Source organism: Pinus tabuliformis, chromosome 8 (assembly GCF_031772625.1).
Source record: "Pinus tabuliformis cultivar Carrire ecotype Pingquan chromosome 8, CPIR1, whole genome shotgun sequence".
Classification (NCBI taxonomy): Eukaryota; Viridiplantae; Streptophyta; class Pinopsida; order Pinales; family Pinaceae; genus Pinus; species Pinus tabuliformis.
In genome coordinates, this window is record NC_142294.1 from 765,017,864 (window position 1) to 766,171,296 (window position 1,153,433).

The window sequence follows — 1,153,433 nt, forward strand, 5'->3', positions numbered from 1 at the left end:
TTCATTTTCCAATGAGATCATCCACCCCCCTCTCAAGTTACTTGGTGGTCCAGGAAACCTCCTAAAGGGACCTCCCCACTCTGAGCACAACAAAAAATCTACACCCACAAGCTTGATTTGAAGTACCTGACTCACCGGGAATTGCCACATTATATTCAAATCCCATAAGAGGAAGTTGACTGGAATCTAGGTTAAGAACAAACTTGTTTTTAAAACCCTCACCTAGAGTGACTGAATAATTAGCTTTTAAATGGCTCAGTTAACGACATCGTAAACATTTGAACGAGACTTCATGCGTCACCTTCCCCAATTCTATGAAACATTAGATTTCATGTGTCAATTCATCGTTGAGAACACAAATTTAGTCGAACCAGATACCCAATCCCTGGATAACACCACACTAGTGGGGGATGACAAATATAGGTCCATATTGTGCATATTCGAGGAAAAAATGCTTCCTAAGAAAAATTTAGGCACCCATCAATGTTTCAACCCCCACCACCATCGGTAAGGATCTAGAAGAAATGCAAAATGGCCTTAGGGCACATTGTCAAAATCACCCCACATGTGTGCCCTATGTGACAGACCCAACCATTTGTTTAATCAATGTCAGGAATTGGGTAAGTTTAGGGACATCTTTCACTTAGTGTTCCATATTCTATGACCTACTCGCACAACTTGTGCTAGATGCTCATGCCATCAATGTCACATATGCTCTCAAGCACACCATACGTGGAATTGTCAGGACCTTCCACATTTTTTACCAACGAGAGAAACATTGAGACAACCTCAAATTAGGGACACACCTCATGTTGATACTAAGATCCAAAGGCTTATGACACCCATGAACACCCCACCTCATGACACCAACCAAGTGTCATCATCTCACACTATGGGCAATATTGAAACCCACACCATTTATTGTGTTAGCACTAGTTTTGTATGCAATATTTGCACCAGTAAATCTCATAGTTCTGAGACATGTCATATGTTGTAAACATTTAAATAACTTAGCATTCAACATCAACCTCATATTGAGGAAGACACTTTTGTCCCTCACATGCTAACGAGGTTGAAATAAATTCCTCCCATTGTTTATCAGCCCTCCATTACAAAAATTCTACCACCACCTAATGTTGACAACACACAACATCACATACAATTCATTTCCTCATCCGTAGGAACCGTGACTCATGTTGTCTGCTCATCATTTTTTGGTGCCAAGACTGCTAAACCCACCACACTAGTCGCACCACCACCGATGGTGCATAATCGTCCCATCTACACATTGTCAATTCCGCTAGGTTCTACGACATCAACCACTAAATCATATTCTTGCTTGTCAACCAACACAACTAGGCCTGACCTCCACCCTCACGACCTCACTGCAACCCAATTCAACATTAGGTAATCTTTTTCACTCATATGAATATATTCTAGAGGCCATGACAGAACCCAAATTTCCATGGGATGCCATGCACCATCGTTCATAATTTATAATTTAAAAAACATTTGTACCTATTGGTGCACCTAACCATGATATTTGTGCCATAAAATCAAAAGATTTCCTGCCTCCAGGACAGGTATATTGGTTTAAGAATCCCATCCCAACACCAGATGCATTCGAGGAAGGGAACATGTCAAATATTTCACCTACCATTAAGGTCAATATTTCAAACAAACCTAGCATAGTTGAAGAGATCTCACTAGGGGTAGCTTGCTCTCAAGAAGAGGTGGCCTCATACACTGCCTTGTTCCAAGAATATAGGGATATATTTGCATGGGCTTACTCTGAGATGCCAGGTATCAGTCCCACCATTGTGGAACACCATATTGACACCTGGCCTGATGCCCACCCTGTTAGGAAAAAACAACGTCAACTACATCCCTCTAAGGTAGAAGCGATCAAGCAAGAAATTGATAAACTCCACAAAGCTAGTTTCATCTATCCTATCACTTACACTTCTTTGTTTTCTAACCTTGTACCCATCATGAAAAAATAGGGCACCATTCACGTTTGTATCAATTTTCGAGATCTAAACCAAACATGTCCCAAGGACAATTACCCTATTTCATTCATCGACACTTGTGCAGTTCATGAAGCCCTATCCTTCATGGACAAGTTCTCTAGGTAAAATCTGATTCAGATTAACCACAAAGATCAGTATAAAAAACCTTCACAACCGTGTGGGGAGAATTTGTAACCTCAATGATGCCCTTTGGTCTTAAAAATGTTCGTGCCACCTTCCAACGAGCCATGAATTATATCTTCCATGACCTTTCTCATCTCATTCTCTCCTATTTGGACGACCTTACTGTACAATCCAAAAATCACGATGACCATTTGGAGGACCTTCACCTGGTGTTTCAAATATGTTGACAATATAACCTATGTTTTAACCCTCTCAAGTGTGTCTTATGCGTCAACGCAGGATGACTACTGGGATCCGTTGTTTCCCAACAAGGTATTAGAGTCGACCCTCTCATTGTCATCTTTGTCATATTTTGGAGCCCAGTATAGGAGCTCAAGACCTAAACCAAAATGGATCTTAGATAGACTTCTAAGTCTAAATTGTTCCTCACAGAGGAAAATGAAAGTCTAAGGATGCTCCTGGAAATAGTCCCATTGCTTAGATCTTTTCATTCTGAATCTGATGCAATTTGAATGGGCTAAAATGGACTTCGGATGAAGAAGTTATCGCAGAAAGAAGATTGCCTTTGTCCTTTGAAAAAGGAGGCATTTCTTCTAAAAATGGCATAAAAGGCCTTATAAAGGAAGAATCGCATTGCAAAAGGTTCAAAGGGTGGACTTAAGGCCAGGGCGGAAGGACCCCCGATCAGCGATCTCCAACTCATCGCATCGGAGGCAGGCATGTATGCGATATCGGGACCCTAGACTTGGTGATTGCAATAATCAGCGATCGGAGCGATCACCGATCGGTGATAGAAGGAGAAAGGATATGGACCTTGCCAATGCGATACGCGATGGGTGATATAAACGATCGGTGGATCGGCAGATCGGCAGTCAGCATGGCCAAAGGAAGGAACCCTCAGGGCCGTTGCAATTGCGATATGCCAATAGCGATACGCCGATATCGACGATCGACGATTGGGTGATCGATGATCCCCGATACAAAGGGTCGTTGGGCATGTGACTTGCGATAAGCCGATAAGGGCTAAACCCGATGGGAATTATAAGCCCGATTGCATAAAATTTGAAATCCAGGTTTTTCAGATTTTCTGTGTATTATCTGTGTATTGGGTTTTTAAGCCCTACGCCATGCGATAGAATGGTGGACCCGATAGGTTTATAGGGGCGATTTCATAGAATTTGAAGTCCACATTTTGCACCCAATAGTGTATTTCTGGTAAAACTCTGTGTATTGGAATTTTGTTCCATTTTTGGGTTTTCGCCTGAAGGAACGCCTCGATTCCTTTGTAACAGCCCCGATCATTGTGCCACGCTGCAAGCGGGCATTTTGTAAACAATGATGCATTTGTAACGCACAGAGCCACAAAGCCAGAAGCTAGAGGGCCAGATGAAGAGACAGAGGAATGATTATACGCAGAGAAATGGACAGGAAGTTGCAGAGCCAGAAGAATGCCTCAAAGAAGCCAAAGAGCACGATTGAGGAGTAGCATAGGCAGCTGAGGGAGTTTTTGGAGTCACTTGGAGGTCAAACGAAAAACCAGAGAGCTGAAAGTTGTTGAGACAGTCGCTTGGAGGTCAAGCAAACTACTGATAGCTCACAGAGCTAGAGCCAAGAGTCGAGAGCCAAGAGCCAAAGCCAAGAGCCAGAGCCAGAGCCAAAAGCTAGAGCCAAGAGCTAGAGCCAGAGCCAGAGCTAGAGCTAAGAGCCAAAGCCAGAGCTAGAGCCAGAGCCACGAGCCAAAGCCAAGAGCTAGAGCCAGAGCCATAGCCATAGCCATAGCCAAGAGCCAGAGCCAGAAAGCTGGAGAGCTTAAGAGCCAAGGATAAGATGGTTGTCTACGCCCAATGTGTTCTGTGTAAACTAGTGGAGTTGAGTGTGGGTCTTGTAAAAGGACTTATGCCATAATCCCAAAGAGCCTAGTCGAGTTGACTAGAGCTCAAGGGGACGTAGCCCAAGAGTTTTGGGTGAACTCCATATTATATTGTTGTTTTGTGCGTTTGTTTTATTGCTGTGTTATTTACTGTCACATGTATTTACATATTAGCATAAACAACCGGATTTAAAGCATTGAACAGTTAAAAACAAACACCAGCATACATCTATTCTCAAGCATTATTGATTCCGCAATTGGTTAATCATAATATCTTGGGAATATTTAAGCTTTGGAAGTGGGAGAGGTTCTTGTAAGCTTGACAAGAAGCCTTTAGTGCCCCATTTTCAGATCAAGTGGTATCAGAGCCTGAGATTGATTAACCCCACCTTCAGGAAGGTGATATCAAAGCTGGTTATACCAGAGCAAGTGGTATTAGATTAGAATGCTTGATTGACATAGCAAAGATTTCTTGTCTGAAAGGTGTTTAAACAATCAGAGGTTGATTGTATGCTTGTTTGCAGACTGACTATTGTTTGAGTTTGCAAAGGTGAAGGGAAAGCTATTGATAGCTCAGTCCAGGAGAGGAAAAAAAGGAAGAAGGGCTGAAGGCATTCTTCTTATCCCAAAGGAACTCAAGGAAATCCTTGAAGCACAAGAGGTTTGTTGCAAAAGGTTGTTGAATAAGCTCTTTATTAATCTTGTTTGAAGTTCTTTTGTTCATTGGCATAATGGCAACTTCTACAAGTGAATCCTCAAATTCTTCTTTCTTCCCAAGAGTCTTTGATGAAGACATGAAGCAAGACTTGTCCACCATGATGGATATGGTGAGAGAAATGTATGAGGATGGAAGGAAGAGCAGCATACTTAGAGAGCAATTGAATTCCGTGGAGGAAGAGAAGCAGTTGCTTTCTGACAAATTGTAGGAAATGGAGAGGCAACTTCATATTGCAAATATGAACCTGAAAAGGATGCCTGAGTTGGAGACACAACTCTTTGTTGTCAAAGAAGCCTTAGTCAAGTATCAACTTGAAGAAGAGGTAAACAATTCCTATTTGTCTTCAAATTCTTCTAAGAACGATTATATTGGTTCTTTTGAAAAACATACCAGAGGCATAGGTTCCAATTTCATGTCAAAGATGGGCTATGAAGGAAAAGGCTTGGGTAAACATGCACAGGGTATTGTTGAACCAATAATAGTTGAGGAAAGGCCTAAGTATTTGGGTCTTGGCTATGGACAATCTTATGGAGAAAGTTCCAAAGCTGCCATGAAGACCATTGAAACATCTCCAAGAAGGATTTTCATTGCAGGTATTCTACCTCAAGAGTGTGAAGATTGTATTCGTGGAGAATGCAATAGCTTGAAACATCATTTGCAGGATGCAGATGTTCATAAGCATACACTTGAACCAGAGAGTTGTGGAAACTCTGAAACCATTGAAGAGGTTGATGATGTTCCAAAGGGAGCTACTTCTTCATTCAATTCACCTCCTCATGAAGGCAATAGAGGTGAAAGAGAAAGGTATAAATCTAGTTCTTATCATATTCCTTTTGATTATGTTTAGCATGATAAATTTCCATATAGGTATGGGAAAAGCATTGCATGTTCCTTTTGTGGTTTGGATAACCATAATGTTTCTAGATGTTGGAAGAGAATGGCCACATACAGGAAACTTTTGAAGGAAAGGAAGCAAGAAGCCAAAGGTCCATTGGACAAGGCAAATCATGTTGTCAAGAGGATGCACATGTGTTGCACTTACTGCCATAAGCAAGGACATCTTGCTGCAAAATGTTGGACTCTAAATCCAACAATGCTTCCACAAAACTTGAAGAAGGTGGAAAGAGAAAATGGCAGAAATGGAAAGGAAGATTCCATGATTGATGTGTTTCAGGATGATTCACATGTTGATGCTAATGTGCAGACAAAGGTAGCACCTTTGAAATGGATTGGTAAGAAATGGTTAGAGTTCTTATCCAATTAAAGATTGCAAGTCTTTTGATTTGATGCATCTATTTTCATTTCTTTGTTAATGGAATGCAAGTTGCCGGATTTTACCAAGAAGGTGAATGGGAAAAGTTGAGTAGGAGACTCCCTTTGTTGCTGCAACATTATATTTCAATTCAGCTTCGAAAGTACAGTGTGCTTAAGCGAAAGTTGAAGGATGAAATGCATGCATAAGCATGATATGCATGAACATAGGGATGTTGATGATTTCCTTGTATTTAAACATGTATGTGTGATTAACTTGAAGGGTTGATTGATTTTTTTTAAACATGCATGTAATATTGACTTGAGAAAAGTTGATTTGGTCTCCAAGACAGAGATAATGATGAAGTATTTCATCTTTTGAAAAGAATCCTTGAGATGTTTTCCACATGCTTGACTTGAAGGGTCATTTGTTTTAAAGGCATGTTTTGTGGGCTTGGTATCTAATCCATCATTTGTATGCAGATGTAAGACATGGAGGTGTTCACAAGATGTGAGATCTATTTCTTTTGTTGAAGCAGGAGTTTTAGGCCATCCAATTGTTTTCTGTATTTTTGTTGTTGTTAACAGTTGTTGTTAACAGTGTTGTTGACAGCTTGTCAAACAGGTACAAATGAGAATTTTGTGAAGCAGATGTAACTTCACATTTATTTGAGCCACCTTGGATAAATGATCAAGGTAGAGAAGTTCAAACTACCTTCTGTGACCATCTCAGCAGGAGTTCTACACGAAGTCAAGGAGGAAAACAGTTCTTCCCAAGAGGACCAACACATCCAGGAAGGAGAGTGGTCAAAGGCTTTGGTTCAGAGGCACTATGCAGAGGCAAGTGTATGGAGGTTGAAATAAGAGGGTGTTGTTACTCTCATTTATTGTTCAGATCAGTATGTCAGTCTTTTGGAGACCAAAAGTTCTTTTAGTGGGAAGATGTGATCCAAAAATGGATCTTAGATAGACTTCTAAGTCTAAAGCATTCCTCACAGAGGAAAATGAAAGTCCAAGGATGCTCCTGGAAATAGTCATATTGCATAGATATTTTCATTCTAAATATGATGCAATTTGAATGGGATAAAATGGACTTCGGATGAAGAAGTTATCGCAGAAAGAAAATTGCCTTTGTCCTTTGAAAAATGAGGCATTTCTTCTAAAAATGGCATAAAAGACCTTATAAAGGAAAAATCACTTCGCAAAAGGTTTAAAGGGTGGACTTAAGGCCAAGGCGGAAGGACCCCCGATCAGTGATCTCCAACTCATCGCATCGGAGGCAGGCATGTATACAATATCAGGACCCCAGACTTGGTGATTGCAATAATGCGATTATGCGATTGCGATAATCGGCGATTGGAGCGATCGGCCAATCAACGATCAGAGGATCAGGGATATGGACCCCGTTGATGTGATAGGTGATGGGAAATATCGATGATTAGTGGATCGGTAGATCGGCAGTTGGCACGGCCAAAGGAGGGAACCCCCGGGGCCATTGCAATTGTGATATGCCGATAGCGATACGCCGATATCAGCAATGGGCGATCGGGTTGGTGATCCCCGATACAAAGGGTCATTGGGCACGCAACTTGCAATAAGCCGATAAGGGCCGGACCCGATGGGAATTATAAGCTTGATTACATAAAATTTTAAATCCGGGTTTTTTATATTTTCTACGTATTATCCATGTATTGGGTTTTTAAGCCCTACACCATGCGATAGCAATTTGCGATAGAATGGCGGAACCGATGGGTTTATAGGGGCGATTTCATAGAATTTAAAGTCTAGATTTCACGCCCGATAATGTATTTCTGGTAAAACTCTGTGTATTGGAATTTTGTTCCATTTTTGGGTTTTTGCCTGAAGGAAGGCCCTAATTCCTTTGTAACAGCCCCTGATCATTGTGCCACACTGCAAGCGGGCGTATTGTAAACAATGATGCATTGTAACACGCAAAGCCATAGATCCAGAAGCCAGAGGGCCAGATGAAGAGACAGAGGAATGATTATACGTAGAGAAATGGATAGGAAGCCGCAGAGCTGGAATAATGCGTCAAAGAAGCCAGAGAGCACGATTAAGGAGCAGCACAGGTAGTTGAGGGAGTTTTTGGAGTCACTTGGAGGTCGAGGGAAAAACCAAAGAGCTGAAAGTTGCTGAGACAGTCACTTGGAGGTCAAGCGAATTTCTAATAACTCACAGAGCCAGAGCCAAGAGCCAAGAGCCAAAGCCAAGAGCCAGAGCCAGAGCCAAGAGCTAGAGCCAGAACCGAGAGCCAGAGCCAAAGCCAGAGCCAGAGCCAAAGCCAAAGCCATGAGCTAGAGCCAAGAGCCAAGAGCCAGAGCCAGAGCCAGAGCTAGAGCTAGAACCGAGAGCTAGAGCCAGAGCCAGAGCCAGAAAGACGGAGAGCTTCAAAGCCAGGGATAAGATGGTGTTCTAAGCCCATTGTGTTCTGTGTAAATTAGTGGAGTTGAGCGTGGAGCTTGTAAAAGGACTTATGCCATAATCCCAGAGAGCCTATTCGAGTTAACTAGAGCTCAAGGAGACGTAGCCCACGAGTTTTGGGTGAACTCCATATTATATTGTTGTTCTATGCGTTTGTTTTATTGCTGCATTATTTACTGTCACATGTATTTACATATCATCATAAACAACCGAATTTAAAGCACTGAACAGTTAAAAAAAACACCAACTTACACCTATTTTCAAGCATTATTAATTCCGCAATTGGTTAATCATAATATCTTGAAAATATTTAAGCTTTGGAAGTGGGAGAGGTTCTTGTAAGCTTGACAAGAAGCCTTTAGTGCCCCATTTTCACATCAGGACCTTCGTTCTCAAAATCATCAAAGACACAACGATCAAGACCACATCATCTTCATTATGGTACCCTCCGTTCCATTTCAACCCCAAACTCATTTTTGGGCCCATTGCATGCTCATAGTACCCCTCCAAGTGTGTATTCTCATGTTCTTCTATTCATCTTGTTTGGTAGATTTCATCTTATATATGTTTTCATCAAGATGCTTTCACTTGGGGTATTGTTTGTTGAGGTTGTAGGTAGATTGAAAACTTCCCACCAGAATCAGTACCCCGGTGTCCGTTGACAGTGCAGGTATCATTCATCACTCAACATGATAGGCTTACTATAAATATTTTCATATCCTGACATCATTTCTCTAAAATTCACCATAGGATCCATCATCTCGACAATGTTTACCACCACTTCCCTTTGCACGTGGTAAATGTCCATACCGGTCGATAGAATCTCCCCTCCCATGGATCACCTCATGTTATAGACCCCACATTCTATTGGAATCCATGACCATCTGCTCTAGCCTGGGAGCCATCTCACTAGCATGCCTTGAAGATTAGCCCCATTCTTCTCTTCTTCACTTATTGCTAACCAACCCTACTCCTGGACCACCTAATCCATTTGTGATGGATCAAGATGAATGCAATCCCGCATTATACGTTGGGCCTATCATTCCTCCATAACATATAGGCTCATTTGCGTCACTTCAACCGCCTCATCAACCCAACATTGAGACCAACCAATGGGACTCCCGCCCCCCACAAAACACACTTTACCTCTGTCATCATGCAAGTCACCATTTTCAAGGGGCACCCATCTCCATGTATGTACATCCCAAACCACCTTTACATTCTTTTGACAAGTGTACAAATTTTTTTTAGGAAAAGAGTTCCCACCCATATTTTCATGCCTTATACCCAGTGACAATCCTAGTCGCCCTGGGTCAGAGATTGCACATAATCCATGTTCATTTACACTCTTCACGCCAGTCAGAACATACTCACACCTAAACTGGATGTCCTACTAACTCCAGGGACACTCCTATCAGAATAATTCTTTTGAATATCACCACTCGCATTACAACTTCGACGTCGGGAAAATTGCCCCCCATTCATATCATTAGCTTTCATTATTATACCTTGTTGACCCACCTTATTACAATATGTTTCACCCAACATCTTGATTTCCTGAATCAACATCTCGGGTGGTTGATGCTTCTTTCCTATCAACTTCAACACCATATTCAAGGAATGAGGTAGTACCTTGGGTGCTCCCCCCCTTAAGGGACATCCTCAGGTGGCACAGTGGGAATCACTATTTCCCATTGATTTCATCGGTCCCCCTGACATTCGACACCAACATAAGCTTTCATGTCAGGGTGGTATCGTACTTCGTGACTATTGCAGTTCTCTCATTTAGTTGAAGACCCACACATCACTTAGCACCTCATTTAGTAGTGCTTACATTTTGATGCATGGGAGGTACTTGCAGTCAAAGACCCATGCATCCACAAGCACCTCATTCAAGCAATGCTTCACCTTTTTTTATACATGGAGGCACCTAGTTTGGTTTGATTGTAATAAATAGTCACTAGTCTGTCATAACGAGCATGGGACCTGCCCACCTCATATAAGCACTTTTTGTTGAAAATGCAACAAAAAATCCTAATTTAATTTTTTCCTTGAATTAAATTAGGAATAAAATTGTAATTCCACATCTCATGACAACTTGTATTAGTTAATTAAGTTAATTTGACTTAGTTGGATTAGTTAATTCGAGTTGAGGGTCTAACTAGAGTCATGTAGAGTGTCTCCTACATTATAGGAGCCCTGGTTGAGTTTATTTTGAGTTGTAAATAATTAATTCAGTTTAACTGAGTTAAAGTCAGTTAAACTAGTTCCAACTGTTGGAGGAACTAGTGGGGGTCTAGGAGTGGGGTGTTTCCTACAATGATCAACCAGTTAGCTGATGATTCACTCATAATTAACTCATGCATGTCAAATATGAGAGCTACCTAGTTGAGATTGGAGTTCACAGACATTGTAGTATCAGTTGTATAATCATTATAATTGTATAGGTGGTGCATGCATTCATAGGAATGCCTATGATGGATTGCGCAATTCCTTTGAGGAATTTCCCTAATTAATAGGGTGCTAATTCCTAAGGAAATAGTGCAAGGAAATACAGACTTGGGCAAGTAGAAAATTGGTTAGGTATTGGCCTAGGCTCTTCTAGGAAGTTATGAGATATATAGAGATAATGCAGAGGTTGATCGAGATTGAGAAAAGTATTGTAATATTATCATATTTTATTACTAATGCAATATACATATAGAAAGGGTTTTTAGTTGTGGCTTCCCCCAAGAAATCATTGTATAATGTGTTAATTGAAATCTTTCTCTTATATGCTTCATGATTTTGTGATCATTTAATTGTTTCCGTTGATAAGTGGAGTAGATTCAAGTCCATTGTTTTAGTAAATTACAATTAGTAGTTTGAATATACAAGGAATTTCTACATGGTATCAAAGCATAAATCACTCTAGAAGAGGAGAATACGAGTTTGTATCTTGCACGTGAAATCAAATTTGCAGTATCACACTTCTGAGCCAGTAGGATGTCGTTCTATGTATTGAGACTCGAATATGCCCTTGAGGGTAGTTCAAACTATATTGCTTGGAAGGACATGATGGAAGTAGTGCTGGAAGAGAATGAGCATAAGGAATTCATAGAAAAGGATATTCCTAAGCCTCCAACAACTTATGCTCAAGATCTGGTAGAGTGGAGAAAATATGTTGCAAAGGCAAGAAGGATTATCCTAGGAGTTTGAGATCATATTGTCTCGAACCTCCATGGTAATGAGACTCCATATGCAATGTGGAAGGCCTTGACATACATGTTTCAAAACAACAGTGACCACAGGAATTTGGCACTGAATGGCAAGCTTAGAAAAATCAAGATGGAGAAGGGCAACACAATACCAAAGTACTTGACCAAGTTTACCCAATGTCGAGATGAGATTGGAAGTGTTGGTGTTACAATTACTGAAGATGATTTGGTCAGCTTAGCACTTATAGGCCTTCCCACTATCTAACACAACTGCTAGGATTCGGTAAATGGGAGGGAGAAGCTACCAAAGTGGGAGCATTTGTGGCCCGACTTGGTGCAAGAAGAGATTTGGCGAAACACCAGAGGTGGATCCTCATCCAAGCATGATGAGGAGGAGAATTGTGCCTTATATGGAAAGGAAAAGAAAGGGAAAGGGAAGTCATCCCATTCCAAATAAGATTTCAGTCAGGGCGGCAAGAAGAAGGACTTTTCGAAGATTAAATGTTTCATTATCATGAGCTGGGACACTACACCACAAAGTGTCCACACAAGAAGGCTGACAAGAAGCCCTCAGGAGGAGTGACAGGTGAAGCTCTTGCTTCATAATTCAAGTTGGATTTCACCCTCATCGCTTGCATGGTGACATCGATGATGGGTAGTGTGTGGTATCTGGATAGTGGAGCCTCATTCCATATGACCGACAACAAAGAATTCTTCAGTGACTTGGACGAGAAGGACCTCCAGATGCACATCGAAATGGGAGATAATGGAAGGTATAGTGCAACCGACATCGATACTATTACTTTTCAAAGGGAATTTGGTTCTCCTCTCACATTAAAATTTTTCATGTATGTTCCAAGTTTGAAGAAGAATTTGGATTCAGTTGCTATGTTGGAGGACCGTGGCTACGATGTGATATTTAGCAAAGGAAATGCTTTCCTTCAGCACACAACCTCAGGACAAGTGAAGCAGATCAGGGTTCAAGTGAAGAATCTCTACAAATTAGATGTAGAATATTGTGTTGCTTTAACCACAAAAGCAGAGAAGTTGCAGAGTGGACACATCGGTGAGTTGTGGCATACAAGATTGGGTCACTTGCACCGCAGAGCTTTGAAGATCATGCAGTAGATTTCTACAGTACTTCCCAAGGGTGCACTAGAGCAGAGAGATACATGTAAAGGGTGTACAATGGGGAAGTACACCAAAGCCACCTTTCATGATAAGGACAGTCGAGCGCAAGCGATCCTTGAAAGAGTTCACTTAGATGTGTGTGGACCGTTCTCAACAGCCTCCACGGCCAAGCACAAGTATTATGTAATATTTGAAGATGATTTCTCACGTAAGTGTTGGATTTTCTTCATGTAGAAGAAAGATCATACGTTCGCTAAATTTTGTGAATTTAAAGAACTTGTTGAGAAAGACACTGACAGGAAAGTGAAGGCTCTCAGGAGTGATAACATTAGAGAATATGTGTTGAATGAATTCAAGAATTTATTTGCATTAGAAGGCATTCAATGGGAGTTAATAGCACCCCATAATCCACAACAAAATGGGGTCGCTAAAAGGAACAACAAAAGTATTGTGGGAGTTGCATGGGAAATGTTACATGATCAAGGCCTACCGTTGCACTTGTGGACTGAAGCATGCAACTCAACTGTATATGTGAAAAACAAAATTCCTCATCTAATTCTCAAGATGAGTACACCAGAGGAAGCTTTTTCAGGTGAAAAACCAAATGTAGCACACTTCAGGATCTTTGGTTCATCAGTTTACTATCATGTTACCAAGGATGCAAGGAAAAAGATAGAACCAACATCTAAGTTGGGCATATTTGTGGGGTACACTGATACACCTCACAACTATCGGGTGTACCTACCATTTCACAAGATGACAATGGTTCATAGAGATGTGAATTTCGATGAAGAGAAGGCCATGAGATGTTCCCTTGAGAGGGATATTCATTTACATGCATATGAGGAGCTTTTAGCTCCAAAGGAAGAACCTCAAGATGATGTGGAGCAACCACATGCAAAGGAGTAGAGAGTGGAAGCACCCACTAATGCAGAGACTTATAGATATGGAAGGAAGTGCACCAGAGAGGCTGACAAATTGTTGCATGATGCTAGAGAGAATGTGCGAGCACCCACATCATAGCGCAAGCAGAGGAGGTTACAAGATTGGTACACTGGCTACATGTCTTTGATGTGAGAGAGTGTAAATATTGAGCCATCCTCATTCAAGGAAGCAGTGCAGCAACTAGTATGGGTTGATGCCATGGTAAAGGAGTATGACTCCATTATCAAAAACATTGCTTGGGAAGTGGTCCCAAGACCAACAAACAAGTCAATGGTGAGTTCTAGATGACTTTACAAGGTAACGCAAGCAGCAGATGGGAGTGTGGAGAAACACAAGGCCAGATTTGAGCCCAGAGGGTTTTCTCAGATGGAGGGAATTGATTATGAGGAGACTTTTGCTACAGTAGCAAGGTACTCTTCAATCAACTCTATTCTAGCACTTTCAATGCAAATGGGATGGAAGATACATCAAATGGATGTGAAGACAACATTCCTCAATGGTGTGATTGAGGAAGAGGTGTACATTGAGCAGCCGGAAGGATTTGAGACCTTCAACAAAGAGTCGCATGTGTACAGACTCAAGTGAGTGTTGTATGGATTGAAACAAGCACCCCGTGCTTAGTACACCAGGTTTGACAACTATTTCACCAAAAGTGAAGCAGATGCAAACATTTACCATATTGTGGTTGAAGGTAAATTATTGATTACAGTATTATATGTCGATGATTTAATTCTAACAGGTGATGAGAAGCTGGTAAAATCTTGCAAAGAGGATCTTGCAAGAGAATTTGAGATGAAGGACCTGATGCTCATGCATTATTTCCTTGGTATGGAAGTAACATAGTTACCGATCAAACGAGAAAATTACTGATTACCCCTTTTTTGAGGTAGCAAAAAAACACCAATTTTGAAAAGTGGTTATTCAGAATAACTTTTTTTTGGAACATATTTTTGGCACTTTAAATTTTCTTATGTAACATTTTTTTTTAAATGTTACTGATTTTCATGTTGATTTTGAAAAGTGTTCATGTAACATCAACTTATTTTTTTAGAGGGCTTATTTTTGACACTTTAAATTTTTTTATGTATTAAGTATGAACATTTGTTTTAAAATGTTAGTGATTTTCATGCTAATTTTGAAAAGTGTTGATGCAACATCAACCATTTTTTGTTTAGAGGGTTTATTTTTTACACTTTAAATTTTCTAATGTATTAAATGTGGATTTTTTTTTTTAAATGTTGGTGATTTTCATGTTGGTAAACACACACACACACACATATATAATAATAATAAAACATGACTAAAAAATACATAAAAATGAAGAAAAAACGATATTAACTTGTAAAAATATAATTAAATTAATTAAAAAAAAATTAAAAAAAAAAAGAAATTTTTTAGAAAAAACACATAATTTAAAGAATATATATATATATATATATAATAAAAATAAAAAAATTTAAGATAATTAAAAACATTTAAAAAAAAATAAAAATAAACACACACACACACACACACATATATAATAATAAAAGTTGACCTCCTGCTAAGCTGGTTGCAGGCGCTGGACCCTTAGCGGGTGGGGAGCTTTGAGAAGCCACCTAGGTGAGGTTGTTTTTAATTTTTTTTAATATATATTTTTTTAATTATTGTTTTCTTTAAATGCTTTTATTTTTTAATTTTTTAAAATATTTTTTATTTAGCTATTTTTTTAATAATTATTTTAAATCATCTTTTTTTTAATTTTATTTTAATTTTAATTTTTTTTATTTTTTTTATTATCATATATATATATATATATAATTTAATTATTAATTTTTTTATTATGAAATTTTTTTTTTACTTTAAAAAAAATGTTTTTCACTGTTTTTTTTTTATTTTTCTTTTCTTTAAATTAAGTGTTTTTTTTTTGCTCTAATATATATGTGTGTGTGTTTAAAAAAATTTACAAATTAATTCTGTTTTTCTATTTTTATTTTTATGGATTTTCTTTTTCTTTTCTTTTTTATATTTGAATTTTCCTGTCATGTTTTTTCACTATATTTTTTTCAATTTTTTTATAAGTTTAATTTTTTTTAAATATTTTCTTTTTCTTATTTATTTCTTTTAAAGCTTTTTTCTTTTAATAATTTTTATTGTGTTTTTTTCAATATTATTTATTTTTTTTATGTTTCTTCTTTTTTGTCAAATTTTTAAATTATTTTCTTAAATTATGTTTTTTTTGTCATGTTTTTTATTTTTTTTATGTTTTAATATATATTTTTATTTACTTGTTATTATTTTTTATTTTTTATTTTGTTTTTTATTTTGTTTTAGCTTTTATTTTTTCAATATTTTCATATTCTCAATACATATATCAAAATAAAATAAAAATATGTAGAAGTAATAAGTCTAGGAGAACAATTTTTTGTTGATGGTGTACTTTGTTAGTGGTCGATAAGATTCTAGAAATGACATTTTTTTTCATAATCTTTAATATGTTTATTAGTTTCAATTTATTAAATTCAAAAGAAATATAATTTTAATATTAAATTATTATTATTATTATATATGAAAATAAAATTAAAATATATATATTTCTCAATAATGAAATATAGTTTTTAAAAACAATTTGCAAATTTCAAAATCTTAAAATTATTTAAAAATAAAATATTTACACAAATTTCCAAAAAAACAAATGTTTTAATGTAGAGAGTATCAAAAACTCCAAAATCACATATAAATTCATTTGTTTTGTAAAGTTGTTCATTCATCATAACTGAAGTGTTTCCTATCTAGTGACTTCAATACATTATATAAAAAAGACATTATATTTAATAAATTGTTATTAATATGATAAACTTAAAACAAAAATAAATTAATATAAATTAAATGGTAATAATTTTTTAAAATAATATTAACACCATGGCTGAAAATTGTTGGAATTTTAAGGCTTTTCATAGAGGTGATATTTTATCTTTAATGTCATCTTTGGAATTTTAAGGTTTTTCAAAGACATGATATTTTATCTTTAATACCATGCCTAAAAATCATTGGAAATTTAAGGATATGTTGTATCTTTGAGATGATAATGGTCATCTATCATGCTATGGCATCTAAGATATTTGTTTTGGGGGGTTTTGTTTTAATTTTGGAGGACCAATGTATGAAACAAATTTAAAATAGTCATATCTAACCTTTTGAATAGTATTAATATTTAAACAGAGTGCTGCTATTAAAATCCACACACTGATATAGCTTGTTTAGTGATGAGCAAAAACTGAAAGATGATATGACTATTACAATTTTCAAATAGAAAATTAAATAATCATAAGTAAGAAAACCTTCAAACAATGTTCAGAAAGTTTAATAGGATATGCCTAAGATTACAAAAGATGTTGATGATTTTATGATTTAGAGGGAATTAATTAAACAAACAGTTTATATAATTTATTCTCTTTAAAGGTGATCATTTCAGAAGCTTATAGGAGTAAATTGAAACACAATTATTCCTACATGTTTATCTTTGTAAAACTTAAGAATATGAAGAAAGAACACAGTAAATAAAAATTGGAAAACTTACAGGGAACACAAAACTATATGGATCAAAATTTAGAATCCTTTGCTTTTGTATTAATGATTCAGAAAAAGCCAATTACATTTAATGCTTACAAATGTTTCTTTCAAGGGTGAAACCCTTAATAAAATTTGGAAGGGAGTTATTTATACAATCTTAGAGCTAAGAGAACATCTGAAAGAAATTTACAAAAATAGATCAATACAAAATCGGGAATATAATCTGATAGTCGATCTGTCACTATTTTGGTGTTGAGTTATTGATGATTGTTCCTCGAAAAGTTGAAAATTGTTGAACGGTTGATGACCTGTTCCTGGAAACACTGAAAAATGTTGAATTGTTGATGACCTGTTCCTGGAAACATTGAATGTTGTTTGATCCTCTTTTCAGTCAAGTAAATTGGTTAATTGTTCCCAGTGTTTCTTATCTAGGATAGATAACTTAGTTACTGCTCGGTAAACTTCATCCATTTCTATATACTTAGCAAAAGTGGGTTTTACTGGAAAGATATGTTTGATTTCATTTAGGATGAAAAAGGTATCTCTAAGTGCATTCATCACAACCCTTGGTGTTGTTGCACCTCTTATGTTTGAAACTGAAGCTGCATTGGTACCTGCATTCATAAGCTTTCGAACATAATCTTTAATGGGCATTAATTTGTCGTTTATCACAAGCATAGAGGGCAAACCCTTACTGGTCAAGGGTTCTAACCTGCTGAAAAATATTTGAACTATGACATTAACGTTGTTGCATTTTTCCTCCAAGTGAAGAATGAGGTTCTTCCTTGTAATGATCTTCTTTACTTCCAATATGGTTGTTGTCTTGTCATTTATACCTAATTCTTCAAGCTCATAGTTGTCTTTAGAATTCAAAAACTTGATTACCTCAGTGGAAACTTCTGCCATGTCCTCTTGGAGATAGTTTCAATAGTGTCCTGAGATTTCTCCAACAAGTCTTTTTGATCAAATATTATCTTGATATAGGGCTAGATATCCTTGACTGATTTAGTAATCTCTTCCCATAAAATCTCCTTTGCCAAACCTAATTTGTTTCCAAGGTAAGATTCTTTGATTTCTTTATGCAAAACTTCAATTTGACTTTTTTCCCTCTGGAACTCGGCTACATGTGAATTGTCTGCAACTGCTTTCATATGTTTTAATTCCTTCAATTCATCCTGCAACTTCTTAATTTCTACTGTCTAAATGGACAGGTTCTGAACAACTTCTGCAAGTTGTTCAGCTCCTTCTGTTGTACATGTAGTTGGTGTTGTACCTGAAGTAGAAACTTTGGTTATAGAGACTGTTGAAAGAGGAACTACATCCATTGGAATTTGAGCCCTTTTCACAACTTCCTCTTTCTCTTTGACTAATTGTTCCATTTTCTCCTCCATCTGTTTTATTTGCAGATTTTGCTCCATGATGAGTTTCATCATGTCAGATTTTTGAGTCTCAGATTCTTCAATCTCCTTAGTCATTGGGTCCTCAGAAGCTGGTAGTTTGAGTTGCTTCCTTAATGTTGAGAGCTCAGTATTTTTCTTCTTAACAAGTTCTTCTGCAGCATTTATATTTGAGGGATCATATCCCATCTTCAGCACCAGATCTTCCAAAGATTTGATCTTGGTGTCCTTTGCCAGTGAGGAAACTTTTTCCAACTTGAGCTGTGACTGTGTATTGGCCAAGGTGACCTGCAACTTTGACAAACTCATGGCAGTATGAGTTAAAGTGGAAGAAATCATCTGGCCAGTCTGTTTGTGCATCTCAATTTGGTCAATTGGATGTACATCTTTTACATTAAATTCAAAGGAGGATTGCTTTTGATAATGTGCATGAGTCTTGGGCTGTGGAATTTGAGCTTGTAAGAAAGCCATCTGCATCTTACCCTTCTCAGAGTCAAAGACTAAAAGAAGTCTAGCTTGAGAATTGGAAGAGTGTTTCCAGAATTGAGTATAAGTGTTCAGCTTCAATTCCTCATTCTTCTTCTTAATTTCACTGAAGACATGAAAGATATCATCTTCTTTGTCCTTCTAACTAGTTCCACTGGTCTAAATCACCTGTTGTTCTTGAGAATTAGTGGAATGAGTTGGGGACTGTGTAGACTGTCCACCAGACTGTGTAAAAAGAAAAGTTTCTCCAAGTCCATCAAATGTTGTTTTCTGTGGCTCATTTGTTGCACTAACCTTCATAGAGATCCTAGGTCTCTTCTTTCTATGCACAATTCTAAAGCCCTGGCTTGATGCTTCAGTTGTAGGGGATGATTGTTCTTCCCTTCCTCACTTAGTTATCTTTTCCCGTTTTTCAGTTTCTTGAAGGGTGTTCTCCTTCCATTCTAATTGATTTTTGTACTACTCTTTTCAGACCTGGCTATATGGTGGTATGCTGTAAATTTATTTTCAACCTTGATTTTTGAAATTACTCCCATTGGGTCATAAGACCAAGTGAAGTTGAGACCAAACTTCATTTCCTTCAGTAACTTGCCTGCTTCTTCTCCTTTTGCTCTAGTGTTGCAGATGGAAGGACCAACCTGAGCCTTTAGCTTGAATTGTGATTTCTTCTTTGCAGCTACAAAATGTACTTCATCTGCATTTAACCTCTGCCTAATATATTCCAATGAAAAAAAATTTATAGGGAGGTACTTAGGAAGTTTGTAGGGTGAAGCTCACAACCATAGACTCTTATTTTTGTATAGTTTTGGTAAAGATACCAATCTCCTGAGGTGGCTTGATCAACCAGCTACAATACTTCCACAATTTCCTCATTGATTCTTGGTACTAGAGTGTTTCTCATAAGATTAATAGCTGGATGAACAAACAATTCTATGAACTGTTTATATGTAAATTCTTCCTTCTCCTTCATTCCCATAGAAGTCCAAAATATCATTGATTGTTGGTTGCCTTCTTCATCTAGCTTCTGTAAGGTGAATGGAAACTTGTCTCCCTGAAAATATATAAAAAGATATACAAGTACTAAAGCATACTTGAATACTTCTTCAGTATTAAACTGGACAAATTGTTCATGGATGGCTTCAGCTAGAAATTGGCTAAAGTTATAGAGAACAGTAGGTTTGGAATCAGCAGAAAATATAGACAAGAAACCTAGGATGGCTTCATTAACATATTGATCAAAATTGTAACCAAGCAAATAAGAAAGAATAGTGGTAATTTTCTTGGTTCTGCCTGGGAACATGGACAAATAATAGAGAGTGTTTCTTTTAGGCGGAGGGCTGTCTACAACAAGGAAAAGTTCAAGAGTTTGAGACCTTTTAGTAAAATCTAGCTTTTGATAGGCTTCTATCAGGCTTTCATGAGAAAAAGGATGGATTGGTGCAATAGTTGGGGCCTGCAACATCTGTTCAATAGACTGAGAATTGATGAAACAGAGGATTTCTCCTGTAGATGAAATGATAGCTCTTTGACTAGGATCATAGGATTCATGGAATTTCCTAACAAATTCAGGTGCTTTATGTATCTGTGGGAAAATGTAGTGAGGAAGGTGGGAGTCCCAAAGTCCTATTTCATATGTCTGATCAACTAGTTGGTCCTCCATCCAGTAGTAGATTTCATATAAATCAAATTGAGAGGAAGACTCAATGATTTTATAGTCTCTTTCGACCAGGGGAGTATGATGGAAGTCACCTTGTGGATGAATGAGGGGATTTGGGATTTCTGCAACTTCCTTTCCCTTAAGAGGCATTTTGTTAGGTGAATTGTAGGCTGAACTGGATGGAAATGGGAAGAATTGGTCTGAAACATAGTAATAATAGAAAAACAGTATAACTGAAAATGGATTAGGTGGACCTAGATGTCGGCTTGGTTCTGGACATAATTGAAAATTTGATTGAATGATGAGTCTGTCATTTAGGTTGCAAACACGAAATATCCAATGATGATTTGAGTTTCAAAAATGTATTGTGTTACAGTTTTTGTGAAGGAACAGGGCTTATAATGAATAAAATGGAGTGGGGTTGTTTGATGAATGGCTAAATCCTCATTAATTATCCAAGAGATTGTTAAAATGGATGTATGGAGGATAAATTCACGGGAGTGGCGAATTAAATGAATGACTGATTGGACAGAGGAAGTGACTGGGAGCAGACGTGGATGATGACGTAGGAGCGATGGTGAATAGTTGAATGAAAACCACGTTCAGGAGCAAGTTAGGATGGTAAGTTGTTTCAGCATTTTAAGTCCCGAAAGACTAGGATGGAGAAAAAGTTGTTTTAGAGGGCGGTTTCCAAAACTGCCCAGTTCGGACCCTCCCGCTAATAAAGTTTGAACGGCCAATGAGGGCCAAAGAATGATGTAAGCCATCAAATCTCGGGAGAGTGTGCGTGATGAAAAATGAATGAGTTTTAACAATGTGAGGCGGAAGTAATGGTGGGTCCAAAAGTTCTGTCGGATGTGACATGTATGGGGTATTTGCGAATAAATGGATGAAGTTTGGATATTTACAAAATAACATTGATACTTAGAATTTATGGTTAATAAAACCCATCACCATATGCACATATTTCCAATGTTATATCTTAGGATAAAAATCCTTTCATGCTCTAATTGTATTTCCTTTGTCTATCTACTCTTAACTCCTAACATTTTTTCAACCTTAGTTACCTGAGTGCACTTAGACTAGCAACTCAGCGTTTTCCTTTTAATGACTAATCTACTTCTATCCCTTATTGCTTCCATTGGCTCAGATTAAACTATTGGGCCAATCTTATTTGTTACCTATTGACAAACAATTTAAATTAAATCCAATCATGATTAAACTGTACAATTGGATTCTATAAACTAGTGTGGCATTTAAACAATCTGCACACAACTTTTATTTGCAAAAATAAACTTTGACTGAGAGTAGTGGCATTTGGATTTGCAACACTTTCAGAATTTATTATGTTTTCTTTTCTCTCTAATCTAACATTTTTTATTTTTGCCTTCCTTTTTTAGGGCATTTATTCCAACATTTTATTTGATATGGACTTATTCATCAAAATATCCCTAACATTTTTTATTCAATATTCTTTTTGTCCATATCCTAACTTGACATCTTTTGGAATGATTTTTATTTTTTGACTAATCGATGCTTACTTACCAAAACCAAAAAATGCTACAACAGGGGACATGATATTTTATATTTAATTTCATGCCTATAGTAGGAGTTTTAAGGTTTTTCAGAGCCATGATATTTTATCTTTAATGTCATTATTAAAAAATGTTGACAATTTACCCAGAAAAAATAAATAAATAATAAATAAATAAATAAATAAGTAAAATTAAAAAATTAAAATTAAAAATAAATAAATAACAACACGTTATTCCAGCATTAACACGTTTCATTTTCAAAGTGTTTTTTACAAAAAAAAAAAAAAGATTTTACTTCCATTTTTAAAAAATATTGAAAATTTACCCTGAAAAAAAAAGGTTATCCAACATCAACATTTTTCGTTTTTAGGCTATTTTTTCATGTTTTTTTGGGTTTTTTTTGTTAGAATTCTCATTTTGAGGTAATATTTCTCATTTGATCTGTAATTTTGTTAAGTATGGAAAGGAGATGAGGAATTATTTCTCTCTTAGGGCAAGTATGCCAATGAGATACTAAAGAAGTTCCACATGGAGAGCAACAAACCCATGGAGACTCCTCTAGCAGGAAATTGGAGGAAGGAAGACGCTACTTTAGGTGAAGTAGTGGTGGTTACTATTTACAAGAAGCTTGTGGGTTTACTTATGTATTTGGTGAACACACAACTGGACATATGTTTTGCAATTAACCAAATTAGTCAAATGGTTAAGCCAACCAAATTTTATTGGAAGGCAACTAAAAATGTGTTGAGATACCTCAGAGGCACCACTCAATTTGGTCTTTGGTACAGACAGACAGAGGGAGTGAAGCTTCAAGGCTTCATAGATGTAGATTTGGTAGGGATTCCATCCGATATGAAGAGCACATCAGGGGGAATCTTCAGTATTGGGTTAGCAGTAGCTTCATGATACAACAGGAAGCAAAGACCAGTTGCACTCAGTTCAGCAGAAGCAGAGTACATGGCTGCTAGTAAAGCAACTTGTGAAGCTATTTGGATGAGGAAGATCCTTGTTGGGTTATTTGGTCAGCAGATGGATCCTACAATGATTTACTATGACAATCAGAGATGTATCAAGCTCTCTGAGAATCCAATTTTTCATGATCGGTCCAAGCATATCGACATCCAGTATCACCATGTACAAGATTGTGTGCAGAGGAGAATCATGTTACTGGAGTACATTCCAATAGAGGAACAAGATGCAGATATTTTGACAAAGGAATTGTCAAGAGAAAATTCGAGTTTCATAGAGGCAGGATCAGGATAGCAGATAATCCCTTTATTGTTGAGAGGGAGTGTTGAAAATGTAACGAGAAAATCCTAATTTAATTTTTTCCCTTGAATTAAATTAGGAATAAATTGTAATTCCACATCTCATAACAACTTGTATTAGTTAATTAAGTTAATTTGACTTAGTTGGCTCAGTTAATTCAAGTTGCGGGTCTAACTAGAGTCATGTAGAGTGTCTCCTACATTATAGGAGCCCTGGTTGAGTTTATTTTGAGTTGTAATTAATTAATTCAGTTTAACTGAGTTAAAGTCAGTTAAACTAGTTCCAACTGTTGGAGGAACTAGTGGGAGGTCTAGGAGTGGGGTGTTGCCTGCAATGATCAACCAGTTAATTGATGATTCACTCATAATTAACTCATGCATGTCAAATCTGAGAGTTACCCAGTTGAGATTAGAGTTCAGGGATAGTGTACTATCAGTTATATAATCATCTGAATTGTACATGTGGTGCATGTAGTCAGAGGAAGGCCTATGATGGATTGTGCAATTCCTTTGAGGAATTTACCTAATTAATAGGGGGATAACTCCCAAGGAAACAGTGCAAGGAAATAGGGACTTGGCAAGCAAAAAATTGGTTAAGTATTGGCCTAGGATTGTCGAGGAAGTTGTGAGACAGACAAAGATAGTGCAGAGGCTGGTCAGGCTTGAGCAAAGCATTGTTATCTTCTCATATTTTCTTACTAATGCAATATATATATATATATATATATATAGCAAGGGTTTTTATTTTTGGATTTCCCCATGAAATTATTGTGTAATTTGTTGATTGAATTCTTTCTCTTGTATGCTTCGTGATTTCACGATCATTTAATTATTTCTGCTAATGAGTAGAGTATATTCAAGTCTATTGTTTTAGTAAATTATAATTAGCAGTTTGAATCTACAAGGAATTTCTACACTTTTTTTAGAGCATGGTTATATTTTATCCTCAATTAAGGTTTTTCCCTACTCATCTCTGCAACAAGTTATTCTCTCTATCAAGAAGTTGATCATATTCTCAGCCAGAAAAGAAAATGTGATGTATTTTGACTATACATTTTCTCCTAACCTCATACATCGGGGGCAACTGTTAACACCAAAAAATCATTCACATAACTAGGTGGGTTGTTGTCCTGATTCGGGCCCACCCCCTCTCTATCAACCTGCCTTAATGACGTGGAGTTATCTCACTCTACCGACCTACAAAATTCCCCCTTAAGTTGAACCTTTTAAAACTCCTCCCACAACACGTCTATTAACGTATGGATGCTTTCTATCCCTTAATTTTCCACCCTATCTTCCAACACATTCGTTGATTATCGAACTAAGGTGAAATCCACGGTCTTCAGCACCTCCAAATGTTTCTGAATGCGTTGGATTAACAGGGCTAATCACCCGTTTTGTGTTACTTTTCTTAACTCTGAGCCACATTGTAACCTATGTGTCACTTGGATGGCTAACGATGTGTCGAATCTCATTTGACTCCTCCAACCCCTACCTTTCCCAGGTTCCCTTTCAAAACCCCGCCAAAGTTCAACTTTAGGAAGCCTTGAGGGCGAGAAAACAAACCACAGATCTCAGTTAGATATGGCTTTCTCTTGGTTGGTGCCCATGCCCACTCAGGTATTCTTGATCGAAATACCTCAAAATTCTTACTTCTGGGGGGATGTATGTTTCTTTGATGTTTGAGTTCCTCTACTAATTATTATTTCCTTTAGTTGATGCCTTATTCCTTCCACCAAGTTTCCCATAGGGAGTTTCTTATCATGAAATATTCGTCAGTTGTGCGCCTTCCACACTACACAAAGGATGAAACTCAAAACCAAATTCCAAGTGAGGTTCACCACCTCATTTTTTGTATACTTCAATCTCCATTTCTTTATTGTTTCTTGTATACTCTCTCAGTTTCAGTCTATTTGTTGAAATATGAAAGTCATTAATTCCCATAATGCCTTTGTATAGTTGTAGGTGTTTAGTATATGGTTAATATTTTCTTCCGCATTTTCATAGAGGCAGCACGAAGAGGCTCCTATAAATCCTCTCTTTAGTATATTGTCCCAGGTTAGGAATTTCAGTGTAAAATCAACCACATGAAAATTTTGATTTTTGGCCAATGTAGAGACATCCATAATTTCCTCCATTTTGAGTCATTTGTACTTGTGTGTTTGTCATTAAGATATGATTTGGCTTCATAAAGATTGAATTCCCCTCCTTTTTCCCCCATTTAAGTTGGTCATGGTCCTCATTAAACAAAATTTTTTGCTTGCTCAGTTCCTTTGTCAGATGTTGAATAGCCAAGTCATTATGGGCTGGTTGTTGAAAGATATTAAAATTCCATTATCTCTCTTTGTTATTTTCCATCCCCTCATCCCATAAATGATGTACTTCTCTGTAACCCTTGTTTTCCATTCCTAGCTGGAATGGATTCCATTCCTCCCTGTTTAACTTTTCTTATTGCTACCATGCATCATCCTAGAACAAGGCCTCCCTTCCATTTCTAATTTCCTAGAAGCAATTATGTTGTATGATCCTTCTATTATTCCATGCTAAATTCCAAATTCCTGACCCCTAAATAGAGCCCGAAAAATAGACTAGGTCTTTTGTGTGGCAATTAGGTGCATATTTTTCTTTCCACAACCTTGCCCAGGGTATCGAGCCACTTTTTAACCATCTCTAACATAATTTTGCTCCATTTTATTTATTGGTTATCTCTAGATCCTGAAGACCAAGACCTCCTACATCTTTTTGTTTACAGACTATATTCCATACCACTAGTTCCCATTTTCTTTTGTCCTCTACTCCTCGCCACAGGAAGTTCCTTTGGATATCCTTGATCTTTTACAACACTCCCTTTGGAGTAGGGAGGATAAATAGAATGTAGCCCAGAACAACTTGTAGTACTGCCTTGGTCAGTACCAGACGACCAACCAAGTTCAGTGCTCTAACGATCCATATTTTAACCCTGTCCTTAAGGTTTGAGATAACCTTTTCCCAATTGATTTCTTCCAGGCTTGTACTATTAGAGGGACCCCAAGGTACTTGGATGGGAGGGACTTCCTTTGGAAACTTAAGATAGAAACTAAATTTCTCTGGATAGCAATATGAGTGTTACATAAAAAAATCATGGATTTGGAATGATTTATCTCCATACCTGAGGCATATGTAAAGGTGTACAGGATGTTCTTAAAATAACAAGCCTCCTTTATTGTAGGAATACCATGTAACATGGTATTGTCAACAAATTGTTGATGCAATTTAAGGCCCTTTATATCACCTTCTATACTTGTAGCAGAGATTGATCTCACAAGTCCTTCCATCATTATGATATTTAACAATAACTGTGATATAGGGTCCCCTTGACGGATACCTTTAGACGAGAAAGGTTTCGACGAGGCTCCATTTAATAGAATTGAGAAACTGGGTGATGAAACCAAGGCCATAATCCATCTAAACCATCGATTGTCAAAGCCAAACGCCCCTAGTACTAATTATGTATAGTCCCAATTGATTTTATTGTAGGCCTTCAACAATTATAGTTGCATAATTATACCTACCTCTTTCTGGCTCTTCAAAGAGTGAGTTATCTCATGTGCAAGAATAACATTATCTAGGATTTGTCTTCCCTCTACAAACCTAAATTTTTCTTCTGAGATCAGAAATGGGAGAACCATTTTCATCTTGTTTGTTGCTACTTTGGATATGATCTTGTATAACACATTATAGAGGGCTATTGGCCTGAATTTCTCTAGGGTGGTAGCCTTATCTTCCTTTGGAATAAGGGTGATAAAGGTCGAATTTAAAGCTTTTAGGATGGTTTCTAAGTCGTGAGAGTCTGCGACCACATCATATATATATATGTGTGTGTGTGTGTGTGTGTGTGTGTGTGTGTGTGTGTGTGTGTGTGTGTGTGTGTGTGTGTATGTTTTAACTATTTGCCAACACACTTTGAAGAAGACAATAGTAAAGTCATCCAGTTCAAGGGATTTACAATTGGGCATCGCATTTACTACCTAGGCCACCTCTTCCATGGAGGCAGGCTTATTTAAATTCTTATTGTGTTCTTCCATGATCAGCTTAGGGATGTGCCTAATTATCCTCTAGATATCCTCCCTCCTATCCACAGGGGGCTCCTCTGCAATTTTTTGGAAATGTTGAACCATGAATTGTTCAATATCCTAATGTGTTTCACAGGTGTGCCCCATTTCATACTTAATCCCAAGGATTCGGTTGGAATTTCTATGTTCAATTATTGAATGGTGAAATAACTCAGTGTTCTTCTCACCCTCCCTAAGCAATAACATGTGATTTATGTATCCATAGAATTTCCTCCTGTCTACATATGTCCTCCCACTACTTTAGTAGTTCCATCTAATCTCTTCTTTTTTGGGTGTGTGTTGTATTCTTTCCACGACTAGCCGCACGTGCTACACGTTGTGCTGGGTGTAGCAGGGTGCTAATAGACCCCCCTGTCGGGGGGATTGCAGGGGCACGACAACCCCAATGCGCAACGTCCAGGGCAGTGCCCTGAGAAATTTTTTTATGTGGACCCAATAATAGTTGGGCAAACCCAAGGATGGAGGGTGGACCCATAGATGGTGGGTATACCTACCCATGGTTTTGTGCATGGGGTTTTTTACATGGTTATGGGCATGATGGTTTTCATCCCATGGTATTTTGTAGACCCGGCGAAGGGAACTATGGTTATGTTCTAATCCAAGGTTAATGGATTCGAGTTTACAAATGCTTCAGTATGTAGATATATGTATTGTAACATTAAAAGGAAAATAATGAAAAATCAATCCGGTAGTCCCGATTTTGGGATCCAGGGGAAAATATCTAAGTATTTTTGTTTTTTATTCTTGTCATTGTTTATTTTTCTATTTGAATCATTCGCTTGCAGGTAATTTATGTACAAGGTTAAAACCTACATTATTCTTTCCTCCAAACATCCTTCTGTAATCAACGTCTGTTGTAATGTTTCCATCTTTTATTTTAAGTCCTTCTTTGCTTGGAAGATATTACCAAATTCCATCTTATTCCACTACTTTAATTTCGATTTTATGTATTTTAACCTTGCATGAAACATGTATATCTTAGAACCTCTAATTGGGATCATTTCTCCCCACCATTATTTGATATTTTCTAAGAAGGCGAGATGATCTAGCCAGAATGCCCCAAATTTGAATGATCTATTTTTAGGGGTGCCTAACATCTCAATCATTAATATCACTAGACATTGATATGATCCTCTATAGGGAAGGATATTTTCTTCCATAACAATCCCTCTCATCAACAAATCCTCCGAAATTAAAAATATGTCAAGTCTTGATGAAACCTGATGCTGCCCTCTATGCTTAGTACTCCATGTGAAGTAGCCATTGACAATTTCCATGTCAATTAGATTAGCCTCATCAAAGAATTTCTTAAAAGATTTAGAAGTCATGTCTATGCATATTTGGCTCCCCTTTTTCTCTAATAGGGAGCTTATCATGTTGAAATCCCCCCCCCATAATCCAAGGGAGGTGTCCTTTCCTATTTCTTAGCTCTTTCAGATCTTGAAGGAATTTGAGTTTCTCCTCTATTATTTGAGGCCCATAAACATTTGTGAACAAGAGCCACCCCAGATCCCTTATAACCTGCATCTCCACTAGTAAATAGGATCTTGCTGCTTCCTCATCAAGTAAATTAAGAGATTGGGGGTTCCACCATGTTTCCAATCCCCTAGCAGAACCTTGTGTTGCGATCTCCATAACCTTAAACTTCCTACCTAATTTCTTACTTACCTCTTCAATTTTTTAGCGGAATACTTTGTTTCTTGCAAGAAAATAAGGTCTGGTTTTTCCATTTTAATCTTCTTCTTAAGCAGTCTTTGTTTCCTGAGGCTATGTATGCCTCTTACATTCCATGTTAAAACTTTCATGTAATTATGATTATTGGGTTCTGATCTTTACATTCTCATCTTACCTAAACTAGTCAGCATGGCTCCTAGCATCTGGAGGGATACATTGTTAGACTTCCTTCCTCTTTTTCGGTGGACATGTCGTGGTGCCAATACAGTCTGAGATCCCAATGCCTTGACTCCCATATCTACGATGTATGTATGTGGACATTTGTGACCTCTTAATTTAGCTTCTTCTCTCATCAGGTACAAATACTAGTTCCTATCCATTTTGTCAGCTGGGATGGCTTCCAATCCCTGTTTTATTGCTTATTCCATCATATTTTGAAGTTCAATTCCTTCTCTTTCTACTATTTCTTGCAGATATGGGTCCTCTGTACCCACTTCGCTTGGGGTCATCTCGATGTCTCTTTCAAAGTCTTTTGACAGATCTATTATGTCCAAGTTTCTCCCAATATCTTTTGTCTGCAACAACATTTCCTCATCTTTACCCCCTTCTTTCTCGTTAATTTTATCTTCTTTAGTCCCATGACTCTCCGGGTTCTCTTCTGATAAGATTTCAAAACTATTCCTATATGTTTTTCTACCTCCCTGATTTCTCTATTGTTGTCTTCGATTTTCCCTTCCCCTTGCATTGGGTCTTACAAATCCGTCAACATCCTTTCGTTCTGGTTCTTTCGCCAATTCTTCTAATTTATTTAGAGGGAACTCCTGGATCAAGAAGGTCATGTTCATGGTAGCGCCTGCACTTAAAGGGAATTTTCTCATAGTCAACAGATTGTAACCATATTTCATCCATGAATTTCGATTTGATTGCTTTAGGTAGGGGGTCAAAAACATCTATTTCCACACATATTTTTGCATACGATGTGTATCTTCCTTGTAGCATTTCCTCTGATATTTTGATAAACTTTCCCAGCATATATCCTATGAGCTTTAGGATCAAAGGTAGCCAGTAATCAAGAGGTAGAGAGTACAACCTGACCCAAACTGGAACTCTAGTGAAGTCTCCTTATATGGGGTAAAAATTTCCATCCACAGTCGCATGTATAGTCTAGATGATGCAAAGAAGTAGGGATCACCATCAAATATTCGGTTTCTATCCTCCATGTTGGCAAATACCACAATAAATAATCCCTTTGACCCTAGATGTAGCTCAATCTCCACTCTTGGTTTCTAGTGATGTTTGATCCAGTCACACAAAGTTTATTTTGTGGGCCAGAGGCCCATAAATTTCCATATGATCTCATGCGATCTCTAAAGGCCCGTGTCTCGGGATCAATGATTAATGTCATTGGGATCACCGTTGTTTTTGGCTTACATGGCCCCGTGGTCCCTTTTGACTTTTGCTACTGCTAGTGGTTTTCTTGATTCCCTACCATACTATTTTCCTCATCTCTTTTCTGACCATTCCCACCTAATCCAACCAATCCTTGGTTGTTTCCTGACAAACATTTTGCTGTGAGACCAAATCCTGCCATGAACACCTTACCCTTATCGGTTAACACCATTTGATAGGAGGGAACCCAACTCCCTCCCCCTCTGAACACCATCTGCGTCAAACCCTAATCGTACTAGCATAGAAACCCTCTCTCCACAAATCAGCCACCATTTTTTACTCGTCTAAAGATTTAAAATAATAGTTAATTTAAGTTTAATAAATAAAATAAAATTTAAAATTAATAAAATTGAAACTATTTTTTTTGTAAAAGTTATATCTTTATATGTGTGTTTAATAAACTTAGAATTGATTGTTTTCAAATTTCAATGGGATTAAGATGATATGCCGTAGTTTTAACAAGTATTCTACGCTTATTAAGAAATGGAATATTTTATATAATCTTTTATTAAATCACAAATAATCGGTAGATATATATAGATAAATATATTTTAAATTTAAAATATAGATTTATATTAAATTTCTAATAAAATATATTGATATACTTCAAATATATTCATATACTTAATTAACAATACTAATTAAATACCTTATTAATTATTTATATTAATATGCTTTTATCATTTATTTATTAAATAAATAATAGATAATAATAAATAATAGGATAACAAATTAACAAAGGTGAATAATTTAAAAAATAAAAATAAAAATGATGGCGCTCGCTCTCGTTAGGTTTTCACGTTCTTTCCTACTGCAGTTCGGCCCCAACGCCTGGGCTCTTTCCACTGCTGGAGACTATGGCGGCCGGGGGTTTCTGGGCTCTAAGATATTCAAAGAGAAAAACTGTCTTAGCGGCCATAGAACGACTTCTCTGGCAGAGACTCTTTTGGAAATATGGCATATTTTTCCGAGGGTTTCTCACGAAACAGGGGAGCGTGATATTATGGAAGCATCTTGCTTGGTGGACAGACAAAAGACCGTGAAGGGCATACATTCTGATGCTCAAAGATCTGAGCCCTTTGTTGCAGAAGTTATTTATCTGTTGTTGTGGGCGCAAAGAAATGGAGAAGTCGCAGTTGCGTGGGTAATCCTCTCTCCATGTTTTTTCCTTTGCTATAGTCTTTTTTTAAGGGCTCCCCGGGTGGGTTTCCTCTTAGCTGTGGGGAAATATGAATTTTTTTTTCCTTCTGCTGCATCATTGTGATGGGGATTTTTTTCATCTGGACGTTGTTTCGAGAACCTTAATGGGGAGGGAAGACCAAACCGCTGTCCTCAAGAAAATTTTAAAGGAAAGATCGATAAACAAGGAAGGGGCAAGAGCTTTGGGTCGTGGTACAAGTGTTTTGATGCGCCCCTGTTCACCTCCGAACAGATGTGGGAGCATGATTTCAAGGCAGAGAAGAAATCAAAGTTTCAGGCCATCCCCTTCAAAAATGCCATTCGTCCAGTGGACAGGTTTCCCCTGTTACGCACAGGACCTGTGGGTATTTTACATGAGCAAAGGAAAAATAACCTCGGTGAACCTGCTCCCCTTTTTGCTTTTAAGACCCAAATAGCAGAAGTTTCAGGGGGGGAAAAAACAAAGCTAGCCCTCAAGGACCCTGACCAGGAACGGACACAAATTTTCATCAAAACCCTATCAGGGAATACTATCTGCAAGCAAATCTGGACAGGGATGCTGATAAAAAATTTAAAGGATGAAATACAAGAAGATTTAGGCATCCCAGCAAACCTGCTAAGCTTGGTATTTGCAGGTAAAATTCTACAGGATAAATTTACAGTGCAACACTATAGCATTGTGCGAGACTCAACCATCATACTAAGCACAAGGCTGAGAGGAGGAAGCTTTGGATCTTGCTCAAAAGGCACAGGTTCTTTCAAGGATGTTGTCAAAGGGAAGGGGGAAGCCACCAACAAGCCAACACCAACACAAGATCTACCTGGACCCTATATTGTGGAGCAAAGATCATAGACTCCAGTACTGCAAATCGATTTGCCTGAGGTAAACAACTTTCATACTGATTTCTCTTCCTTGGCTGTCATATGCAGATTCAATGGTTTTTGGCCTAAAACAGATGCATTAAGACAATGGATTTTCTCCACTTGGACAACAAACTGTGACATCCTTTTGTGCTCCAAGGGGTTCTTTATTGTCAAATTCGACACGGTCAAGGAAAAAGAATATGTCCTCCATGAGGGGCCATGGTTCTGGGGCAATGCTGGACTCTTCATGACCCCCTGGTTCCCGGGTTTTGACCCCTCCTCTATGGTGGTTTCCAAAATGCTGGTTTGGGTCAGGCTTCACAACCTCCCATTACACTTCTGGTTTCCCAAAGTTTTTGAAGCAATGGGGAATGCTATAGGTAAATACATCAAGCAAGATGTGGAAAGAATTGCAAGGTGCATTCATACATTTGCCAAAATCCGTGTGGAGGTTGATCTTAGTCAAGGGCTACCTGACAGCATAATTCTGCTCCATAACAACACTCAGTGGAAATAGCCACTAGATTATGAAAAAACGGCCTTCAGATGTCGAGGTTGTCAACAAATAGGACACCTCCGTAATAACTGTCCACAAATCAAAAAAGAAAACAGAAGGAACAAGAAACAAGTATAAAAACCAAGAGGTTGGCAATACACAGTGAATCAAGAAGAAGAAACAGAGGATGAGGAGGCAGTTGACCCTCTACCTAAACAAGAAGATGATCCTATTGAGGAAGATGCCACGACATCCATCCCCAAGGTTAACAATCAGACGCACAAGTCCCCAAAATCTGGAAAAATTGCAGCACAGGAATTGATGGACCCTTTGTCGGAGAAGATACCAGATTTAGAGGACACGAGTGGAGCTAAAAGACAGCATTCTCCAGATCACTCTGATACAGACAAGGATAATCCTTACATTTTGGGGGACTCTTCTCTTGTACTTTCTTCATCCTCACAGGCTCTTGGGGAGTGGCAAAAGGTTGAGAAGAAAAAGGGGAGGAAAACATAATTCCCTCCCCTTTTGTACTATATTTTCTGGTTTTTACTATTTTTGACTGCAGTCTTTTGTGCTGCTTATCGCATATGCACTTTTGCATCTACAAAATGTAATTTTGTTATTATTAATAAAATTACGATTTTTCCCAGGGGAAAAAAAACAAAGGTGAATAAAAAGAACACAACCAATACTTATCAGGTGTATTCAATATCATTGAGGGATAATTTTCACCCATTATATATTATAAATTGACTTATATTAACTTTGAGTGAACCAAATTGTAAGACCTTTGACAAATCCATTGAAATAGTGGGCCACTGCAAATCTATTGTCACAAAAACATAAATTTCGCGCAGATTATTAAAACTCTAATAACTATGACACAAAGGAGTCTTGGTTATCATACAAAGGAGTCGACGTTTCTTAATTTTTATATTTGCAATTTGGCTATAATTCTTTTGCAGAATGGTATAATTTTTTATTTTTATTTTTTTGCAAAATGGTATAACTTTTTGTATAAATAAATTTGCGCTATTCAAAAACACTTACATCTTTGAAAAGTAAATATGAAATTTACCATCTTATGACAAAAGTGGAAAAAAATATATTAACAATACCACTGAAAATTATTTTACAACTATTACTAAACTACACTTAATACAAATTGCCTCATAATTCTTTGATGTATGAAAAAAAAAAAAAAAATTATGAACTTCCTCTACTACTTTAGCAAATTGAATGTGACGCCTTATATCAGCTAAAGCCACTACAAGGAAAAGACTTTCTAGCAAAGTTTTTTGTGGAAGCCCTATAAAAATAGCTTAAAAATTTATTTGTAGTGGAGGTGGGTGGGCAACTGTTTTAGCGGATGTTTTTTTAACGGTGCATCTATAATACACAAACACACCAGTATTTTAAAATACATATAAGCATCGATGCCTAAGAGAACATGGTGCACCATGGCAATTTTTTTTAAATAAAAAAATGGTGCGCTAAACAAAAGGAGTGTCAATGCATATATTACTCGAAAGCACCAGAAAATGGTTAAATTTACAAAAATGTCAGTCGTAAAATTCATTTTTCCCATTCCGATACTATATTGTGACAATGACCCAATGCTAAACCAATACTCTAATGCCCCAATGGTTACACAGTATGGTGCACCACCAAAGTGTTATTTAAACAATGATGCACCACCTATATATAACACATCGACACTTACATGACTCGATAACAACAGATAAAGACTAAATTTTAAAAATGTAGGTCCTAAAATTATTTTCACCATATTGGTGCTATATCCACTTGAAGCACTAGTGTTCTTCTTGTATTAAAATGCCCCGGTGCGTACTTAAAAAGAGCACCACTATAGGGTTTTTAATTTTCAAAAAACTGCGGTGCTATATTCCAAAGAAAGACTGGTATTGTTCATGTATTAAAAATCCTCAGTCCATCTTAGAAAGAGCACTGCTAGGGTGTTTTTAGTTTAAAAAAAATGTGGTGCTATATTCCCATGAAGCACCAGTGTGGTTCATGTATTAAAACTTCCCGATGCATCTTAACAAGGGCATTGCTACAGGGTTTTTAATTAAAAAAAAAAATCGGTTTTATCTTCCCACGAAGCACCGATGTTGTTCGTGTATTAAAATGCCTTAGTGCATCTTAGGAAGAGTACTGCTAGGTAGTTTTTATTTATTTTTAAATGCAGTGCTATATTCCCACGAAGCACCGATTCGGTTCATGTATTCAAACACCTCGGTGTGCCTTAACAAGACCACCTCTATAGGGTTTTTAATGAAAAAAAAGCGGTGCTCTTAAAGATAGTATCCACTGACGCGGTTATAATAACGCACCGAAACAGGGTTAAATAGAAAAACATGTCGACTGTAAATTTCATTTTTACCGTTTGCAATGTTATACAGCTCTGAAGCATTGGTGCTACTCTTGCCTCATGCAAGCACCCTATCATTAATGATTCCCTTGCTCACCATATTTCAGTGCATGGCTTTCCAATTTTCTCAAACGATGGTGATTTTTATTCTCAATTAAGTGTCAATTATGCGTCCCCGATGACAAAATGTCCAAGTAATGTCTATGTTTCTCTCTAATTTAATTTTTTAGCGGATTAGAATTGCAAAATAGGTCAAAAAATCCACTATTTTTTAATTTGTTTTTATTGCACGATGCGTTCAGTAGGTTCAACTCGCACTAAGAGTGGTCCACCTTGTAAATTTACAAGGTGCACCGCAGTTCGATACATGAACCTAACACACCAAGGTTTTTTCGTAAATTACAACGCATCGAGAAAAGCTATAAATTGTATGTCGATGCATACATTTTTAGGTTATGCCCAGTGCTTTTATATTTACCAAACACACCACACATAAAATATTTAAAAAATATACCCGGATGCGGGTGTCAACATGAGAAGTTAATGTCACTGCATGAGCAGATGGTAACGAGCGAGGAGATAGGCTGGTGCAAGCGGCATAAGGTGGGCATTTACGATTCATTAATGCCGGCACGCTACCAAGGTACGCTGAGGGAGGATATCAGTACGAGCGACGCCGACGTGGGACGTCATCGTAGAGCAAGTAGGCGACTTTTGTCAGAGCATCAAGTCCCATTAATGAGGAATTGGGTGAACAGCAAGTGCGGTAAGTACTTCAGGATGATGAGATCTAGATCTATATCAATTGCCCAGAGCCCGGCACTCTCTCTGGCTCATTCTAGCAGAGATATCCCAGGTCGAATTGGTTCACAGGAGTTAGGTACAGTGCCAAGCATTTGGAGGCCATCAGCGCTCCACCGAAACCTGCAACAGGTCGGCCTCATCTGCTTATCTCTTCTTGCTAGTATGGCTCGACCTCACGGTGGTTCCCGAAGGGGAAGAAATTCAGGCACACGGGGGAGGGTTAGAGGAAGGGGAGGTCCTGCTCCTCAATGCATCTCCCGGGTTGTTTTAGTCTCACCTACTTCTCCACCTTCCGACCACTCTAGTCCATCCCACTCCAGTTCTTTCCACACCTCCCGCTATACTTTCAAGAGCAAGCTTCACAAGCCTACTATCTTTGCCACTATCACGGTCATCTTCTCAGAGGAAGAAGATGACCTTCCTGGCTCGGCCGAACATTCAATTGATCGAAATCTCTCCCAGAATTCCAAGGACACTCAAGGAGGCAGGGTAGAGGTTACCCCCAATCTTCCAGAGATGCAGCAAGATGAAGGTCATGAAGAGGATGAAGATCTTCAGCAAACTTCCTCACACGAGGAGGTCATTTTCTGTGTACCGGCGCAGTTCTCTGGCACTGTTCTGTATCCGGTGATGCCTCCTGGTCGCAGTATTACGGACGTTGAAGACAATGTAATGATTGATTGGGTCAGTTCTCCGGGCAAAGCCAATAGCGACGATGCAGAGTTACCACCTCGGGCAGAATCAATCAACGGCGAGGATTGATGGAGAAGATCGGACGGCGGAGGAGGATTTCGGAAGGCCTTTTTTGGCGGAACTTTACGCCCCGAAAAGTCAGACTTGATGACGTCAGGCGAAAGCCACGCGTCAACAGGAGGCTTTATCGGGCTCGTCCTTACGGAAACCGCTCGGTGGTCGACGGCGGTCCGATAAAATGGTGGTTTTTGTTACGCGGTTTTGTGTTGCCGCTGATGTCCTCGTCAGCCTTTTTTCATTGTAATGCTCTATCGTCCTCTTGTTTGTGCTTTTTGGTGGTGATGTCTAGTGATATTGAGTCCTGGGCTCTCGTTTTTATTTATGTAAACAAACAGTCAAGCGCCGAGGGCCGGAATTTTTCAGACAGAGGGCTGGCTTTAGCCCCCTCAGAGGTTGCTACCTCTTTGTAAATATTTTTCTCTTTTCTTTTTACTTAATAGAATAGTCTTTACTCAGAAAAAAAAAAAAAAAAAAAAAAACAAAACAAAACAAAACAAAACAAAACAAAACAAAAAAAACAAAAAAAAAAAAAACAAAAACAAAAACAAAAAAACAAAAAAACAAAAAAAAAAAAAACAAAAAAACAAAAAAAAAAAACAAAAAAAAACAAAAAAAACAAAAAACAAAAAAACCTCGATGCATTCGATAATCTGAACGTTTCGTACTAGTGCGAAAAGTTTATACATACACATTGTTGTGTAAGCTTGTCTACATGCATTTCGTTAAAAATCTATGTATGCAAACCAAAAGTGTGTTTCATACGTATGTATGCATTGTTTTTGGTGCTATTGTGTTTGATTGCGCATCGAAGCTGGTGCATTATGGTTTTTTGGGTGCAACGGGGATATTCGTTGTTTTTTTAATTGAAAGTTATGTTTCCATATTTATAAATACATTTTTCATTTAATAAAAAAAGATGTATTTTATGTATGAGGTTGATGTATTTTATATGCTAATCATGTAGCAGATACGCCAATAGAGGGAGCAACAATAGGAGCAGGATAATATGGCGGACTAATACAATGTGGTCCAACCATGGGAGGCACGAGAGAGGGAGGGGGATTTATACCCTTTCCCTATTAGCACAGTAAACCAGGTGCTCTTAAGGAATGTAGGCCTAATTAATTACTATGAGGAGGCTACATCCCTGAAGGCACACTCTGGCTTGTTGGCACAAATGATCTGCCGATGGAGTGTCTGGGAGTAGTCTTTCTGTGTCGGTCTTAAGACGTTGTATAGGCCCTCTAACTAGGACATCTATTTTATCATTGGCCTGTCTAGGAGAGGGGAGGATTTTCCCGCATTCCCTGATGTCCCCCATGGGGTTTCAGCAGAGAGTCAACTTGTCTGCTCTCAGAGATATGTTGGAGGTCATGTAGTCCGTCCAACAGATTTTCAGGTGCATGGTGGACAACTACACATTTCTTCTTTTATTGCACAGGAGGTTAGGTGCCTCTCATTATTAGTGACCACCATTGCACACTATACTAGTGATGGGTAGTGTATTAGTTGCCCCCTTTTGTATTATGTCGATTCTTTGGAGTAGGCGCCATGATGTATCAATTGGTCTGCCATTTTGTTGAGGCAATTTTGTAGGGCTTTAAATAGATGTCGTGTGATGATACATGGGAGGATGAACTTCCGTTTCACTTCAGAGCTTTTTTTGTATAGTTTTTGAGAGGTTTCCAAAGACAAGGCCTAAATTTGACCGTAGCCCTCCTAGGACGATGACTGAGGTACGAATGTGCATGTGGGGCCAGATTATGCCCAAGAGGGGCCTATTGGAGTATCCGACCAGGATTTTCACCTAGGCACTAGCAATACTGGCCAGTGTGGATGACCACACGTTTATCTTGGTGTCATGTCCATACGCGAGGATGGATTAGAGACAACGTCCCAACATCCTCTTCACATCAAATGAGCCTGCAGATGATAGAGGTAATATTAATGTTTCTTTAAATTAATCTAGTTTCATTTTATTGTCTTAATTAATTAGAATAAAATTTATTCTAGCATGTTCTTTAACTTGTTTTATTAAATTGTTTAATGAACTTGTCTAATTGTTGTTGTGTACTATATATTTTGTAGATATTGGCACATTGATTGGGGACATGCCTCCTCCCCCACTAAAGGGATCAGATGTAGAGATGGGTGAGGCCCAAGAGGATGAGGCACATGATCCTCAGATGCAGAGGGGTGGCATGGGAATCCATGCCCCACAGGGCTGGTCTTAGATTTAGGATGAACTACTATGATTGATTGTCTAAAATTTTGGTGGAGAAGGGAGTCTACGCTGCAAGGGCTTGAGACATCAGGGAGAATCCTAGGATCTTGGAGCTCTTTAGCAACTGTCCACGTGATATGATGACTCTTATGTGTCATATCATCAGATCTACCAGGCTACTAGCAACGAGGAGGGATGCAGGGCATGCAACAGATACATCGTCACCTGAGTCTTCACATAGTGGTAGCCCATCAGATCATGATAATGAGTGTGGTGATCATGGTTAGGGTGTCGATGATCCTTATGGTAGCACTCCACCTCGTCATTATTCGCCTCACGATGATCACCTAGTATTGGCGACGGTGCCTCATGTTTCTCCTAAGAGAGCAAACCAACCACCTTCTCCTCCACCTGATATTTCAACTATTGAGACAGTACTTGACCGGGCTACAAACCAAGCTGCCACTACTACATCTGTTGTATCAGATATTCAATAACATTTATTTGACTTGATGTAGTTGTTTGACTTGTTTGTGTGTGTGTGTGTGGATAGTGCATTTTTTTTTCTCATGTTTATGTACTTAATTTATATGTTGGTGTTGATGTGTATATTGTTAGATCATGTTAGATATGTTCATTTAATGTGCTTGCAGATAGATGTGTATGTGATAACAATCATTTGACATGAGAAGTATATTAGGATGCGTGTGGTGATGTTATTAGATTACAATGCCTGTGTTTTGTTAGATGTGATCACAATATATATATATATATATATACGGTGAATTTTTTGGTTAATGTTTATGTACTTAATTTATATGTTGGTGTTGATGTGTATATTGTTAGGTCATGTTAAATATGTTCATTTAATGTGCTTGCAGATAAATGTGTATGTGATAACAGTTATTTGACATGAGATGTATATTAATTTGAGGATGTGTGTGGTGATGTTATTAGATTACAATGCTTGTGTTTTGTTAGATGTGATCACAATGATGTTGCCCTGTTAGATTATTAGATTTGTGTGCTAGCTAATGACATTTATATGTGCTAGAGGGGTATATAATTAGATAATAGTAGTGAATTTGAATGTGTATCTTAGATGATATTTATGCTTGTTAGATGGTTATCATCATGAAATTTATTTTTATGAAATAATATTTACTATAGATTATGTATTGTGAACTTATATCAAAATTTTATATATGAAATTACAAGCAAAATGACTTAGAAAATGCAAAGATTTTTTTGTAAATTACAAAGTTTAGTATGGTTGAAACTATAATTGTAAAATTGCCATAAATATTTTTCTATTGCTTAAATATTTCATTCATATTCATTCTAACCTAATTAGTAAATTATTTCAATACTCACAAGGAAAAAATAATTAAAGGTAAAATATTTTAGTTAGTTCTTAATAAAATGAAAATGTGTAACTCACTCAATTTTTAATATAAAATATTAATACTAAGAAATAATTCAAAAATACAATTTAAACAATGAAAAAATACACTATGGTCGATCCATATATAGAGATAGAAAACCATTATAGATCCATCTTAATCACCGATTTATCAATCACTAAAAGAGATTAAACCTTTCGTTATTGTGGTTTAAATTAATTTTTTTAATAATAAATATGAGCTAAATAATACATACTAAGAAATAATTCAAAAATACACTTTAAACAATGAAAAAATACACTATGGTTGATCCATATATAGAGATAGAAAACCATTATAGATCCATCTTAATCACCGATTTATCAATCACTAAAATAGATTAAACCTTTCGTTATTGTGGTTTAAATTAATTTTTTTTTAATAAAAAATATGAGCTAAATAATACAAAAATCATATTATATTAGATTTAACTTTTTGACAAATAATATATTTGATTATTTCTTAATGAACAACTCAAGAAATGTTATTTTTCCCGGCATACTTATCACGAGATAGTCAATAAAATTCATGTTTTCACATTTCTCCTAGATAATATTACATCATGTTCACAATGATAAAGACATGTCTACTTTAAACAATTTACTTATAAATACATATAAAAAAGATATTTATTTTACATAATCTAAATAGGAAAGAAAAATGCATCACCAAGTCTATTAGAAAATCAAACAAATGTTTCTTAATCACCATCACATTATTTATCATTTAATTTTTAGCCATAAAATATTTATTAATTCAACTTTTGTTTATAATTACCATTGAAAAGTAAAGTCAAAATTGTTCCATTATCCATGATGAAAAAATTAAAACCTCTCATGCATCCATATAAGTCCATTTGTTTCTCTTATGGTCCATAAAAAGATGTAATCAACATTTTATACATGCATAAGACCTCCTTTTAGTTTACATAATGTTGCAAGAACTGGAATTTAAATATGGTAAATATGACTTTACCTCTCATGTCAAGAATTTAATCTTACATATCAATACACGACTTTTCATTGTTAAAGTCCTCATAGATTTATCACTACATTATTTATATTGATTTTGAAATAAACAAGAAGAAAAAACATGTGCACTGATTAATAAACCAATAAATATCTAAATATAGAATAAATCTTCAATATTGTTTCTAAATTCACTATCTTATTTTGATTATATTCTTCTCATTTTCCTATTTTAGAAGGATTGTGAAGTTGAATCCATATTATCATAGATATTGTACACCGTGTTTTAAACTGCATTTATATTTATGAGGATATGTTGCATAGTGAAAATAAGGGAGGTTATTTTACTATGTTGAAAAAATTTGACGATGGACATTGTAGTAGGCCTTTTAGTACACATATATGATTTTCCTTCTCCATTTTCTATCACTTTGTGAGTTATTTTAGATTGATACTTACAATGTCATTTGAGAAAGGAGATAACATGAGTATATTTAGATTGATGTCTTAATAAAATATAGTTATAAATTGATAACTCATGCTTAGAATTACAATATTTTGATCCACATACTTACCATGATATAGTCATTAAAATTCATGTTTTCACATTTCTCCTAGCCAATATTACATCATGTTCACAATGATAAAGGCATGTCTAGTTTAAATAATTTACTTATAAATACGTAAAAATAGATATTTATTTTACATAATCTAAATAAGAAATAAAAATGCATCACAAAGTCTATTAGAAAGTCAAACAAATGCCTCTTAATCACCATCACATTATTTATCATTTAATTCTTAGCCATAAAATATTAATTAATTCAACTTTTATTTATAATTACCATTGAAAAGAAAAGTCAAAATTGTTTCATTATTGATGAAGAAAAAATTAAAACCTCTCATGCATCTATGTAAGCCCATTTGTTTCTCTTATGGTCCATAAAAAGATGTAATCAACATTTTATACATGCATAAGGCCTCCTTTTAGCTAGTTCACATAATGTTGCAAGAACTGGAATTTAAATATAGTAAACATGGCTTTACCTCTCATGTCAAGAATTTAATCTTACATATTAATACACAAATTTTTCATTGTTAAAGTCCTCGTAGAGTTATCACTAAATGATCTATATTGATTTTGAAATAAACATGAAGAACAAACATGTGAACTGATTAATAAACCAATACGTATCTAAATCTAGAATAAATCTTCAATGTTGTTTCTAAATTCACTATTTTCTTATTTTGGCTATAGTCTTCTCATTTTCTTATTTGAGAAGGATTGTGACCTTGAATCCCTATTATCATAGATATTGTACACCATATTTTAAAATACATTTATATTTATGGAGATATGTTGTATAGTGAAAATAAGGGAGGTTATTTTACTATATTGAAAAACTTTGACGATGGTTGTAGTAGGCCTTTTAATACACATATATAACACAAATATGATTTTCCTTCTCCATTTTTTTTATCAATTTGTGAGTTATTTTAGATTGATACTTACAATGTCATTTGAGAAAGGAGATAATATGACTTAATAAAATATAGTTATAAATTGACAACTCATGCTTAGAATTACAATCTTTTGATCCATCCTGATGTTTATCCAAAGGCTATAGAATAAGTCTACTGTAAATTAGATTTAAACACATTAAACAAATATGCTAAAATTTTAATTTTTAAATTATAAATTACACAATTGAACATAATTAGTTTTAAGAATAAAAATGTTTCCACTGCAAAAAACGTGTAAAAAAATTTGTGAATCTTACCAATTATATAAAATGCCAACAAGGCGAATAAAAAACAATATAATTAGTGAAATAAAAAAAATAAAAACATACAACAATAGTATAAATGATGAAATAGCACAAGTACATATCACTCTTTGTCGTCATCACCTTGATTATCTTCCTCACTTTGCATGATAACACTGTTGTTCTCAAAAATATGTTGTGGTCTAGGGTCGTCTCTTAATACAATCCAACAATCCTTGTCCAACACATCCGGGTAAAAAAACACATAGTTACAGTGTTTTGGGAAAATATAAGGCTCCCTAGCTTCATGCCACATCTTTCTAGAGTTGATAGGTATCATCCCACTATTGTAGTTTGTATTTACATTATTCTGATCAAAGGTGTCCCACCACTTGCACCTAAAAATAGCACATTGGAACAAAGAGAAGTCCAATCGAATGATCTCTTGTATCTCTCTGATGTAACCTAATGTCCCATGTATTAGATTTTGATCGCGGTGGCTAGCACGACTCGATTGGTCAAACTCGACTTCCACTCCATAGTCTTGTGTCATGCATCCATCATCGACATCCTTCATGTGAAAATGATGTCCATATGCCCACATAGATGGGAACAAATGTACCTATAAAAAAAGTGAAAAAATCACAGTGTTGTGTGTCTAACAACCCCAACATAATTAAAAATATAAAATATAGAAGTTACAATTCAAAGGTGCAGTATGAAGTTAAAAATGTATAGTCGAAAGAGATTATTATCGAGTTGTTGCACCCAATCCCTATGCTTAGCACATCATCTTTAGCACGCAAGTAACAACCAGATGCACCATATTTCTCCCTAACTTGATCAACAATCCAACTGTTAGGGCATGTCATTGGCATATTTTATTTTAAAGGATCGGGATAAGGCACACTTCCACCATTCAACCATTTGAATTCTTTCCTATCAATGTCCCATTTCCTCCTCTTCTGCTCATACAATGTGACCCACGGTTGTGTCACTTCCATATTATAAAGAATGACTTTTTTGATGGCTTCAATTTTTGAAATCGCTGATGAAATCAGACCAACATGCATAGTACATACGAGATCAAAATATGCATTAATATGAAGTTCAGTGTGAATAGTTAATGTGTAGAAAATTGACAAATGATAAGCCACTTACTCTGTATCATGCGCCTCTTTCCATTCATTTGGAGAAGCTCCCCTTCTCTTTTTTCTCCATCCCTTTCATCGTCCCAAATTGTAGAAAATCCTATAGATTCACAAGCTCATGCAATGTACTAAAGCACAAGACAAGAATCTACTTCTACTTTCAACTAGCGGAAGCCAATAGATCGATGAAAACAATAAGAACAAGAAGAAGATAAATTGATGGCACATAACACAAGATGTATCTGGGGAAATCCACATTTCAAAACCACGCAATATGTATTGCATATATCATAAATATGAGTGAATATACAAAGCTTGTTCTCACTAGAACAATTCCACACAAGTATGCTCAACTCTCTCAGCTCATAAGCTAGCCCTTGGCAAACACTTAGCCAATTCTGCAACTCTCCAAGCCCCTAATCTCTTGTGTAATTCCTAGGATGAATAACTCATATATAAAGGGAATTCATGCTTCCAAAACTGCGCAATCCAAACATAGGATCAATCTTTGATGCATGCATGATAATTACACTCTAGTAAATAATACCACTGACAGTACACTATCCTTGTACTCTAGTCTCAACTGGGTCTTTCTCTGAACTGACATGCATGAGTTTCTCATGAGGGAACCTTCACTTAACAGGAGTAGTACTAGTGAATGCACTAGTGCACCAACTGACTATTAGTCCTCTATTAGTTCCAAAAATAATTTAGAACTAATTTAATTGAACTTAACTCAGTAAAGTGAGTGATCTAATTTTGAACTCAATTTAAACTCATACTGGACTCCTAAAATTTAGGGACAACATATACATGACTATAGAAAGACTTCCAACTTGAAATTCCTAAGCTAATTAAGTTAATTAAACTTAATTAACTATTTACAACTTGTTATGCGAATAGAATTCGATTTTAATTCTCAATTTAATTCAAGGAAAAATTACATTGGAATTTCTTGTTTCCATTTCTCAACACTCCATCTCAATAAGAAATGGATTATCAGCTACCCCAATCCTATCTCTATGAAACTCGAATTTACATCTTGACAATGCCTTTGTCAAAATGTCAGCATATTGTTCCTCCATGGGAATGTACTCTAACAACATAATCCGCCTCAATACACAATCTATGAGATGATGATATCGGATATCAATATGCTTGGACCCATGACATGAAAAACTGGATTTTCAAAGAGTTTGATACAACTCTGATTATCGCAGTAAATCACAATTGGTTCCATCTGCTAACCAAAAAAACCAACCAAGATCTTCCTCATTCAGATGGCCTCACATGCTACCTGACTCACAACCATGTACTCTGCCTCTGCCAAACTGAGTGCAATCGATCTTTGTTTCATGTTGTACCAAGAAACTGTCATTGACCCAATACTAAAGATCCCTCCTGATGTGCTCTTCCTGTTAGATGGAATCCTTGCCCAATCTGCATCGGTGAAGCCTTAAAGCTTCACTCACTATGTCCATTTGTACCATAATCCATGCTGAGGAGTGCCCCTAAGGTATCTCAACACAAACTTTGTCGCCTTCCAATATAGCTTGGTAGGCCTAACCATCGCTTGACTACGATGGTTAACTGCATAGCACATATCCTGTTGTGTGTTCACCAAGTACATTAGTGAACCCACAAGCTACCTGTAAACATTAACTTCCACTACATCTCCCGAAGTAGCATCCTCCTTCCTCTAGTTACCTGCTAAAGGAGTCTTCATGGATTTGTTGCTCTCCATGCGGAATCTCTTGAGTATATCATTGGTATACTTTCCCTGAGACACAAACAACTCCCCATCTCCCTGCCATACCTTCATGCCAAGAAAGTAATGCATGAGCCCCATGTCCTTCATCTCAAACTCTCATGCAAGGTCCTCCTTACAAGACTTGATCAACTAATCATCACGTATCAGTATGAGATCATCAACATAAATTACAATGATCAACAATTTACCTTCCACCACTATGTGGTACAGGTTCGCATCCGCTTCACTCTTTGTGAAGCCCAACTTGGTGAAGTAGCTATCTATCCTGGTGTACCAAGCACGAGGTGCTTGCTTCAACCCATACAACGCTCTCTTGAGCCGACACACATGCAACTCACGGTCAAATGTTTCAAAACCTTCAAGTTTATCTATGTACACCACTTCCTCAATCATGCCATTAAGGAAGATTGTCTTTACATCCATCTGATGTATCTTCTAACCCATATGTGCTAATAGTGCCAATATAGATCTGATCAACATGCACCTTGCAACAAGAGCAAAGGTCTCATCATAGTCAATCCCCTCTACCTGTGAAAAACCACGGGCCACAAATATAACCTTATGATTCTCCACACTACCATTTAAAGCTTGCTTTACCTTGTAAAGCCAACGAGATCTCACCACTGACTTGTCCTCTAGTCTCGGGACCACATACCAAAAATTGTTACAAACTATGGAGTCATACTTCTCCACCATGACATCAACCCAAATCGGCTGCAGCACTGCTTCCTTAAAGAAGGATGGCTCTGTCACAATAGATTTTCCCATAAGAGCCATGTATCTAGTGTACCTCTTAGGTGACCTACTTTGTCTGCGCTGAGAAGTGGGTGCTCCCATATTCTCCTATGCATCATCTAACAATTTGTCAGCCTCTCTGGTGTGCTTCCTTCCCTCTCTTGAAGACTCTACCTGAGTCGATGTCTCCACTCCCAGATCCTCTACATGTGGTTGCTCCACATCAATCTGAGGCTCCTCAATCTTAGGAGGTAAAATCTCCTCATCTGCATGTAGCTCAAGCTCCTTCTCAAGGGAAACTCACATGGCCTTCTCCTCATCGAATCTGACATCCCTGTGAACCTTTGTCATCTTGTTGGTAGACAAGTACACCTGATAGTTGTGAGGTGTATCATTGTACCCCAAAAATATCCCCAACTTTGTTGTAGGCTCAAGATTCTTCTGTGCATCTTTGGTCACATGGAAATATACCGGTGAACCAAAAATCTTGAAGTGACCAAAATTTGGCCTCTTACCGAAAAAATCCTCCTCTGGTGTCTTCATCTCAAGTATTTGATGTGGGCTACCATTCTGAACATAAACCATTGTGTTGTATGCCTCAGACCATAAGTTTAGTGGTAGGCCTTGATCATGTTACATCACCATCGCTGCCCCTACTATGCTTCTATTCTTCCTCTCGGCCACCCCATTCTGTTGAGGGTTATGGGGTGTCGTCAACTCTCGTTTAATCCCTTCCACTGCACAGAATTTCTTAAACTTGTTTGAGACATACTCACCACTATTATCACTCTGTAGAGCTTTAACCTTCTTTCCCTACTCTTTCTCCACCAATGCTTTAAACTTACAAAACTTTGTGAAAGTTTGATCATTTTTTTGCGTGAAAACTATCCAACATTTATGAGAATAATCATCAAAAAATATAACATAATACCTATGTTTGGTCGTGGACGTTGTTGAGAATGGTCCACATGCATCTAAATGGACTCGCTCTAGAATAGCCTCTGCTTGATTGTCTCTGTCGTGAAAGGAAGACTTGGTGTATTTTCCCAAAGTACACCCCTTTGCATGTATCAACTTGCTCAAGCATACCTTTGGGAACACCGATAGAGATCTGTTGCAATATCTTCAAAGCCCCATGATGCAAGTGGCCCAATCACCTGGGCCATAACTTTCCAACGTCTCAGCTCTACACCCTTTTTTCTTTTGTGCTCAAAGGAGCACACTCCTCTACCTCTAGCTTATAGAGATTCTTCACCCGAATCCCTATCTTCTTTACTTGACACGTGGCTATGTGTTGAAGTAACGCCTTTCCTTTCGAGAAGATCACATCATAGCCTCTATCCTCAAGCATGGAAATGGATACCAAGTTCTTCTTTAGCCTAGGCACATACATAACATTCTTTAAGGTGAGTTGAGCCCCATGCTCCCTCTGAAAAGTAATCGTTCCCAATCCATAACACTATACCTCCCATCGTCACCCATCTCAATATGCATCTAGAGAACTTTCTCCTCTAGGTCACTGAATAACTCTTTGTCGCCAACCATGTGGAATGAAGCTCCACTGTCTAAGTACCATACACTTCCCATCAGTGATGACACCATGCATGCAATGAGGGAAAAGTCCAATTCGAATTGAGATGCCAAAGCCTCAGCCACCGCTCCTCCTAGAGACTTCTTCTTAGACTTCTTGAGTGGGCAATTTGTAGCCAAAGGGCCCAACTCATGACAATGAAAGCACTTAACTTTCATCATGTCTTTCTTCTTACCTCCATGATAAGAATCCAATTTTGAATGGGAAGCTTTCCCTTTCCCCTTCTTCACCTTAATCACTAAGGCATAGTTCTCTTCATCATCGGTCTTTGATGAAGAGCCATCCCTGGTGTTCCTCTTGATCTCCTCCTGCATCAAATCCAACCACATTTGTTCCCAATCCAGTAGCTTCTCCCAACCATTGACAAAGTCCTGATAACTATGCCAACTCTTTGAGAGTCATAGAAGAGCAATACTCACCATATCATCCTCGGCAGCCATGATTCCAACACTTCCAAGTTCATCATAACATTGAGTGAACTTGGTCAAGTATTTTGGAATAGTCTCACCTTTTTCCATTTTGAATTTTCAAAGTTTGTCCTTCATTGCCAATTTCCTTTGATCATTGATGTTCTAATACAAGTCCGTCAATGTTTTCAACATGGCATACATAGTTTCCTTTCCATGGAGACTCGAGACAATGTGGTCTCGAACTCCCTCAAGGATTATCTGCCTCGACTTCACCACACACTTCTTCCATTCGACCAAATTTTGTGCATTTGATGTTGTTGGCTTAGGAATTTCTTGATTAACGAATTCATTCAAGCCATTATCCTCTAGCACAACCTCCATTCTGTCCCTCCAGGCTATAAAATTTGAGCTTCCTTCCAAGGCATACTTGAGCGCAAACCATAGAACGCCATCTGCTGATCCTGAATTATGTATTGAAAATTTGAATTTCACCTATAACCCAAAACTCAAAACTTCGAAATCTCCTCTAGTATACTATTCTCAGCTCTGATACCATGTAGAAAATCCTATAGATTCACAATCTCATGCAATGTACTAAAGCACAGGACAAGAATCTACTTCTACTTTCAACCAGCAAAAGCCAATAGATTGATGAAAACAATAAGAACAAGAAGAAGATAAATTAATGGCACATAACATAAGATGTATCTGGGGAAACCCACTGCTCAAAACCTCGCTATCTATGTTGCATATATTAGAAATATAAGTGAAGATACAAAGATTGTTCTCACTAGAACAATTCCACACAAGTATGCTCAACCTCTCAGCTCACAAGCTAGCTCTTGGCCAACACTTAGCCAGTTCTGCAGCTCTCCAAGCCCCTAATCTCTTTCATAATTCCTAGGATGAATAACCTGTATTTAAAGGGAATTCGTGTTTCCAAAACTATGCAATCCAAACATAGGATCAATCTCTGATGCATGCATGATATTTACACTCCAGTAAATAATACCGCTAATAGTATATTGTCCCTGCACCCTAGTCTCAACTGGGTCTTTCTCTGAACTGACATGCATGAGTTTCTCATGAGGGAACCTTCAGTTAACTGGAGTAGCACTAGTGGATGCACTAGTGCACCAACTGACTGTTAGTCCTCTATTAGTTCCAAAAACAATTTAGAACTAATTTAACTGAACTTAACTCAGTAAACTGAGTGATCTAATTTCCAACTCAATTTAAACTCATATTGGACCCCTAAAATTTAGGGAGAACATATACATGACTATAGAAATACTTCCAACTTGAAATTCCTGAGCTAATTAAGTTAATTAAACTTAATTAACTATTTACAAGTTTCTATGAGAATAGAATTCTACTTTAATTCTCAGTTTAATTTAAGGACAAATTAAACTGGAATTTCTTGTTGCCATTTCTCAACACAAATCATCGCACCTGGTGTGTTGTTGATCTACTTGATGTACTCACTGGAATAATAGAAAGAAGCATATGATATATACCTCTCTACCATAGACCCCTCGATTTTTTCCCTTTGTCGAACAAAACCTTTCAATTTCTTCATGTATCTATCTAAGAAGAACATCTAATGAAAAAAAACCACCCCAACTAATTCAACCTCATCTACTAGGTGAATTAGAAGATGAACTTGCAAGTCTATGAAACTTGTCGGCAATTCCTTCTCAAGCATACAAACAATATCAATTATCCATTGATGCCACTGTGGAATGTGAGTCATATGAATATCCTTTGATGTGATCCAACGTATGAATGAAAATCACTTAGATATGACACGTCGTAGGTCTTGGTGGAAGTCATTGTTCACACACCCACGCACAAGCAAAGGATAATGACATTGCATAGTAAATAATACATTATACAAAGATTAATTGTAAAATATCACATTGCATAAAAAAATAAAAATAATAAATCATGTTTTTGACATATGTACTCTTAGAAGGTTCAAATAGTCATGTGATTTCAACCTCGGCAAATGGTCTTCCATAGTGAACTGGAACCTTAGTGAAGACCCATATAAAGAAGGTGCCCTCATAGTCATTATAACTTCCTTTTCCAAAGAAAGATCATATTTCTTTAAAATCCATGGGACATATCCTTCTTTGAAAGACTAAGAGGGACCAACCTCTCCTCTAGTTTATTGTCTTAACCAATGTTTCTTCTTAGTTTTTGAAGAAATAAGATCTCTCCTAATAGCCAATGTGTCATTTTATTTTGATGATATGTTCCTCCATAAAGAAGATGAAACATTTTTTAAAATATGCATGGGATATATTAAGTGGGAAATGTTAAGATGCTCCCAATATGGGAGCTCATAAAAGACAGATTTCCTTTTCATCCCAATGGGAAATTTCTCAACATAGGTGTCGAAGAATTCTGGATCATTGAACATAGGCTCCCCATTTGAATCAAACATTTATGCAAACTCCTTCCCCTTCTCTCTCTCAAATGCTCTATGTCATTCGGTTGGTGTCATTATTGCAAGCCTTTGGGTTCTCTTTGGTTTACCATTGAAATCAGATGTTTCTCTTCTGTAATGGTGTTCTTCTGGGAGGAATGCCCTTCAGCAACCATACTACACTGCCTTTCGTAGGTGGTCGAACCACCTAGCCTTCAGAGAATGTCCACAACATTTACTTCGATGATACCCTTTTGTTATAAGACCTGTGAAATTATTGTAGACAAGGCATGTTAGCAACCATGAAGATTAGAACAATTGCAGTGAATTAAATTAACATGTGAAACAATATTGTTACATATATAAACAAATTAATAAAAATATAATTTACCAGAGCAAACTCCTAAGCTTGGATAATCATGTATGGTGTAAGCACATATGCCATACAACGTAAAACTCCTCTTTGTTGCAATGGGTCTTGATACATCATGCACATTTATCCTTCCCATAACTCCTTCAATTCATCTACCAATGGTTGTATGTAGACATCCATATTCTTCACTTATCTTCTACTATGGATTATGAGAGCCAACATAAGATGTTCATTCTTCACGGACAACCATGGTGAGACATTTTTATTGATCACTACTCTAGGCCAAACAAAATAGTTGGTGTTTTGGAGGGAATATGGGTTGACGCCATCCATGGCTATGTTGAGTCGTACACTTTGTACTTAATCCTTGAATTTTTCAGGCCATGTATCCCCTATATGCTTCATGGCTATTGAATCTGTTGGGATTCACATAACTCTCGACTCACTATTGTTTTAGGCTTGTCATCCCTGCAACATAACCAGTCCTTTGCAACAAAAGAGCCTTTGAATCCTTGGGATTACAGGCGTGTGCCTCAATATCTTATGAGGAGGACCATGTGATTTGACCCTTCTTGAATCCTTGGGATAATAGGCATGTGCCTCAATATCTTATGAGGAGGACCATGTGATTTGCCCCTTTTTTTTCTTTTCTTTTTTTATATGGTACTTGTCATGCCCGTATTTTAGACATATCTCTATGTTTGTATATTCTCCTCTATATAGAATACAATCATTCATACATGCATGATATGAAATGTACTCAACATCCAAAATTTTCAAAATTTGATTTACCTCTTCATAGCTACCCGAAAAGACATTATCATTTGGAAGAGCCTTATATTTGAATACCTATAGTTGGTGGGGTATATAATTGTACAATGTCAATCTTTTTTTTTTCTTTTACAGAAACGGTTAATGTATATTATTAGATACTTGGCCTCAATGCCAAAATTTAGATTACAAAAGGTGAGCCTAATTCCACGAGTGCCACACAACCCTGAAAGGCCATGGCACTTATGCATAGATCACATCTATTTTTAGTTGCTACTATGTGGTCAATTTCAGTGATTTTCCCAAGCTTGTGGGTACATACAAACTGATTTAACAATAGGCATTAAAACATGATAGCTCACTAAATTAAGGAATTGGATCCCATGTTTCATCTTTGCCTCTGAGCAAAGCTCTAGCCGTAAGGAGGGTTGCTTTGTTGGCTTCTATGTCCGCCTCCTTGTTGTTAGCTCTCAACACGTGGTAGAAATTCAATTTATGAAATGAGTCTCCAAGATCTGTTATTCTGAAGATTAGCATTGCAAGCCTTAGGTCCGAAGGCTTAGAATGAGTCACCATAGTGTTAATAATAACCTGAGAATCCCCAAATACATTAGCCTCCCTGATGTTCAGCCCTTTCAGAAGCTTGAGACCTTGGAAAAGGGCCAAGGCCTTAGCTTGAATGTTGGAAGTGATGCCCAAACCCCAGGCGAAATTCTGGATCCTTATGCCATCTGGGTTCAATATGACACCTCCAGCGCTAGCTCTTCCAGGGTTGCCCTTTACAGCCCCATCAAAAAATAGAGAATGTATCGGATGATTTGTAATCCAGCACTAGAACTATTTTGTTGTAGCTCTTATTTGCCAATCTTTGGGGAGGGAGATACTATTTGAAACTTTTTAGAACTGAAGATCGAGAGAAGAGCCCCAATTTATATCTTGTTGGCTTAAACTTGAATCATCTTTATGCTCTCTCAGACAATCTTTTAACTGCCATTTTATCTTAACTACCACAAGCTTGGCATCTTGTTCATAGTTTCTGAAGATCCTTTTATTTCGCTCAAGCCAAACCTACCAACAGATTATTTTAGGGAGAGTAGACCAAGAAGCTTTGATAATCTTGTTCTATGGTGGGGGACCAGGGTACCTTTACAGCCAATTAGCGAATAGATAAGAAATGGAGGATGGTAGTGTGAAGTTGGAGCTCAAATTTCCCAACAGCTCAGACCAAATTTGCATTGTGAAAGTGCATTCAAGCATAAGATGAATTACGCTTTCCTGATTTTCCTTACACAGGTTGCACCTTGAGGGGCTGTGGAAACCTCTCTTCTGAAGATTTTCATCAGTCAAAATTTTGTAGTGGCAAAGCAGCCAGTTGAATTATTCGATCTTTGGCAAGGAAGGATAATGCCATATCCCCTTCCACGGTGTTGGGTTCATGGCCACATGAGGGCACTCACACAGCTTGGTGTAGCCAAGAGCTACAGTGTAGCCACCAACTTGCGCACCCCATCCTCTTGAGTCACGTTTTCAAGCCAACGTTGGAGCCGAATCGTGGAGCTTGGATAACAGGACATCGCGCTCCATAAGCTGCTCTGGGGGCGTTTGAAGATTCCAACCAGCCCAACGAGGACCATGCCATATGGAAATGTCCCACAGAGAACGCAAACCAGCCTTGTTCATCCGTCTGCGCAGCGCCTAGAATGAGTAGCAGTCTCCCAATGGATCATTATTCATTATCCTATCTGTCCATAGATTGATCCTTTTGCCATTACCGGGAACCCAGTAGGCATGAGCATTGATGAGAGGGCAGGCTTTGATACAGAGCTTCAGAAAAGGCAAATTTGAATGCGACAGAGGATGATCTAGGCAGCGAGAATGCTAGCCTTTGAAATATTTTCTCCATAGTGCTAATTACGCCCAGCCTGGATTAGGTGCAATGATTCTCCAAATTAATTTAGCACCCATTGCAATATTATGATTGCAAAGATTTTTGAAATTCAAACCTCCTTCCAACAGCGGTTTGGAGATGGATTCCTAATTGACTAGTGGTATCTTTTTCTCATTCTACTTTCCCCCCTTCCAAAAAAAAATTGGAATGGTCTCCTCCATTTTTCTGAGTATACCAGTGGGAGCAAGAAGGACAGAAAACTGAAATAAGGGAAGGCTGTTAAGAACAAATTTGATGAGTACAGACTTACCAGCAATGCTGAGCCAGGAAAAGCCCTAAGCAAGCAACTTATTCTTAAATTTCTCCAATTGGGGGAGCCAGTCTCTGCTGTAGGCCCTTTTGATAAAAACAGGGAGACCCAAGTACTTGAAGGAAGTCCAAGTTGACAAGGCAGCAAAACCAAAGCATCTAGAAATGGAGTTGAGCAAACTGGGCGATGTATTCCAACAATAGATGTGGCATTTGCCATTGTTTAATATGCTCCCCGAGACCCTACAAAACTCATCCAAAGCTCCTTTAAATCTGGAAGCCATGAGAACAGAAGCTACTCCCAACAACAAGGTGTCATCAGCAAATAGGGCATGATTGATGTTTTTAACGCTTCTTGCTATGAAGAGCCCAGTGATCTCCTGATCCATCATTTTCTTGTCTAAATAAAAACTAAGGATTGGGGCTTGAAGAACAAATAGTAGGGGTGATAGAGGGCACCCCTGCCTGAGGCCTCTCGTGGCATTGAAAAAATTAGCAGCTCTGCCATTTACTAACGGGGCAATCCAAGGCTTCGAGATGCAAGCCCGAATCCAGTTTATAAAGTTCGCAACGAATCCAAGCTTATGTAAGACTTTCAGCAGAAAAATATGCCTAACTCGATCAAATGCATTTGCTAAATCAAGTTTGACAACCATACCTTTTTCATTGCGACTCAGACTTGAGTGGATTGCCTCTTGGACCAGAATGAAATTGTCCACAATCTGTCTACCTTGAATGAAGCCTCCTTGGCTTTCCGGAATGATTTTGGGGAGGATGAGCTTCAATCTATTAGCGATTACTTTGGTAATCAATTTGTATCCAATATTACAAAGCAAGATCGGGCGAAACCTATTGAAGGAGTTGGCTCCTTTCTCTTTGAGGATGAGAGCAAGAAAAGTGGAGTTCGTGTTGCCACTGATTTTCTGGCAAGCTTAGGACTTTAGAACCATTTTGAAGAGATCTTTTTCCACAATCGACCAGCAGATTTGAAGGAATCTGGCTGAGAATCCGTTTGGCCCAAGGGCTTTGTCTGGGTCCATGGCAAAGAGGGCATCCTTGACTTCGTTCTTCGTGACTTTAGCTTCAAGGAGGTGGTTAATTTCAGCAGTAATCAAGGAGGGGACCACGTCTATCATATCAGAGTTTTGGTCCAGATCTATATCTTCACTATACAGGCTTTTAAAGTGAAGGAAGGCTGCTTTTTTGATGTTTACAATATCCTTATGAATGGTAGTACCATCTTTGATTTCAGAGATGGAATTGGTGCATTTCCTTGCCTGAGCTTGCTTGTGAAAAAAGGAGGAATTCTTGTCCCCTGCTTTAATCAAAAGACTATGTGACTTAAGCCTCCAGTATTCTTCCTCAGCTAGACAGGCCTTATGATAGTTTTGCTGGAGTTGGGCTTCTTTATCTAGAATCTCTTTTGTGATGTCAGCTTTTTCAACCTAGAGATGATGGTTATCCAGTGTGCATTGAATATTTTTTCTTTCGTTGGCTGGATTAGGCAGAGATTTGGCCCAGCTTTTCAAAGCCCTTTTCACTCTTTTGAGCTTCTCCTCCTAGACAAAAAAAGGGGAGCCTTTGACCGGCTGCAACCAAATGTCCTTAACTATTTGCATGAAATCAGATTCCTTAGCCCAGAGCGGGCTAAATCTGAAGGGAATAGGCCCATGACAAAGTTGGGCCAAGAGCTCAAGCTTGATGGGTTTATGATCAAAAGTGCTACATGGGAGAATATGGACTCTAGCCTCTAAACCAAGCAGAAGAAAAGAGCTTTGAAGAAAGAACCTGTCCATCCTAGCAGCGATGTGGCCAAGGCCAACTCTTTTATTAGTCCAAGTGTACTTACCAGAGATTGGCTTGATGTCCACCAGGTCCTAGTCCTTGATAAGATCCTCCGCCTATTCCCTTGCCAAATCGTGAACAATGTTGCCTCCTCTCTTATCTACTGAAACAAGAGCAAGATTTAGATCACTGGCAATGATGGTATTCTCCAAGTTCACAAGGTCTGCTTGGTTTCTTATGGATTCCCAGCCAGCCTTTTTTTCCCCAGCGTTCACAGGGACATACACGTTGAAGAGACTAAAAATCTCTTTTGAGTCTAAATGCTACAGTTTTAAAAACAGCCAGTGAGAGTTGAGGGTCTCAGAAATGACTGAGAATTTGCTAGCATTCCAGAGAGTGCCCAACCCACCGGAAGCCCCTCGGGCTGAGATTGCTTTCGCCTCACATTTATTCCAGAGTTTCTTACTTGCATGAAGGAAGGCAGAGTCCTCTAGTTTGGTCTCCTGAATGAGGAGTATGTCATGAGATTATATCCTTAGTAAACTTCTGATAGCTTCTTCTTCGATTCTACTCCCCATACCTCTACAATTCTAGGAGACGATCTTCATCATTTGTGTTTTTGGTTGGCTCCCTTGGAGCCTTGGGACTAGTTTCTCGCCATCTTTGGTTTTGACGCTAATAGCTTCTCAAGAGTTGGCTGGCTACCTTGTAGCTTATCTTTGAAAGTTTCATGCTCTCTTTTTTCCTGATCTGTTTTGCGGCCTCTTATGGATCTCCTTACCCAAGCTTGGGATTCTCCTATTTTTCCTTCTTCCTCCGAGCCTTCAGATTCTTGCTCCACTTCCTCGATTTCTACAGTGTTTCCTTTGGAGCTCTTAGCAAGACTTGCCCCCTTGGGAGAAGAGGGGTTACCTTTTGTGAGTGGGGTTGATTTTTGGGTGTCTACTCCCTATGTTTCCTCTATTTGTGAGTTTAGAAAGGCGAATTTATTTTCCTACTCCATTCTAGGAAGGGGTTGCTGAGCAGGGGCCTGCTGGGGGACTTTTCCATTTGGACCACCATGCTTGTGGGTTTTGTGGAAGTCTTGGCATGCTTCACCTGGTTCCAACCCTCTTCCTTACCCTTATATGGCTCAGCATTGGATGGACATCCTCTGGCGAAGTGACCATAGACATGGCATTTTCGGCATTTGAAGGGCATATGCTCATAATCTAGCTTCTACACATGAGGCCAACTTCCTACGTTGATTTTGATGGCTTTCGTGAGTCCCACCTCTAGGTCTACTTCTACGTGGATTCGGGCACAGTCATATTGGTCTTTATTGTTTGCCCAATCTATAAATTTCCCAAGGGCATTGCCGATGTGCTTCAACGAGTCCTAGTTCCAACAATGAACTGGGAGGTTTGGAAGCGTGACCCACACTGGGACAGCCATGGGAATGTCAATTGCAGGGTCAAAATTCGGTGTCCATTTGTTGAGATAAAGACCCTGGGGGCCCATGAAATAGGGGCCATTCTGGAAGATAAGATCCTTGTCTTCCTTAGAGGTGAATTCGAAGAGGAAAAACCCTCGTCCCAAAAAATAAGATGTGACGCTATTCTTGATCAATAGTGCCCAGTGCTTGTTGATCCAGATCTCAATGGACTTAGCAGATGGCCATAGTCTGGTGAACTGGCCAACGAGGGCATGCTCACCCAAGGACAGGGCGACTTGGATCGGGGTCTCTGGCGGCAGGGAGATTTCAGGAATATCCTCGAGCCTCTTAACAAACTTGGCTTCTTCACTCTTTTTCTTCTGCGGCAAACCGACCAAGATTCGATTAAAGGCGTCGGTAGATGAAGGCGGGGGGGGGGGGGGGGGGGTAGGGGGCCGGCCTGGGGTAAGCGCGGGACCTCCATGGGGGCGAACCCTAGCTTACAGGCCACCTCCCAGCAATAAACGAGCCACACAGTGCACATCGTAGGCTCAGATGTGCACAGGGACAAAGGGCACAGAGGAGGAAGGTAGAGGGCCCAGGGCTGCAGGGCAGAAGCTCCCAGGGCGCAGAACACAGAGGCGTCGTAGTGCGAGCAGAATGGAGAGAGATTCTGCTCAAAATTCCAGTACAATGTCAATCTTTAACGTTCATAAACTCAACCATTTTTAATGTTGATTGTGTGATAAAATTTCTCAAAATATAAGGGACTTGATCAATCATGTAGGTGAATTACCTCAACATTGTCGAGAAACATGCATTCAACATGCCAAACTTTTCTATTGAGTTATACAACAACATCATTGTACCCAACTAAGTAGACTTTGACTTGTTGTCATGTCTAAAGAGAGGGGTAGTAGAAGTAGATCGAGGCATTCAAATAAGATATCAATGATATGACCATCACCCCCTAGATCATTGTTCTAGAATGCATCTAACAACATTGCCTCCATGGCAGTCGTATCTCGTAAGTAATCATCCATACTTACCTCTATTTGACTCCTCCATTACCAACTTGTGATGAAGAACTAATATTGTTGTAGTCATTCCTAATTGGTGAATTTGGTCGTAATGCAAATTTAATAGGTGGTTGATTCAACCATTCTTTGTATGCTTCCTCTCTGAGTCTTTCTCATAATGCAACGTTCTCTCGATTTGACATTGTAGTGGGATGTACCGGACGATGGTAGGTGGGTCACTCATCATCACTAGAATCCTAATTCCAAAAAATATTGAACATTAGTACATCAATGATATTAGTAAGAACATTAATGCAATTAGTTTGTTGAAATTACGTTATACCAAGCAATTATTACCATCGTTGATCCATGATTACGACTGGAAAGATGCCATGTTCCAATTGGCAAGGTGAAGTGGTTGTCCATTTTCATCTACCAACTGTTTGTGATATGTTGCTCCTGAGAATAACTTCTGACATTTTTGAAATGGAGGAATATTTTCTGCATCTAAACTCGATTCTAAATCAGGATCCTACAAATTTGGATACATTTTTATTGAAATTGACATGGATTAAAAAAAAATCAATTAGATAATCAAAATATAAATAGAATCTTCACTTACTAGAGATGAAAAGGGAGAACTCCGCGAAGGAATTTGATCAACAATATGGAACGAGTTGGATTTTGAAGAATTGACCATTTGATATTATGATATTTTCTCCTTGCATTTGAGCAAAATCATAAATAAAATTTTGTGTACATATCTAAAATTAATTTTGAGAACCATATAACCATAATTTAAATTTCAATATAGTTTGCAAACCATTTTTCAAGGATAAGGCAACTTTAAGCAAAAAATGTATACTATTAACAATTGTAACTCAGGTGAATGCATCCTAAAGGATAATTTGAGATTAATATGTCATTTTAAGTAAAAATAAAATTTCAAATAGCTTTTAAATCCTACCAATGCTCTTATCAAGACGAATCACATCGATGTGTTTAAATAACAACCGCACTAGGGTGTTCAAATAATAACGATACTAGTTTCCGACATTTTGAAAATAAAAAAATATTCTACCATATCCGTGCTCTTGTAAAAAAACAACACCGATTTGCACCTGTTTTCATGATTTTGAAAATAAAAAAGAATTCTACCATGTCGTTGCTCTTATAAAAATTACCACACTGACACATTTAAGTACAAACCACACTGTTGCGTTAAAATATTAACCGCACCGTTTTGGGATTTCAAAAATAAAATAAAAATAAAAAATTATATCATGTCGGTGTGTTTAGAAAAATTGGCACCTCGATAATTTCGGTGCACTTTAATTGTAAATGCACCAGTGCTCTTTACTATCGATTGCACCAGCGTTTGGATTCAGTGAATATCGTTTTTTTCTTTTTTTAAGTGGAAAATGAGTAACAATTGATTTTTCGAAATCTAATTTCATAAAGTCTTTTAAATAGTAAAAATTTATTCACTATTTCATTATTTTTCCCAAAATTTCAAAGGAGTGATTTGCAAGAGAGACATACTGGGAGCACTGTGTAGAAGCAAAATACATTGGAGCAGCATAACTATTCAGTAGATGAGAAGTTGAAATGTATGGTGATTCACTCAAAACATTGCATAGTAAAAAAATGAATTTTATTTTTGATTTTACTAATAAAAAATTTATAACAATTTCTGTTAGGGTTTAATTAAAAGAGAGATCATTTGTAAGAGAGACATATTGTGAGCATTGTGGAGTAGCAGAATATTTTAACCTTAAAAATATCAAAATTTGAAAGGTATGGTGATTCACTCAAAACCCTGCATAACAAAATTTTAAATTTTACTGTTAATTTTTTTTTTACGATTTCTGTTAGATTTTAATTAAAATTTAGAAAATAAATTAAAAACCCTACATAATAAAAAAAATTACTATTGATTTTACTAGTAAAAATTTTTACGATCTCTATTCCTATTTAGATTTAAATAAAATTTAGAAAAAAAACCAAAAAAATGAATACTTACCTTAAACCCTTGCTTTTTCTTTCTTACGTGACTGCAAAATTTCACCTTAGGGTCTAACTCCCTCTACCACTTAACAACTATAGTTTTTCATTTTAGGAATTTTAAATTTAATGGGTTTGTGTACTTACTGTATATAGGGAAACTGACATGTAAAGTAGGAGGATCACTTATTGAATTAGATCCAAACCCTGTCGGCCCTGTCCGTTTTAAAAAAAGCAATGTATGTTTCATGGTGCGCCCTATGTAATATAGCACACCAGTGTTGGTGGTGCATCTATTGCTACATATCACATTGAATCATGTCGTCCCTGTCCAGTCTGTTTATTGGTGCGCACGGTGTAATATAATGCACCGATGCGCCTCTTTCAAATAGGACCATGTTGTACTACGAAACAACCCCCACATTTATAATAAACAATAGCTAGGCTTAGAGTTGTAAATGGGGACCCTTTTAAATTTTTAGGCTTAGGATAATAAAACCCTAACTCTAAGAAAATTCCCAGCAAAACCTTGCAAAACTAAGGATGAAAATCATATCGCAAATCTCACTTTTCCACATGACCATGTTAAAAAATCTTTACAAAATTGGGATATGTGATTAAGTCTCCCACTGCGATAACATCACCTTGGAATTCCGCACTTCTAGTTCGCGAGAAACTTGACCATGCCATTAGAACAACCACAAGCGATTTCTGAAAGGCGATATTGCGACCCCCACAATCGCATTTCTCTTAATACATTTGGTAACGCTATATTGTATCCCTTTTAAGACCATGATGTGCGATTAATTCCAGTAAAACGTGTGGAATAATTACGTTTTAAATACCAAAACAAACTAGTTGACAGGTTATTAAATATTTAGCGGCCCGAGAAAGGATAATCATTTTCCAGGTTATGGGTAGTTATAATTGAGTATCTCATTAAAACCTTTTTCACGATCCAAAGTCATTTCACAGAAGCTTTCAATCTTAATTATTAGATATCATTTGCGGTGATATATCTTGTCTATTTCAAGCGACTGACAAAAGACATGTCAGTAAGAAAGGTGATGCAGAAACAGAGAAAATAGACCATTTTTGAAGTTGAGTTTACAGAAATGGCTCCTATCTTTGTTGATATAGTTTGTGATGTTTTCGGAGGCGTAACAGCTTAGGAAGTAATTCACAATAGGCTGGAGGAAGAGTGTCCAAAAATCATTGTTATGAGAGCAACAACTGACTGAAAAAGGCCTTCAGAACTTCAATGTAGAGATGCTTCGTGTTCATTCCTTCATAGGATAGGAGTAAGAGCTAAAATCCTCCCCCATATATATATGATCAGGTGGGTGATTGAAAACCTTATCATTGAAGATAGGAAGTTCAAGAATTCAAGGATGGAGCTCATAGGGTCGTTTAGAGTAGAGGATCTGAAGAAGATGTACCACATACCTGATCCCCAGGATATCTACGACAGCACATTTGTGGCTAACTTGACAAAGAATAATCCAAGACCCTTCAAGCTAATTCAGGGTTGGAGGGCGTTGGACAAAAAATTCAAGTATGACAAATCGGGTATGTATGCTATAGCCTCTTTGGAAAACCCCTACAACTATGCAACAGCCATGCTATGTAGATTGTATGAGCTACCCAATAATATTAAGTTTTCAATTGAATGGATTCCTCTGATTGATGCATGTTTTAATTCCCATATCATGAATTGCCATTCCATCCTGTCTGACAAACTAGCCACCACCATTACCGAATATCGACAGAAGAAAGCCTCCTTTTCAGATAACCTCCCTCCCTTCTATTTTAGTGCCTACATTATGCATGTTATCTGTTTTTGCACAACATTTCCAACCATGGGATGGAAATGGACCTTACTAGATCCTTACCCAATCCATCTCAGTCATAAACAAATATGGGAATCACATTACATACCTCACTTCTATAAGATATTCCATGCCGATGTGTTGCTCGTACATCAAATGATTTTCAATAAGAAACCCCCTAGGTTTTCCCAAGAAGCTGCAGCAGACTTGCTTACTGTCGGCAAGTATTTTATTGAAAAGTGGTTCACCTATATTAGGGTTTTTGGTAGCACAACTAATCCACACTTCCTTCCTTTATATGTTTTTGATAAGTTATTAGCAAGAGAGATTTCCTACCAAATTGTGGGAAAGGGCCCGATTAAAGTTCTCAAAGACGGCAAGAAGTCATTATGGCCCATTTTCCCTATCAAATGCGGTTCTTTTGCTTTAGTCAGTTTTGTTCATGCCACTAAGGAATCAGCACATATAGAAGCCCTCAGGCTTCATACATTGCCTAAGAGGCAATTTGATCCAAACAAAGTGGCATATAATGTCACTACTGGAGTAAAGCTCAAGCCATACAACCATGACAACAATTATTTTGAGGATTTGTTACAGTCATCCGTATCCTTCGAACAAGCATTTGAATGGGAAAAAGCAAATCTAAAACCTGAAGATTTTCAAAGATTTCATGAATTCAGAGATGAGAGGCTCCGGGTGACCCCAATGCATCTATTAAAACCCGAATATAAGTCTACTCCAAGTGTCACTGTTGATATTGGAGGTCCTAGCTCTCAAATAGACTCTCAGGTAAACCAGACACAGGGAAGCCCCAAGACAACGACAACATAGCTAAGTCCAGCAAGAAGTTAGCTGAGAAGCAAGTGATGAGCACCCCGGCTACAGAAATCGGTTCAGAGACCAAAGGTGGTAGTTTGGAGTAGGAGTGGGATCAGTTTAATCAGAAATTGCAAGGCACTCCCAAAGCCTCAAATGCCCAAGAAACAGAGGAATGCAAAACTCCTCCGCATATTCATAAAGATACAAAGCCCAAGTCTATCGACAGACAATCTACACCTATGGAGGAACAAGCAACAACGTCCCAGCATACTAAAATTATCCCTGCTCTGCCCACATCGGAGATTGTTCTCAAAGTGACTGAAATACCTCCACTTGATGTGTTCTATAGCCCTCTCCACAAGGTTGTAGTTAGAAGGCAGAGAAAAAGGAGAAGGGTAGATGCACCTAAATTCCCACCTAGAAATGAGCCCATGGACATTGTCTGGAAGGACATTCCTTTCAATCTAGCTGAGAACTTGACTAGACTATCATAATTCACGAGAGCATACGCATCAGCCACTATGGACAAGGCTACTGAGGTCTCTACTCTACTAAGGGAGAAAGAGGAGAGAATTGTACAGCTCGAACAAGAGCTTGAGGCAGAGAAAGAAAGCGCAAACAGGCAGGTGGCGAAGCAACTAAAGCAATTGCAGCAAGACATGGAGGTCCTGAAAATAAGCCATGAGGCCGATATATCAGCCAAAAACATGAAACTCTAGGAAATGCAGCAATCCATGGAAAGATACAAGGACGTTCCCACTATTGAGGAGTTCATCAAAGAGGCCCTGGAATTAAATTCCCTTCTGGTGAGACAGCAAGAATATTTCTCCCAGAAGTTGTCACACATTACTCCCTATCTGACTACTAGCGACCAACTAACAGATAAGACAATCAATCAAAGAACAAAGTTTAACAATTTAAACACCAAAATCTCTAAGTTCATTGAGTGGCAGGAAATAGAAGATGGAAGAAGGCCAATCTACCTAAGATTGAAGAAACTCATAAAGACATTCTCTTTATAGATTGGGATGCCAGAATCAAACAGGCTGAGTTAGTAGTTGCAAGGGCAGCTGGAGTATCAAAGAACATCATCAAAGAAGTGAACCACATCCTGTTCGCCACCAATCTCATCAAAGAAGGAAATAGGAAAGAAATGTCAGATTTAACTACTCTGTATAAAGACTGGCAAGAAAAGGCGGAGAGTCAAAGAGAGACAATTAAAAAACTGACCACGGCCAACTGGGAGTCGTATTGGTAGTATTTAGTTAAGACACATAGCCAGATTATGACTCTCAATTGTTCCCTTCACACAACTCTAAGGATGTTGCCACCGCTCACAGATACGATCTTCACAGGACAGCTCAGGACTCATTTTGGGCCACCTCCTCAAATTCAACCGATGACTGATATTCATGATTTAAAGGACAAGCTGGCAGACATCAAATCATCCTCTTAGTTTTTTTTATTTAGCCTCTGTTTATTTTTGGAGTTAGTTACCTAGTTAGGAGGAAGGTTGTTTGAAACCTCCTCAAATTTTGTATAATCTATTTTTGCACATTTAGTTAGAGTAGTATTTATACCCTTCTCGTGCATTTAGAGAAGGGTCTAGAATTTTATCAAAAACATTTGCAAAGAATGCACTATTTTAAGTTTGTGAATGCTTTGGTGAAATGATGGAACACTATCGTTTCTTTTAGATATCAGACTACTTTCCTTTGTTAATGCACTTTTGTATTCTTGGGAGACAATTTGATTTGAAGAAAGAAGTTGTTCTATGTCATTTGTCAAATGAGTAGGACTTCACACATATGGTACTATTATCGTGTATGATTGATTATGTTTACATTTAATTAGTGGAAAAACTTTACTTTCATGGATTATATGTGAGATTTATTATTTCTGTTAAGCGTTAATTGCACTTTTATATGATGCCTAGCTGAAGTTGTGATTTTCATATATAACTCATCATATATGTGGTATATTTTATAAATTCCTTAAACTAACTATCCAGTTAAAGGAATTATCTTTTACATTATCATCTTTTTTTTTTTTTTTTTTTACACATGTGGTTCACGGATACCCATGGTCAATGGGCAGCCGCTACGTCCACGGTAAGAACTGGGTAGCTCATACCCCGAAGGGGAGCACACCCCTCGGCCTATGCTGACCTGACCCCAAGAGCTTTCGGGAATTGACCCTGTGACCTCCCGATTGGCGAGGCACTGATTTGACCGATTGAGCTAACTCTTGGGGTTTAGTTGTGTTCAAACTTTATTATCACATGCTAAATAGATGTCCTTGTAGATCGCATATCACACAAGAACACTCAGGTTTATATTAGAATAAGTTAGTTAGAGAAATTGCATGGTAGAATAGGTCACTTAGATTATCATTATTCTATTGCAAAGCACTCATAAACCACCCACTCTCATCTTAAAACCCACACTAGGAAATTGGTCCCATTATCCCTAGTCAGAGCCACCACTTTAAATGGAAAAGGAGTTGTCTTAAGGTCCGGACCGGATGGTTATCCCCCATGTTTCGGCAGCAGAATTTTGAGGCCACAACATTTTGGCACTAGAAGGAGGGAATTCAACTGTGAATGGCAGATGAAGCTAAAAATAATTTGAAAAGCATTCATAAGAGTCAAAACCCCTCCACCATTTCTACCCCTTCTCAAACTTGTTCATAATCTCCTAATTGGAAGTCTAAAGTTGTAGAAACATCTCCCTCGTCTTCTGAAGTGGTAAGTGTTGGACTAACATAGGTTCAGATTTAAGTTATCCAAAAAAATCCTGATACTACTGGCCCTTTCGACAACAATCCGCGGAGTGAAGACTGAGATCTCACCCGAAGTAGTATGGGAGGGTGCTAGAACCAGGTTTCCGCACCCTGGAGATGTCTGATGAGTTCAAGTGGTCCGCTGTTTGACCCTGCGCACAGGTCGCTTCGCCCACTTTCCCGGACCTCGCGGCCCAATATAATGTCTTCACACAGCCCTACTCGGGGCTCGAACACTGCGCTTCTGCATTATTACCCAAGACCTTACTGGTATTCCAATGTCAGTTGATTATTTTAGCCTACTTGTGTGTTTTAAGTTATACTTAACAACATAAACCATTCATACAGGTGCACGCAGTAAATAAACAGTATATTTGCGAATTATATCAAACATGCATTAACCCAAGAACAAATACACAAAATGATAACAAACCTCTCTTTATTAATTCCTTCCTCGCTTACAAGCTCGACTCCGCCCTACGCACTCAGCTGCAGGGGTCTGCACACTCAGTTGCGGACTACTAGGCCTCTGTGCACAAAGCTGCAGGGGTCTGCACACTCAACTGCGGACTACTAGGCCTCTGTGCACTCAGCTGCAGGGGTCTGCACACTCAGCTACGGACTACTAGGCCTCTGTGCACTCAGCTGCAGAGCCTTCTACGACCCAAAGACAAACTCACTCCCTTAGATTCTCTTCCTATTTCTCCACTTTTACTCCTCCTCCCTTTTACACTTAGAGCCTCGCTCTATTTATACAATCCCATGGTTCGTGGGCCATGGGTAGGTCTATCCAGCTGACATTACATTACAAAAATAGGGTGGAAAACCCTGTGACTCTATCATACTTTTCGCGCTCCGCACCCGCAATTCGCGGAGCTTTACAACAAGATTGGGTCAAAACTTGGGCTTTGAGCCCCGAAACATGCCTTGGGGGGGGATTGCATGCCCAACAAGCCCCCAACATAAACATCGTCACTCGCCCTCGAGTCACTCTATCAGCGAGGTGATCTTTGCAAGGAATCCCTCCAACTGTTCTCAAACTGCGTGGAGGTCAGTAGCGCACTGAGCTGCTGCATGTGTTGTTCTGAGACCTCTGTATCTGGAGTGCTTCTCTACATCAATGTGTGCATCCCCTGTATGTTCGCGAGCTTGCCTTTAATGTCTGTCGTGATGGTGAAGGCCTCGTTGATCTAAGGTTGGACACGCGCTTTGAGAACTACCTCCTTATGTCGTGTCGCGTCCACCAAATCCTTTAGTGATTTAGCCTGCTGCATCCTTGCAATCCGCTGGGTGAGGACCATTGTCTGCGCAATTCCTCAGACACTGTCATACTGTTGTCGGAGTTCTCGTGCTTCTATCTCTAAGCACTGGATGTTGGGGTCCTCCTGCAGAGTTTATAGGACCTCAAGTGATTCTTCCAACATGTTGGTGCAGTCTCGCACTGCACCTCCAATTTCCTCCAATCCTGTTGTGATAACGCTAGTGCATTGTTATCTGACTTCCAAGGGAGTGGATGGTTGTGCCTTTAACCGCAGCTCGGCGATCTGAAGATTCAGCTCCAACTGAACCTTTTTCATTTCCTCTCTAGCCTCACGAACTCCTACTACTAACATGTGGATTCGCACCTCCACTGGTAGATCTGCTAGGATGGCCAGCTCTAGGACGCTTCGGCAAGCGTCATCTATCACCTGCACCAATTGTTGATTTTGTGACACCAATTTGTCGCGCTGCAAGCTGAGTTATTCCATATTTATCTTCTTCTTATTGAGGACTTGGAACGCACGGCTCTCCCTTGCACGCAACTCTGTCGTTATCCCATCCTGCAATATATATAATGTCTCACGTGGAAGGGCAACTAGATTAACATTGAGACCTTTCATTGTGCTAACCGAAAACCTGTCTACCTCATTTGATGTCATTAGAGCCCCTTCCGGCAACACTATTTTGTTCTCCATCCACGCGCACAACATCTGCTCTACTGCCGTGGATCCTACTACGAGGTTGGTTTAAAGGGTACCAACTTGAGGGGGGCATGCCTGTAAATCCTGCAACTTCACTCTGAGCAGCCCCAACACATTTTGGTGCTCCTGCATGAAATCCTGAAGAGCCTCATTTATGACATCGCGCACCGTCTCGCCGATGTCATGTAGATCACCCTCGGTTAGGATGATCGGGTCAATGGACAATTTCGAGGCCTTGACCTTCTTCCTCGATCATGCTCGCTCTATCGGGTGTTGGCGCTTCAACTATGTGGACATGGTCCGTCGGTCCGCGCCTCCTCCTTTTGTTTCTTCTTCCCCTGCTGCCTGCCCTTGTGAAGGCATTGCTTGGCCTTTGCCTGCCTTTGTACTGCTTCCTGTGTTGTTGCTGCTGCTGTGGCCTTTTCCTGCTTGGGTGCTTTCTGTGTTGCTTCTCGCAGTGCCCGCACCTCGGTTGTTGTCATTTCCTTCCACCTTTTCTTGGCCAGCTGTGTGATGTGCAGCTTGGTATCGTCTTTCTTCTTCTCCGCTGCCAACCTCTCGAGTTCTAAAATGTCTGGGGTGCGCCATTCTGGACACCATGCCTCCAAGACATTGAAAATGGCATCGTTAGTGGCTACAAAGGGTAGCTTTGTCCACTGCTTTGTCGGATCCTTGCGCGCCCTGATATATACATTATGCATGTCAGCTTTAAATTTTGAAAAACTTTGTAGACTGTTGTAAACCGTGGGAAACAACCGCAGCTTACGATTGACCCACATTCAGATGCTCATCTCCATGATCACCTAGAAGATCTTGCTGTCACATATCCTTGTAGCATCCTTCGTGGCCCAGAGTGAAGCATACTTCGCAGCCTCCAGTAATTCTCTGTCAATTATGGGGAATTGACTGTCCTCCGACAATTCCCCAACTACGAGCACTATGGACAACAAAAGCCATCCATAGTGGAATGTTTTACCTTGCTTCTGGGCTTCGCGACAATTATCTAAGAATTTCGTGTAAAGGAATTCGGACCAGTTAAACTGGACCCCCTCCGCGCACTGCTCGGCTAGTGCGACCACCGGCGCAGGTACCTCGTCGGCGCGACACTTCTGCATAACTTTCCTGCGAAGATTTGGGTTGCTACATGGATTGCTATGTCCTTGATGCTGGAAATGGCGTAACCCCTCTTCTCCTTTTCCAGCTTGTACTTCAGCTTCATGGCCTCCGCGAGGGCCAAATCACTGCCCTTTCCTTCCGATATGGTCATGGGGTCCTTTCCTTTGTATGGAAGCAAGGAAACGCGATGAATCAGGTCTGCCATGATGGGGATGGGCTCCTCCATCCATAAATACCGATCATGCACCAGGAAGAGAAGTTTCTTGATGATGAAAATGGTTATTAGGGTGCGGTGGAAATGCGGCACCCACAGTAGGTTTAGCAGCCCGACCTTCTCCACAACATGCACCACTTTCGTGGCTCTAATTTTTTCACCACCCCCATGGTGTTCTGCTTCATAAGTTTTTCGGTCTTAAGGTGGGGGAACTTCTCATGGTCAGCGAGGTCCCAATCTTCAAATTTCATGGTCGGTATGCAGCCCAAGTGTGTGCCGTCAAACATAATTCCATCTAGTAGGAGCGGGGTCTAGAGCAAACTCTTGGTCTCGTCCAGGTCCTTGGGCACTTTGGCCTTCCCTTTTTGCGGGGGGACATAGGTGGGCAGTTTTGTCGCCGAGTGTGCAGGCTGAGTATCTACCTCCATGGCTTCATCTTCTTCTTCTACGATGAGAAGCTCCTACAAATCTTCTTCTTCTTCGTCTCTTTCTATAGTGACAGCTTTCCCCTTCTCTTCCATCGAAATTTTTCTACGCAGCGGGTTCCGCGGGGACACGCGTATGGGAGCCATTGCTTGCTTATCCTTCTTGGGTCTTGGCGTGCGCGGTAATTTCGAGATTTCTGCCACAATCCTGGCGCCTTATGGAACATCCCCCATACTTAGGGCATGTGCGGCCTTGCCGGCGGTCACCTCTTCGATCCCCATACCATCCTTAGTTGTTGTCATTGTAGCTGTGCTACAATTTGTCACTCGTGAATTTAGGGGCTCAATCAACGCTCGACTCACAATACCCAGGGCTCTGCTCAATTTTTCAATTCGCAAATGACCAAGTGTTGTTTGTTGGGCAGCCCTTTGTATTTTATAATGCTTTTTGAATTTGAATTCGACTGTTCCCCCCAATTCTGGTTCATTAATGCTTTCTTGGCAGTAGATTTTCCCAAATCTTGCCCATAAATCGCGTCTTAAATGCCTACCACCCACTCCATTTGGCCTCAAGTAAAGCATCCCATCATGCATAGTGAATTCAACTATCACTTTCTGGCCAAACCACGAGGGAGCATAGCCCCCCGTGCGCTATCACAGACCTTGTGACTCTCTACTTCTGCGCGCATCTCCAAAATTGCGCAGCTCCCAGGCAGAATAGTTTATAGTCCCTTGCTCCCTTCCAACTGCCTGGAGCGCTAAGACTGTCCTTCCCTTGGTTATTCAGGTGGTCGCACCACCCGTATAGAGTTCCATCCTGTCCTCCGTCATGGTTCCTGGAGAATCCCCACCTTGTATTGTTACGGTTTGTATCGCGCACTTCACCATTTGTAATGTGTTGCCCTAGTCACTATGCTCAGCAATATGTGGTCCAAGCCAAGGCATCAAACTGATCAATTCGTGGCAATAGGCCCTAACCCTGTCATCGTGATCGCATGCCTCCTGCCTTACCATTCTGGTCTTTTTGCCAAGAAAATATTTCGTTATTTCGTCCTCCATCTTCTTGACTTCTGCATCCATCAAAGCGCTTTTCTTCCTTAACCGTACCCTTTCTTTTTCAAATTTGTGGAGTCTAAGGTTTCCCTGTTGGATTTCTTCCTCAAGTCCCATGCGTTCTGTTCCTTACGACTATGTGATCCCTCCTTTCCGGGCTTCGTGAACCATCATATCCATTGGTGCTACTGTACGCGAACTAGGCTTTGCATGCTCCATATGGATTGCAACATCTGCTTCATATTTTAGCTTCGGAAGTGCTCACATGGTCAGGGTTTTGCGCATGGTCCTATAAGCCCATAGAACAGCTAGTACGCGGAGGTCCCAGTTAGTATGTTTCACATGGTGGACCGTGTTAAGTACTTTGCATACTTTGTCAAAGGCTTCCATGCAGATAATGTTCGGTGTGCTTGGTCTTATCATACTTCCTGGTCGTCACTCGCACCATCGTCTTGTTCGCTCCTATTTGTCAATCGTGTTTCCTATTGCGAGGGCGGTGTGTGTTCATGCAGGTTGCGCACCATACACTTGTACCCATCTGGAAAGGTGGGCGTGTGGGTTGTTCCATCCGTCATACCCAGATTCCATCTGCATCGGAGGCTTTCCAAACCGCATGAGCATCATCCTTTTGCATTCGTGCTAGTCCTCAAAACTTCTTTGATGCATACCCCACCATCTTGCGGGCATAGCGTGCACTGCCCATTTCAGAGCATCGAAACACTATTGTTCTGGCACTTCTTTTTCAAATTTGTTCAGGAAATCATCCACCTCAGTCAACCTGTCATACATAGGCAGATTTTCTTACCTCTGTTTCCATTCAGCGCAACGACCTTGTCATCATGTTACAGTTGAGTATGGTTACCTCATGTAACCGGTTCTGCCATCATTCTATCTCCTCATCTGAATCTAAGGTGTAGGAGCTTTCGCGCTCCCACGAAATCCTGCCATCCACTGTTGGATTCACCCAGTCCTGCTCCCACGCGGTTATCTTCTAGATACAGTCTAGATTATCGTCGCTCTTGTTGTCGCGCACTAGCTCTATGTAGCGCAATCCTTCCGCAAGGTCTAAAGGTACCACTATGCACAGTGACTTTTTCTCAAAAATCATCTTGCGCTTATTTAGATTTATCACTCCATTCATGTCAGTGGCCCAATCTATTCCTAGTAGCACGGGGTAGGGATTGTTGTCATCAACAATCTCTATCACTTTGAAATCTGCAAGCACACTCGCACCTTCGATATCCACTGTTATTCCCTGCAGTCCTCCCATGGGTAGGATCTTTTGCTGGTTTTCCATTCACAATTGAATAGGAGACCATTGCAACGCGGGCCTCAAGGATAATTTTAGGGGCGAATGTTCGCCCTTTGGCGAAATTAAGGGGTTTTAAATTTTTAGTGGGCGAATATTTTGTATCATAGTACATTTTTACAAATCACCTCAAATAGCCCACCTTATTTTAAGGGAGAGGGTAAAAAAGGTAAATTTAGCCCTTGAAATTAGGACTTACAACCTTCCATTCGCCCATTTTCAAGAATAGGTTTTATTTAAGTGAATCCATTCGCCCATTTTCAAGAATAGGTTTTATTTAAGTGAATCCTATGGGCCAAATACCATATTTATAAAAGAGGTATGGTAAATTAATAAAAATATAAATAAATGAGAGGTATGGTAAATAAATAAAACATTTTTTATATTTACTCCATAAGTCACCTTATATACATGTAAGGGTGTAAACAAATAAAAATATAAGTAAAGTGGAGGTATGGTAAATAAATAAAATGTCTTTTTATACTTACTCAAAAGGTATGGTAAATAAATAAAAATATAAATAAACTAGACGTATCGTAAATAAATAAAACCTCTTTTTATATTTAGTCCATAACCCTCGTTCTATTTATGAAGGCTCAAGAAAGAGGTTTTATTTAAGTGAATCTTATGGGCCAAATACCATATTTGTAAAAGAGGTATGGTAAATTAATAAAAATATATGGTAAACAAATAAAACTTTTTTTATATTTACTCCATAAGTCACCTTATATTTACGAACACTCAAAAAATGGGTTATATTTAGGTGAAACCTATGGCCAAAATACTATGGGACAAATACCATGGACTAGATTGTTATTAATACCATGCAAAAAACCATTATTAACCCTAATATTAGAATTAATAAAAATAAAAATGGCACATGGTATTGACCCATGGTATTCACCAAAATGGCACATGGTATTGACCCATGGTATTCACATGTAGCCTATTTAAATGGGGGAATTAAACCAGCATGTAGCCTATGCTAAGATTCACTAGGACTTTACAAAGTTTTATTATTTAGTGAAAGACTCACCAAGATCTTACAAGATTTTATAATTGAGTAAAATATTCGCCAAGCCTGGTGAGAGATTCGCCAAAAAATTATATATACATATTATATTATTGATAAAATCGCCTTCCATTTTTCCTATATAACATGGAGATTCGCCCATTTATTATATTTATAAATTTAGGGGGGGTTCTTAAAATTTTCCCTGGCGGGCCTGCCCATGCACTCCCATGTCTGCTTTGGTAGGACGTTCACGTACGACCCTAGATCCAAAATCACTTGATCCATTTCATATTCCCCGATCTGCGCAGTCAATATCATCTCCCTTCCTGTTTGCATTGTGTTCTTCCCGAGCTTCCAAACTACGTGCGGTTCTCCTGGTCCAGCACATCTAGTGATGAGTTCTTGCAATCCCTTCACCACTTTGTTGTCGTACAGTAGCTTCATGCATGTCTCCAAAAATGTAGTGAGCATTGACGGGTCCATTTCTGGTTCCAGTTTGTCTTTACTACCCGTAGTGGAGGCCTCCAAAAATCTCTTATTAGCTTCCATGAATGTCTCCTTAGCGCACTCCAAATCAAATTCTGGTTCCTTTGTTAGAGCCTTGCGAACCCAGGCACTCTCGTTGGGCTGCTTTCCTTTTTCATCTCCTATCGTGATACCACTTCAGAGCACGATATTTACATCTAGGTATTCCTCGCATGGCTTAGACCTTATCATTTGCAGGTTCTGAGTCGAGGGAGGTTGGAGTGCTCCTTTATCGCACAACCTCGCTATCAGCGTGGGACAGTCCTTCGTCTCATGATTAAACTGGGTACAATATAAGCATGATGGTCTCGTCAGATTTGTACAATCGCGGGCACAATGCCATGGCCCTCAGCAATTGTAACATATCAACTGTCCGCGACCCCTTCCTAGTCCCATTCCACCTCGACCTTGTCCGCGCCCCTGAAATCCAATGCACACTGTCCCTGCATTTTGATCGAGGGCCCGTGTTTTGGTCTGAACTATGTAGGTAGGAGTTTGATCCATCATCAATTCATAACTTCTATAGGTACGCTCATCATGGCCTACTGACCTGCAGAAATTACAGAACAACTGATAGGAGTTTTTTGTATACCTCTGTAATAGATGGTAGTTATTTGTAGCATGCTTCCCTCCTATCTGACAAATCGCGCAACATAATGCAGGCGCCGCGCTCGGTCCTGCTTGTGCCTCTGGTCTCAATGGCATTGGTCCTCCTGCCGCCAGGTAGTTCGCGAATATTGGACAATGGTCCTTGTCATGTCCCTGACCCTTGCACTTTACGCACCATACCTCCTCGCATGCATCTGGACGAGCAATCTTGTCTTCTTTCAAACTCTGCATCTCAAGGAACAAGTTTTTCAACTGCGCGTGGATCTGTTGGACTCCCAGGTAAGGATCTTGTATCAGGGTTTCATGTAGTCTCATTGCAATCTCCAAAGCCTTGGCCTGAGTGGATAGCTTCTGCTGTGACAGCGCGTTCCTTAAATGCGGTGTTAGCGATGCTACAAACCACGCGCGGTGTTGCCCATTCGTCAAGGTCATGTTGGCTTCACGAATCATACACTTCGATCTCTGATCTAGATCCCAGGGGGTCTCGCCTAGAAGCATCGTGATTTCCTTAAATCCAATAATCGACTGTGTCTCTGATTTTGTCCTGCTAGATTCCTTGTTTAGCACAGCTTGGATATCTGCGATCCCTACATTTGGGTTTTCATTGGAATGCTTAATACACCATGTCAGTGCACGATCCTGCAAAGCGCTGACCAGTGTTGCTTTCTTTATATTGTCATCTGTGACTCCCTGTGCTTCCCATACAACCTTTACCACGAACCAAAACTGGTCCTGATCTTCATTCCCTACTCCTTTGAACACCGACAATTTTATCGCACTCGCCATATTGAACTGTGGTGCTGGCGGAGGTGGTGTGGGTGAATATGGGGGTGAAGATGGTGAAAATGATGGTGGTGTAGGTGGGGGTGGTATGCTTAGAATTCATTGCTTTATCAGATTGATCGCACTTCTTGGTGAAACCTTCGCAAGCACTTCCTCGCTTCCCCGCGGAGGTGAAATCAAGGGGCTAGACTCTAGTTCTGTGCCACCTTGTTTCTATAGATCCTCCCACTCCACGTAGCCCCAAACATCAATTTATTCGCATAACCTGCTTTTCACACGGTAGCATCTTAATCCAAGTGTTCAAATATTTAACGTACTTACCTTGTGATCCTTTGAGGAAGCGTCGTTCCGCCTCGCTATAGCTAACTGAAGTATCTACCACGAACTCAGTGATAAACCCTCTTATAATTCGATCGATCCAATAGTCCACAACACGCATTATCTTATCTTCCAATGCTTCTAGTCTGCACACCAACTCTAGAGTCCACACAATAGTTTTATCGAGCCTACACCTTCCTTGACTGTCTGCTAGTTTTGCGATCCACTCATACAACTCAGAGGGGAAGGATGCAAAGAAAATTTTGTGGATTTCCGTATATAAGTAGCAATATAACCACTCTTCCTTTGATAACCATGGATTCATGTTTTCTTGCGCCGCGAACTCGTGAATCTTTCTGTCCAACCACTCTTCAATTCCTTTCTTTGTCGGATTCCAATGATACGACATCAGACATCTCTTATGCAGATCCCGGTCTCGGCAATGAAACCATTTTTTGGCTTATTGGGGCCTGACCCAGGTTTAGAGTTAAGTTAGCCAAACAAATCCTAGTACTACTGGCCCTTTTGGCAACAGTTTGCAGAGTGCGGACTAAGGTCTCACCCAAAGTAGTATGGGAGGGTGCTAGAACTAGGTTTCCTCACCCTGGAGATGTCTAATGAGTTCAAGTGGTCAGCGGTTTGACCCTGTGCGCAGGTCGCTTCGCGCACTTTCCTGGACCTCGCGGCCCGATATATTGTCTTCGCGCAGCCCTACTTGGGCCCGAACACTACACTTCTAGATTATTACCCAAGACCTTACTGGTATTCCAACGTTAGTTGATTATCTTAGCCTACTTGTGTGTTTTAAGTTATACTTAACAACATAAACTATTCATACAGGTGCGCGCAGTAAATAAATAGTATATTTGCAAATTATATCAAACATGCATTAACCCAAGAATAGATACACAAAATGATAACAAACTTCTCTTTATTAATTCCTTCCTTGGTTACAGACTCGACTCCGCCATGCACACTCAGGTGCAGGAGTCCGCGCACTCAGCTGCGGACTACTAGGCCTCTGCGCACTCGGCTATAGAACCTTCTCCTACTGTACGACCCAAAGACACACTTCACTCCCTTAGATTCTCTTCCTATTTCTCCACTTTTTCTCCTCCTCCCTTTTACACTTAGAACCTCACTCTATTTATACAATCCCATGGTCCACGGACCATGGGTAGGTCTATCTAGCCGACATTACATTACAAAACTAGGGCAGGAAACCCTGTGACTCTGTCATACTTTTCACGCTCCGTGCCCACAATTCGCAGAGCTTTACAACAAGATTAAGTCAAAACTTGGGCTTTGAGCCCCGAAACATGCCTTGGGGGGCAATTCCATGCCCAACATTAAGGTGACCACCTTCCCCAGATTACACTCCTGAGTCTCCCAAAGTTCATTCTTTCATACAGAAATTGGAACAGATTTCCATTTCTACAGAGAAACCACAGAGACCCGAAGTATCTGAAGAAAGTGTTACCTCCTTATTACAACAAACTGGTGTATTGACTAGACTGCAAAGTGAGAGACTTGGTGTTACCCCTTTTGAGTTCCCCATTCATCCACAATGTAGGAAATTCACTTCATCAACATCTGAATCAGATACTAGTGAGATCACATCACCTTTCCATCCATTTACCCCTCCATCCACTTCTATTCAATCCACAACTTCTCAAATATTCACTTCTCTAATTAGTACTATAATTATCAGTACTAATCCAGTAGTAAGTTCTTCGCCATCTATACCTACTTCTGGACCGACCTTCCCATTTTCTTAGTCCCCAACTCAAGTTATGGCCAATCAACCTTGGACAAATCTTGGTGTTGTCCTAGTTGCAAATCCAAATGCACTCCCAGCAAACCCAGAAAAATGGTTGCCTAAGTATAATCCTGACGATGCTCTCCCAACCGAAGAACATTTAAATAATTTTATGTTAGCCATGAATCTCAATGGGGTTGCACATGAAGATGTTGTAATCAGACTGTTTCCTTATACTTTCCAAGGATCTACTGGGTCTTGGTATTTTTCCCTCCCAGCAGGTTCAATTAGAGACTGGGATACTTTTCAAGAAGTGTTTCTTGCAAAATTTGGTGATGATAGGACCATAGCATCCTTGATCAATTATCTTTCTAATTTAAAAGCCAATCCAGATGAAAAGATCAAATATTTAAACTCCAGATTTAACAAATTTCTAAACAAAATCCAAGCTGCCTCTAAACCTGTTGTAGATGTACAAATAGAATGGTATATATCATCTCTCCCTTATAATATTTCAATTTTTGTAGATAGAGCCAATAAGGCTACCCTTGTAGAAAACATGAAAGAATGCATGTATGTAGAAAGAAGAATCATAGCTTTGGAAAAAAGATCACAAACGGATGAAAGGAAGACCAAAAAAGTGAAATTTAAGGATGACTCTAAGAAGAAGGCTTCAAAAGACCCTTTTTATCTTGAAGGCCTTCAGAAAGTGTTAAAGATGATGTCCAATGAAATGGTCGAAATTAAAAAAATAAGTCGCAAAATCCTCTGCTCCTAAGAAACCTTTTCGATCATTTAAAAGGAACCTTCATCTACGTCACAACCCCCAAACACCATTTCAAATGTTGAATCTGACCAAGAAGTTGAAGAAGATTCACCAAACAAAGAGGAAGCTGAAATGGAAGAAGAAATTGAACTAAATGGGATGTGGGATTTTATTCTCCCAACTGAAGAAGAGGCACAAGCAATGCCAATGACTACAAGAAGCAAAAATTCTCCTGACATGTCTATCACAAATCACAAGCAGAAAGTTGCTACTCCTACAAAGGAGAAAACAATAGCTAAGAAATGTAAGACTAGCCAAACTGATCCTATCCCTCCATATTCCCCAAATTCCTCAAAAACAATGGTAATCTCAGACACGGTCGAATACAATATAGTAGAAGACATGAAAAAGACTAGAGCTAACATCTTGATGCATGAGCTCACTAAACTCAAACAACAACATAATATTTTATTAAGGGAATTGAAAGCAAATCTAGTATTCCCTCTGCCATCTGCTGTAGTTACTCAAGTTGCCTAAAATATGGGAAAACCTCCCTCATCCTCAAACAAGGTAGATCCTTCAGATCTAGTTTTGATTGGTGATGTGTCTATTTCTCGTGTTCCTCTGTTTCTTCTCACTTATGAAATTTTCAACCAGAACGTTCACAAATGCCTTGTTGATTTAGGAGCCTCCTCAAATATAATGCCAAGGGCTATGTGTACCAAATTGAGCATTACACCTCAAAAATATGCAGTACACATAGTTCAGCTAGATAGGAGAAAAGTCTAGGTGCTTGGAGAAATAGCTTCAGTTTGAATTAGGCTTTCCTCTAATCCAAAAGTTTCACAAATAATTGATATTTTGATGGTACACATAGTTCAGCTAGATAGGAGAAAAGTCTAGGTGCTTGGAGAAATAGCTTCAGTTTGAATTAGGCTTTCCTCTAATCCAAAATTTTCACAAATAATTGATATTTTGGTGGCTGATATCCCTGAATTTTATAGTTTAATTCTCAGTAGGGATTGGTCTAAAAAGTTGCATGGTTATTTCGCAACTGATTGGTCTCACATGTGGTTGCCACACAATGGTAAACCTAACCAAATTAGGGTAGACCGAGAGAAATTCATGAAATATACGGTCACCAACCTCGAGGGAAGCAACGAACTTGTTGCTTTCACTAATAATATCATTGGAAATTACTTAGCTGAGTCCTCTTTAGGATCCTTTAATGCTCAGAGGTATCCCTTTTTAGATAACGTTGTAGTCTCTCAAATCGAAATTTTTTCACAAATGGATCCTTCCAAATGTCTAAATTTAGTAGATAAAGTTTCTAATAACTCTTTGTTCTGGACTCTCTATTTTGACGGTTCTAAATCAGAGGATGGCACAGGTGCAGGATGCATTTTGATCAATCCGCAAGGAGAGAAAACCATGCTGGCTTGCAGACTTGAATTCCAGTGCACTAACAATGTCGTTGAATATGAAGCACTAATCCAAGGACTGTATAAAGCCATCGGTCTTAATGTCAAATACCTGCAAGTCTATGGTGATTCAGAGATAATTGTGAAACATGTGAGAAATACAATTCATTGTGTCTCTGGGCACCTTAAACACTATCAATCTTTAGCTCAAAAATTGACTTCTCATTTTTCTGCTTTCAACATATCTTCAATCCCTAGATTACAGAACGCAAGTGCTGACTTACTTGCTAATGTGGCATCCAGGCTTATACCCTCAGAAGACTTTAGTCTAAACAGATTTTCAGTAGTATTAATATTTAGGCCATCAATTCTCGACAATGTATCAAATTGGAGAGTATTCAACAACGATGTGGATATAGTTAATTTCCTTACATCAGAGGGATCATATGAAGAACAGATCATAGATAAACATGAACATGATCTAGAAATCAAACTTAATCATGATCATAACCCAATCCCAAACTCTGTGGTCAAAATGGAAGATGTTTATGATCTAAAGGATAGATTTAAGAAAATTACTAACTCCAACATTCAAAGTTATATTTTGAGATTTGAAGTAGTAAACCTAGGGTAAAACGAAAAACCTCAAAATATCAACCTAGTTCTAGGCCTATCATATGAAGAAAGGATATCATTCATCAGGTTATTGAAGACATATAAAGGTGTTTTTGCTTGGGATTATGCAGATCTCAAAACTTATGATGCCTCTATAATTCAACATACCATACCCATGACTTCAAATGAAAAGCCAGTTCAACAGAAGCTTCAAAAAATTCACCCAAACCTTGAAAGTCAAATCAAATTGGAATTGAACAAGCTTCTAAAAGCCAAAATAATCTTCCCTGTTAGACATTTTAAGTGGGTATCAAATATGGTACCCGTAAGGAAAAAGAACGGAGATATCAAGATTTGTATTGATTTTAGAAACCTGAATCAAGCTTGCCAAAAAGATAATTTTCCCTTGCCCACCATGGAACAGATATTGCAATCAGTTGCAGGTTCTGAATTAATGTCATTTCTAGATGGATTTTTAGGATATAATCAAATACTTATGCATCCAGATGACAGATTAAAGACAACATTCAGGACCAAATGGGGAACATATGCCTTTCGGACTCATTAATGTGGGTGCCACATTTCAATGTGCTATGGACATTTCTTTCAGAGGTCTAATCAATAAATCGGTGGTTATTTACTTGGATGATATCACAGTGTATTACAAGGATACGAACAATCATTTAAGTGACCTGAAACACATTTTCGAAAGATGCAAGAAATACATCATTTCCTTAAATCCCAAAAAATCATATTTTTCTTTACAAGAAGGCAAACTCCTTGGGTTTATAGTATCCAAGAAAGGAATTTACATTGATCCTGATAGTGTCGAAGAGATTGAAAAAATTCCCCTCCCACACAACAAGAAAAACATGCAATCATTCATAGGCCAAATAAATTTTGTAAAAAGATTTGTCCCAGATTTTTCACAAATTGTTATACCCCTTCAAGCGATGATAAAAAAAAATGTAGTTTTCAGATGGAACAAGGATGAAAGAGAGTCATTTGAGTTGATTAAAAAATACATTATTAATGCTCCCTCATTGGAAATCCTGGACTTTCTCAAACATTTTGTATTATATACTTTCTCATCTGATACATCATATGCAGTAGTTTTGACACAACTGAACGATGAAAATGTTGAGGCACTTATCTCCTTTTTCCGTTCTAACTTACAAGTTGTCGAATTAAATTATTTAGCTATAGAGAAACAAGCATTTTCTATTTTTAAAACTTTGAAACATTTCAGACCTTTTCTTCTTAAAACCCATACAAAGATAATTGTACCCTACCCTACAGTAAAACAACTATTAATCCAAAGATAAGTAGGGGAGAAAAGAGTTAATTGGGTAATTGCACTCCAAGAATATGATGTAGAAATCCTGCCGGCTAAAATTGTCAGGGGCCAAGGTTTTTGCAGGATGTTAACAGGAGCTTCCGAGTTACCACCAGAAGAAGATCAAGGTAATGAAGTACAAATATCAAAGGTAAGCCTCAATGAGACACAATCACAATATGTTGATTTGAAATTTTATCTAGAGAATGGATATGCTCATACGCATCTTAATTATTAAAAAAAAAAAGTGAGCTTTAAGATTGAAATCAAATCAGTATGATCTAGTCAATGATGTATTGTTTAGGAAGAATTATGATTCAGTATTGTTGAGATGCCTAGAGAAACCTGAAGCCGAAACGGTCATGCAAGAATTACATGATGGACCGGCTGGAGGACATTTGGAGGAAATACCACGGCTCACGAAATCCTACATGCAGGGTATTATTGGCCAACGGTATTGAAAGATGCACATGAATATGCAAGGAAGGGCAAAACTTGTCAAACTACAGCCATAAGAGAAAGAAGGCCAGCATTTCCTTTACAACCAATTAACATCCAACAACCACTCGAATAATGGGGATTAGACATAATTGGTGAGATTGTTCCTAACTCTTCCAAACAGCATAGGTACATCCTTACAGCTACTGATTATTTTACTAAGTGGCTAGAAGTTGTCCCATTAAAGATAGCTAATACAAGAAATATTATAGATTTCATTAATCAGTACATAATTACCAGGTTTGGCTTACCCTCATCTTTAATGTTTGATAATGCATCTTACTTTTCTGGAAACACAATGGTAGAATTTGCTCTTAAGCGAGGTTTCAAGTTGAAATATTAAGCCAATTATTATCCTCAAGGTAATGGATTAGCATAATCAACAAACAAGAACCTCATTAGAATTATCAAAAGGACTATTGTTCAAAATCACACGAATTGGCATAAAGCATTAACATTTTCTCTATGGGCAGACAAGATTACTCAGAAAGCCTCTATTGGTTCTTCTCCTTTCGCTTTAGTTTATGGAAAAGAAGTTGTTCTTCCCACAAATGTAGCAATCCCATCTCTTGCCCTAGTGCAATTTATTGATGAAAACCCTTCATATTCTCTCCAGGCTAGACAATTTCAAATTCTCAAGCTTGAAGAAGAAAGAGAAAAGGCTAAAGCAACCCACTTCCATCATCAACAATTAGTCAAAGCTTCTTTTGACACAACTTCTGCCAGTCATAAAAATCTTGAAGTAGGTGACTTGGTTCTGAAATGGGACAAATCACACGAGGAAAAAGGTAGACATACAAAATTCCAAAGACTATGGCTTGGCCCTTTTCAGATCATTGAAAAAATTGGACAATCAACGTTTCTTTTACAAGACTTGTCAGGTAAGAAGGATTCTTTGCCCATCAATGGGCAAATTTTGAAAAATTACTTCTCCTAGGAGATAACCTCTTCCAATTTTGTAACATATTGCTTTCTAGGAAAATAATGGTCAAATAGTATTTACTTTTGGCTTTTCAAAATAAAATCTTTGATAACATTTCTGTTTTTTCGCTTTTATAAGAAAGTAAGAGTTAAAAGGAATAATTAGGACATTTGAGTGCTAAAGTAAACTTGATTTCTTTGGAAAAACTTGACCTTGCTTAAAACATTTATTTTACAAACAAACTCTTATCTTTATAGAATATGAAGGTTTTGTTATCAGTCCAGAAAAGAATCTTTAACCTAGTAAGGATTTTTGTAGATCAACATCTTAAAAAACTCTATCATTATCACCCAAAACTCTCAAAAGAGCCAATGATCCACCCCATCTATTAAAATTTTCCTTTTTCAGAGTGTAATTCTAAAATATAAAAACTTAAAAGATAAAAAGTATCATTACAAGCTTGTTTACCATGTTCATAGGGAAGTGATTAAATTGATATTACCAATACTGCATACCAAATAGGGTAATAGCTAATGGTCTCCTTGATCAGAAGACAAGGGGTCTCATCAAGAGCTAGCTTGTTCAGTTTAGTTACAACCAGTTAATGGCATTGTCATTAGAAGGTTACCAAGACTAGATAATGTCTTTTCAGAAACCAAAAAAGAGCAATAGTACATTCAAAAAAAGGAAAAAGGGGACAAGGTCCAAGTGAGATTCAATCCAAGTGAATATCATTTTGAAATTTGAAAATTCATACAGATGGGACAATGAATCATTGTTGGTTAAAAGATAACCCTGTCGAGGCTATGAACGCCTACTCGCAACAGAGGCTCTATCTATGATAAATGAGTAAACTACAAAAAACTAATCTGCAAAAGACACCTACTATATTTCTTTAAACTTTATTGGCTGATGCAAATGTTTATACTTCTATCATTACAAGAGTAAAGTAATTAAGTAAATAAGTTGAGCAAGTAATGATGATTCCAGATACATTTTTTTTTACCTTATAGCTCATGTAATCATTATTCTTATCACCCTAATTACTTTGAAAGTTTTTAGAAATTTCAGAAAACTACTCAGAGATAATTGGTTCTCCCAAGTGAATTGCCAATTGTTGTACTACGAAACAACCCCTCCATTTATAACAAACAATAGCTAGGCTTAGAGTTGTAAATGGGGACCCTTTCAAATTTTCAAGCTTAGGATAATAAAACCGTAACTCTAAGAAAATTCCTAGAAAAACCTTGCAAAACTAACTAAGGATGAAATCCATATCACAAATCGCAAATCGCACTTTTCCACGTGACCATGTTAAAAAATATTTACAAAATTGCGATATGTGATTAAGTCTCCCGTTGCGATAACATCACCTTGTCATTTCGCACTTCGCATAGTTTGTGAGAAACTTGACCATGTCATTAGAACAACCACAAACGATTTGCGAAATGCGATATTGCGATCCCCGCAATCACATTTCGCTTAATACATCTAGTAACACTATATTTTATCCCTTTTAAGACCGCGATGCACAATTAAGTTCGGTAAAAAGTGTGGAATAATTACATTTTAAATACCAAAACAAACGAGTTGACATGTTATTAAATATTTAGCGGCCCGAGGAAGGATAATCATTTTCCAGGTTATGGGTAGTTATAATCGAGTATCTCATTAAAACTTTTCTCATGATCCAAAGTCATTTCATAGAAGCTTTCAATCTTAATTACTAGATATCATTTGCGTTGATATATCTTGTCTATTTCATGCAAGTGACAAAAGACATGTCACTAAGAAAGGTGATGCAGAAACAGAGAAAATAGACCATTTTTGAAGCTGAGTTTACATAAATGGCTCCTATCTTTGCTGATATAGTTTGTGATGCTTCCGGAGGCACAACAACTGGGGAAGTAATTTACAATAGGTTGGAGGAAGAGCGTCCTAAAAGCAGTGTTACGAGAGCAACAACTGACTCAAAAGGGCCTTCAGAACGTCAATTTAGAGATGGTTCCTATTCATTCCTTCATAGGATAGGAGCAAGAGCTAAAATCCTCCCCTATACAGATATGATCAGGTGGGTGATTGAAAACCTTATCATTGAAGATAGGTAGTTCAAGAATTCAAGGATGGAGCTCATAGGGTCGTTCAGAGCAGAGGATCTGAAGAAGATGTACCACATACCTGATCCCCAGGATATCTACGACAACACATTTGTGGCTAACTTCGCAAAGAAGAATCCAGACCCCTTCAAGCTAATTCAGGGTTGGAGGGTGTTGGACAACAAATTCAAGTATGACAAATCAGGTATGTATGTTATAGCCTCTTTGGCAAACCCCTACAACTATGTAGTAGCCATGTTATGTAGATTGTATGGGCTACCCAATAATACTAAGTTTTCAATTGAATGGATTCCTCTGATTGATGCTTGTGTTAATTCACATATCATGAATTTGCATTCCATCCTATTTGACAACCTAGCCATCGCCATTACCGAATATTGACAGAAGAAAGCCTCCTTTTCAGATAACCTCCCTCCCTTCTATTGTAGTGCCTACATTGTGGATGCTATCTGTTTTTGCACAACATTTCCAACCATAGGTTGGAAATGGACCTTACAAGATCTTTACCCAATCCATCTCAGTCATAAAAAAATATGGGAATCACATTACATACCTCACTTCTTTAAGATATTCCATGTCGATGTGTTGCCCCTCCATCAAATGATTTTCAATAAGAAATCCCCTAGGTTTTCCCAAGAAGCTGCAATAGACCTGCTTACTGTCGACAAGTATTTTATTGAAGATTGGTTCACCTATATTAGGGTTTTTGGTAGCACAACGGATCCACGCATCCTTCCTTTATATGTTTCTGGTAAGTTATTAGCAAGAGAGATTGCCTACCAGACTATGGGAAAGGGCCTGACTAAAGTTCTCAAAGACGAAAAGAAGTCATTATGGCCCATTTTCCCTGTCAAATGTGGTTCTTTTGCTTTAGCCAATTTTGTTCATGCCACTAAGGAATCAGCACATATGGAAGCCCTCAGGCTTCATACATTGCCTAAGAGGCAATTTGATCCAAACAAAGTGGCATATAATGTCACTACTGGAGTAAAGCTCAAGCCATACAATCATGACGACAATTATTTTGAGGATTTGTTACAGTTAGCCGTATCCTTCGAACAAGCGTTTGAATGGGAAAAAGCGAATCTGAAACCTGAAGATTTTCAAAGATTTCAGGAATTTAGAGATGAGAGGCTCCGGGTGATCCCAATGCATCTATTAAAACCTGAGGATAAGTCTACTCCAAGCGTCACTGTTGATATTGGAGGTCCTAGCTCTCAAATATACTCTCAGGTAAACCAGACACAGGCAAGCCCCAAGACGACGACAACACAGCTGAGTCCAGCAGGAAGTCGGCTGAAAAGCAAGTGATGAGCACCCCAGCTACAGAAATCGGTTCAAAGACCAAAGGTGGTAGTTTGGAGCAGGAGTGGGATCAGTTTAATCAAAAAATGCAAGGCACTCCCACAACCTCAAATGCCCAAGAAACAGAGGAATGCAAAACTCTTCCGCATATTCATAAAGATACAAAGTCCAAGTCTATCGACAGACAATCTACACATATGGAGGAACAAGCAAGAATGTCCCAGCATACTGAAATTATCCCTGCTCTTCCCACATTGGAGATTGTTCTCAAAGTGACTGAAATACCTCCACTTGATGTGTTCTATACCCCTCTCCAAAAGGCTGTAGTTAGAAGTCAAAGAAAAAGGAGAAGGGTAGATGCACCTGAATTCCCACCTGGAAATGAGCCCATGGACATTGTCTGGAAGGACATTCCTTTCAATCCGGCCAAGAACTTGACTAGACTATCACAGTTCACGGGAGCATACGCATCGGCCACTATGGACAAGGCTACTGAGGTCTCTACTCTACTAAGGGAGAAAGAGGAGAGAATTGTGTAGCTCGAACAAGAGCTCAAGGCAAAGAAAGCAAGCACAAACAAGCAGGTGGCGGAGCAACTAAAGAAATTGCAGTAAGACATGGAGGTTATGAAAATAAGCCATGAGGCCGATATATTGGCCAAACACATGCAACTCCATGAAATGCAGCAATCCATGGAAAGATACAAGGATGTTCCCACTACTTAGGAGTTCATCAAAGAGGCCCTGGAATTAAATTCCCTTCTAGTGAGACAACAAGAGTATTTCTGCCAGAAGCTGTCACACATTACTCCCTATCTGACTACTAGCGACCAGCTGACAGATAAGGCAATCGACCAGAGAACGGAGTTTAACAATTTAAACACCAGAATCTCTGAGTTCATTGAGTGGCAGGAAACAGAAGATGGAAAGAAGGCCAATCTACTCGAGATTGAAGAAACTCATAAAGACATTCTCTTTACAGATTGGGATGCCAAAATCAAACAAGCTAAGCTAGCAGTCGCAAGGGTAGTTGGAGTATCAAAGAACATCATCAAAGAAGTGAACCACATCCTGTTCGCCACCAATCTCATCAAAGAAGGCAATACAAAAGAAATTCCAGATTTAACTGCTTTGTATAAAGACTGGCAAGAAAAGGAGGGGAGTCAAAGAGAGGCAATTATAAAGAGAGGGTATTAGCAGTATCTGGTTAAGCCATATAGCCAGATTATGACTCTCAACTATTCCCTTCACATGACTCAAAGGATGTTGCCACCGCTCACCGATGCAATCTTCACAGGACAGCTAAAGACTCATTTCGGGCCACCTCCTCAAATTCAACAGATGACCGATATTCCTGACTTAAAGGACAAGCTGGCAGACAACAAATCATCCTTTTAGTTTTGTTTATTTAGCCTCTGTTTATTTTTGGAGTTAGTTACCTAGTTAGGAGGAAGGTTGTTTGAAACCTCCTCAAATTTTCTAAAATCTATTTTTGCACATTTAGTTAGAGTAGTATTTATACTCTTCTCATGCATTTAGAGAAGGGTCCAGAATTTTATCAAAAACATTTGCAAAGAATGAACTATTGTAATTTTGTGAATGCTTTGGTGAAATGATGGAACATGATCGTTTATTTTAGATATCAGACTACTTTCCTTTGTTGATGCACTTTTGTATTCCTGGGTGACAATTTGATTTGAAGAAATAAGTTGGTCTATGTCATTTGTCAAATGAGCAGGACTTCACACATATGGTACTATTATCGTGTATGATTGATTATGTTTACATTTAATTAGTATAAAAAACTTTACTTTCATGGATTATATGTGTTGGCTTGAGGGGGCTTCACCTAGGTTCAGCGTTAGTTAGCCAAACAAATCCCTACACTACTGTCCCTTTCAGAATTAGCCCGCAGAATGCAGACTGAAGTCTCACTCGAAGAAATATGGGGGGATGTTGGAACCAAGTTTCCACACCCTTGAGATGGTTGTGATGTTAGGTTATCCCGGCTATACCTGCCTATGCGTAGGTTGCTTAGCCCTCTGTTCCACCCTTCAGTACCTTCGCGAAAGGATACAATCGGCTTTCGCGCAGCCCTAACCTGGGGTTGATATACTTTCGCGCTACTAGGGTAGCGAACTACGATATATCCCAAACTAGGCTAAGTGTCTTACTTATCTTATTAACCAATCTTAGTTATCTTCACATAAATAGATGTGCTTACTTGCATTTTCTTAACCAACACATTTACATACATTCGTGCATCATATAATCATTATAAGTGAAATTCATACCCAATATAACAGATGCATAAACAAGAAATAAAGACACATAAATTGTAGAATCCTTCTCTTTATTGATAATTCCGGACAATTACATACTCGACCCGCCCTGTGCACTCAGCTGCAGACTTCTAGGCCTCTGCGCACTCAGCTGCAGAGTGTCTACCTACGCTACAACCCAAACTTAGACTTCTACTTCAGAGCTATTTCTCATACATGTTGATGCCTTCTTCATGCCTCTAACTACTTAGAGCTTAGCTCTATTTATACCATTCCATGGTCCACGGGCCATGGGTAGATGTTTTACAACCGACATTACATTTCCAAAATAAGGGCGGACAACCCTATGACTCTTTAACACCTATGCACTCTGCGACCACAAAATGCAGAGTCTTTACATTTAGATTACAAAATTGGACGAAAATATGGTCTTTTAGCCCTAAAACTGCCCTTGGGGGATCCTGTGCCCAAAATTCCCCCAACACAAACATCGTGACTCGCCCTCAAGTCACTCTGCAGGTGTAGAGATCTTAGCCCGAAGACCTCCCAGCTCTATTTGGATCGCCGCAACTTCGGCAGCGCACTGAGCGGCCAACAACTAAATTTTTAAAATGCCAAGTGTTTTTCCCTGGATAGCCACTTGTAATTTATAGGGCTTTTTGAATTCAAATCTGACTGTTGTTCCCACATTCGGCCCATTAATGCTAGATTGGCGGCAGATTTTCAAGAATCTAACCCCTAAATTTCACCTTAAATGCCTGTCGCCCGCTCCATTTGACTTCAAACCAACCATCAAATCGTGAATAATGACTTTAATGGTCATTTTCTGGTAGACCTGCATGCTAGCGCAACTATCTTTACACTTTCACGGACCCTGTGACACTTCGTTGCTTCGCGCCGTCCTGAAATCTCACAGCTCCCCCACTTGGGTAGTATAGTTTATAGTCCTGCGCCTCCTTTCAGCTGCCCGGAGCGCTAAGACTATGCTTCTGTCATAGAGTCAGATGGTCGGGCCATCTGTGTATGGCTTTAATCGACTGCCATTCACCTTTCCTGGGAAGGGATCTCCATTCAACTTAACCAGCTGGACCGCGCCACCTTCAGTAATCTCCTTAATAACATAGGGCCCAGCCAATGTATTCTGAATTTCCCTGGAAATTTATCAAACTTATTATCATACAACAACACCAAGTCATTCACCTTAAAGGTGCACAGCTTAATATGTCGGTCATACCACACTTTTTCACACTGCTTTTGGACCTACTGGTGAAATCCAGCTAAAAATATCTCTCCTTCGAGCTCGTCCAACTGTGTGAGCCTCTCTTCTAGGGCTCTGTAATCCGTCATACCTGTAAGCACTGTTATGCGCAGAATAGGTACAATGTATTCCATAGGCATCACCGCTTCAAACCCGTATACTAGCCTGAAGGGTGTCTGCCCCGTTAACTTCTTGCACGTCGTCCGATAAGCCCATAACACTGTAGGTATGCGTAGGTCCCACTCACTTTGCTGAGCATTGCAAACCTTGGCCAACGCGGTTTCAAGCACTTTGTTGAACGCCTCCACTGTCCCAATAGCCTGTGGGTGATAAGGTGTGCTCTTCTGGTGATACACCTGACATTCCCCTATTAGTGCGTTGATCGTCTCATTCAGGAAGTGCATACCATGGTCACTCATCAAGATATTTGGACATCCAAATCGCGTCAATACATGCTCAAATAGAAACTTCGTGGCGGTCGCGCCCGTGCAATCCTTCACCGGCTGTGCTTCTGCCCAATGAGTCAAGTACTCTATCGCAATGATAATGTACCTCGCACCTGTCTTTCCTTGAGGCTGAATAGGTCCTACAAAATCTATTGCCCACTTTTTGAATGGTAGCAACATTATTTGTGGATTCAAAGATATTTCATCCCTTCGCGATGGCCTGCATGTTCTTTGACATACATCACATGCCTTGCAATATGCTTTTGAATCCTGATGAAGGGTTGGCCACCACAACCCTGCGCGTAGAATCTTCTGCGCGGTTGCTCTCCCTGCATAATGTCCTCCCATGGCGCACCCATGAGCGTCTGCAAGGATGCTATTTCGTTCAAACTCAGGTACATACCTTCGCAATATCTCATCAGTCCCCATCTTGTATAGATGCCCAACAATGACAGAGAAGCCTGCCGCGCGCACCACTAATTCTTTCTTTTACTAGACAGAGTATACTTCTGGCGCAGTTCCTGTTGTTAGGAAGTGTATTATATCCTCAAAATGTCCATCCGCAACACGCACAACAAAGAGCTACGCGTCAAGTAATCCTTCCTCCAAATTAGTGGGTTCCTCCCCTGTCTCGATGCGCAACAGATGGTCTGGTCCCGCGTTCAATCGTCGAGGCTTCACAACAACTTCAAAATCGTATTCTTGGAACAATAAGAGCCATCTACAAATTCACCCCCCCAACACAGGCTTATTGGCTAGGTACTTTAGGGCGGAGTGATCTGTACACATCTTAAGTGACCTCCTAGCAAGTAGTGTCGATACTTCTGGAGCGCATACACCATAGCTAGCCCCTCGCGCTCAGTGGTGGAATAGTTCTTCTCTGCTTTGGATAATCTGTGGCTTGCCAACACGATAGGGTGGTACAAGCCTTCTCCGTCATCTTGTGTTAGTATTGCCCCCAACGCTATACATGATGCGCCAACATGTACATGAAACTCTTTCTTCCAGTTCGGGAAGACTAGAATCAACGCGGTAACCATCTTTTATTTTAATATATCTAGCTTTTCCTACAGCCATCGTTCTAGCTGAACGAGACATCCTTCTTCAACAATTCTTCCATCGGCGCGGTGATCTGGGCATAGCCTTTGATAAACTTCCTGTAATATCTCGTATGTCCCAGAGTAGTGCACAGCTGTTTCACACTCCTTGGCACTTCCAAGTTTAGAATCATCGTGATCTTCGTAGGGTCTACCATCAACCCTTGTCTGTAAACCACATGTCCCAATAGGTTCCCAAAAGGAATGCAAAACAGACAATTCTTGAGGTTGAGTGCAATCTAGTATCTTCGAAAGGTATCCAGCATCAAGCACAAACTCGCTACATGGCGCTTAACCAACCCAAATACAGTCCAGTCATCAAAATATACCTCCAGGAACTTATGAATAAATTCCTTGAATGCCGCAACAACCACGCGTGAAAAGATAGCAGGCGCATTCTTTAACCCAAACAGCATTACAGTATATTGAAAGCAACCCCACTCAATCACGAAGGTTGTCTTGCTCCTATCCTCTGACGCGATTTTGATTTGGTGGTACCTAGAAAACCCATCAGTGAAGGAGTATGCTTCCTGACCACCTACATTGTCCAACACTTCATCCATGAACGGAGTTGGGAAAGGATCATGCACACAAGAGTCATTCAGTTTTCTGAGATCCATGCATATCCTTATCTCATCCTTCTGCTTCTTCTCTTGCACCACCAGTAGGCTTACCAAATTGGATTCCTCCACAGGCTCAATGATGCATGCTGCTAACATTTTGTCTAGCTCTAAGCGGACCTGTTCCTTGTAATTTGGATTCAAGTGGTAAGGCATATGCTTAACTGTCTTCGCGTCGAGTTTTAACGTGATCTTCATCACTCCTAGATCTTCGATTATTCCTTTCAAATCCATAAACTTGTTAGGGAATAAGTCTTGATATTTGCGGAGTAATTCAACAACCTTATCCACCGTCACGTCGTCCCAGTGGTCTCCAATCTTCACGAATTTGGGTTCTGCCTCCGTACCAATGTTCACCTGTTTAGTTCTCACCAGCGTGGTTATATCAGGGTTCTCAATCTGCGGTCCTTGAACCTCGTGGTGGCCCTTTGTTTCTGGAATGTTAATCTTTCGCGGATCCTCATCCTCCTCTTCAGTAGTTACATTATAACATTCCAATACGTGACTCAGCTGAGTAGCCCATTCAGGCTGCGTCAGGTCTAAAGGATCCTGTGGTATCCTAAATATGGCTGCTTTCACCTCTTGTAGCACTTCATCAATACCATCAAACCTGTCCTCAAAACTAAATGTCATCATGAATCCTTCGCGCAGGATATCCCATTCACCTGTCCCATGGCAGAGCTCTGTTTATATATACTAATTCATTGGGATAACATCCAGGGTATGACAGAATAGGTGAATCCACTTCGGTTGTGGCTTTTCTCCATAGGCCTGTGTCCATTTGGCCAGATGCGCACGCAGATCATTCTGCCCATCATACTTGTCTGTCAGTCGCATCTTAGGCTTCCCAAATCGTGCTTGCATCATCCTCTTACATTCATGCCAATCATCGAAACTTCCCTTGTGCGTACCCCACCATCTGGTGGGCATAACACGCAGTGCCCAATCCAATGCCTGGAAGCATTGCTTTTCTGGCACCTCCCTTTCAAATGCATCCAAAAAGATATCTACCTCATTTAGACCATCATAAATAGGTAGATTTCTTACCTCTGACGAAACACAGCGCAGTGACCGAGTCATCATGTTAGAGTCTACCAACGTTCTATTTCTTCGTTAGAGTCTGAAGTGTAGGAACTCTCGCGCTCCCATGTAATCCGTTCATCCGCGGTGGGATTCACCTAGTCTTGGTCTCACGCTGTTATCTTATAGATGCAGTCTAGATCATCATCACTCTAATAATCGCGGACTGGTTTTGTATAACACGATCCCTCAGCAGGATCGAGGGGTATTATTATGCGCAGTGACTTCTTCTCAAAGATCATCTTTCGCTTCTTCAAATTGATTACCCCGTTCATATCCGTAGCCCAATGAATTCCTAGGAGCGTAGGGTAGGGATTGTTGTCATCAACAATCTCTATTACTTCAAAATCTTCCAGCGCGCTTGCTCCCTCGATATCCATAGTCACCCCCTGTAACCACCCCATGGGTATGATTTTCTACTAATTTGCCATCCTCAGCTGAATCAAAGACCATTGCAGCACAGGTCTCCCCATTCGCTCCCATTTCTGTTTCAGTAGAACATTCGCATCTGATCCGAAATCCAGAATGACTTGATCCATTTCGTATTCTCCGATCTGCGCGGTGAGTCTCATTTCACGCCCCGTCCTTGTCTTATGCTTACTGATCTTTTAGACTACGCACAGTTCACCTAGCGTGGTCCCAACGCATCTATTGATGAGTTCTTGTAACCCTTTCACTGCCTTACGGTCGTGCAGTAACTTCATATAGGTTTCCAGGAAAGTTGTAAGCATAGAGGGGTCCATCTTCGACTCAGGCTTATCTTTGCTTCCTGAAGTGGAGGCCTCAGTGAAGCTCTTCTTAGCTTCCATGAATGCTTCACGAGCGCACTCCAAATCAAACTCAACCTCTTTCATCGGGGCCTTGCGAACCCATGTATTATCTTTTGGTTGTTTCCCCTTGTCATCTCCCGTCGCGATTCCACTCCGTAGCACTATATTTATGTTCAGATCTTCCTCGCACGGCTCAGACCTCATCATCTGCAGATTCTGAGTAGGGGGAGGTGGTAGCGTCCCTTTGTCATGTATCCTAGCTATCAACGTGGGAAAAACTTTTGTTTCATGATCAAACAATGTGTAATACTTGCACAATGAGCACGTTGGATTAGTGCAATCGCGGGCATAGTGTCCTGGCCCTCCGCAATTGTAGCAAATCAACTATCCTCGACCTCTACCAGGTCCTCCTCTGCCTCGGCCTTGTCTACGCCCCTGAAATCCTGTCCGTGCCATCCCTGCATTCTGGTCAAGGGGTCGCATTTCGGCCTGAACCTTGTAGGCAAGAGTTCTATCCATCATCAATTCATAGCTCCTGCAAGTACGCTCATCATGTCCTATTGACCTACGAAAGTTGTAGAACAACTGTTGCAGTGTTTGTACATACTTCTGTAGCAAGTGACAGTTATCCGTGGCATGTTTTCCGGCTATCTAAAAGATAGCGCACCATAAAGCAGGTGTCGCGCTAGGTCTTGCTTGAGCTTCCGGCCTTAAAGGCATCGGTCCTCCTCCTGCAAGGTAATTTGTAAAGATCGAGAAATGTTCTTTGTCATGACCCTGACTCTTGCATTCAAGACCATACCTCCTCGCGTACCTCTGGTCGAACCGTCCTGTCCTGCTTCAAACTTTGCATCTCAGGGCACAAATTTTGTAACTGCGTGTGGATCTGCTAAACTCCTAGATTAGGATCTTGCATCGGAGTCTCATGTAGTCTCATGGAAATCTCCAAGGCCTTTGCCTGAGTTGTTATCTTTTTCTGCGACAATGTGCTCCTTAAGTGGGGTAGTAGCGAAGCCACAAACCACTCGCGATGTTGTCCATCTATCAAATTCATATTGGCTTCACGGATTTGACACTTCAATCTTTGATCCAATTCCCACAGTGTCTCGCCTGGTCGCATCGTGATCTCTTTGAATCCCACAATTGACTGTGATTCAGATTTAGGCCTACTAAATTCCCTATTCAGTGCTGCTTGGATGTCCGCTACTCTAGCATTCGGGTTATCGTTGGAGTACTTAATGTACCAAGTTAGCGCGCGATCTTACAGAGCACTAACCAATGTCGCCTTCTTTATATGGTCATCTGTAACACCTTGAGCTTCCCATACAACCCTTACAACCAACCAGAATTGGTCTGGATCCTCATTTCCCAAACCTTTGAACAAAGGCAACTTCACTGTGTTTTCCATACTGAATCATGGTGGTCGTGGAGGTGGTACGGGTGAAGTTGGAGGCGATGGTGGTGAAGACAAAGGTGGTGTGGGCGAAGGTGGTATTCGCGGGAATCCTTGTCTTATCAACTAAATAGAACTTCGCGACGAGACCTTTGTTATCCCTTCTTCGTCCCCTCGCAGAGGTGAAATCAAGGGGCTATACTCCGGACCCTTATTTCCTTTGTTCCTGTAACTTTTTCCACTTCGCGTAGTTCTAAACATCAAGGTAACTGCATAACCCATTTTTCGCACAACAGCATTTTAATCCAAATATTCAGAGATTTTACGTACTTAACTCGCGATCCTTTGAAAAAGCATCACTCCGCCTCACTATAGCTAACTGAGGTGTCGACCACGAACTCAGTAACAAATCCTCCTATGACGCGATCGAGCCAATGATCGATAGCGCGGGCAATCTTATCCTCCGATGCTTCCAACCTTCGTACTAGCTCTGGGTCCACACAATAGGACCGTCAAGTTTCCACCTTCCTTGGCTATCTGCTAGCTTTTCAATCCACTCGTATAGCTCAGTAAGAAAGGGGGTGAAAATATTTTGTGGATCTCGGTATACAGGTATCGGTCCAACCACTGTTCTTTTGACAGTCGCGGGTTTCTGTTTTCTTGTGCTGCGAACTCGTGAATCCTTCTGTCTAACCAGCCTTTGATTTCTTTCTTAGTTGGATTCCATTGATATGATATCACACATCTCTTATGCAGATTCTGATCCCGGCAAGCAAACCATTAGTTGGCTTGAGGGAGCCTAACCCAGGTTCAACGTTAGTTAGCCAAACAAATCCCTACACTACTGGCCCTTTCGACATCAACCCGTGGAGCGCGGACTAAAGTCTCACCCGAAGAAGTATGGGGGAATGCTGGAACCAAGTTTCCGCACCCTTGAGATGGTTGTAATGTCAGGTTATCCCAACTATACTTGCCTACGCGCAGGTTGCTTAGCCCTCTGTTCCACCCTTCAGTACCTTCGCGAAAGGATACAATCGGCTTTCGCGTAGCCCTAACCTGGGGCTTATATACTTTTGCGCTGCTAGGGCAACAAACTGCAATATCTCCAGAACTTGGCTAAGTGTCTTACTTATCTTATTAACCGATCTTAGTTAGCTTTGCGTAAACAAATGTTCTTACTTATGTTTTCTTAACCAACACATTTACATATATTTATGCATCATATAATCATTATAAGTGAAATTCATACCTAATATAACATATGCATAAACAGGAAATAAAGACGCATAAATTATAGAATCCTTCTCTTTATTGATAATTCCGGACACTTAAAGACTTGACCCACCCTGCACACTCAGTTGTAGGGGTCCACGCTCTTAGCTACGGACTTCTAGGCCTCTGCACACTCAGCTGCAGAGCCTCTACCTATGCTACAACCCAAACTTAGACTTCTACTTCAGAGCTATTTCTCATACATGTTGATGCCTTCTTCATGCCTCTAACTACTTAGAGTTTAGCTCTATTTATACAATCCCATGGTCCCCAGACCATGGGTAGATCTTTTACAGCCAACATTACATTTCCAAAATAAGGGGGGACAACCCTATGACTCTTTAACACCTATACGCTTCGCGACCACAAAATCTGGAGTCTTTACATTTGGATTACAAAATTGGACCAAAGTATGGGCTTTTAGCCCCAAAACTTCCATGGGGGATCCTGCGCCCAACAATATGTGAGATTTATTATTTCTGTTAAGCGTTAATTTCACTTTTGTATGATGCCTAGTTGAAGTTGTGATTTTCATATATAACTCATCATATATGAGATATATTTTATAAATTCCTTTGACTAATTATTTAGCCAAAGGAATTATCTTTTACGTTATCATCTATGTTTAGTTGTGTTCAATCTTTAATATCACATGCTAAATAGATATCCTTGTAGATCGCATATCACTGAAGAACACCCGGGGTTATATTAAAATAAGTTAGTTAGAGAAATTGCATGGTAGAATAGGTCACTCAGATTATCATTATTCTATTGTAAAGCACTCATAAACCACCGATTCTCATCTTAAAACCCACACTGGGAAACTGGTCCCATTATCCCCAGCCAGAGCCACTACTTTAAATGGAAAAGGAGTTGTCTTAAGGTCCTGGCCGGGCGGTAATCCCCCATGTTTCGACAGCAGAATTTTGAGGCTGCAATAGATCGTTAAGTGATGGCAGTGCTTTTATTGTTACAAATTGCACCGTCATAATTTAAAATTATTCATAAAAAATAAAAAAATAAAATAAAAAATAAAAATAAAAATAAAATAAAAAAATCGTTGTTGGTGTTAACAATTAAATGCCCAGTGCGTTTAGTAGATTAAATACACTGGGGCATTTATTCAAATAACCGCATTGGTTACCAGAGCTCTTTTTGGCTGAAAATTATTTGATTTATGTATAAAATATATTTAATGGCTTTTGTATTGAATGGTACAAGTTGTATATTGATAAAAAAAAATGTCTGATAAATTTTCAAGTAACAAAAAGACTTATTGACATAATGATAACACGTCCAAAAAAACAGAGAAGACAAGTTCTTTGTAAATTCTTTACAAAATTAATATGTTTGAACTATATGTAAGTTTAACTAATATGTATTGGTTAGTGTGTGTCATGCAGAGCCACAAAATGAAGAAGGTTGATAATATTATTTCTAATCTAAGTGCAAAAGAGCATAAATCCCGATAGAAAAATTGCAAAATGATGAATGAGGTGAAAGAAAAAATACTATTCAATATGAGTTTTTTTTTTTTTTTTTTTAATTTTCATTAATAATATACTTAAGAATATTAGATAACATGTTTCAAAGAATATATTAATTCATATATGTTTAATGTTCTATATGAAACAACAACAAAGGAAAATATCAATGTCGTTCTAAGAAAAGAAAATTATAGAACATTTAAATGACCATGAATTGGTCCTTAGCTCATCTGGAGTGGTGCCGGAGGTTAATGAAAGTGGGGGATAGTTTTACAAAACTATGAGGGATATAGTGGAATGAACGTATATATGTACTTTCCACTTACAATACAAAAATCAATCGAATGATCCCAATAGCCAAATTATATCTAAACTACATGAAAAGTTTCCAAAACAATGGCCAATGAGACCTCTCAAACTCGGAATAACAAAAACATACAACAACAAAAAAGAATAATTCAAAAGGTAATATTCCTAATTAAAATGATTTTCTAGAATTAACCATTCATTTATTAATATCAATATTGTTATATTTAATTTTCATATGCTAATATAAAAATAGTTTATTACTTTTTTTAGGAAGATTATGAAAATCCCAAAGGATCAACGAGCTGATATGCAAAACATGCCAGTAGGAATGTACCAAAAAGTGTAAAGGATATGGTCAAAGAAATGGACATAATTACATCACAAGAGGAGCCATCTCAACAACAATGTGCTTCAAATATATGTAATCGTGATTGAATTTGTACACATAAACAAATAATTTAGCATTAAATATTAATTTTCAAGTATTTCCTTGCAGAAAAAAAAAAACAAAATGGAATTCATTTAACACATAAAACACGACGATAAGGAAGAAAGTAGTTGATATCAAAGTTTGTGAGTAATTTTTAATATTTCCTTATAACAACCCAAGGTTTCATTTTTGCATATTTTAAGTTGTTTGACAACAACGATCCTTAAATGTCTTCAAATAGGTGTTAACATTCAAAGAAGAGCCAACAAAAGAATTGTTTGTCACTGGGTTAAATATGGGTTGTGAGTATAAGTTGGCATATCAAAAATTAATTATGGAATTTGTAAGTATCTATGTTGTTTTACTTGTATGAGTTTATAATTACTAAAACAAAAAAAATCCTTTATATTAAATATGTGATTTATAATGGGGTATAAAAGTTGCAGGAAACAAAGTATGGAACTACGCCAACAGAAGAGTTGTTGCAACAAGGCATGAGACTTGGTTTTGAAACCATGTGTAGAGTTCACGAGTCATTTCTTGCTATGTTACATTGCTATTCGATTTACATTGATGTATATTATTTATTTCAATTTCTTATTCTCACCAATGTAGACACACTTATTACACTTTATTTTTATGATTGTAGATGGAACAAAATCAAGAAGACGAAAACTATCGATGCAATCTACAAAACATTAGTTCAAATAACCCAAGTCATGGAAGTAACTCAAGCACTCACAATAGTTCTATTGAAGAATGATGATCTATTTGGATATCAATGCAAGTTGTTGTATCTTTTGAAATAATTGTATGTGAAAATCAGAAATTTTGTTTAATGTAATGGACATAGTGTCCCAATTGAAAGACAAGGGGTTACCAATAACAATCTTATTTGTATGACAAAGATCCTCTTATTGATATATAATAAAATACATTATAATTTATTGTATTGCATTATCCAATGTCATTGTGAAATGTGACACCATTGATTAAATATTATAATGAAGAGATGCGAAATCTAATAATATAACAAATTAATCCAAATGTCAGATACAAATGAACTTAGATCAAATTTTAATTTATATGAATACTGTTATAAGATATATGTCGATTTTTCGATGAATAACGGATTTTAAAAATCATAGTAATTGCATTGTCACAGGTCGATGTTTCCAAAAACAAGAAAATCTGATACAAAAACCAGTGCGTCCATAACATAAACATGTGTTGGTATGTTATGTTATATAAAAATTTCGTAACAATTTTTTTGCATGGCCAGTTTCTTTTCTGGAAATGATAGAACGGAAGCATTTAATTCTTCAAGCACATATATTGTTTGCAATTAATGCCCCTATGCATTGTAATTCTTAAAGCACCAGTGCTTTGATAGAACTAACGCCCTATTGCTACAAAATATTATTTCCAGCCCTAGTTCATTATTAAAATAACAACACCAGTTCTTTTATATCAGTAGTGCACTGGTGCTTTGATACAAAATCATATGCATTGGCTCTACGAGTTTAAATAAAAGCACCGAGTCTACAATATTTGTTTTCCTGCCCAAGTGTCATTCTTGAAAAGAACGCCCTCGAGGCATTTTTTAATATATACGCACTAGGGCATTATACATTTCAGGCACCGATGTTCTTTGCATTCAACGCATCAGTTCTTTTAGTTATGTCTGCAACCCCGATGCTTTTATATATTTAGTGCACCAATGCTATTTTTCCATGAAGCACATCGCTAAAAAATCATTCACTAAAACCTCATGCCACCCAATTTTTTTTAGTTGTGATGAAGTTTCGTTATAATCTCTACTAAAACATCTGCTACCACAAACAAATTTTTTAGCGGATGTTTTTGACAATTTTTGCCAATTTTATAACGCTAAAAACCTCCGTTATAACCTTCACTAGAACGTATTTTCCTTGTAATGAACCAAACCCAAAAATTGATCAGAGATTACGAAGGAACAACTTGCTTTGCCTATGAGAGATGGACTGTGCAATAGAAGCGACAACCTGTCTAGAGAGAGTGAGTTTCTCTCAACAAGGAAGGAAAGATTATCTCAAAGTTTGTGATCAAGCTGCCTTGATCTCCTTCGTCCTTTATTACTTATAGGTTTCTCTTTATGAATTCAATGCCTACATACATATATAAAGGTCTATATCAATGGAAATTACATGATCATGTTGTTGCAAGTTCTATATCCAGAAAAATAGTACATGATTACATTAATAAATAAATTAAAAAGACTAATAATCATCTGAAATCCTATAAATTGTTAATTAATTATATTTAACTCTTACCCTGCTTTACTTACACATCCACAACTTTCCATTTATAGAGTGCAATAACACAAGAAAGAGTATGTTATGAAACCAGCTCAAGAAAAGATAGAAAAGATAGATCAACGCCTTAGAATTCAGCCTCTTCGAGGGGGCAACCTCCTTTACATTACATAAATGAACAATTCTTGGATGATACAAATGACAAAATCTCCTTTCTATATATAGGAGTCTAAGGAGTCACAATATAATCTAGCCGACCTAACAATAATAATATAAATCCACAAAAATAACAATAGAGGGATTCTATGGGGCACAGAAATAACAACATGGGGGTAATAGGGGCAGAACAATATAAATAAGGGGTATAACTACAATAGTAATGTGGTAATCACTAGTATTATAGGGACCCAACATGCCCCTCTCCTTCAAAAAAGTGTTGTCCTCAACGCTTGAGTAGTTCTGGATACTTCTGCATAAAATTCTCATCCTCCCATGTGGAATCTTCAGCGGATAAGTTCTTCCACTTGATAAGATACTCTGAAATTGATCGATTTCGTAGCTGTCGAGTTCTTGTTTCTGTGACTGCTTCCGGTTCCAATATAATTTTTCCTTCCTCGTCAAGTTCTGGCAATATTGTTTGAACTGGGAGCTTGTCGCCTATAACCTTCTTTAAACATGAAACATGGAAAACTGGGTGCAATCGAGAAGCTGCAGGAAGCTCCAATTTGTATGCCATAGTACCAATCTTTTGCAACACCTTGTACGGACCATAATACTTTGGTGATAATTTATTATCCTTCTTAGCTTGCTTTAGGGACATTTGCTTATATGGTTGTAGCCGTAGGAATACCCAATCACCTACATCAAAACTTCTTTCACTGCGATGTTGATCTGCCTGTTGTTTCATTCTATTTTGTGCCAACACGAGGTTATCCTTTAAGAGTTGGAGGACTTGTTGTTGATGTTCGATGTGATGTTCCACTGCCTGAACCTTAGAATTTTCTCTTAAATATGATGTGATGGATGGTGGTTGATACCCATAAAGTGCCATAAATGGGGTCATTTTTGTTGCTGTATGGAAGGAAGTGTTATACCACCATTCAGCCAGAGGCAACCATTTGACCCATTGTGTCTGTTTATCAGATACAAAGCAACGAAGATATCCTTCCAAACATTTGTTTACTATCTCAGTTTGCCCATCAGATTGAGGATGATAAGATGAGCTATGAGCTAACTGAGTACCAAGACAAGAAAATAATTCTGTCCAAAAATTTCCAGTGAAAATGGGATCTCTGTCACTTACAATAATCTTTGGGTTTCCATGTAGCTTTTGAATTGTTTCCATAAATGCAGTAGAAACTGTACTGGCTTTAAATGGATGTGATAATGCACAAAAGTGTGCATACTTGGTAAGTCTGTCAACTACCACCATGATGACACTCTTTCCCTCAGACTTGGGTAAACCTGTGATAAAATCCATTGAAACCTCCTCCCAACGTTGGCTTGGAATGGATAAAGGTTGTAATAGACCCGGTGTCTTAATTGTTTCAACTTTATTTTGTTGGCAAACCAAACATTCCGCCACAAACTTTTGAATATCTGATTTAAGGCCATCCCAAAAAAATTCCTTCTTAACCCTGTGGTAAGTTTTTAAAAATCCTGAGTGCCCTCCTAAGGGAGAAGTGTGCAATTCCATAAGAATCTTTTGTTTTAGCTGGGAATTCTTACAGAGGTATAAGCGATCTTTGTACCATAACGAATCATTTTGCCAGCTAAATGTATCAAACGTACTGGAATCTTGTTGTAGCTTTCGAATAAGTGCCCACACTTCTTCGTCATTCTTCCATTCCTCCCTTGCTTCGTTTATCCAATCTGGTTGGATAATAGAAATGGCGCACAACAATGCTTCCACATCCTCATCCTTTCTTGAGAGTGCATCTGCCACCACATTTTGCTTCCCTTTTTTGTAGATGATTTCAAAGTCATAACCCAACATCTTTGTGACCCACTTTTGTTGCTCTTCAGAGGATAATCTTTGTTCTAAAAAGTATTTAAGGCTATCATGATCCGTTTTTACCTTGAAGTGTCTTCCCATTAGGTAGGGTCGCCATTTCTTAAGTGCATGGAGTATTGCCAACATTTCCTTCTCATAAATAGCTTTGCTTAAAAACTTTCCCTTGATTGGACGACTTTCAAAAGCAATGGGTCTTTCATCTTGCATTAGAACAGCACCAATTCCATTTCCTGAAGCATCACATTCCACAATAAAGGTTTTTGTGAAGTCCGGTGTAGCTAAGACCGGTGCTTGGCACATTGCCTCTTTAAGATGTTCAAAGGCCTTTGTTGCTTCCGGAGTCCATGAAAATGCATCTTTCTTCAATAATGTTGTTAGAGGTGCTGCTATTCTCCCATAATTCTTAACAAACTTGCGATAATACCCTGTCAACCCAAGAAATCCTCGCAGATGCTTTATGGATGTGGGGATTTTCCATTCCTTAATGGCTTTAATTTTGCTAGGGTCTACCTTAACTCCTTCATGAGATACAATATGACCCAAATATTCCACCTCCTGGACTCCAAAGAAACATTTGGATCTTTTTGCATATAATTGTTTCTCCTCCAATAGTTGTAGCACCCTGTCAACATGTTCAACATGATCCTTCCAAGACTTGCTGTAGATTAGTATATCATCAAAAAATACTAACACAAATTTTCTAAGGAATGGTTTGAAAATTGAATTCATCAAACCTTGAAATGTTGAAGGTGCATTGGTAAGGCCAAAAGGCATGACCAAAAATTCATAATGACCCTCATGAGTTCTAAATGTCGTTTTCGGAATGTCTTCAATCTTCATTCTGATTTGATGATATCCCGAACGAAGATCCAACTTGGTGAAGTAAATTGATCCATGCAATTCATCCAGTAATTCATCAATGACAGGAATGGGGAACTTATCTTTAATAGTGAGCTTGTTGAGCTCCCTATAATCCGGACACATGCGCCATGATCCATCCTTCTTGTGCACCAATACTACTGGAGCAGAGAAAGAACTTTGACTTGGTTGAATTATACCAGCCTCTAGCATTTCTGCAACCATACGTTCAATTTCACTTTTTTGGACATAGGGATATCTGTACGGCCTGATGTTTGGAGGAACACTTCCTGGAATCAGATGAATAGCATGATCATGATCACGCATAGGTGGGAGACCTTTGGGAGTCTCAAATACCTTGGAATGATTGTCCAAGACTTTTTGGAGATCTGGAGAAATAGATGATTCCAATGTGGAAACATCTAGCGAACATAATTGTGCAATTACACCTCTTTGCTCCTTTTTTAGAAGCTTTGTCATACCATTAGAGCTGATTATCTTTCCTGGTTTCCCTGCAATACCCCTTAATTCAACTTCCTTTCCTTCCGTAGAAAATTTGATGAAAAGTTCTTGAAAATTAAAAGCTATTGTACCCAAGGATTGTAGCCATTGGACTCCTAGTACAACATCACACCTCCCATTGGAATGGAAAGCATTGGGCTAGTCAATACATATTCTCCCATGGATAGCTTGATATTATGGCACTTTCCAGAGCAATTTATTGTTCCTCCATTTGCAATCATCACTTGACACTCTGGTGCTGGATATAGGAAGCAATTCAATTCTTTTGCTACCCTACAATGAATAAAATTGTGGGTGCTTCCTGAATCAATCAACACTATTACCTTTTTCTTCTTGATTTGTCCTTCTATCTTGATGGTTTGAGGAGTGGTAATTCCTGCCAATGCATTACAAGATATGGTCGGATTTATTTGTTCTTCATCTAGGCTTTGTTCCTGGAGTATATCTTCTTCTTTTGACCTTTCTTGCTCCTTTTCTTCTTCCTCTTCACAATCTATGTAGAATAATTTCTTCTCAGCACACTTATGACCTTTAGTGTATTTGCTATCACAACTGTAACAAAGCCCTTTTGCTCTTTTTTCTTCCAATTGTTGTGGTGTCAACCTTATAGGTTGTGGAAGACTAGGGGCAACAACACTTCCATCTTTATAGTTGTGAGTGGTATGCTTCCTGGTTGCCATAATTTTGCTTTCCATTTTTCTTGCTAACCTGAATGCCTTCTCTAATGAATCAGGTTCCCAAAGGCGAACATCATGTTGGATATTATCCTTTAAAGACCCTATGAACACATCAATCCTATGCTCCTCTGGAATATCTTTTACCCTTATGTTCAATTTTTGGAACTCCTCAATGTGCTCCATTACTGAACCCTTTTGTTTGAGACTTATCAATTGGCTAAAAAAAGTGTTGCTTTTTGTATCTTCATAATGTGCTATCAATTCTTCCGTAAAAATTGCCCAAGTGATAAATTGTTTACGAGAGCAAAGCCATTGATACCATACAAACTGATTTGGTTCCAAATATACAGTTGCCATACGTACCTTTTGTGTGTTTTGCACATTATTGAGATCGAAGAATTGCTCCATCTGTAATATCCATGTGGCGGGATCCTTGCCATCAAACTTCCTCATATCGATTTTTGGAATATGGTGGGTCTTTGATCCAACATTAGAGTCTATGGAATCATGATTAACATTTTTTTGTTCACATCATGAGTTTCCTTTACAACCTTTTCACCATTAGTAAGTATTTCTTGTAGAAAATTTGTCAAATCTGTCTTCAAATCTGCCATGTCTCTCTTCAAATCTATCTTCAAATCATCCATCTTAGCTTCCATACCCTTTATCTTAGATTCCACGCCATTTATCTTAGATTCCACGCCATTTATCTTAGCTTCTGTTAGCTTTTGTGAGCGTGACATTTGTTGCACTTGTTCTTGTAATTTTGATATATCATGTAGCATTTCTTCCTCTTCTTCATGAGTCATGCTAGAGCTTTCAGGTTCCTTACTAGGTGTTTTCATTTTCTTTCCTTGGGGCATCAGTTACAGATAATAATGCTTTACTATGCCCTTTGAATTCCGTTAAACCAAGCTTACACAAAAATTTTAAAAAAACTACACACCTTTTTTCACTTTATAGAAGCCTGATATTGAATCTGATGTATCTCTGTAATTTCGGATCATCCAGTTCTGAAATTGCGATCTGTAGTAGCCTTCTGCGTCCTCTTTCCAATGCCACAAGTTTGACCCAAATTGGATTCTCCAAGGAAAAGTTATGTGAAATCTCCCACAGTGACTTGCTTTTAGACTAGTTCAGTAGAGCAAACTTGTACGACGTGCCACGAGTCACTGTTTCAACCTTTGGATCTGAAACACACATACAAGAAACTAAAGTCCGTCCTCTTTCTGTACCTTCTTACGAAATTTCAATCCAATCCCCAGAGAGAAAGTTATGACGATTTTCCCCAGGTCACCTGTTTTGAATGTAATTCAGGAGTCTGCAAAAAGACCAACTTCCTCATATCATATCTCCACAAATATCGCGCAAAAAGCTCTGAAATTCGGACCCAAGGTTCAACACGATTTCTTCTCAAATGGGTTTTTTTTGCGACTTTTGAAACGTCACAAAAATAAAAAATAAAAAATAAAAAAAAATTATAGCGAAAATGCCACGATGACCTGATTGGAGCAGCGAAACCCTAGAATCCAAAGCTCTGATACCAAATTTTATGAAACCAGCTCAAGAAAAGATAGAAAAGATAGATCAACACCTTAGAATTCAGCCTCTTCGAGGGGGCAACCTCCTTTACATTACATAAATGAACAATTCTTGGATGATACAAATGACAAAACCTCCTTTCTATATATAGGAGTCTAAGGAGTCACAATATAATCTAGCCGACCTAACAATAATAATATAAAGCCACAAAAATAACAATAGGGAGATTCTATGGGGCACAAAAATAGCAACATGGGGGTAATAGGGGCACAACAATATAAATAAGGGGTATAACTACAATAGTAATGGAGTAACCACTAGTATTATAGGGACCCAACAGAGTAGCAAGCAAGCAGTCGGATAGTAGAAAGTGTGACTCAGTTCCCCATGAACCATCATTTAACTGATTTTTCAAAATTCATTCAATTGTTTAGGGAAATTGAGGGCAAACAGAGCCATCAATGGAAGACACCCTTGCTACCCATGTTATGTCATAAGAAGATGGAGTAATCATTGATTCCCCACCTCTAATCGTAGAATCAAGCTCCTTAAGCTCGCTAATAAGTGTCTTTGTACGTTCTTTGTAACTAGAATCATGTTCAATTAACACAACTCAATAAGTACTAATCATGATCACTGCCACAATATATTTGTAGTCCATTTTGATCAGAAATGGAAAACAATAATATGGTCATGAAACTTGAACATAAAATTTGTGTAGTGAATTGAAATGAAAGGAAGAATTCACTAACATTGTAAAGCGATTTAAGAGAATGTACAAAATCATCGCCCGAGACATTAAATAAATAACTTTTTTTTTTAAATTTCTTTTATTAAAATTATAATTCCAAATTTTCTAATAAATGTGAATAAAAAGTTCTATATTCAAATGTTTTATTATTTACAATGAGGGTTTGTTGGGAGAGGTACCTAGAGCTCATAGTAGTAACATCCAAATTGATTCCATGTCATGCTAGTGCAAAATTGCCTTAATTGCAGACAATAATTTAAAAAAAAAAAAAGGTTAATGGCATAAATTGATTAGATAAATTTATTTTTAAATTGTAAGTAATTGTTTTACTAATTCAAAATTATAATTTTAATAAAAATTAATAGTACAATTTTATTGTTTTTGTTTTTTCTCAATGAAATTTTGTATTACATTATATTTAAAAAAAATCAATGAAATTTTGTATTATAATATATTAAAAAAATTAAGTGAAATTTAAAATTTAACTTATATAGATTTAATATCTTAAATTTATAATTTCAACAATTTTTAACTAGATTTAAAAATTTATTGGAACATATGTAAAAGAATAAAAATAATATTCAATAAAAAAATAAGGAAAAAAAATATAATTGGTTAATTTATCCATAAACTACTATACAATTAACCCCTTAACAAAATACCCTAAAATCAATCATTCTATATTTTATAATTAAAATCTAAACAAAATTAAAACATAAATTATATAAATTCAAGAATTTAAATTTACAATTTAAATAATTTTTAACAAAAAAAAATTAATTAAAATACAATAAAATTTATAATAAAAAATATTGAAAAATTAAAGTTCATAAAAATTATTACATATTCATTTTCCCATCATTACATTTTTATTTTTTATAAAATAAATAAATCATATAGACATTAAAAATGATTACATATTCATTTTCTTATTTTTAAATTTTTATTTTTATTTTTATTTTTAGTATAATAATAAATATACCATATACACATTTTTTTTAAAAGATTTTACCTTGATAAATGCCATCATTTATACAAGATAGTAAGTATAAAACTCATGATTGAAAAATCATAGGACAAATTTAGCCTTCTTTTACTAGAACATGTCCATCATCTATACAAGATAATAAATATAAAACACATGATTGAAAAATCATATTACAAATTTGACCTTCTTTTACTATTACTAGAACAAATATGTTAAAGTAATCATATGGATATTTTTATTTATTAATAACTATAATATGCACGGGATTGAAGCCAATATCCCATCTCAACACAAGATTCTCACAAAGTATCTTCCTGTAAATTTTTAAGAAATCTGACAATATTTTGTAAATTTTATTAATAATCTTTCTAATATTTACATAATTTTTTATTCTTTGAAATTAAATATTTTAATATATTATATAAATCAATATAAATTATATATCGGTGTTTTGCTTTTTTAATATTTCATATTTTTTTATAAAAATATTTGGTCATGTTAAATTTTGTCATTGAATGAATAACTAGATATATATATTATATTTTTATTTTAACAATTATTGTGTTTCTATTTTTAATTATAATTTTCAAATTAATTATGATTGGAATATTAATTATTAAATATTATTTATTAATAATAAAAAATTATTATTTTGTGTAAAAGTGATCGCTGGTATCATAAAATTTCATTTTTTAATAGTTTTATATATTAAATTTTAAGTTATTAATTTATTTGAATAGTAAGTTTTGATTTTTTTTTGTTATGAAAGTGTATTTAAAAAAAAAAATCGTGTACAAATAAACTAATTTTCTATCTTAATCATTATTTAAATTTTAAGTAGAAAAATTATAGATATACAAGTAATATATAATCATAACCTTATATAATATCTAATATAAAATTTCAATTTAGAGTATAATTTAATTTCATATAAAAAATAGTTAATAATTATTTATTTTATCATAATTTTATATCAAAAAATATTTTCATACACACACATATATATAATTAATTTTGCTTAGTTTAAGGTAAAAGTTTTATTGAAATTATGTGGTTATAAGCTAAATCTTTAATTGAGGAGTTAAATTTCATTTTTAATTATATTTTAATAAAAATGATTCAATTTATATTTTAATAAAAAATAGTTTATTTTTATATAAAAATTTTATATATTTTTAATTATTCTTTAACATTTAATAATTTAAAATGTTTAAATTGATATATTATTAATTTATATCTTTATAGTTTATCTTAAATTAATATAAAATATAAGAAAAAACTACTACCCATAAAACAAACCCAACAACCATATATATAAACATTTATAAAATGTACATATTAATTACAAGTAACAAGAGAATCATATCTAAACAAGCATAGTAGTAGAATACCATATTCATGCTTATCATATTCTTGTTGAGTGTCATACCCATGTCTTATGCCAAGAATAAGGGAATTATATATAATAAATATGATCTAAACCCTCAAATTGGCATGCTTATAGGTTATCCTAATAATTATCAACTGGTTGTCATTGTCAAAACAATTTTTTTACTTTAATTTAGCTATATTTATTTAATTTAGTTATATTTGACGTCCCCTTAAAATACAAATATTTTTGTCAAACTTTTCTCAATAGAAAAGTTCCCCTATATAAGAACTCCATAATAGTTCCTAAATAAGTTCCACTATGTAAGAACTCCATAATGGTTCCTAAATTTGCACGTGTCAACCAATGTGGTTTGCATTCAACAACTTATATTCTTTAGTAGTTTCAAAGTTGAGTAAAATCTATTGATTAAACTCACCATAATGAGGTTGCTTCAAAATTGACACTACTTACATCCATCTTCAACAATCAATATTGACCTAATACACTTTTTTGTTTAGGGTATAAATTAGGTTTTTTCTCATTTTTAATTACATTATAAAATTTTTAAAGAGACTACAAACAAAATGCATGTTGTTAAATTGGTAAATTAATCCAAGTTTATAATATGTAAAATCTTTTACAAACTATCCATATTTAAAATTTAGGTTAAGCATTTACCAATTCTAAATCCACATAGGTTTTATGTGATTTTTTTTTTCACAATGGGAAAACCTATCATAAACTAACACTCTCGAATAGTTGGCTGCTTTCCACGAATGCATGTTGTCATCACCAAAATTTGTATTTAAAAGAAAAATCTTAAAATGATGTATATTAATAAAGGGAAAATAATTAACAATTTGTTATCAAAATCTTTAGAATTTACAAATTACATAACTTGACTCTGTATAATTAAATATAGCCATTTTTTAATTTTATTTTTATTTTTATTTTTTATGTGCACTTATATAGGCTTCCATTTTGCCAAATATTCATAATCTTTTACTTTAATTTAGCTATGTTTAAGTTAGACATTAGGTACTTGCTACTATGTAGCTTGTTTAAATTTACTTTAATGTGATACACATTATGATTTTTTTGTTGAAAAAATTGTATGTAATTTTATTAATAAAAATATTGGCTTTCTTTGTTGAAAAAATTGTATGTAATTTTATTAATAAAAATATTGGCTTTCTAACTCTGGAAATATATGGAAATGAAAAAATAATTGTGATTAATGTTGAAGTCATCTGGAAATGTCAATCCCGCACTAGATAATGGGGAACTTAGAATACATGGCCCATGGTGGAAGTAGTACTTAGTTGGAATCTAGGCTTCACATAGTGCACCATGAAACCACTAGGACAATGGAAAACATGCAGTGTCTTGAGTCTTGTCTTCAAAGCATGGAAGATGAATTGGACTATGTATGATCCCAACTACAGGAGATTATGAACAAATGGGGGATACAGAAAGGGGAGCTCTCTGGCAATAAAAGTAATGTAGAAGAGAGGCCCCCCTATACTTAAAAATTGTTTATTATGTTTTGTCAATTTTGTTTTTTGTGGCTAGATTGTTTTTGGAGAATTTACAAGTGGAATAATAAGGATTGCTGGTTAATCAACTTGGAAGAAGTATGCAATCTATTTAGTAGATGGGCGAAGATGTATGACAAGACCAGACTAGACTATTAAGCCTCAAAGTCAAAGCTTTTTGTTTAATGTAACTTAAGTAAACTTGAGCTCTAAGCTCAACAATTTTAGTATAAACTTATTCTCAGCTCTTGTTAAAAAAATATTAATAAAAAAAATTACAATATAACATTGGATTGAATTGATATATTATTTTGATTATTTTTTATTTTTTTAATAACTTTCTTAATTGAGTAGATATTATGTTTTTTCTTAAAGTTTTTATTTATTTATTTATTTAATACTTCAATTTATTTTAATGAGGTATGCATATTATGATTTTTCCCCCAAAAATTTGTTTACAACTTTATTAATAAAAAAAAATGAGGTATGCATATTATGATTTTTCCCTCAAAAATTTGTTTACATCTTTATTAATAAAAAAAAATTAATATAACAAATTGAATTCAATAAATTTATTATTTTTATAAAATTTTAATTAAATTAATATTTATTTAATATTTTATTTTAAGACAATGTCTTTTCTATATTAAATTACTATTTAAATTTTTGCATTCATTTATTAACACTTCAACATTTTCATAATGCTACTAAACACAAAAATAAAAATAAAAATAAACTTTTTAAATTAAAAAAACTTAAAAATCTTATTCTATATTTGAATTACTATTTAAATTTTTACATTTATTTAGTAACACTATAACATAAACTTATTTATTTTAAATTAAAAAAACTTAAAAATCTTATTCTATATTAAATTAATATTTAAAATTTTACATTCACTTATTAACACTACAATATCTTCAAAATGCTATTCAAAAAAAAAAATTTCTTATTTTAAATTCAAAAATCCTAAAAATCTTATAAGAAAGAAAGAAAGAAATAAATTATTTTAATGTCTACGAGACTAAAGATAGCTTATGGGACAGATTGTTTCTTCATCTGCTTGATGTATTTGGCCCTTTTTTCTGTGAAGATTCAAAATAAATGCTCCCAGCTTCTCGACAAATCCCTCATTAAATAAATTATCCCAAGAGCTAACTGCCAGCATATTTGCATAACTTTTCCTGTTGTCTTTGAAGTACTTTATACCTCTCAGGGAAAACAGTTAGCTTACCCTTGCGGGAAGATTTTGGTAAAGGGTGCACAGCTTCGGCGGACTTGTTCATACAAGAATCCCATTTCTCATGGAGTTGGTGTGCATTGCCGCGAGAACGAAAAGTTAGTTGTGGATCAGGGCCATTGTCACATCCCTTGCACCTTTTTTTCTGAAGTTGTAGAGTCTGAAGAGTAACGGAGCATATCTGCTCTTTCCAGGATAAATATTTTAAGAAATGTCTGTACTAAAAAACCTACGCAGCCTTTTTTGTTAAATTTACCAGCTCGAAGGTCTTGAGGGAGTTCGCTGCCGCCCCGGTTATTTTCTTGGACTCTTTGAAGCAGAACGTAGAATCGGGGCAGAAATTAGATACTTTCATGATTCAGTGATTTTTAAAATAGTGAAGCAGATTTCGCAGTAGCCTTTAAAGGGAGAAGTTGGCACAGAAGCGAAAAATGCAATTGAAATTTTCAGGGCATTTATGAGTAGAGCAACGTGGTGAGCAGTGTGGTCAGCAATATGACCAGAGCAATGTGAGCAATGTGGGTAGCAGTGAGAGCAGCGAGCAATGAACAGTGAGCAGTGTGAGAGCAGGGAGCTTTTATGCAACAAAAGTATCGAGCAGCGAGCAAGCAACAACAAATGCATTCAAACATGACAAAGGAACTAAAAATTTCAGAACATGTGGAGAGAAATGATTTAGGACAAGTGAAAATTGCCTCATCTACCAAAGCTGGGAAGTGGGTTTGGGTCAATGCCAAACAATATCGGACCATTTTAAAACGAAGAATAGCCCGTCTAAAATGGGAGCAAACAAAGAAGAAACGGTCTAAAAAGAAAGTAATCAAGCCCTTCGCAAAAAGCACTCAAACAAGTCTCCTCCACAAGCACGTGACAACAAGAAGTCCAAAGGAAAAGTCATTGATGATTCTGCCTTATATAGCCCCACATCCACACCTCTCACCTGGTCCTCTGATCTTTATGTGAAAGAATTGTTAAATGCAAAACAAAGGTTGGAGGTTTTAGAAGCTAAAGGGCAGGAAAGAGATCATAAAATTCATATAATAATGGTTGAGAAAAAGGCGTTAGCAGAAAGCAATAAAATTTTAAAAGAACAAATGGCATTGCTACAAGAAGCTCTCTTGATAGGGAAGACAGAATGGCAACGCATGAAGGCGAATGTGCAAAACATAAAGAAATCTATAGTGGAAAGTATAGAGGTCGTGAATGTGAAATCATCCCATGATAAAGGGAAAATGATTGCCCAAATAAATAACCATGAAGAGAACGCAAAAGAAGAAACGAAAGGAGATTCTACCAAAGTTTCCAAAACTTGGGCTCAAGTTATTAGCAATTCTGCTAATAAGGAAGGAGAAACAAATATTCAGGTTGACAACATGCAAGATAGTGAAGGTAAGGAAAGACAAAATAGGGCAACAAACATAATTATTAAAGGGGTGAAAGACTATGGGAAAAATGAATGTACTCTTGACCTTGCAAGAGACTTCTTGAAAGACAAGTTGCTATGACAAGGACAAATATGCCAAACATGGAGGGTGGGTAAGTTTAACGGGGAGAGAGCCAGGCCCATAAAAGTCATTATGCCTAGCTTGCGTGATAAATATATCATTCTAAGCAAGAAACATCTCTTGAGGGGTTCTCGTTTTTTCCTAGAAGAAGATTTAATTGTAAAACAACATGAGGAAAGAAGGGAGGAAATTTTAAAGGTTAGGGCAACAAGAGATGAAGGAAAGAGAGCATGGATTTATAAAGGCAAAGCTGTGATAGCACGATTTGGACCTCCTTCCAAAACATAGCAGCAAGATGGTAACAAAGAAGAGGCAGCAAACTCTTCAACAAGAAATCAGAAAGCAAGGTCGGCATGGGAAAACAGGGACAAAGACTCAAATGTGAGTCTTGCATGTCAAAATAAATAGCAATCAAGTCATACCCAGGTTTCCTTAAGATTAGTTTGTTGGAACTGCAAAGGTTACCCATGGAGACGAGGACCTGGGTTAGGGCCTATTGCAGAAAATAGAGACATAATTTGCCTCATAGAAACACATGAGCATGAAGGGTGCAAAACACCTTTGTTTGAAGGATACTAGAAGATGACAGTGTGGAACAAGGCAACAGAGAATGGCAAAGGGCACGGGGGTATCATGGTTTTAGTAAGGGAGAAAGAAGGTCGTCTCATTCAGTTAGAAAAAGAAGACTCAAATAAGCAATTCATTTGGTTTAAAATATCAGAAAATGGAAACCACATCAGAATTGCAGCATGCTATTTTGCGCCGCAGGTTTCAAAAATCTACGAAGGTAGAGGGCTTGAACACAAAGATCCATTTGCAGCTTTAAAAGTGGATATTGCAACATATTTGCAGCTATGTGAAGTCCTTATAGTGGGTGATTTCAATGCTAGCACTGCAAGTGAGCAAGCCAACATTCTTTGTTGTAAAGATGATTGTGACCTTATTTGGCTTACAGAAGAAAGTAATCATCAATGGGAAAGAATTTCAGAGGACAAGGGCTGCAATCTCTTTGGTGAACAATTGCTTACTCTATGTGGGGCCTTTGATTTAGTCATTTGTAATGGCTTGGCTAGATGGGCAAAGTTTGGTAATTTCACTTGCAATACTTACAATGGAGCAAGTGTGGTAGATTATGTAATTTGCTCGCATGGTTTGTATGAGAAAAAAGAAGAAGTTTTGGTTGGAGATCAACTGTGGGATTTGAAATCAGATCACAAGCCAATTTATTTATGTTTCTCTTGGCTTGGAAAGAAACAATTAGAGTAAAAAATTCAGCATGTCCAACAAAATCTCCCACAGGGCAGAATTCTTTTGACCCCAAAAAATTGTAATACCTTCAAAATGACGCTAGAGAGGCTCTTTGAGAAGGAGAAAATTACAATTCACAACCTTCATAGTCATAACTTAACACATTTAATTCAATGCGCACTTGCAAAGTGTAAAAGAACAAAAATTAAGAAGTCTGAAACAAATTGCTTTCCGGTTAATGTTTGGTTTGATGAGGAATGCAAAAAGGCAAGGAGAATGTGGAAAGAGTCAAACAAGGATAACATAAAGCTCAAATCTTACAAGCAGTTATTAAGCAAGAAAAAGGCCGATTTCATGGTTTCAAGGAGGGAAGAACTAATCTTCCATGGGAAAAATAATCCCAAATTATTTTGGAAGGAGCTCCAACTGAAAAAGATACAAATTGGAAATAATATTACAGCTTCTAAATGGTTTGACTATGCAAGACAACTCTATGAACAGGTTCCCAAAGTTGACCCTCCCCCCTTGGTCAGCACTGATACTGAACTCTTCACGATACAAGAGGTAGAGATGGGTATCAAGAAGTTGGGTGTTGGAAAGGCAAAAGACTTAGCTGAACTCCAAGCAGAATATCTAAAGTGGGGCTCAAAGATTCTTGCATTTCACATTACAAAAATCTTCAACAACATCATACAACAAGGGCTCTCAACATATTGGACAACTAGTCTGGCAATACCTCTTTTCAAGATCGGTGATGTCAATAATCCCTCCAATTATAGGACCATAATGATAAATCCTTTGTTTGCAAAGCTATTTGGAAGCATGCTAGAAAACAAAATTAACAAGTGGGCAGAAGAAAGAGATAAGTGTGCTAAAGGGCAAGCGGGTTTTAGACCTAAACATTCCACAGTTGATCATTGCATAACTTTAAGGCACATCATTGAAAAAGTTTGGGAGAAAAGGAAGAAGTCTTTTGTTGCTTTGTTGATTTCAGAAAAGCATTTGACTTGGTTCCTAGGGATAAACTTTGGCACAAAATGGAGGAACTTGGGGTTCCTAAAAATTTGAGAGCAGCTGTGCATAGGCTATGAAGAGGTAAAAGTCAAAATTAGAACTTCAGCAAGCATTTCTGAAAGTTTTAGAAGCGATATCGGGGTCAAGCAAGGTTGCCCACTGTCTCCTACCCTTTTTGGTTTATATATCGCCAAGCTTGAGGAGTGGTTAAATTCGCAAGGGGGTGATGGTATCTATTTGTGCAAGTTTGTTATAAGGCTTCTTTTGTATGCAAAGACCTTATTTTGATTGCTAAATCGACTCTTGGTTTGCAAGAGCACCTGCTATCCCTTGAGCATTTTTGTGGAAGTGTGGGGATGCAAGTCAATATCAACAAAACAAAAGTAGTGGTCTTCTCTAAGAAAAGAAAACATAACCAGCATAAGTTATACTTTGAAGGCAACATTTTGGAAGAAGTTGCAGATTACAAATACCTCGGAATTGACTTCAACAAAAATCTAAGCTAGAATGGTTGTAGAAAGAAAAGAAATTTGAAGGGTTGGAAAGCATTTTATGCTTTTCAAAATAGGTGTAGCGAGGCAAAGTTATGGGATTGGAAAACCCACTCAAACTCTTTTTGGGCTTCTAGTGATTCCGGTGATTTTCTATGGTTGTGAACTGTGGGCTAGCAGCACCTCCGACATGTAGTGAAGACAAATTGAGAAAATTCAAAAGCATTTGATTACAAACAAATTTAAGATCAAAAGTGCAGTTCCTTATGATATCTTGTTAAGTGAAAGAGGGATTGCTCATATTGAAGCAATTGCTATGGTGCGAGTCATAAGGTATTTAAAAAAAATTGAACAAATGGAAGCGGGTAGATGGCCTAAGGTTGTCTTTAATGATAGATTGTGCAAGTGCAAAAAAACTTGGATGCAGCAAAATAACAAATGGTTTAGTAATGGGGTATTTGCTTGAACGCGTGTCCCATAAACAATAAAGAGATAAAACCTTTTGTTATGTTCCACAAATGTACTTGGGATAAGGAGCTAGGAAGAAAGAAAAATTACTATATTGAAGTGTTTAATCCCACTCATAATCATCAACCAAAAGCATACATAGAGGCCAATATCTCTTGGAGAGCCAAAATTCTTATTGCTCAGTCAAGGACTAATTCTCATCAATTCCGTTGTGAAAAAGGGCATTGTAAAAGGCCAAAGGAAGTGTGGGAGGAAAAGGTATGCATTTTTTGTTCTTCCGGAAAAGTGAAAATAGAAAAACATTTCAATTTAGAATGCGAGGCCTTCAAAGACAATAGGAAAAGTTATGCAGATATGTTGGCAGCGATCTCTTGGGATAATCTATTTAGTGAGGGGTTTGTCGAGAAGCTGGGAGCATTTATTTTGAAGCTTCACAGAAAAATGGTTGAATACATCAAGTAGATGAAAAATCAATCTGTCCTATAAGCTATCTTTAGCCTTATGGACATTAAAAATAATTTATTTATTTTTTCTTTAGTGACCTCACATTTTAAAATAAAATGTTTTTTTATTTCCACTTTCCAAGAATAACAAAAAATGCACTCTTTCTCCACCACCTTTCTCCACCACTTCCCTTCGCCTTTTTAACACCCTTCTCCATATTTAAAACGTTACTTTAATTTACGTTGCCAAGTAAATGCTGCCAATTTACACTGTTGGTTTCATAATGTGTTTCCAATACATAATACTCTTTTGTGATTCATATAACAAACTTTATTATAATTTTTTTTCATTTTTTTCATTTTTTTCATTTTGCTAGATATACTGTCATCTCACGCCAACTTTTGAATGCAGGAGGATTGGCCAGCAAAGCATGTCTGGAGCAAGAAGAGCAGAAAAAGAACCCATTGAGCAAAACACCTCGAAGGCAGTAGCAGAGTGACTCCTGTGCATACACTAAGGATGCCAAGCAATTGATTTCAGTTGCCTCCAGAGGCCAGAGCTCAGCAATTATGGCCAGCGTTTCCATTTTATTCTCACTCAGAGTACCTGACAGGCCTATGCCCTCTTGCGTTAAGAATGGAGGAGGCTTGAGTTGGCGGTGGAGAAATGAGACACTTAAAATTCAGGACGGGGCAACGTTGGGGCAGGGGTTGGGGTTGCGTTGCCGGCGAGTAGTTGGCAGTGGGAAACCCTGTCACTGCGCAGGACGTCAGCCAGAGTTTGTGGAAAAACAAGTCGAAGATGACGTCTGGCAATGGTCTAAGACGCCCGGCCAATTGGTTTTTCCTCCATTCCAAACTATTCCCATTCATTCACCTTGATTTTGTTACTAAGCAATGTTTGTAATCCAAACAAATGTCAAACTCTAGTATTTTGTAGTAATTGGTAGGTTTTCTGCGTCTGATTACTTTCTAGATTTGACCAAAAATGGCCTGCCAATCAATGCCTATGTTAACTTAATGCAATGCGATATCCAGACTAATTGAAAGCTTAACTACCATAGTAGCCCTAGAGATGGAGAGGATTGTGGTCTATTTATCCAAGAAGGCCTTGGACCAGTTTCAAAAATAAAGTTCTGAGTATGAAACCAATTTTGTTCGCCTCAAGATAGAAATCAAGCGCAAAATTTTAAACCAGTGTACCCTAGGTTAAAGGTTCTAGAAGAATTTTAGCATTATCTTCACTACTTAAATGGTAGGCTTAAGTTTTTGGCAGAGTGTATGGCCATAAATTAAATTTTGTGTAAAATATATGTATGCAAAGTGGGTGGGTAAACAATACATAAAATGACATAAATATATGGAACAGAGCTTGAGATCTGATATGACCGACCAAGCTGCAGGTGGGATTGAACAGTTGCAGGCACACTATCATTGAATTATGAGAATGGTCTAGTAGCGTGACATGAGTTGCGCTAAAACAAATCAACAAATTTGTTGTGATGGATTAGCGCAGCAAGAATACTGTTGTAGAAAGACTAGTAGGGAAAATAGTGGAAGCAAAAGATAAGAAGGGAGAGACATCCTTTGTTGCAAAATCAAACCATATAAATAGAGCGGTGCTAAATTGTGATAACTGAAGAATCAAGTGAATAGGTGTTAACAATTATCTTTTTATTTTTAGGTGACATATCATGGGGCAAACCCCAAGCACTTTCCTTCATTTTAAGGATGGTACGCAGGGTATACCTTAAATTCTTTAGGGCACAATGCTAGATCAATAACAAGGCTCAAAGCCATTAAAGTAATATACTCATTATGAGATCAACATGTCACTTAAGGAAATAGAACCTAGGGTGGGAGGATAATAGCCCATCCCACAACCACTTGACCTAGACTGAATTGACAGTCATTAACAATTATCTATGTGAGAAACCTTCACAATCAACCATTTCAAACAAAACAATCACATTATGAAAATGCATTGAGGGGAGATGCAAGAGATTGCTTAAGTTGTACAATCTATTGATGATATAAGCTAGTACAAAATTGTGGCTAGAGATTGTTTGTGAAATAGCTCCATATGCTTGAGTCACATATAGCGTGTGATTGTGTATCTTTATCTTAGAATGGTACAATAATAATAAACTCATGCAACATTATTCAAGAGAGTTGATAAGTACATATGACACATATTTATAGAAGGATGATCAAATTATTAGTGATGGTGGTCCCTAATGGTCGTCTTGTGCATTGTGAAAGAGGATAATCACTACCTTGTTCCCTAACTTTGTTTTTCATGGTGTGCCTTTGGGTTGTGACATGTTTCCAATGTGGATCCTGGAGCTATTATTGACATGGCATAGTGAGCTATCCGTTGATATGGACGTTCAGTTGCCATTAATTAGATCTAGTGTTGGTTTTGGATGATCAATGTGTTGGATGTCTAATGAGGGTTATGTTGCCACACAATGTATCAGGGGTCCTAGCAAGGGTACCTAGGGACAACTACTAGACCAAATGACAACAATGGGACAAAGACCCACTGTCACCTCAGTCAGTGCTCCCTGCTCTTTACGGACTTTCACCGATGGGAGGAGTCTCGCTATGGAGGTATGAGGTGATTCCCAAGGCCCATTCAAGGAGAGACTCAATTTAGAGCTCAATGCTTCAAGAGAAGCTAGGAAGGCTCTCCAAGAAAGACCTAAGAGGAGAGTCAAGACCTAGGGTTATGAATGCTCAATGATGACTAGTATGTCTAGGATCAAGGCTTCCAAAGTGAGGTGAGATCTCTCTAGGGGCTTTGCAAGATAATTCCTCTTCAAAATAGGGTTTATGCTCCACTAAAAAGACCTAGAAAGAAATCTAAGCGAGACCTAGGGTTTTTGACTAATCATGGGAGGAAGTCCTCCAATGTGATCACTAGGTCAAGCAAGGGAAGAGAAAGGGTCAAGAATGATCAAGTTTTCTTGCGCTCTATGTGAAAATGACCCTTTAGAAGACCACCAACCATAGACATTCAATATGAGCTTCCAAAGATGTAGCTAGGGCTTGAGTTTTCTTGCAAACTGGTTGTGGGAATTGCTCCAAAACTTTAGGATCACTAGAGGAGACACCAACATATAGTCTATCTAAACGGATTTTCAATTCACCCCTCCAATTGAATTCGTAGGCAGCCCTAGCTAGTCGTCTAGGGTAAGGGCCAAAATTTTGGAAAGGGAGGAAAAGAGAAGGAGAAAGAGGGTGATCACCAATTTTTCTTGGACTAGAGCCTTACCCTTGGGCTATGGAGTCTATGTGATTCGAAATTCGGCTAAATCGCTTCTCAAGGAGGTTAGAAAGTGATGCCCTAGCACCTACTTTTCAACAATCATCCACCCAAGATCTATGGACTATCATGGAAGAAAAACAAGTTTTACTCCACTAGGAACATTCATCTACTTGTTATCAATGAGTAACATGCACAAATTTGCAATCTAACAATCTTTCCAATGATATTCAATAATTAGGGCATAATAAGAACTAGCTAGTTGCAAAATTTCTACACATTAGACATCATTACATGAAAAATATTCAACAAAATTTACTTACAAGATAACAAGAGGTATATCCAATCCAAGATCAAGAAATCAACTCCAAGAGACAATGAATTTAGCTCCAAAAAATATCGAAATGCATCAAAAGATCTCCAAGTGTGATGATGATGTTTGATACAAATGAAGCTTAGCTTTATGTCGAGCCGTAAAAAGGGTCTTTTTCACCTCTAATTACCTCACATTAACTTGTCAATCTAGGAACGATTTGTTATTTCAAAGAATGTACTCAGTTCGAGGTTGTCATTTGCCAGAGTAATGCTAGTAGTATAGTGCTCAGAATACAAGAGTAAACGGATACTTAAAACAAGATCTACTTATAGCAAAGCACTTTAAAGCCTAAATCATGCATTCGGAAAACTAAGCGGTTTATCAGTCAAGGGTCCAGTAACAGTAACTCATCCCTCTGTAAACTAATGTAATTAAAGATAATCAAGGAACAAATCATCAATCTGGGAACTAGACAACAAATGTCAACGCCCACTACAGTTTCAGATCGTTCTACACACCAAAGCAATGAGAACGCAAATAACAGGAAATGGAACAACAACTAAGAAATGGAACAACAACTAGAAAATGTAACAACAACTGATTCTTATAAACAACAACACTTTAATCTACAAGAATAAGTGCAGCAATCGTATCCTACAGAAATCAGATAGCAATCTTTACTCTAGGAATAAATCGGACAGCACATGGAAATAGAACGACAACTGATTAGTAATGAAATATAGAACAACACTTGGAACCAAATGTAAATGCACAATAAACTAAGATAAATAACACACATGGCACACCTTAGTATTGAGAAAAACAGTAATCTGATTTCGGTACTACAAATATCAATCTTAGTTATAAAGAATAACGATTGTAATTCGTAATGGAACAACAATATCAATTGAATCAACAATCGCAATTAAATGTAATCTATAGATGAATACAGTAATACCAATTTATGATTGTTACAACATGGGTACTCTGTAATTGAACAGCAATAGCATTCTGTAAAGACCGGCAATGTTATATTAATGATTAAAGGAACAACAATGCGTTAGAGAGTCAGAATGAACAATCTGACATTCCTGTCACAGAGAACGATATTACTTAGTCGAACATGAATCAAATATAACAGAGTCGTGATGTAAAATAACAAAACACATCAGATTACCGAACAAAGCTGATAATGAAAACCACGCACGAACTAAAGATAATGATATAGGAGCAAGTGTTCCACCAGGGCGGGCCCTTAGCCTCCAGGGACACATCGCTTGAAATTACTCCAGGATCAAAGACGGAACAACAACCAGATTTATATTAAAGCATTAAAACAGAGTTACAGCGAATCACTTCTCAACGAGAGTCGATGATCAAAGTTTCAAATACAGAGAAAAGTTACATAGAAAAAATAACAGCAGATCGTCCCCCGGGCTAGCAGTGCTGCCCCTTTTTATAACAGCTAAAGCGGAGATATCAAGGATGCAAAAATAGTTAAGGCAACGATCCCTCAGGATCAAAGGATCCTGAGGGATTCGCCAAACTGTTAATTCCCAGTTATCCGTTTGTTTTCTTGCGCCGAGTCGATATCTCCTTTTCCTTTCCTTGGCTGATATGTTTTAATTTAGATCGCCTTGTTTGCATATGGTTCCCCGCCAAAGGGACAACAATTAACTTGGCCCTGTCTTTTTCTTTGGAACGACAATCTTTCGTTTTTCCCTTTTCCTGCATAAGAAATAGCAATTATTAGTGTTTTCGTGTTGCGTATAAATCCTATAGATTTTGTCATGATTTCTTATTATCTACCTAGTTCATGATGCAAAGAGGTTACGAGTTCTAAAGAAAAGATGACAAAATAATCAATAAAAACATACCTTCTTCAGTACTCCACACACCCCCCTGCTTACCCTTTTTCATGCCCTCATGAAAACATTGTAGTTGACATGTAAGGCAGTGAGAGAGTAGGCTAGAGATGGGATCTCATGTGGTAGTCTACAGCCATGATGCCTAACTAGGTGTTCAAAAAGATGGCCTGTCTGACCCTCAGGCATCTCATACAGGGCTTGGTATCTAGGTGCAGGGTGCCAAATAATCGGACTCTAAAACCTATATCCTAACCAAGATGGCCCTGCCCTCAAGATAATTTCGCCATAGAGGTTCAAGCGATCGACAGCTAATTTAAAGTTCTCATAATTAAATGGTTCCCTGAGTTGAATATTTGGATTAGAAATCTGATATCGAAATTTAGCAGCATCAATGGCAAGGTCTTTAATAGTGAAAAAGTATTCTATTCCTTGCTGATTGATTGCTGTATGAATGGGTCCTAATGCTTCAATCACGTTTGGAGTACTCATGAGATTCCTATGTTTCCTCCATAGCTGCACTGGATTTCTAGGCTCAGCTCTTACCCATAAATCTAATCCGTTTCTTGTCTTTGGAAGGCATTATAGGCTTTAAGCCATTTAATTTGATTAACCCCAAACGAAATAAATTCTTGCAGTTGGATATCCCCAACGAAAGGGCAAGGGTTTTGCTCTGTCTCTTGATCTAACACAAGGTTATGCAGATAGAATTCACACAATAATCTTTGAACCTTTACTCCATAGTGCTTACAACAATTTATAAAATCATCAATAGTATTAATTTGTATAGGGGCTCCTGCTTTGACAACCTTAATTTTCAATTGCAAATATCGTTCCATTAAAAACAAGGCATAATTCTTAGCAGGGGCTCTACATGCTAGGACGTTAGTGTACAAAGAGCATAAGGTATCCATCTGCTTGATAACTACATCTAACCTATGAGTTACCTTTGCGACTTTTTCTTCTTCCTTTCGCCATCCTTCAAAGGCCTAGCTTTCAGATAAATTGACATTCCTTAGCTGTTGTTGTAATTCTTCATACTTTTCTCGAGAAACTGTTTGTTCTGTGAGTTTTTCTACTGCTTGCTGAGCTTGTACCAAACCCTCTCGTAGGGTTACTGTCCTCGGATCACTGTCCCACATGGTAGTGGTAAGCAGAAGATTCACTTGAATCTTCTTATTGCATTGTCTTGTGTTCATGGTTCGTAATTCTTCAGAGGGTTGTGCCTCTGTCTGAACTTCTTTGTCACAGGCCGACATATCATCTGTTTGTACTTCAACATGGGTAACAGCTGAATGTTGTTCCTTTTGGTTTTGAACGGCAGGCTGGACTTGAGTCCTCCTTACCTTTTTCTTGAGGGGTCTTGCCGGAGTGGTTGCATGTCTTACCCCCGAAGTCCTTTTTACTCTCTTTCTCATTTTCAAAACCCTGATTTGTTGTCGAAGTCGAGCTATCACATTCAGTAATCTTTGCTGTTCTTTTCGTATAACAATTTACTTCTTTTTCTTATTATATTCCACAGATTAGCAATCCCATGTACATAAAGTAAAGTGCACATTAAACGAACGACATAAAACAAGCCAAGACAAGAGACACAAGATGTGGCGGCTAGCCAGGGAAAAACCCCACAATGTGTGGGGAAACCCTTTGATCAAATCTTCTTTTATCTTCAATAATTCAGCAGAGAGAAATAATAATATAAATCTAATTCATATCAGCAACAACAAACCCTAGATCAGCAGCATCAGCATTAGCGGCTTCATTATCAAACTAGGGTAGACGATATTTCACAAACCGACCGTCAGATTGACTTCATTCCACCACCAAAAGTTGCAGCTTCCAGAAGAGGTTCAGATGAACCTACAATGTAGTTCAGATGAGGAGATCTTTTAGGCCACGCAGATCAATCTTTACTTTTGTAGTTGCAGCTTCAGTTTCAACAGTTTTCGGCTTCAAAATAGGGCAGTCGATATCTTGCAAACCGTTCGTCGGATTGACTTCATTCCCCCACCAAAAGTTGCGGCTTTTAGAGGAGATCCAGATGGACCTACAACGCAGTTCCAAAGAGGAGATCTTCTAGGCCACACAGGTCAATCTTTGCTTCTGCAGTTGCAGCTTTAGGTTCAACAGCTTGCGGCTTCACATGTGTGAGAGAGAGACCCATTTCTGCGCAGTAGAGAAGAGACTCATTTCTGCACAATAGAGAGAGAGATGTGATGAGAAGAGTGAGTGCAAATTAGGAAAAGTCCTCATATATTTATACACAACGTTAGTGTTTGAATAGATGCGACTGTTGGGCTTCTGAGCCTACATGAGTTCTAGGTCGGCTTGATAATAATTCCATAATCAAAATAAATTCATATCTCCATGAATACTTATCGGAATCGGATGATATTTATATCAATCCTACATCTCTCGACGAGAGGAATCTAATAAAAATATTATCAGCCATGAATAAGATGACCCACATGAAGTTTTGCCCTGGTTGCCAATTTTAACACTCCCTCTCAACCAGGGAGAACTTCATCTGCAATCTGTCTATCGGTCGTTACTATTCATCCATCAAATGAACTGCCTTGTACAGCTTGACCCTTGCCCTGCTCTACTCTATTCTGCCTGTTCTGCTTTGTCTTGTTCTACCCTGTACTGATCGGTACTATTTTGCTCTGTTCTGCTCTGCTCTTACATTGTTCTGCTCTGCTCTGCTTTTGTCAGAATTATGAAGAAGAAGAAATGATCGAGGATGTATCATACTGACTCAAAGTCAGTGTCAGAGTATGTACCACTGGTCCCAGACCAGTCTCAACCATCCCGAAGTCAGCGTCATAGTGAGTACAACTCCACTGGTCCTAGATCAGTATCATCTTCCACTGACTCAAAGTCAGTCTCAGAGTGCGTACCACTGGTCCCAGACTAGTCTCAGCCGACCCGAAGTCAGCTTCATAGTAAGTACCACTCCTACCACTGGTCCCAGACCAGTATCGTAGTCTCAGAGAGTGTACCACTGGTCCCAGACCAGTCTCAACCGACCCGAAGTTAGCGTCATAGTATGTACCACTCTCACTGGTCCCAGACTAGTACTGCACTGACACGAAGTCAGTCTCGGAGTATGTACCACTGGTCCCAGACCAGTCTCAACCGACCCGAAGTCAGCATCATAGTATGGTACAACTCCTACCACTGGTCTCAGACCAGTACCATTGATCCCAGATCAATGGAGGTCATCCTAGCGTAGGGAGTATGATAGATACAACTCGGTGGCCATTTACTTTAAAGGTATGTCCAGATCCGTCAATAGTGACTAGAGTAAGTGTGCCATTATCATGTACCTTATGGATTTCATATGGCCCCAGCGAGCGAGTCTGAAGCTTCCCGGGAAAATCTTGAAACTTGGAATCATATAAGAGCGCCCAATCTCCCTCACGGAAGACTTTATTTTTAATGAGAGCATCATGCCATTTAGCTCACTGCTGTTGGATCAACGCAGTGTGTTGGAGGGCAAAGAGCCTGATTTCATCCAGCTCACTGATCTGCTGTAATCTATTAATCTGTGTCTCGTTTAGATCTAAGCCGACTTCTTGTGTTGTTCGCAACGTTTGGATTTCGAATTCTATGGGAAAGATGGGTTGCTTTCCAAACACCAATTAGTAAGGTGAATAGTCGGTAGTGCTTCTCCATATTGTTCTGTAAGCCCACAAGGCTTCTGGTAGTCTTGCAGCCCAATCGCGTCTATGTGACGTAATGGTTTTTGTTAAGATTGCTTCTATTATATTATTGCTACTTTCTACTTGACCATTTTCCTGTGGGTGGTATGGAGTGGTGATTTTGTGCTGGATATGATAGTTTTTGAGTGTTGTAGCAATCTTGTTACCAGCAAACTGTGGTCCACCGTCTGTAATTATATCTCTTGGAAGCCCATATCGCACGAATATATGGAACAGGAACTGTATGACAGAATCCTCTGTAGCTCTCGGCAATGCCTCTGCTTCAACCCATTTGGTGACATATTCTGTTGCTACTAAAATATATGTTTTCTGGTTCGAGGATGGGTTAATTGATCCAATGAAATCGAGGGCCCATCGCTCGAATGGTTCAATAACTAGTTGTGGGTTCAGGGGCATTTCGTCGGACTGACTAGGGCGTCCTGCTCTCTGGCAACTGTCACAGGCTTGAACGAACTTTTTTGCATCTTTGAAGATCGTGGGCCAATAATACCCTGTTTGTAGGACCTTATGTCCAGTTCTGCAATCGGCGAAATGTCCGCCACATGGTCCGTCATGACAAGCTTTCAAAATGTCAAAAATTTCATCCTCGCGGACGCATCTCCTGATGTGCATATCTGCCCCTGTATGGAACAGGTAGCCCCCAATCCAAGAAAATCGAGCACTTCGCTGGACAATCTGTTTTCGTTCATTGGGGGTCAGATGTTTTGGTAATTTACCTACTGCTAAGTAATTCACAACATCAGCATACTAGGGTGTTTTAACAGTGACAACAAACAAATGCTCATCTGGAAATTGATCTTCAACTGCTGCTGCGTCCACTGGTTTTGGCATTCGCGAGAGAAAGTCAGCTACAAGATTTTCTTTTCCAGGTCTGTCCTTGATTGTAATATCAAATTCCTGCAATAAAATCAGCCATCTAGTTATTCTACCATTTGTGATTGGTTTATTTGCTAAATATTTTATGGCAGAGTGATCTGTATACAAGATAACAGGATATCCAGTAATGTAATGCTTTGAACTTATTGACAGCATGTATTACAGCTAGAAATTCCTTTTCAGTAACAGTATAATTCAATTCAGCAGGGGATAAATTCTTGCTAATATAATAAATTGCATATGGTTTTTTATCTTCTTCCTGCCCAAGGACTGCTCCAATAGCTGTATCTGAGGCATCTGATGAAATTTGGAATGGCAGGTCCCAATTTGGTCCTCGAAGGACTAGGGCTGTGGACACAAGCTTCTTCAGATCTTGAAAAGCACAGTCACATTTTTCTGTCCAAAGAAAGTCAACATTACCTGTCAGTGCATATAGAGGTGCAACAATATGCGAAAAATGTTCTATAAACCTTCTATAATAACCAGAAAATCCAAGAAAACTGCGTACCTCTGTTTGAGTGGTAGGAGTGGGAATTAGCAAAATTATTTGAATTTTGGCTAGGTCTACCTGTATGCCAGCTACTGAGATATAATGGCCTAGAATAAGTCCTTCAATCATCATCATATAGCATTTTTCATGGCTCAAACAAAGCCTGGTGGCAATGCAGCGCTGTAGGACTTTTTCCAGTGTGTCCAATGCTGGGTCAAAATCATCTCCGTATGGTGTAAAGTCATCCATGTATACTTCGAGCCCTTCATTTATTAAGTCTGAAAAGATGCTGAGGATAGCCCTTTGAAATGTGGCAGGAGCATTGCATAAGCCAAAAGGTAGAACTCTATAGGCAAATGTTCCCCAAGGACAAGTAAAAGTGGTTTTTTCTTGGTTTTCAGGGGCAATCTGAATCTGATTGTATCCACTGAAACCGTCTAAGAAAGAAAAGAATTTCTTCCCTGCCAAAGTGTCTAATACTTGGTCAATGAATGGAAGGGGAAAGTGGTTTTTTTGTGTTGCTTTATTTAGCTCTCTATAATCTACACAAATCCTCCACTTTCCATTCTTCTTTGGAACCACAACAAGTGGAGAGACCTATTTACTATCAGAGATAGGGTAGATGAAGTTGACATCTAAAAGTTTTTGAAATTCAGCTTTTACAACATCTTTTAGATGAGGATTAAGTCTCCTTTGTGGTTGGTGAACAGGTCTCGCATCCCTTTTTATGTAAATGTGGTGTGTACATAACTGGGGATCAATTCCTTTCATATCAGGGTAGTTCCATGCAAATGCTCCTTTATATTTCCTCAATAGTTGGATGAGCTTCTTTTCTTGCTCGGAAGTCAGGTTGGCATTAATGTTTAAATTCTTTCCTAGCTCAATTTCTACAATTTTACCATTTGAAACAGAGGTAGTAGGTATTGTTTGATCGTGTGTATCTTTAAGAGGATTTTCTTCTAATTCATTATCAAATGCTGCTTATATCATGTGACGTTGTATGTGGGATCTGGTTTCAGCTTGGCTAATAAAATTATTAATGGCATCATCTTCTGTTTGGTCTTTGAAATCAAGGGCCTCTTCTATGGTTAATGGAGATCTAATATTTTCGGTGAGGTATGATACATGATGCTTGTTAGTTTTTATTATTGTGACACTTGGCTGCGCTGGAGGATATAAAGCTAGGTTCTTGATATCTGCCCCTCTAGTTATGGTCATATTGCCTTGTCGGCAGCCAATATAAGCATCGGCAGTTGCAAGCCAAGGTCTGCCTAAAATCAATGGATGTCCATCAAGTTGGTTTTTGGGGTTTATTATCAGAAAATCGGCCGGATACTCCCAGGAGTCAACGGATACCATGACATCATGTAGTGTGCTTTCTGGCCTAACCACAGATCGGTCAGCTAGTTCTAGTAAAGTAGAGGTCAGTTCTACTGATGTAATGCTCAGTTTTTGGCAAGTGGTGGTTGTTAAGATATTAATTGCAGCTCCTAGATCAACTAAGGCATTTGAGAAGGTTTGACCATAGATTTGTACGGTTACTATTGGATTTCCTGGGTCTTCGTATTTAACGGGTGTTTCTTTTCCTGATAATAAGTCGGATAGAGTGCCAACTACTTGGACTTTTGGGTTATTTGTTATTTTCCTCCTTATTTTCTTTATACATAATTCTTTGATAGTCCTTGCATATATGGGGATGTCTTGAATGGCTTGGAGGAATGGGATTTTTATGTACAGATTTTTTAGTTCTCTCAGAATATCAAAATTAGGGTGTTGTATAGGTCGAGGTATAATTAATCGCTCTGGGAATGGGGGAGAGGATGTGGTTGTTGGGTCATGAATTTGTTGTCTGGTCACGTCCTCTTCTTGTAGCGGTTGTTCTGTAGGTAATTGATTTTCAACTTGAGTTGTTTTATCTCCCTCTGTTTCGATGATACGCCCAGATCTTAATTGAAGGTCATTACACTCACTTAGATCGGTTCCTATTTCTGGTGTTTCCACTATTTGAGTAGATTGGACTGGTCTGTTATTCGGATTAGGGTTGGATTGGGCTGGGAGTTGCGGTCTTAAATTAGATTGGGGGTTTTGTTGTAAGGCTGGCAGTGGAAGTTGAGGAAGCGGGATGGTTCCTACTGGCTGATTCATTGGTCTTTGCCAGTTTGTCTTCCAGGCTTGACTTTGTGAGGTAGGCGGGGTCCATTGTGCTGGATATACGTTGTTTTGCCAATATGGTGGGGTATAGGGAAAATTTGGCCAATTGGGTTGGTTTGCTTGATTTGGCCATGGAGATGATGAAGGAAATGATTGTTGTGACCAATTCGGGAAGGGAGGTTGATTTTGCCACATTGTATTATATTGTTGAGCATGATATTGTGGAGGCTGAAAAGAAGAAGTTGGGTCTGAAAACATACCTGATTGTCGTGGCTGCCATTGACGGCGCTGATTGAGTAGATACACTGGTTCTGGTTCTTCTTCTGCTTCCTTGTATACTGCTTTCAATCCAGGAAGTGAGGGGCAGCTCTCTGTAGAATGGTCTTTTGTACAGATGGCGCAAACTTGGACTGCATCTAATGGACACTCCTTATGGCTATGTTTCTTTCTGCATCGGGGACAGAAGATTGCCAAATTCTGTTCTGCCTCTGCTTGCTTTTGTTTGGCCTGCATAATATCAAGTTGTGTTGTCAGTGTCCCCAATATGTCAGTTTTAAAATTTTCTAATAAATTTCCAATTTCTGCACGAGTTACTCCTTCTGCCGAAATTCTATTATCTCTTACAAACCGATCATGTTCTGCTGGTTTTAGTCTTGTGCTGCCTCTCGAGCTCCTAATACATAGATTAATAATGTCAGCAAAATTTTCTTGATAAATATCTCCTTTTCCCATAATATTCAGTGTTTCAATCCATTGTTCCTTCATTCCCCTAATTAATGCTGTTTTTAACACATTATCAGGTAAGGGTAATGATGCATAAGGAGATCTTTGAAGATTATACTGGAAACATTCAACATACTCTTCTAATGTTTCATTTGGTCTAGCTACCATCTGAAATATTTCATCTTTTAACTCTCTAGACCTGCAATAGTCCTGATATTTTTTTAGAAAAGATTCTTTCATTTGATCCTAGTTATTTATAACACCACCACCCAATCCCATAAACCATCTTAAAGCAGCCCCTTTTAATGTAGAGGGAAATAATTTCAGTTTCTGGGGATCGGTGGTATAGTCATATCCTCTACACAGCACATCAAATTCAAACAGGAATGCATCCGGATCTTCTGATGTAAGGCCATGGAATGTAGGGATGTGCTGAAGAGGAATTGCTTTCATAGGTGCATTAGCTGCAGTATCCACAATGGGGTATTGCAGTGTAGAGGTTTGGGTGTTTGGCTGGTTTTGGGCCATTTGGTCAAATATATGCCAATAACCTTCTGGGATATCTAGGAGGGTATTCCTAGGTTGTCGAGGGGGAATGGCTCTAACGGGAATGGTCTTGACAACACTTCCTTTATCTGGGATAATGAGAGTGCCTAACGTCTGGGGGGATTCAGGTTCTTGAATTTCGTTATAAATGATTTTTGCAGCACTTCCCTTATCTGGACTGCTTAATGGCTGAATTACCCCAAGGGGAGATCTTGGTTCTTCAGTCTCTCCGGTTTCTCCTCTTCCTTCACAGAGGTTGCTAAGGTTCCCTTCTTGTAATGATTTTGGGCTAGAATTTTCAATTTCTTGAAAATCTTGCTCTTCGGTTTGACTATGCACCTCAGCAAAGGCTACAGATGGTGATCTTGTGGCCTGAAGGGAACTAGTAGGCTGTCTAGAAGTAACTTTTCTAGGTCCTACTGAAGGCTGAGATTCTGCTTTCTTAAGGATTTCGTCTATAAAGGTTGATCGGCCAAGGGTCACCGGCCCCTTAGCTTTATTAGGCTTGGGTAGAGGTTTAGGGTTCTTTTCAGGCTTTTTCTGCTTAGTCATGCACACAAATCAACTGCTAGGTTCTACCCAAACAGAATAGCAACAAATCTGCAGGAAAGCGGGCAGGGGAGCAGGGCTATTACATACTCCACACGCAGGTTCTTACCTTCTGTTTTTAAAACCCAATCCTTTCCTAACAGGATCTTACACTACTCTGAAAAGAGACAAATGGCTACACTCTTCCCTGGCAACGACGCCAAAATGTCAAGCCGTAAAAAGGGTCTTTTTCACCTCTAATTACCTCACATTAACTTGTCAATCCAGGAACGATTTGTTATTTCAAAGAGTGTACTCAGTTTGAGGCTGTCATTTGCCAGAGTAATGCTAGTAGTATAGTGCTCAGAATACAAGAGTAAACGGATGCTTAAAACAAGATCTACTTATAGCAAAGCACTTTAAAGCCTAAATCATGCATTTAGAAAACTAAGCAGTTTATCAGTCAAGGGTCCAGTAACAGTAACTCATCCCTCTGTAAACTGATGTAATTAAAGATAATCAAGGAATAGATCATCAATCTGGGAACTAGACAACAAATGTCAATGCCCACTACAGTTTCAGATCGTTTTGCACACCAAAGCAATGAGAACGCAAATAACAGGAAATGGAATAGCAACTAGGAAATGGAACAACAACTAAGAAATGGAACAACAACTAGAAAATGTAACAACAACTGATTCTTATAAACAACAACACTTTAATCTACAGGAATAAGTGCAGCAATCGTATCCTACAGAAATCAGATAGCAATCTTTACTCTAGGAATAAATCGGACAGCACACGGAAATAGAACGGCAACTGATTAGTAATGAAATATAGAACAGCACTTGGAACCAAATGTAAATGCACAATAAACTAAGATAAATAACACACACGACACACCTTAGTATTGAGAAAAACAGTAATCTGATTTCGGTACTACAAATATCAATCTTAGTTATAAAGAATAACGATTGTAATTCGTAATGGAACAACAATATCAGTTGAATCAACAATCGCAATTAAATGTAATCTATAGATGAATACAGTAATACCAATTTATGACTGTTACAACACAGGTACTCTGTAATTGAACAACAATAGCATTCTGTAAAGACCGATAATGTTATATTAATGATTAAAGGAACAACAATGCATTAGAGAGTCAGAATGAACAATCCGACATTCCTGTCACAGAGAACGATATTACTCAGTCGAACATGAATCAAATATAACAGAGTCATGATGTAAAATAACAAAACACATCAGATTACCGAACAAAGCTGATAATGAAAACCACGCACGAACTAAAGATAATGATATAGGAGCAAGTGTTCCACCAGGGCCGGGCCCTTAGCCTCCAAGGACACACTGCTTGAAATTACTCCAGGATCAAAGACGGAACAACAACCAGATTTATATTAAAGCATTAAAACAGAGTTACAGTGAATCACTTCTCAATGAGAGTCGATGATCAAAGTTTCAAATACAGAGAAAAGTTACATAGAAAAAATAACAGTAGATCGCCCCCCGGGCTAGCAGTGCTGCCCCTTTTTATAACAACTAAAGCAGAGATATCAAGGATGCAAAAATAGTTAAGGCAGCGATCCCTCAGGATCAAAGGATCCTGAGGGATTCACCAAACTGTTAATTCCCAGTTATCCGTTTGTTTTCTTGCACCGAGTCAATATCTCCTTTTCCTTTCCTTGGCTGATATGTTTTAATTTAGATCGCCTTGTTTGCATATGGTTCCCCGCCAAAGGGACAACAGAGGGATTCGCCAAACTGTTAATTCCCAGTTATCCGTTTGTTTTCTTGCGCCGAGTCAATATCTCCTTTTCCTTTCCTTGGCTGATATGTTTTAATTTAGATCGCCTTGTTTGCATATGGTTCCCCGCCAAAGGGACAACAGTTAACTTGGCCCTGTCTTTTTCTTTGGAACAACAATCTTTCGTTTTTCCCTTTTCCTGCATAAGAAATAGCAATTATTAGTGTTTTCGTGTTGCGTATAAATCTTATAGATTTTGTCATGATTTCTTATTATCTACCTAGTTCATGATGCAAAGAGGTTATGAGTTCTAAAGAAAAGATGACAAAATAATCAATAAAAACATACCTTCTTCAGTACTCCACACTTTATTTATATGAGCCTCTTCTAATTCGAATTAGCCTAAGATGCCCCTAAAAATATTTTAATGTGCAAAATAACATAACTTTGGTGACAAACTGTTAAATTTGGCAACTAGGGCCGAACTTCACATTAGATAGCTCATATGAGGCATCTCATATTTTTCTTGGATTCCTCTCTCCGAGAGGTGTAGGATTGATCTAATGATCATCCCATTCTGACATGTACAAATGGAATTATGAATTTATTTTGATTATGCACAAATTGTCAAGGTCGTCCAACAAACTCATGTAGGCTTAGAAGCTCAACAGTCACGTCTATTCACCCTCAACGTTTGCCTATAAATACATGATGCCTCCTCCTCATTTGGACACACTTCACTTACTCATCTTCTCTCTCCTACTTTGATTGGGTACGAAAATCAGAAGCTGCTCTCCACACGTGCGAAGGGAAGGAAGGGTTTTTTTGTTTCAGCGTTGACCGAAAATTTCAGACGCTGTTTTGACTGTGTTGACCAGTTTTTGGTGCAATTTTGTGTGGGGTATTTTGGTTTGGGCAGGCCACAGTTCTGGGCATGAAATCCAAGGATGTTTGACCTTTGTTTGACCAGCGTTGACTATGCTAGGGTTTGCTGCAACATTGACTTTTGTTGACTAGATTTGACTAGACTTTTTTGTATTGGTTTTGGGCTGATTAGACTTGCTGTGGGAGGCCGAAGTTGACTAGGTTTGACTGAGCTGAATTGAGGAAGAAATCTACCCTGTTGACCAACATTGACTTTCTGGTTAGGGCTTTCTGTTTTTATTGTTTGACTGATCAGATTTTCACTATAATTGGACAAGTGAATATTATACATTGTAGTCTCTCTCTCTGCTGAACTTTTGAAGAATTATAAGAAGAATTGATCAAGGGTTTTCCCACATTGGGGTTTTTCCCTGCCTGGTGCCATATCTTGTGTCCTCTTATCTTGGCTTGTTTTCTATTGTTATTGTTTATGTTCTATCTGCATTTTACTATCATGTTGATGTGATTGCTAAACTAGATATTGATATTGGGCTAATAAAGAAATTGAAGTAAAATTGCTCTAAGCATAGAACATACCATTGTTATCCTAAAATTAACATGGTATCAGAGCTAAGGTGAAGACAAAGCCCAAGCAAGAGTGAAAAGAGCAATCACCAAGAGGAGCAATCACTGATCAAAGACAAGATTCAATGGCTTCCACATCCTACTTCAAGTCTGATGATAAGCTTCATGATAAGTCTGATTATCATGCATGGAAGATGTCTCTTGATTTGACATTAGAAGAGCAAGATGTGATGGATTATGTGCAGGGAAAGATTTCAGAACCTCCTTCTAATGCACCCGCTGCTGCCAAGACCAAGTACAAGAAGGGTGAAGTCAAAGCCAAGAAGATCATCAGGGATTCTATTCATTAGCATTTAGTTGCTTACATTTCCGATTTGAACACTTCAAAGGAGATATGTGACAGGTTGGTTTGCATGTTCAAATCTAGTAATGCAAATCAAATTCTTTTCCTCATGAATAAGCTAAAGGATATAAAGAAATGAAGATATTCAATCCTACTTCATGAGCATTACTGAGATAAAAAATGATCTTCTTTCTATTTGAGAAGCTATTGCTGACAGGGAGCTTACCCTCATTGCCCTTAGAGGACTCCCTCAAGAATGGCGTGTTCAACACTACTATTCTTAATAACGATAGGATTCTAGGTTTTGAAGAATCGCTGACTAGATGCTTTCAAGAAGAAACAAGGATGATGGAACTAGATATGCCTTCAAATAGGAATGATCCTACTGCATTCTCTGCTCATGCTAAAAAGAAGAACAATGCGGGTTCAAAGAAGCATTGTCAAGGAAGGTCGGGTTTCACAAATGGAAGGAAGGGAAGATGCTTCATTTGCAACAAGTTTGGTCACTATGCTAGGGAGTGTCCTAATAGGAGGGATACACCTCATAATGATGACAACCACAACAACAACAATTTCAGGGGCAACAACAATCAAAGGAATGGCATATTCAACAACCAAGGAAAAAGGAATGCTCCCGCTTCTCATCAAAGAAATGGTCGCCCTTCCAAGAGATCAAGAAATGCCAGGTATGATGAATCTAATGTTGTTGATAACAAGCAAAAATAATTCTATCTTATATCTGCCCTTTCTACTGCATCTCCTCGAGACACTTTGGGAAATTGGTTGATTGATAATAGTGCTTCAAGGCACTTCACTGGGTATAAGAAAGCTCTTTCAAATCTGATTGAAAAGGATACAAATTTGGAAATTATCCTTGAAGACAATGCCACCTATCCCGTGAAGGGAGTTGGGAATGTTACTCTTTAATTGAATAAAGGTAACACCATTCATCTACAAGAAGTATTATATGTGCCCGATCTAAAGAAAAACCTGGTATCTATTTTGGCGATGGAAAACAAAGTATTCAAGGTGGCATTCATTGATGGAAAGGTACATGTGTGGAATAAAAACTTCAAGGATGCATCTACACTTGACTTCAGGGTTGATAACCTATATCAAGTTGGAGGAAGCCCATTGGAAGCTATGTCTTGCAACACATCACTTCAATTTGAATTATGGCACCGGAGGTTTGCTCATCTACAGTATAAGGCTCTACCCAATTCAAGGAAGATGGTGACAGGTATGCTCGAATTTAAAGTAGAACATGAAGGTGTTTGTCAGCGGTGTGCCAAAGGAAAGCATACAAGGGGACCTTTCCCCTCAAATGATAGCAAGACTACTGACATATTGCAATTGATTCATTCTGATCTATCTGGTGCAATGCCCGTGTACTCATTGGGAGGATTTTATATTATGCAACCTTTATAGATGATTTCTCGCGCAAAACTTGGATATATTTCTTGAAGAAGAAGGACAAAGTATTCCCCTGGTTCCGTTCTTTCAAATCTTTGGTTGAAAATCAAACCGGGAAGAAGATCAAAATATTGAGGACCGAAAATGGAATTGAATATGAATCAAATGAGTTCAAAAATTATTGTAGAGAAGCTGGCATTAAGAGGGATACTACTACCGCATATACTCCTGAGCAAAATGGTGTTGCTAAAAGGAAGAACGTTCCATCGTAGAAGCCACTCGTGCCATGCTTCATGATCAATGCCTTCCGAAGTTCTTATGGGCCAAAGTTGCAAACTGTTGATTTGCGGGAGCATCGGATGTGCTCTAGCCATGAAAATTGGTGGAGAGGCAGATTCTAACTGGTTTGGGAGATATTAAAATAATTAATATTTTTAATGGAGTTCCTAAGTCTAAACTTAAGAAAAGTAAAATATTATTGTGTATTAATATAAAACTGGGTTAGAATGTTCCAAAAGTCATGGATCAAGCCAAATCTAATTTTAGCCATTGATTAGAGATTTAATCTCGACCGTTGATGGACCAACGAGAAAAGTATAAGAGGAGGCTTAAGGGTTAGTTGGAGGACACACCAGAGTGATCAATCATTCTATTCTCTAGAGCGGGGTTTGCTAAGAGAGATAGAATCAGTGATCAATAGCGAGGGGCAGTGAATACATAACAGAGAGGCAAAGTTGGTACCAGAGAGACAACGCAGGGCCCTAAGACGTTGATGCAGAGGCAACTAGGTGCTACGTAGAGGCAACTAGGAGCTACGCAGAGCCAGGAGAGGCCAGCGTGTGAGAAGCAGAGGGTCTAGGGGTTGACACAGAGGCTCCAGAAGTTGACGCAGAGGCTAGTAGAGCTGACGCAGGGCCAAGAGGCAGCATCGGAAGGATTTCGTGGGACAGACTAGGTGCTGGTGAGTCAAATAAGGTGACGCAGTCCCTATTAGAGTGACACAGAGCAGTGGGAGTTGCAATAGTTCCTGTGGGATCGTTCATCCGGTGATTATTCAACTGGAATATCTGTCTTCGACGAGAGGTACTACTGCCAAGGGCATTCTTTGTTGGGTGAGCCATTTCTGGCACCCTGGTTGTATTCTGAAAACTGCATAATAATAAAACCCTCTAAATAGCTGCACTAGTTTTCCCGCATTGTGTTTTTTTGGGACATTGGTCCAAAAATAACGGTGTCACTTGTGTGCTTGTTTTCTTTCAGTTGATGATATGTAGATGTTGATACTGTACTTGTTTTTATTTTCAGTATTTACATGGTAAATAAATTGTTAAGTAATTAAACAAGTAGGAAGAAATAAACCAGATAGTACAGGAAGAATTTCTAATGAGTCAAACTTAGAAATTCCAACACGAACACCACCCTGGATTTTCAAAATAGATGCCCTCATCAAGCGTTGGACTCCAAAAATCTCGAAGAAGTTTTCACTGGTAAAAAACCTGATGTTTCTCACTTTAGAATTTTTGGTAGTCCCATATATTTTCATGTGCCGAAAGAAAAGAGAAGCAAATTGGATGCTTCTGGGAAGAAAGGAACATTTGTGGGCTACAATGAAACTTCTAAGGCATATAGAATCTATGTGCCTATTCCAAGAGAAGTGGAGATAAGTCATGATGTCACCTTCGATGAGGATGCTACCCTTGGGAAGATTAGTAACCTTCCTTTTCCAAGGTAGGACAAAGAAGCAGATTCTGGAAAGCAGGGAGAACCGCAGGATGAGGAGATGCTCGATGCTGAAGGACCAATGGATCCCATTGATCCACCCCCTCATGAGCCCTCCTCCTAAAAAATGAGACCCTCATGGCTTAGGGAGACTCCCGAAGATGCCGAGAGACATGTTGCACCTAGGGGGACATTTTGTGAAAGTAAGAAGTTGAATAGCTACCAAGGATACTTAACTACAATGCGCACCATTGTTCAATTTGAGCCTTGCACATTCGAAGAAGCTGCAAAGCACCAAGTTTGGAAGGATGCAATGAACGAAGAGTATAAGTCGATTATGAAGAATGATGTCTGGGATGTGGTCCCTAGACCCAAAGACAAATCTGTTGTCACCTCGAAATGGCTCTTCAAGATCAAGCATGGAGCTGATGGAAGTGCTGAAAAGTTCAAGGCCAGATTCATTTTTCGAGGCTTCTCTCAAAAGGAAGTTGTAGATTATGACGAGATATTTGCACTGGTTGCCCGCTACACCACCATCAATTATAGCCCTTGCTGCCTCTCAAGGATGGAATCTTCATCAGATGGATGTCAAGACTGCCTTCTTGCATGGTTCACTTAAGGAGGAAGTCTATGTAGAACAACCTGAGGAGTTCGAAGTTCAAGATCGTCAGACACATGTATGTAGGCTGAAAAAAGCCCTCTATGGGTTGAAACAAGTACCTCGGGCTTAGTATGAGAGGATCAATAGCTATCTAATGAAGTTGGGATTTACGAGAAGTGAAGTTGATCCAAACCTTTATTTTAAGGTTGAGAATGATAGACCTCTCATCTTGGTACTTTATGTGGACGATCTCTTTTTGACAGGTGCAGACCCTCTTATTCATCAATGTAAGAGGGAGTTGGCTTTCGAATTCGAGATGAAGGACCTAGGATTGATGCATTACTTCCTAGGGTTGGAGGTCTGGCAAAAGCCAGGTGAGATTTTCCTTTCTCAAGGAAAATATATTGTGAAGATACTTGAAAGATTTGGGATGGTGGACTGCAAGTCTGTGACTACTCCAATGGAACTTAACTTCAAGAAGTTATGCGGAAGTGCTGTTGGGCCCGATTTGGGAAATCCTTCTGAGTATCGTCAACTCGTGGGGGCCTTGATGTTCTTGGTGAACTCTCGTCCGGACATATGTTTTGCAATGAATACATTGAGCCAGTTTATGGTCGAGCCTCATCACATACATTGGATTGCTGCCAAGAATCTCTTGAGATATCTTCGGGGCACAATCACTTATGGACTAAGATACATTGCCGGGAATGTGAGGCTCCATGGTTACTCTGATGCAGACTGGGCTGGCAGTGTGGTGGATTGTAAAAGCACATCTGGATGTTGCTTCTCTCTAGGTTCTGCTTCGATATCATGGATGAGCAGGAAGCAGAAGTTGGTTGCCTTGAGCATCGCTGAGGCTGAATACATTGTTGCTAGTTTGGCCTCCTGTGACGCTGTTTGGTTGAGGAAGCTCTTTAGTGAGCTGTTTAGACATGTGCTGGATACCACGTGATCTTTTGCAACAACCATAGTGGGATTCGTCTTTTGGAGAATGACGTGTTTCATGACCTCTCCAAGCATATTGATATCAGGTACCACTTTATTCGGGATATGGTACAACAGGGAGCAATAAGGCTCCAACATATTGGGACTGATGATCAGGTCTTCGATATTCTTACGAAGCCCCTGGGGAAGGTCAAATTCTTAATCTTCCGTGAACGACTTGGAGTCATGGAGAGACCCTCTTACGAGGGTTCCGTATGAGATGGATGTTGAGCTCTGGGAGCTCCAGAGGTCTTGGGGTACTTCTTGGAGTGATGAGCGACCATAGGGTGAGTGGTTCACTTTCCCCTATTGGTGTACGATGTACAGGGTGAGTGGTTCACCTTCCCCTGTGATACCCCATGGTGGCATATGCATAAGATGAGTGGTTCACCTTCTCCTATGGCATATGAGCAGGATGAGTGGTTCACCTTCTCCTGCCGGCACATCCTACCCATGCAGTCCGAGACTCATGGGAAGTACCTCTCATCTGGCCAATGAGTAGGGAAATGAGGATAGGGACCATAGTACTATTGTACTCCCTATGCTAGGATGTTGATATTGATCTGGGATCAATGGAAACTGACTTTGGGACGGTTAAGAGTGGTATGACTCACTCCCTTTTATTGGAGACTGACTCCGGGTCAGTGGAGAATGGTATGATACATTCTCGATCATTTCTTCTCTCTTCATAGTTCAACAGAGTAGAGACAGTGATGGTACAGATTATTAGACAGTTTTGTAGGGGAAGTTCTCCCTAGTTGAGAGGGAGTGTTAAATTTGGCAACTAGGGACAAACTTCACATTGGACAGAGCATATGAGGCAACTCATATTTTTCTTGGATTCCTCTCTTCGAGAGGTGTAGGATTGATCTAAAGATCATCCCATTCTGACATTGTACAAATGGAATTATGAATTTATTTTGATTATGCACAAATTGTCAAGGTCGACCAACAAACTCATGTAGGCTCAGAAGCCCAACAGTAATGTTTATTCACCCTCAACGCTTGCCTATAAATACATGATGCCTCCTCATTTGGACACACTTCACTTACTCATCTTCTCTCCTCTCCTTTGATTGGGTACGAAAATCAGACGCTGCTCTCCACACGTGTGAATGGAAGGGTGGGTTTTCTGTTTCAGTGTTGACCAGATTTGACCAAAAATTTCAGAGGCTGTTTTGATTGCGTTGACCATTTTTTGGTGCGGTTTTGTGTGGGGTATTACAATCAGTATTATTTTAGGAAACTGGAATAATAATGTCATTCACCTTATCAGTTCATTGTTGTTAAACAAAATTTGTACTTCCAAAACATTTTATTAATAGCAAGGAATGGCTTTTCTTCAGGAATATACAACTGGTCTAACGGAATAGATACAGTGGTTTCTTGTGATGGATGGTTATATACATTTCGTGAAAAGGATTTGCGACCGCTGGTCGATGGTTGCTCAGATTCTGGAATGGCTGGTAAAACATGCTTTTGTGGCATAAAGATTGGTCTAGGTATTGATGATCTATCAGGCAATATTCGAACACGACCATCACTTACAAACATTCTTCTTGTTTTGTTTCTTGGAGTGTCTGTTGATGCCAAAGATTTGTACTGAATATACCAGTCACTGGGAAGGGCTTCTTTGTCATAAGGAACGCCTTCTACTTGAGCGTTACTGACTCCTACGGCTACACAATCTTTTAACACTGGTTGCTTTAACTTCGGATGTACAGTGTTTGTGAGTTGGAAAGATGTTTGGACTAACACAGAAAGATATTCACTATCTTCAACCATTTCTAAACCTTGGACACTGACTAATAATTTCCAACAGTCTTTTAAATGGACATCGGACAGACTGATAGAATAGTCTGGGTAAATGGTACCATACTGACAACCTGAAGACAAATTTCCTAATATGGTTCCGATACGAGCATGGTCATAGTTCTGGTGTCGGGTATCAAAGACTTCAGATATGCATGGAGTATTAAGACCATGGCAAAATAGTGGGGCTAGTCCTATCCTTATCCCTCCAAAATGCAAATAAGCAAACTTTTTCTCTTGGACATATTTTTTGAATTTTTTGATTTCATCATCAGAAAATAAACTCAAACCAACTATCTGTATAGACGGACTAGAAATTTTAATCTTCAATTCAACTTAAGCCAATTTTTTCTTGATAGACTGAACAGAGATGGAACTGGATAAATTTCTTTTGAACTTAAGACAGGGGGTTCCAATTTTCAGGGTCTTCAATTCTCTCATGTTCAATAGTATCACTTTCTATGGATCGAGAATCGACTTCAGAAACAGTTCGTCTATCTATGTTAGAGAATGATCTTAAGAAATTGGCCATGACTCAAATATAAACTAGACCAGAGATTGACTAAAGCAGCTTTTATCTAATCAGCAATTGTTAAGTTATGGTATGTTCTATGCTTATAACAGTTTACTTCTTTTTCTTATTATATTCCACCGATTAGCAATCACATGTACATAAAGTAAAGTGCAGATAGAACATTAAACGATCGACAGAAAACAAGCCAAGACAAGAGACACAAGATGTGGCGGCTAGCGAGGGACAAACCCCACAATGTGTGGGGAAACCCTTTGATCAAATCTTCTTTTATCTTCAATAATTCAACAGAGAGAAATAATACAATAAATCTGATTCATATCAGCAGTAGCAAACCCTAGATCAGTAGCATCAGCATTAGCGGCTTCATTATTAAACTAGGGCAGACCATATCTCACAAACCGACAGTCGGATTGACTTCATTCCACCACCAAAAGTTTCAGCTTCCAGAGGAGGTTCAGATGAACCTACAGCGCCGTTCAGATGAGGATATCTTCTAGGCCACGCAAATCAATCTTTGCTTCTGCAGTAGCAGCTTCAGTTTCAGCAGTTTCCGGCTTCAAACTAGGGCAGTGGATATCTTGCAAACCGTTCGTCGGATTGACTTCATTCCACCACCAAACGTTGCGGCTTTCAGAGGAGGTTCAGATGAACCTACAGCGCAGTTCCAAAGAGGAGATCTTCTAGGCCACGCAAGTCTATCTTTGCTTCTGCAGTAGCAGCTTCAGTTTCAGCAGTTTCCGGCTTCAAACTAGGGCAGTCGATATCTTGCAAACCGTTCGTCGGATTGACTTCATTCCACCACCAAAAGTTGCGGCTTTCAGAGGAAGTTCAGATGAACCTAAAGCGCAGTTCCAAAGAGGAGATCTTCTAGGCCACGCAAGTCAATCTTTGCTTCTACAGTTGCAGCTTCAAATTCAACAACTTCCGGCTTCACATGTGTGAGAGAGAGAGACCCATTTTAGCGCAGTAGAGAAGAGACTCATATCTGCGCAGTAGAGAGAGAGAGATGTGATGAGATGAGTGAGTCTAAATGAGGAAAAGTCCTCTTATATTTATACACAACGTTGGTGGGTGAATAGATGCGACTGTTGGGCTTCTGAGCCTACATGAGTTGTAGGTCGGCTTGATAATAATTCCATAATCAAAATAAATTCATATCTCCATGAATACTTATCGGAATTGGATGATCTTTATATCAATCCTACACCTCTCGACGAGAGGAATCTAATAAAAATATTATTAGCCATGAATAAGATGACCCACATGAAGTTTTTCCCTGGTTGCCAATTTTAACGCTCCCTCTCAACCATGGAGAACTTCATCTGCAATCTGTCTATCGGTCGTTACTATTCATCCATCAAATGCACTGCCTTGTACAGCCTGACCCTTGCCCTGCTCTGCTCTATTTTGCCTGTTCTGCTTTGTCTTGTTCTGCCCTGCACTGATCTGTACTGTTTTGTTCTGTTCTACTCTGCTCTTGCATTGTTCTGTTCTACTCTGCTTTTGTCCGAATTATGAAGAAGAAGAAATGATCGAGGATGTATCATACTGACTCAAAGTCAGTCTCAGAGTATGTACCACTGGTCCCAGACCAGTCTCAACCAACCCAAAGTCAGTGTCATAGTGAGTACAACTCCAATGGTCCCAGACCAATATCATCCTCCACTGACTCAAAGTCAGTCTCAGAGTATGTACCGCTGATCCCAGACCAGTCTCAACCGACCCGAAGTCAGCGTCATAGTATGGTACAACTCCTACCACTGGTCCCAGACCAGTATCATTGATCCCAGATCAGTGGAGGTCATCCTAGCGTAGGGAGTACGGTAGTTACAACGATGCGTCCATCGGTACTACTATGGTCCCTAACTTCATTTCCCTGCTCATTGATCAGATGAGAGGTACTTCCCATGAGTCCCAGACTGCATGGGTAGGATGCTTCGACAGGAGAACTAATCAATCCTGTCCTCACAGGAGAACACATCAATCCTGCTACAATTGCCATGGAGAACACATCAATCCAGGCCTCACAGGAGAACACATCAATCCTGCTACAATCGCCGTGGAGAACACATCAATCCAGGCTGCCATGGAGAACACATCAATCCAGGCCTCACAGGAGAACTAATCATCCTGCTACACAGGAGAGCGAATCATCCTGTTCCACAAGAGAGCGAATCATCTTGTCCCACAAGAGAGCGAATCATCTTGTTCCAGTGCACACCACCAGGGGAGGGTGAGTCACCTTGTGGTCGTATGTTGCTCCAGTAATAACCGCAAGCCCTCAGAGCTCCCATAGCTCAATGTATGCAACAAGCAGGACCCTTGTACAAGGGTTTCTTGCCGACTCCAAGTCGTTTGGGAAAATCATAGATTAGATCTTTCCCCAGGGCTTTGACAAGGTGTATCAACCTGTACATCATCTTAATGCGATGGAGCATCCTTGCTCATCGACTTACCATATCCCAGATGATATTTATCTGCTGGAGCAATTGACGAATATGGGATTCCTCAATAATCGAATCCCACCTCTGGTTGTTACAGAGAATCATAGTGGTATCCAATGTAAATCCAAACAGCTCACTGAAGAGCTTTCGCAACCAGACTGCCTCACACGAGGTTATGCTAGCAACAATATATCCTGCTTCGGCGGTGCTCAAAGCCACCGACTTCTGCTTCCTGCTCATCCAGGATATCGAAGCAGATCCCAAGGTGAAACGGTACCTGGAAGTGCTCTTACGGTCCACCACATTGCCTGCCCAATCAACATCAGTATATCCAAGTAGTCTCACATCTCCGACAGTGTATCTTAATCCATGAGAGATTGTGTCCTGAAGACATCTCAGAAGATTCCTGGCATCAATTCAGTGAGGCTCAACCAAATATGAGCTCACAATGCTAACTGCAAAACATATGTTCGGACGGAGGTTCACCAAGAACATCAATGCGAATGAGTTTTTGAAACTCAGAGGCATTTCCCAAGTCTGGTCCGACATCACTACCATATAACTTCTAAAAGTTAAGATCCTCGAGGTAGTCACAGGCTTGCAGTCCATCATACCGAATCTTTCCAATATCTTTACCACATATTTTCCTTGAGATAGGAAAATTTCCCTTGGCTTCTGCCATACTTCAAGTCCTTGGTCCTTTATTTCAAATTCAGAAGCCAACTCCCTCTTACATTTGTGAATGAGAGGGTCTACACCTGTTAGAAAGAGGTCATCCACATACAACACCAGTATGAGAGGCTTGTCATCTTCAACCTTAAAGTAAAGGTTAGGAACGGCTTCACTCCTAGTGAATCCCAACTTCATCAAGTAGCTATCGATCCTCTCATACCATGCTCGGGGTGCTTGCTTCAGCCCATAGAGAGCCTTCTTCAACCTGCATACATGAGATTTTCAATCATAAATCTCAAATCCTTCGGGTTGCTCCACGTAGACCTCTTCTTTGATCAAACCGTGCAAGAATGCAGTCTTGACATCCATCTGATGTAGGTTCCATCCTTGTGAAGTGGCAAGGGCTATGATCGAGCGGATGGTCGTATATCCGGAAACAGGTGCAAATATCACATCATAGTCTATACCTTCCTTCTGGGAGAAACCATGAGCAACAAAACGAGCCTTATACTTTTCCATACTTCCATTTGCTGCATGCTTTATCTTGTAAAGCCATTTTGAAGTAACAATTGTCTTGTCTAGGGTCTGGGAACTACTTCCCAGACATCATTCTCCATAATAGACTCATATTCTATGGTCATAGCATCCTTCCATAGTTAATGCTTGATGACATATGAGAATGATGAAGGTTCATTTTGTATGATCGTGCTCATGATGGTCAGGTATCCCTGATACCTGTTAAGTTCCTTACTTTGATGGAAGGTTCCTCAGGGTGCAGCATGTCCTTCAGCATCATCAAGTATCCCCCTAAGCCATGAAGGCCTCTTCCTAGAAGAGGAAGGCTCATGTGGATGAGGATCAATCGGATCCATGGGTTCTTCTACATCAGGCATCGATTCATCATCCTTTTCTTTCGGTTCCCTGGTGTCGACTTCTTGAGAGCTCCTCATAGTCGGAAGATTGATCACCTTGCTGAGAGCCATATCTTCATCAAAGGTGACATCATGACTAATTATGACTTCCCTTTGACCGGCTACATAGATTCTATAGCCTTTAGTATTTTCACCATAGCCCACGAAAATTCCCTTCTTTCCATATGCTCCCAATTTATTTCTTTTCTCTTTCGGCACATGAAAGGATACAGGGCTTCCAAAAATTTTAAAATGAGAAACATCAGGTTTCTTACCGGTGAATTTTTCTTCAGGAGTCTTGGAACCCAATGCTTGATGAGGGCATCGATTTTGTACATATACGACAGTGTTTGCAGCTTCAGCCCATAGAAACTTTGGAAGTCTTTGATCATGGCCCGAACAGCTTCCATCATTGTGTGGTTCTTCCTTCCCACCACACCATTCTGCTCAGGAGTATGTGGTGTAGAAGTCTCCCTCTTAATGCCAACCTCAGGTATGCCTGAGTAAACCAATTGTAATATATCGGAGGTCTTGCTTTGGCTTGAGGGGAATGGTCCCCTTTTGAGCTTTCCTTCGGCACATCCCGGACATACACCTTCTTTCTCTACTTGGAATTCAGGCATCCCTGTTACCATCTGTCTTACATCGGGTAGAGATTTGTAATGAAGGTGGGCAAACCTCCGATGCCAAAGTTCGGACTGAAGCATTGTGTCACAAGACATGACACCTAGCGGACTTCCACCGACTTGATATAAAGAATCAACTCGAAACCCAAGAGTGAAAGCATCTTTAACATTATTTTTCCAAAAGCAGCAGGAGGACCTTTAGGCAAGGGCATTTCTTGCTCTTCTACCCTTGTTTGTTCTTGAATGCATCTAGCCATTTATTCCTCGAAACTAGGAATTACATTATTGTTCAGAAGAGTAGTCCTAAACACATACCATTCAGATGGTAATCCTCCGAGAGTTGTGAGTGCCATTTCTCTGTCAATAATGGTTTCCCCAATAGATAGGAGATAGTTCTTGATCTCGATGATTCTTAAGAAGTATGCTTGCATACTTTCATCTTTACCCTTCTTGATTTCCCTCAACTTATTTCTAAGAAACAAAACTTGATTTGCATCATTAACTTTAAATAAACTCACCAGTCTGTCGTAGATTTCCTTGGAGGTGTCTAGATCAGAGATGTAGGCCACCAAGCGCTTGTCGATAGAGTCCCGGATGATCTTCTTTGTTTTGACTTCTCCATTTTTCCATTTGTTCCAGGCAGCAGCAGATGCATTTGATGAAGGCTCAACAATATTGCCTCTTACATGGTCCAGCACTCCTTGATCTTCAAGGGTTAGATCGATAGACATTTTCCATCCGTGATAGTCAGTTTTCTCACGGAGCTTGTCTTCTGCAGGAAAGAGTGTTGAGGACCCCATAGTTCTTTTAGGATGGCCTTGCCAATCTTCTCTTCAATGATTGCTCTTGCTCTTGCTTGGGCTTTGTCTTCACCTTAGCTCTGATACCATGTTAAGTTATGGTATGTTCTATGCTTATAACAGTTTACTTCTTTTTCTTATTATATTCCACCGATTAGCAATCACATGTACATAAAGTAAAGTGCAGATAGAACATTAAACGATCGACAAAAAACAAGCCAAGACAAGAGACACAAGATGTGGCGGCTAGCCAGGGACAAACCCCACAATGTGTGGGGAAACCCTTTGATCAAATCTTCTTTTATCTTCAATAATTCAGCAGAGAGATAGTACAATAAATCTGATTCATATCAGCAGTAGCAAACCCTAGATCAGTAGCATCAGCATTAACGGCTTCATTATTAAACTAGGGCAGACCATATCTCACAAACCGACAGTCGGATTGACTTCATTCCACCACCAAAAGTTTCAGCTTCCAGAGGAGGTTCAGATGAACCTATAGCGCCGTTCAGATGAGGATATCTTCTAGGCCATGCAAATCAATCTTTGCTTCTGCAGTAGCAGCTTCAGTTTCAGCGGTTTCCGGCTTCAAACTAGGGCAGTCGATATCTTGCAAACCGTTCGTCGGATTGACTTCATTCCACCACCAAACGTTGCGGCTTTCAGAGGAGGTTCAGATGAACCTACAGCGCAGTTCCAAAGAGGAGATCTTCTAGGCCACGCAAGTCAATCTTTGCTTCTGCAGTAGCAGCTTCAGTTTCAGCAGTTTCCGGCTTCAAACTAGGGCAGTCGATATCTTGCAAACCGTTCGTCGGATTGACTTCATTCCACCACCAAACGTTGCGGCTTTCAGAGGAGGTTCAGATGAACCTACAGCGCAGTTCCAAAGAGGAGATCTTCTAGGCCACGCAAGTCAATCTTTGCTTCTACAGTTGCAGCTTCAAATTCAACAACTTCCGGCTTCACATGTGTGAGAGAGAGAGACCCATTTCAGCGCAGTAGAAAAGAGACTCATATCTGCGCAGTAGAGAGAGAGAGATGTGATGAGACGAGTGAGTCTAAATGAGGAAAAGTCCTCTTATATTTATACACAACGTTGGTGGGTGAATAGATGCGACTGTTGGGCTTCTGAGCCTACATGAGTTGTAGGTCGGCTTGATAATAATTCCATAATCAAAATAAATTCATATCTCCATGAATACTTATCGGAATTTGATGATCTTTATATCAATCCTACACCTCTCGACGAGAGGTATCTAATAAAAATATTATTAGCCATGAATAAGATGACCCACATGAAGTTTTGCCCTGGTTGCCAATTTTAACAGCAATTGTATAACAAATGCTTTTCGAAGGCTTCCTGGCTGGCTTTAGACTCTGTCTGTAGTTTATAAACTTAGGACTTGAACAGGGCTCTGATACCAAAATATAAGGTCTCAAGCAGAGTAAGACTTACTTCAAAATTAATTCGAAGATTATTGAACAATAGATCTGAAACACGGGTTTCTTCTCCTCAATCGAACATGCGTGCGCACTCTGACCTCTCAAGAAATCTTAGGACCTGAACGGGGCTCTAATACCAAAATATAAGGTCTCAAGCAGAGTAAGACTTACTTCAAAATCAATTCGAAGATTATTGAACAGCAGATCTGAAACACGGGTTTCTTCTCCTCAACCGAACAGGCCGCAGTTCTAGGCAAGAAATCTGAGGCTGTTTGACCTCTGTTTGACTAGTGTTCACTGTGCTAGGGTTTGCTGCAACGTTGACTTTTGTTGACCATATTTCACTGGACTTTTTCGGACTGGTTTTGGGCTGATTAGACTTGCTGTTGGAGGTCGAAGTTGATTGGGTTTGACCGAGTTGAATTGAGGAAGAAATCTGCCCTGTTGACCAACGTTGACTTTTTGGTTAGGGCTTTTTGTTTCTGCTATTTGACTGATCAGATTTTCACTGTAATTGGACAAGTGAATATTATACATTGTACTCTCTCTCTGCTGAACTTTTGAAGAATTATAAGAAGAATTGATCAAGGGTTTCCCCACATTGGGGTTTGTCCCTGGCTGGTGCCATATCTTGTGTCCTTTTGTCTTGGCTTGTCTTCTATTGTTATTGTTTATGTTCTATCTGCATTTTACTATCATGTTGATGTGATTGCTAAACTGGATATTAATATTGGGCTAATAAAGAAATTGAAGTAAAATTGCTCTAAGCATAGAACATACCATTGTTATCCAAAAATTAACACAAACCCACCAATAGCTCATAATGGAATGAAGAAGCCATCCCAAATGAGACAAAAATGATGAAATGGTGATGTGAAAGGTCGTTGGAAGGCCTAATCGAGTCCTCAAGGTTCCAAGATGAAGAAGAGGGCTCCATGAATGATGGTTAACGGGCTTGCCCCTCAATCTATGAGCAAAATATCATATGGCGATCCAAATGGCTCTGGGGCACAAGTAATGGTCTCATGGGTCTCCTGGTGTAAAATAAGCTTGTAGACTGCTCCAAATGAGGGCACAGAAGATGGTGCTCACCCTCCTCTAGGCCTTGGATCAACTGCCAAACATTGTATATACTGTAAAGCTGACTGGGGGCACTGTTGGTCCAAGTGCATCATCTCTCATATAATGTGGGCCAATGAACAAGCTGCTAAAGGTACTGAGGCTGCCCATGGTATGAGATAATGTTCTGTCACATGATGGAAACCTATGGCTCTCAATGCATCCCCTACAAGCGTCAATATGATCCTTTGGTGGGCTTGGGCCCTGTTACCCACCATTAGTGGGTGACCCCTATAGGAGAATTTTTCTCCTAGATTTGTCTTCAGTCGGCATCCAATAGTCCCTTGCAGCCACTTGATAGCTCTGACGTGCTACTATTCTTCGCCACTTGAGATAACCATTATGTACCCTCACTCATCTGTCATGATCGTATGTTTGAAGGTGGGCCATCCAATCCCAAAGGTATGATTTTTCATTATGTAATTGGTTGTTTATGCTTTTGTTTATTGTGCACACTTGGGCATGGATTATTGGGCAACTTGGAAGGAGGGGCTTCGACTGTACTCTTGTTCCCTTAGCTCAACTGGGGGGTTAATCTTGTATCCTAGACCCACTCCTTTATTAGCTATTAGATTTAGGAGTGGCACTACATGGGAAACCATGATTTTGGTTGTGCGGTCCCACTTCCCAATACTTATATCTCACTCCCCTCCGCTCCTTACAAGCCCTTTTTCACATTTTCCCATCTGGGTCCACATTTGTCCATTGGATCCACAAGTTCGTAGCCTCCCTTGCCCCTTGCCCACACCTTGGGTTGGGCTTGGAACAATGCCATGATGCCCCAGAGGTTGATGCAGTTAAAAAAAAATATAAAAGCATAATATGACCACATACAACAAGAAATGAACCACAAAATGCAAAATATGGTCGAGACAATAAAATTTAGCACGTGGGCAAAAACCAACCATGAGCTCTACCCCCTATCATTATGGCCATCACCCTGGTTCCTAGGGCCCCTATGAATGCCCCTTGCATAATTAAGGAACCCATGAATGTCCCAACCCCCCGTGGGCGATGAATTGCCCCACCTTAAGGGGGTAATCACTGCTATATCTTATGCATCATGCTCTCATCCCCTTGAGTCCTGAGCAATAACATGAAGAAAAATCAATAAAAGGCAAAAGGAAAATGAAGAGGGTGGAAAAAAATGGTCGAGGTAACTCATGTACCACGATTTCTCCTTCCTTACATTCATACGCCCAAGGTGTGGGCCTCCTTCATCATAGCTACCCTTGTACCATGGCATGTGGCTTGGAGCCTTCCCTTTGTCCCCACTTCGTTCCATCATTATTTCACATGACAATTGCCACTTGATGGGTGTACCTTGGACCTGTCATTCCCTTAAAGGTTGAAACCACTTAATAGGGTCCTTCATTAACCTCTCTATCTGAGGGAGGTAACACCAGTACATGTCTAAAGCCCCAAATTTGGAAGGGAAACTCACTATGAAGTGTCCACTTCCGCCCTTGATTATCAAGTTGATTTACTCAATTGTTGTATTGGAAGGTGAGGCGATGCATTGGATCTTATACAACATTTTAGGATTGGATCCTTATATGGGATCCAAACCCTCCAGAGGATGGCTATGGCATTCGTAGGGTGAGCATTGAGAGCCATGGGCCTCCAACCAATCAGGGCGTTGATTGTCACACCATGGGTTTCGTTAGCACCACCATTTGCTCGCTCAAGTCGTAGTTATTCTGAGATGATGATGCACTTGGGCCACATTGCCTGACCGAATACACATTGGACCGGACACTTGGCAGCTGATCTAAGGCCCAGAGGAGGTTATGTCTTTCCTAGGGACACATGGGAGGGCATGTGTCATCTTCTAGCCCTCAATGATGGAGCATCGACTTGATCTTAAGCCACTTGGAGACCCATTTGGAGCCCACAAAGCCCAAATAGGGATTCGGAGATGTTTTGCAGCATATGGAGGTCATTCCCCTCTTTATCATCATTTTTGAGGCCTGTTACCCAACACTTGTGGGTAGTGTATAAAGGAGAAAATTTTTCTCCTAGATGGTCCTCAGCCGACATCCAACAGCCCCTTGCAGCCACTAGATAATAGCTTGATGTGCCATTTTCTCCGCCATCTAAGCCAATCATGTGGTCCCTCGCCCATTTGTTATGAATGTATGTTTTAAGATGGGCCTCCCGAGCCCAAAGGTGTGTCTTTTCATTGGTTTAATTGAGTAATTTTGTTTACTTTTCATGGACACTTTGTGGCATGGATTGGTGGCGGGATTCGGCAGAAAGAGTGGGCTAGGTCTGTGCTCTTGTCTCTTCTGCTTGATTTGGTGTTTAGCCTTGTATCTTAGTCCCGTGGGGTCTCCTTTACTGGCCACTAGCTCTAGGGTTGGCACTATATGGGAAATCCTAATTTTGGTTGCTTGGTCTTGCTTCCTGCTACCACCTACATCACTCTCTTTCCACTCGTTTTAGCCCCATCAATCTATTTTCCCATCCGGGTCCACATGTGTCCACTGAGTCCACATAGGGTTAGCCTCCCCCTCCCCTTGTCCACACCTTGGGTGGGGCCTTGAATGATGTCCCAGAGGTTGATGCACCTAAAAAGAAAAGAAAAAACATAATTTGGCCACTCTCAATAGGAAATGTACCATAAAATGCAAAAGATGCTCTGACATACAAATTTAGCACGTGGGCAAAAGTCAAAACATGAGCTCTACCCCTTATTCATGGCAATCATCCTGGTTCCTATGGGCCCTAGAATGAGCCCCATCCATCATTAAGGAACCCATGATTGTCCCAACCCTTGGTGGGCGATGAACTGCTTCACCTCAAGGGGGTATCCATTGCTATATAGTACACATCATGCTCTCATTCCCTGGAGCCCCAAGTAGTTATGAAGAAAAATCAATAAAAGGCAAAAGGCATATGAAGAAGCGTGGAAAAAAAAAGGTCGGGGTAACTCATGTACCACAATTTGTTCCCTCCTACACTTACATACCCAGGTGTGGGCTTCCTTCATTATAATTGCCCTTTGTCCCATCACATGTGGCCTGGATCATTCCCTTGACCCCCACACCGTTCCATCATCATATCACTTGCCACCTTCCACTTGATGGATCTACCATGGACATGCCATTCTTTTTAAAGGCTAAAACCACCTAATAGGGTCCTTAGTTAAATCCCTTATTGAGTTTGGAGACGCTGGTACATGCTAAAGCCCACTATGGAAGGGCATACCACCATGAAGTGCCCCATTGATTCCATGATTTGCAAACTCTTTTACTTGATAATTCTAATGATTTGTTGTATTGGAGGGCAAGGGGACGCATTGGATCTTATGCAAGATTGCAGGTGGCTCTCCATTTGGGGCTTGGTCTCCCTATATGGGGTCCTAGCCCTCTAGAGGGCCACGTTGATACTTGTAGGGTGAGCGTTGAGATCCACGGGCCTCCAACATAGCATAAATTACTTAATGGATCCCCAATAATTCTCATGGATTGCTTGTGTTCCACCTTTTTGGATGAGGATGATGCACTTGGTTCACCATGCCCGACCAACTCCACACTTCCACCATCTACTTTGCAGACGTTCCAGCGTCCAGAGGATCTCTCCCGTTGTAGAGGGAGGGATTATGTCATCATTCTAGCCCTTGCAAATGGTTCATAGGCGTTTTCGATCCATTTGGAGACCCATGAGGATGTCCTTGTGCCCCCACACCCACTTGGGAGCACTATAGGGTTTTGCTTGGAAAACAAGGGGCCAACCCCTTGTTCACTATGGTTGGAGTCCATTTCTACATCATGACACCCCTTGGATTTCATTAGGCCTCCTCAAAGGCGCAAAAACTCACTTTATTGATCATTCAACGCTCTTGAGAGGCTTATTTTTGTATTATTGAGCTATTTGGTGGGCTTGTCACCAAAAATATTGTTATTATGCACATTATTTTATTTTAGAGGCTCAATTAGGCAAATTTAGTTAAATTGAATTCATTAGAGAGTGTATAAATAGAAGTGAGATGATTCATTTTCATCATCATCACTTGGATTGGGTTATTTTTCCCTTGTGAGATTTTCGCTATCCTTCTTGGAGGATGAGTTTGGATGAATGGATGAATTTTGATGTTTGGATCTCTTTCATTTTGTCTTGGAGCTTCACTATTGGCATATGTTGATGATTGGATATACTCTTTCTTACATGTAAGTGCTCTTTTAATGCTATTCTTGTTATTTACTTTTGTCACATGCATGTTGCTGGGATTTTTGCTATACTAGGCTGAAATTTATTGCTTTTCTTATGCGAAATTGTGGAAATTTGATCTTTTATAACATTGCATTCTGTCATGGGCCATGTATGACTGGGTGAATGTTTTTAGAGATAATTTATGTTAAATACATCTCGATAAGTCATCATTTATTGTTGTTCTCATGCTCTAAATACCATGTGAAGTTGTTGAAGGCCTCTTTGATTGGGTGAATTCTTTCCAAACCATAAATTCTCCTTGACTCCATCTCTCCCAAAGGACAAGGCACTAATCCTCCATTGGTGATCATTTTCAACACTTATTCTTTTCACCTCTCTCTTTTTCTAGGCCTAGCCTACATAGGTCACCTAGGGCATCAATTATCTCACAATCTAGCCATCCAAACACTTCGATTTTTGGTCCACAATTGCGTTGAGGTTTGCTCTAGAGGCCCTCCAAATTTGAAGCAAATCCGACAGTGGGATCTCGAGATATAGCAAGCCCTAACTCAAGGACCATTTCTTGCCCTAGTTTTCCCTTGGTTAGTGTCCTCATTAGGATCATTGAATTCAAACCTCAAAGAAAATTTGTCCTTTGATCCTCTTCTCCTCCCTAATTAGGTCAAGCCCCTCATTGGGTGATCAACTCCATACCCTTGACCTAATTTTGGGTCCGCTTGGTCCCATGTGGTCCCACAACTTATTGACACCAATTCCACAAAGATCACACAAAGACTAATCCTCCTTAAGGATTTCTAGGCCTAGGAATCATCTTTGCTAGATATATTTCCAAACCCTAGCCTTGAGAATCCTCTTAGCCCTTCTTAGAGAGCATATCACCTTGCTTCCCGAGCAAGAAAGCCATATAATTGAGTCTCTCTTGTGAATAGGCCTTAGGAATCACTCCTTGCCCTCTCATTGTTCCATTCATCTAGTGATTCCCCTTTATACTGGGTCTCCTCCCATCGGTGAAAGTTCGTAAAGAGCAGGGAGCTTTAGCTGAGGTGACAGTGGGCTATTGCTCCATTGTTTCCCTTGACCTAGTAGTTGTTCTATAGGATCCCCTCCTAGGTCCTTGCTAGTTTGAGCGGTAACAAGGCCCTCACTCTCATCCTTAGCACATGAAGCCTCAACGCTGCCCTTCTAGGCCTCCACGTCAGCCTTGCCTGGGCTTTGTTACCGGCCAAACCAGTAGGGAACCTAAGGGGAATCCCTAAAGGGAAAATGCTAGGCCAAGGGCAAGAAATAGAGTCTTAGCCCACTGTCACCTTAGCTAAGGTTCCCTTCTATTTACGGACTTTCACCGATGGGAGGAGACCTGATATGTATGGAGTAACTAATGAATTATAAGTCAATGGATATGAGTGACCCTGACCCTTTCCCAGAAAGTTTTGAAAGATGGAGCTTGCTTGCTTTCTAAGCAAGGTACTATGTGCTTCTAGGGAAAAGAAGAGGATTTTGGGGATTGGGTGTATGGGGATATGCTTTGAAAGGAGTTCTCGACACCCTAAAATCCTTATTAGAATTGGTATCCTAGATGGTTCTTGAAGAATGGTCCTTTGAAGGAGCGGGACCACACGGGGCCAAGTGGACTCAGTCTAGGGTATGAGGAAGGTATGAAACAATCAATGATATTCTTACCCTAGACAAGGTAGGAAGGATCAAAGAAAGTATTCCATTCAATGATGTTGCTTTGTCCCTTGGAAGTGCTAGCCTTGGGGATGGCAGGGCAAGTTTTGGTCTTGGAGCTAGGGCTTGGCTTTTCTCCCAACTCCACTGTTGGAATGTCTTCAAATTTGGAGGAGGGCTAGAGGAAAGGCCAACGCAGGAGACCTTAGGAGATCGAACTTTTTCAGTGGCTAACTTGTCGGGAAATTAATGCCCTAGGCACCCTAATGTGGCTAGGCTTGGGAGAAGGTGAAAGAATAATTGTTTTGGCGACCACCCTTGGTGGATCAGTGCCTTAATCCTTGGGAGAATGGAGTCTATGTTGATTATGTGTAAGGTTTCTTGGTTCCCAGTCAAGGAGGCCTCAAAATTACTTCACAAACCCCTCTAGGTCAAGTGAAAGCAATCTTGCAACTTTTATACTTCAAATGCACAAGAGGAATGGCTTATCAAGGTCAGATTTACCCCTAAGAGATTTCGCTCATACTACATGGCCCATACATGGAGAGAATGTTATAATAGAGACAATACCACAATATTAAGCAATAATTTGCATGCAACAATTAGCCCTAAACAACGAAAATCCCATCCAGCATATATGATAAAAGTAACGAGAATAACATCAAAATTTCATACTTACATGCAGTAGAGTATATCCAACCATTCACAAATGACAATAGAGAAGCTACAAGAGAAGGTAGACCAATAACTGTACATCAAAATTCATCCATAATTGCTCCAGTTCATCCTCTAGAAAAAAGTGCGAAATTCTCTAAAGAAGAGAGATCCAATCCAAAGTGGTGATGAGAAAATGAACTCATCTCACTTGTATTTATACACAAATTAGGAGTTCGAATTAGCCTCCTTGACCTACATAAGCCCCAAAAATAAAATAATGTTATAATAATTCAACTTCTGGTGGCATGCCCACCAAACTAGCTCATAAATGAAAGAGTAAGCCTCTCAAGAGGTCAAGTAATAATCTATGCATATTGTAGGGCCCTCTAAAAGGCCTAATGAGGTTCATGGGTGCCATAATGAAGAATAAGACCCTCAATAGCAGTGGACAAGGGGTTGGGCCCTTGCAATAACCTGTGGTGCTCCAAATGACATGTGGGGGCACACAAGTGTCCTCATGGTTCTCTAAACAAATCGAAGATGTTTGTTGATCGCCTGCAAGGGTTAGGATGATGGTGTAGGTGATGCCACATCATTGTGCACATCCTGGATCATCTTCCAAGTGTATGGTGCAACTGCAAATCTAAGGCCAGCTGGGCATGATGGATCAGGTGCATCTTCCTAATCCAATAAGTGAACCACGAGCAATATATGAATGGTTGTGGGGATCCATGGAGTGCTATCTGCTGCTGTGGAGGCCCATGGCTCTCAACGCACACCCTACATGTGCCAATGTAGCCCTCTAGAGGATTAGGACCCCGTATAGGGAGACCAAACCCAAGATGGAGACCATCTACAATCCTGCATAAAATCCAATGCATCCCCTAACCTTCCAGTACAATGAGTCATTAGAGAAATTGAGTAAATAAACTTACCAATCATGGACCACAGGTGGGGACTTCATAATGGTCTTCCCTTCCATAACGGGCTTCAGGATGTGCTAGTGTCTCCTAAATTCCAAATGGGGTTAACCAATGAACCTATTAGGTGGTTTCTACTTCTAAAGGGGATAATATAGTCAAGGTACATCCTTCAAAAGGTGTTGGCATGTGACAAATAGGTGAATGAAGTAGGGGATGAGAAGGGGCAGCCTTGGGTCACATGCTAGGGTACAAGGGTAGCTAATAAGAGGGAAGCCCACACTTTGGGTTTATTAGTTGATTTGGGGTAGCATCGGATGAGCTCTAGCCAAAAAATTTGGTGGAGAGGCTAAGGCACATGAGATCTCCAATACCCAGAAAGGGTTTGGGCAGATTCTAAACAATTTGGGAGATATTAAAATAATTAATATTTTTAATGGAGTCCCTAAGTCTAAACTTAGGGAAATTAAAATATTAATGTGAATTAATATAAAACTGTGTTAGAATGGTCGAAAAGTCATGGATCAAGCCAAATCTAATCTTAGCCATTGATTAAAGACTTAATCTCGACCGTTGATCTGTCAACGAGAAAAGTATAAAAGGAGGCTTGATGGTCACTTGGAGAACACACCAAGAGATCAAGATTTCGACTTTCTAGTTCTAGGTTTGCTGAGAAAGTTGAGAGAATGATCTAGAGTTGCAGCTGAGGGGCAGTGAATACAGAAGCAGAGAGGCAGAGATAGTGCTGGGAGAATCAACGCAACAGTCGGGAAAGCTGATGTAGAGGGCAAAAGCCGGAACTGTCGGGAACAACCGGAACTGCTGGAACTGCTGGGAAAGCTGACGCAGAGGGCAGAAGCGGCTGACACAACCCCTAGAGGCTGACGCTGGGGTTTTCCGTGGGGCAGATTGGAGTTGAGGAGCTGTCAGAGTGTTTATCCGGGGTTTCAGCCGGAGCATCTGTCTCTGAAGGAGAGGTACTACTACCGAGATTTTTCTCTGTTGGGTGAGCCGGATTTGGCACCCAGATTGTATTCTGAAACTGCGTAATAAATCAAACTCTTAGATAGTTGCACCGGTTTTCCCACATTGGGTTTTTCCGGGGACATTAATCCAAAAATAACGGTGTCATTTGTGTGCTTGTTTCTGTTTCCTTTAGTTGATGATCTGTAATGTGTTGAGCATGTACTTGTGTTTATTTTCAGTGTCACGATATTTTCCCGAGATATCTCCGATATTTCAGAAATATCGCGATATTTTCAGGGAGACAAAATATCGTGATATTTCCTCGGCGATATCTCGTAGCGCGATATTTTCGGGGAGACAAAATATCGCGATATTTCCTCGACGATATCTCGTAGCGCGATATTTTCTCGAGATATCGCTGATATTTTGGAAATATTGCGATATTTTCGGGGAGACAAAATATCGCGATATTTCCTCGATGATATCTCGTCTCCCTGAAAATATCGTGATATTTGCGAATATCGGTGATATCTCGGTGATATTGTCAACACTGAAATGACTAATTAAAGTCATTTTTAATATGGGAAAATGGTAAATTGCTCACCATACTCTCTCCGACGACTAGAAATAAGTTCTTAGCATCCCATCCTGTAGATCTTCTCGGTCCGGTTCCAATGAGCTATTACACTAAGTTGTTTTATCAAATATTCCTCTTAGAATGCCACTTTGATCGTACTTAATTAAGTTATGCCCAATAATAATCTTGTTTTATGAAAATTTTTGGAATGCAACAAAACGAAAGGCAATTTGTGCGGATGATGGAATATGCCAAGCAAATGCCATCGAATCCCACAAAAACTCCTCAAAACTACCCCAGGGCCCTTGATGACATAAACTTGCTCCCATGACTTGGCCATTCTGTGCCCTGGAAATCCACCCTGGCTATACTATAGAGGAAAATAAAAATGGGGACATGACACACACACACAATAAAATTAACACTGTTATTTTTGGACAAATGTCCCTGGAAAAACCCAATGCGGGAAAACTAGTGCAGCAGATGAGTGTTTTATTAATATTATGTATCAGTGAAATTTTTGAGTACAATCTGGATGCCAAACTAGCTATCCTCACCAAGATAATCTAGCCAAAACTATTAAGGGAATGTTTCCCCTTTTCCAAAAGCAGTCCCGACACAACCTGCTTGTGTAGGCCCTCACACGCACAACCTGATCTGCGTTTGATCAAGTAGTCCTGCTTGCTGCTACCTCTGAAAGTGATTCTCTAACCCTCTAGAAAATTATTCTAGCCTCCGATAACTGAATCGAGCTCCTGCTCAGCCAAATTGAATTGCCTTACTGAGGCTACCTACGCAGTCCCTGCGCAACTTTTAGTGGAATAACTCAGCCTCTTGCTGTTGCCTCTTTGGAACTAGAAATCCCTCTGAAATTCACTTCTGCTACTCCTTCTTTGTCTCTGCGTCCCTTCTGGCTCGAACTTCTCTCCTTTGCTCAATCTGCCGAGGAGCTTGACCTCTTTAGTGTATCTTCTCCATCCCCATTGAGTTGCTCTTATAATCTCTTGTTGGCTCACCAACGACATTGATTAGATCCCCTCAATGGCGAAGATCATCTCTAACTCTATCCGTGTGAGTTTTTAGAGAATTCACACCTTTCTTAATTAATTGTTGTTAATTAATCACTTTTCCTAAGTTAGACTTAGGAAAAATTTAATTATTGATCAATTAACTTAATTGAGCCATCTCTAGGAGTTTTCTCCTGAAACGTTTTTTTGGGTTTTGGAGATATTGTGTTTCTTAGCTTCTCTAACCAAAGTTGAGACTAGAACACATGTCCGATGCTACAAAAACTAACAATCCATACTGTCATCAAGACACTGTTATCAATGTCATGTCAATGTCGTCATCACTGTCATCCCTGTCATACCAATCATATCATGATCATTGTCACAGGAATCATAAAATACCTCTTATCATATATGCTGTAGAATAACATTGACAAATGTATCATCAAAGATCACTATAGGGTCACTCTAACTTGTGTAGCATAAACAAGATCACTGTGTAATATAGACAAGTTACTTCCATCATACATTACATGTCCATCATCCAACAAGGGTTAGGTATCATAAGAACTAGGTCATAGGTCATTGTTGCAAGGTTGTTATTTGTACCATATGAAGATCATTGTATTCATATATCATAAGCACTGTTACATATAAAAGCAGATCATTGTGAGATCTCTGTAGCATAATAACAAAGTCACAGTTGTCTCAATCATACTGATATTAGGGTTATAGTAATATACATCATGTCCATATGATACTAAGAGAACACTATCATATATATCATGGGGGACCTCTGTCATTAATGTCACAGTCATATATAGCACGAGTAGGGTCACTGTATACCAAGATTACTGTTGCAAATATAAGAGTCCCTGTGTCATACATATTGTTCTGCACTACAACATATCAATACATATAGCTGTGATCTAAGACCATATATATATATCGAGACCATCGAGACCATACATATATGTATACTGTTGGAGCTTGAAACATTTCATACAAATATAATGCAAATCATACCATACACATTGCAAATGCGAGTTCAAATTGAATGGGCCATTAGTGGTGATGCCTCTGAGATTATGGTCCATTGTGAATGTACAAGCCATACCAAACCATGATATAACAAGCCTTTTCATAACAACCACCAATTGAGCCATCCATTCTGTGAGTACATATAGTGCCTTTGAGTCTCTGCGAACATGTGTGGCTTTTACAAATATATAACCCTCTGTCTCTGCCAATATGAGCGAGCCTTTGTGTCTGAGAGAGCTATGAACAATGAGCCAACTATATAGAGTATGCTGAGATGCCAGAAGCGATGTGTATTGTGAAGAGAGTTTCCATTGTTGTGCGATCCTTTAGGGTAATGCGGTGCCTAGAACATATATAGTGATGTCTAGAAATGATACGAGCCATCGACAGTAAAAAGCAACAATGTTAGTCACCACAGGAGCCAAAAATGCGCACCACAAAGAAACATAGTGAACCACAGAAAGAATTTGAATCTCTTATCCCCAACGAATGAGATTTGGTGCCAATTTATAGTAGATGATGGGTGCAATGGGGCACGATTGTTATGAGAGACGACTTGAAAATTTTTGAACCGACATGAACGAAATAAATTCAAATTTATGATTTCCCTCAAATAATTTGAGGCTGACTTTATGTAAAAAGGCATTTAATTTATGCAAGGTAATTTTTCTCTTTATCCGATATTGGAATTTCTCATAAATTGAAAATGATAATTATTTGCAAGTGAGGAGGTTAGGAGAATTTCTCCTTGGCTGCCAATTTTAACGAGTATTGATATGCAATTCATGGTAGTGTTTAAGAATTTAACATTCTCCTTTATCTTCCATTTTCATCCTTTTACTTAAATTTTTAACATGACCATGAAATGACCAGGGATGTTTGAGAGTGGTTTCGACCTCATTGGGTTTCATATGGAGAAAGTAGAGTTTTAGATGTCACTCAAAATCCAGCAAACTTATCAGTTTTTTAGTATTTTAGGATTGTGGGGATTGTAATGCTTCCATTGGATTTTGTCATGTACTAGGGTATGGAACTCGTATTTAATCAAGAGCACCAAGCCCTCTATGTACCTTGATGTTAGTGACGTTGGTTGTCGAACTCCTCTATCATGACCCTACTAAAATTGTACCCATCACTCGAACAAAATCTTGACTTGACATTGTGAAATTCCCTTAAACCCGAGAATTCCTATTGCAACGCTGATGATATTTCTTCTACTTGTTAGATTTACATGAAAAAATTATTTGCAGTTTCCTACGACAAATATTGAAATACATACACTGTAGCCTACACCATTTAAATAATATGCTGAAACAAGAAACTGAACAATAGAGAAAGATACACACAAATGACACAGCTATTTTTGGACAAATGCCCTTGGAAAAACCCAATTTGGAAAAACTGGTGCAACATATCTGAGGGTTTTTATTATTAAGCTGAAGTATTTATGAATACAACTTATGGATGCCTTCCCGACAATCCAGTTATAGGGAATATCACTTGGCAGAAGAAACTGGTGAGATTACCTCACTCTACACTGCAAGTCCCGACTGATCCGATCACTGAACCACGAGTTCCTCGACTACTTCTGCGTAGCCTCTAAAGCCCTGCGTCAGCTCAACTGAGAATCAACCTACCTTCATAAGCCTTTTCCAGCCCTCTCGGCTTAGAAATGTTAGCCTTCTCAACAAACTTTGACTTTTGCGTTGGAGGCCTCTGCGCTGCTCTACGTGGGGCCTGTGTAAGCCCTTCCTGGCTCTGTGTCACCCTCTCTGGCCACTACGTTGCCTCCTCTATGTGTCTCTCTGCCTCTCTGTTGAGTATCCTTGGCTTCGGAGAATATCCTCCAGCCAAAACTCCCTCTGCCCCTCTCTGCGTGATCACTACAAATTACTATGTTGCCTCTAGCTTCAACAATTCGATCTGATTGATCAACTCTCTGTGTGTTTTCCAAATGACCCTCAAGCCTCCTTAAATAATCTTCTCGTTGACATTCAATGACCCAAATTAGAAGCTAATCAATGGCTAAGATCATTTTTGCTTGATCCTCGTCTTCTTCTAGAAGTTACACCCACAGTTAGATTAATACTCATTAATTATTTTAATTTTCTAAGTTTAGACTTATGGACCCATTAAAAATAATTAATTATTTTAATAAAACTAACTTTGGGTGGAATTTCCCAAAATGCTTTCTGGGTTCTTTGGAATACATGTGCCCAAGCCTCCTTGCAAAATTTGAGACTTAGAGCAGAAATCAACACTCCCTCTTAGCGAGGAATGTGCTCTAACAATGCCTCCCACTGAAGCATCACCCTGACTTCATAATATCGTCCTCTGCGCTGCTGATGTCTGACATACTATCCACCAACTATTGTGTTGCTGCTGCAACTATATTGCTGTTGACACTGCCACTGTCAACACTGCATCCGTGCTACAGCGCCCTCAGAATTTTTGCATCCGTGTTGCTGCTGGCATTGCCATTGCCAACCGCCCCTGCATTGCAAACTGCTGCTGCTACTGCATCAACAATGGAAAAACATCCCAAATTAGTGAACAAGTGTTCAACATAGATGGACCTCGATGCTGAAGATTTGACTGCTGCGAGTCCCATGCTATCCCTCTGAAGCCACTGCGCTGCTGCTGCTACTGCATTATGCCTCTCTGCACTATTGCAACTCTGCACTACATTGCTCAGACTTGGCGTTCTAGCCACTGCATCTGTCGCTCCATCACTCTTCTGCACCATCTGACACCTAGTCCATCTTGTTACCATTGATCTGGGCTCCCATAGTAAGGTATTGATCTGAGAAGTGGGCTCCTCAAGGATCCTGCCCATCTGTAGCTCTTTTGAACTACAACTCCAAATCAGCCCACCTCCCTCCTGGAGGTATCTCGACTGTCATGGCGAACTCCTCCTCTTCCATCTTCGCGGGTGCAACGTTCAGATCATGCTTCTCATCTTTGTCCTTCTTCCTGGGAGGACACTGTGTTGCGTAGTGACCCATCTCACCACACTTGAAGCATTTAATCTTTGAGATGTCCTTCTTCTGCCTCCGCTGCTCCTATTGCCGCTTCAATGCAAGGGCTGCATTTTCATCCTCTTCCTTGGGCTTCGACCCATTGCTACTAGTTCCATCAAGCTCGCACTTGACTAGATCTCTCCTCAGCTCTTCCTGCTTGAGAGCTGTCCACATACTATCCCAGTTTGGCAAAGCTGCCTTGCCCAAGATACTCTAGACAAAGACTTGCCACGCTTCTGAGATTGAGTTTAGGGCAATCTCATCATCTCGGAACCTTGAAGTGTAGACCCCACAACTGCTAACTCATCCTGGGTCTCCTGAAGCTTTGTGAGGAACGGATCTATGCGCTCCCCCTTCTGCATTTGTGCAGATCTCAGTTTCTGTTCTAAGTACATCTTTCGTTGCTCGGAAGATCCCTGATATAGCATAGACAATGCATCCCACATCTCCTTAACAGTCCCTTTGCTAGCGATGTGACAAACTACATGATCTTTTACTTCGTCAAGGATCATTCTCTTTACCTTTGCCATTTCTGCCTTGTACTTCTTTAGCGGATCTGGATCTGCAGGCTCAGCCACCATGTTGTCAACATATGCCTTGAGGGAATGCTCATCTAGAAGGAATGACATGCTTGCCTTCCAAATGACATAGTTGGATGCTCCGTCCAATCTATCCTGATCGCTCAAACCACTGGTTGCCATCTCTGCCACGAAAACTGTTGAATTTCTCCTCTTTGCTTCTTACTGCGGCTGCTCAGCCAATAAGAAAACGAACTTCTTGGTGGGAAGTCTACTGAGGAAAAGTTCCCTCACTGTGCTTCTCTTTTCTTTTGACGTCTTTCTACCTAGCAAAATGCCTTGCAGAAAAACTGCGTCCCACCAGCGCTTCCTCACCTGAGGCTTCAACGCTGCTCCCTCTGCCACGAAAAGATTTCGATCTGGAAGCCCTTCTCTCTCTCAACTCGCTCAAAGAGAGATTGCCTTGAAATTCAACCCTCCGGCTAGGACTGCGCAAATCCCTCTAGGGATTCGAACTGCTGCCTCTTGCAGCTTTTTTCAACCTCTGTTTCTGCTCAGCGCTGGGTTCTCTGGCACCGTTCTTCTTGCTTCACCTGTACTGCTCTGATACCATGTGAAAATTCCTTAAACCCGAGAATTCCTACCATAGCACTGATGATATTTCTTCTACTTGTTAGATTTACATGAACAATTTTTTGCAGTTTCCTATGACAAATATTGAAATACATACACCGCAACCTACACCATCTAAATAATATGCCGAAACAAGAAACTGAACAATAGAGAAAGATACACACAAATGACATTTATTTTTGGACAAACGTCCCTAGAAAAACACAATGTGGGAAAACTAGTGCAGCAGATCTAAGGTTTTTTATTATTAAGTTGAAGTATTTCTGAATACAACTTCTGGATGCCTTCCCGACAATCCAGTTACAGAGAAAATCACTTGGTAGAAGAAATTGGTGAGATTACCTCACTCTACACTGCAAGTCCCGGCTGATTCGGCAGCTGAACCACGAGTTCCCCTACTACTTTTGCGCTACCCCTACATGGGCCCTGCGTCAGCCTCTAAAGCCCAGCGTCAACTCAACTGAGAATAGATCTGCCTTCAAAAGCCTTTTCCAGCCCTCCCGACTCAGAAACGTCAACCTCCTCAGCAAACTCGGACTTCTGCGTTGTTCTGCGTGGGGCCTGCGTGAGCCCTTCCTGGCTCTGTGTCACCCTCTTTGGCCTTTGCGCTGTCTCCTTTGTGTGTCTCTCTGCCCCTTTGCTGAGTATCCTTGGCTCCGGAGAAGATCCTCCAACCAAAACTCCCTCTGCCCCTCTCTGCATGATCACTACAAATTACTACACTGCCTCTAGCGTCAACAATTTGATTTGACTGATCAAATCTCTGGGTGTTTTCCAAATGACTCTCAAGCCACCTTAAATAATCTTCTCGTTGATATTCAACGACCTAGACTAGAAGCTAATCAATGGCTAAGATCATTTCTGCTTGATCCTCATCTTCTTCTAGAAGTTACACCCATAGTTAGATTAATACCCATTAATTATTTTAATTTCATAAATTTAAACTTAGGGACCCATTAAAAATAATTAATTATTTTAATAAACTGTCTCCGAGTGGAATTTCCCAAAACCCTTTCTGGGTTCTTTGGAATACATGTGCCCAAGCCTCCCTGCAAAATTTGAGACTTAGAGCACATCTGATGCTACCAGAAATCAACAGAGATGCTATGTTTTTTTCTATTTTATGTTAATGCTTAGAGGGTGATATTAATGGCAAAGATCCCAAGATAGGAAATGATTTTGATGATATGTAGGTATTTGTTGTAGCATGAATTTTTTGGATGCTAGAGGCCATCTAAGCCTATTTGTTGATGTATTCTCTATTTAGAGATGGATTACACTCAATGCTATTTTTGTTATGTGCACCCTTACATGTTATATAAATGAGAAGTTGTAATTTGTGGACCTGTGGTTGCTAAAGATTATAACTACTAGATGAATGATGTTATATGGTTTAATCCATGTTTTTATGCTATTTATCACTAATTCATCATTCTACATGCTTTTGTAGACATATTTGCATCAAAATATATATTATAGAAAATTCACTCCCAAAATCACTCCCTACCTGGGAGATTTTGAAAATGTCGCTCCCCGCTCCCGCTCCCAAGCAACCTTGCTCCAATGTCTTTTTCACAAGAGTAAACATTGGTATCTCACAAGAGCAAGCTCCCAAGAAAGACATCTCCCTTCCCTTTCATAACTTCTCCTAACGTTTCATTAGGAACCCTAGCATTCCACTCCAAGAAGACATACAAATAGAAGAGTAAGGGAGGCCAACAATATATATGTGGGCATTGTTACCCACCATATTGTGGGTGATATCCCTAGGAGAAATTTTTTCTCCAAGATGGTCCTTAGCCGACAACCAATAGCCCCTTGTAGCCACCAACTTGCTCGTTGTGCCATTTTCTTCGCCACCTGAGCTAGTCATGTGGTCTTTCACCTATCCGTTATGATCATGTGTTTGAAGGTGGGCCTCCCAAACCTAAAGGTATGCCTTATTATTTGGTAATTGAGTATTGTAGTTTTCTTATCATGGACACTTTTGGGCATGGATTAGTGGGGGGATTCGGTGAAAATAATGGGCTAGGTCTATGCTCTTGTCCCCTAGACCCTTTTTCGATATTAACCTTGGATGCTAGTCCTGTGGGATCCCTTTTACTGACCATTTGGCTTTAGGGATGGTATTTCATGGGGAACTCCGATTTTGGTTGCGTGGTCCCACGTCCTCATCCACATAAATTGCCCCCTTTCCATTCATTATAACCCCATTCATTATTTTTCCCACCTGGGTCCACATAGGGCTAGCTCTCCCCTTCCCCTGCCCACACCTTGGGTCAGGCCTGGAATGATGCCCTGGAGGTTGATGCAGCTGAAAAGAAAGGTAAAAGAGCAATTGGCCACGTTCAACAGGAAAATGTACCACAGAATGCAAAAGATCCCCGGGACAAACACATTTAGCACGTGGGCAAAAGCCAATACATGAGCTCTAGCCCATCATCATGGCCACCACCTTGGTTCCTACAGGTTCTATGAGCCTCCTTCATCATATAGGAACCCATGAATGTCCCAACCCCTAGTGGGCAATGAACCACCCTACCTTAAAAGGGCGTACCAATGCTATATCTCACACATCATGCTCTTAGCCCTTGAGCCCTGATCATTTAATTGAAGAAAAGCATAAAACGACAAAAGACATATAAAGAAGGGTGGAAAAATCAAAGTCAGGACACCTCATGTATCACGATTGCTCCCTCCTATACATTATATACCCAAGTGTGGGCTTCCCTTCTACGAGCTACCCTTGTACCCCAGCATGTGGCCCAATGCTGCCCCTTCTTACTCCCTACTCCATTCACCCCTTTATCACATGCCACCATCTTTTAAAGGGATGTACCTTGAACAAATTATCGCCTTTAAAGGTAGAAACCACCTAATAGGATACTTGGTTAACCCCATTTGGAGTTTGGAGACATTAGCACATCTCGAAGCCCATTACAGAAGGGCAGGCCATTATGAAGTCCCCACCTGTGGTCCATGGTTGGTAGGGTCATTTACTCGATTTCTTTAATGACTTGTTGTACTGGAAGGCTAGGGGATGCATTGGATCTTATGTAGGGTTGTAGATGGTCTCCATCTTGGGGATGGTGTCCCTATATGGGGTCCTAACCTTCCAGAGGGCCACGTTGGCACATGTAGGGTGTGTGTTGAGATCCATGGGCCTCCACAACAGTAGACATCACTCAATGGCTCCCTGAGGATGTTCAAAGATTGCTCGCCTATTGGACGAGGAAGATTCACCTATTGGACGAGGAAGATTCACCTGGTTCACCTTTGCCCTACTGACCCCACAGATGTACCATGCACTTGGTAGTTGACCCAGGACTTGTAGAATGATATGGCATCACCTACACCATCATCAGAGCCCTTACAGATGATCTATAGGCATCTTCGACTCATTTGGAGACCCATGTGGTTATTATTGTGCCCCCACACCCACTGGGAGCACCACAGGTTTATTGTTTGGAGAACAAGGAACCAACCCCTTGTCCATCACTTTTGAGGGTCCTATGCTTCATTATGGCACTTATGGACCTCATCAGGCCTCTTAGAGGGTCCTACGACATGTATTATTTGTATTTTTTTTTTGGTAGGTAAATCACCCACGGGGGATTTGAACCAGTGACCTATCCCAAGGAGTGCCTTAACAGTGCATCCATTCACTGTCAATCCAAAGCCTCGTGGGCACGACATGTATTATTTATCATCTGACCTCTTAAAAGGCTTATTATATCATTTGTGAGCTAGTTTGGTGGGCTTGTCACCAAAAGTTTGGTTATTAGCACATTATTTTATTTTTGGGGCTTATGTAGGCCTAGGAGACTAATTCAAACTCCTCATTAGTGTATAAATATAAGCGAGATGAGTTCATTTGCTCATCATCACTTTGGGTTGAATCGCTTCTCTCTTTTGAGAATTTTGCACTTTTTCTTGGAGGATGAATTGGACCTTTATGGATGAATTTTGATGTTTGGATTTGGTTTATCTTATCTTGCAGCTTCTCTATTGTCAAATTGTGGATGGTTGGATATGTTCTATTACATGTAAGTACATGCTTTTAATGCTATTCTTGTTTTACTTTGTCATATACATTGGAATGAGAATTTCGCTATTTTTTTAAGGCTAATTGCTGCATGCATTTATTGCTTAAATTGGGGAATTTTGTCTCTATATAGCATCTCTCAATGTATAGGCCATGTAATTTTGAACGAAATTTCCTAGGGATAATTCTATCAACGAATTCATCTTGATAAGCCATCACCTTTTGCAAGTAGAAGTATAAACCTGTAGGGTTGCTTCCTTTTGCCCTAGAAGGCAAGCGAGGTAGTCTTAAGGCCTCATTGACTAAGAAACAAGGTCCTCATTCATATCTATCCCAGACTCCATTCTCCCAAGACTAAGACACTGATCTACCAAGAGGAAAAAACAAATTCTTTTTCACCTTCTTCTAGGTCTAGCCAAGTTGGGTCACCTAGGGCATCATTTTCCCGACAAAGTAGCTCTCTAAAATGTTCGATCTCCTAGCCTCTCGCGCGTTGGTGTGTCCTCAAGGTCTCCTCCAATTTTGAAGCCATTTCGATGTGGAGTTGTGAGATAACCCAAACCCTAGCTCCGAGATCAAACGTTCCCTTGGTATCCCCAAGGCTAGTGCCTCATAGGATCAATTTCAGACCTTTAAGTGAAAATTATTGCTTTGATCCTTTACCCCTCCTTGTTTAGGTTAAGAACATCATTGGTTGCTAAATTCTTGCCTCTTAACCTAGGCTAGGTCCACTTGGTCCCGTGTGGTCCCACTCCTTTGAGAAGACAATTCTTCAAGAACCATCCTGGATACCAATTTCAATAAGGATTTTAGGGATTGGGAAACTCTTTCACAAGGTATATTCCCTAAACCTAACCCTCAAATCCCCACATCGGTGAAAGTCTGTGAATAGTAGGGACTTGGGAGCCTTAGCTGAGGTGACAACGGGCTAAGTCTCCATTAGTTGCCCTTGGTCTAGCATTTGATCCTTTAGTAATCCCCTTTAGGTCCCCTAATAGTTTGAGCGGTAACAGACCTAAGCCCTTATAAGTAACCTATAAAAGGCTCATGTAGGCTCACACATGTGGAGTTCTATGCCCCAAGGGTACACTTGTCAAGCTCCTAGGGGATGTTGTCCACGAGGAATGCTTCAATGCAAGTTCCCTTCATAATATATGTCTAACACTCCTCCAATGACTGCAATGATCCTCATAAGCCATGTACTCCACCTAGACATCCTCAAGTCAACTCTAGGCCTCCATGCAAGCATTCGAGCTACCCAATATTGTCTAGGCTTTAATGCCCTCCTCTTAAGTTTCAAACACTCCTCTTTCAATGTAGGGTGTTCTCCAAGCAAGCAACCTCCTCCATGTGCTTAACATGTGGAACGTCACCAAGCTATTTGAAAATATCCAATTTCATAAGGTAGATTGTCATGCAAGTACCCCCCTAAGGTCAAGCAACCACTGAGTAAGCTATCTCTAATGTGCAAATCCATCATGGACATCTAGGGGCTGATTATATACCTTGTGCCCCAAATCTCATGAAGCACCCCCAAACAAGGTGTAAACACTTCCAAAGCAACCCCCAAAGTTAACTATGCAATTTATAGGCACATTAGAGAGGGGTCGGTGATGGAAGAAGGAAATTGACTGATAGTGTTTCAGGACAAGCAGTTGGAAGACAACACAAGAATGGTAGCAAGTATGATGTAATTTAGGGGCAAGTTGTTGTGGGCCAAGTTATAGGTCGAGATTGATCGTCCACATAGGGTACAACTAATTAGTTTGCTAAGTCCTAATCAGATTCCGTTGGGGTGTTTGATGCATCCCATATGGGTCATCCAAATGAGTATTTATACAGTGGGGATTGAACTTTAGTCCACCTACCTGCTATATATTTGAGAAAATGGTGCTTTATGCATTTTCAGTCTTTATTTTCTTTTGTAAAGCCTTGTGCCAAGAAGATGTAAACCCAATACCTTAGATCAAATTGGTCTCATGGATGCTTAATAAAAAATTAAAATTATCTCCCTGTTTAAGCATAATCTCATATAATGCTTACCTCTGATAACCTTATCCACATATATCGTATGGATTAGTGTCATAGTTGGCTGAAATTATATAGAGGATAATTGTCCCTTTTCTAGCAACATTGTCTATAAGCAATGCAAAATCCAGACAAATAATGATTTTCTTAAGATGATTACTTTGGAACACCTCTTTATTCTTTATTTCATGACAACCTTTTTTAATTGTTATGAGCTTTGTCTAACAATTAATTAGTTGTGGTCTTATGTTCCTCACTTGAGAGGAAGAGATTTGACATGCCCATGAGTAATATATTTATCATGTTGCTTGAAATAAATACCAACATTTGATCTATCATGCTTATCATATTCATTTCAATATTTGCTTTCTTACAAGTTGGCATTGAACTGTTGTGGGTTTTGTATAAATGGTGATTACGTGTAATATTGCAGGTTGCTTATGGTTTGCTACTTGCTAGCATGCCTTTGGGGTCACTGCTTCCTGATTCTTCATGGTCTCCAGCTTGCTATTTTCTCTGCCTAGGTGTTTGGATACTCTATGTTGGTAGCCATAGAAGGTATTATACTTTTTCTATGCATACAATTAGTTGGCTATGCACTATAATACAAATATAGCTTGAGATTGCTACTAGGATTATTTATGAAAATCGTCAATGTGTAATGTAAAACAATCTTATGGTAAAGAGAGATAATTGAGTCAATATATTTTATATTGTCATTTCTTGTATTTATTAGAATCTTAGATAATAAAGTGACTTAAGTTGTCAATTAAGTTACATGACATCTTATTAGAAGAAAGTTACGACATATAAATGGTTAAATAGTTTTAAGTTATGCCATGACAAAATACGTGGCCATATAGGTACTTGTCTCTCAAATATAGCTTGAGATTGCTACTAGGATTATTTATGAAAATTGTCAATGTGTAATGTAAAACAATCTTATGGTAAAGAGAGATAATTGAGTCAATATATTTTATATTGTCATATCTTGTATTTATTAGAATCTTAGATAATAAAGTGACTTAAGTTGTCAATTAAGTTACATGACATCTTATTAAAAGAAAGTTACGACATATAAATGGTTAAATAGTTTTAAGTTATGCCATGACAAAATACGTGGCCATATAGGTACTTGTCTCTCTCATGAGACATTACTTTTATATATCTTATTACTACACACATGGAATAATATCAATGGATCTTTTTCTCTCTAGAAGCATTTTCATGTATATGTTTTGTGCAATTTTAATATCATATCAAAGCCAAGGTTTGGCTTTTGGAAGATTGACACCCAAGAAATAACATTGGAATGTGATGAAGCATGCTAAGGAGGAAGGCCCATGGGCATTGTTACAACCCAAATAGTACTTAATGATTAAATCCTTAATCCACAAGGTACAACCCAAGTGGAAACTATTAGGATGGTCACACCTGTCACCTCAATAGCCTATACTCTTCACTTTAGGTCAGCTCTTCTTTGACTCGAAGGGGTGTTTCGGGTAGGATTGCTAAAGCTAGGTGATGAAGCACAAGGTGAAGTGAGAGTAGTCTTAGTAAAACAACATTTTAGGGCTTTTATGGTTTTAAAATAGGGGATGGAAGAAAGTAGAGATTGGTGCCAAATCCAATAAGGGTAATTGAGTCAAGGTGAATCCAAGAAGAAACCCTCTTAACATTTGGTCTATTTCATTCAAGTATTGGGACTAAGAGATTAGAACAAAGCAGAAGAATCAACCCTCATCCTATCAAGATCAACAATAGAAATCAAGGCCTATCAAGAGGGAATCCCTCATCCAATCAAGATCAACAATGGAAATCAAGACCCAACAAGAAGGGATCCCCAAGGGAACAACCTTCACCAACAAGATGAACTATGGCTTGATAATCTTACTTAATACTTATTAGTGCTAGGTTCTGTTGGCCTTGCCGCTTACACCTACCTACAAGTTAGTGAGAAAAGCCTTCAATTCCACAAGGTGTGGTTGGTGGCATGGAACTCAGAGAAGGGGTTGTCACACTAATCCCGACTCTCTCCGTTTGAGTTATTTCCTAGGTTAGCTAAGGGGGCTGGTCCCTAATGAAAAGTTAAGTTAAAAGATGTGAGTTTCTAGGAGAGTGTTATAGTGAAAATGGATTATTTTTAAAGATTTATGAGCAAATATGAAGTGAACAACTTGAAATAACAATGCCAATCATTAATATGACAAAAACCATAAAACCAGTGTCTTATAAGGAATTTGCTCAACAATTTAAAGATATATTTGCTCAAAGTAAAATGCAATGTTCTCAAAAGAGAAAACAAAGTAACCCTAAAATGTAAACAAAAATTGTTAGCACAAGATACAATTTTTTTTGAGATAATACTCTTTATAAATCAAAACCTGTGAAACATATCTTGCCAAAACCCAAAAATTAGTAATTAACTTGGAAATGTAAAAGAAAGGAAGTGCTAAACCAAAACATTAATATGCAATTAAACTTGAAGCATGAAAAAAAAACACTTGTTTGAAAGGATTACAATATTTGCTTTTGGAATAGACTTTGCATATCAAAATTCAAACCATCAAGAGACAAACAAAGTAAATGTAATGAAAAGTGCTCTTGGTTAATTTTATTAATTATCTCTACAACAAGATTACAATTTAACTCTTCAATCCTCAAACCTCACCCTCACCCAAAGATATGGATCTCACAGTGAGGAGTCAATAGAGGAGTAGAAGATCCTTAAGATGTCTACTTCAACCAACTTATGTTGGAGGTAAAATTTTAATGAGGCTTGGGGCCTTCCTATACTAAAATGCCTATATGAAATGCATGTAAGTTTTTTCCCCAAAATAAAATAATGTTACATGCAAATGCTTCAAAGAGATTGATTTGCAATGCTTGAAAATGAAATAGTGTTCAACATAAATTGCAATTATAACTTCAATTGGAGGAATAAAATTAACTTACAAGTGTTGCATGTCTCTCATCAATGAATTAAAATGATACAAGTAATTTGCTTGAAAGTAAAATTTGTTTCAAATAGATAATGACAATAAATTGCTCCAATATTCAAGATAACAATGTAGCATAAAAATGAAGCATGTATTCAAGTGCTCATGAAACAATTTAGCAAGGTAAATGGAAACGAATCAAATTTTGTTGAGAATATAAAATGCTTGCATGTAAATGATGAATTGCCCAAAGTAAAGTGTAAGCTTGTAGCTCCAAGCAACAATGAGATAGAAAATGCAAAGCTCAAATGAAATTGTAACAAACTTTAACTTAAAAATGAAATGTGATAGTGAGGTTGTGTTAATTCCCAATTAAAGCATGCATGTAAGTGAATGAAGTGTGAAAGTTTAAACCATGCAAATGTCAATCCACCCAAGAGAAGCCTCCCTCTAAATGGGGAGATAGGATACCATGGGAGAAATCCCAAGCTCCCACAAGCAAATTAGATCTTTTATTAATATTACAATGAGAAGAGGGCCCTTCAAAGTCCTCAACTAAACTTCAAGGAGAATCTTCACAATAATTGCTTGAAACTTGGACACTAGACCTCATTTCTTGAGAAGGTAATGATAAGATTTCATAGAACTTATGCAAGGGAAACAAGGTGAAAGTTTCCTCCAAATGTCCACGGCTTAGAGAGAAAAATGGGCAGCCCTCTAGTGAACTCGACTTCGGCCAAAATAAGCCTCAAAAGGGCTCATGGTATCTTTGGAAATCGAACCCCCAACACTTGCCAAAGGTCCTGCAAACACTTATTAGATGTTGCTGGAGGTTGCTCTTCAAAATTTGTCACACAAGAGTTAACAAACAATCCAAACAATCGCTGCAAAATAAGTTAAGTATTAATGGAAAAATCAACAAGATAAAATGTATATGTACAATTATAATTCACAAAAGGCTAAGCTAAAGAGTGAGAGTAAACTCTCGTCTTTGCTTAGCCATCTTCAAGCTCTTAGATAGAAAATGAAATAAATGAAGTACAATGTTTTTTAAAAGAGATTTAAATTTAGAAGTACTCGGCTTGTGTACAAGCTATGTTCCAAAACCCCCTGCAAAAACACTTTGTAAAATAAGACTATGAAGGCTCAAAGAACAAATGAGAGCTCCTTTAAGAATGTATCAAGAGTGGGCTGGTCTCTCCAAAGACTTCTCTTCACGTTTGATTCTGTGATCCCAACAAGATGTTCCCTCAACAAAACCTCAATCAAGAATTAGTTCCATATAGATTCAGCAATAAACAATGATAAGAAACTTTAGAGATTTATTTAAAACCAACTAGAGCATTCTATACCTAGAGCATACTTCTAAATCAAATGTCAATGCAAAATAGCTTTACATTATCAAATCTACAAGAGAATATGAAAACAACTTAGATCAAAGCATGAGTAAAATGAATTATACCAATGATCAACAATTCATCACACTTGAAAAGGAGGAACACCTCATGAATGAAACCCCAAAGTCTTTATTGATATTTCTGAAAGTGTACAAGACAACAACGCTTCCGCAAGCACAATAGCAGTAACAATTGATACAAATGAGAACTCAAGGCTCTATTATATAGAACTATGGGAACCAATCCCAATGTAGAAGTGATTAACAAGTGGCATGAGGTGACAATCCCAAAGAGAAATTGAAATTTGTTGAATAGAGCTCCAATGCCAAGTGTAAAAATCGAATTCTGGCAAGTGGACGTCATTTTCTTTTTCCCTTATGTGTCAAATTCGAATTTTATGATGGAATGACAAGTGTATATGGGTGGTAACTCATGTGGGACAATTTCCCACAAAAATCTCCACCAAATATTCTCCCAAATCCTCCCAAATGTGCATTAACTTCACAAATTTGAATTTCCAAGTAAGTAGCTTTCTCATTTAATGCCAGAAATTCGATTTTATTTGAGCACATGTCCTTTATTTGATTTTAGGAATCTAAATCACCTTGGGACTTCACTTTAACTCCTCCATAATTTTCCACCTTATTTTCACAACATTTAGCATGTGTGGATATTTATTTTTTTCCATTTATTTAATTTATGGCTTAATTAATTGCCAGATTTCCCACTAAATTTAGGAAAAGTGGGGTTTGAGGGTTCAAAACACATTTTTAACCCCTCAAGGCGTGTCATAATAGAATGTTGAGAGTGAGAGATGCAAATTTCATTACTCATACCCCATACAACTTCTCTGGACATTACTTATTACATTACAAATACAATTTTTATTGCAATTTCTGTAGTTCGGAAAATCTAAAAAATTAAAAAATGACCACTTAGACCTAACCAAATTTCACGAATTTTTTTGTGTAATCTAGTATGGTAATATACATCGACTCTACTCACTAAGATGTGTTAGGGGCTCAACCTTCAAACTGTCACCCCGACTTTGGGGTAAAAAGTGAGTCAAAAAACCCAGAAAATTATCTGCCTCTGAAAAAGAAGGGATAATTAACCAGATAAAAAAACACTCCAAGGTGTACTCATTTGTTGACAGAGTCCCAACATCCTAGGCCTGTTACATACTCAAAACTCATCATTACTAGTATCACTTATTACAATTCCCCGCAGGGTCTGGAATCTTGGTACAAGAAAGATGATGGGAAAATAGAAGTAGAGTTAAAATACTCTATTGATTGATGATATCTGATAATACAAGTGTCCTCTGGATCATCCTTGGGCATGGAGTCTTCATATAATCATCAGGTTTCACTCTAGTGGTCAATAAGTTCTATGGTGAATAGACAATGCAAGGCACCAAATAATCACTAAACCAACAAAGGAAGAAGGAGAGGAATTACCCTGGAACATCTTCCTTCCAATGGTAGAAACATCCTTTCAATGAATTGATCTAGTTAGCTTGTAGAAGACTTGAGCATGTCATTGTTAATATTTAAGCACCAAATAAGAACCAAGATAGACAAACTTTTGTGAAATTCTGGTTACCTAGAAGGTGTTATTAACTAGTTAATTATTTCCTGTCACTTATTTATGGAAAATTACTTCATTCATTGGAATAACAAATAACAACATAAACAACATCAATAACAAAATGAAGAATGCAGGAAAATATATGAGAAACCAATCACACAATTTACACCACTATTTTTGGACAAAACGTCCTTGGGAAAAAACCCTAATGTGGGGAAAACTAGTTTTTAGATCTGAGGGCTTTATTATTATCTTCAACAAATATACTGCTATTGATAAATTACAATTGCATGCCTCTTGTTATCCACAATTTTGTCAGCAGTCCGAGAAAGCAATGTACAAAATGTTTCTAAGATCAGAGTTATCTGCCAACAATATGTCATTGTAAACCCAATTTTTGCAAGTTTTATTGTAAATGATGCTAGTATGACCATTTAATTATGTAACAACACCTAGTTAAGCCTCTGATTTTGGCAAATAATTTCATCCTAGGAAGTTTTTTAACTTCCCGAATTATGTGTGTTTGTAAACACATTTAATCAGCTGAGTTTTTCTTCCAGCTATAACACCAAAGGTAGGGTGGAATTCATTGACAAGGTCTTAAGTGAGCCCTAGTGTTATCGAATCTATTGTAAAAGTGTGTTTAGGAATAATTCTAGTGCATGGTCCCTCACAGCTAGACACCATGGTTAAATTATTTTATTATAAACACACTAGGTTTCATACTAGATCATATTGTGTTGCAAAATTGGGTAAATTATTGAGGTTTTATGTCTAGAAGTGTTTTCCCCTTTCAAGGGTTGATATTGTAATTATTTTGATGTAAAAATATTTTAGTGCATGGTCCCTCACAGTCAGACACCATGGCTAAAATATTTGAGGGTGGAAAAATTATTAAATCCCCTTTGGTGTCAATTAATTAATTTTTTCTGACAAAATTCATTGACAAGGTCTTAAGTGAGCCCTAGTGTTATGGAGTCTATTGTAAAAGTGTGTTTAGGAATAATTCTAGTGCATGGCCCCTCGCAGTCAGACACCATGGTAAAATTATTTTATTATAAACACACTTGGTTTCATACTAGATCATATCGTGTTGCAAAATTGGGTAAATTATTGAGGGTCTATGTCTAGAAGTATTTTCCCCTTTCAAGGATCGATATTGTAATTATTTTGATGTAGAAATATTTTAGTGCATGGTCCCTCGCAATCAGCCACCATGGCTAAAATATTTGAGGGTGGAAAAATTATTAAATCCCCTCTGGTGTCAATTAATTAATTTTTCTGGCAAAATTAAATAAAAATCCTAAGCCAAAAAATTAATTAATTTTGAGTCAAAAAATAATTATAGAGAAATTAATCTCTTCAAGTGGAAAATAATAAAAATTTCGTGGGTCAAATAAAGTCAATTTTTGGAGGCCCCTCGCCAGGGGAAAAATGAACATTTTAAGAAAATTTGAGTCCTGGGACCTTGGTGGGTAAGTCAAAGTCAAATTTTTGAGGAAATTTTTGAATTAATAAAAAATGGTTTTAATTTTTTTTTGAATTTTTCTCCAAAATAAAAGATTCAACAATGGAGATTAAAAGATGATCAAGTTATTTTCGATGATCATGATTGTTTTGATGAGGATCAAGCCAACTAACTGTTATTTTCCACTTGGAGGGTTTTCTCTATATAAAGCTATGTTGTAGGAAATGTTGGTCCTAAGGGTGTTTCTAGGCTGAAACGAAACGGAAACGCGTTTAAGGATGTACTGCCACGTTTCATGTGGGGGAAACGTAGTCCAGTATGGCATGAAACGCGTTTCTAGGTTGTACAACCACGTTTCAACAATAAAGTGACTTTTTTTTAGATTTTTCGTTTTTAGTTTTTTATTTTCGTTCTCTTCCAATTCAAGAGTGATAGAGGGAGTTATTGAAGATTGAAAACAAATTTTTTTGAGTGGGGCAACCTAATGTTCAAACCTATGGCCCTAGTGTTATATGCCTTTCATTTTCAACATTTTACTTAAATTTTCAACATTACCATCAAATGAATTAGGATGTTTGAGAGTGGTTTCTCCCTCATTAGTTTTCATATGGAGAAAGTAGAATTTTAGATCTCACTCAAAATCCAGCAGACTTGTCTGTTTTTAAGGATTTCAAGATTGCGGGGATTGCAATGTTTCCATTGGATTTTGTCATGTACTAGGGTATGGAACTTGTATTTAATTAAGAGAACCAAACTCTCTATGCGGGGGAGGCTCCCAATAATCAAGAGCACTAGGGTCGTTCGACTATGGAAGAGGAGACTCCCAATCAACACGAGACAAGAAATTAGAAATTCCTTGTGGCTGCTTTTGGATATTGCTATTTTCATTATGTGATCATTCATGAGTAAATGTGACGTAAATTTAGGTACTTCTAGTTTATGCATTGACATTGGACAATTTAATCATAATGTAATAAATTAGAATTTATCATGTATGCTTTATGATTGCACATATTTCTTAAATGTCCTAATGTGTATATATATATATATATATATGTATATTGCATCTCCCCGTTTCCAAAATTTGTGGGGGTCACGTTTCGTACCCATACCCATTTTGGAAACTCTTACTCGTTTCCCCGTATCGTGCAACTTAGATATAAAGAAGCTATTGAGATTCTATTTGATATCTTTGGATGAGGTAATTTTGTAATGATGGTATTGAGTCACTGCTCTACTGGGAACATTTTTTATTATAATAGAAATACTTTGGGGTTCAGTTCATGGTGTTCTTCTATCCGCTGATCTGTGGTATGTGTTAGATATGTGTTTATCCTATATTGTGTTGAATAATCTTTAAACTGTTGTTTCATTTGTCGGTGATAAGAACATTCTATTGATACGAATTATCTTAGGTGATTTGATTCACTATATGATCTAACAATTTTATTTTGAGAAATTATAGAGATTTACAGGTACACTAGCCCTTGTGCTCCAAGTTCAGAGATTGTGGGTAAGAGCCGACCTTGTTTGGGCTCTAAGCTTTCATTGTGGTGAATTATTTTGTAGAAGGGTTTTGACCATTTATCTTTCAAAATTATTCATCCATTGCAATTTATTTAAAAAAATATATATTTTTTCAAAATATTATTCGCTCTTGAGCTAAAAAAGGAAGTAATTTGTTAATGAGAGCTTGTAATTTTAATTTGTGAATGTTGTAAATATCTGTAAATTATTTTTCTAACCCTTGTTTTGTTTTGTAGCACTTGGGTATTTGGGGTTTTGAATATTTTGTATATATTTGGAGTTTTGGAATTCTTTCATTCATTTGTGCAGGTGATAGCTCAAGGGTTTCAAGCTATGTTGCGGGGGAGCGCCCCCCCCCCCCTCGAACCCGCTCACGAATCGCGCTCCGGGCGGGAGCGGCTCGGGAGCGGTTCGGGAGCGCGCTCCCAAAATCGCTCCCGGACGGGAGCGATTTTCGGGAGCGCGCTCCCGAACCGCTCCCTGGTCTGTTAGGGAGCGACTTAGGGAGCGATTTCAGCCGGGCCGGGAGCGGGTCGGCGGAAAAAAAATCCGCCGGACCCGAAATTTCAAAAAAATTTAGAATTTTTTATTTTATTTTATAAGCCCAATGGGCCAAAAAAATTTCATTTCAACTTCATTGAGCAAGAGATTGAGAGCTGGAGCAAGAGCAAAGGAGCAAGGAGCAAGAGCTGAGGAGCAAGGAGCCAGAGCTGGGAGCGAGGAGCAAGTGCCAAGGAGCGAGGAGCAAGCCTGCAGAGGTAAGTAACTTAATCATTTAGTTAGTTTAGCTGGTTAGGTAGTTAATTTGGTTAGTTTAATTTAGCTGTTTGAGTTTAAAGATCATGTATTTAAATTAAATTAATAAATTAAATGAATTAATCCCAATAAACTAAATTAATTTGCAGATTCAAGACTCAAACCCTACAAACATCAAACACCATGGACCTGGGGATATTTATTGGCATTTTCCTCTTCTTGGTCCCTTTTATGGTTATTATGGTGGTGGAGAGTAGGAAACGGAGGGGGCCTCAAACTGAAGAGGTGGATGAAGAAGCCGGAGGAAGTCAAATGGGTGAAAACCCCAGTGAGGAGGAGGTGGAGGAGGGTGAACATGACCCTCAAAAAACTAAACAAGACCAAACTCCACTGTGGAAATATGTTCAAAGGGCTGAAACAGGGAGAGGGGGTGGAACCACTAAATTTCATTGCCCCCATTGCAACACTGATTACACAGGTTCATACACCTTTGCTAGAAGACACCTCTGCGGGAAAAGGTCATGGGATGGAGAGAAACAAATAGGAATCAAAACTTGTGCAGCGGTGTCAACAGCAGATAGAGCCAAATACATAAAGGAAGAGGAGGACGCCCAATACAGAACAAAAAGATCAAGGGGTTTCTTTGAACCAAGCTCACAAAGAACTCCTTCAGCATCCTCCCAAGGCAGTGGATATGGACATGGAGGCACAGGGTCATCATCTTTACGCCGTAGAACCATATCAGATTTCCTTGATGAGGGGTGTAGGAATGATGTGGATTCAAAAGTTTACAGGTTTCTCTATGCATGTGGGATACCATTCAATGTTCTACGCTCACCTTATTGGCACGAAATGGTTTCTGCCATAAATGATGCCCCTAAAGGATACAAGAGCCCTGGGTATGACAAGGCAAGAACCGTTGGCCTTGATCATGAAAAAGCAAAAATATCACATTCTTTGAATAAAATGACAAGTTCTTGGACTGACTATGGGGTGTCCATTGTATCTGATGGATGGACAAATGTAAAAGGCAAGCCATTGATAAGTGTTCTTGCTGTGTCTGTTAGTGGTCCCATCTTTCTAGCTGCACATGATTACTCAGACAAGTTCAAGACCGCTATCAACATTGCAGAAGCATTACTTGAAACAATTGAGCGTATTGGCCCATACAATGTCATCCAAGTCATCACTGATAATGCTGCTAATTGTAAGGCATCAGGAGCAATTATTGAGGATAAATACCCCAACATATTTTGGTCTGGATGTTTGGTTCACTCATTGAACCTTTTGTTGCATGATATTGTCAAAAACAAAAATGCACAATACAAATGGATTGGTGATTTGTACAAGAAAGGCAAACAAATGATAAAATTTATTACAAATCATAGCAATACCCATGGCCTTTTCCGCAATCACTCGAGATTGGAGTTGCTGAAGATTGCGAAGACAAGATTTGGTAGCTATTACCTCACCTTCAGGCGCCTTGTGAAGGTAAGAGAGGCATTAGCTAGCATGGTATCAAGTCCACATTGGCAGGTATTAAAGGAAAGGGCTACAAATGCAGCTGACATGGGAGGTTTTGAAATGGTGGAGGAGGCCGCTCTTGATGGGCAGTTTTGGACAAGTGTGAGGCAGGTATTGGATTTCACCAAGCCAATTTATCACATGATTCGGTTTGCAGATACAGACAAACCAGTGATTGGCGAGGTGTATGAGCAAATGGATACCATGTTGGGGCAAATAAAAGATATTGTTCATAATAGAGATCCCAACTTGTACAAACTAATTCATGATTGTGTGTGTGAACGGTGGAATAAGCTTAATGTTCCACTACATTGCTTGGCGTATATCCTTACGCCAAAATACTACTCTTCATCTTGGTTGGGCAAACCTGCAGCAGGGGGTGGGGTTAGGACCAAACCCCACTTAGATCAAGAGGTAACTAGAGGATATTTGGAAGCATTAGAAAAATTGATACCTGACAGGGAGGAATGTGCAGCTGTGCGCCTTGAAATAGGCAAATACCTCAGTGGCAGTGGTTTGTATGGTAACTTCCATGCAATGGACGACAGAGATAAATTTGATACTCTCACATGGTGGGAAACATATGGCGGCCACGGACTTTTGCCAAAATTGGCAAAAAAAGTTCTTTCACAGGTTGTAAATTCTTCTTCTGCAGAGAGGTGTTGGAGCACCTACAGTTATATACATAATGTGAAAAGAAACAGACTCAACGAAAACCGAGCAGAAAGCTTGGTTTATGTGCACTACAACTTGAGGTTGTTGAACCATTACTGTGATCGGGCTAATGAAGATCCCACATATAAAATTTGGGACAATCACCCTGAGGACGACAATTTGGAGGATGGCATTATACATATTGAAGAACTAGAAGAGGAGCTTGTAAGGGATGAAAATGAAGCAGCTGCAGCAGCCATGCCACCTCCACCTCCACCATCCAGTACTAGTAGCAGTGCTCGGGGCCCGAGTCTTGTTCCATTGCTGTCGCCACCTCCATCGACACCCTCGCGTGGAGGCTCTAGTTCTGGTCGTCGGTCTGTGCGGGAGACTCCTAGAAGACCACCACGACCTACTTATACTCCTGGAGACTCTCGTGGCAAGGGCCACTTGTAGATTTACAGTTTACTTGTCTTTTTTAGTTTCTATTAGACTTTAGTTTTCATAACTGTTGAGTTTTGAGTCCTTGACTCTTGACTCTTTCATATCATTATGACATTATGATATTTTTTGTAAACATTATATCACTGTGACAATGAAAATTTGAAGTTTGAAGTTGGGCCTTGGCAATTATAACTCATTGGTAATGATTGTGAATTATGAATATGATGCTTTGTGAAAGACTAAAGTTGTTTCATTTCATCTCATTATTCATGTTTCATTTTATAAATTTTTAACATTTCATATCATGTTAACAGTTAGAAGTTAGGACTTAGAAATATCTTCGATATTAGTTCTTGTAATGGTTAAACTTGGCTTACAAGTACAACTTTGGTGATCAATGATGATAAATGTTATTGAATTTTCAATTCTGAAAGCTTGAAGTTGAAACTTTAATATTGAATTTGATGAATCATGATTTATAAGACTCAATATGTTGCAGTTGTAATATGTATTTTACTAACTTGTGGACATGGTTGATGACGATTATAATTTCTAGTTGATTGATGTGATATGGTTCAATGATCAATTTATGTTTTTTTATGTTTTTTATGTCTATTTCATCATTCTACATGTTTTTGTTGACATATATGTATCAAAAATTTAAAAATATATATATTTTTAAAAAATCGCTCCCGGATTCGCTCCCAAACCGGGAGCTTCTCAAAATGGTCGCTCCCGCTCCCGCTTCCGCTCCCGCTCCCCGCTCCCGCTCCCGTTCCCAAGTAACATAGGTTTCAAGCAACAATTATTTCTGGGCTATTCATCCAAGCAAAGAAGGATGATCTATGCCCTTGAGAGTAAATCTAGCCTCCCAAGATTCCAAAAACTCAATGTCCCACTGAAGAGGGAAGCTGTCTAGCCTTTTGAGGCCCTAAGGAAGTGATTATTGGCATTTGTGTAATTGCGAGGTTTCAGAAATATTTTAAGGCCTAGCCACTGGCCTCTTTTTGCCTATCCATCAAACCTAGAGGGATTTTTTAACCTTTGCACCCCCTCCCTTCCCTGCAACTGCCATTTTTTGCCTTCCATGGGTGTTACAACCCCCTCCGAGGCCCTCAACCTCTTATTTTCCTGGTTGTAGGCCTTGGGCACCCTCCAAGGGCCCTCGACCCCCTCTTTTCTTTTGGTCGCAGTCTTGGACTGCCTGTTCAAGCCCTCGACCTCCTTTGTGCCCTTGCCACAGACCCTAAAGGGCCTTCTCCTTGTGTTACGACCCCTCTAAGGGTCTTCCCTTGCCCGACGTCAACCTTCTAGGGCTTGACGTTACCCCTGGTGGGCTTGTTTCCCTCACTCAAGTTCTTTTTAGGCCTTGTGGCCTCCATCATTTCCCTTCTTTGGCCTTGTACCTCCATATTTGCTTATTCTAGCCCTAGTGTTGGGGTTTTTCCCAGCCTTGTAGCCTTGCCCTAGCCCTATATTTAGTCATATCTGATTTTTGCATTAGTTTAGTGGACTAACATCTTGTTTTGTAGTGGTTTCTCTTGCTAACATTATGGTTGCAGGAAGTGGAAGTCATGACCAAGCCTTCTAGCCCTCAACTAGGCCCTTTGGCCACTTGGTTTGCTCCTCTATCCCTCATTTTCTTCTCTATTTTGCTACAACCATTCATTTAGTCCTATAACACTAATAAATAGCATTAAAAGTGACCAAAGATCATTAAGCAATAACTCAATCTCATTAACTAATTATTGGAACTCATTTGGCATTAATTGTTTGGTACTTTGGTGGCTTTTGGAGTACTAAATCACTGATTTTCTCAGTTGATAGAGGTATGATATATGCTCTTTTAAAGCTTGATCTGAATGTTAAAAGTTTGATCTATAGCTTATAAGTGGTGTCAAAACTAATTGGCAGTCATTGGAAGGTTTCTTGCTTTAGCTCATTCTTGACATCTTGCATCATCTTCTAAGGGCTGATATAATAAATCCAAAGTCTGATATAAATTTGCAGACCTCTGAATATAAGATTGCAGCAGTAATCAATTGCATTAGAGGATCTAATAGTAACTAAGGAACAAATCCAATTCATGAGGATTCATTGTTAAAGGGATTTGGGCTTAGAAATTGGTCAAAGGTTCATTAGTGTCTTGTCATTCTTGCATAAGCATTTCATAGTTTACATCTCAATCCAATTAGCAAATCTAAATGATAAACGTAAGTGCTCTAAAAGGTAAATTAAATTGAATTGGTGGTTATTGGTTAAATTGCTCCAAGAAATAACATTGTGAATTAATGCTCTATTTCTCTCACTGATAGCTAGCATCATTGTGACATTGGTTCTAGGGAATATCTTTACTTGTCATTGCTATCACATTAAATAATAATTGAATAATTGGTTACATTGTTTCTTATGTTAATATGGAATAAGCATTTCTTGTGCAAATTTATTTTGTGACAAGTGTAACTAATATTGTGTATTGCAAGTGAGCTTCATATCTAAATTGATATCCTTGCTTATCAAGTCACTCTTAAATGTGAAAATTTCTAATACGAAATTCTAATGCAGTAACTGATTTATTTCACCTACTTATTTCTCACAATAAGTTATTTACGAAAACCCTTCAGTAAACATTAAAATAAATTCTACTGCAATTATCACATAATTACATAGAGAAAATAACAGTGATATACAAGCACGAGAATCAATCACATCAACATAGTTGTTTTTTGACAATTGTCCCTGGAAAAACCCAATGTGGGAAAACTGGTGTAGCAGATGAGGGTTTTATTAATCTACAATGGATGATTTCACAGAGAAACTGAGACACTTCTGAGAGAAAACACTTGAGACAGTTTCTCCTCCTCCTGGAGAAGTTCTGACACCTTGGAGACCCTTCACACACCTCTGCGTCAGTCTGCGTGAGGCTTGCATCTCCAGTTGTGCTGTCTGCCTGCTTTTCCCTCTACGCTGTCTCTTGAATGCCCTGCATCACCTCCTCCTCAGTGATTGATTGCTGCTGACGCCCTGCTCTTCCTCCACCCTGCAACTCTCCCTCTAAAATCGAACTCCTTCTCCTTGAGAATCGATTTCCCTTGGGGTATTGAGTATTTGCCCAGTGTGTCTCCAAATGACTCTCAAGTTTTCTCTTATACTTTTCCTGTTGATGAATCAACGACCGAGATTAAGTCTCTAATCAACGGCTAAGATTAAAATAGATTTGATCCTCGTCTCTTAGAAGCTTCTCACCCATATATTTATTAATACCCATTAATATTTTTATTTTCCCAAGTTTAAACTTACGAACCCATTAAAAATATTAATTATTTTAATAACTCCTCATCTGGGTGGAATTTCTCCAAACGATTTATGGGTCTTGGAGATCTCATGTGTTCTAGCCCCTTCACAAAATTTTGGAGCTAGAGCACATCCGGTGCTACCCAAAATCAACATTAAATACACTTAATTGATTATCACAATCGCGATAAGAGTATTCCTGTGGTAATCTAAAAGAATTGCTAATTGCGTTTAATCTCTCTCACTCTCTCTCTTGTGTATTTAATTGACACATTGACACTCCATTGTTGATTATCATTCTAGCATTGTTGGGAGAAACATTGAATTTGTTTATTTCATGAGCAATTGTCAATTGGTATCCTTGGCGCCTTCTATCTTGTTTCATTGAGCATTTCCTCTTTTAGTGAAGATTGTCATTACACATTGATTAAGTACTTCATTGTTCTAAGTTGAATATCATTGTAATTTGTCTGTAAGTGCCTAAGACATTTAGCAATATTGCTAAAAGTAATCTCTCATCTTGCATTCACATCTTAGGTTTAGTCTTGCATTAATTAATTTACCTCCAAGCATAAGCTTGGTTGAAATACTTTTAGGACCACCTTTCTTATCTAGCTTGCGAAGTCTAGACCCTCTTTAGTGGTTAACATGGTGACCTTGCAGTCGTCAGAGCCACAGTCTCTGTAGTGCTAGAGGCATCGAGTGGTTAGATTTCCAGAGGAGGTATCGTTAATATAGCCATTGCTATCTTTCCCTGGGCTTCTCTCCACAACTTACTCTAGAGACTAGTTTCAAAATAGCGAAGGGAAAGAACTCACCTGGTTAGGCATCTAATCTAGAATATACCAAGATCTTGCATTTTCACTTAGTTTTTTTAGGTGTTGCATTTCATATAGGATAGTGAAGCATCCTAAAACAATAACTGTTCATTAGTGGCTTGGTAGATAATTCACTTAAAAACAAGTATTTTGACTCCATTTAAGGCACTGGTCTTATAAGTAATCTAATCAAATCATTGAATTTGCTGAATTAACCAAGTTGCTAGGCCATTCACTTGTGTCTCTCGAACTTTTTGGTTATCGACAAGTCTTGTATCTTCACATTTTAAAGGGACTACCCCTCATATTCTGTTGTTGGGAGACAACTAGAATGAAGAGGGTGGGGATCAGAGTGGCAACCCTTGCCCTGATTGTTGTCGCCTCTTGCCTGTACAATTTGAGCGACAAATTTTGGCGCCATTGTCGGAGATAAGTTTATTTTGTTCTTGGCGCTTTAATGACATTTTCTCCATCTTTTTATCTAATCCGACAAACGCCGCATTTTATCGTTTTGACATCTCTCTTCTCATCCTTCATCTTCCAATCTTCATCAACACAATATTCTTTGGTTTCTATTTGCACCTGGACATTTGGGTTAGTTCCCTGTTTGGGTGGCGACTCCATTGATTCATCCATTTACAAGGGCTAATACTAGAAGAAATCCTGGTAGCTTGCTTAACCTCGCCCCCAATCCTAAAAAGGCTCTTAGGGCTCGATTAAACAAATTATGTTCTAGTAACCATTTATCTTTCTCAGATAGGAAACCCTCCCTGATGTCCACTTTCTTTTCCTTAACCTAGAGTTTTTCTCTTCCTGGTTCTTGACTAACTTTTCGGTTCTTTACCTTTTGGACTTTAGAGTTAGATTCATGTGTAAGTGGTGACTCCACTTCTTTCATTTTTTGCAAGGATTTCTACTAGAAGCTCGCTTCTTGTACACTTCTTGTCTTTCTTGAGAAGGGATCTCTCTTTGATATCACTTAGCTCCTTTTCCCCTTAAGAAAGTCATCATGAATGACTTGTTTACTTCTTGTTGTTTTACTAACATTCAAGGCTATCCTCATGATATTCTGGATTCGGCCACTGATAATTTGCTTTCTTTCACGGGTAATAATGCAATCTATGCTAGAGATCATCTCATGGAGTTTACTCATTGTATGCTAAGGTTTTGTGGCTCTGCCTATTATAAGCATGAAGACATCAAGATGCAACTTTTTGTCCTTTCTTTGGAAGGTGATGCTAAGAATTGGCTTTATGATTTTCCTGACAATTCTTTTAATTCTCTGCAAATCATCATCAATGCTTTTAAAAATAGATATGAAGATCAAAAGGATTCGCCTTGTGCTAATCGCAATGTAAAAAAAGATGAAAGTGATCCTGTAAAATGCCCAACTACCGTAGAAAGATTTCAAGAGAATGTGCCGCATCAATCTTTGCCATATTGCAGGCCTTGTGGGAGTTTTCATGATGAATCCACTTGTGTCGTTGCAAGAAGAATCTTTGATAGTGGAAAGGCAAGGACAAAGGATGAAATTGATATTGATGATAAAAAAAATATGATAAGTATCTTGTCAAGGAATTAACTCAAATGATTAAAGATATGCAATTCAGTGAAGTACAGTGGATGAAAACCATGGAAGTTAATCAAGAGGCATTAATAGTAGACCACCCCAAGGAAATGAAATCCATGCACACCAAATTGTTGGCCATAGAACAAAATCATGATGAGGAGCTAAAAATCATGGAAGTTAATCACTCCAATCTCATGGTCACCATGCAAAATCATTTGATCATCATGGAAACAAATCATAAGAAAGAAATGAGTTTTATTCAAGTAAATCATAATAAAATGATAAAGGACATGGAAGCTGGTCAGATATCTCTTCAGAACAGGTTACAGGCTATGGAAGTTACTCAGTATCAGACGACCACCTTTCAGAACATGACAGATACCATGAAGGAAAATCATGCTATGAAGGATGAACATTCTAATCAAATGAATGCCTTGAGAATTGAACATATCAGTCCTCAGAATAAGCTACAAATAATGGAAAAATCATAGGTTCAGGAACTCCAACTCAGACTAGAGGATCCAAAGCACAAGCCTCCCAGCTCACTGAAGCAAACTTCATCTTATTATGACGAGGTCATTGATTTTATTGAGAAATGGCGAAGTGAAGATAACCCTGGCAGGAGGGAAACTGATGGGAATCAGATTGATGCTTACAAGACTAATCCATCATCTTTGACAGAGCAGGTTCATGAAAATAAAGAAGTGCATATCACAAAAGTCGTGGGCGTTCCAAATTTTCCGTATGAGTTTTCCAGATCAGATGGAAAGTTGTACACCATCCACATGATCATAAATGTTACAACCTGCTGGAAGCAAAAGTAAAAAGCAAAAAAGAAGGAAGAGGTTTGATGCATCTAATGGCTGGGAGCAACTCGATATTTAGATTAGTCAAAGTTCTAGGATTTTCAGAATTCAACATGGCACATCAGAAAAGCAACCTATGGATCTGCGTAAGAATCGCCAAATGCTTAGTATGCACTACGTTGTAGACATCTGATGCCATGGGGCATCCTTTGTATTCTCTTTCTAACCCTATACTCTTAGATAGGATTTTATTTCTATCATTAGTTAGTTTCCTTTCATGTAGTTAAATTTTATGTCTTTATAATTCATATGTTAAAAATATGATTTCTATTCCAGCAGATGTTTTATGTATACATGATGATTTTGATTTTGAGCGGATATCTATTTGATGGATTTTTGTTTTCTTGGATACAAGATTCTGGATTCTCATTTTCCTTCAGTGAAGAAACGTGTCCCCATGTGGAGCCATATGTTATCCAAGATTTTGTCAGCAGCTTGAGAAAGCAATGTACAATTTTTTTTGAAGATCAAAGTCATCTGCCAGCATAAATATGCCATTGTAAACCCATTTTCTGCAAGTTTTATTGTAAATGATGCTAGTATGACCATTTAATTATCTAACAACACCTAGGTAAGACTTTGATTTTGGCAAAAAATTTTCTCCTAGGAAGTTTTTTAACCTCCCTGAATTATGTGTGTTTGTAAACATGCCTAATCAACAAAGTTTTTCTTTTAGCTATAACCCCAAAGTTAGGGTGGAATTCGTTGACAAGGTCTTAGGTGAGTCCTAGTGTTATCGAGTCTATTGTAAAAGTGTGTTTAGGAATAATTCTAGTGCATGGTCCCTCACAGTCAGACACCATGGTTAAATTATTTTATTATAAACACACTTGGTTTCATATTAGATCATATTGTGTCGCAGAATTGGGTAAATTATTGAGGGTCTATGTCTAATGGTGTTTTCCCCTTTCAAGGGTTGATATTGTAATTATTTTGATGTAAAAATATTTTAGTGCATGGTCCCTCGCAATTAGACACCATGGCTATAATATTTGAGTAGAAAATTTATTAAATCCCCTCTAGTGTCAATTAATAAAATTTTCTGACAAAATTAAATAAAAATCCTAAGCCAAAAAATTAATTAATTTTGAGTCAAAAAATAATTATAGAGAAATTAATCTCTCCAAGTGGAAAATAATAAAAAATTCGTGGGTCAAAAGAAAGTCAATTTTGGAGGTCCCCCACCAAGGGAAAAATGGACATTTTAAGAAAATTTGGGCCCTTGGACCTTGGTGGTTAAGTCAAAGTCAAAATTTTGAGGAAATTAATCTAAAATATTAGTTTTTGGATTAAGAAAAAACAGTTTTAAAGAAAAATTCGAATTTTTCCTCAAAATTAAAAATTCAATGGTGGAGATTAAAAGATGATCAAGTTATTTTCGGTGATCGAGATTATTTTGACGAGGATCAAGCCAACTAGGTGTTATTTTCCACTTGGGGGGGTTTCTCTATATAAAGAAGCTATTGAACTTCTGTTTTATATCTTTGGATGAGGTAATTTTGTAAGGATGGTATTGAACTAATGCTCTGCTGGGAACATTTTTTATCATAACAGAAATTTTTGGGGTTCAGTTTCATGGTGTTCTTTTGTCTGTTGATCTGTGGTATGTGTTAGCTATATGTTTATCCTATATTGTACTGAATAATTTTTAAACTGTTGTTTGATTTGTCGGTGGTAAGAACATTTTATTGATACGAGTTATCTTAGGTGATCTGATTCACTATATGATCTAACAATTTTATCTTGAGAAATTATAGAGATTTACAGGTACACTAGCCCTTGGGATCCAAGTTCACAGACTATGGGAAGAGTCAACCTTGTTTAGGCTCTAAGCTTTCATTGTGGTGAATTATTTTGCAGAAGGGTTTTGGCCGATCTATCTTTCGAAATTATTCATGCATTGCAGTTAATTTAAAAAAATATTTTCAAAATATTATTTGATTTTGAGCTAAATAAAAGAAGTAATTTGGTAATGAGAGCTTGTAATTTTAATTTGTAAATATTTTGTTTTTGTTTTGTAGCACTTGGGTTTTTGGGGTTTTGAATAGTTTGTATATGTTTGGGGTTTTGGAATTCTTTCATTCATTTCTGCAGGTGATAGCTCGAGGGTTTGAAGCAACAATTATTTCTGGGCTATTCATCCAAGCAAGGAAGGCTTCCCAAGCTTTCAAAAACTCAACGTCCTGCTGAAGAGGGAAGTTGTCCAGCTTGTTGAGGCCCTAAGGATGCCATTATTGGCATTTTTGTGTAATTGTAGGGTTCCGGAATTTTTTTAAAGGCATATAGGCCTAGCCACTGGTCTCTTTCTGTCTAGCCATTACCTCGAGAGGTCTTTCCTAGCCTTCGACCCCCGCACTCTTCTCTACGGCTGCCCTTTTTCTGCCTTCTAGGGGTGTCACAACCCCCTCCTAGGCCCTCAACCCCCTCTTTTCCCTTGGCCACAGCCTTGGGCTGCCTCTTCAATCCCTCATCCTCCCTTGTACCCTTTCCGCAGGCCCTAAAGGGCCTTCTCCTTGTGCTGCAGCCCCTCTAGGGGCCTTCCCTTGCCCAACGTCAGCCTTCTATGGCTTGTGTCAGCCCTTGTGGGCATGTTTCCCTTGCTCAAGGTCTTTTTAGGCTTTGTGGCCTCCATCATTGCCCTTCTTTGGCCTTGTAGGTCCATATTTGCTTATTCTAGCCCTAGTGTTGGGGTTTCCCTAGCCTTGTAGCCTTGCCCTAGCCCTATATTCAGTCATCTCTGATTTTTGCATTGTTTTAGTGGACTAGCATCTTGTTTTGCAGTGGTTTCTCTTGCTAAAATTGTGGTTGCAGGAAGTGGAAGTCATCACCAAGCCTTCTAGCCCTCAAGTAGGCCCTTTGGCCACTTGGTTTGCTCCTCTATCCCTCGTTTTCTTCTCTATTTTGCTACAACCATTCATTTAGTCCCATAGCACTAATAAAAATCATTAAAAGTGACCAAAGATCATTAAGCAATCATTCAATTTCCTTAACTAATCATTGGAACTCATTTGGCATTAATTGTTTGGTACCTTGGTGGCTTTTGGAGAACTGAATCACTGATTTTCTGAGTTGATAGAGGTCTGATATATGCTCTTTTAAAGTTTGATCTGAATGTTAAAAGTCTGATCTATAGCTTATAAATGGTCTCAAAACTAATTGGCAGTCGTTGGAAGGTTTCTTGCTTTAGCTCATTCTTGACATCTTACATTATCTTCTAAGGGCTGATATAATAAATCCAAAGTCTGATATAAATTTGCAGACCTCTGAATATAATATTGCAACATTAATAAATTGAATTAGAGGATCTAAAAGTAACTAAGGAACAAATCCACTAAATGAACATTCATTGTTGAAGGGATTTTGGCATAGAAATTGGTCAAAGGTTCATTAGTGTCTTGTCATTCTTGCATAAGCACACAAATATCAATGTTTAGACCAGAAACAAATGTCGTGACCCCTCCAAAGAGCCATGCTATACCTACAACCACAAATACGTTAGCCTTATACTGATACGCAATAGTGATCAAACTTCCAAATGGCTTGCGACCAAGGCTAGGGAGGCTCTAGGTCCATGGCTAAGCAAAAATATATTTTTTGTTGCTTGAATGAGTACCCTATCCCCAAATAAAAATAGAAACCCTTGCCCAATAAATGGTAATAGGCCTGCAATCAACCACAATTAGCAAAATCAATGGATCATAGTTAAAATGTGGCAATTTCTCAACGAAAAGTCAATACCAAACCCCTGCACCAAGGTCATATTAGTATCGAAGTTGAATGCAATGACTTTGGTTGACCTTTTAAGGTTATGCCTAGGATGAATGGGCCTTTCTAGGCATGTGACTAAAGCCTACTAGGCTTATAACCCTTGCGTTTGCCCTAGTAGCCCTAGCATTCAGATTTCTCGACCCTCAAAAGATTTGTCTATAAGTCTGTAATGCAAACTGAGTTACATTGATGCCCAAAATATGATTTATAACCATAAAAATTATTTGCAAATTGTTTGAATGATAAACCCCTGATAATGTCCGAATTTGCAGTCAAATTAGCCCTTGTAGGGCTTGCGACCTCTAATTGATGATAAGAGTTCAAGGAATAAGGCCTAAAAATGGTAGATCTAGGCCTCAAGATGCCAAATCTTGCTTCAAAAGCCTCTCGACCCTCTTCAAATGGATGAACAACTTCCTCCAAGGTGTGATGGTGCCCAAACCCTAGCCGCTAGGTGAGGGCTTAATGCCTTCAAAAATTTGAATTGTCTTTCAATCTTGAGATATAGCCCCTGCAAAGTGGCAAAGACCCTAGCCATCCCTCTAGCTTTATAAGGAAAATTAAATAAAGAAGCAAAACCCCAACTAGCTATATACAATGAGAATAAAATACAAGGGCTAGAAAATAATATACAAATTATTTACAATATTCACAAATTAATTTTAGCTCTAATTAGCAAATCAATCTTTATTTGCATAATTAGATTGAAAATAAACGAGTAGAATAAGATTTTTATATTGATGCCATGGCCAAGATCTCTACAAAACAATCATTAGATAAGTCCTAGAAGTTTAACACAATGGGCTCTTGAGCTTCCTGTTTTTGGAGTTGGCTGGTCCAACCAAAGACTTCCCCTCATGCCCAAGATCTGAATACCTTATAGTCTCTACACACTTGAGATGAAATTATTAGATCAAAAGGGGCTAGATACATATTAAAACCTCAAAATCAAGAGATACCTGCTAGATCAATCGAGTTAAAATGTTTTTCTAAAACCCAGTAACTAATGCAATATACCTGTACAAATAGTTAATCCAACCACTGGCTACTGAAATAATAACCTGTGCAATATTATTTAGTAGAGCATTAAAAACATGATCTAGGAAACATTACCACAAGAAACATAAGATGAACACCATCACAAATAAACCACTTAAGACTTATGATTTATTATTCCAAAAGAAAAATTACATCCAACAGAGCTTGAATTAGAGGTTGCTCAAGATTTTCTGATGAGTACATGATACAATGAGGAGCAAAATAACTTCCTTATATAGAAAATGAGAGCATCAAACCCCTCCAAGTGGAAATAACGGCTAGTTTCCTTGATCCATGGCTTGATCCTCGTCAAATTAATTTGATCCCTTGATAACTGGTGCACAAATCTCCAAAAGAATTCAATTTCCTTGATTGCTTGGCTTGATGGACCAAAATTTGACTTCTAGAGAATCTTCAAAAAATAGAATTATTGTAATTTTCACATTTAATTAACCACTTGGTCCCAAAAATTCTATTTTGCTGGAAAAATAATTTTTCCTGGCCCCAACGAATTTTTGGACTGGGATTTCTTGCCTTGGAAATGAGTCCTTTCATATTTTTGACTCTGAAAAAGGACCTCGGTAATTTTTGATAATTTTTTCCACTTGGAGAGTTTAATTTTCCCTCATTTTATTTTTTGATTAATATTTGTCTACATAATTTTGCAATTTTTTTGCCAGAAAATAAATTAAAATGACTCTAAAGGGGATTAGACATATTTTCCCCCCAAAGTGGGTCTAAAAAATATTTATGCGATGATGTCTAATTATGAGTAATCATCCACCAAAAATATTCCTAGACAACACTTATTACATCAAAATATTACATAGACATCCCATTAGAAGGGGAATCTTACAATAGACACATGACCTCTAGACACAACTAAATTCTGCGACTCATGATGGATGATCCAGTATGAAAATTTCACATAGACTGAATACAACAGGACTCACCTAAGACTTTACCATCGAGCCCCACTCTAGCTTTGGGGGATGATTGGGAGAAAAATTGTGCCAATTATTTGGGTTTGGAAATGCGAATAATTGGCAGAGGGTAAAAAACTCCCTAGAGTGAAACTCTTTAGCAAAGAATCTTAGGCTACCTAGATGTTTTTACATGGCTTCATAGACATACTAAGATCATTTTTACAACAATGGCCCACAACGTTGTAGAATTTGGATTACAATGATAATTTGGAAGCTGCATGATGATGATGACCTTGAAATTTTCTATCCATTGATATGTACTCTGCTTCTTGGGGTAGTTGACATATATTTGGTTAACATGGCCTGCGCAGTGTTGATTTGGGGTAGCATCGGATGTGCTCTAGCCACGAAATTTGGTGGAGAGGATAGGGCACATGAGATCTCCAATAGCCAGAAAGGGTTTGGGTATATTCTAAACAGTTTAGGAGATATTAAAATAATTAATATTTTTAATAGAGTCCCTAAGTCTAAACTTAGGGAAATTAAAATATTAATGTGGATTAATATAAAACTATGTTAGAATGGTCCAAAAGACATGGATAAAGCCAGATTTAATCTTAGCCGTTGATTAGGGACTTAATCTCGGCCGTTGATATGTCAACGAGAAAAGTATAAGAGGAGGCTTGAGGGTCGCCTGGAGAGCACAACAGAGTGATCAGTCATTCTATTCTCTAGAGCGAAGTTTGCTAAGAGAGAGAATCAGTGATCGGAGTTGCAGCTGAGGGGCATTGAGTATAGAGAGACAGAGAGGCAAAGACAGTGCTGGGAGAGTAGCGCAGGAGCCAGAGAGAGTGACGTAGTAGCAGCCAGGGCTCACGAGCCAGGAGCTGCACAGAGCTTCAAGGAGGGCCATAAGGCTGACGTAGGGCCTCCTAAGGCTGACGCAGACCCATTCAGGGTGACGCAGGGCCAACGCTGGGCAGAGAGAGGTTGACGCAGTCCAGAAAGGCTGATGCTGGGGTTTCTGGGGCAGATTGGAGCTGAGGAGTTGCCGGAGGGTTTTATCCGGGGTTTCAATCGGGACATTTGTCTCAGACTGAGAGGTACTACTGCTAAGGAAATTCTCTATTGGGTAAGCCGGATTTGACACCCAGATTGTACTCTGAAATTGCTTAATAACAAAACCCTCTGATAGCTACACCAGTTTTCCCGCATTGGGTTTTTCTGGGGACATCGGTCCAAAAATAACAATGTCATTTAGTGTGAATGTTTCCGTTTCCTTCAGTTGTTGATATGTAATATGTTGAGCATGCACTAGTGTTTATTTTCAGTGTTTACATTGTAAATAACTTGTTAAGTAACGGAACAAGTAGGTAGGAATAAATCAGTAAAGTGCATGGAGGGTTTCTAACTGGTAGACTTAGAAACTTCAACATGCAGAGGCAGCACAAAGGTTGACGCAGGGACAATGCTAAAAGCCAGTTTGTGCTAGATGTGGAGCTGGGTCAGTGTTGCGTGAGACATAGTTTGTCTCATAATTTCTTGGCCAGATTATCTTGTGAAGGATTGCCAGTTAGGGCATCCAGATTGTACTCAGAATTTTCGCTGTTGCATATAATAATAAAACCCTCATATGCTGCACTGATTTTCCTGCATAGGGTTTTTCCAGGGACATTTGTCCAAAATAACTATGTCAATTTTATTGTGTGTGCGCACTATATTTCTCAATTCCAACATTTTATTTTCCGCAACGTTTTTATTTGTGAAGAATTGCAGTGTGATTTATTTGTTGTTTGTCGTAGCAAATAAATTGCATAATTAATCAGTTAGAGGAATAAATTTCCAGTTGCTACAATTTAAGGAAATTTTGCATGGTATCAGAGCGTTATTGATTAGATTAGAGTCTTAGAAGCAAGAGGGAGAAATTTGGCAATTTAGAGGGAGTCTACAACATAATTTTTCCAGATTTGGGTAGGTCTAGCCAGGTAGTGCGAATTGCTGGACAGAGGGTTCGATTTCCAGAAGTAGGTTGATGGAAAAGTTCGAAATTATCCAGTAGTAGTTCTAATAGGTAGTGGTGAGCCGGGAATCAATTCCAGTGAGCAAATCAACATTTTCGTTGAGCAGATATGGGTGCAGTTGATTAACAACAATTTTGTAGTAGCAGATCAGCGTCGGGTGGAAGAGAAATAACAAACGCAGAGGAATTTCTCATAGGGTTTCCAGATTCTTGATTTCCAGTTGCAGGTGGCAGTAACAGTGAGCAGAACTACGCATTCCAGGAGGGAGAGCGAGTAGCAGAGCAAGCAACCAAGCAGGGAAGCAAAAGATTCCTGTTTATTTCCCAGTTGTGAGTTTTGCAGAAAATGGTCTCAGCAAAACTTCGAGATCAAGATATGCTAGATGGAGCCTTGAATTATTGTATTTGGAAAGCCAGAATGCCTTTCTTGCTAGATGAGCACGATTTGAAGACATACATAGAGAGATTTGTAGCCATACCTACAGATTCACAACAACTAGAACACTATAATAAGGAGATGGCCAAGGCAAAGCGATTGATTCTTGATGGTGTTCGGGATCATATAGTCTCACACTTAGCGACCAAGGATACAACCAAATAAATGTGGGATGTGATTGCTACGCTTTTCCAAAATCCTTCCAAGAACAAGAAGATATTCTTGAAGGAGAAGTTGAGGCTCACCAGGATGAATAAAGGTGAAGGGGTTACTCCTTATCCTTCCAAGATTCAGGATGTCCGAGACGAATTTGCTGCAGTTGGAGAAGAACCTCAAGAGAGTGAGTTGGTGCATACAACTCCCAATGGTTTTACCTTGGAGTGGTCGACTTTAGTCCAAGGCATCATTCGACGAGACAACCTCCCAGGTTGGGATTGATTGTGGGTAGACTTTACGTAGAAGGAGATGAGGCTTGCTCTAGTGAAGAGCAATATTAGTGGCAGCAATAGCAAAGGACTGAAGGGTGTGAAGGAAGAGGAGAACATAGCCCTTGCGTCAAAAGTGTGAAAATTTCGAAACTTGGAATCCTATTGCAGCTACTCGAAATTATTCACCTAATTGTTATTTTAATTAATAATTTATTTATTGTTTCCTGCAACAAACACTGAATAACTCACACTGTAACCTACACAAATAAAATTGCGGAAGAATAAATGCTGGAAGAAATGCTAGCACACACACTTAAATTTACACAGTTATTTTTGGATCAATGTCCCCGGAAAAACCCAATTTGGGAGAACCAGTGTAGCAGTGAAGGTTTTATTTATTATGCAGTAGTGAAATCTGAGTACATCTATGGATGCCCAAATGGCTATCTAAACAACAAGAAAATTTGAACAAAATACCAAAGGGAATTACCCTTCTCCCACAAGCAATCTCTGGTTGGATTTTCCTTATCAAAAACTCGGTCTCCTGGAGCATTGCGTCAGCCTGTGCACTGCTCTCGGTCGCTAGCTGGATGACTTGCTTCGGGCTGGGCTCAGATGAAGTCATTCTTCTCGGAATGCTGAGAAAATCATCTCTTGGGCTCTCTGGGACTCCTTCTTGGCCTCTGGAACTGAGAACAAATTTTCTTCTCTCCAAATCAAACTGCTTGACTGAAGCTATTGCGCTGCCCCTCAGCGCTGCCTCTCTGGGATAATTCGGCTCACTTGTTGCTGCCTCCCCGGATCTGGAAAATCTTTCCTCTGGATCACTGTCTCTGCCCCTCACGCACTGCTTCTATCTGACTGGCTCTCTCTCTGGCATCTGACTGCTGCTACTCTGGAAATCGATCTGCTCATGAAATCAAACCTCTCAAGTGTATTCTCCAAGTGCCCATCAACTTCTTATAATCCTCTGTTGGGACTCCAACGGCCAAGATTAGATCATAATCGATGGCTAAGATTAACTTGAAGTTGATCCATGTGAGTTTCTAGAACATTCACACCTTAACTTAATTAATTATGATTAATTATTCATATTCTCTAAGTTTACACTTAGGAAATATTTAAAAACTGACTAATAATCCAATTAAGTCATTTCTAGGTGGAATTTCCAGAAACGATTTCTGGGTTTTGGAGATCTCATGTATTCTAGCCTCTCCACAAAATTTCAAAGCTATAATACATCCGATGCTGCAAAAACTAACACTCCCTCTTAGCGAGGAATGTGTTTTAGTGCTCTACTGCACACCCTGTCTCTACATCATCTCTTGTCACATTGTTGATGCTTGGCCATACTGCCCAACAACCCCTACACAATTTTGATATACGCTGCATCTGCGTTGCTGCTGACTTGTTGCCAACACTGCATCTGCACTGCAACTCCCTCTCATCTGTTGATCCTGCAACTACAACACCTGCAACTGAAAAGCATCCTAAATATTGAATCAACTGTGACCGATATGATGCATCTCTCCCGAGTCTCTCACTGCTTCTAGCATTTGCACTGTCACTGAAGAATTTGCTTTGCTGCTGACTCTGCACAGTGCCAACTGCACTACTGCCAACTCTGCACTACGCTCCCCAACTTCTGACTGCTACTACTTTGCAACTGTTGATTTGTGGTAGCATTGGATGTGCTCTAGCCATGAAAATTGGTGGAGAGGCTAAAGCACATGAGATCTCCAAAACCCAGAGATCGTTTGGAGAAATTCTACTCGTATGAGGAGATATTAAAATAATTAATATTTTTAATGGGGTCCTAAGTATAAACTTAGGAAATTTAAAATATTAATGTGTATTAATATAATTTTGGGTTAGAAGGTTCCAAGAGATGAGGATCAAGCCAAATCTAATCTTAGCCGTTGATTAGGGACTTAATCTCGGCCGTTGAAGACTCAACAGGAAAAGTATAAGAGGAGGCTTGATGGTCAGTTGGAGATACACCAAGATTGATCAGTCAGTTCGATTTTCTGCAGCGGGGTTTGCTGAGAAAACTCGAACAAGTGATCTATTGCAGTGAGTACATTACAGAGAGGCAGAGATAGTGCTTGAGGGTCAACGCATTGACTGAAGAGGCTGACGCAGAGGCAACCAGAGTTATGCAGAGGCAGCAAAAGCCACATAGAGGCAGCTAGAGACTGCGTAAAGGCTGAGAAGCCTGCGTAGGCTGAGAAGCCTGCGTGGGTGACACAACAGGTTCTAGAGCTACGCTGAGGCTAGCAGGGCTGACATCGAGCCTTGGAGAAGTGCTGAAAGGATTTTCATGGGGCAGACTTGCTAAATATCTGTCTCCAAGAAGAGGTATTACTGCCATGTAAAAATCTCCGTTGGGTGAGCCAATTTTGCAATCTAGTTGTACTCAATAAATCTGCATAATAATAGAACCGTCAGAACTGTTGCACCGGTTTTCCCGCATTGGGTTTTTCTGGGGACGATTGTCCAAAAATAACGGTGTCCCTCGTGTGTTTGTCTAGTATTTCAGTCGCTGATCTATATATGGGTTAAGGTTGCATTTGTGTTTAGTTCAGTATTTATAGTTATATAAATAACTTGTTAATGGAATAAACAAGTAGGAGAAATTAAACCAGAAAATGCAGTAGGGATTTCTAATGTGTCAGACTTAGAAATTTCAACATGGTATTAGAGCAGTGTAGATCACAGGAGGACTGAAGGCACCAGCAATATCAGAAATTTGCAGCAGTAGCAGTTGTCTCGAGTGACAGAGCTGCTCCTAAGAAGAAGGTAACAGAGAAGGAGTGACGCAGAGCGCCTGTGTCATCATTTCAAGCCAGAGAGAGGGCCAGCACAGAGGTAGAGAGAGTCAGAAGAGGCTCACGAAGAGCCACGTCATCCTAATCAATCAAGTAGGCTTGACGCAATTGGCCAGAGGAGTGATTCAGCCTTTGCCGGGATTGTGTAGAGCTCGAAGGCTCAATTTCGTCAGTTGCCGGGGCCTAGGGAGCTGTGGGCAGATTGTGGAGCTGGTGGGGCGTTGTTTCTGTCGAAACAAAACAGTACCTAACGGGACAGAACCAAGGTAGAGGGAGTCGCTACCTTGACAGATTTCTAGCGAAGAAATCCAGATTCGAGTTGCAGTTGCAAAGAGGATTGGAGAGGAGCGGATCGAAAGTTGGCGGGAAGATTTCCAGTGGGGAAATCAAGACTTAGAGGGAGATTTCCAGGAGGGAAGTCAAATCTCAAAGGGAGTCCAGAAGAGTAATGGAGATGGCAATGAATGGACTGAGGGATCAGGACAGGTTGGACGAGGCTTCCAAATTTGTCATCTGGAAGTCCAGAATCCTGTCAGTCCTAGATAGACATCGCATCAAGGGCTTCGCCTTGAGAACTGTGGCTATCCCAGTACACCCAGTTGATAATGAGAAGTATGAGGATACAATGGCGAAGGCAAAGTGCATAATCCTTGATGGGGTCAAGGATCATGTCGTACCACATATTACTGAAAAGAACATGGCAAAGGAAATGTGGGATACTTTAACGACATTGTACCAGGGCACTTCCATGCAGCAGAAGATGCTATTAGAGAATCAACTGTGGTCGTATCAGATGCAGAAGGGGGAGCAAATAGATCTATACCTCCTCAGATTGCAGGAGATTCGGGACCAACTTACTTCCATAGGGGTCACGCCGGATTAGGAGTTCATGGTGAGGACCGCCCAGAATGTAGTCTCCGAGGAGTGGGAGACATTTGTCCAAGGCATTTTGGGCAGAGCTACTCTTTCAGGATGGGAGGAGATGTGGGCAGCTCTTCGCCAAGAAGAGATCAGACGATTGACCAAGGTGGAAAGTAGCAGCAAAGGAGGTTGAATCAAGAAAGAGGAGGAGGAGGATGCGGCTCTGGCATCTGGGGGACAACGAGGGAAGAAAAAGAAGGACATCTCCAAGGTAAAGTGCTTCCATTGTGGGGAGCTGGGCCATTATGCAACCCAGTGTCCCAGGAAGAAGAATAAGGAAGAGGCTTTTGACTCCAAGGCAGCTCCGGCTAAGGCGGAGAAAGAAGTCGAGACTGATGACAACTGTGCCATGAGTGCTCATGCACCTCTATAGAAGAGGTGGGGAGACATCGAGCTGTAGTCAGGAGGACTACAGAAGATGAGGGGCAAGATCCTTGAGGTGCCCAAACTCTTGGATCATATCTGGCTACGGGAGCCCCAAATGACAGTAGCAGGATGGAGGATGTCGGGAAGAAGCAAGATGTGATGGAACGACAAAGCAGTGCTAAGAGTGTAGAGGTCTGTAGCAGTGCAGTGGGGGTTGCAGCAGTGCGAGAGGCATAGAGGTGTTTGCAATAGTGCGAGAGGCACAAAGGTGGTTGCAGCAGTGCGAGATACATAGAGTTGTTTGCAGTAGCGCAGAGGCAGCAGAGGGAGCACGCGATAGCAGTAGAGGTAGCTTCAACAATTAGGGGGTCTTCTAGATTGAATGAATGTCAGAGTTTTGGGTAAATCAGTTACTTACTTCTCGGTAACTGAGTTGCAGTGTAGCAGTTAGCAGTGGTAGTGCTATGGGCAACATGTTGAGAGGGAGTTGCAGTACAGATGTAGCAGTGGGAGTGGTAGGGCCATGGGCAACAGTACAGGGAGCAACAGTGTAGTGGATGTTGGGCAGTAGGCCAAGTATCAGCACAGGTACCAGTGCGGAAGGATCAGTGTGATGTTCATTGGTGGAGCATTACTAGAGCACATTCCTCGCTAAGAGGGAGTGTTGATTTGTGGGAGAATCTGATGTGCTCTAGCCATGAAAATTGGTTGAGAGGCTAAAGGACATGAGATCTCCAAAACCCAGAAATTGTTTGGAGAAATTCTACCCAGATGAGGAGATATTAAAATAATTAATATTTTTAATGGGGTCCTAAGTATAAACTTAGGAAAATTAAAATATTAATGTGCATTAATATAATTTTGGGTTAGAAGGCTCCAAAAGATGAGGATCAAGCTAAATCTAATCTTAGTCGTTGATTAGGGACTGAATCTCGGTTGTTGAAGACTCTATAGGAAAAGTATAAGAGGAGGCTTGAGGGTCAGTTGGAGATACACCAAGATTGATCATTCAGTTTGATTTTTTGGAGCGGGGCTTGCTGAGAAAACTCGAACAAGTGATCTGTTGTAGCGAGGGGCAGTGAGTACATTGCAGAGAGCCATAGATTTTGCATGAGGGTCAGCGTAGTGACTGAAGAGGCTGACGCAGAGGCAGCGAGAGCTACGCAGATGCAACAAGAGCCATGCAGAGGTAGCTAGAGACTGCACAGAGGCTAAGGGGCCTGCGTGGGTGATGCAGAAGGCCAGAGAGCTGACGCAGAGATGCAGAAGGTTGACGCAAAGGGTTCTAGAGCTACGTTGAGGCTAGCAGGGCTGATGTAGAGCCTTGGAGAAGCATCGAAAGGATTTTCGTGGGGCAGATTTGTTGAATATCTGTCTCCGAGAAGAGGTATTACTGCCATGTAAAATTCTCTGTTGGGTGAGCTAGTTTGGCACCCTAGTTGTACTCAAGAAATCTACATAATAATAAAACCCTTAGAACTGCTGCACCGATTTTCCTGCATTGGGTTTTTCCGGGGATGATTGTCCAAAATTAATGGTGTCCCTTGTGTGTTTGTCTAGTATTTTAGTTGCTGATCTGTATATGAGTTAAGGCTGCATTTGTGTTTATTCCAGTGTTTATAGTTACATAAATAACTTGTTAATGGAATAAACAAGTAAGAAATTAAACCAGAAAATGCATTAGGGATTTTAACAGCAACTGTCACTCTATCTCTGACTACATCAACTGCCACTGATCCATCTTGCTACTGAATACTGTGGGCCCCCGTAGCAAGGTAATGATCCATGAGGTGGACTCCTCAAGGACCCTGCCTAACTCTGTAGCTTTGATCTACTCATACTGCCGTCGCTACTGCTCTGCTGCTATCTCTGCACTGTTGCTGCAACTACTGCAATAACGAGTCCAATCTCCCTAGATCCTGAAGTACTAGCTTCCATAGGGATGCTCCCTCTGAAACTAGAATCCCCCTGAGTCTTGTTCTCTCGATGGGAAATCTCTTTGCTCCCTCCTGGCAACTTGCACTACCCTCCTACATTGGAAACTGCACTGCGTAGTTCTGTGTTGGGAATATCCTGGCTAGAACTACAGCTGCATACTATAGCTGGGCAATTCGCATTGCCTGTGTGACTGCATCTAGATCTGCAACTGTCTCACGTATACTGACTGCAACTAGATTTGCAGCTGTCATCTGAATGACTGGTTGCGTCTGCTGACATTGAATCTATTACTATGACATTGTGGGCCCATGTAGCAAAGGTTATGGTCTTGTTGCAACAACTAGAAACTGATCTACCTGATCTCTTTGCTGCTTCTGCACTGGACCTTGCCCATCTGGCACACTAGAGTCTCAGACTCCTCCTTCACCTGGATCTGGTGCCCCATTATCTCCTTTCAAGCCTAGTCCCTAGCTGGGAACCTTCCTTTCTTTGCAACTCGCACTCAACAACTCACACTTCCTCCGACATCTACCCCCAACAACTGGAAGTCAACTCTCTGCGCAGATTTGTAGTCTGGCTACCTCGCACGACCTCCTCTAGCAATCTTTTACGACCATCCCCACAGAGCTACAAAGTCTGGAAACTCAAAATTGGAAAATAAACCTTGAAAATATCCCTCTTTCCCTTTGCTCGGCTGCTAAATCTGCTACTTGCACTCCCTTCTGGAGTGAGAAAATCTACTCACAGCTACTGCCAATCTGCAACTGGAAAAATTAGATCTCTAAAACTCGAGATCCCCTGAGAGAAATTTTCCCTCTGTGCGTGTGCTCTTTCTCTTTCCTACTGACGCTGATTCTGCTATTACTGCAAAACCCTCTGCGTCCAGCTAGATATTTGCCCAATGAAAATCTGAGCTGCTCCCTCTGCCTCCGGAATTACTCGATCTGGAAAATCGAAAGTTTCTGCTCTTGAAAAATCGAGTTTCCTCAAGTAACTCGGCCTCCTGGCAAAAGACTGCACTACCCCTGGGAATTTCGGCCTACTGCTCTTACTGAACAACGAAATTCCTCCTTTCGCTTTTGAGCTCTCTAACTGATCAACTGTGCTCTGATACCATGTGAAAATTCCGAAACTTAGAATCCTATTGCAGCAACTGGAAATTATTCACCTAATTGTTATTTTAATTAACAATTTATTTATTGTTTCCAATAACAAATACTAAATAACTCACTGCAACCTACACAAAAAAAATTGTAGAAGAATAATCGCTGGAAGAAATGCTAGCACACACTTAAATTTACACAGTTATTTTTGGACGAATGTCCCCAGAAAAACCCAACTTGCAAAAACCGGTGCGACAATGAGGGTTTTATTTATAATGCAGTAGTGAAATTTGAGTACATCTATGGATGCCCAACTGGCTATCCAAACAACAAGAAAATCTGAGCAAAATACTGAAGGGAATTACCCTTCTAACACAAGCAATCTCTGGTTGGACTTTTTGTATCAAAAGCTCGGCCTCCTGGAGCGCCGCGTCAGCCTCTGCGCTGCTTTACATAGTTGGATGGACGACTTGCTTCGAACTGGGCTCAAATGAAGTCGTTTTGCCTCTAGATGCTGAGAAAATCGTCTCTCCGGCTCTCTGGGACTCCTTCCCGGCCTCTGGAACTCCTTCCCGATCTCTGGAACTGAGAACGAATTTTCTTCTCTCCAAATCAAACTTCTTGACTGAAGCTATTATGCTGACCCTTAGCGTTGCCTCTGGGATAATTTGGCTCACTTGCTGTTGCCTCCCCGGATCTGGAAAATCTTTCCTCTGGATCACTGTCTCTATCCCTCACTCACTGCTTCAATCTCATTGGCTCCCTCTCTGGCAATTGATTGTTGCTACTCTGGGAATCGATCTGCTCATGAAATCGAACCGCTCAATTGTATTCTCCAAGTGCCCATCGACTTCTTCTTATAATCCTTTGTTAGGACACCAACAACCAAGATTAGATCTTAATCAATGGTTATGATTAACTTGAAGTTGATCCGCGTGAGTTTCTAAAACATTCACACCTTAACTTAATTAATTCTGATTAATTAGTCATATTCCCTAAGTTAGACTTAGGAAATATTTAAAAATTGACTAATAATCTAATTAAGTCATTTCTAGGCAGAATTTCCAGAAATGATTTTTGGGTTTTGGAGATCTCATGTATTCTAGCCTCTCCACAAAATTTCATGGCTAGAATACATTTGATACTACAAAAACTAACAAAAAGGGAAGGCCAAGAAAGGTCCTAGTCAGGGACAAAGCTCACAAGGAGGAGAAAAGAACAAAAATGATTTGTTGAAGATCAAGTGCTTCAAATGTGGTGAGTTTGGTCACTATAGTACCCAATTGTCCGAAGAGGAAGAAGGATAAGAAGGAGAAGCAAGAGTAGCAACAACTTCGATTGAGATCGTCAATTTGTCTAACAGATTGGAGGATGAATTCACTTTATATGCAACTATACCTCTAGGAGAGAAGTGGGGTGACATTGAACTTTAGTCACCAGAGTTGTAGAGTTTTGGGCAAGGTGCAAGGAAGACTGCATTGGATAGGTATTTCTTATTAGATCAGTATCCTTGCTACAGGGGCTCACCGTATTCAGTAGCAGGATGGATCAATGTCAGTTGGCACAGTTAGATCTTGAGGGACAGTTGCATTACTAGTTGTAGTCAGATGCTAAGGAGCACAAAGCAGTTGCAACGCAGATAAACTCAGGAGATAGTGCAAAGGCTAGTAGTGGTCAGAGACTTAGGAGACCCACAGAGCTAGTTCAAGGACACAGTTGATTCAAGAGTTTTGTTCTCAGGTGCAGGAGTTGTAGCAATAGCAACATGAGATTGGTTGCAGCGCAGAGCAGAGTTGCCAACAATACAAGATGTGTAGTGCAGTCTCAACAACAACACAGATGTAGTATGGTTTAGCTACAGAGTGGCAGATGAATCAGAGTTGCGCAGTGACTTGGTGGGCAGTGTTAGGTTGTCACAGTTGTCAGACATCAACGTGTATGGAGGATGTTATGGAGACAAACTGAGAGAGAACACCTTCCTCGCTAAGAGGGAGTGTTAGTTTTTGTAACATTGGATGTGTTATAGCTTTGAAGTTTTGTGGAGAGGCTAGAATACATGAGATCTCCAAAACCCAGAAATCGTTTCTCGAATTCCGCCTAGAAATGACTTAATTAGGTTATTAACCAGTTTTTAAATATTTCCTAAGTGTAAACTTAGGGAATATGGTTAATTAATTAGTATTAATTAAGTCAAGGCGAGAATCATCTAGAAACTCACACTGATTGATCTAGAGATGATCCAAGCCATTGATTAAGTTTTAATCTTGGCCGTTGGTGTTCCAAGAAAGGATTACAAGAGAAGATCGATGTGGTGATGGAGAATACACTAGAGTAGATACTCAGTTGCCCAGGCAGTTCGATTTTCTCAGAAGCAGCAGCTCAACAAAGAAGATAGAGCCAGAGGGTGAGTAGCAGGTGGAAGAGGAGGGTAGCAACATTCTGGGAGGAAGGTTTCCAGTCTCTAGAAGAGGCAAAAGAAGGCCGAAATTCTCAGAGGGCCAGCATAAGCTCTAGGCAAAGGGTGACGCAAGGATGTCATGCCCCTTCCTAAATTATTTTGGAACAAGATTAATTTTCGTATTACGGGGGCCAATTTTGGAGCTAGTGGACCCCATTCGATTTTATTAGGAGATTAGACTTAGGAAAAGTTATTTGTGTTGTAGTTAAGTTACGCCACCCTCACTGGGGAAATACACACTCCCTAGTTCGATTTGCATGGAGGTGGTTAAGTTTTGCATGATGGTGGTTAAGTGAGGGCCTAGGATGGAGGACGAATTTGAGGGAAAAGTGCTCCACGAAATCTATATAAGGAAACTCTCCTCATCTCATTCATCTTCTTGGTATATCGGTTTCTCTTTGGTTGCTCGAGCTGCGTAGCCGAGTCACTGGCTGTTTAGCACGAGATCTTCAGGCGAAGAGCTCACCCTTGCTTCGGGGGACTTCGAGTGCCACCCCAGGAAGGTTTTCTTCATTTCTTCAGAAGGAGGATCACATTGTGATTTCCAGCAGTGGCATTCACTTTAGGTGGTGCGTATTACTGGGGGACGTAGTGGAGAAGAGGCCGAATTTGTTGGTAGTGGTTTGCAGTGGAGTTTGGGTTTTGTGAGATTTTCTGGAGAGGAGGCTAGGGAGGATTGTCAGCATTTGGGAGAGTTTGGGAGCTGGCTGAGCTTATTGCTTTGCGGTGTGATTTTCGCACTACTTGGGCCAGTGCAGAGGCAACATTGGGAGCTCACTTGGTGGGTAGAGTATCAGTACTTGAGGCTGAGCTTTGCCGTGGAGGTTAGAGGAGATACTTGGAGTGATGTTTGCTTCCCTTTCAAAGCTTGGAGGAGGATTTCGTGGCCATTCCTTGCAGATTGTATTCTTGGAGCAGTTTCTGTTGAATTTCCACAACCTTGGGTATAGGTTAGAGTCATAAAATCAATGACCCTACCAAACCAAGAATCTCAACCATAAACTACTTTGCACAATGGAATTATAAAGTAATAAATCACATATGCACAATATACACAGTTTTAAACAAAATTGTACAATAATGTACAATCACCAATCTTCGTTATATTAATCCAAATCTGATAAATACAACAGTCTATGGTTACAAGATACAATGACAAACTTGGCTGCAACACTTCTATGTCGTATCTTGTCCTGCCGGTCTGTCGCACCCGTACTGCTCACTAATAGTGCCTTAGTCTTTCAAGGCCACTACACATCGAGACTTCAAGGGGGCTGCCTCCTATCACTGCTGCAAGTCACGTATGCTACAATGAACATGGGCTCATCAATTGCTCTTTGGGTTGGCCAATTCCCGAGCTCCAATCTGCCACGCTAGCAACAACTTTAGTCCATCAAAGTGTTGCACTTCGGCATCGTCCTTTGCCCAACCTTCAACTGCGCTTCGTCCTTCAAGATAGCTCATTTAGGGCTACTTTGGGTAGCCAAGATGCTGCCCTCCAACCATCTCTATGACACCCAATCTCGTCACTGTCGGATCTGCACGTAATATGACTTTTCCTCTCCTCAGAATGTCATATAAATGGCTCCAACAGGCTGCTTTTAAAACTTATCCAAACTCTGGTGAAAACTTGACGCAACTCACCTCCAAGCGCTGCTCCAAATCTGCTTGCATACTGCTGTTCATGACTGCTATGGTTAGGGCACTTAGAGCACACTGCTACAACCCTAAACTTATCCAATAGTTCACAAACAACTCTCTAAAAATCTGCGGTTTAGGCTGGGAGGTACACTCCACGCTGAGAGTAGGGGCTAAAACCAACTCTTCAAATGCCCCACACAAGCCTTGCTGCTGTGGTATGGCCTGCGGCCTACTACACAATAGTTCTGTTGCAATATGCTGTCACAACCCATCCGTAATCTTCCAAAAGAGCCCCAAACAGACTTGTTTCTAGCCCTCAAGACCAATGTTGCACGAAGCGCCCCCCCACGGTTCCAAGCCCCGAAGCGCGTCCCGTACGGAAGCGCGCTTCCGAATTTTTTTGCCGCTTCCTGGAAATTCGGAAGCGTGGTACGGAAGCGCCGAAGCGCGCTTCGGGCGTCGGAAGCGTGGCGCTTTGGAGGAGGAAGCGTATGCTTCCGGAAAAGCGTTTAGAAAATCGTTTTTTTTTCAATTTTTTTTTAATTTTATGTGAGTTTGCTTGTTGGGGGTGGGTCCACCTTGGGTTAGGGTGACAAATGAAGGCAAAAAAAAATATAAATATAGCAGATGCTCCCTCATGGTAATGTTAAATTCTTAAAGTAAAAGTGACATTCTCCTTTATTTTTCATTTTCATCTTTTTACTTAAATTTTTAACATTACCATGAAATGACTCAGGATGTTTGAGAGTGGTTCCAGCCTCATTGGACTTCATATGGAGAAAATAGAATTTCATATCCTATTCAAAATTTAGGAGACTTAACAGTTTTCAGGAATTCAGGATCAATGGGATTGTGGCATTTCATTAGATTATATCAAGTATGAAGGTATGCAATTAGCATTTAATCAAGAGCACCAAGCCCTATATGTACCCTAGTGTTGGTGGTGTTAATTGTTGAACTCCTTTGTCACGCGGCACACCCTGAGCAAAAAATTACCTTTCAATCAAGTCAAAATCATCGATCAAGCATGTTAAGCTTTTTCTACCATATTTTAAGTCTTGAATTACGTAGTTTGATCAAAATTGGGCAATGTTGACTAATATCCCTAGACAATCGAGGTAGAGGCAAAGGCTAGACAAGAGGAGAAGAATCTAGATTCTAGATGGTTGATGCATCTAAATGGTTGATGCTCGAATAATTAATCATTAATGTACAATGGATGTTATATCTATCTTGATTTATGAAAAAATATGCATGTTTTCATGTCGTCTACAATTAATTTGCTATTTGGGATGTTTGTTTTGAGTATAAATGCAAAAAAATATTAAAAAATATATATGTATATAGCAGACGCTTCCACGGACGCTTCGCTTCCTAGATTTTTGGAAAATGACGCTTCTGCATCCCTGCTTCCAAAAAACGCTTCCGCTTCGCCCTCGCTTCGTGCAACATTGCTCAAGACCTTGGCCTAGCAACCAACAAAGTCGGCCTTTCTTCCCTGCAAGAACAACCAAGAACAACACCAAACAACACCCAAATTGCCCTAGATGTTCACGCTGTCACCTATAGCTATCTGAACCCTTCCATGCTGCTCTTAGGGCATCTCCATGTTGCCCTTTTCTCCTCTTGCTTCACCGAAATTTCAGAGCATACTTAGAGATGTATTTCACCTTGTTGGATGTGTTGACCACTACGTGTCAACGACCCATAGCAGTACACCCCCTTTTTCACAAAAGGGATAGCACTTGATCGATATGTCCGTGTCGTCCAGCTATCATCATCAGCCTGATTGTCATGTTATAATGTAAACCCATTCTGCATATATGTGATGAAAATAATCTCAGTAGATCTGTGTCATGTATGTAATTGCCTAAGTAAGCCTGTTTTTTTGGTAACGATCTACATTTCAAGACGTTTTTTGTCTCACCAATCCATTCTCGGATGGTCGACAGAGTTTTCCTTTAGCCTTACCCCAAAGCCGGAATGAATTTTGTCACCAGGATCTTAGGCGAGTCCTAGTGTTATAGATTGAGTCTGTGTAAAAGTGATTTGGGAATAATCCTAACTATTTGGTTAGGTTATTTTATTACAAATTGCTTAGTCTGCTGGATTATATTTGTGTCGCAGAAATGGGTAGTCTGTGAGGGTCTATTTCAGATGGGTTTTCCCCCTTGAGATGTAAAAAATGTAAAAATCATGATGTAAAGTGTCTTGAGGGTTAGAAAAATAATTTATCCCCTCATAGGTTAATTAATTAAATTTTCTGGACAAAATTAATTAAAATCCTAAGCCAAAAATTTAATTAATTATAGGTCCTAGGTAAATTTAAATTTTCCAAAGGCAAAATTCGTGGGTCCTTTAAAAATTAAATTTTAAGAGGTCCAGGGACTAAGGTTAATTGATTATTTTGCTAAATTTTAAGCCTTTGGTCCCTGGAGTTAAGTCAAAGTCAAAATTTTGAGAAAATTAATTCAAAGATTTAATTTTTGAATTAATTAAAATGCATTTAATTGAAAAATTCAAAATTTCCTCAATATTTAAAATTTCGACGGATGAGATTAAAAGAAATTTTAATCCTTATCAACGGTCGAAATTACTTTGACAAGGATCACTTGAAATAGCTGTTGGAAGATTTATCTTTAAATAGGAAGTCAGTTGTCAGTTGAGATCATTGGATCTTTGAGTCATGTGCTAAGTGAAAGCTCTCTTGTAATCTGGTTTATGAGCAATAAAGAAAGACTTTGGGGTTAATTTCTGCTGGTGTTACTTTTAATGGAAACGCTGTAAGATGTGTTATTTTCATGCATAGATTTCATTTTAGCCATTGATGATAGCTTTCTGAAGAGTGATTTGAGCACAGGTATCTTGCTCAATCGCTGGGGTTTGAATGGTAATTTAAGTTTTGAATATAATAGCAGGTATCTCTATTAGATCTGAATTTTATTATTGTTTTCTCGCCCTATGTTGATGGTTGAACTAAGTTGTGCAGGAAATTCTTGATTTTTTTTAGATCATCGGGCGTTTGGGGAAGTTTTCAGTTGGACCAGCCAACTCCCGATTCGTATTTTTTGAAGAGCCCAGCTTGATTGGATCCCGGGCTTATCATAAGAAATTTTATTATTGATGCATGAAGGGTTTTGGGCGAAGCACCTTTGGTTAAAATCAAAATTTCAATTTTTTTTTGTACTAAATTGATAAATCTGGGTTTAAAGAGCCCTAGATTATCAGATCTGGGAGCGGAGTTGGACTCACACTTGCCAGATCTGATAGATCTGCTGTCGATGTGCATAGATCTGTAATTTTTTTTTTACTTTCTCTAACTAGGGTTTCTGGGGTTTCATTTTTTTGTATATCTGGGTTCTGGGTGTTTGTGTTTTTAGGTACAGGTTGCAGATTTGAAGGTGAAGTTTGATTTTAAAGCCAGATCTAGGCCCTGGAGGGTAAGATTTGGCTCAAAATTATTTTTGCAGGAAGACTATCCAGATTTTTGCGGTCCAAGGGTTTCTTAAATTTTTTGAATCTGGAAAAATTTTAAATTTTTAAGGGTTTCACTGCTAAATTTTAAGCAAAAATATAATCTGGAAATTTCTGGGTTTTATTTGGCCACCTTTTTTATTTTTGTCTGCTGCCTGGGGTTTTTATTTGAGTTTGTTGTAGAAATTTCGAAATTTTGAGGAAAGCTTTGTTGCTTGCGTTCTTCTCTTTATTGTTCGATCTCTTCTCTGCCGGCGACAATCCAGATCGCAGCTCCATCCATCAATACTGCTCAAACCCTCACTCCCAGATCCTGCACGCTTTCCTCACACTGCCATCTGGCCTGCGTAGCTCCATTTGCTCCCTTCCTCTCCACGCAGCCTGCTAACCCCTCATCGTTGCTATATCTGTGTGGCTCCATCTGCTACCACTCCGTAGCCATCCTTCCTCTCCTTAACCCTCCCGCAGCTCCATCTTTCCTTCGCACTTCCGCAACTTCTTTCCACGCTGCCTTTTCTCCTCTTGTGTGCTGCCTGCTCCACACGCTGTCTTCTTTCCATAAACCCGCACCCTTCCACGCTCTCTGCTCTGCCTACCTGCGGAGCTCCTCAAAATTAGCCCGCAGCCTCCTGCTCGCTCTTCATCCATTGCCATCCACGCATCTCTGTTCGTTGCCAGCACTCATCTCTTCCATCTGCCTCATTGTTCGCTCTCGAGCCCTCCAAACCTGCTGCGTCCTCCCATTGTTGCTCATCTCCATCTTGCCCTCGACCTCCATTCCTTGTTGCCGCCGTCAAACTTCTCTGCTCCCGCAAACCTAACCTGCACAATCAAAACTCTTCGATTTTTTATTTCATTCCCTTTCACTTTACATTGTTTTGGTTTCATTTAGTTTAGGTTTTTCATAGCATCCTAGTTTGATTTATTTTCATAAGTTTGCCCTTTAAACTTTTATTTTATTTTGTTTTGATTTTCATTTAAAAAAAAAATCTAAAACATAAAAATCCAAGGTTAGATTTATTTATTTTTTAAGTTTATGAATTTTGTTTTGTCCTAACTCATTTTGATTTTGTTTGTTAATCTAAAAACAAAAAAAAAAGGGGAGTTCGATTTTGGTTTTAATTCCATTTCATTTTGATTTTGATTTCAATTTCTAAAAAAAAAAAAAAGCTAAAATTTAAAAAATTCCTAAAAAAATTTTAAAATATAAAAAATAAAAAAAGAAGGGGCTTCACATTAATTTTATTTTATGTGACTTTGAGACATCCTAAATTTTTAAATCAAAAGTAAATTTTTAGTGTTAAAAGATTTTAAATTTTTTATGTGGCCTTGGCCCATTAAAAAATTTAAAATATATTTAATTTTTTGATTTACTTTGGTCACATTAAAAGAAAATCTTGATTAACCATTTACTGCACTTAATATTATTTAGCACATTGAAAAAGATTTCCTAAAGGACTAGCTAAATTTGTAAATCTTTTAACTCTTTCTTGGTGTCTTTTGTGCTAAGGTAAGATCTAAAGGTAAATTTTTGTGGTATTAGTATTTTTCATTTCTCTATAGTTAAATGTGCTTAAATTTTTATATCTAAAGGTTAACTATAGGAAAATTTTCCTAGATTTGGGTCACTAAGCATAATTTTTTAAATCTGGGATCGAAATTGGTTAGCATTTAAATTTCGTGGTTGTTTAAAGTATTTGTATCTCTTGAAATTTAATTGCTAGAACATTGTGCATCTGTTGAATATCTTGCATCTATAAAAATCTATCGTCATTGTTTGAATTATTTAATGCTCATTACATTTTAGACATTTTGCAAATATTTTCAAGCGATTGTTAAAGAATTTTGTCATGGAATTATAAAAGATTTCATATCTATGTTTCCTAAGCAGCAGTTGCTAATCGATTACTTGGTCTTCATTTCCCTAGCAAGGTCATTGACTCCATAAGGCACTGGTATTAATCGTTTAAAATCTAATCAAATCCTAGGTCTTGCTGCATCTTAATCAAGTACTTGATCGCCTCGCTGTGTCTTCCGAACTCGTTTGTTCCCAACTACTTCTTCTTCATTCCATTTTTCCATAGGGTCTACCCCCCTTAGTCTGCTGTAGGGAGACAACTTAAACGAAGAGATTGGGGATTAGGGTGACAACCTCCAATCTGAGCGTTGTCGCCGTGCCTAGACATTCTGTGCGACAACAAGATGTTTACATGACCTCAATATGCCTTGTGTTTATACACATACAATGGCTCAACGTCTCACTTGAAGTGACACATATCAAATCGGCCTACTTGACAACCAATAATAATCATGTCAACTTCAAAAATTCATCTCTCTAACGACAACTTGGATTCAGACGATTTGTGATGCGTTGGAATCGTCTTTCCAAGCAGTATCATCCTCATCCATCACATGTCGTGAATCCATTATGGTTTTGCACCAAAACACAATGGGTGCCAAAACCCCATACTTGGGTTCCAAGCCCACAAGCTGCCCTTGTGGTGCTTTGCCCTCCAAACCCTGAACCCTAGGGCTTGGAGTACCTCCCAAGATACAAAAATCAACACTCCCTCTTAGCGAGGGAGGTACTTCCAAGACTAGGAAGTATCTCATCATCATCATCACTGCTCGCAACACTTGCCCAACTCTTGGCGCTCACAATCGCAGCAATCCCTGTACGGTGAACTACGTCCTTCTCGGAAGTGTCGCTATCACTGTTAGATGCAACCTGCTTCTTCTTCATATCCTGTAATGGCTTCCACTCTTTCCATGATTCCTTCTTGGCAATTGTAGGAGCACCCTTGGTCAACACTGACCACGTGCTCTTCTTGGGTTGCAGAGTCTCCCTATGAGTTTGCAAGCTCCCTCTTGAACTAGAATCCCTCTGAGTCTCTAGAACCTGGAAATTATTCGGGAAAGTGTACCTTCTTCTTGGAAACTTGTGCCTTCTCCTCTGAAGCTTGCACTTGCCCCTGCTTCTTTGGAACCAACACCTGCTCCACCTGCTTCTTTCCATGATCCACAGGCTTGCCCATCAACCTGTAGAGACCATGCTCTCTAACCCTGAGTACAATCCCATCGGACTTAGAGCCTCTGAGCCTGAGTCTTGCCTTTCCATCCTGGGACAAGACCTCAAACCCCTTCTCCATCATTGAGACGGAGAGCACATTATCTCCGAGTCCTGGTACTAACAGTACATCCTGGACCCACATCATATGTCTTGCCTCCATTCTGAATGGCACAACACCCGATCCTTGTGTGAAAATTCCTAAACCGGAATCCCCAATGCAACAACTGATGATATTTCTCCTACTTGTTAGATTTACATGAACGAGTTATTTGCAGTTTCCTAAGACAAATAATGAAATACATACACTGCAGCCTTCACTTAATTAATTTATATGCAGAAACAAGAGACTGAGCAAGAAAGAAAATACAACACAATAACACTGTTATTTTTGGACAAAAATCCCCAGAAAAACCTAATTATTATGCAGTAGTAAAATCTGAATACATCTTTGGAAGCCTTCCCAACATTCCAGTTATAGAGAATAAACCTGACAGAGAGATTTGTGAGATTACCTCACACTATCACTGGAAATCCTGGCTGATCTAGCTCCAGAATGATTTCCCTCGGCTTTTCTAGCTGCCTTTGTGCAGTGTCTGCGTTAGCCCAACGTCAAGCTCACTAGGGACAATGTCAATCCTCTGGTTGGTCGATTTGCTACCCAGGTGATTCGATTTCTGTCTCCCGGTCTCACACCCCGGCTCTTGGCTTCTGAAACTCGAATTCGCTTTGCAATTTCAGACTGCCTCTTGGCTTCTGCGCTGCCTCTGTGTGGCTCTGTGTCAGCCCCTCTTGCTCAGTGCTGCCACTGCTGGATCTCCCTCTTCCTTCTCTGCTAAGTATCCTCCGACTGGGAAAGATTTCCCTTCAGATACTATCCTTGCTCCTCACTGCAAAAGCTCACTTCGAATCTCTCTTCGGCAGCTGCTCTGCTTCAGAAATTCGATCTTCTGAACTCTCTCGGTGTGTTCTCCAAGTGCCCATCAAGCCTTCTCTTATAATCCTCTCGCTGATAAATCAATGACCTAGATTAGATTGTAATCAATGGCTAGGATCATATTGACTTGATCTTCGCCTTCTTCTAGAAGTTTCAGCCATAGTTTATATTAATACCCTTTAATTATTTTAATTTCCTAAGTTTAGACTTAGGGTCCCATTAAAAATAATTAATTATTCTAATAAAACTGTCTCTGGGTGGAATTTCCCAAAACGATTTCTGGGTATTGGAGAATGCATGTGTCTAAGCCTCTCTGCAAATTTTGAGACTTAGAGCACATCCGATCCTACCAAACATCAACACCTCGGATCTCCAACTGACTCTTGCCGCCCAACACCATGTGCAACTTCAAGTACCATCTAGCTAGAGTGTCAAAAATATCTTATGACCCTGTCATATGCTTCGTCGCATCACTATCCACGTACCATCCATCCTCTTTGATAGTACTTTGCGAGAAATGAGAAATCATAGCAAAATCCTCCTCTTTGTCTTCCAATCTTCTAGCGAGCTCATCCATCTCTGCTTTATTGGCAATAAGGGCGGCCTGCTTCCCTTTTCTTTTCTCATCATCTCCCTTCTTCTTCTTCGGACATCTCGACGAAAAATGACCCATCTCGCCATAGTTGAAACACTTGACTTTACTCAAGTCCTTCTTTTGCTTACCCTCATTTGTGATGCAAGTGCCACATCATCATCTGAAGCTTTTTGCTTCGACGGAAGATCCTCGTCTCACAACTCTTCATGAATGAATTCATCCCACAACCTATCCCAGCCTCGCAACTTCTCCTTGGCAACGATTTCTTTGATGAAGGGCTTCCATTTCTCGGTAAACCCTTTTAAGGCAATCTTTACCATATCTCCATCTGAGACAGTCACACTAATTGCAGCAAGCTCATCTTTGACCTAAGACAATCTCGTCAGATACGAGGTCACACTTTCACCCTTTAACATCTTGGTGGACTTCAACTTATCCTCCAATACCAATACCCAATTCTCATTCTTATTTTGGAACAAATTCTGAAGAGACACCCACATCTCATGTGCGGTGTTCTACCTGGACAAATGAGGTAATAGGGCATCCCTCACACCATCTAGGATGATCAATCTCGCCCTTGCATCCAAATCTACCCATATTTCCAGGTCCTTAGGGTCGGTTGGCTTCTTGATTTCTTTCTCGGCAAAATCCCAGATCCTGTTGATTTGCAAGATTAACTTGATCCTTTCCTTCCATGGACTATAGTTGGACAACCCGTCCAATCTGTCCTCATATCGGATATTTGCCTGCAACTTCGACATTCTAGTGAACCCTTCACTCACAATGTGACCAACTCCCTCTCACGTTGTACTTCGCTGCGCACAACTCTGATATACTTACTTCCAAAGTAGCTCAGACAAGCTCTAATACCATGCTGAATTTCCACGACCTTGGGTCTAGGTTAGAGACTTAAAATTAATGACACTACCAAACCAAAAATATCAACCATAAACTACTTTGCACAGCAGAAATATAAAGCAGTAAATCACATATGCACAATATACACAGTTTTAAACAAAATTGTGCAATAATGTACAATCACCAATCTTCGTTATATTAATCCAAATCTGATAAGTACAACAGTCTATGGTTACAAGATACAATGACAAACTTGGCTGCAACACTTTTATGTCGTATCTTGTCCTGCCGGTCCGTTGCACCCGTACTGCTCACTAATAGTGCCTTAGTTTTTCCAGGCCACTACACATCGAGACTTCAAGAAGGCTGCCTCGTATCAACTGCTCACCAACTGCTCTCTGGGTTGGCCAATTCCCGAGCTCCAATCTACCACGCTAGCAACAATTTTAGTTCGTCAAAGTGTTGCACTTCGGCACCGTCTTTCATCCAACCTTCAGCTGCTCTTCGTCCTTCAAGATAGCTCGTCTAGGGCTACTTTGGGTAGCCAAGATGCTGCCCTCCAACCATCTCTATGACACCCAATCTCGTCACTGTCGGATCTGCACGTAATATGACTTTTCCTCTCCTCAGAATGTCATATAAATGGCTCCAACAGGCTGCTTTTAAAACTTATCCAAACTCTGGTGAAAACTTGACCCAACACACCTCCAAACGCTGCTCCAAATCTGCTTGCATACTGCTGTTCGTGACTGCTCTGGTTAGGGCACTTAGGGCACACTGCTACAGCCCTAAACTTCTCCAACAGTCCACAAACAACTCTCTAAAAAACTGTGGTTTAGGCTGGGAGATACACTCCTCCACGCTGAGGGTAGGGGCTAAAACCAGCCCTTCAAATAGCCCATGCAAGCCTTGCTGCTGTGGTATGGCCTGCGGCCTACCACACAACAGTTCTGTTGCAATACACTGCCCTCAAAACACTGTCACAACCCATCTGTAATCCTCCAAAAGAGCCCCAAACAGACTTGTTTCCAGCCCTCAAGACCTCGGCCTAGCAGCCAGCAAACTCGGCCTTTCTGCCCTGCAAGAACACCCAAGAACAGCACCAAACAACACCCAAAATGCCCTAGATGTTCACGCTGTCACCTACAGCCATCTGAACTCTTCCACACTGCTCCTAGGGCATCTCCACACTGTCATTTTCTCCTCTTGCTTCACTGAAATTTCAGAGCATACTTAGAGATGTATTGCACCTTGTTGGATGCTTAATTGACCTCAATACGCCTTGTATTTATACACATACGATGGCTCAACGTCTCACTTGAAGTGACACATATCAAGCCGGTGTACTTGACATCCAATAATAATTATGTCAACTTCAAAAATTCATATCTGTCTAATGACAACTCAGATTCAGACGATTTTCGATGCGTTGGAATTGCCTTTCCGAGCACTATCATCATCACCCATCACATGTCGTGAATCCATCATGGTTTTGCCCCAAAACACGATGGGTGCCAAAACCCCATACTTGGGTTCCAAGCCCACAAGCAGCCCTTGTGGTGTTTTTGTCTCCAAACCCTGAACCCTAGGGCTTGGAGTACCTCTCAAGCTACCTAAAAAAACAGTTTGGAGGGCATAGGCTGTTGAAATTTCTAACTATTACTCGTTAGAAATTTTATCTGTATTCTCTGGTTTATTTCGCCTACTTGTTTAATTACTAACAAGTTATTTAACCATATAAACACTGAAATAAACACAATACAGTCTCAACCATCTACAGATCAACAACTGAAAGAAATAGACAAACACACAAGGGACACCATTATTTTTGGACAATCGTCCCTAGAAAAAACCAACTTGGGAAAACCGGTGTTGTAGTTCTAAGGGTTTTATTATTAAGCAACTTTTCTTGAGTACACTGGGTGGCAAACTGGCTCACTCGATAGAGAAAAAAAGTCTGGCAGTAAAACCTCTCTTCGAAAGCAGATATTCTTAAAGTCTGCCCCATGAAACCCTTTCGAGCACAATCTGAAGCATTGCGTCAGCCCTCCTGGCCTCTGCGTCAGCCCTTTGAGGCTCTGCGCAGCCTCTCTGGCCCTTTGCGTCACTTCTGCAGCCTCTGTGTGGGTGACACAGGCACTTTTGGCCTCTATACAGTCATTGCTGGCCTCTGCTTGGCTCCCTCTGGCTCTGCGTCTGCCTCTCTGCCTCTGCACTGGTCTTCCGGCACTATCTCTGCCTCTTTGCCTCGTACTCACTGCCCCTCGTTGCAACTCTGATCACTGGTTCAATTTCTCTTAGCAAACCCCACTCTAGAAAATTGAACTCACTGATCACTCTAGTGTATCTCCAACTGACCCTCAAGCCTCCTCTTATACTTTTTCTGTTGAGTCTTCAACGACCGAGATTACATCTCTAATCAACGGTGAAGATTAGATTTGGCTTGATCCATGTCATTTAGAACCTTCTAACCCACTTTTATATTAATACCCATTAATATTTTTATTTTCCTAAGTTTAGACTTAGGAACCTATTAAAGATATTAATTATTTTAATATCTCCTTCACTGTGTATAATTTCCCCAAACTATTTATGGGTCTTGGAAATCTCATGTGCTTTAGCCTTTCCACTAATTTTCATGGCTAGAGCACATCCGATGCTACCCCAAATCAACATAGGCCGAAGAGGAGGTCGAATTTGGGAGGTTGGGTATAGGCCAAACTCTTTCTGGGTTTTTGTGGGTTTTAGCCAAGGAGCATTTTCCACACTATTGTACTTGCTCCATTCCATTAATAAAATGGTTCAACTGTTTCTCATTTTTGATGTGTATTGAGTATTTTCTTATCATTTAATTTTTTTGTGTGTATGAATCGTATTTGCTTTTGCATATCACTGTTTGTTTAAGTTTGGAACATTACAATGGTATCAAAGTTTAGATTCTGGATCAGCTATGGGAAAACTTTTCTATGAGTGAGGAGGATTGACAAAAATATTACTTACAGATGACAGAGGTACCTGAGCAGGGAAAGGAAGTTGGAGATTACTCCAGACATGGAGGATTGTGGGAAGACTATGGTAGCAGAAGATATGGGTGAGCCCAAGAGTGGGGAGGAGATGACCTTCGATATTCTCTTGAAGGATTTGAGTGATTTGACAAAAGGGCAAAAGGAGATGCTGGATGAGATCAAGATGCAAAACCGGGAGCGAAGCACTCACCGAGAGTTTGTAGTTGGAGAGACTTTAGGGGCCTCTCAACAGTTCAATCACCTTTCACCTACTGCGCAACGGCCATTCTCGAGTGAGCCAACTCGAGCTACTTTACCCTCTTTTATATCTTTGGCACAGGGTGAGACTGGTGGAGGAGAGGATCCATCGTTGATGGGGGAGCATTTCTGGGAGTGGTAGTCCATGGGGGTAGACTTTAGAGAGCCTTGGACCTTCAGAGACTATTACAAGCTCAAGTAGAACGAGAAGGGGAAAGGCTATGGTACGCAGAACTATGAGTTACATCATTCTATTGGGAAAATGTATTTTCCTACATATGATGGCTGTTGAAATTTCTAAGTCTGACACGTCAGAAATTCCTACTACATTATCTGGTTTATTTCACCTACTTGTTTATTCCATTAACAAGTTATTTATACATATAAATACTGAAAATAAACAAAAATGCAGCCTTAACTCATATACAGATCAACAACTGAAATACTAAATAAACACACAAGGGACACCGTTATTTTTGGACAATCGTCCCTAGAAAAACCCAATGCAGGAAACCTGGTGCACCAGTTCTGAGGGTTTTATTATTATGCAAATTTCTTGAGTACAACTAGGGTGCCAAACTAGCTCCCCAATAGAGATTTTTACATGGTAGTAATACCTCTTCTCAGGGACAGATATTCAGCAAGTCTACCCCACAAAAATCCTTTTGGTGCTTCTCCAAGGCTTTGCGTCAGCCCTGCTAGCCTCAGTGTAGCTCTAGAACTCTTTGCGTCAGCCTTCTGCCTCTCTGCGTCAGCTCTCTGGCCTTCTGCGTCACCCACGCAGGCCCCTCAGCCTCTGTGTAGCTTTGGCTGCCTCTACGTGGCTCTGGCTGCCTCTGCATAGCTCTGGCTGCCTCTGCGTCAGCCTCTTTGGTCACTGCGCTGACCCTCAGGCACTATCTCTGCCTCTCTGCTATGTACTCACTACCCCTCGCTGCAACAGATCACTTGTTGGAATTTTCTGAACAAACCCCGTTCCAGAAAATCGAACTGACTGATCAATCTTGGTGTGTCTCCAACTGACCCTCAAACCTCCTCTTATACTTTTCCTGTTGAGTCTTCAATGATCGAGATTAATTCCCTAATCAACTGCTAAGATTAGATTTGGCTTGATCCATGTCATTTAGAACATTCTCACCTAGTTTTATATTAACGACCATTAATATTTTAATTTTCCTAAGTTTAAACTTAGGAACTCCATTAAAAATATTAATTATTTTAATATTTTTCCAATTGGGTGGAATTTCCCCAAACCATTTCTGGGTCTTGGAGATCTCATGTGCTTTAGCCTCTCCACCATTTTTCATGGCTAGAGCACATCCAATGCTACCACAAATCAACACTCCTCTTAGCGAGGAATGTGCTATAGTAATGCTCCACCACTAAACATCACACTGATCCTTCCACACCGGTACCTGTGCTGATGCTTGGCCTGCTGCCCAACATCCATTGCACTGCCACTTCCAGTACTGCTGCCCATGGCTCTGCTACTGCCACGACTACATCTGTACTGCAACTCCCTCTCAACATGTTGCCCATGCTGCCCATAACACTACCATTGCTAACTGCTGCACCGCAACTCAGTTACCGAGAAGTAAGTAACTGACCTAACCAAGTCTTGACATCCTTGTCGGTTCGGAAGCCTCTAGATGCTGAAGGTACCTTTGCTACTATCTTGTGCTCTCTATGTTGGCTCTGCATTGCTACAACCACCTATGTGCCTCTCGCGTTGCTGCAAATGCCTTTGTGCCTCTCACACTGCTGCAACCACCTCTGTGCCTCTCACATTGCTATAACCCCCACTGTGCTGTTACAGACCTCCGCACTCTAGCATTGCCTTGTCGCTTCACCACATCTTGCTTCTACTCGACATCTATCATCTTGCTACTGTCGTTAAGGGCTTCCTAGTCGGATAAGATCCAAGAGTTTGGGCACCTCAAGGATCCTGCCCCTCATCTTCTGTAGTCCCCTTGATTACATCTCGATGTCACCCCACCTCTTCTATAGAGGTGCATGAGCATTCATGGCACAGTCGTCATTAGTCTCGACTTCTTTCTCTGCCTTAGCCAGAGCAGCCTTGAAGTCAAAAGCCTCTCCCTTATTCTTCTTCCTGGGACACTAGGTTGCATAATGATCCAGCTCCCCACAATGGAAGCACCTCACCTTGGAGATATCCTTCTTCTTCCTCTTTCCTTGCTGTCTCGCAGATGCCAGAGCCGCATCTTCCTCCTTTTTCTTGATTCGACCTCCTTTGCTGCTACTCCCTGCCTTGGTCAACCGTTTGATCTCTTCTTGGCGAAGAGCTGCCCACATCTCTTCCCATCCTAGAAGAGTAGATTTGCCCAAAATGCCTTGGACAAATGTCTCACACTCATCGGAGAGTACATTCAGGGCGGTCCTCATCATGAACCCTTGATCCAGTGTGGCCCCTATGGAAGTAAGCTGGTCCCAAAACTCCTGCAATCTGTGGAGGTATAGATCTATCTGCTCCCCCTTCTGCATTTGATACGATCGCAATTGATTTTCTAATAGCATCTTTCGTTGCACGGAAGTGCCATGATACAATGTCGTCAAAGTATCCCACATCTCCGTTGCCGTGTTCTTTTCGGCAATATATGGTACGACATGATCCTTGACCCCATCTTGTATTATGCACTTTTCCCTCGCCATTGCATCCTCATACTTTTCATTATCAACTGGGTCTATTGGGATTGCCACGGTTCTCAAGGCGAAGCTCTTGATGCAATGTTTATCCGGGACTGACAAGATCCTGGCTTTCTAGATGACAAAGTTAGCAGCCCTGTCCAACTTGTCCTGATCCCTCAGTTCGTTCACTGCCATCTCTGCTCCTCTTGTGGACTCCCTCTGAGTCTCGACTTCCCTCCTGGAAGTTCTCTCCTAGACTCCCTCTGAGTCTCGATTTTCCTCTTGGAAATCCTCCTGCCAACTGTCGAACTGCTCGTCCCCAATCCTCTTTGCAACTGCAACTCGGATCTGGATTTCTTGGCTAGAAATCCATCAATGCAGCGACTCCCTCTACCTTGGTTTTGTCCCGTTAGGTACTGTTCAGCTCCGACAGAAACAACACCCCACCAGCTTCCCAATCCATAATCTGCCCACAGCTCCCTAGGCCTCAACAACTGAAGAAACTGAGCCTTCTAGCTCTGTGCAATCCTGGCAAACGCTGAATCTCTCCTCTGGCCAACTGCATTAAGCCTACCTAGCTGAGTAGGATGACGTGGCTCTTTGTGAGCCTCGTCTACCTTTCTCTGCCTCTCCGTTGGCCCTCTCTCTGGCTCGAAATGATGATGCAGTCCCTCTGCATCACTCCTTTGCTACCTTCTGCTTAGGAGCAAGTCTATCTCTCGGGATAGCTGCTACTGTTGCAAATGTCCGATAGTGCTGGTGCCTTCAGTCCTCTTGTGATTTGCAATGCTATGATACCATGTTGAAATTTCTAAGTCTGACACGTCAGAAATTCCTACTGAATTATCTAGTTTATTTCACCTACTTGTTTATTCCATTAACAAGTTATTTATACATATAAATACTGAAAATAAAGACAAATGCAGCATTAACTCATATACAGATCAGCCACTGAAATACTAGACAAACACACAAGGGACACTGTTATTTTTGGACAATTGTCCCCGGAAAAATCTAGTGCGGGAAAACCGGTGCAACAGTTATGAGGGTTTTATTATTATGCAGATTTCTTGAGTACAACTCGGGTGCCAAACTGGCTCGCCTAATAGAGAGTTTTACACCGCCGTAATACCTCTTCTTGGGGACAGATATTCAGCAAGTCTGCCCCACGAAAATCCTTTTGGCGCTTCTCCAAGGCTCTGCGTCAGCCCTGCTAGCCTCTGCGTCAACCTTCTGCCTCTCTGCATCAGCCTTTTGCCTATTTGCGTCATCTCTCTGGCCTTCTGCGTCACCCACGCAAGCCCCTTAGCCTCTGTTTAGTCTCTAGCTGCCTCTGCGTCGCTCCAGCTGCCTCTGCGTAGCTCTGGTTGCCTCTGCATCAGCCTCTCTGGTCACTGCACTGACCCTCAGGCACAATATCTGCCTCTCTGCTATGTACTCACTGCTCCTTGCTGCAACAGATCACTTCTTCGAATTTTCTCAGCAAACCCTGCTCTAGAAAATCGAACTGATTGATCAATCTCGGTGTGTCTCCAACTGACCCTCAAGCCTCCTCTTATACTTTTTCTGTTGAGCCTTCAACGGCGAGATTAAGTCCCTAATCAATGGCTAAGATTAGATTTGGCTGGATCCATGTCATTTAGAACATTCTCACCCAGTTTTATATTAATACCCATTAATATTTTAATTTTCCTAAGTTTAGACTTAGGAACCCCATAAAAAATATTATTTATTTTAATCTCTCCAACCGGGTGGAATTTCCCCAAACCATTTCTGGGTCTTGGATATCTCATGTGCTTTAGCCTCTCCACCAATTTTCATGGCTAGAGCACATCTGATGCTACCACAAATCAACAATGGCACTACCAAGTGCACAGCACGTGCTTGGGTAGAGAAGTTGGACACATACTTCCAGTTGAATCAGATGACAGAGGTAGAGGCCATCAAGATGGCCACATTGCACCTGGAGGGGGAGGCACAGGATTGGTGGTTTCATGGTTTGTCCACTCTGGGGCATGCCAGTGTGACCTCCTATGAGGACTTCACGCAGAGAGTAGTGGAGCACTTTGATCGGAAGGATCTAGACTCTAGAGGCTCACTTCAGGGAGTTGACCTAGCTCAGACAGACAGGGCATCTAGAGCATTATATCTCGGAGTTTTTGAGGGTCTCAGTCATGGTACCTAATTTGTCAGATGTGAGGAGAGTATACACATTTGTAGAGGGGTTGACAGAGCCATTGCGGGGACTGGTGAAGTCTCGCAAACCATCTACTCTTCTGGAGGCAGTATCTTGCACTCGGGATTTGCAGGGGGCCATCCCCAAGACCCGAGCTCCATTTCCTTCACGCACTCCCTACCCTCAGAAGGGAAGTGACACTAGAGCACCCACAACACAGAGAGCAGCTCAAGGGCGGGGTCAGTTGGATGACGAGACTAGGAGAGACCTCAGGAGGAGGAAGTTGTGTTTTACATGCCGAGAGCCTTGGGCACCTGGTCATTGGTGCATAGCAGGCAAGGCCCATTACATCGAGGTCTTCTCAAACAATGATTAGGAGGATGATGGGGAGTTGGAGTTTGGTGGCGGAGACAGCGAGGATCCAGCAGGGAGAGGACCACCATCCCCACCACCTTAGGGAGGAGCATCTTTCACACCAACTGGGGGAGTCCTAGCTTCTTTGTGCGAGATTCTTAAATTTTTGACTATGAGGATCAGACTCTAGAGGTACAGTGCAGGGACAACGTGTCTCAGTCTTGGTAGATAGTGGGGCCACCCACAATTTTATTGATGCTCAGATGGTCCAGAGGAGGGGCATCACCACTGTAGAGTTTGAGGGGTTTTTAGTCCTAATACCAGGAGATAGGACTATGCAGTGCACTCGATATGTTCCCGCTCTGACAGTGACTATGGGGAACTATTCGATGACATACCACTTTTTCGTGGTGGATGTACTGGACACCAATGTGGTGCTGGGTGTCCAATGGTTGTATTCCCTTGGTCGGATTACCACCAATTGGAAACAGCTGGTGATGGAGTTTGCTGGACCGGATGGCAAGCCGGTGGTTCTTAGGGGCATGCATTCGTACCCCCCTCAGACAGTTTCGACCCACCGGATGGAGGCCGATTTGAGGCATGTAGACATAGCTTAGGTAGTAGAGCGGAGGATTTCAGAGGCTGGGGGAAAGACTATGTCACCACATCTGGACATACAGGCAGTACTGGATAGATATCCGGTAGTCTTTCGAGATATATCGCCAGGACAACCACCTGATAGGTGATTCGAGCACACTATAGAGTTGGAGCTTAGTGTGCGGACAATCATCACTACACCCTATATGCATCCCAAGGCCTATAAGGACGAGATCGAGAGAGCCATCAGGGAGTTATTGGCATTCGGTCACGTCAGACCCTGTTCTAGTCCGTTTGCTTCTTCGATTGTGTTAGTGAAGAAGAAGGACGAGACTCTCCGCATTTGTATTGACTACAGGGCCCTCAACAAGAAGACGTTGAAGAATAGGTATCCCATTCTGCGCATTGATGAGTTGATGGATGAGCTTAGAGGGGCCAAATACTTCTCTAAGATCGATTTGCGGTCAGGGTATCATCAGATCCGGGTGAGAGAGCAGGATATTCCAAAGACAACCTTCAGGTGTCTTTATGGGCATTTCGAGTTCCTGGTCATGCCTTTTGGGTTGACCAATGCATCGGCTACTTTTTAGTCATGCTTGAGCCATGTGTTTCGAGGCCAGTTGAGGAGGTTTGTACTAGTATTCTTTGATGACATCTTGATCGACAACAGGACATGGGAGGACCACCTGCAGCACTTAGAGACAGTCTTTTGTATATTGGAGGAGTAGCAGTTCTACGCCAAGATGTTCAAGTGCGAGTTTGCACTGACGGAGATGCTTTACTTGGGACACATCATAGGTGCAGATGGGGTCAAGGTGCATGAGGAGAAGATTCAGGCCATTTGGGATTGGCTAGAGCCCCGAGATGTGACAATGTTGAGAGGATTTTTGGGCATCTGTACCTATTATTGGAAGTTCGTGAAGGGCTTCTCACAGTTGGCAACACCCCTTACTGATTTGACTAAGAAGGGGGCTTTTGCATGGACAGAGGGAGCTTAGGCAACATTTGATGGCCTCAAAGAGGTGATGAGTTGTCGTCCGGTATTGGCACTCTCAGATTTTACTCAACCTTTCACATTGGAGTGCGATGCATCAAGTGTAGGGATTAGGGCAGTCTTGTCCCAAGGAGGGCACCCCATTGCTTTCGAGAGCCGGAAGCTTCTACCTCATGAGTTGTCGTATTCCATTTACGACAAGGAGATGTTGGCCATAATGCATGCATTGGCCAAATTTAGACAGTACTTGGTGGGGAATTGATTTCGGGTGAAGATAGATCACAACAGTCTTCGCCATTTCATGGGGCAGTAGGGCCTCAATCACAGACAACATAGATGGGTTAGCAAAGTGCAGACCTATGATTTTGATATTGAGTATGTGCGGGGAAAGCACAACGTAGTGGCAGATGCATTTGTCATGACTGGAAGAGTCAGTTATTGGTAGAGTACTCCAAGGATCGTCAGGCGTGCAAGATCTTGGAGGGAAGCTATGTAGATGAGCACTACAGGGTGATGGATGAGGTTATTTATTATAAGGGGCGCATATTTTTGGTTTCGGGATCACAGTTGAGAGAGCGCGTCCTTCGAGCAGCTCATGATTCTCCTTTGTCTGGGCACCAGGGGTTTAGGAAGACTTATATGGCAGTGAGAGAGTGCTTCACTTGGAAGGGCCTCAAGGGAGATGTTTTGAGGCATGTGCAGGAGTGCGAAGCTTGCTAGAGGAACAAAGGAGAGTTGACCCATCCAACAGGATTGTTGCAGCCTCTTCCCATCCCTAAGGGGAAATGGGAGAGCATCTCTATGGATTTCATCACTGGACTTCCCTCGGTGCAAGGGAAGGATTGTATTTTTGTGGTGGTCAACTTGCTGACCAAGTTTGCACACTTCTTGGCCATATCGACACAATATCTAGCCTCACAGGTGGTAGAGTTGTTCTTCAGGGAGGTCTTTCGTCTGCACGGACTCCCTAAGACTATAATCAATGACAAGGATAGCCGATTCATGGGAGGATTTTGGCAGGAGCTCTTCAGACTAGTCGACACTAAGCTCACCTCGAGCACTAGCTATCATCTGCAGACCGATGGTCAAACAGAGAGGGTGAACCAGTGGTTAGAGGGCTATCTCAGGAATTATGTGACAGGGCAGCAAAGGGCTTGGATTCGATGGTTGCATTTGGGAGAGTATTGTTACAACACCACCCATCATATGTCCATTGGTATGACTCCTTTTCGTGCCTTATATGGTTATGATGCTTTGTCTTTTGCTGATATTGTTTTTGGAGACAGCAGGGCCCCAAAGGCCAAGGATTGGATCCTAGAGAGCCAAGATATCCTCAAGGCTCTTAAGGATAACTTACAGACAGCCTAGAACCAGTAGAAGATGTATGCTGACTGGCATCAAGTAGAGAGGCATTTTGAGGAGGGGGACTTGGTCTACCTTCGATTGCAGCCGTACCGACAATCCACACTGAAGCAAAAGGGGGACGAAAAGCTACAACCGAGATTTTTTGGGCCATACAGAGTGATCAGGAGGGTTGGAGAGGTGGCTTACGAGTTGGAACCACCGCTAGGGAGCAGGATTAATAACATCTTTCATGTGTCATGCCTCAAGAGGGTGTTGGGGTAGCAGGTTACAGTAGTCATGGAGTTGCCTCCACTTGATGATGAGGGGCATTTGATCCTAGAGCCAGAGGCCATCTTAGAGACCAGGGAGAGGAAGCTCAGAAGTAGGATCATCAGAGAGTATTTGGTGCATTGGAAGAGTTTACCGGATGAGGATGCCACTTGGGAGGGAGAGCACATTCTTGAGCATCCGACATCGACGTTGCTTGGGGACAAGCAACATTTGGGAGGGGAGGACTATCATGTCCCTTCCTAAATTATTTTGGAACAAGATTAATTTTTGTATTATGGGGCCAATTTTGGAGCTAGTGGACCCCATTCGATTTTATTAGGAGATTAGACTTAGGAAAAGTTATTTGTGTTGTAGTTAAGTTACACATGGGGGCCACCCTAACTAGGGAAATGCGCACTCCCTAGTTCGATTTACATGGAGGTGGTTTAGTTTTGCATGATGGTGTTTAAGTGAGGGCCCACGATGGAGGACGAATTGGAGGGAAAAGTGCTACACGAAATCTATATAAGGAAGACAACTCTCCTCATCTCATTCATCTTCTTAGTATATCGATTTCTCTTTGGCTGCTCAAGCTGCTTAGCTGAGTCACTGGTTGTTTAGCACGAGTTCTTCAGGCGAAGAGCTCACCCTTTCTTCGTGGGACTTCAAATGCTACCCTAGGAAGGTTTTCTTCATTTCTTCAGAAGGAGGATCACATTGTGATTTCCAGCAGCGGCATTCACTTCTAGGTGGTGCGTATTACTGGGGGACATAGTGGAGAGGAGGCCGAGTTTGTTGGTGGTGTTTTGCGGTGGAGTTTGCGTGTGAGATTTTCCGGAGAGGAGGCTAGGGAGGGTTGTTAGCATTTGGGAGAGTTTGGGAGATGGTTGAGCTTATTGCGGTGTGACTTTCGCACTACCTAGGCTAGCGCAGAGGCAACATTGGGAGCTCACTTGGTTGGTAGAGTATTAGTCCTTGAGGCTGAGCTTTGCCATGGAGATTTGAGGAGATACTTGGAGTGGTTTTTGCTTCCCTTTCAGAGCTTGGAGGAGGATTTCGTGGCCATTCCTTGCAGACTGTATTCTTGGAGCACTTTGGAGGGCGTAGGTCAAATTTAGGAGGTCGGATTCAGGCCAAACCCTTTCTGAGTTTTTGTGATTTTGGCCAAGGAGCTTGGGGCTGAAGTTTCATCATTTCCTGAGCACCAGAGACGGGGTTTCTTGCAGTTCCTTTCCATCCATCAGTGTAGTTACTAGGGACAACGCAGAGCATTAGAGGAGCAGTTATTTTCTAGCATTGGGATTATTGTTTGACGCTTGGGTTTTGTCAATATTTCCTTTGAGGAAAGCCCAGGTGCATTTTCCACACTATTGTACTTGCTCAATTCCATTAATAAAATGGTTCAACTGGTTCTCATTTCTGATGTGTATTGAGTATTTGCTGATCATGTAATTTTTCTGTGTATGAATCGTATTTTCTTTTGCATATCATTGTTTGCTTAAATTTGGAACATTACAAGGGAGCTCAACGCAGAGGCTAGCGAGGGAATTTCAGAGGCAGAAAATAGCTGTGGGGTGAGAGAAAATTCTCACGATGATTTTGCTAGTATTTTCCTCAGATTAGATTACCAGTTGGGCATCTAAATTAATGTACTCAGAATTGTTGCTGAATAATAATAATAAAGCCCTCATTTGCTGCACTGGTTTTCCCACATTGGGTTTTTCTGGGGACAATTGTCCAAAAATAATTGTGTTAAAATTCTTGTATGTGCTATAATTTTTTAGTTTTTAGTATTTTATTTTTTGCAGTATTTTTATGGTGAAAATTGCAGTTGTGATTTTATTCGTTGTTTGCCTTAGCAAATAAACCGCATAATTAAGTTTTCAGTTAGAAGAATAATTTCCAGTTGCTGCAATAGATAAAAATTTCACATGGTATCAAAGCAAAGTTGATCAGCCGAAGAGCTTAGGAAAACGAAGGAAAAGGAATTTCACTGTTCAGCAAGGGTAGCAAGCCAAAATTTCCAAAGGCAACACAGTATTTTGCCAAGGGGCCGAGTTGCTTGAGGAAAGGCTGATTTTTCTGAGAGGGGAAGAAAAATTCGATCCTTCCAAATCGAGTGATTGTAGAGGAAGAGGGAGCAGCTCAGTACCTTCGTTGGGCAGATCTCTAGCTGGACGCAGAGGGTTTTGAAGCAGTTTGTTCGAACAGAGGCATTGTCGGGGTGGAAAAGAGGAATAGCACACTATAAATTCTTTGGCATAACAATGGATAGAAGTAACATTCATGAGACTTCATATTTTTCTTCCAGATTGGAGGACGAATTTGCTTGCTTAGCAGGATCAACTTCACAAGGAGTCTGGTATATAGACAATGGAGCATCAACTCACATGACAGGGGTTAGAGAATATTTCTCTAGCTACAAAGAGGAGCAAATGGACTTCCAGATTACTATGGGAAACATAATGAAATGTAGTCCAGTAGGGAGAGGTACCATAGATTTTGAGAGGGAGTCAGGAGCAAGCACCAACGCTGTAGATGTATTGCATGTGCCAGGATTAGGTATGAACCTGATTTAAGTGTCCCAGTTATAGGATAAAGGGTATGATATTCACTTCGTAGGGAAGAAAGTGTATGTCAAACACCCACGCTGGAAAAAGGTAAGACAAATTGGAGTCTGAAGTAACAGATTGTACTGGTTAAAGATTGATTCTTCAATGGCACTAATAGGTAGTAACAGTGTTATTTTTTGTAGCATGGGATGTGTTCTAGCCTTGAAATTTTGTGGAGAAGCTAGAATACATGAGATTTCCAAAACCCATAAATCATTTCCGGAAATTCCGCCTAGGAATGACTTAATTAGGTTATTAACCAGTTTTTAAATATTTCCGAAGTCTAAACTTAGGGAATATGGTTAATTAATCAGTATTAATTAAGTCAAGGCGTGAATGATTTAGAAATTCACATGGATCGATCCAGAGATGATCCTAGCCATTGATTAAGTTTTAATCTTGGTTGTTGGTGCTCCAATAGAGGATTATAAGAGGAGGTCGATGTGGTGATGGAGAAGACACTTGAGAAGTTCGATTTACAAAGTAGCAACAATCAATTGCTGGAGAGAGAGATAGAAATCGAAGCAGTGAGAGAGGGGCAAAGACAGTGAATCTGGAGGAAGATTTTCAGATCCGGCGAGTCCATTTGCAGAGAGGTAGAAGAGCCACAGAGACTCTGATGCTGGGGCAGCGCAATAGCCTTTAGAGGCAGTTTCGATTCTGCTGGGGAAAACCGAGTTTCAGTGCTAGAAGCTGGACAAAGGTTCTGAGGGCAGGGATAAACATTTTCCCAGACAACAACAAACTAGACGGCTTGAGGAGAGGCTGATTCAGATTGAGCGCAGAAGGGACTGTGCTAGGGTGATGCAGAGCTAATGTAGTGGCAGTTTGGACGACTCACTTGGAGCTGCAGTCAGAGCCTGAATTTTCCTGTGGGGTGAGGAAAATTCCTCTGTAGATTTTTACCAGTGTTTTCTCTGCAAGATTGCCAGTATTTGACATCTAGATTGTACTCGGATTATTTCACTGCTACTTAATAATAAAACCCTCAGTTGCTGCACTAGTTTTCCCGCATTAGGTTTTTCCGAGGACATTTGTCCAAAAATAACTGTGTTATTTTTATGTTGTGTGCTAACATTTCTTCTAACGTTTATTCTTCCGTAGTTTTATTTGTGTATTTTGCAGTGTGATTTATTCAATATTTGTCGTAGCAAACAAGAAGTAAATTGTTAAATTAAATTAACAATTAGGAGAATAATTCCCAGTTGCTGTAATAGGATTCTAGTTTGGAATTTTCACATGGTATCAAAACACAGTTGATCAGCCAGAGAGCTCATAGGCAAAGAGAGAAGGAATTTCATTGCTCCTTTTGGGTAGCGGGCCGAAATTCCCAAGGGCAGTGCAGTCATTCTGTCAGGAGGCCGAGTTACTTGTGGAGGTTCGATTTTTCTGAGTGAGGGATAGAAAAATTCGATCATACCAGATCGAGTGATTCTAGAGGTAGAGGGAGCAACTCAAATTTTTCGTTGAGCAAATCTCTAGCTTGACGCAGTGGTTTTTGCAGCAGTTCGCTAGAGTAGAGCCAACGTTGGGGTGGAGAAGAGAAGAGCACACACAGAGGGAAAATTTTCCTCAGGGAACTTCTAGTCTCAAGAAGTTCGATTTTTCTTTGCAGATCAACAGTCGTTGTGAGTAGATCTTCTCACTCCAAAAGGGAGTGCGAATAGTAGAGCAACAACTGAGCAGAAAGAAAGAGGAAGTTTTCGACAGTTCATTGAGATGGCCACTGCTGGGCTTTGTGATTAGGATAGGTTGGATGGAGCTTCCAACTACGTCATCTGGAAGGCAAGGATGTCCTTCCTTCTAGATGAATTTGGCCTGAAAACATATATTGATGTAGTGGTAGCAGTTCCCATGATGCAGATCAGCTGAAAGAGTACAAGAAGGAGATGGCACGGGCGAAGAGGTTGATCTTAGATGGAGTCTAGGATCATATTGTCTCACACATAGCTGGCAAAGATACTACCAAAGAGATGTGGGAGACCCTCTCCATGCTATACCAGGGTACTTTCGAGGAGTGAAAGATGTACTTAGAGGAGAAGTTGAGGTGCATCATGATGCAGAAGGGGGAAGACATAGACTCCTTCCTCACCAGGATTTAGGAGGTTTGGGACCAACTTGCAGCTGTTGGGGCAACACCTCAACCCACGGAGTTAGTGCGATTGGCACTCAACAGTGTCTCAGAGGAGTGGCAGGTATTCATCCAAAGTATCTTGGGCAAAGATACCTTGCCAAGGTGGGACAGGATGTGGGCCGATTTGCAATAGGAGGAATTGAAGCAAACTCTTCTAAAAGGCTCCATCAGTGGCAGCAACAGCGGATCGAAGCAGGTGAATGAGGAGGAGAATGTGGCCCTCGCATCAAACGGTCCCAGTCATGGACAAGGGGCAGAGGAAGAAGAATAAGGACCTGTCGAAGGTCAAGTGCTTCAAGTGTGGTGAGCTAGGTCACTATAGTACCCAGTGTCCTCTTAGGAAGAAGGATAAAGAGGAGAAGTAGGACCTGCAGGCAACTTCAACAGAGATTGATAGACTTTCCTCTGGGTTGGAGGAAGACTTCGCTATGTCTGCCGATATACCTCCAGGAGTGAGGTGGGGTGACTTGGTGTTGTAGCCCCAGAGCGCTATAGATGGGCATAATCCTTGAGGAGTTCATCTCATGGGTCATTACTTAGCTACGGGGGCCCACAATATTTAGTAGCAGGATGAATCAGTGACATTTTATTCAGTTAGATGCCAGAGTGACAGTTGCAGAGACTAATAGCAGTCAGATGTTGGGAAGTGCAATGCATAGTTGGTAGCAGTGTAGTTGGCACAATGTAGATTCAACAACAACACATATTCCTCAGAGACAGTGTAGATACTAGCAACAGTCAGAGACTCGGGTGACAGATGCATTATACTGATCACAGTTGATTCAGTATTTTGGATGCTTTTCAGTTGCAGATGTTGTAGTTGCAACAACAACAGATGAGAGGGAGTTGCAGTGCAGATGCAGTGTTGGCAGCAATTCAGCAGGGTTAGCAGCAACACAAATGCAACATATATCAAAGTTGCGCAGTAGTTGGTGGGCAGTATGGTCAGACATCAACAATGTGACAAGAGATGATGCAGAGACAAGGTGCTGCTATAGGGTGTGCAGTAGCACTAGAACACATTCCTCGCTAAGAGGGAGTGTTAGTTTTTGTAGCATCGAATGTGTTCTAGCCTTGAAATTTTGTGGAGAGGCTAGAATACATGAGATCTCCAAAACCCATAAATCGTTTTTGGAAATTCTACCTAGAAATGACTTAATTAGATTATTAACCAGATTTTAAATATTTCCTAAGTCTAAATTTAGGGAATATGGTTAATTAATTAGTATTAATTAAGTCAAGGCGTGAATGATCTAGAAACTCACACGAATCGATCCAGAGATGATCCTAGCCATTGATTAAGTTTTAATCTTGGTCGTTGGTGCTCCAACAGAGGATTATAAGAGAAGGTCGATGTGGTGATGGAGAAGACACTTGAGAGGTTCGATTTCTAAGCAGATCGATTTCCAGAGTAGCAACAACCAATTGCCGGAGAGAGCTAGAAATCGAAGCAATGAGAGACGGGCAATGACAGTTGAGCCCGAGGAAGATTTCCAGATCAGGTGAGTGCATTTACAGAGAGGCAGAAGAGCCACATAGAGATTGACGTTGGGGCAGCGTAATAGCCTCTAGAGGCAGTTCCGATACTGCTGGGGAAAGCCGAGTTTCAATGCCAGAAGTTGGACAGAGGTTTTGGGGGTAGGGAGAAACATTTTCCCAGAAAACAATAGACTAGACGGCTTGAGGAGAGGCCGATTCAGACTGAGTGTAGAAGGCACTGTGCTAGGGTGACGCAGAGCCAACACAAAGGCAGTTTGGACGACTCACTTGGAGCTGCAGTTAGAGCCCAGATTTGCTTGTGGGGTGAGGAAAATTCTTCACTAGATTTTTGCCTATATTTTCTCTGCAGGATTGCCAGTATTCGACATCCAGATTGTACTCAAATTATTTCACTGCTAATTAATAGTAAAACCCTAAACTGCTGCACCAGATTTCCCGCATTGGGTTTTTCCGGGGATATTTGTCCAAAAATAATTGTGTTATTTTTAGTGTTGAAAATATCGGTATCGACAAAATATCGGCGAGGGTCCAGAAAATATCTTATCGGCAATATCGACGAAAATATCGGCAAATATCAACAAGCATAAAAAATGCATAATATATTCATTTTTTTTTCCAGATTTTTAAACACATAAAACAATAACAACATGAAATAAACACATTGGCACATAAATATGAAAAAAGCACCGATATATATATGAAGTCAAATAGAAATGATACATGAAAGGCGATACCAAATCCTGGTGATCCCTGATAATTGTCCATTCAAGGACTCAAATGTGGAGAACCAATACAAAATAACATCACATATATAAAAGTATCTCATCATCATGAGTTATATGTAGCATAACAAATAAAACTAGCAACGATCTATCTGAAATCACTGCCCTCTCCCCCTTTTAGGGGAAAACATGATGGGCTGTTTGCCAGGCCTACCCCTAGTAGTAGAAGGCCCTGACCCTGCCTCTGCACCTAATGTCAAATAATGAGTGCTAGGTATGGGGTTGTGCTCTCCTATATCTATAGCAGATGGTGTTGATGCTGATGCTCCTACAACGTCCTCCTCCTCCTTCTCCTCCTGCTCCTCCTCCGAGTGATGCTCCTCCTCCGAGTCCTCCTCCTCTTGTTGCCCCTGTTCTAATGGATCATCTAGCTCTAACCATGAAGGTGACTCCTCTAAACTGGGATCCTCAGACTCCACCCTCCACTGAGACAATACGTCAATATTGTCTAAGGAAATGGCATTTGGATCCATTGGTGCTTCTATTTGCCTCACTCGAAGTCAGATGTTGTAATGCACATACACTAATTCATTGAGGTGTGTGAACTCCAACCTGCAAGAGTGTCAGAAAAACTAATGAGTCTTGACTCTTGACTCTTGACACTCGAAGGTCATAAATTAAAAATTAAAAATTACAATAAGTGTAATTGCTCAACTGAAGGCTGGAGCTCAAAGTTATACCTGTTGTGGTTTTTTGCATGTATTTTCCCAAATACACTCCAATTGCGCTCACACCCTGAAGAGCTACATGTTTGACTCAAGATTCGCATGGCCAATTTTTGCAAATTGGAAGCCCTTGCACCATAGCTTCGCCACCAAATATCTGCAACAAATAAAGAAATAAAAAATTCAAAAACTTAAAACATAATTAAACTTTCAAATAAAAGTTACATAATTGAATTTAAAAAAAATAGAATTATAAGTAAGGAAATTCTAAATTGAAAATTCTAATTTCTAATGTGTGATGACTTGTCACTTACATGGCATGAAGAGGGTCCTTTCCCTAATAGCATCATCAAAGCCAAATAGGCCAACACAATCCCGATAATACTGTATCTTGTGATTGATTTTGCTATGAAGCTCAGGATCAGGTACCATCCTATGAATACAGGAATGGAGCCCTTCCATCACCTCACCATCAAAATCAAAGCTGCATTTGTGTGAAAATGTGGGGTTGAGGAAGAGTGTTGTTGCATGAATGGGCCGATGAAGCATCCCTGTCCACCGACTATCAATCACATCCCATAACATCATCTGCCTATCAAGGCCAACAGAACCCTTGTCTGCATAATAAGAACGAATGGCCTCCTTGGCCCTATCCATGCCCTCATACAAATAAGCCATTGCAAGCTTCTCCCCATCTACCAATTTGAGAACCTTTACTATAGGTTCACTAACTGAGCATGCTTCTTCTACTCCACGCCAAAACGTCTCAGAGTACACCATTTTTGCAATGGCTTTCTTGTCCTGTCTCCTGCTATATCTACAATTACGCCAATCATCAGACACAAACATTTGCTTCAACTCGAACTGACATCGAAGCAAAGACTAAAGAGTAATAAAGTTTGTGGCAAAATGTGTGGTCGCAGGACGCGGCAACTCCTTGTTTCTAGTGAACCTCCTCATGAGGCTAAGAACAAAAGCATGGCTATAAATAAACTTGGGGACGCTCCTAGCCATATCAACCGCCTCCTTGATGAAGGAGAGTTTCCCCATATCCTCAAGCAACAAATCGAGACAATGGGCTGCACACGGAGTCCAGAACAATGTGCGATGACTCTCCATAAGCATCTTGCCGGCAGACACATAATTCGCTGCATTGTCTGTTATGACTTGCACCACATTCTGCACACCAATCTCCCGAATGAACCCATCTAACAACTCACATATCGTCGTTGCATCTTTGATATGTTCTGATGCATCCAACGATTTAATAAACATGGTACCTTTAGGACAATGTACCAAGAAATTTAGAAGGGTCCTACCCTTCCTATCTGTCCAACCATCAGACATCACTGTGCATCTAGTAACTTCCCATGTTTTTTTCAACTCCGCCAATCTAGAGTTGATGTCCTGCTTTTCTGCTTGAAGAATTGGCCCCTGCAACTCCTCATATGTAGCACTTTTGTACCCTAGGCCCACAACAACAATAGCATCACACATTGGCTGCCAAAATGGATTGGTTTTGGTGATGCTGAGAGGTAAGTCGCTCTAGAAATACACCTCCCCATGACTCTATCTGCTTCTTGCTTCTCCTTTTTTTTAACAAGCGATTTTATGCCAGGTTGTGATCCATGTCCTATTCGTGGAACAAAAAATGATGACCTCGCACTAGCAGTAGCAGGTGATGATGTGCCAGCTGTGGAGCCCCTCCCACTACCCTCAACATCAAAATCAGGAGAAGATATCTCGAAAGATCTACTTGCACGTTCAGCCTTGTTTCTTTCTGTCTCTTCCTTCTTTCTGTCTTTTTCATCAATTGCCTCAAGAGCTTTTTGTATAAGCTCCGGACTAGAAATTGTACAAATCCCAACATCATGTCCAGTGAGTCTAGCCAAGTGGTATTTCAGTCATGTAACCCCTCCTGTCATCTTGGTCCCACACAATTTGCATGTAAGATATGCCCTATTTGTCCCACCATTAGGGTTCCCATACTCCCAAAATGGGTCCAAGGCTTTTGGCATATTTGAATTTTGTAGTGGGCTAACTCAAACCTAGGGCACCAAAAAAAAAATAATTGGAATTAATAACTTAATAAGTAATAACCACATCATTTTACAAAATAGTTTTTTTGCTACATTATTTGCAATGTGAATTCAATGAAAAACCATAAATGACAATAAGAGGGTGTATTTGAAAGTTTAAAAAAAAATGGAGTTTATGGAGAAAAGTTAAAACTCTTGCATTTGCTCATGGGCATGAAAATCATAGCAAATGGAAAAAAAAAACAAGCAAAATGATTGTAGGCAAATAGGCAAGCAAGAATAATCCTAAAACTAACAAAAAATTCATTAACATAGGGGTTTATTTGAACATACCTGTTAATGGAAGAAATGAAATTGTCTCACTGTTCTTCAAGCTTAGATCAACAAAATCTTCGTTGTTGGTGGCGATAATAGCTATTCAACGCTCAAACCCTCCTTGGTAGCAAGCACATAGCTCTCCCCTTCCTTCTCTAGCAATCAGAAATGAAAATGATTGAAAAAAAAACAAAATCGGACTTTTATAGCCGCGCGACAATTTTTCACTGTCTCCAGGCGATTTTTTACGTCGTCGCGCGATATTTTCCCGAAATATCGCTATATTTTGTCTCCTCGAAAATATAGTGATATTTATGAAAATCGCCGATATTTCGGCGATATTATATACACTGGTTATTTTTATGTGTGTGTTCTAGCATTTATTCTAGTGTTATTCTTCTGTAGTTTTATTTGTGTAGATTACATTATGATTGATTCAGTATTTGTCGTAGCAAACAACAAGTAAATTGTTAAATTAAATTAACAATTAGGAAAATAATTTCCAGTTGCTCCAATAAGTTTCAAGTTTGGAATTTTCACAGACAGTAGCAGTGGGAAGGAGTTGAATGAGTTATGGCATAGGAGAATGGGACATTTACACCATGGAGCACTCAGGATGCTTAGAGATATGGTAACAGGTGTTCTAGAACTTGGCACAGAACATGATGATGTGTACTTGGGAAGTATGCTAAGGCAACATTTCCAGGTTGTGATAGCAAAGACGATGGCATGTTAGGACTCATACATTTAGATATTTGCGGCCCCGGCCCAATGTCCACTAGAGCTCTCAGCGGTGCCGAATATTTCATCACCTTTATTGATGATCATTCCAGGAAAACTTGGATCTACTTCTTGAAGACCAAAGATGAGGCCTTCGATTGTTTCAGAGGGTTTAAATCTCTCATGGAGAATGTGACAGGGAAGACAATCAAGGTGCTTCGCTCAGATAATGGTGGAGAATATATTGATAAAGACTTCACAAATTTCTGTGTGAAGGAGGCATCAAGAGAGAATGGATAGCTCCATATAATCCACAATGGAATGGTGTAGCGGAGCAAAAAAACAGAACCATTCTTAGAGTTGCAAAGGCTATGTTATATGACCGGGATCTAACCAAATTTATATGGGCAGAAGCATGTAACACGACAGTATATATTCAGAATAGGACTCATAGAGCATTGGGGAAGAAAATGCCAGAAGGAGTCTTCACACGGAAGAAACCAGAAGTTAGCCACTTCAGAATTTTTAGCAGCGTTGCTTATTGCCATGTGCCAGATGATAAATGTACCAAACTGGATCAGACTACAGAGAAGGGGTTTTTCGTTGGGTACAACAAAACCTCAAAGGCATACAAAATCTACATTCCTAGCAATTGGAAGATTGTAGTAAGGCGAGACGTGAAGTTCATGGAGGGACGAGCTTTCATGAGATCTCATGAGATGCCTGTAGGTGATCAAAATCAGTGAGCAGAAGCTCCTTTGGTACAGCAGCAGGGGCAGTCAGTGGGACAGGCAGGAGGACAATCACAAGGATCGAGTACTGTGACTAGTACCAACATTTCCTTAGGTACAGGAAATCCGGGGAGTTCTCAGCAGATGGAGTAGCAAAGGTAGGATGAGGAGGAGCTAGTTGAACCTCCCACAACTAGTGGTTGAGCTAGCAGAGAGGTTCGTTAGACATTGAGAGATGCTGAGGAGTTTATTGGAACTCATAGGATGAACAAAAGACATCGTAGACAACCTGACAGGTACAACGCATTGGTGGCTCAGGTTGTAGAACCTTCCAGCTTTCAGGAGGCTGCACAACATCAAGTGTGGGTAGATGCCATGGTAGAAGAGTATAGCTCTATCATGATGAATGGTGTTTGGAAGGCAGTGCCAAGGTCGGAAGACAAATCAGTTGTAGGTTCTAGATGGATCTATAAGGTCAAATATGCAACAAACGACAGTGTGGAAAAGTACAAAGCTAGGTTCGTGTCAAAGGGGTATGCATAAAAAGAAGGGGTAGATTATGAGGAGACCTTCGCCCCAAGTACCAGATACACTTCTATCCAGTCATTTATATCCGTGATAGCTCAGATGGGATGGCAAATTCACCATATGGATGTCAAGGCAACCTTCTTGAACGAGGTGATAGAGGAAGAAGTGTACATAGAACAACCAAAGGGCTTTGAGACTCATGAGAGGCACACTCATGTGTGCAGATTGAAGAAAGCTTTATACAGACTCAAGCAGGCTCCCAGGGCATGGTATGGTAGGATTGAAAGCGATCTGCAGCAGATGGGATTCGTCAAGAGTGATGCAGATCCCAACCTTTACTATTTGATGGTAGAGGGTGACCCACTCATTCTATTTTTGTATGTGGATGATCTCCTTTTGACATGATCATCGGGGCTTATAGAGGACTACAAGAGGAACCTGGCAACTATATTTGACATGAAGGACTTGGGGTTGATGCACTAATTCCTAGGATTGGAATTATGGCAGAAGGATGGGGAGATCTTCCTTGGGCAAGGAAGATATGCTACAAATATTTTGAAGAGGTTCAAAATGTAGGATTACAGACCCATGTCTACGCCCATGATCACCAAATGGAAGAAGATAGATGCATTAGATGACAAGGATGTTGACCCCACCTTGTATAGATAGTTATTGGGTCTCTCATGTATTCGGTCATTATTGGGTCAACACTAGCCCAGATATTTGCTTCGCAGTGAATACCCTAAGTCAGTTCATGGTAGAGCCAAACAGGGTACATTGGGTAGCAACGAGGCATATTTTGAGGTATGTTTGCGGCACAATCGAGTATGGGTTGAGATATACTCGAGGGGATGATGCTAGAGGATTATAAGAGAAGATCGATGTGGTGATGGAGAATACACTAGAGCAGATACTCAATGGCCTTGGCAGTTCGATTTTCACAGAAGCAACAACTTAGCAGGAAGATAGAGCGAGAGGGTGAGTAGCAGGTGGAAGAGGAGGGCAACAAACATTCTGGGAGGATGTTGTCTAGTCCCTGGAAGAGGCAAAGGAAGGAAGGCCGAAATTCTCAGAGGGCCAACGTAAGCTCTGCGCAGAGGGTGACACAGGGAGCTCGGCGCAGAGACTAGCAAGGTAATTTCAGAGGTAGAAAATAGCTGTGGGGTGAGAGAAAATTCTCATGATAATTTTGCCATTATTTTTCTCAGATTAGATCGCCAGTTGGGCTTCTAAATTATTGTACTCAGAATTGCCGCTGAATAATAATAATAAAACCTCATCTGCTGCACTGGTTTTCCCACATTGGGTTTTTTTGGGGACAATTATCCAAAAATAATTGTGTCAAAATTCTTGTGTGTGTGCTAGAATTTCTCTGTTTTCAATATTTTATTTTCTGCAGTATTTTTATGGCGAAAATTGCAGTTGTGATTTACTCTTTGTTTGTCGTAGCAAATAAACTGCATAATTAAATTTCTAGTTAGAAGAATAGTTTCCAAGTGCTGCAATAGATAAAAAATTCACAACCTCGAATTTGGTTAGAGAGGATAAGAAACACAAGATCCCTAGAACCCATAAAAAGTTTTAGGAGAAAACAACTAGAGACAACTCAATTAAGTTAATTAATCAGTAATAAAATATTTCCTAAGTCTAACTTAGGAAAAGTGATTAATTAACAGTGATTAATTGAGAAAGGTGAGATTTCTCTAGAAAATCAAATGGATTGACTCAAAGATGATCTTAGCCATTTATGAAGATCTAATCATGGCCGTTGGCGAGCCAATGAGAGATTATATGAGGAGGTCGATGGGTTGGAGATAGACACACTTGGAGAGCAAGTTTCCCTGGCAGATCGAGCTACACAGGTGCAGTGATTCAATGGGGAGAGAAGTTCGAGCCAGAAGGGACGTAGAGACAAAGAGGGAGCAACAAAAGTGATTTCGAAGGAAGTTTCCAGTTCCGGAGAGTCAGTTATAGGAGGGCCGAGTTTCCCTCAGTGAGGCTGCGCAGACAAGCTCAGAGGAGTCCGATTTAGCTGAAGAGAGAGTTGATTCAGTTGCTAGAGGTCGGGAGAAATTCCAGAAGGCCAAGCGAATCATTCTCAGAGGCTGAGATGGGTTGGACATCTTGATCAGAGCAACGTCCAGGCAGTGCGAGTTTGGCCTGTGCAAAGGCAACATAGATGTTGATGTAGGGGCAATTCTAACAACTAGTTTGTGCCAAATTCAAAGCGAGATCAGTTTCGGGTGAGACATAATTTGTCTTACTAATTTTTGGCCAGATTATCTTGTGGAGGATTGTTAGTTCGGACATCCATATTGTACTAAAAATTTTCACTGCTACATATTATAATAAAACCCTCATATATTGCATCGATTTTCCTGCATTGGGTTTTTTTGGGGACATTTGTCCAAAAATAACTATGTCAATTTTATTGTATGTGTGCTTTATATTTCTCAATTCCATAATTTTATTTTCCATAGCGTTTTTTATTTGTGAAGAATTGCATTTTGATTTATTCGTTGTTTGCCGTAGCAAATAAACTGCATAATTAATTAGTTAGAAGAATAAATTTATAGTTGCTGCAAGTTAAGGAAATTTCACATAACCCTAGTACCTAGGGCCCCTTTGAGTGCCCCTTTCATCATTAAGGAACCCATGAATGTCCCAATCCCTGGTGGGTGATGAATCATAGACTATCGTATTACTCAGTTTGTTTAATATAATGAAGATTGGGATTGCACATATTGTACAATTTTGTTTAAAACTGTGTATATTGTGCATATGTGATTTACTGCTTTATATTTCCGCCGTACAAAGTAGTTTATGGTTGAGATTCTTGGTTTGGTAGCGTCAGTGATTTTAAGACTCTAACCTAGACCCAAGGTCGTGGAAAATTCAACACATAGGAGATTATGTCTTTCCTAGGGAGACATGGGAGGGCATGTGCCATCTTCTAGCCCTCATTGATGGAGCATCGACTTGATCTGGAGACACTTGGAGGCCCATTTGGAGCCCACAGAGCCCAAATAGGGGTTTGAAGATGTTTTGCAACATATGGAGGGCATCCCCCTCTTCCTCATGATTATTGAGGCCCTCTCTCACATTTTAGTACAAGAGGCCTCAACGCTGCCCCTCTAGGCCTCCACGCATGCATGACGTCAGCCTAGCATGGGCTTGGAGGAGAGATAAAATAATTTTAATGAGCTATCATGGTTGGCTTGTAACCATGGGTGGGTTACTTAGCACTTTAGGCACACAAAGGGGCTTTGTCATTTTAAATTTGAACTCTTATGGCTTGTATAAATAGGTGAGACCTATTCTCACCTCAAACCATCATCACTTGGGATTTTCAGCCTCGTAGAAGAATTCAGACCTGCAATTTGTGGAGAAATTTGGATGTTTTTGGGATGAACTTTGATGTTTGAATCTTTATTGATATCTTTTTGGAGCTTCTAATGCATTGTTGATGGATGGATATACTCTAAGTTGTCTTGTAAGTGTTTTTTTGCATTGAAATTATCTTGCAAATAATGTCTAATGAATGGAATTTGTTCTCATGATGAAAATTTGCACTTTGTTTTATTGAATATCTTTCAAAACTGTAATCTTGGGAAGCTTTGCATGTATTACTCATTGATAATGTGGAAAGAGTTTTCCTAGTGGATAATGGTTGCATTTAATCCATGAAACTTCATTAAGTAATGCTTAAGAAGGTAATTGTTGGAACTAGGGCTTCCTCTTTTAGCCTCCTTGAAGGTCAATTTAACCAATTATAAGCACCCACGACTCCATACTCCCAATGGTCTAGGCACTGATCAAGTCTGTTGGTGGTCAAACTTGGATTTAATCCATAAAATTTCCTTCTTTTCTTTTTCTAAACTTTGTCCCCTTAAGGGTAAGGAGGCCTCTCTAGGGTTTGGTGTGAAATCCTTTGGAGGGAGGCAAATTAAATTTTGTTTGGATAAGATTCTTCCGTAGTGTCTCTTTTGGGGATCCTCAAGTTTTGAAAGAATTCCTATGGTGGAATCTCTGGAAATTTGATGCCCTAGTCATTGCATCAAGAGGGAAACCTAGAAGCCGATCCTTCAACTTGGGGATTCTTTGAAGGCATTTGCTTTAGTACTTGTTGAAGTATATCATTCATAGCCTTTTCTCTTGTCTACCTTGACCTTGGATGCACTCATATCTCATTATATACCTCAACCCTAGGTTTTGTGTAGCCATCTTTCAAAGGGGTTTTTTGTGGAAAGTCTTACTAGATTCTCCCAAAGCTTGCACTTTTGTTGAACCTTTCCATTGAATGAGCCACCTTTCCTCACTTCAAGATTGTCATAGATATACATCTATCACAAGTGAGTATTACTGGGACTCCTCTCGCCGGTGAAAATCCGAGAAGAGTAGGGGACTTAAGCTGTGGTGACAGTGGGCCTCTGTCCCAAGTGTTGTTGTGCCCTCTAGCTTTTGCCTCTTTACAAGTTTTGCTAGTTTGTGCAGCAACATGCCCATCTAGCAAGGTAGCTTTTGCCTCTTTACAAGGCTTGCTAGTTTGTGCAGCAACATGCCCATCTAGCAAGGTTGCTTGGACCTTAGCAACATTGCTAATTTGATTGGTGATAAGGCCTACAACAGGCTACAACCACATTAATATAAATTCTCTTCTCTTGTTGTTATGCAGTGATTGACTCACATAACTTAAAATTTTGGTTACAGATGGAACACTAAAAATGAAATAGGTTTATGCATTGCTAAATTTATTACACTTAAAAATGAAATAGGTTTATTCATTGCTAAATTTATTACAACATATGAAACAGAATGTTTCATAAATACATGAGGAATTTATCTTGTGGTATTTATCACTAATCTTAACTTGGACGAATGATGACGCATATGTTGTTTAATATGGTTTAACGAGTTTCCCTTTCTCAGTTATTCTACTTGAAATGATTTCGTCACCTTAAAAATACTTGCACATAATGTAACATGCATTTTGTGTTAGTAATTTTCTGTCCCTTCTTTGAATATTCACTAATTCTAAGTAAATATATACTATTTTTGCAGCTTGGGAACAAAACCGACAAAAAAACTGTCACTTCGGGAAGGAATTTTGTTCCCATTGTTCAGCTCTTTGTCATTATTTGGATTTTATTGCATCTTGCGTTTCTTTCCAAATATAGATTTGCAAGCCTTCCTGTCAGCGTATTTTGCATTAGCTGGTGTTTTTGCAGTCGCCGGGAACATGGTTGACCCTGTTGGCACTCTTTTTCCAAAAACAAATTCAGAGTCATTCCAAATAGGTGAGACAATCATTTGGTTCTTGCATTTTCCAGAGGTCTTATGCTAGATGTGTCTGTTTTCTGTCTTCTTTTATTAACTTTTTGAGATGCAGTTGGACACCTTTGAGCATATTCTTAATTAGTGATGCTGTAATCCATTAATTTTATAGATACGCTTCATAGAGCTTTATTTCAAATGTATCTGGTGCTTTATTGATTGGTTAAATCACAGGACTCTTTTCCATGGTTCAATTCAGAGGGTAATCATTGAGTGCAAAACGAAATCAATATTTATGGGTGAATTGTTAGACTATTCAGGTGACCCTTGAGGTCTTATTGGATTGCTGATTCATGTATATTGCTCTGAGAAAGTGTTACCTCTGGCAAGATTAAAATAAAACATGCAGAATTTAAAACATCTGGTTGGTTGTACCAAATGGAGTATAAGGTTTAGCAGAAAATGTCCTTGACATATAGTTGATGTAGTAAACAACAAGGGTACATATGGTGTTCATACTGTTCCTGTTATGTTTTTTATGAAAAAAACTGAGTCATATAGTATATGAATTCAAATTGCTTCTCTGAGGTCTGGGGATGCGCAGGTGGGGGCACAAGGGGACGATGTTCTGGAATGTCTGGAGCTACTCTATGGGATAAGGGGACGGGGACAGCAAAATTATTAAAAAATTAAAAACAAAATAAAAAATTAATATTTCAGAGTCCAATAGGGAAGTAAATATGTAATAGCCAAAAACAGTGAAATTATTAAATACACAAAAGATGCTCCGAACTAGATTTGGCTTAGAGTATTTCTTAGCCTATTTAAGGTGACTTTGTTACACTCATAAACATAATCAGTTTCAGTTTTTAGGCCTATATAGATTGAACTATGCATTACTATGTGTTTATGGATAACATCTACATTTCTTTTACATAACTTTTCTTTTCATGACAATATCTGAGTTGTGGCTCTTGCAGAAAGGAGTTTCAAGTATGGTCATAAGCTTTAAAGGTTGTTGAAAGTTGATTCTTTGTGTGAAGATTATAAAAAGTGGATGACAACGTTAAGTCTGAGAAAAGAAAATGCTGAATGTATTGTCTTCAATTTTCTACTCTATGAAGTGCTTGTGTAATATTATAATAAATATATACCTAGTGATGTTAGATAAATCTGATTGAGCTGATCCTTTAAAACGGTATTGCCTGGGTTACCTATGCTCAGGCTTTTGGGGGAAGAAATAATATACTAGATGATACAAGAGATGTCCTAGAAGATATGATATGAAAGAAATAAGCACCAGTTAGTATCATTGGCATCGTGTACCTATGCTCAGGCTTTTTGGGGAAGAAATAATATACTAGATGATACAAGAGATGCCCTAGAAGATATGATATGAAAGAAATAAGCACCAGTTAGTATCATTGGCATCGTGTACCTATACTCAGGCTTTTGGGGGAAGAAATAATATACTAGATGATACAAGAGATGCCCTAGAAGATATGATATGAAAGAATAAGCACCAGTTAGTATCATTGGCACCGTTGCCCCCTCATATACACATGAATGGTAAATTGTGATTCTTATCACATGACATGTTTTTCCGTGGTACACATTATTTTTCTTGGTTTGAGGGTGGTTGAGCATGGTGGCCCTGTTACCCACCAAAAGTGGGTAACCCCTAGGAGAAACTTTTCTCCTATTCATCTCTTCCAGTCGGAAGCTAGCAGCACCTGAGAGCCACTAGTATCTGATGACGATGTGCCATTTATATCTCTGCCACCTGTATTAGTCATATGTTTCCTTGCCCGTCTGGCAAGAGCACATGTTGGAAGGTGGGCTTATGATCAAAAGGTACTTTATTCATTTTGCAATCGGGTGCTTATGCTTGTTTGTATTTGAGTGTTTGACATGGATTATGTTAGATTTGTAGCTCGGACATGTGTTATAGTCTCAGGAGGTGTCATTGAGGCTAAGAGCACAAGAGAATAAATTATCTCCAAGCCTAGGAAATTTTTCTAAGGGAAAATGTCTTAATTAGATTATTAACCAGTTTTTAATAATTTTCCTAAGTCTAACTTAGGAAAACAGGTTAATTAATCAATATTAATTGAGACAAGTCAATTTCTCTCTAGTGACTTCTAGAAAAGGTACTTGATAGAGTCAAGATGATCTTAGCTATTTGATCGGGGATTATATATTGGTTGTTCGAATTCTCAATGAGAGATTACAAGAGGAAATTGATAGGCATCTTGGAGATCAAAGAACAGAAGCGCGGTGGTAGCGTGGGGTTTGACACCAGTGAGGGTTTCAACAATAATTAAGCGAGAAGCATTTTCCGGAGTTATTCTTTATCCAAGAGACTTCCAGCTTTAGAGGGAGTTTTGCTGGCCAGTTTATTTTTTTGCAAAGAAGGCTGAGTTATTTTCTGGAGCAAGTGCGAGTTTGCTAGAGGAGGTGTGAGTTCTCCAAGAGGTAGTGCGAATTGCTCATATGACATATTGAGTTTCCAGGAAGGTAGATTGAGTTCCAGAAGGCCGCACGTGTGACCAGTGCGAGTTGCTAGAAGCTGTGCGAGTTTGCCAGAGAGCCAATGCGAATTGCTAGAGAGCTAATGCGAATTGCCAGTTTACCAGTTCGAGTTGCAGGGAGGTAGTGTGCATTGCAAGAAAGGGGTTGAAGAATTATTTCCCTAGCCAATTTGATCAGCAGAGGAGAAGATAGAAATATTTTACTGGAGCTTTTCCATTAAATGACAAGCAGTTGTAATATCTATCAATTACAGATTTGCTGAAGAAATAATAAAACCCTCATCTACAGAACTGGTTTCCCCACATTAGGGTTTTTCTAGGGATATTTGTCCATAAATATCCTTGTCCATTTTTATGTGTGTGGTTATCTCAGTTCCTGTGATTTTTAATTGGTGAATATTGCAGAAGTGTTTTTATTTAGTATTACAGTAAATATTTTTACTGAGATAAATAATTGAATTGAGGCTTCTGTGATCCATGTCAAGATTAAGAGAATTCTTCGGCTTAAATCACATGATAGTATATTTGTCAAAACACGTTGGTTCGAAACGCATCGACAAATATACTATCATGTGATTTAAGCTGAAGAGATAAATAATGTTTAAAAAAATAGGTTGGATAGTTACTAGATAACTACAGTAAATTCTAGATAAGAGTTAGATTTGGAATTTTCACATATTATGGGGTAACTTGGAAGAAAGAAGTTTTGTGGCCGTGATCTTATTCCGTAATCTTAAATGGGGGGTTAATTTTCAACAGTGGGACCTCCCCTAATGGCCCAACTAGTATAACAACAGCGTTACAACTGGTATAGGAGGGGCATTACTTTGGAAGCCATGATTGAGATAGCATAGCCCCATCTCTCCCCGTTCCATACTTACTAATTTCTATCTTACATTACTAGCCCCTATTCCAACTCCATTCTTCAAGTTCAACTGACCACTGGTTCATTAGGATTTGGCACCCACACATCCTCATGGTTAGGTAGGGTTTGGAAATTTTCCTTGGGAGGTCGATGCAACTAAAAGAAATAGAAAGAGCATACGATGGCCATAAGAAAAATGAAAGAAAAACCAAAATGCAAAAGATCATCAGGACATTCAAATTAACATGTGGGAAAAAGCCAACTTTACCTCACTCTTATGGTCATTACTCGGTTCCTGTGCCAATGTTGCCCTATTTCTTATAAGACAAAGAACCCTTGCATGTCCCAAACCCTGATGGGTGATGAACTACCCCATCTTTAAGGGGGTTATAACTGCTATAAATCGTACAAAGCAATCTCTAACCCATTGAGCTATGAGTAGTAATACAAAGAAAAATTCAGAAAAAGTAAAAGGCATAAGAGGAGTGGAAAAACAAAGGCTGAGTTGGTAACTCATGCATCCATGATTGCTCCCTATAACATCTATAGACCCAGGATGAGGATCCCCATTAGGCTGGTCCCTTTGACCATGGCACTTGGCCATGAAGTCTTTTCCCCTTTGTTCGACCATTATTCATATGGCACATTTCGATTAAAGGCTGGACCAAGAACATGTGACCTCTCCTTAAGTGTTGAGAACGCCTATTAGGGTTGTTTGTTAACCACTCCTACCTAGGGAGGTAACAACATTACGTGACCAAAGCCACAATTTTGGAAGGGAAGCCTTGTATGAAGTGTTAATTTGCCCATTACTTTCAAGCTTGGTTCACTTAGATGCAATAATGATAAAATATACCTAATGGTGAAAGTTGCAGCACTAGATATTGTGTGTAATTGACAAGTGGTTCCATCCACAGGGTTTGGGCAACTTATTTGGGACCCAAGTCCACCAGAGGAGCATATTGACACCCATAAGTGATGCATGTGAAATTTCCTTCGTTGCAGTCACTAGAAATTATTCTTCTATCCTATGTAGATTATTTGTCTTCAAAAATTAATTATGACAAATACTGATCACTACTGCAATTTTCACCAATAATAACAGGAACTGAGAAAAGTAATGAACACACAAAATTTAGGCACCAATATTTTTGGACAATAGTGTCTGAAAAACCCCAGTGTGGGGAAAACTAGTTCTACAAATTAGGGTTTATATTATTAAGAAATATTTAGCAATTGAGAATTACATAGACTATTTTCCTCTCACTAGCAAAGCTTTGAAAATATTTTTCCTTCACCTCTACTAGCCAAATCGGACCTCTACAAACAAACTCGACCCTTATCTATACTACTCGCACCTCCAACAACATGCACTGGTAAAACTGGAAATGCGAATGACCTCTTTTGAAACTCACGATGCCTCTAGAAATTCGTTCCAACAGTCTCTTCTACCTCCAACAAGTTGCTAGAGAAACTCGCACCTCCTCCGGCAACTGGAAATCGAATTTCTGCCTAGTAACTCACATTGGCTAATGGGACCTCTCTGCAGGATTAATTTTGCCTCCTTCCTTCTCTCGGAATAACTAGAATCTTCATGGATAATTTCTCTGGAAACTCCACTGTTGGTATCCTCCACGCTATCACTACGTTCTTGCTATCACTGCAATTCATTGTGTCTCCAAAAGCCCCATTGACTTGCTCTTATAATCTCTCATTGACGAATCAACGACCACGATCTAACTCCAATCGATGGCTAAGATCATCTTGACCCCTTCTCATGACTTTTCTAGAAGTCACTAGAGCAAAATCAATTTGTCTCAATTAATCTGATTTAATTAGCCACTTAGGAAAATAATGAAAAACTAGCTAATTAATCTAATTAAGACATTTCGCATTGAAATTTTTTTTGGGTCTTGGATATAATTATCCTCTTGTGTTCCTTAGCCTCATAGACACCAATAGAGACTAGAATACCTGTCCGAGCTACAAAAACTAATAGTTCCTCTTAGCAAGGAAGGTGTTCTCCACTACTCCCAACTTATACATGAAGAAGACAAACTTTGCCTTACCTAAGGCCTTTGACGGAATATCTGCAACCTGTTGATCTGTGCAAACATACTATAGTTGAACTGATTCATGCTATATGCAGTCTCTGATGGTGTGGTATTTGATGTCAATGTGTTTTGACCTATCATGGAACAACGAATTCTCAGAGAGCTTGATGCAACTCTGATTGTCACAATAGATACTGGTTGAATCCATCCTATGATCAAATAGTGCTACTCGCAGCTTTCGAAGGCAAATAGCTTCACATTTAGCTTGCTGCCATGTATTTTGCCTTTGTAGAATTCAGTGCCACAAATTTCTGCTTCCTGCTACACCAAGAGACAACTCCTGATTTGTGAAATTTCCACGAAAAGTAGCAACTGGAAATTATTCTCCTAACTTTTGTAGTTTATTTATCTTTTGTTAGCTATATTAATGACAAATATCAAATAACTCACATTGCAATTTTTCACAAATAAATTATGCTGTAGAAAATAAAAATACTGGAATTGAGAAAATGATTCACATACATTAATTTTGACACCATTATTTTGGACAAATTGTCTTGTTGTTGCACAAACTAGTAGGCCTAGTATATAGGCCAAAGCTAGAGGACACAACAACACCTTGGGACAGAGGCCCACTTTCACCACAACCTAAGTCCCCTTCTCTTCTTAGATTTTCACCGGCAGGAGGAGTCCTAGTATGGAGAAAATCGTTTAGGATGATAGGATGAATGACGAGATATGAAATGATTTCCAAAGTCCATTCAAGGAGAGGCTCAATTAATGGTTCAAATGCTTCAAAGGAAGCTAAAAGGCTCCCCAAGAAAGACCTATGAAGGATGACTAGACCTCAGGCCCAGGAATGTTCAATAATGATGAGTGCCTAAGATCAAGACGTCCAATATTCCTCACTTGTGATTAATATGTCTATACCAGGGTCCAAAGTGAGGCAAGGATGGCTCATTCAATGGAAAGATTCAATCAAAGTGCGAGCTTTGGGAGAAGCTAGTATGACTTTCCATGAAAAAACCCCTTGAGAGAAATACTGTAAGAGACCTAGGGTTGAGAGATATACCGAGATGAAGGATCATCCAATGGTCAACTATAGTTAAGAGAAAAGGTTTTCAATGATGCTACAAAGTGAAAACCTTCAAGAAATCCCAGTCAAAAGCAACTTCAAGTGTTCCCACTTGGTGTGATAGCTAGGGTATCAATTTATTTGAAATTCCACCGCTGGAATTTGTTCAAAACTAGAGGATGTCTAAAAGAGACATAAATGAAGAAATTTGTCTAGACGAAATCCCAAAATTCCTCCTCTGTAAATTTCGCACCAAGCCCTAGAAAATCTCCTTATCCTTAGAGGGAAGAAGAGAGGTGAAAGAATGATACTTCATTGAGTTAATGTGATCACCAAGGATCTGGGACTAGTGCCTAACAATTGGGAGGATTGGAGTCAAAATGATCTTAATTTGGCAAACTTCGCTCTTCAAAGAGGCCTAAAGAAGCAGCGTCAATATCTATGGATGCAACTACATGACAACTTTAAACTTTTACACTTTGATGGCAATTATTATGGAGTTTCAAGGATGCAAATGCAAATTATCCCCTATGAACATTCATTCATTCTTTATCCAATGAATAACTCATGCAAAAATTGTGAGAATTTCTGAATCTACACATCAGAAATCCTACTGCAGTCACTGGTTTATCATCTCCTACTTGTTCTTTACATTTAACAAGTTATTTAATTACTTAAACAACGATGAAAACACTATTGCAGCCTACACATACATACAGATCATGAATTGAAATAAACTAAGACAATCACACAAGGGACACCGTTATTTTTGGACAATCGTCGCCAGAAAAACCCCATTTCGGAAAACTGGTGCAGCATATAGAGGGTTTGTAATATGTATTATTAAGCAGATTTCTGAATACAACTAAGGTGCCAAATCTGGCTCACCCAACAGAGAATAAACCTGACAGAAGTACCTCTATCTGGAGACAGATATTTTGGCAATCCAGGAACTGGATGATCAAACCCCATAGATGACAACTGCTGTTCTCAGTGCTGGGTAGCGATGGCTGCTCTAAGCTCTGCGTTGGAACTGTGTCACCTCCTCTAGGAGCTGTGTCACCCTCCCAATGAGCCTCCCTTGCTCAGAAGTCGATATGCTGAACTGCTGCTCTCTCTGCCCCACAGAAAACCCCAGCGCTGCCTCTAAGGAACTGCGTCAAGTTCAACCCCTCTAGCTAAGTTGCACGAAACAGGGAAACGGGTACGAGTTTTCGAAACGAGCACGATACGAAACGTGACCCCCCCAAATTTTGGAAACGAGGAAACACAATATCTATATATATATATATATATATATATATATATATATATATATATATATATCTTAGGACCAAGGTTGCACGAAACGGGGAAACGGGTACGAGTTTCCGAAACGGGAGGCGATACGAAACGCGACCTCCCCAAATTTTGGAAATGGGGAAACGCGAATATATATATATATATATATATATATATATATATTAGGACATTTAAGAAATATGTGCAATCATAAAGCATATATGATACATTCTAATTTATTACATTATGATAAAACTGTCAATTGTCAATGCATAAACTATAAGTATCTAAATTTGCATCACATTTACTCATGAGTAATCACATAATGAAAATAGAAATATCCAAAATCAGCCACGAGAAATTTCTAATTTCTTGTCTCGTGCTTGATTGGGAGTCTCTCTCCTACATAGTCGAACGACCTTAATGCTCCTGATTAAATACAAGTTTCATACCCTAGTACCCTACATTCTCTTGATTATTGGGAGTCTCCACTGCATAGAGGGCTTGGTTCTCTTGATTAAATACAAGTTCCATACCCTAGTACATGATAAAATCCAATGGAAACATTGCAATCCCCCCAATCCTGAAATCCTGAAAAACAAATAAGTCTGTTGGATTTTGAGTGAGATCTAAAATTCTACTTTCTCCATATGAAATCCAATGAGGGCGAAACCACTCTCAAACATCCTGAGTCATTTCATGGTAATGTTAAAAATTTAAGTAAAAGGATGAAAATGAAAAATAAAGGAGAATATCACTTTTACTTTAAGAATTTAACATTACCATGAACTGCATATCAACACTAGGGCAAAAGTTCACTTTTATAACTTTAGACAGGCATCTGGAAGCAACTAGAAGTCATTAGGCTAACGTAAGAATAGATTAGAAAACAAATAAAATAAAAAATAAAAAATAAAAACACAAGTAAATGCTGAAACGTGGGTCGTACGGCCCTGAAACGCGTTTCAGGCCGTACTGGCCACGTTTCAGTTTCGTGAAACGTGGCAGTACGGCCTGAAACGCGTTTCAGGGCCGTACCAAATGCGTTTCAACGTTTCGTACCCATTTCCCTACGGAAACGCCCTTCTGCCCCACGTTTCCTGCAACATAGCTTAGGACATTTAAGAAATATGTGCAATCATAAAGCATATATGATACATTCTAATTTATTACATTATGATTAAATTGTCAGTTGTCAATGCATAAACTATAAGTCTCTAAATTTACATCACATTTACTTATGAATGATCACATCATGAAAATAGCAATATCCAAAATCAGCCACGAGAAATTTCTAATTTCTTGTCTCGTGCTTGATTGGGAGTCTCCTCCTACATAGTCGAACGACCTTAGTGCTCTTGATTAAATACAAGTTCCACACCCTAGTACCCTATGTGCTCTTGATTATTGGGAGTCTCCCCTGCATAGAGGGCTTGGTTCTCTTGATTAAATACAAGTTCCATACCCTAGTACATGACAAAATCCAATGGAAACATTGCAATCCCCCCAATCCTGAAATCCTGAAAAACAGATAAGTTTGCTTGATTTTGAGTAAGATCTAAAATTCTACTTTCTCCATATGAAATTCAATGAGGGCGAAACCACTCTCAAACATCCCGAGTCATTTCATGGTAATGTTGAAAATTTAAGTGAAAGGATGAAAATGAAAAATAACATTCTCCTTTATTTTTCATTTTCATCCTTTTACTTTAAGAATTTAACATTACCATGAACTGCATATCAACACTAGGGCCATAGGCTTGAACATTAGGCTTCTCCACTCAAAAAATCCTCTTTTTTATAACTTGAGAGGCATCTAGAAGCATCCGGAAGATATTTTAGTCGCCTAATAAAAAATTAGAAGTGAAAAAATAAAAAAAATACAAGATAATATGATAATAAGATAAGATAATTTTATTAATGTCCAACAAATGACCATAATAGGTCAACGGGACTCTCGGTTACAATGATTACATCATGCCAAGCCGGTGGACCAAACGGTCCCCTTTAACATTTCTTTTTAAAGAGCAGAAAATACATCTATAAGCTAAGTAAATGTGAATGTAGAAGCTAGAAGCTCTCGGCTTTGAAGCAAAGCACTGCGATGAAGCTGAGAAGGAGAAGGAGAAAAAAAAGGAGTCTCCTGTCCAGTTCCTACTCCTAACATCCGAGGTCGAAAGAAGAAAACAGAGAGAAGCTTGTCAAAGTCTGCTGTCCTGTGGGCATACTGGGTTGTCGCTGCTGTTGCCTAGAGGTTCTAGGGTGCCTCCCAGGGGTGGATCCAGTCCTGGAGCGCTGGTGCAGTCTGGTGGGTCGGCCCCCCCAGGACCGCATTGATTTGGTCTCAGTGTCTATGGGTCAGTCAATGGTTCTTTTAGTGCCCCGCACTGATGGTAGTGCCCAAAAGAAGTCTGTGATCTTTTGCGTGGTGTCCGATTTGGTGGGGCGCTGAAGAAAATGGGCCCGAAATTTGAAGGCCTCCTGGAGATAAAGTGTAAGGCATCTCGGATCAACATATCTGAGGAAGCTGGTCAAAGTCTGAGAGGACCTGAAGAGACAGTGGAAACGACCTCTGATCTCGTAGTAAGTAGGGCATCTAAAGATGAAGTGTGTCTCTGTCTCTATCTCCTGTAAGTGGCAGAGCTGGCAAATCCTATCTGCCCTATCGATGTGGTGATCTGTCTCCACCTCAAGTCTGTGAGATCCAACTCTGAGCTGCCCGAGGGGGATTCTAAGGGCATGCATCCAATGTTGGAATGTGCACTGGGGTCTGATGATGAGCCCATCCCTGATCTCCAGGCAATGCTCTGCGTAGAAGGCCATTTTTGGACGCAACCCATTGGGAGGATTGGTCCATGTAGTCTGAACGTATCGTCTGTAAATATCCTCCTTAATGATTTTATTCAGCTCTTGTTGATTGGGAAGAAGGTGGCCTGGAGCATTCAGAGAGTACTGAAAAGGAGGGAGATGGTCAATCTGGATTCCTGAAGCCTCTAGAAGCTCTGTCGCATCGGTGTACCAACATTTGGATCAGCTTGTCTGCATACGGGCGATGTTCTCTGAGGAGCAATATGCTAAATATGGGTATCTATCTCGACCCTTCCTCACGTCTGCCAGGCTTCAGAGCCTGTGCAGAAGCGACACTAACCTGAATATCACCTCTAGGCGGAAAGGTTGAGCCCCGAACTCTACTAGAATGATGTGCTGAGGCACTGTCTGCTTGCACCTAATGAAACAATGTAAAAGGAGGGTCTGGACTCGCTCCGCTAAAGCCCAATTTGACTCTAGGAGAGAGGGACCCCAAATCTTTGAGCCGTAAAGTACCGTGGGGCGAATCAAAGTGTTCATGATGCTCATTTTGGACGAGATGTCCTGGAAATAGTGTCGGAAACACTGCCTCTCCAGAAGGGCTAGGGAGCCATACCCTTTGTTGATCCGATGCTGAAGGGCTGGCTGCAGGCTGAAGCGAGGCCCTGAAGACTGAACTCCCAAATATGTATAGGTGCTGACAATATCGATCTCTTCTCCTTTAAATAGGAAGTGGAAGTCCGAGGTTTTCTTGGCTCCATTGAAGATAATCATTTTGGTTTTACCCAAGTTCACAGTTAGATGCCTCTAGTCGCAAAAAGCTACGAGAGCATCCAGCGATCTCTGAAGGCCTTCTTAGGAGGAGGCAATAAGGGAAATATCGTCTGCAAAGAGGAGGATGGAAATCAGGACCTGGCGAAGAAGACACGCATCTGTCTCCTGGATATGCTCTTGGAGGAAGGACTCAAGCTCATCGATATAGGTCCCGAATAAAGTAGGAGAAAGGGGGAAACCTTGTTTGACTCCAATAGTGCTTCAGATGAAATCCGACATTCCTCTGACTGTGCAGAGACGGCCAAGGACAACCTCATAGAGGCGCATGATAGCTGTCAGGAGAGTCGAGGAGATTCCAATCTCTCTTAGTCTTTGGAAAAGATCTTCCCTCGGGACTGAGTCAAAGGTCTTCCGGAAGTCTACAAACAATAGTACACTTTAGAGGATCGATGCCTAACCTCCTCGGTCACCGCTCGAAGAGTAAGGATGTGGTCGATTGTCTGCTGGTCTGGGCGGAATCCTGCTTGGCCCTTGGCCTTGAGTTGTCTCTGCTTAAGGAAATGGGAGTGTCCTGTGGGGTGCTGTAGCATATAGCTTGGAGAATGTGTGCCCAACCATGATTGTCCTGTAGTTGTTGGGGTCGGAAGTAGGCCCTGACTTGTGGATCGGGTAGATAATGTGGTGTGACCAACTATCCGGAAATCCATCCCAAACCACCTGGTTGAAAAGGTCCACTAGATGTCCTACTAGGGGGTGAAGTCAATGATTGAAGAATTCTGCCTGGAAGCCTTCTTCGTCTGCTGCCCTACTGCTATTCATTGTCCATATTGCCTCTCTGTCATCTGATATCTTTGTCGGAGAAAAGGTGGCAGGAGGTGGGGGGGGGGAAGTAACTTGAATTGGAGGTTGCCCAGGAATGTCATAGAACTGGGAGGTGTGAGAGAACATTGAAGCAGGATCAAGGTCGACTGGGGTAGGTGAGCGCCGGGAGAGGATGATCCCCTAGAAATCTTGAAAAGATGGCAGGAGGTGGGGGGGGGAAGTAACTTGAATTGGAGGTTGCTCAGGAATGTCATACAACTGGGAGGTGTGAGAGAACATTGAAGCAGGATCAAGGTTGACTGGGGTAGGTGAGCACCGGGAGAGGATGGTCCCCTAGAAATCTTTAGGGGAGCGAAGGAGGAGGGTGGGTAGAAAGAGCCTGTCTCCTATGGGCAATGAAAATGCGCTTCTTGCGGTGAAGGAGGCGACGGTAGGCTGAACAGAGGTCAGGGTATGTTGGTAAAGAGTTCTGGAATGCGTGTCTGAGGTCCTGATGCATAGACTTGCATTCCTGGTCATACCATTTATTCATAGGGCAATTTCTCGGTTTGCGGGGGGTGGTGGCGGTACGGGTAGAATGGGGGAAGGATTGGAGCGCAGCTTCCCAGATTGCATATGACAGGCACTGGTATTTGTCCTTGGCGGAGCTGAGAGATGCGAATTGGGACTCCGATGGGACTGTCTGTCTGAGGATAGAGGAGAAGAGATCAGGGTCACCCTCCTCATATTGGAAGGTGGTTCTGGGAGGGCCGTGGGGGAGAGTAGGAGATGGATTTGGGAGGTCAAACTGCAGAGAGAGTGAAAGAAGTGCATGATTTGCAAGAGGGATGGGGGTGATCGAGAAGTTTCTGATGTAAGGGAGGAGATTTGGATTTGCAATAACATAGTCGACCACCCCGCATCCAAATGGTCTGCAGGTAAAGAAGTGCGAGGATGGGAAACATGGTAGGCCATTCAGAATTACCAACTCATGAGATTCTCCCAATTGTAGCAGATATCTCCCATAGGCTGTGGTGGGTCCCAAGTGATCCTTGGAGGTCTGATGCATATCGATCGTGGTCGGGTCAATCCCCCAAGTGCAAAATATATCCTTTGTCCGGTCATGCATAGGAGTCTGGAGGTCTTTGGTCTGGGCATTGAAGTCCCCCGTGAGAATGACGTCCCCTACTGCCGAAAACCTGGTGATTTCAGAGTATAGGTCTGTAAAAGGGTCTTCGTCTGAGCTATTGTGAATAGCATAGGAAGACGAGATAGGTGGGAAGTAACAGACTGTGACATAAATGTCTCTCTAAGGTGATGTTCTGGCTCTGATCTGAATCCACATGAATCTGGCATACTCATCGGTTGCGACCACTGATACTCTACTCCCGAGGCTATCACGGACGAGGCAAGCTACACCTCCTGATCCCTTAACACTTCCTGAACTCCGTGTCTCTTGTCTACAAACTGCGGTCCACTGGTATCCTGTAATGTTGGGGAGAGGTCGGACGGGGCTCACATGAGTCTTGGTAACCAGGAGGATGTCTGTTGAGCTAAGGGCTTCATAAAGTAGGCCAGGTGAAGACCAGAAGGAGCCATTGCCATTCCAGCAGTGAACCGAGAGGTTCGTGCCCTGCCTCCTCTTTGCTCGGGCCCATCATTTGGAGCTACCTGAATGGGATGCCCATCCTGGGGGAAGGTGTCCCGAATAACTGCCCGAAGGTTTCTAATCACTACCCATTTCCCTGCTTGTCTTGCTGCTGCAACCTGTTCCTTGGCCTGTTTTAATTCAGCTACTTGAGCTCTTGTGAGGTCCTTATCCCAAAACACTTTATTCGGAAGAGAGAATAGCTTCCGCTTGGCTCGGAGTACCCAAAGTCTATCCGAGGAGTCACGGAACCTGAGGAAGAGGGTAGAGTCCTGCCCTATCCAGGCTTTGTCCAAGGTTATGTCTGGTATGTCAAGAGTGTCGCATAGAAACTTGTTCCCCAGTTCCATTGGGTCTGTTGAGGGGAGAGGTGTAGGGAGTCCTCTTACCTTAAGATTCAATTCTCTTCACCTGTCTGAGACACTCTTCCCTCAATCTACCATGGGGGGTCTCTATCCATTCATATTTTTTGTTGCTTTTAGCACAGAGTACGCCTTCATTAGCTAAGATGTCCGCTAATTTGTTGGCTGTTCGACGCACATGAGTGAAACTCAGGGTTCTCATGTTCTGCAGGTGGGATTGAATCCTTTGATAGACTTGCAGAAGCCTCCAATGTCTCGATACTTTGTCCGGAGCTGAGCCATAGCAAATTTTCTTGACCGAATTAATAATCAATTCGGAATCAACTTCAATTATAGTATTATGAAGATTTGAGTCCCTCAAGATTTCTAAGCATTGCTCAAGGGCCATGAGCTCTGCCATATTGTTAGTGGCTTTCCCCAAATGACTATGAAAGATGGTTTTTATACAACCCTTTTCATCTCTTATCACTCCTCCATAACCAACCATGCCCGGGTTTCCTTTTGAGGCCCCATCTATATTGCATTTCATAAAACCCTAAGGGGGAGGTTGCCAGAAATCCTTCTCAGCAATTATATGATTTGCAATCTTGTTTTTGCCCTGTGGGACAAGCCCCTGTAGACCCAAATGTAGTAGTATCTGCACATCCGTATCTTTAGGGTGGTCCTCAGGGGGGTTTTTAATGAGGGTTCCTACCGTCTCATTGAGCTGTCTTAAAATCTGAGCCATGATGCTCTGGGAAGAACCTTTCCTGTTTTTGAATATTCTGTTGTTGTGTTCTTTCCAGACATCCCAGATTAGAAAGCGTGGAGCTAAAGCCCAAGCTTTGTTGACTGTTTCATTATCATAGAAATTTTTCCTCCACTTCTTTAAGGCGCTGGTAATGCTGCCCATGTCCCCGTCTGTTTGTCTGAATATTGGAGCTATCCAATTCCACTATGTGGATGTGAATGGGCAAAGGTTGAGAAGGTGATCTATAGTTTCTTCTTGTTATTCACATAGCTGACATCTAGATGGAACAGATAACCCTCTTTTCCTAAGGTTTTCCCAGGTCAGAATTTTTTTATGCTGCACTAACCACATGAACAGTTTGATTTTCATCCAGCGTTGGTTCTGCCATAGGTCCTTCCATACCCAATTAGGGTTTGGAAAGTCAAGCCCAAGGGCTATGCTCTTGGCCTCTTTGAGGTTAAAGGTGCCTTCATTGTTTTTGCCCCATCTCAGCTGGTCTGAATCTGCTAATGTCAAAATCTTTCTCTGTTCCAGGATGGCTGTTAAAGATTTTCCCTGTGTCTTCAACGGGGAGTCATCACTGTATACTAGGTTCTTCCATATTCTCCATTTTCCTTTGCTTTTTTCCTGATCCCAAAAGTCATTTACTCTAAGTAACCCTTTGTTGTCAGTATCGTTCTTGAGATTTGCAAATTCTTCTCTTAACAATTTAGGTTCCTGTTGCCAATTATCCTCTCAAAACCAAGCAAGGTTTCCATCTCTGATTTCCCAGAAACTGTGTTTCTGAACAATGGCTCTATTCTCCCAAGCTTTGTTCCAAATGTGGGAGCCTTTGATGATCCCAAATATTCTAATGTGATCCTTGTCTTGCCAATTGTTTGCATATTTCTGTTCCAAATTTGGGCCTAAGGGGACGCTGAATCTTTTAGCCATCTCCACCATAGTTTTGCCCCCAAAACTTGTTTAACATTTCAGGATCATCCAATCCCAAACCTACATGTGTCTTAGGTTTACAGATCTTTTCCTAGGCTACCAAAGCCCATTTTTTTTTCTCTTCCCCTTTTCCCCAGAGAAAATCTCTTTGGATATTTCTGCATTGTTGCATGACTCCTTTAGGAGCTGGAAAGGCTGAAAACATAAAGATGGGGACAGTTTGTAGGACAGCTTTTGTGAGCACTAGTCGTCTAGCTAAGTTCAAAGACCTACTTGTCCATTTTCGTATTTTGTCCTATAGCTTATTAGTCACAGGTTCCCAAACTGTCTTGCTCAGAGGTTTGTTTGTTAGCGGTACTCCCAAATATTTAGAGGGTAGCATATCTCTTTGAAAGCCTAGAATTCTAGATATATTTCTTTGAATAGCAATGTCAGTATTAAAAAAGAAAATCTTTGATTTGGTAAGGCTTACCTCTGTGCCCGCAGCCATTGCAAAGTCTTTCAGGATTTGTTTGTAGGCTAGAGCTTCCCTGACTGTGGGTGTACCCTGTAGCATAGTATCGTCCACAAATTTTTGATGGGTCAAAGCATCTCCGTTCATGGTGAGTTTGAGACCCTGGATTTTACCTTCTGCTTTGGCAGATTTGATACCTTTGCCTAGCCCTTCCATCATGAGAATAAAGAGGAAGGATGAGAGTGGATCTCCTTGTTTGAGTCCTCTCGTAGGATTAAAGGGTTTGGATGGTGAACCATTTAACAGGATTGAAAAACTAGAGGAAGTTACAAGGGCCATTACCCATCTTACCCAATTATGGTCAAAGCCATATGCTATAAGAACTCTCCTAATGTAAGCCCAACTTAGCTTATCATAAGCCTTTTCTAGGTCAAGTTGCATAATCATTCCTGCCTGCCTATTGCTCTTAAGTGAGTGAACCACCTCGTGAGCTTGAATGATGTTGTTGAGAATTTGTCTGCCTTCCACATACCCAGTTTGTTCCTCAGATACAAGAGTTGGAAGAAGGGGCTTAAGCTTGTTGGCAATTATTTTGTACACCACATTGCATAATGCTATTGGTCTGAATCTGTCTGGTGTCATAGCATTATCCTGCTTTGGAATCAAGGATATGAAAGAGGTATTGAGCGCCTTCAAAACAGTTCTGTTTTTCCTTGAGTCCTCCACCACATCAAGGATATCCTGCTTGACAATTCCCCAACATGCTTTAAAGAAGTCAACATTAAAACCATCCGGACCTGGCGCCTTCCCATTTTGCATCTCTTTGATGACTTCGCTGACCTCCTCTTCATTCACAGGCTTGTTTAGATTATAATTGTCTTCTCTTGTCACAAGCTTAGGAATGTGCTTTGTAAAGTCATTGATGAATTGTGATTTGTCTAAGAGAGGTTCCTCTGCTATGCCTTGGAAATGTTGAACCAACGCAACTTCTATTTCTTTGTGGGTATTGAGTTGATTTCCTTGAGAATCTTTGATTTTTGAGATCCTGTTATGAGACTTGTGATCCATGGTAGATTTGTGAAAAAACCTTGTGTTCCTTTCTCCTTCTTTTAACCATTGTACCCTTGATTTCTGTTTCCAGAATATCTCCTCTTGCTTGCATAATTCTTCCCATTCCTATTGATGGTATTCAGCTTATTTCTTTCTTCCCTCGTTGAAGCCATCTGTTATGAGGATCTGGTTAATTTCATGTAGCTTCCGTTCAACAACTATTTTGGCTTCAAAAATTTTGCCAAACTCACTCTTATTCCAATCTTTAAGCCTGAGTTTGATATGTTTCAGTATTTTATGCTGGAGGAACATTTTAGTGCCCTGAACTTGCATATCCTCTGTCCACCATTTCCAATATTGCTAATAAAGTCTGGATGGGTGAGCCAAATGTTTCAAACCTGAAAGGTTTGTTTTTTGGAGTTCCTATAAAAGACGCTTCAAGTTGAACATGGCAATGGTCCGAGCCACCAAAAGGGAGTATCATCGCTGACAAGTCAAGGCATGTAAGGATAAGGTCCTCCGAGATAATAAATTTGTCTAGTTTTGAGGCCACCTGAGACTCTCCTCCCCTTTTATTATTCCAGGTAAAGATGCCATTACTTGTCTCTGTGTCTACTAGCCTCATATTGTTTATAAAATTTTGAAATGCTATGGAATCTCTGCCTAGTGATCTGGTTCCACCTTTTTTTTCGGATAGGGACCTGATCATGTTAAAGTCCCCTCCCAAAATCCAGGGGATGCCCGAATGTCTGTCTCTTAGATCCTCCAGAGATGTAAGAAGCTTGAGTTTGTCTTCAGGCTTCTGTGGACCATAAACATTTGTGATCAAATAAACTTCCTTGTCCCCCAAAGGTTGAATAACCACTGATAGGTAGTTCCTGGATGCTTCAACATCAAGGATTCCTAGTTTCTGAGGGTTCCAAAGTGTGAGAATTCCTCCTGCTATTTTGTCTGCTTTAACTTCTAGATATTCATATTTAATCAACCATTTGCTGTGTATTTCTCTTATTTTTTCCACTGAACATTTTGTTTCCTGGATGAAAATCATATCTGGTTTTTCTTCTTTCATTCTATTGCTAAGATTCCTTTGTTTCCTTTTACTTCCTAGACCCCTAATATTCCATGTAGTGAGCTTCATTAAGAAAGATTTGTAAATGAGTAACTAGTTAGGTCTTTCATCTTACCTGAATCGATCATGAGTTTTCCACACTCTATCAGCAACTCATTTTGTTTTTTCCTACTTCTTTTCCTGCCAGGGTTCCTAGGAGCTAGTCTCGATTTTGCCTTCATTGTTTTCACCCCTTCGTTGTCCTGACTGTCATGGTTTCTTTTGACTCCCGAACCTTTTGCCCGAGTTCTCCATAGGAAAAACTGTTGCACTCTATTGAACACCTCTTGTGGTAGCGAATCCATTCCTTTGGTGGTTCCCTGCTCCAGGAACTTTTCCAGATCTAGATGCTCCCTATCAAGAATATCCTGCAGTTCATGATCCTCTGTTCCCACCTCGCTCGGGGTCATCTCTTGGTCCCTATCAAGTTCCATAGTGTTCAGCAGATCCTCATTTTGTAGGTTGTTTTCATGTGTGTCCTCCATGCTCTCTTCCTTTTCCTTCTCCACAGGGCTGTCCTCCAGAGTCTGGTTTGCTTTATCGTGCTCCTCTTCTTCTTCTAATACCTTGTACCTATTTTGACTTAGCTTCTTTTCCTCATTGATTTTCTTTCGGTACTTTCTCCCTCCTTTACCTCCGTTCTCCACTTTGTTAAAGCTTTCAATTTCTTTCCCTGAGGTAGCTTTAGTTCTGCTTTCCATTTTGTTTAAGGGGCAATCCCTGAATAGATGCCCATGTTCATGGCATTTGCGGCATCTGAAAGGAACATGCTCATAGTCCACCGCTTGTACCCATTCTTCATAAAAAACTTCCAGAATTACTTCATCCAGTAGAGCTCCAGAGAGGTCCATCTCTACGCATATACGTAAAGGAGGTATACTTTCCCCGCATAGTAGCCTCTGATATTTTTTCAAAATGCCCTAGTTTATTCCTATTGCTTTTAATGATTTTGGCTGCCAATAATCCAATGGTAGGGAGTAGAGCCTTACCCAAACCAGGACTGAAGTGAATATCTCGCGCTTCAAAAAAAAATATATCACCCAAGGCCGCATATAGAGGCCTGCAGCAGCATAGAAGTAGGGCCCTCCTTCAAACACCCTGTCTTTATCCTCAATGTTTGTAAAAACTACAGTGAAGAAACCCTTTGATCCAAGGTGCAGATCTATATCCCCCTTAGGTTTCCAATGATTCTTTATCCATGCCTGTAAAGCCTTCTCCGTTGGCCATAACCCCATGAATTTACAAATGACTGCATAAGTCGCCATGTGTTCCCTATGCGGCTGTAGCGCTGGATCACTTAACACCACTTTGGGTGTGATGTTTTCCCTAGGTTTACACAGTCCAGTTTGATTTCTGGTGTCAGCATTTTGATTTTCTCCTTCTATTCGCTTTTCTCTTCTGACTTCTTCCTGCGTATTTTCCTGCCCTTGTGTACTTCTGTTTTCCTATTTCCCTCCTCCTAAAACTCCGGTTTCAGCCTCCAGAGGTTTCTTAAATCGATTAGAGACTGCCTGACTGTAGGAGGGAGTGGAACTCCCCCCCTCTCGCCTCTCCATGGTGCCCAACACTGAACTTCTGCTGCAAACCCTAGCTTTACTCGTTATCTACGCTCTCTTCGACCTTACCCTCGCCGAGCGCTTGGGCTTTGTCTTCACCTCATCTCTGATACCATGTTAATTTTAGCCAACAATGGTATGTTCTATGTTTAAGAGCAATTTTACTTCAATTTCTTTATTAGCCCAATATCAATATGCAATTTAGCAATCACATCAACATGATAGTTAAATGCAGATAGAACATAAACATAAATTGTAGAAGAAAAGCCAAGGCAATAGAACTCAAGATGTGGCACCAACCAGGGATAAACCCCAATGTGGGGAAACCCTTGATCAATTCTTGTTATAGTCTTCAATATTTCAGCAGAGAGAGATAGTACAATTTACAAATATGATAATTTATAATAGCAGCAAAAGAGCCCTAACCAAAAAAGTCAATGTTGCTCAACAGGGTAGATTTCACTGTCAATAATTCGGTCAACTTTAGTCAACTTCGGCCTCCAAACAGCAAGATGAATCAGCCCTCAAAATAGTCAAATTCAGCCCAGTCAAAGTCTGGTCAAACAGTCAACCTGCGGTCATCCCTAACCACAGTCAACATTGGTCAACCAGTCAAGGGATTGCCTCAATTTCTGTGCCCAGAAATGTGGCCTGCCCAATCAGAGATAACCCTCACAAAAACGCAGTCAAACAAGTCAACGCAGCCCAAAACAGCAATCTGGAAATTTGGTCAAACCTGGTCAACGTCCAAAACAGAAATTTATCCTTCCTTTCCTTCGCACGTGTGGAGAGAGTTGCTGCCCAGAAATCCGTACCCAATCAATGAGGAGAGAGAGAGATGTGTGAAGATGAGTGTGTCCAAATGAGGCTAAGTCACCTTCTATTTATATGCAACATTGAGGATGAATAGACATGACCGTTGGGCTTCTGAGCCTACATAAGTTTGTTGGTCGACCTTGACAGTTGTCCATAATCAAAATAAATTCATAACTTCATTTGTACATGTCAGAATCGATGATCTCTAGATCAAGCCTACACCTCTTGGAGAGAGGAATCCAAGAAAAATATCAGTTGTCATAAATAAGATGACCCATGTGGAGTTTGGCCCTAGTTTCCAATTTTAACAGAACTGTTACCCAACACTTTGTGGGTGATATTCATAGTAGAATTTTTTTTCTCCCAGATGGTCCTCAACCGATGGCCAGCAGCCCCTTGCAGCCACTAGATAGCTTGATGTGCCATTATCTCCACTTGAGCCAACCATGTGGTCCCTCGCCCATCTGTTATGATCATATGTTTGAAGGTGGGCTCTCCAACCCTGAAGGTATGGCTTTTCATTGTGTAGTTGGGTATTTTTGGTTACTTATCATGGACACTTTTGGCATGGATTTGTGGGGGGATTTAGCGGAAAGAGTGGGCTAGGTCTGTAATCTTGTCCCCTTTGCCCGATTTGATGGTTAACCTTGCATCCTGGTCCCGTGGGATCTCTTTTATTGGCTACTAGCTTTGGGGATGACATTACATGGGAAAACTCGATTTTGGTTGCATGGTCCCACTTGATGATACCATATACATCACCTCCCCTCTGCTTTTTATAACCCCATTCATCACTTTTCCCATCTGAGTCCACATTTGTCTGCTGGGTCCACAAGGAGTTAGCTTCCTCCTACCCTTGTCCACACCTTGGTTCGGGACTGGAATGATGTCCCAAAGGTTGGTGAGCTAAAAAGAAAAGAAAAAGGATATTTTGGCTACTCCCAATAGGAAACGTACCATAAAATGCAAAAGATGGCGGGGGCATACAAATTTAGCATGTGGGCAAAAGACAAACATGAGCTCTACCGTTATCATTATGGCCATCACCCTGGTTCCTAGGGCCCCTCATATTGGTCCCTTACATCGTGAAGGAACCCATGATTGTCCCAACCCTTGGTGGGCGATGACTTGCACCACCTTAAGGGGGTAATCATTGCTATATCCTACACATCATGCTCTCATCCCTTGGAGCCCCAAACGGTTATGAAGTGTTGAAGTTTCTAGGTCTAACAGTTAGAAGCCCTCCATGCACTTTACTGATTTATTACTACCTACTTGTTCTGTTAATTAACAAGTTATTTGCCATGTAAATGCCGAAAATAAATACAAGTGCATGCTCAACACATTACAAATCATCAATTGAAGGTGACAGAAACAAGCACACAAATGACACCGTTATTTTTGGACTAGTGTCACCAGAAAAACCCAATGCGGGAAAACCGATGTAGCTATCTGAGGGTTTTTATTATCATGCAACTCTTTTCTGAGTACACTAGGTACCAAACTCGCTCACCCGACAGAGATAAAAATCTGGCAGCAATACCTCTCTTCGGAAATAGGTATTCAGAAAGCCTGCTCCACGAAATCCCTCTCCAGCACAATCTGAAGCTCAGCGTCAGCCTTGCTGGCCTCTGCATCAGCCTACTGAGGCTTTGCACAACCTCTCTGGCTCTCTGTGTCACTCCTGCAACCTTTTCGTGGATGGCGCAGGTCCTTCTGGCTCTGTGCAGTCTTTGTTGCCTATGCGTGGCTCCCTCTGGGTCTGCGTTTGCCTCTCTCTGCTTCTACACTAGTCTCTTGGCACTGTTTCTGCCTCTCTGCCTCGTACTCACTGCCCCTCGCTGCAATTGATCACTGATTCTATCTCTCTTAGCAAACCCCGCTCTAGAGAATAGAATGATTGATCACTCTGGTGTATTCTCCAAGTGACCCTCAAGTCTCCTCTTACACTTTTCTCATTGACAAATCAACGGCTGAGATTAAGTTTCTAATGGACAGCTAAGATTAGATCTAGCTTGATCCATGTCTTTTGGACCATTCTAAAATAGTTTTGTATTAATTCACATTAATATTTTAATTTCTCTAAGTTTAGACTTAGGGACTCTATTAAAAATATTAATTATTTTAATATCTCTCAATCTGTTTAGAATTTGCCCAAACCCTTTTTGGGTATTGGAGATCTCATGTGCCCTAATCTCTCCACCAAATTTCGTGGCTAGAGCACATCCGATGCTACCCCAAATCAACATGAAGAAAAATCAATCAAAAGCAAAATGCATGTGACGAAGGGTGGAAAAGCAAAGTCCGGGGTAACTCATGTACCATGATTGCTCCCTCCTACATTCATATACCCAAGTGTGGGCTTCCCCTATTATAGCTACTCTTGTACTGTGGCATGTGGCTTGGAGCCTTCCCTTGATACCCCACTCCATTCCATTCTTATATCATATGCCACCTACCACTTGATAGATGGACATGTCACCTGCTTTAGAGTTTGAAAGCACCTAATAGGGTCCTTGGTTAACTCCCTTATTGAGCTTGGAGACACCTGTACATGTTAAAGCCCACTATGGAAGGGCATGCCACTATGAAGTGTCCACTTGATTCCATGATTTGTAAGCTCTTTTACTCGATTACTCTAATGATTTGTTGTACTGGAAGGCAAGGGGACGCATTGGATCTTATATAGGTTTGCAAGTGGGTCACCATTTGGGGTTTGGTCTCCCTATACAGGGTCCAAGTACTCCAAAGGGTCATATTGGTACTTTTAGGGTGAGTGTTGAGAGCCATGGGCCTCCACCATAGTAGAGAGAAGATTACCACTTCATGGATCCCTCAACACCATTCATTGATTGCTCGTGTTCCACCTTTTGGATGAGGATGATGCACCTGGACCACCATGCCCAACCGACTTCACACTTGCACCACACACTTGGTAGATGTTCCAGGGCCTAGATGAGGATGTGTCTCACCATGGGAGATAGAGGGAGGGCTTATGTCATCATTCTAGCCCTTATAGATGGTATACAAGCATTATCGATCCACTTGGAGACCCATGAGGATGTCATTGTGCCCCCCACAGCCCCTTGGTGACACCATATTTGATTTGCTTGGATATCAAGGGGCCACCCCCTTGGTCACTATGTTTGGAGCCTATTCTCTCACCATGGCACACTTTGGACTCCACTAGCCTTTTCAAGGGCCCGACGACTCATTGTATTCACTATTTTTCCCTCTTGAGAGGCTTATTTTTGTATTATGGAGCTATCTTAGTGGGCTTGTCACCAAGGGATGTTATTTTTGCATATTATTTTATTATTTGGGGTTTAATTAGGCCTAATTAGGCAAATCAAAATCTTTAGGAAGGATATAAATTGATGAGAGCTCATTTGAATCTCATCATCACTTGGATTTGGATCATTTGTTTCTTCTGGGATTTTCGCTAAGCCTTTTGATGGACGAATTGGAGATTTAATGCATTTTGATGTTTGGAAGAGCTTAATTTCTTGTCTTGGAGCTTCAATTTTCTTGCATCTTGATGATTGGAATAATTTTGCTATACTTGTGAGTACCTTTTCATGCTTATTTTGTAATTTTGTCTCATGAAATTATCTATGAAATATTTTCGTTCATGAAGCTGGTGTAGCTGCTCTTTGGCTTATGCGAAGTTGTTGGTCTTGTCTTTGTGAGGGATTTTTCATATGATCATTGTGAAGTATGGTGAATTATTGTCCTAGGGGTACATGATTGGCCTTGATAAGTCATCATTTGCAACATAAAAGAACTTCCCTTTGTAACCTAGTTGCTGCTTGGGCCATACGAAGTTGTTGGGGAACTCCTTGATTGGAATTAAGCATATCTAAGCATTGATCTCAATTGAATCCATTCTCCCAATTGGCTAGGTACTGGTCTAGTCCTAAGGTGATAAAAAAAATATATCCTTCTCACATCCCTTCTTCCTTTCTAAGCCCTAACCTAGTAGGCCTCTTAGGGCATCAATTAAAATTGTTTATAGTCATCAAAAGTCCTTGAAAATCAATCAAGAATTGCACTGGGGTCTTATTGAGAACTCCTCCAAATTTGGGGTCAATCCGACGGTGGAATCTCAAGATATTGCGAGCCCTAGCTCAAAGACCATTTTTCTCCCTAGGTGTCCTTGGGTTAGTGCCTTCATTAGGATCATTGCATTCACATTTCAAGAGAAATCTAATTCCTTTGATCCTCCTTTCCTCCCTAACTTGGTCAAGTCCATTAGTGTGTTGATCAACCCCAAACCCTTGACCTTGTTTAGGTCCACTAGGGTTTCTTTGTGGTCGCCCAACCTTGTAACTCCAATTTCACAAGGATTGCTTAGAAACCCTATCTTTCTAGGATCCTTTGGTTTAGCGCACCTCATAACAAGAAATACCTCTCAACCCTATATCAAGGTATCCCCTTGGCCCTTCTTAGAGAACCATACATCTTGCTTCCAAAGCAAATAAGCTTGTTATTTGAGCCTCTTTTGTGAATAGGCCTTTGGAATCACTTTACATCCTATCATTGATCTATCTTTCTTAGTGATTCTTCTCATACCAGGACTCCTTCCATCGGTGAAATTCTGTAAAAAGCAGGGAGCTTTAGCTGTGGTGATAGTGAGCTATCCCTCCATTGTTGTCACTTGACCGAATAGTTGTTCTATAGGATCCCCTCCTAGGACCCCTGCTAGTTTGAGTGGTAACATTTTGGCGCCATTGTCGGGTATTGATTTGGGGTAGCATCAGATGTGCTCTAAACCTCAAATTTTGCAGGGAGGCTTGAGCACATGTATTCCAAAGAACCCATAAATCGTTTTGGGAAATTCTACCGAGAAGTGGTTTTATTAATATAATTAATATTTTTAGTGGGGTTCCTAAGTCTAAGAAAATTAAAATATTGATGGTTATTAATTTAATCATGGGTGAAACTTCTAGAAAAAGACACAGATCAAGCCAAAACGATCTGAGCCTTTGATTAAGATTTAATCTAGGCTGTTGGTTGTAACAGGAAGATATAAGAAGGGGCTCGAGGGTCATTTGAAAGACATACCGAGAGATCAAGAGATTGAATTTTTGAAGTGAGAAGTTCTCAGGAGGAAATTCTGATCGAGGAGATTTCTTGCAGAGAGGGGCAGTGAGTATTTGGAAGAATGAAGTTTTCCTGGGATGGAGAGTACGAGGAAAAGAGAGGGAAAAACGACGTCCAGAGAGAGGTAGACGCTGGCCCACGCAGAGCTGACGTAGTGGCAACGTAGGCCTTAGAGGGAGATTGAATTCTTGCTGAGGAAATCGAGTTTCAGTAGCTGGGAGCCGGGGTGTGAGACCGAGAGGCAGAGATTCGGATTTTCCAGCCAGCAGAGGGTCCAGAGAAGGAGTAGCGTGATACCCAGCAGGGGTGATGCAAGAACTGCATAGGAGTGATGCAGTTCGACGTAGAGGCTACGTGGATGCTCCAGTTCTACGTGATCAGACTTATATTCTCCTAGTGACAGAGTGAGATCATTTCACCATTCATTTTGTCCAGCTTCTTTCTGTATCAGATTGCTAGTTGAGCATCCAAGAATTGTACTCAGATTTTCTTCTGCATAATAATAAAACCCCCAGATATGCTGCACCGGTTTTCCCGCATTGGATTTTTCCGGGGACATTTGTCCAAAAATTACGACGCCCTATGTGTTTCTATTTTCCTTGCTCAGTTTCTATGTTTCAGAATCATATTTAATTTGGTGTAGGTTGCTTCAGTAATTTACTTCAATGTTTCAAGAAGAAATATGAAATAAGTTTGTAATGTAATTTACAATCTAGGCGAAGTAGGTGCCGCTGGTTGCAGTAGGATTCCAGAGATTGTTAGATCTTAGGAATTTTCTCGTGGTATCAGAGGTGTTGATGTGCAATAGGGAAGAGCAGATCTAGCACTGAAGAAAGGGCTAACTTGCTGCAGCAAACAACAGTTCGAATCCCCTTAGGGATTGCATAGTTCTAGCCAGAGGGCTATATTTTCGTGGGTCTCTCTCTGAGTGAGCCGACAGAGAGGTAAGGCTGCCAGATCGAGAATTTGCCAAGGCAGAAGGAACCACGCAGAGCATCAGTGCAGAGCTAGAGGGACGCAGTTTTCTGCAAGTTGAGTGCTGGGCAGAAAAGCCGTCAAAAGGAGGAAGCAGATCACATAGTGGGAGAATACTTCCTCAGTGATTTCTTGCCGAGGAAATCAATGTTTCTCATTTGCTGAGTAGCAGAAGAGCAACAGACTTACTAACTCCATCAGGGAGTGCGTAAGGCAACCCAGGAGCTACGCAGTAGGGAGAAAGAGGGAGTTGGTCGATAGTTTTTGGAAGATATGGCAATCAGTGGCTTGAGGGATCAGGACAAGTTGGACGAGGCTTCCAACTATGTCATCTGGAAGGCTGGAATGTCTATCCTTCTAGATGAGCATGCCTTCAAGACGTATGTTTATAGTGTGGTAGCTGTCCCTGCGGATGTAGATCCATTGAGGAAGTACACAACTAAGATGGAAAAGGCCAAGAGGATGACCCTAGATGGATTTAAGGATCACGTGGTGTGCCACGTTTCTAGCAAAGGGACTGCTAAGGAGATGTGGGATTCCTTGGCCACATTGTATCATGGATCTTTTGAGCAATGAAAGATGTACTTAGAGAAGAAGCTGAGATCTGCTCAGATGCAGAAGGGAGAATGTGTGGATCCATTCCTCACGAAACTAAAGGAGACCCGTGATGAGTTGTCGGCTGCGGGGCACATACCTCAGGATTCGGAGTTAGTGAGATTCACTGTAAATTCTGTCTCGGATGAATGGAAAGTCTTTGTCCAGAGTAACCTGGGCAGAGTAACATTGCCAAATTGGGACGAGATGTGGGCAGCTCTGAAACAAGAAGAGTTGAGGAAAGACCTGATCAAAGTCAAACTTGATGGAAGCAACAGCAGCAGTTGTTCGAAGCCCAAAGTAGAGGAGGAGGATAACGCAACCCTTGCATCGAAGGGACAACAAGGGCAACAGGGACGAAAGAAAGACGTTTCCAAGGTGAAGTGTTTCAGATGTGGCGAGATGGGCCACTATGCATCCCAGTGTCCTTTGAAGAAAAAGGACAAGGATGAGAAGCACAATCTAAGGTTGCAGCCACAAAGATCGAACAGGAGGAATTCACCATGACAACCAAGATACCTCCAGGAGGGAGGTGGGCTGATATAGAACTGTAGTTTGATAGAGCTATAGTTGGGCAGGATCCTTGAGGAGCCCACCTCTTGGATCATCACCTTGCTACGGGAGCCCATGATCAATAGTAGCGGGATGGTGGAGTTTTCAGTTGGTACCATGGAGTGTTGATTCGACAGATGTAGTAGTTAGTAGTGCCAGAACGTGAACAACATAGGGCAGAGAGGCAACAGTGCGTGGAGGCACAATGCAGAGCTTCAACAACGCAGTAGCTTCAGAAGACAGTGTGGGACTAACAACAGTCAAGCTTTCATCACCGAGGTGTATCCACTAGATACTTGTCCAGTTTTGGGTGTTTTCAGTTGCTTCTCTCAGCAACTAAGTTGCAGTACGAATGCAGTGTTAGCAGTGGCAGTACTAGCAGCATAGCAGATGCAGCGTTTGAGAGGGAGTTGTAGACTGTAGTACATATGTAGCATTGGCAGTGGTAGTGTCAAAGGCAACAATACAATTACAACAACAATGCAGTAGTTGGTGGACAACATCTCAGACATCAGTAGCATAGAGGATGATGCTTTAGAGTCGAGCAATATGCAGTAGTAGTATATTGCTAGAGCAAATTCCTCGCCAAGAGGGAGTGTTGATTTGGGGTAGCATCAGATGTGCTCTAAGCCTCAAATTTTGCAGGGAGGCTTGGGCACATGTATTCCAAAGAACCCAGAAAGCATTTTGGGAAATACCACCCATAAGTGATTTTATTAAAATAATTAATATTTTTAATGGGGTTCCTAAGTCTAAACTTAGGAAAATTAAAATATTAATGGGTATTAATCTAATCATGGGTTAAACTTTTAGAAAAAGACACGGATCAAGCCAAAACGATTTGAGCTTTTGATTAAGATTTAATCTAGGCCATTGGTTGTCCAAAAGGAAGATATAAGGGCTTGAGGGTCATTTGGAAGACACACTGAGAGATCAAGAGATCAAATTTATGAAGTGAGAAGTTCTCAGGTGGAAATTTTGATTGAGGAGATATCTTGTAGAGAGGGGCAGTGAGTATCCGGTAGAAGGAAGTTTTCCTAGGCCAGAGAGTACGAGGCAGAGAGGGCAGAACAACGTCTAGAGAGAGGCAGATGCTGGCCCACGCAGAACTGACGCAGTGGCAGCACAGGCCTTAGAGGGAGATTGAATTCCTGCTGAGGAAATCGAGTTTCAGTAGCTAGGAGTCGGGGTGTGAGACCAGGAGGCAGAGATTCTGAAAGCAGAGGGTCCAGAGAAGGAGCAACGTGATACGCAGCAGGGGTGATGTAGGAACTACGTAGGAGTGATGCAGTTCTGCGCAGAGGCTCCAATTTAGCATTATCAGACTCAGATTCTCCCAGTGACAGGGTGAGATCATTTCACCATTCATTTTGTCCAGTTTCTCTCTGTATCATATTCCTAGTTGAACATCCAAGAATTGTACTCAGATTCTCCTGCATAATAATAAAACCCTTAGATTTGCTGCACTGGTTTTCTCGCATTGGGTTTTTCTGGGGACATTTGTCCAAAAGTAATGGTGTCATTTGTGTTGTATTTTCTTTCTTGCTCAGTCTCTTGTTTTCGCTTATAATTTAATAAGTGAAGGTTGTAGTGTAAGTATTACTATTTTTGCCGTAGGAAACTGCAAATAATTTGTTTAAAGGAATTTAATAGCTAGGAGTAATAATCAGTTGCTATAGCAGGGGATTTGGGTCTCCATATTTTCACATTGGGAGGAAGCAGTTCTTCCTCCCTAGTGAATCATTGAGGAATTGATTCATAGACGACATTTCAAGTATTCCTCTACCAACTCCATTCATTGTCCAATCCCCTAGTTTACTTGAAGGTGACAACATTCCTCCTTTAACTAGGGCTGCTGCAAGAAGGGGAGAATAAACTCCATTCCCCATTAGAACTAGCCTTCTCCCTGAATTTGAAAAGGTTGGTTATCTCACCCCTAAGATGGCAACAAATTCTAGCATCGACCAAAATTAAGACCAACCCAAAATCTCACGAAGTAAGAGGCTTTTGGCTAGTGTCTTTACACCTTTGAATTTGAGTGACAATCCTGAGCTTTTACTAGAAAAATACAACTATTGGTTACCAAAGTTTAGGGGTGATGCTACCAAAAGTGTCGGTGATCATGTTGAATAATTTTATTGGGCCATTTCTCCTAGGTTAGTATTCGATAAAGACATGATCATGATGCTATTTGCCTTATCTTTTGAAGGACAAACTAGGGAATGGTATCTTAGTCTTCCCCTAGGATGCATAGAGAACTCTAACCAATTTGAGGATATTTTCATGAAAAGAGGGTCGTGTGATGCCTAGGGGACTTTCAACATTGAGAAGTTTTACTAAATACGTAGGGAAGGGAAGACATCAAGGAATTTATCCAAAAAATTGATAGGTAGTTAGGGATATCCCTGACCATTTGAGACCCCCCCGATGCTAGCACACTTGACAAATTCATTAAGGTCGTGGTTGGTCATCTGCGATATGCATTGAGAGATAAGAAACGTAAGAGCTTGGTCGAGGCTGAGGATCTAGTTATTGAAGTTGAACAAAACCTGTGAATTTCCAAAATGGATGTGGATTAACACCCTGTTGACCACTGGAGTGGCACCTGATGATTATATGAAGACTCCATGCCCAAGGATGATCCAGAGGACACTTGTACCATCAGATATCATCAGTCAACAGAGTTTTTTAACTCTACTTCTATCTTCTCATCATCTTTCTTGTACCCAGATTCCACAGCCTGTGGGGAATTGTAATAAATGATACTAGTAATGATGAGTTTTTGAGTCTGTAATAGGCCTACGATGTTGGGACTCGATCAACGAACGAGTACACATAGGAGTGCTTTTTTTATCTGTTAATTATCCCTTCTTTTTCAGAGGCGGATAATTTTATGGGTTTTTTCACTTATTTTTTACTCCAAAGCCGGGGTGACAGTTTGAAGGTTGAGCCTCTAATACATCTTAGTGTCTAGAGTCGATGTTTATTACCATACTAGATCACATAAAAATTTTCGTGGAATTTGGCTAGGTCTAAGTAGGATTTTTTAATAATTAAAAATTTCTTGCAAAACGGGGTTTTTAAATTATTTTCTATGTAATGATATAAATAAGTGGCCTTAGGAAATGTTTGGGGTGTGTGACTACTCGAAATTCATCCTCAGGGACTGAACATTATCCTAGGAGTTAGGACCCACTTTGAGGGTCAAAAAATGAGAAAAAATGAAAAAAATTCAGTAATTGGAAAAATTTATAAATTTTTCCAAAGTAAAAAAAAGTCAAACAAGTGACATGGAAATTTCATGGAAGGTCAAAGATGATGTGGCAATCATGTGGGGCCCACCACATAAAGTACAACTCAAAGTCAAAGGTTCCAAGTACTAAGTCAACCAGGCAGCACGTTGAAATTTTGAGACACCACGAATTATTGAAAAGTGGTCATTTATTTAATATGTTTTATAGGAATAAGGGGAAAACTCATTAAAAGTTTAAAGGGGGACAATAATGCCACATGGGACAAATCTTGTCCCCCCACTTTGTCCCCACCAGTGTTGCGGGGGAGCGCCCCCCCCCCTCTCGCTCCCGCTCCCGATCCGCGCTCCGGGCGGGAGCGACTCGGGAGCGGGTCGGGAGCGCGCTCCCTAAAAAAAATTTCGCTCCCTGCCTTTTCGGGAGCGTTTTCGGGAGCGTTTTGCCTTTTTTGCATTTTTTTTTTTTTGTAGTAATGTTCGAAATGCAATTTTTTTTGAAAGAAACAAATAGTTTTTGAGTGGGGCAACTTAATGATCAAGTCTAGGCCCTAGTATTGATATGCTATTCATGGTAATGTTAAATTCTTAAAGTAAAAGTGACATTTTCTTTAATTTTCATTTTCATCCTTTTACTTAAATTTTTAACATTACCATGAAATGACTCAGGATGTTTGAGAGTGGTTTCGTCCTCATTGGATTTCATATGGAGAAAGTAGAATTTTAGATTTCATTCAAAATCCAGCAGACTTATCAGTTTTTCAGGATTTCAGGATTGGGGGATTGCAATGTTTCCATTGAATTTTGTCATGTATTAGGGTATGGAACTCATATTTAATCAAGAGTACCAATCCCTCTATGTACCTTGATGTTAGTGACATTGGTTGTCGAACTCCTCTATCATGACCCTTCTAAAAATGTACGCATCACTCAAACAAAATCTTGACTTGACATGCTATGCTTTTTCTATCTTATGTTAATGCTTAGAGGGTGATATTAATGACAAAGATCCCTATACAGATACAAAGGTAATGACAAAGATACCTCTGGATATTAATGCTTGGAGGGTGATATTAATGACAAAGATCCTGATTTTGCAACAAGACTAAAAAATTAGACATTTCTCGTGGTGGCAAGAGGCCCAAGCATAAGAAATAGATAATAGATTTACTTCTCTTTTCTAGTTTCTAGTAGCTTTTATAACTATTGACTCTTTCATATTTACTATGATATTTTTTTAAACAATATATGACAATTTAAGTTTGAAGTTGGCAATTATAACTCATTAGTAATGAATTATGAATATGATGCTTCATGAAAGTTGAAAGTTGTTTCATTTCATTTCATTTTATAACATTTCATTTCATGTTAGATATTATTTGTTGTAATGGTTACACTTAGCTTACAAGTACAACTTTGGTGATCAATGATGATAAATGTTATATATTGAATTTTGAAAGCTTGAAACTTTAAGATTGATGAATCATGAGACTCAATATGTTGTATGTTACTATGTTACTAACTTGCGGACGTGGTTGATGAAGATTATAACTTCTAGATGATTGTTGTTATATGGTTCAATCTATGCTTTTTTATGTTTTTTATATCTAATTCATCATTCTACATGTTTTTGTTGACATATATGTATCAAAAATTAAAAAATATAAAAATATATATATTTTTAAAAAATCGCTCCGGGATTCGCTCCCAAACCGGGAGCTTCTGAAAATGGTCGCTCCCGCTCCCGTTTTCGCTCCCGCTCCCCGCTCCCGCTCCCGCTCCCAAGTAACATTGGTCCCCACAAAGAAATACTGCGTTCAGAAAGTTATATTAATGCAAACTGTTTAGAAAGTTATATTAATACAAGCTGCCAGGTCCATGCAGATTTGAGATTAGTTAGCTCTTAGCAGGCAAGGGGGGCAACACAACCACGTAGGACAAGCCTTGTCTCCCACTAAACACTGCCAGCCAATCAGAAGTTATATACCAGCTAACAAGAAGATACGCAGAGCATGTTTGGCAGCCTAAACACAGCCCTGTTCAGCAAGGTAACACGCAGATTTATGGAACAACGTGACACTTGATTGGCAAGGTGTCAAATCACAGGTTCTGATTGGAGAGTTGTGTGGGAGTTTGTCTCCCTCTACCCACTCCAAATTATACATGTTACGTTGCCCATTTGCTTCATGATCCACGCATAGCAGATCAACCTCTACGCTGGCAACTATACATAGATTTGATTGGCAGCGTTGGTATTTGGTTGCAGATGTGTCAAATCACAAGTTTTAGTTGGAGATTTGTGTGGGAGTTTGTCTCTTGTTTACTTCAGATATATATGCACTTGGCAAGTAGCTCTCACACTCATCAACAGTTAATAAATATGCACAGCAGATTTGAAGATATTCGATGGACAGTCAAGGAGTTGCCACCTACAACTAGTCATGTTGCCACTTGTGATTTGATTTTCTGCATTGGGATTGTCAATCCATCTCCACTTGTCATTGGAATTTTCCTTGGGATCATCTCCCATTTTCTTATTTATATGAGTCTTGAGCTCTCATTTTGGTATCATAGAACAAGCTGTTGGGCTTGCGGAGACTCTGCTGAATTTTGTATTCATCTTTCATATAATAAAAGAGACTTTGGGGTACTATTTTGTTGGTGTTCTCCTTCCATTTCTTGAGGTGATGTTATTTCAATTGTTGTGCTTTACATTCTACATGTATGTTGGATTATGTTAGTTATCATTTTGCCACTTGTTTGGATTAACATATGCAAGCTATCTTGTATAGTTTTTGGGTTAGATAAATACTCTAGGAAGAGGAGTACTAGAAGATTTTTGGTGAAATCTCTAGCCTTCTCCTCCATTGTATAATCTAATCCCTTATGATTGCTAACATTTTTTTCCAAGTGTGTAGAGATCTTTAGATTTGGTTGAAGGATTTACTTGGGTGTGGGGTAGCTCTCTATTAGACGAACTAACTCTCAAAATCAAGAATAGGAGGACCCAATCGGTTTGCCTCAAGGATCTCATCAAACGATTTTGAAAGAGGGAGTTTCATTTCCTCTAGCTGATTAAGCTCACATAAACTTAAAATTAAATATTTTTCTTGACCAATATCTTGTGCTTTCAAGGATTTTATTTGCTACCTAGAGCATTGTTTTAACTAGACAAGTATGGAGTTCTACTTGCATGTCTTTATCTAGTTCTTGTACGCTAATTGTAGATTATCATTTTGACTATTTCATGTCATCGTTGTCTCCATTTCAGGATTGCTTTGGTTTCAATTTTTGAAGCATTCTACTTTTGTTTTAAGCAAAATACAATTTCATTTCTTAAATAGCAAATACTTGGAAGGCACTGGTTGTTTATGTATTTCATGCTTATCTTATGATGGTTATTGCTCATATCAGTTTTTGCTTATAAATCTTAAAGAAATAATCTATTTAACTCTAACAGTTCTCCTAGAAACTCACATCTCATTTTAACTTAACTTTTCATTAGGGACCACCCCCCTTAGCTAACCTAGGATATAGCTTAAACGGAGAGAGAAGGGATTTAGGGTGACAGAAACGGAGAGAGAAGGGATTTAGTGTGACAGCCCCTTCTCTGAGTTCCCTGCCACCAACCACACCTTGTGGGGTTGAAGGCTTTTCTCACTGACTTGTAGGTAGGTGTAGGCGGTAGGGTCAACACATCCTAAGGCTAAGGTTGAGGTCAAGAAGGGTAAATCCAAAGACCAAACTGAAGAAGCCCTTTTAGTGCTCCTTAAGAAAGTCGACAAGCTAACTGAGGAGATGAACTCACGGGATAGGCTTTACATGAACAAACTCAACACCTTGGAAAGGGTTCAAAAATCAAATTATATTCCTAAAGGCAAGCCTTTCCCTAGGAAACAAAGTGATGAAGATAAACCAAGCTCATCTCAAGTTCCAAACACTTTGGCTCCGACACACGTTGTAGAAAAAGAATCATCTTCTGAGGACGAACAAAGTGATGAGGAAGAGAGTGACAATGAAGAAATCAATGAGCAAGCTAATATTGTAGAATCTGAAGCCTTCAACATTTTGCTAGGTGGCTCGTACACTCATCCTCCCATTAGTAAAGTGATCATTAAGGAAGAAAAGAATGAGCCAATCCTTAATGTTTATGATAGTGGGAAATTTAAAGGGATCCAATATTCATGAAAGAATGATAAGGACCTTGCCACAACCTAAAAGGAGCCCAACCCAAAAAAGTCTCTCCCTAAGTAGTCCATTCTTAAAGAACCTCCCCCTAAGGAGCCCCCTAGGAAGGATCGCCCCTAAAAAGGAAAATTATAAAGGAAATCCTCCAAAAGGGGAGCCCAAAAACAAACCCAAGGGTAAGGAGGTAGAGCTGGACGTCAATTTAGATACTGTTAAATGGTCGTGCAAGTTCCTTTGAAGGAAATTGTGAAACTCCCACGACAACAATGGTAAGTCAAGAGGGCCCTTGGGTTTGAAAAGGAAGAGGACACACCAATAACATTGCAAAACATTCACCTTTCCAATTCAAATACGGGACATGAGCCATTCTTGCTCACCTTAGCTATCAATGACCTCCTCTTGCATAATTGTATGTTGGATTCAGGGGCTTCCGCAAATATCATGCCATTAAAAGTCATGAAGCAACTAAATCTTATCATTACTTGTGAATATAAGGTGGTTTGTGGTTTCAACTCTAAACCTGTTGAAGTTGAAGGCCTCATAAAAGATTTAAAGGTTTCTTTAGCTATGAACCCCGATATATCACTGCTCATGGATGTTGTGGTCATAGATATTCCCGATGTGTGGGGAATGCTATTGTCTAGGAAATGGGGTGCTACTGTGGGTGGTCAACTCCAAATGGACTTATCTTATGTCACCATTCTGCAGTCTGATGGGACTCCCTTTACCCTTTATAGAGAACCCATGTACCCTACTCATGTGGTAAAACTAGGGCCCATCCCTTATTACAAGATCCTCGAGACCAAGGAACCATCCCTTATTCTCCCTTCTTAAGAGGTTTGTATCCTTAAGAGGCCCAATCACAAGCAAAACAAGAAATGGAAGCCCAAAAAGGAATACAAGGTTGGGGATGTGGTGTTGGTAGATAAAAACCCTATACCTGTCAAGATTCACGAGAAGGTTGGTGAGGATTACTATTACATTGCCAAACTTGACGACGAACTTTGGCCACAACTGATCAAATTGAGTCGTATCACCCCTTTTCTTGACACTTGACATTGTATCATATGCATGTTAGGGTAGGATGCATTGCATGCGAATTCTCTCATTAGAACTAACATCATATGATATTATCATGATACATTAGCTGCATTCAGAGTGAATTTTATTTTCTTGTTGATTTTATGGCCTAACACTAAGCATGGGTGAACATAAGACACCACAAAAACATGCTACCTCGTGTGCTTGGTCTTTGATATGTGCAAATAATAGGTCTGCGGTCCCAAGAGATTGATGGTGTTCTCATGACCCCCCCCGTTCGAGTATGTTTGTGCACTCTTCTGAGAGATCATGTCCAAGTTGGAGCCAGATGTTACCCACCACTTTGTGGGTGATATCCATAGGAGAATATTTTTATCCCAGATGGTCCTCAGTTGACAGCCAACAACCCCTTGTAGTCACCAGATAGCTCGATGTGCCGTTTTATCCACCAACAGAGCCAACCATGTGGTCCCTCACCCATCTGTTATGATCGTATGTTTGAAGGTGGACCCTCTAATCTCGAAGGTATGGCTTTTCATCGTGTAGTTGGGTATCTTTGCTTACTTATCATGGACACTGTTGTTGCACAAATTGTCACGACAACGCTCAGACCGGGGGCTGTCACCCTGATCCCCGATCTCTTTGTTTAAGCTTGTCTCCCGCGGCTAAGGGGGGTAGACCCTATGTGACAATGGATGACCAACTGTGGACCAGTTGGGTTGGGAGACACAGCAAGGAAAAACTAGTACTTGATTGATTTTAGGAATTAATGTACCAGTGCCTTATGGAGTTAATGATTAAATGATTATTTATTAGATGTTGCAGAAAATATGAACATTGTAAAACAATCATTTATCATCAAACCCAAGCAATGCAAGATATCCAGTAAATTCACAATTGCTTTAACGATGATCCAGCAATTAAACTTCAAGAAAAATTAAATGCTTTAAATGATCATAAAATTTAAATGCTGACCAGTTACCACTTTCACATAGCTAACTTTAAATAAACATTTAAGTGCATTTAGCTATACCACAACAGAAAATGACTTTAAAGGAATTTCTGATTTTAAATTAGTCTTTTTTAAATTTTTTTCATTTTTTAAATTTTTTAATAAAATTTTAAATCTAAAAATTTAACAAAACTAAAATCCTAAATAAAATCCAATATAAACTAAAGTCCTAAAAACAATTATTATTATTATTATTATTATTTTTTTTTAATTTTAAAAATAAAACAAGACTAAAATCCTAAAGTCTAATGAAAATAAAAAAGGAACTTTTTATCTTTTATGATTTTTTAAAATTTTTTATTTGATATTTTTTAAAATAAAACTAAACTAAACTAAATAAATTTATACAATTAAAACGAAATTTAAAACTGAAAATTATTAAAAAAAAACTAATTCTAAAAAAACTAAATTCTTAAACTAAACTAAAACTAAAAACTTACTAAGAAAAATAAAAATCTAATCTAATTAGCAAAATCCAAAATCTAAATTAAAATTAGAACTAAAAGAACTAACATATGGACATCATAATAATAATAATAAAAAGAAAATTTGAAGTCTATCTAAAACCTAAGCAAAATCCTAAACTATAATTTAATAAATCTAAAACTAGAATGAGCTAATCGCTGAACCCAAACATTTGAACTTTAATCTACAATCTAATGCCAACTTTAATGAACTCAGATCTGAATTAAGCTCTAACTAAAAAGAAATAAAGTCGAAAGTATTTACTTAGGATAAAATTTTAACTCTAAAATCTAAAACAAAAAAAACAAAAGCCAACCTTACGCTGAATCATGAAACGCTAACTAAAAAAAAATCGAAATACTTGAGCTTTTACGTGCTGCATAAACCAGTTCTGGACGTCATGAAGAAAACACGCAGGGAGCAGCTACCCAAGGCAGCGGATTAGGCGGCAGAAGGGTTTCACGCAGATTTAAGGGAAATGATGGGTAGCGTGGGGATGGAGGGACAAATTTTCGTGCAGGTGAGGGAAGAGGAACTTGGCTGAGAGAAGAAACACGCAGGTTTTGTTTGCGTGCAAGTTGACGGCGGAGGGAGGAACGTGAGAGGTACATGCAGGTGATGAGGACGCACGACTGAGAGGGTTCAATGCAGGGTTTCCGCAGAGAAAGACAACGAATGCGTATTGCAGATTTGGACGGAGGATGGGCGTGGGATCGATTGCAAGAAATGGACGCAGTAGAAAGGTTGAGCTGCGTGGGAGAAAGCTGAGGAAAAGATAGCACAATGTATGGTAGTGCAGATGGAGGAAAACATAGGCAGAGGACGGGTAGATGGTTGCGTGGAGGTGAAACGTGGGCATCAGCAGGTGCACACTCAGGTGAAGAGGAAGAGAAGGCGTGAGTAGGGAGAGCGTGAATACTGTGTGGATTTGACAGCATGTGAGGATGGTGAAAAAACGTTGGTCGGTGGCAGCGGCAAAAACTGCGATCCCTTAAAAAAAATTTCAAAAGTTTTCTGCAACAGTAAAACCCCAGGTAGCAGTGAAAAATGAAAACGCAGTTCGCAAACCTGCAGTCTAGAAACCTGATCAAAATTTTAAATCTTTCCTGCTCCAAATTGCCTGATGAAACCCTGAAAAATTCTCAAAGCCTATACATGCAACCTGTAATGGCAAAAAATGGAACACCCAAAAATAATATGTGCAGGAAACAAAATTGAAAACCCTAAATCAGCTGAATAATTACAATATTTACAGATTTTCGACTCTTTAGCAGCCAGATTTGTCAATAATCCACAGTAATATTTTCAGAATTTAAATTTAATGTGAGATACTTCAGAAAACCCTGCATGCATTCATAAAAAATTTCAGATGATAAGCCCGGGATTAAAACTGTCTGGGCTCTTTTAGAAAACGCAATCTGGGAGTTGGCTGGTGCAGCCGAGAACTTCCCCTAATGCCTGGTACACTGAAAACTAAGATTTCCTGCACAGCTTAAAATCAACCATTAACATAGAGGGAGAAAATAATAGTGAAATCCAGATCAAATGGAGATACCTGCCATTATATTTCAGAATCTAAACTATCATTCAAACCCCAAAGATCAGACAAGATACCTGTGCCTAAATCAATCTTCATCAAGCTATTATCAATGGATGAAAATAAAATTATGTAGAAAAATAAATCGTCTTACAGCACTTTCAGAAGAGTAAGATTTCAACCCCAAAGTCTTTCTTTATTGCACAAAAAATGACTACAAGAGAGCTTTCTTTGGCACCAGACTCTCAGATCCAATCTGATCTCAAATGACCCCTAGCACCCTATTTAAAGGAAAAATTCCCAACGGCTAGTTCGAGTGATCCATGTCAAACTAATCTCGATCGTCGATGAGGATCAATATTTCTTTTAATCTCATCCGTCGAATTTTTAAATGCATTTTAATATATTAAACAATTAAAATTTTGCATTTATTTACTCAAAAATTTGACTTATTATTATTTTATTATTTTATTGTTCAAATTTTAATTTATTTTTAAAATTTAATTTTTTAGTTATTTTTAATTTTTTAATTTAATTTTTTATTATTTATATATTTTATTTTTTATTTTTGGATCCTTGAACTTAGCCTTTGGAAAAATCACCTAGGACCTAGGACTTAGGACTTATGAGGGGATTAAAACATTTTCTAACTCTCAAGGCACTTTACATCATGATTTATACAATTTTACATCTCAAGGGGGAAAGCCCATTTGACATAGACCCTCATAGACCACCCAGTTCTGCGATCAAATATAATCTAGTAGATCAACACACTAGGATTCCCCTAAGATTTTAATGACAAAATTCATTTCTGCTTTGGGGTTAGGTTGAAGGAAATCTCTGCCGATCATGGATTGGTGAGACAAAAAACCTTCCGGAACGTAGATTATCACTAAAAAATTAGGTCCACCTAGGCAATTTACATACATGACTCATATCTGCTAAGATTATTTACAATTTACACATGCAGACTGGGTTTACAACATAACACGATCATGTTGATGATGGAAGTCTAATGGCACGGACACATTGCTGAAGCTCTATCCCTTTTGCGAAGAAAGGGGGGTGAACTGCTATGGGAAGTTGACACGTAGTGGTCAACATCTGGCTCTACTTGGGGACACGTTGCTGCATTGTAGGAATGTGAGAATCCAGAATCTGCATCCACGCAACACACAACATAAGTAGCGTCCATCCAAAAATCATCATATAATATTAAGCATATGAAAGATATAAGCTCTTCATTTATTAACTATCTTGTAACGTGAAAAGTAAATCTAATCCTAAAACAGAAATGAAAATGCTGAAAAAACAAGGAGTAGGGTTAGAAATACAATACAAAGGATGCCCCATGGCATCAGATGTGTTCAATATAGTGAATACTGAGCATTTGCCTACTTTTAGCCAAATCTGTCGGATGCTTGTCGGATGTGCCATTTCCAATTCTGCATATGGTAAGACTTTTTCCTATCCGAAAATCAAGCTGCTCGCGGTCATCTGATGCATCACATTTTTTTTTCATTTTCTTTCTCTTGCGCTTTTTCTTTGTGGCAGGCTGTATCATTGATGACGTGGAACTTTCTGCTTCGAAGCTATCAGATAAAGTATGTAAGATATGCGTGACATGTCTTTCTTCATTCTGCATCTGCCTTGTCAAGGATGATGGATCAATCTCACAGGTGCCATGAGTTATAACTTGATCTTCAATGACTGGTGGATTAATCGTGTGAGCATCAACCTGATTATTAATTTCCCTTTTATCCAGGTCATCTTCAATTATCCACTTTTCAATGGAACAAAGGACCTCATAATATGATGGAGCTTGCTGTAACAGATAAGGAGGCTCCTGATCTATTGACGTTCCCTGGTTTCTTTCATCCTCTGACCATTGTATTAACTATATACTTTTAGAGCGCGTTTCTCTATTATTATCTATGTATTTATGCCTAATGACCCTCAGCACCTAACGTCTTTATGCTGTTTATTGATGACCGAGCCATGCAGAAGGGTGAGGAGCGAAAGCGCTCACCCACCTCAATCCCCGGTGAGGAGCGAAGGCAGCGGATTTTGAGGGTCTAATCTGACCGGAAAGACCCGTTGGATTCTAGTTCTCTTTTCCTGTTGAAATTTCTGAACTTGTATTTTAATGGCATCTATTTGACTAGAGTGTTCAACCTTTATAGCACTGATTTCCCTGGCATGGTCTTCTTCCATGGTCAATAACTTTTTCTGAAGACATATCTGATTAGCTTCCATATCTTTTATTACTTTATCGTCTTTTTCCTTTATGGTCATCAAGCAATGCTGCATAGAGTTTATCTCTTCCTTATGATTTGCTTGCATGGTAGCTAACTGATTATTATGATCGAATGTCATGATAGTCATTTCTTCATCCATAGTTAACAACTTGTTTTGCATAGAATTAATTTCCCTATCATGATTAGCTTTCATGGTCGTCATATTTTCCTCTAAGCCTGATAACTTGCTTTGCATAAAACTAATTTCTGTGTCATGATTAATCTTCATGGCCTCAATTTCCTTAGCATGTTGATTTTGCATGATCTCCATTTCCCTATTACATTTTTCCAGGTGGGTGCATAAAGTTCTTACATCATTGGCGTAATTAGTTTGATTAATCTCCATATTTTTTACCAGCAGCATTAGTTCTTGTATAATTTGCCTTTGATCTTCCTTTTCATTGTCATTTGTCCTTGCTTTTCCACTATCATGGATTTGATCTGCAATGGTACAGGTGGATGGCACATTCTGATATGAAGAATTGTCTTGGAATCTTTCACCGACAGCTGAACCTTTCAAGATTACTTTCATTCCGTTGCACAATTTTAGGGGCACAAAGCGAGCTATCTAGATACCATATCTATCTTTAAAAGCATTGAGAATGTCTTGTAAAGAAGTGAAAGAATCCTTAGGACAATTGTTAAACCAATTCAAAACATCACTCCTCTAAAGAAAAGACAAAAAGACGCATTTTGACATCTTCATGATTATACTGAGGGGGTCTACAATATATGATCATTATATGAGTAAACAAGCATAGATGTCTTTTAACAGCGACTGAATCACCACTTGAGAACAAAGGTAATTTAGAAATGGCCACTTCCGGAAAATCATGGAGATCATCAGTGAAATGACATGGTTTAAACGAATAATCCATGATGAATAACAAGGGACCAAAAGGATGATAGAAAGAGATCTCTGCTCAAGAAAATCAAGAGATGAAAGAAATGGAGTCACCACTTGAACAATGAATCTAATTTTAGGATCCAAAAAGCAACCAACAAGCAAATATGAGAGATGCTTCTTGTCTGGGAAAAAATAAATGAAAAGAAATGGAGTCGCCACCCAAACAAGAAACAAACTGAAGAGGAGGTACCGATATGACGAAAGATAAGATCCAAATGATGCTAAAAGACATTGAATCTTCCAGCTCAAATGAGAAATGAGAAAGATGAAAGAATGATGAGAAATGAGAAGATGAATGTCGTTGAAAAGCCACAGACAGAAAAACTCTATCCCCTGCAACGGCGCCAAAAAATGTTGTCGCACAAATTGTCACGACAACACTCAGACCGGGTGTTGTCACCTTGATCCCCGATCTCTCCGTTTAAGCTTGTCTCCCGCGGCTAAGGGGGGTAGACCCTATGGGACAATGGATGACCAACTGTGGACCAGTTGGGGTGGGAGACACAGCAAGGCGAAACCAGTACTTGATTGATTTTAGGAATTAATGTACTAGTGCCTTATGGAGTTAATGATTAAATGATTATTTATTAGATGTTGCAGAAAATATGAACCTTGTAAAACAATCATTTATCGTCAAACCCAAGCAATGCAAGATATCTAGTAAATTCACAATTGCTTTAACGATGATCTAGCAATTAAACTTCAAGAAAAATTAAATGCTTTAAATGATCATAAAATTTAAATGCTGACCAGTTACCACTTTCACATAGCTAACTTTAAATAAGCATTTAAGTGCATTTAGCTATACCACAACAGAAAAAAGACTTTAAAGGAATTTCCAATTTTAAATTAGTCTTTTTTAAATTTTTTTGATTTTTTAAATTTTTTAATAAAATTTTAAATCTAAAAATTTAACAAAACTAAAATCCTAAATAAAATCGAATATAAACTAATGTTTTTTTTTGTTTTTAAATAAAACAAGACTAAAATCCTAAAGTCTAATAAAAATAAAAAAGGAACTTTTTATCTTTTATGATGTTTTTTTTTTGATATTTTTAAAAATAAAACTAAACTAAACTAAATAAATTTATACAATTAAAACGAAATTTAAAACTGAAAATTATTAAAAAAAATCTAATTCTAAAAAAACTAAATTCTTAAACTAAACTAAAACTAAAAACTAAGTAAGAAAAATCAAAATCTAATCTAATTAGCAAAATCCAAAATCTAAATTAAAATTTAACTAAAAGAACTAACGTATGGACATCATAATAATAATAATAAAAGGAAAATTTGAAGTCTATCTAAAACCTAAGCAAAATCCTAAACTATAATTTAATAAATCTAAAACTAGAATGAGCTAATGGCTGAACCCAAACATTTGAACTTTAATCTACAATCTAATGCCAACTTTAATGAACTCAGATCTGAATTAAGCTCTAACTAAAAAGAAATAAAGTCGAAAGTATTTACTTAGGATAAAATTTTAACTTTAAAATCTAAAAAAAAAAAACAAAACAAAAGCCAACCTTACACTGAATCATGAAATGCTAACTAAAAAAAAATCGAAATACTTGAGCTTTTACGTGCTGCATAAACCAGTTCTGGACGTCATGAAGAAAACGCGTAGGGAGCAGCTACCCAAGGCAGTGGATCAAGTGGCAGAAGGGTTTCACGCAGATTTAAGGGAAATGATTGGCAGCGTGGGGATGGAGGGACAAATTTTCTTGCAGGTGAGGGAAGAGGAGCCTGGCTGAGAGAAGAAACACACAGGTTTTGTTTGCGTGCAAGTTGACGGCGGAGGGAGGAATGTGAGAGGTACATGCAGGGGATGAGGACACACGACTGAGAGGGTTCAATGCAGGGTTTCCGCAGAGAAAGACATCGAATACGTATTGCAGATTTGGACGGAGGGTGGGTGTGGGATCGATTGCAAGAAATGGACGCAGTAGAAAGGTTGAGCTGCGTCGGAGAAAGCTGAGGAAAAGGTAGCACAATGTATGGCAGTGCAGATGGAGGAAAACGTAGGCAGAGGACGGGTAGATGGCCGCGTGGAGGTGAAACGTGGGCATCAACAGGTGCACACTCAGGTGAAGAGGAAGAGAAGGCGTGAGTAAGGAGAGCGTGAATACTGTGTGGATATGGCAGCATGTGAGGATGGTGAAAAAACGTTGGACGGTGGCAGCGGCAAAAACTGCGATCCCTTAAAAAAAATTTCAAATTTTTTTTGCAGTAGTAAAACCCCAGGTAGCAGTGAAAAATGAAAACGCAGTTTGCAAACCTGCAATCTAGAAACCTAATCAAAATTTTAAATCTTTCTTGCTCCAAATTACCTGATGAAACCCTGAAAAATTCTCAAAGCCTATACCTGCAACCTGTAATGGCAAAAAATGGAACACCCAAAAATAATATGTGTAGGAAACAAAACTGAAAACCCTAAATCAGCTGAATAATTACAATATTTACAGATTTTCAACTCTTTAGCAGCCAGAGTTGTCAATAATCCATAGTAATATTTTCAGAATTTAAATTTAATGTGAGATACTTCAGAAAACCCTGCATGCATTCATAAAAAATTTTAGATGATAAGCCCGGGATTAAAACTATCTGGGCTCTTTCAGAAAATGCAATCTGGGAGTTGGCTGGTTTAGCCGAGAACTTCCCCTAATGCCCGGTAAACTGAAAACTAAGATTTCTTGCACAGCTTAAAATCAACCATTAACATAGAGGGAGAAAAAAATAGTGAAATCCAGATAAAATGGAGATACTTGCCATTATATTTCAGAATCTAAACTATCATTCAAACCCCAAAGATCAGACAAGATACCTGTGCCTAAATCAATATTCATCAAGCTATTATCAATGGCTGAAAATAAAATTATGCACAAAAATAAATCATCTTACAACACTTTAAGAAGAGTAAGATTTCAACCCCAAAGTCTTTCTTTATTGCACAAAAAATGACTACAAGAGAGCTTTCTTTAGCACCAGACTCTAAGATCCAATCTGATCTCAAATGACCCTTAGCATCCTATTTAAAGGAAAAGGTCCCAATGGCTAGTTCGAGTGATCCATGTCAAACTAATCTCGACCGTCGATGAGGATCAATATTTCTTTTAATCTCATCCGTCGAATTTTTAAATGCATTTTAATATATTAAACAATTAAAATTCTGCATTTATTTACTCAAAAATTTGACTTATTATTATTTTATTTTATTTTATTGTTCAAATTTTAATTTATTTTTTAAGTTATTAATTTATTTTTTAGTTATTTTTAATTTTTTTATTATTTATATCTTTTATTTTTATTTTTGGATCCTCGAACTTAGCCTTTGGAAAAATCACCTAGGACCTAGGACTTAGGACTTATGAGGGGATTAAAACATTTTCTAACTCTCAAGACACTTTACATCATGACTTTTACAATTTTACATCTCAAGGGGGAAAACCCATTTGACATAGACCCTCATAGACCACCCAGTTCTACGACCAAATATAATCTAGCAGATCAACACACTAGGATTCCCCTAAGATTTTAATGACAAAATTCATTCCGGCTTTGGGGTTAGGCTGAAGGAAAACTCTGCCGATCATGGATCGGTGAGACAAAAAACCTTCCGGAACGTAGATTATCACTAAAAAATTAGGTCCACCTAGGCAATTTACATACATGACTCATATCTGCTAAGATTATTTACAATTTACACATGCAGACTGGGTTTACAACATAACACAATCAGGTTGATGATGGAAGTCGAATGGCACGGACACATCGCTGAAGCGCTATCCCTTTTGCGAAGAAAAGGGGGTGAACTGCTATGGGAAGTTGACACATGGTGGTCAACAGACACTTTTGGGCATCAATTAGTGGGGGGGATTCTGTAGAAAGAGTGGGCTAGGTCTGTACTCTTGTCCTCTCTGTCCGATTTGATGGTTAACCTTGCATCTTAGCCCCGTGGGATCTCTTTCATTGGCTACTAGCTTTAGGGATGGCATTACATGGGAAAACTCGATTTGTTTGCATGGTCCCGCTTCTCTATACCATATACATCACCTCCCCTCTGCTTATTATAACCCCATTCATCACTTTTCCTATCCGGGTCCACATTTGTCCGTTGGGTCCACAAGGAGTTATCTTCCCCTTGAGCCTTTGGACCTTGGTGGTTAAGTCAAAATCAAATTTTTGAGGAAATTAATCCAAAACATTTATTTTTGGATTAATTAAAGTGGGTTTTAAGAAAAATTCGAATTTTTCCTCAAAATTAAAAATTTCACTGTGGAGATTAAAAGATGATCAAACTATTTTTAACGATCGAGATTATTTTGACAGGGATCAAGCCAACTAGCTATTATTTTCCACTTGGAGGGTTCTCTCTATCTAAAGAAGTCATTTTGCTTCTATTGGATATCTTTGGATGATGTAAAATTTTGTAAAGCTAGTGTTGAGCTATTGCTCTGCTGGGAACATTTCTATATCATAACAGAAAGACTTTGGGGTTCAGTTCATGGTGTTTTCCTCCATTGATCTGTGGTACGTGCTAGTTATGTGCTTTCCTATACTGTGCTAATTTTTTTATGAACTTGTTATTTCATTTGTCGGTGACAAGAACATTCTATTGGTAGTTTTTTTTTATCTTAGGTGATCTGATTCACCATATGGTCTAACAGTTTTACTTGAGAAAAATTATAGAGATTTGCAAGTACACTGACCCTTGGGCTCCATGTTCACAGATTGTTGGGAAGAGCTGACTGTGTTTGGGCTCTAAGATTTATGTATGGTATTTAAATTTTGCAGGAGGGTTTTGGCCAATATTCAATTTTTTCGAAAAATATATTCATCCACTGCTATTACTCGAAAATATTTCTCCAATTTTCTTTTAATTTGCAAGCATTGTACATTTGTAAATAATTTGTAAATTATTTCTAACTCATTTGTTTTGTAGCAATTGAGGTTTTATATTTTTGTATATATTTGGGGTTTTGGAATTATTTGATTTATTTGTGTAGGTGAACTTCAAGTGATCAAGAGAATTTTCATTGGGGTTTTGAGACAAATCTAGGCCTAGGAAGGCAAGATCTAGACTCCATTCATCCTCCAGGCCCAACGTCTAGCATTTTGGCAGCAAATTCGTGGATAAAATTTTGTTTGCAGGTTTATGGAATTTTTTTGAAGCCCTTGGCCAAGTTGTCCATCTGTTTTGGCCTAGCCGTGAGGCCTCACTGCCTCCCAGGGCCCTCGAGCCCCTCTTTTTTCTTGTCCGCAACCCTTTTAGGGCTAGCCGTGGGCCTAAAAAGGCCTCGACCCCTCTCTAGAGGAGCTGTCCAGCCCTTTTAGGGCCTCGACCTCCTTCTCCCTTCTTTTCGTGGCCTCTCAGCCTCCCTTTTTCCCTTGCCGCAACCCCTAATGAGGCTTCCCTTGCCCTGCGTCAGCCCTATTGGGCTTGATGTCAGCCCCTTGGCCTCTTTTCCCACTTCTTTGCCCTTGTTTGCCCATTCTAGCTCATTTGTCATTCCTAGCCCTAGTCTTGGGGTTTTGAGCTCTTTGGCGCTTGCCCTAGCTTTGTATTCAGTCATTCAGATTTTGATATTATTTTAGTAAGCTAACATTGTGGTTTTGCAGCAAATTATTTGATCTAATTTGATGGTTGCAGGTATCCAAGCCCATTCGAGGTCAAATTAGCCCTCAACTAGGCCTCTAGGCCTCTTGGTTTGCCTCTCTTCCCTTCATTTTCCTCTATTTTGCTACAGCCATTTTATGCAGTCATATAACTCAAATTAATTCATTAAAATTGACTAAAGATAATCTAATAATCACTTAACCTAATTAGCTAATCATTGGAACCATTTGGGCATTGATAAATTGGCACCTTGTTGGTTTATTAAGGATTGAATCACTAATTTTCTGAGTTGTTTCAAGTCTGATATATGTTATTTTGAGGTCTGATCTGAACATTTAAAGTCTGATCTATAGCTTCTAAGCAGTCTCATAATCATTGGTAAATCATTGGATATCATTTGGAAGTTGAATGCATTGATTTTCTAGCTTATTTTGGGTATATAGCATCACTTCTTGACTGCTGATATAAAATTGCACACCTCTGAAAACAAGGTTGCAGCAGTGATAAAACACATATAAGTCTCTAAAATTGCCTAATAAGCTCTTACAGTTCATAACCATTGATGGTTGTAGTGATTTGGACTTGATATTTGGTCGTTGACATCTATTTGCACTCTTGCATTCACACACAGAAGTGCTCTAATCAAGTTGATAAGTGTTTGATCTAATTGGCTAAATTGCTCTAAGTGATATTGTGGATTAGTGATCTAATTTCTCGTTGCTATTGTCTTTTGGGTACATTGCTCATTGTTGAATTAGATATCTCTTGTGGATCTCATAATCAAGTTCGAACATAAATGTGATAAGAGAATCTAATTGTGTATCTAATTGGCATATTGATAAGTTCTTGAATTGTATCAAAGTAGCATTGCTCTTGTCTTTTAAGCAATTGTCTATTGGTATTACGTGTCACATTTTCCGGCGCCATTAAGTTTGAGCACTTTTCCTCTTGTGGTTGAGATTGTCATTCAATTATTGTTTAGGTACCATATTGTTCTTGATTGAAAATCATTGAAATCAAGTAATTAAGAACATTAAATAATCTCATCTTAAGAACACTCATCTCTTGCACTTGCATCCTAGGATTAGCCTCTTGCATGAATTAATTTACTTCTAAGCATAAGCTTGGTCGATAGAGATATAGGCCCACCTTTCTCATATAGCTCGAGGAGTTTAGCACCTTTCTAGTGGTTAACATGGTGACCTCGCAGTCTCACACAATCTCTGCAGCGTCGAAGGCATCGAGTGGTTAGAACCCCAGGGAGGTAGCGTTAACCAAGCCTCAACTTGCTTCCCCCCGGTTTCTCTCTCACAACCTACTCTAGAGATGAGCTTCAAAACAACTAAGAGAAAGGAAACACTTAGAATAGGCATATAACTTAAAATCAACCAAGATTTTGCATTTCACTTAGATCATCGGATTTGCATTTCATATAGGATAATGTGGCATCCTTAAGCAACAACTGTTCATTCAGTAACTTGGTAATAATTTTTTATAAGCAAGCAATTGACTCCATTCAAGGCACTGGTCTTCATAAGAAATCTAATCAAATCATTCCAACTTGCTAATTCAACCAGGTTGCTAGGCCATTCAGTTGGTGTCTCCCAGACTTGTTGGTTGCTAACGAGTCTCCCATCTTCACATTTCATAGGGACTACCCCCCATAGCTTGCTGTAGGGAGACAACAATTAGAACGGAGAGGGCAGGGATCAGAGTGGCAACCCCCACTCTGAGTCATTGTCGCATTTGAAGTGTACAATTCGGACAACAACATTTTCTAGCACCATCGTTGGGGATGAAGTTTATCTTGTTCTCGGCACTTTAAAGACATTCTTACTAATCTCTTCATCCTCTCATTCTTTTTTTCACTAATCTCCTCATCACCTTGTTCACCTTTTTATTTGCACCTTTAGCACCTTGACATTTGGGTTAGTTTCTTGTTTGGGTGGTGACTCTACTTATTCATCCATTTACAAGAGCTTATACTAGAAGAAATCTTGGTAGCTTGGTTAACCCCACTCCCGATCCTGAAAAGGCTCTAAGAGCTTGGTTAAACAAATTACATTCTAGTAAGCATTTAATCTTTCTCGGATAGGAAGCCCTCCCTGATATCCACTTTCTTTTCCTTGATCTCGTTAGTCAGGACTTCATGGATTTCTACAGGCCTTGCAACTTTGCTAATATCCAAGGGCAACCTCATAATCTTCTAGATGCTGGTTTGGATAAGATACCTACATTTCAAGGGAACAATGCAATCACTGCTGATGCTCACATCCAAAAGTTCACAATTTTTCTGCTAAAACAAGCACATGCCGCTGCCTACAATCATGAAGATGTTAAGATGAAGCTCTTTGTCCTTTCATTAGAAGATGATGCATTACAATGGTACTTAGACAAGCCTGATAACTCCTTTGATTCTTTGCAAGCACTCCTCAACACATTTAAGGGAAAATATGGGGACAAAAGGGAAGGCTTCGGCCGAAAATAGACCTCATTGAAAATAATTCTTTACAATAGAGTTTTCCCACTAAGGGCATTTGATTTGACTTTCACAACCCTAGAAAATCCAATGTTCCAATTGCAAGTGGCCCGGAAGGAAAAACGATGAAGAATAGTAGCTATTTCCAAGATAGAGAGTTAGCTTACAAATCTTAAACAATCTTTATATGCCCAAGTCAACAATATATAAAGTAGACAAAACCCTTTCTAGGGTTCAAGTGCTTTTGCCAAGTGACTTAGGGTATCACACCCAACAACCTTATCAAAGTCAAGCACTTCTACTAGGCACACAGTGGCTGAAATATCAATCCCTCTTATACCTACAGTGATCTAAGCTACAGTGGCTCTGAAACCATATAGAAATTTTCCATATTAGGGAAATTAACACAACTTAGAAAATTTTACCTTTTATTTAAAGTTTCCTGGATCTCAACCCTATGAATGTTCAGCCCTAGGGATGTTCTGAAATATAAATAAAGTGGCAGCTTCTGTAGACAATATTTCACCTCTGAACAATCCCAATCAACAAAGCAATCCAAGAAAAAATATGCCAAATTGTGCTGACAAGTTCCATCCCTCTACGGCAATTTTATATGCATAAAACAGATCTGAAATTCAGTTTGTTACAACTGTAGATACAACATCAGCTTTATCTTCTTCAATATTAATATTAAATCACTTAACAATTTCAGCCCTAACTTTGTCAAATCAGCAAGACATGAGTGCTGGAAATTATCAAATCATGAAGAAATAGATGGTTGAAAATCACATCTACAACAGTGACAATTTAAAACAGTTGAAAACTTCATATATATGTATAAAGGTGAAGTTCATGTAGATGCCTAGTCGGATTGGGTTTGAAATCTCACTTCCTTTTTTCCAACATTCCGTTTGTCGTTAACCCAAACCTTATTAATTATTTTGGGGCCACATTAGTTGATTCCTAAAATCTTCTATTGTTTTCAAATTTAGGTCTATTTTGTTTGCTTTTCCTGTGATATTTATTTTGTATTTCTAATAGAGCATACCATTTCATTTTGCAGAGGTTCCAAAATGGCTTCTTCAAGACAATGAAAATCCCGTGCAACTCACATCAACCTATGCATATATTCTTGCTTTATCTAGTAAGTGCTTGTGAGTTTGTCAATTGGATTAAAGAATTACCATTTTATAGCAATGGGAGATGAATATATTCACAAAGAAAGCATGCACTAAAGAAAAAAATGATTAAATTTGCTGCTTAAAATGTGCAAGTTACCATCATACTACAAGAATCCCTATTAATCACCATATAATCATTGTTTTGATAAACTAGTATTCCATTACTATATAAAATCCATAGAATGTTTAAATTTCTTGTTACTAAAATATTTTAATTTATGAATTCTCTTGTTTATTCTCTTTGGCTATTTTGTTAAAATTAAAGTCATTGAAACATTAGAGTATCATTTGAATGTATATTATTGAACAAACATTATTGAACAAACAGTGATTTGACATAGAACTCATCACAAGTTGGATCAAGGTCTTTGAAGGAGAATGTAGGTTTACCAAACTCTGACTTTGTTTTTGGGCTAATATCTCACATGGACTTTGTTCGAAGGGAATCTTCATCAAAATTGTCAACACATTAACAAGATGTATTTTTATTGCAAATTGAAAGACAATTCAAAGGGCTCAATGTGGTGAAGAAGAATATTATTCATGAATTTTTGATGATGTCAATTTTTATACAAATAGAATAGAGAGTTGTGGTGGTTGTCCTAACTTACAATTGACGACCTAATTGCGAGTTAATTATATTGCCTTGGTAATAGAGAAATTGGTGACATCACAAGAAACCTTTGAGCCTTCCTAGGTTGAAGGAAAAGTTGAGGACTAATGCTCTACACCTTATTAAATTATTGATTTAAAGAATATGTTCTTAGGTTGAACTCTTTTGAGGAACTTGATTAAGATAAGATCATGTAAAGATCAAATAATTTTATTAATGTCCAATAGATAACCTCAAATAGGTCATTGGGATTGCTAAGTGTCTATGCACCGTGGGAGCATAAAGGACCGCCCTTTTATAAAATTCAAAAAGATCTAATGTAAGATCTTAAATCTAATGGTTAGAAAAGAGAGTATGATTGGGAAAAACAGAGTGATACTTAAATTGTTGAGGATTGCAAATTAAATCAAAAAGCCCTGGAGGGCTACGTTGCACTGAAATGGATACGGGAACGGATACGGATACGGGGTTTGAAATGGATATGGAAAATTTTCAAAAAATCTGGATACGATACGGCAAGGAAACGACATATTGCACTGAAACAGATACGTGAACGGATATGGATATGGGGTTTGAAATGGATAAATAAATTTTTCAAAAAATCTGGATACGATACGGCAAGGAAATATTCATATTATCATTCATCTTTTAGTTTTTAGAATTTGGATTTTATATTTAAAAATACATAATCATCATCATGAATTCAACATAAACAAATCATTGTCATCAATTAAGTATAAACACTGTCGTCATCATCATCAATGATAATTATAATATTCAAGTTGGCACCTTTGATTAAAATGTCAATACTCACTCACAATTTAAAGGAATATGAGATTGTTTTCAGAGTCACATCAAACATCATGAAATTATATATATTTTTAATGAATTTGACAACACTAGCATAGAGGCAGCATAGTGAATTTGACTCTATAAATAGTATGTTGCACAGTATCTTGGTTTAGACTCTAAGGAGTCATGACATAGAAATATTGTTTAGTGTCACCGAATATAATGTAAATTTAATCATTGTAAATAACAACGTCTACACATTATAAATTGCACTGTATTCCATTAGCTACAATAGAAGATGCTCTGAAATTCATAGAAAGAAGTAAGCTGGATTTATTTATTCACAACCTAAGATCATATGACCAAGAATCAAGATGCCACAATTTAAACAATTAAGTATTGTGAAGTATGATACTAGTAAAGAAATACTGAGAAATTTAACCTAATGCAAGAAACTGCTTCCACCATCCAACATTGTGGGTAACAACTTCCCTTCTTGATTTCATAGATACCTTGTGTGTTTCCATTCCAAATTCTAGGTTTCCATCCTTTAGATCTGACATTCTTGAAAACTTGTTGGCAAATACCTCTATCATGTCATGAATCATTTTTCAAGATAAATGTTCACTTTCAGATGAGTTGTAATCAATGGATATAAGGTTTGCAAAGAATTCAGCTGCATTTACATGCTCTGGACAAACAAACCTGGAATATATTCTTGCAATAAAGTGCCTAGAACATTGGAAACTTGGAAAACTGGAAACCTGGAAACCTGGAAACTTGGAAATGTATCCATATTTTCTGGAAACGTATCCAAATTTTCCAGAAACGTGTCAAATTTTCTTGAAACTCCTTCGAAACGTTTTTGATCTTAGGTTGGCCGTTTCCAAAAAACAGAAACATGGCGGAAATGTTTCCGTGCCATTTCCAAGCCGTTTTGTATGCGTTTCCGTATCTGAAACGCTGAATGACGTTTCTGAGAGTTGGGGGAGGCGTTTTTGGTAACTTAGTTGGAGGGATGCCTTGGATGAGGGCACTACTTATGCGAGCCATCAACCTCTATATAATTGTCTCTCCAACCATTTAAGGCCAAGGGGAAGAATCTCGTGATAGAAGGTTTTCTCAAAGCATTCGAAAAAGAGCACATTTATGGTGTGCCTTGTCGTCTTAAGGGTGTGACCTTTTGTTGGTGTCTAGGAATGAAGCATTGCCTCTTGGAAGGGCAAGTCCTATCCCAAGATTTGAGTCATCTACCCTACAAGCTTTTGTTATCGGGGATAGAAGGCTGCTTAGGATCTCATAGGTTTGGAACCTGTTGGAATGGTGTTATGTTGAAGTTTCTAAGTTTACTTTGTTAGAAACCCTCCATGCACTTTATCTGATTTATTTCTACCTACTTGTTATTTTACTTAAGTTATTTACAATTTAAATACTGAAAATAAACACTAGTACATGCTCACAATATTACATATCAGCAACTAAAAGAAGCAAAAACAAACATGCCATATGACACCATTATTTTTGGACTAATGTCCTGGAAAAACCAAATGTGGGAAAACTAGTGCAACTATCTGAGGGTTTTCTTATTAAGCAATATTAGATTACAATCTAGACTGTGTCAGCCCCTCTCTGCCTCACGCTGGCTCTGCGTCACCTTGAATGTGTTTGCATCAGCCCTGGGAGGCCTTGCGTCAGCAACGCTGGCCTCTTTGAGGCTCTGCGCAGATCCTGGTTGCCTCTGCGTGGCCCTGCGTGATCCCTGGTTGGCTTTGCGTCACTCTTCTCGGCTACTACGCTGTTCTCCTACCACTATCTCTGCCTCTCTGTCTCTTTGTCCTCAAATGCCCCTCAACTGCATCTCCCAATCACTAATTCTATCTCTCTTAGCAAACCCCACTCTAGAGAATAGAATGACTGATCGCTTTGGTGTTTTCTCCAAGTGACCTTCAAGCCTCCTCTTATACTTTTCTTGTTGACATATCAACGACCGAGATTAAGTCCCTAATCAGCGGCTAAGATTAGACCTGGCTTGATCCATGTCTTTTGGACCATTCTAACACAGTTTCATATTAATACACATTAATATTTTATTTTCCCAAAGTTTGGACTTAGGGACTCCATTAAAAATATTAATTATTTTAGTATCTCCTGAATTGTTTAGAATCTGCCCAAACCCTTTCTAGGTATTGGAGATCTTATGTGCCCCAACCTCTCCACCAAATTTCATGGCTAGAGCACATCCGATGCTACCCCAAATCAACATGTTACTGGTTGTTAGACCTATTACCCATGTATGAAATTTTAATGCTGTTTTAGTTGCTAGTTATTATTCACCTATTAAATTTGATTATTTTTCTTCTGTAATTTATTTGCGACAAGTACTGAATAAAACACTACTGTAACTTCAACAAAAATTAAATAATCCATGGGAATTGAGAAAATATTGCGCACACACAAATAATGAACACTGATATTTTTGGATAAATTTCCTTGGAAAAACTCCAATGCGGGGTAAACCAATTCTACAAATGAGTATTTTATTTATTCTTTTGCAAAATTTTGTGACTGAAAAATTACAAGTGTTTGCCATAAATTAGCAAACTTCTGGAAAATTGTTTCTTTCACTTATGCAATTTGATTTGGCTTCCTGGAGACAAATCGACCCCTCTAATCTAATTCAACCCTCCTCTAGAGGTTCGAATTGGTCCACATGTGCAGCTCTAGCGACTCGGTCCTCACTGGCATACTCGCACTGGATGGGAATAAACTTGGCCTCCTCTGGAATTTGACTTCTCCTGGCGAACTCAGCTTCTCTTGTGCAAATTGTTCATTGGGAAACTCGGCCTATACCATAGATAAAATCGACCACCCTCTATCTTTGAGAAACTGGAAATTACTGTGAAGAATTATCTCTGACTCTACTATCTTCAATCACTGCTGATCTCAATCTGCTGGTGCCCTCACATTATCATTGCGCCCTTGCTATCACTGCAAATCTTTGTCTTTGATCTATTCTCCAAATGCCCATCAATTTCCTCTTATAATATCTCGTTGAGCAATCAACTACCACAATCTAATCTCATTCAATGGCTAATATCATTTTAATCCCATCAAATGACTTTTCTAGAAGTCACCATAGGAAAATTGATTTACCTATATTAATCCTGATTAATTAAGCCATTTCCCTATGTGAGGCTTAGGAAAATTAATAAACTGGCTAATTAATTCTAAGTAGGGTAATTTTCCTTAGAAACTTTTTTTGGGTACAGGAGATTATTAATCCACCATGTTCCGTAGCCTCCTAGACACCATCTAAGACTAGAACACTTGTCCAAGCTGCATAAACTAACACCATCCACATACATGGGTAACCTTAGGAGAAAAATTTTCTCCTATGATGTAACTTGCTAGCTAGTGTGAAAATTCTATCACTGCAGCAACTGATTTATTTTTCCTACTTATTTCATCATAAGTTATTCATGAAATTACTTCAACAAACATTAAAATAAATATTGCTACAGATATCACACCGTAATACAAAAACAAACATATGCACACATTGACACAGCTATTTTGGACTAATGTCCCCGGAAAAACCCAATGTGGGAAAATTGGGGTAGCAAGGGAGGATTTTATTATTCAACAATTTTCTTGTACAATAGGGTGCCAAACTGGCTTACCCATAGATAGGAAAACTTCCAGCGCTTTTCTAAACCCAACGTAGGCCCTACTGACCTTTGCTACAGCCTGGAACCCTCTGCATTAGCTTACTGAGGCTCTGCCCAGCCTCTTTGGGCTTCTGCGTCACTCCTGCAACCTTTGCGTGGATGACGCAGGCCCTTCTGGCTCTGCGCAGTCTCTGCTGCCTCTGCATGGCTTCCTCTGGCTCTGTGTCTGCCTCTTCTGCGCTGATCTCCCGTCTCTCTGTTCCGTACTTGCTGCCTCCTGATTGCTCTCCAGACCGTTGGTTCAATTTCTCAGCAAACCCCGCTCCAGAAATTGAATTCTCTGGTCTCCCTCAATGTGTTCTCCAAGTGCCCCTCAAGCCTCTTCTTATACTTTTTCTGTTGACATCTCAACAACCGAGATTAAGTCCCTAATCAACGGCTAAGATTGGATCTGGCTTGATCCATGTCTTTTGGACCATTCTAACACAGATTCATATTAATATTTTATTTTCCCTAAGTTTAGACTTAGGGACTCCATTAAAAAATATTAATTATTTTAATATCTCGTGATCTGTTTAGAATCTTCCCAAACCCTTTCTGGATATTGGAGATCTTATGCGCCCCAACCTCTCCACCAAATTTCGTGGCTAGAGCACATCCGATGCTACCCCAAATCAACACTCCTTAGCGAGGACTATGCTCTAACAATACTCCTTACTGAGTATTACTTTGATCATCTGGCATCGGTACCTGTGCTGATGCTAGGCCTTCTTGCCCAACATCCTCTGCACTGCTGCCTCCTGTACTGCTGCCCATGACTCTGCTACTGCCACTGCTGCATCTGTACGACAGCTCCCTCTGCATCTGTGCTACTGCTGGTCCTTTCTCCCAACACTGCATCCGCACTGCAACTTCCTCTGCATCTGTGCTGCTGTTGGTCCTTTCTCCCAACACTGCATCTGCACTGCAACTTCCTCTTCATTCGTGCTGCTAACACACTACTTCTAAAAGGGGTTCTTTACCATCCCCATCTTTTCCCTGAAGTAGTCAAATTTTGACTTTCCAAGGGCCTTGGTGAGGATATCTGCCACTTGTTCCCCTGTAGGAGTGTAGCTCAACTGTACAACTCCTCGTTGGACACAATCTCTGACAAAGTGACACCGAATATCAATATGCTTTGACCTATCATGAAATACTAGATTCTCAGAGAGTTTGATGCAACTCTGATTATCACACATGATCCTGGTTTCCTCCATATTTCTTTTGAATAGGTTTACCAACAGTTTTCTAAGCCATATGGCCTCACACGAAGCTGTGCTTGCTGCCATATATTCTACCTTAGACGAGCTCAGAGCCACGAACTTCTGTTTCCTACTGCACCAGGAGGTTATTCTTGATCCAATGTTGAAACAATACCCAAAGGTACTTTTCCGATCCACTAAACTTCCTGCCCAATCAGCATCAGTAAATCCACTCAACCTGATATCCTTCTCCTTGTTGTACAAGAGCCCCTAATCCACTGTTCCCTGTAAATACCTGAGAACGTGCTTGGCTGCTGCCCAGTGAGCCCTCATTGGTTCCACCATGAACTGACTGAGGGTGTTGACAACGTAGCAAATATCTGGCCTGGTATTGACTAGATACATCAGGGACCCTATGAGTTGTCGGTATAGGGTGGGATCGACATCCTTGTCTTCTGATGCATCAATCTTCTTTCAGTTGGTGATCATTGGCATAGCCATAGGTCTACAGTCTCCCATCCCAAACCTTTTTAGGATTTCTGTAGCATACCTTCCTTGCCCAAGGAAGATTTCTCCTTTTTGCTGCCAAACTTCCAACCCTAGGATATTGTGCATTCGTCCCAGATCCTTCATATCGAACTCTGTGGCTAGATTTTTCTTGCAGTCTTCAATGAGTTTGGATGAGCCTGTCAGGAAGAGATCATCCACATATAATACAAAGATAAGTGGCTCTCTCTCTACGACCAGATAGTAGAGATTCAGATCCGCGTCACTCTTGACAAACCCCATCTTCTCCAAGTAGCCATCTATTCAACCATACCACGCTCTTGGTGCCTGTTTTAGCCCATACAAGGCTTTCTTTAGTCTGCATACATGAGACTTCTTCTCATGAGTTTCAAAGCCCTCTGGTTGTTCAATGTATACTTCTTCTTCTATTATCCCATTCAAAAATGCCGTCTTGACATCCATCTGATGGATCTCCCATCCCATCTGGGTTGCAAGAGATATCACGGTCCTAATAGATGTATACCTGGCTACCGGGGCGAAGGTTTCCTCATAGTCAATCCCTTCCTTTTGAGCATACCCCTTAGCCACAAACCTGGCCTTGTATTTTTCAATACTGTCATCCGCAGCATATTTGATCTTGTAGATCCATCTTGAACCTACCACAGATCTGTCTTGAGGCCTTGACACCACCTCCCAAACATCGTTTACCATTATGGAGTTATACTCCTCCACCATCGCATCTAGCCAGACCTCATGCTGAGTTGCCTCCTTGAAACTGGCAGGCTCTCCATCCTAAGCTACTAAAGCCTGATACTTGTCTTGTTGTTTTCGCACCCTTTTACTGTTCCTTGGCTCTCTGATGAAGTTTTCTGCATCACGCAGAATCTAACGAAGTTCCCTGCTGGTTCTTCCTCTGCCAACAGGTGCTTTTGTTCACTCCTCTTCCTCATCTTGAGAATCTTCCTAATCTGAGGAAGGATTCTTCACTTCCGTTGGTTGAAGAGGCATGACCAATGGATCCTCTTTCGACTGCTCCTTGGAAGGCATTTCGCGAGATCTTCTAAAAGCTCTGTCCTCCATGAACTTTACATCTCGTCGTACTACTACCTTCCTGCTCTCTGGAAGATAGATCCTGCAAGATACCCCTTTTTTGCAGCCTGATGTAGCGTCTTCCTCTTTTCTTCGGGTATGCGACAATATGCCAAACTCCCAAATATCCTAAAATGACTGACTTCAGGTGTCTTCCCAGACTCCAGTGAAGACTTTCTCTGGAATAATCTTGCCTAATGCCCAATGAAGAGTCCTATTCTGAACGTAGACAATTGTGTTGCATGCTTCTGCCCACAGGAATTTTGGCATATCCTGATCATATAGCATGGCCCTAGTTGCTTCTACAATAGTCCTGTGTTTCCTTTTTGCCATCCCATTTTGCTCCGGATTGTAGGGAGCTGTCCACTCTCTTCTGATGCCCTCCTTAGCGCAATAATCAGTGAAGTCCTTATCAACATATTCTCCACCATTATCTGAGCGCAAGACTTTTATTTTCTTACCTGTCAGATTCTCCACTAGAGCCTTGAACTCCTTGAATCGACAGAAAACCTCATCCTTGGTTTTCAGAAAATAGATCCAAGTTTTCCTCGAGTGGTCATCAATGAAGGTAAGGAAATACTTAGCACCGCTGAGTGCTTTGACGGACGTAAGTCCGCAGATATCTGAGTGTATCAATCCTAGTCCACTCTTGGCCCTGTGGTTGCTCCTAGAAAATGTTGCCTTGGCATACTTTCCTAGACTGCATCCCCTGCATACATCATCTCGTTCCGTACTCAGATCCAGAACTCCTGTTACAGTGCTCCTGAGAATTCTCAGATCTCCATGGTGCAAGTGACCCATCCTTCTATGCCATAGTTCATTCAAGTCTTTGTACCCATGACTACCTATTAGTGCCATTGGAGATTCTAGTTGTAATCTGTACAACCAATTACTTTTGATCCTGATCTGCACTTTCTTTTTCCAGCTCGGGTGTTTGATGTATACATTTTCCTTAATGAAGTAGACATCATAGCCCTTGCCTTGTAGTTGTGACATAGAAAGTAAGTTCATCCCCAATTCTGGCACATGCAGCACATTTGTGGCATGGAACCGCTCTCCCGATTCTGTTTGAAAAACTATGGTACCCTTTCCTACTGGAGTACACTTTGCCTTGTTCCCCATGGTGATCTGAAAGTTCATCTCCTCTTCTCGATATTATGAGAAACACTCCCTCATTCCTGTCATATGCCACGAGGCTCCACTATCTATATACCATACTTCTGATGATGCAACACTAGTCATGTACGCCACTTCTTCCAACTTGGAAGCCAACATAGAGAAATCGAAATCTCTCTCTCTTGTGCAATGTTCTGAAAATCTGCGTGAGTCCCCTAAGGTGGATGCCTCTGCATCGTGGTCTCGACCCATAACTGATTAACCCTTTTCGTCTCTGATTACTTGCTCTGATACCATGTGAAAATTCTATCACTGTAGCAACTGATTTATTTTTCCTACTTATTTCATCATAAGTTATTCATGAAATTACTTCAACAAACATTAAAATAAACACTGCTGCAGATATCACACTGTAATACAGAAACAAACATATGCACACATTGACATAATTATTTTGGACTAATGTCCCCGGAAAAACCCAATGTGGGAAATCCGGTGCAGCAAGGGAGGATTTTATTATTCAGCAATTTTCTTGTACAACAGGGTGCCAAACTGGCTTATCCACAGATAGACAAACTTCCAGCGCTTTTCTAAACCCAGCGTAGGCCCTATTGACTTCTGCTATAGCCTGAAACCCTCTGCGTTGACCTGAAACCCTTTGCGTCAGCCTATTGAGGCTCTGCGCAACCTCTCTGGGCTTCTGCGTCGCTCCTACAGCCTCTACATGGATGACATAGGCCCTTCTGGCTCTGCGCAGCCTTTGTTGCCTCTGCGTGGCTTCCTCTGGCTTTGCGTCTGCCTCTTCTGCACTGACCTCCCGTCTCTTTGTTTCGTACTTGCTGCCTCCTGACTGATCTCTAGACCACTGGTTCAATTTCTTAGCCAACCCCACTCCAGAAATTGAACTAACTGGTCTCCCTCGGTGTGTTCTCCAAGTGCCCCTCAAGCCTCCTCTTATACTTTTTCTGTTGACATCTCAGCGGCCGAGATTAAGTCCCTAATCAATGGCTAAGATTAGATCTGGCTTGATCCATATCTTTTGGACCATTCTAACATAGATTCATATTAATACACATTAATATTTTATTTTCCCTAAGTTTAGACTTAGGGACTCCATTAAAAAATATTAATTATTTTAATATCTCCCGATCTGTTTAAAATTTGCCCAAACCCTTTCTGGTTATTGGAGATCTTATGTGACCCAAGCTCCCCACCAAATTTCGTGGCTAGAGCACATCTGATACTACCCCAAATCAACAGCTAGCAACCCTTACCATGATCCAATGATAGCTAGCCTTAGATACCTCTCACCAATTGTATGGTTAGTACATTGATTGGTCTAGCATATTCATTCTATGAAGGTCAGTTATCTATTGTGAGGTACATTAACCATTCTTGCATTCAAGTGTTTTCATTTGATGTTTAATGCATTCTAGTATGGATCATGGGTTGAAGTTGGATTATAGACTGTTGTGGGTTGTGTACTTTTTCCCATACTTGGTAGTTATCATATGCTCGTAGTCCAATGTTACCTTTCTTAGGGCCTTTTTCTCTTGTAGAGCCACAAATAGGAGGCTTTGATGATGGTATCAACATTTGATGTTATTCATACTTAACACTTGTCATCATTCCCCTCATTGTGTTATTCCATCTTTTGATTGGTTGTTGTTAGTCTCTTTTATTGGTTCCCCATTGATTTCGTCTTATGAGAAGAAGGGGTTGTAAATACTCGAGGTTGATGCAGTGGTGAGGAAAAGAAGGCATAAGCGAAATGCTGAAATGCAAAAGAATGACAAGGGATATAAAGCAATCAAAAGCCAATTATAGCTTGAACCCTACTCCCTCTTATATAGTCACTCATCCCTGAGAGTATCCAGGCATATCATGCCTATCAAAGTAAAGGGAGATTATGTCATTATTACTACACATTAAATCAATGAAGCTTGTTCAACAAGCCATATCTAGAAAGAAAAAGCCAAATATGGGGGCTTGGAAAAACAATGGTGAGGGAAGGTAACTCAGGTAGCTAAGCGCTCCCTCTACAAAGGAACTCATGGAGGACGGTTTTACATAACCCAGTATAATATTATGACACCTTTCATGAAATAAACCACAAAACCATAACACTCATTACTTGCACCTTAGCCTAGGAACTATTCCTCCCATCATGGTTGAAAGCACCTAATAGGGTCATGTGCTAAATCTCCCATATCTAGGTATGGTAACCTGTGAACAATCATAAGCTAGTAAGACATTTGAAGATGATACTTGTGTGAAATACTTTGATGGTTTACACATTAGATATGATCCACCTCGATGCTCTTATTGTTTTTTTACCTGTAATGTCAATTTCACTTGATTCTTTGAGTGTGATAAATAATTCTTCCAGGTGTAGCTAAGATCCCTTGAGGAATGAGACGACGATTTGATGTTTAGCCACTTTGATAATTACGTAGTGCACTTTCATAGAGGACATTGGGTACCTTTTGAGGGATGTTGACATTGAGGTTGAATTGACATAGTTGATGAGGCCTCCTTCACCCTTAAGACCTTGGACATTGATGATCTAAGCTAGGAATATTGTTAAAATTGGCAACTAGGGCCAAATTCCACTTTGGACAGCTCCTTTGGGGAAGATAACTGCAACATTAAATTCCTCTTTTTGAGAGGACCAAAATCAATCTAAAGATCTTCAAATTTGGATAAGTAAAAGTGGATTTTTGAATTTATTCTCACACAAATATTATCAAGGTCGGCCTTATCTCTATGTCAGCTCAACAGATCAAATAGACACGTCTCTTGACCCTCTACCGAATTGTATAAATAGGGGTGATTCCACCCTCATATTGAAGTCATCCAAGGAGCAATTTCATCACAAAGGTTCTCTGATCTAGCCGTAGGAAGAAGGGACTCCAAGAAAAGGAGGAATAGGGCAGACGTTTGGGTTTTTCATGACTGTTTGGTAGACCGCATTCAGGGCAGAAGGCCGCAGGCTAGAAGGTGAGAACATGGCTGTTCTGGGCATTGTTTTGTAGTCATTTCTCTCTCTGTTTTTGGGCCGCAGGTACCTGTGTCAATTGCAGAAGGTTGTGTCTCATTTCTGGGGTGCCGAAAGACCTAAGAGCTACCCTCTCATCAAGTCGCAATAGATGAAGTGACATTGCTGTTCAGAAAAGGAGAATGCTGCTCCTTGCTTATCAATCAAAGCTGCAGTTAAGAGAATAAGTCTTGATGCAGTAAGAAGGGTCTTCAACAACCCTAACCAGATAATCCCTCTTCAGTAGTATGTCTCCAACTCATGCCTGGATTGCAGTTTTGAGTGGACCACCTATTTGTCTAAGGGCTGTGATGTGACATCTTCTAATCGGCAAGTCAGTTTTGACTTTAAGTCATTGTACTCTATCTCTCTCTCTCTGTTGAACATTTGATAAATTGATAATAAGAAGATTTGATCAAGGGTTTTCCCCATCTTGGGGTTTTTCCCTGGCTTGAGCCAAATTCTTGTGTCCTTTTGTCTTGGCTTATCTTCAGGAATCTGCACTTACGTTTAATGTTCTTTCATTAGTTACTCTCATATGATGATGATTAATGTGATTGCTAATGGATTAATACTGGGCTAATGATCTAATGAAGTAACTAACATAACCAAAGAAAATGTTAACTCAAAATTAACATGGTATCAGGGTTGAGGTGAAGACAAGCCCAAGCAAGAGAAAGCAATCACTGATAAGTGTTGACAAGTCTCCATGGCCTTCAAAAGTCAGAGGCATACCTAAGTCCGAGCTCCTCATGGAATTAAGTCAAAATCTGGGTATGATCTTAAGTCATAGACACTGTGGCTAGGCAGAGCGTGGATTTTTGAGGGGCATATAAACCCTGATCTGGAGGACCGAGGGGAAAATCTAATAGCCCACACAAAGCTGAGTTTCTTGACTAAGAAATCATAGTCCTGAGCATAGCTGAAGAGGTATGAAATCTCAATTTCAGAGATCCAAATTTTAGGAGCACTGTAAATATAGTAACTGAATTTTTTGTTGGGAAAATGTTGAAGTTGCAAGCGTCCAAGTCCCATAAAGAGACCTAATACAAGCTATTAGGTCTGTCCTGAAGAAAAGTAATTAAACTACAAGTTGCAGCACTGTAAATCTGTGGAGAGCCCAAGAATTTGTGACTCAGCCTTGAGCCACATATACATACACAGTCTGAGTATGCTCAGTCACCCTTGAAGCCAACTTGTTTTGAAAGCATGAGAAGTACAGCAGTAAAGGATAAAAGGGTCCTTCAGAAGGGAAGTCACTTTGACTTTGAAATGAAGGTTAACCTATAGTTCTGCATTATTCAACCAAATGTCTGTATCTTTTGAGCATCTTCTCATCTCTGGTATGTACTCCAATCATGTTTGATCAATGAATTTATCAAAATTTTGTGAAGGGTCTGTTCTAGTAAGGCACTGAAGGCCTCCCTATTGGCAGCTATATCTATCCTAGAAGAAAGGAAAATCTTCTGTTTATGATCCAAAACTATTTGGCACTGTTTGATACATGTGCATCTATGACAAGCCCGCAAACAACAGTCTTCTCCTGTGTTTAGTCCAGAATCGACTTTGCTGAAAGGATATTTTGAGCATGAATCTGTACATAATCTTCTAAATGTGAGGCCTGAGCTTCTCTTCAAAATTCTAACCATTCAAGTCAGCCTAAGCCTAGCTCACTTTCATCTCAATGGAACTTAACTTGAGCCTCTGTCATAAAGGGAGAAGAGCCGAGTCTCTCATTACATTTTTCTATGCATGAAGGAGACCCAGATTGATGGATTATTAGGCTTATTATCTCATAAGTGTTTTAAGAAGGATCACTACCTTGCTTTCAGCCTTGGACCACAGCCTAAAAGGATTAAAACATCTATTCATCTCACAGTGACGTATGTTGACCTGTGGAGACAGTATGACCACCTGGGAATGAGATCCATGATGTGTTCCTTCATCAGTGTCGTGTCCAACTCATATAAAGATACATAGCTTGAGCTTATTATATCAGTTAAGCCGACCTTTGGTTCTCTGCTGAAAGATCTCACCCATGAAAATTCTATAATCGGATTCATATTATTTGGAAGACTATTTCTTATCATGGAACTTTTTCACTCAACCCTAATGCATGCCTAGGGCAGCAGCAAAATATTTGTATGATCTACCAATCAATACTTCTGCAGCATTGCAAATCCCATCTGGATTGATTTTCTTATGTGACTCAACAGATCTGAAGTATACTCTTGAATGATTACTCCTAGTATGGTTTGTTTCAAGATGGATCACTTGCATTTCTGCTTTAGATAAACCCTCGTACAAAATTATAATAAGATCCATTATCAGGGTAATGCGATGAGTTTTGTATTGATCAGAAATATGGGCCTTGATTTGTCCACATTGCAGCGTATCATGTCCTGAACAGTTAAGACCTTTCTAACTTCTGTTTGGGTGCTGACAGTTGATATAGTTGGGCAGATCTTGTGAATTTGTCTGCAGAGGTTATGGGCTCAAGCTTAACATTGAACTTGAGCTACATGAGAGTTGACATAGATACATTGAGGGTTTGACCTTGATGGAGTAATCTGCCTATGAACCATGCATAATATTAACCTTCCATATGTCAACAACCTCGAAACAGGATGTGACCTAAATTGATATATGATGTGATGAAAAATGATTGCAGCAGTAAAACCTTGATAGCAGCAACCTTCTGATATGTGGTAGTGTCCCTGAACTTTATATGACAGTGTAGACAGCGATGACCTCTTCTTGACAGTAAAGATACTTGAAACCGTCAGAAGTTCAGAAGCCAAGAAAGTATACAGTATAAGCAACTTTGGAAGTGTCTCTTTTAAAGATCATGGACCAGACACTTGCAGCAACATCCCTGATTTTGTTTGAATCATTGAAGCAGGATGGTTGTATGGATGCAGATGTAGATGCCTAGGACCTCTGTATAATGGATTAGTAGCAGTCATGAAGCAGCTGGATGATTGGATGATCTCATGGGAGGATTTCTTCACCCTGGTTGAAGAAGGACCATGATGATGATTTTCTATCTGATTTGGAGCAAGCATTACTGAAGTTTTTCTGTCACAATTGCAGCATGATAAAGTCTCATCTTAAAGATGAGGACCAGATTGGTTAAGTCTGTATATCTAATTGAAGCAAGACTTCAGAGGGAGCCATAGGATCCCTAGTAAAATGTATGGTTGTCCATGGCACATGGACCAAAGAAATAATGACAAGAAAAGTTGCAGGTTGCAGATAGCTCGATGATTATGATTTGGGCAAAGTCACTTTCCCGATATTTAGAGGGAGCCATGATCGAAAATGCAGCTATTAATGATGTCTGTTTATCTTATGGTATCAATATAAAACTTCTAAAGCCAATATGGAAATCCTTGATACACTATCTCCTGCACTTAAAAAGCCTGATGAGATGGAGAAGCTGTTGAACCCTGGTTTTCCTGCCTCTAAGTCAAGTTATGGATGTGCCTAATATATTGAATAGTTGTTTATGTTCAGAAATTCACTACTGGAATACAAGATTCCATGGATTTTACAATGTTAACTGAGTTGGCAATATGAAGAATGGAAAGAGCACATCTAGGAGTTGTATCTTCTGGGATCCACCCTTATCATGGATGAATCAAAGACTGAAGTTTGTTGCTCTGGGAGCACTGTTGAGGCTGAATGTATAAAGCAGCAAGCATGGCTTATTATGAAGCGATCTGAGAAAGCTCTTCAATGAGGCATCTCAAGCATGTGCTGGAAACCTCCATTGTATATTGCAGAATGGGATTCACTTTTCAGAGAATCTTGTGTTCCACAGCCGCTTCAAGCATATTGGCATCAGGGACCACTTTATTTGAGATACGCTAGAACTGGAAGCAATCAAGCTCCATTTCAAGATGTATGTGCAGGTTACTGTCATCCCCTTCAAGCCTCTTAGTAAGGTAAACTTCATCTTCCTTTAGAGAGAGGTTGGGAATTGTGGAAAGATCCTACTATGAGGGTCTCGGTTGAACATTGAGCTCTAGGAGCTCTTGGGGGCTTGGGGTACTTATTGAGCTAATGAGCGACCATAGGGTGAATGGTTCACCTTCCTCTATTGGTGCGCTATGTATAGGGTGAGTGGTTCACCTTCCCCCATTGTTGATGATATATGCATAGGATGAGTGGTTCACCTTCTCCTATGGCATATGAGCAGGATGAGTGGTTCACCTTCTCTTGCGGATACCCTAGTGAGAAATGCATATAGGCATTTGTTGACATGCCAGTGGGACATGGTTCATCCTTTCCCCACATGTAGGATGCTCATTCCCTACGTTTGATGGTTGGCATGTTAGTGGGTCGTGGTTCATCCTTTCTCCACGTGTAGTATCCTTCCTACAATTGATTATTGTGACTTGTGTTTGTAGGATGTGGTTTATCCTTTCCCTACATGTGATTGTAACTTGTGTTCTTAGGACGTAGTTCATCCTTTCCATTATTGTGGTTGTGATTTGTGTAGGGTGTGGTTCATCCTTTCCCTACTTGTGGTTGTGATGTGTGACTGTAAGATGTGGTTCATCCTTTCCCTATGTGTGGTTGTGATGTGCGATTGTAGGATGTGGTTCGTCCTTTTCCTACATGTGATTGTGAGCAGGATGTGATACATTCTTTCCCTGCTATTGATTCAGTATCATCCTACCCATGTAGTTCAGGACACATGGGAAGTACCTCTCATCTTTCCAATGAGTTGGGAAAAGTGGATAGGGACCATAGCACTATCGATGGATGCATCGTGTACTGTCGTACTCCCTATGTCTAGGATGTATGATGTTTTTTCAACTTGATCTCTTGGGATCAAGTTTGATGGTTATGAGGACTGACTTTTGTCAGTGGAGAGTGGGAAGGTCTTGTGACTCACTCTTGATCGATTCTTCTTTATTATTCATATCAGTGTTCAGTAGAGCAGAGCAGAGATGAGGTACAGAGATGGTTCATGATGACAAGTTGGCATGATGATCAATGATGATGGATGGATTGGCAAGTGGAATTCTCCCTAGTTGAGAGGGAGCGTTAAAATTGGCAACTAGGGCCAAATTCCACTTTTGTCAGCTTCTTTGGGGAAGATATCTACAACATTAAATTCCTCTTTTCGAGAGGACCAAAATCGATATAAAGATCATCAAATTTGGCTAAGTAAAATTTGGTTTTTGAATTTATTCTCTCACACAAATATTATCAAGGTCGACCTTATCTCTATGTCGGCTCAATAGATCAAATAAACTCGTCTCTTGACCTCTACCGAATTGTATAAATAGGGATGCTTCCACCGTCATATTGAAGTCATCCAAGGAGCAATTTCATCACAAAGGTTCTCTGATCTAGCCGCAGGAAGAAGGGTCTCCAAGCGAAGGGGGAATAGGGTAGACGTTTGGGTTTTTCATGACTGTTTGGTAGACCACGTTCACAATAGAAGGCCATAGGCTAGAAGGTGATAGCATGGCTGTTCTGGGCATTTTTTTGTAGTCCTTTCTCTCTGTTTTTGGGCCACAGGTACCTTTGTCAATTGCAGAAGGTTGTGTCTCATTTCTGGGGTGCCGAAAGACCTAATAGCTACCCTCTCATGAAGTCGCAATAGATCAGGTGACATTGATGTTCAGAAAAAGAGAGCACTGCTCCTTTCTTATCAATCAAAGACACAATTAAGAGAATAAGTCTTGATGTAATAAGAAGGGTCTTCAACAACCCTAACTAGATAATCCCTCTTCAGTAGTATGTCTCCAACTCATGCCTGGATTGTAGTTTTGAGTGGACCACCTATTTTTCTAAGGGATGTGATGTGACATCTTCTAATCAGCAAGTCAGTTTTGACTTTAAGTCATTGTACTCTCTCTCTCTCTACTGAACATTTGATAAATCGATAATAAAAAGATTTGATCAAGGGTTTTCCCTATCTTGGGGTTTTTCCCTAGCTTGAGCCAAATTCTTGTGTCCTCTTGTCTTGGCTTATCTTCTGCACTTAAGTTTAATGTTCTTTCATTAGTTACTCTCATATGATGATGATTAATGTGATTGCTAATGGATTAATACTAGGCTAATGATCTAATGAAGTAACTAACCTAAGCAAAGAACATGTTAACTCAAAATTAACAAATACGCTAGGAAATTATGTGTCTAGGAGACGATAGGATGCCCCTAGGATGGAATTGTACCTTCTTCATGGACTTTTCTATTCTCTTGACAATAATTGAGGATTATGATGATTTGGTACCCCTTTGGGGGGGGGGATTTTACACCTTCTACCCAAGTGAAATTATGCCTTAGCATGTTGACATCACCCTTTTGATGCATTTGATGATGACATGGGCTCTCTAGAGGATAATATTGGTCTTGAGAGTGTTTTCTTTGGTGATGAGGAGACATGACTTTTGGGATTAGACAAACCTGTTTGGTCATCCCTTGCACCTTTTTATGGAGAGGCATGTCTTTTGGATGATAACATCACCCTTGGAGGCTTTTATACTCACATGTGTGGGTTAATTGAGGATTATTTTCATATTATTTCATTATTTTGGTTATCTTTGGGGGTCGACTTGATGACCTTTCCACCTTGTCTCATGGATAATTTGTTTTTAGTGGCTCATAGAGCAAATGAGTGCTAAATTGACTTGGTTTCTTTAGTATAAATAGGTAAGTTGGTTTGTCTCTCGGATCATTATCACACTTGGATCCAAGGTTGCAAGGAGCGAGAGCATCATTTTCCAAAAAATCTTGGGAATATATTGCATTTATATTAAAAAAACATCCGAAATGCAAAATTAGTTGCAGAATATATGAAACTGTGCATATTTGTACATCAATGAAAATAGAAATGGCATTCATAGTACATTAATGATTAATCATTTGAGCATCAACCATCTAAATTCTAACAATTACAAACAAACGTCAAAATTTTAAGCATATAATACAAAGTAGACCATTAAATTATCACTGGAATACATTATCTAGCATGAACATGACCAAATAGTAATGTTTACAAAATAGGTCATGTTGCCATCTACACATTGAAGTATGAAGACCAAAAAGTCCAAATTCAAAACACTAATCTATCATCTATGAAAAATAAAGTAGTGAATCTATCTACTATTCTCTTCTCCTTACACTACTGCAACTGTTGTGTGGGCCTCCAAATGGTGGTAGTGAAGTAGATGCAAGTGGAATCTATGGAACTAAAGATGAAGCCCCTGTTGTTTTAGCTAGAGTCCTAGACATGGGGATCATATTACTGGATGTGGGTGGCATTGTTGATGTTAGTAGCTTGGGCAGGTACTTACTTACGGGCCTAAGTGTCTAGGCGTGTGGAAATTACCTAATGGATCTTTAACCTTAGCAATTACTTTAATTATTAAAGTAAGTGACTTTTATAAGATAAAATTAGTTAATTTAATGAAATGCAAAGGTTATTTGCATTAGTGAATTAGATGAATCCCAACTATTGATCTCAAGTGATGTTGAGATCTAATATCAATTATTAATCCCTTTGGAGATTAGGGTTGTGGATTCAGTCAATAATTCAAGCTTACGAAATGAATGCTAGGTTAAGGGAAGAGACACATCTTTGAGCACAAGACAGTGAGATGGTGAAATCTTAGTGATTGTGTGAGGGACTTTCATCCAAGTGTGCAAGCTTTGAGGATGAGTGCAATGGGAAGCAATCGAAGGATCCAGAATAACCAGTAGATTGAAGGATTGACCAAGGGTTTGATCAACTAGATCCATTCTAGGTTTATTGTTGTACGTATTTTCCTCAGTGGGCCATTATCTCAAGAAGGGAGCCCTTGTAAGTTCTGAATTTATTTGGATGGAGAACTGATTTGAAGAGAAGAAATATTTGCATGCATGTGTGAGATTGGTGTGTGATTTAATTTTCTTTCATTGATTATTTTGTTTGTGTTAAAATCCCAATTGCGCTTTTTATTTAGTAGATTTGCATACAAATTAGAAACTAGTATTCAATATTGCACATAGAAACTATAGTTCGTGTAGAGGAAATAATGCAATGTTGCAAAATACAAATTGGGACGGACAAGAAGCAGTGACCATGTACGGACACGACCAAGCAAGAGACACAATCGACGTCATGGTCGTATGTCATATGATGGCAGGCTGAGAGCACTTAAGAAAAAATATTTCGGTATGATCACGATAGAGAAAATGATGTCGAGTAAAGACTGAAACAAATTAAAATAAAAAATGAAAGTTAGTGGCTAGTAGCCAAGCTAGCTGTAGGTCATAAAGAAGTAGCCCTCCTAAGTTGGTAGGTTGTCAGTGCAAGGAAAATTTGCGGCTGAGCAAAGATAGATGCAGAGAAACAATTGTGTGGCGGTGGGGGCGGGCAACACTGACTGATGGGATAAGATCCATGAGAGTTAGAGTCAAGTCACCAGCCACAGGGAGGACCGTTGACTTGACTGACAAATGTGTCAGGGTCGCTAGGGAGCCATTACTAATGGATAGGAGTGAGCCACACACAAGTGTAAACGTTGAGTTGCGCAGAGTTGTGAGGGCCAACCACCATAGATGATAGATACACATGTTGCTATTGTTAACACACCAGGATAGAAAGAAAGTGTAGTTGTTGTAGTAGGCAACTACATGAGAGTTACTAGTTGCAAAGGCACAAATTGTAGGGTGTCGTAGGTGGACAAGAATGTCAAATTGCGACAAGTAGAGTATAAAGCGTTCGTAGGTTCACAACACGGGGGGGTTAGCTAGCAATTAATAGAAGTGCAACGACCATATGGTCATATGATGGCATAGGTGACAAGTGAGTGCAAAGTGATGCACAAAGTCATAGCGATAAAGAGTGGCAACAACGCAGGGTGAGAGTGGAAGCACATGTTACATGCAAAAGTCATAGAATTTAGCTGCAGTATGTTTTCAAGGGTATGAAGGACAATGTTAGCAATTTGCAAATTGTAGCCAACAGTGATTGGTGGAGGTCATCCTTTAGATTTGTGGGTGTTTCAAAGGATCAAAATATGAACCCACAAGGAGATATTAGTAGATACTATCCCCGCCCCTCACTACAAAAGCTCACTATCGAAATTCTCCTGGCAGCTGCTTTGCTTCAGAAAATCGAACTTTTGAACTCCCTCTGTGTGTCTTTCCAAGTGACCCTCAAGCCTCCTTAAATAATCTCCTCGTTGACATTCAACAACCCAGATTAAAAGCTAATCAATGGATAAGATCATTTTTGCTTGATCCTCGTCTTCTTCTAGAAGTTACACCCACAGTTTATATTAATACCCTTTAATTATTTTATTTTCCTAAGTTTAGACTTAGGTTCCCTTTAAAAATAATTAATTATTTTAATAAAACTGTTTCTGGGTGGAATTTCCCAAAACACTTTCTGGGTTCTTTGGAATACATGTGCTTAAGCCTCCCTGCAAAATTTGAGACTTAGAGCACATCCGATGCTACCAGAAATCAACATTTGGTATATTGATAGCGAAGCTTCAGCTCATATGACTAGAGTAAGGGAATATTTCTGGAGCTATCAAAAGGAGCAAATGGACTTCCAGATCACTATGGGCAACAAAACTAAGTGTACTCCAGTAGGGAGAAGCACCATAGATTTTCAAGTGGAAGTAGGAACCACCACTAGCGCCACAAATACGCTGCATCTACCAGGATTGGATATGAACCTAATCTCAATGTCCTAGTTGCAAGATAAGGGATATGATGTGTACTTTGTGGGAAAGAAAGTATATGTCAAGCATCCCACCTGGAAGAAAGTGAGACAGATTGGAGCTTGAAGGAACAAACTATATAGGTTGCAGATCGATTCTCCAGCGGCACTGATAGGCAGTGATGATAACAATAGTAAGGAGCTAAATGAACTATGGCACAAGAGGATGGGGCACTTGCACCATGGAGCACTTAGGATGCTTAGAGAGACTATAACAGGAGTTCTAGCTCTTAGCAATGAGCACGATGATCTATGTCGAGGATGTGTACTTGGGAAGTACGCAAAAGCAACATTTCCCACAAGTGACAGTAGAGCCAAAGGCGTGTTGGGATTGATACACTTAGATATTTGCGGCCCTATATCCACCAGAGCTCTTAGCGGTGGTGAGTATTTCGTCACCTTTATTGATGACCATTCCAGAAAAACATGGATCTATTTCTTAAAGACCAAAGATGAGGCCTTTGATCAGTTTCGAGAGTTCAAGGCTCTTGTAGAAAAAATGACAGGGAAAAAGATCAAGGTATTATGTTCAGATAACGATGGAGGATACATGGATAGAGGCTTCACAGATTTCTGCGCAAAGGAAGGAATCAATCCACAACAAAATGGAGTAGCGGAATGGAAGAACAGAACTATAATCGGGGCAGAAAAGGCCATGTTGTATGTTTAGGATCTACCTAGATTTCTATGGGTAGAAGCATGCAACACAACAGTGTACATTCAAAACAGGACACCTCACAGAGCTTTGGGGAAGAAAATGCCAGAGGGAGTCTTCACTGGGAAGGAACCTGAGGTAAGTCATGTTTGGATGTTCGGGAGTGTACCCTATTGTCACATTCTAGATGAAAAGCGCAATAAGTTGGATCAGACTGCAGAAAAGGGGTATCTCATAGGGTATGGCGAGACCTCAAAGGCATACAAAATCTACGTTCTTGGCAACAGGGAGATTGTAGTAAGGCGAGATGTAAAGTTCATGGAAGACAGAGCTTTCAGAAGATCTCGAGAGATGCTTGCAAGAGATAAGTCATCAGATGTTCCATTAGTCCAACAACGGCAAGGACCGCAGGGAGAACAATCAGGGGGACAGTTACCGGATTAGAGTATAGTGACTAGTACCAGCATCTCCTCAGTAGCAGGAGATCCAGGAAGTTCTCAGCAGATAGAGCTGCAGAAACAGGCAGAGGAACAAATTGAACCTCCCACCACCAGTGGTAGGACCAGTAGGGAAGTGCATTAGACCTTAAAGGACGCATAAGATTTTGTCGGAGCTCCTTGAACCGACAAGAGGCGACGTAGGCAACTATGAGTTTTTGGTAGCATGAGAAGTGCTCTAGCCTTGAAAATTGGTGGAGAGGCTAAGGCAGATGAGTTCTAAAGAACCCAGAAACCGTTTGGTGAAATTCCACCCGGATTGTCTTTTATTAAAATAATTAATATTTTTAATAGAGTTCCTAAGTCTAAACTTAGGGAAATTAAAATATTAATGGGTATTGTTGACCACTGCGTGTCAACTTCCCATAGCAGTACACCCCCTTTTCTTCGCAAAAGGGATAGTGCTTGATTGACATGTCCGTGCCATTTGACAGTCATCGTCGACTTGATCATATTATGTTGTAAACCCAGTCTGCATGTGTAAAGTGTAAATAATCTTAGCAGATCTGAGTCATGTATGTAAATTGCCTAGGTGGACCTAATTTTCTAGTGATAATCTACATTCCGGAAGGTTTTTTGTCTCACCGATCTATGATCGGCAGAGTTTTCCTTCAGCCTAACCCCAAAGTCGGAATGAATTTTGTCATTAGAATCTTAGAGGAATCCTAGTGTGTTAATTTGCTAGATTATAGTTCTGTCGCAGAACTGGGTGGTCTATGAGGGTCTATGTCAAATGGGTTTCCCCCTTAAAATGTAAAATTGTAAAAGTCACGATGTAAAGTGTCTTGAGGTTTAGAAAATGTTTTAATCCCCTCACAAGTCCTAAGTCCTAAGTCCTAGGTGATTTTTCCAAAGGCTAAGTTCGAGGATCCATTTAAAAAAAAAATAATAATAATAAATTGAAAAAATAAAAAACAATAAAAAAATAAAAGATATAAATAATTAAAAAAATTAAAAAAATTAAAAAATTAAAAAAATATAAAATTAAATAGAAATAATAATAAAATAATAATAATAATAATAGTAATAATAATAATAATAAAAACTTAAAAAATAATAATAAAACAATAATAGGTCAAATTTTTTGAGTAAATAAATGCAGAATTTCAATTTTTTAATGCATCTAAAAATTCGACGGATGAGATTAAAAGATGTTTTGATCCTCATCGATGGTCGAGATCATTTTGACGTGGATCACTCGAACTAGCCATTGGGAATTTTTCCTTTAAATAGGGTGCTAGGGTCATTTGAGATCATTCGATCTGTGAGTCTTGTGCTGAAGAAAGCTCTTTTATAAACTTTTTCTAGTGCAAATAAAAAAAGACTTTGGGGTTGGAATCTTGCTGGTGTTACTCTCCTGAAGTGCTGTGAGCTGCTTTATTTTCTGCATAATTTTATTTTCAGCCATTAGTAATAGCTTAATGTAGAGTATTGTTGAACACAGGTATCTTGTTCACTTACTAGGGTTTGAATGGTATTAGAATTTCTGAAATAATGGCAGGTATCTCCATTGCATCTGGGATTTAGTACTGTTTTTCTCTCTTTATTGATGTTGAAGTGAGCTGTGCAGGAAACCCTTATTCAGAAAATCAGTGGGCGTTTGGGGGAAGTTCTCGGCTGAACCGACCAACTCCTGCAAAGCATTTTCTTGTAGAGCCTAGCCAGTTTTGACCCTGGGTTTATCATTAAAGTTTATTTTTGAGTTGCATGAGAGATTTCTGAAGTATCTCATAGTAAATCTGAAAACTCTGAAAATATTACTGATGATCACTGACAAATCTGGCTGTTATAGAGCCATAAATCTGTAAATATTGTAATTATTTGACTGGTTTGTAGGGTTTTTTAGTTTTAATCCTTGCATATATCATCTTTGGGTGATTGTTTTGCCGTTGCAGGTTGTAGGTTTGAGAAGAAAATTTTGTTTGAAGCCAGATCTAGGCGTTGGAGGGCAAGATCTGGCCTTAAGATCAGTTCTTGCAGGGTTTATCTAAAGAGATTTCAGTTCCTTTCAGGCTGTTTACTGTTGCCCAGGGTTTCAATTTTGCAGGAAAGTTTTTCGATTTTTTTTTAAAAGGGGTGTACGCTGCCCTGGGCCTGCAACAGGCTCCCCATCAATTTTTCAAGCATTACTTCTCTATTCCTTCACTTCACTGTCTTCCCTACACTCGCAGTTGCATCCATCTTAACCCTCACACAATTGATCCTCCAATCCCACGTAATAGCTGCTCATTCCTCATCACATTGCATCCAAAACGCTGTCCTCAAGCTGCGTTTCCCCTTAAGCATCCTCAGCCTCCGCGCGTTTTTCTCTTCCTTGATCCTTCTTCCGTACGTCAAAGTGACCTCCATATTCTACGCATCATTTCCCTGTCTTCAACGAATCTGCTCAAGCATTCTTCTGCAGCTTTCATTCTCTGCGATCACGCCATTCTTCTCCACCGCAGCCTGGCTCACTGCCCCCACACACAATCTTTTTGCTGCCCCTTACCTCGCCGTCCGTTCGTCTGACCTCAAACCTACAAGCACAACTTCCATTCTCACGCTCTCCTCACCTTGGCCGTCAACTGCACACACAAGAGTAGAAAACAAAAAATTGACTTTCGTATAGTTAATTTAAGTTAGGTTAAGGTTTGTTTTCCATTTAGATTTTATTTAGAATTGATTTTTTATTTTATTTTTTTATTTTTTTATATATAGTTTAGAAATCTGAGGTTCTGTTTCATTTTTCTTTTTTATTTAGTTTTGATTTCAAGTTTATAAAAAATAGCAATATATAAAAATAAAAATAAAAAATTTCAATAAATGTTTAAAAAGGTTCCTTTAAATCTTTTTTTTAAGAGTAGATCTTAACTTTGCTAGGGTTTCAATTTTTGTTTTGTTTTAAAATTCCAAATTTTTATAAAAAAAAAAAAAATGCAAGAGGGGCATCTAAAGGTTCTTTTAGGACTTTAGATTAGATTTAGTATTGATTTTATTTTTATTTCTTTTGTATAGTTTAGAACTTTATAAATCTTGTTTAAAGATCTGTTTCATTAGATTAGATTACCTTTTTTTTTAGGCTTTAGGTTTAGTTTAGATTTTAATTTTAGTCTCGTTTAAAATAAAATAAAAAATTCTCATAAAAAGCATAAAAAGTTTTAATCTTTAGTTTTTTTTGTTTAATATTGTCATTATCTTTTGATTTATTAGTTTAATTTTTAACTTTGGTTTTAGTTTTAAATTAGACATTTTCAGTTTCATTTAAAAAATATAAAATATAAAAATTTTGAATTATTTTTGTGTCGCTTTTAGACTTAACATATTTTGTCACGTTTCCAAATTTTGATATATTTTGCTAAGGCTAATAATTTTTGATGTGGGATTAATGTTTATCATTTTTATGTGGTTAAACATGCTCGAATGTTCATTTGAAGATTAGCTATATGAAAGTGATCACTTGTTAGCATTTAAAATTACGTGGTTATTTCAAGCATTTAATCTTTCGAATGTTAATTGCTGGAAAATCGTTAAGCCATTGAACATTTATCGATTATCTCGCATTTGGTAAAAGTTAATCTTTGTTTGAATTATTTGATGGTAAATGACTGTTAACGAGCTCATATGTCTACAAGTATTTGATAAATAATCATTCAGTCATTAACTCCATAAGGCACTGGTCTATTAAACTTAATAAAATCAATTAAGTGCTTGTTTCCCCTCGTGTCTCCCAACCCAACTGGTCCACAGTTGGTCATCCATTGTCCCATAGGGTCTACCCTCTTTAGCCGTGGGAGACAGGCTTAAATGGAGAGATCGGGAATGAGGGTGACAGCCCTTGATCTGAGCGTTGTCGTGACAATTTGTGCGACAATAGGTATTAATCAAAATATGGGTGAGAATGATCTAGACGGCGGATCAAGTCATTTTTAATCTTAGCCATTGATTAGAGACTTAATCTTGGCCATTGAAGACTCAACAGGAAAAGTATAAAATGAGTCTTGGGGTTCATTTGGAAACACACACAGAGAGATTGAGGAAATCGATTTTCTTAGGTGAGAAGTTCTCAGGAGGAAAATCAATTGAGTAGATCTTTCAGCTGAGGGGTAGAGAGAATCCGGGAAGACTTTCTGGAGAATACTGACAGAGAGGCAGAGAGAGCTTGCAAAGAGACAACACAGTAGCTGGGAGAGATGACACAAAAAAGTTGTCACGCAGAATCTAGAACTGCCGGAACAACTGGGAGAGATGACGCAGAAAAGCTGCTTGTCAAGAAGAATCTAGAACTTGCTAGAACAACTGAAATTGCCTGGACAGTTGGGAGAGCTGATACAGAGGCAGTGCAGTAGCCGGGAGAGCTGACGTAAAAAAGCTGCCTGTCACACAGAATCTAGAGCTGTCGGAACAACCAAGACTGTCGGGAACTACCGGAACTGCCGGGAGAGCTAATTCAGAGGGCAAATGCAGGGCTGACGCAGAGCCAACACAGAAATAGCCGGGGTTGGCCAGTCTTGAGCCGGATCAACTGGAATTCTACCGGGCGAAGTGAGGTAAAACTCACTCAGATTTTCTGCTAGTATTTTCTTTATAAAGGATTGCTACATGAGCATCCTAGATTTGTATTCAGATATTTCTCCTGCATAATAATAAACCCTCAGAACTGCTGCACTGGTTTTCCTGCATTGGGTTTTTTCAGGGACTATTGTGTCCAAAAATAAGTGTCCTATGTATCTTGTTCTTTGCTCTATTTTCTATTTCATAAGATCAAATATTTAATTAGTGTAGGCTGCAGAAGTAATTGGCTTCAGTGTTCCGAAGAATAACTTGATGAATGTAATTTTAAAATCAAGTAGGTGAAGTAGATTCAGATTTGCTGCAGTAGGGGTTCCTTCAGAGTGTAGGAATTTTCACATGGTATTAGAGCATTGATTTTGAAATAGGAAGAGCAGATCTAGTGTTAAGTAGTGAGGCCGAAAGTTGAACTTGGCAGCAATTCGAATCCCCTTGAAGGGATTGCGCAGTCCTTGCCACGAAGAAGATCCAAGGAAATCTCTCTCTAAGTGAGACGACAAAGAGGTACGATTTCCAGTTCGTGAGTTTGTAGAGGCAGAGGGAGTAATGCAGAGCCTCAATGCAGTGCTTGAAGGGCGTAGTTTCTGCCGGGGCAGAAATCCGCTGGAAAAGAACGAAGACACGTAGAAGGGGAATTTTCTCCTCAGAGAACTTTCCACTAGAAAGTTCGAATTTCTCACTTGCTGAGCAGTGCTAAGCAGTGACTAGAGGAGTTAGTTCGACAATTGGGTGAGATGGCATCGCATAGGCTCAGAGATTAGGACAGGTTGGATAGTCCTCCAACTATGTCATATGGAAGACCATAATCTTAGCTGTTCTCGAGGAATATGATCTCGAGGCCTACGTCAATAGTGTTGTAGCTGTTCCTGCTGAAAACGATCAAAAGGAGAAGTACGAAGCCGAGCAGGGGAAGGCGAAGAGGCTCATTCTTGATGGAGTTCGAGATCATGCGGTCTCACACTTGCAGGGCAAGGATACAACCCGAAAGATGTGGGAAGCCTTGTATTCTCTGTATGAAGGCTCTTTCGAACAACGAAAGATGTATTTGGAGAAGAAGTTGCAACGAACTTTGATACCGAAAGGAGAAGGGGTGAACTTATATATTCAGCGTTTTAAGGACACTAGAGACCAGCTTGTTGTAGTGGGGGTCCATTCAGCCAATTGCTATGGTGAGGATAGCCTGAATGGAGTCTTAGATGAATGGCAAGTTTTCATCTAAAGCATATTGGGTAGAGAAAACCTACCTTCATGGGAGGAGATGTGGGCTGCTCTTCAATAGGAGGAGTTAAGGAGGGACCTAGTGAAGGTCAACCTCAGTGGCAACAGTGGGAGTGGCACAAAGACAAAGGAGAAGGAGGAGAACGCAACTCTAGCATCGAAGTGACAGAAGAAGTTAAAGCGAAAGAAGGACATTTCGAAGGTGAAATGTTTCAGTGGAGGCGAGTTGGGCCACTATGCATCCCAGTGTCCTTTGAAGAAAAAGGTCGAGGATGAGAAACATGATCCTAAGGCTACTTCAGCAAAGATTGACGAGGATGAGCTTGCCATGAGTGCCCACGCATCTCCAGGAGGGAGATGGGACGATATTGAGATGTAGTCGGGTGGACTACATATGGGCAGAATGCTTGAGGAGTCCACCTCTTGGATCAATTCCTTGCTACAGGAGCCCAAGATTCAGCAGTAGCGAGATGGGCTTAGTGTCAGATAATGCAGTGGAGTGTTTGTAGGACAGATGCAGTAGCTAGGGAGTAGAGACTGATCAACGGAGAGCAAGGTTGGCAGCAGTGCAGTTGGCATAGTGCAGGAGTCAGCAACAGCGCAAAAGATTTAGAGGGTCAGAATCAACAGCAGTCAGATTCCAACATTCATTGTATTATGTTGAACACAATTAAGTCAACTAATTTTGGATGTTTTACAATTGCTTCTCTCAACAACTGAGTTGCAGTACAGATGCAGTGTTAGCAGTGGCAGTGCTTAGCAGCATAACAAATGCAACGATTGAGAGGGAGTTGTAGTACTGATGTAGCAGTGACAGTGGTAGTGTCATGGGTAGCAATATGGTAGTAGCAACAACACAGTGTTGGTGGCAGCAACAGTGAGAAGGGAGGTGCTTCGGAAACAAAGCAACACGCAGGTGGACATTGTTGTTAGAGCACTTTCCTCGCTAAGAGGGAGTGTTAGTCTTTGGTAGCATCGAAAGTGCGCTAGCCTTGAAAATTGGTAGAGAGGCTAAGGCAAATGAGTTCTAAAGAACCCATAAACCATTTGGTGAAATTCCACCCGGATTGTATTTTATTAAAATAATTAATATTTTTAATGGAGTTCCTAAGTCTAAACTTAGGGAAATTAAAATGATCTAGAAGGCGGATCAAGTCATGTTTTAATTTTAACTTTTGATTGGAGGCTTAATGTCAGCCATTGAAGACTCAACAGGAAAAGTATAAAATGGAGGCTTGGGGTTCATTTGGAAACACACACAGAGAGATTGAGGAAATCGATTTTCTGAGGCGAGAAGTTCTCAGGAGGAAAATTGATTAGGGAGATCTTGCAGCTGAGGGACAGAGTGAATTTGAGAGGACTTTCCGGAGAATACCGACAGAGAGAAGGAGAGAGCTTGCAAAGAGGCAGCGCAATAGCCGGGAGAGATGATGCAGAAAAGTTGCCTGTCATGCAGAATCCAGAACTGCCGGAACAACCGAAACTACTGGGAAAAGCTGCTTGTCACGCAAAATCCAGAACTGCCGGAACAACCAAAACTACCGGGAACTGCTAGAACTGCCGGTAGAGCTGACGTAGAGGCAGTGTAGTAGCCGAGAGAGCTGACACAGAAAAATTGCCTGTCACGCAGAATCCAGAACTGCTGGAACAGCCAAAATTGTCGGGAACTAACGGAACTGCCAAGAACTGCCGGAATAGCGGGGAGAGCTGATACAGAGGCAACACAGTGGCTAGGAGAGATGACGTAGAAAAGCTGCCTATCACGCAGAATCTAAATCTGCTGGAACAACCGAAACTGCTGGGAACTACTAGAACTACCAGAACAACCGAAACTGCTGGGAACTACCGGAACTGCCGGAACAACCGGGAGAGTTGATGCAGAGGGCAAACGCAGGGCTGACGTAGAGCCAACGTTGAATTCTGCCGGGGTTAGCTAGTCTTGTGCCGGATCAACCAGAATTCTGCTGGGCGAATTGAGGTAAAACTCACTCAGATTTTCCGCTAGTGTTTTCTCTGTAAAGGATTGCTAGATGAGCATCCAAGATTTGTATTCAAATATTTCCCCTGCATAATAGTAAACCCTCAGAACTGCTGCACCGATTTTCCTGCATGGGGTTTTTCGGGGACTATTGTGTCCAAAAATAAGTGTGTCCTATGTATCTTGTTCTTTTCTTTGTTTTCTGTTTCATGAGATCAAATATTTAATTAGTGTAGGCTGCAGAAGTAATTTGTTTTAGTATTCAGAAGAATAATTTGATGAATGTAATTTAAAAATCAAGTAGGTGAAGTAGATTTAGATTTGTTGCAGTAGGGGTTCCTTCAGAGTGTAGGATTTTTCACAGCAGCCAGATAGATACCAGGCCTTGGTAGCTCAGGTTGTAGAACCCTCCAGTTTTCAAGAAGTCGCACAACATCAGGTGTGGGTAAATGCCATGGTAGAAGAGTATAGTTATATCATGACAAGTGATGTTTGGGAGGTGGTGCCTAGAACCGAAGATAGATCAGTTGTGGGTTCCAGATGGATCTACAAGATCAAGTACGCTGCAGATGGCAGTGTAGAGAAGTTCAAGGCTAGATTTGTGGCAAAGGGGTATGCACAAAAAGAAGGAATAGACTATGAGGAGACCTTTGCCCCAGTTGCCAGATATACCTCTATCAAATCTGTCATATCCCTAGCAACACATATGGGATGGGAAATTCAGCAGATGGACATCAAGATAACACTCTTGATTGGGGTGATAGAAGAAGAGGTGTACATAGAGCAGCTTGAAGGCTTAAAACCTCATGAGAGACACACTCATGTATGTAGATTGAAGAAAGCCTTTATGGGCTCAAGTAGGCACCCAGGGCATGGTACGGTCGAATTGACAGTTACTTGCAGCAGTTGGGATTCATTAAGAGTAATGCAGATCCTAATCTCTACTACCTGATGGTGGAGAATAAGACTCTCATCCTGGTTTTATTTATAGATGATCTATTTTTGACAGATCATGAAGGCTCATAAAGGATTGGAAAAGGAACCTTGCAGTAGAATTCGACATGAAGGATATGGGGTTGATGCACTATTTTTTGGGGTTGGAAGTTTGGCAGAAGAATGGGGAAATCTTCCTTGGACAAGGGAGATATGCTACAAAAAATTCTAAAGAGATTCAAAATGCAGGATTGCAGACCCATGGCAACATTCATGATTACCAATTGGAAAAAGATAGATGCTTCAGGGGACAAGGAAGTTGACTCCATCTTGTATAGACAACTAATTGGGTCACTCATGTATCTGGTCAACACCAGACCAAACATCTGTTTTGTTGTCAATACCCTTAGTCAGTTCATGGTAGCACTGAAAAGGATACATTGGGCAATAGCTAGGCACATTCTTAGATATGTGCATGGAACAACTGAACTTGGGTTGAAATATGCTCGAGAAGATGACGTCAGGTTGAGCGGATTCATAGATGTAGGTTGGGCAGGTATTTTAGTGGACAGGAAAAGTACCTCCAGGTACTGCTTGAGTGTTGGATTAGGGATGATCTCTTGGTGCAGTAGGAAGTAGAAGTCAGTAGCACTGAGCTCAGCAGAAGCAGAATATATGGTGGCTAGCACAACCACGTGCGAATCCATATGGTTTAGGAAATTGTTGGTGAGTTTGTTCAGGAAGAAGATAGGAGCGACCAATATTTACTGTGATAATCAGAGTTGCATAAAACTCTATGAAAATCCAGTATTTCATGAGAATCAAATGTCATTTAATCAGAGATTGTGTTCAACGTGGGGCAGTCCAATTGCAGTATGTTCCCACAGTTGTGTGAAAATTCCTAAACCAGAATCCCTACTGCAACAACTAATGATATTTCTCCTAGTTAGATTTACATGAATAAGTTATTTGCTGTTTCATATGGCAAATATCGAAATACATACACTGCAAACTTCACTTAATTAAATATTATGCGGAAACAAGAGACTGGGCAAGAAAGAAAATACAACACAAATGACACCATTATTTTTGGACAAATGTCCCTGGAAAACCCAATGTGGGAAAACCGGTGCAACAATTTTGAGGGTTTATTATTATTAAGCAGTAGCAAATTCTGAATACATCTCTGAATACCTCAAGGGTTATTCAGTTACAGAGAGAGAAATATTGGTAGAAAGATTTGTGAGATTACCTCACACAATCACTGAGAAAAATCCTGGCTGATCTAGACACTAGATGAAGTGCCTCAGGTAGGCCCTGTGCTGCCTTTGCGCAGTCCTCACGCAAACCCTACGTCAATCCCTCTAGGCACTGCATCACCTGGACAACTGATCGATTTTCTTCCCAGAGTCACTGCTCTCAGCCTCCCAGTCTCACACCCTGACTCTTGGCTTCTGAAACTGACTCTGTTGCAAAATTTCAGACTCTCTCTCACCCTCTGCACTGCCTCTGCGTGGCCCTGCGTCAACCTTTGTGTGAGAGTTGTTGGATCACTCTCTGCCTCTATCTGTTGATGATTCTCCGCCCGAGAAAATATCCCTCTTCGAATGCTATCCATGCCCCTCAACTGCAAGAAATCTATGCGATCAGAATTTCCTCTTGAGAACTTCTCACTTCAGAAATTCGATCTCTTGATCTCTTGGTGTGTTTTCCAAATGACCCTCAAGCTTCCTTAAATAATCTTCTCGTTGACATTCAACGACCCATATTGAAAGCTAATCAATTGTTAAGATCATTTTAGCTTGATCCTCGTCTTCTTCTAGAAGCTACACCCACAATTAGATTAATACCCATTAATATTTTTAATTTCCTAAGTTTAGACTTAGAGTCCCATTAAAAAATATTAATTATTTTAATAAAATTGTTTCTGGGTGGAATTTCCCAAAACTCTTTTTGGGTCCTTTGGAATACATGTGCCCAAGCCTCCTTGCAAAATTTGAGGCCTAGAGCACATCTGATGCTACCCCAAATCAACAAGGTGATCAGGTAGTAGACATACTCACGAAAGCTCTAGGGATAACTAATTTCATGTAGTTTAGAGAACATATGGGTATGGTGGAGAATCCATTACAATAGATTCTCAACAACAGCAGTTAACAAGGAGTTACAGTGCAGATGCAGTAGTTGACAACAGTTCAGCAGGGTCAGCAATAACACAGGTGTAACTCATATGAGATTTGCACAATAGTTGGTGGGCAGTGGGGCCTGTTGTCGCACAAAGTGTTTAAGCACCGCGACAACGCTCAGAGTAAGGGCTGTCACTCTTGATCCTTACTCCATTTAGACTCTCTCCTAGGCAAGTCAGGGGGGTAGTCCCTAAGGTAAATGGATGAGATAGCCTGTGGAACACGGGCTCTAGGAGATTTTAATGATGAAGAACTTGATGAGTTTAAAGTAATTCTTGGTCAATTACGACAGGCGGGTTAAGATAAGACACAATTACAAGATATAAATGACTACAGACCAGTGCTTTTAACATTTGAATTAACCATAGACTAAATAAAACAAGTTATCCAAAGAAGACTTATAGATGTGGCAAAGCAACGATCGTGAACGATTAGATGTAAAATGCCCAAAACTTTATCACGCAAGATATTCTAGATTTAAAATGATTTTCGTTAACTGCCCAGATCTAGATTTAATCAACTTTCTCCTATGGCTAATATAAATTTTAAAACACTAGTCACACTTTGACCATAGAAAAATCATGAAAATGCATTTAATCACCAGATAACGCCAAGGAACTTTAGATTAGTGCTTCAATTATTCCTTAGGCAAAATATAAAGAAGTAAAACAAATCAATGGGTTAATAAATCGAATTTTTAATGGGCTGTAGGCCACGTTAAATTTTTTGAATGTTAAAACGCAATTCCTTTAATTTATTTTAACTCCTTAGTCACAAAAAAAAAGGTTTTCAAGGTTTTTTAGGATTTTTTAAATGTTATGATTTTTAAAATTGTTAGAATTTTAAATCAAGAATAAACAAAAGGGAAAAAATCAAATGTCAAAAGAATTTTTATATTTTTAGATTTTTTAAAAACTTTTATATTTTTTGAGTCAAAATAAAAGTCATAAATTACAAAAAATAACAATAAAAAAATATAAAAAATAAAAATGAAATGAAAAAGAATCAAGTCAAAATCTAAAAGATAAAAATAAAAAGAAAAAGAAATAAGAAAATAAAAATAATAAAGAGAAATCCAAAACCAAAAATTAAATTCAAACCTAAGTAAAAAATTAATGAAACTAGAAAATGTACATATGCTAATCCGAAATCCAAAACCAAAAATCAAACCTAAGTTCAAATTTAATGAGACTAAAATACATATGCTAACTCCAATCAACTCAAACCTAAAACATAAGAAATAAAAATAAAAAAAATCGAAATGTTAGATGTTGTTGTTGTGAATGCAGGTTAGGTTTGATGACAGAAAGGATGCACGTAGCTCGACGGGGATGGACACGTGAGGGTTTGATGAGGAAAGCCGCAGGGGTTTTTGCTGTTTGCAGGTATGCGGGAAGGTTGAGGGTCGAGCGAAGGGCTGGCAAGGGGAATGATGGCGGCGACTGAGCTCGAAGAAGGCAGCGTGAGGACTGAGGGATATGTTGAAGAGTCGTTTGTTGTTAGAAATGGCTGCGAACAGGTTTGAAAAATGCCATGGATATTTCTTGTTGCAGGTTTGCGTGGAGAGGAAAGTGAAGTTTGCTGCGGGAAAGCAGAAAGGGACGCAGGCATCAGTAAGGAAATGGACGCAGGCAACAACAAGGAAATGGACTCAGTTTCGAAGGAGAGGAATGGAGCAGTAGCACGCAGTGAGGGTTTAGGCTAGCGTTTTGATGGAAGATATGCGGATGAGCGATGGGGAACTAGATGGAGCAGGCAGCGGATTTTGCTTTTCTGGCAGGCTTCAGATAGATGAAAGCTGGACAGATAGCATTGACAACAAGGGCTGTAAAAAATTGCACAGTGAAACCCAAAAACCAGGCAACAAATCAAAGAATCAGACAAATGGTAGCCCAGAAACCCTTTAAATCCACCAGAACTTCTTTAAGAATTTTCTAGAAAATCTTAATTTAAAATTTTGAATCAACCTGTTTCAGATTTAACCCCGAAACCCTCACGAAATTTCCAGATCTGAATTTAAATTTAAATCCTTGGATTGCAAAATGTCTGAATAATATCGTTGAAAAACAATTTTAATGAACCCCAGAGATCCAGATCTTACCCTCTAGGGCCTATATCTGGACTCTACACAGGTTTCTCCTCCAAATCTATGGCTGCAAGACAACAAGAAACGCCCAAACGATATATACAATGACTCAAAAAACTAAAACCTAGAAAACCCAAGTCAGAAAATTGAAAATAATTACAGATCTATGTACATGAATGGCAGCTCTATCAGATCTAGGGAGTGTGAATCCAACTGCGTTCCCAGATCTGATAATCTGAGGGCTCTCAACAGTCAGATCTATCAATTTAGTACATAATTTATTTTTTGAATTCTAAAAGAGGTGCTGAGCTCAAAACCCTTCATGCGTCACCCATAAAAAATATCTTATGATAAACCCGTGATCAAATTAAGCTGGGCTCTTCAGAAAACACGGATCGGGAGTTGGCTGGTCCAACTGAAAACTTTCCTGAATGCCCGATGATCTAAAAATCAAGACTTTTCTGCAAAACTCAATTCAACCATCAACATAGAGCGAGAAAACGATAATAAAATTCAGATAAATAGAAATACCTGCTATTATATTCAAAACTTAAATTATCATTCAAACACCAGCGACTGAGCCAGATACCTATACTCAAATCACTCTTTAGAAAGCTATCATCAATGGCTAAAAGGAAATCTATGCATGAAAATGACACATCTTACAGTATTTCCAAAAAGAGTAACACCAACATAAATTAACCCCAAATTCTTTCTTTATTGCTCATAAAAAGACTACAAGAGAGCTTTTCGCTTAGCACACGATCAAAAGATCGGATTAATTGACTGACAAATTACCTCCTATTTAAAGATAAATCCTCCAACGGCTAGTTCAAGTGATCCTTGTCAAAGCAATCTCAACTGTTAATGAGGATTAATTTTTTTTTAATCTCATCCATCAAAATTTTAAATTCTTGAGAAAATTCGAATTTTTCAATTAAATGCATTTTAATTAATTCAAAAATTAAATTTTTGAATTAATTTCCTCAAAATTTTGTCTTTGACTTAACCCCAGGGACCAAAGGCTTAAAATTTAGCAAAATAATCAATTTACCTTAGCCTAGGGACCTCTTAAAATTTAATCTTGAAGGACCAACGAATTTTTCCTTTGGAGAATTTAAATTTACCTAGGACCTAGAATTAATTAAATTTCTGGCTTAGGATATTAATTAAATTTTGACCAGAAACTCCATGCATCTCGCACCGCTGCCTCACGCCGTCTCGGGACTCTTGCACTGTAGCACCCTTTGTTTCTCCATCCGCATTCGTCTCTACTGACATCCGCCAGTCCTGCTACTCCTCTTCGGGGATCCTGTAGCAAGGTATAATCCAAGAGGTTGGGTACGTCGAGGATCCTGCCCTTCATCGCCTGTAGTCCATCTAACTACAGCTCGATGTCTCCCCACTTTCTCTCAAGTGGCACATGAGCACTCATGGCACAGTCGTCATCTGTCTCCACTTCTTTCTCCGCCCTCGCTGGTGCTGCCTTGGTCGCCTTGGTCTCAGAAGCCTCTCCCTTACTCTTCTTCCTTGGACACTAGTTTGCATAGTGACCTGCACTTGATCTTGGAGAGGTCCTTCTTCTTCCGTTTCTCTTGCATCCTCCTCTTCCTCTCTCTTGATTTTGATCCCTTTACCACTACTCCCTGCCTTGGTTAGCCTTCTGATCTCTTCTTGATGAAGAGCCGCCCATAGTTCCTCCCAATCTGGAATGTTTGACCTTCCCAGTAAGCTCTACACAAATACCTCCCAGTCCTCTGAGAATGCGTTCAGTGCAGTCCTCACCAACATCTCCTCATCTAGCGTGGCCCCTATGGAAGTCAGTTGGTCCCGGATCTTTGTCAACCGCCTAAGGAAGATATCTATCTACTCTCCGCTCTGCATCTGGTATGACCACAACTGATTTTCTAGGAGCATCTTCGTGTGTACGGAAGTATGCTGATACAACTTCTTCAGGGCATTCCACATCTCATTTGCCGTACCCTTCTTGGCATTATGTGGTGCCACATGATCCTTGACCCCGTCAAGGATGATGCACTTAGCCCTGGCCATTGCCTCTTCGTACTTCTCATTTTCAGCTGGGTCAATTGGGATCACTATCGTTTTCAAGGCGAAGTGCTTGATGCGATACCTGTCTAGAATGGACAAGATCCTGGCCTTCCAGACTACGAAGTTGGAAGTTCTGTCCAATCTATCCTAATCTTTCAACCCATTCACTGCCATTTCGCTGCTCCTCTTCCAATTCTTTCGAGTCTCTCTACTTCCTTCCTGGAAGTCCTCTGATTGACTCCCACTGAGTCTCTCAACTTCCTGTCTGGAAGTTCTCAGTTTGACTCCCTCTGAGCCTCGATTTCCCTTCTGGAAACCCCTTTGCCAATGTCGAGATGCCCCACTCTGATTATTTGTGCAACTGCACCATTGATCCAGATTTCTTGGCTAGAAATCCTTGGCAACAACTCCCTCCAACTTGGTCTTGCCCTATTAGGTACTGTTCTGACCACAGTACCCCACTAGCTTCGCTTCGCAACTCACCCATAGCCTCCTATGCCTCAGCAATCTGAAGGTCTGAGCCTCTAGGCTCTGCGCAATCCCGGCACCAGCAAAATATGCACCTCCTGGCCACAACGCCGATTCTTCCTGATTGAGAAAGATGACTGGGCACTGCGTCGGTCAAGTCTGCTCCTCTCTGCCTCAGCGCTGCTCCTAGCTCGAACTGATGATGCAGGCTCTTTGCGTCACCCCTTCCTTGCTGCTTTCTGCTAGGAACAATGTCTGTCACTCGGGACAACTGTTTCTGTTGCTTCTGCTCTGCTCGGCTTATGCCTTTAGTTCTCTTGTGATCTGCAACCACGCTTTGATACCATGTTGGAATTTCTAAGTTTAACCCATTAGAAATTCTTCTTGTGCTATCTGATTTATTTCTTCCTACTTGTTCAATTACTTAACAAGTTATTTACCATGTAAATAGTGAAAATAAATACAAGCACGATATCAACACATATAGATCATCAACTGAAAGTAAACAAGCACAAAAGTGGCACCGTTGTTTTTGGACTAATGTCCCCGGAAAAACCCAATGCGGGAAAACCGATGCAACTATTCAGAGGGTTATATTATTATGCAGTTTCAGAATACAACCTGGGTGCCAAAAATGGCTCACCCAACAGAGAATGCCCTCGGCAGTAGTACCTCTTAGATAGAGACAGATATTTTGGCTAAATCACCGGATGAACGATCCCACAGCAGCAATGCAATTTCTGCTACTCTGCGTCACTCTGATAAGGACTGTGTCACCCTATCCGACTCTCCAGCTCCCAGTCTGTCCCACGAAAAATCTCCTAGCACTGCCTCTAGGCCCTGTGTCAACCTCTCTAGCCCAGCGTCAACCTCTCTGGGCTCTGCGTCAGCTTCTAGAGCCTCTGCGTGGCGTCTGGCTGCCTCCGCGTGGCCTCTGGCTGCCTCCGCGTGGCCTCTAGCTGGCTCTGCGTCAACCACTCCCAGCTTTTGGTTGATCCTCCTGGTACTAACTTTGCCTCTCTGCTATGTATTCATTGCTGCTTAGCTGCAACTCTGATCACTCACTCAATTTCCTCAGCAAACCTTGCCCCAGAAAATCAAGTTCTTGATCTCTCTTCGTGTATCCTCCAATTGACCCTCAAACCTCCTCTTATACTTTTCTCATTGGTCCATCAATGGTCGAGATTAAATCTCTAATCAATGGCTAAGATTAGATTTGGCTTGATCCATGACTTTTGGACCCTTCTAACCCAGTTTTATATTAATATCCATTAATATTTTATTTTTCCTAAGTTTAGACTTCGGAACTCCATTAAAATATTAATTATTTTAATATCTCCCAAATCGGTTAGATTTTGCCCAAACCTTTTCTGGGTCTTGGAGATTTCATGTGCTTTAGCCTCTCGAACAATTTTCGTGGCTAGAGCCCATCTGATGCTACTCCAAATCAACACTCGTCTGGCCCCATGAACTCCATCTCCAGCGTCCGCTAATCAGTAGCAATGTTGCGATAATCGTGATCGAGATTAAATCGACGAGGGTTCAAAAAAAGAAAAAATCGGTAAAAATCGGCAAAATTAAAAAAATACAAAAAAAAATTAAAATAATTAAAAAAAATACAAAAATCAAGAATTTTTGGGAAAAAATTGTTGATTTAATCGTTTCAGGCAAAAAATCGCTATTAAATCTTGATTTTCGCAACACTGATCAGTAGTCACTTGCCCAAGAGAGTAGAGCCATTAGACACCAATCACCACATTGGTGTCCGACACGCCCACCACAAAAAAGTGGTTTGTCACTGAGTAATTCCCCATGGTCACTATCAAAGAGGGGACATATCTGGTGCACTGCATGGTTGTATCGTCCGGCACAAGTACTGAAAACCCCTCAAACTCCTCTGTAGTAATGCCCCTCGTCTGTACCATCTATGCATCAATGAAGTTGTGGGTAACCCCATTGTCTACCAAAACTGAGGCTCGTTGCCCCTGCATTGTGCCTCGGATCCTCAGGGTCAAAAATTTGGGAACCCCTTGCAATGAAGCACGCATTCCCCCGGCAGGTGCGAAAGGTGCTCCCCTAGGTGGTGGTTGTAGAGGTGGTCCCCTTGCTGCATGTGTCTCGCTGTCACCCCCATCTATCTCTTGCTCTACATCATCCTCCTGGTAACTATCAGAGAAGACCTCAATGTAATGGGTCTTGCTCGCGATGCATCTGTGACCTGGTGCCTAAGGCTCCTGGCAGGTGAAGCATAGCTTCCTCCTCTGAAGATATCTCCTAGTCTCCTCATCCAACTGTCCATGCCCTTGGCTAGCTCTCGGTGGTGGGGCCCTGGTGTCACGACCCCTGGGAGGTGTTGCACTCAAATTGTCAGAGTTCCAGAGCAGCGGAAGTACCAACTTTTTCAGCAAGGATCGAATCACATATCAGCAGTCCATGTGTCATGGTCATCCCATTTTGCAAGTTATATATTGTAAATGATCTTAGTAAAACCTTGAGTCTATGTAACAACCTAGGTAAACCTATAATTTGATGACAAATTCCAACCTAGGTAAACCTATAATTTGATGACAAATTCCAACCTAGGAGGTTTTTTAGCCTCGCTGATTACCTGTGTTTTTAGACGCGGCTAATAAGAAGAGTTTTTCCCCTCTAAATTAAACCCCAAAGCTAGGGTGAAATTTGTTGTCGAATTATTAGGTGAGTCCTAGTGTTTTTAGTCGAGTTTGATGTAAAAGTGGTTTGGGAAGAACTTAAGTTAATTGGCTTAATTATTTTATTACAAATCATTTGGTTTACTAGATCATATTGTGTCGTAGATGGGTTATGTGCCTTGAGGGTCTAAGCCAAATGTGTATTCCCTCTGAGTCTTGTAAGTGAAAAATGTTATGTATTAGAGGATTGGAAAAATAATTAAATCCCCTCATGCGTAAATTAATTAATTTTCTTGGCAAAATAAATTAAATCCTAAGCTAGGAAATTAATTAATTAGAGTCAAATTAAAATGTCTTAGGAAAATAAATTCTCCAAATGGAAAAATTCGTGGGTCTTAAAAGAGTCATTTTTTAAAGGTCCTCCACCAAGGGAATATTGTATATTTAATGAAAATTTAGACCCTTGGACCTTGGTGGTTAAGTCAAAGTCAATTTTTTGAGGAAATTAGCTCAAAATAATTATTTTTGAGCTAATTAAAAAAGAATTAAATGATAAATTTGAAAATTCCTCAAAAATAAAAAAATCAAGGGCCAAGATTAAAATATCTTGAAGTGTTTATCAACGACCAAGATTATTTTGACAGGGATCAAATAAACTAGCTGTTATTTTTCCATTTGGAGGATTCATCTATAAATTAGAGTCAATTGAGTCTCTAGTCATCTTGATCTCTAGCTAGAATTGTTGCTAAAGCATTTTGTAAATTATTGTCCTGCTGGGAACTATTTTTTCTACTATAATAAAAGACTTTGGGGTGCAACTCAAGGTGTTCTTGTTTGTTGATCTGTGGTATGTATTGACTACGGGCTTCCTATGGGGTGCTTTATATTATTATTTTGAGATAATTCATAGTGTTTGCAGGTACTCAATCCTTGGTCTCCAAGTTCACACACTGTGGCCAAGGGTTACTTTTGCTTGGATCCTTGGTTTTTATATGGTAGATTGAATCTTCGCTAGGGCTATAGTGAGCATAAATTTTCTGAAGCGTTTTAGCCATTCTTTTAAGGAAACAATATCATAAAAAATTATTCTCTCAAAATCTATTTTAAAACCCATGTATAATTTGTAGAATAATTTTGTAATATTAATTCCAAATTATCTCTCTAACTCGGGTTGGGTTTTTAGATTTATTTTGTATATATTTGGGGTTTAGGTATTGTATTTCTATTTTTTGCAGGTTGGATCAAGGGATCAAGTGAAGAAAGAGCTAGATCTAGGCCGTTGAGAGTAAGATCTAGATTTTTGATAATTTTGTAGGGACTGTCACTGAAGATTTGATGACAAAATTTAGATGCGGAAGAATATTTTTTTTTTGAGATGAGGTTTTAAAGTTTTTGGCTTTTCGAGGACCAAATTTGCCTCCTCCAAGCCGAGTGTCTCTCTCCCTTGGCCCACGTCAGCCCTCCTTGCCCTTTGCGTCATTCTTTTTGCCCTTTTAGGGCAGGTCGTAGCCTTGAGAGGCCAACGTCTCCCCTTCTAGGCCTAGCGTTAGGGCACTAAGGCCTCAAAAGGCCTAGCTGTGGGCCCCAGGCCACACGGTTGCCTTTCTCTTATCCAAACCGCTGCCCTTTAGGCGGACTATTCTCCTTTTGGCTCGAGTTTGTCTTCCAAAACCCTAGTGTCAAAGCCTTTCTGGGCTTTCTTCCTCCAACATTGATCTTTTGTGGCCTTTTCCAGCCTTCTTGACCCCCGATCTATCATCTCAACCTCCTTATCTCCATACTTTAGCTTGACTTGAAACCCTAATTTGAATTTTAAGGCTAAATACTTGGTGGTTTTACAGGTTAAGATCTCAAAATTCATATTTATCAAGCGGTAATTTGATCCGAGAGTTTCAACGAATTTAAATCATAGGATCCCCAAGGCCTTGGGCTCAGGGTTTGACCCCTAAACGCTTGTTTTGCTTCAGTTTTACTACAACAATCAAATCAATAATCTTTAAACCCTAAAATCACATTTTAAATGGTCAAAATTACTTAGAATTGTAAAGTCTAAATTTTCACAAGTTTTGGCCACTTGGACATCTTGAATTTGGCCTAGATCTAACTTTTTGTTTGCTAGAATTTTCTGTGTAAATTGGTGAAGCAAGTCTACATGGGGTTGGGGCATACATGGGTTCCTTAATGATGTAAGGGGTACTCATAGGGGCCCTAGGAACCATGGTGATGGCCATAATGATAAGGGGTAGAGCTCATATTTCGCTTTTACCCACATGCTATATTTTATTATCTCGACCATCTTTTGCATTTTGTGGTACATTTCTTGTTGTATGTGACCATATTATGCTTTTACCTTTTTTCTTAAGCTGCATCAACCTTTGAGGCAATGTTTCAGGCCCTACCTAAACATGTGGACAAGGGGAGGGTGCGGTACCAGAGCCTTGTGGATCCAATGTTCATGTGGACCCAGAGAGGGAAGAAGGTGAAATAGGGCTTGTAATATGTGTAGGGGAGTGAAAAATGTGGAACGGGAAAACAAGACCATGCTACCAAAATCGAGGTTTCCCAAGTAGTGCCCATCTTAAAGCTGTAAGCCAGTAAGGGAGATCCCATGGGAGTAGGGTTGAGGATTAACCCCCCAGTTAAGGTAAGGGAACAATACTACAGTCAAAATCCTTCATCCTTCCAAGTCACCTAATAATCCATACCTAAGTGTGCCCAAGAAAGACAAGCATAAGCACCCAATTGTATACGAACAAATCATACCTTTAAGATTGGATGGCCCGCCTTCAAACATATGATCTCAACAGATGGGCGAGGGGACATGACTGGCTCAGGGAGCAGAGACATTTGGCACAATATCGGCTATACTGGTGGGGTTGTCAAGGGCTGCTGGTTGAAGATAAATCTAGGAGAACATTTCTCCTATGGGGTCACCCACTAGTTTGCATAAAAGGTTGTTCCTGAATTCACAGATCCAATAGATAAGGAAGTTCATGTGAAAGACATTAGAGCCCAAAGGATTATCATGGATGTCGTAAACAGTCATTTGATCCTACACTTGGAAAAAAAAAGTTGGCAAGGGAGATGTTCAAAGCTCTAGTGAACCTATTCCAGAGTGACAACATGAATAGGAAGATGCTCTTGAGAAACAAGCATGGATCCATCCAATGTCAAGGTGTAATAATGTTATCAATTAGTTCATGAGATTCACCTAGAATCGAGGTTAACTTGTAGCCATTCGAGAGAAAGTGGATGACATAAAGCTTGTAAATTTAGTATTGAATGGTTTTCTCAAGTCATGGGAACCATTTGTCAAAGAGATTTGTGCTCAAAAATACCTTAACAATTGGGAGAGGCTTTGGGATTGTTGACCCTGCCGCCTGTTGACCACTACGTGTCAATGACCCATAGCAGTACACCCCTTTTTTTCACAAAAGGGATAGCGACTGATCGATGTATCTGTGCCGTTCATCTATCATCATCAACCTGATTTCCAAGATGTTATAATGTAAACCCATTCTGCATTTATATGATATAAATAATCTCAGCAGATCTGTGTCATGTATGTAATGGCTTAGGTAAACTTACTTTTCTAGTGACGATCTACATTCTGGGAGGTTTTTTGTTTCACTGATCCATTCTCGGATGGTCGACAGAGTTTCCTTCGGTGTTACCCCAAAGCCGGAATGGATTTTGTCACTGGGATCTTAGGCGAGTCCTAGTGTTCTAGATTGAGTCTATGTAAAAATGATTTGGGAATAATCCTAACTATTTGGTTAAGTTATTTTATTACAAATTGCTTGGTCTACGGGATTATATCTGTGTCACAGAAGTGGGTAGTCTGTGAGAGTCTATTACAAATTGGTTTTCTCCCTTATGATGTAAAAAATATGAAAATCACGATGTAAAGTGCCTCGAGGGTTGGAAAAATAATTTATCCCTTCATAAGTTAATTAATTAAATCTTTTGGCCAAAAATTAATTAAAATCTTAAAGCCAAAAATTTAATTAATTCTAGGTCTTAGGTAAATTTAAATTCTCCAAAGGCAAAATTCATTGGTCCTTAAAAATTAAATTTTAAGAGGCCTCGGGACTAAGGTAAATTAATTATTTTGATAAATTTTAAACCTTTAATTCCTGGGGTTAAGTCAAAGTCAAAATTTTGGGAAATTAACTCAAAATTTTCATTTTTGAGTTAATTAAAATGCATTTAATTGAAAATTCAAATTTCTCCAAATATTTAAATATTTCGACGGATGAAATTAAAAATAATTTTAATCTTCATCAATAGTCGAGATTGCTTTGACGAGGATCACTCGAACTAGCCGTTGGAGGATTTATCTTTAAATAGGAAGTCATTTGTCAGTTGATCCATCCGATCTCTGAGTCATGTGCTAAGCAAAAAGCTCTTGTGTAATTTTTTTTTGGATAATAAAGAAAGACTTTGGGGTTAAATTTCTCTGGTGTTACTCTTCATGGAAATACTATAAGATGCGTTGTCTTAATTCATAATTTTTTTTTAGCCAATGATGATAGCTTCTGAAGAGTGATTTGAGTAAAGGTATCTTGTTCATTTGCTGGGGTTTATATAATAATTTAAATTTTGAATGTAATAACAGGTATCTCTATTTATCTGAATTTTATTATCATTTTCTCGCTCTATTTTGATGGTTAGATTGAGTTTTGTAGGAAAATCTTGATTTTTAGATCCTCGGGCGTTAGGGGAAGTTTTCAGTTGGACCAGCCAACTCTCGATCTGTGTTTTCTGAAGAGTCTAGCTAAATTAGCTCCGGGCTTATCATAAGATTATATGTGTGATATATGAAGGGTTTTGAGTTAAGCACCTTCTTTAAAATTTAAAATAAAATTTAATTTTTTTGTTGAAAATTGATATATATTGTTGTTGAGAGCTTTAGATTATCAGATCTGAGAGCGGAGTTGGACTCATACTCTTCGATCTAATAGATCTACCATTCTTGTGCATAGATCTGTAAATTTTTTTGGTTTTCTGACTTGGGTTTCTGGGTTTTTTTTTTCTGTATATCTGGGTTCTAGGTGTTTTTGTTTTCAGGTACAGGTTGCAGATTTGAAAGAGAAGTTTGATTTGAGCCAGATCTAGGTCCTGGAAGGTAAAATCTGGTCTCAAAATCATTTTTGCAAGGATATTATCCAACTTTTTTGCAGTCCAAGGGTTTCAAAATTTTAATCTGGAAATTTTATAAGGATTTCACTGCCAAATCTGAAGCATAAAAAATGTATTGATGTAATATTCAAAATTTCTAGGAATTTTTCTTAGTTTTTTTTGGCTACCATTTTTCTGTCTGTTGCCGTATTGAACCTCCATTTTTGCTGCGTTTTTCCCCTCTGAAAATTTCGAAAAATTTCTTTCTGTGTTTTTGGGATTTTCCAGAAAATTTTGGATTTCTTTATCCTCTGCCCAAACCCTCCTCCCTCACTGCCTCCTCAAAACTGCGTTCTCTCCATCGCTGCTGTCCCCGACTCCATCTTACAGTTCCATCGAATTCTAACCGCAACTCTAGCTCTCCACGTGAGCTCCTTCTCCTGCATCCATTCCTCATCCATCTCTACGTTCCTCCGACCTACACATTTCCATCCCTTTGCTCCGTGGCCCTTGCTTCCTCCGCCTTCACGCGTTCTGCTGCGACCTGCCCATCTTTGCATTCCCTCGCTCTACTCCATTCGGCTTGCGGTTCCCTCCTCTGTAGTTGCCTCTTTGAAAATTCTTCCTCTCGCCACAGATACAACCCACGGCTCCATCCTTTCCCTTTCGCTCTCAGCTTTTCCACTGTTGCCCATCGCTGCATCTCCATACACTGCCGGCAAACACAAGAAAACAACTCCTCCCTCCATCCAACTTGTTGCTCTTCCTTCGAGCTCCTCTCCATACACTGACCATCGTCAAACCTGCACAAACCCAAAACATTTTGATTCCCTTTTTTTATTTATTTTTGTTTGGTCTTCGCCTTAGGTTTTTAGTTAGGGTTTAGGTTAGTTCTTTTTCTTTTATATAATCCGATTTCATTTTTGAAACTTTGGGTTAAATTCATTTTAGTTTAGATTTCGATTTTTGTTTTGTTTTGGTTATTGTTTTTGAATTTTTTTTTTTTTTTATTCATTTTGATTTGATTTTACTTTTGTTTTACATTATTTTTAATTTTTATTTTTAACTTATGACTTTGATTTTTTTTATTTTTATTTTTTCATTTGAAAACCATTAAAAAACATAAAGATTTCTAAAATTTAAGAATTTAAAAAATCTAAAAAAAATTAGTGACTTTAAAATTGAGAATGAAATAAATTAAAGGTGGATTTGCGCTTTCACATTTTTGAGTTGTGTTATATTCTTTTCACGGCCAGCCAACGTAGTTAACCGAGGCGTTAGAAGCGGGGCGGAGCCCCCTCTTCATTGCACAAATTGTGTAGTGGGAGGGGGATTCACAGGGGGTTTGAGGGGTGTAGGTAACCCCACCCTATGGGGTCCGGGGCACTGCTCCGGAAAATTTTGTTTTTGGACCCTATATTAGGTTGAGCGGACCTACTTATGGTTTTGTGCATGATTTTTTGCACATGGTTTTGGACGCGATGGTTTTCGGTTCATGGTTTTGGACGCGATGGTTTTCGGTCCATGGTATTGGACGCTTCAGCATGTATAAATATGTATTGGAATATTGAAAGGAACATAATGAAAAATCAAGCTGGTAGTGCCGGTTTTGGGATCCAAGGGAAAATCTCTGTGTATATATGTTTTATGTGTTATGCTCTCGCATTGTTTATTTTCTGTGTTCTAGAATTGTATGCAGGTAATTTCTGTATGGGGTTAAAACCTACAACATTAAATATTTTTAATGTGGCCCATGGGCCATCAAAAATCTAATTTATTAACTCTTTGATTTAGTTTGATTTATTCATTTACCACATTAAAGTTATTGCCTAAGGAATAATGAAAATTCTAATTTAAAGTTCCTTGTTGTTTTTGGTGATTAAATGCAATTTTTGTGATTTCTCTATTGTCAAGAGTGATAAATGTTTTAAAAAATCATATTGATTGTTGGAGAAAGATAAATTTTACTAGATTATCCTGCATGCTAAAGTTTTGGGCATTTTACAATTAATTATTCATGATTTCCGCTTTGCCACATTTATAAATTTGCTCTGGATAATTTTTTTATATTCAGTCTATGGTTAATTCAAATTAAAGGCACTAGTCTATAATCAATTTTATCTTATGGTTGTGTCTTATTTTATTTTTTCTATTTCAATTAACCAATAATTGTTCTAAGTTCATCGAGTTGTTCATCCTTAAAATATCCTAGAGTCTGTATTCCACAAATTATCCTCATCCATTCATGTTAGGGACTATCTCCCTTAATTTGTCTAGGAGAGAGTCTAAACGGAGTGAGTAAGGATTAGAGTGACAACCCTTACTCTGAGCGTTTTCGCGGTGCCTAGACACTTTGTTCGACAACATTTTTTGGCGTCGTTGCCGGGGACAGAGTTTTATGTCCTTGGTCCTCTCAATCTCTTCTTATCATTTGATCCTTTCATCTTCTCTCATTCATCTTCATCTCATTTTCATCATATCATCTTCTGTGTCTAAGTTAGATTTCTGTCCAGGTGGCAGCTCCACTTCCATCATCTTCTATAAGGGCGTGTACTAGGAGCAACCCAAGTAGTTTGTGGCTAATCCTGCTCCGGATCTTGAAAGGGCTCTCAGAGCTAGATTGCACAATATTTCTTCTCGTACACTCCTTGACAATCTCGGCCAGGAAGATCTCCATGACATCCATTTACTCTTTTTGAATCCTCCCGTTGCAGACATTGTAGTACCCCTCTCTAGTTGATTGACCTTGATATGACATGACATTAATAGTGATTTAGCCTCAAGGCTCACAAATTATTCTTTGGGGACCTCAGGTTGGGGATCCAAACACTTAACTCTACTATTAGTGGATGTGATGGATGTGTTTATTTCCTATTCGATATTATGATGATGATATCTTTGATGTATATGTATTATTTCTACTGATGTTATGTTGATGATACCTATGATGGACGTGCTCCTTACGTTGGCTACTTATATTAGTTCTAGTTCACGATGAACAATGATGTGAATGACTAGGAGTTGTTAATGATGCTATTATGACAATGACTAACGTTGAGAAACCTTGTTACTGATGACTATTGAGTATGGCAGGAAACCATCAGAGGCACTCGCATATGACGAGTTGATGACACCTGGTTTGATGAAAATTCATATTATTTTATCTTTGAAATTCTAAGTCGATCTTGAAACCTGCCATATATGTTTAACTATATTATGATGATATGTTAATGGTTGCAGGCACAGATTAGTTGCTTGACCGAATGACTCACATATGGGTGATGGGGTTGTACAGGTGGATGGAACTACATGGGAGGGGTGGGACAGTGTCCCTGATCTCACCCACTAGCACTCCCCCATGACTTGGGCTGGAAGGGTGAAACACCTTCTCCTTGAAGATCACGATGCCATGAGGGCATGTCCCAAAGTTGGGTCGCTCATGAGGATTTTACCGAGGGGCGCGCATCAAGGCGGATTCCTTGATCCCCGACACCATTAGTCTCACTATAGCAGGCAACATAAGAGATGATAGTGGTCTATGACGTTGCACCTATTCTTCCCCTCGTAGTCACTGAATGCTTGAAGGGCAAGTGGTGTGGCACCCTTGGAACTTCAGGGGAATTTCTTGAAGGGCACGACCAACTTGACACCCTTGGCATCACAAATAAACTATTAGGTGTGGCACCCTTGGAACTTTAAGGGAAGTTCTTGAAGGGCATAACCAAACTTGGCACCCTTGGAATCATTAAAAATAAATTAAATAAAAAATATGAACAAGGAATGAAACTAGGTAAATTTACATCAAGGGTAAATGATGTTAGAAACCAAGGTAATTAAATCAAAAATAAAACTTGGATTAAGAGGATCATAGGAAGAAATAAAATAGAGTACCTTAAAAACTCTACCCTTCCCATGTTGGAAAATACTAGGTAGATTATGTGGTTTAATTAGGTAAAAGGGGAAAGAGGGACATAATTGTAAGGATAAAGATAAATCCTAAACTAATTAAACCTAATTAAGAAAATAGGAAGGTGAATTAAAATAAGAATAATAAATTAAATTTAGAGAAATATAGAGAACCTCCATGTGGCAACAACCAACATAAGAATATCCATCTAAGAGATAACCTGAGTTAAATTAGGGAGTAGATAGGGGATAAAATCTTGACTCATTAATTGACTTCAAGTAATGAACACAAATTAAGGAATAAAAGGGGGGATAAAGAGACAACTAGGAGAAGAAATAGGAATCTTGTTGAGGTGAGGAAAATATTAGTTTTAAATAAAAAGTTAAGTAAATAATTTTGGTTGACCCTTGATGAGAGAGTGACACATGGGTAGGTGAATAATCAAGCTATTGAATTATAAAATAATTAATTAATTATGCATGACATGCCAAGTGTCCCCTATGAGGACTCCTATAAAAGAAGGGGCCAGCCATGGGAGAAGGGACCTTTTTTTTGGGAACCCTATTGTTGGATGGATGAGATGATGTCAAAGCAGTGATTACGAAGCTATAGTGAGTTTGGTGAGGTAGTGGATTTTAGAGAGGCGACTCTTGAGCCAAGGTGTGCTCTCCTCTACTAGCTAGTGCTTTCCTCCATTGTACAACCCCATTGCAGCTCGGGGGTCCGCGGGGAAGAAGAGTACCCAAGGAGTAGGCTGGGAGGTTAACCGGTGGATCCTTGCATTCGAATCAAGTGCGTCATCATTCACTCGCGGAGGTGACTGGCAACAAGGGAATACCAGTAACAGCAGAGCAAGCGGAGTCTCGCCTTCTGGTGAACGGTACATATGTATTTCATTACTATTTGATCTTAGTTAAATGTATGTAAATTTTATGATATGTTCCGTGAAATGAAATTCAAGGATGTGTTAAACAGTGCTGAATAAATTTGAATTCCCAATGTTTTTCTCTACTGGTTGTATTTTAATATATATATGTAGTATAGATATGGTCCTTACAGACATCATGGATATGTATGGGCCTCTTAACTTTGCTAAGATCCAGGGTTATCCCCATAACTTTCCTAATAATGGTCTAGACAAGCTACCCTCTTTCCAAGGAAATAATGCAATCACTATTAAAAATCATTTATATGCTTTCCAGACTTGGTGGGCTAAATTCGCTTAGGCTCAAAATTATGAGGATGTGCAAATGAAATGATTTGTCTTAAGCCTTGAGTAGGATGCTATGGATTGGTTTAGGGATAGGCCTGATCATAGCATTGATTCATATGATTCCCTCCTTAATGCTTTTAGAGAGAAATTTGGTGATAAGAAAGAGGATCGGTTCCTAACAAAAGTGTTAATTTTAGGTATGTTCTATGCTTTTAGAGAAATTTATTTCAATTTTCACAATAAGCTCAATATCTTTTCCAGATTAGTAATCACATCAGCATTAAAGTAAATTCCAGATAGAACATAAACATAAATCGCAGAAGACAAGCCAAGACAAGAGGACACAAGATGTGGCGCTAGCCAGGGACAAACCCCAATGTGGGGAAACCCCTGATCAATTCTTCTTATATGTTCTTCAATAGTTCAACAGAGAGAGAGAGTATGTTTACAACATAAGTCAACACTTTGACTTATCTAGATAAGAGCATAGATCATCTCTAAGAAGATGAGACATGAGATCAGTTGAAGACATGCTACTTCAATTGATTCTCCAAGGTGACTCCTTCACCTATTGTTGTGCTACATTTCGTTATCATGTTGCACCTCACCACGCTGCACCATGCTGCACCCATCATCACTATACTGCATCTCATCACGTTTCATTAATCATGACTGTACCCATCACTGTACTGCATTATGTGCCATTGCTGCACCATGTTGCCATACTGACCTATGTGTAGGTTGCACCTTGCTTGCTTGTTGTCCCTTGCTTGCTTGTTGTCCCTAGCATGCTTATTTTCCTTAGCATGCTTGCTGTTGCATGCTAGTTGTCCCTTGCATGCTAGCTGTAACATTGCATGCTTGGTGTATTTGCTGTTAAGTACCATACAACTGTCCCAATGCTAGTTAGCTGTCCTTTGCATGCTGCTCTTCTTCGGAGACAGATGCTCCGATAGTTCCCGACAGTTTCGGCAGTTCCGGCTGTTCCCGACAGTTCCGACAGTTCCCGACAATTCTAGCTGTTCCGACTGTTCCAGTAGTTCTGGGATTTCCCTGCAGTTCCTGGCAATTCTGGCAGTTCTCGGCAATTCCGGCAGTTCCAGGCAGTTTCGGCAGTTCCTGGTAGTTCCAACAATTCCCGGCAGTTCCCGGCAGTTCTTGGCAGTTCCTGCAGTTCTGGCAGTTCCCAGCAGTTCTGAATTTTCTCGGTAGTTCTGGCTGTTCCCAGCAATTCCGGCAGTTCCGGCAGTTCCAATAGTTCCGGCTGTTCTCGGCAGTTCCGGCAATTCCGACTATTCCCGGCAGTTCCAGCAGTTCCCGACAGTTCCGGCTTCTGCCCTCTAGATTAGGGTAGTGTTATCCCTTAGGATCTCTCCTCCTACTAAAACCCAAAGGCAAGTAGAGAGGAAGAGATCCCAAGTGTGTTGAAATGACTTGAAGGCCACCTCTATTTATACTAGAACGTTGAGCACAAGTGGGGTTTATTTGGTTGTTGGCCGACCTTGACGAATTGTCCCATAACACAAATAAATTCATATCTCAATGAATACTTATCGGAATCGGATGATTTTTAGATCAATCCTACACCTCTCGATGAGAGGGATCCAAGAAAAATATCAGCTTCCATTAATAAGATGACCTACATGGAGTTTGGCCCTAGTTGCCAATTTTAACACCATTACCGTCATTAAAAAGAAAGAAAATGAGACGTGTGAAGAATTTAATAGAAGGTTTAATGGTATGCTTAAAGAAATATCTACTGATTATAAACCGGCTGAGAAAATGCTTATAGAATACTATCTCGATGCTTTCAATCCTGACACTTCTTATGAACTAAGAAGGTGCAAGCCTGGTGACTACAAGGCTTGTCAAATCACAGTTGAAGAGCTAGAAAAAGATAAGAAGGCTTTTGGCAAATCTGAAATTCTTGGGTTTGATAGATCTACTATTAAATTAAAAGAACCTAAAGGAAAAGAAAAGGAATATGAAGAAGAACCTATGCAAAAATTGCTTAAGAAGTTAGAAAATATGGAGTTAAATCAAGCTAGGATGATTGTTGATCGTGCTAAGGAGATAACTACATTATAGTCTAGGTTGATTCAAATGGAACGAGCTCAAATGCATTAACATAGGGGTCAGAATAATAATAATAATAATAATAATCGAAATAATTGGCAGAAGAAAGGTCAGTTTAGTGAGTAGAGGCCTCCTCACCCTCTTGAAATGAATAATCTTGTGGAGGAGGCCTCGCCTTACTATAGAGCCTATGATGAGCTTCATGAATAAACCACTTGTCCTACTATCAAGAGAATCATGCATCATGAGATGCTTCAGACAAGCAACCAGATAAATGTGGCTGATAAAGAACATCGCTTGTCGTAGTAAAATTGGGAAGAGGTCAAGGGAAATAGTCAATCTGTTAGACCTTTTACATCTTCATATAGTATCAATAATTTTGGTCAGGAAATTGATGTCTTAGTTAAGCTCTTTGGTGAGAAACCTCTGCCTGAGCGAGTCCTTGAAATCACTAAGGACAAGGGGTTAACTTATCAAAGGAGAAATCAAAATGATAATCCGGTTAATTCTCGAAGTCTTAATTTTGGGTTAGCTTCTGGAATGAATATTGATTTAGGAGGTTGGTTTAATAAATCTAAAGTTTTGGTCCTTGTCACCGAAATAGTAAAGATCCCCTCCCAAAGGACTAAGTTATTGAATGCTATTAGTAGCACCTAGGTAAATGCTACTCAAGAGGAACCTCTTGAGGCTTTCTATCAGGATGCTCCCATATACTTGCAGAGTATGGATTCTGATAATAAAGAACACTCTCCATTCTTCATTACTTTTCTTGTGAACAATCATCGCTTATATAACTGCATGCTTGACTCTGGTGCTTCCGCTTGTGTGGTGACTAAGAGAGTCATGGAACAACTTAACTTAAGGATATCTAGGCCGTACTACAACATGTGTGCCATGGATACGAAGAAAATTGAAGTTCACGGGTTGATTAAGGACTTACAAGTCCATTTGTCTGTCTACCCCGATATCATGATTGTCATGGACATAGTTGTGGTTGATATGCCTGATGCTTGGGGTATGTTTTTGTCTAGGAAATGGGCCTCTGATTTAGGAGGAAACATACAAATGAACTGGTCATATGCTATGATTCCTTCCCCTAATGGTCAAAGATATCTTAAGTTAAACGGAGAGCCTGAAAGGAGATTCCATGTGGAAGATCCTAAAAGTCCCCACAGTGAAATTGTAAGTGAACAAGCTAGCCTAGGGAATCATGCTATCTTGTCTAATTCTATCATTCCCTTGGAGGTCAAAGTTGAAGAAAAAGTGGGTAATTTAAAAGATAAGGTTTGGTATTTATACTTTGATGGTGCAACATCTAGGCATGGTAAAGGTGTGGGGATTGTCTTAAAATCTCCCCTCGGTCATATTTTCAAATTTGCCTATCGGTTAGAATTTGAAGCGACCAAAAATGTAGCTGAATATGAAGCATTGTTGTTGGGTATTGAATTGACAAAAGCTTTAAAAGTTAAATTGATAAGTATCAAGGGTGATTCAGATTTAGTTATCATGCAAATTAAAAATAAATTCACATGTAAAAATCAGAGATTAAAAAATTATAGGAATGTTGTGTGGGATACCATGGAGTATTTTGATGCCATTAACCTTGAAGCTATCCCAAGGGAGCAAAATAGTTTGGCCGATGAATTAGCTGTTGCTGCTTCCACCATGCAATTATCTGATAATTTAATTGAAGATAAAATTAAGATGGAAATTGTTTTTAGACCTTCTGTCCCAGATAATTCTGAGCATTGGCAGGTCTTTGATGATGAAAGACAGATTATTCGCTTCTTAGACAATTTGGATGAGTTTCAGGGTTTTCAAGTAAATTATAAGGAGGATGGACCTGATATCGATGAAGATATTTTAAATCCTACTCCTCAGAATGTTGTTGCTCTTGAGCAACACTTTGATCGACATGATTTTGCTAAGAAGAAAGAAGAAAATAAAATTGATCTTGGATAATTTGTTGAAGTAAACATTGGTACATCTAAAGATCTTAGAATTATTAAAATTGGTAACGGTACTAATGAAGATGAAAGAAAGAAATTAATAAATTTACTTCATGAGTATAGGGATGTTTTTTTTTTCTTATGATGAATGAAAGGGCTATAGGGAAGATGTTATGGAACATACTATTCCCTTAAAGGATGAAAATGCTATAAGCCATTTCGTTAGAAACTTAGACAAATAAATCCTAAATTGGCCCCCTTAGTCCAAAAGGAGGTCACAAAGATGTTGGCTATTGGCATTATTGCTCAAACTAGGCATTCTACATGGTGCTAAAATCTGGTGATCGTTAGGAAAAGGAATGGTACAATCAGATTGTGTGTCGATTTCAGAAACCTTAATTTAGCTTGTGAAAAGGCTAATTACCCTTTGCCTAATATGGAGACCATGTTGCTAAGAATGACGAGATCCGTCATGATGTCATTGTTAGATGGTTTTTCCGGATATAATCAAGTTTGGGTAAAAAGGGAGGATCGACATAAAACGACTTTCACCACAATGGGAACATTTGAATACATAAGAATGCCTTTCAGTTTAACAAATGTTGGGGATACTTTCCAAAGGGCCATGGACTATGCTTTTAAAGGTTTAATTGGAAAATTCATTGAAATATATCAAGATGACCTTACTGTTTTTTCTAAGAATTTTATTGATCATATAAGTCATCTTAGGCAAATTTTTTACAAATGTAGGGAATTTGGCATTTCCTTAAATCCTGCTAAATTTATCTTTGGGGTAACTAAAGGGAAGTTTCTTGGTCACATAATTTCAAAGGATGGGATCAAGATTGATTCTGAAAGGGTTGAGGCAATTCAAAAGATTCCTTTGCCCCATAAAGAAATCCCTCTAGTCCTTCCTAGGAAAAATAAATTTCCTTAGAAGATTTATTCCGAATTACGCAGAATTAGCAAATCCTATTCAAAGTCTTTTGAAAAAAGACGCAAAATTTCTGTGGAAAGAAGACAATAGAAAGGCTTTTCAAGAAATAAAGAATGTTATAGCCAAGGATCCTGTTTTAATCGGTGTCGATTATTCCAAGGATTTCATGACTTTCTCTTTCGCTTCCGAGGATACCATTGCTGGTGTCTTACTTCAGAAAAATAAGGATGGGAAAGAACAACCTACTGCTTTCATGAGTAGAGCGCTTCAAAATTCCCGAGTTCAATTACACCACCATGGAAACGCATGCTTATGCCTTAGTCAAAGCTCTTAAGCATTTCAGGACATATGTGGGATATTCCAAAGTCATAGCTGATATCCCGCATTTTGCTGTCAAAGATATCTTAACTCAAACTGATTGCTTAGGGACTCGTGCTAGGTGGGTAACGAAAATTCAAGAATATGATTTGGAAATTAAACCCACCAAGTTGGTCAAGGGTCAAGGTTTAGTAGAGATGTTAACTGAAAATAACGAGAAAGCTCTTGGTTTAATTGTCTTAACGATTCATCTTCACTTGAGCTGCAAAGGTTAGGAGAGCATGAATGGTACAAGGATATTATATATTGGCTTTTGAATCTTACATGTCCTAGCCATTTAGTTGCTCATAAAAGAAGGGCTCTTAGATTAAAGTCTTCTAAGTATTGCCTCATGAAGGATGGCCTAGGGTGGCGAAATCCAGAGGGCATTATACTTAGATGTGTTGACGAAGTTGAGTCTAAAAAGTTGATTTCCGAGTTTCACTCTGCATTTTGTGGAGGGCATTATGCTGCTAGAACTGCTGCCCACAATATCCTTAGAGATGGATATTATTGGTCTTCGATTTTTACTGATGTGCACAAATTTGTTAGATGTTGCCAATCCTGTCAACTATTCACTGCGAAATAGAAGCTAGCTGCCCTGCCACTTCAACCTGTGGTTGTTGAGGCTCCTTTTTAACATTGGGGTATGGATTTCATAGGGAAATTTCATGAAAATTCTAGCAATGGCTACTCATGGATTTTGACCGCTACTAATTATTTTACAAAATGGGTAGAAGCCCTTCCAGCTAAGAATGCCACTGAAAAGGTTATTACGGACTTTCTTGAAAATCAAATAATTACTAGATTTGGTGTCCCTGCCAAGATCACTATTGACAATGCTAAGGCTTTCAGTTCTATGGAACTTTCATCATTCTGTTTTAAGTACGACATTGTGTTATCTCATTCATCTAACTATTATCCTCAGGGTAATGGCCTGGCTGAATCAAGTAATAAAAATCTTATAACCATTATCAAGAAAATAGTGGGAGATAACAAGCGATCTTGGGACAGTAAAATCAAGTATGCTTTGTGGGCAGATAGGATAACAAAAAAGAAAGCTACTGGTAAAAGTCCCTTTGAATTAGTCTATGGCCTGGATGCAACTTTGCCAGTGCACCTTAAATTGCCAGCTTACCAACTCCTTCAGCACTTTACTAATGATAAAACTGCTGTCCAGAATAGAATTGATCAGCTTGTAGAGTTGGATGAAACTCGTAGGAGGACTTTTGATAATATGTATAAGAATCAATCTAACATCAAAAAAAGTTTTGATAAAAAATCTCGTCCTAGATCTTTGCAGATTGGAGATACGATCTTGTTGTGGGATCGAAAGAATGAAAATCCAGGAAAGCATAAAAAATTTGACAGTTTGTGGCTGGGACCATACATCATTCGAGGCATTGTTGGACCCAACTCATTCCATTTGAGCACGTTGGAAGGCGAACCACTAGATTTACCCGCGAATGGCCAAATGCTCAAATTGTACTTCAGAGAGGACATCTGATGCCACTGGGCATCCTTTGTATTGTATTCCTAACCCTACACCCTTTCATTTCAACATTTCATTTTGTAGTTATGTCAGATTTATGTTTTTCATGTTATTAGGATAGTTAATAAATGAAGAGCTTATATCTTTCCTGTGCTTAATATTATATGATGATTTTTGGATGGACGCTACTTATGTTATCTTGTGTGTTGCGTGGATGTAGATTCTGGATTCTCACATTCCTCCGGTGCAGCAACGTGTCCCCATGTAGAGCTAGATGTTGACCACTACATGTCAATGACCCATAGCAATACACCCCCTTTTTTAGCAAAAGGGATAGCGCCTGATCGATGTGTCTGTGCCGTTTAGCTATCATCATCAGCGTGATTTCCAAGATGTTATAATTTAAATCCATTTTACATTTATATGATGTAAATGATCTCAGCAGATCTGTATCATGTATGTAATGGCCTAGGTAAACATACTTTTTTGGTGACGATTTACATTCTGGGAGATTTTTTTGTCTCACCCATCCATTCTCGGATGGTTGGCAGAGTTTTCCTTCAGTGTTATCCCAAAGCTAGAATGGATTTTGTCACTGGGATCTTAGGCGAGTCCTAGTGTTCTAGATCAAGTCTATGTAAAAGTGATTTGGAAATAATCCTAACTATTTGGTTAGGTTATTTTATTACAAATTGCTTGGTCTACTGGATTATATTTGTGTCACAGAAATGGTAGTCTGTGAGGGTCTATTATTATTCCCGGATAGCATTTTCTGAAGAGCCCAGCTGGTTTTGATCCCGGGCTTATCATTAGAAATTCTGTTGTGGATGCATGAAGGGTTTTTTGAAGCACCTCATCTTAAATTCAAAATTTTAAAAATATGTGTGGCATAATGACAGATCTGGCTGCTTAGAGCCTTTAACTTGTGGATATTGTAATTATTTAGCTGGTTTTTAGGGTTTTTAGTTTCATCCTTGTATATATTCTTTCTGGGTGTTTTGTTTTTGTCATTGTAGGTCGCAGATCTAAAGGTGAAATTCAATCTTGAAGCCAGATCTAGGCCCCGAAAGGTAAGATCTGGCCTCAGAACCACTTCTCTGTGGGTGTACGTTTCTGTTGTCCAAGGGTTTGAAAATCCAGAAAAATTTTAACGGTTCAATTGATAAATTTGAAGCAGAAGAAGTAGACGTTTTATTGATGAGGTTTCTTGATCTGCTGCTTGGGTTTTGGGTTTGTTACATAATCCAATTTTTTTTAAGACCCTCTGGCCTCTCTCATTGCTGCTAAATCTTTCTGCAGCTGTCCCATTTTCTCGCATTGCTTCTCTACTCACTATTCCTTCTTTTTGGCAGTCTCATCTCTCTCCCACAGTCTATTCCTCACTCTTCATGCTGCCATTTTCCCACAGACGCAACAACAGTCGCCCTCCTTTCACCCTTCTCGGCTTGCATCGCTGCCTATCCCAATGTTCTTCCTCGGCTTTCTTCCTCACCCATCAGCTCTTCCTCCTTGCGTTTTGCTGCCTATCTCCTTGCGTCCATTTACCATTCAAAACCCGCGTAAGACCCTTCCTATCTACCGACGATCTCTCCATGTTGAGCTGTCAATCTCCTCTATCCATCAATGCAGCCATCCAAAAATTTCTCACGCAGTTGCTCATTTCACCTGCGTCCTGCCATTTCTCACATCCCTCTCCTCGCATTTCCCTTCTGCGATCTCGTCTTGCTCTTCCTCCTCCTCACTGAAACCCTCACGCTGACTTGCGAATTCATTCCTTTGCGTCAGACAAGCATACTCACAGCCCCTCCTTCGTTGCTCTCACCAGCTCCCTTGTTAGTTGCGTATTGCCTCACTATATCATCCATCGATCCCCTTCAAACTTCATGCTGTCATTACCACGTTGCCCTCGTCGAACTTTCACCTGCGGATCTGCAACAATAAACTCATTTTTATTTTTATTTTAGCACATATGTGGATGGTGTTAGGGTTATGTTTAGTCCTCCATTTTTATTTTCAATTTCATTTAGTCTAAGGTTTTAGATAGATTTTAAATTTTTAGTTAGTTTTTATACATAATTTTCTTAGGTTTATGAATTTAGTTTTTATAAATCATTTACAATCTATAAAATAATAATAATAATAGTAGTAATAATAATAATAATAATAAAATTATATATATATATATTTTATTTTTTTGCAAAAATATAAAAAATTTTCTGAGCAAATTGGATGTGCTTGGTCACTTTAAAATTTGAAAGCCTTTTGTTAAGCATTTATTGCATTAAGTCCTGCTTAGCAAATTGAGAAAGGGATTTTCTAACTTTGTGGATGTAAAGTTTCCTTGTGCTAAAGATTTTTATGGTATTCACAGTTAAATGTGCCTAGATTTTTATATCTAAGGGTTAATAGTGGTTAGCATTTGAAATTTCATGGTTGAGTAATAAATGCACTTCTTTAGAAATTTAATTACTGGAGATTTACTAAGTCATTGAAATTGATCGTTATTGCTTGATTGTTTAAATTTTCATTTTATGCTAGACATTTCAGTAAGTATTCTCAAGCAATTGTTAAAGGGTTTGTTCACATTTCTATTTCAGCAGTAGCAAACCATTTATTTAGTTTTCACTTCATCTAGCGAAGGCACTGGTGTTGAGCATTTATGATCTAATCAAATTTTAAAGTATAGTAGTCGATTGCCTCGCTGTGTCTACCAACCCAGCTGGTTCTCAGATGGTCTTCCTTTATCCCATAGGGTCTACCCCCCCTTAGCCTGCTTTAGGGAGAGGGCTTAAACGGAGAGATCGGGGATCAGGGTGACAGCCCCCGGTCCGAGCATTGTTGTGGTGCCTAGACACTCTGTGCGACAACATTTTTTGACGCCGTTGTTAGGGACCGATTTATTGGCCCTAGGCTTTACGACATTCATCATTCATCATTCATCTTTCTATCATTCATTTGAGCCTGCAACGACAACATTTTTTGGCACCGTTGCCGGGGATAGAGTTTTTCTGTCCTTGGTCCTCAGATATTCATCTTTTCAATTATCTCATTTTCTCTGCCATTCGTTAGCCTATCAAACGGCCAACATTTCTTGGCGTCATTTGATCTTTTCATTGCCCTATATTTCATCATCTCGTTAATCGTTTCATCTGTACCTTTAGCACCTGGACATCTCGGTTCGTTTCTTGTTTGGGTGGCAACTCCATTTCTTTTCATTTATTTTTCTCAGACAAGAAGCCCCCCTTATATCTGGTTGTTTGTTGCCTTTTGGATCCTAGATTTAGATTCATGTTCAAGTGGCGACTTCACTTCTTTCATCTCTTGATTTTCTTGAGCAGAGGTTTTTTTTTTCTTGAGCAGAGGTCTCTTTCTATCATCCATTTGGTCCCTCATTATTCATCATGTATTATTCATTTACCCCGTGTCATTTTATTGATGTTCTCCATGATATTCCGGAAGTGGCCATTTCTAAATTGTCTTTGCTCGCAGGTGGTGATTCAGTCGCTGTTAGAAAGCATCTATGCAGGTTTTCTCGTATAATGCTCATATATTGTAGTTCTCCCAATTATGATCACAAAGATGTCAAAATGCGTCTATTTGCCTTTTATTTAGAGGGTGATGCTTTGAATTGGTTTAATAATTGCCCTGAAGATTCTTTCACTTCTTTACAAAACATTGTTCATGCTTTTAAAGATAGATATGGTTATCAAGATAGCTCTCCTTGTGCCCATGAAATTATACAACAGAATGAAAGTGATTTTGTGAAGGATTCAATTGTCGAAGAAAGATTTCAAGACTATTCTCCATATCAGAGTGTGCCATCCACTTGCATCGTTACAGATCAAATCCATGACAACGGAAAAGTAGGAACAAGTTATCAAATTGGTGTCGATAATGAAAGGGAAAATCAAAAGCAAATTATAGAAGAACTAATGCGATTGGTAAAAAATATGGAGATTTATCAAGAAAAGTTTGTAACTGATTACGTCAATGATATGAGAATTTTATATACCCACCTGGAAAAGCGAGATAAGGAGATGGAAACCATGAAAGCTAATCATGATAGGGAAATTAATTCTATGCAAAACAAGTTATTAACTATGGATGAAGAAATGACTATCATGACATTCGATTATAATAATCAGTTGGCTACCATGCAAGCAAATCATAAGAAAGAGATGAACTCTATGCAACATTGCTTGATGACCATAAAGGCAAAGAATGACAAAGTAAAAAAAGATATGGAAGCTAGTTAGATATGTCTGCAGAATATGTTATTGAGCATGGAGCAAGACCATGCCAGGGAAATTAGTACTATGAAGGTTGAACACTCTAGCCAGACGGATGCCATAACGATACAGGTATAGAAACTTCAATATCATTCAGAGGATGAAAGAAACAAGGAGACATCGACAGACCAGAAGCCTCCTTACCTGCTGCAACAAGCTCCATCTTATTATGAGGAGGTCATTGGCTCCATTGAAAAGTAGTTAATTGAAGGTGACCCGGATAAAACAGAAAACGATAAAGATTAGATGCAAAATGAAGAAAGACATGTCACGCATATCTTACATACTTCATTTGAGAGTTTTGAAGTAGAATGTTCCACAAAGAAAAAGCGCAAGAGAAAGAGAACGAGAAAGCAATTTGATGCATCAGATAGCTGTAAGCAGCTTGATTTTCAGATAGGAAAAAGTCCTACTGTATGCAGAGTTGGCAATGGCACATTCGAGAAGCAGCCAATAGATTTGCCTGAAAGCAGACAAATGCTCAGTATACACTATATTGAACGCATCTGATGCCATGGGGCATCCTCTGTATTTCTAACCCTACTTCTTGTCTTTTCAACATTTCATTTCTGTTTTAGGATTAGATTTACTTTTCATGTTACTAGATAGTTAATAAATGAAGAGCTTATATCTTTCCTGTGCTTAACATTATATGATGATTTTTGGATGGACGCTACTTATGTTTTGTTGTGTGTTGCGTAGATGCAGATTCTGGATTCTCACATTCCTCCAGTGCAACAACGTGTCTCCGAGTAGAGCCAGATGTTGACCACTATGTGTCAACGACCCATAGCAATACACCCCCTTTTTTCGCAAAAGGGATAGCGCTTGATCAACATGTTCCTGCCATCCAACTATTATCGTCAGCCTAGTGATGTTATATTGTAAACCCAGTTTGTATGTGTAAATTGTAAATAATCTTAACAGATCCGTGTCATGTATGTAATTGCCTAGGTAAACCTAATTTTCTAGTGATAATCTACGTTTCGGAAGGTTTTTTGTCTCACCGATCCATGATCGGCAGAGTTTTCCTTTAGCCTAACCCCAAAGTTGGAATGGATTTTGTCATTAGAATCTTAGGGGAGCTCTAGTGTGCTAGATCGAGTCTATGTAAAAGTGATTTGAGAATAATCCTAACTATTTGGTTAGGTTATTTTATTACAAATTGCTTGATCTATTAGATTATATTTGTGTCGTAGAACAGGGTAGTCTATGAGGGTTTATGTCAAATGGGTTTTCCCCCTTGAGATGTAAAAACGTAAAAATCAAGATGTAAAATGTCTTGAGGGTTAGAAAAATAATTTATTCCCTCATAAGTCCTAAGTCCTAGGTCCTAGGTAATTTTAAATTTTCCAAAGGCTAAGTTCGAGGGCCTTTTAAAAAATTAAATTTTAAGAGGCCTAGGGACTAAGGTTAAATAATTATTTTGCTAAATTTTATGCCCTTGGTCCCTAGGGTTAAGTAAAAGTCAAAAATTTGAGGAAATTAATTCAAAAATTAAATTTCTGAATTAATTAAAATGCATTTAAATGATAATGTCGAATTTCTTCATTATTTTAAATTTCGACGGATGAGATTAAAAGATTTTTTGATCCTCATCAACAGAGGAAATCACTTTGACAAGGATCACTCGAACTAGCTGTTAGGAATTTTTTCTTTAAATAGGAGGTCAGCGGTCAATTGAGATCATTTGATCTCTGAGTCGTGTGCTAAGTGAAAGCTCTCTTGTAATCGTTTTTTTGTGCAAATAAAGAAAGACTTTGGGGTTAATCTTTGTTGGTGTTGCTCTTCGGGAAAATGCTGTAAGATGTTTTATTTTCTTGCATAGATTTACTTTCAGCCATTGATGTTAGCTTATTGAAGAGTGATTTAAACACAGGTATCTTGTTTGATCACTAGGGTTTGAATGATAGTTTAATTTCTGAATATAATGGCAGGTATCTCCATGAGATTTGAATTTTATTGTCATTTTCTCTCTCTATGTTAATGGTTGAATTAAGTTGTGCAGGAAATCCTTGATTTTGAGATCACCGGGTGTTCGGGGAAGTTTTCAGTTGGACTAGCCAACTCCCGGATAGCATTTTCTGAAGAGCCCAGCTGGTTTTGATCCCGGGCTTATCATTAAAAATTCTGTTGTGGATGCATGAAGGGTTTTCTGAAGCACCTCATCTTAAATTCAAAATTTTAAAAATATGTGTGGAAAAATGATAGATCTGGCTGCTTGGAGCCTTTAACTTGTGGATATTGTAATTATTTAGCTGGTTTTTAGGGTTTTTAATTTCATCCTTGTATATATTCTTTCTGGGTGTTTTGTTTTTGTCATTGCAGGTTGCAGATCTGAAGGTGTAATTCAATCTTGAAGCCAGATCTAGGCCCTGGAGGGTAAGATCTAGCCTCAGAACCACTTCTCTGCGGGTGTACGTTTCTGTTGTCCAAGGGTTTGAAAATCCAGAAAATTTTTAATGGTTCAATTAATAAATTTGAAGCAGAAGAAGTAGACGTTTTACTGATGAGGTTTCTTGATCTGTTGCCTAGGTTTTGGGTTTGTTGCATAATTCAAATTTTTTTAGGACCCTCTGGCCTCTCTCATTGCTGCTGAATCTTTCCGCAGCTGTCCCATTTTCTCACATTGCTTCTCTGCTCACTATTCCTTCTTTCTTGCAGTCTCATCTCTCTCCCACAGTCTATTCCTCACCCTTCACGCTGCCATTTTCCCGCAGATGCAGCAATAGTCGCCCTCCTTTCACCCTTCTCGGCTTGCATCGCAGCCTATCCCAACGTTCTTTCCTCGGCTTTCTTCCTCACCCATCAGCTCTTCCTCCTTGCGTTTTGCTGCCTATCTCCCTGCGTCCATTTACCATTCAAAACCTGCGTAAGACCCTTCCTATCTACCGACGATCTCTCCACGTTGAGCTGTCAATCTCTTCTATCTATTAACGCAGCCATCCAAAAATTTCTCACGCATTTGCTCACTTCACCTGCGTCCTGCCATTTCTCACATCCCTCTCCACGCATTTCCCTTTTGCGATCTTGTCTTGCTCTTCCTCCTCATCGAAACCCTCACGCTGACCTGCGAATTCATCCCTCTGTGTCAGACAAGCATACTTGCAGCCCCTCCTTCGCTGCTCTCACCAACTCCCTTGTTACTTGCGTATTGCCTCACTATTCCATCCATCGATCCCCTTCAAACTTCGCATTGTCATTACCACGTTGCCCTCGTCGAACTTTCACCTGCAGATCTGCAACAACAAACTCATTTTTATTTCTATTTTAGTGCATATGTGTATGGTGTTAGGGTTATGTTTAGTCCTCCACTTTTATTTTCAATTTCATTTAGTCTAAGGTTTTAGATAGATTTTAAGTTTTTAGTTAGTTTTTATACATAATTTTCTTAGGTTTATGAATTTAGTTTTTATAAATCATTTACAATATATAAAAATAATAATAATAATAATATATATATATATATATATATATATATATATATATAATATTTTTTTTTTCGCAAAAATATAAATTTTTTTCTAAGTAAATTGGATGTGCTTTGTCACTTTAAAATTTGAAAGTCTCTTGTTAAACATTTATTGCATTAAGTCCTGCTTAGTAAATTGAGAAAAGGATTTTCTAAGTTTGTGGATGTAAAGTTTCCTTGTGCTAAAGATTTTTATGGTATTCACAGTTAAATGTGCCTAGATTCTTATATCTAAAGGTTAACAGTGGTTAGCATTTGAAATTTCATGGTTGAGTAATAAATTCACTTCTTTAGAAATTTAATTACTGGAGCTTTACTAAGTCATTGAAATTGATCGTTATTGCTTGATTGTTTTAATGCTCATTGTATGCTAGACATTTCAGATAGTATTCTCAACCAATTGTTAAAGGGTTTGTTCACATTTCTATTTCAGTAGTAGCAAACCAATTATTCAGTTTTCACTTCATCTAGCGAAGGCACTGGCCTTGAGCATTTAAGATCTAATCAAATTTTAAAGTATAGTAGTTGATTGCCTCGCTGTGTCTCCCAACCCAGCTGGTTCTCAGATGGTCTTTCTTTATCCCATAGGGTCTACCCCTGTTAGCCTGCTTTAGGGAGAGGGCTTAAATGGAGAGATCAGGGATCAGGGTGACAGCCCCTGGTCTGAGCGTTGTCGCGGTGCCTAGACACTCTGTGCGACAATAGGTGTTAACTCATGTGGGGACAATTTCTCACAAAAATATCCCCTAAATATTCTCCCAAATCCTCCCAAATGTGCATTAACTTGACAAATTCGAATTTCCAACTAAACAACTTTCTCATTTAATGCCAGAAATTCAATTTTATTTGAGAACATGTCCTTTCTTTGATTTTAGGAGTCCACATCACCTTGGGACTTCACTTTAATTCTCCACATCACCTTGGGACTTCACTTTAATTCCTCCATAATTTTCCACCTCATTTCCACAACATTTAGCATGTGTGGATATTTATTTTTCTCCATTTATTTAATTTCTGGCTTAATTAATTCCCAAATTTCCCACTAAACTTAGGAAAAGTGGGTTTTGAGGGTTCAAAACACATTTTTAACCCCTCAAAGTGTGTCATAGTAGAAATTTGAGGCTGAGAGGTGCAAATTTCATTACTCATACCCCATACAACTTCTCTAGACATCACTTATTACATTACAAATACAATTTTTATTGCAATCTGCGTAGTGCGGAAAATCTAGAAAATTAAAAAATGACTATCTAGACCTAATCAAATTCCATAATTTTTTTTGTGTGATCTAGTATGGTAATGTACATCGACTCTAGACACTAAGATGTGTTAGGGGATCAACCTTCAAACCGTCACCTCGACTTTGGGGTAAAAAGTGAGCGAAAAAACCCAGAAAATTATCTGCATCTGAAAATGAAGGGATAATTAACTAGATAAAAAAAACACTCCAAGGTGTACTCATTCGCTGATCGAATCCCAGCATCCTAGGCTCATTATAGACTCAAAACTCATCATTACTAGTATCACTTATTACAATTCCCCACAGAGTGTGGGATTTGGGTACAAGAAAGATGATGCGAGAATAGAAGTAGAGTTAAAAAGCTCTGTTGACTGATGATATCTGATGGTACAAGTGTGATCTGGCACATCCTTGGGCATGGAGTCTTCATATAATCATCAGGTGCCACTCCAGTGGTCAACATGGATGACTACATCCAGGAAGAGATCTATGTGGATTCTAAAGCCAACAATCAAGGAGATGGAGAAGAGAACCTACCCTAGTCAGTATGGCCAAGAGGGGCAAAGGGACGGGTTCCAAGGATAACGATGAGAGGGCAATCTCTTAACCAATGATAAAGGTCTTGAGCAAGTTCAAGTGCTCTATTTTCCACAAGAGTGGGAACTATGCATTATATTGTCTAGACTCTAGAGAAGAAGGCAAAAGAAAAGTCATAGCAGATAGTAGCATCAACAAAGGTTTTGCTTGATGAGTTTGCAACAAATTTCAAGAAGGACATCTCATTTCTCCCGTCTATCTAACAACACCATCAAAAGAAGTTCATTGTAATTGGATAATGATGCATCATGTTGTTAATTTTTGTAGCATCGGATGTGTTTTAGCTACGAAATTTTGTGGAGAGGCTAGAATACATTAGATCTCCAAAACCTACAAATTGTTTCTGAAAATTCCGCCTAGAAATGACTCAATTAGATTAGTAGCCAATTTTCAAATATTTACCAAGTCTAAACTTAGGGAATATGGTTAATTAATTAGTATAAATTAAGTCAAGGAGTGAATAATCTAGATTCTCACATGGATCGACTTCAAGATGATCCTAGCCATCAATTAAGACTTAATCTTGGCCGTTGGAGTCCCAACACAGGATTATAAGAAGAAGTTGATGGGCTCTTGGAGAACACACTTGAGAGGTTTGATTTCATGATCATATCGATTTCTAGAGTAGAAGCATTTCGTTGTTGGAGAGAGAGCCAGTGAGATCGAAGCAGTGAGTGAGGGGTAGGGATAGTGATCCGGAGGAAATGGTTTCTAGATCTGTAGAGGCAGCAGTAAGAGGGCCAAGTTATTCTAGAGAGGCAGCTATGAGGGATAACGCAGTTGCTTCAGCCAGGCAATTCGATTTGGAGAGAAGAAAAATCATTCTCAGTTCTAGAGGCTGGGAAGAAGTCCTAGAGGGTCAAAGAGACAATTTCCTTAGCATCCAAAGGCAAAACGACTTCATCAGAGCCCAGTCCGAGGAAAGTCATCCAGCTAGCTACGTAGAGCTCCAAGAGGCCGAGTTTTGGTAGGCAAAGTCGTCCCAGAGATTGCTTGTGGGAGAAGGGTAATTCCCTTCAATATTTTTCCTAGATTTTCTTGTTGTTTGGATTATCAGTTGGGTATCCATATATATACTCAGACTATTTCATTACTGCTTAATATAAAACCCTCATTTGATGCACTGATTTTCCCAAGTTGGGTTTTTCCGAGGACATTGGTCCAAAAATAACTGTGTTATTTTATGTGTGTGCTAGCATTTGTTCAAGCGTTTATTCTTTCGAATTTTATTTGTGTAGGTTGCAATGTGATTTATTCAGTATTTGCTGTAGCGAACAGTAAATAAATTGTTAAATTAAATTAGCAATTAGGAGAATAATTTCCAATTGCTGCAATAGGATTCTGGTATTGGAATTTTCACATGGTATTGGAACGCAGTTGATCAACTAGAGAGCTTAGTAGCGAAGACAGAAGGAGTTTCACTATTTAGTGTGGGCAGCAAATCGAAACTCCAGAGGCAGCACAATCACTTTGCCGAGAGGCCGAGTTTCTTGAGGAGATTCAATTTTTCTAAGAGGGACAAAAAAATTCATCTCTCCAGATTGAGGGATTCCAGAGGCAGAGGGAGCAACCCAGTACTTTCGCAGAGCAGATCTCTAACTGGATGCAGTAGTTTGCTAGAGCAGAGCTAGCATCGGGTGGAAGAAGTTCACACACTGAGGGAAATTTTTCCCCAGGGAACTTCTAGTCTCAAGAAGTTTGATTTTCGTTGCAGATCAATAGTCGTTGTGAGCAGAGTTTCTCAGTCCAAAAGGGTGTGCGAATTGCTGAGAAGCAGCTGAGTAGAAAGGAAGAGGAGATTTTCGACATTTGTTTAGATGACCACTGTTGGGCTTTGTGATCAGGATAGGTTGGATGGTGTTTCCAACTATGTCATTTGGAACGTAAGGATATCCTTCCTTTTGGATGAATATAATTTGAAAACATATATTAATGTAGTGGTAGCAGTACCCCAGGATGTAGATCAGCTGAAGGAGTACAAAAAGGAGATGGCATGGGCGAAGAGGTTGATCCTAGATGGAGTGCGGGATCACATTGTTTCAAACATAGCTGACAAAGGTACTGCCAAAGAGATGTGGGAGACTCTCCACACTGTACCAGGGCACTTTCGAGCAGCGGAAGATGTACTTAGAAGAGAAGCTGAGATGCATCCAGTGCAGAAGGGGGAAGACATAGACCCCTTCCTCATCAGGATCAAGAGGTTCGAGACCAGTTGTTAGCTGTTGGGGCAGTGCCTCAACCCACAGAGCTAGTGCAATTGGCACTAAATAGTTTCTCCGAGGAGTAGCAGGTATTTGTCCAAAGTATTTTGGGTAGCGATACCTTGCCAAGTTGGGACATGATGTGGGGCGATTTGCAGCAGGAGGAATTGAGATGAGCTCTATTGAAGAGCTCCATTAGTGGTAGCAACAACAGATTGAAGTAGGTGAAGAAGGAGGAGAATGTGGCCCTCGCATCGAACTGTCCCAATCAGGGACAAAGGGAGAAATGAAAGAAGAAGGGCCTGTTGAAGGTCAAGTGCTTCAGATGTGGTGAGCTTGGTCACTACAGTACCTAGTGTCCTCTCAGGAAGAAGGACGAAGGAGAAGCAGGAACCCTAGACAACATCAACAGAGATCGATAGGATGTCCTCTAGGCTGGAGAAAGACTTCACCATGTTTGCTGGCATACCTCAAGGAGTGAGGTGGGGAGACTTGGTTTTGTAGCCCCAGAGTGCTGCAAATGGGCAGGATCCTTGAGGAGTCCACCTCATGGATCAATACCTTGCTACAAGAGCCCACAATATTTAGTAGCAGGATGGATCAGTGATAGTTGATGCAGTCAAATGCCAGAGTGACAGATGTAGAGTCTAGTAGCAGCCAGATGTTGGGGAGCATAGTGCAGAGTTGGAATAGTGCAGAGCCAACAGCAACGCAGATTCCTCAGTGACAATGCAGATACTAGCAGGAGTCAGAGACTCGGGTGACAAATGTATTATACTAACCACAATTGATTTAGTATTTGGGATGCTTCTCAGCTGCAGTTGTTGCAGTTTCAGCAACAACAAATGAGAGGGAGTTGCAGTGCAGTTGCAGTGTTGGCAATAGTTTAGCAGTGTCAGGAGAAACAAAGATGCAACATATATCAGAGTTGCGCAGTGATTGGTGGGTAGCATGGCCAGACATCAACAATGTGATAGCAGATGATGCAGAGACAGGGTGCTGCTACAAGATGTGTAGTAGAGAATTTGAACACATTCCTCGCTAAGAGGGAGTGTTAATTTTTGTAGCATCGAATGTGTTCTAGCCAGGAAATTTTGTGGATCTCCAAAACCCAGAATTTGTTTATGAAAATTCCGCTAAGAAATGACTTAATGAGATTATTAACCAATTTTTAAATATTTCCCAAGTCTAAACTTGGGGAATATGGTTAATTAATAAGTATTAATTAATTCAAGGCGTGAATAATCTAGAAACGCACATGGATCGACTTCAAGATGATCCTAGCCATCGATTAAGATTTAATCTTGGCCGTTAGAGTCCCAATAGAGGATTATAAGAAGAAATCGATGGGCACTTGGAGAACACACTTGAGTGGTTCGATTTCATGAGTAGATTGATTTCTAGAGTAGCAGTAGTCAGTTTCCAGAGAGAGAGCCAGTGAGATCGAAGCAGTGAGTGAGGGGTAGGGACAGTGATCCGGAGGAAAGATTTTCCAGACTCAGAGAGGCAACAGTAAGAGGGCCAAGTTATCCCAAAGAGGCAGCGCTGAGGGACAACGCAGTTGCTTCAGCCAGGTAGTTCGATTTGGAGAGAAGAAAAATCGTTCTCAATTCCAGAGGTTGGGAAGAAGTCCCAGAGGGTCGGAGAGATGATTTCCTCAGCATCCAAAGGCAGAATGACTTCATTAGAGCCCATTCCGAGGCAAGTTGTTTAGCCAACTACGCAGAGCAGCGCAGAGGTTGACGCAGAGCTCCAAGAGGCCACGTTTTGGTAGGAAAAGTCATGCTAGAGATTGCTTGTGGGAGAAGGGTAATTCCCTTCAATATTTTGCCCAGATTTTCTTGTTTTTTGGATTGCCAGTTGGGCATCCATAGATGTACTCAAATTTCACTGCTGCATCGGTTTTCCCAAGTTGGGTTTTTCCGGGGACATTGGTCCATGTTGAAATTTCTAAGTCTAACTCGTTAGAAATTTTCTTGCATTATCTGGTTTATTTTTCCTGCTGAAATAAACAGATGCAATCTCAACCATCTACAGATCATCAACTGAAAGAAATAGACAAACACACAAGGGACACCGTTATTTTTGGATAATCGTCCCCGGAAAAAACCCAACTTGGGAAAATCAATGCAGCAGTTCTGAGGGTTTTATTATTAAGCAACTTTTCTTGAGTACAACTGGGTGCCAAACTGGCTCACCCGACAGAGAAATCAATTTGGCAATAATACCTCTCTTCGGAATCAGATATTCGGCAAGTCTGCTCCATCAAAATCTCTCCAACGCCTCTTTGAAGCTCTGTGTCAACCCTCCTGGCCTCTGTGTCAGCTTAGAACCCTCTGCGTCAGCCTATAGATGCTCTGTACTGGCTCTCTGGCCCTCTACGTCACCCACGCAGGCCCTTTGGCCCTCTGCGCAGTCACTTTGGCCCTCTGCGTGGCTCCTGCTGGCTCTGCGTAGCCTTCTCTGCCTCTGCGTTGGTCTCTCGACACTATCTCTGCCTCTCTGCTATGCACTCACTGCCCCTCGTTGCAACTCTGATCACTGGTTCGATTTCTCTCAGCAAACCCCGCTCTAGAAAATCGAACTCACTGATCAATATGGTGTACCTCCAACTGACCCTCAAACCTCCGCTTATACTTTTTATGTTGAGTCTTCAATGGCCGAGATTACATCTCTAATCAACAACTAAGATTAGATTTGGCTTGATCTATGTCATTTAGAACCTTCTAACCCAGTTTTATATTAATACTCATTAATATTTTTATTTTCCTAAGTTTAGACTTAGGAGCCCATTAAAAATATTAATTATTTTAATATCTCCTTCATTGGGTAGAATTTCCCCAAACCATTTCTGGGTCATGGAGATCTCATGTGCTTTAGCCTCTCCACCAATTTTCATGACTAGAGCACATCCGATGCTACCCCAAATCAACACTCCCTCTTAACGAGGAATGTGCTCTAGTAATACTCCACCATTGAGCATCACCCTGATCATCTTGCACCAGTACCTGTGCTGATGTTTGGCCTTGCTGCCCAACATCCTCTGCACTGCTGCATCCTATACTGCTGCCCATGGCTCTGCCACTACCACTGTTACATTTGTACGACAACTCCCTCTGCATCCATGCTGCTGCTGGTCCTTTCTCCCAACATTGCATATGCACTCTAGCCCTCTCTCATCATGTTGCATCGTGTTGCCCATAGCACTAGCACTACCATTGCTGCACTGCAACTCAGTTACTGAGATGATGGTAACTGATTTACCCAGCTATTGACATGCTTGTCAGGCTAGAAACCCTGCTGATGTTGAAGCTCTCTCTGTTGCTATCCTGTGCTCCCTTTGCTACCTCTGCAACAACTCCGTGCGTCTTCACTGATGCAACCCTTTTTGTGCTGCCAAGGACTACTGTAGTCTAGCACTGTTCTACCGCTCCATCCACATCCGCTTCTACCGACATCCGCCATCCTGCTACTGTCACTTCGGAGCTCCCTTAGCCAGATATGATCAAAGAGTTTGTGTACCTCAAGGATCCTGCCCCACATCTCCTGTAGTCCTCCTAACTACAGCTCGATGCCACCTCTTCTCTAGAGGTGTATGAGCACTCATGGCACACAGAACAGACAGGATCCTGACCTTCCAGATGACAAAGTTGGAGGCTCCGTCCAATTTGTCCTGATTCCTCAGTCTGTTCATTGCCATCTCCGCTCTTCTCTTTGGCTCCATCTAAGTCTCGACTTCCCTCCTGGAAGTTCTCTCTTCGGCTCCCTCTGAGTCTCGATTTCCCTCTGGAAATCCTCTCCTCGACTCCCTTTGGAAATCCTTCTGTCAACAGGCGAATTGTACCTCTCCAATCCCCTTTGCCTCTGCAACACTGATTTGGATTTCTTGGCTAGAAATCTGCCTAGGCAGTGACTCGCTCTACCTTGGTTTTGTCCCGTTAGGTACTGTTTTGCTTCGACAGCAACAACACCCAACCAAATTCACAATCCACAATTTGCCCACAGCTCCTAGGCTTTAGCAGATGAAGAAACTGAGCCACTTAGCTCTGCGCAATCCCGGCAAGGCTGAATCGCTCCTTTGGCCAACTGCGTCAAGCCTACCTGACTGAGTAGGATGATGTGGTTCTTCGTGAGCCTCTTCCGCCTCTCACTACTTCTGCACTGGCCCTCTCTCTGGCTCGAACTGATGACACAGGCCCTTTGTTTCACTCCTTCTTTGCTGCTTTTTCATTAGGAACAACTTCTATCTCTCGGGACAGCTGTTTCTGCTACAAATTTTCTGATTTAGCTAGTGCCTTCAGCTCTCCTATGACCTGCAATGCTCTGATACCATGTTGAAATTTCTAAGTCTAACCCGTTACAAATTTTCTTGCACATTTTGGTTTATTTCTCCTACTTGTTTAATTACTGAACAAGTTATTTAACCATATAAATACTGAAATAAACACAATGCAGTCTCAACCATCTACAAATCATCGACTGAAAGAAATAGACAAACACACAAGGGACACCGTTATTTTTGGAAAATCGTCCCTGGCAAAACCCAACTTGGGAAAACTGGTGCAACAGTTCTGACGACTTTATTATTAAGCAACTTTTCTTGAGTACAAATGGGTGCCAAACTGGCTCACTCAATAGAGAAATCAATCTGGCAATGATACCTCTCTTCGGAAGTAGATATTCGGCAAGTCTGCTCCACGAAAATCTCTCCAATGCCTCTCTGAGGCTCTGCGTCAACCCTCCTGGCCTTTATGTCAACCTAGAACCCTTTGCGTTAGCCTATAGATGCTCTGCGCTGGCTCTCTAGCCCTTTGCGTCACCCATGCATGCCCTCTGGCCCTTTGCGCAGTCACTTTGGCCCTCTGCGTGGCTCCTGCTAGCTCTGCATAGCCTTCTCTGCTTCTGCGCTGGTCTCCCGACACTATCTCTGCCTCTTTGCTTCTCTTTGCAACTCTGATCACTGGTTCGATTTCTCTTAGCAAACCCTGCTCCAAAAAATTGAATTGACTGATCAATCTGGCGTATCTCCAACTGACCCTCAAACCTCCTCTTATACTTTTTCTATTGAGTCTTCAACGACCGAGATTACATCTCTAATCAACGAATAAGATTAGATTTGGCTTGATCCATGTCATTTAGAACCTTCTAACAAGTTTTATATTAACACTCATTAATATTTTTATTTTCCTAAGTTTAGACTTAGGAACCCATTAAAAATATTAATTATTTTAATATCTCCTTCACCAGATATAATTTCGCCAAACCATTTCTAGATCTTGGGGATCTCATGTGCTTTAGCCTCTCCACTAATTTTTATGGCTAGAGCACATCCGATGCTACCCCAAATCAACAGTTCAAAAATAACTATGTTGTTTTATGTGTGTGTTAGCATTTCTTTCAGCGTTTATTCTTCCGCAATTTTATTTGTGTAGGTTGCAATGTGATTTATTCAGTATTTGCTGTAGCAAACAGTAAATCAATTGTTAAATTAAATTAACAATTAGGAGAATAATTTCCAGTTGCTGCAATAGGATTCCGGCATTGGAATTTTCACATGTCATATGAAAGAGACATGGATGATGGGAGTGTTTTAGCTTTCTGACATAGAGTGACTCAATTTTATCGGTGGATCTTCGTAATGATGCTTGGTATGTAGTAAAGGGGGTTCGAACCATTAATTTCCAACTAGATTCAGGAGGGACGTTGTAAGCCAAGATGTGTTATTTATATCAGAACTGAAGAAGAACTTGTTCTCAGTATCAGTGGTCAAGGATAGATGATATGTACTCATGTCCAGGAATGGGTAGGTGCTCATTCATCCAGAGGAGTCTAGACTAGACACAACAATGGCCAATGGGGTTAGATAGAGAAACTTATACAGGTTGATGAGGAAACCTATTTAGGCTTTGGTATTGATGGTGACAACCATGTACACTATGGCATAGGAGGATGGGACACTTGCACCACATGACTGTTAGTTTTTGGTAGCATTAAATGTGCTGTAGCCATGAAAATTGGTGGAGAGACTAAGGCACATGAGTTCTAAACAACCCAAAAATAGTTTGGTGAAATTCCACCGGGATTGTATTTTATTAAAATAATTAATATTTTTAATGGGGTTTTGTTGTGCTGTACAACACCCCCCCATTTCTAAAAAATCTTTACATAAAATTTTTAATAAGAAATGGGTCCCTTTTTAAATCAACTTAGTTAGATTTGTAAATTAATAAATAAAACTGGTATTAACCTCATAATAAGGAAAATCTTTATTAAAAGGCCCGATATAAATAAATCATTTTATAAAGCCTTTTGATAAAAAACAAAGTGTTCCTTTAAAAATTATAAAACAATTCTACATTGCGATAAAGCGATCGGAGATCGCATATCGCAATAACAAAGGAACAGACACAAAACAAACCCCCATCCAATTCTCCGATCCGAAAAGGAAATCACAATCGGCAATCAGGGAAATCAAATGCCAAAGGTACACACACAAGGGCTCATCGTATCTTCCGATCCGATATCACAATCGATAATCAGAGATATTCGTTGATAAAGGGACATACGTAAAAGCTTCATCAAATCTCCCGATGCGATAAAGTAAATCGCAAATCAACAATCGGCGGAGTCATATGACAAAAGAATAAAAGCTTAAGCCAAACCCCGATTGCAATCAATTAATTGGGCGCGCATCTCAAAAGGTAAATATACGTTGAAAAACGGTTTGCATGCATAAATACCCCGCTCCATTATATTTTAAATATTATCTTTCGGCAATCGGAAATATTCATTGCAAATGCTAAAGCCCTTCCCTTTAAAACTCCTGATTGCGATTTTCGATTTATCGCTGATCGCTGATCAATCAAATCTAAAGCACACTTGAAATAATCATTCGGTATACAATTGATGAGATGGGTATTTATGATATTAATTCACCACGATTGGCAGTTCGAACGGCTATTTAATATTACAGTTAAGGATAGATCCTTTAAAAGATTTCATCCGTGGTAATTCTTAACTGTATTTCATTTATCGTATGTCAATCACCGCAATTCTATTCATTATCATATTGGCTCGCAGTAGCAGTATTTCTGTGTTACGATTTGAAACTGTTTGTGCAGAGTCTCTCCGAATCCAGAAATCCAAAGAAAATGGGGAAGAAATCAAAGAAGTCCACAGCAACTCCTGCGGCCAAACAACCATAACAGAGCAAGAAGAGATTAATCTCAGATATGACATGTCTTGGTCAGGGAAATACTCACTAGGAAAGCATTTATAATCTGATAGAAGCCGAGGAGCCCGAAGAACTATCAGAGGAAGCCACTGCTGTTTCAACCAATAAGTCAGAAGGAACTTTTAAGGAATTTGCTTGTTCTTATCTTCACAGGATAGCGGCGCAAGCCAAAGTTTTGCCGTATACTGATGTGGTAAGATGGGTAGTGGAGAAAATCCCTACTTCGGACAGAACATTTTGCACAGCTGATGGGAGGATATTTGGCTTATTCAAGCCTGAATATTTCAGGGAAATGTACCATCTATCGGAGCCCGAGAAATTCTACAACAAAGCATTCCTGGAAGCATTTGCAAAAGAAAATGACTTGGAGTCGGACCTAATCAAGCAATGGAGGCATTTCCCGGAGAAGCACAAACACGAGGCATCGGGTAAGTACTCTGTCGACTCATTAGCTTCTCCTTACTGCTATGTCGGAGCTATGATGTGTAGATTAGGGACAACATGATTCTGCCAAATTTTCTATAGAGATAGTCCTATCGATGGAAGCAACAATTAATGGTTATGTTATGGATTGGGCAAATATTTTGTCTGATAGACTAGCCACAGAAATATTAGAATACAGAAGGAATTCATTTACAACTACCCGGACCATTCCCCCTTTCTACTACAGTGCATATATTATGGACATTATTTGTTTTAATTCTGAATTTCCAATACTCGGATGGAAGTGGACTTCCAAAGATCCCAACCCGATTCATATTTATCACAAGCAATTGTGGAAGGCACACTATAAAAATCACTTGTACAGAATTTGCAATGGTTTTGTTTCACCTGTATATCATTCTATTTTCAATAAACCTGCTCCGAGGATATCCTAGGATGCAGCAATTGGTCTGATAGCAGTAGGCAGCTGGTTCAGAGAAGAAAATTTTTCCTATGTAAGGCTTTTTGGCAGTGTCACTAAACCCCATGTTCTCCCTTTGTATGTGCCTGATAAATTGTTAGCAAGGGAATTGACATATCAGATAACTGTTGAAGGGACATCTAGAACCCTTAGAGATTCTAAGAAACAGATGTGGCCTATATTCCCCTTACGATGTGGTATTTTCACTTTACATGACTACAAGCATGCAGAAAAAGAGACAGAAAAGATGCAGATGTTGAATCTTGCCACCATTCCTAATAGGCAATATGATCCAAATAAGGTTGCCTATAATGTTCTTGAACAAGCTAAACTTGCCAAGTTCGATCATGAAGCAGATGTTTTTGATGATTTATTTGCTTCAGCCAAAACATTCTTTCAAGTTAAAGCATTGGCTAGGATCAAATATGAAGATGAAGGGTTAAAAACATTTAATAGACTCAGAGCCCAGAGGTTGCAAACTCTGCCTTTGGACCTATTAGCTATAACCCCTACAGATCAACCACCAAGTCAAACTGAACAGAAAGCAGCTGACAAGACTCCTGTAGAGGAGAAGATCCCTGAAAAAGAAAAATTGCCAGAGCAGGAACAGGGACAAGAAAAAAGTGGTGAACTCATTGATTCAAGCCTTTATGTTGATCCTAAACTGCTCAAGGAATGGCAACAATTTGATTCTATCATCAGCAATACTGAAAGTCAACAAGGATTCAGCACTCTTGAGGTGACAACTGGTCAAAAGACAACAACTAATACAGTTCCGACTGAAGGAACTAGCGGCCCACCCATGACTCAAAAGGATGTAGAGATAATCCCTGAGAATCCATCCGATGAAATTGTTCTACATGTAGAAGAAATACCACCCTTGGATGTCTTCTACAGCCCTAAGCATAGGGCTGTAATCAAGAGGAAAAGGAAAAAAGAGAAAACTTGATCAATATTCTCTTTTACCTTCACAAATGGAGATAACAAATGTGGTATGGAGAGAAGAAGTCAACCCTTCTGAAGATCTCACTAAACTCTCTCAGTATGCTGGAGCATACATAGCAGCTACTATGGACAAAACATCGGAACTAAGCAATTTGCTTAAAGAAAAAGATCAGGCAATTATTTTGCTGGAAACACTGGTACAAGAGAAGCAACAGAAGATTAAGCAATTGGAACAGCAGTTAGCAACCTAGAGACAGTCAAATGATCAATTGAACGAGCAACTGCTTAAAGAAAAACAAAGGATTGATCAACATGCAATTCAGAAGCAGCAAGAGCTATCTCAAGCATTGAACAGGATAAAATCATTAAATGAACAGTTGAGCAAATCAAAAGAAGAACAGATTGCTTAACTGCCGCTGCAAATAAAAAGATTCAGAGGATATCCCCAAGTTAGAGAATTCAAATCGGAGGCTCTCTAAATTACCAAAACATTGTCTAATCAATTGAGCCTATTATGTCACAATATCTCTCTCGTTCTTCCCTTATGTGAAATTTCCTCATCTATGATTGATAAGTCAATAGATGCAAGATAGAAATTGGAGCAAGCAGATGAAAGACTAACATAGTTTCTCTCTTGGCAAGAAACCAAGGAAGGACAAGCTGCAAATCTACCCCAAATTCTTGAATCGCATAAGGAAATCCTATTCCTTGAATGGCAATCTCAACTGATGAAAGCAGAAAGGGCAACATCAAGATGCAGATCGACAACAAGTAATCTGATTGAATTGATTAATGACACTCTTTATTTGTCAAATTTAATTACAGAATGTTCTCTAGGGAAACTTCCATCAGTGAAAGCATTGGAACAGACATGGAAATAGGAGCTGGAAAAGAGGGAAAGATTAATCGCAGGCATTCAAACTTTGACATGGGATACCTTTTGGTTCTTCCTTGTTAAACCACACAGTCAGCAAACAGCGATGAAATGCCTCACCGATGCAATCAGTTGTATGATTCCCGAAATTACTGATGCCACATACACTGCCCAGTTACATTCACGAATGAGTCATCCGCCAGAATTGCAACCGATGCTTGCCATTTGCCAGCTCAGGACACAAGATAGTCAGCCAAAACAGTGAACCACTCTGACCGACTACAACATGCCTATTTTGAGAAGATTATCACAATTTCTGTGATTTGGTTAATACCAGCACATAGCATTTTTATTTCATAGTTTGTTAGTTTAGATAGTATTTATAGACCCTTTCATGTTTTTAGAAAGGGTCCTCAAATTTTTGTATTAAGACTTGGATTGGAAGTTGCACTATTGTACTTCTGATATATTTATTTTTATAAAAATTGGACCTGAATTCTAATTTTGATGAAGAATACTTTTATGTGATATGCACTATTGCTTCTTATGAAAGTGTTTCCAAGTTGAAAGGCGGGATTTGAATGCAATTCATATCGGAGGAGATTCAAACACATATGGTACTATTATTTATGTTCTTGCTTCATGCTTTTATGTGAATCAACATTTATTCATTTTTGCTATCACTGATGTATGTATATGCTTCTATAACAATTCTTTTACTTATCACTATTGAATGTTTAAGGATTGTTATTTTTCATATGTATGTGTATCAGTGATATATAAAGAATAGTGTAATAATGTTTTAATCACTACTTTGTTCAACTACTTGAACAAAGTAATTATCATATGAATATTCTTGTTTATAAGTAGAGTCATCTATATGCCTACTTGTCAATAAGAACCATCAAAAGTTGCACTAAGAGAAAGACTTCCTGGGATAGATTAGTTATTTATATTATTGCATTTTAGAATAAATCATCCATCATTACCATTAGATATTAGAAAATCGATCACTTATCCATCCCATTTATAAATCATTGGGAAACTGGTCCCATTATATCCAGTCGGAGCCACCACACCAAACGGAAAAGGAGCTGCTTTTAAGGTCCAGACCAGGTGGTTTTCCCCAATGTTGATGCAACGATTTTCGAGGCATCAACATTTTTGGCGCTAGAAGGAGGGCATGAACTGTGAATGGTGCCCAAACCCAAATCTATAATCCATTCTGAGAGTAAATCTCCCTCCACCTCACCTCCGACTTCTCCCTTGCATGCTGGAACTCCAGTTTTCAAACAAGAAGTAGAGGAGACAACTTCCACTGCTCAACCCCAAAATATCTCAGATAAATTAACTCCAGAGTCTCCTGAAGTGCAGTCTCTAATCCACAAACTTCAAGGATTTTCAATATCACCACAGAAATCTGAGCTATCTCAAGGCAGTGTGACTTCGCAATTCATTCCTTCTCACCCCCTCACCAGACTTCAAAGTGAAAAGCTTGGTATCGAACCTACTGAGTTACCTTTGCCTAAAAGGAAAAGAGCAAGGAAGACTATTGAAGGATCTGATAGTGAAACTTTCTCATCATCATCCTCCATTTCATCTTCTCCATTGCAAAGTCAACCATCCACTCCTCCACTTCAGATTGTCGTTCAGCAGGGAACTGCAACTTCAACATCTGTTTCTCAGCCATCTGGAACTTCATCGGCACTATCATCTATTAGTAGCTCGACAATGGCACAAAACCCATGGAGCAGTCCTAGTGCAGTCACCATGCCCGCACCTTTGCATGCATTGCCAGCTCATCCTGAAAAATGGTTGCCAAAATTCAATCTAGATGCAGGCATACAAGCAGACGAACACATAAACAACTTTATGTTGTCAGTCAACTTAAAAGGAGTTACTGAGGAAGATGTAGTTGTCAGACTTTTCCCTTATACCCTACAAGGATCAGCTGGGTCTTGGTACTTTTCCCTACCATCAGGATCCATTACTAGTTGGAATATTTTTCAAGAACAGTTCTTAACTAAATATGGTGATGACAGATCTGTGGCCACGTTAATCAATGATCTTTCAAATCTTAAAGCAGAATCTAAAGAACCTATAAAAGAGTTCAATTCACGATTTAATAAACTCTTAAATAAGATTCCTACTGCCTCTAAACCTACTGAACAAGTTAGAAGTGAATGGTATATAACAGCTTTACCTTCAAACATAGCTATCTTTGTAGATAGAGCTGGAAAACCTACTCTAGCAAAAAATATGAAAGAGGCAATTGCTGTGGAAAACCATATAATCGCCTTAGAAAAGAAAGCTACTATTGAAGATAGAAAATCTAAAAAAGTCTCATTCAAAGATGATTCAAAGAAGAAAACGGTTAAAGATCCATATGATATGGAAGGTCTCCAAAAAGTTCTAAAGACTATGTCAAATGAAATGATAGAAATCAAGAAACAAGTAGTTGAGACTTCAACTAAAAAGCCATTTAGAAACTTTAAGAAACCAGAATCAAAACCCCCTAATGCTATATCCAACGCAGAGTCAGACCCCGAGGACGATGAAGAAGAAGATACAATCTTATCATCTGAAGAAACTGAAGAAGAGGTAGCTGTAGAATGTCATGGGATGTGGGACTTCATTTTACCCAATTTTGATACTGAAAATGAACAGGAAGCTTTTCCAGTAAGTACCAGGAGTAAAGGTACTCCTGAACCTGTTCAAACAACTCAGAAGAAAAGGAACATGGGTACTACTACTAAGGAAAAACTCCCACAAAGAAGTCTACAGTAACACCTACTCAGAATCAACCATCAGCTTCCAATCCACCTTCAACATCTAAAACATTAGTAGTTGCAGACTCTATGGATTACAACATCATTGAAGATATGAAGAAAACAAAAGCAAATATCACTATGTTTGAGCTCAGTAAACTCAAACATCAACAAAAATTGTCACTTAAAGAATTGGACGCAGTACCTTTTTCTCCGCTTCCAAATGCTGTATTGTCCAAAGCTGCTAATGAGGCAGGTAAACCACCACTTGGTAGAGTAGAAGCTATTAATGCTATTCTGATCAGAGATAAATCATTGATTAAGATTAAGATTGATCGGGAGAAGCATATGACTCATACTGTGACAGAGTTTGAACAAGAAAACCAGCCTATAGCATTCAAAGGTCTAATCAATAAATCAGTAGTTGTCTATTTGGATGACATTACTGTCTTCTCTAAGAAAAGATCAAGTCATTTACATGATTTGAAACAAATCTTTGAATGCTGTAAAAGGTATGGCATTTCACTCAATCCTAAGAAATCTTTTTTTGCTCTTAACCAAGGTAAACTCTTGGGATTCATTGTTTCAAAAAATGGTATTTATATTGATCCAGATAGAATCAAAGAGATTTCTGATATTCCATTTCCACATAATAAAAAATCAATGCAATCATTTTTAGGTCAAATTAACTTTGTAAAAAGATTTATTCCAGATTTTTCACAGATTGTTTTACCATTACAAACCATGATTAAGAAAAATTCAGTGTTTAAATGGGGGCCTATAGAAAGAGAGGCATTTGATTCAATCAAGCAGTCAATCATAAATGCTCCTGCTTTAAGCACTCCCAATTTTTCGAATCATTTCATTTTATATACTCTTGCATCTGATTCATCTTACGCAGCAGTGCTGACACAAATCAATGATCAAAACTTGGAAGCACCAATTTCATTTTATAGTTCAAATCTTCAAGGTGCTGAACTTAATTACTCTGAAGTTGAAAAGCAAGCCTTTGCTGTATTCAAAGCCATTAAACACTTTAGGCCCTTTCTTTTAAAAGCTCACACAAAAGTTATAGTTCCTTTTTCAGCAATAAGACAGTTACTAGTTCAAAGGGAATTAGGAGAAAAAAGGGCAAACTAGGTCACAACATTACAAGAATATGATTTGGACATTAGACCAGCAAAGATTGTCAAAGGCCAAGGTTTTTGCAGGTTGTTAGCAGGAGCTTCTAATATTCAGGAACATGAAGGTACAAACAATATCAAAGAAATCAATGAGTTAAGTACCATTAATCCTGAATCCCAATATGCAGATTTGATATTCTATTTGAAAAATGGATATGCTCCTTCTAATCTTTCCTATAAAAATAAACGTGCCATTAGACTAAAAGCAAAAAGTTTCATGATTGTTGATGATGTGTTGATTAAACGGAATTATGATTCAATTTTGTTAAGATGCTTAGAAAAACCTGAAGTGCAAAAGGTCTTGCAGGAATTACATGATGGTCCTGCGGGAGGACATTTTGGAGCTGACACAACAACCCACAAAATTATTCATGTTGGGTATTATTAGCCTACCTTATTTAGAGATACTCATGAATATGTAAGGAAATGTAGAACATGTCAAACTTATAGTGGAAGGCAAAAGAAGCCAGCGTTTCCTTTGCAACCAATGAACATTGAACAACCTTTTGAACCATGGTGATTGGATATCATTGGAGAAATTATTCCACATTCATCTAAAAAGTATAAGTATATCCTTACAGCTACTGATTACTTTACTAAGTGGGTAGAAGCAATTCCTTTGAAGACAACAAACTTTGAGGCGATCATTGAATTCATAGACCAGTTCATCATTACCAGGTTTGGTGTTCCAAACACTCTTATTTTTGATAATGCATCTTATTTATCTGGTAATTCTATACTTGAATTTGCTATCAAAAGAGGATTCAAATTGAAATATTCTGCAAACTACTACCCTCAGGGTAATGGTTTAGCAGAATCTACCAATAAAAATCTTATCAAAATCATTAAGAGAACTATTGATCAGAATCATAAGAATTGGCACAAGTCTTTGATATTTGCACTATGGACAAACCGTATAACACAGAAGGCCTCAATAGGCACTTCTCCATTTAATCTAGTGTATGGAAAGGAGGCTGTCATACTAGCAAACTTAGTACTTCCATCACTAGCCTTAGTGCAATTTATTGAAGAAAATCCCACATCTTCTATTTAATTGAGACATAATCAGATCCTAAAACTAGAGGAAGAAATGGAGAAAGCTCAAATTACACATGAAAAGCATCAACAAATTATTAAATCATCTTTTGATACAACTTCAAGCGGCTCAAAACATTTACAAGTTGGTGATCTTGTTTTGAAATGGGACAAAGCCCACGAGGATAAAGGAAAACACACTAAATTTCAGAAAATGTGGCTCGGACCGTTTCAAATCAGCGAGAGGATAGGCCCATCTACATTCATATTGCAAGATCTATCAGGAAAGAGAGATTCTCTTCCTGTCAATGGGCTTATTCTGAAAAAAATTCTTCAATTGAGGAGGTAACCCCTTCTCCCTTTGTAAATATTCAATTTTCAGCTATATTTGTGTGAATGAATTAGTTTATTTAATATCCTAGGAAATAAAGTTGTGAATAGCCTTCCATTGGTTTTTACTATATTGAAAAAGTTACTCAAAAGAAAATAGTTTTAATATTTACTTTCAATAAATGGAAGCCTTGAAGGAAAAGGAAAATTCTAGGAAATTAGGTATAAGTAAACTCTGAAAACCCTTTTTTATTTTTGTGAAATCTTCTCAAAACTTGAAAATACTGTAAATCATTCAAAAGTTTTAGAAGCCTAAAAAGGTTATCAATAGAAAGCAAAACTAATTTAATCTTAGCATTTTCAACTCTCAAAACTTTCATCCATGTTCTCTTAAGAAGAAAATTATTCATCCCATCCATCAAAGTTTATAATTTCTCAGAGTGTAATTCTAAAATATATTTGATATAAAAGATAAGAGGTCTTATCACAAGCCTGCTTACCATGATCATAGGGGAATAGTTCAACTGACATTACCAACACTGCATATCAAAACAAGGTAATGGTTTATAATTATAAGACAAGGGGTCTCATCACGAGCCAGTTTGTTCAATTAAATTACAACCAGTGAATGGCATTGTCAACAACTGGCCACCAAACCAAGATAATGGCTTTTTATCTTACAAAATAAAGAAATAAGGGAAAAGAAAATGCAATACAAAAAATGTAGAAATATATCTTTTAGATTTATTCTTTTTAATTATACTCTGAAATGGATGGGACAATGAATGATCAAATGGTTAAAAGGTAACCCTGCTGAGACTATAGACGTTTGCTGGCAGTAGCGGCTCTACCTATGACAAAGGAGTCATTATACAAGCTAAGTTGGAGAAGTCTTTTGTTTTATCATTATCAACCAATTAAGGTTTACTTAAAACTTAGAATGTATTTAATTTTGAGATGAGAAAGAAATAGCAAAAATATTTATCATTATATTCAGAATTTATGATTATCTAGTTATATTAGATTTTCTCTATCCACTAAGGTTTTCAGATTAAGAAAGTTAAAGTATTATATTACTTTCTCAGAGATAACTGTTTCTCCCAGTGAATCGCCAATTGTTGTGCTGTACAACAACCCCCCATTTCTAAAAAATCTTTACATAAATTTTTTAATAAGAAATGGGTCCCTTTTTAAATCAACTTAGTTAGATTTGTAAATTAATAAATAAAACTGGTATTAACTTCATAATAAGGAAAATCTTTATTAAAAGGGCTGATATAAATAAATCATTTTATAAAGCCTTTTGATAAAAAAAAAGTGTTCTTTTCAAAAATTATAAAACAATTCTACATTGCGATAAAGCGATCGGAGATCGCATATCGCAATAACAATGGAACAGATATAAAACAAAACCCCATCCAATTCTCCGATCCAAAAAGGAAATCGCAATCGGCAATCAGCGAAATCAAATGCCAAAGGTACACATACAAGGGCTCATCGTATCTTCCGATCTGATATCGCAATTGGTAATCGGAGATATTCGTTGATAAAGGGACATAAGTAAAAGCTTCATCAAATCTCCCGATGCGATAAAGTAAATCGCAAATCGGCAATCGGCAGAGTCATATGACAAAAGAATAAAAGCTTAAGCCAAACCCCGACTGCGATCAATTAATTGGGCATGCATCTCAAAAGGTAAATATACGTTGAAAAATGGTTTGCATGCATAAATACCCCGCTCCATTATATTTTAAATATTATCTTTCAGCAATCGGAAATATTCATTGCAAGTGCTAAAGCCCTTCCCTTTAAAACTCCCGATTGCGATTTGTGATTTATCGCCGATCGCCGATCAATCAAATCTAAAGCACGCTTGAAATAATCATTTGGTATACGATTGACGAGATGGGTATTTATGATATTAATTCACCATGATTGGCGGTTCGAACGGCTATTTAATATTACAGTTAAGGATAGATCCTTTAAAAGATTTCATTCGTGGTAATTCTTAACTGTATTTCATTTATCGTATGTCAATCACTGCAATTCTATTTCATTATCATATTGGCTCGCGGCAGCAGTATTTCTGTGTTACGGTTTGCAACTGTTTGTGCAGAGTCTCTCCGAATCCAAAAATCCAGAGAAAATGGGGAAGAAATCAAAGAAGTCCACAGCAACTCCTGCGGCCAAACAACCAGAACAGAGCAAGAAGGGATTAATCTCAGATACGACATGTCTTGGTCTGGGAAATACTAGCTGGGAAAGCATTTATAATCTGATAGAAGCAGAGGAGCCCGAAGAACTATCAGAGGAAGCCACTGCCGATTCAACCAATAAGTCAGAAGGAACTCTCAAGGAATTGGCTTGTTCTTATCTTCACAGGATAGCGGCGCGAGCCAAAGTTTTGCCATATACTGATGTGGTAAGATGGGTAGTGGAGAAAATCCCTACTTCGGACAGAACATTTTGCACAGCTGATGGGAGGATATTTGGCTCATTCAAGCCTGAAGATCTCAGGCAAATGTACCATCTACCGGAGCCCGAGAAACGCTACAACAAAGCATTCCTGGAAGCATTTGCAAAAGAAAATGACTTGGAGTTAGACCCGATCAAGCAATGGAGGCATTTCCCGGAGAAGCACAAACACGAGGCATCGGGTAAGTACTCTGTCGACTCATTAGCTTCTCCTTACTGCTATGTAGGAGCTATGATGTGTAGATTGTGGGGACAACATGATTCTGCCAAATTTTCTATAGAGATGGTCCCATTGATGGAAGCAACAATTAATGGTTATGTTATGGATTGGGCAAATATTTTGTCTGATAGACTAGCCACAAAGATATTAGAATACAGAAGGAATTCATTTACAACTACCCGGACCATTCCCCCTTTCTACTACAGTGCATATATTATGGACATTATTTGTTTTAATTTTGAATTTCCAATACTTGGATGGAAGTGGACTTCCAAAGATCCCAACCCGATTCATATTTATCACAAGTAGTTGTGGAAGGCACACTATAAAAATCACCTGTACAGAATTTGCAATGGTTTTGTTTCACCTGTATATCATTCTATTTTCAATAAGCCTGCTCCCAAGATATCCCAGGATGCAACAACTGATCTGACAGCAGTAGGCAGCTGGTTCGGAGAAGAGAAATTTACCTATGTAAGGCTTTTTGGCAGTCTCACTAAACCCCATGTTCTCCCTCTGTATGTGCCTGATAAATTGTTAGCATGGGAATTGGCATATCAGATAACTGTTGAAGGGACATCTAGAACCCTTAGAGATTCTAAGAAACAGATGTGGCCTATATTCCCCCTACGATGTGGCATTTTCACTTTACATGACTACAAGCATGCAGAAAAAGAGACAGAAAAGATGCAGATGTTGAATCTTGCCACCATTCCTAACAGACAATATGATCCAAATAAGGTTGCCTATAATGTTCTTGAACAAGCTAAACTTGCCAAGTTCGATCATGAAGCAGATTTTTTTGATGATTTATTTGCTTCAGCCGAAACATTCTTTCAAGTTAAAGCATTGGCTAGGATCAAATATGAAGATGAAGGGTTAAAAACATTTAATAGACTCAGAGCCCAGAGGTTGCAAACTTTGCCTTTGGACCTATTAGCTATAGCCCCTACAGATCAGCCACCAAGCCAAACTAAACAGAAAGTAGTCAACAAGACTCCTGTAGAGGAGAAGATCCCTGAAAAAGAAAAATTGCCAGAGCAGGAACATGGACAACAAAAAAGTGGTGAACTCATTGATTCAAGCCTTTATGTTGATCCTAAACTACTCAAGGAATGGCAACAATTTGATTCTATCATCAACAATACTGAAAGTCAACAAGGATTCAACACTCCTGAGGTGACAACTGGTCAAAAGACAACAACTAATACAATTCTGACTGAAGGAACTAGCGGCCCACCCATGACTCAAAAGGATGTAGAGATAATCCCCGAGAATCCATCCGACGAAATTGTTCTACATGTAGAAGAAATACCACCCTTGGATGTCTTCTACAACTCTAAGCATAGGGCTGTAATCAAGAAGCAAAGGAAAAAGAGAAAACTTGATCAATCTTCTCTTTTACCTTCACAAATGGAGATAACAAATGTGGTATGGAGAGAAGAAGTCAACCCTTCTGAAGATTTCACTAAACTCTCTCAGTATGCTGGAGCATACACAACAACTACTATGGACAAAGCATTGGAGGTAAGCAATTTGCTTAAAGAAAAAGATCAGGTAATTATTTTGTTGGAAACACAGGTACAAGAGAAGCAGCAAAAGATTGAGCAATTGGAACAACAGTTAGCAGCCCAGAGACAGTCAAATGATCAATTGAACGAGCAACTGCTTAAAGAAAAACAAAGGATTGATCAACATGCAATTCAGAAGCAGCAAGAGCTATCTCAAGCATTGAGCAAGCTAAAATCATTAAATGAACAATTGAGCAAATCAAAAGAAGAACAGATCGCTCAACTGTCACTGCAAATAGAAAGATTCAGAGGATATCCCCAAGTTGGAGAATTCAAATCGGAGGCTCTCCAAATTACCAAAACATTGTCTAATCAATTGAGCCTATTATGTCACAATATCTCTCTCGTTCTTCCCTTATGTGAAATTTCCTCATCTATGATTGATAAGTCAGTAGATGCAAGACAGAAATTGGAGCAAGCAGATGAAAGACTAACAGAGTTTCTCTCTTGGCAAGAAACCAAGGAAGGACAAGCTGCAAATCTACCCCAAATTCTCGAATCGCATAAGGAAATCCTATTCCTTGAATGACAATCTCAACTGATGAAAGCAGAAAGGGCAACATCAAGATGCAGATTGGCAACAAGTAATCTGATTGAATTGATTAATGACACTCTTTATTTGTCAAATTTAATTACAGAATGTTCTCCAGGGAAACTTCCATCAGTGAAAGCATTGGAACAGACATGGAAACAGGAGTTGGAAAAGAGGGAAAGATTAATCGCAGGCATTCAAACTTTGACATGGGATACCTTTTGGTTCTTCCTTGTTAAACCACACAGTCAGCAAACAACGATGAAATGCCTCACCGATGCAATTGGTTGTATGATTCCTGAAATTACTGATGCCACATACACTGCCCAGTTACATTCGTGAATGAGTCATCTACCAAAATTGCAACCAATGCTTGCCATTTGCCAGCGCAGGACACAAGATAGTCAGCGAAAACAGTGAACCACTCTGACCGACTACAGCATGCCTATTTTGAGAAGATTATCATAATTTCTGTGATTTGGTTAATATCAGCAGATAGCATTTTTATTTCATTGTTTGTTAGTTTAGATAGTATTTATAGAATCTTTCATGTTTTTAGAAAGGGTCCTGAAATTTTTGTATTAAGACTTGGATTGGAAGTTGCACTATTGTACTTCCGATATATTTATTTTTATAAAAACTGGACTTCAATTCTGATTTTGATGAAAAATACTTTTATGTGATATGCACTATTGCTTCTTATGAAAGTGTTTCCAAGTTGAAAGGCGGGATTTGAATGCAATTCATATCGGAGGAGATTCAAACACATATGGTACTATTATCTATGTTCTTGCTTCATGCTTTTATGTGAATCAACATTTATTCTTTTTTGCTATTATTGATGTATGTATATGCTTTTACAACAATTCTTTTACTTATCACTATTGAATGTTTAAGAATTGTTATTTTTCATATGTATGTGTATCAATAATATATAAAGAATAGTGTAATAACGTTTTAATCATTACTTTGCTCAACTACTTGAACAAAGTAATTATCATATGAATGTTCTTGTTTATAAGTAGAGTCATCTATATGTCTACTTGTCAATAAGAACCATCAGAAGTTGTACTAAGAAAAACACTTCCCGGGATAGATTAGTTATTTATATTATTGCATTTTAAAATAAATCATCTATCATTACCATTAGATATTAGAAAATTGATCACTTATCCATCCCATTTATAAATCATTGGGAAACTGGTCCCATTATATCCAGTCGAAGCCACCACACCAAACGGAAAAATAGCTGCTTTTAAGGTCCGAATCGGGTGGTTTTCCCCGATGTTGATGCAACGATTTTCGAGGCATCAATGGATTCCTAAGTCTAAACTTAGGAAAATTAAAGTATTAATGGGTATTAATCAAAATATGGGCGAGAATGTTCTAGAAAGTGGATCAAGTCAAGTTTTAATCTTAGCCGTTGATTAGAGACTTAATCTCGGCTGTTGAAGTCTCAATGAGAAAAGTATAAGGAGGCTTGGCGTTAATTTAGAAACACATAGAGAGAACGAATTGATATAGAGTTCGAAATTTCTGGGGCTAGGAGGCTGAGAAATTTGAATTAAGTGATCATTCTGCAGCAGAGAGGCAGAGAGCCATTAGTAGAGGCAATGTAGCATCTAGAGGGACAGACGCTGGGCCAGTTTGGGCCCACGCAGGCCTGACGTCGAACCAGGGAAAGCTAGCACAGAGGAGAATCTACCTTCACGCAGAAATCCAGAACTACCGGAACAACTGAGAGAGGTTGACACAGAAGCTCTAGGAGGCAAAAGAGATAGTGCAAAGCTGACGTAGAGCCTGTAAGGCTGATGTAGGGCCTATGTAGGGCTAGCGCAGAGATAGTTGGGGTTAGCCAGTGCTACTGCCGAATTAGTCGGAAACTGCCGGGTGAAGTGTGATAATCTCACTCAGTTTTCCGCCATTATATTTTTCTTTGTAACTGGATTGCTGGGAGGGCATCTAGCATTGTATTCAGAACTACTGCTTAATAATATATGACCCTTAGCACTGCTGCACCGGTTTTCCCGCATTGGGTTTTTCTGGAGACTTTTTTGTCCAAAAATAACGGTGTGCTATGTATCTTGTTTTTTGCTCAGTTTCTTGTTTCATGTAATCAAATTAAATTGGTGTAGGCTGTAGAAGTAATTTACTTCAGTGTTTTTCCGAAAATAACTTGATAATGTATATTAAAATCAAGTAGGAGAAGTAAATTCAGTTTTGCTACAGTAGGGGTTCCTTGAGTGTAGGAATTTTCACATGGTATCAGAGCATTGATTTTGACACAGGAAGAGTAGATCCAATGCTAAGCAGGGAGACCAATAGCTGCATTTGGTAGCAATTCAAATCCCCTTGAAGGGTTTGCATTGTCCTTGCTGGGAAAGCAGAGATTCCGAGGAAATCTCTCTCTGAGAGAGTCAACAGAGAGGTACGATTTCCGGTTCGTGAGCTTGTAGACGCAGAGGGAGTGACACAGAGCCTCAGTGCAATGCTTGAAGGGCACAGTTTCTGCTGGGGCAGAAATCCGTCGGAAAAGAGCGAAGACACATAGAAGGGGAATTTTCTCCTTAGAGGACTTTTCTCGCCAAAAGTTTGAATTTTTCACTTGCAGGGCTGCAAACTAGTGCTGCGCAGTGACTAGAGGAGTCAATTCGACAGTTTGGGTGAGATAGCATCACATGGGATCAGAGATCAGGACAGGTTGGAAGGAGCTTCCAACTATGTCATATGGAAGACCAAAATCTTAGCTGTTCTGGAGGAGTATGATCTCGAAGCTTATGTCAAGAGTGTTGTGGCTGTTCTCGTGGACAATGATAAGAAGAAGAAGTACAAGGCCGAGCAAGGATAGTCAAAGAGGTTCATACTCGATGGAGTTCGAGATCATGTGGTCTCACACTTACAGGGCAAAGATACAGCTCGAGAAATGTGGGAAGCTTTGTCTTCACTGTATGAAGGTTCTTCTGAACAGCGGAAGATGTACTTAGAACAAAAGTTGCAGTGGACATTGATGCAGAAGGGAGAAGGGGTTAACTCCTATATTCAACGTTTTCAGGACACCAAAGACCATCTTGCTGCAGTGGGGTCTACTCCTCAATCTACCGTGATGGTAAGGACAACCCTGAATGGAGTCTCGGATGTTGAAAATGCAACAAGATGATGGAGCTTAGTGGAAAGGAGTCGCCTTCACTAAGTGGGCCCGCAGAGTATTTTTTGGCGCAAAGTCTATTTTTAGACGTATGGATCATGGTCTATGAGTTGCAGTATGTTATTTGTGGATGATTGGTCATGTTGGTAAAAATAGATGGACTTCTGTTTTTAGACATATGGGCAGGTTTCTATTTTTAGACTGCCAGGCTAAAAATAGAACAGTCGAATATTATTGTCTCATAATAATATTTGGACTATAAACATTATCTTATCCTCTTGGAGCACTTCAGTTTGAGCTACAGATGTGGCACATGCAGCTGTCAGAAGGAAATACGCTTTTCTTATGGGTCAGTTGAGCTATTGCATGCAGGACTTCAGTTAGAACTCATGTGGTTGAGTTTGGTGGAGTTGATTGTGGAGTTGATGGAGTTGTGTTCAGTTTGACTTGGTTGAACTAGTTGTATTCAGTCTAACTAAAGAATACTCTAGTGATGAGTTGTGTGAATTAAACATTAATTAATTCACTAATTATTAACTCATAAAGCAACTGAATAATACATCAGTTAACTCAGTGCATGTACAGTTCAGTGGAGACAGGTGTTAGAGGTTGAGATTGCTATCAGTTGTGACTATAGTTGTGCATGAGATCTTGCACAATCAATGGGATTGAGTTATGCCAATGAGGACTGCGCAGTGTGGGTATATACCAAGGCAATTGTAGCTTGTGCTCATGTGATTTTCACTTTGGATTGTGCAGTGGAGGCAGGCAAAGCAGCGGAGGAGATTTGAACCTGTGACTTGTTCGGATTTGAGCTAGTTTTGTGTGTAACAGGTGGAGATAGTACTGAGTACTTGTGAGGAGTATTGTACTATGTACTGTTACATGTTCTCAATCATTATAATATACAGATAGTGTGGGGTTTTCAACTGTATGCTTTCCCCGGGTTAACATACTGTGTTAATGTGTGCATGCGATTGATGTTTCATTGATTTTAATGCTGCTAAATTGATTGTTAATGTAGAGGAGGTTATGTATTATGGATGTATTCCGCAATAGTGTATAATCAGGATAATCTCTCTGAATAAGTGTTTATTATTCAAAATTTCTACATGGTATCGGCGCTGTTGATCATCAGATCTACTATTCAGAAAGTGTTTACATTTTATTTCTTCAGGTAGAGTCTGTAATCGGGCCAGGTAGCCTCTGGATTCATCCTTCCTTTGGAAGGTGAGATATCTGGTAAAAGCCCATACAGTCAATCTGTGTACGAGAAATACTTTGTTTTCACGAATTTTAGATCAGAGGCGGTTGAGTTGTTGAGCTAGTGCAATTCGAATTTGCAGCAATGTTTTCTTGGTACCAACGTGGCAATGTCTTTCAACGGATTGCGATTGGAGTATGCTCTTGAGGGCAGCTCAAACTACATTGCATGGAAGGACAGGATGGAGGCGGTGTTGGATGATAATGGGCTGAAGGGGTTCATAGAGGCTGATGTCCCAAAGCTTACTGATATTGCGCAAGTTGATGCTTGGCAAAAGAAGACAGCAAAGTGTCGAAGGATTCTGTTGGAGGGCATGAAGGATCACATTGTGTCCAGCCTGCATGGTAAGACTTCTCCATACTTGATGTGGAAAGCGTTGACAGATCTATTCCAAAGCAAGAGCGATCAGAGGAAGTTGGCGCTCAAGGATAAACTCAGAAACATTAAGTGTGAGAATGGAGACAATATGCCCAGGTATCTCACAAAGTTCACCCAGTGCCGGGATGAGCTGGGAAGTGTGGGGGTGACTATCGATGATGAGGACTTGGTGAGCTTGGCTCTCCTTGGTCTTCCAAAGAGTTGGCATTCCTATCAGGACTCTGTGAATGGTCGGGAGAAATTGCCAGGACGGGAGAGACTTTGGTCGGATCTTGTGCAAGAGGAGATTAGACGGAGCACCAGAGACAGTTCTTCATCCATGCATGATGAGGAGAACCGTGCCTTAGCGAGTAAGGTGAAGAAGGGGAAGGTGAAGGGTTCTCTTTCCGAATCCAGTTCTTCCAATAATGGGAAGAAAGTTGACAAGTCGAAGGTGAGATGCTTTCATTGTCATGAGTTGGGCCATTATGCTACTAATTTCCCAAAGAAGAAATCCAAGAAGGGATCCGGGGAAGGATCTGAAGGTGAGGCACTTGCTTCACAGTTTGAGTTGGATTTCACACTCTTTGCATGCATGGTTTCATCCATGGTGGGAAGTGGTTGGTTTCTTGACAGTGGAGCTTCTTTCCATATGACCAGTGACAAAAGTTTGTTCAGTACTTTGGAGGAGAAAGATCTCCAGATACTCATAGCGATGGGTAATGATGAGAAGTATAGTGTCTCAGGTGTAGGCACGGTTATTTTTCAGAGGGAGCATGGAGCTCGCCTTACCTTGACCAATGTCAAGTATGTACCAGGACTGGAGAGAAACTTGGTGTCGATCGCGATGCTGGAAGACAGACGTTGTGATGTAGTCTTCAGTAAGGGAAAGGTTTTCCTTAGACACATCATCACTAGACAGGTGAAGTAGATTGGTTCACAGGTCAAGAACCTATATGCTCTTGAGGTTCAAGATGCATGCAAAGCCTTGAGCAGCGAGGCAACTGATGGAGACTTGGTGGTTGAGAGGGAGCGTATATTACCTCTCAACATGCAGAGCTAGAAGAAGTCTCAGATGATTGTGGAGGAGCCACGATTGGTGCAGCAGCTTTAGGAGGTTGTGGAGCAGCCACAACAAGGGAAGCTGAGAGGAGATTGAGTAGAGACATCTACTCATGCAGAGACCTCCAGTAGGGGGAAACTTCGAGCCAGGTGGGCTGAGGAATCGCATGCAGCCATACCTCCGGGTAGGAGGTGGGGTGATGTGGATTGATCGTCCCAAGGAGGAGGGGCAAGATCCTTGAGGTACCCAACCTCTTGGATGAGACCTTGCTATGGGAGCCCCGATGTGGAGTAGAAGGAACTCACTGATTGGGTAGAGATAGATGCGAATGGAGCGGCAGAGAGAGCGACAGTGCAGGGAATCCCAGGAAAGCGCATAGCTAGCAGGCTGCAACAATGCAAGAGGCACAAGTGTTTTGCACAGTGCTAGGTGGCACAGAGAGGTGTGCAATGGTGCGAGATGCATGGAGATGTTGCAGTAGCGCAGATGTCAGAGAGGGAGCACTTGTTAGCAGCAGGTAGAGCTTCAGCATCAGAGTATGTTCCTAGCCCAACAGAGTGGTCAGTTGGGAGTGTTTTTGTTCCAAGTGTTGTTGGAGCAAGTGGACCGGGCAAATGTGTTGCATGCAGAACATTCCAGAGTTGCACGATAGGGGTTGCTGATAATCCATATCTTGTTGAGAGGGAGTGTTGAAAATGCAACAAGATGATGGAGCTTAGTGGAAAGGAGTCGCCTTCACTAAGTGGGCCCGCAGGGTATTTTTTGGTGCAAAGTCTATTTTTAGACATATGGATCATGGTCTATGAGTTGCAGTGTGTTATTTATGGATGATTGGTCATGTTGGTAAAAATAGATGGACTTCTATTTTTAGACATATGGGCAGGTTTCTATTTTTAGACTGCCAGGCTAAAAATAGAACAGTCGAATATTATTGTCTCATAATAATATTTGGACTATAAACATTATCTTATCCTCTTGGAGCACTTCAGTTTGAGCTACAGATGTGGCACATGCAGCTGTCAGAAGGAAATACGCTTTTCTTGTGGGTCAGTTGAGCTATTGCATGCAGGACTTCAGTTAGAACTCATGTGGTTGAGTTTGGTGGAGTTGATTGTGGAGTTGATGGAGTTGTGTTCAGTTTGACTTGGTTGAACTAGTTGTATTCAGTCTAACTAAAGAATACTCTAGTGATGAGTTGTGTGAATTAAATATTAATTAATTCACTAATTATTAACTCATAAAGCAACTGAAGAATACATCAGTTAACTCAGTGCATGTACAGTTCAGTGGAGACAGGTGTTAGAGGTTGAGATTGCTATCAGTTGTGACTATAGTTGTGCATGAGATCTTGCACAATCAATGGGATTGAGTTATGCCAATGAGGACTGCGCAGTGTGGGCATATACCAAGGCAATTGTAGCTTGTGCTCACGTGATTTTCACTTTGGATTGTGCAGTGGAGGCAAGCAAAGCAGCAGAGGAGATTTGAACCTGTGACTTGTTCGGATCTGAGCTAGTTTTGTGTGTAACAGGTGGAGATGGTACTGAGTACTTGTGAGGAGTATTGTACTATGTATTGTTACATGTTCTCAATCATTATAATATACAAATATTGTGGGGTTTTCAGCTGTATGCTTTCCTCGGGTTACATACTATGTTAATGTGTGCATGCGATTGATGTTTCATTGATTTTAATGCTGCTAAATTGATGATCAACGTAGAGGAGGTTATGTATTATGCATGTATTCCGCAATAGTGTATAATCGGGATAATCTCTGTGAATAAGTGTTTATTATTCAAAATTTCTACATCGGATGAATGACAAGTCTTTGTCCAAAGTATATTAGGCAGGGAAAGACTACCTTCATGGGAGGAGACGTGGGCAACTCTTCAATAGGAAGAATTAAGGAGGGATTTGGTTAAGGTCAACCTCAATGGCAGTAGTGGGAGTGGCACGAAGACCAAGGAGGAGGAGGAGAAAAAAGCTCTAGCATCAAAGGGACAATAGAAGCAGAAGCAGAAGAAGGATATTTCGAAGGTGAAATGTTTGAGATGTGGCAAGATGGGCCACTTTGCATCCTAGTGTCCTTTGAAGCAAAAGGATAAGGATAAGAAACATGATCCTAAGGTTGCTCTAACAAAAATTGACGAAGATGAGTTTGTCATGAGTGCCCACACATATCCAGGAGTGAAATGGGGCGATATAGAACTGTAGCTGGGAGGACTACATGTGGGCAAGATCCTTGAGGAACCCACCTCTTGGATCAATTCGTTGCTATGGGAGCTCGAGATTCAGCCGTAGAGAGATGGATTTAGTGTTAGATGATGATTCGTTGCTATGGGAGCCCGAGATTCAGCAGTAGTGAGATGGACTTAGTGTTAGATGATGCAGTGGGTTGGTTGGAGAGACAGATGCAGTAGCCTAAGACAAGAGACTGATCAACATAGAGCAAGGTTGGTAGCAGTGTAAATGGCACAGTGCAGAAGTCAGCAACAACACAAAAGATTCAGAGGGTCAGAGACTAGTAGCAGTCAAATTCCAACATTCACATGGTATTATGCTGAACATAGGTAGTTTAGAAATTTCAGATGCTTTTCCGTTGCTGAGCAGCAGCAATTGGAAAATGACGCAGTGCAAAGCTAGCAGTGGTAGTGTTAGCAGCAGATGCAGAGGGAGCTGTAGTATAGATGCAACAGTGGCAGTGGCAGTGTCATGGGCAGCAGTATAGTAACAACATCAACACAATGTTGGTGGTTGCAACAGTGTGGAAAGGAGATGTTTTAGAGACAAAGCAGCGTGCAGTTGGACATTGTTGCTAGAGCACATTCCTCGCTAAGAGGGAGTGTTAGTTTTTGGTAGCATCGGATGTGCTCTAGCCATGAAAATTGGTGGAGAGGCTAAGGCACATGAGTTATAAAGAACCCAAAAATCGTTTGGTGAAATTCCACCGGGATTGTATTTTATTAAAATAATCAATATTTTTAATGGGGTTCCTAAGTCTAAATTTAGGAAAATTAAAGTATTAATGGGTATTAATCAAAATATGGGCGAGAATGTTCTAGAAAGTGGATCAAGTCAACTTTTAATCTTAGCCGTTGATTAGAGACTTAATCTCGGTTGTTGAAGTCTCAATAAGAAAGGTATAAGAAGGAGGCTTGGGGTTCATTTAGAAACACATAGAGAGAATGAATTGATCTAGAGTTCGAAATTTTTGGGGCTAGGAAGCTGAGAAATTCGAACAAAGTGATCATTCTGCAGTAGAGGGGCAAGGATAGTTCGGGAATACTGAGCAGAGAGGCGGAGAGCCACTAGTGGAGGCAGTGCAACATCTAGAGGGATTAACGCTGGGTTAGTCTGGGCCCACACAGGCTTGACGCTGAACCAGGGAAAGCCAACGCAGAGGAGAAGCTGGCTCCACGCAGAAATTCAGCACTGTTGGAACAACAGGGAGAGGTTGACGCAGAAGCTCCAGGAGGCAAAAGAGACAGTGTAACGTTGACACAAAAGCTCCAGGAGGCAAAAGAGACAGTGTAGAGCTGACGCAAAGGCTGTAAGGCTGATGCAAGGCCTACGCAGGGCCAACGCAAAGATAGCTGGGGTTAGCCAGTTCTACTACTGGATCAACCGGAAACTGCTGGGTGAAGTGAGGTAATCTCACTAAGTTTTCCGCCATTATATTTTTCGCTGTAACTAGATTTCCAGGAGGGCATCCAACATTGTATTCAGAACTACTGCTTAATAATATAAAACCCTAAGAGTTGTTGCACCGGTTTTCCCTTATTGGGTTTTTTCGGGAACTATTTTTTCTAAAAGTAACAGTGTCCTATGTATCTTGTTCTTTGCTCAGTTTCTTGTTTCATGTAATTAAATTAAATTGGCGTAGGCTGCAGAAGTAATTTACTTCAGTATTTTCCAGAAAATATCTTGATAATGTATATTAAAATCAAGTAGGAGAAGTAAATTCGGTTTTGTTGCAGTAGGGGTTCCTTGAGTGTAGGAATTTTGATAAGGACATTGCCAATCCGAAGGGAGATTGTGATTGGTCTTCTAGAGTTCAACATGGAGTAGTAGGGCATGTGTAAGGTTGTGCACATGGAAAGAATTCCAAGGCTGCTTTTCCATGCAACAAGAGTAGATCCGAACGGATCTTGGATCTCTTTCACTCAGATGTATGTGGGTCAATGTCAGTGGCATCAATACAGGGAGCACAATATTGTCATATTCATTGATGACTCTTCCAAGAAAATTTGGATCTTCTTCATGAAGACCAAGGATGAGGCCTTTAGTCGATTTTAGGAGTTCAAGGCTCATATGGAGAATGAGGTAGGTAAGATGATCAAGGTCTTGAGGTAAGATAATAGGGGAGAGTACACCTCCAATGAATTTAAGGATTTCTGCAAGGAGGTAGGGAGCAAGAGGGAGATGATAGTCTTGTACAACCCTCAACAAAATGGGATTGCAGAGAGAAAGAATCGGTCCATCATTGATTCTGCCAGGGATATGATACATGACTAGTAGTTGCCTATGTTTCTTTGGGTAGAAGCATGTAACATGATAGTATATGTGCAAAATAGGAGTCCTCATAGGATATGGGGGGATAAGACTCTTGAGGAAGCATTTATAAGGGTAAAGACAGAGATAGGTCACTTGAGGATCTTTGGTTGTCTATTATACATCCATGTTCCTATGGAAAAGAGGACGAAGTTGGAGCCTTTATGGCAAAAAGGCATATTTGTCCATGTTGCAAACATCGACATCAATATAAAATCGGCAGGGTCTAGAAAACCAAAAAATTGTAAAAATTGAGAAAATGTCAGTAAAAATCACCCCACATCAACAAAATTAAGATACCACCAAAATATCGTTGAAAATAAACAAACATCGGCTCAGACAAAAAATTGTGAGTTTGCGATTTTTTTACGATGAAAATAGGGATGTTTGCAACATTGATATTTGTTGGGTATAGTGGGACCTCAAAAGGTTATAGGATATACATACCAACATAGAGCAAGATAATTGGAGCTAGGATATTAGGTTTGATGGGACTTGGCATCTAGGAAGTCTCGTGAGTTTCCGCTAATAGTGACGGAGGATGAGGAGCAAGAGGCTTATAAGGGAGAGAAACATGTAGAGATTTCCAATTCAAGGAGTCAACCTTCTTGTCGGGAGGAGTCAGTAGCTCCTTCTAGTTATGTTTGAAGGCCTAGGTGGTTTGAGTGGACATTAAAGGATGCTTAGGAGCATGTTGAGGCTCCCAGGAGCACATTTAGGGAGAGTAGGCCTCTGAAAAAGTTTTTGAACTACATGGTGCTAGGATCATCCACTTTTCGCTCCAGTCAAATTTCTCTCTCCCATCTGACATTCCTTATTGAAGGAAGATGGGTCATCCATCAGTAGGTGCTTTAGCCATTTTGTAATCATGTGCTTTCACTTAATATTTGTAATATTCCTAATTAGCCATGGCTAATTGGAATATTAGATTTTGTTCAATTTTTGTCTTCTATAGTTATTTGTAAATAAAAAGTGAGGAAGGGGGACATAACTCACTTTAGAATAAAAAGTCACTTCCTAGGTAGCACAACGTTGTGACTTAAAGGGGAGCCAAGGGGTCCAAAGGGGGACGTAGAAATGGAGCCCACACAGACACATGGAGAGACTGTGCAGAAGGGAAGAACACATGGCAAGAGTAGAAGCACGTAGGAGGAGGTGAGCCTAGGGATTGTGAGAGGCAGAGGCTATAAAATAGAGAGGAGCCCCCTCATTTTGGATCATTCAGTTATGTGCATTTTGAGCTAGTTGTTTCAACTTCTGAGCACGCTGGTTATTTAGCTGGTCTGCAACACTGTTTAGTGCATTGAGTGTCTCCGTTCGGAGATCTCACCCTTAGCCCCGGGGGACTTCGAGTGCCTGATCGGGCAAGGTATTTCCATCGGTATTTCAGCAGTAGTTTTATCAGTATTTCAGCAGCGGTTTCATCAGCATTTTGGAGGATTGCGCAGCACTTGGAGAGGGACGCAGTTCTTTTTGGTTGTAGTGCTGGATTGGGGTTTTGCAGGTGGAGTTATGCTAGGAGATTGAGCAGGGGTCCAACTCTTGTCTCATTGGAGGATTTTGGGCAGGGTTTTAGGTAGAGTTTAGAGGGTTTTCTTTAGTGGCAGCGCAGGGCATTGAGGAACTGCGCAGAACCCCAAGAGGGTGTTTTTCATGGGTCAACCATTTCAGGAGAGATTTCTGGGTTTTTCTGGGTTTCTTGAGTAGAGCCCGAATCCATAGTTTCAGCTTTTTCTGAGGAGGGGAGCAGCCCCAAATCATCATTTGTTTTCTAGCAGCAGCAACATCCATGCAAAGAGGCCATTCTTGTCATTCTGAGAGTATTTCTTCACTTGCCTTATGCAAGTCGAGGTGCCATCTGTTTGATCACCTCTTGTACTCATTTTATTGCTCATTATAATAAAATGGCTTAGCATCTTCTTGCTGCATTTCTTGTGTATCCGCTTATATTTCCGGTTTACATTATTATATGTTGTTCCACTGTTATTTTATTATTTCTGGGTTGTTATATCATATGCATATATTTGGTTGGAGTTTCGCTGGGGTTTGAAGAATATTCTGGGTTAGGAATATTACAATATTTTGGGCATACTAATATGAATCAAGAGGTGATTTGGATGATTGACCGATCTTGACTGTATTCTTATTCCCTTACTTGACTTGGGAGGCTGGTATTTGACTCTAGTCCAGTGGGACCTCCTTTGAGGCCTTCAGGTTTTAGGAAGGACACTATTTTAGGAAGGACACAAATACATTTGGTCTATTAGGACCTCCAAGAAGAAGACATATTGGCATCCATTGTTCTTCATGATTGTTGTCAAATTGTGAACTGTATTAGGCTCCCAGGAAGAGGAAATATCTTTTATTACAAACAGCTGAGTTTTAATAAGACTCATGATAGTTCATCATCATGGACTAGAAAAGGTATAACATATCACACTAGCTGTAATATGGCATATCACTGCCAGTATCATAATTTGATGACAAAATGTTGTACAACGGTGCATGGATAATAAATAAATTGTGCTATTGATTATGTATATGATCAAAGAGGGAGATAGACATGATCCTGATATGTCCTGAGTACAATGTTGATGTATACATTAGTTATTTTTTATATGGATACAGAGAACGCAAATACTCATGCTGCCAAGATTTTGGAATTGTCACTTGACCTCAAAATGTCCCACTATGTCATGAACTCTACTCTTGCAACTTTTCTTTTTTTATAACCATTTTTTCTCATGTATGATAATCCAGTACTAGACCTATATTTTCCTTTTTTATCTTGATCTCCAAACGGTTGTTAAATTCTATTTTTCTAAGTTATTTTATTCAATGTGGAGCTTGTGAATCAGGAATAGCATTTGGGAATTTGGGACAAATGTCTGTAAAGAATGAGTACTTTTTCAAGTTTATATTTGTTGTACTGATAAGTTATAAGTTATAACCTGTTCAATGATTTGAGAACAGTAGGTATTGCAACAGTGATTGCAAATAAACAGGCTGGAGCCTCTTTCACCTTCAACAACTTTATTGCTACTTGTATTGCAACTGAGGGCCTACATCTTTTTTCCTTAGGCAGGTATGTTCAATGTGTGGCCTCAATGGCTCTCCATATAAGAAAATGAATGTTACTTCAGTTGAAACTATTGATGAATACATTCCCTAATTTTTTGTAAGATATAATTTATAATTTTGTTTTTGCTAGTTACTTTGGTAAACGTCTACTTCTTCTGTTAAGAAAATATTTCCCAATTGAGTCCTTTATGATCCTTAACCCTTAAAATTGATTCACAAGCAAGATATTCAGAAATGATCAAAACTTTATTCAATATCAAAACCCTCAAGGTAGGGTAGTAGTGTAAAATGATCCTTTTATGGAATGATCAACTCATTCTATTTTGTCTTTGAAGGGGCAACCTCTTATTGAACCAAGCTCCAATACAATATACTCCAATACATGTTTCATATTGAGAACTACATCCTTATTTATAGCTAGCTAGAAGAACCCTATTCATAAATATATGCTAACTACCTAATGGACCTTCTTTAGAGAGGTCACATTATATTTATTCAATAGTTAACTAGCTAGTGGACCTTATTACTCATATCACAAGTGGTAAAAATTTATTTGCAAGGGTACACACCTTTTTTTTCTTGGCTCGAGGATGGTTGCGTTGATTTTTTGTGACCTTCTAATCTGATATTTATAATGATCTCTTAATTTAATAATTCTTGTATTCACATTCGTCATTAAACAATTAGACAAAAGATCTCATCAATAGAACAAAAATGCCAGTAGGATTGTAAAGAGACAGGCAAACACAAGAGACAAGAATTTTACCCTGGGAAACCCCACTTGGGGTAAAAACCTAACAACCCTTAGAGAAATTATTCACTTCAACAAGAGATACAATCTGATTCTTATAGTCAAATTAGCCAATAGAAAAACCCAGGTCAAACCTTATCAAACTGCTTGCAAATATACTTAAATCTTCACCATAAGTAAATGAATATTAAACTCCAGTTGTGCATTCAAGGAATTTTCACACTAAGGGGAAAGATAGGTTCCTAATACATCCCTCAATCAATAGGTGTCATGTGAATAATAATGGAACGAAGGGGGAGATGCTAGTTTTTGTAGCATCAGATGGTGTTTCAGTCTCAAACTTTGTGGATAGGCTTAAATAGATGAGCTCTCCAAAACCCATAAATCGTTTTTGGAAATTACATCTAGAGACAACTCAATTAAATTGATTGATCGATAATTAAAAATTGTCGAAGTCTAACTTAGGGAAATCGACTAATTAATGGGAATTGATTAAGAAATGTGAGAATTCTCTAGAAACTCACATGGATCGACTTAGAGATGATCTCAACGATTGATTAAGATTTAATCTTGGCCATTGAAGTCTCAACCGGAGATTATAAGAGGAGGTTGATGGGGTTGACGGAGAAAACACCACACTAGTGCAGAAACTCAGTGATCGAGGCAGTGTGATTTTCCAGTGGCAGGTGATTTAGCAGTGAGATCGAGCCAGTGATTGAGTAACAGGTGCCAGAGGGGTAAACTTTAAAGTAGCAAATTTCTAGAGGAGTTTCGAACTCTGGAAGAGTCAGGAGACGAGGTCGTATTATTTCTCCAGGAGGTTGTGTAGTAGCTTGAAGAGGGCAGATCAATTTAGTTGTTGGTGGCCGGGAAAATTTCTAGTAGGCAAAGCGAATCACTTCTAGGGGTAGAGACAGGTAGGACGTCTATTTCAGAGGGAGTTCCGAGCAGTGCATACAAGAGACTACGTAGGGGTAAATGCAAATCTTTTCAGGAGTCATTTTTTGAGCACAGAATGTGGCTGGATTGCTTGTGGAGAGAGGGAAATTCTCTCATTTTATTTTTTCTAGTATTTCTCTTAGATTCGATTGCTAGATTAAGCATCCAAATTATTGTACTCAGAATTTCTGCTGCTGCATAATAATAAAAACCCTCATCTGCTTCACTTATTTTCCCACATTGGGTTTTTCCAAGGACAGTTGTCCAAAAATAATGGTTTCAATTTGTGTGTGTGATTGCTCTATATTTTCTCAGTTCCGCATATTTTATTTTCGTAGTGTAATTTTTATTTGTGAAGAAATTGCAATGTGAATTATTCATTGTTTTTCATAGCAAATAAACTACTTAATAACTAAATCAGTTAGAAGAATAATTTCTAGTTGCTGCATTTTTAGATTTTTCACATGGTATCAGAGCGATTTTGATCGGATTCTTAGTTTTTGTAGCATCGAATGTGTTCTAGCCACAAAATTTGGAGAGACTAGAATACATGAGATCTCCAAGACCCATAAATCGTTTATGGAGATTCCACTTAGAAGTGACTTAATTAGATTATTAACCAATTTTTTAATGTTTCCTAAGTCTAAACTTAGGAAAACAGGTTAATTAATCAATATTAATTAATTCAAGGTGAGAATGTTGATTTGGGGTAGCATCGGATGTGCTCTAGCCATGAAAATTGGTGGAGAGGCTAAAACACATGAGATCTCCAATACCTAGAAATGGTTTGGCTAGATTCTAATAGTTCTTCTATTTTCTCAAATCTTCCCAGAGCATTTTGTTCCTGGAGATAATAAAAAATTTTCTGAGATTTAACCGTATTCCACCAATTTGTAACCCAAGGCTCCAAACCTTTCCGTAATGAAATAGGAATTACCCAAGGCAGTACTACTAAACATGCGAGATATCGTAGGGAAGCATCCGTTTCTCCTATTCGTTGCCCCCCTCGTTTGGATTTTCCTCTAAGAGGTTGTTGTGTAACCCGTGCATAAGGTCCACTCGAACGTGCATGTATTTTCTCATCAACTTGATGACTCAATTTCGACATATAAGCTTTTCCTATTGTAACAGGTTGTTCAAAAACATCTCCTGTTCTTCCATCAATTAATCTATGTTTTCCAGGATGATCTGGTTCGAATACCTATGCATTAGCTGTTTGCTCACTAGCTTTGTAAAGTTCAGGAAACACTAGTTTTCAAAAATCACTTTCTTTTCCGTATACTCTCCCTGGTATCGGTTGCTATTCGTGTGGACTTACACAGTCGATCAGATCATATCTCAGATAGATATGGATATATATCTCCCTCAACATAGGTCATCGAAATGATCTTGGACAACCCCAACAAAAGCACGAAAGCCAGGATCTTTCATTAAATTGATTCCTGTTCAAATTCGAACAGTGTATAACCACATGGATAAGCTCACATTAACCCGTCAATTTCGAATCCAATTTGTGATTTGGAGGAATGATATATCGAGATATCAAGAAGGGGTTTTATTGCTTGTTGTTTTGTTTGGTTCAACAATACCGTTTATCCCAGTGAATTTTATGGGCCCATCGGCCCAGAAGCCTCTCAAGCTCAAGCGTTTACTTTTTTAGTTAGAGACCAACGTCTTGGAGCTAGTGTGGGGTCTGCAAAGAAACATTCCATTTTCCACAATTCTTTCAATACTTTCCAAGTACCTAAATATTATTTCATGGACGAAAATATGATAATTTATCATTTCGATCCGTGCAGGAACATCATTTCCCTTTTCGCTCTATGAACTCTTAGGTGTATGAAGTGTCATATTTTACTTTTGGAGCGATAGAAGAGACTCTATTTGAGTCAATCTATGCCCGAGCAAGGCAGACGTACGTCAAAAAAACCTTTTGAATAACTTTGGGATTGCTTCCGAAGGGTAAGAATTTGGAGAACAGTTTGGGAGATATTAAAATAATTAATATTTTTAATGGAGTCCCTAAGTCTAAACTTAGGGAAAATAAAATATTAATGTGAATTAATATTAAACTGTGTTAGAAGGGTCCAAAAGTCATGGATGAAGCCAGAGTTAATCTTAGTCGTTGATTAGAGACTTAATCTCGGCCGTTGAATTGTCAACAAGAAAAGTATAAGAGGAGGCTTGAGGGTCACTTGGAGAATACACCAAGTTGATCAAGAATTCGGTTTTCTGGGGCAGGGCTTGTTGAGGAAATCGAAAGAGTGATCAGAGTTGCAGCTGGGGGGTAGTGAATAGTAAATATAGAAGCAGAGAGGGTACCAGGAGCATCAGTGTAGAAGACGGGAAAGAGGGACACAAAGCCAGCTAGAGGCCACGCAGAGCCAGTCAGGGCCCACGCAGAGGCAGCCAGGAGCTGTGCAGTACCAGAGCGAGCCAGCGTGGGTGAAGTAGAGGCTCTAGAGGCTGACGCTGGGCGAGTTGGGGTGACGTTGGGCTAACATTGGGCCAGAGAGGCTGACGCAGTCCCTAGAGGCAGACGTTGGAGATTTTGTGGGGCAGATTGGAGCTGAGAGCTGTGGGATTGTTCATCCGGGGTTTTAGTCGGAATATCTGTCTCCGACTGAGAGGTACTACTGCCAAGATCATTCTCTGTTGGGTGAGCCGGTTTGGCACCCAGATTGTATTATGAAACTGCTTAATAATAAAACCCTCAGATAGCTACACCGATTTTCCCGCATTGGGTTTTTCCGAGGACATTAGTCCAAAAATAACGGTGTCACTTGTGTTCTTGTTTTTCCTTCAGTTGATGATCTATAATGTGTTGAGCATGTACTTGTATTTATTTTCAGTATTTACAAGGTAAATAACTTGCTAATTAAACAGAATAGTAGGCATAAATAAATCAAAAAGTACATGAAGGATTTCTAACAGTTAGACTTAGAAATTCCAATAGAGAATCATCTAGAAACTCACATAGATCGATTCCAAGATGATCCTAGCCATCGATTAAGTTTTAATTTTGGCCGTTAGAGCTCCAACAGTTGATTATAAGAGGAAGTTTATGGGCACTTGGAGAATACACTTGAGAGCACCGAAAATTTGATTTCCTTGGCAGATCGATTTCCAGAGTAGCAGTAGTCAGTTGTTGGAGAGCCAAAGATCGAAGCAATGAGTGAGGGGCAGGGACAGTGAGTCCGGAGGAAGTTTTCCAGATCTGGAGAGGCAACAACAAGAGGGTCGAGTTATTCCCAGTGAAGCAGCGCAGAGGACTGCGCAGTTGCTTCAGATTGGCAGTTCAATTTGCTGGAGAGAAATTTGTTCTCAGTTCTAGAGGTCGAGCAGAGGTCCCAGGTGCCGGAGAGACGATTTCCTTAGTAGGGGCAAGAAAAACGACTTCATCAGAGACTGGTTGGAGGCTTGACGTCATAGAGATTATGCAGAGCAGCGCAAAGGCTGACATAGAGGGTCCAGAAGGCCGAGTTTTCTAAAGGTAGGTTGTGTCGGGATTGCTTGTGGAGGAAGAGTAATTCCCTTCAATAATTTTGCCTAGATTTTCTTGCTATGGATTTCCAGTTTCAGGTATCCAGATTGTACTAAGATTTTCACTGATGCATAATAAAATAAAACGCTCATCTAGTGCATCGGTTTTCTCGCAGAGGCTTGATATTTAATCCATCAAGATTTTCCTCTAAAAAACTTCAGTCATCATTAGTCCCATATAGATCTAACAAATAAACAATGATAAGAAAACTCTAGAAATTTATTGGAAAATAACTAGAGATTTTCTACACCTAGAGCATACTTCTAAATCAATTGCCAATTCAAGATAGCTTTACATTAACAAATCTAGAAGAGCACATGGAAATAAAATAGATCAAAGCATGAGCAAAGGAAATTATACCAATAGTGAGCCAATCATCATACTCCTATGGAACAACAACTCATGAATGAGCCACAAAGTATTTAATTGCAATTGAAAACAAGTGTACATAAGAGCAGAGCTTCCTAAGCATAATAGCTCGCAACAATGATATAAAATGAGAGCACAAAGCTATATTATATAGAGAAATGGGAGCAAATCCCAATGTGGCATCCAAGTGACAAATGGCCATGGAGAAGATCCCAGGAAGGAAATCGAATTCCAAGTGTGAATGAGAGATGCCAAGTGTGAGAGTCTTCATCAAATCGAATTCCATAGGTGGCATCAAGATCTCCTCAAGCAAAATCGAATTCCCCAAGTGTGCATACAAGCAAATCCAAGTGTGAACCAATCAAGGAGTTAACTGATGTCAAACTCCATGATAAAACCATGTGATGACACCTCATCCTCAAGGAATGCGTTGATCCTCCTCTAGCAATTGCGTGGGCCTCCTTGGGAATTGCATTGATCCTCCTCTAGAGTGTGAGTGCAAAGTGTGAGAGTTAAGAGGAGTGGTATTGGAGACATGTTTCCATAAAAATCTCAATCAAATATTCTGCAAGATGTTCCCTCATGTGCATTAACTCTAAGGAATTCAATTTTCCCAGTAAGAAACTCCCTCATTTATTGCCAAAAGTTTGATTTCCTTCAGTGGGCCATGTGAAAATTCGGTTACCCAAATCACCACTAGAAGAACTGATTAAGTTCCTTCTATTTGTTAATTACTAAACAAATTATTTACTATTTCCTACAATGAACACTGAAGCTAATACACTGTAGTCTTCACCAATTAAATTATAAGAGGAAACAAGAAACTAAGCATGAAAGAACTACACAACACATTACACCATTGTTTTTGGACAAATGTCCCCAGAAAAACCCAATGCGGGAAAACTAGTGCAGCAGCTGAGGGTTTATTATTAAGCAATAGTAATTCTGAGTACAATTCGTTGGATGCCCAACTGGGTATTTGATACAGAGAAAAACTAGGCAAAACAAATAGTGAGATGATCTCACCCTGCCACTGGAAAAATTGGCTCTGATCTCACTGGAAATGAGCCTCTGCTTCCCTTCTGCGTCAGCCTCTGCGTGGAATTGCGTCAACCTCACCTAGTCTCTGTGTCACCTCTGTTGGGACTATGCTGCCCCTCCTTCTGATCCTTTGCTGGCTAGAAACTTCAGCTCTCAGCCTCCCGGTCTCACACCTCGACTCCCGGCTTCTTAAACTCGATTTCCTTAGCAAGAATTCGATCTCCCTCTCGGGCTCTGCACTGCCACAACGTAGCTCTGCATGGCCTAGCGTCAGCCTCGCTGGATGTCGTTCTTCCCTCTCTGCCTTGTACTCTTAGGCCTAGGAAAAACTTTCCTCCAGATTGTTAAGTTATGGTATGTTCTATGCTTATAACAGTTTACTTCTTTTTCTTATTATATTCCACCGATTAGCAATCACATGTACATAAAGTAAAGTGCAGATAGAACATTAAACGATCGACAGAAAACAAGCCAAGACAAGAGACACAAGATGTGGCGGCTAGCCAGGGACAAACCCCACAATGTGTGGGGAAACCCTTTGATCAAATCTTCTTTTATCTTCAATAATTCAGCAGAGAGAAATAGTACAATAAATCTGATTTATATCAGCAGTAGCAAACCCTAGATCAGCAGCATCAGCATTAGCGGCTTCATTATCAAACTAGGGCAGACCATATCTCACAAACCGACTGTCGGGTTGACTTCATTCCACCACCAAAAGTTTCGGCTTCCAGAGGAGGTTCAGATGAACCTACAGCGCAGTTCAGATGAGGAGACCTTCTAGGCCATGCAAGTCCATCTTTACTTCTGCAGTTGCAGCTTCAGTTTCAGCAGTTTCCGGCTTCAAACTAGGGCAGTCGATATCTTGCAAACCGTTCGTCGGATTGACTTCATTCCACCACCAAAAGTTGCGGCTTTCAAAGGAGGTTCAGATGAACCTACAACGCAGTTCCAAAGAGGAGATCTTCTGGGCCACGCAAGTCAATCTTTACTTCTGCAGTTGCAGCTTCAAATTCAACAGCTTCTGGCTTCACATGTGAGAGAGAGAGAGACCCATTTCAGTGCAGTAGAGAAGAGACTCATATCTGCGCAGTAGAGAGAGAGAGATGTGATGAGATGAGTGAGTCCAAATGAGGAAAAGTCCTCTTATATTTATACACAATGTTGGTGGGTGAATAGATGCGACTGTTGGGCTTCTGAGCCTACATGAGTTGAAGGTCGGCTTGATAATAATTCCATAATCAAAATAAATTCATATCTCCATGAATACTTATCGGAATCGGATGATCTTTATATCAATCTTACACCTCTTGACGAGAGGAATCTAATAAAAATATTATCAGCGATGAATAAGATGACCCACATGAAGTTTTGCCCTGGTTGCCAATTTTAACACTCCCTCTCAACCATGGAGAACTTCATCTGCAATCTGTCTATCGGTCGTTACTATTCATCCATCAAATGCACTGCCCTGTACAGCCTGACCCTTGCCCTGCTCTGCTCTATTCTGCCTGTTCTGCTTTGTCTTGTTCTGCCCTGCACTGATCTGTACTGTTTTGCTCTATTCTGCTATGCTCTTGCATTGTTCTGTTCTGCTCTGCTTTTGTCCGAATTATGAAGAAGAAGAAATGATTGAGGATGTATCGTACTGACTCAAAGTCAGTCTCAGAGTATGTACCACTGGTCCCAGACCAGTCTCAACCAACCCAAAGTCAGCGTCATAGTGAGTACAACTCCAATGGTCCCAGATCAATATCATCCTCCACTGACTCAAAGTCAGTCTCAGAGTATGTACCACTGATCCCAGACCAGTCTCAACCGACCCGAAGTTAGCGTCATAGTATGGTACAACTCCTACCACTGGTCCCAGACCAGTATCATTGATCCCAGATCAATGGAGGTCATCCTAGCATAGGGAGTACGGTAGTTACAACGATGCGTCCATCGGTACTACTATGGTCCCTAACTTCATTTCCCTGCTCATTGATCAGATGAGAGGTACTTCCCATGAGTCCCAGACTGCATGGGTAGGATGCCTCGACAGGAGAACTAATCAATCCTGTCCTCACAGGAGAACACATCAATCCTGCTACAATTTCCATGGAGAACACATCAATCCAGGCCTCACAGGAGAACACATCAATCCTGCTACAATCGCCGTGGAGAACACATCAATCCAGGCTGCCATGGAGAACACATCAATCCAGGCCTCACAGGAGAACTAATCATCCTGCTACACAGGAAAGCGAATCATCCTGTTCCACAAGAGAGCGAATCATCTTGTCCCACACGAGAGCGAATCATCTTGTTCCAGTGTGCACCACCAGGGGAGGGTGAGTCACCCTGTGGTCATATGTTGCTCCAGTAGGAACCGCAAGCCCTCAGAGCTCCCAGAGCTCAATGTATGCAACATGCAGGACCCTTGTACAAAGGTTTCCTGCCGACTCCAAGTCGTTTCGGAAAATCACAGATTAGATCTTTCCTCGGGGCTTTGACAAGGTGTATCAACCTGTACATCATCTTAATGTGATGGAGCTTCCTTGCTCATCGACGTACCATATCCCAGATGATGTCTATCTGCTGGAGCAATTGACGAATACGGGATTCCTCAATAATCGAATCCCACCTCTGGTTGTTACAGAGAATCACAGTGGTATCCAATGTAAATCCAAACAGCTCACTGAAGAGCTTTCGCAACCAGACTGCCTCACACGAGGTTATGCTAGCAACAATATATCCTGCTTCGGCGGTGCTCAAAGCCACCAACTTCTGCTTCCTGCTCATCCAGGATATCGAAGCAGATCCCAAGGTGAAACAGTACCCGAAAGTGCTCTTACGGTCCACCACACTGCCTGCCCAATCAACATCAGTATATCCAAGTAGTCTCACATCTCCGACAGTGTATCTTAATCCATGAGAGATTGTGTCCTAAAGACATCTCAGAAGATTCCTAGCATCAATCCAGTGAGGCTCAACCAAATATGAGCTCACAATGCTAACTGCAAAACATATGTTCGGACGGAGGTTCACCAAGAACATCAATGCGAATGAGTTTTTGAAACTTAGAGGCATTTCCCAAGTCTGGTCCGACATCACTACCATATAACTTCTAAAAGTTAAGATCCTCGAGGTAGTCACAGGCTTGCAGTCCATCATACCGAATCTTTCCAATATATTTACCACATATATTCCTTGAGATAGGAAAATTTCCCTTGGCTTCTGCCACACTTCAAGTCCTTGGTCCTTCATTTCAAATTCAGAAGCCATCTCCCTCTTACATTTGTGAATGAGAGGGTTTGCACCTGTTAGAAAGAGGTCATCCACATACAACACCAGTATGAGAGGCTTGTCATCTTCAACCTTAAAGTAAAGGTTAGGATCATCTTCACTCCTAGTGAATCCCAGCTTCATCAAGTAGCTATCGATCCTCTCATACCATGCTCGGGGTGCTTGCTTAAGCCCATAGAGAGCCTTCTTCAACCTGCATACATGAGATTTTCAATCATAAATCTCAAATCCTTCGGGTTGCTCCACGTAGACCTCTTCTTTGATCGAGCCATGCAAGAACGCAGTCTTGACATCCATCTGATGTAGGTTCCATCCTTGTGAAGCGGCAAGGGCTATGATCGAGCGGATGGTCGTATATCTGGCAACAGGTGCAAATATCTCATCATAGTCTATACGTTCCTTTTGGGAGAATCCTCGAGCAACAAAACGAGCCTTATACTTTTCCGTGCTTCCATCTGCTGCATGCTTTATCTTGTAAAGCCATTTGGAAGTAACAACAGTCTTGTCCTGGGGTCTGGGAACTACTTCCCAAACATCATTCTTTATGATAGACTCATATTCTTCGGTCATAGCATCCTTCCATACTTGATGCTTGACGACATCTGAGAATGACGAAGGCTCATTTTGTATGATCGTGCTCATGATGGTCAGGTATCCTTGATACCTTTTAGGTTTCTTGCTTTCACGAAAGGTTCCTCGGGGTGCAGCATGTCCTTTAGCTTCATCAAGTAACCCCTTAAGCCATGAAGGCCTCTTCCTAGAAGAGGAAGGCTCATATGGAGGAGGATCAATCGGATCCATGGGTTCTTTTATATCAGGCATTGATTCATCATCCTTTTCTTTTGGTTCCCTGGTGTCGGCTTCTTGAGAGCTCCTCAAAGTCGGAAGATTGATCACCTTGCTGAGAGCCATATCTTCGTCAAAGGTGACATCATGACTAATTATGACTTCCCTTTGACCGACTACATAGATTCTATAGCCTTTAGTATTTTCACCATAGCCCACGAAAATTCCCTTCTTTCCAGATGCTCCCAATTTATTTCTTTTCTCTTTCGGCACATGAAAGTATACAGGGCTTCCAAAAATTTTAAAATGAGAAACATCAGGTTTCTTACCGGTGAATTTTTCTTCAGGAGTCTTGGAACCCAATGCTTGATGAGGGCATTGATTTTGTACATATACGGCAGTGTTTGCAGTTTCAGCCCATAGAAACTTTGGAAGTCTTTGATCATGTAGCATGGCCTGGACAGCTTCCATCATCGTGTGGTTCTTCCTTCCCACCACACCATTCTGCTCAGGAGTATGTGGTGTAGTAGTCTCCCTCTTAATGCCAACCTCAGGTGTGCCTGAGTAAACCAATTGTAATATATCGGAGGTCTTGCTTTGGCTTGAGGGGAATGGTCCCCTTTTGAGCTTTCCTTAGGCACATCCCGGACATACACCTTCTTTCTCTACTTGGAATTCGGGCATCTCTGTTACCATCTGTCTTACATCGGGTAGAGCTTTGTAATGAAGGTGGGCAAACCTTTGATGCCAAAGTTCGGACTAAAGAGATGTGTCACAAGACATGACACCTAGCGGACTTCCATCGACCTGATATAATGAATCAACACTAAACCCAAGAGTAAAGGCATCTTTAACATTATTTTTCCATATACATACCTTGCCATTGCTGAAGGTTACCTTGAAGCCTCTGTCTTCCATTGCCAAGATGGACACCAGGTTCCTTTTGAGGTCAGGTGCATTTAATACATCCTAGAATTTCTAGCCTTCTTGAATGCTTGTCCTCTTCCTTGATTCCCAGCTCTCCTCTTACCTTTGCTGTTGAATTTGTCATTCCTTTGATTGCCATCAGAGGGATTTCGAGTTGCACCACTGCATACTGTACCATGCTTCTCTAATCATGATTATCATCATGCTGCCCATGTCCATGATTTTATCCATCATAATGCTGCTCAAACTAGTGTGCATCATCATCATGCTATCCTATATGTGCATGATCTCATGTTGCCCTTTATGTCCATGATCTCATTCATCATGATGCTCATGATCTCATACATAGTGACTTGCTTTATTGCAAATGTAACATCGTCATTTTCTTCTAGCCTTAGGTCCAGCCTTTCCTTTTGATTTAGTCCCGGAATGAAGAAAAGGCAGCAGGAGGACCTTTAGGCATGGGCATTTCTTGCACTTCTTCCCTTGTTTCTTCTTGAATGCATCTAGCCATTAATTCCTCGAAACCAGGAATTACATTATAGTTCAAAAGAGTAGTCTGAACACATACCATTCAAATGGCAATCTTCAAGAGTTGTGAGTGCCATTTCTCTGTCAGTAATAGTTTCCCCAATAGATAGGAGATCGTTCTTGATCTCGGTGATTCTTAAGAAGTATGCTTGCATACTTTAATCTTTACCCTTCTTGATTTCCCTCAGCTTATTTCTAAGAAACAAAATTTGATTTGCATCATTAACTTTAAATAAACTCACCAGTCTATCGTAGATTTCCTTGGAGGTGTCCAGTTCAGAGATGTAGGCCACCAAGTGCTTGTCGATAGAGTCCCGGATGATCTTCTATTGTTTTGACTTCTCCATTTTTCATTTGTTCCAGGCAGCAGCGGATGCATTTGATGGAGGCTCAACAATATTGCCTCTCACATGATCCAACACTCCTTGATTCTCAAGGGTTAGATCGATAGACATCTTCCATCCGTGATAGTCAGCTTTCTCATGGAGCTTGTCTTCAGCAGGAAAGATTGTTGAGGACCCCATAGTTCTTTTAGGATAGCCTTGCCAATATTCTCTTCGATGATTGCTCTTGCTCTTGCTCGGGCTTTGTCTTCACCTCAGCTCTGATACCATGTTAAGTTATGGTATGTTCTATGCTTATAACAGTTTACTTCTTTTTCTTATTATATTCCATCGATTAGCAATCACATGTACATAAAGTAAAGTGCAGATAGAACATTAAACGATCGACAGAAAACAAGCCAAGACAAGAGACACAAGATGTGGCGGCTAGCCAGGGACAAACCCCACAATGTGTGGGGAAACCCTTTGATCAAATCTTCTTTTATCTTCAATAATTCAGCAGAGAGAAATAGTACAATAAATCTGATTCATATCAGCAGTAGCAAACCCTAGATCAGCAGCATCAGCATTAGCGGCTTCATTATCAAACTAGGGCAGACCATATCTCACAAACCGACCGTCGGATTGACTTCATTCCACCACCAAAAGTTTCGACTTCCAGAGGAGGTTCAGATGAACCTACAACGCAGTTCAGATGAGGAGATCTTCTAGGCCATGCAAGTCAATCTTTACTTCTGCAGTTGCAGCTTCAGTTTCAGCAGTTTTCGGCTTCAAACTAGGGCAGTCGATATCTTTCAAACCGTTCGTCGGATTGACTTCATTCCACCACCAAAAGTTGCGGCTTTCAAAGGAGGTTCAGATGAACCTACAGCGCAGTTCCAAAGAGGAGATCTTCTAGGCCACGCAAGTCAATCTTTACTTCTGCAGTTGCAGCTTCAAATTCAACAGCTTCTGGCTTCACATGTGTGAGAGAGAGAGACCCATTTCAGTGCAGTAGAGAAGAGACTCATATCTGCGCAGTAGAGAGAGAGAGATGTGATGAGATGAGTGAGTCCAAATGAGGAAAACTCCTCTTATATTTATACACAACGTTGGTGGGTGAATAGATGCGACTGTTGGGCTTCTGAGCCTACATGAGTTGTAGGTCGGCTTGATAATAATTCCATAATCAAAATAAATTCATATCTCCATGAATACTTATCGGAATCGGATGATATTTATATCAATCTTACACCTCTTGACGAGAGGAATCTAATAAAAATATTATCTGCCATGAATAGGATGACCCACATGAAGTTTTGCCCTGGTTGCCAATTTTAACACAGATACTATCCCTGCCCCACACTGCAAAAGATCATTTCAAATAACTCTTCTGGCAATTACTGTGCTTTAGAAATTCGATTTTTTGATCTCCACTCGATGTGTCTTCCAAATGCTCATCATGCTTCCTCTTATAATCCTTCTATTGAGAACCAATGACCCAAATTAGATCTTAATCAATGGCTCAGATCATTTTGGCTTGATCCTCATCTTCTTCTAGAAGTTTCACCCATAGTTATATTAATACCCTTTAATTATTTTAATTTTCTAAGTTTAGACTTAGGCCTTCATTAAAAATAATTAATTATTTTAATAAAACTATCTCTGGGTGGAATTTCCCAAAACTATTTCTGGGTATTGTGGAATACATGTGTCCTAGCCTCCCTGCAAATTTTGAGGCTAAGAGCATATCCGATGCTACTAGAAATAAACACTCCCTCTTAGCGAGGAATGTGCTCTAATAATGCAACCTGCTAAAGCATCACCCTTCTCTGTAACGTTTCCCTCTGCGTTGCTGATGTCTAACATTTTTGCCCACCAACTACTGCACAAATGTTGCATTTGTACTGCTGCTGACACTGCCACTGCCAACACTGCATCTGTACTGCAACCCTCATACGTTCTGCATATGTGCTGTTTTTGGCACTGCCACTGCCAACACTGCATCTGCACTGCAACCTTTTCCAATTTCTGCTGCTACTGCATCAACAACGGAAAAGCATCCAAAATTATTGAACAGGTGTTCAACATGATGCATTTGTTGCTGGAGTTCTAACTGCTGCTAGTCTCTGCGCTAACCCTCTGAAGCCTCTGCACTGTTGTTGACTCTGCTCTGTGCTAACTGCACTGCTGCCAACTCTAGCTCTGTGCTGCTAAGTTTCTAGCGTTCGTAGCCACTGTAACTGTCACTCCGACACTCCTCTACACCAACGGACACTGGTCCATCTTGCTGCTTCTGATTTGGTCTACCGTAACAAGGTATTGATCCAAGAGGTGGACTCCTTAAGGATCCTACCCATCCATAGTTCTTTCGAACTACAGTTCTATATCACCCCACCTCTGGGCGATCATGGAAAACTCCTCCTCGATTTGTGCAGATGCATTCTTCGTATGATGCTTCTTGTCCTTGTCCTTCTTCCTGAGAGGACACTGTGTAGTGTAGTGACCAAGTTCACCACACCAGAAGCACTTGATCTTTGAAACATCTTTCTTTTTCTTCCGCTGCTCCTGTTGCCCCTTAGATGCGACGGCTGCATTCTCATCCTCCTCTTTTGGTTTTGTCCCACTGCCGCTGCTGCTACTATCAAGTTTGCACTTGACTAAGTCCCTCCTTATCTCTTCCTACTAAAGAGCGGCCCATATTCCTTCCCAATTTGGCAATCTCTCTCTACCCAGGATGCTTTGGACAAATACTGCCATTCTTTTAAGACTGAATTTAGGGCCATCCTCACCATCTCAGTAGGCTGAGGTGTTGAACCCACAGCTGCCAACAAGTCTCGGATCTCTTGAAGCTTCGTAAGGAATGGATCAATGCATTTCCCCTTCTGCATTTGCATGGATCTTGTCTTCCACTCCAAGTACATCTTCCGCTACACAGAAGATCCTTTGTATAGCATAGCCAATGCTTCCCACATTTGCCAGGCAATATCCTTGACGGAAATGTGTTACGCCACAATGCACATGATCCCTCACTTCGTCGAGGATCATCCTCTTGGCCTTCATCATCTCGGCCTTATTCTTCTTGAGCGAATCTGGATCCACGGGTACAACTACCACATTGTCGACGTAAGTTTTGAGATTGTGCTCATCCAGAAAGCATGAGATCCTTGCCTTCCATATCACATAGTTGGATGCTTCCTCTAACCGATCCTGATGTCACAACCCATTTGCTGCCATATCTACCTACGAGTTGTCGAACTACCTCCTCTCTCCTCTACGCAACACTAGGCTAGCCTATGCACTGTGAAAATTTCTAAAATAGAAATCCTACTGCAGTGGTTAATATGATTCCTTCTACTTATTACTTCAAAAATAAGTTATCTACTGTATTCTTACGACAAAGATCGAAATGTATTCTACTGCAGCCTTCACAATTAAAACATTACAGAAAGTAAATGTAAGTAAAATGCTGGCACATATACAAACACAATGACAATTATTTTTGGACAATTGTCCCCGGAAAACCCAATGCGGGAAAACTGCTGCAGCAGATGAGGGTTTTATTATTCTTCAGCAAAAATCAACATGTACAAATTTCACACAGCAGTATAGAACAAGGCTTTTTGAAAAATATTTACAGAAATCACTGAACAAGTATTTGACCCGAGAGAGAGGTTCCTCCACCCTCTGCGTGTCTCTGGCTTACCCAGCGTCACTTTCTCTGGCCTATGGACTGGCCCGCACAGTGCTTGCGTAACTCAAGCCAGCACTGCCTCTCCCAGCGTCAACTTGCCTAGCGTTGTCCTTTCCATTGCTCTGCGTCTTCGTTGTTGTCTCCTTGACTGATGTTGAACCCTATCTGTCTCTCCTCCACTTGCAACTCTCCCTCTAAATTGATTTTCTCTTGCCGAACTTCGACCAGTGAGAAAATCGATTTCACTTGGGCAACTGAATATCTGCTTGGTGTATTTTCCAAATGACCCTCAAGCCCCTTCTTATATCTTCCTGTTGGGCAACCAACGACCTAGATTAAATCATAATCAAAGGCTCAAGTCGTTTTGGTTTGACCCATCGTTTTTTCTAGAATATTCACCCCTGATTAGATTAATACCCATTAACATTTTAATTTTCCTAAGTTTAGACTTAGGAACCCCATAAAAAATATGATTTATTTTTATAAAATCACTTCTAGGTGGAATTTCCCAAAATGCTTTCTGGGTTCTTTGGAATACATGTGCCCAAGCCTCCCTGCAAAATTTGAGGCTTAGAACACATTCGATGCTACCCCAAATCAACACACACTCCTTGCTGGAGTTAGTATATCTACTCCTCTCTGCTGTTACTTAGCAATAGAGAAATCGAATTCCCTGGATAGGAATTATTTGAGGAAGAATTCCCCTCAAGAATATCTCCCTTCTTCCTTCTGACGATTTTCTGCCCCAACAATTGTTGCAGAAAACTACGTCACACTAGAAAACTGCCTCTTCGCTGAAGCTGTTGCGCTGCTCCCTCTAACACTGGCAAACTTCGATCTGGAAGTCTTACCTCTATGTCAGCTAACTCAGAGAGAGACCTTCCTTGAAAGTATTTTCCCTCCTGGCCTGGACTGCATAATCCCTCTGGGATTTGATTTGCTGCCTATGTAGCACTTCGACCATCCTCTTCAGCGCTGGGTTCTTCCGACTCTGCTCTTTTGCTTCACTTGCAGCTCAGATACCATGTAAAAATTCGGTTACTCGAATCACCACTATAACAACTGATTAAGTTCCTTCTATTTGTTAATTACTGAACAAATTATTTACTGTTTCCTACATTGAACACTGAAACTAATACACTGTAGTCTTCACCAATTAAATTATAAGAGGAAACAAGAAACTGAGCAAGAAAGAAATACACAACACATTACACCGTTGTGTTTGGACAAATGTCCCCAGAAAAACCCAATGCACGAAAACTGGTGCAATAGTTGAAGGTTTTATTATTGAGCAGTAGCAATTTTGAGTACAATTCATTGGATGCCCAACTGGCTATCTGATAATAAGAGAAACTGGGCAAAACAAATAGTGAGATGATCTCACCCTGCCACTGGAAGAACCAACTCTAATCTCGCTGGAAATGAGCCTCTGCGTCAACCTCTGCGCAAAACTGCATCAACCCCAAGCAGTCTCTGCGTCACCTCTGCTAGGATTGTGATGCTCCTTCTGATCCTTTGCTGGCTGGAAACTTCATCTCTCAGCGTCCTGGTCTCACACCCCGGCTCCCGGCTTCTAAAACTCGATTTCCTCAGCAGGGGTTCGATCTACCTCTCAGGTTCTGCACTGCCACAACGTAGCTTTGCGTGGCCCAATGTCAGCCTCTCTGGATGTCGTTTTGCTCTCTCCACCTTGTACTCTCTGGCCCAAGAAAATCTTCCCTCTAGATACTATCCCTGCTCCTCACTGCAAAAGATCACTTCAAATTCTTCTTCCGGCAATTGCTATGCTTAAGAAATCTGATCTTCTGATATCAACTCGATGTGTCTTCCTAAACAATGGCTTAGATCATTTTGGCTTGATCCTCGTCTTCTTCTAGAAGTTTCACCCACTGTTAGATTAATACCCTTTAATTGTTTTAATCTTCTAAGTTTAGACTTAGGTCTCCATTAAAAATAATTAACTATTTTAATAAAACTGTCTCTTTGTGGAATTTCCCAAAACGATTTCTGGGTATTGTGGAATACATGTGTCCTAGTCTCCCTGCAAATTTTGAGGCTAAGAGCACATATGATGCAAGGTGCCAAATCATCCTCCACTTGTCCTTTAATCTGAGATAATTCCCAAGTCATTTCCATGTCATTTTGTCACATGGAGCTATTTATTTTTCTCCATCTAATTTATTTACGGTTTAATTTATTGCCATATTTCCTACTAAACTTAGTAAAAGTGGGTTTTGAGGGTCTAGAACTTTATTTTTTACCCCTCAATGTGTGTCATAGTAGAAGGTTGAGGGTGAGAGGTCCAGTTTTGAGCACACATACCCCATACAACTTCTCTAGACATTACTTATTACATATTACATTCAAATTTTATTGCAATTTCTGCCTTGCGGGAATTTTTTTTTTTTTTTAAATGACCCCTAAACCTAATCAAATTCCACGTTATTTTACAAGTGATCTTGTATGGTAATATAAAATGAGTCTAGAAATTAGGGCTCATCCAAGGTGTCGCCTTCAAGCCATACTTTGGATTTGGGGATATGCTTGAAGGAAAAAACTCAATTAATTATTAAGTCCCTTTAAGGATGTAATAATTAACCAAGTGAAAAAAACCTCCCAGAGTAAACTCATTTGATGACAAGGTCCCAAGTTACCTAGATCTGTTACATGACTCAACTCACCATACTAGCATCACTTTACATCATCCCCGCAGGGCTTGTGGAATCTGAATACAACAGAAGGAGATGAGAAGAAGAAGTAGAGTTGAAAAACTCTGGTGATATGATGATCTTTGATGGTACGTGAAACCTCTGATACATCCTTGGGCATGTAGTCTTCAAAGATCTTTGGGTACACTTCAGTGGTCAACATCCAACTCCACATGGGGATGCATGCTAGATAGTAAGGTATAGTATGAAAGAACCTAGAATCTACATCCACCAACAAAAGACATATATCAGTAGTGTCCGTTCAAAATATCATCATATAAAATCAAGTACAGAAATGGAAATTTATTCTAAGAGCATAAATGACAATTTATTCATGAAATGAAACTACTTAACCAAAATGACAAGGAACAAAGTTAGAAATACAATATAGAAGATGCCCCATGGCATGCCGCATAAGATATTCTCTTTGTAGAATAGTTTGAGCAGTTGGCCATTGGCAAGTAGTTCAAGTGAATCTCTGTCCAAGGTGCTCAAATGGTAGGAATTTTGTCCAACTGCTTCTTTGATAATATATGGTCCAAGCCACAAACTATCAAATTTACCATGATTGCCCGATTTTTCATTCTTGCGATCCCATAATAAAACCATATCACCATTAGAAAAATTTCTATTCCTAGATGATTTGTCAAAATTCCTTTAACCTTCGATTGATTTTTACAACAGTTTTGAAAGGCTCTTCTCCTAGTTTCATCCAATTCTAAAATTTGGTCAATTCTAATTCGCACATCTTTTTTAGATGTAAAAATTTATAGAAGTTGGTAAGATGGTGATCAAATTCTTATTGCTAGACTAAGCTAGGCCACTACCCTGAGGATAGTAGTTTGATGAATGGGATAAAACAATACCATATTTAAAGCAAAATGGTGAGAATTCAACAGAGCTAAAAGCTTTGGCATTGCCAGTTGTGATCTTGCAAGTGACACCAAAATGAATGATAATCTTAGTTTCAAGAAAATCCATCACTACTTTATCAGTGGCGTGTCTTGTAGGGATGGCTTCTACCCATTTTGTAAAATAATAAGGAGCAGTTAAAATCCATGAGTAGCTATTACTTGAATTCTCATTAAATTTCCCTTTAAAGTCAAGCCCCTGATATTGAAAGGGAGCTTCCACGACCACAGGCTAAAGAGGCAAAGAAGCCAACTTTTGTTTGTTAGTGAATAGTTGACAAGCTTGACAACTTCTAACATACTGGTGCACATCAGCAAAGTGGAAGGTCAATAATAACCAACCCTCAAGATTTTATGGGTAGTAGTTTTAGCAGCATAATGTCCTCCACAAAATATTGAATGAAACTCAATGAGAAGCTTTTTGGCCTCAACTTTGTGAAAATTTCTAAACATAAATTCTATTATTGTAGGAACTGATTTATTTTACCTACTTATTTTCCAATAAGTTATTTATGAAATCCTTTCAGTAAATATTAAAATAAATTCTACTGCAGATATCACACCATTATACAGAAACAAATACATGCACAAGAATCAAACACATCGACACAGTTATTTTGGACAATTGTCCCTGGAAAAACCCAATGCGGAAAAGCTAGTGCAACAGAGAAGCGTTTTATTAATCAACTTTCTTGAGTACAACTAGGGTGACAACTGGCTTACCCAATAGAGATAACCACATGACAGTAATACCACAAAAATCCTCCGACGCTTACCCTAGGCTCAGCATCAGCCAAACTAGCCTCTGCGCAGCTCCCTGACCCTCTGCGTCAAAACTTGGTCTCTCTGTGTCACCCACGCATGCCCTCCAGTTACTACGCAGTCCAGCTGCCTCTATGTCTTTCTGATTGGCTCAATGTCTACCTTTCTGATCTCTGTGCTGGTCCTCTTGCCTCTGCGCTATGTACCCACTACCTCTCACTGCAATCCAGACCACCAGTTCGAATTTCTCAATAAGCCCCGCTCCAGAAATTGAACTGACTAGTCTCCCTCGGTATCTCTCCAACTGACCCTCAAGTCTTCTCTTATACTTTTCCTCTTGATGAATCAACGATCGAGATTAAGTCCCTAATCAACGACTAAGATTAAAATAGACTTGATCTTTATCTCTTAGAAGCTTCTCATCCTTATCTTTATTAATACCCATTAATATTTTTATTTTCCTAAGTTGAGACTTAGAAACTTATTAAAAATATTAATTATTTTAATAACTCCTCATCCGGATGGAATTTCCAAAACAATTTCTGGGTCTTGGAGATTTCATGTGCTATAGCCTCTCCACCAATTTTGATGGCTAGAGCATATCCGATGCTACCCAAATCAACACTCCCTCTTAGCAAGGAATGTGCTCTAGTAATGTTCCACCACTGAACATCACCCTGATCATCCTGCATCGTTACCTGTGCTGATGCTTGGTTTGTTGCCAACATCCTCCGCACTGCTGGCTCCTGTACTGCTGCCCATGGCTCTACCACTGCCACTGCTACATCTGTACTGCAGTGCCCTTTGCATCCATGCTGTTGCTAGTCCTTCTTCCCAACATTGCATTTGCAGTGCAACTCTCTCTCAAATGCTGCATCATGCTGCTCATAGCACTGCAACACCCGATACTTTTCCATTTCTGCTACTGAAATGGATTCTTTATCATCCCCATCTTCTCCCTGAAATAAGCAAACTTGGTTTTTCCAAGGGCCTTGGTAAGGATGTTCGCCCCCTGTTCTCTAGTAGGAGTGTAGCTCAACTGCACAACTCCTCGTTGGACACAGTCTGTAACAAAGTGACATCGAATATCAATGTGCTTTGACCGATCATGAAATACTGGATTCTCAGAGAGCTTGATGCAACTCTGATTATCACACATGATCCTGGTTGCTTCCATCCTTCTTCTGAATAGGTTTACAAACAATTTTCTAAGCCATATGGCTTCGCATGAAGCGGTGCTAGAGGCCATATACTCTGCTTCGGCTGAGCTCAGAGCTACGGATTTTTGTTTCCTATTGCACTAGGAGGTCATCCCCAATCCAATGTTGAAACAATACCTAGAGGTACTTTTCCGATCTACTGAACTTCCAGCCCAATCTGCATCAGTAAACCCACTCAGTCTGATATCATTGCTTATGGTGTATAAGAGTCCATAATCGACTGTTTTCTGTATATATCTGAGAACATGTTTGGCTGCTGCCCAGTGAGCCCTCTTCTGTTCCACCATGAACTGACTGAGGGTGTTGACAGCATAACAAATGTCTAGCCTGGTATTGACTAGATACAATAGGGACCCTATGAGCTGCCTGTGTAAGGTGGGATCAACATCCTTGTCTTTTGATGCATCGATTTTCTTCCAGTTAGTGATCATTGGAGTAGCCATAGGCCTACAATCCTGCATCTTGAATCTCTTCAGAATTTCAGTAGCATATCTCCCTTGCCCAAGAAAGATCTCCCCCTTCTGCTGCCAAACTTCCAACCCTAGGAAATAATGCATCTGTCCCAAATCCTTCATGTCGAATTCTATGGCTAGATTCTTCTTGCAGTCCTTGATGAGCCTGGATGATCCTATCAAGAAGAGGTCATCCACATATAATACTAGGATTAGAGGCTCATTCTCTACAACCAGATAGTAGAGATTTGGATCTGCGTCACTCTTGACGAACCCCATCTTCTGCAAATAGCCATCAATTCGACCATACCATGCTCTAGGTGTTTGTTTGAGCCCATATATGGATTTCTTCAATATGCATACATGAGATTTCTTTTCATGTGTCTCAAAGCCTTCTGGCTGTTCAATGTATACTTCCTCTTCTATCACTCCATTCAAGAATGTCATTTTGACATCCATCTGATGAATCTCCCACCCCATCTGTGCTGCAAGAATTATCACGGTTCTAATAGATGTATAACTGGTTACTGGGGCAAAGGTCTCTTCATAGTCTATTCCCTGATCATACCCCTTAGCCACAAACTTGGCTTTGTATTTCTCCACACTGCCATCTGCAGTGTATTTAATCTTGTAGATCCATCTCGAACCTACCATTGATTTGTCCTGAGGCCTAGGCACTACCTCCCAGACATCATTCACCATTATAGAGTTGTATTTCTCTACCATCGCATCCATCCAAACTTGATGTTGAGCTACCTCCTGAAAACTGGAAGGTTCCCCGTTCTGAGCTACTAAGGCCTGATATCTATCCAGTTGTTCCCGCTCCCTTTTATTGTTCTTGGGGGCACTGATGAAATCTTTTGCATCTCGCAGAATTTTTCGGAGTTCCTGACTCATTCTTCCCATGGTAGTAGGTGCATCTATTAGCTCTTCCTCTTCCTGTTATCCCTCCTGTTTTGAAGGAGAATTCTTGGTACTGGCTTCCGCTGGTTGAAGTGGTTTGACCAACGGCTCATCTTTTGACTGCTCCTCGGAAGACATTTCTCGAGATTTTCTGAAGGCCCTATCTTCCATGAACTTCACATTTTGTCGAAATACTACCTTCCTGCTCCCTGGAAGATAGATTCTATATGCCTTAGTGTTCTCGCTATATCCCACTAGATATCCTTTCTCTGCAGTTTGATCTAACTTCTTCCTCTTCTCCTCGGGTATACGACAATATGCTAAACTCCCAAATATCCTGAAATAACTAACTTCAGGTGTCTTCCCAGTGAAGACTTTCTCTGGAGTAATCTTTCTCAATGCCCTATGATGAGTTCTATTCTAGACATAAACTTTCGTGCTGCATGCTTCTCCCCACAGGGATTTTGGCATATCTTGATCATACATCATAGCCCTAATTGCTTCCATGATAGTCCTGTTCTTCCTTTTGCTACTCCATTCTGCTCTTCATGAACTCTCTATAATTTATGCCAAAGATTAAAAATCTTGTGAAGATCAAACTTATTAGAGGAATCCTCATGGCAGTTGCTAACTGCAATCAACGCGAATCAACGAGGGTCGGCGATCACGCGCGCAGAGCGACGGACCATGGTAACGCGCATTGTCGTGAATTAGCAAAGTCACTAATCGCATATCGCAGGGTAAACCCCTCTAAGAAGGAGAGCCACATGCGCTCGGACCCGAAAAATCATGAAATGCAGCAGAAAGTGTTTCGGTTCCGTCCGAGGCAGGATTCCACAGAAATCGGCAGGATATCGGAAGGGCTTCGAGCAGTAAGCAGTTGAGATAGAGTCCCGCCCGATGCCACACAGCGAGTGACGCGTCCGGTGGAAGAGAGAGAAAACCGCTCACATTGGATGGGTAAACGTCGAGCAAGTTATCCGCTCGATATGTGCAATGACCGTAGGATCTGGAGGGTCCAAATCAATGGCGGAGATGCGACCCGATGGATTACCGGATTTGACGAAGTTATAAAGCAAATTGTGTGGGATTCTGAAGTTCGACATGGACGATGAGTTGGCAGAGATTCATGTTTTGCGGGCATTCTTGGAGTAAACAGAAATAACGACTGTTTCAAACAATCGAGTGTTTCCGGTGAACCTGACACGTTCATTCGTTAAAGGAATGGGCGGCCACCTCCCTATGAGGCGTTATGCAGTTACTATAATTGCCGAAAGAAGGGATTCGAACGGACGGAGGCAGGGAACCAGAAAGCCGAGAAGCGGAAACAAACAGTGAAAAAACAGATTGGCTTAAAAGCCACAGACTGAAGGGCAGACTAGGGGGCAACCCAGGAAGCAGTAAACAGACCTGGAAGCAGAGAAACCAGAGCCGAGCTGACCTGAAGAAGCAAAGGCAATAAGTGAGCCATGGTTAAGACAAAGACAGAGAGAGTACTCCAGAGAGTCTGTGTACTCCAGAGAGACTTGGAGGATCCAAGTACAGTCCTATTGATTGTATCTGTTGTGTGAGACTCAAATTGAGCTCACTGTAATAGGCAGAGCCACCAGAGGTTGGAGGCAAAGCCACAGAGCCACCAGAGGTTGGAGGCAAAGCCACAGAGCCACCAGAGGTTGGAGGCAAAGCCACAGAGCCAGAGAGCTCTAATAGACTTCTAAAGAGCCACGAGGTTGCAGCATGGCAGGAGATCGAATGATCGAGCTGTGGCTGGTTGTCTGAAGTGTGTCGAAGACAGGAGAGGAGTTCTAGAGACAAATGCAGAATTCTGAGGGAGTCAGAGAAGCCAGAAGCTCGAGAAGCTCAGAGCACTGACTGAAGGAGTCAAGTCCAGAGAAGCCTAGACCTGTCTACAAAACAAAGACAACCAAGGGTAAGATGGCATTCTAGGCCCATTGGTTCAATTGTAAACCAATGGAGTTAAGTGTAGCACTTGTAAAAGAATTGAAGCCATAATTCCAGAGAGCCTAATCGAGTTGATTAGAGCTCAAGGAGATGTAACCCAAGATATCAGGGTGAACTCCATATTATATTGTTGTCTTATGGGTTTGTTGAATTGCTGCTTTATTTACTGTTATTTGTGTTTCACACCAGCGTAAGCAAATGAACATAAGCACTCAACAGTAAAAAACAAATACAAGCATACACTTATAATTTCAAGCATTTCTTAATTCTGCATTGGTTAATCATTAAGATTTGAGAAGATTTAAAGCTTTGGAAGTGGGAGAGGTTCTTGTAAGTTAGACAAGAAGCCTAAGAGCCCCATTTTCAGATTAGGTGGTATCAGAGCTTAAGATTGATTAACCCCACCTTCAAAGAAAGTTGTATTAGAATGCTTGATGGATAGGGCAAAGATTGCTTGTCTGAAGGGTGTTTGAAGAGTCAAGGATTGATTGCCTCATTGATTGTATGCTTGGTTGCAGACTGACTATTGTTTGAGTTTGCAGAGGTGAAGGGAAAGCTATTGATAGCGCAGTCCAGGAAGGACAAGAAGGAAGAAGGGTTGAAGGCATTCTTCTATCCCAAAGGACCTTAGGGCAATCCTTGAAGCACAAAAGGTTGTTGCAAGAGGTTACTGAATAAGCTCTTTAATAATCTTGTTTGAAGTTCTTTTGTGCACTTTGAGAATGACAACTTCTACAAGTGAGTTCTCAATTTCTTCTTACTCCCCAAGTTCCTTTAATGGAGACATGAAGCAAGACTTGTCCACCATGATGGATATGGTGAGAGGAATGTATAAGGAGGAAAGGAAGAGCAACATACTTAGAGAGTAGTTGAATTCCATGGAGGAAGAGAAGCAGATGCTTTCTGGCAAATTGCAGGAAATGGAGAGGCAACTTCATATTGCAATTATGAACTTGAAAAGGATGCATGAGTTGGAGTCACAACTCTTTGTTGCCGAAGAAGCCTTGGCCAAGTATTAGCTTGAAGAAGAAGTAAACCATTCCTGTTTGTCTTCAAATTCTTCTAAGAATGCTTATATTGGTTCTTTTGAAAAACATACCAGAGGCATAGGTTTCAAGCTAATATCCAAGATGGGCTATGAAGGAAAAAGATTGGGCAAACATGCACAAGGTATTGTTGAGCCAATAATGGTTGAGGAAAGGCCTAAGTATTTGGGTCTTGGCTATGGACAGTCTTATGGAGAGAGTTTCAAAGCTGCCATGAAGGCTATTGAAACAGTTCCAAAAAGGAGTTTCATTGTAGGTCCTCTACCTCAGAAGTGTGAGGATTGTATTCAAGAGGAATGCAATAGCTCGAAACATCATTCGCAGGATGCAGGTGTTCAGAAGCACACACTTGAACCAAAGAGTTGTGGAAACTCTGACAGCCTTGAAGAAAGTGATGGTGTTCCAAAGGGAGCCACTTCTTCATTTGCTTCACCTCCTCATGAAGGCAATAAAGGTGAAAGAGGCAGGTATAAATCTAGTTCTAAACACATTCCTTTTGATTTTGTAAAGCATGGAAAAAGAATTGCATGTTCCTTTTGTGGTTTGGATAACCATTATGTTTCTAGATGTTGGAAGAGGATGGCCACATACAGGAAACTTTTGAAGGAAAAGAAGCAAGCAGCCAAAGGTCCACAGGACAAGGCAAATCATGCTGTCAAAAGGATGCACATGTGTTGCACTTACTGCCATAAGCAAGGGAATCTTGCTGAAAGGTGTTGGACTTTGAATCTAGCACTGCTTCCACCAAAGCTGAAGGAGAAGGTGGAAAAAGAAAATGGCAGGGATGGAAATAAAGATTCCATGATTGATGTGTTTCAGGATGATTCACATATTGATGCTGATGTGCAAACAAAGGAGGGACCTTTGAAATGGATTGGTAAGAAATGGTTAGAATTCTTATCCAATTAAGACTGCATGTCTATTGATGCATCTGTTTTCATTTCTTTGTGGAATAAATGCAAGTTGCAGGATCTTACCAAAATGGTAAATGGAAAGAAGTTGAGTAGGAAACTCACTTTATTGCTGCAACAGTATGTTCATTTCAGCTTCGAAAGTACAGTGTACTTAAGCGAAAGTTGAAGGATGGAATGCATGCGTGAGCATGAGATGCATGTGATGTTGGCTTGGGAGAAGTTAACTTGGTCTCCAAAATGGAGATAATGATGAAGTGTTTCATCTTTTGGAAAAGAGTCCTAAAAGTCTTTTTCCTACATGCTTGACTTGAAGAGTCATTTGTTGTAAAGGCATGTTTTATTGGCTGGTTATCTAGTCAATCATTTGTATGCAGATATAAGACATGGAAGGGTTCACAAGATGTGAAATCTGTTTCTTTGTTGAAGCAGGAGTTAGTCCATCCAGTTGTTGTCTGTATGCCTGTTGTTGTTAACAGTTGTTGTTGACAGCTTTTCAAACAGGTACAGATGAAAGTTTTGTGGAGCAGATGTACTTCACATTCGTTTGAGCCACCTTGGATCAAGGATCAAGGCAAAGAAGTTCAAACTACCTTCTATAAACTTCACAGCAGAAGTTCTGCATGAAGTCAAGGAGGAAAACAGTTCTTCCTGAGATGACCAACCCATCCAAAAAGGGAAGTGGTTAGAGATTTTGGTTGAGAGGCACTATGCAAAGGCAAGTATAGGGAGGCTGAAAGAAGAGGGTGATGTTACTCTCATTTACTGCTCACATCAGTATATCAGTCTTTTGGTGGACCAAAAGTTCTTTTAGTCAGAAGGCGTGATCCAAAATGGATCCTAAAACTCTCTAAGTCTTCATGAACTCTCTAAATTTATGCCAAAGATTAAAAATCTTGTGAAGATCAAGATTATCAGAGGAATGATAGTTGCTAACTGCGATCAGCGTGAATCAATGAGGGCCGTCGATCAAGCATGCAGAGCGACGGACCATGGTAACGCGCACTGTCGTGAATTAGCAAAGTCGCTAATTGCATATCGCAGGGCAAACCCCTCGAAGAAGGAGAGCCACATGCGCCCGGACCCGAAAAATCATGAAATGCAACGGAAAGTGTTTCGGTTCCGTCCAAGGTGGGATTCCATAGAAACCGGTAGGATATCGGAAGGGCTTCGAGTGGTAAGCGGTTTAGACCGAGTCCCGCCCGATGCCACACAACGAGTGACACACGTCTGGCAGAAGAGAGAGAAAACCACTCACATTGGACGGGTAAATGTCGAGCAAGTTATCCGCCCGATATGTGCGATGACCGTAGGATTTGGAGGGTTTAGATCAACAGCGGAGATGCACCCCGATGGATGACTAGATTTGACGAAGTTATAAAGTAGATTGTGCGGGATTCTGAAGTCCGACGTGGACGATGAGTTGGCAGAGATTCGTGTTTCGCATAAATTCTTGGAGTAAACGGAAATAATGGCCGTTTCAAACAATCAAGTGTTTTCGGTGAACCTGACACACTCATCTGTTAAAGGAATGGGTGGCCACCACCCTATGAGGCGTTATGCAATCACTGTAACCGCCGAAAGAAGGGATTCGAACGGACGGAGGCAGGGAACCATAAAGCCGAGAAGTGGAAACGAATACTGAAAAGTAGATTGGCTTAAAAGCCATAGACTGAAGGGCAGCCCAGGAAGCAGTAAGAAGTCCTGGAAGCAGAGAAACTAGAGCCGAGCTGACTTGAAGAAGCAAAGGCAACAAGTGAGCCAGGGTTAAGACAAAGACAGAGAGAGTACTCCAGACTCCAGAGAGTCTGTGTACTCCAGAGAGACTTGGAGGATCCAAGTACAGTCCTACTGATTGTATCTTTTGTGTGAGACTCAAATTGAGCTCACTGTAATAGGCAGAGCCAGAGAGCCAGAGAGCTCTAATAGACTTCTAAAGAGCCACGAGGCTGCAGCACAACAGAAGATCGAATGATCGAGCTGTGGCTGGTTGTCTGAGGTGTGTCGAAGACAAGAGAAGGAGTTCCAGAGATAAATGTAGAATTCTGAGGGAGTCAGAGAAGCCAGAAGCTTGAGAAGCTCAGAGCACTGACTGAAGGAGTCAAGTCTAGAGAAGCCTAGACCTATCTGTAGAACAAGGACAGCCATGGGTAAGATGGCATTCTAGGCCCATTGGTTCAACTTTAAACCAATGGAGTTAAGTGTAGCACTTGTAAAAGAATTGAAGCCATAATCCCAGAGAGCCTAATCGAGTTGATTAGAGCTCAAGGAGACGTAGCCCAAGATATCAGGGTGAACTCCATATTATATTGTTGTCTTATGGGTTTGTTGAATTGCTACTTTATTTACTGTTATTTGTTTTTCACACCAGCATAAGCAAATGAACATAAGCACTCAACAGTAAAAAACAAATACAAGCATACACCTATAATTTGAAGCATTTCTTAAATCCGCATTGGTTAATCATTAAGATTTGGGAAGATTTAAAGCTTTGGAAGTGGGAGAGGTTCTTGTAAGTTAGACAAGAAGCCTAAGAGCCCCATTTTCAGATCAACTCTCTTCTGATGCCCTCTCTAGCACAAAAATCAGTGAAGTCCTTCTCGACATATTCTCCACCATTGTGTGTGCACAAGAGTTTTATTTTCTTTCCAGTGAGATTCTCCACTAGAGCCTTGAACTCTTTGAATCGACAGAAAACCTCGTCCTTGGTTTTCAGATAATAAATCCAAGTCTTCCTAGAATGGTCATCGATGAAGGTGACAAAGTATTCGCCACCACTAAGAGCAATTGTGGACATCGGTCTGCAGATATTTGAGTGTATCAACCCCAGTACACTCTTGGCTCTGTTTTTACTTATAGGAAATGCTGCTTTGACATACATGCTTAGTGCACATCCTCTGCATACATCATCTTGTTCTGTACTAAGATCTAGAACTCCTGTCACAGTTTTCCTGAGAATTATCAGAGCCCCATGGTGCAAATGTCCCATCCTTTTGTGCCATAGTTCATTCAAATCCTTGTCTCCATTACTGCCAATCAGTGCCATTGGTGATTCTAGTTGCAACCTATACAACCTGTTACTTCTGATTCTATTTTGTACTTTCTTTTTCCAGCTCGGGTGTTTGACACATACTTTCTCCTTAATGAAGAAAACATCATAGCCCTTGCTTTGAAGTTGTGATACGGAAAGTAAGTTCATCCCTAGTCCTGGCACATGCAGCACATTGGTAGCTCGGAATCGCTCTCCTATCTCTGTTTAAAAAACTATGGTACCCTTCCCTACTGGAGTACACTTTGCTTTATTCCCCATGGTGATCTGAAAATTCATTCTTTCCTCCTGATAATCTGAGAAACATTCTCGGATTCCTGTCATATGGTAGGAGGCTCCACTGTCTATATACCATACCCCTGATGATGCAGAGCTTGCTACGCAAGCAACTTCTTCTTCCAATCTGGAAGCTAGCATAGAGGAATCGAAATTTCTATCTCTTGTGCAATTTTTTGAAAATCTGCACGAGTATCTTGATGTGGATGCCTTTGCACCACAATTTTGACCCATAATTGATTTTCTCTCCCTGTTTTTGATTCCTTCCTCTGATACCATGTGAAAATTTCTAAACAGAAATTCTATTACTGTAGCAATTGATTTATTTTACCTACTTATTTTTCAATAAGATATTTACGAAATCCTTTCAGTAAATATTAAAATAAATTCTACTGCAAATATCACACCATTTTACAGAAACAAATACATGCACAAGAATCAAACACATCGACACAATTGTTTTGGACAATTGTCCCTGGAAAAACCCAATGCGGGAAAACCAGTGCAATAGAGGAGGGTTTTATTAATCAGCGTTCTTGAGTACAACTAGGGTGCCAATTGGCTTACCCAACAAAGATAACCACACGGCAGTAATACCACAAAAATCCTCCGACGCTTACCCTAGGCTTAGCGTCATCCCAACTAGCCTCTACGCATCTCCCAGACCCTCTGCGTCAACACTCTGCCTCACTGCGTTAGCACTTGGCCTCACTGCGTCAGCACTTGGCCTCTCTGCGTTGCCCACGCAGGCCCTCTAGTTACTACACAGTCCAGCTGCCTCTGCGTCTTTCTAATTGGCTCAGCATCTGCCTTTCTGATCTGTGTGATGGTCCTCCTGGCTCTCTGCTATGTACTCACTACCTCTCACTGCAATCTAGACCACTAGTTCGAATTTCTCAGCAAGCCCCACTCCATAAATCAAACTGATTGGTCTCTCTCAGTATCTCTCCAACTGACCCTCAAGTCTTCTTTTATACTTTTCCTGTTGATGAATCAACGACCGAGATTAAGTCCCTAATCAATGACTAAGATTAAAATAGACTTAATCCTTATCTCTTAGAAGTTTCTCATCCTTATCTTTATTAATACCCATTAATATTTTTATTTTCCTAAGTTGAGACTTAGAAACTTATTAAAAATATTAATTATTTTAATAACTCCTCATCCGTATGGAATTTTCCAAAATGATTTTTGGGTCTTGGAGATCTCATGTGCTATAGCCTCTCTTAATGCCCTCTCATTCCCCTTAGTCAAGATTTTGGCCAATCATTGGCCCTTTACCAGCTTGGTAGGTCTAATATCCAAATCATATTCTTGAATTTTTGAGACCCACCTAGCCTTGGTTCCTAAACAATCAGTTTGAGTTAAAATATATTTCACAGCAGAGTGGGGGACAAATGCAATAATTCTAGAATATTCCACATAAACTCTAAATTGCTTTAAGGACTTTACTAAGGCATAAGCCTGCGTCTCCATGGTGCTATTCTTTTGCTCAAACCCTTGAAGGGATCTGCTCATAAAAGCAATAGGCTACTCATATTCTTCCTTGTTCTTTTGAAGCAACACTCTAGCAATAGTGTAATGATCCTAAAAGGAATACGAGTGATATAAAGCAAATAATCTGTGCCGCAAAATATAAAAACGAAATACACATTAAACACCCATGGAAATGTTGCAAATAAGGAACAAGTAAGCCATTTTATTACTTTTTTTGAAGGCATAATACAACGGATAATAAGATGGTGCACCTGGGCTTGTCTCAATGGACAAGCATGACCAAACCTAGCTGAGAAAATGGTTGAACTGAAGACTGTTCAACTGTTGCACCAATCTGCACTGTGCGGCCCCAGAAAACTGCCTTTCTGTTGAAGTTCGAATGGCCAAGAGGTCCACTTCCTATTCCCAAAAAATTATATGCTTTTAACCTCGGACTCCTTGGCTTAAACCTAGAAAAACCCACGAAGGTTATTCACTGGTTTAGACTTCTGAAATTCGACCCCCTTGGAGCCCAACCTCAGCTACAATTGCAAAACTCAGTCTACTGGAAACTCCCTGTAAATCCTCCCGGAGATGGTACCAAAGTGCTGGGCTGACCCCTGCTATCAAATCCTGACTTCCTGGATGAGCTTCTGGCCTATGGCACCTGCTCCTAAGCTCCACAAAAACTGTTGGAATGACCTCTACGCTGTCCCCAAGCCCAACAATTCGAACTACTGGAATGTTGGCTTTGCTGGTTGCAAAGCTCACAGAGAGTGCTGGCCTATTGTTGCTCTCTCAGTCCACTAACTCACCCAAAAAATACTTGACCTCTGATGGCTCCAAACTCCCCTTGCGTAATCTCCAGCAACCTAGAAATACGCACTTCTTGTTCTGTGTTGAATGGAAGTGCCATAACACACCCTCAGAATTCTTAAAATACTTGTGGAACTGCCTCTCTAGGGCGAGCATGGAAGGTCCCCCGAAGTAGAGTTTGAATCTCCCGCTTGAGACATTCGTGGTTAAACCACTGGTTGACTCAACTAAGCAACAGAGCGAATAGTCAAGTAATTTTGTTTGCAAGATGTAAGAATGAATCCCAAAATGAGAGTTGCTCCCTCCTTATAACTCCTTGGGCCTCCCTTGCCTCATGTGGGCCCCTCCATCCACCAATTCGACTTCCCTCCAAGCCATTCGAATGGCCCAGTCTGAATTCTCATGTGGGTGGCCCCCACATTCCACTAGCAACCAAATAAAGTCGAATTGCCTCCTAAGTCCCTAAGTCGAAAATGATGGGTTCTCTTCCTTAGCCAAAATTGTGTGGCAGCAGCCTATTACAAATGTGTTTGAGAAGGGACATGACAAATAGTGTCTTCAGATGTAAAAGAGAAAATGAAAAATTCCTTTGAATAATCAGGGATCACAAGAATAGGTGCTCTAGCAATGAAATCCTTAATTTCTTGAAAACCTTTTCTTCCTTCATTCCCCCAAACAAACTTATCATCTTTCTTTAAAAGGGTTTGAATGGGTTTAGAAACCTTAGTATAATTTGGAATGAACCTTTTAAGGAAGTTGATCTTGTCTAAAAAGGATTGAAGGGACTTAACATTGTGAGGAAAAGAAATCTTTTGAATTGCCTCAACTCTCTCAGGGTCAATGTTGATCCCATCCTTAGAAATGATGTGACCAAGCAACTTCCCTTTAGTCGCCCCAAAAATAGATTTAGCAGGATTTAGGGATATCCCATATCCCTACACCTATAAAAAATCTACCTTAGATGACCAACATGAGAAATTCCATCTTTAGAAAAAACGGTTAAGCCATCTTGATAAATCTCAATGAACTTCCCAATTAGACCCTGTTGACCACTTCATGTCAACGATCCATAGCAGTACACCCCCTTTTTCGCAAAAGGGATAGCACATGATCGATGTGTTCATGTCGTCCAACTATCATCATCAGCCTGATTGTCATGTTATAATGTAAACCCATTCTGCATATATGTGATGTAAATAATCTCAACAGATCTGTGTCATGTATGTAATTGCCTAGGTAAACCTATTTTTCTGGTAACGATCTACATTTGGGAGGTTTTTTGTCTCACTGATCCATTCTCGGATGGCCGGCAGAGTTTTCCTTCAGTCTTCCTCCAAAGCCGGAATGAGTTTTGTCACCAGGTTCTTAGGCGAGTCCTAGTGTTATAGATCGAGTCTGTGTAAAAGTGATATGGAAATAATACTAACTATTTGGTTAGGTTATTTTATTTCAAATTGTTTAGTTCGCTGAATTATATTTGTGTCGCAGAAATGAGTAGTTTGTGAGGGTCTATTTCAGATGGGTTTTCTCCCTTGAGATGTAAAAAATGTAAAAATCATGATGTAAAGTGTCTTGAGGGTTAAAAAAATAATTTATCCCTTCATAGGTTAATTAATTAAATTTTCTGGACAAAATTAATTAAAATCCTAAGTCAGAAATTTAATTAATTATAGGTCCTAGGTAAATTTAAATTTTCCAAAGGCAAAATTCGTGGGTCCTTTAAAAATTAAATTTTAGGAGGCCCAGGGACTAAGGTTAATTGATTATTTTGCTAAATTTTAAGCTTTTGGTCCCTGGGGTTAAGTCAAAGTCAAAATTTTGAGGAAATTAATTCAAAAATTCAATTTTTGAATTAATTAAAATGCATTTAATTGAAAAATTCGAAATTTTCTCAATATTTAAAATTTCGACAGATGAGATTAAAAGAAATTTTGATCCTCATCAACGGTCGAGATTACTTTGACAAGGATTACTCGAACTATCCGTTGGAGGATTGATCTTTAAATAGGAGGTCAGTTGTCAGTTGAGGTCATTCGATCTTGGAGTCATGTGCTAAGTGAAAGCTCTCTTGTAATCTTTTTTATGAGCAATAAAGAAAGACTTTGGGGTTAATTTCTGCTGGTGTTACTCTTCGTGGAAATGCTGTAAGATGTGTTATTTTCATGCATAGATTTCCTTTTAACCATTGATGATAGCTTTTTGAAGAGTGATTTGAGCGTAGATATCTTGCTCAATCACTGGGGTTTAAATGGTAATTTAAGTTTTGAATATAATAACAAGTATCTCTATTAAATCTGAATTTTATTGTCGTTTTCTTGCTTTATGTTAATAGTTGAATTGGGTTGTGTAGGAAATTCTTGATTTTTAAATCATCGGGCGTTCGGGGAAGTTTTCAGTTGGACCAGCCAACTCCCGATTCATATTTTCTGAAGAGCCCAGCTTAATTGGACCTCGGGCTTATCATAAGAAATTTTATTGATGATGCATGAAGGGTTTTGGGCGAAGCACCTCTGTTTAAAATCAAAATTTCAAATTTTTCTGTGCTAAATTGATAAATTTGGCTTTTAAGAGCCTTAGATTATCAGATCTGGGAGCGGAGTTGGACTCACACTCGCCAGATCTGATAGATCTGTTGTCCCTATGCATAGATCTGTAATTTTATTTTTAATTTTCTCTGGTTAGGGTTTCTGGGGTTTCATTTTTTATGTATATTCGGTTTCTGGATGTTTGTGTTTTCAGGAAAAGGTTGCAAATCTGAAGGTGAAGTTTGATTTTGAAGCCAGATCTGGGCCCTAGAGAGTAAGATCTGGCCACAAAAAAAAGCTTTTTGTAGGGGCATTATTTGCAGTCCAAGGGTTTCTTAAAATTTTTTAAATCTGGAAGGGGCTTCAGTATAAATCTGAAATCAAAACATATCAAGTTAATCTGGAAATTTCTGGGTTTTATTGGGCTGTCTTCCTGAGGCTTTTCGAAATCGTTTCTGCTGCCTGGGGTTTTCAAAAGAAGATTTTTGGATTTTTCTGCTGGCTGGGGTTTGTTCCTCTCTTGCTACATGTTTTTCTTTTCTCTAGTGGATTTTTCAAAAAAAAAAATTTCTTTGCTGCTCCATTTCATCTGCTACCCATCCCCTTGTCCTTGCATTCTCCATCACTCCCGCATCCCTTCTTCTCATTTCACGTTTTCTCAACCCCCTCACGCGTCCATTCCTCACCCCTTAAGACTTCATCACTTCTCCACTTCCGCTGCCTGTTTGCGTTTGCATTGATCCCTCACCCTCTCGCTGTCTGGCTCGAGCTACCTCCGTCCAACTTCCATTAATCCGTCTAGCCTGCACATCGAACCCTCTTCCCCGCGTGCTCTATTATCCTGCAGCCATCCGCTCCTCACTCCTGGACGTGCATTAAAAACCTTGTCCGTTGTCACTCTTTGCTCCCTTTCCCTGCGTCTTCTGCTCATTTCCTCCACACCCATCGTAGCAGCTCCCTTCGTTTAACCCGCAGTAGCCAGTCCTCTGCTCCAACATTCTCCTTCCCTCCTCTCGCTACAGCTCCAAGCTTCTGCCATCGAACCCTTCCGCGAACCTGTAGTCAACAAAAACATACGTTCGATTTCTTTTTTGTATTTTTGTTATGTATGAGGTTTCCATTTGGTTAGATACGTAGGTTTAAGTTTGGCATGTTTTTTATTTTTATTTTTTTAGATTTGGTTTGATATCTAAAACATAAAAATATTCAAAGGTCCGATTTTAATTTAGTTATTTCTTTTTTTTTTTCATTTGCATATTCGATTAGGGTTAGTTTAGATTTTAATATTTGCTTTTTTTTTTTCAATTTTCATTATTTTCTTTAGTTAGATTTCATTAAGGTTTTAAAATAAAAAATATAAATTTCGATTTAATTTTTATTCCACCTTTTTTTTTTATGATTTCAAATTTTACATTAAAAATCTAAAAACATTTAAAAAATCTAAAATCCTAAAAATTTAAAAAAGTCCTAAAAAAAAAAAGTTAATAAAAAAGGGTGAGGAGGGGGGGTGGGTCCTTCATTTTCATTTTTAATGTGACTTTGAGATATCCTAAAGTTTTAAATCGAAATAAATTTCACATTTAAAGGTTTTAAATTTTTTTATGTGGCCTCTGGCCCATTAAAAATATTTAAAAAATTATTAAATCTTTTTCGATTTATTTTGGTCACATTTAGTCTTGCTTAGCACATCGAAAAGTTTTCCTAAAGACTAATCAAATTTGTCAAGGATAAAATCTAAAGGAGAATTTTGTGGTATCAACATTTCTTTTTCTCTATAGTTAAAGGTGCTTAAATTTTTTATATCCTAAGTTTAACTATAGGAAGGTGGTTAATTTCCTAGATTTGGGTCACTAAGCATAATCATTTAAATTCCAGGATCTAAATTGGTCAGCATTTAAATTTTGTGGTTGTTTAAAGCACTGTTGATAATATCGGCGATATTCAGAAATATCGCGATATTTTCGGCAAAACGATATATCGCCGAGAAAATATCGCGATATTTTCTGTTTTGAAAATATCGCGATATTTTGAAAATATCGGCAAATATCGGAAAATATCGGCAAAATATCGCGATATTTTGAAAATATCGGCAAAATATTGGCTATATTTAAAAATTTGAAAAAATTATTTTTTATGCTTGCCGATATTTGCCGATATTTTGCCGATATTTTCGCCGATATTGCCGATAAGATATTTTCTGGACCCTCGCCGATATTTTGCCGATACCGATATTTTCAACACTGGTTTAAAGTATTTGAATCTCTTAAAATTTAATTGTTAAGACATTGTGCATCTGTTGAATATCTTGCATCTACCTATCGTCATTGCTTGGATTATTTAATGCTTGTTACATGCTAGACATTTTGCAAATGTTTTCAAGTGATTGTTAAAGAATCTTGTTGTGGAATTATAATAGATTGCATATCTCTGTTTCCTAAGCTAAGCATACTTTTGAGCATTTGTTGACATTGATATCGAATTGCAAAGTAGCTTTTGTTCTCTTTGAGCTAAATTGTATCAAGAAGATTTGAAATAAGTTGGTGTTTTAATTGTAATATCTTCAAGAGTTTATCTTTTAAGTCTTCATCTAATAAAGCGAACATCTCATTTGGGTAATTGAGGGCTTTAGCAAAGCAAGTGTTTCCCCATCCTCGAATCTAACTTCATCTCATTTTCCGGTGCATTTGCATATAAGTTAGTTTTGCATAAATAAAATTTACTTCCAAGCATAAACTTGGTCGATAGACAGTTAGATCTCCATCTGTCTTTTCTTGAGAAGCCTGTTTTAATAGTACTTAAAACGGTGTTCTTGCAATTGTCAGAGCCACAACTCTCTGCAGCGCCGGAGGCACCGGGTATGTTAGAAGTTTAGGAGAGGTATCGTTAATCACACCTTAGTGTGCTTCTCCTGACCTTCTCTCTACCAATTTCTATGAAATCAGGCTCAACACAGAAAGAATTGAAGGATTCAAAATCTAAGTAGGCATTTAACTAAAATCAACCAAGATTCCTGCATCTCACATTAAGTTTTAGGATCTGCATCTCATATAAGATAGTCATTCATCTAAGCAGCAGTTGCTAATTGATTACTTGGTATTCATTTCCCTAGCAAGATCGTTGACTCCATAAGGCACTGGGATTGATCGTTTAAAATATCATTTAATCCTAAGTTTTGCTAAATCTTAATCAAGCACTTGATCACCTCGCTGTGTCTCCCGAACTGGTTGGTTCCCAACTAGTTCTTCTTCATTCCATTTTTCCATAGGGTCTACCCCCCTTAGCCTGCTAAAGGGAGACAACTTAAACAAAGAGATTGGGGATCAGGGTGACAGCCCCCAATCTGAGCGTTGTTGCGGTGCCTAGACATTCTGTGCGACAACAAACCCTTAATAGCATAATCCATGGCCCTTTGAAAAGTTGCTCCAACATTAGTCAATCTAAAAGACATCCTCAAATATTCAAAAGTACCCCATGGTGTGGTGAATGTTGTCTTGTGTCTATCTTTTTCTTCACCATGACTTGGTTATAACTTGAAAATCCATCTAATAAATACGTCATTTTAGATCTTGGTACTCTTTGTAATAAAGTCTCCATGTTAGGGAAAGGGTAATTATTCTTCTTACAAGCTAAATTAAGATTTCGAAAATCCACACATACCCTGATTGACCCATTCTTCTTTCTTACAATAATCAAGTTTGAACACCATGTGGAATGCCTAGTGTGAGCTATGATTCCAGCTTGGAGCATCTTTTGCAACTCCTTTTGCACCAAGAGGGCTAACTTAGGATTTATTTGCCTAAGTTTTTGCCTAAAGGGTTTGGTATTCTCATCCTTAAGAGGGATAGTATGTTCCATAACATCCTCCCTATATCCTTTTAACTCCTCATATGAAAAGGCCAAAACATCCCTATATTCTTGAAGTAAATTTATCAACTTTTTCCTTTCCTCCTCAGTGGTACCCTTCCCTATTTTAATCATCTTTGGATCATGAGGGGTGCCAATGTTTACTTCAATGAATTCCCTTGGGTCAATTTTCTTATCCTCTTTTCTCTTTACAACATCATGCCTATCAAAAATTTGCTCCATAGCTACACGATCCTTAGGGGTGGGATTTGACATTGCATTACACTCCTCATAATTGCAACCCTCTTCTTTGTACCTTAAAATCAGAAAATTCCTCCATATCATTCAAAAGTTGAATGACTTGGCTTTCATCATTAAAGACTTGTCAATGCTCAATATTATCAGGAACTGATGGTCTAAAAATAACTTCCATCTTAATTTTATCATCCATCAATTTTTCCTCAAGCTGTAAGGTAGATGCAGCAACAACCAGCTCATCAACTTGTTTATTTCCTTCCCTAGGAATTGTTTGCAGATCTAATGTGTCAAAGTACTCCATATTATCCCAAACATCATTACGTATTTCTTCAATCTATCATTCTTACAAGCAAATTGATTCTTCACTTGAAGAATGACTAAATCATAATCTCCTTTGATACTAAGCATCTTAATTTTCAAGTCCTTTGCCAACTCTAGACCCAACAATAAAGCTTCATATTCTGCTACATTGTTAGTTGCATCAAATTCCCATCTATAGGCAAACTTGAATATGTGACCAACAGGTGAGGTAATTCCAGCACCCCTGCCAAACTTTGAATGGGAACCATCAAAGTTCATATGCCAAATCCTATCCTTTTTACTTTCCACTTCCTTCTCCAAAGGAGCAATAGAGTTAGCCAAGATAACATAATTTCTCAAGTCATCAGATTCATAGACAATTTCATTACAAGGCTTCTTGGGATCCTCCACATGATACTTTCTGTTAAATTTAGGTATGTTCTATGCTTAAGAGTAATTTACTTCAATTTTTCTGTTAGCCCAATATCCATGTTCAGATTAGCAATCACATTAGCATGATAGTAAAATGCAGATAGAACATAAACACTAGAAGACAGGCCAACACAAGAGGACACAAGATGTGGCACCAGCCAAGGACAAACCCCAATGTGGGGAAACCCTTGATCAAATTTTCTTTAGTTTTCAATAGTTCAGCAAAGAGAAAGAGTTAGTACAAATATACAAATCTGAGATTTTATGACAGCAAGTTCAATGCACCCAAAAACTACACACAGCTGGTTCTGCTCCTAGGATGATCATCCATATGGCACCAACAGGATGCTCTTTAAACTGAATCAAACATGGTCAAACCTTGACCCAATACATCTCCCAGAATGCTGTAATCCTCTTGCTGTACTAGATGTCTCTTCTTCAGTTCTTATCCTTTACACAGTCAATAATGTAGGCCTTCAAGGCTGCCATGTGCCACGCTGTCCAAGATTGATAGAACAGCCTATGCTGCTGACTATGGCCTGCGGCCTAGCCCAGCAGCAGGTTAGGCCTATGATCCTCAAACAAGCAGCAACCAATAACATCAACGCAGCAGTATCTAGTACTACAAGGACTCAACTTTACTGTCAGCTCTTTCTAACTGAATACATATGCTGATCTGATCTTAGACTAGGGAAGATTTCAATGCATTATTACGGTGGCTTACCAACCTTGAAATCAGTCCTTAAGGTATGCCTAGGAACAACTTTTATCACTGTGCTGTCACCATGCTGTCATCTACAGCAACTGAAATTCAACACTGTCCTTCCAGGCCTCTTTATGCTGTTAAGGCTCCTTCTAATCTGCGGATAAGGGTCTCTATTTGGTTCGGCTAGGGCTCTTCTTGGCTGCAGCTTAGCGCCTCTTCTTGGCTGCAAGTTAGGGCTTCTTTAGCTGTGGGATAGAGCTCATTTTGACAGCGGATCAAAGACTCCTTGACTGCATACTAGAGGCTACCCTTGTTGAGGCTTAGAGTCTTCACTGACTGCATTTTGGAGCCTTCCCTTTGACTGTGGCTAGGGCTTCCTTTGACTGCGGTTATGTCTCCTTCAGGACTGTGGATAGATCTCCCACTTGACCTCTCTTGCCACCAAACCCAAACGAGTGGAGAGAAATCATGAGAGATGTGTGTAACAAATGACTTGAGGCCTCCTCTATTTAAATGCAACGTTGAGGTTGAGCTGGGGGTTATTTGGGCTCTGGCCGACTTTGACAAATTGTCAAATAATATAAATAAATTCATATCTCCATAAATACTTATTGGAATCAGATATGTTTAGATCAATCCTAAACCTCTCGGAGAGAGGAATCCAAGAAAAATATCAGCTGCCATAAATAAGATGACCCACATGGAGTTTGGCCCTAGTTTCCAGTTTTAACACTCCCTCTCAACTAGGGAGAACTCCATATGCTAATCCATGTGCCAGTCTGTACTATCTCTGCCATCAATGCAGTGCCTTGCACTAATCTGCTTTGCTAAACTATGAAGAAGAAGTGGTCGAGAATGTATGATACCATTCTTTACTGACCCGAAGTCAGTCCCATATAAAGAGAGTGTGTCATACCACTCTTACTGATCCGAAATCAGTTCCAAATAAAAAATGTCTCATACCACTCTTACTAACCCGAAGCCAGTTCCAAATAGAGAGTCTCATACCACTCTTACTAACCTGAAGCCAGTTCCAAATAGAGAGTGTCTCATACCACTCTTACTGACCCGAAGTCAGTGCCATTGATCCCAGATCAATATAGGTCATCCTAGCATAGGGAATACAGTAGTACACGATGCGTCCATTGGTAGTACTATGGTCCCTATCCTCATTTCCCTACTCATTGGCCAGATGAGAGGTACTTCCCATGAGTCCCAGACTGCATGGGTAGGATGTTTCAGCAGGAGAAGGATGAACCACTCATCTTGTCTACATGTCGCCATGGGGTATCTCAGGGGAGTGTTGAGCCACTTACCCTGTACACAGCAAATCACTAGGGGAAGGTTGAATCACTCACCCTATGATTGTGTCTCGGCAGGAGAAGGATGAACCACTCATCCTGCCTATGTAGCAAACCACTAGGCGAAGGCTGACCACTCACCCTATGGTTGCTCATCGCTCCAAGAAGTACGTGAAGCACCTCGGAGCTTCCAAAGCTCAATATCCATATCATACAGGATCCTCAGGAGAGGGTCTCTCCCCGACTCCTAGTCGTTCTCGGAAAGTCAGGAATTGGACCTTTCCTAGGGGCTTCGTCAAAATATCAGTGACTTGGACATCAATCCCAATGTGATGGAGCCTTATTGCTCCTCGTTGTACCATATCCCACATAAAGTGGTACTTGATGTCTATGTGCTTGGAGCGATCATGAAATACGGGATCCTCCGACAATTGAATCCCACTTTGGTTGTCACAGCGGATCACAGTGGTATCTAGCACATGTCCAAACAACTCACTGGAGAGCTTCCCCAAGTATACTGCATCACATGAGGCCATACTCACAGCCAGTGTTACTTGGGAGCGGGAGCGGGAGCGGGGAGCGGGAGTGGAAGCGGGAGCGGGAGCGACCATTTTCAGAAGCTCCCGGTTTGGGAGCGAATCCCGGAGCGATTTTTTAAAAATATATATATTTTTTATATTTTTTAATTTTTGATACATATATGTCAACAAAAACATGTAGAATGATGAAATAGACATAAAAAACATAAAAAAACATAAATTGATCATTGAACCATATCACATCAATCATCTAGAAATTATAATCGTCATCAACCTTAGTAAAATAATAAATTAAAATAACATTCAATTCAATAACATTTATCATCATTGATCACCAAAGTAACAAGTTGTACTTGTAAGCCAAGTTTAACCATTACAAGAAGTAATATCGAAGATATTTCTAAGTCCTAACTTCTAACTGTTAACATGATATGAAATGTTAAAAATTTATAAAATGAAACATGAATAATGAGATGAAATGAAACAACTTTAGTCTTTCACAAAGCATCATATTCATAATTCACAATCATTACCAATGAGTTATAATTGCCAAGGCCCAACTTCAAACTTCAAATTTTCATTGTCACAGTGATATAATGTTTACAAAAAATATCATAATGTCATAATGATATGAAAGAGTCAAGAGTCAAGAGTCAAGGACTCAAAACTCAACACTGAACAGTTATGAAAACTAAAGTGACAAGTCTAATAGAAACTAAAAAAGACAAGTAAACTGTAAATCTACAAGTGGCCCTTGCCACGAGAGTCTCCAGGAGTATAAGTAGGTCTTGGCGGTCTTCTAGGAGTCTCCCGCCCAGACCGACGACCAGAACTAGAGCCTCCACGCGAGGGTGTCGATGGAGGTGGCGACAGCAATGGAACAAGACTCGGGCCCCGAGAACTGCTACTGGATGGTGGAGGTGGAGGTGGCATGGCTGCTGCAGCTGCTTCAGCTTCATCCCGTACAAGCTCATCTTCTAGTTCTTCCATATGTACAATGCCATCCTCCAAATTGTCGTCCTCAGGGTGATTGTCCCAAATTTTATATGTGGGATCTTCATTAGCCCGATCACAGTAATGGCTCAACAACCTCAAATTGTAGTGCACATAAACCAAGCTTTCTGCTCGGTTTTCATTGAGCCTGTTTCTTTTCACATTATGTATATAACTGTAGGTGCTCCAACACCTCTCTGCAGAAGAAGAATTTACAACCTGTGCAAGAACTTTCAATGCCAATTTTCGCAAAAGTCCGTCGCCGCCATATGTTTCCCACCATGTGAGAGAATCAAATTTATCTTTGTCGTCCATTGCATGGAAGTTACCATACAAACCACTGCCAGTGAAGTATCTGCCTATTTCAAGGCGCACAGCTGCACATTCCTCCCTGTCAGGCACCAACTTTTCTAATGCATCCAGATATCCTTTAGTTACCTCTCGATCTAAATGGGGTTTGGTCCTAACACCACCCCCTGCTGCAGGTTTGCCCAACCAAGAATCTGAGTAGTATTTTGGCGTAAGGATATACGCCAAGCAATGTAGTGGAAGGTTAAGCCTTTTCCACCGTTCACACACACAATCGTGAATCAGATTGTACAAGTCGGGATCTCTGTTATTAACAATGTCTTTTATTTCCCCCAACATGGTATCCATTTGCTCATACACCTCGCCAATCACTGGTTTGTCTGTATCTGCAAACCGAATCATGTTATAAATTGGCTTGGTGAAATCCAATACCTATCTCACAGTTGTCCAAAACTGCCCATCAAGAGCGGCCTCCTCCACCGTTTCAAAACCTGCAATGTCAGCTACATTTGTAGCCCTTTCCTTTAACACCTGCCAATTTGGACTTGATACCATGCTAGCTAAACCCTCTCTTACCTTCAAAAGGCCCCTGAAGGTGAGGTAATAGCTACCAAATCTAGTCCTCGCAATCTTCAGCAACTCCAATCTCGAGTGACTGCGGAAAAGGCCATGGGTATTGCTATGATTTGTAATAAATTTTATCATTTTTTTTCCTCTCGTACAAATCACCAATCCATTGGTATTGTTCATTTTTGTTTTTGACAATATCATGCAACAGAAGGTTCAATGTGTGAACCAAACATCCAGACCAAAATATGTTCGGGTATCTATCCTCAATAATTGCTCCCGCTGCCTTACAATTAGGAGCATTATCAGTGATGACTTGGATGACATTGTATGGGCCAATACGCTCAATTGTTTCAAGCAATGCTTCTGCGATGTTGATAGCGGTCTTGAACTTGTCTGAGTAATCATGTGCAGCTAGAAAAATGGGACCACTTCGGGACATAGCAAGAACACTTATCAATGGCTTGCCTTTTACATTTGTCCATCCATCAGATACAATGGACACCCCATTGTCAGTCCAAGAACTTGTCATTTTATTCAAAGAATGTGATATTTTTGCTTTTTCATGATCAAGGCCAACTGTTCTTGCCTTGTCATACCCAGGGCTCTTGTATCCTTTAGGGGCATCATTTATGGCAGAAACCATTTCGTGCCAATAAGGTGAGCGTAGAACATTGAATGGTATCCCATTTGCATAGAGGAACCTGTAAATTTTTGAATCCACATCATTCCTACACCCCTCATCAAGGAAATCTGATATGGTTCTACGGCGTAAAGATGATGACCCTGAGCCTCCATGTCCATATCCACTGCCTTGGGAGGATGCTGAAGGAGTTCTTTGTGAGCTTTCAAAGAAACCCCTTGATCTTTTTGCTTTGTATTGGGCGTCCTCCTCTTCCTTTATGTATTTGGCTCTATCTGCTGTTGACACCGCGTCGCAAGTTCTGATTCCTATTTGTTTCTCTCCATCCCATGCCCTTTTCCCGCAAAGGTGTCTTCTCAAACGGGTGTATGAGCCTGTGAAATCATTGTTGCAATGGGGGCAATGAAATTTAGTGGTTCCACCCCCTCTCCCTGTTTCAGGCCTCTGAACATATTTCCACAATGGAGTTTGGTCTTGTTTAGTTTTTTGACCCTCATGTTCACCCTCCACATCCTCCTCACTGGGGTTTTCACCTATTTGACTTCCTCCGGCTTCTTCATCCACCTCTTCAGTTTCAGGCCCCCTCCGTTTCCTACTCTCCACCACCATAATAACCAGAAAAGGGACCAGGAAGAGGAAAATGCCAATAAAAATCCCCAGGTCCATCGTGTTTGATGTTTGTAGGGTTTGAGTCTTGAATCTGCAAATTAATTTAGTTTATTGGGATTAATTCATTTAATTTATTAATTTAATTTAAATTAATGATCTTTAAACTCAAACAGGTAAATTAAACTAAACAAACTAACTACCTAACCAACTAAACTAACTAAATGATTAAGTTACTTACCTCTGCAAGCTTGCTCCTCGCTCCTTGGCACTTGCTCCTCGCTCCTCAGCTCTGGCTCCTTGCTCCTCAGCTCTTGCTCCTTGCTCCTTTGCTCTCAAACTCAAGCTCAATCTCATTGAAATGATTTTGTTTTGGCCCATTGGGCTTATAAACCCAAAAAAATTAGTTAAATTTTTTGTTTTTTTCGGGTCCGCGGAATTTTTTTCCGCCGAACCGCTCCCGGTTCACTAAAATTCGCTCCCGGAGCGTTTTTTAATGCCCGGGAGCGATCAGGGAGCGATCGCTCCCCGATCGCTCTCGGGCATTAAAAAGCGCTCCGGGAGCGATCGCTCCCTGAAGCGCTCCCTCACAGACCAGGGAGCGCAAATTTTTTTACCGGAGCGCGCTCCCGAAAATCGCTCCCGTCCGGGAGCGATTTGGGGAGCGCGCTCCCGACCCGCTCCCGAGCCGCTCCCGCCCGGAGCGCGCTTCGGGAGCGGGTTCGAAGGGGGGGGGGCGCTCCCCCGCATCACTGCTCACAGCTATGTATCTGGCCTCAATGGTGCTCAAAGCAACCAACTTTTGCTTCCTGCTCATCCAAGATATCGAAGCAGAACTCAAAGAGGAACAACACCTAGAAGTGCTCTTGTGATCCATCACATTGCTTGCCCAATAAGCTTCATAATAACCATGCAGCCTCACATCTCCAGTAGTGTATCTCAGACCTTGAGTGATTGTGCCCCAAAGATATCTTAGAAGCTTCTTGGCACCAATCCAATGTGAGTGAGGAGGCTCAACCATATATTGGCTCAACATGTTAATTGCAGAACATATATCTAGACAAGAGTTCACCAAGAACATCAATGCTACTATGAGTTGACGATACTCAGAAGCATTTCTTGATTCAGGACCGGTAGCACTACGACATAACTTCTTAAAGTTAAGCTCCATCGAGGTAGTCACAGGCTTGCAGTTCACCATTCCAAATTCAGAATCCAACTCCCTCTTACGGTTGTAAATGAGAGGGCTTGCACCTGTCAGAAAGAGGTTGTCCTTATAAGGTACCAGTATGAGAGGTCTATCATCCACAACTTTAAAGAAATGGTTTGGATCGGCTTCACTCCTAGTGAATCTCAACTTCATCAAATAGCTGTCAATCCTCTCAAACCAAGCCCGGGGTGCTTGCTTCAAACCATAGAGAGCTTTCTTCAACCTGCATATATGAGATTTTTTGTTCATGAACCTCAAACCCCTCAGGTTGTTCCACCTCTTTGGTCTTGCTGTTACTTGAGGGGAATAGTCCCCTTGTAAGCTTTCCCTCGGTACATCCTGAACATATACCTTCATGCTCTTCTTTGAACTCAGACATCCTTGTCACCATCTGTCTCACATCGGGTATGGCCTTCCGGTGCCATAGTTCAGATTGAAAAGATGTGTCACAAGACCTGGTCCCCAATGGAGTTCCTACAACTTGATACAAAGTGCCAACCCTGAACCCAAGAGTAAAAGCGTCTTTGAAATTCATTTTCCAAACATGTACCTTTCCATCGATGAATTCCACCTTGTAACCTTTGTCTTCTATTGCCGAAATGGACACCAGGTTCTTCTTGAGATCAGGTACATATAGAATTTCTTGTAAATGAATTTTTACCCTGGTTCAATTGAAGGGTAACATTCCCTATACCCTTTATGGGATAGGTGGCATCGTGTCCAAGAATAATCCCCAAGTTTGTTTCCTTCTCTATCAGATTAGAGAGAGCTTCCTTGAATCTGGTGAAGTGCCTTGAAACACCACTATCAATAAGCCAATTTCCCAAAGTGTCCAGAGGAGAGGTAGTGGAGAGGGATGATATAAGATAATACTCCTTTTGCTTATTAGAAACAACATTTGATTCTTCATACTTGGAGTTCCTTGCTTTCTTGGAGGGTCGACCATTTCCTTGATGTCCCGCATTCCTTTTTCCTTTGCCATTGTACCTGTCATTCCTTTGATCATTGTTGTTGAAGTTCTCCTTGGAATGATTGTGATCATCATCATGTGATGTGTCCCTTCTATTTGGACACTCCCTTGCATAGTGGCCGAACTTATTGCAAACAAAGCACCTTCCCTTCCTTCCACCCTTAGATCCGGGCTTTCCACTGAAATGACCTTTAGACCCTGCATAGTTTCTCCTTTTGGCATTAGCGGAGAAAGCAGTAGCGTTACTTCTATTAGAGGGCATCTTTTGCTACACCATCCTAGTTTCTTCCTGAATGCATCTTGACATCAATTCTTCAAACCCTGGAATTCGATCATTATTGATAATAGTGGTTCTAAATATATACCATTCAGGTGGGAGTCCTCCAAGGGTAGTGATAGTAAGTTCTCTATTAGGAATGACTTCTCCAATTGATAGAAGATCATTCTTGATCTCAGTGATCCTTAAGAAGTAGGATTGAATATCCTCGTCCTTTCCCTTCTTAATATCCTTCAACTTATTTTTGAGGAACAAAATTTGATTTGCATCACTAACCTTGAACATGCTTACCAATTTGTCGTAGATCTCCTTGGAGGTGTTCAAATCGGAGATGTAGGCCACCAGACGCTTGTCAATGGAATCTCTGATAATCTTCTTCGCTTTGACTTCACCCTTGGTGTACTTGTTCTTTGTAGCAGCCGGTGCATTTGATGGAGGCTCAGGGATTTTACCCTTCACATAATCCAACACTTCTTGTTCTTCCAATGTCAGATCAAGAGACATCTTCCATCCGTGATAGTCAGACTTTTCACGAAGCTTGTCTTTAGCCGGGAAGTGGGATGAGGAACCCATTGAGCCTTTGACCTTGTCCAACTGTCTTCGATGATTGCTCTTTCACTCTTGCTTGGGCTTTGTCTTCACCTCAGCTCTGATACCATGTTAAATTTAGGTATGTTCTATGCTTAAGAGCAATTTACTTCAATTTTCTTGTTAGCCCAATATCAATGTTCAGATTAGCAATCACATTAGCATGATAGTAAAATGCAGATAGAACATAAACATAAACACTAGAAGACAAGCCAAGACAAGAGGACACAAGATGTGGCACTAGCTAGGGACAAACCCCAATGTGGGGAAACACTTGATCAAGTCTTCTTTACTCTTCAATGGTTCAGCAAAGAGATAGAGATAGTACAAATATACAGCACCAACAGGATGCTCATTAAACTGAATCAAACATGGTCAAACCTTGACCCAATACATCTCCCAAAATGTTGTCGTCCTCTTGTTGTACTAGATGTCACTTCTTCAGTTCTTATCCTTTACACAGTCAATAATGTAGGCCTTCAAGGCTGCCATGTGCCACGTTGTCCAAGACTGATAGAACAACCTATGCTGCTAACTATGGCCTGCGGCCTAGCCTAGCAGCAGGTTAGGCCTATGATCCTCAAACAAGCAACAACCAATAACATCAACGCAACAGTATCTAGTCCTACAAGGACTCAACTTTACTATCAACTCTTTCTAACTAAATATATATGCTAATCTGATCTTAGACTAGGGCAGATTTCAATGCATTATTACGGTGGCTTACCAACTTTGAAAACAATCCTTAAGGTACGCCTAGGAACAACCTTTACCACTGTGCTTTCAGCATGCTTCTTTCACCATGATGTCATTTACAACAACCGAAATTCAACACTGTCCTTCCAGTCCTCTTTATGCTGTTAAGGCTCCTTCTAAACTGCGGATAATGGTCTCTCTTTGCTGCGGCTAGGGCTCTTCTTGGCTACAGCTTAGGGCCTCTTCTTGGCTGCAAGTTAGGGCTTCTTTAGCCGCTGGATAGAGCTCCTTTTGACAGCGGATCAAAGCCTCCTTGACTGCATACTAGAGCCTACCCTTGTTGATGCTTAGAGCCTTCACTGACTGCGTGTAGGAGCCTTCCCTTTGACTGTGGTTAGGGCTCCCTTTGACTACAGTTATGTCTCCTCCAGGACTGCAGATAGATCTCCACGTGACCTCCCTTGCCACCAAACCCAAATGAGTGGAGAGAGATCATGAGAGATGTGTGTAACAAATGAATTGAGACCTCCTCTATTTAAATGCAATGTTGAGGTTGAGCTGTGGGGATTTTGGTTGCTGGCCAACCTTGACAAATTGTCAAATAATATAAATAAATTCATATCTCCATAAATACTTGTCGGAATCGGATGATCTTTAGATCAATCCTACACCTCTCGAAGAGAGGAATCCAAGAAAAATATCAGCTGCCATAAATAAGATGACCCACATGGAGTTTGGCCCTAGTTACCAATTTTAACACTTTCTCTCCAACTCCCTATCCAACCTAACCATGATGCTCTCACTATTAGGGATGGTAACATTGTTGGAAAATGTAACCATGTTCGGTCTTCAATAATGTACTTGTCAAAAAATAAAGAAATTAATTATTATTATTATTATTATTGTGACTTGTTAAAGCATGGGTTTCATGCTTGGGTCACCATGTTTTAGGTCAAAGCAGTGTGGAAAAAGTATGCAAAAAATCCTGATTTAATCCTAAAAACATGATTTTTTGAACTAAACGATTTAATCCCCCGACTTCTTGGCGGCTTTTTCACAAAGGAAAAAATCCCGATCTTTTCCTTATACTCCCGATTTAATCGAGAGTCGACCCAAAAAGTCTGCCTCCCTTCCCAGGCCGCAGATAAAGAGGCCGCAAAGGTGAAAAAACTGTAAATTGAAGCTTCCATCCATGCATTTTCAAGTTATTGCATTGTATTGTTTGTCATACTTCTTGCAAGCATAGCAGTCTCATTTGTAATCTGTTAGTTTTGAGGTTAAGATATGTTTTTGTTTTCCAAGGAAAAACAAATCTTTATACTTCATATTTCTAGTTAGAAAGCAAAGTATACATTGGCTAAGCCTTCAGGCTTTCAGTGATCCAGACTTGACAGCGACTGCCCCTTCAAAAGATTACAAAAGTACCAAAAGGACAGGCATACAACAGTCTTCCGTAGAAAGAACCCCACACCATCAAAAACATTGTTACAGTTGTTGAATGCTTCCAGAAGAAAAAACAAAGAAGAGGTCATGAAGATCAAATAGCAACAACCTGTCCAAAAAAAACAAAACCAGTGCCTCAAAAAAGAACCCATTTTTCAGACAGGAACAAAGTACCTGTGAAATCTTGTGACAGCAAATATCCTTCCTGCAATGAGAGCACGTTTTGAAAGGGAATCTTCTTTAGTGGTGAACTCCCTATAAATGTGGGGAAAGGTTATGTATCAGAAGTGGATTTTACCTCCAAGAGTTTTTGAATAATAGATGCCAAGGCTAGGTTAGTAATCTGACATCTACTGTTTTCTCAGAAAATAAGCAGCTTGGAGTCACCAAGCGTTAATTTTCACATCTACTGTGATACTCACTGTTAATTTTCATTGGACCTACCACCTGACAACTTATTATGCAAGTAGATTACAATCTACTGAATAAATGCATGACTTATTTCTTAATACAATTAGCAGAAACAAAAATTAAAAGGGGAAGAGGATCTCAATGACTGATTACTTGATGACTTTTAGATGACTCATGATATACATTTATTATATTTTTTGTTGATATTTTGACTCTTGAGAGTTGAGACTTAGATAGGACCCAAAATTTAGGAGTTGATTCACTATTTTGATATGTGATGTAGCACTAGACTTCATATACATATTATATATTAGCTTTCTTTACATGTTTATGTGGAAATGCATTTATTTGATGTTGTGGATACTCTAGATGTTAAAAAAAATAAAATAAAAATGAATAGTTTTGTGTTTTTTTAATTTTGCCGACTTTTTGCCGACTTTTTCAAAAAACTCCAGACTTTGACGAGTTTTTCAACTTTTGGACCCTTGCCGAATTAATCCCGACCTCGACTTTTTCCACATTGGGTCAAAGTCCTCATTGAGGACTCCTAGGATTTATTCTGAGTCTATAGAGTTATTGTACATTTAAAGAGACTCTTCTTGGGCTTTGAATCATGTAAAAAGGTTAAGTATTGAGTCAAATATGAATTATGTAACCTCCACACCATGTTGGCCTAAGAGAAGATCAAGTCGGCCTAAGGACCCTATTCGACCCCACAAGAAGCCTATAAAAGGAAGGTCATTGAATTCATTTGTATCATCATTCTCTCATCAAGTTCGAATTCTCTTGTAGCTGGGAAGAAGTGCGAAAATCTCTTGTTGCTTGGCGGAAGTGCGAAGTTCTCTTGTAGTTGGGAAAAGGTGTGAAGTCTGTTGTTGGGAAGCCGAAGTGAATGTGAGTTTGGGGAAGTCTAAGGAGATAAGGAAAATCAAAATTTTGGTGTCTCTCTTTCTCTATTTCGTGCCCTAGATTGGGAGATCAAAGTCTTCCAAGTTTCACTGTTGTCGGAAGCTATCAGTTGCCATAAGTTGTTGCATAGTTGAAGTTGTTGGGAAGAGGTCGAAGATCTGGGAGGCATAGTTGGTGTGGAGGGAAAGTCTAGTCTTGGTCTAAGGTGAAGAGTCTTAAAGAATACTATTGAAAGGAAGAATTACCTTGACTGGGTTTTCCCTTGGAGGGGGGTTTTGCCCTGGCATCTGCCTACATCTGGTGTCTATTGTTTTATGTGCTCCCGCTTTTGAAAATTGCTTGATGAACTAAAGAAAGAAGATATAAAGAATCGTAATAATAAGAAACATCACAAGTAATTATCAAGAACATAAAAATATTTATTGCCTTTCTGATTTTCTAACATGGTATGAGAGCTTTGGTGAAGAAGGAAGAAAAAGGCAGTCTCAAGCACTTGATCCACTCATAGGTACTATCTCAGGGAATGAGTCTAGTATATTCAAGGAAGATGTCTAACTCAATCTGTAATATTCCTAATTGGCCATGGCTAATTGGAATATTCGATTTTGTTAAATTTTGCCTTCTATAGTTATTTGTAAAAAAAAAAAGTGAGGAAGGGGGACATAACTCACTTTTAGAATAAAAAGTCACTTGCTAGTAGCACAACGTTGTGACTTAACGGGGAGCCAAGGGGGCCAAAGGGGGACACAAAAATGGAGCCCACGCAGACACATGGAGGAACTGCGCAGGAAGGAAAAAACATGTGGCAAGAGGGGAATCACGCAGGAGGAATTGAGCCTTGGGATTGAGAGAGGCAAGGGCTATAAAAGAGAGAGGAACCCCCTCATTTGGATCATTCAGTTATGAGCATTTGTGATAGTCATTTCGACTTAGAGCACGCTCGCTGTTTAGCTAGTCTGCAACACTGTTTAGTGCATTGAGTGTCTCCGTTCGGAGATCTCACCCTTAGCCTCGGGGGACTTCGAGTGCCTGCTCGGGCAAGGTATTTCCATTGGCATTTCAGCAGTAGATACTTCAGCATTTTAGCAGCAGTTTATCAACATTTTGGAGGACTGTGCAGCACTGAGAGAGGGACGCAGTTCTGGAGGACTGTGCAGCACTGAGAGGGACGCAGTTCTGGTTTTGTGCTCGGAGGTAAAGCAGGGGATCAGCCCTTGCAGCTGGAGAGTTTTTGGCAGGGGTTTCAGGCATATTTCTAGAGGGTTGCATTCAGTGGTAGTGTAGAGCACTGAGAGACTGCGCAGAACCCCAAGGGGGTGATTTTCGGGGGTCGGCCATTCTAGGAGAGCTTTCTGGGTTTTTTGAGTAGAGTTCGATTCCAGAGTTTTAGCCTTTTTTTGAGGAGGGGAGCAGCCCCAAATCCTCATTTTATTTCTAGCAGTAGTAGCAGCGTAGCAGTTTCCTAGCAGCTTGGATGTAGATTAGAGAGGGGCCATTCCTTCGCTATTCTGAGTGTATTTCTTCACTTGCCTAGTGCAAGTAGAGGTGCCATCTTCCTGATCACCTCCTGTACTCATTTTATTACTCAGTATAATAAAATGGCTTAGCATTCTCTGTGCATTTCTTGTGTATCTGCTTATGGTTTATTTGATATATATCGTATCATTGTTATTTGTATCTCTTTGAGCATTCTCAGCAATTATACCACTTGTGTGTTTCTATTATACTCTTAGATAGAGTCTGGAAAGGGCCAGGTGGCCTCCGGATCTCGTCCTCTTTTTAGTGGCGACATATCTGGTAAATGCCCTCCTAGTCCATCTCTGGTTGGAGTTTGCTTGTGTTTGAGGTATATTCTTGATAAGGGATATTACAGTGATATCAGAGCATAGATCTGGCTCAGCCTGTGGAGCTAGCAATCTATGACACCGGGGGAAAAACCTTATATCTGTTATAGAGGACGGAGATACAGAGACTCTGGGCGTAGGTTGGAGAACACTTATGGAGAGGGAGACTGTGTTCCGGCAGTAGACGTAGAATAGGAAGAGCCTGTAGTAGACGCAGAGCAGAGGGAGCCTGTGGTGGACGCAGAGCAGGGGGCTTCGATGGCAGATGATGATGGGAAGAGCTTTGCGGATATGCTCCTCAAATCAGTGCAGGATCTGCCGAGGCAGATTGAGGTGATGGGGGAGAGATTCACGACAGTAGAGGCCAGAGAACGTGAGAGCCCACGGGTTTTCCAGGTTGGTGAGGGATCGGGCGCATCCCACTATTTGCCAGAGCAGCGTGATATTGCGCAGCAGGTGGCCTCACATGCCCCTACACGCTCTACCATGCCCACTTTCTTAGGAGCAGAGATGGGGGCTGTAGCCCAGCAGGAGGCAGAGCCCGGACATATGGGCGATTATTTTGCAAAGTACCAGGCCTATGGGCAGGAGTTCAGGGAAGCCCTCTCATTCAAAGATTTTGTTCAGCTCCAGCGGGATAGCAGACCTCGCAACCATCATAAAGGGTACCGACATTACCATGATGGTGACACCCACCGGGCAGCGAGTAGATTCCACTTGCCTATGTTTGATGGTTCATCAAACAGTTCGGCAAACTCTTGGGTGGAGAAGCTGGACATTTATTTCCAGCTTAATTAGATGTCGGAGACAAAGGCCATCAAGGTAGCAACATTTCATTTGGATGGTGAGGCCCAGGATTGGTGGTTTCATGGGATGGTTACATTCGGGCACTCTACAGTGACGACATATGCTGAGTTTACCAGGAGATTGATGGAGCGATTTGACCGGAGGGATCCAGAGCAGCATTTTGTTGAGTTGACGAGGCTCAAACAGATAGGGAGCCCAGAGACCTACATTGCAGATTTCTTGAGGGTCTCCATGATGGTGCCAGACCTATCCACAGCGCGGAGGGTCTATATGTATGTTGAGGGGTTAGCAGAGCCACTCCGGGGTCTAGTCCGATCCACTAGACCAACCACACACCAGGATGCTATCAGTAGGACCTGGGACTTACAGGATGTCTTACCTAGGACCCGAACACCTTACCCCCAGAGATAGACTTTCCAGTCTAAGGGGAAGGACGTGAGGGTTCCACCTCCAAAGGGGAATCCAAGACGAGTACAACTTGACGATGATGCCAGGAGGGAGCTGAAGAAGAAGTGGTTGTGCTTCACATGTCAGGAGCCGTGGGCATCGGGACATAGATGTGCTGCTGGCAAAGCACATTTTATTGAGGTCTTCTTTGAGAGTAGCGGTGAAGAGGATGACGAGGATGATGGGGAGGTAGGAGATAGCCATGCCATACAAGGACCTTTACCACCTCCACCACCAGCAGCGGGAGGTGCATCATTTACACCCACCAGAGGGGCCCTTGTAGCATTGCGAGGAGTTCCCAAGTATCTGACGCTACGCGTACGAGGGACAGTGTGTGGCCAGCAGGTATCAGTTTTGGTTGACAGTGGGGCGACCCACAACTTCATCGATGCACAGATGGTTGAGCGGAGAGGTATACAGACAGAGAGCTTCGATGGGTTTTCAGTCTTGGTCCCAGGAGATCAAACCATGATGTGTGCTTGTTATGTTCCAGAGCTTTCAGTGACGATGGGCACCTACACTTTGACTGACAACTTTTTCTTGGTCGATATTCCGGACACCAACATGATATTGGCTAAGTCACAGGACACGTCCTCCAAGGTCTTGTGTCCCGTGTTTTACGTGCCGGACACGAAACGGCCCTAACACGTGTCGAAATTGTTTTTCATCATGTCCTATAAAATGTAAAACGTATTCCCCGGTTTTCGTTGTGTCCTGCATCTAGAAAACTCGTATTCCGTTGATAGAAAACGTTGCCTGAATAAGCTGCAATTTTTTTGAAAGAAACAAATAATTTTTGAGTGGGGAAGCTTAATGATCAAGTCTACGCCCAAGTATTGATACGCTATTCATGGTGATGTTAAATTCTTAAAGTAAAAGTGACATTCTCCTTAATCTTCATTTTCATCCTTCTACTTAAATTTTTAACATTATCATGAAATGACTCAGGATATTGAGAGTGGTTTCAGCCTCATTGGATTTCATATGGAGAAAGTAGAATTTTAGATTTCATTCAAAATGCAGCAGACATATCAGTTTTTCAGGATTTCAGGATTGGGAGATTGTAATGTTTCCAGGTGACACCACCTGCCCGGGCTACATCGGGCACCATCACTGAAACCCTCAAGAAGTCTGCAATGTAGGTCTCTGGGTTTCCGGTCTGTTTGAGCCTCGTCAGCTCAACAAAATGTTGTTCCTGATCCCTCCGGTCGAACCTCTCTATTAGTCTCCTGGTGAACTCGGCATATGCCGTCACTGTGGAGTGTCTGAGTGTAACCAACCCATGGAACCACCAGTCCTGGGCTTCGCCATCCAAATGTAATGTCGCCACCTTGATGGCCTCTGTCTCCGACATCTAGTTAAGCTGGAAATAGATGTCCAACTTCTCCACCCAAGACTTTGCCGAACTGTTTGATGAGCCATCAAATGTAGGCAAGTGAAATCTACTAGCTGTGCAGTGGGTGTCTCCATCATGATAATGCCGGTATCCTTTGTGATGGTCACGGGGTCTACTATCCTGCTGGAGCTGAACAAAGTCTCTAAATGAGAGAGCATCCTTGAATTCCTGCCCATAAGCCTAGTACTTCGCAAAATAATCGCCCATATGTCTGGGCTCTACCTCCTATTGTGCTACGGCCCCCATATCTGCTCCTAGGAAAGTGGGCATGGTAGATCATATAGGGGCATGTGAGGCCACCTGCTGAGTAGTATCACGCTGAGTGGCACCCTGCTCTGGCAAATGGTGAGATGCACTCGATCCCTCTCCAACCTGGAAAACTCGTGGGCTCTCACGCTATCTAGCCTCCACCGCCGTGAATCTCTGCCCCATCACCTCGATCTGCCTCGACAGATCCTGCATTGATTTGAGGAGTGTGTCCACAAATTTCTTCCTGTCATCAACTGCCGTTGGTTCCTCCTGCTCTGCGTCCACCACTGGCTCCTCCTGTTCTGCGTTCACCACAAGCTCCTCCTGTTCTGTGTCCACCACCCGAACACAGTCTCCCTCTTCGTAGGTGTTATCCAACCTACGCCTAGTGTTTCTGTATCTCCTACCTCTGTAACCGATGTAGGGCTTTTCCCCCGGTGTCATAGATTGCTAGCTCCATAGGCTGAGCCAGATCTATGCTCTGATACCACTATAATATCCTGATTCCGGGATATCCCTCAAACCCGGCAACAATATAGATTGAAGTAGCGCAGTGGATGAAGGGCATCACGCTAAGCATCAACAACACAAAGGACCGATGCCATGGATTAGTGTGATACTTCTGTTGGGAAGTATTGCTAGAGCACATTCTTCGCTAAGAGGGAGTGTTGATTTTTGGGTAGCATCATATGTGCTCTAGCTCCAAAATTTTGTGGAGGGGCTAGAACACATGAGATCTCCAAGACCCAGAAATCGTTTGAAGAAATTCCCCCCGAAGTGTATGTTATTCAAATAATTAATTATTTTCATTGGTGCCTAAGTTAAAAATTAGGAAATTAAAATAATTAAAGTGAATTAATGTAAATATGGGTGAGAAGCTTCTAAGTGACGAGGATAAAGTCTAATTTAATCTTTTAGCCGTTGATTAGAGATTAGATCACAGTCATTGATTTCTCAACTAGAAAAGTATAAAGGAAGGCTTGGGGTCAGTTGGAGAACATACATAAGGAGAGCAGCACTTGAGCTAGATCGAAATTCTGGGGCGTGGTTTGCTGAGAATTTCGGAGTAAGCTTGTAGTGCAGAGAGGGGTAGTGCAGCAGCGGGACTTTCGTCCAAGGCTGAGAATACATAACAGAGAGGCAGCGCAACACCAAGGAGAGACAACGCAGCTCCAAGAGGGTGACGTAGAGGCTGGAGGGCTGACGCAGTCATGTAGAGGCAATGTTGGGGTTTCTGTGAGGTAGATTGGGCATCAATTCAGCAGATCAATTTCTGAGCTAGGAAGGCTCACCGGGAGGGTGACACGGCTCCTAGAGGAGGTTATGCAATCGCAGCTCAGAGCTGGGAGCATCCATCGCTGCATAGCATTGGAGACAACGCAGTCACCTGTGGGGCTTGTTCATCCAGTTGCTGGATCCACCAAAAATATGTCTCTGGATAAAGCTACTTCTGTCAGGTTTATTCTTTGTTGTGTGAGCCGGATTTGGCACCCTTGTTGTATTAAAAAATCTGCCTAATAATAAAACCTTCATATCCGCTACACTAGTTTTCCCACACTGAGTTTTTCTGGGGACGTTTAGTCCAAAAATAAGTGTGTCCTTTGTGTGGTTCTCATTTATTTTTTCAGTACTTGATTTGTATATTGGTGTAGGCTGTAGTGTATTTGCATTAATATTTTATGAATAATTCTGAAAATAACTTGTTAAAATGAAGAACACAAGTAGGTAATGCAAATCAATTTACTGCAATAGGATTTCTGATTTGTTAGATTCAGAAATTTTCACATCTTCCAAAGGTATGACCTACTTTACTACAACATATAGAAAACCCTAGAAACCATTCACACAAATATAGATCTTCAAAGTATCTAACAACCTTTCAAAACATATATGTTAGACTTCTCATTAGGAATTAATACAAATCCTAGATTTCATACAAACAAATCCATCAAAGTTAATGAAGCAACAAAACTTATAGCTTGTTGGCTTTAATGTAAAAATACACAAGAGTTATTTTGTAATAATAATTTATTATATATAAAAATGTACCAGTGATAATAGAATCTTACAATGAAGACCCGCATATATACTAGGCAAGTGTCCCTTCACGATTGTGCATGTATTTTAGACATGCCTTTTCACTCAACTGACTTCTTAACATAATCATTCTTGATTATCTAGTATTTACATTTATTTAATTTTATATAATTTATATTCGTAACATTGCCCCTTCCTTCAAAAGCCTTGTCCTCAAAGCTTAACGTTGACAATTTTCTTCATTTTAGTCATGGACAATTGTCTTCACTTTGCTCACATCATTTTTGATAATGTCACTGGTCACTTGGTACCTCAACATGTAATTCGCTAGTGATATTAATTTGGAACTAAGGTTTTTTTTATTTTTATTTTTTTTAACTGACCTCTTTTTTTTAATCGAATTATTTAATATATATATATATATATATGTATGTATATATATATATATATGTATATATATATATAATTAACTTAATTAAGTTTTTTTCCCCAGTAAAAAAACGTAATTTTATTCATATTGAGCAAAATTACATGTTGTAGATGCTAAAAAGCATATGCATAAGATCAGATCCTGACTTCTCAGGATCTCTTGAAAAATCTAGTCTATTCTTTTCTACCTTTCTTTTTTTCCACTTTTCTCTAACCACCAATGTTGGGTGTGGATGATACAATAGTCAATTGGTTTTCTTTTGTAGTTGTTGGGAATTCTTTGTCAGAATCTGAGCCTTCTGACGTATGAGTTCGTTTGTTGCCACTTGCCTCTTTTCCAGGTGTATGTTGTTCACTTTACTGTTGTGGGACGGTTGACATCGGAACTAATGCAGAGCTATGCTCGACCTCCTCTTTCTGTATGTTGTTCTGAGTGTTGTATTTTCTGGAATGTCTACGACTTCTTCGGGGTCTTCCAAATATTCAGTGCCTTGCCAACCTTTTGGTTTTTGTGGTTGTTTCTTATGTCTTTTGGGATCTTTTTTAGCTTGTGGACATGCACTTTGAAGGTGTCCTGTTTGTAGACATCCACGACAACAAAATGTCGTATTCTCATAATCAAGAGGTTGTGTCCACTGAAGATTGTTGTGGACCAACATAATTCGATCAGGTAGGCCTTGGCTAAGATCTACTTCAACACAGATTCTGGCGAAAGTGAAGATGCCTTTTACAGCTCGATCTTCATCAATCTTGAGAAATTTCCCCAAGGAATTCCCAATTCCTTCTAGAACTTTGTGGTGCCAAAAATGCAGTGGTAGATTCTGGCGAAAGTGAAGATGCCTTTTACTGCTCGATCTTCATCAATCTTGAGAAATTTCCCCAAGGAATTCCCAATTCCTTCTAGAACTTTGTGGTGCCAAAAATGTAGTGGTAGATTGTGTATCCTGACCCATATGGGAATTTTGGATACCACCATGGTGGTAGCATCAAATCCTGGGAACCAAGGTGTCATGAAGAGCCCCACATTGCCCCAAAACCATGGGCCCTCATTTAAAACATAGTCCTTATCTTTAACTGTATGAAATCTAACAATAAAAAACCCCTTAGAACAAAGATGAATTTCACAGTTTGTTGTCCAAGTAGAGAAGATCCATTGGTGAAGAGCATCAGATTTGGCCAAAAAACGTTAAATCTACATATAACTGTTTTGGTGTGGAGGGCTGTATAGAGTTTGTTTACCTCAGGCAAAGTGATTGTTAGTACTGGTATCAGGGATTTCTGCTCCACGATGTAGGGCCCAGGTAGATTTGTGTTAAAATTGGCAACTAGGGCCAAACTCCATGTGGGTCATCTTATTAATGGCAGCTGATATTTTTCTTGGATCCCTCTCATCAAGACGTGTAGGATTGATTGAAAGATCATCCGATTCCGATAAGTATTCATGGAGATACGAATTTATTTGTGTTATGGGACAATTTGTTAAGGTCGGCCAGCAACCAAATAAATCCCACATGTGCTCAACGTTTTAGTATAAATAGAGGTGCCTTGAAAGTCATTTGGACACACACTTGGGATCTCTTCCTCTCTACTTGTCATTGGGTTTTAGTGGGAGGAGAGATCCTAAGGGACTACACTGCCCTAATGGAGAAGCCCTAAATTAGCCTCTACGCAGTCCTAGGAGGAGACACCTCTACGCATTCAAGAAGGGTTCTATATGCTGTCTTAATGGAGATAAAATGCCCTAGCTGCAGTCCAAGCATGCCCTAATCAGTTGTCAAGGATGGGTTAATGTTGCCCTATACTCAGTCCTAATGGGAGGTTCAGTACTGCCCTAGCCGCAGTCCTAAAGAGGGTGGTTTAAGCCGCTGTCCAAGAGAGGAGAAAACTTCCCTATACGCTGCCCTAACCTACTCCTATACGCAGCCCTAGCCTACCCTAACTTGTTGCCTAAAAGAATGCCCTAACAACAATCTACAAATGCTACTTAGCCGCAACAAGAAGGGAGCTGTTTAGAGGATCATCTATACGCAACAAGGTAAGACCTTAACACCGTTTTTGGAAGGGCTTAGGACAACCCTTAGACACAACAACTAGGAGACTTAGGCACAGTCTACATAGCCAAACGTAGTCCAAAGATGATGACTAGATGCCCTAGCCACAACAAGAAGAGACAACAAGGTAATGTCACTTTAGGACAACATGGAGAGCTTAGTTCAGAGGACAAATTGTTGTGGAAGTGCGGATTAGTTTGAGGGCTGTTTGAGGGTGCAAACAGGTCCTGAACTAGGTTGTCTCAAGGATCAAGGAGCTATGTGTAGGGCTGTTAAGACCAAGCCCAAATCAAGATAGTTTGGGTTGCAATCAAGGGGTTTTGAAGTGAGTTGTAGATGACAGCTATACTGTGATAGGAAGCAGGGCTTATCACCTCAAACAAGAGACAACATGGATAGGCTTGTGGCAGATCTTTGCACAATATGTACAATAGCATAATGATGTGATAGGTGGCAGCATGATGAAGGCATATGGTGCTGTATGGTATAGCCTTGGGACAACAATGAAGCTTGATGGAGCAAACAAATGGGACAACAGTATGGCAACCATGGAATGGCAATATGACTAACAATGGGACAATAGTATGGTACATGGGACAGCAGTGGCAGCATGAGGTCCAACAATGTGATGATGAGTGCAGCATGGTGTAGCACGGTGAGGTGCAGCATGATGACGAGATGCAGCACAATGATAGGTGAAGGAGTCACCTTGGAGAATTAGTTGAAGCAGCATGTCTTCAACTGATCTCATGTAGAGATGATCTATTCTCTTATCTAGAAAGTCTAAGCATTGACTTCTATTGTAAATGTACTATCTCTCTCTCTCTCTCTCTTTCTGTTGAACTATTGAAGACATATAAGAAGAATTGATCAAGGGTTTCCCCACATTGGGGTTTGTCCCTGGCTAGCGCCACATCTTGTGTCCTCTTGTCTTGGCTTATCTTGTGCAATTTATGTTTATGTTCTATCTACAGTTTACTTTAATGCTGATGTGATTGCTAATCTGTGAAGATTGAAATAAATTGCTCTAAGCATAGAATATACCTAAAATTAACATGGTATCAGAGCTAAGGTGAAGACAATGCCAAAGCAAGAGTGAAAGAGCAATCACCGAAGACAGTTGGGAAAGGACAAATGGATCAATGGATTCCTCGTCCCTCTTCAAATTCACCAAGGGTGAAGTTGAAGCAGAGAATATTATCAGAATGGCACAGCGGAAGTTTCTGATGGCCTACCTAAAGATCACTTCAATGGGAAGTATGGCTAAGGGTGGAAGGAATGGCAAATGCCTTGGTTGTAATAAGTTCGGCCATTATGCGAAGGAGTGTCTGAGGTAGGGACACATCACTTGATGATGATAATAATCATTCCTGGGACATCTTCAATGATCAGAGGGATGACACGTAATGCAGGTCATCAAGGAAACGACCGAGTCTTCAGAGAAAGCAAGGAATTCCAGGTATGAAGAATCAAATGTTGTTTCTGATAAGATAAAGGAGCATTATCTTGTATTGGCCCTCTCCTAATGCTTCAAGGCACTCCATCAGATAGAAGGGTGCTCTCTCTAATTTGGTAGAGATGGAAACAATCGTGGGATTATACTTGGAGCCGATGCCACCTATCCCGGAAAGGGTGTAGGGAATGTTACCCCTCAATTGAATGAGGGTAACTCGATTCACTTACAGAATCTTTTTTATGTACCTGATCACAAGAAGAACCTAGTGTCCATTTCGGCAATGGAAGTCAAAGGTTACAGGGTGGCATTCATCGATGGAAAGGTACGTGTTTAAAAATAAAATTTTCTAAGATTCTTTTGAGTTCAGGGTTGGCAATTTGTATCAAGTTGTAGGATGGTCCATTGGGGACCATATCAGTTGACACATCGGATGTCTACTTATGGGGCCCTTCCCGATGTGAGTTAGATGGTGACTTAGATGCTTGAATTCAAGAAGAGCATGAAGGTACATGTCTACAATGTACCGAAGGAAAATATTACAAGGCGATCATTCCCCTCATGTAGCAGGTTCACAGGTTTGGAACAACCCGAGGAGTTTGAGATCCATGATCGGAAATCTCATGTATACAGGTGGAAGAAAGCCCTCTATGGCTTGAAGCAAAACACCTCGGGCATAGTATGAGAGGATTGATAGTTGTCTGATGAAGCTGAGATTCACTAGGAGTGAAACCAATCCAAACTGTTGCTCGAAGGTTGTGGATGATAGACCTCTCATATTGGCACCTTCTGAGGACAACCTATTTCTAACATGTGCAGATCCTCTGATTTGCAGAAGTAAGAGGGAGTTGGATTCTGGATGTGGAATGGTAAACTGCAAGCCCGTGACTACGTCGAGGATCTTAACTTTCAGAAGTTATATGGTGATGATACCGGATCAGATTTGGGAAATGCCTATGAGTTTCATAAACTCATTTGCATTGATGTTCTTGGTGAACTTCCGTCCGGATATATGTTTTGCAGTTAGCATGGTGAGCTCATATTTGGTTGAGCCTCACTGGATTGGTGCCAAGAATCTTCTGAGATATCTTTGGGGCACAATCTATCATGGATTGAGATACACTGTCGGAAATATGAAGCTGCATGATTATTCGAATGCTGACTGGGTAGGCTGTGTGGAGGATCACTAGAGCACTTCTTAGTGCTAGTTCTCTTCGGATTCTGCTTCGATACCATGGATGAGTAGGAAGCAAAGGTCGGTTGCTATAAGCACTGCCGAGACCGAATTCATAGCTACAAGTATGATCTCGTGTGACGCTGCCTGGTTGTGGAAGCTCTTCAGTGAGCTGTTACCACTACAATTCTCTGTGACAACCATGGGGGGATTCGATTGTTGAGGAATCTCGTATTCAACCATTTCTCCAGTAGATAGACATCAGATACTACCTTATCTAGGATATGGTAAGTCGATGAGCAAGGAGGCTCCATCGCATTGAGCTTGATGTATAGGTCGCAGACATTTTGTCAAAGCCCCGCGAAAAGGTCAAATCTGTGACTTTCCCGAACGACTTGGAGTCATTGAGAGACCTTCGTATAAGGGTCCTGCATGTTGCATGCATTGAGCTCTGGAAGCTCTAGGGGGGCTTGGGGTACTTACTAGAGCAACACACGACCATAGGGTGACTCACCCTCCCCTAATGGTGCGTTGTGTAAAGGGTGAATAACTCAGCCTTCTCCTTTGACACCCTGAGGTGACTTTGGGATAGGATGATTTGTTCTCTTGTGAGCTAGGATGATTCGTTCTCCTGTGGGATAGGATGATTAGTTCTCCTGTCGAGGCATCCTATCCATGCAGTCTGGGACTCATGGGAAGTACCTCTCATTAATCAAATGAGCAGGGAAATGGGGTTAGGGACCATAGCAGTACTATCGATGGATGCATTGTTGAATCTACCGTATGCCCTATGCTAGGATGACCTCCAACTGATCTAGGATCAGTATGAGTCGTTTGAGACACTCTCTTGTGATATTGATCTGGGATCAATAAAACTAACTTCAGATCAGTAAGAGTGATATGACACACTCTCTTCAGATGAAACTGACTTCAAGTCAGTAGAGAATGGTATGAGACATTCTTGATCAATTCTTCTTCTTCATGGTTCAACAGAGCAAAGCAGAGCAGTGCAGGGCACTGATGGCAGAGATAGTACAGTCGGACATATGGATCAGTGGATGGAGTTCTCCCTAGTTGAGAGGGAGTGTTAAAATTGGAAACTAGGGCCAAACTCCATGTGGATCATCTTATTAATGGCAGCTGATATTTTTCTTGGATCCCTCTCATCGAGAGGTGTAGGATTGATCTAAAGATCATCCGATTCCGATAAGTATTCATGGAGATATGAATTTATTTGTGTTATGAGACAATTCGTCAAGGTCGGCCAGCAACCAAATAAACCCCACATGTGCTCAACATTTTAGTATAAATAGAGGTGCCTTGAAAGTCATTTGGACACACACTTGGGATCTCTTCCTCTCTACTTGTCTTTGGGTTTTAGTGGGAGGAGAGATCCTAAGGGATTACGCTGCCCTAATGGAGAAGCCCTAAATCAGCCTCTACGCAGTCCTAGGAGGAGACACCTCTACGCATTCAAGAAGGGTTCTATATGCTGTCTTAATGGAGATAAAATGCCCTAGCCACAGTCCAATCTAGGAGCTCAAGTTGCTGTCCAAGCATGCCCTAATCAGTTGTCAAGGAAGGGCTAATGCTGCCCTATACTCAGTCCTAATGGGAGGTTCAATACTGCCCTAGCCGCAGTCCTAAAGAGGGTGGTTTAAGCCGTAGTCCAAGAGAGGAGAAACCTGCCCTATACGTTGCCCTAACATGCTCCTATATGCAACCCTAGCCTGCCCTAACTCGTTGTCTAAAAGAATGCCCTAATAGCAGTCTACAAAGGCTACTTTGTTGAAGTTTCTAAGTTTACTTAGTTTAGAAACCCTTCATCCACTTTTTCTGATTTATTCCTACCTACTTGTTATTTTTATTTAAAGAGTTATTTACAAAGTAAATACTGAAAATAAACACCAGTGCATGCTCAACATATTACATATCAGCAACTAAAACAAACAAGAACAAACACACCACATGACACCATTATTTTTGGACCAATGTCCTTGGAAAAACCCAATGCAGGAAAACCGGTGCAACTATCTGAGGGTGTTCTTATTAAGCAATATCATAGTACAATTTGGGTGCTGAAATTGGCCTACTCAACAGAGAATTTCCTTAGTAGCTATACCTCACAGTTTGAGAGAAATCTCCTGGTTGAAACCTCGGAAAATCCTTCTGACAACTCTTCAGCAAAAAACTGCTCCTACAACCCCAGTGTTTGCCCAATCTAGATTGCGTCAACCCCTCTCTGTCTCATGCTGGCCCTGCATCAGCTTTTCTTGGTCTACCTCAGCCCCTGGAGGCCCTGCGTCAGCTGCGCTAGCCCCTCTGGTGCTTTGCGTAGTACTTGGCTACCTTTGCATGGCCCTACGTGAGCCCTTGCTGACTCTGTGTCACTCTCCTTCGCTGTTGCGCTGCTCTCCCGGCACAATCTCTGCCTTCTCTGTTTCTCTGTACTCAATGCCCCTCAGCTGCTCTCCCGATCACTGATTCTATCTCTCTTAGCAAACTCCGCTCTAGAGAATAGAATGACTGATCATCTGGTGTACTGCAAGTGACCCTCAAGCCTCCTCTTATACTTTTCCTGTTGACATCTCAATGGCCGAGATTAAGTCCCTAATCAACAACGAAGATTAGATCTGGCTTGATCCATGTCTTTTGGACCCTTCTAACACAGATTCATATTAATACACATTAATATTTTATTTTCCTTAAGTTTAGACTTAGGGACTCCATTACAAATATTAATTATTTTAATATTTCCTTGTCTATTTAGAATTTTCCCAAACCCTTTCTGGGTATTGGAGATCTCATGTGCCCTAACCTCTCTACCAAATTTTGTGGCTAGAGCACATCCGATGCTATCCCAAATCAACACTCCCTCTTAGCGAGGACTGTGCTCTTGCAATACTCCTCACTGAGTACTACTCTGATCATCCAGCATTGGTACCTGTGCTGATGCTATGCCTTCTTGCCCAATGTCCTTTGCGCTGCTGCCTATGGTTCTGCCACTGCCACTGCTGCATCTGTACAACATCTCCTTCTGCATCCATGCTGCTACTGGTCCTTCCTCCCAACACTGCATCTACACTGCACCTCCTCTCATCATGTTGCATCGTGCTGCCCACTGCTGAACTGCAACTCAGTGATTGAGAAGTAAGTAACTGATCTCCCAACTGACCTCCCTGTTGGGCTAGAAACACCCACTGATGCTGAAGCTCCCTTTGCCGTTGACAAGTACTCCCTCTTTGACCTCTGCGTTGTTGCAGCAACTCCCTGCATCTCGCACTGTTGCACACCTCTCTATGCCTTCCTGCACTGGTGCAACACTCCTGTGCCTCTCGCACTGCTGCAGCCTGTTAGCTCTACGTTGTTTTGAGACTCCTTCACTGTAGCTCTCTCTGCCGCTCCATCCACATCCGTCTCTACCCACCTGGCTAGTCCTACTACTCCTCGTCGGGGCTCCTGTAGCAAGGTCTAGTCCAAGAGGCTGGGTACCTCGAGGATCCTGCCCCTCATCGCCTTTAGTCCATCTGACTACAGCTCGATGTCTCCCCACTTCCACTCAAGTGGTGTGTGTGCGCTTATGGCAAAGTCATTGTCTGTCAAAACTTCCTTCTCTGCCCGTGCTGGTGTTGCCTTAGTCTCGGAAGACTCTCCCTTACTCTTCTTCCTTGGGCACTGGGTCACATAATGACCCATCTCCCCACAGTGGAAGCACTTGATCTTGGAGAAATTTTTCTTCTTCCGCTTCTCTTACTTTCCCTCAGATGCTAGGGCCACATCGTCATCCTCCTCCTTGACCTTGATCCCTTTGCTGCTGCTACCTGTCTTCGATTGCCGTCTGATCTCTTCCTAGTGAAGCGCTGCCCACGTCTCGTCCCAAGGTAGGAGAGTCCCTCTACCCAGGATACTCTGGACAAACCAGTGTTGAAAATATCGGTATCGGCAAAATATCGGCGAGGGTCCAGAAAATATCTTATCGGCAATATCGGCAAAATATCGGCAAATATCGGCAAGCATAAAAAATAATTTTTTCAAATTTTTAAATATAGCCGATATTTTGCCGATATTTTCAAAATATCGCGATATTTTGCCGATATTTTCCGATATTTGCCGATATTTTGAAAATATCGCGATATTTTCAAAACAGAAAATATCGCGATATTTTCTCGGCGATATATCGTTTTGCCGAAAATATCGCGATATTTCCGAATATCGCCGATATTATCAACAGTGGGACAAACACTTCCCAATCTTCTGAGACAACATTCAAGGCTGTCCTCACCATAAGCTCCTGATTCAGTGTCACTCCTATAGTAGTCAACTGGTCTCAGATCTCATTCAGTCCTCCGAGGAAGGCGTCAATCAATTGACCCTTCTTCATTTGATATGACCTCATCTGGTTCTCAAGCAGCATTCTTCTCTGCACAAAAGTATGTTCGTACAGGTTCTTGAGAGCCTTCGACATCTCAACTTCCGTTTCCATCTCGGCTATATGTGGTACCACATGATCCTTGACCCCGTCAAAGATAATGCACTTGGCCCTCGCCATCGCCTCTTTGTACTTGTCGTTATCATTGGGGTCGATTGGAATAGCTATAACCTTCAAGGCGAAGTTTTTGACATAATTCCTGTCAAGCACTGATAAGATTCTGGCCTTCCAGACTGCGAAGTTTAATGCTCCGTCCAATCTATCCTGGTCTCTTACCTCATGAAGTGCCATGACGCTCCTCTACTTCCCTCTTGGAAGTTCTCTGTTCGACTCCTCTGAGTCTCTACTTCCCATTTGGAAGTTCTCTTTTGGACTCCCTCTGAGTCCTGATTTCCCTCCTAGAAATCCTTCTGCCGCTTGTCAAGATGCCCCCTACTCTGATCGTCTTGTGCAAATACACTGTTGATCCAGGTTCCTCGACTAGAACCCCTCGGTAACAACTCCTCTGGCCTTGCTCTGTCAGGTACTGTTTTGACTACAGTACCTCATCAGCTCCACTCTGCAATATTTCTGCAGCCTTCTAGACTCCAACAACTACCTATCTATGAATTGTGTTAGCCCCTCTCTGCCTCACGTTGGCTCTGCGTCACCCCAGAGGGGTCTGCGTCAGCCTTGGGATGCCCTGCGTTAGCCCTCTGGCCTTCTGCATCAACAATGCTGGCCTCTCTAAGGCTCTACGCAACTCCCGGCTTCTTCTGCATGGCTCTGGGTGGCCCGCGTTACACTTCTTAGCCTCTGTGCTACTAGAAACAGCTTTTGTCACCTCGGGATAGCTGTTTTCTGTTGCTATTGCTCCGCTTGGCTGATGTCTCTTAGTCCTCCTGTGATCTGCAATCACGCTCTGATACCATGTTGAAGTTTCTAAGTTTACTTAGTTTAGAAACCCTTCATGCACTTTTTTTGATTTATTCCTACCTACTTGTTATTTTTCTTTAACAAGTTATTTACAAAGTAAACACTGAAAATAAACACCAGTGCATGCTCAACATATTACAGACCAACGACTAAAAGAAACAAGAACAAACACACATGACACCATTATTTTTGGACCAATGTCCCTGGAAAAGCCCAATGTGGGAAAACCGGTGCAACAATCTGAGGGTTTTCTTATTAAGCAATATCAAAGTACAATCTGGGTGCCGAAACTAGCCTATCCAATAGAGAACTTCCTTAGTAGCTATACTGAGAGAAGTCTCCTGGCTGAAACCCCGGAAAATCCTTCCGACAGCTCTTCAGCACAAAACTACTACGGCAACCCCAGCGTCTGCCCAATCTGGATTGCGTCAGCCCCTCTCTGTCTCACGCTGGCTCTGCATCAACCTTTCTTGGCCTGCGTCAGCCCCAGGGGGCCCTGCGTTAGCTGCGTTGGCCCCTCTGGTGCTCTGCATAGCACTTGACTGCCTCTGCGTGGCCCTGTGTGAGCCCTTGCTAGCTCTGTGTCACTCCCTTTGGCTGCTGTGCTTCTCTCCAGGCGCAATTTTTGCCTTCTTTGTTTCTCTGTACTCAATGCCCCTCAGCTGCTCTCCCAATCACTGACACTATCTCTCTTAGCAAACCCCGCTATAGAGAATAGAATGATTGATCATCTGGTGTACTTCTCAAAGTGACCCACAAGCCTCCTCTTATACTTTTCTTGTTGACATCTCAATGGCCGAGATTAAGTCCCTAATCAACGACTAAGATTAGATCTGGCTTGATCCATGTTTTTTGGACCATTCTAACACAGATTCATATTAATACACATTAATATTTTATTTTCCCTAAGTTTAGACTTAGGGACTCCATTAAAAATATTAATTATTTGAATATCTCCTTATTTGTTTAGAATCTGCCCAAACCCTTTCTGAGTATTGGAAATCTCATGTGCGCCAACCTCTCCACCAAATTTCGTGGCTAGAGCACATCTGATGCTACCCCAAATCAACATACTTAGCTGCAGCAAGAAAGGAGCTGTTTAGAGGATCATCTATACACAACAAGGTAAGACCTTAACACTGTTTTTAGAAGGGCTTAGGACAGCCCTTAGATGCAGCAACTAGGAGACCTAGCCGCAGTCTATACATAGCCAAACATAGTCCAAAGATGATGATTGGATGCCATAGCCACAATAAGGAGGGAAAACAAGGTAATGTCACTTCAGGACAACATGGAGAGCTTAGTTCAGAGGACAAGTTGCTGTGGAAGTGCGGATTAGTTTGAGGCCTATTTGAGGGTGCAAACATGTCCTAAACTGGGTTGTCTCAAGGATCAAGGAGCTGTGTGTAGGGTTGTTAAGACCAAGCCCAAATCAAGATAGTTTGGACTGCAATCAAGGGGTTTTGAAGTGAGCTGTAGATGACAGCTATACTATGATAGGCACCAGACCTTGTCACCTCAAACAAGAGACAACGTCGATAGGCTTGGGGTAGATCTGTGCATAGTATGTACAGTAGCATAATGATGTGATAAGTGGTAGCATGATGAAGGCATATGGTGCTGTTTGGTGCAGCCTTGGGACAACAATGAAGCTTGATGGAGCAAGAAAACGGGACAACAATATGGCAACCATGGAATGGCAATATCACTAACAGTAGGACAACAGTATGGTACATGGGATAGCTGTGGCAGCATGAGGTCCAACAATGTGATGATGAGTGCAGTATGGTGCAGCACGGTGAGTTGCAACATGATGACAGGATGCAACACAATGATAGGTGAAGGAGTCACCTTGGAGAATCAGTTGAAGCAGCGTGTCTTCAACTGATCTCATGTAAATGTACTTTCTCTCTCTCTCTCTCTTTTTGCCGAACTATTGAAGACATATAAAAAGAATTGATCAAGGGTTTCCCCACATTGGGGTTTGTCCCTAGCTAGCGCCACATCTTGTGTCCTCTTGTCTTGGCTTGTCTTGTGCGATTTATGTTTATGTTCTATCTCTAGTTTACTTTAATGCTGATGTGATTGCTAATCTGTGAAAACTGAAATAAATTGCTCTAAGCATAGAACATACCTAAAATTAACAATTTGGAAGTGACATTGTTTTGGTTTGGGTCTCCTCCTTCCCTTTGACTGCATCTTTGAAGGATCCTGTACCCTTTGAGCTAGTTCCGGAACAACCTACTAGCAATCTCGCATTGAGGATGATAATTGTATCAGTAGCAATACCATGATCCTGTAATGTGAGGTTCTCCTGCAGTAATTTCCCTGCTTTTGACCTCTACTGGTCAACTACCCATGCAGTACACCACCCTTTTCTTGGCAAAAAGGGGCAGCACCTGATCTATGTGTCCGAGCCATCCTGCAGTCATCAGCAGTTTCATCATTTTAATTGTAAACCCAGTCTGCATGTATGAATTGTAAATAATCTTAGCAGATATGTGTCGTGTATGTAAATTGCCTAGGTGGACCTAACTTTCTAGTGGTAATCTATGTCCCGGAAGGTTTTTCGTCTCACCGATCCATGATCGGCAGAGTTTTCCTTCAAACCTGACCCCAAAGCCAGGATGGATTTTGTCATTGGAATTTTAGGAGAATCCTAGTGTGTTAAATCTGCTAGATTATAGTTGTGTCGCAGAACTGGGTGGTTTATGAGGGTCTGTATTAAGTGGGTTTGTCCCCTTGAGATGTAAATTGTAAAAAGTCATCATGAAATGTGTCTTGAGGGTTGAAAATGTTTTAAATCCCCTCATGAGTCCTAAGTCCTAGGTCCTAGGTGATGTTTCCGAAGGCTTAGTTCGATGATCCATTTTAAAATGAATTAAAAAAATAAAAAAAATAAATAATAAAATAATAATAATAAAATAATAAAACAAATAAAAATTTAAAAAATAAAAAATAATAAAAAAATTAAAAAATAGAGCAAAAACCCTAACTAATAAAATAATAATATTTTAAGTGAATGAATGCAAAATATTATTTTTTAATAAATCGACGGATGAGATCAAGAGATGTCTTGATCCTCATCAACGGTCGAGATCATTTCAGCATGGATCACTCGAACTAGCCGTTGGAGTCATTTCCTTTAAGTAGGGTGCTAGGGGTCAGTTCAGATCATTGGAAGATCTGTGAGTCTAAGACTGAAGAAGCTCTCTTGTAAATCTGTTTTTGGTTAATAAAAGAAGACTTTGGGGTCCATATCTTACTGGTGTTACTCTCTTAAAATGCTGTGAGATTGTTTTAGTTTCTGCATATTTTATTTTCAGTCATTGATAATAGCCTTTTTTAAGAGTATTGTGAGCACAGGTATCTTGTTCACTTGCTAGGGTTTGGGTGCTGTTAGGGTTTCTGAAGTAATGGCAGGTATCTCCATTACTCTCTGAGATCTAGCAGCATTTTTGCCCTCTTTACTGATGGTTGTTTTGAGCTGTGCAGAAAGCATTTTCTGAAGGAATTTTGTGGGCGTTCGGGGAAGTTCTCGGCTGAACCAGCCAACTCCCGCAAGCATTTTTTGCTGAGCCCAGTTGGATTTGATCCTGGGTCTATCATTCAGTTTTATTTTTCTGATCTGCATGAGAGATTTTCTGAAGTTTTTCACAGTGACAATCTGAAATTTCTTTTCTTTAAAATATTTCTGTGCTTACTGCTAAATCTGGCTGTTAAGGGGCTAAATCTGTACATTAATCAGCTGTTTTAGGGTTTCAAAATTTTCTGATCTAGGGTTTCAAATTTCAAGATTTTGCTTTGTACAGTTTTGATTAGGGTTCTCAGTTTTCTTGTATCTACAGGCAGCTCATCGGTCCAAAACAATGGCGTAAGTTATATTTGAATGAGCACACAGAGAGCAGGGTTTCTGACGGCGTGAGCAAGAAAAACGTGATTTATGAGTTTTGCTGAGCATAAATCTTCATCCGGTTGACCTACGTACGCATCTCCTCCACGCTGCCATTACATTTCATTGTTCGCCTGATCCAATCCGTATCTGTCATAGCACAATGCAAAGAGAAACACGCAGATGCCAAAGCGTGACAGTGCATCAATGCGGCATCGTACCATCTTTATCAATACGCTGTAGTCAGGGTTTCCATTTGGTTCGCCGTCAGATTTTCTGATTACGCAAGCGGTTTGTTTTTTTTTCCATCATCGATCACTCAGCATACACCGTAAACGCATTAGCTATCTATGCGCAGATCTCTCACGCAAGCCAAACAGGTAAAATCGATTCAAGTTTTCTCTGTGTCTGTGCCTAGGTGTTCTTTAAATCGTTTCTTGAATTCTGCCATTAGCGTTTCCTGGTCGAGGGTTTGTGGTTCCACGTCAAATTTTTTTTTCTTTGACTGGTCACGTATCATCGCTCAGTGTTTTTTGGTGTTATGCGTAGGTTACTCTCAGCGTTTTCATAGTTTTACATTTAGACTTTAAAGTTCGTTTTTAATTTAAAGTTTGGCTTTGTAAATTTCTTTAGATTTTAATTTATATTTTTAGTTTAGTTTCGTTATTTTTATTTTCTTTCAGATTTTAAATCTTATTTCTTTTAAGTCTTTTATATATGTAAAAAAAGGGTTAGCAATAGATTTAGGATTAGATTTTAATTTAGTTAAATTCGATTTCATTTAGTTTCGTTTTATAAATTTGTTTTCTTTTTGTTTCTTTTAAAAACATATATATGAAAATAAACAAAAAAATGCGATTTTGCTTTTAGTTTAGATTTCATATTTAAAGAAAAAAAAAATAAAAAAAATTTAAAGCATAGATTTAGATGTTTTTAGTTTTAAATTTTATTTTTGTTTAAAAAAAAATAAAAAATAAAAAAATAAAAAAATTTTGAAAAGCATAAAAATTTTTTTGGAAAATTTTCTTCGTCAGATCTAGTTATTTTCGGAAATTGTCATATCTTTCATGCTGAGATCTAAATTTTCAAGTCGAGATGCGAAATTGATATCTGGTTAATGGTTTATGACTCGTGGTGGTTTAAAGCATTCATCTTTTTTTAAATTTTCAGTTGCTGGATATCGTTTTGGTCATTGTGATTTAGCTGATACCTTTTGATGACAAATGATTGCTGTTCACAGTTTATGTTTCTATATCATCTAACAAGTAATCGTTTTAATAACAATCTCTTAAGGCACTGGTCTGCTAAATTAATCAAATCATTTTAGTGCTTATTTTAATCGTGTCTGGTGTCTCCCAACCAATTGGTCGACAGTTGGTCTCATCATCTCACAGGGACTACCCCCCTTAGCCGCGGGAGACAGGCTTAAACGGAGGGACCGGGGATTAGAGTGACAACCCCCGGTCTGAGCGTTGTCGTGTCAATCCGCGCGACAACACCTGCATAAATCAAATTTTGCATACTTGCTGCTATACCCAACTGTTTTTGAATCTCGTACTTTGGATCATGAATCCGCATCCAATTCCAGATCCTCATGCAGATGGTCTTCCCATGGAATGTTTGGATAAAAATTTGGATCAAGACTCCTCATGTTTCCCGATCCGTCTTTTGGAAAAATTCCTCATTTGGTGCATTCTGATACGGCTGCGCTAGATCTGCCAATCTGCTACTATGATGCGGTTGTGTCGTCGGATCTCGTTGATGATAACTCCAATGTAAACGTCCTCGATCCAGTCTATCTATGTGTGCCTTTTGCTTGACTGTAAGGTGTTCAAAATTCCCTGATAAAGGTCCGAATCCGTATTGAATAGAGTTAGCAGTGCCCAAAACGATTGGATAACCCAAATATGAGATGGGGGATTTAAGATTTTTGGCATACCATACCTCGCTGATGGGCGTTGATGTGGACAGTGGTGTAATAATCTGTATATCTACTTCAGACGACCTCTGTAAGCATCGATTTGATGTGTGACGATGGGCTTTTGAATCGGCTATTCGTCCTTCCCGCAAGATCAAGGCGAATTTATCCCCGGCATCGCAGATCTGAGGAACCTCAAGCATATAATGAGAGATACCAACATAGATGGCTTCAGATGCTGCAAAAAGCGCATAAAATGTTCTGAAAAATGCTTCAGATTCAGATCTGACCCTAGACAATGGAACTATAAGAGGGAAGTTATCCCCATCTCGTTTGTAGACCAAAAGATGTGCAAATCTGATGGTCAGATGTATTCGGAAGAGGATCATATTGGGCCCAAACTCGATAGAGCAATAGCTCCAAATCGACCCATCAATTTTGTGTTCGATATCCGCCTCCCCTTCATCGCTTCTCTGCTCGATTGCGGTGAGGCTCATGGCCCAAAGACTCGCCGTTGAGTTCCCCTCCTTGCATTTGGCGCAGATCACCTCATAGATATCCTATGTTGTGAGGGATCGAAGGAGCAGAGTGACCACCGCCGCTGTCTGATCCCTCTCACTTATTTTGTTCGTCTCCATCGCGCCGATCTACTGGTGAAGTAAGCAATCTTGAGCATTTCCCCACAAGTTTTATAATTAATTAAGTTAAATAAATAAATAAATAAATTTATGATTATATAATATAATCGTTGTATAGTTGTTTAATATCAAATATGGTGATTTGCTTCAAATTGGCGTGACGTATCACTACCCTTATCAGAGACCTGGCATAAGGTTTTTCCTCAGAAAATGTCAATGAAGATTAGTCTCGGTACCCACGACACAAGGCATGATGACGCAAGGCCAGTCGGTGTGTTTGCTAATAATTTGTGACAAAGCTAGGAAGCTGATTCCATGCCCTGCACCATGCAACTGTTTGTTTCTAGGAGCATCGCGAATTTGGATAAACACTTCACCATAATTCAGAGTTTTAGTTTCGTCAAGGCATACCATTAAACATCGCCCCTTAGGAACAAAAATGCGTGCCTTGTTTCTTAACTCCACAAGTTTAGATGCTTGAAATTTCTAAAGCATCGTTGATAGGTAAGGCTTCGATCTTGGGAAGTAGCCACATGAAAGCATATTTGTAAAAGCATTATGGTTTTCATCTGTGTACAAAATTTGTAGGACATGAAGAGCCTTATCTCTGCTTGTTAAGACTTGATTTATGAGGCCTATTGCTTCTTTCTGAAGCGTCTTGAAGTGATGGCCCACAACACCCAAAGTAGACAAAAGCATAATGATTTGCTGATTTAAGAAACAAGGTCTGTATTTTGTCCAATTAAGGACGTCCAGACTCCTCCTATCTAAGGTGTACTATCGCATAATCGGTCGCAAGGAGAGCTTGTAGGAGGAACTTGGATCCACAACCACCATACCTTTGAAGCCTACAAACCTTATTTGAAAAGCGAATGGTACTTACTACTAAGTTATCACATCCACACTTGCGAGCCATCTGTTCTAGAAAGTCGGAAGAGATTTTCCCAATTCCATCTGAAAAGACGTACCATTTGCCATTGCTAACAACTTTTATGTCATGAGGAATGTATTCAAATTATTCAATTCTGAATGTCAAATACTTTTGTAGAAGAGCTAAAGGATTGCCCCATTTTTGATGCACACTTGGCAACGTTCTGTATTGCCCAAAACTTGCCCATCCATTTTCGTATTTGTTTTGCAGTAAGTGTGTTTGTTGGTGCAAACATCCATAATGAGCTTTCACGGAGCTAGCTTGTTGAGAAGGCCAGAAACTCAAACTTTTTATCACCTATCACAATACCTTCTCTCAAAACTTGCTGAATCTGGTCATATAATTTTGTATGTTGCTGCGGTACTCCATGGGCCATCCATCGAGACAGATCAGTAGAGTGTAGGGGGTTGAAGTTCTCATAAAAAAAAACAACACGGGTAAAGTTTTCAGTGTGGTCTGCATAGTATTGTAGCACTCTATTCGAAACATTAACTTCTGGCCTAGTGAAGTAGATATTTGTTGGAGTCACTTGTACATTGTTGACATACATCAGACTGTTCTCCAAAGGTGTATGTACAACATTACGGTATCTGTTTGATTTCTCAACCATTTTAAGCTGGTCTTGAAACCACTCTACTGGTCTATAACAAGTGTTCCAACCTAAATTACCAAGCTTTTCTAGAGCTTGGTTTATGAGGGCAGCATCGCTTCTCTCAAGCTGTAGTAAATTGAAAAATTCACCTGCTCCTATCAATGCAAGATCTTTATCATTTCCATTTGGATCATCATCTTGATTATTTTCTGCAACATCTTCATCTTCAACATTATCATCATTCTGATCAAAATCTTCTTCTCCTGCTTCACCTTGTTTCATTTCTTCACTGTCGCAATCATCTTCTTTATTATCGATTTCTTTTAGACATGCTTTAACTTTTGCATATGATTTTTCCTATTGCTGAAGTTTTTCTTGAATTTTACTAAACTGCTCAATGAATTCAGGACGTAAACGTAATGGTATACTGTGCGGTGAACAATGTTCAAAGACTCACATGGTTATATTGTGCATTGGATAATGCTCAAAGTCTTGCATGGCTCTGATACCATTGAAGCAACAAAACTTATAGCTTGTTGGCTTTAATGTAAAAATACACAATAGGTATTTTGTAATAATAATTCATTATATATAAAAATACAACTGATGATAGAATGTTACATTGAGGACCTGCATATATACTAGGCAGCTGTCCCTTCATGATTGGGCATGTCTTTTAGACATGCCTTTTCACTTAACTAATGACTTCTTAACATAATCATTACTTGATTATTTAGTATTTACATTTATTTAATTTTATATAATTTATATTCGTAACAGTTAATCACAGATTAGTCATTAACCTGACTAGCTTCCACTAGGGTTAGTGCCAGACCCCTAGATTTTCAATCAAGCATCAAACAATTACTAACATGACCAACCACTACTAGGGTTAGTTGCAAACCCTAGATTTCCGACCAATCATCAAATTCATCCAAAAATTCAAATTTCAAGAAATCTCTCACACATCTCAAGTTATCATATAGTCATTAGAGATTTCTACTTCGACTAAACTACAAAAACCTTAGAATTCACAAATTCACCGAACTTTATACAAATCTCAAACCATCATATTCGAAAGATTTTAGTTTGACTAAGGTTTAATTCCAAAACCTTAGAATTCTATTTTCACAATTTCAACAATCATTACACACATAGATCTCAGATTCTTACATTTCACACTAGACAATGTCACTACTAGGATTTAACTGCTAAACCCTAGAGTTTTAGTCTCAGACAAGGAGTTCTATTAAATCCTAAGACTCATGACCATCAATGACTAGGTCAACACACATATCTAGGAATTCATAACCATACATAAGCATATTATATGAATACATATGATCTAGACCAACCTAGGACTTCAACCAAAAAGGACATATCTATATATGCCTAGATTTCATCATTATGAAAAATACATTTCATATGATGAGTTAGTCAAACCCAACTGCTCAACAATATCAAATAAGAGTTAGACACACGATCATTTCGATTACACTAGGGTTTGATCCAACAATCACACTCATACCAAAAAATATATTTCTAAGACAATGTAAGGGTCTTGCTCACAGATTCTACCAAACCTTAATGAGCTAGGGTTCCACTGCATAACACACATTCCACCAAACCCTAATGTGCTAGGGTTCCAATGTAGAACATGACAAACCTATCATTACCAAAACATCAAAGGTTTGGGGATTTTAGACCTTATCACTCAACCCTAACAAGTTAGGATTTCCAGATCACATCAAAATCCCAAACAAGACATCATCAATAAAACTCAACTAGCATCTCATAATTACCCTAAGAAGTTTAGGATTTCAGACATTCACATTAGCATACCCTTCGGTTAGGGTTTTCCAAAACCTGTCTAGGTTTCTACATAGTTGATCAAGAATAAGAGTGGGGTGTGTAGATTTATCAAGAGATGAGTCACCCAAACAAGAATCACTAAGATTCAATACAGAGAGTCATAACAAAGTTAGTAATAGATCATGAAATGAATAATCCTTTCAATCAATGTATTCAAAGCATACCTTTGTTTCTTGACTAACCTTGTCTTGAGGGATCCTCCTTCTTGCAGATGTTTTCCCCAATGTTTTAGAACTCCGACTCCGACTCTGACTCAGCCGAGGATCGACTCTGACTCCGACTCCGACTCGGTATCGACTTGGCCGGCTCGATTTCAATGACTTCTGTCGTTGTAAAAAATACATTAAATATTTACTTTTTTAATAAAAAAACATAATTTTAAAGATTTTAAACATAATTTTAAAGATGTCCTTTCATGTTTCCAAACACACAGCGTTATAATATAGATGGAAGACAACATATGATCAATGTAGGCTCATGAACCAATCCATTATATCAAAATGGCACCCAGTGCACTGTCCAATGGCAATACATAGTCAACTGTCATACATGATCAAAGACTCAAAACAAAAAACACATAACCAAGGAGGCTAGAAATGGTCTCTACAACAAAAGTAAACTGTGACCAGACTCCAGTACTAGTACTACTGGCTAGTAGCTACTGCCAGAGGAGCCAAGATGATGTCGATCAATCTCTGGATCATCATAAGAGTCAGACAGGGGGCCCCATGGCTCCTCCTCCTCTTCATCATCTCCAACTGCAACTATGGAAGTGGTACAGCAGGCTGTGCGACTCCAGCAGATGCAAGCTGAGATAGAGTAGATATGCGGCTGCGCTTCTGTCGTGGCTGAGCAGAGGAAGCACCTACAACTGGAGTCCTTGCTGGCTGTGAGACTGAGGTTGGTGGATTGGGATCTGCATTCAACTGAACAACATGTTCAAGTTCAACTGATGTCTCGAGATTTAAATCTAAATCAAGATCCTCATCAGGGTCAAACTCTGCTAGACGACTCTCCACTACCCAATCTGATGTTGGATCAATGTCTTCCAACACAATGGGATCTGAGTCAGGTCTTTTGTTCAACAATTGGTTTCGTCTAAGCCAGAGGTTGTATTGGACATAAACTAGATCATTTAACCGTTTTTGATCCAAACGATTTCTCCTCTTTGTGTGAATCCTCTCAAAGACAGACCAATTGCGCTCACACCCAGTTGCACTGCAAGTTTGACTCAAAATACGAATTGCAAACCTTTGCAATTCAGGACAATGGCAACCAAAGGCCTCCCACCATTGTGCTACAAAAATCATAGGAGTGTAATGAGTTAGCTCAACAAAATTACAAATTATATCCAACGTTCAAATTACAAATGATTTACAAACTTTAAAAAAAAAAGTAAAACTATTAAGAATTTGAAAATTGAAATTTTTGTTTACCTGGCTCATCTGTTTCTCTTGCAATCTTTGCTAGGTTCTTCCCAAAGGTACCCGAGCCATTGGTGAAGGTTGTGACCTGTCGGTGTATCTCTAGCTGATCAGACTCCAATGGGATCATGTGATCAATGCAATCAATCAGTCCATCTCTGACCTTCCCCCTCAAAGCTCCTGACTCCTTAGCTTTATAATGATACCGCGGGTTCAAAAAATACCCAACTGCATGTATAGGGTGATGGAGTTGGTTGTTCCATCTTTCATCAATGATTGCCCAAATGGGCCCATACTTTGCCACTCTATCCTTGTATACCGTCTTTATTTGCTCCTTTGCTTGATCCATAGCCTCATAAATGAAGCCCATAGCCAACCTTTCCCCATCTACCAACTGCAACACCTTAACTAGTGGTTCAACAAGCTTCACAATCTCTGCTGCCTTTCTCCAAAAGGTTTCTTCATAGAGTCTAGACTTTCTTTTTCAATTCTTTGCCTTCCGGTTTGTTAGACCAATTGCTTTGATTCCATTCATCACTAGAAAACATCTTTTCCAAGTTTCTATGTTGGGAAAGCATAGATTGCAATGTCAAAAAATGAGTAGCAAATCTAGTGATGGCAGGCCTAATAATATCCTTACCCCCAGTGTGTTTCCTCATGAGGCTCAAAATCAATGTATGATTGTAGATAAATTTTGTTATGCTTTTGGCATGATCTATAGTGTTTTTGACCCAATCTATTTTTCCAATATCCTCAAGCATGAGGTCTATGCAATGTGCAGCACATGGGGTCCAAAAGATGGTCTTGTGTTTTTTCTCTAACAGTTTACCAGCAAGAACATAGTTAGAGGCATTATTTGTGATGAATTGAACAACATTAGCCACCCCCACCTCCTCAACAACCTGATCTAATAGCTGAAACAACAAGTGGCCATCTTTTACCTTATCAGATGCATCAACTGATTTTAAAAACATGGTTCCCCGTGGGCAGAAGACAAGAAAGTTTATGATGGTACGGTTTCCTTGATCAGTCCATCAATCTGACATGATGGTACATCCTGTTCTTGCCCATGAGTCCTTGAACTCTTTCAAATACTCATTAATGGATTGAATTTCTTTCTGCAAATGATACCCCCTTAGCTCATGCATAGTAGGGCCTTTGAAGCCTTTTCCAGCAACATGTATGACATCAAACATAGGCTCATAATATGGTGAATGAGTAGCATTAAAGAGGATATCAGCATCATACCACCATCTAGCTATGTACTCACAAGCAGTCTCCCTCAATTCTTTCTTCCAATGGTCATCTAAAGTGGGCTGCATTTGACTTTTACTAACTTGAGGACCATGTGCATCTGATGGAGAGGAGGGAGTGAAATAACTTTTGATAGTCACATCACCCTTTTTCATTCTACCCTTTCCCTTATCTTGAACAAAACCAAAAGAGGGAGGAACATATCGGAAAGGGTTGGATGTATCAGTTTGAGGGATAGAGGAAGAACCCTCAAAATCATAATTGGGGTTGGTAGCCATCATTTTTTGTATCTCCCTCTTCCTCCCAATTTCAGCCTCTATGTCTCTTTGCCTAGCCTTATCTTCTTTAAATTTCTCAAAGCTGGCCAACAATTGCTTCCTAATCTCCCCAATTTCTGGTGAGGTACATGGAGTAATTTGGCCTCTAATCCCTGCCAAGTGTTGTTTCAGCCTATTAATGCCCCCAGGACCTTCCTTAATTTTCCTATGGAAAAATTTGCATTGCATTTGACTATCAACCATTTCAACATATGCCCAAGTAGGATCTCTCGCTCTAGGTGCCATTTTTTGACTAGGAAATGAAAGCAAACAATCTGAAAATGAAAAAAAACACATTGATTCAATGTTCATTTCTTTGACAAAAAACACTCTCTAGGCTTTCTAGATATGCACCTAAAATTTAATAAGCAAAAACAGATTTATAGAGGTGAAAAAAATACCTCCAGGCACAAACTGCCTCCTCAAGCTTGCTCCAAGAATCAGCTCCTCAATGCTGCTCCAAATGGCTGCCCAAGAAGCTCCTCACTCCAGCTACAATGCTTGCCCAAGACTCCTCACTGCTGCTCCAAAAACAAGCTCAAGAACTGCTCACTAACTCTCAAAGAAGTTCTCACTCAAATGCATGAGATGGCTGTGAGAGAATGAGAGCATTTGAGTGTGTTAAATAGGGTTTGGGAGGGGGAATGGACCCCAAATAACATTTAACTAATTCATAAAACACATTGGAGTCCAAACCAATCAACAAACACCTTAAAATTTCATTAAAAAAATGTCAAATCGCTGTTTTGATGGGGTTACGGGCCGCTGGTTATGACTCGGCCGAGTCAATACAGAAACGGCCGAGTTGGCTGAGTCAGCCATGACTTGGCCAAGTCAAGCATGACTCGGCCGAGTCATGAGTCATGGCTGACTCGGCCTACCGAACCGTTTCTTCAACCATGTCACATTTCTGGGCAACGAAACGGATCAACTCGGCCGTTTCTGTTTCGAATTGGCCGAATTTTAAAACTATGGTTTTCCCTAACCAAGACAACATTGGAAGAAAGGTGATTAGTATTTAATATAATCAAAACTAAATGAGTACATGAACCCAAAACTGAAAAGCATGAGATACTTATCATTGAGAGTTGTTGGGAGCTCCCTCCAAAGCTTGAGGAAAACCTATAAACTTAAAGCAATACAAAAATATCTTTTCCAAAAATATTAGAAACCTATGAATTCTACAACATATAAAGCAAGATATATAAAGCTACAAGCAAAGGGCTTAATAGTGTAAGTCCCTGATGTCAGATTCTTTGGGCTTGACTTTCTTTGTGTCTTCTTCTTCAACAAAGTTGGCTTGATCTCTTCCTCTCTTCTTATTCCTTGGATTCTCGAGACAATCACTCTCATAGTGACCTTTCTTATGACATTGATAACACTCTATCTTAGACATGTCAACTTTCTTTCTTGGTCCCTTCGATCTTTCCTTTATGATGAGCAACATAAGCATTTGATACTCCTTCAGAATTGGCAACCAATGAGATTCTTAATTCTTCTTGACTACATGCAGTCCATAATTCTTCAAAGGTGGGAGCTACCTTCCAACTATTGAGACCTGAAGCAAATGCACCCCAAGAGGGTGGTAATCCTAATATAGTAGTGATCATCAATTCTTTGTCTGGAACAATCTCATTGGTGGCCAAGAGATCATCCATGAGTTTAGCTATCTTCACAAAGAAGGTTGCCACAATATCTTCTTTAGTCATCTTCTTATTCCTTAGCTCATTCTTCAAACTTACTACTTGACCGATGTTCTTAATAGTGAACAACTTCGATAAGGCTTCATACATCTCCTGAGCATGATCGATGTTAGCTATGAATGGGACAAGATTGTCTTTTATCCCTTCTACCATTAGAGTCATAGCCACCAATTCTAAATCCCTAAATTTCGATTTGTCGACATCACTTGCTTTTTTTGTAGGCTTCTTTACATTCTCGTTTATCAAATCCAACACCTTGTTCTTCTCGAGGATTAGGTTAATCCTCTTCTTCCAGGATCTGAAGTTGGATGCTCCTTCAAGCTTGTTCTCACCCTTGATTGAGTTAGACATCTTTCTTGAATATAATAAACTCTTTCACTGAGATACTGCCTATGAATGGATCTTCCTTTTTCTTCCTTCTTCACCAAAGCTCTGATACCATGTTGGAAAATCAGAAAGGCAGTAAAGATTTTGTTGATCTTGATAATTACTTGGGATGTTTCTTATTATTGCGATGCTTTATATCTTCCTTCTTTAGTTCATGAAGCGATTACCAAAAGAAGCAACACATAAAACAACGGACACAAGATGTAGGCACATGCCAAGGAAAAACCCCCCTCGAGGGGAAAACCTAGTCAAAGTAATTCTTCCTTTCAATAATATTCTTTGAGACTCTTCACCCTAGACCAAGACCGGACCTTCCCTCCACACCAAGTCAGACTCCAAAATATTGACCTCTTCCCAGCAACTTCGACCATGCAGCAACTTGTAGCAGCTAACAGCTTCCGGCAGCAGTCCAACTTGGAAGACTTTGATATCCTGATCTAAAATACAAAATAGAGAGAGACCACCACCAAAATTTCGATTTTCCTTGACTCCTTAGACTCACCCAAACTTGTATTCACTTCAACTTCCCGGCAACAGACTTTCCTAGCTACCCACTTCACACTTTTGCCCAGGAACAATATTTTCACACTTTTTCCTAGTAGAGAGGATTGGAACTTGATGAGAAGTGATGATCCAAATGAATTCGATGTCCTTCCTTTTATAGGCTTCTTGTGGGGCCGAATAGGGTCTTAGGCCGACTTGATCTTCTCTTAGGCCAACATGGTGTGGAGGTTCCACAATTCATATTTGACTCAATACTAAACCTTTTTACATGATTCAAAAGCCCAAGAAGGGCTTCTTTAAATGTACAATAATTCTATAAATTTAGAATAAATCCTAGGAGTCCTCAATGGGGACTTTGACTTAAAACATGGTGACTCAAGCATGAAACCCATGCTTTAATAAGTCACAATAATAATAATAATAATTCTTTTCTTTATTCTTTTGACAAGTACTTTACATAATGACTCAAGTACATTATTGAAGACCGAACATAGTTACATTTTCCAACAGGGAGGATACATCAGCGAAACCAAGCTTGTTTCTCAAATACACAAGCTTCTTATTATGAAGAGATTTTGTTGGTATGTTAGCTACTTGCGCATCGATGGAGATATATTGTCGCTGCAACAAACCATCTTGTACCAACTTTCGAATGTAGTGATACTTGTTGTTGATATGCTTTGTCTTTCCATGAAATATTGGGTCTTCAAACAATCGAATACAACTGGTGTTATCATAATGTATCACTATAGGGTCCATAGGTCCTTCAAATAGGTTAGATATCAACTTCCTCAACTAGACCGCTTCTCTGCTTACTTCATTGGCTGCAATATACTCTACCTCAACACTACTCAAAGCAACTGTATCTTGTGAAAATTCGGCTAACCCCAAATTTTGCTGCAGCCACTGATTAAGTTTCTTCTATTGTTAAATAACCTGAACAAATTATTTACTGTGTTCTACGGTAAATATCAAAACTAATACACTGCAGCCTTCACAATATAAAAACTCTGTGCAAATAAGAACTAAGCAAGAAAGAAATAGCACACACAAGTGACACCGTTGTTTTTGGACAAATGTCCCCGAAAAAACCCAATGTGGGAAAATCGGTGCAACAACTGAGGGTTTGAATTATTATGCAGTGATTTCTGAGTACAATTCTTCAGATGCCCAAACTGGCAATCCTATACAGAGATCTAATTGGACAAAAAGATAGTGAGATGATCTCACCCTGTCACTAGGAAATCCGGCACTGATATGCGCTGGAGATGAGCCTCGTGCTGTCTCTGTGTAGCCTCTGCGCAGTATTGCATCACACCCACGCAAGTACTGTGTCACTGCTGCTGGGATTGCGTTGCACTTGCTCTCGATCTTCTACTCACTGGAAACTTTGGCCCTCTAGCCTCCTAGTCTCACACCTCAGCTCCTGCACTAGATCTTGACTGTTCCCCAACAGAAATACAAACTCCCGCTGAAGCTATACGCTGCCACAACGTAGCTCTATGCTGCCTCTGTGTGGCCTAGCGTTGCCTCTCCAGAATACTCACGGTCCTCTCTGCCTTGCGCTCTTCGGATGAGGAAAACTTCCTCCGAAAATTATCCCCGCCCCTCACTGCAAGAAATCTCCTGGATCACCTTCTCCGGCAACTACTACACTGCTCTCTTGAGAAAATCGCTCTTTGATCTCTCACCCGATGTGTTTTCCAAATGACCATCAAGCCTCTTCTTATAATCCTCTCGTTGATTAATCAACAACCCATATTAGATTCTAATCATGGCTCAGATCATTTTGACTTGATCCTCGTCTTCTTCTATAAGTTTCACCCCCAGTTTAATTAATACCCTTTAATTATTTTAATTTCTTAAGTTTAGACTTAGGCATCTATTAGAAATAATTAATTATTTTAATAAAATTGTCTTCAGGTGGAATTTCCCAAAACGATTTTTTGGTATTCTGGAATACATGTGTCCTAGCCTCCTTGCAAATTTTGAGGCTTAAAGCACATCCAATGCTACCAGAAAGAAACACTCCCTTTTAGCGAGGAATGTGCTCTAGTAATGTAACTTGCTGAAGCATCACCCTGACTCTGTAACATCTCCCTCTGTGCTGCTGATGTCTAACATCACTGTCGACCAACTACCGCGCAAATGCTACATCTGTGCTATTGCTAACTCTGCATGCTGCTACCAACTGCATTTGCATTGCAACTCTACTCCAACTACTGTTGCTGCCTTCTACAACAACTGCAATGGAAAAACATCCAAAATACTAAACCAGTTGTGTTTAGCGCGATGCATCTGTTGTTGGAGTACTGACTGCTGCTGGTGTTTATGCTATCACTGAAGTCTCTAGGTTGCTGCTGACTCTGCTCTGTGCCAACTGCGTTGTTGTCAACACTAGCTATGCGTTGCTCAATATTTGACTGCTACTAGCCACTGCATCTGTCACTCTGGCACCTGATTGCACCACCTGACACTGGTCCATCTTGCTACTTCTGATATGGGCTCCCATAGCAAGGTATTGATCCATGAGGTGGACTCCTCAATGGACTCTGCCCATCTGCAGTTCCTTCGAACTATAGTACTCTAACCCCATCGCTCCCCTGGAGATATCTGGGCAATCATGGCAAACTCCTTCTCCTTGACCTTTGCAGTTGCAGCCTGTGGATCATCTTTCTTGTCCTTGTCCTTCTTCTTGAGAGGACACTGTGTAGTGTAGTGACCAAATTCACCACACCGAAAACATTTGATCTTTGAGACGTCCTTCTTCCGCCTCCGCTGCTCCTACTACCCCTTTGATGCAAGGGCTGCATTCTCTTCCTTCTCCTTGGGCTTCGTCCCATTGTTGTTGTTGCTATCAAGTTTTCACTTGACTAAGTCTCGCCTCATCTCTTCCTGTTGAAGAGAGGCCCACATCCCTTCCCAATCAAACAATTTCTCTTTGTCCAGGATACTCTAGACAAATAATTTCCATTCTTTTGAGACTAAATTCAAGGCCAACCTTACCATCTCTGTAGGCTGAGGTGATGAACCTACAATTTCCAACTGATCTCGGACTTCCTGAAGCTTCGATAGGAACCGATCAATGCGTTCCGCCTTCTGCATCCTTGCAGATCTCATTTTCTCCTCCAAGTACATCTTCCGCTACTCGGAAGATCCTTGATACAACGTAGCCAAGGCATCCCACATCTCCTTAGCATTCCCTTTTCCAGCGATGTGACATGCAACATGATCCCTCACTCCATTGAGCAATTTCTTGGCCTTCGCCATTTTAGCTTTGTACTTGAGTGGATCTACATCTGCAGGATCAGCTACAACACTACCGACATAGGCTTTGAGATTATGCTCATCCTGAAGGCAGGAGATCCTAGCCTTCCAGATCACATAGTTGGATGCTCCGTCCAACCGATCTTGATCTCTCATCCCATTAGCTGCCATCTCTGCCAACAAAATGTCGAACAACCTCCTCTTTGCCAACAAAATGTCGAACTGCCTCCTCTTTGCCAACAAAATGTCGAACTACCTCCTCTATCCTTTGCGCTGCTGCTAGGCTGGCCTACGCACTCCCTGCTGGAGTTAGTAGATCAACTCCTCTCTACTACTGCTCAGCAATTGAGAAATTGAATTCCCTGGCTAGGAATTGTTCGAGGAAGAAATTCCCTCAAAAATTGTCTTCTACCTTCTTTCGCCGTTTTTCTGCCCAAGCAACTGCTGTAGAAAATTACGTCTCACTTGAAGACTGCTCAATGCTGGATCTGTTGCTGTGCTGCTCCCTCTGCCACCAAAAAATCACGAACTGGAAATCTTACCTCTATCAACTCACTCAGAGAGATATTTTCTTCGAGAATCTTGCCCTTCTGGATTGGAATGCGCAATCCCTCTAAGGATTCCATCTACTGCCTACGCAACAGTTTGATCTCCATACTTCTCTTCAACTCTGGGCTCTTCCTGTGTTCTCTCTTGCTTCACTTGCGCTCTGATACCATGTGACAATTCGGCTAACCCTGAATCCTACTGGAGCAACTGATTAAGTTTCTTCTATTTGTTAAATAACCTGAACAAATTATTTACTGTGTTCTACGGTAAATATTGAAACTAATACACTGCAGCCTTCACAATATAAATATTGTGCGGAAACAAGAATTGAGCAAGAAATAAATAACACACACAAGTGACATCGTTGTTTTTGGACAAATGTCCCTAGAAAAACCTAATGTGGGAAAATTGATGCAGCAGTTGAGGGTTTGAATTATTATGCAGTAATTTCTGAGTACAATTCTTCGGATGCCCAAACTAGCAATCCTGTACAGAGATCTAACTGGACAAAAGGATAGTGAGATGATCTCACCCTGTCATTGGGAATTCTAGCACTGATCTGTGCTAGAGATGAGCCTTTGAACTGTCTCTATGCAGTACTGCGTCACACCCACACAAGTATTGCATCACTGCTGTTGGGACTTCGCTGCACCTCCTCTCGATCCTCTGCTCACTGGAAACTTTGGTCCTCTGGCCTCCCGATCTCACACCCCGGCTCTGGCACTAGATCTCGACTGTTCCCTGACAGAAATACAGACTCCCTCTGAAGCTCTGCGTTGCCATAGTGTAGCTCTGCGTTGCCACAATGTAGCTCTACGCTGCCTCTGCATGGCCCAATGCTGCCTCTCCAGACTACTCTCTGCCCTCTCTGCCTTGCACTCTTTGGATCAGGAAAACTTCCTCCGGAAAATCATCCTCGCCCCTCACTGCAAGAAATCGCCTCGATCACCTTCTCTGACAATTGTTGCGCTACTCTCTTGAGAAATTTGATCTTTGATCTCTCACCCGATGTATTTTCCAAATGCCCATCAAGCCTCTTCTTCTAATTCTCTCGTTGATCAATCAACGACCCAGATTAGATTCTAATCAATGGCTCAGATCGTTTTGACTTGATGTTCGTCTTGTTTTAGAAGTTTCATCCCAGTTTAATTAATACTCTTTAATTATTTTCATTTCCTAAGTTTAGACTTAGGCATCCATTAAAAATAATTAATTATTTTAATAAAATTGTCTGCGGGGGGAATTTCCCAAAACGATTTCTGGATATTCTGGAATACATGTGTCCTAGCCTCCCTGCAAATTTTGAGGCTTAGAGCACATCCTATGCTACCAGAAATCAACATATCTTGATTTCTGCTCATCCATGAGATCATGGAGGATCCCAAACTAAAACATCCCCCTGTAGTGCTCCTTCCATCTTGCTCATTGCCTCCCCAGTCAGAATCTATATGTCCAATCAAGTGGACATCATTCCTCCTATCGTATTTCGGGCAGTAGTGGATGGTTCCTTGCAGATATCTCAGAAAATGTTTTGTTGCTATCCAATGATCATGCTTTGGCTCCACTTGGAATCGATAGAGAACATTTACTGCAAAGCATATGTCTAGTCGAGTATTCACCAAGTACATTAGGGAGCGAATCAATTGTCTATACTTGGAAGGATCCACAAGGCTTTATTCGAAACTCCTTAGTCTTTTCAAATTTGTGACCATTGGGGTTGTCAATTGGTTTGCAATCCATCATGTCAAACTTTTTCAACATCTTGATCACATCCTTTCCTTGACCTAGATAGATCTCATCAGGTCCTTGCCAGATTTCTAGTGCCGAATAGTAGTGCATCAACCCTAGATTCTTCATCTCAAATTCTATTGCTATTTGCTTCTTACATTCTTCAATTCGTCCTTCCACACTTATCAAGAGAAGGTCATCTACATACAAAAGAATGATTACCGGCTCTCCCTTCACCACCTTAATATAATTATTTGGATTAGCAGAACTCTTTGTGAAGCCTAATCTCTAAAGTTATGCATCCATCCTAGCATACCATGCCCTTGGTGCTTGCTTGAGTCCATACAATGCCTTTTTTAATCTGCACATATATGCCTTTCTATCTTTAACTTCAAATCCCAAGGGTTGTTCTATATAGACTTCCTCATCAATTGTGTCATTCAGAAATGCAGTCTTGACGTCCATTTGGTGGATGTTCCATCCCATAGATGCTACCAAAGAGACCAACGAACGTATAGTTGTATACCTTGCTGTCAAAGCAAATGTCTCTTCATAGTCGATGCCTTTTTGTTGAGAGAAGCCCCTAGCCACAACTCTTGCCTTATATTTATCAATACTTCCATCTGCTGCATGTTTGATCTTGTAGATCCATTTGCAAGTTACCACAAATTTGTCTTCAGGCCTAGGTACGATCTGCCAAACCCCATTCTTCATTATAGACTAATATTCTTCACTCATGGCATCCTTTCGTTCTTGTTGATTGAAAACTTCTTTGAAAGTGGATGGCTCTGCTTCTATCAATTTTGTCATGTAGGTCGCATACCCAGAGTATCGTTTGGCTTCTTGCTCTGCCTGAATGTGCCTTGAGTTGCCCCATGACCTTCTGCATTGAGAATTGTTTTAAGATCTGGTCGGCTCGGAACCGACTCGGCCGAGTTGGTCCGAGCCGGAAAAAAAATTTCAACCCGGCAGAAAATTTGGTTCGGTCGGCCGAGTTATGACTGACCCGGCCGAGTCATAGCATGACTCGGTTGAGTCAGTCATAACTTGGCCGACTCGGCCGGATCCGTAACTACTCGGCCGGGTAGCTGACAGTGGCCAGTGAACCATAAAAAAACGCCTTTTTTATTTCTTTTTAACTTTTCTAAGTATGGGGGACTCCAAAGGGGTTTATGAATTAGTTTGCTGGTCTTTGGGGTCCATTCCCCTCTCCCAAACCCTAGTATTTGATCATATTTCCCTACTAAGGCTATGCTATTCATGGTAATGTTAAATTCTTAAAGTAAAAATGACATTCTCCTTAATCTTTATTTTCATCCTTTTACTTAAATTTTTAACATTATCATGAAAAGACTCAGGATGTTTGAGAGTGGTTCCGGCCTCATTGGATTTCATATGGAGAAAGTAAAATTTTAGATTTCATTCAAGATCCAGCAGACTTATTGGTTTTTCAGGATTTCAGGTTTGGGGAATTACAATGTTTCCATTGAATTTTGTCATGTATTAGGGTATGGAACTCGTATTAATCAAGAGCACCAATCCCTCTATGTACCTTGATGTTAGTGACATTGGTTGTTGAACTCCTCTCCCAAACCGGGAGCTTCCTAAAATGTTGCTCCCGCTCCTGTTTTCGCTCCTGCTCCTCGCTTTCGCTCCCGCTCCCAAGTAACACCGAACCAGATGATGTTGGCAACTCTAGCAGTAGCCAGTAGTACTGGTCACAGACTTTTGTTGGAGAGGCCATTTCTAGCTTCCTTGGTTATGTGTTTTTGTTTTGATCTCTATATCATCATCGTGTATGTATTGGACAGTGCACTGGGTGCCATTTTAATATAATGGATATATTCATGAGCCTACTTTGATCATATGTTGTCTTCTATCTATATTCTAATGCTGTGTGTTTGGAAACATGAATGAAAATCTTTAAAATTTTGTTTTTTATAAAAAATAAATATTTAAGGTATTTTTTACAACGCCCGAGTCATTGAAATCGCGCTGGCCAAGTCGATACCGAGTCGGAGTCAGAGTCGGAGTTGACCCTCAGCCGAGTCAGAGTTTTAAAACATTGGCATCGAGTAGTGTAGACTTCAACCAATTAGGTCTCTTTCTAGTTTCAGGATAACCATAGGTTCTATAGGTTCACTGGGACCTTCATCTTCATGATAACTCTTCTTCAAATACTGGAAGTTGTTCATCATTAGAGTCCATAGGGAGATTCTTTGATTTCTTGAATGCAATACTTTGTCAAATATCACATCTCGATTGACTTCTATCCGGTATCCTTCTTTTATGTAGATCCTATAGGCCTTAGAGGAGTTACTATAGCCAACAAATATTCACTTCATGCTTGATGGATCCAACTTCTTTCTTTTGCTCTATGGTATATGAATATAGACAGGACAACCAAAAATTTGGAGATGATCTATGGTAGGTTTCTTCACAGTGAATACTTCTTCAGGAGTTTTGTTATCTAGTGACCTATGGGTACTTCGATTTTGTATGTATACAACTGTCTTTGTAGCTTCACTCCACATAAATTTTGGGAAGTCTTGATCATGTAACATTTCTTTTACACTTTCTTCAATGGATCGGTTCTTTCATTTAGCAACTCCATTTTGTTTGGGATTATATAGCATCTTGACCATAGAGAAATATAAAAAATGCATTTAATCACCAAATAATACTAAGGAACTTTAGGTTTAAATTTTAATCATTCCTTAGGCAATAACTTCAATGTAATAAATAAATAAATCGAAGTGAATCAAAGGATTAAACAAATTAAAATTTGAAATTTTAATAGGCCATAGGCCACATAATTTTTTTTTAATGTGAAAGCAAATCCCTTTAATTTATTTCTTTTAATTCAATTCCTAAGAATTTTTTAGACTTTTAGAATTTTTAATGATTTTTATTTTTTATTTTTGAGAATTTAGGATTTTTTAGGATTGTTTTTAATTTTTAGGATTTATTGAATTTTTTAAATCAAAAATAAAAGAAAAGAAAAAATAAAATGTCAAAAGGTTAATTTTTTAAAAGTTTTTTAATTTTTTAGATTTTTTTGAAAATTTATATTTTTTTTATGTCCAAAATCAAAAATCGAATAAGAAATAAAAAGAAAAGGCAAAATCGAAATCATAAATAAAAATAGAAAAAAATTATTCTAACCTTAACCCCCCAAAAAAATAAAAAGCACTGACTAAACTAACCATACAAATAAAAATAAAACAAAAGAAAATCGAAAATGCTAAACCCTAGCCCGCATACATAATAAAAAAGGTCGAAATGTTTTTTGTTGTTGTTGTGTATGTATGCAGGCTGGACGACGAGATGCTCGAGGACGGCGGAAGGATAACTCAGAGCAGAGGAAGCGGAATGAGGGTTTTGCAGTCAGGGCAAGGGCAGCATATGCTGTTTGGAAATAGAGAGGAGCTGCGGATGTGCGGATGGGGAGACCGAGGGGCAGAGACGCAGGTGGCGGAAGGAGAGCGAGGATAGCAGGTAATACGCTGCAGGTTTTCTTGGAAGGGAGAGTACGCGGATCTGGAGGGAGCAAGGCAGCGTGGATAGGAGGAGAAATATGGAGAACATTGCGAGGAGAGGGATACTTGTGGCAGCACGCAGGTGAGGGATCAAAGCAGCGTTTGAAGAGCGATGGGAAAGAATGCGGATAGTTAAAGGCCTGTAGAAGGACGTGGGTAGAGAAAGGCGAGGAATGGAGCAACAACATGAAGACTGCAAGTTTATGGAAGAGGGACAGCGTATGGAGCACTGAGAGAAAGGCTGCGGATCTGAGGGGTGATGGAATGAAGGATGTTGTTTTCTTTTGCTTGTGATGCAGGTTCGGCAGCGGTGTGGGAGGAAAATGACTACGAGAATGCTGCAGAAGAAGGGTTTCTAAATTTTTTTCGAAATGCATAGTAAACCCCAAAAAACCAGGCAGCAAACCAAAGAAACCAATCTGCAAAATGGTGGTCCAGAAACCCCTTAAAAATTTTCTGGAAATCTTAATTAAAATTGTCGATTCCAATTTCTCCAGATTTGACTCTGAAACCCTCACGAAATTTCCAGATCTAAATTTTTTTTTGGAACCCTTATAAATTTTTCTAGATTTAAAAAAAAAAATTAAACTTAAACCCCCAGACTGGAAAATGTTGAATAATATTCCTGCAAAATGATGTTGATGAACCCTAGAGATCCATATCTTAACCTCCAGGGCCTAGATGTGGACTCTACATAGATTTCTCCTTCAGATCTGTAGTTGCAAGACAATAAGAAATACCCAAACGATATATACAATGACCCAAAAAACTAAAACCCAGAAAACCTAAGTTAGAAAACTAAAAATAATTACATATCTATCAGATCTAGGGAGTGTGAGTCTTGTTGTCGCACAGATTGTCACGACAACGCTCAGACCGGAGGCTGTCACCCTGATCCCCGATCTCTTCGTTTAAGCCTGTCTCCCGCGGCTAAGGGGGGTAGACCCTATGAGACAATGGATGACCAACTGTGGACCAGTTGGTTTGGGAGACACGAGGAGAAACAAGCACTTAATTGATTTTATGAATAATGTACTAGTGCCTTATGGAGTTAATGATTAAATGATTATTTGTTAAATGTTGCAGGAATATGAACCATGTAAAACAATCATTTATCATCAAATAACCCAAGCGATACAAGCTATTCAATAAACTCAACGATTTAATAGACATCCAGCAATTAAATTTCTAAAGATTTAATACATTAAACAACCATACAATTTAAATGCTAATGAATTACCACTTTTATATAGCTAATCTTCAAATAAACATTTAAGTGCATTTAGCTATAGACAAGTGGAACATAGATACCACAAAAACAAATTTTCAATTTTTAATTAAGCTTTTCAATTTTATTTTATTTATTTATTTTATTTTTATAAATCTAAACAAAATTAAACTAAAGAAAACTAAATAAAACTCAAAATTATTAAAATTTAACCCTAAAATCAAATAAATCTAAAAAATCAAAGAAAAAAAAAATGAAAATCTAAAATTTAAAACTTTTATGATTTTTTTTTTACTTTTTTATTATATATATATTTTTTTATTTATATTTTTATATTTTTTATTTTTATGATTTTGAAACAAAACCAAAACTAAATTAAAAATAAAGATTAAACTAAACTAAGCAAAAGCTAAAGATCAGAATAAAAAAAAACTAACACCTAATCTACATATAAAAATGAAAATTTATAAAATTCAAATCCTAACTAAATAAAACTCTAAATCTAAATGAAACTTAAAATAAAAAATAAATATATTCAATAATGAAATTTAAAATCTAATTCAAAAAAAAAAACTAAACTAACACAATGCATATATCACAATGGTTTTAAGTCAAAACTAAAATCAAATTTAACTAAAAATCAAAATCTAATCTAAATACACTAACATAACATATTTATTTTTTGTACTTTTTGATTTATTAAAAATAAAAATAAAACATAACTAAAACCAAACGTAACTATATATGAAGACTATAAGCTAAACTAAAATGCAATCTAATATATATAAAAAGTAAAATTTATAAAGTCCAAAATTTAAACTAACACTAACAAAACATGAACGCTGACTAAATACAATTCAAAACCAAACAAAAAAATATATATATATCATAACAAAACAAAACCTACGCTAAACTTTACCAACGCATATTGAAATTTTTTGTTTTGTTTTTTTGCTGTGGTGTTTTCAACGTGTGCAGGCGTAAGGGAATCCGGCAGAGTAAAGGAGCAAGGAGTCTAGACGTGGGCAGGGTAAGGGATATGAAGATTTGTTTGACGTAGGAACCACGCAGATCTGGAAGCAATGGCAAATTGCGTTTGCAGCTTGAAGGGGATGAACGGCGGATTTTGTATGCTGCGGAGGAGGTGCGTTTCTGTTGCAGGTTAGAGGCGGAAACGATGAAGATAGGAGAGCTTGGCTACTACGGGAGTGAACCATGGAAATAACAGGTCGAGGAAGGAGGCTGGACGGAATGGCAAGAGGGAATCGTTTACCAGCGTACAAAAATGTGTGGATCGTGGGAATAGCCAGCGGAAAAACTTGTGTGTAAAGGAAGGGTAGCAGAAGATGCCAAAAAAAAATTCAGAAAATTTTCCCGTAACAGTAATGAACCTTTGGCAACAATGAAAAATGAAAACGTAGGTAGCAAACCCGTAGCCCAGAAACTTAACTAAAATTTTAAATCTTTTCTGCTCCAAATTGCCTGATGGAAACCTTAAAAAATTTCTTAAAACCTGTACTTGCAACCTGTAATGGCAAAAAACGAAACACCCAAAAATAATATGTGCAGGATACAAAACTGAAAACCCTAAATCAGCTAAATAATTACAGTGTTTACAGATTAATGACTCTAAGCAGCGAGATTTGTCAATAATCCACATAAATATTTTCAGAATTTTAAACTTAATGTGAGATACTTCAGAAAAACTCTGCATGCATTCATAAAAAAAAAATTAGATGATAAGCCCGGGATTAAAACTGGCTGGGTTCTTTCAAAAAACACAATCCGGGAGTTGGCTGGTTTAGCCGAGAACTTCCCCTAACGCCCGGTAAACTCAAAACTAAGATGTCCTGCACAGCATAAAATCAACCATTAACATAGAGGGAAAAACAATAGTGAAATCCAGATCTAATGGAGATACCTGCCATTATATTTCAGAATCTAAACTATCATTCAAACCCCAGAGATCAGACAAGATACCTGTGCCTAAATCAATTTTCATCAAGCTATAATCAATGGCTGAAAATAAAATTATGCAGAAAAATAAATCATCTTACAGCACTTCCAGAAGAGTAACACCAACAAGATTTTTAACCCCAAATTCTTCTTTATTGCACAAAGAAAATGACTACAAGAGAGCTTTCTTTAGCACCAGACTCTCAGATCCAAAAACTGGTCTCAAATGACCCCTAGCACCCTATTTAAAGGAAAAAATCCCAACGGTTAGTTCGAGTGATCCATGTCAAACTAATTTCGACCGTCGATGAGGATTAAGATTTCTTTTAATCTCATCCGTCGAATTTTTAAATGCATTTTAATATATTAAAAAATTAAAATTCTGCATTTATTTACTCAAAAATTTGACTTATTATTATTATTTTATTATTTTTAAAATTTTTTATTTTATTTTATTTTTTATTTATTTATTTTAATTATTTTAATTATTTTTTAATTAATTTATTTTAATTTTTCATTTTTTTAGTTATTTTTTAATTTTATTATTATTTTTATCTATTATTTGATTTTTTAATTTTTTTAATTTTTATTTTTGGATCCTCGAACTTAGCCTTTGGAAAAATCACCTAGGACCTAGGACTGAGGACTTATGAGGAGATTAAAACATTTTCTAACCCTCAAGAAATTTTACATCATGACTTTTACAATTTTACATCTCAAGGGGGAAAACCCATTTGACATAGACCCTCATAGATCACCCAGTTCTGCGACCAACTATAATCTAGCAGATCAACGCACTAGGATTCCCCTAAGATTCTAATGACAAAATTCATTCTGGCTTTGGGGTTAGGCTGAAGGAAAACTCTGCCGATCATGGATCGGTGAGACAAAAAACCTTCCGGAATGTAGATTATCACTAGAAAATTAGGTCCACCTAGGCAATTTTCATACATGACTCAGCTTTGCTAATATTATGTACAATTCACACATGCAGACTGGGTTTACAACATAATATGATAAGGTCGACGATGACTGTCGAATGGCATGGACACATCAATCAAGCGCTATCCCTTTTGCGAGGAAAAGGGGGTGTACTGCTATGGGTAGTTGACACGTAGTGGTCAACATCTGGCTCTACTTGGGGACACGTTGCTGCACAGCAGGAATGTGAGAATCCAAAATCTGCATCCATGCAACACACAACAAAATATAAGTAGCGTCCGTCCAAAAATCATCATATAACATTAAGCACATGAAAGATATAAGCTCTTCATTTATTAACTATTTGGAAAAGTAAATATAATCCTAAAACATAAATGAAAATGCTGAAAAAACAAGGAGTAGGGTTAGAAATACAATACAAAGGATGCCCCATGGCATCAGATGTGTTCAGTATAGTGTATACTGAGCATTTGCCTGCTTTCAGGCAAATCTGTCGGCTGCTTGTTGGATGTGCCATTTCCAATTCTACATATGGCAGGACTCTTTCCTATCCGAAAATCAAGCTGCTCGCGGCCGTCTGATGCATCAAATCTTCTTCTCATTCTCTTTCTTTTGCGTTTTTTCTTTGTGGCAGGCTATATCACTGATGACGTGGAACTTTCTGCTTCAAAGCTTTTAGATGAAGTATGTAAGATATGCGTGACATGTCTTTCTTCATTCTGCATCTGCCCTGCTAAGGATGATGGACCAATCTCACAGGTGCCATGAGTTATAACTTGATCTTCAATGACTAGTGGATTAACCGTGTGAGCATCAACCTGATTATTAATTTCCCTTTCATCCAGGTCATTTTCAATGGAACAAAGGACCTCATAACAAGATGGAGCTTGCTGTAACAGATAAGGAGGCTCCTGATCTATTGACGTTCCTTGGTTTCTTTCATCTTCTATCAACTGTCGAAAGTTATGAACCTGTATTGTAATGGCATCTATTTGACTAGAGTGCTTAACTTTTATAGCACTAATTTCCCTGGCATGGTCTTCTTCCATGGTCAGTAACTTATTCTGAAGACATATTTGATTAGCTTCCATATCTTTTATTACTTTATCGTCCTTTTCCTTTATGGTCATCAAGCAATGCTGCATAGAGTTTATCTCTTTCTTATGATTTGCTTGCATGGTCGTCATATTTTCCTCTAAGCCTGATAACTTGCTTTGCATAAAACTCATTTCTGTGTCATGATTAGTCTTCATGGCCTCAATCTCCTTAGCATGCTGATTTTGCATGATCTCCATCTCCCTATTACGTTTTTCCAGGTGGGTGCATGAAGTTCTCACATCATTGGCGTAATTAGTTTGATTTATCTCCATATTTTTTACCAGCAACATTAGTTCTTGTATAATTTGATTTTGGTCTTCCTTTTCATTGTCATTTGTCCCTGGTTTTCCACTATCATGGATTTGATCTGCAATGGTACAGGTGGATGGCACATTCTGATATGAAGAATTGTCTTGAAATCTTTCATCGACAGCTGGACCTTTTATAAGATTACTTTCATTCTGTTGCACAATTTTAGGGGCACAAGGCGAGCTATTTGGATCACCATATCTATCTTTAAAAGCATCGATAATGTCTTGTAAAGAAGTGAAAGAATCTTCAGGACAACTATTAAACCAATTTAAAGCATCATCTTCTAAAGAAAGGAAAAATAGACGCATTTTGACACCTTCATGATTATACTGGGGAGATCTACAATACATGATCATTATACGAGTAAACCCGCCTAAATGCTTTTTAACAGCGACTGAATCACCACCCGAGAACACAGGTAATTTAGAAATGGCCACCTCTGGAATATCATGGTGAACATCAGTAAAATGACATGGTTTAAACGAATAATCCATGATGAATAATAAGGGATCAAATGGATGATAGAAAGAGATTCCTACTCAAGAAAATTCAGAAATGAAAGAAGTGGAGTCGCCACTTGAACAATAAATCTAATTCTAGGATCCAAAAAGCAACAAACCAACTGATATGAGAGAGGCTTCTTGTCTGGGAAAAAATAAATTAAAAGAAATGGAGTCGCCACCCAAACAAGAAACGAACTAAAGAGTAGGTGCTAATATGACAAAAGATAAGGCGATGAAAAGATCCAAATGATGCTAAAAAATGTTGAATCTGCCAGCTCAAATGAGAGATGAGAAAGATGAAAGAATGATGAGAAATGAGTAGATGAATGTCGTTGAAACGCCAGGGACAGAAAAACTCTATCCCCGGCAACGGCACCAAAAAATGTTGTCGCACAGATTGTCACGACAACGCTCAGACCGGGGGCTGTCACCCTGATCCCTGATCTCTCCGTTTAAGCCTGTCTCCCGCGGCTAAGGGGGGTAGACCCTATGAGACAATGGATGACCAACTGTGGACCAATTGGTTTGGGAGACACAAGGAGAAACAAACACTTAATTGATTTTATGAATAATGTACCAGTGCCTTATGGAGTTAATGATTAAATGATTATTTGTTAAATATTGCAGGAATATGAACCATGTAAAACAATCATTTATCATCAAATAACCCAAGCGATACAAGCTATTCAATAATCTCAACGATTTAATAGAGATCCAGCAATTAAATTTCTAAATATTTAATACATTAAACAACCTTACAATTTAAATGCTAATGAATTACCACTTTTATATAGCTAATCTTCAAATAAACATTTAAGTGCATTTAGCTATAGACAAGTGGAACATAGATACCACAAAAACAAATTTTCAATTTTTAATTAAGCTTTTCAATTTTTTATTTTTTATTTTTTATTTTTATTTTTTATTTTTTATTTTTTATAAATCTAAACAAAATTAAACTAAAGAAAACTAAATAAAACTCAAAATTATTAAAATTTAACCCTAAAATCAAATAAATCTAAAAAATCAAAGCAAAAAAAAAATGAAAATCTAAAGTTTAAAACTTTTATGATTTTTTAAACTTTTTTATTATATATATATATTTTTTATTTATATTTTTATATTTTTTATATTTTTATATTTTTATGATTTGGAAACAAAACCAAAACTAAATTAAAAATAAAGATTAAACTAAACTAAGCAAAAGCTAAAGATCAGAATAAAAAAAACTAACACCTAATCTACATATAAAAATGAAAATTTATAAAATTCAAATCCTAACTAAATAAAACTCTAAATCTAAATGAAACTTAAAATAAAAAATAAATATATTCAATAATGAAATTTAAAATCTAATTAAAAAAAAAAAAAAACTAAACTAACACAATGCATATATCACAATGGTTTTAAGTCAAAACTAAAATCTAATTTAACTAAAAATCAAAATCTAATCTAAATACACTAACATAACACATTTATTTTTTGTACTTTTTGATTTATTAAAAATAAAAATAAAACATAACTAAAACCAAACGTAACTATATATGAAGACTATAAGCTAAACTAAAATGCAATCTAATATATATAAAAAGTAAAATTTATAAAGTCCAAAATTTAAACTAACACTAACAAAACATGAACGCTGACTAAATACAATTCAAAACCAAACAAAAAAAAATATATATCATAACAAAACAAAACCTACGCTAAACTTTACCAACGAATATTGAAATTTTTTGTTTTGTTTTTTGCTGTGGTGTTTTCAACGTGTGCAGGTGTAAGGGAATCCGACGGCGTAAAGGAGCAAGGAGTCTAGACGCGGGCAGGGTAAGGGATATGAAGATTTGTTTGATGCAGGAACCACGCAGATTTGGCAGCAATGGCAGATTGCGTTTGCAGCTTGAAGGGGATGAACGACGGATTTTGTATGCTGCGGAGGAGGTGTGGTTTCTGTTGCAGGTTAGAGGCGGAAACGATGAAGATAGGAGAGCTTGGCTACTGCGGGAGCGAACCACGGAAATAGTAGGTCGAGGAAGGGGGCTGGACGGAATGGCAAGAGGGAATCGTTTACCAATGTACAAAAATGCGTGGATCGTGGGAATAGCCAGCGGACAAACTTGCGTGTAAAGGAAGTGTAGCAGAAGATGCCAAAAAAAATTTCAGAAAATTTTCCCGTAACAGTAATGAACCTTCGGCAACAATGAAAAATGAAAACGCAGGTAGTAGACCCATAGCCCAGAAACTTGACTGAAATTTTAAATCTTTTCTACTCCAAATTGCCTGATGGAAACCTTAAAAAATTTCTTAAAACTTGTACCTGCAACCTGTAATGGCAAAAAACGAAACACCCAAAAATAATATGTGCAGGAAACAAAATTGAAAACTCTAAATCAGCTAAATAATTACAGTATTTACAGATTAATGACTTTAAGCAGCCAAATTTGTCAATAATCCACAGAAATATTTTCAGAATTTTAAACTTAATGTGAAATACTTCAGAAAAAACTCTGCATGCATTCATAAAAAAAAATTCAGATGATAAGCCTGGGATTAAAACTGGCTGGGCTCTTTCAGAAAACACAATCCGGGAGTTGGCTGGTTCAGCCGAGAACTTCCCCTAACGCCCGGTAAACTCAAAACTAAGATTTCCTGCACAACTTAAAATCAACCATTAACATAGAGGGAAAAAACAATAGTGAAATCCAGATCAAATGGAGATACCTGCCATTATATTTCAGAATCTAAACTATCATTCAAACCCCAGAGATCAGACAAGATACCTGTGCCTAAATCAATCTTCATCAAGCTATAATCAATGGCTGAAAATAAAATTATGCAGAAAAATAAATCATCTTACAGCACTTCCAAAAGAGTAACACCAGCAAGATTTTTAACCCCAAAGTCTTTCTTTATTGCACAAAGAAAATGACTACAAGAGAGCTTTCTTTAACACTAGACTCTCAGATCCAGTGTTGCGGGGGAGCGCCCCCCCCCCTCGCTCCCGCTCCCGATCTGCGCTCCGGGCGGGAGCGACTCGGGAGCGGGTCGGGAGCGCGCTCCCGAAATCGCTCCCGAAAAGGGAGCGATTTCGGGAGCGCGCTCCCTAAAAAAAATTTCGCTCCCTGCCTTTTCGGGAGCGTTTTCGGGAGCGTTTTGCCTTTTTTGCATTTTTTTTTTTGTAGTAATGTTCGAAATGCAATTTTTTTTGAAAGAAACAAATAGTTTTTGAGTGGGGCAACTTAATGATCAAGTCTAGGCCCTAGTATTGATATGTTATTCATGGTAATGTTAAATTCTTAAAGTAAAAGTGACATTTTCTTTAATTTTCATTTTCATCCTTTTACTTAAATTTTTAACATTACCATGAAATGACTCAGGATGTTTGAGAGTGGTTTCGTCCTCATTGGATTTCATATGGAGAAAGTAGAATTTTAGATTTCATTCAAAATCCAGCAGACTTATCAGTTTTTCAGGATTGGGGGATTGCAATGTTTCCATTGAATTTTGTCATGTATTAGGGTATGGAACTCATATTTAATCAAGAGTACCAATCCCTCTATGTACCTTGATGTTAGTGACATTGGTTTTCAAACTCCTCTATCATGACCCTTCTAAAAATGTACGCATCACTCAAACAAAATCTTGACTTGACATGCTATGCTTTTTCTATCTTATGTTAATGCTTAGAGGGTGATATTAATGACAAAGATCCCTATACAGATACAAAGGTAATGACAAAGATACCTCTGGATATTAATGCTTGGAGGGTGATATTAATGACAAAGATCCTGATTTTGCAACAAGACTAAAAAATTAGACATTTCTCGTGGTGGCAAGAGGCCCAAGCATAAGAAATAGATAATAGATTTACTTCTCTTTTCTAGTTTCTAGTAGCTTTTATAACTATTGACTCTTTCATATTTATTATGATATTTTTTTAAACAATATATGGCAATTTAAGTTTGAAGTTGGCAATTATAACTCATTAGTAATGAATTATGAATATGATGCTTCATGAAAGTTGAAAGTTGTTTCATTTCATTTCATTTTATAACATTTCATTTCATGTTAGATATTATTTGTTGTAATGGTTACACTTAGCTTACAAGTACAACTTTGGTGATCAATGATGATAAATGTTATATATTGAATTTTGAAAGCTTGAAACTTTAAGATTGATGAATCATGAGACTCAATATGTTGTATGTTACTATGTTACTAACTTGCGGACGTGGTTGATGAAGATTATAACTTCTAGATGATTGTTGTTATATGGTTCAATTTATGCTTTTTTATGTTTTTTATATCTAATTCATCATTCTACATGTTTTTGTTGACATATATGTATCAAAAATTAAAAAATATATATATTTTTAAAAAATCGCTCCGGGATTCGCTCCCAAACCGGGAGCTTCTGAAAATGGTCGCTCCCGCTCCCGCTTCCGCTCCCGCTCCCCGCTTTCGCTCCCGCTCCCAAGTAACATTGCTCAGATCCAAAAATTGATCTCAAATGACCCCTAACACCCTATTTAAAGGAAAAAATCCCAACGGCTAGTTCGAGTGATCCATGTCAAACTAATCTTGACCATTGATGAGGATCAATATTTCTTTTAATCTCATTCGTCGAATTTTTAAATGCATTTTAATATATTAAAAAATTAAAATTCTGCATTTATTTACTCAAAAATTTGACTTATTATTATTTTATTATTTTTAAAAAATTTTATTTTATTTTATTTTTTATTTTTTTTATTTTATTTTATTTTTTTATTTTTTTATTTATTTATTTTAATTTATCATTTTTTTAGTTATTTTTTAATTTTTAATTTTCTAATTATTATTTTAACTTTATTATTATTTTTATCTATTATTTGATTTTTTAATTTTCTTAATTTTTATTTTTGGATCCTCGAACTTAGCCTTTGGAAAAATCACCTAGGACTTATGAGGGGATTAAAACATTTTCTAACCCTCAAGACACTTTACATCATGACTTTTACAATTTTACATCTCAAGGGGGAAAACCCATTTGACATAGACCCTCATAGATCACCCAGTTCTGTGACCAACTATAATCTAGCAGATCAACGCACTAGGATTCCCCTAAGATTCTAATGACAAAATTCATTCCGGCTTTGGGGTTAGGCTGAAGGAAAACTCTGCCGATCATGGATCGGTGAGACAAAAAACCTTCCGGAACGTAGATTATCACTAGAAAATTAGGTCCACCTAGGCAATTTTCATACATGACTCAGCTCTGCTAAGATTATTTACAATTCACACATGCAGACTGGGTTTACAACATAATATGATAAGGTCGACGATGACTGTCGAATGGCACAGACACGTCGATCAAGCGCTATCCCTTTTGCGAAGAAAAGGGGGTGTACTGCTATGGGTAGTTGACACGTAGTGGTCAACAAGTCCAACTCCGCTCCCAGATCTGATAATCTCAGGCTCTCAATAGCCAACTCTATCGATCTAGCACAACAAAAATTAAAATTTTTGAAGTTTAAAGGAGGTGCTGAGCTCAAAAGCCTTCATTCATCACCCATAAAAAATATCTTATGATAAGCCCAGGATCAAATTAAGCTGGGCTCTTCAGAAAACACGGATCGGGAGTTGGTTGGTCCAAATGAAAACTTCCTTGAACTCTCGATGATCTAATAATCAAATTTTTTTTGCAAAACTCAATTCAACCATCAACATAGAGCGGGAAAACGATAATAAAATTCAGGTAAATAGAGATACTTGCTATTATATTCAAAACTTAAATTATCATTCAAGCCCCAACCACTGAGCAAGATACATGTACTCAAATCACTCTTCAGAAAGCTATCATTAATGGCTAAGAATAAATCTATGCATGAAAATGACACATCTTATAGTGTTTCCACGAAGAGTAACACCAACAGAAATTAACTCCAAAGTCTTTCTTTGTTGCTCATAAAAAGATTACAAGAGAGCTTTTTGCTTAGCACACGATCAAAAGATCGGATGGACTGATTAACAAATGATGTCCTATTTAAAGATAAATCCTCCAACGGCTAGTTCGAGTGATCCTCGTTAAAGCAATTTCGACCGTTGATGAGGATCAAAATTCCTTTTAATCTCATCCATCGAAATTTTAAATTCTTGAGGAAATTCAATTTTTTCAATTAAATGCGTTTTAATTAATTCAAAAATTAAAATTTTGAATTAATTTCCTCAAAATTTTGACTTTGACTTAACCCCAAGGACCAAAGGCTTAAAATTTAGCAAAATAATTAATTTACCTTAGCCCCTTGACCTCTTAAAATTTAATTTTTAAGGGCTGATGGAATTTGCCTTCGAAAAATTTAAATTTACCTAGGACCTAGAATTAATTAAATTTCTAGCTTAGGATTTTAATTAATTTTGGCCATAAAATTTAATTAACCTACGAGGGGATAAATTATTTTTCCAACCCTCAAGACACTTTACATCATGACTTTTACATTTTTTACATCTCAATGGGGAAAACCCATTTGCAAAAGACCCTAATAGACTACACAATTCTGCGACGCAAATATAATTTAGCAGACTGAGCAATTTGTAATAAAATAACTTAACCAAATAGTTAGGATTATTACCAAATCACTTTTACATAGACTCGATCTAGAACACTAGGACTCCCCTAAGATCCTGTGACAAAATCCATTCCGGCTTTGGTGTAAGGCTAAAGGAAAACTCTGCCGACCATCCGAGAATGGATCGGTGAGACAAAAAACCTCCCGGAATGTAGATCATCACCAAAAAAGTAGGTTTACTTAGGTAATTACATACACGACACGGATTTGCTAAGATTATTTACATTATACCATGTTGAACAAGTTTACATTAGAAGATGATGATCAAGCTAATGATGATAGCTAGACGACACGAACACATCGATTAGGCACTAGCCCTTTTGCGAAAAAAGGGGGTGTACTGCTATGGTTCATTGACACGTAGTGGTCAACAAGCCCAAAACCAAGTCTTTTTCTTCCTCTTCCTTCTTCGCTGCCTTCTTCCTCTTCTTCCTTCGCTTGAATGAGTGAGAGATGAATGTGCTCCAAGGAGGTCAAGTTTCCTCCCTTATATAGGCTTTTCAAAGGTAGACGTGGCTCCTCAAATTAGGCCAACTTGCCAACTGCCAGGCCGACTAGATCTTGGAGGGTATTTTGACACTGTTAAGGACAAAGCTAATTTTCTTTACAAGTTACAATGTGCCTGAAGGGGTCTTCAACTTATGACAATGACTCTTTTGACTTCTTGACCTAGGACAAACCCTAGAAGCACTAACTGGGTACTTGACCTATAAAATAAAAGACCTCGAGCATGAAACCCATGCTCCCAAAATAATAATAATAGTTTTCTTTCATTTTACAATTTACAAGAATCAAAAGTACATCTCATATTTATAAAGACCAAACCTAGTTACACATTTTTCAATAGAGCCTCCTTCAATTGGAGCTGGAAACTTGATGTAAATGTTTTGAAGTCAAATATTAAGAAGCATTTGGTGGTTTTTGTCCTAGAGGGGTTTCCACCTAAAATTGTCTATGTCTACTGTCTCTATTGTTATGCATTGTTGTATGGTGTTGATGAATGTTTATAACAATTCATGCTCTGTGAATTTAAAAATTTACTAATTGATAAGAAATGCTGATTCATCCCCTCTCAGTATTTCCAACAGGAACAACATACAAAAGAGGGAAACCAAATGTCCAATTTCACATGAAGTGAATTGTGAACTTATTACTTTTTGTTCTAAAGAAATTTACCAAGGCAAAGAGGGAGTAAGCTAATTTTGTTTCTTAGGAATTACATTGTTATATTATGAAAAATATATGTGTTGTCTTTTTTTATGTGATACCTATATAAATCGTTATCTTACTCTATTATGTCATCACTACATAACATGTTTACTTCCCTAATTTATAAATCAGTATGAGACTTTCATGGCTCTAACTTTATTTTATTGCCAGTTTTGTGACAGCTGCCTCGTTGCTCTCTGGATTGCTTTTATATGATGTTTTCTGGGTATTTGGGTCTTCGCATTTCTTTGGCGACAATGTCATGCTTACTGTAAGTATCCACAAGAGATAGATCTCGATGTTGAACATTCTTCTGATACCTAGATACAATTTCCATTCATTCTGGTTTAGAATATTAATGATATTTTTAATTTTTAGTATTTCTATATTTTAACAGTCCCTTGAGCTTTTGCACAACATGATTTTGTGTTGTAGTAGGAAGTTTGTAATGCTCACTCTCTCCAATGGTTTTGGAGTTTTTAGATCTGTAATATATCTGTTTATAGCAAGCTGCTCCTGGATTCTGAGAAGTTGCACATGGATGAAGCTTATTAACTGTAACGTCTAGTACATCTAAATTAAGCAGGATAAAATTGCATTAACTGGTACATGTTAAGATAATGTTATATCATTATGATTCAATTTTGCGAGTCGCTGAGTAGTAATGATTAGTTCTTTGCTTATGCATTGCTTCTGTGTTGCAGGTTGCAACTTCTTCTGCATTTGATGGCCCTACAAAACTGATTTTTCCACACCTTGAGGTTAGCTTCTTCCTCCTCTCATGTCATTGAAATTTATGGAGTTTCCAGCAGTGTGTTGCTCTACAAAAGAGATTAGTTTAGCTGATTTGACATAAAGTAGATGAAACAACATGCATAATCACTGTTTGCTTATAACTGTTATTCAATACCGCAGGGAAACTCCGCCATTCCTTATTCCCTTTTGGGACTAGGGGATGTAGCTGTACCAGGTCTGCTGACTGCTTTGATGCTGCGATTTGATCGGTCATGCCGTTCAACAAGAACAGATGGAGCTACAGAGTATTCCAGCACAGGTCTATTGACTAGGCCAGACAAGACATACTTCTCAACTTGCATTGCTTCCTATATTTTTGGCTTAGCTCTAACAGCTGGTATGTTTTCTTTCCTATCAGCAGTCAATATATAATGTTTTGTTGAGTTGTGGTATCTTTGAGTCTAAATCCACCAAAAAGAGAGGTTGTGCTAAGTAAAAGGTCTTAGAAGCAGAAAGAGATCAATATATTGTTTTCTTGTCCTTGTGTACAGAACATATTCTTTGGAGTTCCGAAAAGGAGAAATAAGTGTGAGCAGTTATGGTGGCTTCAACACAACACACACACACACACACACACATTTTTCATTTTCTCATACAAGAAAATAATAAAATATCTTATTATCTGAAGAAAACGAGTTGAATTAAACATCTAGAACTCATCTGGAATAATTCTATCTTGAATATGAGGATTCAGTTTTGCAATTGAAATTGATCTTTTTTATAAATTTCTACTAAAGACCAAAATAAGTCAAAGGGAATAGAATATGCAGCCAGGAATAATAGTCAAGTAGAAGAGCGGTGCTAGAAGCCTCCCCTAAAAGGTAAAAAAAAAGACGTACAAAATTAGCATGAAATGTATAAATATACAAGAGGATTATACTGAAAAGGTAAACCGTGACAAATGGAGTGATAACAGAGACAGCCTGAAAATAAGGTGAAGCTTCTGAGAGGCAATAAGAATTCAGCCATGCTCATTATCCTGATTAGTAGTGCATATGTAAACACCAAATGAATCTCAACTAACATCCTTTCATGGGTTACCTGCACTGATATGGGCATACAGAGTAATCTAGGTGGAATCAAAATGCTTTTGGAAGTGGTTGAGGTAGAATTTGAATATGTAGAAACACACCTGGTATCCCAGGCCAAAGAAATATTAGTTGTAGAAAAGAAGCTGGAAATGTGCCTTTAAGTGGTCATACTACGATGGCATCGATCCTACAAGGCTCTAGTTCTCCTAGGAGCCCTTGATGTGGAATGGACTAGACCCTGGTTGGTGTGGGCTAGGGGACATTGTCAGAGAGTACTTGTGTTGTCTACCTAAGTCACTATAGTTGCTTCCCCTGTTAGTTTTTGTAGCATCGGATGGTGTTCTAGTCTTGACAGTTGTCAGAGAGGCTAAGAAACACTAGGACTCCTGAACCAGAAAAGGTTTCAGGAAAATCCAACTAGAAGTGCCTTAATTAAGTTAATTAATCAATAATTCAATTTTTCCAAAGTCTAACTTAGGGAAAAAGATTAATTAACAGTAATTAATTAAGGAAGATGAGATTGGACGTTGGAGTCCCACAATGAGATTATAAGAAGTCGATGGGTAGATGGAGGAATACACTTGAGATCGATTTCCTTGGGAAGTGCGATTTTTTCAGAGAGCAACAACATTATGCTAGAAGAGTTTGAGCTAGAGAGTGGACACAGAGACAGAGAGGGGCATAAGTAGTGAGTCTGGAGGAAGTTTTCCAGTTCCAGAGAGTCAAAAAAAGAAAGACGAGATTTTTTCCATGAAGTAGGGCAGGGACTGCACAGTTGCTTTAGAATAGCAGTTCGATTTGGCTGAAGAGGAAGAGTTTTTAGTTCCAGAGGTCAGGAAGATTTTCGACAGGGCCAAAGAAGCATTTTCCCAGTCAGCAATAGGGAGGATGGCTAGATTGGCAGTTGTTTCAGGTAGTGCATGTGGCAAAAAGTTCTTGGGTGACACAGAGCTTGCGCAGACCACTTGGAAGTCTAGATTTTCAGAGGTCAGACAGTGTCGGGATTGCTTAGAGAGAGGTTAAAAACAATCAATAAATTTTTGCCAGTGTTTCTCTTGGATAGATTCGCCAGTTTGGCAACATTTATTGTACTCAAAAATTTCCCACTGTTGCTTAATAATAAAAACCCTCAACTACTGCACCGGTTTTCCCAAATTGGGTTTTTTTAGGGACTTTATTCCAAAAATAACGTTGTTATAATTTTCTGTGTGCCAGTATTTTCTCAGTGTCCAGTTTATCTTCCACGATATTTTTATTTGTGAAGATTGCAATGTGATTAATTCATTGTCACCATAGCAATAAACTGCTAAATTAATTTACAATTAGAAGAATCAATTCCAGCTGCTGCAATAGAATTTCAATAGTGAAATTTTCACATGGTATCACAACAAATTTGATCTGACAAGAAGCTCAGAAGTGGAAGAAGAATATTTGTTGTTCAAAGAGAGCAATAGGACGAATTTTCTGAGGGCTACGTAGTGCCTAGCCAGGCAGTGTGAATTGCTTGGCAGATCGATTTTTTAGCCTAGGGTTGCAAAAAAGTTTGGCTTGCCAGATTGATTGATTCCCATAGGCAGAGGGAGCAACAATAGCTTAGATTTTCACTGAGCAGATTCCTTGTGTGGGCGCAGGAGGGTTGTGCAATAGTTTGTAGTAGTAGAATTAGCATTGGGTGGAAGAGGAAGCGTACACTGAAAGGGAATTTCTCTCATAGGGTTTCTAGTTTAGAAATCCAAATTTCCAGTTGTAGTCAACAGTAGCTGCAAGCGGATTTTCTCACTCCAGAAGGGAGTGTGAATTACAGAATCAACAACCAAGCAGGAGAATGAGGGAGATTTTCATTCCAGTTTTAGAGATGGCCACAACTGGGCTTAGAGATCAGGATAGGTTGGAGGGAGCCTCCAACTATGTCATTTGGAAGGCTAGGATGTCCTTCCTATTAGATGAACATGGCCTAAAGACCTTTGTAGAGAGCATGGTGGCAGTACCGACCGATGTAGATCAACTGAAAGAGTACAAGAAAGAGATGGCCAAGGTGAAGCAGATGATCCTAGATGGAGTCCAGGACCATATAGTCTCACATATAACTAGCAAGAACACCACCAAGGAAAGGTGGGATGCTCTTGCTCAGCGATATCAGAATCCTTTCGAGCAACAAAAGATGTTCCTGAAAGAGTTGAGAAACCTCAGGATGTATAAGGGTGAAGGCATTGATCCCTTTCTCACGAGAATTCAGAAAATCTGGCATCAACTTGCAGTTGTTGGGGAGGCGCCTCAAGACACAGAGCTTGTACGTTTGGCATTGAGCAGTGTCTCAGAGGACTGGGATATCTTTTTCCAAGGCATTTTAGGACGAGATAATCTACCAAGGTGGGATAGGATGTGGTCAGACCTACAGCAGGAGGAGATGAGGCAATCACTTGTGAAATCCTCCATTAGCGGAAGCAATAGTACGAGTTCGAAAGATAAGGAGGAAGAGAATGTGGCCCTTACATCAAAGGGTCCTAGTTAGGGACATGGGGAGAAGAAGAAAAAGAAGGACCTATCTAAGGTCAAGTGCTTTAGTTATGGTGAGTTTGGTCACTACAACACTCAGTGTCCTCAAAGGAAGAAGGACAAGTAGGAGAAGCAGGATGATCCGAATTGGATCCTAGAAACTCTCTAAGTTTTCATGACTGTTTCAAATTATGCTAAAAGATTCAAGTCCTAGAAAAGATCGAAGCTATCAGAAGGAATCCTCATAACAATTGTAGTTGTGGCCAGAGCGGAGCAATGAGTACCCTCGGTCAAGCGCATAGACCATTGGCCCATGGTAAAGCGCAATGGCACAAAACAGGCAAAACTGGAGGCTAATTCGGGAAACAGAGGTGGATTGCGATACGCGATTAGCGCTAAGGCATCCCCCTCAGTGAAGGCAAGCCCCGAAGTGCCCGGACCTGAAATCGCTATGAAAAATGGAAAAGTAACTGTTTCGGTTCCGTAGCGCGGGATTCCACAAATCACCAGGGTATCAGAAGGCCTCGAGGCGATAAGCAGTTTTGACTGAGTCTCGCCCAATGCCACACATCGAGCGACATGCGTCCGATGGATGAGAGAGAAAACCGCTCGCATCGGATGGGTAAACGTCGTGCGACTTGTCGCCCAATATGAAGGACGACCGTAGGATCTAGGGGGTCTAGATCGACGGCGGAGATACGTCCCGATGATTGACCGAATTTGACAGGTCAACAAGCAAGATGATAGGGGATTTGAAGTCTGATCTGGATGATGAGTTGGCAAACGATTCATGTTTGTGGGCGATCTTGAAGCAAACAAATTTAACGGCCATTCGAATATGATTCAGGGAATCTGACACCCAGTTCGTTAGCAAACAGGTGGCCACCTCCCTGCGAGGCGTTACCCAGTGATGATGACGCAGAGCAGAGGAATTCGAACAGATAGAGGAAAGGAAACCAGAAGGCCGGGAAGTGGAAACAAGCAGTCAAAGAACAAATTGGCTTTAAAGCCATGAACAGACAGAGGCAGAGGACAGGAGGGACAACACATAGAGGCAGATAGTGAAGAGACGCAGAAAGCTAATAGCAGAGAACAGAGAGTAGAAGCCGAGCTGACCTGAAGGTAGCATCGAGCCAGACAGAGCCAGAGAGAGTCAGAGAGAGTCTGTGTACTCCATTGAAGGCTTGAGAGGTTCAAGCAACTCCTCGACATAGGCCTGTCATATTACTGTGACCCTCAAAGGTCGAGTTTCAGGAAGGAGAGTCTGTGCACTCCATTCCTACAGACTCCATTCTGTTTAGTGAGTTTTGAATCGAGCTCACTGTTGTAAAAACTCTGCTTGAAAACATAATAGAGAGGCCACCACTGAAAGGCTGGACCAAGAGACGTAGCCCAGGAGCATTAGTGAACTCCTTATTAAACTTGTTTTGTTTACATGTTTGACTATTATGTTTTCCTTGATTGCCTCAGTGTCTATGTATCCTAGCAATCTTGTCGATCTGTTGCATAAGTAACATAGTGTAATATTCCTAATTAGCCATGGCTAATTGGAATATTCGATTTTGCTCAATTTTGCCTTCTATAGTTATTTATAAATAAAATGGTGAGGAAATGGGGACATAACTCACTTTTTGATTAAATTTACTCCCTAATAGCACAACGTTGTAACTTAAAAAGGGGAGCCAAGGGTGCCGAAGGACCACGTAGAGAAGGGGACCCACATAGACACTTGGAGGGACTGTGCAGTTGGGGAAGGAGCACGTGGCAAGAGAGAGGCTACGTTGGAGGAGGTGGGCCTTAGGGTTTTGAGAGAGGTCAATGCTATAAAGGAGAGAGGAGCCTCCTCATTTGGTCATTGAATTATGTTGCATTTGAGCTAGTCACTTTGACTTAGAGCACGCTGGCTGTTTACCCTGTCTGCAGCACTGTTTAGTGCATTGAGTGTCTCCATTTGGAGATCTCACCCTTGGCCCCCGGGGATTTCGAGTGCCTGCTCGGGCAAGGTAGTTTCATCAGTATTTGCAAGAGGAGCGATCTCTGGAGTTGAGGAGGAACTGAGCCCTTTGATGACTACGCAGTCTTGAGAGGGGAGGACGCAGTCTCTTTTGGTAGAAGCTCCAGATTGGGTTTATGTGGAGGATTTGAGCTTGGAGATTGAGCAAGGGATCAGCCCTTGCATATTGGAGGATTTTTGCAGAGTCTCGGGTAGAGTTTTGAAGGATTCTCTTCAGGGGCAACGCAGAGCCTTGAGGGATAGCGTAGATCCTCAAGGGGGTGATTTTCGGGGGTCAACTATTTTAGAAAAGCTTTCTGGGTTTTTCTGGGTTTATTGAACATAGGCTGATTCCAGGGTTTCAGCATTTTCTGAGGAGGGGAACAACCCCAAATCCTCACTTGATTCCAACAATAGCAGCAGCACAGCAGTTCTCCGGCAACTTGGACGCAGTTGAGGGAGAGGCCATTTCCTTACATTTTGAGTGTATTTTTTCACTTGCCTTGTGTAAGTCGAGGTGCTATCTTTCTGATCACCTCTTGTACTCTTTCCATTACTCAGTATAATAAAATGGCTTAGCATTTCTCTCTGCATTTCTCAAGTATCTGCTTATATTCCATGTACACATTATTGTATGTTACATTACTGTTATTTTTATCGCTTTGAGCTCCCCGGCTACTATACCACTTGTGTGTTTTTTTCCTATACTCTTAGACAGAGTCTGGAAAGGGCCAGGTAGTCTCCAGATCTCGTCCTCTTTTCAGAGGCGATATATTTCGTAAACGCCCTCCCAGTCCATCTCTGGTTGGAGTTTGCTTGTGTTTGAGAGATACCCCTGATAAGGGATATTACAGTGGTATCAGAGCATAGATCTGGCTCAGCATGTGGGGCTAGCAGTCTATGACACCGAGGGAGAAGCCCTACATCTGTTATAGAGGTAGGAAATACAGAGATATTGAGCGTAGGTTGGAGAACACCTACAGAGAGGGAGACTGTGTTCGGGTGGTGGACACAGAACAGGAGGAGCCTGTGGTGAACACAGAACAAGAGGAGCCTATGGTGGACGCAGAGTAGGAGGATCCGATGGCAGATGAGGATGAGAAGAGATTTGTGGACATGCTCCTCAAATCAGTGCAGGATCTGTCGAGGCAGATCGAAGTGATGCGGCAGAGATTCACGGCGGTGGAGGCTAGACAGCGTGAGAACCCACGGGTTTTCCAGGTTGGTGAGGGATCGGGTACATCCCACCATTTGCCAGAGCAGGGTGCCACAAAGCGTGATACTACTCAGCAGATGGGCTCATGTGCCCCTACATGCTCTACCATGCCCACTTTCCTAGGAGCAGACACGGGGGCCGGAGCCCAGCAGGAGGCAGAGCTTGGTCATATGGGCGATTATTTTGCAGAGTACCAGGTCTATGGGCAGGAGTTCAGAGATGCTCTCTCATTCAGAGACTTTGTTCAGCGGCAGCGGGATAGTAGACCCCGCAACCATCACAGAGGATATCGGCATTATCATGATGGAGACACCCATCGCACAACTAGTAGATTCCACTTGCCTACGTTTGATGGCTCATCAAACAGTTCGGCAAAGTCTTGGGTGGAGAAGTTGGACATCTATTTCCAGCTTAACCAGATGTCGGAGATAGAGGCCATCAAGGTGGCGACATTACATTTGGATGGTGAGGCCCAGGACTGATGGTTCCATGGGATGGTTACACTCGGACACTCCACAGTGACGACATATGCCGAGTTCACCAGGAGATTGATAAAGAGGTTTGACCGGAGGGATCCAGAACAACACTTTGTTGAGCTGACGAGGCTCAAACAAATCGGGAACCCAGAGACCTACATTGTAGACTTCTTGAGGGTTTCAGTGATGGTGCCAGATCTATCCGCGGCACGGAGGATCTACATGTTTGTTAAGGGATTAGCAGAGCCACTTCGGGGTCTAGTCAGATCCACTAGACTAGCCACACTCCAGGATGCTATTAGTAGGACTCGGAACTTACAGGATGCCTTACCCAGGACCCAGACACCTTACCCCAAAGACAGGCTTTCCAACCTAAGGGGAAAGATGTGAGGATTCCGCCTCCAAAGGGGAATCCAGGACGAGCACAGATTGATGATGATGCCAGGAGGGAGCTGAAGAAGAAGCGGTTGTGCTTTACCTGTCAGGAGCCGTGGGCACCGAGACATAGATGTGCTACTGGCAAAGCACATTTTATTGAGGTCTTCTCCGAGAGCAGCGAGGAAGAGGATGATGAGGATGATGTGGAGGCAAGAGATAGTCATGCTGCGCAGGATCCTTTGCCACCTCCACCACCAGTAACAGGTGGTGCAGCTTTTGCACCTACCGGAGGGGCCTTTGCAGCATTGCGAGGAGTTCCCAAGTATTTGACGCTGCACGTACGAGGGACAGTACGTGGCCAGCGAGTATCAGTTTTGGTTGACAGTAGGGCAACCCACAACTTCATCAATGCACAGATGGTTGAGCAGAGAGGTATACAGATAGGAGCTTCGATGGCTTTTCAGTTTTGGTCCCAGGAGATTAGAGCATGGTGTGTGCTCGTTATGTCCCAAAGTTATCAGTGACGATGGGCACCTACACACTGACTGACCACTTTTTCGTGGTCAATATTCCGGACACCAACATGATACTGGGTGTTCAGTGGCTTATTACTCTAGGGAAGGTCACGACAGATTGGAAGGCCCTAGATATGGAGTGGGATGATGAGAAGACAGGGAGGCATGAGAAGATACGGGGGCAACACACATATCTGCCTTAGACTATTTCGGCTCATCGGATGGAGGCAGTCTTCCAGAAGGGAGACGTAGAGTGGGCAGTGGAGCTGCATGCATCAGAGGGAGGGACTACAGGGCGGACAATGCACCCAGAGATACAGTCCATCCTTGACCAGTATGCCACAGTGTTTGGGGAGATTCCGCCGGGACAGCCATCGGACCGGGGGTTTGAGCACACCATTGAGCTTGAGCAGGGCATACAGGCAATGATTACTACCCCCTATAGGCATCCCAAGGCCTATCGGGATGAGATTGAGTGGGCCATTTAGGAGTTGCTTGCTCTTGGGCACATTCGGCCAAGCACGAGTCCTTTTGCTTCTTCCGTGGTGTTGGTGAAGAAGAAGGACGACACATTGAGGATGTGCATTAACTACAGGGCCCTGAACAAGAAGACCCTGAAGAACAGGTACCCCATACCTAGGATCGATGAGTTGATGGATGAGTTAAGAGGAGCACAGTTCCTCTCAAAGATTGATTTGAGATCTGGGTACCATCAGATTCGTGTGAGGGAGCAGGACATTCCCAAGACTGCCTTCAGGTGTCACTATGGGCAGTTTGAGTTTTTGGTGATGCCCTTCGAGCTAACCAACGCCCCAGCTACATTCCAGTCTTGCATGAATCACATCTTCTGCAGTCACTTAAGGAAGTTTGTGTTGGTGTTCTTTGATGATTTTCTCATTTACAACAGGACTTGGGAGGAGCATCTCCAGCACATTGAGACAGTGTTGCGCATCTTGGAGGAGCAACAGTTCTATGCCAAGCTCTCCAAGTGTGAGTTTGGGTTGACAGAGATGTTGTACTTGGGATACATCATAGGGGTGGACGGAGTGAGAGTCCATGAGGAGAAGATCAGGGCCATCAGAGATTGGCCGGAGTCGAGGAATGTGACAGAACTTCGGGGATTCATTGGCATTTGTACTTACTACCAGAAGTTCGTCAAGAGTTTCTCACAGCTTGTTGCACCCCTGATAGATCTGACAAGGGATGGGGCATTCAGTTGGTTGGATACAGTGCAACGAGCCTTTGACAGGCTCAAGGAGGTTATGAGCCGCTGCCCAGTGCATGCATTACCGGATTTTTCGTAGCCATTTGTTTTGGAGTGTGATGCGTCAGGAGAGGGGATTGGCGCAGTGTTGATGCAGGGAGGTCACCCTGTAGCCTTTGAGTTCTGGAAGCTCCTTCCGCATGAGAGGTTGTATTCTATATACGACAAGGAGATGCTGGCCATCATGCATGCATTGACCAAATTCCAGCAATATTTAGTGGGTAACAAGTTCAGGGTGAGGACTAATCACAATAGCCTCAGGTTCTTTTTGCAGCAGAAATAGCTACAGGAGAGGCAGCAGAAGTGGATCAGTAAGATCCAAGCGTATGACTTTGATGTCGAGTATGTCAAGGGTAAGAACAACGTGGTAGCAGATGCCCTTTCACGTAGACCAGCCACGTTGTCTCTTATGAGCTTGGACACAGACTGGAGGGCTCGACTCTTAGTAGAGTACTCCAAGGACAGATTTGCATGTGAGGTTCTGGATGGGCAGGTGGCGGATGACAAGTACACGATAGTCAATGAGATCATTTACTATAGGGACCGGATCTTCTTGACTAAGGAATCTCAGTTCAAGAAGAAGATACTTCAGGCATCACACAATTCACCATTGGTCGGCCATCAGGGGTTTACCAAAACCTATAGGGCCATTAGAGAGAGGTTCTCATGGAAGGGCCTCAAGGAGGACGTACTCCAGCATATCCGAGAGTGCGATATTTGCCAGAGGAACAAGGGGGAGATGAGCCATCCCGCAGGATTATTGCAGCCTCTTCCCATTCCAGAGGGGAAATGGGAGTGTATTTCGATGGACTTCATCACAGGGTTGCCCATGGTGCAGGGAAAGGATTGTATCTTTGTCGTTGTTGATTGACTGACAAAGTACGCACACTTTTTTGCCATATCCGCACACTACACAGCAGCGCAGGTGGCTGAGCTGTTCTTCCGAGAGGTCTTCAGGCTACATGGTTTTCCTAAGACCATCATTAGTGACAGGGACAGCCGTTTCATGGGCGGGTTTTGGCAGGAGCTTTTCCGGTTGGTGGGGACGGAGTTGACACCGAGTACCAATTATCACCCACAGACAGACGGGCAGACAGAGATAGTTAACAAGTGGCTGGAGGGCTACTTGTGTAACTATGTCAGTGGGCAACAAAGAGCATGGCTGAAGTGGCTGCATCTGGGGGAGTACTGCTACAACACTACACATTACATGTCCATTGGTATGTCACCATTCTATGCTTTGTATGGATATCATCCTTTATCTTTTGTTGACGTGATGTTTGGTGCTAGCAAGGCTCCGAGAGCCAAGGTTTGGATCCAAGAGAGTTAGGATATCTTCCGAGCTCTCAAGGATAATATGGCTACAATGCAGAACCAACAAAAGCTATATGTTGGCAGGGGTTGGGTGGAGAAACAGTTTGAGGTAGGGGACTTGGTCTACCTACGATTATAGCCATACCGACAGTCGTCACTGAAGAATAAGGGAGCTGAGAAGCTCAAGCCCCGCTTTTATGGGCCATACAGGGTGATACGCAGGATTGGACAGGTTGCGTATGAATTGGAGATGCCCCAAGGCATCAAGATTCATAATGATTTTCATGTATCATGCCTGAAGAAGGCATTGGGGCAGCAGGTGACAGTGATAGATGAGCTACCACCCACAAATGATGAGGGGCATTTGGTGTTGCAGCTAGAGGCTATTATTGATACCAGGGAGAGGCAGCTACGGAGCAAGACGGTCTGAGAATTCTTGGTGAGGTGGAAGAATTTACTAGATGAGGATGCCACTTGGGAGAGTGAGAAAATTTTGCAGCATCCATCACTTCAGTTGCTTGAGGACAAGCAACATTTTGCCGGGGGAGACTGTAATATTCCTAATTAGCCATCGCTAATTGGAATATTCGATTTTGCTCAATTTTGCCTTCTATAGTTATTTATAAATAAAAAGGTGAGGAAAGGGGGACATAACTCACTTTTTGAATAAAGTTACTCCGTAGTAGCACAACGTTGTAACTTAAAAAGGGGAGCCAAGGGGGCCAAAGGACCACGTAGAGAAGGGGGCCCACGTAGACACTTGGAGGGACTGCGCAGACGAAGGAGCACGTGGCAAGAGAGAGGCTACGTTGGAGGAGGTGGGCCTTAGGGTTTTGAGAGAGGCCAACGCTATAAAGGAGAGAGGAGCCTCCTCATTTGGTTATTGGATTATGTTGCATTTGAGCTAGTCACTTCGACTTAAAACACGTTGGCTGTTTAGCCTGTCTGCAGCACTATTTAGTGCATCGAGTGTTTGCGTTCGGAGATCTCACCCTGTTGACCACTACGTGTCAACTACCCATAGCAGTACACCCCCTTTTTTCGCAAAAGGGATAGTGCTTAATCGACATGTCCGTGCCATTCGACAATCATCGTCGACCTGATCATGTTATGTTGTAAACCCATTCTACATGTGTAAATTGTAAATAATCTTAGCAAAGCTAAGTCATGTATGTAAATTGCTTGGGTGGACCTAATTTTCTAGTGATAATCTACGTTCCGGAAGGTTTTTTGTCTCACTGATCCATGATCGGCAGAGTTTTCCTTTAGCCTAACCCCAAAGCCGGAATGAATTTTGTCATTAGAATCTTAGGGGAATCCTAGTGCGTTGATCTGCTAGATTATAGTTGTGTCGCAGAATTGGGTGGTCTATGAGGGTCTATGTCAAATGGGTTTTCCCCCTTGAAATGTAAAATTGTAAAAGTCATGATGTAAAGTGTCTTGAGGGTTAGAAAATGTTTTAATCCCCTCATAAGTCCTAAGTGCTAGGTCCTAGGTGATTTTTCCAAAGGCTAAGTTCGAGGATCCATTTAAAAAATAAAAATTAAAAAAATAAAAATAAAATAAAAGATAAATAATTAAAAAAATTAAAAAATTAAAAATTAAAATAAAAATAAATTAAAAAATAATTAAAAAAACTTGAAAAATAAAATAAAATAATAAAATAATAATAATAAGTCAAATTTTTGAGTAAATAAATGCAAAATTTTAATTGTTTAATATATTAAAATGCATTTAAAAATTCGACGGATGAGATTAAAAGAAATCTTGATCCTCATCGACGATCGAGATTAGTTTGACATGGATCACTCGAACTAGCCGTTGGGAATTTTTCCTTTAAATAGGGTGCTAGGGGTCATTTGAGATGAGATTGGATCTTAGAGTCTGGTGCTAAAGGAAGCTTTCTTGTAGTCATTTTTTGTGCAATAAAGAAAGACTTTGGGGTTAAAAATCTTGCTGGTGTTACTCTTCTAGAAATGCTGTAAGATTGTTTTATTTTTCTGCATAGTTTTATTTTCAGTCATCGATAATAGCTTGATGAAGATTGATTCAGGCACAGGTATCTTGCCTGATCTCTGGGGTTTGAATGATAGTTTAGATTCTGAAATATAATGGCAGGTATCTCCATTTGATTTGGGTTTCACTATTGTTTTCTCCCTCTATGTTAATGGTTGATTTTAAGCTGTGCAGGAAATATTAGTTTTGAGTTTACCGGGCATTAGAGGAAGTTCTCGGCTGAACCAGCCAACTCCCGGATTGTGTTTTCTGAAAGAGCCCAGCTAGTTTTTAATCCCGGGCTTATCATCTAAAATTTTTTTATGAATGCATGCAGGGATTTTCTAAAACTTCTCATATTAAATTAAAATTCTGAAAATATTTATGTGGCATAACGAGAAATCTGGCTATTTTAGAGCCTGCAGTTTGTGAATATTGTAATTATTTAGTTAGGGTTTTCAGTTTCGTTTCTTGCACATATTATTTTTGGGTTTTCCGTTCTTTGTCATTGCAGGTTGCAGGTACAGGCTTTGAAAGTTTTTTTTGGGTTTCCATTAGGCAATTTGGAGCATGAAAGATTTAAATTTTTTTGATCAAGTTTCTGGACTGCGGGTTTGCAAACTGCGTTTTCATTTTTCACTGTTGCCTGGGGTTTTACTGCTGCAAAAAAAAAAAAAAAAGCTACAGTTTTTCACTGCTGTCAATGCAGCTGCCATTCAAATCAAATTTCGATGCTCCAGCACTCTCCATCGACCCTTCATCATTCTGATTTCCCTACGCCATTTGCTGCCATTTGTACCTTTCTCTGTCCAGCCTGCAAAACAAATTTGCTGCTACCCATACCTGCATGTTACCTTCATTCCCTTCACCACTCACGCAGTCATCCCTTCCCTCCAGATCCATGGAGTCATTGCTGCTCCCTTCAGCCCCTCTCCACACCTACAAAGCGTATTTAAAAAAAAAGCGGCTATCTCACGCAACCTTCAACGCTGCCTTCTTCCTCGCACATCAGCTCTCCCTTCCCTTCATCGATGTTCCTTCATCCACGCTACGTCCATTTCCTTGTTGGTGCCTGCATCTCCTTCTTCTTTCCCGCAGCAAACTTCAAACCTGCAATACATCCTTTCTCCGTCCACCTGCAAAACACACAAAAAAATAAAATAAAATAAAAAATCACACATTTCCAAACGCTGCTCCATCCAGCTCACACGCTAACCTGCAAGCTCGTATCTGCTGTCCATCCGCTGCTCTTCCTGCACAGTAATATCTCTTGCTGCTGCCGTCCTGCACAAATAAATGTGTATTTCGATTTTCATGTACGGAGGTTTGATTTTGGTGATTTAGTGTAGCTTAGGGTTAGTATAGTTAGAATGATTTTGATTTTTTTCTAGTTAGCGTATATATTTTCATTAAATGTGCGTTTGATATGTTTTAACTTTTAAGTGATGGGCATTTAGAAATTTTTTTAAAGTTTTGTTTTGATTTTTTTTTATAAAATCAAAAAATCTCATAAAAAATAATAAATCTAAAAGTTAGTTTTTCTTTTAATTTAATTTTCACTTTTGTTTCATATAGATTAGGCATGAGCTCTTTTTTTTTTAAATTAAATTTTAGTTTAGATTTTCATTTGGTTTAAATTTTAGATCTGAGTTTTATCATTTAAATATTAATTTTCATTTTGTTTATTTAGATTATATGTATATTAAGCTTAGGATTTTATATGAAAAAGATATAAAAATCTCAAAAAACATAAAAAGTAACCTTTAGACCTTCTATTTTGTTTAGAATTCTATTTAGATTTAAAAGTTTCATTTATTTAGACTTTAGTTAGCCTAGTTTTGTTTTATTTGAAAACATAAAAAAAAAAAAAAAAAAAAAAAAAAAAAAAAAAAAAAAAAAAAAAAAAAAAAAATCTAGAAATTTTTTGCCAGTTTCAGTCTTGGCTCAGGGATTTGTTATGTTTGCAATATACCTTTCCTGTTGAGGCTAAAATTTTTGATGTGGGATTAATGTTTATCATTTTCATGTGGTTAAACATGCTTGAATGATCATTTAGAGATTAGCTATATGAATGTGATCTCTGTTTAGCATTTAAAATTACGTGGTTATTTAAAGTATTTAATCTTTCGTATTTTAATTGCTGGTATATCGTTAAGCCATCGAGCATTTATCGATTATCTCGCATTTGGCAAAAGTTATCTTTTGTTTGAGTTATTTAATGGTAAATGATTGTTAATGAGCTCATATTTTTGCAGCATTTGATAAATAATCGTTTCATCATTCATTTCATAAGGCATTGGTCTATTAACTTAATAAAATCAATTTAGTGCTTGTTTCCTTTCGTGTCTCCCAACCCAACTGGTCCACAATTGGTCATCCATTGTCCCATAGGGTCTACCCCCCTTAGCCGCGGGAGACAGGCTTAAATGGAGAGATCGGGGATCAGGGTGACAGCCCTCGGTCTGAGCGTTGTCGTGACAATCTGTGCGACAACATTTTTTGGCGCCATTGTCGGGGATAGAGTTTTTCTGTTCCTGGCGTTTCAACGACATTCATCTTCTCATTTCTCATCATTCTTTCATCTTTCTCATCTCTCATTTGAGCTGGCAGATTCAACATTTTTTGGCATTATTTGGATCTTTTCATCACCTTATCTTTCGTCATATCAGCAACTACTCTTTGATTCATTTCTTGTTTGGGTGGCGACTCCATTCCATTTCTTTTATTTTTTCCCAGACAGGAAGCCTTCCTCATATCTGCTTGTTGGTTGATTTTTGGATCCTAGAATTAGATTCATTGTTCAAGTGGCGACTCCACTTCTTTCATCTTTTGATTTTCTTGAGCAGAGATCTCTTTCTATCATCCTTTTGGTCCTTCATTATTCATCATGGATTATTCGTCTAAACCATGTCATTTTACTGATGATTTCCATGATATTTCGGAAGTGGCCATTTCTAAATTACCTTTGTTCTCAAGTGGTCATTCAGTCGCTGTAAAAAGGCATCTAGGCTTGTTTACTTGTATAATGATCATATATTGTAGACCCTTTCAGCGTAATCATGAAGATGTCAAAATGCGTCTTTTTGTCCTTTCTTTAGAGGGTGATGCTTTGAATTAGTTTAACAATTGTCCTAAGGATTCTTTCACTTCTTTAAAAGACATTGTCAATGCTTTTAAAGATATATATGGTGATACAGATAGCTCGCATTGTGCCCCTAAAATTGTGCAACAAAATAAAAGTAATCTTGTAAAAGGTACAGCTGTCGATGAAAGATTTCAAGACAATTCTTCATATCAGAATGTGCCATCCACCTGTACCATTACAGATCAATTCCATGATAGTGGAAAAGCAGGGACAAATGACAATGAAAAAGAAAATCAAAAGCAAATTATACAAGAACTAATGCTGCTGGTAAAAAATATGGAGATAAATCAAACTAATTATGCCAATGATGTGAGAAATTTATGCACCCACCTGGAAAAACGTAATAGGGAGATGGAGATCATGCAAAATCAACATGCTAAGGAAATTGAGGCCATGAAGATTAATCATGATACAGAAATTAGTTTTATGCAAAGCAAGTTATCAGGCTTAGAGGAAAATATGACGACCATGAAAGCTAATCATGATAGGGAAATTAATTTTATGCAAAACAAGTTATTAACTATGGATGAAGAAATGACTATCATGACATTCGATCATAATAATCAGTTGGCTACCATGCAAGCAAATCATAAGGAAGAGATAAACTCTATGCAGTATTGCTTGATGACCATAAAGGAAAAGAACGATAAAGTAATAAAAGATATGGAAGAAGACCATGCCAGGGAAATCAGTGCTATAAAGGTTGAACACTCTAGTCAGATAGACACCATTAAAATACAGGTTCAGAAATTTCAACAATGATCAGAAGATGAAAGAAACCAGGGAACGTCAATAGATCATGAGCATCCTTGTCTGTTGCAACAAGCTCCATCTTATTATGAGGTCCTTTGTTCCATTGAAAAGTGGATAATTGAAGGCGACCTGGATAAAAGGGAAATTAATAATAAGGTTGATGCTCACACGGTTAATCCACCAGTCATTGAAGATCAAGTTATAACTCATGGCACCTGTGAGATTGGTCCATCATCCTTGACAGGGCAAACGCAGGATGAAGAAAGGCATGTCACGCACATCTTACATACTTCACCTGAGAGCTTTGAAACAGAAAGTTCCACGTCATCAGTGATACAGCCTGCCACGAAGAGAAAGCGCAAAAGAAAGAGAACGAGAAAAAGATTTGATGCATCAGACGGCCGTGAGCAGCTTGACTTTCGGATAGGAAGAAGTCCTACCATATGCAGAATTGGACATGGCACATCCGACAAGCAGCCGACAGATTTGCCTGAAAGCAGGCAAATGCTCAGTATACACTACATTAAACACATCTGATGCCATGGGGCATCCTCTATATTTCTAACCCTACTCCTTGTTTTTTCAACATTTTCATTTCTGTTTTAGGATTAGATTTACTTTTCTAGATAGTTAATAAATGAAGAGCTTATATCTTTCCTGTGCTTAATGTTATATGATGATTTTTGGATGGACGCTACTTATTTTTGGTTGTGTGTTGCATGGATGAAGATTCTGGATTCTCACATTCCTACAGTGCAGCGACGTGTCCCCAAGTAGAGCCAGATGTTGACAACTATGTGTCAACTACCCATAGCAGTACACCCCCTTTTTTTCGCAAAAGGTATAGTGCTTAATCGACATGTCCGTGCCATTCGACAGTGATCGTCGACCTGATCATGTTATGTTGTAAACCCAGTCTGCATGTGTAAATTGTAACTAATCTTAGCAGAGCTGAGTCATGTATGTAAATTGCCTGGGTGGACCTAATTTTCTAGTGATAATCTACGTTTCGGAAGGTTTTTTGTCTCACCGATCCATGTTCGGCAGAGTTTTCGTTCAGCCTAACCCCAAAGCCGGAATGAATTTTGTCATTAGAATCTTAGGGGAATCCTAGTGCGTTGATTTGCTAGATTATAGTTGTGTCGCAGAACTAGGTGGTCTATGAGGGTCTATGTCAAATGGGTTTTCCCCCTTGAAATGTAAAATTGTAAAAGTCATGATGTAAAGTGTCTTGAGGGTTAGAAAATGTTTTAATCCCCTCATAAGTCCTCAGTCCTAGGTCCTAGGTGATTTTTACAAAGGCTAAGTTCGAGGATCCATTTAAAAAATAAAAATAAAAAGAAAAGATATAAATAATTAAAAGAATTTAAAAATTAATATATATATATAAAATTAAAAATAAAAAGAAAAATAAATTAAAAAATAATTAAAAAACTTGAAAAATAAAATAAAATAATAAAATAATAATAAGTCAAATCTTTGAGTAAATAAATGCAAAATTTTAATTATTTAATATATTAAAATGCATTTAAAAATTCGACGGATGAGATTAAAAGAAATCTTGATCCTCATCGACAATCGAGATTAGTTTGACATGGATCACTCGAACTAGCCATTGGGAATTTTTCCTTTAAATAGGGTGCTAGAGGTCATTTGAGATGAGATTGGATCTTAGAGTCTGGTGCTAAAGGAAGCTCTCTTGTAGTCATTTTTTGTGCAATAAAGAAAGACTTTGGGGTTAAAAATCTTGCTGGTGTTACTCTTCTGGAAATGTTGTAAGATTGTTTTATTTTTCTACATAGTTTTATTTTCAGTCATCGATAATAGCTTGATGAAGATTGATTCAGGCACAGGTATCTTGCCTGATCTCTGGGGTTTGAATGATAGTTTAGATTCTGAAATATAATGGCAGGTATCTCCATTTGATCTGGGTTTCACTATTGTTTTCTCCCTCTATGTTAATGATTGATTTTAAGCTGTGCAGGAAATCTTAGTTTTGAGTTTACCGGGCGTTAGGGGAAGTTCTCGGCTGAACCAGTCAACCCCTGGATTGTGTTTTCTGAAAGAGCCCAGCTAGTTTTTAATCCCGGGCTTATCCTCTGAAATTTTTTTATGAATGCATGTAGGGTTTTTCTGAAGCATTTCATATTAAATTAAAATTCTGAAAATATTTATGTGGCATAACGAGAAATCTGGCTATTTTAGATCATGTAGTTTGTGCATATTGTAATTATTTAGTTAGAGTTTTCAGTTTCATTTCTTGCACATTATTTTTGGGTTTTCCATTCTCTGTCATTGAAGGTTGCAGGTACAGGCGTTGAAAGTTTTTTTTGGGTTTCCATCAGGCAATTTGGAGCATGAAAGATTTAAATTTTTTTGATCAAGTTTCTGGACTGCGGGTTTGCAAACTGCGTTTTCATTTTTCACTGTTGCCTGGGGTTTTACTGCTGCAGAAAAAATTTGAAATTTTTTTTAGGGGCTACAGTTTTTCGCCGCTGTCAATGCAGCTGCCATTCAAATCAAATTTCGATGCTCCAACACTCTCCATCGACCCTTCATCATTCTGATTTCCCTACGCCATTTGCTGCCATTTGTACCTTTCTCTGTCCAGCCTGCAAAACAAATCTGCTGCTACCCATACCTGCGTGTTACCTTCATTCCCTTCACCACTCACGCAGTCATCCCTTCCCTCCAGATCCACGCAATCAGTGCTGCTCCCTTCAGCCCCTCTCCACACCTGCAAAGCGTATTTAAAAAAAAAAGCGGCTATCTCACGCAACCTTCAACGTTGCCTTCTTCCTCGCACATCAGCTCTCCCTTCCCTTCATCGTTGTTCCTGCATCCACGCTACGTCCATTTCCTTGTTGGTGCCTGCGTCTCCTTCTTCTTTCCTGCAGAAAACTTCAAACCTGCAATACATTCTTTCTCCGTCCCCCTGCAAAACACACATAAAATTTTTAAAATAAAATAAAAAATCACACATTTCCAAACGCTGCTCCATCTAGCGCACACGCTAACCTGCAAGCTCGTATCTGCTGTCCATCCACTGCTCTTCCCGCGCAGTAATATCTCTTACAGCTGCCGCCCTGCACAAATAAATGCGTATTTCGATTTTCATATACAGAGGTTTGATTTTGGTGATTTAGTGTAGCTTAGGGTTAGTATAGTTAGAATGATTTTGATTTTTTTTTAGTTAGCGTATATATTTTCATTAAATGTGCGTTTGATATTTTTTAAGTGTTGGGCATTTAGAAATTTTTTTAAAGTTTTGTTTTGATTTTTTTTTTATAAAATCAAAAAATCTCATAAAAAATAAAATAATAAATCTAATAGTTAGTTTTTCTTTTAATTCGATTTTCGCTTTTGTTTCATATAGATTAGGCATTAGCTCTTTTTTTTTAAATTAAATTTTAGTTTAGATTTTCATTTGGTTTTAAATTTAGATCTGAGTTTTATCATTTAAATATTAATTTTCAGTTTGTTTATTTAGATTATATGTATATTAAGCTTAGGATTTTATATGAAAAAGATATAAAAATCTCAAAAAACATAAAAAGTAACCTTTAGACCTTCTATTTTGTTTAGAATTTTATTTAGATTTAAAAGTTTCATTTATTTAGACTTTAGTTAGCCTAGTTTTTTTTTATTTGAAAACATAAAAAAAAATTCTGGAAATTTTTTGCCAGTTTCAGTCTTGGCTCAGGGATTTGTTATGATTGCGATATACCTTTTCTGCTGAGGCTAAAATTTTTGATGTGGGATTAATGTTTATCATTTTCATGTGGTTAAACATGCTTAAATGATCATTTAGAGATTAACTATATGAATGTGATCTCTGTTTAGCATTTAAAATTACGTGGTTATTTAAAGTAATTAATCTTTCGTATTTTAATCGTTGGAATATCGTTAAGCCATCGAACATTTATCGATTATCTCGCATTTGGCAAAAGTTATCCTTTGTTTGAGTTATTTGATGGTAAATGATTGTTAATGAGCTCATATTTATGCAGCGTTTGATAAATAATCGTTTCATCATTCATTTCATAAGGCACTGGTCTATTAACTTAATAAAATCAATTTAGTGCTTGTTTCCTCTCGTGTCTCCCAACCCAACTAGTCCACAGTTGGTCATCCGTTGTCCCATAGGGTCTACCCCCCTTAGCCGCGGGAGACAGGCTTAAACGGAGAGATCGGGGATCAGGGTGCAGCCCCCAGTCTGATCGTTGTCGTGACAATCTGTGCGACAACACACCCATAGCCTCGGGGGACTTCGAGTGCTTGCTCGGGCAAGGTAGTTTCATTAGTATTTGCAGGAGGAGCGATCTCTGGAGTTGAGGAGGAACTGAGCCCTTTGATGACTGCACAGTCTTGAGAGGGGAGGACGTAGTCTCTTTTGGTAGAAGCTCTGGATTGGGTTTATGTGGAGGATTTGAGCTTGGAGATTGAGCAAGGGATCAATCCTTGCATATTGGAGGATTTTGGCAGAGTCTCGGGTAGAGTTTTGGAGGATTCTCTTCAGGGGCAATGCGGAGCCTTGAGGGATAGCGTAGATCCTCAAGGGGGTGATTTTTGGAGGTCAGCTATTTTAGAAAAGCTTTCTGGGCTTTTTGGGGTTTATTGAATAGAGACTGATTCCAGAGTTTTAGCATTTTCTGAGGAGTGGAACAGCCCCAAATCCTCACTTGATTCCAGCAGCACAGTAGTGCTCCGGCAGCTTGGACGCAGGTCAGGGAGAGGTCATTTCCTTACCATTCTGAGTGTATTTCTTCACTTGCCTTGTGCAAGTCGAGGTGCTATCTTTCTGATCACCTCTTGTACTCTTTCCATTACTCAATATCATAGTTGCGGGAGAGCGCCCCGCCCACCCTCGAACTCGCTCTTGAATCGCGCTCCGGACGGGAGCGCGCTCCCAAAATCGCTCCCGAAAAAAAATTTGCGCTCCCTGCCATTTTCGGGAGCGTTGCAGGGAGCGGTCGCTCTGTCGCTCCCGGAGCGATTTTTAACGCCCGGGAGCAATCGGGGAGCGATCGCTCCCGATTGCTCCCGGGCATTAAAAAATCGCTCCGGGAGCGTTTCGACGGGCGCCGGGAGTGATCCGGCGGAAAAAAATCTGCGGACGCCAAAAAAAATCCAATTTTAATTTTTTTTTTAAAAGCCCAATGGGCCTAAAAAAATTTCATTATCACTTCATTGAGCAAGAGCTTGGAGCAAGAGCAAGAGCAAAGGAGCAAGGAGAAGCGAGGAGCAAGTGCTGAGGAGCGAGGAGCAAGTGCCGAGGAGCGGGAGCAAGTGTGCAGAGGTAAGTAACTTAGTAATTTAGTTAGGTAGTAATTTAGTTAATTTAATTTAGTTTATTGAGTTTAAAAATCATGAATTTAAATTAAATTAATAAATTAAATAAATTAATCCCAATAAATTAAATTAATTTGCAGATTCAAGAATCAAAACCCTACAAACATCAAACACCATGGACCTGGCTATATTTCTTGGCATTTTCCTCTTCCTGGTCCCTTTTATGGTTGTTATGGTGCTAGAGAGTAGGAAACAGAGTGGCCAAACTGAAGAGGGGGATGAAGAAGCTGGAGAAAGTCAAATTGGTGAAAACCCCGGTGAGGAGGAGCTGGAGGAGGGTGAACATGACCCTCAAAAAACTAAACAAGACCAAACTCCATTGTGGAAATATGTTAACAGGGCTGAAACAGGGAGAGGGGGTGGAACCACTAAATTTCATTGCCCCCATTGCAACACTGATTACACAGGTTCATACACCCGTGCTAGAAGACACCTCTACGGGAAGAGGCCATGGGATGGAGACAAACAAATAGGAATCAAAACGTGTACAATGGTGTCAGCAGTGTATAGAGCCAAATACATAAGGGAAGAGGAGGAAGCCCAATATAGATCAAAAAAATCAAGGGGTTTCTTTGAACCAAGCTCACAATCACAAAGAACTCCTTCAGCATCCTCCCAAGGCAGTGGATATGGAGGCACATGATCATCATCTTTAAGGCGTAGAACCATATCAGATTTCCTTGATGAGGGGTGTAGGAATGATGTGGATTCAAAGGTTTACAGGTTTCTCTATGCATGTGGGATACCATTCAATGTTCTTCGCTCACCTTATTGGCACGAAATGGCTTCTGCCATAAATGATGCCCCTAAAGGATACAAGAGCCCTGGGTATGACAAGGCAAGAACCGTTGGCCTTGATCACGAAAAAGCAAAAATATCACACTTTTTGAATAGAATGACAAGTTCTTGGACTGACCATGGGGTGTCCATTGTATCTGATGGATGGACAAATGTAAAAGGCAAGCCATTGATAAGTGTTCTTGCTGTGTCTGTTAGTGGTCCCATCTTTCTAACTGCACATGATTACTCAGACAAGTTCAAGACTGCCATCAACATTGCAGAAGCATTACTTGAAACAATTGAGCGTATTGGCCCATACAATGTCATCCAAGTCATCACTGATAATGCTCCTAATTGTAAGGCAGCGGGAGAAATTATTGAGGATAAATACCCCAACATATTTTGGTTCGGATGTTTGGTTCACACATTGAACCTTCTGTTGCATGATATTGTCAAGAACAAAAATGAACAATACCAATGGATTGGTGATTTGTACAAGAAAGGCAAACAAATGATAAAATTTATTACAAATCATAGCAATACCCATGGCCTTTTCCGCAGTCACTCGAGATTGGAGTTGTTGAAGATTGCGAAGACCAGATTTGGTAGCTATTACCTCACTTTCAGGCGCCTTTTGAAGGTAAGAGAGGCATTAGCTAGCATGGTATCAAGTCCACATTGGCAGGTATTAAAGGAAAGGGCTACAAATGCAGCTGACATGGGAGGTTTTGAAATGGTGGAGGAGGCCGCTCTTGATGGGCAGTTTTGGACAAGTGTGAGGCAGGTATTGGATTTCACCAAGCCAATTTATCACATGGTTCGGTTTGCAGATACAGACAAACCAGTGATTGGCGAGGTGTATGAGCAAATGGATACCATGTTGGGGGAAATTAAAGATATTGTTCATAATAGAGATCCCAACTTGTACAAACTGATTCATGATTGTGTGTGTGAATGGTGGAATAGGCTTAATCTTCCACTACATTGCTTGGCGTATATCCTTACGCCAAAATACTACTCTACATCTTGGTTGGGCCAACCTGCAGCAGGGGGTGGGGTTAGGACCAAACCCCATTTAGATCCAAAGGTAACTAAAGGATATTTGGAAGCATTAGAAAAGTTGGTACTTGACAGGGAGGAATGTGCAACTGTGCGCCTTGAAATAGGCAGATAGTTCAGTGGCACTAGTTTGTATGGTAACTTCCATGCAATGGACGACAGAGATAGATTTGATACTCTCACATGGTGGGAAACATATGGCGGACACGGACTTTTGCCAAAATTGGCAAAAAAGTTCTTTCACAGGTTGTAAATACTTCTTCTGCAGAGAGATGTTGGAGCACCTACAGCTACATACATAATGTTAAAAGAAACAGACTCAATGAAAACCGAGCAGAAAGCTTGGTTTATGTGCACTACAACTTGAGGTTGTTGAGTCATTACTGTGTTCGGGCTTGTGAGGATCCCACATATAAAATTTGGGACAGTCACCCAGAGGATGACAATTTGGAGGATGGCATTGTACATATTAAAGAACTGGAAGAGGAACTTGTAAGGGATGAAGATGAAGCAGCCATGCCACCTCCACCTCCACCATCCAGTAGCAGTGCTCGAGGTCCGAGTCTTGTTCCTTTGCTGTCGCCACCTCCATCTACACCCTCACGTGGAGGTTCTAGTTCTAGTCGTCGGTCTGTGCGGGAGACTCCTAGAAGACCACCACGACCTGCTTATACTCCTGGAGACTCTCGTGGCAAGGGCCACATGTAGATTTACAGTTTACTTGTCTTTTTTAGTTTCTATTAGACTTTAGTTTTCATAACTGTTGAGTTTTGAGTCCTTGACTCTTGACTCTTTCATATCATAATGATATTTTTTGTAAACAATATATCACTGTGACAATGAAAATTTGAAGTTTGAAGTTGGGCCTTGGCAATTATAACTCATTGGTAATGGTTGTGAATTATGAATATGATGCTTCGTGAAAGACTAAAGTTGTTTCATTTCATTTCATTATTCATGTTTCATTTTATAAATTTATAACATTTCATATCATGTTAACAGTTAGAAGTTAGGACTTAGAAATATCTTGGATATTACTTCTTGTAATGGTTAAACTTAGCTTACAAGTACAACTTTGCTGATCAATGATGATAAATGTTATTGAATTTTCAATTTTGAAAGCTTGAAGTTGAAACTTTAAGATTGAATTTGATGAATCATGATTCATGAGACTCAATATGTTGCAGTTGTAATATGTATTTTACTAACTTGTGGACATGGTTGATGACGATTATAATTTCTAGATGATTGATGTGATATGGTTCAATGATCAATCTATGTTTTTTATGTCTAATTCATCATTCTACATGTTTTTGTTGACATATATGTATCAGAAATTAAAAAATATAATATATATATATATATATTTTTAAAAAATCGCTCCCGGATTCGCTCCCAAACCGGGAGCTTCTGAAAATGGTCACTCCCACTCCTGTTTTCGCTCCCGCTCCCCGGTCCCGTTTTCGCTCCCGCTCCTGCTCCCAAGCAACATGGCTCAGTATAATAAAATGGCTTAGCATTTCTCTCTGCATTTCTTGAGTATCTGCTTATATTCCATGTATACATTATTGTATGTTGCACTACTGTTATTTTTATCTCTTTGAGCTCCCCAGCGACTATACCACTTGTGTGTTTTTCTCCTATACTCTTAGACAGAGTCTGGAAAGGGCCAGGTAGCCTCCAGACCTCGTCCTCTTTTCAGAGGCGACATATGTGGTAAACGCCCTCCCAGTCCATCTCTGGTTGGAGTTTACTTGTGTTTGAGTGATACCCCTGATAAGAAATATTACACATAGGCACATCCATGCACATGAGTCTGTAATACCTTTCATTCTTTGTCCTAGATAAATTCTAGATCAAGTGGTATCAGAGGTCTAGGTTACTAAGGTTAGACAAGCTTGTGTTGGATTTTGTTGTTGAATGCTAACTAGATCAAAGCTTAAAATAGGAAAAGGAGAATTGGCTGAAACTAACCCGGAAATTGGAAGAGTCTATTCTAAGAGGAAAATGTCAGAAGAAAAACCCTTGGAATCAGACCCCCAGTTTATGGATAGCTCTATGGCCCTAAGATCCATGGTAGAGGAAATGTATAGGGACTGTAAGAAACATAGAGATGAAGATTCATCAAGCTCCAAACAAGACAAAGGAGTAGAAGAATCTCTCCTCCATGACCACTCTAAAGGCAAAGGGAAAGAAGAAAAATTTCTCACGCCTCCTAATAGCCCTGAAAATAAAAAGAAGACATCTTTAATTAAATTAGATGTTAAATTTGATTTACCAATATATGATGGAGAGTTGAATGCAGAGAAGCTAGATAATTGGATCAGACAGATTGATGTTTATTACAGAGTGCAGAGCATAGAATCAGACAAGAGTAAGATTCAGTTGGCTAGCCTACGCCTTGGAGGCACCGCCTTGGTATGGTGGGAAGGCAGGACACAAGTTGACATGAAGAAACATGGTAAGATTCTTTCTGTCTAGAGTGAATTTGTTTCTGCAATTAAAAAACAATTCTATCCACTAGCCTACATGCAGCAAGCCATGATGAGCTGGCAAACTTTTTGACAACTAAAAGGGAAAAGTGTACAAGGTTACACCCAAGAATTTAGGAAAAGAGCTTTGATTCTAGGAATTTCTTTAGACTCACCCGAGACTCTATTGAAGTATATAGGTGGTCTACACAACTACATGAGGCACACTATCCTCATGTTTAATCCCACTAGCATAGATGAGGTATCCGTTTAGGCTACGCATCTAGAAGTTAGAGGTAAGAATGGGAACCCAGAAGTTGGGGGATCATCCCAACCCACTGCAAGCAAAAATAAGGAGAAAAGAAAACAGAAATGGAAAGAGAGGAAGACAAACACTGTACAGAAGAGCAAGTCCTCATGCACTCACTGTAAGAAGGATGGACATGATGATGAACACTATTGGATTTTGCACCCGAAGCTGCAACCTAAGAAGTTCGAGGGAAAAAAGAAGAAGACTGCTGTAGCTATTCAAAAGGATTTGGGGTCAGACTCAGGAGATGAAGCAACAATAATAGCCACAGGTATAAAAGGTAAAAATTCTGAAGCATCTACTAGTAATTCTGCACAATCTACTGATAATGAAGAAAATGAGAGAAAAAAATGTGAGCTTTTTCATATTCGAGTTATTTCCAATCATCAAAAGATTGATACTTTGTTTGATAGTGGCTCACAAGTAAATTTAATTTCTAAAGCAATTGTAAAGAAGTTGGGATTACTAACCACACCTCACAAGAAACCATATCCATTAGGTTGGCTATGTGATAAAGCAAAGCTACAAGTGACTAGACAATGTAAACTTAAGTTTTCTTTTGGGTCAGCATTTGTAGATGAGGTTGAGTTAGATATAGTTCCTTTGGATATATGTGGAATTGTTTTAGGAAGTCCTTACTTGTATGATAGAAAAGCTATTTTCGATAGAGCTGAGAACAAGTATCTACTTGTTAAAAATGGAATCGAATATATTGTAAGAGCTCATAAGCTCAAGAATAATTATACTCTCATAAACTTAGGGCAGATGAAATGAATTGTAAATTCATGCAAACAATTTTTACTGATGGTTGTAAAGGAAAATAAACCTGATAAAACCAATGTATTTGAGGGTTGTGATGCTAAACAACAAGCTAATTTAGAAAAAGTTGTTTCAGAATATGATGTATTGTTTCAAGAACCTAAAGGTCTGCCACCCAAAAAAGAAATAGTGCATGATATTAATTTGCAGCAAGATGCTCCATTGCCTAACATCGGAATGTATAGGTTGTCTGCTTTAGACAATGCAGAAATCAAGAAGCAAGTATAGGAGCTACTCGAGAAGGGGTTCATCAGACCTAACACATCACTATGTGGGTCTCCAATTGTTTTGGTGAAAAAAAAAGATGGCTCGTGGAGAAGGTGCATTGATTACCGAGCACTGAATAAGATAACAATAAAAAATCGTTATCCCCTTCCTCGCATAGATGATTTATTAGATCAGTTGAAAGAAGCTGTTTATTTTTCCAAGTTAGACTTGCATAGTGGCTATCATCAAATCAGAGTCACAGAGCAAGATGCATGGAAGGCTACTTTCAAAACAAAGCAGGGATTGTATGAGTGGCTGGTTATGCCTTTTGACTTAATTAACGCTCCTGCTACTTTCATGAGAGTAATGAATGATATGCTCAGACCTTTAATTGATGATTTTGTTATTGTATATCTAGATGACATTCTTATATGTAGCAAAATGTGGGAAGAACATTTAAAACATGTTAAGCAGACACTAGATGTTTTGAAAAGAGAAAAACTTTATGTTAAACTCTCAAAATGTGAATTTGGCAAAACATCTTTGAATTATTTGGGACATGTTGACCACTACCGGTCAACTCCCCATGCAGTACACCCCCTCTTGTCTTGGCAAAAAGGGGTTGCACCTGATCGACATGTCCGTGCCATCCTGCAGTCATCAGCAGCTTGATCATTTTGATTGTAAACCCAGTCTGCATGTACGAATTGTAAATAATCTTAGCGGATCAGAGTCATGTATGTAAAATTGCCTAGGTGGACCTAACTTTTTAATGATAATCTACGTCCCGGAAGATTTTTCGTCTCACCGATCTACGATCGGCAGAGTTTTCCTTCAGCCTGACCCCAAAGCCGGGATTGATTTTGTCATTCGAATTTTAGGAGAATCCTAGTGTGTTAATCTGCTAGATTATAGTTGTGTCGCAGAAACTGGGTGGTTTATGAGGGTCTATGTTAAGTGGGTTTGTCCCCTTAAGATGTAAATTGTAAAAGTCATGATGTAATGTGTCTTGAGGGTTGAAAAATGTTTTAAATCCCCTCATGAGTCCTAGGTCCTAGGTGATGTTTCCGAAGGCTTAGTTCGATGATCCATTTAATAAAATAATAAAATAATAAAAAATTAAAAAATTAAAAAATTTTAAAAAAATAATAAAATAATAAAAAATCATAAAATAGAGCAAAAACCCTAAAATAATAAAATAATAATTTTTTAAGTTTTTTAATAATTCGACGGATGAGATTAAGAGATGTCTTGATCTCCATCGACGGTCGAGATCATTTCGACATGGATCACTCGAACTAGCCGTTGGGATCATTTCCTTTAAGTAGGGTGCTAGGGGTCAGTTCAGATGAATTAGATCTGTGAGTCTGGTACGGAAGAAGCTCTCTTGTAAATCTGTTTCTGGTTAATAAAAGAAGACTTTGGGGTCCATATCTTGCTGGTGTTACTCTCTGGAAATGTTGTGAGATTGTTTAATTTTCTGCATATTTTATTTTCAGCCATTAATAATAGCTTATTGTAGAGTATTGTGAGCACAGGTATCTTGTTCACTTGTTGGGGTTTGAGTGTTGTTAGGGTTTCTGAAGTAATGGCAGGTATCTCCATTACTTTCTGAGATCTAGCAGCATTTTTGCCCTCTTTACTGATGGTTGTTCTGAGCTGTGCAGAAAACCCTTATCGAAGAAGATTTGTGGGCGTTAGGGGAAGTTCTCGGCTGAACCAGCCAACTCCCGCAAGCATTTTTTGCTGAGCCCAGTTGGATTGGATCCTGGGTCTATCATTCGGTTTATTTTTTCTAAGTTGCATGAGAGATTTTCTGAAGTTCTTCATAGTGAAAACCTGAAAATTTTATTCTTTAAAATATTTCTGTGCTTATTGCTGAATCTGGCTGTGAAGGGGCCAAAAATCTGTACATTAATCAGCTGATCTAGGGTTTCAATTTTTTGCTTTATGCAGATTTAAGATTAGGGTTTTATTCTTTTTCCTTTTTTATTTGTTTTGCAGCTGCTCAGCCAGCAGATCCGAGCCACCTGCGTTATAAATTCAGCGCATCACATTTGACTCATATGATCACCCATCGTGTTTCCCTTTAAATGCCACGTCAAGCTTCAATCAAAACACGTGCAATCAGTGGCATTGTTGGAGGACGTAGCTTATAACAGCCATTGCAAAACCTTTTCGTGGGCCTCAGATCGCTGTTGAAATTCCTTTGTTAATCAAGCAGAATCGAGTCCGACCTCCCTTCACGAGAACAAGCAGCATCTTCAGCCACGTTTACACATTTCTGATACGCCTGTCTGCAAAATCGATTCAAAGCCGCATATCAGGATTATATCGCCAGAGTATTTGATCCCAGTTTCAAAACGATCTTCAACGGCTGCAATCCATCCAACGTCTTCATCTCTGCTGCGTATTATCGTTGAAATCACAACTGATTCACATTTTATTCCTCTGCTGTCTACTATCAACACGTCCAGGTGAAGGAAAATCACGCTCAGTTCAGCGCATCATCATCTGCACATCAAAAAATCAATCCGAACGTGTCGCCGTCAGGGTATTTGTAGCCGGTTTCACGCATCAAATGTATTGTCAGGTATGTGGTTATGGTAAGTTTAAATCATCGATCGAATTTTTGTTCCCTGCTTGCGTTTTCATCTGGCGTCTTTAGCGTGAATGAAGTCCTGAGTATTTGACAGGGTTACGATTTAATTCGGCTTTTCATTATCATATATGCAATGCGTGGTTACATTTTAGTCAAGGGTTTAGTTTCAGTTTTGAGTTATATGTGCGGTCAAATAAATTTCGATTTTCTTTGGGTTATTCGGATTATAGCATAGGTTCAATTTTTTTTATTTCATAGCGTAGGACTTAGGCTTTGTTAGTTTGTAATTTAAATTTTTGATTTAATATTTACATTTCAGTTTAGGATTTTATTTTGTTTAGATTTTAAATAATTTCAATTTAATAAAAAAAACAAAAAATATTTATGTTTTAGACTTAGGTTTTATTAACTTTTGTTTATTAGTTTATTTAGATTCTAAGTTTAGAGTTTAATAAGTTTTTTAGATTTTTCATTTTTAATATAAAAAATAAAAAAAGATTTTGTTTATAATAAAAAAAAAGAAGGGGATTTTTTTTACGATTTTAGATTTTAGATTAGAAATTTTCTTTTTGTTTGTATTTAAAAAAAATAAATAAATAAATAAAAAATAGAAAAAGCATAAAAGTTTTGTGGAAAGTTCTCTTGTTTGCCAGATCCAGTTATTCTCGGGAAAATATCATTTTGAGGTTCAAAATCACTGATGTGGGATAAATGTTTTACATGAATGACCATCTGGTATCTGATTGATGATTTATGAGTGGTTGTTTGAAAGCATTCATCTTTTCAAAACTCTCAGTCACTGAATATCGTTATTGAGCTTTTGTCATTATAAGAGCGTCGTCGTTTTAACTGATATCTTGCATCATTCGAGCTGTGATGACAAATGATTGCTGTTCACGGTTTATATTTCTATATCATCTAACAAGTAAGCGTTTAAATAACAATCTCTTAAGGCACTGGTCTACCAAATTAATCAAGTCCATCTAGTGCTTATCATATCGTGTCTCGTGTCTCCCAACCAACTGTTTTGCAGTTGGTCTTCATTATCTCATAGGGTCTACCCCCCATAGCCGCGGGAGACAGGCTTAAACGGAGAGATCGGGGATCAGAGTGACAGCCCCCGGTCTGAGGGTTGTCGTGTCAATCCGCGCGACAACATTTTTTGGCGCCGTTGCCGGGGACAGAGTTTTTCTGTTCCTGGAGTTTCATCGACATTCATCTTCTCATATTTCTCATCTCTCATTCGGGCTGGCATATTCAACTTTTGGGTTATCATTTGGGTCTTTTATTGCCTTATTTTTCGTCATATCAGTAGTATCTCTTTGGTTTGTTTCTTGTTTGGGTGGCGACTCCATTTTCTCATTTTTCCCAGACAAGAAGCCTTCCTCATATCTACTTGCTGGTACCTTTTTGGATCTTAGAATCAGATTTATTGTTCAAGTGGCGACTCCATTTCTTTCATCTTTTGATTTTCTTGAGCAAGCATCTATTTCTATCATCCATTTGATCTCTTATTACTCATCATGGATTATTCATTTAAACCATGTCGTTTTACTCACCGTCTCCATGATTTTCCGGAGGAGGCCATTTCTAAATCACCTATTTTTTCAGGTGGTGATCCAATTGCTGTTAGAAAGCATCTAGGCTTGTTTACTCACATCATGATCATATACTGTAGATCCCCTCAGTTTAATCATGAAGATATCAAAATGCGTCTATTTGTCCTTTCTTTAGAAGATGATGCTTTGAAATGGTCTAACAATTTTCCAAAGGAATCTTTCACTTCTTTAGAAGACATTGTCGATGCTTTTAAAAATAGATATGGTTATCCAAACAGCTTGCCTTCTGCCCCTAAAAATGTGCAACAGAATGAAAGCAATTTGATAAAAGGTCCAGCTGACAGTGAAAGATCCCAAGACGATGCTTCACATCGAAATGTGTCATCCACCTGTACTATTTCAGATCAAGTCCACAGGAAATCAGGGACAAATGACAATGAAAAGGAAGAGAAAAAGCAAATTTTACAAGATCTAATGATGCTGGTAAAAAATATGGAAAGCAATCAAACTAGTTGTATCAATGATGTCAAAACTTTATGCACCGACCTGGAAAAACGTAATAGGAAGATGGAGGTCACGCAAAATCAGCATGCTGAAGAAATTGAGGCCATGAAGACTAATCATGAAACAGAAATTAGAATCATGCAAAGCAAGATGTCAGTCTTAGAAGAAAATATGATGACCATGAAAGTTGATCATGATAGGGAAATTGATTCCATGCAAAACAAGTTATTAACTATGGATGAAGAAATGACTATCATGACGTTCAATCATAATAATCAGTTGGCTAACATGCAAGCAAATCATAGAGAAGAAATAAATTCCATGCAGCATTGCTTGATGAACATGAAGGAAAAGAACGATAAAGTAATAAAAGATATGGAAGAACATCATGCCAGACAAATCAGTGCTATAAAGGTTGAACACTCTAGTCAAATGGATGCCATTAAAATACAGATTCAAAGGTTTCAACAATGGTCAGAGGATAAGAGAGACCAGGGGACATCAACAGATCAGGAACCTTCTCATTTATTGCAACAGGTTCCATCTTATTATGAGGAGGTCATTGATTCGATTGAAAGATGGTTAATTGAAGGTGATCCAGATAGACTTAAGAATGATAAAGATCAGATGCAGGATAAAGAAAGGTATATCACGCATACTTCATCTGATAGTTTTGAAACAGAAAGTTCCAGGTCATCAGTAATTCAACCTGCCAGAAAGAAAAAGCGCAAGAGAAAGAAAATAAGAAGAAGATTTGACGCATCAGACGGCCGCGAGCAGCTTGATTTTCGGATAGGAAAAAGTCCTACCATATGCAAAATTGGACATGGCACATCCGACAAGCAGCCGACAGATTTGCCTGAAAGCAGGCAAATGCTCAGTATACACTATATTGAACACATCTGATGCCATGGGGCATCCTTTGTATCGTATTTCTAACCCTACTTGTCATTTCAGCATTTTCGTTTCGGTTTTAGGATTAGATTTGCTTTTCTAGATTAGTTAATAAATGAAGAGCTCATATCTTTCCTGTGCTTAATGTTATATGATGATTTTTGGATGGACGCTACTTATTTTTGTGTTGTATGGATGCAGATTCTGGATTCTCACATTCCTGCAAGCAGCAACGTGTCCCCAAGTAGAGCCAGATGTTGACCACTACCGATCAACTCCCCATGCAGTACACCCCCTCTTGTCTTGGCAGAAAGGGGTTGCACCTGATCGACATGTCCGTGCCATCCTGCAGTCATCAGCAGCTTGATCATTTTGATTGTAAATCCAGTCTGCATGTATGAATTGTAAATAATCTTAGCGGATCAGAGTCATGTATGTAAAATTGCCTAGGTGGACCTAACTTTCTAATGATAATCTACGTCCCGGAAGGTTTTTCGTCTCACCGATCTACGATCGGCAGAGTTTTCCTTCAGCCTGACCCCAAAGCCGGGATTGATTTTGTCATTCGAATATTAGGAGAATCTTAGTGTGTTAATCTGCTAGATTATAGTTGTGTCGCAGAAACTGGGTGGTTTATGAGGGTCTATGTTAAGTGGGTTTGTCCCCTTAAGATGTAAATTGTAAAAGTCATGATGTAATGTGTCTTGAGGGTTGAAAAATGTTTTAAATCCCCTCATGAGTCCTAAGTCCTAGGTCCTAGGTGATGTTTCCGAAGGCTTAGTTCGATGATCCATTTAATAAAATAATAAAATAATAAAAAATTAAAAAATTAAAAAATTTTAAAAAAATAATAAAATAATAAAAAATCATAAAATAGAGCAAAAACCCTAAAATAATAAAATAATAATTTTTTAAGTTTTTTAATAATTCGACGGATGAGATTAAGAGATGTCTTGATCTCCATCGACGGTCGAGATCATTTCGACATGGATCACTCGAACTAGCCGTTGGGATCATTTCCTTTAAGTAGGGTGCTAGGGGTCAGTTCAGCTGAATTAGATCTGTGAGTCTGGTACTGAAGAAGCTCTCTTGTAAATCTGTTTCTGGTTAATAAAAGAAGACTTTGGGGTCCATATCTTGCTGGTGTTACTCTCTGGAAATGTTGTGAGATTGTTTAATTTTCTGCATATTTTATTTTCAGCCATTAATAATAGCTTATTGTAGAGTATTGTGAGCACAGGTATCTTGTTCACTTGCTGGGGTTTGAGTGTTGTTAGGGTTTCTGAAGTAATGGCAGGTATCTCCATTACTTTCTGAGATCTAGCAGCATTTTTGCCCTCTTTACTGATGGTTGTTATGAGCTGTGCGGAAAACCCTTATCGAAGAAGATTTGTGGGCGTTAGGGGAAGTTCTCGGCTGAACCAGCCAACTCCCGCAAGCATTTTTTGCTGAGCCCAGTTGGATTGGATCCTGGTTCTATCATTCGGTTTATTTTTTCTAAGTTGCATGAGAGATTTTCTGAAGTTCTTCACAGTGAAAACCTTAAAATTTTATTCTTTAAAATATTTATGTGCTTATTGCTGAATCTAGCTGTGAAGGGGCCAAAAATCTGTATATTAATCAGCTGATCTAGGGTTTTAATTTTTTGCTTTATGCAGATTTAAGATTAGGGTTTTATTCTTTTTCCTTTTTTATTTGTTTTGCAGCTGCTCAGCCAGCAGATCCGAGCCACCTGCGTTATAAATCCAGCGCATCACATTTGACTCAGATGATCGCCCATCGTGTTTCCCTTTAAATGCCACGTCAAGCTTCAATCAAAACACATGCATAAACGTGATTCTGTCGATCAGTGGCATTGTTGGAGGACGTAGCTTATAACAGCCATTGCAAAACCTTTTCGTGGGCCTCAGATCGCTGTTGAAATTCCTTTGTTAATCAAGCAGCATCTTCAGCCACGTTTACACATTTTTGATACGCCTGTCTGCAAAATCGATTCAAAGCCGCATATCAGGATTATATCGCTAGAGTATTTGATCCCAGTTTCAAAACGATCTTCAACGGCTGCAATCCATCCAGCGTCTTCATCTCTGCTGCGTATTATCGTTGAAATCACAACTGATTCGCATTTTATTCCTCTGTCGTCTGCTATCAACACGTCCGGGTGAAGGAAAATCATGCTCAGTTCAGTGCATCATCATCTGCACATCAAAAAATCAATCCGAACGTGCCGCCGTCAGGGTATTTGCAGCTGGTTTCACGCATCAAACGTATTGTCAGGTATGTGGTTATGGTAAGTTTAAATCATCGATCGAATTTTTGTTCCCTACCTGCGTTTTCATCTTGCGTCTTTAGCGTGAATGAAGTCCTGAGTATTTGACAGGGTTACGATTTAATTCGGCTTTTCATTATCATATATGCAATGCGTGGTTACATTTTAGTCAAGGGTTTAGTTTCAGTTTTGAGTTATATGTGCGGTCAAATAAATTTCGATTTTCTTTGGGTTATTCGGATTATAGCATAGGTTCAATTTTTTTTATTTCATAGCGTAGGACTTAGGCTTTGTTAGTTTGTAATTTAAATTTTTGATTTAATATTTACATTTCAGTTTAGGATTTTATTTTGTTTAGATTTTAAATAATTTCAATTTAATAAAAAAAACAAAAAATATTTATGTTTTAGACTTAGGTTTTATTAACTTTTGTTTATTAGTTTATTTAGATTCTAAGTTTAGAGTTTAATAAGTTTTTTAGACTTTTCATTTTTAATATAAAAAATAAAAAAAGATTTTGTTTATAATAAAAAAAAAAAGAAGGGGATTTTTTTTACGATTTTAGATTAGAAATTTTCTTTTTGTTTGTATTTAAAAAAATAAAAATAAAAAAATTTGAAAAAGCATAAAAGTTTTGTGGAAAATTCTCTTGTTTGCCGGATCCAGTTATTCTCGGGAAAATATCATTTTGAGGTTCAAAATTACTGATGTGGGATAAATGTTTTACATGAATGACCATCTGGTATCTGATTGATGATTTATGAGTGGTTGTTTGAAATCATTCATCTTTTCAAAACTCTCAGTCACTGAATATCGTTATTGAGCTTTTGTCATTATAAGAGCGTCGTCGTTTTAACTGATATCTTGCATCATTCGAGCTGTGATGACAAATGATTGCTGTTCACGGTTTATGTTTCTATATCATTTAACAAGCAATCGTTTAAATAACAATCTCTTAAGGCACTGGTCTACCAAATTAATCAAGTCCATCTAGTGCTTATCATATCGTGTCTCTTGTCTCCCAACCAACTGTTTTGCAGTTGGTCTTCATTATCTCATAGGGTCTACCCCCCTTAGCCGCGGGAGACAGGCTTAAACGGAGAGATCGGGGATCAGAGTGACAGCCCCCGGTCTGAGGGTTGTCGTGTCAATCCGCGCGACAACAGGACATATAGTAGGGGATGGTGAATTGAAGATAGATCCCTCTAAAGTTGCAGTCATTGTAAACTAGTCTAAACCCAAATCTGCTACAGAAGTTAGAAGCTTCTTAGGAGCAGCACAATATTGGAGAAAGTTTATTTTTAACTTTTCCTTAATTGCAACTCCCTTACATGCTTTAATAGGATTGAACAAGGTGTTTCAGTGGGGAGGCACACAGCAGAAAGCCTTCGACACCTTGAAAGAAATGATTAGTACAACACCAGTACTAGCAATGCCCGATCTTCAAAGACCATTTGAGATTGAAACAGATGCCAGTGACTATGCCATGGGACCAGTGTTGATGCAGCACAATAAACCCATATGTTATCATTCTGAGACATTTAATTTTGCAGTAGTTAACTATCCCACATATGATAAAGAATTGTATGCATTAGTACAGAGTGTGAGAAAGTGGAAACATTACTTAATGGGCAAAGAGACAGTTATACATACTGATCATCAACCACTTCAACATCTACACTCCCAAACTAAGTTGCAGCAATCAAGACACTATAGATGGATGGGTTTTCTACAACAGTTTCATTTAGTCATCAAATATAAAAAGGGCATACACAATAAAGTTGCAGATATGTTGTCCAGACCAATTCTAAATGCATCTACTATACTTAAGCATAATTCAGTATTGCTTGAGAGATACATTGAACAATATGCTCAAGATATAGATTTTAAAGATGTATATGCATCTTTAAGTCAAGGCAAACGAGTAGAAGAATTGGATTATCATGTTAAGGACCAACTCTTGTATCATTTTGGGAAGCTATGCATTCCACAAACTGAAAGAGTCAAGATAATTCGAGAAGCACACACTTCTCTAATATCAGGTCACTTTAGCGTATATAAAATAGTTGCACAGCTGAAAAGATTTTGTTATTGGCCAAAAATGGATGAGACGGTTTCTAGGTATGTAAGAGGGTGTACCATGTGTGCAAAAAGCAAGCCTAGCAATAGAAAACTAGGCTTGTACACTCCACTACCAGTTCCTTCTCATCCTTGGGAAAGTGTTTCCATGGACTTTGTTGGAGGACTGCCTAAATCTAGGAAAGGTCATGACTATTTATATGTTGTTGTGGATAGGTTCAGCAAAATGTGTATTTTAATACCTTGTAACAAACAAATTACAGCTGAACAAATTGCAAAATTGTTTTTCCATCATGTATGGGGTCATTTTGGATTACCCACTTCCATAATATTTGATCGAGATACCCGATTTGTTGGGAAATTTTGGTCAAGTTTGTGGGAATTGATGGACACCAGGCTAAAGAAAAGCATAACTTTTCATCCGCAAACAGATGGTCAAACAGAAGTGGTCAACAAGACAGTGATCCAACTGCTTAGAGGCTATTGCAGCAAGCATCCCAAACTCTGGGATGAACATTTATGTTATGTGCAGCATGCTTACAACTGAGCTAAACATTCTTCTACACAGAGATCTCTTTTTGAGACCTGTTTTGGTTTCACAACAAGGTCTCCCTTGGAGTTTGTCTTTGGTAAAGACATAGCAGTTGATGGACACAGTGATGTGGACAAGGCAACCAAGTTCATTGAACAAATCCAAGAGATTCACCGGTAGTACAAGAACAGCTGGAAAAGAGCTAAGCCAAGTACAAGGAAAGGCATGACAAGCATCGGATGGAGCATATTTTCCAAGTTGGTAATCAAGTCTGGCTGTATAGCAGCAAAGACCGAATGCAAGGTGAAGGTAAGAAGCTAAAGCCAATAAGGTATGGACCTTTCAAGATACTTGAGAAAATTGGTGAGAATGCTTTTCGCCTTGATCTACCAGCTTACATGCACATCTACTCAGTTGTTAATGCAGACAGCTTGAGACTATTTGAACCTTCATTAATTGAAGATCCCGAAGAGCAGAGTCAATTGCCTTCTATTGATGATCTGTTACCTGAATATCTTAATGAGTTGCAAGAAGATACAGTTCTGGATAGGAAGGTAAGAACTACATGCAGAGGAAATGTTGAGTACTTCAGGATCAGACTCAAAGGTTCAAAGTCAAGCAGTGCGAAATGGATAGAAATTCAGCAAGCGAGGAAGCAATACCCTCACTTGATTGATGCTTGAAAGAAAACCAACTTTTGGTGGTCCAAAAGCTTTTTTAGTGGGAAGGTCGTGATCCGAATTGGATCCTAGAAACTCTCTAAGTTTTCATGACTGTTTCAAATTATGCTAAAAGATTCAAGTCCTAGAAAAGATCGAAGCTATCAGAAGGAATCCTCATAACAATTGCAGTTGTGGCCAGAGTGGAGCAACAAGGACCCTCGGTCAAGCATGCAGACCATTGGCCCATGGTAAAGCGCAATGGCACAAAACTGGCAAAATCGGAGGCTAATTCAAGAAATAGAGGTGGATTTTGATACGCGATTAACGCTAAGCGCTAATTGCATATCGCAGGGCATCCCCCTCAATGAAGGAAAGCCTCGAAGCGCCCGTACCTGAAATTGCTATGAAAAACGGAAAAGTAATTGTTTCGGTTCCGTAGCGCGGGATTCCACAAACCGATAGGATATCGAAAGGCCTCAAGGAGGTAAGCAGTTTTGACTGAGTCCCGCCCGATGCCACACATTGAGCGACATGCGTCCGGTGAATGAGAGAGAAAACCGCTCGCATCGGAGGGGTAAACGTCGTGCAACTTGTCCGCTCGATATGAAGGACGACCATAGGATCTGGGGGGTCCAGATCGATGGCGGAGATACGTCCCGATGACTGACCGAATTTGACAGGTCAAAAAGCAAGATAACAGGGGATTTGAAGTTCGATGTGGATGATGAGTTGGCAAACAATTCGTGTTCGTGGGCGATCTTGAAGCAAACAGATTTAATGGCCATTCGAATATGATTTAGGGAATCTGACACCCAGTTCGTTAGCAAACAGGTGGCCACCTCCCTACGAGGTGTTACCCAGTGATGATGACGCAGAGCAAAGGAATTCGAACGGATAGGAAAGGAAACTAGAAGGCCAGGAAGCGGAAACGAGCAGTCAAAGAACAGACTGGCTTTAAAGCCATGAACTGACAGAGGCAAAGGACAGGAGGGACAACACACAGAGGCAGACAGCGAAGAGACGCAGAAAGCTAATAGCAAAGAACAGAGAGTAGAAGCCGAGCTGACCTGAAGGCAACATTGAGCCAGAGAGAGTCTGTGTACTCCATTGAAGGCTTGAGAGGTTCAAGCAACTCCTCAGCATAAGCATGTCATACTACTGTGACCCTCAGATGTCGAGTTTCAGTAAGGAGAGTCTGTGCACTCCATTCCTACTGACTCCATTCTGTTTAGTGAGTCTCGAATCGAGCTCGTTGTTGTAAAAACTCTGCTTGAAAACATAATAGAGAGACCACCACTGAAAGGCTGGACCAGGAGACGTAGCCCAGGAGCATTGGGTGAACTCCTTATTAAACTTGTTTTGTTTACATGTTTGACTATTATGTTTTCTATGATTGCCTCAGTGTCTATGTATTCTAGCAATCTTATCGATCCGTTGCATAAGTAACATAGGCACATCCATGCACATGAGTTTGTAATACCTTTCATTCTTTGTCTTAGATCAATTCCAAATCACAGGACTAGGCGACAACATCCGCAGAGATAGACAAAATGTCCTCTAGATTGGAGGAAGACTTCACCATGTTTGCAACTATACCTCCAGGAGTGAGGAGGGCAATATGGAGCTATAGTCCCAAAGTTGGGCAGAAATTTGGGCAGGGTCCATTGAGGTGTCTTCCTCATGGATCATTACCTTGCTACAGGGGGCCTGTTATGTGAAAATTCCTAGTCCAAGGAACCCCTACTGCAGCAAAACTGAATTTACTTCTCCTACTTGATTTTAATATACATTATCAAGTTATTCTCTGAATACTGAAGCAAATTACTTCTGCAACCTACACTTCTTTAATATTTGAATACATGAAACAGAAAATTGAGCAAAAAACAAGATACATAGGACACACTTGTTTTTGGACAAAACAGTCCATGAAAAAACCCAATGCGAGAAAATCGGTGCAGTAGCTCTGAGGGTTTATTTATTATGCAGGAGAAAATTCTGAGTACAAATCTAAGAGGCTCAACTAGCAATACTTTACAGAGAAAATACTCAACAAAAGACTGGTGAAATGATCTCACCTTGTCACTGGAGAAATAGTGACTGATCCTTTAGCTCTGGAGGCTCTGCGTCACCCTCTACAAGGTCTCTGCGCAAAACTGCGTCACCCTGGGCAGCTTCTGCATCACCCCTCCTAGGTATTATGCTGCCTCTCTGCTCTAGATCCTCTGCTAGCTGAGAAATCGACTTCCTTGCTTCCTAGACTCACACCTTGGCTTCTGATGACTGAACTTCAAATTCCCTCTGCAGAAACTCGTCTTCCCCTCATTGATTGTGCTGCCTCTGCGTCAGCATTGTGTAGGCCAGGGTCAGCCCTTCTCTAGACGTCTTTTTGTCCTCTCTCTGCCTTGTATTCTCTGGAAATTCCTTCTCCCGGATTCTCACTACCACTCTATTGCAAGATCTCCCCAAATCGATTTTCCTCCTGAGAATTTCTCACCTAGAAAATCGATTTCCTCAATCTCTCTGTGTGTCTTTCTAAATGAACCCCAAGCCTCCTTCTTATACTTTTCCCGTTGAGACTTCAACGGCTGAGATTAAGTCTCTAGTCGACGGCTAAGATTAAAACATGACTTGATCCGCTTTCTAGATCATTTTCACCCATATTTTGATTAATACCCATTAATATTTTAGTTTTCCTAAGTTTAGACTTAGGAACCCCGTTAAAAATATTAATTATTTTAATAAAATACAATCCGGGTGGAACTTCACCAAGCTGTTTCTGGGTTATTTAGAACTCATTTGCCTTAGCCTCGCCACCAATTTTCATGGCTAGAGAACATCCGATGCTACCAAAAACTAACACTCCCTCTTAGCGAGGAAAGTGCTCTAGGAACAATGTCCCATTGCATGTTGCTCTGCTTCTGAAACGTCTTCTTTTTCTGCATTGTTGCTGCCACCAACACTGTCACTGCTGCAACTTTACTACTACCCATGACACTTCCACTGCCACTACTGCATCTGTACTACAACTCCCTCTCAAATGCTGCATCTGCTATGCTGCTAGCACTGCCACTGCTAACATTGCATTCATACTGCAACTCAGTTGGTGAGAGAAGCAACTGAAAAACATCCAAAATTACTGAACTTAATTGTGTTCAGCATAATACCATGAATATTGGATCTGACTGGTCTAGTCTCTGACCCTCTAAATCTTCTACGCTGCTGTTAACCTTTTCATTGTGCCATTGGCACTGTTGCCAACCTTGCTATGTGCTGATCAACCCCTGGTCTCGGGCTACTGCATCTGTCCTCCAAACAATCCACTGCACCATTTGACACTAAGTCGATCTCGCTACTGCTGAATCTCGGGTTGCCGTAGCAAGAAATTGATCTAAGAGGTGGACTCCTCAAGGATCCTTCCCACATGTAGTTCTCTCGACTATTGTTCTATATCGCCCCATTTCCCTCCTAGAGATGTGTGGGCACTCATGGCAAACTCCTCTTCGTCAATCTTTGCTAGAGCAACCTTAGGATCATGTTTCTCATCCTTATCCTTTTGCTTCAAAGAACAGTGGGATGCAAAGTGGCCCAACTCGCCACATCTGAAACATTACACCTTTGAAATGTCCTCCTTCTGTTTCTGCTTCTGATGTCCCTTTGATGCTAGAGTTGCGTTCTCCTCCTCCTCTTTTGTCTTCGTGCCACTCCCACGGCTGCCATTGAGGTTGACCTTTACTAGGTCCCTCCTTAATTCCTGTTGTTGGAGGGTTGCCCACATCTCCTCCCATGAAGGTAGTCTTTCCCTGCCCAATATACTTTCGACGAAGACTTGCCATTCCTCTGAGACTCCATTTAGGGTCGTCCTTACCATCGCAGTAGACTGAGGAGTAGACCCCAATGCAACAAACTGGTCTTTGGTGTCCTGAAGACGTTGAAGATAGGATTTAACTCCTCCCTTCTGCATCAATGTCTGCTGCAACTTTTGTTCTAGGTACATCTTCCGTTGTTCGGAAGAACCTTCATATAGTGAAGACAAAGCTTCCCACATCTCTCGGGCTGTATCTTTGCCCTGTAAGGGTGAGACTACATGATCTCGAATTCCATCGAGTATGAACCTCTTCGCCTTCCCCTGCTCGGCCTTGTACTTCTTCTTCTGTCATTGTTTGCAGGAACAACCACAACACTCTTGACGTAGGCTTCAAGATCGTACTCCTTCAGAACAGCTAATATTCTAGTCTTCCACATGACATAGTTGGGAGCTCCTTCCAACCTGTCTTGATCTCTGAGCCCATGTGATGCCATCTCACCCAAACTGTCGAATTGACTCCTCTAATCACTGATCAGCATTGATCTGTTGTCTGACAAGTGAAGAATTCAGACTTTTGGCGAGAAAAGTCCTATGAGGAGAAAATTCCCCTTCTATGTGTCTTCGCTCTTTTCCAACAGATTTCTTCCCCGATAGAAACTGCACCCTTCAAGCACTGCACTAAGGCTCCGTGTCACTCCCTCTGCCTTTGCAAGCTCACAAACTAGAAATTGTACCTCTCTGATGACTCTCTAAGAGAGAGATTTCCTCGAAATCTCTGCTTTCCCTGCAAGGATTGCGCAATACCTTCAAGGGGATTGGATGTAATATCCTATTTCAGAGATTTTCCCCTTTACCCCAGTAAACTCCAACCAAATACGCACAAATAATAAATAACCAGGAAACTCAAAATGATAAAAATAACAGTGGTGTAACATATAATAATATAAGCATGAAATATAAGTAGATACTTGAGAAATGCAGAGAGAAATGCTAGGCCATTTTATTATACTCAGTAATGAAATGAGTACAGGAGGTGATGAGAAGGATGGCACCTCGACTTGCATCAGGCAAGTGAAGAAATACACTCAAAATAACAAAGGAATGGCCTTTGCGTGGATGCTGCTGGAAAATTGTCGTGCTACTGCTACTGTTGGAAATCAAATGAGGATTTGGGGTTGTTCCCCTCCTAAGAAAATGCTAAAATTCTGGAATTTGCCTTTACTCAGAAAACCCAGAAAGGTTTTCTGAAATGGCCGACCCCCGAAAATCGCCCCCTTGGGGAATCACACAATCCCTTAAGGCCCCGCGCTGCCATTGAATAGAATCCTCCAAAATACTGCGTGGAAATCTGCCAAACCCTCCAATATGCAAGAGTTGATCCCTTGCTCAATATCCCAGATCAACTCCTCCACAAATCCTTCAACACGGAACTGCTCCCAGAAGAACTGCGTCCCTCTCTCTCAAGACTGCACAGTCTTCCAATGCTCAGCTCCACCTCAATGCCAAAGATCAAAACTACTGCAAAATGACTACTGAAAATACCTTGCCCGAGTAGGCACTCGAAGTCCCTCGAGGCTCTAAGGGTGAGATCTCTGAACGGAGACACTAAGTGCACTAAACAGTGTTGCAAACAGGATAAATAGCCAGCGTGCTCCAAGTCGAAGTGACTAGCTCAAATGCTCATAATCGAATGAAAAAATGAGGGGGCTCCTCTCTCCTTTATAGCATTGGCCTCTCCCAATCCCAAGGCTCACCTCCTCCAACGTAATCCCCTCTTGCCACGTGTTCCTTTCCAACTGCGCAGTCTCTCCAAGTGTCTACGTGGGCCCCATCTCTGTGTGGTCCTTTGGCCCCCTTGGCTCCCCTTTAAGTCTCAACGTTGTGCTACTAGGAAGTGACTTTTTATTCTAAAAGTGAGTTATGTCCCCCTTTCCTCACCTTTTTATTTACAAATAACTATAGAAGGAAAAATTGAGCAAAATCAAATATTCTAATTAGCCATGGCTAATTAGGAATATTACAGTCTCCCCCGGAAAAATGTTGCTTGTCCTCAAGCAACTGAAGTGACGGATGCTGCAAAATTTTCTCACTCTCCCAAGTGGCATCCTCATCCGGTAAATTCTTCCACCTCAACAAGAATTCCTGGACCATCTTGCTCCGTAGTTGCCTCTCCCTGATATCAATAATAGCCTCTGGCTGCAACACCAAATGCCCCTCATCATCCGTGGGTGGTAGCTCATCTGTCACTGTCACATGCTGTCCCAACGCCTTCTTCAAGCATGATACGTGGAAAACGTTATGAATCTTGCTGCCTTGGGGCAGCTCCAACTCATATGCTACCTGTCCAATCCTGCATATCACCCTGTATGGCCCATAAAAGCAACGCTTGAGCTTTTCAACCCCCTTCTGCTTCAGTGATGACTATCGATATGGCTATAATCGTAGGTAGACCAAGTCTCCTACCTCAAACTGTCTCTCCACCCGACCCTTGTCAGCATACAACGTCTGCTGGTTCTGGGCTGTAGCCATGTTATCCTTGAGAGCTCGAAGAATATCCTGACTCTCTTGGATCCAAATCTTGGCTCTCGGAGCCTTGCTAGCACCAAACATCATGTCAGCAAAAGATAAAGGATGATATCCATACAAAGCATAGAATGGTGACATACCGATAGACATGTGATGTGTAGTGTTGTAGCAGTACTCCCCCAGATGCCGCCACTTCAGCCATGCTCGCTGCTACCCACTGACATAGTTATGCAAGTAGCCCTCTAGCCACTTGTTAACTATCTCTGTCTGCCCGTCCGTTTGTGGGTGATAACTAGTACTCGGTGTCAACTCCGTCCCCACCAACCGGAAAAGCTCCTGCCAAAATCCACCCATGAAACAGTTGTCCTTGTCACTGGTGATGGTCTTGGGAAGACCATGTAACCTGAAAATCTCTCTGAAGAACAGCTCGGCCACCTGCGCTACTGTGTAGTGTGTGGATATGGCAAAAAAGTGTGAGTACTTTGTCAGCCAATCAATGACGACAAAGATGCAATCCTTGCCCTGTACCATGGGCAACCCTGTGATGAAGTCCATCGAAATACACTCCCATTTCCCCTCTGAAATGGGAAGAGGCTGCAATAGTCCTGTTGGATGGTTCATCTCCCCCTTGTTCCTCTGGCAAACATCACACTCCCGGACATGCTGGAGTACGTCCTCCTTGAGGCCCTTCCATGAGAACCTCTCTCTAATGGCCCTGTAGGTTTTGGTAAACCCCTGATGACCTGCCAATGGTGAATCATGTGACGCTTGAAGTATCTTCTTCTTGAGCTGAGACCACTCAGTCAAGAAGATCCGGTCCCTATAGTAGATGATCTCATCGACCACCCTGTACCTATCATCCGCCACCTGCCCGTCCAGAACCTCACATGCAAATCTGTCCTCGGAGTACTCTACTAAGAGTCGAGCCCTCTAGTCTGCGTCCAAGCTCATAAGAGACAACGTGGCTGGCCTACGTGAAAGGGCATCTGCTACCATGTGGTTCTTACCCTTGACATACTCAATGTCAAAGTCATATGCTTGGATCTTGCTGATCCACTTCTGCTACCTCTCCTGTAGCTGCTTTTGCTCCAAAAAGAACTTGAGGCTATTGTGATCAGTCCTCATCCTAAACCTGTTACCCACCAAATACTGCCGGTACTTAGCCAATGCATGCATGATGGCTAGCATCTCTTTGTCGTATATAGAATACAACCTCTCGTGCGGAAGGAGCTTCCGACTCTCAAAGGCTATAGGGTGAACTACCTGCATCAACAGTGCGTCGATCCCCTCTCCCGATGCATCACACTCCAAAACAAATGGTTGCGTAAAATCTGGCAACGCAAGCACTGGGCAGCTGCTCATAACCTCCTTGAGATTGTCAAAGGCTTGCTGCGCTGTATACGACCCACTGAATGCCCCCTTCCTCGTCAAATCTGTCAGGGGTGCAGCAAGCTGTGAGAAACCTTTGATGAACTTTCGGTAGTAAGTACAAATGCCAATGAATCCTTGAAGTTTCGTCACGTTTCTCGGCTCTGGCCAATCTCTGATGACCCTGATCTTCTCCTCGTGGACCCTCACTCCATCCACTCCTATGATGTGTCCCAAGTATAACATCTCCGTCAACCCGAACTAACATTTGGAGAGCTTGGCATAGAACTGTTGTTCCTCCAAGATGCGCAATACTGTTTCAATGTGCTGGAGATGCTCCTCTCAAGTCCTGCTATAAATGAGGATATCATTAAAGAACACCAACACAAACTTCGTTAAGTGACTGTGGAAGATGTGATTCATGCAAGACTGAAATGTAGTTGGGGCATTAGTTAGCCCGAAGGGCATCGCCAAAAAATCAAAGTGCCCATAGTGACACCTGAAGGCGGTCTTGGGAATGTCTTGCTCCCTCACGCGAATCTGATGGTACCCATATCTCAAATCAATCTTTGAGAAGAACCGTGCTCCTCTCAACTCATCCATCAACTCATCGATCCTGGGTATGGGGTATCTGTTCTTCAGGGTCTTCTTGTTCAGGGCCCTGTAGTCAATGCACATCCTCAATGTGTCGTCCTTCTTCTTCACCAACACTACGGAAGAAGCAAAAGAACTCGTGCTCGGCCGAATGTGCCCAAGAGCCAACAACTCCTGAATGGCCCACTCAATCTCATCCCGATAGGCCTTGGGATGCCTATACGGGGTAGTAATCACTGCTTGTATGCCCTGCTCGAGCTCAATGGGGTGCTCAAACCCTCAGTCCGGTGGCTGTCCCGGTGGAATCTCCCCAAACACTATGGCATATTGGTCAAGGATGGCCTATATCTCTGGGTGCACCGTCTGTCCTGTAGTCCCTGTCTCTGATGCACATAGCTCCACTGCCCACTCTATGGCTCCCTTCCGGAAGACTGCCTCCATCCGATGAGCTAAAACAGTCTGAGGCGGGTATGTGTGCTATCCCTGTATCTTCTCATGCCTCCCTGTCTTCTCATCATCCCACTCCATCTCTAGGGCCTTCCAATCTATAGTGATCTTCCCTAGAGTGATGAGCCACTGAACACCCAGTACTATGTTGGTGTCCGGAATATTGACCACAAAGAAGTGGTCAGTCAGTGTGTAGGTGCCCATCATCACTGACAACTCTGGAACATAACGAGCACACACCATGGTCTGATCTCTTGGGACCAAAATTGAAAATCCATCAAAGCTCTCTGTCGGTATACCTCTCCACTCAACCATCTGTGCATTGATGAAGTTGTGGGTGGCCCCACTATCAACCAAAACTAATACTCGCTGGCCATGTACTGTCCCCTGTACGCGCAGCGTCAAATACTTGGGAACTCCTCGCAATGCTGCAAGGGCTCCTCCGGTAGGTGCAAAAGCTGCACCACCTGCTGCTGGTGGTGGAGGTGGCAAGGGACCCTGCATGGCATGACTATCTCCTACCTCCACATCATCCTCCTCATCCTCTTCCCCGCTGCTCTCGGAGAAGACCTCAATAAAATGTGCTTTGCCAGCAGCACATCTATGTCTTGGTGCCCACGGCTCCTGACAAGTGAAGCACAACCGCTTCTTCTTCAACTCCCTCCTGGCATCATCATCAATCTGTACTCGTCCTGGATTCCCCTTCGGAGGCGGAATCCTCACATCCTTCCCCTTAGGCTGAAAAGCCTGTCGCTGGGGGTAAGGTGTCTGGGTCCTGGGTAAGACATCCTGTAAGTCTCGGGTCCTGAAGGGTGGTTGGTCTAGCGGATCTGACTAGACCCCGAAGTGGCTCTGCTAACCCCTCAACATACATGTAGATCCTTCGTGTCGTGGATAGGTCTGACACCATCACTGAAACCTTCAAAAAGTCTGCAACGTAGGTCTCTGGGCTCCCTGTCTGTTTGAGCCTCGTCAGCTCCACAAAGTGTTGTTCCGGATCCCTCCGGTCAAACCTCTCCATCAATCTCCTAGTGAACTCGACATACCTCGTCACTGTGGAATGCCCGAGTGTAACCATCCCATGGAACCACCAATCCTGGACCTCACCATCCAAATGTAATGTCGCCACCTTGATGGCCTTTGTCTCCGACATCTAGTTAAGCTGGAAATAGATGTCCAGCTTCTCCACCCAAGACCTTGCTGAACTGTTTGATGAGCCATCAAACGTAGGCACGTGAAATCTACTAGCAGTGTGTTGGGTGTCTCCATCGTGATAATGCCAGTATCCTCTGTGATGGTCGCGGGGTCTACTATCCCGCTGGAGCTGAACAAAGTCTCTGAATGAGAGAGCATCCTTGAACTCCTGCCCATAGGCCTAGTACTTCACAAAATAATCACCCATATGACCGAGCTCTGCCTCCTGCTGTGCTCCAACCCTCGTATGTGCTCCTAGGAAAGGGGGCATGGTAGAGCGTATAGGGGCATGTGAGGCCACTTGCTGAGTAGAATCACGCTGAGTGGCACCCTGCTCTGGCAAATGGTGAGATACACCCGATCCCTCTCCAACCTGGAAAACTCGTGGGCTCTCACACTGTCTAGCCTCCATTGCCGTGAATCTCTGCCCCATCACCTCGATCTACCTCGACAGATCATGCACTGATTTGAGGAGCATGTCCGCAAATTTCTTCCCGTCGTCATCTACCATCAGATTCCCCTGCTCTGCGTCCACCACAGGCTCTTCCTGCCTTGCGTCCACCATAGGCTCCTCCTGTTCTGCGTCCGCCACCGAAACACAGTCTCCCTCTCTGTAGGTGTTCTCCAACCTACGCCCAGTGTCTCTGTATCTCCTACCTCTGTAACAGATATAGGGATTTTCCCCCGGTGTCATAGATTGCTAGCTCCACAGGCTGAGCCAGATCTATGCTTTGATACCACTATAATATCTCGTTTCAAAAATTTTCCCCTTTACCCAGTAAACTCCAACCAAATACGCACAAATAATATAATAATCGGGAAACTCAAAATGATAAAAATAACAGTGGTGTAACATATAATAATATAAGCATGAAATATAAGCAGATACTCGAGAAATGCAGAGAGAAATGCTAAGCCATTTTATTATACTGAGTAATGGAATGAGTACAGGAGGTGATCAGAAGGATGTCACCTTGACTTACACTAGGTAAGTGAAGAAAGACACACAGAATAACAAAGGAATGGCCTCTACGTGGATGCTGCTGGAAAACTGTCGTGCTGCTGCTACTACTGGAAATCAAATGAAGATTTGGGGTTGTTCCCCTCAGAAAATGCTAAAACTCTGGAATCTGCCCTTACTCAGAAAACCAAGAAAAACCCAGAAAGCTTTTCTGAAATGGTTGACCCCCGAAAATCGCCCCCTTGGGGAATCACGCAATCCCTCAAGGCCCTGCGCTGCCACTGAGTAGAATCCTCCAAAATACTGCGTGGAACTCTGCCAAACCCCTCCAATATGCAAGCGTTGGTCCCTTGCTCAATATCCCAGCTCAACACCTCCACAAATCCTTCAACCCGGAACTGCTCCCAGAAGAACTGCATCCCTCTCTCTCAAGACTGCGCAGTCTTCCAATGCTCAGCTCCACCTCAATGCGAAAGATCAAAACTATTGCAAAAAGACTGTTGAAAATACCTTGCCCGAGTAGACACTCGAAGTCCCCCGGGGCTAAGGGTGAGATCTCTGAACGGAGACACTCAGTGCACTAAACAATGTTGCAGACAGGCTAAACAGCCAGCGTGCTCCAAGTCGAAGTGACTAGCTCAAATGCTCATAATCTAATGACAAAATGAGGGGGCTCCCATCTCCTTTATAGCATTGGCCTCTCCCAATCCCAAGGCTCACCTCCTCCAACGTAATCCCCTCTTGCCACATGTTCCTTTTCCAACTGCGCAGTCTCTCCAAGTGTCTGTGTGGGCCCCATATTTGCGTGGTCCTTTGGCCCCCTTGGCTCCCCTTTAAGTCACAATGTTGTGCTACTAGGAAGTGACATTTTATTCTAAAAGTGAGTTATGTCCCTCTTTCCTCACCTTTTTATTTACAAATAACTATAGAAGGCAAAATTGAGCAAAATCGAATATTCTAATTAGCCATGGCTAGTTAGGAATATTACTGTCTCCCCCGGAAAAATGTTGCTTGTCCTCAAGCAACTGAAGTGACGAATGCTGCAAAATTTTCTCACTCTCCCAAGTGGCATCTTCATCCAGTAATTCTTCCACCTCACCAAGAATTCCTGGACCGTCCTGCTTCGTAGCTGCCTCTCCCTGGTATCAATAATAGCCTCTGGCTGCAACACCAAATGCCCCTCATCATCCGTGGGTGGTAGCTCATCTGTCACTATCACATGCTGTCCCAACGCCTTCTTCAGGCATGATACGTGGAAAACGTTATGAATCTTGCTGCCTTGGGGCAGCTCCAACTCATATGCTACCTGTCCAATCCTGCGTATCATCCTGTATGGCCCATAAAAGCAGGGCTTGAGCTTTTCAGCCCCCTTCTGCTTCAGCGACGACTGTCAGTATGGCTATAATCGTAAGTAGACCAAGTTTCCTACCTCAAACTGTCTCTCCATCTGACCCTTGTCAGCATACAACTTCTACTGGTTCTGCGCTGTAACCATGTTATCCTTGAGAGCTCGAAGAATATCCTAACTCTCTTGGATCCAAATCTTGGCTCTCGGAGCCTTGCTAGCACCAAACATCACGTCAGCAAAAGATAAAGGATGATACCCGTACAAAGCACAGAATGGTGACATACTGATGGACATGTGATGTGTAGTGTTGTAGCAGTACTCCCCTAGATGCAACCACTTCAGCCATGCTCGTTGCTACCCACTGACATAGTTATGCAAGTAGCCCTCTAGCAACCTGTTAACTATCTCTGTTTGCCCGTCCGTCTGTGGGTGATAACTGGTACTCAGTGTCAACTCCGTCCCCACCAACCGGAAAAGCTCCTGCCAAAATCCAACCATGAAACGGTTGTCCCTGTCACTAGTCATGGTCTTGGGAAGACCATGTAACCTGAAAATCTCTCTGAAGAACAGCTCGGCCACCTGCGCTATTGTGTAGTGTGCAGATATGGCGAAAAAGTGTGAGTACTTTGTCAGCCAATCAACGACAACAAAGATGCAATCCTTGCCCTATACCATGGGCAACCCTGTGATGAATTCCATCGAAATACACTCCCATTTCCCCTCCAGAATGGGAAGAGGCTGCAATATTCTTGCTGGATGGTTCATCTCCCCCTTGTTCCTCTGGCAAACATCGCACTCCCGGACATGCTGGAGTACATCCTCCTTGAGGCCCTTCCATGAGAACCTCTCTCTAATGGCCCTGTAGGTTTTGGTAAACCGCTAATGACCTGCCAATGGTGAATCATGTGATGCCTGAAGTATCTTCTTCTTGAGATGAGACCCCTCAGTCAAGAAGATCCGGTCCCTATAGTAGATGATCTCATCGACCACCCTGTACCTGTCATCCGCCACCTGCCCATCCAGAACCTCACATGCAAATCTGTGCTTGGAGTACTCTACTAAGTGTCGAGCCCTCCAGTCTGCGTCCAAGCTCATAAGAAACAACGTGGCTGGCCTACGTGAAAGGGCATCTGCTACCACGTTGTTCTTACCCTTGACATACTCAATGTCAAAGTCATATGCTTGGATCTTGCTGATCCACTTTTGTTGCCTCTCCTGTAGCTGCTTCTACTCCAAAAAGAACTTGAGGTTGTTGTGATCAGTTCTCACCCTGAACCTGTTACCCACCAAATACTGTCGATACTTAGCCAATGCATGCATGATGGCCAGCATCTCTTTGTGGTATATAGAATACAACCTCTCGTGCGGAAGGAGCTTCTGGCTCTCAAAGGCTATAGGGTGACCTCCCTACATCAACACTGCGCCGATCCCGTCTCCCGACGCATCACACTCCAAAACAAATGGCTGCGTAAAATCTGGCAACACAAGCACTGGGCAGCTGGTCATAACATCCTTGAGCCTGTCAAAGGCTTGCTGCGCTATATCCGACCAACTGAATGCCCCCTTCCTCGTCAAATCTGTCAAGGGTGCAGCAAGCTGTGAGAAACCCTTGATGAACTTCCAATAGTAAGTACAAATGCCAATGAATCCTCGAAGTTCCGTCACGTTTCTAGACTCCGGCCAATCTCTGATGGCCCTAATCTTCTCCTCGTGGACCCTCACTCCATCCACTCCTATGATGTGTCCCAAGTATAACATCTCCGTCAACCCGAACTCACATTTGGAGAGCTTGGCATAGAACTGTTGTTCCTCCAAGATGCGCAATACTGTCTCAATGTGTTGGAGATGCTCCTCCTAAGTCTTGTTGTAAATGAGGATATCATCAAAGAACACCAACACAAACTTCCTTAAGTGACTGTGAAAGATGTGATTCATGCAAGACTGAAATGTAGTTGGGGCATTGGTTAACCGGAAGGGCATCACCAAAAACTCAAAGTGCCCATAGTGACACCTGAAGGCGGTCTTGGGAATGTCCTGCTCCCTCACGCGAATCTGATGGTACCCAAATCTCAAATCAATATTTGAGGAGAACCGTGTATGGGGTATCTGTTCTTCAGGGTCTTCTTGTTCAGGGCCCTGTAGTCAATGCACATCCTCAATGTGTCGTCCTTCTTCTTCACCAACACCACGGAAGAAGCAAAAGGACTCGTGCTCGGCCGAATGTGCCCAAGAGCCAGCAACTCCTGAATGGCCTGCTCAATCTCATCCCGATAGGCCTTGGGATGCCTATATGGGGTAGTAATCACTGCCTGTATGCCCTGCTCAAGCTCAATGGTGTGCTCAAACCCCCGGTCCGGTGGCTGTCCCGGTGGAATCTCCCCAAACACTATGGCATACTGGTCAAGGATGGCCTATATCTCTGGGTGCACCGTCTGTCCTGTAGTCCCTGCCTCTGATGCACGCAGCTCCACTGCCCACTCTATGGCTCCCTTCCGGAAGACTGCCTCCATCCGATGAGCTAAAACAGTCTGAGGCGGGTATGTGTGCTATCCCCGTATCTTCTCATGCCTCCCTGTCTTCTCATCATCCCACTCCATCTCTAGGGCCTTCCAATCTATAGTGACCTTCCCTAGAGTGATGAGCCACTGAACACCCAGTACTATGTTGGTGTCCGGAATATTGACCACAAAGAAGTGGTCAGTCAGTGTGTAGGTGCCCATCATCACTGATAACTCTGGAACATAACGAGCACACACCATGGTCTGATCTCTTGGGACCAAAATTGAAAATCCATCAAAGCTCTCTGTCGGTATACCTCTCCACTCAACCATCTGTGCATTGATGAAGTTGTGGGTGGCCCCACTATCAACCAAAACTGATACTCGTTGGCCATGTACTGTCCCCCGTACGCGCAACGTCAAATACTTGGGAACTCCTCGCAATGCTGCAAGAGCTCCTCCGGTAGGTGCAAAAGCTCCACCACTTGCTGCTGGTGGTGGAGGTGGCAAGGGACCCTACATGGCATGACTATCTCCTACCTCCACATCATCCTCCTCATCCTCTTCCCCGCTGCTCTCAGAGAAGACCTCAATAAAATGTGCTTTGTCAGCAGCACATCTATGTCTTGGTGCCCACGGCTCCTGACAGGTGAAGCACAACCGCTTCTTCTTCAACTCCCTCTTGACATCATCATCAATCTGTACTCGTCCTGGATTCCCCTTCGAAGGCAGAATCCTCACATCCTTCTCCTTAGGCTGAAAAGCCTGTCGCTAGGGGTAAGGTGTCCGGGTCCTGGGTAAGACATCTTGTAAGTCTCCGGTCCTGAACGATGGTTGGTCTAGCGGATCTGACTAGACCCCGAAGTGGCTTTGCTAACCCCTCAACATACATTTAGATCCTTCGTGCCGTGGATAGATCTGGCACCATCACTGAAACCGTCAAAAAGTCCGCAATGTAGGTCTCTGGGTTCCCTATCTGTTTGAGCCTCGTTAGCTCCACAAAGTGTTGTTTTGGGTCCCTCGGGTCAAACCTCTCCATCAATCTCCTAGTGAACACGGCATACGTCGTCACTATGGAATGCCCGAGTGTAACCATCCCATGGAACCACCAATCCTGGACCTCACCATCCAAATGTAATGTTGCCACCTTGATGGCCTCTGTCTCCGACATCTGGTTAAGCTGGAAATAGATGTCCAGCTTCTCCACCCAAGACCTTGCCGAACTATTTGATGAGCCATCAAACATAGGCAAGTGAAATCTACTAGCAGTGCATTGGGTGTCTCCATCATGATAATGTCGGTATCCTCTGTGATGGTCGCGGGGTCTACTATCCCGCTGGAGCTGAACAAAGTCTCTGAATGAGAGAGCATCCTTGAACTCCTGCCCATAGGCCTGGTACTCCGCAAAATAATCACCCATATGACCAGGCTCTGCCTCCTGCTATGCTCCAACCCTCGTATCTGCTCCTAGGAAAGTGGGCATGGTAGAGCGTATAGGGGCATGTGAGGCCACTTGCTGAGTAGTATCACGTTGAGTGGCACCCTGCTCTGGCAAATGGTGAGATGCACCCGATCCCTCTCCAACCTGGAAAACTCGTGGGCTCTCATGCTGTCTAGCCTCCACTTCCGTGAATCTCTGCCCCATCACCTCGATCTGCCTCGGCCCTCGACAGATCCTGCACTAATTTAAGGAGCATGTCCACAAATTTCTTCCTGTCATCATCTGCCATTAGATTCTCCTGCTCTGCGTCCACCACGGGCTCTTCCTATCCTGCGTCCACCACAGGCTCCTCCTGTTCTACGTCCGCCACCGAAACACAGTCTCCCTCTCCATAGGTGTTCTCCAACCTACGCCCAACGTCTCTGTATCTCCTACCTCTGTAACAGATGTAGGGCTTTTCCCCTGGTGTCATAGATTGCTAGCTCCACAGGCTGAGCCAGATCTATGCTCTGATACGACTGTAACATCCCATTTCAGAGATTTTCTCCTTTACCCCAGTAAACTCCAACCAAATACGCACAAATAATATAATAACCGGGAAACTCAAAATGATAAAAATAACAATGATGTAACATATAATAATATAAGCATGAAATATAAGCAGATACTCGAGAAATGCAGAGAGAAATGCTATGCCATTTTATTATACTGAGTAATGGAATGAGTACATGAGGTGATCAGAAGGATGGCACCTCGACTTGCACTAGGCAAGTAAAGAAATACACTTAGAATAACAAAGGAATGGCCTCTGCGTGGATGCTACTGGAAAACTACCGTGCTACTGCTACTACTGGAAATCAAATGAAGATTTGCGGTTGTTCCCCTCCTCAAAAAATGTTGAACTCTGGAATCCGCCCTTACTTAGAAAACCCAGAAAAACCCAGAAAGCTTTTCTGAAATGGTCAACCCCCGAAAATCGCCCCCTTGGGGAATCACGCAATCCCTCAAGGCCCTGCGCTGCCACTGAGTAGAATCCTCCAAAATACTGTGTGGAACTTTGCCAAACCCCTCCAATATGCAAGAGCTGATCCCTTGCTCAATATCCTAGCTCAACTCCTCCACAAATCCTCAACCTGGAACTGCTCCCAGAAGAACTGCGTCCCTCTCTCTCAAGACTGCGCAGTCTTCCAATGCCCAGCTCCACCTCAATGCCAAAGATCAAAACTACTGCAAAAAGACTGCTGAAAATACCTTGCCCGAGTAGGCACTCGAAGTCCCCTGGGGCTAAGGGTGAGATCTCCGAACGGAGACACTCAGTGCACTAAACAGTGTTGCCAACATGCTAAACAGCCAGTGTGCTCCAAGTCGAAGTGACTAGCTCAAATGCTCATAATCAAATGACAAAATGAGGGGGCTCGTATCTCCTTTATAGCATTGGCCTCTCCCAATCCCAAGGCTCACCTCCTCCAACGTAATCCCCTCTTGCCACGTGTTCCCTTTCCAATTGCGCAGTCTCTCCAAGTGTCTGTGCAGGCCCCATCTCTGCGTGGTCCTTTGGCCCCCTTGGCTTCCCTTTAAGTCACAACGTTTTGCTACTAGGAAGTGACTTTTTATTCTAAAAGTGAGTTATGTCCCCCTTTCCTCACCTTTTTATTTACAAATAACTATAGAAGGCAAAATTGAGCAAAATCAAATATTCTAATTAGCCATGGCTAATTAGAAATATTACATTCGAATTGCTACCAAATGCATCTTTTGGCCTCTCCGTTCAACGTTGGATCTGCTCTACCTGTTTCAAAATCAATGCTCTAATACCATGTGAAAATTCCTAATCCTCAAGGAACCCCTACTGTAGCAAAACTGAATTTACTTCTCCTACTTGATTTTAATATACATTATCAAGTTATTCTCTGAATGCTAAATTACTTCTGCAGTGTACACTGATTTAATATCTGAATACATAAAACAAAAAATTGAGCAAAGAACAAGATACATAGGACACACTTATTTTTGGACAAAATAGTCCCCGGAAAAACCCAATGCAAGAAAACCGGTGCAACAACTCTGAGGGTTTATTTATTATGCAGGAGAAAATTCTGAATACAAATCTAGGATGCTCAACTAGAAATCCTTTACGGAGAAAATACTGGACAAAAGAGTGGTGAAATGATCTCACCTTGCTAGTGGAGAAATAGTGACTGATCCTTCAGCTCTGGAGGCTCTGTATCACCCTCTACGTAGAACTGCATCACCTTGGACAACATCTGTTTCACCCCTCCTGGGTATTATGCTGCCTCTCTGCTTTGGATCCTCTGATGGTTGAGAAATCAACTTTCCTACCTCCCAGACTCACACCCTGTCTTCTAGCAACTAAACTTCGAATTCTCTCTACAGGAACTCGACTTCCCCTCACTGACTGCGTTGCCTCTGCATCAACATTGCATAGGCCAGTGCCAGCCCTCCTTTGGACATTTTTCTGTCCTCTCTCTGCCTTGTATTCTCCGGAAATTCCTTCTCCCAGATTCTCACTGCCCCTTTGTTGCAAGATCTCCCCAATCGATTTTCCTCCTGAGAACTTCTCACCTCAAAAAATCGATTTCCACAATCTCTTTGTGGGTCTTTCTAAATGAACCCCAAGCCTCCTTATATTTTTCACGTTGAGACTTAAACGACCGAGATTAAGTCTTTAATCAACTGCTAAGATTAAAACATGACTTGATCTGCTTTCTAAATTATTCTCATCCATATTTTGATTAATGCCCATTAATATTTTAATTTTCTTAAGTTTAGGCTTAGGAACCCCATTAAAAATATTAATCATTTTAATAAAATACAATCCAGGTGGAATTTCACCAAACAGTTTCTGAGTTCTTTCGAACTCATGGGCCTTAGCCTCTCCACCAATTTTCATGGCTAGAGCACATCCAATGCTACCAAAAACTGACATGTTACCCACTACCCGTGGGTAGTGTCCATGGGAGAAAAGTTTTCTCCTATATGGTCTTCAGCTGGTGGCCAGCAGCCCCTTGTAGCCGCCAAATAACTCAACGTGCCACCATCTCCGCCACCTGAGCTAGCCATATTCTCCCTCGCTCATTTGTTATGATCGTATGTTTGAAGGTTGGCCTTCCAACCGCAAAGGTATGGCTTTTCATTATGTAGTTGGGTATTTCTGTTTACTTATCATGGACACATTTTTGCATGGATTAGTGGGGGGATTCAGCAGAAAGAGTGGGCTTGGTTTGTACTCTTGTCTCCTATATCCAATTTGACGATTAACTTTGTATCCTAGTCCCATGGAATCTCTTTTATTGACTACTAGCTTTAGGGGTGGCACTACATGGGAAACCCCGATTTTGGTTGTGTGGTCTCGCTTCCCGACACCATATACATCACTCCCCTCCGCTCATTATAACCCCATTCACCATATTTTTCCATCTGGGTCCACATTTTTCCATTGGGTCTATTATTGCTCAAACTAGCAGGAGCCTTAGGAGGGGATCCTATAGAGCAACTACTAGGTCAAGAGAAACGATGGAGCGATAGCCCACTGTCACCTTGGCTAAGGCTCCCTGCTCTTTATGGGTTTTCACCGATGGGAGGAGACCCAGTATATGAGGAATCACGATGATGAATATATCAATGGAAGGATGAAAGGTGATTCCCAAGGCCTATTCACAAGAGAGACTCAATTGTATGGCTTTCTTGCTTGGGAAGCAAGGTGGTAGGCTCTCTAGGAAGGGCTAAAAGGATTCTTGAGGCTAGGGTTTGGGAATGTATCTTGAAGAGATGTTCTCTAAGCCTAGAAATCCTTATGGAGACTTGGTATTTATGTGATCTTTGCGGAATTGGAGTTATAAAGTTGCGGGACCACACAGGACCAAGTGGGCCCAAAATTAGGTCAAGTAAGTGGAATTGGTCACTCAAGGAGGGGCTTGACCTAATTGTGGAAGAGAAGAGGATCAATGGGAAAATCTTCTTGGAATAGAATGCAATGATCCAAATGAGGTCACTAGCCAAGGGAAACCTAGGGCAAGAAACGGTCCTTGAGCTAGGGCTTGAAATATCTCGAGATCCCACCATCAGATTTGCTTCAAATTTGGAGGGCCTCTAGAGCAAACTTCAACGCAATTGTGGACCAAAAATCGAAGTGTTTGGATGGCTAGATTGTGAGATAATTGATGCCCTAGGTGACCTATGTAGGCTAGGCCTAGAAAAAGAGGGAGGTGAAAAGAATAAGCATTGAAAATGATCACCAATGGAGGATTAGTGCCTTGTCCTTTAGGAGAGATGGAGTTAAGGAGAATTTGTAGTTTGGAATAGATTCACTTGGTCAAGGCCTTGAAAACAACTTTGCATGGCATTATGGCATGAGAGAAGCAACTTCAAGGTCTTTACACTTCGATTTGCAATATTTGATGACTTATCAAGATAAATTTTGACACAAATTATCTCTAGGAACATTCACTCATTCATACATGGCCCATGACATGATGCAACGCTATAAAAGATCAAATTCCCACAATTTCGCATAAGAAAAGCAATAAATTTCAGCCTAGTATAGCAAAAATCCCAACAACAAAAATAGCATTAAAAGAGCACTTACATGTAAGAAAGAGTAAATCCAATCATCAAGATATGCCAATAAACAAGCTCCAAGACAAAATGGAAAAGATCCAAACATCAAAATTCATCCATTCATCCAAACTTGTCCTCCAAGAAGGATAGCGAAATTCTCACAAGAGGATATAGCCCAATCCAAGTGATGATGATCAAAATGATTCATCTCATTTCTATTTATACACTCTAATGAATTTGATTTAGCTAAATTGGCCTAATTGAGACCCTAAAATAAAGTAATGTGCATAATAACAATAACTATGGTGACAAGCCGATCGAATAACTCAATAATACATGAATAAGCCTCTCAAGTGGGCCAAATGATCAATAAGGTGAGTCATTGGGCCTTTGAGGAGGCCTAATAAAGTCCAAGGGGTGCTATGATGTAGAAATGGACTCCCAACATAGCGGACAAGGGGTTGACCCCTTGTTTCCCAAGCAAGAACTTGTGGTGCTCCTAAGTGGGTGTGCGGGCACAAAGACATCCTCATGGGTATCCAAGTGGATCGAACGTGCCTGTTGATCATCTATAAGGGCTAGGATGGTGATTTAAGCCCTCCCTTTGCAGCGGGAGACATCCTATAGATCTGGAACATCTGCCAAGTGTATGGTGCAAGTGTGGAGCCGGTTGGGCACAGTGGACCAAGTGCATCATCCTCATCCAAAAGGTGGAACACGAGCAATCAATGATCGGTGTTGGGGATCCATGAAGTATATCTACTATGCTGGAGGCCCATGGCCTTCAACACTCACCCTATTGTGAACTCTGGTGACCCAAATCCCTACTGCAGCAATCTGATGTTATTTTGCCTACTTGCTAATTCTCTTACAAGTTATTTACAATATTACACTGTAAACATCAAAATAAATACAACTGCAACCTTCACAACATAAATAATATGCGGAAACAAGAACTAAGTAAGAAGAAATAACACACATAAGTGACATCGTTGTTTTTGGACAAATGTCCCCAGAAAGAAACTCAATGCGGGAAAACCGGTGCAGTAGCTAAGGGTTTGTATTATTATGCAGTAGTTTCTGAATACAATCTTTGGATGCCTTACTCGCTATCTAATACAAAGAATCTGATTGGCAGAGAATTAGTGAGAAATACCTCACACTATCATTGGAAATTCGATATTGATCCAGACTTTGGATGGCAAGCCCCACACTGCCTTTGCACTGCATCTGCGTCAGCCTACAGAGTCCAACATCACAGCTACTAGGCTCTGCATCACCCTTCTTGTTGATCGATTTTCCTCTGGAACTTCGACTCTTCTGCTCTTCCGGTCTCATGCCTTGACTTCTAGCTCTAGAACTCAACTCTCCAACAAATTTTGAATCTCCTTAGGCTTTGCGCTGCCTCAGCGTGGCTCTATGCTGCCCAACGTAGCTTTGCACTACCTCTTCTGGATTTCTCTTTGCCTCCTCTGCAATGTATTCCTGGATCAGGAAACTTTCCAACCGGAAAACTATTTCTTCCCCTCATTGCAAGAAATCTCCTCGATGACTTCTCCGGCAACTATTGCACTACTCTCTTGAGAAAATCGATCTCTGATCTCTCACTCGATGTATCTTCCAAATGCCCATCAAGCCTCTTCTTATAATCCTATCGTTGATCAATCAACGGCCCAGATTAGATTCTAATCAATGGCTCAGATCATTTTGACTTGGTCCTTGTCTTCTTCTAGAAGTTTCACCCCCAATTTAATTAATACCCTTTAAGTATTTTAATTTCCTAAGTTTAGACTTAGGCATCCATTAAAAATAGTTAATTATTTTAATAAAACTATCTTTGGGTGAAATTTCCCAAAATGATTTCTGGTTATTCTGGAATACATGTATCCTAGCCTCCTTGCAAATTTTGAGGTTTAGAGCACATCCAATGCTACCAGAAATCAACACTCCCTCTTAGCAAGGAATGTGCTCTAGTAATGCAACTTGCTGAAGCATCACCTTGACTCTGTAACATCTCCCTCTGTGCTGCTGATGTCTGACATCACTGCCCACCAACTACTGCGCAAATGTTGCATCTGTGCTGCTGCTGACTTTGCATGTTGCTGCCAACTGCATCTGCACTGCAACTCTGCTCCAACTGTTGTTGTTGCCTTCTGCAACAACTGCAATGGAAAAACATCCAAAATACTGAACCAACTGTGTTCAGTATGATGCATATGTCATTCGAGTTTTGGTTGCTGCTAGCCTTTGCGCTGTCACTGAAGTCTCTATGCTGTTGCTGACTCTGCTATGTGCCAACTGCACTGTTGCGAACACTAGCTCTGCACTGCTCAGTCTCTGATTGCTACTAGCCATTGCATCTGCCACTCTAGCACTTGACTACACCACCTAACACTGCTCCATCCTGCTACTGCTGACTATGGGTTCACGTAGCAAGGTCTTGATCCAAGAGGTGGACTCCTCGAGGATCCTACCCATCTGTGGTTCTTTCGAACTACAGTACTAGATCACCCCGCCTCTCCCCTAGAGGTATCTGGGAAATCATGGCAAATTCCTCCTCCTCGATCTTTGTAGTTGCAGCCTGCGGTTCATGTTTTTCGTCCTTGTCCTTCTTCTTGAGAGGATACTATGTAGTGTAGTGACCAAATTCACCACACTGGAAACATTTGATCTTTGAGACGTCCTTCTTCCACCTACGCTGCTTCTGCTGACCCTTTGATGCAAGGGCTGCATTCCCCTCCTCCTTGGGCTTCGTCCCATTTCTGTTGTTGCCATCAAGTTTGCATTTGACTAAGTCTCACCTCATCTCTTCCTGTTGAAGAGCGGCTCACATCCCTTCCCGATCCGGTAATTTCTCTCTGCCCAGGATACTCTAGACAAATACTTGCCATTATTCTGAGACTGAATTCAGGGCCAACCTCACCATCTCTCTAGGTTGAGGTGATGACCCTACAACTACCAAATGATCTCGGACTTCTTGAAGCTTCGATAGGAACAGATCAATGCATTCCCCCTTCTGCGTCCTCACAAATCTCATTTTCTCCTCCAAGTACATCTTCTGCTGCTCGGAAGATTCTTGACACAACATAGCCAAGGCATCCCACATCTCTTTGACTGTACCTTTGCAAACAATGTGACATACAACGCAATCCCTCACTCCATCAAGGATCAACCGCTTGGCCTTCACCATCTCATCCCTGTACTTCTTGAGCGGATCTACATCAGTAGGTTCAGCTACCACACTAAAGACATAGGCTTTGAGATCATGCTCATCTAGAAGGCAGGAGATCCTAGCCTTCCAGATCACATAGTTGGATGCTCTGTCCAATCGATCTTGATCTCTCAGCCCATTAGCTGCCTTCTCTGCCAACAAAAATTCAAACTGCTCCTTCTCTCCTCTGTGTAGCTTCTAGGCTGGCCTATGCGCACCCTGCTGGAGTTAGTAGATCTGCTCCTCGCTACTGCTGCTCAGCAATTGAGAAATAGAATTCCTTGGCTCAAAATTCACTGAGGAAGAAATTCCCTCAAAAGGTGTCTTCTTCCTTCTTTTGACGTTTTTCTGCCTCAACAATTGTTATAGAAAAATGTGTCTCACTTGAAGATAGTTCAGCGCTAGATCTATTGCTGCGCTGCTCCCTCTGCCACTGACAAATCACGAATTGGAAATCTTACCTCTTTGTCAACTCACTCAGTGAGAGATTTTCCTCGAGAATCTTTCCCTCTTGGCCTGGACTGCACAATCCCTCTGGGGATTCGATTTGTTGCCTACGCAACACTTCAATCTCCCTCCTCCTCTTCAACGCTAGGCTCTTTCGGTCTGCTCTCTTGCTTCACCTGCGCTCTAATACCATGTGAAAATCTGGTGACCCAAATCCCTACCGCAACAATCTGATGTTATTTCTCCTACTTGCTAATTCTCTTACAAGTTATTTACAGTATTACACAGTAAACATCGAAATAAATACAATTGTAGCCTTCACAACATAAATAATATGCGGAAACAAAAACTGAGCAAGAAGAAATAACACACAAGTGACACCTTTGTTTTTGGACGAATGTCCCCGGAAAAAACCCAATGCGGGAAAACCGGTGCAACAACTTAGGGTTTGTATTATTATGCAGTAGTTTCTGAATACAAACTTTGGATGCCTTACTGGCTATCCGATACAGAGAATCTGATTGGTAGAGAATTAGTGAGAAATACCTCGCACTATCACTGGAAATTCGATACTAGTACAAGTTCTGGATGGCAAGCCCCACACTACCTTTGCGATGCCTCTGCGTCAGCCTATGCAGTCCAGCGTCACAGCTACTAGGCTTTGCATCACCCTTCTTGCTGATCGATTTGCCTCTAGCTTCGACTCTTCTGCCCTTCTAGTCTCACACCCCGGCTTCTGGGTCTACAACTCAACTCTCCAGCAAATTTTGAATCTCCTCTTAGGGTCTGTGCTACCTTTGCGTGGCTCTACGCTACCCAGCGTAGCTCTGCACTGCCTCTTCTGGATCTCTCTCTGCCTCCTCTGCAATGTATGCCCAGATCAAGAAACTTTCCAACCAGAAAACTATCTCTGCCCCTCATTGCAAGAAATATCCTCGATGACTTCTTCGAAAACTATCGCTCTGCTCTCTTGAAAAAATTGGTCTTTGATCTCTCACTCGATGTTTCTTCCAAATGCTCATCAAGCCTCTTGACAAATTGTCAAGGTCAACCAACAACCAAATTACCCCAATTCAATCTCAACGTTGCACTATAAATTGTAGGAATTTACAGGGTAAGTTCCACAGAAAGAATACCAAAAGGACACCGCTCACAACCAGATCTCAAATCAATACACCAGTATTTTTGACGTGGTTAAAACCCTCAGAGTGCAAGGAGGGAAACAGTCCACGGCCTGTCCCAACGTGGGTACTACAGGCAATTTATTAATCAAAGAATGAAAATTTACATAAGCTTCTCTCATGCACGGATTACCCGAACAATGACCCTCCATGCGCTTTAAATAGAACTCATGGACCAATCGGGTGTCAAGCCACGGATCAAGTGTCGGTAATACCGAGGTGAGAGTGAACCGTCGGATCACTACATATCGTGACCGTCGGATTGTAAGTTACAAAATGTACAACGGTAAAGAAACACACTTTACCTAACTCTAACCTAACTCTATACTAGACCAAGTTGAACTTAACTATATCCTATGTGTCGGAATATCCTAACATCCCCCCTTAAGAACAACTTGGGATAGGATTGAAGGATTTACAAATATGACACAATAGGAGAAGGAAGGAGGCACTAGAGCCTATCCCCCCTTAGTGACAACTTCCTGAACTCCAAGCATATATCGAAGTTTAGTGAACTTCGCCTCTGTGAGAGCCTTTGTGAAGATGTCTGCAACCTGATCATCTGTTGGACAATATTGCACTTCAAGAACATGGTCATGAATGAGCTTTCTGATGAAGTGCATGTGTAGTTCAATGTGTTTGCTGCGCTGATGCTGGACTGGATCTTTGCATAGCTGAATGGCACTTTGATTATCACACCAAAGTGTGGTTGGATGCTGCTGCTCAAAGCCAAACTCTGATAGGATCTGACGAAGCCACAAGGCTTCCTTACTAGCTTCCACGGCACCACGATACTCTGCTTCTGCTGACGAAAGAGAAATGGCAGCCTGTTTCTTACAAGCCCATGTAATAGGTCCTGAACCAAGAGTGAAGACATAACCGGCAGTAGACTTCCGATCATCAGGGTCACCAGCCCAATCAGAATCAGTGAAACCAACTAACAGAGGAGCTGCTTTGGCACTGTAATGAATCCCAAACTGTACTGTACCTCGAACATAACGAAGTATTCTTTTAGCTGCTTTCCAATGACTTTCACGGGGGTTTTGCATAAAACGAGCAACAAGGCCAACAGCAAAGGAAAGATCAGGACGAGTATGGGTTAAATACAAGAGTTTTCCGACAAGTTGACGGTATAAGGTAGCATCAACTTCAGGAGAAGTACAAGAGACTGAAAGTTTGACTCCAGACTGAAAGGGAGAAGGGGCTGGCTTACAGTCTTCCATGTGAAAATGACGAAGAATATCACAAGCATACTTGGACTGGGAAAGGAAAATACCCTCTTGGGATTGCAAGACTTGAAGACCGAGAAAATAGTGTAAGTGTCCTAAGTCTGTCATTTCAAATTTCTTTTTAAGGCTGGACTTCACATGGTTTATAAGGTTGGGATCACTACCAGTAAGAATAAGATCATCAACATAAAGAACAAGGATGATAAGAGAGTTGCCCACTTTCTTGGTGTAGACAGTATTGTCAGAATGACACCTAGAAAAGCCAGATTCTAAAAGAAAGCTATCCATTTTGGCATACCAAGCCCGAGGAGCTTGCTTGAGGCCATAAAGGGATTTCTTAAGTCGACAAACAAGGCTGGAGTCTGTTTGTATGAAGCCAATGGGTTGTTCCATATAGATTTCTTCCTGCAAGTCCCCATGCAAGAAGGCAGATTTAACATCCATCTGATGGACTTCCCATTTTAAAGAGGCAGCAAGGGAAAGAACAAGGCGGATAGAGTTCATTTTGGCAACAGGGGAGAAGGTTTCAGTGTAGTCAATGCCTTCAACCTGTGAAAAGCCCTTAGCAACGAGACGAGCTTTATGTTTATCAACTTTCCCATCTGGTCCATACTTGGTTCTGTAAACCCATTTACATCTAACAAGTTTGCGTCCCTTTGGTAGAGGAACAAGATCCCATGTATCATTTGTCATCAATGAATGATATTCTTCATTCATAGCTGCTTCCCAATGTGGATGGCCTGAAGCTTCTGCAAAAGTGTCAGGATCATGATTTACTGGAGCTTGAGCCAGTAAAGAAGAGGCTCTTTCAAACTGAGAACGTGTACGTCGCTGATCTGTAGGATCACCGGCAAGATCACCTGCTGCATCCCGAGTAGCACGGACCCATCTTGGAAGTTGAGGATCCTGAGAAGGTGGGGGAGGATTATCATCCTCGCTTTCATCATCTGAAGAAGAAATGTTTTCAAAAGTAGAAGAGATAGGAAGAGGTGGCACATCCGCCGGACTAGGCTCGCAGGCCGATTTATTTTCATCAAATTTTACATCTCTTCTAATGATAACATTTTTGGACTTAAATGGAATAAGTCTATAACCTTTTACATCTTCAGAATATCCAACAAAAGTACATTTCTCACTCTTAGGTTCTAAAGCTTTATGCTTTTCATCTGGAATATGGGCCCATGCTTCACTTCCAAACACACGAAAGTGACTTACATCTGGTTTAATGGAACTCCAAGCTTCTTCTGGAGTGATATTCTCTAGAACCTTAGTAGGAGTGCGATTGATTATATAATTTGCACAATTAATTGCTTCGGCCCAAAAACTAAGACTGAGTCCTTTAGATTGCAGCATACAATTAGCCATTTCCTTTAAGGTGCGATTTTTCCTTTCAGCTACACCATTTTGTTGTGGAGTGTATGGAACAGTATGTTGCATTTGAATTCCATTTTCGGTGCAAAAGTTGATGAATGTGTTTTTAACATATTCTCCACCATTATCAGTTCTTAGCTTAAGAATTTGATGTCCAGATTGTTTTTCAACAAAGGCTTTGAAGGCCAAAAAAGTGTTAAATACTTCGCTCTTGAGTTTTAAGAAGTATACCCAAGTGCGTCTGGAGAAATCATCAATGAAAGTTAAGAAGTACTTGCAGCCAGAGAATGAAGCAACAGGAAGAGGACCACATAAATCACTGTGCACAAGCTGTAAAGGGGCTGAGGCGTGCCAAGAGGCACGTTTGTCAAAACTGTCCCGATGATGTTTTCCGAGTACACATCCGGAACAAACACCATCTCTGCAAGATACCATAGGAAGACCTGTCACCATATTTTCTTTACATAGATGCTGAAGGGAGCGATAGTTTAAGTGACCAAATCGCTCATGCCAAAGTTTGCTCACTTCATCATTATGAGCAACAAATACTGAGGGAAGATGGATGACCCAAAGTTGTGAAACTTATACAACCTTTTGGAATCATCAGCAAGACCAGTAGCTAGAATCTGTTTAGGATCTTTTAGATCCTTGATTACAACATCATGAGGTGAAAATTCAACAATTTTACCTTCACCTGAATGAGTTATCTGATAGACAGATAGAAGGTTGCAGGATAAGGTTGGAACACATAATACATCATTAAACTGACCATTGTCTAGATGAACAGTTCCAGTCCCTACAACATTAAGAGATCTATCATCACCAATATATATATTTTTGGTGTTACAATCATTTAAAGAAGAAAACATGGCTTGGTTTTTGGCCATGTGACAAGAGGCTCCAGAATCAATGAGCCACTCATGAGAATGAGAAGAAGAAGAAGATACATTTAATGCATAACCAGACTGAGATGATTGACAATGACATGCAGAAAGTGCCATTCCGGAAGTTGAAGTTGAAGTAGGCTCCACATGGATGTTATGTTTCTTCATTGCGGCTTCCAAGGCTTCCATCTTCTTAAAGCATTTAGATTCTAAGTGGCCATCTCGATTACAAAAGTTACAATGTCTATCAGTCTTCTTCCATTTGTTTTTATTGGTCTTATCATTTTGCTGAAATGATCTTTCATTTTGAGGCTGAGATGGTTTAGGACCATTCTTTTGAGGATATGACTTCTTAGGATTCTTTGAATTTGGTTGCTGCTGGGCGGCTAACGCTTTCGTGGAAGAGTTTCCAAGATTAAGAAGACCAAGGTGTAAGAGTTTTTCTTGTTCTCTTATTAAGGAATCACAAAAGGAGTCAAAGGAAGGGGCCTTGTAGTCTTGTCCTTGACAAATGAAAGCTTCCCTTGTAGAATGGAAAGTGGAAACAAATACAGAGTAGGCTGGTCCCAACTTAGTAAGGATGGAATAAATAAGGTTACCATCTTCTTTCTTAACTTTAACACCTTCCAAGAGATATCTAAGGGTCTTGAATTTGGACAAGAAATCTTCAATGCAAGAAAAATTATTAGGATCCAAAGTAAGCAGCTCATTTTCAAGTTGATGGGCTCTAATTTCATTTTTAATTCCAAAAACTTTAGCAAGTTTTTCTAATGCTTCATGAGGAGTCTCAAGTTCTGCAATGTGGAATCTAAGATCAGGAGAAACAGACATCCCTATCAAACCACGTGCTTGATCTTGTCTATTTTCCCATTTTGCCGCCTTGTCTTCATCTTTTGGTTTCTTCTCTTGGTCTGTGGCTATTCTGTAGAGACCTTTACTTCTAAGTAAATCTCCCATGTAGGCTACCCATTGGAAGTAGTTAGTGCTGTCAAGAATGACTTGGCATGGACTTTCCATTTTAAAAAAAAACTGAAGCTGAAGATGCTGAAAGTAAGTGTTCCAATGGATAGATCTCGAAAAAATAGGCGGTTTTAAAAAAAACGGCTCTGAAAAAGGCTTCCGGATGAAGAAGTTATGGCTTTTTGAAAAAAAATGTTGACGTTGCCGGCAAAGTGCGCGAATGTGCGGGAATGAAAAAATCCGCCCCCACAAAATGGAGACTTGAACCCAAGACCTCTACTCTCTTAAAATAGCTTTGAACCAATTGATCTATACAAAAAATTTGAGAGAGAGAGAGAGAGAGGGGGGGGCCTTGGTTTGCGTGCTTGCCTTGAGAAAGCTCTTTTTCCCTACAAAACACAAAACACAAAACCCAACACGAATATGCAAAGAAAAACGAACCTTACGGCTCGAAGTTAGCTTTAGCCAAAAAACTAGAAATTTTAAAAAAAATCTCAAAGTTAGCTTTAGCCGAAAAACTAAATATTTTTCTCAATGTTTCTGATTTTCCGAGATCACACTAAGGTGCAGGGAAAAGAGCATACGCATGAGAAAAATCCTTCCTTTCTGTTTCTGATTTGCCCAGATCGCACAGAGTCGCAGGGCAAAGAGCATACGCAGAAATGAAAGGTATAGATCCGGTTAAAAAAAGGCTAAATAAACTGAGACCGAAATAAGCAGAGAGAAAATAACAGTAAACTGCAAAAAAACACTGTATACCTCCCGATCTGAAAAATGACGCAGCTAGGGCTACCGGAAACCTTTTCGCGTGAAACGAAAGGGGTTCCTCACTGGAACAGATGCTCCGAACGCAACAGAGCAGTCCTCTCGGCCCGAAAGCAGTCAGAAACAGCAGATCTAGGAAACGACAGCCGCATGCAGTTCTACCGGCTTCAGATTTGGATCACCAACGGACGCGGCCCTCAAATAGCTCCGATACCATGTAGGAATTTACAGGGTAAGTTCCACAGAAAGAATACCAAAAGGACACCGCTCACAACCAGATCTCAAATCAATACACCAGTATTTTTGACGTGGTTAAAACCCTCAGAGTGCAAGGAGGGAAACAGTCCACGGCCTGTCCCAACGTGGGTACTACAGGCAATTTATTAATCAAAGAATGAAAATTTACATAAGCTTCTCTCATGCACGGATTACCCGAACAATGACCCTCCATGCGCTTTAAATAGAACTCATGGACCAATCGGGTGTCAAGCCACGGATCAAGTGTCGGTAATACCGAGGTGAGAGTGAACCGTCGGATCACTACATATCGTGACCGTCGGATTGTAAGTTACAAAATGTACAACGGTAAAGAAACACACTTTACCTAACTCTAACCTAACTCTATACTAGACCAAGTTGAACTTAACTATATCCTATGTGTCGGAATATCCTAACATAAATAGAGGTGGCCTTCAAGTCGTTTCACACACACTCATCACTTGTGATCTCTCTCTCCACTCGTTAGGGTTTTGGTGGAAGGAGAGGTCTAGTAGAGAAACCCTATATGTTGTCCTAGAGGAGACATATAGCCACCAAGAAAGAAGACACGTAGCCACAGTCAAGGAGGCTCTTCTATGCAGCAAGGAGAGTTTTTCTATATGTTGTCTAAGGGAGCTTTCACGCTATCCAAGGAAGCCCTAAAAGTGCCCTAGCCACAAGTCTAGAAGAGACATTAATCCACTATTAGAGGAAGCCCTAAAAGAGCCCTTGCCGCAGACAAGAGGAAGGCTTCTATACACAATAAGCTACAGTCAAGGACAAGCTACTTTGTTGTATGAAGGAGGCCCAACTGAGATCTAAATAAAGGCCCTAATATTTAGTTAGGAAAGGTCCTAATCTGTTGTCCTAAAGGCACTTATACGCAGTCCAGAAGAAGCCTTTATATGTTGTAAATGAAGGGCTGTATACGCTGCCTGAAGTAGCCCCTAACTGCAATCCTAAAGGAGCCCTCATCCACTGTTAATGCAGTCCTTATTCATAGCTACGTAAAGACTCTCATTCACAGCAAAGGTAGCCCTATAACGCAGCAGGGAGATGTCTTACCACAACATTACATGTTTGTTGTAGGTGACTGTGTGATAAGGAAGTTGGTATGGGCATGCCATAAAAATTGTTTGCTAAGGTGAATACATTGAAGGAATGCGTCGAAGTCTGCTCCATAGATCAATATTCATACACAGTTAAGATGATTGCAAGTATTGTTGCGTTGGTGATGTTTTGAAGACATTTTCTTCAGTGTTGCTCTGTGTTAGGCCACAAGCCATAGCACCATAGCAAGGGTTACCTTGGGTTTGCTGTCTTAGGACTATTTGGAGATTGTTCAACTCAGCGATTCATCTCAGTCAAGGGAGTTTGGGGCTGCAACCAAAATTGTTGGAGCAGCTAGCAACTTGAGGAATGCTGCATCAGGATATGCTTCAGAAGAATTGATCAAGGGTTTCCCCACATTGGGGTTTGTCCCTCGCTAGTGCCACATCATGTGTCCTCTTGTCTTGGCTTGTTTTCTACTGTTTATGTTTATGTTCTATCTGCACTTTACTATCATGTTGATGTGATTTCTAATTTGAATATTGACATTGGGCTAACATGAAAAATTGAAGTAAATTTCTCTAAGCATAGAACATACCTAAAATTAACATGGTATCGGAGCTGGGGTGAAGACAAAGCCCAAGCAAGAGTGAAAGAGAAATCACCGAAGACAGTTGAAAAGGACAAAAGGCTCAATGGGTTCCTCATCTTACTTCTCGGCTGAAGACAAGCTTTGTGAAAAGTTTGGCTATCACGGATGGAAGACATCTCTTGATTTGGCATTAGTAGAACAAGAAGTGCTAGATTATGTGAAGGGTAAAATCCCTGAGCCTCCATCAAATGCAACGACTGCTTCAAAGAACAAGTACACGAAGGGTGAAGTCAAAGCGAAGAAGATTATCAGAGATTCCATTGACAAGCGTTTGGTGGCCTACATCTCCAATCTAAACACCTCCAAGGAGATCTACGACAGATTGGTAAGCATGTTCAAGGTTAGTGATGCAAATCAAATTTTGTTCCTCAAAAATAAGTTGAAGGATATTAAGAAGGGAAAGGACGAGGATATTCAATCCTACTTCTTAAGGATCACCGAGATCAAGAATGATATTCTATCGATTGGAGAAATCATATCTGACAGGGAACTTACTATCACTACTCTTGGAGGACTCCCACCCGAGTGGTATATATTTAGAACCACTATTCTCAATAATGATCGAATTCCAGGGTTTGAAGAATTGATGTCGAGATGCATTCAAGAAGAAACCAAGATGGTGGAGCAAGAAATGCCTTCTAATAAAGGCAACCCTACTGCTTTCTCCGCTCATGCCAAAAGGAGAAATAATGCAAGGTCTAAAGGTCATTTCAATGGAAAGCCCAGATCTACGAGTGGAAGGAAAGGCAGATGCTTTTCTTGCAATACTTTTGGCCACTATGCAAGGGAATGTCCAATTAGAAGGGACACATCACATGATGATGATCACAATCATTCCAGGGGCAACTTCAGTAATAATGATCGAAGGAATGACAGGTTCAATGGCAAAGGAAAAAGGAATGTGGGACATCAAGGAAATGGTCGACCCTCCAAGAAAGTAAGGAACTCCAGGTATGAAGAATCAAATGTTGTTTTTGACAAGCAAAAGGAGTATTATCTTATATTGGCCCTCTCCACTACCTCTACTCTGTACACTTAGGGAAATTGGCTTATTGATAGTGGTGCTATAAGGCACTTCACCGGATTCAAGTAAGCTCTCTCTAATCTGAGAGAGAAGGAAACAAACTTGGAGATTATTCTTGGAGACGATGCCACCTATCCCGTAAAGGGTGTAGGGAATGTTACTCTTCAATTGGATCAAGGTAACTTGATTCATTTACAAGAATTTCGTTATGTACCTAATCTCAAGAAGAACCTGGTGTCCATTTCGACAACGGAAGACAAAGGTTACAAGGTGGCATTCATCAATGGAAAGGTATGTGTTTGGAAAAAGGAATTTTAAAGATGCTTTTACTCTTGGGTTCAGGATTGGCAATTTGTATCAAGTTGCAGGAAGTTCGTTGGGGACCATGTTGTGTGACACATCTCTTTTATGGCACCGGAGGTTTGCCCATCTTCAATGTAAGACCCTACCCGATGTGAGTCAGATGGTGACAGGGATGCCTGAATTCAAAGAAGAACATGAGGGTACATGTCCGAGATGTACCAAAGGAAAACTTACAAGGGGACCATTCCCCTCATGTAATAGCAAGACCATAGATGTGGATCAACCCGAGGGATTTGAGATTCATGATCGGGAATCTCATGTATGCAGGTTGAAGAAAGCTCTCTTTAGTTTGAAGCAAGCACCCCGGGCTTGGTATGAGAGGATTGACAACTATCTGATGAAGCTGAGATTCACTAGGAGTGAAGCCAATCCAAACCTTTGCCTTAAGGTTGTGGATGATAGACCTCTCATACTGGTGCTTTATATGGATGACCTCTTTCTGACAAGTAGAAACCATCTCATTTACAAACGTAAGAGGGAGTTGGATTTCAAATTTGGAATGGTGGAGTGCAAACCTATGACTACCTCGATGGAGCTTAACTTGAAGAAGTTATGTGGTAGTGCTACCGGACCTAAATTGGGAAATGTCTCTGAGTTCCGTCAACTCATAGTAGCATTGATGTTCTTGGTAAACTCCTGTCCGGATATATGTTTTGCAGTTAGCATGTCAAGCCAATATATGGTTGAGCCTCATCACTCACGTTGGATTGGTGCCAAGAATCTTCTGAGATATCCTCGGGGCACAATCACTCATCGGCTGAGATACACTGTCGGAGCTGTGAGGCTGCATGATTATTCTAATGTTGATTAGGCAGGCAGTGTGGAGGATCACAAGAGCACTTATGGGTGCTGGTTCTCCTTGGGTTCTGCTTCGATATCTTGGATGAGCAAGAAGTAGAAGTCAGTTCCTTTGAGCACCGCTGAGGCCAAATACATCGTTATGAGTATGGCCTCCTGTGAAGTTGTCTGGTTGAGGAAGCTCTTCAGTGAGTTGTTTGGACACGTGTTGGATACCACCGTGATCCTCTGTGACAAGTAGTGTCGGATTCGATTATCAGAGAATCCTGTATTTCATGGTCGCTCCCAGCACATAGACATCAGGTACCACTTTATCCGGGATATGGTACAATGAGGACCAATAAGGCTCCATCACATTGGGAGTGATTTGTAGGTCACTGATATTCTGATGAAGCCCATGGGAACTTTCCGAGAACGACTAGGAGTCGTGGAGAGACCCTCTCCTTAGGGTCTTGTATGATATGGATATTAAGCTCTGGGAGCTTCAGGGGTCTTGGGGTACTTCTTGGAGCGATGAGAAACCATAGGGTGAGTGGTTCACCCTTCCCCTAGTGGTCTACTATGTAGGCAGGATGAGCGGTTCATCCTACTCCTGTTGAGACACAATCATAGGGTGAGTGGTTCAACCTTCCCCCAGTGATTTATTATGTATAGGGTGAGTGGTTTAGCCTTCTCCTAGTGATTTGTTGTGTATAGGGTGAGTGGTTCAGCCTTCCCTGGGATACCCATGGCGACATGTAGGCAGGATGAGTGGTTCATTCTTCTCCTGTTGAGACATCCTACCCATGCAATCTGGGACTCATGGGAAGTACCTCTCATCTGGCCAATGATCAGGGAAATGAGGATAGAGACCATAGTACTACTGATGGACACATTGTGTACTACCGTACTCTCTATGCTAGGATGATATTGATCTGAGATCAATTAGAACTGACTTTGGGTTAGTAAGAGTGGTATGAGACACTCTCTTTATTTGGAACTGATTTCGGGTCAGTAAGAGTGGTATGAGACACTCTCTTTATTTGGAACTGATTTCGGATCAGTGAGAGTGGTATGAGACACTCTCTTTATATGGGACTGACTTCGGGTCAGTAGAGAATGGTATGATACATTCTCGATCACTTCTTCTTCTTCATAGTTCAGCAGAGCAGAGCAGTGTAGGGCACTGAATGGCAGAGATAGTACGTACTAGCAGATGACTTGGCAGTTGGAGTTCTCCCTAGTTGAGAGGGAGTGTTAAGATTGGCAACTAAGGCCAAACTCCATGTGGGTCTTCTTCTTTATGGCAACTGATATTTTTTTTGGATTTCTCTCCTCGAGAGGTGTAGGATTGATCTAAAGATCACCGATTCCGACATGTATTCATGGAGATATGAATTTATTTGTGTTACTAGACAAATTGTCAAGGTCGGCCAGCAACCAAAGTACCCCAACTCAATCTCAATGTTGCACTATAAATAGAGGTGGCCTTCAAGTCATTTCACACACACTCATCTCTTGTGATCTCTCTCTCCACTTGTTTGGGCTTTGGTGGAAGGAAAGGTCTAGTAGAGAAACCTATACGCTGTCCTAGAGGAGACTTATAGCTGCAGAGAAAGAAGACACCTAGCCACAGTCAAGGAGGCTTTCATATGCAGTCAAGAGGAGGCTCTTCTACACAGCAAGGAGATGCTTTCTATACGTTATCTAAGGGAGCTTCAACGCTATCCAAGGAAGCCCTAAAAGAGCCCTAGCCACAGATCTAGAAGAGACCTTAATCTACTCTTAGAGGAAGCCCTAAAAGAGCCCTTGCTGCAGACAAGAGGAAGGCTTCTATACACTGTAAGCCACAGTCAAGGAGAGGCTACTTCACTGCTACTTCACTGTATCGAGGAGGCCCAACCGAGATCTAAATAAAGGCCCTAATCCGTAGTTAAGAAAGGTCATAATCTGTAACAACCCATCTAATTGACCCATTAATAAAAATGTTAAACTTTATAATATATGAAGATATCTATATATATACATTAAACTTTATGACATATAGTTAGACTTTACAATTATAATTTAAAAAGATATATATATATATCATTAAATGATTATAACATATTTTGAAATGTTATAAGTATATATATAACATTAAATATTTATAACATATATTTGATAAAATGATCATTTAATATTTATAAAATATATTAAATAAAGGTTATAAGAAATATCAGTAAAGTCATACCATGTATTAAAGGAAGGTCACGAATATATATAAGAAAGTTATGAACTTATGCAAAATAGCGTGCCAGCATGGATATCGATCAACTATATATATATCACATATAATATCTAAACTCATAAAGACTACCCATCTACTGAAAATTTATTGCAAGAAATATCGCAGAGAGACTTCAATGCTGAGAGGCGGTGGCTGCAAGTGGGAGGGCGGCCACCGCCAGGCGAGGGGGATATATAGCAGAAGCCTGACCCGGGAGGAAGGGGGGAGAAAGCAGAGAAGGAAAGACTCATTAGCAGGAAACCCGGAGAAGAGATTTTACAGTAGAAGAGCTTTGAGTGATCTGAGTTCTGGGCACGGAGGGACAGAGAGCCTCGGTGGAGAGCTTCTCTGGATTGAGCAACCAGTTGCTCTGTCTGGTCGGGTGGAATTGGCCGTCTCGAAATTGAATCAAATTATCCAGCAGTTCAGGATTACCAGTTCAGCAGCGGAATCGGGAGTCAGCCAGCAGCTCAGGTAGGTACAGCTTACAGTTTTATGTATTACTGTTTTCAAATTTCATATGAGTGTTATCTGGTTACTGTAAATTCGAATGTAGGGCACTACACATGGTATCAGAGCTAGTTTTAAACTCTGCGGCACCTTATTGGCCTACACCTGTAAAAACACGCTCCTGAAATCTCAAATTCTTACAATTTCTCATCACGGCCCTTACAAATCTGTATCTGGCATCGATTCTGTAATTAACTCAATTATATCAAACTGGGTTTATCAAATTTTAAAGGTCTCGGGTTCGAACTTCACAAATAGTTCCTGAAAATATCAGTCAGTTTCGACCCCAAGAGCCGTAGTTTATTATCGGGAGAATAGTTCCGTGAAAGCAATATCCATTGCCGGATGATTGTTTCGATTCACAGCATAAATGATCGTTTTCAAGTAAATTTGGTGAATTTTGCGACCGAGACCTGTGCATCATTTAAATTGCCTGTGCGTCAGGTTTTGAATTCCACAGAGATCGATTTTCAATACGATAATCTCTCAATTTAATTGCTTTACGTGGTAAATACACGAACTAGGGCTCTGGTCCAAAGAGGCCTGTGTTCAAATCCCTCAGCTGTCACTCTGAATTAACGCAGTAATCGCACGCACTGCGGTTTGATTTCCACGGCCATCGTTTGCATTTCTCACAATAGATGGCCACGACATTCTCGCAGATTGCATTTGGTCTGCCGCGAATTTCCGCGGGGAGTTTTCTGTCATGAATTCTGTCGATAATGGCGGAAATCCGGTCAAAAAAAAAAGTGGTTTTCTTTTCTTGGTATTTGGCTCCTCTTTCTCGAGAAATTTAGGTTCAGCGAACGAAGAGTAGAACACGAATCGAGCTGGGCAACTCCAAGCCCTGGACGAGGCAAGGAATTGTTCGAATCCAAATGAATTCGACTCATAGTCTCTGCACGGGACTTCAATATCTTTCAAATCCAGTCAAAGCTTTTGTTACTTTTACGGTGGAGTCGTGTAGTGCGATCCTAATCTTCATGAAATTTTACGTTAACGAAGGCTCTACGAATCACAACACACCAGTCTATTCGCGCGGAGAGCATTGCTGGGTCAACAGGATTAGGGTTACGAATTAAAAAATTTATAATACTCAGGGTTTGAATCTAAATTAACTTGGACTTGAATCGAATATAAAAGCGTCTCAATCTTTGACTAATTGACTCAATAATGTGCGTTCAAGGATCGATCTCTCCAGTCTCAACCGAGGGACATCTAGACTGAGGTGCAGGTGGCCTTTGTTAGTCGCTACACATCCAAAAGATAAGCTTGGAAATGTCAACGAAGGGTAAGTTGCCTGTGAATTTTAATAAAGCACCAACGGTATAGAAATGTTGAGAATATCCAAACTGGATTCTACAATGAACGAATAAATTCATCCCCCTTATATAAGGATATACACTACTGTTTCTTTGATTTCGTAAAAACGTGGATATACAAAGCCCATTATATATAAACATTGTTTCTTTTCTACCATTGCATTTTCATTTCTATAAAAGTTCTCAATAACTTCTGCTGCTGTATCACTAGCTTGAGCTATGCCTGTCTCTTCATAATTTTCTTTCAAACACTGAAAATGAATCATGTGATATAGACATGCCCAGTCATGATAATTATGATTTAAACTCAATATTTCAATAGGCAATATTATTTTAGTTACTAAGTTAGGAGTTAGTAGTGCAAAAACTCTGTTCATTGTTGGAAAATCATAGTCAATAGCCTGCAAAACAATTAACAAACAATAAGAGTTGACTCAAGCCAGAAATATTACTTCCATGTAACTAGAAATATTACTTCCAGCAAGAATGTCCAGCTTTGTCAAAATATATAACTTTGCGATAGCTACTAGCATGGCAAACGTAAAATTTGGTAAACAACTATATGAAATGTCTGGAAAATGTCAAGTAGTCAAAACTATCCACGAGAAGAGATGTAATAAATATAATCTGCCATTGATTTGGTTGTGTTCTGCAGAACATGTTAGTAAGGCTTCTTGAGATTGCCATGCTTAGTGTAAAATTTCAAAGCAACAGAAAAGGGTTCTGGTAGGTCCAAAATTTCCATGTTAATTCCCTCCTTTGAACCAAATTCGGAATGTATAGGGCATGTGTGTGCACTGCAGAGACAAATGCAATATCTGAAGGGGAAATACAATTACACTGCACTAATATCAGGGTAGCATCATGTTATAAACACTAGAAATACAATTTACAGAATAATGTATAATGTATAGGTCTGTTAACACCCAAAACCTATCAGTTCGGAAAATTGCACATTAAAACAACCAACCTCATCAATAAACAAAGACTTGTCATGAACAGACTTGTCAAGATCTTGACTGTGTCTAGAATGCCAAAATGTATAACGGTGAGGTCACAATCATGCCGAGATTGTGACTGTGTAATGCTAAGAATGTCATATACTTAAATAAATTAAGTTCAGCAATTAAATTGAGTATGCATAATGGTAGCCATTAAAAAATTATATGTTATAATAGTGGTTCATGTTTTAATCCATGGCCAGCTCATATCACTCATTAGGCGTTTAATATTAAAATAGCAAACTGTTGGGAAATAATATATATTGTAAATGTGCAGGCATTAAAATCAGTGCTCACCTGTATAAGGGTGTGACATTCTGCCCTTAGGTTTTGTCATGGCAGGAACCCATAATTTAGCACACTTCCATCACCCGAAGGAAGAACTACTTCTGAGTTGATTACTTCTGACTTTTAGAAATTCAATTAGCTAATTCATGCGCCAATCAGTGGAGGCACCAACATGTTAGAACCAATAGCAAACTGCTTGCAATTTATTGCCAAAGTTGTCAATGCTGGTAATCATACAAAGCTAAAGATTTAATCCATACCCTTGTAATTTATTCGGGGTATGGATACGGATGACCCCCTTAAATGTTATAGTCAGGTCGAGGTATGACAGTTATGTTACCAATGTACATTGTAAACGAAAAGCTAACGTTTTCGTTCTGGGGATGTTATTAGGTAAATAAACTTTGGATGTCTTACCTTAGGGGCTAATAACCATACACTTCTGCATTATTCATTTTTAGAAAACCCTGCATTAGGACAAGGAGGTCGCGTGACCACCCTCCTTGACCTCGGTACCAGTAAGATCCGCCTAGCGGGTAAAAATAGCAAAACTATACCCGTTTTTAAATGTGAAGTTGCAAAGAAATTGGTGTGTTAAAATTCGGTTATCTGCCTCAAAATTATTTTTTTTATATATATACATTTTATTTGTGTTCAGGGACCATTACTATGGTAAAGACGTATGAGCGACGACGGCGTGACCACGCAGCATCATCGCCATTAATGCCGCCACCGTCGCCATCGCCATCCCCCTCACCCTCGTCACCACCAAGGCAACCGTCAACATCAAACGCTCCAACGCCAGAGTTGACTGTGATAATGAACTCTTTGGAGGCCTTGTTGGAGACATTAAAGGAATCAACTAAGGCTAAAAACAAAGAGGAATTTCAGCATGCAGCCACCAGTTCAGCGGAACCACATAATTTGGAGCCCAGAGGATCGAGAGAAGACATCTCTAGAGAGCTTCAGAAAATTAGACTCCCAGAATTTTCGGGAGGTCGAGCTGGTGAACGCGCTGAGGCATGGCTGGAAGGGATGAACCGGTGCTTTAGGTTAAGAGAATATTCGCCTTCAGCAAAGACAAAAATTGCCGTGTTTCAACTAAAGGAAAGTGCCCTGATTTGGTGGGGAAACCTGGAAAAGCAGCTACACCTTACATCAGACAACGTTCCTTGGGATCTGTTCGAGGAAAGGTTCCGCGCGAAGTATTTACCTCCATATTTTCAACAGCAGCAAGCCAGAGCCTTTCATACACTAATTCAGGGAAGTAAAACGGTGGAAGAGTACGAAATAAGGTTTATGGAGCTGGTAAAATACATTCCCTACTTAGACTCTGATGAACGTCAAGCTGAACGTTTCATATTTGGGTTAAACCCTCGCATCAGAGCCTTGGTAAGTATGTGGAAACCATCATCGGTAGCCGAGGCAGTCGAATGTAGCCGTTATGCAGAAGAACACCTTGGAATCAAAAAGGATATAGGGCCAGCAGGGCCTTTACAATCTGGACTTCCAGGGAAGGCTCCCCGGAACTTTTTCAGAGGAGGTAGCTCGAGGCCACCTTACGGTAACAGGTTTACCCCAAGTGTGGGGACAAGAGTTCCCATGGCTGTAAACACTATAGCTGCGGAATCATCCAGCACCAGACCTTGGGCATCGCGAGGGACTACCAGCAGAGGAAGGGGTGCGAGAGGAACCAACATGGGAGGACGCGGCTCGTTCTCTAGGAACTCTCACCTTAATTCAAGAGGATCAGTGCAGCTCAATTGTTGGGGATGTGGGGGGCCGCATTTCCAGCGTAACTGCCCAGAAGCGTCATCGGACATATTGCAAAGCACTGGGAGGGAGCCGATATCAGCCAAGCGAAGTAATCATAGAATTCATGCAGTAGTCAACCACGACCAAGCAGCCCATCAATCCACTGTAGTGGAATCTTCAGGTATTATCAATGGTGTAAAACTCAAAATCTTATTTGATACTGGTGCCACAGATAGTTTCATTTCGTCATATGCATTAAACAAATGTGGGCTGGCAGCTCGTAGACAAAATGATTTCCACCAAGTGGAAATGGCCTCAGGAGAACTCCAAACCGTGGGCTTGAGTGTGGATCAATGCAAAATTGACCTAGGGGTCTGTTCGACTAAACTAAAAGTGTACGTTACCGCCCTAGGGACGTATGATCTTATCATAGGTATGGATTGGCTGGAAGCTCACCAAGCGTGGGTAGATTGTTATGGAAAAAGGATTTTGGGCTTAAATGATGAGGGAGAAGTAATCCAAATTCAAGGAATCAAGAGAGAAATTTCTTTGCGCTACATTTCGGCAATGCAGGTGAAGCGTTGTTTAAGAAAGGGTTGTCAGGCTTATGCAATTCACGAAGTAAGCCAGGAAAAGGGACCGTCCTTAGAACAATATCCGGTGTTAGCCGAGTTCCCGGATGTATTTCCAAAGGAACTACCTGGATTACCCCCGGTAAGAGAATTGGACCTTACTATTGAATTAAAGCCAGGTACCCAACCAATCTCTAAAACGCCTTATAGAATGACAGCTCCAGAACTTCAGGAATTGCAAATCCAGTTGAAGGAACTACTCGATATAGGGCTTATTCGGCCCAGTACCTCACCTTGGGGCGCTCCTGTAATTTTTGTGAAGAAGAAAGATGGATCTTTAAGATTATGCATAGACTATCGGGACTTGAATCGAGCTACAGTAAAGAATCAATACCCTATGCCGCGAATCGATGATCTTTTCGATCAAATGAAAGGAGCTTCTGTCTTTTCAAAAATTGATCTTCGATCAGGGTATCATCAGCTAAGGATTTCTGAAAATGATATCTCTAAGACAGCATTCCGAACACGTTTTGGGCACTATGAATTTACTGTGGTACCATTTGGGTTAACAAATGCGCCAGCCGTATTCATGAATCTTATGAACAGTGTTTTCCGTCAGTATCTTGATAAATTTGTACAAGTCTTTTTAGATGATATTCTCATCTATTCCAAGAATGAAGAAGAGCATAAGGAGCATTTGCGGTTAGTATTGTCCTGCCTTAGGGAACGTCAGTTATATGGAAAACTGTCCAAGTGTTCCTTCTTTCAGGAAAAGATTCATTATTTGGGTCACATCATATCAGGTGAAGGAATCTCAGTAGATCCTGAGAAGGTAAAAGCGATCATGGATTGGCCAATACCGAGAAATGCACATGAGATACGAAGCTTTATGGGCTTAGCAGGTTACTACCGGAGATTTGTGGAAGGGTTCTCCAAAATCGCGAAGCCAATCACAACCCTCCAGCGTAAAGGTGTTAAGTATGAGTGGACCGAGGAATGTAATAATGCATTCTCTGAACTCAAAAGACTACTCACCAGCGCACCAATCCTAAGAGTCCCTGATATGGGCAAAGACTTTACAGTATGTACTGATGCATCCAAGCAAGGGCTGGGTGCAGTATTGATGCAGGATAGGGGAGTGATAGCTTATGCTTCCAGAAAGCTAAAACCTCATGAAGAACTCTATGCTACTCACGATCTAGAATTGGCCGCTGTAATGCTAGCTTTAAAGATCTGGAGACACTATTTGGTAGGACGAAAGTTTACACTTAAAAGCGACCATCAAAGTCTACAACATTTGTTCACCCAAAGAGACTTAAATGCCAGGCAAAGGCGATGGAGTGAATTCCTAAGTGAGTATGACTTCGGAATATCATATATTAAGGAAAAGGAAGATGTGGTAGCGGATGCCTTAAGCAGGAGACCCCAGATATTTTCTCTCATACCCATTAAGGTGGACTTAAGACAGCGAGTGCTGGATCGCCTTATAAAAGACAGCTGGTATTTAAAAGTGAGGGCAAGTCTTGAGGGGATTAAGGCGAAAGAATCTAAGTTCGAGGGTTATGAATTAGAAAGCGATGGGATTTTGCGATTCCATGGAAGGATGTACATTCCTGATGATAAAGATCTTCGAGAGACCATCCTCAGGGAAGCTCACAAAGCCGTATATTGTGCTCATCCTGGAGTAGGGAAAATGTATGCGGATACCAAGAAACTCTTCTTTTGGGCAGGCATGAAGCGGGATATCACTCAATTTGTTGCAAAATGTTTGGAATGTCAGCAGGTAAAGGCAGATCATTGTCACCCAGCGGGTCTCTTACAACCCCACGACATACCTATGTCCAAATGGGAGACCATTTCTATGGATTTTATCACTGGACTACCTTTTACTTCTCAGAGACACAATGCCATTCTGGTAGTGGTGGATAAATTAACAAAAAGCGCCCATTTTATTCCGGTAAGAGATACTTATGATGTTGCTGACGTGGCTCGAGTATTCATAAACGAAATTATCAGATATCATGGAGTACCTAAGAAGATTATATCCGATAGAGATTCGCGATTCACTTCCAGATTCTGGACATGCATGCAAACAGCCTTAGGTACTCAGCTAAATTTAAGCACTGCCTACCATCCTGAGACTGATGGGCAAACTGAAAGAGTAAATCAGGTACTTGAAGACATGTTGCGGATGTATGTAATGGATCAGCAATCCCACTGGGAAAAGTATTTACCCTTGGTTGAATTCGCATACAACAACAGTTACCACAGTTCGATTGGGATGCCTCCATTTGAAGCTCTATATGGCAGACCGTGCAGAACACCGTTAAGTTGGGACAGGTTAGAAGATCGAGTGATAATAGGACCAGAATTAATCCATGAAATGGAAGCACAGGTCAGACAGATTAGACAGCGATTAAAGGAAGCACAGGATAGACAAAAGAGTTATGCTGATGCTCACCGATCTGATAGGAGGTATGAAGTAGGGGACCAGGTCTTCGTCCGCATCAAACCAAACAAAAGTACTATTCGATTCGGGAAAGGGACAAAGTTATCACCCCGATTTATAGGACCGTTTAAAATCGTGGAAAGAGTTGGACCTGTTGCCTATCGTCTTGCCCTGCCATCCCACCTGCATAGAATTCATAATGTATTTCATGTTTCTGTATTAAGACATTATGTAGCTGATCTATCTCATAACATCCAGTGGAAAGAATTGCAGGTTTCGGACGAGGGAGTCATAACGGTCGAACCGTTACGTATACTGGAACGTAGAGTTCGACAGCTGAGGAACCGCCTGGTGGACCAAGTTAAGGTCCAGTGGGACAAGTATAGTCCTGGATCAGCGACTTGGGAGGATACAGAGGACATATGTCAGAGATACCCTAGTTTATGTCCATTTTGAAGAACTTTACACTATGTTTAGTATATATATTTACTTCACCTCTGTTAGAGAACCAAAAACATTTGAATGATTAGTGATAAACATGAAACTTTGCGGCATAATATATGTTTAAATTCCTGCTGGTACATGGATACCAAAATAATATATGTTTAAAATTCCTGCTGGTACGTGGATACCAAAATAATATGTGTTCAATTCCTGCTGGTACATGGACACCAAAGCAATATATGTGATTATATTACTAAATTATAAATGTTGAAGTAAAGTTAAGACCGTCAAATGATTTTACTTCCGGTAGGAATTGAAACAATATAAATCTGTTTTATTTTATGCATGTCAAGAAATGAACAACTGAAATAAAAGATAGGAAGTGAATACATCCTATAGAAAAGTCAGAAAACATGCATAGAAAATAACAAAATTTTGTTATGCTATAGTATCATATGTAGATAATACATAAGTTATTTCGAATATGCTGATGCACATTTTACAAATGTTGGGTAAGTGTAAGATTACAGATAAACTTGCAGATAAACTATGATTGCAGATAATTGATCCAATTTTCGAGATGACCACGTGATGACAGAACTCAGATCAGTTAAAGCTCAAAGTGAATCTATGATAGGGTAGTAGCCCTGATACTACTGGAGGGGTGGAGGTGTTACCCACCGTTTATCCTCCGAAACCTGGAGTCATGGGAGGACTGTGCGAGTCACGCTCCCCTAGACGTGTGATGATGACTGCCGGATGCCTACTGGTAATCAGGTCGGTATAGTCGACGCTGTTACCTTTGTGTTATGAATGGTTAGGTCAGTAAATTGACGCCATGGCATACTCTAGTAGAGGACGGATAGGATGGGAGCAGAAGAGATTAGGAAGGATAGGATGAGTTTGAATAGCTTGAGAACCTGGATAGGAAAGGGCATGTCCGTTAAAACCTTGAACCTGAAGCTCTAACTTCGGGACGAAGTTTTCAGAAGGGGGAATGTATGTAACAACCCATCTAATTGACCCATTAATAAAAATGTTAAACTTTATAATATATGAAGATATCTATATATATACATTAAACTTTATGACATATAGTTAGACTTTACAATTATAATTTAAAAAGATATATATATATATCATTAAATGATTATAACATATTTTGAAATGTTATAAGTATATATATAACATTAAATATTTATAACATATATTTGATAAAATGATCATTTAATATTTATAAAATATATTAAATAAAGGTTATAAGAAATATCAGTAAAGTCATACCATGTATTAAAGGAAGGTCACGAATATATATAAGAAAGTTATGAACTTATGCAAAATAGCGTGCCAGCATGGATATCGATCAACTATATATATATCACATATAATATCTAAACTCATAAAGACTACCCATCTACTGAAAATTTATTGCAAGAAATATCGCAGAGAGACTTCAATGCTGAGAGGCGGTGGCTGCAAGTGGGAGGGCGGCCACCGCCAGGCGAGGGGGATATATAGCAGAAGCCTGACCCGGGAGGAAGGGGGGAGAAAGCAGAGAAGGAAAGACTCATTAGCAGGAAACCCGGAGAAGAGATTTTACAGTAGAAGAGCTTTGAGTGATCTGAGTTCTGGGCACGGAGGGACAGAGAGCCTCGGTGGAGAGCTTCTCTGGATTGAGCAACCAGTTGCTCTGTCTGGTCGGGTGGAATTGGCCGTCTCGAAATTGAATCAAATCAGCCAGCAGTTCAGGATTACCAGTTCAGCAGCGGAATCGGGAGTCAGCCAGCAGCTCAGGTAGGTACAGCTTACAGTTTTATGTATTACTGTTTTCAAATTTCATATGAGTGTTATCTGGTTACTGTAAATTCGAATGTAGGGCACTACATAATCTGCTGTCCTAAAGGCATTTATACGCTGTCTAGAAGAAGCCTTTATATCCTGTAAATGAAGGCCCTTATATGCTGCCTGAAGTAGTCCCTAACCGCAGTCCTAAAGGAGCCCTCATCCACTGCTAATGCAGTCCTTATTCACAGCTACGCAAGGACTCTCATTCACAGCAAAGGTAGCCCTATAATGCAGCAGGGAGATGTCTTATCACAGCATTACATGTTTGCTGTAGGTGACTGTGATAAGGAAGTTGGTATGGGCATGCCATAGGAATTGTTTGCTAAGGTGAATACTTTGAAGGAATGCGTTGAAGTCTGCTCCATAGATCAGTATTCATATACAGTTAGGATGATTGCAAGTATTGCTGTGTTGATGATGTTTTGAAGACATTTTCTTTAGTGTTGCTATGTGCTAGGCCACAGCCCATAGCACCATAGCAAGGGTTACCTTGGGGCTGCTGTCTTAGGACTGTTTGGAGATTGTTCAGATCAGCCATTCATCTCAGTCAAGGGAGTTTGGGGCTGCAACCAGAATTGCTGGAGTAGCTAGCAACTTGAGGAATGTTGCATTAGAATATGCTTCAGCACTCTTGATAATTGAACACTGTCATAATGATGTACCTTCTACTGCTGTCATAAAATCTTAGATTTATGTATTTGTACTATCTCTCTCTCTGCTGAAATATTGAAGATTGTAAGAAGAATTGATCAAGGGTTTCCCCAAATTAGCGTTTGTCCTTGGCTGGTGCCACATATTGTGTCCTCGTGTCTTGGCTTGTTTTCTACTATTTATGTTTATGTTCTATCTGCACTTTACTATCATGTTGATGTGATTGCTAATCTGAATATTGACATTGGGCTAATATGAAAAATTGAAGTAAATTGCTCTAAGCATAGAACATACTTAAAATTAACACATGTCCATGACACAGTCCCTAGGGATAAGTTGTGGCGTAGAATGCAAGAACTTGAAATTCCTATGCATTATAGAGCCACTGTCCATAGACTTTATGAAGAAGTGAAAGTCAAAATTAGAACCTTAGTAGGTATTTCAGAAAGCTTTAGAAGTGACATTGAAGTCAAGCAAGGTTGCCCTCTATCCCCCACTCTTTTTGGTCTATATATTGATAAATTGGAAGAGTGGCTAAATCTGCAAGGTGGGGATGGTGTTCGGTTGGGGGAGTTTGTGATAAAGCTTCTTTTATATGCTGATGATATTGTATTGATTTCTAAATCGGCCCATGGATTGCAAATGCACTTATATGCCCTTGAGCATTTTTGTAGAGCAATGGGGATGCAAGTCAATACTAGCAAGACCAAAATAATGATTTTTTCTAATAAAAGGAAGCAGAGCCAACATACTTTCTTCTTTGAAGACAAAATTCTTGAAGAAGTAAAGGAGTACAAGTACCTTGGGATTGATTTCAACAACAAACTCAATTGGGAGGACTGCAGAAAGAAGAGAATTTTAGGAGGGTGGAAAGCATTATATGCTCTTCAAAACAAATGTAGAGAGGTAGAGTTATGGGATTGGAAAACGATTAAAGTGCTTTTTGGACTCCTAGTTTGTCTAGTGATGCTATATGGGTGTGAATTGTGGGCTAGCAGCACTCCCGTCTCAAAATGGAAACAAATTGAGAAAATCCAAAAATGCTTGATCATGAGCAAGTTCAAAATAAAAAGTTTGGTACCTTATGAGATAATGTTGAGTGAAACAGGAGCAACTTCCATTGAAGCAATTGCTATGGTGCGGCTCATAAGATACCTAAAAATAATTGAACAAATGAGAGTAGGTAGATGGCCTAATGTTATCTTCAATGAAGGCATCAGTGAAAGGAAGAAAACATGGATAAAACAAAACTAAACATGGATGCAAAAATGGGATATCTACCTCAATGCCTGTCCCACAAATAGCAAGGAGCTAAAAGATTTTGTTATGGAGAAGTTTCGTAAAAAGGTATGGGGAAAAGAGTTGGGTAGAAAGAAGAAATATTACATTGAGGAATTCAACCCTACGTGTGATTTACAACAAAAAGAGTTCATTGGAGCTAGCATTTCGTGGAGGGCAAAGGTTCTTGTTGTTCAATTAAGGACCAACTCACATCAATTTCGGTGTGAAATAGGACGGTGGAAAAGGCCTAAAGAAGCTTGGGAAGAAAGGGTGTGTACATTTTGCACGTCTGGGGCCGTGGAATCGGAAAAACATTTCATTTTGAAATGTGATGCATTCAATGACATCAGAGAAAGTTATGAGAACATGTTAGCATTAGTTTCTTGGCATTGTCTTTTTAGCGAAGAGATTGTTGGAAGGTTGGGTCAGCTCATCATCAATTTGAATCGAAAAAGGACTGAATTGCAAAGAGCGAAAAACAGGGAACTAATGGTCTCATAGACTATTTTTAGTCTTGTGGACCTTAAAATATCATTTCATTAAGTGGTAGGTGGAAAATGATATAAAAATGGAATGGAGTGGGGATTATGGGAATCATCTAGATTACATGTTAAGGTTCATGGGTAGCTATAATAAGGGAAGCCCACACCTGGGTATGTGAGTGTAGGAGGGAACAAATCGCGGTACATGAGTTACCCCAACTTTTGTTTTTCCACCCTTCTTCATATGCCTTTTGCCTTTTATTGATTTTTCTTTATAATTGCTCGAAGCTCCAGGGGATGAGAGCATGATGTGTAATATGTAGCAGTGGGTACCCCCTTAAGGTGGGGTGATTCATTGCCCACCAGAGGTTGGGACAACCATGGGTTCCTTAATGATAGAGGGGGTTCATCTAGGGCCCATAGGAACTAGGGTGATGGCCATGGATAAGGGGTAGAGCTCATGTTTGGTTTTTGCCCATGCGGTAAATTTGTATGTCCCGACCATATTTTGCATTTTGTGAAACATTTTCTGTTGAGAGTGGCCAAATTATGTTATTTCTTTTCTTTTTAGCTGCATTAAACTTTGGTGCATCATTCCATGCCTAATCTAAGGTGTGGATAGGGGACGGGGAGGCTAACCCTATGTGGACGTGGTGGACACATGTGGACTCGGATGAGAAAATAGATGAATGGGGCTAACATGAGTGGAACGGGTGTGATGTAGGTGGTATCAAGAAGCGGGACCATGCAACCAAAATCAAGATTTCTTATGTAGTGCCAACCCAACAGCCAAATGGTCAGTGAAGGAGATCCTACAAAACTAGGATAAAAGGGTAACCACGAAATCGGGTAGTGGAGACAAGAATACAAGCCTAACCAACTCTTTCCGCTGAATCCTCCCACCAATTCATGTCCAAAAGTGCCCATGACAAGTAAGGAAAATTACTCAACCATACCAATGAAAAGCCATACCTTTGGGGTTGGGAGGCCCATCTTCAAACATACATTCATAACAAATGGGCAAAGGACCACATGCTTGGCTCAGGTGGCAGATAAAATGGCACATCGAGCTATCTGGGGCTACAAGGGACTGTTGGCTGTTGACTGAAGACCATCTAGGAGAAAGCAATTTCTCCTGTGCATACTACCCACAGGTGGTGGGTAACAGGGTCCACAAGGAATTGGCCTCCCCTGACCCTTGTCCACACCTTGGGTCGGGCTTGGAATGATGCCCTAGAGGTTGATGCAGATAAAAGAAAAAGAAAAGCATAATTTGGCTAAAACGCAAAAGATGGCCGAGACATACAGATTTAGCATGTGGGGTAAAGCCAAACATGAGCTCTACCCCTGTCATTATGGCCATCACTCTAGTTCCTAGGGTCTCTCATATCGACCCCTTTCATCACTAAGAAACCCATGATTGTCCCAACCCCTAGTGGGCGATGAACTGCCCCACCTTATAGGGGTATCCACTTCTATATCTTACACATCATGCTCTCATCCCCTCGAGCCCCGAGCAGTTATAAAAGAAAAATCAATAAAAGGAAAAAGGCATATGAAGAAGGGTGGAAAAACAAAGGCTAAGGCAACTCATGTACCATGACTACTCCCTCCTACATTCATATACCCAAGTATGGGCTTCCATTATTATAACCACCCTTGTACTGTGGCATGTGGCTTGGATGTTTTCCCTGATGCCCCACTCCGTTCCACTGTTATATCATGTGCCACCTGCCATTTGATGGATGTACCATGGACATGTCATCCCCTTAGAGGTTGAAACCACCTAATTGGGTCCTTGGTTAACCTTCTTCTTGAACTTGGAGACACTTGTATGTTCTAAAGCCCATTATGGAAGGGCATCCGACCATGAAGTGTCCACTTGGTTCCGTGTTTTGTAATCTTATTTACACAATTGCACTAATTTTTGGTTGTACTAGAAGGTGAGGGGACGCATTGGATCTTATACAAGATTGCAGGTGGGTCTTCATCTTGGGTTTGGTCTCCCTATATAGGGTCCAAGCCCTCCAGAGGTTCATATTGGCATTTGTAGTGTGAGTGTTGAGAGCCACGAGTCTCCACCATAACAGAAAGCAAGTTGCCACTTCATGGGATCCCTCAGTTCCACCTATTGCTTGTTCGTGTTCCACCTATTGGACGATGATGATGCACTTGGACCAACTTGCCCAACCGACTCCACTGTTGCACCACACACTTGGCAGCTGATCTAGGGCCCAAATGAGGATGTGTCTCACTATGGGAGACAATTGGAGGGCTTGCATCATTCTTCTAGCCCTTGCAGATGGAATACAAGTTTATTCGATCCATTTGGAGGCCCATGAGGATGTTTTGTGCCCCCATAGCCACTTTGGGGCACCACAGGTTCTTTGCTTGGATATCAAGGGGCCACCCCCTTTATCGCTATGTTTGGAGCTCATTCATTCATCTTGGTGCACATTGGACTCCATTAGGCCTCTTCAATGGCCTTTTGACCTATTGTATCTATTATTTTGACCTCTTGGGAGGCTTATTTTTGTATTATGGAGCTATCTTGGTGGGCTTGTCATCAAGGGATGTTACTTTGCACATTATTTTATTAGTTGGGGCATTATTAGGCCTTATTAGGCAAATCGAACCCCTTAGGGAGGATATATATTGATGTGATGATCATTTCATTTGATCATCACTTGGATTTAGACTTGTATCTCTTCTTGAGAATTTTGCTAGCCTTATTGATGGGCGAATTGGAAGTTTAATGCATTTTGATGTCTGAAAGGACTTATTTGTTATCTTGGAGCTTCAATTTTTGTCTCTATTGATGATTGCAAAATTTCGTTGTACTTGTAAGTGACTTTGACATGGTTTCTTTTCATATCTTGTACTTGATTAATGCATCGAAGATTTTCGCTCATGAAGCTCAGGTCACTGCCTTAATGAAATGCAAATTTGTTTGATCTTGTCTTTGTGAGGGCCTTTTCATATGTTTATGCAAAGTATAGTGAATGATTGTCCTAGGAGTATATGATTGCTCATATTTACTTTGATAAGTCGTCAATTGCAACACCTAATAAGTATAAACTTTCCTAGTATCCTCGTTGCTGCCTCTAGGGCCATGCGAAGTCGATGGGGAACTCCTTGATAGGGTATAAGCATCTCTAAACATTGAATCATGTTGACTACATTCTCCCAATAGGCTAGGCACTGGTCTAGTCCTAGGTGATCACGAAACGAAAATATTATTCTCACCTTCTTTTCCTCTTTTCTAAGCCCTAACCCTAGTAGGCTTCTAGGGCATCATACATTTTATTGTAGCCATCCGAAATTGATGAAAATTGGCCAAGAACTACATTGTTGTGTCCTTGAGAGGTCCTTGATATTTGAAGACAATTCGACAGTGGAATCTCAAGATATTCCAAGCCCTAGCTCGAGAACCATTCTCCCTAGCTTGCCTTTGGTTCAATTTCTAATCCAAAGGTTGTTAAATAACTCCAACGCAATCTTTTTGCAGATTGGGGTTTGGATCTATGCCAAGGCTTCAAACAAAAAGGAAATAGGGCAAGCGGTATTATCGGGCCTAGCTATTCCTGGCGGGCGATATTCGCGTTCGTGGGGCATACGACGTGGGCTCCATCTCCCCTGCCCGAAGCTGCTATGGGCCTATGTCATTATGCATTTCTGCCGTAATTACACTTTAGCGGACAACGCTCCTATGGGCATATGTCATTATGCATTCATGAATTATAGCAGTAATTACGGCATGACTAAATATATGTCATTTTATCGCGAGGAGAGGTTATAACTGTCTTAACTAGACCCCACGGAGCTACTTTCTTTCTTTTATTAGATATTCCCAACGAAGGAAGGTGGGAATTTGAGAAAGCCAAGTGGGCGTCGGGAGATGATAGAAAGGTGCGAACTGGCCTATTTCAACTGGGAAATTGAGTACTGAAAGTGGGCGTGTAGTAGCTTCATTAAGGGTCATTGCATTGGTTATTCGAGTCAAATCCTATCTCTTTGATCCTTTTCTCCTACCTCACTTGGTCAAGTCCATTTGTTTGAAGTTCCATAGCAAACCCTTGACCTCGTTTGGGTCCTCTAGGGCTTCCTTGTGGTCCCGCAACCTTACCACTCCAATTTCACAAGGATCCCTTAGAAACCCTATTCTTCGAGGATTCTTAGGTCTAGGGCACCCCTTACCAAGAGATATTCTTCAATCCTAGATCTAGGTCTCCTTCTAGCCCTTCTTGGAGGGCCATTCACCTTGCTTCTAAATCAAGCAATCCCCACTATTAGAGTCTCTCCTTTGATTAGGCTCTTGGAATCACTACCTTCACTGATTGATATATTTCTCATAGTGATTCTCTAATACGAAGACTCCTCCCATCGGTGGAAGTTCGTAAAGAGTAGGGAACTGTAACTGAGGTGACAATGGGCTATTGCTCCGTTGTTGCCACTTGACCTAGTAGTTTCTCTATAGGAACCCCTCCTAGGACCCCTGCTAGTTTGAGCGACATCATTTTGGTGCCATTGCCAAGGAGGAAGTAGGTCTAGCTCCCTAGTGAATCATTGAGGAAGTGATTCATAAATGACATTCCTAGTATTCCTCTGGTGACTCCATTCATTGTCCAATCCCCTTGTTTGCTTGAAGGTGACAACATTCCTCCTTTGACTAGAACTACTGCAAGAAGGGGAGAATGAACTCCATCACTTGTTAGCATTAGCCTTCTCCCCGAGTTTGAAATAGTTGGTGATTCCACCCAAAAGATGGCAACAAATTCTAGCACCAACCAAAATCAAAACCAACCCAAAGTCCTGCGAAGTAAAAGACATTTGGCTAGTGTCTTTGGGCCTTTGAATTTGAGTGACAGTCCTAATCCTTTACTTGAGAAATACAATGACTGGTTACCCAAGTTTAAGGGTGATGCCACCAATAGTGCTCATGATCATGTTGAAGACTTCTATTGGGCAATCTCTCCTAGGTTAGTATTTAATGATGACAGGATCATGACGCTATTTGCCTTATCTTTTGAAGGACTGGTTAGGCAATGATACCTTAATCAACTCATGGAAGCATAAATGATGCCGATAAATTTGAGGAAAATTTCATGAAAAGGTGGTCAGCTGATGCTCAAGGGTCTTTCAACATTGAAAAATTTTACCACATAAATAGGGCAATGGAAGACATAAAGGAATTCATACAAATATTTGATAAGGTGGTTAGAGATATCCTTGATCATTTGAGACCCCCCTATGCTAATATACTTGACAAATTTGTTAACGTTGTGGGTGGTCATCTAACCTATGCATTGAAAGATAAGAAACCTAGCACCCTTGCTAAGGCCAAAGAAATAGTTATGGAAGTTGAGAAAAACTTGAGAATTTCCAAAATGGATATAGATGAAGCTCCTAAAGCTAAGGTGGAAGGCAAGAAAAAGAAATCCAAAGACCAAAATGAGGAAACCCTTTTAGTTCTCCTCAAGAAGGTTGATAAGCTATCTGAGGAAATAAACTCAAGGGACAAAATCTAAATGAATAAGTTCGCGAACCTAGAAAAGGCCCAATAATCAAGCTTCATTCCTAAGAACAAGCCTTTTCCTAGGAAGACAAATGATGAAGGTAAGAAATTCTCGTCTTAAGTTCCTAACACATTGGCCCCAACTAATGTTGTGGAACAAAGTGATGAAGATGCTAGTGAAGATAAAGAGGGTGGGGAGAAAACTAATATTGTGGACTCCCATGCCTTCAACATTATGTTAGGTGGCACATACACTCATCCTCCCATTAGTGAAGTAACCATCAAAGAAGAGAAGGATGAGCCAATCCTTAATGCTGATGATAGTGGGAGCTTTAAGAGGATTCAATTTTCAAGAAAGAATGATAAAGACCCTTCCACAACCTCAAAGGAGCCCAACAAGAAAGTGTCTCCTCCTAAACAATCCCTTCCTAAAGACGCCCCTCCTAAAGAGTCTCCTAGGAAAGGTCCCCCTAAGAAAGAAAATTCTAAAAGGAATCCTCCAAATGGAGAACCCAAGAACAAGTCCAATGGTAAGGAGGACCTTAATTTTGATATAGGTACTTCTATAGGAAAGATGATTGTGCAAGTTCCCTTGAAGGAAATTGTGAGACTCCCATGACAACAATGGCAAGCTAAGAAAACTCTTGGGCTTGAAGAAGAAGAAAACACATCAATATCATTGCAAAATATTCACCTTTCCAATTCAAACCCGGGGCATGAACAGTTCTTTCTAACCTTAGCTATCAGTGATCTCTTCCTACATAATTGTATGCTGGATTCAGGGACTTCCACAAATATCATGCCATTAAAGGTCATGAAGCAACTAAATCTTAGCATTACCCGAAGGTGTAATGTGGTCTATGGTTTCAACTCTCAATTTGCCGAAGTAGAAGGCCTCATAAAAGATTTAAAGGTTTCCTTAGCTATGAACCCCGATATATCACTGCTCATGGATTTCATAGTCATAGATATTCCCAATGTATGGGGAATGCTATTGTCTAGGAAATGGGGTGCTACTGTGGGTGGCCAACTCCAAATGGACTTACCTTATGTCACCATTCCACAGTCTGATGGAACTCCCTTTACCCTTTATAGAGAACCTATGTACCCTACTCATGTGGTAAAACCAAGGCCCATCCCTTATTACAAGATCCTTGAGACCGAGAAACCATCCCTTATTCTTCCTTCTCAAGAGGTCCATATCCTTAAGAGGCCCAATCACAAGCAAAACAAGAAATGGAAGCCCAAAATGGAATACAAGGTTGGGGATGTGGTGTTGGTAGATAAAAACCCTATACCTGTCAAGATTCATGGAAAGGTCGATGAGGATTACTATTACATTGCCAAACTTGACGACGAACTTTGGCCACAACCAGTCAAATTGAGTCATATCACCCCTTTTCTTGATACTTGACATTGTATCATATGCATGTTAGGGTAGGATGCATTGCATGCTGATTTTTCTTGTTAGAACTAACATCATATGATATTATCATGCTAGATTAGTTGCATTTAGATTAAAATTGCATTTAGAATTTTATTTCTTGTTGATTTTATGGCCTAATATTAAGCATGGGTGATCATAAGACACCACAAAAACATGTTTCCCCATATGCTTGGTCTTTGATATGTGCAGGTAACAAGTCTGTGGTCTCAAGAGATTGTTGGTGTTCTCATGACCTCCCTGTTTGAGTACATTCATGCACTCTTATGAGAGATCATGTCCTAGTTGGAGCCAAATGTTACCAACTACCCGTGGGTAGTGTCCATAAGAGAAACGTTTTCTCCTATATGGTCCTCAGCCAGCAGCTGGTAGCCCTTTGCAGCCACCAGATAGCTCGATGTGCCACCATCTCCACCACCTGAGCTAGCCATATGCTCCCTCGCCCATCTCTTATGATTGTATGTTTGAAGGTGGGCCTTCCCACACCGAAGGTGTAGCTTTTCATTGAGTAGTTGGGTATTTTGTTTACTTATCATGGACACTTTTGGGCATGGTTTAGTGGGGGGATTCGGCGTAAAGAGTGGTATTGGTTTGTACTCTTGTCTCCTATGTCCGATTTGATGGTTAACCTTTTATTCTAGTCCCGTGGTATCTCCTTTATTGTCTACTAGCTTTAGGGGTGGCACTAAATGGGAAACGCCGATTTTGGTTGTGGTCTCGCTTCTCGACACCATATACATCACTCCCCTCTGCTCATTATAACTCCATTCACCATATTTTCCATCCGGGTCCACATTTGTCCATTGGGTCCACAAGGAGTTAGCCTCCCCCTCCCCTTGTCCACACCTTGGGTCGGGCCTGGAACAATGCCTCGAAGGTTGATGCAGCTAAAAGAAAAAGAAAAAGCATAATTTGGCCTCTCTCAACAAGAAATGTATCATAAAATGCAAAAGATGATCGGGACATACAAATTTAGCACATGGGCAAAAGCCAAACATGAGCTTTACCCCTATCATTATCGCCATCACTCCGATTCCTAGGGTACTCATATCGACCCCTTTCATCATTAAGGAACCCATGATTGTCCCAACCTCTGGTGGGCGATGAACTGCCCCACCTTAAAGGGGTATCCATTTCTATATTTTACACATCATGCTCTCATCCCCTCGACCCCGAGGCAATTATAAAGAAAAATCAATAAAAGGCAAAAGGCATATGAAGAAGGGTGGAAAAACAAAGGTCAGGGAAACTCATCTACCACGATTGCTCCCTCCTACATTCATAAACCCAAGTGTGGGCTTCCCTTTTTATAGCTACCCTTGTATTGTGGCATGTGGCTTGGATGTTTTCCGGGTTCCCTGATGCCCCACTTTGTTCCACCATTATATCACGTGTCACCTGCCATTTCATGGATGTACTGTGGACATGGCATCCCCTTAGAGACTGAAACGACCTAATAGTGTCCTTGGTTAACCTTCTTCTTGAACTTAGAGACACTTGTACGTTCTAAAGGCCAGTATGGAAGGGCATGCCACTATGAAGTGTCCACATAGTTCCATGATTTGTAAGCTTATTTACTCAATTGCACTAATGTTTGGTTGTACTGGAAGATCAGGGGACGCATTGGATCTTATATAGGATTGCAGGTGGGTCTTCATCTTGGGTTTGGTCTCCCTATATGGGGTCCAAACCCTCCAGAGGGTCATATTGTCATTAGTAGGGTGAGCGTTGAGAGCCACAGGGCTCCACCATAGTAGAGAGTAGAATTCCACTTCATAGGATCCTTCAGTTTTACCTATTGCTTGATCCTGTTCCACCTATTGGATGATGATGATGCACCTGGACCACCTTGCCCAACCGACTCCACACTTGCACCACACACTTGGCAGTGGATCCAGGGCTCAGATAAGGATGTGTCTCACTATGGGAGATAATGGGAGGGCTTGCATCGTTCTTTTAGCCCTTGCAAATGGGATACAGGCTTCTTCGGTCCATTTGGAGACCCATGGTGATGTACTGTGCCTCCATATCCATTTGGGGGCACCACAAGTCATTTGCTTGTATATTAAGGGGCCACCCCCTTTATCACTATGTTTGGAGCTCATTCATTCAGCTTGGCACACATTGAATTCCATTAGGCCTCTTCAATGGCCTTTCGACGTATTGTATCTATTATTTTTCCTTCTTGGGAGGCTTATTTTTGTATTATGGAGCTCTCTTGGTGGGCTTGTCACCAAGGGATGTTATTTTTGCATATTATTTTATTAGTTGGGGCATTATTAGGCCTTATTAGGCAAATTGAATCCCTTAGGGAGGATATATATTGATGTGATGATCATTTCATTTGATCATTACGTGGATTTGGACTTGTATCTCTTCTTGAGAATTTCGCTAGCCTATTGGTGGATGAATTGGAAGTTTAATGCATTTCGATGTTTGGAAGGACTTATTTCTTATTTTGGAGCTTCGACTTTTGTCTTTATTGGTAATTGGAAAATTTTGCTATACTTGTAAGTGACTTTTACATGGTTTCTTTTTCATGTGTTGCACTTGTATAATGTGTGGAAGATTTTCACTGATGAAGCCAAGGTAACTGCCTTAATGAAATGCAAATTTGTTTGATCTTGTCTTTGTGAGGGCCTTTTCATATGTTTATGCAAAGTATAGGTTATGATTGTCCTAGGGGTATATGATTGCTCATATTTACTTTGATAAGTCATCAATGGCAACACCTAAGAAGTATAAACTTTCCTAGTAACCTAGTTTCTGCCTCTAGGGCCCTGTGAAGTAGCTAGGGGACTCATTGATAGGGTATAAGCATCTCTAAACATTGAATCATATTGACTCCATTCTCCCAATAGGCTAGTCACTAGTCTAGTCCTAGGTGATCATGAAACGAAAATCATTCTCTCCTATTCCTCTTTTCTAAGGCCTAACCCTAGTAGGCTTCTAGGGAATCACATGAATTTTATTGTAGCCATCCGAAATTGATGAAAATTGGCCAAGAACTGCGCTGGTGTATCCTTGAGAAGTCCTCCAAATTTGAAGACAATCTGATGATAGAATCTCAAGATATTCCAAGCCCTATCTCAAGAACCATTCTCCCTAGCTTGCCTTTGGTTAGTAGTTTCTTTAAGGGTCATTGCATTGGAAATCTGAGTCAAATCCTATTTCTTTGATCCTTTTCTCCTCCCTCACTTGGTCAAGTCCATTTGTTTGAAGTTCCATAGCAAACCCTTGACCTCGTTTGGGTTCGCTAGGGCTTCTTTGTGGTCTCGCATTCTTACCATTCCAATTTCACAAGGATCCCTTAGAAACCCTATTCTTCAAGGATTCTTAGGTCTAGGGCACCCCTTACCAAGAGATATTCTTCAATACTAGAGCTAGGTTTGTTGTCTTGAGGGGGCTTGGACCCAAGTTCAGAGTTAGCTACGCTAACCAACAAAACCCTACACTACAAGCCCTTTTGGCAACAGTCCGCTTAGCGCAGACTGCAGTCTCACCTGATGCAGTATTGGGGGATGCTAGAACCAGGTTTTTGCATCCAGAAGGCTATGTGATGTAGCAACGAGGCGTTTCCTTAACTTATGGCCCGATTTGACCTTCGCGAACCCTTATCTTCATAATCACAGACTTAAATCAATTTCTACTTAATTGGATCTATGAGCTTCGCGTAATTGTTCTAACATGCATAACTTATCATACAAAAGTAGATCTAAACCTTCGCGATGCAATTAAAACAATATGACAAAGAACTGAATCATAACTGAGCATAAACACAGAAACATATAATTATATAGAGAATGCACAAAATTGTTTCAAATATGCTTTATTACTTCAGATCTTCAATAAATACGCTTTTTTTGACCCGGCGCACACAGCTGCAGGGGCCCGCGCACTTAGCTGCGAACTTACCAAGGTCTCCGCGCACTTAGCTGCAGGAGCCTTCCCCTTCGTCAGAATACAGAATTACAGACTCAAAATCTTATTCATCAACTATCCATCAGCTACTTAATGACTCCTAGATGACTTCCTTTTATAGCTTTTACATTACATTACCATGGTCCATGAACCATGGGCGGAAATCAAAACATCCCATCCCTTTACAAAATAAGGGGCTTTGACCTTCCTAAAAGCCCCTTTGACTCTTAACGTTCTGTGCGCTCCACTCCTCAAAATGTAGAGACTTTACAATCTTACATCAAAATTGACTCAAAACTTAGACAAAAATTAGACCTGGGGGTCCCCATCCCAACAGGCCCCCAACACAAAGACGTGACTCGTCCCGAGTCACTCTATTGGTACGTCCTCGACGTGCACTTTAAGGCCACTGAACTCTGCCTTCAATGCTTGAAGCTTTATTGTACACTGTGCAGCGGCCTGTCAAACCTCCTCAACCAACTTCTTAGTAGTTGGCCCCTCTATTGCTAAGCTAATGGTCCTCTGCGTCTGTTGCATTCCTTTCAATTTACTCTCGACAAACTAAGAGAGTTGACTAGCTTCATCAACCCAAGGCTGCGTTCTTGCTGAAATGATGGATGCCTTGTGTCACAACTTGTCTATCTGAGTCTAAATAGTCTTCCCTTCCTGGAGTCTAGTGAACCGTTGCACAGGTGCTAAGGTCCGTGTTGTTGCCCTGATTTCATCAAACTGCAATTGTTTATCTCATATGTCCGCTTCAATCTTCTGTACATGTGGGTCCTCCTACAGTGAGGCCCACATCTCCATGGTGTTCTAAAAAATCTGGCTACAGTCCTTAACTACAGCTTCTAGTACTTCCATGTCTTCCTTAATAGCAGCCTCGCATTGCTCTCGAACTTCCGGAGGTGTTGTTGGTTGTAGCTTCATCTACAACTCTGCGACCTGCATCTACATCTCAAACTTCACGCGTTCAACCTCTGCTTTGGATTCCTTCACCGCGGCTGCTATCTTGTGGAGCTTCTCTTCGGAAGCTGCTTCAGTTTGTATGAGGAGTTCTTGCAGCTCACTGCAATTCTAGGTGATGGCATCCTCCAGTTCCTGCTTGCGCGCAACGGCTGTGTCCCTATCCTAGATGGCCTTGGAAGCTTCATCAGCTAACTTCTCATTGTGGCTGTTGATGTCTTTGATTACGAAGAGCGCCCGCTCTTCCCAGATTTTCAATTCGGCAGATACTCCCTGGTGGAGTTCATGTAATGCTTGAATGGGCAGCACTGCTAAGTTTAGATCTAAATTCCTCCCATATGGTGTTGTTGCTTGATCTATCTCGGTAATAAAGTGCAGCAACCCTCCTGGAATGGGCATTGTGCGGACCTCTGTGGTTACCACCAATGTTGAAGGTAATGTTGGTGTCGCACTTGTCGTTCCCACACTCGCTTAATTCTCGCTCGCCTGAACCACGCTTGCTTGAATCGCGCTCGCTTGCACTTGTAGCTCTTTGAGTGTAGGAATTTACAGGGTAAGTTCCTCAGACAGAACACCAAAAGGACACTGCTCACAACCAGATCGCAGATCAATACACCAGTATTTTGACGTGGTTAAAACCCTCAAAGAGGGAAACAGTCCACGGCCTGAGCCAACGCGGCCACTTCAGGCAATTTATTAATAAAAGAATGAAAATTTACATATGTTTCTCTCATGCACGAATTACCCTACAAATGACCCTCCATGCGCTTTAAATAGAAATCATGGACCAATCGGGTGTCAAGCCACGGATCAAGTGTCGGTAATACCGAGGAGAGAATGAACCGTCGAATCACTACATATCGTGACCGTCAGATTGTAAGTTACAAAATGTACAACGGTAAAGAAACACACTTTACCTAACTCTATACCTAACTCTATACTAGACCAAGTTGTACTTAACTATTTCCTATGTGTCGGAATATCCTAACATCCCCCCTTAAGAACAACTTGGGATAGGATTGAAGGATTTACAAATATGACACACTAGGAGAAGGAAGGAGACACTAGAGCCTATCCCCCCTTAGTGACAACTTCCTGAACTCCAACCATAAATCGAAGTTTAGTGAACTTCGCCTTTGTGAGAGCCTTTGTGAAGATGTCTGCAACTTGATCATCTGTTGAACAATATTGCACTTCAAGAACATGGTCGTGAATGAGCTTTCTGATGAAGTGCATGTGCAGTTCAATGTGTTTGTTGCGCTGATGTTGGACTGGATCTTTGCATAGCTGAATGGCACTTTGATTATCACATCAAAGTGTAGTCGGATGCTGCTGCTCAAAGCTAAACTCTGACAGGATCTGACGAAGCCACAAGGCTTCCTTACTAGCTTCTACGACACCACAATACTCTGCTTCTGCTGATGAAAGAGAAATGGCACCTTGTTTCTTGCAAGCCCATGTAATAGGTCCTGAACCAAGAGTGAACACATAACCGGCAGTAGACTTCCGATCATCAGGGTCACCAGCCCAATCGGAATCAGTGAAACCAACCAATAGAGGAGATGCTTCGGCACTGTAATGAATCCCAAACTGAACTGTACCTCGAACATAACGAAGTATTCTTTTAGCGGCTTTCCAATGACTTTCACGGGGGTTTTGCATGAACCGAGCAACAAGGCCAACATCAAAGGAAAGGTCAGGACGAGTATGGGTTAGATACAAAAGTTTTCCTACAAGTTGATGGTATAAGGTAGCATCAACTTCAGGAGAAGTACAAGTGACTGAAAGTTTGACTCCAGACTGAAAGGGAGAAGGGGCTAGCTTACAGTCTTCCATGTGAAAATGGCGTAGAATATCACAGGCATACTTGGACTGGGAAAGAGAAATACCCTCCTTGGATTGCAAGACTTGAAGACCGAGAAAATAGTGTAAGTGTCCTAAGTCTGTCATTTGAAATTTCCTTTTAAGGCTAGACTTCACATGGTTTATAAGGTTGGGATCACTACCAGTAAGGATAAGATCATCAACATAAAGAACAAGGATGATAAGAGAGTTGCCCACTTTCTTGGTGTAGACAGTATTGTCAGAATGACACCTAGAAAAGCCAGATTCTAAAAGAAAGCTATCCATTTTGGCATACCAAGGCCGAGGAGCTTGCTTGAGACCATAAAGGGATTTCTTAAGTCGACATACAAGGCTAGAGTCTGTTTGTATGAAGCCAATGGGTTGTTCCATATAGATTTCTTCATGCAAGTCTCCATGCAAGAAGGCAGATTTAACATCCATCTGATGGACTTCCCATTTGAAGGAGGCAGCAAGGGAAAGAACAAGGCGGATAGAGTTCATTTTGGCAACAGGGGAGAAGGTTTCAGTGTAGTCAATGCCTTCAACCTGTGAAAAACCCTTAGTAACAAGACGAGCTTTATGTTTATCAACTTTCCCATCTGGTCCATACTTGGTTCTGTAAACCCATTTGCATCTAACAAGTTTTCGTCCCTTTGGTAGAGGAACAAGATCCCATGTATCATTTGCCAACAATGAATGATATTCTTCATTCATAGCTGCTTCCCTATCTGGATGGCCTGAAGCTTCTGCAAAGGTGTCAGGACTATAATTTACTGGAGCTTGAGCCAGTAAAGAAGAGGCTCTCTCGAACTGAGAACGTGTACGTCGCTGATCTGTAGGATCACCGGCAAGATCACCTGCTGCATCTCGAGTAGCACGAATCCATTTTGGAAGCTCAGGAGCTAAAGGAGGATCCTGAGATGGTGGGGGAGGATTGTCATCCTCACTTTCATCATCTGAAGAGGAAATGTTTTCAAAGGTAGAAGAGATAGGGAGAGGTGGCACATCCGCCGGACTAGGCTCGCAAGCCGATATATTTTCATCAAATTTTACATCTCTTCTAATGATAACATTTTTGGACTTAAATGGAATAAGTCTATAGCCTTTGACATCTTCAGAATATCCAACAAAAGTACATTTTTCACTCTTAGGTTCTAAAGCTTTATGCTTTTCATCTGGAATATGGGCCCACACTTCACTTCCAAAAACACGAAAGTGACTTACATCTGGTTTGATTGAGCTCCATGCTTCTTCTGGAGTGATATTCTTTAAAGCCTTAGTAGGAGTGCGATTTATTATGTAATTTGCACAGTTAATTGCTTCTGCCCAAAAACTAAGACCAAGTCCTTTAGATTGTAGCATACAATTAGCCATTTCCTTTAAGGTGCGATTCTTCCTTTCAGCTACACCATTTTGTTGTGGAGTATATGGAACAGTATGTTGCATTTGAATGCCATTCTCAGTGCAATAGTTGATGAATGTGTTTTTAACATATTCTCCGCCATTATCAGATCTTAACTTAAGAATTTGATGTCCAGATTGTTTTTCAACAAAGGCCAAAAAAGTGTTAAATACTTCACTCTCGAATTTTAAGAAGTATACCCAAGTGCGTCTGGAGAAATCATCAATGAAAGTTAAGAAATACTTGCAGCCAGAGAATGACACAACTGGAAGTGGACCACATAAATCACTATGCACAAGCTGTAAAGGGGTTGAGGCGTGCCAAGAGACACGTTTTTCAAAACTGTCCCGATGATGTTTTCCGAGTACACATCCGGAACAAACACCATCTCTGAAAGATACCATAGGAAGACCTATCACCATATTTTCTTTACATAGATGCTGAAGGGAGCGATAGTTTAAGTGACCAAATCGCTCATGCCAAAGTTTGCTCACTTCATCGTTATGAGCAACAAATACTGAGGGAAGATTTGATGACCCAAAGTTGTGAAACTTATACAACCTTGTAGAATCATCAGCAATGCCAGTAGCCAAAATCTGTTTAGGATCTCTTAAGTCCTTGATTACAACATCATGAGGTGAAAATTCAACGATTTTACCTTCACCTGAATGAGTTATCTGATATACAGATGGAAGGTTGCAGGATAAGGTTGGAACACATAATACATCATTTGACCATTGTCTAGATGAACAGTTCCAGTCCCTACAACATTAAGAGATCTATCATCACCAACATATATATTTTTCGTGTTACAATCATTTAAAGAAGAAAACATGGCTTTGTTTTTGGCCATGTGATAAGAAGCTCCAGAATCAATGAGCCACTCATGAGAATGAGAAGAAGAAGATACATTTAATGCATAGCCAGACCGAGATGCTTGACAACCACATGCAGAAAGTGCCATTCCTGAAGATGAAGTTGAAGTTGAAGATTGCCCCAAATGGATGTTATGCTTCTTCATTGCTGCTTCCAAGGCTTCCATCTTCTTAAAGCATTTTGATTCTAAGTGGCCATCTCGATTACAAAAATTGCAATGTCTATCAGTCTTCTTCCCTTTGTTTTTATTTGTCTTATCATTTTGTTGAAATAATTTTTCATTTTGGGGCTGAAATTGCTTAGGACCCTTGTTTGGTTTAGGACCATTCTTTTTAGGATATGACTTCTTAGGATTCTTTGAATTTGGTTGCTGCTGGGCAGCTAACGCTTTCTTGGAAGAGTTTCCAAGATTAAGAAGACCAAGGTGTAAGAGTTTTTCTTGTTCTCTTATTAAAGAATCACAAAAAGAGTCAAAGGAAGGGGACTTGTAGTCTGTTCCTTGAGAAATGAAGGCTTCTCTTGTAGAATGGAAGGTGGAAACAAACACAGAGTAGGCTGGTCCCAACTTTGTAAGAATGGAATAGATAAGGTTACTATCTTCTTTCTTAACTTTAACACCTTCCAAAAGATATCTAAGGGTCTTGAACTTGGACAAGAAATCTTCAATGCAAGAAAAATTACTAGGGTCCAATGTATGCAACTCATTTTCAAGTTGATGGGCTCTAATTTCATTTTTAATCCCAAAAACTTTATTGATTTGTTTCATTGCTTCATCAGGAGTATCAATTTCTGCAATATGGAATCTAAGATCTGGAGAAATAGACATCCCTATCAATCCACGTGCTTGATCTTGCCTATTTTCCCATTTAGCAGCCTTATCTTCATCCTTCTGTTTCTTTTCTTGGCCTGAGGCTATTCTGTAGAGACCTTTACTTCTAAGTAAATCCTCAATGTAAGCCAACCATTGGAAGTAGTTGGTGCTGTCAAGGGTAACTTGGTATTGACTTTCCATTTCAATGGAAACTGAAGCTAAAGATGCTGAAAATAAGTGTTCCAATGGATAGATCTCGAAAAATTAGGCTGGTTTAAAAAAAAGGCTCTGAAAACGGCTTCCGGATGAAGAAGTTATGGCTTTTTAAAAAAAGTTGTTGAAGTTGCCGACGAGGTGCGGGAATGTGCGGAAATGAAAAAGTCCACCCCCACAAAATGGAGACTTGAACCCAATACCTCTACTCTCTTAGAATAGCTTTGAATCAATTGAGCTATACAAAAAATTTGAGAGAGAGAGAGAGGGGGGGGTGATGCTTTGGGTTGCGTGCTTGCTTTGAGAATGCTCTTTTTCCCTACAAAACAAAAAACACAAAACCCAACACGGACATGCAAAGAAAACGAACCTTACGGCTCGAAGTTAGCTTTAGCCGAAAAACTAAATATTTTCAAAAATGAACCTTGCGGCTCAAAGTTAGCTTTGGCCAGAAACTAAATATTTTCCTCAATGTTTCTGATTTTCCAAGATCACCCTAAGGCGCAGGGAAAAGAGCATATGCATGAGAAAAATCCTTCCTTTCTGTTTCTGATTTGCCCAGATCGCACAGAGTCGCAGGGCAAAGAGCATACGCAGAAATGAAAGGTATAGATCCGGTAATAAAAAAGCTAAATAAACCGAAACCGAAATAAACAGAGAGAAAATAACAGTGAACTGCAAATAAACACTGTATACCTCCAGATCTTAAAAATGACGCAGCTAGGGCTACCGGAAACCTTTTCGCGTGAAACGAAAGGGGTTCCTCACTGGAACAGATGCTCCCAACACAACAAAGCAATCCTCTCGGCCCGAAAGCAGTCAGAAACAACAGATCTAGGAAACAGCAGTCGAATGCAGTTCTACCGGCTTCAGATTTGGATCACCAACGGACGCGGCCCTCAAATAGCTCTGATACCATGTAGGAATTTACAAGGTAAGTTCCTCAGACAGAACACCAAAAGGACACCGCTCACAACCAGATCACAAATCAATACACCAGTATTTTGATGTGGTTAAAACCCTCAAAGAGGGAAACAGTCCACGGCCTGAGCCAACGCGGCCACTTCAAGCAATTTATTAATAAAAGAATGAAAATTTACATATGTTTCTCTCATGCACGGATTACCCTACAAATGACTCTCCATGCGCTTTAAATAGAAATCATGGACCAATCGGGTGTCAAGCCACGGATCAAGTGTCGGTAATACCGAGGAGAGAATGAACCGTCGAATCACTACATATCGTGACCGTCGGATTGTAAGTTACAAAATGTACAACGGTAAAGAAACACACTTTACCTAACTCTATACTAAACCAAGTTGTACTTAACTATTTCCTATGTGTCGGAATATCCTAACATTGAGGCCCCATTGGACCTGCGTCAGTACTGACCTGTACTAATCCTCTATATATCCCCACGTGTCCCCAGTGACGAAGCGCATAGTGTCACCAATCTCATCAATGCCCCCCTCAGTGAGGACCATCGACTCAATGCTAGGGGTCTTGTCAGAGTTCTGCTTTTTTCGTGCCCCTTCAGTGGTGGGTTTCTTCTACTTCTTTAGGATGATGGGAGACTCAATATCTTATGTCTCCTTAAAAGGGAATGCTCCACCCTGCTCTGGTTCCTCCGTTTCTGGCTCCTTGCGCTTTGGCTCTTGCGTGGTATTCTTCTCAAAGTCCACATTGACCTTTTGAGGCACCTTTTGCGTGTCTTCCTTCGACGTACCTGTGGCATGCGTTGTTTTACTAGTACCTGCCTGGTCTCCATCAACGTCCTTGTTGGGGTCTAGCCACACGCTTGACCAGTTAGAGATAACTGAAAAAATATCCTTCTCTATGACCAAATAGGGCAACTCATACCATATGCCCTCTGCATCTTTCTTCGCTTGTATATATAAATTGTGGAAGTCTGCTTTGAAGTTCGCAATTCCACGATGTTGGTTAAGTAACACCGGTGATAGCCGTGGCTTCTCACCAACTACAGTGCGCAGATCCATCTCAAACAACACCCAAAATAACTTATTCTCAACCACCCTACTTGGATCTTTTGATGCCCACAGCGAAGCACACGTCGCAGTTTCGCACAAGTCTGGGTCGACACTAGGGAACTGCGACTCGTTAGGGGTTCTCCATGTTGAAGAATCTAGGGCAATACATGTGTTAATGATTCTTCACTGTCTATTGATAAGTTCTTGTCATGTCTTCTTAAATTAAATTCTTTATATTAGTGTGTTCTTCAATCATCAAATGGTTATCAAAACTAGAAAATCAATAAAAATGCAAGTACACAAGATGTTGGCTCCAAGCAAGGGAAAAACCCCTCCTCTTGAGAGGAAAAGCCTTTGATCTCTTCTTATAGATGTTTAGTTGAAGAATACCAAGACCCTTGACAAAATTAGTTAACTCAAGATTACCTCCAAGATGCTTGTCACTATGCCCTGCACTCTTCAGCCTTCAAATCACAGTCTTCGATCTTCGCATTGTCTTTATGTCAATGTACTACTTCAGATTTCGGTCTCCTTATACCTTTGGTGTCTTGTTACAGTCCTCAGCTACCTCAGTTCTTCACTTCACCATGAATATATTACTTCGCTTTCATGGCAGTGTCTTGTGACAATCCTTCTCTTCGTCGCTATGATGATGATGACGGGACAAACTTCAACCAAGAGCTTTTAGATATATATAGACTTCACCGAGAGCTTTGAGATATATATATGAGACAAACTTCACCGAGAGCTTCCTGAGATATATGTTACCTTCTTCGTTCACTGTATTGCATTCTAACTTCTTCACTGTATACTCAGAGATGATCTGAAGACTTGTTGCTTGTAATGTGAAGTCACTTCTTATATATAGAGACCAACGTTGGTATGGTAGGCCAACATGAGAACCTTTGAGCTTAGCCGACATTTCATATAAGGAGATCATTGTCTTATTTTAGCAGACTTGTAAGGGGAATAGTGACATTCATTTTGGAGCTCAGATCTTTGACATCATGACTTCTATAATAGTTATGTTAAGATAATAAATCTTAAAGACATCAAGAAGAAGTCTTTGACCTATGGTAAACACATCTTTCTCATGAAACCCACAATGCAAGGAATAATAATTCATGTGCTTCATCTCTTAAATAATATTATAATTACAAGTCATAATGAAAACCGAACCTAGTTACATTTCCTTCAACACTCCCTCTTAACTAGGGAGGTATTCATTAAATGGTACATGGCTATTCTCAACACTAAAGAGATCTCATAAGAAGAATCAGACTAGTAATCCATCTGTATAGCATCATTATAACCAACATTGTCACATAGCAAGGCCTTAACTAACAACTCTATCTCTCAATAGATCATAGCACAATGTTGGTGAGACCAATGATTATAGACACCTTCATCATTGTCTCTTAAGGTACATACTCACCTAGGTGTTCACCGAGTGTGACTTTCCAGGACTATTCTTATCTTGGGTCCCCAGCCCTCAAAGAATATTGGTCCTCTTGCCTACTCTTATCTTGGATGCCCTACACATCCTCAAAGAGTATCGGATTCCAGATGATTACTCAATCCTCCATTCTTTCTTCCAAAATGAAGACAAGAATGATGTGTCTATCTCTCCCTCTTAACTAGGGAAGATATGCCCATTCCTATAAAGGTATGTACCCAAGTTCCCTATGACCAAGAACTTGCCCAAGTTCCCTCTCAATTAAGGACTTGTCAGAGCTCCCTCTAAACTAGGGACTCTCTTTTTCATTAGCAGGTTCTTCTTTGTGGGTCCTTCAGTTGCTTGATCAATTTCTTTCCTTGATGTCATTGAATTCAGTCAAGCTTCTTCCTTGTAGGGCATAGGCCATCGATCACTTTCCTTCTTGGTTCGTCATGTCATTCCTTACTTCATGGAAAGTGGCCTTCTTGGTACATATTTGGAACCTTCCTCATATGTCTACTTCTTTCTCATCATGTTTCTTTCGTGAATTTCCATCCACCACATGAATGCTAGTTGTACTTGCACTTACAATTCTTGTTCCAGTAGCCCTGCATGAACTCATCCAGATATTATTCAAGAAATCAAAACACAACATTAAATCAAATAGTATCTTACGAGATGGCTCTTCATCATGACATCTTCATGTAGGTATCAACATCCTGCATACATGTTGACATATCTCCCAAAAATATCCATTGTCAAGGGTCTCCATCTTTTCCAGACTTTCATCAGAGTCTTCATATCTTTCTGGGAGATTTCCTAGTCAAATCTTCTTGGTCTTTTGGATGTTGATTGCCTTCATCAGGGTTGCATATCTTGCGATCTATTCCTTCCTCACACATTCCATTCCCAGGAGCTTTCAATGAGAGTTTCTTAATTATAGTCAACTGCCTCATACTTCATATGAGGACATATTATGTTGATTTCATGTAGTGTGACTTATGCCTTCATGCATCCTTTCAGAGGAGGAGATCCTTTTTCTCTTGATCATGCTTCTCAAAATAGAAGTAATGATCCATGTTACCTGCAACCATATGACATGACTTTATCATATTAAATACAAGCATAATTATTTTAATAAAACTGATTCTGGGTGGAATCTCCCAAAACGATTTCTGGGTATTGTGGAATACAAGTGTCATAGCCTCCCTGCAAATTTTGAGGCTAAGAGCACATCCGATGATACCAAAAATCAACACTCCCTCTTAGAGAAGAATGTGCTCTATAATGCAACTTGTTGAAGTATCACTCAGACTCTTTAACATCTCCTTCTGTGTTGTTGATGTCTAACATCATTTCCCACCAACTACTACGCAAATGCTGCATCTATACTGATGTTGACACTGCCACTGCCAACAATGCATCTGCGCTGCAGCCTTCTCCAACTGCTGCTACGACTGCATCAACAATGGAAAAGCATCCAAAATTATTGAACAAGTGCTCAGTATGATGCATCTTGTTGCTGGAGTTGTGACTGCTGCTAGTCTCTGAACTGACCCTCTGAAGCCTCTGCTACTGCTGACCTCTGCTCATTGCCAACTGCACTGCTGCCAACTCTGCTCTGCACTGCTTAGTCTCTGGCACTCCTAGCCACTGCAACTGTCACTTCGACACTCCTCTACACCAATTGACACTGGTCCATCTGCTACTTCTGATTTGGGCTCCCATAGCTAGGTATTTATCCATGAGTTGGACTCCTTAAGGATCCTGCCTATCTGCAGTTCTTTCGAACTATAGTTCTATAACACCCCACCTTTGGGCGATCATGGGAAAATCCTCCTCCTCGATCTGTGCGGATGTAGCCTTCAGATCATGCTTTTCATCCTTGTCCTTCTTCTTGAGAGGACACTGTGTAGCGTAGTGACCAAGTTCACCACACTGGAAGCACTTGATCTTCGAAACATCTTTCTTTTTCTTCCGCTACTCCTGTTGCCCCTTAGATGCGAGGGATGCATTTTCATTCTCCCCCTTCGGCTTCGTCTCACTGCTGTTGCTGCTATTGTCAAGTTTGCACTTGACTAAGTCTCTCCTCATCTCTTCCTGCTGAAGAGCAGCCCACATCCCTTCCCAATCTAGCAATCTTTCTCTGCCTAGGATGCTCTGGACGAACACTTGCCATTCTTCTAAGACTGAATTTAGAGCTAGTCTCACCGTTTCGGTAGGCTGAGGTGTTGACCCCATAGCTACCAACGAGTCTCGAATCTCTTGAAGCTTTGTAAGGAATGGATCAATGCGTTCCCCCTTCTGCATCTATGTTGATCTCAACTTCTGCTCCAAGTACATCTTCCGCTGCTTGGAAGATCCTTCGTATAGCGTGGCCAAAGCTTCCCACATTTGTCGAGCAGTATCCTTGCCGGCAATGTGACACACTACATGATCCCTCACTTCATCGAGGATCATCCTCTTGGCCTTCGCCATTTCGGCCTTGTACTTCTTGAGCAGATTTGGATCCGCGAGTACATCTACCACACTGTCAATGTAAGTTTTGAGATCGTGCTCATCCAGAAGGCATGAGATCCTTGCCTTCCATATCACATAGTTGGATGCTCCCTCCAACCGATCTTGATCTCGCAACCCATTTGCTGCCATCTCTGCCAACGAGTTGTCGAACTACCTCCTCTCTCCTTTGCGCAACACTGGGATGGCCTACGCACTCCCTACTGGAGTTAGTAGATTTGCTCCTTTCTGCTGCTGCTCAGCAATAGAGAAATCAGACCTCTTAGCTAGAAGTCCTCTAAGGAAGAATTCCTTCAACAATGTCTCTCTTCTTCCTTCTGACAATTTTCTGCCCCAGTAACTGCTGCAGAAAACTGTTCCACACCAGAAACTACCTCTTCGCTGAAGCTGCTCCCTCTGACACTAACAAAATTCAATATGGAAGTCTGACATCTGTCAACTCACTCAGAGAGAGACCTTCCTCGAAAATCTTTGGCCCCTTGGCTTGGACTACGCAATCCCTCTGGCGATTTGATTTGTTTTCTGTGCAACACTTTGGCCCTCCTTCTCTTCAGCGTTGGGTTCTTCCGGATCTGCTCTCTTGCTTCACCTGCAGCTCTGATACCATGTGAAAATTCGATTAACCGAATCACCACTACAGCAACTGATTAAGTTCCTTCTATTTGTTAAATACTGAATAAATTATTTACTATTTTCTACAGTAAACACCGAAACTAATACACTGTTGTCTTCATCAATTAAATTATAAGTGGAGACAAGAAACTGAGCAAGAAAGAAATACACAACACATTACACCGTTGTTTTTTTTACAAAAGTCCTTGGAAAAACCCAATGCGGGAAAACTGGTGCAGCAGCTGAAGGTTGTATTATTAGGCAGTAGTTTCTTAATACAATCTCTAGATGCCTTCCTGGCTATCTAGTATGGATAATATCACTGACAGAAGAATAGTGAGAAGTACCTCACACTATCACAGGCGATCCTGACTGATCTAGCCATAGAATGGCTTGCCCCTTGTTGCTTCTGCGCAGTCACTGCATCAACCCAGCGTCTAGTGACAATGTCACTCCCTCCTTTGATCGATTTTCCTCCCAGGAACTTCGATTTCCACCCCCTGGTCTCACACACCGGCTTTTGGCTTCAGAAATTGATTCCTCCAACGAAAACACGAAACTTCTCAAGGCTCTGCGTTGTCTCTGGGTCAGCGTACGTTGGTTCGCTTAGCCTCTATGCTGCTTCTGCGTTAGCCTACGCTGGTCAGCTTAGCCTCCGCGCTGCCTCTCCCGAATCTCTCTTTGCCTCCTCTGCTAAGTATTCCCGGATCAGGAGAAATCTCCAACTGGAACTATCCATGCCCTTCACTGCAAAAGATCACTTCGAATTCTCTTCCTAGCTATTGTTGTGCTTCAAAAATTCGATCTTTTGATCTCCCCTTAATGTGTTTTCCAAATGCCCATCAAGCCTCCTGTTATAATCCTTTTGTTGAGAACCAACGACTCATATTAGATTCTAATCAATGGCTCAGATCATTTTGGTTTGATTCTCGTCTTTTTATAAAAGTTTCACTCACAGTTCGATTAATACCCTTTAATTATTTTAATTTCCTAAGTTTAGACTCAGGGCTCCATTAAAAATAATTAATTATTTCAATAAAATTGATTCCAGGTGGAATTTCCCAAAATGATTTCTGGGTATTGTGGAATACATGTGTCCTAGCCTACCTACAAATTTTGAGGCTATGAGCACATCTGATGCTACCAGAAATCAACGAAGTGTCCTTGTCAATGTCATAATGTAAAGAACCCTTCTTGGGATTTATTTGTCAAAGAAGAAATTTATGCTATTGTAAAATAGGTCATTTAGGCCTCCTCCACCAAGTCGGCCTCAAACTAGGTAGAAAAATCACTATATAAAGGCAACAACTCGACCTCATTTGTCACTCACTCACAACAAGTTTGATCTGCAGTTTTTGGGCTTAGAAAAAAATGTGAATTTCAAGGAAGGAGGAGGAGGATAGCTAAGAAGGTCTCTCTCAAGCATAAAAGGTCAAAATATTCTCTCTCTTTCCCACGCGTGTGAAGCTATGTCGCTGCTGGAAGGGGGCCGAAATTCTGCAGTAACTGGGAGGCCGAAATTCTGTTGCTGGGGTTCAAAACTCTGCAACTGGGAAGCTGAATTCCTGGATTGGTGTTGGGTTGGAGCTGTTGCATAAGAAGAAACTGCTATATCATCTTGGAAGGTTGACTTGGTGGAGAAGGAAAGTCTATTGGTCTAGCGTCTTGGGCCATCTCAATTTGAATTCCTAAAGAAGAGTTCTTGACTGGGTTTTCCCCTATATAGGGGTTTTAGCCCTAGCTGTCCGCCTACATCTGGTGTCCATGATTTTCATGTTTTGCTTTTGCTAATTGCTTGATGAAACAAAGATAAAAGAACATAAGAAAGTTAACAAGAACATAAGAATATCACAGGGAACTATCAACATAAAAAAATATTTCTGCCTTTTTGATTATCTAACATTTCCACCCTTCTTCATTAGCCTTTTTCCTTTTCTTGGTTTTTCTTTGTATTATTACTTGGGGTTCTAGGAGATGAGAGCATGTTGTGTATGATATATTAAGTTATTACCCCCTTAAGGCGGGGAAATTCATTGTCCACCAGGGGTTGGGACGTGCACGGGTTCCTCAATGATGTGGGGGCCCTCATGAGCCCTAGGAATGAAGGTGATGGTCATAATGATAAGGGGTAGAGCTCATGTTTGGCTTTTTCCCACATGCTATTTAAATGTCCAGCCATCTTTTGCATTTTATAATATTTGTTTTTTTCATTTCTTGCTTGTGGCCATGATATGCTTTTAATGTTCTTTTAGCTACATGAACCTCCGAGGCAACATTTCCAAGCCCGACCCAAACATGTGGACAAGGGGAGGGGGTGTACTAGTACCTTGTGGACCCAAAGAGGAAAGATGATGAAATAGGGCTTGTAATGTGCAAAGGGGAGTGAAAATTTTGGAACAAAAAAACAGGACCGCACTACCAAAATCAGGGTTTCCCAAGTAGTGTCATTTTTAAAGTCATAGGCCCATAGAGGAGATACCACGAAACTAGGATTTAACGCCCGATTTAAGGTGAGGGAACAAAACTATGGTCAAAACCCTTCCTTCTTCGAAGTCACCTAGTAATCCATGCCCAATATGCCAAAGGAAAAACAAGCATAAGCACCCGATTGCACAATGAAAACATACCTTTAGGATTGGAATTCCCACCTTTAAACATATGCTCTCAACAGATGGGAAAGGGGACATATGACTGATTCGGGGAGCAGAGAAAAGTGGCACAATATATCAGCTATATCAGTGGCTGTCAAAGGCTACTGGCTGCCGGCTGAAAAGATATTAAGGAAAAGAGTTCTCTTATTGGGTTACCCACTTTTGGTAAGTAGCAGGACCCATACTTATACAATATAGCTTCCTTGAAGCATGAATAAAACACAATATCTTCCAATGATCAAACATTGTGATGGGGAAAGAACATGCTTGAATTGCAGGATGGTGTCCAAAATATAGCCAAAGCCATCCATAGTCAATTTAGTGCCACAAAAGGGCTCCAATGTGAAACTAGACTATGTTGTATATGTGTGGAACAAATATAAAATACCGTCGATGCAATGTCATAGAAGGGATCCAATGTAAAATTACACCATGTCTCTATGTGCATGCAGATATAAAGGGCCACATATTGACGAGAAACAATTGTATCAAACTACAAACTTATTCAAGGCATCGATTTGCCAATACACTGTACTAAGTATAGTGCAACTTTTAGTTATCATGCGTATGTATGAGCATATTGTTTTGCGCATCATTTATTATTCTTTGCCATAACAACCTTATCGTCTATATTAAGAGTAAATATCTTTCTATTTAATTTTCTTTGGGATTTTTACTTAGATTTAAGATAAAAACTTATTTATTGTCTAATTTTATATACAGTGGCAAATGGAGTCTCCAAAGCAGCACAACCTGCACTTTTGTACCTTGTCCCCTCTCAACTTATTAGCATTTTCCTTGTGTCACTTAAAAGGTCCGAGATTGATCTCCTGATTAACTATAAAGAGGAGATTACGGATAACACAAGTGCTGTGGAGCCGGAAAATTAAGCATTATTTTACTTTATTTTCTCGTTCATTCAAATGTAAACTATTTTGTATTATTTGGCCTCAAAATTAGCTGCTTTGAATATTCTTATGAAAGTGTGAACAAGTACCTCATTTATACAAATCCGAGGAAATGGTTGTGATGAGGTAAGCACAGATCATCATTATATAACCATTATGGCATTCTAGATTCTTGTCTTTTATGGTATTAGTTCATGTTGTTTCACCTCTACAAAGCAGATATCTCTAATGAAATACAAATGGTATATTATGAATAATGCCATATAAAAGCACCGACATTCTAAAAGACCGCTATTCATAAATTAGACAAGAAGTGATGAAGGTTGGTTACAAAGTCTTTGTAAATAATATTGTAGTAAATGATTTTCAATATTAAGAGTTTAAGAAGACACACCCGCATTATTTTCTATATTACAATTGAAGATAAATATAAAATTACCGTATATGTTGTGTAGTACATGCAACAATTTTCAAATTTTATTACAATGTGACTAATGGAGACAATACAAACGTTGAACAATAGATGGTTTGAAGAGTAACCCTTTGTATTTAAAATCAAAGAATTTTTTATTTTTTTTATATATACAATGGTAAATAAAGAGTTGCACTTGTGTACGTTGCCTCTTCTCAAATTATTGCTATTGCTATTTTCCTTATCACTTAGGAGATTTGAATTTCTTTTTTTTTTTTAATTATGGGAAATACAAGTATTGTGCGGTGAGAAAATTAACTTTTATTCAGGTTATTGTTTTCTATTATTGCCTTTGGAATATGAAATTGTGATTAAGCCTCATTTAAACCAGTCCAGAGAGTGAATAGTTATGATGAGGCATGTACAAATCACCATGACATCTTATCATGACACTTTAGCTTCTTGTGTTTTACATTATTCATTAATGTTTTTTGAACTCTACAAAGTGGACATTTATGATGAAATACAAAATGTTATAGTTACAAAATGTGATAATAAGAAAAATGTTATATAAAAAATATTTAATAAAAAGAAAATACTAACTGAGGGCTTTGTAAATAACATTCTAGTAAATAATCGTCAATATTAATTTGGAGTAAATATATATAATATGAGCTCTCTATATTTCAAATTCAAGACAGATACTACATAGTTATGTTTATTTCATAGTTTATATTTCAACTTTCGAATTATACTACTATGGTCGTGAGTATACCATCTACAATACAATCATTGAACAATAAAAGGTGAGTATACCATTATTGTAGACAAACAATCATTGAACAATAAAAGGTTTGAGTTCCGTATAAGTAAAAATATTTTGAATCATTAATGGAAATTTGGGACTAAAATGGGCCTTTTCGATTAGGGAAAGTTGGGGTTAGGTTACTGTCATACAATTTTTTTAACTAAGAAATTGTTTAATTTCAACCAATAGGATTTGTGATGTCAACTAGGCAAGAAAAACAAATATTAAAATTTTTGAGTGGCACATTTTAATTGAGTAATAATTAACTATAACTAAACCTAGTTATAATCAATAATTACTTATTCAATGTTACATGAAGATATGAATAGATTTTTGGCAAAATCTGAACATAGTACAAATTTTTTTTTTTGATAGATTCTATGTAAAGTTTAAAATACTAAAGTTATTTATTATTTCAATAATTTTAAAGCATATAACTCATGATATGTAATGGATTTTCTCATTATTTAGATACCATTATCTCTTATATCAAAAGTATCAAAAGAGTAGTGTGTGTATTTTTTAGTTGATTTTTGTTTGTTTGTTTGTTTAATATTAAATTCTTTTAACATTTATTAGTGAACTAAATTGAACATTTATTATGTGTGCTAAATAATCTACATTTATTATTATTATTATTTCTTATAATTTTACATTAATTTAACTGGTATGGAAATGCTCAATGATGAGATAGCACCTTTAATGTAGGGTTATGTGGCATATACTTCTATTATTTTTCTCAAGAAGCCTATTTCTTGATAATTTTCCCTATTAGAGGATATTGAATAACAAGGATACTTGGTAAGCTAGATTTATGTATGAGATATTAATCACATTTTTTTGTGACAATCAAAGAGCAACCCATTTAGTAAAAAACGTGACTTACCGTTAAAGGAGCAAGGACATTGAAATTCATGTTCATTATATATATATATATAGAGAGAGAGAGAGAGAGAGAGAGAGAGAGACTTTTAGAAAATAATGGATCAAATAATATATATGATTACAGTGACCCTAGGAAGAGATAAGTTTGAGAAGCTTGATATATTTTTGAAATGGAGAATAGTTCATTATTGGGGAGTTTTAGAAAAATAGCAAATCAATGCATGCAAAATTGAATGTTCGAATGTCATAATTTGGATTAGCATAGGTGGAGACAAATAATTGGTGCTATTACAATTTTTATCATATGCAAGGTGTGTTGATTTTTCCAATGTAAACATAGTTTGGCATGGGACCAATTTAGTGTGAGAGATGTGTTGGTGCAATAATGATGACATGGGAGAAGATTGATGGTTTCCCAACAACATTAGAGAGAGACAGAGAATATATATATATATATATATATATATATATATATATATATATATATATATATATATATATATATATATCACGTTTAAGTTTGAACGATAATGAAACGAGTTTAATTGTATACAATAGGAAGGTTAAGATGAGACAAACAACATACAAAGATGAATTAATATAATATTTTGTTTATATATGATGAACATAGTTGAAAGAATAATTATCAACATCCACCATACAACAATACATCCAATTACATAAAAAGAAGAATATAGAATTACTACATAATCTCAAAAACAATACTACTAGAATAGTTGTTTACATGTGTATTTTCATCACTTTTATATGCTCTACTATAAAGAAGATTGAGAATATTTTATGTACTTCTCATATATAATATTTACATGTTATCAACTAAAATGAAATCATTAATGGTTCAATACATTATGTCATAACATATAATATCAACTAAATCCAATTCATTAATGGTTAACCATCCATTATGTCATAATCCATTATAGGAAGAATCACTTCTAGCATTGTAATTCATAATGATAATGCATTAAGGCTATCAAAAACTAAAACTTAGACACATTAAATATGTTTAAAGATATGAAAACAACAAAATTAATTATAACAAGTGTTTGACTTAATGGTCCTCTAGTGTTGGTTGTGTTATATTCTTTGCATGACTATCTTTACGTGTTGTAAAAATGTGCATGACTATCACTACGTGTTGTAAAAATGTGCATGACTGTCACTACGTGTTGTAAAATGTGCTCGAGAAGAAAAAAATGGAGAGTGTCTTGCAATTCTCAGCACAGTGTTTGTTAAAAGCAGTTTTGTGGCATGTGGTGATTTTGCCCATGGTTTTGTAGATTTTGTTAAGGATGTATGATTTTATTATAATCCAGGGTAAATGGATTGGTGGTTTATGGATGTCATGGGATATATATTGTATTGTGACACTGTAAAGAAAAATATCTTCAAAAAATCTTGTTGGTTTTCCGAGTTTTGGGTTTCTAGGATAAAATCTTTGTGTTAATGTGTGTTTTTTATTGCCTTTTTTTTTTTCTTTAATTAAGAATCTATTTGCAGTAATTAATTTTATAGGGTTAAAATCCACATTTGGTATCTGAGCAGTTTTGGCTTCAAGGGGACGCCTTTGTGGCTAAGGAGTTTGACTTGGACTTGTCATATATGGAGATTTGTAGAAGTGATTATTGTGGTGAAAAGGAAATGGTGAGAAGTTCAAGGATAGAGGTCGATAAAATTAGTGGGGAGAGTTTTTATATGGAATATTTGTTGATGGACAGAGATCAATGGATCACTGTGGATTTGGGTACTACACCAACGAGGTTGTTAATAGAAGATTGGACCAAGTTGGATTGAAAGGAAAAATGAACAATATGATTGTCTATCTTAGATTTAGTATTACCAAATATTTCAAGGGAAGCTAAAGTAAAGGCTTGGTGGGATAAGTTAGGATCTTTGTAGCAATTTAAGTTCCTGGTGAATAAATTGTTCTTGTAGAAGAGGTTGTATAATTTGAGGATGAAGGATGGACTCTTAGTGATAGAGCATTCAAATGCCTTCAATTTTATGGTAAGTCAACTATTTTTTGTTGATATTATTATTTTAGATGAAGATATAAAGTGAATCGGTTTGTTATGTTCTCTACCATTCTCATAGGATAATCTAGTTGTTGCCATAGGTAGTAATGCAACTACTTCAAAGTTCGATGAAAATTGTTTCATCCTTGTTATCGGAGGAGATGGGACACAAAAACATGAAAAACTAGAAAGGAGATGTTTTGTCTATAAGAAGACGCTCCCAAAATAGAAATCAAAATTAGTCCTCAAATGGGAGATCTAAATCTAGAGGAAGATCTAAATGTCCAAGAAAGTGTTGAAAAATGTAACTAGATTAGGTCTTCATAATTGTCTTTGTATTTGTATCAATATATATTTCTTGTTAAAAGCAAAAAGAAGAAAAATAATTTTTTTATCATTACTATTTATCTAGTCAAAACATTTTCTTCATGCTTCTAGGGTTTATTGAGTCAAGAAGAAAATGTGTCATGTGTCAAAGTCCTTGTAACAAAAAGAAAAATATTACTTTGAGTAAAAAAGAGTCATTTTATCCCACAAGACCAAGTTGGCTTTAAAGAGGCCCAATTCGACCTCCTTGATGGCTATAAAAGGAAGAGACTTTGACCTCATTTGTACACTTATTCACAATTCGAATTCTGAGCAAGAAAGAAGAAGTGTGAAGGTCAAAGAAGAGAGAGAAGAATCCAAGGAAGGAGGAAAATTCGAGTTTTTGCTTGTCTGTATACTCACGTGGAAAATTTGTTGGGGTTACTTTGCAAATTACAAGCCAAAATTCTGTTTCTACGAAGGTGTTGGGGCAACTTTGTTTTGCGAAGGTGCTAGGGAAACTCTATTCTATGAAGGTGGTGGGGAAACTCTGCGAAGATGTTGGGGAAACTCTATGATTACAGGATTAAATTGTGTTTCTACGAAGGTGTTGGGGCAACTCTCTTCTGCAAAGGTGTTGGACAACTCTGCAAAGGTGCTAAGGAAACTCTATTTTGCGAAGGTGTTGGGACAAATCTGCAAAGTTAAAGGTCCGAAATTTTGTCTTGAAAATGTTTGATCATCTTTGATTCTTATTGACTTGATATGGTTTAAGGAGGTCTAAAAGGAGGGCTGACTTGGTTCCTTGTGGAGGTCCTGGTCTTGGGTCTTGGATGTCTCACTTTGATCTAATTCTATAAGAAAATAAGTTTTTTGGGATTTCCCCCTTATGGGGTTTTTTCCTGGCTTAGAGCCTACATATGGTGTTCTATGTTTCTTGTGATCTTCATGCACTTTATGTTTTAGTAATGCTAGATGAAGAAGAACATAATAAAGTAATAAAAGCCAACAAACATTCACAAGTAATTATCAAGTAAGAGAAATCAATCCAATCTACAAACACATTGATTTCTCAACATGGTATCAGAGCTAAGGTGAAGGAAGGACAACTTGAGGATCACTTTTGTTGGCACTCTTATTGGAAGACATTCTTGAAGCAATTATCTATCTCTCCCTCTCCAATAGCAAGCTATATGAAGAAAGGCCTCAAGACTCTTAGGAGTCTCCTTGAAATTATCAAAGGGTGCATCATCAAGTTATTCTCAAAGCTATCTAAAGGAGTCATGGATGGAAGTTTTTATTATTCTTTTACCGATTCATTTGAAGATGATAGTACATGGGTCATCGACAGTGGAGCTTCAAGGCACATGACAGGGGAACGTGGTCAACTCAAGACTCTATCAAAAGGGAATTCTTCTCACTCAATGGAACTTGGAGACAAGAATAACTACTCGATCAAAGGAATTAGATCTACCTCTTTGGAGTTGGAAACTAGTGGAAACATTCATCTCAACAATATACTTTATGTTCTAGGTTTTAAAAAGAACTTTCTCTCTATTCTTGCATAGAAGATAAAGGTGATAGGGTTTCATTTATTGTTGAAAGAGGTATTGTATGGGCTAAGGGATCTAATATTGAAAATGCTAAGACTATCGGGATTCATGAGGGGAGGTTTTATAGACTTTTAACAACTCCTCCTTAAGCTCTAGTGCATTTAGAGATCAACCCTTGTGAATTATATCATAGAAGGTATGGTCACCTTCATTATAAGATATTGTCATCATTGAATCATATGGTTACTAGTATTTCTAGACTGAAGGAAGAGCATGAAGGAGTCTATAAGGGATGTGCTCTTGGAAAGAATGTGAAGAAACACTTTACTAGCAATGACACAAGATCCAAGGAGATTTTGGATCTCATACACTCTAATGTTTGTGGGCCTATGGTAGAGAAGTCACTTGGAGGTCATCAATACTATGTAACATTCATTAATGACCACTCTAGAAATGGTTGGATATACCTCCTAAAGTCCAAGGATGAAGTATTTGATAAATTTCAAGAGTTCAAGGCAAAAGTAGAAAAATTGAAAGAAATGAAGATTAAAACCCTAAGATCATATAATGGTGGAGAATACACTTCCAGAGATAAGGAAGCGAGAATTAAGAGGGAGATGATAGTTTCCTACCATTCTCAACAGAATGGTGGGGCTGAAAGGAAGAACTGACCCATTGAAGAATGTGTTAGAGCCATGCTACATGACCAAGGCCTTCCCAAGTTCTTATGGGGAGAAGCATCTGTAACAATAGTATATATACAAAATTGAAGCCCTAATAGAATTCTTAATGGCATAGCCCCAGAAGAAGCATTCGTAGGAAATAAGCCAAGTGTCGATCATCTCTAAATTTTTGGATGCCCTATATACATTCACTTTCACCGTCCGGGCTTAGCTCCTCCCGCAAAAAAAGGATTTTCCTATGCTCTCGGCGCAGCATTCCCAAAGATAAAAGGAAGAAGTTGTATCCTATAGGTATAACATGCATCTTTATTGGATATAGTACTTAATCAAAAGCTTGTAGAGTCTACATTAAGGAAGATCGTTGTATTGAAGTAAGCAAAGATGTCATCTTTGATAAGAACATTGCATACAAGAAGTCCAAAGACATTCCCATTGATTCTAATGAGGAAGAAGAACCTATCTTTGAAGAAAACTAAAAGATGACAATACTCAAGAACCTATAACTAATAATGAAGAAATTGAAGGATCAAGTGAGCATGCGCAACAAGTCATAATTCCAGAAACTCGAAAGAGGCCATCTTGTTTAAGAACAACTTTATAGAAATTCGAAGGACATACAGAAAAAATGGAACATTCAGAGAGCAAGAAGCTTAAAATATATATAGGGTATGCAACTTACATGACTAAACTTATTGAAGAAGAACCTACCACTTATGAGAATCCAGTCGGACAGCAAGAATGGAAGAATGCAATGCAAAAAGAATACTAGTCTATAATGAAGAATGATGTTTGGGAAATTATTCCTAGACCTAGAGACAAATATGTTGTCACTTCCCAATAGGCGTATAAGATCAAACATTGAATTGATGATAGGATTGACAGGTATAAGGCAAGGTTTGTGGAAAGAGCCTTTTCTCAAAAGTAAGGAATCAATTATGAAGAAACTTTTGCTCCAATGGATAGATATACAACTATTACATCACTTATCTCTCTTGCAACTACTATGGGATGGAACATTCATCAAATGGATGTAAAAACAACCTTTCAAAATGGGACAAATGATGAGGAAGTTTACATTGAGTAGCCCCGGGGATTTCAAGTCCATAATAGGGGTACACATGTTTTTAGGTTGAAGAAGGCTCTGTATGGCTTGAAACAAGCACCTAGAGCATGGTATGCTAGGATGGATGCATATCTACTAAGACTTGGTTTCCTCAAGAGTTTTGTAGATCTTAGTATTTACATCAAGGTGGTAAAGAATGAACATGTGATCATACTACTCTATGTGGATGGCTTACTAGTTACAAGTGTGGAGCGTCATATTCAAGAATGCAAGAAGTAGTTAGCAATCGAATTTGATATGAAGGACCTTGGACTAATGCATTACTACTTAGGATTAGAAGTATGGAATAAACCTAGTGAGATATATCTTGGTAAAGAAAAATATGTGATCAATATATTGTAGAAGTTTAGTATGATGGACATTAAACCGATGACAACTCCAGTGATCACTACTTTGAAGAAGTCAAAGATTTTAGATTCAAGCCTTGTTGATCCAAACTCCTACCAAAATTTGATTGGTTCCTTGATGTTCCTTGTGAACACCCGCCATGACATATGTTTTGCAATAAATATGCTTAGTTAATTCGAAATGGAGCCAAGGCATGATCATTCGATAACAACTAAACATATTTTGAAATATCTTCATGAGACTATTCATCATTGTCTAATATATGTTGGTAATGAGATACATTTATTGGCATATATAGATTTAGATTGGGGAGGTAGTGATGTAGATGGAAAAAGCACTACTGGTGGATGTTTTAGCTTAGGATCCTCTATGATCTCATGGATGAGCAAGAGACAGGATTTAGTTGCATTAAGTAGTGTTGAAGCTGAATATATTGCAACAAGTGAAGTGGGTAGAGAAGTTGTTTGGCTTAGAAAGATGCTTTCATATTTTTTCAAAGGACCTTTGGACCATTTCGTTGTACATCGTGACAACCAAAGTTGCATAAGGTTGACAGAGGACCTATTTTATCATGCTAGGACAAAGCATATCAATAATAAGTACCACTATATTAGAAGCTTGGTACAAGATGGGGTCATGAAGCTACAATCCATCTCCAAAGATGAACAGGTAGTTAACATATTGACGGAGTCTCTTCCAAATAAGAAGCTTGATTATTTGAGAGTCAAACTTGGACTAGTTGATATCTCTTCCCTAGTTAAGAGGGAGTGATGAAGGACATTGTATTCTCCATGTGTCATGCACTATGCCAAGACTAATAGTCGTAAGACTAGGGAATGCACTTGTAGGGAGAATGGAGGATCGATAAGAATCTAGTACCGATACTTCTTGAGGATTAGCAATCCAAGATGGGAGTAGTGTCGAGTCTTAGTCCTTACAATCTGCTAGGTTGAAAAGGAAATCAAGAAGGGTAACCTCAAACCACTTCAACTCAGTAGCTAGCCCTACTAAGCATGAGAATGATCTCTCTAAGTCTCTTATCAGTGGTATGACTTTAAAGCAAATGAATTTTAGGCTAGATATGTGTATTTGTTTGTTTGTTTATGAAAATTTTGGTTTTAGGGTTTGCTAAACTTAGGGTTTGGAGCCATAAATAGGTCAAGGTTGTAGAAGTGCAGGAGCAAATATGAGAAGGAGCTAGATATCATAAGCCATGGTGTATTCAGAATATTGTCAATGTAGTATAGAGGAGAAAGTGTAGAAGAAACTAATGAGCATAAGTAAACATGATTTCATTAGCTTAGGAAGACAAACATAACTATGAAAACCAGATAACAGAGCTTGAAAAACAAGAATTCTGTATATTTCATTGTAAGACATCCATAGAAAGAAGAGATATCATGTAGATAAAGATGTTTAAACCATTAGAAAACAAATAGAATTAAGAACAAGCACCATGAACTCATTGGGATAGAGTTCCTTGAAAATAGTTGTAACCTATCTCTGTATTAGCTGAAAAGATGATTACATGCAAGCCTCCTTCACAAAAATTTCAACCCTTTTCTCCTGAAGAGAAATGATACATATAGACTCTCCTAGACCACCTTTAGGAGTCGAATTCCTTGTTGGAGGAACTGACTCCAAGATTCTCTCAACCAACATGTGAGAGTGAGAAGGTGAAACTCAAACACTTCATGGAAAGTTTGTTTTAGGAGTCTGCTTCCTTTATGAGGCCTAATAAACATAAAAAACGACCTATAATGTACATTTATTCATGCCTACATCACCTAGCCTCGAAACTAGTGCCATTACATAGAGAATCTTGACTTTGACTGAGTCAAACTAGAAACTAGAAATTTTACACAATGGAATTTACAAATTAAAACACAGAAAAGTGCATAAGCGTAGTGCCAACTTTGAGCTGATTGTGAGGTGCCTTCTAGGGGTCAAAATGAAAACCTAAGAGAACAGTCAACTAGCCCTTCAAGTCTAGTTTCCAGACCAGTTTGAATTTTTGAATTTGGACCATGGGAAGGCCTTAAACAATCCATTCTCTCAAGGTCGCTCCCTGTGCACAACTCCTATCAAAAAAGGGTCCAAAATGCTAGTTTTTTGCCACCTTTTTGCATTTTTCTCCAAAACTAAGCCACCTCTGCAAAATCTGAGAAAATGGGTTTTTAGAGGATGGAAATAGCTTTCCTAAAATGTAGACCTTTCTTGAAATAGGTGTATGAGGAAAAAGTGCAGTGCCAAGGCGCTGCGTTTCTGGAGCTACTGATTTTCTGAATTTAGCTCAAAAATTCATAAATAAAAAAAAGTGCTCAGAATTTTCTTAAAATTGGCTGAAAGTTGTAAAAATATGTTTATTAAACCTTCACAGATGCTTCAACAAGCATCTCCAAATTTACCTCATCCTTTTGGTATTTTTTCGCTTCCTTGAGCTTGTTTTTACGTTGCTTTACCTTGACATTGGCGATCATGTTTTGAGCCTGATAGTGGTGTGCCATATGTCTAAGCAACTGATTATCTCTATTTTCCTTCTCAAGGAGCTTCTCCAAGTGTTCATTCACCCTGTTGAGCCAATACTCCTTGTCTTGATTGACCTCAAGAGAAATTCTATCTTCTAGGTCCATGTCTTCATTCAATAGGATGTGTTTTTCCTCTTCTTGCAAAGCTTTCTTCAGGCCCTTTGTTCTTGGCCTTTTCCTCTTTCCTTTCCCTTTTGATCCTTCAGGCTCACTTGATTCTATGATTTCTTTGCCTTTGCCAACCTGCTACAATAACTTGGCTTGTTATTTTTCCATGATCAATTCCTTTGCTTTGAGTTGACTATTCTCATGTTCAAGGAATGAAATGACATATTTTTCTCTTTCCATATTGATTGTAAGCTCCTTGATTTGATATTCTTTATCTCTAATTGTCTGTTGCATGCTTGAAGTCTGATCCTCTGCCTCTGAATCAACTAGCTCACGCTCATGCTCAACTGTGTCTTTATCTTTTGCTGTCGGTCTTTGCTTTGTCGATGAAGAAGGCTTGGCCCCTTTCTCTCCATGAGAAGAAAACACAAGCCCCAATCCTCTCTTGTACACTTTAGTCACCTCAAGCTTAGGTACTTGAGTTTTCTCAACTGATTTGCTTGAGGACCCCACTTCCATTTGCTATTTTGGTGTGGTAGAGATTTCAGCTGCTACCTTGGCCTCATGCCATTTCAGGGCGGTTTCCAAAAAGGATTCCCAAGTCATTCCTTTATATGCAAGCTGGTGAAGGACTATGGTCTTAATTATACTATGATTAAACAAGCTTGGGTAGTGCTCCTTGTTCTTAATTTGTATTTTCTCTGACATTTTGGAAATGCTCATGAATAGGTAGTTACACATGTTGAGTGGCTTCTGAGAGGTGAAGTGCATTAGGAGGCAGAAATAATAAGCATACAATCTGGAGAATCTCCCTTCACATGTAAAGAACTTCATGATAATCTTCATCAAAGGGGCATATTTCTCTAATAAGTATCTGAATGGCATAGTGTGATCATTTTTCTCCCTGTATGGTGTTTTTAAGAAAGGCTTGTAGTATTCAAGATCTACGCTCATTCCCTTGAACCAATATTCACCATTGTTCGGTAGCCCTGTTGCAAGTGAGATGGAGGCCACTGAAAAAATGAAATCAAGACAAGTGATGACAATACTTTCACCCTTCAACTGAGTTGCCACCCAATCTATTAATTGTTCCTGAAAACCCACCTCACTCACCCTTTTGCAAAAATCCAAGCAATGTATATCTTCCAAGCACTGTTTGATGAAAGGATAGGAGTTGATTTCATTACAATTTTATAGCTCATATATGAGGATATTCCCTCCCTTATGATGTCTTTTCCTCTCTAGTGAATATTCTTCCTCCATGATGACAAAAACCCTAGCAGGAAGTAATGAAAAAAAGTGTGAGGTATGAATGAAAATGAAGTGATGTGAAGGTGGATTTTGAAAAAATGATAGAGGAGGTTTGAAAGAGGTGGATATGAACTTTGGAAGCTGATGAAAATGAGTGAATAAACAGTGGAAGATTGATCTTCTTGCAAGGAGCAAAAACAGGGTTTGTAATGAAAAATGCCCAAAAACCTCTAGGAATGAGCTAGGGTTTTACTTTTTGAGAGGTAAAAATTTGTTTTGAGGTGGATTTAATGGTTAAAATGGTTTATTAAACATGTATGTAGGTGTACGGAAACATTTTACATGTCTATAAACCAAAAATAAAAATGGCCATTATCACCATATCATTTCCCATGAAAAATTTCACTACAGACCCTAATTTGAAGAATCATTGGCATGAGATGATTTTGAAAAGAAAATGAGGGAGAATGATGGTGTACATACTTGTTGCTTGGCTTATAAATTAATGAAATTAATTTTGCAAGCCAAAAAATGGAGTTTGGGAGAGATTTGGGCATTTTCTGGACACTATGTCCCATGCGCAGTGCTTTGTTCCTATGCGCAGCACCGACCCTCTATGCGTAGCGCCTTGTTTGTGTGTGCAGCGCCTTAAGGTTTTCTTCAAATTTTCCTAAGAAATCGACTTTTTCTCTCTTTTGGATGGGAGAGATCGATTCTCAAGAGTGAATAGGAGGCAAATGAACCAAGTTTGGGGGCTTTCAAGTTTATATAGGCAAAATTATTTCTCTTTTTGAAAAAGAAATGGGACCCACAAACCTTTAAAAGCTAAATTTTCACTTTTGAAAATAGAGTTACCTTTACAACTTAAACCTGAGCTACCTTTTCACTTTCCTGAGTGTTGGAACTTCTTTTTTTGGAAATTTTTGACCATGAGAACATGATGAATGTGTGATAACTCACAAGTTAATACAAAAGAGCTTCTTGTCATTCTCTATTCGCTGCTGGATTTATTCATGAAAATGATGGACCTTGGAAACCCAAGCAACCTGATGGATGACTTGAAACTAAATGGGATGATGTTGATGATGGACATGTTTTTATTATGACACCTCCATAAAAATGTGATAGTTGACCAGCATGAGTGAATTTCCAAAATATTGACCTCATTTCTAGACTGACCAAACAACGACCAAATTTTGTTGTGTAAACCTAGTGACATAAAAAATTTGATTTTGATAGTCTTGAAAAGCATAGTAAAAGCACATTTGATCTAGGTGATAGGCTAACAATCTTGACACTAACATTGGATCCAACTAGGGATGGCAGCTCCTTGGAGGTGTGAAGAACACCATAGACCAAGTAGCCTTATCCATTTGGCAATGGAGTCAACATGCATGAGAACAAACTTTTGAATTAAAATTGACTAACCTTCTGACATGACAAACACTGAAAAGTGAAATAAAAACCAAAATAGTAGCTGACCCAAGAAGCCTTAGGGCCTTCACTTCGGGCTTCAAACTCCTGTGATAGTCACCTAATTGTTGGAAATAAAATACACATCGGTACATACAATGATGATGAATTTTCAGGACCTTTTTCAGACATAGTAGTGCTTGAGAAGCCTACCATTGATCGCTCCTCCTGAATAATCTCCTCCATCCATTTCTTCCAATAAGAAAGCATTCTTCCCTCTAAAAGCAAAAATTTTGTAAGGTCCCTTCCATAAGTTTTCAAACTTTCCATGTTTTCCCTTTTCTTCATTTCTAGCATCCCATCGAAGAACCACATCCCCTAGATTGAAATTGTCTTCCTTGGTCTTAAGATCATAAATCTTTTTAATCTTCTCCTGGAGTTTGGATGTGTTTTGAAGAACCTATTCCCTTGTCTGCTGCAAATGAATCATCTGATTTAACCTTGTTTGCATGTCATTAGTCTCACTATCCAATTCCTACATAATTTTCATGATCGGGACAGCAAGAGATGAAGGAAACACTGTATCAATTCCATACACCAGCTAAAAAGGGGACATACCTATTGATTTTTTAGTGCTGACCCTGTCCGCCCACAAGGCATTGATGAGCTTTTTATGCCAATTCTTCTTGTTCACCTCTAGAACCTTCTTGATGATGTTAACCAAGGATTTATTGGAAGATTTAGCAAGACCATTCCCTTGCAGATGATAAGCAGTAGAATGTCCTAGCACAATATGGTATTTGGAATAGAAGTCCACCATTCTTTTTGACTTGAAAGCAGTAGCATTGTCAGTAATTATTTTATGTGGGCAACCAAATCTAGACAAAATATTAGACTCAATGAATTGAATGATGACAGAATCAGTAGCTTGCCTGGTTGGGATTGCTTCAATCCACTTTTTGAAGTAGTCAGTGGCTGTTAATATCCATTTATGTTGTGTTGAAGATGAAGGATGGATTTCGCCAATGAAATCAAGACCCCACTACTGAAAAGGAGTTGAAATTAAAATGGGTTGTAATGGTAATGGCAAAAGCTTTCTCTTTCCTTGAAAAATCTGACATTCATGGTAGCTCATGACTGTTTTGTATACATCATAAAAGAGGGTGGGCCAATAGAAGCCAACTCTTAAGATCTTGTTTGTTGTAGTTTTCCAAAAGTGATGACTGCCACAGTCTCCTTTATGGAAATCCTTCATGACATCCTTAGCTTCATTTTCTACCAAACAATTTAGCAACACACCACCAGGATCTTTCCAAAATAAAACACCATCTAGAATACAATATTTTGAAGCCTTTAGTTTCAGTGATCTAGCTTTACCTTTGGGGACTTCCGGTGGAGGATTCAAGTGCTGCAAGACATAGACAATGTCAGAATACCAAGGTGAGGACATAAACATATCTGACACCTATAGGAAAGGATCGTCTTCTTCTTGTTCTTCAGAAAGTGCAACAATCAAATTGATGTCTAGTGCATGTAGATTTGATTCAGCCATGAGTTTAGCTAAACCTTGTCCTTTGATGAGCTTTGTAGGCTTTATCTCCAAGTCATACTCTAGCATGGCTGCAATCCACTTTCCTCTTCTGCCTTCAGGATCTATCTGCACAAGAATTTCTTTAACTACTACAGTAGGAACATAAGCAATGGTGTGAGAATGCAGAATATAAACTCAGAAATCCTTGAGAGCCTTCACCAAAGCCAAGGCCTTCTTTTCAATGATATTGTATCTTAGTGCTGCATCTCTTATAGTGTGACTGAAAAATGCTATGGGCTGCTCATTTTTCTGATCTTTCTTCTGCATTAGGATCGTTGTTAATGTATGCTCAGATGAAAAAGAAAAGATGATGAAATCTGAAGTATAATCTGGACTAATAAAAATAGGAGCAGTAGATAATGAGAACTTCGCTACATGAAATGATTTATTAGCCTCTAAAGACCACTTTACCTTACTATCCTTCTTCAACATGTTTGTCATTTCCTTTAAGTGATCAACTATATTAGGAATGAATCTTCTCAGAAAATTGATTTTCCCATTGAAAGATTGAATCTGTTTCTTGTTCCTTGGGAACTTTAACTGTTGAATGGCCTCCACTCTTGCATGATCAATGCATATGTCATCTTTAGAGATGATGTGTCCCAATAGATTAAATTCTTCCATGGCAATCAAACTCTTCTTTGGGTTAAGTGAGATGCCAAATTTTCTGCATTTCTGAAAAAAAATTCTTAAATGATGTAAATGATCTTCATCAGACTTTGAAAAAAATGTAAGATCATCTAAATAGATAACCAGAAATACATCTTTTTCATTTGCAAAAGCTATGTCCATAGCCCGCTGAAAGGTAGCTCCTGCATTCTTCAACCTAAAAGGCATCTTGGCATACATGAATGTATCCCATGGCGTTGTGAAGGTTGTCTTGAGCTGATCATCCTTGTGTAGCAAAATTTGGTTGTATCCAGAGTATCCATCTAGCAATGACATCCTAGAGGACCCAAATACCCTCTGGAGTATGTGATCCATCTTGGGTAGGGGATAATTTTCTTTCAAGGACACCTTGTTCAGCTTTCTGAAATCAATACATAGGCGAATTTCCTCGGTCTTCTTTCTTACATGCACTAGATTAGACATCCATTCAGAAAATCGAATAGGGACTATGATTCCAAACTTATAAAGCCTATTTACCTATTTCTCAATCGATGGCAGCAACTTGGGATTGATCCTCCTTAATTTCTGGCGAAATGGATTCTGATTGGGCTTAATAGGAATTGTGTGTTGAATAATACTTTTGACATAAACCTTCAGATCTGAATAGTCCCAAGAAAATAAATCAGTGAATTCTTTCATTAAAGACATGTACTTACTTTTTGTTTCAGGAGATAAGGAATTTGATAACTTGACCTTTTAGGATTATTAGTTGTGCCAATGTTTACATCTTCAACTCCTTTTTCTGTAGGAACCATGGTGGGCTTCTTGGAAACATCATCTCGATCAAATAACTCTTCTAAATGCACCAAGCCTCTTGGAATGTTGTTGTCCTTGAGCTGTAATACTTCAATCTCAGCTGAGTGGATGTCCAAATCATTTAAATTGGATGCATAATCAATGTGAGAATTCTAAAATTTTCCTTTCAATTGCAAAAAATTGTCTATCTGTTTATCATCCCCAAACACTTGCCAAAACCTCATGTTATCTAGAATAGTTGGGCGATTTTCGACATGGATGGATTACTTATGATTAGGATGAATAGGAATCTTCACCATACTTGCTGCAGTGGCGAGTGAGTCAGCTATGACATTCTGAACTCTAGGAATAAGAGACAAAGTGTATTCTGAAAAAGTCTTGAGGATGTCAAGTACAACATTGTGATAAGCTCTCATTCTTGGGTGCTTGGCCTGGTATTCCCCTTTGACTTGTTTGATTACTAATTCAGAGTCGCCATAAACAAAAATATTTTTTGCTTCCAACTTCTTCAAAATTTTGAGGCTAGTAATCAATGCCTCATACTCTGCCTCATTGTTTGAACACTCAAAAGCCAATTTGTAATAACCCATTCTCACATTTCAAGGGATTTTATTTGACTGGTGTAATGGACCATGTATCTAGAAACCAATCCCTGCTCCTTCTCTTCCCGATGCACCATCGAACTCCATGGTCCAAACACCATTTTCTTCATCCGGAAAAATGATTTCTGAAGACTAAAATTTTTGTTGTTTAGGAATTTGACCATCTATCTCAAAACTCTCTTTTTTCTGCACTATTCTTTCAATTTCCTTAATAGGATTTGCTAGATACAAACACTCTTCACTAACCTCTTTACCTTCTGCTGTAATAACTTCATGCATGCTGCTCATGACCTTGGGAACTTCTGAAATTTCCACTAGCTGACTTTCATCATCAACATAATTTATATCGCTAAATAAAATGAAAGAATCAAGATTAGTATGGACAACATGTATAGGATGATTGACTGGCTTCTCCTTACTGCTGATCATAAATTTCATCTTCTTTTCCCTATAAAGTTTCTGGAGCTGACCAAAAACAGGGATAGTGGCATATGAAAAGTCAAGCTGCAGAGTGCCCTTTAGTTTTTCTCCCCAAGACCTTGAAAGCAACATGCCAAACCTAGGAGGAATATCAGCAACTACTACATCCATGAGCACATTCTTGGTCAGGATTTGGTCCAAGGATACTACCAAGTCTTTAATGAGGCCAAGGCATTTCACTCTCCCAGAATCAAAGGAATAAAGATCATGGTAGGGTCGGGTGATACTCAGTCCTAGTTTATCCATGATGGCTTTAGGCATAAGATTATGTGAGGCACCAAAATCTAGCATGGCATTATGAAGGATAAAATCATGAAGTTTAAGACTCAGATAAAAAGGAGGGATTTCACTATCTTCAAGAGTTCCTTCTAAGGCCAGACCAAAAAGGATTGTTGGCTCATCATCAGCTACATTAACTGTATCAGACATCTGGTCAACCTTAAGCATCTTTGCAATCTGAAATTTATATTTGTCATTCTTCACTAATTCAGTGAGGGGAATAGCAATCTTCAATTTAGAAATTTCATTTTCCAAACTAAAAAGATTAGATTGCTTTTCTACCTCTTTTGCAGCAATGTCCTTCTTTTCTGTTTTCCCTTTAGCTTGTGACTCCTTGTGGCTTTCAGTTTGCAACTCTTTGTCATTCCTCACATTGCTAGTAGAGGCTTCATTTATTTTGCCTTGATTCAGTATGATAATGTCATTTTCTTTATTCTGACCTGCAGGAACAGTTTCCTTGCTTGGTGTGTCGTTTTGTGCATTGTCTTTTCTGAGTTAGGGTAACATGTACATTTCTATTCCTCAAATTGTACTGCTTTTGAAGATGACTAAGGGCGATTTGATGTCCTATTTGGTACTATTCAGTTTGAATAGCCCATAGATTGTCACTTGTAAGCACAAATTGCTGATCACTTGGTATGAGAGAATCTTCGGAAAACTGATCTTCTTCTGTTAGGAAAGTAGGCAGTTCATCTTCTTGAAAGAAGTGATTTGCTTCTACAATCTCTTCTTCATCTTCTTCCCGGCCTTTAGTATACTTTTGCTGAAATGTAGCTCTTATTTGACCTTTAGGATCTTGGTTTCGCTGCTCTTTCTGTCGATTTTTGAACTGCTGTTGTTGCTATCCGTGAAAGTTAGGATTCATCACTAAAGGTTTTGCTTGTCGATCAGTTATGGATATTCTATCCATCATCCTTTCCATAGTTTTTATCAGATTGTCAAGATTTACATCAGAATATGATGTAGGCTTTTCTTTAAAGACAAATTTCTTCTCAGTCCTCTCTAGCTTTGATTTTGACTTCTTGATGAGCAAATTGCTTCGACATTAACAACATTCTGCTGCATCTCTTCAAGAGTAGTAGGATCTCTCTCTCTCAGCTGGTATGCCATGTCTGGATCGAAAGCATCAGGATAATAAAGAAGAGCCAAACTAGGAGGAGGCTTCATATCATCAGGTATGGAATTGTACACTGTGTTGAATCTCGCTCAAAATTCTTGAACTGTTTCATTCAAGTTCCTTTTCATTGAATTATACTAAGCCAATACCTGCAATGGATTTTTCTTCTCTTGCCAATGAGCTAAGAATAATTCAATCAATCTTTGAGAACTGTTAATAGAATTAGCATCCATACTTCGAAACCATTTTTTAACATCTCCTGAGAAACATTGAGCTATAATCCTCATCTTGGCATTATCTTCATCAATTTCTTCTAAATCAATGAAATGTATTAACTTGTCAACATGCTGCTGAGCTGTAATTTCTACACTTCCATCAAACAAAGCGAGTCTTTCACCATAATTCTGAGGCAAAACAACAATTTGAGTAGGTAGTAAGAGAGGTGAAAATCGTGCCATGACTACTGGAGATAGTGGAGGTACTACAATGGGCTGTGTAGGTAAGGATGATGATATTGATGGGGGTGGCGGAGCTACTACAATTGGTTGTACAGGAAAAGATGGAACAAATGGAGGTGGTATGAAAGATGATGAAACTGAAGTCTTGGGAGATGTAATAGATGTGCTTGGAGGTGAAACAGAAGATGAAGTAGTGGCCAGGTATTCAAGTTGATATTGGACAAAATATTTTTCAGTAGTGATCTGGAGTTGGTCAGCAAGGCTTTGAAGCTTGTCAAAATTCAACCATAGTTCATGATCAATTTTAGCAGACAAAGATTCTGAAGAAATAGAGTGAGTTTCAACCTTTAAAGGCTCTAATGTCACTTCAGAAATACAAGACTCAGACTTCGACTTGGAAAGAGATAATTCTATCTGCTCATCAAAAGGAATTTTCTCAAAGGCAAACAGATTTTTAGGAAGAGAGGTTGTTCTTTTAATTTTTCGAACTACACTTTTAGTGATGGGTAATCTAAGTTTTCTGAGCAGTCTTTCTAGATTTTCAACAATTAAGGGTGGATTTGGGTCAAGGTTTGACCTGGTATGCCTTTTAGAAGCCAAAATGTATACACCCTAAACTGATGAAATTTATGAATTCAGCCTATCTTTGAATACTGGAAGTTGTGAACTACAGAACTAGTTCTTTGAAAGCTCTTAGATATTTCCCAAGAATGATTTAGTAGTTGTTCCCCAGCAACGACGCCAAAAATGTTATTCCTTACAATCTCCTAGGATGAAAAGGAAATCGAGAAGGGTAACCTCAAACCATGGGTCTCACTCTTATTAGTGATATGACTTTAAATAAAATTATTTTAAGGCTAGATATGTGTATTTGTTTGTTTGTTTATGAAAATTTGGGTTTTAGGGTTTGCTAAACTTAGGGCTTGGAGCCACAAAAAGGTCAAGGTTGTAGGAGTGCAGGAAAAAATATGAGAAGGAGCTAGATATCAGAAGCCATGGTGTATTTAGAATATTGTCAGTGTAATATAGAGGAGAAAGTGTAGAAGAAACTAATGAGCATAAGTAAACACGATTTCATTAACTTAGGAAGACATAAACATAACTATGAAAACCAGATAGCAGAGCTTGAAAAACAAGAATTTTGTATATTTCATTGTAAGGCATCCATAGAAAGAAGAGATATCATGTAGATAAAGATGTTTAAACCATTAGAAAACAAATAGAATGAAGAGAAAGCACCATGAACTCATTGGGATATAGTTCCTTGAAAATAGCTGCAACATGTCTCTGTATTAGCTGAAAAGATGATTACATTCAAGCCTCCTTCACAGAAAGTTCAACCGTTTTCTCTTGAAGAGAAATGATACATATAGACTCTCCTAGACCACTTTCCTTCCTTCAAGAGTCGAATTCCTTAATGGAGGAACCGACTCCATGATTCTCTCAACCAACAGGCGAGAGTGAGAAGGTGAAACTCAAACACTTCATGGAAATTTTGTTTAAGGAGTCTGCTTCCTTTATGAGGCCTAATAAACATCAAAAACAACCTATGATGTACATTTATTTGTGCCTACATAACCTAGCCTCAAAACTAGTGCCATTACATAGAGAATCTTGACTTTCACTGAGTCAAATTAGAAACTATAAATTTTACACAGTGGAATTTACAAATAAAGACACAGAAAAGTGCAGAAGCGTAGTGTCGAATTTGAGATGATTTTGAGGTGCATTCCATGGGTCACAATGCAAAACTGAGAGAACAGTCAACTATACCTTCAAGTCTAGTTTCCATAACAGTTTGAATTTTTGAATTTGGACCTTGGGAAGGCCTAAAAAAATCCATTCTCCCAAGGTCACTCCCTGTGCGCAGTGCCTGTCAAAAAAGGGTCCAGAATGCTGGCTTTTTGCCACTTGTTTTCATTTTTCTCCAAAACTAAGCCACCTCTAAAAAATCTGAGAAAATGGGTTTTTAGAGGATGGAAAGAGCTTTCCAAAAATTTAGACCTTTCCTAAAATATATTCTTGAGGAAAAAGTGCAATGCCAAGGCGCTGCGTTTCTAGAGCTGTTGATTTTTTGAATTTAGCTCAAAAATTCTCAAAAAACAAAAAGTGCTCAGAATTTGCTCAAAATTGGATGGAAGTTCTAAAAATATGTTTGATAAAACTTCATAGATGCTTCAACAAGCATCTCCAAATTTCCCTCATCCTTTTGGTCTTTTCTCGCTTCCTTGAGCTTGTTTTCAAGCTGCTTTACCTTGACATTGGCGATCTTGTTTTGAGCCTAATAATGGTGTGCCATATGTCTAAGTGTTAAGGGAGAATGTCCCCTAGGGTCTTGGGTTAATACCCTAGCAGAGCGGGGGTTATCTATAAAGAAAAACAAGCATTCCACACAACCATGATGCTAATATAAACAAACTACGCGAAGAGAGGTGCACCTGGGGGTCCTTCGTTTGGGAAGATCCATCTAGGGTCCAAACCCTCTTGGAGTTCCTTTTTCTCCTTCAACCTACAAAACAATCAATTCAAGAAAGCACAACAGTATATGGACTAAACATCATAGAGAAATCAACTTCATATCATATTGAAAGTTAGTTATGCAATTGAAATAATCATTCATTTGTAAATCATAACATTGATATCATAAACATGAAGAAGATTCATATCAGGAACAAGAAGTACAGAAAGGAATGATTTCACCCGATTCTTCCTTTCACGGGCTCCAATCGGAACCGTCCTCCGGATTCGTCCAATCTCAAGCCTTCAACAAGCTCCTTCCATAACTCACTCAAGGATATCTCAACAAATGGAAAGACATCATAACTCAAGGAAACAAGGGTTTCTTGTAATGGGGGAAGTGTTGGAAGCACAGGGATCTTCAGACCTGATCTGGGATAATCTCAACAGAGTGATTTTTCTCTCTATTCTCTCCTCCCCTAGGCCTTCCCATTGAAGCCTTTTTATACTTCTCCAAAAGTAGTTTTTTATTTGGGAATTCGTTGGGAACAGTTGGGCCACGGGCACTAATAGGTAATCAGCAGGTAAAACCCACGATCTCCACCCAAAATTAAGGAGATTTAATTTTTTTAAGTGTTTTAAGACATATACGCAGGTTGGGTATACACAGGCCCACGTACACATGCGTTTAGCTCAGGGCAATGCCACATATAGGGAGTAAAACACTTTTTTTTAAGTATTTGGACCAGGTCTAGAAGGAGGGGTTGCCCTAGGCCATAATTGCAGTACTTCTGGGAACAGTTTTGTCCTTGGATGTTTCAGCTTCACCGTAATCACACGACCGAGTGGCCACATGGACATTAGAACCCACCATGAAAACAGTTGATGGTTTCTCCCCTTCCTGGTTGCCCCCTGCAGAGGTACCAGGGTTTGAATTCATGCTAGCAAGTAGTTGTTGCCCTTGGGGAAAAGGGTTGGTTAACACAACTTGAGAACTAGAAGTCCCTTGCTACCCTAACAAGCGCTGAGCATCTTGAATCTTTGGGTAGAGATGAGTTAAATGGTCTCCACTGCATAACTTGCACGAAAACTTGACTTTCCTTTTAGACTCATTTCCACCACCACCAACATTATTACTGGATTTATTTGCATCAGTCTTCCCATCTTGACTCTTTTTCTTACCTCGTCCTTTCTTCTTCCCATTGGAATTTTGATTTCCTTTGGGGTTGGTAGATTGGACGACATTAATTGAAGAGGGTTGGGAAGACGAAGGGTTAGACGATGTGACCTGGTTGTTAGGAGAAGTTTGTAAAGACAGCTGCTGCAATTGGCTCAACAGGTTCACCGCATTTGTGCCTACTGATCCAACAGTACCATCCACATGGGGACTTGGCTTTGACTTGGCTATATCAAACTTAGTCCTGGGAGCATCAGGCAATATTTTTTGTAGAATCCTAGACTGAGAATAAAATAATTCTAATTGTTGGGCCCTAAAAATAGCTTGCTCCTTAGAATAGACTCTGGAGAGGGAGACATCCTTAGAGATTTCAGGTTGTAAAGATTTCAAAAACCATTCAAGATGGTATTTCGGCTTTAATGAGCCTCTTTCTCCCTCTCCATTCCTAAATGTGATCAGAAATGTGGGTTGCCGTATCCTGATGAAAATTGGCCAGAAGTTCAGTTTCGGCATCATAACGGACGAGCAACTGGAAATGATTTAGGAAAATATTAACTAAGTCAGCAAAAGATGTAAAGCTTCCCCGTGGCAACTCTATATACCGCTTGGTCACATTACCAGTCAAGATGCGTTGAAAAAGTCTCAACCTAACCGAGTCATCGATAAGGGAGTTTGATGAGCACCACAAATGGAATGTGGTTACATGGTCGCCTGGGTCTTCGCCGCCCTTCCCCTTGAACTTTGGAATGTCCGAAGGGAGTTTGGTTGGGACTGGAGGCCAGGTCGGATTGTATTTGATTGGATTGTTTGTTAATTTCGTGAGATCTAGCAAATTCAACGTTGCCAGAAAAGGAAGCCTAGGAGGACCTTGGGGATTCCACCTAGACTGGGTGGAGCTCCCAAAGTTTTGAAAAGATTGGCCTGGATTTTGGAAGGCACCAAGCTGCCCGAAGTAACCCGCAGAACTAGCTGAACCAAAAGGCAGACCTTGTGATCCAGCAAAACTCGGAGTTTGACCAACTCCGACCGAAAAACCTCCATAACCAGCGAAGCTTCCTCCTAAAGGATTATAAGGAGTTGATAACCCCTGATAAGGATTCCAAGCAGAAGCTAAGGGAGGAATACTTTGAAATGCGCTAACTGTGGAGTATGGCCTATTCCCTTATTAGCCGAAGAACGGATTCCCAGTTCCCATGGCACTAACAGCACTGTTAGTACAACCTTGAAAGGGATTACTGCTTTGTCCTGTAGTGGAAAAAGGCATAGATCCTATCGTCGGGTTGGAATGTGGTATATGACCACTTCCAAAAGGAAAACCCTGGAATGAAGCTGACCCACCCATCATGGATGTGGAGGCACTGAAAGGAATTGATAGAATACCCTGTGAATGGGTGCCAAACGGGAAAAATCCAGAACTAAAAGCATTGGCTTGGGAATTTCCACTCGTAGAAGGAATGGAGGTAGACCCAACTAAAGATGTGCTAGCAAAAGACCCAAATAAAGATGTAGAGGGGATGGAAATAGTTCCTCCCCCTTGTACATATGTTGGAGTATACATAGTTGTAGCACTTGTGGTAGAAGCCATGCTTCCAATAGTGGTCATCAATGGTAAGTGCGTAATATGACCTGGACTTGACGGTCTATGCGTTGGAGTCCCAACGTATTGTAATACATTTGGATGGCTAGAAGGTAGGGGAGAATTTGGAGCCGCTAACGACTCTGGGAGTTCTTCTACCTCTATGTTATCTTCTGATTGAAAGAGAACTCAAGAAAGAACTGGAGTGTTCCTCTCTTGTTCTGTGGAAGTACCAGGCCTATCTTGAACACTAATGCCCCCGAGGGGAGGATCAATCCTCGATGCGTCAACTACCACGGAATGAAACTGACCAGCAATATTACCTTTGTGCCTTCTAGGAGAAGGCTTTAAACTTGGTGGTGAAAGACCACAAAGTCTTCGAGACTGTCTAGGCGATCGGTCAGCCACTTTGAATTTTTTATTAAGATCTAATTAAAGACTCAAGAAAAAATGAAAGCTAGGCCAACTAAGAGCACATAGCACACACTAAAAAGTCCCTAAAAGATGTCAGCCAGTCAAACAACTTTCAAGTATTTTTGATCCGGGTGATGAGGACCGGACACCAAAATACAAGAAAATGAAGTAAGGGGTCTTCCGAAGATAGTTTGGGATAATGACGGCCTAGTCCTACCAGTGAAGGTAATAGAGGAAGTTACGTTGACCTCCTAACAATAGCCTGCGTCGGTGCAAGCCCCAAAGCTTCACAAGGGTGCCCTCCAATAGTACCATTGAGAGTGATACAACGTTGACCTCAGGTGCCATGGGATTCCCCTCCGCAACCACCTATGTAGATCCCTAAGAGAAGCAACTAAGGTTACCAACTCGTGTCAGAAGCCAGGCAGAACAGTCTTGAGGTAAGATCCGACAAGTAGGAGAGGGGGTATCTCTCTTCCTTATCTTCAAAAACCCTCGTGCTTAACTCCCAAATCTGGAGCTTTCTTAGTCTTCCTAACGCTATTGGATTCACACTCACTATTCAGACTCCTATTTTTGATAGTTTAAATGGCATTGGAGATTTTTCTGTCCACTCGCCTAATCCAAGGCCCTAAAATATCCTAAAACTTGTTGGTGTGTCTAACTTGACAATTATAAAAAGTTTTAGTGTATTTTAATTAGCGCTTGTTTTTAAATGGGATGTTCTTTAAGTCAAGGGATAAGCAGAAGTGAAACTTGTGGTGTTTTGACGCAAAAGAAATTAATAAAAACCAAACTATATGCAAATGCACTCGTTTTGTTCTTCGATGAAAGAAAGTTCTACTAGGTCCAAAGGAACTTCTAAGAAAGCAACAATTTTTTCTTTTCTTTTCTTTTACTCAAGCTTCACACTCACAAAAATTAACAAAACTATGGATGCCCTAAAAAGATGCACAAATTTATCCTAATGCAATGAGTACATGCTGATGCAAAACTTAAGACTACTCTAAATCAAGAAATGAAAGTAACTTGTTTATCAATTCTACTTTGCCACTTAAGATGTTTAGATAGAATATAAGTTGCTAATGCTCATTTTTGTCCAAACACTAAAAGCAAGTTTCAAGACAAACAAAAATGCACTTTCACTCGCAAAAAGAAACTAAATCAAAACAAAGTTCAAGAAAGCAAAACCAAGTTTTCAAGAAGTTTTCTTCAAAAGCCAAAACAAAAATGTCTTTTCAAAAGTGCTCTAAACAAGACTGAAACTTTATGATCGAAAGAATAGGCAACAAAAAACTTTGCAAGTTAACAACAGAAGACGGGTGAAAACCCAACAGAAAAATGTGTTTCAAGATGCTCTTAACAATCAAAAGCAGTAACAAGAGCTTGGAAACAAAGACCAAAAAGATCGAAAATACAACTTTCAAGAAAGTGTCAATCAACAACTTTCGGAAAGTAAGAAAAGCAGATGGTCACAAAGATGTAGTTTTGACAAGCAAAAAAAAATGTCACCTAAAAAAGATTTGACACAAAGATTGAGATCAATCTTTCTGCCCTGGAAGACTAGAGCAACCAAGATTCCTAGCAAGAAATTTTGTGTGCTTAAACAAAAACAATGACGCTTGCAACAAAACAAAACAAGACCAACACTTTCCACAATTAGAGAGAGTTTGAAATCATATACTTGCTGTAAAAATAAAGATTGATACAAAAAAGTAATTGTTCAGGATTGACTCAGACGGGTAGATAGATCTTCAAAAACAAAAATATATGAAAAATCTTGAAAATTTTAAGGTATACGCGATTGTGTTAGTGAACAGCTGCATGTATACACTATTCTGCCCAAGGAAACCTGTGTATACGCGGGTTGACTTGAGGAAACTTGCATACATATGCTTCTGTAAACTAGAAAAACAGTGTATATAATATATTACAAGAAAAAACAAAAAACAATCTGAAGAAATTGATCCAACTTACAATTCAAGTTCCTACAGGAACAGACTACTCAGTCACAACAAGTAAATAAAGATTTGAGCCCTGATTAACTTGAACAAACCCAAACTAGGAACAACAATACTATTGTCCCCAGCAGAATCGCCAATTTTGTTAAGGGAGAATGTCCCCTAGGGTCTTGGGTTAATACCCTAGCAGAGCGGGGGTTATCTATAAAGAAAAACAAGCATTCCACACAGCCATGATGCTAATATAAACAAACTACGTGAAGAGAGGTGCACCTGGGGGTCCTTCATTTGGGAAGATCCAGCTAGGGTCCAAACCCTCTTGGAGTTCCTTTTTCCCCTTCAACCTACAAAACAATCAATTCAAGAAAGCATAGCAGTATATGGACTAAACATCATAAATAAATCAACTTCATATCATATTGAAAGTTAGTTATGCAATTGAAATAATCATTCATTTATAAATCATAACATTGATATCATAAACATGAAGAAGATTCATATCAAGAACAAGACAAGTGTTTCTTTTATTATAGATAACTAAAGTACAGAAAGGAATGATTTCACCTGAGTCTTCCTTTCGCAGGCTCCAAGCAGAACTGTCCTCCGGATTTGTCCAATCTCAAGCCTTCAACAAGCTCCTTCCATAACTCACTCAAGGATATCTCAACAAATGGAAAGGCATCATAACTTAAGGAAACAAGGGTTTCTTGTAATGGGGGAAGTGTTGGAAGCACATGGATCTTCAGACCTGATCTGGGATAATCTCAACAAAGTGATTTTTCTCTCTATTCTCTCCTCCCCTAGGCCTTCCCATTGAAGCCTTTTTATACTTCTCCCAAAGTAGTTTTTTAGTTGGGAATTTGTTGGGAACAGTTGGGCCACAGACACTAATAAGTAATCAACAGGTAAAACCCACGATCTCCGCTCGAAATTAAGGAGATTTAATTTTTTTAAGTGTTTTAAGACATATACGCGGGTTGGGTATACACAGACCCACGTACACACACGTTTAGCTCAAGGCAATGTCACGTATAAGGTGTAAAACATTGTTTTTTAAGTATTTGGACCAGGTCTAGAAGGAGGGGTTTCCCTAGGCCATGAGTGCAGTGTCACAAACATCAAGAGTGAGATTTGGAGCTATAACACTAAGCAAATGATTATCTCTATTTTCCTTCTCAAGGGGCTTCTCCAAGTGTTCATTCACCCTGTTGAGCCAATACTCCTTGTCTTGATTGACATCAAGAGAAATTCTATCTTCTATTTCCATGTCTTCATTCAATAGGATGTGTTTTTTCTCTTCTTGCAAAGCTTTCTTCGGGCCCTTTTTTCTTGGCCTTTTCCTTTTTCCTTTCCCTTTTGATCCTTTAGGCTCGCTTGACTCTGTGATTTCTTTGCCTTTGCCAATTTGCTGCAATAACTTGGATTGTTCTTTTTCCATGATCAATTCCTTTGCTTTGAGTTGACTATTCTCCTGTTCAAGGAATGAAATGAATTATTTTGCTCTTTCCATATTGATTGTAAACTCCTTGATTTGATAGTCTTTATCTATGATTTTTTGTTGCATGCTTGAAGTTTGATCCTATGCCTCTGAATCAACTAGCTCAAACTCATGCTCAATTGTGCCTTTATCTTTCCCTATTAGTCTCTGCTTTGTCGATGAAGAAGGCTTGGCTCCTTTTTCTCCATGAGAAGAAAACACAAGCCTTTGTCCTCTCTTGTACACTTTAGTCACCTCAGGCTTAGGTACTTGAGTTTTCTCAACTGATTTGCTAGAGGACCCCACTTCCATTTGTTGTTTTGGTGTGCTAGAGGTTTGAGCTGCTACATTGGCCTCATGCCATTTCAGGGCAGTTTCCAAAAAGGTTTCCCAAGTCATGCCTTTCTCTGCAAGCTGGTGAAGGACTATAGTCTTAATTAGACTATGATGAAACATGCTTGGGTAGTTCTCCTTGTTCTTAATTTGTATTTTCTCTGACATTTTGGAAATGCTCCTGAATAGGTAGTTACACATGTTGAGTGGCTTCTGAGAGGTGAAGTGCATTAGGAGGTAGAAATGATAAGCATACAACCTGGAGAATCTCCCTTCACATGTAAAGAACTTCATGATAATCTTCATCAAAGGGGCATATTTCTCCAATAAGTATCTGAAAGGCATAGTGTGATCATGTTTCTCCCTGTATGGTGTTTTTAAGAAAGGCTTGTAGTATTCAAGATCTATGCTCATTCCCTTGAATCGGTATTCACCATTGTTCGGTAGCCCTGTTGCAAGTGAGATGGAGGCCACTGAAAAAAATGAACTCGATACCAAAGATGACAACACTTTCACCCTTCAACTGAGTTGCCACCCAATCTGTTAACTGTTCCTAAAAACCCACCTCACTCACCCTTTTACAAAACTCCAAGCAATGTACATCTTCGAAGCACTGTTTGATGAAAGGATAGGAGTTGATTTCATTACAATTTGATGGCTCATATCTGAGGATATTCCCTCCCTTATGATGTCTTTTCCTCTCTGGTGAAGATTCTGCCTCCATGATGACAAAAAACCCTAGCAGCAGGCAATGAAAAAAAGTGTGAGGTATGAATGAAAATGAAGTGATGTGAAGGTGGATTTTGATAAAATGATAGATGATGTTTGAAATAGGTGGATATGAACTTTGGAAGCTGATGAAAATGATTAAAGAAACAGTGGAAGAGCGATCTACTTACAAGGAGGAAAAACAAGGTTTGTAATGAAAAATTCCCAAAAACCTCTAGGAATGAGTTAGGGTTTTACTTTTTGAGAGGTAAAACTTTGTTTTGAGGTGGATTGAATGGTTAAAATGGTTTATTAAACATTTATGCAGGTGTAGGGCAACATTTTACATGTTTAGAAACCAAAAATAAAAATGGCCATTATCACCCTATCATTTCCCATGAAAAATTTCACTACAAACCCTAATTTGAAGAATCATTGGCATGAGATGATTTTGAAAAGAAAATGAGGGAGAATGATGCTGTACTTACTTGTTTCTTGGCTTATAAATCAATTAAATTAAGTTTTCAAGCCAAAAAATGGTGTTTGGGAGAGATTTGGGCGTTTTCTAAACACTTTGTCATGTGCACAGTGCCGACCCTCTGTGCGTAATGCCTTGTTCCTATGTGCAACGCCTCAAGGTTTTCTTGAAATTTTCCTAAGAAATCAACTTTTTCTCTCTTTTGGATGGGAGAGCTCGATTCTCAAGAGTGAATAGGAGGAAAATGAACCAAGTTTGGGGGCTTTCAAGTTTATATAGGCAAAATTATTTCTCTTTTTGAAAAAGAAATGGGACCCACAAACCTTTAAAAATTGTTTTTTCACTTTTGAAAACAGAGTTACCTTTACAACTGAAACCTAGGCTACCTTTTCACTTTCTTGAGTGATAGAACTTCTTTTTCTAGAACGTTTTGACCATGAGAACATGATGAATGTGTGATAACTCACAAATTAATACATGAGAGCTTCTTGTCATGCTCTATTCACTGCTAGATTTATTCATGAAAATGATGGACCTTGGAAACCCTAGCGACCTAATGGATGACCTGAAACTAAATGGGATGATGTTGATGACTGACATGTTTTTATTATGACACCTCCATAAAAATGTGATAGTTGACCAGCATGAGTGAATTTCCAAAAGACTGACCTCATTTCTAGACTGACCAAACAGTGACCAAATTTTGCTGTGTAAACCTAGTGACATAAAAAAATTGATTTTGATAGCCTTGACAAGCATAGTAAAAGCACATTTGATCCAAGTGATAGGCTAACAAGACTAACACTAATCCCGAGGACTGATACTCTTTGAGGATGAGATAGGGAATCCAAGATAAGAGTAGTTGAAGAGGACCGATATTCTTTTGTGATTGAGAATGCAAGATAAGAATAGTCTTATAAGGACGTACCATGTGAACATCTAGATGGAGTATGTGCCTTGAAAGGTGGTGCAGGTGGTGTCCAAATATATGCCTCCCAACGTTGTGCTCTAATATAGTGGAGAGTTAGAGTTTGTAAGTCAAGGCCTTGTTATTTTTGAAATTGACAATGTTGGTTATGATATTGATGCTTGATGATGGATTATCAATCCGAACACTTCTTATGAGAATATTTCAATTTGAGTATCCTTGTATCTCATTATGTACTTATGAATACCTCCCTAGTTAAGATGGAGTGTTGAAAATGTAACTAGGTTTGGTATTCACAGTTATCCTTGTACTTATATCAATATATATTTCTACTAAAAATAAAAAAAGAAGAAAAAAAAATTGTTATCATTATTAATTTTCTAGTCAAAGTGTGCTCTTCATGCTTTTAGGGTTTCTTGAGTGAAGAAGAAAATTTTTCATGCGTCAAAGTCTCATTTGGACAATGTGTAACAAAAAGAAAATTATAATTTTGAGTCAAAAAGATTCATTTTATCCCACAAGGCCAAGTTGGCCTTGCCTTGTTAATTTAGCCTTGAAGAGGCCCAATTCAACCTCCTTGATGGCTATAAAAGGAAGAGACTTCGACCTCATTTATACACTTACCCACAATTTGATTTTTGAGCAAGAAAGAAGAAGAAGACGATGTGTGAAGGCCAAATAAGAGAGAGAAGAATCCAAGGAAGGAAGAAAATTCGAGTTTTACTTGTCTTTATCCACACATGCGAAGTTGTTGGGATTTCTATATGAATTACATGTCAAAATTGTGTTTCTGTGAAGGTGATGGGAAACTTTGTTTCTCCATAGGTGTTAGGGAAAATATGTTTTGTGAAGGTGTTGGTTAAACACTACGAAGGTGCTTTGAAAACTTTGAAAATTATAGGGAAATTGTTTGTTTATGTGAAGGTGTTTGGACAAATCTATTATGCGAATGTGTTGGGACAACTCTAAAGAGATGTTGGGGAAACTCTGTGAAGTTACAAGTCTAAATTTTTTGACTTAAAGAGGTTTTACTAGCTTTTATTCATGTTGACTTGGTTTGGTTGAAGGAGATATGAAAGGAGGGCTGACTTGGTTCCTTGTGGAGGCCTCAGCCTTGTGTTTTGGATGTCTCACCTTGATCTAATTATATATGAAGAGAAATTGTTTGGGTGTTATCCCTTGTGGGGTTTTTCCTTGGCTTGAAGCCTCTATAGGGTGTTCTTTGTTTCTTTTGATCTTCATGCGCTTTATGTTTTGGTAATTGCTTGATGAAGAAGAACATAATAAAGTAATAAAATCCAACAAACACTCACAAGTAATTATCAAGTAAGAATAATCAACCCTAATACGCAAACAAATTGAGTTCTCAATAGAAATTTTATAAAGGTATGTTGGAGATGTCAGACCAGGAGTAACTCCAGGTTAGGCAAAAATCTGATACGTTTATTTCATTAGGTAGTTATTGTTTATATACATGATTTTTGACTGATCAGTTCATCTTCTTGATGACTGTTCACATTCCGGGTTTACCCAACCGCTGAGGATTAGGTGGCAACATTCCCCCCCTTAATTTGAAGGGATATTGGTGAGTCCAAGCATCATTCTGAATCTTTCAAGCTTTTCTCTTCCAAGCGCTTTGGTGAAGATGTCTGCAATTTGCTCATTTGTGGAACAATGACGGAGATATATTGTTTTGGCCTCAACATGATGTCGGATCAGATGATATTTAGTATTGATGTGCTTAGTACGATCATGGAACTTTGGGTTCTTGGCCAACTTTATTGCAAAGGTGTTATCAATCATGAGTGGAGTTGATTGTACTTGTTTTACCTGCAAATCTTCAAGAATTTTCCTGAGCCACACAATTTCTTTCGTTGCTTCAGATGCTGCCACGTATTCTGCTTCTGTTGTGGAGTCTGTTGGAACTGATTGTTTGCATTATCTCCAGGAGACAGCTCCTGATCCAAGACTCATAGCATATCCTGAAGTAGATACCCCAGTTTCTTTGTCTCCATCGAAGTCTGAATCAGAGTATCCAATCAAGCTGAAGTCGTCCACCTGTGTATACTTGATTCCAAGGTCTTGAGTTCCCTTCAAGTACCTTAGAACTCTTTTTGCAGCAGACCAATGTCCCTCACAAGGTTTTTGCATAAACCTGGAGAGGATTCCAACAGCAAATGAAATGTCGGGTCTGGTAGTAGTGAGGTAGATGAGACTTCCTACAAGCTGTCTATACTTTGTTGCATCCTCAAATTCCTTTCCTTCAATAGATGTGAGCTTTAAGTTTTGTTCCATTGGAGTAGAAAGAGGATTGCACTCTGTCATGCCAAATCTGTTTAACAAATCTCCAATGTATTTTTTTTGAGAAAGAAATATGGATTTTGGATGTTGGGTTACTTCAATGCCAAGATAGTAATGAACATAGCCCAAATCAGTCATTTCAATACTTTTTCCTAATTCTTTCTTTATGGATGCAATATAGCTTTCATTGTTCCCTGTCATTAAAAGATCATCTACATATACCACAAGATATACAACTGTTTTGCCAACTTTCTTGACAAATAAAGTTGCATCATCAAGATCAAAATGATTGAAGTTGAGTTTCAGAAGATGCTCAGTTAGTTTTTCATACCAGGCTCGTGGTGCTTGTTTGAGGCCATACAAGGACTTCACAAGTTTGCATACTTTATGTTCATGTCCTTTCACAACAAATCCTTCAGGTTGGGACATAAAAACATTCTCTTTTAGATCTCCATTCAAGAATGCAGTCTTTACATCCATTTGATGGACTTTCCAACCGTTCTGAGCAGCTAGTGCAAAGAGTGTCCGGATGGTGGCCCATTTTGCTGTGGGGGCAAAAGTTTCCTCATAATCGACCCCTTCCTTCTGTGCAAAACCTTTTGCCACAAGCCTAGCTTTATGCTTGTCAAGTGAGCCATCAGCTTTGTATTTGTTCTTGTAGACCCACTTGCAGCCAATTGGTTTGGTTCCAAATGGAGGGTCAACCAGCTTCCAAGTGCCATTCTTTATGAGGGCATCATACTCCTTTTTCATTGCTTCTTTCCATTCATCATGAGAAGCAGCTTCTTTGAAGGAAGTTGGTTCAAAATCTGTAGACAAGTTCAATTCACAATCATAAGTAACATCCATATCAACAGGTGAATTAGAGTCATCTACATCACCTCCATTTTGTCGGTTTGAATTTCTGGTTCCTGTTTTTCCAATTTCATGAGGATGAACACTTTCAAGTGTCTTCGTCAGCCACTTTGGGGGACCTTTTTGAGATGGTCCAGGCTGCTCTGTTGATTGAGTTGGGACTGAATCAAGATTGAGTCTCCCAATTCTATCAATTACATCACTTAAGGCATCATCCGTTGTTGGAGTTTCATGCAGGGGAGATTGTTCTTCAGAAGAAGATTCCACATGTTATTCTAGTATAGGAATCCCCCCTTCAAGATGTGGAATTTGATTATCAAATTCTTGAAATGATTTCGTTTTTGCGAATCTATCCAAGCGATTAAGTTGCCGCTCAACAACATTGTCAGATTTGGATGATTCAAGAAAAATGACATCTCTAGATACACCAAACTTTTTATTTACTTCATCATAGAGGCAGTATGCTTTAGATGTGTTTGAATACCCCAAGAAGATACACTTACGACTTCTAGCACCAAGTTTTTTTCTATGTACCTTTGGTATCAAAGCATAACAGGTGGAACCAAAGATCCTGAGATGTTTTACCGAAGGAACATGTCCATACCACAATTCATAAGGAGTCTTGTTTCTTATAGCATTAGATGGACATCTATTCTTTATATATGCAACACATAGAACAGCATCAGCCCAAAACATTATCTTTACATTTTTGAAGAAAAGCATGGATTGTACCATATTCAAGATTGTTCTGTTCATTCTTTCAGCTACACCATTCTGTTGAGGATTATAAGGCACAGTTGTTTGATGTTTAATCCCATGTTGGCAAAGATAGTGTTCAAATTCATTTGATGTATATTCTTTTCCATTATCAGTGCGAATAGACCCAATATGAGATTGTGCATCATTTTCAATCCATTTATGAAAATTCTTGAATGTTTGAAAAGCATCAGATTTGTTCTTCAATAAATAAACCCAACACATTCTGGTGTAATCATCAATAAATGTCATGATATATTTATTTCCATTTGCAGAAGGAACAGGCAGCGGACTACATAAATCTGAATGAATGAGTTCAAGATTCCTATGTGCTCTTGAATGTGAATCATGAAAAGACTGTTTGCTATGCTTTCCTAGAATGCAAGCATCACATTGCTTATGTTTCCTAGGAATTGTAGGCAAACCAGCAACACCATTTTTCTTCAATAAGCGGAGACTGTCATAGTTTAAATGTCCAAATCTAGCATGCCATAATAAACTTGATGGAAGTGTACCTTCTTCATGATGAGAAATATATGAGAAATGTTGTGCATGAGCAGAGGTTCCTTGCAGTTTGAGAAGCCTTTCTTCTTCTATACCCCTCATGACAAGTGAGTGGTCAGATGCTTTTCTTACCTCAAGCTTGCCATCAAACATATGAATGGAGTGACCTTGCTGGCGGATGTGGACCAGGGACAGCAAGTTTCTCTTGAGCTGTGGGAGATATAGAACACGGTCCAGAAGAAAGTCTGGAAGACCAGGCAGTTTAAGCCTGATTGTGCCAAGCCCTGATGGCTTGATTTTTGACTGATCTGCAAAGTATACTACTCCATCAACATTGTTAGTGAAATCTTCAAAAAAATCTTTCCTATGAGTCATATGACAGGTTGCTCCTGAATCAAGCAACCAATCATTTTTCGAAGAAGCAAGTGAAGCATTAAACAAATCTTCATTTACTCCAATGTTACATTGTGCCTCAATATAGTGAGCGGATTCAGGTGCTTTACCTTTGTCTGTATCATCAGTTTTACCTTTCTGCTGGTTTCTTTTCTGCTCAATTTTGTCCCATGGTAGCTTGCATGTAGAAGCATCATGTGATCCATTTCGTTTGCAGTGAATACAATGAAGATCTTCTTTTTCTCCTTGAGAATGTCTGCCCCCCCTGCCTCTGAAGTATCTTCCTCTTCCTCTTCGTCCACCTCTTCCTCTTGTAGAATCTTGAGCAGGGTGCTTTTCTTTATGAGCAAGACACACAGTCTCTTCAAAAGATTCAGGGACTGTCTTCTTTCCAAAGGCTTTCTCTCTTTCAGCAAACTTTTTCACAAGAGAGTCAAAGGTTATATCTTTAAGATTTCCATTTGCTTGTAAAGACTCAAGATAATTGGAGTAAGTAGGATAGAGTGCCTTAAGAAAAGCAATAAGAGGGATATCTAGCTCAACTTTAGTGGATTTGATATCATGCATTATGGATTTAACTTCAGATGCAAGAGCAAGAGGATCATTATTTTTCAGTTCAAGAGTGAAGAGTTTAATCATGAGCTGAACAACTTCAAGTGCAGAATGTGAGTCATAGAGTTCTTTGAGCTTTTGTAAAGCTTCAAAGGCAGTTGAATATGATGAAATATGGCGACTTACTTCTTCATTTACAAATGCTGCGATTAATGCATATGCTTTGCTGTTCTTGTTATCCCAAATGACGAGCTCTTTGTCTGATGTAGGCTGTACTGGGTCATTGTCTCCTTCTCCGACACACACTCCCTTCCACAACTCATTGTAGATGAGGGTGTGTTTTACCATCCGGGACCATTCAGGATAGTTCTCCTTGCCAGTGAGAACTATCCCTACCATAGAGATGATTGAATGCATTCTGTAAAAAAAAAATGTCTCTGCTGATAAAAACCTTATGTCACAGCCTTATGCACTTTATTTTCCTCTAACGTTTGATAGAAGCATCAGCATCATGCAATACTACTATGCATAAGGGATCACTTCAATATATTACTTCAATATATATCAATGCAATACTATTATGTTGAAAAAACGCATAAGGGATATATCACTTCAATATATATCAATGCAATACTATTATGAAAGCAGCGCAATATGTAAAAATTTTGAATGATACTGCGCGTTTTAAACTCTCAATCTTCACTGTTTTAGCAGATTGCAGAGACAGTATGCTCAGAAAAGAAAATTTCCTCCTCTTGCGCCGAGTAGAACAACCCTTCCACCTCAAGTCCGCAGCTTATCAACAAATCTCCTCTTCACAGATTTCTGTGTCTACATGTGAAGCAACGGGGCATATATAACCCAGGTTCTGCGTGGGATGTCGAGCAACGACACATATATATCACAGATTCTATGGCTATGATTGTCCCGCAGATTCGCAAAAACCACGAACAGGCACCAAGGCACCACCATGAATAAACACCACCACACTTCAGTTGTGTCCACAAATCCACGCATCCACCAGCGTTGACTGCTTCTCTGATGTTATACGCACTTAAGTAGTATAAAGACGAAGGTTTATACATATATATAAACAAAATCCATCAGAGACGACCTCATTTCAGAATATATATATATTATATTGGAAAACAAAGTATTTGTATAACCAATATCCAACAAAGTATTTGTATAACCAGATAATCAATCTGCTACAAACGCCGGCTCTCCAGCACTGTAAGCGGAGCTACAAATGTCGTGGTCTTCACCGTTTGCCCTTCATCCTCAACTGCCAGCGTCGGGCTTCTCTCCTACACATTTGCAGCGCAAACCGACCAGAAAAACACCATTGTTTCTATTCTCAATGCGAATAGACCACGAGGTTTGGAGACTAGCCAGCGAGGAAAATACAGTCCGGCCTCGGCCTCAGGGAAAATGACAGAGCTTTTTTTTTTCTGGTAGCGGGTTTCTTCGGACAGCAAGAAAAATTTGCTTGAAAACGTTTACCACGCAGATGCGCAGGGTATGATGAGGCCGACAGTAAATGACAGAGCTTTCATACACTGATGAGGCAGCGAAACCACGCAGGGATCTGAGCCTTTGTCAGGGGTGGAGAGGCAGCGAAACCGATGCTGGGATCAATGAGACGCAGGATAATCAATGAGACTCAGGACAATCAATGAGACGCAGGACAGAGGCAGCGCTCAGGTATTCATGAGCAGAGAATCAATAAGAGGAGTTACGACTATTCTTAGGACTGGCTCTGATACCATGTCAGACCAGGAGTAACTCCAGGTTAGGCAAAAATCTGATACGTTTATTTCATTAGGTAGTTATTGTTTATATGCATGATTTTTGACTGATCAGTTCATCTTCTTGATGACTGTTCACATTCCGGGTTTACCCAACCGCTGAGGATTAGGTGGCAACAGGAGATGTGGAAAAGAACGGAATTATAAGAAATATTGTAGATCTAAAGTTCCTAAGAAAGGGAATGGATCTAAATATGTTCCTCCTATAGAAGCAAAAACCTCCTCAGATGAAGGAGGGGATGTGCACTTGGCTTCTTCAAGTACACACATCGATCGTGAGGCTTGGTAGGTCAACTTTGATGCATCATTTCATATGACTCCTCACAAGGAGAGATTTTGAGAGTATGAAATATTCCATCGTGGTGATTTTTTCTTGGGATATGACATGAAAACTAGAATCATAAGATGAGGAAACGTCAATTTGGAACTCATGGGTGGAAGGATTAGAGAATTCCCTAGTGTATTGCACATTCCAGGATTGGCTACAAATTTGATTTTTGTAATCAAGATGAGCAATGCAAGTGTAAAATGAATGTTTGAAAAGGATATATGCATGATAGTTCAAGGAGAAATGGTATTTCTAAGAGGATTTCAGATTGGGATTTTGTATAAGATACTAGGTAGCACTACTAGTTATGGGTGCAATAGTTCCATTATTCCTAAGAGTGGAGAAAAAGAAGTAGAAAATTCTACAATCTTTGGATAAAATACTATATTGTGGCATCAAAGACTAGAACATATTTGAGAGAAGTACCTTTGAGTAATACATGACAACATGGTAGAAGGTATGTCTAATTGTTTTATGGATTTTGATTTATGTGAACATTGTTTATATGGGAAGAAAAATCGGTTTATATTCTCCTCTAGTTCTACAAGGTCAGAAAGAATATTACAATTGGCGTATAGTGATGTGCTTGGACCTACTTTGATTCTATCAATGGGTTAATATGTGTACTGTCTCATTTATATATGACTTCTCGAGAAATACAAGGATTTATTTCTTTAGGAAAAAAATTTGAAATCTTCGAGAAACTCAAAAAGTTTAAGGCTCTTTTCAAAATTAAAAAGAGAAGGAAATTAAAGTGTCAAGGACAAATAATGGTGTATAATTCTACAAAAAAGAATGAGAAGAATTCTATAATAAATGTGATATAATAAGTTACAAGACTACTCCATCCACACTTTAACAAAATGGAATTGTAAAAAGGATGAATAAGACATTGATGGAGAAAGCAAGGAGCATGCTCAGTGATGTAGATTTAGGATAAGAATTCTGGGAAGAGGAAACAGATATTGTTTGTTACCTAGTAAGTAGATCACCCACATCATTGTTGGATGATAAGATTCCACATGATGTATGGACTAGTAGGAAACTGTGTCTTAAACATCTTAGGGTATTTGGATGTGATGCTTACGCTCATGTTCCAAAGGAGAATAGGAGTAAGTTGGATAAGAAAGTTGAAAAGTGTAACTTTATTGGATATAAATATGGTCTAAAAGGTTATAATCTTTGGAACCTATAAACTAAGAAAGTTTTGTATAGTTGGGATATGATATTTATATAATTCAAAAATGTCAAACATGAATTCCTACTAAGGGGGAAAGAACCATAAGATATAGAGTTTGAATTGAGAGATGATTAATCAAACTCTATAGGAGGAGAAGAAGAAGAACCATAGACTCCGAAATTAAGGAGATCAGTTTAGGAAAGAAGGAATCCAGAAAGGTATACCCTGCCTAATATCCATTCAATTTTTTCTTTTTAATTATTGTTGATGATCCTAGAACTATTAGAGAGGTGATTTATTCAAGGGATGAAAAATTTTGGAAAAAGGTCATGGTTGAAGAAATGGCAGCCTTGGACAAGAATGAGGCTTGGGATCTAGTGGAGTTTCCAGCTAGAATAAATTCCATTGGTGGAAGATGGGTGTTTAATAAGTTGAATGTAGAAGGAAAAGTGGAGAAATACAAAGCTCGGTTAGTATCAAAGGGTTATTCCTAGGTAAAGGGAATTGAATTTGGTAATAATTTGTTCTCATGTTTACATGTTACCTTCTATTAGCTTTCTTTTATCTAGTTTTATTTCTTTTGATCTTGAAGTGGAGTCGATGGACGTGAAGATAACATTCCTACATGGGGATCTAAAAGAAGAAATCTACATGAAGCAACCAAAAGGATTTGAATGAAAGTCCCTGTATGAATTAAAGAAATCACTAAGGATGTGCTATCAAAAATTTGATACCTATGTATTGGGACTTAGCTTCACAAGAAGAAAAGAAGATCACTATGTATATTTCAAATTAGTTTGTCATCATGTTATTTATTTAGTTTTATAAGTGGATGATATGTTGTTTATTGGAAATATGAAGGACCTCAATGTCGTGAATTTTATATTAAGCATGGAAATTAAAAGCAATCAAGAAAACACAAAACAATGGTTAAGTCAGAGGAATTATGTAGAGACAATATTACACAGGTTTAATATGCTTGATTGTAAACCAATAAAGGTTTCTATTCCTATAGTTATAAAGATATTTGCAGATCAATGTCCCAAGGCATAGGAAGAGGAAGAGGACATGTCTTGCGTTCCATATGTCAGTGCAATTGGAAACTTGATGTTTGCAATGGTATGTATTAATCCATACATTGCACATGTTATAAATATGTTAAAGGTGACGAAGATAATGGCAAAGGACAAGTGGATGAAGGCAAAAGATGAAGATGATTGCAAGTAGAATAAATATTAGCAAAAGCAAAGATGGATAAGTTGCAGTAACTTTGAATACAATTCCATTATAAAAGTACACCTCAATTACCTGTATAACCCACTTAGATGGAAAGAGATCTGAAATATGTTTCCAATGATATATGGAAGTCAAGAAATGGCCTCCAAGATCAGAAAATATTGGAATTCAAAGGTTAGAAGCCATAAAGTCAAGGTTGCAGCTAAAGAGATTGGTGATGGTTTTAGTTGGAGTTATTTTTGGCATTCGTTAGAACTTGGTGGAGCAATTGGCGAGAGGATGCTCGTTAAACAAATTTCAACTTTGGTGCAACATCTGGTACCATGCGTCCCCACTGACTCATCAATGAAAATGCATGAGCCTAAGCATGCTCAAGGGTTAACAAAAAGGGAGGGGGGTTTTGCTATTTGTGAATTGCCATACTATTGATCTTGAGATTGACAACTATGGTTAATAGTGAAGAACCTCCCCTCTCTTTATCACCAAACAACATAGGGGAAGTTTGCAAACCACAAACAAATTTCTACAATGATAGACACACGATGGACTATGTGGCGGGTGTGATGAGCCCCAGAAATGGTTAATTATATGGGCTCATTCTGCCTCTTATTTTTACTTAATCCACCATTATCATTATTTTAATGCATTTTTTTGAATATATTTATGCTAATAGAGTGAATTGGGTTAGTCACTTTGCCATGTAGTCTAATAAGTGTTTTATGCAGATTTTTTGGACAATTTTGGACAAAGACAAGGAATTTATGAGCAAATGGTAGCCAAACTCAAGGAAAACAGGGAAGAGGACTTGTAGGGGGGTGTCTCCTTCATTAATGACCCCTTTCCTCAAATCCTCCATCAGCAACTCAGAGCACAAAGACCCACATTGATGATTCCAAGGGGTAGTCGAGCAAGTCAAGTAGGGTTGTTGTTTATCTTCAGTTCTAGGAAGCCGAGTTCCTTGATTTTGGGAGGACTGTTGGAAGTCCCCATTTGTATAGATGAGAAGGATTTGAGCCTCAGTAGGTTAGCTATTTCTTATTAGATTTTCGCACTTTTTTGCAGCACATTGTTCAACTTATTTTCGAGTTCTTTTTGAGAACAATTTATGTGATGTAACTGCTATTTCTTGATAAATGAAGATGAAAAAAATTTTGAGCCAGCAATTTTCTCTTTCAGAGGGCTGAAGATCTTGGGTTAGGGCCAAACCCAAGTTTCTCAGCACCTCCTTTGTGTATTTATATGTTTTCTTGCTTCCATTCATCAGTTAATTTCTGTTGCATAAATTCACTTTGTTTTGTTAGAATAGGTTGATTTTGATGGTTAGTATAGTTGTTATTGTTTCAGTTGATCAAGTAGGTTACTGCAGTGACAAAATAAGATTCAAAAAGGCAACAAAATGCCCTGATCTCCTTTCTCCCTTCCTGGGACTATGATTTGAGGTCAAGGCACTACTGTTGCCACCAAAAACACAGTTTTTTCTCTTCCATGCAACTTCTAGTGTGATAACCTGATTTGGAAAAGTTGATATTAGTTCAGATCCACTTGCTTAGATCATTTCCTGTTCATTTACCATATTTATCTCACATGCTTTTCTATTCACAAGGTACTGTTCAGTATTTTTTGTTTTTAGGTCAGAGATTAGGTAAAGCTAGACAAAATTCTGTTTTTAGTTCTTTCTCTGGTCAGTTTTGCTAAGTAATTGTGCAGATCTCTTGTAGGACCTTCCAGCTCACCATCCATCCATGCAACAGCTAGCACCAACTCACTTCTCATAGATTTCCCAAGTCAATCACATCATTTTGCCAATCTGCCCTAATTTTTTAGTTTTGCTCCATAAGCTCTCCTTTCATCCCTTGAACAAATCCAACCATCACGTTTGTTCTTGATATTCTTTGAAAAGTTCTAGAAACCTCAACACCTTCATCCAGCCTTTAGTTCCCCTTTCCCATCATTTTTCCACTTTCAAAACTCCAAAAATAGCTTTCGGCCTCCTCCTGTAGATCCCCTGCAGCCTCCTATAGAATTTCCTGTGAGTGATTTTTCGAAGTTTGATCGCAAGGAAAGTCTTCAAAAGGGTACTAGGGGCTTCTTAGGACCTCTCCACACCTTCCTCACCCTCTACAAAATCCAACTCCATATTCTTTTGCCACCAAACCTCTGCATAGTCATAACCAAATAAATCACAAGCATAATAATTTCACATAAAAACACTCAAAAATACAAAATGATGTTTTCTTCTCATTTCTTTTCAGAAGTAGCTTAAATAAATGAAATTTACCTTTTCAGTAGTCAATGGCAATCATTTCATCAGTTTTGATCTCTTTTCTTGCAACAGTAGGGTTAATGGGTAGATTAGGGTTTGCTAGGGTTTGCATTACATTTCCGTTTTCCTTCTCTTTCTATAAGTAGAATATCCTCTTTCGAGTTAGATTTCTTTCATCATAGTTAAAAGCCTCTTTTGAGAATTTATAGAAGTTGGCTTAAGCTCCTAGCGAACTTGCGCCCGCTGATCAAGTGACAGCTTGTAGTAAGAGCTAGTACTTGTGCATACAGCACCATCTCTTCCAAGTTTGTTATGAACTATTGGGTTGATAAAAGTAAAGTAGGGAGCCCCAGGAGTTGCAACATTATTACTGAAATACTGGAGCTCACCACATTTTTGGCGCCATTTCCAGGGATTAAAGCTGCATATCAGGGGGCCGAAGGTGCCACTGAACCACTCTATTTCATGAACCAAAGGAGGCCACATGGACCCAGACCTTACCAGCAGGGAATGCAAGGGAAATCCTAGACCTATTACAACCCTAATCAAGCCACTTCCATGCCTTCTTGGGGTCCCCCTACTCATCCTTCTTGGTCCACACCTCCTCCTTGGTCATATCCATCTCAATATCATACTCAACCAGTTGCTCCTCCGTTTCACTCTTATGCTCAACCACAGCCTCAGTGGAATGCACCTCATCAGGGGTGGAGGCCCCAGTACAACTCTCCTCCCACTCTTTTGCCTCCACCACCTACTCAACCACAACCATTGCCTCCTGCTCCACCAAGGCAACCCCAAATACCTGCTCAATCGAACCCAAACCCTAATAACAAACAGCCCTAGTAGGTATATACTGGAGAAACATCATGCCCGACCTATGCTGTGGAGATTCAAGAGATTAACCTACGATCTGGGAAGGTTCTCCTAGATAGCAAACCTCCTCCTAAGGAGGATGAGGAAGAAAAATAGGAAAGTGAACCAAAAGCCATTCCACCCTTTCCTGAGAGACTAACTAGAACCACACAACCAACCCCAGAAGAAACTGAACTTCTGGGAGAATTGAAATAGTTATGTGTAAAGATACCACTTCTCCAAGCCATAAAAGATGTGCCTATATACAACAAGATGATCAAGGAGAAGTGCTTCAGGCACCTAGGAAGGTGCAGGAGAGATGCTCCAACTATCAATGTCATAGGACAATTGTCGAACCTAATGTTGGGGCAAGTAATCTGTCCAAAATATCTAGACCTTGGGAGTCTTGTAGTCGATTTCCACATCAATGGCACCGTAATACCCCATACCCTAATTGATCTAGGGGCTGCCATTAATGTGATGACTAAGGACACTATGCTCAAGCTCAACCTTCAGGGTTCCCTAAGAAAGACCACAATAGTACTGCAGCTAGCATACCACTCCACCGTGATCCCTGAGGGGATTGTGGAAGATGTAATGGTATCTATTGATTCTTGGGAGTACCCTGCTGATTTCCTGGTTCTCCAGCCAAAGGAAAATCTCACTGGGTATCCTCTCATCATGGGAAGACCTTGGTTGGCTACTGCGGATGCTTACATCAGTTGTCGAGTTGGGAACATGACAATCAAGAATGGGCATATGTCCAAACAGCTAGTCCTATATCCTCCTACCCAACCTCTGTTAGAACATGATTTACCTCTCTGGTTGGAAGAGGAAGATGAGGATGAAGTCTATTCCGCACCATTGTGTACAGTAGAAACTACCATGGGGGGCCCACAAACAGAGGATGATCTTATTGAAAACTTGATTCAGAATCCAAACCCTAGTGTGTTGCCATTAGAAGAGCCGGTGGAAGAAACCCAAACCAATGCTTTAGTTGATCTTTATATGGCTGATCCAACCACTCTCCGAGTTAAGAATGTGGAATTTGGCCCAAAGAGAACCTTAAAGATCAACTCATCCCTATCCACCTCTCAGGAGAAGAAACTGTGTAGCTTATTGAAAAACCACTTGGATGCATTTTCTTGGAACTATAAGGAGATGAAGGGAGTCCACCCTTCAGTCTGTACTCATCACATTTATATTAAAGAAGATTGTAAACCAGTCAGGCAGCCTCAAAGGAGGATGCATCTAGCCCTTAAGGACATTGTCAATGAAGAACTGCAAAAGTTGTTGGATGTAGGATTCATCTACCCCATCTCTAACAGTGAATGGGTCTCTCCTTTGGTGCTGGTGACAAAGAAAAATGGGAAGTGGAGAATCTGTGTCGATTATTGAGAACTAAACAAGGCCACCAAGAAGGACCATTTTCCTTTACCTTTCATAGATCAAGTGTTAGATGGCCTGGTAGGGAAGAAGTTCTTCTCCTTCCTAGATGGGTTTAGCAGGTACAACCAGATCCAAATCAGCCTGGAAGACCAAGATAAGACCACTTTCACTTGTCCTTGAGGTACTTTTGCATACTGGGTCCTTCCTTTTGGGTTGTGCAATGCTCCCGCCACTTTCCAAAGAGCAGTACTGAGCATATTTGCTGAATTTGTTCATGATTCAATGGAAATCTATATGGATGACTTTACCTCTTATGGTTCTAACTTCCAGGAAGCTTTGACTAGCCTGGGAAAAATTTTAGCCAAGTGCATCGAAATGAACCTGTCCCTCAGTCCTGAAAAATGTGAATTCCTGATGATTGAAGGGACTGTGCTAGGTCATACAATTTCTCAGCAAGGATTACAAGTGGATCCCAATAATATTGCCATCATCCAAAGGGTCCCACCTCCTCAAAAGGTAAGAGATGTTCGGAGTTTCCTAGGCTTAGCAAGGTATTATAGAAGATTCATTAAGGATTTTAGTAAGCTAGCCTCTCCATTGTTTGGCCTTTTGGGAAAAGATGTTGAGTTCATATGGACTGAGAACTGTCAAGAGGTTCTGGACACCTTGAAAGGTAAACTGGTAACTGCTCCAATTTTGAGAGGTCCATGATGAGCCCCAAAAATGGATAATTATTTGGGCTCATTCAACCTCCTAATTTGACTTAATCCACCATTCTCATTAGTTTATTGCAAGTTTTTTATTATATTTATGCTAATAGAGTGAATTGGGTTAGTCATTATGCCAACAAGTCTAATGTGTGCTTTGTGTAGCCTTTTTGGTCAATTTGGAGACAAAATTGAAGGTTTTAATGAGCACTTGGCAGCCAAATTCGTGGGAGAAAAAGGGAGAGGATTTGTACGAAGGTGTCCCCTTCATTTATGGGCCCTTACCTCGAATTCTCCACCATCATCTCGGAGTTCAAGGGCCACCAAATGAATTAGCACAAGGGCAGCCAAGCAAGTCAAGTAGGACTGCTGTAAACTACAAGTTTTGGGCAGCCGAGCCCCTAAAGTTTAGGAGGATTGTTGGGGTCCTCAATTTGTATAGAAGGCTTAGGGCCTCATTTTGGTTAGCCAATAGTTAGTCACTTTATAGTCATTTTGTATTCATTTTGTAGTCATTTTGTAGTTTGATTTTTAGGGAGTAGATTAGCTTCGCTTTCAACACATTTTCAAGTTCTCCTTGTGGACAGTTTTTGGAATGTAACATTTCTTTTGATCAATAAAGATGAATCCAGCTTTGCACCAGCTCTAAATATCTCTTAGGAGGCTGTAGCTCTTGGGGTTGGGCCCATCTCAAGTGCCCGGTACCTCCTTTGTTTACTTTCATGTGTCTTTGCTGCATTCTTAGAATAAAATCTGTTATTTAGATTTAAACCTTGTTTTATTATTTAGGTTGTTTTCGATGAGTAAAATAGATTTTCATGCTTAGATTTAGTTGATAGGTTGTTAACAGAAAAAGCTTCAAGAAAAGGGCCAACAAAGATCTGTGGTTTCACCTCTCCCTCAGTGGGATCAGGAGCTGTGACTAGGATGACTTTGCTACCCACAAAAACACTGATTTTGCTTTGCCATGCAATCACTAGTGTTTGATCTTCATGTGTAGAAGTTGGTTACAAGTTCAGACTTTCGTTTGCTTAGTTGCATGAGTTAAAATACATGGTTTCATTGCAGGTCACACTTCTGTTCATTCTCTTTACTGACAGCTAGAAAATTATGTCAACGAAACTAGGTCTTTGAATTTACAAGTCTTTGTTGGTTCAGATTGGAAAAACGACTTGTAGAGCACCTGTACCACTCCTTCATCTGCTTATTCTCCATCAGCACCATCCACTCTACCCTCTACTTACAATCCTTACCTCACGTTTGCCACATTTGCTCACATAACCCTAGTTTTTGTACATCATTGTTTAAGCCTTCTTTGAGCCAACGTAGCTATCTACAGCTTCTCACCACTCCATCCACCAGTCCCTGGGCCACTTCAGACCCCTATCCTACCTCCATATCCATTCATGCATCTTCCCTCACTCACCCATCCTCCAAAATCCAATTTTTAAACATCCTGTAGAAATTTCTGAACATCCCGTAGAAATTCCTGGAACATCCTGTAGAACCCCTGCAGACTTCCTGTAGAAGCTCACAAATGAGGTTTCTTGATAGCCAAACTTTGTGAAACTCTCTGGAAGGGTGGTAGGGACCCCTTAGGCCCTCTCTAAACCTTCCCGACCTCCTCCAAGCATTTCCTCTCGCCAATCCACCTCTGCACAGTAAAAAAATAGTTAAAATCACATGCATGATAATTCTAACAACTTATTCAAAAATACAAAAAGATGTTTTCTTCAGATAGAGGTAGTCTAGACACATGTATTTTACCTTCATAGAAGTAATGGCATCTCTGTCAGTAGTTTGCATGCTCTCCTTTGCGTCAGTAGGACTAGCTGGTAGAATTAGGGTTTGTGTTTCTTTTTGGCTTTCATTTTCTTTCCGCAAGTAGATTAGCTTCCTTTGAGTTAGCTTTCATTCATCAGTTAAAAAGCTTCTTCTAAGAGCTCATAGAAGTTGGCTTAAACCCCTAGCGGACTTGTGCCAGCTGACCAAGTGACAGTTGTGGCAAGAGCTAGTACTTGTGCATACAGCACCGTCGCTTCCAAGTTTGTTACGAACTACCGGGTTGATAAAATTCAAGAAGGGAGTTCCATGAGTTGTAGCATTATTGCTGCAATACTGGAGCCCACCATCTTTTTGTACATCATTGTTTAAGCCTTCTTTGAGCCAACTTAGCTATCTACACCTTCTCACCACTCCATCCACCAGTCCTTGGGCCACTTCAGACCCCTATCCTACCTCCATATCCATTCATGCATCTTCCCTCACTCACCCATCCTCCACAATCCAATTTTTAAACATCCTGTGGAAATTTCTGAACATCCTGTAGAAATTCCTGAAACATCCTGTAGAACCCCTGCAGACTTCCTATAGAAGCTCACAAATGAGGTTTCTTGATAGCCAAACTTTGTGAAACTCTCTGGAAGGGTGGTAGGGACCCCTTAGGCCCTCTCTAAACCTTCCCAACCTCCTCCAAGCATTTCCTCTCGCCAATCCACCTCTGCAAAGTAAAAAAATAGTTAAAAGCAAATGCATGATAATTCTAACAACTTATTCAAAAGTACAAAAAGATGTTTTCTTCAGATAGAGGTAGTCTAGACACATGTATTTTACGTTCATAGAAGTAATGGCATCTCTGTTAGTAGTTTGCATGCTCTCCTTTGTGTCAGTAGGACTAGCTGGTAGAATTAGGGTTTGCTAGGGTTTGCGTTTCTTTTTGGCTTTCAGTTTCTTTCCGCAAGTATATTAGCTTCCTTTGAGTTAGCTTTCATCCATCAGTTAAAAAGCTTTTTCTAAGAGCTCATAGAAGTTGGCTTAAGCCCCTAGCGGACTTGTGCTAGCTGACCAAGTGACAGTTGCAGCAAGAGCTAGTACTTGTGCATACAGCACCGTCGCTTCCAAGTTTGTTATGAACTACCGGGTTGATAAAATTAAAGAAGGGAGTTCCAGGAGTTGTAGCATTATTGCTGCAATACTGGAGCCCACCAGTCCACACTGGGCCCTACCTTTCCACATTCATACAGATACCTCGAACAAAGCGATAGGAGTTGCCTTAGGGAAAAGTTGATGAGAAGTTGCCTTATGCCATATATTTTGTAAATAAAAACTTGTCCAAGGCAAAATTAAACTACACTGTAACTGAAAAGGAGCTCCTAGCTATAGTCCATTCCCTAAATAAGTTCAGACACTACATCACTTGCTATCAAATATTCGTGCACACTGATCATGTTGCAATTAGGTATTTGATGAACAAACTAGATGTGAATGCTCGTATTATTATATGGTTACTTTTATTGTAGCAATTTGATTTAACCATTGTTGATAAGCCGGGTAAGGAAAATGTTTTTGCTAATTTTCTGTCTAGACTAAATCTGTCTACAAGTGAAGAAGGAATAGTGGATGATCAAATGCCAGACGAACACCTATTTGCTATTTCAGTACTCTCTCCATGGTTCGCTGATATAGCAAATTACTTGGTTTCAGCACAGTTTTCGCCACACTTTTCCTCAAAAGAGAAGAGCAAGATCATGAGGAAAAGTGCCCCATTCACCTGGATTGGGGGCAATCTTTTTAAACTTGGCCTCGATAAGATTTTAAGGTGATGTGTTAGGGAGGAGGAAGTTTTTGACATTCTCCTAACCTGTCATGATGGGCCCTGTGGGGGCCATTTTGCAACAAGGAGGACTGCCTTCAAAATTCTGCAAGTAGGTTACTATTGGCCCACTCTTCATCAAGATGTCAAGAGATATATCATCCAATGTGACCGATGTCAAAGGATGGGGAAAACTACTCCAAGGGATGAGATGCCCCTGCAACCTCAAGTGACTTTCGAGCCATTTGAGAAGTGGGGCATGGGCTTTGTGGGTCCTATCAACATTTATTCAAAACAGAAATCTTACATCATTGTGTGTACTGATTATCTGACAAAATGAGTAAAAACAAAGGTGATCAAGGCAGCAACAGAAGAAAAAGTAGCTGAGTTTTTGAGAGAGAATATCTTCTACAAGTTTGGCTATCCAAGAGAATTAGTCACAGATCAAGGGAGCCAGTTTACATCCAATCTGATTGAAGACCTACTCACACATCACAAAATTAAGCACATAAATTCCACCCCTTATCATCCGCAAGCAAACGGATAGGTGGAAGTCAGTAACAGAGATTTGGAAGGGATTTTGACTAAGGTAGTGAGCAGCAGCAGGAAAGATTGGGTAGATCAATTGGTTGAGGCCACATGGGCCTATAACACCACCTGGAAAACCACCACAGGGTTCACACCCTATGAGCTGGTTTATGGGAAGAAGGCTTTGCTATCAATAGAATTTGAATATAACACATTAAGGATGGCATTTCACATGAATGACTCCTTTTGAGCTTAATGATCTTCACCATAGCTCAGGAAAAGCATTGCAAAAAAGAGATTATCTTGAAAGCATTGAAGGACCACATCTGGCAAAAGAAGATTCAAAAGAGGAGATCAAAGAACCATGGGATGCACTTGATGAAGAGAAGAGATCAGAATCAGAGATCGAGAGAGTTCCCTCATGGTTACCATCAAATCCTCCATGTACTCATGAGAAAGATCAGCAAAAAGAGGAAGATGAGAAGGTCATGATAGAAGGTGACATGAAGAATGATCCAGATCAGCAAAAGGATCAAGGATATCAAAGCTATATTGAGACATGGTTCCAGACAGTCACTAAGTTGCAGTAGTACTCTCTTCCTCAGCTATGTTTGATCCCTTCAAAGTCAGATAATTTTGTCTCTGAAATCTGAATAGCTGTCAAAGCATGCATTTTGAGCCTTCACATCATCTTGTCTCTAATCTCGATGTGCACATGGCTCCATTGAAAGTATTCTTATACTTGAAAATGATTTTGTTTTTCAAGTAGGGTAGGGTAGAAAAAAGGAAAAAAAAAAAAAAAGAAAAAAAGAAGAAAAATAAAAATCTAAGGTGAAAACCTCCTCGGAGGCGCCTTAGATTGGCTCATTGATTGAAAACCTCCATGAGGCGGTCAATGGGTTGGGAAAAAAGAGAAAAGAGAATAAGATCTCTGGGTGAAAACCTCCCTTGGAGGCGCCCAGGGCAGGCAATTAGGGTGAAAACCTCCATGAGGCGCCCTAGTTGTTTAAAAAAAAAAAAGGAGAAAAAGAGAAATAAAAATAAACCTAATCATTGGATAATTGCAGGTTTCAAGAAGGACATTGTAGGTCAGGAGGATCATTCAAAACAAAGACAAAGGAATTTTTGTGCCTTCTACAGGAAGTTCTTTATTTCTACTGGAAACATCCTATAGAACCTTCAAGCGAGCCAGATTCGATTTTGGAAGGGAATATAAATCTTGGAATCTATTGGTTATGCCTGCAAGCATCCATTTTTCCATTCCTCACCCTTTTCCATCATTTTTTCCACCTCATTGTGCTTCTTTTATGAAAACTGTGTTTTCTACAGGAAGTTTTGTGTCTTCTACAGGAAGCTTACAAAAAAGCCAAATTGATCTCTGAAGAGGACCCGAACGCTGGGAATATGTCCATGAGGTCTGCACACATCCATTTTTCCATCCCTCACCCTTTTCATCATTTTTTCCATGTCATTGTGCTTCTTTCCTCAAACTGTGTTTTCTATAGGAAGTTCTTGTGGAAATTACAAGAAGTTAAAAATGGATTGAAAGAAGTAGTTTGGAGAACATGGTAGCTTCCTCAAGGGTTCAGAAGTCCTCCTGCAATTTTCAAACTCCTCCTCCATCATCTCCATGCCTGCATCACAGCCCAAGCTCATTCTTTTTCACCATGCAAAAACTTGCAGAATGCTTTGAAGAAAAAATACATAGAACATAATTTGTTTTTGCCCTAACTTGAAAACCATGCATCCATTTGAAAAACCGTTTTACAGGGAATTGTATAAGGATGATGGCAACATGCCCGAGCAGTTTCAGCCCATTCCGATGCACAGTTTCCAAGAAATCAGCCTCCAGCACCTTCAGCCATTTTTGCATTTTCTCCATATCCATGCATCCGTTTCAAAACTTGTTTCATGGGGAGATGCACATGGGTGATAGTAGCCTACCCAAGAAGTTTCAGCTGATTCCGATGCGTGGTTTTCGAGAAATTGATCTCTGAAATATTCAGCCATTTTCCGTATTTCTCGAAATCTGTGCATCCATTGATCCCAATTTTGCTATGGGAGGTGCATAATGATGATAGGAACATGCTGAGAAAGTTTCAGATCGATCTGAGCTATCGTTCAGGAGCAATGGCGAAAACAAGTTTTGGTCCTGTGAAAATTCAGCAGCAACAGCTTGAGGGTGCAGATCTGAACATGGAAATGAACTCCTGCAGCCTAGATCCGGCCAGAGGATACCTGCACATGAAAAATAACCACACATCAAATAGCAAAGAGCTTATAGCACAAAGGACCATCATGCAACCACCGAAACAGATGCATGCAGCAGCAAAAAGCACCTCACAGCAACCATTTGACTTCAGGTACGTGACTAAAACTTGTTCCGCTATTGCATGAATCTAAACTAAGCACTGCATGAACGAATGAGATGGGGGCATTCAGCCAGGAAGCTAGCCATATTCGATTGCCTCATGTAGGCAAAAATCACGCAGCATGCGTGTATAGTCATTCACGTGGAAGTTGAAAAACACAGACAGTGGTGGACGTGTTGAACTCCAGCGCACAGGACATCAGATGATTAACAGATAGAAGAAGACATGTAGTTCATAACATCACTGCAGTTTGAAAAAGCCAGCGCACATGTTTTTGCCACCTCACCACAAATCACGCAGCAATTAAAGACGGCTCAGCTGAAACTCATGAACTGCTGTTCATGTGCACTTTCCACATCCTCAACTGAAGTGTGCACAATCGGTTAACCTATAGTCCTCCACTGAGTTTTTCTACCTGTCTTCGAGATTCTGCTGCGTATCAGGCTCGCTCAGAGGTGCAGGGGCGCTCTACAGGCATTTCTACAGGAAGTCGTCTACAGGAAATGCAGAAAACAACCATGCAGAAAGAAAACGTGGGATTTTCGGCAAATTTCAAGCTCCAGATGAGGTAGGCTCAGGAAACTTCTCTGCATATGATATTTATATAAGGTGGAGGATTAAAAACACAATATTGGGTTGAAAGAAAGGGAAGTGAAGCTTAAAATGATGCCTGTGTTTTTTCCCTCCTTTGGGTTATACACAGTCTCTCCATTTTCCTCCTCTGCATCCAAAATATGCCTTTTCCTTTCTCACATTCTTTTGAAAAAAGGATGCAACCATATAAGCCAACCTATGAGAAACAAAATTTGCAAGACTGTCCACTCTCTGAAGCAAAACCTTGTGTTATAAATATTCTCTGTTCTGTCAAAGGTATTGATTTTTCTCAAAAAAAAAAAAAACCAAGAAGCAAATTCAAGTTGGAAACAGTTCGAGGAAAAATTGCAAATTGATGTTGTGAAAAAGAAGAACATGAGAAATTCCTGACTCCAGAAAGACAAACCTCAGCCATTTCTCTATTTCCGGTTTTGAAAGTTTGTTTCCTCCCTCCTCACCTGAACATTTCCAGCAGTCACCACACATCATGACAGGGAGATTTTTAGAAATATGGCAGGGGAAGATGAGGAGGAAATAGAAAAAGAGGAAAATACCAAAATGGAGAAAGAAGGACTTGAAACCAAGGAGGAAATCAAAACAGAAGGTGAGAAGGAAGATCCAGAACAGAAAAGAAAAAGACTAAAGCAGAGAAGGCAAAAACTAAGCAAGATGAGAAGAAAGCCAAAACAGAGCATGAGGAAGCAAGATATTGAGGCAGAGAAGAAAAATAAGGGTAAGGAAGCTAAGGGAGAGAAAACCTAGGGCAAACCATCATAGGGGAAGCCACAGGAAAAGCAAGAGGAAAAGCAAGAAAGAAGAAGAAGGAAGAAACAAAGAGGGAAAAAAACAAGTTTAATCCCTGGAAATTGTTGCAGGTTGCAGGAAAACAATGTGGAAAGGGGGCCTCCCAACACAAGCAGAAGGGTCCCTAGCAAGTTCCCAGGCATCCTCACATCCATCCCCTCCATGAACACTCATTTTTTCAGGGTTCGGACACAATCTAGTCATGGTTCAACCTTCTACAGGAAGCTACATGACTTTCTACAGGAAGTTCTATATTTCTACCAGAAACATCCTGTAGAGCCTTTGGGTAGGCCAGAATCGATTATGGAGAGGGATTTGAAGCTTGAAGTCTATTGAGGAGGCATGAAACCACTCTTTTCTTCCATCCTCCACTGGTTTCATCGCCTTTCACCACCATTGCCACCATCTGATTGAATATACTTGCACAATCATACCAAAGCTGAAACTTTTCTAGGAAAAGGAGCACAGGCAGTGGGAAGAAGCAAAGAGAAAAGCATGGTTTCATGACTAAGAAGAGGACATCACTTGAGAAGCTTAGCATGATAGGGAGGCCACCAGGGCCATCAAAGATGAGGATATAGATTGGTTGCTCAGAGGATGAGCAACACTTTCAGTAGGGGGGTGATGATGAGCCCCAAAAATGGATAATTATTTGGGCTCATTCAACCTCCTAACTCGACTTAATCCACCATTCTTATTAGTTTATTGCATGTTTTTTATTATATTTATGCTAATAGAGTGAATTGGGTTAGTCATTATGCTAACAAGTCTAATGTGTGCTTTGTGTAGCCTTTTTGGTCAATTTGGAGACAAAATTGAAGGTTTTAATGAGCACTTGGCAGCCAAATTCGTGGGAGAACAAGGGAGAGGATTTGTAGGAAGTTGTCCCCTTCATTTATGGGCCCTTACCTCGAATTATCCACCATCAGCTCAGAGTTCAAGGGCCACCAAATCAATTAGCACAAGGGCAGCCAAGCAAGTCAAGTAGGACTGCTGTTAACTACAAGTTTTGGGAAGCTGAGACCCTAAAGTTTAGGAGGATTGTTGGGTTCCTCAATTTGTATAAATAAGAAGGCTTAGGGCCTAATTTTGGTTAGCCAATAGTTAGTCACTTTATAGTCATTTTGTAGTTCGATTTTTAGGCAGTAGATTAGCTTTGCTTTCAGCACATTTTCAAGTTCTCCTTGTGGACAGTTTTTAGAATGTAACATTTCTTTTGATCAATAAAGATGAATCCAGCTTTGCACCAGCTCTAAATCTCTCTTAGGAGGCTGTATCTCTTGGGGTTGGGCCCATCTCAAGTGCCCAGTACCTCCTTTGTTTGCTTTCATGTGTCTTTGTTGCATTCTTAGAATAAAATCTGTTATTTAGATTTAAACCTTGTTTTATTATTTAGGTTGTTTTTGATGAGTAAAATAGCTTTTAATGATTAGATTTAGTTGATAGGTTGTTAACAGAAAAAGCTTCAAGAAAAGGGCCAACAAAGATTTGTGCTTTCACCTCTCCCTCAGTGGGATCAGGAGCTGTGACTAGGATGACTTTGCTGCCCACAAAAACACTGATTTTGCTTTGCCATGCAATCACTAGTGTTTGATCTTCATGTGTAGAAGTTGGTTACAAGTTCAAACTTTCGTTTGCTTAGTTGCATGAGTTAAAATACATGGTTTCATTGCAGGTCACACTTCTGTTCATTCTCTTTACTGACAGCTAGCAAATTAGGTCAACGAAACTAGGTCTTTGAATTTACAAGTCTTTGTTGGTTCAGATTGGAAAAGCGACTTGCAGAGCACCTATACCACTCCTTCATCTGCTTATTCTCCATCAGCACCATCCACTTCACCCTCTACTTACAATCCTTACCTCACGTTTGCCACATTTTCTCACATAACCCTAGTTTTTGTACATCATTGTTTAAGCCTTCTTTGAGCCAACTTAGCTATCTACACCTTCTCACCACTCCATCCACCAGTCCCTGGGCCACTTTAGACCCCTATCCTACCTCCATATCCATTCATGCATCTTCCCTCACTCATCCATCTTCCAAAATCCAATTTTTAAACATCTTGTAGAAATTTCTGAACATCCTATAGAAATTCCTGCAACACCCTGTAGAACCCCTGCAGACTTCCTGTAGAAGCTCACAAATGAGGTTTATTGATAGCCAAACTTTGTGAAACTCTCTGGAAGGGTGGTAGGGACCCCTTAGGCCCTCTCTAAACCTTCCCGACCTCCTCCAAGCATTTCCTCTTGCCAATCCACCTCTGCACAGTAAAAAATAGTTAAAAGCACATGCATGATAATTCTAACAACTTATTCAAAAATACAAAAAGATGTTTTCTTTAGATAGAGGTAGTCTAGACACATGTATTTTACCTTCATAGAAGTAATGGAATCTCTGTCAGTAGTTTTCATGCTCTCCTTTGCGTCAATGTGACTAGCTGGTAGAATGAGGGTTTGCTAGGGTTTGCGTTTCTTTTTGGTTTTCAGTTTCTTTCCGCAAGTAGATTAGCTTCCTTTGAGTTAGCTTTCATCCATCCGTTAAAAAGCTTCTTCTAAGAGCTCATAGAAGTTGGCTTAAGCCCCTAGCGGACTTCTGCTAGCTGACCAAGTGACAGCTGCGGCAAGAGCTAGTACTTGTGCATACAGCACCGTCACTTCCAAGTTTGTTACGAACTACCGAGTTGATAAAATTAAAGAAGGGAGTTCCAGGAGTTGTAGCATTATTGTTGCAATACTGGAGCCCACCAGTCCACACTGGGCCCTACCTTTCCACATTCATACAGATGCCTCGAACAAAGTGATAGGAGTTGCCTTAGGGAAAAGTTGATGAGAAGTTGCCTTATGCCATATATTTTGTAAATAAAAACTTGTCCAAGGCAGAATTAAACTACACTGTAACTGAAAAGGATCTCCTAGCTGTAGTCCATTCCCTAAATAAGTTCAGACACTACATCACTTGCTATCAAATATTCGTGCACACTGATCATGTTGCAATTAGGTATTTGATGAACAAACTATATGTGAATGCTCGTATTATTATATGGTTACTTTTATTGTAGAAATTTGATTTAACCATTGTTGATAAGCCCGGTAAGGAAAATGTTGTTGCTAATTTTCTGTCTAGACTAGATCTATCTACAGGTGAAGAAGGAATGGTGGATGATCAAATGCCAGACGAACACCTATTTGCTATTTCAGTACTCTCTCCATGGTTCGCTGATATAGAAAATTACTTGGTTTCTACACAGTTTTCGCCACACTTTTCCTCAAAAGAGAAGAGCAAGATCATGAGGAAAAGTGCCCCATTCACCTGGATTGGGGGCAATCTTTTTAAACATGGCCCAGATCAGATTTTAAGGTGATGTGTTAGGGAGGAGGAAGTTTTTGAAATTCTCCTAACCTGTCATGATGGGCCCTGTGGGGGCCATTTTGCAACAAAGAGGACTGCCTTCAAAATTCTGCAAGCAGGTTACTATTGGCCCACTCTTCATCAAGATGTCAAGAGATATATCAGCCAATGTGACCGATGTCAAAGGATGGGGAAAACTACTCCAAGGGATGAGATGCCCCTGCAACCTCAAGTGACTTTCGAGCCATTTGAGAAGTGGGGCATGGACTTTGCAGGTCCTATCAGCATTTATTCAAAACAGAAATCTTACATCATTGTGTGTATTGATTATCTGACAAAATGAGCAAAAACAAAGGCGATCAAGGCAGCAGCAGAAGAAAAAGTAGCTGAGTTTTTGAGAGAGAATATCTTCTACAAGTTTGGCTATCCAAGATAATCAGTCACAGATCAAGGGAGCCATTTTACATCCAATCTGATTGAAGACATACTCACACATCACAAAATTAAGCACAGAAATTCCACCCCTTATCATCCGCAAGCAAACGGACAGGTGGAAGTCAGTAACTGAGATTTGGAAGGGATTTTGACTAAGGTAGTGAACAGCAGCAGGAAAGATTGGGTAGATCAATTGGTTGAGGCCACATGGGCCTATAACACCACCTGGAAAACCACCACAGGGTTTACACCCTATGAGCTGGTCTATGGGAAGAAGGCTTTGCTATCAATAGAATTTGAATATAACACATTAAGGATGGCATTTCAGCTGGACTTGGATCTCAGCCATGCACAAAAGGAAAGGTTACTTTAGCTAAATGAATTGGATGAACAGAGATTGTAGGCCCTTCTCCACTCAGAGGTAGTCCAACTTCAAAGAAAAATATAGCATGATAGACACCTCAAAGGAAAAAAATTCTAGGAAGGAGATTGGGCGCTACTGTATGATTCAAGATATAAGGATTTCAAGGGCAAACTGAAAAAAAGATGGCTGGGACTATACACAGTAGAAAAATGCATTGACAATGGTTCAGTCCTGATTCGGACCATCGATGAAGAAGCCATCCCCATGCTTGTCAATGGACATAGGTTGAAGATCTACAGGAAGCCCCTCTCCGAGCAGGAATTCTTGAAAATCTGAGTAAAACAGTGTTGGTAGTGGAGCAGGTCTACCTCCACTCCACCCACACCCTAAAAAAAAAAAAAAAAAAAAACCAGAAAAAGAGAATAAAAGTTCCCTGGGTAAAAACCTCCTGGAGGCGCCCAGGGCAGGCAGTGAGGGTGAAAACCCCCTAGAGGCGCCCCAACTGTCTCATAAAAAAAAACAGAAAAAAGCAGAAAAACTAACTTCTTTTGAATACATTGCAGATTGCAGGAGGGTCACAGAAGGAGAAAAGACATGGCCAGGCTGCATACACCCTTGATATCTCATTTCTCCATTGCCATTGTCTTTTCCCAGGCCTTGGTCTCACTCGTCCTGGAAATTTTGCATCCTACAGGAAACTCTATGCATTCTACAGGAGGCTCCTGTAGAAACCACAGAAAGCTCAAAATCAAGTTCAGAAGAGAATCCGAGGGCTAGAAATTTGTCCAGAAGGCCTGTGGACCTCCATGCCACCATTCATCCTCCTAACTCTCCATTCCATTCCTGCACCACTACATTTCCTCTCACTTTTCCTTCCCTGCATAGAAAACACAGAAATTCTGTTTCTTTTGTTTTTTTTTAAATAAAAAAAATGATGAATAAAACAACAACATTCTCCACTTGTTTCTTACCTGATGCATTCTAACTGCTTTTCCTTTCCTTCAGAACCTTCCTTAGTTGTCTCTTCAGTCCCTGCTCAAGCATCAGCTAGAAATTTTAGAGGGAGAAGAAGCTACAAGAAATCATGTAGGATTCCTATAGCAGCTGATCCCTTTAAAGAAACAAGCTCCAGAGACAGGGTCAGTGCAGTCAAGATGTATGCAACGTGAAAAGAGCAGTTCCTGATCAAAAATCACCAGCATAAGGTAGCCAAGCCACCCGTTCAGAGGCCATGAGCATCAACAACAGCAGTAATTAAAGAACAAAAAGCCAAAGTCTAAGCATGCAAAGCACGGTAGCGACTCACAGGTAAGTGGCTAAACTTGTTCCTCTGTTGCATGAATATTATTTAGAAATTGTATGAACCTTTGAGATGGTCACGATTAAATGAAATTGGTGGCCAGCTAACTGGCCACCCTCGTCCAGTTCAAACAAGCCTCGTCCAATTCAAACGGCAGTCAGAAGGTGCAGTTAGCATGTGTGGTCCATCAACTCGGAAAGAAAAAACTCAGAACCGGTAGTGGTGGCAGCGTATAATGGGAATGATGGAAGTGATGGCGGGTAGGCGACATGAAAAACCATAATGGCACTGGAGTAGGGACCAACGGTCTGGATGGGGATAACATACCCATCCTGCCACCTCACCTTGTCACCGCAGATCACGCCATCAGCTTAAGTACACTGCGGTAGAAGCCTCCACCACCTTTTGTTTTCATTGGCATCGATGAGTTCTCGGCTACAACAACTCACCTACCACCTTCAGAACATTGAAACAGTCACTCTCTGCCAGTTTTCAAAACCCTCCCGCTTATCGGGCTCTACAGGAGCATTATCGCATTCTACAGGAGCGGAAACACAGTCTACAGGAAGCCCAGAGAGCAGCTCTGCAGAGGGAAAATTCGAAATTTTTTCCAAATTCAAGCTCGAAACAAGGTAGGCTCAGAAACCCACTCTGCATGTGATATATCTACAAAAGGTGGTGGGATTTGAAGCAAAGTACTGGGTTGAAAAAGGAAGGGAAAGTGAAAACAAAATTCTGCCTGTGTTTTTCTGAATTACATACAGTCTCTCCATTTTACTCTCTACACTAAAAGTTTGTCTTTTTCTTTCCCATATTCTCCTGTAAGAAGGGATGCAACCATAGAAAATCAAGCCTATTAAAAAAAAGTGAATTTGCATATGGGAAGTCTATTTATCTTGTGGGAAAGAAGAAGCACTGGTTTATATACTCTTTGTTTTGTCAAAATCTTGATTTCCTTTAAAAAAAAAAGCCCGAGAAGTAACTTCAGGTTGAGAATAGGGTTTGAAGGGAGGGAAATTGAAAATTGTTGTTGTGAAAAAAGAACACAAAAAAATTCCCTCTCTGGTTCAAAAAGACAAACCTCAGCTGTTCCTCTGTTTTCGGTCTTGAAAACTTGTTGCCTTCCTCCTCACCTGAGAATTTCCAGCAGTCACTAAACATCATGACAGGGGGCTTTATGAGAAAAGAGCCTTTGAATTCCACCAAATTGCATGAACACCTAGAAGTGATAGCCCTCTTTACCAGAGAAAATTGGATGCCTTTCTTTGGGAGAATTCATGGGTATGATGAGGAAGTGACAAAGGAAATTTTAATGTCTTTAATACCCCATTAAAAAACCCATGCTACAGTCAGTTTCAGGGGTCTAACCATAGAGCTTACACCAGAATTCATCAGCAAAATCACAGGTCTTCCACTTGGGCTCCCCTAGAGCAAAGAAGAAAAAACATTAGGACAGGTTGCTAAAAAAACATTTTTCCAACCTGATGAACATCCTGTAGAGGATAAAAATGGGGTCAGAAGGACAAGTATACCTCATCCATGGGGTGAGGTCAACTACCAGATCATGAAATATATCTCCTGTGAAGGAAGATACAATATAGTCTATGGTTATCATTTCATATTATTGCATGAACTAAGATATGGAATGGACCTACCTGCATCTAGAAAACTCAGTCTCCCATATTTCTTCCTCCAATCTTTGATAGAGTGTGGCACCAAATTGAATGCAGGGATTCCAGACCAATTGGCCCACCATGGGCTCATTAAATCACTGGTAGAAGATGCCCTCCACACATACACCATCCCTATAGCTTGGGAAATTTTCAGGAACATGTCTAGGGGAGATGACATAAAAACTCTCATTGATGACCTTAGCCCATCTAGTAGTGAAGAGGAGGAGCAAAAAGAGGAACTCGAGAAGGAAATCCATGAGGAAACACAGAATATCCATTTGGGAGAAGACAAAGAAGAAAAACAGAGAGGAGAAGAGAAACAAGACACCACCATAGTTGAACCTAAAGCAGAGAAGAAAACAGAATCAAAAGCAGAGAAAAGGAAGAGGACAAAAGCTGAGAAGAAGAAGCCCAAAACAACTCAAAAAAAGACTACCACAAGAAAGGTAGAAACTCAACAAGAAAAGGAGAAAACAACACCAGAAACAACAGAAAAAAAATCAGGAACAACAGACACAGGCAAGATTGCAGAAGATGAAGAAGAAAAACAGCAAGAAGGAGTGTCTCCTGAGACACTAGCAAGAGAAACAACAGCTGTTATTACTGCACTTAGCACTCCAGCTAAGCAAAAAGGGAAGAGAAAGAGACAAACATCTATGTATTTCAAAGCTCGAAAGAGCACCAAGATCAAGATAGGGAAGCCTCAGCCACCTTCAAAGGAGCCCATCATAATTGAGGATGCACCTACTGTGACAAAGGAGGAATCTCCCTCCAAAATCTCTATCACCTACGAGAGAGGGAGTCCTAAGACCTCCACTTGGAAGGAAAGGATCAAATTAATGGACTCTAAAGCAGTTCTACAGGAGGCACAAACCTCTCTACAGGAGACATTGGCTAAGCTCAAAGAAACTGAAAAATTGGAAAAGAAGGCAGAAGAATAGTCCCAAGATGAAGGTAAGGCAAAAGAGATACCTGAGCCTGGACCGCAACCTAACTTAGGCTCCTACTACAACCTTCTAGAAGGTGGGAAGATCATCCCACAAAAATTTGCAGTGCCTCTTTTCTTTGAACTAGAGAAGGAAAGAGTCAGGACCCACACCTGGATGCAGATTGCAAAATCCAAAGGGGTCAAAGATATAGGGCACATGGAAAACAAGTTGAGAGAGATGAGCATATAATTGAGCATGGCAAGGCACATAGAGAGCATCAAAAGAGCTTAACTACAGGAAGAAAATGAATTGTTGAAAAAGCAGCTACAAGAAAGGGAACCGCAAGGAGGAAATAAGTTGTCAATCTTGGAAGGACAGCAACAACAAGAGGGACCCTAGGCAGATAGTGAGGCAGTAGAGAAACAACAGAAAGAAGAAGAACCACAGACAGATAGTGAAACACTGATGAAATAGCAGCAAAAAAAAGAATCCTAGGCAGAAACTGAAGTGCTGATTTTGAAAAGGCAGCTATAGGAAAAGGAAGCCCAGTTAGCCTGCATGGCCAACTGGGCAATGGAGGCATTGTAGTGTAGATATCCAGTTAAATCATATGCACTATATCTCAAAGATTAGTGGTTTCCAATTCCAGATTAAGACACTAGCCTAGAGGGGCACAATACCATTTCAAAATTATGGCCAATTTATGCATTTATGTGATCATAGCTCAGCTGAGGATAAAGAAAAGCTAGCAAAATTTTACCTACACAACATGGCACTTCCTGACATGAATTTATGGGATCCAAATGCTGCATTGGGAGACTTGCAGCTAATGGCTATGGCTTCGTGGATGAGCCATGAGGAAAAGAGAGCAGTGGAAATTCAGAAAATGATGACAAAAGAGCTGAGTGAGCACCTGATGATTAGAGCAGAACCAACAGACCCATTAGCTCTCATCTATGCCCACCAACACCTTGTACCTAATCCTCAAGTTCTCCCTGACTATGTTGACAGGCAAGCATAGGCTATTGCTCATTTCAAGGATATGGAGAGATTGTTTGGTGATGACTGCCTTCATGCCTGCATGAGAAGGTGGAATACATTGCCACATAGCCTAAGGATCAGGGAGTATCACTCCCCAAACAGGATGAGGGAGGCCATGAGGAGAGTGCCCCTGTATAAGCACTCAATGTAAAATTTGAAAGTTAACTGGATTGGTCTTAAGTTCAGTCCTCCACTGCTGCTAGGACTATTGGAAGGAGTTAAGGAAGAGGAAGAATAGAAACAATGGGAGGAAGTGGATAGGAAAGCAAGTTTCCATGATAAGGAGGAAGACATCACATTAGAGGCTTGGGATGTTAGGGAATCTGTCAGAGCCCTTAAGGATGAAGAGTTAGATTAGTTGCTCAAAGGATGAACAACCCATTTAGCAAGGGGGTGATCATAAGCCCCAGAAATGGGTAATTATATGGGCTCATTCTGCCTCTTATTTGGACTTAATCCACCATTCTCATTAGTTTAATGCATGTTTTTGAATATATTTATGCTAATAGAGTGAATTGGGTTAGTCACTTTGCCATGTAGTCTAATAAGTGTTTTATGCAGATTTTTTAAACAATTTTGGAAAAAGACAAGGAATTAATGAGCAAATGGCAGCCAAACTCGAGGAAAATAGGGAAGAGGACTTGTATGGGTGGTGTCTCCTTCATTAATGACCCCTTTCCTTGAATCCTCCATCAGCAACTCGGAGCACAAAGACCCACATTGATGATTCCAAGGGGCAGTCGAGCAAGTCAAGTAGGGTTGTTGTTTATCTTCAATTCTAGGAAGTTGAGTTCCTTGATTTTGGGAGGATTGTTGGAAGTCACCATTTTTATAAATAATAAGGCTTCGAGCCTCAGTAGGTTAGCTAGTTCTTAGTAGATTTTCACACTTTTGTGTAGCACATTGTTCAGCTTATTTTCGAGTTCTTTTTTAGAACAATTTATGTGATGTAACTGCTATTTCTTGATAAATGAAGATGAAACAGTTTTTGAGCCAGCACTGATCTCTTTCAGAGGGCTAAAGCTCTTGGGTTAGGGCCCAACCCAAGTTTCCCAACACCTCCTTTGTGTATTTATATGTTTTCTTGCTTCCATTCATCAGTTAATTTCTGTTGCATAAATTCACTTTGCTTTATTAGAATAGGTTGCTTTTGATGGTTAGTATAGTTGTTATTGTTTTAGTTGATCAAGTAGGTTACTGCAGTGACAAAATAAGATTCAAAAAGGCAACAACAGGCCCTGATCTCCTTTCTCCCTTCTTGGGACTATGATTTGAGGTCAAGGCACTACTGCTGCCACCAAAAACACAGTTTTTTCTCTTCCATGCAACTACTAGTGTGATAACCTGATTTGGAAAAGTTGATATTAGTTCAGATCCACTTGCTTAGATCATTTCCTATTCATTTACCATAGTTCTCTCACATGCTTTTCTGTTCACAAGGTACTGTTCAACATTTTCTGTTTTTAGGTCAGAGATTAGGTCAAGCTAGACAAAATTCTGTTTTTAGTTCTTTCTCTGGTCAGTTTTGCTAAGTAATTGTGCAGATCTCTTGTAGGACCTTCCAGCTCACCATCCATCCATGCAACAGCCAGCACCAGCTTACTTCTCATAGATTTCCCAAGTCAATCGCATCATTTCGCCAATCTGCACTAATTTCTGCGTTTTTCTCCATAAGCTTTCCTTTCGTCCCTTGAACAAATCCAACCATCACATTCGTTCTTGATCTTCTTTGACAAGTTCTAGACACCTCAACACCTTCATCCAGCCTTCAGTTCCCCTTTCCCATCATTTTTCCACTTTCAAAACTCCAAAAATAGCTTTCAACCTCCTCTTGTAGAACCTCCTGTAGATCCCCTGCAGCCTCCTGTAGAATTTCCTGTGAGTGATTTTTCAAAGTCTGATCGCAAGGGAAGTCTTCAAAAGGGTACAAGGGGCTTCGTAGGACCTCTCCACACCTTCCTCATCCTCTCTAAAAGCCAACTCCATCTTCTTTTGCCACCAAACCTCTACACAATCATAACCAGATAAATCACAAGCATAATAATTTCACATAAAAACACTCAAAAATACAAAATGATGTTTTCTTCTCAGTTCTTTTGAGAAGTAGCTTGAATAAATGCAATTTACCTTTTCAGTAGTCAATGGCACTCATTTCATCAGTTTTGATCTCTTTTCCTGCAACAGTAGGGTTAATGGGTAGATTATGGTTTGCTAGGGTTTGTGTTACATTTCAGTTTTCCTTCTCTTTCTGCAAGTAGAATAGCATATTTTGAGTTAGCTTTCTTTCATCATAGTGAAAAGCTTCTTCTGAGAATTCATAGAAGTTGGCTTAAGCTCCTGGAAAACTTGTGCCAGTTGATCAAGTGACAACCTGCAGTAAGAGCTAGTACTTGTGCATACAGCACCGTTGCTTCCAAGTTTGTTACGAACTACCGGGTTGATAAAAGTAAAGTAGGGAGCCCCAGGAGTTGCAGCATTATTACTGCAATACTGGAGCTCACCAGGGTGACAGGGACCCAATGATTACATGGCATGAGACAAAAGCAGATGAGTGGGAGGTGATGGTGACATAGCAAGGTGACATGTTGTTTGTACACAAGGACATGTGGAAACCATTTTCAGAATTTTTGGGTAGCCAAATGGGCCATTTCTAGGTGACACAGGGGGCATTCACAAGAGGCCACGTGGCACATGTGATGTCAGCATGACATCATTCGGATAGTCGGCTAATTGGCCAATTATTAAGCACCCAGGGAGTCAGTGGTGGTCATGGCCCTTGGTTGTGTGGACTAAGTGGCCAATGTACAGGGTGCTTGGGAAATTCGACGGAAGGGATGGATTTAGTGCTATTGTGCCATATTTGGTAAGTTTCAGCATAACCAATAGTGAACTAAACTTGTAAAGTGCAACATTAGAGGCATGAATAGTTTTGATGGCTTATTTGGTAGTTTGGCTAAATTTAAAACTCAACAAAATTTGGAATTGCAGATAAAGTCTTGCTAAACCATGTAAAGTTCCAGAATAGAGAAAATGGACAGCTAAGCTTAGAGAAACAACATATCAGTGACTGAAGACTTGGAGAACACACTTAGATGATTTAATAGAAGTTAGACAAAGGCATAAATAACAGATTTGTGTAAAGGTTAAAGTGCATGTTAACTAAAAAGAAAAGAAGCCTAAATTATCAATCAAAATTATTTATAAGCATAATCGATTGAGCAAGATTGGGGGTATTATGTATTGTGTGAGTCGGGTTGGATTGATGTTGCTGGTGTGGATGGTGGATTTACTAATAATAATAGATTGCTGAAGGTGTTTGTGGTGAGTGTTTGAAGTGAAAAAAAAAATTGTTTATGTAAGGATTTGGCCTTCATGATTCGGGCGTGAAAATTGTATGAAAGATGAATCATTGAGGTCATGCAAGTTGTATCTTGTAGATAAGGGATTGTAGTTCTTTCTAGTAGTTGTTATTAAATACTTACGGGTTTAAGCTCCTTTCAGTGGTAGTTGATAAACTTAGGGGTTGTAGCTCCTTTTAATTATAGCTAATAATTCAAGGAGTAGTAACTTCCTACTGGTTGTATCTAGAAAACTATGTAACAACAAGTAGTATTTTTCCTTGTGAAAGAATTGAAGAAAAGTTTTAATAATTGGTATGTTCCTTTATGTTACCCACTCTAAATGAGCAGTTGGTCAAGGACATAGCTGGAAACAGAGAGTCTTGGCTTGAGAAAGTGAACATACACTTCGAGACCCTCTTGGACAAAGAAAACATATATGTCGAGTTGCAAAGGAAGATGGCCAAGTATTATGCAAGGAGAAACCAAGTGGCAAGGAGCAAGCTCAAAAGAGCTTATGAGAAAATTGACAAATTGACCAAGCAAGAAGAGAGGAGGAGACTTGACATGCTTGATGAGACATCCCTACATGCCTCTAATCTTTGATTAGTCACAAAAACAAATTTTTGGGCATGATGGACAATTTTTGAGTTTGATGTTAATTGTTAAAGTATTTCATGGTGTCCTAGAGTCCGTGTACAAGTTAAATCAAGTTTTAAAATTCCTACAATACTGGTTCAACCCCCCTTTCCGTATTGTCCTGGTTTCTAAAAATTGGTATCAGACCAAACTAAGTTACTTCAGATCAGTTTAAAATTTGGAATAAAGATCAAGTACCATGGAAAATGAGGAAGGAGTATTCACCAATAGGGAACCTATGTTCAATGGAACAAACTACGTGTTTTGAAAAGTAAGGATGAAGACTTATATTCAATCACTTGGAGATGATGCAGGTATGTAGTGGAAGAATAATATAAAAAACCTCCAACAATTATTACTAAATAGAAGATGGAGTTCACATGCAATGCTAAAGCCATGAATTCCCTGCTTGCTAGCATACCCGAATCAGAACTAGTCAAGTTAATGGATGGCACAACTGCCATAACTATTTGGGATAAGGTGAGTAGCTTCTATGAAGGTGATAAAAAGGTAAAGGAAGCTAAAATTCAATATTTTAGAATGAAATTTGAGTCTTTGAAGATGTATGATGATGAAGATATTGTAAAATACTTCTTAAGTGTTGATGAGGTAGTGAACACTATAAGAGGCCTTGATGAAAAGCTAGAAGAGCTTGTCGTAGTTCAAAAGGTGTTGATATATCTCCATGAGAGATTTAATCCCAAGGTTTCAACCATCGAGGAGATGAAAAATATGAATACTCTCACTCTGGATCAACTACTTGGTACACTCATTGCCTATGAGATGAGAATCTCAAATGGAAAGCCTGCAACAAAGGAGTCAATCTTCAAAGTAGATAAGAAGCCCAAAGAAGAGAATGTTGATTCTTGTTGTGAATTAGATCAAGGAGAAGCCAAGTTCATAAGGAATCTAAAGAGAGACTTAGGAAAGTATAAAGGAAATTTACCTTTTAAGTTCTTTAATTGTGGAAAAGTTGGTCATTATGCTTCTCGGGTGTCCTGAAAAGAAGAAGAAGGAATATGACCTAAGAGAAATGTTTAGGAAATTGCAAAAAGATAGGAAGAAGGCCAAAAAGAAGAGCATCTACACCCAATAAGCCATCTCATCTGAAAGTGAAGGCATTTAATCCTATGATGAGGACAAAGATGGTGAAAGCACATAAGAATTCATGTTTATGGCTATAAACAATCTAGAAGTTGAAGCCATTAATTCTGATGGTGAAGAAGATGAGATGGATTTAGAAGGAGAGCTAGTTAGCACTCTTGAAGAGATTGATAGGTTGAGAAATAAAAATAAATCCCAGAAAAAGTTGACGATCAAAGAAAAAATTGAAGTTGTTGAACCATTGCTCTTGCAAATCAAAGAATGTAAGAGAATTAAAGAAACCTTAAATCAATAGCTCAATGAAAAGAGTCAAGCATGTGAGAGGCTAGAAAGAGAAGTTTTTTTGCTGAGAAAATATTTGGAAAAGGGAAAAACTGAGCTGATCTTTAATCAAAAGTTTGGAAAGGGGACTGATGATTTGAATGAGATTTTTCAAGCACAAAGAGTCTCCGCAAATCGAACTGGTCTTGGATTTGATGTTGAATCCAACAATAGAATTAAAAGGAAAGAAACCAAATTCCTTTGTGCAAGTAGCACAAAAAAAATTCAAAGAGAGTATGCAACAATAACAACCCAATATGAAGAGAAATTTTTCTCAACAAAATAGTAACATTGGAGAGGCAAATCGAAAGGCACAGAGAGAAACCCAAAAAATCATTAGAAATCGATTTTCTCCCTGGTATAATAGCATGTTTCTTGGCTAGTGCTTTACCTGCACTAATAGTATGGACACAATGCAACAAATTGTAGGGTAAATATATCATATGGACAACACAAATTGAGAAGAGGAAATTATCAATAAATCAATCATAGAAACAACAAACCCAGGTATAACAACTCCTTTGCTACTTTGAATAATTTAATTCAATGCTACAACTGTCAAAATTTTGGGCATAGAGAAACTAGGTTCATATTCAAGAATAAAAGGCTCGATCTAGTTATTGAGAAAACAATCCAAGAGTCCAAAGTCTGGAAAGAAAAGGAGAATTGAGAGTAGTGCAACATTGTCTTATATGCTCAAAATGAAGGAAGTCATTGGTATGTGGATAATGGTTGTTCCAGACACATGTCATGCGACATAAGCAAGTTTTTGTCATGGAAAACAAAATAAAAAGGTAATGTAACCTTTGGTAACAATGCAATAGGCAATATTATTGGAAAAGGAATTGTTAGCCTGTCCAATGGTAGAGGTTGTAGGAATTTACAGGGTAAGTTCCACAGAAGAATACCAAAAGGACACCGCTCACAACCAGATCTCAAATCAATACACCAGTATTTTTGACGTGGTTAAAACCCTCAGAGTGCAAGGAGGGAAACAGTCCACGGCCTGTCCCAACGTGGGTACAGACAATTTATTAATCAAAGAATGAAAATTTACATAAGCTTCTCTCATGCACGGATTTCCCGAACAATGACCCTCCATGCGCTTTAAATAGAACTCATGGACCAATCGGGTGTCAAGCCACAGATCAAGTGTCGGTAATACCGAGGTGAGAGTGAACCGTCGGATCACTACATATCGTGACCGTCGGATTGTAAGTTACAAAATGTACAACGGTAAAGAAACACACTTTACCTAACTCTAACCTAACTCTATACTAGACCAAGTTGAACTTAACTATATCCTATGTGTCGGAATATCCTAACATCCCCCCTTAAGAACAACTTGGGATAGGATTGAAGGATTTACAAATATGACACAATAGGAGAAGGAAGGAGGCACTAGAGCCTATCCCCCCTTAGTGACAACTTCCTGAACTCCAAGCATATATCGAAGTTTAGTGAACTTCGCCTCTGTGAGAGCCTTTGTGAAGATGTCTGCAACCTGATCATCCGTTGGACAATATTGCACTTCAAGAACATGGTCAAGAATGAGCTTTCTGATGAAGTGCATGTGTAGTTCAATGTGTTTGCTGCGCTGATGCTGGACTGGATCTTTGCATAGCTGAATGGCACTTTGATTATCACACCAAAGTGTGGTTGGATGCTGCTGCTCAAAGCCAAACTCTGATAGGATCTGACGAAGCCACAAGGCTTCCTTACTAGCTTCCACGGCACCACGATACTCTGCTTCTGCTGACGAAAGAGAAATGGCAGCCTGTTTCTTACAAGCCCATGTAATAGGTCCTGAACCAAGAGTGAAGACATAACCGGCAGTAGACTTCCGATCATCAAGGTCACCAGCCCAATCAGAATCAGTGAAACCAACTAACAGAGGAGCTGCTTTGGCACTGTAATGAATCCCAAACTGTATTGTACCTCGAACATAACGAAGTATTCTTTTAGCTGCTTTCCAATGACTTTCACGGGGGTTTTGCATAAAACGAGCAACAAGGCCAACAACAAAGGAAAGATCAGGACGAGTATGGGTTAAATACAAGAGTTTTCCGACAAGTTGACGGTATAAGGTAGCATCAACTTCAGGAGAAGTACAAGAGACTGAAAGTTTGACTCCAGACTGAAAGGGAGAAGGGGCTGGCTTACAGTCTTCCATGTGAAAATGACGAAGAATATCACAAGCATACTTGGACTGGGAAAGGAAAATACCCTCTTGGGATTGCAAGACTTGAAGACCGAGAAAATAGTGTAAGTGTCCTAAGTCTGTCATTTCAAATTTCTTTTTAAGGCTGGACTTCACATGGTTTATAAGGTTGGGATCACTACCAGTAAGAATAAGATCATCAACATAAAGAACAAGGATGATGAGAGAGTTGCCCACTTTCTTGGTGTAGACAGTATTGTCAGAATGACACCTAGAAAAGCCAGATTCTAAAAGAAAGCTATCCATTTTGGCATACCAAGCTCGAGGAGCTTGCTTGAGGCCATAAAGGGATTTCTTAAGGCGACAAACGAGGCTGGAGTCTGTTTGTATGAAGCCAATGGGTTGTTCCATATAGATTTCTTCCTGCAAGTCCCCATGCAAGAAGGCAGATTTAACATCCATTTGATGTACTTCCCATTTTAAAGAGGCAGCAAGGGAAAGAACAAGGCGGATAGAGTTCATTTTGGCAACTGGAGAGAAGGTTTCAGTGTAGTCAATGCCTTCAACCTGTGAAAAGCCCTTAGCAACTAGACGAGCTTTATGTTTGTTAACTTTCCCATCTGGTCCATACTTGGTTCTGTAAACCCATTTGCATCTAACAAGTTTGCGTCCCTTTGGTAGAGGAACAAGATCCCATGTATCATTTGTCATCAATGAATGATATTCTTCATTCATAGCTGTTTCCCAATGTGGATGGCCTGAAGCTTCTGCAAAAGTGTCAGGATCATGATTCACTGGAGCTTGAGCCAGTAAAGAAGAGGCTCTTTCAAACTGAGAACGTGTACGTCGCTGATCTGTAGGATCACCGGCAAGATCACCTGCTGCATCCCGAGTAGCACGGACCCATCTTGGAAGTTGAGGATCCTGAGAAGGTGGGGAAGGATTATCATCCTCGCTTTCATCATCAGAAGAAGAAATGTTTTCAAAGATAGAAGAGATAGGAAGAGGTGGCACATCCGCCGGACTAGGCTCGCAGGCCGATTTATTTTCATCAAATTTTACATCTCTTCTAATGATAACATTTTTGGACTTAAATGGAATAAGTCTATAGCCTTTTACATCTTCAGAATATCCAACAAAAGTACATTTCTCACTCTTAGGTTCTAAGGCTTTATGCTTTTCATCTGGAATATGGGCCCATGCTTCACTTCCAAACACACGAAAGTGACTTACATCTGGTTTAATGGAACTCCAAGCTTCTTCTGGAGTGATATTCTCTAGAACCTTAGTAGGAGTGCGATTGATTATATAATTTGCACAATTAATTGCTTCGGCCCAAAAACTAAGACTGAGTCCTTTAGATTGCAGCATACAATTAGCCATTTCCTTTAAAGTGCGATTTTTCCTTTCAGCTACACCATTTTGTTGTGGAGTGTATGGAACAGTATGTTGCATTTGAATGCCATTTTCGGTGCAAAAGGTGATGAATGCATTTTTAACATATTCTCCACCATTATCAGTTCTTAGCTTAAGAATTTGATGTCCAGATTGTTTTTCAACGAATGCTTTGAAGGCCAAAAAGGTGGTAAATACTTCGCTCTTGAGTTTTAAGAAGTATACCCAAGTGCGTCTAGAGAAATCATCAATGAAAGTTAAGAAGTACTTGCAGCCAGAGAATGAAGCAACAGGAAGAGGACCACATAAATCACTGTGCACAAGCTGTAAAGGGGCTGAGGCGTGCCAAGAGGCACGTTTGTCAAAACTGTCCCGATGATGTTTTCCGAGTACACATCCGGAACAAACACCATCTTTGCAAGATACCATAGGAAGACCTGTCACCATGTTTTCTTTACAGAGATGCTGAAGGGAGCGATAGTTTAAGTGACCATACCGCTCATGCCAAAGTTTGCTCACTTCATCATTATGAGCAACAAATACTGAGGGAAGATGGGATGACCCAAAGTTGTGAAACTTATACAACCTTTTGGAATCATCAGCAAGACCAGTAGCTAGAATCTGTTTAGGATCTTTTAGATCCTTGATTACAACATCATGAGGTGAAAATTCAACGATTTTACCTTCACCTGAATGAGTTATCTGATAGACAGATAGAAGGTTGCAGGATAAGTTTGGAACACATAATACATCATTGAACTGACCATTGTCTAGATGAACAGTTCCAGTCCCTACAACATTAAGAGATCTATCATCACCAACATATATATTTTTGGTGTTACAATCATTTAAAGAAGAAAACATGGCTTGGTTTTTGGCCATGTGACAAGAGGCTCCAGAATCAATGAGCCACTCATGAGAATGAGAAGAAGAAGAAGATACATTTAATGCATAACTAGACTGAGATGATTGACGATGACATGCAGAAAATGCCGTTCCGGAAGTTGAAGTTGAAGTAGGCTCCAGATGGATGTTATGTTTCTTCATTGCGGCTTCCAAGGCTTCCATCTTCTTAAAGCATTTAGATTCTAAGTGGCCATCTCGATTACAAAAGTTACAATGTCTTTCAGTCTTCTTCCATTTGTTTTTATTGGGCTTATCATATTGCTGAAATGATCTTTCATCTTGAGGCTGAGTTGGTTTAGGACCATTCCTTTGAGGATAAGACTTCTTAGGATTCTTTGAATTTGGATACTGCTGGGCGGCTAACGCTTTTGTGGAAGAGTTTCCAAGATTAAGAAGACCAAGGTGTAAGAGTTTTTCTTGTTCTCTTATTAAGGAATCACAAAAGGAGTCAAAGGAAGGGGGCTTGTAGTCTTTGCCTTGACAAATGAAAGCTTCCCTGGTAGAATGGAAAGTGGAAACAAATACAGAGTAGGCTGGCCCTAACTTAGTGAGGATGGAATAAATAAGGTTACCATCATCTTTCTTAACTTTAACACCTTCCAAGAGATATCTAAGGTTCTTGAATTTTGACAAGAAATCTTCAATGCAAGAAAAATTATTAGGATCCAAAGTAAGCAGCTCATTTTCAAGTTGATGGGATCTAATTTCATTTTTAATCCCAAAAACTTTAGCAAGTTTTTCTAATGCTTCATGAGGAGTTTCAATTTCTGCAATGTGGAATCTAAGATCAGGAGAAACAGACATTCCTATCAAGCCACGTGCTTGATCTTGTCGATTTTCCCATTTTTCGGCCTTGTCTTCATCTTTGGGTTTCTTCTCTTGGTCTGTGGCTATTCTGAAGAGACCTTTACTTCTAAGTAAATCTCCCATGTAGGCGACCCATTGGAAGTAGTTAGTGCTGTCAAGAATGACTTGGCATGGACTTTCCATTTTTGAAAAACAACTGAAGCTGAAGATGCTGAAAGTGAGTGGTCCAATGGATAGATCTCGAAAAAATAGGCGGTTTTAAAAAAAACGGCTCTGAAAAAGGCTTCCGGATGAAGAAGTTATGGCTTTTTGAAAAAAAATTGTTGACGTTGCCGGCAAAGTGCGCGAATGTGCGGGAATGAAAAAAATCCGCCCCCACAAAATGGAGACTTGAACCCAAGACCTCTACTCTCTTAAAAGGTCTTTGAACCAATTGATCTATACAAAAGATTTGAGAGAGAGAGAGAGAGAGAGAGAGAGAGAGAGAGAGGGGGGGGGGGGGGCCTCGATTTGCGTGCTTGCCTTGGGAAGACTCTTTTCCCCTACAAAACACAAAACACAAAACCCAACACGAATATCCAAAGAAAAACGAACCTTACGGCTCGAAGTTAGCTTTAGCCAAAAAACTAGAAATTTTAAAAAAAATCTCAAAGTTAGCTTTTAGCCGAAAAACTAAATATTTTCCTCAATGTTTCTGATTTTCCGAGATCACACTAAGGTGCAGGGAAAAGAGCATACGCATGAGAAAAATCCTTTCTTTCTGTTTCTGATTTGCCCAGATCGCACAGAGTCGCAGGGCAAAGAGCATACGCAGAAATGAAAGGTATAGATCCGGGAAAAAAAAGGCTAAATAAACCGAAACCGAAATAAGCAGAGAGAAAATGACAGTAAACTGCAAAAAAAACACTGTATACCTCCCGATCTGAAAAATGACGCAGCTAGGGCTACCGGAAACCTTTTCGCGTGAAACGAAAGGGGTTCCTCACTGAAACAGATGCTCCGAATGCAACAGAGCAGTCCTCTCGGCCCGAAAGCAGTCAGAAACAGCAGATCTAGGAAACGACAGCCGCATGCAGTTCTACCGGCTTCAGATTTGGATCACCAACGGACGCGGCCCTCAAATAGCTCTGATACCATGTAGGAATTTACAGGGTAAGTTCCACAGAAGAATACCAAAAGGACACCGCTCACAACCAGATCTCAAATCAATACACCAGTATTTTTGACGTGGTTAAAACCCTCAGAGTGCAAGGAGGGAAACAGTCCACGGCCTGTCCCAACGTGGGTACAGACAATTTATTAATCAAAGAATGAAAATTTACATAAGCTTCTCTCATGCACGGATTTCCCGAACAATGACCCTCCATGCGCTTTAAATAGAACTCATGGACCAATCGGGTGTCAAGCCACGGATCAAGTGTCGGTAATACCGAGGTGAGAGTGAACCGTCGGATCACTACATATCGTGACCGTCGGATTGTAAGTTACAAAATGTACAACGGTAAAGAAACACACTTTACCTAACTCTAACCTAACTCTATACTAGACCAAGTTGAACTTAACTATATCCTATGTGTCGGAATATCCTAACAGAGGTAAAGACAAGAATGTTTTATTTGTTGATGGGTTGAAGAAAAATATGCTTAGTGTGTCTCAAATGTGTAATCGAGGATATGACATTCTTTTCAAGGCTGAAATTGTCAAATAAAGTTTGCAGGCACTGGTGAAGTTGTAGCTGAAGTCGTGAGAACAAATAACAATGTATATGTTCTAAAATAAAAGACAAAGAAGTGTTTATTGTCCAAGATTGATGAGAGTTAGTTGTGGCATAGGAGACTTAGGAATCTAAATTTTGATCATATTGTTAAATTAGGCAAAAAGAATGTTGTTAGAGACTTGCAAAAGATTTCAAATCTTGAGAATACTATTTGCAAGTCTTGCCAGTTGGGAAAGCAAGCTTGAGTACCATTCAAGTCCAAGGAGAGTTCATCATCCAAGCCTTTGTAGCTAGTTCATATGGAATTATGTGGACTCTCAAGGATGTAGTAACCTATGTGTAAATTATATTTCATGCTTGTCATTGACGATTTTAGATGAATGATGTGGGTTTCATTCGTTAAAGAAAAGTCAGAAGATTTTGAGAAGTTTAAATACTTTAAAGCCATGGTTGAAAATGAAACTAACTATAAAATCAAGAGAATAAGGCCTAATAATGGAGGTGAGTTTAATTCAAAAGAATTTGATGATTTTTGCAAGGAAGTTTACTATAGCAGAAAATCCGCAGCAGAATGGTGTACCAGAGAGAACCAATAGATGTGTTCAGCAACTAGCCAAAGCTATGATGGATGACAGAAATGTTCAACAGATATGTTGGGTTGAAGTCATTCACATAACAGTAGTGATACTCAACAAGGCTCATTTCATACCAAACAATGATAAGACTTCATATGTGCTTTGAAATGGAAGATTTGGAACAGTAAAGCATTTTAGAGTTTTTGGAAGCAAGTGCTACATCAAAAGGAACAATGACAAGCTTGGTAAGTTCAATGAATGGGTAGATGAAGGTATTTTTCTTGGATATTCTCATAATAACAAACACTATAGATGTTATAATGAGAATACTAAGAGGATTGTTGACTGTATTGATGTCAAAGTGGATGTGTATATTGAACTAAAGATAATCAACCAATAAATAGTAGCTCCAATGAAACATCAACAATGATGAGAAGAATGATGAACCACTTTCAAATGAAGACAATGAAGAGGCCCTCAGTCCAGAAGCCAAATATCCTTCAAGGTATGTGCAAAAAAACTACCCAACTAATCAAATTGTTGGTGATTTAAACACATGTGTACAAACAAGAATGAAGGTGTTGAATCCCCTTACACAAATACATGTAGCTTTGTTATCCATGGAGGAACCAAATGATGCTGTGCAGACTAGCTAGGATGATAATTGGTTAAAAGTCATGCATGAAGAGATGGAACAAATTGAGAAAAATCAAACATGGGATCTTGTTCCTAGACCAACAAATAAGAATGTAATGGAACTAAGTGGGTGTTCGAAAAAAAACTAAATGAGAGTGGAGAAGTGGTAAGAAATAAGGAAATAGTAGTGTATCTACTTTTCTAAATGGATATTTATAGGAAGAAGTTTACATAGAGAATTCAGATGCTTTTCAACTGTCAAATCATACTTATTATGTTTGCAAGATAAAAAAGGCTTTGTATGGTCTCAAGCAAGCTCCATGAGATTGGTATTTTAAATTGGGCATTTATCTGCTCAAGTGTGGTTTTAAAAGAGGCGCAGTTAATAGTAATTTTTTTGTTAAATCTAATGATAGAAAATTAATAGTGGTGGTAGTCTATGTGGATGATATTATATTTGGCATTGATTCATATCAACTAACATGCCTATTTGCAGCCAATATGAAGGCCAAGTTTGAGATGGTTATGCTTGGAGAACTCTCTTATTTCCTTGGTTTGTAGATTTCATAGACTCCCAAAGGAATTTTGTATCTCATAAAACAAGCATCTCAATGAAGTATTGCAGATGTTTGGCATCAAAGAGTGTTCTTTATTTACAAGCTGCAAGCTTAGCCATACTGATGAATCATGGCAAGTGTACTATAATTTATACAAATATATTATTGGAAACCTATTATATTTGACAGCCTCAAGACCAAACATTATGCAAGAAGTTGGTATTGTTGGAAGATTTCAAGTAGCCCCCAGACATATCCATGTTTTAACAGCCAAGAGGATTCTCAAATATCTCAAAGCTATAAAAAAATATGGACTTTGGTACCCACGAGGTAAATATTTTTCACTGACTATTTATACTGATGCAGATTGGGTAGGTGATGTAGATGGTTAGAAGATTGCTAGTAGTGGTGCTTTCTTTTTGGGAGAGTTTCTAGTTTCATGGTTGAGTAATAAGCAAGCTTCAATCTCTCTCTCTCTATACTACTGAAGCAAAATATATAGTAGCAATTTCTTGTTGCACTCAACTCTAATGGATGAAGCATAATTTACAAGATGTACAAGTGCTTTATAATTAGTCTATTCCTATTATTTGTGATAATACAATTACCATCAGCATGTCAAAGAATCATGTTTTCCACTCAAAGAAAAACAATATTCCAATCAAGTACCATTTCTTGAGAGAGTAAGTTGCAAATTAGATTGTCAAGCTAGAGTATGTACCTACAAAAGAGCAGGTAGATGATATATTCACCAAACCTCTCCCAAGAGACCAGTTTGAGTATTTAAGGTAGATATTAGGAGTGGTTCTTCTTGACTCCCTACACTAGATCTTCCTTAACAAGGAAAAAAGGTAGATAGGTAGCACATTCATTATATTAGATAAATCTTCCAGGTCCACATGATCAACAAGACAGGGGAATATTGTTGACATGAGGAGTGAGGTTGCAAGGGAAGCCCATTAGTGTCTTTTCCATTGATGTCAAACGGGGAGATGTGTTCATAATCAAACAAACAGAAGGGAGAAGTATTGGTGATCAAACAATAGAAGCTGAGAAGTTAAGAGAAAATTCCACCATAAGAAGTATATTATAACAATTGTATAGCAAAATAAAGTGCATCATAGGGGATAAACACCCAAAGTAGGAGAAAAAATAAGAAGTACCCTTTGTTTTTTCTTTGTTTGATCTTGGTGTTTCCATCAATGCCAAATGGGGAGAATGTTAAAAATATGTTGCCACTGATGGAAAAGGTGATGAATATAATGGCATAGGAAAAGTGGATGAGGGCAAAAGATGAAGATGATTGCAAGTAGAATGAAGATCAACAAAGGAAAATATAGAGAATGTGTAGTAATTTTGAAGACATTTTCGATATAGAAGAACACTCAATTTCTCTTAGAACCCATTTAGATGGATAGATATTTGAAAGATATTTCCAATGGTATACGAAAGTCAAGAATGGATTTCTAGATAAGAAAATATTGGTAGTCAAAGGTTAGAAGCCATAAATTCAAGGCTATAGCTAAAGATATTGGTGATGGTCCTAGTTGGAGCTATTTTTGGCATTCACAAAACTTGGGAAAGAAGCTAGTGGGAGGTTGAATGTTAAACAATGGGAAACTTTGGTGGCGGATTTGGCACAACACGTTCCCACCAACCCATTAGAGAAAATGGGCGAGCCCAAATGCACCCAAGGGTTAATAGAAGGGAGAAGCCTGCTATTGGTGGAATTTCCATACCACTGATCTTGAGATCGACGATTGTGGTTAATAGTGGAGCCCACCCCCCACCCGCTTTACCACCAAACTTCCCAGGGGGGTCCATAAACCACAAATGACTTTCTACGTCAGTGGACACACAATAGACACATGGAGTAATATGTGGTGGGTGATAGGGACCCAACAAATACATGGCATGAGACAAAAGCAGGCGAGTGGCAAGCGATTGTGACCTAGCAAGGTGACATGGTGTTTCTACACAAGGACACGTGGTAGCCATTTTTGGGAATTTTAGGTGGTCAAGTGAGTCATTTCTGGGTGACACATGGACCATTCACAGGAGGCCACATGGCCCATGTGATGTCAGCATGAAATCATTTGGATAGTCGATAGGTCGGCTGATTGTTAAGCACCCAGGGAGTCAATTGTGTTCATATCCCTTGGATGTATGGGCTAAGGGGCCAAAGTACATGGAAATTGGGAATTTCAAGAGAATGGACGAATTTGGTGTTGTTATGCCATATTTGGTAAATTTAATCATAACCAATAGTAAACTAAACTTGAAAAGTGTGATATTAGAGGTGTTGGCTTGATGGGCCTTGACCCAAATTCAACGTTAGTCAGCCAAGCAAATCCCTACACTACTGGCCCTTTTGGCATCAATTCGCGGAGTGTGGACTGAAGTCTCACCCGAAGTAGTATGGGGGGATGTAGGAACCAAGTTTCTGCACCCTGAGATGGTTGTGATGTCGTTTTATACCTTAACCCTGCCTTCATGTAGATCGATAAGCCTTTAGGGCTTATCGATGTACTTCTCTATTAGTCTTTCAGAACCTCCGCAAAGGTATGTGATCATCCTTCGCATAACCCTAACAAGTGATCTTGGCACTTATGTGCCTCTGTAACTACTTTGTTGTATAGTTCTCTGAATTATCTTAAGTGTTCACCAATTCTATCATGAAATTTAGATTATCTTTGCATAAACATATATCTCTACTTGTGTTCATATAATAGAGGAAAACATATAGATTCACGCATCAATTTAGCAATAAAACATAAACCCAGTGCTTAACATAACATAATCGCATGCAATTGACAGAAGTAAAATACATAGCAATTTCATAATACTCTTCTTTATTGATGATCTAGATGTTCAGTACAAACTCTGACTACCCTGCGCACATAACTGCAAGGGTTCGCACACTCAGCTGCGAACTTCTACCCTAGGCCTCTATGCACTCAACTGTAGAGCCTTCTTCCTACGATAAGACTCTCACTCTTAGCTCCTTTACAGACTCATCAATGACTCAACTTAACTCAACTAACTACCTTAGACTCCTCTAAGACCTCCTTTTTATACAATCCCATGGTCCGTGGACCAAGGGCGGATCTCATCAAGCTGACACAACCTATCTAGACTAAGGGCAGAAACCCTTTTTGAATCTTGATATCTTCGCACTCCGCGACCACAAAATGCGGAGACTTTACATTTCTTTATACAAAATTCGGGCCTTCTGCCCAAAAAATTGGGTTTTTAACCCCAAAATTGACCCCAGGGACCCCGTTCCCAATAGACCCCCTACAAAAACATGGTGACTCGCCCTCGAGTCACTCGGTTGGCACGAAGATCTTGTCACAAAGAACTCCTAGCTCTACTTGGACTACTGCAACTTCGGCATCGCACTATGTTTCCACTTGCGTCATCTCCTCAACTAGCTGCTCCATCGCGGGCCTTGTACTATTTGACTGTATCTTCTGCTGAGTCGCTTGCAGACCAGCCAAATTTCCTTCGATGGTGGTGGTGAGCGCATAGGTTTCATCAATACAAGGCCCTATTATGGCCTTGAGGACGCTCTCTTTGTGCTGCGTTGCATCCACCTGCTCCTTTAGTACCTTTGCCTCCTGTAGTTTGGCTAACCTTTGTGTAAGGGTGACGGTGCGCACCATCACTTTAACTTCATAATATCGCTACTACAGCTCTCGGGCCTACGTTTCGAACCTTTGTAAGGTGGTATCTTCCTGCAAATTGGTAACTACTTCGAGTGCCTGCTCGAAGAGCATGGTACACTCTATTATGGCATTGTTTACTACTGCCACGACGTCCTTCACAACTGCCTTGCGCTGCTCTCTGACTTCTGGTGGGGTTGAAGGCTTGGCCTTCAACTACAGTTCTGTGATCTTGAGGTTCAGGTCAAACTGAATCTTCGCCAACTCCGTTCTGGCGTCACGCACTCTAGCAATGAGCTTTTGAATCTGTACATCTACTAGCTCATCATCCGGAATGGCTAGCTCTGGGACAAACCTACATGCCTTAGCCACCACCATGGTCGTGCACTCTTTTTTTTGATGGCTTTGACTAGGTTAACAGCAGAATCTCTTTGTACCATCATTTGAGAGTTGTTGACTTTCTGCTCACTGATTACCTATAACACGCACTGTTCATGGGCTTGAAGTTCCGCGATCACGCCATCCTGCAAATTGTGAAGCATGTCATTGGGAAGCGCGGCCAAATTGAGCCTAATTCCTTTGAGGATACTAATAGTGGGCCTATCAGCTTCAGTCTCTTTGGTTAGCGCTCCCTCCGTCAATAGTATTTCCCAGAGATCCAGGGTGCACACCATCCCTTGCTACTTCTAATGTGTCAAGCACCATACTAGTTGATGCTACGCTACTTCGTCCCACACTGGTTTGGAACTATGATGCCTAGATTTGTAGCTCATTCAGATCCATATGAATGGCCCCCAAGGATTGCTTCTGTTGTAGCTTGAACTTCTGCATCATTTTTGTGGTGGTATCTCTGACTGTATCACCGATATCATTTAAATCACCTTCTGTTAAGGTGATCAGATCGAGAGAAGTCTTGCTGGCCTTAGACTTCTTTCGTAGCCCTACCTTCTATGGATCTCTGTTGCGCTTAACATGGAACGAAGTGGTCTCTAGGTTTGCTCCTCCCTGGTCTGACTGTTGTTCCTCCTCCTCTGTCTCCAGAGAAGGCGACTTTTGACTTTTGTCAGAGCCGTGCTCCTCTTCTTCTGCCTGTCCTCCTGTCTGCTTCGTAGTGGCGCGCTCTACCTTGGCCTTGTCCTCAGCTTCCTTTTTTCTTTTTGCAGCCAACTACTCCATCTTCAGCTTGGCCTCCTCCTTTTTCTGTTGTGTTGCATCTTGCTAGACCTAACTATCAAGTCTGAGTCAGTGCACCAATCTACTAGCCAGCGGTCGAGGACCATTGTAATTGCGTTTTCTATGACCAGATATGGCAGGTCATACCATTTTTGCTTAGGGTCCTCGTGCACACATATCAAGACCCGGTGGAACTTGGCCTTGAATTCCTCATACTCCTGCAGCTTCTCAAACAGAGTTGGCGACAACCGTGGTTTACGGTTGATGGCCATATGGATGCTCATCTCTTTCAAGATCCAAAAGACTTTGCTGTCCTTGACCCTTTGAGGGTCCTTTGTAGCCCATGGCAAGCGAACTTCGCTGCCTCTAGTAGATTGGGCGCGACTGGAGGAAACTGGCTATCCTCTTGTAACTCCCATCCAACCAGCACTATCGACAGCAAAAACCAGGCATAGTGGAATGTTTTGTTGTGATCATGCGCCTCTCTGCAGTTCGCAAGGAAATCTTCACAGAGGTAGCACACCTAGTTAAACTGTACTCCCTTCACGCATTGGCCCGCTAAGGCTACTACTGGTGTTGGCACTTCATCTTCGCGACACTTTCACATAATATTTCCTTAAACATTTGTGTTGCGACTTTGACCGCAAGGTCAATTATACTTGTGATGGCATAACCGCGCAGCTTCTTGGTGAGTTTGGATTTGTCCTTCATTGCTTCCGTGAGGTCGCACTCGCCTGGATTTTCACCAAACTCCATGGCCAGATTTTCTCTCGAGTATGACAGCTGAGTGATCCTATGGATCAACATGTTAGTGACGGGTATCGGCTCTTCTAATCATAGACACCCATTGTGCACCAAGCACAACAGCTGCTTGATCACGACCATGGTTATGGGTGTGTGGTTATAATGCGGTACCCACAACATGTTTAATAGACCTGCCTTATCCACCCCTTTTACCCACTTTCTTGGCTCCAGCGCGGTCACACTAGAGTCTTTGTAGAAGACACGATGCATGAGCTAGTCCGTTGCTAAATGGGGAAAGCGTTCTATATCAGCCAAATCCCAGTCCTCCAATTTTAACAGGGGGATGCACCCCAGGCACGGTCCTTCAAAGACAATTTGGTCTGGGAGTAAGGGTGTGTGCAGTGTGACCTTACTTTCATCAATATCCTTTGAAACCTTCATCTTGCCTCTGTGCAGAGGAATGTACTCGGGCAGTTTAGAAATGGGGTTAGACCCCTCCACATCAACGTCCTCCGCCCCCTCCATATCAATATCATCTGCGCCCACATGGAGTTCTTCAACCTCGGCTTCAGGCTCTAGGTCAATCACCTTACCCTTTTCTTGTGCAGTGGGATTTCCTGTTTGTGGGTGCTTTCTGGGTGATGTGTGCATCGGCTGTTGCGCTTTCTGCTTATCCTTCTTTGATTTTGGACCCTCCTGGGTTGGTGTAGGCCTCGGCCTGGGTGTCCTAGGGGATTTAGGCACTTCTGCCAGTACTTCTACACTTCCAACCTCTGGGGAAACTCCCTCAGCTGCCATTACGACCTCCGAGGCAGTTCCTTCGGCTGCCATTGCTTCTCCTGCACTCAGGGTTTTTGCGGGCACTGACATTATGCTAGACAACAACACCTGCATCTCTGTTGGCAACTTCTCAAATACTAAATTCACTATCAAGGCTTTAAAGAGCTCAGGGTTCATACGTGCCTGGGAGCTTAATACCTCAATTCTCAAAATTCCAAGTGTTTCTTTACTGGGAAACCACCTGTAATTTATAGGCATTTTTGAATTCAAATCCGACCGTTCCCTGCATAACTCATTCATAAATGTTGGATTGGCAGTAAATTTTCACAGATCTTTGCTGTAGCATAAAATTCACAGCGTATGGAGATACCCTCAAAGGTCTTCCCGGGACCTTTGGCAGATTGTAAGATTATCTACAACCATCACAAAGTTACATGCATGTTCATAAACAATAACTAACTATCAAAGTAGGACAAATAGATTACCTCAAGCGTCCATGTAGATTTGTTGGAGAGCGCAATGCAGCTAGGTGGAAGTCCCTTGAGCTGGCTCCAGATCAAGTCCTACACATAGAAGAGACAAGTATAATCACATCATACAACTCCGATAATTAATACATGAATACATAAAAGAACATCTAGTTACACATAACTAAGCTACTCATGCTAAAAGGTATTGGACAAACAAATAAATGAATGATAGTACCAACACCATGAAGTAGACAGTACAATTGCAGTTCTATATTAATGTCGGAAGAGTGATTACAACCATATATTGCATCAGCCTTCCCTTACCCCTCCAACTTCTCTCTCTCTCTCCCTTCTTACCAAGTCTTCTGATTTGAGACAATGCTCGACAATCAAGTATGCTATCCTTTCAAATGATCTGACGTCTATTACCATAGCCCTAGCTTTGCTTATGTAGCAATTGAGTTAGGGTTGCCAAGTTCCTCCATGAGTTCCTTAGGGTGAAAGAAATGAAGTTGCCATGCTTTTCAACTATTTCCCATTTGCCTCCTTCATTAGGATTAGAAATCCCCCAAATAGATCAAACTTGAGATGTTTCCTTGCTTTTCTTTAGTAGATTTAGGAGCAAATATGAGTTAGTTCACTCCTTTGACCCTTAGAACTTCATTACGATCCACTAACGTTGTTCCCAAACTAGCAACTAGAGTTAGTAGGGTCACTAATGCACCCTTAGGCTTGTAGAGAAGCTTTATAAAGCAGGTTGTCAGTGCATAGCCAACATTAGTGTGGAAACAAGGCATGTGATCTTGGTCTTTGCTTCAGCTATCATGTATTTCTCCTCTGAGCTGATGAGGGGGTCAATTTGTTGTATAACAGATGCCCCCTAAAGTGTGATATCATAGGTTGTGACGATGGCCAAAATATTTTACTTAACTGTAATTTTCCTTCTTCGACAAAAAGAGAGAGAGGATCGGAGCTTCGAGTGGTACGGGAAACCTGATACAACACATATATATATCTATATATATATATATATATATATATATATATATATATATATATATATATATATATATATATATATATATATATATATATATATATATATAACTACTAAAATCATGTCCTGAGTCGGGCATTCCCATGCTCAGTAGCTATGTCAGAGTGATTTTCTCCAAAGAGATATGACGATGTTGGCCACCGATAAGCACAATGTGGATCTGGTGTCATAATAGAATCATCCTGATAAGCTATCTCCAAAAAACAATATACGCAACTTGGGAGAGGAAACAAGGCTAAGTGATGCAAGCCTCTACCCAAGGTCTTGATTTCCACTTCACCGAACAGCATAGATTGATACATGTGAATATATGCATTGATGTCAAACATGCATGAAATCATCTGATTACTAGTCAATAATGGAGACCGTTAACAAACGCGAGGAAGGCCACCAATAATGGTGATGGTCTCCAATATGCACAGTACAATCTAACGAGTGTGAAAGATGTTTTTTTCATCGAACACCCATAGAATCGCTTAACCAGGAGCCAATAATGAGAACCCCTGATCAAACACAAGGCAACCTGTCACTAATGTTTGCAAGTACTAAGGCATTGAATGTGTTTTTGGGTTGTCTTCCTAGATAGAGTGTTGAAGTTGATAGGAAGATACCTGTCGAAAGGTAGGAAATATTGTGTCCTACATCAATCGACATGAAATAGGACAATAATGATTTGTTTTTTGAGGAATATTTGAGCATTGGGTCTAAAAAACAAAGGGCATGATGAAAGGATATGCTTGATGGGTTGATGGAGGAAACAAAAGGTTAACCCTTGAACAATAGTGTTATAGACATATTTGGGCACTGCAACCCCAATCACATATTTCCATAAACCAAGGGCTTATAAACCCTTAAAAGTGTTGTTTCATACCCTAAAGGAACAAGGTTAGCTGATTACATCATCTCCTAGAAGTTCTCCATGAAAAACTACTCAGAACTGGTCAAAACAGGACCATACAGACTACTCCATGCATAGGGTGCAATGCATCTCACCTATTACACATGGGGGGTGCGATGCATACTGGAAAGCCCCTCTGTAGGGTGTGATGAGTGAGAGCAGACAAATGGTAGAAGCAGTGTGCTAGGTGGAAACCCATAGAATCTTCTAGAAACTACTCATATGACACTTGCCTCTCTAAATTCACCCAGGGATGAGTAAGAGATCTGAAATCTCCAAGTGGAACCAAGAACTATCAGTAAAATGACACTAATGAAAATCCCAGAAGCTGGCTCACTCTCCTGTAAGCATCTATATATGGATCCCTCATCCAAGAGATCCAAAGGCTGGAATTTTTTAATTTGCAAGGAAGTGCTTTGAAGACATTGTTGGGTGATCTTGCTTTGTATGAGGTGAAGAGGGCTTTCATGCTGGGAGGATGGTGCTGGATTAGACAGCCTGGTTGTAATCCCCTTTTCTACTACTTATATCAATAAATCTATTTGAGTTTTCCTCCATATGATTGTATATCTCTTAATCTTGTTTATGTATGCATGTATATGGTTAATGTACATCTGATCCTACATTGTTTATGGTTATAGATCTCTATGCTTTGATGGTATTTTTTTTGCCTTGGCTCTACAGGTGTTCTTTGAAGTGGGACAAGTGAGGAAGGAGTGGCAAAATATCTATCAAAGGAGAGAGGAAACAAGCAAGGAGACTAGTGAAAGACTGAGGTTGGTGCTCTATGCTTCTCTCTCATCTATGTCTCATAAAGGAAAACAAAAGTAACTCTAATCTATTTGTTTCTAAGATAGCTACCCGTCTTAGTGGGACTAGCAGTTCTTAATAGACACTAGTTTTCCCGATAACAAAATGGTGACTCCGCTGGGGAGCAAATAGTTTGTTTGTTTCATTACTGTTGTTTGCTTTATAAACCACAGACAGAGCCTGAAGTTAAGGAAACTAGCCTTAGAACTGCTTTTGCTATGCAACTGCAAAGTAGATCAACGCTGCTTCAGTCAATCTCTGGGTTGGTTTATGGACTGAACATCTAGCTTGCAAACATCCTAAGTGCCCTGGTGGTAGCTCAAATAACCTCATTAGATCAGCCCCTATACTTTGTGTTTACAGACAATCATCAGCTCAGCCTAAATCCCTGAACTTAGCTGCAAACTGTGAGCAAAAACCAAGCTCAGTCTTGTCCGTGGACCATCGCATTGTCTCTTCTTGGTAGTCTGGATGCATCGCACCTCTCATGTGATGTAGGTGAGATGCATCCTTGTTTCCTTGTGTTACAGGTGCGATGATCAGATGAGACTGTTTCTGCCTCCAGATTTTGGTTTTTTCTTCATTGTCTTCAGCTTTATTCAGTAGTTTTGTTGTCTGTGATTAGTATATCTCTGTTGAAACCATCTTCCTTTGCATTATTCAGCCTCCATCGATAAAGAATTGTGAATGTTTTTATGTATTTTTCATCATTTACAGTTCTCTTGTGCAAATAGTAGCTTAATCGAATTGTCGTCTTTTGATTTGAAAGTGTCACAAGTGTCATTCTCAGTCAAGAAAAAGAGTATTACAAAGCATCCCTCTTTTAGACAGTTTATTACACTTTTTCCATTGTATTTGATTTCAATCATCAATTCTTTGAAGTGTCGAAAGCAGTTTTCAAGTTGAAATTGAAAGTGTAGCTCTTAGTCTCCCTTTCGTTTTTCATATTCGAAATTGCAAAGTAGTCTTCCTTTCGTTTTTTGAATTTGAAATCGCAAAGTATCGTCTTAGTCTTCCTTTCGTTTTTTGAATTTGAAATCGCAAAGTGTCATCTTTGTCTTCCTTTCGTTTTTGAAAAGAAAATTGTTAGTACTGTCGCTTTGAAAGAAAAATAGTTCAGATTTGTACTCAGCATTCTTTTTGTCATTCACACATTAAGAAAGCGGAAAAAAAAATACATGCATGTGCATTTGCGTTTAGACTGCTTGTGGAGATTGATTTAGGATAGTGCATCTAGTGTGTGCTCTCTACTCTATTTTGAAAGAATTTCATTTCTCTTTCCTTAGTAGCTAGGATTTTCATTGCAAAAAGAAAATAAACGATTGTTTATCATCTTAGATTGCATATTTAGGAATTGTATATCTACATCACGTGGTGAACCTTAAAGGCAAACTCACAAGAAATATCAACTGTAAAATAAATTCAATGAACATAAAAATGCTTTGGAACCTAACGCACAACATTTAGAAGTCTAGGCTAGAGACGTATTCCGACATCGTAAAGCCTGGTAACTATCGCTTTCATCGTAGGTTGGGTGATTCCTCCTCTTTGAGACGACAAGTGCCAGTACGGACTTATGCTCCCACGTACCGTCGAGTATATATTGGGAGACCACAGTAGGCTACATCCTTTATCCTTAGGAAGCCGTGTCTGCTGCCCTATCGATCGTAAGGCACTGAACACAGCATTCGGGAAGATTGATTGTCGTACCGTAAAAAGTACTTTGCAGTTTTGCAATTGGTTTGGTAATCCCTCTGTCTAGATTTCCAAAGTAGTCACTTTCCTTCCTTTTCAGACTCCTTAAAAGAAAAGGTCCATCTGAGAACTTTTCACTTCAGGCTCATTTAAAATCGAAGGCAACTAGAGTCATCTTTAGCTTTTTCTCAACTCTTAAAAATTGAAAAAACATGTTGTGTCAAAGAGTCATAAAATTTATTTTAATAGGAATAACGTCACTCTTCCCTCGTTGGTCTTTAGGTTGAGAAATGGAGTCTACCAATCAAGGATTTCCCCTTGGGGGAAATCCTAGTCCCTTCTCCTCTTGGGGGGATGTTGGTGCTCCACACATGGCCACATTGTCCCTTCCAGGACTCACAATTGGCCTGCTCGTATGGCTTTTCTCGACCTCTATCGTTCAAAACACCGCAATTCCTCAGCAATCAAATCAGCAACTAGATGATACTGAAGTTGCTCCCCCACCTTCTACTTCGTTTGTTTCTCCCTCTCCTTCTTCCTCTTCGCTTGGTGAAGCTAGTAACACTAAAAACCAAGTAACTGAGAAGAAGAAGAAAGGGAAGGAGAAGAAGAAGAAGAAGCCAATGGTGAAAGGGGGCAACCATGCATCGTCTGGTGAAAATCCACACACTACACAATCCAAACCTAAATCTCCATGTGTCATTTGCAAGGGAGACCACTATCATCGAGATTGTTCTTGCATCCCACGGATCTTGAGGGAGTGGTCTCCCCGCTTGCACAATCCAGTGTCTTCAACCGCTGCTGATCATGTTGAAAGCACACCGTCAATTAGTGAAAACGAAGTCAATGGAAAAAAAGGAAGATCCAAATTTCCTTGTAGACTGTGTGAAGGCCATCATGCCCTCCACTGTTGTCCCTTCTTAGACGAGGCTAAAAGAGTCTTGGATAACCATCCTACATCACCGCAGCGACTTCCTCCTGGATATAAGAAACTCTTGCCAAGTCCATCACTAGTTGAAAATCCGACTGACACACCATTATTGTCGGTCGAAGCACCTACCATTGAAGATAGACCCTCTGAGTCCACACCGGACCAAAGTCAACAGGTCGAGATGACAGTCGACCCAATCTTGTCTTCAGAGGACCCACCTTTAGATGATACTGTCACTAAAGAGAATGAGAACGAAACTGTTCAAATTCTTTCATAAACATAGACTCCAATGTGTTATCACAAAATCGTGTACTAAGGGCTGCTACTTAGCAAGATCTCATGCAATTATTTCAAACCAGGCTTTAGACTAAGGCTTAGCCTCCTTAGTCAGAGAGGGCTCTCTCACAGATTTTTGATATGGATCAATGACAAGAAAAGATGGCTAACTCTTCAAACCGTACATAAAAGTAAGCTGGTTGGAACAACAAAATAACACCTCTTCCATTGGGCTCATGGAGTCAAACACCTCTGCAGTAAACTATTAACTACTCAATCATGGAAGCCAAGGCATATAATGTTTAAACACTCAGAAACATTTCTCAAAAAGAACCTCAACTCATAAACATACACAGGAAGTCTGAGCACTAGGTGAATTCAGAGTGATTGCATGTCTATTGAGATGTAAAACAGAAAGGATAAAGACAAAACCATATATATTCTGAGCCTTTGAACACAAGATGAATCTTGGGAAGAAAAAGTAATCTTTCTATTACTGTCAAAAGTCTTTTTACATTAGCCAATATAAAAACTCTGTTTTTTCATAAATCTCCAACCCTACTTACATCAGAGTTTCTCCTATATATAGGAAAACAAAACTAAAACTACCTTGAGTCTCCTCCTCCAGCATGAGGGGAGCTCGATGGTCTATCATTAACTAACCTTATCTATTTTAAACAAACTTATTAAATACAAAAGGTATTGTGCTGTAAATACATAGAGTCCTAATCACATTGAAATTCTAACTCTATCTCCTCGTATGCATGATGCCTTTCTTGAGCTTTGACACCTGTACATTTTCTGTTGTGGCTGAGATATGTTGGAGGAGCATTCACTGAACGAGCTGGCCTTGGATACTAGCTGTGTAGATGGCTCATTAATTAGTAAAGATGAGTGCCCTGTTTTCACGGTCCCTGTCCTCCATTATTCTTTACTACTTAAAGACCACGCTCCAAGCTCTTTAATTCATCAATAACAACGCATAACACCATATGCCTCATGATCTGGATGCCTTGTGGACTGAACAGGTGTACAAACCAAAAATTCCGGTAACCCTACCAGAACCCTAGTAATTTGGTCATAAAGTACCTTTAAGAAAACTTTAGCAAAAAACAAAATATTTCACCTTTTCTCCAAAACTTACACCTGTCACTGTTTGAATTGCTATGATAGCCTTGTATGGTTTCCCTCCTGTCCTCGAGGCATTCCTTTCAAAATTCGCTGACCTCATCACCAAATTCATTTTTTTCTTATAAAACTGCATCTACAGCAGTTTCGTAGCGCACTACGAAACTGCTGTTTTTGTCAAAACAGAACATATTTATCTTGAAGCGCTTTCTGCTTAAACTCATGATTTCTTCAGACATTTTGTACAGGTGTTAGGGACCTAAATAGTTTCAAAATGATGGAGCTTAAACCAAAATTTATCAAAACTTGAAAAGCACCTTTCCTTTTAAATCAGTGAGCTAGTTTACCTAGCTTCTTCTTCAAACTGCTAAGCTCTTTCTTCAAAGCCTTATTTTCTGATCTCAAGCTCATGTTCAGCTTTCTTATGAGTTTTGCTTGCTTCAGTGCTGGTACCATCCATGAAAAGACATCAGACCCCGAGTCAGCTTGACCCAGTAGGCTTGTGCTGCCTTTTAATACAGCCCTTCTATAATTAGCATATCTCACTGCACGTTCTCTAGAAACATTCTTTATCTGGGCCACTTCTTCCTGGGTTGTTCCTGCCTGGTTCTTGATAGCTATGACATTTCCTCCTTGGCTAATAATAACCTTTTTACTCTTGTCTTTACTCCTGGCTGCATGCACTGTTTTAGTCAAAACTTCAAGAAACTCTGTACTGGGCATTTTTACAGCTGCCTCCTCTTTATGCACTTTCTCGGCCTCTTTCATTTGTCTTCTTGTAATTGGCCTCCGTGGCTTGAACACATATTCTTCACTAGGCTCCTCAAACCTTAACCTTTTTGAAGCCTTTGATTTCTTCATGCTCTCTGGTGAAGATTGGGTTAAGTCAATGTGCATTGGCTGCACTGGCTGGTCCTGCTCAAACTCTATTGGCTCAATCTGCACTAGCTGATCTTGTTCAAGCTCAATTGCCTCAAGTAAATCAGTTAAACTAGCTTTTGACATGGGACTTTCTTCAACAGCAATTGACTTGCCTTTCTCCTTGCTTAACTGACCTCTGGTTTTTACTCTTGGTACCCTTTCAACTTCACTTGGTACAGATGCATCCTTCTTCTGTTTGACCTTCTCTTTTGATGATGATTGAGGTGTCTCCTTGACTACCAAGGGCTTCACTGGTTTCTTCAACTTGGTTTTGGACTTCTTCTGATCTTTCACCTTCTTTCTAAGCTCAGCAAGAGTAGGTTCTTCAATTGTTTCTTTTCTTTCCCTAACAGGCAATGGAGTGAGGCCTGTCTTGCTCTGAAAGCCAGCCATAAAAATAAAGGAGTCCCAATCCTTACCAATCTTCTGCAAACCATCTAACACTAACAGCTTTACCAAACCATGGTGAAACAGTGATGTTTCACAGTCATCTTTTTTCAGTTGAATTTTATCACACATTTTACTGAGGCTTCTGAACAAGTAGAAAGGGATATCTATTGATGCTTTGCCTGTGAAATGTAACAAAAGTTTAAAATGATAGGAATAAACTTTGTTATACCTCCCTTCGCATGTTAAATATTTTTGGATGCATGTAAGGAGCAGTGCAAAATGTTCCTTCACGTAACTCCTTGGCACAGCCTTTGTGAGATCCTCGTTTACATAGGGCTCCTTCAAGAATTCCTTACAAGGGCTCATATCGAATTTGAAATTTTTGAACCATTCATGTCCTCCTCTAGGAATCTCAGTCACACTAGAAATGGCTTCTGGAGAAACAGGGAATTCTAGCATTGACACCTTAGAGTTTAAACCAGTAAAATTCAATGCAAAAGCTTTTGTTACCTCTGCATGCCCTCCCTGCAACTTCTCACAAAACCTCCAGCAACCAGCATCTCTAAAAGCTTTTGCTACTCCTTCATCTTTTAACGCAAGATCCAGCCCCTCCGGTTTTGTTCTTTGGCACCTTCCTGATCTATGCTCCCTTTTCTCCATTTTTCTTTGAAAACTTTCGGACAGAGGACTAACAGCAGCTTCAACTCAAAAGGCAACTTCGAGCTTTGGAATGCAGGCTCGCTTGCAATCAGGTCCTTTTAAATGAAAACTCGGGCTCCTTTGCGCTTCAATTGTCTTGTCATACAAGCAAGTCAGTTTACGCACTAATAACAAATATCATGACACTACCATACATCATAAAATCACTTTGAATGATGTTTATGTGCGTGGTTCTGAACCTCATGGCGGAATGATGACCCATAATGACCTGGAGAGGACATCAACTGACAATATATGGACGGACCTAATGACTCATCCCCCCAGACTTGACATTTCAAGAAAACGCGCTGCAAAATCCCCGAATCCCCGATTTCGTAGCGCAGACAGTTATAAATTAACAATATGCGCTACGAAATGGCTGGTAGATGACACGCTACGAAAAGGCGAAAACATCATTGCGCTGCCAAATTGGCCAATCAGACTGCGCTGCGAAACTGCGCAAAGGACCAATGACGCAAACAAGACAAGACATGCCTTAAACAATTATGATGAAGGATGATTAACGGTTTTTTGCAATGATTCACATCAATACCTTTTTAAAACATAATCCCTAAGTGACACACATAGGAACATAACCACTAGACACACATTTTTTGACAATGAATTTTTTTTTTTTTTTTTTTTTGGGAAAACATTATGTACATGGACTGTAGTTCTAGGTGATAACACAATGAACATGGGGGTAATCTACCCGTTCCTTTACCGCAGGAAGGGAGTTTTTCAGAGATGGATCTGGCCGTTTATTTGGTCCCGCCTCCAAGAAATCTAGTCGTTTCCTTCGATTGGAATCTTCTAGGTAGACCCCACCTACCATTTAATGTACCATTCCGAATCATAGTACAATCTTACAAAATAATCATGGTTGGTACTATTATAGATGAAGGGGATTTTGTGAGTATCCTTTCCTCAACTGCTTGGAAAGCACTTGGTTCGCCATCGCTTCTGCTTGAGATTCGAAATATGATAGGCTTCAACAAAGGAACTAGTCGACCATTAGGGATCCTTCCAAATTTGCCTATAACTTTGAGAAGGAAAACTGTTCATCTAAACATGATGGTAGTTCAAGGACCTCTAGATTACAATCTACTCCTTGGATGTGACTACATTTATAGCATGGGAGCTATCATTTATTCACTCTTTCGAGTGATGTGTTTTCCACATGAAGGAAGAGTGGTCTAGCTCGCAGACCAACTTTCGTTCCCTGGTTCAAACACATCTATTAGTCAAATGCCATCCCTAATTGGTCTTTTTGCACAAGGAATGTCTCATCAATCTCCAGTCCCTCCACCTGATGATTGCGAGTGATTCGGTGATTGTGACTGAAACCTAGGCGGCATGCACCCTGGTCTGCTTCGACAGAAAAACCCCAGATATAAGATAGGTTTCCGCGTAGGAATATGACTAGTCTGACAATCCTGTTCGTTTAGGACAATGGATCACTCTGGAAAAGGGCTCCTCCATCAAAGGTTAGGTGATTGGAGCTAGAATCACCTTCGTCCATTTCGATGGACAGATCCAAGGAAGTGTTTTGTCTACACATGTGGATGAAACAATCTTGCTAATGCAAGAACTTCCATATGCTGACCTAGAAACTCTACTTTATACCTGGGGGCATGCAAACCTTTTTGTACGCAAGTGGAAAGCGGCTAGCATAACTCTAAACTCGTAGTTTTACTAACTTCAACTACTTAAGTTAGGTGATTGGTCTGATCCACCATTCACTTTTTCCAAGACCGACGAAACGCAAAGTAAAGGAGATTGTTTCTTGTCGAGAAAATATCCTACCTAACCTTAGTAGTTATTTAACCCTTAGGATAGTAGTTGGTCGTTCCTAGCTCGTGTGCAAAAAGGCTCCAGAGCAAAGTTGCGCATGGGGTAAGCTCCCTAAAAAATGAACCTACTGATGAGACATCCTTATTATACGACTGGCATGAGTAGTTTTACGCAAAGTTCAAGATCGTTAAAAAATAAACCTCACCATGAGCAATTTTACACGAAGTTCAAGCTCGTTAAAAAATAAACCTAGCAATGAGCAAATGTTTCCATGGAGTTCAAGCTCATTAAAAAATGAACCCCACCTCCGGTAAATAACCATTTTGATCGCATGACTATCAGATTTTGAACCTTGGTCGTGTTCTTACCATCACCTCCACTCTTTTTAGCCGATCATACGCCTCCATTTGATTGTTTACCCTTTTGAGGAACAACTATGATGAGTGATTCTATTAGCCACCTTCTTTACACTGCCATCATTGGAATGTTCCAAACCTTACCTGGAACTAGTTGCTATCCAAAACATCACTCGTTCCTCAAAATATGAGTCTCCTTCAAGCTCTTTTCATCTGACTCGTAAAATATGAAAAGATTGCTGAGAAATTGGCCTCTCCAGCTCGTTAAAGTGACCGGAAGTGCTATCCCTCCTCTAGATTTTAATCTTTTTGGACCTAAGGGATTATTACACAAAAAGATTAAGCGCTTGTCTTGTTCGGCTCGTTAAAACTATCGAAAATTCATCCCTTTCGTATTATTTTACACTTTTTCGGACTTAAGGGATTACATTATGAAAAAGGACCACTGTAATTGCCTTTCCATCCCTTTTAGACTCTCTAAAATTGAAAAGGACCAAGTTATCTTTGTCGTTAAACTCGTTAAAACAATAGCGACAAACTTTTCCATGCAGACAAGGGCGAGTTTCATTGTTGCTAGGCTCGTTAAAACATAGCGACAGGTTTTCCCGAAGGGAAAATTATAGAAAAAGCATATGTTATCCTCCTCAAGCTTGAAAAAAATAAAGAGGTACTGGTCAGCAATGACTGGGGAAAAAGGGGAAGAAAACTTGAATAGCTTCATTGGTAGCAGGTCGCTCTTGAACATGACACTTTCACTCCATCACCATGATTGAGTCGGGTTGGGTTATTCCGTTCACCGGTCACATCACCATTGGTCCACCGTACCATCCATCTTGGGGTTAACACTACCAATCCATCTCAGTGTCGTTGATATGTTCAAGAGAAGTCACTCAGAGAATTCACCAACCTAGCTAGCGTCTCATCCACTGCAATACCTTCACTCTCCATTTTTTCATGACTGCCACCCTGAACCTTGTATCATCAGATCATTTTCACCTCCACAAAATCATTTGCTCCATTCTGTGTCGTAGATGTGGGATTCATTAAGGCCCTCCTACGATGGGTCACTTCTTGTCGACATCAGCTCATTATCCAAGAAGTTGACTTAGGAACAACCATTTCAGTACTTTGAAGCTTGCATGCCTCAATGGCAATTTTCTCACTTCCGGCGACAGGTTTACATCAATGACCTTCGATTGAAAGATTTTACATGGTGTTCGATATCAACTCATGTATTCACACCACATGAATTGTACTGTAGTACCTTGAGGGTCATCATCATTATCGGTGATTCCTATCATGCCTGTTAACAGCTTACATCATTGGCTGGTAATCATGTGATGTCTTTCCATGTTCGACATCAGAACATCTTTTCACATGGATCAACTTGTACTTTGGTCGAACATTGAACGAGTTTGAAGACCCCGGATCTAGTTTCATCCATCCGAGCTGCGATATATTCAGGAAAATAAAGACATCAAATGTACATCATTGTTGCAAAGATAATCATCCAAACTAAAGGATGATGGCTCTACCAGAATCATCAGTCTGCCACACAGACGATTGTCTATCTTATGTACATGAATATGAATTTATAAAGCTGAGCATGGGAATGCCCGCCTCAGATAGATCATGAGAATATTGTGAAGATAATGTATTGTGTTGTATCTTATTATAGGTCACCTTCTAGTTCGAAAACCCTCAGATCCTCATTATAAAGCATTTGACCCAACATCAAAATATTTACGGCCTCATGCTTTAGGGGGCAACTGTTATAGACATATTTGGGCACTGCAACCCCAATCACATATTTCCATAAACCAAGGGCTTCTAAACCCTTAAAAGTGTTGTTTCATACCCTAAAGGAACAAGGTCAGCTGATTACATCATCTCCCAGAAGTTCTCCATGAAAAACTACTCAGAACTGGTCAAAACAGGACCATACAGACTACTCCATGCATAGGGTGTGATGCATCTCACCTATTACACATGGGGGGCGCGATGCATACTGGAAAACCCTTCTGTAGGGTGTGTTGAGTGAGAGCAGACAAGTGGTAGAAGCAGTGTGCTAGGTGGAAACCCATAGAATCTTCTATAAATTTCTCATATGACACTTGCCTCTCTGAATTTGCCTAGGGATGATTTAGAGATCTGAAATCTCCAAGTGGAACCAAGAACTATCAGTGAAATGACACTAATAAAAATCCCAGAATCTGACTCACTCTCCTGTAAACATCTATATATGGATCCCTCATCCAAGAGATCCAAAGGCTGGAATTTTATAATTTGCAAGGAAGTGTTGTTGGTTTCTCTTTGAAGACATTGTTGGGTGATATTTCTTTGTATGAGGTGAAGAGGGCTTTCATGCTAGGAGGATGATGCTAGATCAAACAGCCTGGTTGTAATCCCCTCTTCTACTACTTCTATCAATAAAGCTATTTGAGTTTTCCTCCATATGCTTGTATATCTCTGAATCTTGTTTATGTATGCATTTATATGGTTAATGTACATCTGATCCTACATTGTTTATGGTTATAGATCTCTATGCTTTGATGGCATTTTGCTATCTTGGCTCTATAGGTGTTCTTTGAAGCGGGACAAGTGAGGAAGGAGTGGTGAAAGCGCTAAGAAAGGAGAGAGGAAACAAGCAAGGAGACTAGTGAAAGACTGAGGATGGTGATCTCTCTCATCTATCTCTCATAAAGGAAAACACAAGTAACTTTGATCTGTTTGTTTCTAAGATAGCTACCCGTCTTAGTGGGACTAGCAGTTCTGAATAGATACTAGTTTTCCCAATAACAAATAGAAGGCATGAAAACAGTTTTAACCATGCAGCACTAGACTCATGAACACCAAAGAGTGTTAGGATACAAAGATGCAAGAACATCGGGGTATTTAGGGTAAACTCATAGGATGGTAGGATTCATATTGAGAGGTCGTCACAAGAAAGGTTTATCTGAGGGAGTTCCATGTTCAAGGGAATGACTGCTGCCAAACCACACTTTCTAATACTGAATGCAGTTGTATTGTCTACTTTCCCTTAGTTTAGTGACTCCAGATCGGTAAACTCGTCGATATTTTCATATTTTAAGAGTCTAAAAAGGACCTCGAAAAGAGCGACTCTATGCCCTATCTAATTAGTTTAATGAGTCCAGACAGGCAAACTTGTCGATTTTTTCATGTTTTGAGAGTCTAAAAAAGGATTATAAAAAGAGCGACTCTATATCTTATCTGTGCAATTTAATGAGTCCAGACGAGACAACTCGGTGGTCTTTTCATATTTATAGAGTCTGAAAAGATCATAAAGAACAACTCCATGGTGGTCCCTTTGTCATAGTTGTTAACTGGGTGCGACAAAAGGTTAATAGTATACCCGGATCAGTTACTTTTCCGTGAGTTAATCTATTGAATCTAGATAAAGAGAAACCTATGTTTAATAGATTTCAACCTCATTTTGTTACGAGTACGAGGAGATGGACTAAACTCATTTTTCGTCATGAATTTTTAATGAGTCATGCGATGAGAAACTCAATACCTTCATCAAATTTTAATGAGTCAAATGAAGAAAACTCAAGGTATCTTTTTCAGTTTATTGAGCAAGGAAAAAGAGGTAAAAGAACTACTCATTACTTCGTAGATTTAACGAGCTTGAAGAAGGGGAAAAACTCGGGGATTTTTCGATTTAAGAGAGAGAAATGGTCCCAAAAAAGCAAGTGCTCTTGTTGCTGCCGTAGATTTTTAATGAGCCTGGTGACAAAAACTCGAGATTTTTCAATTTAACGAGCGAGAAAAGTACCTAAGAGAATGCTCAGGTTATCTTTATAAATTTTTAATGAGCCTAAAGACAAAAATCGAGATTTTTTTAGTTTTATGAGCGAGAAAAAAACACCTAAAAAGAATGCTCTAATGGTCTTTGTCAATTTAATAAGCTAGAAAAATAGTGAAAAAGAGTTGCCTAGACCGTCATCGTATGTGTTTTAATGAGCCCAACAATGACAAAATCAAGGATTTTTTAGTTTTAGAGCGAGAAAACATCCCATAAAAGAACATGATTGTATCTTCTTTGTAGTAGTTTAACGAGCTCAAAGAAGGAGACTCGAGGTTTTTCAGATTAACAAGCAAGAAAAATATCATAAAAAGAATGCTCGATCTTCTTCATGGTAGTTTAATGAGCCCGAAGAAGGAGACTCGGGGACTTTATGGATTAACGAGCAACAAAAATACCATACAAAGAATGCTCGATCTTCTTCATGGTAGTATAACAAGCCCAAAGAAGGATTAATTAGCAAGGAAAATACCATAAAAAGAATGCTCGATCTTTCTTGATCTCATGCTTGACAATAGAAGGGTCTATGCCATGCATTTCCTCATAAGACCAAGGAAAAATATCGTGGAAGTCCTTATTTCCTCAGGATTGCGATTGGCTCCAACTTGTATGTTTTCCACGATGCTTGTCATGACTGAAATATCGATGAGCAATGTATTTGAAAGATTGCCCATGTTTCCCTCCAAGTCCAAAGTTTGGACAGTCGTATATGGTGAGGAAATGATTTCAGGTGTTTCAGATGACAGGATTTGAAGAGGCATCATGTCTGAATTAGATATTGAAACACGATGGTGCGAGTCCTCCCAAGGTCACTCTTCTAAACTCGTGATCTCTCTAATAGCTTCGTCCATAAGTAGGACTTGATTAAGGGGATTGAAAGAAGGAGAGGTTAATGGTACCGTTGGTTGAAACCAAAGTGACTGGAGATTCGGATGCAGATTGAATGGCTTTGTAGGTCAATTCAGCTAATGATAGTGGAAGTTGTTCTCCGTAAGTGTCAATGTCTGAAGGAGCTGGTAGGATCCATGGATTGGTCGGTTCATGAGGAATGGATGAAAGCATATTGACCATTTGTGGAACCTTTGGCAGCTGAAGAGGGAAACAACCCATCAGGGAAGAAGCCTTCAGTAGACCGGTACCGATACTGATGTAAGAGTTAGGTACACCACCCACTAAGGGTACAGAGCTGCTAGGTAACGGGGAGTAATTTGGGGTGCAAAAGGACAGCTGGTCCACTGTGACTATCTTTCCATCTAAGGGAAATAGGATGATACGGAAGACTAAAGACACAATGGCATTCATGGCATAAGTCCAATTGTAGCCCAAAAGCAAATTATAGTCGAGTTTATGATCCACGACTTCGATTTTCACCATTACCATCTTCCCACTCAAGGTGATGGGGTAGTTGGCTATGTAACCTTTTGGGATGAAAGTGTGGCCGTTGAAAGCTTTAAGGGAATTTGACATCGGGGATAGGGTTGGAGAACCAAAGGCGAGCCAACATGAAGCCGACATGACGCAGGTAGACGCACCTTCGTTGATGACAGTTCTGTGTATACCTTTACCTTTCGAAATTTTTTTCACTTGAAATGCAAGATGGTGGGAAAGGGGAGGTTTACACTTTTCCATGTCGAAAATTGCAAGCATGGAATCTTGTGGGTTGATACCACGAATAGCTAAAAGCAAAACTTTCCTTTGTGTTGGACACATTTGTAATACTTTGAGCGCCGACATAGCCGACGACGCTTGCGCTAAATCTTCTACAATGTTGTAGTTTTGGGTGGCACGTGTAGATGTATTGTGCATTGTGCGTCGAAGTACCCCCTTAGGGGGGTGAATTACAAGGTCAGCAACCAGCCGTTCGATATGCAAATCGTTGGGCGGCGGTGGGTTTTGACTTGAGGAAGGTTCCTCTGCATGAGCGACAGGAGCTCCATAGGATTTGGCTCTTGTTTGTAGATCTATCGTTTCAAAGGTGTAAACAGTAAAATATCCTTCACCAGCTGAAGGATGTTGCGAACCATCATTTCCCCCTTGCGGGGGTTGGGGTTGGTTCGCAATAAGGTGTTGTTTTTGCTAAGCGGGGAAAGGATTATTCAGGATAGCGGTGTTCCTACCAGTATCCTTTTGAGCAATGAAATCTGTGCATTACTGAAGACGTGGACACATATATGTCATGTGGTCTTGCACATAGATTTTGCAAGGGAATCGGGTGGGTTTATCCTTTCCATCATTAGGAGGCACAACAACCTTCTGCTTTGGGTTTTTCTGCTTTGTTGACTGCTCCTCAAAAGGAGCGGTCTTTTTCTTATTCTTCTTGTTCTTACCACTGGGTTTTTGCATAGACTGCATAGAGTTTATCACAGTGGTAGGAAGAGCAGTCGATTTGGTAGAGGGGTCCACTGACATCTGGGCAATGTGACTATTGAGTTGTTTTACAGCAGCCCCAGAGGTTGTATCGACAATCCCATCGGTGTGCACTCTGGGGTGCTGAGTAGCAAAAGCATTGGAGTTGCAAGGGGCATTGGGGATTGCTTGTAAAAAGTGCCAGACTGCGAATATATTAGATCTAAGTGCTGGGCACGACGTATGGATTGGTCTTCTATGATTGCACCACCTAAAGTGACATCTTTAGCGATTTGCGGGAGTAGGGACTTGAAGAACCAGTCCGCTAAGAGATAGTCTGGGAGGGAGCTTTAACTAACCTTTGTCTACGTCTCCATTCATGTATATGATTAAAGATGTGGGTGGTGGTATCCTGAAGTAGTGAAGTGAGGAGCTCTGTCCCAGTCTCATAGCGGATGGGTAGTTGGAAGTGCTTTAGGAATTCCATCTCTATAGCGTCGAAGGTATTTACTGACACGTGTGGTAACTCAATGTACCACTTAGCTGCATTGCCAGTGAGGGTGCAGGGAAAAAGACGTAACTGGGCACTATCATCCACCATGGAGTTGGAAACACACTAAAGATGATAGGTGGTGATGTGAGTGCCTGGATCCTCCCCTTGTTTCCCTTCAAACTTGGGGATGTTTGTTGGTATCTTATGCGGGATCGGTGGCCAAAGTAAGTTGTGGTAGATGGGGTCATTTGTAAGTTTGTACAAGTCAGGGATATCCAACATTGCCAAGAAAGGCAAAGTGTGTGGTGCCCCCGACTCGGACCAAGGCGATGACATATGACTTGAGGAACCTTGTGGTCCTCCCATTATTTGAGTCCCAATATTATACATAGGCTGCGTGGTATAGTAGTTGCCTTGGGGTATGGCGTTGTAGTGTGGATTTCCATGGGGAATCTGATGTTGGGGTATAGAATTGCCCCCAGGATAAGTAGTGCCCCCTTGACTCATTTGAATTTGTGAGTAGGGTGCCCCCATGGATTGGTTGGGACCTCCTTGAGGATTCCCGCCCGCCACAAAACTAACCATATGTCCTTGATTGACATAAGGAACGCTCATGTCAATCAATGACTGACCATGCATGCCTGAGAATGGAGGGGGAACTGTTACATTCCTGACCGGTATGTGCATATTGGGAATGCCCCTAGATACTTGAATCTAGGGGATTGAACTGTACAATGGCTACCGACCATATTGTTGGTGGACAAGAACCACACTAATAGTGCTATATTGGGCATTATAAGGAGTGTTGTATGTAGCACTTGTCGAAGGTATATAGTTTGAAACTAAAGGGGTGGAAACTGGCGTCGGCTGGGTTCCAATCGTGGAGGGTGTCATGTGAGTGGTTGTACCTAGGAAAAATGGGATAGCGGGGTTCACCATCAATAGTGTGGTGGTGACTGTCAACTGGGGAAGTGGTGGAGGATCAAAAGTGTCCACAAAGTTCCATGACTTGTTAGTCGTCGACGGGATGGATGAAAATGTTCCTTCTAAAGAGACAGGGAGTACAGGTGCCACGGGAACCAAGAGTGGGTCCAATGGATTCGTGAGCAGAGGGTTAAAGGGAGGAAGAAATACTTTGGTAAAGAAATCCTCTGGTAAACTTGAATCATCGGTTGTCTAAACAGATTCCGTGTGAGATCGAGGAGACTGATTCCTCGAAGATGGGGAATCTGGTTCACTGGAGCTCGGCGGATCTTCCACAATGAGTGGAGGAAGTCCTAACAATTGTCTAGATTGATGATGAGGGCTGGATGTAGCCACAGTGACCGTTAATTTTTATCAATAAATTTTATCGTGATATTTGTTAAAGTCTCAATGATAGCACACGGGTACCTAAAAAATATAAAAAATACACTAAGTTGATCAAGCAACAAACAGAGGGAAATCACCCTATGTGATAAGCACCGATCATTGGAGATGAAACCCAGTATCACAATGAATAATAGAGAGGGCTGGCCAAATGTATAGTTACGGTTACTCTAGAACTTCACCCGAACCTTAGATTGAGGGGCCAAGTACTCTCGTGAAGACGAGCACCCTCCCAAAAACTGAAGACAGAGTAGGTCCATCTGTGTCAGGTACTAAGGAAGCATGCACCAGTCACCTTGTGTAAGTCCCTAAAATCTTGGCCATTAAGGATACCTCAGATCACAGACACTACTAGGGGGGACATAGTCACAGATAGTATGCTGTGTGGGCAGGATACCTGAGTCCCCGACTCAACTCCGAAATCCCCGAAGGGATCCCCAATACACAGAATACCCCAAGGATTTGCAAGCGAAGTCGGGCTACCTTCACTTACAGTCCGATGTTGTCTCGTATTTAGCTCTGCTTTGACTGGAGTGGTCCTGGTAGTATGAGTGTAGAAGGAATTTTCTCTCTTTTAATGACACTAGTTTTGGTTTTTGATCTTGGGTAGTTTACTCACACTGCCTATCCCAAGATCCTAGCCTGAACTAATGTTTGTTTTCTCAATAAAGAGTTACTGATTGATTTTAGGTAAATTTTATGTGTACTTTTTTATTGTCTTCGGTAGGGGAGTTGACGTATGAAATGTGATGGGACTCTGACTCAAAAATCATGCACAATACAATGCTTTAAAAAATATTCAATTCGATGAAAACAAGTTGTATTCTATAGGTGAGAGTCTTTCACATATTCATATTTGTTCCATGCATCTTAGTCATTATAACACATGCATAACCAATAGAAATATTTCCAATGCTTTCCTAACAACTACTTGAAACCAAAATAAAGTAGCTTTTAACCAGCTAAACAGAAGAATGAATAAAAAATGTGGATCTTTCTTTCATAAAAAATGTTTTTAAGAAAGAAAAAAAACTTATTTCCTAATTTTTTTTTTGTTCAGGACACCTATCTTTCTAACAATGTAGTTGCAGACTCTCTTTCAGTCCATGAGCAGGCTTCCTATCCCCTTAATTTTGCAGACACAACTGTATATCAAATTTTTAAGGGACTAACGCTCTGTACGAGTGACCACAGAGAGTTACTGGGTCCACTAACTCCCTGTGTATGCAGACATAGAGCTTTATAAAGCATTGTGTAGTCTGCTAACCTACGTTAGTGTGGGAAAGCAACTCAAAACAAGGCCTTTTGGATCAGATTCAAGGCTGAATATGTGAAGGTAGAATGTAGCAAGGTTTTGGTGGGTCAAAAAGGGAATGCAAAAGTATAGGGAGGTCTTAGAAGGAGGAGGAAACTGAGAACTATCCAAGTAAATCGGGAACTAGATGTATAGTCCCCAGCGGGGTCACCAATTCTACTGTAGGATAAAATGCACTGTGTATGGAGAATGGAGATACCCTCAAAGGTCTTCCTGGGACCTTTGACAGATTGTAAGATTATCTGCAATCGTCACAAAGTTACATGCATGTTCATAAACAATAACTAACTATCAAAGTAGGACAAATAGATTACCTCAAGCCTCCGTGTATATTTACTGGAGAGCACAATGCAGCTAGGTGGAAGTCCCCTGAGCTGGCTCTAGATCAAGTCCTGCACATAGAAGAGACAAGTATAATCACAGCATATAACTCTGATAACTAATACATGAATATATAAAAGAACATGTAGTTACACATAACTGAGCTACTCATGCTAAAAGGTATTGGACAAACAAATAAATGAATGATAGTACCAACACCACGAAGTAGATAGTACAACTACAGTTCTATATTAATGTCGGAAGAGTGATTACAACCATCTGTTACATCAGCCTTCCCTTACCCCTCCAGTTTCTCTCTCTCTCTCTCTCCCTTCTTACCAACTTCTTCTGATTTGAGATAATGCTCGATAATCAAGTATGTTATCCTTTCAAATGATCTAAACTCTATCACCATAGCCCTAGCTTTTCTTATGTAGCATTTGAGTTAGGGTTTCCAAGTTCCTCCATGATTTCCTTAGGGTAAAAAAAATGAAGTTTCCATGCTTTTCAACTCTTTCCCATTTGCCTACTTCATTAGGATTAGAAATCCCCCAAATAGGTTGAACTTGATATGTTTCCTTACTTTTCTTGAGTAGATTTAGGAGCAAATATGATTCAATTCACTCCTTTGACCCTTGGAACTTCATTAGGATCCACTAACATTGTTCCCAAACTAGCAACTAGAGATAGTAGGGTCACTAACACACCCTTAGGCTTGCAGAGAAGCTTTGTAAAGTAGGTTGTCAGTGCATATCCAATGTTAGTGTGGAAACAAGGCAAGTGATCTTGGTCTTTGCTTCAGCTATCATGTCTTTCCCCTCTGAGCTGATGAGGGGGTCAATTTGCTGTATAACAATCCTGTCCTTAAATTCTGACTTAAATGTCTCCCCCCCACTCCATTTGGCCTTTTTTTATCTATCAAGTCATGAATAGTGACCATAACGGTCACTTTCCATCCATGCCCTGCACGGTCCCTTCTCGGGTAGCACATCTTTCTGCGCGTGTCTGCTGACACTGTGACATTCCTTCATTCCATGCAGTTCCCCAATCACACAGCTCCCCAACCCGAGTAGTGTAGTTTATAGTTTCGCTCTTCCTTTTAGCTTCCTAGAGTGTTAAGACTGTGCTTCCATCATGTAGTCATCTAGCTATATCACTGGTGTATGGCTTCAATCAGCTACCATTCACCCGTCCTGGGAATGGTTCTCCATTCAATTTTACCAACTGAGTTGCTCCACCATCGGTAATCTCCTTGATGATATAAGGCCCCACGCAATGCATCCTAAATTTCCCTGGAAATTTATCAAACTTGTTGTCATACAACAAAACCAGATCATTTACCTTGAAGGTGTGCACTTTGATGTGCCAATCATGCCAGGACTTTTCATGCTCCTTTTGAACCTGTTGATGGAATCTAGCTAGAAATCAATCTTCTTTAAGCTCCGTTAGCTGCATGAGCTCCTCCTCCAGGGCTCCACAATCCGCCATTCCTGTGAGTGCCGCTAGGCACAGCCTAGGTACAATGTACTCCATCGGCATCACAACTTCCATGCCATAAACCAGTCTAAACAGTGTTTGTCGAGTCAACTTCTTGCAAGTTGTTTTATAATCCCATAGCACCGCGGGTACATGAACATCCCAGTCATTTCTTTGATCATTTCAAACATTATAAAGCACACTCTCCAATATTTAATTAAACGCTTCCACCGTCCCATTAGCCTATGAATGATAGGGTGTGATCTTCTGATGGTACACCTAAAAATCCTCTGTCATCATGCTGAACATCTCATTGAGAAAGTGTGTACGACAATCACTCATTAGAATTTTTGGACAACCAACCTTGTCAGTACGTACTCAAACATAAATTTTGTGGCTGTTGAGCTCGTATAGTATTTCACACGCTGCACCTCCGCCCATCTAGTTAAATATTTTGTCGCGGTGATGATGTACCATGCACTCGTCTTCTTTCCTAGCAGTTGAATTGGTCCTACAAAGTCAATCACCCACTTCTTGAAGGGATGTAGTGATACCTACAGATTCAATGGTAGTTCATCCCTACACAAGGGCCTGCCCATCCTTTGGCAAGCCTCGCATGCCCTACAATATGCTTTTGAATCCTTATGCAAGGTTGGCCACCATAACCCAACACGTAGAATCTTCTGCACTGTTGCTTTTCTTGCGTAATGACCTCCTACGGCTCCATCATGAGCCTCAGCAATTATGTTGTTTTGTTCAAACTCTGGCACATAACATTGCAATATTTCATCTGACCCCATTTTGTAGAAGTTCCCTACAATTACAGAAAATTATGTCGCACGCACCACCGGTTCCTTCTTCTATTGGCTTTTATATCCTTCTGAAGTCGTACCTGTCGTTAGGAAGTCTATAATATCTTCAAAGTGACTATCCGTGATGCACACTGCAAAGAGCTATGCATCAGGTAGCCCCTCCTCCAAATTAGTAGGTTCCTCTCCTGTTTCAATGCACGAAAGATGATCCAATCCAGCATTCAAACATCTTGGTTTCACAATAACTTCAAAATCATACTCCCGGAACAACAATAGCCACCTACATATCTTTTCCCCCAACACATGTTTCTTGACCAGGTATTTCAACGCGGAATGGTTTTTATACATCTTAAAGTGTCCACCCAATAAATAGTGCCTGAATTTCTACAGTGCGTACACCATAGCTAAGCCTTCAGGCTCTGTTGTGGAATAATTTTTCTCTGCTTTGGACAGCTTCCTACTTGCAAACGCTATAGGATGATCCAAGTCCCCTTCACCGGCCTGTGTCAGTACTTCTCCTAGTGCAATACATGACGCATCCACATGCACATGAAATTCCTTCTTCCAATCTAGGAAGACTAGGATCGACGCAGTGGCCATCTTCTCCTTCAGCACATCCAATCTCTTCTGGCATTCTTCATTCCAACAGAATGTAACATCCTTTTTTAACAATTTTTCCATTAGCACGCTAATTTGGGCATAGTTCTTGATGAATTTCTTATAGTAACCCATATGCCCTAGTGTTGTGTGCAACTGTTTCACACTCCTTAGCGCCTCTAAGTTGGTTATGACCGCAATCTTAGCTGGGCCTACCATCAAGCCTTGTCTACATACCACATGGCCCAACAAGATCCTAAAAGGGATGAATGATCCAGATTTAAACAGGAACGCAACAAATTACAGAGATAACCATATAGACAAAGATGCAGCGGAAATAATACTTCATTTCATTAATGGAAAATACTGAAATATGCTTACAACCAGAAATGGAAATAAACCAGCTAGGGCGATGGTAGCTTATCTCTAAGAAGAGATGTGATGGCTACATGCCTCTGAACTGTGTTACAATGAGGATCAAAGGCCTATTTATTGTTGAGAAACAATGGAAAACCCTTAACATTCCAAAACCTAACCCTAGGAGATGAAACGCCAAACTGTGGGCCCCGTTTGGGGGTAAATTGGTACATCAACTTCTCGGGGTCATAACTTTGGCATATGATCTCCGTTTGACGCGTACAATAGCTCGTTAGAAAGATCTATCCGAGTACTACCAATTTGGGAGGCAACATCGGTCCATGGACCCATGTTGCCCCAGATTCCCAAAAAAACGTCGTTTAGGGCCTCAAAACGGCTCCGGAAGTTCAGGACCTGAAAAACTGCTAAAAATAGTAAACTGTGCTACAATTAAGGAAACTGAAAATGCTGAGAAAGACAATGGTGGGGGTCCAGGTGGACTTGGCAGGTGGCCACCAATATCCACCTGGATCATTCCTCCCCCCTTAGGAAGCAATGGTCCCCATTGCGTTGAGCTCCTCCATGAGATGAGGAAACTTCTGCTGAACTTGTTCCCTGGTGAGCCACTTGCCCTGCTGAAGGAGTTGGCCTTCTTTGACAACTCGATACAGTTGGATATTCTGTTGGCGAGTGTTCTTGATCTGTGTGTCCATGATCCGATCAGTTGCAGCTTGTTCCATGCAATCTGGATTTAATTCTGTGGGTTTGAGCTGTTCTACAATGTCGGATGTGTCTAGCAATGGTGGAAAGTATGGCCGAAGGCGGTCCACATTGAACACTGGGTGCAGGCCAAGGAATGGGGGAATGCTGAGCTCAAATGCATTGTCTCCCATAGCCTTAGTAATGGTGTAAGGACCATATCGGAGTGGTCTCAATTTCCGATAGGCTCCAGTAAGGCGTTCCTTTTGCAAATGCAACCAGACTTTGTTGCCCACCTGAAACTTGTGTGGCACCCGGTGTTGATCATGTCGCTGCTTGTACTTGGCATTTGATTTCTCAAGAATGTCATGGACCTGCTGGCGAATATGTTGGATGCGCTCAATGAAGCTGGTGGCCTTATCTGTTTCGGACTGGACATGAGCTGAATTCATGTGAGTAGCTGCAAGGGCATGGCCACATCAATGGGGCATAGTGGCTGGAATCCCAAACCCACCTGAAAAGGGCTATGGCCAGTGGAGCTGTGAAGAGCTCGGTTGTAGCTGTGCTGAACATAGGGGAGGCTCTCGTCCCATGTGCGTGGATGCTTTGAGTTATACATGCACAGAATGTGCACAATCATCCTGTTGACAACCTCTGTCTGGCCATCAGTTTGAGGATGGAAGGCTGTGGACTTCGTGAGTTTGGTGTCCAGCATTGACCAGAGACTGGACCAAAATGTGCTGAGAAACCGACTGTCCCGATCTGAGATGATAGACTGTGGGATCCCAAAGTGCACCCACACTCGTTCAAAGAAGAGTTTAGCAGTGGCTTCTGCTGTGATATTCTTCTTGCAGGCCATCATAATGGCCATCTTCGAGAACCTGTCGACGACCACAAAAACACAGTCATTTCCATGCTTAGTGGAAGGAAGGCCTGACATGTAATCCATGGAGATGGATTCCCAAGGTCGACTAGGGGTAGGCAACGGGGTATAGAGGCCGTGCTTCTTAATGGTTGGTTTGGCAATGGCACAGGCAGTACATGATCGGATGTACTTCCCAACATCCTGTCGAAGATTCGGCCAATAGAAATAATTTTGCAGTACTGCCACTGTTTTCTCGACCCCAAAATGCCCAGCAGCCCGACTGTAGTGTGCTTCCCAAATCATCTTGGCACGCTCGCTTGAAGGAACACAAAGGTGACCGAGGTGGCATAATAGGGCATCCTGGAGGTGAAAATCTGCAACATGCCGACCCTCCAAGAGTGTCTGGTATGTGTGGCCGAATTTTGGGTCGCTTTTGTAGAGAAGTGGCCAATCAGAAGTCTCGTGCCCACAAGAGTTGAGCACGGTGGTTAGCGCCATGATCGGTGGCCGACTGAGGCAATCTGCAACATTATTGGTGCTGCCCTTTTTATACTTGATATTCAAGTGAAACTGTTGCAGGTATGTAGACCACTTCTGATGGCGATCATTCTGCAATTTCCCTTGGGTCTGTATGAACTGCAGAGGTCGGTGGTCTGTGTGGATGACCGTTTCCTTCCCCAAAATGTAATGCTTCCATTGTCGGCAGGCCTGTACAATGGAATACATCTCTTTATCATAAGTGGGGTACTTCCGGACTGTGTCTGAAAGTGTTTCACTGTGATATGCCACTGGATGTCCATGTTGAGTAAGGACTGCCCCAATAGCATAGTCAGAGGCATCTGTCTCGACCTCAAATGGTTGTTGTAAATCTGGTAACGCGAGCACTGGTGCCGTGCAGAGGCGATCCTTCAACTCCCTGAATGCCTTCTGTTGAGATTCAGACCAAAAGAATTTTGCTTTCGCCCCGCCCTTGGTGACTTGACTCAAGGGCCAAGAAATATGAGAAAACCCCAACACAAACCTGCGGTAGAAGTTGGCAAGACCTAGAAAGCTGCGGAGCTCTGTTAGAGTGGTTGGAGAGGGCCAATCCCGAATGACTTGGATCTTGGCTGGATCGACATGCACCCCCTGTTCATCAATGATGTATCCCAGATACTGAACCTGGGTCATGCCAAAAGTGCATTTCTCCAAATTGGCACATAGCTTGTGTTGCCGCAGTGTTTGGAGAACCTGTCGGATGTGGTGGAGGTGCTCTTCCCAACTCTGGCTGAAGATCAGAATGTCATCCAAGTATACTACTACAAAGGAGTTGGTGAATGGCCGCAAGATGTCATCCATTAGCCTCATAAAGGTTGCAGGAGCATTCGTCAATCCGAAAGGCATGACCAACCATTCGAAGAGGCCCTCCTTGGATTTGAAGGCAGTCTTCCACACATCGGAGGGTTCGATTGGTACCTGGTGATATCCTGACTTCAGATCGATCTTGCTGAAATATTTCACCCCCTTTAGTTGGTCTAGGAGGTCATCAATCCGCGGGATCGGGTACCTATTACGGACAGTGATCTTGTTCAGCGCCCGATAGTCAATACAGAGTCTCCACGTCCCATCCTTCTTCTGTACCAACACGATCGGGCTCCCACAGGGCGATGAACTCGGACGGATGTGACCTTTCTGCAGGAGCTCCTGAATCTGCCTCTTGATTTCATTGTTCTAGAACGGAGCGCCGATAAATTGGTCCATTGGGTAGCGGCGCACCTGGGGTCAGATCGATGGAGTGCTTGACTTGACAGTGCAGAGGAACCCCTGCCGGGGAGGTGAAGATGTCCTCGTACTCCTCCACAACCTTGTCCATCTGTAGTTGTCGTGCAGAGGGACCCCGTTTGGAGGCCGCGGCCACTGTCTTCTTCTTTCCTTGAGGGCGTATCATCAAGAAAACAAATTTCCTGGTTTTGGAAATGATCTTACTGCATTGTTTTGCAGTAATCAAAGAGATGGCGGCAGGTGGTGCTACCTCTGGTATCCTGAACAACTTATTTCCCAATGTAATAATAACAGCACGAGGCCTTGATTCATACACAGCATGTCGCTTCCACAAGTATGGTTGTCCTAGTAATACATCACAAACTTCAAGGGGAGCAATGTCACACAATACCTCATCCGTGAAGGGCTTGATGTTGTATGGAAGGCGACACTGCTGGCTCACGCGAAGATCTCGTCCTTGGTGAAGCCACCCAATGGTGTATGGTTGTGGATGTGCTGTGGTCGGTAAGCCCAACCGCTTCACGACCTCTGTCAAAATGAGGTTCTTTTGACTCCCGCTATCAACAATGAACTGAATCGGGGACCCCTTTACCCACATCTAGGAGTGGAAGAGACGCTCCTCCTCCTCTGGATCTTCGGGTTCATTTTTCTGGATCTTTGCGGTAGCAACAGTGGCGCTAGGATCCGCATCAATGATCTGCTTCCCTTTTTCATACCCCTTATCGGGTTCTGACTCAGAGTCGGAACATGCATCTGATTCTGAAACCTTTAGCTCAGCCACCAGTGACTGCTTGGCCCGACACTCACTTGTGTTGTGAGTGGAGCTCTTATGGAACTCGCACCATTTTCCAGTGTCCTTTCTTGGCTTCGCGGCGCTGTTCTTTGCTTGCAGCTTCGGCTGGTTGTCTTGGGCTGTCCCGCCTTGGCTTTGTCCTTTGTTCTGTGGTTTAGGGGCACCTTTCCCCTGCTTTGGATTCGCAGATCCAAAGTCTCGCTTCTTTTGTTTAAACTTCTGCTCGACCTTGACGGCATATCGGTATGCTGCGCCGAGCGAGGGGATGTTTAGGAATTGTATTTCTTCCTGGATGTACTTGTGCAGGCAGCCATGGTATTTGAGTATCAAATGTTGCTCCGAATCCTTGATACCCAACTTTGTGCGAAGGGTATGGAAAAGATTGGTGAACTCCGGCACGTCTTGGTCCCTTCCCTGCCGCAGCGTGGTCCACTTTATGTATTCATCCTCATAGCTTCCGACAGGGTAGTACTGCTCCTTGATGGCATCCCGGAACGAATCCCAGGTGGGTGCGGCTGAAAATAGTGAGCCAGTACTTTCATCCTTCTGCTCGCAGTAGGTTTCCCACCAGTCCTTGACGTGGGGGGCTGCTTTGAGAAGAGCAAAAACAATCTTTTCCCGACTCGAAAATTCATGAACAGAAAAATAACCCTCTAGCAGATTTAACCATTTATCTACGGCATCTGCGTCTATCTGACCCTCGAATATGGGGATTTCAAAATTAACTTGTACCTTAAAGGGTGTGGCGTTTCCAGAGTAGCTGCTGGAAGCCGATGCGTTGCTTCTGGGTAGTCGCTGAAGGATCTGGGCAAAGCTGTCCATCATCGCGTTCCGTTGTCGCTCGAGGGCTTCTTCGAGCAAGATTTTGATGGGATCTCCTGCCCCCTCGTCTTTCTTCTCGTCCGCCATGAGAGGCCGTCGGGATTTGCGAGGCTGGTCTTGCAAAGGTTCAACCAGTTCAAGCCCTAACTCCTTATATCCCGACCTTGTTGGGGACATGCAAAGAAAAACAGAGAAAAAGCAGACCGCTCTGATACCACTGATCCAGATTTAAACAGGAACGCAACAAATTACAGAGATAACCATAGAGACAAAGATGCAGCGGAAATAATACTTCATTTCATTAATGGAAAATACTGAAATATGCTTACAACCAGAAATGGAAATAAACCAGCTAGGGCGATGGTAGCTTATCTCTGAGAAGAGATGTGATGGCTACATGCCTCTGAACTGTGTTACAATGAGGCTCGAAGGCCTATTTATTGTTGAGAAACAATGGAAAACCCTTAACATTTCAAAACCTAACCCTAGGAGATGAAACGCCAAACTGTGGGCCCCGTTTGGGGGTAAATTGGTACATCAACTTCCCGGGGTCGTAACTTTGGCATATGATCTCCGTTTGACGCGTACAATAGCTCGTTAGAAAGATCTATCCGAGTACTACCACTTTGGGAGGCAACATCGGTCCATGGACCCATGTTGCCCCAGATTCCCAAAAAAACGTCGTTTAGGGCCTCAAAACGGCTCCAGAAGTTCAGGACCCGAAAAACTGCTAAAAATAGTAAACTGTGCTACAATTAAGGAAACTGAAAATGCTGAGAAAGACAATGGTGGGGGTCCAGGTGGACTTGGCAGGTGGCCACCAATATCCACCTGGATCAATGAAAAACAAACATTTCTTCAGATTGAGCACGATTTGGTATCTCCAGCATGTATCTAGCATCAAGCACATACTTTCCACATGGCACTTCACCAGTTCGAATATTGTCCAATCACCAAAGTATACTTCCAGAAATTTATGAATAAAATCCTTGAACGTTGCAATGACTACGCGCGAAAATATCGTCAGCACGTTCTTCAACCCAAAAGGCATCACCATATACTGGAAGCATCCCCATTCAGTTGTGAAGGTCGACTTACTGCTATCCTCTGGCGTGATCTTGCTTTGATGGTACCAAAAGAACCCATCAGTAAACAAATATGCTTCTTGGGCGCAAACATTATCCAAGACCTCATCGGTGAATGGGGTTGGGAAGGGATCATGCATGCAGGCATCATTCAACTTCCTGAGGTCTATGCATATCCTTATTTCTTCCTTTTGCCTCTTTTCCTGAACCACTATAGGGCTTACTCAATCAGATTCTTCCACTGGATCAATAATACCTGCCACTAGCATCTTATCTAACTCAACGCGGACCCTTTCCTTATACTTCGGATTGAGGTGGTAAGGTCTTTGTTTCACAGGTTTCACGTCTAGTTTTAGGGTGATCTTCACAAAACCCAGGACTCCTATTATCCCTTTCAGATCAGAAAACTTCGTGGGGAACAAGTCCTGATATTCATGGAGAAATTCGGTGACCTTATCTACTATCACGTCATCCCAATAGTCCCCAATATTTACAAACTTCGACTCTGCCTTCCTGCCAACGTTCAATTGCCTGGTCTTGAGAGGCTTAGTTATGTTTGGGTTCTCTAGTTGTGGTCCTTCAACTCTGCGGTGACCTTCAGTCTCCAGGATATTAATATTTCTCAGGTCTTCGTCTTCTTCCATTGTTACATTGTAACACTCCAGCACATGGCTTAGCTAGGTAGTCCAAGTAGGTTGAATCAGGTCTAGAGGATCTTGTGGTATCCTAAAGATGGCTATCTTAACATCCTACAACGCTTCATCGATGGATTCAAATCCATCCTCAAAACTGATCGTCATCAGAAATTCTTGGCATAAAACATCCCATTTTTCAGTGCCATGATGGAGTTTTGTCTCCAAGTACCAATTCATTGGTATAACATCCAAGGTATGAAAAAATAGATGGACCCACTCCGACTGAGGCTTCGCTCCATATGCGTTAGTCCATTTGGCCAAATGATTTCACAGATCATTCCTCTCGTCATACTTTTCTGTAAGTCATACCTTTAGGTGGCCAAAGCGTATCCTCATCATCCTTCTATATTTGCTCCAATCCTCAAAACTATCCTTGTGTGTACCCCACCATCTTGTAGGTGTATTGCGTAGCACCCAATCTAATGCTTAAAAGTGATTCTTCTCGAGAACTTCCCTTTTGAATTCATCCAAAAAGAGATCAACGTCAGTTAACTCGTCATAGTGAGGTAGATTTCTTACCTCTGATGATACATAGTTCAACGACTTGGTCATCATATTACAGAGCAATGTAGATACTTTAAGCTGGTTTTGGCAGTGCTCTAGTTCTTTTTCTGAATCTGATGTGCAGGAGCTCTCACGGTCCCATGCAATACGTCTGTCCGTTATTGGATTCACCCAATCCTGGTCTCGTACCGTTATCTTGTAAATCTGGTCCAAATCGTCATCATTTTCATAATCGCGGACCAATTCTATATAGCATGGTCCTTCTGTAGGATATAGTGGCACCACTACATGAAGTGATTTATTTTCAAATATCATCTTTCACTTCTTCGGGTGGATTATCCCATTCATGTCAGTAGCCCAATCGATCCCAAGGAGTGCAGGGTAGGGATTGCTATCATCCACAATCTTTATTACTTCAAAATCTGCCAGTGCGCTTGCGCCTTCGATGTCAACTGTTACCCCCTGCAGCGTCCCCATTGGGATGATTTTCTGTTGATTTGCCATCCTTAACTGGATCAAAGACCACTAGAGCGCATGTCTCCCCATTCTTTCCCATGTTTGTTTCGGCAAAACATTCACGTCGGACCCCAGATCCAAGATAACTTGGTCCATTTTGTATTCCCCTATCTGTGTGGTGAGTCTCACCTCATGTCCAGTCCTTGCCTTATTCTTACCAAGATTTCTGACTACGCGTGGTTCGCCAGTAGCGTTGTCCTTGCTAGCACAATGATTGATCAGTTCCTACAGTCCCTTCACAGCCTTACTATCATGAAGTAGTTTCATGCAGGTCTCCAAGAACGTGGTAATCATGGATGGGTCCATTTCTTCAACCGGTTTCTCATGACTTCCTGAGGTAGAGGCCTTAGCGAAACATTTCTTTGCTTCCATAAATGTTTCTTTTGTGTGTTCCAGATCAAACCCGGTCTCCTTTTCCAGTGCTTTATGGACCCACTCACCCTCTGTAGGTTGCTTCCCCTTATCCTCACTAGTTTTCGTTCCACTCCGTAGCATAATATTTACCTTAGGGTCTTTTTCACAAGGCTTATCCCTCATCATCTATAGGTTCTAAGTCAACTACGGAGGTTGCGCCCCCTTTTCGCAAATCTTAGCCAACAATAAAGGGAAATCCTCAGTCACATGGTCAAACTGAGTACAATAGCGGCATGATAGTCGCATCGGGTTTGGGTAGTCTCTCGCGTAGTGTCTTGGTCCTCCACAATTATAACAAATAAGCTGCCCTCGGCCTCTACCAGGCCCTCCTCCACCTCTGCCTCAGCCGTGCCCCTGATACTCACCTTGCACTCCCCCAACGCCTTGGTTCGGAGGCTACGTTTCTGCCTGCACCCTATATACAGGTGTTCTATCCATCATTAATTCATAACTATGAAAATTGTGCTCATCATGACCTACTAATTGACAAAAATTGTAGAAGAGTTGTTGTGGTGTCTATAAGAATTTCTGCAGCAAATGGCAATTGTCAGTCACATGTTTCCCAGCTAGCTGGCATGTAGCACACCATAGCGCGGGTCCTATACTTGGCCCTGTTGTAGCCTTCGATCTTAAAGGCATTGGTCCCCTACTGCAACATAATTCACAAAGACTGGATAGTGATCCTTGTCATGCCCCTGACCTTTGCATTTCAGGCACTAGACTTCTTCACGCGCCTCTAGCCGAGCTACTATGTCTTTCTTCAGGCTTAGCATTTCAAGGCAAAGGTTCTGCAGCTGCACATGAATCTGCTGAACCCCCATATTAGCATCTTGCATTGGTGTCTCGTGCAGTCTCATCGCGATTTCCAAAGCTTCCGCCTAGGTCCCAATATTCTGTGGTGATAGTGCAACCCTTAGGTAAGGTAGGAGTGAGGCCACAAACCATTCCTGGTGCTGCCCATCAGTCAGGTTCATGTTGGCTTCATGGATCGTACACTTCAATATTTGATCCAAATCACCCGGTGTCTCCCCAGGCTTCATCATGATCTCCTTGAATCCCATAAAGGATTGTGCTTGAGACTTAGGTCTGCTAAATTCCCTATTGAGCACGGTCTGGATATCTTCCAACACGGACATCGGTTATCAGTACTATACTTAATGTACCACATTAGTGTGCAATCCTGCAAAGCACTAACCAATGTTGCTTTCTTGATTTGATCATCCATGATGCCATGATCTTCCCATATAGCCTTCACAATGAACCAAAACTGGTCCAGGTCTTCATTTCCTATGCCCTTGAACACAGGTAGCTTTATGGAGTTCACCATGTTGAATAGTGGTGGAGGTGGCGGCGGTGTGCGCAATGGGGTAAGTGGTGGAGGTGAGGATGGAGGTAGTGAGGATGGATGGGATGAGGATGGAGGTGGTGTAGGTATTCGTGGGAACCCTTTTCTTATCAACTGAATAGCATTAAGCGGAGAAGCCTGCACTGCTCCTTCATCGTCACTCAAAGGAGGCTCAATCAGCGGGCTATATTCAAGACCTTTTCTTCCCCCGTCCCTAAAAGACCTTCCACTTTGCATAGATCCAAACATCAAGGTAATTGCATGACCCACTTTTCACACAAGAGCATCTTAATCCAAGTATTTAATGATTTCAAGTACTTACCTTGTGGCCCCTTGAAGAAGCAGTGCTCTGCTTCATTGTAAATGATCGAAGTATCGACCGTGAACTCTCTCAAAAAACCTCCTATGATACAGTCAAGCCAATGATTGACAACGTGTGCAATCTTATCTTCAGAGGCTTCCAATTTCCTCACTAACTCCAGGGTCCAGACAATCGGACCATCAAGCCTCCACCTTCCCTGGTCGTCTGCCAACTTCGCGATCCACTCGTATAATTCAACTGAGAAAGAACAGAAGAAGATTTCGTGAATTTCTATGTACAAATATCTATCCAACCATTGTTCCTTTGTCAATCGCAGATTCTTGTTTTCTTGCGCCGCGAATTCATGGACCTTTCTATCTAGCCAGTCTTTAATCTCCTTCTTAGTTGGATTCCAATGATGCGACATCACACATCTCGTTATGAAGATCCTGGTCCCAACAACAGAACCATTTGTTGGCTTGATGGGCCCTGACCCAGGTTCAATGTTAGTCAGCCAAGAAAATCCCTACACTACTAGCCCTTTTGGCATCAATCCATGGAGCGCGAATTGAAGTCTCACCCGAAGCAATATGGGGGGATGCAGGAACCAAGTTTCTGCACCCTGAGATGGTTGTGATGTCGGTTTTATACCTTAACCCTGCCTTCGTGCAGATTGATAAGCCTTTAGGGCTTATCAATGTACTTCTCTATTAGTCTTTCAGAACCTCTGTGAAGGTATGCGATCGTCCTTCGTGTAACCCTAACAAGCGATCTCGACACTTACGCGCCTTTGTAACTACTTTTCTGTATAGTTCTTCAAATTATCTTAAGTGTTCACCAATTCTATCATGAAATTTAGATTATCTTTGCGTAAACATATATCTCTACTTGCATTCATATAACAGAGTTAAACATATAGATTCACGCATCAATTTAGCAATAAAACATAAACCCAATGCTTAACATAGCATAATCACATGCAATTGACAGAAGTAAAATACACAGCAATTTCAGAATACTCTTCTTTATTGATGATCCAGATGTTCAGCACAGACTTTGACTACCCTGTGCACACAGCTGTAGGGGTCCACGCACTCAGCTACAGAGTTCTAACCTAGGCCTCTACGCACTCAGGTGCAGAACCTTCTTCCTACGCTAAGACTCTCACTCTTAGCTCCTTTACAGACTCATCAATGACTCAACTTAACTAAACTGATTCCCTTCCTCTAAGACCTCCCTCTTATACAATCCCATGGTCCACGCACCAAGGGCGGATCTCATCAAGCTGACACAACCTATCTAGAGTAAGGGCAGAAACCATTTTTGAATCTTGATATCTTTGCTCTCCGCGACCACAAAATGCAGAGACTTTCATTTCTTTATATAAAATTCGGGCCTTCTGCCCCAAAACTTGGGTTTTTAACCCCAAAATTAATCCCATGGACCCATTCCCAACAAGAGGCATAGATAGTTTTTATAGAATATTTGGTAGTTATGCCAAATTTAATACTAAACCAAATTTGGAATTGTAGATAAAGTCTAGCTAAACACTGTAAAGTTCTAAAATAGAAAAAATGGATAGTTAAACTTAGAGAAACAACATATCAGTGACTGAAGACTTGCAGAGCACATTCAGATGAATTGACAGAAGCTAGAAAAAGGAAGAAATAACATATGCATGCAAGGATTAAAGTGCAATTTAACTAAAAAGAAAAGATGCCTACATTATCAGTCAAATTTTTTTATAAGTAAAATCTATTGAGAAAGATTTGGGGTATTTTGTGGTATGTGAGATGGGTTGGAATGATGTTGTTGATGTGGATGGTGGATTTAATAGTAATTAGAAATTGCTAAAGGTTCTTGTGGTAATTCTTTTAAGTGAAAAAAATTAATTGATTTTGTAATGCTTTGGCCTTCATGATTCAAGTATGAAAATTGTTTGAAATATGAATCATTGAGGTCACGCAAGTTTTAACTTGCAGATTAGGGATTGTAGTTCCTTCCGGTAGTTGTTGGTAAATAATTATGGCTTGAAGCTCCTTTCAGTGGTAGCTAATAAAGTTAGGTGTTGTAGATCCTTTTAGTTGTAGATGATAAATCAGGGAGTAGTAATTTTTTGCTAGTTGTAGCTAGAAAAAATTGTAACAAAAAGTAGTAGCTTGCCTTGTGAATGGATTGAAGAAAAGTTTGAAGAATTTGTGTTTTCCTCTGTTCTATGTCTTGTCATTATCAGATGAATTAATTGTTGAATTATTTCAAGGTTTCCTAGTATCCTTGTACAAGTGAAAGCAAGTTTTAAATTCCTACAATACTAGTTCACCCCCCCTCTCAGTATTGTCCTGGTTTCTAACAATGTAATGGGAGTATTGAGTAGGCGTATGTCAAAACCACGAAAGGATAATTGAACACTGATAAAGAGGGTGTCCATGTATTTGGATGGCACTATTGGCTATGGATTGTGCTACCATAGAAGAATAACATTGGATAGAGTGTTGGACATACATGGCTTTGTTGAGGCAAATGGGGCTGGAGATATGCATCACAAAGGATATACAAGTGGGTTTTTGTTTAAACTAATTGGAGGAGCAATAGTTGGATGAGAAAAATAAAATCTACAATGGAACACTCAATTGGAAAAGATTAATACATGGATTTCACTCATGCAAGCAAGGAATTAGTATGGTTGCAAATATAGTGTTAGTATAACAAGTTGTAAGGATAGATTATGATAGTCAAAGTGAAACCTTCATTGCAAAGAACCCAATTTATCATTTGAAGACAAAGTGTATTGATGTTCAATGTCACTTTGTGAGGGATGTGATTGAGGACAAGAAGGTGTTGTTGGAAAAGGTGGACACTTTGAAGAATGTTGTAGATTCATTAACAAAAATTGTGAGCACTAAGTTCTATTGGTGTAGAGAAATAGGGGTTGTGGTAAAAATAATTTGTTTTTTTTTTTGTGGGAGGAAGGAGATATTTGAGAAATAAATCCATGAAAAATAACTTGTTAATGTCTAGGAACTTAGGTTATGTCATCATCTCTGCTACACTTGAATGCGATTAGTTATGTGAGTAGTAGTGCTCTGGTGATGACTCGTCAAAATTTAAATTTTGATATCATGGCATATTGGTAACTAGAATAGGGTAATGAAACATTTGTGATGGATACAAATATTATTTGGGAACCTCAAGGCTGATCGAACTACCATCATGTAGTAATACTTGTAGGAGTTCACTAGAATAGTTGAAGGATGACTGAAATTCCATAATGGACTTTGAACAATACCAAAAATTGAAGGAATGGACATGGTTTGAAAGATACTCCCTAGAGTTACCCTAAAATTTGGGTATGTTTAAGGGAAGTTTGGTTGGAATAAGTGGGAAATTCGAGTCAAGTTGGAGGGGATGGTTAATGAGTTGGTTTAAATCTAATAGGTTCAAACTAGCCATGAATGGTAGGAATAGATAATTGTTCTTTTGTTGGTTCCAAGGTTGGCACCCATATATGGGATACCATCAGGGTTGGAATTACCGCCACCATTGGAACCCACATTGGGGCCATCATTTAGATTGAGATTAACTCCCACCATTGGGTTATGAGGTGGAGGTGAGGTGGATATAGAAAAGGAAGAAGTAGATGACCCTAAAGATATAGAACCTAAAGGTGGGTTAGGGAGTTGGACCCTAACACATTGAGCATGTGAGATAGCTAATCCAATAAGAAAATAAAGGTGCAAACATATTAATCATTGTGACATTCTCCTATGATGAGCTATGGTGTTAAGAGAAATATCACACTATGATGCAGAGTCTAGCATGAGGCTAAAGGGATAAGGTAATGGGTTAAGTAAACAAATAAAACACACAAAATAGTCACTACATGCATAGGTCTTGCTAAGTGGTTGAATCATTAGATTAAAATAATATAAGCAATCCTTGTTCTAAAAACAAGCCTTGGAATAATTTTAAAAGTGGCCTTCCAAATAATTTAGATGTTAGGTAATCATGCCTAATAAGGTTGAGTGGAAGGTATGGTAGAGATAGTTATCTTTGGAATCAATAGGTGATCAAATCCAATTGAATTGTAAGAATATGCTCCTTCTGAAATTGATTCCCAAAATTGTCACCTATAGGGAGGTTTACCTAGAAATAATGGCAACTAGGTTACCTCACTCTAGTGAGTGCTGGAGAATATCAACTTTTGGGTATCAACCATGGATCTAAATTCCCTACCAATAGTGAGGAGCATCAATGGGAACCATCATATCATAAGTCTAAGGCTTTTCATCTATTGAAATAAGTCATCATTGATGTTATAGGTAATCCAAATGAAAGAGGAAGTTACGTATTCAAATAACATATTTTGAAATATTATTTTTGGATTTTTGATGCCCCATTTGGATACCCCATATTTGAATGAATTTTTACTCCACTACCTAGATAAAAGGAAGCATAACATATATGTTTGGAAATATTATTCCGATATTTTTCCAATGATATATGAAACTCCCTATAACTCCTCACAGTTGAGGAGAAATTATTTTTTGAATATTCACTATACATTCCACCAGTTGCACAAGCCAATCCATCTAGTGGAAAATTCGCCCTAGTTTAGATCTCAAATGTACAATAAATAGGCATGCGAAGGAGAATTTCAAGTCATTTTCTCAAGCAAGTTTGGATCTATTCAAACAAGCAAATAAAAGAATTACTTTTAAGCTTCATACGTCAAGAACTAGAAGTGAAGAGGAGCTAATTTGAAGATATTTTTTGGGAAGGATTTTTGACATATTTTTGAAAGGTTTTTGGCTTATTTTGTAACGTTTTTCAACACACTTTTTGAAGTTTTCTAGACCTGGTTGGAAGGTTGATTCCAAACCTGTTCTTGAGGACTTAATTTCCTCCCATTTTAAGGTCAAATTTCAAATCTATGTACATAGTCGAATTCTCATGTGGAAGGCCAAATTTAGAATTGTCTTGAGAGCAGTAACTTATCCCTTGAGGCTAAATTTCAAGACCAAATTTTTGCTACAAGGAAGTTTGAAATCAAGCCTATTTTGAGGGATCAATTTTGGTGTATTTGAAGGAATGTTTCAGGTTTGTTACGAATATCTAACATCATCCTATGTTTAGGAGGCTGAACTCTATGAGAGTTGTAGAGGTCAAGTTACACTAATAAGGATGTCGAGTTCAAGGATCATTTGTTGATGAGAGTTCTATTGCTAAGAAGGTCATCTTTAGGAAATCGAGTGCTTACGTAAATGAAAAAGGAGTATCTGCTAGAAGGGTAGCATTTCTTTGATTAATATTGACTTGTTGGCTTGTTGTGGCCTGACCTAGGTTCAGAGTTAATTAGCCAAACAAATCCCTGTACTACTGGCCCTTTCGGCAACAGACGCTGAGCACAGACTGAGGTCTCACCCGAAGTAGTATGGGGGGTGTTGGAACCAGGTTTCTACACCCTTGAGATGTTTTAGCAGTTGATTCAGTCAAAATGTGAGTCCCTATGAGTAGGGAACTTCGCGCACTTCCCTGTCCTTCGCACCTTGATGTATTCACCTTCATGCAGCCCTAACCAAGGACTGTGGGGCTCTCATGTTGCTAGAGCAGCGCTTTGCACTATTACCATTTAATTATCTTTGCGTAAAGGGAGGGCTTATGTTATATTTATTTATACAGCACATTCATATAAGTTCGCATAGAAAATAAATAATACACTTGCAAATTATACCCAATAATACATAAAAAAAGGAAAATATACATAGAAACATGGTAAAACTTCTCTTTATTAATCCTTCCCACGGTTACAGACTTGACCTACCCTGCGCACTCTATTGCAGGGTCCGGGCACTCAGCTGCAGACTACTAGGCCTCTGTGCACACAGCTGCAGAGCCTTCTCCTACTCTACGACCCAAAGACACAATTTTCCCTTTGACTCAATCCCTTAGACTCATCATACTTCTATTCTACTGATCTGATTCATTTCCTTTTTCTACACTTAGAGCCTCGCTCTAGTTATATAATCCCATGGTCTGCGGATCATGGGTGGATCTTTCAAGCCGACATTACATTACAAAAACAAGGGTGGACAACCCTATGACTCTATTATGACTTCGTGCTCCGTGCCCACAATTCGTGGAGTCTTTTACAATAGTCTTGGTCAAAAATTGGGCTTTAAGCCCCAAAACCTACCTTGGGGGGATTCCACACCCAATAGGCCCCCAACACAAACATCGTGACTCACCCTCGAGTCACTTTATTGGTGCAGAGATCTTTGCGCGGAGTCCCTCCAACTCTGTTCGAACTGCTGCAAGGTCGGCAATGCACTGAGCGGCTGCCTGCTGATTCTCCTGTACCTGCTATTCCGAGATCGCGGTATCATAACTGCTTCCTTGCATCCGTTCTTGTGTCTGCTGAATTTGTGTGGACTTGCCTTCAATGGTTGCGGTAATGGTGAAGGCCTCTTCAATATAATGCTAAACGTGTGCCTTCAGAACTACTTCTCGGTGTCGTTCGATGTCCACTTTATCTTTTAGTGCTTTTTCCTGTTGTATTCGCACGAGCCTATGAGTGAGGGCCACCATCTACGCGGTCCCTTTGACATTGTAATACTGCTGCTCATACTGCTGCTGGAGTTTACGCACCTCTGTCTCTAAGCACTGGATGTTAGGTTCCTCCTACAGATTCATGAGGACCTCAAATGAATCCTCCAACATTCTTGTGCAGTCCCTTACTGCACTGCCGATCTCTTCCAGCCCTGATGTAATAGGGCTGGCATGTTATTCTCTTACTTCCGGAGGGGTGGACAACTATGCCTTCAACTGTAGCTCTGTTATCTAAAGGTTCAACTCCAGCTGAACCTTAGTCATTTCTTCTCATGCCTCGTGCACCCCTGATGCTAGTCTATGGATGTGTGCCTCTGCTGGGATGGCCAGCTCAGGGACCATCTGACAAACTTCTTCCAGTACCTGTACCATCTTCCTATTCTGCGACACCACTTTATCATGCTGCAAGCTCAATTGCTCCATGTTTATCTTTTGCTCGCTCAGTACTTGTAGTGCGCGACTCTCCCTAGCTCACAGTTCTGTAGTAATCCCATCCTGTAGGGCATATAACGTTTCTCGAGCAAGTGCAACCATGTTGATCCCAATACCTTTCAGCGTGCTAATCGTAGGCCTATCAGCCTCATTTGTTGTCACTGGTGCCCCTTCCAGTAGCACTATTGTATTTGTTGTCCGAGCATGCAGCATCTACTATGTTGCAGTTGTCCTTATTACGAGGCTGGTCGAAAGGGTACCAACTTGAGGAGTTCACACCTACAACTCCTTTAGTTGTGCTCTGAGGGCCCACAACACAATTTTATTCTCCTCAGCGAAAGTTTGGAGGGCCTCGGTGGTCACATCGCACACTGTCTCACCGATGTCGTGTAGATCACCCTCGATAAGGGTGATTGGGTCAATTGATAGCTTGGATGCTTTCATCTTCTTGCACGGCCCCATCCGCTTGCTCGGGCATTGGCGCTTCAATAGTGTAGACGTTGTTTGTGGGTCCATGTCACCCTCCTCTTCCTCTACTTCCATTTCTTTTTCCTGCCCATGCGAAGGTGACTCTGGCCCTCGCACACCTTCTCAGCTGCCTCTTGTGCTGCTGCTACTGCTGCGCCCTTTTCTTGTTTTGCTATTGTCTGCGCAGTGTACTGCGCCTCCTACGCTTTTGTTGTCACTGCTTCTTGTCCTCTCATTTCTACCAACTATGTCATGTGCAGCTTCGCCTCCTCTTTCTTCTTCTATGCCACAGATTTTTCTAATGCGCGATGTCACGCCACTCTGGCAGCCATGTCTCCAGTACATCAAAAATTACATCATATGTGGCCATGAAGGGTAGATCGCTCCATTTCTTGGTCGGGTCCTTGCACGCTCTAATATATATGCTGTGGAGGACCGCTTTAAATTATACAAAGCTTTGTAGGCTATTGTAGACAATGGGTGATAACCGCGCCTTGTGATTAATCCCCATTATGATGTTCATTTCCATGAACACCCAAAATATTTTGTTGTCATGGATTTGGTTCACGTCTTTTGTGGCCCACAGCAAAGTGTACTTTGTTGCCTCTAGAAGATCCCTATCAATTATGGGGAACTAACTATCCTCAAACGATTCCCCTACCACAAGCAATCTGGACAGGAGAAGCCATGCATAGTGGACCATTTTGCCTTGTTCCTGAGCCTCGCGATAATTTTCCAGGAACTCCTTGCATAGGAACTCAGACTAGTTAAATTGGACCCCCTCTGCACACTGCTTGGCAAGTGCCACCACCGGTGCAAGTACCTCATCCGCAGGGCACTTGCGCATAACTTTACTCACCAGTATTTGGGTTGCCACTTTAACTACTTGGTTGTTGATGTTGGATATGGTGTAGCCCCTTTTCTTCTTCTCCAACTTGTACTTCTTCTTCATGGCCTCCACAATGGCCAAGTCACTGCTCTTCCCCTCCGAGATGTCTGCGGGGTCCTCCCTTTTGCATGGGAGCTAAGTAATGTAGTGGATTAAGTGGTCCGCGATGGGGATGGGCTCCTCCAATCACAAAAACCCACCATGCACCAAGTAGAGAAGCTACCTGATGATGAAATGTGGCACCCAGAGCAGGTTTAATAACCCTTTCTTTTCCACTTTGCATAACCACTTTCTTAGATCTAATTTGATAACCCCCACCGTAGTGTTCTACTTGGGCTTCATAAGCTGCGCAGTATCTATATGAGGGAACTTCTCGTGGTCAGCGAGATCCCAATCTTCAAATTTCAAGCTTGGCACCCGCCCTAGGTGCATGCCCTCAAAGATGATGTCGTCTAGGAGGAGCAGAGTCTGGAGAGAGCTCTACTCTTGTAGAGATCCTTGGTCACTTTTGACTTCCCCTTCCGCGGGGGGATATATGTAGGTAGCTTTTTTGGAGGGTGCACAGGCTCTTTTTCTTCCTCCATGCCTTTGTCTTCATCTTCTTTAATTATAAGGTCCTCTAGGTCTTCCTCCTCCTCATCGGTTTCCAAATTAACTGCTTTCCCTTTCTCTTCCATCGTTAACCTAGTGCGCAGTGGATTTCGTGGGTCCACATGCACTGGAATAATTGGTTGTTTGTCTTTCTTCGGTCTCGGTGTGCGTGGTGATTTAGGGATTTCCACCACAATCTCGGCTAGCGGTCATCTCTGAAACTTCCCTAACTTCTTGTGACACTGCCATCTTGCTGGTCTAGAAATATTTCAATCGCGTAATCAGGGGCTCAATTAACTCTCAGCACAAGGAAAATAGATCTCGGCTCAGAATACGCGGGGCATACAACAACTCAATTCGCAAATGACCAAGTGTTGTTTTTTGGGCAGCCCTCCGTAATTTATAGTGCCTTTTGAATTTGAATTTGACCACTCCCCCTGAATCCGGTTCATTAATGCTCCCTTGGTGGCAGATTTTCCCAAATATCACCCATAAAGCGTGTCTTAAATGCCTATTGCCTGCTCCATTTGGTCTCAAGTAGAGCATCACATCGTGAATAGTGACTCCAGCAGTCACTTTCTAGCCAGCCTGTATGACAACGCAGCCCCCTTTGTGGGGTCACGGAACTTGTGACACTTTGCTTCTGTGCGCAGCTCCAATATCACGTAGCTCTAGGGCAGAGTAGTTTATAGTCCCGCACCTCCTTTCAACTACCTAGAGCGCTAATACTATACTTCCCACGGCTATTCAGGTGGCTGCGCCACTTGTATAGGGTTTGATTTGATCATCCATCACTTTTCGTAGAAAATACCCACCTTTTCTTATTACTGGTTGCGTCACGCACTTTATTATCTACAGTGCACCACCATGGTTGATCCATTTAGTAATATGTGGTCCAATCCAAGGCATCAGGATGATCAATTCTTGGTGATAGTCCCCAAATTCGTCGATGTGATCATGCGCACCTTGTTTTATCACCCTGGGTTCTTTATCGAGAAAATCCTCCTTGATCCCGTCCTCAAGATTCTTGACTTCTGCTTCTACCAGAGCACTTTTCTCACTTAATCACACCCTTTTGTTCATAAGTTCTCGGAGCCTAAGGTCACCCTATCAGATATCTTCATCAGGCCTCATGTGTTCTACTTCATTCTGCTATGCGACTCCCTATTCCAAGGTCCCATGAACCATCGTATCAACCGATGCTGCTATGCGTAGACTAGGAATTTGATACTTTATGGGGATTATAGTGTTCACTCCATACTCCAGCCTTGAAGGCACCTGTGCCATCAGTTTCTTGCACGTGGTCCTATAAGCCCATAGAACCATTGGTATGCGTAGGTCCCAATCATTCCACTGCACCTTGTGTACTTTGTTTAGCGCTTCACATACTTCGTTAAAGGCTTCTGCATGGATAACCTTCTACGCACTTGGTCTTTCCATACTCTGTGGTTCCAATCGGAGGGGTCGTTCGTGCCATTACCTTGCCTGCACCTGCTTACTAATTGTGTCTCCTAATGTGAAGGTTGTGTGCATCCGCGCAAGTTTCGTACCATATGCCGGTATCCATCTAGACAGGTGAGCACGCAGACCGTTTCATCTGGAAATATTGTCTATTAATCACATCTGAGGCTTCCCAAACTATATGCGCATCATCCTCCTGCATTCACGATAGTCCTCAAAGCTTCCTTGGTGTGTACCCCACCACCTCGCGGGCATAGCGCGCAGTACCCATTTCAAAGCTTCGACACATTGTTGTTCCAAAACCTCCCTTTCAAGTTTTCTTAGGAAGTCATCTAACTCGCTTAACCCATCATATGTAGGCAGATCCCTTACTTCCATTGATACGCAACGTAGCAATCTCATCATCATGTTACAATTCAGCGTGGTTACCTTGTGTAACCGGTTCTGCCATCATTCTATCTCCTTGTCTGAATCTGATGTGCAGGAGCTTTCGTGCTCCCATGAGATTCATCCATCCATGGTTGGATTTACCTAGTCTTGCTCTTGCATGGTTATCCTGTAGATGCAGTCCAAGTTATCGTCACTTTCATAGTCACACATTGGCTCTGTGTAGCACGATCCTTTTGTAGGGTCCAAAGGTACAACTATGTGTAGAGACTTTTTCTCAAAAATCATCTTGAGCTTCTTTAGATTTATCACCCCATTCATGTCAGTGGCCCAATCCATCCCTAATAGCGTAGGGTAGGGATTGTTGTCATCAACGATCTCTATCACTTCGAAATCTACTAGCGCGCTTTCTCCTTCGATATCCACTATGATTCCCTGCAATATTCCCATAGGTAGGATCTTTTGCTGATTCTCCATTCATAGTTGGATAGGAGACCATTGCAGCGTAGGCCTTCCCATGCACTCCCATGTCTGTTTCGGCATAACGTTCACGTGCAATCCTAGGTCCAGAATCACTTGGTCCATCTCATATTACCCAATTTGATCAGTCAATATCATCTCTCTTCCCATCCTCGTCAATGGATCCATCATCTTTCGGACTATGCGCAGTTCTCCTAGTGCGGTCCCAGCGCATCTATTTATGATTTCCTGCAACCCCTTTATAGCCTTGATGTCGTGAAATAGCTTCATGCCCATTTCCAGGAATGTTGTGAGCATTGATGGATCCATTTCCAGCTCTAGTCTGTCCTTGCTTCCTAAAGTGGAGGCATCAGCGAAGCTCTCCCTGGCTTCCATAAAGGTTTCCTTAGTGCGCTCCAAATCAAACTCTAATTCTTTCATCGAAGCCTTGTGAACCCAAGTACTCTCTTTAGGTTGCCTGCCTTTGTCATCCCCGATCATAATTCCACGTCAGAGCACAATATTTACATTAGGTTCTTCCTCGCACAGCTTAGACCTCATCATTTGTAGGTTCTGAGTTGAGGGAGGTTGGAGTGCTCCCTTGTCGTGCAGCCTTCCTATCAGTGTAGGACAATCCTCCATCTCATTATCAAACAATGTATAATACAGGAATGATGGACGCGTCGGATTCATACAATCACGGGCATAATGTCCTGGTCCTCTGCAATTGTAACATATTAGTTGTCTGTGACCTCTTTCAGGTCCTCTTCCACCTCGGCCTCGTTCATGCCCCTGAAATCTGGTTCACGCCATCCCTGCATTTTGGTTAAGGGGCTGAATTTTGGCTTGAACTCTGTAGGTGAGATTCCTTTCCATCATCAGTTCATAGCTTCTGCAGGTGTGCTCATCATGTCCCACTGACCTACGGAAATTATAGAACAACTGTTGCGAATTCTGCATGTACTTCCATAACAAATGGCAATTATCCATAGCATGCTTCCCTCCTATTTGACAAATCACGCACCACAATGTAGGTGTTGCGCTCGATCTTGCCTGTGCCTTCAATCTTAATGGCATTGGTCCTCCACCCACAAGGTAATTTGCGAACACTAGATTGTGGTCCTTGTCATGACCTTGACCCTTACATTTAACACACCATACTTCGTCATGCACCTCTAGGCGAGCTATCTTGTCTTGTTTTAGACTTTGCATCTCAAGGCACAAGTTCTTCAACTGCGCATGAATTTATAGAACTCCTAGGTTGGGATCCTATATCAGGGTCTCGTGCAGTCTCATCATGATCTCCAAGGCCTCAGCCTAATTTGTTAGCCACTGTTGTGATAGCGCGTTCCTTAGGTGCAGCGTTAATGATGCTACAAACCATTCACGTTGTTGTCCATCCGTCAACATCATGTTAGCTTTGCGAATTGTGCACTTCAGCCTCTAATCCAACTCCCAAGGGGCCTTGCCTGGTAGCATTGTGATCTCCTTGAACCCAATGATCGACTGCGCCTTTGACTTCAGCCTGCTAAATTCCCCGTTCAGCGCAGTTGGGATGTCTGTGATCCCTGCATTCAGACTGTCATTAGAATGCTTAATGTACCAGGTTAGCACATGATCCAGCAGAGAACTTACCAACATTTCCTTCTTTATATTGTCATCCACGACTCCCTGTGCTTCCCATACAGCCCTTATCACGAACCAAAACTAGTCCAGATCTTCATTTCCTACTCCTTTGAACACTCAAAACTTTATCGCGCTTGCCATATTGACTAGCGATAGTGGCGGAGGTGGTATGGGCGAAGATGGGGGTGAAGATGGTGAAACTAGCGGTGGCGTGGGTGGGGGTGGTATGTGCGGGATCCTTTTCCTTATCAAATTGATCGCACTTCTTGGCGAGACCTTCACGATCTCTTCCCCATCCCCTCGCGGAGGTTAAATCAAGGGGCTAGTTTATAGTTTTGTATTACCTTTGTTTATGTAGATTCTGCCACCTCACATAGCCCCAAACATCAATTTATTCACATAACCCACTTTTCACACAGTAGCATTTAATCCAAGTGTTCAAAGACTTAAAATACTTACCTCGCAGTCCTTTGAGGAAGCGTTGCTTTGCTTTGCTGTAGCTGACCGAATTATCTATCGTGAACTCAGTGATGAATACTCCTATAATTCGATCGAGCCAGTGATCGAAAGTGTGCGCGATCTTATCCTCCGACACTTCCAATTTGCGCACCAATTCTAGAGTCCACACAATAGGTCTGTCGAGCTTGCACCTTCCTTGGCTATCTGCTAGCTTCATGATCCACTTGTACAGCTCAGTAGGGAAAGATGTGAAGAAAAGTTTGTGGATCTCTGTGTACAGGTAGCAATCTAACCACTCTTCTTTTGATAGTCACAGATTCCTATTCTCCTGCACCGCAAAATCATGAATCTTTATATCCAACCAATCTTCAATTCCTTTCTTTGTTGGATTCCAGTGATACAACATCAAACATCTCTATGTAGATCCCGGTCCAGGCAACGAAACCATTTGTTGGTTTGTTGGGTCTTGACCCAGGTTCAGACTTAATTAGCCAAACAAATCCCTGTACTACTGACCCTTTCGGCAACAGTTTGCAGAGCGCGGACTGATTTCTCACTGAAGTAGTATGGGGGGGTGTTGGAACCAGGTTTCCACACCCTTGAGATTTCTGAGGGGTTGATTCGATCCAACTGTGAGTCCTTGCACATAGGGCACTTCATGCACTTCCCTGTCCTTCACACCCTAATGTATTCGCCTTTGTGCAGCCCTAACCAAGGACTGTGGGGCTCTCGCGCTACTAGAGCAGTGCTCTACATTGTTACCAATTAATTATCTTCGAATAAAGGGAGGCCTTATGTTATATTTATTTATACAACACATTCATATAAGTTCGCACAAAAAATAAATATTACATTTGCAAATTATACCCAATAATAAATAAAATAGGAAAAGATACACAAAATATGGTAAAACTTCTCTTTATTAATTCTTCCCATGGTTACAGACTCGACCTGCCCTGTGCACTCAGCTGCAGGGGTCCACGCACTCAGCTGCGGACTACTAGGCCTCTGCGCACACAGCTGCAGAGCCTTCTCCTACTCTACAACCCAAAGAAACACTTTTCCCTTCGACTCAATCCCTTAGACTCATCATACTTCTATTCTATTGATCTGATTCATTTCTTTTTTCTACACTTAGAGCCTCTCTCTATTTATACAATCCCATGGTCCGCAGACCATGGGTGGATCTTTCAAGCCGACATTACATTACAAAAACAAGGGTGGACAACTCTGTGACTCTATTATGACTTCGCGCTCTGCGCCCACAATTCGCAGAGTCTTTTACAATAGTCTTGGTCAAAGCATGGGCTTTAAGCCCCAAAACCTGCCTTGGGGGATTCCACACCCAACATGACTCTTGTACAAGCTTTGGTTTTTTTAACCAGGGAGTTTGATTTTCCTTTTATTTGGTGTTGATAAACTAGGAAGTTGTTGCTTCCTTTTAGTTGGTGTTGATAAACTATGGAGTTGGTGATTCCTTTCAGTTAGTGTTGATAAATTTGAATGTATTCTTTATAAATATTAAGAAAAACATTATGTGGTTTTCACATAAAAAAAATTGTGTTCTATTTATTTATGTTGTTTTCTTTATACATATGGATGCATTTACAAGTTTTTGAATTTAAAAATTGTCAATATTGGTTCATCCCCCCTCTCAGAATATTCCAACAATTGACATTATAGTAGGTTCCTTCAAAAATAGTTTTACCAATGCAAGGTAGATCTCAGTGAGACTCATGGACAGGCAAGCAGAATACACCAAACATGGTCTTCCAATATTTGATGGACAAAATTACACCTTTTGGAGCATAAGGATGAGATTGTCTTACAAGCACAAGGATTTGATGTTTGGATAGCTATTCTAAATTGATATAAGGTACTAGCATATACTCCAACAAATTTGGTTGGAAATAGACTCTATAAAAGTAATTCAAAAGCTATGTATTTCATTCTAGGAGGATAGAAAATATCATAATTTGTCAAGGTCATGCATTGTGAATCAAAAAATGAAATTTTGGATAAGCTAAAGAATGTGTGTGAAAGAGATTAAAAGTTCAAAGAGGCCAAGCTTCAAAATTATAAAGGATAGTTTGAACACCTAAAGATGAAGGAAGGTGAAGACATTACAACTTACTTTCTATAGGTTGATGAGATCTTGAATACTATGAGAGGATTAGGAGAGAAGATCACATATATAATCATTATTAAAAAGATACTAAGACCTCTCCCAATGAAATTTGATTCTACAATCTCAACTTTAGAAGAAAGACAAGATCTAGCTATGTTGAGTATGGATGAGCTCCATGGAATTCTTACGGCATATCAAATGTGGGAAATAAAGGAAAATCCATCCAAAATGGAACCAAATTTCAAGGTATCCAAGAAGACAAGGAAGAAAAGAAAAAGTGAAAATAAAAGCTTTAACTTTAGTGATGATTCAGATGATGAAACAACCAACTTTATGAGAAACTTGAAAAGAGGAACTTGCAAATATAAAGGTAATATTCCTTTAAAGTTCTTTGAATGTGGTATAAGTGGTCATTATGATTATAAATGTCCTTTTTCAAAGGGCTCATATAGTTATGAAGAAGAAAGTTATAAGAAAGAAGAAATATTGGAAAAGTAACAAAGGAAAGAACAAGGGAAAATTCTTCAAGAATAAAAGTCTCTATTTAAGAGAAGATAATAACTCATATGATGAATATTATTATAGTGACCATGATTTCGATATATTGCTCTACATGGCATTACATTCTTAGAATGAAACTCCCAAAAAAATTGAAGGGAATCATGAAGAAGAAGAAGGAGAAGTGGTTCTTCAGGAAAAATTGATTAGTGCCTTAAGTGATCTTAGAATAACAAAGAAGAAAAATATCATACTCAAGGAAGAGATAAAGATACTAAATATTGTTTACAATGTCCCAGCAATAACTCTAAAGAGGTCAAGGAGACTACCATAAATTTAAAAGTACAATTAGAAGAATCCAAAATGATTAAAGAAACACTCAAGAGACAACTAAAAGAGGACATAATAATAAGGAATCTAGAAGTTGATGTAGCCTCCTTGAGGAAGGAACTATGAGAGAAGGATATCCATCAAAAATTGAAAATAGTACCAGAATATAGGATGAAATAATCAGCAACCAAAAAACCATTTAATGACATGTCAGGGCTAAGATATAAAAGAAATAACCTGGATAAAGGTTCAATCTCTGTGATGACAGGACATGAAGCAAAGTAAGGAAACTACATTGATGTGCTCAAATTTCCTATCAAGAAGGAACAATACAAGCTGATAAAGGAGGGTGTACAACAACCAATAATGAATAATAATCAAGAAGAATATCATGGTTTCAGAAGGAAAAAATTGTTAAGAACATTACCTACACTCAGGTACTAGAAGATTTTCTTAGAGTGTGTTATTATTGTAATAATTTTGGGTATAAAGCTATAAACTATAGACCCTACGCAAGAGGTAGAAATAAAAGAAATAGATATGAAAATCTAAAGAACTATTGTGAAGGCGGTTATGTATAAAATTTCATGCGGTTTTCAACAAAAATTATAATAGTTTTGATGCTCCTAGTTATGAAACTAAATATTACAAATGAAACAATTTTAGATACATATCCATAAATTGTAGAAGAAATTTTATAGTTCCTTTAAGGGAAACAAGGTAGGTTCATTTCCATGATATGGGGGAACAACTAATAACAAGATGATTTGAGGGTTGAGGAATGTGGGCTTTCCATACAAGCCCAAAGCAGAAGAAGTCAGTGGTATATTTTGTTGAAAATAATACTGAGAGGGGGGGGGGTGAATCAGTATTATCAAGTTCTTTTAACAAATCTTCCTTATTTACACTTTGAATTATTTTTGCATATCAGTACCATAAAATAATGAGCATGAACAAGAAAAACAGATAGTCACACCAAAGAACACTAGATATAAGGTGGAAACCCAATGTGGGTGAAAACCACCTGCTGCAATATGTCTCTATATTCTTTCAAATTAGAAACTCCTGTTACAATGATTTTGTACTGGTGCAGTCCTTTACCAGTACGCAGGCTGCAACCTGCAGAGAGCTACAACTCTCTCTCGTTTCCCAGTCTCTCCTGGAAGGGAGCTACAACCCCCTACTTCTTTTCTTTCAAGGACCACTTTTCATAAATTTTCAAACTGGATCCAAAAACAACATTGAAGCTCATAATCAAACAACCTTCTGAATCACCCAATCACCAGATCCATACATATACAATGATATTATGAGAGTTATCAACCAGATCTAGTACATAAAGATAAGTCATTAATCATGCTGTTATCTGAACTCAATACCAGTAACCAAACATCAGTTATGCACCCAAAACCCTGCAGAATAGTCAAAGGCAGTTAAAACAAATTTTAAGCAGGGATCGCAACTTTACTGGTATAGATCTGCGGATATCTGTACTACCTCCGCACCTGCGCCTTCTGTGGCGCCGCGACCACCGCACCTGCACCTTTTGTGGCGCCTTCGCACTGCGCCTTCTGTGGCGCCTCTGCACTGTGCCTTTTGTGGCGCCTCCACACTGCGCCTTCTGTGGCGCCTCTGTGGCGTCTCCGCACTGCGTCTTCTGTGGCACCTCTGCACTACGCCTTCTGTGGCGCCTCCGCACTGCGCCTTCTGTGGCGCCTCTGTGGCATCTCCGCACTGCGCCTTCTGTGGCGCCTCCGCACTGCGCCTTCTGTGGCGCCTCCGCACTACGCCTTCTGTGGTGCCTCTGTGGCGTCTCCGCACTGCGCCTTCTGTGGCGCCTCCGCACTGCGCCTTCTGTGGCACCTCTGTGGCATCTCCGCACTGCGCCTTCTGTGGCGTCTCCGCACTGCGCCTTCTGTGGCGCCTCCACACTGCGCCTTCTGTGGCACCTCCGCACTTCCACAGCTACAGCGCTCGAGAGATCACCCTTCACAGATTCGCTTTCAACTTCCCTTTCATAGATCAAACTTTTAAAACAATAACTCAATATTTCAGATCTTAATATATTCGATTTGCAAGAATGAATTAGCCAAGTGATCTCCTTTGCTTTATATAGGCAAGCTTCTTCCTAAAATCATGGATCAATACCATAGATAACCAATACAAGAGGCCCAAAAACATGGGGCTCAATAATACCAAGGACTAACCACCATGGACCAAAGGTAAGTTCTCCAACATATACACACTTTTGACGAGGTACCATGGTCCAAAACCATAGGTTCAAATACCAAGGACTAACTACCATGGACCAAAGGTAAGTTCTCCAACATGAAAGTGCGTGAACTTTTTCTCTACATGAAATAAACTTTTCTCTGCATAAAAGTGCGTGAACTTTTCTCTACATGAAATAAACTTTTCTCTGCATACAAGTGCGTGAACTTTTCTCTACATAGAATAATCTTTCCTCTGCATATAAGTGTGTGAACTTTTCTGCACTATAATTTATCATATGAGATGAGTGGGTTGCCATCAAGTACAACATATGTATCATAAAGCCATACCAGAATCATAATGCCAACAATCTCCCCCTTTGGACTTGATGGCAACCTCAAAATCTTCAGCTCATTCTCCCCCTTTGACATCAAGGGCAAAGGGTTATGCTCCCCCTAAGAGCATGCTCCCCCTGAATATGAACCAGATCTGTAAAGAAGAAACATAATCCACCAAACACCATAAATGACCATGAAAGAGATAGAGACATATTGCAGTAATATTCATATCAGCATCCATGATCGCCTTCTGTACATCCTCCATAATGCCAACAATGCATTATAAGCTCCCCCTGAACCAGTGCTATTTGATCTTCAACCAATCCGCAACCCAGCACATGTACACATATTCCCGTACAACCAACAATCAGAAGAGATTCAACAACAAGATGATGCATCAACAACCCCCAGCTTTTGCCTGAGGTATTCAAAAGTCTCCCTAGGCAATGGTTTGGTGAGTATATCAGCAACTTGTTCCTTAGAAGGAACATACTCCAACTTGACCTTCTGTTCAAGCACTTGTTCCCGAAGAAAATGATACTTGATTGGTATGTGCTTGGTTTTTGAATGCATGAATGGGTTCTTTGAGATGCTGATTGCACTTGTGTTATCACATAAGATGGAGATAGGTGGTGTACAAGTGATTTGAAAATCCTGCAAGGTCTGCATCATCCAAAGGAGTTGAGTGCAGCAAGATGCAGCAGCAACATATTCTGCTTCAGCTGTAGATAAGGCAATCGAACTCTGTTTCTTGCTGAACCAAGATACTAGTCTGGAAACCATAAAGAATGCGCCACCACTTGTGCTCTTCCTGTCATCCACGCTTCTGGCCCAATCGGCAGCTGTATAAGCATGAAGTGTGAGATTTGTATCTCTAGGATACCATAAACCATAATTTTGAGTCCCTTGAAGATATTTGAAAATTCTCTTCACTGCCTGAAGATGAGTCTCCTTCGGATTTGCCTGAAATCTTCCAACTATTCCAACTGCATGCATGATGTCCGGTCGGGTACCTGTCAGATAAAGTAGACTTCCAATCATAGATCTGTAGGTTGGTTGATGTACTGCTGCAGATTCATCATTTGCACTGAGGCTACATCCTGTGACCATGGGTGTACATACTGGTTTTGCATCTTCCATGCCATATTTCTTCAAAATCTGTTTGAGATACTTGGTTTGAGACAAAAAGATTCCTCCTTCCTTTTGTTGGATTTGCAAACCAAGGAAATATGTCAGTTCTCCCAGCAAGGACATTTCAAATTCTTTCTGCATGACCAAGGCAAAGCTTTGACTCATAGCTTCTTCATTGCTACCAAAGATAATGTCATCTACATACACAACAAGTATTAGCAATTTGTCATTTTCAACTTTTATATAAAGATTGCTATCTGCTGATCCTTTTGAAAAACCCTGTTGATGAAGATATTTGTCCAAACGATAGTACCAAGCCCTTGGAGCTTGTTTGAGACCATAGAGAGCCTTTTTCAATCTGCATACAAGATTTGGATCATTTCCAAGAATGAAACCATCTGGCTACTCAATATATACTTCTTCTTCTAAGTCTCCATTCAGAAAGGCTGATTTCACGTCCATTTGAAATACTTTGAAGTTTTGAAAGCTTGAGAGAGCAAGGAACATTCGGATGGCCTCAAGTCTTGCAACAGGAGCAAAGGTTTCTTCAAAATCTATTCCTTCTTGCTGCGCATACCCTTTACAAACAAGTCTGGCCTTGTTTCTAATTACTTCTCCATTTTCATTCAATTTATTTTTGAAGACCCATTTTGCTCCTATAACATTCTTATCTTTTGGTCTAGGAACCAACTCCCAAGTGTTGTTCTTTTCGATCTGTTCAAGTTCTTCATCCATTGCTTTGACCCAACATTCATCTTTGCATGCCTCTTTCACATTTTGTGGTTCAGTGGAAGAGAGTAATGCCAAATAGCTTGAAGCTTCTGCAATTGTTCTTCTTGTTTGTACACCTGCTTCTTTCTGCCCCACAATCTGAGATTCTGGATGATTCTTCTGAACATATCTGGATGGAGTCTTCTCTTCTATTCTTGTCTGCTCCTCTGGTTCTTCTTGAGGTTCTTCTTCTTCATCATTCTGTCTTTGAGGGTAGCCTTCATCTTCTTCGATGTCTTCATGATGTACTTGCCTAGGAATGTATCCCTTCTCATCAACCACTACATCAATGATGTCAACAATTCTGCTAAGACTTTTATTGTAGCACTTGTATGCTTTGCTATATGGAGAATAACCAAGAAGAATGCCTTCATCTGCTCTAGGTTCAAGTTTGCCAAGTTGCTCATCAGTATTCTTAATATAACATTTGCTCCCAAAGATTTTGAAGTGCTTCACTGAAGGAGTCTCACCACACCAGAGCTCATGAGGGGTTTGAGTGCTGTTAACACGGACATTTGTTTTGTTGAGAATAACAACCGCAGCATGTGCAGCTTCACCCCAGAAAGTTGCGGGAGTACCCGACTCATCAAGCATAGCACGAGCCATTTGTTGGACTGTTCTGTTCATTCTTTCCACAACTCCATTTTGCTGAGGAGTTCTAGCTGTAGAGAATTCTCTTCTTATCCCATGTTCTTCACAGAAATCGAAAAATTCATTCGAGGTAAACTCCCCACCTCTGTCAGATCTGAGGCACTTAATTTTGTATCCTGATTCATTTTCAACCAAGGCTTTGAAGGATTTGAATTTTTCGAATGCTTCATCTTTGTGCTTCATTAGTCCTAACCAGACAAACCTGGAGAAATCGTCAATGAATAATATCAAGTATTCTTCTCCTCGAGGTGTTCTTTTTCTGAATGGACCACATGTATCTGAATGTACTAGCTCAAGAGGCATGCTAGCTGATCCTTCCTTCTCTGGAAAATTAGTTCTGGTTTGCTTTCCAAACTGACATGATTTGCATATGGTGTTGTCTGGAATTTTGATATCTGGAAGATCGCGAACTGCCTGATATTTGCATGCTTTCCTTATTTGTGAAAATCTTATATGCCCCAACTTCTGATGCCATAGCTAGTGTTCATCATCCTTGCTTAGATAGCATGTTGTTGTCCTTCTTCAAATACGTATAGATTATTTGGAGTTCTTTTACCTTTGATCACCGTTTTACCTGTATCAAGATCACGAACAAGACATCCATTTGTTCTAAATATCACCTCGGTTCCTTGATCACACATCTGGCTGACACTTAGAAGATTATGTTTCAATCCATCAACATACAAAACATTTTCAGCCTTGACCTTTTCTTTTAACTGAGCAGTGCCTTTTCCTTTTATAGTTGCAGGAGTATCATTTCCAAAAGAAACTTTCTTTCCCTTTTCTAGAGCAGAATATGACTCAAGTTTTTCTTTATCACCTGTCATATGCTTCAAACATCCATTGCCAATGTACCATAGATTTTCCTGTCCCTCTGCATAGAATGCTATCCCACATCTTTCTGTTTGTGGTTCCTTTATTCTCCATGTTTTGGTGTTTGAGGCTTGTTCCTTTGTCTGCTGAAACCTGCTCCTGCATTCAGAATCTTCATGACCAAAGTTATTGCAAATGGAACATTCAACTTCTTTTTCAAGAGCCGAAAAGTTGTTATAGATCCTTTTTGTAATCCCGATCATACTTCTTTGTTTTTGAGCTTCTCTAGTCATGATTGTCTTATATGCAACACATTGAGCTGCTTTGTGACCAAAGTTATGGCAAGAGAAACATTTTCCATTGAAGAAATTTCTGCGGTTATCAAATCTACCGACCAAATGATTGTAATTTCTATTGTCATCCATTCTTGAACTAAATTGAGAAGATTTTACCTGTGGCTGGTTGTAGCTTTTGTTCACCCTTAAAACGTATTGCCCTTGATAGTCTCTGTTTGCAATTTGTCCCTGCCTTGCCTGATGGTCTTCATTGTGCTTTTGCTCATTCCTTCTTGCTGCATCAAGATAACTTTTTGAAGTGGTTGCTTGAGAAGTTTCTCCATTATAGCCCAGACCTGTCTTGTTTAGTGGAGAACGCTGTACATTGATAATCTCATCCAAAGTTTCAGATCCTTTGACAAACTTAAGATTAATAGCTTTTGTTTTCTCAATCTCTTTTCTAAGACCAACAATTTCACCTTCTAATTTTTCAAGATGTTTTTCCTTTTCATCAATTTGAAATTGTAGAGTATCAATGATCATATTCTTTTCTTCTATACATCTCTTGAGTCTAGTAATTTCTTCAAAAAGGCTATCCACATCTATAGCATCCATATAATCATCATCTTCAAATGCCATTAACAGTTTATAGTCATTACCTTGTTCATCTTCATCACTAATCGATAGACCATCACTATCTTCATGAGTGTAGTAACTTTTCTTGTTTGCACTCTGTTTCTTGTTCCATCTAGCAGGTTCCTTTCCTTTATCCTTATAAGGACATTTTGCAGCATAATGACCTACTCTTCCACAAGCAAAACATTTAAAAGGTAACTTACCTCTGAACCTTCCAGAACCCCTTTGAAGATTTCTGACAAAATTTGATTCTTCTTCTTCTTCTTCTGGCATGTGACTTGCTTCATAGTAATCTCCTTTGCCTGAAGCCTTGAAAGCCGCTTCTCTTCTGTCTGATGGACCTCCCTTTCTCATTTCATAAGCAGTTAGAATTCCATGTAGTTGAGACATGGTGAGAGTTTGTAGATTTGCTTTTTCCTCTATAGCGGACACTTTAGATTCAAACTTGGGGGACAAGGATCTTAGGACTTTTTCAACCACAATAGCCTCTTTTATTTCTTCACCCAAGTTTTTCATGCAATTAACAATTTCATCTACCCTAAGGAAATAGTTAGCCACACTTTCATCATTATACATTCTGAGATTCTCATACTGAATCCTGAAAGTTTGAAGTTTAGCACGCTTTACCTGTTCGTCTCCTTCATAGCTCGTGACAATTTTGTCCCATATTTCTTTTGCGGATTTATAGTGCATTACCTTCACGAATTCCGATTGGGATAAGCATCCCAATAGAGTATTGACTGCTTTCACATTTGTTTCATATTTCTTCTTCTCGGCCGAATCTGTAGGAGTAGCTAAAGGAAAAGTGTAGCCTGTCTCTATGATATCCCAAACTTCTGTACCAAGAGATTGAAGATAGGCAGTAACTCTTATCTTCCAATAATTGAAGTTCGTCCCATCAAAAATTGGTGGCCTGATTGATGCTTCTCTCTCATAGTTGCTCATGATGAATGATCTACCTTCAAGCGATCAAGCTTCTCTGAAGGACCTGCTCTGATACCAATTGTTGAAAATAATACTGAGAGGGGGGGGTGAATCAGTATTATCAAGTTCTTTTAACAAATCTTCCTTATTTACAATTTGAATTATTTTTTCATATCAGTACCATAAAATAATGAGCATGAACAAGAAAAACAGATAGTCACACCAAAGAACACCAGATATAAGGTGGAAACCCTATGTGGGTGAAAACCACCTGTTGCAATATGTCTCTATCTTCTTTCAAATTAGAAACTCCTGTTACAATGATTTTGTACTGGTGCAGTCCTTTACCAGTACGCAGGCTGCAACCTGCAGAGAGCTACAACTCTCTCTCGTTTTCCAGTCTCTCCTGGAAGGGAGCTACAACCCCCTACTTCTTTTCTTTCAAGGACCACTTTTCATAAATTTTCAAACTGGATCCAACAACAACATTGAAGCTCATAATCAAACAACCTTCTTAATCACCCAATCACCAGATCCATACATATACAATGATATTATGAGAGTTATCAACCAGATCTAGTACATAAAGATAAGTCATTAATCATGCTGTTATCTGAACTCAATACCAGTAACCAAACATCAGTTATGCACCCAAACCCTGCAGAATAGTCAAAGGCAGTTAAAACAAATTTTAAGCAGGGATCGCAACTTCACTGGTATAGATCTGCGGATATCTGTACTACCTCCGCACCTGCGCCTTCTGTGGCGCCGTGACCACCGCACCTGCGCCTTCTATGGCGCCTCCGCACTGCACCTTCTGTGGCGCCTCCGCACTGCGCCTTCTGTGGCGCCTTTGTGGCGTCTCCGCACTGCGCCTTCTGTGGCGCCTCTGTGGCGTCTCCGCACTGCGCCTTCTGTGGCACCTCTGCACTGCGCCTTCTGTGGCGCCTCTGTGGCATCTCCGCACTGCGCCTTCTGTGGCGCCTCTGTGGCGTCTCCGCACTGCGCCTTCTGTGGCGCCTCTGCACTGCGCCTTTTGTGGCGCCTCCGTACTTCCGCAGCTGCAGCGCTCGAGAGATCACCCTTCACAGATTCGCTTTCAACTTCCCTTTCATAGATCAAACTTTTAAAACAATAACCCAATATTTCAGATCTTAAGATATTCGATTTGCAAGAATGAATTAGCCAAGTGATCTCCTTTGCTTTATATAGGCAAGCTTCTTCCTAAAATCATGGATCAATACCATAGATAACCAATACAAGGGGCCCAAAAACATGGGGCTCAATAATACCAAGGACTAACCACCATGGACCAAAGGTAAGTTCTCCAACATATACACACTTTTGACGAGGTACCATGGTCCAAAACCATAGGTTCAAATACCAAGGACTAACTACCATGGACCAAAGGTAAGTTCTCCAACATGAAAGTGCGTGAACTTTTTCTCTACATGAAATAAACTTTTCTCTACATGAAATAAAATTTTCTCTGCATAAAAGTGCGTGAACTTTTCTCTACATGAAATAAACTTTTCTCTGCATATAAGTGCGTGAACTTTTCTCTACATAGAATAAGCTTTTCTCTACATATAAGTGCGTGAACTTTTCTGCACTATAATTTATCATCTGAGATGAGTGGGTTGCCATCAAGTACAACATATGTATCATAAAGCCATACTAGAATCATAATGCCAACATATTTATAGTGGATGCTTAAATCATATGAATGGAGAACAAAACATATTTGTAACATTAGTGACATAAAAATATATATCACATTTGGGAATTATAACTCTACCAAAATTATAGGGAAAGGAACAATTAGCCTTGGAAGAAAAGATGTGATGGAAGAAAATGTTTTAATTGTGGAAGATATGAAGCATAATTTGCTAAGTGCTAGCCAAATGTGAGATCAAAGACACACACTTCTACTCAATTCAAAATAATGTGAATAAGGAAAGAAGGATCAAAGAAATTGGTTGAAATAGCAAGAAGAAATCTAAACAACATATACATCCTGAATGAGATTGGAAAGGATAGATGTTTCCTAAGAAAGGAAGATGAAAATTAGATTTGGCATAGAATATTTGGACATATACAATTTGAAATCTTGTAAATATCAACAAGAAGGAAGTCGTATGGGATATGGTGAAATTATAAAGACTTCAAATACTATATCCGACTATTACCTGCATGGAAAACAAACAAGATTTGAGTTCAAAACTAAGGAACATTCTATGAGAAAACCACTCAAACTTGTACATATTGATTAATGTGGGTCAACAAGAATAAAAGGACTATATGGTGAATGATACTTCATGTTTCTTTTTTATGACTACACAAGGATGACCTAGGTTTTTTTCTTAAAAAGAAGTTAGAAGCTTTTGAAATTTTCAGAATATTCAAGGAACTTGTTGAAAATGAAACAAATTTGAAAATAAAATTCTTTAGATTAGATAATGGAGGAGAATTTACTTCAAATGAATTCAATGACTATTATGAATAACATGGAATAAGAAAACGCTTCTCAATAGCTATAACTCCTCAAAAAAATGGAGTGGTTGAAAGAAAGAACAGAACTGTGGAAGAGATGGCTACAACCTTGTTGCATGAATCCAAGATAAGTATTATCTTTTAGTTATTTTGCACATTTTAAATGGAGGATTACTCATGAGAAACAATGAGAAAAATCCATATGTACTATGGAATGGAGGATCGACTAGTGTCAAACATTTCAAAATATTTGGAAGCAAATGTTATATAAAGATAGATGACTAGAATTTAGGAAAGTTTGACTCTTGAATAAATGAAGGCATACTTGTTGGGTACTCATGTAAAAGAAAAGCATATAAGTGCTAGAATCTTAGAATCAACAATATAGTAGAAATCATCAATAAAAAAATTGATGAAAAAAACTTGTTGAAGACTAAGAAGGAAAGAAAAAATTCACATATATTTGAAGAATAGGAAGAGGAATAACCAAAGCAAGAGGAAGAAAAGTAAGAAGAGGAACACCAAGAATAGAACCTGATAGAGGAAGAACAAGAAGAATTAGATAGTCAACAAGATTTTCAGACACCTCCCAAGAAACTTGAATGCTGGTATCAGAAGAATAATCCACTAGAAAAAATCATTGGGGAGAAGAGTTCAGGAGTAGAAACCAAAAGAAGAAAAGAAGCACAAACACTAGAGAAACAAAATTTATCACTATTGTCTACAATTGAACCAAGTAATGTTGAGGAAGCTATAAATGATGAACATTGGATCAAGGTGATGGCAGAAGAACTAAATAAAATAGAGAAGAATGAGTCATGGGAACTTGTTCCAAGACCCAAGAAAAAAAATGTGATTGGTACAAAATGGGTCTTAAAAAAAACTAAATGAAGATGGAAAGATGACCAAAAACAAAGAAATTCTAGTATGCAAAGGATATGCGCAATTTGAAGGGATATAATTTGAAGAAATTTTTTATGCAGTAGCCAGAATGGAAGTAATAAAAATGGCCTTAGCCTATGCAATCTCCAAAAGAATCAAAGTATATTAGATGGATGTAGAATCAACCTTCCTTAATGGGGATCTAGAAGAAGGAGTCTACATATACTGACAAGAAGGATTCCTATTATCAAAAGATTAAGATTATTTTTGCAGATTGAAGAAAGATCTATATCGAATTAAGCGATCCCTTAGAGCTTGGTACTTAAGATTAAATAATTATTTGTAGAAATAATGATTCAGAAAAGGAAATGTAAGCAACAATATCTATATAAAGTAATATTGAGACAATATGATCATCATTGAAGTATATGTTGATGACAACATATTTGGAAGAAATGATGATATTTTAACTTAGAGCTTTGCAAAAGATATGTAGAATGAATTTGAAATTCCATTGCTTGGAGAATTAAATTTCTTTTCTGGATTTTAGATATCTCATCTAGATGGAGATATTTTCATTTCTCAAACCATGTACATCAAATAAATGTTGAATAACTTCAACATGGAATACAACAAGCCTATGATCACTCTATGGTCATTGGATGCAAGTTGAGAAAATATTATGCATCCAAGGAAGTGGATAAAATACTATAGATCAATGATTGGTAGCCTACTCTATGTGACAACTTCAAGACCAGATGAAATGCAAATAGTTGGACAAGTTGCAATATTTCAAGCAACAGTGAAGAAAACTCATGCTCTAATAGTGAAAAGAATATTCAAATATCTCAAAGGAAAAACATACTTTGGGTTGTGGTATATGAAAGGAAAGGATTTGACACTAGTAGCTTGCACATATGTAGATTGGGTAGGAAGTATAAATGGAAAAATAAGTACAAGTGGAGAAGCCTCCTACTTTGGAGGCTTCTTAGTATCCTAGTTGAGCAAGAAGCAATATTCAGTATCCTTGTCTACATCAGAAGAAAAATATACTGCAACAACAACATGTTGTACTCAAGTTATTTAGATGAAGAAAACCTTGCAATAAATAAGAGTAAAATGTGGTGAGCCTATTATGATACTTTGTGATAACACTAGTGCAATAAACATCTCCAAGAATCTAGTGATGCATTCCAAGGCCAATCATATTCTTATCAAGTTTCACTTTTTAGGGGAGCAAGTCACATAAAAGAATATAAAACTAGAGTATGTTGGGATGAAAGAATAGATTATAGACATTGTCACCAAACCACTTCCCATATATACATTTGAGTATCTTAGATAGAAATTGGGATTAGCTTTTTACCCAAATTTATTTTCACAATCTCTGGCAAAGAATGACAATGGAGGAGTTACCCTTTTCCATTTATTTAAAAGGGGGAGAGAAAAAACAAGAAGCATGAAGATAGGAGGTGCGTGATCACATGGGGAGTATGATGCTTTCCACAAATAAAAAAAGGGGAGATTGTTGAAATAACTTTTCATCGATGTCAAAGGATTTCCAAATGAAAGACAAAGTTACATATTCAAATAGCATATTTTGAAATATTACTTTTGGATTTTTGATGCCGCATTTGGATACATTGTCTTTGAATGCATTTTTACTCCATTTACCTAGCTCAAATTGAAGAATAACATATATGGTTGGAAATATTATTCCAAGATCTTTCCAATGATCTATGGTTGTTGGGCATGGAATACCCCCAAGGCATGTTTTGGGCCTTAAAGCCAAAGTTTTGACTAGATCTTCTTGTAAAAGCTCCACGAATTGTGGGCGCGAAGCGTGAAATTATGATAGAATCATAGGGTTGTCTTCCCTCATTTTGTAATGTAATGTCGGCTTAATGGACCTACCCATGGTCCGCGGACCATGGGATTGTATAAATAGAGCGAGGCTCTAAGTGTAGAGGGAGGCATAGGAGGATGAGAAGTCTAAGTGATTGAGTAAAAGTGTAAAAGTGTGTCTTTGGGTTGTAGAGTAGGGGAAGGCTCTGCAACTGAGTGTGCAGAGGCCTAATAGTCCATAGTTGAGTGCGTAGACCCCTGCAATTGAGTGCACAGGGCAGGTTGAGTCTGTAACCATTAGAAGAATCAATAAAGAGAAGTTTACCATATTTTTGTGCATCTTTTCCTGTTTTAATATATGATTGGGTATAATTTGCAAGTATACTATTTATTTACTGCGTGAACTTATATGAATGTTTTGTATGATTAATTATAACATATGACATCCAAGTATGTGAAGGTAATTAACTAGTATAGGAAGATACGTAAGATCTCGAGTAATAGCGCAGAGTGCATCTCTAGCAGCGCAGAAGCTCCATAAACCTTGGTTAAGGCTGCATGAAGGAAGTGTATCAGGGTGTAAAGAACAGGGAAGTGCGCGAAGTAACCTGCACATAGGGACAAATAGTGGGACTTTTCAAACCTCTCAGACATCTCAAGGGTGCGGAAACCTAGTTCTAACACCCTCCCATACTACTTTGGGTGAGACCTCAGTGTGCGCTCCACGGAATGTTGCTAAAAGGGCCAGTAGTACAGGGATTTGTTTGGCCAATTAACTCCGAACCTAGGTCAGGCCCCAATAAGCCAACAAATGGTTTTGTTGCTCGGACCAGGATCTACATAGAGATGTCTGACATCATATCATTGGAATTCGACAAAGAAAGGAATTGAATATTGGTTAGACAAGAAGATTCATGAATTCATGGCGAAGGAAAACAGGAATCTGTGACTATCAAAGGAAGAGTGGTTAGACTGCTACTTATATACAGAGATCCATGAAATTTTCTTCGCATCCTTCACCACTGAGCTATACAAGTGGATATTGAAGCTAGTAGATAGCCAAGGAAGGTGTAAACTCGACATACCTATTGTGTGGACTCCAGAATTGGTGCGCAGACTGGAAGTATCGAAAGATAAGATTGTGCACGTCATCAATCACTGGCTCAATCGAATCATAGGAGGATTCATCACCGAATTCACGGTAGATACTTTAGTCAGTTATAGCGAGGAAAAACAATGTTTCCTCAAGGGACCGTGAGGTAAGTACATTAAATCTTTGAACACTTGGATTAAAATGCTACTATGTGAAAAATGGGTTATGCAAATAAATTTATGTTTGGGGCTACGCAAAGTGGGAGAATCTACAGCAACGAAGATAGCACAGAGCTAAAAACTAGCTCCTTAATTTCACCTCCAAGAGGGGGTGAGGAAGAGCTCACGAGGGTCTTTCCAAGAAGTGTGAACAATTTGATAAGGCAAAGAATTCTACGCATACCACCCCCACCCACACCACCACCAATTTCACCATCTTCACCCCCGTCTTCGCCCATACCACCTCTGCCACCACCGCGAAGTAGTATGGCAAGCGTGATAAAGCTACCAGTGTTTAAGGGAGTAGGGAATGAAGATCTGGACCAGTTTTGGTTCATGATAAAAGCTGTATGGGAAGCACAGGGAGTCACGGATGATAATATAAAGAAGGCAACATTAGTCAGTGCTCTGCAGGATCACCCATTGACCTAGTACTTTAAGCATTCCAATGACAATCCAAATGCGGGGATCGTGGATATCCAATCTGCGCTAAAAGAAGAATTTAACAGGCCAAAGTCAGAGGCACAGTCTATCATTGGGTTCAAGGAAATCACAATGCTACTAGGCAAGACCTCGTGTGAGTTGGATCAAAGACTGAAGTGCACAATTCGTGAAGTGAACATGCTGTTAACATATGGGAAACACCACAAATGGTTTGTAGCATCATTAACGCTGCATCTATGGAACGTGCTATCGCAACAGAGGCTAATCACTCAGGCTGAGGCCTTGGAGGTCACGATGAAATTGCACAAGACCTTGATACAAGATCCCAACTTGGGAGTTCAATAGATTCACGCGCAGTCGAAAAACTTGTGCCTTGAGATGCAGATTTTGAAACAAGACAAGACAACCCAGCTAGAGATGTGCGATGGGGTATGGTGTGTAAAATGCAAGGGCCATGGGCAAGACAAGGACCACTGCTTGGTGTTCGCGAGTTAACTTGCGGGAGGAGGGCCAATGCCACTAAGATCGGAGGCACAAGCAGGATCAAGCGCGGCGCCTGCACTATTGTGCGTGATTTTTTAGATAGGAGGAAAGCATGCTACATATAACTACCACCTATTAAAGAAGTATACGCAAAATTCACAACAGTTGTTCTGTAATTTCTGTAGGTCAGTGGGACATGATGAGCACACCTATCAAAGTTATGAGCTGATGATGGATCGAACTCCCACCTATAGAGTTCAGGCTGAAACACAGCCCCTCGATCAAAACGCAGGAATGGCGCACACCGAATTTCAGGGGCACAGACGAGGCCGAGGTGGAGGGGGACCAGGAAGAGGTTGTAGACAGCTGATATGTTACAATTGCGGAGGGCCATAGCATTATGCCCGTGATTGTAGGAATCCCACGTGACAATCATGCTTGTATTATATGTTGTTTGATCATGAGATGGAGGATTTTCCCACACTGATAGCGAGGCTGCACGATAAAGGATCACTCCAACCTCCCCCTACTCATAAATTGCAAATGATGAGGTCTGAGTCATGCAAGGAAGACCCTAATGTAAATATCGTGCTCTAGAGTGGAATTACGACAGGGGATGACAAAGGCAAGCAACCTAAAGAAATTACCTGGGTTTGTAAGGCTCCAACGAAGGAGCTAGAATTTGATTTGGAGCGCGCTAAGGAGGCCTTCATGGAAGCTAAGAGAAGCTTCGCTGATTCCTCCACTTCAGGAAGTAAAGACAGACTGGAGCTGGAAATGGACCCATCAATGCTCACTACATTCTTGGAGACATGCATGAAGCTGTTGCGTGATAGTAGGGATATAAAGGGGCTACAAGAACTCATAACTAGATGCGTTGGGACTGTGTCAAGAGAACATGTGTATTCTGGAAGCTCGGGAAGCACATGACACAAATAGGAAGGGAGATGAGATTGACCACGCAAAGTGGGGAATATGAGATAGACCAAGTGATTCTAGATCTAGGATTGGACGCGAACGTCCTACCAAAGTAGACATGGGAGCGCATGGGTAGGCCTACGCTACAATGGTCTCCTATCCAACTACAAATGGCAAACCAACAAAAGATCCTACTTATGGGGAGATTGCAGGGAATCATAGTAGATATCGAAGGAGTAAGCGTGCTAGTAGATTTTGAAGTGATAGATATTTTTGATGACAACAATCCCTACCGCACGCTATTGGGAATAGATTGAGCCACTGACATGAATGGAGTGATAAATCTAAAGGGAGAGGACCGGAGGGCCCTTACTTCTTCATAGGGGTCACTCACTATTCCGATGGTGCGGGGCTCGACCACCGGGAGAGGACCGGAGGGCCCTTACTTCTTCATAGGGGTCACTCACTATTCCGATGGTGAGGGGCTCGACCACCGCCCCCCCACCCAATAAGTAAATTGAAACTACTTGTCCGCTGAGGGCAACAACCGGTAGGATGCGTAAGCATGCTCGACTGTTAAGGCCGCCATCCAAAGGACTTGAGAGCAAATACTGCCACCCTTGCTTATTTATCCGTGCCTGGAACTGGGACTGCTTTTTGGCTTGTGCTACTACTTGGAAATTATGCTGGTTCTTATAATGCCAGGAATGCTTATGGGATGGTCGTGTGGGAATGCCAGTATGGAAATTATGCTGGGAATAAGAATGTCAGTTCCAATAATGCTGTTGGGAAGCGCAAGATGACATTTGAGAAAAATTCTCTGTGCGTAGTGGTACCTTTAGACCCTGCAGAAGGGTCGCGCTACATGGAGCCAGTTTGCAACTATGACAACGGCGACAATCTAGAATTCATCTACAAGATAACCACGCAGGAGAAAGACTGGATAAATCCAACCACAGATGGCCGAATCTCATTCGAGTTGGAAAGCTCCTGCACATCAGATTCTAACAAGAAGATAGAACGATGGCAGAACCGGTTACACGAGGTAACCATGCTCAACTGTAACATGATGACGAGGTCGCTTCGCTTGATAGCAACAGAGATAAGAGATCTACCTATGTATGATGGCTTAAGCGAGGTGGATGACTTCCTCAAAAAATTTGAAAGAGAAGTGTCAGAACATCAGCGCTTCGATGCTCTGAAATGGATACTGCGAGCTATGCCCACAAGATGGTGAGGTATGCACCAAAGAAGTTTTGAGGACTGGTGCGACTACAGAAGAATGATGTGCACATGGTTTGGGAAGCCTCCAATGCGATTAATAGACAATATTGTCAGATGAAATGGCCCGCGCACCCACCTATCCAGGTGGATACAGGCATATGGTGTGAAACCTGCACGAAGGCACACAGTCCTCACAGTGGGAGACACGATCAATGAGAAGGTGCAGGTAAGGCAATGGCGTGAATGATCCCTCCGATTGGGACCACGAAGTATGGAAAGACCAAGTGCGCAAAAGGATATCCACGCAAAAGCCTTTAACAAAGTACGCGAAGCGCTGAACAAGGTCCACAATGCGAAGTGGATTGACTGGGACCTGCGCGTACCAATGGTTCTATGGGCTTATAGGACCGCGTGCAAGAACCTGACCGTGCAGGCACCGCCAAGGCTGGAGTATAAAGAAAATGATGTAAGCCCTGTAGTACATGAAAAGCTTAGACTGCACATGATAGCATTAGTAGATACGACGGTTTGCAAAACCTTGGATGAAGAAATCCAACAGGGAATTTCTACGCTCCAAGAACTAGAAGAAGAAAGGGTACGATTAAGGAAGAAAAGCGCTATGGTAGATGCGGAAGTCAAGAAGATGGAGGATGAGATAACGAAATATTTTCTCTGTAAAAAGACCAGGGTGATAAGGCAGGATACACATTATCACAATGACAAATTTGATGCCTATCGCCACGAATTGATCAATTTGGTGCCTTGGCTTGGACCACACATTACTAAGCGAATCGACGAGGGTAGCGCATTGCAGATGATAAAGTGCGTGATGATGCCTTTAACAATAAAAGGTGGGTATTTTCCAGGAAACGTGATGGATGACACAATGAAACTTTACATAGGTGGTGTGACTGCCTGACTAGCCGAGCGAAGTACAGTCTTAACACTCCAAGCAGTTGAAAGGAAGTGCTGGACTATAAACTATTCTTCTCGAGAGTTGCATGATGTTGCAACTGCGCGTGGAAGCAAAGAGTCACAAGGTCTGCGACCACGCACGAGGGGCTGTGCTGTCGCGCGGGTTGGCCAAAAAGTGACGTTCAAGTCACTATTCACGATGGGATGCTCAACTTGAGACCAAATGGAGCGGGCGGCAGGCATTTAAGACGTGATTTATGGGAAAGATTTGGAAAAATCTGTTGCTAAGGGAGCATTAATGAACCAGATTTGGGGGGAGTGGTCGAATTCAAATTCAAAGGGTGCTATAAATTACAAGGGGTTTCCCAGCAAACAACACTTGGTCATTTGTGAATTGAGCTATTGAGCAGAGCCCTGTTTGTTTTGTGCCAAGCGTTGATTGAGCCCCTGAGTTCACAAGTGATAGATTTTTGGATGGACATGATGGTAGCAGCTAAGGAACTTACGAAAATAACAAAAATGACTACCGAAGAGGCCGCACAGGCCCTGACTGTGGGGGATGCTCCGAAAGGTGCCGAGATTGTGGTAGAAATCCCGAAATCCCCGCGCACACCAAGACCAAAGAAGGACAAACAAGTGATGGTTCCCATATGTGTGTCCCTGTGGAACCTGCTACACACCAAGTTGTCAATGGAGAAGAAGGGGAAAGTTGTCACCATAGAAACCAAGGAGGAAGAAGAATACTTGGAGGACCTTATCATCGAAGAGGACAAGGATGAAGACATGGAGGAGGAAACTGGGCTTGTGCACCCCCTGACAAAGCTGCCTGCCCATGTCACCCCGCGGAAAGGGAATGCTAAAGTGCCCAAGGATCTTGACGAGACCAAGAGCTCACTCCAGACCCCACTCCTCCCAGACAACATTATTTTTGAAGGCACACACTTGGGACGGGTGCTGATCTTAAAATTTGAAGATTGGGACCTCACTAACCATGAGAAGTTCCCTCACCTTGAGACCTCGCACCTCATGAAGCCCAAGTAGAACACTGCGGTGGGGGTTACAGAATTAGAGCCACGAAAGTGGTTGCGTGGAGTGGAAAAGGCCAGGCTACTTAACTTGCTCTGGGTGCTGCATTTCCACTGCACCCCAATAACAATTTTCGTCATCATGCAACTGCTCTACCTGGTGCATGATGGGTGTTTGTGGTTGGAGGAGCCCATCCCCATCATGGAAGACTTGATTCACCGCATTTCCCAACTTCCATGCAAAGGAGAGGACCCCGCAGACATCTTAGAAGGGAAGAGTAGTGACTTGGCCATCGCGGAGGCCATGAAGAAGAAATACAAGCTGGCAAAGAAGAAAAGGGGCTACGCCATATCCAACATCAATGATAAAGTAGTGAGAGTGGTGACCCAAATATTGGTCAGTAAGGTTATGTACAAGTGCCACATGGATGAGGTACCTGCACTGGTGGTAGCACTTGCTAAATAGTGCATAGAGGGGGTCCAGTTTAACTGGTTCAAGTTCCTCTGCAAGGAATTCTTGGAGAATTCGAAAAGCTTAGGAACAGGTCAAAACATTCCATTATGTGTGGCTTCTGCTATCCATAGTACTCGTGGCAAGGGAATTCTTGGAAGATAGTCAATTCCCCACAATTGACAGGGATTTGCCAGAGGCCACGAAGTACACTTTGCTCTGGGCCACAAAGGATGCAAATAGGATCTACGACAGTAAGATATTCTGGATGTTCATGGAGATGAACCTCAGAATGGGGATCAATCGCAAGCCGCGGTTGTCGCCCACTGTCTACAGCAACCTGCAGAGTTTTGCATAATTTAAAGTGGACATCCATAGCATATACATTAGAGCGCGCAAGGACCCTGTCAAAAAATGGAGAAAGCTACCCTTTGTAGCCACGGACAATGTCATCTTTAACATACTGGAGACATGGCTGCTAGAGTGGCACACTCCAGACATCACAGAGATAGAGAGGTTGACAGCACAGAGGAAGAAAGAAGAGGCCAAACTGCACATTGCAAAGTTGGCAGAAAAGAGAAGGAAGGAGGCAGCGTAGCAGAAGCGCGAGATGTTGCACAGACAACAACTAAACAGCAAGAGGCCGCAGCAGTAGCAACATAGGAAGTAGTCATAAAGGTGCGCAAAGGCCAAACGTTGCCTTCGCATGGGCAGGAAGCAGAGGAATAAGAGGGAGGCGTGGACTCGTAAATCGCATCAACACAATTGAAGTGCCAGCACCCGGCTGAGCGGACAGGGCCGCGTAGGAAAGTCAAGGCATCAAAGTTTTCTATTGACTTGACCACCATAACCGAGGGTGATCTGCACGACATCGGCAAGACAGTACGCGATGTCACCTCCGAGGCCCTTCAAAATTTTATGCAGGAGAACCAGTTTATGTTGGGGACCCTCAGAGTGCAGCTGCAGGAGTTACAAGTGTGCCCTCCTCTAGCTGGTACCCTTTCAACTAGCCTCGCAATCAGAACAATGATAGAAAAACAGATGTTACGTGCTCGGGTGACGAATATCGTAGTGCTACCAGAAGGGGAACTAGTGACAACAAATGAGGCAAATAGGACTATGGTTAGCACGTTGAAGGTCTCGGCATCAACATGGATGCACTCCCGTGGGAGACCTTATATGTTCTATAGGATGGGATAACTATAGAACTACGGGCTAGGGAGAGTCGCGCACTGCAAGTCCTTAGCGAGTAGAAAATAAACATGGAACAGTTGAGCTTACAGCGTGCCAAAGTGGTGTTGAAAAATCAAGAGCTGGTACAGGTACTAGATGAAGCTTGCCAAAGCGTCCCGGAGCTGGCCATCCCAAACACCAGCAAAGGCGCGCATCCACATGCTATCAGCAGGGGTGCGCGAGGTGCGGGAGGAAATGACAAAGGTTCAGCTGGAGCTGAACCTTCAAATTACCGAGTTGCAGTTAAAGGAACAGCCGTCCACCCCTCCGGAAGTTAGAGAACAGTGAGCTAGCGCTATTACAGTGGGACTAGACAAGATTGGCAGTGTAGTGTGAGACTGCACCAGCATGTTGGAAGAATCATTTGAGGTCCTCAAAAATCTGCGGGAGTGTTACAGATCCATTTGGGCACATCAATTCCCAACATCCAGATCAGTGTTTTAGGGCTCATCAAACCCTAATTTCAGTTGCTTCATGCCCTAAACAAGTCACCCCTTTGAATGCCTCCTTCCCAAACAATTTCATGACTTAAAGACATCTAGAAATAGCCTCTAGAGGGATCAGCGCAGGTAAGCCCTTGTAAAGGTGTGTTGCAGAGTAGTTGAGTCCACTACTAGGGTGCTCTACAAAGAACTTAGGCTTCCTTTCACCTGTGCTAGGCGAGAATGAGCGAAATTCACATATGGTTTGGGGAATATTCTTATCTTTTGGAGTCATCTAGAAGGTTCCCTCACTTATCAACTCCTATGAGCTCAAAAATGGATGAGGAATGAGTTAAGGTGCATCCTATCCTCTCATCCCTTCCTCCATGGAACTAATTCTAAGTATGGCAGGCCATTCAATGCCACCATTTATGATAAAACCTCCTTCATCTTCCTATAAATTGACTACTCATCTAAGTGATCAGGGGCTGAATTATGTTGAATTGCAAGGAGATAATGTTGCTATGAGATTTGGCTTTGAAGCAAGTATTGTAATGCTACAAGTTTGTCATGATTTTGATGTGATGTGGATGGGATCCAAGCTGGAGGAATGGCTTTGAATTAGACACCAATGGTTGTAATTCATTATTCTATTCAATAAAGTGTTTGAACCTTTCTCCCATATGTTTGTATTGCTTCATAATGCTTATATGTGTGAATTGTATCTGATTCCTTTCTTATATTCAATAGATCTTTTTCTTTGATCAATTCTTTATTTTTTGTTGTGTTTACAGGTACTTCTAAAGCATATTAAGTATGAGAAGGAGCGGCAGGATCGATACAAAGGAGACGAGAGGAAAGTGGAACTACAAGTAGGTCTTCTAATCTTCTCATCTTATCTATTGCTTATAAGAAAAGACTAAAACACTTTAAACTGTTATTCTAGATATAACTACTTATATATGGAATTAGTATTTATCTGTAGATACCAAATTCTCCAAAACAAATTGGCGACTCCACTAGGGAAATATCCTCTTTCCTAGTAGCTTATCCACCTCCTAAGACATTCTCATAGACCTTATTTGTGTTCATAGATTGTAATTCAGCTCTTTACATTGAAAAATTGGTCAAAACTATGTCAAATTGCCTCTTGAAATGGCTCACTGTCACCAATGCAGGCTTGTGAGGGACACAGTGCGCTGCAGAGCACCCCTGGCTGAGGGATAGTGTTATGAAGCACACTATCTCCCACTCTGGTCTATGCTAATCCTCCCAGGATCAGTTTCCCACCTTTGGAAAGAGTTTTTTCCAACTTTTCTCTGTTTCTTTGTTTGTTGATTGATCAATGAATGTTATGTCTCAGAAAATAAGTTTCTATCTCTTGGTCTAGCCCAACTTTGATTTGATTGATTAATGTTTCTTAATGTTTTCTTTGTCATTATCGATCAATAGTAAAAGTTAGAATATAGTTGATTAATCTTCATTCGAAAGAAAGTGTCGTAAATTCTTCTCTTCCTTCGAATTAGAACTGTCGTAAAAATCTTCATTCTTATGAAAGATTGATTGATTGTATGTGCATATTTCCTTTTCTTCATATTCACATCAAGGAAATCGAAAAGAAATACATGCATGTTGCATTGAAAAAGTTTGTGTGTGTTCATAGGAATAGTGTAGGGAAATTGCATTTAGATTGTGCTCTTTTCTCTTTGATCGAAAGAACTCTGATTGTTCTATCCCTAAGTAGCTAGGATTTTCATTGTTAAATTGAATGGAAATAATTCTTATCATGATAGTTGCATTCCTAGGAATTTTAGAATACATCATGTGGTGAACTTGAAAGGCAAATTCTAAAGAAGATCAACTTAAAATTTATCTGAATTTACCTAATGGAGCATTGTCACCTAACGAAAAACATTTAGAGGTCTAGGCTAGAGACGTGTTCCAGCGTCATAAAGCAAAGTAGCTGTCATTAACTTGTCTACAATACATCCCGAGTGTGATACCTCATTCCACGTATGTGAGTATATCATAGCTCTTCCACATACCTTCGGGTATATAGGGCGGTGTTACAGTACATAAAGTATATGGGAATGATCTCACTATGTGGTTTTGCATAGATAGTGCTTATATGGACTGAGCCTCCATGTACCTTTGGGCATATATGGGAGGACAACACTAGGTTTCTATCCATCCTTAGGTAACCAAGTCGGCCACCTTGTACATTGTGATACACTGAACACATCATTCGGGGAGATTGCCTGCCCGTACTTCTTGGTTTGCCAAGAGGTATTCTGCAGTTCAAAGCTACTTGGTAAGCCTTTTGCCTAGATTATCCCTCTTTGTTTTTTTATGTTACTTTGATTAAAATAAAATTAATTGACTGTGGATAACATCCTCCATGCTCACTCCTTAGTTGATATTAGGTTGAAACATATGGCAAAAAATTTAGAGTCCACTGATCAAGGAATTCCTTTTGATGTAAATCCTAGTCCTTTTCCTCCTTTCAGGAATATTGGTGCTCCTTATATGGCTACATTGTCCCTTCCAGGATTTACCACTGGCTTGCCAGTATGGTTGTTTTCAACCTCCTTGGTTCAAAATGTCATGATTTCTCCGCAATTGAGTACACCTCCAACTAGACAAAATCAATCTCCAGTTGATCCTAAAGTTGACCCTTTGCCTTCTTCCTCGGTTGTTTCTTCCTCCCCTTATTCCTCTTCGCCTGGTGAAAGTATTGGTACTAGTAACCAAGTGGGTAAGAAGAAGAAGAAAGGGAAGAAGAAGAAGAAGAAGAAAATTTAGCAAAGGGGCAACCAAGCAACCATTGCTTTGAATGCAATATCTGATGAGAAAATGTCCGTCAAGCCTCACAAAGTTCGATATCCATGCAAAATTTGTGCGGGAGACCATCTTCTTCGAAATTGTTCTGGCATTCCTCAGATCTTAGAAGAATGGTCTTCTTGTTCACATCATCCTGTGTCATCAACTTCTCGAGATCATGTTAGTGACATACCATCAACTAGTGGTAGTAAAGTTCATGGAAAGAAGGGTAAAGTTAAGTTTCCCTGTAGGTTATGTGAAGGGAATCACCCCATTCACCTTTGTTCCTATCCAGATGAAGCCAAAAAAGTGTTGAATAACCATCTTGCTTCACCGCAGCGACTTCCATCTGGTTATAGGAGACTCTCCCTCAATCCTTCATTAGTTGATGAATTGATTGACTCATATCAACCATTGATCAAACCCACTCTCTCTGAAAGTGAATCCTATGAGTCTATACCTGACCCAAATCAACAGGTCAAGGTAACAGTTGACCCAATTTCACCTTCAGTTAATCGTACCTTTCCTGAAGAGAGTGAGTATGATACCACTCAGGTTCTTTTTGTTTCTTCAGATTCCAATCATATTGGGGGCAATCTTCCTGTTCCATCAAGTCAGGAGGAAAATCCTCCTTCTCTCGTAACTCAAGGGGTAAATTCTCTCATTCTTACAACACCCCCTCCAAGTATTCTAGTCACTTCCTTCGATTGGAATCGACTGGCAAGATTTTGTCTTCCTTCTTATGTGCCTTTCCAAATCATAGTACAAGTTTGTAATATGATTATATCTGACACTATTATAGATGAAGGTGCATCAGTGAGTATCCTTTCCTCAACTGCTTGGCTAGCGCTCGATTCGTCGCCACTTGTGCCTGTTACCCAGAATCTGTTGGCTTTTAACAGAGGAACCAATCAATCATTTCCTCCCTCAGTTTCATATTAATTTGGGAGGAAAAGTCATTTATCTGAATGTGATGGTAGTTCTAGGCCCTTTAGATTACAATTTACTTCTTAGGCGCGACTATGTTTATGACATGGGAGCTATTGTTTCAACACTCTTTCGAGTGATTTGTTTCCTGCATGAAGGCAGAATTGTCATCGTTGACAAGCTTTCATTTCCTGGTCCAAATATGGCTTCCAGTCAACCATCTTCCCTAAATGGTCCTTTTGTACCAATGGTGTCATCCCCGCCATAGGTTAATTATGTGGCAACCCGTTCCATGCTTACATCAACTAACGATCAATTCAGGGATGTTGTAAATTATGTATTGGGGGCATTAGAACCAGATCTCTCTAACGGTTTCCTTGATATGGATCCCTTCCAGAGCATTATTCTCCCATTAGATGAGAACCTCTTGGAAGTCATGACCTCATATGGGTCGTGATCAAGGAATATGAGGATAGTTCTTGGTCTTGTGTCAACCTCATTAAAAAATAAAACCAAGGAAAATGAGGATAGTTCTTTTACTGTGTCAATCTCATTAAAAAATGAAATAGCTCCTATGAGGATAGTTCCTTGTCTTTGTGTCAACCTCGTTAAAAAATGAAACAAAGGCTATGAGGAAAATGAGGATAGTTCTTTTACTATGTCAACCTCATTAAAAAATGAAACAACTCATATGAGGATAGTTCCTTGTCTTTGTGTCAACCTCGTTAAAAAATGAAACAAGGGTCTATGAGGATAGTTCTTTTACAATGTCAACCTCGTTAAAAAATGAAACAGGTTCAGGAGGATAATTCCTTGTCTTGTGTCAACCTCATTAAAAAATGAAACAAGGAATATGAGCATGGTTCCTTGTCTTGTGTGAAGCTCGTTAAAAAATGAAACAAGGAATACGAGGACAGTTCCTGGTCTTATGTCAACCTCGTTAAAAAATGAAACAAAGGATATGAGGATAGTTCTTTTACTGTGTCAACCTCATTAAAAAATGAAATAGGTCCCAGAGCGCAGTTCCTTGTATTGTGTCAAGCTTGTTAAAAAATGAAATAAGGAATATGAGTAGAGTTCCTTTTCTTGTGTCAAGCTCATTAAAAAATGAAACAAGGTCCCCTGGAGAAAAGTTCCAATTCGAGTCTTTGATTAAATATCATAAAATCCCGGTCGAGTTTTCCACTTGATCTCATAAAAGAACCTTCATTCCATCCACCTGAAAGCCATGAGTAGTCTACTTAGGTGAATGTAATGAAGCTTTGGGGGCATGCACCTAGCGGTAAAGTTAAGTTTTCTTGTAGGTTATGTGAAAGTAATCACCCCATTCACCTTTTTCCCTATCTGGAGAAAGCCAAAAAGATGTTGGATAATCATCCTACTTCACCGCAACAATTTCCATCTGGTTACAGGAGACTCTCCCTTTCATCATGCTAGGGGCATGTAAACTAATTCCAAGCATATTTTTTCATTTCAAGCTTGTGTAAACATGAAACTGAATCCAAGCATAGTTCCCTATGGTTCAAGCTTGTCTAAAAATGAACCCATTTCCATTTTAACTCTTGTGATTGCCATTCTATCAACCTCTTTTGTCAGATGAGCATTGGTTGTTTTCATCCCATCGCCACCATCCCATTGGCCGATCATACGCTTTCACTTGGTTGTTTTACCCTTTTTGAGGAACAGTTGCAATGAGTGGTCTTATTAGCCAACCTCTTCACATAAATCAACATGTTTTGAGAAGTTCCAACATCATCGAAACTAGTTGCTACCCTAGACACCACTCGTTCCTCAAAATGTAGTCCTCTTTAAGCTCTTTTCAGATTCTCTAAATATGAAAAGATTGACAATTTATTGTCCTTTTTAGCTCGTTAAAGGATTGGAAATGACATCTAATTAGTATAAGTTTAACCCTTTTCCGGACTAAGATAGATTATTTACAAAAAAGGAATACGTTGACCGAACATGGTCAATAGCATCTCTCTCATATTATTTTATGCTTTTTTGGACTTGAGAGATTAATTTATGGAAAAGAACTTGTGGTGTTTTCTTTTTGTACCTTTTCAAACTCTCTAAGCATGAAAAGGACCAAGTTATATTTGTTGTTAAACTCATTAAAACATCAAACAGCGACAAACTTGTCCATATAGACAAGACCTAGTTTCACCTTCGCTAGACTCATTAAAACATTAAATAGTGATGGATTCACCCGATGGGTGAAATTATACAACAAGAATATGTTATCCTCCTCATGCTTGATAAAAATAAAGAGGTACTGGTCAGCAATGACTGGGGAAAATGGGAAAAGGGGGAAAACCACTTTATGGTAGCAAGTCGCTCTTGAACATGACACTTTCACTCCATCACCGTGACTATTTGGGTTGGGGTATTAGCTTGATGGTTATGACACTGTTGGTCTATTATACCATCCATCACTTTGTTTTGGGTCAATGCTACCAATTCATTTCAGTGTCGCCAACATGTTCAAGAGAAGTCATTCAGTCAAAATTCATCCTTTGCAATACCATAAACCTTCATTTTCAAGATCGCCATTCCTAAACCTTGTGTCGTCAGTCAAATTACATATCTAAAAACACTACACTCATTTTGTGTCGTTGATGTGGGATACATCAAGGCCCTCCTGCGATGAGTCTCTTCTTGTTGACATCAGCTCATTATCCAAGAAGTTGACTTAGAAACACCCTTCCAATACCTTGAGGCTTGCATACATTAATGGTAGGTTTCTCACTTCCAATGAGAGGCATACATCAATGGCCTTCGACTAAAATACTTTGTATGATGTTCGACATCAAATCATCCATTCACACCATGTAGAATGTATTGTAGTACCTTGAGGATCATTATCATTATCGGTGATTTCTCTCGCATCTGTTAACAACTTACATCATTGGCTGGTAATCAGATGGTGTCTTCCCATGTTCAACTTCAAATTACATATTCACATGGTTAGACTCGTACTTGAGTGAACAGTTGAACAACATAGAAGACCTCAGATCTAGTTTCATCCATCCGGGTTGCGATTTCAGGAGTACTAAATCATATGTACAATGGCTTTATATTGATGGTCATTCTGATCATGGGTCTATATCTGTAGACGACTGTTTATGTACATGTAATGAAAGTTTATAAGTTGAGCATGGGTATTCCTTCTCTCAGAAATTCATGTAAAATCAAATATCATGATATACGTATTGTAATTGATGCAGGTCACCTTCCACCTTGATACCTCCTCATCACATCGTAAATCATTGCATTCGACATTAGCATTTTTCTGACTTCATGATTTAGGAGGAAATTGTTACAGATCCATTTGGGCACATCAATTCCCAACATCTAGATCAATGTTTTAGGGCTCATCAAACCCTAATTTCAGTTGCTTCATGCCCTAAACAAGTCACCCCTTTGAATCCTTCCTTCCCAGATAGTTTCATGACTTGAAGACATCCAGAAATAGCCTCTAGAGGGACCAGCGTAGGTAAGCCATTGTAAAGGTGCGCGACAGAGCAATTGAGTCCACTGATAGGGTGCTCTGCAGAGCACTTAGGCTTCCTTTCACCTACACTGGGCGAGAATGAGAGAAATTCACATAGGGTTTGGGGAATATTCTTATCTTTTGGAGTCATCTAGAAATTTCCCTCACTTATCAACTCCTATGAGCTTGAAAATGGATGAGGAATGAGTTAAAGTGCATCCTGTCCTCTCATCCCTTCCTCCATGGAACTAATTCTAAGTATGGAAGGCCATTCAATGCCACCATTTATGACAAAACCTCCTTCATCTTCCTATAAATTGACCACTCATCTAAGTGAGCAGGGGCTAGATTATGTTTAATTGTAAAGAGATAATGTTGCTATGATATTTGGCTTTGAAGCAAGTATGTAATGCTACAAGTTTGTCATGCTTTTGATGTGATGTGGATGGGATCCAAGCTGGAGGAATGGCTTTGAATCAGACACCAATGGTTGTAATTCATTCTTCTATTCAATAAAGTGTTTGAACCTTTCTCCCATATTTTTGTATTGTTTCATAATGATTATATGTGTGAATTGTATCTAATTCCTTTCACTTATATTCAATAGATCTTTTTCTTTGATCGATTCTTTGTTTTATATTGTGTTTACAGGTACTTCTCAAGCATATTAAGTACGGGAAGGAGTGACAGGATCGATACAAAGGAGACGAGAGGAAAGAAGAACTAAAAGTAGGTCATCTCATCTTCTCATCTTATCTATTGCTTATAGGAAAAGACTAAAACACTTTAAACTATTGTTCTAGATATAGATACTTATCTAGGGAATTAGTATTTATCCGTAGATAACAAATTCTCCAAATCAAGGAGGACCCCAACATCAAGTGCTTAGAGATAGAGGCATGAGAACTTCAATAGCAATATGACAACATCAAAGGAACTACGTAGACGGTGGCCCTCAGTCAGAGGCTCGTGCGGATGCAACAGGCCAAAGTGCTGAAAGAATAGGTGGACGCGGCATGACACAAGGAAGCAGTCCTGAAGGCACGCGTTCAACCTGTTAGCGCTTGAAATTTCACCTCAGGCTGAGAAAGGTAAACCCCAAGGCTACATCAAACCATTCAGCCTCGTAGCTAGCCCTACGGGGCAGGAGAAGGCTCTCTCCGGTCAATCTCGGCAGATCTTCAATGGGATGAGATGACCAACAAGGTAACACTGATATTAGGCTAGTAAACTGATCAAAAGGGTTGATTTGGGGTTTTTTGGGTTTTTGGTGGCAAATTGAGGAATTGCAATTTTGGGTGCGGGGATTTGACACAGTTTCTGCAGGGGGTTCTTTGGGGCGAGGTAGGAGACAGCGTTAATGCCTTTAACTGAAATGAATGGTCAGGAATGAAAGATGAGGAGCTAAAGAGAGCAAACAATCACTTTGAATTCTCGTTAGACAGAAGAAAACATTGAAATTAAACAAATTTAAAAGCAAAGCATGGCTAGCATGAATTCATACTTTAACACTTCATTTGTTTAATGTGCAGCAGTAAAGAAAGGAAATGAATCACATAACAAAGCTTACAAGAACATTGAGAAACACACCATCAACACATGAGTCCACAAGAATCCCAAAGAGGACTGCAAAACCCTGGTCTTCCTTAGCCAAAAATTGCAGAGATACAATGAAAATATACAATGATAGCTTCTCCCTCAAGAGTCCAACCTTCCAACCTCTGAAAATGACTAAGAAAATACATAATATAGGCAAGCCAACCTCTTCCCTTGCCTCTAGGGGTCGAGCTCATCCTTCTAGGAGCTGTTTCAACCAATTCTAAACTGAGCACTAAAATCTAGGCAGTCAAAACAACTTGCCTCTATAAGCTAGGAAACCAATTCATTCATTTAATTTTCACCTTTTTCATGAATGAATCTTCTAGAAGAGGTACATAAGAGTAAAAGTGTCAATAAAGTACATTAATTACATCAAATAGAATCATAATTCACCCCAAAAAGTCAAACTGGGTCAAATCTGCGTTTTCTGGGCTGTGCAGTGCAATCTGGCAAAAAAACTGCCCGACAGGTCGCGCCCCCCTGCCTGACGGGTCGCGCCCCTTTGGAGCTCTGTTTGGGGTACTTGCAGGTGGAAAAATTGAGCAAAAGTGGGCTTGTTGGAAAGTTCTGTGAGTCTACTTTCCAACCCAACTGGAATTTTTGAATTTGGAGTTCAAAAAAGTGGCAGAAAGTCAAATTTTGCATGTATTTTGACCTTCTGGAGGCCCAAAACTCCATAAAAACTCAAGTCCATCCATGGGCATATGTAACTTTGCATAGAAAATCAGGAAATGCTGAGTTTTTGTGAAAAGGAGTTGCCATGATGAAGGGTCTCACGGGGGGTGAGACCCGTTAAAGAGCCAAAACCTGTAAATTACCAAAAAATGCCAAAATTACCCAAAATTCTCAAAAAATTTTGGGATTTGAGCTGTGGCTAGGCTATTGAGTGCTATGATCTTTGAGTGAAGCCTCAGCCAAGATACGGAGGGGATTTGGCCTCTTTCTCTGTTTTAGAGCCTCGGTCAACACCTTTGAAACATCTTCATTTTGGCCTTGCACACATGCATTCTTGCCCAGTAATGGTTTTTCATGTTCCTCAGCAATATCTTCTCTTGGTTGGCCTTAGCCAATAGCCTCTCCAAGTTTTCATTCTCCTGGATGAGCATGGACTCTTGGTCAGCGGGCAATGGATCACCGGGTCTTCTTCGGTTCAAGACTCGGTCACTACAAATCCTCCATAACTCATCAAGTGCCTGCTCATCTTCCAACTGTTTGTTGCGCTGCTCAAGGTAGGTGATGGTCCATTGTGCACTCTCTAGTCTCCTCTGTACCTCAACCTCTGACACTGATGCTTGGTCATCACTTTTCTCATATGTTTCGGTTTTTGACATGTTTGAGGAGTAGAGTGGACAAAATGTACTGCTGTTTCTGCTTGTAAAAGTGCTGAACTCTATGCTGTTTCAAGGGGACACTGACATGAGGGAAATGTTAGGGGAGGGACCTCTTGCACAAGAAATTGGGAATATATGAATAACAGGGAATTTAGGGAATACATTGCAAACAAATATTTGCATATATACAGGCATACATGTACATAACAAGGATATAGGGAATCATTTACAAAATCACTGCATATAGGAATACATGTATAAACAGTGAACATAAGGGAATACATGTATGTAACAAGGGGACATTTGGGAACTCATTTACAAAACCTTTCACATATTCGCCAAGAAATTTTTATGTTTATAGCATGCATATGGTGAAGCAAGAGTAGGGTTTGAGTTTTTGATGCTTTGGGAGGGGGAAAGGGTTTGCAATTATTTACAACATAGCATGGGGAAAATATATATGAATGCAAATATGAGTAAAAAGGGAAGGATGGAAACAATTTACCAAGGGGAATACCTTGAAACAACACAAACCCTAGCACATTTACACATTAACAATGCAGCCATATAGTGTCTTTTCACTTGCATGATTTGAGGTTAAAACACAAGCATGAGGGCTTACATTCATAACCAACCACCAAAATGATGTGTAGAGAGCCTACCTTGAACAAATTTAACAACTTGTGGTTCCTTGGCAGCTCACTGGCAAAGTTCTGTGGAGAAATCCCCAACGGGTCGCGCGCCCCTGACGGGTCGCGCCAGTGTAATTTTTGCACTGGAAGAGGGTCCCTGACGGGTCGCGCGCCTCTGACAGGTCGCGTGCCTTTCAGGAGGCTTTTGGAGGCCTTCCCAATGTCCGAATCAGGTGCAGGATAGCGCGTTGGAAATTTCTTTGAGTCTACTTTCCAACCCAACTAGAACTTTTCAATTTGGAGTTCATTTGACCTGTCAAAAATCAAATCTCCCAAGATTGGTTAAAAAGTGCCAAATGAGGCTGCCTCAAGGAAGAGTGCTGTTGCAGTCAACTTTTGAATGCCTTCCTCAACCCCAAATTGAGCTCATGATAGCTCATTGGAAATATCTTTGTGTCTAGTTATCATTTTACCCATCAAGAAAATCATTTGGCCAACCAAGCTAGGAGAAAACTTGATTTTCCCAAGGTCACTTCAGAGGTGTCTTTGATTCTCCTGAGGCAACGATATTCTTGACATTTCTCTCAAACCATGACACCTGTGTAAAAAGTGAAGGATTTTTTTCTTCCTTGGCATGTTGTGAGAAAAAACCTCTCTCAGTTTTGCAAAATTCATCTCTGATTGCTCTGAAACATTGTTTGAGTGAAACTTATCCCGATGTGTGGAACAAGGAATTTTGTCGAAATGGAGCGAAATGAAGGGGATAGGGGGCTTCTAAATTCTTGGGGAAATTTTTGGGAGTGGGGAGGGATGTTAGGAAGTAGGGGGAAGTGGAATCTCAGAGATTTAGTGAGGGGAAGGGGTCCAAAAGGGCAAAACACAGGCCCAACCTAGAAAATTGCCAGATTGTAGCTAGAAACTAGGGTTTGTGCAAAAATGAGGAATTTGGCGGATCTAAGGGATGGGAAGTGTTTGATAAGGTACTTTAAGGATAGGGGAAGGTGTATGAACATCAAGAAACAAGTTTTGCCGATGATTTGACCGTCCAAGAGAAATTAGCTTTCAAAACCCTAGGAGAGGGAAATGACCTTACCTAGGCACAACTGAAGCATGAATAAGGTGTAAAATGACTCATTCGATACTGACATGATAATGACAACCCTCTGAATGATGATAGGCTCAGCTGAATGATGACATGGACTGACATTTGGGCAAACCCTAGACCTAATGCCTAGTGACCAAATTTTGCTTGAAAACTCTTTGAAATGACAAAATTTGACTTGGAAACTCTGAGACCAATTTGTAAGAGCATATTTGATCACTGGAGGAAGGCTGGGAAGACTGACACTAACACAACCTTTGATTGACGAGGCCTTCACCATCACAACAAAAATTGAAGGCAAGCTCGCACACATGTTGGGGATATAGGCACAGATGCAGAGAATCACTTCTGACACTGCAGTCTCAGAACAATGCATGCAGCAGGTCCAACAAGTAGTAGCTCAGTGCACTGCCGACCTTGCAGCAATTCAAGCAGCATTGGAAGGAATCTGTGGAAAGATCTCCGCACCGATAGAGTGACTTGAAGGCGAGTCACGATGTTTGTGTTGGGGTCTTGTTGGGCATGGAACCCCCCCAAGGCATGTTTTGGCACTTAAAACCCAAGTTCTGACCAAATCTTCTTGTAAAAGCTCCACAAATTGTGGGCGCAAAGCGCAAAATTATGATATAGTCACAGGGTTGTCCGCCCTCATTTTGTAATGTAATTTCAGCTTAATAGACCTACCCATGGTCTGTAGACCTACCCATGGTCTGTAGACCATGGGATTGTATAAATAGAGGAAGGCTTTAAGTGTAGAGGGAAGCATAGGAGGATGAGAAGTCTAAGTGATTGGGTAAAAGTGTAAAAGTGTGTTTCTGTGTCGTAGAGTAGGGGAAGGCTCTGCAACTGAGTGCATAGAGGCCAAGTAGTCCGCAGTTGAGTGTGCGGACCCCTGCAACTGAGTGCGCAGGGCAGGTCGAGTTTGTAACCGTTGGAAGAATCAATAAAGAGAATTTTACCATATTTCTGTGCATATTTTCCTGTTTTAATATATGATTGCATATAATTTGCAAGTATACTATTTATTTGTTGCACAAACTTATATGAATGTTTTGTATAATTAATTATAACGTAAGACATCCAAGTACGTGAAGGTAATTAACTGGTATAGGAGGATAAGTAAGATCTCGGGTAATAGCGCAGAGTGTGGCTATAGCAACGCGGAAGCTCCACAACCCCTAGTTAAGGCTGCATAAAGGCAATGTATCAGGGCATAAGGAACAGGGAAGTGCACGAAGTAACTTGTGCATAGGGACAAACAGTGGGACCTGTCGAACCTCTCAGACATCATAAGGGTGCAGAAACCTGGCTCTAGCACCCTCCCATACTACTTCGGGTGAGACCTCGGTCCGCGCTCCATGGACTATTGTCGAAAGGGCTAGTAGTATAGGGATTTGTTTGGCTAATTAACTCTGAACCTAGGTCAGGCCCCAATAAGCCAACAATGGTACTCCCTATAGCTTCTGTTATCACTTAGAATAAAATTTTTATGTATATAGTCCTTGGTCCTAGTTCAATGTCAAAGGTCTGTGTCATATGGTTTTCGTTTTATGTTTCATGCTTAGGATTTGGAGTTTTAAAGGTGTTTGTTTTAAATTATACTCTAATCCTATTGGTTTTCCTCCACCATCATTGTGTTATAAGCTATGTCTTGTCTTATCATATTCACTGAGCCTTTTCGTGATTTCGCAGCGTAAATTCCTATTGGCCAGTTTCGCAGCGTAATCATTGTTCAGTCATTTCGCAGCGCGTTATCATTAAGCCATTTCGCAGCGCATTATTAGAATTTTAAACTAACCATGCTGCGAAATCGCGGATTCGTGCATTTCGCAGCGAATCTTTCCTAAAGTGTCAAGTCTGTTAATGAGTCACCCATTCTGTCCTCTCATGTCAGTTTTTGTGTACCTTCCGTAGCATGTCTAAGCGCTCATCAGTCATCACTCCACCAATAGATTTGATGAAACGCACATAAATATCATTCCGATGGATTGTACCGTGCATGGATCTTGATGATGATCGTGAGTGTTACATAAGTGACAAGCTGATCGGATGATGTATTTGAGTTTTCAAGCAAGGTTGTTTTCAAGCGAGCCTAATTACAAGCGAGCCCGAATTAAAAAGAACTGAACCGCCATTTCAACTGAAGTTGTTGGTCATTGTGAGTGTAAAGATTTCAAAAAGCAAATGGAGAGGAAAGAACACAGATCTGGAAAATGCCAGAGGACAGAACCTGAAGGTTTAGACATAGCATTAAGGGATGAAGGCGTGAAGAAAGCATTCAAAGATGCCGGGTGCTGGAACTTCTGTAAGAAGCTGCAAGGAGGGCATGCGCAAGTAACCAAAGAGTTTGCTTTGAACTTTACCGGTTTAAATTCAAAAATAGCTATGTTGGAAGTTCAAGTGTCTCCGGAGGCAATAGCTGCTGTAACAGAAATCCCTAGAGGGCAGCAAGAATGGTTTAAGAACTTTAAATTTGATATGAATCCATGTAAAGAGTTCTTAAAAGAGGCATATGTGAATGAAGACCTAACAAAAGCAGTGCCCAGAAACTATGTTAAGGAGCATTATGCCCTTCTTCTCACCTGCATTCAGAAATACTTAACATGTGAAGGGAGATACAATAAGGTCTAATCTTATCATTTCAAGTTGCTTTTACATTTCACTGGGAAGGCTTCCATAGATATTCCTTTTTACTTATTTCGCAGTCTTAGTAAAATGTGTGATAAGGTGCAGCTGAGAAAAGAAGATTGTGAGACTTCTTTATTTCACCATGGTTTAATCAAATTGTTAGTTTTAGATGGTCTCCAGAAGATAGGCAGAGACTGGAACTCATTCATCTTCATGGCCAGATTCCAAAGTAAAACTGGCCTTACTCCACAACCAGTCAGAGAACAACCAGCCAAAGAACTCACAATATCTGAGCTTCAGAAGGAGGCCAAAGCTAAAAAGCAAACCAAGTCACAGCTTAAAAAACCAATGAAGCCACTGATTATTAAAGAACAACCTCAACAAGCAACAAAAGAAAAGATTCAGGATAAGAAAGTTGTAGCTGAAACAAACAGAGCTGAAACAGTGTCAAGGGTAAGGACAAGGAGCCAAATAAGTAAAGAAAAAGGTAAAGCCTTAGCTATTGAAGAAAGCCCAGCATCTAAAGCAAGCCTGAATGATTTATTGGAGGCCATTGAGTTTGAGAAAATTGAGCCAGTGCATATTGATTTGACACAGTCATCACCAGAGAGTACCAAGAAGATTAAGGCCTCAAAAAGGCTGAAGTTTGATGAACTAGGTGAAGAGTTCAGTTTCAAACCAAGAAGACCTATTACAAGGAAACAAGTGAAGGAAGCCGAGGAATTGCCCAGAACAGAGGAGGCAGAGAAAATTAAGCAAAAAGACACAAATACAACAGTCATCATATCTCAAGGAGGTAATACTATAGCTGTAAGGAACTTGTTAAAAACCGCTAAACATGAGATTGCTAAGCTGAAGAATACCACTAGGGAGTCTGCAGTCAGGTATGCCAATTATCGTAAAGCTGTATTGAAAGGAAGTGAAAACCTAGTAAACCAGGTGGATTCAGTAGCTGATGTTTATACATGGACAGTTCCCGCAATTAAAGAGGCCAAATTCATCAGAAAGATAAATATACATTTAAGAGCCGAAAACAAAGCTATGAAGAAGAGGATTGAAGACTTGGAAGCACAGCTAGGCCAGTGGAAGAAGGTTGAAGACTTAAAGGCCCAGCTAGACCAATTAGCTGATAAATGAAGTTGCTGTTCAAAGAGAGGTTTTGTTCCAAATTTTGGTAAATTTTGCTTAATTTTGTTGTGTTGAGGACATGTATATCCTTGCTATATGTATCAAAGATCAAAAGGAGTTTTGACAAGCAAATGTCTAGGCGGTAAGTACCTCAGGGAAAAGACAAGCTGTTTAAACAGTTCAGCAGTTTCGTAGCGCGCTACGAAACTGCTGTAGGTGATGTTTTCAACGCAAAAAGACAGTTTGGTGATATATGCGGGAATCTTCAAAAGGAGACACCTAAAGGACATCAAAGGGACCAGATGAAGCCATCACAACCATTCAGATCAAGACAGTTGTACCTTTTAAAAGGTGGAATGCTTTAACTCAAATTTGAAGTTTTTGTTATAAAGCCACTTTATTACCGGTCATAGGGTATGGAATAAGTTGCATACGAGGAATTTTGGCTTGCACACTTGGCCATCGATGAAGTCTCCAACACATCAGGAACATGGTGGTCTCCTATATTTTGGGGTTATTAAAAGGGCTAAAAACGTGTTGTTGTATATTTGAAGTTATGGAGGACTGGAACCGAAAAACAGGGGATATCACCTAGCATCACTGAGCAGATTAAAGTATTCAGCATCCGAGGCCAATATGGAGCTTTAAATGCTCATCTCAGCCATCTCAGCCAAACTGCAAAGAGTCCAGGTGTCAAAGAACAAGAAGGAATCATTCTACGAAGAAGATAGTGTTAGAGTTATAATCAAAGTAGAACTCTTTAGAACTCCAGTTAGCATTAATTGTATTTAATAGTTTGTTGTAAAGCAGATAGGTGTCATCATAGGCAGAACTCGAGTTCCCCTCATGTTGGAGGAGGAAGCTCGAAGTAGTTAGAATAAGGGTTTTCTATATATAGCTGGAACATCTATGTAATGAGGGTTGGATATTTTATGAAAACAGAGTGCTATTTTGGCTTGTGTAAAGAACAGATTTCAGTAATATAAGATATATGCCTTTCTTCTCAGGATTCATACAGCATTTCCATGTTCAAGATGTGTTATTTTACTTTGTCCTTCATGTCTTTTTTCAGTTGCTTAGAGGAGTAATCACTCAGAATTCACTTATGTTGCTCTGACTTCCTGTACTCATCTATGAACTGTGGTTTTATAAGAGTTGTGTTTTGAACATTTAAATGTCACATGCCCTGACTTCTATGTAGAGGAAATATCATTGTTTGCTGTAGTATGTTTGACTCCATAATCCCAATGGGAATTAGTTTAATGTTTGTCCAGCCAAGATACGTGTTCATGTTATATCACAAGAGTTAGCCATCTATTCATATCTTTAATCTAAATCATTAACCCTTTGAGAGAGCCCTCTCAGGCTGAGGAGGCTAAGCCTCAGCCAAAAGTTGGTTTGAAAGAGTTACTTGAAGTCTTCCTGGTCTGCAGCCTTCCAGGGCCTGATTTTGAGATAACATTTTGGTGCGTCTGCCGGGAGTCTGAAGATTACTCATTCTCGAAATTATGAGACTGAACTTCTGAAGGTAGCAGGAGCTCAGAAAGGTTTTCTAGGCTGCATTCTACCTTGGTGACTCCTTTCAATCTTAAAGTTAAAAAAGGTGGCTTCGAGAGGAAGATATACAAGGAGTAATCCTGACCCAAACCCACCTAGTCCTGTGGATAATCCTAACATTATTTCAAGGAGTAGACAGAGATTTTCTGATATACCAGGTACCTCAAACATTTCAAAATCTTTGTTTCATGAATTTTCTAGAAGTCCTGAAGATAAAATTGTTGATGATAAAATTCAAGAGGTATTGTTGAGGTCTGAAAACGAAGAAGAGCTTATTGGAATTATTTTAGATTTACAAAGGAGAGGCATTGATACTTCATCTTTAGTGTCACAAAAAGATAAGGTAGAGTTTTGGGAGGTTGTTACTTCAGAATTGCTATTAGAGGAAGAGGATTTAAATCAGCTCAAAGAACTTGATCCTTTTGAAGTTTTGCTCAAATCTAAAACTGGTTTACCTCTCCCCAATTGGAGTTCTTTTGTCAGTGGTTTGCAAAGTCCAAACAACCCTTTCCGTACCAGTACTTTATCTTCTGCCTCTGTTAGTCCAAATAGTCCTCAGACACTGTCTCACACTAAAGCTGCTCCCTCTGGTCATACCATACCTGTTGTCACTGCTCCTCCATTCATTATGGCCATACCTGCTAGGTATGCTCCTCTGGCTCTCCCTGCTGTTTTACATGATTTGCCTAGTAAATATGCTGCTAGGATTCCAACATGGGGAGGTGATGAAGAAATTACAGCAGAAGAACATGTGGATAGGTTTAATGATTTTGTTGATAGGGAAGAGGTGGATGATGAAGATGTAAAACTAATATTGTTTGCTCAAACTTTCATTGGGGAAGTCAGAAAATGGTTTAAAGCCCTTGGAGCTGGAAGCATTCATAGTTGGGTAGAATTTGAAGACAGCTTTCTAAGAAAATGGGGAAGCAGAACTAACCCTGTCCAAGCCCTTACTGAGTATAACAGTCTTAGGAGAGCTCCAGAGGAAACTGTTCAAAGTTTCTCTAAGAGGTTTAACAAAGTTTATAATTCTATTCCAGCTCATTTGAAGCCTCCTGGAGCTCTGGCACAGTTGAGATATGCTGAATCATTTGATTCAGATTTTTCTCTTTTACTCAGAGAAAGGGAATCAGCCTCTCTTGCTGACATGCAAAATGATGCAATTAAAGTAGAGGTGAATATGCTTGCTGCTAAGAAATCAAAAATGGCAAAATCTAAATTAAAAGAGGAAGAGAAGCCTTCTACATCTGCTCAAGAAGACAAGTTTGAAACAATGATGAAAACCATGGAGAAATTGATGGACAGATTAGCCCTTGGGAATGCTTCCGCTCCTCAAGCACAGCAAGAACCTCGGTTTAGAAACCCACAGTTCAGGAGACCTCAAAATCAGCAAAGGCCAAGAGATAACCGAGATCAGCAGGCAGATCCTCCAGTGAGACCTCCTTTCCAGCAAAATTTGGTAGATGAAGAGGATGAACCTGAAGTTCCTGAGGAATCAATTCATTGTTTTGATGAAGAAGGGTCAGGAATCTTCTTGACCAAAGAGGAGCATGATGAATCCAGCATGATAAAGTCAGAGGAAGAACCTTCAGATTTTTTAAAGGGCTATCAGCATGCTATTTTTGAGATGCAAAAGCAGTATAATCTCAGGAATAGAGAGGTTCCTATTACAACAAACAAAGCACAGTTCAAGAAGAATACCTCAAGGACAGCTGATGATAAAAAGGGAAAAGCAAAGGTAGGTGAAAGTAAAGATGATCCTCCTCTTGACAAAAAAGACATTCAAATTTCTTCTCCTCCCAAAGAAAGCGACAAGTCTACCTCTGTTTTTAATATTGAGAATGAGATTGCAAAAATTAAAATATCAGTCCCTTTTAATGAAATTCTCAAGGTAGATAAGTACAGAAGCAAAATTGTTGAAATGCTGAATTCACAACCAGGAGTGGCTGATATTCTAAATGTACAAGAAGATAGTCCTATTATATGCTTGGGTCCAAGGCTTGAGGACGAACAAAATGAAGAATTTCCTCCTTTCTACATAAGCATTACTATCCATGACATGACTCTACATAATGCTATGTTAGATTCAGGGGCATCACATAATCTTATGCCTAAGGTAATTATGGAAAGATTGGGGTTGGAGATTACTAGGCCTTATAAGGATTTATTCTCCTTTGATTCCAAGAGAGTTCATTGCATTGGTTTGATAAAAGATGTTGTTGTGGGTCTTACACAAATTCCAGCAAAAACCACTGTCATGGACATTGTTGTTGCAGACATCCCACCTAAGTTTGGAATGCTTCTTTCAAGGTCATGGGCAGCCAAAATCAAGGGCACAATGCAGATGGATCTTACATATGCTACTATTCCAGTGTTTGGTGAGCAAAGGAGGTTGTACCGTGAAACAAGGATGGCCTACATGGTGAGTAGCAAAGAAAAGCCTCAGAATTTTCCTATTTACTCATGTGATACTGGTCTTGGTTCAGCTATCCTTTTCAATGAATCAGTTGGGAGAGAACAAGAAGATAAACCTGCAGAAAATCAGAGTCATGAAGGACAGCAAGGAGATGGAAAAGATATCATGGGCTGTTGGTCATTGTACTTTGATGGATCAGCAGGAAAAGAAGGGGCAGGAGCTGGCGTTTGGATCACTAGTCCAACTGAAGAAAGTAAGTTTCTCTCATACAAATTGAATTTTGATTGTACCAACAACATGGCTAAGTACGAATCTCTAGTTTTAGGTCTGGAAGCCTTGATAAAGTTGAAAGCCAAAAACATTGTTGTTTGTGGAGATTCTGAACTGGTAATTAAACAAATAGAGGGTACATATCAAACCAAGGATGCAAGAATGAGAGCATACAGAAATTTAGTGTTGGAGATGCTAGAAAAATTTCAGACTTACTCTTTTAGTATCAAAACTAGAGACCAAAACTCTATTGCAAATTCTCTTGCTGTTTCAGCCAGTTTATTTGTCATTCCTAAGCATTCTTCTGATAGTTATGAGGTGGAAGTTCACCATAGACCAGTCATACCAGATAATATCATAAATTGGCAAGTCTTTGAGGATGATCAGCAGGTAAGAAATTTCATTGAATTAAAAGAAGAGTTTGAGCACAATCAGATAGATCAGCAGAACATGTTAGTAGAATCAAAGGGAGGTTCTGAAGTCTTACAGTTACAAAATAATTTAATCCCTAAGGGCCTCATTCCTTTGGAGAAATTATTTGATCAGAATGATGTGTTCAAAGCACCAAGACTGCAAGCTAATGAGGAGGAGGTGGAAAGTTGTAATTTAGGTGACTCAGTAGTGCCTAAAATGGTCAAGATTTCAAAGTTCCTTTCAGCTGATATGAAGACTAAATATGTTGAAATGATGAAAAAATTCATTGATGTTTTTGCATGGAGCTATGCTGATTTGAAACAGTATGATTCTTCAATCATACAACATACCATCCCAATTAAGCAAAATGAGAAGCCTTTTAAGCAGAAGTTAAGAAGGATTAACCCTCTTCTAATGCCACTGATTGAGAAAGAGGTGAAAAAGCTTTTTGATGCCAAAATTATTGTTCCAATCAGATTCTCAAATTGGCTTGCTAACTTGGTACCAGTTAGGAAAAAGAATGGGGAGATCATAATTTGTATAGACTTCAGGAACTTAAACAAAGCTTCATTGAAGGATAATTACCCTCTTCCCAAAATGGATCTCATTTTGCAAAATATTGTTGGTTCACAAAGGATGTCTATGCTTGATGGCTTCTCAGGGTACAACCAGATTCTTGTGCACCCAGATGATCAGGAGAAGACAGCTTTCACTACACCTTGGGGAACATTCATGTATGCAAAAATGCCCTTTGGCCTCATGAATGCTGGAGCAACTTTCCAGAGAACAATGGACATTGCTTTTGCTGAAGAAAAGGACAAATCAGTGGTGGTTTATCTTGATGATATCACAGTTTTTTCAAAAAAGGAAGAAGATCATTTAAAGCACCTTGAAAGAGTCCTACTGAAATGTAGGAGATTTGGTATTTCTCTAAACCCAACCAAAAGTATTTTTGCTTTAACTTCTGGCAAACTGCTTGGACATATTATTTCTGAAGAAGGAATTAGGATTGACCCTAATAGAGTTGGTGCAATTCAAAAGTTAGATTTACCAAGAAGTAAGAAAGAGATTCAATCTTTTCTTGGGAAAGTTAACTTTGTTAGAAGATTCATTCCTAACTTTGCTGAAGTGGTTAAGAACATAACAAAGATGTTAAAGAAAGGAGCAGATTTTAAATGGACACCTGAAGCAAAGAAATCATTTGAAGAAATTAAGAAAGCACTTACTCAAGCACCAGTCCTTATCAGCCCAGATTTTACCAAGGAGTTTCTGATCTTCACATTTGCTTCCGAAGACACAATTGCTGGAGTTTTATTGCAAAAAGGAAGTCAAGGAACTGAGCAGCCCATTTCCTTCTTTAGCAAGACATTGGCTAATGCTGAGTTGAAATATAATATCTTAGAGAAACAGGCTTATGCATTGGTGAAAGCCATTAAGGATTTCAGAATTTATGTTTTACACTCTCACATTGTTGCATATGTGCCAAATACTGTTATAAAGGACATTCTTACACAAGCTGACCCAGATGGTAAAAGGGGGAAGTGGATAGCAAAGTTGTTGGAATATGATATTGAAATCAAACCCACCAAGTTGGTAAAGGGTCAAGGCTTAGCTAAATTGTTGACTCAGTCAAATCTGGATTGTATTGATATGAATTTAAGCACAGAAATCTCAGAAATTTCTGAAAATGAAGAAGAGTTGGTCCAGATACATGAAAAATTCTTGATCTCAGAATGGTACAAGGATATATCATTTGTTTTGCAGCACAATAGAGCTCCTGATAACCTTTCAAAGTCCAAAGCTCGGTTCACCAAGTTGAAATCTCTCAGATATTTTGTGTATGATCAAAGTCTGTTTTGGAAAGATGCAGGAGGAATATTATTAAATTGTCTCATTGAAGAAGAAGCTGATAAAGTAATTGATGAGTTTCATAAAGGGGATTGCGGAGGTCATCATTATTGGAAAGCCACTGCAAACAAGGTTTTGAGAGCTGGCTATTTTTGGCCAACCATGTTTAGAGACATTTATAAAAAGATAGCCACCTGCCATGAATGTCAAGTATTTGAAGATAAAAGAAAGCTCATGCCAATGCCCTTGGTTCCTATTTATGTTGAAGCACCATTCCAGCAGTGGGGATTAGATTTTATAGGGGAAATCCATCCTCCATCATCAGGACAGCATCGCTGGATTCTCACCACCACTGATTACTTTACAAAATGGATAGAGGCAATACCCACAAGGCAAGCAAATGATTCTGTGATTATTTCTTTCTTAGAAAATAACATATTATCAAGGTTTGGTTGTCCAATCAAGATCATTACAGATAATGCTCAGGCTTTCAAGTCCAAAAGAATGATTAATTTTTGTCATCAGTATCATATTTCCCTTGGGCATTCCACTGCTTATTATCCGCAGGGAAATGGTTTAGCTGAAAGCTCAAATAAGAGTCTGATGAGAATCATTAAAAAACTGCTGCAAGAAAATAAAAAGGCTTGGCATCTGAAACTGAAATATGCCTTGTGGGCTGACCGGATTTGCACAAAAAGGTCCATTGGAACATCACCATATGAACTTGTGTATGGAGCAGAAGCTATATTCCCAACATCTCTTGGGGTACCAGTAATGAAGCTGATTCAAGGATTAGAAGAGGAACCAAATGCTATACAGCGAAGAATCAATCAGCTAATAGCTTTGCAGGAGAAAAGAAGTGAGGTGTTTGATAGTCATCAACAAAATCAGAATAGGGTTAAGAGAGCATTTGACAAAAAGATCAAAGAAGTTTCATTTCAGATTCATGATAAAGTCCTAAAATGGGAAGCCAGAATTGAAGAGAAAGGTAAACATGGTAAATTTGAAAATTTGTGGAAAGGGCCATATCAGATTTCTGCTTTCCATGGAAATAACACCTACATTCTGCAGGAGGTTGATGGAACACCATATGCTGGAGGACCTGTTAATGGCAGGTTCCTAAAGCATTAGAATTAATGAGTCTCTGCCAAGTGTCTCACAAACATTGTATATAACCGTTTTATGAGTTTTTCTTGTTGAAAATGAATGACAAGCTGAATAGGAAGCTTAAGCCCGAGGTGAAGGCCCACAAAGCTAGAAAGGAATGCTTGTCAACTCTGTGTGTGTGTTTTTAGAATTTGAATAAAGCACTGGACCTACGAGTTCTTAGTGTACTACAGGAGCACACTATCCCAAGTGGAGCCACTGTTATCACTTAGAATAAAAATTTTATGTATATAGTCCTTGGTCCTAGTTCAATGTCAAAGGTCTGTGTCATATGGTTTTCGTTTTATGTTTCATACTTAGGATTTGGAGTTTTAAAGGTGTTTGTTTTAAATTATACTCTAATCCTATTGGTTTTCCTCCACCATCATTGTGTTATAAGCTATGTCTTGTCTTATCATATTCACCGAGCCTTTTCGTGATTTCACAGCGTAAATTCCTATTGGCCAGTTTCGCAGCGTAATCTTTGTTCAGTCATTTCGCAGCGCGTTATCATTAAGCCATTTCGCAGCGCATTATTAGAATTTTAAACTAACCACGCTGCGAAATCGCGGATTCGTGCATTTCGCAGCGAATCTTTCCTAAAGTGTCAAGTCTGTTAATGAGTCACCCATTCTGTCCTCTCATGTCAGTTTTTGTGTACCTTCCGTAGCATGTCTAAGTGCTCATCAGTCATCACTCCACCAATAGATTTGATGAAACGCACAGAAATATCATTCCGATGGATTGTACCGTGCATGGATCTTGATGATGATCGTGAGTGTTACATAAGTGACAAGCTAATCGGATGATGTATTTGAGTTTTCAAGCAAGGTTGTTTTCAAGCGAGCCTGATTACAAGCGAGCCCGAATTAAAAAGAACTGAACCGCCATTTCAACTGAAGCTGTTGGTCATTGTGAGTGTAAAGATTTCAAAAAGCAAATGGAGAGGAAAGAACACAGATCTGGAAAATGCCAGAGGACAGAACCTGAAGGTTTAGACATAGCATTGAGGGATGAAGGCGTGAAGAAAGCATTCAAAGATGCCGGGTGCTGGAACTTCTGTAAGAAGCTGCAAGGAGGGCATGCGCAGGTAACCAAAGAGTTTGCTTTGAACTTTACCGGTTTAAATTCAAAAATAGCTATGTTGGAAGTTCAAGTGTCTCCGGAGGCAATAGCTGCTGTAACAGAAATCCCTAGAGGGCAGCAAGAATGGTTTAAGAACTTTAAATTTGATATGAATCCATGTAAAGAGTTCTTAAAAGAGGCATATGTGAATGAAGACCTAACAAAAGCAGTGCCCAGAAACTATGTTAAGGAGCATTATGCCCTTCTTCTCACCTGCATTCAGAAATACTTAACATGTGAAGGGAGATACAATAAGGTCTACTCTTATCATTTCAAGTTGCTTTTACATTTCACTGGGAAGGCTTCCATAGATATTCCTTTTTACTTATTTCACAGTCTTAGTAAAATGTGTGATAAGGTGCAGCTGAGAAAAGAAGATTGCGAGACTTCTTTATTTCACCATGGTTTAATCAAATTGTTAGTTTTAGATGGTCTCCAGAAGATAGGCAGAGACTGGAACTCATTCATCTTCATGGCCGGATTCCAAAGTAAAACTGGCCTTACTCCACAACCAGTCAGAGAACAACCAGCCAAAGAACTCACAATAGCTGAGCTTCAGAAGGAGGCCAGAGCTAAAAAGCAAACCAAGTCACAGCTTAAAAAACCAATGAAGCCACTGATTATTAAAGAACAACCTCAGCAAGCAACAAAAGAAAAGATTCAGGATAAGAAAGTTGTAGCTGAAACAAACAGAGCTGAAACAGTGTCAAGGGTAAGGACAAGGAGCCAAATAAGTAAAGAAAAAGGTAAAGCCTTAGCTATTGAAGAAAGCCCAGCATCTAAAGCAAGCCTGAATGATTTATTGGAGGCCATTGAGTTTGAGCAAATTGAGCCAGTGCATATTGATTTGACACAGTCATCACCAGAGAGTACCAAGAAGCTTAAGGCCTCAAAAAGGCTGAAGTTTGATGAACCAGGTGAAGATTTCAGTTTCAAACCAAGAAGACCTATTACAAGGAAACAAGTGAAGGAAGCCGAGGAATTGCCCAGAACAGAGGAGGCAGAGAAAATTAAGCAAAAAGACACAAATGCAACAGTCATCATATCTCAAGGAGGTAATACTATAGCTGTAAGGAACTTGTTAAAAACCTCTAAACATGAGATTGCTAAGCTGAAGAATACCACTAGGGAGTCTGCAGTCAGGTATGCCAATTATCGTAAAGTTGTATTGAAAGGAAGTGAAAACCTAGTAAACCAGGTGGATTCAGTAGCTGATGTTTATACATGGACAGTTCCCGCAATTAAGGATGCCAAATTCATCAGAAAGATAAATATACATTTAAGAGCTGAAAATAAAGCTATGAAGAAGAGGATTGAAGACTTGGAAGCACAGCTAGGCCAGTGGAAGAAGGTTGAAGACTTAAAGGCCCAACTAGACCAATTAGCTGATAAATGAAGTTGCTATTCAAAGAGAGGTTTTGTTCCAAATTTTGGTAAATTTTGCTTAATTTTGTTGTGTTGAGGACATGTATATCCTTGCTATATGTATCAAAGATCAAAAGGAGTTTTGACAAGCAAATGTCTAGGCGGTAAGTACCTCAGGGCAAAGACAAGCTGTTTAAACAGTTCAGCAGTTTCGTAGCGCGCTACGAAACTGCTGTAGGTGGTGTTTTCAACGCAAAAAGACAGTTTGGTGATATATGCGGGAATCTTCAAAAGGAGACACCTAAAGGACATCAAAGGGACCAGATGAAGCCATCACAACCATTCAGATCAAGACAGCTGTACCTTTTAAAAGGTGGAATGCTTTAACTCAAATTTGAAGTTTTTGTTATAAAGCCACTTTATTACTGGTCATAGGGTATGGAATAAGTTGCATACGAGGACTTTTGGCTTGCACACTTGGCCATCGATGAAGTCTCCAACACATCAGGAACATGGTGGTCTCCTATATTTTGGGGTTATTAAAAGGGCTAAAAACGTGCTTCTGTATATTCGAAGTTATGGAGGACTGGAACCGAAAAACAGGGGATATCACCTAGCATCACTGAGCAAATTAAAGTATTCAGCATCCGAGGCCAATATGGAGCTTTAAATGCTCATCTCAGCCATCTCAGCCAAACTGCAAAGAGTCCAGGTGTCAAAGAACAAGAAGGAATCATTCTACGAAGAAGATAGTGTTAGAGTTATAATCAAAGTAGAACTCTTTAGAACTCCAGTTAGCATTAATTGTATTTAATAGTTTGTTGTAAAGCAGATAGGTGTCATCATAGGCAGAACTCGAGTACCCCTCATGTTGGAGGAGGAAGCTCGAAGTAGTTAGAATAAGGGTTTTCTATATATAGCTGGGACATCTATGTAATGAGGGTTGGATATTTTATGAAAACAGAGTGCTATTTTGGCTTGTGTAAAGAATAGATTTCAGTAATATAAGATATATGCCTTTCTTCTCAGGATTCATACAACATTTCCATGTTCAAGATGTGTTATTTTACTTTGTCCTTCATGTCTTTTTTCAGTTGCTTAGAGGAGTAATCACTCAGAATTCACTTATGTTGCTCTGACTTCCTGTACTCATCTATGAACTGTGGTTTTATAAGAGTTGTGTTTTGAACATTTAAATGTCACATGCCCTGACTTCTATGTAGAGGAAATATCACTGTTTGTTGTAGCATGTTTGACTCCATAAGCCCAATGGGAATTAGTTTAATGTTTGTCCAGCCAGCATACGTGTTCATGTTATATCACAAGAGTTAGCCATCTATTCATATCTTTAATCTAAATCATTAACCCTTTGAGAGAGCCCTCTCAGGCTGAGGAGGCTAAGCCTCAGCCAAAAGTTGGTTTGAAAGAGTTACTTGAAGTCTTCCTGGTCTGCAGCGTTCCAGGGCCTGATTTTGAGATAACAACTTCTCAAGGTCAACGAGAAATTATTTTTTAAATATTCACTATGCATTCTGCTAGTTGCACATGCCAACCTGACCAATGGACAAGTTGGCTAGCCAGTGGACAAGTTGATCTAGTATAGATCTCCAATGCACTATGAGTAAGCATGAAAAGGAGCATTTAAATTCATTTTCTCAAGAATGTTTGGATCTATTCAAATAAGTGAATAAAAGAAGGAATTATGAGGTTTATACCTCATGAACCACAAGTGAAGAGGATAGGATATGAGGAGAGTTTATGGGAAGGATTTTTGGCACACTTTTGAAGGGTTTTGGCTTATTTTGGAAGGGTTTTTTGGATTATTTTGGAAGGAATTTTGGCAAACTTATTGAATGTTTTTGGATTGGTTAGAATGCTAATTACAAACTTGTTCTTGAGAGATGAATTTTGTTCCCTTTGAAGTCAATTTTCAAATCTATGTAGAGGGTTGAATTCTAGTGTGGAAGGCCAAATTTCAAGCATGTCCTGAGAGCAGTGACCTGTCCCTATTGAGGCCAAGTTTGAGGACCAAAGTTCTGTTACAAGGAAGGCTAAACTCAAGCATATTCTGATGGATAAATCCTAGTGTATTTGAAGGAGAGTTTCAGGTATATTTTGAAGATCTAACATTTTCCTCTGTTAAAAAGGCCGAACCCTATGAAAGTTCTAGAGGCCAAGTTATGCTAACAATGAGGCCAAGTTCAAGAATACTTTTTTGATGGAAGTTTTGTTTCTAAGAAGGTTATGTTTAGGAAGTTCAGTGCTTATGTGAAGGAAAAAAGAGTAAATGCTAGAAGGGAATATTTTCTTTGGCTAATATTGACTCTTGTACAAGCTTCGGTGCTGATAAATTAGGGAGTTGGTGCTTCCTTTTAGCTGGTGTTGAAAAAACAAGGATTTGGTTCTTTTTTTTTGTTTTTGTTGATAAAATAGGGAGTTGGTGCTAATTTATTTGAATGTAATCTTTATATACATTATTAAAATCATTTTTTTGGTTTTCATGTAAAAATCTCTATGGTTTGTATATTTATGTGCTTTACTTTATACCTATCGATGAATTTACATGTTTTGAAGTTAAAAATTGTTATTATTGATTCACCCCCCACCCCCATTATTGTTGAATATTCCAATAACCTCTTCACAATATTCTTGCTACCATTGACCTTTTTGATAGTAGGTTATGAAGGATTTCAAGCTCCTTATAAACCCATCTACTATGTTTGGATTTATAACAACCAAGGGGAGTTTTTTGAATTCCTATCACAAAGGTTCCAATGTAGCTAAAAATTTTCTTTGGGTGTCAAAGTGGGCTTAAATGTGTTTGTTAGATTATGGTTAATTTTATAGAGGCTCATCTTGGGGTCATGAACCAAATTTTTAATTAAGTGGTGTGATTTGGGTGCATGTGCGGTGTATCAAACCAAAAATTAAATTGCTTAACATTAAAGAAATAAATAATGCTTTGCAAAAATATCTAACTAGATAGTGAGAAAGCAATAAAAGAAAAGTATTTGAAACAATGGTTCTTTTATATTCTTAAATTACTTTAAATGTAAATAAAAACTTGCAAGATAAGCTTATATCTAATCATAAATTATATGGTTTATCCTAACCTAGGGGTTTTAAGAAATTTGAAGACTTAAAAAAATGATATTGGGTTAATGAGAAAAAATTGGGAGCGAAAAGGTAATTTGTTCTTTTACTAAGTCTAATTTTCTAGAAAATTTGTATAAAATAAAATTGGTTTTTATTTACAAACAACAAATGAACTAGAGCTAAAAAATGTACTAGGGAGTGGATTTCCAAAATGAGATTATTTCGTAGAATGATACTCGACTCCCAAAAGGAGTCTTTATTGATCCAAAGAAGAGATGAAAAAATGGTAAAAATCCATATAATTTAACTTTTATAACATACAACAACAAATAATCAGTGAGCTCCCTAAGGGACCACATTGTGGGAGATTTCCTAAAGGTCACCTAGGGTTATTGTTGCTAATCCTATGATCTACAACTAAAGGAAACCAATTTTTCTAAGGTTATACCTAAGAAGGAACTAATGGCCTAAACAATGGACTACTAGCTAAGAAAACTGGAACAAAAAAAAGGTAGGATTTTTTTGTTTTTTAACTAGTGTAGAAACATATATAGTTTTCTACATTGGTAGTGTAGGTTTTGGCCTAATGTCTACATTAGGAAATTGCATTATTCTTCCCTTTTGTCTAAATTAGCAACCAAATTTCTCTCCCAAAGATCTTTTTTTTATTATTGTGGGGCTTCTTGACTACTAGAAGCTTATATCCATGTGTCATTTACGAGTTTTCCAAGACCTATAGCTAATAAACAACATGAAAATGGGTATACAACAGTATAAAACTAAAAAATAAATCCAAAAAATAGAGGAAAAGTAAGGGGTTAGGAATTTTAACCATGTACACACAATTAAGGATCTGAAAAGATGGATTATATCATTAATGGAGTTTCCATTCTATTACATGATTCATGGAAAAAGGGTTAAAAAGGAGACTATCCTAGTAGTTATAACTAGAAAAATAGTCAAATGATTAGTTAAACTCTAAATTGAGTGTTCTCATGAATTACCACAATACCAGTTATATATATTAATGTAAAGGTGATTGTAGAGAAATAAATCACAAGTAATCAATAGAATAAATACCACTACCCAAAAAAAAACCTTATTAGGTAATGTCACTTAAGAGTTGGATAGATAAATGTGGTTATGAGGCATCCTTGAGGGGGGGTACTTTGTAATCCTGTACACGTGGTTGATGACTCTCTCTCCTATGGTTGAAAAACAAAGTGTGATTATAGAAACACTAGTTTTCTTTCAAGATTGGGAAATATGAAATAGAGAGATCAAATTATATGAATCAAATTGAATGAGAGATAGAAATGAAGAATGAAGAGAAATTTATATGTATACATTTAAAGGTCCTCAAACCATAACAAATTCTCCATATTTTCACAACATATAAAAAAAACAACATATTAAAAGAAATTAAAAATTTATTAATGGGAAATTTATAGAACTTAATAAAACTGCATGGAGAATATTTAGTTATGGTGGCTCGGTTGTGGTGCTTCTTCTGGGACCATCAGATTGAAAATACCACCCTTCCAACTAGGAAATTCTACATGACTTCTTTGCCCATGGTTCTTCATCCTCTAAGCCCAAGTCCAAACTACATTTGTAGTGTGTCCAAGTTCCTAGTGTCAACACCCCTCTGGTGTCCAACACCAAAATCCACCACCTTATTTGATAGACCCAAATCTTCTCCAACCCCTAGGTTCAAAATATTCCTTCCCCCTTCCCCTCCATTTTTTCCCAAATACACCCAAAATATATGCTCTTCCTTTCTTCCAGACCTTCCCACACTTATCCCCCATGAATCCCCAAGGTTTGTGCCCCCCCCCACCCTCCCCCATCATCAATACCACCATCCACCATTCCCTTCTTGATCCCACAAACAATCATTCATCACTCCAACCACCCCCACCTATCCTCTTATCCTTAAGTTAATTTGGGGGTCATAGTTGTTAGGCCATAAGGAAAAGATAAAATAATAAAATAATAATATATTATAATAAAGTAATAATAATACTAATAAAATGATAACATTTACTTTAAGAGTCAATGAAATCAAAATGGATTAGTGAGAATCCTAATTAATTCAATATTGAATTAATCATAATAATTATAAATCATTAATTCATTATTAATTAAGATTAAGGTTAACAAACTAATTAAATACTAATAAAACTTAATACTAATTGTAGGATACTAATGTATCTATGTGAGTTGTGGGCATGTAGCTAGTGTATGCATACCTTATAGTAAACTAATAATACTTATAAGAATCATTCGTAGAATTAAATACTTAGAAGGTAGTTTAATAACCTAACATAAGATAATAGGACTAGGGAGTGGGAACTACATATACCCATTCTTTAGAAAGATACTTCCCGAAGTTAGAGTCAAGAGCATACAAGAAGTTGGGAATTATTATGAAATCAAGCATAATAAAATACAGAGAAAGATGTACTAACGAAAATTTAAGTAAATCAAACAAGGATTTCACTTCTCATTTGGAGTCCCCAACTAACCTATGACCTCCTGTCATCCATAACCTAATTTCGCTCCCATCCTATCTGTCATATGTTGTAATATACTATGCCATCAACTATACCAATCTAAACACTAATAGAACCAAAATTGTGGAAGCATAAATTATATTGACCTAACTTCCCCAACAGGAAACTAGCAATTGTCATCACAAGTCTACAAGAGTGTGTCCATCATTAGCCTCCCACGATTCTAGGCATCCATGTTACATGGTGGGAAATGCCTCCAACCTTACTCAAGGACTAGGGTCAACACGCTATCATGGGCCACACTATGATGTTGTTTTGGATGCTCGTCATTGAATAATTCGATTGAGAAATCATGTCATCTACAATCTACACCTTACCCCATGTCATAATAATACATATCAAATAAATAAAAAATATACTAGAACAATGTACATCAAACCATTCCTCCTTGGATGTCTCAACATCCATTAGTTGCTAGAATGGATATTTGGTTATCACATAGGCCCTTTCCAATATGTAGGTCAATTCTCATCCAAGCATATACATAACAACAGTATATATAGACATGTGATCCTAGTCATCCGATTATTAGATACGGTATCCACATACAAAAATTTCTTAATTAACATCAACATGTTGGAAGTAAATCACACATGAGGTAAGTCATATATCAAATATTTTAATCAACATAATAATAATTCATCGATGTTTAATATACGTAAGTCCATATGTCTGATTGAAATGCAACAATTTCACATAGTGTTCATAAAAAAGGACATCATAAAAATACAAATAGGGCCTTAACGTAAGTAGTTATCTAAGTCAAAATGGGCACCACATATGATCAAAAAGTGAGGGGTAGTCTCGAAGGTATATTATTTGCATCCTCCCAAGTAGAAGGCCTTGGGTTATAGGCTTGTCCCACTGGACCTTAACTTGGTTCACCAAGTGATGCTTTAGTTGTTGAACTCTGTGGTCCAATATGTGTAATAGTTTGCATGTCTAAGACCTGCAATTCATAAAAAAACATAATCTTGTAGAACATATACATGAAAAACATCATGAGTTCTACTCAAGTGGGTGGCAATAAAATATGATAGGAAATTGGTCTAATTTTATCTTTTATCTTAAAAGGTCCTATAAATCGAGGTGACAACTTCATCCTTTTCCCAAATAGAATGGTGCTATTATTGGGTCGAATATGAATAAAAAATTTGTCTCACTTCATAACTTTTATCAATCTTATGCGCATTGACATAGCTATTTTATATATCATGTGCTTCCTTTAACCATTGTTGAATCTACTTTACCTTCTCCTCCATATGTTGAACCAATTTTAGCCGTACTATTACTCTATCCTCCATCTTTTCCCAAAGAAATAGTGTTCTACATGATCTCTCATATAGAGTTTGATATGGAGGCATGTCGATTGAAATGTGGTAACTATTATTGTAGATGAACTCTACTAATGGTAAGTACTTCTCCCATTGAGTATGGTTGTATATAACATACATTCTAATCATGTCTTCCATAACCTTATTTACTCTTTCAGTCTTTCCATCTATTTTTGGATGATATGAAGTACTCAAGTGTAGCTAAGTCCCCAGTGTTGACTGCAAACTTATCCAAAACCTAGAAGTAAATAAAGAGTACATATAAAAAATGACCCTTATCAATAACCCATAAACCTGAATAACTTCACTTATAAATGTCACACCACATGATTGACAATGTAAGCATCTCTCACTAGGATGATATGGGCACTTTTGGTCAACTTATCAAATACAAAAAATATGGCGTTGTGCCTTTGTTATGTGATTGGAAAACCCAAAATGAAATCCATAGAAATAACCTCCAATTTAAAAATAGGTATGTCGTGCTTTTTTCATAGTCTTTCTAGGTGGTGATGATCAAGATTCACTTATTGACATTCAAGACACTTAGCAACAAACTAGACCACATTACACTTCATGCCTTCCTCGAAGAAAATTTTGTTCATGTCTACTTATATCTTATTACTAGACCACATTACACTTCATGCCTTCCTCGAAGAAAATTTTGTTCATGTCTACTTATGATCAAGATTCACTTAATGACATTCAAGACACTTAGCAACAAACTAGACCACATTACACTTCATGCCTTCCTCGAAGAAAACTTTGTTCATGTCTACTTATATCTTATTCATGCTAGGGTGTGAATATTAAATTTCCCTATGTGTCTCCTCCAGGATGGTTCTTCATATATTCCATTCCTAAGGGATGTTCAAGGGAACAACCCATCTAGTTCAAGGGAACAACCATCAAACTTTGTTTCTATTTTCTCCCCACTTTGGAGCACTGGTGTAACCCTTAAATACTTACTATCTTAAAAGAGTTTATGTAACACATGCCCCCTATAATTGACCCTCTTCTCCAGATGGAGAAGATACATGGTCTTCTTCTTATTGCATTGACCACCACATTCTCCTTTCCCTTGATGTCCGAAATCTCAAAATCATACTCGTTAATGAATTCATTCCATCACCTCTATTTATAATTTACATCCTTCTAAGTCAATATATGCTTTAGGTGTTGAAAATTGGGTAGTTGTGGGACAAATTTCCCATAGGAATCCAATTCCCCCATTGAAGCCCCTTCCTATACTTGATTGGATAAAAAAATATTATTGTTAATTGATGTGAATTAATAAGGCCTTCATCAAGCTGACTTCTCATATAATGGAAATATAAATTGGGAGAATGAAATATTGGTTGTATACTCAAATTTGAATTTTAAAAATTTACCGCCAAATAGAACAAGTCAGCTTCATATTGACATGTCAACTTCCCCAAGGGTCGTGACCCTTCATAAGTGGCAATAACTATAAATTGCCGACCATTGTGGCTCAAGCAATTCATTTTTTGTAGCTTGTGTATCTCTGAGATTCTAAGGCTTTGTGTTTCATGTATATTTTAGGTTTTATTATTTGTGGCAAGCTCACACTATTATATGTGGAAGGATCTCGACCTTACTCTGCAATGAATCTCACACTATGTCTCCGTGATGAATCTTGCTATACTTGAGATCTTGTACTTATTTTCTATATGATATTGCGTCTCTATATCTTAATGGAATCATATCTTTGTTGGCTCAACTTAGTATGTATAGTGACATTGTTAATTTCTAAGGCATAATATTTGTACAGTGGCATTAATAATCTATGCAACATTGCTACACCTTTGAGGCTCAAATTATATCATTAACATCACTTTTATGGATCATATACCTATATGGTTCACATTACAGTCGTGTGGCTCACATACCTTTCTTAGTGGCTCCTATGCTCTTTGTGGTAGGCTCTTTTTTGTGGTAGGATCACTCTCTGTGATCTCTCACTCACTTTATACTCTGTGATCTGTGGTGGCAATTTCTCAGTATGACATCACTCTCCTATTCTGTGTGGTATGTATCAATTCTACAATGGAAATATCTCAGTATGGCATCATTCTCCAATAATGGCATCATTATCTCTTATTTGGAATCACTATAATTTATACACATGCACCACTATACTCTGTGGTACAATGGCAATGATATAATCTATGCTTTGTACTTTATGGCATTGTCATACTCTATGATATGGATCACACTATTTATTATAACTTGCATCTTCTATGAGTCTTGCATATTGATGAATGGTAGTATCAAATGTTATCCTAACAATATTGAATGGTTATAGTTCCATAGCCTTGACAATGATCACAGAGATAAGAAACATGATATATGGAAATGACCTTGACATTATAATAACCGTATTGCACAAATAATCACCTTGATATATGCATATGGTAATGACCTTGATACATGACTATGACAACAACTATGAAAAATTATATGATAGTGATAAAGGATGGAAATATAATGTATGAAAATTCCCTAATTTCATATGACAGTAGGGCTAAGATATCAATATATGACAGAGTGATCTTGAGTGTCTTGTCATGGTAGTATCTGGATAACAGTAAACTCAATATACATATGACTGTAGTGAAGTAAAATTATGAGTGCATACACAAACAATTCCTCTAGCCCGATAATGGGTCTGGCCACAACTGATACATTCTATGGAATATTTCCTTAGGTTAGAACCAATTAAGAGGGACTACCTCTTAGTACACTTATCCCATTTGATGATGTCCTTGCTTGCTCACTCTAACTATCTCTCATTTCCTTCTTCAAACACTTGAAACAAGTAAACAACAACAAACAACAACTGTGATAATGGACAAATTGTAATTCAACCTACTTTACAAGCCAAGAAACATTAATCCATGAAAGTGTAAGATGACACATCATATCGGAAATCAATCAATGGTTGCATATATATTAAATCAAGAAGAGATTACAACCATTGTCTTGACGTTATCGTTCTCCTCTAACAAAACTAGGTTCCCACACACTTATGCTAGCATTCTATGATGGCCTCAACAATAATAGTTTTACGGCTCTTCCCTTTAGGCTTCACACTAAACCAAATTCACACTTCTCCCTCACACAAATAGAGAGCTACAACTATGAATAGCTTGTTGTTTACTCCAAACTTAATTAGCACTAGCACACCAACATTAACACTTCAACACTAACACTAGCTTGTGCTTGGGAAAAAGGGAGGTTTATATAGCATGAATGGATGGGAGATGGATCCTCTTCTCATGGGAGAAGGTCTTATCTTTTGAGGTAGTTCCATACTTATATGGGAAAGGAGCCCAAACTAACATCCTCAACCCCATCTACCCAAACCATTTACCAGACTTGCGTTACGAAGCTTCTAGAGCTAGAAGCTTCGGCTCCTTATTTAAAAAACTTTCCATAAGAGGATCGGCGCGACTGGAACAAATCTCAATCACTCCAGTCAGTGCTAGGGAGAGTGTTAATCCATGCATATTAGTGGGAGGAGGACAAGGGTCATTAGTGCTAGTCTTGTAAACTAGGAAAAACATAAAATTTTGGGGAAATGGTGCAAAAGGGAATTGTTCTGCTCATGAAGAGGGACACAATGGGAGTTTCTTCATGAAGGGAAAGAATGTAGGGTTCACTATAGAGGTCCTCTAGGATAAAGGAACATGGAGTATAAGGACAGTGACAAAATGTTGTGTAACATATGCCCCCTAAAGCGTGAAGGTTGAACTAGAGTGAGGGATGAAATGCTTTATGAATCAGTGCAAGGAACCGTAGTCTGCCATTGGAAAACCTGCAAGAAAGTACAAATACATATACACAACTAAAAACTCTGTTAAATGATACATGAATCATGGTATGAACGCAGCCATCGAGAGAATGATCATGTAAATGGATCTAGGTATGGGCACAACCATCCATCAAAGAGGATCATAATGAAACCAAGGTATGGTCATAGCCATCCAACAATGAGAAGGATCACATATGATAACTGTTGAAAATAATACTGAGAGGGGGGGGTGAATCGGTATTATCAAGTTCTTTTAACAAATCTTCCTTATTTACACTTTGAATTATTTTTGCATATCAGTACCATAAAATAATGAGCATGAACAAGAAAAATAGATAGTCACACCAAAGAACACCAGATATAAGGTGGAAACCCAATGTGGGTGTAAACCACCTGCTGCAATATGTCTCTATCTTCTTTCAAATTAGAAACTCCTGTTACAATGATTTTGTACTGGTGCAGTCCTTTACCAGTACGCAGGCTGCAACCTACAGAGAGCTACAACTCTTTCTCGTTTTCCAGTCTCTCCTGGAAGGGAGCTACAACCCCCTACTTCTTTTCTTTCAAGGACCACTTTTCATAAATTTTCAAACTGGATCCAACAACAACATTGAAGCTCATAATCAAACAACCTTTTGAATCACCCAATCACCAGATCCATACATATACAATGATATTATGAGAGTTATCAACCAGATCTAGTACATAAAGATAAGTCATTAATCATGCTGTTATCTGAACTCAATACCAGTAACCAAACATCAGTTATGCACCCAAAACCCTGCAGAATAGTCAAAGGCAGTTAAAACAAATTTTAAGCAGGGATCGCAACTTCACTGGTATAGATCTACGGATATCTGTACTACCTCCGCACCTGCGCCTTCTGTGGCGCCGCGACCACCGCACCTGCGCCTTCTGTGGCGCCTCCGCACTGCGCCTTCTGTGGCGCCTCCGCAATGCACCTTCTGTGGCACCTCTGCACTACGCCTTCTGTGGCGCCTCCGCACTACGCCTTCTGTGGCGCCTCCGCACTACGCCTTCTGTGGCGCCTCTGTGGCATCTCCGCACTGCGTCTTCTGTGGCACCTCCGCACTGCGCCTTCTGTGGCGCCTCCGCACTGCGCCTTCTGTGGCGCCTCCGCACTGCGCCTTTTGTGGCGCCTCCGCACTGCGCCTTCTGTGGCGCCTCCGCACTGCGCCTTCTGTGGCGTCTCCGCACTATGCCTTCTGTGGCGCCTCTGTGGCGTCTCCGCACTGCGCCTTCTGTGGCGCCTCTGTGGCATCTCCGCACTGCGCCTTCTGTGGCGCCTCCACACTGCGCCTTCTGGGGTGCCTCCGCACTTCCGCAGCTGCAACGCTCGAGAGATCACCCTTCACAGATTTGCTTTCAACTTCCCTTTCATAGATCAAAATTTTAAAACAATAACCCAATATTTCAGATCTTAAGATATTCGATTTGCAAGAATGAATTACCAAGTGATCTCCTTTGCTTTATATAGGCAAGCTTCTTCCTAAAATCATGGATCAATACCATAGATAACCAATACAAGGGGCCCAAAAACATGGGGCTCCCAAGGACTAACCAACATGGACCAAAGGTAAGTTCTCCAACATATACACACTTTTGACGAGGTACCATGGTCCAAAACCATAGGTTCAAATACCAAGGACTAACTACCATGGACCAAAGGTAAGTTCTCCAACATGAAAGTGCGTGAACTTTTTCTCTACATGAAATAAACTTTTCTCTACATGAAATAAACTTTTCTCTGCATAAAAGTGCGTGAACTTTTCTCTACATGAAATAAACTTTTCTCTGCATATAAGTGCATGAACTTTTCTCTACATAGAATAAGCTTTTCTCTGCATATAAGTGCGTGAACTTTTTTTCACTATAATTTATCATTTGAGATGAGTGGGTTGCCATCAAGTACAACATATGTATCATAAATCCATACCAGAATCATAATGCCAACAATCTCCCCCTTTGGACTTGATGGAAACCTCAAAATCTTCAGCTCATTCTCCCCCTTTGACATCAAGGGCAAAGGGTTATGCTCCCCCTAAGAGCATGATCCCCCTGAATATGAACCAGATCTATAAAGAAGAAACATAATCCACCAAACACCATAAATGACCATGAAAGAGATAGAGACATATTGCAGTAATATTCATATCAGCGTCCATGATCGCCTTCTGTACATCGTCCATAATGCCAACAATGCATTATAAGCTCCCCCTGAACCAGTGCTATTTGATCTTCAACCAATCCGCAACCCAACACATGTACGCATATTCCCGTACAACCAACAATCAGAAGAGATTCAACAACAAGATGATGCATCAACAACCCCCAGCTTTTGCCTGAGGTATTCAAAAGTCTCCCTAGGCAATGGTTTGGTGAGTATATCAGCAACTTGTTCCTTAGAAGGAACATACTCCAACTTGACCTTCTGTTCAAGCACTTGTTCCCGAAGAAAATGATACTTGATTGGTATGTGCTTGGTTTTTGAATGCATGACTGGGTTCTTTGAGATGCTGATTGCACTTGTGTTATCACATAAGATGGAGATAGGTGGTGTACAAGTGATTTGAAAATCCTGCAAGTTCTGCATCATCCAAAGGAGTTGAGTGCAGCAAGATGCAGCAGCAACATATTCTACTTCAGCTGTAGATAAGGCAATCGAACTCTGTTTCTTGCTGAACCAAGATACTAGTCTGGAACCCATAAAGAATGCGCCACCACTTGTGCTCTTCCTGTCATCCACGCTTCCGGCCCAATCAGCATCTGTATAAGCATGAAGTGTGAGATTTGTATCTCTAGGATACCATAAACCATAATTTTGAGTCCCTTGAAGATATTTGAAAATTCTCTTCACTGCCTGAAGATGAGTCTCCTTCGAATTTGCCTGAAATCTTCCAACTATTCCAACTGCATGCATGATGTCCGGTCGGGTACCTGTCAGATAAAGTAGACTTCCAATCATAGATCTGTAGGTTGGTTGATGTACTGCTGCAGATTCATCATTTTCACTGAGGCTACATCCTGTGACCATGGGTGTACATACTGGTTTTGCATCTTCCATGCCATATTTCTTCAAAATCTGTTTGAGATACTTGGTTTGAGACAAAAAGATTCCTCCTTCCTTTTGTTGGATTTGCAAACCAAGGAAATATGTCAGTTCTCCCAGCAAGGACATTTCAAATTCTTTCTGCATGACCAAGGCAAAGCTTTGACTCATAGCTTCTTCATTGCTGCCAAAGATAATGTCATCTACATACACAACAAGTATTAGCAATTTGTCATTTTCAACTTTTATATAAAGATTGCTATCTGCTGATCCTTTTGAAAAACCTTGTTGATGAAGATATTTGTCCAAACGATAGTACCAAGCCCTTGGAGCTTGTTTGAGACCATAGAGAGCCTTTTTCAATCTGCATACAAGATTTGGATCATTTCCAAGAATGAAACCATCTGGCTGCTCAATATATACTTCTTCTTCTAAGTCTCCATTCAGAAAGGCTGATTTCACGTCCATTTGAAATACTTTGAAGTTTTGAAAGCTTGAGAGAGCAAGGAACATTCGGATGGCCTCAAGTCTTGCAACAGGAGCAAAGGTTTCTTCAAAATCTATTCCTTCTTGCTGCGCATACCCTTTACAAACAAGTCTGGCCTTGTTTCTAATTACTTCTCCATTTTCATTCAATTTATTTTTGAAGACACATTTTGTTCCTATAACATTCTTATCTTTTGGTCTAGGAACCAACTCCCAAGTGTTGTTCTTTTCGATCTGCTCAAGTTCTTCATCCATTGCTTTGACCCAACATTCATCTTTGCATGCCTCTTTCACATTTTGTGGTTCAGTGGAAGAGAGTAATGCCAAATAGCTTGAGGCTTCTGCAATTGTTCTTCTTGTTTGTACACCTGCTTCTTTCTGCCCCACAATCTGAGATTCTGGATGATTCTTCTGAACATATCTGGATGGAGTCTTCTCTTCTATTATTGTCTGCTCCTCTGGTTCTTCTTGAGGTTCTTCTTCTTCATCATTCTGTCTTTGAGGGTAGCCTTCATCTTCTTCGATGTCTTCATGATGTACTTGCCTAGGAATGTATCCCTTCTCATCAACCACTACATCAATGCTATCAACAATTCTTCCAAGTCTTTTATTGTAGCACTTGTATGCTTTGCTATGTGGAGAATAACCAAGAAGAATGCCTTCATTTGCTCTAGGTTCAAGTTTTCCAAGTTGCTCATCAGTATTCTTAATATAACATTTGCTCCCAAAGATTTTGAAGTGCTTCACCGAAGGAGTCTCACCACACCAGAGCTCATGAGGGGTTTGAGTGCTGTTAACACGGACATTTGTTTTGTTGAGAATAACAACCGCAGCATGTGCAGCTTCACCCCAGAAAGTTGCGGGAGTACCCGACTCATCAAGCATAGCACGAGCCATTTGTTGGATTGTTCTGTTCATTCTTTCCACAACTCCATTTTGCTGAGGAGTTCTAGCTGTAGAGAATTCTCTTCTTATCCCATGTTCTTCACAGAAATCGAAAAATTCATTCGAGGTAAACTCCCCACCTCTGTCAGATCTGAGGCACTTAATTTTGTATCCTGATTCATTTTCAACCAAGGCTTTGAAGGATTTGAATTTTTCGAATGCTTCATCTTTTTGCTTCATTAGTCCTAACCAGACAAACCTGGAGAAATCGTCAATGAATAATATCAAGTATTCTTCTCCTCGAGGTGTTCTTTTTCTGAATGAACCACATGTATCTGTATGTACTAGCTCAAGAGGCATGCTAGCTGATCCTTCCTTCTCTGGAAAATTAGTTCTGGTTTGCTTTCCAAACTGACATGATTTGCATATGGTGTTGTCTGGAATTTTGATATCTGGAAGATCGCGAACTGCCTGATATTTGCATGCTTTCCTTATTTGTGAAAAGCTTAGATGCCCCAACCTCCGATGCCATAGCCAGTGTTCATCATCCTTGCTTAGATAGCATTGTTGTGGTCCTTCTTCAAATACGTATAGATTATTTGGAGTTCTTTTACCTTTGATCACCGTTTTACCTGTATCAAGATCACGAACAAGACATCCATTTGTTCTAAATATCACCTCGGTTCCTTGATCACACATCTGGCTGACACTTAGAAGATTATGTTTCAATCCATCAACATACAAAACATTTCCAGCCTTGACCTTTTCTTTTAACTGAGCAGTGCCTTTTCCTTTTATAGTTGCAGGAGTATCATTTCCAAAAGAAACTTTCTTTCCCTTTTCTAGAGCAGAATATGACTCAAGTTTTTCTTTATCACCTGTCATATGCTTCGAACATCCACTGTCAATGTACCATAGATTTTCCTGTCCCTCTGCATAGAATGCTATCCCACATCTTTCTGTTTGTGGTTCCTTTATTCTCCATGTTTTGGTGTTTGAGGCTTGTTCCTTTGTCTGCTGAAACCTGCTCCTGCATTCAAAATCTTCATGACCAAAGTTATTGCAAATAGAACATTCAACTTCATTTTCAAGAGCCGAAAAGTTGTTATAGGTCCTTTTTGTAATCCCGATCATACTTCTTTGTTTTTGAGCTTCTCTAGTCATGATTGTTTTATATGCAACACATTGAGCTGCTTTGTGACCAAAGTTATGGCAAGAGAAACATTGTCCATTGAAGAAATTTCTGCGATTATCAAATCTACCGGCCAAATGATTGTAATTTCTATTGTCATCCATTCTTGAACTAAATTGAGAAGATTTTACCTGTGGATGGTTGTAGCTTTTGTTCACCCTTAAAACGGATTGCCCTTGATAGTCTCTGTTTGCAATTCGTCCCTGCCTTGCCTGATGGTCTTCATTGTGCTTTTGCTCATTCCTTCTTGCTGCATCAAGATAACTTTTTGAAGTGGTTGCTTCAGAAGTTTCTCCATTATAGCCCAGACCTGTCTTGTTTAGTGGAGAATGCTGTACATTGATAATCTCATCCAAAGTTTCAGATCCTTTGACAAACTTAAGATTAATAGCTTTTGTTTTCTCAATCTCTTTTCTAAGACCAACAATTTCACCTTCTAATTTTTCAAGATGTTTTTCCTTTTCATCAATTTGAAATTGTAGAGTATCAATGATCATATTCTTTTCTTCTATACATCTCTTGAGTCTAGTAATTTCTTCAAAAAGGCTATCCACATCTATAGCATCCATATAATCATCATCTTCAAATGCCATTAACAGTTTATAGTCATTACCTTGTTCATCTTCATCACTAATCGATAGACCATCACTATCTTCATGAGTGTAGTAACTTTTCTTGTTTGCACTCTGTTTCTTGTTGCATCTAGCAGGTTCCTTTCCTTTATCCTTATAAGGACATTTTGCAGCATAATGACCTACTCTTCCACAAGCAAAAAATTTAAAAGGTAACTTACCTCTGAACCTTCCAGAACCCCTTTGAAGATTTCTGACAAAATTTGATTCTTCTTCTTCTTCTTCTAGCACGTGACTTGCTTCATAGTAATCTCCTTTGCCTGAAGCCTTGAAAGCCGCTTCTCTTCTGTCTGATGGACCTCCCTTTCTCATTTCATAAGCAGTTAGAATTCCATGTAGTTAAGACATGGTGAGAGTTTGTAGATTTGCTTTTTCCTCTATAGCGGACACTTTAGATTCAAACTTGGGGGACAAGGATCTTAGGACTTTTTCAACCACAATAGCCTCTTTTATTTCTTCACCCAAGTTTTTCATGCAGTTAACAATTTCATCTACCCTAAGGAAATAGTTAGCCACACTTTCATCATTATACATTCTGAGATTCTCATACTGAATCCTGAAAGTTTGAAGTTTAGCACACTTTACCTGTTCGTCTCCTTCATAGCTCATGACAATTTTGTCCCATATTTCTTTTGCGGATTTATAGTGCATTACCTTCACGAATTCTGATTGGGATAAGCATCCCAATAGAGTATTGACTGCTTTCGCATTTGTTTCATATTTCTTCTTCTTGGCCAAATCTGTAGGAGTAGCTGAAGGAAAAGTGTAGCCTGTCTCTATGATATCCCAAACTTCTGTACCAAGAGATTGAAGATAGGCAGTAACTCTTATCTTCCAATAATTGAAGTTCGTCCCATCAAAAATTGGTGGCCTGATTGATGCTTCTCTCTCGTAGTTGCTCATGATGAATGATCTACCTTCAAGCGATCAAGCTTCTCTGAAGAACCTGGCTCTGATACCAATTGTTGAAAATAATACTGAGAGGGGGGGGGGGGTGAATCAGTATTATCAAGTTCTTTTAACAAATCTTCCTTATTTACACTTTGAATTATTTTTGCATATCAGTACCATAAAATAATGAGCATGAACAAGAAAAACAGATAGTCACACCAAAGAACACCAGATATAAGGTGGAAACCCAATGTGGGTGAAAACCACCTGCTGCAATATGTCTCTATCTTCTTTCAAATTAGAAACTCCTATTACAATGATTTTGTACTGGTGCAGTTCTTTACCAGTACGCAGGCTGCAACCTGCAGAGAGTTACAACTCTCTCTCGTTTTCCAGTCTCTCCTGGAAGGGAGCTACAACCCCCTACTTCTTTTCTTTCAAGGACCACTTTTCATAAATTTTCAAACTGGATCCAACAAAAACATTGAAGCTCATAATCAAACAACCTTCTGAATCACCCAATCACCATATCCATACATATACAATGATATTATGAGAGTTATCAACCAGATCTAGTACATAAAGATAAGTCATTAATCATGCTGTTATCTGAACTCAATACCAGTAACCAAACATCAGTTATGCACCCAAAACCCTGCAGAATAGTCAAAGGCAGTTAAAACAAATTTTAAGCAGGGATCGCAACTTCACTGGTATAGATCTGCGGATATCTGTACTACCTCCGCACCTGTGCCTTCTGTGGCGCCGCGACCACCGCACCTGCGCCTTCTGTGGCGCCTCCGCACTGCGCCTTCTGTGGCGCCTCCGCACTGCGCCTTCTGTGGCGCCTCTGCACTGCGCCTTCTGTGGCGCCTCCGCACTGCGCCTTCTGTGGCGTCTCCGCACTGCGTCTTCTGTGGTGCCTCCGCACTGTGCCTTCTGTGGCGCCTCTGTGGCGTCTCTGCACTGCGCCTTCTGTGGCGCCTCCGCAATGCGCCTTCTGTGGCGCCTCTGTGGCATCTCCGCACTGCGCCTTCTGTGGCACCTCCGCACTGCGCCTTCTGTGGCGCCTCTGTGGCGTCTCCGCACTGCACCTTCTGTGGCGTCTCCGCACTGCGCCTTCTGTGGCGCCTCCACACTGCGCCTTCTGTGGCGCCTCCGCACTTCCGCAGCTGCAGTGCTCGAGAGATCACCCTTCACAGATTCACTTTCAACTTCCCTTTCATAAATCAAACTTTTAAAACAATAACCCAATATTTCAGATCTTAAGATATTCGATTTGCAAGAATGAATTAGCCAAGTGATCTCCTTTGCTTTATATAGGCAAGCTTCTTCCTAAAATCATGGATCAATACCATAGATAACCAATACAAGGGGCCCAAAAACATGGGGCTCAATAATACCAAGGACTAACCACCATGGACCAAAGGTAAGTTCTCCAAGATATACACACTTTTGACGAGGTACCATGGTCCAAAACCATAGGTTCAAATACCAAGGACTAACTACCATGGACCAAAGGTAAGTTCTCCAACATGAAAGTGCGTGAACTTTTTCTCTACATGAAATAAACTTTTCTCTGCATAAAAGTGCGTGAACTTTTCTCTACATGAAATAAACTTTTCTCTGCATATAAGTGTGTGAACTTTTCTCTACATAGAATAAGCTTTTCTCTGCATATAAGTGCGTGAACTTTTCTGCACTATAATTTATCATCTGAGATGAGTGGGTTGCCATCAAGTACAACATATGTATCATAAAGCGATACCAGAATCATAATGCCAACAATAACTCATGGTATGGTCACATCCATCCATCTAAAAGAGACATGTATATCAACATAACCATGTCACATCACTCCACAACCTAGACTTTTGTGATTTGAGTCCAGGGTCTTGCACTCCAACACGACCCGATCAAAGTACAAATTATAACATGTGAATAGATGTGTTGACGTCGAAGATGCTAGAAAGTCGCTTGATTACCATTCAATGATGTAAATTGTTAACAAGCGTGAGAGAAACCACCAATAATGACAATGGTCCTCAAGGTACTATCAGCACAATCCATGGAATGTGAGTAGAGGAACTGAAGTCGAGCACCCGTGAAATCACACGACCGAAAGCCAATGATGTGAACTTGTCGTTGAGTGCAAAGAACTTTCCATTAGGGCATGCAAGCTCTAAGGTACTAGAAGAGAGTCTCTCGGTCAACTTCACGGATAATGAGTCGAAGTCAATAGGAAGCAACCATGTCAAAGGAGGGCCATGATGAATCCCACATCATCGACACAAGACAAAAGGAGGCAAAATGATTTTGGATGATACAAAGAATCATAGGTAAGTGTAATTGCATAAGGAAAACTCTTGAACATATCGGCAACACAACTAGAAGTTTGGCAGCTTTCGGATCCATAGGATCGGTGGTCATGATGACATTGTAGAAATCAAATGGAAGGCAAAAATGAACGGCCCAACCCAGGAAGGTCAACGATACAAAGGAGGATATCCCAACCTGACACAAAGCAGTAAGTGTTATGTTCAAGAGTGAGCTGCCGTCACAATTGATGAGATTTCCAAAATTTCCCCCACCATCTCTGCCAGGTACCCCAATTATTTTTAATTGCAAGCTTGAAGGGGATAGCATGTGCTTTCGCTATAAGTTCATCCTTTGGACGAATCCGACCTAGTAAGTTTAACGAACTCTAGGAGGAGAAGCTCATGTTCGTCATGACGACGAATCCGATGTCGTTTAATATTTTAACAAGTCCGAAAAAGGTGTAACTTGGTATCTTTTTCATGTTTAGATAGTTTGAAAAAGACACAGAAAAGAAGACTCCACATGGTCCCTTTTCGTACATTTGTGTCTCTCGAGCCCGAAAAGGTAGAAAATGATACTTGAGAGAACCTCTTGACCATTTCAGTCAAGGAGTACCTTTTTCGTAAATAGTGCCTCTTGACCCGAAAAAGGGGTAAACTTATACTGGGTGCACAACATTTCGCATCCGTTAACGAGTTCAAAATGACAAGAGATCGATAATCTTTTCGTGTTTAAAGGGTTAGAAAAGAGCTTGAAAGTGGACCCCCCATTTTTATTTTCTTTAACGAGTCAAAAAGGAAAAAACAAAATTACTCGGCAATCTTTTCATCATTTACGAGTCAGAAAAGAGCTTAAAAGTGACTCGTCCTAGAGGAACGAGTGGTATAAAGGGTAGAAAATGGTTTCAAAAATGGTGGAACCGCTCAAAATATGTAATGGTCAAGAGGCTAGCTAATAAAACCACTCATCGCTACAGTCCCTTAGGAAAGGAAAAAATAACCAAGTGAAAGCATATGATTGGCCAAAGAGATGATGGCGATGGAATGAAACAACCAAGCCTCATCTAGCAGAAATCAGCTGATAAAAATGGCAATCACAAGATGTAAATTTGGCATGGGTTCATTTTTTACACAAGCTTGAACCATGGAGAACTTTGCTTGGATTTGGTTTCATGTTTACACAAGCCTGAAATGAAAAACTATGCTTGTTATAAGTTTGCATGCCCCTAGCATAATGACTCAATTGGGGTACATGCCCCCAAGCTTCATTTCAGTCAACTAGGTGGATGGAATGAAGGTTCACTTTCGAGGTCTTGGAAAGACTCGACTGGGATTTTACGAGATCTTAATCAAAGACTTGATTTGGAAAAGGGAGTTGCTTCATTTTTAATGAGGTTGACACAGTAAAAGAACTATCATAAAAATCGGTTTCATTCGTTAACGAGGTAGATACAGGAAGAAACTATCCTCAGACCCTTATTTCAGTTTTTAACAAGCTTGACACAAGACAAAGAACTATGCTCACACCTTTTGTTTCATTTTTTAATGAGGTTGACACAAGACCAGGAACTATCCTCATCACATCTATTCATGAACCATACGAGAACATGGCTCCCAAGAGGTCTTCACTAGATAGAAGAACCACGCTCTGGGAGAAATACATGTCAATTGGTACCATAGACAGATCGAGTTCCAATGCCCCTAGTACATAATGTACTATACCATCTGTGTGATCATCATCAGATGTGGAGATGGATTGGGTAGCCACATAATTTACTTGTGGCAGGGAAGGTACTACTTGCAAACAAGAGCCGATAGGGGATGATGGTTGCAAAGGAGGTGCCCGGTGACCAATGAACGACAGTTGATCAATAGTCACAATTCTCCCTTCATGAGGAAAACAAACCACATGGAAAAGTGAAGAAACAAGAGCTCCCATGATATAAATATAGTCATGTCCAAGAAGAAGATTGAAATCTAAGGGTCCTTGGACTACCATCACATCCATAGATACAGTATTTCCTCCTAAAGTAATAGAGAACTTTGGAAGGATCCCTAAGGGTTGATTGGTTCTTCCGTTGAAAGCCAACAAATTCTAGGTGACATGCACAAGGGGGAACCCAAAGCTTGCCAAGTAGTAGAAGAAATGATGCTAACAAATGCACCTTCATCTAATATAGTTCCATGTACTACCATATTATAGGCTTGTACTATGATCTAGAAGGCAAATAAGATGGGAGGCGGAAATTAGTCAATGGACTCCAATCAAAAGAGACAACAAAACTACTTGGTGGGGGTACCATATGATTGCCCCCATGCTCTGCAAGAATAGAAGAAGGACTCTCCTAAACTAGGATGGGAGGGTCACTCTTCGATCCATGAGAATCTGAGAAAATGAGAAGAACATGAGAAATATGATCACCACTCTCTTCAGGAACAAAGTGAACAACTAAAGGGGGAGTCAAGTCGACACTATTTTTGACCAATGGTTGGTCAGGAACATACATAAGAGAGTCACGCTTAGGAAGAGTTGGACGGGCAAGAGATGAATCCAATTCAATCTCTTTACCAACCGAGAGAGGGTCAGAAGAAATCCTCTGGTAACAAACAAGAAGTTGGGGTTGACGAGCTGTAAGGTTTTCTAAGACTTTGGAAGATTTATCCATAAGAGGACAAAGGTGAAGAAGATGCTCTCCTCCACATAACCTACAGGGGAATCTAATATTCCCTTTATTCTTACCATCGCTAACTGAGGGTGCATCATCAACATGGTCTCCAGAGGTCGATGGTGATGGTCGATCCAGATTTTGAGACCATACCTCTAAGACTCTACGAATGCCAGGACAGTCTCGAAGGAGATGGTCACCCTTACACAACCTACAAGGGAATTTTACCTTCCATGAAGGATCATAAGGTTTGTCAATGAGGGATGCATTTGGAGTAATAGTTGCATGGTTGGCCTCTCGCTTATTTGACTTCTTATTCTTCTTCATCTTCTTCTTCTTCTTAGCCTCCTAGTTATTGGATTTCAAACTTTCACCAAGCAAAGTAGAAGAGGAGGGTGAAGAAATGGGGGAAGAAGGTGATGGGTCAACCTTATAATCATTGTGATGTGATTCAAATGAAGGAGATGGCAAGGCATGAGTTGGGACACTTGGGACCACCGAGGTCGAAAATAACCAGACAAATAAACCAATGGTTAACCCAGGGAGGGACAACGTTGCCATATAAGGAGCACCAACATTTCCAAAAGAAGGAAGAGGACCAAGATTCCCATCCAAGGGGAACCCTTGATTGGTAGACTCTGGGAATGTTTCCATTGGAATCGAACCTAAAGAATCACTAGGGAAGATAACTTTAATGAGGAATATTTCGTGGGTAGTTAATTTTAAGACATTGAAACAAAACTTTTCCTTTTCATATTTTAAGAGTCGAGAAAAGGATGAAAGGTGACTATAGTCACTTTCAGAATTAATGAGATCGAAAGGAAAAGTGCTCGATGATATTTTCAAATTTAAAGAGTCAGAATGATCAAATGATTACTCCAGATGATCTAGGTAAAAAAGATTGCCAGGAAACCATGAACTGCAGAATACCTCCCAGCGAACCGAGAAGTACGGGAAGGTAACCTCCCCGAATGCTCTATTCAGTGTATCACGTTTGCAAGGTGGCAGACTCAACTTCCTATGGATAAAGGATTGTAGACCTAGAGGGGTCTCCCTTTATATACTTGACAATACGAGGAGCACAAGTCCATACTAGCGTTGTTTAGTGCTAAAGCTAACGACAACTGTTAGGTTTAAAGATGTCAGAACATGTCTCTAGCCTAGACCTTTAAATGTGCGTGTTAAGTTTCAATGCTTCCTTAGGTTGATTCAATAAATTTTAATGATTGATCTTGAATTAGGTTTCAATTGCAAGGCCCTACCACAGTCATCTAAAAAAAACTCCTACATGCATCAATATGAGAAAAGAGATCTTTGTCTTTGATAAAAATCAACACTAATTGAGGGATAGAGAGCACACAATCAATGCAACAATAAAAGAATGAAATATTTCACTAAGATACGTCCTAAATGAACTTAATCTTACCTTAGCAACAAAATAATTTTCATTTCATTTCCAATTCTTATGATGATGCAATTCTAGCTTCTCAATAATGCTACTAATGTGATATTTTCACTTAAGTAAACTAGAATGATGTTCTTCTTTTCATAAAATGCAAAATGAATCTTTCACATAAAGAACTTTAATGAAAATTTTCACAATTCCGAACAAACAAGCATCGATCAAATCCAAAGCATGAATAAATGAAACTAAAAGCAACTTCTTCCCTAAATTGAACAAATCGAACACATAAATGCTTCAATCGACAAAGCAAGCACTGTAATATATGTGTGGAATGAGAAAAGAGACACTCGAAATAAGAGAACAAATGAGACCCTTTCACGCATTCAATTTAAAATGAAGCAAACAAAGCATCCTAGTCACTTCTGGGCAGAAGAAGAGAGTCTGAGGGTCAAGACACACTAGCACTGGAATGGGAGAAATTCTATTTTTTTCTTAACTCAAAGACCAGAGCGACTGCCTAACTGACAAGTAGCGTTGATCGATGGATTCAAAGAAAAAATAAAAAATAACTTCACACAGGTCTAGACTTAACACATCAGAGGGTGGGCTAAACCAAGCTAAATGAAGCTTTCTAGTCAAGGAGAACACAACCTAAACAAGCTACAAGGCATAAATCAAGAGAGCAAGACACACTAGTTGAGATCTGGGGTGAACCCTCATCTTCACCTATAGACATTGGCACAACTGTCTAACTGAAAACAAGTTCCATAAGGAGGTTGGTGCAACTGTTTCTCAACATGTCGCACTGATTGGCACGATTGTCAGTGAAAAAAGCGTGCTGAGCAAGAATACAAAGAAAAAAATAAAAATTTTCAAAATTTAGGACCAGACTTGCTATTAAGAATTTCAAACCTAGAGTATTAAGAAAATAAAAGAAAACATAACTAAAAGGAAATGGCGAAACTAGAAAAGTTCACACAAAACCATGAAATTCCAAGAAAACAAACAAAAGGATTCGATCCCCTATGGAGTCACCAATTTGTGGTGAAGTAAAATTATGAGTCTGGACACAAACAATTCCTCTAGCCCTATAATGGGTCTAGCCACAACTAATACATTCTATGGAAGATTTCCTTAGGTTAGAACCAATTAAGAGGGCCTACCTCTTAGTACACTTATCCCGTTTGATGATGTCCTTTCTTTCTCACTCCAGCTATCTCTCGTTTTCTTCTTCAAACACCTGAAACAAATAAACAACATCAAAAAACAATCGTGATAATAGACAAATTGTAATTCAACCTACTTAACAAGTCAAGAAAAATTAAGCCGTGAACGTGTAATATGACACATCATGTAGGAAATCAATCGATAGTTGCATATATATTAAATCAAGAAGATATTACAACCATTGTCTTGGCATTGTCGTTCTCCTCCGACAAAACCAAGTTGCCACACACTTATGCTAGCATTCCATGATGGCCTCAACAATAATATTTTTAAGGCTCTTCCCTTTAGACTTCACACTAAACCAAATTCACACTTCTCCCTCACACAACTAGAGAGCTACAACTATGAATAGCTTACTGTTTACTCCAAACTTAATTAGCACTAGCACACCAACATTAACACTTCAACACTAACACTAGCTTGTGCTTGGGAAAAAGGGAGGTTTATATAACATGAATGGATGGGAGATGGATCCTCTTCTCATGGGAGAAGGTCTTATCTCTTGAGGTAGTTCCATCCTTATAGGGGAAAGGAGCCCAAACTGACATCCTCAACCCCATCTGGCCAAACCATTTACCAAACTTCTGTTACGAAGCTTCTAGAGCTGGAAGCTTCAGCTCCTTATTTAAAAAACTTTCCATAAGAGGATCGGCATGACTGGAACAAAGCTTAGTCACTCCATTCGGTGCTAGGGACAGTGTTAATCCCTGCATATCAGCATGAGGAGGACAAGGGTCATTAGCGCCGGTCTTGTAAACTGGGAAAAACAGAAGATTTTGGGGAAATGGTGCAAAAGGGAATTGTTCTGCTCATGAAGAGGGACACAATGGGAGTTTCTTCATGAAGGGAAAGCATGTAGGGTTCACTGTAGAGGTCCTCCAAAATCAAGTAACGGGGAGTACATGGACAGGGACAAAATGTTCTATAACAATCATAGTAGTAACCTTGATAACAATGATGACATTCACTTGATGACAATGACCTTGATGACAATAACGAACTTGATAGTAGTGAAGACATTCTCTTAATGAAAATGAATTTAATGTATGTCTATGAGATTGATAACTCTAATGCAGTTAACAATGATAACAATATGTCTATAGGACTCTTGTGACAATGACATGGAGACCTGTGCATATTTTTTTGCTAGCAGGTTTGGCCTAGGAGGCCTAATGTATTGGATGTTGTAAAATTGTCTCATACTTGTTGTACTTTGTATCTCAACTGAAAATTTGATTAATACCTAATAGAATAATAATATGGTTGGGGTTTCCCCATTGCAGGGTTTTTTCTTGGTCTCTGACCTAAATACTGATGTCCCTATTGTGTATGATTTTTTTTCCTCATTACTATTACGATGCATTGTCGATATTATTGTTCTCTTTGAATAATTCCTAATAATGTTATGATGATGGGGATAATGTAACCTGTAAGCGATGAAAAGGTTTGAAAATTCAATTATGTACATCAGAGAACATCGAAGCCCAAAATTAACATTATGATCTCATGATCAGTCTTCAACTCAAAGCTTCTCCCAGTGAGGTAGTCTCCAATTTTTCAAAGCTAGCATCACTATTGCTAATTATAATTCATTGGTAGCACACAACTCTTCATGTTTATTAAACTTCCTAGATGCATAAGCTATTACTCTCCCTTCTTGAATTAACAAAACTCCTAATCCACTTCAAATCATCCATGATAACTATGAAGTCCTTCTCCATAGAATCTCGAAGTATCAAGGAACTAGTGAGTAATATCTTTAGTTTGATGAACATAGTGTCGCATCCATGTTTCCATTCATACCTAAACTTGTAATGTGGTGATCAGTTTTGAAATATTCAAAAACCTTTCCACAAATATTTGATAATAAATTGCTATCCCCATGAACCTACACACCTCATAAGCATTTTTCGGCATCGACCAATCCATTAGGGCCTTCACTTTTTCTGGGTTAGCTAAAATCCCTTCTCCTAAAATGGTGTGTCTGAGGTAATGAATTTCCTTATGAAAGAAATATCATTTATATAGTTTTCCATACAAGTTATTTTCCCTTGAGAATGTCAACACAACCATTAAGTTCTCTTCATTCTCCTTTTCATTCTTGGAATACATCAAAATATCGTCTATAAATCCTTACACAATGTACTCTAGTTACTTCTGGAACACACCATTCATGAGGCCCATGAACATTTCCTATGCATTGGTAAATCCAAAGAATATTACTATGAGCTATACTCCCCACACTGAGTTCAAAAGGAAGTTTTTGGGATGTAAACTTGCTTAATATTTAACAAATGGTATTTGGATCATTGATTCATTTTTTAGAAAACTATTGCTCCCTTCATTTGATAAAAAAGGTCATTTATTATGGGTATTAGGTACCTATTCTTTACTATGGCTTGATTCAAGTCAGTATAATCTATGCACAAAATTAGGGATCCATATTTCTTCTTGAGATAAATCCTTGGCACACCCCAAGGTGAAATACTAGGTCTAATGAGTCCTAAATCTAGCAGCTTTTTAGCTACATTTACAACTCACAATATTGTAGAGTCGTCATCTTGTATGATATCTTGGAAATTGTCTCTGCACCAGGGTTATGTTGATTTTGAAATTGATCTCCCTCTCATGGGGTAATATTGGCAACTCTTTGGGAAAAACATCCTCAAATTGTAATAGAATTGGTTTTTGATCTAGGGAGGGTCCTTTCTTATCACTTATGACCTCAACCACATATAATTTATAGCCTTTCTTGAGGCAACATTTTATCTTCATTATTGATATGAAACATAGGGACACTCCTCTCTTGATACTAAAAATCTTAATTGATCTGCCTTCATCATCAAAATATATCACATTCTTTTTTAAACAATCTACAAAAGCTCAATGAGCTCCTAACTAGTCCATTTTGATGATTACATCATATGTCCCAAATGCAGTGACGTATGATTTCAAATTAGTTGTACACACCATGAGTTTTACTCGACATTAGTCAACACTAGGTCCTACTACTTGTTTTACCCCAAAATTCATCTTGACTTGTTAAATTCATTGTGCTCATGGGCTTGCAACCCACATTTTTTTAATACAAATAGTGAAATGAAACTATATGTAGCACCTCAATCAAACATAATTTTAAACTTTAGTTTTTAAATGATTTATCATACTTGAGGTTTTTACCACAATATAGTGGTGTTCAAATTAGTGGTTATCAACTGTTGCATAAATCTAATGATTGCTACCTTCTCCTCCCATAGGCACCTTCCCTTCTCCGTGGGTGGTGCCAAATTGTGACTTAGGGAAATCATGCTAGTAATAAGGTCTAATGCATCCCAAAAAAGTTATTCATGGTAGAAAATGAAGATAATGTTCTGGGGTCCTCTCAAATGAGCTCCTTACCCTAGCACCCCTACCTCTGCTTGTATCTCCATTTGTTTTCCCTCGAGTTGCACTAGTACTCAAACTTGTTGGAAAAGTTGCACTAGCAATAATCAAAGTCCCTATGGAAACTATTTTGGGTATAACCCTATTTACATGTGGATGTGGCCTCAAAATTCCTCCCTTGGATAAGGTTAGAGGGGCCTTCCCCACAAACCTTGGTTGTTGTGAAAAAACTTCTATGTTCCTCCCTTTCAAGTCTAAACAACTATTCTACATAGCGAGCATTTTCAACAGCTTTTGTAATTGAGGATGGTTTCCACATCCAAACCATTTCCCTACCATTATGATTTAACCCATAAATGAAATGATGTACCTAACATTGAATTAGTGTCCATATATGAGACATACTTGGCCAATTCTATGAATCTAATCTTTTATATTCATTTATTGTGCAGTTTCCCTAGACCAAAGCATGGAAGGCTCCTACTTGTTTTTCTTTGTAATATGGTGGAAGGTAATTTTTTGTGAACCTTTCGTCAAATAACTCCTATGTGACAATGTCAGGCATTAAGTGCATTTGTCACTCTAGGTTACCCCACCAATTCAATGCAGTATCTCTGAGTTGAAGTATCACTATATTATCCTTCAAATTGGAAGTATACTTTCTTAATGTGAAACATTTTGTCATTCTTTCTAGCCAAGCCACTGCACATTCATTTACACAACTTGTAGTGAACTTTGAGAGATTAATATTCTAGAGTGTTGGGAATAATACTGAGAGGGGAGGGTGAATTAGTATTTATCAAATCAATAACTTTTTCATTTCATACTCATATTTATATATGCTACTTCAATGAAGGGAACTCGCGTGTGCACACAACTGTCTTTATGGCAACCAACACATATCTAGTGAACTTATGATTCAGTCAATTCATCATATCTTGATCTTTAATCAATAATTTATTAACCATTTAAAAATTAACCATGTGCAGTAATAACATAATAAACCATCACACATAACAAACACATATGAACACCAAGATTTAAGGTGGAAACCCAATGAGGGAGAAAAGCCACCTGCTATTGTCATCTCTATCTTCTTTTAATATAAGAAAAACCTATTTACAATCTTGTACTAGCATAGACTCATACCAGTATGTAGGCACCCACCTGTAGAAGGCTACAACCTTCTCTCATTCTCCAGCTTCTACTAGAAGGGAGCTACAACCCCCTAGCTCTTGTACTAGCTGATATGTTTACTAGTACATAGGCACCAACCTACAGAAGGCTCCAACCTTCACTCATTATCCAACTGCTACTGGAAGGGAGCTCCAACCCCCTAGCTCTTGTACTTGCTAATATGTTTACCAGTACATAGGCATTTCTCTCTTCCTCCAGGACCACATTTCATTAATTTTTAGATTGGATGCTCCTAGTACACAACAATACAATATGAAGGCCTCATTTCATCAAATTTTCACACTGGACCCATCAACAACATTGAAGATCAAAATAAATCACCACTACAATACAACCAATCACTGAAAACCCATCAACACTTATGCAAATCACAATCAATCAATGTAAACATTCAAAACACTATCACCAGAACATAGATACCAAAACACATAGCAGAACCCACAACTCTGCATCAATAACGAGAAACAATTGCAACTTCAAACATCATATCTCATGATGTATACGCTATTTTTAAGTACTGAACCAGTGTGTATACACACCTTGACCAAGGCGAACTAGCATGTATACGCGCCTTGACCAAGACGAACCAACGTATGCATCTGCAAATACTAACTAAAAACTTCACAGCTATTCCAGACTTCAGCCATACCCAGATCATAACATTTACAGAATAAAACATGTGTTAACATCTAGATCTATATTATCCATGATCAAACCACATAATGATACTACATTTCTGGTCTTATGATCCTGATCCATCATCAGATCTCATCCATCATCAACCGCTTAGGTTCATCCTTAAGATCAAGCAAAGCACCAGAAACCCATAACATGCATATTTTCTCTTCATCAAATATTCATTACTTACACACTTAACCTTTTGATCTTCTCCTTCTTATATACTTAGATCAATACCTCAGACCAAAACCTCATACCAATACCTCAGACCAAAACCTTGGACCAATACCTCGGAGCAAAACCTTGATTTTCCATCCCATACGCACTTTTCCTTCTATGAAAGTGTGTGCATAAGTATATGCTCCTTTTGTTATGTTAACCTGCGTGTGTAAACTTATTGGACAAAGTGAACCAGTGTATAGTTCTTAAACCATTATATTTCTTCAATCTCTGGAGTCTGATCTGTAATCCTGTTGCATTGTGAACTGCTATCATTCATCATATACTTGAGTTGCCATCAAGGAAAACACCTGTATCATAATGCCAGCAATCTCTCCATTTGGACTTGATGGCAACCATATTGGTGTTTATTACGTCAAGTTGTAGAACCTCATATATATATCAAACAACACCAAGATACTCTCCCCCTTTAACATCAAGGGAAAAGGGCAGACCAAGATATTCTCCCCCTTTGAGATACACTATGTTGTCCATGCTCCCCCTGAGTACATGCAGAGTCTGCAGATATATGTTTCAAAAGAATAACATAACTCTATAGCTCAACTAAGTGAGTATGACCTCCCTAAGACCAATGACTCATACATACATCAATCACCCAACCAAGTGGGGATACACCAAATTGGACTCATACATGATTAAAAAAAAATTGTAATTATTACATCATCCTTCCCGTGCATAGTGGGGTTACATAATAGGTCTTTACATGAACTTTACATCAAATGATATACATGACATTTATAACAGGGATTAACAATCTAAACAAGACCAGGATAGTCATCAGAAACTATCATACACCATATATGATCTGCACCATAAGCACTGTTAGCAGCATCAAGATCAACAGCTTGTATATGTCCATCATCGAAAGAGTTATCTGAATAAAAAAAAACTATGTGGATCAAGCAATATAAGCATCATCATGTACCAACGTATCTGAATCTGAATACTTGCTTCCACCTGATGGCCAATAGTGTCTCCTATTTTCATTGTTCCTTTGAGATGTATTCTTTTTCTGACGCACTTTCTTCTTTAGCTTCTTTCCCATTGTTTCTACGGATATCCTTCAAGTGATCAAGCTTGTGTCAAAGGAATTTCTCTAATACCAAATGTTGGGAATAATACTGAGAGGGAGGGTGAATCAGTATTTATCAAATCAATAACTTTTTCATTTCATACTCAGATTTATATATGTACTTCAATGAAGGCAATGTGTCTGCGCACACAACTTTCTTTAAAAAAACCAACGTATATCCATTGAACTTTTAATTTAGTTAATTCATCATATTTTGATCTTTAATTAGTAAGTTATTAACCATTTAAATAGTAACCATGTGTAGTAATAACAGAATGAACCATCACACATAAGCAACACACATGAACACCAAGATTTAAGGTGGAAACCCAATGCGAGAGAAAAACCACCTGCTGTTGTCATCTCTGTCTTCTTTTAATATAACACAAATATGTTTACAATGTTGTACGGGTGCAGACTCATACCAATACACAGGAACCCACCTCCAGAAGGCTACAACCTTCTCTCATTCTCTAGCTTATACTGGAATGGAGCTACAACCCCCTAGCTCTTGTACTAGCCGATATGCTTACTAGTACGTAGGCACCGGCCTACATAAGGCTCCAACCTTCACTCATTCTCTAGCTGCTACTGGAAGGGAGCTCCAACCACCTAGCTATTGTACTAGCCGATATTTTTACCAGTACGTTGGCACTTCTCTCTTCCTCCAAGGACCATGTTTCATTAATTTTCAAACTGGATGCTCCTGGTACACAAAAATACAATATGACGGCCTTGTTTCATAAAATTTTCACATTGGACCCATCAGCAACATTCAAGCTGAAAATCAATCACCACTGCAATACAACCAATCATTGAAAACCCATCAACACTGATGCAAATCATAATCAATCAATTTGAACATTCAGAACACTATCACCAGAACATAGTCACCAAAGCACATAGCAGAACCCAGAACTCTGCATCAACAATCAGAAGCAATTGCAACTTCAAACATCATATCTCATAATGTATATGCTACTTTTAAGTACCAAACCGGGATGTACACGCACATTGACCAAGGTGAACCAGCATATACATATGCAACTACTAACTAAAAACTTCACAGCTATTCCAGACTTCAGTCATACGCAGATCATAACATTTACAAAATAAAACATGTGTTAGCATCCAAATCTAGATTATCCATGATCAGACCACATAATGATACTACATTTTAGGTCTTATGATCTTGATCCATCATCAGATCTCATCTATCATCAATTTATTAGGTTCGTCCTTAGTTTAGATCAAGCAAAGCACCAAAAAACCATAACATGCATATTTGCTCTTCATCAGATATTCATTACTTTCACACTTATCCTTTTGATCTTCTCCTTCTTATATATTTAGATCAATACCTCAGACCAATACCTTGGACCAAAACCTTGATTTTCCATCCCGTACACTCTTTTCCTTCTATGAAAGTGTGTGCATGCATATACGCTCCTTTTGTTATGTTAACCTGCGTGTCTACACTGCTTGGACAAAGTGAACTAGTGTATAATTATTAAACCATTCTCTTTCTTCAATATCTGGAGTCTAATTTGTAATCATGTTGCACTATGAAATGCTATCATTCATCATATATGTGAGTTTCTCTTGCATCATCACCATTTTTAACTGGTAAAATATTTGTATGACACATAAGGCTCATTAGTGTAGCTTAGGATAGTCTCAGTTCTTGCTTGTGTTACACACATACAAAAAATGATAGGGTAATATTTTCTTTTAACTATGCGTGTATGCAAGATTTATTGATACTAAGTAGATCCTCATGGATTTACTATATCCTCTTCATCCCTTGTTGTAACTAAATAACCTTAATTAGTCAATTTCATTAGTTAGTTAATTAATTAATGTTGACTACTTAAATATTGTAATTAGGGTCGATTAATGACTAATAAAAATAAATTATAAAAAAATAAAGTAATTAATAAGAAAGAAAATAAATAAATACTAACCATTATATGTAATATATATAAAATAAACATAAAAAAAGAAATGTCAAATAAAATAAATATTTAAAATAACATCACATTGGACCTCATGCATGCTTAGGCTTTCATGAGGCCCTCTTTCTTGACCCCCAAAACAATAAAAAAAAAAACAAGTGGGATAGATGTAGATCAACATAGTCGCTGCCTCTTTTGCTAGTTACCAGTTTGTTGGTGTGATTAATGTAGTGTGGGGCCCACATTTTGTCCCTCTTCGGTAATGCGACGATACTTTCCATCTCTACAATTTGTTGTGATGGATACTGGCTATGAAGCCCTGTGCATTGTGGCAAAACCTTGTACTTCAAAATTCAGAGTAAATGTTATTAAAAGCTTGAACAATGTCTTGATTACATGTTGATTCATTGAATAAATGCTAAAAATACTTACATTTACTAGTAGGTGAGATTTTGTTAAATGTGGGATTAAGCCTTAATTAATTTTTTTAATATACATTAAAGCTCAATTAACTTTAATCCTTGGCCCAAGAGGTTGACTGAGTTCATATGATTTTTGCAGCGAAATGAGGAAATATGTGTGTCAATGAGCATGAAAATTGGTGTTTCTCACCTTTTAATTAACATGAGTCTTAAGAATAAGTGTAGTGGTTTATGAGTAACAAGGAAAAGGAGATGAGAAAGAGCTTATGACAAGTAATAGGGATTTTACCATCAAGACGCAGGAGTGTTATATAGTCTACTTTGTGAGTTTGCAACATGAGTGATGGAAGCACGAGATGGGAATTGAATATGTTGATTGTTGGGAACTTTCTCGTCACACCACAAGACGTTGCTAATGACGTTATTTTTATGTTTTTTCGTGTTTTCTGATAGAAGGTGAGTATTTTATGTCATGTAGGATGAGAGAAATATCATTAGGTGATGATGCCATTTTTTAATATTTCAAAGGGATTATGAAGATATGGGTTTGGAGATAAGTCAAGGAGATAGATGAAAGCTAACATAGGAAATGGATTCGTATACAAAATGGAAAGGTTTCTCTCTTGCAAGAACAAGCCATTAAATTTGTCGAATCTGAACCCTTATACCATGTAGATAGCTATACAATATTTAATATGCCTAGAAGTTCGGATATGATAGCAGTCATAGCCATTAGATTCAATGAATGGTATTATGTTTAAACAATGGGTATATTGGGGCCCGATATCAAATATGCTGAGGCAACACCAACAATTATGGTGGGGAGTAGGTGACCCATAAAGTCTTTTGACATAGTTAATTTCTTCCCTAATTCATAGCCGATATACATTGTGCATTGTCATATCATGTCACTTGAATCAACAATTTTAGCACATTTCATTGTCTCAGGGATTACATTTCAATATCTTATTCACATCGTCTATCCATATCTTACACATATGATTCCAAATGAACCTCACATACACAGTTAGAGAGATGGCATTGGCATAAAATTGGTGTTCATGCCTAGAAATAAAGCATTAATCCATGTACTTTAAGCATTAACATAGGTAATTAAGGGCAATCAACTTTAATGTGGTTATGGCACAGATTGGAAATAATTTCACATTTAAATGAAATTAACCACCACATATGTTCAACGAATATTTGGGTGCCATCCATATTGTTAGACCTTAATGGCATGTACTATCGAGATCATGTATGTACTAAAGTAGTGGTGAAATGGTCATGTATTAATGAGTTAAGGCCAATGAAGATCTATTAAATTTTGTTGGTGGTTCTTCTTTACTCATATTGTAGAGTGCTTGCATTCTTACATTGTTTGGGAAAAAACATGGAAACACGCGAAATAATCTCAAAGTTGCATAAGATATAAAGAGCAGGAATCCCAATGCAAGCAATTTTATTTTTACTATTGTATTAAAAGAAACAACTGACAATTTTGGTTGGTTAAGCATATATGAAGAAAAAAATGTAACATGTTCCTTTCATCTAAACACTCTCTAGGTCAAAACAGATCAAAGAACACAAGCTAAGGAAATATGGACTCTTGTTCAGATTCCAAAAGTGAAGTGAAAGGTAAAGCCAAAGTATTCTTATCTTAGTGATGCAGGAAGAAGTATTGGATAACCTGCACCACTGAATAAATTCAAAATCTCTATGACATCAAGGCCCTAGTTCAGCACAAAGAAGGGTATGAAGCAAAAAGTTTAATTAACATTTATGAGAAACTCATCACTATCATATGTGCTCTTTATTACAAGAGAAATTAAGGTACTCTTTGTCTTATTTGCTCAGTTAGGAGATTTCTATGAATGAGGATGATGAAGAAGCTGAGAGAAATCTGTAACGAAATAGGAAAATAGGTATATGGATATGATTATAACTTTGAAATAATTAAATAGAAATAGTGGTAGCAACTATATGAAATATTTAAGGGTAGTAACCATAAAATCTAACAAATTATAGAATGGAGTCATGACAGCACCATAATTGTTTTGAAGGAATATGTAAGTATGTTTGAAGTCCTATTTTCTTCCTTGGTATATTTAATAATTTAATGTTTTGAGAGTAATAAGTGAGAATAGATACATATGAGCAAAAGTTTCAAAAGAAAGGGATCAAGGTGGTCACCCCATGAGTTGTAAATCTGGATCAGGAAAGATTGTGTTAAAATCCACCTGAAAATACTTGGTTAAATTGTAAAACTCCGTGAAATGATTATCGAGAATTGCTAGTTGTTCCGTAACTAGTGTTGAAAAAAGCATTGTCCAATCAAACTCTCTCTATAGCCACAAAAAATTTCTTAACCAATAAGATGCCAAAATCAAATTGCAGTTGCATAAAATATTTTATTTTCAATGACATTTGGAATTATTAACATGAAATTGGGAATGAACTTTCATTTTATGGAATTATTTAAAGTATAGAGGACACCTAGAAAAGGATTCCAATTTTCTCATACAATCACATAAAATGTACTGAAGCATCAACTGCTTCATGATCACTGTAGTATTAATGTGAAATATTGACATGACATTATTCAATAGGGAAATTTATCCAAATGTGATCAATTATCACTTTTGTGTTTTAGAAAAAAATAATTTGTTATTTGTTATTGTTTTTCTTGCATGTATTCTAGCAACTATTTAATTCATTCTTGCTAAATTTATCAAGACTATATATTTTCATAATATCCTGAAATCTAATAAAAATTTCATTTACAAATACATAAATTTAAAATTAAAATGATATATATTTCAATTTTATCAAAAAAAAAATATTTTTCTAAACTTTTCATTTACTAATATATTTAAATTCTTATTATAGACTTTTCCAATCCAAAATGCCATATGTATAAATGTCTGACGCTAAGTGGAAAAAGCATTGTGCAAGAGGGCTCATTTACTAATATATTTAAATTCTTATTATAGACTTTTCCAATCCAAAATGCCATATGTATAAATGTCTGACGCTAAGTGGAAAAAGCATTGTGCAAGAGGTGTAAAAGGTGTGGAAGCGCATATGTATCTTATATATATTTCTCTATCCACACCTCTGCGCACTTGTTTTGCATACTTCCATCTTGAACAACAATTCTTCATCACACACATGTACTTTTTTAATTCAATGCATGAAAAAACACACTCAATAAAAAGTCAAGTATAATTTATTTTGTATTTTAATTTATTGTCTTCTATTCCTATTTCTAAATTATATTATATTTTCATAGGTTCTTACATATTAATCAATTAATTAGTGGTTTCTATTGTAGCTTTATTGGATTATAGTAGTATAACTCACTCGTTTAATAGAAAGCCCATGAAATGTGTTCTTATGCTTTAGATTATAATAACTAGGTTTGAAGACATCAACGCTGAGAAAAAACGATGTCGTTAAATCGAATCAATATGTTTTTTTTAACTTTTCATTTATTAATATATTTAAATTATTATTATGAAATTTTCCAATGCTTAGCACCATGTGTATAATTTTATTATGCTGAGAAAAATAAGTGTTGTGCAAAAGGTGTGGAAGGTACATAAGTGTGGATGTCTTTTCTGTATGTTCCACTTCCACACCTCCACACACCTCAGTAACAAACAACACTTTTTCCATACATGAATGAACTCTTTATATTGCATATTAACCCCCCTGCCCCCCCCCCCCCCCCCCCCACCCTCCCCCCCCCAACAACCAATGGTAAACAAAGAACTGAGCATCATCTTTTCTTATAACCTACTACCAACAAGTGTATTGATCAGAGTTTTCATTATCACTTTAGAATTAACTGGAAAAGTATCAACATGGGTGTAAAAAACCATTAAAAAATGACAAATATTATACCAGGAAATATTTGTAATGATAAAAAGTGGTGTAGAAGCAATTGATATTGTTGAATAGAAAAACATGCATGAAAGAAATTATGCAGAGTAGTGCATATATGGAAGAGATGTTGTGTAAGGTGGAGATGTATGGAAAAAGTGTGCAAAGGCATAAATGTGTGTGGATTTTTGGAAGTAGGAATGTATGTGGAATTAAAAGTGTTGTGCTGAAAAAGGATGTATGTAGTTAAAGAGTATGTGAAAGGAAGGCATGTGTGAAGGAAAAAGCTAATGGATGTGAATGAATGGCACATCATTCTATTGAAATAGGTGGAAATTCTTATATTCCCAATTTTTGTAAGGTAGGATTCAAAAATATGTGACGTCCTTGCATAACCTCTTGAAGTACTTTCAGAGAATGGGTTCCTTATCTTGAATCATACTGTTAGAAGCTATATGGTTGGGATAATATGTCATGCAATTATAAATGCTTTAAAAAGATCAAAATATTTTATATATTGGAAGAAATTAATGCATACGATATCTTGGATTTTGGCCCAAAGTTTTTTGAAGAATCTAGGGCAATGAGGTATAATAGGATTCTTCTAGACTTGGTAACAATTTGTGAATATCTTTTACAATTTATCTTGTTAGCTTAATCTTCTTCTCTTCTTATTAATGCATATGTGTTTACTTCATTAAACTGCTACCAAAAACATAAGAACAAGAAAAAAAGATGTTGGCTATCTTCCAGGGAAAAACCTCTCTCTCTTAGAGACGAAAACCCTTTCATAAATTTCTCTTATTGAAGCTTCTTATTGATCAATGCCAAACCCTAGACCCTTGACAAGAATATCCTCCAAGAACAAGTCAATTCCTTCCTTCTTCCTGCACTTTGTTTCTCGGCACTTCATTTTCCTTCTTCCAGCACTTCGTTCCCCAACACTTTGTCCTCCTTATTCGTTCTTTCACTAGAGATATACCATGTTTATGTGAGCTCTAGAAGAGATACTTATCTTTTATACTTAGTGAGATCCTTCCCCTATGGATACACCTTCCTTCTCTTGACCAGCCAAGTTTCTTCTTGATGTGTAGTTGTAGGCTTGAGGTGACAACACAACAACCCTAGTTTCTTGCACATGTGGGTGGTTTCCTTGAATGTTAGGCTCCTTTGACCTTTGCTTGGGAGAGCCTCTTCTTCGCTTGAGTAGGAGGCCTTATAGGCCTAAATTTCTAGCCCAAATGATAAGATATATATGGTTGTGATCTTGCTTCTGATGTAAGCACATGTCGTCCTCTATTTCTCGCACGTTTGACTATTTTTCACCCTAAAAAAAATCCCTTGAACTTCAATTTAGACTTCTCCTTTTTAATTGCAGTATAGGCTCCTTAAACTTGAATTCTATTCACCTTTTCTCGGCTATCTTTATTTTCAGGTTTTAAAGGTGTGTTAGCTTGTCATTAGAGAAGCGGACAACCTCTATATATAGAGGATTGTCCCTCCTTTAGGCCACCTTGAGGAAATAGGCCGACTTCATTTTTACATTTTTCTTCTTTGTTTTTTCTCCTTTGAAGATGTCGTTGCATGGATAGGACTTGTCTTTGCTCAGAGAGATATTTTTTGACTCTTATACAAATATATACATGGTGTAACATGCCCTTAAGGGTCTTCAACATTTCTTTTGACTCTTTGACTTACCTATAGCACATTGACATTTACTAGACCTATTTCAATGAGCAAGAAACTCATTGATATTTATAACCAAAATAATATTTCTTTTCTTTTATAAATACAAATATCAAAAGTACATTTATGAAGACTGAACCTAGTTACACTTTCTTCAACACTCCCTCTTAACCAGGGATGTATTCATAGATCATTGGAAGGTGTTTGGCTATTTTTCAATCTTGAAGAATTCACATAAGAGAAACCATATTGGTAATCCATCTGTTATAGCATCTTAGTAACCAACATTTTTCATAGCAAGGCCTTGACTAGCAACTCTATCTCTCATAAGACTAGAGCATAATGTTGGTGAGACCAATGAATTATAGACACCTTAGTTATTGTATCTCAAGGTACACACCCACCTAGGTGTTCACTAAGTATGAACTTCTAGGACTATTCTTGTCTTGGGATCGCAACCCTCAAAGAATATTGGTCCTCTTGCATACTCTTGTCTTTGATGCCCTACACATCCTAAAAGAGTATCAGATGCCAGATGATTACCCAATCCTTCCATTTTTTCTTCCCAAGTGAAGACAAGAATGTTGTGTCTATCTCTTCCTCCTAATTGAGGAAGACATTCCCAAGTTTCCTATGAAAAGGAACTTGCCTAAGATCCTTTGTAATTGGGAACTTGTTAGAACTCCTTCTTAGCTAGAGACTTGTCCATACATCAACAACTTCTTCTTTGTGGGTCCTTTAGCTACTTTATCTCCTTATTTCTTTTGATGTCATGAAGTCTTTGCCTGAACTTCTTCTTGGTAGGGCACCGACCACCAATCACTTTCCTTCTTGGCTTGTCATGTCATTGCTCCCTTCGTGGAAAGTGGCTTTCTTTATATATGTCAAGATCGTTTGTCATCTGGATACTCTTTTTTTACTTGATTATGCTTCAGGATATTTATCACATAGATGCTTAGTTATACTTGCTTGTTCCCACACTTCCATCTAGTAGCCCTTCATGACTTCATCCTGATATTTCTTCAACATCAAATAGTTCTTTTGTTGGATATCTCTCCATCGTGACATATTTGTAGAGTTGAATCAGTTATTTGCTTCTTGATATCTCCAAGGCCTTCATGGGTGTCAAGGTTCCTTTGATATTTTTCTTCCTTTTTCAAAGTTGTCATGCCTTCTTTCAGGAGATATATTTAATGGATATTGTCAGATAGTAATTCTTTATGATCATGGTGTTCTTCACATGCTTTCCATATTTCTTAATTTTCTCCTTTTTGGATTGATTAATCAACCACATTATACTCCTTATGAGATCACTTCTTCATGTTGAACTTCGTTGCATTGTAGTACATGCCTTCGATCATGTCATTGGTGAAAGAGATCCTTTTATGCCTGATCATGTTTTAGAACTATTCCCATGACTTAATAATATATATGATGACATGACTTAAAATTTAATGTATACATACCTCATCTTGATTCTACTTTGATCATCTTGGCTTCATTTTATGGTTCTTCTTGGTTGGTGTATCCTTTCTTGCTTCATATTTTCTTGCCTACATATCATCCTTTCTTGAATCCCATGAATGGGACTCCCAATGAGACATTACCTCTTATTTATAAACTTTATTTTGAATATTCTATTAGAGGATCTTGAATACCCTTATCCTACAAATGTTTCTTCCTTTTTATGACATAATCCTTCTAAGATTATTAATAATGATCATTTATTCTTTCATTGTTGATGAGGTCCTATAATAGGTATGCTCCTTCTATATATCTTGAGCCATATCTACACCATGCTCCTATATTCAAAAAGATACTACTTAACCATACATTATATCCTATCTCTATATGCTCCTATGATGCTAAAAACTTTGAAAGAAGACTTAGGTAAAGAGGTTGACTTAGTCATAGTAGAGATCTGGAGGATCTTCCTTCTTCTGCTTCTTGTCTTCTTCTTTCACTTCTTGAGTTATGTGATCTTCTTCCCTTTTCCTCTTGATGTTTTTGTCCTTCTTAAGTTTGGTACAATCCCTTTTGTATTTTCCATATTCTTGGCATCCAAAGCATTGGACTTTGGACATATCTCTATTGCTTATTCTTCGTGGAACAAATTTTCCAAATTTTCCCTTTCTCTTTTCCATGGTAGCAAATGCTTGCTCCTTTGATCCCACATCATCATTGGATTTGATTCTAGTTTCCTCTATCTTGCATAGAGACCATAGTTCACTTAGTGGGGTAGCTTCTTTCTTTGCATATACGCTTGATGCGAAGTTGCCCCAATCCTCATGTAGAGCATTAAGTACTAGAATTGTCATTTCTCTGTCAGACATGACTTCTCCTAGTTCTTGAATTTGATCCCTTATCTCATAAATATTCATGAAGTAGGGATATATTCCTTCCTTTTATATCTTCATATTTTACAAATAATTTTGTATAGATATCACTTCTCCAGTTGTGCTTACCAAGAATAACTCTATTAGTTTATCATAGATTTATTTTGATGTTTCAAATTTGGAGACATAAGGAATGAGAGAGTCTTTGAAGGATTCTATTAGAATCCTTTGAGCTCTTGCCTCATCCTTATTGTACTTGGCTAAGGCTTAACTTTGTTCCTTAGCAGGGATAGCGATATTCCCTTTGATGAGGTCTAGAAGTTCATTCTCTTTGAGAAGTAAATCAATCCTCTTTTTCCATGCAAGGAAGTTAGTGGTCCCAACCAATTTGTTACTTTCCTTGCAAAAATACATTGATTTATGTTCATGAGGGGACATATATACTTAGAGTTTGAGATGTAGTGGACTTTCTTTCCTCTTGAAGACTTGATGGCTTGCCTTATTGGATCTTGATGCTCTTCAAATTGCTTTCTTCAAATAGACTTGCTTAATGATGAGATTTTCTTGGAGAGTGATGACTTGAATTGCAGTTCTTATTCCCTTGAAGATGGTGTAGCTTGATGTAGGTCCCTTTTTGACTTGACCTTCTTGAAGGTGCCTTTATATGAAAATGCTTCTCTTCTTGCATAGTAGTCTTCCTTGATGAAAAGTAGATGGTAGACCTTCTTGTCCTTGATGTGTTTGAGACTTATTGGCTTGATGCTTAAAATTTGTATTTTTTCTTGAGATGTCCTTTCTTGATGAGTCACCTTATTAGTGTTCTTGAGATGCTCTTTCCTTGACGTGTCACCTTATCTCTGATACCATGTTGAAAAATCTAGGTCAATGAGGTATAGTAGGATTCTTCTAGACTTGATAACAATTTGTGAATATATTTTACAATTTATGTTGTTAGATTAATCTTCTTCTCTTCTTATTAATGCATGTGTGTTTACTTCATCAAACTAATACCAAAAACATAAGAACAAGAACACAATATGTTGGCTCTCTTCCAGGGAAAAACCTCTCTCTCTTAAAGAGGAAAAACCTTTCGTAAATTTCTCTTATTGAAGCTTCTTATTGATCAATGCCAAACCCTAGACCCTTGACAAGAATATCCTCCAAGCACTATTGAATATCTAGGGCAAGTAGGATTAATCTGATTCTTCTCGACTTGATAACTATTTGTGAGGCATTTTTCATTTTCTTATTAACACAATTTTCTCTTTGACATTATTAGAGTGTGTGTTACTTATTTCATCAAATAGCAACCAAAATAAAGAGACAAGAACACTAGAAGTTGGCATCCTTCCAGGGCCAAAACCTCTCCCTCTTAGAGAGGAAAACCTGCACATAATTCTTCTTATAGAGATTCCAATTGACAAACATGACCATGACCATAGACCTAGATGAGCCTCTCCAAGACCAAGATGTCAATCCTCTTGATGACCACTGCTGAGATCTTTGTTTCTGCTGTGACACCATTACTACACCTTTACCAAGATATTCATGACGAGATCATTATTTCTTTTCTATTGTCCATATTTTTATTGAGATATTTACAGTTATGAAATCATTATTAATACTATGAAATATTGTTATTGAGATGTATATAAATATATCTATGACAGCTACATTGAGATCCTTTCGTGATAAATACTTGCACCAAGATCATGACTTCATTTAATTCATGTTGAGACAGAGTATGCTTGCACCGAGATCATGACTACGTTTAGTTGATGTTGAGACAGAGTATGCTTGCATCGAGATCATGACTTCGTTTATCTTTCGAGACACAATATGCTTGCACCAAGATCATGTTTAGTTCATCTAACACCGATATTTATGATGATATTGTTGTTATGTTGAGAGTGTGTCCACAAGCATGTCGAGACAGAGGAGTTGCTTCAATGAAGAGCATCGAGATAGTGAGGAGACCGAAACTGTAGGAAGGCCGAAACTGTGATCACCATAGTTGAGTTCTCTTCATTGCATCGAGATCATAATTGTGTCCTCCTATCATCATAGATATGCTGCATCTAAGTATGCTCAATGTCTGCTATGAAATCCTTATTATATAACCCATCCGAAGAAATGAGATTGCAAGGTCATTTTGTTTTCTCACTGTGATTTTCTTGAGAACTTCAGAGACACCCAAGATCTGTAGCTTATACCCACAAAAATAATAGAGGAAATCGATGTCTTCTTATCTCACTTTTGCATAGACCCTATAGGGTATATATAGTAGTTTCATTCTCCATAATAGGCTGACTTGAACCATTGAAAATGTATGTCATTTATGCAAGATGACATGACTGATCTTGCTTCGTTTTGTTGGTTGACTACATCAAGAGGATTATGCTTTCTTTGGAGGGATAATCTTGACATAGTGTAGACTTGTATACATTAGACATGAGCTCAAGAAGAGCATGACATTGACTTTGACTCTTTTACTATTCTAGACTCATGAATGAGCAAGAAACTCATTCTAATAATTTACAAAAATATTTATTTTTCTTGACAAGTACAAAGATCAAAACTACATTTACAAATACCAAACCTAGTTACACTTTTCTTCAACACTCCCTCTTAACTAGGGAGGTATTTATAATGGTACTTGGTCATTATCAATCTGTAGAATTTCTCATAAGAATAATCTGATTGGTAATCCCATCTGTATAGCATCATATAAACCAGCATTGTCAGAGTGAAATACCTTGACTAACATCTCCATCTCTCTAAAATATCATGAGCTACAATGCTGGTGAAAACAATGATTTATAGACACCTTCATCATTGTCTCTCAAGGTACATAACCACCCGGGTGTTCATTGAGTATGACCTTCTAGGAATATTCTTGTTTTGGATTCCCAACCCTCAAATAATATCGGTCCTCTTGCCTACTTTTATCTTGGATGCCCTACACATCCTCAAAGAGTATTGGATGTCAGATGATTACCCAACCCTCCATTCTTTCTTCCCATGTGAAGACAAGAATGTTTTGTCTATCATGCATTTACATTTCCATTTATTTCCTTCACCTAGACTTACAACTGTTAATCCTAGTCTAGTGCATGACACATGAATAGAAAAAAACAATTGTCACTCCTTTGTAATCAAGGTTGATCTAATTCAAGCTCCCTCTTGATTAGGACCTGTCAAATCTCCCTCTTAGCTAGGGACTCTTCCACACATCATAAACTTCTTCTTCGTGGGTTCTTCAGTTACTTGATTAACTTCTATCCTTGATGTCATAAAGGTTAGTTGAGCTTCTTTATTGTAGGTCAACAGTCATCGATCATTTTTCCTCCCTAATTCATCATGTAATTCCTTTCTTCATGGAAAGTGGCCTTCTTCATATCTGGAACCTTCTTCATATGACTATTTATCATCATGTTTCTTCCATTCATTACATGAATGCTAGTTGTACTTGTAAGTAGCTCTGCATGAACTTGTCTAGATATTATTCAAGAAATCAAATAGATCATTAAATTAAATCATACCTTATTAGGTGGCTCTTCATCATGACATATTTATGTACATATCAACATCTTTCACATGTATTGACATATCTCCCAAAGATATACATTGTCACGGGTACTCATATTTTCAGAATTTCATTAGAGGCTTCATATCTTTCCAAGAGATTTCTTATTCAAATATTCTTGATCTTTTGTATGTTGATTTCCTTCATCATGGTTGCATATCTCACGATCTCTTCCTTCCTCACACCTTCAATTCCCAACAACTTTTAATCAGAGTTTAATTATTGTATAGTAATCATCTCATATTTCATATGATGGCATATTATGTTGATTTCATCTAGTGTGAGGAAAATACGTTACCACTGCATCAACCCATGCATTCCGCCATTACCCTCGATCATGATTATGAAGATAGAAGTGATGATTTATATTACATGCAACCATATGACATGAAATTATAATATTAAACACAAGCACACATACCTTATTTTTCCTTCTGGTCATCGAGCCTTCTTCCAGAAGCTTCCTTTATTGAGAAGATCTTCAATCCCTTGATCTGCTTCATGTCATCATATCATCATCTCATGGATTCCATAAGTTGGAGTTCTTGTTGAAACACTTGCTTCCTATATAGATTAGTGAACCCTATGATGAGGATTCCATCAGAGAATTTTGAGGATCTTGTATATTCCCAACTGGAAGATGTTTCCTTTTTGACTTGATGTATGATGAGACTTATATGATTCTTTTCTTTCCTTTAATGTCCACTGAGGTTCACAAGAGCCATATATTATTCATGTTGTTTTCCATGGATTTTGTCCTTCATGATCCTTATGGTGATGTTACGAGCCCTTGTTTCTAATGCTTTCATGATTCCATGATGCATCTTATTATCATTGTCATATAACGTAAGATTTAGGAGCTTATGATAGGACCCTTTTGTGAGGGATACTATCTTACTCATAGGATAGATTTGTTACTCCCTCTTTCCTTGGCCCTTTTCTTTAGCTTCCTCCATCTCTTAGTGATATGAATTTCCAATATATTTCTATAGCATTGAATCTTAACTATACTTATTTTGTCTTGCTTGAGGACCAACCTTGCTTTTCCTTTTTGCACATTGTTGAGTTCTTTTAACCTTCAATATTTTTGCCATAAACTTGTATTTCTCTATCCAGAAAAAAGACCACAAGTTGTTGAATGAGGTAACCTTCTTGTTCATGGACATTTGTTACCTTTCCTATTAGTTAGAACGATGATGATTATCTTCCTTCCTAGATCTTGTAGATGGGATCTTATGAAGATATCCTACATCCCTTGATACCATTTTTACTTTCATGAAGAATAGATTCCATGTGACCTTCTTCATTTTATCTTTAGAGAATGATTTTATCACCTACATCACTTAGATGTCTCCAATATTTCTATATGAGGGTATCTTTCATAAGCATCCATTTCCATAAATTCATAGGAGACAGATTGATATGTTTAGTGACTTCAGCTACTTAGAGGACTATATCTATCCTCCTTCTTCATGCAAGGAATCTTGATGGCCCATCCAACCTATATATGTCCTTGCAATCATGAAGTCATTTAACCAAATATATAAATTGGAAAGATACTTACTTGTCATGTGAAGATGAAATATTCACCTTGATTGATTTGATGATAGTTGAAGCAGATGCATTGATGCTTCCTCCAGATGAGATCCTTGATGTAAGGGTATGAAGCTTGCCTTCTTCTCTTCAAGTTTCTTTGACTTATGCATTTGCTTCTTATGATTAGAAAAATTTTGAAGAACTTGAGGTGGCATTGTCTTGCTATCCCATAAGTGGATTATGAAACATTGTGGTATGCAGCATTGTGTAGAACCATAGTCTTGATGTTGCTTGCCATGATGATCATTTAATGGTATTGAGATCCATCAACAAACACATTTATTATATATTTATATCCTTGTGGAATGACATAGTGTTGGGCATGGAATTCCCCCACAACATGTTTTTGGGGTCAAAGCCTAAGTTTTGGTCAAATAATGTTGTAAGACTCCACGAATTGTGGGCGCGAAGCGCGAAATGTATGTTGAGTCATAGGGTTGTCCGCCCTAAGTTTTGTAATGTAATGTCATGTCATGTTGGCCTACCCATGGTCCGTGGACCATGGGATTGTATAAATAGAGTGAGGCTCTAAGTTGTAAAGAAAAGGAGAGCTAAATAAGAACGAATGGATGTAATGATCTAGTAGCGGATAGAGAAGAAGTCTAAGTGTCTTGGGTCGTAGTAGTAGGAAGAGGCTTTGTAGCTGAGTGCGTAGAGGCCTAGTAGAGTCCGCAGTTGAGTGTGCAGGGCGGAGTCGAGTCTGTAACCTAAGAAGAAGAATAATAAAGAGAAGTTTGATTCCAAATACTATGTATCTACTTTTGTATTACTTTCTACGCATCTATACGATTTTGTTTATCGCGTGCACTTATATGAATACAGAACACTATTAAGTATAATTGGGCTCATACAGATAAGTTAAGTAATCATATAATATCAGATTAATAGTAAGGAACTTGAGTAATAACATGGATCACACCTTGAGCAGGGCTGCGCGAAGGTAGCATCATAGGCTATGAGGGACCGATAGATGTGCGTAGCGACGTGCACATAGGGTCAAACCGCGGACCACCGAAAAACCATCAGACATCTCTAGGGTGCAGAAACCTGGTTCTAGCACCCTCCCATACCACTTCGGGTGAGACCTTTGTTCACTCTCCATGGATTGTTGCCGAAAGGGCCAGTATTACCGGGATTTGTTTGGATAAATCATCTCTGAACCTGGGTCAGGCCCATACAATCCAACAAATGATTCCATTGCTAGGACCGGGATTTGCATAAGGGATGTCTGATGTCGTGTCACTAGAATCCAACAAAGAAAGAAATTGAAGGGTGGTTGGACAAGAAGATTCACGAGTTCGCAGCACAGGAAAATAGGGATCCGCGAGTATCTAAGGAACAGTGGTTGGAGCGCTAATTATATAAGGAAATCCATGAAATTTTCTTTGCATCCTTTCCTTTTGAGTTGTATGAGTGGATCACAAAGCTAGAAGACAGTCAAGGAAAGTGTAGGCTCGACAAACCAATCGTGTGGACTCCGGAATTAGTGTGCAGACTAGAATCGTCAGGATATAAGATCGTGTGAGTTGTGGACCATTGGATCGATCGAATTATAGGAGGATTTATCACTGAGTTCGCAATATATATATGACCATCAGCTACATTGACATGGAACGACACTTCCTCAAAGGACCGTGAGGTAACTATATTAAATCTTTGAACACTTGGATTAAGATGCTATTGTGTGAAAAGTGAGTTATGTTTATAAATTAATGTTTGGGACTACGTGAAGTGGGGAGATCTATAGAAGCAGAGGTAGTAAAGAATTAGAAACTAGTCCCTTAATTTCACCCTCATGGGAAAGCGAGGAAGAGATCGCGAGAGTTTCTCCAAGAAGCGTAGTCAGTCTGATAAGGCAGAAAATTTCAGACTTACCACCTCCACCTACATCGCCCCCCATCTCACCCTCCTCACCTCCATCTCCACCCAGCCCAACTCCGCCACCACCATAGTTCAATATGGCGAGTGTGATCAAACTACCGGTATTAAGAGTAGTAGGGAATGAAGATCTGGACTAATTCTGGTTCGTGGTAATGGCAGTGTGGGAAGCACAAGGCGTCGTGGATGACAATATCAAGAAGGCTACTGATCTGAAAATAGAATGTACTTGTTTAAGGGTGCAAGGTATCCATTTCCCATAATTTCAAATGTGAGCTATACACTCCAAGTGACCTCTGAAAATGTGAAAACTTATTACTTCTTATACAGAGATAGACTGTAGGGGGATTCACCGGACATGTCACCTCTAAATATAGGATGAGTTCCAGAGGCTACCTGGACCTCTACAGGCTCTGCCTAAAGAAATAACGAAGTAAACACTTAGAAGTCTTTGACATACACATACTTGAAGTTTTATGTCTTGCGGAATAAGACAAATAACTTTCTGCAGCTGAATAGGTGATTATGTGTGTATGCAAGTTATGTATATTTACTGTTTAACACTTTATATCAGTCTTGTTTAGCATATCATCTTCAGAAAATAAAGACATCAAAATGATAAAGCAGTTCACCCCTTCTGGGCTACATCTGCTGGACCAAGCCTCTCAAACTAGGCTTGTCCTCTTGTATTAAAAATGATACAAAGGCTAATACAAGAATATAAGTGTCTCGAAAGATAGATCTGACTGTAAATACAAAATCAGAAGATAGGAATTAGCTAAACATGCTCTTTCCCAAACACTAAACAGTGAAATTGTACCTTCTACAGTACTTTCCCCTATTGGCCTTGGTGGCCCTTTAAACTTGCATGGAGAATTTCGAGGTGAAGATGACCTCAATTGGTTCTGAAACCTCTACCATTAGACTCAGAAGGTTGAAAATAGCAGACATAGGCTTTTGAATCACCAAAAATGGATGAACATAGCCCCCAAACAGCTCAAGCACTGAAATGGCTCTGGTGGCCCTAAAAGCTTCCCTGAAACTAAACAGTGAGAATAATGCCTCAACGGGAAAAACGAGCTGTAGAAATGGATTTAGAATGCTGAAAAACTTCAGGAATGACCTTCGTTCCACATTCACTGGCTGCACAATTCCCAATGTAGCCCCCAAACTGATTTGGACCTAGTGGCTCCTGGAACTTCCACGAAGCAAAATAACTTGCAAACAACCTCAGATGGCTGTGAAACCTGTGCCAATGGCTCCAGAAGGTCGAAGATACCCAAAATAATAAAAAATTCATCCAAAAAGGACTTTCCTAGCCAAAGTTATGGCTCATTGAAGATTTCCTCCAATTTGGTCTAAAATCACTCCAGCTAACTGTAGTGGAGGTCCAGATAGGTCCGCCAATTATGGCGGGACCGCCCAAATTTGGCGGTCTGCCAAAAATACCGCCAGACAGACCACGCATTAAACGGTTAGTTGCAACTGCATGTGAACGGATTTAACATCTGGCAGTTTTCCTTGGTTTTCGTGCCCAAACGTTGGGAACGGGCAGTTAGACTAACGTTAACCCCGCGTTGAATATGGCCATGTGCCCACATAACCAGCATATAACAGTGACTGTTTAGAGTTACCCGCGCATTTTAGGGAGGTTAGCACCCGGTTTTCTGGGCGGTGGTCACATATATGAGGGGGCTGGCACTTAGGGGCTGGCCCCCTTCAGGCCCCACCCAAGCGTAATACAAAGCTCTTATATCATATGATCCGCTATACAAACACGAACCACCTGTTTGGCCCAACGGTAAGGCATCCCTTTAGTGTCCCGGAGGTCGCGGGATCGAACCTCTCCGCCACCCAAGCCTTTTGGTATACGCCATCCGAACTTGCTGATGTCACCTTGGCCACGTGGCGGCCTCTAGACCTGCCACGTGGCAGCCTGCCATTCGTTGCCCTGAATGGAATATTCTGTAGAATATTCTCTTTTAATTTTTTTTTGAAAAAATTTAAAATTTCAATGTTATTGGGCAATTCTTCTTTTTGGCATAACTTTCTCATACGGAAACCGTTTTTCGAATCGTTCACAGTGCCAGAATCAGGAAAACAAGCTCTATCCGGTCATTCAGGTTCAAATCAATTTTGAGCACTTTCATTTTTGACCATTTTATGACACTTGGTCCTGAGCTCCTGATCGCACCTCCCAAATGAGAGGGCTTTTGGTCCCCAAAAGCTTACTGCATCTCTGAACTGAACTGTACAACACTTGAGGAGCAGAAATATCCTCTTCCGGTCAGCCAAAAGAGCATATTGATGCCAAAATGTCCTACCTTATCAACTGTCACAATGCCCATCCATGGCACCTCCTCTCCAGAAGAAGAGTTGCCTCCCAAATGAGAAGGCTTTTACAAAGATGAAACACTTCATCATTTCTCCTCTTTACAATGTTGGAGATCAAATTAACTTTTTCCAAGGCAATATTACATTACATGCATGGTTAAAAACAAAGTAATCAACCCTTCAAGTTAATCACACATACATGTTTAAAATACAAGGAAATCATCATGATCCCTGTGCTCATGCATATCATTCTCATGCATGCAGTTTATCCTTCAACTTTCTCTTAATTACAATCATAAGTACAAGATACTCTATCACATATACATGTACTTTCAAAGCTGAAATGAATATAACTTTCGCTGCGATAGAGTGAGTCTCATACTCAACTTTTCCATCCTGCAACTTGCATTCCCTTAACAAAGAAATGCATTCAATCAAAAGACATGCAACTTTAATTAGATAAGAATTCTAACCATTTCTTACATATCCATTTCAAAGGCGCTTCCTTTAAATACACATCGATATAAGTATTTGTATCATCCTTACACATATCAATGATGGAAACTTCCCATTCCTGCCATACTCTTTCTCCAATTTCTTCAACTTTCGTGGAAGCATTGTTGGATTCAGAGTCCAACACCTTTCACCAGTATGTCCTTGCTTATGGAAATAAGTGCAACACATGTTCATCTTCTTGACAGCATGATTTGCATTGTTCAATGGAACTTTGGCTTCTTGCCTCCTTTCCTTCAAAAGTTTCATGTATGCTGCCATTCTTTTCCAAGATCTAGAAACACTATGGTTAACCAAACTACAAAAAGAACATGCAATTATTTTCCAATGCTTATGTGGAAATTTACCATGCTTTACATGATCAAAGGAAATATGATTGAAATCAGATTTATACCTTTCTCTTTCACCTTCATTACCTTTATGAGGAGGTGAATCAAATGAAGAAAAAGCTCCTTTTGGAACACCATCAATCCCTTCAATGGTTTTAGAGCTTTCACCACTTTCTTGTTCAAGTGCATGCTTATGCACACCTTCTTCCTGCAAAGCATGTTTCAAACTATTGCATTCCTCAACGATAAAACCTTTACAACCTTGAGATAGAGAACCCGAAATGAAACTCCTTCTAGGAACTGTTTCAATTGCCTTCATGCCTGCTTTGGAACTTTCTCCATAAGATTGTCCATAGCCAAGACACAAATTCTTAGGCCTTACCTCAACCATTATTGGCTCAACTATACCCTGTGCATGTTTGCCCAATCCTTTTCCTTCATATCCCATTTTGGACATCAACTTGGACCCTATGCCTCTGGTATGTTTCTCAAAAGAACCAAAATAAACATTATTATAAGAATTTGAAGATAAACTAGAATTGTTTACCTCTTCTTCAAGCTGATACTTGGCTAAGGCTTCTTTGGCAACAAGGAGTTGTGTCTCCAACTCATGCATCCTTTCCAAATTCATGTTTGCAATATGAAGTTGGCCTTCCATTTTCTGCAATTGGTCAGAAAGCAACTGCTTCTCTTCCCTCACGGAATTCAATTGCTCTTGAAGTCTAGAGCTCTTTCTTTCATCCTCATACATTTCTCTCACCATATTCATCATGATGAAAAATTCTTACTTCAAGCCTTCATCAAAAAATCTTGTGAAGGAGGACGATTTTGAGAACTCACTTATGGAAGTTGCCATTTTAAAAATGAACAAAAGAGCTTCAGCAAACTCAAACAACAAGTAGTTTGCAGAATAATAAAGCAGTCAATCTTCAACACTGCTTAAGACACCTTTCAAGCTACACAATCAAGCTAGTGATGTCAATCAAGCAAACCTAGTGCTTTGATACCATGTGATCTAAAAATGGAATGTACTTGTTTAAGGGTGCAAGGTATCCATTTCCCATAATTTCAAATGTGAGATATACACTCCAAGTGACCTCTGAAAATGTGAAAACTTCTTATTTCTTATACAGAGATAGATTGTAGGGGCATTCACCGATGTCACCTCTAAAGAGAGGATGAGTTCCAGAGGCTACCTGGCCCTCTACAGGCTCTGCCTAAAGAAATAACGAAGTAAACACTTAGAAGTCTTTGACATACACATACTTGAAGTTTGATGTCTTGCGGAATAAGACAAATAACTTTCTGCGGCTGAATAGGTGATTATGTGTGTATGCAAGTTATGTATATTTTCTGTTTAACACTTTATATCAGTTTTTTTTAGCATATCATCTTCAACAAATAAAGACATCAAAATGATAAAGCAGTTCACCCCTTCTGGGCTACATCTGCTGGACCAAGCCTCTCAAACTAGGCTTGTCCTCTTGTATTAAAAATTCTACAAAGGCTAATACAAGAATATGAGTGTCTCGAAAGACAGATCTGACTGTAAATACAAAATCATAAGATAGGAATTAGCTAAACATGCTCTTTCCCAAACACTAAACAGTGAAATTGTACATTCTACAGTACTTTCCCCAATTGGCCCTAGTGGCCCTTTAAACTTGCATGGAGAATTTTGAGGTCAAGATGACCTCAATTGGTTCTAAAACCTCTGCCATTAGACTCAGAAGGTCGAAAATAGCATACATAGGCTTTTGAATCACCAAAAATGGATGAACATAGCCCCCAAATAGCTCAAGCACTGAAATGGCCCTAGTGGCCTTGAAAGCTTCCTTGAAACTAAACAGTGATAATAATGCCTCAACAGGCAAAACGAGCTGTAGAAATGGATTTAGAATGCTGAAAAACTTCAGGAATGACCTTCGTTCCACATTCACTGGCTACACAATTCCCAATGTAGCTCCCAAACTGATTTGGACCTAATGGCTCCTGGAATTTCCACGAAGCAAAATCACTTGCAAACAACCTCAGCTGGCTGTGAAACCTGTGCCAGTGGCTCCAGAAGGTCGAAGATACCCAAAATAATAAAAAATTCGTCCAAAAAGGACTTTCCTAGCCAAAGTTATGGCTCATTGAAGATTTCCTCCAATTTGGCCTAAAATCACTCCAGCTAACTGTAGTGGAGGTCCAGATAGGTCCGCCAATTATGGCGGGACCACCCAAATTTGGCGGTCTGCCAAAAATACCACCAAACAGACCACGCATTAAACGGTTAGTTGCAACTGCATGTGAATGGATTTAACATCTGGTAGTTTTCCTTGGTTTTCGTGCCCAAACGTTGGGAACAGGCAGTTAGACTAACGTTAAACCCGCGTTGGATATAGCCATGTGCCCACATAACCAGCATATAACAGTGACTGTTTAGAGTTACCCGAGCAGTTTAGGGAGGTTAGCACCCGTTTTTCTGGGCGGTGGTCACATATATGAGGGGGCTGGAACTTAGGGGCTGGCCCTCTTCGGGCCCCACCCAAGCGTAATACAAAGTTCTTATATAATATGATCCGCTATACAAACACGAACCACCTGTTTGGCCCAACGGTAAGGCGTCCCTTTAGTGTCCCAGAGGTCGCGGGATCGAACCTCTCTGCCACCCAAGCCTTTTGGTATATGCCATCTGAACTTGTTGATATCACCTTGGCCACGTGGTGGCCTCCAGACCTGCCACGTGGAAGCCTCCCATTCGTTGCCCTGAACGAAATATTCTGTGGAATATTCTCTTTTATTTTTTTTTGAAAAAATTAAAAATTTCAATGTTATTGGGCAATTCTTCTTTTTGGCATAACTTTCTCATACGGAGACTGTTTTTCGAACCATTCACAGTGCCAGAATCAAGAAGAAGAGCTCTATCCGGTCATTCAGGTTCAAATTAGTTCTGAGCACTTTCATTTTTGACCATTTTATGACACTTGGTCCTGAGCTCCTGATTAGCTACGCTGGTAAGCGCATTGCAGGATCGCGCCTTAACATGGTACATTAAGCATTCTAATGACCATCCAAACGCAAGAATCGTAGAAACCCAGACCGCACTAAACATGGAATTTAGCAAGCCAAAATTAGAGAAACAATCAATTATTGTGTTTAAGGAGATCACGATGCTCCCAAGTGAGACCCCCTAGGATCTAGACCAAAGACTGAAGAGTATGATTCACGAAACCAACATGAATTTGATGGATGGACAACACCACCCATGGTTTGTAGCGTCACTAACACCGCATTTAAGGACAACGCTGTCACAACAAAATCTTTCCACCTAGGCCGAAGCTTTGGAGATGGCAATGAGATTGCATGAGACCCCTATACAAGACCTTGGTCTAGGAGTCCAACAAATCCACGTGCAACTACAAAATCTGTGTTTGGAGATGTAGAGTTTGAAATAGGACAGGACACCTCAACCAGAGGTGCGTGAGGAGGTATGGTGCATAAAATGCAAAGGCTAGGGGCATGAAAAGGACCACTGTCCAGTGTTCGCGAATTACTTGGCGGGAGGAGGGCTGATGCCGTTAAGACCTAAGGCACAAGCAGGAACAAGCATGGCACCTGCACTATGGTGCGTGATCTGTTAGATAAGAGGAAAACACACTATGGATAATTGTCATCTATTGCAGAAGTATACAGAGATGTCCTGACAATTGTTTTGTAATTTCTACAGGTCGTTAGGCCATGATGAATGCACCTATAGAAGCTACGAACTAATGATGGATCAGAATCTTGCCTACAGGGTGTAGACCAAAATGCAAGCCCTCGACCCAAATACAGGAATGGCACACACTGTATTTCAGGGGCGCGGATGAGGTCAAGGTGGAATGAGACCTGGAAGGGGTCGCAGACAACTAATTTGCTACAATTGCGGAGGGCCAAGGCACTATGCCTGTGATTGTACGAACCCGACAAGGACATCATGTTTGTACTGTACTCAGTTTGATCATGATGTAGAACACTGCCCTACATTGATAGCGAGGCTGTGCGAAAAAGGGGTACTCCAGCCTCCTCCAACTCAGAATCTGCAGATGATGAGGTCTGAGCCATGCGAAGAAGACTCGAACGTAAACATAGTGCTCAACAGCGGTATGACCACTGGCAATGATAAGGGTAAGCAGTCATAAGAAAGTGTGTGGGTTTGCAAGGCTCCTATCAAGGAACCTAACTTTGATTTAGAACGCACGAAGGAGACATTCATGGAAGCTAAGAAGAGCTTCACAGAGGCCTCCACTTCAGGTAGTAAGGATCAACTAGAACCAGGGATGGATCCTTCAATGCTCACTACCTTTCTGGAGACATGCATGAAACTACTACACGAAAACAAGGCAGTAAAAGGACTACAAGATCTTATCACTAGGTGCGCAGGGTCAGGAGAACTGCGCGTGGTCCAAAACTGGGAAAGCATGCATTGTGCACAGGAAGGGAAATGATATTGAATGTGTAAATCAGTGAATATGAAATGGATCGGGTAATCCTAGATCTCAGATCGGATGCAAATGTACTGTCGAAACAAACATGGGAACGCAAGGGTAGACCCACGCTACAATGGTCTCCTGTTCAGTTGCGAATGGAGAACCAACAGAAGATCTTGCCCACAGGAATATTGCAAAGAGTAATGGTGGATATTGAAGGTGTGAACGTGCAGGCCGATTTTGAAGTAATAGAGATTGTCAACGACAGCAATCCCTATCCAAACTACTAGGAATAGACTGGGCCACTAAAATGAACGGAGTCATAAATCTGAAGAAGTGCAAAATGACCTTTGAGAAAAATTCCCTACGCATAGTAGTACCACTAGATCCAACCGCAGGAGCGCAATACACTGAACCAGTGCGTGACGATGATAGTGACGACGATCTCAATTGCATCTACAAGATAACTGCGTGAGAACAGGATTGGGTAAACCTTACTATAGATGGTAGGATTTCATGGGAGCGTGAAAGCTCTTGCACTTCAGATTCAAATGAAGAAATAAAGCGCTGGCAGAATCGGCTGCACAAAGTAACAACACTTAATTGCAACATGACGGTTAGATCACTGTATTGTGTGATAACAGAGGTAAGGGTTCTGCCTACAGATGACGGGTTGATAGTGGTGTATGAATCCTTGAACAAATTTGAAAGAGCAGTACCAGAACAGTAGCAGTTCGATGCTCTGAAATGGGCACTGTGCACGACGCCCACAAGGTGGTGGGGTACGCATCAGGGAAGTTTTTAGGACTAATGTGGATGTACAAGGACGATACGCCTATGATTTGGGAAACCTCAGATACAGTTAGTAGAAAAATATGACGGACGGGATGACCCACATACACACTTCGCGAAATGTACCAAGGTATACAGGGAAGAGCAACAGCCTCAATGGGTACATTTATTCTATCATACACTAGATGTCATACCCATGAATTGGTATATTGAGAGGAGCTCCGCCATGGTACAAGCGAATGGGATGTCTTGCGCGATGGATTTCTATTAACTTTCACGTTTGAAGATCGTTGGTGGGATATTGTTGATGATGTGCTACACACAGTAAAAGCAAGTAACTTCAAAATACCCCAGGAGAAAATGGAAGTACTTCAACTAGAATGGGCGACATAGCTGAGCTACGCGCTAGAGTGTTACAACGTAAATGTTGAGGAGGATGATGAGGACCCACGAAATATTAACATTCTAGAAACAGAAGGCTGTCACGAGATTCAAGAACCATCAATTGAGGATCCTGACATCACTGCGTTGCTAAAAAAAAAGCAGGTAAAGATTGGAATGGAGGCGGAGTCGAAGTACGCAACACTTGAGGACTATTGGGACGATGCCATAGTGGATAAGGTCGTTGAGTTACTCCGTGAATACCAAGACTTGTTCCTGACCAAGATTACACACTTAAAAGCGATCGATGGTGACTTAGGGATGATGAAGATCACCCTGAAACCTGATGTGAAGCCAATTAACCAGTGACCTTACTGCTTGAATCCGAAATATAAAGAAAAGGTCTGCGATGAATTAGACAAAATTCTCGCAGCCAGAATTATTGAGCCAGTGGAAGAATCTGACTAGGTAAGTCCTATGGTAGTATAAGAGAAGAAGCAAAAGGGTGAAATAAGAATATGCGTGGACCTCAGGAAGTTAAACGACGCCTGTGTACATGATCCATTCCTGACACCATTCACAGATGAAGTGTTACACAAAATATTGTCACCATGACTATTTGCAGTCAGTATGGGTCTATCATCACTTATACTGTCCTCCTAAGCAAGTCTCAGACCTCAGCTCTTCATGTCAATCTTTGAAAATGAGAGAAAGACATTAAAAATCAACAAATCTCTGGTTCCGCACTGTTGCCTGCGGTCCCGCACCCCCTGTTCATATTACCTGCGGACTTGCCCGCTCTGTCTCTAAAGGAGTGGGTGCGGACCCCTGTGAAAGTCAAAAAGGCGCAAGTTTATTCTAAAAAACTCACTTTGGGTTAATTCTAGATGATTCTAGAAGGAATTTTGATGTGGATGGTTCGCTCTTAGGTGGTTCATGCATCCCAAAAGAGAAGGATCTAATCCCTTGATGAGAGGAGCTATCCCTTTGAAGGAGGGCTTTATCCCTTTGAAGGAGGACCTAGTAACTTCCCTCCATTGCACTATAAATAAAGGCATTGGGCTGGTTGCTAGGGAGGTTAGAAGCTGAACATTTTTGAGGGTAAATGCTGGTGGAATTGAGACTTCCTAGTTAAGCTTAAGAGGAGAGATCACATACCTTTTGGCTTCATTGGGAAGAGAGTGAAACTTGTCAAAGTAGAGGAGACTTCTTGTTGGACTCTGGGAGGAGCTTGTACAGCATCAAGGCACAGGTTGTAAATTTCTTCTTTGATTTGAATTAATACAATCAGATTCATTTTTCTCAACAAATTGTCTTATGTCATTTGTTTCATGAATTCCTTGATCATCATGTTAAGTATGATTTATCACATTGGTTTTTCGGGTGCTATTTAATTTGTGTGCTTGTTTGTATTTGCAGATTTGCCACAAGGAAGCTCATTTGGATCAAAGGATCGAGGCTTCCACAAACTTGCATTGGACCCAAGGTAGGCCTAAAACACTTGTTTGCCTTTGTTTATAAATTGCATATTTAGAGAAAGATAGTTTTTGATTGGCTTGCTTGTCACTAGATATCATTAGATACTAGGGAGGTCGATCTTGTCTGCAAGAACGACTCATTCCGTGTGACAAAATGGCGACTCTGTTGGGGACTTGATTTCTTGATTTGCTTTACTTTGACTTGAGAAACTGTGTTTTTGTTTCTGTTTTTGGCTTGTTGTGTGTGGAATTGGGTAGATTTAGTAGATCTTGGATTATTTTTTGTTTTTCATAACTTTGGGAGAGGACCGCACCCTCGGCTTGCAACACAGTGTGGACCTATCCGCACTTTTGCTTTTCACATAGAGTGGTACCGCACCTGTGTGAACTGCGGGCCTGCGGACCCTGCTAAAATTTTGAAAAACTTAAGATTTTCTCTTTCAGTCAGTTTAGTTTTTGTTTAGATGTTGTTATCCCCTACCCAGACCTGCATGTGACTTGTCAGGAACTTTTCTTAGGTTAATTCCATTGGTGTTAGGGTTTTAGGTGAAATTCCTAGAAGTTTTGGTTGTCGGGCTTGATTTTCATTTTGGTCTTGTAGTAGCTTAAAGCTTAGAAGCTGTAGAAGCCTCAGATCACCTTGGTTTTTACTGGCCTTCTTATGAGTCTGACCATTTGCAAAATATACCTTTGTTTAGGAATCCATCTTATTTTTTCTCTTTGTGAAACTTCGAAAAGACTTGTGTTAAAAGTTTGGATTTCATTTTTAGAAAAGAAAACAAAAATTTGTTGTTTTTTGACTGATTTGTGATTCTGGACAAGTTAGTCCTTAGTTTGCTTATAGCTAAGTAAAACATCCTTGAAAAGACATCTTGTAAGCTTTTACTTCAAATAGTTTTTTATAGTTTATAGATCTCAAGATTAGTTATTTCCATAGTTTTGAGTGTTTTATGAAAAATAAAAAAAATCTCTTTTGGAAAAAGTTTGTTTTTGTAGTATTTGAGTGTTTGAAAGAAAAGGGAAATTTTTGTGAGCATAACTAGTTGTCTCGTTTTGAGTGCATTGGAAAAGACAAAAAGCTCTTCTTTTGATTTGTTTGTTAAGGAAAAGATTTGTGTTTACAAGCATTTGCATTCTCAAACTCTTTCCTAGCTAGAAATTCATTGAAGGGAAGAGATTGCTTCTCATCTTAAGTGCATTTTTTAGTGATTTCGAGTCAAGTCTTCACACCATAAGTTTCATCTCTGCACCTCTTGACTTAAAGAAAAAACCAATAAAAATAACGCTTAAAGTAAAATCTATCTAGTAATATTTTTATTTCTAGGGCTCTAATACACCAACATAGCTTAGGCTAGTGTCTTGGAGTAGGGAGTAATTAACTCTCCAAGACAGTAAAACAAACAAGTAGTTGTATCTTGCGGTAGGAGAAAAATCCAATTGTTAGATCTATGCTCTGGGAAAGATCCTCTTAAAGGAGAAGCACGAGATCGTGTCCGACCCAGTGTGGGAATCAATCCTTCCTCATTGGGAACGACGCCAGATATTCACGTATTAAAAACGGTAAACCTCAGATTAACCATTGTCGAGTAGCCTGGGGTCACTTGTTGGTAAACCTTGGATTATGTCAAGGAGCCTTCAAGGGGATTGAGCTTGTTACTCCGCCCTTGCGTGCGTATCGGATCGTAGACTGTTCCCCCAGATATATTTATTTCCGTTGGTAACCATAGTGACCATATTCTATAGGATTCTTTCCTAAGGTGACGGTGGAGGGAAGATCCCACTATACCTGGAGCAGACGTCGGCTAGACTCACTTGGATTTTCTGGGGGGTTCTCTTCACTCGAGATGGTTTAGTGGAGAAACTTGTGCCAGTCTATTCATTAAGCAGGTTGGCGGGGTAACTGTTCCAACCGCCATTTCTGTATTGAACTCTGCGACGTTGGATTTCATCACCAACTAGTGTTTTCTGTACGGAAAGTTACTGTTGGTGTGTGGTTTGATCTCCTAGATTCTTTAGGCATGTGATTCAAATTTGTTTGGTTCTTTAGAGGCTTTAGGTGGTTTTCATTGAGATTTTACTTTGTTTGCGTGTGAAGTAGTTAAAATATTTAATTATGGCTGAATTACCGAGGAAGTCCCATAGACTTCGGGGCAAACCTCCTGAGTTTTCACCGAGCCAGCCTGAAGGGTTATGAGCCCTTGTAACTCCTAGAGACAATAGATTTGGGTCACCTGAAGAAGGAGAATCTTCTTTAGTGGTACATCCTGATTATCAAGCTCTAGTAGCAGATTATAATCCACAATCTGTTTCTGTTTCCGAAGTTACTGGTAGTTTTTCATCTACTAGTGATTTAGGTGAGGAACCTGAAATATCTGAACCTGAAACTAAATCTGTTGCTACTCCAACATCGGGATTTACCTCTCCAACTTCTAGTGGTCCTGGTTCACCCAGGGTAGAAAGAATAATTACCCAAAATCTTCCTTTTGGACTTATAGCTATTGAAGAACTTGCTACTCCGGAAGAAGAAGGTATCCCTATCCCTGAAAATCAACCTGTTATAGAACTTAGGGAGCGTGAATCAATCTTTTACAGTCCACCTAGGAGTAGTGCTTGGTATCTTTCATTGACCAATTTTTTGGAAAACCCGGGACTAAGTTTTTCACCACCTCGTATTCCTTTTCACCCAACACCTAGGGGTTACTATCCTCCGTTAAATATGTCAAGACAGTCGTCCATGTTTTCTCAATCTCCAGAAACCTTTTTATACGACGATCCTTCTGTTCCCTCTGGGTATCAGTCACTTACTGGTACTTTTTCGGGAGCATCTCCTCAACCTATTGAACAAGGGTTATTAACTGGAAATAATGGAACTAAGCCGTTGAGTGTAGAAGATATTCTCATGATGTCAGGTATTATTCCTAACCCTCAACCTCAAGGTGGCCAGTTACCGCCTAGGGGGCAGCCTCAAAGTCCTCAATTATCGCCTGGGGGGCAACCTCAAGGTACCCAATTTGCACCTGGGGGGCAACCTCAAGGACAATACATACCTACGGGATAATACGTTCCTCAAGGTCAACCCCAGACTCAATATGTACCTCAAGGTCAGCCCCAGTATCAATATGTACGTCAAGGTCAACCCCAGTATCAGTACGTGCCTCAAGGTTATCAACCTCAAGGTCAGTACCCAAACCAGGGTTACCAACCACCTTCCGGTCAATCATATGTCCAAGGAACTGGAAATGTACCATTGAATTATCAACCCTACCCTCAACCCGGTTATGGTCCTCAATATTCTCAACCTGTTATGGGTCTGTACCCCGGAATGAACTTAGTGTGGCATCCATCTCAAACTCAACAGATCTTGCAACCGAATGTACAGTTGTCATCTCAAACTGGACAACCCTTGGTTTCTGGTTCACCCCAGCAACCTGTCCAGTCTACTATTCAAACTTCTGCACCTTCTGTAGTTTCTCAGCCTAGGCCTAGTATGCCTCGTACTTCGCCTCAAACGTCTGCTGCAACTGCTGCAACATCTGTTCAATCTACCCCACCTACTTCTGGAGTATCGACAGCTCCAGTTTCTACTGTTCCTGTATCAACTTCTCAGACATATTTACCTCAGTCTGGATCAACAATTCAAACTTCGTTTCAAATGCCTGTAGGACAACCTGGTTCAAGTACGGTTGTCACATGTCAACCTCAATTTACTTATCAACCGTACCAGGGACAGTACCAATTCGGTCCTGCTGTGTAGCAGCCAGTCTATCAGTATCAACCATACCCTAGGTATACATATCAACAACCTCAACAACCCCAGTACGGTCTGGTTAATCCTGGTTTTTCGGGAGGATATAATATCCCAAATGAAATTCCAATTCCTAGTTATCCTGGATATCCTCCTCCTAGGGCTGGTCTCATGACCCAGAGTTTTAGGGACCCTAATCATCAGTTACCATTTATCGCAACTTTGGACTTGCCTGACTTGTCGCGCCTTACAAACGATCCCATTAACTATCTTCCGTTTTGGCCGCCAATGCCGAATAAGTTGCCTAGTGATATTCCTAAGTTTGAATGCAAATCAGGAGAGGACCCGTCGAACCATGTGATGAATTATCACCTCTGGTGTGCATCTAATTCCATTTCAGATGATTCAATCCATTTAAGGCTTTTCCAACGCACTCTAATGGGTCTTGCGGCCAAGTGGTACATTGAGTTACCGCGAGCCACTTTTTATAATTTTAGTCAACTAGCTACTTCGTTTTTAACTCATTTTCAGTTGCCAATCAGATATGACAATGGCACGGAATTATTAACTTCATTAAAGCAGTCAATGTCCACTTACATTTCGGATCACATTCATGAATGGAGACGTCGACGACGTTTAGTGAAAGTTTTTATTCCGGATCAAATCTTAGCTGAATGGTTTGTAAAATCTTTACTTCCAAAGATCACTGAGGATGTAGCTAAGGTCGGAGTCGTTACTGAGGAGCAAGTAATTGCTCGAGCTCAGTACCTTGACTTAGTTTATACGCAGTCAGGTACGTTACACGAGAAAATCCCCGATCTTCCTAAACAAAATCAAATCGTTGCAGCTCCTTCAGGGTCTCATGCCACTGATGGTATGATTGGTACGGTTAATACCAAAAGTAAGAAGAAATCTTCCAAGAATTCTTCTCCTATCATTACCTTGCTAGATTCCCCGACAGGAGATTCTTCCGCAGAAATTTCCGCCAATATTCATGTTGTAGAGTCATCTACAGCCAAATCAAAATCCGACGGTAAGAAGAAAGGGAAGAAGAAAAATAAAAAAGACAAAAATTTGAAAGAGAAACCAGAAAAAGTGGAATCAACTGATGAGAAACGCAAACCTCATTATCCTGGTCTCATTTGTGATGAAGAGCATTTTCCAAGAGATTTCCCTCATCATGCAGAGGTTGCGAAAATTGTCAAAGGTTCTTAAACGCCTGCTATTTTGAAGGATCCTTTTCCTAGTCAAGACAGTAAGATGATAGGTTCTTCCTCAAATGCCTCCAAAGAACCCATAATGATGATGTCCCATGTTAGAATTGCGACTCGATTGCATGATTATGGAAGTAAAAGTCCTATTGATGGTAAAGAAGTAGAATCTTCTCATTTGAACCCATCAACCTCAGCTCCCGGTTCCGATCCGCTACATATCGAGAAACCTAACCCAAACTCAGTAATCAAACTGCTTGCCAAGGGTATACTTCGAAAGTCAGCTTTCAATCCACATGCGAGAGCAGCTCAGAACTATAACATTGTTGAAGATTTGGTTGTTTCACCTTCAGCAATGTCGGCTTTGGAAGTGCTGCAATCATGTCCAGCACAACGTAAATTACTATTGTCGGCTATAGGAGATGTTGACGTTCAGGACTTGAACCTTATCATTTTCGATATAGAAAATAGTACACCCCGCTTACCTCATCAAATGGCTTTCCAGATCCCAGTGTTAGTAAAAAACAGACCTTGTTATAGGACTGTGATTGATGAGGGAGCCCCAACGTGTATTATGTTGATACAGTGTTGGAGATCGCTTGGTTCTCCTTCGCTAAATCAATCCCCAACGATTCTAAAGGCCTTTGATGGTCGTGGGTTTCATCCTTTTGGCATTCTACAAGATCTACCTATAGGGGTTGGAGGAAAAACTATTAATCTAGATGTGGAGGGGGTTGATGCCCCTCTAGATTACAACCTTCTCTTGGGTCGTAGTTGGTCTTACGCTATGACAGCTGTCGTTTCATCGGTCTTTCAACTTATAAAGTTCCCTCATAATGGAAAGATCATAACTATAGACCAGCTGACTTACTTTTCATCCGACCCAGCCTCTTCTGAAAGTATTCAGCATGTCGGCAAAACAACTATCCCGTATAAGGATGTTGGAGTAGGACTAGTTAAAGATTCTGGTTTACTGGGAACATTTCCTTTTCCTCCTATCAACGCATCGTCTTCTACTGCAACCATTCATATGATTCGTCAGATACTATTGTTTATGATGATCCTTGGATCGTACCTTCCGAATCTGAGATAGACTCATTTGGTGATGTTATGCCTTTGAGTCCATATGAAATTGCGTATCAGGCCATGCAGTCATTTACCGACCCATCTTCAACCAAAATTGACTTAATGAATGTGGTCCATGAGGAGTCACTTTCAACATCAAACTCAGATTCAACAACATTTTTCGAACTTGTTCACACTGATGAGCAAATTCATGAAATCCTATGTGTCGATGATTTACCATGGGAAGATCTTCATCATAGATCTTCGTTCTTACCTGAGAGTGATCGTTTTGAAAATGATTTTTCATCTATTTTTACGACTGAATATGTCAAGGAACCTCAGAATCCAATGAAAAATCCTGATTCAGAGTTAAATTTGGGAAACATTTCTCGAACAATTCCTATTGATATTTCGGTTAAGCCTAGAATTGTTGAAAACATTCATATAGGTGCCTCGTGTACGGAAGATGAAATTCAAACATATAAGGCCCTATTTCAAGAATTTCGCGACGTGTTTGCCTGGTCATATGAGGAAATGCCAGGAATTGACCCAACAATTGTTGTTCATGAAATCAAAACTTACCTGGATGCTAAACCTGTCCGGCAACGTTTGCGTCAGATTCACCCGAGAAAAGCTGCTGCTATTAAAGAAAAAGTTGAAAAATTACTCAAAGCAGGTTTCATTTATGCGATTCCATTAACGAATTGGGTATCGAATATTGTTCCTGTTAACAAAAATCAAGGGACAATAAGAATATGTATCGGTTATAGGGATATTAATCGAGCCTGTCCAAAAGACAATTACCCAACTCCCTATATCGATCAAATCATTGATGATTGTGCTGGCAGTGAAATATTCTCCTTCATGGATGGTTTTTTCGGATACAATCAAATCAATATTCTACCTGCTGATCAACCAAAAACGGCTTTCATTTGTCCATGGGGGACATTTTCTTATTGCAAATTACCTTTTGGGCTTAAGAACGTGGGGGCAACTTTTCAAAGGGCCATGTCTTACGCGTTTCATGACATCAAGCACATTGTGCAACCCTATCTCGATGATTTGCCTGCTCATTCATTACATCGAGCTGATCATCTCATCCATTTATGAGAAATCTTTATGAGGTGTAGGCATTATCAGATTAGGTTGAATCCACACAAGTGTGTTTTCTGTATAGAAACGGGTCGGTTACTGGGGTTTGTTGTTTCGAAAGCCAACATTCGTGTCGATCCCTCGAATTTTGAAGCTATTGTCAAATTGCCTCCTTCTTCGAGTCTTCACCAACTCCAAAGTTTGCAAGGGAAAGCAAACTTTTTACATCGATTCATTCCTAACTACGCTGAGATCACAAAGGGTTTTACCTGGTTGTTGAAATAGAATACTCCATTCTTTTGGGATGAGATAGCTAATAAATCTTTTGATGCACTAAAACACGCGTTCACCCATGCACCGTTATTGCATCCTCCCAACTACAACCAGGACTACTTCTTGTATCTCGCCGCCTCCCATTCCACTATTGGAATGGTGTTAGTTCAGGAAGATGAATTCGGTACTGAACATGTGATATACTGCCTTAGTCGAACTTCAAATCCAACTGAGCTAAAATACTCACATGTGGAGAAATTGGCATTGGCAACTGTTCAAGCTGTCCAACGTTTTCGTCATTACATTTTACTACGTAAAACTACAGTAATTTCTGATTGCAACCCTATGATCCATATTTTGACCAAGCAATTGCTAGGGGGCAAGTACTCCAAATGGATTGTGATCCTGCAGGAGTTCGACTTGGAATTTGAAAAGTCTAAGTCGAAGAAATCTTTAGTTTTTGCGGAGTTAATGTGTGACTTCCCGCGTGCTGACACAGAAACTGTGGCAGAGGAGCCCATTGCGAACGAATCCTTGTTTCTAATTAGTACTTTAGATCCATGGTATGGGGATATCATCGTTTATCTCCAGACCCAATCCTTTTGGCCAAAAATTTCAAGGTCAGAACGTCGAAAAATACGATTCCAATCCCAACAATTCAGAATTATTGGAGATACTCTTTATCGTCGTGGGGCAGACTCTGTTTTTTGACGTTGTTTAAATCATGAGGAAGCTGAAAGGGTTCTAAATGACTGTCACTCTGGAGCGTGTGGCGGTCATATGTCTGGGTACGCCACAGCCCAAAAGATATTGCGCGCTGGCTACTTCTGGCCGTCTTTGTTTAAAGATTGTATTAACGCGGTCTGAAAATGTCACAACTACCAAATTTTTGATCGAAAGATGCGTGCTCCACCTGCTCCTCTCCACCCTATAATTGTCGTCGGTCCTTTTGCAAAATGGGGTATCGATTTTATTACATATAACCCTCACTCGGTCAGCGGGCATGCGTATATCATCCTTGCGGTAGATTATTTTACCAAGTGGGCCGAGGCGATGCCTACATTTGAGGCAGACAGAAAAACAGCTGCGATTTTCGTGTTCAATCATATAATTTCTAGGTTTGGTGTTCCACAAGTGATTATCACTGATCATGGGCGTCATTTTCTAAATGTTATGATGACTGAACTTACAGGCCAGCTTGGCTTGCGTCACGATAGTTCAACTCCATATTATCCACAAGCTAATGGTCTAGTTGAAGCCATCAAAAAAGTTCTAGTCATCATGATCCGACGAATCATTGGGATTCATAGGTTGAATTGGCATAACATGCTATTTTCAGCGCTTTGGGCATATCAAACCTCAGTAAAAACGTCAACAGGGTTCACTCCTTTCCAACTAGTTTATGGTCTGGAAGCTGTGTTACCCATTGAATGCGAAATCCCGTCATTGCAAATGGCCATCAAGTTACTTCCAGCCACTTCCGAAGAGGAAAAACATTTGTTATACTTGGCTCAGCTAGATGAGAATCGATGTGATGCTGCATTGGTGATCAAAACTCATGCCAAACGTATTAAAGCTCAGTATGATCGAAATGTTACCCCTCAAAATTTTTCGGAAGGAGACCTAGTCTTATTGTACGATCAAGCAAATGATAAATTAGGTGCTGCGAAATTTGTACCTATGTGGCATGGTCCCTATGTTGTTAAGCAAAAGCTAGCAAAAGGGGCCTATGAATTGGTAGACTTTGACGGGGTCTCTTTAGGTAGACCCAGAAATGGTCTTTACTTGAAGAGGTATTATGCTTAAAAATGGGTGTGGAGATTTTTAGTTAGGTTAGTTTTCTTTCTAGCTGGTGTGTTTTAGATTAAAAAGTGTGCTTAGCTTAGAGAGTGTTTTTCGTCATTATTTCTGCTTATCTTGGTTTTACTCTTGATATTGCAGATGTCGACGCCTCTCCAAAAATACATTGGTTTTGCTGATGGTGCTTGTCGTAATACATGGAACATTTCTTCCCCAGCTTGGGTTATTTATTCGCCCTCTAACGAGTTGGTATCTATGCATGGGGTAAGCCTCAGTCAAACAACGAACAACATTGCAGAGTATAGTGCAGTGATTGAGTTATTATCTGAATCTATTTCATTTGGGATTCGGAGTTTGATAGTGAGGTTAGATTCTGAACTCCTTGTATTACAGCTTAATAGAGTATATGCCATTAGAAATCCAGTGTTATTGAGATTATTTTTGAGAGTGCATCTCTTGGAACGTGAATTTGATTATATTGAATATCAGCATATTCCAAGATATTTAAATACATTGGAAAATGCAATTGCTTCTCGAATGTTAAGTAGACATTTGCAATAATCATACAAATAAATTTAAAAACATTCCATAACATGTTTTACAAGATATAGTATAATATAGGAGTGTGTCAAAATATACATCGTCCTCAATCATAGGTTGAAAAACACCTTATGATCGGCAAAAATGATAGTACAAAAAGAAAAAGTGTCATATGTGTCTACAATAGGCGATCATCCTATCACTGGTGATGATCTCAATAAGAAACCACTGTACGGGCCACCTTATAAAGGAACCTCCTGAAAGGTCTTGGGACCCCAATCACATAGCGTTGTAATCGAAGAGGAATGTCATCTATGCCAGTCTCTGGAATGTCTCCTGTCAAATGCTCTAGATGGCTCTCCAATTCGGCTAAGGTCTCTACTGATTCGTCCTGTGGGGCTGGTGCTGCTACAGCTGGTTGTTTCCTCTCATAGGGCCGGAGAGCGGCTGGTCGTTGTGGACCCACATCTGCATTTGAAACTTTTACTATCAATTTTGGGACGAGATAAAAACAAAAAAAAATTAAATTAGAAAAATGTTGAAAATTATTTTACCTGAGTCATCCCATTGCTCTCCTGGTGGAAGAGCCATGTCTGGGTCACCGCGAAAATCTACCCTAGCATAAGGAAAGTCCTGAATAGCAAAAACCTGGTTTTCCAACCAATGGAAATACTCAGGAGTGAATTGAACGACCTCTGTCCCCTCCTCAGGATGACGGGCCATAACTGCAACCCATCGCATTAATTTGGGCTCTCGAGGAAGTCCAACTCCAACAGTAAGGTGCTACGGGACCAACATTGGGACCCTCTCCAGACCAAAGCTCATGACTAAAGCACCATATCCAAAGGTCTTTAGTTGTTCATTCTTGGCTCTAGTTAGTTGGCCTTCTACATTAGCCAACACAACATCGCACCAGTTGAAGATGGTGCCTCGAAAGTAGTCAACTGCTATCCGCATTTGGGATCCAGTGGTTATATGTAGTGTTGCGCTCTCGCAAAGCCTGGTAACAGTAAACGCGATTACCATGAGTTAAGGAAGGGATATGGTTTTGATGTTTATCCCTTTGTCTCTAGTCTGGTTGTTACAGAACTCTAGCCGGAGGCTATCGACAGACTGGCCACCTAGCCTAGTCCCGAATAGAGTCAAATGTTCACCTCTCTTAGGCAAACCAGTCAAAAAGTATATGTCTGCCGGCTCCATTTCAAGCTGGTGACCACCAATGAAGAAGCACTGGTCCTGTATGCTCCACCTATCTACCAGCCACTGCAGAAAGTCCACCTGGGCCCTCATGCCAGGTATGGCCCAGAATTTGTATAAGTCGCATGCCTTCAATGCATCAATCGAAGGTTGATGATTTATTGCGGCAAGATCTACGTCCTCATGCTCCCATTCTTGCCAATCAAGCATGATGTATACTCTACATTCAACAAAAAGGCAAATTAGAATATGTAAAATTGAAATTTTTGGGTGAAATTTGAGTTTGTTAGGTTTAAAAAACCTTTGCGCGGGGTACGCACCCTCTCTGTTAGAGACAGTGCGTGGGTCCGCACCTTGCCTTCATGGCAGGTGCGGACCCCTGACTTTTTCCCCATTGTGAAAAAGTCGGGGTCCGCGGGTCCCCTGTGTTATACCTGCAGACCCCCACGCGCGGGTTTTTTGACCTAAAGATCCTAAAAAATGAAATTAAAACCTAAAAACAAATTTGAAATGGATGAATTTAAAGAGTAGGATGATGTGGATTACCTGGAGGAGACGGTGCTCGATTCCAACAGACAGATTTTCCGCAATGTTCACAGGAAGTTTCTGACCAAAAGCTCTATTTTCTCACCCAAAACTCAAACGCTAAAAATGAATTGACGAAAGCCCTTTTTATAAGTTTTTTGAATAAATGAGTTGTTAATTTGTTTATGTTTCACTTTAAAAAGGTAACTTTTGCAGCATTTTTATCCATTTTAAACAGGTATGAGTAATGTTTGAGTTTTTGTTCAGGATAACATATTTTTCAGGCGAAATCGGTCATTTTCAACGAAAAAACATTAAAGTCACCTTTAAGCTCTTTTCTGACTCCTAAAACATGAAAAGATCGCCGAGTTTTTCTTTTTAAACTCGTTAAAACGGAACTAAAAAGACGGTCCACTTACAGCTCTTTTCCTGACCGTAAAAACATGAAAAGATTGCCGGATTTTTGTCGTTTCAAATTCGATATTGGTTATAAAACGACGTGTCATTGATCACTTTTTTACTTTTTCGGATCAGAGAAACTAATTACGAAAATTACTCCTTGGTCGTAATGATCAAGTGGTTCTCTCAAGTATTATTTTATACGTTTTTTGGTTTGAGAGACACAAATTTACGAAAAAGGACAACCATGGTGTAGAGCTGTAACAAGGGTTTCTTTCACCTCTAGTTATGCCACATTAATAAGTAAATCCGACAACGCTTTGTTATTGCAAAGAGTATCTCAATCCGAGGCTATTCGTCAGAGTAATGCTTAGTAGTACAGTGTTCAGAAAATACAAGGGTAAATGGATGCTAGACTAGATTACTTTAAAGGTATAAAATCACACAAGGTAGCTTATCAGTCAAGGGTGCGGAAGCGATAACCCATCCCTCTAGAAACTGATGGAAAGGAAATTAGAGCATGGACCATAGGTCCAGGAGCTAGGCAGCGACAGTTGAGGCTCTCTACAGCCTTAGACCTTCTCTCACACCAAAGCAGCAATTGCAAGTAAATAGAATGGCAGAAAGTAAAATGGAACAACAAACAGGAAATGGAACAGCAAGTCTGAAATAGAACAACAGTAAATGGAACAGCAATCAAATAAACTAAGTCTCGCGAGTCAGAACTAAACTTGTTATATTCTACAATAAAATAGCAATCTTCTCTCTTAAAGCAAATTGGATGGAATGCACTTTACTGATAAATTATGGGACAGCAAGCATCAACCATATATACACACACCACACTAATATAGCAATCTGATGGTTAAAGAAGATATGACTATGTTTCCAAATAGAACAACATTACTTCTGGATTCCAATGATTGGGATTTCACACGAATCCAATAACAGTAATACAAATGCTCTGTAACAGAAATAGCTGGCTTAGACTGATAACATGCAATCAACTCTGAAAGGATTCACTCATATGATACAGAGTCACTATATAAACCATTAATGAATTAGTCGGAATAGAGCATGGAATAGCATATAAAAAGTATGTCAGATTGCTGAGCAATAGAGATAAGAAAATCACGCAGAAATCAAATTATAATGATACAAAAGCAAGTGTCCTTCGGAGCCGGGCCCTTAGCTTCCAACGGTACACCGCCTTAGATTACTCCAGACGTAGAGATGAAATAAACACCAAGTCTTTTATATTAACGCATCAACAAACGTATAGCAAACCAAGTCTCAGTGAGAGTCGATGATCAAAGTTTAGTTTGAAACTTAAGATTACATAAAAAAAAAGTCCCTTTGCTTAACGATGTTGTCCCTTATTATAAAGGTAACGGCGGAGGTATCTAAGTGACAAAAATAAGCAAAACAGCGATCCCTCTGGATCAAAGATCCTGAGGGATTCGCCAGGCCGTTAATCCTTTACTTTTCTTTCCCTATTCCGCCGAATTGGTAACCCTTCTTTCTTCCCTGGGTCATTCTGCTTCAATCTGTTCGATCTCGTTTGCATCTGGTTTCCTTCTAGAGGGACAGCAGTTATTCCTCCTTTGTCTTTCCTTTTTGGATGGCAGCTCTCCGTTTCCACCTTTTCCTGCATAGAAAAATGACAATTATCAGCGATTAACCTTTCCATACTAATTCTCACACATTCTATTAAAATTCTTTATTTCTTTAAGTTCATTATGCAGAAAGGGTTACAATTGTTACTGAAAATTCACTAAATTGTTCGTCAAAAACATACCTTTCCAGTGCTCCACACACCCCCCTGCTTACTCTATTTCATGCCCTCATGAAAACATTATAGTTGACATGCAAGGCAGTAAGAGAATAGGCTGGAGAGGGAACCTCGTGTGGAGGCCTACAACCATGATGAGCAACTAGATCATCAAAGAACTGATTTGTTTGACCTTCAGGCATTTCATACAAGGCATGATATCCGGGTGCAGGGTGCCAAATGATTGGACTACGAAATCGATACCCTAACCAGGATGGCCCTGCTTGCAAAATACGCTCGCCATAAAGGTTCAATCGGCTGGCAGCTAGCTCAAAATTTTCATATTTGAACGGTTCCCTGAGCTGGATGTTTGGGTTAGAAGTCCGGTATCGGAATTTTGTAGCATCGATGGCGAGGTCTTTAATAGTCAGAAAATATTCCATATTGTGTCGGATTAGGTCCTCGTGCATGGGTCCTAATGTCTCCATAACACCCGGGGTTCTCATAAGGTTCCTATGTGCTCTCCATAATAGCACTGGGTCTCTAGGCTCGGCTCTTACCCACAAGTCTAGGCTATTTTCCTGTCTCTGAAAAGTGTTATAAGCCCTGAGCCATTTCAGCTGATTAACCCCGAATGAAACGAAGGCTTGCAATTGTATGTCCCCAACAAAAGGGCCAGGATTTAAATCAGTTTCCTGGTCTAGCACGAGGTTATGCAAGTAAAATTCACACAATAATCTTTGAACCTTAATTCCATAATGTTTGCAACAATCTATAAAATCATTAACAGTATTGATTTGTATAGGGGCACCCGCCCTAACAGCTTTTATCTTTAATCGTAAATATCGTTCAAGAAAAAATAAAGCATAGTTTTTAGCAGGGGCCCTACAGGCCAGAACGTCATTATACAAAGAACACACAGTGTCCATCTGCCTAACAACAATATCTAATCGACGAGTTACCTTGGCAACCTTTTCTTGCTCCTTTTGCCAGCCTTCGAAGGCCTGGCTCTCGGACTAACTCATATCCCAAAGTTGTTGTTGCAACTCTTCATATTTCTCCCGAGGGACTGTTTGTTCTCTCAGCTGTTCAGTTTCTTGCTGAGCTTGCTTCATCATCTTGTACAAGGTCCTTATTTTCGGATCCTTTTTCCATAGAGCCGTAGAGGCCGGGAGTTTTACCTGAACCTTTTTGTTATATTGTTTGGAGTTCAGAACCCGAATTACCCCTGAGGGTGGTGCCTCTGTTTGGATCTCTTTATTCTCTTTTTCTTTCTTAACACGAATGAAAGGTTGTTGTGGTTCCCCTATCAATGGAACATCATCCTGTCCCTCTGCCTCAATTGGAATGGCAGTCCGTTCTTCAGTGTCAATTGGAACAACAGTCTGTTCCTCAACGTCGTTTGGAACGGCCGTCTGTTCTTCAGTGTCAATTGGAACAACAGTCTGTTCTTCAACATCCTTTGGAACAACAGTCTGTTCTTCAACGTCATTTGGAACAGCAGTAGGTCTTCCAGCAGGGTTTTGACCAACAGGGCGACTGTAAGTCCTTCGTCTTCTTGTTCTACGGGATTTTGTTGCAGTGGCCCTTTTTCTTTTCCTTGTGGTCCTTTGTATCCTCAGATTGGCTTTCAAAATCCGAATTTGCTGTCGGAGCGGGGCTATAGTGCTCAGCAGCCTCTGCTGTTTTCTCCTTAATTTCTTGATTTCCCTTGCCTCAGCAGAGGGCTTATGGCTAGCCCTTAAATCTGCTCCTACTCCGTCTAGAATTTCTTCTGGTGCCTTGGGAACAGATTGTTCCCGATTGGTGTCCCTTATTTCTTCCTCATGAACGGGCGGGTTTTCTTCTCCTGCCTTTTCTGCATGTGAATTCTCTGGTATGTCTTCCTCTGGAGGTCCATCGGGAGGACCTGCTGGGCTGGAGGGTTGGCCATATTCCCCCATATTGGCCAGGATTGCAGCCAATTCATCTTCGCCCACAGGGTCTCGCAGCAGGCTTCTCTCTGGCTGTACTACTTCCTCCTCCTGATTGTCCTACTCAGTGACTGCCTTGGAGTGTTCAGCTTCTGTTTCTGTTTCGGAGTGCACTTCTCCCTCCTTGCCTCCTTCTCCGGCTTGCTCAGCCTCGCCCCCAGATTGTCCAGCATTTTCTTCGGAAGGTCCTCCTTCTGGTTCTGGAGGTTCGTCTGTAATCTCGATTGGCTGGGTGGTGCTTTCCCGAATCTTTTCCAGCCTCCCTCGTATTCGAGCTAGCCGGGCTGATTTTCTTGGTTTCTCAGGTTGTTCAGGTGTACAAGCAACAGGTTTTTCTGCTACCAATTCTCTGCGTTTTTCTGGTCGCTCCGGTGTACTTGAAGAATGTTTACGTTTTGGAGCAACACGTTTTTCTGCTGCCAATTCTCTGCGTTTCTCTGATCGTTCCGGTGTGCTAGAGGAATGTTTAGGTTTTGGGGATGGTGCAGCCAATCCCCCCTCGATCAATGCAATGAGCTCCTCCCAACTACTCTGCTGTTGAGTGAGACTATGGCTCACTATCAATCAAATCAATCCATGGTGGCTAACAACTGCTTCTACGTGCTGTGCCTTTTTCAGGCTTCGGGCAGCATCATGCAATAGTGAATTTAAAAGTGCAGGCAGATTTACAGAACATTTTTCTTTCAAAACAACTAAGAGTTTAAGATGACGTGGTCTTACCACGTCTTTCCTTCCTTCGCAAGTAATGTAGCTCTGCACTATCTTTGCTAATTCGGTCCAGGGTTCTCCTAATGTTGCTAGCAGAACTCCCTTCCCCTTCACTGTCAAGCTTTGGCCTTCATCTTGGAAAATCTCCATAATCTTTTGTAGTCTTTCTTTCCTCAGCATCCATACAGGTCCGGTGGCTAGTAGTCCTGAGACTTCTGCAATTACATCATCAATGACCGCTATCCACCTTTCTCTTACTATGGAGTAGTCCTCCTGCAAGTTTTGCAGAAATTCCAACGCCACTGTCTTGTTTGATTCTTGTAGGCAACTGAAATAATTCAGCCATCCAGCCTTTTCCAGGATCTCCCGGGCAGCAGCAGAGACTGTCAATTCCTGAGGTTCGCTTCGGATTGCTTTTCCTCCCATGGTTCCACTAAGAATTTCCAATGGAACAGCAACTGCCTGTACTGTTTTGAGACGCAGAGAAGGTGATCGTCGCAAAAAAAACAGAGTATGCAACAAAAATGGATTGTGGATGGCAACTTTGCGTAAAATAGAATTATCATACCGTTAAACCATGCCATACCTTCGTACACTATCTACCCCGAATGATGTGCTGACACATAACTCATGGAGTAATGAGATTACCTTCCCCCCCGTGATGTGATAGGCTGCCCCAGCCGTCAAATAGAGGAGCAACAGCCATCGTGTAACCAGTCATAAAGGAACAACATATAAAATTACGCCATGTTTTAGATGGACAACGAAATACCGAAATCGAGGCAAAAAGGTGGATCGCGTTTTACATAAGAGCCTGCGTAATATGATGCGAGGCCAGGGGATGGGATGTCTGTCAATCGTACGAAGTCTCCAAAGGTCATTGTCAGTTCCTTTGCCATGATTGGTGGTAATGAGTGTTCATGCGATATATTCATTGGGACATAAAATATGAATTATTTATAGGATATAAGAGACAAAGAAGTATTAATATCATACCTATTGGTGTAACCATTATGACTTCGATACCATTAACAGAGCTCTGCTGCCGACAGGTGTTCATAACCTTGGCAGAGTTGTTTATTTCACCCTCGGAACCATGATCCTTTGTGTGTATTTTGAAAAATATTTTGTCGAAATGCAGGCCATTATGCTGGCTTGGTAACCAGGTAGCCATAATGCCATTCACAAGGAAGGTGCGAAACGTGGACAGGCCGGCTCGTGATGAGACCCCCTGTTCCAAGGTCTGTTTATTTAGTGTACCTTTTGGACCATATCCCTGGTGTGGTGGCCATACTGGGAATGCCACTTCGCTTCCATCTTGATGATCATGGTAGGCTAGCTCGTGATGAGACCCCCTATCCTGCATTTGACAATCCGGATTCATTTTTTTCTTTTTGCAAAACACTTTTTCTTATTTATTTACACATAAGGGTGGTTCAGCACTCCTTAAGAGTGGGAATGGTGGAAGAAGTCTTATCGTCCCAACAGGAAGATATGAATCCTCTGCTCTTATCCCTAAGTAACAATCAAAGAAATTTTTTAAGGAAATCACCATGATAAGGATAACCAATAAAAACAATGGGAATAAGTCAATGACAACGGAGATGAGAGGTAAGTATGTCCCTCCTCTTGTCCTCTTATCAATACTAGGCTCTATAAAGATAGCGATCATATGATCTGCTGACTTCGGTATGTCGTAATTTATGTTCATTTCATAAGTGCATAGCTGTATCTTAAAGACTGGAGAGAACATGGCTAAAAGCATCCTCAATATAAATCATCACAGAGAGAAAAAACATGGCTATGGTGTTCTTTTTGAAAAAGGAACCGGAGAGAAGAATCCATGCAAAAAAAATAGTTGAGATGCCGTTCTTTGAGAAGGAACAACTGAAGATCATAAATGTTGTCTCCTTTGAAAAAGGAGCAGCAAAAACTCTCAAATGCTGTTCCTTTTGAAAAGGAGCAACAAAAACTCACAAATGTTGTTCCTTTTGAAAAGGAACAACAAAAACTCACAAATGCTATTCCTTTTGAAAAGGAACAGCAAAAACTCACAAATGCTGTTCATTTTGAAAGGGAACAGCAAAAACTCACAAATGCTGTTCCTTTTGAAAGGGAACACCAAAAACTCACAAACGCTGTTCCTTTTGAAAGGGAACATCAAAAACTCACAAATGTTGTTACTTTTGAAAGGGAACAACAAAAACTCACAAATGTTGTTCCTTTTGAAAGGGAACAGTAAAAACTCACAAATGTTGTCCTTTTGAAAGGGAACAACAAAAACTCACAAATTCTGTTCCTTTTGAAAGGGAACAACAAAAACTCACAAATGTTGTTCCTTTTGAAAAGGAACAGCAAAAACTCACAAATGTTGTTCCTTTTGAAAAGGAACAACAAAAACTCACAAAAGCTGTTCCTTTTGAAAAAGGAACAGCAGAAAATTACAAATGTTATTCCTTTTGAAAAGGAACAGCAAAAGCAAATGTTGTTCCTTTTGAAAAAGGAACAGCAAAGACACGCTGAATGCAAAAATCAAAATTAAAAAAGAAAGATCAAAGAAATGTTAAGAAAACATATATACAAGAACTTATGTACAAGTCATAGGAAAAAAAAAATGCATTCCTTACTGAATTACAGGTGAGGAAGATTTTACTTCCTCTCCTAAAATTTCCATATCAGTGTCTTGACGTAGCTGCTGACAGAAGGATTCCCGAGTGAGTGGCCTGCGATAGAGACGAACTCGGTGGCCATTTACCTTGAATGCATATCCAGAACCGTCGATTGTGATCAGAGTAAGGGTCCCATTATCATGTACTTTCTGGATTTCGTATGGTCCCAACCAACGAGTCTGCAGTTTCCCCGGGAAGTCCTGAAACCGAGAGTCATATAACAAAGCCCAGTCCCCTTCGTGAAAGACTTTGTTCTTGATAAGTGCATCATGCCATTTAGCTCGCTGTTGTTGAATGAGTGTTGTATTCTGTAATGCAGAGAGCCTTATTTTGTCCAATTCATTAATCTGCTGTAATCGATTAATTTGTGCCTCACTTAAATCTAGGCCAACTTCCTGTGCAGTTCGTAACGTTTGGATTTCGAATTCTATGGGGAAAATAGGTTGTTTTCCAAACACTAATTGATAGGGTGAATAACCGGTGGTACTTCTCCATGTGGTTCTATAAGCCCAGAGTGCTTCAGGTAGTCGGGCAGCCCAATCACGCCTATGTGAAGCAATGGTTTTTGTTAAAATTGATTCTATTACCTTATTGCTACTTTCTACTTGCCCATTCGCCTGCGGGTGATATGGGGTAGTAATTTTATGCTGGACGTGATAATTGTTAAGTGTTGCAGCTAATTTGTTTCCGGCAAATTGTGGTCCTCCATCTGTAATTATTTCTCTCGGAAGGCCATAACGTACAAACAAATGGAACAGGAACTGTATTACAGAATCTTCTATAGCTCTAGGCAATGCTTCGACCTCAACCCATTTAGTGACATATTCTGTGGCTACCAAGATATATGTTCTCTGATTTGATGATGGGTTGATGGGTCCAACAAAATCAAGAGCCCATCGTTCGAATGGTTCAATGACTAATTGTGGCCTCAAAGGCATTTCGTCGGCTTGACCAGGTCGTCCTGCTCGCTGGCAGCTGTCACAGGCTTGGACAAATTTCTTTGCATCCTTAAAAATTGTAGGCCAGTAGTATCCTGTCTGCAATACTTTATGTGTTGTTCTTTTTTCAGCAAAGTGTCCCCCACATGGTCCGTCATGACAGGCTTTTAAGATGTCGAAAATTTCATCTTCTCGAATACATCTCCTAATTTGCATGTCTGCCCCTGTGTGGAACAAATGGCCCCCAATCCACGAAAATCGAGTGCTCTTCTGAACAATCTGCTTACGTTCATTAGGGGTTAAGTGTTTTGGTAGCTTACCTACTGCAAGGTAATTGGCAACATCAGCATACCAGGGTGTTTGAACAGCAATGGCAAACAGGTGCTCATCCGGAAATTGGTCTTCCACTGCTGCTGCCTCAATTGATTTTGGTATTCGAGAGAGAAAATCAGCTACAGTGTTTTCCTTGTCGGGTCGATCCTTGATTGTGATATCGAACTCCTGCAATAAGATCAACCATCTAGTTATTCTAGCATTTGTAACAGGCTTATTTGCTAAATATTTAATAGCAGAATGATCTGTATATAAAACAACGGGATAGCCTGTAATATAATGTCTAAACTTATTGACAGCATGTATTACAGCGAGGAATTCTTTTTCAGTAACAGTGTAATTCAATTCAGCAGGGGATAAATTTTTGCTGATATAATAAATAGCATATGGTTTTTTATCCTCTTCTTGCCCAAGGACTGCACCGATTGCTGTATCTGAGGCATCAGACGAGATTTGGAATGGTAAATTCCAGTCTGGTCCTCGAAGGACTGGAGCTGTTGATACAAGCTTCTTTAATTCCTGGAAAGCGCGGTCACATTTTTCTGTCCACATGAAATCAACATTACCAGTTAGTGCATATAGAGGTGCAGCAATGTGTGAATAATGTTCTATGAATCGTCTATAATACCCAGAAAATCCAAGAAAGCTGCGTACCTCTGTTTGAGTAGTGGGAGTGGGGATAAGCAAAAGTATTTGAATTTTGGCCGGATCTACCTGAATGCCAGCTGCTGAGACAAAGTGTCCTAGAATAAGCCCTTCAGTCATCATCATATAACATTTTTCGTGGCTTAAGCAAAGCCTGGTAGCAATGCAACGCTGTAGGACTTTTTCTAGAGTATCTAAAGCTGGGTCAAAATCATCTCCATATGGTGTAAAGTCATCCATGTACACTTCAAGTCCATCATTTATTAAATCTGCAAAGATGCTAAGAACAACCCTTTGGAATGTGGCAGGAGCATTACATAGGCCAAAGGGTAGAACTCTATAGGCAAACGTTCCCCAAGGACAAGTAAAGGTAGTCTTATCCTGGTCCTCAGGGGCAATCTGAATCTGATTGTATCCACTGAAGCCATCCAGGAAAGAAAAGAATTTCTTTCCTGCTAAAGTATCCAATACTTGGTCTATGAATGGGAGAGGGAAGTGATCTTTTTGTGTGGCTTTGTTTAACTCCCTATAATCCACACAAATCCTCCATTTCCCATTCTTCTTGGGTACAACCACAAGCGGAGAGACCCATTTACTATCAGAAATAGGGTAAATAAAATTAACATCTAAAAGTTTCTGAAGTTCAGCTTTTACAACATCTTTTAGATGAGGGTTGAGTCTTCTTTGCGATTGACGGACAGGTCTTGCATCTTTTTCTATATAAATATGGCGGGTGCACAATTGGGGATCAATCCCTTTCATATCAGGGTAATCCCACGCAAATGCTTCTTGATACTTCCGTAACAGATGGATGAGTTTTATTTCTTGGTCCGGTGTGAGGTTGGCATTGATGTTTAGAGTTTTTCCCGGTTCAATTTCCACTACTTTACTATTGGCAACAGAAGTCACAGGTATCGTTTGGTCATGCGCATCTTTCAAGGGATCTTCTTCTAGTTCGCTATCGAATGCAGCTTCTATCATGAAACACTGTGTGTGAGGTCTAGATTCTGTTTGACTAATGAAGTTATTGATAGCATCGTCTTCTGTTTGGTCTTTAAAGTCTAGGGCCTTCTGTATAGTCAATGGTGATCTGATATTGTCAGTAAGATATGATACAGGGTGCTGGTGAGTTTTTATCATTGTCAGACTCGGCTGTGCTGGAGGGTATAGAACTAGATTTTTAATATCTGGTCCTCTGGTTATGGTCATGTTTCCCTGCCGGCAACCAATGTAAGCATCGGCGGTAGCAAGCCAAGGTCTACCTAAAATTAGCGGGTGTCCATCCAGTCGGGTTTTTGGATTAATTACCAGGAAATCGGTTGGGTATTCCCAAGAATCTATAGAAACCATGACATCGTATAGAGTACCTTCTGGTCGAACTACAGATCGGTCGGCCAATTCTAACAAAGTAGAAGTGGGTTCTACCGATGTAATGCCGAGCTTTTGGCAAGTAGAAGTTGTCAAAATATTAATTGTAGCTCCTAGATTAGCTAAAGCATTAGTCAGGGTCTGACCATAGATTTGAACAGTTACGATTGGATTTCCTGGATCTTCATATTTAATGGGTGTTCCTGATAACAGGTCAGATAAAGTGCCGACTACTTGGACTCTTGGGTTAGTGGTTGCATTCCTCCTTGATTTTTTTATGCACAATTCTTTTATAGTTTTTGCATATATAGGGATATCTTGAATGGCTTGGAGGAAAGGAATTCTTATGTACAGATTTTGTAACTCTCCCAGAATATCAAAGTCTTGATATTGTACAAGTCGTGGTATGACTAATTGTTCTGGGAAGGGAGGGGAGGATGTACTTGCTTGCTGATGAGTCTGCTCTTTATTTACACCCTCTTGTTGTAACGGTTGTTCTGTTGGTAACTGATCTTCAATGTGAACTGTTTTATCTCCCTCTGTTTCTATTATACGTCCAGATCTTAACTGAAGATCATTGCACTCCCTCAAATCAGGTCCGATTTCTGATGATTCTATGATTTGAAGGGATTGGACCGGTCTATTATTTGGATTGGGATTGGGTTGGGCTGGGAGTTGCAGTCTTAGATTAGACTGGGGATTTTGTTGTAAAGCTGGCAGAGTCGGTTGAGGGAGCGGAAGAGTTCCTGTTGGCTGATATGTCGATTTTGGCCAGTTTGTCTGTCAGGGTGAACCTTGTGAAGTAGGGGGGGTCCATTGTGGAGGATATGGGTTATTCTGCCAATATGGTGGAGTGTAGGGAAAATTCGGCCAACCAAATTGGCTTGTCTGATTCATCCACGGATTTGGAGAAGGAAAGGGTTGTGATGACCAGTTCAGAAATGGGGGTTGAGATTGGTTTTGCCACATACTATATTGCTGAGTATTATACTGCGGAGGCTGGAAAGAAGAAGTTGGATCTGAAAACATACCAGATTGCCTTGGTTGCCATTAGCGACGCTGGTTAATGAAGTATGTTGATTCTGGCTCTTCTTCCGCTTCCTTATATACTGCCTTCAATCCAGGAAGTGAGGGGCAGCTCTCAGTAAGGTGGTCTTTTGTACAGATAGCACATGTTTGAACTGCATCCAGTGGACATTCCTTATGACTATTTTTTCTCCTACATCGGGGCAGAAGATCGCCAAATTCTGTTCTGCCTCCGTCTGCTTCTGTTTAGCCTGCACAATATCAAGTTGTGTAGTTAATGTCCCCAGAATATCAGTTTTAAAATTTTCTAATAAATTTCCAAGTTCTACACGTGTTACTCCTTCTGTTGATATTTTGTTATCTCTGACAAACCTATCATATTCTGTTGGTTTTATCCTTGTGCTACCTCCGAGCTCCTGATACATAAGTCGATGATGTCAGCAAAATTCTCTTGATAAATATCCCCTTTTCCCATGATATTCAATGTTTCAATCCATTGTTCCTTCATGCCTCTGATCAATGCTGTTTTTAACACATTATCAGGCAAAGGTAGTGATGCATATGGAGATCTTTGTAAATTATACTAAAAATGTTCTACATATTCTTCTAATGTTTCATTTGGTCTAGCTATCATCTGACATATTTCATTTTTCAGTTCTCTAGACCTACAGTAATCTTGATATTTCTTTAGGAAAGATTCCTTCATTTGCTCCCAGTTATTTATAACTCCACCACCTAAACCCATAAACCATCTTAAAGCTGCCCCTTTCAAGGTGGAGGGGAACAATTTTAATTTATGGGGGTCAGTGGTGTAATCACATCCCCTGCATAACACATCAAATTCAAATAAGAATGCATCAGGGTCCTCTGATGTAAGTCCGTGAAATGTAGGAATGTGTTGAAGAGGAATTGCTTTCATAGGAGCATTTGCTGCGGAATCCACTATAGGATATTGTAGTGTAGAGGTTTGAGTATTTGGCTGATTCTGCGCCATAAGGTCGAATATGTGCCAATAACCTTCCAGGATTTCTAGGAGGGTATTCCTAGGCTAAGAAGGAACGGCCTTGACAGGGATTGTTTTAATAGCACTTCCTTTGTCTGGAATAATAGAAGTCCCTGCTGTTTGAGGAGATTGAATCCCCCCAACAATGATTTTTGCAGTGCTCCCTTTATCTGGGCTATTTAATGGCTGAATTATCCTAGAAGGAGATATTGGCTCTTCAACTTCCCCTGTTTCCCCTTCTCCTTCACAAAGATTGCTTAGACTCCCTTCCTGCAATCGTTCTGGAATAGAATTTTCAATTTCTTGAAAGTCTTGTTCATCAGTCTGACTATGCACCTCAGCGAAGGCTACAGATGGTGATCCTGCGGCCTGAAGGGAACTAGTAGGCTGTTTAGAATTGGTTTTCCTGGGCCCTACTGATGGCTGAGATTCAATTTTCTTATAGATTTCGTCTATGGAGGTTGTTCGGCCAAGGGTCACCGGCCCTTTGGCTTTTTCGGGTTTGAATGGAGGTTTGATAAATTTTTCTAGCTTTTTCTGCTTAGTCATGCACTCTATAAACTACCAGATCCTATTCAACCCACAATTCTGCCAGGAAAGAGGACGGTGGAGCAGGGCTTTTACATGCTCCGTACGCAGGTTCTTACCTTCCGTTTTTAAAATCCAACTCTCCCCTAGCAGACTCGTACACTACTCTGTAAAAGACAAATGGCTATACTCTTTCCCTGGCAACGGCGCCAAAATGTAGAGCTGTAACAAGGGTCTCTTTCACCTCTAGTTATGCCACATTAATAAGTCAATCCGGGAACGCTTTGTTATTGCAAAGAGTATCTCAATCCGAGGCTATTCGTCAAAGTAATGCTTAGTAGTACAGTGTTCAGAAAATACAAGGGTAAATGGATGCTAGACTAGATTACTTTAAAGGCATAAAATCACACAAGGCAGCTTATCAGTCAAGGGTGCGGAAGCGATAACCCATCCCTCTAGAAACTGATGGAAAGGAAATTAGAGCATGGACCATAGGTCTGGGAGCTAGGCAGCGACAGCTGAGGCTCTCTACAGCCTTAGACCTTCTCTCACACCAAAGCAGCAATTGCAAGTAAATAGAACGGCAGAAAGTAAAATGGAACAACAAACAGGAAATGGAACAGCAAGTCTGAAATAGAACAGCAGTAAATGGAACAGCAATCAAATAAACTAAGTCTCGCGAGTCAGAACTAAACTTGTTCTATTCTGCAATAAAATAGCAATCTTCTCTCTTAAAGCAAATTGGATGGAATGTACTTTACTGATAAATTATGGAACAGCAAGCATCAACCATATATACACACACCACACTAATATAGCAATCTGATGGTTAAAGAAGATATGACTATGTTTCCAAATAGAACAACATTACTTCCGGATTCCAATGATTGGGATTTCACACGAATCCAATAATAGTAATACAAATGCTCTGTAACAGAAATAGCTGGCTTAGACTGATAAAATGCAATCAACTCTGAAAGGATTCACTCATATGATACAGAGTCACTATATAAACCATTAATGAATTAGTCAGAATAGAGCATGGAATAGCATATAAAAAGTATGTCAGATTGCTGAGCAATAGAGATAAGCAAATAACGCAGAAATCAAATTACAATGATACAAAAGCAAGTGTCCTTCGGAGCCGGGCCCTTAGCTTCCAACGGTACACCGCCTTAGATTACTCCAGACACAGAGATGAAATAAACACCAAGTCTTTTATATTAACGCATCAACAAACGTACAGCAAACCAAGTCTCAGTGAGAGTCGATGATCAAAGTTTAGTCTGAAACTTAAGATTACATAAAAAAAGTCCCTTTGCTTAACGGTGCTGTCCCTTTTTATAAAGGTAACAGCGGAGGTATCTAAGTGACAAAAGTAAGCAAAACAACGATCCCTCAGGATCAAAGATCCTGAGGGATTCGCCAGGCCATTAATCCTTTACTTTTCTTTCCCTATTCCGCCGAATTGGTAACCCTTCTTTATTCCCTGGGTCATTCTACTTCGATCTGTTCGATCTCATTTGCATCCGGTTTCCTTCTAGAGGGACAGCAGTTATTCCTCCTTTGTCTTTCCTTTTTGGACGGCAGCTCTCCGTTTCCACCTTTTCCTGCATAGAAAAATGACAATTATCAGTGATTAAGCTTTCCATACTAATTCTCACACATTCTATTAAAATTCTTTATTTCTTTAAGTTCATTATGCAGAAAGGGTTACAATTGTTACTGAAAAGTCACTAAATTGTTCGTAAAAAACATACCTTTCCAGTGCTCCACACATGGAGTCTTCTTAAGTTTTTTCAGACTCTCTAAAATTGAAAAACGCCGAGTTTCTCCTATACTGGACTCGTTAAAATTTAACAGTAAAGGACCTGTTCAATTACAAACAGGAACGGACCACTCCTTCTTAGGGTTCGAATTTAAACTAAGTTGGACTCATTCGAAGGATGAGCTTATAATCAAGCAAATGTTATCCTCCTCAAGCTTGTCAAAAATAAAGAGGTACTTGCCAGAAATGGTGGGGGAAAAGAGAGAAAAATGAGCCTGTTTGTCATACTTTGTAACCACTCTTGAACACGACACTTTTATTCACCTGGGTTGGGAAATCCTTTGCCTAACAGTTGATCAAACCATATTGAAAGTCTTCAGCCGATTTCTGGGTATTAACTTTGGGTCAATTGTCACCAAACCATCTGCTGTGTCGTTATGTGTTCAAGAGGTCAGTGCAAATAAGCCATTCATCTGCAAAATATCTGTCATCCATCTTGACCATCCCCGAGTCAGTCCTTGCAACTAAATTTCTTCAAACTTGATCTATGATTTCGTGTTGTGGGCTTGCCTACAACGGATCGCTTTCTATCGACTTCAGCTCATTATCTAGAAATATGATCTAGGAATCATCAGTACCTTGGGATTTGCATGCCTCAATGGTAGGTTTCTCGCCTTTGACGATAGGTTACATCATTGACCTTCGATCAAAGGATTCCGTGACATGTTCGACATCGACACATCTATTCACATCTCATGGATTGTACTGAGTACTTTGAGAACCATTGACATTACTGGTGGTTTCTCTCACACTTGTTAACAATTTACATCATTGACTGGTAATCAAGTGGTTTCTACCATGTTCGACTTCAACACATTCATTCGCATGGATAGAATCGTACTGTTTCGGGAAGTAGAAATGAAGACCCTGGATCTAGTTTCCGCCATCCAGGCTACGAGGAATTTTGTATTCATTATACAGTGGACTATTCATAAACAGATGGCTGCGTCCATACTGTGTCTACATGTGTCTATACTTTTGATGTATTACAAGATCATTCCTATATCAGAGCAGTAGTTAGTTTTCTAGTCAGTTTTGATCTGAGTATGGGAATGCCTACCTTAGCGATGATATGATCTCATATATATATTTTGCATTGAATGTTTTTACAGGTTCCAACCAGGCTCTCCACAAGATGATCCTCGAAATGATAAAGTACTTCACTCTTCCTAGATGATAAATGAAATCCTCATCTACTACAGACTTCGCTCTTTAGGGGGCAATCTGTTACACAAAATATTGTCACCATGACTATTTGCAGTCAGTATGGGTCTATCATCACTTATATTGTCCTCCTAAGCAAGTCTCAGACCTCAGCTCTTCATGTCAAGCTTTGAAAATGAGAGAGAGACATTAAAATCAACAAAGCTCTGGTTCCGCACTTTCTCTCACTCTTGCCTGCGGTCCTGCACCCCCTGTTCATATTACTTGCGGACCTGCCCGCTCTGTCTCTAAAGGAGTGGGTGCGGACCCTTGTGAAAGTCAAAAAGGCGCAAGTTTATTCTAAAAAACTCACTTTGGGTTAATTCTAGATGATTCTAGAAGGAATTTTGATGTGGATGGTTCGCTCTTAGGTGGTTCATGCATCCAAAAAGAGGAGCTAATCCCTTTGAAGGAGGACCTAGTAACTTCCCTCCATTGCACTATAAATTAAGGCATTGGGCTAGTTGCTAGGGAGGTTAGAAGCTGAACATTTTTGAGGGTAAATGGTAGTGGAATTGAGACTTCCTAGTTAAGCTTGAGAGGAGAGATCACATACCTTTTGGCTTCATTGGGAAGAGAGTGAAACTTGTCAAAGTAGAGGAGACTTCTTGTTGGACCCTGGGAGGATCTTGTACAGCATCAAGGCACAAGTTGTAAAGTTCTTCTTTGATTTGAATTAATACAATCAGATTCATTTTTCTCAACAAATTGTCTTATGTCATTTATTTCATGAATTCCTTGATCATCATGTTAAGTATGCTTTATCACATTGGTTTTTCAGGTGCTATTTAATTTGTGTGCTTGTTTGTGTTTGCAGATTCGCTACAAGGGAGCTCATTTGGATCAAAGGAGTGAGGCTTCCACAAACTTGCATTGGACCCAAGGTAGGCCTAAAACACTTGTTTTCCTTTGTTTATAAATTGCATATTTAGAGAAAGATAGTTTTTGATTGGCTTGCTTGTCACTAGATATCATTAGATACTAGGGAGGTCGATCTTGTCCGCAAGAACGACTCATTCCGTGTGACATGAAGTACTGGATAATGTTGGCGGTCAGGAAGCATACTCATTCACAGATGGGTTCTCAGGGTACCATCAGATCAAAATTGCATCGGAAGACAGGAGCAAAACAACCTTCGCAATAGAATGGAGTTGTTTTCAATACACCGTTATGCCATTTGGATTGAAGAATGCACCAGCAATCTTTTCGCGCATCGTTGTGGTTGTGTTCAAGGAATACACCCACAAGTTATTGGAGGTCTATCTGGATTATTAGACTGTCTTTGGATTAGTTAAGCACCATATAGCAAGCTTACACTTGATGTTGGATACTTGCCACCGACACCAGATTGCACTGAACCTTATGAAGTGCACATTCCTCGTTCCCTTTGGAAACCTATTGGGACATGTGATATGCAAACAAGGATTGATCTTGGAGCCTGCGAAGATTGTCGTTATTCTAAATTTGGAAGCACCGCGAAGTATTAAACAAATGTGCGCTACTTTGGGACACACCGGATACTATAGGAAGTTTATCAAAAGTTATGCCCAAATAACAACACCGATGGAAAAGCTATTGAAAAAGGATGTTGGAATGATGATTGCATGAAGAGTTTGGATGTCTTGAAGGGGAAACTGGCCTCCACTCCAATCCTGGTCTTCCCAAAATGGGATGTGGAATTTCATGTACATGTTGATGTGTTGTGTATTGCGTTCGGAGCCGTACTCACACAGGAGGGTGTGCATCACCTGACCGCGTTTGAAAGTCAGAGATTGTCTAAAGTAGAAAAGAATTATAACACCACCAAGCACGAGGGGTTAGCGATGGTGTACGTGCTCCAAAAATACTGAAACTATTTACTTGGAGGACATTTCAAGATGTATACCGACCATTTCGCATTGAAATACCTGGTGAATAAGCCTGTGGTGGGGTGGTGCATATGCAGATGGCTCTTACTGTTCCAAGAATAAGATTTTGAGTTCATAGTCAAGCCGGGACGCCTGAACACAGGACCAGATTACTTGTCACAAATTGAGACGGGAAAGGAACCAACGAATTTGGAGGAGGGAATACCTAATGCACAACTCTTTGCAATGTGTGTCGCAGATGGACACTTCGAAGATATAATCCATTTTCTAACAATAGGGACTGCACCGAAGGAATACTCAGTCCAATAGAAAAAGGAATTGGTGGTGTGCGCGACAGACTTTTCTGTCATCGCGGGGCACCTATACAAAATGGGCAATGATGAGATATTGTGAAGATACGTACCTGAATTTGAACGAGGTCAGATCCTCACGGAAGCACATGGGGGTGCTGCAGGAGGACACTATGCAGGACATCCGACCACACAAAAGATTCTTCACCCAGGGTTATGGTGGCTAACCCTACACCAGGATTCGAAAGAGCATTGTAAGGCCTATGATATCTGTCAAAGGACTGGAAAACCATCATGGAGGGACGAGATGCCATTAAATCCACATATGACACTATAGCTGTTTGAAAAATGGGCAATCGACTTTGTGGGACTGATCAAACCTCAAGGAAATATGGGCGCGTGCTACATCATCACCGTAACAGAGTACCTAATAGGATGGGTGGAAGCATAGCTGTTTAAAGACTGCACGACTGCTACAACTGCGAAGTTTTGGTTCGAAAACGTGTTGACCCGATTTGGCTGTCTGAAAATCTTAATGAGTGATCGTGGAACACATTTCCTGAATGAAACCATCAGCGTGCTCACAGAAGAATTTCAGGTATATCATCAGAAAAGTACACCATACCACCCACAAGCTAATGGGACAATAGAGGCATTCAACAAAATACTGGAGACTGCACTAACCAAAGTGTGCAACGCGCAGTGCAATGACTGGGACCTACGCGTACCTATCGTACTATGGGCTTACAAGACAATGTGCAAGAAATTGACATGACAGACACCTTTTCGGTTAGTCTATGGCACAGAAGCTGTCATGATGATGGAATACATCGTACCTAGTCTGTGAATAGCAACGCTTACAGGCATGACGGATTTCGAAGCTCTGGAAGAAAGGATCGTGCAATTAGAAGAACTCGAGGAAGAACGGTTTTTGGCTGGATTTCATTAGCAGGTACAAAAGCAGTGTGAAAAGGCCTGGCACGACCACCATATCAAGTTGTGCACCTTCAAGGTAAATGACTTAGTGCTGCTGTATGATAGTAAGTTTGAAAAATTTCTGGGAAAATTCAGAATGCACTAGCTGGGACCATACGTGGTTAAGGAGGTCATAGATGGAGGTGTGGTCTAGCTAGTCAAACTAAATGGAGAACCCTTCCCAGGCAAAGTAAACAGTAGTCGCTTGAAGCCCTACACGGGTGGGCTAGCTATCTGACTAACTGGCCAAAGCATAGTGTTCGCAACCTCAGGAGCCAGACGAGGGCGTGGGACTATAAACATACACAACAGATGTTGGTACAAAGGTAAGGACACAATTCAGACAATGAGGGTTCAAAAGCAAGAATACAGCATGGTCAGCAGGCAGCAACGTAGTGCACTACAGACATTCAAGTCGTTCGAGACTAGTTGGAGGGACTCCGCGCTAAGATCTCTGCACCGACAGAGTGATTCTAGGGCAAGTCATGATGTTTGTGTTGGGGGCCTATTGGGCATGGAATCCCCCCACAACATGTTTTTGGGCTCAAAGCCCAAGATTTTGTCAAATAATGTTGTAAGACTCTACAAATTGCAGGCGCGGAGTACGAAATGTATGTTGAGTCATAGGGTTGTCTGCCCTAAGTTTTGTAATGTAATGTAATGTCATGTCAGCCTACCCATGGTCCGCAAACCATGGGATTGTTTAAATAGAGCGAGGATATAAGTTGTAAAGAAAAGGAGGGGTAGATAAGAACGAATGGATGTAATGATCTAGTAGCAGATAGAGGAGAAGTCTAAGTGTCTTGGGTCGTAGTAGTAGGAATAGGCTCTGGAACTGAGTGCATAGAGGCCTAGTAGAGTCTATAACTGAGTGCGCAGACCCTTGCAGCTGAGTGCATAGGGCGGAGTCAGGTGTTTAACCCAAGAAGAAGAATAATAAAGAGAATTTTGATTCCTAATAATCTGTATCTACTTTTGTATTACTTTCTATGCATCTATACTATTTTTTTTATCGCGCACACTTATATGAATACTGAACACTGTTAAGTATAATTGGGCTCATACAGATAAGTTAAGTAATAATACAATATTGGATTAATAGTAAGGAACTTGAGTAATAACACGGATCACACCTTGAGCAGGGCTACACAAAGGCAGCATCACAGGTTGTTAGGGACTGATATATGTGCGTAGCAATGTGCATGGAGGGTAAAACCGTGGACCACCGAAAAACCATCAGACATCTCTAGGATGTGGAAACCTGGTTCTAGCACCCTCCCATACTACTTCAAGTGAGACCTAAATCCGCTCTCCGTGGAATGTTGCCTAAACGGCCAGTAGTACCAGGATTTGTTTGGCTAAATCATCTCCAAACCTAGGTTAGGCCCATACAAGCCAACACATAGACTAAGACTGTGAGAGGCATCGAAACTGCTGCCATGAACCTAAGTTAACATTAAAAATTCATTATTTGACTGAGATTACTTAATCCTATTGTGGCACTGAGATCTTAATAGCATATCACCAATACTGTGGGTAGTATAGACTGTTGAAGGTTGTCTCCTTGATTATATAGGCAAAAATCCTTTGCTATTGTAGATTGTTGTTGTAGATTAATCTTTCAATTCCTTCAACTTGCTTTGATTCTCTTCTTTAAGACTGGTCCTTGTATGTTTCTTATGCTTCCCTTCCTTTCACTTCAGCACCTTAGCTCTGATACCATGTTGAAAAATCTAGGGCAAGTAGGATTAATGTGATTCTTCTTGACTTGATAACTATTTGTGAGGCATTTTTCATTTTCTTATTATCACAATTTTCTCTTTGACATTATTAGAGTGTGTGTTACTTATTTTATTAAATAGCCACCAAAACAAAGAGACAAGAACACAAGAAGTTGGCATCCTACCAAGGCCAAAACCTCTCCCTCTTGGAGAGGAAAACCCACACATAATTCTTCTTATAGAGATTCCAATTGATGAACATGACCATGACCCTAGACCTAGATGAGCCTCTCCAAGACCAAGACATCAATCCTCTTGATGGCCACTGTTGAGATCTTCATTTTCACTGCATCATTGAGATCTTTGTTTCTGCTGCAACACCATTACTGCACCTTTACCAAGATATTCATGACGAGATCATTACTGTTGTTCTATTGTTCATATTTTCACTGAGATATTTTACAGTTCTGAAATCATTATTAATACTATGAGATCTCACTATTGAGATGTATATAAATATATCTATGACAACTGCATTGAGATCCTTTCGTGATCAATACTTGCACCGAGATCATGACTTCATTTAATTCATGTTGAGACAAAGTATGATTGCACCGAGATCGTGACTACATTTAGTTGATGTCAAGATAGAGTATACTTGCATCGAGATAATGACTTCATTTATCTTTCAAGACACAGTATGATTGCACCGAAATCATGTTTAGTTCATATTTCACTGAGATTTATGTTGAGAGTGTGTCCATAAGCATGCCGAGACAGAGGAGCTACTTCAGTGAAGAGTGTCGAGATAGTGAGGAGACTGAAACTATAGGAAGGTCGAAATTGTGATCACCGTAGCTGAGTTCTCTTCATTGCATCGAGATCATAATTGCATCCTCCTGTCATCATAGATATGATGCATCTAAGTGTGCTCACTGTCTGCTATGAAATCCTTATTATATAACCCATCCGAAGAACTAAGATTGCAAGGTCCTTTTGTTTCCTCACTGTGATTTTATTGAGAACTTTAGAGGCACCGAGATCTGTACCTTATACCCACGAAAATCACAGAGGAAATTGATGTCTTCTTATCTCACTTTTGCAAATAATATATAGGGTATATATAGTAGTTTCATTCTCCATAATAGGCCTAATTGAACCATTGAAAAGGTGTGTCATTTATGAAAACCAACATGACTGATCTTTCTTTGTTTTGTTGGTCGACTACATCAAGAGGATTATACTTTATTTGGAGGGCTAATCTTGACATAGTGTAGACTTGTATACATTAGACATGAGCTCCAGAAGAGCATGTCATTGACTTTGAATATTTGACTATTCTAGACTCATGAATGAGAAAGAAACTCATTCGAATAATTTACAAAAATAATATTTCTTTTTCGTGACAAGTACAAAGATCAAAATTACATTTATAAATACCGAACCTAGTTACACTTTTGTTCAACAAGCACAAGTCAATTCCTTCCTTCTCCTTGCACTTTGTTTCCTGATACTTCATCCTCCTTCTTCCAGCACTTTGTTCCCTGGAACTTTTTCCTCCTTCTTGCTTCTTCAACTGGAGATAGACCTTGTTTATGTGAGTTCCAGAAGAGATACTTATCTTTTATACTTGGTGAAATACTTCACCTATGGATACACCTTCCTTCTCTTGGCCAACCAAGTTTCTTCTTGATGTGTAGTTGTAGGTTTGATGTGATAGCACATCAGCCCTAGTTTCTCGCATGTGTGGGTGGTTTCCTTGAATATTAGGCTCGTTTGACCTTTTCCTTGGAGAGCCTCTTCTTCGCTTGAGTAAGAGGCCTTATAGGCCTAACTTTCTCGCCCAAACGATAATATATATATTTCTATGGTCTTGCTACTAATGTAACCATAGACTATCCTCTATTTCTCACACGTGTGATTTTTTTCACACTAAAACTAGTCCCTTCAACTTTTGTTTAGACTTCTCCTTCTTCGCTTCACTAGGGACTCCTTAAACTCAACTTTTCTTCACCTTTTCTCGGTTATCTTTCTTCGCTGATTTTAGAGGTGTATTAGCTTGTCGTTGGAGGAGTGGAAAACCTCTATATATAGAGGATTGTCCCTCCTTTAGGCCGACTTGAGGCCAACTTGAGGACAATAGGCTGACTTCATTTTTCTTCTTATTTTTTTCTCCTTTGAAGATGTCGTTACATGGAGAGGACTTTTCTTTTCTTGGAGGGATATTCTTTGACTCTCATACAAATATATACATGGTGTAACATGCCCTTAAGGGTCTTCAACATTTATTTTGACTATTTGACTTACCTATATCACTTTGACATGTGCTAGACCTATTTCCATGAGCAAGAAACTCATTGATAAATATAAAGAAAAAAATATTTCTTTTCTTTTATAAATACAAATATCAAAAGTACATTTATGAAGACTGAACCTAGTTACACTTTCTTCAACAAAAGTCACACTGAAATGGGATGTGAATAAGTGGGGAGTTAATTGTACAATTTATCAATCTAAATTACCCGTACATTCATGTAGAAGTGTTCATAAACATTATATAATTATTTATCACAATGCATCATCAAATAGGCAACATAACTAGAAACAAAAAGAAGACATCACATCACAAGGAGACATAAAATTTTAGATGGAAACCCAAATGGGAGAAAACCACCAACTCTTATTTTGCTTAGTCTTTAATTCTTTACATAAATTTGTAGGCCCCAACCTGTAGGAGGAAACTACCCCCAAAATATGTAAGTTGCCACATACGATCGACTGCAACCTGATTGAGAAAACAAACCAAAAGAAGCATGTAACTACTCATTGTAGGCTACAACTTGATTGAGGCTCCAAAATCACCAATGAGTAGGATCCAACCTTATTGAGGCTCCAACTTGCCCTAGGATCCAACTTGATTGAGGCTCAAATTTCCTTTTTTAAGTTCCTATTGAGTTCCAAAATTGCCTCTCTCTTAAGCAACTTTCTCATCCTTCTTCCTTTGATTTTCCATGAAAATGCATCCTTAATCATCCAAATCCATTGCACGTTGCCTCAAGGAGTATACTTCAGTGATTTATAAGTTATATTGTTATGTTTGTTATTTAAATAGGTTTTTGTCTTTCAGCTACGGAACGTAGCCACATTTTGTAGCTAATCGGCTGTTCTGCAACCATATCCACGCTTTTGTAGGTTACAGGTGTCAAGAGAGGAAAGGAACCACATGGGTGCCTTGGAAAATATTAGAGCATGGATTTTATCCTATCCATTTGTTCTAAATCGATGAGGAGGACTCCGGTCAAAGGGAAGTCAACTATAGGAGACCTATGGAAAGTAGGACTCTATTTTCACACGATTCTCCGTGACAGATCCAAGGCAATCTCCTAAAGCCAAGGACCTCATCTGCCACCTGCAAAAATAGAATCCAACAGCCACTATTATAAGATTTATGTTTCAAGGCAACTGAAGACAAGAATTCCGCATACATTACCTATCTACATGTTTTTCTCTAGTTAATTTCTCTCCTCAAACAGTTGCATATTTTTTCCTATAAATACCAGCATGTAGAACGCAGAACAAGTTCAAGTTTTTGCTTATGTAATGGTGTAATTTCTGCTTTGTAGTGTGAACAACTCATTTCTCTATTTTATTACAAAAACTCTATTTTCAATGGATACCTGAAGCGCTTGTGAAGTGTTGATTCCGTGTTGATAATCCAAGACCTTGTAGAGGGCCCCTGCGTGGTCAAGGGTACATTTTAATTCTGTTTTGTATTTAGTAGTTTAGTTGTACATTCACTGTGTTTTTCATTATGTTTATAATCATTTTCTAACTATGTTTGTAAATGTAGCATGTGTTATATGTTCACTAACTCAGAGTAGTTGTATTCCAGCGTAGAATAGTCCTTTGATTTTCATTGCTCTCTAGTTTCCTATTGGTATTTTTAAGTTGACTTCAGTAGCATAAATTAGTTCATTTTATTTGTTGTTCATTAGTTTCTAGATTTTAAATTAAGTTGTTCAATGCCATTTTCTTATTAGTGTAGTAACTCATGATATAAATGAATGTTTCCAAAATCCTTTTAGTTGATGGTTAATCCTAAAACTAAGTGGTGAAATGTTGCATTTATGAATAAGTCTTTCATTACAATTGTTGTTCAATCGTTTTTGAGTTAAACTGTTCAATGCTATTTTCTTATCAGTTTAGTAACTCATGATATAAATGGATGTTTCCAAAAGCTTTTCAGTTGATGGTTAATCCTAAAACTAAATGGTGAAATGTTTTATTTATGATTGAGTCTTTCTTTGCATTTTCATATTTACTATTCTTAGAATGATGAAGAATGAAATCTCTTAAATTGCTAACATAAGGAGGTAGTTCTCCCTAAATTATGTAGCAGAGTGACAACAATACTTCATTTAGCCTTGCTTTCATAATAGAATAGTTGCAATTTCATTTTTAGTTTTTCACTTAGTTTAGCTGCAATTCCATCTTCAGTTGTTCATTAAGCTTTAATTCTACAATAGATTAGAAAGTAGAGGTAATCTTATTTCCAGTATTTCACTTTTGATTTATCATAGATAGCTGCAATCTCATTTTCTCATTTAAGCTTTGGTTTTGAATTGAGTAGATAGTAGTTTTAAGTCCTTTCAGTTCATGTTTTGGAAACAATCATAATAGCAAGAAGAGAAGCTTTGTTTTCATTTTCTTGTTTACAAACTTTACTTCCAAATTTGACCTAAAAACACTTTTAGCTCTCTTTTCTTTTCTCTAGACTCTTAGTAGTAGTAGGTTAAGATTTTGTAGACTACATTGCAAAACATTAGGAATCAAAAGAAAAAAAACCCCAAAACGGACATAAAATTCAAAAACAGTGAGGTAAGAGGGTCATCTAGCACATATAGTGCACTACACATCATCAGTTTATGATACCTGAATTGATAATTTATGTAGCAATTTAGGACACTAAATTGACTGAACATTTTGGCGTCGTATTTAGGGAAGTGTAACTAGGTAGCCTTATTTCTTATATTCATTAAAAAAAAAAAAAACAAAAAACAAAAACAAAACAATGACATGCATAGAGAAAGAGGAGCTCCAAAAATTACTCAATGTGAACTTCATTTACCCAATTTCAGATAGCCAATGGGTTTCTCCTTTGGTCATTGTGCCTAAAAAAGAATGGGAAATGGAGGGTTTGCATTGATTACCGAGAATTGAATAAAGCAACCTTGAAAGATCACTTTCCTTTGCCCTTCATAGATCAAGTATTAGATACATTAGAAAGTAAAAAGTATTTTTCATTCTTAGATGGTTTTAGTGGTTATAATCAAATTCAGGTAGCACTTGAGGATCAAGATAAAACCACATTTACTTGTCCATGGGAAACGTTTGCCTACTGAGTGCTTCCTTTTGGGTTATGTAATGCACCAACAACATTCCAAAGAGCATTACTAGGAATTTGTTCTGATCTAATACATGATTGTGTAAAGGTATATATGGATGATTTTAGAGTCTATGGTAACACATTTGAAGAAGCTTTGGAAAATTTGGAAAAAGTCCTTAAAAGATTCAAAGAGACAAACCTTTCACTAAGCCATGAAAAATTCTTTATGATGTTTACAGAAGGTGTTGCTTTAGGACATCACATTTCAGGAGATGGGATTAAAGTGGACAAATCAAAATTTGAAGTCATCTCTAAGTTACCAATTCCAAATTTCCAAAAAGATGTTAGAAGTTTTCTAGGATTTACGGGATATTATAGAAGGTTTATAGAAAACTTTACCAATGTAGCATCTCCACTCTTCAAATTTCTTACAAAATATTGTGAATTCAAGTGGAATCCTTATTGCCAATTAGCATTTGAAACCTTGAAAGCAAAAATATATGAAGCACCTATCTTAAGAGGGCCGAATTGGAAACTTCCTTTCCATATTTCTACAGATGCTTCAGATAGAGCTCTAGGAGCTGTATTGGGACAAAAATATTTGATTCCTTATGCCATTTACTATACAAGTAAAAATTTGACTCCCACTCAGTTGAATTATACTGTGACTGAAAAATAATTCTTAGCTGTTGCTCATGCAATTAACAAGTTTAGACACTATATAATAGGCTATGAAACTTTTGTTCATATAGATCACTCTACAATTAGATATTTGATGAATAAACCTATTACTAATGGTAGAGTTACAAGATGGCTTTTACTTTTGCAAGAATTCAACATTACTATGCCAGATAGAACTAGAAAACAAAACACAGTTGTTGATTTCTTGTCAAGGATTTAGAATATCAAAGAAGACTCTCTGGTTGAGGATAAGCTTCTTGATGAATATCTATTTGCAGTAACTACTCAAACTCCTTGGTTTGCAGATGTTGTTAACTACTTGGTTACAGGGAATTTATCTTCACATTTATTTCCGAGAGAGAAAAGAAAGATTATTCAAGATAGTGCAAGATATTCATGGATCATTAACGAATTGTATAAAACAGGGCCAGGTCTTATGATCAGAAGGTGTGTCAGGAAAGATGAAATACCTGATATTCTCAAAGCATGTCATGACGAGCCGTGTGGTGGACACTTTGCTAACAAGAGGACAACCTATAAAATCCTTTCTTTAGGATATTATTGGCCATCCATCTTCAAAGATGCTAAAGAATATGTCAAAAGGTGCGGCAGCTGCCAATGGGTAGGGAGACCTGCCCCCTCAAATGAAATGCCATTACAACCTTAGGTACTTATCGAACCCTTTGAAAAATGGAATTTATACTTTATTGGACCTATTAATCCTCCATCCAAAGAGAAAAAGTATATATTGGTATGCACTAATTATGTCACCAAATGGGTAGAAGCCAAAGCACTACTTTTTGCTAACGAAAAATATGTGGTTAGTTTTCTTTTTGAGGATATTTTTACTCGCTTTGGTGTTCCAAGAGAAATTGTGACAGATCAGGGAACTCAATTCACATCCAACATGATGAAGAGGCTTATGGAAGAGTACAAGATCAAGCATAGGAAATCCACTCCCTATCATCCACAAGCAAATGGTCAAGTGGAGTCTACAAATAAAGTGATCGAAGGAATCCTCACCAAGACTGTGCATCTACATAGAAGGGATTGGGAAAAAAGGCTTCCTGAATCCTTGTGGGCCTATAGAACTACATCGAGGAACACAACAAGACATACACCCTATGAACTTGTTTATGGGAAGCAAGTCCTGTTCCCCATAGAGTTCCAAGTCAAAACTTTCAAGATGGTGATCCAGTTGGGGATGGATTTATCAGAAGCTCAAAAGCATAGACTGGAGCAGTTGAATGAACTTAATGAAATCAGACAAGAGGCTGTTCAAATAACTAGTCTAGTTCAGCAACAGAGGGCTAAGTGGCATGACAAGTACATCAAACACAAGAAGTTTCAAGAGGGAGATTGGGCACTGCTATTTGATTCAAAGTTTAAGGACTTTCAAGGAAAGTTTCAAACTCATTGGCTTGGGTCATATGAGATTGAAATTTTTTTCAGCAATGGAGCAGTAAGAATCAGAACAATAGATGAGAATCAAACTCCTCTCCTTGTGAATGGTCATAGGTTGAAAATTTATCAAAAACCAATCTCAAAGGAGGAGTTCATCAAGATCTTTCAAAATAATTCTGAAATGAAGTTGGTGAAGAAGAATCCTTCTTCTCCACCAACTTAGTCTTTGTTCTTTTCATCATATCTAAAAAAAAAATTGTATAAGGTTGAAAACCAATCACTAATTGGCATGCTTATACAGAAAATACAAGGTGAAAATCAAAAGACTCTGACACCCTATATTTTCCAAAAAATGGTGACTCATTATGCATTCTAGAAATTCATTGTTTTACTTCATTTCATTATGTTTTACTTTTGCAAGTTTCACTCCACTCCACCACCATATTCCACCAATAAATTTTTCTTCTTCAGCATTTCTTCCATCTCCATTTTTCATTTCCATTTTGTCATATTTTCATCTACACAATCATCTCCATTTCATTCATTCATAAAGTCAGATTTTATTCTCTATTTTACATTCTGCAACTGTTCCAGTTCCGTAGCTAATCCTGTTTTGCAGCTAATCTGACTCTGCAGTACCATTTTGATCATTAGCTCAAAAAAATAAAGAGGCCAGTTCATAATAAATTTCATATGCAGGTAATGAAGACAATTTTTGAAGACATATCAACATCTAAGCACCTGAAGAAGCAAAGAACAAAAGTTTAGCAAGTGGAAAGGTATGGTTCTATAGGTAAGCACAAAAAATTATTTCAAATAGCAATATAAAACATATATTGTATAACTTGTATAATCACACACTACTCCTTGACTTGTCATCATGAGATTTGATTATCGTGATTATTTCACCACACCTTCCAACTTAAATGCCTAACGGTCTCATGATTTGATCTTTGCTTTTAACTCGTACTTCACTGTACTTCTCCAACACACTTGATTAATGGCTAGATACATGACATAACCTAATGGGATACATCTCTTCACAACCCTATTGTTCCTTTATTATATCGATTTCCTCGCTTACACTTCCGCAACCTTCTTGTGTATAAAAGCACTTGGATATGTTGAGCACACAATCATTCATTCTATTTTCGATTCTCTCCATGTATAGCAATACTATGTTTTCCACACAGTTTACAGCCACTCCATTCCATATATCTTCTGCACTATTTCACGCATACAACTCCTTGTTTCATATACCCTATATGTTTTATCTCCGTTGTTTTCCTTCCACATACTCTGTTATTTCATCTCCATATCTATAACCATTTTTGCTTCCATATACCACTGTCGTATACACAGTCTTCTTCATGTAGATAGTGAAGGTAAATTTGAAGAAAAGCAGAGAATAGGAGTAATGGGTCTCATTGTTAGAAAAAAACCTATAGGAGTGAAATACCTAGAAGGTTATCCTCAGTTTAAAGGGATGTTGAAGAAAGCTAGTTGGCTAAGTTTCATTGAGAAATTTGATGGTCACCATAAATAAATCACCAAGTCATTTGCTAGATCGTTTGATGGGATGGACGTGGAGATTGGTGACATAAAGTTTAGAGTGACTAAATATTTTATTGCTGCAGCAACCGAGCTACCAAAATTTGGAGAGAGGTGGTTCAAGAATAAAGAATTCCATGATGAGACTTGGAAAGTCATTCTCCAGAATCTAGGTATGGATACTTCAGTTTTTAAGAGAGGAATTCCCATCTCTGCACTTAAGGGTAAATGGAGTAGCATGTTACTAATTATACAAAAATTTATTACATGCGAGGGTAGATTTGGTTCCATGTATATGTATCACATAAGACTGTTGATGAATTTTCTTGAAAACCGAACCATCAATCTCCCATTCTTCCTGTTAAATAGTTTGAGGAGAATGGCCATTACTGTTCAGAAGAAAATGGAAGCCATAGAAACTAATATTTATCACCATGGTCTCATAAAAATTCTAGTTTAATATCACTTAAAGAGTGTAGGAGACACATGGGATAACTTTCTGATCATAAACTTTTTCCAAGATCCACCAGAATTACCTGAAGGAAGTTTTGTGAAAAATAGTAGGAGAAGGAGAACTAGTCTTACAATTCAAAACACTCCTACAACTTCAGCAAAGAAAATAGTGAAGAAGAGCCTCTCTCTGAAACATTAACAGAGATCAGAAAGAAGACAAAACAAAGAAGAACGATGAAAGCAAAATTTGAGGAAATCCATAGAAACACTCTTGCACCTTCACCAAAAGATGAACAATTACTTTCCGAGAGATTAGTCAACATCAGGGATCAGTACAGGAAAGAGAAGGAGAAGGGGAAAAAAGTATAAGTTATGGAGGAGTAGATCATAGGCTCCAAAATTTTGAGGAGAAGTTCTAGAATCAAGGGCAGAGTGAAGAAAGTAAAAACAAAAGAGGCACAGTTCATAGATTTGGGAGAAGAAACTCCAACACAGTCTTAAGACAATATCACATTTGAGCAAAGCCCATATCACTCTCCTCAACAAAACTTTGAAAGCAGCCCAAAGAGAATATCTCCAGGGATTGACCCAATCCAACAACAGATTTATGATTATATTGAGTCACTGGAGCAAAATAATACATTAGTAGATCAAAGGACTTCATCCAACCCTGAGCAGCTAGCTACATCACAAGAGACTTTGACTAGATCACTTAAGCAGAAAATCTATGAGCTAGAGGTTTTAAATAGGTATATTCAAAAGGAAAATGAAGCCTTAAAAGAAAAAAACAAGCTGGATAAAATTATCCATGATAACACTCTACTTCATTTGGGTCTATGGCATAAGAAGAATAGAAAATTAAAGAGGAAAAACAAGAAGCTAAATAGGGCTCTCATTAACCTCAAGTATAGATTCCTCATGAGGAAGCCTAGGATGGCAGTTACAACAAAGAGAAGCAAGAAGAGGTTGGATGTTTTGGCTGAAGTCTCAGAGCAAATGCAGTGAAAGGAGGGTGTTTACAATTTTGATTGCATGGGGACATGCAATAGTCTCGTAGTGGGGGTATGTTGAGTTCCAAAACTGCCTCTCTCTTAAGCAACTTTCTCATCCTTCTTCCTTTGCTTTCCATGAAAATGCACCCTTAATCATCAAAATCCATTGCACATTGCCTCAAGGAGTATACTTCAGTGATTTACAAGTTATATTATTATGTTTGTTATTTGAATAGGTTTTTGTCTTTCATCTACGGAACGCAGCCACATTCTGCAGCTAATCAGCTGTTCCACAGCCATCTCCATGCTTTTGTAGGTTACAGGTGTTAAGAGAGGAAACAGACCACATGGGTACCTTGGAAAATGTCACAGCATGGATTGTATCCTATCCATTTGGTCTAGACCGATGAGGAGGACTCCGGTCAAAGGGAAATCAACGTAGGAGACCTATGGCAAGTAGGACTCTATTTTCACACGATTCTCAGTGATGGATCCGAGGCAGTCTACTGAAGCCTAGGACCTCATCTGCCACCTGCACAAACAGAATCCAACAAACACTATTAGAAGATTTATGCTTCAAGGAAACCTAAGACAAGAATTCCGCATACATTACCTATCTACGTGTTTTGCTCTAGCTGATTTCTCTCTTCAAAAAGTTGTATAATTTTTCTTATAAATACCAGCATGTAGAACACAGAACAAGTTCAAGTTTTTTCTTATGTAATGGTGTAATTTCCGATTTTTAGTGTGAAGAACTCATTTCTCTGTTTTAAAACAAAAACTCTATTTTCAATGGATACCTGAAGCGCTTGTGAAGTGTTGATTCCGTGTTGATAATCCGAGACCTTGCAGAGGGCCCCTGCATGGTCAAGGGTACATTTTAATTTTGTTTTGTATTTAGTAGTTCAGTTGTACACTCACTGTGTTTTTCATTATGTTTATAATTGTTTTCTAACTCTGTTTGTAAATGCAGCATGTGTTATCTATTCACTAACTCAGAGTAGTTGTATACCAGCGTAGAATAGTCCTTTGATTTTCATTGCTCTCTAGTTTCCTATCAGTAGTTTTAAGTTGATTTTAGTAGCATAAATTAGTTCATTTTATTTGTTGTTCATTAGTTTCTAGATTTTAAATTAAGCTATTCAATGCCATTTTCTTATTAGTGTAGTAACTCATGATATAAATGAATGTTTCCAAAAGCCTTTCAGTTGATGGTTAATCCTAAAACTAAGTGGTGAAATGTTGCATTTATGAATGAGTCTTTCATTACAATTGCTATTCATTCGTTTTTGAGTTAAGTTGTTCAATGTTATTTTCTTATCAATTTAGTAACTCATGATATAAATGGATGTTTCCAAAATCCTTTCAGTTGATGGTTAATCCTAAAACTAAATGGTGAAATGTTTTATTTATGATTGAGTCTTTCTTTGCATTTTCATGTTTACTATTCTTAGAATGATGAAGAATGAAATCTCTTAAATTGCTAACATAAGGAGGTATTTCTCCCTAAATTATGTAGCAGAGTGACAACAATACTTCATTTAGCCTTGCTTTCATAATAGAATAGTTGCAATTTCATTTTTAGTTTTTCACTTAGTTTAGCTGCAATTCCATCTTCAATTGTTCATTAAGCTTTAATTCTGCAATAGATTAGAAAGTAGAGGAAATCTTATTTCCAGTATTTCACTTTTGATTTATCATAGATAGCTACAATCTCATTTTATCATTTAAGATTTGGTTTTGAATTGAGTAGATATTAGTTTTAAGTCCTTTCAGTTCATGTTTTGGAAACAATCATAATAGCAAGAAGGGAAGCTCTGTTTTCATTTTCTTGTTTACAAACTTTACTTCCAAATTTGACCTAAAAGCACTTTTAGCTCTCTTTTCATTTCTCTAGACTCTTAGTAGCAGTAGGTTAATATTTTGTAGACTAGATTGCAGAACAATATGAATCAAAAGAACAAATCCCCAAAACAAACATAAAACTCAAAAACAGTGAGTTAAGAGAGTCATCTAGCACATATAGTGCACTACACTTCATCAATTTATGATACTCGGATTGATAATTTATGTAGCAATTTAGGACACTAAATTGACTGAACAGTTCCCTATGGAGAATTATTTCATCTCATTTTCAAACTCGATACACCATCATCATGTATGATCATATCTTCATATGAAGTAGTTGTCAGAAACTACAATCATAACCTACAAATATTTCCACTGCCATAGACACTGCCACTATATCAATCATTGTCACTGCCACACAACCTGCAAACACTATATTGTTATACAACCTACAAAAATATTGCATATCAATCACTCATGCTAGCTGCAATATTGTTCCCCATATTCTTCTTCAATTAAAACTTTAATCTGGTCATTCAAACCTTTGCTCAAAACTTATTAACTTCATGTATCCAAAACACCTTAAACATGCTCATAAACCTTAAAGACAAACAAAAGTTATTTTTGCCGTCAAATATGAGTTAAAAAAATATCAATCCCCTTTGGTTATATTCATCTCTAAATTGGGATCATTGAACTTCATTCAGATCTCAATATGGACAAATAATTCTCTCAAAACTAAAAATGCATAATATATCATATATTAAATTAATTGTTCTACAAAATAACTATTTCCAGGCACACTATTGGATTTTGGCATCGATCACCACCAAATGTTAAACATGTGACAAATTGAGCATATATAAAAAAAATATTAAACTCATCAACTGATGGAGGTCAAAATTGCAACCTTGTATACTCAACTCACAACATCGGCCAATTCCACTACTTAGTGCGGCTTGTAATGGCTATTCTTTTGCATTCATATATTATAGTGGCGTCAAACTCAAATGAACTAAGGTCATGGATAGTCCTTATGGGTAGTACAAATGATTAGCCATGACTAATGATTTTGGCCTCCAATATATATTATATACACAATCATAAACATTCCATATCTAGCCAGACCAATGGTTCATAAGTGAATTGGAATAATGAGACCATTAAAAATGTTCTTAGCCATGACTTATGCCTTTGGCTTCAACAATGAGATCATTAACAACATGCCTCTAACTTCAACAGTGATATCATTAACAACATGTCTTTGTCATTCACTATATATATATATATATATATAGAGAGAGAGAGAGAGAGAGAGAGATCATTAACAACATGCCTCTAACTTCAACACAGAGAGAGAGAGAGAGAGAGAGAGAGAGAGAGAGAGAGAGAGAGAGTTTCAATTATATCTAGAGCAATGAATTAGAGGCAAACCTGAACAAATACAAAACCATAAAAAAAAACTTAACAATGTGCATACTTGACAAAGTTCCCTAAGGTACATGGATCAATCACATTACAACTGAACTAGAATATTAGTATATTTTTCTCTGAAATTTCCAATGAATTTATCTCTGTTTAGAACTCCTACATTCTTTGTTGGTATGAGTCCAAGTGCCTCATGTGTATTTATATTTGAAAAATGGTCCCATGGAGTGTGAGGCCAGACCATGGGCCAACCCATTCTCCCTATATACCTAGAACTTAGACACATTGATGCCCATGTGACCCTTTAGAACTGATATTTTGTGACCAAGGGCAGAACCCAAATACGTTAAAAACTTGACCCTCTTTTTTATTTCAACGTGACTGCCCCATGTGACTTGGTCCTAAGGGACACTGATCATTTTCCTAATGAAATCATCATGATGTGATTGGTATAAGTGGTATCCCATGATGGGTTCCATGTGTCACTTGTTTTTGGCCCTTTCACCAATCCAAAGTGGCCATTGTCACTACCATATGGTAGCCCCTAATGGCACCACATAAACATGTTTATCCTAACATGCTCCATGTCAATATGCAATAGAATTATGCCACATGTTGACAAGTAGTTGGCTCTATTGGATTCGTTGAACATCTTGTAATTTTTCTACTATCTGGTTGTTAATGTCTTAGAGACATCATTGATCTATTGAAACTTACACATATTTTAAAGTCATTAAAAATGTACATATTTGTGAAATCATGATTGTTTATTTGATCTATCAATAATGGATCTTTCAAGATCTTTCCTACTATTTAACCCTTTAATAATTTGAGTTTGGCCTTCTAGTTTTCCCTTGCAAAAATAACCTAATCTAATGTTGATTTTCAACGTACCATAACTTATCATCTGAGAGGATTTTTTTTCTGAGAAGGATATACCATTGGAAAGGTATCGATGAACTCTACGTAACCATGTAACCTTTAAGATATTTTCAGCATTATAAGTTGATCAAAAACTTGAATAACTTCAATCAACCATATCTTCATGAAATGAGTTCCCGCAAGAGGGAAATATGTCATGTCACTTCACAAAGGCCCTACTTCTTCTTTGATCATCAAGGATGGTCCTATTACTATTGTCTAATGCTCCCCTTTGACGTCAATGACATTTTGTTGTCATTAATGATAACATTATGTGAAACAATCTCCCCCTTTTACATTGATGGAAACACCCCTAGAAATTCATGCTCATTGCATGTCAAAATAACTCAAGAGCTCCTCCTGTATAAGAGAAGTGATGCAATTTTTCCCAACCAAAATTAAAGTGCAATTCTTACAATCTCTTCTTGTTGCATCAATCAATTTTTAGAATCTCTCCCCCTTTGAAATCAATGGAAAATGGTTATGAATATCTATATAAATTTGTCATGTTGATGATCATGTATGAGTATTGGTTTCGGGATGATCTTATGCACATGTTTGAACCATGCTCCTTTCTAGCTAACATAACTATGTCTCTCCCTAAGACCATGCTTCTGCTAGATGCCTATGATTGTTCATTTTCTCCCCCTAATATCATGCTACTAGTATTCTTGTGCCTATACTCCCCTGAGATCATGTTTCCATTACTTGACTATGAATGTTCTCTTTATCCCCTTGATATCATTCTATTTTATTTATCTATAGGAATCTGATACTTTCCTGCATTCTTTTTACATCCGAGATATCACCATCAAAACATAATCCATATACTTCCTTCATAATTGCTTCTTCAAGTTTTCATTTGACAACTAATGACCTTGAAGAAGCTTTCTTCAAGATATTAGATCTAAGCAATCAGACCTAATCAAGTTCCTCCTTGACCTCTTCTCCATTTACTAGCATTGATAGGAAATATTTTTCTATTGTACCATCTAGAGTTAAATCTACAATATTGAGCTATGTGGCCGTAATTGTGACATATGTGACATTCAACATTGGGATTCAATACTTGTGGATATGGCCAAGGTATTATTTTTATTTGGTCCATATGTCTCCATCTAGATACCTAATCATATCCTCTATACTTGACCACATTGTTGGTCCAAAAATCTGACACTTTATGTCCAAAATTTTTGCATGAGAAAAAACAACTAAAGAACTTATTTTCATACCTGGATATGGAAGGAGATATATATCTTCTAAAGTTTGATCTTGGAGAAGCCATGTTTCTTGTTTTTTTTAAATCCATTTCATGGTTGTTCCATTATTTCTTATGGATTCTTGGTGATGAACCATGTTCATTTTATTTCCTTCATAATTTTTGTTTGTGGATCATTTCTCTTCATTCTAATTCCTTGCATTCTACACTTTTCTGAAATTGCTTTGAGAGTTATTGAAGTGAACATGCATGACCGAGTGCACTACTTTCCTTGAGTCTTCTAGTGAGCTACTTATTGATTCTACAAAAGTATAATCAACATTTTTGGGATGTATTTCATTTGATGAGCTTGGGAGATCTATTTTTTGGATTCCTTGCATACCTGATAGAAAATACATGTCTTAATAAAAGGTGACCTTTGCATGCTTGGAATATGATCAAGGGACTCAATCCCTTTGTTGAAATTTTATTTTAACTACTCCAATTCTTCTCTTAAGAGGACAACTTCCTCTTCCAATCTTTCAGATATTTTTTCCTTCTCAGTTTTTTGTTTTGATAGAAATTCCTTTACTCTTTTTTCTTCTTCTAGCTCAAACTTGAGAGCAACAATAATGTCTTTGTTTAGACTCTTGTCTTGAAGTTGTTGCATCAATTGAATTTCTCTTTTCTTGAGAATCCCAATTTCCTTTTATGAAATTTTTATTTCTCCTTCAAGTTCCACTTCTTCTTCAATTTCTTCCACCTCATTTATGTATATTATTTCATTCCTCTCTTCATCAGTCATGCTTGCATTGCTTTCACTATCACTTTTTTCCTTTGATTATTTTTATTTTCTTTCTTATTTGCTTCTTAGTTTGATACTTGGGTTTGAATTTAAATTCATCACTTTAATTCATCTTAGCATAAGGAAATTTATATGCATAATGACCAAACCTTCACATTCAAAACATTTGAAAGGAATCTTACCTTTAAACTTGCAAATTCCTCTTTTGAGATATGAAACAAACTTGACTTCCTCTTCATTGAAGTTTGATTCTTCTTGATCCTTTTACTTTTTATCTTCTTTTTAAGCCTTTAAATATACTTCCTTGACTCCCAAGTTGTCTTCCTTTATTATTAACTCACATGTAGAAAGAGTTCCATGAAGTCGATCTACTGTCATTTTTTCAACGTATGTTAGTTCCTCAAGGGCTGAGAATTTAGGATTGAATCTTGGTGAGAGTGATCTCAAATTTTTGTGAAAAACGTAACTATTGGAAAAATATTCACCAAGGCCTACAATGAAGTTAACTATGTTGTATGCATGAAGGAAATATGAAGCAATGTCCTCCTCATCTTCCATCTTCAAAATTTTAAATTGTATCCTAAGAGCTTGCAATTAGACTTATTTAACTTTCTTATCACCTTCATAATAAGTATGAAATTTATGCCATACCTCATGACCTAAATTGCACTACATCACTTTGATGAATTTTAACTTGTCTAAGTCACTTAAGATAGCATGCTTAGCTTATGCATTATATGTGTAAACTTCCTTATCTACTGCATCCATTGGAATGGTAATTGGAATTTATATTCAACATTTACAATTTCCCAAACTTATATGCCTAAAGAGATAAGATATGTCTCCATCCTTATCTTCTAGAATGCATAATTGGTTCCATAAAGAATAGGGGGTTTCCCCACATCTCTGGTAGTGGCCATTTCTTCTTTATCTTTAGCCTTCTGGTAATTAATTATTTTTGAAGGTACCTACTATGTTACCACTAGTTTCCCCAAAAGTCACACTTAGAGGGCGGTAAATCAGTGTGGAGTCAATTATACAATTTCTCAATCTTAATTATCTATACATTCATGAAGAAGTGTTTATAACAATTATAACATATTTATCACAATGAATCATCAAATAAGAAGCATAACTAGAAATAAAAATAAGGCATCACATCACAAGGAGACACAAAATTTTAGGTGGAAACCTAAATGGGAGAAAGCCACCAACTCTTCTTCTGCTCAGTCTTCAATTCTTTACATCAATTTGCAAGCTTCATTGTAGGTATTGACTTGCCTGTGTATTTTCCTTGCTATATTTTGCATACATGGTGTTGCATGTGGTTCTTTTCTAACATGGCATGGTTTTTCCCAGGTGTAACAGTGTTTTCAGTCCAGCATTTCCATTTCTACATAGCCATGGTGTGACAAGGTTCTCATGTTTTGGTTGAGCTGAATTGTCGGATGGATTCGAAGCTGAGTGAGGTGAAGCTTCGAAATGATGGAACACATGGCCTAGTAACCCCTAGACCAGACTATGGGTTGCGGTAAATCCGGATTTTGTGTTTCCTCGGATGGCCTAGGAATCCTTGCCGATGAATGGCAGGATATACGGTAAAGCCTAGAGGTGGTTTTCTCTATGTTGGGACTAGTAATCCCGAGTTGGGATATGCGGTAAAGCCTGGAAAGTGGGTCTCAGTTTAGGGCCTAGTGATCCAGTGTGGATTGTAGTAAAGCTTGAGAGACCAAGGCCTCAGTTTAGGGCTTAGTGATCCGGGTTTGGATTGCGGTAAATACCGAGAGACTAGGAGACAGGAAAATTCCTCACAGTGTAGATGGAGAAATTTGGTGACATACATGCTTGTTTGGCCTAGTGATCGGGTGGAGATCACAGTAAATCCTGTTATGATGTGCTCATTGTGTTGGCCTAGTGATCGGGGATGGATTACAGTAAAGCCTGGTTTCGATTGATGAGGTGAGGTGGTTTAACCTTGGTATGCCCTGATTGAGTTCTTTTGGTTTGAGTCCCACATTCATGCTTGGAATATGGCATGAGGGTGAATGACTGATGAGATATTTGGCTTAGCCATTCTATGGTTGGGTGGAACGTAGTAGTCCCATCTCCTGGTTTTTCATTGCATTGATTAATGAGAAATTCATTCCCTTGATTTTCATGTGTAAATGTACTGATGTATATATGGATTTTGATGGCTTATATGTTTATTGTATTTTTGTTCCTATTATATTGGTTATATGCACATTTTATGACAACAACTATGTATGGCTCTTAGCATGTTTTTATTTGTATATGAATGGATAATGTGTCTATGACCTAATAGATGAATATGTAGCAAATGGTATGAGGGAAAAATGGTTCATAGAAATTCTTAGATAAGTATGAGATCCCTACACTTAATTCTGTTGTTTAGACTTGTAGGTTACATGTTGACAATATATTTGATGAAATACGTGTCATGGCTAGTAGGGGTTTGGTCAAGGTCTTGATCAACTATTTACTTTTGCATCATTGTTTCCTTGTACTTCTTGATTCTGAGCTTTCATTCCATTCTGGGCAGTGGCCTGGGATCTAGGCCTGAAAAAGTGGCTTAATTCCTAGGGTCACTAGCACAAAACTAGCAAGTTTGGTACATAGTCGGTGGCAGGCAGGCGTATGCGAGTGACTTTGGGTTTCTGACCGCTCCCTTTCCCTTAGCATGAGAATGACTATGGCCCAAAAAAGCTAAAATAACAGTGGGACCTAGGGACAAGCTGCCTGGATGGTTGACTTGTCCTCTGAGGGTTTTTTTGATGATATTAGATGTATGTATGGTGTGTTTCCTTCGGTTCCACTTAATGTGACTTAGGAGGTTGAATCATATCATAGTGGACTCTCATTGGATGTTCTCCCCGGCTGGACTGTTGCTTGGGTGGATGTGGGAGGAGGGTGTTACAGAGTGGTATCAGAGCATGGCTCAACTCTCGGAATGGATGGGTTGAATGTGTTAGTCATTCATGGATTTTAGTTGCATGTGTGTCTCTTACACTTATGTATACTTGTTGCAATTGCTTGATGTTTAATTAGGGTTGTAGTATGGTTATCATGGAGAATTGATATTGATTTCATGAAAAGTAATTGTCATGAGCATGTGACTGGTTGCATATGGATTATATGTCTCCTACGTGGATTTTATGTCACCTACTTACATCCTTGTATGTTAGGTTACATTATTGAATATTTGGATTACATGTATGAGTCTTGTAGTTTGATTGCAAGAACTGATCGATTATGTTTGAATACATGAGTTTATGCGTATTTGTAGTTCATTAGGCATTTCATATGCATATTGTTCATTGCATGTAGCAATGTGTATAATGGAGTAATGGTTGTTGTCATGCATGAGGTCATAGCATGCATTGTTGATATGGCCTTGCATTGATGACTGGACCCTCGTTAGAGCGATGTTTATGAGTTGATACATTTACTTGTGTATGTCGATATGTTTTTATGATTATGTTATACATGTATCACATTGATTTGATTATCTTGCAGACAATTTATCCTCCCCGAGCTATATTAAGGTACGTTGATCTATTGTGAATTGTTTATCTGACATATTATGCTATTGGTTTAGTGGGGACCTAGGTTCAGAGTTAGTTTTGCCAAACAAATACCTACACTACTGGCCCTTTCAACATTAATCTGTGGAGCACGGACTGATGTCTCACCTGAAGCAGTATGGGGGGATGATGGAACAAATTTCCTCACCCAGGGATGAGTGCGATGTCGTTTTATGCCCTAAATCCACCTTTATGCAAATCGATAAGCTTTTATGGCTTATCGATATAACTACCCTTAATCAACTTCTATATCTCCGCAAACATTTACAACTGCCTTTCGTGAACCCTGAATATCTGAATCAGCTACTTATTTGCATCAAAGATTACTCTTAACCCAATAATTACTCAGATTGTCTTAAGTGTTTAATAATTCCCACATACAATAAGATAATATTCGTGTAAACAATTAATAGTAATTCCGTTCATGTAACAATATAAATAATGTAAAGTTGCGCATTAATGCATAATTATTTCATAAACCCATTATAACATTACTATAGGCCTCTGCACACACAGCTGCAGAGCCTTCCTTCTACTCTAATACTTATACACTCTTCTTACTACAAACCCATTACATTCATTTCCATCCTCTCTTCCTTACTTTAGACATCCTAAGACACACCTATTTATACAATCCCATGGTCCGCAGACCATGGGTAGATATTCAAAAGCTGACTCAACTTACATAAAAGAAGGGTAAAACCATTTATGACACTTTAGCTATCTACGCGCTCCGCAACCACAACTTGCGGAGACTTTACATTTTATACAACAAAACTTGGGCTTTTGCCCCAAAATTGACCCTGGGAGATCCCATTCCAACAAGCCCCCAACACAAATATCGTAACTCACCCTCGAATCACTCTACTGGCGTGAAGATCTTACTATGAATACCTCCCAACTCTACTTGTGCCACTACCACTTCAACCACGCTCTACGTGGCTTCCTGTTTGATCTGCTCCACCAGCTGCTCGGTTGCTAGTCTTGCACTGTCCTTCTTGATTTTCTGTTGTGTATTCTGCAAGTCCGAGAACTTCTCTTGGATGTTGGTAGAGATAATGTATGCCTCATCTAACCAGGGCCCCAATCTGGCCTTGAGGAATGCCTCTTTCTTCTACACTGCTTCCACCTGTAGATGTAGCTGTCTGGCCTCCTGCAGCTTAGAAAGGTGTTGTGCGGCAGCAACGGTGCTTGCTCTGACTTCATCATATTGTTTTTGGATTTCTTTAGCTTCTGTATTCAAGGCTTGTAGGGTGGGATATTCTTGTGGAGTCGTGACTACATCCATTTCTTGCTCAAAAAGCACGGTGCAATCTACCACTGCGACATCCATTGTTGCAACTCCATCCTTCATAGCAGCTTCACACTGTTCCCTGACCTCTGGCAGACTTGAAGGCTGTGACTTCAACTCTAATTCTGTGATCTTCAAGTTCAGCTCAAACTGAACTCTAGCCACTTCTGACTTGGCGTTGTGCACACATGCAACCAAATTTCTAATCTTCACCTCCAACGATGCTTCCTCTGGTATATGTAGTTCGAGGACTATTCTACAGGCTTCTGCTATCGAGGCTGCAAGATAGGTGTTCAGTGCCCAAATTTTGTTCTATGCCTCCAACGCCACTGATTTATCAACGAACATTTTTTCATTGTTTACTCTATACTCGCTTATAAGTCTAAGTGCGTGCTTCTCCCGAGCTTTAACCTCTGCTATTACACCTGCTTGTAGCGTGTGAAGAAACTCGTTGTAGAGCATACCCAGGTTGAGGCCAATGTTCTTCAGAGAGCTGAAAATAGTCTTGTCAGTGGCTGCCTCCGTGCTCAAAAATCCATCTAGTAGTGCGACTGCCCGGAGATCCAGTGACTAAACCATCTCGGCTACTTGAGTGGTCTCTAGTGCCAAAATTGTTGATGCAGTGTTGCTCTACCCTGCGTTGACCTGGATCCTATTCGCTTGGATCTGCAACTCACGCAGATCCTTCTGAATAGAACTCAGTGCCTATTGTTGTTGCTACTCGAACTGCTGCAGCAGTTCTGCGGTGGTATCCCGCACCTTATCACCTATTTCATCTAGGTTACCGTCAGTCAAAGTAATTGGGTCCAACAACAACTTGGTGGCTTTTGTTTTCTTTCGTGACCCTTCCTTTTCTTGCTCCCTTTATCGCTTCACTCGGAAGGGAGTGCTCTGCTCATCCTGACCACCACTGCCCTACTCTGACTACTCTTCCTCGTCCATTTGGGGCGAAGGAGACTGATCACTCCGCTTGGATCTGCACTCTTCTTGTTCTTCTTGTTTCTTTGCGGTACGTTCTGCTTCTATGCCAATGCTTACTTGTCTAGTTTTCAGCGGCACGGTGATATCTGGATTCTCTATCTGTGGCCCCTCAACTTAGCGGTGGCCTTCTACCTCTAGGATTTTAATGTTCCTTGGATCCTCCTCTTCGTCTTCGGCAGTCACATTATAGCACTCCAGTGCGTGGTGCAGGTGGGTGCTCCAATCTGGTTGAATCAAGTCAAAAGGATTTACGATATTCTGAAGATCACTGCCTTAACCTCCTGCAGCACCTCATAAATGCATTTGAACCCATCCTCAAAGCTAAAAGTCATTAAGAATCCCTGCCTCAAAATTTCCCACTCTTCAGTGTCATGGCAGAGCTCATTTTCCAGGTACCAATTCATTGGTATTACATCCAAAGTGTGAAAGAATAAATGCACCCACTCAGGTTGTGGCTTTGTTCCATAAACCTCAGTCCATTTTGCTAAATGATCGGACAAATCATTCCTTCCATCATATTTCTCTGTTAGCCGAACTTTTGGGTGACCAAACCGCAATCTCATCATTTTTCTGTACTAGCGCCACCCATCAAAATTGTCTTTATGTGTACCCCACCAACTTGTGGGCGTAACGTGCAGTGCCAAATCCAGTGCTTGGAAGCAATTCTTCTTAGGCACTTCCCTTTCAAATGCATCCAAGAATTTATCTATGTCAGTTAGACCATCATAATAAGGCAAACTTCTTACCTCTGATGATACACAATGTAGCAATTTAGTCATTATATTATAGTGCAGCATGGATACTTCGTGCAATCTATTCTGCCAGTGTTCCAATTCCTCATCTGAATCTGATGTACAGGAACTTTCACGGTCCCATGCAATGCGTCCATCAGTAGTTGAATTAACCCAATATTGGTATCACACTAGTATTTTATAGATCTGATCCAAATCATCATCGTTTTCCTCATAATCACGGATAGGTTCAGTGTAGCATGGTCCTTCTGCAGGGTCCAAAGGTACTACTACACGGAGCAATTTCCTCTCAAATGACATTGTCCGCTTCTTCAGATTGATTACCCCATTCATGTCAATAAACCAATCAATTCCAAGGAGTGCAGGGTATGGATTGTTGTCATCAACAATCTCTATCACTTCAAAATTGGCCAACGCGCTCACACTTTCTATGTCTATTGTTACTCAATGCAATATTCCCATAGGGATAATCTTCTGTTGATTTTCCATTCTCAATTAAATCGGAGATCACTGCAGCACCGGTCTCCCCATTCTTTCCCATGTCTATTTAGGCAAAACATTCGCATCTGACCCCAGATCCATAATGACCTGGTCCATTTCATACTCTCTTTTTTGTGCAGTGAACCTCATCTCACACCCTGTTCTCATCTTGTTTTTTCCTATCTTTCTGACTACCCGGTGCCCTTCAGGAGAAGTTTCTTTACCAGAACAACTTTTTATCAGTTCTTGTAACCCTTTCACAACCCTTCTGTCATTTAGCAGCTTCATACAAGCCTCCAAAAAGGTGGTAAGCATATAGGGGTCAACTTATTCAGATAAATCATCCTAACTTCCTAAGGTATAGGCTTCAGTGAAGCTTTTCTTCACTTCCATGAATGTTTCCCTCACGTCCTCCAGATCAAATCTCACCTCCTTTTCTGGAGCCTTGCGAACCCACTTTGCAATTATAGAAAATAAATTGTCCCCGACCTCTACCAAGTCCTCCTCCTCCTCGGCCTCGTCTGTGACCCTAATATCCTCCATGCACTCCCCCTGCGCCTTGATCCAGAGGCCAATTTTTTGTTTGCATTCGATATGTGGGCATTCTTTCCATGATCAATTCATAGCTATGATAATTATGCTCATTGTGGTCTAATGATTTACAAAAATTGCAGAATAATTGTTGCGGTGTCTATACAAATTTTTGCAGCAAGTGGCAATTGTCTGTTACATGTTTTCCCACTATTTGACAGATAGTGCACCAGAGCGCAGGCCCTGTACTTGGTCCTGATTGAGCTTCCTACCTTAGAAGCATGGGCCCTCCTCCTGCCACATAATTCGTGAAAATAGGGAAATGATCCTTATCATGCCCCTGGTTTTTACACTTGAGGCACCAAACTTCTTCGCGCACCTCTGGCCGAGTCACTTTCTCCTTTTTCAAGCTTTGAAATTCCAAGAAGAGATTCTGCAACTCTGCATGAATTTGTTGAACTCCCAATGTTGCATCCTAGATAGGTGTCTCATGTAACCTCATTTCGATTTCCAGTGCTTCCACCTAAGTCCCTATCTTTTTTTGTGATAAGGAAATTCTTAAGTGAGGTAGGAGCGTGGCTATAAACTAATCTTGGTGTTGAATGTCTATGATATTCATATTTGCTTCGCAGATTCCACACTTCAGTCTTTGATCTAGCTCCCAGGTCATTTCACCAATCCTCATTGCAATTTCCTTGAATCCCACTACTGATTGCGTTTCATACTTAGGCCTACCAAACTCCTTGTTCAAAGCAGTCTGAGTGTCTGCTAATGATGCCATCAGCTTATCAGTGCAGTACTTAATGTACCATGTCAACGCGTGATCTTGTAGAGTAGTAACCAACTGCGCTTTCTTCATATGATCATTTGTAATATTCTGTGTTATACACATGACCTTTGCAATGAACGAAAACTGGTCCAGGTCCTCATTTCCCAAGCCCTTGAAATAAGAAATTTCATCATATTCAACATATTGAATGGTAGCGGAGGCAGTGGTGGTGTGGGCGAAGGTGTATGTTGTGGTGGTGAAGGTGGGGGTGGTGTGGGTGGATGAGGTATTCATGGAAATCCTTTCCTTATTAACTGGATAGTGCTATGCTATGAAGCTTGTTCTGCTCCCTCGTCGTCACTCAATGGAGGCTCAATCAGCAGGCTATATTCAGGGCCTATTCTCCCTCTATCCCTGAAGAACTTTCCACTTCGTGTAGCTCCAAACATCAAGGTAATGGCATAACCCGCTTTTCACATAAGATCATTTTAATCCAAGTATTCAAAGATCTTAAATACTTACCTCGTGGTCCCTTGAAGAAGTGTAGATCTGCTTCATTGTAGCTGACCGAGGTATCAATCACGAATTCTGTCACCAATCCTCCTATGACTCGATCAAGCCAGTGATAGAAGGCGTGTGTGATATTATCTTTAGAAGCTTCCAATCTTCGCACTAGCTCCGAGGTCCACATTATTAGACCGTCAAGCCTCCACCTTCCTTGGTCATCTGCCAATTTAGAAATCCACTCTTATTGTTCGATCAGGATTGTGCAAAAGAATATTTGGTGTATCTCTATGTATAGGTATCTGTCCAACGACTTTTCTTTTGTTAGGCATGATTTTTTTTTTTCTTGCACCGCGAATTTGTGGATATTCCTATCCAACCACTTCTCAATTTCTTTCTTTGTCAGATTCCAGTGATGCGACATCGCACATCTCTTTATGCAGATCTTGGTCCCAGCAATGGAACCATTTGTTCACTTAGTGGGTCCTGACCCAGGAGCAGAGTTAGTTTTGCCATACAAATCCCTACACTACTGGCCCTTTTGGCATCAATCCACAAAGCGCGGTCTGAGGTCTCACCCAAAGTAGTATGGGGGGATGTTGGAACCAAGCTTCCATACCCAGAGATGAGTGCGATATTGTTTTATGCCCTAAATCTGCCTTCACACAGATCAATAAGCTTTTAGGGCTTATCGATATAACTACCCTTAATCATCTTCTATACCTCCACAAACATTTACAACTGTCTTTCGCGAACCCTGAATATGTGAATCAGCTACTTACATGCATCAAAGATTACTCTTAACCCAATAATTACTCAGATCACCTTAAGTGTTTAATAACCCCCACATACAATAAGATAATCTTCGCGTAAACAGTTAACAGTAGTTGCGTTCATGTAACAACATAAATCGTGTAAAGTCGCACATTAATACATCATTATTTCATAAACCCATTATAACATAAGGTGCATTCATATAAAACAGAGTGAGTAGACAAAACACAGGAGTTTTTGGAATAATATCTTTATTAATACTTCAGTTCTACTTACAAACTCAAGACTTCCCTATGCACCCAGCTACAAGGTTCCACGCACTCAGCTGTAGACTCTACTCTAGGCTTCTACACACACAGCTACAGAGCCTTCCTTCTACTCTAAGACTTCTACGCTCTTCTTACTAAAAACCCATTACATTCATTTCCATCCTCTCTTCCTTACTTTAGACATCCTAAGAAACACCTATTTATACAATCCCATGGTCCATGGACCATGGGTAGACCTTCAAAATTTGACTCAACTTACATAAAAGAAGGGTAAAACTCATTATGACACTTTAACTATCTGCGTGCTCCACAACCACAACTTGCAGAGACTTTACATTTTATACAACAAAACTTGGGATTTTGCCCCAAAATTGACCCTGGGGAACCATATCCCAACAATGTGTATAATGAGGTAACGATTATTTTCATGCATGAGGTCATAGCATGGATTGTTGATATGGCCTTACATTGATGAATGGACCCTAGTTAGAGTGATGTTGATGAGTTGATACATTTACTTGCGTATGTCAATATGTTGTTATGATTATGTTATACATGTATCATGCTGATTTGGTGATCTTGTAGAAAAGGTATCCTCCCCGAGCTATATTAAGGTACGTGGATCTATTGTGATTTGGTTTATGTGACATATTATGCCTTGTAGGAAGAAATATCAAATGGCTAGCAAGATGGTTGACTACAGAGACTCTCCCTATGAATATGAAGAGAAGTATGGCGTTGGGAACTCTTTCAATTTGACAGTAACACTGAGAAGTTTAAAGGAAGATATGAGGAGTTGTAAGGCAGATAATGACAGAATCATATAGACATAGGAAAAGTTATTAGAGTTAAATGTAGCGACTAGAGCTTGTCATATTTTCAGTGGCAAGGACCACTTCAGACTAGTCATGAGCAGGAGTACAAAACTAATGGGGCATATAGCAGTAGATCGCATGGTAGTCACTAATCAGATAGAGATGACACAATCCGAGATGGAAGATTTTTGGACACTCCGGAGAGGATAAGGGATAGAGACAGGTATGATTCTAGAGGATAAGGGATAGAGACAGGTATGATTCTAGATCTAATTCAGAAGGCACTATTTTCATCATTGTTATCATCCTTACAGGAGGAGTGATAGGGGATACTTGTTGGATGAGTTTAAGAAATAAAAGCCACCTAATTTTTATGGAGAGGTAAGGAGATCATAGGATGCAAACGCTTGGTTACTCAGTATGAAGAAGTTCTTCAGGTTGCATGACTACTCAGAAAACATGAAACCTAGAGTAGCTACTTTCAGTCTTAAAGGTAAAGCATAAATTTGGTGGGAAGATGTGAAGAATGTCAGGGACATAAATGAGTAATATCTGACTTGGAGTGAATTTGAGTGGCTATTAAAGAAAAAGTATCTATCGGAGAGATACTTTTATGACAAGGCAAAAGAATTCTATGAGCTAAAGATTGTTTTTATGAAAAATGATGAGTACATCAGTGAGTTCTTGGAACTATTGAGGTATGTGCCTTACCTCAAGGAGGAGAAGGCTAAGATTCAGAGGTTCATTAGTGGACTACTAGTTGCATTAGAAGATAGGATTGAATTCGATGAACCTAGATCATTGGACGAGGTCATTCGAAAGCTAAAGCATTGCTATGAACAATTGAGGTGCAACACTAAGACTAAGCCAAGTTGGAGAGGTAATGTAAAGAAAGAAGGAAAATGGGATAAAAAGTGAGCAAGGCCATAGGGTATAGATAACAAGGAGAATGTTGCACCACCTAATAGGTTCAATACATCAGATAGAGGATGGGGACATCGATCTGAAGAAAAGAATATGGTAAAGAAGGTAAACCATGGACCCTAATTACAAAACCTTGCCCAAAGAGAAACATTTGGTGGATTTTGGAAAAGTGTTTTAACAGTTTTTTTCCTTTCTTCATGTAACTTGGAATGAAAGCACGAAAAACTTGGAGTACTTCTCCACATTTTGTGGATTGTAGCCTGGCTCCAAAGGAAACATTTTGTGGATGGTAATTGATCACTGGGCTTGAAATAGTTTTAACTTGTTTTACTAGTACAACAATATAAATTAAGTCCTTGGTAAATGTTGATACTTATCAATCGATGCATGAAAACATATCTCAACAGTAGGAAAATCCATAAAATTAATTAAATTATATAATTACTATAATTATTATATCATTATTATATGAATTAAACAATATTCTTAACCATGGATATTCATCCTCACTTTACCACATACACAATATGATACTTATTGATATGACATTTTCTTTAATTAATTAATTTTAGATAAATTAATTAAAAAAAACATAACTAGGTTGAAGATAAATCGAAAGTCTTGCTCTGCGTATAATAATATGAATATTCTCACATATTCCATGGAGGTTAAATCTCCACCACCCATCCTATAATTACTAAAATCTAGTACAATGACATTAAAAATATTAATGTGGTTGATATAGCTGAAGGCTTCATTTGTATCCACCATTGATAAATATATAACAAAAAAAATTATTGCAAGAAAAATATTATTATTAACTTTTATTTTACTTAACCCTTAAGAATCTCAGGTCTTGATAAAAAAATATAAGTGTTGAAGAGTTTCAATCCTTTACAATAAAGATATAATGGATTTTTTCTATAATTAAGTATGCTTTGAAAATTCCTAAGAAATTTATGGGCGTTCAGAGATAAATTTTTTTAAATTTATTAAAACTCAATGCAACCTAAAAATATCTCTAACACACTACAACCATTGATAATCATTCAGATGAAGCATATGCCGAGCATATTCCCTCAAGAATCAATCTAGACAATCTAACTAAAACAATAAAAAAACATCAACTAATCCTCATCCACCTTTATTTTAAATAGGAAGTGTAAAAACTTTGGTTAAAAACTCATGTAAAAATATATAAGGCCACAGTTGATGGGACACATATTCCAAGCTGAATGGTGGGGGAAACATCCTAGTATGGGTGTTTATTTGGTTGTTTATGACTGAGTAAATTGGCAAAGGCAATGGCTAACACTTTGGAAAGGCAAAGAGGCATTCGCTAGCATTTTATTTATGAAAATAATGGAAATTAGGAGAAAAAGGAGGTGAAAGGTCACAAGTTGCATGTGAGGAATAAAATGAAGGAAAATAATGGAAAATGAAGAAAATAGAGGCCTTTAATAAAAAGGCTTCTAAGGATTAGTGGGAAATACTTGGTCAGTGCGGATTTGGTAAGTTCAGTGTTGGGGATCTCTCTCATTATTCTATCTCTCATACTCTTGGATACTTAGAGTTTTCTTGGAGCACTCTTGGAGGGTGTGACATAATTGGATTCTTGGAGCACGAAGGCAAAGGAAGAGTAGGAAAGCGCAAGAGGGCATCAAGATCAACAACTACATTATATTTTCTTGCAGGTACCAAGTTGCATTTATGTTCCCTTCACTACTTTTGGCATGCATGGAATACACGTGGATTTTTGGTCATGATATTTATTTTCCATGGGGGATTTCCTATATTGACAGTGGATTTCCTAGCCTTGCCATTTCCTAGTGAACCATGGTGATTGTGGGTTTACTTTCATTGTTTTTTTTGGTTGGTTCTCATGTTTCCTTTGCTTGGGTTGAGTTACTAGTCTTGGAGCCTTGGTTGGACAAATGCTCTGGAGCCCTTGGTGGGTTGAGTTACTAGTCCTAGAGCCTTGGTTGGATAAATGCTCTGGAGCCCAGTAAAAGGTGTGGGTTGATTTACTAGTCCTGGAGCCTTGTTTGGACAAAGGCTCTAGAGCCATCGATGGCTGGGATAGAGACCGGTCTGATGATGGTTTTGTGATGTATGGCCATGAGGTGGAATCATTGTGTGATGTGTTGAGGTGGATGGCCTGTGGAAGCCCTGGATGAGTTTTAATTGATGTGTTCTAAGAGATCCCACATTCATGCTTGGAATATGGCACGGGGGTGAATGGCTAAAGAGATATTTGGCTCAGTCATTCTATTGTTGGGTGGAACTTGGTAGTCCCATCTCAAGTTGGTTCATTGAATTTATTGATGAGAAATTTATTCATTTTATTTTCGTGTGCAAATATATTGATGCATATATGGGTTTTGATGGTCAATATGTTTATGGTATTTTTTTCCTACTATACTGGTTATTTTTATATGTTGTGACAACAACTATGTATGGCTCTCAACATGTTTTTACTTGTTTATGAATGGATAATGTATCTATGTCCTTACAAATGATAGGGCAGCGAATGACATGAGGGAACAATGGTTCATGGTGATTCTCAGATAAGTATGAGATCCCTATATGTAATTTTGTTGTTTAAACCTGTAGGTCACATGTTTATGATATGTTTGATGAAATGCCTATCATGGCTAGTAGGGATCTGGTTATGGTCTTGTTTAGCTTATTGTTTTTGAATCCTTGTTTCCTTGTATTCTTACCAATTTTAAGTGATCATTCCATTTTGAGCAGTGTCCCGGGCTTTGGGCCAAAAAAGGTTGCTCAAACCCTGGAATGCTAGTAAAATAGAGCGTTAGCCTAGAGACTAACTCGCTTAGGCAGTGTCTAGGGAGCATTATAACTCGCTTGGGCAATGTCTGGAGAGTGTTATAACTCACATGGGTAGTGTCTAGGGAGCATTATAACTTGCCTTGGTAGTGTTTGGCGAACGTTACTCTGGCTTAAGTCGATTAAAACAATAGTAGGACACACGGAGAGGTTGTCTAAGTGGTTGACTTGTCTCTTGAAGGTTTTGTGGATGATGTTGGATGGCTGTGTGTGATGTTCTATCAATTCCACTTTCTTAAGGTCACATAGGAGGTTTAATCCCAACATAGTAGCCTCTCATCACATGTTTACCCTGGTTGACCATTACTTGGGTAGATGTGGGAGGAGGGTGTTACAGAGTGGTATCAAAGCATTGTTTCACTCTCCTTGGGCCGTGTGTTGATCATGCTTTCATGTTGGTTGCATGTGTGTTCCTTATGCATGTAGTCCATGTGCTTGTTTCATTTGCATGGTGTTTATCATTATTGTAGTGATGTCACCATGTGAAGGTTGAATGTGTTGTCGTGGAGTATGAATTCATGTGTGTATGGTTGATTATGCATTTTTATGCACGTTAGTGATCACATATTATCAAATGCACATGAGGTGGTTGTTGTTGGCATGCATGAGGTCATGTTTAGTTTAGTTGATATGGTCATGTATTGATGATCGGACTCTAGATAGAATGGTGTGTATATGGTTTTTTACTCATGTTATATGTCTATATGCAATTGTTATGCATGTATGGCCTTGGTTATAGTTATGCATGAATAGTAGCTCAAACATGATTTTTGAAGTCATGGTATGCATTTTAGGTCATCATGATCCTATTGGTTGTTATGATACTAGTGTGGTTGCTGAGATAGAGCAGGAGAAGAAAATCACCATAATGAGGTTGCAACATTAGACTTTGGGGTAAGAGTAGACCATCATACATGTATTGTATGTTTGGCATGAGGGTATGTAATTTAACGATTGTTATATGCATTAGGTTTGTATACATTAGGTTTTTGTATATTTCTTTTGATGTTGTGGTTACATACATGATAGATGATAGTTGATTTACATAGTCATATGCACATGTGTCAAATAGCAAAGAATGATAGTAACCTATGGTTGTATGCATTTCTATTGTTGTTTTAGGTTAGATAACTTAATGATTATGTTATATGTTGTTGATGAAGTATATTGTAGGTTAAGTTGGTGTTGTTAAATGATAGTTAGCTTGATGATTAGGGCTATAACATTTATACCTTGATCTTATATGTATCACGCTAAGTTGGATTGGCCTATGAAGATGGTTACAGTTACAATAATCAGGTATGAACTGACAAATTTGTGATATGTTGTTGTACTAATCTAGATTGACCTCGCATATGTGATTCTTATGTATAAATGATGGTTTTTTATGAGTTAGGATGTGAACATTTTATCTAGTGACTATTATGGATATCATAATCCTATTTATGGTTGATTCTATATGTTGTGAAATTATATCGTGCTAACCTAGCTTGATTGTGCATACAAGATAGCCTCCCCTGAGATACACTAAGGTATGATTTTTCTTATGTAGTATACTTGGTGCTTCATTCTTGATTATGTCATCTATTTGATGTTGAGTGTTTCATGCCTATCATTTCATCTAGTTGATTTATTTAACATGATATGTTTGCAAGTTGGTTGAATGTTTGATGATTTTCATAATATGATTATATGATCCAATGATATTGTTTAAGATGATTGTACTAATACATATGTGTTAAGATAGTTGATATGTAGTTGAATGTAGTACTTAATAGTTGTAGCATTATGTTTAATGACTATGAGTTGACTATGAATTATGATGTGATTGTTAGTCTTACTAAATGTTGACTTCAAATTGATAGATATGATTGTCTTGATATTTAGAACATGTGGTTGACACGTGTGAGCAGTTACAGGAAGCATACTGGTATTAGCCTGACAAAGGTAATAGTTGATGTGTTTATATCACTAAAAGTTGGGTGATGTGACAATGCATAGTAATCCTTAATTGTAGCAAGGTAATAAGGTAGAAGAAAGGAATTAGGAAAGAATTAATTTGGCTACGTTTAGAAACCCTAATGCTAAAAAAATGAGTGCTTGCATACATGAAGTCTTCTTAACCTTGGTTTTGCTTGAAATTATGTGGATACATGCTATATTCATGAACATGTACTTGATAGGTATATTAGCTAGTCTCTAGTTACAGGTGGATCTGTCAAGGGAAATGGAGTCCGTCGAGAGACGACATGGACGTGTTCAGTTACAAGGCAACGTGATTTGCACAACAAAGTAAGGTAACCAGTGTATTATTATGTTTCTTTATACACTAATAGTTATGTGTTGATGGTCATATGATGCAAGGGATTGCATGGCAAGAGACTTCCACGAATATTAAAGAAGGCTCGGGTTCAGTTTCCCTGGGAACCATGGAGATTGATTCATGGTGTTTGTTGGCAGTCTTCTGCTTTTGGTCCTTTGTGATTTTTTGTGCTTGATTTGTGGATTTTTTGTGTGAGTCTAATGTATGGCCATACCACTTTGTTGCGATGTCGTATTTCTTTTGGTTTTCATCGTCTTCTTGTTGTTGTTTCCATTCTTTACTTTTATGTTTTGAGTCTTGGAAATTGGTTGGGAAAGAGGAAAGTTAATGGAGTTCGAGGAGAGCGATGTGGTACCCAACAGGTAATGTAAGACACAGATGAAGCTCATTGTATGAGTAGGCATAGCAGAAGGTAAGACTATGACAATCAGTTGGACTAGTTGGTCCATTGTGGTAAAGGGACAGTGGCAGTAGAGACATGCGAAAGGTAACTAGAAAAGGTAAAGTAAATGGATCTGAGGTGTCAGATGCCTTGGCTATCTTGGGAATGATTGTTCTCAATGTTGTGCATGTGTGTGCAAATAAGGAATTTCTCTTAAACCTTGACCTTGATATTTGGTAATTGTGTTATGATCATGATTATGCCGATGTTTATATATGTATACATGTAGGTGTGTATGTATGTCATGTTTGAGAGGTTCGTCATGGATCATGATTATCAACTCTAACATTTATGTGTATATATATGTATGTATGTCATTGTCTGGCAGGATGATGATTGTTTTATGCTAATGATTATATATATGCATGTTTGTATGTATTTGTGTCACTATTTGACATGGTGATCAAGGATCATTCTTGTGGAGGAATGATTTCTCATACAAGTGCATGGCATGAAGAGGTTCACAGCCTTATGAGGAATCAATTGGGAAGATTAGTCACGAAAAATATACGAGGTTAGTATCATATGGTTATGACTTGATATTATGTGATTATATTTATGTCTTTGTTATGGACATGCAATACCAAGGGATAGATCAACGAAATGAAATCAATGTAGTTGTGGCATGTTGGGACAAGCATGGATAAGACACTGGACATAAGGTTTCTTCGTAGAGATAGTGTGGTTTCGGATGTGTGGTACTATTTTTGTGCATATGCTGTATATGTTGTACATGTTGCATCTATGATGTTGTGTGCATGCAGTGTTGTGTATACACAAAATATCCTTGAACATAGTCATGAAAATGTTTCCTATCAAGTGTGGCATGGAATGAATCCCCTGAATCTACCACCCAAGCATCAATACCATTCTCTAATAAAAGAACCAAAGCATCTTCCAACACATCACATGTCATATTTGCTTCATGATTTTTCTCTTATTTTCCATCTCCTTTTTCCTTCCAATATTTGCATTCTTTCTCCATGTATCCTTTCTTCCCACATTTCCAACACACTATCCCTGATCTAGATTTGACTTGTTGTGATTTCCTGGTCTCCTTCCTCTTTCCATTTTTCTTCCCCTAGTCTCTGTAGTCAAAGCATTACCTAATGTCTCGCAAGATATTTTCTGTCACATTTCCCCATTAATAATGGCACCAACAACATCATAAAACTTTAAAGTACTAGATCTAGAGACAGAATTACTAATATCCATAACTAAGCCATTCAAGCTTTCTGATAATGAGCATAGAAACAAGAGAGCTCTAACTTCATCATCAAAATTTACGCCTACAGAAATTAACTAACTAGTGCCCCTAGATTGATCAACATCAAGTAGGGCCTAGGGTGAGTTAAGGGTTACTTGGGGGCATTACCCACCAAAATTGGTAACCCTATACGAGAAAACATTTCTCCTATTTTTAATAGTCAATCGGCCAGCCACATAGTCAATAGCCCTTGACAACCTCCACTAGTTGATGACATGCCATTATATCTCCACCACTTGCATCCAACATATGCTCCTCACCCATCTGGCATGAGCACATGGGCAAAGGTGGCTTCCTCTAAAAAGGTCCTTTAATCATTTTGCAATCAAGTGCTTATTCTTGTTTGTTATGGGCATTTTATATGGATTATAGGGTGACTTGGAAGAAGGATGGGCTTTGACCATGATCATGTTCTCTCACCTTAATTGGGTGGTTAGTCTTTGATCCTAGCTCAGTGGGACCCCTTCATCATGTTGCACCACCTTGTTGACCCCGAATTTCATCAGATATTTGACAAACAAAATTGTCGTCGAATATTCGACAATAATGTTTATATTGGATGTAGTAATACTACTAATAATAAAAATATTCAATGTATGTCATACATAAAATATTTTATTATGCAATGTTAAATAATATTGACATGTATTTTAAAGTATATTAATAAAAGAATGATATTTTAATATAGAGAGTGATTTATAAATGAAATATGTCAATGTCCATATTAAGTAGAAAAATTCAAGGTCACCTATGCACATATGTATATATTATAGAAAGTAGTTAAAATATATATTTTTATCACTAAGAATTGATCCACCTTGGTGGGTTCAAAGTGGGTTTACATTGTTGTCAAGTTGAAACTAATCGTCATGATCTTCCTCTTCCCAATAACATCTGTTAACTTTTCCATATACATGAAATAGAGTTATAGGATCACCTCATTTATAGATGCCCCATTTATTAGGAGATTCAAGGTATGTTCTATTATCTTTATCAATATTTGGATGGGTCATTGTCTACATTCTTTCAATACATGTCTAGCCATTTTTATGAGGGAGGTCCTTTAGTTTAGATATTTATATAAGGCCTTATGTGGTCTTCCCCTTTTGAACTCTTCCAAGGAGTCACCTCCTTCCATGTTGCCTTGTCTACTTAGAGGCAAAATTGACATGAGTGATTGACACTTAAACATAACTGCCATGGATCTCGTGGAAAAAAAATGGAGATTAGACTCTTTGAAGCTTAGGAAACATTTTCTCATATTGTACTTAATATATAGGTGGTAGGGCTTCATTGTTTTCCATTTGATTGGAAATATCACCCAAAATGTCAACTATTAAAGAACCAATCGTATGTTAAATCACACCTACCTTCTCATTTTTAAGATCTCTATGGTCTTTCACCTATGACTATTAAACCCAATTCCCTCTAGAAATTTTGAATGGTGGAATATAAGGCATTGCAATAGGAGGTAAACTCCATTCCCCTTCACCTTTTTCAATACCTCTAAAGACACCTACAATATATATTCCTTTTTTTACTCAACATGAAATTTTCATTTTTTCCATTTCCTTTGTATACCCTTGTTGTTTAAGTAAATCCTCTCTGTAGACAGAGAAAATCCCTCTAGCCCAATGAGTGGGAATATCAACCTATGTGACAATCTACAAGACACTTTCCTAAATTACAATCGAAAAAAGAGAAGAGGAAGATGGCCTACCTCGTTCTAATGCTATAACATACACCTTTGTTGAAGATCTCGAATTGCTTGCTCCTCAGGCTCAGCTCTACTATGCACAATGTTTGGATACCTACACAAGAGATCAAAGACACAACAAAGCATACAAGTACAACAAGAATAATCGAAAGTAATCCACTTAACAGATCAAGGAGAATTAAGATAAATGATGCATTAACAAAAACATTTATGGAAAGTGAACCATAATTTTTATATATTAATGAAATAAAGGAGGAACCATAAAACCAAGCCTTGATGTTAATAAGATCTCCTTGAGTGAATGTCCAAGTCCAAGCTCAATCTATCCATGCACTCCTTCTCCCCAAATGAGTAGCATGTAGGCACTATCTCAGCATAAGGGTGAAAATAACCAAAGACCAACCATTTGGGAATGGGAGAGGATGAATATATAGGTAGGGAAAAGGAGTTAGGATCCTTGCAAAGATAGGAGAAGGGCCTCATCTCAAGGAGGTAGATCATAAGGATAAGATCAAAGGGAAATATTGGGAGAATTCGACCACATCCACACCGAACAACCTCCATCTCATCATTCTAGAAGCTTCTATATCACGAAGCTTTTGTCCTCTTTGGGAAAACTTTCCCTTTAGGGATCAACATGATTATCCAAATAAAAAGAACGTTCGCAACGCAAGGATAGTATAGTGCAACTTGTCATCAACACTAGTTGCTAGTGTTACAGTCACACGGGTCCTGAAATTAAGGTTTTAGAGCTTACTTCTTCAGGGAAGGCTCAAAGCATGTTTCCACCAGTGTTTTAGGGAGGATCTGAGTTATATATCAAGATGGGTGCACTGCATGATTGCCAAGCTTTTGGGGGCTTTGGGTATGACACAGGGAAGTGCAGGAGGTGTGACAAAATATTGTGTAATGGATGCCCCCTAAAGCATGAAGGAAGAACATGGAGTGATGCCTGAGATGCTTTATGAGATTTTTCAAGGACGAGAACAAACACTGTCAGGAGACCTGCAAATCAAGGACGCATATACATATACATATCTGATATCAAAACATGAATCCATGGTATGGATGCAGCCATCCGAATAGAAAGGACTATGCGAAACGATCCACGGCATGGGCACAACCATCCGAATGAAAAGGATCATCAGTTGAACATAGCCACTTGATATAGAAGGATCATCATAATCATAAATGGTATGGTCACAACCATCCATATAGAAGAAACATGTGTACAATCATGAATAATACATAACTCCACGTAGCCTAAGTCATATAAAAAAAAACTCAGGGTCTTGCGCTCCATCCCTAACCAGATCAAAGTACGAATTATAACATGCAAATGAATGTGTCGAAGTCGAACATGCTAGAAAACCACCTTATTACCGACCAATGATGCGGGTTGTTAACAGGCACAAGAGGAACCACCAATAATGACAATGGCTCTCAAGGTACGACAATACAATCCATGAATGTGAAAATGAAGCTGAAGTTGAACACTCATGGAATCATCCAGTCAAAGGCCAGTGATGCAAATCCTCTCATTGGATGAGAATAACTTTCCATTAAGGCATGCAAGCTCTAACGTACTGAAAGGGAGTCTCTAATTCACCTTCTTGGATAATGAGCTAAAGCTGACAGGAAGTGACTAATCGAAGGAGGGCCATGATGATTCCTCCATCATCAATACGAAATGAGGAATAAAGTGGAATGAATTAGTATGATCCAAGACTCTAGAAAAAAGTCAGACAATGTAAAGGTAATAAACTAGAGATAGGACTTCTCTTGAACATATCGACGACACGACTCCAGAGCGCAAAAACATTTGACTCAACATAAGACTAAGGATCATGATGATGGAATGGAATAGTCAGATGAGAGGAAAAATGGATCACCCAAACCCGGAAAGACAAGTGACTGAGCAAGGATATCCCAAACCCGACATGAGAAACAGATGAGTGTCATGTTCAAGAGTGACATGCTACCTATACAAAAGATGTTTTACTTTCATTTTTCCCCACTATTTCTAGTGAGTACCCCAATTATTTGTTATCACAAGCTTGAAGGGGATAGAATATGCTTGTCATATAAGTTCATTCTTCAAATGAATCCATCCTAGTAAGTTTTCTGAGTCCTAGGAAGGAGAAAATCGATCTCATCATGGTGACAAGTCTTTCACTGTTTAAGTTTTTATGAGTCCGATGGAAGAATAACTAGGTATATTTTTCATATTTAGAAAGTTTGAAAAAGAGACGAAAAAGAAAACTCCATTAGGTCCCTTTTCGTAATTTGTCTCTTGAACATGAAAAGGTAGAAAACAATATTCGAGAGAACCTCTTTACCATGACCACCAAGGTGTACCTTTTTCGTAAATAGTCAATCTCAGCCCGAAAAAGGGGTAAATGTATACTGAGACAACATCAATTCATTTACTTTAACGAGTTCGAAAAGACAAGAACTCAATGATCTTTTCCTATTTCAAGAGTCAGAAAATAGCTTAAAGATGACTCCAGGGGGGTTCCTTTTTCATTTATTTTTAAAAACTCGAAAAAAAAGATAAACCAAAAACATGTTGAATCAGTAAAAAATGATCAATGTTACCACTGAAAAGAACCTGTAACTACATAAAGACAACCACACATCACTGATATCGAGGAAAATAATAAAATATGGCAAAAATGTATTTAAAAACTTATAAATAAACTAAAAGTAAAATATTTTTACCATTTCACCTGGAGTAAATTGGAGAGTGCATTTTACTCTATTTTTCTTGATTCTTAAGGCAAGCAGTGTGAGAGATCCAGGGCATCATTTCATGAACCGTCAACTGTAAGTAAGAGATATTCCCTTTTCCTTGCTTTTCCTTATAATTTCATGCCATTTCATAAGATTTTTTCTGGTTAAAAGGGAGCTTTTTAAATCAGGGGCAATCAGCGTGAGTTTTCTCATCGAATCTGCGTTGATCACCCCTGAGCCCAAAAGGCTCTCACGCTGCCAGCGCAGAATAAATTAAAATAGATGCACTGGATGTAGGGTAGAAAAAATAAAGAGAAGTCCCCTCTCTTGATTGATTTTTTTGAGTTTTTAATTTGTGGAAAGGCATTTAATCAATGTAAATGATTGTTTTGCAGGAGTTTTTTGACATGATGGTCATCGAATGGAAGGAAAGGGGTCATGAGGTAGAAGATCACCAGGCTACCCAAAATGTTGAATGTGTCAACGCTTTGAGGGACTACGGGTTATTGAAATTCTTTTAAGCCCCAGGACTCAGAGCTTAAATGAGCTACTACACTATCTGATCATTCTATGGGATGTTGATCGACAGATATTCATCATCGAAGACCAAGAAATAGAGCTAGAAGTAGCTGATATATACTTCATTATTGGATTGTCCAGAAGAGGGGAAAGAGTCCAACTCTTTGGATCCCATGGTGGAGGTTAGAGAACCAATGCGTTAATCAGAAGGCATTGCCCGGGTGAAGAGAAAATTGTGAGCAGGAAGGTGAAGTTAATGACCATCGAAAATTTTCCCTTGAGGACAATTCTATACACCATGGCCCATATAGCTGGGGCACACGTTTTGCACAAGATCTTGAAATCACAATTCCAGTATGCAGTGGATTGCCTTACTCCAACAATGTTCAACTGGTGTGAAGGACTATTAGTCAACATGAAGAGGCAACTGACCAAAGGAAAATTTGGAAACTTGAAGCAATTCGGCTTCGGTTCAATTTTAGTCACTTTCTTTTTGGAGTGTGTACCCCTTTTTGTACTAGTGGGTAGAGGTGGGGGTTCCTGCTCCACAAGATCTAAGCCTGCTCAGATGGAGTGAGATCATGCCTCGTGGAGGAGGGGTACAACATATGCATTTCCCTCCATCTTTCTTTCATTGGCTACACCGACAACTGATCATTGTGGATGACTACGCCTATGTAGGCACCAACTTCAGAGGGGATCCAGATCTACCTCTACCACTGGGTTAGCAGTGGATTGATGCAGGTAAAACTTGTTTTTGGAATTTTCAAGTTTTATGAGTTTTTTGTTAAAGTGTATCTAAGAGTTTACTTGTGATAAATGTGTAGATGTGGGACCAGAAAGGCCTCCTAGCATGTCGCCAATAGCATGGCGAGTAGTGCATTAGATGGAACGAAATCTGGAAGACATTACTCGAGGGATTCCAAAATATGCAACTATAGATGACGTGCCACTGTGATACTAGAGGCACATAGTAGTAGTGTCTGCGAGACTACGTTGGCTATTGGGCCGAGTGATCAGAGTGATATCATGCTATCATGAGCTTCATGTGTGCAAATAGCCTTTTCTAGTCGTTCTTTTGCACTATTGTAGGCTTTGAAAGCCACGTGTCCCAGAACACTTTTTTTTTTAGATTTTGATGAACAAACTTTGAGAGACGTGATATATATATGCATGTTTCTATCTTCTACTTACGTTTTCATGTATCATGATGATGTGATAAATTTTATAAGTTACACAAATGTCTATCAAGAACATAATTTGTTAATTCATCTATTAGTGTATTCAAATTCTGTGGAATGTGTTGATATGTGATATAATCAAAATTTCTTTCCAGTAATCGAACACGTAGATACATACACAAAAATTTTAGATTTCTTATTGAGTAATGATTATTCAATTGTAGCACAATGATTTTTGAATCTAATTTCACAATTAAAATTCTAATGCCAAGAGAAATTGCTTCGAATAAAATTTCAATAACTACATTGTACTTGGAAATATTATTAGTCGTTCATCCCAGGAAAAACCCTTGTAAATTGATCAACTCGCCATCAAGGGAAAAAAGTGCCCAAGCTGCGGAGGATAATTTCTGTGTGCTACGAAAATCACCATCAAAAAAACCAATATAATGGTTTGACAACATTTGCAAACCATGTGAAACACAAGATAAGTAGAGGAAATATGTCTGCAAAGCAAACAATCACACCAAAAAATCAAAACTGCACACCAATGAGTTCACACACTAATATACAAAAGTAATTACTTAGAATTCATGCATAATACTTTTTCAGATAAATCCTGTTGTGGGGCTGTGATAACACATTACCTTCGTAGTCAACCAACTCATAGGTGCATTTTTGCAAGACACGTTTAACAATGTATGGCCCATTCCACATAGGTTCAAACTTTCTAGCTCCCAACTTATCATTGGCTTGGTCATACAACAGGACCAAGTCACCTTCAGGGAAAACTTGCAGAGAAATAGTTTGATCAAAATGAGCTTGAAGTCGTTTTTTCTATGCTTCAATCACCATTGCAGAAATACGATAGGTCTCATCAAGCCTCTCGAGATAAAGTAATCGCTCCTCTTTAGGCAAGGTATCGGGGAGTAGCTCAATAGCTAGCTTTAATGAAGGAATTTCACACTTGATTGGGAGTGTCAAATCTAACTAGAATGGAGTGAAACCAATGGTTGTCTTAGTCAAAGTTTGATAAGCCCAAAGAGCTGATAATAGCATGAGGTTCCAATTATTATTATGCTTCACAATGGTTTGTTGAAGAATAGTAATCAAGACTTTGTTAATTGCTTCAACTTGGCTATTGACCTATTTGTAGTAAGGAGTTGAGATATCATGGTGAATACCTAATGGAGCAATTAGCTCTGCCATCATGTACTGATGAAAATGTGATCTGTGATTAGTGACAATGGCTTGAGGGACACCAAAATGGGCTATGACATGGTTAAAGAGGAACTGAGCAGCAATGATACCGTCAATATTATATGTGGGCATCGCCTTAGCCCATTTAGTAAAATAGTCAACGATGACAATGATATAGCCATGCCCCTTGGCCGAGGGAGGGTTACATTTCATGAAATCTATGCCCCATTTATAAGATGGGCCAATAGTAACAACTGGGTGCAAGGGTGTGAGTGGGGCACTTTTTTTTCGATTATAAATATGACATTCATGGCACTTTTGAACTGCCATAATACAATCTTTGAAGATAGAAGGCCATAAATAACCAATGTGAAGGATCTTCTGAGCAGTGGCATAGCCTGACATTAGACCACCACATGCCCTAGAGTGACAGTCATTCAAGACTTGTGCAGCCTCTTCAAGTTTTAGACATCTGCGAAGAAAAAAATCAACACCGACTCGGTACAACGTATCACCAATAATCCGATAAGGTTGAGACTAATTCTGGATGCGACATTAGTCGGATCGAGACAACTCAAATAAAAAAATTTGGGTCTGAATATAAACAATAATATCTCCATACCACAGGTCGAGAGTGCTGATGAGAAACAAAGTTTCATCAAGAATCTGCTCAGTAAAATCAATGGAGGTGTTTGCAGAAGGAAGGGCACATATTAATTCAAAAAAAACGAGTGACTTATTTGATTTGGTGGCAGTGAACTCCAAATTCAACTCTTACAGGATAACAATCCATTTAGAGTATTTTCCCCCAAGAAATTGGCAAGTCAAAATATAAGTCATTGGATTACAGTCATAAATCATTGTGGTCTTTTGTAGAAGAATGTAATGGCGAAATCGTTGAACAACATGGACTGCTACCAAGGCAAGTTTCATGACATCAGAATATCAAGTTTCAGTGTCAACAAGATTTCGACTCAAATAATAAAGCACATGTTCATTTCCATCGTCATCATCTTGGACCATCACCATAACAATGGTACTATTAGTTGTGGCCAAGTACAGGAAATAATCGTGGTGATAGTCGGGGGGATGAAATAAAGGAGCACTGATGAGAATTTTCTTTAGAGAATTGAAATAATTTTGGGAAATTTCATCCAAAATGAATGGAATCCCCTTTTTGAGTAAGCAAGTAAATCCCTTAGCAAGCTCAATGTAATTAGGGACAAAGCGACGAATAAAATTAGCCTTTCCTTGCAAAATCTGCAATTGGTGCAACGATGAAGGAGGGGGTAGATTTACAATAGCCTCAACTTTCAAAGGATCTATTCGGATACCTTCTTTGGACACAAAAAAACCCAAGAGCTGATCAGATTCTATGCAAAAGACACATTTATATAGATTGAGACGGATATTATAGTGTCAACAACGTAGAAAGATTGCTCGAAGGTGGTTCGGATGGTCACGGCACTTAGCAGAATGAGCTAGTAAGTCATCTAAATAATATTGAACAATGTGTTTAATATCATGAAAGGCATATGAAATTGCTCTCTGAAAGGTAGCACCAGCATTTTTAAGGACGAAAGGGAGCTTCTTATAAGAAAAATCCCCCCATGGATTGATGAAATTCGTCTTGTGTTGATCAACGGGTAATATGTTAATCTGGTTGTAACCATAAAAACCTTCCATAAAAGAGAATATCTCACTCCTAGTGCACTCATGAATGATCTGATCAATAAAGGGAGTGGGATAGTTATCCTTAGGGAATGTGCGATTGATATCACAATAATCAACACAAACTCGGATTGTTCCCTACTTTTTAGTAACAAATACCATATTAGAGACCTAATTTGTCAATGGGATAGGGTAAATAAATCCATCCTTTAGAAGTTTTTCAACTTCTCCCTTAATAGCAGCAACCATCCTAGGATGCACAAGATGAAGCCATTGATGAACAACCTTCACATTAGGATACGTGGGTATTTCATGCACCATAATATTTGGATCAATACCAGGCATTTCCTCATACAACCAAGCTAAAACATCACGAAATTCTTTGAAAAGGTCAATGTAAACCCTGATCTCATCAGGAGAACAGAAAACCCCAATGTGAACGTTCTCGAAAATTCTAGGTTTAATGGAAATGTCGATTGGCATGGTTGCAATAATATTTCCCATATTACCTTAAGAAAAAAATTCATGCACCAGAACAAGTGTTTGAAGTGGATGCGTCAGGTTATGAGAAAAAAAATCCTCGAGACATGAGGGAATCTCACCTAGACTTGGAAGAAATGAGGAACGATGATGGGAATCATTCCAGGGAATTTCTTCAAGAGACGTAACCTCAACAATACTCTCATCGATAGGGAATATCTCATTCAAAGGATCTGAAGAATCCCAAGAACCAAGCCATGAAGATTACGAATAGGTATCCAGGTGCATGCTGAGAACAACATGAATTTCTGAAGTGGCCACTGAAGCCGATACAATTTCTTAATAAGCTTGTTCTAAAGGACTTAGTGGCATAGCATCACCAAATGAATCAACCTGATCTAGAGAGGGAACAATCCATGGGTCAGTAGAGATAGAGATCATGTTTATTGAAGCAACATGTGAGGTGGGAGGGAAAAAGTTCCCATTAAGGCAAAATATTTGAAAAGACCTACCCCACACTCTCATATGGAATATCGAGATTTCCACATATGGGATGTTTCCATTTGAAGCACAAGAAGAGAAAAAGGAAAATTGATCAACGATGACAATTTTCCCTTCATGGGGAAAGAGGAGCACCCAGAACAAAGAGGAAACCACACAAAACTTGGCACGGGTCCAAATTCTCCCAAGTAGAAGGTTGTAATTCAAATTTGCATCTACAACTTCTACTTTTAACTCAACAGTTTTTCCTTCCAAAGTGATGGGTGAACTTGTGAGAATTCCATAAGGACGACAGTCGCTGCCACCAAAGCCCTCCAAGGTGTTCAGGGACTGGTTAAGAGGTGGAGAGCAAACAGATTTCCAACATGAAATAGACATAATGTAGGTGGAAGCACCTTCATCAATGGCAGTTAGGTGAACTGTATTTCCTTTTATGATGACTTGAATCAAAAATGAAATTTGGTGAGGAAGACGAGGAACATGTTTTTCAATATCGAAAGTAATCAAGTTCAAATCAACAGGATCGATGCCTCCTATAGAAGACAATAATGATTTCCGATGTGTTGGATAGGTTTGGAGAACTTCCAAAGAAGACATCGCCAAAGGCGCTTGAGCTAAATCTTCGACAATACTGTAATGTTGAGTAGCTATAGTGTTCGGATTATAAGATGACTTCTAAAGCACACCTTTCGGGGGTGGTCAAATGATAGATTCATTATTAGGTCTCTCGATATGGAGAGGACCAGAACTGGGTGGAGTGGAAGTGGAAGGTACATCATTGGCTTCTTTTTCCACCGTCTGCCTTTTAGGGGTTTGATAATCTTTTGATCGAGTGGCTACAAAGATAGGTAATGAACCCATCATCATGTAAACCTAAGAACCAGATGAGGCTGAGGATTGTGGTTGGTCTATCAGCTGAGTCTGCTGAGATGAAAATGTCTCTTTTAATACAGTCGAAGTCCCCTTTAATAAACGACTAACTTCTACACGTCAGGGATAATCCTTGGTGTAATGATCTTCCTCACAAATGAGGCAAGGATATTTCATCTTTCGTTTGGAGGCATCATTAGCAGATTACTTAGGAGGATCCTATTTCGGGGTATCGAATTTTTCTTTACCTTTACCCTTCTTCTTACCTTTCAAGGATTTCTCTGCTGTGGTAGAGTGGACGACATTGACCTTGAAGGTTTTACCAGGATTTGATGGGTTTTTTGAAGGTGGATTAGAACTAGTATTTGAAACAGATTTTTTGCTTTGAAGAATATTTGGTAGGAGTTTGAGATACTGATCCAATTATACCATCAATAGGTGGTACATTTGGAGACTTCGAGGATGCAAGATCTAAAGATGGCCTTGGAGAATCAGGAAAATTTTCATATAGCATATCATATTGGGAATAAACCAAATCTAAATATTGGGCATGTGCAATAACCTGATCCCCAGTAACACAACCCCCCATTGCTATATCTTCAGTTATTTTTTTTATGAATGACTTGGTGAACCATTCAGTCAATAACTTATCAGGGATTTTGAATGTGATGAGGTGATGCCAACATCTCTATTCATGGATATGATTAGAGATATGGGTCAGGATATCCTGTTTCAGAGATGTAAGGAATTGGGTGTTAGAGCCTAGATTTACCTCAGGCTGAAAAGGTAAGATTCTAGGTGTTGTAGCTCTGATACCAATTGTTGTAGCTCTGATACCACTTGTTGTAGATCTGATCCAAAAGATATATGAGAATAGAAATAACCCAAGAATAATAAGATCCAAATATAGAAATGATTCACTTTATTGATATCAAACCCTTAAGGTAGGGTAACACCATACATTCACTCCTTAAGGAAGGAGAACACTCCACAAGCCATATGCCTGTTCATACAATAATACTTCACTTCATCTTCATATCTCTCCATGTGGAGTCTCTAGCCTCTATATAGGCCTCATACATACAATACCATGCATCATTACCATGGTTTCCTCATACCATCAACTAATACCATGGGCCCATTACATTATTATTAATTACTTGTGGTCCCTTACATGACATGGGTTAACCACCTTATTTATTACTATGGCCCATCCCATTATTACATTATTACCTTGGGTACCTCCCTTGGTACCCCATATTATCCCCCCTAGGTACATAACATTCCACCCCCTAAACATGTTTCATCCCCTAAACATGTTTCATCCCCGAAACATGGGAAGAACATAAATAATAAGATCTACTCAAAAGAGTAGTCCACTGATACCATGCACGTGCATCTAGCCATCCAAGAGAAAGGTGAACCCTCGATCTCGCTGGTGCCTCGCTCGCTTGAGATGGAAGTTGACTGCGGTAGCTCTTCTGTGTGGATGTGTAGTAGGTGGATCTTTGTTCCTCTCGATCTGTCCTGCGGGGTTTGTTGTCCATGTGGCTAATTGGTTGCCATCTTGATTGTTATCTTGCTGGGTGATGTGGGTGATGATATGTTGAAGTTTTAACCCACGATGGCTTTTTCTTTACTTCACCTTGTTGTGGTGCCTCTTGTGGTGTCTTCTTTTTCAATATGACTTTAACCACTGAATCGTCCTCAGATGTATCAGCACCTGTAACCTTTTCTGCTTCAGCCTCTGTTTGTGTTTGATTGTTGACCATCAACTGCTCATCATCTGATATGCAGTCCCTGTAACCTCTTGTGCGTCAACCTCCGTGGACTCTACCTGTTTATGGATGGAAATATCCTGTAATGTAATTTTCTTCTTTTTATACCATAGCTTCAAGAATTTCTTCTGCACATTAATATTGATAGTACCCACAGATTCCATCCAAGGATATCCCAAAACAACATCGATATTATCCATCTCTGAAGCATAAAAATCACCATGAAACACATACTTATCCATAGAAAGCTTCAAATCCTTATAGATTTGAACATCCTTATCATCATCCTGTGTATGTGCAATTTGTTTTGCTGGGACTTGCAATTTTTTTGCCAAATTGACATTTATGAGATTTTGCTTGCAACTCGGATTTATAGACACAATGATTTTCTCCTTCTGAATCAATCCATGAACCTGCAATAAGGAGACACCCGTAGCAATTAACCCTTTATGTGTCTTATTCTCCTTTTTTCTAGCCCGAGACCATTTGTCCAGAAGGACTTTTTCATATTCTGCATCTGAAAGTTTGGTCACCTGCTGGTGGTCAAGTGATAACCACCAATTTTTAGCCTCATCTCTCATATTACATATTATTGGAATCCTCCAATATTTCCCATGTGTAGACTTGGATCTTTGTATGAATTCTTCAATAGTAGGACCATCATCTTTCCCTGTAAAATCTAGTATCTCCATGAAGAGGGTTTGAGAAAAATTCCTCACTTGGCGAAAATTTAAAGTGGCCACAGTTTAGTCAATATTGCTCAGAATCTTTATTATAACCTGTTTTTAGAAATGGAACAACCATTATGCATCTGCCCATGTGATAGAAATCCTGATTCAGACACTAGAATTTCAGATCTGTGCTGCTACTCTCCCGGCGTCACCCAAAATTTCTGCAAAAAGAGCTGATTTTAAATCAGCGATATCTCCCTCATCCGGACTCCGATTCGACTGATTTTTTTCTTAAATCATGTGTTTTTTCACAAAGATTCCAGATCTACAATTATATCTTGCAGATCTTGCACCAGGAATTCTAGATCTGCGCCACAAAACTCGCTGCCCTGAAAATTGTCTGCAACCCCACTGATTTTTAGATCAGCGATATCTCCTTCATCCGAACTCCGATTCGACCGATTTTTTTTTTGAAATCGGCTATTTTTTCACAAGGAATACAGATCTACAATTAGATTCTATAGATATTGAACCAAAACATACAGATCTGATCTGCAAATTCGCCACCCGAGAAACCCTGCAAAAATGAAAAAAAAATATTCTCCAAAGTTTGCCCAAGAAAGAGCTCTGATACCAATTGTTGTAGCTCTGATACCAATTTTTGTAGCTCTGATACCACTTGTTGTAGATCTGATCCAAAAGATATATGAGAATAGAAATAACCCAAGAATAATAAGATCCAAATATAGAAATGATTCACTTTATTGATATCAAACCCTTAAGGTAGGGTAACACCATACATTCACTCCTTAAGGAAGGAGAACACTCCACAAGCCAAATGCCTGTTCATACAAGAATACTTCTCTTCATCTTCATATCTCTCCATGTGGAGTCTCTAGCCTCTATATAGGCCTCATACATACAATACCATGCATCATTACCATGGTTTCCTCATACCATCAACTAATACCATGGGCCCATTACATTATTATTAACTACTTGTGGTCCTTTACATGACATGGGTTAACCACCTTATTTATTACTATGGCCCATCCCATTATTACATTATTATCTTGGGTACCTCCCTTGGTACCCCATATTATCCCCCCTAGGTACATAACACTAGGTCCACATCAAACCACGCTCAGCCTCGTAGCTAGCCCTACGAGGACAGGAGAGGGCTCTCTCCGGGTCAATCTCAGTAAAAGATAATCGATGGGGCTTGAGATGACTGAAATACAAACTAATTTTAGGCTAGGTATGAAGTGCAAAGATTTGATTTTATTTTTTGGGAGTTGTGTTGGAATCAAGGGAAAGGAAAATTTGGGTCCAGGGATGAGGCCAAATTTTCGCAGAGTTCCAGTTGGGGCAAGGTAGGCAGTAGTTTTGATGCTTTAGATTAAATGAATGGATGGAAAAGACTGCTGAGGAGTTGAAGAGGGCAAGAGGATACCAGGAATCCTCTTCAAACTGGAGAAAACATTGAAAGCTAAACAAAATTTAAGGCAGAGCACAACAAACTCATGAATTCTACCTTTGTCACTCAATTTGTTTAATTTCAGAAGCAAAGAGAAGGCATACATAAAACATCAATGAACTTACGATTACATGAAGAAACACACCATCAAAACATAGATCCACAAGGATCCCGACAAGAGCTGCAAAACCCTGGTCTTTCCTTTGCCAAAAATACAGAAATCAGATGTACAATGGAATGCCAAGCAATCCCAAGTGTCCAACCATGCTAATGACTGAAAAACAACATAATATAGACAAAAATAGCTCATCCTTGCCTCTAGGGGTCGAGCTCATGAGTTTAGGAGCTGATCCAACTGATTCTAAACTGAGAACTAGAAACTAGGCAAGATAACAGCATGCCTCTAAAAACAAGGGAACTGATTCATTCAGTTTGAAACAACCTCTAAACTGATGAATCTACCTCTACAAGTGAAAATCAAACATATTTACATCATAATCCATCAATTTTCATCAAATTACATCATAAATTTTCCATTAGGAAAGTGAAAAAGTCAAACTAGGTGAAACTGGGCGAAAAACAGAGCAAAACTTGGTCAAACTGGCAATTTTTCCTCTATGTGTAGAGCCTGATTCTCTATGAATAGCGCCTGTTTGGACCCACTTTTGGAGGCCTTACCGATGTCCAAATGATCTCCAAGTGTGCTTTCTAGAAAGGTCTGCCTGTCTACTTTCCAACCCAGGTGGAATTTTTCAATTTGGCCTCCATTTGCCCCTCCAAAAGTCCATTTTCCCAACACTGCTTCCTGTGTGTCAAAATAGGGGCAGTGAGGTCATTTTTGAGTGTTTTTTGACCTTTTGAGGGCCCAAAACCTGCCCAAATTTCTTGGACATAGGTAGAAAAGTGTAATTTTGCATGCCAAATCCAAAAATGCAAAGTTTTTGTGATTTAGAGCCCCCTAGCAAAAGCGAGTGCCACGTGGCGCGGTGCATAGGGAGGAAAACTCTGTTTTTTGTGCCAAAAATTTTCAAAAATACAAAAATTGCTCCAAATTTCTTGAAATTTGGGCTGAGTCATATCTATCAAGTGCTATGATGGGCCAAGGAAGCCTCAGCCAAGATTTGAAGTCCTTCATCCTCTTTTTGCCTCTTTGATGCTCTCTTTAGCTTTGCTTTCAAATTCCTGATTCTTGCTTGGCACACCAAGTTTCAGGACAAGTAATGATATGACAAGTTTCTAAGCATATTATTCTCATTTATTGCCTTCTCCAGCTTCCTCTCCAAGTGGATATTGACTCTCTCGAGCCATGACTCCCTATCGGCATTGATCTCTTGCTCCAAGGAAGTGAATTCCATCCTCCTCCTTCGAGCACTTTGGCGGTTTTGCTGAATGTTCTGTAACTCCATCACCACCTGCTGATCCTCAAGCTGCTTGTTCCTCTGCTCCAAATACTGTATAGTCCATTGGCCTCTATCTAAGTTGTTGGAAAAGGCATCAATTTCCGCCTGCTGCTCCTGAATGATCTCTCTATGTTTTGTACTTGGTGGGCCCATGTCAGTATCATCACCCTCAATGAGGATGAAATCAGTCTCTCACTCACCTGATGGTCCTTCCCCCTGCAAAGGCCTCTTGCCTCGGTCCTGAACCTGTTGTGCTGATGGAGGAAATGAGGCCCCTTCCACCCCAGGTGGAGATAACACTCACTTCGCTGCTGCAAACAACTGTGTAGTGCCTCTCTAATAAGAGATTAACATCGACACACTAGCAGTCTCATGGCCCTCATACTGATGAGAAGGTCCACCTGTCTCATGCTTAACCTCTAATGGTCCCTGTGAAGCTCTGAAAAACTCACGTGAGATGAAGTAATCCCAAGTGATGCCCTGTAATCCAAGCTGATGAACAATCACAATCTTGATGAGAGCAAAATGATAAACACTATTAAGTTGCTGCTGAGGGGTCTTGTGCTGCAGAAGGGTGGTCATTCTTTCTATGTTTCGGCATATGAAATAAGGAATGTTCATCATCCGTACCCAAGTGAAATGCATCAGTAGCCTGATGTGATAAGCATACAAGTGGGAGAACCGGCCCTCATAGGTGAAATACTTCATGATGAGTTTCATTAAAGGAGCATACTCATCCTTGAGAAACCAAAAAGGAAACACTCTCCTAAGCTGCCTCAGAAAACCAAGTTTAACGTATGGTTCATAGTGTTGCCAGTCAATCTTCTGTCTCTTATTCCATGGTTCTCCAATGTTTGGTATGCCGGTTGCCAATGAAATGGTTTCTGGTGTTAATGTGAAAGTAACACCAAAAAGAGAGGCTTGATCACCATGCAAATGAAACACAAATAAGCGGGCCAACTCACGATGATACTGAATATGAGCAACCTTCTCACAAAATTCATAGCATGACTGATGCTGGAAACAAAACATGGCAAGAGGATAGGCCTACAACTCGGTAAGAGTGGTGGGTTCTTCTCTGATATGTTTGCCACCTCTATGATGCCTCCGAGGTGCATGTCCCTCCGTGGGTGAATCACTTTGGGTCTCCTCTTCATAATCATATGAAGGATCTGATGCCATAACTGCTGGTGAACAACGTGCGTTGAAGAAATAGGTGTTGATATGTCAAACTGTGTTTGGACTACCTTTGAAGATTGTTTGACCTCTACTACCAAGGGAAAACAGTGAAACAAGGGACTGTTAGGAGAGGGAAAAATAATGGGAAATTTGGGATTGTTGGGACAGAGTTAGCTAGGGAAAAAAGGGCTGTTATGGGAGTTTTTGTATAGGATTAGGGTTTAGGATTTTATAATAGGAAATTTGGGAAAGGGAACTTGGGATAGGGGATTAGTGAATTTAGGGGGTAGGGGAACTTAGGGAACCATGAAACAGGGAAAAATGGGGTAAGGGAATGATGGAGGGAAGATGAATTGGTAGAAAAATAGATTTTCAAAACCCTAGGCAACAATTTTTGTTTGAGGAATTTGAAATGATAGGGTTTGATTATTTTTAAACACTCACCACATCAACCATCATAACATCAACACCAAACTTGGATAAACAGCAGAGGTGAAGCTCAACCTACTTGGAACAAGGTGAACTCGTGCGATTTTGGCGATTGGAGGTCGTTCTGGTGATTTTCGGGTCCTCTGACTATATGTGCCACGCAGCATACCCAGTGCACCACACCCCACCAATGCACTACGCCCATGCAAAAATACACTGTGTTCTGAAGCCCAGTGCACTGCGCCTCACCAATGCACCGCGCCTCCTGCTCAGTGCGTCGCGCCGGTCTTCTTACAAAGATTTTCACCCAATGCTCACACTCACTCACCCAATTTGCTCTATCTTGCTTCTCTTTTGCAAATGAGCTTATCACATGAAGGAATCACTTATAAACAAAGAGCTTTTGAAATCTTGGCTTATGAAACCCACTTTTATAATGTTTTGTATTTGACTTCATTTTACAAACTCTGTTTTTGGACATTTTTCACTGCTTTTTCACTTTGTGATGAATTTAATGACCTGAGCTTGCTTTTTTTTGCAGGTGTTGGAGCTTCTAGGCTAAGGAAAACAAAAACTTTCATGATTTTGTACAATAAATGCTAAATACTATGTTTTTTCCTCAAAACAGAGTTTTGAGGAAAAACACATTTGTGAACACTTGGTGATGAAATTTATTGATGTTGAAACATCCTCATGGCCTGCTGGAAATTATTGAACACTCTGACACATTTTTTGACGAAACCCTAATAAAACCCTAGACCTAAGTGACCATGAAACCCTAAAGACAACTTTTGCAATTTTCAAGATAAAAAGACTGTATATGTTTTTTGTTTTAAAATGAATGCACATGAGCCAGCAGGTAGATAACATGAGGGGAATGAGTGACAAGGCCCTTCTGTCAGATTATGGCATGCCCCTAACGGAATGCAGATGAATGAACTATGTGAGACACCTAAAAAATGAAATGCAATAAGATGAGTGATCTCTGACGGAGGGATGTAAAGACTGACTCTAACAGTGGGTACCAGTTTCATAGTGTGTTAGGTTCCTATACCAATAGGAGTCATAATTTTGAATGACTAAGGTTAAGCATTGTAATATTGTACATACCTTTACTTTATGCAAATTTTTTCCATATTAAAAAAAAAAAAATGTAAAGAGGGTATGCCCTAAAAAAAACAAATCAAAGGACAAAAAAGAATAAGAAAGGTCAAAAAATAAAATATATGAACCCGAAAAACAAAAGAGACCATGAAAGTGTGCAAGTCAAAATGCCACTGCTGTTTACTTTGATGCATAATAATGATTGTGTGCATCTTGTTATTCATGCCACAATCCATGGTAATCAAACTGTTTAAACTTGGTTATTTCATGCTTTGAATTTTATGTTTATAGTTAGAGAATAATATCTAACCAAACAATTTAATCTTGGTAGATTATTAGATAGGTAGAGAAAATAAAAGGAGTTCATCAATCTAATCTAAGCCCTTGGATGTTATAAGGTTAGGATTAGATAGTCTACTTTGTAAAAGAAAAAGGATTGATAAGGGATTGCTAGCCTAAATGCACCCAAATAAAATGAAGAAAAAATGGTAGGGTAAGTAGATAGGTAAGTAGAAGAAAGGCTACACAACTATACAGTTGATTTGATAAAATCACATTATTTATGCTTGATTATATGTTTAAATGTACATGCGCATTGACAAGGCAAACGAAATGGGTTATATGTTCAAGTAATTAACTCCCTATCAGTCATTTCACTCCTCTACTTACTGATTTCCCATAAACAAGTTCTAACTACTTAAATCCTTAAGTCAAACAGGCTCAAAGCATTTCTCTGACTTTTGGAGGGATCGGTCCCTTGGCTTGATGACTTATGGACACAAGTGCTAGAATCCCCTTCATAAAAATTCATCTCCCTTCATTTCCCCTCATTTCCCTAATAAAACCCCCTTTTCGTATGGTTAAACTCTTTTGCCTAGGAAAAGCAAAACAACTCCATGTAAATCCCTTTTCACCCAAAAAACCCACAAAAAACCTTTTATCCTAAGTATAAAGCAAAGTGCGCAAAAATGTTACATTTTACCTTTTTACTTAGGAAAAACCCACTCCGCCCATTAGATTTCATATTAATTTCTAATTTTATTACATAATCCCCCCATATCCCTTTTCCCGTATATTAACTAAATCCCTATGTAAATACCCCCAACCCTTAGTTTTACTAAAAACTATACGTTTACCACTTATCCCGGAAAAATATATAAATCTCCCCATTAAACCTAAGTAAGTGCAAATCACTTGTGATTAAACTATCGCCCCACCCCCCTAAAAGCCTTTGTACATTTCATCCATGATATTCCCTCACCCTACCATTGTCCAGTCATTTGTGCCCAAATCTTACAGTCTGCAGCCATATCGGGCTCACTCGACGCTCGACCTTTACCAAGAGGATTAAAACCATGCTATTAAGCTCTGCTTGATCATTTTTAAACCTATGATTAAACCTTAAATAAACCCATACCGCCAAGGTTTAAAGCGCTAGGCCCCTCCCTAAACCTAAGCTTTATAACTCGCGTGTTTCCCTTGCCCGATGGCCGTCTGATCAACATCCGCTTCATCCAACGCTCCACAGCCATATCAGTCAGGCTCGATCACCGATCTTTACCTGCCCAATAAAGTGGTTTTCCCCAACCCCCCTACTACTACATGTCAAACGCTGCAGTGTATTGGGTGACCCCTCTTGAATACTGCCCGCACCACAAAAGCAGTGTGATGACCCTCCAATACCGCTTCCCCACTTAATCAAAAAAACCGCCAATTGTTCATTTGTAAATGAACCCGCCAAAAGAATTTGTTTTTCTATAAAAGGTTGAAAAGCCCTCTTTCGCCCTTTTTTACTCAATTTCTCTGTGAAACTATGAAAACCTTTGCGACTCCTGCAAACACCGAATTGACCAACAAACCTCCCACTTTGTGCTAGAACCGTAAAAAACTTTGTAGCTACCGTGAACCATCAACTTGAAGCGAATTCACCCCATTTCCAGGTGTTTCACCATAGAATACCACTCCCTATTCACATTTGGAAACATTCAGCCTGTTAAGTATTTTCATTAAGTCAAATTAATTGAGAATTACCTTAAATTTAAAAACACCTACGACCAAAACCCTTTGAAAGTTCCAAATTTCCATTCAAAACCTCTAGCGCCTAATTCAAATCCACAAGAACTAAATAATGTCTGCCACCCCTATCTCCATGGATGTCAAACCTGTGACAACTCCACATTTGGATCTGGACCACCTTCCCTTGGCTGACAAGGATTTCCATATAAAAGATACCAGTGCATCAGAGCTCTTACTCAAAATTCATTGCTTGAGCAGAGACAACTGCCTGAAGCATTTAGATGACATTGGCTTTTGGGAGTCCAATTTACCCAGATATCTATTCCCCCAAGTACATGTCTTCCCAGAAATTGTCCACATGTGCCATGCATGCTATGTCCCTAGCCATAGAACTATCATGTCTCATGACCAAAAGGCTTTGTTTACCATCACAGCTGAATCCATAAATGAAATTTTACATTTTCATTGAGGACCCAATCCAACCCCACTCTCAATTAGGGATCTGATAGACCAGTACACCAAGTTAAATCCATCCAGATTGGCCCAATTACTCCAAACTTTCATTGTAGAAGAAAAACACCTTCCTAAAGATCCCCCTCCATATATGTTAGCTATTTTCTCTACAAGGGGCAAGCATATTGTGACCATGATGTCATGTATTTTGGGCTACACTACCAGTGAATACATTGATGAGCTTATACTTGCCTTCATGTCCATTTATACCCTAGGACAGCCTCCTGTTGTTTTGTACAATTATGCTGAGTTTATATCTGATAGGATGCATGAGCAGTTTACTAGAACGAGCAATGAAAGAGTGTTTAAATAATCATTTGTCCTCTATCATATGTTCTTGTACTACAACCAGACAGATTTCCTTTCACTCTCCAGAAGCTTGATACCAAAGGCCAGCCCAGGTCTATCATTTTTTGGACCCCATTATTCCAAAAATTTGGATCACCATACACTTACTCAGATTTTAAAGATTCTTTTGTACATCCAGTCATGACTATGCTTACAGGAAATTCTCCACCTAGGACAAGTCCAGAGATAAAAAGGGTCCTCCATCTATCCAAACAAACCAAAGTGGGAGATTGGTACCTGTACCAAAATCACACAGAGATAAGGATTTATGGGTGCCATCTTGCACCATATAAACTACCCAAATACCTCCCCATGAGGTTATTTTCTTTGGAGTATTATAGGCAAAGAATGAACTCAGATGAAATAAATTTTTTTTTCAGCTAAGAAGAAAACCTGTTTTAGAGTCAAAGATCAATTGGGCCCTTTCTTTTGTAATTCGAGAGAAGCAGGGGAGGAAGCAGATCGCATATTGAAAGAAATGAAATTCCAAAAGAGTTTCATGTGGAGATATGACCCTCAGGGATTCATGACTAGACTTAGGAAAAAGGCCAAATTGGGGCCTTACATTCATCACCTCCTACCTGAAATAGAAGCTTTTGCCAATCAATCTGAGTGGTTGGAGAACACTCTTATAGATAGAAATAGCACAAAGGTAGACATTGAGAATACCTTGATTGATCTAGAAAGGCAACTTGATGAGAGCTCATTTATGCACGTAACAAAACATAAAGAAGCCACCATGAGCACCCCTCTTATCATGCAAACTCCTCAGAATGAGGAGAAAAATCCCAAGAGAAACAGAGAGGGAGCTTCTACTTCAGGCATGGATACATCTAATGTTCAGTTTGAAACCAGTCATAGCAAGAGGCAAAGGCTCAATCTCATTTCTGAACAGGAAGATACAGAAGGATCAACATAGGTAACCAACACAGAAGGAGTCAGAAGCAGGGCCATAGTCCCATCCGAAGACATACCAGATCCATCCACATCATAGACTCAGATGTTGGAAAGACATCTAAGTGTGGAAGTGTCTTTGTTCAATAGGCCTGCTGACAAGGACCAAGATATAACAGACAGGTATAAAGACATTAAAATGAGAAATGAGAATCTCAAAGCTTAGACATATGCTCAATATCTGAAACTCATTCCCACAAATCAAACAAGGCTAATGTCAACCTTTGATATCAAGGAAGGAAAGCTTCAAATATCCTTTATCAAGCCCACAACACAACAACCCAAGACATCATCAGACTTCAAGAGGGTTGACTTTGAAGTATTGGCGAGGGATATTCATCCCATAGACTAAATAGAACTGCATAAACAGGATGGAGAGATGATATACTCCACCCTTACAGGTAAAGCCATAGCTACCCATCAGCTACAAAACTCATTGAATAATATCTCGGCACAATTTCAGTTGGAGAAGGCCTCCTCACAGGCCAAGGATACAAGGATTAAGTCTTTGGAAGGCTTAGTTATTGAGTTGGGAGATGATCCCAAAGATATAAAAGCCACAGAGCAGCTGATAAAGAAGAAGAATGATGATATTTCTACACTCAAGAAGCAATTAAAGATACCCCAGCTGCAACATCCTAAAAAACTGGAAGTTTTGGTGACCCAGCACAAGCATGAGGAGTTGATGGACTTATTCATAAGAATCAATAATCAACTAAGGGAGCCAGAGAAAGAATTTTATAACTTGATCCAATTAAAACAAATTGACATTTCCACAACTTCTACAAATGTCATCCCTACAATATCTACAATAGTCCCTTCCACGCTGGCAACTTCACTAGCACCTGCAGATCCACCTTCCACCTCATTTCTAGTCACAGCAGAGTCTACAACCACAGGTACATCAGGAGAATATGTAGACAAATTAATCAAAGCCATGAATGAAATGTTAATCCAGGCTATAGAAATGAACAAACTAAGAGAAAAGGTGGCATGTTTAGAAACTGACTACAAACTTTCCTAGATTATGCAAAAGGAATAAATAGAAAAGTCCAATAGAATGAGTGAAAGACTCAAAGCTATGGAGAAAGACTTAACATTAGAAAATCCCATAGGGCAAGGCAAGGAATTATTATGGGCCAATATCATTGACTCTGTCAATTATATTTGGCCATCTATTCAGGTTATTTTTGAGCAAACGGAATTGATAAAGATAGCTATAGAAGCTATCCAAAAGGTCAAGGAAGAATTGGGAGACATGCCTGAGGATGCCAATAGACTCATCCACTTACTTAACAACGAAAACAGGGATGAGCTTCATGAGCTAGATATAGAAGACAGGACTGAAACCATTTTGGAAATAAGGAAGGTCCTTTCCAAGAACCTAATGCTAAACTTGGAAGAAAAGTGCCACAACATGCAGGTAGCCATTGATAGATTCATGGCTAAATTACAAATTTTGAGGGAGAAAGGATTTCCCAGTACATTGGTCATTAATGACAAACTTATGACACAACAGGACTATGATAGAAGACTTAGGAAGTTTGCTAAAGAACAAGCTATCACTTCAGGAATAAAAGCACTGCCAATAGGCAAAGTTTTGTATAATACATTTGAGAACTTGTTTTTCCTCCAGCATGAGGTAAAACACTTGTTCATCACCAAGCCCAATTTTGCCAAGTATACTGAGGCTAATGAGATATATAGGAGAATGATGAATGTCAAGTTACCTGATGTTGAATGGTGGGAAAAGATGACTGATTTACTATAATAAAAAAATTCACAGTGAAAAGGTTACTGCACAGTAAAAGTAAAACAACCAGGTAAACAGATGAAAACAGGTTAATTTATTCTATATTAATAACTGAAATTTCTTTTATATAAATAAAATAAATAAATACTATAAATTAATATAATACCCCTTATCATGGTCAAACTAGCCGTTATCAGGTCAAATCTAGCTATTGTCTTTTTAGCTGAAATCTGAGTCAGTGGATATTCTGCCCTATCTATTTAAAGTGCATAGCCAGATCTGTTCATTCAACTTGTCCTGACGATGAACCACACTGGTTGGCTTGAAACGCGTCGACAAAAATTTCTCCATGTGATTTTCATCGAAGAATTCTTCAAAAATTTGATATGGATCACAGAAGTCTCAATTCAATAGATGAAAACAGGTTAGCATGGTTAAAGAGTATCAGTTCCAAAGAGTATCAGGTGAAAGATAAAAGTTAAAGGGGATTCCAACGTAGAGTAATACAACAACAAGCCAGCATAAAGGGCTTAAATCTAACCACAAAAGCTAGTAGCACCACAATAAAAGGGACAGCATGAAACAGTTCAATAGCTGTCACTATCTTCTTGCAAGAAGATATTTTGTATTTCCTAAATTAAATCTCAAGTTTGTTTTGAGATATTTTGTAAAAAATTATGTATAAATACTTCATAATTCGAAGTATGTAGGGTGGATTCTTAGACATTTCTATAGACCTTTTTTATCAAAAGACTGTAAAATCTATTGTATCACTGATTGGACAAGCAAGCTGGATTGATGAATAAAGACAAGATATTTCACATGATTCATGTGTAGAGCGAAGTGCAGACAAGTATTTTCTCTTGTTGATTGTTATCTTTCTTAAAAGTTTTTCCTCAATCTTTAATGTGTTTCTATATCTAAATAATATAATATGGAATGATATTTCAAAATTTGCTTCATTGCACTCTGTTTTAACTGTTATACATTTAAATGTTTTCCACTGATCATCTAAGTTAAGGAATTCTTGATTGCTCCTTGGTTTAGGTTGTCTCTCTGTAATCTATAACTAAGGATTCTTAATTGCCCTTTGTTTCTGATTATCCTATGTTCCTCATTTTAATCCCGGTCTTAGAATTCTTAATTGCTCTCTCACCCTGGTTAAGACCTTTTCCCCATCTAGCCTAAAGACCTGCACTGTGCTCTACTAGCTTTCCCTTTGAACACTCCCTTTAGTGAGTTAATTCCAGCTCTAATTCCCTTCTGCTGACTCCATAGCCCAATGGTCCAAAGACATCATTTTATCCATCTGTTTTAAGGATTCCACCACCCAACCTTCAATACAAATCAAAAAACCCCTGAACATTCAGAACTAGCCTAAAATCCTAGCAAACAAAGCTAAATCACATAGAGAGAGCCCTCTCTGAGCCATAGGTTGGCTAGAGCCTATGATTAAAAATTGGTTTGTGGTTACCTCGGTCATTTTATTTCTTCTAATAACTTCTAGAGAAAATACTAAGTGATAAGATAGTGGCGACTCCACAGGGGAATTCAAATCCTTGGTCCTAATAAAGCTTTAAGAAAATCCTAAATCTTCATTCTAAGCCTTTTAAAGTCATTTATTAGAAGTTATATTGAAAAATATTACAAAAACAATTAAAAAGTTTGAAATTTTGGCTTCCAAGAAGACTCATTTTACTAGGGCTAACCCAGATCCAAACCCTGCCTAAGTAGTTGATAATCCCAACCTGATTTCAAGAAAATCCAAAAACGAAGAGAGTTCAGTTACCCTGATACCATTAGCCAAAGCTAATTCATGCCCTGATGAGTGGTTATTTTTTAAAAGAACTTCCCTTTGATGTGTCATTCGATTTTTCATTATTTAGAACAAAATCTGAAAGTGCACTCAGCGAAATTGTTCTAGATCCTGAATTCATTGCAGATCTTGAAGTTCAATAGGCCAACAAATCAATTGATGAATACATTCTAAAGTCTCCACAATCATCCATTAATACTGCCACAACCCCTGAGCTTTCTAAACAAGTGTCCATTACTTTGAGTTCACCATTGTTCCCTTCAACTTCATCAATAATACCTTCTAAAGTCCATTCTTCACCACCATTTATACCTACTCTCGCTAAACAACCCATCATCACCCATTCATCACCTACTAGTCCTAGTTCTTCATCCACTACTGCATCATCTCTGAGTACCTCAACCCCACATCTTAGCCTCTCCCAGCTTATAGCCATGGAAAATAGATATGCTCCTCTTGTTTTACTTGCCCAACTTGGTGCTATGCCAGCAGACTACCAAAGTAAAATTGTTCAATTTGATGGCATAGGACATTACACTACACAACAACATGTCAACAAGATAACATATTACTTTGAGTTGCATGAGATTGACACAGATAATGTTCAAATGAGACTTTTTTTACAGACTTTAGCTGGTGATGTTAGGAAATGGTTTAGAGCATTGTCTGTTAATAGTATTGACAACTTAGAAGCATTTCACCATTAATTTTTGAACAGATGGGAAAATAAAAAGAATCCCCTACAAATCCTTTCAGAATATGAGAATATTAGAAGGGGACCTAATGAGACTATTCAAGATTACTGAACTAAATTCAATAGTATATATAACGCCATCTTAGTTAATCTTAGACCCCACCTGACTTAGCATTAATAAAATTCCCTAATGGTTTTGACACAGATATGGCATACCAACTTCGGGAAAGAAACCCCCCAACATTAGAAGAAATGCAAAGTGTAGTTGTTAGTGTTGAAGCTAATTTGTTAGCCTGGAGGGCTAGAGTTAGAAATGAAAGAAGAGGAGCTGCAAAGGATGAAGCTTCACCCTCTGACATTAAAATAGATGGTTTATCCAAAAGAATGGAAAAACTAAAGGATATAATAGTCAATATGGAGAGGAAACCTCAATGGTATAACCAACAAGCACCTCCAGTTAGAAACCTAAATTTTAGAAAAAAACAAAACATTGGGAAAAATGGACCTGATCAGGACATTAAGCCTCCCTTTTAAGAAAATTATGCGGAGATGTCCCAGCTAGAAGATCCAGAACAAGATACACAGATTAACCTAATGGGATTAAATGATGATCACACTATTTTTCTAACCCAAGATGAGTAGGAACTACATATGTTGTAGCCATTACAAATCCAGTCTAGACAGTCATTTTATTATAAACAAGGGTATGATTCTACCATTTTTGAAGTACATAAATAGTATAAACTAAGAAGCAAAAAGAATGTTGGTGTTCCTGACCAAGCCAAGAAAACAGTACAAACTCATCCCAAGAAAATAAAATAAGCCCCTGTTTCAAAGATCCTCCAAATTCTCCCTAGGAAGAACCCAAATCCTTCTGGTCCCACCATTCTAGATATAACCTCAGATCAACCTTCTGCTGACCAACCATCCACCTCAATTCCACCTAAGGAATCGATGGAAAAAACTCAAAACACCAGATCTGAAAATATGCATAAGGAGATCCCAAATAAAGGAAAGGAAGACAAGTCTACTCAAATCCCTATTGCAAAAATTCAAAACCTTCAAACAGAAAAAGCTTCTTTACCATTCAATATGGGAGCAGAGATTGCAAAGCTAAATGTTTCAATTCCCTTGACAGAATTAATCAAGAATGAAACTTACAAGTCATAGATAAACTAGACCTTAAACATTGCTAAAAATGAGGATTCAGTCAACCTGTTTGATGACCAACCAGAACCCATATTTGGTCCAGATGTTAATGGTAAAACATTGGAAGGAGGAGTTCCACCTTTTTACATCAGCCTTAGTATCCATGATAAAATTCTACACAATGCAATGCTGGATTCTAGGGCCTCCTACAACTTAATTCCCAAATCAGTGATGGAGAAATTAAACCTAGACATTACAAGGCCTTACAAAGACTTATTCTCATTTGACTCCAGTCAAGTAAAGTGCCTAGGATTGATTAAAGACATGAGTGTTACTTTGGTTCAATACCCTGCCAAAAGAATCTTTAATAAAAATAATAAAAATATCTATTTTTAAGGTCACAACCAAGCCAAACACCAAATTTGTTTATGAGACCCCCTTGTTTGTGGGACAAGGGACCCACCTCTGCAAAGCGATTTGAATGCTAAGTCTATGAAGGCATACATACTCTACCCCCCTCTATTTTGAACCTGTGACCTCTTAGGAGGAAACACATGATCTTAACCATTAGGCCCCCTTATGGATATTGTAGTTGCTAACATACCACCAAGGTATGGCATGTTGTTATCCAGATCATGGGGAGCCAACTTCAGGGATCCTTACAACTAGATATGTCATATGCAACAATATCTGTTTTTGGACAACGTAAGAAACTATACCGAGAAACCTTAATGAAATATATGGTCAGTAGCCAGGATCGGCCTCAAAACTTTCCCATCTACTCCATACACTCAGATATCGGTTCTTTTATCCTGTATAATATTGATCAAACACTAGAAGAAATTTCAGACAGTATTAATACAAAACCAAAATAAATTGCAGTTTCTACACAAAATGAAACTAACCAAACTTCAGAACTTTTCAATGAACAAGAGGGTCAAACTGCTATAAACGAGGAAAAGTTTGTTGCACCAGATAGTGAAAATTATGAGCATGAAGTATTATGGAATCTTGAATTTGATGGGTCAGTCAATAAGTTTGGAGCATGAGTAGGAGTGTGGATATATAATTTGGAGAATAATCACTTAGAAGGCCATGCATATAGATTGAATTTTAAATGTACTAATAATATGGCCAAGTATGAAGCATTAATTTTAGGTCTTAAGTTAGTTAGGAATCTAGGAGCAAAAAGAGTTTCTGGCATGGAAGACTTTGAACTAATTATAAAACAAATATATGTTGTATATATGACAAAGGACCCTACATTAAGTTGTTATAGAGGAACTATTGTAGAAATACTTAATACTTTCCTAGAAACAAAGCTTGCAGTGATCCCTAGAAAACACAATATGCAAGCTCATAGTTTAGCAATGTTTGCCAACACCTACAAATTACCCTTCCAACCTAACCATCAATACACCACTGAAGCTAGGCACAGACCTACGATTCCAGATAATTTGAAGAATTGGAAAATATTTTCCAATGACAAATAGATAAATAACTTTTTAATTTCAGAAGTAGAGTTTGTAAATAACAATATAGATACTGATACATCATTATATCTTGACACTAAGAATGAAATTAAAATAAATTAGATAGAAGGTGAAGAAATAGATAGATTTAACCCTACTAAATTTACCAAGATAGATGTAGATAACTTAGAGCAAGTTGAGATTGATGAAATAATCAGTGAAGAAACCAAAGTAATTAATCTCAAAGATAATTTCTTACCTAAGGGATTAACCCCTCTGGAAGATTTATTTGATTCAAATGATGTTCCTAGGAAACCTAAAATGGAACCTTTGAAGTCTGATATAGAGGAATGTAATGTAGGCACCGATGAAAATCCTAAATTGGTTAAACTTTCAAAATCATTACCCCCAACTGAAAAAGTGAATTACATTGAATTGTTGAAAGAGTTCCAAGATGTCTTTGCTTGGAGTTATGAGTAACTCAAATCATCTGACACCGACATTATCCAACACACAATTCCCATTAAATAAAATCAAAAGCCTTTCAGACAAAAACTTAGAAGGATTAATCCTGTCTTATTACCTTCAATTGTAAAAGAAATTTAGAGAATGTATGATGCCAAAATAATTGCACCAATAAAATTTTCTAATTGGGTCTCAAACTTAGTGCCAACTAGAAAGAAAACTGGTGAGATCAGACTCTGTGTGGATCTCAGAAACCTCAACAAAGTGTCACTAAAAGACAATTACCCTCTCCCAAAAATGGACCATATTTTACAGAGAGTAGTTGGATCAACCAGAATCTCATTGTTGGATGGGTTCTCTGGTTATAATCAAATCTTGGTTCATCCTGATGACCAACCCAAAATTGCCTTTACAACTCCTTGGGGCACATTTATGTATGTGAAAATGCCTTTCAGGCTAATGAATGCAGGATCCACTTTCCAGAGGGCTATGGATATAGCCTTTGCAAAAGAAATTCATGATTTCCTTGTGATATATCTAGATGATATTACTGTATTTTCAAAATTTGATAGTCAACATTTGTATCATCTAAGACAAGTTTTTATTAAATGTAGGAAATTTGGAATCTCCTTGAACCCCAAGAAGTCTTTGTTTGGGTTATAAGAAGGAAAGTTTCTAGGTCATTTAATTTCAAAAGATGGTATAAGAATAGACCCTGCCAGAATAGAAGCCATCTTGCAAATACAACACCCTAGGAATATTAAAGAGTTACAAGCTTTCTTAGGAAAAATTAATTTTCTTAGAAGATTTATATCTAATCTATCAGAATTAATTACATATCTAAACAATATGCTGAAAAAAGGTTCGATCTTAAATAGATTGTTGAGGCTAAAAAATCCTTTGAAGACATTAAACTAGCCTTAACTAAAACATCGGTGTTAATCAGTCCTAAATTTGACAGAAATTTCATCTTTTTTTCCTTTGCTTCGAAGCACACAATTGTTGCAGTTCTATTGCGGAAAAATGACCAAGGCTATGAACAACCCAAAGCTTTCTTTAGCAAAGCCCTAAGAGATGCCCCCTTGAAATACAATATAATGGAAAAAAAAATATTGGCTTTAATCAAAGCCATTAAGGATTTCAGGGTATGCATCTTATATTCTCATATAGTAGTCTACGTTCCAAATTCAGTAGTCAAAGACATCCTAACTCAGGATGGTCCTGATGGAAAGAGGGGAAAGTGGATTGCTATTATTTTAGAGTATGATATAGAAATCAAACCTACTAAGTTAATCAAGGGCCAAGGTTTAGCCAAGATCATGGCTGAATCGAACTGTCAAGCCTTGGATATAAACTTTATTGTAGAAATAGATAATGAAGAGGAGCTGGCAACTCCACTAATCAGCCAGGCCTTTATTGAATCACCTCGGTGTGCTGATATTATTTATGTTTTATAGAACTTACAAGCTCCTCTTGAATTATCTAGGACTAAGAGCAGGTTTTTAAAGATGAAATCCTTGAAATTTTGTATATTAGACAATGCTCTGTTTGGGAGAAATCATGAAGGTATTCTTCTCAATTTCTTATTAAAAGATGAATTTGATAAAGTTTTGCAAGAGTTTCATGCAGGTGATTGTGGAGGACACCTTTACTGGAAGACCACTGCAGATAAAATCCTTAGAGTTGGTTTCTACTGGCCTACCTTGTTTGCTGATGTTAAAAAATATGTGACCTCCTGTCACAAATGTCAAATTTTTGAGGGGAAGAAAAAGATCTTACCTTTACCCCTCAAGCCAATCTTTGCTGAAATACCTTTTCAACAATGGGGTTTAGACTTCATTGGTGAAATTAACCCACCCTCCTTTGCCCAACACAAATGGATCCTCATAGCCACAGACTACTTCACAAAATGGATAGAGGCCATACCTTGAAGGCAAGCCATAGATATTGTTATCTTAACCTTCCTTGAAACCAATATTCTACCAAGATTTGGATGTCCAACTAAGCTCATTACTGATAATGCAACAGCTTTTAAATCCAAAAGAATGATAGATTTCTGCAACAAGTATCATATCACCCTGGGCCATTATACAACCTATTACCTTCAAGGGAATGGATTGGCAGAATCCTCAAACACAATCCTGGTAAACATCATCAAGAAGTTACTAGAGGAAAATAAGAAAACTTGGAATAAAAAGCTACTCAATGCCTTATGGGCAGACAGATTGACTACTAAGAAATCAATTGGTACTTCTCCCTATCAATTAGTCTATGGGATGGAAGTTGTTTTTCCATCTTCCTTGAGAATACCAATAATGAATATACTTCAAGAAGTGCAGGTTGAACCAAATAGTATCCAAAGATGAATAAATCAAAATATCCATCTTCAACCAACCAGAGAAGAGGTCTACATCAGGTCTCAAGTTATGCAGGAAAGGATTAAAAATATATTTGATAAGAGAACCAAGGCTGAAGATTTCTACCTTCATGAGAAAGTACTCAAGTGGGATTCAAGGAGGGAAGACAAAGGTAAACATGGGAAATTTGATTTCCTATGGAAAGGTCCCTATGTCATCTATGATTTCTTTTTAAGAGAAATTGATGGTACAGACGCGGAAGGTGGGCTAGTGAATGGTCAAATGCTAAAACACTAATTTGAACCTAGTTACTGATTTTTATTTGCCATTTGTACATATTATATTTTCAAAAGTATAGTTTGGATTGGATGGTGATTTTTGAAGTTGAAGCCCGAAGAGAAGGCCCTAGGCTTTGGAAGATTTATTTTCATAAGTATCAATAATGCAGATGCATAGAGGAACAATTTGCAAGGTAGCATCAACAACAATTCAAAGGCCACTAATCTTGAAAGCTCTTGACATTTCACTAGAAAATGCCATCCCCAAGTGGAGCCACTGTTAGGTTCGTATACCAATAGGAGTCATAATTTTTCAATGACTAAGATTAAGCATTGTATATTGTACATACCTTTACTTTCTAAAAATGTTTTCCATATTAAAAAATGTAAAGAGGGTATGTCATAAAAAAAAAACAAATCAAAGGACAAAAAAGAATAAGAAAGGTACAAAAATGAAAATATATGAACCCCAAAAACAAAAGAGACCATGAAAGTGTGCAAGTCAAAATGTCACTGCTATTTACTTTGATGCATAATAATGATTGTGTGCAGCTTGTTATTCATGCCACAATCCATGGTAATCAAACTATTTAAACTTGGTTATTTCATGCTTTGAATCTTATGTTTAGAGTTAGAGAATAAAATCTGACCAAACAGTTTAATCTTGGCAGATTATTAGATAGGTAGAGAAAATAAAAGGAGCTCATCAATCTAATCTGAGTGCTTGGATGTTATAAGGTTAGGATTAGATAGTCTACTTTGTAAAAGAAAAAGGATTGATAAGGGATTGTTAGCCTAAATGAACCCAAATAAAATGAAGAAAAAATGGTAGGGTAAGTAGATGGGTAAGTAGAAGAAAGGCTACACAACTATATAGTTGATTTGATAAAAGCACATTCTTTATGCTTGATTATATGTTTAAATGTACATGAGCACTTGACAAGGCAAATGAAATGGGTTATATGTTCAAGTAATTAACTCCCTATTAGTCATTTCAACCCTCTACTTACTGATTTCCCATAAACAAGTTCTAACTACTTAAATCCTTAAGTCAAACAGGCTCAAAGCATTTCTCTGACTTTTGGAGAGACCAGACCCTCAGCTTGATGACTTATAGACACAAGTGCTAGAATCCCCTTCATAAAAATTCATCTCCCTTCATTTCCCCTCATTTCCCTAATAAAACCCCCTTTTCCTATGGTTAAACTCTTTTGCCTAGGAAAACCAAAACAACTCCATGTAAATCCCTTTTCACCCAAAAAACCCACAAAAAACGTTTTATCCTAAGTATAAAGCAAAGTGCGCAGAAATGTTACGTTTTAACTTTTTATTTAAGAAAAACCCACTCCGCCCATTATACTTCATATTAATTTCTAATTTTATTACATAATCCCCCCATATCCCTTTTCTCGTTGTTGAAATGTGGCAACAAGAATATTCCAATTTTAATTTGTCCTTGAATTAAAATTGAGAATTAAAATTTGAATTTAGTCTCACTAGCTGTTTGAAAAATAAGTAATTAATTCATCTTGGATTAATTAGTTGTAGAAATTCAAACATGAAGTCTTTGTGAAGTCATGCAATGGTTATCCCTTTGATTGAGGAAGTTATCCCTTAATTAAGGAGATAAGGATGAGTTGTATTTGAGTTGTAATTAGTTAGCTCAGTTAACTGAGTTAAGTCCGGTTAAATTAGTTTCAAACAGTTGGAGGAACTAATTGTGAGTTCAGTCAGTTAATGCATGCATGCATGAAACTAGTGTACTCCAGATAACTAAATATTTTCTCATAAATAACTCATGCATGTCAATTCAGACAAAGGCCCAATTGCGATTAAAGGTAGGGATAGTGTACTATCAATGGCTATAATTTTCCTATAAGAAAATCTCTTGCATGCAGAAGGAATTCATTCCTTGAGATTTGGGCAGTTTTACAGTGTGTTGGAGTAGTGTGTGAGATCAGTGTCACACAAGGTTATAGTTGGAGCACCCACGGAAAACTATGAAAGGAAATAGGAGGCTTGGAGGATAGAGGAGTAGGCATGTGTTGTCTATTTTGTCTATGAGCAGCAGTGAGGGATTGTATTGAGAGCTGGATAGCTGTGAGAGTTAAAGCTTTGTGTAATCCTGAGATATTTCCACTTGTATGATAATACAGATAGCGGGGTTTTTAGCTGAGGTTTTCCCCAGAGTATTCTTCTGTGTTTCGTGTGTGATTGATTCTTCTTCTCTGTTATATGTGTTCTGTTTGATCTTGCTCAAATCGATTAAGCTTCTGCAAGTTTGATTGTAGAAGTAGATTAAGTATTTTGCTTTAGTACATTGCATAATCAAGTTAATCTACAGTGAAAATTCTACATGGTATCAGAGCAAAGGTGATCAGAGTTGTGAACAGCATAACTGAGAAGGGAAGATTCGAAGTTTGAAGTTCTTGATTGCAGGTACAAAAATCGATTTCTTATCACACCTCAAGTTCACCAATGGCGTTCAATGGCTTGAGACTCGAGTATGCCCTGGATGGTAGCTCGAATTACATAGCATGGAAGGATCGCATGGAAGCAGTATTAGAAGACAATGGTTTGAAGGATTTCATTGATCAAGAAATCCCCAAGCCAGCTGCAGCTAATGCACAAGAATTGGTTTAATGGAAGAAGTGTGTCGCGAAGGCGAGGAGGATTCTTTTGGAGGGAGTTCGAGACCATATTTTCTCGAGTCTCCATGGGAAGGAGACTCTGTTTTCAATGTGGAAGACATTGAAGGACCTATATTAGAACAGTAGCGACCAAAGGAAACTAGCGCTCAAGGACAAGCTTTGAAAAATCAAGTGTGAAAAGGGCGACACTATTTCTACATATCTGAACAAGCTTACCACCTACAAAGATGAGCTTGGGAGTGTAGGAATAACAACAACCAATGATGATATGGTGAGCCTTGCTCTCCTTGGTCTTCCAATGAGCTGGAATAGCTACCAGGACTCAGTGAATGGAAGAGAGAAACTGTCAAATTGGGAACGACTGTGGTCGGATCTGATGCAAGAGGAGATCAGGAGGAGAACCAAAGATGGTTCTTCATCTAAGCATGATGATGAAGAAAATCTAGCCTTAGCCAATGAGGCAAGGAAAGGGAAAGGGAAGGCTTCCCATTCCAAATCGAGTTCTTCTCACGGAGGGAAGAAGATTCACAAATATAAAGTGAGATGCTTTAATTTTCATGAGGTAGGCCATTATGCAGCTAATTGTCCATTGAAGAAATCCAAGAAGGGTTCCTTGAAAGGATCAGAAGGTGAGGCACTGATCTCTCAGTTCGAATTGGATTTTACCCTCATCGCATGCATGGTTTCATCAATGGTGGGTTGTGTTTGGTATCTGGAAAGTGGAGCCTCATTCCACATGACCGACGATAAGAGTTTATTCGGTACCTTTGAGGAGAAAGACCTCAAGATGCACATAGAGATGGGGGATGATGGAAAGTAGAGTGTTTCATGTGAAGGTACGATTGTTTTTCAGAGGGAGCATGGAGCCCCTCTCACCTTGACTGATGTAAAGTATGTGCCTGGACTGAAGAAGAACTTGGTATCGGTCATGATATTGGAAGACAAAGGCTATGATGTAGTCTTCAGTAAAGGAAAGGTGTTCTTGAGACACATAGCCACGGGTCAGACCAAGAGGATTGGGGTTCGAGTGAAGAATCTCTACAAGCTAGAGGTAGGTGATTGTGATGCATTGATTTCGAAAGCAGAATTGATGCAAATCCAAGACACTGGTGAGTTATGGCATAGGCGGTTGGGCCACTTGCATCATGGGGCCTTAAAGATAATGCAACAAATTTCTACTGGACTTCCCAAAGGTAAACTTGAGCAAGTAGACACATACAAAGGTTGTACCTTGGGAAAGTACGCCAAGTCTTCCTTTCATCATTGAGACAGTCGAGCTGAAGCAATCTTGGAGCAAGTTCATATAGATGTGTGTGGACCATTCTCGACAGCATCAACCACGAAAAAAAGGTATTATGTGATTTTCATTGATGATTTTTCTCGTAAATTCTGGATCTATTTCATGCAGAAGAAGGATCAAACCTTCTCAAAGTTTTGTGAGTTCAAAGCTTTCTTTGAGAAAGAATCAGGAAATAAGATTAGGGCCTTGAGAAGTGACAATGGTGGAGTGTAAGTCTCTCAAGATTTTAAGGACTTTTGTGTTGCAGAAGGAATTAAATGGGAGTTGATGGCACCTCATAACCCACAAAAAAATGCGGTGGCTGAGAGGAAGAATAGAACGATTGTGGGGGCAGCTCGGGTGATGCTGCATGACCAAGGCCTATGACTTCATTTGTGGGCTAATAGAATCCTGTATCGCATAATTGGGTTGAAGACACCAGAGGAAGATTTCTCCATGAAGATACCAAATGTGGGTCACTTTAGGATCTTTGGCTCATCAGTATATTGCCATGTGACCAAGGATGCTCGTAAGAAACTTGAGCTGATAGCAAAGTTGGGGATACTTGTGGGGTACACTGATACACCCCACAACTAGTGGGTGTATTTGCCTACCAGTCGGAGGACAGTGGTTCGCAAAGATCTTAAGTTTGATGAGAAGAAAGCCATGCGAGTTTCCCTTGAGAGGGAGCTCCAACTACAGGCTATGGAGGAACTTTTGGTTCCTAAGGAGGAGGAGCCTTAGACTAATGCCGAGCAGCCGCATGCAGAGGTTCTAGGAATGGAGACATCCACTCAACTAGAGTCTTCCAAAGATGGGCGGAAGTGCACGAGAGAAGCTAATAGATTATTGTCGGATGTAAGAGAGAATGTGGGAGAACCATCTTCTCATCACAGACAGAGGAGGTCACCTGATAGGTACACTGGATACATGACCCTTGTTGGGGAATGTGTTGAGACTGAGCCATTTTCCTTTGAGGAAGCAGTGCAACAACCAAATTGGGTTGATGCTATGGTGGAGGAGTATGACTCCATAGTTCGGAACAGTGTTTGGGATGTGTTTCTAAGACTGAAGAACAAGTCAGTTCTGAGTTCCCATTGGCTTTACAAGGTAAATCAAGCTGCTGATGGTAGTGTGGAGAAACATAAGGCAAGGTTTGTTTCCCATTGGTTGTCACAGGTCGAGGGGATTGACTATGATGAGACTTTTTCTCTTGTAGCAAGGTACTCATCTATTAGATTGATGTTGGCACTATCATCACAGATGGGTTGGAAGATCCATCAGATGGATGTGAAGACTGCATTCCTCAATGGCAATATTGAGGAAGAGGTGTACATAGAGAATCTGGAAGGTTTTGAGACATTCGATCGTGAGTCGCATGTGTTCCGACTCAAGAGAGCTTTGTACGGGCTTAAGCAAGCACCTCGTGCTTGGCACACTAGGATTGACAACTACTTCACCGGGTTGGGCTTCACAAAGAGTGAAGCGGATGCGAACCTGTACCACATCATGGTAGAAGGCAAGCAGTTGATCATTGTTCTTTATGTTGATGATTTGATATTGATAGGTGATGATCAGTTGATAATGTCTTACAAGGAGGACCTTGCAAGAGAACTCGAGATGAAATACATGGGTCTCATGCACTACTTCCTTGGCATGGAAGTGTGGCAGAAGGATGGGGAGTTGTTTGTGTCTCAAGGCAAGTATGCCAATGAGATACTCACAAGATTCCACATGGATAAGTACAAGCCCATGTAGACTCCTCTAGTAGGTAACTAGAGGAAGGAGGATGCTACTTCAGGAGAAGTAGTAAAAGCTATTGTATATCGACAGCTTGTGGGTTCACTGATGTACTTAGTGAACACACGACTAGATTTATGCTATGTGGTGAACCAGATGAGTCAAGCTATGGTTCAGCCTACCGAGTTGTTTTGGAAGGTAGCTAAGCATGTTTTGAGATACCTCAGAAGCACTTCTCAATATGGATTATGGTACATACGAACAGAGGGAGTGAAGCTATTGGTCTTCACAGATGCAGATTGGGCAGGGAGTCCATCATATCAGAAGAGCACATCAGGAGGAATTTTCAACCTTGGTTCAACAGCAGTTTCTTGGTACAGTAGGAAATAGAGGTCAGTTGCACTTAGCTCAACAGAGGCTGAATACATGGGTACAACTCAGGCAACATGTGAGGCCATTTGGATGTGGAAAATTCTAGTTGGTTTGTTTGATCAGAGCATGGATCCAACTATGATCTATTGTGATAATCAAAGTTGTATCAAACTCTCTGAGAATCTAGTATTTCATGATAGATCCAAGCACATCGACATTCAGTATCATCATCTCAGAGACTGTGTGGCAAGGAGGATCATGTTGTTGCAGTATATTTCGACTGAGGAGCAAGATGCTGACATTTTGACTAAGGCATTATCAAAGTGTAAATTCGAGTTCCATAAAGACAGGATCGGGGTGGAAAATAATCCCTTTCTTGTTGAGAAGGAGTGTTGAAATGTGGCAACAAGAATATTCCAATTTTAATTTGTCCTTGAATTAAAATTGAGAATTAAAATTCAAATTTAGTCTCACCAGTTGTTTGAAAAATAATTAATTAATTCATCTTGGATTAATTAGTTATAGAAATTCAAACATGAAGTCTTTGTGAAGTCATGCAATAATTATCCCTTTGATTGAGGAAGTTATCCCTTAATTAAGGAGATAAGGATGGGTTGTATTTGAGTTGTAATTAGTTAGCTCAGTTAACTGAGTTAAGTCCAGTTAAATTAGTTTCAAACAGTTGGAGGAACTAATTGTGAGTTCATTCAGTTAATGCATGCATGCATGAAACTAGTGTACTCCAGATAACTGAATATTCTCTCATAAATAATTCATGCATATTAGTTCAAACAAAGGCCCAATTCAGATTAAAGGCAGGGACAGTGTACTGTCAGTTGCTAGAATTATCCTATAAGAAAATCTCTTGCATGTAGAAGGAATTCATTCCTTGAGATTTGCACAGTTTTATAGTGTGTTGGAGCAGTGTGTGAGATCAGTGTCACACAAAGTTACAGCTGGAGCACCCAGGGAAAACTGCGCAAGAAAATATGAGGCTTAGAGGACAGAGGAGTAGGCATATGTGTAGTCTATTCTGTCTATGAGTAGCAGTGAGGGATTGTACTGAGAGCTAGATAGTTGTGAGAGCTCAAGCTTTATGTAATCCTGAGATATTTCCACTTGTATGGTAATACAGATAGTGGGGTTTTTAGTTGAGGCTTTCCCTAGAGTATGCTTCTGTGTTTCATGTGTGATTGATTTTTCTTCTCTGTTATATGTGTTCTGTTTGATCTTACTCAAATCGATTAAGCTTCCACAAGTTTGATTGTAGAAGTAGATTAAGTATTTTGCTTTAGTACATTGCATAATCAGGGTAATCTACAGTAAAAAAAATTACACCCGTATCTTAACTAAATCACTATGTAAATACCCTCAACCCTTAGTTTTACTAAAAACTATACGTTTACCCCTTATCCCAGCAAAATATATAAATCTCCTCATTAACCCTAAATATTCGCAAATCACTTGTGATTAAAGTATCACCCCCCCCTAAAAGCCTCCGTAAATTTCATCCATGATATTCCCTTGCCCGACCACCATCCAATCATTTGCGCCCAAATCCTACAGTCTGCATCCATATCGGGCTCACTAGACGCTCGACCTTTACCCAGAGGATTAAAACCATGCTATTAAGCTCTACCCAATCATTTTTAAACCTATGATTAAACCTTAAATAAACCCATACCACCAAGGTTTAAAGCGCTAGGCCCATACTTAAACCCAAGCTTTATAACCCATGTGTTTCCCTTGCCCGATGGTCATCTGATCAACATCCGCTTCATCCAATGCTCCACAGCCATATTGGTCAAGCCCGATCACCAATATTTACCCGCCCGATAAAGCAGTTTTCCCTGACCCCCCTACTGCTACATGTCAAACACTGCAGTGCATCAGGTGACCCCTCCCGAATACCACCCATGCCACAAAAGCGGTGCGACGACCCTCCAATACTGCCTCCCCGCTTAACCAAAAAAACTGCCAACTGTTCATTTTTAAATGAACCCGCCAAAAGCATTTGCCTTTCTATAAAAGTTTGAAAAGCCCTCTTTTACCCTTTTTTACTCATTTTCTCTGTGAAACTATGAAAACCTTTGCGACTCCTGCAAATGCTGAATTGACCAATAGACCTCCAAATCTACTCCAAAAGACGTTGCAGACAACCCAAGAGACCTCCCAGTTCATTCCAGAACTGTACAAACCTCTACAGCTGCCGTGAACCATCAACTTGAAGACAATTCACCCCAGTTCCAGGTATTTCACCGTAGAATACCACTCCCTATTCACATTTGGAAACATTTGGCCTGTTAATTGTTTTCATTAAGTCAAATTAATTGAAAACTACCTTAAATTTAAAAACACCTGTGGCCAAAACCCTTTGAAAGTTCCCAATTTCCGTTCAAAACCTCTAGTGCCTAATTCAAATCCACAAGAACTGAATAACGGCTGCCACCCCTATCTCCATGGATGTCAAACCTATGACAACTCCACATTTGGACCTGGACCACCTTCCCCTGGCTGACAGGGATTTCTTGATAAAAGATATCAATGCATCAGAGCTCCTGCTCAAAATTCATTGTGTGAGCAGAGACAAATACCTGAACCGTTCAGATGACATTGGCCTTTTGGAGTCCAATTTACCTAGATATCAGTTCCCCCAAGTACATGTCTTCCCAGAAATTGTCCACATGTGCCATGTATGCTACGTCCCTAGCCATAGAACTATCATGTCTCATGACCAAAAGGCTTTGTTTACCATCACAACTGAATCCATAAATGAAATGTTACATTTTCAGCCAAGACCCAATCTAACCCCACTCTCAATTTGGGATTTGATAGACTAGTACACCAAGTTAAATCCATCCAGATTGGCCGAGATACTCCAAAATTTCATTGTAGAAGAAAAACACCTTCCTAAAGATCCCCCTCCATATATGTCAACTATTTTCTCTACAAGAGGCAAGCATATTGTGACCATGATGTCATGTATTTTGGGCTACACTACAGTGAATACATTGATGAGCTTATAATTGCCTTCATGTCCATTTATACCCCAGGACAGCCTCCTGCTGTTTTGTACAATTATGCTGAGTTTATAGCTGATAGGATGCATGAGCAGTTTACTTGTACTACCAACCAAATAGATTTCCTTTGACTCTCTAGAAGCTTGATACTAAAGGCCAGCCCAGGTTTTTCATTTTTAGGACCCCATTATTCCACAAATTTGGATCAGCATACACTTATTCAGATTTTATAGATTATTTTGTACATCCAGTCATGGCTATGCTTACAGGGAATCCTCCACCTAGGATAAGTACAAAGATAAAAAGGGTCCTCTAGCTATCCAAACAAACCAAAGTGGGAGATTGGTACCTGTACCAAAATCACACAAAGATAAGGATTTATGGGTGCTAGCTTGCACCATATAAACTACCCAAATACCTCCCCATGAGGTTATTTTCTTTGGAGTATTATAGGCAAATAATGAACTAAGATGAAATAAATTTTGTTTTAGCTAAGAAGAAAACCTAGTTTAGAGTCAAAGATCAAATGGGCCCTTTCATCTGTAATTCAAGAGAAGCAGGGGAGGAAGTAGATCGCATATTGCAAGAAATGAAATTCCAAAAGAGTTTCATGTGGAGATATGACCCTCAGGGATTCTTGACCAGACTTAGGAAAAAGGCCAAATTGGGGCCTTACATTCATCACCCCATACCCGAAATAGAAGCTTATGCCAATCAATCTGAGTGGTTGGAGAACACTCATATAGATAGAAATAACACAAAGGTATACATTGAGAATACCTTGATTGATCTAGAAAGGCAACTTGATGTTAGCTCATTTCTGTATGTACCAGAACATCAAGAAGCCACCATGAGCACTCCTCTTACCATGCAGACTCCTTAGAATGAGGAGAAAAATCCCAAGAGAAAAAAAGAGGGAGCTTCTACTTTAGGCAGGGATACATCTAATGTTTAGTGTGAAACTAGTCATAGCAAGAGGCAAAGGCTCGATCTCATTTTTGAATAGGAAGATACAGAAGGATCAACACAAGTAATGTTAAATTGGAAACTAGGGCCAAACTCCATGTGGGTCAGCTTATTTATGGTAGCTGATATTTTTATTGTATCCCTCTCGTCGAGAGGTGTAGGATTGATCCAAAGATCATCCGATTCCAATAAGTATTTATGGAGATACGAATTTATTTTGTTTATGAAATTATTATCAAGCCGACCAACTATTATGTAGGCTCTAGAAGCCCACCGACGTGTCTATTCATCATCCTCGCTTTAGTATAAATAGAAGAGTTTTGATGGAAATTGGCACACGTATTCTTAAGGTGATCTCCTCTCCACGTCTGGGTTTTTGGAAGGAGAGAACCAAAAGATACACTGGCCCAAGGGTGATGCCCTAACCGCAGGAAGCCACAGGCATATGAGGATGAGCAGCAGACAGAGTCGGATATGAGGCACGCAGGCCCTAATCTATAGTGGATCTAGCAGAACAACTCTTATACGCAATACGTGAGTTCATGTGCTGGGGTGATACGATGTATGTATATGATGGTCGATGCTGATCAAAGAATAATGTATGCTGACAGTGATACGCTGTGACCTATCTGCAGCAATATGCAGAAAGAAACGCAGCAAGGCACATATATATCCGCAAGCAATGACACATATATATACTTGCTGGTCATACATTGTTCTAGTAGAGATACATACGTTGTAATGGAATGCAAGTCATAGCCATAGTTACACCCAGTTCAACGCTCTCATGGAAACTCAATGATGTTATGAATACGTTGTTATGTATACGCAAAGTCTAATATTTTACGCAGTCATGGCATTTACATACACGTTGTTATGTAGCCGCAAAGAGACTGATATAATATGTATGTATACACAGTCATAGCACTAACATATACGCTGCACAATATTAATGAATGGAAGCCGCAATAGTTACATGAAGCCTGCAACTGAATTATACATGGAACGCAGGTAATACATGAAGCCTGCAGCTGAATTATATATGGAACATAGGTAAGCATGCAGTGAACGCAATTCATATATGAAGAACATAGGCATGTATGGAACCTGCAAGCCAACATTGGTTCGGGTTTGAAGCAGAAGGACTACGTTCTCTGCATAACTATTATAGCATAGAAGATCACTGTATATATCTCAACATTCGTCATCTATAGGGATATGACTTATACTTGATGATCAATAAGTACATAAGGAATATGATCTCGATGGCTCTAATATGAATGTGAAACATGATGATCTCAGCGAAAGTAATGATGAAGTAAAGATGTAGCATGATAAACAACAGTAATAGAATGCCATCTGTTAGAACAGCAACATGATGATAAGATCATGGACATGAGCAGCGTGATTAGTGCAGTATGAGTTGTATAGCAAGAGAACCAGATGCAGCACGATGATAGGTGAAGGAGTCACCTAGGAGATTCAGTTGAAGCAGAATGTCTTCAACTGATCTCATCATTATAGGAAATGATCTATGCTCAGATCCAGATAAGTCAAAGTGTTGACTTCTGTTGTAAATGTATTATCTCTCTCTCTCTCTTTCTCTGCTGAAATTTGAAGATAAAAGAAGATTTGATCAAAGGGTTTCCCCACACATTGTGGGGTTTGTCCCTGGCTCACGCCATATCTTGTGTCCTCTTGTCTTGGCTTGTCTTCTGTGTTTTATATTTATGTTCTATCTGCAGTTTATCGTAATGTTGATGTGATTGCTAACTTTGAAAATTTAAATAAATTGCTCTAGCATAGAACATACCTAATCTTAACATGGTATCAAAGCTGAGGTGAAGACAATGCCCAAGCAAGAGTGAAAGAGCAATCACCGAAGACAGTTGGTACAAGGCAGAGATCAATGGGTTCCTCATAATTCACCTAGGGTGAAGTTGAAGCAGAGAATGTTATTAGAATGGCGCAGCAAAACTTCTGATGGCATCACTTCATTGGGAAGTTTAGATCTAAGGGTAGGAAGGAAAGGTAGATGTCTTGGTTATGAGTTCGGCCCTTATGTGAAGGAGTGCCCGAAGGACAAAGATGCGGGTCATCAAAGACAATGGTCGAATCTTCCACGAAAGCAAGGAACCCCAAAATCTCTTTTATGTACCTGATCACAAGAAGAACCTGATGTCCATCTCGGAAATGGAAGTCAAAGGTTACAGGATGGAACTTATCGATGGAAAGGTACGTGTTTGAAAATAGATCTTTCAAAGATGTTTTTTTGAGTTCAAGGTTGTATCAAGTTGCAGGAAGTCCACTGGGGACCATGTCCATTGACTCAGCACCAGAGGTCTGTGAGTCAGATGGTGACTAGGATGCTTGAATTCAAAAAGAAGCATGAAGGTACATGTCTGAAATGCACCGAAGGAAAATATTATAAGGGGACCATTCCCCTCATGCAGCAGGTTCACAGGTTTGGAACAACCCAAGGAGTTTGAGAATCATGATCAAGGAATCTCATGTATATAGGTGGAAGAAAGCCCTCTATGGCTTGAAGAAAAACACCTCGGGCATAGTATGAGAGGATTGATAGCTGTCTAATGCAGCTGAGATTCACTAGGAGTGAAACCAATCTAAACCATTTCTCGAAGGTTGTGGATGATAAACCTCTCATACCGGCACCTATGTCTGACAGGTGCAGGCCCTCTCATTTATAGGAGACAGAGGGAGTTGGATTCTGAATGTGGAAAGATAAGTTGCAAGCCTATGACTACCTCGAGGATATTAACTTTTAAGAAGTTATATGGTAGTGATGTCGGACCTGATTTGGGAATGCCTTTGAAATTCATAAACACATTCGCATTGATGTTCTTGGAGAACCTCCGTTCAGACATATGTGTTGTAGTTAGCATGGTGAGCTCATATTTGGTTGAGCCTCACTAGATTGGTGCCAAGAATCTTCTAAGATATCTTCAGGGCAAAATCTCTCATGAATTGAGATACACTGCCGGAAATATGAAACCACATGATTATTCGAATGATGAGTGGGCAGGCAGTATGGAGGATCACTAGAGCACTTCTCAATGTTGTTTCTCTTTGGAATCTGCCTCGATATCATGGATGAGCAGGAAGCAGAAGTCTGTGACTCTGAGCACCACCATGGCAGAATACATTGTTGATAGTATGGCCTTCTGTGAGGCAGTATGGTTGTTGAAGCTCTTCAATGAGTTGTTTGTACACATGATGAATACCACTGTGATTCTCTGTGACAACCAGAGATGGGATTCAATTATTGAGGAATCCTGTATTTGAAAATTTCTCCAGCAGATAGACATCAAATACTGCCTTATCTGGGATATGGTAAGTCGATGATCAAGGAGGCTCCATCGCACTGAGATGATGTACAGGACAGAGCCCTGAGGAAAGATCAAATTTGGGATTTTCCCGAACGACTTGGAGTCGTCAAGAGACCTTTGTAAAAGGGTCCTACATGTTGCATACATTGAGCTCTGGGAGCTTTGGGGGACTTGCAATTCTACTGGAGCAACATACGACCACAGGGTGACTCACCCTCCCCTGGTGGTGCACACTGGAACAAGATGATTCGCTCTCTTGTGGGACAAGATGATTTGCTCTCTTGTGGAACAGGATGATTTGCTCTCCTGTGTAGCAGGATTGATGTGTTCTCCTGTGAGGCCTGGATTGATGTGTTCTCCATGGCGGCCTAGATTGATGTGTTCTCCATGGAGATTGTAGCAGGATTGGTGTGTTCTCCTGTGAGGACGGGATTGATTAAGTTCTCCTGTCATGGCATCCTACCCATGCAGTTTGGGACTCATGGGAAGTACCTCTCATCTGATCAATGAGCATGGAAATGAAGTTAGGGACCATAGTAGTACCGATGGACACATTGTTGTATCTACCGTACTCCCTACGCTAGGATGTCCTCCATTGATCTGGGATCAATGATACTGGTCTGGGACCAGTGGTACATACTCCGAGACTGACTTTGTGTCATTGCAGGACTGGTCTGGGACCAGTGAGAGTCGTACATACTATGATGCTGACTTTGGGTCGGTTGAGACTGGTCTGGGACCAGTAGTACACTCTCTAAGCCTACGATACTGGTCTGGGACCAGTGGTAGGAGTTGTACATACTATGACACTGACTTCGGGTCGGCTGAGACTGGTCTGGGACCAGTGGTACATACTCCGAGACTGACTTCGTGTTAGTGCAGGACTGGTCTGGGACCAGTGAGAGTCGTACATACTATGACGCTGACTTCAGGTCGGTTGAGACTGGTCTGGGACCAGTAGTACACTCTCTAAGCCTGCGATACTGGTCTGGGACCAGTGGTAGGAGTTGTACATACTATGACGCTGACTTCGGGTTGGCTAAGGCTGGTCTGGGACCAATGGTACATACTCTGAGACTGACTTCGTGTCAGTGCAGTACTGGTCTAGGACCAATGAGAGTGGTACATACTATGACGCTGACTTCGGGTCCGCTGAGACTAGTCTGGGACCAGTGGTACACTCTCTGAGACTGCGATACTGGTCTGGGACCAGTAGTAGGAGTGGTACCTACTATGACGTTGACTTTGGGCTGGTTGAGACTGGTCTGGGACCAGTGGTACGCACTCTAAGTCTGACTTTGGGTCAGTGGAGAATGGTATGAGACATTCTCGATCAATTCTTCTTCTTCATAGTTCAGGAGAGCTGAGCAGAGTAGAGCTAGCAGAACCAGCAGCGCTGAGCAGAGTTGAGCAGAGCAGAGCTAGTAGAGCCAGCAGAGCTGAGCAAAGTAGAATAGAGCTAGCAGAGCCAACAGAGCTGAGCAGAGCAGAGCTAGCAGAGCCAGCGGAGCTGAGCAGAGCAAAGCAAAGCCAGCAAAGCTGAGCAGAGTAGAGCAGAGCCAACAGAGCTGAGCAAAGATGGGCAGAGCAGTGCAGGGCACTGATGGCAGAGATAGTACAGTTGGACATATGGATCAGCAGATGGAGTTCCCCCTATTTGAGAGGGAGTGTTAAATTGGCAACTAGGGCCAAACTCCATGTGGGTTAGCTTATTTATGGTAGCTGATATTTTTATTGGATCCCTCTCGTCGAGAGGTGTAGGATTGATCCAAAGATCATCCGATTCCAATAAGTATTTATGGAGATACGAATTTATTTTATTTATGAAATTATTATCAAGCCAACCAACTATTATGTAGGCTCTAGAAGCCCATCGACGTGTCTATTCATCATCCTCTCTTTAGTATAAATAGAAGAGTTTTGATTGCAATTGGCACGCGTATTCTTAAGGTGATCTCCTCTCCACGCCTGGTTTTTTGGAAGGAGAGAACCAAAAGATACGCTGGCCCAAGGGTGATGCCCTAACTGCAGGAAGCCGCAGGCTTATGAGGATGAGCAGCATACAGAGTCGGATACGAGGCACGCAGGCCCTAATCTATAGTGGATCTGGCAGCACAACTCTTATACGCAATACGTGAGTTCATGTGCTGGGGTGATACGATGTATGTATACGCTGGTCGATGCCAATCAAAGAACAATGTATGCTGACAGTGATACGCTGTGACCTATCCGCAGCAATATGCAGACAGAAATGCAGCAAGGCACATATATATCCGCAAGCGATGACACATATATATACTTGATGGTCATACACTATTCTATCAGAGATACATACGCTGTAATGGAATGCAAGTCATAGCCATAGTTACACCCAGTTCAACGCTCTCATGGAAACTCAACGATGTTATGAATATGTTGTTATGTATACGCAAAGTCTGATATTTTACGCAGTCATGGCATTTACATACACGTTGTTATGTAGCCGCAAAGAGACTGATATAATATGTATGTATACACAGTCATAGCACTAACATATACACTGCACAATATTAATGAATGGAAGTAGCAGTAGTTACATGAAGCCTGTAGCTGAATTATACATGGAACGCAGGTAATACATGAAGCCTGCAGCTGAATTATATATGGAACATAGGTAATACATGAAGCCTGCAGTGAACGCAAGTCATATATGAAGAACACAGGCATGTATGGAACCTGCAAGCCAACAGTGGTTAGGGTTTGAAGCAGAAGGACTACGTTCTCTGCATAACTATTATAGCATAGAAGATCACTGTATATATCTCAACATTCGTCATCTGTAGGGATATGACTTATACTTGGTGATCAATAAGTATATAAGGAATATGATCTCGATGGCTCTAATATGAATGTGCAACATGATGATCTCAGCGAAAGGAATGATGAAGTAAAGATGTAGCATGATAAACAACAGTAATAGAATGCCATCTGTTAGAACAACAACATGATGATAAGATCATGGACATGAGCAGCGTGATTAGTGCAGTATGGTGCAGTATGAGTGGTATAGCAAGAGAACCAGATGCAGCACGATGATAGGTGAAGGAGTCACCTAGGAGATTCAGTTGAAGCAGAATGTCTTCAACTGATCTCATCATTATAGGAAATGATCTATGCTCAGATCCAGATAAGTCAAAGTGTTGACTTCTGTTGTAAATGTATTATCTCTCTCTCTCTCTCTTTCTCTGCTGAATTTTGAAGATAAAAGAAGATTTGGTCAAAGGGTTTCCCCACACATTGTGGGGTTTGTCCCTGGCTCGCGCCATATCTTGTGTCCTCTTGTCTTGGCTTGTCTTCTGCGTTTTATATTTATGTTCTATCTGCAGTTTGTCGTAATGCTGATGTGATTGCTAACTGTGAAAATTTAAATAAATTGCTCTAACATAGAACATACCTAATCTTAACAAGTAACCAACACAGAAGGAGTCAGAAGCAGGGCCATAGTCCCATCCAAAGACATACAAGATCCATCCACATCACAAACTCAGATGTTGGAAAGGCAGCTAAGTGTGGAAGTGTCTTCGTTCAGTAGGCTTACTGACAATGACCAAGATATAAAGGACAAGTATAAAGACATTAAAATTAGAATGAGAAGCTCAAAAATCAGGCATATGCTCAATATCTGAAACTCACTCCCACAAATCAAACAACGCTGGTGTCAGCCTTTGATATCAAGGAATGGAAGCTTCAAGTGTCTTTTATAAAGCCCACAACACAATAGCCCAAGACATCATCAGACTTCAAGAGGGTTGACTTTTAAGTATTGGCACGGGATATTCATTCCATAGACCAAATAGAACTGCATAAACAGGCTGGAGAGATGATATAATCCACCCTTACAGGTAAAGCCATAGCTTCTCATCATCTACAAAACTCATTGAATAATATCTTGACACAGTTTCAGTTGGAGAAGGCCTCCTCATAGGCTAAGCATAGAAGGATTAAGTCTTTGGAAGACTTAGTTATTGAGGTGGGACATGATCCCAAAGATATAAAAGCCACAGAGCAGCTGATAAAGAATAAGAACGATGATATTGTTGCACTCAAGAAGCAATTAAAGATACCCTAGCTACAACATCCTCAAACACTAGAAGTTTTGGGGACCCAGCAAAAGCATGAGGAGTTGATGGACTTAGTCCTAAGACTCAATGATCAACTAAGGGAGATAGAGAAATAATTGGATAACTTGATCCAATTAAAACAAACTGACATTGCCACAACTTCTACAAATGTCATCCCTACAATATCTACAGTAGTCCCTTCCACACTGGCAGCTTCACTAGCACCTGTAGCTCCACCTGCCACATCATTGCCAGTCACAGCAGAGTCTACAACCATAGGTACATCAGGAGAAGATGCAAAAAAATTAATCAAAGCCATGAATGAAATGTCAATCCAGGCTACAGAAATGAACAAACTAAGAGAAAAGGTGGTAAGTTTAGAAACTGACTACAAACTTGCCCAGATTATGCAAAAGGAAGAAGCACAAAAGGCCAATAGAATGAGTGCAAGACTCAAAGCTATAGAGAAAGAATTAACATTGGAAAAACCCATAGGGCAAGCCAAGGAACTGTTATGGGCCAATATCAATGACTCTGTCAATGATATTTGGCCATCTATTCAAGTTATTTTTGAGAAGAGAGAATTGATAAAGATAGCTGCAAAAGCTATCCAAAAGGTCAAGGAGGAATTGAGAGACATGCCTGAGGATGCCAATAGACTCATCCACTTCCTTAACAACAAAAAAAAAGTATGAGCTTCATGAGTTGGATATAGAAGACAAGACTAACACCATTTTGGAAATAAAGAAGGTCCTTTCCAAGGGAAACCTAATGCTAAACTTAGAAGAAAAGTGCCAGAACATGCAGGTATCCATTGATAGATTCATGGCTAAATTCCAAATTTTGAGGGAGAAAGGATTGCCCATTCCATTGGTCATTAATGACAAACTTATGACACAGCAGGACTATATCAGAAGACTCAAGCAGTTGGCTAAAGAACAAGCTAGCACTCTAGGAATAAAAGCACTACCAACAGGGAAAGTTTTGTATAATACATTTGAGAACTTATTTTTCCTTCAGCATGAGGTAAAGCACTTGTTCATCACCAAGCCCAATTTTTCCAAGTATACTGAGGCTGATGAGATATATAGGCGAATGATGAATGTCAAGTTACCTAATGCTAAATGCTGGGAAAAGTTGACTCGTTTATTATAAAAAAATTCATGGTGAAAAATTCATAGGTTGGCTAGAACCTATGCTTAAAAGTTGGTTTGTGGTTACCTCGGTCATTTTCTTTCTTCTAATAACTTCTAGAGAAAATACTAAGTGATAACATAGTGAACTGGTAACTAGAAGTGGGTGAAGAAGGCCATGGCCAATGAATTGAAGTCTGCATAGGTTCCTCGAGGCAACTCGATGTACCACTTTACAGAAACACTTGTCAAGGTTCATTGAAAGAGGCAGAGACAAACATAATCATCAATGTAGGAATTGGAAGAAAACCATAACTGATATGTCGTCACATGGGCTTGAGGGTCCTCTTTAAATTTTCCTTCAAATTTGGGGCAATCGCTTGGAATTTTTGTGGGAAATGGAGGTCAATAAGTTGAATGAAGAATCGAATCATTAATAATCCTTGAGACATCGAGCAGTTCCAACATCACTAAAAATGGAAATTGTGGGTTAAAAGGCATATAAGGCCTTTGATCAGGCCTAGTCTGAGGGTTCCAACCTTATTGGTAAGGGTTCTGCCCCCAAAGTGGAGGATTTTGTCCATAAGGGGCTTGATTTTTTCCCCATTAAGGGGTACCTTGACCATAAGGTGGATTCTATATAAGGTAGGCTTGATATTGTCCTGCCATAGGCCGTTGATAACGATAAGGAGGATAAACATTATGTGTGGCATATGGATTGTAAAGTTGTTGTAATTGTTGACCCTTGTAAAAAAACTGTTGGCCCCGCTGCTGCAAGGGTTAGCCTTGTGTCTGCAAGGTTTGACCTTGTTGATATACAAGTCGAGATTGTTGCTGCAAGGGTTGACCCTGCTACTACAATGGTTGACCTTCCAGATACAAGGGTTGGTTGGATTGTTGGACAAACTACGTTTGTTGTTGCAAAGGCTGTTGAAACTGCTGCAAAGGTTTCCCCTGTTGCTGCAAATATTGCTGCTACAAAGGTTGCCCTTATTGCTGTAAAGTTTGTTGAACAGTTCCTTGAGCTATTCCCTATTGGTACTGATAAGTTCCAATTGGGATTTGACCATATGCACCGGGAATAGGATTTTTACCAGGTTGCACATGAGGACCAGCTTGTGGAATGTAAGGTGGATTTTGCAGTGCTTGTGAACCATATGGAACATAAGACTGTTGGAGAGGTATCTATGCCATGTAAGGCTATTGATACTAGATATTACCTACCCTGGATGGATCAATAGGATTAGGAATACCACTAGGATTAGGTTGACTCACTCCAACCATGTGAGTTTGTGATCCACTCACATGGGTTCCACCAGACACAAGAGGAAAGTTGGGATTTTCCCCCTAGACTGTGAATGAGGTAGTGGTACATTCTATCCACTTGAAGGAGGGACTGAGGAACTTACAGTTGTATAAATCGAAACTATTAGTTACACCAGAATGGAAGGTTGAAACAACAATAATGGTTGTGAGGGAATCGTCAGTTGAATTGGAACTGAGGTAACGACAGCTTGCACAAGGATCTGAGAAGTCATGTTAGGAATAAACGAACTAGAAGTAGACATATCATTTGATGACCAAATTGGATTTTTGTACAAGTAATAAGCACTTGGAGTTCCTGAAACTAATTGGGCCAAGCTTTTATAACCATGTGGAAGCATAGACCCACTTTTTTCAGGAGGCGGTTGAGGTGGAACTCTTCCTACATAAGGAAATTCTTTCGGAGGAAAGTCATATTCAAATTCATTTTTGGGCATGGAATCCCCCCCAACATTTTTTGGGGCTCAAAGCCCAATTTTTGAGTATTATTGTTGTAAAGACTCCGCAAATTGCAGGCGCGGAGTGCAAATTGTATGTTAGAGTTATAAGGTTGTCCACCCTAAGTTTTGAATGTAGTGTCGGCCTACCCATGGTCCGTGGACCATGGGATTTTATAAATATAGCGAGGCTCTAACTAGTAAATATAATTAGAGATACATGGAGAAGAAAATGGAGTCTAGAAGATAGTGAGCATAAAGTAAAGGTCTAAGTGCTTGGGGTCGTAGTAGTAGGAAGAGGCTCTATAGCTGAGTGCGCAGAGGCCTAGTAGAGTTCACAGCTGAGTGCAAGGACCCTTGCAGCTGAGTGCACAGGGAAGAGTTGAGTTTGTAACCAAGGAAGAAGAATAATAAAGAGAAGTTTGATTCCAAATCTTTTGTATCTATCCCTATGCTATTTCCTGTTTAATTATGTTTTTTTTCTTTATTGCGCACACATATATGAATGCTGAACACTATTAAATATAAATAGACACATACTGATAAGATAAGTGATCGATAAATATCAGGTTAATAGTAAGGAATTGGGGAATAACATGGATTGGGCCCCGAGTAGGGCTACGCAAAGACAACATCGCAGGCTACGAAGTACTGATAGGTGCGCGTAGCGACGTGCGCGCCAGGTCAAACCGCGGACCACCAAAAAACATTAGACATCTCTAGGGTGTAGAAACTTGGTTCTAGAACCCTCCCATGCTACTTTGGGTGAGACCTCAGTATGCGCTCCACAAATTGTTGCCAAAAGGGCCAGTAGTATCGGGATTTGTTTGGCTAAATCACCTCTGAACCTAGGTCAGGCCCCTACAAGCCAACAAATTGTTCTGTTGCCAGGACTGAGATCTGCATAAGGGATGTCTGATGTCGTGTCACTAGAACCCAACAAAGAAAGAAATTGAAGGGTGGTTGGACAAGAAGATTCATGAGTTCACAGCACAGAAAAAAAGGAATCCCCAAGTATCTAAGGAATAGTGGCTGGAGCGCTACTTATATACGGAAATCCATGAAATTTTATTTGCATCTTTTCCTTCTGAGTTATATGAGTGGATTGCGAAGCTAGCAGATAGTCAGGGAAGGTGCAGGCTCGATAAACCAACAGGGTGCTCTGGAATTAGTGTGCAGATTAGAAGCATCAGAAGATAAGATCGTGTGGGCAGTGGATCATTGGCTCGATCAAATTATAGGAGGATTTATCACTGAGTTCACGGTAGATATGACCATCAGCTACAGTGTGGCGGAATGACGCTTCCTCAAAGGACCGCAAGGTAAGTATATTAAATCTTTGAATACTTGGATTAAGATTTTGTTATGTGAAAAGAGGGTTATGCGAATAAATTAATGTTTGGGACTATGCAAAGTGGGAATATCTACAGAAACGGAAGTGGTGAAGAGTTAGAAACTAGTCCCTTAATTTCACCATTGTAGGAAATCGAGGAAGAGATCACGAAGGTTTCTTAAAGAAGAATAGTCAGTCTGATAAGGCAATGAATTTTGCACTTACCACCTCCATATACACCATCACCTATCTCACCATCTTCACCTCCATCTCCACCCACCCCACCGCCGCCACCACCACAGTTCAATATGGCAAGTGCGATCAAACTACTAGTATTCAGAGGAGTAGGGAATGAAGATCCAGACCAATTCTGGTTCATGGTAAGAGCAGTATGGGAAGCACAAGGAGTCATGGATGACAATATAAAAAAGGCTACGTTGGTAAGCGCATTGCAGGATCGTGCATTAACATGGTACATTAAGCATTCTAATGACCATCCAAATGCAGGAATCACAGAAATCCAGGCCACGCTGAATAGGGAATTTAGCAGCCAAAGTCGGAGACACAATCAATTATCGAGTTTAAGGAGATCACGATGCTCCTGGGCGAGACCCCCTGGGATTTGGACCAGAGACTGAAGAGTATGATTCGCGAAGCCAACATGACTTTAACGGATGGAAAACACCGCACATGGTTTGTAGCGTCATTAACACCGCATTTAAGGATGGCGTTATCACAACAAAAGCTTTCCACCTAGGTCGAAGCCTTGGAGATGGCAATGAGATTGCATGAGACCCCTATACAAGATCCTGGTCTGGGATTCCAACAAATCCACGCACAACTACAAAATTTGTGTCTGGAAATGCAGAGTTTGAAATAGGACATGACACCTCGGCCATAGGCGCACGAGGAGGTATGGTGCATAGAATGCAAAGGTAGGGGCATGAAAAGGACCACTGTCTAGTATTCGTGAATTACTTGGTGGGAGGAGGGCCGATGCCATTAAGACCTGAGGCACAAGCAGGACTAAGTACGATGCCTACATTATGGTGCACGATTTGTCAAATAGGAAAAAACAAACTATGAATAATTATCATCTATTGCAAAAGTATGCGCATACGCCCAACAATTATTTTGTAATTTCTATAGGTCGGTAGGCAATGATGAACGCACCGGCAGAAGCTACAAACTAATGATGGATCGGATTCTTGCCTACAGGGTACAGACTAAAACGTGAGTTCTTGACCCAAATTCAGGAATGGCACGCGCTGGATTTCAAGGGTGTGGATGAGGTCGAGGTGGAATGGGACCAGGAAGGGGTTGTGGACAATTAATTTGCTACAATTGCGGAGGGCTCAGACATTATGCCCGCGATTGTACGAATCTGACAAGAACATCATGTTTTTACTGTACTCAATTTGATCATGAGGTAGAAGACTGCCCTACCTTGATAGCGAGGCTACGCGAAAAAGGGGTACTCCAGTCTCCCCTGACTCAGAATGTGCAAATGATGAGGTTTAAGTTGTGCGAAGAAGACCCGAATGTAAACATAGTGCTCAAAAGTGATATCACCACCGGAGATGATAAAGGTAAGCAGCCAGAAGAAAGTGTGTGGGTTCGTAAGGCTCCTACAAAGGAACCTGAATTTGATTTGGAGTGCATGAAGGAGACGTTCATGGAAGCTAAGAAGAGCTTCATGGAGGCCTCGACTTCAGGTAGCAAGGATCAACTAGAACCAGGGATGGATCCTTCAATGCTCACTACCTTTCTAGAGACATGCATGAAACTGTTGTGCGACAGAAAGGCAGTAAAAGGACTACAAGAACTTATCACTAGGTGCGGGGGGTCAAGAGAACCGCGCGTGGTCCAGAAACTTGGAAAGAATGCATTGCGCACAAGAAGGGAAATGAGGTTGACTGCGCAAATTGACGAGTATGAAATGGATCAGGTAATCTTGTATGTCATATCTGACGCAAATGTATTGCCGAAACAAACATGGGAATGCATGGGCAGACCCACACTACCATGGTCTCCTATTCAATTGCGAATGGTGAACCAACTGAAGATCCTCTGAATGGGGAGATTGCAAGAGGTAACGATGGATATTGAAGAAGCAGGTGCATTGGCGGATTTCGAAGTGATAGAGATTGTTGACGATAATAATCCCTATCCCGCACTACTGGGCATAGACTAGGCCACTGATATGAATGGAGTCATAAATTTGAAGAAGCGCAAAATGATCTTTGAGAAAAAGTCACTACGCGTAGTAGTACCACTAGATCTGGTCGAAGGAGTGCGATACACTGAACGGTGCACGATGATGATAGTGATGACAATCTCGATTGCATTTACAAGATAACCACACGAGAATAGGATTGGGTGAACCTGATTGTAGATGGTAGGATTTCATGGGAGCGCGAAAGCTCCTACACTTCGGATTTGAAAGAAGAAATATAGTGATGGCAGAATCGGTTGCATGAAGTAACAACGCTTAATTACAACATGATGATAAGATCACTACACTGCGTAACCATGAAGATAAGGGATCTGCCTAGGTATGACAGGTTGACAGCAGTGAATGACTTTCTGAATAAATTTGAGAGTGAAGTACCAGAAAAATAGCGTTTTAACGCTCTGAAATGGGCACTACGCGCTACACCCACCAGATGGTGGGGTGCGCATCAAAGAAGTATTAAGGACTGGCGCGGATGTAGAATAATGATGTGCCTACAATTTGGGAAACCAGAGTTGCGGCTAGTAGATAAGTATAATGGATGGGATGATCCATGTACACACCTCATGAAATGGACCAAGGTCTACGAGGAAGAGCCACAGCCTGAATGGGTACATTTGTTCTATCATACCCTCTATGTCATACCCATAAATTGGTATACTGAGACGGAGCTCTGCCATGGTACGAGTGAATGGGATATATTACATGAGGGATTTTTGTTAACTTTCACATTCGAAGATCATTGGTGGGATATTGTTGACGATGCATTGCAGGTAGTAAAAGAAGCTATCTTCAAAACACCCCAGGAGCCCATAGAAGTACTCCAGCCAGAATGGGTGACACAGCTGAGCTATGCGCTAGAGTATTACAACGTAAATGTTCAAGAGGATGATGAGGACCCACGAAATATCAACATTCTAGAAACAGAACGCTATTGCGAGGTTCGAGGACCATCGATTGAGGATCCCAACATCACCACGCTGCTGAAAACAAAGCAAGTCAACATTGGAACGGAGGCAAAGCCGAAGTATGCAATGCTTGGGGACTATTGGGATGATGCCATGGTGGATAAGGTCACTGAGTTACTCCATGAATACCAAGATTTGTTCCCAACCAAAATTACAGACTTAAAAGGGATCGTTGGCAAGTTAGGAATGATGAAGATCACCCTAAAACCCAACATGAAGCTAGTTAAGCAGCGGCCTCACCGCTTGAATTCAAAATATAAGGAAAAGGTCCGTGAATAATTAGACAAAATGCTCGTTGCCAGAGTTATTGAGCTAGTGGAAGAATCCAGCTAGCTGAGTCCTATGGTAGTACAGTAGAAAAAATAGAAGGGTGAAATAAGAATATGTGTAGACCTCGGAAAGTTAAACGATGCCTGTGTACACAATCCATACCCGACACTGTTCATAGATGAAGTACTGGAAAATGGAAGCATACTCATTCACAGACGGGTTCTCAAGGTACCGTCAGATCAATATTGCACCGGAAGATAGGAGTAAAAAAACCTTCGTGACAGAATGGGGTTGTTTTCAATACACCGTTATGCCGTTTGGACTAAAGAACACGTCAACCATCTTTTCACGCACCGTTGTGGCTACGTTCAAAGAATACATCCACAAGTTCTTAGAGGTCTATCTAGATGATTGGACTGTCTTTGGATTAGTTAAGCACCATGTAGTAAGTTTACGCTTGATGCTAGATACTTGCCGCCGACACCAGATTACGCTGAACCTTAAGAAGTGCACATTCTTCGTCCCCTTTGGAAACCTACTAGGACATGTGGTCTGCAAATAAGGACTGATGGTGGACCCTGCGAATATTGTCATCATTCTAAATTTTGAAGCACCGCGAAGTGTTAAACCGCTGCCCGCTACCTTGGGGCATAGAGGGTACTATAGGAAGTTCATCAAAATTTATGCCCAAATAACAATTCTGATGGAAAATCTATTGAAAAAAGACGTTACATATTGCTGGAATGATGATTGCATGAAGAGTTTGGATGTCCTGAAGGGGAAATTGGCCTCCGCTCCAATCCTAGTCTTTCCAAAATGCGATGTGGAGTTTCATGTATATGTTGATGCGTCGTGTATTGTGTTGGGAGCCATACTCACATAGGAGGATGCAGAGGGCATAGCTCACCTAATTTCATTTACAAGTTGAATATTGTCGAAAGCATAAAAGAACTATTCCACCACCAAGCGCGAGGGGTTAGCGATGGCGTATTCGCTCCAAAAATACCAACATTATTTACTCGGAGGACATTTTAAGATGTATACCGACCATTCCGCGCTAAAATATAAGGTCAATAAGCCTGTGTTGGGGGGGCACATATGCAAATGGCTATTATTGTTCCAAAAATATGATTTCGAGGTCATATTCAAACTAGGACGCTTGAACGCAGGACTGGATCATTTATCACGCATTGAGACGGGCTAGGAACCCACTAATCTGGAGGAAGGATTACCTAATGCACAGATTTTTACAGTGCACGTTGCGGATGGGCACTTCGAAGATATAATCCAGTTTCTAACAACAGGGACTGTGCCAAAGGAATATTTTGTTCAACATAAGAAGGAATTGGTGGTGCACGTGACAGATTGTTCTATCATCTTGAGTCACCTATACAAAATGGGAAATGATGAGATATTACGAAGATACATACCTAGATTTGAAAGAATTTAGATCCTCGTGGAAGCACATGGGGGCATTGCAGGAGGACACTATGCAAGATGAGCAACTGCACAAAATATTCTCAGTGTAGGGTTGTGGTGGCCAACCCTACACCAAGATTTGAAAGCACACTGTAAGGCCTGCGATATATGTCAAAGGACTGGAAAACCATCATGGAGGGATGAGATTTCGTTAAATCCACAGATGACACTACAGCCATTTGAGAAATGGGCAATCGAATTTGTCGGATCGATCAAACCTTAGGGAAAAATGGGAACACGCTACATCATCACCACAACAAAGTATCTAACACGATGGGTGGAAGCACAACCGGTCAAAGACTGCATGGCTGCTACGGCTAAGAATTTTTTGTTCAAAAATGTACTAACCCGCTTTGGTTGTCCGAAAATCTTAATGAGTTATCGCGGAGCACATTTTCTGAACAAAACCATCAGTGTGCTCATAGAAGAATTCCAGGTATATCATCAGAAGAGTACACCATATCACCCACAAGCAAATGGGACAGTAGAGGCATTCAACAAAATACTGGAAACCACGCTGACCAAAGTGTGCAATGTGCAACGAAGCGATTGGGACCTACAAGTCCCTGCAGTACTATGGGCTTACAGAACAACGTGCAAGAAACTAATGGGACAAACCCCTTTCTGGTTATTCTATGGCGTGGAATCTGTCATGCCAATGGAATATATCATACCTAGTCTACGAATAGCAACCCTCACAGGGATGACAGACCGCGAAGCTATGGAAGAAAGACTTGCATAATTGCAAGAACTTGAGGAGGAATGATTCTTGGCAGGTTTTCATCAGCAAGTTTAGAAATAGTGTCAAAAAGCTTGGCATGATCACCATATTAAGTTGCGCACATTCAAAGTAAATGACTCAGTACTACTATACAACAATAAGTTTGAAAATTTTCTAGGCAAATTCAAAATGCATTGGCTAGGACCATACATGGTTAAGGAAATCACAGATGGGGGCGCGGTCCAGCTTGTCAAATTAAATGGAGAACCCTTCCCAAGCAAAGTAAACGGTAGTCGCTTGAAGCTTTACAAAGGTGGGCTAGCTATCGAATTAGCTGACAACAGTACAGTCTTCGCGCTTCAGAAAGCCGAACAGGGGCGCAGGACTATAAATACATATCAATACGGTTGTATGGGAATACTCCAATTACAGAGGGTTCAGAAGGGAGAATGTAGCAGGTTCAATAGGCAGCAGCTCAGTGTGCTGCTTACATTCAGGCCGTTCGGGACCAGTTGGAGGGACTCCGTGCCAAGATTGTTGCGCCGATAGAGTGACTCGAGGACGAGTCACGATGTTTGTGTTGTTGGCTTGTTGGGCATGGAATCCTCCCTGACAACATGTTTTGGGGCTCAAGGCCCAAGTTTTGAGTATTATTGTTGCAAAGACTCCGCGAATTGCGGGCACGGAGCACAAATTGTATGTTAGAGTTATAGGGTTGTCCACCCTAAGTTTTGAATGTAGTGTTGGCCTACCCATTGTTCGTGGACCATGGGATTGTATAAATAGATCGAGGCTCTAAGTTGTAAAGATAATTAGAGATACATGGAGAACCGAATGGAGTCTAGAAGATAGCGATCATAGAGTAAAGGTCTAAGTGCTTAGGGTCATAGTAGTAGGAAGAGGCTCTACAGCTGAGTGTGCAGAGGCCTATTAGAGTCCATAGGTGAGTGCGTGAACCCCTGCAGTTGAGTGCACAGGGCGGAGTCGAGTCTATAACCAAGGAAGAAGAATAATAAAGAGAAGTGTTATCACTTAGAACTAAAAATTTGATGCTTATCATTGTCTGTCCTAGTCCGATGACAAAGGTCTGTGTTCAGTTGATTTTGTTTTTTTTTTTTTTTTCCTCACTTAGGATTTGGAGTTTTCAAAAGTTTTTAATCCAAACCATACTCAACTCCCATTGGTTCTCCTCCACCATCATTGTTCTATAGTCATATCTCGTCTTATCTGAGTCACCGTGTCTTTAGTAATTTCGCAGCGTAATCCCATTCGCCAGTTTCACAGCGCAATCATGGTTAAGCAATTTCGCAGCACGTCATGATTAGGCCATTTCATAGCGCATCATTAGAATTTAAAACTAACAGCGCTGCGAAATCATGGATTCGTGCATTTCGCAGCGAATCTTTCCCGAAATGTCAAGTCCGTTAGGTGAGTCATCAGTTATGTCCTCTCATGTCAGTTTATGTACCTCTCATATCACGTTTGAACGCTCACTTGCCACTATCACCACCACTAAATCGATTGATATGCACGAAGTATCATTCCAAAAAATCATACCGTGCATAAACCTTAATGATGGTCGTAAGTTCTGCATGAGTGACAAATCCGCAGGATTATGTATTGAAAGGTTTTAAATGAAAGAGTTTAAATTTCAAGCGAGGCTGATTTAAAAAGAAGTTGAATCACAGTTTTAACCGGAACTGTTAGTCTTTGTGTGTGAAGACCTCGAAGAAAGAATGGAGAAAAAAGAGCACAGATCTGGTAAATGTCAGAGGACTGAACCTGAGGGCCTGGACATAACGCTGAGAGATGAAGGGGTGAAGAAGGCATTTAAAGATGCCAGATGCTGGAACTTTTGCAAGAAGCTACAAGGAGGACATGCGCAGGTAACTAAAGAATTTGCGCTAAACTTCACTGGTTTAAATTCAAAGATAGCCATGTTAGAAGTGCAGGTTTCTCCAGAAGCAATATCTGCTGTGACAGAGATCCCAAGAGGACGAGAGGAGTGGTTTAAAAATTTTAAGTTTGACCTGAATCCTTGTAAGGAGTTTTTAAAGGAGGTGTATGTAAATGAAGATTTAACTAAAGCAGTGCCCAGGAGTTATGTCAAGGAACATTATGCTCTTCTACTCACCTGCATACAGAAATATCTGACTTGTGAAGGAAGGTACAACAAGGTTTATTCTTACCATTTCAAACTGCTTCTGCATTTCACTGGGAAAGTCTCCATAGACCTTCCTTTTTATTTGTTTCGCAGCTTAAGTAAGATGTGTGATAAGGTGCAGCTGAGGAAAGAGGACTGTGAAACCTCTTTGTTTCATCATGGTTTGATTAAGTTGCTAGTTTTAGATGGCCTCCAGAAGATAAACAGAGACTGGAATTCTTTTATTTTCATTGCTGGATTCTAAAGCAAGACTGGCCTCACTCCACAACCAGCCAGAGAATTCACAATAGCTGAGCTCTAAAAAGAGGCAAAAGCTAAAAAGCAAACCAAGTCACAGCTAAGAAAACCAGTGAAGCCACTAATCATTCAAGATCAACCACAGCAATCAACAAAGGAAAAAACTCATGATAAGAAGACTATACCTGAAACAAGCACATATGAAGCAGTTTCAAGGGTAAGGACAAGAAGTCAGATAAATAAGGAAAAAGGTAAAGCCATAACAGTTGAAGACAGCCCAGTGTCTAAGGCAAGTTTAAATGATTTATTACAGGCCATTGAATTCGAGCAGTCTGAACCAGTCCAAATTGATTTGACACAGTCACCGCAAGAAGGTATCAAAAAGTCTAAGGCCTCAAAAAGGCTTAAATTCGATGAGCCAGCTGAAGGATTCATTTTTAAGCCCAAAAGACCTATAACAAGGAAATTCCAGCAAGTAAAGGAAGCACTACCAAGAACAGAGGAAACAGGGAAAGGAACGCAAAAGGACATAAGCAAAACAGTCATCACATCCCAAGGAGATAATATAGCAGCCATAAAGAGCCAATTAGAAGCAGCTAAATATGAGATTGCCAAATTGAAGAAAGCCGCTAGGAAACGTGCAGTCATATATGCAAAGTATCGTAAAGCTCTATGGAAAGGTAGTGAAACCCTAGAAAATCAGTTGAATTCAGTGGTTGATGGCCATGCACAATTTCACACATGGACAGTACCAGCAATCAGAGAGGCCAGGTATATCAGAAGGATCAATATGCAACTAAGAGCTGGCAATAAAGCTATGAAGAGACAAATTGAAGATCTGAAGGCATAGCTAGGTCAGCTACCTGCTAAATGAGTTTTGAGGCCAAGTAAGATTTTGTTTCAAATTTTTGTCAAATTTGCTTAGTCTTATGGTTCTGAAGAAATATAAATCCCTGTTCTACATATGAAAAGTCGAAAGGAGTTTTTGGCAATCAAATGTTTGGGTGATAAAGATCTCGGTTCAGAGGCAAACTGTTTTAAATAATTCAGCAGTTTCGTAGCGCGCTACGAAACTGCTGTAGGTGATGATTTTAACGCAAACAGGCAGTTTTGAATTATGAGCGGGAATTTTGAAAGAGAAACACCTAAAGGGTATGCAAGACATCAGCTGGAGCAACAATAGTCAATCAGATCAAGACAGGTGGATGCTGTAAAAAAGGTGGAATATTTCAACCCAATCTCAAATTTCTGTTGTAAAGCCCCTTTATCACCGTTCAAGAGGTATCAAACGATTTGTATACAAGGAACTTTTGCATGCACACATGTCCATCGATGAAGCTTACAACACATCAAGAACGTGGCAGTGTTCCATGTTTTGGGTTATTAAAGGATAGAAGACATGCTTCTGTACATTCGAGCATTTTGAGGAAAACTGAAGCCGAGAAGCAAGGGAAATCTCCTAATACTTCTGAGCAGTTAAAAGATTCAGTGTTCAAGGTCAATATGGAGCATTAAACATCCAGCTCAGCCAAATCGAAAGAGGACCAGGTGTCAAAGAACAAGGAGAAACCATTATGCATGGAAAATGGAGTTAGAGTCATAGTTAATTTAGAACTCTTATAAAACTCCAGTCAGTATTTTATTGTATTTATTAGTTAGTTAAATAGCTGATAGGTGTCATTAGAGGTAGTTATCGAGTTCCCCTCATGCTGGAGGAGGAAGCTCGAATTAGTTAGAATAAGGACTCTATATATAGCTGAAACAACAATGTAATGAGGGTTGGGAAATTTTATAACAGAACATTGTTTTGGCTTATGAAAAGACAGAGTTTCAGTAATATAATTTGGCTGCTTTACTTCTCAGGATTCATGAAGGATTTCTATGTTCAGAATGTATGATTTTATCCTTTCCTTAATGTCTTTTACAGTTGCATAAATGTATAATCACTCAGAATTCACTGATTGTGCTCTGATTTCCTGTATGCATTTATGAGCTGTGGTTCCATATGTGTTATGTTCTAAACACTCAAATGCTGAATGCCCTGACTTCTATGTAAAGGCAGTATCATTGTTTATTGAGGTGTTGTTGACTCCATAGGCCCAATGGAAACTTGTTTAAATGTTTTTCCAGCATCCATATTTATCACAGATATATCACAAAGAGTTAGCCATCTGATCTTAAGTAAAAATCATCAACTCATTTAGAGAGAGCCCTCTCAGGTTGAGGAGGCTAAGCCTCAACCTAAAGTAGGTCTGAAATAGTTACTTGAAGTCTTCCTAGTCTGCAGCCTTCCAGGGCCTGATTTTGAGATAACAAGAAGTTTGATTCCAAATCCTATGTATTTGTCACTGTGCTATTTCCTATTTAATTATATTGTTTTCTTTGTCGCGCACTAATATGAATGTTGAACACTGATAAATATAACTAGACACATACTAATAAGATAAGTGATCGACAAATATTGGGTTAATAGTAAGAAATTGGGGAATAACACAGATTGGGCCTCGAGTACGGCTATGCGAAGACAACATCGCAGGCTGTGAAATACTGATAGGTGTGTGTAGCGACGTGTGCACTGAGTCAAACCGCGGACCACTGAAAATCATCAGAATCCTCTAGGGTGTGGAAACCTGGTTCTAGCACCCTCCCATACTACTTCGGGTGAGACCTAAATTTGCACTCCGTGGAATGTTGCCAAAAGGGCCAGTAGTACCAGGATTTGTCTGGCTAAATCACCTCTAAACCTGGGTCAGGCCCCTACAAGCCAACATTCATTATCAACACTAGGAGTGTGAGTAGCAGAAAATTTTGGAGGACCTCGAGGAGAGGTTGGAATCTCACCTTTTGAAGCCATAGGTGGAAACAACTAGCAATGAGGAATCTGAGATGAATGAGAGGATAACTCTAAAGGAACACTTGGTCAATCGTAAGGACTATAAGGATGTTGAGGAGATATCACAAATGGATAAAATAATGGATTTAGAGGATATAAAACAAACCTTTGTGGACTCTCAGGGGTTTTTGGATCAGACTCCTAAGATGACGTTGAATCTCGAGGTGGAGGACGAGAAGCAAGGGGTTGGATACTTGGGACGACTCCAAGTTCAAAGCCTTAAGCTTCAAGTGACTATGAAAGTTTAGGATGAACTCCTTGTGAAGACCCTTCAATATTATATGATGAATGGGAACTGTGAGGTGAATCGAATGGTTCAGCAACGATGAATTTCTCTCAAGAGAATAAGGATAAGAGATGATTCATTGAGGGCTGATTAATATTAAAATTTACAAAGAGTTACTCAATGTGAGGTCAAGAAGCAACTGCATGGGTTCGACATGTTATGTTGGTAGTTAATTCTATGACACGAAACAACAAATAAATCAAAACAGGTAATTCTAGGCAAGAGGGTTTACCAAGTATATGTGAACCATTATATACACCTTCGCTGAAACCAAGGACTTGATGTACGATGACCGATCTCCTCGAATGCTATGTTCGATGTATCATGTTTACAAGGAGGTTGTCTCGGTTACCTGTGGCTAAAAGATAGCAACCTAGTGGGGTCTTCCAATATATACTTGATGGTAGAGGAAGCACAATTCTGTGATAGTGTTATCTAATGCATAACCGTTTGATGAGAGCGTCCCTATATACTTGCCATATTGAAGTGCCTCCTATATACCCGAAAGTACTAGAGAACCTTCGATATACTTCCATACTAGGACAAGATTTCACCCCCAGGATATAATGCAAGTAGTTAGTGACAACTTCTATGTTTAAAGACACCAGAACACGTCTTTAGCCTAGAAATTTCGATATTTGTGTTAGATTACAAATTCTCCTTAGGTTGATTGAGGTAAATTTTAAGTTTATCTTCAATTAAGTTTCAGTTTGATGGCTCAATGATGTCATCTAAATTCCTATGATGTAACTAAATGATAAAAATGAAATTTTCTCATTCAATGAAGGCTAAATTAATGAAGGAAGAGAAACAACAAAATAATGCATCAATCAAGAAGAATGCATAAAAAAAAAACTCTTTATCTTTCCAATGCAAAATGTATAAATGAGATCTAATCTTTCACTTTCACTAGCATATGCAATGCCAAGATGCAATCCTACGAGAAACAAAAAATCACCTTTCTTTCATTAAGATGCACTAATCTTTTTTTCTTTTACTTTCACTTTGATTCAACAATGGAAACTAATGTAATGAGAAAAGGAAAAATGTAATCTAAAACAACTAAAATGAAATTTTCATTCAGTTATGGTTTCAAATGAAAATCATTTCAAAAATACTTAAATGAAGGAATATTTTGCTTTTCTTTTCGAAACAAAGAAATAAAAAAAAAAAAGCATTCACTTTCATTCCTACCAAAAAAAACAATTGTAATCTATGTTTGACAATGGAACAAAAGTGATCTTCAAAGTACTAACATGACTCAATACTAATGAAAATAAATTTGCAATCATGAACCGAGAGCAACTTGAGAACGGTGACCTGACTGCAACAAGACTCCTAAATGGAAGCAATCAATCTTAGAGAGAAAAACCAAGCAATGAGCGAAGGGTGACCTAGAAACCCTAGAAATCCTAGAAAGTAATCAAGCTCCAAACACACATCAGCAAAGCCAAGAGACAAATTGCAATCACACAAGGATGACAATCAAGACAAACACACTATAGTTACACTGGAAAATAACTCGCAGAGGTCAAAAACCACTGAAAACAAGAAGAAACCATAAATTTCTTCTATCCTCTGGGATTAGCATGCTTGTGAAAGGAAAAAGGTTATAAAAGGCAGATCATCGCGACTGTAATTTGAAAAACAACATTATTAGAACTTCTTTCAAATCATAAAACACGCTAGGTGAGAAAATTAAGGAAAGAATAAAAAATATTCAATATCAGTGCAGGCTAAACATTCTCAGGCAATAATGAGTGACTACAAATAGCTACAGTGATGCACACAAGAAACGAAATCGACGGTTGGTCAAAACCATCAGAGAATCTGATCGAAGGAATGGATTGAAAGGGTTATAGCGTTCCTAGTGGAGTCACCATTTTGTTTTCTAGTTAAATCATCTCTGTAGATATAGACGATCCCTCTAGCCCAATGAGTGGTACTAGCAACCTACGTAACAATCTAGAAGACACTTTCCTAAATTACAATCGAAAGAAGAGAAGAGGAAGATGGCCTACCTCGTTCTGATTCTATAATGTACTCCTTTGTTGAAGATCACGAATCGCTTACTCCTCAGGCTTAGCTCTACTGCTCATGGCGTTTGGATACCTACACAAGAGATCAAAGACACAACAAAGAATACAAGTACAACGAGCATAATTGAAAGTAATCTACTTAACAGATCAAGGAGCATTAAGATAAAGGATGCATTAACACAAACATTTATGGAAAGTGAACCAATAGTTGTATATATTAATGAAATAAAGGAGGAAGCATACAACCAAGCCTTGATGTCAATAAGCTCTCCTTTAGTGAATGTCCAAGTCCAAGCTCAAGCTCTCCAAACACTCCTTCTCCAAGCCAAATGAGTAGCATGCAGGCACTATATCAGCATAAGGGTGCAAATAACCAAACACCAACCACTTGGGAATGGGAGAGGATGAATATATAGGCAGGGAAAGGAAGTTAGGATCTCTCCAAAGATAGGAGAAGGCCCTCATCTCAAGGAGGTATCTCATAAGGATAAGATTAAAGGGAAATATTGGGAGAATTCGACAACATCCACACCGAACAACCTCCATCTCGTCATTCTAGAAGCCTTTATATCATGAAGCTCCTTGTCCTCTTTGGGAAAAATTTCCTTTTAGGGACCAACGTGAGAATCCAAGTAAAAAGCACGCTAGTAGTGCGAGGCTAGTATAGTGAAACTTGTCATCAACACTAGTTGCTAGTGTCACAGTCGCATTGGTCCTAAAATTAGGGTTTTAGAGCTTACTTCTTTAGGGAAGGCTCAAGGCATGTTTCCATTAGTGTTTTAGGGAGGATTTGAACTGTATATCAGGATGGGTACATTGCATGATTTCCAATTTTTCAGGCACTTAGGGGTATGACACAAGGAAGTGCAGGAGGCATGACAAAATATAGTGTAACAACCCTCTCTTCAAGGGGATGCTCACAAGAGAGCTTGTGGTTGAAATATTATGAAAATAAAACAAGACACACCATCTCCTTATAGGGTTTTAAGTGAGGGATATTGAAAAGTAACCATCTTATCCCCTATAGCCCTTAATACCTTCTCAACACATAAACGAACAAAAAAACTTGTTACATGGACCCAAAGTGAGTCTTGAGGCATGGGGTTTAATACTCAAGGGAATTTAATTTATAGGTCTAGCTCCCATTGTGAGCCTCTAGGGCTTGTCATTGAGTCTACAAGTCAAGAATGTCATTGTCATGTATTGAAGATCCATTTGGGCATGTTACATATTGTAAAAAGTATTTATTTGAGTCAAAGTTTAGTCAAAAGACCCTCCAAAACCTATTCATTATGAAAAGATCAAGTCGACCTACACAGAGAGACAAGTCAGCCCAAAAGGACCAATTCGACCCAATGTGAAGCCTAGATAAAGGAGACCTCAACCTCACTTGGAAAAAAACACTTCACACACTCAAGTTCGATCACAAGGAAGAAAAGAAGTGGAAAGAAGGAGAGGACGAAGGAGAAAAAGAAATTCGAGTTTTTGGGATTGTTTATAGGCTAATACTCTCCACACGTGCGAAGAAATCAGCGCTCCTATTGCAAAAGTAGAAGTCTAGGTGCAAAAGTGAAGTTAGGTCAGCAAGCAAGAGCTATTTGGAACTCTAATTATCTAAGAGAGAGAATCCACCTAATCAAAGAAGGAAGAAGCAAGAATACACCGGTATTTCTCTCATGTGCAAGGGTTAGGGTTTCTGCAGAACAATTTTCTCGGTAGGTCAAAGTTGTAGAAGAATATTTTAGGCAGGTCGAAGTTGCAAAAGAATATACTAGGTAGGTCAAAGTTGCAAAAGGATTTGCTTGGCAATTCGAAGTTGCAAAGGAATCTATTGGGAGGTCGAAATTGTAGAAGAAGTTGTTGGAAGTCAGAATTGAAAAAATAAGTTGGGAAGTAAGATTTGACATGGTCTTGGGGGGTCTTGGTCAAGGGTCAAAGATCTTGGAATTTTTCAATTAAAGGCCTATAAGAAGAGAAGAATTTTGGTGGGTTTTCCTTTCAAGTGGAGAGGTTTCTGCCTTGGTTGATCGCATATATCTTGTGTCCTTTGTCTTATTGTTCTTTATGGTTTGGTAGTTGTTTGATGAGGAGAACACTAATAATAATCAAGTGAAAGAAGAACCTAATCAAGTTAAGTAAAAATACATCACAAGCAGTTAACAAAGTAAGAGAAATCCCCATCCACAAAATGTGGGAAGGTACTAATCATTTCTGACCTTCACATTTTTTAATAATTGTAAAATTAAATTATTTAAAAATTTTCCTTGAAAACAAATTAAACTCATCCAACATGGCATGGAATTTTTATAAGGTTACAATTTTCTTCATGAGTAATTTGTAGAGCAGGTCAAGACGCTACCCATCAAAGATGGCCCTTTTATAACTTTTATATTTTCTTTGGATTAATTTTTGGACCAAGTTAAACCCTTACCATCCAACCTAGCCTTTTTATAAGGCTCAAATTTTATTAAAAATAGGTTAAGTTAAATCTATTTCAAGAAATTCACATCTTTCTTCATGTTAAAGTTTAGATTAAGTCCTTAAGTAGGTAAAAAACCTATCACTCAAATTTCACTATTTATTAATCCTCATTATTGCTGCATTATTTTACAAGTGATTACCACTTTCACGATTTCTATTAGGAGAGTGTCGATTAGAGTTCTGATTGATCTCACTGTGTTAGGATCGATCTATCACTATCTTTTCTGTAAGTAACGGGTTCATGATTTTGGACTTAGCACAATGGAAAGCATTCTATTAGTATTGACTAATTTTCATATAACTATTTTGGGAGAATCGTATTTTAACTATTTGTATGATGACGAATTTATGTTTTTACTTAGGGTTTCTATTATGATGAATTTACATTTTTACTATACATTTCCATCCACACCAATAACAGGTTGTAATTCAAAACCTGTGGATTGAGCCATATATTGATTATAAGCTACTTTTGTTTTGTACCATATTTGATTTCTTGTGATTTTCAATTATTTAAGATGTTAATATTAGATTATTTGGACCTTTTTTTTTAATTTATTTTATTTCAAGACAAATCCAGAACCATCTTGCGTAGGTCAAAGAGGCTAGCATTGTGATGAGGGGAGGAGATCATCCCTAATCTTCCAGATGATATAGCTCAAAACTGTTTGCTTAGTATGCCCTACAAATGGCTTGGTGTTATGATAAAACCTAAGTGACATGGAGACTCCATGTGGGCACCACATGGGTAAGAGCCTTATTGATGTGGCAAAGGGTTTAAGGGGAAACTTTAAATATGCATAATTTTTTATCTAGGTGTTGGATTGAGATAAATTTATATTTTTGGAAATCTCTTGATGAGATAAAAGAAATGATGTTATCCAAAGTTAATTCTGCTAACTTTGGGGAAAGGAGAAATTGTGTAACCCCGTTTCCATGATAAGACCATGGAATTTAGTTTTTGAAAAAGTAACACCTCCCATCCAGCTTGGAGGGTCTAAGGGGGTGGGAGGGATCATTACAGACCTCCTGTTATAGAAATAGCAGATAAATATACCACTCAGGAAGAGGAGAGAACACTCCACGAGGAAAATGAGAAAAAATCCCATGACTATTTTTCTGAAGACGAAAATGACTGCGTCCCTCATAGTGATGGAGAAGGATTTGAAGGTGAAAAATATCTTGGTTGTGAATTTGTTAGTATCTATGATAGGGTAGAAAAAGATCTAGACGATAATATCTACTTTAGAAAGAAACTCATCTCTACCTTAGACAAGATCAAGGAGATTTCAAAAAAAAATCTAAAGCAAAAAGATTAGTTGCAAAAATATGAACTCGAGAATGATGAATAGAGAAAAATAATTGTTAATTTTAATACTGAGCAAGAAGAAGTAAACATAATGAATGAAGTGTTGACAAATCAGATGAATGAAGGAGAAGATTACTATGAGAGACTTGAAACTCAGATAATATCATTGAGGCATGATTTAGAAAAAGCTAATGATCAGTTATCTTGATATCATAATCTTGAAAGGAGTACCAAGATCTTGTATGAGATTCTCAACAGTCAAATATCTCGTCTCATCAAGACTAGTATGGGATTCAAAGAAGAATCAAGCCTTTAGAAAAAAGAATTCAAGGAATCAATCACCCTTGCTTAGGCAATTAAAGGATCCAACAAGAATATATCTAAAGGAAGTGTTGGAAAATAACAACAACGAATAAATTAATAGTAGAAAAAAAAAGGTGAATCTTAGCCCTAAGAAACAGTTGCAACAAAGAATGATAAAGAACAAAGTTGTAAGTAGTAGTAGCGAAGAAAAGGAACTAGAAAATAGTAGTAGCAAAAAACTATTCATAACAATAATTTGAACATCTACAAAGAACCAGTGAAGAACCAACAAAGGTCCTTTCCCCCTCAAATAAAAAATCATTAAATCGAATAGATCCCTAGGTATCATAATTTGTTTAATGGCTAATATTTTTCTTGCAAGAATTATGGGTGTAAGAAAATAGAGTGTAGATATTATGCAAGAAATCAAAATGTGTTGAGTATCAACAACTAGAGGACATATAGGAGGTTAAAGAGTGGACATATGAGCATCAATAAAGGATACGAAGGAATGTTGTGAGGAATCACAACTCCTCGGTTGCCTTCTTAAATTATGTTGAATTCTATAATTGCAGATGCTGGGTGTGGAGCTTGATTATCTTCTATATTCAAAGGTATCGCCACATTGGACCCTAGTTCGAAATGGGGGCGGCAACGCCGCCCGTAAAATATTCGCTGCAGGGGGGGTCCAAGGGGGGAGGACTGCGACCTTTGAGAGCCCCCCCTTGGCGGGGGGTTTCGGGGGTAGCACCCCCGAAGCTAAAAATAGCAGTAAAATTACCTTGTAAAAGTATAGTAATTTCTAGTCAATCTGGGTTGTTCATTAGGCTAATGATCTGACGGTAGAACTTGTGTTTAGTTTAGGGTTTTTTTCCCTAGAAGGCAAACCCTCTCTTTGTATGAGGGCATTGTATTTGAGTCTGTGTAATAGATGTGTATTGTGTGAGCGGGAAATAGAGAAGTGAGACTGTGAGAGAAAACAGAGGATATTACAGTGGGTCTGCTGTAGGTTGTGTCTCTTCATTTTGCTGGATACTAGAAAGGAAGGAATGGCTGTTCGGGGTGGACGTAGCCCAAACTGGGTGAACCACGTATATCTGTGTCTCTCTTGTTTTATACGTTTTCTGTGTTTATATTTCTGCAATATTTTATGTGTTCCATTGCTCCATAATATATAATTTTCTAACAACTGGTATCAGAGCCGAAGGTCTATTTTGCTGATAAACTCGCAGGAAATAAGGGTTCCTAGTTCGAGTGGGAGCAATAGCGGAAGATGGTAAGTTTAGGGTCAAGAAATTTAACGGCCAAAACTTCTCACTGTGGAAGATGCAGATGGAAGATTATCTGTATCAGAAAGATCTATACCTACCATTGGGCGGAAAATCAAAGATGCTGACGGGTATGACAGACGAAGAATGGAACCTTCTCGATAAAAAGGCACTCGAAACAATACGGTTGTGCCTTGCTGCATCAGTCGCCTTCAACATTTCGAAGGAAACCACGACAGAGGGTTTGATTCAGGTGTTGTCGAAACTATATGAAAAACCCTCGGCCTCAAACAAGGTATTTCTTATGAAATGGTTATTTAATATGAAGATGTCGGAAGGTGGATCTGTTGCAGACCATTTAAATGATTTTAATACAGTTACAAGTCAGTTAAGTTCTGTAGGGGTAAACTTTGATGATGAAGTTAGAGCTCTGTTATTCTTGTGCTCATTACCAGAAAGTTGGAATGGTTTGGTAATGGCCATTAGTAACTCCGTTTCTGGATCTAGTACTTTAAAGTTTAATGATGTTGTCAGTGCTATCCTTAGCGAGGAAATGCGACGGAAAAGCTCCGGTGAGACATCGGGAAATGCTTGAGTGCAGAGTCTAGAGGAAGAAAAATGGAAAGAGGAAAGAGCTCAGGATATCACAGTAAATCAAGGAAAGGCATATCCAAGTCCAGATCGGGGATAGTGTGCTAGAAATGTGGAAAGAAAGGACACCTAAAGAAAGACTGTAGATCTCAGAAGGGAAAAAAAGGAGATGCACAGCAAGAAAACAATCATGAAGCAAATGTGACAGGTGAGGTGTTACAAGATGCTTTGATTCTTTCTTTCGAAAATATTACTGATTCCTGGGTGGTAGATTCAGGGGCTTCATTCCATGCCACACCTGATAAGAAATACTTTCATGACTATGTTCAAGGAGATTTTGGACAAGTTCGCCTGGGTGATGATAAACCCTGTAAAATTGTTGGAATGGGTAAGGTTCTTGTAAAACAACAGAATGGAAACCAATGGCTATTAAAGGAGGTAAGGCATGTTCCATATCTAAAGAAAAATCTGATTTCAACAGGGCAGTTAGGCGGTGAAGGTTGTGTGACAACTTTCACAGATAAAGCTTGGAAGGTCACCAAAGGAGCCCTGGCAATAGCAAAAGGCGAAAAGGTTGGTACATTGTATTTATGCAATGGTATTTATAACTCTGTTAATGCTTTAACTTCCAAAGGAGAAGATGCAACATTATGGCATCATAGGCTTGGACACATGAGTCAAAAGGGGATGAAGATTCTTCACTCAAGGAATTTGTTGCTGGGTTTGAAGAATGTTGATTTGGACTTCTATGAGAATTGCATTTATGGAAAACAGAAGAGAGTTAGATTTTCTCAGAGTTGGGAAAGAAAAGAAGAGCGAAAAACTAGAGCTTGTGCATACATATGTATGGGGACCTGCTCAGGTATCATCTCTTGGTGGCTCTCATTATTATGTTACTTTTATTGATGATGCAACTAGAAAAACTTGGATTTATTGTATTAAGAATAAATCTGATGTATTTGATACTTTCAAGAAATGGAAAGCTTTGGTTGAGATTGAGACAGGAAAGAAATTGAAGTGTCTTAGATCAGACAATGGAGGTGAATATTGCAGCAAAGAGTTTGATAGGTACTGTTCAGAGCATGGAATTCGTAAAGAGAAGACAGTTCCAAGAACACCACAAGAAAATGGTGTGTCAGAAAGGATGAACAGAACAATCGTGGAGCATGCAAGGTGCATGAGATTGCATGCAGGATTGCCTTTACAGTTTTGGGCAGATGCTGTAGATACTGTTGTTTATTAATAAACAGAGGGCCTTCAAGTTCCTTGGATGGTGGTCTTCCAGAGGAATCATGGACAGGTAAAAAGGTAAACTACTCTATTTTAAAGCCTTTTGGTTGTGAGGCCTTTGTCCATATTGATAAATAAAATAGAACAAAGCTTGAGGCAAAGTCAAAGAAATGTACCTTTATTGGATATGGTGTTAATGATTTTGGTTATCGCTTATATGATTACGAAAATCACAAAATCATTAGGAGCAGAGATGTAATATTCAATGAAAAGGCCTTGTATAAGAATCAGTTGCAGGAAAAGAAACAGGAAAAGGAAAACAAGGAATACACAGTTCTTGATGAAATCACTGAAAAAGTAAAGTTGTAGAGTTGAGGCTTCTGTGATCCATAACAAGTTTATGATAGATTTTTCGGCGAAAATCACATGAGAAACGATTTCTCATGATTTTCGCCGAAAAATCTATCATAAAGTAAAGGTGCCTGAAAATAATAAAAATCAACAACCACAACAACAGCAACCATCACAACAACAACAGACACCCCAAACACTTGAAAGTGGTGTTAGAAGATCTACCAGGATAAGTAGACCCCCTGAACGATACTCTCCTTCATTATATTATTTATTGTTGACTGATTCCGGTGAACCCGAATGTTATGAAGAAGCAATGCAGGTTGAAAGTAGGAAGAAGTGGGAGGTAGCCATGGAAGAAGAGATGGACTCCTTAATGCATAACCAAACTTGGGATTTAGTCAGGTTGCCTGCAGGAAAAACTACATTGAAGACTAAATGGGTTTATAGACTGAAGGAAGAAGATGGAGGAAAACAGAGGTACAAAGCTAGACTTGTGGTGAAGGGGTTTGCACATAAGAAAGGTATTGATTTTGATGAAATATTTTCTCCTGTTGTTAAAATGACTTCAATAAGAACTATTTTAAGTCTTGTAGCAGTTGAAGATTTGCATCTTGAGCAGTTAGATGTAAAGACAGCCTTTCTCCATGGGGATTTGGAGGAAGAGATATATATGCAGCAACCACAAGGATATGAGGTGAAAGGGAAGGAGAAACTAGTGTGCAGGTTGAAGAAGAGCTTGTATGGCTTAAAACAGGCTCCAAGGCAGTGGCATCTAAAATTTGACAAGTTTATGTCTGAACACGGTTATACTAGATGTCACTCTGATTATTGTGTTTATTTGAAAAAGAAAAATGATGGCAGCTATATTATATTGTTATTGTACGTAGATGACATGCTTGTTGCAGGATCTAACATGCAGGAAATAAATGTGCTCAAAAGAAAATTGGCAAATTCATTTGCAATGAAGGATTTGGGAGCTGCAAAACAAATCCTTGCTATGAGAATAACTAGAGACAGGAAAAATCGTAAATTAACATTGTCTCAGAATGAGTACATACAAAAGGTGTTGAAAAGATTTAACATACATAATGCAAAACTAGTTAGTACACCTTTTGCCAGCCATGTCAAACTTAGCAAGGATATGTGCCCAAAGACCCAGAAGACATGGATTATATGTCTAAAGTTCCATATGCATCAAAAGTTGGAAGCTTAATGTATGCAATGGTCTGCACAAGGCCTGATATTGCACATGCAGTGGGATTTGTAAGCAGGTACATGAACAATCCAGGAAAGGAACATTGGATGGCAGTGAAATGGATTCTCAGATATTTGAAAGGTACCACAAATCAGGAATTATGCTTTGGTGGTTCAAACATTTCCCTACAAGGATATGTTGATGCAAATATGACAGGTGACAGAGATAATAGGAGGAGCACTACAGGATATGTATTTACTGTTGGAGGAACAGCTGTCAGTTGGGTTTCAAAAATCCAAAGTGTTGTTGCACTTTCAACAACAAAAGCAGAGTATGTTGCTGCTACAGAAGCTAGTAAAGAAATGATTTGGTTACAAAGGTTTATGGGTGAATTGGGTAAGGAGCATGATAAGGGCACATTATACAGTTATAGCCAAAGTGCCATTCATCTTGCAAATAACTCAGCATTTCATTCCAGGACTAAACACATACAGCTCAAGTACCATTTCATACGATCGGTGTTGGAAGATGGAGAGTTGAAGCTGGAAAAGATACACACTAGCCAGAATCCTACATATATGCTAACAAAAGTTGTAACCAGGGAGAAACTGAGAATATGCTCAGTTTCAATTGGTCTTCAAGGATGACGATGAAGATGAGAAACAGCCAGGTCCAAAGAGGAGTCATTGTCCAGCAAATGGAGTAGCGGTGTAGTTGCTACAATTAGTCTCCAAGTGGGAGATTGTTGGGTGTGGAGCCTGATTATCTTCTATATTCAAAGGTATCGCCACATTGGACCCTAGTTCAAAATGGGGGTGGCAACGCCACCCGTAAAATATTCGCTGCAGGGGGGCTCCAAGGGGGGATGGCTGTGACCTTTGGGAGCCCTCCCTTGGCGGGGGGTTCGGGGGCAGCGCCCCCGAAGCTAAAAACAGCTGTAAAATTGCCTTGTAAAAGTATAGTAATTTCTAGTCAATCTGGGTCGTTCATTAGGCTGATGATCTGATGGTAGAACTTGTGTTTAGTTTAGGTTTTTTTGCCCTAGAAGACAAAACCTCTCTTTGTATGAGGGCATTGTATTTGAGGCTGTGTAATAGATGTGTATTGTGTGAGCGGGAAATAGAGAAGCGAGTCTGTGAGAGAAAACAGAGGATATTACAGCGGATCTGCTGTAGGTTTTGTCTCTTCATTTTGTTGGATAATAGAAAGGAAGGATTGGCTGTTCGGGGTGGACGTATCCCAAACTAGGTGAACCACGTATATTTGTATCTCTCTTGTTTTATACATTTTCTGTGTTTATATTTCTACAATATTTTATGTGTTCCATTGCTCCATAATATATAATTTTCTAACAGCAGAAATTTTGGACATAAGGAAACTAAATTCAAGTATGGAAAGATAAGGCCTCTCTCTTAGAATGAGCAAAGAAAAGAAGAAACTCAGCCACTAACGGAAAAATAATAATAATAATAATAATAATATGGATTTTTATTTTATGCTAAAAGATGTGCAATTGGTTAACCAAGGCCTGATAAAAGTAAAAGAAACCCAATTAGTCCTCCAATGGAGAAAAAAAAAATGAAAGAAAGGTATGGAGGAGAAAGGAAGAAAATCTACTTAGGGGGAGTAGATCATTGACCTCTGTTCAATGAAAAGAAGAGGATGGATTCAAGTGAAGCCTAGGATGTCAGATGCAAGCATCAAGAGGAAATATAAAGAGTGTGGATATGAATGTTTAAGGGGAGGTAGGTAGTAACACTTCAAGTGGTAGACCTATGATATACAGTGCACATGAGGCGCAGATTGTTGGAGACACTGGTCAAAGTATTCCACATATTCATGCAGCCTTAGATAAAAAATATGTAGAGCATCATGAATATATCATCGATATGGATGGTAATATTTATGATCAACTTATTTCTATTTTGATTGACCCTGGATCTAATTATAGCTAGTTAGTCCTGACTTGATGGATAAGTGTGGTTTGAATAGGGAGTTGCATGTAGATTCTTGGTTAGTGCAGCTATAGGTACAAAGGAGAAAGTGCATCATGGGGTAAGCGCTTGTGCATATGATTTGAATGGTATGCCTATAGTAACACATTTGAATGTATTACTGTTGGTTACATACAATATGTTATTGGGCATGGATTGGTTGTATCTACATAGAACCAAGGTTGACTGCTATGATAAAGCTATTGAGTTTGTTGATGATAATGGAGAACCAAGAGTCTTACAAGGTAAGAAGAAGGCCACATCAATTAGGATGGTGACAACTATGCAAGCAAAGCATAGTTGTGGGAAAGGGTGCAAGCTATTCGCAATCCACATTTCTAGTGATAAGGGTAAGGAGGTTGAGGATGCAGATGTGTTGAAAAATTATCAAGTGTTACAACAGTTTCAAGATGTATTTCCTGAGGACATTATAGAGTTGTCACCTCACAGGGAGGTAGAATTTTCGATTGAGTTAGTGCCAGGGGAAAGTTTAGCATCTAAAGCACCTTACAGGATGAGCACACCTAAGTTGGCTGAGTTAAAATTGCAGCTAAAGGAAATGTTGGACAAGCGATACGTTAGGCCAAGTGTATCACCTTGGGGCACAAAAATCTTGTTTCTGAGGAAGAAAGATCGTACCCTCAGACTATGCATTGATTACAAGAAGATGAACAAAGTGACTATCAAGAAAATGTACCCTTTACCGAGGATTGATGAGTTATTCGATCAGCTAAAGGGAGCAGAAGTGTTCTTGAAGATTGACTTGACATCCTGATATCATGAAGCACGCATCAAAGAGGAGGAAATTTACAAGATTGCATTCAGGACTAGGTATGGGAATTATGAGTTTGTTTTTGTTCCATTTGTCTTAACTAATGCTCTAGATACATTTATATGTTTTATGAATAGTGTGTTGCATCTTTGGATATGTTTGTTATTGTATTCATTGATGATATACTAGTATATTCTAAAAATTAGGAAAAGCATGTCAAGCACTTAGAAACAATATTAAAGTTGTTGAGGGAGAATTAGTTGTATTTTAAGCTCAACAACTGTAGTTTCTTTCAGACTAAGGTGCACTACCTGGGACATGTTGTCTCCAAGGAAGGCATTGTAGTAGATCTAGGGAAGATAAGGGCCACCATGGAGTGGGTAGATCCTAAGAGTGTGGATGAGGTGATATATTTCATGGATTTGTGTTGATGGTGTTGGACCCACCAAAATTCAGGGGATCATCTTAATATGAAGTCCCAACTAGACCTCACATTGTTTGGTGTGGGAGTCCCATCCAGTATGATGGCCTGGTTTCCATTATCTTAAATATTTGCATCAATTCTTGCTTGTCAACACAAGAGAGTGGTATGCTTTGTCTTTCGAGAAGTGAGGTTCCCATGCTTGGTGATCATAAATGTCACTTGTGTCAATGGTTCTTTCACCGTAGAGGGAGAGGGTGGGAGTGAGTCCCAAGTCGGTTGGGAGAAGTCCCAACTCTACTAGGAACACACAACACAACAAGGCATGCCCAGCTTCCAACGGAACAATCCACACTGATGCGATAGTCACAACATGCAAGGGAAGATAACACATATAACACTCAACATATTAGTCCGCGTGAGTACTATTGTACCTATTTCCCATAGGTATCCCTTGGCTACAAAAAATACACTAGGAAACCGTCACAACCATCCCTTAGGTTCAAGATGGCCCTTGAACCAAAGGGGGCTCCCTCAGTTGTTACAAGGCTTTGTTTAATGTTTTTCATATGTCACTGAACAACAGCCTTTGAAGCACAATGGCCAGATTTATGGTTTTAATTGGGGATGGTTGGCGATTAATGATAATCCCTAATCATGATTAAAGGCCTCTCTCACAGGGTCCCTTCTGAAAGTGTCAGCTTCGATATTGACAGAATGACTTAGATTTTCAAGAATTATGGCAGAAGAATGTAAGGGGATTCCTAATAATTGAGCAATCACACTGACCACTTAATAACTAGGGACATTTAGATGCATGTAGAAGATTTCTACAACCCAACAAAAACATATTCAAAGGTAACAGAAGGCCAAAGCAAAACCGATTCCAAGAGAAGCTATCTCAGACAGATAGTCTAATAACCTAATCTATTTTACTGGTTATCAAAAAACATAAAGCAAAATCGAGAGAAAGAGGAGTTATGTTGGAAAAATAGTCCAAGAAGTTGATCTCTTTCTAAAGGTTATGATTTTGTAGGGGATTTCAGAAAGATTAGGACTTAATCTACCTTACTCATGCCTTCCTACAATTTCTTTGAACATATGTAGAAACAAGTTATGAAAACACTACAAAGACATATGAGAAACACAAAATTCTACCATAACTGGAGCCTGAAGGCTTTTATTAGAATTCTAAAAGAGAAGCTATTACATATTTTAAGAGCCTTGGCATCAAAATCCAACCCTTTTTACTTCAATTGATGAAGTATTTATACAATTTATTACAAAATATCTTGATAGAAGTATCAAGAGCTATTACAAATATGTGAAAATTGTATTACAAAAATAGAACACAAATAAAGGTAACTAAAACTATTTGAAGAGTTCTGGTACTATCCTTGAGGATTTTTGTTGATAATGAAGAGCAATTCGAATTTGATTGAAACTCATATTTGATGAGGTGGCCTCCAAGTCACTAAATGTTTTTGAGCTTTTTCCTCCCTAATTTCCTAAAAATAGGGTCCTGTAATACGTTTGTTTCTTCCAAACCATAATAGATTTAGCAAATGAAGAGGGTTTTTCATAAGTGATGATGTTGGAAACAAAAGCCTCTTTCATTTTTTGAAAATTCATTTCCACCTACTCGGAAACCGCATTTGAAAACACTAACTAAAATAGGAAAGTACGGGAAAACATGCCTGCAATGAGTCATCCGAATCTCCCAAATCATAACCTCTATTACAAACCTGATAGAGGTTTTTGTATAATAGAATCTTAGAAACATAAACCTCCTCCATTTTACCATAATTCAGTTCTTATTATCCACAGTATGCTCTACAAAAAGGTTATTGAAACAGGAAATTTATGGAGAATATGGCTTTAAAGATGCATTTGTATCTCCCAAATCATAACATTTGTTAGAAAACTGAGAGAGGCTTTTGTAAATGAGGAGGTTAGCAACAAAACAATCTTTCAGTATTTGAAAATACGTTCTCATTTTTTTGTAAGAAATGTTTGAAATTACTTTGTTTTATAGGGAGAAAACATAACTTCAGCTAACCATGAGACAGGCATATGATGTGAGGGTAGGAGATGATGTGGAGGCAGAAGGAAGGCGAGGGATGGAATGGTAAGCAGGAGTGGGATGAGGTAGGAGGAGATACGTGTAAGTGGTTAATTGGAGGGGAAATGTTTTGAAAGCTGACGTAATTAAGAAGGGTGGTTTATGCGAGGAGTGAATGTGATTGGTTAAGATAACTGGAAAATGATGTGGTAGAAGGTGTGTGGTAAGAGTGAAATGGATAGGAGAGTGGTAGCGGGAGGTGGAGAAATAAATTTTCTAAGGGGGAGGAAGTGGTTATCAGTTTCACCTGAGGGGGGTCTAAAATGATGGGAGGCTACCACATTAGGGCGGGTGCAGTTTCGTATACCATTTCGGACCCACCCCCCCCCCCCACAACAGTAAAGCTCGGATGGCGAAGGGGGGCCGAAATTGTATGCGGGACATCAGATCTTCGGAGATGGGTAGAGATGGAGTGAGAGGTGGCAGAGGGTTAACTTATGACATGATGAGATACCTGGTGGGGCCGGGGGAGATTAATATACCGCATAAAGGGATATTTGTAATATATAATGGGGTGTCAAAACTTAGGGATAAGTGGGAGGAGGAAATATGAGTGGAGGGGTGATGGGTTGCTCGGTGGAAGGTGCTGATGGTCCCCATCAAATCTTCGATGGAGCATTTTTCCAAAACTTTAGGATAAATTGTATTTCCAAGGTTTAATAAATCCCTTATTTTTTCAAATAAGCTAGGTAGGGTGCATTTTTAAAGTGTTGACCCTCATTAATTTATTTATCAATTAATCCCAATTTAATGCATAAATTTGAATGTTTCATCATACAGTTGATCAAAACTAATCATGTTACAACAAGTAAAACGGTTGTTATAGCAAGTTTTATATGAAAGTTTTGTCTGATGTTCGAGAGAGTAGTCTACACGGGTGAGACAATGTTAATAGCATATACAACACATTTTCATCAACATATATGTATTAAAACAAGTGAATTAGTTCAAGTGCTAAACAAAGGTTAAAGAAACATGCATTACAAGCGTTAAATATTAGTCTTACAACAGTTACAATACATGTGTGAAAATGTGTTGGCATGTTAGCAGGCTTCTGAATTAAGTGAAAGTTCCAAGACACATTGTTACACCTTACATCACTAACCATGTGTATGGAGCGTTGGAGCCACTACTTACTCCTCAAAGAAAAGATTACAGACTCTCAAGGCTATGTGGGAGGAGCTGAGGTGAAAAGTCCTTTGCATGTACAACTGAGGAGGTATTTATAGCCAAGGGTGAAATTGACCCTTGTGGCTATTCAACTACCCTCATGACTATTTGAATTCCATGAATTTTCGACTTTACGTTACTATTCATAAAATAAGTGGGTCTCTTGGACTTCCAAGTTACATTACATTTATTGATAGTATGGCCCACAATAGAGATGTCAACGACATGACTCGACATGACAGTGCTAGTACATTGATGTTGTTGTTGGTGTGCATGTCAAGCTATACTGTTGTTGGGTGATGGATGTCCTCATCGTGTGTCACAGCTTCACCTCCACATGGCAAAGTATGCAGAGTCTTCGATGGTCATTGGCTCTCTTGTTGTTTCATTCACACATAACTCCTTGCTTGTATGTTTGTAATACTGAAAGGTTTGTCTGTTTGCGAAAGGTGCATGTTCATCCATCCATCTATTCGTGAACACATCTTGCATGTTTTCTCATTCGTCCATCTGCGAACACATATTTGCATGATCATCTATTCGCAAGAACATCTCTTTGCATGCATTGTTTGTTCGTTCACTGGTGAATCTGTCCTTCTGCATGTGCTCCCTATGTTCGTCCCATTTGTTGTCGTGCCATGTTTGTTTATGTACCTATGTCTGCAATAACTCATGATGAAACGACATCAAATCCATAAACCTCCTAGTCTACCATGATGCATGATCATTTCAGATGTAGGTGACCGGGATAGGTGACAAGGTTGCGAGGCGGAATGGAGGCTCCGAGAACGGCTGATGAAAATTGTGCAAGAGTCACTAGGTGATGAAGATGGGAAATTCATATCGATAGTGACTGTCCATGAGGTAGAGTTCAGCTGGAGGAAAAAACTTTGTAGTTTTTGAGTGGAACTGTCTGGGCTACAGAAAGGTTGGGTAGGCACAATCTGCATAATTTCCGGAACGAGCGGGCAATGAGATATTGGCAGTAAAAACTACACAATTCCTGAGGGGAAATTGCAATCAGCTACTGGGTCACTAGCAAAAAAAACTACACAATTCCTAAGGGGAACTGGTAGTTGGCTGCTGGGAGATTGGCAACAAAAACTACGCAATTCATGGAGGGAACTAGTAGTCAGTTGCTGGGGTTTGGCAGCCAAAACTATGCAATTCCTGGAGGGAACTGTTAGTCAATTGTCAGGACCTATTGGAGGGGGAAACTACATTGATGGTGGGAGGATGGCCTTCTGGTCACCATTGCACAGTTTCTGAGCTGAGTGGATTTTTGGGAAGTAGAGGACTTTCTCATGAAAACTGCACAATTTTTTGAGTGAGAAACCGGTCGACTATCAGGAGGGCCTGCTAGAAAAGTTGTGCAATTTTCTAAGGGAGACGAGGACAGAAATTGGGTGTCTGTCTGGCCTGTCTGTGCAATTTTCTCAATCAACGGAGCGGGCAAGGTCTGCAGCCTCTGCACAATTTTTTAGGGGAGTCAGTCCTAGGGTGGTTGTTGGGTCAAACTCTCTGTTGACCAGCATGAAGGTTGATTGATTTGCTTGCGAACATCACAGCTTGAAATGGCTTGCTTGGTGCTTTTGCACTTTTTTGGTTGACAGTCAATTGATTCGATGGTGGGGTGATGGTTCGGCTGTCAAAGGGGAATCCGGTCGTCAGAAGTTCAACAAAGTGACTAAGTGTGTGAATGAGCGAAAGATGCATATGTGATCTTACAAAGACACACTTACATGACTTGATGATGAGACAACTCAAACCATCTAGACACACATGCTCAACATGGCTAACTAACGGTATAAGCCATAAGCGCGATAGTGAATGTGACTTTGACTGTGATTGTGATAGATATTTTAATGGCGAACACAAGTACACACAAAGCGAAGACTTTGAGTATAACTAGAACATGGTTGCAAGCATGACTTTGACAACAACATGCAAAAACTTGGGTGAAATGATCAAGAAAGGTGGGTGAGAATACTCACACGAGCTCACTGAGTGAACTCGAGTGTGTGCAGTCATCAAGTGAAACTCTCAAGGGAGGCTTCGAAATTGGGTTCAGGCCAAAATTTTGGAGGGTGGTTGTAGCCGCTACAACACTTGGCGACACACTAGTAGAACTCCAACTTCTCTGTTTTGGTTCATTGATAGCACAGGGCCTTGGTCTTTCAAGGAGTATTGAATCATTGTGCGGGTTACTCCAGATTCCCCACTTACCTCATGGACATACATGGTTCACCTTTTTCCAACTCAGTCAAACACAATCAAAATTTCAACTTGGTCACAATGTTTCAAATTTGGGAAGGGTAGTTTAGCTCACGAGTTGAAGATTTTCAGAGTATAAATTTTCATCTCTGGTGTTTCTCCACTACCAACAGGCCTGGACAGTACCCCAACGGAGTCACGCAAGAACACATGCATTGTTCCATTGCCAGTGAGCCTGGTCAGTACCCCGGTGGAGGTGCATGCTTCACCTCTCTGTGCAAGAAGCCTTTCGCTTCTTTCACCTTTGTATTTTTCAAGAGGACTGCGCATAGGCACATATTTACTTTTGGGGCAGAAGAGGGATCTTGACTTATTCAAAGTAGAAGAGGTTGTTCCTTAAGAGAAGCATGTAAGACCTCTAACATAGGTTTTCTCATTTATATTTTCCCCTTCTCTGTTTCTACTAGTTGGATGAGCTTGAACACATAGAGCAGAAGGATGAGTGCAGGCATGGGGCTTCCCAGTGTGGACATAGGTTCATGGTTGGACCAAAACTTCCCTTGCAGTTGGCTCATATTTTCCGTCAAGAATTCATTGTCCAAAGGTTATAACCAAGCACAGAGAAGACAGACACAAGACTGGCCAAGTGTTGTAGTGTCACAAGTTTATTCAAATCTCAGCCACATACTCTATTCAAAAGCCAGAACATAGTAGTTGGCAACATTTATTTCCGGAAACAAAAATAGTAAGGTATCAAGAAAACAAAACAAACATAACGAAAATAGTAAGCAGAACAAACAAAATAAGAACAAAGATAGTAAGCAAGGCAAACAAAACGAAAACAATAAGTAGCAAGTAGACTATGTACATGGCACAGGGCGTGACCCAACCTACTGTAAATAATGCTTGAGATCTTGGCAATTGAGAGGAAGGTTTTCAACCCTCCCATCAAGTGATTGCAGCTATTACATGTGTGGCCCAAGCTTCTCTTAGACTGTGGACGTATTTTCCATCAATGTATCATGGACTGAAGGCAAGAAGTTCTTACATAAGAGGAAGCACGATAGATAACCAAGTATTGATAGTTGTACAAGTCCTCATGTACTTCACCTAGCTTGTTTTAAGAGTTGCACACGGTCCATGTGAAACTAATCTACGGACATAAACAAGCAAACAAACCAAAAATCAAAGTAAGAAGCAGAAGCAAATGTGTATACAAAGAGAGTAAGAAAACAAACAAGCAACCAACCAAACACACAAAGAAAGAAGCAAACATGCATGCAAGAAAACAACTCAAAGCAAATAATACTCCTAAGCTAACAGTGCATGGGTCGTATCATGTGAAGTGATACTTCCAATGCATCCACCGACGCATTGGTTGACCCATGTCAGTGAAGGCATGATTCGCGAACAACACAGTTGTGTGAACCAGCAAATTTGAAAGATACAACAATGAAGGCAGACACACTCCATGCTTACAGGCGTCCACAGAGAAAAAATGAGTGAAAGCGCATGAAATGCACTCTGTGGACTTGCCATGGTGTTGTGCTACACTGCGTGTAGATGTTGAGTGTATGCATTCTCTTGACTGTGACATGCAAGCAAACGTGAGAAAGGTAGACCACTTAGGTTGTGCAAGTGTGCTTGCTGTGCAAGATTCGTCCAATGCATGAGCGATGGGATCATGTAGTTCAAGTGGAGGAAGTGAAATCTAAATTTTATATTGATCTTGAATGTAAAGCAGAGAGTGATGAGGAGCCTTGTGTGTTTCAAAAATTTCCTGATTAGAAGAAAAACCAACCTCGAGATAGAGAGGACTTAACATAACCATTAGCTCGGGCTGAAGTGCCTCGATAGCCTAGGGGGCTTCAACTTCGTCGAAAGAAATATCATCTTAGACTAGTGCCTTAGAAAAATTAACAACAATTGAGTCAACATTGTGATCGGATGAAGAAGTAAAGAGATCACAAAAACCAAGATCAGAAAATTCAGGATGTTTGTCAGCATCCTCATGATTTGATGAATCATGCAGAGAGGTAGATGAGAAGCAAGGATGTTCACCCTTTGTGTTTTCATAAATGACAGATGACAGATTGGATGGATTTTTGGAGGAAGATGTGTGGTCTCTGTAATGTAATGACAGCCTGACATCCAATGTGTCCTATGAATGATCAGAAGTAGGAACATCTGGGAATGAGTTTTCATAGGGAAAATCAACAATGACAGAATCACAAGGGATTTTAGGATAGAGCGGGTGAGGCACTGATCGAAGGGATTCATCCTTCACCGCAGGTTATTCTTTAGATTCTCACACACACTCATCATGAATGATGGTGAAAGTTGGCTGCATAACACCAACTCCATCGTCAACTTGATCCTCATTCACAAAAGGTGAGGAGTCCGAAGAGCACAAGTTAGTACAATCTAGAGGATCAACAGAACGTGGGGATAAAGGTTGAGGGAATGAATCAATGTGACAACCAACAGCCTTGCAAGCCAAATCTGAGTAGATATCAAGAGCAAGTGGGGTTGGAGGATGTGAAAGTTGAAAATATGTATTTGCATGTTCTCCCACATCACTCTGTGGTGGTAGAGTTGTTAGATGAAGTGAAGGCAAATAGTCACTTGTGACAACAATTGTGCCTGCCTATGATTGCGCAACTCCATCTCCGAGGTATGTTGAGTGGGATTCGAATGATTTCAAGAATTATAGATTTTCAGATATGTAAAGAAGATACTCAAATCTTCCATCAAGAAATTCCCAATCAATTTCATCTTTGGGAAATTGGTATACAGGATTACAAAAGCATGTGTGAAACTATTCAATGGATTCATCGGGTTATTTTTGTAATTCCATAATTTATTTTTTGAGTGCTTTCCAATTAAAGTGATTGAAAGCACAGTCTATCTCTGCGACCATATGAGAAAGAGAATGAGTAGATTTTTCAGGCAGCGTGGCACACCAGTGCATGAGGTGCCCTCGCAGCATGTAGGCGAACAACGCGCAAGTAATGTATTCTTCAAGGATTCCATGTCTTTCACATGAGCCTACAACACTGACTGCATGCCTAACCAAGGCTACGTAGCCTCCACCATCGTATGTTTTATGTGACAAGTTCTTCGAGAGCTTCTCCGAGATAATGAAGTTGTTTCCATAAGACATACACTCCGAAAGAGAAACTTTGTAGTTAGTCATGAAATATATGCATAGATTCAAAATAGATGTGAGGACTCAACTTGTCATTTGGCCCTCCTTCTAGCACCAAAAATGTTGACGGTGTTGGACCCACCAACATTCAGAGGATCACCCTAGTTGAATTCCCAACTAGACCTCACACTGTTTGGTGTGGGAATCCCATCCAGTGTGATGGCCTGGTTTCCATTATCTTAAAGATTTGCCTCAACTCTTTCTTTTCAACACAGGAGAGCGGTCTGCTTTGTCTTTTGACAAGTGAGGTTCACGTGCCTGGTGATTGTAAGTGTCACTTGTATCAATGGTTCTTTCATTGTAGAGGGAGAGGGTGGGAGTGAGTCCCAAGTCAATTGGGAGAAGTCTCAACTCTTCTAAGAACACACAACACAATAGGACATGCACAACTTATGACAGAATAGTCCACACAGATGCGGTAGTCACAACATGCAAGGGAAGATAACATGTATAACACACAGCGGATTAGTCCGCACATGTACTATGGTTGTTATAGCAAGTTTTATGTGAAAGGTCTGTATGATGTCCAAGAGAGTAGTCTACATGGGTGATACAGCGTTAACAACATATACAACACATTCTCATTAATATATATGTATTACAAACAGTGAATTAGTTCAAGTGTTAAACACGGGTTAAAGCAACATGCATTACAAGTGTCAAAGATTAGTCTTAAAACAGTTACAATACATGTGTGAAAACGTGTTGGCCTATTAGCACGCTTTTAAATTAAGCGAAAGTTCCAAGAGACATCGTTACACCCTACATCACTAACCTCGCGTGCGGAGCATTGGAGCCACTACTTACTCCTCAAAGAAAAGATTATAGACTCTCAACGCTATCTGAGAGGAGTTGAGGTGAAAATTCCTTTGCATGTATAAATGAGGGGTTATTTATAGCCAAGGGTGAAACTGACCCTTGTGGCAATTCGACTACCCTCATTAATGTTTGACTTCCATGACTTTTCGACTTTACATGACTCTTCGTACAATAAGTGGGTCTCTTGGACTTCCACATTACATTACATTGATTGGCAGTATGGTCCACAGTAGAGATGTGGATGACATGACTCGACATGATAGTGCTAGTACATTTTGTTGTCGTTGTTGTGCATGTCGAGCTTCAGTGTTGCTCGGTGATGGATGTACTCATGGTGTGTAACAACTTCACCTACATATGGCAAAGTGCACGGAGTATTTGATGGTCATTGGTTCGCTTGATGTTGCATTCACACATTTCTCCTTTCATGTATGTTTGTAAGCTTGACAAGTTAATTTGTTTGCAAAAGGTTCATGTTCATCCATCCGTCCGTTCATGAACACATCTTGCATGTTTGCTCGTTTTTCCGTTCACGAACACATATTTCATGATCATCCATTTGAAAGCACATCTCTTTGCATGCATCGTATGTTTGTCTGTTGTTGAACCTGTCCTTTTTCTTGTGTTCCTTTTGTTCATCATGCCCATCATCACACCATGTATATTTGTGTACCTATGTCTGCAGTCACTCATGATGAGATGACATCAAATCCATAAACCTCCTAGTCTACCATAATGCATGATCATTTCAGATGCAGGTGACCAGGAGAGGTGACAAGGTTGCGAGGTGGGATGGAGGCTCTGGGAACTGTCAATGAAAAATGTGCAGGAGGCATTGGGTGATGAAGATGGGAATCCAAATTGAGAATGACTGTCCGTGAGGTTTGGCTCAGTTGGAGGAAAAAACTGCGCAGTTTTTCAGAGGAACGGTCTGGGTTGCAGAAAGGCAGGGCAAGCAAAATCTATGAAATTTCTAGAACGAGCAAGCAGTGGGAGCTTGGCAGAAAAAACTACGCAATTCCTTAGGGGAACTGGCAGTCAGCTTCTGGATCATTGGCAGCAAAAACTGCACAATTCCTGAGGGGACTAGCAGTCAGTTGTTGAGATCTTGGCAACAAAAACTGCGCAATTCCTGGAGGGAACTGGGAGTCAACTGCTGGAGCTTGGCAGAAAAAACTGTGCAATTCCTGGAGGGAACTGTCATTCGGCTAGCAGGAGATGTTGGCGGGAAAAATTGTGTTGATGTTGGGAGGTTGGCTTGCTGGTCACCTCTGCACAGTTTATGAGCTGAGCAGACTGCTAGGCAGCAAAGGACTTGCTCATGAAAACTACGCAATTTTCTGGGTGAGTAGTCGGTTTACTGTTGGAAGGGCTAGCTAGAAAAAATGTGCAATTTTCTAAGGGAGACAGGGACAGGCACTAGGTGTCTTTTTGGCCTATCTGCACAATTTTCTCATTCAGCAAAGCGAGCAAGGTTTGTAGCCTCTACGCAATTTTTTTGGCGAGTTAGTCCCAGGGTGGTTGTCAGGTCAAACTCTTCGGTTGACATTTGGCTTAGTGGGTCCTAACCCAGGTTCAAAGTTAGTTGCACCAAATAAATCCCTACACTTTTGGCCCTTTCGGCATCAATTCGTATAGTGCGAACTTAAGTCTCACACGAAGCAGTATGGGGGGATGTTGGAACCAAGTTTTTGCACCCAAAGATCAGCGTGATGTCGTTTGCGCCCTATATTTGTCTTCGTGTAGATCGATAAGCCCTTATGTATTATCGATGTAACTTCCTTTTATCGGCCTCTAGACCTCTGCAAAGTTCTACGACTGGCTTTCGCACACCCTGAACAGGTGAATTAGCTACTTATGCACATCATAGATTACTCTTAACCCAGTATTTACTCAGAACTACTTAAGTGTTCGATATTTTTAACATACAACAATATAATCTTCGCGTAAGCACTTAACATCAATTATGTTCAAATAACACTATAGATCTAGTAAAGTCGCACATCAATACATCATTATTTTATAAAACCATTATTCATCACATCATAAAGCACATTCACACATAACATAAGATAATAGATAAAGCACAAGTATTTCTGCACCAATTTTCTTTATTGATATTCAGTTAAGCTTACAGACTCAAGACTTCCCTGCATACTCAACTGCAGGGGTCACCGCACTCAACTATGATCTCTACTCTAGGTCCCTACGCACTCAGTTGCAGAGCCTTTCTTCTACCTTCTAGGCTAACTTAAACTCCTTTGTTTGTACTCATAGACAACTTCTATCCCTCCATGATGCTTCCTGCCTTAGACTCTCTAAGACACACCTATTTATACAATCCCATGGTCCACGGACCATGGGTAGAGTTTCAAAAGCCGACTCAACTTACATAAAATAGGGTAAAACCATTTTTTACTCTTTAATTAATTGTGCGCTCCACAAACATAATTTGCGGAGACTTTACATCTTTTTACAGCAAAACTTGGTCTTTTGCCCCAAAACTTGACCCAGGGGACCCCCTCCCAACAGGCCCCCAACACAAAGATCGTGACTCACCATCGAGTCACTCAGCTAGCATGGAGATCTTGTTGTGAAGACCCCCCAGCTCCACTTTTGCAATCGCTACTTCAATTGCGCTCAGCGTGGCTTCCTACTTGACTTGTTCTACCAGTTGCTCTGTGGTTCACGCTTCACTAGCTCGCTTGATCTACTACTGCATACTCTACAAATTTGCCAACTTTCCTATATGTTGGTCAAGACAATGTAGGTTTCATCCAACCAAGGCCCGAACCTGGCCTTAAGGACTGCCTCTTTCTTTTGCACCACTTCCACCTGTGTAAGGAGTTGCTTAGGCTCCTGTATCTTAGCGAGGCATTGCGCTATAGCAACGGTGCACGTTGTCGCCCTTACTTCATCATGTTGCTGCTGGAGTTTGCGGACATCTATATTTAATACCTGCAGGGTGGGATCTTCCTACAAGGTTGTCACTACTTCCATGGCCTGCTCAAACATCGCAGTGTAGTCCACAACCGTGACTTCCACCATAGCAACTCCATCTTTAACAACAGCTTTTCATTGTTCCCTAACATCCGGCGAAGTTGAAGGTTGTGACTTCAGGTCCAGTTCAGTGATTTTCATGTTCATCTCAAACTGAACTCTAGCCACCTCTACCTTGGCACCGCGCACTCCCACGATAAATTTCTTGATCTTGGCCTCCAACGATGCTTCCTCAAATATGTGCAACTTCGGCATTCTCCTGCATGCTTCTACCACCGTGACCGCTAATTGAGCACTCTACACATGGATGGTGTTTTTGCTTTTAAGGCCTTTGTCTTCTCAATGAACATCTGCTTGTTGTTCACTCGATATTCGCTTATGAGGCTGAGGGTGTGATGAGCACCAGTATTGCAGCAAGAATGCTGCAACTCTAGGGCTACCAACTTTACTTTATCAACCCGAGGTTCGTACAAACTTGGAGGTGAGAGTGTTGTATACACAAGTAGATGTGATGGGTCCACTCTTTGTCACTGCTAAGCTGGCAATAGACCACTATGGTTTCTCAAACCAACCTTCTATTGATTCAGAAGAAGCTTGATTACCAATGAGGAAGAGGGAAATTTACACTAACTAAAATCTTGTCTACTATAGTAAGGAAAAATGAGATCAAATGCTTAAACACACCATTCATCTAACTACTACTAAGAGTCTTTTCTTCTAAAGAATGCTAAGTTAACATGTGTGTAATCCTACTATCCTAGGCATGCAATTTGAAATAACCAAACATTCTATTGCTTTGCATGTAAATGAACACAATAACACTTATTTCCTTTTTGTCTTTTTTTGTGTGAAAATGTGAATGCTAAATCCTCTTAGTGATGTGGCAGGTGAATTAGGGATGATGGTGAATGGTTAGATGGCTTGGGATGTAAGTAGGGGTCTTCTCCTATCTTCCTAGATGCTTTTTCCACAATTCAGCTTCAAAACAAGCCACTACAGGATGTCCTAATGCCTCCTACATGATTTCCTAATGCTCCTACAGGATCCCCTGTATTCCTGCAGGATCTGACCAAGAGTAATATGAGTGGCTAGGACTCCTTCAGAGCTCAAAACAGATTTTTTGAGATGGTTGGATTTGGTCAACAAGCTTGGAGAAATGTTCTTACGGAATGATGAATCGGGTGAGGGACTTAGTGGAAAAAGTGATAATCATGGATGGATGAGGTTTGGATGGGGTTGCAAGTCATGAGATCTCTTTGCACTGCTAAAACTCCTACACTGCATCAATCACTGACATTTACCCATGAATCATGTCAAACAATAAATATTTTCAATCAACTAGAGAAAACAAAATTTCATTATCTAGTTGCCTATTTTATGCGTGGGAAAACTTGTAGAATAATGTGAAATCTTTATGAGATCTAATGCAAGGCTGAAGATATCAGAAATGAAAATTAAATCCTATTCTAGAAACCTGGTAAAATATTGGCCTAAGTAGTAGAAAACTCTAAATTCCATGAGAAATCAGAATCCTGTCTTTTTGGGGCTGCATAGGAGTTCTTTCCTCAAACCATGGTCCCTGGAGGCAGGAGTGAGGCCAAAGCTACCTACTATCGATGTTTTAATATTCCTTTATCTTCTTAAGCTACTGCTAAATTAATGCACAAATGGAAGCAACCTAATCAAATCCACAACTACTTGCAATGAAGTAATGCTAAAAACAATTCAACCATTAATTTATGAAATCAACTAAGCATATCAATACAAGAAGAGGAGCCTTTGCTGCTAGGGTTGGGCCCTAACTCAAGAGCTTCAGCCCTCTAAGTCAACACAGTGATGGATCAAGGAAATGCACATTCTCATTATCATATCAGAAAATTACATAACAATGTCTTCCACAAGTTTTGAACTCGAAAATGCCTAGTTATTTTATATCAAAAATCCAAATCAAAATGAGGCTCTGGGCCTCCTTGTTTATACAACTGAAGTCTCCAACTAATTCCTTAAATCTAGGGAGGCTTGGCTCCCAAACTCAAGATGAAATGGCTCTTTAACTATCACTGGCTTGGCTGCCTTTTGATCTTCATGACTCGGCTACTTGCAACTCCGAGCTAGTGTGATTTGATGGAGGAATATTTGAATGAGTGATGAGCCCCGGAAATGGGTAACTATATGGGCTCATTTTGCCTATTATTCTCATTTAATCCACCATTCTCCATATTTTTATGCATGCTTTTGAATATATTTATGTTAATTGTGTGAATGGGAATAGTCACTTTACCACAAAGTCTAATACGTCCTTATTGCAGATTTTTGGACATTTTTGGACCAAGATCAAGCATTTATGAGCAGATTGGCAGCCAAATACGAAGGAACAAGGCTGAGGATTTGTATGAGGGGTGTCTCCTACACTAAATGACCCCCTCCTTGAGTTCTCCACCATCAGTGCGGAGTTCAACAACCCACCAAAGATGATTTCAAGGGGCAGCCGAGTAGGTCTAGTTAAGTGGTTGATTAACTGCAGTTTTGGGCAGCCAAGCTCCTAAAATTAAGGAGGAGTGTTGGGAGTCCTCATTCGCATAAGTAGGAAGGCTTCAATCCTTAGTAGTTTATTCATTTGTTAGTCTATTTTTCGCACTTTAGTGCAGCCCTGTATCAGCACATTTTTTAGCTTCTTCTTGTAGACAATTTTTGGGATGTAACTAGTATCTTTTGATCAATGAAGATAAATCCAGCTTTGCACCAGCTCTATCTTTCTTAGGAGGTTGTAGCTCTTGGGATTGGGCCCAACCCAAGTGCCCAATACCTCCTTTGTGTACTTTTATGTGTATTTCTTGCATTCATAGAATAATTTCTATTATTTAGGTTAAAATCTTGCTTTATCAGTTAGGTTGTTTTTTATGATTAAAATAGTTGTTCATGCTTCAGGTTGATTTGACAGTTTGGTAATAGAAAATATCCATAACAAGGCTACCAAGTAGTCCCTGATCTCATTTCTCCCTCCTGGGGACCATGAATTGAGACCAAGGCACACTTGCTGCCACAAAAGCACTGTTTTTGCCTCCCAATGCAATTGCTAGTGTTAGATTTTGAGTTGGAAAAGTTGATATCAGTTCTGTTTTCATGTTTATGTCTATTCTTGCTCAGTTTCCATAGCTCTCTTGCATGATTTTCTGTCTATAAACTTTTGTCCATCACATTACTAGTTTTTAGGGCAGATTAGGTCAAAATAGACAAATCTCTATTTTTTAGTCTTTGTTTGGATCAGTTTTGGAAAGTAGTGTGCAGAGTACCTGTAAGAAAATCCTACCTACCCTTCCTCCATCATACAACCTACTCCAGTACCTCACTCAATATTTCTTTCCTTCATTTGCCACACTTTCCCAACTTGCCCTAATTTCTACATTTTTGTGCAACATTGCTTCCTTCATCCTTGAAAAAATCCAACCATCTTCATCACTCTTGAGCTTCATTTACCAGGTCCTAAAGCTCTTAACACCCTTATCCACCCTTCATTTCCACTTTTCCAACATTTTTCCACCATAAATGCTCTAAAAACCACTTTCTGCCTGTTCCTGTAGAATTTCCTGTAGATCCCTTGCAGCCTCCTGTAGAAGATAACGCGAGTGATTTTTCGAGATCTGAGCGTGGTGGAAATATCCAGAAGGGTGCTAGGGAACCCTTAGTTCCTATCCACACCATCCCAACCTCCTGAAAATTCCCACGCCGTTTCGTTTCGCCAATAAACCTCTGCACAGTCAAAAATAGTTAAAACACATGCATAATAATTCTGCATAAAATTACTCAAAAATACAAAAAGATGATTTTTCCATGTTTACCTTCAGAATTAGCTTAAACACATGCATTTTACCTTTGCAATAGTCAATGGCATCCATTTCAAGAGCTTACATCTCTTTTCTTGCACAAGTAGGGTTAGTCGGTAAAACTAGGGTTTGCTAGGGTTTGTGTTTCCTTTCACCTTTCATCTTCTTTCTGCAAGTAGACTACCCTCTTTTGAGTTAGCTTTCATTCATCACAGTTAAAATATTCTTCTAAGAACTCATAGAAGTTGGCTTAAGCTCCTAGCGAACTTGTGCCAGTTGATCAAGTGACAGCCTGCAATAAGAGCTAGTACTTGTGCATATAGCACCATCACTTCCAAGTTTGTTACGAACTACCAGGTTGATAAAAGTAAAGTAGGGGGTCCTAGGAGTTGCAGCATCATTGCTGCAATACTAGAGCTCACCAAAGAGTGAGTATTAAATGAGGAGGATCTATCTCCTACAATCTATCCTCCTTGTCTCATTTGATTTTTTGCCCTTAATTAGCCAAAATTGCCATGATTTTCTCTAAAAAACTTGCAACCAATGCACATTAGTCCATTAGGCATAACATCTCACTTTTACTCATCTCATTAAGCAAAATATAATCAAAATATGTATGGAATTATGAGAAGAGTTGATTTAAATAAGCTTGGAGGTGTATCAAGGTCCATAAAGTTACCCAATGATGAGGCTCATCATCACCCCCCTACTGAAAGTGTTGCTCATCCTCTGAGCAACTCAATCTATATCCATGTCCTTCATTGCTCTAGTGGCCTCCCTGACATCCCTTTCTTCTACTGTAGTTTCTTCCTCTTGTCAATAGAATCCTGCTTTCCTCTCTATCTCTTCCCACTGCTTTCTTTCTTCCTCTTCCTTCCTTCCTTCCTTCCAACATTCCTAAGAGAAATGGTATACTAAGTCTCAAGCCAATCCAATTGACTTTGAGTCTTTGTAGGGCTTCCTTGTACATGGGTGTTCTGTTTAGTGCCTCTATCATTCTTTGAGGAGAATGGTATTCTCTGATTTTCAGGCTGTAGGGCAAAGTGTTCCATCTCCTTTGGAAAGCTTGCATTTTTTCATCCCCTAACAATGTGAACATGTCTTCAAAGTGTGTGACTGCTTTCTCTTTGGAAGCAAGGTACCTAGTTGCAAGCTTAGAATCAGGTTGTGGGTGTTAATGACAACCATTGGATTTCATTGCTCATATATTATCACGAGGAGTTTTGTCTCTTCTCTTGCCATTACTTTTGTCATCTCTGCAGCTCTTGCCTGCTCATGATTCATCCATGATGCCAAGGCCATTAGTTGCAAGTCCCCTAGTTTTGAATTTGGGTCCCACACATTCAGATCTGTCAAGGCCAAGTTGTGTAGGTAAAACTCAGACATTTTATCTCTATCCTCCAAGGTGCTTTAATCATAGAGATCAATGAATTATCTATAGTCTTGGAAGGGCATAGTGTCTCACTATGCTAAAGTCTTAATTTGGAACTCTAGCCATTGTTCCTTAAGATACAAGGCATAAGACTTTGCTAGAATCCTGTACTAGATTACCTCTAAGGATAAACTAGCCATGGATGCCAATTGAATTTCTCTCTCTTGTAATTGTCCCCTTAGCCATGCATTCTCTATTTCTAACTGAGCTTTCATCATTGCCTCTCTGTCCCTTATGCTCCTCAGTTCGCTGCCCATCTCCTTTACTTTCTCCTCCATGTGGCCTATATCCTCCACTCCTTTAGATGTGGTAATTTGCATACACCTATGTGTTATTGCCCTTTTTTTTCAAGCTTAAAGAATAAGGGGATGGAAAATTTCTTTGGAATTACCCTAACCCCTTCAATGAACCTATAGTAAGAGTCAAGGTTGGGTTGATGACTAGGTTCCCTCAGTTTTGGATATTCCTTCTTTGTTTATTGTTGAGTGATACCTTCTTGGTCCATTTTTCAAGTTTCCAGTAGGTTTAGCAGAGTTTCCTTTAGGATGGCCTCTGCTTCCTATAGGTCCTTCTGTGTCTCCTATAGGGTATCTTTTCCTTTTGATGAGGCAGACCTTGTGATAGGCCTCCTAAGATAAGTGATGGGAGATTTGGGAGAGGCTTGGCTGATGATCCTTCTCCTTGATTTCTCACAAGAAGAGCTATATTTTATTTCTGCTTTGGTGAGTCTTCAATGACAATAGGAATTTTGGTGGGTGTTTGAGGTCTTCCTTGCCTGATCCTTGTACTTTTTCTTGTCCTAAAGTACAATGGGGTTTGTCTCTATCTATTCCCTTTTTTCTTGATAGGTGTACTTAGGGAAAAAAGAGCAGTTGTTGCCCCTTTCTCAGTGGGTTCTGGAGATACCCTTCATGATTCCTCCCATTCTTTGCCTTGAACTGTAGACCTTTGTTCTTCCTTGAATTTTTCTTCCTCTTTTCCATTCTCCTTCTCATCCTTGTCTTTCTCTTGTTCTTCGTCCTCCAGTTCCTCACTTTGTTCATCAGTTTCTTCTTTTGCATCTTCTTCTGTCTCTTCTTCACCTTCCTCCTCCTTTTCTTCTCCTTCTTCCTCCTCTATTTCCTCTTCATCCCTCTCACTAGAAGTGGGGATTTTGTTACATTCAAGAGCTTTTATTTCTCCCTCTGCCTGTATGTCTTTGAAAATTGTCCATGTAATAGGGATTCTTAGGTTTTGGATGGCATCTTCTAGGATAAGTTTGATTAACCCATGATGGGCTAGTTGTTGATTTTTTCCTTCCTGTACTTTGATGCTCATATCTATCATTGATTGAAGGAGAAAGTAGGGTATGCTTAGTCTATTTTGAGGAGGTGTGTTTGCTCCAAATCTCAATTCTTGGAGAAGCCTGAAATGGTATCCATATACCACACTATATCTCCCCTCACATGATATATATTTAATGAGGTGGTAGCTAATTTCATTCCAAGGGTATGGAAGGCTTTCTCTTCTAACCCCATTTTTTTCCTCCATTGCCTCCTCTCCTTCCAAAAATAATTTCTTATTTGCAAGTTGGTTGTTACCCTTATCTTCCTTTATCCAAGGCAACCCTAAAGGAGGGTGCTGATGAATTCTCACTATGTTTTTGGGTTCCCTCTTGTTAAATCCCCCTGTCATTTTTCCTCTAATGATTGTGGAGGCTTATATGGCTCTAATTCAAAATTATAATGGGTAAGAGATTTTAAATGAAAAAATTGTATATAATTCCCCTAGACTGCAATTTCCTTAACCAATGGAAGGTTTTTCTATATTTTTTTTAACTTGGAAAATGTGGGAAGGTATACCTCCTACCTCCTGGTTACTGCTTGATGAAGCCAACCTTTGATTTTTCCTCTCTAAATTCCCACTGCTGATCCTGTAGATGACTTCTCTGTATCCTGTAGGATCCTGTAGGTTTTCCTGTAGGATCCTTTAGGTGCTCTTGCACTGAAAAATTTCTCATTGTCTTTCCTATAGACACTGCTTCAAGAGCCAAGAGAAACCTTACTTTGATGTATCCTCGAGATTTTGAATGCCTCCTTTGCATGGGAATTAGTGTTTTATTTCCTCATATGGGTGATTGTGTGGGATAGTGTGTTGGCGACCGAAGTACGAGCACCCACTTTTGGACTGTTGGTCCCACTATCACTTCATCATTCCTCCTTACCTCGTAATCATCTCCCACTTCGGTCATCTATAACTTAACCATTTTTGGCCTCATTTCCTCTATCTTCTGATTTGACTACTGGCGCGTGTGTAGTGATCTAACTATATTCTCCTCATTGACTAGCCAAAGGTGGCAAAGTTAACTGGCCACCTTTGCTTATAAAATAAACTCTTACATAATCCTACATTTTTTATCATATTATGCTAACGAGAGAGCTTAAGCAAGATGACATATCTATGGGTAAGATCCCTTGATGATGTTGCTTGTTGGAGAATAAGGTTCTTGTGTTGTGTATTTGTTGCATATGTTTTTTCATATTGGCCTCCTTTGATGTGCAGGTACTAGAGGGTGATGCTAATGATCCTGTTGTTGTTGCTAAGCTCTCAAGGAGCTTCCTTGACAATAGGATCTCTATGTTGAAGATGACTGCAACCTGTGAATTTTTTTTTGTGGGATAGGCTACTACAAAATTTCCTACAGGAAACCTATAGGATGTCCTGTAACTGCCTCTCCCCTAAATTTTTATTCGTTTCTTCACTTTTGGTAGGTGAGAGGTATAGCCTTTAGGTATTGTCCTCTTGTCCTTTTTTTTTCTTCTGAACACTGTAATCTTTTTGAAACTAACTTATTGGATGAATGTAGGGGCAATCATGGTGGTGAGAGGCATGGTGGTGAGGTGGTGAAGTAAACATTTTTTTTTTGACACAAGCATGTCATCTCCTTTGCTCTAGGGTCACTTTCCTTGGGATTCCCAAGCCACTGTAATTCCTATAGGATCATCTTGTATGTTTTTAGGGAATCCTGTAGGTTTACAGGGAATCCTGTAGAAAACACAGAACCCGTGCAAAATGAGCTCGATGAGTTCATAAATGGAGGGACTGATGAGGAATATGGGATGGAGGAATGAAAACATGAATTGTATAGGTCCTTCTCCTCCTCTCTTATTGTTATGATCCTCCTCCTGCTGACCTGCAAACAACATTTTCAAAGTTTTTTCTTTTTTCTCTTTATATATATATGTGTATATATATATATCTATATATATATATATATATAACAACAACAACAACTAGTCTACATCTACTAGGTTTTCATCCTAGCTTTTTGCTCTGGGTGCCTCAAAAGAGGTTTTCACCCAGAGATCTTTTTATTTTTTCTTCACACCATTGGGCCGCCTCAAGAAGTTTTCAACCCAACAGTGGGACTCAAGTGCCTCATGGATGTTTTCACCCGAATCTCTTTAATTTTTTCTTTTTTGTTCTTTTTTTCTCTCTTTTCAAGGACTTGATGGGGTAGAAGCTGAGACTTTCTCCACCACCATCATTTTCTTGCTAATTTCATTGATGAATTCTTTCTTTGACAAGGGCTTCTTGTAGACCTTCAATCTGTGCCCATTGACAAGTAAAGGAATGGCCTCTGCATCAATGGTTCTTACCTTCACTAAACCATTATCATTGCATTTTTCTATGACATAAGGCCCTAACCATCTAGTCCTTAACTTGCCTTTAAAATCCTTGTATCTGGAATCATACAACAAATCCCAATCACCTTCTTGAAACTGTTTTTCCTTTATGTTATTGTCATGCCAAATCTTCCTTTGAACTTGAGTCACCTCTATGTGCAGGAGGGAATGCATTCTAAACTCATCTAACCCATTCAACTGAAGAAATCTCTCTTGTTGTACCCTAGTGAGATCTATATCTAGTTGTGTTTCCATTCTTAAGGTGTTGTATTCAAATTCAATTGAGAGTAGGACCTTCTTCCCATAGACCAGCTCATAAGGAGTAAATCCAGTGGTGGTCTTCCAGGTGGTATTGTAGGCCCAAGTGGCCTCAACTAATATATCTACCCACTCCTTTCTGCTTTTGCTAATCACTTTGGCCAGAATGCCCTCCAGCGCTCTGTTGGTCACCTCCACTTGCCCATTAGCTTATGGGTGGTAAGGAGTGGATGTTCTATGGTTGATCTTGTGCTGGCTTAACAAATTTTCAATCATGTGAGATGTAAACTGGTTGCCTTGATCAATGACTAGCTCTCTAAGGTACCCAAACTTATAAAATACTTTTTACCTTAAGAACTCGGCCACTTTCTCCTCTATTGCTGCTTTGATGGCCTTGGCTTCAACACAGTTTGTTAAATAGTTAGTGCACACAATGATGTATTGTTTTTTCCTGGATGGAGGGTCAATGGGTCCAATGGAAGTCATGCCCCACTTGTCAAATGGCTCGAAAGTCACTTGAGGTTACAGAGGCATTTCATCCATTGGGGTAAGTTTCCCCATCCTTTGGCACCGATCACATTGACTAGTATACCTCCTCACATCCTGGTGAATATTAGACCAGTAATAGCCAGCTTGTAGCACATTGAATGCTATCCTCTTGGCTGCAAAGTGACCTCCACAAGGCCCATCATGAAAGGTCAGAAGGATTTCAAAGACTTCTTGCTCCCTAACACATCTTGTTATCACAAAATCTGACCTTGATAGGCTACTGATCAAACAAACTCTGAGTAACTCTTTCAAACCAATCTTTTGGTTGAGGCTTAGCCTCCTTAACCTGAGAGGGCTCTCTCACTAGGTTTAGGGTTTTTTATTAATGATTAGATGGCTAACTCTAGGAACAAAATGAACAAAAGTACAATTGGTTGGCTGGTTGAAACTGATTAGCAAATATCTATTAGTATATGGAGTCAAAACAGTCTTCAACAAAACATGGAAGTCAAGGCACTTAGAGTTTAGGTTTATGAATAAAATAGTAACACAATGAAACAACACAGTTTACAAGCATGTGAAGGAAGTTAGAGCATTTTCTAATGAATTATGAGTATCAAAAGCTCATACCACTACAAATAAGTAATTGAACAAAGCCATAAGAACATAAAACACATAAACTCTTTGTGAATATTGAGAAGTCAAACTGATCTCTGTATTAGGTAGGAAAAACATAGTTTATTACAATAACACAATCTTTCCTTTACTAATGAAATTTCCAACCTTGAGGAATTTGATTTTCAAGCTTAATATATAACTTTACATCATTGGATACTATCATCCACCTTTGGAGGAATTCGAATTCCTAACTTAGACACCTATCTATTCAAAAACAAACTATTTAATTACAACTTAACAACTAGTTGTCTTTTAAGAGTCCTAATACAAATAGGACTAAAACTCCTAAAATAAGCCTTCAACACCCTTATCTGAGTCTTTAATACACTATTTAATTAGCTCCCAACCCTGTCCTCGAGTTTGATGATGACCATGATGCTGTTGCAAAACCTGTTATATTATGCCTTAACTGCCCTAAAAATTAGGAGACAGAGTTCCTCTTTTTTAGGCCCTTAACCCTTTGTGTTTATCTTCAAACAATTTTTTATTGGTGTATTGGTGCCATGCATTAATAATTTTTTTAACATCATTTTCCACCTGTGCAAAATGGAACTCAAGCATGTGGATGAAAACATGACTGTGCTTATGAAAATACTCTGTTTTCCTAGCACAGTCTTCATTTTACCTATGGAGTACTCCTTGAAGCTTTGCTACCTACATCCCTGCCATCTGAGAGTTCATACATAAGCCAATATCCATTAGAAACTTCAAAATTTGGAATTGATCCAGCATTCCCTTCACAATGCATCTATAAGATCCAAATAATCATCTTTAGCAGTTTGGTAGTGCACTACGAAACTGCTGTGTGTGTTCTTTTTCAACACGGCCTTCAAAAATCAGTGGTTTGGGAACTTTTTCCAAAATTTTGAGAAGTTTGATGTATCAACCAAAAATCAAAATCACATCCCTTCATAGATGTTCTTGTTTGCAGCTGTTCTTCCTTTATATGCCAAAATTCTTTTATGTGCCAAAAACTGTTTCAATACATCTCCTTCATTGCCTTTCTTCAACACCTTGTTTCATCATTGTTGTAGACCCTTTTTCCAGAGTGGTTAGTTGTATTTCCAGATCTTCAATTTTCCTCTTCAATCCCTTGTTTGTAGCTCTGAGCTGAGTATTAATTTTTCTCACAAATTTGGCTTCTTTGATTGCAAGGACAGTCCAGGTAAAGTATTGTTGTTCACTGCTAACTATTTCTGATTTGGGCACTCTTTCAGCCTCCCATAGAGCCTTCATCCTTTTGAATTTTGTCTTTTTAGCTGCATGTTCTCTTTCTCTCGCCCTTAGCTTAGCAATCTCATTGTTGGCAGCTTCTAACCTTGTTTCCATGACTTCATAATTGGACTTTTGTGTTTGAGTAGCAGGAACCGTGTTTTTGTCTCCTTCAGGTCTTGAAGATGGTAATTCTAACTCTTCTTGAACAACAAAGGTTTTTTTGTTCTCTCCAAACGACATTGGACTCTTGCAGCTTCTTGGATTGTTGGGTTAAGGGTTTTTTGGGTTTGAAAACAAAAGCTGCAACCTTATCCTTAAATTCCAGTTTTTTGGAGGGTTTCACTTTTTTCGACTTCCTTTGATAAACTTCTATCACATTTTCCTGCACCAAATGGGATTCCGTAATGTCAATGGCCCTTAAAATATCACTTAAGTCACCCTTCAAGCTTGAACCTTCTCCTGAAATCATTGTTTTCCCCTTTTCCTTTGCAATCTGGCTCCTAGTAAGTCTCCTTTGAACTGGTTTGCTGGATGACTGTTCTGGTGTTTCTCCTTTAAGCTCAGATATCTTTTCCTTGGTAGACTTAGGAGTTTCAAGAATGACTACTGGACTTTTAGCTGTTGAGGTTTTTCTTGATTTTTCCTTCACCTATTTCCTGGGCTTTAATTTAGCAAACCTTTTTGCCTTGGTCATTGTAGACCTACTAGCTTCTGCTGATGAAGTTTCTTTGACCCCAAAGCTAGTACCTTCACCTTGTTTTTCTGTTCCAAAGTCACATACAAACAAAAATAAAGACCAATATTTTTTGACCCTTTTGAGTTCATTTAACACTATCAATTTGATTAGGCCATGATGAAACAAGGAAGTCTCACACCCTTGGGACTTTATCTTAACTTTATTTGCCATCTTAGCTATACTTCAAAATAAGAAGTAAGGAAAATCTAGAGAAATCATACCAGTAAAATGTAAAATAAGTTTAAAATGATATGAATATACCTTTTGATATCTACCTTCACAGGTGAAATAACGTTGAATGTTGAAGAGCAGGTTGGTGTAGCTGTCCTTGATGTAGTCTTTGGGAACTGCTTTGGTTAAGTTAGTTTCTAAAAATTGTGGCTTTAGGAACACCTTGCATGGTTCCATGTTGAATCTAAAGTTCTTGAACCAAGCCTCTTGTCCCCTAGGAATTTCGGTCACCAACGCTATAACCTCTAGAGAAACTTGCATATCAAGCATTCTGACCTTTGTCTTTAAACCATCAAAATGAAGTGCAAACTCCTTGGTCACTTGGGTATGCCATCCTTGCAATTTTTTACAAAACTTCCAACACCCTACTTTCTTGAAGGTCTCTAAAACTGCTTTGTCTCTGCTTAGGACCTCAGTGTTTTCTGGCTCGGTTCTCAAACAATGGCCAGACCTGTGGTGTTTCTTTTCCTCTGTCATCTTTCCTTCTGAGTTCCTGTAACAAAACCAGCTTGTTTTGAAACTCAATTGATCAGCCTCGCTTGTTGATGATGATCAGCCTCACCTGAATGATGGATGAAGAAATCCTTGGTGAATGATTCCCAAAGCTTTTTGTTGAACACAACTTTGTTTCAATGGTTTGCATGCAAACTAAGACTATGAGACTGGCCAGCTTCTTGGAATTTTGAAATTATCATTCATAATGACCCCTAAATTCAAAATGATGAGTTTGGAGCAGTGACATGCTCGTGGATTGACTTGTAACTGACACCTAATCATGAAAATTCTAACGGGTTTTTACCGGATTGATGTTTGACAAGATTGTTTTTACGAATCCGTGCTTTCGTAGCGTGCTACGAAAAGCACTGCAAAAAGAGCAGTGTTTTCGTAGCGCAACACTGTCTGTGCTACAGAATCGTAGTTTCAGAACTAATTTCAAAATTTTCAAATTTGCCTTGAGCTATGAGTTTCTAAACAAGGTTGTGGGACTCATGAAACATAAGAAAGGGATGTTAGACTTTATTTGGACACATAAGAAAAACTAAACCTTTGAGACTCCTAACCTAACACCTACCCACTAAGCATAAGATAACTTGACACACTCATCTAAGACCATGCAAAAGAAAAAGTAAACTCCTGTTTTTGTGATAACACATCTTCTCAAAATTTGATACGGGCCCAGTTTGAAGAGGTTTCCCCCAATCCAAGTGAATGGGGTGCTCTTCCTCACAATCTTGCTTTTCTCCTTGGAGGACAAGTTCAGTGGAAACTCTACAAACACCAAGTAATTTTCTATGTCAACAAACCATGGAGAGAGAACTGAAATGACAAATAAGTGTTCATGTGGTAACTGATCATCAATCGTTCCTTCCTCCTCTGCAAACAAAGTTAATCTAGATAAAAAAATCCGCAACAACATTCTCCTTGCCAGGCTTATCAATAATAGTTAGATCAAACTGTTGTACTAAAAGTAACCATCTAATAATCTAGGCATTTACATCAGGTTTATTCATCAAGTATTTAATTACAGCATGGTCAGTATGCACAAATGTTTGGTAACCTGTAATGTAATGCCTAAATTTGTTCAATGCATGCACAACAACTAGGAGATCCTTTTCAGTCACTGTATAGTTCAGTTCGACCATTGTCAAATTCTTACTGATGAAGTAAATGTCATAAGGAAACTTGTCATCTATCTAGCCTAGAGTTGCTCCTATGGATTTGTGAGAGGCGTTAGCATGTATATGGAAAGGAAGGGCCCAATTTGGGCCTTGGAGAGTAGGTGCAGTGGTCAACTTGTCCTTTAGGGTGTCTAATGCCTCTTGACATCTTTTTGACCATAAAAATTCAGAGTCTTTTGCCAATAACCCAAATAAAGGATAAGCTAACTTGCTAAAGTCTTTTATAAATATCCTATAGTATCTAGCTAAACCTAAAAAACTTCTAACATCCCTTTGTTTTTGCGGAGCTGGGACCCTTTGGATGATGGCTATCTTATTTGGATCCACCTGCAGTCCTTTCTGGGATATTGAATAACCTGAAATAGTCCCTACAATAATTAAGAACTCACATTTTTTGGGACTAAGGGACAAGTTCATTTAAATGAACTTGTTTAGCACCTTACCCAAGTTGGACAGAACCTCCTGGAAATCACACCCATAGGGTGTAAAATCATCCATATGAATTTCTACTACATCATGGAATAACTTAGCAAAAATGCTTAGGACTTCTCTCCGGAAAGTGGCAGGGGCATTTCATAGGCCAAAAGGAAGGACCCTATTAGCGAAATTACCCCAAGGACAAGTGAAGGTGGTTTTATCCTAGTCTTATGGGCTAATATGGATTTGATTGTACCCGTTGATCCCATCTAGGAAAGAGAGGAACTTCTTCCCTGCCACGCCATCTAGCACTTGGTCAATGAAAGGTAGAGGGAAATGTTCCTTCTTTGCTGCTTTGTTTAAATCTCTGTAGTCGACACAAATCCTCCACTTCCCATTTTTCTTTGGAACCAACACCAAAGGAGAAATGCACTCAATGTCCGAGATAGGGTAAATGAATCCTACATCTAGCAGCTTTTGTAGTTCTTCTTTGACTATATCCTTGAGAGTTGGATTCATTCTCCTTTGGGGTTGTCGGACAGGTTTGCAACCTTCTTTGATATATATGTGGTGATTACACACCAAGGGGTGCACTCCCTTCATTGCCTTGTAACTCCAAGAAAAGGCATCCAGATGTTCCCTTAGCATGTTGCACAACTTTTATTCTTAGTGTACAGAAAGAAAGGGGTTGATTTTCAAAGTTATTTCAAGGCTCAATTATATGGTTTTGACACGGGTAGGGTTTGAGTCAGTTAAGCATAGATTAATATGATGGTTTCTCTTGGTTTCCTTTACTACTTCCTCTAAGGACAAGGTGTTGGGAGTTGGAATTTGGAGTATGTGTTCAATCAAATCATATTCATCTGGTTGTCCTCCTCCCATGGTTGTTTCTAAGGTATAGAGTTGAGCTGGGTGGATTTCATCTTCTTCCTCCTATTCTATCCATAAAGGTAAGTCATGTTCTAGAAATGGCTAAGAATGAGGGTACAAGACTAACTGCTTTGACAAAGGCCCATTTTTTATAGTCATATTTCCAGCCCTGCAGTTGATGTAGGCATCAGTAGTGGCAAACCAAGGCTTCCCAAGTATGAGAGGATAACCAGTAAACTTGGCCTTAGGCTGGAGAACTAGGAGGTCTGTGGGTTACTCCCAAGAGTTGATGGAGACCATCACATCCTCAACAATCCCCTCAAGGGTTACTATGGAACGGTCTACAAGTTGCAACACTGTTGTGGTCTTTCTTAATGAACCCTGGAGATTGAGCTTGAACATGGTGTCCTTAGTCATTGGATTAATGGAAGCCCCAAGATAAATTAAAGTGTGTGGGACAATTGTGCCATTGACGTGCACATATACTATAGGGCTTCCAAGGTCCAAGTACTTTGGGAAAATTACCTGCCCCAGCATTAAGTCGGACAGTTGTCCAATGACATTAATGGTAGGGGTGTCTCTTTTTCGCCTCCCTGGATGTTTGAAACACTTCTCTTTAATCAACTTGTTGTAAATAGGTACATCCTTGATGGCTTGGAGAAGTGGAATTTTGACACATAGATTTTTCAATTCACCCAGAAGTTCATTCTCTTCTGGGGTAGGCTGGACTGGATGAGTTAATCTTTCAGGAAAGGGTGGTGGATTCACTCTAGGCATGCTTTCCTCTCTTTCCTCCTCACTCTCCCTAGGTGGAGGTGGAGGTTGGTTGTCCAGAAGTACTCTCCCATCGCTTAGGTTCATTTACTGAATATCCACAGCATAAGCAGGATAGGATGTCCCTCCACTGTATACTTGTTGTGCTTGTCTGTTGTTCGGGTTCAGATTTGGCTAGGTAGGCATCTGAGGTTGTTTAGGTGACACAGGGTGTAAAAGTTGTGGTTGAGTAGGAGGTGAAGGCAACAAAGCTGGAGAATTTTTTTATGGGTTCCTCCACCCCTGGGGTGGTGCATTCCATTGAGGCTATGGTGGAGTATATGGATGAAATGACTAGTTGGTTGGCTGGGAATGGTACTGAGGTGTGAAAGACCAAGGAGGAGGTGTAGACCAGGATGGATGAGCAGGGTGAGGGGCAAGAGGGAATGGGTGTGTTCTAGTTAGTGTTGTAATATGCATGGGATGACGCTTGCATGCCCTACTGGTATGGCCGAGGCCCATGAGGTCTCCTTTGATTTATGTAGCAGAGTTGTTCAGTCACCCCTTCAATTCCCTGATACACAACTTTTAGTCCAGGTAGAGAAGGGCACTTGTTTGTGGAGTGGTTTTCTTCACAGACCGAGTAGATTTCAATCAGGTTTAATGGACATTCATTCCTAGGGTGCCTCCTTGTTCATCTAGGTCATAAGATGGCTAATTATCTTTCTTCTTCCTCCTGATTCTTCTTGATGTGCATAATTTCCATATGTAGGGCAAGGTTTTGCAACATCTCACTCTTGAAATCTTCCAGCATATTTCCAATTTCACCTCTCATGGATGTGTTGGAACAAGATGGGTTGGATATTGGTTGAATACCCCTAGCCTTTTACCTAGCTGCCCTAGAATGATTCCTAAAGACAGTCTTGATATCTTCATAGGGTAGTTGGTAGATGTCCCCTCCTGCTAGCAAGTCTAGGGTATCCAGAATATCTTCTCTTACCTCTCGGAGTAGGACTAGCTTCAATGACTCAAGATCAAGTGTGCACCTGGCCGTTTTGTAGCTAAGCTGGAATATTTCTTTATAATCCTCTAGGGATTCACCATGCCCCAAGGTCATCCTAAAAATGTCCTCTTTAGTGTCTTTGGAGCTGTAGTAGTCTCGATACTTTTTTTTTGAAGGCTTGCTACATCTGAGCCCAAGTTGTGATGCTATCCCTAGGTAAACCCATGAACCAACGTAGAGTTGCATCCTTGAGAGTGGATGGGAATAGTTTAAACTTCTACTCATCAGTGTTGTAATAATAAGTTTTGCATATGACAACGAAGTCAAACAAGAAGGTGTTTAGATCCTCTGAGGACAGGCCATGGAAATGAGGAAGAGTAGAGGGGCTTATGTTTTTCATCTTGGTATCCCCATTAGTTTCTCTAAAGGTAAAGGCACCCTAAATCCTTTCTCTATCTACTCTATCATTTCTATTTTCAACCATTAGGTCAGTTGGAATGGGTTCTCCTTCTTCTTATGCCCCTGTAGGCTCTTCAAAAATCTCTAGTTGTTCACTTAAGGGGTCCTCCAATTCACAGCTACCGAAGAAGAGGGAAGGTTAGCTGTTTGAAGTGGTGGGGGTATTTGGTAGAAATTTCCCTAAGCTATCCCTATTCCTACGAGGCATGAAAGAAGTGCTTTTGCTTCGTTTTGTGTTCTTTCAAGCTTTGAGACTAATTACAGAATTGAAATCACAAACTGAATGGAAACTAACTGTTGAATGAAATCTCACTTGCAGAATGGAAAAGAAAGCAAACTGACTTACAATTACTTTTTGCAGAAATGAAGCTAATAACAAAATGTCAGAGATAAGAAATAGAAGAAAGAAAGCAGAAATCACATCTTACTCAGACACCTCCCTCGCAACGGCGCCAAAAGGTGATGAACACCAATATTGCAGCAAGAATGTTGCAACTCCTAGGGCTACCAACTTTACTTTATCAACCTAGGGTTCATACAAACTTGGAGGTGACAATGTTGTATACACAAGTAGATGTGATGGGTCCACTCTTTGTTGATGCTAAGCTAGCAATAAGCCAATATGGTTTCTCAAACCAACCTTCTATTGATTTAGAAGAAGCTTGATTACCAAAGAGGAAAAGGGAAATTTACACTAATTGAAACCTTGTCTACTGTAGTAAGGAAAAACTGAGATCAAATTCTTAAACACACCATTCATCTAACTATTGCTAAGAGGCTCTGCTTCAAAATAATGATAAGTTAACATGTTTGTAATCCTATTTCCCTAGGCATGCAATATGAAATAGCCAAACATTATACTATTGTGCGTGTAAATGAAAACAATAACTCTTTTTTCCCTTTTGTCTTTTTTTGTGTGAAAATGTGAATGTTGAATCCTCTTGGTGATGTGGCAAGTGGATTAGGGATGATGGTGAATGGTCAGATGGCTTGGGAGGAAAGTAGGGGTCTTCTCCTATCCTCCTAGATGCTTCTTCCACAATTCGGCCTCAAAACAGACCACTACAGGTCAACCTACAAGATGTCCTAATGCCTCCTACAGGATGTCCTAATGCTCCTACAGGATCCCCTGTATTCCTATAGGATCCGGCCTAGAGTAATAGGAGTGATTTGGAAGGTGGTATAGGGCTTAGGGAAGGTGAATGATGGGATAAATGAGGCAAAAGAGTGGCTAGGACTCCTTCAGAGCTCAAAACAGAGTTTGTGAGATGGTTGGATTTACTCAACAAGCTTGGAGAAATGTTCTTATGGAATGATGAATTTGGTGAGGGGCTTAGTTGAAAAAGTGATAATCATGGATGGATGAGGTTTGGATGGGATTGTTGGTCATGAAATCTTTCTACACTTCTAAAACTCATGCACTGCATCAATCACTAACATTTATCCATGAATCATGTCAAATAGGAAAGATTTTCAATCAACTAGAGAAAACATAATTTCATTATCTAGTTGTCTATTTCATGCTTGGGAAAACTTATAGAATAATGCGAAACCTTTATGAGATCTAATGCAAGGTTGAATATATTAGAAATGACAATTAAATCCAATTCTTGAAAACTAGTAAAATACTGGCCTAAGTAGCAGAAAACCCTAAATTTCATGAGAAATCAAAATCCTGTCTTTTAGGGGCTGCATAGGTGTTATTTCCTCAAACCATGGTCCCTGGAGGGAGGAGTGAGGCCATAGATAACTACTGTCACCTTTTTTATATTCCTTTATGTTCCTAAGCTACTGTTAAAGTAACGCACAAATGGAAGCAAACTAATCAAATCCACAACTACTTGCAATGAAGTAATGCTACAAACAAATCAACCATTAATCTATGAAATCCAGTAAGCATATCAATACAAAAAGAGGAGCCTTTGCTGCTAGGGTTGGGCCCTAAACCAAGAGCTTCATCCCTCTGATTCAAATCAGTTTTGGATCAAGGAAATTCTCATTCTCATTATCATATCAAAAAATTACATAACAACGTCTTCCACAAGTCTTGAACTCAAAAATGCCTAGTGCTTTTACATCAAAAAATTGAATCCTAATGAGATTCTAGGCCTCTTTATTTATACAACTAAAGTCTCCAACGACTTCCTTAAATCTAGGGAGGATCAACTCCCAAACTCAAGATGAACTAGCTCTTTAACTGTCACTGGCTCGGCTGCCTTTTGATCTTCATGACTCAAATGCTTGAAATTCTGAGCTAGTGTGATTTGATGGAGGAATATTCGAATGAGTGAGGATTAAATGAGGATGATGTATCTCTTACAATCTCTCCTCCTTGTCTCATTTGAATTTCTATCCTTAACTATCCAAAATTGCCATGATTTTCTCTCAAAAATCAGCAATCAATGCACATTAGTCCACTAGGCATAACATCTCACTTTTACTCATCTCATTAAGAAAAATATAATCAAAATATGTAAGTAATTCTGAGAAGAGTTTATTTAAATTTTCTTGGAGGTGTATCAAGGTCCATAAAGTTAACCAACGATGAGGCTCATCAGCGTGCACTGCTCTCATGCTCTTAACTCTCTAGTCACACCTGTTTGCAGCATGTGAAGATACTCATTAGGGAGTGCGGCGAGGTTCAGGCCAATGTTCTTTAGACAGCACACAATGACCTTGTCATCGGCTGCCTCTGTGCTCAATGAACCTTCTGATAGCGTGATTGCCCGAAGATATAGTGATCTGACCATCTCTGCCGCCTAACTGGTCCTGGGTGCCAAGGTTGCTTGTGCGGTGCTTACCTGCCTTGCGCCCACCTAGATCCTGTTGGTCTAGATCTGTAGCTCGCACATATCCTTTTGGAGAGTATCGAGCAATTGCAGGTGCTTCTCTTCGAACTGTTGCAACAGTTTCGCAGTGGCATCTTGCACCTTATCTCTTATCTCTTTGAGATCACCTTCCGTTAGTGTGATTGGATCCAGCGAGGGCTTTGTCGCTTTCGACTTCTTCCAGGGCCCCTCCTTTTAACAATGTAAACTTTGAAACGGGAACTAATATTGTTACCTGTTTTGTAGAGATAGCAAAAAATTGACCCGATTTTGAAAATGGGTGATGCAGAACACACATGTTTTTTTTAGAGCATAGTTTTTGGCACTATAATTTTTTTTATGTATATTGCGATTTAGAATGGTAGTGATTTTGATGTTGATTTAAAAAAGTGGTAATTCTACACCATGCCCTTTTTTTAAAAGGCTTTTTTTTTTTTACTTTTAATTTTCTAATGTATGAAATGTAAATAGCTATTTTGCAAATTTAATAATTTTTGAAGTGGTTTTCTTCTTCATATTTCTTGTTTTTATTTTAATTGTTTTTTTGTAGTGAGGTTTTTATTGTTTTGCATATTTAAAGAAGAAGATCGATATTTTGAATTTTCGATATTCTACATATTTATACATCGTTAATTAATTTTTCAATCCACATGAAATAATTGTCTCTAAAAAAAAATATTTTTTAACAATTAACTTAAAAATAACCATTTTTAACATAAATATAACTTAAAAAACAACAGGTTTTGATAATTTTTTGCTAGAAATGACATGTCAAAATCACAATTTTTATAGGAATTTTTTAACTAAAAATGGTTAAATAATAATTTTTTTTATGAATTTCATGTCAAAAAAAATAATAATAACCATTTTTTTCGAAAAATAATGATTAACTTAAAAATTAATGTGAAAATCACATAATACAAATATTGAACACATAACAGCCTTAATTGAGTGTATATTCTTCTCATAAAATGTCAAAGTCAAAACATTGCATGTATAACTAATTAATAGTTACAAAAAAAGAGCTTGATTTCCAAGCATAACTTAAATTTAATCAACAATGTCACGTAATCCAAACTCTTTGTCCTCTAGAGTTTCATCATTGTCTTCTTCCACAATATTTTCTGCTTCATTTTTCTCATTTTCCTCTTCTAATGGATCTTTGATGTCTGCGAATCTCCCAATGTATGCCTTTCCAATCATATTGTGTAATGGTGGTTGGGGTTCCTTTGGCTTTTTTTCCACACATGATTCACTAAAGTCCCCTTTCTTCAACCCAATTTCTTGCATTGCATCTCGAAGAAATTGAAGAGAATTAATTCTTTGCTTAATGAAATTGCACTGTATTGGATCTTTTTCAATTGTAATGCAATTTCTTCCTTTTTGAAAGAAACATGCTAGTGTTGTACCTAATTATCAAGCACAAAATAAATAATGAAGTAAATTAGTACAATGACATATTAATTAAGAAATAACATATTGAAATTCAATTCCATATAATAAAACTTACCTGAGCCAGAAAATAAATCCAAAACCCAATCTCCTTCATTTGAACATATGTCTATAAGATAGTTAATCAATAATTGTGGTTTTTGATAAATGTTAACTATCTCTCCTTTTGCTTCTTTGTCTTCATATGTTAGTTTTTTCACAACAACATCATAAGTCAGTATTTGGCTATGACTATTTCCATCTACCCAATTAAAAATCATAGACATATAGCTATCATCTTTTGCCCAACTATCAATATGGATGAACTCACAATCATTTATAAATAGTTGATCTTCACGGTTAAGAAGATTTGACTTTCGCCTGTAACATGAAATAGTAAAAGTTCAATTAACTTGTACATAAATGAATTTTTCAACATTAATCAAATATACATTTTAAACGTCTTACCATGTAACCTGCATCCTTGAATTTGTTTTCCCCTTGAAGCTTGATAATAACATTTCCAATCGTATTTCTGAATGAAATGTCACAAATCTCCATAATGGTGATGACGTGACTTCTAGAAATCCCACAACCATTTTACTAAGAGCTTGATAAGTATAAGGGTCACTATCATAGTCAATCTTTGGAATATTGAAACCATGGGGAATATCTACAATAACTAGGGCATAATCCCTTTTAGGTATGAGTTTAGCAATGTCTTCACAGTCGCCTGGTATTACTTGATATTGAATAGTGTCTAGCCCATTCCAAATGAAATGAGTAAGAGTTGGATCAAGCTCAACATTCTTAATATGTTGCTTCTTCAGTCTTTCGATCTTTATTTTGTCAATAAAGGTTCTGAAACTATCTGGTGCTCCATTTCATCCTTCTTCATCTTTTATAAGATAAACAAATATATGTGTAAGTTATAAATTACAAATAGTACACAGATGAATAAAAATGAATGTATAAATCAACATACCTTTGTAAATGCAAGATAAAAACTTTTAATGTTGATGTAGAACTTGAATCTGGATAGTTGCATACAACATCATCCCAACTATCTTCATTCAACAATTTAACTATTTGTTCTTGAATTTTCATGTAAACTTTGTGACTGCATAGATAAAGTAAAAAACATTAATATAATGATATGTATAACAAATATTACCAAGAAAAATATGTTATATTTACAAGAAAATTACAATCTAGAAATAAATAAAATTAATTCAACAAACTTACTTTTGAAATTCATCAGACATTTCCTCCAATGATAATTCCCCTGACCTCACACGAGATAATATTTCTTTGACACTTTTTTCATCCTTCACTCCTTGCAATTCTCTCCAAGGTGTGATAGTCATATCTTCTGGAAATTACTTCATTTCAGGTCCTGATTTACTGTTGCTACATATCAATGGCTTAGACTTTTTGACCTTCTGGTTTTTAATGCCAATGTTTTCCCACATGATAAAAATCTCATTAATCAACTCCCATATTTCTCCAGTTCTAAATGCCAACTGGGAAATGTTATCAACACCTCTGAATAAATCACGAAATTTTCCACCTTTTCCACCTTTTGAATTGATTTTCTCTTCAATGGGTTAGCCTATTTCCAAACAACATTCCTTTCCTAAATCTATAGTAACATTTATCCTATCCCCACCACATTTTTCTTCAAATTCACTATGAATAAATCTAAACCTTTGGATAAAAGTCATAGACATTCTATATTCATTATCTGAATTATGATCCCATGCCACTAACTTTTCTTCTGTATCCGATAAACCAGCATAAATGATACATTTCATTGTTTCAAAACATGGATTATTAGGAAATGCCTCCATCAATTGTCTTTGAAATTCTACAGAATGGTTCCCCCTAAGCACATAATAATTGTATTCAAAACATTTTGACTTATCAAATGCTTCTTTGTTGGGAACTTGAACTGGATCAACAAGAAGCACATAACTAACCACATGAGCATATAGATTGTACCTCATCAATGTCTTCAAGTTGTGAACATGCAGGTGATGTGGCTTTCTGACTTGATATTGACATTTTCCTTCACTTGCCTTATAGATTTGTTTAACATTAAGTTGAAATGTACAGCTACCCTCAATTATGTTTCTCTTTGTCAAATTCTGTCGAATGGAATTTTGTTTTGTTTTGATAATGCCATCCTATAAATTAGCTCCTGGTGTAATGATTTCTCTGCTTTCTTTTGAAGTTTCACTAGGTTCTTGACTATTGGTAATGACTACCTCAAAATCTTCAACTTTACGTTTCTTCTTCATAACATTCTCATCATTAACTGTGACAGATTTATTCTTGGGCATTATTACTTTTGGTCTTTTATGGCTCTTCTCAGTTCCAATGTCATCTTCAGTAATGATAAAATATTCTTCAATGTTAGTTTCAACTTCATCGTCTTCAAAAGTAACTTGTCTACCCTTGTTAGATTTATCCACTAGAGGCCTTTTTTTCTGATCCCTTGGATGTAGTTTTGTAGCATCATCAATTACTACATTTTGCTTGTTTGCCATATCTTCTTTTGACACTGAGTAGAAACTGCTAAAAACTTTCATAATATCATGCTCTATGAAATGAATACCTCCCAACCTAATTGAACAACTTTCAACAAAATTCTGCCAAAAAAATATCATATGTCAATAAAAACAAAGTTGAAAAAATATAGTGAGATAGTTACAAGAATGAAAAACACAAATATAAATAACAATACTTACGATATTTTGTTTCATCTCATTTATAATTTGTTTACGCAACTTTGTAGATACCTTTCTCGAGTCATACAATGAATATGATAACTAATATTTAATCATTTCATGTGACATGGGCGCTTTTGTAAGTATGTAAACAACTTCACTGTCCAGTACCAAACATATGTCTATGACTCTTCCCATCACGTCATAAATTCCATTATCATTTGGTATATCAATATATAGATATATTCACATTTTGGCTTTCTCTTTCTTTCACATACCAGATTCTTGATGGAAGTTTCACTTCTTTTGATTTCTTCCAGTATGAAATCATCTTCTTATCATTTAAGGCACTTGAAAGATTTGTAGCCATCAGCTCAGGTGGAGTTCGTTCACCAATGTTTTTTTAAGATCCACCTTTAAGAGTCTTTAGTCCAGAAAGATTCATAGAAATCTTCTTTGATGCCATTTAGTAGTAATTATTAGGATTTGAACTATCAACATTATTAATGATTATTATTTACTTTAACTCACTACATTAACATTATTATTATTATTAATCATAATATTATTAATTATAATATTATTATTAATATTAATATATTTTAGTATTTAATATTTAATATTTAATATTATTAATATTATTATTAATCATAATATTATTAATTATAATAATATTATTATTATTATAGTTTAATATTTAATATTTAATATTTAATATTTAATATTATTAATATTATTATTAATCATAATATTATTAATTATTATATTATTATTAATATTAATATAGTTTAGTATTTAATATTTAATATTTAATACTTAATATCTAATATTAATATCAATATCACTTTTTAGTGTCATAATAATTCAAATATACATTTTATATATTCACATACTAATATATATTGAATATTAATTCAAATAATTAAAAATTAAAATAAATATTTAATATAATAATTTTAATAATAATTATTATTTTTATTTTATGAATTGTTAGTATTATTAATTATTAATTAATTAAAAAAATTAAATAAATTCAAAATTAAACATTCAATAATAAATATTGATGTTAAAGATTAAATAATCAAAGTATTTATTCATTTTTATATTAATAATTGTATTAAATAATAGTTATTAAAAATTATTTATTATGATTAAAATAAATGAAAAGATTAAAATAGCCGACATTCTCTTAAATCTTCTCTTCTCAAAACTATTTAAACCCTAATTCAAGCGCTTCTTCTATCTACATTCATGAAGTCCTGATGATGGATCCCTGTTGGGATTTGAAACGTTGACGAAAAATGGTTTTTACTGTGGGTTCTACGGTTACTAAGTTAGAAGAAACACATAAATCAGTAAATGACGAAAACATATTAACTTAAATTAACAACGAAAATGATAAATGATAATTAATTTTATAAATCATAACAATTTCGGAAAAAAAAATAAAATTAAAAATATGGCACTGGGAAAATCAGTCGGCCAACGAAGCCAGCCATTGGGTCCGACCCCCTAGCCCACCATAGCGGCCCAACCACTTCCCTCCACCAAACCCATCCCACACCACCCCGGCGGCCCGCCCACCCGCGAGGTGGCAGGAGAATCGTCCGGCCACCCCGCGGGCGAGTGGACCACCGAGGTGGCGCGGTGGGGGGGGGCTTGCACAGCCTCCCCCAATGCCACCCTGGCAACCCACCCGCCCACGAGGTGGTGAGGCGATTCGTGGGGGGGCTGCCGCAGCCTCCCCCCGCACCACCCTAACAGCCCGCTCACCCATGGTTGGCACCCCTGCCACCCCGCGGGCAGGCGGGCCGCCGGGGTGGCACAAGGGGGGCTGTCGTCGACTCCCCCCACGTCACCCTGGCAACCCACCACCCCGCAGGTGGGCCGGCCATCGGGGTGGCGCGAGGGGGCTGCCGCAGCCTCCGCCTGTGCCACGCCGACGGCTCGCCTGCCCGTGAGGTGGCAGGGCGACTGTTGAGTCACCCCACCATAAAGCGAGCGGGCGGGCCACCAGCGTGGCACGGGGGGAGCGGCAACGCCCCCCCTCCCCCCTGCGCCACCCCAGTGGTCTGCTGGGCTAGGGGTGGCGAGGAAATTCTCAGAATTTCCCTGCCACCCCGCCCCTCGTGCCACCTCGGCGGCCTGCCCACCCGCAAGGTGGTAGGGCGATTCTCAGAATCGCCCCAACACCCTACAGGCGGGCGGGCCACCTGGGTAGCGCGTGGGGATGCTGCTGCAGTGTCCCCCCACGCCACCCCAACGGCCCACCCACCCGCGGAATCGCCCCACCACCTTGCAGGCGGACGGGCCAGCCATACTCATCGCTGCTAACCTAAAGGCCCATTTGGCCACCGTGAGCATTACCGAGCCCGTTTGGCCATCGTGAGCTTTATCGGGCTCACCATGCTCACCGCGGACATAGTGGGTAAATTTGGCCCACAAAAAGTTAAAAAAAAAAAAAAAAATCTACTTCATTAAACTTATTTAATATTAAAATTTGCGAGGAAAAAAAATTAACTAACCTTTCAATTGCAAAAATTCTCTGTTGAATATGTTGTTGATAGTAATGTAGCTGCTCCACAAATTCACTTTAAATCTTTCAACAAACCTCAGAAAACCTTGATGTGATATGAGTAATAGTGATAATAGAATTTTTGTATAGATGAAATTACGGAGATGTTTTACCATACGGTTAATGTGGAATTAATTTGTTTTTAAAAAAATTAACATGTTAATTTTTTTTATGGCGATATTGGAAACTATGATAAAACGAATATTATGGAATCGTTTTACAGTGGGATTAATTTGTTTTAGAATGTATTATAAAAATTAAAAAAAACATTCAATTGTTTAGTAAATATTATATACTTTAACTATTAAAATAATTTAGGTAAAAGTTGTAGTTTACAATTTTAACTTTAAAGATTTATTTCATAAAAAAAATTAGTTTACATTTTTCAATAAATTGTAGAATAAAATAATGAAGGGAAATAAATCTAACAAAATTTTTGGAGGGAAATATTTTGGCGAAACTTTTTGGAGGGAAAATTTCATTCTCTAAGCTATATAATATCTTTAGGAGACTCTGCATTTGTATCATTCAACCTCTTCTATTTGAAAGGGATGGATTCTCTTGATAGTGAAGTTTCACTTTGTACAACATCAACATCTTCATCACGTAACAACTCTATTCATATTGATGAATATAACAGGAATTCTTCCACTATGAATAGAAAGTCAATTCTTCCACTTAGTCCTAATCCTAAGGACTATGAGAGCAGCACTAATGAAAGAGGGGATGGAAATTTTCAAATAAATAAAGAGTCACAGATTCCACTTAGTCCTAATTCTAAGGACTATGAAAGCAGCACTGATGAAGAGCATGATAATGAATTTCAAAAGAATGGAGTGTCACGGTGTCCACTTAGTCCTAATCCTATGGACTATGAGAGTAGCAGTGATGAAGATCATGATGATGAATTTCAAAAGAATGGAGCGTTATGGTGTCCATTTAATCCTAATGAGAGCAGCGGTGATGAAGAACATGATAACGAAGTTCAAAAGAATGGAGTGTCACGGTGTCCACTTAGTCCTAATTCTAAGGACTATGAGAGCAGCAGTGATGAAGAGCGTGATGACGAATTTCAAAAGAATGGAGTGTCACGGTGTCCACTTAGTCCTAATTCTAAGGACTATGAGAGCAGCAGTGATGAAGAGCATGATGATGAAGTTCAAAAGAATGGAGTGTCACAGTGTCCACTTAGTCCTAATTCTAAGGACTATGAGAGCAACAGTGATGAAGAGCGTGATGATGAATTTCAAAAGAATGGAGTGTCATGGTGTCCTCTTAGTCCTAATTCTAAGGACTATGAGAGCAGTAGTGATGAAGAGTGTGATGAAAAATTTCAAAAGAATGGAGTGTCATGGTGTCCTCTTAGTCCTAATCCAATGGACTATGAGACCAGCAGTGCTAAAGAGCATGATGACAAATTTCAAAAGAATGGAGTGTCACGGTGTCCACTTAGTCCTAATTCTAAGGACTATGAGAGCAGCAGTGATGAAGAGCGTGATGATGAATTTCAAAAGAATGGAGTGTCACAGTGTCCTCTTAGTCCTAATTCTAAGGACTATGAGAGCAGCAGTGATGAAGAGTGTGATGATGAATTTCAAAAGAATGGAGTGTCACAGTGTTCTCTTAGTCCTAATTCTAAGGACTATGAGAGCAACAGTGATGAAGGACAGGATGATGCACTTAGTCCTAATTCTAATGACTATAAAGGTAACAGTGACAAAGGAAATGATGTAGCATTTTCAATAATTAAACAGTCACATTTTCAACATAGTCCTAATTTTATCGACTATGAGAGCAGCACTGACAATGCACATGAGGAAGAATATCCAATAAACATCGAGTCAAATTTTCAATTCAGTCCAAATTCTAAGGAATATGACAGTAGCACTAAAGAAGGGGAAGATCAAGAATATGCTCCAAGTCAGTATTTGAAAAGCACAGTTGATCATAGTGTGGATAACATTCCTCTTAATGATGATGTAAATCCTTATGCAAATGATGATCCAATGATGGAGATGTTGCCAAGAAATATTGTATCGAGGAGTCGGAGCAGACCTTTTCGTATCAATGCAAGATTTTCTAATTATACAAGGGGTAGAGCAGAATATATGATGAGAAGAAGTTCTATCAGTGCTCTCATTTCAAGTGAATGTTGTCAAAAAGATTGCTTGAAACATATGGATTTCAAATTTGCATTAGAGAGCAGGAAGAGATATTTGTCATTGAATAAAAGCATGCAAAATTCATATTTATTTGGGTGCATGTAGTCTACATTGTTAGGTTATGATTATCATATTGGGTCTTTATTTATCTGTAGAAAGGCTTTCAAAATGTTTCATTCGATTGGGAATTTTCGTCTCTTGAGAATTCAAGAAAATTTGGAAAAAGATCCCACATTTTATTCAGAAGTACGTCATAAAAGACAGTTTGTGCCATTATCAAATATTGCAATGTCATGGATGAAAGATTTCTTTTCAAAGCATGGAAAGTGTATGAAAATAGAGATACAATACATATTCCAGACAATTTTTCAAGATGAGAAATCTACAACTTATACAAAGAATATGCAGAAGGTGTTGAGGGACATGGCCAGTTTATTACATATCAATATTTTGTGAAGGTATGGAAGAAAGAATTCAACAATGTCTGTATTCCTAAGAAGACAAGGATGGGGATTTGTAGTACATGTGCTTCTCTTAAATCAAAAAGGGACAAATGTGAAGGGTCAGAAAGAGGTAAGCATTCATAACTTTAAGTTTTAAAATTGTATAGTCATCAACTATGAAAACATATTTCTTAATGGCTTTCTTTTATGTTGTGTAGATTCAATTGTCAAAGAACTTTAGGAGCATCACGAACAACAAACAAGTGAAAGGAAAAAGTTATACAAGCATCAAAATAAGTGTTATGATAATCCGAATAAATATTTGGCTTTGATAATTAATGGTATGGACCAGAAAAAGCAATTTTACCACATTTTGTTCGCACACCCAAAAATTTACAGGAGGAGAATTTTATTCAGTATCACTTGTTCGGTTGTATGGTCTTCAATGGGAAAATGTTGCCAAGGGTGTACTTCACAGCTCCAAATATTCATAATGATGCAAATCTGACCATAACCATAATTCATGATGTGCTTTCTCATTGGTCTGGTAATCTTCTTGAACTTTTGTATCTACAATTTGACAACACTTGCTGTGAAAACAAAAATCAGGTTATTTTTGGATATCTAAACATGCTTGTTGAATTGAGAATTTTTCAGAAGGTAAAGGTTGGTTTCCTTCTTGTTGGGCACACTCATGACCATATTGATCAGATGTTAAGTCATTTTTCAGTCACATTGAGGAGGAAGGAAGTTGGGAGCTTGCCATTATTAATTGAATGTATTAAGAAATTATACATGCCAGAGCCTACTTTTGATGTGTTGGAAGAAATTTTTGACATGCGAAGGTTTATTCTAGGATCACATGGTGAGGGGAAATGCATTGAACAACTTAATGACATTAGCTTCCAACATCAATTTCGTATCAAAAAAATTGATGGGAAAACACTAATCTGGGGCAAGAAGTATTCAACTACTGTAGAATGGGCACTATCATCAGGTTTGGAATTTTTGAAGTTCATTCTAGATCATCCAATATTTGCATCAAAAATATTGTTATTACAATCAGTTGGTGAAGTTCATAATGTACGCAGACAAAATAGAGATATAAATTATTCTGATTGCCTAGCAGAAATTAAAAAATGTATTAGATATACAGATGAGTACTTTGACATTGCTGATTCAGTTTGGTGGGAGTCATTTTTCAATAATCAAAGTGATATCATTTCAACAACAACAAATGAAGATATACCTTTGAAAAATCCATCTATTTGGCCACAAAATGTGTCAAATGAACATGAGGGAATAAACATTGTTGAACAGCAACAATCTCAGCGTATTATTAATTCTTCACAGGGAAAGGAAAGAGAGATGTATATTGTTTCCAGAAGATCTCGTGCACAACGTGAAGCCATGGAGGACCTTTACAGGGGTTCAGTAAAGGATATTAAGGAGGGTTACATGATCATAGTGCTAACAGATGGAGATCCCAATGGCTATCTATTCTGGGTTGCTAAAGTTATAAAGGTCTTTACAGAAAATGAGGATGTTACAGGTGTTGAAGTACATTGGTATGCCACAAATACACACCCATTCAATAGTGTGTATAAGCCAAAGATGGTAGTTGACAAAAAAATGGCAGAAAGATAAAAATAAAGGGTACAAATATAAATTTCCGCCGCACAGACATATTAAAAGTGGAGGATGTTGACATACTTGTTTATTACTTCAGTTTAACAAAGATAGGAACTCTTCGCTTCAAGACGATAGAGATTTTGAAAAGGTTGTTACCAGAAGGAACAGTGTTGAGATGGGAGTTTGTTGAAACCAGTTGTAGATCTAGAAGAATTTTGAAACATGAAATGGTGGGCATGCATGTGGACTCAGATGGGGCACTACTTGATGAAAGAGAAGAATATGGAACATCTTCATCAACATCCAGTCACTCATCTGAAAATTTGAATTCTGATGGTGTGCAAGAAAATATGAGTGATTTTGAATAATCGTTTAAGACAATTTATATAACTGATGTTTGCATCGTATCTTGAAATAAATTTTTTTATTTCCATATGGTGTTAAATGAGAAGTGATGATTCATTTTTATGTTGTTGGATTATATGTCTTAATTATGATAATTTTTATTGTTTAGAATATCTACAATGCAACATTAAATTAGAGATTCAATATACAAATAATGACATTTGAATTCATTTAGTCATGTAATTTGTTCATAATGTCATGTTTTTTTAATTTTATGGTTGAAAAATTTCCAATTTCTTTTGTATCTAGCATGTTATGGTTGAAAACATGTTGAATTTATACTTAGGAAAGAAAAATGTTATTCTACCAAAAACATTAGTGTGTTTTTTCCTCATAAACAACTTTTTTTGGCACATAAAAATTCAGTTTTACTAGCATTTTTTAAAAATGTTGAAAATTGACCCAAAAAAAAAAAATCATCGTTCCAATATCATCACTTTTTCGTTTTCAAGGTGTTTTTTGCACGAAAATTTCATTTTCAGTTCCATTTTTAAAACATGTTCAAAATTGACCCTAAAAAAAACCAACGTTCCAATATACACACTTTTTGTTTTTAGCATTGTTTTTGATGTTTTTTCGAGGCTTTTTGGCCAAAGTTCCCATTTTGAGTTTATAGTTCCTATTTCAAAGTTTATATTGTTTTTTGTTGATCCTTGTACCATTTTATCTGGAAGGGAGTAATTTGTTCCTCCTGACCACCATTTCCCTGCTCTGACTCCTCCTCCTCCTCCTCTGTTTGGGGCGAAGAGGACTTTCCACTCTTCTCGGAGTCACGCTCTTCTTTTTCAACCTGCTACTTCACAACACGCTCCTTTTCTAGTCGAGCCTTCTTCGTGACCTCTTTTCGTCGCTTCTCGGCCAACTACTATATCGTCTGCTTCACTGCTTCCTTCTTTTTCTTCTCTGTAGATTTGTTGGTTCCAGGGGCCAGATCAGATGGTGAATTCCAATTTGTCGACCAACACTTGATAACCTCCTAAATAGCATCATTTGTAGCGAGGTAACGTAGGTCAAACCATTTCTATTGTGGATCCTTCCGTGCCTTGATATATACACGGTGGAAGTCTGCCTTAAACTCTGCATATTTTGATAGTTGCTCAAACATTGTTTGGGACAACCGCAGCTTCTGGTTAATGGCCATGCAAAATCTCACCTCCATCAACACCTAGAAAAATTTTGTCTCTGTGCCCTGCGCGGTGTCCTTTGTCACCCAAAGGGAGGCAAACTATGCAACCTCTGTCAATCCTTTCTCCAAGGGAGGAAAATGGTTGTCCTCCGGCAGCTCCCAAACTACTAGCACTATGGAGAGAAACAACCATGGGTAGTGGAAGGTTTTTCTCTCATCTTGAGCCTCGTGAAAATTCACGAGGAACTCGCTGCAGAGGTAGCGCAATCAATTGAACTGCACGCCCTCTGCGCACTATGCATCCAATGAAATCATGTGCGCAAGAACCTCATCCGCGTAGCGTTTTCTCATGACCTTTCCCGCTCATATCTGTGTAGCAAATTTCACTGTGGGGTCAGTGATGGAGTACTCACTCAGATTTTTGACTAGCTTGAACTTTTCCTTCATCTTCTCTGCCATGTCATGCTCACTCATCTTTCCACCAAACTCCTTGGCCAGATTCAAGCCTGAGTGTGGTAATAGTGTGATCTGATGTATCAACATATCTGTACTTGTGATCAATGTGCTCAGCCACAAACACCCGTCATGCACCAGTGTCAGCACCTTCTTGATACAAATGAGGTTGATGTTGGAGCGGTGGTACTAGGGCACCCACAATAGGTTCAACAACCCCGACTAATTCACTCTGTGGATCCATTCAACTGAATCAAACATGGTGACACTGGATTCCTTGTAATATACCCTCTTCATATAATTCTTTGTTGCAACGTGGGGGAACCTCTCGTGGTCCACCAAATCCTAGTCTTCCTACTTTAAATGGGTAACCCGTGCCAAGCGCAGACCTTCATGTGATTATTTCTGGTAATAGGGGTGTATGAATTAGGAACTTCTCTGTGTCTGGATATTTAGTGATTTTAACTTTTCCCTTACGCAAAGGGATATAATCTGATATTTTGGCGATAGGCTCCACCCCCACAGCATCTATATCCTTTGTGCCCTCCTCGACCTCCAAATCTACCACTTTCCCCTTATCCTTTGCTAGTTGTTTTTCTTTCTTCTGGGCCTAGGTAGTAGAATGCTTCCTTGGTGACTCACACACCAACATTGTCCTCTTTTGTTTGTCTTTCCTCGGCTTGGGGGTTTCTCTCACTAGAGTGGGATTCGGCCTAGGTCACCTCGACATTGTAGGCACAGTAGTCGGAGCCTCCATGCCCACAACCTATGGAGCAACTCCCTTAGAGGTGAAAGTTCCTCCAATGGTTTTGGTTTCATCTAGTCCAGACATCGTGCTGAGAATAAATCGTTGGGTGTCCTTGTTTAACCTGTCAAACACAAAGCTTGCAACTAAATCTGAAAAAAACTGGATGATTCATAAACAATGGACAGCACAGTGCAAAAACTCTAAAGATGCAAAGTGTTCTTTGCTAGATGGACATGCGTAATTTATAGGCGAATTTGAATTCAAATTCGACCGTTCCCCCAAAATCCATCCATAATTTTTTATTTGGCAGTAGATCTTCAAATATTTCAGCCTTAAATCCTTAAATGCCACCCCTCGCTCCTCTTAACCGTCTCCTCGTTGTCAAATCATGAACAGTGACTGTAACGATCATTTTTGGGTTGTGTTGCAGGTTACCTCCCTTTGTATCACAGCTCCCTTCGCGCCTCTTCTGGTATTGTGACATCTCCCATTTTTGCGTAGTCCCCCTATTGCGTAGCTCTACAAACCGAGTAGTGTAGTTTATAGTCCCGTACTCCCTTGCAGTTGTTTGTAGTGCTAAGACTATCCTACCATCATGTACTCATTTGGGTCAGATCCCCTGTGTATGGCTTTAACTGGATTTTATTTACCTTTCCCGAGAATGCTTCTCCATTCAACTTTGCAAGCTGAACTGTGCCACCATCTATAATTTCTTTGGTGACATATGGCCCCAGCCAGTGAACCTAAAATTTCCCTAGAAACTTACCAAAATTATTGTCATATAGTAAAACTAAATCATTTACCTTGAAGGTGCACAGTTTAATGTGTTGATCATGCCAAGCTTTTTCACGCTCCTTCTGAACCTACTGATGGAATCCAGCCAAAAACATATCTTCTTCAAACTCCATTAGTTGCACGAGTCATTCTTCTAAGGCTCCACAGTCCATCATTCCTATGAAATCCGCTATGCGTAGACTTGGTACGATATAATCCATGGCCATCATAGCTTCTACACCATAGACCAACCTAAAAGGTGTCTGACCTGTGAACTTTTTGCAAGTAGTCCTGTATGCCCGCAATACAGCTAGTACACACACATCCCAATCATTCTGCTGCACATTGTAAATCTTTGTTAGCACATTCTCCAATATCTTATTGAAAGCCTCAACTGTTCCATTGGCCTGAGGATGATATGGCATACTCTTTTCATGATAAACCTGGAACTCCTCTATCAGTGCGCTAATTGTTTCATTGAGAAAATGTGTATAGCGATTGCTCATCAATATTTTCGGGCAACTGAACCTAGTCAACACATATTCAAATATAAAATTGGTGTTGTTCCCGCTATACAGTATTTCACATGTTGTGCATGTGCCCATCTAGTCAAATATTATGTCACGGTGATGATGTAGCACGCACTTGTTTTATTTCCTAGGGCTAAATCATTCCTACAAAATAAATTGCCCATTTCTCAAATGGATGCAATGACACCTGCAGATTTAGCGATAGCTCATCCCTCCTCGATGGCCTGCTCGTCCTCTAACATGCATCGCATGCCTTACAATATGCTTTAGAATCTTTATGTAGCGTCGGCCACCACAACCTAGTGCGTAAAACCTTATATGTTGTTGCTTTCCCTACATAATGTCCTCCCACAGCTCCCCCATGAGCTTCAGTGAGGATACTATTTTGTTCAAAATCAGGCACATATTGTCAAAGTATTTCATCTGATACCATTTTATACAAATGTCCTGCAATTACAAAGAAATCTGTTGCTTGCACTACCAACTCCTTTTTCTATTGGCTGGTGTATCCTTCTGGAGTTTTCCCTGTAGTCAAAAAGTGGATAATATCTCCAAAGTGGTTATTCGCTATTTTCACTACAAAGAGTTGTGTGGTGGGCAGCCCTTCCTCCAAATTAGTAGGCTCCTCTCCTGTCTCAATGTGTGACAGACGGTTAGGGTTGTCATTCAACCTTCCTTGCTTCACAATTACTTCAAAATGATATTATTGGAATAAGAACAGACAACTGCATATTTTCCCCCCAACACAGGCTTATTTACTAAATACTTCAATGAAGAATGGTTTGTGTACATCTTGAAATGTCCGCCTAGCATGTAATGTCTGAATTTCTGGAGCGCGCACAACATAGCCATCCCTTCACGCTTTATCGTCGAATAGTTATTTTTAGCCTTCGACACTTTTTTTCTCGCAAATGCTATAGGATGATCCAGTTCTCCTTCACCAGCTTGTGTTAGCACTGCTCCTAGTGCAATACACAAGGCATCCACATGCACGTGGAATTCCTTCTTCCAGTCTGGGAATACCATGATCGGCGCGGTAACCATTTTCTCGTTCAAGACATCCAAGCTGTGTTGGTATTCTTCATTCAAAAAAAATGTAGTGTCCTTCTTTAGCAACTTTTCCATGGGCACGTAATCTGAGCATAAGCCTTGGTGAAATTTCGATAATACCTAGTATGGCCCAGCATTGCGCGTGGCTATTTAACACTCCTCGGGGCTTCAAAATTGATTATTATCGCGACCTTGGCAAGGTCTGCCATAAGTCCTTGCCTGCATACCACATGATCCAAAAAATCCCTAAGGGGAAAAAAACAAGAACTTCTTTAGGTTCAGCGCAATCTGGTACCTTCAGAACATATCTAGCATTAAGCACAGACTCTCTACATGGTGCTTGACTAGCCCAAACAATGTCCAGTCATCAAAATATATCTCCAACAATTTGTGAATGAACTCGTTGAATGTTGTGATGACTACGCGAGAGAATATTTTTTGCGCATTCTTGAGTCCAAACGACATTACTGTATACTGCAAACAACCCCATTCCATCACGAAGGTTGTCTTAATCCTATCCTCTAGTGTGATCTTAATCTGATGGTGCCCAGAGAACCCATCACTGAAGGAATACACTTCCTGTCCTCCCACATTTTCCAGTACTTCATTAGTAAACAGTGTCAAAAAGGGATCATGGACACAGGCATCATTAAGCTTTCTGAGATCTATGCAAATTTGTATTTCATCCTTCTACTTATTTTCCTGAACTACCATTAGACTCACCCAATCAGACTCCTCGACAGGTTCAATAATACATGCTTCAAGCATCTTATCCAACTCCAAGCAAACCTTTTCCTTGTATTTGGGATTAAGGCAATATGGCCTCTACTTAATAGGCTTCGTGTCCAGTTTTAGAGTTATTTTCATTACTCCCAAATCGCTTATGATGCCTTTCAAGTCTGAAAATTTTGTAGGGAACAAATCCTAATATTCGCGGATCTACTCAGTGACTTTATCTACTATAGTATCATCTTAGTAATCCATAATCTTTGCAAACTTCGGCTCTGCCTCTCTGCTAATGTTTACTTGCCTAGTTTTCAATGGCACAATGACGTCTAGATTCTCTATCTGTGGTCCCTCTACCTCATGGTGGCCTTCTATTTCTGGGATGTTAATATTCCTTGGATCCTCATCCTCTCATTTAGTAATCATATCATAGCATTCTAGCGCATGGTGCAGCTGGGTGCTCCAATCTAGTTGAATCAATTCCAAAGGACCCTGCAGTATTAGGAAGATCGCTTCCTTAACCTCCTTCAAAGCCTCATCAATGCTTTAGAACCCATATTCAAAGTTTAATTTCCTCACGAACCCTTCTCTTAAGACATCCCATTCTACGGTGTTGTGGCAGAGCTCCATCTCCAAATAACAGCTCATAGGGATTACGTCCAGAGTGTGATAGAATAAATGCACCCATTCTGGCTGCGGCTCCATTCCATATACCTTAGTCCATTTAGCCAAGTAATCACACGGATCATTCCTCCCATCATACTTCTAGTTACCCGTACTCTAGGTCGACCAAATTGTGTTCTCATCATTCTCCTATAATCACGCCACTCATCAAAGTTGTCTTTGTACATACCCCACCACCGAGTAGGCATAGCGCGTAGTGCAGTCCAATGCCTAGAAATGGTAATCCTCTGGAAATTTTGTTTCAAAAGTATCCAAAAATTTATCCATGTTAGTTAAACCATCATAATAAAGAAAATTTCTTACCTTCGATGACACACAGCGCATTGATTTGGTCATCATGTTGCCACACAATGTGGATACTTCATGTAGCCTTTTTTGCCAATGTTCCAACTCTTCGTCTGAAACTGAAGTACAGGAACTTCCATGGTCCCATGAAATTCTTCCATCAGTTGTCGGATTAACCCAGTCTTGGTCTCACGCTATTATTTTATAGATCTGACACAAATCATCATCTCTCTCCTCATAGTCACGGACCAGTTTAGTATAGCACGGTCCTTCTGCAAGGTCCAATGGTACTACAACGCGGAGCGATTTCCTTTCAAATGACATTGTCGACTTCTTGAAATTGATGACCCCATTCATATCAATAGCCCAATCAATTCCTAGGACCGCGAGGTATGGATTGCTATCATCGACAATATCTATTACTTCAAAATAAGCCAAAGCACTCTCACCTTCTATATCTATGGTAACCCCCTGCAATTATCCCATATGGATAATCTTCTGCTAGTCCACCATCCTCAATTGAATCAAAGAACACTGCAGCATAGGTCTCCCCATCCTCTCCTAGGTTTTCTTAGGCAATACGGTTGTGTCAAACCTCAAATCCAGAATAACCTGGTCCATCTCATAGTCTCCTATTTGCACGGTAAACCTCATCTCGCGCCTTATTCTCGCCTTATGTTGACTGATCTTTCTGACTACACGGGGTCCATCAGAAGAATTATCCTTACCAGCACATTTGTTGATCAACTCTTGTAGCCCTTTTACAACCTTGTTTTCACACAATAGTTTCATACAAGTCTCCAAGAATGTGGTAAGCACAGAGGGGTCAACCTCTATAGACACGTTGGTATCTGATAGTTTGTTCTAACTTCCTGAGGTAGAGGCCTCAACAAAGCTTTTCTTTTCTTCCATGAATGTTTCCTTTGCGTGCTCTAGATCAAACCCAACCTCCTTTTCTAGAGCCTTGCAGACCCACTCAATTTCTTCAGGTCGTTTCCCTTTATCATCACCAGTCATCATTCCACTTCGCAGCACAATATTCACATTGGGATCCTCTTCACGGGGCTCAGCCCTCATCATCTGTAAATTTTGGGTAGGTTGTTGAGGCTATGCCTTCTTCTCCTGCATTTTAGCTATCAATATAGGGCATTCTTCTATTGCATGGTCAAACTGAGTGCAGTATCGACATGATGGGCATGTCTGGTTTGTACACTCCTATGTGTAGTGTCCTGGCATTCTGCAATTATAGAAAATAACTTGCCCTCGACCTCTCTTAGGTCCTCCTCCTCCTCGGCCTTATCCGTGCCCTGATATCCTCCACGTGCTTCCCCAGTGCCCTGATCCGGAGGCCGAGTTTCTTCTTGCATTCGATACACAAGCGTTCTATGCATCATTAATTCATAGCTATGGAAATGGCATTCATCGTGGCCCACCGATTTACAGAAATCGAAGAATAGTTGTTGGGGCGTCTGCACAAATTTTTGCAGCAGGTGGCAATTGTCTGTTACATGTTTTCCAGCCACCTGACAGATAGTGCACCATAGTGCGGGCCCTGCACTTGGTCCTACTAGAGCTTCCTGCCTTAGGAGCATAGGCCCCATTCCTGTGGTGTAATTCGCAAAGATGGGGCAGTGATATTTATCATGCCTTAGTTTTTACACATTAGACACCAAACTTCTTCGTGTACCTCTGGTCAAGCCTCTTTTTCCTTTTTCAAGCTTTGTAACGCCAAGCAAAGGTTCTGCAACTCCACTTGAATCTATTGAACCCTTAAAGAAGCATCCTGAATAGGTGTTTCATGCAATCGCATCGAAATTTCCAGGGCCTCCACCTAATTTCCTATCTTTTACTGCGATAAAGAAACCCTTAGGTGGGGCAGGAGCAAGGCTACAAACCATTCGTGATGCTAACTATATGTGAGATTCATATTAGCTTCACAAATCTGGCACTTCAATATTTGTTCTAATTCCCAGGGTGTTTTGTCGGGCCTCATTGTGATTTCCTTGAATCTGATTACTGATCGTGATTCAGACTTAGGCTTACCGAATTCTTTGTTCAGAGTGGTTTGGGTGTCTACTAATGATGCCAGCAGGTTATCGTTGTAGTACTTAATGTACCATGTCAGAGCGCGATCCTGCAGAGCGGTAACCAACTGTACCTTCTCTATATTATCATCCATAATTTGTTGTGCTTTCCATACAGCCTTCACAAAAAACCAAATTTGATCCGGATCCTCACTTCCTAAGCCCTTGAAAATAGGAAACTTCATGGTATTCGACATTTTGAACAAAGGCGGAGTTAGTGGTGGTGTGGGCGAAGGTGTCTATTATGGACGTGAAGGTGGAGGTGGTGTGGGCGGATGAGGTATTCATGAAAACCCTGCCTTATCAACTGTACAGTGCTTCTTGGTGAGGCTTGTACCGCTCCCTCGTCATCACTTGAAGGAGGTTCTATCAATGGGATATATTCAGGACATGTTCTTCATTGATTTCTAAAAATTCATCCACTTCACGTAGATCCAAACATCAAGGTAATAGCATAACCCGCTTTTCACACAAGAGCATCTTAATCCAAGTATTCAAAGATCTCAAGTACTTACCTTGTGGTCCCTTAAAGAAGCGTCGCCCTACTTTAGGGAAAATTTTAAGAACCCCCCCAAATTTACATGTATAATAAATGGGCGAATCTCCATGGTATATAGGAAAAATGGAAGGCGATTTTATCAATAATATGATATGTATATATAATTTTTTGGAGAATCTCTCACCAGGCATGGCGAATATTTTACTCAATTATAAAATCTTGTGTTTATTGAATACATAAATGAAATCATTGCATTTCTTTAAAATATCTTTTGAAATCAAAATTACCAAAATTACATATCGATAACCTAGCGGGTGTAGGATAAAATTCACCCGTGCCATTCACAGAAAGCATGAGAAAAAACCTAATACTATATATAAAACCAAGAAAAATTCGAATTCATCACTTCTAGGGACCTCGTAACCACCCTGCCAATACACAAGTATGTTCCTGTTTGCAATTAGAAAAATTACCCAAATTACAATCTATTTACTCCAGCATATGTTGGAAAGTTATAGAAGGATGACTAGTGCAATCAATCCATTCCTTTTAGCCCTGGATTTGTTTCAATTTAAAACAGAAGTATACAAATATACTTGTCCAATGTCTATGCTTTAACCATTCACCTTAAGATGTTTTTACAATATAATTTCCTAAGTCTATTTAATATCTTCATTATCATAAAAAACAACCTATATCCATCTTAACTCCACATCTACCACTCTTAGGGGGATGAAATCTATTTGTCCCTCTGAGCACTTGGTAGACCCAGAATTAAGATGGATCTAAGATGATAGAATTTCCCCTTTAAATAGTCTATGCTCACATGAATACCATGGTATTACCATGGGTCAATACCATGGGTTATCATAAACCTGGAGCTTAAAAATTACTATTAGTAATTTATCAAAATTAATAAAATTAATAGTTGATTTCTATTTTATTTTTTATTTTAACCAACCTAAAATGTTTAACATACATTAAATTAAAACATCCATTTTTACTCTTGATCGGATCAAATATTTTTTCACTCTATACTAGTTTGCATATCACGATATTTGATACCTCTCGGGGGTTAGTAGATCTAGAGTAAAGATGGATCTATGTTGGTTTAATTCCCCCATTTAAATAGGCTACATTCCAGGTGAATACCATGGGTCAATACCATGTGCCATTTTGGTGAATACCATGGGTCAATACCATGTGCCATTTTTATTTTTATTAATACTAATATTAGGGTTAATAATGTTTTTTTGCATGGTATTAATAACAATCTAGTCCACGGTATTTGTACCATAGTATTTTGCCCATAGGTTTCACCTAAATATAATGCATTTTTTGAGTGTTCGTAAATATAAGGTGACTTATGGAGTAAATATAAAAAAATGTTTTATTTGCTTACCATACCTCTCATTTATTTATATTTTTATTAATTTACCATACCTCTTTTACAAATATGGTATTTGGCCCATAGGATTCACTTAAATAAAAGCTCTTTCTTGAGCCTTCATAAATAGAACGAGGGTTATGGACTAAACATAAAAAGAGGTTTTATTTATTTACCATGCGTCTTATTTATTTATAATTTTATTTATTTACCATACCATTTGAGTAAGTATAAAAAGAAGTTTTATTTATTTACCATACCTCCACTTTACTTATATTTTTATTTGTTTACACCCTTGTATGTGTGTGACTTATGGAGTAAATATTAAAAATGTTTTATTTATTTACCATACCTCTCATTTATTTATATTTTTATTAATTTACCATACCTCTTTTATAAATATGGTATTTGGGCCTTTGGCCCATAGGATTTACTTAAATAAAACCTATTCTTGAAAATGGGCGAATGGAAGGTTGTAACTCCTAATGTCAAGGGCTAAATTTACCTTTTTTACCCTCTCCCTTAAAATAAGGTGGGCTATTTGAGGTGATTTGTAAAATTGTACTATGATACAAAATATTCGCCCACTAAAAATTTAAAACCCCTTAATTTCGCCAAAGGGTGAACAATCGCCCCTAAAATTTTCTATGCCCTACATCACTGTAACTGACTGAGGTATCAACCATGAACTCTATAGAAGCTTCCAGTGATCAACTGCATGTGTGATCTTACCTTCAGAAGCTTCCAACCTCCACACGAGCTCTGGAGTCCACACTATCAGACCGTCAAGCCTCCACCTTCCTTGGTCGTCTACCAATTTGGCGATCCATTCATATAGTTCGATCAGGAAGGTGCAGAAGAAGATTTCATGTATTTCTTTGTATAAATATCTATCCAGCCACTGTCCTTTTGTCAGGCACGAATTCCTATTTTCTTGTGCCACGAATTTGTGGACCTTTCTATCCAACCACTTTTCAATTTCCTTCTTGATCGGACTCGAGTGATGTGACATCACACATATCTTTATGTAGATCCCAGTCCCTTCAACAAAACTATTTGTTGGCTTAGTGGGTCCTGACCCAGTTTTAGAGTTAGTTGCACCAAACAAATCCCTACACTGGCCCTTTCGGCATCAATCCGCGGAGCACGGACTGAAGTCTCACCCGAAGCAGTATGGGGGGATGTTGGAACCAAGTTTGCGCACCCAGAGATCAGCGTGATGTCGTTTACGCCCTAGATCTGTCTTCACGTAGATCGATAAGCCGTTATGGCTTATCGATGTAACTTCCTTTTATCGACCTTTAGACCTTCACGAATGTTTACGACTGGCTTTCGTGGACCCTAAATAGGTGAACTAGCTACTTACGCGCATAATAGATTACTCTTAACCCAGTATTTACTCAGATCTACTTAAGTGTTTGATATTTTTAACATACAATGATATAATCTTTACGTAATCACTTAACATCAATTTCATTCAAATAACAATATAGATCTAGTAAAGTCGCGCACTAATACATCATTATTTTATAAAACCATTATTCATCACAACATAAAGCGCATTCATACATAACAGAAGATAATAGATAAAACACAAGTATTTCTGCACCAATCTTCTTTGTTGATATTGAGTTAAGCTTACAGACTCAAGACTTCCCTGTGCACTCAGCTGCAGGGGTTCGAGCACTCAACTGTGGACTCTACTCTAAACCTTTGCGCACTCAGCTACAGAGCCTTTCTTCTACCTTCTACGCTAACTTAGACTCCTTTGCTTGTACTCATAGACAACTTCTATCCCTCCATGATGCTTCCTACCTTAGACTCTCTAAGACACACCTATTTATACAATCCCATGGTCCGCAGAACATGGGTAGATTTTCAAAAGCCGACTCAAATTACATAAAATAGGGTAAAACCCTTTTTTACTCTTAAATTAACTGCAAACTCTGTGACCATAATTGGTGAAGACTTTACAAATTTTTACAACAAAACTTGGGCTTTTTCCCCAAAACTTGACCCAAGGGACCCTAACCCAACATTGACCAACATGAATGTTGATTTATTTTCTTGCAAACAGCGCACCTTCAAATGGCTTGCTTGGTGCTTTTGTGCGGTTTTGGGTGACAGTCGATCAAGTCAATGGTGGGGTGATGGTCCGACTGTCAGAGGGGAATTCGGTCGTCAAAACTTCAACAAAGTGACTAAGTGTGTGAATGAGCGAAAGACGCATATGTGATCTTGAAAACACACACTTACATGACTTGACGATGAGACAAATCAAACCATCCAGACACACATGCTCAGCATGACTAACCGACGGTATAACTGACAGGCGCGACACTTGTGATTGATCATTGGTCGACCGTGATGACGCTTGCGTGACAGTTAATGTGACTCTGGGTTTGAGTGTGATAGATGTTTTAATAGCGAACATAACAAGTACACAAAAAGTGAAGACTTTGACTATAACTAGAACATGTTCGCAAGCATGAATTTGACATCAACATGCAAAAACTTGGGTGAAATGATCAAGAAAGGTGGGTGTGAAGACTTAGACGAGCTCATAGAGTGAACCTAAGTGTGTGTAGTCATCAAGTGAAACTATCAAGGGAGGCTCCAAAACTGGGTGCAAGCCAAAATTTTGGAGGTTGGTAGGCTACTATAGCGGGATCATCAGGAACTTCTCGGAGATTTCTTATCCCATTAAATCGTTGCAAAGGAAAGGTAAGAAGTTCAAATGGACTAAGGAGTGTGAGGCTAGATTTGAGTAGCTTAAGCATTTGTTAACACATGGACCAATGTTGAAAATTGTAGACCCAGACAAGGAGTTTGTCGTATACACAAATGCTTGCAAGAGAGGACTGGCCTATATTGTAGGTGGAATCGAATGGAGAATTCCAGCCAAAGCCTCAGTGTATATTGGAAAAAAAGGTGCTCATACTCCGAAACCAAGCAATTGAGCAAGTTAAAGTGAAATGGAAGCACTTTGGGCCTGATGAAGCTACATGGGAGATGGCGGATCAGATGCAAGCCTTGTATCCTTCCTTGTTTTCTAGTTGAGGAAAAGCAACATTGATATGGTGGTTTGGTGATTGCTTATGGTGGTTTGGTAGTTGCTTTATGGTGGTTTAGTATTTGTTTATGATGGCTTGGTATATGCTTCATGGTGGTTTAATATTTCCTTTATATTGGTTTAGTATATGCCTCTTGGTGATCAATATATGCTTTATGATGGTTGATATATGCTATATGATGGTTGATATATGCTATATGATGTTTTGATATATGCTTAGATATGATGTTAGTATATGTTTGAAATATTTTTTGGATGTGATTTCACTTATGTTTTGGTATCTATATTTATGGTGATGTTGCTATATGTACACTCATGTATGGATGTAAATATCGTAACGAGTTGTGTTATAAAGGTCCACTATACGGTATTGGTGTCATGTCATTATGGTTATGTTATCATTATGTTATGATGTGATGTGGATTGGCACTCAGCGGGATGACCATTATAAATATCGTAATGAGCTATGATATAAAGCTCCACTATGCAGTATGTTGTCTTGTTGTCATGATGTTCTTTTCTCTTGAGCAGATTTTTCATTGTAAACACTGCATCGAGTTGTGTTATAAAGCTCCATGAGCAGTATGTCTTCTTTCAGCAGATTGTTGAGGTATATGTGTGATTGAACACCGAGGACGGTGTCCCCCAAGGGGGAGGGTTTTGTAACATCCCTGGCGAAATTTTCATGTAATAAAAGTTAAAAACAATAACCACATATGAATGGGACACTTATTCCAAGCTTAATGTTGGGAAAGACATCCTAGGGGGTGTTCATTTGGTTGTTTATGGCTAAGTAAATTTCCAAAGGCAATGGCTAGGGCTTTAGAAAGGCAAAAAGGCATTTTTGGCACATTTATTTATGAAAATAATGAAAATTAGGAGAAAAGGGAGGTGAAATGTCACAAATTGCATGTGAGGAGGAAAATGAAGGTAAATAATGGAAAATGAAGAAAATAGCGACCTCATTCATAAAAAGGCTTCTGAGGATTAGTTGGTTACTTTTTTTTAGTTCAGTGTTGAAGCGCTCTCTCCTTATTCTCTCTCTCATACTCTTGGAAACTTATAGTTTTCTTGGAGCACTCTTAGAGGGTGTGGCATACTTGGATTCTTGGAGCAAGAAGGAAAGTGTAAGGAGGCATCGCGATTAGCAGCTACATAAGATTTTCCTGCACATACCGAGTTGCATGTATGTTTCCTTCACTATTTTTGGCATGCATGGTAGATGCATGTGGTTTCTTGGTTGTGATTTGTCATTAGCATGGAGGATTGCTTGGATCAACAGTGGATTGCCTAGCCTTGCCATTTCGTGGATTTCCATGGTGATTGTGGGTTTAATTTCATTATTTGTTTTGGTTTGTTCTCATGTTTCCTTAGCTTGGATTGAGTTATTAGTCTTGGAATCCCTGGTTGAAAAACTCCTCTGGAAGCCCTGTAACAGCTTGGATTGAGTTACTAGTCCTGGAAACCTTGGTTGGACAAACCCTCTGGAATCCCTAGATGAGTTTTGATTGATGTGTTCTATGAGACCCCACATTCATGCTTGGAATATGGTATGAGGGTGAATGGCTTAAGAGAGATTTGGCTCAGCCATTCTATATTCGGATGGAACGTGGTGGTCCCATCTCCTATTGGTTTATTGCATTCATTAATGAGAAATTCATTCCCTTGATTTTCATGTGTAAAGGTACTCATGTATATATGGATTTTTATGGTTGATATGTTTATTGTATTTCTATTCATATTATGTTGGTTTTATGCACATTTTATTACAACAATTATGTATGGCTCTCAACATGTTTTTACTTGTATATGAATGGATAATCTGTCTATGACCTAATAGATGAATTTGCAACAAATGGCATGAGAGAGAAATGGTTCATAGTGATTCTAAGATAAGTATGAGATCCCTACACTTAATTCTATTGTTTACACATGTAGGTTACGTGTTGAGAATATGTTTGATGAAATGCCTATCATAGATAGTAGGGGTCTGGTTAAGTTCTTAATCAACTATTTACTTTTGCATCATTCTTTCCCTATAATTTACTTGATTCTGAACTTTCATTCCATTTTGGGTAATGGCCTAGGCTCTGGGCCTGAAAAAGTGGCTTAATTCTTGGGGTCGTTGTCACAAAACTAGCAAGTTTGGTCCATAATCGCTGGCAGACAAGCCTACGAGAGCAGCTTTGTGTTTCTGGCCGCTCCCTATCCCATATCATGAGAGTGACTATGGCCCAAGAGACCTAAAACAATAGCGGGACCTAGGGATAGGTTGTCTTAGTGGCTGACTTATTCTTTGAGGGTTCTGTTGATTATATTGGATGTCTGTATGGTGTGTTTTCATCGGTTCCACTTCCTTAATGTGACATAGGAGGTCGAATCATATCATAGTGGCCTCTCATCGCATGTTTACCCCGATTGGCTAATTGCTTGGGTATATGTGGGAGGAGGGTGTTACAGAGTGGTATCAGAGCATGGTTCAACTCTCATACCTAATGGGTTGAATTTGTTAGTCATGCATGCATGTCAGTTGCATGTGTGTCTCTTAAACTTATATATACTTGTTCCAATTTCTTGATGTTTGATTAGGGTTGTAGTATGGTTATCAAGGAGAATTGATATTAATTTCATGAAGAGTAATTTCCTTGAGCATGTGACTAGTTTCATATGGATTATGTGTAACCTACAAGTTGATTTTATGTCACCTACTTACATCCTTATATGTTATGTTGATTGCAAGAACTGATCAATCATGTTCAACTACATGTGCTTACGTGTATTTGTAGTTGATTAGGCATTTCTTATGCATATTGCCATTTGCATGTAGCAATGTGTATAATGGAGTAATGGTTTTTATCATGCATGAAGCCATAACATGCATTGTTGATATGGCCTTGCATTGATGACTGGACCCTAGTTAGAGTGATATTTATGAGTTGATACATTTACTTTGCGTATGTCAATATGCTACATGTATTGCATTGATTTGGTGATCTTGCAGAGAAGGTGTCCTCCCCGAGATGTATTAAGGTACGTTGATCTATTGTGATTTGGTTTATCTAACATATTATGCCTTGCAGGAAGAAACATCAAATGGCTAGCAAGATGGTGGACTACAAAGACTCTTCCTATGAATATGAAGGGTAGTATGGTGTTGGGAACTCTTCCAATTTGGAAGTAATATTGAGATGTTTAAAGGAAGATATAAAGAGTTGTAAGGCAGATAATGATAGAATCATATAAACACAAGAAAAGTTAGCAGTGGTAAATGCAGTGATACTCCTGATCTTGTTAGATTTGCAGCAACGATCAAATAAAGATGAAAGAATCCAAGATGGAAGATTGTTGGACACTCTGGAGAGGAGAAACGATAGACACGGGCATGATTCTAGTTCTGATTTAGATAGGCGCCATGATCATCACCATTATCATCCTTACAGGAGGAGTGATATGGGATACTTACTAGATGAGTTTAAGAAAGAAAAGCCACCTACTTTTGATGGAGGTAAAGAGATCATTAGATGCAGAGGATTGGTTACTCAATATGAAGAAGTTCTTTAGGTTGCATGACTACTTAGAGAACATGAAAGCTAGAGTAGTTACTTTCAGTCTTAAATGTAAAGCAGACATCTTGTGCGAGGATGTGAAGAATGTTAGGGACATAAATGAGGAAGATCTGATTTGGAGTGAATTTGAGTGGTTATTCAAGAAAAAGTATATGTCAGATAGATAGTTTGATGAAACGACAAAAGAATTCTATGAGCTACAGATTGGTTCTATGATAGATGATGAGTAGCCCAGTAAGTTCTTGGAACTATTGAGGTATGTGCCTTACCTCAAGGAGTAGAAGGCTATGATTCGAAGGTTCATTAGTGAACTACTGGTTGCATTCAAAAAATAGATTGAATTTGATGAGCCTAGATCTTTGGAGGAGGCAATTAAAAATCTAAATCATTGCTATGAACAATTGAGGCACAACACTGAGAGTAAGCAAAGCTGGAGAGATAATGTAAAGAACAAAGGAAAATGGGATAAAATTTGAGCAAGCCCATAGGGTACAGATAATAAGGAGAATGTTGTAGCACCTAAGAGGTTCAATGCATCAGATAGAGGGCAGGGACATCGATCTGAATAAAAGAATAAGTATGGAGGATGGAAGCCTATAAAGTGTTAGACTTGTGGCAAAGATCATCGTAGGAGATATTTTCCATAGAATCAGGGTGGTAGACCTCAGATATATAATGCACATGAGGTGAAAACTATTGGAGATGTTAGTCAGCGTATTCCACATATGTATGTAGCCTTGGATAACAAATAGGTAGAGCATAAGACATCTATCATCGAGATGGACGACAGGCTTTGTGATCAAGTTATTTCTATTTTGATTGACCATGGATCTAATTATAACTATGTTAGTCCTGACTTTGTGGATAAGTGTGGTTTGAATAAGGACTTGCATGCAGAGTCTTGGTTAGTGAAGTTGGCTACAGGTAGAAAGAAGTGAGTGCATCATTGGGTAAGAGCTTGTGAATTTGATTTGAATGGTATGCCTACAACAACACATTTGAATGTATTACCTTTTGGTTCATACAATATTTTTATGGGCATGGATTGGTTGTATCTACATAGAACCAAGGTTGACTGCTATGATAAAGGTATTAAGTGTGTTGATGAAAATGGAGAACCAAGAGTTTTACAAGGTAAGAAGAAGGCCACATCAGTTAGGATGGTGAAAACTAAGCAAGAAAATTGTAGCCGCAGGAAAGGGTGCAAGTTATTCGCAGTGCACATTTCTAGTGATAAGGGTAAGGAGGTTGAGGATGCAGATGTGTTGAACAAGTATCCAATGTTGCAACAGTTTCATGATGTATTTCCTAAGGACATTACAGAGTTTCCACCTCACAAGGAGGTAGACTTTTCGATTGAGTTAATGCAAGGGAAGCTCCAGCATATAAAACACCTTACAGGATGAGCACACCTGAGTTGGTTGAGTTAATACTGTAGATAAATGAAATGTTGGACAAGGGATACATTAGGCCAAGTGTATCACCTTGGGGTGCAATAGTCTTTTTTGTGAGGAAGAAAGATCGTACCCTCAAATTATGCATTGAATACAGGCAGTTTAACAAAGTGACTATCAAGAATAGGTACCCTTCCATGGATTGATGACTTGTTCGATCAGCTGAAGGGAGAAACAATGTTCTTGAAGATTGAATTGAGATCTGGATATCATGAGGTACGCATTAAAGAGGAGGACATTTACAAGACTGTGTTCAGGACCAAGTATGGGCATTATGAGTTTGTTGTTGTTCCATTTGGCTTAAATAATGCTCCAACTACATTTATGTGTTTGATGAATAGTGTGTTGCAAACATATTTGGATAAGTTTCTTATTGTGTTAATTGATGATATACTGGTATATTCTAAAAATAAGGAAGAGAATGTCGAGCACTTAGTAGAAGTATTGAGGTTGTTGAGGGAGCATCAGTTGTATGCTAAGCTCACCAAGTGTAGATTCTTTTAGATTGAGGTGCAATACTTGGGACATGTTGTCTCCAAGGAAGGCATGGTAGTATATCTAGAGAAGATAAGGGCCATCATGGAGTGGGTAGATCCTAAGAGTGTGGATGAGGTGAGATCTTTCATGGGTTTGGCAGGATACTATAGGGGGTTCATCAGGAACTTCACGTATATTTCTTAACCCAATACATCCTTGTAGAGGAAAGATAAGAAGTTTGAAGGGACTGAGGAGTGTGAGGCTAGGTTTGAGTAGCTTAAGCAGTTGCTAACACATGCACCAGTGTTGAATATTGCATACTCGGACAAGGATTTTGTGGTATGCACAAATGCTTGCAAGAGAGGGCTTGGTGGAATCCTTATGCAGGATGGATAGGTGGTATGCCATGAGTCCTGGAAACTAAATGATCACAGGAATATCTACCCGATACATGATCTTGGGTTAGCAGTGATTATAATTTCATTGAAGATGTGGAGGCAATATCTTCTCGTTAAGCATTTTGTGCTTATGAGTGATCATATTAGGATGAGCTATTTGTTTGACTAGATGAATCTGAACGCCAGGTAGGCTAGATAGTTGGCCACGATCAACGAGTTTGATTTCAATATCAATTACATCAAAGGTAAGTAGAACAGGGTGGAAGATGCTCTCAGTAGACGAATACACATACATCACTTGGAAGCTATGAGCACCTATAGAACACATTTATATTATTGGATCTTGTAGGGAGGATAGCAGGATGTCAGGTATATGAAGATTGTGCATAGGTTTCCGCAGGGTGACAGCACAGGTAGAGGTGAAGGTACATGTACATTTAGTGGTAGAGGTGATAGTATAGGTACAGGTACAAGTGCAAGTTCAGAGGGCATGGACTATCATCTTACAATAGATGGATTGGTCAAGTTCCGAGACAAGATATATGTATTGGATGACAATGATCTCAGGAAGGTGATCTTGAGGGAGTTTCATGCGAAACATTATTTAGGTCACCCAGGTTACCAAAACACACTAACAGAATTAAATAGATCTTACTATTGGTTAAATTTGAAGAGGGGTTTAGTCGAGTTTGTGGCTAGATGCTTTGATTTTCAGTGAGTGAAGGCAGAGTGTAAACATCAAGATGGACTGCTACAGCTAATTGTGATTCCAGAATGGAAATGGGAGGTTATTTCCATTGAATTCATCACAAGGTTGCCAAAGACAGTGAAGCAGCATGATTCCATCATGGTCATTGTGGACAGGTTAACAAAGTTTTCACACTTCATTCTGGTGAAGTCTATGTTCTCAACTAGTGATGTGGCATAGGTGTTCATCAGAGATGTGGTTAGAATACATGGTGTTCTGAAGAAAACTGTGTTAGACAGGGATTCGAATTTCACTTCCAAGTTTTGGAAGGAATTATTTGCAAGTTTGGGCACAGAGTTGGCCTTCAACACAACTTATCATCCACGAACAGATGGACAAACAAAGAGGGTCAACAAGATATTAAATGACATTTTGAGCATGTATGTGATGCATCAATAGTGGAAGTGGGAAGACTATCTTCCCTTGGTAGAGTTCACATACAACAATGGTGGTAGCTAGCTAAAGAAGATGTCAGGACCATGTAGGAAAAGGACAAAGCTACTGCACACAGGCAGGAGCTGGAGGACGTCATCACGCAGACTTGCATTGAGCTTCCAGAGCTCCTCATCCAAACTTAAGCAACTCCCAAAGATAACCTCCACAAGCTAGCAGCCGTGGGAATCCAAAGCGGAGGTTGAACACATGAAGTGTGATATGCAGATGTAGGTCGCAGAGCTGCAGATGAGGCTATAACCAACAACAACTCCAGAAGTTCAAGAGTAGACTGAAGATGCTATTAAGCCTGATATGGAAGAACTAGAAGTTGCAGTTAAGGATCGAAATCATATTTTTGAGAACATCATGGAGGTGTGGGCCTCACTACAGGAGGACCCACATGTGCAAAATATTGAAGCAAACATTAGGGAAAAAAACTACAGTTTGATGAAATCAAGGCAACAACGTAGACCTTGGAACCTATGCAACGGTTTGCCAGAATCCAAGAAGGGAAGACTATTCAGAATCAGATAGATGATCTACGATGAAAAGCCTCAATCATTTTAGCGAGAACTCATCTTTAGGCCGACGAAGCTAGTAAACTCTCTCAATCTATAGAGAGAACTAAAGGAATGAAACAGATGTAGAGGACCATTGGCTTGGCAGTAGATGAGCCCACTACTGAGAAGTTGGTCAAGGAGGTTCGGTAGGCCGCTGCGCAGTTCACAGTAGAGCTTCAAGCATTGAAGATAGAGTTCAGCGCCTTAAAGAATGCGTCGAGGACATACCAGAGGAGTGACTTGGGATGAGTCACATCTTTGTTTTGGGGGCCTATTGGGATGGGGACCCATAGGTCTAATTTTTGTCTAAGTTTTGAGTCAATTTTGATGTAACATTGTAAAGTCTTCGGATTTTGAGGAGCGGAGTGCCCAGAACCTTAAGAGTTAAAGGGGCTTTTAGGAAGTTCAAAGCCCCTTATTTGGTAAAGGGATGGGTTTTTTTGAGTAAACAATGAGCTCCACCCATGGTTCGAGGACCATGGTAATGTAATGTAAAAGATATAAAAGGAAGTCATCTAGGAGTCATTAGGCAGTTATGGGTTTTATAAAGTGCATGAATAAGATTTTGAGCCTGTAATATTGTATTATGGTGAAGGGGAAGGCTCCTGCAGCTAAGTGCGCAAAGACCTTGGTACGTCTGCAGCTGAGTGTGCAGGCCCCTGCAGCTGTGTGCGCAGGGTTAGAAGAAGTGTATGTATTGAAGATCTGGAGTGATAAAGTATATTTGAAGCAATTCTGTGATTTCTCTGTACAATTATATGTTTTTGGGTTTATGATCTATTATGATTCAGTTCTCTATCATATTATTTTCATTACATAACGAAGGTTCAGATCTACTTTTGTATGATAACTTATGCATGTTAGAACACTTAGGTAATGCTCATAAATCTAATTAAGTAGAAATTGATTTAATTTTTTCATTCTAAAGATAAGGGTTCTCCAAGGTAAAATCGTTCCCTAGTTTAAAGGACGCCTCGCTGCTACATCACATAGCCTTCTGGATGTAGAAACATGGTTCTAGAATCCCCCAACACTACCTTAGGTGAGACTGCAACCTGCACTAAGAGGATTGTTGTTGAAAGGTCCAGTAGTGTAGGGTTTTTTTAGTTAGCGCAACTAACTCTGAACTTGGGTCCAAGCCCCCTCAAGCCAACAAATGGTTTCATTGTCGAGACCAAGATCTATCTAAGGGATGTGTGATGTGGCGTCTGTGAATACCAATTAATAAAGAAATCGAGAAGTGTATAGATCGAAAGTTGCACAAGTTTGTAGCTCAGCAAAATCAAAATCCACGCTGGTCAAACGAGAGGTGGTTACAAAGATATATCTACACAGAAGAGCATGAATTTTTATTTGCATCATTCCCTTGTGAATTACACAAGTGGCTGTCTAAGTTAGCGGACATCAAACCTACTTGGAAACACAACGATCCTATTGTGTGGACTCCTGAACTGATCAAGCGTCTTGAAGTGTATGATTATAAGGTTGCAAGCGTTGCGTACTATTGGATAGATAGTATTTTGGGCAATTTCATCACTAAATTTTCAATTGAAACATTTGTATCTTATAGAGAAACTAAACACCAATTCTTTAAGGGTCCAAGAGGTAAGGACTTGAGATCATTAAAAACTTGCATTAAAATTTTGTTGTGCAAAAATGATGTTATCCTTTTGAATTAATGTTTAAAAACAGTTAGACCTATGTGAAGTGAAAAATATTCAAAGCCGATTGGAAAAAATACACTAAAAGCACGTATAGTCCATTATTGGGTGAATCAAACAGCGAAGAAGAAAGGACCAACCCTAACACACCTGGAGGTGCACATCATACACCTGCGCCTCCACCTCCACCTCCACCTTCATTCTTAAGTATGGTGAATACAATGAAAATGCATGTATTCAAGTGTCAGGGATTAGAGGATCCTGATCAGTTTTGGTTCGTAGTCGAAGCTATGTGGTAGGTGCAGCAAATCAATGATAATGACATGAAGAAAGTGAAACTAGTTAAAGCACTACAAGATAGAGTGATTACACGTTATATCAAATATAGTACAACCAATCTAAATGCTACATTGGTTGAGACAAAGACTACGCTAAACACAAAATTTAGAAAGTCGAAATCAAAAGCTCAGTGTGTTACTGAAACAAAGGAGATCAAGCATATGGCTAACAATTCTACATGGGATATATCATATAGATCAGAGGTTGAAGTGCTTACTGAGACAAGCTAATCTTTAGATTTTAGAAGAATAACATAAGGAATGGTGCATAGCTTCGCTATTGCCACACTTAAGCTTTCCTTTGTCTCAACAAAAGATTGGATCTCAGGTCGAAGCATTAGAGATAGCGATGAAGCTGGAGGCTTCGACGATCCAGGATACGAATATAGAAGTCCAACAGATCCAGTCATAGTTAGCAAACCTACATATGGAGTTGCAGGATCTAAAGAAGGCAAAGGAGGTTCAATTAGGACTGTGTCCTCAAGTTTGGTACACGAAGTGCAAGGCTATAGGTCGATATAAGGACCAGTGCCTTGTGTACCAGGACTATATAGTTGCGGGAGGTCCTAACCAATTGAAACCAGATGCTCCTATTGGATCAAGTGTCGGTTCAAGCATCTAGTGTAGTATATTCCAAGTGTCAAGAATGCATACAATGGAAAATTTTTATTTGTTTAGAAAAGTTTGTGCAGTCACCAAAGAAACTATTTTGCAAATTTTTTAAATTGGTTGGCCATGATGAAAGAGATTGTTGAAGCTATGACCCGTGTGCAGAACGATCAAGGTTCACCTGCAGCTCGTAGAGGATTCCAAGGATCGGGAAGCGGATGAGGACGAGGTACTAGAAGGGGTTGGGACCAGATCATCTTCCACAACTGTGGAGAACCAGGAAATGTTGCATGCGACTGTCAGAATCCAACTCATCCTTCTTGTCAATGCTGTAAGAAATTTGATCATGTTATAGAAGAGTGTCCTATATTAATAGAAAGGATGTAGGAAAAGAAGAAGCAAAAACTAATGCAGAACATTCAAATGATGAGATCCAAGCTACATGAAGACAATCCTAGTGTCAATATAGTCAAGCGAAGTGGTGTAGCCACAGGTGACGACAAGGTAGGAGGCAAGCAGTCGATATTGAATACATGGGTTCGTACGGATGGTGAGAACAATGTTGGATTTGACTTACAAAGATAAAAGGAGACATTTAGGGAGTTAAGAAACACTTTATGGATCAAGGGGATTCTATGTCTAAAATTCAGACACCAATAGTCCCACGAAAGAAGAAGTCCGAACAAAGTATTATGACAGAGAACTCTGATCCTATGTTGTTGAAGGTTTTTCTTCAGACATGCATGAAGCTACGAAGGGATCAGAAGGCAGTTGAAGGATTACAAGAACTGATAGATAACTATGCTAGCAAGAACAAGCCATTACCAAAACATCACTCAGTAAATAAGGTGAACCGAAGAAAGAAGAGGACTAGTAGGGAAATGCGGTTAACGACACAAATTGGTGATTTTGATATGGACCAAATAATCCTAGATTTAAGATATGATGCTAATGTAATGCCAAAGCAGACTTGGGAACATATGGGGAAACCTAAGTTGTAATGATCACCAATCCAGCTGTTCATGGAAAACCAACAAAAGATAATTCTGATGGGTCACCTACATGGAGTGGTTGTAGATATTGAAGGAGCCAGTGTGCTTGCAAATTTTGAAGTTATTGAAATAGTAGATGAAGTAATCCATACCTATCATTGCTTGGGATTGATTGGGCTTTTTGCATGAATGCTATTATTAATTTAAAGAAGCAAAGCATGGTGTTTGAAAAGAATGGCCTTAGAGTGGTTGTTCCATTGGATCTAGCTGAAGTTGCACAATACACAGAGCCAGCCCATGATGACTATGATGATGAAGACATTGATCACATATATAAGTTCACTACTCGCGAAAAATATTGGATTAATATCACTGCAGATGGATGGATCAGTTGGAAGAGGGATAGTTCATGCCAATCAGACTCACATGAAGAATTAGAAAAATGGGATAATCGGTTACATGAGGTCACTACACTACGATGCAATAGGCTTGAAAATTCTCCCCAATGTATATCAAATGAGGTACATAAATTACCTTATTATGATGGGCTAGATGATGTTAATATTTTTCTTGACCATTTTGAAAGAGACGTACCAGAGGAACACAGGTTTCAGGCTCTAGATTTGGCTTTAAGAGCTATGCTTGCCAAATGGTGGGGAACCCACAAGGATAATATTGTGTATTAGAAGGAATATCATAGATTAATGAGGTTAATATTTGGCCCCGCAACAATGTGGCTCAGTGAAAAGTACACAGGTAGGGACGACCCACGTGAACATCTGGCTCGATGGGCTAAAGCTTGGGGTGAGGTACCTCAACCAGAGTGGGTACATATCTTTATTCATACCTTAGACATTATACCAGTGAACTGGTATTTGGAGACGGAGATGCACCACGGGACTACTGATTGGGATGAAATGAAAGAGAGTTTCCTTTCTACATTCAACTTTGAAGACAGGTTCAAATACATTGATGGGGTGCTTCAGGTGATTAAGGCAGTGATCTTCAAAACACCAATAGAACCTATAAATTGGATGCAGCCTGACTTACAACACGCAACTACAACATGCTTTGGAATGCTATAATGTTACTACGCAAGAAGGCAATGAGGATCCACGAAATATCAATATTCCCGAGTCAGAGGGATTGCGCGAGGTTACAGGACCTAATGTAAAGATCCCTAATATATCAAGTCGGTAAAGAAAAAAACAATAAATATTGTCTTAGAACCAGAACCAAAGTTCACACATATTGGCAACTATTGGGATGAAGACATGGTAGACAAGGTTGTTAAATTATTGCATGAATATCATGACTTATTTCCAACAAAGTTCTCTAAATTGAAGGGTAGTAGGCGATTTGGGTGTGATGAAGATCAATTTAAAGCCAGATGTGAAGTCAGTTAAGCAGCGCCCATATCAAATGAACCCCAAATATAAGGAAAACATAAGAGAAGAGTTGTATAAGATGCTTGCGGCAGGTATAATTGGGCCAGTGGAAGAGTCAGCATGGGTCAGTCTGATGGTGGTCCAGGAAAAGAAAACAAAGGGAAATATAAGGATCTACGTAGATCTATGGAAGTTAAATGATGCATGCGTGCATGACCCCTTTCCTACACCTTTTACATATGAAGTTCTAGAAAACGTTGGCAGACTGGAGGCTTATTCGTTCACAGATGGATTTTCGGGATATCATGAAATTAAGATTGTGTCAGACGATAGAAGCAAGACTACCTTCACTACATAATGGGGGTCATTCCAATATAAAATTATGCCATTCAGACTAATAAATTCTCCTGCAATATTTTCAAGGGTGGTAGTTGTAGCATTCAAGGAATTTATTCACAAGTTTTTGGAGGTCTACTTTGATGATTGGACATTATTTGGGATGGTTAAGAAACATGTTTCTAGTTTATGCCTAATGTTGGATACATGCAGGAAGTATCAGATTTCCTTGAATTTGAAGAAATGTATTTTTTGTGTACCTTATGGAATATTGTTGGGTAAAGTCGTATGCAAGTAGGGATTGATGGTAAACCCTACCAAAATCATTGTAATTATCAATTTGGATCCACCTAGGAATGTCAAGCAGTTACATGCAACTTTGGGTCATATAGGAAGTTCATAAAGGTGTATGTGTAGATCACTGCGCCAATGGAGAGGTTGTGGAAAAAGGATACTACGTTTTGCTGGGATGATGACTATTAGAAGAGCTTGGATGTTCTTAAAGAGAAGATGGTCACTGCGCCAATCCTAGTATTCCTAAATTAGAAGAAAAAGTTTCATGTGCATGTGGATGCATCCTGTATAGCATTGGGAGTTGTTTTAACTCAACTAGGTGAAGGCAATATTGACCATCTGATTGCCTTTGCAAGTAGGAAACTACTAAGGCAAAGAGAAATTATTAAACCACATAATGAGAAGGATTGGCCATGGTCTATGCACTAAAAAAATTCAGGCATTATCTGCTAGGTGCATAGTTTAAAATGTATACAAATCATTTTGCATTGAAATACCTGAACAATAACACTGTGTTGGAGGGGACGATCTGTAGATGGTTGCTTCTCTTCCAGGAGTATGATTTTAAAGTGATAGTTAAGCCAAGGAGGTTAAATTATGGACCTGATCACCTCTCTAGGATCAAGAATGGCGAGGAATCCACTAATATTGATGAGGGGTTACCTGGCACGCAAATTTTTTCTCTCAGAGTTTCTAGCAAACATTTTACGGACATTATTTATTTTTTGTTTACCAGCATAGCTCCTGAAGGATACACAACGTAGCAAAAGAAGGAACTAGTGATAAGGGCTACATGTTTTTCAGTGATTGTAGGACACTTATATAAGATGGGACTAGATGATGTTATGCGCTGATATATACCTAAGTATGAATGACACAGTATTATGGCTGAAGCACATGGTGGTGTCTTATGAGGACACTATGTAGGTAAGGCAACTACACAAAAGATTTTGCGAGCAATATTATGGTGGCTTACAATACATAAATATTATAAGGAGTATTGCATCATGTGTGATGTGTGTCAGAGGACTGGAAGACCATCACGAAGAGATGAATTTCCCTTAACTCCATAGGTCATGCTGCAATCATTCGATAAATGGGAAATTGACTTCGTTGGACCAATTAATCCATCAGGGAAGAAGACGGGTGCACGTTATATTATCACTATGATAAACTACTTGGCGAGATCAGCCGAGGCATAGCTTGTGAAGAATTGCAGTGCGGAAATTGCTGCAAGGTTCATATTCAAGTATATGTTGTCATGATTTGGATGCCTGAAGATCCTGATGAGTAATCGAGGTTCACATCTATTTATTGAAACAATTAAGGCATTGAAAGAAGAGTTCCAAATGCACGATCATAAGAGTACATTGTATCATCCCCATGTGAATGGAACTATCGAAGATTTTAATAAAATATTGGAGAAGTCCTTAACAAAGATCTGCAATGTTAATAAGAATGACTGGGATGTGCACATACCAGAAGTTCTATGGGCATATAGGACGACTTGTAAGAACTTGACCAGGCAAACATCGTTAGCCTAGTATATGGACAATAAGTTGTGATACCAATGGAGTATATATACCCAGCTTAAGGATCGCAGTAGTAACAAAAATGGCAGATTGCGACTTCATGGAGTAACTTTTAGCGCAGCTGCTTGCGCTGGAGGAAGATCATTTTTTGGCTAGTTTTCATCAGCAAGTGCAGAAATCCAGGGAAAAGGCATGGCATGATTGCCACATTAAGAAGCACAATTTTAAGAATGGAGATTCGGTCCTGATGAATGACAGCAAGTTCACAAAGTTTCCAGGGAAGTTTCAGATGCATTGGCTAGGACCCTATGTGATCAACGATATTTCGGATGGTGGCATAGTTTAGCTTGCAAAGTTGAATGGCGAGTTGTTTCCTGGAAGGATTAATGGAAGAAGATTGAAAGTATAGAAGGAAGATCCCACACCTACAAGGATGAAATGACTATATGACAGTAGGAAAGTCTTATTACTTTAGGAAACTGAAAGGAAGTGCAGGACTATAAACTACTTTGCCGAGAAATGGTTTCATCGAAGAAGGAGGGCTACACCATGTTTAGGGAAATGGTGTAGGTGGAGAAAGCTATGACAATGTAGCTGCAATATAAGGGGGGGCCTAGCACAGCCTGCCTAAAATATGACCATTGGAAAATCTACAATTGATTTGACCATGATTTTTCCATTAAAGGGAGCGGGGGAAGTGCATTTAAGGAGCATATATATGAAAATATGCTGCCAAATTCACATTTATGAGGAAGATCTGGAGGCATTCAAGGCATTTAAATTTGAATTTGGCTATAAATATGACCTCCCACTCTACATTCAGACATTTTCCTATTGAAGAAATGTTGTGAGCTTTTGCGCTTAAGTCTGAGCTGACAGAAGTGTTGCATGTTTGGTGAGGATTGGCAGGACGTCTACTCAGAATTTTTGGCACAAAGATTAATAGGAATCATGATTGCTACTCCTCATACACACACCATAAGTCCTATATCTCTTAGACCAAAGCTCAGAACTACAGGAGCGGCAACAACAACGGTAGAACCAGCAAAAGTAGCAACATTGAAGAAGCAAAAAAACCATAGAAAGAACCGATAAGGCAATCACCTAGGAAGGTGTCGGTTGAGCAGAGGAGCAAGGAAAAGATGGAAAAGGAGAAAAATAAGCAACCAATAGAGCTGGTTGACGTAGAGGAGGAAGAACTTGAGTCAAATTTGAGGACATCAATGTCGATGAGGTCGAGCCAATTTCACAGTTACCTCCATATATGGCGCCAAGAAATCCAACTGCTAATGTGACCAAGGACCTTTATGCAATAAAATTTTCCATTTGTACACCTTTGCTGCCCAAAGATGTGCCCTTTTAAGGAGCATTGCTAGCCCAGGTACCACAAATGCGCACGGAAGATTTGGATTTGGCAGATAGGGCCAAATTCTTTCATTTTGAGCTGAGCAAATACCTGAAGATGGTATATTATGAGGAGTCCAGTGTAATGCAAGTAGAACCAATGATGTGGGTGGTTGGGATTCAGTGGATTGATTTTCTAAATATGTTGATCGTGCCTCATTTTGGGCATAGAAACATCAATACAATATGTGTGCACCAGTTGCTGACTTTGCTGCACGATGGAACCTTATGGATTGGGGTGAGAATCCCTATTGACAATATGATGATCAGGAGGATCATTGTGTTTCCATGTGTAGGGGTAGACCCTGCTAGTGATTTTATTAGAAAGTCTCAAGAAAAGTAGCTCACAGACCAAGTGAAGAAATATTTCAATGTCGTCAAGAAGTCGTGAGGATACGTTGTTAGCTCGATTTCTGATAAGGTTGTTTCCTTTGTCATGTCCATTCTGGTCAATAAAATTATGAGAAAGTGCAAGGCAGACGAGGTGCCAGCTCCAATAATTCAGTTGGCTACACAGTGCAACCAAGGGGTGCAGTTTAATTAGGCATGATAACTCTGCTAGGAGTTTCTGGATGATTTTCACGAGGCCTAGGAAGATGAGAAACCATTCCACTATGCATGGTTGTTGCTATTGATTTCTTTGACAACTTGGAGAACCCTCGACGAGTTGCAGTTCCCTGATGTAGACCTTGACTTGTGTGAAGCTACGAGGTACGCTTCATTGTGGGTGTCCAAAGATTCTAGTTGGGTGGTCAAGAATAAGTTATTTTGGGTATTGTTTGAGATGGATCTGTGTACAATGGTCAACCAAAATCCATGACTATCACCGGTGTTATTTACCCAATATCGAGGAGTTGTGAACTTAAAATAAAATTTCCACAATGTGTCCATACAAGCGAAGAAGGATGCAGAGGGTATATGGTATGATTTTCCCTATTTGGTTAGAGAGCAATATATTTTTTCAGTTATCTCTAACTAGCCAAGCATGTAGCTAGACCCTAACAAGGAAGCCAAAGGAGACCAGGCAGGTACCAGCAAAAAAAAAGGTACACCAATGGAAGACCCCAAGAAGGTGCCTCAAAAGGTCATTGTGGACCTTGGGAAGTATATTGTGCAGGAGATAGAGCACGTGGACGAAGAAGAGCTGGACACAAAGGAACTAGAGCAGGGTGGAGCTGACCCTTTTAAGTAGACAAAAGATATTGAGTCTCCCTTCATCATAAAGAAGAGGAAGAAACCCACCACTAGAGGTGCGTGCAAGAAGCAGATGTCTGACAAGACCTCCAACATTGAATCGATGGTCCTCACTGAGGGGGACATCGATGAGATTGGTGACACTATGTGCTCCATCACCAAGGACATGTGGGGACACATAGAGGATCAATACAAGTCAGTACTGATGCAAGTTGAACAGGGCCTCAAAGAGCTGCAAGTGCAGGTGATCGTGATTCAAGTGAGTGTGGTTCAAGCAAGTGAGAATCAAGAGATCATAGCAATGACAAGTGTGACACCAACATTACCTTCAACATTGGTGTTAATAATAGAGGTCTACACAGTGCCCATTCTAGGAGGGTTGTTGCGCTTTACTACCACGACGGATCAGATAGCAGCTCCACATGGGTGGAGCTCAGAGCTAAACTTAGTGGTGTTTCCCATTCAAGCATTACATGAACTCTGCTAGGGAGTATATCCCCAATTGAAAATCCAGGAAGAGTGGGCACTATTCGTGATCAAGGACATCAAGACCCACAATGAGCAACTAGCTGAGGAAGATGCTAGGGCCATGTAGGACATGGACACAACTACTATGCGTTGGTAGGAGCTAGAGGATGCCATCACCCAGGCTTGCATTGAGATGCCAGAGCTCCTCATACATACTGAATCAACTTCCAAAGATAAGCTCCACAAGCTGGCAACCATAGTGAAGGAATCCAAAGCAGAGGTTGAACATGTGAAGTTTCAGATGTAGATGCAAGTTGCAGAGCTATAGATGAAGATATATCCCACAACACCTCCAAAAGTTCAATAGTAGCACAAGGCTACTATTAAAGCTGATATGGAAGTACTAGAAGCTGTAGTTAAGGATTGCAACCATATTTTTGAGAACACCATGGAGATGTGGGCCTCGCTGCAGGAGAACCCACATGTGTAGAAGATTGAAGCGGACATCATGGAAAAACAACTACATTTTGATGAAATTAGGGCAACAACGTGGACCTTAGCACCTATGCAATGGTTCATCGGACTCCAGGAAGGGAAGACTTTTCAGAATCAAATAGAAGAGCTGTGAAAAAAAGCCTCAATAATTTTAGCAAGAACGCAGCCTTGGGTTGACGAAGCTAGCCAACTCTCTCAGTATTAGAGATTAAATTAAAAGGAATGCAACAAACATATAGGACCATTGGCTTGGCAGTAGTTCAAGCATTGAAGACAGAGTTCAATGACCTTAAAGAATGCGTCGAGGACATACAAGAGGAGACACTTAGGACAAGTCACATATTTGTGTTGCGGGCCTATTGGATGGGGACCCCCAAGTCTAATTTTTGTCTAAGTTTTGAGTCAATTTTGATGTAAGATTATAAAGTCTCTGCATTTTGAGGAGAGGAGCGGACAAAATATTAAGAGTCAAATTGGACTTTAGGAAGGTCAAAGCCCCTTATTTTGTAAAGGGATAAGTTGTTTTGAGTAAACAATGAGCTATGACCATGGTTCGCAGACCATGGTAATGTAATGTAAAAGATATAAAAGGAAGTCATCTAGGATTCATTAGGTGATTCTGGGTTTTATGAAGTGCATGAATAATATTTTCAGTCTATAATTCTGTATTCTAGCAAAGGGGAAGGCTCCTACAGCTGAGTGTGTGGAGACCTTGGTAAGTCCATAGCTAAGAGCCCGGGCCCCTACAGTTGTGTGCATAGGGTCGAAAGAAGTGTATGTATTGAAGATATGAAGTAATAAAGTATATTTGAAGCAATTTTGTGCATTCTTTGTTGATAATGTAATTGACTGGTTTGTATTATAGGTGGAACCAAATGGATAATTCCAACTGAAGCCTTAGTGTATGTTGCAGAAAAAGGTGCTCATGCTCCGGAACCGAGCAATCGAGCAAGTTAAAGTGCAATGGAACCACTTTGGGCCTGATGAAGCTACATGGGAGATGGCGGATCAGATGCGGGCCATGTATCCTTCCTTGTCTGTCAGTAGAGGCAAAGCATATTTGATATGGTAGTTTGGTGATTGCTTATGGTGGTTTGGTAGTTTCTTTATGGTGGTTTAGTATTTGCTTATGATGCCTTGGTATATGCTTCATGGTGGTTTAGTATTTGCTTTATATTGGTTTAGTATACACCTTCTAGCGATCAATATATGCTTTATGATGCTTGATATATGCTATACAATGTTTTGATATATGCTTAGATATGATGTTAGTATATGTTTGATATATGTTTTTGTATATGATTTGGAATATGTTTCGGTATCTATATTTATGGTGATGTTGCTATATGTACACCCGTGTATGGATGTAAATACCATAATGAGTTGTGTTATAAAGCTCCACTATGCGGTATGGGTGTCATGTCATTACGGTTATGTTATCATGTTAGTATGCTATCATGTGGTTATGATATCATGATGTTATGATGTCATGTGGATTGGCACTCAACAAGATGATCATTGTAAATACCGTAATGAGTTGTGATATAAAGCTTCACTATGCGGTATGTTGTCATGTTGTCATGATGTTATTTTCTCTTGAGCAGATATTTCATTGTAAATACTACATCGAGCTGTGTTAGAAATCCCCATGAGAAGTATGTCTTATTTCAACAGGTTGTTGAGGTATATGTGTGAATGAACACCAAGGATGGTGTCCCCCAAGAGGGAGGGTTTTGTAATAGCCCTGGTGATAATTTCATGTAGTAAAAGATAAAAACAATAACCATGGATGAATGGGACACTTATTCCAAGCTAAATGTTGGTCAAGACATACTAGGGCGGTGTTCATTTGGTTGTTTATGGCTAAGGAAATTAGCAAAGGCAATGGCTAAGGATTTGGAAAGGAAAAAAGGCATTTTTGGCACATTTATTTATGAAAATAACGGAAATTAGGAGAAAAGGGAGGTGAAAGGTCACAGGTTGCATGTGAGACTGAAAATAAAGGAAAATAATTGAAAATGAAGAAAATAGAGGCCTCATTCATAAAAAGGCTTATGAGGATTAGTTGGTAACCTTTTGTCAGTTCAGTGTTGGAGTGCTTTCTCATTATTCTCTCTCTCATACTCGCGGACACCTAAAGTTTTCTTGGAGCACTCTTGCAGAGTAAATCATAGAGGTAACCTTAGAACCACTTTGGAAACTGGGAATCCAGCCCTTCCAGTTTCCGAGAGGGATCTATCTTTATGATTTAGATTTGTTTTACTAATGATATTAGGCTAGTTATCATGTTCAGGTTTGGGTTTTTTTTTGTTTTTGGGTTGAGATAGTGGAATTAGGCAGTGGGAAATGGAGTGACATGTTTAGATTGATCAAACACAAAGTTTACAGGTTAAACTTATAGATCAAGGTAGGAAAGTTCATTGGATCTTTTAAAATATATGGTGTGGAGGAGAAGAAAAGGATTAAGCAATCCAATTAATAAACGGAGAAATTAAGAATTATGTTTTTAATTTTCAGTAGAAAACATAGAAATTATTCATAAGTCAGACAAAGAATGTACTTTTAAACACATTATGTTCGTACTCTTCTTAGAATAATTTATATTTTAGAAACATATATGAAAAAATGATGAAAAATTTTAATAGAGAAAGATGCACTTCACCAATGAAATTGACATGAGAATTGTGTAATGCTTGAGATGTATTACTGAAATATGATCAATGATAGCTCTATGAGCTTATTTACAACATAAGTCCTTTCTTCAAAACTAATCCCAACACTAATACTTTGATATTTGAAGTATTTATAAAAAAATAATTACAAAATATCTTGATTCAAAAGACCAATATGGAACCCTATTAATGTCTAAACTGGTTACAAAATTAGAACAAAATAATGGGAATCTTCAACTAGCTGAATGTTGGCCTTGTTTTTGAGGAAGAATGTTGGTGACTAGGCCTCAAAATTGTTGTTGGTTTTGCTTTGTTGTCCCATTACAAATTACTCCATTAATTCACATAATTTATCCCACCTATCTTCACTTGGGATTGAAAACTTAATCAATTTCCTGTAGCTTTCATCCACATATATGTATTTCTAAAAGGTTGGCTTGATGAAAAATAAGTTCCTGGCCTCATGATTGATAAATAAACCAAAATCTAAGACCTCCATGAATGCCTTCCCTGTGATATGCCCTTTGATCCCTGCAAACTTTGGTTTGTCTTGGTAAAATTTGATTAATTTGTCCTAGTACTCTATTAGGCTCATGAGCTCATTCTCTGTATTAGTCAACTTTGGCGAATTTTTCTTGTTCAACACCTGCAACTTCTTGTGGAATTTGTCTATGATGATTTCTAAGTTCTGGAATTTTTGATCCAGATGATTCATAAGAGTCCTTTTGGTCTGCATCCTTTTCACCTCCAGGATGGTCTATGTTCTGTCCTGAATTCCTAACTCCTATATTTTTTGTCTATTCTTGGATTTCAGAAATTTAATGATGGTTGTAGCTTCCCTAGGTTTCTGCCCCTAGTCTATTTTAGCCTGCCTATTGGGATGGGGTCCCCTGCGTTATTTTGGGGTTAAGATAATCCAAATTTTGGTACAATTTTGTAAATAATGTAAAGTATCCACGATTTGTGGATGCAGAGTGCATAGATGATTAGGAGTCAAAAGAGGCTTAGCCCCTTGTTTTAGATAAGTTTTGAGCCATTTTTTTAGATTCACCCATGGTCCGCGGACCATGGCATTTTATGAAAGAAGTCTATAAATAGTGAGTCTTAGCGAAAGGAAGTAAAAATGAATAGAAGAAAAGGAAGATAGAGAATTGGGTGGAATGAAGAAGCTAGGGCAGGAAGGCTCTGCTTCCTATGCTTAGATAGAAAAGGAAATTCTTTGCAGCTGAGTGCGCAGACCCTTGTAGCTATGTGTGCAAGGCAGCTTTGAGTCTGTAATCTATGAATTGAGATCAATAAAGACAAGTTTCTGAAGAATTATTGAGTATTCCTGTTCATATCTATCTATATTATATGCCATTAATGAATGACTTGTTTTAATAATTATTGATTGAATGATATGCGATTTTCTTGAATAAGTCTTAATAATGTACACAATGCATGTTCAAATACCTTCGCGGAGACTCTGGTGATTCCTCTTATGTTTATTGATGACCTAAGTAGATCCACGTGAACACTAATCTAGGATTTATTTCTGATGTGCGTAAGTAGGTAAATCGACTATTACATGTCCGCAAGGGCTAATCGTAGACCTTCGAGGAGGTATGAAGGTTGTTTTAAAAAATTTGTAGTAATATACCCTAGGAGTTTATCGATCTGTGTGGAAGTGGATCCAAGGTGTTGAAAGACATCACACTAGTCTCTAGATGCAGAAACTTGGTTCTTGCATCCCCCCATACTACTTCGGGTGATACTGCAGCCTACGCTATGCGAGTTGTTTCCAAAAGGGCCAGTAATGTAAGGTTTTGTTGGTTGGCACAACTAACTCTAAACCTGGGTCAGGACCCCCAAGCCAACAAATGGTTATGTTGTCGAGCTTTGAACCCGAGTCTCTCGGGTGAGAGCTGAGTATCCAGAGGCATTGGTTAGGTCCATATATTGTAAAGGAAATTATAGATGGAGGCATAGTTCATCTCGTGAAGCTGAATGGGGAACCCCTCTCGGGAAGAGTGAATGGGAGTAGATTGAAGTTGTATAAAATGGATCCTGCACAATGACTATATGGTAGTAGGATAGTCTTAGTGCTCCAGGAAGTTGCAAGAGAGAGCATGACTATAAAGTACACTGCCCGGTGTGAAGGACAAAGCAACGAGCACGCTGTGCGGAGAATGACGAAGATGCAACCAGTGAAGCTATGCTCGGTAGGTTGCGCCAAAAGAGAAGGTACCATGCATCCCAGTAGGAAAATGACCATTAGAGTTATTGTTCATGACTTTCCAGCCAGAAGATGGTTAAGTTGAGCGGGGTGGCAGAAATTAAGGCGAAAATATTTGGAGATTTGTTGCCAAAACATCATTTATTATTAGAATTTAGGGAGAGCGGTCAGATTTGAATTCAAAAACCCATATAAATTACACGTGCCAGTCCAGTAGAGAACACCTTGTTCTCTAAGACTTGTTGCTAAATTTCGTTGTCTATTTCCTATGAGCTGAGCATTCTGGGAGGAATTCCTATCACGAGCCAACGTTTCCCTTGAATCCCACGAATTGTTTACAAAGAGAATGACTGCCATTAACCCCGCTAAATCCCTGATTTCGGAAGTAGCTATGTCCAATGAAATAGGACTAGAAGTATCGAGTGTCGAGGCTATGCTTGCAGTGCCCACAACGCCAAGGTCTCCTAGGACGAAACAGACTATGACAAAAGATGAACAACTTGCAATGAAAGAGAAGCAACCCGCAACCAAGGAAAAGCAGAAGAAGTTGGTTCCAGTGTGCACATCACCCATAAGGCCTACCGAAACACAGACTAAACAAAAGAAAGATAAGTAGCCAAAAAACATAGTGAACCTAGAGGAGGAAGAATAACAAGGAATGGAGGATATTGATGCTAAAGGGGTGGAACCCATGACAAGGTTGCCAAAGTATATCCCTTCGTGGAAGTGAAAAGTGAAAGTTATGAAGGACCCTGATACTGGGAAGTTTATGGTATCTGTTATCACTTAAGAATTTTAATGCCAAAATTTCTCATACTAGCTTGATGGTAAAGATTCGGTGCTAGTCCAAGTTTGAGTTTTTGTTTGCCTTAGAGTCTGAGTCTTAGGAGTCCACTATGCATTCTCATTCACCACTGGTCTCATAATTCACACAATTTCCATGTGTCAGCTCTGTTCAAAGGTTATTATGTGCTACAAAGCTCTTTAGGTAATTTCGTAGTGCATAAGTCAGTTTTAGGTGTTTTCGCAGCGCAACTATCTAGGTGATTTCGTGCTGATCCATAAAAAATCTCACTCAGCTGTCATATTTATCAGAATCCTCATCATTAGGTCATTAGCTGTCTTGGTATGCACAGGTTGCAAGTTTCAAATAGAAGCAAAGAAAAGAAATACATTTATGAACTCCAAAGTTTTATTATGAAAAGGTAGTCAACTTCCAGGAGGTCTCTAAAGAAAATGAAAGCCTATTTTGGGAAATGGAAAGAGGTTTTTATTCCTAACAGACTGAACTAGAAAAAACTCCTTCCGTTTTCTCAAATCCATTACGATCTGAGAGAAATTAATGACCAAAGTTGCGCTACGAAACTGCTGTAGGTGCAATTTTTCATCTCCTGTTTTACGCCTGTTTTTCAAAGACACATTCTGGGCGTTAGGGAAGGTGTTTCAAAAAAAAAAGATAGGTTTTTGTTCAGCATGGATTGGTTCACAAAAGCCTCCTTCAATTTTTCCAAATACGGTTTTTGTGAGAAGTTATGAGCTCTGTCCCAAGCCCTATTTTTCAGCCATAATAGAAGCTTATATCTTATGTCATCTTCACTTATTGGCAATGCAAGAAAAAGGAAGCAAGGCATCATGATTCAGTTCCAGAAAGGGGTTGGGAAATCAATCTAGGTCAACTTCATACAATTGCAGACAGCAACACAGTGGCAATGGTTGTTATCAATCCAAGCAACCCATGTGGCACCACTTTTACCCATGATCATTTGGCTAAGGTTGCAGAGACAGCTAAAAGGTTAGGTTTGTTAATAATCTCAGATGAAGTATATGCTCATATTGTATTTGGTAAGAAGCCATTCATTCCAATGGGATTCTTTTCATCAAATATATCAGTAATTACTCTTGGGAGCATATCGAAGAAATGGATGGTTCCTGGTTGGCAGATTGGTTGGTTTGTGACATGTGATCCAGATGGTATTTTGAGGAAATCTCAGATAACTGAGGGCATTATTGCAACCCATTTAATTGACTAGGCACTATATAGGTTTGTTGCTGCAGCTGTCCAGAATCCTATGTGTAATCTCTCATTAATGGTTGGCACAACAAATGATTGGTGTTATGTGGAGGCATATGGAAAGAATGGGGTCCATATATATATTCAGTTTGAAAAGCTCCAAGGCACATGAGAAGGAAATTTCAAGATGAAGAAGCTCAAGACAGTCAAATTTGGCATGTAAGCTGTGTTTTTGAAATTACATAGCAGTTTCGCAGCGCGCTACGAAACCCCTGTAGCAGCCTGTTTCAGCAGAAAAAACTCTGTTTTCTGTGTTTACTAGTAAATTTCCAGAAGTGGTTCTGAGCAGCAGAAAACTTAATTTTGAAAAATGAAAGAGGCTTTTATTACTAATATACCAAACTACAAAAACCTCTTTCAGTTTCTTCAAATTCGTTCTGAGGTGGGAGGAATTTATGGTTAAACTTGCGCTATGAAACTGCTGAAAGTCAAGCTTTGTCTACTGGTTTTAGCAGTCTTTTTCAAAATCCGTTTCTGGTTACAGAAAGACATATTTTGGAATTATGAGGGAGGTTTCTCTTCATAAAATTTCCAGATACAATAACCTCTCTCACTTTATTCATAAGTGTTTTCAGTTGGGATATACTAAGCTTTCATTGAGACCCTAATTTCAGAAAACGGATTTTTCCTGTTTGCCACGTGTTTTTCAAGGACAGTTTCTGGACAGCTGGAGAAATGTTTTCAAAAACCAGGAGAGGTTTTTGTTCTGGACAACATGGGCTACAAAAACCTCCTTCAGTTTCGTAAAATGTGTCATGGATGAAGAGATAAAGGCTCTGCAATTTTCAAGGATCTAAACCTAAAAACAGGGAAACATGTTCCCTAATTTCTAGGGTTTGTCATCAGCAATTGGGTGACCACGTGGGAGGCTTCATCAAATTCGATTCCTTGAGGTTGCAAGTTGTCAAATAATGCTTTAAATGCTCAGATAAGGTTGTTGAATCATGATAAGGAGTTACACTCCTAGTTGTATTAGGTCTCTACGACTGCTAGTTAGGTGTCATTTGCATTTAATAGTTAGTTTTGAGTATCAATAGGTGTCATAGTAGGATGAATTCGAATTCCCCTCATGCTGGAGGAGGAATCTAAGTTGTGTAAAGAGCTCTATATATAGCAGAAGAGCTGATGTATAAGGGGTTTGGAAATTTCATGTAAAAGCTTGTATTTGGCCTATGTAAGACTCATTTACAGTAATACATGCTTGACTTTACTTCTCAGGATTCATGAGGGATTTTTTATGTTCAAAATATGTGATGTTGTCTTTTTCTTAATTCTTACAGTGGTATGGATGTATAATCACTCAGAATTCACTGAATGTGCTCTGACTTCCTGTATACATTTATAAACTGTGTGGTCCCATATGAGTTTATGTTCTGAATGTTTAAATGCTGAATGCCCTGACTTCCATGTAAGGTTGAGTTCATTGTTATATTGAGGTGTTGTTGACTCCATAAGCCCAATGGATGTTTACTGATCATGTTCAACCATTCATATTTTTCACTTGTTTCATAGAGTTAGCCATCTAATCTTTATCAAAATCATTAACCTTTGAGAGAGCCCTCTCAGGTTGAGGAGGCTAAGCCTCAGCCTAAAGTAGGTTTGAAATAGTTACTTGAAGTCTTCCTGGGCTGCAGCCTTCCAAGGCCTGATTTTGAGATAACATTTTGGTGCGTCTGCCGGGAGTCTGAAGATTATTCATTCCCGAAATTATGAAGCTGAACTTCTGATGGTAGCAGGAGCTCAGAGGGTTTTCGAGGTTGCATTCTACCTTGGCGACTCCACACATCGAATAAGAAATTGGAAGGTGACTCCACTGCTAGAAGATCAGTAGCTTGATGAAGTTTCAAAATGAGTTCCACTGCAAGAATGAATGCTAGGTATGCTCCTATGAATCGGTCTCATATCCCTGGTTTTCCAAATCCTATGCCAAAGGTTGATTGGTTAGAGGATCTTCCAATATTCAAAGATGAAAAGAAAGATGATGCTGCTCTTCATTTGGTTAGGTTTCATATGCATGTACGCAGTCTTAAGGTTCATTTCCCTGAAGATTGTCTCATGAAGATGTTTATGACCACTTTAGAAGGAAAAGCATGGTCTTGGTATAAAAATTTGGAAAATGGTTCAATATATTCGCTTGCTAGTTTTCATGATGAATTCTATGAGATGTATAAAGAATGTTATCCTTCCTTATTGCTGCTCAAAGATTGCTGTAGACATTCTTTAAGTCTTATACAATACTTGGAGGATTGTTATGATGATGATGAATTTATGGATGAAGAAATTTTAGAGGCTCTTCATAACAATGCATTTCAGCACCAAGAAGAAAGTATAACATCTCATGAAACGCAGCATGAAGATCAGCAGGGGTTTACTTATGCAAATCATATTACATCCTCTGAGATTGATGTAGAGATGCAGCAGATTTGTCAGGCTTCAGATCATTATGAGTATGAAATTGATTGCAAACAGCAAGAAGAAGTACTGGAAGATAGCTTTTACGACCCTCAGGCAGAGGAAAAGGTTGGTTTTTTATGTCAAACTTCTCAGCAGCTTACAGCAATAAATGATCATAAGAAAGAGGAAAATTACATTGTTTGTAGGCAGCATTTAGAAAAGCAGTTCGATAGCATATCGAAAGAATCTTGTGTGGTTGAGAATCAGTTGTCTAAAGATGTAAAATGTTATGATGATCATCAACATAACCATGTATTCTTTGACCCTATAAGTGAATATATGGACAAGCTTTGCACTCCGGTCTTTCATTTTCATTTGCATTATGAAGATCAAGTATATTATGGGTTGATTTGGTCATCTCACTACCATGGTTATTTTGAGGTTGAATGCAGTCAAGAGCCTCCAATATCAGAGAAGACAATTGATTGGCTTTATTGGAAATATCATGTTGCTTGAGCTACAAGTGAAGTTTGAAATTGATAAGGTAGGTAGGTAGGAAATGCAAATAAGCTCAAGGTTGACAAAGCATTTTTTAGTAGATGTAAATTTCTTTTTCCTACAGTCATCATCAAGCTTAAGCCCGAGGTGAAGGCCCAAGAAGCTTGAAGGGGATGTTTGTCAAACAAATCTATGTTTTTCATAAAATGGACAAAGCACTAGACCTGCGAGTTCTTAGTGTACTACAGGAGCACACTATCCCAAGTGGAGCCACTGTTATCACTTAAGAATTTTAATGCCAAAATTTCTCATACTAGCTTGATGGTAAAGATTCGGTGCTAGTCTAAGTTTGAGTTTTTGTTTGCCTTAGAGTCTGATTCTTAGGAGTCCACTATGCATTCTCATTCACCACTGGTCTCATAATTCACACAATTTCCATGTGTCAGCTCTGTTCAAAGGTTATTATGTGCTACAAAGCTCTTTAGGTAATTTCGTAGTGCATAAGTCAGTTTTAGGTGTTTTCGCAGCGCAACTGTCTAGGTGATTTCGTGTTGATCCATAAAAAATCTCACTCAGCTGTCATATTTATCAGAATCCTCATCATTAGGTCATTAGCTGTCTTGGTATGCACAGGTTGCAAGTTTCAAAAAGAAGCAAAGAAAAGAAATACATTTATGAACTCCAAAGTTTTATTATGAAAAGGTAGTCAACTTCCAGGAGGTCTCTAAAGCAAATGAAAGCCTATTTTGGGAAATGGAAAGAGGTTTTTATTCCTAACAGACTGAACTAGAAAAACCTCCTTCCGTTTCCTCAAATCCATTACGATCTGAGAGAAATTAATGACCAAAGTTGCGCTACGAAACTGCTGTAGGTGCAGTTTTTCATCTCCTGTTTTACACCTGTTTTTCAAAGACACATTCTGGGCGGTAGGGAAGGTGTTTCAAAAAACCAAGATAGGTTTTTGTTCAGCATGGATTGGTTCACAAAAGCCTCCTTCAGTTTTTCCAAATACGTTTTTTGTGAGAAGTTATGAGCTCTGTCCCAAGCCCTATTTTTCAGCCAGAATAGAAGCTTATATCTCATGTCATCTTCACTTATTGGCAATGCAAGAAAAAGGAAGCAAGGCATCATGATTCAGTTCCAGAAAGGGGTTGGGAAATCAATCTAGATCAACTTCATACAATTGCAGACAGCAACACAGTGGCAATGGTTGTTATCAATCCAAGCAACCCATGTGGCACCACTTTTACCCATGATCATTTGGCTAAGGTTGCAGAGACAGCTAAAAGGTTAGGTTTGTTAATAATCTCAGATGAAGTATATGCTCATATTGTATTTGGTAAGAAGCCATTCATTCCAATGGGATTCTTTGCATCAAATATATCAATAATTACTCTTGGGAGCATATCGAAGAAATGGATGGTTCCTGGTTGGCAGATTGGTTGGTTTGTGACATGTGATCCAGATGGTATTCTGAGGAAATCTCAGATAACTGAAGGCATTATTGCAACCCATTTAATTGACTAGGCACTAGATAGGTTTGTTGCTGCAGCTGTCCAGAATCCTATGTGTAATCTCTCATTAATGGTTGGCACAACAAATGATTGGTGTTATGTGGAGGCATATGGAAAGAATGGGGTCCATATATATATTCAGTTTGAAAAGCTCCAAGGCACATGAGAAGGACATTTCAAGATGAAGAAGCTCAAGACAGTCAAATTTGGCATGTAAGCTGTGTTTTTGAAATTACACAGCAGTTTCGCAGCGCGCTGCGAAACCCCTGTAGCAGCCTGTTTCAGCAGAAAAAACTATGTTTTCTGCGTTTACTAGTAAATTTCCAGAAGGGGTTCTGAGCAGCTGAAAACTTAATTTTGAAAACTGAAAGAGAATTTTATTCCTAACATACCAAACTACAAAAACCTCTTTCAGTTTCTTCAAATTCGTTCTGAGGTGGGAGGAATTTATGGTTAAACTTGCGCTACGAAACTGCTGAAAGTCAAGCTTTGTCTACTGGTTTTAGCAGTCTTTTTCAAAATCAGCTTTTGGTTACAGGAAGACATATTTTGGAATTCTGAGGGAGGTTTCTCTTCATAAAATTTCCAGATACAATAACCTATCTCACTTTATTCATAAGTGTTTTCAGTTTGGATATACTAAGCTTTCATTGAGACCCTAATTTCAGAAAACGGATTTTTCCTGTTTGCCACGTGTTTTTCAAGGACAGTTTCTGGACAGCTGAAGAAATGTTTTCAAAAACCAGGAGAGGTTTTTGTTCTGGACAACATGGGCTACGAAAACCTCCTTCAGTTTCGTAAAATGTGTCATGGATGAAGAGATAAAGGCTCTGCAATTTTCAAGGATCTAAACCTAAAAACAAGGAAACATGTTCCCTAATTTCTAGGGTTTGTCATCAGCAGTTGGTGACCACGTGGGAGGCTTCATCAAATTCGATTCCTTGAGGTTGCAAGTTGTCAAATAATGCTTTAAATGCTCAGATAAGGTTGTTGAATCGTGATAAGGAGTTATACTCCTAGTTGTATTAGGTCTCTACGACTGCTAGTTAGGTGTCATTTGCATTTAATAGTTAGTTTTGAGTATCAATAGGTGTCATAGTAGGATGAATTCGAATTTCCCTCATGCTGGAGGAGGAATCTAAGTTGTGTAAAGAGCTCTATATATAGCAGAAGAGCTGATGTACAAGGGGTTGGGAAATTTCATGTAAAAGCTTGTATTTGGCCTATGTAAGACTCATTCTCAGTAATACATGCTTGACTTTACTTCTCAGGATTCATGAGGGATTTTTTATGTTCAGAATATGTGATGTTTTCTTTTTCTTAATTCTTACAGTGGTATGGATGTATAATCACTCAGAATTCACTGAATGTGCTCTGACTTCCTGTATACATTTATAAACTGTGTGGTCCCATATGAGTTTATGTTCTGAATGTTTAAATGCTGAATGCCCTGACTTCCATGTAAGGTTGAGTTCATTGTTATATTGATGTGTTGTTGACTCCATAAGCCCAATGGATGTTTACTGATCATGTTCAACCATTCATATTTTTCACTTGTTTCATAGAGTTAGCCATCTAATCTTTATCAAAATCATTAACCTTTGAGAGAGCCCTCTCAGGTTGAGGAGGCTAAGCCTCAGCCTAAAGTAGGTTTGAAATAGTTACTTGAAGTCTTCCTGGGCTGCAGCCTTCCAGGGCCTGATTTTGAGATAACAGTATCCATGCCCCTACTGCCTGAGCAGGTCCACTTTGAAGGTCCTCGACTCGCGTAGATCCCATTTTTAAAAATGGAGGATTGGGACCTCGTAGACCACGCTAAATTTCCACATTTTGTGACACACAAATATATGTAGAAGGTTTATTATGAAGAAATCAGTGTTACAACATTGGAGACGATCGAATGGGTCCACGGCGTTGAGTAATCAGGGTTGCTCAATTTGATATTAGTGCCACATTATCACCACACCCTCATTCATACAATATGTGTGTGTCAGATCCTCACGTTGGTACATGATGGGTGCTTATGGCTAGGAGAGCCTATCCCCATCACATACATGTTGATTCACAGAATCACGCAGTTGCCTTACAAAGGCACGAACCTGGCTAAGGAGTTTGGAGGGAAAACTAGGGAGAAAGAGATTGTAGAAAAGATGAAGAAGGATTATGGCCTACTTAAGAAGTCACGAGGGTATTCCATTCTCTCCATAATAAACTATGCAGTTCAATTCACTGCTCATATTTTAGCAGGAAAGGTTATGAGAAAATGTCGTGTGGATGAAGTTCCAGTGCTAGTAGTTTCCCTTGATGCGTAGTGCGTAAAAGGAGTACAATTTAATTGGGTCAGATACCTTTGTAAGAAGTTCCTAGTGAACTGTCGAGAATCCTAGGAAGAAACCAAGTCGTTCCACTACACTTGGTTTTTGTTATCAATTATGCTCGTTGCATGGAAATTTCTAAAGAATAGATAATTTCCTCCTATTGAGGAAGGATTGCCAAAGGTAGCACAATTCACCTCCTTATGGTCTACAAATGATGATGCGAAAATTGCAGAGACAAAGATATTTTGGAATCTTATGGAAATGGATATCCATATGGTACTCAGTTAGCATCCAAGGTTTTCCCCAACCTTGTTTACACAGCTGTCAGCCTACGCAGCGTTCAAGGCTGACTTCCACAGAGTCTATATCTAAGAGCGAAAGGATCTAGAGAAGAAATGGCACTAGTTACCCTATCTAGTGTCTGAAGCGAACATAAGGCGGTCTTAGGGTTATGGCCTATAGAGTGGTGTGCCCTGTCAGAGTTAAATGTTGGAACAAGCACAGGTGTGGAAAGTTCTGATGTGCAGAAAAGAAAGTAGGCCACTGAGAAAGTTGTGTGTGCCCTAACAAAATAGAAAAATAAGGAAAGTATAGAAAAGTATCACATCGAGCAAGAACACGCTGCTAAGGAGAAGGAAGACAATGAACAATGTGAGTCACAAAAGGGTGATATGTCACCTTCGCTGGAGACAGAGGAAGAAGAACTTTCAGGCCAAGGTGGAGGTGGTGATGAAGGGTAGAGCACCCCATTTATTTTGAAAAGATGTGGCATAGAGCAGCAGGGTGGAACACGAAAGAAGGAGAAATCTGATAGAACATGGGTTGATCCCATGGTATTAATAGAGGGACATCTCGATGAGATCGGTGATAAAATTCGAGACACTGTAACAAAAGTGTTGTAGCAGTTCGAGCAACAATACATGCAGATGCTTGGGGGCATCGAGGAGGACCTACGAAAGTTTTAGCTCCAAGCAACTAGAATTTAGGAAGATGTCGGGAAGGCGAGCGACACGAGGAAAGAGTATAGTTATGGAGTTGGCCTGGCACGAGGAAAGAGTACAGTGACAGAGCTAGCCTAGCTGTAAGACATTAGAGGTTTCCCTTTTCCTGAGGGGTCAATCCGTGCAGAAATGGATGAACAGCACATGATGCTTCACAAAGTCAAAAATAAGGGACTGAACCTTGCAGCACTATCACTTGAGTCTCTACATGCATTACATCAGGGGGTTGTGGAAGAGCTAATGATCAGAGAACAATGAGAACTTACTGTCATTTGTGAGTTTAAAGTCAACCATCAACAACTATTCATTGAGAAGACATAGGCTCTGAAGGAAAAGGAGGCACTACAGGCACATAGTTCACGTCTAGAGTCAGCAATAGGGGAGGCATGTAAGATAGTGCATGAACTTCACATCTTGGAGGATGCACAACCAAAAGCCAAAATCCGAAAATTAGTCACTGGTGTGCGTGAGGCTAAAGCAGAAGTTGGACGAGTCACTTTTGAGTTCAACATGAAGATTGTAGAGCTGCAGTTAAAGTTGCAGCCCACGACTCTGCTTGACATACAAGAGTAGTGCATAGTTGCAATTAAGGAAGGCATGGTTACCTTGGATACCATACTCACTGACTATGTGACATTGTTTGATCAAGCTATGGAGCTATTAATCAATCTGCAGGAGGATCTGAACCTGGAAAAATTGAACACAAAGGTAAGGGAGATGTAGTGCCAATATGATGAGGTCAGGGTGGCTACACACACCTTAGCTCTAGCACAGCACCTTGCTAAGTTACAAGAAGGAAAGCAGCTACTAGCACAGGTAGAGGAAGCACAAAAGAAAGAGGCCTTACTAAAGGCCAGGTTGAAACCTTGGTTGGATGAGGCTTATCAGATCATGCTCTCCATTCAAGATAAGCTTAAGGGACTAAAGAAGATACAGATGATGAGGCTATCAATAGAAGGACCAGCCACTGAAAAATTGGTTGAGCAAGTTCAACAGGCATCAATGTAGAGCGTTGCTGAAGTTGCAGTGATCCAAGTGGAGCTGGGGGATCTTCGCAGTAAGATCGCAGTGCCAGCAGAGTGACTCAAGGGCGAGTCATGATCTTTGTGTTGGGGGTCTGTTGGGATGGGGCCCCCTCGGTTAGTTTGGGGTTAAGATAACCCAAATTTTGGTATAATTTTCTAAATAATGTAAATTCTCCGCGATTTATGGATGCGGAGTGCGTAGATGATTAGGAGTCAAAAGGGGCTTAGCCCTTTGTTTTGGATACGTTTTGAGTCAGTTTTTGAGATTCACCCATGGTCCGCAGACCATGGAATTGTACGAAATAAGTTTATAAATAGTGAGTCTTAGTGAAAGGAAGTAAAAAATGAATAGAAGAAAAAGGAAGATAGAGAATTTGGTGGAATGAAGAAGCTAGGGCAGGAAGGCTCTACTTCCTGTGCTTAGATAGAAAAGGAAAGGCTCTATAACTGAGTGCGCGGACCCTTGCAGCTGTGTGCAAAGGGCAGCTTTGAGTCTGTAATCTGTGAATTGAGATCAATAAAGACAAGTTTCTGAAGAATTATTGAGTATTTATGTTCATATCTATCTATGTTATATGCCATTCATGAATCACTTGTTTTATGAATTATTGATTGAATGTTATGATATTCTCTTGAATAAGTCTTAATAATGTACACAATGCATGTTTAATACTTTCACGGAGACTCTGGTGATTCCTCTTATGTTTATTGATGACTTAAGTAGATCCGCGTGAACAACAATCTAGGATTTCCTTCTGATGCACACAAGTAAATTTACTGTTTCATGTCCGCAAGGGCTAATCGTAGACCTTCACAGAGATATGAAGGTTGTCTTAACAAAGTTGCATTAATATACCCTAAGAGTTTATCGATCTGCACGGAAGAAGATCCAAGGTGCTGAAAGACATCACACTAGTCTCTAGATGCAGAAACTTAGTTCTTACATCCCCCCATACTACTTCAGGTGACACTGCAGCCTGTGCTACATGGATTATTGCTGAAAGGGCCAGTAGTGTAGGGTTTTGTTGGTTGGTGCAACTAACTCTAAACCTGGGTCAAGACCCCCTAAGCCAACACTTCCTGGTCACTTCTTGGGATTTTTGCACTAACTCCTGATGTTCAAAATGATCTGTATAGAAGGTCATATCTGTATGATGGCTTCACTGATTTCTGTCCATATATGTTCTATGGCTTGGGCAAGACTATGACCCATAACTAATTATCTATGCAACTGCTCAATTTTTAGATTTAACTGATGGGCTTTATGCAACTCTACCACATAATAATTATCAATTTTTAACTTTTGTTTTGATAGTGTCTTAAGTTTAGATTTTAGATTAGCAATTTCTTGCTCCTGGATAGTTAGACTCTCCATGGCTTTGACCCATTCACTTGCTCATTTGTTGCAGTTGTTGATGTAGATGCGGATGAACCTACAACTATGGCCACTGCAATTGGAACTACAAAAAGAGGAACTATGGCCAACTACTGCCCCTGCTCTTTTTCTTTGAGCAGTTTCTCTAACTCTATCTCCATGTCTCTGATTTGGCTATTTAGCTTGATGACTATCCTGAACATATCATCTTTCTTCTTGTCACTCTCTCCTAGCTCCTTGGCCTATAGATCTTCTATAGTAGGTAGATTTAATTTTTTTATCAAGGCTGCTATGTCAGCATCGTTTTTCTTCAGAAGTCCTTCAACTGCCTTGATATCTTTGGGACTATATCCCAACTTGATCACCAACTCCTCTAATGACTTGGTTCTTCTATCCTTGGCTAAGGATTAAATCTTCTCTAACTTGAGCTGGGACTGTACATTATTTAGTGATACATGCAATTTAGAGGTAGACAGGGCAGTGTTAGTGAGTGTGGAATATGTCATCTCACTTGTTTCTTTGTGTAGGTCCATGTGGTCTATGGGATAAATATGTTATGCATCAAAAGCGAACACAAATTCCTTGTAATCTACAGGTGACTTGGGAGCTGGTACTTTGGCTTCGAGAAATTCTATCTGCATTTTTCCCTTCTCTGAGTCGAATGCCGATAGTGATTTGTCTTGAGATACATTTGTTTGTTTCCATAACTATGTATAAGTGGAGGCTCTCAGCATTACATTCCTTTGCTTAATTGTCTTGTATTTGGAAAAAGTGTTGGGATCAATAGTGTCTTGAGCCAAATTGATTGTCTTTGGTGTCTCTGGAGGATCTATGGAAGTATATGAAGACGTTGATCCTATGAATATATCATCCTCTCTGCTAGACACATGAGGACCTATCTTTACAATAGTCTGTTGTTCTTCTATGTCCAGTTGAAAAAAATTGCAGAGTTGGTTTTTTGCTTCTTTGTGTAAACTAGGAAATCCTTTGCTCCTATTTCTATCACTGGGGAAGATTCTTCTTCTCTTCCTCTCTTTTCCTGCTTCTTTCTAGGTATCGGTGTTTGAGTGGTTATAGTAGAGAGACCTTGCCCCTCTGCCTCCTCCAGTGTGTTTTCAACCCATTGGGTCTAGGTCATATATTTCTTGATTTCTAGTCGAGGAGTATGTGAATAAGGTGTGGTCTTTTTCTCCACCCTTAGCTTTGAGATCAAGCCAAAAGGGTCATAATACTAGGTGAAACTCAATTTAGAGCTCATTTTCTTCAACAACAAATCAGCTTCCTTACTAGCTAATCTAGTATTGCAAATAAAAGGTCCTACTTTGGCTTTAATCTTGAACTAGGCAATCTTCTTGGCTACCACGAAATCTAGATCACCCACGTGAATCATCTTCCAAATGTAATCTAATGAGAAAAGTCTCATAGGCACAAATTTTGGCAGTCTATAGGGTGGCAGCTCACACCCATATATCTAAATTTCTATGTAGGTCTGGTAAAGATACCAATCCCATGTCTTTACTTGATCACTGAGATGTAGAATCTTCTGAATGTCTTCACCTATCTTGGGCTCCACATCACTATGTAGGAGACATACCACTGTGTATAAGTACTGGTCCACAAAGTATGTGAAAGAGAATTTTGTGTAATTCCTTCTCACCAAGGATGTCCATTGTATAATTGATTGAGCATTACCCTGCTCATCCATCTTCTACAAGGTGAAAGCGAATCTATCTACTTGTTGATAAATAAACAGGTACACTATAACAGAGAAGTATTTGAAAGCTCCCTCTGTAGAAAATTTGACAAACTTATCATGCATAGCCTCTGTAATAAACTGACTGTAATTAAAGATGACTAGTTTCTCACCAGTGGTGAAAATTAATAGGAATACAACAATGGCCTCATCAACCCACTAGTCAAAATGATAACTAAGAATGTAAGAGATAATAGAAATAATATACTTGGTTCCATCAGGGAACATGGAAGATGAATATGGAGGATTGGTTTTTGGTAATTGGGAATCTTCAAGGAGAAAAACTTCAAAGATCTTGGCTCTCTGGGGAAAAGTTAAATTCTTGTAGAGCTCTGTGAGAGAGTCTATTGACAATGGCTTAGCTGACTCTGGGATTGTTACCAGGAGCATTTGGGCAATGGCTTCAGTTGTGATATTTATCAAAACTTCACCATTGCAACTTACGATAGCTCTCTGAGAAGGGACATAACTCAATTGACAACAGGAAACTAACTCAAGGAAAAAATGGGTTTGTGGGAACATGAATTGACGTAGGGTAGACTTCCATAGATTAATGTCATTGCTTTGGTCTAGAAATTTCTGTTTTAACCAACTGTGAAGTTCGAACAAGTTGAATTCACGGTTGGTTTCAGCAATTTTATAATGCAGGTCCAATAAGGGTATATGATCCTAGTCTACAGGTGGGGGAAGCATGGGGTTCACTTCTGGTTTCTTTCCCTTGTCTTTGGGGAGTTACATTTTAGGTGGCATGATGAATTTGCTGAGATGAGGAAAGGTCACGAATTACCTGGAGTAAGAAAACAACATAGGAATGCAAAATTGGGTCCCTGATGAGAGTTTGAAACAATAATGGTTGGGAAATTTCACTGGTCACTGTTATTGCTTAAAAATATGTAACCTGATGTTGACCATACAACATAGTGAAAGAGAGAAGTTTACAGTTTCATAGCATTTATATAGATTGATTTCCAAAATTAACCATTAATCCTTTACCATTAACAGGGAGTGGATCCATTGCACAGGGAGTGGAAGGGAGTTAATACAGTAATGACTTGCTGACATGGAGAGAGGGGTGCTAGATGGCAGCATAGGATTAGGAGGAAGTGAGTCATCGGGATGAGTTTAACAGTCGAGAGTAGTCACGAGTGTGGGGTCCGCGAGGGTGAGGTGGAAGAGAGCGCGTGGAGGGAAGGTGTGTCGATGTGGTAAGTATGGTGAGCTCGGAGATATGTCGTGGTATGTAGGGTTGATGGAAGGTGGGGAGAGGAGGTCCACATGGCGGGTATTGAGTGGAAGTGGAAGCGGCGAAAGTCAATAACGGAAGACTTATAAGAGGGGGGTGCAATGAGAGGAAAGTTATGGCGAGGGTGCGAAATGCCGAGAGGGCACGACATAGAAGGAGCTTCAGAAACCCCCCCCCCCCCCCCCCCCCCCGCCCCCATTGTTAATGGGAAAAGTGTCTACTCAGAACGCCCCTATCCCACTAAGGTGTGACAGTACCTTAGAAACAAACAAGGAAAACTACTTTTGTATTCTTCTCTATGAACTATAAACGAAGAGGAATAGGATGAACCAACCTGTGTCTTTCGCTAGTCCTTTGATCCAATCTCTCTCCTCTTTGACAGCTTCCAGCTACCTGCTCCCTTACTTACCCAGCTTCACCAAGTTCCTGCAAGATCACAGAAGAGGAAAACTACACAAAGACATGGATTTACATTCATAAATAGCTTAGGATCAGATTTAAGTTAAACATGCAAATATAACAAAACATGATTGATACACAAGCATGTAGGAGAAACTCAAATAGTTTTATTGATATAACAAGAAGGTCCAGGAGGAGTTACAACCGATGATTCTTGATCCAGCATCAACCCTCCAGCAAAGGAATCCCCTCTTCACCTCCAACAAAGCATAAATCACCCAATACACTGATCTCTATCTCAAAACCAACAGCAATTCTCTGCAATGTACAAAATTCCAGCCTCTGGATCTCTGGGATGAGGGATCCATATATAGATGCATGCAAAGAGGATGAGTCAGATTATGATTTGACTAGTGGCTTCTCTCTGTCAGTTCTTGCTTCCACTTGGAGACTGAGAGCCTCTTACTCATCCTTGGTCGAACTCAGTGAGGCAAGTGTCATTGGGGAAGATTCTGGAAGCTTCCATTGTCTGTCCACCTCGCGGAATGACACTGCCATTTGTCATTTCCCGCTCAGCGCACCCTGGTAGTGCATTTAGGTGCATTGCAATGCACCTAGCTAGTGTACTGGGGTGCTATGCAACGTAGCTAGCTAGTGGAGCAGCTGAAATGATCCTGATTTGACCGATTCTGAGCAGTTTCTGGTGGAGAACTTCTGGGAGAAGCTGTAATTGGTTGACCTTGTTCCTCTAGGGGTAGGAACAACACTTTTAGGGACTTAGGATCCCTTGGTTTATGTACATTTCATGCTTAGAGCTGTAAGGCACAAAAATTTCTATAACAGTTGCCCCCTAAAGTATGAGGCCGTTTATCGGGTGAAATGCTTTATTAGGAGGATCCGAAGTTCTTTCAATGTTGGGAGGAGACCTGTAATAAGATACAATACAATACATTATCTTCATACTGTTTTCATGATCTAGCTGAGGCAGGCATTCCCATGCTCAGTTTTATAAATTCATTTTTATGTACACAGGACAGACAATTGTCTGATGGTAGACTGATGATTCTGATGAAGTCATCATCCTTTTGGTAGGATGATTATCTGTGCTGCAATGTTGTACATGTCAATGTTTTTATTTCTCTTGAATATATATCGCAGCCCGGATGGATGAAACTAGATCCGGGGTCTTCAATCTCGTCCGATCTTCACTCGAAGTACAAGTAGATCCATGTGAGAAATGTTTTGAAGTCGAACATGGAAAGACATCGCTTGATTACCAGTCGATGATGTAAACTGTTAACAAGCGCGAGAGGAATCACCGATAATGATGATGACCCTCAAGGTACAACATTACAATTCACGTGGTGTGAATAAAGGACTTGGCGTCGAACACCACGCAAAATCTTTCGGTCGAAGGTCATTGATGTATACCTGTTGCCGGAAGTGAGAAACTTGCCATTGAGGCATGTAAGCTTCAAAGTACTGAATGGGGTGTTCCTAGATCAACTTCTTGGATAATGAGCTGATGTCGACAAGAAGCAATCCGTCAAAGGAGGGCCTTGATGAATCCCACATGAATGACACGGAACGGAGCAAATGATTTTGATGGAGGTGAAAACGATCTGATGATATATGGTTCAGGATGGCGGTCATGAAAGAATGAAGTACAATGTATGGTAGTGGATGGGACACGGATGACTTCTCTGGATGACTTCTCTTGAACATGTCGGCGACACTTATGTGATGGATTGGTAGCATTTACCCCAAATGTGGATGGTATGGCGTGACCATGGCGATGTGACCGGTGAATGAAACAACCCAACCCGACTTAGGCATGGAGTGGAAGTGTCATGTTCAAGAGCGACTTGCTACCAATAAAGATTATTTGAGTTTCTTCCCATTTTTTCCCCAGTCATTGCTGACCAGTACCTCTTTATTTTTTTCAAGCTTAAGGACGATAACATATGCTTGTTCTATAATTTTCCCTTCGGGCAAACCCATCGCTATGTTTTAACGAGCCTAGCGATAGTGAAACTCGTTCTCGTCTAAAGACAAGTTTGTCGCTATTAATCTTTTTAACGAGTTTAACAACAAAGATAACTCGGTACTTTTCATTTTTAGAGAGTCTGAAAAGGTACGTAAAGGTAACTCCGAAATTCCTTTTTCGTCATCTAATCCCTTAAGCCCGAAAAAGTATAAAACAATACAGAAGGGATGAATTTTCGATAGTTTTAACGAGCCGAACAAAACAAGCGCTCGATCTTTTTGTGCAATAATCCCTCAGGTCCAAAAAGATTAAAATCTAGAGGGGGGATAGCACTTCCGGTCGCTTTAACGAGCTGGAAGGCCAAAACTCGGCAATCTTTTCATATTTTACGAGTTAGTTGAAAAGAGCTTAAAGAAGACTCGTCTTTTGAGGAACGAATGATAAAATGGATAGCAGCTGATTCCAGGTAAGGTTTGGAATTTTCCAATCACGGCAGTGTCACAAGGATGGCTAGTGAAATCACTCTTCGCAGCAGTCCCTCAAAATGGGTGAACAATCAAATGGAGGTGAATGATCGGCCAATGGAAAAGTGGAGGTGACGGTGCAAACACGACCAAGGCTTTAATGGCTGAAATGCTTCATTCACGGTGGTTATTTACCGGGGAATAGTTCATTTTTTAATGAGCTTGAACGCGGGTGGAAACACTTGCTCATGTCTTATGTTTATTTTTTAACGAGCTTGAACTATGCGCTAAAACTGCTCGATTAATCCAGTCATATGATAAGAATGTCTCATATAAAACGGCAACTTTTAGATTTTTGCCCCACATCCTTTCTTTATGCAAGTTAGGTGACGACTAATCCTACGAGTCTAAAGGGTTAGAGGTCCTAAAAATTTAAAAAATAAATAGCCGCCCCTTGCTTGCACTCCAAAAGGTTTGCATGCCCTCAAGTATAAAATATGGTTTCAAAGTTACCCCTCAATTTGCAGACAAAACATTTGTTCTATCAGGAAAGGCCTACCTCTTACAGGTTACCCAAAGATTGTTCTATTCACGGTGCAAACAAAACACTTCTTCGGCGATGTCTACCGAGATAAACAAAGGCGAGTGACTCAGTTCTGTCAACTCACATAACTTTGACAAGAGAATCTTGTTCTAGAATAACCCCTCTTCCACCGACGGACGAGGTACAGACTAGTCATATTCTCCCGCGAAAACCTACCCTATAACCGAAGTTTTCCTGCCGAAGCAGACCAGGACGCATGCCCCCTGGGTTTTAGTCATATCCCTCCGAATTACTCACGCTCATCGGGAGGACGGACTGGGGATTGAGACATTTCTTGCGTGAAGAGACCATTTAGGGATGGTATATGACTATTTGCTATGCGTGATTCGGGAAATGAAAGCTGGTCCACGAGCTTGACCACTCTTCCTTCGTGCGGAAAACACATTACTCTAAAGAGTGAGGAGATGATGGCTCCCATGCAATAAATATAGTCTCGTCCCAGGAGTAGATTGTAATCTAAGGGTCCTTGAACTACCATTACGTTCATTTGAACTGTCTTCCTTCTCAATGTTATGGGCACATCGGGAAGGATCCCTAAAGGTCGACTGGTTCCTTTATCAAAGCCTGTCAGATTTCTCATCTCAGGCAAAAGCGATGGCAAACCAAGCGCTTTCCAAGCAGTAGAGGAAAGGATACTCACAGAAGCCCCCTCATCTATGATGGTACCAGCCATGACCATTCTATATATTTGAACGATAATTCGGAATGGTATGATTGCTGGTAAACGGGGTCTGCCTAGTTGATTCCAGTCGAAGGAGACAACTAGGTTGCTTGGAGGTGGGACCGAGTAGACGGCCGCATATGGCTCTGACGAACTTCCCTCCTGCGGTAAGGGAATGGGTAGATTGCCCCCATGTTCGTCGGAGTCTGTGTTGATGAAGAGAATTTGGACGGTGTCATCCTTGTTCTCTTCAGTGACTGTATCATCTGAAGACAAGACCTCTGAAGGCAAGACCGGGTCAACTGCCGCCTTGACCCTTTGACTTTCGTCTGGTATGGATTTAGATGGTTTATCTTCTATGATAGGCGCTTCAGCCGACCACTTGAGCGGGCCGGCTGGATTCTCAACTAGCGACGGACTCGGCAAGAGTTTTTTATATCCAGGAGGAAGTCATATCGGTGAAACCGGACGATCATCCAAAACTCTTTTCGCTTCGTCTAAGAAGGGACAGCGGTGGACGGCATGATTGCCTTCGCACAGTTTACAGGGAAATCTAGCTTTCTCTTTTTGTCCTGGGGCTTCACTTTCGCTAGTTGATGGTGTGCTTTCAACATTATCATCAGAGGTTGATGACACCGGATTGTGCAAACGAGGAGACCAGTCCCTTAGTATCCAAGGGATGCAAGGACAATCTCTGTGAAAGTGGTCTCCTTTGCAAATGACACATGGCGATTTAGGCCTGGTCGGTGCAGTGTGTGGATTTTCGTTAGACGACACTTGTTTTCCCCCATTCGCCTTTGGCTCCTTCTTCTTCTTCTCTTTCTTCTTCTTCTCCTTCTTCTCCTTAGGAACTTGGCTTTTGGCTTTGCCAGCCCTATCAAGTGAAGAGGAAGGAGGAGAGGAAGAATTAGAGGAAGTAGACGGTTGGTGGGCAACTCTGGACTCGTCTAGTTGCTGATTCGATTGTTCAGGAATAGTGGTGTTCTGAACGACATTGGTTGAGAAGAGCCAGACTGGCAAGCCAATTGTCAGTCCTGGAAGCGACAATGTGGCCATATGGGGTGCACCAACATCTCCCCAAGAGGAGAAGGGACTAGGATTTCCACCAAGGGGAATTCCTTGGTTGGTATACTCCATTTTCTCAACCTAAGATCAACGTAGGAAAAGGGTATGAATATTTCGTTTAAAATAAATTTTAAGACGCTTTGACACAACTTGTTTTTTCAGTTTTAAAGAGTCGAGAAAAAACAAAAGATGACTCTAGTCTCCTTCGATTTTTAATGAGCCTGAAGTGACAAGTGCTCAGATGGACCTTTTCCGTTAAGGATCCTGAAAAGGAACGAAAGGGACTGCTCTGGAGATCTAGGTAGAGGGAGTACCAAACCAATCGCAAAACTGCAGAATACGTTTTATGGTACGGCAGTCAATCTTCCCGAATGTTGTGTTCGGTGCATTGCGATCAGTAGGGTGGCCGACACGGCTTCCTATGGATAAAAGGTTTTAAGCCTATAGGGGTCTCCCAACATATACTTGATGGTACGTGGGAGCACAAGTCTGTACTGGCACTTATCGTCTCAAAGTGGAGGAATCACCCAACCATCAATGAGGACAACAGTTACCAGGCTTTACGATGCCGGAATACGTCTCTAGCCTAGACCTCTAAATGCTGTGCGTTAAGTTCCAAAGTGTTGTTAGATTCATTCAATTTATTTTAAGTTGATCTTTCTTAGAAGTTTGCCTTTTGGGATCACCACGAGATGTAGATGTAATTCCTAAAATGAAATCTAAATATGATAAGCAAGCTTTTATCTCTTTTCAGCAATGAAAATCCTAGCTACAAGGGGAAAAGAAAGACACAATATTTTCTCAAAGAGCAAAGAGCACACTGTAAATGCACTTTTCCTAAATCAAGCCAAACAGACTATCAATATGCAAATGCACATATGCATGTATTTGTTTTCACTTTCTTAATATTGATGCCTAAAAAGAAAGTTGATGTACAAATCTGAATTTGCTTTCAAGTGACAAACACAAACAAGCTTCTTTTCGAAATCAAAAGGTAGAGAAGATTATGACACTTTATGATTTTGAAATAAACACTCGTTTCGACACTAGAAAGTGACAAATTCAAACCAAAGGCAAAAGTAAAAGCATAATCAACTGTCAACAGCAAATAAACTTTCTCCTAAGATCAAAATCGACACTTACGACATATCTAAATCCAAGGACGACAGTATGACTATTCTACTTTTTCAATGGAAAACTATAAATGATGTAACAAACACACAAAGAACATCTACAGTCTTTTTGTACAAAGGAGGCAGAATTAAGGCAAAGAAAAGGGGTTTTTAAACAGACACACACTGATCACAGGCTGCAAAATCAGAGACAAAACTGAAAAAAATGAAGCAAAGAACCTCACCTGCACAGGGCTAGGCTGATCAGCGCACCTGTTACACAGAGAAACTGGATTGCAGCGCAGGTAGCCCTCTCGGGAACTGCGTTGAAATGCAGAATCTCTTCACAGAGCCTGCTAGGGCAGAAACGAGAATTCCTTCCGGGTTCTGGGTCACGGTTTGTAGTTTAATCTATGGTTTTTGGCCGAGTAAAAGCAATCAGTAATGCACAATCAGAGGGTGGATTTAAAGGAGGTCTAAGAGCTATCACAAAGGGTAATCAGATCATTTGTGAATCAGCTGTTCAAATCATAAACAAATTCAGTGAATGGATTGAAGTAGCAGGTGTCTACTTTGCATTTGATAATGGCAAATGCAGTTCGATTGCTACTTCTGTGTTTATGAAACAAACAACAAAAGAAACACAAACAAACTAACTAGACACGATCCCCCAGCGGAGTCACCATTTTGTTAACGGGAAAAGTGTCTACTCAGAACGCCCCTATCCCACTAAGGTGTGACAGTACCTTAGAAACAAACAAGGAAAACTACTTTTGTATTCTTCTTTATGAACTATAAACGAAGAGGAATAGGATGAACCAACTTGTGTCTTTCGCTAGTCCTTTGATCCAATCTCTCTCCTCTTTGACAGCTTCCAGCTACCTGCTCCCTTACTTACCCAGCTTCACCAAGTTCCTGCAAGATCACAGAAGAGGAAAACTACACAATGACATGGATTTACATTCATAAATAGCTTAGGATCATATTTAAGCTAAACATGCAAATATAACAAAACATGATTGGTACACAAGCATGTAGGTGAAACTCAAATAGTTTTATTGATATAACAAGAAGGTCCAGGAGGAGTTACAACCGATGATTCCTGATCCAGCATCAACCCTCCAGCAAAGGAATCCCCTCTTCACCTACAACAAAGCATAAATCACCCAATACATTGATCTCTATCTCAAAACCAACAACAATTCTCTGTAATGTACAAAATTCCAGCCTCTGGATCTCTGGGATGAGGGATCCATATATAGATGTATGCAAAGAGGATGAGTCAGCTTATGATTTGACTAGTGGCTTCTCTCTTTCAGTTCTTGCTTCCACTTGGAGACTGAGAGCCTCTTACTCATCCTTGGTCGAACTCAGTGAGGCAAGTGTCATTGGGGAAGATTCTGGAAGCTTCCATTGTCTGTCCACCTCGCGGAATGACACTGCCATTTGTCATTTCCCGCTCAGCGCACCCTGGTAGTGCATTTAGGTGCGTTGCAATGCACCTAGCTAGTGTACTGGGGTGCTATGCAACGCAGCTAGCTAGTGGAGCAGCTGAAATGATCCTGATTTGACTGATCCTGAGCAGTTTCTGGTGGAGAACTTCTGGGAGAAGATGTAATTGGTTGACCTTGTTCCTCTAGGGGTAGGAACAACACTTTTAGGGACTTAGGATCCCTTGGTTTATGGACATTTCATGCTTAGAGCTGTAAGGCACAAAAATGTCTATAACACCCATGGAAAAAGCGGAGTTGAGCTCGAGGGGCCCCGAAAACATTCCCCCATCGTTGATTTGGGTGAGGGGCGATCTAAGCCATTGATTTTATTCTAAAGTGAAAAATTAGGCTAAATACATATTCCCAAACATTATTACAAGTGAATTAAAGCGCGATTAACCTTTACTTCAAGTAAAGTTAATCGAAAACTATTTTTTTCCTAAAAAATATTTAGAAACAATTGAATGTTGCATTTGAACTAGTAGAGCACACTTTTTTTATTGATTTTTCCTATCAATTAATCACAATTAAACCAAGTGATTAATTTATTCACTAACCTAACCTATTGTATTCCTAGCCTAATCACAATTAAATAATGTGATTAGCAAAAATTATTTCTAATTTTCCTATTTACCAAGTGGCATTTAAACAAGCTGCACACTTTATTCAAATTTTCTAAATGTAAACTGATGCAATACTGATTTTTCTTGGTGGAATTTATATTTTCTCACCTATGGGGACATTTTCACACATTTTTTTATTTTTTATTTTTCTTTTCTTTTCTTTTCTTTTCTTTTCATTTCTTTCTTTATTCTATTTTTTGAGTCCCCTACAATTTATTTTCTTTTTCTTTTTCAATATATGTCTATATATATATATATATATATATATATATATATATATATATATATATATTTCTTTTGGAAATAAATTTCAAACATGAAACACTATTAATATTTTTCAAATATAAAATCATTAGGTAAAAGCAACTCCTCCTATGAAATATAGGACCCTAGTAGTGGCTCTAATGGGGATGGCATCCTCTTTGTGAGGTGCCAAGAACACCGTAGATTCTGTAGCCTTGATACATTGGGCATGATACAAAGATCTTCCAACTGGACTATCTCACATGTCTCTTTTTAATATCTTTGGTAACACATCAAATAGAAGCTCAAGGCCTTCATTGTGGGCTTCAACTTCTATTGATAGTCACCTGCACTCTTGCAATATAAAATTAAAATGTTATTTCACAATGGTGATGAATGAACCGACTTACTCTAATGGGAAATAATTCTTAAAATGCCTACCATTCACTAGTCCACCTGGCAGCTCTTCTCCATTCAAATTGATTAACAGAAATGAATTTTTGCCCTTGAAAGCTTCAATCTTAAAAGGCCCTTTCCTTAAGTTGTCAAATTTTCCATGTTTTCCTTTATCCTCATTTATGGAATCCCATTTCAAAACAAGATCATTGAGTTGAAAATCATCTGCCTTAGTCATTCTATCATAAATCCTTGTGATATTTTCTTGGGTGACTTGGGTTTTATGATAGACTTCTTCCCTTGACAATTGTAACTGAATAGTTTGGTTTATCCTTCTTTGCATGTCATTTGTCTCCACCTAATATTCTTGTAGAATTTTTAACACTGGAATTCCCAAACAATTTGGGAAAACAACATCTGTCCCATACACAATCTGGAAGGGTGACATTCCAATGGATTTCTTCGAAACCCATAGTGCATTGATTAATTTTTTGTGCCATGAAATTTGTTCTCCAATAATAATTTCTTGATAATGTTAACCAAACTCTTGTTTGAGGACTCAGTTAACCCATTCCCCTGAGGGTAATAAGCAGTAGTGTTTTGGGAAGTTTTAGTGTCTATGGATAAACGCTTAAACCCCTAGACTAGTAGCTAAGTCTAGAACAACAGTGCAAAGAATTCTCTACCTTTTCTATAAACAATATATTAAATAAGACAGTAAAGAAGCTTACCTGTAGCTTTCACTTACTCCTTATCTCACTTGACCAATTTTTTCACTCCTTTCCGTACTTAATCCACTTGAAAAGTACCTGCACACAAATAGAAGACAAAAACTGATCGAAGCATATGATAATGATCTATTGATTAAACATAGAATGGAATCAAGTTCATAATACACATATGAAAGCATCAATGAACAATACAAACATATGGAAAAAGATTTGAACACTTTATTAGTAAAAGGAAGAGTTACAACCCAATTTTCTTGATTCAATGTCACTCCTCCAGTCCAATCCCATCCTCTCCTCATAACAAGCAAGACATTTTGACATCATTACAATACTTGAAACCAACTCAAGTCTCATACTAATAGCATCTCCCCATAATTCAATGATTTCCAGCCAAGCCCTTGATCACTTAGATGAGTGGTCCTTTTATAGGTGAATGAAGGAAGTTATGCCATAAATGGTGATAATGAATGCCCTCCCAAACTTAGGATTTAGTTCCGTGGAGGAAGGGATAAAGGGATTGATGTTCCTTAAAACCTCCCTCATCCAATTTCAAGCCCAAAGGAGTAGATAAACTTGGGAAGCTTCTAGATGCATCCAATTGACAAGAATATTCCCAAACGCCAATGAAATTTCGCTCAAATTCACCCAGCGCGCCCTGGTAGTGTACTGGGCAGCACTACAATGCACCCTGGTAGTTTACTGGGTTGCACTGCAGCGCACCCTGGTAGTGTATCTACCTACACTAATCCTCTTAGAGACAATTTTTGGATGATTTCAGTCATTGAACTTCTTGGGAAGCTAGGCATTCTGATGGTTGACTTCTTTAGAGCATGTAACCACTGAATTAGGGTTTGATGGGCCCTAAAGCACTGATCTATAAGATGGGAGTGATGTGCCCAAATAGATCTGTAACAGTTTCCCAAGCATGAAATTGTAAATATGTATGTCTAGTGAAATGCTTTATCATGTAGAGAGGAGGTTTCGAAACAGAAGGTGACCTGCATCAATTACAATGCATATATCATGATAATTTGATTTTTTCTCATGAACTCGCTGAGGGAAGGCATACCCATGCTCAGCTTATAAAATTTCATTACATGTACAAATATAGTCATCTATAGATATAGACCCATGAATGTAAGGCCATTGTACATTTGATTTAGTACTCCTGAAAATATCGCAGCCTGGATGGATGAAACTAGATCCAGGGTCTTCAATCTCATTCAATATTTCGCTCAAGTACAAGTCTAACCATGTGAATAGATGATCTAAATTCGAACATGGGAAGACATCGTCTGATTACCAACCAATGATGTAAGCCATTAACAGACGCGAGAGGAATCACCGATAATGATAATGACCCTCAAGGTACTACAGTACATTTCGCATGGTGTGAATAAATGATTTGATGTCGAACACCATACAAAGTCTTTCGGTCGAAGGCCAGTGATGTTAACCTATCGCCGAAAGTGAGAAACCTGCCACTGATGTATGCAAGCCTTAAGGTATTGAAGGGGTGTTTCTAAGTCAACTTCTTGGATAATGTGCTCATGTCGACAAGAAGCGACTCATTGCAGGAGGGCCTTGATGCATCCCACAACAACGACACGAAATGAGGTAAATGATTTTGGAGGTGAAAATTGACTGATGACAGAAGCTTCAGGAATGGCGGTCATGAAAATGAAGGTTTACAGTATTGCAAAGGATGAAGTTTGAACTGAATGACTTCTCTTGAACATGTCGGTGACACTAAAATGAATTGGTAGCATTGAACAAAAACAAAGTAATGGATGGTATGATAGATCAACTGTGTGATAACTATTAAGCTCAATGACCCAACCCACATAGTGACGGTGATGAGGTGAAAGTGTCATGTTCAAGAGAAACTTGCTACCATAAAGTGTTTTCCCTTTTTTTTCCATTTTCCCGTAGTGATTGCTGACCAGTACCTCTTTATTTTTATCAAGCTTGAGGAGGATAACATATGCTTGTTGTATAATTTCACCCTTCGGGTGAATTCATCGCTATTTGATGCTTTAAAGAGTCTAGAAAAGGTGAAACTCGGTCTTGTCTAGATGGACAAGTTTGTCGCTATTTGATGTTTTTAACAAGTTTAACGACAAAGATAACTCGGCCCTTTTCATATTTAGAGAGTTTGAAAAGGTACAAAAAGAAAACTCCACAAGTTATTTTTCGTAGATTAATCTCTCAAGTCTAAAAAAGCGTAAAATAATACAAGAGAGATATCATTTCCAATCCGTTAACGAGCTGGAAAGGACAAGCACTCGGCAATATTTTCATGTTTAAAGAGTCTAAAAAGAGCTTAAAGAGGACTCCATTTTGAGGAATGAGTGGTGTCTAGGATAGCATCTGGTTCCGGTGATGTTGGAACTTCTCAAAACATGTTGATTGATGTGAAGAGGCTGGCTAATAAAACCACTCATTGCAACTATCCCTCAAAAAGGGTAAAAGAAACAAGTGAAATCATATGATCATCCAAGCAGATGGTGGAGATGGAATGAAACAACCAAGGCTCATCTGATAGAAAACGCTGATAAAATGGAAATGGCTTCATTTTTAGACAAGCTTGAACCATATGGAACTATGCTTGGGTTCAGTTTCATGTTTACACAAGCTTGAAATGAAAAACTATGCTTGGATTAAATTTCATTTTTACACACGCTTAAAATGAAAAACTATGCTTGGAGTTGGTTTACATGCCCCAGCATGATGAAAGGAAGAGTCTCCTGTAAGCAGATGGAAGTCGCTGCGGTGAATCAGGACGGTTACCCAACACCTTTTTGGCTTCTTCCAGATAGGGACAAAGGTGAATGGGGTGATTCCCTTCACATAACCTATAGGTAAACTTAACTTTACCATTAGGTGCATGCCCCCCAAGCTTCATTACATTCACCTAAGTAGACTACTCGTGGCTATCAGGTGGATAGAATGAAGGTTCATTTACAAGATCAAGTGAAAAACTCGACTGGGATTTTACGAGATCTACTCAAAGACTCGACTTGGAACTTGGGACCTTGTTTCATTTTTTAATGAGATTGATGCAAGACAAGGGACTCTGCTTATATTCCCTAGTTTCATTTTTTAATGAGGTTGACACAAGACCAGGAACTATCCTCATGGGGCCTGTTTCATTTTTTAATGAGGTTGACATAGTAAAAGAACTATCCCCATATTCCTTGTTTCAATTTTTAACAAGGTCGACACAAGACCAGGAACTATACTCATATTCCTTGGTTTCATGACCCATACGAGGTCATGAAGGAGAGATCTTTTCCAATGCCCCTAGTACATGATGTACAACATCACTCAATTGATCTTCAGTTGATGTAGGGATGGAACAGGTTGCCACATAATTAACCCGTGGTGGGGATGATACCATCGGCACAAAAGGACCATTTAGGGAAGATGGTTGACTAGGAGCCATATTTGGATTGGGAAATGAAAGCTGGTCAATGGTGACAACTCTGCCTTCATGCAGGAAACACATCACTTGAACGAGTGTAGAAACAATAGCTCCCATGTCATAAACATAGTCGCGCCCAAGAAGTAAATTGTAATCTAAAGGGCCTAGGACTACCATCACGTTTAGATAAATGATTTTTCCTCCCAAAGTAATAGGTAACTGAGGGAGGATCCCTAATGGTTGATTGGTTCCTTTGTTAAAAGCCAGCAGATTCTAGGTAACTGGCACAAGCAATGGCGAACCAAGTGCTTGCCAAGCAGTTGAGGAAAGGATACTCACAGACGCGCCTTCATCTATAATAGTGCCTGATACAATCATATTACAAACTTGTACTATGCTCTGGAAAGGCACAAAAGAAGGAAGATGGAATCCTGCCAGTTGATTCCAATCAAAGGAAGTGACTAGACTACTTGGAGGGGGTACCAAAGAAACGGAAGAATTAACCCCTTGAGTTACAAGAGAGGGAGGATTTTCCTCCTGTCTTGATAGAACAGGCGGATTGCCCCCAAACTCATTTGAATCTGAAGAAACAAAAAGAACCTGAGTGGTATCATATTCACACTCTTCGGGAAAGGTACGACTTACTAAAGGTGAAATCGGGTCAATTGTTACCTCGACTTGTTGATTTGGGTTGGGTATAGACTCATAGGATTCACTTTCAGAGAGAGTGGGTTTGACCGAGGCTAATTTTGGTCAATAAATTCACCAACTAGTGAAGCACTTAGGAAGAGTTTCATGTAACTAGATGGAAGTTGTTACAGTGAAGCATGACGGTTATCCAACACTCTTTTGGCTTCATCCAGATAGGGACAAAGGTGAATGGGGTGATTCCCTTCACATAACCTACATGGAAACTTAACTTTACCCTTCCTTCCATGAACTTTACTACCACTAGTTGATGGTGTGTCACCAGCATGATCTCGAGAAGTTAATAACACAGGATGATGTGAACGAGAAGACCATTCTTCTAAGATCTAAGGAATACCAGGAAAATTTCGAAGAAGAGGGTATCCCGCACAAAGTTTTCATGGATATCAAACTTTGTGAGTCTTGATAGACGGTTTCTCATTAGTTGCATTCAAAGCAATGGTTGCTTGGTTGCCCCTCTTTTGAATTTGCTTCTTCTTCTTCTTCTTCTTCTTCTTCCCTTTCTTCTTCTTCTTAGCCACTTGGTTACTAGTACCAATACTTTCACCAGGTGAAGAGGAAGAAGGGGAGGAAGAAATAACCAAGGAAGAAGGAAAAGGGTCAATGTTAGGATCAGCCGGAGGTTGATTTTGTCCAGCTGGAGGTGTACTCAATTGCGGAAAAATCACGACATTTTGAACCAAGGATGTTGAAAACAACCATACCGAAAAGCCAATGGTAAATCCCGGTGGGGATAATGTAGCCATATAAGGAGCACCAATATCTTCAAAAGGAGGAAAAGGACTAGGATTCCCCTCAAAAGGAATTCCTTGATCGGTGGACTCCGGATTTGTCGCCATATGTTTCAACCTAAGATCAACTGAGGAGTGAGCATGGAGGATGTTATCTGTGGTCAATTAATTTTATTTTAAACAAAGTAACATAACAAAACAAAAGAGGGATGATCTCGGCAAAAGGTTTACCAAGAAACTATGAACTGCAGAATACCTCCTGGTGAACCAGGAAGTATGGGCAGGCAATCTCCCCGAATGTTGTGTTTGGTGTATCACAGTGTACAAGGTGGCTGACTTGGTTACCTAAGGATGGATATAAACCTAGTGGTTTCCTCCCATATATACCCGAAAGTACGTGGAGGCCCAATCCATATAAGCGTTGTCTAATGAAAAACCGCACAGTGAGAGCATTCCCATATACTTTACGTACTGTAACACTGCCCTATATACCCAAAGGTACGTGGATGAGCTACGATATACTCATGTACATGGAATGAGGTATCACACTCGGGATGTATTGCAGACAAGTTAGCGACAGCTGCTTTGTTTTACAATGCCGGAACATGTCTCTAGCCTAGACCTCTAGATGTTTTTCGTTAGGTGACAATGCTCCATTAGGTAAATTTAGATAAATTTTAAGTTGATCTTCTTTAGAATTTGCCTTTCAAGGTTCACCACATGATGTATGTTTGCAATTCCTAAAATGCAACTAATATGATAAGCATTCTTTCCATTCAATTTAACAATGAAAATCCTTAGCTAGTAGAGATAGACCAATCAGATCTTTGACAAAGAGAAAAGAGCACATCTAATGCAATTTCCCTAGCTATTCCTTTCAAGCATTCACAAACTACAATATCTATAATGCAAAATGCATGTATTTCTTTTCGATTTCCCTTAATGTGAATGAACAAAAAGGAAAACTAATGCACAATCGATCATAAACGTTTTTCATAAAAACGAAGATTTTGCGACAATTTCTTTTCAAGGAAAGGAAGACTTTACGACACTTTCATTTTCAAAGAAATGAGGAATTACGACACTTTCAACAAAAAGACTAATCATATGCACACATCAATCAATCTATCTTTTATGAATGAAGATTTCATGACAATTCAATTTTCGAAGGAAAAGACAATTTTACAACACTTTCTTTCGACAAAGATCAATCGACCAAAAAACTAACTTCCAACTATAGATTCAAAATGACAAAGTAAACACATAAAAACCATTTATCAATCCTAGTCTAAGTGGGGCTAGCTAAGGAGTTGAAAACTATTTTCTGAGACATGACATCCATTTACAATCAAAAAACAACCAATCAGAAGAATTTTGGAAAAAAATTGAATTCCAAGGGTGGGAATCTGACCCTAGGAAGATCAGCGCAGGCCAAAGAGGGAGTAACTGCGCTGTAGTGCACTATCTCTAACTGGAGGGTGCAATGCAGCGCACTGTCTCTAAGGCTAGCCTGCACTGATTCTTGTGAGGCCACTCAAGAGTCATCTAACCTCAAATTTTGACCAAAATTCAATGCAAAAGGCTGAATTACAACAAGTAAAGTATGTAGAAATGTCTTAAGAGGTTGATAAGCTACTAAGATGGATAATTTCTCCCCAGTGGAGTTGCCAATTTGTTTTGGGAAGTTTTAGTGTCTACGGATAAATGCTTAAACCCATAGACTAGTAGCTAAGTCTAGAAAAATAATGCAAAGCATTCTATACCTTTTCTATAACCAATAGATTAAATAAGATAGTAAAATGCCTACTTGTAGCTTTTGCTTACTCCTTATCTCCCTTGACCAATTATGTCACTCCTTTCCGTACTTAATCTGCTTGAAAAGTACCTGCACACAGACAGAAGACAAAAACCAAGCAAAGCATACGATAATGATCTATTGATTAAACATAGAATGGAATCAAGTTCATAATACACATATGAAAGCATCAATGAACAATACAAACATATGGAAAAATCTTTGAACACTTTATTAGTAAAAGGAAGAGTTACAACCCAATTTGTTTGATTCAGTGTCACTCCTCCAGTTCAATCCCATCCTCTCCTCATAACAAGCAAGACATTTTGAAACCATTACAATACTTGAAACCAACTCAAGTCTCATACTAATAGCATCTCCCTATAATTCAATGATTTCTAGCCAATCCCTTGATCACTTAGATGAATGGTCTTTTTATAGGTGAATGAAGGAAGTTATGCCATAAATGGTGATAATGAATGCCCTCCCAAACTTAGTATTTAGTTCCATGGAGGAAGGGGTAAAGGGATTGACGTTCCTTAACTGCTCCCTCATCCAATTTCGAGCCCAAAGGAGTAGATAAACTTGGGAAGCTTCTAGCTGCATCCAATGGATAAGAATATTCCCAAACCCCAATGAAATTTCACTCAGTGCACCCTGGTAGTGTACTGGGCTGCACTGCAGTGCACCCTGGTATTGTACTGGGTTGAACTATAGTGCACCCTGGTAGTGTATCTACCTGCGTTGATCCTCTTAGAGACAAATTTTTGATGATTTCAGTCATTGAACTTCTTGGGAAGCAAGGCATTCTGATGGTTGAATTCTTTAGGGCATGTAACAACTGAATTAGGGTTTGATAGGCCCTAAAGCACTAATCTATAAGATGGGAGTGATGTGCCCAAATTGATCTGTAACAAGTAGAGTGCCCTAACTTGATATGATATTTGTTACAGAAATCTATCATCTTTTTGGACTTGAAAGCAACATCATTGTCAGTTATGATTTTATGAGGGAGGCCAAACCTAGATAGTATATTTCCTTCTAGAAATTGGATGATAATAGATTCAGTGGCTTGTTTGTTGGGAATGGCTTCTATCCATTTAGTAAAGGAGTCAATTGATGTCAAAATCCACTTGTGCTGGCTCGAGGAACTGGGGTGGATTTTACCAATGAAGTCTAGACCCCATTGCTGAAAAGGGAATTCTACTGAAATTGGTTTCAAGGGAAGAGGTAGCATCTTTCTTTTACCTTCAATATTTGGCATTGATGACAATAGGTGACATTTTTATGTTGTTATGCTCTTGACCTGCGAGAAGATACCAGAACACCAAATATGCGAAGAAATATACCCAGAACACAAAACAATAAGAAATAACAGCAAGTATTTTATTATTCATAAAGGAAAGCAATGTTCACTTGCCTCTTCGAGGGGGCAACCTCCAATAGAGTTGGGCTCAATTACAAAATAATACACGATGCTCCTCAAGGGGAGTCTCTATCCTTTATATAGGATTCATACATGCAATACCATGGGTCAATACCATGGTTCTTATTAATACCATCTATCTAATACCATGGCCCATTTGCAACTAACTATGGTCCCTTCTTTAAATGCGGGTCAACCACTTACAATTATTAATATGGGCTTTATTGAATCTTTACTTAACTATAACTATGACTCAATCCTATTACATAAATAAGGGGGGTAGGGTTGGACCCTAACATGCCCTCCCCCATAAGAATAGCCTTGTCCTCAAGGCTGAAGCTACGGAAACTGCTGAAGGACAATGGCTGGTTCCCAGGTCGCATCTTCCGGAGAGGTTTCTTTCCACTTGATGAGGACTTCCTTGATCGTGCGGCCGTGCAAATGCCATTCTCATGTGTCAAGAACCTATTCAGGTTGGAGCCAGATTGACCCTTCTTCATCCAATTCAGGTAGACTGGTTTGAATTCGGCAATGGTTCCCAATCACTTTCTTGAGGCATGAGACATGGAAGACTGGATGGATTTTTGTAGTGGGTGGAAAATCTAGCTTGTAGGCGACTTCTCCAATGCACTGAAGTACTTGATACAGTCCGTAGAATTTTGGAGATAATTTCTAACAACCCTTGTCTTTGAGTGATGTTTTCTTATATGGTTGCAGCCTCAAAATTACCTGATCCCGTTCTTGAAATTAGCGTTCTGAACGATGTTGATCTGCTTGTTGCTTCATGTGGTTTTGAGCTTGATGGAGATTCTCTCTGAGGTGGGCCAACGTGGTTGTGCAGTTCTGTAGGAGTTGATCCACTTCTTATACCTTCGAGCATCCCTTGATATAAGAAGTAGGTGAAGGAAGGAGTTGACCATAAACTACTTCATATGGAGTCATTTTGGTGGTGGCATGATAGTTGTTGTTATACCACCATTCAGCTAGAGGTAAATACTGTACCCATAGATGTTGCTTTTTTGAATTGAAACACCTAAGGTAGGTCTCTAGACATTTGTTGGCTGCTTCAGTTTGACCATCAGTTTAGGAATGACAGGAAGTACTGAGTTGTAGTTGGGTACCTTGTATCCTGAAGAGTTCCTACCAAAAGTTACTAGTGAATATCGAGTCACATTCAGACACAATGGAAGTGGGCATGCCATGCAATTTGAAGATCTAGTCCATGAAATATTGAGCTACCAAAGTCAGTGTAAAAGGTTGGGATAGGGCGCAAAAATGAGCATACTTACAAACTTTGTCCACAACCGCCATGATGACTAACTTTTTGCCTGACTTCGGGAGACCCGTAGTGAAGTCCATAGAAACCTTCGTCCAGATTGAGGCCGGGATAGGCAATGGTTGTAATGTGCCTGAGGATTTGAATATTTCTCCTTTGTGGCACTAACATACATCGCACTCAACTACAAAAGTAAGAATGTCCTTTTTCATGCCTGTCCAAAAGAATGAACGTCGAGTGCGAGCATAAGTCTTCTAAAAGCCTGAATGGCCTGCAATGGGAGATGAGTGTAACTCCACCAAAATGTGACTTTTGAGAGTGGATGTTGGTGATATCACAACTCTGTCCTTGGTAGCAAAGAATCTCATCCTTCCAGGAGTAGCCCGCAGTGGAATTTGGATCCGTCTACAATTTATTAATGAGTTGGGATAGCAAAGGATGTGAAAACCATTCCTTGTGAGCCTCTTCAATCAATTCTAGAATGGGAAGGGTGATTGCAAGCAGGGTGCTTTCCTCCTCAAATTGGCATGATAACGCATCTGCTGCGACATTTTCTTGCCCTTTCTTGTAAATTATCTCATAATCATATCCCAGCATTTTGGCAAGCCATTTATTTTGTTGTGGCGAGGATAGGCATTGATCCAAAAAATATTTAAGACTTTGATAGTTTGTGCGGATTTGGAAACGCAGCCCCAATAAGTATGGTCGCCAGATATCTACTGCATGTAAGATGGCCATCATCTCCTTCTCATAGGTAGATTGTCCCAGGTTTGTCCCACTTAGTTGTTGGCTAGTGAAGGCCAAGGGTCGACCTTCCTGCATTAAGACCACCCTAATACCTGTACCTAAAGCATCACATTCAATCACAAAAGATTTGGTGAAGTCAAGTAGTGCTAATACGGGAGTGGAACACATGGCATGTTTAAGAGCTATAAATTCCTGTTGCGCTTCATCATTCTAGAGAAATGAATTTTTCTTGAGGAGGCGAGTGAGGGGTCTAGCAATGTGACCATAATTGCGGACAAATTTGCGATAGTAGCCTGTGAGACCCAAAAATCCTCTCAAGATCTTCAAGGTCTTTGGTTGAGGCCAATCCTGCATTGCCTGGATCTTTTTGGGGTCCACCCTGACACCTTCACGCCCCACAATGTGGCCCAGATACTCAACTTCTTCCATCCCAAAAGAGCACCTAGACATCTTGACAAATAATTTATGCTTCCGGAGCAGTTGCTAAAGCAGATCTACATGTTGAAGATGTGTGGCCCAGGTGCGGCTGTAGATGAGGATGTCATCAAAGAAAACGAGCACAAATTTTCTGAGATATGGTTTGAGCAGGTGGTTCATGAGGCTCTGAAAAGTGGATGGGGCATTACAAAGACCAAATGGCATGACCAGGAACTCATAATGGCCTTCATGAGTTCAGAAAGTAGTCTTTGGAATGTCTACTTCTTTCATGCGAATTTAGTGATAGCCTGAGCAAAGGTCGAACTTAGTAAAGAATTGAGCCCCATTTAGTTCATCCAGAAAATCATCGACAACCGGGATGGGAAATTTATCTTTAACCATCAACTTGTTGAGGGCCCTGAAGTATGAACACATACGCCATTCCCCATCTTTCTTAAGCACCATGACCACAAGCGATGAATGAGGACTAATGCTAGGACGAATGACACCGGCTTCCAAGAGTTCCTTGATGATTTTTTCAATTTCATTCTTTTGGGATATCTATATGGGTGCACATTTGGTGGTTGGGCCCCTGGGACCAAAGTAATGCTATGATCATGTTCCCCTCTCAAGGGTGGAAGCTCATGAGGTATGTCAAAGACTGGCAGATGGTTGTTTAAGATCTGTTGCATCTCAGGATGAATATGAAGAGAAGTGGGTTCGAAGGCCTGGATGGCATTAAATTGGGCTATAACTCCATGGTGGCTCTTTTTTTTCTTTTTTATTTTTCTTTTTCTTTTCACTCCGAAAGGAGTTTTACTCCTCGCCTAGGAATACTGTAGTAGCCAAATCCCAGAAAAGTCAATTATGCCCTACGTCCTGCGAGAATCACTCCCAGGTATAGGGGCCCACACAGATAGACTGATCTATCAGCTAACCCTTGACTGCAGAGTATGAGTAGGAATGTGGTAGTGATCAAACCCCTGCTACTAGATCTGAATGGTGGATCTGATTGTGGCAGCTGCTACAGAACCCAACAGCTAGATCTGAATGGCGGATCTGATTGTGGCAGCTGCTACAGAACCCAACAGCTAGATCTGAATGGCGGATCTGAGAGATCTAAATGGCGGAACTGATTTTTGAGGCTGTGACAGAACCCCACCTGCTAGATCTGTCTGGCAAAGATGATGCGTGATCTAGAGAGATACAAGGGAACTATGGTCCCAAGGAGTGTTAGGTGCTACAGATCACAATATACATAAGGGTCTGACAGTATTACTCAGCCCAATATTTCAACGCACTAACCAAGGAGGATCAACTGTAACCTTAGCCTTATAACCCGACTATCCTATTGTACGCGTGAGTAATCTCCCTGAGTGTTGTTCTCGGTGTACTGTAATAGCAAGACGGCTGACGGTTTATCTATGGTGAGGTTTCAAGAGAGCTTAGGGGGCTTCCGATATACCCAGAGGGTACTTGGAAGACAATCCATGCGCGGTTCTTTCTAATGCGCTACTACTTGAAGGGGTACCCATAGGGGTTACAAGGGAGTCCAACAAGCGTGACCACCTCTTGTATTTCCTGTGTGTATACCTCCCCAAATCTGCAGGTTTATGTGCTCAATGATAGATCTCGTGGTTTAAAGACGCCAGAACACATCTCTAGCCAAAAAAAAATTGCTAAAAATGGAGATCCCACCGGCTCTGGAAAGTGCTCTGATACCACTTGTTATGCTCTTGACCTGCAAGAAGATACCATAATACCAAATATGTGAAGAAATATACCCAGAACACAGAACAATAAGAAATAACAGCAAGTATTTTATTATTCAGAAAGGAAAGCAATGTTCACTTGCCTCTTCGAGGGGGCAACCTCCAATAGAGTTGGGCTCAATTACAAAATAAGACATTATGCTCCTCAAGAGGGGTCTCTATCCATTATATAGGATTCATACATGCAATACCATGGGTTAATACCATGGTTCTTATTAATACCATCTATCTAATACCATGGCCCATTTGCAACTAACTATGGTCCCTTCTTTAAATGTGGGTCAACCACTTACAATTATTAATATGGGCTTTATTGACTCTTTACTTAACTATAACTATGACTCAATTCTATTACATAAATAAGGGGGTTAGGGTTGTATAACCCTAACATATGTACATTAGAGAACATGGTTGGCTAGTAAAACCCATCTCTAAGGATTTTATTGGTTGTAGATTTCCAATATAGATGGCCATCACAGTCTCCCTGATGAAATTCTTCCAGGACCCTGTCTGATTCTTCTTTCAACAAACACTTTAGTAACATTCCTCCAACATCTTTCCAATATAAATTCTCATAAATAATGCAAAATTTCAAAGATTTCCTTTTAAGAACATTGCCTTGGTTTTAGTTAAACTAGGGGGATCATATAAGTTTTGTAAAACAAAATTATGTCAGCATACCATGGTGATGTGATGAAAACTTCTGAGATCAATGAAGTCGCCTGCGCTTCCTGTTCATCTAATTTTGCAATAAAATTGATTTCTAACACATTACAATTGGACTCTGCCTTAATTTTTTCTAACCCTTGATCCTTGATAAGCTTTGTTGGTCTTATATAAGTAGTGTATTCCATAATGGTGGCAATCCATTTTCCCCTTCTGCCATCTAGATCTGTTTGTGTGAGTATGTCCTTGACAACTACACTAGGGACAAAAGCAATAATATGTGAGTGCAAAATATAAACCCTGAAATCTTTAAGGGCCTTTACCAATGCAAATGCCTGTTTTTCCATGATGTTGTATTTCAGCGATGCATCTCTCAATGCTTTGTTGAAAAAGGCAATTGGTTGTTCATGTCCTTTAGCATTCTTCTGCAACAACACAACTACTATTGTATGATCAGATGCAAAAGAGAATATCATGAAATCTTTTGTAAAATTAGGACTTATTAAAATGGGTGCAGTTGTTAAATATTTCTTGACCTTAGTGAAATAATCATTTGCATCATTATGCCATTTAATTTCAGTATCCTTCTTTAACATGTCTATTATTGCTTTTAGGATTTCAGCCAAATTTGGTATAAATCTTCGAAGGAAGTTTATTTTTCAAATAAAGGATTGGACCTCTTTCTTGTTCCTAGGGGGATCTATCTTCAATATTGTTTCTACTCTACTGGGGTCAATTTTTATGCCATCCTTTGAGATGATGTGTCCTAGCAGTTTTCCCTCTTCTAAACCAAATAATGTTTTCTTAGGGTTAAGAGAGATACCAAATTTTCTACATTTTTCAAAAACTCTCCTTAAATGGAGAAAATGTTCCTCATCTATCTTTGAGAAGACAATGATATCATCTAAATAAATGACTATAAACCTACCCAATTCATCTACAAAGGCATAATCTAATGCTCTTTGGAATGTAGCCCTAGCATTCATCAGATCGAAAGGCATTTTCACATACATGAAAGTGCCCCAGGGTGTTGTAAATGTTGTTTCTTTTGGTCATCGGTATGTACTAGAACCTAGTTATAACCAGAAAATCCATCTAATAAAGAAATTCTTTTTCATCCAACTACCTTCTGTGTAGGTTTTAACCCCATACAGAAATTACCTGCATACGAATTCTAAAACACAGAAAATAAATAATGTGAGAGCAGAACACATAAAACACATATACACAGATATTTTCCCCTGGATCCCAAAACCGGGACTACCAGCTTGATTTTTCATTATGTTCCTTTCAATGTTATAATACATATTTATACATGCCAAAGCATCCAATACCATGGATCGAAAACCATCGTGTCCAATACCATGGACCGAAAACCATTGTGTCCAATACCATGGACCGAAAAACCATCGTGTCCAAAAAACATGTGCAAAAATCATGCACAAAACCATAGGTGGGTCCGCCCAACCTAACATAGGGTCCAAAACCAAAATTTTCTGGGGCGCTGCCCCAGACCCCATAAAGTGGGGTTACGGGTGCCCCTCAAACCCCCTGTTAACCACGTGGAAAGAATGTAACACAACCCAACATTCTCCCACTTGTTGTTTTCTTTCCACGGGGAGCCACAAGAGAGCTTAATCATTTTTCCAGCCCTGAAATGCCCATTGTCTCTCTACACCAAGAGAAATTCTCAGAGCTCACAGATTTTGTCAATGCATCTGCAGTATTCTTTAAAGTGTCCACCTTTACCAGCAACACCTTTTTGTCTTCTATCATATCCCTCACAAAGTGATACTGAACATCAATGTGCTTTGTCTTTGAATGATATGCAGGGTTCTTTGCCAAGAAAATTGCACTTTGGTTGTCACAGTATATCCTTATAGCTTCCTGTACTAACCCCATACTTGAACGTAATCTCTGCAACCAAATTGCTTCCTTGCTTGCATGAGTGGTTGCATGTATTCTACCCCTATAGTTGACAGTGCCACTACAGATTGTTTCTTACTCATCCAACTGACTACACCTCCAAATTGGTTAAATGCATACCCACTTGTAGATCTTCTCTAATATAGATCTCCAGCCTAGTCTGCATCAACAAAGCCATGAATATCCAACACTATGTCCAATCCTGGTCTTCCTTGGTACCACAAACCATAATCATTAGTGCCACGCAAATACCTGAAAACCCACTTCACTGTTGTCCAGTGCTCCTTCCTGGTTTTGACATAAACCTGCTCAATACTCCCACTGCATGTGCAATGTCTGGTCTAGTACAAACCATTCCATACATCAAGCTACCGACTGTAGTTGCATATGGAACACGGGACATGTTCTCTTCCTCTTCTTTTGTCTTGGGACACTATTCAGCAGATAACCTCACACCTACAGGAAAATGAACCTTCACCGATTTACTATCCTGCATATTAAACCTCTGCAATATTGTCTCGACATACTTCCTCTGGTTTAACCAGAGCTTCCTCTTCACCCGATCTCTTTTAATTTCCATGCCCAAAATATAGTTTGCAGCACCAAGATCTTTCATGTCGAATTTGGAGGACAATTGAGTCTTCAAATCCTGGATAACTTCTTTGTCATTTCCAACAAACAACATATCATCCACATACAAGACCAGATAAATAACATGGTCACCAATTAATTTAAAATATACACAGTGATCTACTTTGCTTCTAGTGAAGCCAAGTCCCCGTGTAAATGTATAAAATTTCTGATACCACATCCTTGGTGACTGTTTTAACCCATATAGAGACTTCTTTAACTTACATACCAGTTCTTTCCTACCCTTCACCGCAAAGCCTTCAGGTTGCTTCATGTAGATTTCCTCTTCCAGATCCTTGTGAAGAAATGTTGTCTTCACATCCATCTGTTCTACCTCAAAATCAAAAGCAGCAGCAACAGATAAAAGTAATCTAATAGAAGTTACCTTGGAAACAAGAAAAAAATATCACCAAAATCAATTCCTGGCACCTGGGAATAACCTTTTTCTACCAACCGAGCTTTGTATTTCTCGACTTTTCCTTCTACATTTGTCTTCATTTTGAACACCCATTTTCTGCCAATGGGTTTCCTTCCAGCTGGCAACTCCACCAGATCCCAAGCCTCATTTTTGTGCAAAGATGCCAGTTCATCAACCATGGCCTATTTCTAGAGTTTTCCATCCTCTGAATCTACTGCTTCCTTCATAGTTCTGGGATCATCGTCAGTAATAGATAAAGAAAAATTTGAACAGAAAGTAGATGGACTATACCTTTCAGGCTGCCTTCTTTCTCAAACTGATCTTCTCACAGTCGGAGTTTGTGGCTCTTCATCTTCTGATTCCTCCTCCACTCTAGAGTCTGATTCTTCCTCCTTCAGCTCAAACTCTATCTTCTCAGGTTCCTTTCGTTGGACTTCATGTTTAATAACATCTTTCACCTCTTTGAACACCACATCTAGGTTGTACACAACCTTCCGTGTGACTAGGTTCCAAATCTTATAACCCTTTAAACCATCCTTATACCCAATAAAGATGCACTTTTCAGATTTACTATCTGTCAGGCGGAAAGAGTCGATAGTGCGGACACAACCAACCTCCCTAGGAGCTTAAGACTCTCTAGTGACAAACAAGACAAACAAGAGCAATCCTTCTCTAAACATGCATTTACTATATAAGAAATCAAGTGTTTAGATCCTACCTGTAGTCCAACGCTGTTGTAGTAGTCCAGCCTCGCTGATCCGGATGAGCTCCTCCTTCACTTCAAAACCTGCATTCACTAACAATCAAACGATTAAATAGCACTTGATAATCTCATAAAATAAAACATATTTAACACATAGACCAAGGAGTACATGAAACAACTCATAAATAACAAGTTATTGAGAAGAATGGACTCATTTGCATTAATAGGAAACAAAAGGAACAATTACAACCTGAGCCTTGGTGTTGTGCAAGTCCCTCCCAGGGTCCATCAAGAGTTCTCCTTTACTTTGACAAAGCTCACCCACTTCCAAATAGAACAAGCAAAGATGGCAATCTCTCCTCACAAGCTTCTAAATGGGAGTCCTAATTCGAGCAGCATCTACCCTTAGAAATGTTTAGCTTCCAACCTCTCCTCCTTCTGACCCAATGCCTGTATTTATAGTGCTCAAGAGGAAGTTAATCAGGTCCACCATCAATGGGATAATCCCCTCTTTGGATGGGATAGCTCCCTTATTGATGGGATAAGTTCTTCTTTGGTAGGGGTACATGAACCATCTGGAGGCGCTTCATACACGTCAAACATACTTCTAGAAGCCTCTAGAAATGACCACAAGTAACTTTTTTGGAGTGAAACTTGCGCCTTTTGACCTTTACAGGGGTACGCACCTGCCCCTTTACATACAGAGCATACAAGTACGCAGTTTTTGTGAACATTAGGTGCGTATACGCAGGTAAGGCCGAGAGAATCTGTGTACCCAGAGATAAACACATTTACAAAGACTTTCTCTCTTTTTGGAGTTTGACATGGAGAGCAGAGGCATAAGACTTGCCCAGGAGGATAGCATGACTGTTGATAGAGCCATACTAATTGTAAATAGCCATGGTGACATTTTTTAGTGTAACAGATTGCCCCCTAAAGTGCGAAGCCTGTAGTAGATTAGGGTTTTGTATTATCTAGGAAGGGTGAAGCGCTTTATCATTTCAAGGATTATCTCGTGGAGAGCCTGGTCAGAACCTGCAATTTTCAACACAAAATACATGTATAAGATTATATCATCGCTGAGGTAGGCATTCCCATACTCAGATCAAAACTTTAACTAACAGACTAACTACTCTGATACAGGAATGATCTTGCATTACATCATAATCATAGACTTTTGTAGACACAGTATGGGCGCAGCCATCTGTTTATGATTAGTCTACTTAGATAATGAATACAAAACTCCTCGTAGCCTGGATGGTGGAAACTAGATCCAGGGTCTTCATTTCTACTTCCCGAATTGGTACGATTCTAGCCATGCGAATAAATGAGGTGATGTCGAACATGGTAGAAACCACTTGATTACCAGCCGATGATGTAAACTGTTAATAAGTGTGAGAGAGACCACCAGTAATGTCAATGGTTCTCAAAGTACCCAGTACAATCCATGAGATGTGAATGAATGAGTTGATGTCGAACATTTCACGGAATCCTTCGATCGAAAGTCAATGATGTAAACTGACGTCAAAGGCGAGAAACCTGCCATTGATGCATGCAGGCTTCAAGGTAATGACGATTTCTAAGTCATCTCTCTAGATAATGTGCTGATGTCGATAGAAAGCGACCTGTTGCAGGCAAGCCCACAACACGAAATCAATGTTCAAGTTGAAGAAATGTTGCTGTAAGGACTGACTCAGGGATGGTCAAATGGATGACAAGTATTTTGCAGATGAAAGTTTATTTGCAGAGGCCTCTTGAACACATAACGACACAACAGATGGCTTGGTGACGGAATGACTCAAAGTTAATCCCCGGAACCCGGCTGAAGACTTTCAATGTGGTTTGATCAACTGTGAGGTAAAGGATTTCCCAACCCAGGTGAATGAAAAGTGTCGTGTTCAAGAGTGGTAATAAGGTTTCTTCTGAGACAAAGGATAAAAAATAGGCTCATTCTTCTCTTTTTTCCCCCACCATTTCTGGCAAGTACCTCTTTATTTTTTAACAAGCTTGAGGAGGATAACATATGCTTGATTATAAGCTCATCCTTCGGATGAGTCCAACCTAGTTTTGATTCGAACCCTAGGAAGGAGTGGTTCGTTCCTGTTTGTAATTGAACAGGTCCTTTACTGTGAAATTTTAACAAGCCCAGTATAGGAGAAACTCGGCGTTTTTCAATTTTAGAGAGTCTGAAAAACTTAAGAAGACTCCAGGTTGAACTTTTTCGTAAATTTGTGTCCCCCAAGCCCAAAAAAGTATAAAATAATACCTGGGAGAACCGCTTGATCTTGCGACCAAGGAGTACTTTCATGATTAGTGTCTCTGACCTGAAAAGTAAAAAGCGATCAAGGACACGTCGTTTTATTTCCATATCGAGTTTGAAACGACAAAAACCCGGCAATCTTTTCCTGATTTTACGGTCAGAAAAGAGCTATAAGGGGACTGTCTTTTAATTCCGTTTTAACGAGTGTAAAAGAAATGCTCGGCAATCTTTTCATATTTTAGGAGTCAGAAAAGAGCTTAAAAGATGACTCTGATGTTTTGGTTCGTGAAAAATGATGATTTTACTCTAAAGTCCTTTTGTCCTGCACAAAAACGACACATTACTCATACCTGTTTAAGATGGGTAAAAATACATTGAAAAATGTCCTTTCATGGTAAAAAATAAACAAACTTAGCATTCATTCATCCAAAAAACCTATAAAAAGACTTTTTACCATGTCATTTTTACCATTTTACTGTTGAGGTTGAGAAAAGGGCTTTTGACAAGAAAACTTCCTGTGGTCATTGCGGAGAATCCGACCGTCAGAATCGAACGCCGTCTCATCAGGTATTCTACAACATCCTTCTCTTGCTTTCCATCCGTTTAAAATTCATTTTTAAGTTTTTATTTGATTTTTTGGGGGTCTTGGGGTTTCAAGATGCGCCCTTCGGGGTACGCAGGTCATGCACTGCTGACCTGCGTACCCCGATATTTTCTCAATGGGGAAAATACCAGGTGTACGCACCCGGCCTTAAGGGAAGCTGCGTCCAGACGCTCTGTTCCTAAAAGCCGGGGTGCGTACCCCGCAAAACACATTTTGAAACCCTCATTTCTCCAAAATGAACCAAAATTTTAAAATTTTATGGACTCTAACAGATGTTTTATGATGTGCAGGGTGCACACCATGCTTGATTGGCGCGAAAGAGAACACGAGGACGTTGATTTGGCCGCAATAGGTCATCAACCTTCCATTGATGCGTTAAAAGCATGCGGACTGTACAAATACTGGGCCATACCTGGCATGAGGGGCCAGGTGCCATTCCTTGAGTGGCTGGTTGAAAGGTGGAACATTCAGGAGCAATGTTTCTACATCGGAGAGCACCAGCTCGAGATAGAGCCCTCCGACATATATTTTCTCACTGGCTTGCCTAACAGGGGCGAGCAACTCTCTCTATTCGGGACTAGGCCGGGTGGCCAATCCCTTGCTAGTCTCCGGCTAGAGTGGTGCAACAATCAAAACCAGGAGAAGGGGATAGAAATTAAGTACATATCCCGACCTGAACTTATGGTGATAGCCTTTACTGTTACCAGACTTTGCGGCGCGGCCGCTTTGCACCATGCCACCGGGTCCCAAATGCGGATGGCTATAGATTGCTTCCAAGGCACCATTTTCAACTGGTGCGATGCTGTGTTGGCTAATTTGAAGGGCCAACTAACCAGGGCAAAGAGAGGACAACTGAAGACCTTTGGATATGGGCCTTTAGTCGTGAGCTTTGCCCTAGAGAGAGTTCCAATGCTGGTCCCCCAGCATCTTATAGTTCCAGTTGGGGCTCCTCGGGAGCCTAAGTTGACGAGATGGGTTGCGGTAATGGCCCAGCATCCTGACGAGGGCGCAGCAGTTGTTCGATTTCCTGATGGTTACTTTCACTGGCTAGAGAGCCAGGTCTTTGCTATTCAGGACTTTCCTTATGCCGGAATGGATTTTCGGAATGATCCGGACATGGTTCTTCCACAGGGAGAACAGTGGGACGACAGAGGTATTTCATTTTTCACGAGTTTTCAAATTATGTATATTTTTTTTTGTTTTTATATATCGCCTCAAAACTGACAGCACAAATTTTCAAAATGCAGATGTAGGTCCACGGCGTCCAGCCAACCTCTGGGCTTTTGAGAGGAGAGTACCAGCTGTACCAGCACCAGCCCCACAGGATGCGGCCGCAGAGACCTTAGCCGAGCTGGAACAGGATCTAGAGCGTCTGACGGCGGATATACCAGAGACCACCATAGATGACATTCCCATTCGACTTCAGCGCTATGTGGTCGCAGTCCCAGGACCTTTTAGGAGGTTCTTGTGTAGGGTAGCGCGGGCAGTGGTCTCGTATAGAGAGCACCACCAGTGATTGGCTAGTCACTTTTGTAGACACATATGACATTTTTGGTTTTTTGTACTTATCATTTTTGCCGATCATAAGGTGTTTTTCAACCTATGATCGAAGACGATGTATATTTTTGACACACTCCTATCTATATATATATATATCATCATTACCGGCTCATCTTGTTTAACATATGTGATGAAATGTTTTTAAATTTACTTGCATGATTATCGTAAATGTCTGTCCAACATTCGAGAAGCAATTGCATCTGCTAATGTATTTAAAGACCTTGGAATATGCTGATATTCAATGTAATCAAATTCACGTTCCAAGAGACGCACTCTCAAAAACAACCTTAATAACACAGGATTTCTAATGGCATATACTCTATTAAGCTGTAATACAACGAGTTCAGAATCTAACCTCACTATCAAACGTCGAATTCCAAATGAAATAGATTCAGACAATAATTCAACCACTGCACTGTATTCTGCAATGTTGTTCGTCGTTTGACCGAGGCTCACCCCATGCATAGAAACTAACTCGTCAGAGGGCGAATAGATAACCCAAGCTGCGGAAGAGATATTCCGTGTACTACGACAAGCACCATCGGCAAATCCAATGTACGTTTGGAGAGGCGTCGACATCTGCAATATCAAGAGTAAAACCAAGATAAGCCAGAATAACGACGAAAAACACACTTTCTAAGCTAAGCACACTATCTAAACTAACAAACATACTAGCTAGAAAGAAAACCTAACCTAACTAAAATTCTCCATACCCATCATTTAAGCATAATACCTCTTTAGGTAAAGTCCATTTCTGGGTTTACCCAAAGAGTCCCCATCAAAATCTACCAGCTCATAGGCCCCTTTTGCTAGCTTTCGCTTTACAATGTAGGGTCCATGCCACATAGGAACGAATTTTCCAGCACCTAGCTTATCGTTAGCTTGATCATATAATAGCACTAGGTCTCCCTCCGAAAAACTTCGAGGGGTCACATTTCTATCATACTGAGCTTTCATTCGCTTCGCGTGAGTCTCGATTGCCAATGCAGCGTCACGTCGAGTCTCATCTAACTGAGCTAAGTATAATAAACGTTTCTCCTCTTCGGAAGTAGCTGGGAGTAATTCGACAGCCATTTGAAGTGATGGGATTTCGCATTCAATGGGTAACACAGCTTCCAAGCCATAAACTAGCTGGAAAGGAGTGAACCCTGTTGAAGTTTTCACTGAAGTTCGGTATGCCCATAGCGCTGAAAATAACATGTTGTGCCAATTCGACCGATGAATACCAATGATTCGTCGGATCATGATAACCAGAACTTTGTTGATAGACTCAACCAAACCGTTGGCTTGCGGATAATAAGGAGTAGAGCTATCGTGGCGCAAACCAAGCTGGCTTGTAAGCTCAGTCATCATGATGTTTCGAAAATGGCTCCCATGGTCAGTGATGATTGCTTGCGGGACACCAAACCTAGTTATAATGTGATTGAATACGAAAACTGCAGCTGTTTTGCCGCTTGCGTCGAATGTAGGCATCGCCTCGGCCCATTTAGTAAAATAATCAACCGCGAGGATGATATACGCATGCCCCCCGGCCGAGTGAGGGTTACAAGTAATAAAATCGATACCCCATTTGGCGAAAGGACCAACGGCAATTATAGGATGGAGAGGAGCAGGTGGTGCGCGCATCTTGCGATCAAACACTTGACAGTTGTGGCACTTTCGGACCGCAATGATACAATCTTTAAACATGGACGGCCAGAAATAGCCAGCGCGCAACACCTTCTGAGCTGTGGCATACCCAGACATATGACCGCCACATGCTCCAGAGTGACAATCATTCAAAACCCTCTCAGCCTCTTCGTGAGTTAAACAACGTCGAAAAACTAAGTCTGCCCCCCGGCGATAAAGTGTATCTCCAATAATTCTGTATTGCTGGGATTGAAACCGAATTTTTCGACGTTCCGACTTTGAAGCTTCAGGCCGAAAGGTTTGGGTTTGGAGATAGATGATTATATCCCCGTACCACGGATCTAAAGTACTGATAAGAAACAAAGATTCGTCCGCAATGGACTCCTCTGCCACAGTTTCTGTGTCAGCACGCGGGAAATCACACATCAATTCCGCAAAAACTAAGGATTTCTTAGACTTGGACTTCTCAAACTCCAAGTCGAACTCTTGCAGGATAACGATCCATTTAGAGTACTTGCCCCCTAGCAGTTGTTTTGTCAAAATATAAATCATAGGGTTGCAATCCGAAATAACTGTAGTTTTACGGAGAAGAATGTAGTGACGAAAACGCTGGACAGCTTGAACGGCTGCCAGGGCCAATTTCTCCACATGCGAATATTTTAGCTCAGTGGGGTTTAATGTCCTACTAAGATAATATATCACATGTTCCATTCCGAATTCATCTTCTTGAACTAACACCATTCCAATAGTGGAATGCGAAGCTGCGAGGTATAAGAAGTAGTCCTGGTTGTAGTTGGGAGGATGCAACAACGGTGCATGGGTCAACGCGTGTTTAAGTGCATCAAAAGATTGTTGGGCAATCTCGTCCCAAAAGAATTGAGCGTTCTGTTTCAACAACCGTGTAAAACCTTTAGTGACCTCGGCGTAGTTTGGAATGAATCGGCGTAAAAAGTTCGCTTTCCCTTGCAAACTTTGGAGTTGGCGCAAACTCGAAGGAGGAGGCAATTTGATGATAGCTTCGACCTTCGAGGGATCGACGCGAATGCCGGCTTTTGAAACAACAAATCCCAGCAATCGACCCGTTTCTATACAAAATACACACTTGTGGGGATTCAACCGAATACGATAATGCCTACACCTCATAAAGATTGCTCGTAAGTGGACAAGGTGATCAGCTCGATGTAAAGAATGAGCAGGCAAATCATCGAGGTACGGTTGCACAATGTGCTTGATGTCATGAAATGCGTAAGACATCGCCCGTTGAAAAGTGGCTCCGGCATTCTTAAGCCCAAAAGGTAATTTGCAGTAAGCAAATGTCCCCCATGGACAAATGAATGCCGTTTTTGGTTGATCGGCAGGTAGAATATTGATTTGATTATAGCCCGAAAAACCATCCATAAAGGAAAACATTTCACTTCCGGCACAATCATCAATAATTTGATCGATATAAGGCGTAGGATAGTTGTCTTTTGGACAAGCTCGATTTATATCCCTATAGTCGATACAGATTCTTATTGTTCCTTGTTTCTTGTTAACCGGAACAATATTCGATACCCAATCCGTTAACGGGATTGGATAAATGAAACCTGCTTTCAACAGCTTCTTGACTTCTGCTTTAATCGCAGCGACTTTCCGAGGGTGAATCTGACGCAACCGTTGCCGGACGGGTTTAGCGTCCGGGTAGGTCTTTATTTCATGAACAACAATGGCAGGATCGATTCCCGGCATTTCCTCGTAAGACCAGGCAAACACATCGCGGAATTCTTGGAATAGGGCCTTGTAAGTTTGAATTTCATCTTCTGTACATGAGGCACCTATATGAATGTTTTCCTCAATTCCGGGCTTCACTGAAATGTCAATGGGAATAGTGCGAGAAATATTCCCTAAATTCAACTCTGAATCAGAATGTTTCGTTGGATTCTGAGCGTCTTTGACATATTCAGCGGTAAAAATAGATGAAAAATCATTTTCAAAAGCATCATCCTCAGGTAAAAACGAAGATCTATGATGAAGATCTTCCCATGGTAGATCGTCTACACTTAGGATTTCGCGAAGTTGCTCGTCAGATGACACGACTTCGGGAAACGCTATCCGTTTTGAGGTTGATGTGAAAAGTGATTCTTCACTGACCACATTCATTTGGTCGATTTGGGTTGAACGCGAGTCGGTAAAAGACATGACGGCTTCATAAGCAATTTCATATGGACTCAAAGGCATAGCATCACCGAATGAGTCTATCTCAGATTCAGATGGGACAATCCAAGGATCGTCGTAAATAATGGTGTCTGATGTAATCATATGAATTGATGCAAATGAAGGGTCTGCGTTGATTGGAGGGAAAGGAAAAGTTCCCAGTAAACCGGAATCTTTAACTAAACCTACGCCAACGTCCCTATAAGGGATTGTCGTCTTACCGACATGCTGGATACTCTCTGAAGAGGCTGGGTCGGATGAAAAGTATGTCAGCTGATCAATGGTCACGATCTTACCGTTATGTGGAAACTTTATTACTCTGAAGACCGATGAAACGACTGTTGTCATAGCATATGACCAACTTCGACCCAAAAGAAGGTTGTAGTCTAGAGGGGCATCAACCACCTCCACATCCAGACTAACGGTTTTACCTTCTACCCCTATAGGCAATTCCTGTAGAATACCAAACGGACGGAACCCACGGCCATCAAAGGCCTTAAGGATGGTCGGGGATTGGTTCAGCGAAGGAGAACCAAGCGATCTCCAACACTGAATCGACATAATACACGTAGAAGCTCCCTCATCAATTACAGTCCGATGAATAGGCCTGTTTTTTACTATCACTGGAATCTGGAAAGCCATTTGATGGGGAAGACGCGGTGTACTATTTTCTAGATCGAAGATTATCAGATTCGGGTCCTGAACATCAACAGCTCCGATAGCCGACAAAAGTAATTTTCGTTGTGCTGGGCATGATTGCAGCACTTCTAAAGCCGACATTGCTGAGGGTGAAACAGCTAAGTCCTCAACAATGTTGTAATTCTGGGCCGCTCTCGCATGTGGATTGAAAGCAGACCTTCGAAGTACACCCTTGGCGGGCGGTTTGATTACTAAGTCCGGGTTAGGTTTTTCGATCTGTAGTGGATCGGAACCAGGAGCTGAGGTTGATGGATTAGAATGAGAAGATTCTGCTTCCTTACCATCAACAGGATTCTTACTACCATAATCTTGCGACCGAGTCGCAATCCTCACATGAGACATCATCAAAATGGGTTCTTCACTGGCAGTCGAGGAAGAACCTATCATCTTACTCTCCTGCTTTGGAAATGGATCTTTTAACACAGCAGGAGTGGGAGAACCTTTGACTATTTTCACAACCTCGGCCCGATGAGGGCAATCTCTTGTAAAATGATCCTCTTCACAAATAAGACAAGGATATCGAGGTTTGCGCTTTTCGTCATTGGTTTCCGACTTTTCTGTTTTCTCCTTCGGAGCCTTGTCTGCTTTAGCCTTCTTCTTTCCTTTCTTCTTTCCACCGTTTTTTGATTTGGCCGTAGATGACTCTACAGCGTGAATATCGGCGGAAAGTTCAGGAGAAGACTCTCCTGTCGGGGAATCAGGCAAGGTGATTATAGGAGTAGTAGAATTCTTGGAAGATTTCTTCTTGCTCTTTGTGTTCACCGTACCAATCATACCATCAGCGGCATGAGATCCCGAAGGAGCAGCAGCGATTTGATTCGATTTTGGAAGATCTGGGATCTTCTCGTGTAACTTCTCGTGTAACGTACCTGACTGAGTATAAACTAAGTCAAGGTACTGCGCCTGAGCAATGACTTGCTCCTCAGTAACTACTCCGGCCTTAGCTACATCTTCAGTAATCTTCGGTAATAATGATTTAACAAACCATTCAGCTAAGATTTGGTCCGGAATAAAAACTTTCACTAACCTTCTTCGACGTCTCCACTCATGAATGTGATCAGAAATATACGTGGACGTCGATTGTTTTAGTGAAGTTAATAACTCCGTGCCGTTATCGTATCTGACCGGCAACTGAAAGTGAGTTAAGAACGAGGTAGCTAACTGGCTAAAATTGTAAAAAGAGGCCCGTGGTAACTCAATGTACCACTTGGCCGCGAGACCAATGAGTGTACGCTGGAAAAGACGTAAGCGGATCGAATCATCCGAGATAGAATTTGAAGCACACCAGAGGTGGTAAGTCATCACATGATTGGACGGATCCTCTCCAGACTTACCTTCGAACTTGGGTATATCACTGGGCAACTTATTTGGCATTGGCGGCCAGAACGGAAGATATTGAATTGGATCATTCGTTAGGCGCGTCAAGTCTGGTAAATCCAAAGTTGCGATAAACGGTAATTGCCGGTTAGGATCTCTAAAACTCTGGGTCACAAGACCAGTCCCAGGAGGAGGATATCCAGGATAACTAGGAACAGGAATCGCATTAGGGATATTATATCCTCCTGGAAAACCAGGATTAACCGGACCGTACTGGGGTTGTTGAGGTTGTTGATAAGTGTACCCAGGATACGGTTGATACTGGTAAACCGGCTGCTGGACAGCTTGCCCATATTGGTACTGTCCCTGGTACGGTTGATGAACAAATTGAGGTTGAGTAGTGACAACCGTACTTATACCAGGCTGACCTATAGGCATCTGGACCGTGGTTTGAATCGTAGATCCAGACAACGGTAAAGATGTCTGAGGAGTGGTTGCAGAGACAGTAGAAACCGGAGCTGTCGATACTCCAGAAGTAAGTGCGGCAGATGTTGCGGTAGTTGCAGCAGCCGTTTGAGATGGAGTACTAGGTGCAATTGGCGGCTGAGTAACTACCGAAGTTACAGAAGTTTGAACATTTGACTGGACAGGTTGCGGTTGCTGGGGTGGACCAGAAACTACGGGTTGTCCAGCTTGAGGTACCAACTGTATACTTGGCTGCAACACCTGTTGACCCTGTGATGGATCCCACACTATCATTCCGGGGTATTGACCCGTAACAGGTTGAGAATACTGAGATCCATAACCGGATTGAGGATAGGATTGATAACTGAAAGGTACAGTTCCCATACCTTGAACATATGACTGACCTTGAGGTGGTTGATAACCTTGACTCGAGTATTGACCTTGAGGTTGATAACCTTGGGGTAAATACTGATACTGGGGTTGACCTTGACCTTGAGGTTGATACCCTTGAGGTTGATACCCTTGGGGTTGATACCCTTGAGGTAAATATTGATACTGAGGTTGACCTTGGGGTACATATTGAGGCTGGGGTTGACCTTGAGGCATGTATTGCACCATAGGTACATACTGACCTTGAGGCTGCCCTCCAGACACAATTTGTGTACCTTGAGGTTGCCCCCCAGGCATTAATTGAGGCTGCCCCCCAGGCGGTAATTGGCCACCTTGAGGTTGAGAAACGGGAACTGAACCTGACATCATGTAAATGTCTCCTACACCCAACGGTTTATTACCATTGTTTCCAGCTAATAACCCATGATCGACGGGTTGAGGAGATGCCCCCGCAAAGGTACCAGAAAGTGATTGATACCCGGTGGGAACAGAAGGACCGCCGTGTAAGAAAGATTCAGGAGTTTGAGTAAACACGGACGACTGACCAGACATATTTACAGGAGTATAAATACCTCCAGGTGGAAAAGGAGTACGAGGTGTAGAAAAACCTATCCCTGAGTTGTCTAAATAATTGGTTAACGAAAGGTACCAAGTAGTACTTCTAGGAGGACTGTAAAAGATAGATTCACGCTCCCTGAGCTCAATAGTAAGTTGATCTTCAAGGTTAGAGACGCCTATTTCTTCCTCTGGAGCAAGTTCTTCAATAGCAATCAAACCAGTAGGAAGATTTTCGGTGATAACTCGTTCTACTCTTGGTGAATCTGGAACACTAGAAGTTGGAGTAACAGGTTCAGATATTTCAGGTTCTTCGCCTATATCACTAGTAGACGAAAAACTACCAACAAGCTCAGAAACTGTAACAGCTTCGGGATTATAACCTGTCTCTAGACTTTGGTAATCTGGATGGACTACCAAGGAAGATTCTCCTTCTTCAGGTGAACCTACTCTACTGCCACTAGGAGGAGTTACAAGGACCTTCAATCCTTCGTACTGACCCGGGACGTCTTCAGGAGATCCACCCCGTGATCTACGGAGTTTCCTCAACAAATCAGTTCCGGTAACAATCTCAGGTGACTTGCCCCGAAGTCTACGGGACTGTCTCGGTAATTCCGCCACAGCTAAAAACTTTTAACTACTACACACGAAAACAAAGTAAAATCTCAAATCAAACCACCTAAAGTCGCTAAAGAACCAAACAAATTTGAATCACACGCCTAAAGAATCTAGGGCGTCAAACCAAGCACAAACAGTAGCCTTCCAGACCGAAAACGCTAGTTGGAGATGAAACCCAACATCGCTGGATTCAGTACAGAAGTGGCGGGTGGAACAGTTACCCCGACAACCTGCTTAATGAATAGACCGGCACAAGTTCCTCCACTTTAACCGTCTCGAGTGAAGTGAACCCCCGGAAAATCCAAGTGAGTCTAGCCGACGTCTGCTCCAGGTACAGTGGGATCTTTCCTCCACCGTCACCTCGGTAGAATCCTAAAGATAATGGTCACTAAGGTTACCAACCGCAACAAATGCACCTGGGGGAACAGTCTACACTCCGACAGCACGCAAGGGCAGAGTATCAAGCTCAATCCCCTTGCCGGTTCCTTGACAATAATCCAAGGTTTACCGAAAAGTGACCCCTGGCTCCTCGACAATGGTTAATCCGAGGTTTACCGTTTGTAATACGTGCGTGTCTGGCGTCGTTCCCAACGAGGGAGGATTGATCCCCTCACTGGTTCGGACACGAGCTCGTGCTTCTCCTTTAAGAGGAGCTTTCCCAGAGTACAAATGAGACAATTGGATTTATTCTATCACAAGATAAGCTACTTGTTTGGTTTTGTTGTCTTGGAGAGTTAATTACTCTCCTACTCCAAGACACTAGCCTGATCTAAATTGGTGTTTCAGAGCCCTAGTAAATAAAAGTTACTACGTTGATTTTATTTTAAGCGTTAATTTTATGGTTTTTCTTAAAGACAAAAGGTAGCGGAAATGAAACCAATGGTGTGTAGACTCGACTCAAACCACTACAA

At 39.7% G+C, this 1,153,433-nt stretch overlaps 1 protein-coding gene across 1 annotated transcript; it reads left to right on the forward strand.

Moving 5' to 3' along the window:
• The first annotated feature begins 118,674 nt into the window (after window positions 1-118,674).
• Window positions 118,675-629,105, forward strand: LOC149237832 (signal peptide peptidase 1-like). The gene is made up of 9 exons (XM_089372819.1): window positions 118,675-119,121; window positions 173,098-173,222; window positions 249,045-249,280; window positions 301,184-301,264; window positions 404,643-404,754; window positions 512,735-512,834; window positions 513,268-513,324; window positions 513,479-513,695; window positions 628,754-629,105. Exons 1-9 carry the CDS (start codon window positions 118,852-118,854, stop codon window positions 628,918-628,920), a joined length of 1,365 nt encoding a protein of 454 aa, XP_089228945.1. The 5' UTR covers window positions 118,675-118,851; the 3' UTR covers window positions 628,921-629,105.
• Window positions 629,106-1,153,433: the final 524,328 nt, after the last annotated feature.

Coding starts and splice junctions, on each gene's coding strand:
- LOC149237832 (XM_089372819.1), top strand. CDS start 118,852: ATGGCCAGCGTTTCCATTTTATTCTCACTCAGAGTACCTGACAGGCCT. Junction 512,835..513,267: donor GCGACAATGTCATGCTTACT/GTAAGTATCCAC, acceptor TCTGTGTTGCAG/GTTGCAACTTCTTCTGCATT. Junction 513,696..628,753: donor TGGCTTAGCTCTAACAGCTG/GTATGTTTTCTT, acceptor TTTTATATACAG/TGGCAAATGGAGTCTCCAAA.